The sequence below is a fragment of the Trachypithecus francoisi genome, unplaced genomic scaffold (genome assembly GCF_009764315.1).
Source record: "Trachypithecus francoisi isolate TF-2019V2 unplaced genomic scaffold, Tfra_2.0 Lachesis_group0, whole genome shotgun sequence".
NCBI lineage: Eukaryota > Metazoa > Chordata > Mammalia > Primates > Cercopithecidae > Trachypithecus > Trachypithecus francoisi.
Window position 1 is genome coordinate 54817533 of NW_022681453.1, and position 1127085 is coordinate 55944617.

General features: G+C 45.1%; 6 protein-coding genes, 4 long non-coding RNA genes and 1 pseudogene across 34 annotated transcripts; 6 read left to right on the forward strand and 5 right to left on the reverse strand.

Moving 5' to 3' along the window:
* Positions 1–1103: 1103 nt before the first annotated feature.
* On the forward strand, positions 1104–125558 carry SLC6A11 (solute carrier family 6 member 11). The gene is made up of 14 exons (XM_033210673.1): positions 1104–1419; positions 4382–4516; positions 4629–4769; positions 8210–8300; positions 29548–29680; positions 59886–60020; positions 96430–96533; positions 102718–102842; positions 110545–110657; positions 113767–113904; positions 117702–117804; positions 119064–119164; positions 120022–120192; positions 123177–125558. The coding sequence occupies exons 1-14, from the start codon at positions 1164–1166 to the stop codon at positions 123327–123329; spliced, it is 1899 nt and encodes a 632-aa protein (XP_033066564.1). The 5' UTR covers positions 1104–1163; the 3' UTR covers positions 123330–125558.
* Positions 125559–178258: 52700 nt separating this feature from the next.
* Positions 178259–221805, forward strand: SLC6A1 (solute carrier family 6 member 1). Of its 3 annotated transcripts, none has more exons than XM_033210674.1 (16): positions 178259–178491; positions 201239–201300; positions 202375–202704; positions 203099–203230; positions 203854–203954; positions 205467–205576; positions 207534–207666; positions 210657–210791; positions 210981–211084; positions 211443–211567; positions 212887–212999; positions 213372–213503; positions 215494–215596; positions 217975–218075; positions 218858–219025; positions 221128–221805. In XM_033210674.1, exons 3-16 carry the CDS (start codon positions 202467–202469, stop codon positions 221230–221232), a joined length of 1800 nt encoding a protein of 599 aa, XP_033066565.1. In that variant the 5' UTR covers positions 178259–178491; positions 201239–201300; positions 202375–202466; the 3' UTR covers positions 221233–221805. The 3 variants fall into 3 exon arrangements, with proteins under 3 accessions (XP_033066565.1, XP_033066566.1, XP_033066567.1); XM_033210675.1 differs by lacking the exon at positions 178259–178491 and adding an exon at positions 199634–199754 and having other exon boundaries at positions 221128–221544; XM_033210676.1 differs by lacking the exons at positions 178259–178491; positions 201239–201300 and adding an exon at positions 201307–201609 and having other exon boundaries at positions 221128–221544.
* LOC117083253 lies at positions 191727–204550 on the reverse strand. Its single transcript, XR_004437015.1, has 3 exons — positions 204376–204550; positions 192822–193009; positions 191727–192017 (listed from the first exon to the last, which is right to left on the reverse strand). It is a non-coding gene; the product is annotated as an uncharacterized LOC117083253 (long non-coding RNA).
* Positions 221806–290957: 69152 nt separating the features above from the next.
* Positions 290958–293730, reverse strand: LOC117076517. Its single transcript, XR_004434390.1, has 3 exons — positions 293640–293730; positions 291347–291446; positions 290958–291129 (listed from the first exon to the last, which is right to left on the reverse strand). It is a non-coding gene; the product is annotated as an uncharacterized LOC117076517 (long non-coding RNA).
* A 40202-nt stretch (positions 293731–333932) lies between these two features.
* Positions 333933–447158, forward strand: HRH1 (histamine receptor H1). 5 transcript variants are annotated; one of them, XM_033210680.1, is made up of 3 exons: positions 435439–435727; positions 439688–440002; positions 443388–447158. In XM_033210680.1, the coding sequence occupies exon 3, from the start codon at positions 443417–443419 to the stop codon at positions 444884–444886; it is 1470 nt and encodes a 489-aa protein (XP_033066571.1). In that variant the 5' UTR covers positions 435439–435727; positions 439688–440002; positions 443388–443416; the 3' UTR covers positions 444887–447158. The 5 variants fall into 5 exon arrangements, with proteins under 5 accessions (XP_033066572.1, XP_033066573.1, XP_033066571.1 ...); XM_033210678.1 differs by lacking the exon at positions 435439–435727 and adding an exon at positions 438218–438335; XM_033210681.1 differs by lacking the exons at positions 435439–435727; positions 439688–440002 and adding an exon at positions 333933–334250.
* Positions 417969–419511, reverse strand: LOC117083255 (annotated as a pseudogene). Its single transcript, XR_004437016.1, has one exon. The product of XR_004437016.1 is annotated as a mitochondrial intermembrane space import and assembly protein 40-like (transcript).
* A 5238-nt stretch (positions 447159–452396) lies between the features above and the next one.
* ATG7 (autophagy related 7) lies at positions 452397–725989 on the forward strand. Of its 11 annotated transcripts, none has more exons than XM_033210686.1 (20): positions 452407–452497; positions 462242–462486; positions 473844–474016; positions 474523–474577; positions 481941–482058; positions 484276–484353; positions 488614–488730; positions 490681–490830; positions 507532–507620; positions 509184–509305; positions 516380–516470; positions 517835–517979; positions 523966–524124; positions 533612–533806; positions 536098–536301; positions 538701–538816; positions 540551–540626; positions 555507–555587; positions 604133–604255; positions 725718–725989. In XM_033210686.1, exons 3-20 carry the CDS (start codon positions 473857–473859, stop codon positions 725748–725750), a joined length of 2112 nt encoding a protein of 703 aa, XP_033066577.1. In that variant the 5' UTR covers positions 452407–452497; positions 462242–462486; positions 473844–473856; the 3' UTR covers positions 725751–725989. The 11 variants fall into 11 exon arrangements, with proteins under 11 accessions (XP_033066574.1, XP_033066580.1, XP_033066583.1 ...); XM_033210687.1 differs by having other exon boundaries at positions 473847–474016; XM_033210683.1 differs by lacking the exon at positions 462242–462486 and having other exon boundaries at positions 452397–452497; positions 473847–474016.
* LOC117083259 lies at positions 542065–544086 on the forward strand. Its single transcript, XR_004437019.1, has 2 exons — positions 542065–543560; positions 543792–544086. It is a non-coding gene; the product is annotated as an uncharacterized LOC117083259 (long non-coding RNA).
* A 1017-nt stretch (positions 725990–727006) lies between the features above and the next one.
* Positions 727007–894790, reverse strand: VGLL4 (vestigial like family member 4). 5 transcript variants are annotated; one of them, XM_033210698.1, is made up of 6 exons: positions 894420–894790; positions 874382–874458; positions 771932–772121; positions 735701–735923; positions 730276–730399; positions 727007–729784 (listed from the first exon to the last, which is right to left on the reverse strand). In XM_033210698.1, exons 2-6 carry the CDS (start codon positions 874443–874445, stop codon positions 729513–729515), a joined length of 873 nt encoding a protein of 290 aa, XP_033066589.1. In that variant the 5' UTR covers positions 874446–874458; positions 894420–894790; the 3' UTR covers positions 727007–729512. The 5 variants fall into 5 exon arrangements, with proteins under 5 accessions (XP_033066589.1, XP_033066587.1, XP_033066588.1 ...); XM_033210696.1 differs by lacking the exon at positions 894420–894790 and adding an exon at positions 893440–893638; XM_033210697.1 differs by lacking the exons at positions 874382–874458; positions 894420–894790 and adding an exon at positions 813729–814597.
* On the forward strand, positions 735919–749487 carry LOC117083258. The gene is made up of 3 exons (XR_004437018.1): positions 735919–736722; positions 745069–745269; positions 747889–749487. It is a non-coding gene; the product is annotated as an uncharacterized LOC117083258 (long non-coding RNA).
* Positions 894791–960074: 65284 nt separating the features above from the next.
* TAMM41 (TAM41 mitochondrial translocator assembly and maintenance homolog) lies at positions 960075–1020190 on the reverse strand. 4 transcript variants are annotated; one of them, XM_033210704.1, is made up of 9 exons: positions 1019783–1020171; positions 1017305–1017487; positions 1012228–1012320; positions 1006028–1006176; positions 1002446–1002596; positions 989970–990115; positions 982149–982314; positions 980461–980523; positions 960075–960210 (listed from the first exon to the last, which is right to left on the reverse strand). In XM_033210704.1, exons 5-9 carry the CDS (start codon positions 1002507–1002509, stop codon positions 960134–960136), a joined length of 516 nt encoding a protein of 171 aa, XP_033066595.1. In that variant the 5' UTR covers positions 1002510–1002596; positions 1006028–1006176; positions 1012228–1012320; positions 1017305–1017487; positions 1019783–1020171; the 3' UTR covers positions 960075–960133. The 4 variants fall into 4 exon arrangements, with proteins under 4 accessions (XP_033066595.1, XP_033066593.1, XP_033066594.1 ...); XM_033210702.1 differs by lacking the exon at positions 1006028–1006176 and having other exon boundaries at positions 1019783–1020190; XM_033210703.1 differs by lacking the exons at positions 1006028–1006176; positions 1012228–1012320 and having other exon boundaries at positions 1019783–1020190.
* Positions 1020191–1127085: the final 106895 nt, after the last annotated feature.

Below are 1127085 nucleotides of genomic sequence, written 5' to 3' on the forward strand. Positions count from 1 at the left end.
AAGTCTTCATCTCTGTGGCCCCCAGCAGCTTTAATAGTCTTTCCTTCTTCCCCTTTTCCTGTTCTTTCCTTCCTTCCTTCCTCTCTAGCCACAAATACTTATTGAGCACATACTATGCACCAAGTCTTGTGCTAGGTTCTGTGGCTATTATAATGAACACGACAGTGTATATCATCCTTACAACTAAGTGAGGAGACAAATATTATACAAGAAGATGGACAAATGTGTGTATGTCTACACATTGTATGATACTAACAATGGGCAATGTTCATTGGGCACTTCCAAGGTATCAAGACCTTTATAAGCATTTAATAACCTTTTACCTAAAAATCCATCCCCTACATTAAAACCTACAAGACCCTACTGGTATTACCTTTTGCAGATCAGGAAACTGAGGCACAGAGGGATCAGATGACTGACCAAAATCACACAACTTAGATTTACCTGTTTCTACACACAAGCACTTAACTGCCACCCAGTCCTGACTATGTTGAGAGCTGCGGACACCAGTATGAACAAGACCTGCAGGGTGTCTAGGGCCGGGAAGAAGCCACGAGTTCATTTACACCCTTTTCCTCAAGGTGTGGTTCCTGGACCAGACATAATGGCATCACTGGGGAGCTCCTCAGACACGCAGGCTCTTCAGCCTACTGTGATCTACTAGACCGTGATGTGTAGTTTAAACATGACCCGCAGGTGTCTGGTGTGTAAGTTCAAGTTGCAGAAGTCTGGTCTAGAGCCCATTCCTCTTATTAGAGACGGGAAACTGAGGCCTAAGCATTTGAAGGTTATGGACGGTGGCAGAACTTTGGGGTTTGGTGAGTGGAGCCAGCCTAGGCCTAAATGGGTGCTTCCACTCTTGTCCCAGCAGGTCAGTGGGTAAGGCTGCGGGAAGGATGGGCGCTGCAAGGGCTCAGCGCGCGCAAGGTGCTCGCGGGCTCTCTGGCGGGGCTGGGGTGGCGTGGGTGGCGTGGGCGCCCTGCGGGCCGGGCCTCCGCGCCGCGCCGCGCCGCGTCCCAGTCCCCGTCTCCGCGCTGGCCTGGCCCGGTCCCTCAGCTCCACCCCCTGCCTCCCCCTCCCGCCTGCTCGCGCCTCCTGAAAAGCCAGCCCGCCCGGGGCGGCGGCGCAGAGCCGGGCCGGCGCACGAGGCAGCCAGCGCGGCCATGACGGCGGAGAAGGCGCTGCCCCTGGGCAATGGGAAGGCTGCAGAGGAGGCGCGGGAGTCCGAGGCGCCGGGTGGCAGCGGCAGCAGCGGGGGCGCGGCGCCCGCGCGCGACCCGCGCGACAAGCGCGACAAGGCGGTCCACGAGCGCGGCCACTGGAACAACAAGGTGGAGTTCGTGCTGAGCGTGGCCGGGGAGATCATTGGGCTGGGCAACGTGTGGCGCTTCCCCTACCTGTGCTACAAGAACGGAGGAGGTGAGGTGATAGGGAGGAGAAGGGGAGGTGGCGCCACCCGCCCGGTGGGGGCGGGGAACCAGGGGCGAGCGCGAGACCCCCTCCCGCGCCTGCGTGGAGCGGAACCCGAGCGGAGAACCTCGACTCCAGGCACCTGGCGCGTGAGCTCGCCCTGGAGCGCGGCCCACCTGTGCCAGTGCGCACGCGCACGTGCCAGTTCGCACCTGAGGGTTCCACCGGCCAGCGCGGGGACTTGCCCGCGTTCTGTCCCCAGCGTGAGATGCAGACCGAGGCCAGGGAGCCCTCGCTTTGGGTACGCGCACTAGTGTTTCAGGCACTTGGCCCCTTTGAGCCTCAGCTCTCCTAACTGGGAAAAAGGCCTGTGGAGAAGGGACTCCTGATGATCAAAGTGGTCTCAGTTTTTGCGCGCTTACTGAAGTGCCGAGCACCTTTGACCTACATCAGCTCATCTCATCCTCTCGGTCACTTTCGTAGGCAGGGGTCTACCCATTTTGCAGATGAGGACACTGGGGTCAAAGAAGTCTCACTCGACCACAAATAAAGATGGGATTCTGATGTCAAAGGCCTTGTTTTAAACTGGAACTGGACTCATCACAGGGAGAACTTTTAGGCGAGGCATTGCTCTGTGGTTTCCTGCCTAGTCTTTCATCTACTCTTAAGCCCATTTTTAGGGCCACTATTTGGGGCCCCTCTGGTGGAAGAATTGGCAACGAATAGTTTATTTTACGGGTCTGAGAGTCACCCACGACAAACAGCAACACTGGTTTAATGCTGATGCTCTGCCGTAGAGATGTAGAAGGGCAGAGGGGAAGGATGGTGATGAGAGAGTCCTTTCTAGTGACAGCCTCTCAAAGTCAGTTTGACAAAAGATGCAGCAGCGAATCCATAACTCTCCCAGCTCAGGGAAGGGGCTCCAGCCTTCAGGACCCCCTCCTGTCTATTCAGCAGGACAGCTGGGTGGGTCCATGGCAAGGGATCTTATAAAACCTCCTTCGGTGGCACAGTTTCTCCAAGGAAGAGCCTGTATCTGTATGTTCCCTCTTCTCTTCCCTGTGCCCTTGCCCCTCCAGCAAATTCCCAAACCCCAGCGAAGGTGGCTCAGAAGTTGGCTGGCAGGGACCGCGTTGTCTGAGCAGAGCAGGACTTCCTGTGCGAGCAGCTGCCGGGAGAGCGAGAAGGGTACTGCTTGGCCCAGGCCCTTTCTTTGGGGACATTCATCCTGAAGGCACAGGCTGCTCCAAGCCTGCTCTGCACTGGTAATGAAGTGGCCGCCGGTGTTGATGGCTTGGCAAGGGAGAGAGAGGGAGTGGACTTGGAGACCCCCAACGTGCCCTGTGCTCTCGGCTGTGAATCCCGCCTCTCTGCAGATTCAGCGTTTGTAAACTGCGTCCACTTGGAAACCTGTGGAAATCTAGGGTAGTCCTCAAGCACAAATTGTTTTAACATCTTTTTTTCCATACAGGAAATGTTGTGCCCAAACAAAAAGCATTCCTAAAAGCAGAAAATAGGGTAAACTGGGTTAATTACAAATTCTGTCACAGATTTTTTTTTTTCTTAAAAAAAAAAAGGTTGTAGTGAGTAAAGTTTTTTAAATGAGTCATTGTTGTTTTGGTTTTTTTTTTTTCTTCTGACTTGCCAAGAGTTTCCATGAGATGCATAGATCTCCTGGTTTGATTGAGTTTATTATCCTAAGGATTAGTAGCTTTGTGAATGCACAGGTCAAAAGACTTTCCGAAAGTGTCACACATTATACGTTAGATTCTAGAGGTTTCACAGGTAAATAACAGCATGTTAGGGGACCTGCTGCAGCTGATTTTAATCACTTAGATTTAGATTCAGTAAACAGATCCTCTTATCTCCTTTTCCACACTTTTTGCTTTCTAATGTAGTTGGGATATCTGCTTCTCAACTGTTTACCTTTTAAAAAACATCCATTCTGCCCTCCTTATAGATCCCAACAGTAGTTTAAAGTATTTATTTCCAAATATGAAACTTTAAATTAGCTGCTTGCCCAGAAAAGCTAAGACACTTTCAAACGCTGATAGATATGGTCCTGCTATCATGATTGATCAAAATTGTTGCTATTAATCCTTGCAGTTAAGGAGACTTCATTTAGCAAAAAGCACTTTCAGTTAAAGCCTTCATTTGTGAGATCAGATGGTAGCAAATAGCATGTGTTTCCATGCTTTGTTATTAGACAGGAGGGACAGAATGAGGGATTTGGAAAAATCCCCATTCTGGGGGTAATAGTTCATGCTCACCTCAGTTATTTAATTTGTTTCACAGAAAGACCCAGGCAATGGGTATTGTGTTTCAAGATAGGAACCCTAATGCTTAGGATGATCTCTTCCTGGACCAATTCAAAGCCAGCCTTTGCTAGATAGATTCTTTTTGCAAACTCCTTGCAAGTTGACACCACACCTGGGCCTCATGTGTAGGGTACTTAATTCTTTGAGGCCTGATATTGTTCACTGTATAATTCCCTGAGAATGCTCTTTATGACAAAGATTGTTTGCAGGTCACTTCCAAAGTAAGAGGCAGGGGTGCCCCTCACCTGGTCCGTTGAGGTCACTTTAAAATGAAAAAGGGTGCAACATTCAGGGAAGGAATGAATTTGACCCATGCTGGAGGATGAAATGTAATTTTTTTTTTTTTTAATGAGCCAATGAAACAATTTCTTTTACATTATCATCTTAGCTACATTACAATTCTATGAGGGAAGCAGTGCAGATGTTAAAAACTGAAACTCCATTTTACAGATGGAGAAGTTGAGGCTTGGAGATGTGAGGTGGACTCACATAAACCTAGCCCTGTTTTCTGACTCTGGTCCTCATAATGGGAACTTGAACTCAAGTTCAAAGAACATCATGTCTGGCCTGTAGTAGGTGTTTATGAAAGAGTTCTTGCACCAAGTATGAAACGGCAGGGACAGTTTTCATCTCATTCCTTTGCATCCTTACAGGGGCATTCCTGATTCCCTATGTGGTGTTTTTTATTTGCTGTGGAATTCCTGTTTTTTTCCTGGAGACAGCTCTGGGGCAGTTCACAAGTGAAGGTGGCATTACGTGTTGGAGGAAAGTTTGCCCTTTATTTGAAGGTATGTGTTGAGTTAATGAGAAAATAAAATTTTGCACAGGGAATGTAAACTGCAAAGGCAGATTGTTTTGAAAAGATAGACTCAAGTTGCTTCCTTTCTTTTGTCCCTTCAGGCATTGGCTATGCAACGCAGGTGATTGAGGCCCATCTGAATGTGTACTACATCATCATCCTGGCATGGGCCATTTTTTACCTGAGCAACTGCTTCACTACTGAGCTACCCTGGGCTACCTGTGGGCATGAGTGGAACACAGGTATGGCCCCACGGAGGTCTCTCTGCTGGTCCTGCTGGGTGACCTGGGATTGGGGTTTGTTCGTGCCCTCCAGGCCAGTCCTGGTCCCTGCCTCTCATCAAGAGTCTAGTTTTCTAGGGTAGTCTTGCTGAAACAGAGGTCAGCTCTGCACCTGTTCTGGTACGTTCTGTGAGTTGCAGCCCTAAAGGCTGAGCTGAGCATTGGCCCAGAGACTGGCATGGTTAGGAGAATGGAGATGTTCTGTCTTCTGTCAAATGCAGAGACTGAACCCTGTGGAGGTAGCATGGGGGTGTGAGGAAGAGCACTGGATTTAGACTTAGGGGACTAGGGCTCCAACACCAGTCTTGCCTCTAGTGTCAAGTTTTCCCTTGTAAAACTGGGGTTAGACCAGATCAAGGGCTGCAGATAGAGGACCTACAGGCCAACCAGGCTTTAGATCAGTGAATGGCAAACTTAAAAAATGGATTTGGTTGCCAAAACTTAAAAAGTTGGAAGACTTCACCTGAAAAATTCAGGTTTCCAGCCTATCTTAAAAACTTAAACAATCTGGTGACACCAGACCCACTTTCCTGCTTGACAGCAGTGGCTGCAGCCAAAAGGTGGCTATTGCCTTCAGTGACAAATCTGTCACTGAGTTACCACAAACCCCACCCAGCTCACTTTATTCATTTACTTTATCAATCCAACCCTGCTGACATTTGAATTTAACCCCCAACCCCACTCCTGCTGGAATGCATAATCTTTTAGACTATTTTTGATCCCAATATATTCTTTGTTTTTCCATATATCCTCCTATTAGCATTGAGTTTGATAGTCCAAGGAAGGCATATCCCTGCCCAATCCCTGTCTAAGCTGGCCATACTCACAGAAGACATCGCTAATCAATTGTAGCACTCTTTCCTTCTCAGTCTAGTCTTGGTCTTAGAACACTTCTCCAATAGTGCTCCAGACAGCTGCTGCCTTTTGACTGGAATTGGCACACACACTTTGGCCTGTTCACCATCCATATGATAACCCGTGTTAGATTTTGTCTGGAAGTGGCCTGCCATCCTGAGGGCTGAGATCCAGTAAGATTGAGTAGGATGTTGGTGACCAGTAGAAGGAACCGCAGGTGGTAGACCTAGACATGCTGCAGTGTGGCTTCTAGCCCTATGCGATGCCTGACTCTGCCCTACTCCCCGACTCCCCCAACCCCTGGCTATTGCATTTTGTGGAGCTTTTGCTGTTTCTCTCTTTAGGGCCCTAGTTTTTAACCTTCCTTTGGCCAGGGAACTCATAGAAATGTTTATCAAACTAAAATTCAAGGACATTTTCTTGGAGGCCTGTGAGTCCTCTAGGATAATTTAATTGTGTGTACTTATTTTGAGGATACTCTAAAAATATGCACATGTTCTGGATGGTCTGAGCAAACACCTTATAACTGAGGACAGTCAGGAGGTTCCAGTGGCTGACTTTATGCATGTTTATAATTGAAGATGCATTCGTGGCAAATAGAATGATAGTGGCCAAGGGAAAAAGACCAGAAAGATTTAATTCATAAACAGAGCATTATTACTAAGTGAAGTCCACTTGAGAATGCAACACACCATAGGAATGAAGGTTTTGCAGAAGTGTAACCAGAGGAAAATGGTGTAATCAGATCTCAAATAGTGCACAGAGGAATAAACCACCTGAACTCAACAGATTCTGCTTCTTACGTATCAGTTTCATTTTTCTGTTGGGAAAGCAATATAATTTTACCAAATGGCATTATCCTATGCATCTATTTTCTGTTATCACTTTAAATTGTGTTGGTTCTGTAGTTTGGTTGGTATTTAATTTATACATTTAATTTGGCTTTTATAATTGTGTGAATACTACAATCACAAAGACTTTATAACTCATTGTTTATTTGTATGTGGTTAAATATTTTAATAAAAATAACTGGTCAACTTGGGTGTCCAAGAAATTTTTTTTTAATCTAGGAAGAAAAAAAGAATTGAGAAATCCTATTTTAGGGAATCCGATAAAAGTCAAGGTCTCCTCTCTCCAGAAAAAGGCACAGGACACATTCAGAAATCTTGCTTATAATTTCAGGTTTCCAGGCTCCTCTCAAGCCTGACTGAGGACCCAGAGACCACCTCCTTTCAGAACATAGTTAGCGCTTGCCAAGAGGATCAACAAGCAGGCAGACAATCTGGATTTTCCCCAGTGGACTGCAAACCTCTTTCTTCAAATGGTTTGCAATCCCCTTTCTCTAAAGGTGTGTGAACACTTGCAATGTGTGAAACATCACATATAGGAGGTGATTCCTGCCTGCAGAGATTACAGATGTGATTTGGAGCATTCATACGTATGTGAGATGGAAGACATGCAAGAGTGAAGCCAACCGGGCACCTGCTCCGTGCTGGCCATGGTGCGGGGTGCAGGGGCCTCTGAGGTGAATGGATACAGGAGGCCTTGCCCTCGGGGAGCTCATGGTCTGGTGCCCCAGGTGTCTCTAAACAGAGGGACATGGGTCCCATGGTGGTCGACTTTTCTGGGCAATACCCATGGCAAAGTAGATGGAGCCCTGGCTGGAGTTTATTTCAGTTCTATCCACAACTGGTCAGTGACTTTATATAGGAGGAAAAGGGTATAGGCGGGAGTCCCTTGACTATTTCTGAACCTTAGATTCTTCTTCCTCAAAATAAAGGGAGTTGGAGCAGGTGATTCCTTGGAGGGCCTTTGAATTCTTGCTTTCTTAGATTTCGGGGGAGGGAGGTTGGGGAAGCCCTCCTGGAGGGAGGGGTTAAGGCCCAGGGGCACTGGGCCTTGAAGGATGAATACTAGGTTGCTTTTACTTGAGATTAAATCTCCCTGGGACATCAAATTTCATGAAATGAGAAGAGGCATTCAGTAAATCCTTTCTGATTGACTGGATCGAGTGAGGGAATGATGAAGAAACCAGGGATTCTTGACATGTTGGCTCACACCATTTCCTCCAATCATCACATTTTGATGAGACAGCTGTGGCATTAGCCCCTTTTCACATAAAGTAAAACAGTCTCGCCTGCATTACTGCCCCAAGGTCACCATGGATGATCCATTCCTTTAGTCCTTCTATTCCACTACAGCCCTTCAGCCAGATAGCTAAATGCTACTGATGGGCCTCAGGCAGGGAAGTGGAAAAAAGAAAAGAAGGTTTGGGAACAAGGGTAGAGGAGACAGTTTGATAGGGAGTGTTGGTTGGGAATGGGAGAGAGAAGGTTCCCTTCCCCATAAACTTTTCCTCCTGTTCTAATCAGTCCAAACCTCTTAACTGTTTGTAAAATATTGATTTTCCCCAATGCCCTTTGACGCATGTTTACTTGGAGCGGCTACATGAAAATGCCTAGTTGCACATCAGCTCTGAATGTTTTTCAGGATTCAGCTTTCATGGAGGTTAATTTTCTTCTATTTCTTGTCTGTTTCCACTGTAGAGAATTGTGTGGAGTTCCAGAAACTGAATGTGAGCAACTACAGCCATGTGTCTCTACAGAATGCCACCTCCCCCGTCATGGAGTTTTGGGAGTAAGTGGAGAAGAACTTGTCTCCCTTGGCCTGTGGGGGCTCTGTCCTGGTTCTGCTCACTTGGTCTTGCCCATATTCCTGGAAAAAGCCTGATCCTTCTTCCAGCCTGGCACTTGCTGGCTTCTGTGAGCATTCGACGGCTTCGGAAGCAAGAGTGCACATCTTCAGAGGTTTCCCAAAGGGGCAGCTGAGAGAAATGTTTTCTTGTTCTTTGATAACATGTCAGCGTACATAGTTGCTTATTAGGGCAGGAAGTGCTTAGTGAAAGGATAGACAGTTTAAAAATTCATTTTGAGCAAAAGAAGAGATGCAGCCTATTTGTAATAAGCTAGATCAAGAGTGTATTTAGCCTGGAAAGCATAAATCTCTAGGGGGGATGGGTTAGCTTTCTTTCAGTAGCTGAATTGTCATATGGAAAGGAAGGAGATCAACTTTAATGGATAGAGATTATAAAGAAGGAGGTTTTAAATGTGCATAGGGAAGAGCTTGGTCTCACAGCATCTCATTGTCTGGAAGTACTTCAGAAGGTTGTGAGCCCCCGTCCCTGGAAGTTGACCAGTATAGGGTTGCCAATCGTTGGGGGTGTGTCTGAATCCACTGAAATTGTAAGTAGTACTTGTGTGGATGGGCATTTTCCCAGAAATTGTCCTAGTTTTATCAGAGTTCCAAAGGATCTGTGACCCTCACAGGTCTGCCGAGTGTGGTTGTGTACACTGCACACTGAACAACCCAAAGGGTCATAATTTACATTATGAAATATACATTCCAGAATTGTGTGGTGCCTGACCTGTATAACCATACACAGTGGCCCTGACTTGCAAGTTTGTCATAAAGGTAGAAGGATCCCTTGCCCCAGGTATTGGAGAGAAGTTTCCTGTATGGGTCAAAGGCTGGACTAAATGCTTTCTGAAGCTTTGCAATCTAAAAAGGCCTGGCTTCATTGAAGAAGCCTCCATTACTCTGATGATGATTAATAGTAGTGTATGTGTGTGTGGTGGGGCAGTGATTTATGAGTGATTTTTATTCTTTTCCCAGATACCATTCATCTCCTGCCCTCTCTAGAGGTCATTATGCTGAATTTAGATTTACCTCTCTCATGTACATCTTTATACTGGTATATATATATCCCAAATAGCACCTAGGTCTTTCTTGCATATTTTTCAAATTTTATGTTACTAGTATCCATTACTTACATTTTCTATAACAACTTTATTTCTTTTCTCAATATTGGTTCTTAGATGTATCCATATTGGCACATGTAGCTTTGGTTCTTTCATTTTTCTACCAGAGTATTTCATTGTATGAATGGCCTATATTGTATTTATCCAGGTCCTCTGATGGGCATTTAGACTATTGCCCATTTCTCACTATTATTAACAACTGAGTAAAAATGTCTAGTCTGTTCTTCCTTGAGTGGAATTGCTGGGTTGTGGCATACATGCATTGTCAGTTTTATCATATAATGTAAAATTGCTTTTGAAAGAAATTAATCTAGGCCAGGCATGGAGGCTCATACCTGTAATCCCAGCACTTTGGGAGGCCTAGGTGGGCGGATCACCTGAGGTCAGGAGTTTGAGGCCAGCCTGGCCAACATGGTGAAACCCTGTCTTTACTAAAAATACAAAAATTAGCTGGGTGTGGTGGTTCATGCCTGTAATCCCATCTACTCAGGAGGTTGAGGCAGGAGAATCGCTTGAACATGGAAGGCGAAGGCTGCAGTGAGCTGAGATCACACCACTGCACTCTAGCCTGGGCGACAGAGTGAGACTCTGTCTCAAAAAAAAAAAAAAAATTAATCTAATTTACACTCTAAACAAGAGTTGGTGAGAATTTCTATAGCTTCACATTTTGGACAGCACTTGGTCTGTTCAGTTTTTGTTTTGCCACTGTAATGGGCATTAAATGATATCTTAATTCACATTTCTGTGATTACTTGTGAGGTTAAGCACTCTTTCATGTTTTGTTTTGTTGTCTGTTTTTTGCTATTTGATTTCTGTACCTGTGAACTTCAGGTTTATATTATTTTCTATTTGGATTGTTTGTCTTTTCTTACAGATAGAAATTGTTGATACATTCTAGATATGATCTTTTCCCAGTGTGTGGCTTTTCTTTCTTATTTACGGTATACAGAAGTTTCCATTTTATTGAAGTCGAATTTGTCAATTTTTCTTCTGGGTTTGCACAGTTGGTGTCTTATTTAAGATATATTTTCCTACCCCAAAGTTGAAAAAGTTTTCCGTATTTTCTTCTAAGAGTTTTACAGTTTTTTGGTTTCTTTTTTTCCCACATTTAGGAGTATAATCCATCTGGAATTTTATGTTTTTAATGTTGTTTTAGGTAGAAATCCAGGTTTTAATGTATAAATAACCTATTTTCCCAGCAGAAGTTACTGATCATTCATTCTTTTCTGATTTGTAGTGCCATCTTCTACACATAATTTCCTTTAAGCACAAGTCTGTGTTTGGGCTTTCTGTTCTGTTCCATTGGTCTCTTTGTCTCTGTGCCCATACCACACCTATGGTTTTTTTGTAAGCCTTGAGCCTGTAAGGAAAGTCTCTCACTTGTTCTTTTCCAAAATTGTTTTAGTCTTCTAAATGAATGTCAGAATCAGTTTGTTGAATTAAACAAGAACAGCAATTTAAAAAAATAACTCTGTGAGAGTTTTGATTAAAAGTCTATTGAACTCATGGGTTAATTTGAGAAAATTTGACATCTTTATGATCCAGCCTCTCTGTCTATGGACATGGTATAGCTAGTTCTCCATTTGTTTACATCTTTTAAAGTGCTTTATAGAGTAGTGCTACTTAAATGTGGTCTACAGAGTAGCAGTATTTTAATCACCTGGTTACCTACCCCAGGCCTACTGAATCATAGTCTCAAATCCATTAGATTTGTGCTTGAAGGGAGACTTCTGTGCTGGGTGGGCCTTTGTGGTCTTTCCCAATCTCATTGGGCTGAGGTTTCCTGGAAGAATGTCAGAGACTTGTATTGGACCTATACATTTGGGGGTCTGCAGAACAGTTTCTGTGCTCCTTTAGAGAATTCACCCTGAAACTCCAGACTGGACAAGGTCTCTGTGTTAGTTACTGTTGTTTTTGCACCATTCATTTCCTTTGTAACATATATGGAAAACCTTAATTAAATCATTATTTGTATAATGTATTTGTTCATTGTCTGTATTCCCCAATAGGCAGTCATGAAGCAGCACCTTGTCTGGTTTTACTCATCATTGCCAGGCTATGGAAGGCCCTCTGTGAATATTTATAGACTAGATGGATGGATGAGGAAGGCAGACAGGCAGGCAATATGTCTTAGAAAATACTATATGAGAAGAGTCAAAGTGGGCTCTGGCAAGAACACATGCTGTCATTAAGCCTCTCACCCAACAGCATTGATTAATTCCAGGACCCCTTTGCAATATCCATATTATCCATTTATTTGGACACCAAGGGCAGGCAAGGGCAGTTTGTCTGCATCCTCATCAGTATGGACCATCCTGCCAGCTACTTGGTTACTCAAGATGAAAGTTCATGGGAAAATGAACCCATGGTTCTAGTTTCCTATTCAGATTGCGTCTCTGTCTGTATCATCCATGCAGTGTTGAATCCTGTATCCTGAAAGTACTCAAATACTAGTGGGACACACACCCCTTCATACAATTATGCTTTTGTCAGACACCTCTAATTCTTCTTTACCCCTGAGCTGAGATTGGAATATAGAGATTGTGTGAGATGTTCATATCATCCTATGAAAAGCTTTTGAGCCACCTAAGTTTGAGAAGGGGTGAAAGCTATGTCCTTCAGTGAGAATATCCATTTGCCTTTGCTGAACCCAAATTCCCAAACTTATTTTCCTATGGACTAAATTAGAATTCCTTCCCTCTCTCTGACCCTGCCCCAGTGTACTCCACCCCCTGAATGCTCGCATTCTGCTAAGTGCAGTCTGGGAAAGTTGCTAGGAATAAGTTCTTCCTTAAATTCAGCCAAAAGTTGATGTCTGGGGCTTTGATATAGCATACCTAATTCCTTTTCTGTGTGACAGCACTCTTCAAGTATTGGATCAAGCTTCCTCAAAAACATTTCTTCATCTCTCTTTGTTGTTTCCTTGTGTGTCTGGTTTCATGGGATCCTGTTGTCCTTTTCATACTGCCTCCAACTCCAGGGACTTCAGTGAGGGCCACGTTGCTCAAAGTAGACTGCCTAGGCTGTCTGCTGTTATAGTTCATTCATTTGACAAACATCTGAGCTCCCGGTACACATAAGAAAGACACGGTGTCTTATTTAGAGGAAGCAAAGATGGAAGATGAGGTTCTAGTCTCTGGAAGCAGAGGTGAGACAAGCCCACAGATTACCTTAAAATCATTTACAGGGCACTACTTCTCTGCCTGCATCTGGCCATGGCTTTGCCTTGGCCATGGGCACCTGGCCTGCCCACCCCCTATCTTGAAGTGTCAATTCCCTTTTCAGATGTAATTAAATTTGCTGGCTTAGTCCACGAGAAAAGCTCAGGCCCTAGATCAGTCCTGGATTCTGACTCTTATGGGGGGGTCCTACAGGGCCAGGGATGCTTGTCTTCCTAATGTCAGGCTTCAAAATTAGGCCACCCTCGTTTCCCTTAGTAACCCATTATGCATCTGGCATCCGTGCATTTATCTAAATGTGTCTGCAGTTCTAAATTTTGAGCCTGTACCCTCTGGTGGGATTGAATGCTATTTAGTGCATAACCAATATTGTGGCATCAGATGGACATTGATTCATCTTCACTTCCCTTTCTCAAGCCTCCAAGTCCTGTTAGTCCAGGGTTTGGGGAGCAACTCCATTCTTGCTATGTATACAACCAAAATTGTTTTTGCGCGGCATCCATTCAGCAAGCACATGTTGAGCACATATTGTGTGCTGGGTCCAAATTAAGCTCTAAGGGTATTCAGTTCTATTTATTCAGAAGGATGAGGCCTTATTTTTCTGGTTTATCTTCACTGGAGGAGTTTTGTTTTTAGTGTTTATTTTTGAGTCACGTGGATGTTTTAAGTGATTTTCTTTGGACATGAGATTTGGGATCAGAGGAACTAGAGTGAAGGTTGGTTCTTTCTGTGGGACTGGGGTGACTCCCTGCCTCTTTCCCAGGCCTGTCTTCCCCTCTACACATTACTCTCCTCCACACTGGCCTTCTTTCTGTCCTTCTTTCTGTATATTCAGATATATGGGCCTTGTCCCAGGGTCAGTCTCTTGGCTTTTGCTTTTCCTTTTGCTAGAAGATTTCTCACCAGATCCTGTGTGTCTGGCTCCTTCTTACCGCTGAGTCTTAATTCAAATGTCAATGTCATATGGGGAGCCCTCCTTGACCATGCCCATGGAATCTGCACCCCAGTCCCTCTCAACCCCATCACTCTTTTTTCTCTTTTTTTTTGTTTTTGTTTTTCCCATCACTCTTTCTTAATGCCCCGTCACTCTTTCTTAATAGTTCTTATATTATCTGAAATCCTTGTATATTTATTTGATTATTCTGTCTTTCTCCATCAGAATTTAAGTTCCATGCTGGCAAGGACAATATCTGTTTTGTTCATGATTGTCTTGCCAGCACATTCTAGGTGCTCAATAAATATTTGTTGAAATGAATGAATGGAAGAGTGAATGAATGAATGTTTCTTACCCCCTTGGAGCTCAGTGTCCACATCTGTAAATCAGAAATGATGATAACACCTACCTGAACACCCACCTGCAAGGCTGAGATGAAGATTGAATGAATGAGACTTCTCGTGTAGGAAGTCCAGCCCATCTTAAGCTCTTTGGAAAGGTTTTAATATGTAAGTAGATTTTTTGCAACTGGTTCTCCCGTATGTGAAATGGGGTTAACTCTGTTCCTTGCCTTACCAACCTCCCTGGGCTGCTGTGAGGATTAAATGAGATAACACATTCTGAGAACTTTGATGGGTGGGGTGCCTGTGTTAGTTCTGGCTACTGGAGGCACAGGGTCCCTTCCAGCCCCATCTCTACAGGTACAGAGTCATAGTTGGGCCCAAGCTGCCAAGGCCTGTGCACAGTTGGTCTGTTTGCCTACAGTAGCCTTCCTGCCTCCTGATTCAGCATCAGAAGTGCCCTTCGGACCCTTTCCTAGGTCAGCACTGCATGCTGTGTAGCAACATCCTGTTTTGCTAGTTTGAATTACCTGGCCCCACCATACCGCCAACACATCACCCCATAGCTAAAGTGTAGATTTTAGCGGCAAGTTCTAGAGCCCAGTTTAAGCAGCTGCCCCTTCCACCTGTCAAGTGTGTGACCCTGATTAACCTGTAGAGCCTCTGTCTGCTCCTCTGAAAACGGGATGACATATGGTAAATGTACCCACCCCGCTGTCAAAAGCATGGAATGAGATGATGCTTACAAAACTCCTAGCATGTGGTAAGTGCTAATAAATAGTAGCTGTTTTTACACAGCAGACTTTATCCAGATCTCTGCAAGTCTATGTGGATTCTTGTTAAGATTCTTTAGAGAAGGCTCATCAAGCAAGGCCTTGTTTTCCCCTCACAGTAGGCATGGTGAGCTTTCTTAGTGCATTTTTTCTTCACTTAATTGTTCTTTTGACATTTTTCTAAGTAAATACTGGGTGCTGGACATCTTATAAGTAGCCAGAAAGATGAGGACGACACTGGCTCTCCCTGAAGAAGCACATAGCCCGGCAGGGGAAGCTGGGAAGTAGGAAAAAAAAAAAAAGAGTTTTTGAATTACGAGGTAACAGATATATCTGTAGGAGGCTTGCAGAGCGAGGCTGGGGAAACCTGGATACCTGGACTTTGGGGAAGGCTACGTGGAGTTGGTGATACTTTAGCTGGGTTTTGCAGGATGAATAGAAGTTCATGTGGTTGGCTATGGAGTGAGTAAGTGACATACCAGGTGGAGAGAATAAAAAAAGCAAGAGCACAGAGACCTGAAGTTGTGTGTTTCAGCTTATGGATTTTACCCACAATGCTACTACATTTAGATCCTAGGGGCTAAGGGTAGACTTTACTGAAGAGCAGGCAGGGACCAGAGCATCTATGCCCTTACAGGTCTTTATTGAGCACCTACTATGTGTCAGGTCTCATTGCAGGTTCTGGAATGCAACATGAACAAAACAAAAACTCATCCTTATGGATCTGAGAGCACCAACAACCAAATAAGCAGAAAATATTGGATTAAGCTGAGATCAGTTTTCTGAAGAAAAAGTCAGCAGGGTTAGGGGGCAGAAAGTGTCCGAGGGTCAGCAAGGGCTTCTCTGAGGAGGTGGCATGTCAGTCAGGGAACTGAGAGAAGTGAGGGAGCAAGCCGTGTGGAGGTCCCAGGAGCTACAGGACCGAGGGAGCAGTGGGGGTGGTGACCCCATAGTGGGAGACTGTTTGGGGAATGGCAAGACAGTCAAAGAGCCTGGAGAAGAGCATGAAGGGCCTCTGTACACTTCTAAAGGGTTTGCAGTGATTCTGTGGGATGCCTGCAAATGTTCTATTCCCAGAGTCGTGTAATCAGGCCTGAGGATAAGGCAGCCTCCCCAGGCTGCAGGTGGAGGCCATGGATGTGGTCCAGGTGCAGGAACCTAAGGCTCCTTCCTGCGGAGGTGGAAGCTGGTTGGTGGTGCCCTGCACTGTTGGGAAAGACAGGGTAGAAGCAGTCTTGCCATGCTTGTCCATAGAATACACTGAAGGGAGTAAGAGAACGGTCTCTCTGATGTATTAATTCCTCCACAGCCTCCCACTTGCTGTGAGGTCTTCTAACCTCATGCGTCCTCAGTGAACTTGTTCTGATGCAGGCAGACGGGCAGCTCTTAATCTGCCTGAACTCTTAAGGCTCCCTTTTTTTTTTTCTAAACAACAGCAACAGAAGCCAATTTAGCAATAACCTGCAGCACTGGGGCTGCACATAAGTTTTGTCCCCAAATCCTACTTCTTAAAGTTTATTCACGATATGACCTCACCAGTTACATAGAACCTGAGCATGTCCTCAGCAGCACTGCATATGATAGTTAAAAAGGACATGTAAAATGTTCTTAAATATGATACCAATTAGATAAATTATACAACTGCTAAAAAAGAATTACCCAGAAAATGTGTTGACACAGAGAAGCTAACAGTAAGTGAAAAAGGTGAGTTGTAAAATGTTGTATGTGATATCGTATGTAATACATGTGTTGTATATGCCTTTATAACCATAAACTATGTCTGGAAGTATACATAAGAAACTATTAATAGATTACCCAGGAGTGGGACTTGGGGGCAGGTGAGGTTATAGAGAGAGGCTTACTTTTTGCTTTGTACTTTTTTGTATTATTTAAATTAGAAACAAAACTAGGAACATGATTTCATAATTTAAAAAATAGAAGCCACAGGGTTAGTGAATAAGCTGTTATTTATCATAGTGAACCCTCCTGTTTGTGTAACAAATCCCATTTACAGTAATTTGTAGGCAGACGTTGTGAAGAAACTAGTAGTTTGTTCTTTCTCCTATATGTGCCTATAGGCCCACAGAGATATCTAGCCCTGGAAAGTAAAATGAAGCTTGCTTTCTGAATGCTTCATCATTTACTGTTTCCTTCCAGTGAATGGAAGATTTTAACACAAAGGGGAGTTTGTAGGCAGACGTTGAGAAGAAGCTAGTAGAAGCTTCCACCTTGTTAATCTTTATGTATTTCTTTGTTTAGTTACCATTTGTCTTGATAGTAGTTCATTTAATTTTTTAAATGAACTAATGCCTGTAATGCAGGCAGAAGAAAAAAAAATTTCAATTTTACCACTAACTAAACATAATTTTGGAAACTCTGAGGGATTTCCCAGAACCCAAAACTAGCTTCTTGGCTCCTAGTGACCCCAAGCAGCCCTGGTGTCCCAAACCCACCAACCAGCTGCCCCACAGAGGATCTCTTCTCTCAAGGAGAGGGCCGTTGTTACTCCTCCCCACCAGGGAGGCGCTAGGGATCCTTGGTTAGGGTTCGGGGGAACAGGAAGAGGTCCCACTGTGGACACATACCAGACTTGTGCTGAATGGGAGCTTGGGCCACATGCAGTACTCTCAGGAGATTCACCAATTCACCAAAGCAAACCCAGATCAACACTTTGTTGCCCTAACAGGATGTTGTGACCTTCTTATTCTAATTGTTGAATATTTAACTGATGTTAAAAATGGTGATTATTGGCCGGGCGCAGTGGCTCACACCTGTAATCCCAGCACTTTGGGAGGCCGAGGCGGGCAGATCACGAGGTCAGGAGATCGAGACCATCCTGGCTAACATGGTGAAACCCCGTCTCTACTAAAAATACAAAATATTAGCCAGGCGTGGTGGTAGTGGGCGTCTGTAGTCCCAGCTACTCAGGAGGCTGAGGCAGGAGAATGGCATGAACCCGGGAGGCGGAGCTTGCAGTGGGCTGAGATCGCGCCACTGCACTCCAGCCTGGGCAACAGAGCAAGACTCCATCTCAAAAAAAAAAAAAAGGTGATTATTGTTGTAAGCAGTGAAAACACAATAGACATATAAATGGGATACGTTTGTATGTCAGATTAAATATAACCTATAAATATGTCTTCCCTAGCCCTTTTCCCTAAGAGAGAACTCTGTTCACAATTGAGTCTCCTCCTGCCTGTATTTCCCTGTACTCTTGGTACCACTCCTCTTACTCTCCTTTTTGCCCTGTCTGTCAAAGCATACAAGTTCCCAGGTTCAGAAATTTCATTCTCCTCTTCTGTCGGTTCCCTTTCATAGAAGCAGGTTTTCCAGTGGGCACTTGATTTCTTTAGTGCAAAAGTGATCTGTGTCCTTTTTTGTAGAAAATGTAGGAAGTAGGTTTAAGTAAAAGAAGAAAATACAGCATACAACAGGATTTGGGTTTCCAAGCTGCTGAAGTAGGGAGGGGCATGCCAAAGTCTGCAATTCCACTCCCTTGTCCCCAGCCAGACCCATCCTGGTGGCCATTCCTGAAGCAAGAGCCAGGACCCCTATCTGCCAGGCACCAAGAAGCACTTCTCCACTGCCAATTAAGTTTTTTTTTTTTTTTTTTTTTTTTTTTGAGACAGAGTTTCGCTCTTGTTGCCCAGCCTGGAGTGCAATGGTGCGATCTCAGCTCACTGCAACCTCCGCCTGGGTTCAACCAATTCTCCCACCTCAACCTCCCACGTAGCTGGGGTTGCAGGCACTCGCCACCACACCTAGCTATGTTTGTATTTTTAGTAGAGATGGGGTTTCACCATGTTGGCCAGGCTGGTCTCAAACTCCTGACCTCAGATAATCCACCCACCTTGGCCTCCCAAAGTGCTGGGATTACAGGCATGAGGCACCAAGCCTGGCCCACTGCCAATTAAATGTAAGGGGTGAAGACCTGAGGGAGAACCCAAGGTCTATTTGCCTTAAACCATCAATGCCAGGGATGGTCTCTTGCCCAGAACACCTCCCCAGAAGGACCAATTAATGCTTCTAGTGATGACACCATCCGAATACTATACTGAAAGCCCTTCAGTCGAGGATCCAGGTTCTGCTTGTATGCATGGTTGTTGAAACGCTATTTAAAAGTACCGTGCTGTGGTGTGGTGTGGGGACCTAGAGACCTGGGCTTTGGCACCAGAAAGCAAGAATTTGAATCCTGCTGCTTCCACTTGTTGCTTAAATCTCTCTGCAATTCACTGTCTTTGTCTGCAAAATGGGAATAATTGTTGTTATAGCACTACTAGTAGTAATCGGGCTTAATAAATACTGAATAGCTGTGGTCGCCTGTTATTATTAGTTCTTGATCATTACAGTAAACATATTTGTGTATAAAATTAGCCAGATGGGTATTTGTATTTTTCACACTAGATGTCTTACAGTATAGAACAGGAAGCAGCAACTTACTGAACTGCAAGAGTTTTGTATGAGGTTCTTTTTACATCCTGATGGGTGCAGTAGAGAAAAGGAAGTCACATTTGGTTACTAAGCACCTACTGTATACCCTGGCCCTGCACAGGGCCCTCTAAGCACATGACCTCATTTAACCCATCCACCCAGGTTATAAATGATGTGATATCAGTATCTGAGTTCTCGTCTCACACGGGGGATTCTGAGGACGTGAGATACTAAGTGACCTGACCAAAATGCCTCTCATGGTGGGCCAGAGCCCGAGTTGGTCTGAAACCCAGCCACCTGCATCTCTCCACCATGCCAGGCTTCTTCCTGTGTGTGAAATATGGTCAGCTGCCTGCTTTATCCCAGGTGCAGAGTTGGACTGCTGTATGCCGCCTCTCTGCAGCCCCATGGACTCAGGCTCTGGAAAGAAGTGGTTTTTTTTGGTTTTTTTTGTTTTTTGTTTTTCAGCAGATGGGGAATATATTTGATAGGAAAAGGGAGGAAGGGACGAAGGAAGAAACTCATGAGGAATGGCTTCACAGAAGCCTTCAGCATCCAGCAGCAACAATGTAAGCCCTGTGGGTTGGGTACTTCCTGGGTTTCAGAGGGTTTCTTTAGGAAGTGGCTTTAGAGTCAGGACCCGTCCTGACTCTAACCTGCTGTGGTGATGAGTTGTCAACTGATGCTGGCCTCTAGCGTGTGATAGGTGGCCCTCCAGCCAGTGGCACAAGGCACTGATGAGTGAATGATTTAATTCAGGGTCAGGAGCAGAATAACTTGACTAGGTTGTTTTTAATAAAACAGTGAGGAAGTATATAAAACTCTCCAGGGTTACACATGCACACCCAAACACACACATGCCTTGCTTGTGCTTTGCACTCTTCTCACTAAGGGGCAGATGGAAGACATGCAGGATCGGGGAGAAGCACCAGAGCTGGGGCAGTGTGACCTTTTCATTTAGGAATTGGGACCCTGAGCAGGTAATGCCGAAGCTCAAGTTTCCTCCTCTGTAGAATGGGTGTAAATAGACAGCACTTAAAAGTGCAGTTGGCATGAAGTGAGCTATGGACAGTATGACATTGCCGGTCAGCGGTAACTCCTCACAGTCCAGTCCCCTTCCACAGACCTCCCATCCTCACTTTCATTTTACAGCTGAGGTGGATGAAGTGACATTCCAAAAACAGGTGACCACCTGTGGCCTCCCAGTGGAATGCACCCAGACTGGGACCAGACATCCACTCCCCGCTCTGACCTCCTTGTGCAGGGCTGCTCCTGATGCTCTCATGCCTATCCCGGCCACCACCCATCCAGGGCACACAGTGGCTTCTTGCAATCCTTAATGCAGACCACTTCGGAGGGGCCAGGGCACAGGTGGGCCAGCTTTATCTGAGCTTCTGGCTGCTCCTGAATGCAGATTTGCTTCCCCTTGGGCATGTGTGGGGAACCTGTGGGGCAGCCGTGACCTCGGCAGCATTTTTGAGCTACTTGAGTCCTGGGAGGAGGAATAAGGGGCAGGAATCTGTGGACCCGGACCCCAGCCTTGGGGTGGGGGAGGCCCTTCCTGCCACGTGGGATCCACGTTCTGCAAGTGAGAATGGCTGCATTATAACCCGTGGTGGATTCCTCCCAGCTGCAGCAGCTCCTCCGTCTCTCACCTTGCCCTTGTGCACTCTGCCTCCTGACCTTCAGGACTTCTGTTCACTTCTCCCTGTGAGGCCTAAGTTTTGAGGCATTTCCCTGGGTTCCTGCTCCTCTGGAAAGTCCCCACTTCTAGATTCACTCTCTTCCCTGCACTCCCTCCTGCTGCCCTCAGTCTCACCCTCCAGCCACAGAGGGGCAGCACAGGCATTAAACGTGGGATCAAGGGACAGGTTCAAGACCAGGCTCTGCTACCTACCAGTTTTGTGATCTTGGACAAGGTAACTATTTCTGTGGAGCCTGAGTTTCCTCTGAACAATGGGTGTGCAAGATAACACACGAAAGCGCCTGACACGCCTTCCCAAGTGTGTGTTCTCCAGGATGTTAGGAAGTATTGCTTTGGAAAAGCAGAAACAGGGATGGGAGAGGGGAGCCCTTCTTAACTTTTTAGAAAATTTATTGTAGTTTACATGCCATAAAATGCACTCCTCTTAAGTGTACAGTTTTGAGTAAATTTACCAAGTGTGAAGCCCCTACAAGTTTAGAATGTCTCTATCCCCCGAATAAGAGCTCTCTGCCTATTCACCATTAATCTCCATTCCCACTTCCAAGCAACCCTCAGCTATTTTTTTTTTTTTTATCTCTGTGAATTTGCCTTCTTCAGACATTGCATATAAATGGAACCATACAACTTAAGGTCTTTCGTGATTGGTTTCTTTCGTGTAGCATAACACTTTCAAGGTTTATCTATGTTGTAGCATGAATCAGTACTTCATTCCTTTTTGTAGCTATATAAAATACTGTTGCATGGATAGACCATATTTTGTGTATCCACTCATCAGTTGATGAACATTTGGGTTGTTTCTACCTTGGGCTATCATGAAAAATGCTGCCATGAACATTTGTGTACAAATTTTTGTTTGAACATAGGTTTATTCTCTTGGGCTTATATCCAGGAGTGAAATTGCTGGGTTTTGTGTTTAACTTTTTAAGAAAGTGCCAAACTGCTTTCCAAAGTGGCTGAACTATTTTGCATTCCCACCAGTAATATATCAGGGTTCCATTTCTCCACATCTTCATCAACATTTGTTGTTGTCTGATTTTTTGATTATAGCTATCCTAGTAGGTGTGAAGTGGTATTTCTTGTGGTTTTAATTTCCATTTCAATGAGGAACACTTCTCAATAAATTTGAGAAACATTGAGTTAGATAACGCTATACAAATGTTGTTTCAGGACTTCTCAGAGCCTTTAATATTCTACTAAGCAATGAACATCTCTAAGGAATTCTAGTGTGCAGTATTTTCTCAAATGAGAGCCCAGCGTGACCTGGGAACTCAGGACATTGGAGGATTAGTGTTCTTTGGGAAGCATTAGCCTAGGACAGGGGTCAGCAAACTACTGGCCAAATCCCAGCTGCTGCCTGTTTTTGTAAATAAAGTTTTATTGGAAGAAAGCCACACCCATTCATTTACAAATGACCTGTGGTTGCTTTTACCCTGCAGGGATAGAGAATAGTTGGGACAGAGACTGTGTGCCTTGCCTTTTGCAGAAAAAGCTTGCTGAGCTCTGGCCTAGAAGTCCCTGGTACACAGTGAGGTACTCATTTGCTTAGCGTGAATGGCCGAAGGGGCTGGTCCTCGAGTTGGGGTGGGGACCAAGGAAGCGCTTGTGAGGCTTAGTGTTATTTGAGCTGGTGCTTGAAGGATGGTTAGAATATAGATAGCTGGGGAGAATTGGGAAGGATGTTCCCAGCTGAGGGAATCACGGGAGTGAATGCTGCAATGTGAGGAAGTGCGGGATGTTTGGGGACTGATGGAGTCTGGTGTGTGGACAAAGAGTAGGATTTTGCAGGGACAGAGGGAATTGGAGAGGTAGCTCCAGACCCCTTAGGCATATGTCAGTCCGTGATTGCACTCCCTGGCTCCTGGCTCCACTGACACCCATAATCACACAATTCCCCATCTTTCCCAAGACAGGGCAGTGATTCTGAGCTCTGCTTCTGACATTGAACCGATATGGCTTCAAGATCTGTCCCCACTTTCTGGGCATGTCACCTGCCTGAGCCACACTTTCCTTATCTGTAGAGTGGGAATAATAGCTGTCCTCACCTGAGAAGATGCAGAGAAGGTCAGATCAGATTTTACAAATGGCATGGTGAGCAGGTGCGAAATGCAAGCTGTAACTATCCTTGTTGATACCTTTATACCCCTAGACAGTAAGTTCCCTAAGGTGGAACAGCCTGCTTATTCATCACTGTAGCGTGGACTGAATGAGTGTGTGATGCAGAGGCCTGAAATTCCTGCAGAGGAGGCATGGCTGAGTCCCTGGCTTGGTTTAGGGGCCCCTGCTGTGGACTCTGTTGGAGTCCCCCGTAAATGTGGAGAGTGCAGGGGACTGTACTTCTTTCTTCTTGGAGAAGTAAGAGCAGACTCCCCAAGGCAGTGGCCAGCTCCCTGGCGGGGGCCAGGAAAGCACATTTGTTTTGGTGATGGGCCTCTTTTGGTTTGTGTGTTTGTTGCTTTGGGAGACCAGCAGGGCTATTTATAGCTCAGCCCCTCAGCGCCAGCTTTTAGGGCGGTCTCCAGGGCCCTGGCAGCACTTTCCTCGGTGGCAGGTTAAAGAAAGGTGATCTGTTTGCCGGCTCCGTGCGCGACATGAAGATGAGGCCACCCCAGGCTGGGCTGGGAGCTGTTCCCACGTGGCCCTCCTGGGCGCCAGGCTGGAGGGAGTTCTGCTCCAGCTCTGCTCTCTGGGCAAACCAGCCCTTGTGCTGGGAGCCGGAAGCTTCAGGTGGGAGGCTGTTTCCTTCTCTCCAGCAGCGGTGTGTATGTGAGCTGCCCAGAGGGAACAGATATGGGATTCCAGCCACTGTCCTTTGACCATTAGGCACAGGAGAAGGCCTGAGAGAGAGACACCCTCTCAACCTTGGGCTCACTTTCTGGTGTAGCAGTGGGGAGTGTTGGCATCAGAAGAACTTGGTTTCAACTCTCAATCTGGGGCAGGGTGTGGTTGGCTCACACTTGTAATCCCAGTACTTTGGGAAGCCAGGATAGGAGGATCACTTGAGGTCAGGAGTTCAAGACAAGCCTGGCCAATATGGTGAAATCCTGTCTTTATTAAAAATACAAAAATTAGCCAGGCATGGTGGCAGGCACCTGTAGTCCTAGCTGCTCAGGAGGCTGAGGCAGGAGAATCACTTGAATCCGGGTGGTGGACGTTGCAGTGAGCCAATATTGCACCACTGCACTGCAGCCTGGGCTATAGAGTGAGACTCTGTCTCAAAAAAAAAAAAAAAAAAAAAAAAAGTCTCAATTTGGGCAAGTTGCTTCACCTCCCTGAGCTTCCTCATCCGTGAAATGGATATAATCATGCCCCGGCAGTGGTGTTGCCCTGACGACTGAATGAAGCGAGATGGGGGAGGGTGTCAGGTGGTGCTGAGCACTGTACTCACCACTGCCATCTCCTCCCAGTTCCGCTCCTTCCTCCAAGTCTCTTAATAAGGAAGGATGTAGTTTGCTTTTAAGCCACCCTCTTAGTTTCCCCCACTCCTTCCCTCTTGTTGAGTAGAAAGGACATCTCCATGCCTGGCTGGCCTAACACCTCCACCTATGGATTCTCTCCCTTCCACCATCGTAAGGGCCTTCACTTCTTCTCCCCCTCTCTTATCCCCTGTTCCCTCCTGTTTCTGAAACTTCTCCCTCCTTCCATATTTTCTGGTGAACTAGCCCAATTACTCCAACCTGAAAGCAAAACAAATGTGGATCAAACAGCCCTTGTACCCTGTGGCCCCTTTAGCTGCTGCCACCTCTCCCTAACTCATCGGAGCCAAACTTCCTGAAGAAGCCACGTGGCTCAGGGTCTCACCTCTCATCTGCCCCCGACCCAGTCTACTCTAAGATCAAACAGTGGCTCTCCGGGCCTCCCCACTCCTGGTCCCAAGTCCCGCAGGCATTGCCCTCTCACCAGGCTGGCCTGCAGTGTTTGCAGGTCGGCTACTTGCCTGCTGGAGATGCCCCTTCCTCTGCCTTGAGGATACCCCCTCCTTGGGTTGCTCCCCTGACTTTCTGCCCACTCCTTCCCTGCTTCTCCAAGGGCTACTCCCTTCCTTTTGCTGCCTTAAGATGTTGGGGTTCTAGGGACTTGGTTGTAGGCCCCATCTTCCCCCTTCTCCAGGTCTCCCGGGATACTCTGAAGGCTGAGGGCTCAGGTATGAATTCCCTGTCTGCATGTCATTTCTGGGTGGCATTCAGAGACCCAGTAGCCTCTGGGCATTGCAGCAACCTGAGTGTCTTGCCAACAGCTCCACATCATCTTATCTAAAAGAATGATTGGCCATCATCTCTTCCTCTGTTCCAAGCACCACTTCACTCCTGCTCAGCCTAAAGACCCACCCTACCCATCCAAGGAGCTGTGGCGTGAACCTGGTGTCAGCCTAGCCCTGGCTCTTTCCTGCCGCTGGCTGCCCCAGGCAGTCACCTTGTTCCTCTGCTGCTCTCCAGCCACCCATTCCTCTCTAGGACTATTCCCTTCCCTATTGCTTGCTCAAATGGAGACAAACTCCTCTGCCCCACCCTGACCGTTCATTCTTCCCATGGCAGCCACAGTGTTCTAAAAGCACATCTGATGGGGTCTCACCACTGTTGAACACTTCCCTAGGCTTCTGGCACCCCAGCCCCTCAGCAAGGTTCACAGTCTAGCCCCTGCTCCCCATGTGGTCGCCGCCTCACCCTACTTCTCACCCGACCCAAGCTGCACTCACCTAGTCCACCGTGCCCTTCTTTGGCCTTGTGGTGTTCTTCCCAGCCTCCTGGCTTTTGCCCTTGGGGGCCTTTCTCCTGCATATGCCCCCTCTTCTTTGCTAACTTTCCTCCTACCCTTCAGGACCCCCAAACCCCCACTCTGATACTGATCCCCACAAGAGTCTCCTGCTGTGCCTGGGAGCTTCTCCTGCCTTTCTCTGTGCCCACCCTCTCCATGTGCTGCTGTTTCCTTATCTGCTTTCTCCACTAGACCATGGGCTCTTTAAAGACCCCCAGGCTTAGCTCCATGTCTGGCACACTGATGACGCTTTCGTAAGTATTGTTTAAATAATTACTGAATGTGTGAATGCCGTGTTCCATACACTCCTCTCTCCTAGTACACAAAGACATGTAAGACAGCTTTGGGGTGTGCATTTACTGTAGCTTTAATTTGTTAAGAAAGGAAAGTGGTGGGTGATGTTAGGGTTATGGAGGAATCAAGGCTGAAAGTGTGGGCTCTGGAGCCAACATCCCGGGGCTCAAATCCAAGCTCTGTTTCTTGCTGAGGATGTGAGTTTGGGCAAGTTACTTCGCCTCTCTACACCTCAGGTTCTCTGTCTTTGAAATGGTGATGATAATTGTGCTCATCTCAAGGACTGTGGGGAGGGTTAGATGCATTCATGCTTGAAAAGCCATTGAAGGTAGGTATCATTATTCCCATTTTACAGATGAGGAAGCTGAGACTCAGAGAGGTGATGCCGCTTCCCCGAGGTGGAGCAGCTGGTAAGGAGCAGGGCTGGGATTTGAGCAGCTTCTGGGTGGAAAGCTCCAGATATACTACTCTACTATGGCCTGAAAAGGGTGCTTCGTGAAGAATCTGCTTTAGGGCCTGGCACATAGTAGGTACACACTAAATATTACTCATGTAAACGGATCCCTCTGCAGAGACCCATCTAGGCTTCAGCATTTCCCGCTCCCTTAACAGTGTCGGGGGAGGTCTGTCTCTGGGTCCTTTTTGGCCAGAGTGTTGGCAGCAAACTCTTCCTTATTCAGACCTTTCTTCTGTCCCAGCGTTTCATGGGGGAGGGTCATTAAGAAAGCTTTTTCCCAGGAAGAGCTGTGCCTTCTCCAAGTCTCCGGAGTTGAGTGCACCAGCCCCCATCCTCTCAAAGGCTGCCCTTGTGGGTTTCAAAACAACCCCACTGCCCTACAGGCTGAGAACCTGGCCCCTGAGACCCCTTTCCTTTAGAAACCAAAGGTCCATTCCTAGTTAAAATCAGCGTTGATAAAACCTGAGGAAAATAGTTTGAGGATGTTTTCAAACAGTGTCTGGTAAAACAAAAGAGCAATTCATCCTCCGTAGCTTTTAGTAATCTGCTTCCCATTCTGGGAATTAGATTGTTCAATTAGGCGAGAGGGTGCTGGAGCAGGCTGCATGACTCAAAAGTTTGCAGCATCCACATTGTGGAAGAGAGGGGATCCGAGCCAGCTTGTGCCTGGCGGGCCTGCCCCGCTTTCTCCCTCTGTCCCCACACAGGTTCCAGTTTTCAGGCCCCAGGTTCAGAAAACAACTACTTCAACAAGAAGGCACGTGTGTATGTGTGCATGTGTGTGTGTGTACATGCATGTGTGCATGTGCATACGCATGCATACACCCCGGCTCAGTAGGGACCTCGTGTGTTCCTCCAGTGACAAGCTCAGCATCTGGAGTGGGCTGGTGCAGAGTACACCTGGGCTGTTTCTGTCCGCAGCAGCCCCGATTCCTTCCAGCTCTGGGTTGTCCCTTGTAGTTCACCAGCTGATGGGCATTGGGGATGCTTTGGGTGGCCATGTGTAAGGCAAGGTAAGCCCACACAGCTCTTAATCTGGGCAAAGGAGAGCCAGTAGGTACCCTGAAATTCCTGCAGCATTTTGGGAGCCAGTGTGTTTCTCTGGGGAGAAAGTCCATCCCTTTGGTAACTTCTCAAGGGATCCATGACTTCCTTCCTCAAACCCCTCTCCTCCTCCCTCCAAAAAAATTAAGTTTAAAAATGATTCGGGTGGCATTTGGAGATCACTCCTTCATTAGCAAGAAACTCTACTTCTGTGGTGCTCAAGCCTTACTGTGTATGAGAACTCTGAGGGGAAATCACAAAGTGCAGCTCCCTGGGAGCCACTTTGCAAAGGTTGGGACCCAGTGGGTCTGGTGGGGGTGCAGAAAGGTTTGTATTTCTGGCAAACCTTTGGGATCGGGGATCGTGCCCAGGGATCATGCTCGGGGACATGCTACTCTGTTATACTCATAGATTCTCTTAAAGGCCTCATTTAATAAGGCCTGTAGTTTTAAAATGAATTAAAGCCAGAGACTGCTAAGACATAAGAAGCAAATAAAATAACAATTGTTATTATAATTAAATGACTGCCTCCTTTCCTTCATAAATAACTGGGACCTTTTTTTGGTCCACCTTATTCTAGTAGAGGGCAAGGGTCGTATGATGCTTATCTTTTTTATCCTAGGGTTTGACATAGTGCGTGGCACCTAGTAGGTGCTCAGTAAATATGTATTGTATTTCAGTGGATGTTCCCACTTCTCCTGGCTAAGGGTATGAAAGCTGATTTCCTTTTGAGTAAATCTATGACTGCACACAGTCTGATTTTGTTTGGGGGCCTGCCTGATTTCTCTGGCGGGGCTGGGGCTGGAGGGAGCCTGTAGACCAGTGCTAATTGGTGTCATTGAGTAATTAATGCAGAATCAGGCCCTGAGCGGATTCCCAGGGAGACAGACACTGAGGGTGGCTTTCATGCTTGGTGGGATGGGAGCTCCTTTCTCAAAGGACGTTCCCAGAGTGCCGAGGCGACTGGCATGGTCTGATGGGGGTTGGTTTGGCAGCCAGAATGGGATTCGTAGAGCAAGCTTGGAGAGGGGGTTTGTGTTGGTGCCATAGTTCTGCACAATATGGAGCGTGGCGAGTTTGACTTTAAAGGAACACAAACGCCAGGCATGGGCTCTGAGAGCCAGGCCTGCGTCAACTCTGAAGAATTGATGGGTTCTGAGGGAAGTGAGCCTGGTGGCATTAGCTTAGCTCACCCAGAGTCCTCCCTGTCCTGTGGCCTGGGCCCTCTGGGAAGCCTTTACACTTTGGCATGATAGTCAAGGCTCCCCCTGGTACCACCTCTGCTTACCTTTCCTGCTGTTTCCTTCTGATCCCTGCACCCCAGCTTGCTGTTCCCAAAGCACACCATCCTCTACTTCTGGTCATGCCGTTCCTTCCACCTAAAACCATCTCCACTTCCTTCTTCTTCTGACCAAATTCCACTTACCTTTCACAATTTGGCTCACATATCCTTCTTTCAGGAAGCTCTCCCTGACCTGCTTTAGCAGTCAGGATATGTTGGGTTATGCTGCAGTAACAAATGTCCCCAAAGAGCTCAGCAGCTTCAAGTAACAAAGTTATATCCTGTTCAGACTATGTCTCTGACACAGTAGCAGGTGGTCACTCAGGAACTCAGGCTTTTCAAGGCTCTGTCTTGACACATGCTTCTGTAATGACAGCAGAGTTAGGGAGAAGAGATGATGGAGAACCATACCCCCAGCCTCTGGAAGCTTCTATCGGAAATGGTACATGTTTTATTGTTGGTCAAACAATGGTCAAAGCAAGTCCTATGGCCCCCCTCAAGTTTGGCAGGGCAGGACGTAGGGGCTCCCTTCAGGGAGGAATATAGGATGTTTATGGCTGGTAATATGATCTCCTGGGAACCCCAAGGTAGGCTGGAAGCATCCTCCATCGGAGCCCTTTCCATGCTGTTCTTGTACTACATTTGCAGACTTGCCTGTCTTTTCCCCCAGAGAGTGAATCCATGATCCGAGGTCCAGAGGGCTGCGTCTTATTCCTCTTGGAGGCCCCATGTCCTCCCCAGAGGAGGCATTTGGCCCATGGTGGACGTGGGTGAATGAGCACATGGGTCAATCCCTGCTCCTCTGCAGCACTAGCTTTGCTGAAGATGGGCCAGCCCCAGCCCCAGCCCCAGTGACTCTCCACCCTACCTTCTGCAGGCGCCGGGTCTTGGCCATCTCCGATGGGATCGAGCACATCGGGAACCTTCGCTGGGAGCTGGCCTTGTGTCTCCTGGCAGCCTGGACCATCTGTTACTTCTGTATCTGGAAGGGGACCAAGTCTACAGGAAAGGTAAGAGGTCGATCTTCAAGCAGCTAATCGTGGCAGGGGAAGGCATGAGCTCACAGATGACCCAGAGAATAATGGGGAGTTCATGTGGCAGAGGCCAGGACTTAAGCTGGGAGGCGGGAGGAACACTGGACCAGAGTGAGCTCTACCCACCCTCAGCACTTGTTGGCCACCCACCTTAGGACAGTTCAATTTTACCTTTTGAGCCTCAGTTTGCGCGTCTATGAAATAATAAAGCCTTGCCCTGTCTGTCTTATTGAGTTGAGAGTTATACAAGGTAAGGGGGTTAAAGTGCTTTGAAAATTGGGAAATGCTGAACTACTACAAGGATTCTTTGGTAATGAAGACAGGGGTTCTAGGTGTGCACGAGGGCAGGTGATGCTGGCTGCCTCCACTGACAGACCCCAAGATCTCAGGGGTGTATTTCTGCCTCACCTGGAGTATGGAGGAAAGAGCAACTGCTTCATCTTGCAGCCTTGCTGTGTCACCTGCACCATGCAGTCTCCTGGGTTGCTGCCTCACCAGGGAAGAGAAACTGGAGGAGGCTAGCTTTTAACTGCCATGGTCTGGGAGTTACATGTGGCTCTTCCACTCACAGGCTGTTGGCCAGAACCTGAGACACGGGGTCACCTACCTGAGACACGGTGTCACCTACTTCACAGGGGCTTGGAAACAGAGGGGACCATGGGGACATTTGGGGAGTGAGAATGCTGTGCACTGCAAGGATCAGTACAGAGGTTAGAAACTTGCAGCCGAGTCCAACTCACTTCTGTGTTTACTTTAAAAAGGCGGGGAGGGGAAGAATTCGTTGACAACATTTAAAAATCAGGATATTTCATGTGGAAAAAAGAAATCTGATTCTGGCATCCCATGGAAAGTAAGATTTGGCAACCCTGGACTTGCCTGCCCACACAGCGGCATGTGTTTGAACTGAGCAGCTGCCACCTCCTTCCAGGGAGCTCTGGTTGGCCACAGTCCCCACCATTCCCTATCGCCCCCAATCCTATGGCTGAGTGTCAATGCCAATGGCTTCCTCATTTTGCTATTCATTTTTTTCTTACAAAAAAGGGGGAAATGAAGCATCTCTTATGCCTGGGTTGCACTGACCACATCCCTCCTTGCCTGCCTCCTTCCCATAGGCCGTTACTCATAAACTCTAAGTTCTTGGCTGGGACTGCTGCTGGAGATAAAACCTCCAGGGAAACAGGAACTTAACAATTCTGGGCCCTTTTCCAAAAGATGTTCCCCTCAGCTCCCACAGTGGTGGGTAGGATGAAGAAGAAACTGCTAGAACGTTTGAGGTGGGCGGATCTGCAGGAAGGAAGCCAAGGTGCTCCGTGCTACGGGCTATCTGGAAGCTGAGGGTGCACTTAAAACAGTCACACAGATGCAGAGGGACCGCAGAAAGTAGAGCAGAGATTCTCATGTCCCTGTAGCCAAGGTGATTTTGCTTATATTTGCTTTTTGTAGTTTGTATCATGAAGAAAATAGGATTTTTCTTTTTCCAACTATAAAACTGTGTCATTATTGATCTACTTCTTCAGACTCCACACATAGTCTCCCATTGTCTTCCTTGCTGCCTCTTCCAGGAAAAAAAGCTGGGGAGTATAAGAGCAAGGATTCAAACCCCAGGTCTGTCACTCTCTAGTCATGACCTTGGGCATGTCGCTCAACTTCTCTGAGCCTCAGTTTCATCTTCTGTAAGATGTGATTGGTAAGTGAACTTACCACCACATGGGGTGGTTGTGAGGATGAAATGCAAGGAGAGTTGAGTATGGCCCGTGCTCAACAGAGAGAGTAACTAATAGTGAATGCTGAGTAAGTGGCAATCTTTAAAAATCTCATTTTAAAGATAATTCAAGTCGTTGTTTCTGAGTATTTACTATATACTTAGCATTATTCAGTGGGTTTCTAAAGATGAATAAAACACAACCTCTACCCTGCCCAGACAATATATGAAAGTGATTCATGAACCGTGAAGAGAAGGGAGGAGGTATCATGGTTGGTATTATTACTAATTCTGCTATGGTTACCACCTCTTGGGAGTTGACACAGAGGCCTGCGGGGCTTGGCAGGGTGGCGGGTGTGCGTGGGTGCAGGAAAGGTTGCCTGCACGAGGCTTGTGTATGGACATGGTTGGGCTGTTCCAGGACCTCATATGGCCTTGAGCTGCAGGCCCCAGACTGTGAGCTACAGCAGTGCCGTTTTGCTTAGCCAGCAGGAGAAGACTCAGTCCTGTAGTGGGGCCCTTCGCTGCTGACTGGGCAATTAAGTCTGAGCGCTGGAGAATTCTAATGCAAAGAACTGAGTTCGAGGAAGGGCCGATGGCTATGATCTCAGAGATTTCACAAGAGGCTTATGGGGAAGGCAAAGGAATGAACACTTATCCACTGCTTTCCACTCCCTGGCATCTTGCAAGGGCTACAGATCCTCACAGCCTGGCGAGCTGTGGCCTCTACCTTACCAGTGGAGAACCTGGGGCTAAGGGAGGGCAGGCAGCCTGGCCATCGTTGCATAGTGACCCTGCCTCAACGCTGACCCCAGGCTACTCCCTCCTTGCCTCCCCCTGGACTCTCAATTAAGATGTAGAACATTGTGTTGTTTTGAGTGGTGTCCTTTCACACATCTTCCCTGAACCTCCTTTTTCTCATCTCTGGTAGGAGTGGTAGTGATGGCAGTATGATAATTATCAGTAGTAATGGTTAATATTTATGAGTGCTTCCTTTGTGCTTCTCATGCCTGCTCCATTTAGGCTTTGAACAGCCCCATGAGATGGGGCTGTCGTTATCCCCATTTTACAGATGAGGAAACTGAGGCATGGAGGGATCAATAATTTGCTCAAGGATCCTCCGGTAGGAAGCAGAAGACTGGGATTAACTTCCAGCATTGGGGATGGGGACCATGCAGTCCATGTCCTGGATATACTATCATACCTGTCATCTGTGATGTGGGGACTATGGTGATTTTCTTATGGACTAGTTATGAAGAGGTATTTAATGAGATAGCACATAGTAGGTGCTCAATGATTATTGGCTGCAGCTCTTTCTAAATGGTGCTTTTAAGGGAAATGCTGGAACCAGATGAGCCAAGTAAGTATTTTCCTGAAGACTGGGTTTCTCCTCCAGGTGTCCTGTGCCCAAGGCCAGCATTAGTATCCTGGATGAGATGCAGTTTGCTGGAGCTGTAAGAATCCTTAGAAATGGTTTGGTTCACTTCTGCCCTTATTTTATGGATGAAGAAACTGAGTCTCAGAGAGTGGAAGGGCCTTGCCTGAGGTCACATAGTGAATAAGTGTCAGGCCAGGAGTGAGAGCCTGGTCCCCAGTTTCCCAGCTTGTTATGAATGATGAGGTTCTGTGGGGCACATCTGGCAGTTTAGAGAAACCCCGAGTCCGTGAATTGATAGGTAGGCTTTTCAGGGGAGGATCTGGCACTTTTGTTCCTGTTTACGACTTACTTCACTTTGGAGACGAGCCCAGCACCCAAAGGTTTTTTTGTGTTCTGTACAAAAACAGCTAAAAATAAAACATGGGGTCAATTGAAACTTCCCAAGTGGGCAGAGGTCACCCCTGCCCCTGGCCTGTGGGACCCTAGCCAGATCCTTTTTCACGAGGCTGTTCGAATAGGAAGAAACCCATGTCCCAGCTATTGTCCAGCTGCGACTAGCTTTGTGTTCCCTCTTCATCTCTTCCCTGAAGTTCCAGCTTGCTGCCCACACTCAAGCCTCAGCACAAATTTCCGTGTATAATAAATGCTCGTTAATTCAAGAAAAAGTCCCCAGACCCCTCCTATCTCCAAGGGATATTAAAACAATATCCCCAACTTTAAGTCAATTCAGTGAGCATTTCACCTGCTCAGGGAGGCAGACACTGTAGACTTGGCCTTTCAGCAGGTGGCTCTGTAAGTGAGGATTTGGGATCAGGTCATGAATAAGTTGATCCCAAATGGGGCTATAACAACACCAGAGGTGAAGTCCTAGAAGCACTGGCGTTAGCGTCTCCCTGCTGGGACAACATCCACACATGTTCTTCTCCACGAACCCCCTTGGGCACCTCCCAGTATGCCTCACAATCTTTTGACGTTAGGCATGTGGGATTTCTCCCAAACTCGGGGTCCGATGAGCAATCTGTTCTCTCAGAAGCAGCTTTTTTAGTTCTTGCTCTAGACACTACTGGCAATTTCAGAAATCTCCTATTAAAAAAAAAGCCTTTCTCAATTGTGTATTAAGTCCTGTGAAAACATAGGATTCTAAAGTGCTTGCTTTCTTCAGGAGAAAACTTCCAGACTGTTTGTATCTTCTGGATGATGTAAAGTTTCACTTTGGATAATTGGAGTGGGGATAATTGAAATTAAGTGACCAGAAAGTGGAGACATCTTTGTGATTTTCCTATGTCTTTGTTTTATTCATCAACTGAATCCATCTTGCCCATCCCTGTCACCAGCTCCTTCTCCTGGTATCCTGGGTCTGAAAACACTCAGACATGTTGGATACCTCTCATCCAATTATTGACCAAGTCTATTTTTGTTTAAAAAGAAAAACACCAAAAACATCCTGTCCTCTCCATTTTTGTTTCCCACTCACACATTCAAGAAACATTGACCCTTCGGTAGTTCCCTAGTACCTCCAGAATAAAAATTGCCCTTAGAATTTCCCATTTGCACAAACATTGCAGACATGCAGAATGATAACAACTGAAATGCTTTATATTCTATGAAACAACAATTCACATAAATTCAGAATTATAAATTCTATCTTAGGCCAAAGCATGCACAGCAATATTAATGTTTTGTGATATTTTTCTAGCATCTCTGTGCATATTTGTTGAAGCCAAAAAAAAAAAAAAAAAAAAACCTTTTCATTACTGTGTGTCCTTCTCTTGTGGTTTTGGTAAGCTTTAATCTAATCCAGGGATTGGCCAACTATGGTTTTAGGGCCAAATCCAGTCTGCTGCCTGCTTTTGTAAATAAAGTTTTAATGGAACACAGCCACATCCATTCACCCACATATTATCCCTGGATGTTTTTGTGTTTCTACGGAGGCAGCGTGGAGTAATTGCCATGGTGTGGCCCATAAAACCTAATATATCCGTGACCGGGCCCTTTATAGAAAAAATTTATGGACTGATGGTCTAATTTATTAAAATAATTTATGCAAACAAATTCCCACTTAACAAGAAGCTAATATGTAAATTGCTATCACCCAAAGTGTGAGCTATTTCAAATATTAAAAAGCAACATGATGGTTTTCAGTGGAGAGCTTTTTTAAGGATCCTTAAAAATTTCATTCCAGCCTTCCAGCCCCAAATGGGATATTTCCCATGTCCACATGTTCACTTGCTAGAGAGGTTGCTCATTCACTCGCTTATTCGTTCACTCACCCAGCAAGTGTTTACTGTGTACCTGCTACACCAGGCACCAGGCTGGGGATTCTTTTCAATAGCCAATGAACCAGACCATGGGGCTTACCATGGGGTAGAGAGATGGAAGATAAACCAGCAACATAAGTACAGTGAGAGGGAGCATGGGGCTGGGAGAGGGAAGGATGAGGGCAGGTGTCCTCCTCAGAGAGGTCAGGGATGGCCTCTGTCTGTGATGAGAAGGATGGGACGGGGCCAGTGAGTGGCACATGTGAAGTCTCAAGTGGGAAGGATCTGGTGAACTTGTGAGGCAAAGCAAAGTCAGTGATTGAGAAAGATGGTGGCATGAGATCAGAAGGGAAGCGGTGGGGGTCAGGCATTGTTGAATTTTTTCTAAGTGCATTGGAGAACCACTGCAGGTTTTCCAGCAGGGATAGCACAGTCTCTTTTCATCCCTGTAAGCTGGCTCTGGCTGCTTGTTGTGAATGGACTGAATGGGGAGTGGTGAGGCTGTGGCAGGGTGTGTGGCCCTGTTAGCATAGGACCAGGGAGGAGGTGGCAGGAGAATGGAGAGACACCTCTTGGGGTTTCATCCTTGTTCTTCAGGGCCTGGTTCCATATAAGATTTTGAGACCTTGCTGTCCTTTGCCTTTTGAATAGACGTGGCTGACCCGACCTTTGGCCCAGACACTGCCCTCTGCAGACAGCCACCTCCACCTAGCAGTCAGAGTGTCCCTCCACTCTGCCCCTACACCCTCCCCAGCTGGCTCCTGTTCCTTGCTCTCCCTACTGCCTGGTTCCTTCTTCTGTCCTCTTGGTGGATGATTTATGGATTTTTCCCCCTCATTTCCTGGTCTCCAAGAGCAGTGACTGGGAGGGGAGGGTGCTGCAGAAACAATTCTGGTCCCTTCCCCGCCTCCTCCTATTGCCACTTTAAAGGAAGCTGCAGGATTAACTGGGATTTTAAGAAGAATCATGCCTTTTCACTGCTTTGGGGCTCTGTTTTTATTCTTTTCAAAGCTCTAGGACACCAAGGCAAGGAAAACACACACACACACACACACACACACACACACAGACACACTCACACAGAAACAGCTGCAAAGAGCCTTGAATTGATTTTTTTCTTTCCCTTCCTTCATTCACCCACAAGTAGAGGAATTGGAGGTGGCACAGGACTCTTAAGCAGATTGTGTCGTCTGGAGGATGGTCACTGCAAGGCCAAGGCCTGAGTGGCACCTTCTTCCCTCCAGGCCCTGCTCCAAAGCCTTAACTCATTCAGTGCTCACAACAACCCTATGCAGAAGGTGTGAGGATCGTCCCCATTTCACAGATGAGAAAACAAAGGTGTATGGTGCGTAAGCCTTAAGATCACAATGGGGGGATGCTGTCAGAGCCCATCATGGCTTACCATGGGGTAAGCCAGCAGGTCTTGGATCTGCAGATGGAGGCATTTCTCAGAGGGGCTGCAGGAGGCTCCTCCCCTCCCCCACTGCCACCAAGGTGGGCTGGAGCACCAGCGGGGAGAGCCATCAGGAGCCGCACACAGAAAATTTATTCTACAGGAGCACCCTATTAAGTGTCTAATGGCTCAATGAGGCATAAAGCAGGAGTAGAGGGGGGCTGGGGAAATAAAAGGAAGGGATGTGTGAAAGAGCAGAGGACAGGCCCAGGAAAGGAACTGGGCAGCGCTGTCTCTGGGCCCTCAAGTGGCCTTTGTTGCAGTCTCAAGTGAGAGGAGAGCTGCCTTGGTGGCAGGACTCTCCCAGGGGCCGGGACTGATGTCTGCATTCAGAGAGGAAACTAGAGCGTTCATGAGATGCATGCAGAACGCCTGGGTGGCCAAACAGGAGAGCCCCTGCCCCAGGGCCCTGAACCCGAGGACGCCGAAGCTGCCATACCGTTGGGAGCACTTCTCACACCACTGTGGTTTGGGGAGAGTGGTAGATTGTGACATTAAGTCAAAAGAGTTCAGCATCTTGATTCAGCCCTTTCTCTGGCCTTGAATGACAGGGCTTCACCTTTAGCAGGAACCCTGGCAGCAAGGAAGCTTGGAAAGGAGGGAAGTTTTGCGACTTGGTAATACCGTCTTTATTAAAGTACAAAGGCCCCCCCAAAGTCCCAGTGATTGCTGGGTGGGAGGGGGTCCTGTGGCTGGCGGCCTGGAGAAGGCCAGGAGTCCCAGTGGCAGGGGCAGGCAGTGGTGCTGCAGTTAACCCTTACCGAGCCCCTCCTGGAACCTGGTGCCTGTGCAATGCTGTCCCTGTGCACATGGGTCTCCCTGGGAAACAGGAAGCCACCCTCCTGTTTGGCAGGCACCAAATATTCAAAGTGGCTTTGCTCTCAGTGCAGGGTGAGGCACAGTGCTTTGGAAAACTAAGCCAGAAACGAGTGGGGAATTTGTTTTGTATTTACTGAATATTAGCTCTGTGTTAGGTGCTATGGAGAATGGTGAAAGAATGATTAGCTCTCAAGAATTGGGAAAATAAGAGAAGATGAGGCACAGATGGTGGGGGGAGTGGAACGAGCAGGAGCTGGGAGTCAGGAGCCCTGCCCCACCACTTGCCAACTGTGTGAGTTAGTGTGGGCCAACCAGGGCTGTTTCAGCTCTCTAGGCCTCAGTTTCCCCTTCTGTCAGGGTTAAAGCATGACGCATGCAGTGACAGTAGAGTGTTGTTACTTGTGAAAGAATGAGTCCAGGCTGGGATGATTGAGTCAGGTGAGCCTGGCAGCCAGGGTGGGCTGCAGTGAAGAAAGATACCCTGGGGCCAGCATGTCTGGGCAGCTCCAGGCAGGGGGACCTGTGAGCCGCCTTGGACCGATGTGGCAGGAAGAGTGATGAGCTAAAGTTCAAAGGGGCATTTGAGGTAGCAGGGAGAGATAACATGAGCCTGAGACTGGATGGCTAAACCGCAGCTGGCATGTTGCAAGGGCACCGCCACTTGCTGTTGCCTGCGGGCAATGACCCACTCACCCCAGTGCAGTCGGGATTGATGTGGAGCTGGGTCCCCCTCCAGAGCACCTGCCAAGGCCACCCCTCTCCTCCATCCCTCTTGCCACCCATGTCAGTTGGCATCCAACCAGAGAAGCAGAACCAGTAGGAGATATAGAGGAAGAGCTCGAGTGGAGGAATTGGTGACTGTGGAGGCAGGTCATCGGGAGGGGTAGGCTGGGACTCTCCACGCAGCTGGAGCTGCTGTGCACAGGCAGAACTTCTCCCTCATTGGGGATGTCTCCGCTCTGCTCTGTCGGCCTTTCCTCTGAGTGACTGAGGCCCAGCCCAGTTATCCCACATAATCTCCCGGATGTGAAGGCACCTGACCGTGGATGTGAATCGCATCTATGAAGTACCTTCACGGCAACACCTTGATTCGTGTTGGACGGATGACTGGGAACCATAGCCTTAGCCACCTTGCACATGACAGAGCCAGCACAGCACCTTCATGCAGGCATGCCCTGCCTCACACCTGGATGGTGGCACCAGTGGGCCACCCTACTGTGTACCCTGCCGGAGCCCTGGCTTTCTTGTGTACCATGGCCAGACTCAGCTTCCTTCCGTATGGCTTTCATTGTGTAGCTCTCCCCTCAGAACCTAGCAGTAACTCCCTGTCACCTATGGCACTGACACTGATTTTCAAAAATTGTCCAAACAATACTTTTAACAAGCTATTTCTAAGCAAAATAATAGTCTTGCTCATGTCTCTAATCCCAACACTTTGGGAGGCTGAGGCAGGCAGATCACCTGAGGTTAGGAATTCAAGACTAGAAGTAGAAACCCCGTCTCTACTAAAAATACAAAAAATTAGCCAGGCGTGATGCTGCATGCCTGTAATCCCAGCTACTCGGGAGGCTGAGGCAGGAGAACCACTTGAACCTAGGAGGCGGAGGTTGTGGTGAGCCGAGATCGCGCCACAGCACTCCAGCCTAGGCAGCAAGAGCGAAACTCCATCTCAAAATAAAAAAAAAAAAAAAAAAAGAAGAAGAAGAAGAAAAAAGAAAGAATAGTTCCCTCCAATCCCACCACTATACATTCTCTCGTTTTTCGTGTGTTGCCCTCTAATCCTTAGCATGTGTAATCAGAGCTAACACTGCGGGAGGCTTGGCCACAGGCAGGCGTTGTGCTAAGCACCATGCAGCATCCTCTCTGTTAATTTTCCCAGCAGCCTCCCAGGGTCTCATGCCATTATCCCCCTCCTGCCTTTTATAAGGCAGAGAGAGGCTGAGGAAGCCACTCAAGGTCTCAGAGACAGTAAGTAATAGAGCCAAGATGCGGATGCGCATCTGTCTGATTCCAGAGTCCTTGCCTTAATATCACTCCTGAGCCCAGCATTCAAGGTCCTTCTCTGTTTCAGTCCAGTCTCCCTACCTCCTGTAGTGTAGACTTAGTATATTTATAACTTTTCTGTATGTTTATACACACGTGTGACCCATTATAAAATAAGCTCCCAAAGGACAGACTGCCTGGTGCTGAACCAGATGCCTAAATAAAAAATGGTGAATAGGTAAGTAGATGGATGGGTGGGTGAGTAGATGGATGGGTGGATGGGTGGGTGAGTAGGCGGGTAGGTAGATACGTGGGGAATGGGGAGATGGGTAGGGGCGTAGTGAATAGCTATGTGGATGGATAGACAGAGGGCTAAGCAGCAAATTCAGTCCTCTAACTTTACTAATGAGGCTGTGATATGCTTGAGAACACACAAGTGACAATTAGCTAAGTAAAATATCTCCCGTTGATACAAGCACCCTGTGGAGTAGATACTAATCACCCCATTTTGCAGATGTGAAAAACTGAGGCTCTAAAGGTTTAAGTAATAGGCTGAAGTCAATTTTTAGTGGCAGAACTATGATAATGAATCCAGAGCAACTTTCTGCCTCTAGAATACTGCACAGACCTAGATTCTCCATCCCTTATTTCTTCATCCCTTTTGTTTCTGCCACACCCTGCTGTCTTCTGCTCCTGCAGGAAGCCTTCCCTGACTTCTCCCACCCTCATCCTTCTCGGCCGTCTCCTCACTCTTGCCATAGCTCTTAGCAGCAGCAGCATCCAGCTGAGCATCCCTAAGTTTGCCTCTTGTATCTCTGTCAAGCTTGTGGGTCCAGGGAGATTTCTTACTCCATGAGACAAATATTTACTAAGCCTGTCCTGTGTACCATGTCCTGTGCCAGGCACTGCAGATACCAATTCTAAACAAGATTACAGGCTGGAGTGCGAGTCAGACTAGTAAACAGACAGTTACAAAATCTCCCTGTGGTAAAGATAAACATGACCCTGGGGAGCCAGTGGTGTTAAGCTGAGGTGTGAAATGTGGATAGTTGTTAATTTCCCAGAAGCAGGAGAAGTAGGGGATTCTAGGAAAAAGAAACCATGTGTACAATGACCAGAAAGCTTACCTCCTTCCCTTTTCCCTCTTTCCTCTCTTCAGTTTTCCTTCCTCTTTGCCTATGTTGATATGGAACCCATTGCATGCCAGGGACTCTAAGAGCATGTATTTTTTTATTCCTAGTGTGAGCCACATGGGATGTGCTATGAGTGGTCACTTGTTGATTGATTCCATCAGCCAGCAAGTCTGTGATGCCTGTCATGTGCTAGCACCCATTTGATTGATTGGGGTGAAAATGCTAGCATTTCCTGGCAGTCACTCAAACAATTGCTCTTCTCCCTCACCCCCAGCGGAGGCTAAGGGAAGAGCAGAGGGAAAACTTGTCTTGGGAAAGAGGAGTGACAATCGAGAAAGGATTGATAGAAATTGTGTGTGGTTCTGAGAGTGCAGTTCTAGGTGCGAGACCCTTGTCTGAAAACCAGGAGCAAATGGAGGGAGACTGCAGGTTGAGAAGGAAGCAGGGAAATGATGGGAAGAGAGAGTCCCGAAAGCAGTGGAGTCAGACAGACCCAGGTCCTTCCTGCTGAGCTGAGGCACATCGTTTGCAGAGCACTGCTGGACTTTGTCCTGGGCCCTCCACTTTCATGATTTAATTTAACCTTCACAACAGACTGTCAGGCGAGTGTTGGCAAATCCACTTTACAAATGAAGATATTGAGGCCCAGAGAGGTAAGTGATGTGCACAGGGTCCCACAGCTGGTGGAGGAGTCAGGATTTAAACCCAGGTCTACCAAGGTGGACCCCAAAACCGGTGCTTTTCTCCCTGGTACCCACAGAGTCCTCAACAAGCATTGGCCCTCCCTCCCACCCACCAGGACAAGCGCTTCTGATGCGCCGGGTACCTGTGGTGGGCTGGGTAATTTGAAAATGAATGGGTGGAAGAGAGCGGAGCCCATGGGCTCCACCACCTCTGGAACCAGGCAGGCCCCGGTGTGAATGGTTGCTTGGGCACAGGCCTTCTTTTCTTCTGAGCTGTTTTCTCAGCTTTACCAGGGGGCACTGAGAGCCCCCCACCTCACAGGTTGTTATAAGGCTCAAGTGAGGCAATGTGTGGAAATGCTCCCCCAATGCTGGTATGCAGGGAACACCCCGATGTAAGTCTCATCATTATTGCTTGTAGTTTTTACAAATCCATGCTCCAACATCAAAGTGCTCTCGATTTAGTGGGGAAAGTAAGATTGGATTCACTCACCTGAAGATAATCAAATGATTCTGGAGTAAGTATTATCAAATCCTGGCACAGTCTGTGTTGGTACCGAGTTTGGATAAGGAGGTTATAGTGGCCCGGGGTGGAAAGACCTCCTGGAAGAGGTGTGATTTCAGCATCACTTTGAGCAAGGGGAGGGGCTAGAACTGGACCTCACATTGGAGGAGGGCTGTGGAAAGGTAGAGCCAAGGATGGCTATAGGGGCTGGGAAGCCATAGGCTGGGCCAGACTTCAGAGTAGAGGAAGCACAATTATCAGAGAAAGGTCCCATGGGCAGCGGGGAGCCATTGATGTTCCTGAGTAGGGGGTGTATTTTGGGAAAGTGGAGGTGGCACCAACAGGCTTCACATTGTGCTCTATGCTGGGTAGCAGCTGTCTTCCTTCCTGTTTGACAACCCCTGATGTGTAATGAACTAGAACCCCCAGTGAGAACGCTGGAGTAGATGATAATTCACTCGGCTGAAGCCAGACAAGAGCCTTATCCTGAATCACAATTAAGTTGTGTCATAATTGTGATCAGCTCAGTATATTGATAATAATAGTACCAACACCCAGGAAACAAATGCTTACTCTATGCCAGCCTTGGTGCCAGGGCTTTTACAAGCCACTCACAGACCCTGCACCCCTTGTTTCTGACAAGAATTTTGTAACATGGCTTTTGTCACCCTGAAATGCAACTCATAAATAATCTGCACAGATACGTTCAAGAAAATTGATATGATGCCCTAGCTATATTATAAAGGAAAAGCAAAAAGAGAGCAAATTATAAATAAAACAGCATGTATTTCAATATGTAAATGCTCGAGCACACAAGAAAACGTAATGAAGTAGTCAGGTGCTGGCACCAGCTTGTAAGAAATACATATGGATGTGAGACAAGAGAGCCGATGCACCACTGAATATTGTCCATGCTTTTTCTCCGTGTTTTACCTCTTGAAATAAGAACTAGTCACATATGGTATTGTAGAATCACCATGAATGCAATAGCTGAAATAGTGACTAATACAGTGGTGGTTGTGTCAATCACTCACATTCCATGGACAGTGCAGCCATTAGTGACATGATTTTCTGAAATGATGAACAATGCTTGGTAAAGTACTGAGTTAAAGAGACAGTCTTTCCTCAATTTACATGGTAATTGCATTTCTGGAAAATTCAGTCTATATTAAAATGAGGTTAAAAAAAACTTCGAGGATATATGTAAAAGAGAGTTAGCTTCTCACTCGAATAATTATAAACAGCTCCTCCCCACCCCACAGGAAGTGGCACATGCGGAAATCTTGAGAAGCAGGAGAGATTTTTGCTGTGTGAGGATGGCCCCACACACTGTAGGATTCCCAGCATCTCTAGTTATTGGCCATCAAAGGCATCACCTCCATCTTTATGATTACTCAAAATGCCTCTACATGTCTCCAGGTTGACCCTTAGAGGATGTACTGCTCTTGTTGTGACCACTAACTTACGTTATGTCATTTAATCTTCACAATAATTATTTGAAGAAGTTATTTTTGTTTCCACTTTGTAGGTGGGCACACTGAGACTTAGCGAGGTACAGTAACCTGCTCAAGGTCACAGAGCTGGGACTGGAACCCACTCTGTTTCTCTGTCTCACTATGGCATTTAATACTGTGTTATTGTTTTACAGAGCTATGTGCCTTCAAATTAATTCAACATACACTTATTAAACACCTACTGGATTTTAGGTATTCTGGTAAGTTAAGGAGACATAAAGGCAAATATCTAAGACTTGGTCCTGTGCAGCATGTGGGATTGTCCAGAGAGAGAGAGAGAACATGGCTCTGGAAAGAATGGAACAAGTTCTTTATGCCCAGAATGGGCAGCCCTTGAGGGTGTATGAAGAGAAGCAGGCTGGATTGGTAGGTAGAGATCAGCTTATGAAGGGCTTGTAGACAAGCCTGGTAAGAAATGGAGAGCAATACAGAGGCACCAGAAGGCTTAAAGCCAGGGGATGCTATGACCAAGCTTTATAAAAAGACCACCATAAAGTGTGGCATGTGGAATGAGTAGGAGGGGCTGAGACCAGAACACAACCAAGCTTTATAAAAAGGCCACCATAAAATGTGCCATGTGGAATGAATAGGAGGAGCTGAGACCAGAACACAACCAAGCTTTATAAAAAGGCCACCATAAAATGTGCCATGTGGAATGAATAGGAGGGGCTGAGACCAGAACACAACCAAGCTTTATAAAAAGGCCACCATAAAATGTGGCATGTGGAATGAATAGCAGGGGCTGAGACCAGAACACATGCCATTTAGTAGTTTGGGTAGGAGATAGTGACAACTTTGAGGTGGAGAGAAGAGGAAGGATTTGTGAAATATGCAAGAGTATGAGTCAGCCCTCTGTGACCCAATGTAGAGGGTAAAGGAGACACAGCAGCCCCAGATGAAGCCTGGCTTTCTGGCTTGAGTGCCCAGTGCTCAGTGGTGCTGATAGGTGAAATGGAGAAATATGGTAGCAGGCAGAGTTTTGGCTGGAGTTGAGGGAGACCATTCTTTGGGGGACCCATTAAGTCTGCAATGTCTGTGACTCTGCAGGTAGAGATGTTTGGGTTGCAGACAGGTATGTCTGAGCTCAGGTGGAGTGGAATCGTTAGCATATATGTTAGGATTTCTTTACCTGGAGCCGGTGGATGTTTCAACGTGTCCATGAACCCCTTGGAATTGTATAAAAATTCTGAGATTCTGTGATATGTACATTTTTCTAGGGTGAGGGTCTGTAGATACCATCGTATTTTTGAAGGGACCTATGTCTTCCCAAAATGAGAAAGCTCTGATATGCCATATTTTGTCTAATCTAAGTTACATCATTATTTTATGTACCAGAAGTTACATAATGCTTTCAATTAAGAACATTTACCAGAAGTAAAAACACTCCCAATTAATCTACTATCCATTGCTTTAACATTATTCCTGTGTGACACATGGAGTAGTCATACCAGACTCTCTGGTTGCTTTGAAGTTTCTTCCAAAGGAATTGGCAGATTCTTCTTCTCAGGTGTGTTTTCTGGGGTATTTTTTGGCAATCAGTTTGTGTGTATTGTAGTAACAGAATGTAACATAGCTTCATTTACTTGGGGATATCTTCTTTTCTTGGATCCACAAAATAATTGGTTGTTTCTTTGCAAGAAAATATGGAAGTGTGATCATTTCATCAATGATTTCTATTTTCTTTACAGTATCAAAATTTATCCCTATTTCTGTGCCTTTCTGCAGAGACATAGTGTAATCTTTTTAAGACATTCTAAATCTCACACAGTAATTGACTAAATTAATTTAAAATATTTTATCCAACAAAGCCCTTAGCTCAGCTATAGTGATAACAATAGGAACAGCTATGTCCTTGGTCCCTTCCATTCTGGCAGTGGAAACTACATTGCAGCTGCCACTTGGGAGCCATCCTGATTTCAGAGATAATAAGGTGAACCATTTTTAAAACATGTATCTTAGAATTGATGGAATTGAAGCTCTGGGAACAAGTGGGATAGCCAGGAAGAGAATGCAAGAGAGAAGGGCACAAGAGTGAAGATGGGACTTGGGGAGCACCAACATGTAAGGGGCTGAGAGGAAGAGGAAGTTGAAGGGTTCCCTGAGAAGAAGGGAAAATCCAGGCTAATGAGGCTTCAAAGCAGGAGAAGGAGGGCGAGGGTTGTAAGACGTGTGCTGGGCTGGGCACGTCCATTGGGACTGGCCATACTGGGTAAGAGCACCTTCCATGGAGTGCTGGAACTTCTGGGAAGTGGAGTCAGACTATGCATTCCTCCCTGTCAAAAGGTTTATCTTTGAAGAGTGGGAAGCAGGGAGGCTGAAATCAAAGAAGACACATGGAGGTTGTAGCTTGGATGACACCATTATCTAAAAGGGGCACACAAAAGGAGGAACAGATTTGGGGGAGACAGTGATAATTTTGGTGTTGAGTATCCACATACTCAACTTTGTAGGTCTTCATAGGAAATCCAGGTAGACATATACATAAGAGAGTTGAAAATATGTATCTTAAATTCAAGAGATACCACTGCATGAGGAGGATTAAAGAGCATCATACATTGATGGCTCCTAAACCCATGGGAATAGGAAAGAAAACCCAGGAGAGTGGAGAATAGGATCTGGGTGAGGCCCCACTTCTGGGAAACAGTTTGGAAATCTGTAGAGAGCAGCTTCCTTTGAGAGCTACCTGTGAGGCAGGACTTGCTCCTGTGCCTAACACAGTAGCTGGCAGATAACAGATGCTAATTGAAGTTGATTGATTGATTGGTTATTTGATTAATTGATTGAAAGAATGCACGAAGAGGCCGGGCACGGTGGCTTAAGCCTGTAATCTCAACATTTCGGGAGGCCAAGGTGGGAGGCTTGCTTGAGCCCAGGAGTTCAAGACCAGTCTGGGCAACATAGCGAGACCCCATGTCTACAAATAATTTAAAAAATTAGCTGGACATGGTGGTGAACACCTATAGTCCTAGCTACTTTGGAGGCTGAGGTGGGAGGATCACTTGAGCCCAGGAAGTCAAGGCTGCAGCAAGCAATGACTGCACCACTGCACTCTAGCCTGGGCGATAAAGTGAGACTCTGTCTCAAAAACAAAAACAAACAAATAAAAAAAGCACGAAGTAATGAATCTGTGAAAGAGACTTAAGAAAATCATGGAGAAAGGAAGCAGAAAACTAGAAAAGTCCAATGAAGGAAAGTTTTAAAGCTGCAAAGATAGGAGACGAGCAAGCATGAAGAAGTAATTAGGTTGGATGATTGTAATAGTCCCTGGGGGGCCCTGGTGTCCTGTGGGATGGCTGCCAAGAAGAGAAGTGAAAGAAAGAGGATAGACTGTCTTCAAGTGAGGTGAGAACAAGAGGTGAGCATTGATTCTTCTTCCAAGAAGTGAAGCAGTTTTGAAAGGAGCATGTTGCAACCAGCATGGATGAGCTGGGAGGGATCCATGTTGCTCAGGATCCCTGAGGAAGGACCCAGGAGAACCCAGAGTCCTTGATCAATTGGATGGATGGGAGGAGAGTCTGCCTTTCAGAACAGGGGATGCTTGCAGGAACAAGGCAGCACCTTGCTCTTTCTGGCTCCAAATGCAGCCCCTGAATATCGGATCCCTCCTCTCTACAACTCCATCACAAGTGTTTTTAAGGGAGTGAGAGGACACGGGGTGGTGCTTGTCGTCTGGCAGTGTCCGGCCACTGGTACATCCTTGCCTGGGGAACGTGTGCTTTAATGGTGACCTTGGTCGCCACGGTGACACCAGCCTTCTAGTCTAAGAGAGATGGACAGGATTTAAATCATTATTAGCCAAGGTTCCTCGTGTGTTTTCCAGGCAGTAAATAATAGCTCCTAATACCAGTGTAAGCTTGGCTGGGCACTGTGTGGAATGTTTATGTTTCATTTTGGGTTTGTTTTCTTTTCGTGGTCTTTATGGTAAAGCTATGTAAAAATCAATAGCACTGACTCCCTAGCTAACCTTAATTCGCCATGAAATAGGCTTAAACACTAGACTGCCTCGTCCAGTGAATTTTAGATATCCTGTGGACAGGGATTTAAATTGGGCTCAGCCTTCGTAATGAGCATGGTTGCTTTTTAAGTATCTTGTCACTGTTGCATACAGGGCTTGTGTCTTTCCTTGGAGGTGATTTTTCCCAGCTTAAAGAACTCTACCTGCTTTGTGTCCTGGGTTCTTCTTGCTTTAAGGACTTTCTTCATGTAGCACATTCCAGATCAGGACTCTGGAGCAATGGGAACATGCTGTTCCCCCTTCAGAGTTCAGCTCCAGGTGGAGCTCTCTGGCGCACCACTGCCACCCGAGCTGCTCACACCACTGTGCATGTGCCTGAGGCCCTCTGCTGTCATCCTGTGAACTGTCAGTCATATACATCTGTTCTAGGGTTAGCTCACACACCCTTGAGGGCAGGGACCCAGGTCATTCATCAGCATGCTCTCAGAATCCAGCATAGGGCCTGGCACACTGTGGGCTCAGTGGATGGATATGAATGGAATTCAACTGCGAGTGTTTGACTCTCAGATGGAGAGGCTGAAATGCGAACATGGACTGTTCACACCAGAGCTTATTGCAGACATATGGGGTTATGTCTTGTTATATTCTGTTTGTTCTTACCATGTTATTGAGATCTGAATTTATTCATTCATCAACTATTTACAGTCTATGTAGGTCTTCTCAGGAAGTGTTTCAGAGCCTGTAGAGATGAAAAAAGCCCTTGCCTTTGAGTAGATACCAAGTAAAGAGAGAGCCAGATCTGTGAACAGCTGACTGTGTTACAAGGCAGAATGAAATAAGGGCTAAGTAGAAGGAGGAAGGGGAGCTACTGTCTCCTGAGGGCTGATGTGTCAGGTCACTGTACCTGGTGCTGTGTAGACATGGGCTCATTTAATCCTCATACCTACCAAGAGAGGTGGGAACTATGGTCTATGATTCACAGATTAAGAGCCTGAGGCTTAAAGGGATTGAATTCATCTGCAAGAACCTAATGACTTCTTCGTGCTATCCCCACTTTACAGAAGAGAATATCAAGACCTAGAAAGATAATAGCTTGCCAAAAGTCAGCCACATGCATACAGAGTGCCAGAGGCTGGATGTGAACTTTGATTTTCTGAAGCCAAGATGGCTCCCCATATCTGTATGCCACATTGCTCAGAGTGTTGTAGGCTGTGACAGGAGTGTTTTGTTCTGCCTGGATGGCCTCTTACTGAGTCCTGGAAGACATGGTCATTGAACTGGTCTTGAAGGTCAGCAAGATTTTCATAGGTAGAGAAGAGGAAAGGACCTTCCTTTGCTCACCTCCACTGTCCCACTCAGGTGAAGGGTGACACGAAAGCAAAGGTTTGCAGGCAGGGAAGTGCAGGGTTTGTTCAGGGGACACAGGAGGACATGGTGTGAGATGAACATAGTTGGCTCATAGGGGAACTTGAACTCCCGAGGGGTCCATTCAGGGCTTCGGAGCTGAGTGGCTCTGAGTTTGAATCCTGCCTTTATCTAGCTTTGCAACCACGGGTCAAATGCTCAACTTCTGGGTGCTTCAGTGTCCATCTCTGTGAAATGGGAATGATATTTTCTGTCTTCTAGAATTGGGTAATGTAAGAATAAGGCACATCAAGCAAATGATAAATGTCAGTCCTATTATTATTAGCTGTCTTCTGATCTTCCATTTTTCCCAAGTGAAGCATTTTTTCCTCTTGAGTCCTCTATGTCCAACTAGGATGTCTCTCATTATCAAATAACAGAGTCTTGGACTCTCAGGGCTGGAATGAGCCATGGGTATAGGTGATCTTTATGTTCCCAACCATCAGTGAGAAGAAAGAGTGCCACTATTCCCTAAGCTCCTAGCTGTTTGGTTTCTTACCCCAGCCCCGATGATGCCTGACAGGAAAACGCCCCTCCCTTGTGACCTCTCAGGGTTGGGAGGGGCGTTTTCCTGTCAGTATCTGAGAAGTCTCAGCCACTTTCCCCCCACAACTGTGCATGAGCCCCCAGCAACCATGTGCCCCTCAATGGAGAGCCCCCAATCTCCTTCCTCACCAGGTTCCTGGTGCATCCGAAAGGTTGGAGATGTTCGTTGACCTTGGCTACTCCTGAAAGCCTGGCATCCCTCTTTACAGAGCAGGCTTCCTCCCTGTTGTGTGTATCTGTGATGGTGCAGTTGGGTCCCCTGCTTCCCTTCAACTCAGCTTTGAGTGCCTTCTATCATTTTAAATTGGAGTATGATCTTATTTGGTTTCATCCAGATATAATTTTTTCCCTTCCTTCTAGGCACTGTCTGCACCCTGGCCCATCAGCTGCCACAGTTAGGACTTCAGAGAGGATTCTCATCCATAGTGGCCACTCTGACTGATTCCCTCTGTCCTTCATTCGAGTCTGGCTGCTGCAGCTCCTCCAAACAGCTGTGTATGCTTCTCATCTGTCCTGAGGTCTTTCTTATCTCTGGGTTCTATTCACTCAGATTTTCCCAGCCAATGGATTATCACCTCTTAATACCAGCCTTCCACTACCACCCCTATCTATCAGGGAGAAGATCCATAAGGATTGTCAAGAGCCATTTCCCAGTGCCCTTCACAGCTGAGACAGAGCTGATTCCTGCCTCTTTGTCTGTAGTCTTGAGCCCCCAGATATGTTGTTCTCTGCCAGCCAAGGCCACTCGCTCACTGGGTTGGACAGACATTGCTTATTGCACAGTGATTGTGAGTGAAGGCAACCACAAGCTTTCTAATTATTGAGCAGTCTTCATGTCAGATGCTTTGCAGAGTGATCTCTAACCAATCCTCACGACATCATTTGAAATAGGCATTATCCTCATTTCACACAGAAGGAAGATGGAAGCTTAGGAAGGTCTCATGGACCACCAAGCCCATGCTTGTGCTTGGTGATGGGGCCCATGCCAAATCTGGCCATCCAGTCAGGCCCGTTTTAAACTGTGGCAGAGAAAGCTAAAACTGTGTTGGCCGGGCACGGTGGTGCTCACCTTTAATCCTGGCACTTTGGGAGGCTGAGGTGGAAAGATCACAAGGTCAGGAGATCTAGACCATCCTAGCTAACACGGTGAAACCCCGTCTCTACTAAAGATACAAAAAATTATCTGGGTGTGGTAGCAAGCACCTGTAGTCCCAGCTACTCGGGAGGCTGAGGCAGGAAATCGCTTGAACCCAGGAGGCGGAGGCTGCAGTGAGCCAAGATCGCACCATTGCTCTCCAGCCTGGTGACAGAGTGAGACTCTGTCTCAAAAACAACAACAACAACAACAACAAAAACCTGTGGCTTCCCAAGACATAGTGATATCTTTGGCAAAGCTGTTCTAACTGCTCTTTACACAGACAAAACTTTCTGAAGACTTCCTGATTCCATTTGTTGCTGTTCCTGGTTGACTCCAGGTGTAGAAGGATAGTCACTCTTAAGGGTCCACCTTCAGCTGCTGGATTGTCCTCAGAATCTTCTCTTCATGTCTGAGTAGAAGGAAACAGTGTGGATCATTTGGGCTGGTGCCTCCATTTGGTGAAAAACAATAAACTCAGGGCAGAAACAGGACCCACCCAAGATCACAGAGGCAATTGGTGGTTAGATATTTAGCTTCCATCCTTATAATGGAGACCTCAGAGAACAGGAGCATAAATAGGATAGTTTATTTCTCTCTCCCATAACAGCATGGGTGTGAGCTGCCTGGTTTCAGGGACCCAGACTCCTTCTGTTCTGTTGCTTTGCTTTCCTTAGGGTGTTGCCCTCATTTACATGGCTTAAGATGGCCCAAGACTTTGTTTTCATTTCAGCCCATGGGAAGGGCAAGACAGGAAGGATGGGATACAGCCCTTCCCTTTAGGGACATGACCTGGAAGCTGTACATGGCACCTTCATTTCTATCTTGTTGGCCAAAACATAGATGGCCATATCCATCTACAAAGGAAGCTGGGAGATGTCTTTATTCAGGGTAGCCATAGGTCCTTCCGAAAATGAGGGGTTTTGTTACTGCAGAAGAGGGAGAATAGAGTCATGGTCTTTGTGCTATGGTGGGATGGGGACCACCTGCTGGGCTGTTTCCAGCTCCAGTCCTGCCTCTCAATACCTTTCTTCTCTTCCTCCTCAACCCAGCCCAGGGATAGTGCCCTGAAATGTGGATCCCACATGGGTCAGTGTTTAGTTAGATTATTTTAGGCCCCACACACAGGCTAATTTTCACAGCTAATGATACACCACTTACACTTGTACAAAAAATTATAACTTTAGCTCTTCATGGAAATACCACTGCATTGTTAAAATACCATTACCCCCTTGAAGAAATGCCACTGTTTTCTTGTGAAAACATGACTCTACCTATTTAGAATTTGGTTGCTTAAAACAGAAAGTTTTCCCCTACATTTACTATTTCTGTTAGAATGTTCTAGAACAACACCTCCAACAGTGGTAAAAATTGTGAGGAGGCCAGATGTGTCCAGGGTGGCCTTCCTTCTTTAGATATGCATTCTCTTAGCATTTTATTCTCAAAGATAAATAGTGTCTTTGTGGGAGTTATGCCAGACTGTTAGTTGACTGCTCTAGTGTTTTTTCCTGGGAATGCAGGTAGTCTCTAAAAAACTGAAGGGGAGAAAAATCAGTTTATATTTAAAAGAGTGATTGTCTAGGGATTGGATGTTCAGTGCCATGCTTTCCAGCCATATGGGATGGGCAGATGCACCTGAGAGACAGAGGCGAGACTGACTGGAAGCAGACTTGGGGGAGGGGCGGAACTGCACAGTGTCCCCCTGGCTGGGAGAGTGGGCGATGGATTATGAGTTGCTGCCAAATGTTAGGCAAACTGAACACTTGAGGTTAAAGACAGCCAGAGGAGACAACAAGATGGCAGCACCTGGCCACATGTGTGGCAGAGTGCAGCATATGTGCTGGAGAGAGCAGACTTCTGAATACTTCCAGCTCTGTGACCTAGAGCTCCCTAGGCTAGGAGAGATTTTTGTCTGCCTAGGCTCAGAGGAATTTTTGTCTGCAAAGTGGGGAAAGAACCTACTGAAGTTGTGTGAAAATTAGTTAGAGATACAGTATGAGATATTTCTGGCACCCAGTAGGTGTTCTGTTAATAGCAGCATTTTCCAAGGCTCTGGATAGCAGGTTCACAGAAGGTTCAACCCAAATCCATGTCAGGACCCTGGATAGCTCCAAGGAGTCCTGGCTGTGGACTCAAGTCATTTGTGGCTGACTGAGAGAGCAGGGAAGGACCTCAGAAAGCATCCATCTGGTCCTTTCCCGCAAATCCAGAAAGAGACCTTTCCGCTGGTAGTTCACGGGATGATTTCAGTGATAATCCATGAACCCAGACTGCAGAGCATCCAATTACGAAGTGAGACAGCTCTTCCCTTTTCATGTCCCTTAAGGTGAAAGGTACGCTGAGGTGCTGGTTTATCTTTAGCACTTCTCTAGAACTTGCTTCTCCTGCTTTTGAACAAAGACAGAACACAGCTCAGACTCAGAGCCTTTGGCTAGAATTTAATCACATTTTATTTTCATCACATTTATTTTTGTAGTTACTTTCCATTTGCAGTAAGAGATCATAGTTTTCTGTTTATGGTGGTAATTCACAGTTTTCTCATTATGCATATTTGTTTAATATTAAAGAATGTACTAATTAATATTAGTACAATTAAAAAATATTCAATAAATAATACAAAGGTGATATGTGTATATGGCAAAAAAAAAAAAAATACTGGGAAAATACTATGTCTGATTGAAGTTTGGATTAGTCTATCCTTGCCTCTTTGTAGATGGTAAATGCCAGCCCAGAGAGGGTATGGAACTGGCCCCAGCTGCCCAGAACATTGGATCTTCTGATTTTGTGGTCCTAGGTTCTTGCCCCACACTACTCTGCTTTTTTTGGATGCCTTTTGAACAAGACTTGGCTTTCCAATTGACTCCATTATCCTGGAAAACTTAGGGTGGGGTGGCCCTTCTACAATGTTTGTGACATTCCAAATGATCAGACAATCTCCTTGCTCTGAAATAAATGGCCGTGTCCTGGAAGTAGGGGGAAAACCACCCCACAATCCCAGTATTGGGATGTAAATGAGCAATTAGCGTCAATTAAAACAGGATACAGTGTAATTACCACCAATTGTGCTAACCTTTATATTCAGAAAGACTTGACCTATGAAAAGGGAATTAAACAATAGTGAAAACTCTTTCTTAACCAAGGGGTGTGTTTTGGGCAGTGATGCCTCCTTTCATGGACTGAGGGTTCTGACAGATTAGACCCTCCCTTCTCCACACCCACCCTTCTGGGCCTGGGCCACTACTGGCAGTGGCCAGGAACAGTCAGGCTTGATGATACCTTGTCAGAGACCTTATTAGACCCATCACCAAATGCTGCATAATTCAACATAATGCCTGAACCCTGCTGTGGCCTCTTGCCTCTTCCAGACAAATTCTGGGGCCTCAGACATCTTGAAAGGGACACTTTGCCAGGAAGCACCTTGCATCTGAGCTGCCCTGCCCTCTGTATCTGACCTGGTCTGTCTTTTAAAGCCAAATCCTTTGTGATGTCCTTGTTTATAAACATGCCTCTGAAAATCCTATTCAATTTTCTGAATCCTGTTTTATGTGGACCCAGCATCACATATGGATGCAGCACAAAGCAGTGTTCCTAATGACCTGCATTGTAACCTCAGAGTTCCAGATCTCAGCCTGCTTCTTTGTTCCTCTGTCCAACAAATATGTATTGAGCACACCTTATGTGCTATACACTGTTCTGGGTGCTGTGGATACAGCAGGGAAAACAGAAGACCAAACCCTTATATTGTAGAAATCTTAAACTTACAAGGCAAGAAAAATGCTGATGGAGAGCAATTTTAGGTGCTGGGAGGATGCAGAATGACAAGGGTGATGAATGTGGGATGGGGCTCAGAGAGGACAGGATAATTCATCCTCTCAGCAACATCTGGGCAGACAGTATGGTTTATGAGGCTAAGAGGGTGGCTTCTATAGCCATTTTAAATGGACCACTCTGAGCCTTGGCTTCCAGACCTTTAAGATAGAGAGGACAATGAATTCTCAACTGGAGGGCAGGGCCCTGACTTGGAGGAATCCTCTGCCTGTGCGGACTCATACACACACAGGACGAACGTCTTGGGTGGCCGAGGAGCTGGGGATGGGCTCTGTGGACAAAGAGAGACTGAGAAAATGCAAGGAGGCCTAAGAGGCCTGGCACGTTCCCCAACAGCAGGGAACCTGGTAGTCTGGGGAAGGGTGGAGACTGGCCAAGTCACACGGCAAGCCCGGGCAGAGCCAGGACTGAACCAGCATTATCCGACTCTAAACCCAACCCTTTCATCATATCCCACAACCTTGAATGCGAGGCTGAGGAGGTTAGACTCAGGAACAGGGAAGAGACATACAGGATTATTATTTTTGTAACTGCAGCTGCAGTGTGGACAGTATGGGCTGTCAGTGACCAAGAAGAAAGGTGATGAATGGCACCAGCAGTGGGGGTGAAAATGGGGTGTAACTTCAAAATATAGTTAGATATCTAGTTGGCAAGACTTGATCACTGATTGAATGTGGGGGAAGCTGAAAAGAGAGGTGAAGCTAACTTTGAGCACACCTGAGTGACAACCTGGAGGCTCCTGGATATACGAGGGGGCAGACAATGCCTTCTGCCTATTTCTACATCCTTGGCTAGCTCCACATCTTCCCTGCCTGACCCAGCCTCTCCCATTCCTGCTTATCTTTGGAAACCCTGCTCCAGCCCATGTTCACAGACAGGAGAAGGCTGGATCCCTTCCCAGAGACACTGGAAGCACCTTCTCAACCTGTCTGCATAGCCTCCTTTTCTTGTATGACTCTCGTTGTATGGTGTCATGATCCCAGGAGTTTCATTCCTAGATGCTCATGTGCATAAATTCCTTCCTCAAGGACAAGACCTGGGTCTTACCATTCTGTTGACCTGCAGGAGAGTCTGAGAAAGCATAAAGGAAACAGGGACTAGACCAAGGGTGGCAGATAGACGGGTTTCATTCCAGCTGATTACGGCGGGCTGCCTGGAGTGCTGTGTAGAGGGTTCTGAGGCTGCATCCAAGCTTAGCTGCAAAGAATGCTGTGATCTATTAGTGATGTCTGGCAAGGCACAAGAGGGAAGAGTGGCAGTATGTGTGTCACTTATGTGCAGTCTCTGGATGACAAGAATCTGTGTGATTTTGACAATACATAGTTGTTCTCAGTAAAAGTGAAAGATGATGTCCAAGTGTCTGGTGTGGCCAAGGGTAGAAACAGATTAGAAGTAACTTTTAAAGAGCCACTTTTTAAAGTGGCTTTAAAAGAGCTATAGACACAGGCTATCCTCAGCATTGAATTTCAACCTTCATACCACTCTCCGCTTGTGTGCCTTACATAATGATGCCCCTAAACCACCTTTTGTACCCTGACTCGAGGTTCTGAAACCTCAGCTTACAAATGATTTTTTCTGGGCTAATGCCTGCCAGCCAGTGGTTTCATTTTGGCAGCCTAACTCTTTGTCTGCACTGTGATCTTTGGGCAATTGATTTGAATATTTTATTTCCCTTGGTTTGTGGTTTTATAAAAGAAGTGTAACAATGAAGGTGTGGATACCAGTGGAGGGAATGTAGTTCTCCTGAATATAATGTAGAAGTAGAGCATCGATTCAGAACTCTAAACGATGGAATTGCTTCAAAATTGTCCTCAGCCACCTAATAAACCATGTCACTGTAGTAATTGAGGAGCAGTCTTCTGTACATGGTGCCTGGGCACAGTGAGGGTACATTTGGCCAGGTTATAAGTGACCCTCTTAATGACACCCCACTGGTTCGGTCCACCCAATATAGACTGGACATAGGATAACCAGCAAGCGTAGTCACATCAAAGTACTCCCACAGGTGAAGGACACATTTTTATGATTTTTGAGTTGTTCTTATGTTTTACATGGTAATGTTGTTTTCCTTAAATTTTGTGAGCATTGGGAATTAAGATAGCTGAGTTCCAAATATTATGTATCTGGAACAGGTCAGCTCTTGGACATTCTGGATAATTAATCTTCTACCACACAATACAGACAAAAGTGGAAACTACTAAATGAAAGCAATGGGTTTTTAGCCTCAACCTGATGTTTTATAGACTTAAGCTGATTGGCTTCGGGAGGGGGTGGTAATTTTGAAGGAAATGAATCAAGAATGTATATGAAATGCCAAAGATCTATCATAGATGCTGCATACAAAGCTAAGTGAAACTGGAGATTTTATAGCACTTTTAGTTCTCTGCAGAAACTATCAAGCCTTATTGATTACTGGCCTCTTATTTTTATTAATATTAATATTGATTTCTGCTCTTTTATAATATATTTGACCTGCACCTTTTCTGGAGTACATTACATATGATAGTAAGAGATTGTGTTGATTATGTGACGTGTCAATTGAGCTGATGGTTGATTTGGAAACAGGGATGCAGAAATTGGTGGTGCGGGGGTCATGAGTGGGCTGGGGAGGTTGCCATCATTGCAGAATACAGACATTTTCTGAATAAAATAATCCAGCCTTTCAGGGTGTGTCCACAGGACCCACTGTCACCAACCTTTGCTGGTTCTAATTTCCTATCTTTGAGGACTGTGTTTAAAATCTCTGCTTTGTCACTTACAAACTGAATGACTTGACTTTTCTGAGAGCATCGATTCAGAACTCTAAACAATGGAATTACTTCAAAATTATCATCAGCCACCTAATAAACCATGTCACTATAGTAATTGAGGAGCAGTCTTCTGTACATGGTACCTGGGCACAGTGAGGGTACATTTGGCCAGGTTATAAGTGACCCTCTTAATGACTCCCCACTGGTTTAGTCCACCCAATATAGACTGGACATAGCATAACCAGCAAGCGTAGTCACATGAAAATGCGAAAATAACACAGGGTTTGCATGGCTGTCATGAGTGTTGCAGGTTGTGTACATAGGTAGCCTGGTGGTTGAATGTGTGACCTTGGAGTCGGGCAGGACTTGCTGTGACCCCCATGTCTGGTTGCCGTTCATTCACTGGGCAATCCTGGGCAAGTTATGAGTAGCTTCTCTGACCTTTGTTATGTGTAAAAAGAAGATAATCATGCCTCCTCATTCTTGTTGAATGCTTCGTGTGTGGAAGTGCTAAGTCGATGCAGCCATTGTTATTACCACGTATAAAGGGCTGGGCATGGAGTGGGGGTGTCTTGTTTCCTTCTTCCTTCCATCCCCATTTTTCAAGTCCTGAATTCCTCATCATCCTTTATGGGCTGACACCTCCTTGGAGAAGCCCTTCTGGACTGCTATTGCAGTGAGGGACTCACTCTTTCTGTGCTCTTCCATTCTTTTTGCTCCCCTGATGACATAAGGCATGACCTCCTGTCTATAAGTCTTTCTTTCCTACCAACTGGAAGTTGCTTGAAGCAGAAACTTCCCTCCTGTGATTCAGTCTTATTTTTACCTTCCAGGACCTAGCTCAGTGCTTGGTGCATGAGAGTGTTTTGGTGAGCAAGTGAGTAGGTGGATGAGCTGAGTGAGTAAAGGAATATATGAATGAACAAATGGGTGGAGGACTGAAGCACTGGTCAAAGAAACCCTGGGTTGAACGGGAGTGAGAGGCTGACTTGGAAAGCTGGAAGTCTCAGGGCATAGATTCTAATATTTGGGAAATAGGAGTCTCTGAACCAAACCTGCATGCATATCTGCATCTGAGCACATTTGGAGGGCAGGTCCTTAGATTCTCACAAGTGTCCCTGGACCTCAAATGTCAACAAGTTGCTGATCTGAACAGATGGAGAGGGCAGGCCCCACCGAGAGGACAGAACCAAGTGACTGGAGGAGTGAATGTGACAAAAGAGAGAAGTTAAAACTGGCGGCCGGGCGCGGTGGCTCAAGCCTGTAATCCCAGCACTCTGGGAGGCCGAGATGGGCGGATCACAAGGTCAGGAGATCGAGACCATCCTGGCTAACACGGTGAAACCCCGTCTCTACTAAAAAAAAAATAAAAAAACTAGTCGGGCGAGGTGGCGGGCGCCTGTAGTCCCAGCTACTCGGAGGCTGAGGCAGGAGAATGGCGTAAACCCGGGAGGCGGAGCTTGCAGTGAGCTGAGATCCGGCCACTGCACTCCAGTCTGGGCGACAGAGCGAGACTCCGCCTCAAAAAAAAAAAAAAAAAACTGGCAGGACACTGAGTCCTGCAGGGACCTCAATTAAGGGGTGTGGCCGGCGCCACAGGCAGCCCCTGGGACAGGAACTCCTACAGTCCCTGCGGGCCTTGATGCCTCCTTCTAGGCAGCTCTTGTGCGAGGAAGCTCAGAGGAGGTTTGTGTCTTTGACTGTCTTGATTCCTATCCAGAATCCACTAGCTAAAAGGGTCTCACAGGTTCATTGGGTCCAATTACCTGCCTCCAAATAGACCAAGCCCAAATGGTTCCAGGCAGGCCCTAGGTTTTTAATGCCCCCAAAGTCTTCTGCCCTTTTCTTCCTTTCCCTCCCTTCTTCTCACCTTCATTATATTATCCTGTCCTATCCTATCCTATCCTATCCTATCCTATCCTATCCTATGCCACGCTATCCTAGCCTAGCCTATGCTATGCTATCCTATGCCATGCTATGCTATCCTATAATATGCTCTGCTCTGCTATGCTATGCTATCCTATCCTATGCTATGTTATCCTATGCTACTCTATGCTGTCCTATGCTATGCTATGCTACACTATCCTATGTTATGCTATGCTGTGCTATCCTATGCTATGCTATCCTATGTTATGCTATGCTACTCTATGCTATGCTATGCTATGCTATGCTATACCATCCTGTCCTATCATACGTTAGTCTAGCCTATACCATCCTGTGCTATCCTAGTCTCTATTTAGCTATGAATACTTAACTTTCAGTAAGAGCTGTGGCTTTTTAAATGTGGGTATTGACCCAATAGTGAATTCTGAAGTGGATTTAGAACATCATGACCAGCTTATTAAAAAAATAATTTGACACAAAATACTAGCATGTATCACACATGTGTTATTTTGTGAAACTTCCTTTTCAGCTCTGTGTGTGCTGGATTGTGATATATATTTCTTTCTGTGTTGTGGTCAAAAAAATTCAACAAGCATCACTCTCAAATCAAGCACATCACAGGCACTCAGTAGATAGCACCGAAAGACCTCGCCTTTGGTGAGGTATGAGGCAGGAGGCCAGACCATGTTAGGGATTACTTCTTGTTGCTGCACCAGGAAGCCCTTCTTTCCTTTACCCCCTCTGTGGCCCACTCCTATCACCCCTGCTTCCTTTTCCTTTTTAATTTTATTTATTGTGGTAAGAACACTTAACATGAGATCTGCTGTCTTAACGTATTTATAAGTATCCAATGCATTGTTGTTGACTGTAGGGGCAATGCTGTCCAGCAGGTCTCTAGAGCTGATGCATCTCACTACTGAAACTTTACACCTCTTCATTAGTGATGCCCCATTTCCTCCCTCCCAGTTCCCCACAACTGCCATCCCACTCTTTGTTCTATGAATTTGACTCTTTTAGGTACCGCACATGAGTGGAGTCATGCAGTATTTGTCCTTCTGTGACTGGCTTGTGCAGATGAATGGATCAAGCAAGTGTGGTCTATACACACGGGGGAATGCTAGTCAGCCTTGGGAGACAGGGTCCTGGTGCAACATGCAACAACACGGATGCACCCAGAGGACGTTGTGCTGAGTGAAGTAAGCCCATTGCTCTCACCCCCTTCTTGATTCTCTCCTTTCCTCTTGTGCCCAGGTTGTATACGTGACCGCGACATTCCCCTACATCATGCTGCTGATCCTCCTGATACGAGGGGTCACGTTGCCCGGGGCCTCAGAGGGCATCAAGTTCTACTTGTACCCTGACCTCTCCCGGCTCTCCGACCCACAGGTAAGAATCGCTTGCTCAATGTGCAGCGTCAACCACCACCACTGGGAAGCCTTCTGCAGAGCCCCTGCCACTGGCCACTGGGATTCAACAGCTGATTGAACAGTGGAAAGTCTGCGACCTCTTTCCCAGAATAATTTTAAGTGCATAAATTTAATACGTAGGAAATCAAATATTTTAAAATACCGTTACCGAAACATTTTTAAAAGGCCAATTTGTGACATGGTGATAGATGTACATTTTAAAATGAGGACATTACATAGCCAGATCCAGCAGCAAGTCTGACGACTACTGTGATTTTAAAGCAGCAATAAGCATAAGTGACATTTCAAGATAGCTATACCATGATATGAAAATATCTGGAATTTCTATTGCTAACAGGACTGCAGTTTGTTGCCTGCATCTAAAATTGAAGCAAATACTACATTTCAGTTAGAAGTTAACTAAAAATTAAAAAAAAAAAAAAAAAACACATTTCTACCCCAAATCACAGATCTCTGCAGTAGTGCCTCTCGGTGAGAGAAACTGGGTCTTTGTTCGTGATTGATTTTCTTTGTGGGAGTAGCTCATAGTAAAAAAAAGAGTTGGAGAAACTGGCTAAGCTATCAGTTGTCTTTGGTAAGGCATTTGTTGTTCTGAGTGGTGAGTAGTGATTGTGCCTAAGGTTCTCTAAGTGGGTATATGGTGGTGTGCCCTGGACTATATTAAACAGATAAAAACAGAACATCTCACAAGCCCGGTGGTTCTCAACCTCAACTACATGTCAGAAGCTCTTGGGGAGCTTTTGAAAACGCTAATTCCCAGAGCACAACCCAGACCAATTAAAATGAACTCTCTGGGTGTGGGTTGCAGGTGTCCGTATCTTTTAAAGCCTCTAGGTCATTCTAGTGTGTGAAGTAACTTAATCAAAGACATTTGAGTGGGCGAGCAGGCACTAATTTTTCTATTAAAATACAGAACACATGGAATCAGTACAGTTTCCAAATAGGAAATGAGGCTTGCAGGAAATTTCAAGTCTGCGATCTGTGGCTTCCAGCCACCTCCTGTTAGGGGAGCTTGGGGGGGAAGTGTTTGTTGGGGGGATGGTTAGTGCAGCTCAGAAGCCCCTCATCACGGTGGGCAGAGTGGGAGGTGAGCTCATTTTTGTCTCAGTTTGCCATGCCTTGCAGGGCCTTGAGGCTGAGGATACCACTAGGCACCTGCATGGCATTCTGAATTGCAGGCAGAATCCCTGGGAAGAAGGAAATTAGCTTCAAATGTTGGCTTTGCCAGTTCCTGATCTCTGATGGCAAAGGCTCAGTTGAAGGAGCAGTTTTGGAGAACATATTCTACAAACCACTGGTCGGTCTGTTTTTATGATGGCCATGCATTCTGCCTTGATCCAAGACAGATTTCCCCTTCTCTCCTCTGCTTATGGGCTTCTTTTTTCCTGGGAGTCATTCAAGAGCCACTGAGTGTCACCCAGAGTTTCCAAATCTGGCTGATCATCCGAATACCTCGGAACTGGTTAAAAATGCTGATTCCAGGCTCTACTCCTGGAGATCCAGTTGCAGTGGGTCTGTGATGGCACCTGGGCATCCATATTATTAAGAACCCTCAGAGGCGATTCTTATAACCAAAAAAGTTTGGGAAAATCCAGGTGGCACCTAAAACTTTGGAGCCCTGCACACACACATACACACACATACACACACACACACACACACACACACACACAGAGAGAGAGAGAGAGAGAGACAGAGAGAGAGAAAGAGAGAACGAACAAAGAAGTGGGTCAGGCCAGGCCATTTTCTACCATCTCCTTCCTTTTAGGCCCTGGCCACCAGCCAGTATTAAGTAGTGGAGAGCACATTGGTCTGAGAGTTGGGACTTGGGTTCTCCTGGTTCTGCCATGGATCCTGAGTCACCGTGGACAAGTTCCTTCTCCCTTCCTTCTTTCTGGACCTCAGTTTCTCCACTGGTGACATGAAAGAGTTTTCAAAATGGATTTGGAGAGTCCCTGCTTTTCCATGAGCATAGGCTGGCAAACTGTGGCCTCTAGGCCACATACAGCCCTTTGTCCATTTTTATAAATAATGTTTTATTGGAACACAGCCTGTTATTTGTTTACATATTATAGTCCATGGCTGTTCTAGCACTCAAAGGTAGAGTTGAGTAGTTGAGACAGAAACCCTGTGGACCTCTGTATCGGGGTGGACCCAAGATTACCTACATATTTGGTAATTTAGAAGGATTCACAGGACACAGAAGCAGTTATACTCATGGATGTGGTTTGTTTCCATCATCAGCAAGACAAAGACAGTCACCAGGCAGAATGTGGAGGAATCCATACACAGGTTTCTCACTTCCCCTCCCTCCTGCCTGGAGCAGGTATGCAGACTGTGTTCCTTCCTCCAGCAAGGAAATGCGGCAGCATGCGTGCAGGGTTTCTGCCCAGAGAAGCCTTCCTGCAATGCAGAGTCCAGGTTTTTAGTGAGGGTGTTTTATTGACTGCACAGGTACTCCCTGCCTCCATGATCAGCCACAGCCCTCTGACTTCCAGATTGTCAGAGGAAACACAGGCATTTACCAGAAATCACATTGCTATACAAACAGTCTAAGCAGGCAGCCTTTATGGGATTCAGTGTTCCAGGCATACAAAACAACCATGTCACTTAGTACCACAGGGAGCATCCTAAAAGCCCAATTCGCAGACACCAGGCAAGAGCCAACACTACCAATGGGCCCAACTTTAGAGCGACATTGGGCCTGCTCTGTTGACTCTTTCCTACAGGCCTGCAAAATCTCAAGTGTTTACAGCTAGACTCTTTCTAGAAAAAGTTTGCTGACAGTGCACTGGAGTACCCTCAGGGACATGTGAGCAGGGGCTGATGGCCCCCACTCCACCTGACCCCCGACTCCGTCCTTATTGCTCTCCACCCCTGCTGCCACCAGCCTAGTCCAGGCCACCACCATCTCCCACATGAAAACTGTAGTAGCCTCCTAACTGGTCATCCAGAAACGGCTCCTTGACCATCTAGGCCACTCCCCACCCAGCAACAGAGGGATCTTTTTGAAATGTAAATCCGATGGGCACCTCTTTTGCTTAAATCCCTCCTGGGATTCCCTGTGGTCTTTGGAATAAGATCCAAATGGTGGGATCCCCACTGTCCTCTGTGAGATGCCTCCTGGCTGCATCCCCTACCACTCTCCCCGTCTTTCAGCTCATTCCAGATATTGGCCTCCTCTCTGGGCCTCCAATAGACATGGCCTTTCTAACTCAGGGCCTTCACACATGCTGTTTCTCTGCTGGAAACACTCGTTCTTTCTTCCCCAGACCCGCCTTCCCCATCTTGGCTGACCAACCATCCACTCATCCTTTTTTTTTTTTTTTTTTTTTTTTTGAGATGGGGTCTTGTTCTGTCATCCAGGCTAGAGTGCAGTGGTGCGATCTCAGCTCACTGCAACCTCTGCCTCCCAGATTCAAGCAATTCTCCTCCTCAGCCTCCCGAGTAGCTGGGATTACAGGTGTGCACCACAACACCTGGCTAATTTTTTTTTTTTTTTTTTTTTAGTAGAGATGGGGTTTTGCCATGTTGGCCAGGCTGGTCTTGAACTCCTGAGCTCATGATCCACCCCCTCGGCCTTCCAAAGTGCTGGGATTACAGGTGTGATCCACCGTGCCCGGCCTACCCATCCTATAGGACTTAGTTTAAACATCACTTTCTCAGGCAAGTCTTTTCTGACTGCTCAACCATGCACCACCCCCCAGCACCCCATACTTATTTTCCAAAGCACCTACATATCCTATATATTTACAGTAAAATATTTGTGTGTATATATAATTGTGTGTGATCTTTATTTGTTCAATGTCCATTTATTGTTGAACAGATATTTTCTGAGTGCCTACTCTGTGTCAGAGATTATTGTAGGCATTGACAATTTCCCAGAGGGTGGCCACTAGCTGAGAAGGCAGCTTGGGAGCAAGGTCTGTATCTGCCTTTCCTACCATTGTATCCTTAGTCCCTGATGAGCTCAATGCCCGGTACACAGTAGGTGTTCCTTAAATGTTTGTTGAATGATAGGGATAAGGGCTATTTTCATTTTTCACGAGAAGGTTCTCTTTGACAAAAAGTCTAATGACCTCCAGATTGCCAAATCCGTGAGCTGTAATGTTTTTTGATTCTCTATCAGTGATGGCTAGGAAGCATGCATGTGTGTTTGTGTGTGTCCCAACAGCAACTATGTCCCCAAAAAGCAACTGCTGATTTTCTGTGGCATAAATAAGGATAGCGACCCCAAAAGGGAAAGGAAAACAAAACCCCATGTATGTTGGTGATTTTTGGAAGCTGGGGTATGCTGCAGGAAGAAGCCCAATGTGGCCTGATTCCAACTGTCCCCATTTGTGAATACCCAGCCCATGAAGAAGCAGGAAGCACTGGTTTCCATTCCTGCTCTCCTGCAGTGGTGATATGACCTTAAGTAAGGCCCCTAGCCCCTAGGGGGCCTTGTCCCCTCCTCCCTCAGTCACAGGTTGCACTTGCCTGCCCCAGCAGATGGCCTTGAAGGTGGAGTCATTTGATGGCCCAGTCATGGAGAAATGTTTTTTCTTTTCAATTATGTATGTATGTTAATAGGCATTAGGAATAAAACTAGGACATAAACCATATCAAAACCATGGCTTTATTGCTATTATTGCTAGAATGAAACTATGTATATGATATGTATGATCTCATACACACACATATATACATACATACATATATATACAGGTTGAGTATCCCTAAACGCTCCAAAGTTTGAAACTTTCTGTGTGCTGACATGGCTCTCAAAGGAAATGCTTCAATGAGCACTGGAGCTCATTGGACATATATATGCCATATATACAATTAAAAGTGAGGCTAATTTAAAGGCAAATGTTAAAAAATTATTAAAATAAACATGGACATGACAAATGTAGTGCAGGTGGAAGGTGGCTGGCCAACATCTGAGGCACGGTGCTGTGGGGTAGAGAAACATCCTAAGCTAGTCTTAGGACTTCCATAGCCACATGGTCGCCCTACAGACAACTGAGGCACAGCTCCCAAATTTAGAGAGAGTAGATTAGTAAGAGGGGTCGACTGGAAGTATTTTATCATGAAGTCAGTGAAAGTTTCAATCTTGTATCTCTTTGTAATGTTGCCCTCTTAGTAAGTCCAGATTATTTGTTTGTTTTCTGAAAATGATCCTTAGTTTTCCTATACTTCTAGAAATGATCCTGCACTTCAAATTGCACCAAGAAGAAAAGTTCCCAGATAGTGGAAGAAAAGTTCCCAGCCATAGGCCTGGCTGTTGGGCTAGTCTGGGAGTATGGGCACCTTTGTCTCTTTGGGATAACCCAGCAGTTGTAGTATTCGGGCCTCTTGCAGCTATGAGAAATTAAAGGGGTGACTCTGTAGCCAGTAAAATCTCTCCTACAAGTGGAGAAATAGGAAATAGGAAGGAGAGATGATTAGGGGAGGAAGAGAAGCCTGCAGGAAGTCAGAGGGCTGGGCCTCAGGCTGAGCTCCAGGACACATTCAGGTCTCCAGCCTCTGAACCCCATTGGTCCCCAGGGCTGCTCCATCTAGTCCCTTGGAGGAGGAGGGTAAGCTCAGGTGGACTGAGGGCCGGGAGGGGGTGAAATGAGCACTTGGCGGGGAGTCCTTCCTAGTCTATGGACTCCAGGAGGGCAGGAATTACAACAATCATGTGTCCCACTCATCTATCACCAGAGTCCAGCAACCCTTCCTTAATTTGTTCCACTGGTAGTTATTCCCCCCTGCCTGTGACAGGTACTCAGCATGTAGAATGAGTAAGAGCCTCCTTGTCCCCAGGGAGCACAGTCTGATAGGAAAGGGTGGAGTCTCACCTCTTCTGGGGTTCCCTCCCTAGAGGAAGAGGGAAGTGGGGTTGGATGAGACCAGAAGTTCTCCATTCTTACAGTTTGTTGAGAAGGAGTAGCAAATTTTTGTTGGTAATCATCTGAGTGCCAGAGCCTGTGAACGACTTATGCCTTTTATACATTAGAGGGGGCTTAAAGTGACTGCATTTAGGCTGGACACAATGGCTCACCCCTGTAATCCCAGCACTTTGGGAGGCTGAGGCAGGCGGATCACTTGAAGTCAGGAGTTCCAGACCAGCCTGGCCAACATGGTGAAACCCCGTATCTACTAAAAATATAAAAATTAGCCAGGTGTTATGGCACACGCCTATAATCCTAGCTACCCTGGAGGCTGAGGCAGGAGGATTACTTGAACCTGGGAGGTGGAGATTGCAGGGAGCCAAGATAGTGCCACTACACTCCAGCCTGAGGGACAGAGCGAGACTCCGTCTCAAAAATAAATAAATAAATAAGTAAATAAAATAGAGTGGCTGCATTTGTACCATCACTTTCCCTCTCTTGCCTTTCTAGGAAATTCCTGGGAAGGTCCACTGGGAAGTCAGGAGGGCTGTTAGCTGGTGCACCTTGCGTTAGAACCCCAAAATTGCCTTGTCTCTTGTGGCTCCATGAAGGGCCAGCCTGCCATCATGCTCCAGTAATAACCATGGGGATGGCATGTTATCAGCAGAGCTTACTTCTCTGCAAACGTGTGTGGGGTTCATGAAGACTGGGCCTGGGCCAGGACAGGCGGGCATGTGCACCCAGTTTGGCCCTGTGGCCCCTCCATGATCCAGGATCTCCATTAATTCCAGACTGACCCCCAGCTCCCTTTCCCTCAGGATTATAAGGGGCTCAGACATGCCTATTGCTATGTCATTTACATTTCTAAAGGGGACAAAGGGCATCCAACTGGTGCAAAGCTCTGGACTCCAGCTTCCAGTCTTATACAAGGATGTTCCCTGGGAGGGTGTTCCTGCCCCTCCACATGTGGGTGGCAGGGATTCTGCATGAAGGCTGATGAAGGGTTGAGCTGGGTGGCTGTGGCTGCCTTCACGGTGGCCCCTTCATCCTCCCTCCTGACCAGTAAAGCCAGAAAGGGTGAGAAGAGTTTAGCTGGGAAACCTGAGGGCTGAGACGGCACAGCAAGTCATTTCTACTTCTTCTTTGGGGACTTGGGAGCCATTTTACTTTCCTACTCTTTATGCAAAAGTGGGGAGAATACCTTCTCCACTGATCAAGAGAGAGAACTGTGAAAATTGTTTGAAAGTCTAATGGGTATGCACCCAACCAGTGCAATCACAATGAATGTCCCAACCACCTTATTTAAAATCGCACCACTACCTCCTGTGCTTCTGGCGCATCTCATCTGTCCTCCCAGCTTTCACTCATCACCATCGCAGACGCCATTCATTTTGCATCACCGTTCTCCACCCACTAGGATGTACGCCCCATGTGGGTGGAGAATGTATCTGTTACCTGCCCTGTTCAATCTCCAGACCTGAAACAGTCCCCGCAACACAGGAAGTGCTCATTTTTTGAATGAGTGGAAGGAAGGACCAAACAAACAAACAAAGGAAGGAAGGAAAGACAGAAGGAAGAACAATTTCTAGTACAGCCTGTGTTATTTTGTGTTATGGTTGCAGTTGTGGGTGTGCTCTTCAGAAAGAGGTATTCTTGGTGTAGTGGGATCTGGTGTGGAGGGGAGGAAATGGGAGTCACTCTGCTGCCACTGCGTGACCAACAGCCTGCCCCTTGACCTCTCTGGGCTCCAGGTTCTCACCTGTGCATTGTGGGTGAGAATATCGGCTGCACAGGGAGGAGGCAGTGGGGCAAGTGTGCACATGAGGCCCGGAGACCTCCACTTCTCCCTTCTGGCACCCAGCCCAGGGCCTGGGAGCCAGAAAGGCTCTGGAACATCGGCGGTAGTCCTCATTTTTGCCTCCACCTCACCAGCTCTGGGCAGGATGAGTCAGGGCCCCACAGCCCAAGTGGGGGTCTTTGAACTTGGAACCGAGGACCTTTATTGTGGATCCAGTAAATTAAGTTTCTCGTCAAGAACTTGAAGTGACACAGCAGCTTGCCGCTTTTGTCCCCCAGCAATTTGCATTCTGTGGTCTGTTATAACTTTCTAAACATTTGTTTGTCTTCACTGTCAGCCCCGTGTTCTCTCTGAAGTGTGAAGTACTTCCACTCCATTTTTCTCCCCTCAAATTTTTACTTTCTGTCTTTTCAGTTTTGGGGGAGCTAAGGGGATCTTGCAAGAAATCATATTGTTCCTGCCCCAGATTCCCGCTCGTCTCACTCTTCATTGTGTTTCAAGTGTGTGTTTTCAGTACAAGAACAGAAAGGCCTGTCACAGATCCAAGTGGCAGGGTCTGCTTTCCCAGGGCACTGGTGCACCAGTTCCCCAGATCTACCTCCTCTGTGCAGGGAACTGGAGCCTGAGGCTAAGGCATCCAAACTCTGGGGCTGGGATGAAAGATGCTCACACTGTGAGAGTACCTCAGAACACCAAATATTCCCTGCCTCCCCACCCCGCAAAAGGATGAATCAGGGAAAACAAGACCCCAGTTCAAGACCCTACCTGTTGAACCTCACAGATGTTACCATGGAATTGCTGCCACCTGGTGGCAGTGTACTCTGATTCTAAGCAAGGACCCAAAGAAAATTGAGCCTTCTGGCTGCTGGACTTTCAAACCAAAATGTCTGTATTGCCATCAACGTAGAGACATTATATATGGTTTTGAAAATATTGCAAGCCTCACTGAGGTGGGAGCCACTTCTTGAGACTGAAAGTCCCCCAAGGTTTCCTTTCAGTGTATTTGTTTCTGGGTTAGCTTCACTGTTCCTAATACCAAGTACTGGAATGTAAAATCAGATCATCACACATGGCTCTTATTTTCAAGGAAATGACAGTCTCTTGACACAGACACATGATTAAACCAGTGACAACAGTGGTGCAGGGCGGTGCTGGGGTTGGAACTGACCTGACAGGTGCACTCCTCCCAGTCAGAGGGTAAATTCCTCCATAATTAGAGTTGCATTACTGATCTAACATCACACAGATTTAGAGGTAGTGGATGTTTATTCTTTTCTTGTTTCATTCCTGGCTGTTTCAGCAGTGTCTTACGATCCACAGTCCTGGAGGTTGAAACACTGCTTGGGTACTCATAAAACTACTGATGCTAGTTATCATTGACTGATTGCTGACTCTATGCCAGGTGTTGTGCTTTAGAAACTGGTCTTTTAGTTTATCCAATCAGCAAATAGTTGAAAATTATTATATTTTAGACTTAGGAGCTAAATGCTATATATAAGTAAAATTCTCATGACCTATAAGATAGGACCTGAGGTCCTTATACATCATCTTATAAGTCACGAGAATTTTAAAGCCTATGTCTTAAAGCTTTTACCAATGAGGGGACTGAGGCTCTGAGAGGCTGAAGCTTGCACAGCCAGCAGCTGAACCCAGGTGAGTCTGACTTGGCTGTGTAAGGGATGCAGTGCTGAAACTGTGTCGTGTCTGATTTTCCTGACCTCTCTCTGTCCCTGCCCAGTCGTGAGCTGGCAATCTGGCTCTGGAGTCTCTGAGCATCCCAAAGCTATGTGACAACTTTGCAAGAATCCTAGAATCTTAGCCTTGGGCAGCTTTAATCTCCCTTCAGCGCAGGAATCTTCTCTGTGGTAACCTGGTCAGCCTCCACTTGGCCCCTCATGTGAGAGGGAGGCCTGTGACCTGCACTTTGGGACAGGGTTTCACTCGCCTGGTTCCCAAGTTGAGACATTTGTTCATTCTATAATTTGATTATTCTTTCTTCACTTATCTGCTTTAGTTTGTCAGTCCCCCACTTTGGGAGTATCTACCAAGGTTCAGCATACTAAGTTAAGTGCAGCCTGAACACCTGAGGCACAAGTCGGCCTCCTCCGGGTGAATAGAATAGAATCAAATCACCTCCAAGGTGGGTTCCTGCCTCCTCTTGCTCCCCGCTGCTCCCTTTCTCACATGGCAGACCAAGGGAGCTTTATAAAAGGGATCCTGGATCGTACAACCTTCTGGCATTGTTCTTTGAATGTATTTTCTTTTAATTATTTGAATGTATTTGTATTATATATTTATAGTAGCTACTTTAAAATCTTTTATACTACATAGTTTAATTCCGGGTGACAACCTTAACCTTGTGTAGGCTCAACTTTGTTTTCTTAGTGCAGGTCTGTAGAAATCTGGACTGTTCCCAAGCCCCTCTAACTCAATAGGACTTGATAGGATTCCAAGCTCTGTCTCCCCTGTAAATCTCATCAGGCCTTGGCTTTAGACTTAATTAGGATGGGTGTAAAGTAGTTCTGACTCTACAGCATGGGTCTCAACTGAGGAAGCTTTACCTCCCAGGAGACATTTGGTAATGTCTAGAGACATTTTTTGATTGTTACAACTGGGGGATGTTGCCAGCCCCACCTCTACTAAAAATACAAAAATTAGCTGGCTGTGATGGCGTGTGCCTGTAGTCCTAGCTACTGGGGAGGCTGAGACTGGAGAATTGCTTGAACCAGGGAGGTGGAAGTTGCAGTGAGCCATGATCGCGCCACTGCACTCCAGCCTGGGCAACAAAAGCAGGACTCCATCTCAAATAAATAAATAAAGAAATCCCTCCCTAGACCCTATGACCTAACAAAGCCCTTGTTTTATTCACAGGGCTGATGGCTGTCTGAAGTAATCTCATGCTTATTTGTTGATGTGTTCATTGTTAGTATCCCCATTTAGAAAGTGACCTCCATGTGAGCAAAGAATTTGTTTGTCTTATCCATGGTGAACTTCTCAGCACCTGGCACAGAGCCTGGTGTATGAGAGGCTCCCAGTCAGCACTGGATGAATGTATGGATGGATGGACAGACGGACGGGTGGATGGATGATAGATGGATGCATGAATGGGTAGATGGATGATAGATGGACAGATGGATAGATGAATGATAAATGGATAATGAATGGGCATATGGACAGATAGATGCATGGCTGGATGATGAATGGATGGATGGTTAATGAATGGATGATGGAAGATAGATGGATGTATGATGGAGGCTTGGATGGATGGATAGGTGGATGGATGGATGGTGGATGCCATATAGTGATTTAGATGAAGGAGCATAGACAATCAGAGAAGAATAACATTATTTTCAGTCACATGTCCTGGAAAAGACTTTATGAAACAGTCTTTTTTTTTTCTTTTTTGAGATGGAGTCTCACTCTGTCACCCAGGCTGGAGTACAGTGGCTTGATCTCAGCTCACTGCAACCTCTGTCTCTTATGTTCAAGTGATTCTCCTGCCTCAGCCTCCTGAGCAACTGGGATTACAGCTGTGTGCCACCACATCTGGCTAATTTTTGTATTTTTAGTAGAGACAAGGTTTCACCATGTTGACCAGGCTGGTCTCGAACTCCTGACCTCAAGTGATCTGCCCGTCTCAGGCTCCCAAAGTGCTGGGATTACAGGTGTGAGCTACCATGCCCTGCTGAAACAGACAGTCTTTGATTTGATCTCTGCAGGATTAGGAAGAAAAGTCTTTTCAGAAATAAGCAAAGATCAGAGGTGGAAAGTCTGCGTATATGCAGGATATATATGGTCCATAGTTCAGTGTAGCTACAAGATAGATTTTGTGATAGGGAATCATAAGAAATAAGATGAAGTCAGTAGGCTGAAGCCCCTTCGTTAAGAACCTTGACTGCCAAGCCAAAGAGTTCAGATTTCATTCATTGGTCTGGAGGGAGCTGTTGAATGTTTTTGAGCAAGAGATGATTGGCATGAAGAGAGCTGTAATTTCAGAAGATTACTCAGATAAGAGAGAGGCTCAGCAAAGCTCATCAACGAAGAGTATGCATTTTCAGAGCAGCATGTGAATGCCTGCTCTTCATTCTCCACTGTGTGACATTAGGCAGGAGGCTCACCCTCCCTGAGCCTCCGTTTCCTCTCTTGTAAGCTTGTAGAGGAGAGAGCCTTATCCTTTACTCATCTCCTTCCTCCATGCAGATTTGGTAAGGTTAGGTGAAAAAGCACATATTAGCTGTTTAGAAAGGGCAAGCAAACAGAACAAATTTGGATAATACAAAGAGTTTGGAGGAAAAAGAGGCTGCCATCAAATTACCTTGAGTTTTGAGGAGTATGGCAAGGAAAGAATCTGACTGAGGCTAGAGAAGGCTTTGCAATGTCTTGGGGGTCTGAGAAGAAGCCTGGCAGCTGTGATGTTACAGCCTATGGGCAGTTGTGACTGGAGCTAGTGCCATCGTGTGAGTTTGTCTGTCTACCTCCAGATGTTCAAGAGGATCAGCACAGGAAGGAGAAGTGGAGTCACTTCAAAGAGATGTTAGCAAACATTCAAGGTGCACCTACTGTGTGCAAGGCCCAGCCAAGCAGTGAGAGTAGGGGATGAAATGGTGGTGTTTTCACCCTTGATAATTTTGCTGTCTCCTAGAGGAGAGATGTTGTCACGGTAGGGGCTGGTGAGAACCCTGGAGAGTCATGAGCTGAGCTGTGCCAGCACAAAAAAGGAATAACTGAGTGCAGGAATAACCCTGTTTTCAGGTAGTCTCAGGCTGTTTTGTTAGAATTCTCACCTCATGTTTATTCATCCACCAAATATTTGTTGAGTACCTACTCTGTGCCAGGCATGATGCCAGGCTTTGCTTTTTAAATGAGTTGGGAGAAATTTACCAAGTATCCATTCTTGCTAGACATGTCCTGGGCACTGTCGGAGTGGGTGGAGGTTGGGTGGGGAGGATGAGTAAGGCACATTTCCTGTTTTCTCAGACAGGAGTTTTTAAATGGGGGAGGGTCTTTAACCCCCCCTCCCCAAAATTGCACATTAAATTTTGCAGATTAAGTATAGTTTTTTTAGGTCAATAGATTTTTATTAATTTTAGCTGTTTTAAGTTTACAGAAAAATGGAGCAGAAAGTACAGAAAGCTCCCATATACACCCCACACCTCCACCCAACGCCCATTTCCCATATTAGGAACATCTTGCATTTGGGTGGTACATTTGCTACAATCAAGGGGCCAATAGGTTCTCTCTTGGTGTTGTACCTCCTATGGGTTTGGAGGTACCTCCAAATGTGCAATGTTGTACCTCCAGTGAATGTGTAATGACATGCACCCACCATTGCAGTATCACACAGAGTAGTTTTCCTGCCTTAGAAATCCCCCATGCTCTGCCTGTTCAGCCCGCCTCCCCCAACTGAACTTTTCCCTACCTCCATAGTGTTGCCTTTGCCAGAATGTCATATAGTTGGAATCATACAGTATGTAGCCTTTTCAGAGGCTAAACTTATTACTACTCAAAGTGTCTCCATGCCAGTAGCACCAGACTTATTTGGGAGCTTGTCAGACATGCTGATTCTCTCAGGCCCCATCCCAAGTCTGCTCAATCAGAACCTGCATTTTAGCAACACCCCTCGTGGTTTTTACACACATGAAAATTTGAGGAGCACTGGTCTAAGAGAGTACTCAAGGCAGGCTGAGGCCTGTCAGACAAACCCGTGAGGGCTTGTGGTTAGAGGAAGCAGAAGTTCTGGGGCCAAGTAGTCCAGGCAAGAAGGAGTTCCTTCTTGGGGCCACCCACCTGCCCTCGCTCCCACTCCAAGGGGGAGAGAGAGAGAGAAACACCTCAGAGCTTCCCGAAAAGGGAATGGAATGGATCCCTTCAGCGATTTACACTTTCTAGAACTACCTTGTCCCATACAGTAGCCACAAACCACATCTGTCTATTTAAATTGAAATTAAATAAAATTTACAGCCCAGTTTCTCTGTTTCATTAGTCAAATTTCCCATGCTCAATGCCCACCTGTGGCTAGTGGCCACCATATCAGACAGCACATATATAGAACGTGTCTATCATCATAGAACATTCTATTGGACAGCAGTGCTTTACAGGAAAAAAAGGCCCAAGAAGCAGGAGGGTATGTAGAAACTGGAGCTCCAATTGTGCCAGGTGTTGGAAATGGAGCAGTCACTCCTGGTGCCCTGAAGGCATGCTGACAGCCCTTGTGGGTTTCCTTCCTAAGAATAAAACAGTAGAGTTCTAAGAATGCCCACTGAAGAGTCAGGACGAGAACCATGGCCACAATTGTCTTTGGCAGAAAGGACTGCAATTAAAGTCCATCTGTGAAGTGCTGTGGGAGGCTGTGATAGCTGTACATGCAGCACCACTGGGCTGGGAGGAAAGGGTCTATCCTAAGTGCAGTGGAGAGATAGGAGGTGTGGTGCTGACTCAGTCAGTGTGGCTGTTAACTATCTTCGTCCTCTTTCTGAATAAGAAAAAATACTCTAGGACACAAATTCCACTCCAAATCCCATACTCTCATCATCCCTGTGATATCTACTTTTTGATTCTGCCTTATTACTTCTTAAGAGTTGATACTTGTATTTCACAACATGCTTTACTGATTTCTTTGCTCCCCATTGTTTTCATTCCTTTCTACAGGATTACATTTTCTTCTTGTTGGAGTTAATCCTTTAGTAGTTCTTTGAGCAAGGACCTGGAGTAACTAAGCTCTCTTAGTCTGTGTATTTCTGGAAAGACATTTATTTCACTTGAGTGGTAGTTTAGCTGGGTATAGAATTGTAGGATGGTAATTTTTAAGTTATATTTTGATGCCCATATTGCAAGAGCAGTGTGTAATCATACCCACATCTGGCACTTTCATGGTGAGCTGAGGAGTAGAGTTTCTAACTTCTGGCTCACTATGGGACAATCCTTTCTAGCTCCCAGCTCTTTTCAGTAAGCCTAATTAGCTTTTGGTCATACCCACAGCATGCAATCTTAACTCTACCATTGGGAAGGAATGAAACCTCAGCCTCTTGGACTTCTGTTTGCTCAGATGTCCCTATGGGTTGCTAGATCTATTCCTCCTCCTCCTCAACTTACAGTTTTGACTTCTCATTTCTAGCATCTGGGAGAATTTTCTATCTTCCTTAAAATGGATTTAAAATGTTACAGATTTAAAAGTCTGTGATTTAAAATATTTCGTAATTATCTGTTTTCTGTAACTCTCATAAAAATATTAACCCTCAGCATTTACTTTTCTTTATCTGCTAGTCTTGAACACGATATAGTGAATGTTCAAGTAGCCAATTAATATTAAGGGAGATACCCTTAGTTACTCATGCTTAATTCAGTAGCTCAATTTTATTCATAAAGTCATGTGTCAGTGGTGGTGATGGCATATTTCATAATTTCCATGGTTTTGTATTCTGACACTAAATTTCTTTCTTACACATAGAGGAAAATTATACTCATGAAGGTATTTGGCAAAGAACTCCATGAAGCTCATTTATTTGCTACTTTAATAAGTTTGAGAGCCAGTGTATAGGTCCATCTTCTTCTTTTGTTGATGAATACCTGAGTGCCAGAGAGAGGATATGGCTCACCCAAGGCCACAGCTGGTGGAGAACTGGACCAGGACCAAGAACCTCCAGTTGAAACATTTGCCACTTTTCTACCCCTTTGAGTCTATTTGCTCATCTATGAAATGAAGAAGTTAGACCAGACATGGAATCAGGTCCTGCCTCACTAATTTTGTGTCCTCGGGCAGGTCACATAACCTCTCTGGGCTTCCATATTAATAAACCCTACTCTGTCCACTTCAAATGGCTGCGGAAAGCATCAAATAGGCAGATGTGTGTAAAAGAGCTCTGAGCCTCACGAGAGCTACAGAGAGGTGTATGCAGCTCTTGTTATTCAGTTGCTATGACTGGCTCTTGCAGCTCCTCCATAGTTGGGAAGAAGTGTGCTTTGCAGATGCAGTGTGTTCTGATGATTTCTGATCTAGCAGTGCTTTGTAAGAGAGCAGGAATTTCTTCTGTGAGCAGCAAGATGCTGGGTCTTTGATACCTCTTAGTTGGCTGGGATTGTGACACTTGATGTCCTTCTCTGAAAATTCATTGGTGTATGAATCTCATGTTCCATTTCTCTCACTTCTCATATGCAAGCCAAGTGCTGAAAAGCCCTACAGGGCGAGTGCTGAGTCCTGCATAATATTCATACAGAGGCCAAACATAGCTCTGGCTCCTTGCTTAGGGTCTCAGTGACGTTCCAAACAGTAGAGGCCAGTGGGTGCTGCTCAGCCTCCTATGCTGTATCCATCTCAGTCCTTCACGGACTCATCCCAGGAGGCATTGTTGCACGGTAGGAAACTCCCAGGCTAAGAATCAGGAAACCTAGCTACACCACCGACCTTGAACTGTCACTGTACTTCCCTGTGCCAGAGTTCCATCGGCCGTAAAATGAGAGTATAGTAAAATCACTGTCTTCCACTTTTTTTTTTTTTTTTTACTATCAATAATCCCTTTTATTTTCCCCCTTATGACCCACCAACACAGGCCATGTTGTGCTGACAGGAAGTTCCTAATAGCAGTTGTATGTGTCTGACTAATAAAAGCTGGCAAAGCCCAGGAATCATTCTTTAAAATGTACTTTGGGGGAGATAAAGCCCAGAGAGAAGGGATGATTTACCTGTGGTCATGAGAAGATTTTTATATCATAAATCACCTGGTAGGGGGAAACTGCACATCTCCAAGGTTATAGATGATAGTGCATTAGGATTTCCCAAGGCTGTGGGAGTGCGTGGGGGAAATGGGTTGGGTGAATGTCATTCTAAGCAAGAGTATGATTAACTTTCCTAGGGGTTAATCCAAGCTACACTTGACCAACCTTTCCAGAAAGTGAACATTTTATTCAACTCTACCTCTCCTATGATGGTTTGCAGACTGCCTAGCACATAGTAGCTGCTCATTAAGTGCATATTGTAGAATGTGTTTGTCATCTCAGAGTTAAGCTCCTGCCTGGGACAGTGGGTACCATGATAATTGTTCTTCTTCTCCAGTCCTGTCACCTGTTTGGAGCTTTAAAGAAAATATTCCCTAAGAAAGACAGATGAGGAAAATAAATAACAGATACAGACCTCTTTAGTGAATACCTCAGAGACAGAATATAAAATTAATCCATAGGTTTGTGCAAGCTGAGCTTGGAGGAATACAAACTTCTATCTTCTTATACTTGCTCCCCTTTCTCTCTTGACTCGTGAAAGACTTATACCTTGCCCAGAAGGGGAACAGCTGAAAATGAGGTTTAACAACTGCTCAGATGAATCTGTGAATCATAGATGGATAATGTCAGGAGTTCAGAGGTGTTTTTCATCTTTGAGGGGATGTCAAGGAGGAGACAACGGATCCCAGAAAACTCAGTTTTTCTGATCTGAGACTGACGTTGGTTTTGGTTTCTGACATCACCTGGGCAGGGTAGGAATTTCCTCAGTTTCCCCTCACTGATGCAAGCATGAGTTACTGGGCACAAAGCATAGTCTTCTCACAAAAGGATTCCTGAGAAGTCGTGAACGCATCTCTTCCAGTGAGGCCGCCAGTTCCCACTGTGGGATGAGAGTATTCCTTCTGCTGTCTTGTGGGTTGGTTCTGCCTGCACAGGGAACACCCACATGCCCACCCCTGGACTCTACCATGGGTGTTTCACTATGTCAACTTCACCACAAACCTTTCTAGCCCCGTCCATGCATTCTGTTTTATTTTTTGATACACTTCAAAGTAAGTTGTAGACATCAGTACACTTCAGCCTTAAGCATGTTGGCATTGATGTCTGTAACTTACTTTATTTTTACATAATCATTCTTGGCTTTGCGGCTCAACCCAAAGCCCTGAAAAATCACTGAGGGAAGCCTGAGGAATGAAGACAGCCCCTCCCTCACAGTGGCTTTGCCCCAAAGCCAAGGCCACTGTGTCCCACACATTATCCAGGAGGGCATGTTGTGGTAGCCTGCCATCTCCCGTTAGTCCACCGAGGTTAGCCGCCCCTCCTGGTTTCCTGCCTGACACAGCCCTGCATGTTTACCCATTCCCCTAGGCCTCTGGGTCCTGCTGCTCCCACTGGCCTATGTGAACCAGGATGCTCCACTAGTCAGATTCCCAAGGAACTGGAGCCATTTAAAGCTGTCACCTCTTCCATTCAGATGAGCATAGGGGAGGCCATGTGAGCAGGTGGCAGTGTGACCCTGAGGGCTGGCAGGACCTGAGAGGTGGAAGGAGAATGGTATGTAAGCAGGGCAGGCAGGTCAGTGAGTGTCAAGCAGTGAAATTGGTTTGGACATTGGGCCTGTGGAGAGCAGAGAGACAGGATAAGAGCGTTTGCCTCCAGGCTCATTTACACCACCTCTCCTCTTGGTGAAGATGATGGCAGTCTACTGGGAAGATGAAAGTGAGCTGTAGCTGGACACTGCACAGAAAGACAAACACCACGTGATCTCACTTATTCTGTGTGTAGAATCTAGAAAAGTCAAACTCACAGAAGCGGAGAGTAGAATGGTGGTTCCCAGGGGTTGGGTGGGCAGGGTTGGAGAGATTGGGTCAAAGGATATAAGACGTCAATGCCACAGGTGGAATGAGTTCAGGAGATCTATCGTACAGCATGGGACACAGGCAATAACATGCAATACAATCATGTGTACTTGAAAATCACTAAGGGAATAATATTAAGTGTTCTCGCCATACAGAAAGTAAGCAAGGCAATGCATATGTTATTGAGCCTGATTTAGCCATTCCATAGTGTTTATGAATTTCAAAACATCATGTCTAAACCACAAATATATAGAATTTTTGTCAATTAAAAATTAAATAAAATAATTTGGAGCATATTTTTTTAAAAAGTGAGGGCTTTGGGATCAGACAGATCTGGGATTGAGTCTTCCAGGCATCGGCTGAGTGATCTCCCAGGGCCTCGTGTTCTTCCTCTGTGAAGTGGAGATGATAATAGGACCAGCTATCCCATCTCCCAAAGGGGACCCCACTTCCCCAGCAGTGATTCCTCTCTCCCCCAAAAAGGCTCTAGCAACTCCAGTCACCAGAGAAGGCCCAGCCACCCCATCCAGTGGAGATACCACTCCCCTAGCAGTGACTCCTGTCTCCCTCAAAAAGGCCCCAGCAACTTCAGCCCCCAAAGGAGGCCCAGCTACCCCATCCTCCAAAGGGGATCCCACCCTCCCAGCAGTGCAGCCTATGGTGTTATTGTGAGAACTGAGGGAGAAAAACAGCCTAGAAGTGCCCAGTAAAGAGAGGGAGGCTGGTGAGGATTCCAAGGGCTGGTTTTCTGCTGCTGAGATAATGCAAGAGAATCCACTCACCTTTTCTAAAACTTAATTTGTTTTAATTTGAGAGAGTGCATTTTATTGATTAAAAAAGAGAGTTGGTAATACTACTTTTTGTAGAAATATGAAGACAACATGAAGTTTGGACTAATGACTCTTGGGAACTTGGTACTTTTTTTTCCTAATTTTATTTTATTTAAGTTCCAGGATATATGTGCAGGACATATGCACCATGGAATATTATGCAGCCATAAAAAGGACTGAGATCATGTCCTTTGCAGGGACATGGATGGAGCTGGAAGCCATTATCCTCAGCAAACTAACACAGGGACAGGAAACCAAACACCGCATGTTCTTGCTTATAAGTGGGAGGTGAACAATGAGAACATATAGACACAGGGAGGGAAACAATACACACCAGGGCATGTTGGGGAATAGAGGGAGGGAGAGCATCAGGATAAATAGCTAATGCGTGTGGGGCTTACTACCTAGGTAATGGGTTGGTAGGTGCAGCAAACCACCATGGCACACATTTACCCATGTAAACTTTTTTAGGAGCAAAGGTCATCTTTGCATGTGCAGGTGATGCTCATATGGGCAGTTCGCGTGGCTTCTCAAAGGCCCATGATGAGAGGATGTCTCCTCCTTTCTCACTCCTAATGCTGCCCAAGACGAATGCCTGCAGACAGACTGAGAGGCCCCAAGGCCCGGTTCCTTGAGGTCTGTCCACTAGGCCTGGCAGAGGAGGCATTGACCCTGCAGTAAAGGCTGGGCAGGGCCAGCTGTTGTAGCATTTCTGGGACAGAACAGGTGGGCCTGGCCTCCTGCCCTTTGTAGAACATCCACACCAGGGTGGGGAGGAGACAGTCAGGGCCTCTGAGGCCAGCTCCTCTCAGGGCTAGAAAAGCTGGCTTTTCTTCTGTTACCCCAAGTGGGACCTACCTAGTCAGCCCCCCACACACCTTCAAAGATGCTTTTTCAGGCCCAAATGAATGACCCCTCTCTAGCCACTTAGCATTTAAGCATTTACTGTGAGCCAGGTACTCTGTGCATACTCTACAAACCTAGTCTCATTTTGTCTTCGGAACAACTCTGGCAGCTTGGAATGATGATTTTCCCCATTGTACCCACAAAGAAACTGAGGCTCAAAGAAGTAACCTCCTCCAGGTGGCCCAGCAGAGCTGGAACTCAACCAGATCTGTCTGATTTTGTGAGATTTTATACCTGTTCTCCTTTCTCTCTTGACCCGTGGAAAACTTCTACCTCACCAGAAGGGAAACAGCTAAAAATAAGATTTAAGAACTGCTCAGATGAATCTGTCAATCACAGATGGATGACATCAGGGGCTTGCTTGACTTTCTTTTTCCTCATATGCTTTCTAGATTGCAAGGCCCTGAGCACGGGGTGGGGAGCTTCATTCTTTCTATAGTCTCCATGTGCTATACAGGGTGCTTAGAAAATGATGAGGGGCATACACTCCCTAACATTAAGCTTCTTAGCAGCAGAAAGCCCCAAACACCTTTTGCCCTAACTTCCAATGCAATGCATGTATTAGGCCATATTTACGTTGCTGATAAACACATACCTGAGACTGGACAATTTACAAAAGAAAGAGGTTTATTGGTCTTAACAGTTCCACATGGCTGGGGAAGCCTCACAGTCATGGCAGAAGAAGAAAGGCACATGTCACATGGTGGTGGCAAGACAGAGGTTGAGAGCCAAGTGAAAGGGGGTTCCCCTTATCAAACCATCAGATCTCGTGAGACTTATTCACTACCATGAGAACAAGTATGGGGGCAACTGCCCCCACAATTCAATTATCTCCCACCAGGTCCCTCCTATAAAACGTAGGAATTGTGGGGAATACAATTCGAGATGAGATTTGAGTGGGGACACAGAGCCAAACCATAACATTCTGCCCCTGGCTCCTCCCAGACCTCATGTCTTCACATTTCAAAATCAATCATGCCTTCCCAACAGTCCCCCAAAGTCTTAACTCATTTCAGCATCAACTAAAAAGTCCACAGTCCAAAGTCTCATCTGAAACAAGGCAAGTCCCTTCTGCCTATGAGTCTGTAAAATCAAAAGCAAGTTAGTTACTTCCTAGATACAATGGAGGTACAGGCATTAGGTAAATACAACTGTTCTAAATGAAAGGAGTTGGCCAAAACAATGGGGCTGCAGGGCCCATACAGGTCTGAAATCCAGCAGGGTGGTCAAATCTCAAAGCTCCAAAATGATCTCCTTTGAATCCATGTCTCATATCCAGGTCACGGTCACGCTGATCCAAGGGGTAAATTCCCATGGTCTTGGGCAGCTCCACCCCTGTGGTTTTGCAGGGTACAGCCTCCCTCCTGGCTGCTTTCACCGGCTGGTGTTGAGTGTCAGCAACTTTTCCAGGCACAGAGTGCAAACTGTCAGTGTATCTACCATTCTGGGGTCTGCAGGACAGTGGCCCTTTTCTCACAGCTCCACTAGGTGGTGTCCCAGTAGGGACTCTGTGTAGAGGTTCTGACCCCACATTTCCCTTCTGCACTGCCTTAGCAGAGGTTCTCCATGAGCACCCTGCCCCTGTAGCAAAACTTCTATCTGGACATGCAGGCGTTTCCATACATCTTCTGAAATCTAGGCAGAGATTCCCAAACCCCAATTCTTGACTTCTGTGCACTCCCAGGCTCAAAACCATGTGGAAGCTGCCAGGGCTTGGGGCTTGCACCCTCTGAAGCCATGACCGGAGCTCTACATTGGCCCCTTTCAGCCATGACTGGAGTGGCTGGGATGCAGGGCACCACGTCCCCAGGCTGCAGACAGCATGAGACAGGAACTCTGGGACCAGCCCAGGACACCATTTTCTCCTAGGCCTCTGGGCCTGTGATGGGAGGGGCTGCTGTGAAGACTTCTGACATGCCCTGGAGACATTTTCCCTATTGTCTTGGGGATTAACATTTGGCTCCTCATTACTTAGGCAAATTTCTGCAGTCTGCTTGAATTTCTCCTCAGAAAATGAGTTTTTCTTTTCTTTTCTTTTTTTTTTTATTATTATACTTTAAGTTCTAGGGTACATGTGCACAACGTGCAGGTTTGTTACATATGTATACTTGTGCCATGTTGATGTGCTGCACCCATTAACTCGTCAGCACCCATCAACTCGTCATTTATATCAGGTATAACTCCCAGTGCAATCCCTCCCCTCTCCCCCCTCCCCATCATAGGCCCTGGTGTGTGATGTTCCCCTTCCCGAGTACAAGTGATCTCATTGTTCAGTTCCCACCTATGAGTGAGAACATGCGGTAGGTTTTTCTTTTCTATCACATTGCTACAAATTTTCCAAACTTTTATGCTCTGCTTCCCTTATAAAACTGAATGCCTTCAACAGAACCCAAGTCACCTCTTAAATGCTTTGCTGCTTAGAAATTTCTTCCACCAGATACCCTAAATCATCTCTCTTAAGTTCAAAGTTCCGCAAATATCTAGGATAGTGGCAAAATGCTACCAGCCTCTTTGCTAAAACACAACAAGAGTCACGTTTGCTCCAGTTTCCAATAAGTTCCTCATCTCCATCTGAGACCACCTCAGCCTGGATTTCATTGTCCATGTCATTAATCAGCATTTTTGTCAAAGCCATTCAACAAATCTCGAGGGAGTTCCACACTTTCCCACTTTTTTCTGAGCCCTCTAAACTGTTCCAGCCTTTGCCTGTTACCCATTTCCAAAGTCGCTTCCACATTTTTGGGTATCTTTTAAGCAGCAACCCACTCCCAATACCAATTTACTGTGTTAGTCTATTTTCACGTTGCTGATAAAGACATACCTGAGACTGGCCAATTTACAAAAGAAAGAGGTTTATTGGACTTACAGTTCCTTGTAGCTGGGGAAGTCTCACAATCATGGCAGAAAATGAAAGGCATGTCTCACATGGTGGCAGCAAGAGAGAGAATGAGAGCCAAGCAAAACAGGTTTCCCCTTATCAAACCATCAGATCTCATGAGATGTATTCACTACCATGAGAACAGTATGGGGGAACCGCTCCCATGATTCAGTTATCTCCCACTGGGTCCCTCCCACAACATGTGGAAACTATGCAAGTACAACTCAAGATGAGATTTGGATGGGGACACAGTGACAAACCATATCAATGCAGAAATTTCCTCTCTGCGTCTCTGACTGTGCTTGGTTCCTTCTAGCCACAGGAGCTCATCCCAAGACTGGAGCTCTCAGCCAGGGAGGAGGCTCTTCCACTGTTGGCTGTGCCTGTTCCCACTCCTCAGCCACCATAGATATCCCCTGGGAGGCTCCTTGGGGCATAAATTTGAGTGTGTTCCCATTCACTGTCAGAATTCTGTTTCACACAGAATTGAGCAGTGTCTTTCTGCATCCTTGGTATGGCTGCCACAAGCATTTTCCTACTTGGGCACTTTGAGTGGCTTCTGCCCAAAGGTACAGAGATGAATGAAACACCAGCTCTGTGAATTCCATGAGGCTCTAGAAGGTCTATTCCATCTCCCCTCTCAGCCTCTTGCTTAGAAGCATTTCTGCTGGGCAGCTTCTGACAGATTTCTCCTTTCCTGCCCTCTAGGCCTTTGCTTGTAGCATTTGTTCCACTGGAATAGCCTGCCACTTTCTGCCAGACTTCCAGGCCAGCGTAAGTGCCAGAAATCCACTAAAAACACATATCTCCATGAGTATGGTGTCATTTTCCTCCTTCCTTTCTGTGTCCCTTGTGTTTCATATGAAGTTTGTCCCTAGTATGGAGCAGGAGCTTAAACACAGGTGTTCCAGTGTCTTCCTGGGCTTTTAAAACTGCAAGTTTGAAACGCCCCATGGAAAATGGGCTCAGCTGACCCAAAACCATAACCCTGTTATAAAGCCTGGGATGGCTGGGCTGGACGATTCTGTCTTGCAGGTTTCTGCTCACTCACGATCTCTGACAGGTGGTGGATGTCTTTCCCCATAGCTACACTGAAGGCAGAAGAGTGCTGTGATTGATCAGTAATGTCTCCCCTGGGCAGAAATGGGGGTTGGATGTGCATGTCACATATTTGCCATCTCCTTGGCAATGTAGTTCCCTTATTTTACAAGTTGGAAAACTGGGGCTAGGAGAAAGCAATGAACTTTAGGGAGAACACACAGGAACTTTAAGGGCAAGCTGCAATTGGAGCCAGGTGTCCTGTCCCCCTCAGTCCAGTATGTTCTCCACTTGTCCTGGTAGTTAGGACTCGGTGTGAGCTTTGAGCACTCCTTTCCTGTGTGCTGGAGACCCTAAGCAGCTGTGGGCACCCTACAGACATTTCTTGAGTGCTTATCATGTGCCAGCAATGCACCAAGGGGTGGGGATTCAGCAGTGAGAAAGCAGAGCACCCTGCTCTCGGGAAGCTTCCATTCTAGTTGGGGGAGACCGACAATAAACAATGAATGCCACAATATGATCTCAGATATTCATCTATCTGCAGCCAGACACAGAAGTGACTACCTTCACCATTGCAGCTGTTTTCTTTTCTGTTCTCCTCCCAAGGACATCTTTTCTATTGCTTGAAGTTTAGCTCCCATTCAGGTCCTCCAGGGCATGGAGCACCCTGGCTTGGCATTTCATTTCCTGGCTTTGAACAAGTTCCATGGTTATTAGCAAATAAATGTGGTTCTAGGGGGAGATGATGAGGCTTCATCCTAACGGCTTGCTCGGCTGACACAAAAGAACCTGCCTGATCAGGCTGCCTGATTGGGAGCTGAAGTCTGGCTTGGGCTGGGAGACCCTGGCCCAGTGCTGCCCATGGGATGTGGGTTCTGCAGCCCCACAATCATTGTCCGCCCCGACTTCCCCTGCTTCAGTGGCTTCTAGCCAGGACTAGGTAGGACTGCTGGCCTGGGGTCATTTAGAAACAAGTGGGGGTGTAGTTTTGGCTGCTAGAATGACTGGGAGACTTCTAGCATTTAGAGAGTGGGGGCTGGTGGGTAGACATCCTACAGGGAGCAGGACAGTCCTGCCCAGTGAATTGTCTTGTCCAAGATGCCAAGAGCCTCCTCCTCAAGCAACACTCCTTGGGGAAGAGCTTGGCCTAAACTTTCTTTCCCTGAGTCTGTGTGGACATCCTGGGAAGAGCTTGGGGCTGGGAATTGCCGTCTTCAGGCCTTGCTCAGGCTCATCCTTCTCTGAGCCTCCCGCATTTAGCACTTTGGTAAAATGGGGCTCAAGCAACTGATGTGATAGATTAAGGGGAGGCCAACTGCCCATCTGCATTCTCCATGCCTGGACATGGCTGTCCAGCCTCCCAGGCAAAAGCCCTGCCACAGTGACCCTTGTTCCCTGCTCCACACAAAGGGGCCACTGGGGTCAGCCTACACACCCAAACTCCCCCTGCACAGAACTGAACAGCTCCTCACCACCCGCAGCGCAACCCTTTAGCCCAGTGACACTTTACTGGCAGGGCCCTGGTTGGCCCCAGGGCCGGCTGCCCAGGGAAGGGCTTGGCACCAGAGCGAGAGGCTGCAGAACATATTTCCAGTTGGGTTTACAGGCCAAGAGCCTCAGTCCCTTCCCACCACTGTTCCCACTGGCCCTGCCTGCCTGCCCAGCACATTAGCATTTAAATATCTCCAAAGTCGTCTCCACCAAAGCCCTCTCCTCCCATGGAATCCACCAGGGAGGGAGCATTTGAATCCCTCTCCCAGACTCCCCTTTCCTCATAATGGCCATACTGTATTCATCAGCTTCTGTATGTGGCATTAGCCGAAAGAAGGAGCAAGGGTGCCTAGCAACCCAGAGGAGGCTGAGAAAGAGGTGGGAAGGAAGTGATTTTCATGTAATCATTCACTTCTACAAAAGCCGTTGTCAGGTACACACTGGAAACACAGCTGTTTTATTATTCTCCTAACCTACTTTTAATCTTTTGAGAATCCTTACCAATATAAAAGGCAAAAAGAAAGAGCTTAATTCAGCCATTTTCTGCCGGGCCATATAAGTTATATTTTTGCCTCAAACTAAGGCTCTGCTTACAAAAGTTGTGTGTGCCTGTGTCTGTGGGTGGGGGGGTCTGTGGGTGTGTGTCTGTATGTGTGTGTGTATGTGTAGCTGTCTGTTTGAAGGAAAATGTCGAAGAAAGAAAAGGCTGTGGGTTGGAAGCCCCAGGAGGGCCACCAAGCTCTGTTCTGGCTTCTTGGATCCAAAAGCCCATACCCCATGTGCTGTTGGGTCTGGCGGTTTTCACACATCTTCTTGGCCAGGCGCTGGAAGAGCAAGGAGCCTAGGAGGGATTGAAGTGTTGCTTCTTCTCATCCATCCCTGTTGGACCCAAGCTGGTAGCCCTAAGAGGCATGTGTATCTGCTTTAGTGATGGGCTGTTCAGCATTTGTGCTTCTCAGAAATCTGATTAGTTCACCTGATGGGAACAGAAGCTGGGATGTTGGAAAGGACGTGGGAGCTTGTTTGCATAGTATAATTGAGTATCGTCAGCCACCAAAAGAAACCAGATTAAGGGGATGGTACCAGCTACTCCACTATACACTTTACATTCATTATGTCTTTCTTTCACAGGCAAGGAAGTTGAGGTTCAAAGAGGTGAAGTAATTTGCCCAGGGTTGCATAGCAGTAAGCGGAAGAGTAGAGCTCCAAGCTGGGTCTGCTGACCCCAAAGTTTTTGCCCTTTTCATTAAGCCCCTGCAAGGCTTAAGGCATGCAGCCTGGCTAGAGCTCTCTTGTTTAACTTAGGCCCCTTTGGCTTGGTGTTTCAGTGCCTTCTCCCAACTTGGGCCAGGTTCCCGGGGCAATTAGAAGATTCGTTTGTTTGTAAGCCCAAAGTGACTCCTCACACTGGCCAGTGTGTACATTTCTCTAAAGTAAATGGACAAGTGACTTCCTCTCCCTGGGTGTTAGTTTTTTCATCTCTAAAAGGGAGATAATAAATAACAATGGCACCCACCTTAACAGTGTAGATGAGGTGAGTTTAATACCTGTACAGCGCTTTCCATCTGGTATGTCATAGGTGCTAAGAAAAGTTACTTGGTGTCATTGTGATCAACAGCATGACTATCATCATACACCCTCTTACTGGTGCTTTCGTGGCAGGATGGGTTAATGCTGCATTTGTCAAAGACCTAAGGTATTACCACAGCAAACACCAGCCAATTCCAGGACATAGAGATGGATTTAGTTGGTCAGCCTGCTGATGCTGGCTTTAGTGACAAGCACAGGCATGCCCTTCTGCTCTGACCGGCGGCTCTCTTTGCATATTTGAAAGCACATTTCTAGGGTGGCTTTTTCTGAAAGCTGTGCTGCCATCGATGCTGTAGAAAATCCCAGAGCAGCATTTCTACCTTCACGGGTAGGTAGGACCCTGGCACCTACTGCCACTGAACTCACTACTACACTGAACTCATCTCCCATACCCCTTCCCACAAGTTGCTCCTCTCTGCCAGATGTTGTTTGAGCGCTTATCTGCCTTTGCTTGCTCTCTGTCTCTCCTGCTAAAGTGTAAGCTCCTTAAGGGTAGGAGCTCTGTAACATTTAGTGACAGCTTCAGCCTCCATTCCTAGGACTTGTGCCTGGCACATGGTAGACACTACATGCATGCTTATAGTGGGAAGAAGAGGGAACGGGCTTTTTCGTTTCCTCCAGGGTTTTGAGTACTGAAATATCCTGGGAGGGAATGAATGTTGACTAAGCACCTGCTGCTCATGAGGGCTCCTGGCTGGGTTTCTGAATATTCTCCAGAGTATTTCTCAACGCTCTCCAAGAACCAGGACGGTGCTGGAGGTTTGTTTCACAAATGTTATTTCATGTTCTGTGTGTGAGAGAGACATGCTTCCCACATATGCACGATGACCATCTCCCCAGTCTCCCCAGTTGGATAAGTCACTCGAAGAGGTAGGAAAAAGAAGTGAAGCTTTCTCCCCCAAACATCTAAGAAATTAGACATTCTACTTGCATGATCAAGGTAGGAATGTGGAGAAAAGGTGAGCATGTTTCCAGCAACTCACCTGTGTCTAACCTGGGGATGACTCACCTCAGGGCAGTGTGTGGGATACACAGGTCATAGGACATACAGTCTTGTAAACTGTAAAGTGCTGTCCATGTGGACTGGGACAGCATATGCTGAGTATCCGTCATGATGACTAGCTAAAGTGTGGGTGGGGAAAATTTGTCCTTGTCCATCCATCCTTTCTTGCTCCTCCCAGCAAATGTCATCAAGGAGCTACTCTGTGCAGCCCTGTGGCCCTAGCTGGGAAGGTGGGCTACACCCTTATTCATTGTTCTCTGTACCTACCATGCACCAGGGCTCATTGGAACCAGTTGCCTTGAAAGAGGTGAGGTTGCCCCAGAGCTGGAGGCGGGACCACCTCTCTTCTAAAGGGGCCCCACTCCCCTGTTCCCATGCAAATCTGTCCTCCAAACATCTGAATGTGGACCGCCCACAGCTGTGCTGCCAGAACGCCCCCCATTCATTGCTGCAGAACATGGGGAATGATCCCTTTCTCAGCTACTGACCCAGCTTCCTTAGGGTTTGTTTTGTTGAGACTGTTTTCCCTTCAAATTGTGTTGAGAAATAGGAAGCCCTTTCTCCACTGAGCTGCTCCCTTTGTAGCGTCCTGGGAGATGCTGGTCAGTAGGCTCAGTTGCCTGGTCTTCCTTTCATTGGGGTGGGGTTGCCTTTGTTCTGTTTGACTTGACAGCTGCCGAGCGTTTAAATCCCAGCTGAGACTCCAGGCCTACTCAGCAGACCAGGAGGTCCTAGTTTTTCTCTGTAAAGTGTAGAGCCAGAACGCACTGGGTTCAAACCCAACTCTCTCCCTTATAAGCTGTTTGACTTTGCAGGAGCCTATTTCCACTTCTGAAAAAAATGGAGACAATAATACTTACCTAGTAAGATCATTAGGCAGATTATGAGATTGTGTACATGAGAGTCTGTAGCATGCAGTAGGTTTCAACAAACATTAACTCAAGTTTTTCACTTCTTAAGGCATTACTAAAGCGATGGAAGGGCTGGTTCATGAATGTTCTGTTAGCTTATTTTACTAACTTTCTTTACCCCTTTTGCCAAGTCATTCTAATGGCCACTATGATTTTGTTTGTTTGTGCTTGTGGGATTTTTAGTTGAAGAAAGTAGCTGTAGGTGAAATAGACTTGAAATAATGCTTTGGCGGAGATAATGCTGTGTTCACAGTCATTTGTTTTTCTCTTCCTGTGTAAATGGGAAGACTACATTCCCCAGACTTCCTTGTCTTTAGGTTGCAACCAAGTCACTTGGATGTGGCCAATAATGTGTATTTGGGAGTGACGGAAACCCTCAGGCCTAACCCTTAAAACTTTCCCAAGCAAACCTCCAGTTTCTCTGCCTCAGAGGCTGTGCTGGAAGCTTGTATTAAGAGATGGTGGTATCATAAAGGAAAAACACTTAATATCACAAATCATTGGGTGGAAGAGAGCCCCTTCACAGGGGTTGTGCTTTAATCTTTGTGTGGGTGAGAAATAAACTTTTATTGTGCTAAACTACTGAAATCTGGGGATTTATTGTTTAATACAGCATAACCTAGCAGTAATTATCTTAACAAATACACCACCTCACTGATGAGTTAATTAGTTCCTTTCTAGACTGAGAGGCAAGGATGACAATTTGAGCCATGTTGCATTTCCACAACCACAGGCATCTGTGTAAGAACACAAACATATATCAGTTATGCTTTCTGTAAAGGAGCCTAATGATGCAGACTCCATGTGAAGGCATCCCATGGTTCTTTATGGGATGTTTTCAAGAAATCCAATCCCATATATTCTCAGGCTCTGCTATGCCCAAATGATCATGTGTCTCAGCAGAAAAGCTGATCTCAAAATTGGTTTTTCAAATGTGAAAAATAGAAGAGGCCAGGGAAGAAAATGTTAGATCTGGAGTCAGGGAGATGTTAAGTTGCTGCTAAAATCCTGATGATGTTCAAATCTATGTCTGTAGCCCAGACATCTATATGTAGCCCTAGACTTTCCATGTGTCTCTTGAACATCTCACTTGATGTCTCAAACTTCCCTTCTCCAAATTAATACCCATTTCCCCACTTTATACCTTCAACCACCCTTTAAAAAACCTAGATCACCCTCTAGTGTTGCACCCCCACCCATCATATTGCTCAGATCTGGGTATTCGTCCAGCCAAGATCAATCTTGTATAACCTGCCCTCTAAAGATTTCTTGAGAATCAAGAAGATAAGGTGGCAACAGAAAAAGAATTGTTTTAACTTCCTAGGATCTTCCCACCCAAACAGAGAAACAAGAGTAGTAAAACAAAAACCCTACAGACAGCACCTTCAGCACAACTAGGTGACTCTATGAACTACAAAATGTGAATAGATGGGGCCAGATGCCAACAGCAATGACATCTGCATAATATCAGTTCTGCAGGATAAGATGAAGATGAACATAAAGGTAAAGGGAATTCTGACGATCCAGCACCAGGAAACTCAGAAAGCTCTAACATGTACTGGGAGAGGACATGTTAGAGTCCTTTGGGGGTAGAAGCTTGGTGGACATATCTGAGAACATCACCTCAAACGAGGAGGGGGCCTATGCAGTCTCTAAGCCCTAGGTAAGTGGGGGAGGACTGCAGCAAATTTGGGCAGAGGTCTGGGCCCTGTGAACACTACACACTAACCAGTTGAGGCCCCATTGTCATTAAGAAGAAATTACAGGAAGCAGAATCCAAATTGAGCAGGACAGAGACACTAGAGGAAGTGAAAGGAGAAATTTTGGATAGGAGTGGGAGAAAATAATAGAGAACTATAATTTCAGAAAGAACTATCTGTATGGCCATAGTTTTAAAGAGTTTTTGGCAATAAAAGAAGAAGGAAAGTTCAGACTGTGAGTCTGGAAAAATCTATCCTGGACCACTCTCATTCCTCTACACAAGAAAATCCTCTCCTAAGAGTACAGGAAAATCTATCTCACCTACACGTGAGCAACAGAAGAGCACTGTGATCAAAACTTATGCAAAGCTATGATAAAGAAAATAATTATGGGGAGGATATTGTCCCAAGGCATTGCACAAAGACAGACTTACAAAATAGCGGAACACTGAAACTTAATATTTCAAAACAAGCTAAAGGAAATTAATAAACCAATAGACACTATGAGGCAAATAGCATAAATGAAACTGTTAGACAAAAAGACTATTTAAAAAGAGAGTGACGGGAAGGACAACTTACAAAAGAAAAACTTTCAAAAAAAAATAACTAAAATGAAGGAATAATAGTGAATACAGACCATGGATAATTATGATAAAGTAAACAGAAGATGGAAAGGAGGAAAAAGGTAAAAATAAAGTCAGAAATGAACAAAGACTTTTTAAAGAATGAAAGAAAAAGTGATAGGTATAGAAGGTGAGCAAAGAAGGTCCAACATACATACGAGTCCCCAAAGAAGAGACCCAAAGCAATGGAAGAGAATAAATACGACAATAATTTCGGGATCTTTTTTCTCCTGAAAGAGAAGACTTGAACTTGCATCTTGAAAAAATATATCATGAGCCTGAGAAAATCAACACAGATTAGTCACTGTTGGAGTTTATTAAATTATAGAACAAAACCTGTTGGACATCCAGACCAAAAGAATAAGTGCTTTATAAAGGGAAGCAAGTTATATTGGCACCAGACTTTTCTACAGCAGCACTTTGTGCCAGAAAACAACTAAGCAATATATTCCAGATACTCAGGAAAAGAAAAAGAGCCAAGGATTTTATATACAGCCAAATTGCCTTTCAAGTATGAAAGTAACAGATCAACTATTCTAAACATGCAAGAACTCAGCAAATATTATTTCCTATGAGCCTTTCCAGAGGAATTTACTAGAGAACAAGCTACAGATAACAAAATTGACTGGAAAGGCATTAACCTAAGGGCTGGGGGTGATCATTAAATTCATAGTTAACTATCAAATTCACATTAAATAATGACTATAAGGAGCCTGGCATGGTGGTGCATGCCTGTAGTCACAGCTACTCAGGAGGCTGAGGCAGAAGGATCATTTGAACCCAAGAGTTCAAGGCTGCCGTGAGCCATGATCACACCACTGCACTCCAGCCTTGGCAACATAGCAAGATCCCATCTCAATCAGTCAATCAATCATTCAATCAGTCAGTAAAGGCTATTATGTGATGGTTGTATGTTCTGATAATCTAGACAGTATATGCAAAATTTGAAGATAATAGCATATATATGAAAAGTAGGGCCGGGCGCGGTGGCTCAAGCCTGTAATCCCAGCACTTGGGGAGGCCGAGACAGGCAGATCACGAGGTCAGGAGATCGAGACCATCCTGGCTAACACGGTGAAACCCCGTCTTTACTAAAAAAATACAAAAAACTAGCCGGGTGAGGTGGCTGGTGCCTGTAGTCCCAGCTACTCGGGAGGCTGAGGCAGGAGAATGGCCTAAACCCGGGAGGCGGAGCTTGCAGTGAGCTGAGATCCGGCCACTGCACTCCAGCCTGGGCGACAGAGCGAGACTCTGTCTCAAAAAAAAAAAAGAAAAGTAGAAAAAGTTTACAGATTGACTTTTAAGTATTAACTGGAAGCAAATGGATATTTCTTCAAATTGGATGCTAGCAGGTAGGGAGGGAAGACAATTGGAGGCTGTAGCTAATTTCAGTATTCCTCACAGCAGAGAACCAACAGACTATGTCAAAAAAGGGGAGGACTAAGGGTATTGTGTAAAGGTGCTGGTTTAATGGTGAAAATCAGACTAAAAATGACAGACTTTTCCCCATAGAGGTAGGGGAGCAAGATGGAAAAATCATTTGAGAACATACCCACCTTTCACATGAAGCCCAACATTCCCTCTTTAAGCCCAACATGCCCTCTTTCATCTCTTCTCCAATCTTGAAAGGTGTGCCTCCTCCAGGCAGCCTTCTCTGATTGCCTTACACAAGTTTCTCTTTCCCCCCATCTGTCTTCTCCTAGCTACTGGGCACCTTGTTTTGTGAATGTTTTATCTCACCTGAGGACAGAGATGGAGTGCTATGTAAAACTGAGTGGTATATCTTTCAGAGTCTGACACAGGGCTCTGCACAGTATACAGGTGAATGAACTCAGTGAATGCTGGTCCATCAGTAATTCGGGTTTGATTAGAGGATTTGGGCTAATACCCTCTGGGTTTTTCTAAGAGCTAAATGTTGCTATTAGCTTCAGTTTGAAGTGAGAACAATTCAATTCAACGTGACTTAAATAAAAGAGGAATTTATAGGCCTCTGAAATGAAATGTTCTAGGATAGGTCTGATTTCAGGTCTGATCCAGGGACTCAAGTCATGTGCTAATATTGGTCTGCCTTTGCTCTAGATTCTACTTTCCCGTGTGTTGGCTTTAATTCTCAGGTAGACTTTTCCTTCACGGCCAGTGATGCCCCCAGCAGTTACAAGCTTAACATCCCCAGAAAAAAAAAAAAAAGTGTCCCATTGACTTGCCTTGCATCCTATGGTTATCTATGAACCAGTCACTGTAGCCAAGAGAAATCCTTGGATTGGCCAAGCCTGGGTCATGTGGCCAGCCCTGAATCTACCTCTGAGTGGAGAAGAGGTAGCTTTCCAAAGTAAAATTGAGGTACTGTTACCCAAAAAGGAAAGATGGATGCTAAGTAGGCAAAAACAGCAGATGTCCATTTCAGTGATGGGCCCAAAGAGCAAATTGAAAAAACAAACAAACAAACAAAAAAACCTGCAAGTGAAAATCATTGGTTTGGGGGACATATCTTTGGGGCTTGTGGGTCAAAAGCTTTCTTTGGTGTTGCCTAACTCACAGAGCATTTATTTACCATGTTAGGCAGAGGGCCCACTCCAATGAGTGGTGGGATTCAGTCAGGATTGGGGAGCGGCTCTCCCACAAGTCTGAGGGCTTTGCTCACTCTGACCTGCACACTCTGACCCAGGACAGTGAAGAAAGGACACCCAGTTTGTGGCAGCATTAACAAGTGTGGTGGATTGAAGGCCCAGTGTCTGGTCAGGCACTGAGTAGCTCTGTGAGTTGCCACTGGGATTTGGCCTCCCATTTCATGGGTCAGCAGCTGCACTGCTTTTTGCTTCCCCATGTGGTTCACTGACCTTTCTAAGCAGAACAGGCAATCCACTGAGGTAGCGAATAGGGAAACTAAGACAAAGCAGGAGGAATTAAAAATACAACCATTTCTTCTCAAGTCTTTAACACTTTTTCTCCACTGGACCCTTCCTACCAACGTGTAAGCATCCTTAGGCCTCTACCATTTCCAAAAACCTTCCCCAAATTGTATTTACCCTTTTACTACCAGCCTATCTCACACCCCCGCTCACAGCAAAATGTCTGGAGTTTGTTCTTGTATTTCCTCTTTCCAGTTTCTCCTACCCCATCTCGGCACACTCTGGTCTGCTGGCACTACCTGCCTCTCCCTGCCCTTGCACTTCATGAAGGAGCTCTCCCTCAGTTCCTCACAGAGCTCCAAGACCCTAAACCCAGTGAGCCTTTTGTTAGAGGAGAAAAAAATACACTTATTTCTTAGGTTCAGAGGCAGCATTATGATCTTCCATTTTAATAGGCAATTTGTTGAATGACTTAACACAGTTGAGCAGACCCACAATAGAATGACTTGTACCATGTAATCCAGTTCTGAAGAGGGAGAAGATACCGATACTTTGCCTGGAAAGGAAAGAGTTCTGGGGTCCATTGGGCATGAGTATTTTCTTTGAATCTTTAAAGTGCTACCACATGAAGGAGAGGGATGTGGTCTGGGTGCCCCCAGAACGAGGAACACAGGAAGAGAGTTCATCTTATCTTAAAAAATGTTCTAGTAGTCAGAGGTCTCTGAAGAAGAAAGGGTCTGTGTCAGGAGATAGTGAGCTCCCTGTCACTGGTGGTAAGCAAGCAGAGACTATTCTGTCAGAAGTACTCAGAAGAGAGTTCTGTGTTGAATGAGAGGTTACACCAGAGGCCTTCTGAGGCTGATTCCATGTCGGAAATTCTGGGACTGAATGAGCATACATCTCTAGAGGCAGACCTTCATGGACTTGCACCTGCCATTTCCCAGCTGTGTGGTTTGGGCACCTTAGTTAACCTCTCTGTTCCTCAGTCTCCTCAGCTGTAAAAGGGGGCCAATAATAGCACCTACCACATGAGGTTGCTGTGATTTTTTTTTTATTTTTTTTTTTTTATTTTTTGAGACAGAGTTTTGCTCTGTCCCACAGGCTGGAGTGCAGTGGTGTGATCTAGGCTCACTGTAACCTTCGCCTCCCAGTTCAAGCAATTCTCATGCCTCAGCCTCCCATGTAGCTGGGATTATAGGTGCCTGTCACAATGCCCGGCTAATTTTTGTGTTTTTAGTAGAGACAGGGTTTCACCATGTTGGCCAGGCTGCTGTCAAACTCCTGACCCCAGGTGATCCACTCGCCTCAGCCTCCCTAAGAGCTGAGATTATAGGCATGAGCCACCCACTGTGCCCTGCCGGGTTGCTGTGAATATTTAGTAACACATGAAGGGCGGTAATGCATGGTGCCTGTACATTGAGAGGTCAGTAAGTGTTTCCTGTTTTGTATTTTTAGTGCCAGCCCTGTTCTCTAGATGGCATTTGATACCTAAGCATGAGTCTCATCAGCTGCATTTGGATTTGAGCTCTGGATTTTCCTTGGCAACTTCTAGGGGCTGGGCTCAAAGAGAGCCTGGGGAACATGTTTGAGAAGCCACTGTCATTTCCGTTGTGCATGTCATGCTGTCCACAGCAGTTTTTATCAAAAGGGAGCTTGGGGACTAAGAAAGTAGTTATCTTGTGTACCATGTAGGAAGCCGAGATGGGGGAATCTGTTCTGAAAGGGAGAAGGACATGGTGGGCCTCCTTCAGTCCTCCTCTCCCTGACACCTTTTATGCTGAGGTCAGCTATGCAAATGTATCATCCTGGACAGAATCTAATGACACTTTTCTCATGGTGGCCTTAATCACAAGGAAAAGGAAGCATTCGTTTTACCTTAAACATGACTTACCTTGCAAGCAGGCACTAGATCCCAGGGGCTCGTGGTCCTTATTTCATGAATCCTTGCAACAGTCTGGATAGGGAAGTTTCTTCCCTGCTTTGCTGATAAGGAAACTAAGCCTCAGAGAGGTTAAGTAACTTGTCCAGGGTCACACAGCTGAGGCTGGGGTCCTAAGCATTCAAGTTCTTGCTATTCACTGAGCTATTATTCATAATGTCTGGCAAATTCCCGAATTAACTGAGGACATTTACACTTGATCATGTGGTCCCCAAGAATAGAACTCTTTTAAAGGGGGTCCTGGGTAGGTTAGGAAGTTTAATTATCCATTGTGGAGTTTTTCTGAAGGGTAGAGTGTGGGTGGGGGATTTCAGAGACCAGGGCCACCCTCTCACCACACATCTGACTTCTGTTTATGCCATCATCTTTGTGCCTTCCTACAGGTCTGGGTAGATGCTGGAACGCAGATCTTTTTCTCCTATGCCATTTGCCTGGGCTGTCTGACCGCTCTGGGAAGTTATAACAATTATAACAACAACTGCTACAGGTGAGCATTTCCCTGGGCCCTGCCAGCTCTCCACCAAACCCTCAGAGCCCTCTAACCTGCCAGGCTAGTTTATGTTTGTCTGCCCACCTTGCAGGGCCCCAGGAGGAGACAGATAGGCTGTTTGTTGACCTCCCGCTACCCAAGGGTCAAAGAGTGGGCCACCAAGGAGCTCGGAGAATAACAAATGTAACCAGAGTCTCTCTCAGGCTGCAAAACCAATCCCCCACCACCACCAGCATCTCACTCAGGTCTCAGTGCCACCTCATATGGGTAAAGACATATCCCAGGGTGGATAAGTGACTTGCCTGAGTCACAGAGTTAGTACATACACCAAGGGCCTTGTTCTCCCACCTACTATTTAGAAACCTGCTTCCTGCCCCTTCATACTTGACTGTAGGGTCCTCTTCTGCCCCACCTGGGGCCAGTGCCCCACCTTACCCCTCAACCTAACACGTCTCTTTGGCCTCCTGTAGATGGCTGCACCAGGGCTGGGAGGGAGTTCAGGTGAGGAGGTGAGCCCCAGGCTGTCTGACCCTTGGCTGCCTGGCCTCTGATGCCTGCAGCTTGAGTTCTACAGCAAGGCTGACACCCGTGGAGGGCAGAAGACCCGCCCAAGGTCACCCAGCAGTGTGTGGTGGAAGTGCTGGTCTAGGATGATGGTCAGTCTGTTGACGTTTCAGTCTATTGGGGTCTCGGCATCCCTGAACTCAGTGCCTGGTACACAATAGGCTAATATTTCATGGTAGATGGACAGCACATCTCTTCCTTAGAGTCTAAGAGCTCCATAAGCAGGGATAAGACCATGGAATGACAGTGCAAAAATCCCTTATCACAGAGTAGTGGAGAAAGGAAGGAAGGTTTTTGTTGTTGTTTTTTAACAAATGGTTCTGAGATAGGATAAGTATTTTGGGGAAGTCATCAAATTAGATTCTCATATATCATCTCATCTTTCCACCATAATAAATGTCAGATTGATTAAAGAGTTAAACATTTTTTGAAAGAAAACCATCCTGTAAGTAGGAATGAAATACTGATTTCAGAATGGGAAAAGATGTAGAAAACATCAAAAATAATTAAAGAAATCACAAAAGAACTAACTAAGTGATAGATTGGTCCACATAAATATGGAGAACTTCTAAATTTCTGGAAAGAAACACAGAAACTATTCAAAGTAGCCACCTCCATAATGTGAGACTGGGAAGTCAGAGGTGGGGAAGTAGGCTTTTCCCACTTCTACCTTCTATACAGCTTAAATGAGTTTGTTTTGTTTAGTTTCTTTTGTTTAACTCTGAGTACATATTGCTTTTATAATTGTTTTAAAAATTGTTAATACAAATATCATCTACGTTATTTTATTTCCAAATATGATAATTTTCTGTAAGATTAACAAGCATTCCCACAATGTATGATACTCAAGGGGTTTATATCCACAACACATGAATAATACAAACAGATCTATAGGAAAAATACTAAAATACCAGTAGAAAAACAAGCAACACACTCTTTTTTTCTTTTGGAGATGGAGTCTCGCTCTGTCGCCGAGGCTGGACTGCAGTGGCGTGATTTCGGCTCACTGCAAGCTCTGCCTCCCGGGTTCATGCCATTCCCCTGCCTCAGCCTCCCCAAGCATCTGGGACTACAGGCGCCCGCCACCACGCCCAGCTAATTTTTTGTATTTTTCGTAGAGACGGGGTTTCACTGTGTTAGCCAGGATGGTCTCGATCTCCTGACCTCGTGATCCGCCCACCTCGGCCTCCCAAAATGCTGGGATTACAGGCATGAGCCACGGCACCCGGCCAACACACTCTTAAAATATTGAGAGTGTTTATCCCAGGTCCTGTTCAGCATAGGTGAGGGTAGGTGAGCAGGTTGTGCCATACGCCTGCTGGTGGGACAGGAACTTGGAATTAACCACCACATCACTGGGTCATCGTGTGGCTCGAGTGGCACCATGCATTTGAAAGAACTTTTATCAGTAACAGTGTCCCTCCCACATTACCCCATCTTTGAGACAGGGAAAGTGAAGCTGGTGGAGGTGGTACCTTGCTAGACATGGCAGGGCCTGGACTCTGACTGGGTTCTCTCAGTGTCCATCTTGGCCTCCCCACTACATCCTTTCTGAGAGCTAGCTTAGTGGTCACATTATGAACTCCCTTGTTAAATCGGCAGTGTTTGCTGTGTGTCTACTAAGTGCGAGGCCCTGGAGTCGGTGCCATGGGAGATGCAGACAGCAGTTGTGCAGCCTATAGAGTTTGTAATTTGGGGAAATCAAGACAATGGGGAAGTTAATATGGGCAGGTCCAACATGCTGAAAAGAGAAGCTATTGTAGAATCCAGTGTGCCATCAGGCCGCCGTGAGTTCTGCTTCTCGGGTTTTTTGGATGAGAGGTATTTGGGTGACTGGATGACGACGAGATGCTAGAGACAGTCAGAACAGGTTGTCCAGAAGAAGGCATCTAGGTTTTGTGGAGGATGTGAGCATGGGGGATGAGAAGTGAAGCACTTTGTCAGCCATGATGAAAATGTTAATTATAGACAGGAAGAAAGAGGCACCCAGATAGGAAGAACAGCACATGTAGGCGTCTGGGCTGGGCCAAGTCTGATCCCCTTGGGATACCAGAGAGGGCTACTGTCTGGTATCCCTCCATGGGGATACAGTATCACCCCATCAGTAGCTTACGGTCGGCATGGGGACCTCTGTGCTGGGACCTTCAGAGATCACTTGGTCACTGTCCTCTCCAGCTAGGCCGTCAGCACCATGAGGATGTGGGCTACATGTTCTTGTTCTCTGCTGCATCCCTTGTACTTAGTTTAGTGCTGGCTTCTATGCAGGGAAGTCAGAACAAAATCACCCCATTACACAAGCAAGGAGACAGCGGCCCGTGGAGCTCAAGTCCCTTGCTCTTGTTTACATCGCCAGAGCTGGAGCGTGGCTTTTCACCTGAGTCTTCCTGGCTCCTGCACCCCCATTCCTCACTACCAGGGGTGGTCAGCTGTTTCCCAACTGCTGGAGTTGAAGAGGGTTTGGTCAAAAGTACCTTGTCTCCAGCCTGTGTCTTGGGGCAGTGGCAGTTTCATTCCCCAAGGAGTGTGTGGATGATGTGTGCTGTCAGCCGTGAGTCCCTTCTGCTTCCCCCTCCAGCAGGCAGGGTTTTATTCCATCTCTCCCATCAGCAGAAGAAAGCAAATCCCCTGGGTGGCAATGCAAAATCAGAAGGTTCATTTATTTCCTTTTCCAAATTGTTCTGCAAGTGGGTCTTCTCAACTCCAATGGAGTAAATTAGTACCCTCTCTCCTGACAGCACAATAGCTTCTGGAGGTCTTAAAAGCCCAGTTCAGCGCCTGCGGACTTCAAAGCACTGTTACATAAGCCTTTTACCTTGACGTGGGAGCTGGGGAAGGAATTAGAGGGCTGGAAATGGAGCAAGCCAGGCAGGGAAAATCCTCACTTCCGAAGACACCACTAAGCTCTGTCTGCTTGAAGGGGTGGGTGTTCTAGGGACTCGAGGGGAGGAGGGACAGGTCATGCATGGGGCTGGAAGGGACCTCAGGTCCCTAAACAGCTTCTCTGTCTCTCCTTCTGTCTCTCCCTAATGTGAGAAAGTCACTCAACAGACCTGTGCAGGAAGATGGGAATTTTTTAACAAGGCACATTTGTTTTTCAACACCTGTGTGGATGCCCAGAGACAATTTTTTAAAGTCAGGATTTGTTCGTCATAATTTTTAGGGTGCATTGTTTTTGTTTAGCTCCTAGCAAAAGCATGGGCTTTGATCTGTTTGACTCATCTCCCCCAGTCTCAGGATTCAGTGAAACGTAACCCAGGGCTGGCACACTGCAGGTCCTGAGAGCATCACGTGGGAGAATTTCAGAATGGAGAGACTGTAGGCAAAAGCTTTCCTCCCTGGTATCATCCAATGTCCACTGCTTGATAAGTCAGGGCCATTTTGCCTCAGACTTCAGGAAACAGACACAAGGAGCAGATGTATCCCAACCTTAGGAATAACTCTGCCCTTACCTGGGCATAGCTGAATTTCTTTTTGAGCAGAGGTAAATCAGACTTGCAGATAAAGTCCCCAGTTATACCAGCCCAGCCAGCATTCACAGTGCCAGAAGAGTTATTTAAAGGGACATGTATCAGTCATCCATGGCCACAATACTGCTATGTAACAAACAACCCCAGCACACAGGGGCTGACCACAGCGAGTGCTTGCTTGTATTGCTCACAAGTCTGCTGGTCAGCTGGGGAGACTCTCTTGCAGGCTATGGATTGAAAGACCCTGGGTTTGGCTCCAAAGTCCAAGCCAGGCTCAAGTCAACTCCACGTGGGTACATTCTGGGGTCCAGGCTAAAGGGATAGCAGCTCCCCTGGGGAAGTTCTCATGGAAAATCACAGAAATAATATAGGACAAATCCAATCATGCAAGCACATCTCAAGCCTCTGTTTATGTCACATCTGCTAACATCCTGTTGTCCAAAGCAAGTCATGTGGCTAAGCCCAAAGTCAGTGAAGTCAGGGAAATATACTTCACTCCAAGGAAGAAGGCTGTGAGACTGAGTCCTTGCGGAAAAATGATTTGATCTAGTGCAGGGCCAAGAAATTCTGTTATCCAAGCACCTTGTATAGCCAGTGAGATCAGGTTCGAAGAAAAAATATTGCAGGTAGAATTGGAACCCAAGGCTCTTGACCACCAGTTCAATGCTCTCTCTACTCTGCCCTTGATTCCTAGGGTCATTGCAAGGCAACAGAGTGTTACAATCACCAACAATGTTAATGTAAGCTTTGGTTGCATTATAAAAAGTATGATTGTCAGGAGAAGAGGAGGTGAGAGTCCTGCTGTGTTGTCGAGACTAGTTCTGGATGTGACAATTGAGGAGGGACTGGATAAGCTGGAGTGTATTACAGATTTCAAGCAAAATAAGGAATTGATAAGGGAACCGGAATGTTTAACGGAGAACCAAAAACTCAAGGGGCTATAGGGCCATTATCTTCAGATCTGCCAAGCCTGAAGGAACTCCAGACTGTTTTGGAGGGTAAAGCTAACTTTATCAGAGATTTCAAGCATGGGTGAATACAATATGAGAAAGTTCTTAGCACTCTAAGCAGTAACAAGGAGAAAGTACCACTGGAAAAAATGGCCAGCTCCTCATTCCTGGGTGTGCAAGCAGAGGTCAGCCGGCCACCCACAGGGATGCTATGGAGGCTAGTCATGCCTCTGGCAGGAGGTTGAACAAGGTCACCTGGTAGCTCCTCCCCTATAAAATGGGGTATTAACATGGATTGTATGCGTAAGTCTCAGTCCAGGCACTGCAGTGGTTGAGATTCTAAGGGCTCACTTCCTGACTTGGTAATTTTAGGATGCCAGGCCTGAGGCAGGACCAGCCGGGACTCAAGGGTACCGTCTTCATCTTGACAAAGTTCCATTGTTTCTAGTCTGATTTCTCCTGGGTCATGGCTTTATGCTGGTGCTTCTTAGCTGGTGAGTCCCCCCTCCCAAGAGCAGGGGACAGTCACTGCTCTGATAAGCCTCTCCATGCAAGGGTTCAACCTGGAAGGGGCTGCTCCCTCGCAGCAGCAGAGCAGAGACAGACTGAGGTCTAGCAGCAGAGCAGAGACAGACTGAGGTCTAGCAGCAGAGCAGAGACAGACTGAGGTCTGGCAGATGCTGCTCCAGTGAACAGCTTGGCCAGGATGGATGTCACCATAAAGCCTCTCCCCCGGAGGCTGCCAGAGCTTCCGGTGCAAGGCCCATGGTTGCTCTCCTGGCTGAGAAGCCCCCATTTCTCCCATGGAGGCTTCTCCTGCCCTCTTTGCTTTGAGCTCCCAGGAATACTTTCCCAGGCTTTCTCTCCTACCAGGGACTTGGAGGAGTGTCGGTGTGTTTCGGAGTATTTTCTCATTAGTTCTGCATTTTCCCATGTGCCAGCCTCCCTTCCCACGCTGACTCCGTATTTCTGATTCCTGACCTACCTTATCTTCTAGAAATTCAGGAGAAGCTGTGTGGCCATGGGCCAGCCACCTAACCTCTCTGAACCATGAGTGCTCCATCAGAAAAATGGAGCTGCCTGTGCCCGCACTTCTCTGCCTGCCCCACAGGACAACCATGGTGCTCGGGTAGAGAATGTTCAAGCCGTGCACCGGTTCCGCCCACCCTGACCTTAGTGCCTCTCGCTGCTTCCCCACAGGGACTGCATCATGCTCTGTTGCCTGAACAGTGGCACCAGCTTTGTGGCTGGATTTGCCATCTTCTCAGTCCTGGGTTTTATGGCGTACGAGCAGGGGGTACCCATTGCTGAGGTGGCAGAGTCAGGTAAGTTCGCCAAAGGAGGGGATGGAAAAGGTGGTGAGGGAGGCCGGGAGTGGTGGTCATTATGGAAATGCCATCTTCCTCTTTGGCTCACACATCTGGATTCAAGCCTCAGAAAGGGGCCCTACCATTCATCCACAATCCAGGATCCTGGGAATTACCGAGGAGGAAAGCCTCGACACCTCCTCCCTCCCAAATCCAAGGCATCCCCAAGTTTTGTAGATGCTGTCACCCACTTCATTCATTTCTCCCAAGCTCCACTGTCTCCCCACTAGCCTGGGCCACCATCACTGCTCACCTGGATGGCTCAGAAACCTTTCACTGGACTCTGCCTCTGCTATGGTCACTTCCACTTCATGCTCTATCCTGCAGGGGGATTTCTTTTTTTTTTTCAAAATGCGAATCTGAACATGTCTTCTCTGATGAAAAGCCTTGCTTGGCTTCTCACAGTGTTGGACTCAGCATGGCCACAAGGCCCTGTGTTGCCTGGCCCCTGTGGCCTCACCAGCCTTACCACCCACCATTCTCCCGTGCTCACTCTGCCCCACCACAGTGGTCTGCTTCACTTCTGCAAGTTAACTCTCTCCTCCTCCCTCAGGGCCTTTGCACATGCTTCCCCTTGCTTGGAGAGCACCTCTCCCTCCCTCTCTTTCCCTCTTCTAGACACAGAAGCACCATGAGTGTGACAGCCTTGAGTAGAGATTGACATGTGTGTGGAGCAAACCCACCACAAGCAGGGTTATCATTGTTTGGGTGATTGTGCAAAATGGTGAGAAACTGTTTCCTTGATTTACATGGTATTTGAATTTCCAGAGAATTAAGTGCATATGAAAAAGCACATAGTTTGTGTTTACATGAAAACGGAGTCTAACCTCAGATAAGTATGAATAGGTTTTTCACCTACAAGCATGTCCAGTGGGACATTTTTTTTAAGAGCAGCACAGGGCATCTGGCCTCCCTGGCCTCCATCTACTCAAGGCCAGTCCTGCCCCCACTCATTGTGACACCTGACCCACCTCCCTCTCGAGCCCCGGTCCAGGGTGTGGCTGTTTAGGTTTGGCCTGTGCAGTCAGGGAAGCACTCCTCTGACCCACCAAGACCGGCAGGCCACGGGGTGTGGATGTCAAAGGAGGCAGCTGATCAGCAAGCTCTGCTCCACGGCTGCTCAGAGTCCACCTTGCTCTTGGTCATGTTTATCAGAGATGCAGGGGCCCTGCTGAAATCAGGGGTACAGGCTAGACCACAGGATATGAGTACGATCAAAGCTCGCAATCGCTGGGCACCTACTCATTGGAGAGGAACTGTTCCACACATCATCTCATAGGATGCTCAGCTCAGCCCTCTGAAGTGGCATTTTTGCTGCCCCCATTTTACAGATAAGAAAACTGAGGCTCAGGGATGTGAGGCCACTTAACTAAGGACACGCAGGCTGGAAGCAAGAGAGCTGGAACTTAATCCAGGCCATCTGGCTATCAAACTCATGTACTTCCCACTCCATCCCACTATGGCCGGGTCACCTAGCCCTTCACAAAACACCTCTGCCTCTTCCTCATGTTCAACCACAGGCAGCCCTGTGAGGAGGGATCATTGCCTTCTCAACAATAGCGTTGCTTACTGTGAGAATCCGTGTCCTCCTCTGAAACTCCCTTGTAGTGTTGCGTAAGACAGAGTAGCCACAGCACTGTTGTTGTTCATTTTATCATTGCTTCCATTTTGGAGGGGAGTCCAAGAGAGGAGTAATAAGACGAAAAAAAGCCATCTAAAATTAAATTTTGGACTTCTTCTTATTCAAATTGAAAGAATACTCATTGTGGAAAAATAGAGAAACATTAACAGAAGAAAAAAATTCAAATCCAATGCAACACCTTGGGGTTATCCCGCTAGGATTTTTCATACATATCATACATATGTAGCTATAAGCGTGATGATCAAAACTGGATGATATTATCCTTGGCATTATGTAGGCTGAGTTCTTCCATTTATAATAGAGCATGAGGAGCTTGGCCCTCAGTAAAAACAGATTGTTATCATGAGTTGTGTGGTATTCCATTGAATTGATGCACTAGAATTGACTTTCTCTGTCCCACTTGTCAGGCTGTAAGACAGTTGTTTTTCATATACTACCTCATGAAATGCTCCTGGCACCTCTGCAACATAGGTTTTACCAGAGCCTCCACTCGTGGCTGTGCAGACTATGCCCTGCACAACTCCAGCAGGCACTATTCACACAGCAGTCCTAGCTTTTACAGTGCCTGTTACAGACGAGGACTTTGTAGCTCAGAAAGATGAAGTGGTTCATCCAAGAGCATACAGTCTATAAGCAGTGCAGCCTGGATCTGGTCTTTTCTGCCTCGCTTTCTTGTGTTGCTGTTGGCATCAAGTAGGAAAGCCTGCTCTGTGCCCCTGGTTGGGGGTGTGGATCACACCAAGACCCTCTTTAGGAGTCTGCCAATTGGAGCAAATGCAAGTTACAGCTGAATATGTAGTCACCTCACCTTTCTCAGAAGGACCTGGGCTCACTTTCTGAGGCATGATTTTTGGAAAATACTTAATTAGATGCCAGAACACTCAGTGGGATGTCCCAGAATACCTTGGAGACTGAGCCAGGGAGACAGAATGTACTTCTTGCAGGGCTCAGATTTTGTTCTGTTCTAAGCCTAGTGCCTGAGATTTGCTGACCTTCCCTGCATGTCCTGCAGTCTGTCTCTCTGATGCTGTTGCACTCAGGATGCTGTCTCCTAGGGGAGAGTTTTACACAGCTTACAGTTGGGTCTTGCTTCTTTATCTAGCCTAATAATCTCTTAACTGGAGTATGTGGTCCATTTGTATTTTGCAATGATTGATATGGTTAGGTCCTGAGGTCTGTTTTAGGACAGAAAATGTCAGAATAATAATCAGAAGTGGAAAGTGTCACATGTGTGGTAGAAGTGCAAAGTGATATGTTATTAACTTGAATAAGTTATGATGTATAGTCTTGGTCCAATTGCTTAGAGAAAAATAATAAGAGGTAGAACTAAAAAGCTAATAGATGAAATAAAATTGAAAATTAAAAATATTTATTAACCCAAAAGAATGCAGGAAAGTGCCACATAGTAAAACTAAACAAAATAAGCAAACAAAAACAGAAAACCAAAAAGAAAACAAATACAAAATAGTAGACTTAAATCTAACCATATTAATACTTATATTAAATTTAAATGGACCAGATACACCAATTAAAAGGTAGAGTTTATCAGACCAGATTTTTTTTAAAAAAAGACCCAACTATAAAATGTCTAAAAGAGACACACTTTAAAGACACAGATAAAGTATAAAAGAATGGGTAAAGATATACCATTCAAGCAATAAACATAAGAAAACTGGCTTGACTATATTAGTGTTGAACAGAGTAAACTTCAAGTCAAAAAGTATTAGCAGAGATAAAGAAGAACACCTCATCTTGATAAAAGGGGCAATTCATTGAGAAGACATAGCAATCCTAGTGAGTTTGTACCTGAAAGCAGAGATTTGTTATATAGGGAGCTAAAACTGATAGAATTAGAGGGGAAAATAGACAAATCCACAAACATAGTTGGAGATTTTAACACCCCTCTCTAATGATAGAACAATTATATGAAATGTCAATAAAGACACAGAGATCTGAACAATACTATCAACCACAATGACTTCACTAATATTTATCAAACAGTGCACTCAGTACTTACAGAGCACAATTCTTTTCCAGTGGACATGGAACATTCACCAAGATAGACCATATACTATGCCACAAAACAAGCATCAGTGTATCTCAAGAAATTGAAATCTATGAATATAATGCACCATGTTAATAGATCTAACAAAAAAACATACGATTAGCTTCATCAATGCGTAAAAAACCTTTAACAAAATTTAACACCCATTTACAATATGAAATAATCAAGAAAATAGAAATTGAGGAGTACTTTTTGAAATGTGTGTGTGTAAAAGTTTTTAAAAAGCAGATATCTATAGTATCCTACCCATTACGTGAAAAAAGAAGGGGAGATGAGAAAATATGTCTACTCATTTGTGCAAAAGAAATACAGAAAGGATTAACTAGAAACAAACAAGAATGGTTACCTTCAGGGATGGTCGGAAAAGGGGTGGAAAGAAGAGAGGAATGGGAATGAGGGAGGAAGAATGAGAAGGAAGCAGTGCTTCTTTGAATAGATATTTTTTTTTAATTAGCTCTGAGTCTTGGTAATGTTTCACATACCACTCAAAATAAACCATCATTTTTTTTGTAGTGGAACCCCAAATTGAATACAAATAGTAACAAATGAACTTAACTATACTACAAATGAAAAATGTCACCATGCTGAAGGGAATGCGGAAGGAAAAACTAACCTATGTAACTTTGAGAAACAGCATCTTGACTGGATATTGTAAGGCTAAAGACAAAAATAACTGTATTGTGCTCCAATTAGTATAGGGGTAGCAATTCTGCAACTGTTATAAGTGTGTATATTAGGATTGAACAAATAGGTAAATATTTTATAGATAGATTTTTCACTGAGAAAGAAGTTATAAATAAGGAAAGGACAGATGCTAGAATGTCTTTTATTGGAATTGAAAGTATCAGTATATTAAAACTCATGGTTTTCATCTGTGTACAGATATAGAAATATTCATGTGTATATGCATGGATAAATATACATATATTTCCTATCTTTGTGTGCTGAGAGAGCTTACAAGCAATAATACTCCATAGTTATGAGCACACCTGGGGCTCAGATCTTGGTTTCTAAACACTATTCTTCAATTTAAAACAAAAACAAAGTCAAAAACAGGGCTCCTTGGCAAAGCAGTTGATTTCAGGGCTACGGCAAGACAAGGTGAAGCTAGAACATTTTTGTGATGCTAAAAAAAAAGGAAGTGCTCAGAAAAAAAGGATGGAGGCATGTCAAAAAGCCATGGAAATCAACCTGAAGGAACTCCCAATGGTCAAAACTGAAATAACTTGAACAGTAAAATAAATAATGATAGTATTGGATTGTAACCCATAGAATAAGCTACCCAGGAGTCCATACTGACATATAAATAATTGAATAAATAAATGGTGTGAAAGGATACTATTCCTTGGAGAAGAATTATAATTAATAAATATAGAAGGAATAAGGGAAATACCAAATCACCATTAGGCAAACACCATTGTAATCATGGTTGCAGGCAAGACCCACCAATGGATGCTAAAATCAGTAGGTAAAAGTTGGAGTAGAAACAGGATATTTTCATAATCTCAAAATATTTCCCTCCAAGAGAGTTAACAATTACAAAGAGAAAAAGAGTAATGTTACAGTGGAGAAACCTAGCAGACAACAGTTTAACCTTAACCTTAAGTGATCAAAGTAAACATCACCAGTAATAATATTGATTGACATGTACCCCCTGATATAATACACCAGAAAGGACATAACATCACTGCTGTGGTTTTCTAGCCAAAAGATGTACAATCTCAGCATAAGTCACGAGCAAATATCAGACCAACCCACATCAAGAGACATTCTGCAAAACAACAACCAGAACTCATCAAAAATGTTGAGTTTAGAAAAGACCAAAAAAAGACTAAGGGACGGCCAAAGACTGGAGAAGACTAAAGAGATACAACCACTAAATGCAATCTGGAGTTCTGAATTAAATGTTGGAACAGAAAAAAGGGGGCAAAAGGAGGAAAACTGGCAGAATATGAATAAGATCTGTGGCTTAATGGTATTATACCAATATTAATTTACCAATTATTAAATATTGAATGCGTTCCCCTAAAATCAGAAACAAAGCAAGGATGTATGCTATCTCTGCCTCTATACCGTATAGCAATGAAGTTCCTAGAGAGTGCAATAAGGCAAGAACAATAAAAATAATTAAAGGGAAGAATAAAAATTTTCTTGATAAACATACTGACCGAGCCAAAAATCCTAAGGAACCTACTAAAAAAGTAATAAGTGAACTCAGTGAGGTCAAAGGACAAAATAAATAAAATCTATTGTACTTCTTTACATGCTAGCAGGAAACAATTGGACAGTTTTTACTTCTGCTCTTCACAAGACACCATTAAGAAAATGAAAAGGCAAGCCACAGACTGGGAGAAAATATTTGTAATAACTCCTCTGATCAAAGATTTACATCCTAAACATATAAAGAACTCTCACAATCAAATAAAAAGGAAACAACCTAATGAAAAAAAGTGGACAAAAAAAATCAAGCCATCACTTCACAAAAGAAGACATATGAACAGACAATAAACATGTGAAGATACTCAACGTTATTAGCTCGTCATTAGCTATCAGAGAAATGCAAATGAAAACTATGATATAACACCTCTCTCCCACTGTAATGACACATCTTAAAAGACTGACAATATCAAGTGTTGACAAGGATGTGGAGCCACTGGAAATTGAAAACATTGCTGGTAGTACTGTAAAATGGCACAGCTACTTTGAAAATCAGTTTGGAATTTCTTAGAACATTAAACACGTGATTGCCATATGACCCAGCAATTCCACTTCTAGGTAGAATAGGCAAAACTAATCTGAGGATGAAAAAAAAAAAATTGAATTGATGGTTGCCCAAAGTGAAGATGAGGAACGGAGGCAAAGAGACAGCAGAGGGGCCCAAGGGGCCAATGGCAGTGTTCTATAGCTTGATTGCCATGGCTTGATTGTCATGGTGGTTATCTGGGTATATACACTTTTTAAAACTATTAAACTAGTGTGTGTAAATTATACCTTAATGAAGCTTCTCTTTAAAGTAAAAAATCATCAGAGTTCATGTCTATTAAGCATTTACCTGCTTCAGTGCTTTCCATTTATTGTGTCATCTCACTGAATTAGCAAAACTAGGTAGGACTTTTTTATCCCCATTTTTCAGCTAAGAAAACAGATTTGAGCCCAGGACACCCAGCTACAGAGCCTGTGCTCCTGACCACTGTGCCACAGGGCTCGACTCTCAGGTATCTGTCTGCTGACAGATACCTGGATGCCACCACCAGCTCTGCCCCGCCACCACCTGCCTGCCTCTGTGCTTGGCCCTCCCTAGAGGCCCCTTGCTGACCTCCCTCTGCTTGGCAGCCTCCTTCCCTGGCGAAGGGGGTAGACCTGGAGCTAGTAACTCACCCATGCACTCGGTTTCCCTTTGTTGTTGATAAAGTTCATCCCGAGGACACATTAACCCAGCCCTCTTATGTGGAGCAACTAAAACAAGGGAGTGTGGACCTGGAAATGAGAGTGGAAGCCAAAGGAAGAGGCTACCAGGGTGGAAGAGCATTTCTCCAGCCTGGACCCGACCTACCACAACCACTGGGTGCCTGGTCCTTGCCTCCCCCTGGGCAGACGGAGTCAGAATCACTGGGTGGGCTTGAGAATCTGCATTTTAACAAGAAACTGCACCTTGCCTCTTGAGAACGGTAGAGACATGTCCAGAGGAAGGTCCGTGGATCAGCCCAACCTGGGCTTGAATCCTTACCCTTCCAAGGCCCTTGTTTACCTCTTTCTGCCTCAACTTGCTCATTTGCAAAACGGGCATCAGAATAGCACCAACCGCCTGGGGTGGCTGGGAAACAAGTGGTTTGAGTGAGAGGCAGGCACAGTGCCTGTCGCAGAGGAGGCTCTCAGTAAATGCTGGATTAAACTAGCAATGGTATGAGGGATGGGGCTCCACCCAGTGGCTTTCTCTCTCTCCCTCACTCCAGGCCCTGGCCTGGCCTTTATTGCGTACCCCAAGGCGGTCACCATGATGCCTCTCTCCCCGCTGTGGGCCACCTTGTTCTTCATGATGCTCATCTTCTTAGGCCTGGACAGCCAGGTAAGGGGCCATGGGGAGGGGGAGCCCAGGAGGGAGGGGAACCTGGGCCAGGAGGCCAGACGCCACCCTTAAGAGTGACTCCCCAGGCCCAACCACTCCCACCTGGCCCTGGCATCAGGGCCCTGCCCACGGTCCCCCATTCCACCCTCCTCTTCCCTCCCAGCAACCCTTGCACCCCCCATCCACCAGGTGGGCTCCACACTTACCCACAAATGTCTGTTCCAGCCCCTCTAAGCCTTCCCAAATACTGTTTTCCTTACTGGAATTCCCAACTCTCAATTCATGTTTAGAAAAATTTGCTAAATACTTCCCTTCTGCTCAACCACTCCTGCCAACAGCACTGCCTGGCACAGCAGAAGAGAGTCTCAGAGAGTGAGTCCCACAGCATGCATGTCCCTGTCCCAACCCAGTCACTGAGGACACGGACACATACAAAAGCACCTCCTCTTCCTTCCTCCATCTCTGTCCTGGATGCCACCACCAGCTCTGCCCCGCCACCACCTGCCTGCCTCTGTGCTTGGCCCTCCCTAGAGGCCCCTTGCTGACCTCCCTCTGCTTGGCAGCCTCCTTCCCTGGCGAAGGGGGTAGACCTGGAGCTAGTAACTCACCCATGCACTCGGTTTCCCTTTGTTGTCACACAGCAGCAGGCGCTCGCTTCCCACACTGAGCACACTCCAGCCTCCCATCCCAGGTCCCCAGCCTCTTTCCCACACTATTCCCCCATCAGTCCCTGAAACCCACCCTTTGCCTGCTACTCCGCATAGCAGTTTTCCCTAGGAGCCCTGGAGAAATTCCCCCAGCCACAGCCTCCCTGCCTAGGAGACTGGGTCTTGGCCAGCCAGCGCTATGCCGTGCAGGGGGCTCTGCAGGCAAAGCAGTCAGACACCCTGGGCCCCCAGGTGAAGTGGGGAGACACACCCAGCCCAGCCTATGGGAGTGCTGCCCTCACACATGACCTTGTGCCAGTTGAGTCACTTGGCACCCAAACCCCACAGCCAGTGTGTCTGTCAAGCCAGTCGAGTCCAATTTCTTCCCCTGAACAGTTTCCCAGAAGCTGCTGAGCCAAATCACCAGGTGTTTCTGCTGATAATCTTCCCTTATTGTTGCTGTTGCAGGCAGAGGCCTTGGAGGGATTGACAGCTTATGCGTGACAGGCCAGGCCTGCCTAGCAGAGGGAGGGGGGGCGCTGGGGCCTCGGCTCGGGGAGTCCCTAGGCTGAGCTAAGCCAGCACTTGGGCCTGGGGGCCCAAGGTCTGGCACTAAAAGTGGTGGCCACTCTGCCTACCCCCATGCGTGCTGCCCTTGCTGTGTGCCTTGGATACATTCTCAGTTCATTGTCACCATAACCACACGGGCTGGGGGGGTCCTTTCGTTGCCTCCATTTTATAGAAGAAGAAACTGAGGTTCAGAGATACTGAGTGACTTGCTCAAACGTGCACCCGGGCCTGTCTGCCTCTTGGCCTACACAGTGCAGGTGTCTCGTCAGTTTCAATCCTGGATAAACAACCTCCCTAGCATCCCATCCTCTTCCCTAGGACCTGGAGAAAGGATAGACAGAGCCAGCCCTTGCTGCTGAGGCGGAGCAGCTGCGAGGCCACAGCCTGGGCTTGAGTCCCAGCCCCATGACTTGCGAGCTGTGTGCCTTGGGCTAGTCACCTTGCCACTCTGTGCCTCATTCCCTTTGTCTGCACAAGGAGTGTTGAAACACCTTTTCTGAGGAGGCAGAGGTAAATCAGAAAGGATTTGGAGCCAACAAATGGCTCCATGGAAGGGGTGCTTCCCAACAAGGTGGCTGGCAAAAGAACCCTTGACTCCTCCTCCCTCCCTCCCTCAAGGCAGGGCAGTGGGGTGGGTAAAGCCCAGCTCTGGAGCAAGATCGCCTCGTTCGAATCCAGGCGTTGCCACTTACCACCTGCGTGACCTTGGGTAAATTGCGTACTCCCTCCTCTGTGCTTCTGTGTCTTCATTTACAAAAGGGGGATAATAATAGTACAGACCATGGAGAGACTACATAAATTAATGTGTGCTAACTGCCTAGAACCGAGCCTGGCCCGTCGCAGGTATGATGTGTTTGCTATTATCATTACTGTTATTATTATTAATGTGGCAAACATTTCTTGAGCCTTTCCCTCCTCTGTGCCAGGGGCCCTGAGCTAGACACAGGAAATAGATAGATGACAATGATGGGGCCCCTGCCCTCCAGGATCCCACCTGCTTGTAAGGAGAGAGATATAAGCAGGCAACGGCCCCCAGGGTGAGGGGTGTACTCAGGACACAGAGGAGAGGGTTGGGCTGTCCTGAGTGGGGGACAAGAGTGATCAGGAAAAGGTTCATGCAGATCTGCCCCCAGTGCCGTGAGAGCCAGTTAAGGGGGCGGTTGGTATCTTTGGATATTCAGGCTGGCTGTTAATGGGGAGGTAGGAACTGGGCAGATACCGTGTACCTGGCCCTGTGCTCAGCACGCAGGATACAGATGCTTAGTGGCTCAAACTCAGCCACTGATGCCTGCACCATTTGGCTGGGGCCCAAAGACACCCAGCAGAGACAAAGAGCTGGAAGTTGGCTCACCTCTGATTGCCCTCCACCCAACAGAGGGCCCTCATCTGCCAGAAACAAAGAGCAGGGAAGCATCCCAACCCCGGAGACCACAGAGACAGACCAGAGCCTGCCATCAGCAGAGCACGTAACTCCCACTACAGGCATAGAAACCTCAGCCTTGCCTCAAGGGCAGGGGCTGGTCTCATTTAAGTTGTCGACCCCAGCACAGAGCCCAGCACATAGGCATGTGACAGGCAGCATGCGGGAGAAGGAGGAGTACTAGATTTGGAGTCTGGAGACCCCAGCTCAAGTCCTGACTGCCACATCCTTGCTGAATAATCTTGGGCAGGTCACTCCCCACCTCTGAGCCTCAGCATCCTCATCTGTTAAATGGGCATGACTGGAGCCCCGCTAGTTCTGGGATTACTGTTATCCTCAGGCCCCTCGTCTGCATCAGTGGGTGTGGAAATGAAGGAAGCCCAGGGTTCCGGCCTGCTGCACTTGCTCAGACCCTGGGCCCCCAGGAGCGGCCTTTTCCTTGAGTTTCACACCATCGTATCTCCCCGTCCAGTTTGTGTGTGTGGAAAGCCTGGTGACCGCCGTGGTGGACATGTACCCCAAGGTCTTCCGGAGGGGTTACCGGCGGGAGCTGCTCATCCTAGCCTTGTCTGTTATCTCCTATTTTCTGGGCCTCGTGATGTTAACAGAGGTGAGTGGCATGGTTTATGCTGCACGGGGTGAAGTGGGTGTGTGACGTCAACTCCCAGCTCTGAAAGTGACTAGCTGTGTGACCCGGGTCAGGTCTAGTGCCCTCTGCCACTCGGTTTATGCTTCCTCCTAGCGGGTCATGGTGAGGATCTAATGGAAGTTCTCATCAAGCCCTCAGCACAGTGTCTTCATGTGCAAGTGCTCAGCTAAAGGCCGCTGCTGTTATTCACAGAGGGGAGTCACACTCACCAGGGGAACGCTGGGTTGATCTGTCATGGTGAGCACATGGACGCCTGGGCCATCCCTCAGAATAACTTCCGGGTGAAGCGGCAGTGTCAGCTATTAGCCCTGTAACAGTTACCTATGAGTGGTCTCGCGTTCAAAGCAGGCTTTTCTGGGCATCTCTGATGATACTGGCACCTTCGGGCACCGTGTGCTCCAGCCTGGGACTTCTGTGTGTAGCCCTCTTCTCATTGTCCCTGCTGGGCCTGCAGGTTAGGAGAGGTTCTCCATGACCTCCAAATTAAGACCATCTGATAAAACTGTATTTCTCTCCCCCACCTCCCATAGCCATTCTGTCAAATAAATACCTTCTTATGTATCTTGGGAAGGTAACATTAGGTATTTTTCTCCCCATATGCACAAAATTAATTAATTTAAAAAGAAAAAAAAGAACTGTTGTCTAGAAACAAGAAGAGGTTTTGTAAGAAACATGGAAAGAAATGAGGGAACTCAGAATTAGTAAAAGCAGCTGATATAATATTGAGGTCAGGCTAGAAAGCATTTGGGTTCATGCCACCTTGTTGCATCTACTCATCCCTCCCACTTCCAAACTCATATGCTGCCTCTTCCTGGAAGCCTCCTTAGCGTCCCTTCCCTCATTCATGCCCCCAGCCCCTAGCACTTTGTTTGCAGCTCAGTTCAGTCTCCTCCTCCCCATTACTGTGATCTGTGGTCCACCTGTTCACCTGTCTCCCCCACCAGACCTCAGGGGCCGTGAGAACAGGAGCCAGCCTCATTTGGCTTCATGCCCTCAGAGCCAATTCGGCGCCTGGCACGGGGTGGGTACTCAGTGCACAGTGGCTGGCATCATTACCTCGCCCAGTCATTGTCACATTAATGAGAGTGATAATCAGTGTTGGAGCAAATAAATGGTATGGCGCTTCCCAGTTTCCACCTCACCTCTCCCCACTCAGAGAAACCGGGCAGTGCAGTAAGCAGGGCCTCATTAAGCACTGATTAATTAGAGTCTCTCGTCACAGTCTTGTCACATACAAATTGGGGGGTTAGCCTGATGCGTTAAAGAGGCTAACGGACAGAATTCCAAGAGGAGCAGATGTTGGCACAGGCATCAGCTGCTTGGAGAAGGCAGGTGGTAGAAGGTGCTTCTTGAACCGCCTGCCCCAGGTGCCCCCAGCTCACTGAGTCTCTGATACCCAGCCTCTGACTGAGGCCTCGCATCTGCCCAAGGGGTACTTCATGGCCCCTGGAGGCCATCAGGGAGCCAGCGCCGCGTCACCCAAGACTGTTAGTTAGCAGGCGCTTGGGCCTCCCATGCCAACCGTCCACCTCCTCAGGGGACTATTTGTGATCAATTGCACTGGAGAAGTTCAATTGCCAAATGGGCTGTGCAGCCTTGGCCTTCATGGTAATTGCTGGAAGGAACTTTCCCTCACTTATACACATTTAAAACTCAGCTCTAAGAAAAATAGGCCACAAAGGTCTTTTCTTCCACCAAGGCAGTGTGATGAGTAATTGAGAGTATGGGTTTTGCAGCCAGATGACCTGGGTTCAATCCTCAGCCCTTGACTAGCTGGCTGGATGACCTGCAGCAGGTGGTGTCGCTGCTCCGTGCCTCGGTTTCCCCATGTGAACAGTGGAGATAACACTAGTGCCTGCCTTGTAATTGCACTGTGAAGGACCAACTGGATTAAGACACAGGAAGCGGTTAAACACAGCCTGCTGCTTGCTGAATGCTGCACTGAGGTTTCTTTGTTCCTTTGTAAAGTATGATGTTCATGCGAGGGGAGCAACTGGAGGTGGGGGCAGGTCTTAGGTATTAACTCAGAAAGCCAAGCCCTGCACTCCACAGAGAGGTGCCTCAGACCTGCTCCTGACCCCACAGACCAAAATATTCACTGTAGTTGTCACAGATGGGAGAACCCAGGCCAGACATGGCCCACTCAGAGATCCATTTTGTTTCGCCCTCACTGTGTTTTTTAAAAACACGAAGTTGCCAACAATTATAACAGAAAAATTTCCCATAAAAATCTGTATTTCTGGTGTCTTCCAGAAAATCTGCAGATCTGGCCTCACAGCTGCATTCCCCAGCAACTGCCCTCCAGAGGTGTGTAGCTAGATGGGGCCCGTACTCTCCAGTTAGCCACGGTCCCCACCACTCCCTGGTACCACACCCAGCCCCCTTTTCTCAGTCGTATCATCTGTCTGGCCTTGTGGGCATTGAGATGTTTCTCCCTGTCTAGTTGAAGACATGAACGAGTCCCATGGTGTGTGGTCTGTGAGTGACAGGAGGAAGCAGGCCCAGGGCACCCTGGGAGCACAGAGGGGAAGCAGAACTCCAAGGAAGTCCCCATGGAAGACACACGGGAGGCTCTCCAGGTTTCATTCCAGCCCCCTAATGCACTGTCCTGGTATTCAGACTATCCCACCCCACCTGATCCTTCCTAGCTCTTTGACACTTTTATTTCCCCTGAGTTTGACTGCATCCCCTACGGACCCTCGTTGTATTGTAAAGATTTTATTTAGAGACCCCCGCTCTCCCTACATCTACAGCTGGTGTCCTCTCCCCTCTCCTCCCTCCTAGAAAACCTTCCCAGATTACCTTGGTCAGCTGAGCTCACACATTCTAGGTCATCACTAAACTCAATCGTCACGGATTTGTATGCTACAGAGCTGGCCTGTGGTCATTTCTTCATCCCATGAAGATGGACCACATACCGCCTGTGTGCCAAGCCCTGGGCCAGAACCTGGGACCCAACCCTGGACAAAGCCAGCTGGACCCCCCACCCATGGAGATCACACTCCACAGGATTTAACTTACATGTATCACCCCCTACTGTGCACCAGCCCCGCTCCCCTCCTTTTTTAGTTGAGTCCACAAAACATGCTATGAAGGCCCAAAGAAAGAATGAGGCCATCAGAAAGGGCTTCCTGAAAGAGGTGGCATTTGATCTGAGCTTTGAAGGAACTTAGCAGGTGAAAGGGAATAGCATGTGTAGAGGCACGAAGGTGAGGCTGTCCCTTGGTCTGCCCAGGAGGGGCTGTGGGAAGGGAGATGAGGCCAATGAGGAGGGCAGCAGCCCTGACTGGCAGGCTGAAACGAGCCGAAGGGTCACTTTAAACTGCCACGTGTTTGGTTGGATTTGCACGTTTCAGAGAAAGGTTCCTCTGAAAGCTGGCATGCAGACGGATTGGAGAGGGTGAGGCCGGAGGCAGGGAGGCCAGTCAGGAGGCTGTTATAGCCATCCAGGTAGGGGTGCTGGGCCTCCCCCATCTCAATTTTCTATGTAGTCTCTGGCCCTTGGGGAGCTGGGAAGTGAGGGGCTGTGATAAGACAAACCATCTGCAGTCCCTGCAGCCCCCAAAGGACAGGAAATTAGGGGGCACCCAGATGGGAGGGTACAATTTTCAAACTGGAGAGACTAGGGAGAAACTGATTCCTGGCAGTAGTAGCCACAGAGCAGAGAAAGGGACCTACCTGAGGCCAGCTGGCTGACCTGCTCTCCTGTGTGTTCATTCACCTCCCACCCGTCTGTGTGTCTGTCCCCCGACCTACAGGGTGGCATGTACATCTTCCAGCTCTTTGACTCCTATGCTGCCAGTGGGATGTGCCTTCTCTTCGTGGCCATCTTTGAGTGCATCTGCATTGGCTGGGTGTATGGTGAGTAGCAGCCAAGCTCGTCCACACCTCAGCTGCCCACCAGGTGCCCAGGATCCTGGCATTTGGACTCTGGTGGCGTCTGGTTCTCTGTGGCTTATCTTGGTCTATACTGGCCTCTTCTTTCTCTTCAGGGATTCCTTGGCCTTTTCCCACTGTTGGGAGACCTCCTGCTTTCACACCCTGCAGCACAGGAAGGGGTTCAGGGCTCAGGCACTAGGATCTTGGGCCAGTTCTTCTGCCCTTGAGACTCAGTTTTCCCCTTTGTAAAATACCAGTAGTCATTAACGTGTCTCCAAGTAGGAGAAAGTGTAGTCGAGCAGCAGCCTGCATGGTGCCTGGCCTTCCATAGACAACCAGCTCAGGTCCTCCTGCTCCCCAAGCCCAACGAGTGGGTGAGGGTTGCTGGGCTCAGTCATGGTCACTCCTGCCATGAGTGTGGCTTGGGAATGGATGCCTCTGCTGGTCCCTGCTCTGTAGCAGCCCTGCCAGGCCCCTGCCTTCGAAATCTTTATCCCATTTTCAGGCTGCCTTGCAAAGCTGCACCCATGGGCACAGGCTCTGGGCTTGGCCAGGGAGCAGCCTCATTGCGATCCCAGTGCTGCCGTGTGACCAGGAGCACACCGCTTCCCTTCTCACCCCATCCCCGGCCGGGCGCGGTGGCTCAAGCCTGTAGTGCCAGCACTTTGGGAGGCCGAGGTGGGCGGATCATGGGGTCAGGAGATCGAGACCATCCTGGCTAACACAATGAAACCCCATCTCTACTAAAAATACAAAAAATTAGCTGGGCGTGGTGGCAGGCACCTGTAGTCCCAGCTACTCGGGAGGCTGAGGCAGGAGAATGGCGTAAACCCGAGAGGTGGAGCTGGCAGTGAGCCAAGATCAAGCCACTGCACTCCAGCCTGGGCAACAGAGCGAGACTCCATCTCAAAAAAAAAAAGAAAGAAAGAAATCCTCATCCCCACCCCCGATTGCCTTGCCTCCAAAGGGATCACCTTCTACCTTTCTCCCAGAAACTCATCATTTCCTGGGCCTGAGGCCAGGAGAGCTGTCTCCAGTAGTGGGCCAGCATCCCTCCTGCTGCTTTTTATTCTGAAACCTCACACATGTAACATCCTGGTCGTTATTTAAGCAATACAAAGGTTCCTGCAGCAGTTTTTCTGTCTCAGGCTGGAGAACACAAACACTCCTAGCCATTCCTCTGACTCATGTACAAAACTTCTCTGGGGTGTGTATGTGCCTATCTGATTTATTCCGGACAGGAAGCAACCGGTTCTATGATAACATTGAAGACATGATTGGCTACCGGCCACCATCGCTCATTAAGTGGTGCTGGAAGATCGTGACCCCTGGGATCTGTGCGGTAAGGGCCCCGCCAGGAGCCACCTCCAGCCATCTACCCACCCACCTACCCCCCAACCCACGTTTCCGCTCCGCAGCCCCCAGCCTGGCCGAAGCTGGACCTGAGGAGGTTGATGTCCCCTGGTTCAGGCTGCCTTGCAAAGCCGCACCCATGGGCACAGGCTCTGGGCTTGGCCAGGGAGCAGCCTCATTGGGATCCCAGTGCTGCCGTGTGACCAGGAGCACACCGCTTCCCTTCTCAGGACCTCAGGTTCTGCATAGGCAAATCAGGCACTGGATCCGCCTCGGAGGGCTGACGACTGTGTGGGCAACAAAGACCTGTCCCCATCTTGTTGTTAACCATGAAGGCAGCAGAGCTGAGGGTGACAGTGGGGCTCATTCTCTGCCCAAGACTGGACCACAGCAGGGCCTTTCTGAGCAGACATTTAATTTAAAAACACCCAATTACTCATCCATTTATTGGCACTGGAAGTAACTCAGCATCTTCACAGACCGTAGTAGTTCTGAGAAGTAACTTTGAAACCAGTCTCAAGGAGTAACTAGAAAAAATAAAAATTCCTAACTGGGCAGAGGCTGGGGAAGAGGCTCCTGGGGGTGGGGAGAGGTCCTCACAGCCCAGCAAGGTCCCAGAACCCAGGGCCGAGTTCCCTGATCATCTGTTGCCTGTGGGATGGGGCTCCAGCCTGCTGTGCCTCAAGCCCACTGTGGTCCTGGCAGGGCGTCACCTTTCACGGCTGTGAAATGGGGCCAGCCTCCTCCCCTGCCAGCCTCCTGCTGGTCTGCCTGGGCCCGAGACCCCTCATGGCCTAGCAGGGCTGAGGGCCCATCCCCCAGGCACCTGCCCCCATCTCTCTGCAGGGGATCTTCATCTTCTTCTTGGTCAAGTACAAGCCACTCAAGTACAACAACGTCTATACCTACCCAGCCTGGGGCTATGGCATTGGCTGGCTCATGGCCCTGTCCTCCATGCTCTGCATCCCACTCTGGATCTGCATCAAGGTGTGGAAGACAGAGGGGACACTGCCCGAGGTGAGACTGCCCCAGGAGGGCTGGTGCATGTGGGCAGGATTCGCACCTTGGGTCCCAGTTTCCTCATCTGCACGGTGCGCGATGACAGCATGCGCCCATCTGCCTCAGGCGGTGCTGTGGCAAACTCCTCTCTGGCCAATGCTTATCAGCATGGTTGTGCCCAAGGTGTCTCTGTGAGGTCTTTTGGCTGAGCCCATTTCTAGGAGCCAAGCCTCTGTCTTCCTGTCTGTAAAATGGGATAACCGCAGTACCTAACTTATAGAGGCTGTGAGAACTCAGTGAGTTCATATAGGAAAAGCCCTGGGACCCGGACCTGGACCAGAGTGTAACAAGTGTTAGCACTGACTGTTCTGTGAATCCCAATCATTCTGACGTGTCACCCTGCCAGGCTGTCTACCTGCTGTATCTCCTGCCATCCTCAGAGCAAACTGGGGCGATAGGCATCATTTTCTGCAGTTAGCAGGTAGAGGAAACAGGTTCAGAGAAATCAGGTCACTTGCCTGAGGTCACACAGCCAACAGTTAGCAGATCACATTGTTAAAGACAATTTCATCAAAGTAGATTTTAGATATCCTAAAATTAACCCATTTCAGCTATACGATTAAACAATGTTTAGTAATGTTCCACAATGTGCAGTCATTGTCATGAATCCGTTTTAGAATACTTTCATCATCCTATTAAGAGTCCTCATGCCCATTCACCGTTAACCCTTGTTCCACCCCCAGACAACCACAGATCGACTCTGTCTCTGTGGATTTGCCTACCCTGGATGTTTCCTGTCACTGGAGTCCTACAGTGTGTGGTCCTTTGTCAGCAACTGAATCGTTACCGAGCCCATCTTACTCCAGAACGGCACTCCCTATTCACTCTCCTTCCCTACCGCTGGCAGCGGTTTGACTGGGTTTCTGCTTATTTAGTAAACAGCACAGGGTGTTTGTTGTGTGCCAGACGCTGTTCTAAGCAGTTTACAAATACTAAGTCATTTAATCCGCATAGCAATCCTGGGGGCGGAGATTCTTTTTGTCTCCATGGATGAGGAAACTGAAGTACTGAGAAGTGAAGCCACTTGCCCAAGGGCACACAGCTTCTGAAGGATACAGCAGAGACTCTGGCATGTGTGATCCTGTCCCCTGAGTTTTGCTGCCTCACCTTCTTCTGCTGGACCGGTTACACTCTACTGTGCGGCCCTGTCGCTGCCCCAAGGCCACACCCCAGGGACTGCAGGAGTTGAACTTGGCCACCCGGGAGGCGATGGGGAGTGGGGGTATGCAGAGCCAGAATGCAAGCTCCAGCTCAGAGTCAGCTACACCCAGCCCACCTGCCTGCCCACCGAGGGGCCTGGGCTCCAGAAATAGCCATGCCTCCAGCCAGAAGAAGCCAGCCACTAAGGAAGGTCTCTTTCTCAAGCTTGCTCATGCCCCAGAGCAAGTCAGGCTCCTTGGTGCCTGTAGGTCAAGGGCAGTTGGTTAATTCTGATCTCAGGCCAAACATGTCCAGAGGGGAGCTGACCTGAGGCCTTAAAACCTTGACCACTGGAAGGCCCCTGCCCAAACTTCCAGGTGGTCTTTTGGTGTTCAGAAATGCCTGGTGTTGCCTGCTAAATCCCCCAGAGGTCATCTCAGGCCTGGTGTGCGGGGGGAAGCAGGAGAGGGAGTATTCTTTCCTAAGCCCCCTCCATCTCCCTGAGCTCACACACCTGCCAACGTGGACGGCAGGGTTTATTAAAGGGAATTCTTTGGAGGTGTCAGACCCAGTTTCCAGGTCTTCCTCACCAAGAGTCCTTGTGCCAGGTAGTCCACCACCCTGAGCCTCAGTTCCCGCAAAGCTGCTGCTGGGGGACGGGAAGGATCTAGAGGGGAAAATGAGGATAGAGGTGCCTCGGAGACATGCTCTGAGGATGCATCCTACTGAATGGAAGGTAACATGGTGGCCACTCAACTAATCTGATCCTTATACTAACCCTGGAAGGCAGGTACCATTATTATCCCCCTTTACAGATGGGGAAACTGAGGGACGGGGTTAAGCTTCTTGCCCTTGTTAAATGGTACAGCCAGGACATAAACCCAAGCGCCTGGCTTTGGAACCCATGCTGTAGCCCCAGATCCCTACCAGAGTCTGGGGCACAGTGTGCCCCAGCAGGCACAGCAGGATCTGAAAGAGAAGACAGAGCCTTGATCCTGAGAAACCAGCCACCCAAAAGGCTTTGCAGCCTTCCTTGGGAAAGGGTTTATGCCCAGAAAGCACCCCCCAAATCCTAGCCTGGAGTCTTCTCCCAGGAAACCTGGGGAGTGCAGATGAAGCTGAGGGATAGGGGCCTGAGGCAGGGCCACATCTGGTCTGAGGGGCAGGGCCATGGGGCAGGAGTCTGCATCCATCAGAGCTAGCCAGCTGGTGCTGGCTGCTTTGCAAGGTAGCCTGAGGCTGTGAGCCTTGGGCTTTGTGTTAATGCTTCTACCTTTGAGCACAGCTGGAGGAACACCCAACACACACTACACATGATGGCACCCCTTCCATGGGATGCCCCCACATGATGGCACCCCTTCCATGGGAAACGCACACAGGTATCCAGCCATTGTCCTGTAAACAGTCCTGGAGATGCATTCCCACCCAGTGATTCACACCCCAGCTTCTCACTGTCCCCCAAGGGAAGGCACGAGGCAGGGACTCTGATGACAGCTCTGAGTCCCAGCCACCTTTCCTAGCCAGGTGTAAGGCTAAGTACTTTCCGTAGCCTCTCCTTACTCTTGACCTAATGCCAGGAGTAGGGACCTCTACGGTCCCCATTTTCCAGAGAAGGAAAGTGAGACCCAGGGATGTTGTTTATCATCGAGGACAGAGCTGTGAGAGGCCAAGCTGGGGCCCGGACCTTGGTCTGAGAATTCTCCAGCACCCAGGTGTCCCCTGTGTACTTGGGAGAGGCCAAGGCAGACCCTGGACCCCGGCAGCTAATCACTCAGATCTTTCCCTCCTCTCCAACCATCCAGAAACTTCAGAAGTTAACGACCCCCAGCACAGATCTGAAAATGCGGGGCAAGCTTGGGGTGAGCCCACGGATGGTGACAGTTAATGACTGTGATGCCAAACTCAAGAGCGACGGGACCATCGTAGCCATCACAGAGAAGGAGACGCACTTCTGAGCGGCCGCCAGCCACCTGGGGCTCTTCTTTCTTTCTTCCCCCCATGTGTGTAAATGAATTCCTGAACCCCATGCTTCACCTAATGGTAGGGGCTTGCTTGTTTTGCACAGGATTTATTAACAAGTTAATTTTAAGGTGGCCACTGTACACTGCTCAAAAGTCATATCCCCTCCCCACCCCCAGTCATCATGGAAGTAACCACTACAAAGAGATAACACTGTACAGTGACTGCCAGATCTTCTGTCCTAGGGCAGTTTTAATCAATGTTTTCTAGGGATTAGGAAGAAGTATATAATATTGTAAAACTTTTTTTACTGGGGTTGTGGGCCAGGTGGGGTGGGGAGTGATGGCTGTCCTCCTCTGTCAGCCTTTTAATGACTGTTCTGTGTCCCATGTTTGTCTCTGACCATCCGCAGCCGCCCCTCCTCCATACCCCAGGGAGTAATTTTCCTTAAAAACTTTCCCTTTCCAAGGGACACTGGGTTTGCAGACAGCAAGGCTATGTGGCAGAGAAGAAAAGGTTCAGCAGACTCAGGACTCCTGGGCTAGAGACCCCCCTCTGCCCTGATCCCATGAAGTGACCTTGGGCACTCCCTTTCCCTTCCTGGGCCTCAGTTTCCCCATCTCCCAAATGGGAGGAGAAGCCGGATTGGGTTATCTCTTAGGGATTCTCTTTGTGTGCCTTGCTGGCTTGCAGACCTGCCATGGACCTTGGCTTCCTCTGAAGACTTGCAGGCAATAATCTCTGCCCTCCCAGTTGTACCTCCTCCCCACCTGCTTATTTAAAATCAAGTTTATCGTAGAAATGGTGTGGTGGTGATGTATATTTTCCCTAAAACTCTAATTTCATCTCATCTGTGGGTAGCCCTGCTCTCTGGACACCAGTGGGTCTTCAGCCCCCAATGCGGGGACTCCTCTGTCTGGCCTGCCATTTTTTCCTGGTCAGCTGCTCTTAGCCCCAGCTCTGCCTCTCCACCCTTGGCAGGGCTGGCTGGAGTTGCCTTGGGGACTGATTTTCTGGGTGGGGAAGCAGCCATCTATTCTTGCAGCCACCCCAGCCAGGATCTATGTCTTAGGACCTTCCATGAGAAGGAGCCACAGTGGGGCCTGGTTTGCTCCTAAGGCCCTTCTCTATCCCAGGCCACCTCTTCTCTCTCCTCTTGTCCCCTAATGTCTGCCTACCACCATTCTCCCTCTCAGTTCTCTCCCATCCTTGCCCCTGGTTCAGGAGCCATTCTACCTGCCTCTGTGGCCAGGCGCAAGGCCACAGGTGCAGTCACCTGTTTCCTGCCACCTTCCCTCCCTTCTTTGGCAGAGAGAAGTCTCAGCTTTCACTGGAGGGAAGACCTGGGCATCCTGCTGGCTCCTCCCTCCATGGGACCTGGAGTCTGGCACTGTTCTCCAGCCAGCCTGGCTGCAGAACTCTCTGGCTGATACCTCTCTTCTTTTTTAATTGGACTTCATATCAAGCCTCTGCCTTGGTTTGTGAGCTATATGAGGGTGGGGAAGGCACACTCTTTCTTTTTTCTGTAGGTTCCCAATACTATTTGGTGGAAATGTGGGCTTTCTCTAAACCAAGGCCTTAGTTTCCTGTAAGGGTCCTCTGTGTTTGATTCACCCAAAAGTCTGCAAACCCCCAGCGTCTCTGCTCTGGCCAGCCCCTATCTGAAGCCTGTGTCTGGTAAGAGAGATGCCCAGTGCCCCACTGGGCAGGACAGGAAGCCTAGCCTGGGCCCCCTCTGCACACAGCTCAGGCCTGCCCAACTTCTTATGGGCAAGCTACCATCCCACTCTTGTCTCCCTGAGCTGTCTGGTTCTGCAGACCCAGGAAGGGCCAGACTGGGGCTCTGCTTGTGTTTATCCTCGGCTGCCGTCTTCCCAGTAGGCCCCCGGGCAAGGAGGCTTCCCACTGCTGCTGCTACAGGTTCTCTACACCAACTCTCATGGATGCACAAATCCCTGTGGTCCGCCTTCGCCAGCACACACACATCGTACATGTGGCTGTTAACACTTGACTCACTTAACACCACTCATGGGGCAGGGTGGAGAGTGGATTGTTGTTTTTTGTTTTTTGTAATTTCCTACTAGTATTTGGGTAACTTTGGGGGTGGGGAGAGCAATGTTGGGGCAGGGGAACATGTCATTGTGATGACTTTTTTGATATTCATTAGAAACAATACATCCTTTCTGAGATATTTACAATATTATTAAAAAATGAAAAAGGTTGTACTGTTTTGCATAATGAACATTTTTATTGGGCATTCAAAGGGTACAAGATTGTCTGCTTACTCATTTTTAAAAATTAAAGAAATGAACAATCAATGTGGCTATTCCTAGCAAGGTGGTATTCGTTGGGTTTTTTTGTCCTGTTTTTATTCCCTCCATGATATGCCTGCAAAACCCTCCTGGATCCCTGTGTGGCCGTTGCAGTCTCCACTCAGCACTACAAATTAGAAACAAAAGCAGCGGTGTTTTAGGAGCCCAAACTTCTTTATGTTCATGTATTTACCATTTGCCTAGTATATGCTAGATGCTTTACAGAAGTTGTCTTTTTAATCCTTACAACAACTCTGTAAAATAGGTACTTCTCCACTTTATTTATGTCTTGCTTTATTTATTACTTCCCCTATTTTACAGATAGCCATCTATTGTAGCCACCCCAGCCAGGATCTATGTTTTAAGACCTTCCTCCAGCCTCCCATGAGAAGGAGCCATAGTGGGGCCTGGTTTTCTCCTAAGGCCCTTCTCTCCCCAGCCACCTCTTCTCCCTCCTCCTTACAGATAGGGGATTTTGAGGCACGGAAAAGTCAAGCAATTTGCTCGCAGTCACACAGCTAGTAAACATCAGGACCAGAAAGAGAACTCAGGTGTGTCTAACCCAAAAGCCCTTTCTCCTGATCACAATGCCTTATTGTTTCTCATGCTGTGAGGCCTGAAGAAAGCAACAGCCCCCTCACAGTGGTGAAAATAGCTGCCACAAAACTTATGCTTGTGTCCTAGTAGGCAGAGACACTCATGTTTGAGGCATGCAAGGCAGAACACAGAGAGATGAGAATTTGGAGTATGCAGCCCTGGGTTAGGCTCCAGGATCTGCCCATGCCAGCCTCAGTTTTCTCATCTCTAAAATGGGGATAATAGCTCCTGTTTCAAATGCAGGGTGATTATGAAGATCCCATGAGCTCTGTATGTGAATGATAAGGTTCTGAATTCACACTAGTTGTTATTCTGAATAAATAATGCCTAAGCTCAGAAAGTGTTTGTAGTATTGCCTAGAACTTAGACTAAAGTCTCTAAATTTGTGTCTGAGATTTCTAAATGGCCACTCGAGACCACAGGCTTGTTTTGTCCTGCCAGCTCATGACAGTAAGATCATCTTATGCAGTGTCTACTCATTCCTGTCTGGTCAACCTTTTTGCTTGAAATCCCTGATCTCAAGTCTACCTGACCCTGTCTTGGCCTTTCATCCTCCCTGAGGTGGTAATATCTGCTCATAGGAAAGCATCCCACAGAGTTCTGGAATTCAGAAAGTCTCTGTGATCCACAGCCGGGGTCCCTAAGTAATTCCTGCCCTCACAGAGCCACAGGGATTGCTGCAGTCACCTGTTCCCTGCCATCTTCCCTCCTCATGTCTGAAAGTGTCTTGCATTAAGCAGCTGTCATATGCAAGAGGAGGCTGGGTTACAGAAAGATGAGTCTCACTCATTCCCAGGAAACTTCATTTGCAGACTCTTGAGCCTATAGAATTAATAGCATGAAGAATTAATTGACGCATTAGACCCCTACAGGCTGCAGTGTGTGCTAGTGACCCCTGCTGGCCAAGTGGGACTCTGTAGGCTGGCTCTACTAGACACTGCAAATAACCAGAGAAGGGGAAGGGAGCTTTGGAAGTGAAGTCCAGGCTACCTCAGGCCTAACAGCATTTCCTATGGAGTGGGGGGCAGATCAGGCACCAAAGAGCAGACATATTCTGCTGAAAGTGGCCAACTTTGGAAAATTGAGTTCTTTCATGCATTCAGCAGCCCTTTACTGAGCAGTCACCATATTCTTTGTGTGGACCTAGGACTAGTGTTATTATGACAAGTGAAACAGCCTCTTCCCTTGAGTGTTCCTACTGTTAGGAGGAGAGGCGTCCATACCCTTCTGGATAGGGGTAAGTTCACAGGGAGATGCTGTTCTGATTCTGACCTCCTATTCCTAGCCGTCTTCCAGCCAGTTAAGAGTTCTTCAGTGTGGCACTGAGCAAGTCTGCCCACTCCTTGGACCTCGGTTAGCCACTGGTAGAATGGCAAAGAAATGAGACCCAGAGCGGGAATGTGATTTGCTCAAGATTCCCCTAGAACTCTGTATTCCCATCTCATAATCAGTCCCCTGCACCATCTCAAGCTGTTAAAAAGCAAATGAGGTTGGGGCCCTCATTACCCATTAGGGATAAAAGTCAGCCTTTGTTGCCAACTCTGGCCACTTCTCTCTCATTTTTAAATAATGCCCACTTTGTGAGGAATACTGGAAAGAGTAACACATGCAGCATTCTCTGAGCGTCCAGGGTGGCTCAAGTGTCAGAGCCACTTCACAGGAAACCACATGGCAGGATGTGCCATGGACCCAGTGCTGGAGGAGTACTGCAGGCAGGAATAAGAACTGTTTATGGAGCACCTGCTGTGTTCCAGGGTCATGTCTGCGTTACCTCATCACAGCCTCACAACAAATCTAAGAATTAAGTGTCGCTAATCCCATTTTTCATATGAGGAAACTAGAGTTCAAAACTGTAAATAATTTGCCCTAAGAGATACAAATTATACCTCCTGGCAAGTGGAGGAGCTGGGCTTGGATCCAGGTTTGCTGGATCTAAATAAAGCCCATGTACCCAGCCACTTAACCAAGGATGTGGGACTTGAGTTGCACCTTGGGGGATGGTAAGATTTAGGCAGAGAAGGACATTTGAGATGAGGGAACATCCTGAGTGATGACAGAGGCTTTGGGAGAGCAGGGAACCAGTGTACTCCCTGTTCACTGCAGCCTCCACTTTCTGGGCTCAGGTAATACTCCCACTTCAGCCTCCTGAGTAGTTGGGACATGCCCAGTTAATTTTTTTTTTTTTTTTTTTTTTTTTTTTTTTTTTTTTTTGCAGAGACAGGGTTTCACCCCAGTCTACTTTCTATAACCCTTCATGTATCTTCACCAATCTCTCTGGCAGTAAGATCAGGTAACACCATGCTTATCATGGAATGGCACCTGATGCAGGTCCCTCCACAGGACAGAAGCTTGGATTAACAAGTGCCCAGCTTGCCCCAGAGTGGGGAGCCATAGGAAAAGGAATACATAGGCATTGAAGACCTACTCAGTGCTGGAGACCATACCAGACCCTTTCCTATGCATTACCTTGCCCTCAACCGCCTTGTAAGTTGGCATCATGTTCACATTCTACCAGGAATGAGGAAACAGGCTCAGAGAGGTAGATTCAGCTACCCAAGGTCACAGAGATGGAAAGTGGTAGAACTGGGGTAACAGCCCAGGTGTGTCTGGCGCCAAGGCCCGTGCACTTTCCACCGACCACCTGTAGTAGTCAGGCTTCTCTAGAGAAACTTCTCTAAAAATTAGATATAAATATATAGAAAAGAGACTCATGATAAAGGATTGGCTCATGCGATTATGGAGGCTGAGAAGTCCCATGATCTGCCATCAGCAATATGGAGACGCAGGAAAGTCAACAGTGTAGTTCCAGTCCAAACCCAAAGGTTTGAGAGCCAAGAGCACTGACGTGCAATGGCAGAAAAAGATGGATGTCCCAGTTCAAGCAAAGAAAAATTTTCCCTTCACCTTTTTGTTGTACTTGGGTCCTCACAGGATTGGATGATGACTGTCTGCCTTGGTGAGGGCAGGTCTTGCTTACTAGGTCTACTGATACAACTGCTAATTTCTTCTGGAAACAGCCTCACAGACATGCCAGGAACAATGTGTACCAGCTATCTGGACATTCCTTAACTCAGTCAAGGTGACACATGAAATTGACCATCACAGCACCGTTGGGAACCACTAAGTGTCACTACAGTCATCAGCATTGAGAGGTTAATCAAGGCCATGGAGAGGCTACAGATGGTGGTGGAGGCCATGTGGGGAAGGTCTGAGGGTCTTCAGGGGCCTTGGAATGCCTTTGGTGACACTAGGGACCTCTGGAAACCTTCACAGATTCCCAGAAACGAAAGAAGGCCATGGGAGTTCACTGATAAAGACAAGGGGATGTTAAAGCCAGTGAGAGGCATTGGAAGTGCCTGGGACCCCCTGGAGGCCTGAAAGAGATGTTGCAAGCGGAGGGGGCCTGGAGACCCTGTAGAATTATGTGAAGCCATTTGGGAGTTATGAGAGACTGAGAGTGACAGGAGTATATGGAAGTCATAATGGCTACTGAAAAAAAAAAAAAAAGAGGCTCACTGCGGAGCATGAAGAGGTGCTGAGAGCCATCAAGAGTTATAAAAAATAACACAGCCCTTGGTCATTACTGGGGGGTATTTCAGTCATCCAGAGTCCTAGGAGGCACTTGGGATCACCTTGGGGGGCCCTGCCTGGAGGAGCAATATGCAGGACGTAGCCTTGAGGAAAGGGGAGGAGGGTAGCTCGGAAATGCTCTTACAGGGGGACACAGAGACTGGGAGCTGGAGCCAACATGAATAAAGGGGTCAGATGCCTGACTGGCAGAGATGGAAAAGCCAGGCCAGAACTCTGCAGACCACGAGAGGCAGCCGGCGGGTACGTGATGGGACAAGGATTTTTTACCTTGACCTTCCTAGGCTTGTACAGGTCTGAGTTTTCTGGAGATTCCCAACCTGGGTGTGTCAGATCCCCCATCTGGGTCTAGCCGACACTTGGCTTTTCTTATTCTCCTGGGAATTTTCTCTGCCTTTCTTTTCAAAGCCAACCATTCCTGGGGTGACAAGGCTCTTATAGCCCAAGCTGAGCAGGGGCTCAGCCCCCACCAGAGGTGAAGGATTTAGGGGAAACCTAACAGAGGAATCTGGGCCTGAGCTCTGGGAGCTCCTGGTCAGATGATGGAGAGAGGGGACAGAGAACAGTGTAGAGTGAAGGCAAGTGTCATTTATTGAGCACCTACCATGCACCTAGGATGAGGTGGGTGTTTTCCATAATCCTCAAAATGACCACTGGAACTGTGATTTATTCTCATTTTACAGATGTGCACACAGGCTCGAGAGGTAAATGGAGGAACTTGCCCAACATCACACAGGCTGTGCCGGAATTCAAACCAGGTGGATCAAACCCAGAATTCTTGGCTTTTTTCCTCTATACCAGGCAACTATTGGCTTGGCCCAGGTCTCTAGCAGGGAAGAATGAGCCCTGAATCTTCCTGCCCTTACCCACTGTCCCCGACCCCTACCCCTCCATCGCAGTCCTGGGGCTCAGAGGAGCTGGTGGCTGGCAGATCCAGGTTCTGTTAGCAGCAAGTCAACCACCAGATGGCGCTGCTGCTAAACCCAAGCCCCCTCCCTGTGGTCCAGGCTCAGGCCAGTGAGGTCAGAACTGGAGCTGGGACCCCACAGTTGAGACTAGAGGGTCCAGAGGTCTCACTCTGGGTGCCCAGATGAGGGACAGAAAGGTTGTCCTTGTCAAACGCACACAATTCATCCCTCTCACCCTGCCCCATCCCTAGCTCATGTTTGCAGCACTACCCCAACAGCTAGAAGTGAGAGTTCTTAACTCTCTCACTCCTTTGCTGTGTGACCTTGGGCAAATGACTTTGCTTCTCTGACTTCAACGTCCTCTTCTGTCCAAGTGGACAGAATAAGCCTCTCAGGGTTGCTGAGAGCATGAGATGAGATGATGGTGTGTGCCAAGCGTCCTGCACACAGGGAGAACATGACTCTCCCAGTGAGCCTCCTTCCTCTGGGCCACAGTCAGAAGGGCCCCAGCCGGTGTCAGGAGACCTGAACCCTAGCTCTGAATTCGCTATGTGCCTTCACAAAGACACATTGCCTCTCCAAGTCTCGCTTTCCTCATCTGTAAAGTGGCACTAATCACAGGAACTTTCTCTTTGGTTATTCGGAGGATGAAACGAGAACACGGCTAGATGGCATTTCTTTTATAAAGCCTCACATGATCAGGAAAGGTGATTATTGAAAATATTTCTACAGCAGCTTTCAGGGTGTGGGGTTGGGTGAATGTGTAAATGGTGGTGAGGTGGGAGAGGTGACCGGGTACATGGGACAGGCTGCTGGTTTTGCTCTGTGTACCTAGCAATGACAGGCCCCTTGTACCACACCCTACTTGGCATCTTCCCGGCCATGCCGCAAGCCCCCATCTTGCTCCATCTATCCTGGAAGCTTGCCCCAACCCCAACCCATTTAAACACAAAAATGTATGAGTGCCTGCACGGAACAAAGATGAGAGGCAGAACACGGAAATGCCGATTGTGATTATCTCCGAATGATAAGGTTTGGGCTGATTTTTATTTTCTCCTTTTCCTTTTATTTTTTCTGTACCATCCAATTTTTTTTTAACAAAGAACATCTATTGCTTTTATATTCCAAAAACCAGAATCAATAAAGCTATTTTTAAAAATTCTTTCCTTGCCATCAAGAGGTTGGTTACAAATGAAGGTTCCAGAGAAAGAAACGATGATTCTCCTGTGGCTGGAAGACGTGGCCAGAGGGAGACGCGAGGGGAGAGGAGGTGTCACCATGTAAGCTGCCTTCAGTCCTGTCTCCAGCCTCCCCTGGGAAGCCAAGGAAGAGGCAGATGCAGCAGTACCCCTCCTCCAGGCCACAGAGCTCCCCGTAACATTTATGGGCCAGCATTCCAGGGGCCTTGATCTTGCCGCTTGTCTCTGGGAGCTCGTCATGGTTGTTGAAGAAGGAAGGGAGAAAACAAGCAGGGAAGCCACGCTTGGTTGAGGGCTGACTATGTTCTAAGTGCTGCCGCCTCTATTAACTTGTCAGACCTCCCTCCCCACACTCACCTGTTGAGGGAGCTGGGATTATCAGCCCAGTTTACAGATGAGAAAACTGAGATATGAACTTCCATATCTGACTGCCTTCTGGATCTCTCCTCTTGACCATCCATTCAGCATCTCAAACTCAATTTTCCCAACTGAATTCACCTCCTCCAGCCTCTATCCCTCCCTGCCCAGCCTATTCCTTCCTATCTCAATAAGTGACACCGCTGTCCAACCACTTCCTTTATTCAGCAAATACTGATGGAACACCCACTATGGCCCTGCCCTTGAGGAACTTGCACTCTCCCCAGAGGAGACAAGACCATGGACATTTTGGAAAGTAAAATTATGCAGTGTTGCAGAAGATAAATTATCTGGCTAAAAATAAAGCAGGGAAGAGGTATAGGAAGGGTCAGAGTAGGGAGATTGGAATTTTAAACAGGCTGGTCAGGGAAGGCCTCATGGGGAAGGTGAAGGAGGGAGACAGTAGCTGTCCCAGAAGGAGCATTCAGGCAGAGGGAGCAGCGTGTGCAAAGGCCCTGGGGTGGGCGCTCATCTGCAGCTAAGAGGCCAGGGTTGCTGAGGCAAAGTGAGCAAAGGAGGACTGGTGGAAGGGGAGGCCAGAGAGGTGGTGGGCAGATCACGGAGGGCCCCAAGGCCAGTGCGGATGTGTGATGAGGAGGAGTGAGGGCTCTCAGCAGGAAAGGGACCTGTTTTAACAAGGCCCCTCGGGCTCCTGGCAGGGGCTCAGGTGGAAGCATGGAGACCAGAGAGGAGGCTGTTGTCCTCCAGGAAAGAGATGATGGTGGCTGTACCAGACAGAAGGGGAGACAGGATCTGGTTCTGGGTATATTTAGAAGGTAAACCAACAGGGTTTCCTGGTGGATTGAGAGAGAGAGGAGTTGAGGATGACTGAGGTTTGGGGCCAGCTTGTCAAGTGAGAAAATCTCCTCATTCCCCTCATTCAATCCACCTGTGAGTCTCATTGGCTCTTCCTCTTTAAACCTCTCAAGTCCACTCACTGCCTCCGCCCCAGCCACTGCTTCGACCTCCCACCATCCCCTGGGCTGCTGCTACCTCCTCCTGGCCCACTTGCCCTGCCTTCTCCTCCAAGGTGCCTTCCCCTCAACCCCTGTGATAGGGCAGTTCCTGCCCATGAGCACTCATGGCAGACCTGAGCCAGAGCCTACCACTGTCAGGGAACTTCCCTTCTGCCTGAGAGTTACCACCCCAAAAGGAAATTGGGGGGGGCCAACCGATGGAGGATGGTGCTGGTTCACCAAAAACTCACCATGTCCACCCCAAGGGCCAGCTGCATGACAACCAGGCATCATTAGCAAGGAGAGGAAGGAGGCCCCAGGACTGGCACAGATTGGGCCTTTGAAGAAGTTCATAGCTCAGTGTGGGCTCTGGCATCTCAAAGGTGTGGGTCTGAATCATGGCTCTATCTCTTACACCATCTGGGTGACCCTGAGCAAGTCTCTTCACCTCTCTGAGCCTCCCTCTGCTCATCTGCAAATTGGAACCAATAATCTCCGAGCCTCAAGATTCTTGCAAGACCTAGGAGTTCCATCAGGGTGTTGGCTTACGTTAACCTAAAACAAGGCCTCCCGGGGCCCGATGGGCCCCCATGAAAGGAATGGACATAGCTTTGGAGCCAGACAGACTGGATTCCCATCCCAGGTCAGCTGAGTGACCTTGGGCAAACCTCTTCCTCTCTGAGCCTCCATCTCCTCCCCTGCAAAACAGAGACCCCCTCTCACCAAAGAAGCAGGTGTACATGCACCCAGCACACAGTAGGTACTCAGCCACCATGCTAGAGAGTTTGGACTTCACCCTGGAGGCAGCTGGACCCATTGCTCCCATGCCCCCCTTCCTGGGCCAGGGCAGCTGCAGGCCTGATGGGGTGTTTTTATCTCCAAGCCGCAGTGGGCTCCGCAGAGCTCGGCAGAGTCCCTGGGCGCATGGACAAAGAGCTGTTGTTCCCTCGGATCTAAAATTGCCTCCCTCTGATTGCCGCTATACAAACCCAGGCGGCTGCTCGCTTCCCCCATCCAGTTGGGTCTATTTCAAGAACACGCTGATTAGCGCTGATTGCGCCTTGATTGTGGCGGGCGCCTTGCCCAGCCCCCTCCCCATGTGCGGAATACATGCTCCTGCTCCCCCACCACGGCTCCTGCTGTCACCCAGGGGCCACCAGACCAGGAGACCAGGCGAGTGGTGCAACACACATGAGCTAGGGTCCTCATTCTTCCTTTGGGCAGATGACCTTCCCTCTCTCAGGTCTCTACTTCCTCCTCTGCAAAATCCTTCTGGGCTCAGAAGGGTATGGACTAAAATAGTACGTGGAGGAATGTAGCTTTCATGGTGGGCATTTAGACACTGTGACGGGTCAGTAGCCAGGGGAAGTGGCTCTTCAAAACACCCCATCACACACACATTTTGACACACATATGCACACACACAGACACACAGACACATACACAAACACAGACGCCATTCATGCCGCTAGCTGCCCTTGAGGCCGCCCTTGATGGGGCAGGATGGAGCTTTAGTAATTAGACTTCGCTGCACTGGGCATCTGATGCTTGCCTTGGGCACACCATCCATGCAAACTCCACAATCATCTTTTCAGCACATATTTTGTGCCCATTTTGCAGATGAGGACCCTGAGGTTAATGGAGGTGATGTGACTTGCCTCACATCTCGCAAGGAGGGAATGGTGGTGTCAGGACTTGATCCAAGCTCCTTGTGAGGCAGAAGCCAGTGTTCTCACCACCCCATAGCCCGCTCGGGGTTTGCGCCCATTTGAATGGAAACTATGAGTGGGAACAGCTTATAAGACAACTTATGCTGGTTATTTTTACTGTATTCGTCCTGTGTGATCCTGGAAAAGTCTCTTCTCCTGATGGGGCCTGTTTCTTCCTCTGTAAAATAGGGTGCCCCTGGTCATGAACTGATTCTTGGACTTTCCTGGAAGCACATTTTAAAAATGCAGATTCTCCACTCTGTCCTTAGAGATCTGGAATCAGTCGGCCTGGGATGGGCCCAGGTAATCAGTATTTTAAGATACTCTCCAGGTAACAGCGGGCACCAGAGGAACAGTGGTTTGGGGATAGTCTACTCCCTGGCAAGTTAAGCCTCCTCCCTGGCAAGATAGCGAGTTAAGCCATCTTGTCGCCCAAGCCAGAAACTCAAACATCAATCAATCCTGTCCCAGACTCCCTCGCTCAACTGCAATCATTGCAAGATCTACCTGTTCACTCTCAAAGAGGCCTCTCTGCACCCCTGCTGTCCCCTCACCCACTCAGCCCAAGCCCCATCACCCCTACACCTAGACCATTTCAGGGGCCTCCTTCCAGGACTCCCTGTGGCCACAGTGCCCACCCCCACTCTCCACTTCAGTCCCTTTTCTACACAGCAGATAGAATGATCTTGAAATGCAAATCTGAACACCAGCCCTGACCGTTCCCAGCTTAAACCATCAATGGCTCCCTATTGCTGCAAATATTAAGATTAAACCCTACATAGTGGCCTACAAGGCTCTGCAGAGACTGGCCCCTGTCCCTCTCCAGCCTCATTTTACACCACTAACTTCCTGGTCTTCTCTCAGACTTCAGATTTTAATCCGCTCTGCGCCTGTCCACCAGAGGGCCTCTAGCCTTGCCGTGTTTTCTTCCTGGATAGAGCATCTTGTGTCCCTTCTTCTAGTTAACTCTGGCCCATTCATTAGACTGAGCTCAGCCCTCACTTTCTGGAACTATCCTGAGAGGAACTGTGCTGTCCCAGGGGTACTGAGCTCCCCGCGTAGGGAAGAGCCTATAGTTCTCTAGGACTAGGGAGCCTTGCCCTCCTGGGATAGGGGGAGCCAGGGGGCAGTGCAGACCTGGCCTGGGTACTTGGAATCCCAGGCAGCCTAAGCCAAGGCCTGTTGGCAAACAGTGGGAGCTCCAGAGCTCTGGCTCAGGGACTGGAATTCTCATTGGATTTTCCACTTAGCCCCCAGGTCCTGGGCAGTGCTAGGAAGTGGCATAATCTGAAGGCCTCTGACTCCCGGTTGGGAGGTCCTTGCAGCCTCAGGGGCTTCTGAGGGGCACGCATCAGTTCCCTCCCCTCTGCCGTCTACTCCAGGGAGAGCCCTTCTCTCTCAGGCATCTCCCACCCCTTTCCCATTCTCTTCTTCTGTCTCACCGCCTCTTTTCCTCTTCAACACCTCTGCTCCTCTCTCACCTCTCCCTCTCCCCTCCTCTCCCTCCTCCCCATCCCTACTCCCCCAGGCTCCTTCCTTTTCTTTCCACACTCCTACCACCTCAACTTCCTCCTCTCCTCTTTAGGCATCCCTCCCTGTCTGCTACTTCCATGCTGCTTATCTCCCCACCTCAAACTCTCTCTTTCTCTCTCACACCCCACTCTGTGCACCCTACTGAGGAGGCCTGCAAGCGACCTGCAGCCCTTGGGGATGTGGCTCCAACGTTCCATCCTGAGGAAGAAGAAGAAGAGGGAGACATGGCTTTCAGAAGACCCTCCCTGCTGTCCTGCAGCAGAGCAGAGCACCTGGGGAGTGGGGAGGAGGCCTGGGCTGTGGTGAGAGGAGGCTCAGAACAAAACAGGGACCTAGGGGAGGCCTCATCAGGTGCAGGTTCAAGAGCACAGTCTCTGGAGTCACACAGGCCTGGGTTCAAATCCTGGCTCTGCCACTTCCTGGCTGTGTGACTCAGGGCAAGTCACTTGACCTCTCTGGGCCTCAATTTCCCCATCTGTAAAATGAGGATGAAGCTAGTTCCTGCCTCCTAGGGTTGTTATGAAAATCCAGGGAGCTCATGCAAAGTGCTTGACACCAGGCCGGACATACAGGGGGCGATCAGTATCTTGAAAAGGGAGTCAGGGACTGGCCTTGGCCCCACACATCACATCTGGGGAATGGGCTGGGCATCTGAGCCATGCATTTTTAAGCGAACCCTTAGAGAAAGGAGGGGGCTCCAGGGTTAAGACTCCCAAGGCACCTCCACAGCTGCAATCCAAGTGAGGACTGGGATGACTTGCTGCCATATTCTTCCAATGCCCAGAAAGGTGAGGCCACAGGCCCCAAATCTCAAAGCATGCTCAGCAAGGTCAACACTTGAACTCAGTGGCATGGCTCCTCCAAACCTGTCTCCCTCCATCACCTGGAATTGGGTCCCAACTCTGGGGATCCTCCTGAGGTTGGCACAGATAGGCTCTTCAGGGCCCATGTGTGGGATGTGGGAGACAGGCAGGATGTTTGCCCAGACTCTGGGATTCTGCAGACCCCCGCCCCTACCCCCTGTTGCTAGGCAACAGCTGCTCATTGCTAAGGGTACCTGCAGAGGTGGAGCAGAGGGAGGTGGAAGCAGCTGGCTCTGTCCTTCACAAAGAGTCCTTCACAAAGAGTCCCAAGTCAGGCGCAGGGAGGATCAGAACCTCTAAGATGAGCAGGGACTTGCCCAAGGTCACTAGAGATGTGGGCTAACACATCCTACTGCCAAATGCCAGAGCTGGCAGGACCTGCAGAAAGCTGGATAACACGGGGCACATGTATTACCCTTGAGTCCTGAGCCCGGGACAGGCGTCACTAAGCACCGACCATTCTCCTTCCCACCCAGCCCAGCCCTAGCCTCAGAATTCTCAGCACAGCAGTCAAGCAGCTGCTGCAGCAATGGATCAGTGCTGGCATGCAAGACAGACCTATTTATCATTTCTTATCTACCTCAACACCGTTATTTCACAGATGGATAAACTGAGGCCCAGAGATAAGATGCAGTAGAATGAAGTGCATGGGGCCTGAGAGTCAGATGACCTCCAGGTCTTAGCTCTGTGCTGTCTTGCTGTGTGACTGCAGGCAAGCCCCTCTACCTCTCTGAACCTCAGACTACGTGTATAGCATGGGTCTGAGGAAAGCAAGCCCTCCCTGTTAAAATCAAATGGGGGAGTGGGTGCAAGCCCTCCCTGGGTGCCAGGCACAGAGTGGCACTCGGGCGTCTTTCCACCCTTCACTCCTTTCTTGTCTCTCATCCAGGGCCTGGCAGCAGGCAGGCTAACACGCAGGCCTTCTCCGCCCCCAACACACCTCCCTCAGTTCCAGCTTCTCCAGCTGCTCCATTTCTGGGCAGATGTTTGCCCTACAAATGGTTTTAACTGTGGGGGAGGTGAGGGAAGGGGTCAGATTTGGAGCTCACTGGCTCTGAGCTTAGTGGGAGGAGGATGGAAAAGGTGGTCACCCATGGGGCTGAGACAGGTATCTGCTGGAGGGGGGATGGTTGCCTGGAAACCACCACAGTGTGCACAAGTGTCTCGCTGGCTGTGGGGAGGTTTGGAGTCAGCAGTCTTCTCTCTCCCTCTCTTCTCTTTCTCTCCCATTCCCCTGGTTCAGCCCCCACAGCCAGCTCTGCTTCCATCATGGCTGCCAGGGGAGAACTCAGCAAGGCTCCCCCAACACACACTCTTAAGTGAGCTCAATCATCCCCACGACATGGGGAGAGTCACTGACCCTCAAGTCAGGCACTTACCATGGGATCTCACGGGATCTCCTGGTCTCGGCTTCTCTAATCCTGTGCAGGACACGACAGGCACTGGCCCATGATGAACCCCTCACCCCAGGCCCTGTGAGCTCCCCTTCCCTAGCTGCTCTCAGCACAGCATGGAAGGTCTGAACCCCTCCCTCAGGGCTCACCCAGTCTCCAAATCCAGACAGGGTCTCCGCTTAAGTGTCTCTGTTCACCCTGATACACAGTAGATGCTTTTAGCAAGTGTGTGTGGCTGGCAGTCAGGGAGCATTGCTGTGTGAATGCATCAGTGAATGAATGAAAATGAATGAATGAATGAACACTGCTCTGGGCCATGAATTGTAAACTGTGTTGTTCCCCTGCAGGGAAGTGTAGTAGTTCAAGCTTTAAATTGAGAGTCAGGAGACAGGATTCTGCCCCTAGGTCAGCCCCTAACTGACTGTCCAAGCTTGAGCCGTCCATCCCCTCCCCAGCCTCGGTTTCCTCATCTGTCAAATAAGAAGGTTAGTATAAATGCTCAGGTTCTGCCATTAGGAGTGTCTATGGATTTGGTTTTTATTCTCCATGGTCTTCCCACCCCACCATGGATGCAGCTGGTTTAGGAGCAGCTTACGTGGGTGAGAGGAGAGAGGAAGTCTCCCCTCCCCAGTGAGTCTACACCTGGGACATCCTTTGCTAGAGACAGGCCCTCTGCCTGGATCAGGAAGGCCATTGTGGTGTTTACTATTCAATGGACTGGGAGGTGAGTGTTGAGGGGGCTGTGCAGAGAAAGGTGTTGGGGGAGCTTCCTGTAAAGATCCTCTAAACGAGGAGGTGAGATTTGAAATGAGAAGCTCCAGGGGAAATGTGCACACATGTGTTGACACACAATGCACACGCTTCATGCATGCACACATGTAAACATACATGCACACACCATACACAAACATGTGCATGCATACTCGGGCACATGCTACATATATGCACACATAAACACACATGCACACACTACGCACAGGCATTGTGTGCACACACACATGCTGCATGCATGCACACATATAGACAGACCACACACACGCACACATACACACACATGCACCCACACACACGCACCACACTGTATACACACACACATGCTGATTTTCCCTGTAGAGCTATTCAGTTTTTTCTCCCCCGGAGATGTTTCCATTGTCTTCTTGATCTTTTCATCTCAAATATGATCATTCCAGACCCAGCTGAGGAGCACAGACAGTTTCAATGTTGAGCAGTAACCACCAGGGCTCCAGGAGGGACGGGTGACAGTGGAGGGGTCTTGGCAGCTGAGGGTAGGGGAGCAGGCACCAACTGCCCACCAGTGGTCAGCGCCACATGGCCCAGGTGTTGGCACGCTTATCCAAACTGCAAGGAGGGGCCAAAGGCCTTACTAAGAGAGCAAATGTCCCTTGACTCCAGGCCTTAGGCAGCCTTCTCTGCCCAGCCACTCTGGCTGCTCTGGTTTTCATTGTTCCTCTTTGGACGAAGGACTTCATCACAGCCTTTGTGTGTCTGTTTTGATGGGTTTGAGGACTCTCGCCAGAACCATTGTTTGCCAGATCTCTCTATATTTTGTCAAAGTCATCTTTTCACTCTGATGTGTCTGTTCCTTTTTCTCTTCCATTTTCAAAGGATCCAGAAGCGGCAGTGGGCCAGGGGCAGGAGCAAAGATCCCTAATTAGCAGCACAGGTTTGAGATCATTCACTAATCATTCATTGATTCACTAAACAAAATCTTATTGAACAGTGTTCTGAGCCAGCCACTATACTGGACACTTGTTTCTTGCCTCATGGAGCAACAGAGGAAATACACCCAACAGTAAATAAATGATGACGACGTGTGCTCAGAAGGGTCCCTGGGCCTGGGAAGCCTAAGGCTGGGCACAGCTGCTCCTGATGGGATGATGGGCAGAGGCCACCCTGAGAGAGATGCTGTGGGGAGAAGGAGCCAGCTGGGCGGCGTGCAGAGAGCAGCATCTGGGAGAGAGGAAACTGTGAGTGGAAATTCCTCGGCAGGACACAGCAACAGGGCTGAAGTGCAGAAAGGAGGCCAGGGTGACAGGAGGGTCTCGAGTCAGGGAGAGGCACGACAGAGTTCAGACAGTTGGGCAGGGCTAGTGATGGGTCAAGGCGTGGAGGCATGGAGGACAGAACCACAGTTTCTGCCTTGGGCACTGCAGGCCATTCCTGCACTTTGCTGAGGGCCTACTATATGCCAGAGCCAGACACTTGGCCATGCATCTCCTCTTCCCAGGGAGGCCATTCCAGGGAACCCATAACCATAGCCCAGCCCAGGACTGAGTGAGTCCTCTGGCCAGATGGGGCCTCAGCCATTGTTCAAAACAGCAGCTGCAAAAACATCTCCTTGCTGCCTTCGCCTGACCCACAGCCTCTCCCAGCAGAGAGCCCACGGCAGACTCTCAACAGAGGTTCAAACCTGCTGGGATTGACTGTGGAGAGCGTAAATGAGGTCTGGCGCCCACAGAACAAATTCCCTCACGTTCCAGGCATTTCTGCCTTTGTGTTCCCTGATGCTGGGAATTTAACCCAGGCAAGGACAGAAGGACACCTGGTCCCAGTTACTAGGACTCCACAGCCGGAATTTACCTTCTACATTCACATTCGTTCCTCCTTAAAATGGGGCTGCTGCCAGGACTCCTGCCCAGGCCTGGCCACCCCCAAGCCTGGCTTTGTGGCCTGTGTTACACTAGAATAGGCATCACAGCTTATCCCACCAGAAACTTCCAAAAAATCCAGACTCCCACGCCCATCCCTTACTTGCCAGTTCCAAATCTCCCAGAGGGTTCTGTATTTTTAACAGGCTTCCTTGTGACCAGGAACCACAAGCAAGCCTCAGCAGAGAACAGAAGAAAAACCTGGGGCTCTGGAAGTAGAACGCCCCAGGCTTAAATCCTAGTAGACTCACTGTGTGATCCTAGGCAACTTGCTTAACCTCTCTGGGCCTCCCTCTCCTCATCTTTCAGGGGAGGTTGAATATAACACCGATCCCTCCATCCATTGCAAGGAATCTTTACAAGGTATGCCAAGTTCTCAGCACATAGTGAATGCTTAATCAATGGCAGGCATTTTCACCGTTGTCTTTGAGGCACACCCATCTTGTGGATGTGTAGACAGAAAACACAGGCTCATAATGGCTCCCCAGATAATTTCCAGGGCCAGAGAGCCGCTCCTTGTCCTTGCTCAGATGAGCATGCTGGAATCTCTCAGGCAGGTCTCTTTGACCGCGACTGAGGGTGTCAGGCACATGCTCTGCCCAGCAGATGCAGAAGCAAGAGGGAAAGATCCTCCCAGTGTCCCTGGCTCCCATGTGGGTGGGGGACAAGCTGACTCCCCAAGTCTGACAGGAAGGGGAGGAGGGACCTGAAAAAGGCTTACAGAGAGGAAACAAGCCCCAAAGTGGGTTAGCACTGCCCTGGACACTAACCCATTTCCAGTCCCTCCTGCCCACAGGCCCGCTGGCCATGGGACTGTCATCTTGCATTCTCTCCCATCCTGCTCCGGCCTTTGACCCTGTTTTCTACCTCCTGTCAGTCTAGGGAGGAGGCCTCAACACCCAAGTACAGACCATGGGGGCTACAGGGAGGGCCTTCTGGTTTGTGCTGGATGTTCTAGGAGAATTTCCCACCCACCGTCCTGACTTTATTTGCAGTGGGGCTCATGTGGGGATGGGGGAGCAACATGGTGTTCAAAACAGTACAGGCTTTAGGACCACCAGATGAGTTCCAAACCCAGCTTCCCCAGTTCCAGCCTTCACGGTCTTGTGCAATTGGCTCTGTTTCTTCCAAGCCTGTTTCCTGACCCATAAAATGGTTCAATGAGATGGTGCCTACACAAATCCTAACTTGGGGCTTGAGGAGAGGAACACCCCGTAAACAGTAGCAACGATGCCTGTTATTCTAGTGTAACAGAGGCCACAAGCTAGGCTTGGGACAGGGCCAGACCTGGGCAGGAATCCTGGCTCTGCCCTCCTGGCTGTGTGATTTGGGACAGGACTCTGCCTTATCTCCAGCACTTTCTTCATCTGTGAGATGGAGACGTTCACCTCCTAGGCTTATGTGAGGATACGTGCATTGATGTTTGAAACAGAGCCTCGGCAGAACAAGCTGTCACCAGTGCAAGCCATTCACAGTGATAATCGGGAGCGATGTGTGAACTTACTCACCACATGTTTATTGAGCATCTCTCTACATGTGCGGCCCTCAATCCAGCAGGGAGGCAGACGCACGAGCTCCAGACTCACCAACAAGGAGACTGACGATCCCAGCACAGGTTCTCACCCCACTCCATGATCCAGGACCATGTGTGGAGGACACCTGGCTTAGTCTAAGCTCTTTGCTCACCAGAGGGGTCTCCGGGAGGGTGCTGGACCCCAAGTCAACCAGCCGGGGAGGGAGGCCAGGGGACCCAGCACACCACGCAGCCTCACCCACAGCATCTACCCACTTGATAAGCCTTGGCCACTGCCCAAGTGGGCTGAGGGGAGCTGGCCTTGAGCTCTAGGGAGTGGGGCATTCAGAAGCAATCAGTGGCACTTGTGGCTTGGCGAGCTTCCCAGTTATTTGTGACCTAGCAGTTCTCCTTCCACAGCTGCTGGAAATTGAGCCATGGAGGCCACTTGATCGGGGCAGCTATTGCTCAAGAGTTCCTGTGCCCACATCTCCAGGACATGAGCACCTTTTCCCATCAGCCACGGATGGGTGGCCAGAAGCAGAGGGAGAGAGACAGGAGGGGCCTGCAGAGAGTGGCCCCAGGGCAGGCCTGAGGGGTTAGAAGGAACACCTACAGGTCCTGAGGGCCAGGGAGCCTATTCTCCCATAAGTGCCAGGGACATACTCTTCCCAATAACCCTCCCCAGGAAGTGACCTGAGCCAGCGGCTGGCCATGTGCTACTGAGGTAGAAATGTCCCAGGACTCCTCCTGGGGGTGGGCAACTTAGAATTTGGGATCTTGTAAGAGAGGAAGCAGAGCCTCAGGCTCTGGAGCCAGGTTTGTATCCAACCATTGCCACTTACTCGCTGGGTCTCAGTTTTCTCATCTGTAAAATTGAAACAATAATAAGAGCACGGACCTCGCCGGGCTGTAGGAAGGTTTAAATGAGTTCATACAAATAAAGTGACTAGAGCAGGGCTTGGCACATACTGGGGACTTACTGAGTATTAGCTACTATTGTAATTCCCCCCTTATCTACACTTTCACGTTTTGCAGTTTCCATTACCTTCAGTCAACTGCAGCGTGAAAATATTATATACGATAAGAAATTTTGAGAGAAAGAGACACTCTCATAACTCTGACTACAGCATATTGTTACAATTGTCCTATTTTATGGCTATTGTTGTTAATCTCTTACTGTACCTAACTGATAAATTAAGCTTCATCATAGGTCTGTATGGATAGGAAAAATCATAACACGTATAGAGTTTGGTACTATCCTTGGCTTCAGGCATCCACGGGGGATCTTGGAAAGTATCCCCCACAAATAAAGGGAGACTGCTGTTACTATTCAAAGTGAACAATCCTGCCAGGGGCAGGGAGCTCAGGTGAGCTGAATTATCAAGCAGTTACCTAACGAAAGCAGATGGAAATGCAGGTGTGTTTTGCTGCTGGAATGCACTTGACACCTCTGCTCCTGACCCCTCTGATCTCACCACAGCTGTCTGTGCAGGCTCTTCCTTTGCACTCACAGGTTATGCTCAAGGACATGGCAGAGTCTTTGCCTATATGCGGTTGGCGGGGGTGGGAGGCACCCACAGAGCTCACTGGTTCCCCATGCACGTGCAGCTCAGAAGTCCAGAGAAGTTAGCACCCAGTTCTTGCACCCCTTGACAAATGGAGAACAGGAGCTGATGGGCAATGGTGGGAGGCTTTCCGTATGCCCCTCAAACATCTTGGCAGATTCACATCCCTGTTGCCACCATGGCAGCCTGGACTGCATGGCCTTGTATTGGCTTCTCTCTCCCTGCCTCACTCTTCCGGCTCCCTCTCTCCTAATCTCGGGTGTCACCTCTCACACGAACTACCTCAAGCCAGTCCTTGCCTGAGATTCTGATGTCAGGGGAACCGGTGTCTTGTGCAGGAGCCTGGGTCCTAGTGCTGGCTCTGCCATGTACACAGTGTGGCCCTGCACAGGCCAACGCCATCCTTTGGGTCTTGGTTCTTTTGTCGGTCCCATGAGTGGGTTGCATCTTTGTGACCATGACCTGTGGCATGGATGACACAGGTATTAGGGGAAGTCTGGATGCTCCCTAGGTGGCCTCACCCTCCCTGCCAGCCTCGGGGCCTCTTCTTCCCCCAACTTCAAATCCCTTCCTTATCCTCCGGGTTCCTCCCACCACTTGCCTTCTGTCTGCTCCAGAGCAGTGTGTGATGATGCAGGGGCCAGGGGCCAGGGTCTGTCCACACACAGTTTCACACATGCATGCTCATGCCCCGTGCACACACAAGAGCATGTGTCTGAATGTGTGGGCCCACGTGCACATGTGCATGAGTTTTGCTCAACCTCCAGACCATGGCCCAGCAAGGCCTATGGGTGCTCAGACAATCCAGCCACAACTACGATTAGGTAGGGGATCCAAGGTGCCCTCTGCCTGAGTGAGAGGCCTGTAGATCACCTTTCTGCACTGTAGGCCTGGCCAGTCAGTCCCAGGGAAAGCAGGTGGGGGCATGAGGAGACAGAGATGCTCTCAAGGGGATGGACTAAGTAGGAGAGAGGGAATAAAGGACCTCAGTTACTGGTACCAAGTGCTCACAGATGTCATCTCCTCTTGTCCCCACAACCAGGAGGTAGGGATTAAGACCCCACTCTATAGATGGGGTAGTGGAGTGTGGCAGGGGAGGGGGGTTTATGTAGACTCTGAAGTTCAAATCCTGGATCCATTACTCACAGGCTTTGGGAAGGGGCCTTGAGATCTCTAAGTTTCAGTATCCTAGTCTGTAAAACGGGCCAATGATTTCTCCTTCTCAGGATTCTACTGGGTGTCGGGGGAAAAATGAGCACAAAACGCTTTTATAAAGCCCAGCATCTGGCACAGAGAAAGTCGCTCTAAAGGAGGACTATGATTATAGCTAAGATGACATGAAATGGGAGCCAGAGACTATGGACCCTGACTCCCACCTTCCCCTGTTACTGTCCCTTTGGTGGTGCTGGTCAGTTCCTTGTCCTTGATGCAAGGTGGAAGGTGAGTTCCTGCGGGCCTCCCCTTTGCCCTGCCACAGGTGCACCCACTGCTCATAAGCAGAACATTAGGGAAGGCAGCTCTGGGTGGGTGCCTGAGCCCCTCCCACCCTCAGAGACAAAAATAAAGTGTGTAACTGTCAGAAGCATTATGGAACTGTCAAAGGTAAATGAAGTCATTCCCGTGAATTATTAATAAGTCACGAGCCTACCTATTCAATGACAGTACAAAAAAGAAAAAACAATGTTTATCAAAAAATTTTTTAAAACTTAGGGTGGACAAGGTAGCTCATACCTATAATTCCAACACTTTGGGAGGCTGAGGTGGGAGAATTGCCTGGAACTTGAGACTAGCTGGGCAACATAATCAGGCCTTGTCGCTACAAAAAATAACTTTCAAAAAATGAGCCAGGCATGGTGGTGTGCACCTGTAGTCCCAGCTACTCAGGAGGCTGGGGTGGGAGGATCACTCGAGCCCAGGAATTTGAGGTTGCAGTGCAGTGGCTGTGATCACGCCACTACCCTCTAGCCTGGGTGACAGAGTAAGACCTTCTCTCTTAAATAAAAAAGAGAGATTTTAAAAATATTTTAAACCAAAAGGAAAAAAGACATGCTGCGGGCTGTGGGAATAGTTTGCCATGAGTTTGCAGAACCCAGGAGCCAAGAGTTAGGAGAAGCCATGGGCCCTGGGCACAGAATGTTTCGGAGCCATGGAAAGCGATGCCCATGTGGGAAGAGGGGCCCATCAGCGTCACCGAGGCACTTGGTCCACATGGCGTGCTAGATGAACAGGGAGAATTGCCCCTGACGTTGCTTCCTGTCCCCATGGCTCATTGAATCCCAGAGCAGCAGCCTCAGCTGTCTGGATCTTCACCCATCCTGCTCCAACCTAATTGCCTTTGCCTAGACCACAGTCAGAGCTGGTGACTTTGCCGGCTGTGGCCTCACCTCCCTAGACTCCAGCTCACTGTGGAAACTACAGAGCCCAGTGACCCATCACTTCCACTGCAAGAAAGGCTGGGGATGCAGTCTGACAATCATTGTCTTTCTCCGAGCAATGCAAGGTAACTAATCAGCACCATGATGCTGGCAGCTGTGACTGCTAATGGAGCTAGAAACTGTCAAACTGAAGGTAATAACTGTCTCCTTAAAAAAAAAAAAAAGAAAAAAAACTAGTTAATTAGCATAATCAGGGAATATATGGGCCAATATTCCTCACCTAATGTGGGAGATGAATATGAACTATGGGGCCTTCAGGGTTTCCAGTGGAGAGAGCAACTCCAGCCAGGAAGTTGGGGGCCACCAGCACAGAAGGAAGAGGAGAAGAGGGTAGGAAATGCCTGTGTATTTGGAGGTATTATTGTATGAGTTCTTCTGGAGACGTTATTTTATGTAAAATGCACGCCTGTCTTCAAGGCAGTGATGTTCATCTTGGCATTTCTCCAATCTATCCTTTGATGTGTACTTACTGAGCACCTGCTGGGAAGGCAGCCAGGATTTGTTCTTGGCAAAAAAAAAAGTGAAGTTCACAAAGCATACTCCCATCTTCTAAGCTGCTTATCCACCTTCCCATCCCCAAAAGGGTCTGTTCTCTAGGTTGTCAAGGCAAGACAAGAGCTCATCCGAAGCCATACATGACTGATAAGGATACCTAGTGGGCCCTGAGAATTGAAAAACAATCTCTCAAAGTCATCTCTCAAATCATGGCAGGCACTGACTGCCTAATATTTGTACCCTTCTGATGGGTGTGTTCAGAGAGACTGGGGAGAGACATGAACTAATCAGAGTAAAGCAACCCTTCTCTAGACTCACTGTGTGCTAGGAGTTTACCACAACTATACAGACATTTGTTTAGTTCTCCTCATGAGACTGTTAGGTGGATATCATTATCCCCATTTTATAGAGGAAGAAACAGAGGCAAAAAAATGGTTAAATAACTTATTCAACATCAACCTGATAGTGAGTCCCAGAGCCAGGATTTGAATGCAGGAAGCCTAAATCCACAGATCATGCTCTTAAGTCTCAGTCTAATACAGGAGAGTTAAGCTTGACAAAGCCAAGCCTCCAGAAGAGAGGGCAGGAAGTAGAGGAGAAGCATCACATACTGAGCACCTAGCACATGGAAGGCATTGAGCTGAGGATCCTCAAGAGCTGGTCCCTATCGCCAAGGCACTAGCAGCAGAAGCCAGGAGTGGCTGACACATCTACAGTGCAGGCCCCTGGGCGGTCACCCCATGTGCTCTGGGTCTGAATTCTGGTTCTCCACTTACTAGGTAAGCGCCCCTAGGCAAGGGACTAAATTTGGGTTCCCCTGGAAGCTGCCCTTGAAACAAGGATTCAAGCCTAAAATGTTCATTTGGGAAGTAAACCCAGGACATATTGATAATGAAGCGAGAAAATGTATTAATATTATCTATTGTATAACAAATTATCCCCAAAATTTGCAGCGTAAAACAACCAAGACTTATTACCTAATGGTTTCTGAGGGTCAGGAATCTGCGAGTGGCTTAGTTGGGTGGTTCTGACTCAGGGACCCTCACGGGGTTGCAGTCAAGGAGTCAGCCAGGGCTCCAGTCATCTGAAGGCTTAACCGAGGCTAGATGATCCACTGCCAAACTCTCTCAGGTCATTACTCAGGGCTGCAGGCTTCAGTTCCTCACTACATGGGCCTCTCCATCTGGCTTCCCATGACAGGAAAGCAGGATTTTCTCCAGAGTGAGTGATCTGAGAGATAGAGAAATCAGACAGAGACACAGAGAGAGAAATCAAGACTGAAGCTATAATGTCTTTTATAGCCTAATCTCAGAAGTGACATACCATCACTTTTGTCATATTCTACTGGCTACACAGACCAACACTAATACAGTGTGGGAGGGGCTGCAAGGATATGGATACCAGGTGGAGTTCACAGAAAGTAAGATGGGGGAAGCCATAGAGGTCAATAGTGGATGTGATATCAAGCCAGGTCCCACTGTAGGCACTGAGAGGCTAATCCCACAGGGGAACGCTGGGAGAAAGTGTAGAACATGTCTCAGAGTTATCTCTAACAAACAGGTGAGGATGCTGGGGGCATTTTCCCAATCCAGTTCATCATTGGTTGAAGGTTGCCTCTATGGGCCCTAACACTAGCATCTTCAGCTGTGACTTCCTCTCTCTCAACCCAAGTTTCCTTGTCTGTAAGTGGGGATGGCATCAACAGTTTTATGATAGAGTAATTGTGCAGTGGTTATGCCTGGCACACAGTAAGTGTTCAATAAAGCTGCTGGTGGTGTGGTGATGTGGCTATGATGGTCATTCTGATGGCTGGTTGGGATGAAATGAGATGATGTCAACACCACTCTTGGTAAATCCCTACTTGCTGATTCTCATTCCTGTGTTCTTTCCAGCTCAGCACATCACTTCTCAAGCTCCAGATAGTAACACTGCAGGACTCATTGCTCTGATGTTCATATGAGCCCAGAAACAGACTGGGAATGGGAGCAGATTATGTCAAAAGTTCCCGCCAACTTCTGCATCCATGAGATGTGTGGGGCCCTGGGAGCAATGTGGTATCAGAACCTTGGACAGTTTCCAAAGGCATGGGCCTGGCCCTGGTTGCTCCCCTCCTTCTTAGCAAGGACTCCACAGTACTTAGATGTCTTGAGGCCCTCCTGCATATTAGTAAAGTGATTTGTCTGAGTCTCCACAGCTAGAAAGGGGCAGAACCAGGACTCATAACTGTCTTTGAGAAGTGCCTTACCTCTCTATTCCTCAGTTTCCTCATCTGTAACATGGAAACAAGGCAGGCTCCATGAGTATGTGACTTAGTTTATGCACACTATGCTCTTCAATAGCTGTCTTGAAATTCTTAGCAATTTTTAAACGAGGGGGCCAGTATTTTCATTTCGCACTGAGCCCCTCAAATCACATAACCAGTCCCGCAAGAGAAGAATAATACACCTCCGTCTCCCAAAGATGCTGTTTCTCCTTTTCGGCCTGCTCTCCACTCTTCTCCACCCACCGTATGGTGCATGAAGCAGGCTTATAAGGGCTACACTGACAGGCTCCTTTGTCTTCTGATGTGTATAGCTGGATTCAGCTGATGGGAGGCCCTGGCAGGGGACAGGAGAGCAGGAGGAGTGGGTGCTTGGATCTGAAGGCATGCTGCTCACTCCCCAGGGGAATGTCTTCCCCCTGCTCCTTCCCTGCTGGGTCACAGAAACTGGGCCACATCTCTGCCCCTGCATGGAAGCAACAGCTCCATCCTTGCATGGAAACCTGTGTAGAAGCCACAGCTGTGTCAGACAGCCCTCTCCTAGAGCTATGACCACTCTTGTAATGCTCCAAACATCTCCTTCCCTTGGTCCATTTAAATCCACGGTTGCTGACCTCAGACACCTCATCATCCTCTCGTTAAATGCTTCTCAATTTCCCCCTGTGTGTGCATCTTCTATTTCCCACCAGGACCCTGCCTAATGCACTCTCTTGTGGAGTTGATGGGAAGATTAAATAAAATCCCACATGTAGCACACTCAGCACAGTCCCTGGTACATGGTCAGTACTGGGCAGAGGTTCACTGTTACTACTGGTTACCTAGCTCCAAAGGCCCAAAGTTCTGAACCATTATCCTACACTGCCACACCCCTCCCAACACACACATGTGCATGCACACATGCACACACATGCACCCCACTCTATGACAAACAGGTAGTTTGGTGGAGTGCAAACAACCAAAGACCTGTATCTAGGGAGTGAAGCTTGGAACCTAAATTGTCCCTAAAGACCTCTTGTTTCCATCCCATGGGCTCTGGGCCACTCTCTGACTTTCACTGGAAATTTCTCTCTCAGGCTTGGTTCTCTGCACCCTTGATTCTCTTCTGGAAACACAGGCTCTACATAACAAGGCGGAAGCCAGGACTTGGTTTCTCTCCCTACTTGAATGAGCAAATGACATCACAGTTCTATTGCCCTTTCAAGTAGGTAATTACGGAACCTTGCAAGACCAGGAGGTATAAAAGGACCTCCATGATGTGGCCAAGATGGTACCAACACCACCAACCAGGGGTGCAAACAGTGATTGATGATGCCACGGCCCAGAGGAGTGCTAAGGACCCTAGGAGGATGGGCTCAGTTCCCTTCCCCAGGGCCCCAGTCCAATAGACTCCTAGACTCCTGAGGCCTGGAGCTACCACAGCCCTGGGGGTGGCCGTGTTGTCCTAGGGCCATGTCTGTCCTGCTCCCCGATGCAACCTTGGACCCTGGCAGATGGGGTGGAGGCTCATAAAAGTATGATGAATAAATGAACAAATGAACACTTGAGTCCATAAGCCAGTTCAGGAGCCAGTGGAGCTCTTCCTGTATCTCAGGCCCAATGTATTTCAAAGTCCCTCCCCGCACAATATATGGCCTGAGGAATCTATAGAAGAATCCCCCTGCTATCCCCACACACAAGACACTTTCCTCTTAGTAGTCTTTTGATTCAGCCAAATAAACACTCGCCAGGCCTATGACAGTTCTAGTTGGAAGGAAGAAAATGCTCCATTATTTTCATTAATTCCTCCTCTCCCGTGTGGTCCAGGTAGAATTTTGTAGGACAACCGCAAGGACATTTTTAAGAAAACCACAGAGAGAGCTGTTGACTGGAGAAGCTTGGCTGAGCTGGTGGGAAGGGATGGTGCGTGTTCCCCATGAAGTGCTCCCTCAAGAGTCCACCTGTCTTCGGGGTTGGATTCCCCCAGAAACAGACCTTGAGACAAGCGAGCAGTTAATTTCGGAGGAAGCACTAGTGGGGCAGGGAGGAGGAGAAGGAAAGGAAGTAAATAGTCTATTTCAGAACAGGTCACAACCAGCAGCAATGGGGTCTTAATCCCTCCTGCGCAGACCACAACTTGGGGCCATCCCACAGAAGGGCAGCAAGCTGGATACTCATCCTCCCACTTCTGTACCTCTCCCTCACTGGTCAAGAGCTGCCACCAGGGCTGAGAAGCTCCTGCATGTCCAGCCTCCCCTGCACAGTCAAGAGAAACCCCTTGGGTGGAGGGGTGAAGGGCATTGCAGGAGGAGCTACCCACACCACCATCATCTGATACGCACCGTTAATCAATTAATCACCCATCAGCAGGTTGGAGCCTCCCATGATGCGTGTGTGCTTAGGCTGTGTCTGCAGGTCTGCCTTTCATAGCCCCGGCAACAGAGCTGTGAGACTGTGAGAACTGCTGCCTGCATTTTACAGATGAGGAAACGGAGGCATAGAGGTGACTTAACTTTCCCAAGGTCTCATCACTAACAGGCAAATAAAAGAAATAAAAATTCCTGCCCTAATATAGCTTAAATTCTAGGGGAAGAAGACAAACAATAAACAAAATTGATAAATAAAATGTGTGGGGTCTTAAAACGCAATAAATGCTGTGGAGAAGGGGCAGGGGACAGGGAATACTGGGGTGGGGAGAGATAGAGAATTCAATAGAATAGAGAATTCAAAAAAGGGTTCCCAGAGATGACAGTATTGAAGGCAAGACTCGAAGGAGGTGAGAGGAGAAGGGATCCATGTGGCTATCTGAGGTCACCGAGTCCCAGGTAGAGGGAACAGCAAGTACGAAATGCTGAAGCAAGAGTCTGCCCAGGGCTGGGCATGGTGGCCCACGCCTGTAATCCTAGCACTTTGGGAGGCTAAGGCTGGCAGATGGCTTGAGACCAGCCTGCCCAACATGGTGAAATTGCATCTCTACTAAAAACAGCAAAATTAGCCGGGTGTGATAGTGCATACCTGTGATCCTAAGGAGCTACTAAGGAGGCTGAGACACAAGAATTGCTTGAACCCAGGAGATGGAGGTTGCAGTGAGCTGAGATCGCACCACCGCACTCCACCCTGGGCAACAGAGCAAGAATCTGTCTCAAAAAAAAAAAAAAAAAAAAAAAACAGAGTCTGCCCCCAGGGTGTCCAGAACAGGACCACTGTGTGGCTGAGACTAGGAGCTGGTCATCTCAGGGGATGGGAACTGGGTCATACAGGTCACTGCAGGGACTCTGATTTCTACTCTGAGTGAGGTGGCTTCGGAGCAGAGGAGCAACGTGGTCTGACTTGCATTGAACTGAGTCACTCTGACTACCAGATTGAGAGGAAAATAAAGTAATATGTGAATGAATGAATGAGCGAGTGAATGAAAGAATCAATGAGTGTTCTTGTACCTTCTCACAGATGAGTCTGAGCCACTTACTTTAATGGGGAGACAAGGGGCAAGAGTTTAAAGGGAAGCTGGTGAAGCCCACACTGCAAAGGGTGGAATTCAAGCCCAGCAGACAGCAGCTGGGCCTGGCGGGAGATGCTGGTCTTGGCTGTGTCTGCAGCTGCCCCTCCACCCCTGTGTTCCCGCCCTGCCAGCACAGCCCCAGGGAGCAGCTGTGATCACAGACATGAAAGCAAGCCCTGTGTAGAAGATGATCAGAAGCCTTGTGACAACAGTTGTCCCTCAGAGTGCTGCTTTCAAGAGGCCTCAGGCCATCCCGGGGAGTCCTTCTCATCCTCCTCCAACCCCTGGGCTGCAGAGCCCAGGCCATGACACTCTTACTCAAAAACAGCACACAGTTTCTGAAATAATAACACAGAGATGAAGGCTCCCCTGCTCTGGAGTGGGGGAGACTCACAGCTGCCTATGAAGACACCTTAGGGGTACTGGTCAAAAATGTGGCTGACAGATGCTGAAACCTACCCCCCATCAGAGCATTTTGAATCAAGCATTTTTTTCTCTCTCCTCCTCCTCCTCCTCCTCCTCCTCCTCCTCCTCCTCCTCCTCCTCTTCTTCTTCTTCTTCTTCTTCTTCTCTTCTTCTTCTTCTCTTCTTCTTCTTTTCTCTCTCTCTCCTCTCTCTCTCTCTCTCCTCTCTCTCTCTCTCTCTCTGCCTTTGTGTTGTAAATTGGGAAGTTAGAGAGGAAGGAAGATAGGAGGTGAAGGGAGAGAAAAATGAGGGAAGGGAAGGGAAAAGAAGAAAAGAAATGGAAGGCCCTTGTATGAACATCAACTGTGGGCAGGACACATTACTGAATACTTTCTATTCTATTCATTAGTTCATTTAATTCATACAACAGCCCTATGAAGTAATTCCTATCAATAGGCCTATTTTGCAGATGTGGAAAATGAGGCTCAAAAAGGTTAAGTCACCTGCCCAAAGACACAGAGTGGAGTGTGATGGAGCTGGGGCTGTGTGTTCTAATGCTGATCCCGCCTACATGCAACCGTCTGATGGGGGGCATGTTCTGTGCTCCATTTCTTGGCAGAGTCAAGACTGGACACCCTGAGATAGCTGCATCCCAGGCTCTGCGCCTTGGGGGAGTGATGGAGCCTGGTGAGGGAAAGACACTAGGTGAAGGAGCCAGGGCTCTTCCTGTCTTTAGACCCCTGAGCTCCCCTCTGGTTCAGCCATCTGGCATCATACAGTTCCACGTGCCCTGGTTTCTCCATTCACCCACCACCTGTGAGCTGGGCCATGCTATGGAACCCAAGAGGACTCAGACCTCAGCCCTGCCCACATGGGGCTTCTAGGCCAGGAGGCACACACAACTGAAATCCAGGGTGAAAGTTTTCAACTATTCCCAGAAGACATCCCTTCAATCTTCCACAGGGATTTGACTAATTCCATTTATTTTCCACCATTCCCTGCACACCCCTCCATGACATGCTATGTGCCTGACCCTGTAGCCACAGTGGTGCATAAGACAATGTACCTGCCCTCAGGAGCTCTCAGCCAGGCTACCAGGGGAGGCAGATGTGTACACCAACAGATCCAGAACAAGATTATAAGGGCCTCAGAGGCAATCTTTTCAGAGTTGAGTGGAAACTCAGAAAGAGTTCACTGTAGAAGGTAGAGTAGACATTGGAGCTGGGTTTTTGAAGCATAATTAGGAGTTTTCTCAAACCAAGAAAACAGGCCTTGGCATTTCAGGTGGAGGGAAGAGCTTGGGCAAAGGCCCAGGGGTCTGAAAGGACATGGTACATCCCTGGAACTTCCAGGAGGCCACGGCGGAAGGAGGCAGAGTGTGCCCACGTCTCTTCTTTTTTCTTCCTATGCAGTCTCTAAAAATCCCCTCTACTGCTGGAGCAATTCCACTCCACCCTCGATGTGCATCCCTCAAGTGGTAATTAGTCCAGCATTCCCACTAGAGATCTTACCCCTAGTCTCCACAAAAAAGTATGCAAGCATTCATCCAAATAAAACAGGTCTCTCCCTTGGGGGATGTCTGCTGCTGATAGCATATGATTTTCCTCACATTGTTACTCAAAAGGTCAGAGAGATTATTTCCTTCCATTGGAGGGCAGGAGTAAGGAGAGAGGCTGCCATTCCAGCGAGGAGGCCGAGTGACTTGAGAGTGCTATGGGAGTGGATTGGGGAGCAAGGAAGAGTGATGGGTGGGATGGAGAGAGAGGCTGGATCCAGACGGAGGAGGCCAAGGGACCAGGTTGGGCTGCTAGACATCCTGATGCAGCAGGGGGTGCCGTCGGCAGTTTGGCCAGCCTAGGCCCCGGATGGCACACCCAATGGCACCCCAGCCTGGCTTGGGGTGAGCACAGAGTTGGCGTTCGGAGCTGTCAGAAGTGATTAATTCATCAAAAACACAGCACACTGGAAAACTGGCTGTGACTCAATGGCTCATTAATGCTCAGACTCTGATCAGCCCGCAGATGCTAATTAAAGCCACTCCGAATAAAGGGCGGCCTCCTGAGAGCTCCAGCATGAACCTTTCCCTCACTCCCCTTGGCAGGTCACCCTCAGTGCCTGGGGGAGGTGAGCATAGTGGGTGGGCTCTAGGCCTCCAGTAAGGACAGACTCATTCTTGGTAGCTCTTGAGTGACAGAGCTCAGCGGCATTTGGAGAGGATCTGTTCCAATCTCTGCCATTTTGCAGATGGAGAAACTGAGGCTCAGGGAGGAGCAGGGGCTTTCTCAAGGCCACCTAACAAGAATGTAACCAAGCCTGGGCTCAAATGAGGCCTGAGCCCTTCCTATTCTGTTCCTCTTGACACTGCGCAGGCTGAAGGAAGGACAGGAAGGTGAACACAGTGTAGCCACAGCCCTCAGGTTGATTACATGTCAACAGGAGGTCATTTATGGGAGGGTTTCAATCTCACCTTGTTCAACTCCACACCTCAGCCCCCAGCCTAGAACCTGGTACAGAGAAGGTACTTAACAAAATGCTGAACAAATTTATGCATGAGTGGACTATAACTTATGCCAGAATGTGATAATCAGATACAAAGGTACTTTAATCAGATACAAAGTGCTCTGTGAGTTTGGAAAGAGAAGAAATCAACGAATGCTTCCTGGAAGAAAAAGCATCAAGTAAAGAGGCACAGACAGACCCTGCCTGAGCCTGCTCTGAGTATCTTCTCATTTCATCCTCACAACAGCCCAACCATGATTATAGCAATGATTATATCCATTTTACAGATGAGGAAACTGAGGTCCAGTCAAGTGAAGTCCTTTCCCCCAAGGTCCCACAGCCAGAAAGTAAAGGAGTTGGGACTTGGATCCAGGTCTTCCTGGCATCAAAGCCCATCCCTCACCAGTGTTTGGAAGCTCAGCTATAGAAGCCCTGCCAGAGATGATTCTTCCCAAACTCCCCCAGAATGTGGCGGGATGCCTACATCCCTCCATCCCAAGATCATGCCGGTCCGCTCCTGTCATAGGGTCTAGTCAGGTGTGTCTATGGAGGGGATCAGGATGGTATCACCACATCCACATCCAGCATGAGTTTTGCAGCCTGGGAGCCACCCACCAATATCTGTTGAGGGTACTTTAACCCAAACACCTTCGCAGAGGGCTGCTGGGGGATTCCATGAACCAGACTCACAACAAACTGAGCATTGGGCACGCAGTGAGTGCCCTCCAGGAGGAGCAAAGGTTGCATTTGGGCTGTTCATTGTTATTCGCATTTGACCAGCCTCCCTTCCTGGATTCAAAGTCATTCTTGTCTCCAGAGAGGGGCAGACCAAGGACAGTCACGGGTCACACAGCCACGGGAGGCGCAAAGCCAAGTTTTCCAACTCCTGACTCCCCAGGAAAGCCTCCTTGTTCTCAGAAAACTGCCCACTCAGCCAAGGTTGAGGTCTGCATCCTTTGACAACATAAAAGCCCCTTCTGATGAAATGATTCAACTGCATTTCCACCAGGGAGTCAACATCTGCTTCCCACCTCATGCTGTTCCCACCCCTCCCTGGTCCTGATCAGAGGTTGGAGGCACTGCGCACGTCACACTCACCTGGAGTGTGCTAGGGAAAGTGTGTGAGCCCAGGGGAGTGTGTGTGTGTGCCCAGTGTGTGTGTGAGTGTGAGGGTGTGTGTGAGCTCAGGGGAATGTGGTTGTGTGTACTTAGTGTGAGCCTCTGTGAGTCCAGCAGGAGTGTGTGTGTGAGCCCAGGGGAAGCATGTGTGTGAGTGTACATGAGTGTGTGGATGTGTGTAAAGGATGTGAGACCAATGTGAGTCTGTGGGTGGTGCGTGTGAACCCAGCAGGAGTTGGGGGGTGTTGTTTCAGTCGGCTACGACTGGTGATGTTGCAGTTACAAACGGCCCCCAGTCTCAACGGCTCACAGCGGCACAGATTTACTTCTCAGCATCTACCAGTTAATTTGCAGGTCACCTATGGCTCTGCTGTCTGTCAGCTGCATCCCAGGACCTTGAGTAAATGGGCAGCACCTAGCTGGAATATTGCGGGTCACTGTGGCAGAGGGAAAAGAGCATGAAGGAGCCATGAGCTGTTTTTCAAGGCTCCTGCCCAGAAGCGACACCTCGCTTTTCCACCCTATTCTATGGCCAGAGTGGACACACAGCCGAGCCTGACTACAACAGGATGGGAAGTGGAATCCTCTCTTGGGGAAGGCCAGGAAATACCTGTGAACAAGGACACAGCCTACACGCCTGTGATTCCATGAGGAAAAGCGCATGGCTTCCTTGACTTCTCCCTTGCACATGGGTCTGAGTGAAAAAGAACCAGCATGCAAATCTGCCTTTTGGGGTGTCTTGCTTCTGGATGTGAACACATAGAGGCTTTGTGTTTCACACAAAAATGCGTGATCACTGTGTGCAAAAGCCTGTGGACCAATGGGCAGGTGCCAGAGCACGTGTGATGGGAAGAATGTGGGAAGGGAGTGCATGTGTGTATCCTCACCCTCATCGCAGCACTGTCTGAACCCGTCTGTATACACACTGAACGCCCCCCACATTCACACCCGAGCATACACTCCCTTCCACAGGGAAGAGGCTCTCGCAGATGGGAGGTGAGATGCTCAATTTCCCAGCTGATGATTTAGCAGGTTCATTCACCCCTCATTTGTGGCCATCTGTCACCTTCCACAAGGTGGCTGTCTCCACCTGGCCTGCACATTGTGGCTGCAAAGGAATGGTGGCAGGACAAAAACGCACAGCTCCTTTTCTTAGCTACCAACTCTGAAGATGGGGTCCCCCTCCCAGTTTCAGGACTGTCCTTCTAAGTGCTGCCCTGAGGGTTAAGAGCCCCATAGGAGACAGGTCAACCCTAAGCCTCCCCAGAAGATATATCTCTTAATGCCTCAGACTCCCCCGAATCTCCAGCAACTTTTCTCTCCTCCTAGTCTGTCCCCATCTTCCTTAAACGGGCCTCCAGTGGGAAAAAGTCAGCCCCTAATAATCACTGAGAGAATCGCCACTCCTTGGGTGCTGGTCCTTGTGCCAGCACTTGACACGTCTCATTGACCTGTCAGGAAACCCAGCAGACAGGGACTTCTGTTGTTCCCATTTGACAGATGAAGAAACTGAGACTCAGAGAGGTGCCCAACCTCACACAGCCCACTTACGGCTAAACAGGGGCTTGTATCAAGGCCTCCCTGTTCAGCCCTTTTCAATGGGTCCAGGCTGCTCAGGTCACCTCCTTCAGGAAGCTAGCCAGACCAACGGCCTGGAGGGACTGTGGCAGGACAGGAGCCCTAGATGTGGATGCTGAGGGAGGGAGAGCAGGCAGTCCAGGTCATTGTGTCTTCTCTGGCAACACTCAGCCTCACCCAGGGAGAGATCCTCCCTCAGATAGACCTCCGTTTGGCCCTGACTCTGCCCTCTAACACATCCTTGAAACCAGCCTTCTGAGCTGTGAGTGATTTTGTCAAGTCCCATCTCAACCACCGCCTACCCTGGTGCCCCATTCCCCTTGGGATAAGACTCAGCCTCACACATGCTCTATGAGGCCTGCACACCTCTCCAGCTCTGGCACCCCATGCTCCCTCCTCTCTTCCCTGCTCACACCTCACACCCGCTGCACTCCTTACTCACTGGTCCCCTACCAGGAGCCCTTTCCTTCTCCTTCCCGCTTTCCCTGTTGAACTCCTGACCAACCCAGCAAAGTCTTCCTACAACAGAGACCCCATAGTTCCCTACCCCACCCAGTGGTGGAATAGCACCTCTCACTCCATAAGGCAACTGTATCTCCACTGCTGAATTCCAAGTTCCCTGTTAACTACTGCATCCCCAGCTCATCACTTAACAAAGATCCTTGATCTCCCCAGCCCCAGACCAGGAGCTTACTATTCTAGAGGCCAGCGATACAAGTAAACGAAAATGGAAGGCAGGATGGAGAGTGACTCAGGCTGGGCAGCAGCTGTCAGAAAGGTTGTCAGGGAAGGCTGGCAGTGACAAGCGTGCAGAGACCCGAACGATGAAGGGAGCCATCCCATCCGTGCAAAGCTCTGAGAGGAGGGCACGGCTGGCAGATGGAGGAATGGGCTTGGCATATTCAGGACACACTCATGTGGCTGGATTTTAGGCAGCTGGGGGAGGACAGGGTTTCAGCAAGGGAGCAAAGGGTTTCAAGAACGTTTTTATTCCATCTTTGAATACTCCAGGCTACCTCCTCCAGGGAGCCTTCTCTGATTGCCCATCCTTCATGTCTCTGGCCTCTCCCAGCCCTGACCCCTAAGGTAGGTTCCCAAACACCTCTTGGCCCCCTTAAGATGAAGGAGTCTCAGAGGATGGAAAAAGCATTTTACAACAGGAGCCTGGTCCCAGGCTCCACGGCCAGGAGAGCATCTGTGGGGTTTGGATAGGGTCCCAAATGGGACAGTTGTCCTCTGTGTCAGCTCCAGCTCCAGTTAGCAGGTCCCTCAGGGAGGCAGGCTGGACTGGCTGGAATGTGAGGCTTGGTTATTTATGGATTTTAATTTCCCCACTCCTGCATCTCCTGGGTGTATCACAGGGAGTCTGCAGAAAAGAATTCTGCCTCAGACTAGCAGAGGGATCCAACTGCCACGTGAATCAAACACCCCTCGGAGACCCATGGACATTTAGGGGTAGTGTCTGAGAGATAAAAAGAGACTGCACAAAGGGCTCTAGGCTGGGAGCCAGAAAACCAGGTTTCTAGTCCTGGCACTGCCCCAACTTTAGGGAAACCTTTCTCTGGGCCCCAATTTTCATCTTAATAAAGAAAGACATTAATCTAGGTCACGGATCAATGAGTTTTTTTGGTAAGATGCCATACAGTAAATATTTAAGCTTTGGGGGCCTTATGGTCTCTGACACAACTACTTAATTCTGCTCTACAGCCGTAGACAGTATGTGAGCAAATGGGCATGGCCGTGTTCCAGTAAAACCTTACTACAAACAGGTGGTAGGCAGAATTTGGCCTATGGGCTATAGATTGGTTTCCTGTGAACTAGGTGACCCTTCTCACAGGTTGCAAGCAACAAAATCCCAATGCCAACTGCTGTAAGCTAAACATTACCTAGGTCAGAAGGACTTACCAGGTCACATAAAAGTCCCAGAGAGACATCAGGCATGGCTGGATCCAGGGACTCAAATGATATCATCAGGACTCATTAAACACTCTTTTACGGGGGAAACATGGCTGTCAGCATCAAGAGTTCCAGAATTAGGCCGGGCGCGGTGGCTCAAGCCTGTAATCCCAGCACTTTGGGAGGCCGAGACGGGCGGATCACGAGGTCAGGAGATCGAGACCATCCTGGCTAACACAGTGAAACCCCGTCTCTACTAAAAATACAAAAACTAGCCGGGCGAGGTGGCGGGCGCCTGTAGTCCCAGCTACTCGGGAGGCTGAGGCAGGAGAATGGCGTAAACCCGGAGGCGGAGCTTGCAGTGAGCTGAGATCCGGCCACTGCACTCCAGTCCGGGCGACAGAGCGAGACTCCGCCTCAAAAAAAAAAAAAAAAAAAAAAAAAAAAAAAAAAAAAGAGTTCCAGAATTAATGTTTATTGGACCAACTTGGGTCATGTGCTTCTCCTGAACCAATCACTGTGGTGGAAGAGACGACGTGCTCCTGATTGGCCAGGCTTGGGTCATGTGCCCAACACTAGAACTGGAGGTGAGTCCAGCCCCACCTAAACTACATGACCTGAACTGGGTGAAGGTGTGGCACTCCTGAGGAAATTTGGGGTGCTGTTGCTGAAAGAAAGGGCAGTGTACAGGGCTGCACTTGCATATAGTGAACCTTCATGTAAATTAGAACAGCACCCCTCTGGGTGGACGTAGTCCCACACTTTGGCTTGGCCAGTGGAGCACAGACTGGATTTCGGCCCATATTCCCCCCACCCCGGGGTCAGACACCTGTGTGGGGAATGACATGCACTCATGGTGTATGGGATGGCCCTGGAAGTAGATGCCACCAGATGTCCATGTGGCCCTTCCAGGTGGACAGTCAGGGATTCGTTGTATGGAGTTTGTCCTCAAAGTTTTTTATCACAATGTCATTGTTTCTCTCTGGATAATGGTAGCCACCTCCTGGATGCCTCTGAGTCCCCAGTCACTCTTCCCATCCAACCCACACCACACACCATCACCAGATTAATTTTCCCAAAGCTTCCAAGTCAATCCCCTGCTCAAAAAACCCGCTTAGCTTCCCATTGGCACCAGAACAAAGTCCTCATACCTCAGTCTCATGCTCAAGGTATCCAGTGGTCCTTCCTTAGTTTCTTTTCTCAGGCTCATCTCTTCCACTTTTTTACGCTGGACTGAGTCCAAGACTTGAGTTGGCCCCATCATTCATTAACCATGTGACCTTGAACAAATCCCTGTCCCTCTCGAGGCCCTCAACCTCCTCATCTGTGAATTTGGGGATAACCACTGATGTATCTTGAGACACATGAGTCATTTTTACACTATAAAATATTATACAAACACCAAGTGTTACTATTATATCTCCTCCCCTTGTAACAGAAGCCCTCATAACAGTCATAATTCACATTTCACTAGAGTGTGGGCCTTAGATTGACCTGAAAATTTCACCCAAATATGTCTGGGAAGCCCCAAGAGACATCTCCTAAGTGCTCACCAACCAGCCTGGCGACACCAGTTTCCTGTGCAGCAACCACGCTCTCTCTCTCCAGCATCCACATTTGCAGTCCCTGCTCATGCCTGGGGTCAAGGTGTTGTCTCCAGCTGTCTCTCAAGATGTTGGATTGATGCTGTAGCCAAGCATACCTGGAGACAAGAAAAGGCTCCACTCTTTCACACCTGTGGGGCTGGGTAGAGTCCCCCGGGCCCAGAGCCTCATGCAGACCCCTGTGGAAGAGACCTCTTCAGCTTGCACCATAGTCCCTTCCTCTAACAGCCCAGCCCAGGAGTTCCTGGCCTGCCATGGTGCAAAGAGAACTCAGGAGGTCTGTGAACTTGCATGGGGAAAACATTACAGCTTTATTCTCATCCATTTCCTTACAGTAGGAATAAAGATAGCAAGCCACAATGGTGTTAGCCGTACCTATGACTCTGCAGCCAGCAGCAATCACTTATGTTTTCCTATCACCTTGCAGTTGTTACAGCAATCTTTTCAATATTGTTTACATTCATCACGACTTTGAAATCACAGTAGTGACTAGATCCAATGTTAGATCTTGTTTAACGCATTGATGGAATCGTATATATTTGAATGTGCCACAATTTTGATTTTTAAAGTATTTTGATAACCATGTTCCTTTGTCATCCAGTATATTGTATTTTATGCATTTAAATGAATTATTTTCAGAAAGGGCTATATACCAGCATGCTAAAATGGCCCATGGCACAAAAAAAGGTCGTTAGATGTCAGGATCCTTACCATCCCAGGCTCTCCTTTGCCTTCTCCTCTTTTCTTCTTCTTCTTCCTCCTCTTCCAAATACATGCAAATAAGGGATGCACACTTCATCAGACAGCCCTAAACCTGTCAGGGCCGCAGCTGCAAGCAGAAGCCAAGTTCATGACTGGCTCTCTCCTGTCTCCTGTGCCAGCCCCCACCCCACGCCCTCCCGATCCTAGTGCTTTTGAAAGTGAAAAGCGGGTAGCTACTGTGCCAGTGATAAACAGCCCCTCCCCCACCTCCCCTCAGCCTGCGCCCTCTTCCTCTCTCTGCTCACCAGGGCTTTGGCATCACATTCCCATGTGCCTGGAGACAGAGTGTGGTTCTGTAAACAGGGCTGTGGGCTATACCACACTCCCTCCCTCAAAGCACTGACCTTCTCCCGACTGCTGAAGAAAAGGGACTTGTGCATGTGGCCCCCTGGGAACTGAGTCTGACCTAGAAATCATGATGACCGGCAGGCTCACCCCAAAAGAATGAGAGGCATTTATTTCTCTTCTGTTCTCTGAAGAGGAAGAGCTCAGTTATGTGTTCTGAAGATTGTGGGCTTCTCCATTGTGTCTGAGATGGAAGGAGTCTACCGCAAGGAAAGCAGACCCCAAACCTGCCAGAGAAGTGGGGCAGCCGTGTCCAGGCAGACCTGGTTGCAAGCATGACTGCCTCTCTGTGAGATGGAGTATGCAATCTCATGGAGGAACGTCACCCATCTCAGTCCCCATTAGCAGCTGAGATTGTATTAAAAGAGGTGTATCGGCCAGGCACGGTGTCGCATGCCTGTAATCCCAGCAGTCTGGGAGGCCGAGGTAGATGGATTACCTAAAGTCAGGAGTTCAAGACCAGCCTGGCCAACATGGTGAAACCCTGTCTCTACTAAAAAAAAAAAAAATACAAAAAATTAGCTGGGCGTGGTGGTGCATGCCTGTAATCCCAGCTACTCCGGAGGCTGAGGCAGAAGTTGCAGTGAATCTGGGAGGCAGAATCTGGGAGATTCTTGAATCTGGGAGGCAGAGGTTGCGGTGAGCTGAGATCGCGCCATGGCACTCCAGCCTGGGCAACAAGAGCAAAACTCCATCTCAAAAAAAAAAAAAAAAAAAAAGTGTATCTCCAAGGGATCTTGTTTTGTAAAAAGAACACAGTGAAAACTGGTGGGGCCTGGGGAAGAAAGGATAAAGGGAAAGGGAAGGAGAGAAGTTCTGTAAACAAGAGTCCCCTGCAACCCAGTCTGCAATGGCAAAGAATTGAAAATGCCTCAATAACCATCAATGGGGAAGTGCATACAGCCCCTCTAGGCCGCACTTCGGAATACTCACAGCAGTTCAAAGAGAAAAAATGCAGATCTGTTTATTGCATGGCAAAGTGCAAAGATCACCGAAACTATTGAGTAAGAAAAACAAGTGGCCCAATGATAGCATAGTATAATGCCATTTTTATAATGTCAACACACAACACAAAAAACCCACCAGCCTATGTTTTCTAGGTACATGTAGATGAAATCGAATGGAAAGAACCAAGCCTGGAAGGATGTGTTGTAAACAGTTCACGGTGGTTCTATCTGGGGAGGGAGGAGGAGTGAGTGATGATTACGTGTGATGATCAAAAAGAACTGTCTTAAATGTTGTAATAGTTTACAAGGAGTAAACTCCTGAAATGCTTGCATACTTTTTATTATTATTATTTTTTTTTGGGACAGAATCTCACTCTGTCGCCCAGGCTAGAGTGCAGTGGTGTGATCTCAGCTCACTGCAACTTCCACCTCCTGGGTTCAAGTGATTCTCATGCCTCAGCCACCTGAGTAGCTGAAATTACAGGCATGCACCACCACACCTGGCTAATTAGTAGAGACAGGGTTTTGCCATGTTGACCAGGCTGGTCTCAAATTCCTGGCCTCAAGCGGTCCACCTGCCTCAGTCTCCCAAAGTACAAGGATTACAGGTGTGAGCCACCACAACCAGTCTAACTTTTTCTTTCTTTTTTTTTTCTTTTTCTTTTTCTTTTTTTTTAAAGACAGGGCCTCGCTCTGTTGCCCAGGCTGGAGTGCAGTGGCATAATCCCAGCTCACCGCAGCCTCAAACTCCTGGACTCAAACGATCAAACAATCCTCCCCCCTCAGCCTCCTGAGTAGCTAGGACTACATGTGTGCGCCACGACACCCAGCTAATTCTTTTAAAACATTTTGTAGAGATGGGGTGGGGTCTTGCTACTTTGTCCAGGCTGGCCTCAAAGTCCTAAACTCAACCAATGCCCCCACCTTGCTTGGATTACAGGCATGAGCCACCATGTCTGGACTGTAATTAATATTTTTAAAGAGGGAAAATGAAAGAGAACAAAATAAGAAAAGAAAGGAGAGAGAGTGGGGGGAAGAGCGAATGAAAGTTAAAATTGGAAGTAGACAGAGGAGGGCAGGGGGAAGGGACGAAGGGGGTGGGAAGGAAACAGGTGCAGAAACACCTTGTGGTCCTCTCTTCTCCCGCCTGCCAATCTCTCCCCAGTTCCCATCAGCCTGGGGCAGATAAGCAGAAATCCAAGGGCTCTGCAGGTTTCTCTCCCATTACGATTTCAATTCCTGTCCTTGTGTCCGCCTGCCCCCAGCCATGGCCTCCTGTGGAGCACTTCATTCCCCTTATCAGACAGGACCAGAAAGGACCTCGGTGCTGGCCCTGTGCCTGGCCCACTGATTGCCATTTGTTTCTGAAGGAGCATTTGACGGTGGGCTTTCCCTCTCCCAGAACTATTCTAGGAATGTCAATAGCTTCCGTTTGGGATAAAAAGGCTGAATCCATTTTTTTCTCCTAAATAATGATATTGTGATTAGCTGCCATTCTCACGGCAAGTAATGAGAGCAGAGCGAGCATTTGCTGCTTCTGGATTTCCTAAGATAGAGATGTGTGGATGCCATGAGCCTTAATGGGACAGCCACTCCATGCTAGGTCTTGAGTGCACAAACTCCTTCCGCCTCTCAACACCTCTCTTGAGTATTCACGGCTGTGCCCATGCAAGAAAGGAAGAGACTGAGGCCCGGCTAGGAAGTCCTACAGGAACTGGGGCCTTCTGACTCCAAGGCCAGGATTCTTACCTCTGGATTCCACTACCCACTACTCTTGGAAGGTGAAAATCCCAGAAAATGAATACGGTCTCAGGGTAATGCTCACTGGCACAGCCCCATGAGGCATAAGCTACCTTTGCAGTGCCCACCCCTTTCCCACTGAAGGAGATGCAGTGTGCCACTCTTATCTCTAGACTTTACCTTTCCCAGCTGGTCTGGCCGATCTCCCACCACAATTGCCTGCACCTCTGTGCCTGGGGGCTTTTCTACAACCCCAGAAGGCTGTTGTACCCAAGTGGTCGCTAGTCCAGAAGACTGGGAAACTAACACTCTGAGAAGCAGCCCTCAACTGACAGCTGGCAGGAGTTGGTGTACAAATACTCCAGCTCCCTCTCTCCTTGAGTAGGATAATTCTGAGGTGCACATGCTACACTGTTTCCTAGAGTTTCTTCCAGGCACTTAAACTCTGGTTGCCCACCCTGGTAACTGGCTCAATCATGCACCCTGTATTGGCTGCCTTCCCTTCCCAATCTCACTTCCCTACCCAGGTTCCCTGCATCTCCCAAATAAACTGCCCGCACTCAAGTCCTCATCTCAGGGTATGCTTCTGGGAAAGACCAAACAATAACCTCCTTCAGAAGCTGAGATCCAGACACACTCTAACAGAAGCTTTGGTCACCAACAGTATGTCTTCTAGAAGGAACTTTCTAAGACTCAGATCCAATCACATCCTTCTTCAGGACTCCTACACTAAGTTCAAACTCTTTCAAGTGGTATTTGGACATATAGGTTTTGCCTGTTCAGCAACCGTTTTCCCTGACCTAGCTACAACCCTCAACTTGGCATGGGGGTAGGAAATTACTTCCCCAAATTCAGTCCTAACAGGACACAGGATAGTATCATGGTCAAGACTATAGTTAAGAGTGTGTGGATCTGAATCCTGGCTGGGCGACCTACGGTAAGTACTTCACTTCACTGAGCCTCTAGTCTTTATATGATGGGCAACAAGGATGGGACCTCCCACACGGGGTCTTGTGTGGATTAAATGAGTTCATACACACAAAAGGTTGAGTATAATAGCTGGCAGCACCTGGCATGTGATTCAGGTGGGTTAATTCCACCCCAGATTCCGTGGAAATGGGATGGATATGACTCAAGCTTAGCCAGAAAAACACAAATACCTCTGACCACAGCGACTGGCCCGGGAATGAGTCTGTGGGCCAAGTTAGCCCCATGAGAACCAGCCTTAGGAATTTGCCGGAAAGGCTGGGAATGAAAGAGTCTTTCCTCTTGAGAGGATAAGGGTGTTTGTCTAGAACTGCTGACAGCCACGCTGTCAACACGTGGGGAGAATGAAGCCAACTCTCAGGGAAACAGAGCTGAGAAATGGAGGCGGGGGGCGGGGATGGATCCAGCCATGCTGACAAGATATACTCCTGGCATTTTAGCTGTGCAAGTCGATAAATTTCATTTGGTGTTTCAGGTGGTTTGAGCTCAGATTCCATCTCCTGCAAGCAAAGGAATTTAGGATGGAGTCACGCTCTAGATCTGAACTGAATGAGTCAGATGGCCCTTTGACATCCTAAGGCCAATGACTTCTAGGTTTCATCTTTAGCCAAATAAACATTGTATCAAAATAATCAGTAGCCCTTTGACATCCTAAGGCCAGTGACCTCTAGGTTTTATCTATAGCCACACAAAAATTGTATCAAAATAATCAGTAGAAGTCTAGCTTATAAAAGTGCAACTGTACTGGTTGAATTCAAGATAGAGACCCTTGAGCCTCTCAGATCATGCCCCTCAATGTAGGGTGTGCGGTTGAGCCAGCTACCAGGGTGAGCAATAGGAGTTTAATTGCATGGGGGAAACTCTATCCACACAACAAAATATCACTCACATGTAACTGCCTCCCAGAGACACCTCCACAGGAAGATCCAGGGATCACTGGGGTCCCAGGACTCGGACCATTGTCCTGTACCACGCCTGTAACAATCCAGCTGAACAAACAGAAAGTCTAAGAGGCAAAGTGACTTGCCCAAAATCACGTGCTAGAGTGACAGCTGGAATCCAGGTGAGCCCCTGACTCCACTCTCTGCACCTTCCCTGACCGTATTTTTTAAGTTTCCATGACTCACATGCCATGTCAAAAAGGTTTTTTTTTTTGAAACATTTATGCCACTCTTTAGGAATTTTGCCAGGACTGCACGTACTCAGATTGTCATTGATTTAATATCTTTCTTTAAATAAATCCCTACTTTTAAACTACAATAAACTTATTTAAAAGGAAACATTCCACCACTGCCACTACAAATAGAAAGCCAGTATTCCTTGCCAAAATAGGAACAGTTAAAATAAACACAACAAAAGTAACAAACAAAGAGCAATGTTATTAAATTCTAGCCAGACTCAGTTTCAGGAAGGAAGCTGAGGCCAGCTCTGTCTTTATTGAAAAAGGAGATTAGCAAGGATTGGAGAGGTGTTAAATTCATGGCAGCACCACAGTGAGACTTTCTTTTTCATGTGAACAGAAGGATTAGGTGTGAATTGAAGAGGAGGTCACTTTCCAGGATTGTGAGTCTGTGTCATCTAATGCCAAGTCCAGGTCTCATCCGGAATCCTCTCCTGGCCCTCTAGTGGTAGAATCTGACACTAGGGAAAATTCTGCCATAGGCTATGGCTTCTGCAACTTAAATGTGCAAGTGAGTTTCCTGGGGTTTTGTTAAATGCAGATTCTAATTAAACAGATTGGAGAGGAAGGGCTGAGGTTCTGCATAATAATAAGTTCCCAGGTGAGGCCAATGCAGCTGATGGTCCATGGATTACACTTTGAGGACAGCCTAGACCAGGGGTCAGCAAACTATGAATTATCAGCCAAGTCTGCAGTCCCACAACCTGTTTTTGTGACTTGAGTCTCTAAAGTCTTCTTAGAGCACTGCCATGCTCACTTGCTTATGTATTATCTTATGGACTACACAGCAGAGTTGAATAGTTGCAACACAGACCTTATGGCCTGCAAACCCTAAAATATTACTACCTGGTCTTCTTCCAAGGAAGTTTGCTGACCCCCTGGTCTAGACAGCAGACCCTGAGGCCTTTATAGGTCCCGCACTGCCAAAGCCATAGGGAAAGGGGCCTGGCGACATGTCCAATTGTCATCTTGGCCACCCACTCCTCAGCAAAGCAGACACTAAAAACTCTTTTTTTTTTTTTTTTTTTTTTAATGTAAGTAAAGGTGCCTGTACAGAATGCAGTATCAACAAGAGTAGGAATGGGTAAACATTTTAATGGGTTAAGGATCAGGGCTGTTAGATGAGGAATTAAATTGCCTTTGAACCCTCTGAGTCAAAGGATTGTAGGCCCTCCCTTAGCACCATGGACGTGGAGCCAGAGCCCTGCTCATGTCACCTTCAGCCTCAGAGCCCCTTCTTGTTGAAAGAGGCAGGTCTGGCTTCTTAGTAATGGAGACTCAGAGCTCTTAAATGGGCTGCTGGCATATCTACCAAAGTTCAACACACACCTCCCCAGGACCTGCAATCCCACTCCTAGGTATTAGAAAGACAATTCTGCAAGTGAGTCTTGGCCTAAAAATGCATGACTTTTTATCATGAAATCAGTAAGTGTGAAAGAAGAACCACTGAACAGAAGTGCATTCACATGTGCACCTGAGGGCATGCATAAAAATGTTCTCAGCAGCACTATTTAGAGTACCCTGGAGCAGGAAACAATCCAATGTCCATCAGCTGGAGAATGGATAAATACACTGCAGCATATCCATAGAAGGGAATACTATACAACCCTGAAAATAACAAATGACAGCTACATCCAATAGCATGGATGAATCTCACAGACATAATGCAGAATGAAAGAAGCCAGGCACATGAGAGTATGACTCTATTTGTGTGAAGTTCAAGAATAGGCAAAACTAACTTATGGTAATGGAAATCATAATAGTGGCTACCTCTTGGGGTGATACATTGACTGGGAATCTCTGGGAAGGTAAAAGTGTTCTACAGCTTGCTCCAGCAGTAGGTACATAGATGTGTGTACGTGTAAAATGTCACTGAACTATATACTCAGAATTAGAGCTGTTTCTGCACTTTACTGTATGTTATATCCCAATTTGAAAAAAATTTTCACAGGCTGCTGGCCAGCCCAGAAGATAAGATGCGTTGGCTGCTGTGGGTCCCTCCAGCCCCATGGAGAGGCAAGAAGAAAGTTGATGAGATCCAGTGGCTTATGGCTTTTGTCACCACCAATTGTGGGCACAGTGGGGTCAGGGAGGAACCCAAGGGCCTGGCAGCAGGGAAGTTATTCTCCCACCTTCTTCTTAGAAGCACATTCCTCACAGCTTATCTCAAGAGGTGCTTCCAAGGTGATACCATTTTTAAAAGCCACCAAAAGCCCTCTCCTAGGACTGCCTTTGTATAAACTGCCACATTTGGCTGGGCACAGGGCACTTGGTATGCATCACTCTATTGAACCGAGGCAACCAGCCCTAGAAGCAGAGACACAAGCAGGGATGTTGAGGAACTTGCCATAGGCCACACAGCTGTGAGGGCATGCTGTGATTTTTAACTATTTCCCTCCTTCCCTCCCTGCCTTCCTTCTTCTTTTTTCTTTTCTTTTCTTTCCTTTTCTTTTCTTTTCCTATTCTTTCTTTCTTCCTTTATCTTGGTAGATATGGGCCTTCACTATGTTGGCCAGGCTAGTCTTGAACTCCTTGCCTCAAGTGATCCTCCTACCTCAGCCTCCCGAAGTGGTGAGATTACAGGCGTGAACCACTGTGCCCAACCACCCTGTCTTAATTACTCTAACAGTCATACTTGCATCTGCACCACACGTCAGTGCTCTATAGATAAGACCAAGAAAAAATCCTTACAGAAGTGTGACACTTTATACATATGAAGGCACTTTCTACATAGTAAGAAAATGGTTAGAAGCCCAAGCTAAACTGCTTGGTTTCAAATCTCAGCTCTAGCACTTCCAGGTGCGCTTTTGGGCAAGTGATTTAACCTCTCTGTGCCCGTTTCCTCACTCGTAAAATGGGGCTCTTGATAATACCTATCTCATAGGCTTGTCGGAGGATTGCTGTACAGCCACTTGAATATTCTCTGGCACAGTAGGCTCTCAGTAATGTTAGCTATTTGCATGTTAGTCAATACAAGCCAACATTTACTGAGCCCTCTCCACTACTGCAGCTGACCTCACTCAGATTTCAGGGCCGTGCTGGGAGTCTCCATCTCACTCCCATTTCACAGACTGTGTAAAAGAAGTTTGAAGAAATGAGTCCCTTTCCCAAACAGAGGCCCCAAGAGAGTAAGCAGCTCACCAGGGTTTAAACCGGGTCTACTGGCTGTGTGACCCTGGACAAGTGGTTTCACCCTCTGAGTCTTTTTTTTTTTTTTAATATATTATATACTTTAAGTTCTAGGGTACATGTGCACAACATGCACATTTGTTACATATGTATACATGTGCTGTGTTGGTTTGCTGCACCCATTAGCCTGTCGTGGAGTCTTAATCTGTAAAATGGGAATAACATCACCCATTTTATGAGGTCTTTTGGAGGAGGATTGCAATGGTTCATGTGAATGGCTCCAGCACTGAGAGAACCTCCATAAATACTTACATAGTTACTTGTTGTTTTAAAGACATGACTTGCCCATGGTTGCATACCTCCTGGATAACTCTCTGGGATGTGAATCCAGTCTTCCCTCCCCATGCCCACATTCTTTCCACAGCATGGACTGCCTCTTTGTGCCTTCCTTCCAGGCCTGTCTTTCCTCCAGCCCAACCACCTCGCTACCCTCCAGATAAGCCTTGGGTTTCCAGATAGACATGCATCAGCGTCCTCAGTGTGCAGCACACAAGATCCAGTCTGGGTTAGCTGTCGGACACCCACAGGTGACCGTTGACATTACAATCCTTGCCAACTGGGCAGGGTTCTTATTCCCAGGAGGCTGGCACTGCCCAGGGAAGAAAAAATAAGGGTTTTTGAACTCTGAGCCTTGCTCCTCACATCCTGTCCATTGAGAGGCGGACGCCCAGGCCCTCAAAAATTTATACTTGAGTGAAACACAAACGCATGGTTTTCCTTAGTGCCTTCATCTATTCAATAGATATCTATTGCATGTTTCCAGCCGGGGGTGATAGCTCATGCCTGTAATCCTAGCACTTTGGGAGGCCAAGGCATCTCCTGAGGTCAGGAGTTCAAGACCAACCTGGCCAACATGGCAAAATCCCATCTCTACTAAAAATACAAAAATTAGCTGGGCAAGGTGGTGTGAGCCTGAAATCCCAGCTACTCAGGAGGCTGAGACAGGAGAATTCCTTGAACCCGGGAGGCGGAGGTTGCCATGAGCCAAGATCATGCCACTGCACTCCAGCCTTGGTGACAGATTGAGACTCTGTCTCAAAAAAGAAAAAAAAAAAGATATTTGTTGCATGGACCAGAGGTGTCCCGGTGGCACCCAAGCTGAAACCCGCAGAGTAAGAAAGAGTTTACCAGGAGAAGAGAGAGGATGAGGGAATAGCATATATGAAGGCCCAGAGGTGGAAGCCTTCTGAGGGGCACTGAAAGTAGCCTCATTTGGCTGGATACAGGCAATGAGCGTGGAAGGGAATTCAAGAGTCCCAGGGACTCTGCAAGAGGATGTAAGGGCCACAGTCAACAAGTATCGAGCCCTGTTGTGTGCAGCAGTCCAAGGGGCAACAGTCCCTGCCCCCACCAAAGGGAGAGTGGTAAAAGCTGAAGGAAGGCAGTAGTAAGGTCTGTGTGGGAGTTTCAGTGGAGAAGAAATCATAGGTAGTTGGGAAAAAATCAGTCAAGATTCTTGGAGGTGGTAGCATTTGAGATTGACCTTGAACCTCAACTAGAATCTTGTCAACTGGGGAGGTAGGGCATGGAGACTCCTTGCAACTCACAGCAGAATAATTAATATATGCTGAGCGTTTACCACATACCAGGGCGTTAGCTGGCTTTCTCCAAGCAACCTTCTGAGGTAGAGACTACTATTATTCGCACTTTACAGAGAGAAAACTGAGGCCCAGAAAGGGAAGGTCACATGTCCAAGGTCTGTCTAGCTCAAAGCCAGCATAATACCTGTAGTACAATGTGCTGTGGAGAAATGTTTATGAAACCATCTCCTGCAGGGGAGGCTCATCTCCATGGCTGCTCCTGGCCTGTCTTTTCACAGGTTGCCCATTTGGAGGCATCGCCTGTTGAGTGTTTAAGTATTGATCTCAGCATGGTATGACAGGCACAAATATTTAGCAGTGAGGCCTCGCTCCCCAAGATCTGCCCCAATGTGACTCGGGGACAGAATAACAAAATGAACCTATGTCCTACTATCTCCTGTGGGGCGTATTGTGGTTTCTCAAGTGATTACGCACATTAATGCAGGGACTCCTTTTGCTAATGGGGGAATTTCTGGCATGGAGAGGGGTGTGGTTAAGGTAATAACATTTCTTCTGAAAACAAAAAAAAATGAAGGCTCGATTCCCTATGGGGGGAATTTTCTTAGGTTGAAGGGGGGCTTCTCAGTGTTACTAGAATTTTGGAAAGACTGGAAGATGGGATTCTTTGTTGTCATGGAGACAGAGTCTGCTATGAGCAGCGGATGGGGTCCTGGACAGGGGTCCTGGACAACGGGCAGGAGAGTAAAGCAGGTTGACGGCAAGTCTGGGGGTCCTGATCCCAGATTGGGTCTCTTCCCGGAGCATCATCTGTGACCTGATGAGAGGCTCTCTGGGGCGGCAGAAAAGGCCCCTGGCAGGATTCATGAGCTTACAGGCCCAGAGCCCTGGCTTTGGAGGAGGCCGGACCTGAACTTGGATCCAGCCTCTGCTCCTCTCCTACTGTGTGTCTCTGGGCCAGTGATTTGTCCTCTCTGCACCTGTTTCCCCATATGTCAATCATTACCATGCAGCGAGTGCTCAAAAATGTAGTTAGTAAGCATGGTTTACGTGGCTTTGTCAGCAGATAGCCAAGTACCCTCAGGCAAGTCAGTGCCTCTCTCTGGGCCTCAGTTTACCTGCAAAAGCATTCAACTAGCTAATATCTAAGGACCATTTCTAGCCTAATGGCCTGTGAGTCTATGACTCAATGAACTCTCCCAAGTCAAGAAAGAGACAGGACTATGATAATGGCATTCACAGTCATCTTTCCACCATCTATTGGGTGCCTACTGTGCGCTGGGAACCCTGCTGGGCACCAGGTCCTCCTTGCCTCACACCTACAGTGCAGCCTCCTGACAATCTTCTCACTTCTGGTCTTCTCCCTTTTAATCCATCCTGCATACCTGGCCAGTTTCAGCTTTCTTAAACCCTGCCTGCTCCTTTGCTCCAGAACACTCAGTGGCTCCCCAGTGCCCTCAAGGTCAAGACCCAACTCCTTAATGTGGCAAGCGAGCCTTCCATGCTCAAGCCCTTCCCTTTCTCATGGACTCTCCAACAGACTGTGTTGTCTCTTTGTCTAGTCCTCCCCATTCCTTGTACTCAGTAGGTGCTCAATAAATATTTGTCAAGTGAATGAACACATGGATAAAATGTTTCTCTAAATTAGGCTACTCAAACTTGAGTCCTTTGCAAAGCAGCCACAAGAGTTTTGCAAAAATTGCATGCCATGTCTATTTTTATTTACTTAAATATTTTCCTTTTTTAGATTAAATAAATGTATCTCAAAAGGAAACTTTACATCATGCTATAACTAGAAGGCCAATATTACTTGCCAGAAATAGGTCTCCATTAAAATAAATACAAGGACAAATGAGCAAAGCATTCAATTCTAACTAGATACTGTTGTCTACCAAGGCTGGCGGCCTCTCAGTTAAAATGGGATTAGTCAGTGCTTTGGAGAGGTGTTAAAGACTAAACTAGCACCAACCTGAGACTTACCCATTGACAGAAATCACAAGGATGTAACAAGGGGATGAATAGGGAAGAGCAGTTTCACTCTAAGTTATTCCATTCCACTGAAAATTATCCCACCTACCAGCGTGGTAGGACACCACCTAAGAAGGTAGGCTGAACTGGGATCCAAGCTCTGCTCCTCTCCTACTGTGTGTCTCTGGGCCAGTGATTCGTCCTCTCTGCACCTGTTTCCCCATATGTCAATCATTACCATGCAGCAAGTGCTTAAAAATGTAGCTAGTAGGCATGGTTTTCGTGGCTTCGTCAGCAGATAGCCAAGTACCCTCAGGCAAGTCAGTGCCTCTCTCTGGGCCTCAGTTTACCTGCAAAAGCATTCAACTAGCTAATATCTAAGGACCATTTCTAGCCCAATGGCCTGTGAGTCTATGACTCAACGAACTCTCCCAAGTCCAGGCCCCCTGTCCCGGACCCCATCTGCTGCTCATAGCAGACTCTGTCTCCATGACAACAAAGAATCCCATCTTCCAGGTTTTCCAAAATTCTAGTAACACTGAGAAGCCCCCCTTCAACCTAAGAAGGTAGTGGCAGCCTACACTTTGGAAACCCTGTTCTGCAGAGCCCACAGCTCCAGCTCAGGAGGTATGCATATGAGTTCTCTGAAAGACTTTAACTCAGGTTTTTTGAAAGAGCATTGGAGGTCCTGCATGTAACTACCTCGCCTTCACAATATAGTGTCCCTATCTGAAGTCTCACTGTACCAGAGACAGCTCTCAGAGCTCAACTGTGATAAGAGTTCGTTGGACACCATCTTCCTGGTGGAATAATGAGCTTCTCATCCCTGCAGAGATGCAGACATATGCTGGACAGTCATGGGTGTAGGGCAGGGGCAGAGAATGTCAGCGGGGGCAGGGAATGTCGTGGAGATAATTCAAGCGTCAGATGGTCAACCTATGAAATTGATCTGATAGCTAGAGTTTGCTTTCATAGGTAAGTAAAACAAATCTAGAGGGACAAAAAGAGAGGGGAATTCATTCTGGTCAGCAACGTAGAAAAAACAGAGAGACAATTGTAAATGGGGTTACCCAGAAAACATGAAGGACAAAAGGGAGATGGGAACGGCTATTATTATTCTTTTTTGTAATGCTTCATAATTCTCAATCCAACACTGGATTCATGAAGGCTGTTTTGGTTTTAAGCAACATAAACTGAATTCAAACTTGTGTAGTATAGGAAAAACGACTTAATGATATAAATAGCTGACACTGCCTTCAGGTATGGCTGGATCCAGGGACTTGATATACATCAGGACTCACTCCACTCTCTGTCTGTCAGTTCTGCTTTCCTCTATGTTGGCTTCATTTTAGGTAGGGTCTGCTCAAGTTCTACAAAGATGGCTGCCAACAGCTCTATGCTTAGGAGCTTTGGTGGAAATTGAGTTTCTGTTTGACAATAGTTTTAGCAAAGTCCCAGGCAGAGTTCTCATTGGCCCAGCATATGTCACAAGTCCCCTCATTGAGGTCAGAGTGATGTGCTCTGATTGTCTGTGCCCTGGGTCACATGTCTGTCTCCAGGAGGAGGGAACCCCACCCAACCATATGAATATGAGTGAAGGAGGGGAAGTTTCCCAAATGAAAATTGAGGTTCTGTCACCCAAATAAGTTGAAATGAATGTCAGGCAAGCAAAAGTAGCCTTCATTTTTGCTACCCTTGTATCTCCACTCAAGGCTATGCTCCACATCTCCATCCAGACAGCTCCTATTCATCCTTCAGACCTCAGTTCAAATGGCACTTCCTTGAAGAAACTTTCCCAAACCATCCCACACTGGACTGGAATCCCCTGCATGTGTGCTCTTGGCAGAGCTTGTCATTCTGGGCTTGTGTGGTTATCTGATGAAAGCCTGTCTCCCATACTGGACTGGCATCACCTTGAAAGCTGTGGCCTGTCTTGCCCATTGCTCTGTCCCTGGAGCCTAGGACAGTACCTGGCACACAGGAGGAGCTCAGTAAATATTTATTTGAAGTACCAATGGAGGTCCACAGCAAATATGACCTGGTGATCAGTGGTGGGAGGTGAATGGGTCAAGAAAGACATCAAGACTCCCTGCTCATGAGTGAGAGTGTGGGGAGACAGAAGTCAGGGTGACCTTGGTGAGCACTGCCTTGGGGGACTCAAGGATGGATGAAAGCGGGGAGGAGGCGAGGTTACGTGGGGTAGAGGACTGGAGGTCCATCAGCAAAAGTCATCCCTGGGGACACAGAGAGGAGGGGAAGAGTAGGTCAGGGCTGAAGAGAAGGAATCTTTTCTCTGAGTTCCTGGGGAGCCCAGAGGGAAGGGTTGATGTGGCCCCATTCCCAGGAGCCTTTATAAAAGAGAGTGGGGAGGTCAGGGCTTTGCAAGGACAAGGGAAGGAGTCCCTACGTGCTGGATTGGGATTGGTTGGAAAAGGGACTTCTCTGAGAGAATCCCTCAAACCTCAAGAACTGGGAGGAGAAGGGTGTCTGGGGCTTCTGCCACCATCCCTGTTTCCCTTTTGAGTAATCTGTTTCCGCATTTGTCCATCCACACACAGAGTCACTTATGTCTCCATGACCAACAGCTGGCAGTGGACAGGGTGTCCTTCCCACCCCCACTCTTACACACACTCCCACCTGGTACCCGGAGCCTGGTCACCCCAGGCCAGGCCTGTGTTTCCAGGTGTAACAGGCAGGAGACGCTGCCCTAGGACGAGAGCAGGGAGGGGGCAGGCGCCCACTCCCACCCACAGCGACCCACAGAGGGCGAAAAGAGGACGACGGCAGAGAGAAACAGAAAGGACAGGCCAACAGAAGCAGTTCTGCAAGGCTGGAAAGAGAAAAGCCAGGAGGGGAGTGCTTGCTGTGAAGGACAGGGAGACAGAGACCAAGGCGGACAAGCAGACAGGCTGATGACCCAGGACGAGGCCGGGAAGAGCCATCCAAGGAAGGAGAAGGAAGGAGAGAGACTGGAGCGGGACGGCGGGGCAAGCGAGGGAAGGAGGGGGTGGGGAGAGGGAGGGAGGAAGAGAGAGAGGAGAAGGAGGGAGAAGAGAGCGGGAGAATGCGAGAGGAAAGAAGGGAGAGGGGAGGCGTAGAAGGGGAGAGGAGGTGAAGTGAAAAGGAGAGAGGCTGCTGGCGGTGAAGCTGCAAGAGGCAGCTGCGGAGGGAGCGCGCGGCGCGGGCCGCCCGCCTGAGCGCTGGGCGGGGGCGGGCGGTGCGGGCAGGGCCCTCCCCGAGCTGGGCGGGTTCCGGGAGCCGCGGGCCCCGCCCTCCCCCTCCATCCCTCCGTTCTCGCTCCCCGCTCCTCTCCCTTCCCCGCGTCCCTCCGCCCGCCCTCGGAAGACCGAGACAGCGGAGAGGTTGCGGGTGAGCTGCGCTGTGCCCAGGAGCGGAAGAGTCGGGAGCGCAGCGCAGCCCAAGCCCGAGCGGCCCCGCGTCCCGAGCGCACCGGAGCGGCCGAGCCGCCCCGCGCAGCGCCAGTCCCGGGCAGTGCAGCCCCGGCCGCAGGTAGGAACGGGCGGCTGGCGTCGGGGCGCGGGGCGCTGAGCCTGGGATAACGGCGCAGGACCGGCTAGAGCCCCGAGCCGCCGCCGCGAGCCAGGCCGGGTGGGGGGCGGACACCTCGAGATTCAAGCCCGCGCGTCGCACCTTCCCTGCAGCCACATGAAGGAGCAGGGGCGCCGCTCGAACCCCGACGTGCGCCCGGGCCATCCATCCCCTGAGACACGCGGGAGGCAGGAGAGCTCCTCAGAGGCGAGAATTGCATGCCCCTTCCCTCCTGCGGTGCCCCTCTGGCCCCGCAAGTTGGCGCTGGATTCTGCTGGAGCCGTCGAAGCTCCCTCTTCATTCCCCAGGGGATGGAGGGGACGCGGAGTGAATGACACGAACAGCGTTAGGGGACCGTGCGCCACTTTCCCAATCCTGGGGTCAGCTGAGCCGAGTTAGAGCTATGTCCCTCATTTGTTATCTGCGGCTACGGCGGGATCGGGTGCGACTTGAGGATGGGACATCTCTGGGACAGCCCAAGCTCTCAGAAACGTTGGCTTAAAAGCACACCTGGGCTTGGGCTGAGTGCCCTGGAGCTAAACCTAGTGCACCGGAGCTCGCGTCGCGCTACCCCAGCCCCGACTTTCTCCAAGAGATATGGGGTGCGGGAGGTCCCTTAGAGGGCTGGAGGACTATGCCTCCTTGCTGCTTCGGGAACCGCGCTCCCCTTCTTGCTTTTGCTCTCCGCGTTTACTCCCCGGGGCGACACTGCTCACCACGGTAGCCTCGGGCAGTGTCCGTTGGGTTCTGAGCACACTTCCCCACGGGTGGCACCCACAGATGTCCTGTTCGAGGCTTGGCTCGGTCTTCAGACAAGAAACTCAGACCGGGCAGTCCCCTATTGAGGCTCTGAACTAATATCCTCCCAAAATAGGCATGAACCTTAAGGAAAAAATTGGAATTTTTAAAAGCCAAGTGATAACACCACGTTCCTCCCCAATGTGGAGCTGGAGGCTCATTCCCTTTCCCAGGAAGCTCAGCCTTATCCCCATGAAGAGCTGGCAGGGGATGGGGCAGAGGGAATAAAATGGCTCCTGAGCTTTTGTGACACCCCAAAAATCAGAGACCGTGTCAGACTGAGTGGCATTGGGGGTCTACCTTTGTTTTTCTGTGACATACAAGGTGGGTGTTTGGCAAGGGAGTAGGGGATGTTGGGTGCTGGGTAGTGCCTAGGCTCTGTGTCTTTGGGAACTTTGGGGGAAGTGTCCTCCTAAGGGAGCCTAAAAAGGCTACTACCCCTGTCCCCCAAATTCCAAAACAAAAGAGGTCAGTGAAAGCTACTCGCATCTTGCATGTTCTCTCTTTATCTTTGGAGCGCATTAGGAAGGACTGACCCAGCCCCAGATCAGGGTCTGGTTGGAGCAGGCACAGACCCTCTCCAAGGCAGAGAAGGGGAAAAAGAACTTGCCCTTGGAAGTGGGAGTCCCTGCTGGAGTGGGATGGACCTTTTCCCAGAGCAGCCCTGGCAAAATGGCTGAGCCTTCCTCGGGCCTCAGAAATAAATCATCAGGCAGGCAGCAAACAAAGAAAGAGCTCTGTCTCCAGCCAAGCGCTGGCTCAGTGGCCAGTCCTTGGAGGACAAACAGTGAGTCCCAGGCGGAGAGACACAGCCCGGCCTGTCTGGCAGAGCATCTGGAAAGTGGGGTTCCCCTAGGAACACACAGGAGAGAGGCAGCCACTCTGGAAGTAAAATCAGGGACCCTCTGTACTGATGTGGGACACTTCATTTCAGGTCTGGAGGCTTGAAGAGAAGTGAGTCTCCAGCAACTTAGATGGGGCTGGGAAGGATGTTTAGAGACGAAGGAGTAGTAGCTTAGAGGGTAAAAATGAGGCAAAATCAAGTCCATCAAAGCCAAAAGATGCACAGTGGCCACGTCTCTCCTGCCTGCCATGGATTTTACATGCCTGGTGACCCCAGAGCAGCAAAGACTATAAATTTTTTTACACGTGGCCCAGCACATAGCAGGACCTCAATAAATCTCTTAAAATAAAAACTGCATGTATGGAAGGTGATGCTATCACTGGCATGGACCTACCTGCAATCTCTACCTGTCTTGCTGAGCCAGGAAGACTATAAACTGTGGCCCCTTGGCCCATATCCGGGAATGAATGAGCCCCAGATGAGGGCTTGCTTTGAGCTGAGGCATTGCTATTTCTGGCCGGGTGACCTTGGGTACGTTCTTGTTCCTGTGGGAAGGAAGGAATGGAGTACCCAAAGCTTCCAATGTGCCAGGGGTTATTCCTACAAGAACCGTGTGAAGCAGGCGCTACTCTAATCCCCACTTCAGAGGTGATGAAACTGGATGCAGAGAGGGGAAGTGACTTGCCCAAGGTCACATAGCCAGGAGGAGGAAGGGCAGGGATCTTAACCCTACTGTTCTAATTTGCAGGCCAACTTTGTCCTTTCGTGGGTCTCTGGGCCTCGGTTTTTCCATCTGTAAAGTGAAGTGATGGGCTGGTAGTTCCTGTGGGCCTACCATTGGAGCAGTGGCTGGTCCTCTACCTTGGTGGCATATGACACGCTGAGAGCACCATGAAATAAAGCACCAATATCAGGCCACTTCTTGCCATCACACAAAGATGCCGTTCCTTGGCTTGGCTGTGAGCTCAGCAGCTGAGATTGAGTTCTACGCCACTTGGAATTTGGAGATGTTTTTTCCTCCCTCTTGCTTGTCAGTGGTTCACAGGCATGGTGTTGTTAATGACAGTTGATTCAACCTTGCCACCACCTTTAGCTGCCTGCATCCTGAAGTCCATCTCCTTTGTCCTTAGGAGCCCATCCCCGTTGCCTAGTCCAAAATGCGCCCACCTTCCCCTTGACCACTACCCCCACCCCAGCAGCCCCTCTCCTCAGCCACAGCGCCAGTGCCAAACCCACTTAGAGCCACTTCATCGCTTCTGCCCAAATGGAAACTAAAATGCGAGCGTCAGCAGGCCTGTCTCTGCCTGTGTCGGAACTACCCCTTCAATTCAACCATGCAGTGTCGCCTGAGCTTCTCTGTGTCTGGAGAATGCTGGGCAGGGTATAGCCCCGCTGGATGACAGCAACCTCAAATTGACCTCAGTTGCCAAGAGCATTGGGCACTGCCCCCACAAGGTGAAAAGATCATCATGTGTCCACCGCTCTGTGGCTTGGCGGGCCTCGATGCTGGCTTCTCAAACAGGCCCTGCTCAGGTGGCTCTTCCTGCCAACTTTACCCCGTTTTCTGAAGGGTGCTGGGAGATGGAGGGGAAGAGGTTGGTGCTTGAAAAAGAAAAAGTTGGGAGGCCAGATGTGCACCCCAAAATAAGACTTCCCAGGAAATGGGTCTCAGTGAGCGTATGAACATCCAGCATCTTCATCTACTCCATGCTCACCTAAGACCTCTGGGGTCAGGGGAAGGGGCTATGGAGTCAGTGGGAAGTGGGCCAGTAGCAGAGAGGAGAGTTGCCTGGCATAGGCAGTAGGTGCGAATGCAAGCTGTGATATTTCAGCGGAGACCTGGAATTCAGTCATAAACAGAAAAGGAAGAAAACACTAAATATTGTTCCAATGCAATTGTATCAAAAACAGTAATAACTGTCAGTTACTGCATGTTGGCAATATGCCAGGGACTGTGCTGTATGCCTTCCTTATATCATTGCAGTTAATTTTCACAAAGCCCTGTGAGATACATAGCATAATGATCCCTATAAGGGTGAGGAAACTGAGGAGGAGGGGGCTAAGGCACTTGTGCAGGATCACTGGGCTAGTAAATAGCCTTAAAGCCCAAACCCAGTCACAGCATGCTTAAATCCCTGCCACTGAAAAGCCCCTGACACTGCTTACTTGGCAATGACCATGAGCACCCCCCACCGCCTCCACCCCAGTTAAGGAGCCGCACAGTTTACAAAGCACTTCTTCATCCATTCCATCTGTGGAGCTTTGCCACAGCTCTGGGAGGCTGGGTGGCATAACTTCTGCGTGATAACTGGGGAAGCTGACTTGCAGAGAGATGAATTTATGCCCAAGGTCCCTCAGCTGCTAGGTTGCAGAACTGGGGTTCAAATTGAGATGTCCAGCCTGTTACAACATATTTGGGACCTAGATTTTAAATTCATTTGCAGCTAGTGCTGATGTCGTGCACTCAGCCACCTTTCCCTAACTCTCGGGTGTCTCCCAATTTTGTCCCCACCATCTTACTGCTCAGGAAGCTATTGAGAGTGCCCTGACAAAGCCATCAGCTGCGTTTACTGTGATCTGACGTGACACAAAAGTGGCATCTGATTCCATGCAAGCCGCCTGCAGCGAATGGCCTTCTATTTTTACATTTCTCACAAATTGGAAATTACAAGGAGGCCAGGTCTTGCAGAGAGATTGGCTGTGGCGCTCTGAAAGCAGGGGATGTACAACTAGGTGGAACGGGCCACTTTAGGATGCCAGGGGCCCTGTTGGCTGTGAAAGGGGTCCCCTGGCTACTGGGGCTGGATGGGATCCTGGCACACAGGCCAGGCTTGGGGATGCAGGAGTTAGTGACTGCCTTGGACAGTGACCTGCAGCTCTGCCCACCTGTCGGTGGCCTGGTGTCTGCAAGATCTGTGTCTCACGCCAGCTCCTGAGATAACTGAGCCCTGGCCAGAGGGACATTCAAGGTCAAAGATGCCCTGAAACATCGACAGCAGGTTGCTTTCATGAATGTGTTGTTTGATAAGGAGGTTCTGTGCAGGAAGAGAGCAGCAGCCACAGGGAGATGAGCAAAGACATTTGGTATCAGTGTTGCGGTTTGCTGCAACTTAGCACTGATCACGATACTCCCGGTCATCAGAACCACACGTTATACTTTGCTAAAAATGCTCTTGCAGCTGCTCTTTCTTTTGATCATATATGAAGTATTCTAGGGGAAGAAAATATGGTCCTTGAGATCCTGGAGAAGAATCCTCTCTCTAATAAAGAGTGACTTTTATTTTAAGCTAGTTTTCTCATAAAGCCCAAATCAGAATGACCTTGACCCAAATGAGGCTCCTTTGCACACATGTGCTCACATGCACATGTTAACACTTACGTAGAATTTCAGTTTTCAAAGTGTTTTCTCAGTTGAAGCTTGTGACAGCCCTGGGAGTTTCAACTGAAGGTAATTTTATTGTTGTTATTAGTACCATTATTATCCCCATCCAAAAGATGAAACTGAGGCTCAGTGAGCCCTGACTCCTCATCTCTGTCCCCTAGTTTCCCAGCTGATGGAAATCACCTTAACTAGGCTGAAATCCAGGTTCACCAGGTAGCCCCTTGAGAAGTAGTCCAGATGAGGTCAGTTCTGGTAGGAGGTAGAGCACAGAGTACTCAAAGATCGAGACTTACAGGAGAGTGTGGGAAGGTATGGCTGTGAGGTTTGGGAGAAAAGGGCCATGGCATCTTGTTCTAACCTTATCTGAGCTCTGGCCAGAGATTAACATCTCCTTGGTTATGCCCAGAGTTTGGGTCCAAAGAGTGATCATTTGGCTGGGGGCTCCCAGCAGTAACCAGACCTGGAGGGAGAGGAAGGGATGGTTGCTCTCAAACACCTACCTGCACACAAGAATGCTTTTTCTCAGTGAATTGGGGGAGAAATGAACACCAGGGGCCCCCATGAGATTTCATAGAAGGATCTAAAGGTCTTCATAGCCAGGAAGGTTGTGGGGAGTGTTTGTATGTGAGCTTCAGCTCAGACCCACTGGAGGAGCAGGCTATGTGCTTCTGAGCCATGCCCAGACAAGAGGGCAGGGATGGGGTGGGGATATGGGACGGAAACCACTTTACCCTGGCCATGACCCACTCCCCTCTGCCTTTGGACTGTTGCCATGCTGGAGACTGTGAAATATCACGAGTTCTAGGAGCTTCCCTATGAGGTGCCGGGGGAGGCAAGAGACCTGAGGGTTTGACAGTTCCCTGGCTGGATGGTGGGGAGAGAACTTGTCCAGTTTGACCCTGACAATGAATTCAGAGGGCCTGCTGGGCACTGGTCCCTGAGCTCAGGCTGATGCTGGACGATAGGTACTACTCTCCCCTTCTGCCAGAGGGGACCCTGAGCCCAGGGGTGGTGGAGTCACTCGCCACAGGGTGCACAGACCAAGTTTGGACCCAGGTCTTGGTGATGCCAACCTCACGCTGCTTCTGAAAAGCACCTGAGACAAGATAACTATGGGGGAGCCAGGGGCTTTTTCTCTGTATTCGCCATTTCTGGCTGTGCCATGCAAGGGCTGAGAAAAAGTGAAAGCAATGCAAAATAGAAGTGGCCAAAAGCAAAAACCACCAGCTTCCTGGGCACTGTCTGAGCTGCCAGCCTGCAATCCAGGCTTCACTGCTGCCTGAGCTGACTAAGCCCCTTCCTGCCCAAGTCAGATGTTTCCAGAGCTTAAGATCAAGGACCCACCTATGATTTTAAAAAAAATAGAAAGTAGGCCTGGGGAAAGGGAAGAAGTCATCTTACTGAAGAGTATTTTTTTAAAGGTGGAATTTAAATGCACTCATATATTACATATGCATTTTTAGCAGGTTGGTTCAGCATAATGACACAGAATGATCTGATATGTACATCTGTCAGTCTTGAGCTCTGCCTGTGACCTAGGCACTAAGCCAATACTTCACAAGCATTGTCCCAGGATCCTCAATAAGGAAACTGAGGCTCAGGGAGCTCAAGAAGTTGCCCAAGGTCATACCACTGACACGGGGCAGAGTTGGGGATCAGATCCAAGGCTGCAGGGCTCCGAAGCCTGGGCTTGCAGACCTGAGAAGGAAGTGGGAGAGCTGCCTCCTGCTGGGCCTCAAGCCTGTGGGGGACTGTGGGCAGGTTCTTTCCCCTCTCTTGGCTTTGCATGCTCAGTTCATACAGCCAAGGGGTTTGGACCATTGGATAGGACGATCGGCTGCTCCCTGCGCCAGGCGCCAGTTCTCCAGGCAAGGGGAGGGAAGTTGCACGCCCCACTTCCTCCTCTCCTCCTCCATTTCCCCCATAATAGCCTCCCCGAGACTAATGACTGAGGAAGATAAGAGCCCTTTCTCCAAATGGCAGTGAATGCCACTAATGACAGAGCAGATGCAGCACTGTTAATTATTCCACGGGTATTAAATGAAAACGCCAGCCCTGGAGGAGTTAAATAGCGCCACTGATCTGGCAACGGCTGTACTTAAAAGTGGTGCCATCAGCCTGGGCCAGAGCAGAACAGCCTCCTCCCCAAACTTGGAGCTAGACAGGAATCACAAAGGAAGGGTCCCCTCATTGGTCATAGACCCCTCTTCAGCTCAGGGTCCAAAGCAGCTCCTTGGAGACATGGATCAGTGGCTGCTTTGGGAGATTTTCTTAAAGGCCCCTGGGGGGCCTAGACTAGTTACCCTCAGGGGCAGATGTGGACAAACAATTGGACCGAATAAAACTCTGAGCACCTACTGTGTGCCAGGTCCTATTTTGGATTGTAGAAAGAAACCGGGTGCTGTTGCTGCCCTTTGAAGATCTGCTTGCAGTGAAAACTGTAGATTCCTTAAGAGCAGGAATGCTCTGTCTTTTGGAGTCTCTGGTCCCGTAGTCAAGAACACAGAGTGGGTACCTCTTTATTACTTTGATTATCTGCTGGTTCTTTGAATGAGAACCAGGGGCCACACAGATTGTGGCCGGAGCAAGATTGGTGGGCAGGGGACTGGGCCAGGTCAGGCTGTCTTCTCCAAGTACAAGCAACGTGACCTTCCTGCACGGCTTAGCCCCAGGTTCTGAAACGAGGCATGACTTGGATGAAGAGCTGGGTTTTCCACTTGCTAAGGCACCACAGGCAACTCCTTTGCAGTCTCTGAGCCTCAGTTTGCACATCTGCAAAATGGGGAAGATAAGGGCTATGATGGCTGCAGGCAAAACAACCATCTCCTAACCAACCCTGGCCCTGAATCTGGAGGATCACAGACACCTCATAAACATTTGAAGAGTGACATTCTGGAGGCAATTCAGCAGAGAGTGTAGCCACCAAAGGCGGCATCTGGTTCTTCCTATGGGTCTCACTCAAATCTCACTCCAACCCCCAACTCATTTCCAGCAGCTCAGGTCACTTGTTCCCAGCTTCCTGGACCTGGAAAGCCATTTATCAGGTCTTTGTAGGCTAGAAAACATTACAAAATGCACCCATTTCAGACACACCTGTGTTATAGATGGGTAAACTGAGGCCTAGAGAGGAAGAGTCCTAGGTCTTGCAGATGCTAGGACCTAGAGCTTCTAATCCCTAACGCAGTGCTCTTTCCCTTCCACCAAGCCAGCCCAGCTCCTCCGTTAAGAAATTATTAAATAGAGTTGGTGGAAGGACTCTGGTTGCCGTGACAACGGAGCCTGTGTCCTCGGGAGATAATGGCGTTGCACAAGGCAGAGTGATGTGTGTTGAATGCTGATTCGGGAGCTGCTAGAGTGAGAGTGAGCACAAGAGGAGAGTGGAGGGGACCGTGTCTAGAACTCAAGCTTCCCCAAGAAGGAGGTGCGGGACTGGTAGGGATGGGGCAACTTGCCTCCTCTACTTCCAACCTTCCTACAGCCTTGTCAGAATGGGATACTTCCCTGCACTTCATGGAGGTGCAGAGTCAGGTGAGGAGAGGTGAAGTGACTCACCCCAGGTCACAACCAGGAAAGAGCCAGAGCTGGGATTACACCTCCAACCAACACGAGGGCCTAGGCTATAGGGAGGGCCTGGAAGGAGGCTGCCTTGCAGGGGCAGGGGATGGTTGACAGAGACCTTTCTAAAGTCTTAAGTGCTTGTGGAGGTCCTGATGGGCCAGGAATGACAATTCCAGCCCAAGAGGAGGAGAAAACAGAACGTCAGGGTAGCTAAAAGCATCAGCTTTGGAGCCAAAGTCACATCTCTCCCTGCCACTTCCTAAACTGTGTAATCCTGGGCGAGTCACTTTCTCTCTGGACCTCAGTGCCCTCATCTGCAAAATGGGGATAATACCAGCACCTACCTCATAGGATTGTGGTGAGACTGCATATCATGAGGCAGATAAAGCATCAAGCCCCAATTCTGGCCATAGCTCAATCACCACAGCTGTTGTTATGAACCAACGGGGAGAGGTTAGGAAAAGGGTCCACTCCCAACCATGTATCGGCTTGTAATTTGTGGTGTTGGAAGAGTGAAACTGGCTAACACAGTACAAGCATGATACATAACAGGGTTCTTCATTCCAGGCTAGTAAATATCACTAGAACAAATGAACAGCTCCATCACCAAAAATATACATAAATATTTTGCATTTGAAGAGTGTGAATGGTGTACCTCACTGCAAACGTACTGTCCTTAAAAACCTCTATGCACACCTCACTGGGGGAATTTGTATTTTCTCTATGCCAGCTATCTAAATGACCCCATGCTGCAAACGCTTTTGGAAAATAAACACTCTCACCCACACACCTAGTTTCTCTTCTAGAAGCACAGCTGGTGCAGTATACTTACCTTCCTAATCAGGGATTGGAGAACATGGGGTTAATACCCTGTGAAACCCCAAAGTGCATCATTTGCATGCTGGCAAAGATACAGGCTGGCAGACAACCCCATTCCATTTTGGAAGCGGAAAGAGGGTGCTGGACTCAGGCATTTGGCTGTTTCAAAAGCGCTGGTGAGAGCTGGGATCCTGATGATTTAGATGCAAGCAACCATTTTGTTTGTTTCCGCAAACCTGTTTGAGCAAATCCACCCCCAGAGATAGCAACCTGTTTCTGGGTCCCCTGAGAGAGAGGGTCATTTGTTCGCTGCTGTTTCTGGGACTGGATGCCAAGCTATGAGGCAATGAGCTGAGGACCTTGGATCTTGACACCCCTATTCCAGGCAGGCAGGAGAGGGGTCAGGGAGACTGATTCAGTGGACAAATAAAGACAGTTGACATTTAACCAGGATTTTAACGGGTGTGCCAAATTGCAGGATACATACACATACCACTTTGGGAATCATGTTCAATAAACAATTTGCTCTAAGAATTTGATTTGATCAGCATCTCCCAGTGATTCCCACCATTCCTTTATATTGATTGCGTATAGGTTAAGATAACACTGGACCGGGCGCAGTGGCTCACGCTTGTAATCCTAGCACTTTGAGAGGCGGAGGCGGGTGGATCATGAGGTCAGGAGATCGAGACCATCCTGGCTAACACGGTGAAACCCCGTCTCTACTAAAAATACAAAAAACGTAGCCAGGTGTGGTGGTGGGCACCTGTAGTCTCAGCTATTCAGGATGCTGAGGCAGGAGAATGGCGTGAACCCGGGAGGTGGAGCTTGCAGTGAGCCGAGATTGCGCCACTGCACTCCAGCCTGGGCGACAGAGCGAGACTCCGTCTCAAAAAAAAAAAAAAGATAATGCTGGCCTTCCTTCCACCCAGAACTTTTTCCCATCACTAACTAAAAACATAAATGAAAGCCCTGATCAGGTGGTTTATTATAATATCTGCCAGATATCAAGCATTTACTATGTCCTAGATGCTGTACTAACTACATATTTTCCCATTTAATCCTCATAGCAGCCCTAGAAGTAGGTGTTATCACTTCTGTTTTAGACAGAGAGGGTAGGTGACTAACCTACAGTCACACAGCATTGAACTGGAGCTGAAACTCAAAACGAGGTGTCCTTGCCCCTAGGGAAGGACAAATTTTCTTTAAGTCCCGCGAACAATGAGCATGCTTATGAAGAGCTCCTGCTTGGGATATCATAGACTGATCAGAAGTTTGTCAGGAGCCTTGATAGGGGCAGGCAGAAGAGGGCATTGCTTATTGTTCATAGGACTTAAAGAAAATTTGTTCAATAAAAATCTGATTTTTAGCCAGACACGGTGGCACATGCCTGTAGTCCCAGCTAGCTGGGGGCCTGAGGTGGGATGATGGCTTGAGCCTGAGAGGCAGAGGTTACAGTGAGCCGAGATCACGCCACTGCACTCCAGCCTGGGTGACAGAGTAAGACCCTGTCTCAGAAAAAAATTAAATAAATAAATAAATAATCTGATTTTACCAAATGGGTAGACTGTTCTTGCTACATAGGAGTTTCCACTTTACAAAAACAAGGGGCTTTATACCATAAAATTCCTTTCCTTTCCATAAATTTCCTTTCCATAGCTAAGTGAGTGAGTCAAGAACAGATGTACTGGTGAACGTGAGCATTCAAGTCTTTTAAAAATAAAATTAGCCTTTATATTGTGGGAAAATATTTTAGACCCTGGAATCTGACCCTTAACTGACTCTGAAAATACACGCCTCCCTCATTCTTGCAGAATATTCTAAAGCAGAGTCTCCCTGCAGTTTTTAAAATCCAACTGAGCTTTTATTAAGAGAACAATAGGATTTGTTGTTTCCTAAATATAAAATTATAACACCAAACATGCTTTTTCAAACTTCACCACCCCCAAGAGTTTGACGTATCCCCTAGTGAAGGGGATACTAACCCTCATCCATCTTCCACTGCTTAGAGAAAGAGCTCTACTGAGTGACTCAGATTGCACCGTGTATACAAGGATTGCAAATTCAGGGGCCATTGAGGGCCAGACAGGTCACAGAAATGCGTAAAGAGGTCAGGGATAGGATGATAGTAATGGTGGAACTTGTAGTAAACTAGAAAACACATCACCCCTGCCCTTCTCCAAAGCATGCAAGTTCAAGTTCTAAAATTCAAATCCGATACCACTCAACCAAACGTATTTGTGGGATCCATTCGGCCCAAAACCACCACCATGTTGAGATCCCTGGTGGTTCTTATTGTGACCTTGTGTGATCTTGATCCAGACAATTTCTCTCTGGGGCTCAGTCTGGTTGTTTCTAGAAGGGGCTGATAGAGCCTGCAGAGCTGTTGAGAGAGAGAGGAATGCAGTCCCAGGTGTGGACGCTTGATAAAGAGCCGTGGCGCTGTCTGCAGCCACTGTCTTGGATGTGCCTTCTGCGACGCTAAGCCAGCTCTCCGTTTGGGCTGTGCTCCTGCACGTGACTTATTTAGTTCATCGTTTAGTTCAGGCAGCCCTTGCAGTGTTATGTTTTCTTTTCCCCAAATCTGAGTTCTTAAAGGGCCTTTATCTTAATGCCCGTCGGAGCCTTCCAAGCACATCTTGAACAGAAATGAACAGCTATTTTAACCCCACAGGCTTCTTACAAGTGTGTTTGAAAAGGCAAAGAGTGATGTAAAAGAATGGCAAAAGGTCATCATGCCACTCTTATTTCCTGGTCTGAGTTAATCCTTTCTGGCCGGTTGAGCACAGGGCTTTTACAGAGGCATCCCCTGGAACTGAAGTCCTCCAGAAAGTCCCACACCCATCAGAGGCAGGAGGAAGAAAGGAGCCTGGAACAGGTAGTGAGGGTGCAGAGGGAGGGCACCCGGACCTGTTCCACAGGGGCTTGCCCTCATACCCACCAAAGGGTTGGGTGCTCCAGCTGGTGTGGGGAGGCAGCTGCCCTGCATGGAAGGTTGAGACTAATGGGCCCCCAGCAAATACAGTCAGAACCAACTGAAGGAAGTCAGTGGAAGAGGCCCTGCAGCCTGGGTTCAAAAATCCCAGCTCCTCCGCCACTTTTGACCTTGGCCTCCGCCACAGGCTTCTCTTGGCTGAAAGGTAGGCTACCTCCCTCCCTCCTTGGGTTCAGTGAGCTGACACAGTGGAGCCTTGGACAGCTTACAAGCAGTGGATGGCACATCTATTTTCTCTTCCATCCTTCTTTCCTTCTGCCCTTGTTTTTCCTCTTTCCCCTTTCTGATCCCTTCCTGTGTGCCTCCTTTCTTCCTCCTGTTTTCCTCCTCATCACTCTGCTCCTTTACCCCAGCCTCCTCCTTGTCTGTTTCTTTCCTCCTCTCCTTCCACTCCCTTTTCTCTCCTTTCCCCCTCCTTCCCACCCTCCTCTCTCTCCATCCCTCTCCGCTTTTTCAAATCCACCCAGGGGATGCCTCCAAGTTCCCATATCTGATCCCAGGGTGATATATTCCTTGCCCTGCAGCAGGCATCTCTGCGGGCACCCACCGGCCCCAGCATGCGCTCCAGGGCCAGCCCAGGGGGTGGCTTCCGGGGCTTTCCTTACAGGAAGCAATCAAGAGGGTTTCCAGCATTAAACCACTCAGGAAGCAAGGCCAGTTTCTGCCTGAGAGCATGCCTCACTGGCCCCACAAGAAGAACTAGGCTGAAGGCGTAGTGGTGTGCTGGAGCCTGCTCGCAGATGGCGCACACCCAATCCTATGACCTCGTATTAGTACTTTGCACGGGTCACGGTGGGAGTGTTTACACCACAGAAATCAGCAGGTGCTGCAAATTGAGTCTTCTGTTTTTTTTCCTAAGAGCCCGTTGTTAAAACTTACCAGCACACCACTGCTCTGTAGACCTGCCACCTTCTCCGAAGCAAATGTTTCTGTGCTGAGGCCTTGTAAGAACAATGTCTGCTGCCATAGAGGGCAGAACCCAGAAGAGCGCACGCATATCTAGCACTGTTTAAGCTGCCTGCTGTCAGGGAAGCAGAGCAGGTGGAAGATCTGAGCCCTGTTCTTGCAGAGGTGACAGTGCAGCTGGGAAGCTAAGACAGAAGAATCTGTAATTAGTCAGGAGAGAAGCCACGTTGTATAGGGTGACCAGGCCTTCCTCCTCACCCCCACCGTGGTCCTGGCTCAGGCACTGTCTCTCATCCTTTCACCAGCCCTGTTACAGCAACCTCCACCCGTGCTCCCTCTCCTCTCTTCTTCTCCACACAGCTGCTGGGGGATCTTGCCAAGTCACCATCACATCAAATCTCCCCACCTTCCATGGCTCAGGTGGCAGCCCTGGTGACCACTCCATGCCCACAGCGGAGAGGGATAGTTAAGAACATGGGCTTTGGAATCAAACTGCAGTGTCTGGGAGCTGAGAATTTGTTTGACTGTCTGAACTTCGGCTTCCTCATCTGTACAGTGTGCAGTACAGAAATGCAGTAAATACATTAAGCACTTCCTCAGCCTTCGGTGTGATCATCATTCTCATTACAGAGTAAAATGTGCCCTCTTTTCCTGCATCAGAGTTCTTTACTACTACCGGCGGCTTCCTGGCCACGTTTCCCTAAATCACCCCAGATTCTAGCCCCCAAGCCAGCCTCCTCACTGTCTCCAAATATGTTCTGTATTTTGGCTTGGTTCTGTCTGCCTGGAATGGACCAGGAGCAGTTAGGGTTGCAGTTAAGAGCAAGGAGTCCGGTCCTGCTCCTCTAGCTGTGATTATTTTTAAAATATCCCCACTTCTGCTCCATTTTCCACCAAACCCAATGCTACCCCTCCCAGTTGCCTGCCTGAACCCAGACCCCAGGGCAGGGCGCCACCTCTCCTTCTCTGTGTGCTGTGGAAGAACTTACACCGTGGATGTGGATTGTCCATGGCCCATCTCCCAGCTGTCCCAAGAGCTTAGTGGCAGCAGGACTCAGACTCCAACTTGCATCTTTGTCCCTCAGCGCCCAGCATGAGGCCCATCTCCCTGGAGGTGCACAGTAGATGCGGATCGGATTGAAAATTGCCTTGACAAAATGAGGTGCTCAGTTGGGCACTACAGATAATTAGGGGCTGGAACAGATGTTAGTAAACCACTGATGGTGTGAGCGAGACAAGCAGGATTGGATCAGAGTGAGGTGGAGCTGGAAATCGGAGTTTGACTCTCCTGCTTGCGCACAGAAGAAAGCTGAGGCACAGAGAGGGGAAGGGACTGGCGTAAGGTCACACAGCGAGTAAGTTTAGGGTGAGATTTCAAACCTGTGTCTACTGGACTTCAGGGTGTCAAGCCCTTCCTCCTCAGGTCAGCTCCTCACGGCAGCTGCAAGGCACAGGCCATATCTGCAATTAGAAGACAGCTGAGGTCTCCAAGAGGGCAGTGCTGCCCCTAGAGGCTGGCTGCCTCCTGGGGACTCTGATTAGAACCTTCAGCCCCACAGCTCAGTCAGAATCCCACGTGACCTCCCAGAGACTCCCTGGATACCTGTAGGGTTTGTCCAGCACAACCATAGGAGCCATTTTGGAGCCAGAACTCAGAGGCTTTTATGCTGGCAGCCTCTCTTGAGTTTCTTAAAAAGAACAGCAGGCCTTGTCCTTGTGGAGGTTTGTCCTGGAGGGAGGTGGCTGCTGGGGATAGGCCATACTTGCACACCCCAAATGGAGGGCTTGGGGGGTTCCACAGGTACCCCATTAGAGACAGCAGAGTGGCTAAGAGCTTGGACACAGGAGCCCAGCTGCCTGGGTCAAGGCTTGGAGCCCCTAGCTCCTAACTGGGAGACCTTTGGCAAGTCACTTTAACTTCTCTGTATCTCAGTTTACCCGTCAATAAAATGGGGGCTAAAAGCAATTTAATAGACAAAAAGCATTTAGAGTGGCCCCTGGCACATTAGTAAGTGTGTCCAGCTCACTTCCTTCCTGTACTGAGCTCTTCTTTTTCTTTCACCCCTTGTTAATGAAAAGTTGGGGAACTTTTCTTTTCTGCAGGCGGCTGCAGAAGCAGGAGAACCATACTCCTGGAATCTGTTTCACCATTGAATGGGTCTGTCATATTCCAGTAGTTGCAAAGTTGAATTTGTTCTCGCCTGGGTTGTCGGGGTGGGGATGCCTTCTGGCCTTCTTCCACATTGTGGTTTCAGAGGTGTCCTAGAAAACCTGACTTCTAGGCTCTCAGAGGTTGAGAGCAGAGGGGAAGGGCTAGAGCCTCCATTTAATCATCTGTCCTAGGACAGTGAGGCTAGGCAAGCTCATCTCCATGCAGTCACGTTTCTTTCCCTCTGGCATCCAGCAGGCATGCTTGGGCAGGTCAGGTCATGAGGCCCAATAGGTCTAATGGCTTCAGGGAATTTCACACAGGCCAGTGCCTGGGAGGCGCTTCCTAGACAAGCAAATAGCACCAGACTGTAAGTCAGAGGGCCTGGGTCAAGTCTTGTGTGACTTTGGGCAGGTCATTTGACCTCTCTGGGCCTTAGTGCCATCATCTGCAAAATGGGACAAACGATCATTTTAGCTTCAATGTATTTAGCACTTCCTGAACTGAGCACGGTGCTAGAAAATTCAAATCCAGTCATCACAGAGTGGGAAGTGGTCACTATTGACCTCCTTTATTGACGAAGAAACAAAAACATTTTTTTTTTTTTGAGACGAAGTCTCGCTCTGTCGCCCAGGCTGGAGTGCAGTGGCACAATCTCAGCTCACTGCAAGCTCCGCCTCCCAGGTTCATGCCATTCTCCTGCCTCAGCCTCCTGAGTAGCTGGGACTACAGGCGCCCGCCACCACGCCTGGCTAATTTTTTGTATTTTTTAGTAGAGACGGGGTTTCACCGTGTTAGCCAGGATGGTCTCAATCTCCTGACCTCATGATCTACCCGCCTTGGCCTCCCAAAGTGCTAGGACTACAGGTGCGAGCCACTGCACCCGGCCAAAACAAAAACTTTGAGAAAATAAGTAGTTTACTTGAAAGTCACAGTGGGATGTTGTAAAGAGTAGGCATGCAATAAATGCTACTGACAAAGACACCGGCTTCTGCAAATTCCCTCTCAGGTACGTTGAGGCAACTGAGGGATTTATACCAAGGCATGAAACTGCTTTCCTTCATCTCTTGAGTAAGAGTATGCGGCTGGCTGGGAGCTGGGAGTCTGTAAGGTTCAGGCCACTCTCATCCTGTGTGACCTTGGGCCAACCACCAGTCCTCGGTGGGTTTTTTTCTTCATCTATAGAATGCCATGGTAGACCAGGTGCACCGGTTTGGCATGGAGCAAATCTGGACCAGGAAGGAGGCCAGTTGTGTCTTGGCCCTAAGCACCACTATGCATGGGGCTGAGGATCCAAGAATGGAGGCCTCCCATTTAGGCCCCAAGCTGTCCCAACCAGCTCATTTCTCCTGTAGCTTGCATCCCACCACAGGCCTGGCTGGCCTCTGAGGTCTTGTTAAAATGCTGGGCCTTGGAGACCCTCTCTGGCGGCTCCCTTTCCATCAGGGCACATTCTCCAGGGAGCTTTCCCTGATCTCCGGACAGTGCGTGGCAAGCGCTGCCCACAGCACTGGCTGTCCTGCACAATTCCAACCTCCCTCTAACCTTCTGTACCTGATCATCCACTATTAATTGGTCTTCACATTTGTATAACATTTTTCAATTACAAAGCACTTTTGCGGCCATTCATCTCTTTGAGTGGCAGCCTAAGCTGCTATTTATTGACACTTCCTGTGTGCCAGGCCCTTGGCTGGCCTCTTTCCATGCATTATCATGCAATTCTCAGAGCAATTCTGTGAAATCCACATTTACAGATGAGAAAATCGGGACTCAAGCAAGCCAGATATCTAGCCTTATTGCACAGAGATTTGAACGAAGTCCCATGAAATAATCTGGGTCATCCCTAACTTAACAACTTCTGAAGCTGTCGTATATGCCTAAATCATGGGACCTAGTTAAAAATCAGCTTCTCATTCCATAGGTCTTGAGTGGGGCCCAAGATTCTGCATTTCTCACAGGCTCTCAGGTGATGCTGATGCTGTCTCTTGAAGAACCGCACTTTGAGAAGCAAGGCCCTGAAACCACTGGGCAATTTGAGACCCCAGGCTGGCAAGGCTGTTTCCTTATCTGTCAAATGGGTGAAGTAGCCCTGGCTTACATAGATGGAATGACTCCTGGATGACATAGTGCCTGCAAAATGCCTGGCACACAATAGGCGCTCAATAAATGCTAGCTCTTCTCCTTCGATAGGAGCTGGCATGAGTCTGGGTACACAACAGATGCTCAATAAAGCCTTGTCCAATGGATTGAGCCTAGCACTTTTCCCAAAGGCAGAGAATAAACTGTATTATGTTTCCCCTTGGAATGAAGCCAAACTCAATATTAATTTCTTTCTTGAACCACGGAGTTTCAAAAAGAAAGAAAGGCAAACTAGAGTGATTGCAGTCGAAGCGAGCCTCTGTAATTTCTGTAATTACAGAACGAGAGCAAAGCAAAGCAGGCACAGCCTCATGGAGGGAGTGGGGTGGGGTGGGGGGAGGGGAAGAGCAGGCCCTACTTCTAGACCCACTGCTCCCCCTCCTCACTTCCCTGGCTTTTCAGGGCTCCCCACTCACTCCATGGTAGGGCCATGGCCTGGGACAATGGCAGCCCTGAGACTCCAGCCCTGACCTCTTGGTCTCTGCCTAGGTCCCCACTCCACGCAGCCGCCTGTCCCTCTGATGCAGTGGGACAGAGGGAGATTGTCCAAGGCGGCTTCCACACACTCCCCTCCCCCTTGCCTGCCATCTGGTCCAGGGCTGGGCTGCTCATAGCCAATCACCCAGCAAGGCCCACGGCCCAAGGGCCCCACCTCCAGAATAGATCGTGGGTGCCAGTGCCACTTCCCCAACTTCTGCCGATCCAGCGACCCCTATGCAAGCCGCTGTCATCTCTCTGGACAGGCAGCCTCTGATCATGTCTCCCTGCCTCCCCCTTGCCCCTATGCAGCCTCTTCTGGGCAGCCAGAGGGAGACTCTTCCGCCACCACTGCAACCCCCCACTTCCTCCCATCCCACTTAGAATGAAACCTGAATTCTTGCTGTGGCCTCTGACACCTGTGTGACCTGGCCCCTGCCCAACACCTCCTCCTGAATCCGTTTCCTCTCACACTGGACTCCAGCCACTTTGGCCACCTTGGTGTCTTTCAAAGGTGCCAGGCTCATTCCTGCCTCAGGGCTTTTGCACTTGCTGCTCCCTCTTTGAAATACTGTATCCCAGAAAGTCCCATTTCTGGCTCCTAATTCAGACTGAATTTTTTTTTCTCAGGCCAAATAAGCCCAAGGGCCAGTTTTGACCCATTTTGCCACTTCTGATGTAGGGCTTCCAAACTGTACATGTTTTCTTTCCCTAACAAAGCATCTTGTCATTCAGAGATTGGCAGAGGAATTCTTTGTGCTTGGTTTGGCCCCATTTTTATCAATGGCTTTAACACTTGGTCATAGAGCATACACTGAGGAAGGATGGGATATCCTAGGAACCTTTCTCCATCTTCCTGCTGGAGTGTCTTTCACCAACTCCATCCTTCCCAGAGGCCCCATAAGGGAGTCATCTTCTGGTTTACTAATCTGATCCCATTATCAGCCCTGCCCCATCCCTGCAGCTAGTCCCTAAGTTCCTTAGCCCAGTGTCCAAGACCCTTCACATACTGACCTTCCTAGCTTCATACTTTGTACTTTAGTACACGTGTTTCCCTCCACTTGGAACACCTTTTCTCTCTTTTTAAACCTGATGAACACTTATTCAACCTTCAAAGCCCTGCTCAAGTGACCCCTCATCTAGGATCCGTTCTCTGGCTGTATTAACACGTTTCTTCTAGGCCTACTGTGTCTTGTTCTTACACCTCTTGCAGCACTATCACAGGGTATTATGATCAGCTATAGGCAGAAATATTTCTCCTTCTAGGCCATGACCTTGACAAGGGCAAGTGTCTTGTCTCACTAAATTCTCACACCCTGAGTGTTCACCCCAGCTCCATGCACATAGGAGGCCTCACTAAGTATTTACAGAAATGAATCTTTCTGCTGGAACCTGTTAGTTCACTGATTCAGATTCTGGCGACCAGGGTGTAGTTCAGAATATAAAATGCTTGAAGAGACGACTGCATTGTCATTTCAGCACATAGCATGTGCTCAGTACATACTTGAAGAATGAATGTGTTAGTGAGCGAGTACAGAGGACCTGACCTGTCGTCACTAGTGGTCTCACATTAGTAGTGCCCTGTGAACGTGGCTTTGGTGGAATTAAGTTAATCATGGTATAGTATGCACCTGAAGGAATGTGGAGCCGCATTCTGGGTCTCCAGAATGTTGTTACCTGATGAAGAAGAACGGGAAGACGCTGGAAGAAGGCTTTGGAAAAATGCCCAGATCATGAGAAGGTGAGAGGTGTTTCTTCTGCCTGCTCCACCAGCCAGTAAAGGAGGCTGATCACAGACTGGCACTCAGGACAAGGTGGAAGAAACATGTGGTCTTGCCACTACAGACCCACAGAGCTGTCCTCCAACATGATCCCAGAGAGCCACAAAATACAGGGGTGTGTCTCAGGAAAGGAAAAGTAACAACTTGCAAAAAGGTTGGTTCTGCTTCAGAGAAATGTTCTAGAAAGACAGCCAAGTTACCCTGCCGTGAGCTCTCACACACCTGTGCTTTCTGCATGTTATTTTTCATAGGAGAGGGAAGTGCCAGGAATTAAAATTGCCGAAGCACTGTTCCCCAGGTGTGTGGGTGAGGCATGCTTCTTGGGACCACTCCATTTAAGCGTTGGGTCCCAGGCGCGTTCACTAGCAGGAGGCTCTTTATCAATTTCCGCCCATGGACTAGATGTTTGGGATTTTTTTTACTACCAGACTTTATTACAGAATAATCATTTTTGTATTAACAAACACGTGTACCACTCCCAGCTTCTGACTGGCCCAAGGTGCTGAGCTAGACCTCTTTGCTTTGGTACAAAGAGAGCCCAACGCCAAGAGACTTGACATCTGTTAGCTGGTATTCCCCAGGGGGACTAAAAGGATGATTTCCATTGGAGTTTTTAAAATGCTGAAGACACGGAAAGACCTGAATAGTAAACCCTTAATAAACGTTAGTTGGTATTGTTGTTGTTGTTGTTGTTGTAGCCTTCTGGGAAGTTGTGAATGCCAGATTAAGAACAATGGATCAATACTCAGATGGTGGCAATTGCAGTGATAACAATGACTGAGATTTCCTAAGTCCTAACTATGTGCCAGGCATAGTTGTACATGCTTAACACACATGATCTCATTTAATCATCACCATAACCCTCTGAAGGAGGTATTATTATCCTCCCATGTTATAGATGAGGGTCAGAGAGGTGAAGTAACTCACCCAGCATTAGTAGGTGTTGGAGGGAGCCGAGGTCTGTCTGACTTAGCACTAGGGTGGCTTTGCTGCTGTATAAGTCAAAGAGCCTTCTCAGTCCTAAATCCTCAAAGAAGTTTGAGTTGTATCAATTCGTGGCTTTACTTTGTTTATCTTCATATGTGCCACATCTTCTAAAAGGAAAACTCCAAATATAGTCATGTGGCTCTTCCTAGGAAAGTTATAGGCATTTAGCTGAATCTGAATACATATCCCCATATTCCAGAAATTGGAAATCACATGTATGTCTTCTTTATGGTGAGGTCTTCAGAGCAGCCCCCATCTCTGATTGCTCAGGGCTTGGCATGAGGAGGTGCTCAATATAGTCATGGAGAAGAACTCATGGACTGAACTTCCTGGTGAACCAGAGGGATGGTGCAGAGATTTAAGATTGCAACAGGAACCCCCAAGCCAATGTAAGCAAAACATCTATTTCATGACTATGGGAATGTTTTGTAAAATCCAAGTACCAGCCTGAAGAAAGCCTGGAATTGCAAACTAGGAGCTTCAAGACACTCCATCTTTTGATCTCTAGTTTTCTCCTTCCTCAGCAGACCAACTCTCACTCTGAGTACAAGATGGGCAGAGGATGGCTGCCCCAGAGTCCCCAAGTCACTGGCAAAACTGCCCCTCTTCCTGGGTCCCATGCCAAATTTCCAGGAAAGGAATTTGATTGGCTAGCCTGGGTCAAGTGGTCAGTCTTGATCCAAGGTGATTGGATCATTTTGAACAGATATGGCAGCTGGAGCCCATAAGGGTAGATCATGGGACAGTCAAGGCCATCACTGTTAGGACAGTTAATGGCTGAGGCTGCTCTCTCCTGCATATCCCAAGACTCCCTGTTAGACCACAGAATCGGCCGCTTCCTACTTCCTGCCATTCTCGAGGAGGGGAGGCAGGCACCCTACTGAGTCCAGAGCTCTCTCTGACATTGCCATGCCCAGGCCAGGATCTAGATGGGCATCCAAGACCAGCCTATGTGCCATGAAGGAGCTCAAAGTGAGCAGGCCATCCCTGAGAACGAGGACCAGGGGTGGCAGGAAAGTTTGGATGATCTGACGATGGCCTGGTTCTCCGTGAACTCTGGGAGGAGATGATGGTGTTTGGTAATGGGGACTGCATGTGAAGGGCTGGAGGGCAAGTGCACAGCAGACTGGGCCCCCACCGGGCAAAGCTGCGGGGAGGAGGTCATGGGGGGAAGGCCAGGGCCACGCCGCACCTTGCTTTGGCGCAACTCCCACCTCTTAGGGTCCGTAGACTGGTGCTTCACATGTTCTGGCTGTTCTGAGGGTTCCATAAGTTTATTTTGTGTTATATTATTAATTTAAATCACTTTTGTAGAACGTTATAGAAATAAAAAAAGCACAAAGAAGAAAACAAAAGTCACTCGTAAACTAAGCATTGTAATCATCTTTGGATATATCCTTTTTAAAAATAAATTTGGGGGGGCAAATATTGGATAATTCGAAATAAACTCTCTGGAAACCTGCCTTTCTCACCCCAAAACAAGGTGCTCTTTCTCGTGTTCTTACGTGGCCTTTTGGTAACATTTCCATGAGTTGGATGGAGGATGGAGAAAAGTCTCAGCAGCCCCTCTGTTGGTTTCTCTTTTCCTCTGACAAAATTATGGAATGTCTTCTCCACACTGCCCTCATCCCACCCCTACAGCTGTCCCGAGGGCAGCAGGCCCCACTCCTGCATGTTCCCAGCACCCCGAGGGCCAGTGCCATGCTGCATGGACTCGCTGCGGCCACCCTGGCTGGGGATGCTCTGCGGGACACATGCACAGCTCGGACGACCTGGCAGGCTTCCTGCACCCCCGCTGCCCTCTGTAGGAGCTGCCTGCCCGCCCCACCGCTGCTTCGCCATCCCTCCTCTCCTTCCCTTCTCTGCTTTGCAGGCTCTCACCCAGAGTGGCAGAAGAAGCCCTTCTGGAGCTGACCCACCCCCGACGACCATCAGGTAACATCAACAGCCGCAGTAACAACATCCATGAGTGGAGTTCTCCCTCTTAACCAGGCTGACGAAAAGCACTCTTGCAGCGATTACAGCTGAGTTTTGATGCAACTCTACAAGCCAGAGGGGACTGCTCCCATTTTATACATGAGGAAACTGAGCACAAACAAGAGCAGTACTTAATAGTATTGAGTAGTAGTACTGAGCAGTAGTACTCAGCTGGTAGAAGGCAGACTGGAGATTTGAACTCAGGACTGGTCTCAGCCCAGTTTCCTCCACTGTACTGTACCCCATGCTGCCCCTGGAAATAAAAAGGTAAGAAGGCTTCAGGATGTCAGTAGAATATCTTGCGGTGACTGAAGGCTGAAAGAGGTCATCTAAACCAGTGGTCCTTAGCTGAGGGCCAGGGCTGGGCTGCCAGTGTAAGAATCTCCTTTAGCAGAGTTTGTTAAAAGTATAGACTCAGGGCTTCCTGCAACCCAATGAGAGATGTACCAGTATTATCCTCATTTTAAAAGACAGGGGCGCACAGAGGTTGAGTGTACTTAAAGTCACACAGCTCAAAAGTGGTAAAGTGGACTGGAATCAGAGGTTGTAACTCCTAGGCTCTGTCGTCTTCACTGGGACCCTCCATAGTGGGGACACCTTTTTCCCCATTCAACCACAGGTTGAACTTCTTTCTTGCTCGCCCTGGCCATGGCTAGTATGGCTGCAGAGTGGGACAAGGCTCCCAATTGCATCCTTGAAGGCAAAGTTAAAGATTTTATGATTAAATACTTAATATTTCCTGTTGGAAGTTTGGTGGCCTCAGATTTCTCCTCTGAGCAGGACATACAACAGAGGGTTGGACACAGATGGCCGGAGTTGAAGCTAGGCCAGGAAACATCGCTGTGTCTTGGGAAACAAAAGTCACCTTCCTTCCTCCAGGAGCAAGGGCGGGTGAGAGGAAGAGGGCTTACAGAGAGCCTTTTCAAGCCCCTAGTTTGTTTATGGGTTATTTTGTTTTTGTCATTTTAGGGTGAGGCAACTCCAAGGTCATACTCTCTTTCTGTGCCTGTCACCCTACCCCTGTCCTCCTAGGGTGCCCTTGAGCCGCAAAACTGCTGTCCACGTGGACCGGGGCTGACATCGCACGTCCATCTGCCAGGACCCCTGCGTCCAAATTCCGAGACATGGCGACCAATGGCAGCAAGGTGGCTGATGGGCAGATCTCCACCGAGGTCAGCGAGGCCCCTGTGGCCAATGACAAGCCCAAAACCTTGGTGGTCAAGGTGCAGAAGAAGGCAGCGGACCTCCCCGACCGGGACACGTGGAAGGGCCGCTTCGACTTCCTCATGTCCTGTGTGGGCTATGCCATCGGCCTGGGCAACGTCTGGAGGTTCCCCTATCTCTGCGGGAAAAATGGTGGGGGTAGGTGCTGGCCTGGAGACCTCCTGGCTGGGTCTGGACCCTGCAAAAAGGTTCCTGCTTAGGCACTTTTCTGGGGCAACTGTAGGAGAAAAGCCCCCCTAAAGACTCCAGAGGGAGCACCAGGCCCCATTTCTTGTTTCTTATCCCTTTATCAAAAGATTCCTGAAGGACGATTGTCCTCTGTTAATGATACCAAGAAGTTCATCTATTCACCTGCAAAAAATGGGATGTATTTCACGTAAGGCTGTCTTTGGGCCTGCGGTTGGCTATGGGTCCTACTTTTGAGGCAGGTATACAGAAATCCTGGATGGGGACCCAGAACCATGGCACTCCCTCGACCAGGGCATGTCTTGAAAGTCTTGGGGCCGCGAGCTCTGTCTTCTTTCCCCTGCAGGAGCCTTCCTGATCCCCTACTTCCTGACGCTCATCTTTGCGGGGGTCCCACTCTTCCTGCTCGAGTGTTCCCTGGGCCAGTACACCTCCATCGGGGGGCTGGGGGTGTGGAAGCTGGCTCCTATGTTCAAGGGTAAGTCTGCAGAGTGGAGTCCTGGGTGGTGGTGCCCCTGCCCACACACACCCCTGCCCCTCTGGAGAGAGGGAGCTGTCTACCCAGACCAGGGCTGACATCACATATCCGTCCATCAGGTGCATGTCTGAGCCGAGTGAAGGCTGTTGCAAGGGGCCAGGTGGCAGATGACAGTGCTGGTCAGAAACTAGGGAGTTGGAGGTGGAGAGGCCCAATTCAGAACCTCCCGCACATCAGCCTGCTCTGTCCTGTTAGCCCATTTCTTTCCCCTGAGAGAGCTGGGTGTGACTTGCTTTGCCTCGTGCTCAGCGCCTGACAGGCACCCAGGTAGATACATGGTGAGTCATGCTCACTGACCGAGGGCCTGGGCCCCACCTCGTCCAGCAAGCTGAGACCCCAGCCCTGCCTGCCACCAGTCTGCACTGGGCCCCAGACATGAGTCCTGGCACCCTGGCTTGCCAGATGTACATGACCTTCAGCAAGTCACTGTCTCTCTCTTAGCCTCAGTGTCCTCAGTAATGCCTGTCTCTGAGATCAATAAGATTGTAGAGGTCGTGGAACATGCCAGGACAGTTCATTTTAAGTCTGTATTAAATAGATGTGTGTCTGCGTTCTGCTTCCAGGCGTGGGCCTTGCGGCTGCTGTGCTCTCATTCTGGCTGAATATCTACTACATCGTCATCATCTCCTGGGCCATCTACTACCTGTACAATTCCTTCACCACGGTGAGTGGTCCCTTTGGCCACCCCCTCCAGCAGGAGCCACACCCAGAGCCCACCCTCTGCCTGCCGTGGCCACCACTCTGCTGACAAGGTCATTCCTCCAGGAGTGGGGAACTTGGTTTGTCTTTTGTGGGCCTTGGTCTCCCCACAACAGCCATAGCCTCACAAATTTAGCATCTCCTGTGAGCCAGACCCTCCTTGTAGGCTCACATCCAATCCTCATGACACCCCTCTAAAGTGTGTATTGTTAGTCCATTTTATATGGACACAGACAGCCTGGGTTCAAATCCTGACTCTACTATATACCAGCTGTGCAACTTCAGAAAAGAGACTTAACCTCTCTGAGTCTCAGTGCCCTCATTTACAAAATGGAAATAAAATTAGAATCTGCCCTAGTTCCTCAAAAATTTAAACATAGAATTACCATATGATCCAGCAATTCTGCTTCTGAGTAGCTACGTAAGAATGAAAAGCAGGCTCTCAAAGAGATATTGGTACACTCCTGTTCACAGCAGCACTATTTACAGTAGCCAAAAGGTGGAAGCAAGCCAAGTGTTCATTGATAAATGAATTGGTAAGCAAAATGTGGTCTATACATACAATGGAATGTAATTCAACCTTTAAAAGGAAGGAAATTCTGGCACGTGTTTCAACATGGATGAACCTTGAGGATATTATGTCAAGTGAAATAAGCCAGTCACAAATATACAATACTGTATGATCTTGCTTATATGAGTTCCCTAGAGTAGTCAAATTTATAGAGACAGAAAGTAAAATGATGGTTGCCAGGGGTTGTGAGTAGTGGGATGAGGAGTTGTTTAGTGGGTGGAGTTGCAGTTTTGCGAAATGAAAAAAGTTCTGAAGCTGGATGCTGACAATGTTAAGCAACACATTTCTCACAATGTATTCCCATTGTTAAGTGACACATGACTGTATTTGCAGAGGTGTGGCAGGGCTAAGGGAGCTACATTATGGGTATACTTAATGCTTCTAAACTGTACACTCACCAACAGTTAAGATGGTAAATGTTATGTATAATTTTATCAAAATTAAAAAATGAAAGAAAACAAAAAGTGAAACCCACCTCATAGGGTTCTTGTGAGGATTAAGGAGCAGATATGTGTAAGGAACTTAGAACTGCACCTGGCAGAGAACAAGCCCTGTAAGTGTTTGCTGGTGTCGTCGCAGTGAGAGTTAGATGGGCAAGATCTCTTGCCCAAGGTCACATGGTGGGGAAGTAGCCCCGGCTGCAGCTTGGAAGGCTGTTTTCATAGTGAACAGGTTGAGGTTCAAATCTCAGCCCTGGCACTTAGTAGCTGTGTATTCTCAAGCAAGTCACTATCCCTCTCTGATCTGTCAAATGGGGATCATAATGCTACTTACCTCCCAGAGCTGCTGGGAAGGGGAGGTGTGAGGAGGCTTGGGGACCATGAGGGTGGGCAGGGTGCACTGGGACCACTCATGCCAGCCCCTGGGAGCCCAGCGGGATGTGTCCTCATGACTGTGTCCTTGCAGACACTGCCGTGGAAACAGTGCGACAACCCCTGGAACACGGACCGCTGCTTCTCCAACTACAGCATGGTCAACACCACCAACATGACCAGCGCTGTGGTAGAGTTCTGGGAGTGAGTATGGGGCCGTCAGGGGATGGCAGGGACAGGGAATGTCAGCCAGGGGCTATGGTCATGTGTCACATGACATTTTGGTCATCAGCGGACCACATATACAATGATGGTCCCATGAGATTATAATACCATATTTTTACTTTACCTTTTCTACATCTAGACATGTCTAGTACAGAAATGCATTACATTTGCCTACAATATTCAGTACGGTCATGTGCTGTATAGGTTTGTGGCCTAGGAGCAATAGGCCACACCATATGGTGTAGGAGTATAGCGGGCTACACCATCTAGGTTTGTGTGAGTACAGGCTGTGATATGCACACAACGACAAAATTGCCTAACAACACATTTCTCAGAACATATCCCCGTTGTTAAGTGACACATGACTATACTTGCAGAGTTGTGGCAGGGCAAGGGCTAAGGCAGCCACAAGGGATGCTGAAAGCCTTTTCTCCCCAGAAAGAGTTGGACCATAGATGGAGCCATAAGACACACAAACTCTGACCTTTGATAGCGAAACCCAGCTACCCACAAAGCCACGGTCTAGCAGGGACAATATGTTCCCCAACATCTCTGCCTCTAATCTCCTGCCAGCGCTTCCCGGTGATCAAACTCAGCTAGAAGCCAGAGGGCAGAGGACCAGATAATGTAGCCATAGTTGTCAGCATCCTGGGGCCTGGCACAGAGTGGTCAAGGGGGAGAGTGGATCAGAGAGGCGAGTGGAGGGGAATAACCAGCATAGCCAATTAGAATCACGTGGAGGTCGACCATATCCTGATTCATCCTGAAAACCGGCCCAATCTACTTACGAACCTAGAGTCACTCGGAATAAACATGCACACACACTCCGGCCATAGTGAAGACCATGCTGATTGTATCTTCAGGGGAGTACCCTGTAGAGATGTGTGTTGGGGGGCACTGATGTGACACAGTGAGGTGCTGGGGCCCAAATTTCTCTGGCCTGAAGGAAGCATCCATGCTGGACAGCTCTGAGGGATCCAGGAGCAGTCTAGAAGGTCCCAGAGTACCTTGGATAAGCTCCCAGGAGGAACTGTTCTCAGGCAGTGTCAGAATCAGTGTTGCCTGATCTCTTCATGGTGCAATGTCCGTGGTTACACTGTTTCCTCACAAATAAAAATCAAATTCTGCTCCGGTGAGTTCTGCTTTCCGGCAGCTCCCATATGCCGCTCTCAGGCACGTTCGAACTTTTCATTCAACCATTTATTCAGTAAACACTTCTTGAGCTCCTACTATGTGCCAACTGATGACAGGCACAGACGTGCAGACAGGCAATGGCACCACCAGGTGGCCAGTGCAGAGAGGAGGGAAGCACAGGCAGCTGGGCTACGGGGACCTCAGGGAGGCCTCTGGACTAGCCCAGGTGGGGAGTGGCATCTAGAGGAGAAAACTGCAGGGCAGACAGGTGCTGGAGAGGAACAGTGTGAAGGCTGGGAGGCAGATGAGGTCAGGCCAGGCACCAGCAAGCAGGCTGCAGTGAGTGCTGAGAGGAGAGAGAGATGCAAGGGCCTTGAAAGGCTGGCCAGGGAGTTTGGGCTTCATTCTGAGAACAAGCGGGTGCTATTCATTGCAGTAAGCAGAGGAGTGACATGATCAGACTTGCAATTTAGAAGGCCCTCTGGGGCTGGAGAGGGGACAGAGGAACACTGAAGGCAGCGTCCCACTAGGAGGCCACCGGGCCATCCAGATGAGCAGTAGTGGTGGCTGACTAAGGCCCTGGCAGGTCCTGTCCTCTTTGATCTCTTGACCAAACAGCACTTTCTACCGATTAGTATAATGGGCCTTGCAGTCCCCAGCTACCTCTTGAATCACGGTGATGACGGTGTCACCACAGTTCCAGGGCGGGGATATCGTCTGTGGCCATGCCCTGGGCACCCCTCGATCACTCCAGCTCCCACCAGCTCTGTGTGACTTTCTCCTCCCTCCACTGTTTGACTAGGCGCAACATGCATCAGATGACGGATGGGCTGGATAAGCCAGGTCAGATCCGCTGGCCATTGGCCATCACGCTGGCCATCGCCTGGATCCTTGTGTATTTCTGTATCTGGAAGGGTGTCGGCTGGACTGGAAAGGTAAGGGATATATGTGCACAGTGGGGACAGGAGGGCACTGGATAGACGAACAGGTCTACAAAGGAAGCTCTGCCCACAACTCCCAGGAGTCCCATCTAACCCTGAGTTAAGCAGGTCCCTTCATCACTCGGTGTGTCAGTTTCTTTTACTGTAAAATGGGAATAATAACATTATCTTACCTTTTAGGGTGGTTATGAGGATGAAAGGAAATAGTGCGAGTCAGGCACACAGCACAGTGGGAAGCTCACAGCGAGTCCCATGGGATTCCACTGGGCCCAACAGAGTCAACTCAAAACAGAGGGCAAATGTTGCTCCTGGACTGTTGAACAAACTTTCCCAGAGCATCTGCTCTGCACCAAGCCTTGTGCTAGGTGCAGAAGCTCCAGAGATGACAGCTTCACATCCTGACCCCTGAGGAACAACAGAGATGAATAGGTTAATGGTTAAAGCCTCAGGCTCTGTGTTAAGCAGTCCATGATTTCAGATCCCAACCTCACCATTTACTAGCTGTGAGCTCAGGCAAGTCATTTTGCCTCACAGATAAGTATAATTATGAGCCACGTTTTACAGAGAAGAAACTCAGTTTCCTTCTCTGTAAAACGGGGCTCATAATTATACTTATCTGTTGGTTTATTAGGATAATCAGATGAGGTGGTGATTTTGTCAAGCACTCAGCATCTAGCAAGGGGGGTTGTTATTGCTCTTGTTTTTATTATCAGCAAGTGCAGAGCAAACGCCAAGCTGGGATGTCCAGCCCAGGGACACCCAGGAGGTGGAAAACTGGCCTTACTCCACCTCTTTTCCCTTTCAAGCCCTACCCCAGGAGCTTGGGGACAGAATATAGCAGAGTCTCTCACTGGCCTTGACCTGAAGGGAACCCAGAGGGCAAGTGTGTTGTCTCAGATCTTATGGCAAGTCAAGGGCAGAGAAGAGATTTATACTGAATAAGCCGGGAGGTGGGAAGGTCAGAACTACCCAAGAAGTGGATGCGAGGTTCTAGAAGCAGTAGTAGAAATGAACCAAGCAGAACCTTAACAAATTCCACACTTGGCAAAGTTGATGAAAAACGGCCCTAGTTCCATCTAGTGGGAACTTCTGGACCCAGTGAGTTCTCAAATCCAAGGCTGGTGTAAAAATCTCTCTGATCCATTCCTAGGACTAAGGATGCCGGAGGAGGGCACAAGTGTCTCCCAGTCTAACTTTCGGGGCAGAAAAGTATAGGGCTTATGGGCTATGGAAGGGTTTGAATCTCAGTCCCTGAGCTTCTAGCTGTGTGCACTTGAGCAAGCCATTCACCTCTCTGAGCCTCAGTCTCCTCATCTGTTCAATGGTCACAACAACAGTACCTTACAGGGTTGTCACAAAGACCGAGGGAGATGAGTAGAATGCTTAGCATATGCCTTACACATAGTATTAATTATAATCATTTTGGAGTGGTAATTAGAGTTCCTGCTACATTAAGAGACTGGCCACTTCTTGGGGACAGAGAGTAGGGCCCCCTCACTGCATATATTGAGGATGTCAGCCAATCCATCCACAAGCATTTATTGAATACCTACTATGTGCCTGGCTTCACGCTGAACACAGAAGGCAGGGGAAGTATGAGACCGAGGCGACATATAATAAGCCTGCAGTATGTCCTCATGTGACTGACCTTTCTGAGCAGTGGCTGTGACTGTGCCTGTTTCCAGACAAGAGAAAGTGAAGCTAAGAGAAAATACGACATTGACCCTAAGTTACACAACTTGTGGGTGACACAGATGCCTTTGAATTCCCTTTTCCTAGCTCCAAGTACAGTGAGTTTTCTCTTGGATTGTGGCTGCCTTCCTTAATCCTGCAGAATCTCAGGGTCAAGTCATGGAGGTGAAGCTAAGCTGGTGAATTGTCCATGCTGACCGGGAAACAGGCTCACATTAGACTCTGAGATACAAAGGTCATCGAACCTGAACATTGCTCTTCCACACTAGTGAGCAAAGAAATGCGATTTTAGACAATGATGATCAATTTGACAAAAAATAATTGTTTAAATGAGGATACCCAGTGCTGGCCTTGTGACAGGAAGACACTCTCTGTAATACCAGGTGAAGTTCCATTTCTTGAAGGCAACAAGGTAATATGGATCAAAAGCCTGTGATGAATTTGTTCCTTTTAACTCAGTAATTCCACCTCTAGAAATTTTTCCCAGGAGTGGTATAATAATTTTGTAGCTAAAGATACAGGGGTATTTAATGTGGTATTATTTAGAGTCACATAAAATTGGAGGTAACCTAAACGCATAACAGTGGGGAAACTTAAAAAGAGAATGGTAGGACCTTCTGAGGGACTGTTTTGTGTAATTAAAATGTCAAATTGTTCATGAGGCAATAAAACAATGTTTAGTAAACAAAATGAGAAACAAACCTGTATGTATTGTGTTTTGTTTTTTAATTCTAAACATGTTACATGGAAAAGCAAGTACCTAATTTGAACCTCATTTTGTAAGAAAATGTGATTACATCTGCAAAGGAGAATTTCAGAAGAGCATTAAAGTAGGAACATCCATGCATTTATATGTTCGCCAGACAATTATTGAGTATCTACTATATACGGTGGACTGTTCTAGGTATGGGGATGTGAACAACACAAGCCTTGCCCTCCCACATAACTTACATTCTAGATGCTGGTGAAGGGAACTTTCATTTTATGTGTGTGTGTGCATATGTAATTTAAAAGCTTTCCTGTCACCACATGCATTACTTGGATAATTTAGAAGTCAAAAAATAGGATGAAACAGGGGAAGGGAAACACCAAATGTGAGCTGGTTGGCTCAGACTCCAAGGAGGAGCTTCAGAAAAGTGGCCAAGGAGAGCAAGGATCTGGGAAGGCTTCCTGGAGTTGGAAGAACTGGAATCAAGCCAGAGCCACAACAGATATGGATGTAGGGGAAATGGGGGAAGAGGAAGCAAGGGTGTACAGGAGGAGGCGTCACCTGTCACCCACTTTCCTCCCAGGTGGTCTACTTCTCAGCCACATACCCCTACATCATGCTGATCATCCTGTTCTTCCGCGGAGTGACGCTGCCCGGAGCCAAGGAGGGCATCCTCTTCTACATCACACCCAACTTCCGCAAGCTGTCCGACTCTGAGGTGAGCGCTCCTCCCGGCCTGGATTCTGAGCCACCGCTTAGCAGCTTTGAGACAAGCTTTTACATCTTTCTGACCCTCACTGTAGACCGGGTTTGTTGCCAGGGAGAGCAGGTGGGCATATAGAGAAGGCCCTGGTGAGCCATGGCTATGGTGATTACTGTTGACGGTCTTTGATAATTCTGCCTACAGGTGTGGCTAGATGCGGCGACCCAGATCTTCTTCTCATACGGGCTGGGCCTGGGGTCCCTGATCGCTCTTGGGAGCTACAACTCTTTCCACAACAACGTCTACAGGTTGGAGAGGACAGCTGTGGGAGCCCCTTCATCCCTGGCCGAGCCCCTCGAGTCTGCACCCCACACTCATGTGTTAGGGCCCTCTTTGGCCACTTTGCACTCTTAGCTTAACCTCTCCCTGAGCCAGTCCTTTGTGTCACTCCTTCTGGAGACACAGACTTTCCTGTTGTCCCCTTTTCCTGACCCCGATCCTCTGGTTCTGCCCTCCCCTAGCTTGCTCTTAGGGCCTGTGCTTCTGGGGCCCAATGTGTAGCCCTGTTCCCAGCTCCCTCCTCCAGACCACCTCTTCATAACCACAGCCAGCAGCTACACTGTCTGCCAGTCCCACCCTCCTGACCCCACCCCTCCCTCTCTCCAGGGACTCCATCATCGTCTGCTGCATCAATTCGTGCACCAGCATGTTCGCAGGATTCGTCATCTTCTCCATCGTGGGCTTCATGGCCCATGTCACCAAGAGGTCCATTGCTGACGTGGCGGCCTCAGGTCAGTGCAACACTGTGTGGGGCCGGGCTCCTGGTGTGGGGGCACTAACCATGCTGGCCTTTGCCATCATCACCATTAACACCACCACTGTGGCTCACTGGCCTTGAGCACTCCCTATGTGCCAGGCAATGCACTGAGCATTTTACATGGACTGTACCCGTGATTCTTCTCAACACTTTGTGATACATGCTATTGTTAGCCCACTTCATAGATGAGAAACTGAGACTCACCTCCTAAGGGCATGGAGCTAGAAAGTGGCAGATCTGGAGTTGGAGCCCAGGTCTGGCTGATTCCCAAGCCTGGGTTCTTAGTCTCTTGGCTATACTGGCACATCCAGCACAACCTGGACATTTTGGGGAGAAGATCCACTCTTGCCTTGGGAGTATAAACTTTGGCTCAATTCAGATATGTTCATCACCATACTACAAAGACCCCCAAATCCATGCTTTTGTCTCAGCTCCAAAAATGTTCTCACCAAGTGGGCCATGCCAAGTCTGCTCACCACACAGTCATCAATGCCATAGAACCCAAGGAAAACCCCAGACAACCCTTGTCTGCACAGCCAGGCAAGGAGCCAATGGGAGGAACTCACTGTGTTCAGGGCAGAGGCCCCTGAGGCTCATGGAGGCCACACAACTGGTCCCTTGAAGAAGTGTGCTGGTCCCGTGAAAGGAGCATTCTCTGCTCCGGTTCTAATCTCCCCTTCAAGAGCAACCGCCATCTCATTTCTCTGCAACTCCCCAGCCATTCCACCACCCCCATCCAGAGCCAGACCCAGGGAGGTTACAATCTTTCCTTCTCATTCCAAGATTTCTTGATCTCTTAGACACCTGCACCAAATACTCAAACGCAACACATGCCAAACAAGTCTCCAAAGCCTTTTCCTCCGCTATGCTCCCCATCACAGAAGGGTCTCACCATCCAGTGCCCAGGGTGGAGACCTCAGCATCATCCTGGACTCTTCCTTCACCCTCACCCTGCAAGCCTGCTGATACCAGGACCTGCCCCTCCGCCCCCCACATCTCTATCTGGTTGCCTCTCTGCACCTGCACTATCCCCACCACTGGCCAGGCCATGCTGTCCCCCCTCCAGATGATGGCCACAGCTCCTCACTGGTCCTCTTGTCTCTGGGCACAATTACTATGGCCCCTCATCCCCCACCCTCTTTCTGCATCTGGAAAAAGGGGCTGAAAACACTCACTTGAAAGATTACTCTGAAGATGAAATGAAATAAGGCTTAGAAAATGGGCAATGTGCTGGAAAGGCTGTAGGTGCTGAGTACCTTTTATTTTTCTTGTTTTTTGCCCTTCTCTGTTCAGGCCCTGGGCTGGCGTTCCTGGCATACCCAGAGGCGGTGACCCAGCTGCCTATCTCCCCACTCTGGGCCATCCTCTTCTTCTCCATGCTGCTGATGCTGGGCATTGACAGCCAGGTGAGGGCGCCCCCTGCACCCCAGGAGCTTCTCCACCCCCAGACTCCTCAGTCCCCCAGTAAGCAGGGAGAGGAGGCCACTCTTAGGCTGCCAAGAAGATGACCAGAAATTCCAGGTCCCTAGAATGTTCCACTGCATGAAACTTCAGGGAACAGCTCAGCCACCTTCTCCATTTTCCAGAAGGGGAAACTGATGCCCAGAGGGAAGGGATTCTCCTGAGGTCACAAAGTGAGTCACAGGCAGAATCAGGCTGAACCCTGGGCTCTCCTGGCTCAGTGCTGCTGGGCCTCCCATCCTTCCTTAGAAGGTCAGGCTTTGGGTGGATTGGGGCTGGGGCTGCTGTAGGTGGCTGACCTCTGTTCCCACCTGAAGTTCTGCACTGTGGAGGGCTTCATCACAGCCCTGGTGGATGAGTACCCCAGGCTCCTCCGCAACCGCAGAGAGCTCTTCATTGCTGCTGTCTGCATCATCTCCTACCTGATCGGCCTCTCTAACATCACTCAGGTAAGCTCAGTAAGCACCTGGCACTCCCCCAGCACTGCCCAGGGCCACGCCCAGGGCCTCCTTTCCCCTCCTCTGTTGTATCCCACCTTTCCTGCCTTCATTGAGCATCATTTCTGTGCCAAGCTCTGGGCACATAACAGTGAGTCAGATGGGGTCCCTGCCCTCCAGGGGCTCCCAGGCTGGTGGGAAACACAAACATTGAGCTAGGACATATAGGACAGAGCTAGAGAATGAAGCACCTAACTGGACTGGAGGCACCAGGGACTGCTTCCTGGAGAAGAGGATGTAGGAATTGAGCTTTGAAAGGCCCACAGAAGGCCAGACGCAGTGGCTCATGCCTGTAATCCCAGCACTTTGGGAGGCCGAGGCGGGGGGATCACCTGAGGTCAGGAGTTTGAGACCAGCTTGGCCAATGTGGTGAAACCCCATCTCTACTAAAAATAAATAAATAAATAAATAATACAAAAATTAGTCTGGCTTTGGGGCAGGTGCTTGTAACCCCAGCTACTCAGGAGGCTGAGGTAGGAGAATCACTTGAACCCGGGAGGCAAAGGGTGCAGTGAGCTAAGATCACACCATTGCACTCCAGCCTGCGCAACAAGAGCGAAAAACTCTGTCTCAAAATAAAAGAAAGAAAGAAGAAAGAAAAGAAAGAAAGAAAGAAAAGAGAGAGAAAGAAAGCAAGCAAGAAAAAGAAAGAAAGACAGAAAGAAAGAAAGAAAGAAAGAAAGAAAGAAAGAAAGAAAGAAAGAAAGAAAGAAGGAAAGAAGGAAAGAAAGAAAGAAAAGAAAAAGAAAGAGAGAAAGAAACAAAAGGAAGAAAAAAGAAAGGCCCACAGAAATTAGCCAGAAAGTCAAATTGGAGATGGGCCTTTGAAGTTGACACTGCCCAAAGCTTGCTTTCATTCCCATTTTTCTTTTCTATTGACATGAATGAGAAACGCTCACATAGCAGGTGAATTGTACAATAAATATAAACGACTCTAGCAACATGAGTTCAGCGCTGCGGGTCTGATTTTTATAATCCACAAATCACCCCCCAGATCCAAATGTAGTTCTGCTCCAGAGTTAGTATTCATTCATCCCTTCATTCATAGTTGTCGAACACCTACTATGGGTCTGGCATGACCCTGGAAATTCGGCAATTAATGTGACAGATACTACCGTGTCTGCCGTCTTGGAGCTTACGTTTTGGTGGATAAGACTGACAGACAAATTAGATGATTTCGGAGAGTGTCAAGTGCCCTGGAGAAAAGAGGACAGCAGAATAGAGAATGGCCAGTGGGACAGGAGGGGCGCTCCCTCAGACAAGGTAGTCAAGGGAGGTCTCTCTCGCCAAGAAAGTGACAGTTGGGCTGAGACTTAAATGATAAGAAAGAGCCAGCCAGACGAAGATCTGGGGAAACAGAGCAGAGTAGGTGCAAAAGCCCTGAGGCATTTGAGGGACGGGGCGGGTGGCGGGGGAAGCCAGTGTGGCGGAGACAGAGGGAGTGAGGCAATGGGTGGGAGACAAAGAACCAGCCCATGCGGACCTTGCAGGCCAAGACATTTGGATTGGATGGGATGGGATGGGATGGGATTGGATGGCATAGGTTTGGATTAGATCTCTCTCTCTCTCTGCTTATTTATGTGTTATATTATTGTCTCCTTTAAGTCATGAAAGGTTTTAAGCAGGGGAGAGACATGACTGATTTACACTGTAAAAAGATGGCACTGGTGACCAACTCCTCTTTCTGCCCTCCAACGTTACCAGAAATTGGCATTTTTCTCTACCACCTGGACATTTCCTTCCCAATCCCCAGACTGTCAATGTCCACAACCTCTCATGGTCACAAAGCCCTCAGTGCTTCATCTACTCTACCCTGAAGACTTCTTGCTGCAGTGCAGCCTAATCCCAGCCCCATCAGCCTCCAGAGTCCATGTCATCTGTGAACTGGATGCAATGGCCACCGGGGGCAATGCACCTGTTCTCACCTCTTTTCCTCTTGCAGGGGGGCATTTACGTCTTCAAACTCTTTGATTACTACTCTGCCAGTGGCATGAGCCTGCTGTTCCTCGTGTTCTTTGAATGTGTCTCTATTTCCTGGTTTTATGGTGAGTATCATCCCCTCCTCCCTTATTCAGTCACTCATTCATCTATTCATTCCTTTCTTCAGTCATCATTCAACAAGTGCAATTTGAACCCCAGGTCTTCTCCCTACATTTATGTATTTATTTATTCATCACATTACAATTAAATGAGGTTAGTCCAGGGGTCCCCCATGTTTGGAAGATATAAGAGCAGTTAAATGAATTCATTTAAAATAGGTGCCAACTTTCTTCATAAATTTCGGAATAAAAAGAGTTTTTGGAGATTTTATCCAGAAAAGGGAAACCAAAACTATTTTTTAAAGTTTTAAAGTTATATATTTAACAAAAGCTAGGCTGTAATTAAAAGTGTGCACTATCTTAAAACAAATAACAAAAGAAACATTGATTTTATTTATTTTGTGGCCTAAGTTTCTTGAGCCAACTGCATGACAGTAAAAAATGAAGACATCCTTTCCTGCACCTTTGATCATCCCATCAGAGCAAATGTTTAAAGAAACATGATATTTTGTGTCCCCTTTGCAATATCTACCACCTCATCCCTCTTGTCATTGTCCCTTCTTTTTTGTTTATGTTTGTTCTATATGTATAGATTTAAGGGACACGGGTGCAATTTTGTTACCTGGATATCTTGTGTAGTAGTGAAGTCTGGGCTTTTAGTGTACCCATCACCACATAATGTACATTTTTTAATTTTTATTTTTATTTATTTTATTGTATTTATTTTTTTGACAGAGTCTTGCTCTGTCACCAGACTGGAGTGCAGTGACGCAAACTCAACTCACTGCAACCTCCACCTGCCTGGCTCAAGCAATTCCCCTGCCTCAGCCTCCCCAAGTATCTGGGACTATAGGCGCCCACCACCATGCCCAGCCAATTTTTTGTATTTTTAGTAGAGACAGGGTTTCACTCTGTTAGCCAGGATGGTCTCGATCTCCTGACCTCATGATCTGCCCACCTCAGCCTACCAAAGTGCTGGGATTGCAGGCATGAGCCACCACACCCAGCTGTACATTCTACCCACTAAGTAATTTCTCATCATCTACCCCAGCTCCCATTCTCCCACCCTTCTGAGTCTCCAGTGTCTATTATTCCACCAGTACCCAGTGTTTAGCTCCCACCTTTAAATGAGAACATGCAGTATTTGACATTCTGTTTCTGAGTTGTTTTGCTTAAGATGTTGGCCTCCAGTTCCACCCACATTGCTGCAAAAGGCATGACTTCATTCTATCTTATGGCTGAATAGTATTCCATTGTGTATGTATACCGTATTTCCTTTATCCAGCCGTCCACTGATGGACACTTAGGTTGATTCCATATCTTTGCTATTATGAATAAACACGAGTACAGTTATCTTTTTGATATAATAATTTCTTTTCCTTTGGGTAGATAGACAGTGGGATTGCTAGATCAAATGATCGTTCTATTTCTGGTTCTTTGAGAAATCTCTGTACTGGTTTACATAGAGGTTGCACTAATTTACACTCCCAAGAACACCTGCTCTGTCTAACTGTTCTAATATGGTCAGATCCTCACTGGTCAGTGACTCTGCTTGTAATTTGAGCAGTGCCCAAAGCCACTCTGGTGAACTTCGAGACAACAGTTTGGGGTTTGGGGTTTTTCTTTTTCATGAGATTTGCAGTTCTTCTTTGCAGTTGATTGTCAATTTCTTTTTCTTTTATTTATTTTGTTTTATTTCATTTTTGAGATGAAGTCTCACTCTTGTCCCCCAGGCTGGAGTGTAATGGCACAATCTTGGCTCACTGCAACCTCCGCCTCCCAGGTTCAAGCGATTCTCCTGCCTCAGCGTCCCGAGTAGCTGGGATTACAGGCGCCTGCCACCACACCTGGCTAATTTTTGTATTTTTTAGTAGAGACGGACTTTCGCCATGTTGGCCAGGCTGGTCTCGAACTCCTGACCTCAGGTGATCCTCCCGCCTCGGCCTCCCAAAGTGCTGGGATTACAGGCATGAACCACCGCATCCGGCAGACTGCCAGTTTCTTATAGCATCTGACCATCAGGGAAAAACAGCCCCTGCCCAGGAAAGCCTTTGAAGGAATGGCTGGGATAGATGTTGAGTGGGAGGGACACTGAGAGTGGCAAGGGTTGGGGGGGATCATCTTGTCAGTCTGCTTTTGTTGGTAGATATCTTCACATTAAAGTGACTTGCTCACCTACACAACCCACTTGCTGTGAGAATCGGGCTATTGAAAAATACCTGGTAACGAGGACCCCCAGAGCATTACCCCCACGGTACAAGCAAACTGAGACTCAGTGAGGTTAGGTGACTTGCCCATGGTCACACTGTGAGAAAGTGGTAGAACCAGGCTTTGACTCTGAAGCAGCCACAGCTCATCCATCCCTTCTGCTCCCAATGTCACAGGTGTCAACCGATTCTATGATAATATCCAAGAGATGGTTGGATCCAGGCCCTGCATCTGGTGGAAACTCTGCTGGTCTTTCTTCACACCAATCATTGTGGCGGTAAGAACAAGGCCTGACTAGCCCTATTAGGATGAGGCTAGACCAAGCCCTGGGAGGACTCAGGTCCAGGGAGAAACCTCTAGAGGCAGAAGCAGGTAGAAGAGGCCCCCAGAAACCCTGCTCCTTAATAATACTTCTCTCTACCATTTGTTGGGCATCTATTCTGCACACTGTACGGTACAAGACACATCATATCATCCTCCACAAACCTCAGAAAAGAGGTATTATTGTCCTACTTTACCGCTGCAGGATCTGGGGCTCACCTAACCAGTATCACCCAGCTAGTCAGCGCTGGGATTCGAACCAAGGCCAAGCTCTTGGCACTTGGAGACTCTCCTTCTCAGGGTCCCTTATCCCCACAAGCAGGAGCTGAAGCAGGGGCAGGCCTGGAAGAGGCCACCCGAGGTTCTTGAGGTGGGGGCAGAGCCACTACATATGTTGTGTGCCACGTAAGGGGACCCCGCTAGCGGCACACTGGGAGCTGATACCTCACCCTTGCTCCACTTTTGAATCTGGGAAACTTGGAGGAAGGGGTTCCCTTTTCTAATTAGTCTCCCTAGCGGGGTTGCCTTTTCCTACTGATCTTCCCTGAGAGGGTGTCTTTTTCTATTATGCACAAAGGCACCTTAAGTGCTAGCAGTGGCGCTGAGTGCAGGACTCCTAAGACCTTGGGCCTCTGTAAGGGTCAGCCTCGCGGTAAGGGTGGAGGGCAGTCAGCCTGCTGGCTTCGGGGTGGTCCTTCCTGGGTGACTGACTCCTCCCCTTCCCTCCCCCCTTTCCAGGGCGTGTTCATTTTCAGTGCTGTGCAGATGACGCCTCTTACCATGGGAAACTATGTTTTCCCCAAGTGGGGCCAGGGTGTGGGCTGGCTGATGGCTCTGTCTTCCATGGTCCTCATCCCCGGGTACATGGCCTACATGTTCCTCACCTTAAAGGGCTCCCTGAAGCAGGTAAGCCCTTCCCTACCCTTCAAATTGCCAGAGCCCTTCTCCCACTGTGCCAGGCACAGCCCCACCCCTTGTGGAGCTCACAGTCCAGCTGGGGAGACAGACAAGTCAATAGCCAATGACAGTAGCGTATTAGAGACACTGAGATTAGGGAAAGCCAAGGGGGTCGGAGCAAACAGTCCTCCCATAGCCCTACCTGGGTTAAGGAGGATTAAAGAAGGCTTCCCAGAAGAGGGGATAACAAAGGCGAGGCCTGGGGATAAACCAAACTTAAAAGTAGAAGCAGAAAGAATGTTCCTAGAAGAGGGAGGGGAGGAGAGGTTGGAAAGCATGTGCTAAGGTCCAGGGGTATAAACTGCATTGGGTGAACTGAAGGGAGATCAGTGTGGCTGGAGGGTAAAGTGGAAAGGGGTGTGAGGAGAGGGTGTGACAAGAGATGAGGCTGGGATGTAAGCAGGTCCAGCCAGATCATGTAGGGCTTTGAAAACCAGGACAAGAACTTTGGACTTTATCCTGGTGGCAATGGGGTGTCATGAAGGGCTTGCAACAGATGGAGGGTGGGATCACATTTGCTCAGGGCTCACTCTAGATCTCATTTGTAGGATTGATATAGAGAACATGTGATCTTACCCGCAAGGAAAGACAAAGCACAAAAGACCTGCTGCCCGCAGCAGGGGCCTCACCATCACATAGGGTTCTCTGTCCACGCCCGCACTTTGTAAAATTGCACTGAATTCGTGAGGGAAGCAAAGAAGTGCTGGAGGTGCCACACAAAGAGACATTGATGAGGTGTGTGCAGGCTGAAAAGACGCCACTGGGAGAAGTGGAGAGTCAGAGCGTGAGGGCCGCCCCAGAAGGCCCTGGATGAGTGGCTATCCACTGTAGTTCCCTGGGAAATGCACCTGCCAGACCCAGGGGAAGCGCTCTCAGGTCCGAAGCACAGGGAAGCTGGGCTGCAGGTTATGTGCCACCGTGGAGTTACTGGACCATCCTCCTCCAACCTCAGATGAAGAAACTGAGGAACCACAGGGGTTGAGTAAGCAGGTTCCCAGTTTGGGGAGCTGTGAGCAGAGCCAGGGCTTTCAGCCCTTTCTTCCCAATGCAGTTCCAAAGCTTTCCTTTTCCATGATCCACTGAAGAGCCTCAAATAGCAGCTGGGTCTTAGCGTGGCAAGAGGTTAAGGGGATGCCCTTGCGGAAAAGGGCACAGCTTGTGCAAAGGCCCAGCGGTAGAAAGGGCCAAGACATACCTGAGGCCAGGGTGTGAGCTGACGGGGCAGGATGACGAAGGCAGTGGGGGATCCGTCCACTCAGCATACATGGATGGAACCCTGATGATGTGCCAGACACTACTGTCAGTGCCGGGGACACAGCCATGAACAAGATAAGCAGTAATTGCACCCACCTGGAGCTCCCATTCTGGTAGAGGCAGATAAGCAACTAACAAAATAAAAGCATGTGAGGTGGGGAGGAGCACTATAGAGAAAAATCAAGTAGGTAGGGGGTTTAGGGAGTGCTGGGTGAGGCCTTACTGAGAAGGCGAAGCATTTGAGCCAAGACCTAGGGAGGCGGAGAGCAAGCTGCCGCTGTCTGAGAGGAAGGCTGTGCCAGACAGAGGGCAAGGCCTGTGCAAACGCCCTGGGGCGGGAGCATGCCTGCTGTGTTTGCGGGGCGTCGGGGAGTCCCATGCAGATGGGGTGGATGCGTGAGGAAGAGGAGAGGACCCTGAGGACCGGGAGCGTGTAGGGCCTTGGAGGACTTTGGCGCTGCCTCTTGGTGAAATGGGAGCCTTCCGTGGGTCCTGAGGAGTACAGGGGCGTGATCTGAGTCTGGTTTTCACAGAACTCTCCTGATGCTGAGAGGACGGAATGAAGGCGAGAGTGGAAGCTGAGGGCTGACTGGGAGTTTTTGCAGTAACCCAAGTGAGAGGGGCTGTGGCAGGGGTGCAGTATGTGCGGATGTGGCTGGAGTTTGGGTGTAGTTTGGAGGGAGAGCAGACAGGATGCACTTGAAGAGAGGGCAGGAGAGGGAAGGGGCGGGTTCCCCTTCATCCCAGCCTGGGATTTTCCCCAGAGAGCCTCATGCCTTCCTCCCCGGTACCCACAGCGCATCCAAGTCATGGTCCAACCCAGCGAAGACATCGTTCGCCCAGAAAATGGTCCTGAGCAGCCCCAGGCCGGCAGCTCCACCAGCAAGGAGGCCTACATCTAGGGTGAGGGCCGCTCGCCGACCCGACACTCTCACCCCCCGACCTGGCTGAGTGCGACCCCCACTTGATGTCTGAGGATACCTTCCATCTCAACCTACCTCGAGTGGCGAGTCCAGACACCATCACCACGCAGAAAGGGGAGGTGGGAGGACAGTTAGACCCCTAGGTGGGCCCTGCCATGGGCAAGGATACCCGGTGGCTTCCGGCACCCGGCGGGCTGGTGACCTTTTTAATCCAGGCTCCATCAGCGTCCCACGATCGGCCTTGGTAACCGCCGCGGTAGATCATTTTTATCCCGCCAGGGAGCGTGATGCAGCGAGGCCACATGTGCCCCTGGCTTTTAAACCTGTTCCTGACTGTTCTCTTACTGCCGAAACCCATGACTGTTATCTCGGACTTTGCAGGAGTTACTTTCCCTCTGAACGCTTCTCCATGCACAGGAAAAGGGCATTTTGTACAATGGGGACTTCCCGGGAACGGCTTGCTCTTAAGTACCAGAAGTCAGCGGAGCTCTGGCTTTCCTGTTTTGGTTTTCTCCTTCCCAAGGCAGCTGGACACACACACACAAAAAAAAAACCCAGGGGCGTCCGTCGATATTCCCAGGGCCGCTTCTCCTGCAGTCTGTGGAGTGTCCTTGTCCCCGCCGCCCGAATGAATGAGCGTTCTGCAGCCCGATGTCCCTGTCCCTTCCCCGCCGGGCCATTCTGATTGGACCTGGCCCAGTGCAATCCATCCAGACAAGCCCTGCTTGCTGGAAAACTGCCACAAGCACAATTGATCTCTTTTTATCGCCATTCCAGGGGCCTCAGTCCTACTGGGGAAACTTCCTATACCGGAGCTCTGGTTTCTCTTAAGCTGCCCAGTTTCACAGAGTACAAAACAGTTGTAGGGGAAATCAAGGTGAAGGATCTGTCCGACAGTCAAGACGGATCCACAGTTATCTTTCGGTCTCCTTCTTAAACTACCACCCTCACTGCCACCCACCCCAAGCTGCTGCCACCTCACCTTCCTTGAAATTCCTCAGCGGGAGTCTCCTCACTGCCACTAAAACCCACCCAGCCCACTAACTGAGGAGCTAGTGTTAATCCAGAGGATCCCCCGCAATGTGCTTCCGAGATTCAAAATGCTTCATTGGGAAGTATGATTTATACCTTTCTGGAACTGGGCTCCGTGGTGGCGGCGGCACTTCAAGCGAAGACAGTTTCTTGCAAGCTCCAGTAGCTCCACGTGTCTCATTTGCCAGGAAGATGGGTTCCCACGTAGCAAATCATACGTCGTGCCCTGTAGCTCCTTAGCTAGTTAGCTCACAAGCTGTGTTTTATGACTAATCCTTAATAACTATGGTAAATAACTGTGACTGTGGGGTTTTTAATCTCTTGTCATTCTCATCCGAAAGTGACCAGCATACCAGTTCTTGCAATAAGATATTACCCTCAGAATATTAAGCACATTATTGTAGAGAAAAAAAAATATGTGTACACATATGAACGCACAACATGCACATTCATCCTCACGTGTGGCACGTAGGTCTCATTTGATATTGTGTAGGAAATCTGAAGCCTTTTCCTGAGGTCATCTGTAAATTAGTCTCATTGCCAAGGCATCCCCAGTGCCAGCTGGTGAATCCATGATCAGAATGCATACGTATTATTAAATGATAGGGTTTAGAATGACAGGAACCCATCACTGTGTCTCATGGTTCTACTTCCCCATCTGTGTGTGAATTCCTTTAGACTAAGGGCAGGAAGACTTCCAACTTTCTCTTTGTTCTTCAATGTGAAACTGAGACCAAGTCTCTCTGAGACAAATGCAGTGTATTTAATGTTTGTAAGCAATTCTAAGTGAGATGTTTGGCAAGAAATCCCCTAACTGATTTCCATCCAAACCTATCTTATAGAGCACAATATTAAGTGTCGTACAATTACTGTGAGAACTGTGAATATGTGTAACTTTTTTTAGTATTTGCCCGGGGGGGGAAATATTGTATTATCATATATGCTTTTTTTGCAATAAGGATTTATTCTCAGAACACCAAGTAAATCTATCTCTATATAAAAAATATATGTAATATATACATATTCAAAGTATATACAGAGCCTGTTTTAAAAAATACAGTATTATTTAGTAAAATTATCTGTTCTATGGACCAAATGTAAAATATTTATAAATGAAGATGCATTTTAAATGTCTATAAATGGTGTCATAACTAGAGCACGGGCGTTATGTAAGTTTCTAAGAATTTAGAGGATAAATAATAAAGGTTCTATGATATACAACATCAGACCTTCAATTCTTTGGGGTGGGGGCACAATATCCTCTTTCATCAGAACAACAACACATACACACAGAACTATTTTTCCCTAGCAGAGAGAGACTGGGGCTCAAAACCCAACAAAACAGAACTGGACCTCCCCAGAGTCTTAGAGTCATAGGAAATGATTGTGTGCTCCACGAGGGAGGTGCTTTCGCTGTGCATGGGGTCAACTAAATAAAGATCTAAAACTGCAGGAGAACAGGAGCATATGTAGTGAACAACGGCACTCATTCATTCACTCACTGATTCCTTCCTCAACATTTTTATCTTTTTAAAGTGTATTTAGAAAAATGTGAATTCTACAGATGACTTGTAAGAATAGTTCCACGGACACATCTGCGCTTCACCCAGATTTGCCAGTTGTTAACATGTCGCCACATTTATCTTCACTAACTCTCTGTCAGTCAAGGCTCAGCCTGGGAAGTGGAACCACTGGATATGATGGAATCAGGACTTTGTTACGGGAACGGACCTTAGACCACTCACTGTAGGGCAGTTGGAAAATAAGAGTCTGAGGTTTCTCTACCTGGTCTGTTCTTCCCCGGCTGTCCTCATCACTGGTTCCTTCCTTTCATTCAGGTCTCTGCTCAATTGTCACCTCCTCACAGAGGCCTTCCCTGACCACCCTAGCCAAAATAACATGCTCCTTCATCTTTCTCTGCTCCCTCACCCCGCTTTGTTTTTATTATTCTCAGCATTCGCATGCTTACTAATTTAATCTCTATCTCCCCCCACTATAAAGGAAGCTCTTGGGGCGGGCACAGTGGCTCACGCCTGTAATCCCAGCACACTTTGGGAGGCCGAGGTGGGTAGATCACTTGAGGCCAGGAGTTCGAGACCAGCCTGGCCGACAGGGCGAAACCCCATCTCTACTAAATATACAAAAATTAGCTGGGCATGGTGGTGGGTGCCTGTAATCCCAGCTACTCGGGGGCTGAAGCAGGAGAATCAAGTAAACCCAAGAGGCAAAGGTTGCAGTGACCCGAGATCATGCCACTGCACTCCAGCCTGGGCGACAGAGAAGACTCTGTCTCAAAAAAATAAATAAAATAAAAATAAAGGAAGCTCTGGGAAGATGAGGACTTTTGTTAATTCACTACTGTGTCCTAGAGGCCCAGAACAGTGCCTGACACACAGTAGAAGCTCAACAAATACATGAATGAATGAATGAATGAATGGATGGGCAAGGAATGGCTATGGAACAGCCATCGCGGGCACTGGCTTTGGGGTCAGACAGCTCTCCATGTGAGTTCCGGCTCTGCCGTTCACTCTCTCAGCAACTCTGTACACGTTGCTTAAATCTCTTTGTGCCCCAGTTTCCTCACAAAATTGCTGTTAAAGTGAAATGAGTTAAAACAAGGAAAGAACATAGCATGATGCCTAGCCCAAACTGAGCACTTAAAAAAAAATAGTGGTGTTATTACAGCAATGGTTCCTAAAATGTTCCCTTAGAAGAACCTTTTTAATCGGGGTCCATCCCCCACCCAGAGCCCCATGTTTTGAAGGATTTTGTCTACCAAACTGTCGCTTAATCATTAAGCTGTTTCCCCCCTTTTTATTAATCAGATGTGGCTGCTAATTAGAGCTCCTGATTAGCATGAGGTAACCAGGGTGACAGCACTAAGCTGATATCATTCCAGGCAAAAGCAAAGAAATGTGGCATTTGGGGTCCTCAGCTTACCCGGATGGTTTGTAATTATGTGATTTCCTCTGGGCTCTATAATATGGAAGAAAAAAAAAAAAGGTTCTGGATGTCCCATTGACTTTTCCAGGGACCCTCACATGTTCAGGACCTCAGGTAGGGTCTATGTCTTACAAAATGTTTGACTGCAGACTTTGTATTTCTCTTTCTTTAAAACAAAAGGTTGCTTTGAGGAGTAAACATTTTCTGGGCTAGGTGACCATGACCTTTGATCCAACTAATACAGATCATGAAAATGGCTCACAGTTTTGAAGCTCAAGTTTTGTACACATCTCTCTTTCTTTCTAATAAACTCCCAGCAGTGAAATCGCTGAGTTACGCAGTCTGTGCATTTTTAAGGCTGTTCATACCTGGTACCAAACTGTCCTCAGGGAAAGTGGTGACCATTTTTATTCCCCTCAGAAGTATATGGTAGTGACAATTTCCCCAGACCTTTTCCAAAATTAGGTCTTATTATTTTTTTTAAATCTTTTTCAATTTCACAGCTAAAGATATCTTAATAGTTGAGCCTATATTTCTTTGGATTTTACTTACTGATGCTGGACTTTTTTTTCATGTCCTTTCTGGCCTTTTGTATTTATTTTGTGAATTTATAGCTCATAAGCATCTTGTTGTTCTTTAGAGATGGGCTCTCACTCTGTCACCCAGGTCGGAGTGCAGTGGCACAATCACAGCTCACTGCAGCCTCGAACTCGTGGGCTAAAGCCTTCCTCCTGCCTTGGCCTCCTCAGTAGCTGGGACTACAGGCATGAGACACCACATCCAGCTAATTTTTTAATTATATCTCTGCATATAGATATACATACACATGTACATATGCATATACACGCCCATATACATACACATATATCTATCCATATACATCCTGTGATTTATTTTCAACATACATAAGATAGTGTTAATATCCTCAATATATTAAAAATAAGTCTTCCAAACAAATAAGACACATACAAAAACAGGATGCTGGCTGGGCACAGTTGCCCATGCCTATAATCCCAGCACTTTGGGAGGTGAAGGAGGGAGGATGGCTTGAGGCCAGGAGTTTGAAATCAGCCTGGTCAACACAGTGAGACTCTGTCTCTACAAAAGAAAAATTAAAAAATTAGCTGGACATGTGAACACTGCAGGTAATTATTGGCCTTTTGATATGGTGTGCATGTTCATCTCCTCCAAATCTCGTGTTGAAATGTGATCCCAAATGTTGGAGGTGGGGCCTAGTGGGAGGTGTTTGGGTCATGGGGGCAGATGTTTCATGAAAACAACTTTTTCTCACAAAGCCACACAGCTCAAAGTCATGGGACTGAACACCTGAGCCCAGATCCTTCCACTATAGCATAGTGGCCTCCATGGTCACAAACATGGCACAAGGTATAAGGCAAAGATCTAAGACCAGGCAGAGTTAAGGCAAGAGAGGGATCAGGAAAAGCCCGTGGCATCAATATGGGGGGCTTCTGCCCCTTTCCTGCTGGAGTCTTGCCACAGCCCAAAGGCGTTCTTCTTGCCCACTGCAAGAAAAAGCCAGAACATTGAGACAGCAGTGTTGCAGTAGAGAAAGGGTTTAATTATCACAAAGTAACTAAACAGAAGGATGGGAGATGTTTTTCAAATCTGCCTCCCCAAGAATTCAGAAGCTATGGGTTTTAAGGGCACTTGGGCAGGCAGAGGACTGGGAAACTGAAACAATTGATTGGCTGGGGACAGAAATCACAGGTGTCTCTAAACTGTCTTTGAGCAGCTGAGTCAGTTCCTGGGAGGGGATTTCAGATCATGTGGCATCTCTTGATCTCCTGGAATGCTAAATCTGAAAAATATCTCAAGTACTAGTCCTTTAGGTTTCACAATAGTAAAGTTATCTATAGGAGCAGTTGGGGAAGTTACAAATATTGCGACCTCTGGTTATGTGACTCTGGGGCAGTAAGCAACTTATAGAAAAGCAAACTAAACAAGCAATGGATGGTTATAGTTCAACCTATTCTTTAGCAAAGTTGTAGGCCTCTAGCATAATTCTAACCTTGTTACCTTTTGTTAGTCTTTACAAATAAGATTGCAATTTTCAAACAAAGAAGGGAACAGCTCCAGGAAGGGGCTACTATGGCCTCCGCACAAGAATGAGCAAAAGCAAACTAGCCTGGTAGAAGCAAGATGAAGTCAGGTATGTTCGATTCCCTTACTACTACAATTTTTGCAAAGGTGATTTTAGCTTCAGAAATTAGCCCCACATCTTCTGCCAAGCCCTCTGGAGACAAGGGCCTGCACTGACCTCCTGGGCCTGCAGGGGGCTTCAGGGTAAAATGCACAGACTGAATTCACAAGGACCATGCCAGGAAGCTCCAGCCCAGAAGCCCAGTGCACAAACCCTTAGCTGCATTTCAGAAGAAGAAAGCTTTAACCCAGCAGTGCACATAAGAATCAGAGAGAGTGCTGGGCAGAAAGTTGATCCCCAGACCCCATCCCAGACACTCTGATGCAGGAAGTCTAGGCTGATGCCCAGAAATTACATTCTAATAAGCATCTCAAGCCTTTCTAGTGGAGAAAGTCAGCCACACATCACATCAAGAAATACCGTTAAAAGCAATCCTGGAACAAAAATTGAGGAACAGTATACAAAGCAACAGGCCTATGCTCTTGAAAAATGTCAAGGTCATAAGAGACAAAAACCAAAGAATTGTTCAGATTAAAGATACAACAACGAATGCAATTTTATCTGGAAATGGATCCTGGACTAGAGACAATATATTTTCTCTTGCTGTAAAGGACATTAGTGAAACAATAGACGAAACTTGAATAAGATATGTAAATGAGATAATAATATTGTATGGATGATAATTACATGATTTTGATCAATACACTGTGGTTATGTAAGAGAATGTCCTTTATTTAGGAAATGCATGCTGAGGTATTCAGGCTAAAGAGGAAACTTGTCTACGACTTATTCTTAAATGACTCAGAAAAAAAATAATATGGTATAGGCTGGGAGCGGTGGCTCATGCCTGTAATCCCAGCACTTTAGAAGGCCGAGGTGGGCGGATCTCCTGAGGTCAGGAGTTCAAGACCAGCCTGGCCAACATGGTGAAATTCCATCTCTACTAAAAATACAAAAATTAGCTGGGTATGGTGGCGGGTGCCTGTAATCCCAGCTTCTCGGGAGGCTGAGGCAGGAGAATTGCTTAAACCTGAGAGGTAGAGGTTGCAGTGAGCTGAGATTGTGCCACTGCACTCCAGCCTGGGCAACAGAGTGAGACTCTCTCTGAAAAAAAAATAATACACTATATACATATGTAATATGTGTGTGGAGAGAGAGCATAAGAGAGAATGATAAAGCCAGCAAATGTGGAAAATAACATTTGGGGAATCTGGGTGAAGAGTACACAGAAACTCTTTATATGAGTTTTGTAACTTCTCTTATTTATTCAGAGATGGAGTCTTGCTCTTTTGCCCAGGCTGGAGCGCCGTAGTGCAATCTCAGCTCACTGCAACCTTCATCTCCTGGGTTCAAGCAATTCTCCTGCCTCAGCCTCCTGAGTAGCTGGAACTACAGACGTGCACCACCACACTTGGCTAATTTTTGTATTTTTAGCAGAGATGGAGTTTCACCATGTTGTCCATGCTGGTCTTAAACTCCTGACCTCAAGTAATCCACCGGCCTCAGCCTCCCAAAGTGCTGTGATTACAGGCATGAGCCACTGTGCCCTACTGAATTTTACAACTTCTAAGTCTGGAATTATTTTAGACACAAACATTCTAGGAAGAAGCTGAGTCACCTTCATTTGATGAGAAAGGTACAGGGTTTGGAACAGGTTCCTACGGTGGGGAAGGGGATGGTGGAAGGATGAGCAGGCTCTAGTTTGCACCAGGACCCGTCCCCACTCACACACTCCCATCCCTGTCATTGCCCCTCTTCTCCTGGTAAACTTCTCCTCAGGTCCCAGCTGAGAAGTCACCTCCCAGGAGCCTGTCCAGGATGTGCTGAGCACCCTCCTGTGCTCCAAGGCTCCTTGGCACTGTGCTCCTCCCACCCCAGCCTATGAGCCTCTCAGGGACTGAAGGTTGTTGGGGGAGACTGTGTCTTAATTTGTCTTTGTGTCTCCAGGCCTGGCACAAAATTTACCACATGCCAATGATTAAAAGAGATCCACTTTTATTAATAGTTTCCTATTCCTGAGAGCCAACATTTTGCAATACACACCAGCTAAGTGCTGCCTAACCTCTGTGTCATTAATACCTATGAAAATCCATAAGGCAGGTCTAATTACTCCCACTTAATGACGCTTACAGAAATGAAGTGACTTGCTTTAAAAAAAAACATTGAATAAATGCACACATGCGTGCATGAAAGAAAAAGGGGCAGAGTACTCTGTGACCCGAGAGAAGCCAAAGGTGTGTGTATTAGGAGGTAAAAGGGGAACCTCAGGAGACAAGCTCCAGTACCTAAGGAAGTGGACATTCTCATGGTCAGGACTGTCCAACAATAGAACCAGCTGCCTTGGTAGTGAGTGAGCACCCTGTCCTTGGAGGTGTGCAAGCAGAGGGCCCCACCTTAACAGGAGTAAGAGGATGGTGGCTGGACGCCTGGGAGGGCCTGACTTTATGATTCTGCTGGCAGCAGGTGGTTTCTGAGTTGGTCCAATGGGAGAAGGGACCTGGGACACAGGGTAAGACCCACATTGGCTCTCTTTTCACCCCTACCTCATGTAGCCAAGTCCTGGTCCATTGAAACATTCACTTTAAATTGGCCCTTGCACGTAAATAATTTTTAAGCTGTTTTGCAACAAAACCATGGCCTCATTAGACTTTAAAGAAGGAGGAGACCCCCAAACAAACTAATAGTGGTCATGTGGGCTAGCCCCACATGGGGCTTGACAGCCAGCTGGGACACTCAGAATCTCACCTCCTCAGCCGCAGCCAGACCCCGGCTCCCCAGCCCCAGACCCCCACAGCCTGTGATGTGGGGCCCTGACCTGGGCTTCTTCCCTGTCCTGCCCCATATATCTCAAAGCAGGCCTCTTCTTTCCAGCTCCTCCTGCCAGACCACTGCTAGGGTTCACCTGGCAGCCGCAAGGCCAGCTTCCACTCAATGCTGCAACCCATGGCCAGAGAGCTCTTTCTAAAGCATAGCCAGGCGGGGTGACTCACCTGCTGAAAACCCTCCAACTGTCTCCTACCATGCTGAAAATCAAGTTCAACTTTCTCTCCATACCCTGCATGGCCCTGTCTGATCTGGCCTTCCACCCTTAGCCCCATCTAGCTGCCCATACACACTCATCTAGCTGCTCTCCTCTCTGAAAATTCCATAGGAATTTTAAGAACAGCTTACTAATTTGTGCAACAACAACAACAAAAAAAGAAAACAGCTGGAATTTTGATAAGGTTGCATGAATCTTTCAATTGATTTGGGGTGTATTGCCATCTTATCAATATTTTCTCTTCCAATCCATGAACATAGGATGTAGAGGACTTTGCCCTCTGCCAGATGTGCCCTTTTTGACTCTCTGGTCTCCTTGATGAACTCCTGCTTCTACTCCTGGATCCCTGGAGGAGTGAAGGATGCACCATCACAAAATGTGCCAGATTGGTATATTGATTACTTTGAGTTGAAAACATTGGAGTAATTGTAATTTCCAAAAGGGCTAGCTGACCTGTCTCTTCCTGCATATAGCAAGTGATAAAGACTCCTTCGGAGGGAGGGGGGACCCTTTGTCATACCAGGGTAAGAAAATAGCTCTTGTAACCACAGACTGAGACTTAGGGGCTGCGATGGATAAATATGACTGAATATACTTAACATAGTAACCCTCAACATCCACTAGTTCCACGTACCAGTACCCCATATATCTCCTAGTGGCTCCCCTAGAAAATTTGTTGTTCCTATCAAAATTTTCTTTGTCCTGTCATATCTTCTCAAGTTTATAGTTGTCCAAAAAGTATAAAAGCATCTTGCTTTGGCCACTTCTGACTTCACTTTCTTGTGAAGATCCCTGGGTACACGTAAAACTAATACAAAGTGTACGCTTTCCTCTTGTTAATCTGCCTGATGTCAATGTGGTTTCTATCCTGCATAAGAGCTAAAGGAGTCTGGAGGTGATCTCTGCCCACTGCAACCTTCTGGAGCATCCTCTCTCTCAGAACCCTTCCCTGCACCAGGCCCTCCTCACTGTGTTCTTAGGGCCTCTGGACTTGCCCATCTGGGCATAAGTGTACCCCACTAATCTCTTCCCATTTTCTTTCCCCAGCTAGACTTGTCAATCCCATGAGGACAGGGACTGTTTTTCCTGACATTGCTTCCCCAGCACTGAGCACATGCCTGTTGCATTGTAAAGGTTCAACAACTATGTGGATTGCAATGGCTGGCTGGAAGAACCAGTGAGAATACCTAAAGGCACATTAAACATGCTTCCCCAAAGAAACAAAGAAACAAGTATACACGCAAAAGAATGAATGAACTGACGCTTACACAAATGTAGGTAGATAGTTAAGCGACAGAGCATCCCCCCAAACTTTGAAAGCAATGGTTCTCCACCGTGGCTCCAGGTTGGAACCACCTAGGCCTCCATCTCAGATCAATCAACTCGGAATCTTTAGGGGTGAGGCTGAGTTTCACCTTTTTTTAAGTTCCTATTGATTCTAGCATATAGTCAGGGTTGAGGGGTTCCCAAAGTACAGTTCCGGAGCAGCAGTGTGAGTGTCACCTGGGGACCTCAGAGTTTCTCAAGCTGCATAGAAATCACTGGAATCGGGAGGCCTGGGATTGGGGAGTGCCCGACTATGTGTGTGTCTAACAAGTTCTCAGATGCTGCTGAGGCTGCTGGTTGCGGGGGGTCGCACTTTGAGACCCACAGGTCCAGAGGTCTTCTTTCTCTCTAGTCCTTTAGTGAAGGAAGGATTGGAGGAGGTGACGGATACTGCTTCCTGGTCCAGAGACAAGAAACCCTAAAAAGGTGGGACAGAGATTGCTCTATCAATTGTTCTGTTTCTTTACTTTCCCATTTTTGTAGATTAGGAACCTGAGACCTTGGGAGGAGCAGAAATTTACCCAAAGCCCAGGATCAATCTTGGAAACACTGACTTAGCAGAATATGTCCTGAGCACTTGGGACGTGCCGGGGCACATATGGTATATGCTAAGCGCTCAGGGGCCGGCCTCTTAGCTCCACCCTGCCTCTTCCAACTTGACACCAGCACCCCCCAAGGTCAGAACCCTAGGGACAGGTCGGGGCTCAGCTCCAACTCACCTGGCCTGCCGAGGAAAGCAGGGCTGGGTGCCAGGCATCCTGCTTCCCTCATGCCCTGATGGGAAAAGCTGATCTACCCCCTGCTCCCTGAGCTCCCTGAAACTGCTAAAGCCCAAGAGGAACATCAGGAGGAGCAAATGAGGCAAGGAAGCCAACTGTCGGCTCCCACTCACAGCGGTGCAGGAGACGCTTCCTCTCCCTGGGGGACGCTCAGGTCCCACACAGCCCATTTTCTTGCCTGTCGAGGTGGTCTCTGGAGATGGTGTGAAAAACTCAGTTGAATGGTGAAGCAACAGCCATTTCCCTCTTCCTCCTCAATACCAGACTCTGATCTTGTTCAGGTATCAGGTGGCCTTGTGCTACAGAGGGGCGGGGGCCTCATTCCAGGGCATGACTGATCCACGTCAATCATGCCACTCTATTTCCCTGGAAGTGATCGGTGGAGTCATGGGCATGGGAGCAATTATGGCCAATGAGGTGTGAGGATGAGAGAAGGGGAAATGAAACTGGAAAGGTTTTTGCTCTTATAAGTAGATACTGGACCAAAAAAGAAAGAGAGAGAGATGGATGAATAGATGGATAGACGGATGGACAAACTATGAAGATAAGATAAATTATAGTAAAATGCAGAGTGCTAATGGTATAATCTAGATGGTTAAGTACACAGGTGCTCACTCTATTATTCACTCAACTTTTCTGTATGTTTAAAACTTTTCATAATGATGTGTTTTAAAAGCATGATGCCTGAGTGTCTACTAAAGTTGAATATATGCAATTCCACTCCTAGATATATGCCTAACATAACAACAGAAACACATTCTTTTTTTCTTTTTTCTTTCTTTCTTTCTTTCTTTTTTTTTTTTTTTTTTTGAGACAGTGTTTTGCTCTATCACTCAGGCTGAAGTACACTGAAGCTTCCATTTCCTGGGCTCAGGTGATCCCCCTACTTTAGCCTCCCAAAGTGCTATAGGCATGCCACCATGCTCAACTAATTATTCTATTTTTTGTAGAGATGGGGTCTTGCTATGCTGCTCAGGCTGGTCTCGAACTCCTGGGCTCAAGCAGTCCTCCTGCCTCAGCCTCCCAAAGTGCTAGGATTACAGGCGTGAGCCACCGTGTCCAGCCAGAAATGTATTCTTAATGTTCACCAAAAGATATGTGCAAGAATGTTCATAGCAGCACTATTTATAATAGCAAAAACCTGAAAACAGTCGAATGTTTGTCAACAGAAGAATGAATAGACAAATTGTGATGTATTCGTGCAATAGAATACTACACAGCACTGAGAATTAACAAACGGCAACTACACACAACAGGGTAAATCACACTAATATAATGCAGGGAAAAGACACTAAAAGTACAGAATGCATGATCACATTTCTATAGAGCTCATAGCAGGCTGACGTGAACGGTGCTGTTAGATTTCAGGAGATCAGTGGCGCTTATTGGAAGGTAGCAACTGGAAGGTAGGGCAATAGGAGCTCTTGCAGGGCTGGTGATATTCTGCTGGCTGAGCTGGTGCTAGTTACAGGGAAGCAACTGAGCTGCATGCTTTTTTTTTTACACCTTTCTTTATATATGTTATGCTTCGATTAAGAGTTCAAGATGCATATGCTTGAAGTGAAGCCTCCCCCTTCTCTGATTCTCCACACAGCTAGGTGAAGTGAAGATGTTGGAGTTTCTGCTGGCATCTATGATGCCAAGGAAATGAGCCAGCCTCCCTAGATGGCAAAACAGAAAGATGGAGGCTGAGCCTAGGTGACATTGTTGTCAACCTTGACACTAGCACAACTGTAAGAGGTGGGGACTATCATTGTTCCCATCTAATCCCCCAGGACACCAAGGCTTAGAGAAAAAGCTTAGAAAATCCCCACCCCACCTCGGAGTGGACATTCTAGTTGTTCCTGAGTTAGAGGTGAGCATTCAGAATAACAATACAAGGGATGACCCACCAAAAGAGGAACTGGACAGTTCAGTGGACGTGGAGACCACTGTGGGCTGGGGTGTCTGGGGAGCTTTCCAGCTAAGATCTTGTTTTCTGGTTCCTGCTGCTTCTCTCACTATTCACCATGCCTTTCTCCCAGCCACCCACAACCCAGTCTCTGCTCAGCCGCACGAAGTTCCCCCAAACTCTACTGCTCTTCCCCTGTTGGCCTTTGCACAGCCTGTTTGCTCTGCCTGGAGGGCTTGCCTCCTTCCCTCCAGCAGCCTAACTCCAACTTCTCTCTCAGTCTTGGCTTTGGTGCTCTTCCTCCAGGAAGACATCTTGGACTCTCTCTTAGGAGCCTGAGGCCCGTGAAGCCAGAAGTAAGAGAGACGGTAAACCCCCACACTCGCCCACCTCTGGAGAGGCAAGTCCTTGTTCAGTCCTTCCAACAACCTTCCAAAGCAGGTAACACTGGTATTCTCAGCCCCAACTGGCAGGTTAAGAAACTGAGGACCAGACAGGACAAGAGACTTCCATGAAATCACACAGCACTCTTTCCATCAGGAGACAGGCCCTGAATTACGCCTGTGGAATTTGGCAACCACAGCAACAATGATAACAATACCCACTAAGGTTTATTTGGCATTTGCCAGGAAGGGCTCTAAAAATTTCATCTATATTAACTCATTTAATCCTCGCAACATCTCCATGAAATAAATATTATTGTCCCAAAATTACAAGGAAGAAACCAGAGGTGTAAACAGATGAGAAACTTTCTCTTTCAACTACCAAATACTCATCATCAAATACCAAAATACTCACTAGTCACCAAATACTGAAAGCAACCAGAAAGATCTTCCTCGTCCATCAAGTCTACAGATCTTTCAAAAATCATAACTGGCAGCATCAGAATGCAGAGAAATAAATACATCAGAGACATAGTACAGATGCATAGATTAATTTTTTTAAGCTTTCTGATCATAATTTGGTAACAATATTTAGTAAGAATTCCTCTTTTTTTTTTTTTGAGACAGAGTCTTGCTCTGTCACCCAGGCTGGAGTGCAGTGGCGCAATCTCAGCTCACTGCAAACTCCGCCTCCCAGGGTCTAAGTGATTCTCCTGCTTCTGCCTTCGGAGTAGCTGGGATTATAGTGCCCACCACCATGCCTGACTAATTTTGTATTTTTATTGGAGATGGGGTTTCACCATGTTGGCCAGGCAGGTCTCGAACTCCTGACTTCAGGTGATCCACCTGCCTCGGTCTCCCAAAGTGCTGGGATTACAGGCGTGAGCCACCGTGCTTGGCCTGTGTATTCTTTTTGACTCACCAATTCCACGTCTAGGAATCTCTTTCTTAGGGAAATACTCAGAGACCTTGACTCAAATTTGTACTCGAAAATATGCATTGCAGTATTACATTTAACAATGGCAACAAAAGAAAGGAATCCACCCAGAAGTTCAGCAATAGGGTTGGTCGGATAAATGATGACACTCCCAGTCCATGAAACATGACTCAGTCACTAAAAGTAAGACTGTAAGACAAAAAGTATCATTTTTCTAAAGTGTCTAAAATTCAAGGATGAGTAAAAGCAGAATACAAAACTATATGCACACGGTATTAGTTGTGCTGTATTGCATGATATTATTATACACCCAAAGGAACCCTCCCCAGGGTTAAGGATGTGTGCAGCAATATTGGTTGAATCTATTGAGCAAGGCTGGGAGGACATGCGATGGTGCCTTCCTGCTCATAACAACCCCATGAGATAGTCGCAACAGTGTCACTCCCATTCTGCAGTTGGGACCACCGAGGCATAGGAAAGTAAGGTCCTCACCAAGGCCAGGACTGTCTGACTCCAGAGCACATGTTCAGGCCCACACCAGCCTCTGGGTATGATATTATGGGTGGATGGTTAAAAGTTTTTATATACTTTTAAGAAGCTATTTTCCAAGCTGTTTCCAATGAACATCTATCACTTTTATAATCAAGGACAGGAGGCAATAAAAATCATTTGTTTGTGCAAAGGGTACAAAAAGTTCCGGAAGGCTGTACATGCCCAGGTGTTACTGACAATTATCTCCAGCTGGCAGGAGGCCTGGAGCACTGTGGGCTCTTCATTTTGCTCTATTTTGTCATTTTTCTGCAGAAAGTGAGCACACAAGTTATTTAGAATTCGGGTGTTTGGTGCCTGGGACTTCTGTCAGGGTCTGCAGTGTCTGGAGTGGGGTCTGCTCTGATCCAGTGGCAGTACCTCTAGAACCCTGCCCACCTTCTCCCCACAAGCCTAGGCCATGGCCACCCTCATCCCCACTAGAAAAGCATGGCACCAACACCAGCTTCTGCCTCTCCTCGTCCCTTCCCAAGAGGGCCATGTCCTTGTTCATCTGTAACTTTCAATTAACCAGGCACCAGGCTCCGGCTCAGAGGCTGAGCAAATGTTCCAAGGAGGAAAAGAAAATCCAGCCGGCCGGGCGCGGTGGCTCAAGCCTATAATCCCAGCACTTTGGGAGGCCGAGACGGGCAGATCACGAGGTCAGGAGATCGAGACCATCCTGGCTAATACGGTGAAACCCCGTCTCTACTAAAAAATACAAAAAACTAGCCGGGCGACGAGGCGGGCGCCTGTAGTCCCAGCTACTCAGGAGGCTGAGACAGGAGAATGGCGTGAACCCGGGAGGCGGAGCTTGCAGTGAGCTGAGAGCCGGCCACTGCACTCCAGCCTGGGCGGCAGAGCAAGACTCCATCTGAAAAAAAAAAAAAAAAAAAAAGAAAATCCAGCCCAACAACTCCAGGAGGACACTTCCTTTTAATTAAAGTGAGGATCACCGCGGCTCTAAAACCCCTTTCTGATGAAACGTGAAGGTGGCCAGGGAGGTGTCCTTGAGAGCAGCGCTGGGTAGGGCAGGGCGGCAAAGGTGTGGTGAGGGAGCCAGCCTCCCACCTCTGCATCCCTCATTAGACTCCTTCAGGGCTGGGGCCTTCTAGCTGCGCTGAGGAAGGGTGGCTGATGTCACAGGGCCCTGATAATTAGAATCCAGGACCTCCGAGAGGGCTGCCATAGGATGGCACCAGGATGGTCACTAACATTAGCCATTAGGGGTGTTACTGAGGGGAGAGCCTGTGCAGGTCAAGTCTGGAAACGAGGCTCTGGGCTTGGCCCGAGCAGAGCTCCAGGCTTCCTTGCTCCTCCTGCTCCCAGGGTCTGCCTGGCTTCTCTGGTTTTCTGTTTGAACAGAATGGAGGGAAGGAAGGACCGTGCTCACTTCTCTTGAGCCCATTTCTCAGAGGCCCGCAAAGGAAGGGTGTACCCAGACCCAGCCCAGGGGAAAGAAGGCCCTTGCCTTTGTGTCTCACTCACATCACGCCCTGCAGCAGGGCCGGAGGTTCCCACAAGATGATGAATGGTGGAGATGGTGGTGGTTGCAGTCATACAGCCAAGGCCTGTGGAACATAACTACTGCTTGGAGGGGGGCAGGGGACATCAATAAGATGGCAGATTTGGCCACTCGGCCTTTGTGGGTTTGAATCCCAACTCTGTTACTCCCTAGCTGTATCACTGAGGGCAACTTAATTCCCCTCTCTGGGCCTCATCTTCCTCATCTGTAAAACAGAGCTGACACTGATGCCTGCCTCACAGAGCTGTGTTGTGAGGATTAAATTAGTGAACATGTGTAAAGTGTAAGAACAGTGTCTGCTTCACCTGCCCTCAATTAATGTCAGCTGTTACTAAGACATTTTACACTTATTCAGATTAACTCAATAATTCATCCCAATACCCAACGTGGTAGTCACTTTCATTATCCCTCTTAGTACATGCAAAAATAGGCACAGAGAGGCTAAGAAATTTGCCCAAGAGCCAGGATTCCAACCCAGGCCCTGTGGCTCCACAGTCCACGTGCTTGGCTATCATTTTATTAAATATTCTGCTCCTCATTGTGGATGTATAGATGTGGACTTGCAGGCATGGATGGTATTCTGTAGCAAATTTTTACAAGATGGCGAATATTAAGGGAGTGATTGGCAGAGTTGAATGGGCAGGGGCTCTGGGATCAAGCCAGCTTGAGCTCAAGCCTCAGTTCTGTTGATTTCTGGGTGTGCTCCTTGGAGCAAGACACTCCTTCCTCATCTGTGAAATAAGACTCACAGTCAGGTCCCTTCTGAGGGAGGCAATGGAGTAAGGAGGTGAGGAATGGTCTGCAGGAGGGGTTGTGGGAGGTAAGAAGGAGGAGGGGCACAGGGGAAGGGCCTGTCCCCTGTGGGTTCCAGACCCCTGCCCCTGAACAGGCTGCCTTTCCTCCTCCGCTCCCTGCCCCTGCAGCAGCCAGAGGCAGAACCCTAAAGCCCCAACCAGCATATCACTCAAAGTGATGAACCCTGGCTTCAGATCCCAGCAAGGGCACTGCTGGCAGTTGGAAGGGGTGCTGCTAAGGACTGCTGGAATGGGAAGGGTCCAGTGAGGACACCTGTCACTGGACCATCTGGGTCCTGTCTGAGGATACTACCAGGAACACACCTGTACCCAACGCCTCTTCTTCTTCACCAGGCTCCTCCCTGTCTTCCACCTCCTGGCCTGCCCCCTCCAGTCCAGCCTCTATACTGCAGTGAAGGGATTAGTCTAAAATGCAGACTTTATCAGGTTGTTTTCTGGCCTAAACCCTCCCATGGCTCCCCACCATCCAAGCTCTTTGCCTTGACCCATGAAGCCCCATCCACCTGTTCTGAGGTTGTCTGTGAGTCCCTCTTCCATCCTTTGGCCACTGTACTCTCCCCTCTCAAATGCTAAACTCTTACCACACTGGACATTTGTTTGTGCCATGTTCTTGCACCGCACAGGGGCATTTGATCTTATAGATCCCTCTGCAAGAAGCACCTTTCTCCCCTTCTGGCCACCACCACCCCCAACCAAAACACATCTTCTGGGTTTCCTCCTGTGTATTCTTCAAGGCTGTACTTAACACGTTGCTTCCCTGAGGAAGCCCTTTCCATATTACCCTCACCCAGCTGGGTCAGCTGCCCTGCTTCGTGTTCCCACAATCTCCCAAGCTTCCCTCAGGGAGCATTTACCATAGTCTATTGTAATTATTTAAGAGTGTGTCTCTTCCACTGGACATCGGGAACCCCTTGAAGATAAGGACTGATTTTGAGTTGCTTATTATTGAAATTATGATGCTTGAGACAGAGAAGGGGCTAAAGGGTCTGCTGGGTGGGTGGATGGATGGATGGATGGATGAGACCATGACAGGTAGGTGGGTGGGTTGGTGGATGGATGGATGGATGAATGGATGGGTAAGTGGATGGATGGATGGATGGATGGATGGATGGATGGAGGCATGGTAGGTAGGTGGGTGGGTGAGTTGGTGAATGGATGGGTGGGTGGATGGATGGATGGAAAGATGAAAGCATGGCAGTTAGGTGGGTGGGTGGGTTGGTGAATTGATGGGTGGGTGGATGAATGGATGGGTGGATAGGTGGATGGATTGATGGGTAGATGGATAAATGGATGGATGAATGGGAGCACAGCAGGTAGGTGAGTGGGTGGGTGGGTGGATGGATGGATGGGTGGTTGGACGAATGGGGATATAGGCAGGTAGGTGGGTGGGTGCATGGATGGATGGGTAAGTAAGTGAGTAGACAGAGGGAATGATACATTGGTGGATGAATAATAAGAAAACAGATAATAAAATAAATGTTGGAAGAATGGAAGGGTGAGTAGGTGAATGGATGGATAGATGAATTATGGATGAATGCACAGACAGACAGATGGACGGATACAGTCCTTCCTCAATCGTTAGAGAAAAGCTCCAGTCTTTGGATTTCAAGGTTTGGAAGGTCATTATACCTCTCCCAGCCCTTAACTTTAATGGTCACAATGGCAGTAACATAGTTTTAAATCACGTTTTTAAACATTAAGGTCAAATTTACATAACATGGTGGGGCACAGTGGCTCACGCCTGTAATCCCAGCACTTTGGGAGGCCAAGGCGGGCGGATCACTTGAAGTCAGGAGTTCAAGACCAGCCTGGCCAACATGGTGAAACCCCGTCTCTACTAAAGATACAAAAATTAGCCGGGTGTGGCGGTAATCCTAGGGGAGGCTGAGGCAGGAGAATCATGTGAACCCAGAAGATGGAGGTTGCAGTGAGCTGAGATCGCGCTACTGCACTCCGGCCTGGGTGACAAAGTGAGAATCCATCAAAAGAAAAACAAAAAAAAATGACATAATGTAAAGTTAACATTTTAAAGTGAACAATCCAGTACATTCACAATGTTGTAAAATCACCACCTCTATCTAGTTCCAAAACATTTTCATCATCCACAGAAGATAAACCCATTAAGCAGTTTCTTCCCATCATCCCCTCCCTCAGCCCCTGGAAACCACTAATCTACCTTCTGTCTCTGAATTTGCCTTTTCTGGACATTTCAAAGAACGCAGTCATGCAATTTGTGATCTTTTGTGTCTGCTTTCTTAAATAAGACTTTTGTAGGCAATAAAAACTAGTTTCTGAGGGCGGAGAGGAATCTGTAAAGTGGGCATATGGCATCTCCTGCCTGGTCACTCCTGCTTAGGAGACCAAAGTGCTCCTGGAAGCAGTAGGGGTTGACAAGCAGGTGGGGGAGGACCCCAGGGACGCAGGCTCTCCTGTGCCACCCACTAGCAGGCTTGACAGGGACTGAAGACATGCTGACGTCCCTGGTTGCCTAGCACCTGGCTTAGGGTCTGGCGCGCAGTGGAAACTTAGTAAGTAGGAGCTGGAGTGGCCTTCACTGAGTGGCGTTAAGACGGATTGGCGTGAGGATGGATAAAGATTCCCCCACCTCCTGGCTGTGTCATGGTCCCAGAGGGAGCCTGTCTTTCCCGTGCATCAGTCCCCACAGAGCCTTGCCGTGTGCCAGCAGCCTCAGCAAGCCTCTTCACTTAGTCTCCCCAACAACCCTGCAGAGCGGCTATCAGAAGACCCATTAGCAGAAAGGTGGCCAAGCTAGGTTAAGTGTGTTCCCCAAGTATCCAGCAACAGCTCCTGTGCTCTTTTCGCTGCAACATCCTGTCCCTTCTCTTCTCTTCCTCCTCTCTGTAGGGTCCCTGCTATCTACACGATTCAAACCCTGGGGGATTTAGGCCCCTGTGTCTCACCCACAGCACTCTTTTCTTAACCATTTCCTGCTGCCTCCGAGTCCCAGACAGGCTCCCTCTTTCCTGGCATCTCTCTCTGCTCCCCTCTGCAGGCAGCAGTCAAAGGCATCTCCATGGTACAAGTCGGCCATCTGGTGTCTACATAGAGTATAGCAGCCACGGAGGGAAATGAAGAGTGTGAACTTCCGGCCAGGGCAAGAGCTGGACCTCACCTCACAGCTCAGGGAGGAAGGTACAGGGGATGGGGCCCTAATTTAATCTGGGCTCTCCATCTGTGACTTGCCCTGTGCTAGGTGCTTTACCTGCATTGATCTCAGTTAATTCTCACATTAGTACTACAAGACCTACTCCTTACTGTATGTAGTAGGGGCTCCAAAATACTTGTGATGAAAAGACAAACACGCTATGATTCTACTTACATGAGATCCCTAGAGCAGTCTAATTCATAGAGACAGAAAGTAGAATGCTGGTTTCCAGGGGCTGGGTGCGGGGAACAAGGAGTGAGGATTTCATGAGTGCAGAGTTTTAGCTGGGAAAGACGAAAAGAGTTCTGGAGATGGATGGTGGTGACACTGCACAGCAGTGTGAGTGGACTCAGTGCCACTGAGCTGTGCACCTAAAAATGGTTAAATGGTAAATCTTATGCTATATATATTTTACCTCAATTTTTAAAATAACCATGTGAGTGAATCAACTAAGAAGAAATGAATAAATGCATACATGAATTGATGAATGCATAATGAAGACAATAATGCCATGTATGGAATACTTAGTATGTACCAGTCATTGTGCAAAGTGTGTTTCAACTGAGAAGTGTTTTTATGAAGCCCCAACCCTGGAGGCCCTGCTTGTGGCTTTTGGGATACAGCAGTGAGCTAAGTTGCTACCCCACTAGAGCTGACATTTTGTGGGCAAGACAGTAAACAAGGGATATTAAGATGTCAGATGGTGGTACGTGCTATAAAGGAAAAAAAAAAAAAGGCAAAGCGAAAAGATGGAGAATGGCTTGGAGGGAGGTGGGAGAGTTCGTTCTGATGGGTGTCATTTCAGTTTCACAGATGAGGCATGGGAGGCTCGGGGGCTCGCCTAGGGTCACACAGCTAGGAAGTGGTCCAGGCAGGAACTGAACCCAGGTCTGTCAGAGCCCAGCCCTGGAGCGCCTAACCACGCTGTGACCACGCGAGGGAACGGTGTTGTCTCTTGGCTCACATCCTGAGGCACGCACTTCAACCCTCTGAGGACCTCAAAGCTGAGTCCCAGGGTTTGAGCAGGGTCTCCCTCTCTCATAGCCCGCCGGCTTCTGGAGGCGCAGATGGATCGTGCGTCCAGCAGGTGGCGCCGCGGCCCGACTCGGGCGCCCCAGCAGAACCAGCCTGCCAGTTGAATCTGTGCCAGGCTGGAGAGCGGGGTGCGGGCAGTAGGTACCACCTGAAGCGAGGCTGGGTCCGAGGCTTCGGGCAGAGATGTGCTGCTGTCAGTCGGGCAGACCAGCTTTAGAGACTCAGCCCTGCGGGTCACTTCCAGTTATGGGACTTCGGCCCGCTGTGAGCTTCCCGCTCTGAATGGAGCCGGGCTGTCCATCCTTCCTCCAGGCTGCAGGAAGACAGCATGAGCCCACGCCTTCATCTCTTCAGTGGTGTTTCCTTGAGAACTTCCTGGATGCCAGGCCCCGCGGACTCAAAGCCCACAAACCCGCTGCCCTCCCCTCGGGGAGGCTCCATTCCGGTGGGGAGACAGACAGTAACCTAGAGGAACCAAGTGCGCATTTTGCTAGGGAAGGGGACATGGAGCAAATAATGAGACGGAGAAGGCAGATGGGAAGTGTATGGTCACAGGTTAGACGTGTAGGTGGTCAGGCGCCAAGGAAGACCTGCTGAAAAGCGACCCTGGAGCAAGGGAGGTGAAGGGGGAGCCGCACGGATGCACAGGGAAAGGCACCCAGCAGAAGGAAGCCAAGGGGGTCAGTGGGCCTGGAGCGCGCTGAGCCAGAAGAGTGCGGAGGGAGCGAGGGAGGTCACAGCAGGGGCGGGTGGTGCAGGGCTGCAGAGGTCATGGTGGGAGGAATTGGACTTGAACTCTGAAGGGGACAGGAAGCCAGTGGCATGATAACCCCGCATCTCAATGGCTTAAGCAACACAAGTTTATTTCTTGCTAACATTATCTATTAAGAGGGATTGGCCCATATGGGCGGGGCCCTTCACTTAAGAGATCCAGATGATTTTATGAGGCCGATATTTTCTTACAAGGCATCAGCGTCCCAGCTAGGGGATGAGAGTGGTGAAAAGTGGAGCAGCAGCAACTAAGTGCTTCGGAATCGAAGTGACATTTGTCACCGCCTCTCATATTTCATGCGCCAGAATTTGAGACAGGCCATGCCTCATGTCAAGGGAGAGGGGACGCATAAGCCTCCAGGCGCTCAGTATAGAGGAAATCAGATTAGTGACGGACAGCACCCTGCTAGTGCTATAATTTCCACCACGAGTCTACATTCCCGGCTCAATTTCACTTTTTTTTTTTTTTTTTTTTTTTTGAGATGGAGTCTCGCTCTGTCAGCCAGGCTGGAGTGCAGTGGCATGACCTCTGCTCACTGCAAACTCTGCCTCCCGGGTTCACACCATTCTCCTGCCTCAGCCTCTCGAGTAGCTGGGACTACAGGCACCCGCCACCATGCCTGGCTAATTTTTTTGTATATTTTTTAATAGAGATGGTGTTTCACTGTGTTAGCCAGGATAGTCTCAATCTCCTAACCTCGTGATCCACCCGCTTTGGCCTCCCCAAGTGCTGGGATTGCAGGTGTGAGCCACTGCACCCAGCTAATTTATTTTTTCTTAGAGAGGTGGTCTCACTTTATCACCCAGGCTGGAGTGCAGTGGTGTAATCATAGCTCATATTGTGTACGGAGTTGGTTGAAGCTGCAGACCTTCACAGTGAGTGTTAACAGCCCTTAAAGATGGCAGAGACCCAAAAGTGAGGGGTAGCAAAGTTTATTATGAAGAGCAAAAGAATAAAGCTTCCACAGCGTGGAAAACGACCCCAGCAGGTCGCCACTGCTGGCTGGGGTGGCCAGTTTTTATTCCCTTATTTGTCCCCTCCCATGTTCCATTTTTGTCCTATCAGAATGCCCTTTTTTCAATCCTCCCTACAACTGGCTACTTTTAGGATCCTGCTAATTGGTGCCTTTTACAGAACGCTTATCAGTGCATTTTACAGAGCACCAATTGGTGTGTTTTACAGAGTGCTGATTGGCACATTTTACAATCCTCTTGCTAGCTACAGAGTGCTGATTGGTGCAGTCCAGTGAAGGCTGTCCCCCAGGCTGGAAGTGCAGTGGTGCAATCTCAGCTGACTGTAACCTCCGCCACCCAGGTTCAAGCGATTCTCCTGCCTCAGCCTTCCGAGTAGCTGGACTTACAGGCATGTGCCACCACACTTGGCTAATTTTTGTATATTTAGTAGAGATGGGGTTTCACTATGTTGTTTGTTCTTCTTTGGATTTTGTTTGTGTATGTGTATATACCATAGATATTTTTTAGCATCTAGTGGAAGGCTTTTATTTGGTTCTGTGAATAGTTGTTTTGTTTCATACAAATTTCTAAAAAGTTATCATTTATCCTATTTATCTGGAATGCCTAGGCTACCTTTGTTGGGCCCGCAGGAATTGATGGAGCACACCAGTCATTTGGAATTTGGTTCGTTTTGCTTAACTCTGATGATGTTGAACTCTATGAGAGCTTTAAGGATCCTGGCAAAAATAAAAGACTTGTTTTTACAAGTTCTGAGCACAGATAGTACATTACATATTTTGTTATTTGGAAAAGTAGGTACGTTTAAATGTAATAAAGGAGGTATGTTTAAAAGTAGTAGAAATGTTTAAGTGATGTTTATTTCCAAGGTAATTCAGTTAAATCAATGATTTGAGTTGGTTTCAGATCTTTTCCTTTAATGAGGAAAAACTGTGATATGGGTACAGTTTTAACATTCAAGAAAGACTGGCTTTGTCCTTAGGGAAATTATATTGGTTGGGATTTCTCTCAAACTAATTGAGTTGTGTTGATCATTATTAAAATTAAGGAACATTCATTTGGATTAAGTAGTAATAAAAAATTCTGAGACTTTCTAGTGATCTCTGATCCCAGGCCATTTATCACTGATGGGCCTTCATGAGTGTAATTGAAAGCAAAATACGCGCAGGCATCGCACTGGTTTGAAGATTTTGGTGGTGAAAGTTACCTAATCAGTTGTCACTACTGTATCTAGAAACCAGTCTTGGAAATGTGGGATGATGCTCTTTTAAATAGCTGAAAAGAAATTATTGTGTACTTGTCCTTACTATGTCCTTGTTTTGTTGTGTGATATTTAAGTGAAAGGAGATTATTTATCCTCTTAAGGAATTGACAAAACTGACATTTGCATTTATCATTTTTTTAATGATGGAGAGAAAAGGTAGCTGTCTTATTTTGCCATAGGACCTATCACTTTTGATGCTTTTGGTCACAGTTTTGTCACTAGAATACTAGCAATTAGATATATGCAGTGAGTAACCTAACTACTTAATACAGTGGTTTGAAGTGCTGCAGGCAGTAACTCCTAAATGCCAAATTTCAGTGTTTTAATTTTTAACATGTTAGAATGATAGAACTTTCTGTAGTATAAACATTGTATTGGCCAGGCACGGTGGCTCACGACTGTGATCCCAGCACTTTGGGAGGGGAGGCCGAGGCGGGAGAATCCTGAGGTCAGTAGATCGAGACCATCCTGGATAACACAGTGAAACCCCGTCTCTACTAAAAATACAAAAAATTAGCTGGGCGTAGTGGTGGGTGCCTGTAGTCCCAGCTACTCGGGAGGCTGAGGCAGGAGAATGGCGTGAACTCGGGAAGCAGAGCTTGCAGTGAGCCGAGATCGCGCCACTGCACTCCAGCCTGGGCAACAGAGCGAGACTCCATCTCAAAAAAAAAAAAAAAAACATTGTATTAATGAATGCTTGTGCTGTTAAGTTACAGGGCTTTGACTCTTGGGTCTGAAGAAGGCACCAGCCCCTGCTAAATTCTGGGCATTGACACTAGTTGAAGCCTCATCCTCAGATTTGGAAGAAGGTAACAGTAAGAATGAACTGTTTTTAACTGTTTCTGTGAGACACAGGCCAGAAATTAAAACTATTCAATCCCTCTAGGCCCAGGGACTATGGCAGAAGAGGTAGGCGTGTGAACTTATAAGGGCTGATTTTGAGGGATAAGATTAATTCAGAGTTTATCTATAAATTAAACATTAATATCAAAAGCTCACTGATGCAAGGCCAGCATCTGGGCCCATGTGTTGGAATAACAGGATTTTCTTGGAACATTTATCTGTTCTTTAACAGAAAATTGGAAACAGTTATTGAAAGTTGATGGAAACCTTATCTTATGGTCAAACTGATTACAATTAGATTTTTACAAGGTTTTATTAAAATTAGCTTTAACATTAGCAATATACCATACAAAGTAAAATATGGTTTTCTCTTTTGAATAAAATGTTTGTGTAATACTGAGAGATAAAAGATTATATTGACCTTCTGAGTATGATGCAGGGAGAAAATGGAGTGGGGAGAGAGATTTAGTTGGCCTCATGCTGTCTTTATTAGGTCTTACTGTTTGGGAAACTAAATTTATCAAAAGGTAAACGTTTTTATTTTATCACTCCTCTAAATGAATGACTATTTTTACAGTGACTTGTGATACTATTTTGTGCTTAAAACTTTGATACTTGGAAGACTTTCTAAGAGCAAACTTTCAAGTTCTAAATTCAGTCTCTTGACCTTAAACTAACTTTCTTGGATATTAGGTTCCCTGAAGTCTGAGATAAACATATTGGGCTTATTTGTTATGTTAGGATTATGCAAGAAGCACTGCCAAATCTGAGATGATATTTAGCTTCCTTTGGGTTATATTTATATAGATGTATTGTTAGTGTGTGTTCCAGGATTGTATGAGAGTCCTAAAATTCTGATATGTCTTAATATATGTTGTCAGCAGTAATTATTATTGTTTTTTCATGTTACAGAAATAATTAAGTTTCCTTGTCAACCATGTCTTTAACTATGGCTGTCTGCAGACTTTTGTCATCCACAATTGATGTTTTGCTGTGATCCTTCCCAAAAGAAAAAAAGTGACTTACAATCAGCTATAGTCCAAAGCTTCCTTCTTTGGAGAAGTTCATGAAAAGGACTCTTGAATGCAGGTTTCTGATAACTTTGGAGATTGTGCCACTAGATTACAGAGAAAATTTCCAGGGCACTAACTGAAAGCCTGATGTGCTCATAAAGATTCCCAATCCAATATGAGACAGAGCAGGAGGTGACTGCATGGACTGAACTAATGCAGGTCAGAAACAATTTCTTACGGCTTTTGTTGTTTGAAATATTGCTGATTATTTTTCTGTTTTGTTTTTCAGAGTCTGGAGAATCTTTTTCTTTTGAGCTATTTATTTATAGCCTTTAAGTGCAGTTATAGCCTTAAAGTGTATATACCTCAAGGGTATTGAATGGAGTATGCTTTTATAAACAGAATTTGAGAGCTATTTCTCGCTCTGCTTAATTTATCCAGAATATGGAAACTCTTCGTGAATATTCTTTATTCATGGCAATTAATTGCATACAATTAATAACATGTTTTCTTTTGTAATGGGACATGGTTGGAGTAACTGGTTATTTTCTCAAGACTTTGACTAAAATGGCCTTGTAAGAGATTCCAGCAAAGCCAGTTTGGGAGAGTCTATATGGACAATGATTCTTGTTGCACTTTGTGGGTTATCAGGCCAAGTATATGGAACTGAAGCTTATTTTGCAGGTAGATTTGTCCTGCTGTGATTTGTCTTTGGTGGAAGTGGGGAACTGGAGAGAGAAAGATTGGGTGTCAGAAGAAAACTCTATATTAGATTAACCTTTGATTCCTGGGTGGCCACATGGTCACCCGTGGTATGGAGCTGCCTAGGACACCCACCCTCAGAATGAAACAGCCAGAAATACTAAGACCAGATTCCTCATGATTGAGGAATTGATAAGTAGAAAGGGGAGACTGAAACCAGCCCAACTGCCCCATAGACTGTTCTTTTGGATAACTATAGAAATTGATCCTTCTGGGCTTAAAGCTTGAAACTTACATTTGTTTTATGTGAGTTCCTTCCTCAGGAAAGGAACTTCTGGCCTCTCAAAAAGTATCAAAGAACTGAAACTCACCAGATCACTGCACCAGATAGTACCCCTCATTCTCATGACTGCTTCCTTGCCCCTCCCTACTTCCTGTTTTCTTACACATAGTTATTTCTTCCCCGCTATATAAAGCCCCAGTTTTAGTAGGTCAGGGAGATGGATTTGAGGCTGAGCTCCCATCTCCTGGACTGCAGCACCTGATTTTAAAGCCTTCTTCCTTGGCAGTACTCATCATCTCAGTCACTGGCTTTCCGTGTGGCAAACAACAGGACCTACACCAAACCCTTGGTGTTTTGGTAACCAATTGAGGGACCTGATACCAGTGAGCAGCTTCCCCTCCAAGCCAGCTTCCCACCTTAGGGAGCCAGGCACCAGGGTGGACGCTTCCACATTCTCTCTCCTCTTATACAGTCATTAGCTCCTGTTTATTTTACCTCCTAAAACACTTCCCAAGTGTATCCATATCTCACAACCCCAACCAGAAACCACCACCCAACTCCCATGACTGCCATCCCTTGCTGCAAAGCAGGTGAGCCTTCCACTGGCCTCTCCACCCACACTGCTGCTGTGGTCTTGTGTCCAGAATTGGTTCCTTCTGGTGGGTTCTTGGTCTTGCTGACTTCAAGAATGAAGCCACAGACCCTTGCAATGAGTGTTACAGTTTGTTCCTTCAGATGTTCAGATGTGTCCAGAGTTTCTTCCTTCCAGTAGGTTCATGGTCTCGCTTGACTTAAGGAGTGAAGCCACAGACCTTCGCAGTGAGTGTTACAGCTTTTAAAGGTGGTGCATCCAGAGTTGTTTGTTCCTCCCGATGGGTTCATGGACTGGCTGACTTCAGGAGCGAAGTGGGAGACCTTCGCAGTGAGTGTTACAGCTCATAAAGGTAGTGTGGACCCAAACAGTGAGCAGCAACAAGATTTATTGTGAAAACCGAAACAACAGAACTTCCACAGCATGGAACCAGACCCCGGTAGCCGCTGCTGGCTGGGGTGGCCAGCTTTTATTCACTTATTTGGCCCCCTTCCACGTCCTGCTGATTGGTTCATTTTACAGAGCGCCAATTGGTTCATTTTACAGAGTGCTGATTGGTCTGTTTTTATAGAGTGCTGATTGGTGCATTTTTACAGAGTGCTGACTGGTGTGTTTACAAACCTTTAGCTAGACACAGAGCGCTGATTGGTGTGTTTACAATCCTTTAGTTAGACAGAAAAGTTCTCCAACTCCCCACCCGACCCAGAAGTCCAGCCAGTTTCACCTCTCAGTCTTTTTAAAATGCCACTCTGGCCATGTCATGCCTCTACTTTTTCTCCAGTGGCTCTACGCGGTGTCATAATACAACCCAGTGCTTTCCCTGGCACTCAAGGCCCTTTAGGATCCAGCCTCTCACCCTCCAGCCTCTCCGCCCATGCACCAGACCCACCAGTCACCTAGCTCCTCTCTGCTTTCCCGCCTCTGTGCCTTTGCACATGCTATTCCTTCTTCCTGTGGTCGCTTTCCACTGTCTTTAGTGGGAAAACTCCTGCACATTTTCAAGCCCCCAGCTCAAATGCTCTTTCTGTGTGAAGCTCCTCCAGCTGTCGCCTAGCAGAGGGACTGAGCTCCACCAACACCCCCAGCACATCTTCACTGTAGCACCTAGCATGTACTATTGGCATCTGCTTCTGTGTGCTGTCCCCAGCACTCTGCTCAGAGATACACTGCACGTTGAGATCCCTTTCCCCCACTCACATGCACAGTGGATACAAAGGTTTCCCAAACATCATTTTCCCCTGCTGCTTGCTATGTACACTAATATCTTCTATTATAGTCTATTCTGTTTCTTTTTTAAAAAACATGTTAGTCCATCCATTAAATTCATTTTGCTACAGTTTGAAAAATATTGCCCTGGAACCTCCTGTAGGGCAGCAGGGACTGTGTCTGTAATTATCTCTCCATCTCCCAGAGCTTAGGACAGTAATAAATGTTTGTTCTAATAAATGAGTAAATAAATGAGGGAGTGATTATTTAAATGTGAGTGGATAAATTATTTAAATGTGGTTTGATGTAAGGGAATACAATGACAAGTGAGTAGGTGAATGAATGAGTGAGTGAATAAATAAATAAGGAGACGGTTATGTTGTGGGGACTGGCAGCTAAGTCAGCGGGTTGCCTCGGGCTCTATACTGCTAGTGCATGGTTTCTCCAAGTGTGGTTCCTGGATTTCCTCCATCAGAATGTCCTGGAGAGTATACTGAAAACCCTGGTGCCTGGTACCCACCTCAGACCTACTGAATCAGACTTTCTGAGTGGGGCATAGAAGTCTTCATTTTTTGAAGCTGCTCAGGTGATTTGGGTGTGTGTTAATGTCTGAATGGCTGCCTCAGGACCTCCCTAAGCTGCTGTTGGAGGGGGCATGGTAAGAGGAGCAGAGCAACAATAACAAAGACAAGTAACAGCCCCCCACATCCTCCCTTCCTCCCTGACCTGCTTCAGAAGGAAATGGACTTCGGGTGAGCCTGCTCCTCCTCCACCTCGCCCTGGGCCCAGCAGTGAGAGGACACCAGAGCCCTGTCCGGCACTGCTGACAGAAGAGCAGAAGGCAGTGATTGCCATGGCAACGCATTAAGAGATGCAGAGCCACCTCCAGTTTTAGCATCTGGAAAGGGGTCAAGCCTTTGGGGCACAGAGTGGGAAGGGAAATTCACTCCTCCGGCGTCTTCATAGCTAACAAAGCCATGGCACAGTGCATGTTACGAAGCCTTTTCACACAAGAAAACTATGAAGTGGCGTCCCCATTTTACAGATGAGAAAACTAGGGTGGGAATTTGCTGCCAAGCCAGTCAGTGGCAGAGCTGGTGTTTGAATCCAGCCTTCCTGATTTCAAAGTCCTCACTCTTGCTTCTCTAATAGTTGCCTGTCTTGGGTAAATGACAGACAAGGACCCTACTGGTGTGGGGGTTTGGGAGCACATGTGTTGGCCCACTCTACTTGACACAATCCATGGCCCACTACACTTGGCACCTATCTGGGAAGGCTCACACCTGCACAGATACACAAGCAGAAAAGCTTCCAAAATTGTTCATTCATCCTTGCATGTAGGACATGTAGATACATCCAAAGGAAGTGTACACACAAACAGCCTCACATGCACACACAGATGCCTGAACACACTTATATTCACCAATATAGACACATATATCTGCAAACACATACGTAGGCACACACTGGTATATACATGGAAGCAGATGTAAAATTAATTGTCTTCATGGTCCTGAGTCATTACCCCTCCTCATACCCACTTCTTCTGACATGTGACTTTGCAGTTCCTCTCTTCTGAGAGGGAAGATCTATTTCCCCATCCACTGAATCCGGGCTTGGCCGTGTGACTTGCTTTAACCAATGCAATATTATCAAATATGATGCAAGCAGAACCTTGAAAAAGTGTTTGTGTGGTTCTGCCTCTGTTTCTTTGTCCTTGCCATCACTGTGAAAACATACTTGGGATGTAAAGGAGGAGACACTTGGGGCAAGGCACCTCATTTGCCCCAGCTGAGGCCATCCTAGATCAGACAGCCCACAGGGCCATGGCCAACCATTGGAAGTGGGAAATGAAGCCAGGCGCAGTGGTTCACGCCTGTAATCTCAGCATTTTGGGAGCCGAAGGCGGGTGGATCACAAGGTCAAGAGATCAAGACCATCCTGGCCAACGTGGTGAAACCCTGTCTCTACTAAAAATACAAAGATTAGCTGGGTGTGGTGGCGTGTACCTATAGTCCCAGCTACTCAGGAAGCTGAGGCAGGAGAATTGCTTGAACCCAGGAGGCAGAGGTTGCAGTGAGCCAAGATGGTGCCACTGCACTCCAGCCTGGGTGACACAGTGAAACTCCATCTCAAAAGAAAAAAAAAAAAGTGGGAGACTGGCTAAAACCAGAAAAACTGCCCAGCGGAGCCCAGCTGATTTGTGAGCCAAACAAATACTTACAGTAGTGGGCCACTGAGGTTTTGTGCCACTAAAGTTCTGTAGTTGGTTGTTACATAGTATCTACTAATAGATAACTGATAGACATCCCCAAGCTGATACATCCCCAAAGGGGAATTTATCATGGGAGAAGGCCCTAGCTATGTGTTTACCTGGTCACGTGGTTTTGTAAAACTCACAAAAGTAAAAATCTTAAAAATAATAGCTTGATTGAAATGTAGTTCACATATTATAAGATTCACCCTTTTAACATGTACAATGCAGTGATTTTTAGTATATTCACAGAGTTGTACAACCATCACCATTATCTAAGTCCAGAACACTTTAATCATTCTTAAAATCAACCATTAGCAGTAACTCCCTCCCCATTTCCCTCCTCCCTGGCAACCACTAGTCTTACTTTCTGACTCAATACATTTGCCTGTTCTGGGCATTTCATAAGAATGCAATCATACAGTTTGTGGCCTTTTGTGTCTGTCTCCTTTCATTTCACATATGTTTTCAAGATACATACATGTAGTAGCAAGTATCAGTGTTTCATTCCTTTTTTGTAGCCAAAGAATAATCCATAGTTTGGATACACCACATTTTGTTTGTCCATGCATCAAATGATGAACATTTAGGAAAAGCAACACATTCTATCCACAACCGGTTAAGACTCCTAGCTCATTCTAGTCACACTTCCCCTCATGACAGGCGGCATTTGGGGAAGCTGACTTGGCGATACATTTAGTTTGAGATCAGAGCATAGATGGATGTGGTTCACCACCCCTTCCATATATAGGCTATTATTATTTATTGTGGTTCCTATGGTTTGAATATTTGTCCCCTCCAAAACTTGTAGTAAAACTTAATCCCCAATGTGACAATATTAAAAAGTAGGACCCGCAAGAGGTGACTGGCTCATGAGGGCTCAGACCTCATGAATCCAGGGATTAGTGCATTAACGGTTTATTATGGGGGTGGCACCGGTGGTTTTCTAAGAAGAGGAAGAAAGACTTGAACTGGCACACTCAGCCCTTTTGCCAGGTAATTAAAAAGTGGGACCTGTAAGAGGTGATTTTGTCATGAGGGCTCTGCCCTCATGAACTGATTAATCCATTCAGGGATTAGTGGATTAATGGATTATCATGGGGTGGGATTGGTGGTTTTCTAAGAAGAGGAAGGAAGACCTGAACTGGCACACTCAGCCCTTTTGCCATGTAATGCCCTGAGCCACTTTGGGACTCTGCAGAGAGTCACCAGCAGCAAGGCAGCCCTCACCAAATGTGGGTCCTTAACCTTGAATTTCTCAGCCTCCATAAATGTAAGAAATAAATGATTTTTCTTTCAGGTATTTTGTGATAAGCAACACAAAATAGACTAAGACACTGGCATAGCAATGGCCTCCAGAATAGCCCTATTGCCCCCATGCCAACTTGCCCTACATCATGACATGAAGGATGAGGTCTATGGCTGTACCAAAATATCTCAGTGTGTGGTCTGGTGCCCAGTATCAGAAAGGTGTGGGCCAAAGAAGAGAAACAGGGTTGGAAATGGACATAGCCAGAAATTAGTCTTGGAAATGGAAATGGAAAATTCTTCAGATCATCACAGATAGTATTATAATTGGATTCAGTTCTGACACCTAATCAAAAATATTTTTTTCCATTTGGGCATATGCTTGATAATGCAGCATATCCCCAATAAGGTAACATATAGCATTATAAATACACCATACATTTTTCTTTTTGTGATGGAAAACACACAAAATTGAATTTATCAGAATTCTTGAGTCTGTAGGACCGAAACCCAAAGCTGTGCTGCAAGAAGCAAGTATGTATATGAAGTTACATCTTGTGTATCCTAACTCTTGGTGAAAAAACAAATTTCAATCGACTGTGTCAGAGGAAAGGCTGACTTATCATTCTTTTCTCTATTAGAAAAGATTATTAAAAATCATAAACATATGAAAAGTATGTAGCAAAACTAGCATGAAATGCATTTCAGAGGGTATCAGGAAGTTGATTAATACATATGTCATTTTTCTAGATTTTGTGGTGTTTCTGACCCTTGTCAATTTTTAAAAATTTTGTAACATTATGATTTATTTTTAAATTCTAAATATGCATGTGCATACCTAAATTAGTATTGATAATTTTGAAATCTTTTCCTTAAAGAGGGTACCCTAAATTACATAAACTGAACCCCCTTCCCTGCAAAATGTGGCTCCCTGCTGATACACACACCAGTGCACGCACACACACACCTATGCACCCCCAAGAGCCGACACTGCCCAATGTCAGGGATGGAAGAGGAATCACAACTCTGCCCTTAGGCAGTGAGTGACTCTTTTGGTCACAGATAGAATCCCACTCTTGAGAAACTGCAGAGTAGCTCAGAGACACACCCTACCACCGGCTCATCTTGGACAAACAACACAATTGCTTTTGCAGGCTGTGGTTCTCTGCCCTACCCAGACACCTCCCACCCATAAGGCCAGCCTTCCCTCTCCCTCTGTCCTGGCTTTTGGAAATCTTCAACAGCCCTGTTTGCCTCCAGAATGATCTCTTCAGCCACTCCATACTCAGGGTATACATTGAGGATGAAAAACTTTTCTCAGGGGAATATTTGTGAAAGCAATGCTTATCCGTAAGGAATAAGCCACTGATGGTGGAGTTTTGTCATGGTGAAGGATGACAAATGGAAATACTTGCGGGAACTGCAGCCTTCCCACCTCACATATTTATGGGGGCTCCTTCTCTCTCTCTCATTTTCTGTGTGCATTTTGGCTTCACTCTTCTTTCTGCTTCTGGCTGTTTGTATCTGCTTGGCCTCTACACCGGGGTCAGCACACTTTTTCTATAAAGGGCCAGATTGTAAGTATTTTAGGTTTCATAGGCAACACAGTCCCTGCTGCAACTACTCAACTCTGCCACAGAGTGAAATCAACCCTAGACAACACTCAAACAAATGAGCACAGCTGTGTTCCAAGCAGGCCAGAATCAGTCCACAGGCTGGACTTTGCCAACTCCTATTCTAGATTTTAAGCTCCCTGAGGGCAGGACCTGAGTCTGTCTGTTGCACCACTGAATTCCTACGGCCTAACAGCATGCCTGGCATGGATTGAATGCTCAGCACATATCAGCTGGCTGTGGCTCTCTGTGTCTGTTTGTCTGTCTTGTTTCCTTCTCCTCTGTCCCCTCCATCCATGAAAACTCACTAAGCCTCAGCTTTTCAGAAATGAAACATCTGCTCCCAAGCGAGTCAGACAATGAAAACAGCCTCGTGCTCTAGCAATCCGCTGCTTGGCACAGCTCTCACAGGGCATTTAGGCAGTGAAGGGAGCCTAGCACTTAATTCAGCCTCTCTCAAAAGGCTTAACATCAACCTGGGAGAAGAATGAAGATGGAGAGGCTGAGGGAACCTTTGGAGGGCAGGGCTGGTGTCTCTGTGAGATGGACAGCCGCCTTCCAGGCACACCATGCTGCTGCTTCCCTTGCACACAGCCTCCAGTCCCTTTCTCCCCTCCTGTCATCCTTCATGCACTCATTTAATATTGACTGAGCTCCAACGCTGTGCTAGAAAATCAGCCCTAGCACACACATGGAAATCCCTCCCCAAAATAACTTGTTAATAAATAAATGAATGATCAGTTGGACAAAAGAGTGTTTAGAGGTAAGGACTGGTTCTGCTGGCAGCAAGCAGGCACATTTTTCTTTTCTTTTTTTTTTTTTTTCCAAGATAGAGTATGCTCTGTTGCCCAGACTGCAGTGCAGTGATGTGATCTCAGCTCACTACAACCTCTACCTCCCAGGTTCAAGCAATTCTTCTGCCTCAGCCTCCTGAGTAGCTGGGATTACAGGCACACACCACCACGCATGGCCAATTCCTGTATTTTTAATAGAGACAGGGTTTCACCATGTTGGCCAGGTTGGCCTCAAGCTCCTGACCTCATGATCCTCCTGCCTCAGCCTCCCAAAGTGCTGGGATTATAGGCATGAGCCACTGCACCCGTACAGGCACATTTTTCTGAGGATAATCACCCTGAGATCTCTCAATGAAGGGAGGCATTAGAAAATGACCAGTGTCATCCCCAGTGTTGTCCATAGGGAGCCCAGAACAACCTCACCCCAGATTCTGCCCCAGAGCAGGAGGCTGTGCCAAGGGCATGGGGTACTAGGCACATTAGAGATGGGGACATGAGGGCCAGTGGCAGAGTTGACTGTCAGAATCTCACCCCCACGATGTCCAAAGTGAAGGTGAGAATGCTTCAGAGAAGATTATGTGATATAAACTTGTGTTCTTGATTTTTAGCTACGACTCCAGCATAGTCTGTTGCCTCTTCTAAAATTCACGGTCGAGTGGCGGCCAGCTGCCATTTTCACTGCAGTGTCATCTTCACTGGCTCCAGAAGCCACAAGGACAAGGGTTTCGTTTGTCTTTAGTGCTGATCAACACCAGCGGCTGCTGATTAGCATAATGACTGTTAAAAATAAATGAGTTTTCAGAGGTGAAATCAGTGGCTTGTTAGCCAGCTTAATGGATGCTGGAAACAGGCACTTGTTGATAAAATTAGTGGGATTCAGAATATACAGCTCGGTTAAAATATTTTAGAGGCACTTCCTCCCCTGGCACAAACCAGGTATAAGAATCCAGCAAGCCCTAGGGATGGCACTTCAGGCTGCTCCCTGGTAGTCCCGGGTCCAGCCACCGGTTGAGAGTGATTCTGGGCTGGGCACAGTGGCTCACGCCTGTAATCCCAACATTTTGGAAGGCCGAGACGGTCAGATCAGTTGAGGTCAGGAGTTTGAGACCAACCTAGCCAACATGGTGAAACTCTGTCTCTACTAAAAATACAAAACTTAGCAGGGCATGGTAGCATGCACCTGTAATCCCAGATACTCTGGAGGCTGAAGCAGGAGAATCTCTTGAACCAGAGAGGTGGAGGTTGCAGTGAACCAAGATTGTGCCACTGCACTCCATTCTGGGCAACAGAGCAAGACTCCATCTCAAAAAAGTGATTCTGGTTGCCTGAGGTGGCCTGTAACAGTCACAGAATGTGACTGGAATATTCTTACGTCTGCCTCGAATCTGCTGAGGCATGTTTAATAAATACATGTTGCATGAACTGTCTGGGACCTGCTTGCTCATAACAGTTGCCTACTAAATGTCTTTGTGGGAGCAGAATTCTGTGCACAACTTGCTTTCATGTGAACCTGGTAGCAAGACTGGGGGAAGCAGCAGGTCCTCATTCACTCCTAACAGTTGACTAACACTGCTAGCCACCAAGAAGAGCCTAGAGTTGTGCATTTCAGATTGGCTTAGGTCTTCTTGCAATAATGGCTCAAGGAATCACTGGGCCTGGAACCAGATCTCCTCACTCCCAGCCACTGCTCTATATGTGTCATTTGAGATGGACCAAAATGCAGCTTACCACCTCCCTGCAGGCATCTTCCCTCCAGCCCTGGACAGTTTAGGGAGAGTAGACAAGGGTGGGGAATGCCTCGGGCTTCCTAAATTTCATTAGAGTTATGCCATACATTCTTTTTCTTTGGGTTTCTGTGGGCACCAAAAGGCTTTCTAGAGCTGGCTCACATGACCCAAACCCCAGGCCCAGGCAGGCTTCTGTCTTCCATAGGTGGTCTGGAGATTTTCTGCCTTCCGAAGCTTGTCTGGGAGGCAGGAAGACCACGATGGAGGAGAAAGAAGCACATCTACAAACCTGCTTCTCATTGACACCCCTGCCTGCCTTTGAGAGACCTTTGGAGGAGGCACTTGGTGGAGAAAGTGCTCCAGCTGACACTCTGAGTCGTGCAGCTTGGGGTGGGGTCTGGATGATGTACGCTTCCACTCCAAGATGGAGAGCCAGCAGAATCGCCCGGGCCAGGCTGTGGCAGATGAGCTGTCCCTCTTACAGGCAGGTGAATCGGGAGCTGTCCCTCTGCCTGGAATACTCCCCTAAGGCCCTCCAAGCTGCATGGAGAATGTCACCTGCTGCAGCCAACTCATCTGGGCCTGAACTCTGGATGTGCTGGACGGCTGACCTGAGGTTCCTCTGACTGGAAGGACACTGGGAGAGCTGCCTGGGCCTCCCTTGGTGATGTCCCTTGTCCCTTTGCATGGACACTGCCAGGAGGCCCTCTGTCCCCTCCTCAGGTGGTCCCAGACATAGCCGCTCCTGCTGCCCACAGGAACGACCCTGATTGCAACCTCTATGTTGGCTTTCCTCCTGCCCGGTCTCACCTCCCCACTCCTCCCCTGCTGCTCCCCAGGTCCGCTCCCAAATAAACCCCCGCACCTAAGTCTCTGCTCTAGGCTCTGCTCTCCGGGGAGCTCAAGATGAGCCTCCACAGGGAGGTCTTCCCTGACCACTTAGAGGAGGCTGGGTCACCCTGTTGGACACTCTGGCCACTCCCTGCACTTCCCATTCTCAGCACTTAAAGGCCTTGTGATTAAGAAAGTTTTGGTGTCGTTATTTATTCCTCTCTCTCTCCCGACTAGGCTATAAACTCCCAAGGCAGAGAAGAGTCTGTCCTGTTAACCATTTTTGCTCAGAGCGCATAGTAGGTGCTGAAAACTAAAAATCAAATCCTAAGCCCTCCAACAGACTGAACAGACCCACTCTTGGCCAAGGGGACCTAGGAGAAACCTTAAAAACTGAGTTCCTGGCCATCATGGGACAGGAGGCCAAACACATCTCACTATGCCCCTTCCTTATTAACTTTTAACCAGAATTCCTTCCCAAGAAGTAAACAGATTTGGAAAACAAGAAACAGACGACTCATTCCTTTATCACCTTTAGCCAGTCGTCTGAGGCCATGATCAGACTCCCTCTTCTTCTTTGCAGCTTTGACATGACAGCTCACCAGTTTCATAATGGTATCCCTTCTTAAAAACTGACCACCTTGGCCGGGCGCGGTGGCTCAAGCCTGTAATCCCAGCACTCTGGGAGGCCGAGACGGGCGGATCAACGAGGTCAGGAGATCGAGTCCATCCTGGCTAACACGGTGAAACCCCGTCTCTACTAAAAAATACAAAAAACTAGCCGGGCGATGTGGCGGGCGCCTGTAGTCCCAGCTACGTGGGAGGCTGAGGCAGGAGAATGGCGTGAACCCGGGAGGCGGAGCTTGCAGTGAGCTGAGATCCGGCCACTGCACTCCAGCCTGGGCGGCAGAGCGAGACTCCGTCTCAAAAAAAAAAAAAAAAAAAAAAAACTGACCACCCTCCAGCTTAAAAAAAAAAAGAAAGAAAGAAAGAAACGTCCAGTGACCATCTCTGGACCAGTTTTGGCCAACCTGTGGAGGATGTGCAGTGAAGGTTTTCACATCCTTTGCTTCACCTTTTGATGTCTGAGGACCAAAAATTCCACCCTCATGGATCATACTAACACTGTCATTTTTTGAACATGCAACCCACGGAAAGGCATGAAGCTGGACCATGCATGTACATGTTTCTCCTTTCATCAGTATTCATGGCTCCTCTGGTCACTGGTTACGTGTGTATATTCAGCCTTCTCACTCAGCATAAGTTCCTGTTCCCTTTACCCCTCCCTCAAACTGCTTGCTCTCTGCAGAGCCAGAGGCCATGCTGCCCAGCCTATGGGATGGCTGGCCTGCAGGCTGCCTCCGTTTATGATAAATAAACATCTCCTTTCCGATTGTGTGAACCTCATCATTCTTCAGTTGAGGGTGCTTAAGAATATTCCTTGAATGAATGAGTGATGGATGGGAAATAGACAGAGTGGACACACAGTTGCTGTCGTATACCAGCTCTGCCACATTGGTGAAGCCACTGAAAGTCTCCCTAGTAAGTCTCCTTCCCTGCATGTTTGGAACAAGGTGACCTAGGCCACAATGAAGGTTGAAGGAGACCATGAGCCCTTAAATTTCCTACAGGACTGAGCAGAAGAAAATGATGACTGCCATGCCCAAAGAAGTTCTGAGGTCTTCTCAGGCCTGCCTGTGCGAGGTTGGGGGAGCAGGAATTATCATTTATCGAGCATCTACTACTTGCCAAGTACTTGATTGACATCATGAGATGTCAATGTGTTAACTCACGTCCTACTCCACTCCCCAGAGCCTGGTGAAGAACTATGAGAGGGAAGTCTTGGCTCTGCTCACTCTGCTGGGGCATTCATTATTCGGCCAATAAACCACGTCAGGCCCATCTTTATCTCTAGCAGTAATAATAGACGACAACACTTACTGGGCACAAACACAGTACCCTAGTAACCCTTAGAGGTAAACGCTGTTGTTATCTTGTTATTGAGGATCAAAGGGATTGCCCAATGGCATGCATATTTAAAAGAACAAGACTGAGATCAAGCCCAGGTCTGTCTGACACCAAAGCCCAGACGCCTTGCCTTTCCCTGGAGCAGGCCTCCTTTGCCAGGTTTCCTGATGGGTGGAGGAGCCAGGAATCCTGATGGTTTCGTGCAACCCAGCCCCGCTCCCAGTCCTCGTCGTTAGGTCCAGGTGCAGACAGCCAGAAGAATAAGCACACACCAACTTTGCGTTAATAGCAATGAGTTGTCATAATGCCCTGTAGCCAGAATTTTCCTACCATGGCAACTGTAGAGCACACTGGCAAGCCAGGAAATCACAGTGTGTGGGAAGCAGATCCTCGGCCGGAGGGTGGGCTGGGAGTTGGGCCCCCAGTGTCCTATCTCACCCTCAGAGGAACCCCACAAGGTTGGCATAATTATCCCAATTTTACAGAGGAGGGAAGTGAGGTCCACAGAGAGGAAGTGACTTGCTCAGGTTCACATGGCCGTTCTACAACTGCATTGGGACGCAACAGTTTAAATCTTTTCAGTGGCCGGGCGCAGTGGCTCACGCCTGTAATTCCAGCACTTTGGGAGACCAAGACCATCTGGGCCATCATAGCGAAACCCTGACTCTACAAAAATACAAAAATTAACCGGGTGTGGTGGCTCATGCCTGTAGTACCAGCTACTCGGGAGGCTGAGGCAGGAGAATTGCTTGAACCCGGGAGGCAGAGGCTGCAGTGAGCTGAGATCACTCCACTGCACTCCAGCCTGGGCAAAAGAGCAAGACTCTGTCTCAAAAAAAAAAAAAAAAAAAAAAAAAAAATTCAGTTACCATATTCCAGAAAGAATAATTTTAAAAAGAAAAAAGAGGCTGCTGTGGTATTACTGAAATTCAATTCTATTGCTATAACTGATTAAAACTCAATGATACTGCTCTGACAGACAGCAAAATTGAAGAATAGGGAATTCTTAACCATTGTCACCCACACAGATGATGTCTGCATCCCACCACTTAACAAACTTTTGGTTAGCTTCCAGTCATTTTATTTTTTCACATCTGTTATTTCAGTGCTATCCAACCACTCTATAAAATGGATTCCAGTCATATCCGTAGTTTGCAGGTAAGGAAATGGAGGCCCAAAACTTAAGCAGTTTCCCAAGTTAACACAGCCAGGAAATGGTAGCGACAGGATTTGAACCCAGCCTGAATCCTGGGCCCATTCTCTTAACTACTGCACTTAACCAGGCTCTGTTCAGTGCTTTGCAATCATTACTCCGTTTAATCCTCACAATAATCTTCTAATACTTGTGCTTTTATCATCCCATTTAAAGTTAAAGCAACAGAAACTCAGAGAGAAGGCATGGTTCAGGACTCTCAGCAAACAATATCTGGCCACGAGGAAAGTCCCAGAGACAAAGGTCACCAGGAAATTCCCAAAGTCATTTCACGTGGGAGAACAACAGCCATGTTCTTCCATCACCTGTGCTGAGCTTGTCGCCTTGTGCTGGGGCTGGACAGGAGGTGAATTATGGGGATACCTATGGAAACTGCCTGGCTTGCCCAGGATCTGGGATTGGGGGGGCTTCAGTAACTTAACAGGTCAACGAGTTGTGTCTGGTGACTTCTCAGCCATCAGCTAGACCAGGGGAAAGGACTCTTCACCATGCTCCCATTGTTGTCCCATTGGATCCTTGAAATCTCCCAATAGAAATGACTCTGCATTTTGCAGAGGAAGAAACTGAGGCTCAGGGGGTGAAAACGACTCACTCAAGGCCACACAGCTAGTTGATGAGGAAGCAGGGATCTCAACCCAGGCTTGCCCAGTGAACCCACTCCATCCCCTGCTCCAGACACCCCGAATCTTGAGGCCCCATTCTATCGGGTCTCCCGAGGCCTTGAAAAGTCCATGAAAACATGGCAGTTACCTACTTAGGCCTTTCTCTTTTTCTTGTGGCTCAGCCCTCCACAGGCTCAGCACCAGGCTGGGGCTCCACTCCAAGGCCGTGTGACCACCAAGGCCCAGCTCCGTGACCTCCGGACCACATAAGCCTTGCCCTTTTCCTGGCCTTCGTTTCTGAGATAGGACCCCAGGGAAATCTAATCAGACAGACAAGGCCAGGCGCCAGAGACCCGAAAGTCATGAGGCTCTTGCCAAGGAAAATTTCAAACTTCATAGGAAGAAAATGGTCTCCCACACACCCCAACCCAGACTCTCACTTCCCTACCTTTGCTTCTGCCAGAGCCACCCCCTGTCTTCAAGCCACTCTAGGCTGTAAATCCAAATTTATAACCAAGAAGGATGTATTAAGTATCCACTGCATGCCAGGAAATGTATTCCCCAACACCATTATAAGACACACGCTATTATCTTCTTCAATTTACAGAGGGGGAAACTGAGGCTCAGAGAAGCAGTCACTTGTCCAAGGCGACACAGCTACAAAAGGTCTGAGGCAAGATTTGAACCCAGATCCATCTGAATTTATGTGGCTTTTCTATTGCAGTAAAAATATAGAAATAAAGGAAATCACTCCTGGAATGATATCTGGGCGCTGGTAGACTTCTAGCATCTCCGCAAGGCTACCTGAAAAATACTTAACCCTATATTGTGTTTTTTGGCATGTCAGATCTTGCTGCAAACAGATTGTTTCTTGTGAATCTTATTTTTCTCTTTTATGAACATTTATAAATCCATCTCACTTCATAACAGACAAGTTTTTGACACCTTGGAAGTAAATTGTATTATATACTCTTGGGGGATTGTATACATAGAAAAGCTGTAAGTTTGGGCAACACAGCAAAACCCTGTCTCTACTAAAAATACAGAAAATTAGCCAGGCGTGGTGGTGCACACCTGTGGTCCCAGCTACTCGGTAGGCTAAGAATGGGAGGATCACCTAAGCCCAGGACTGCAGCAAGCTGTGATTGCACCACTGCACTCCAGCCTGGGCGACAGGAGTGAGACCCCATCTCAAAAAAAGAAAAGAAAAACTGTAGAAATCCTTTTAGGAAGTAAAGGATTAACTTTTTCACATCTGATTAAGAGATACAGTGAGATATGGAGAGGAGGAGATAAATAGCCCCAACTGGGCAGAGAAGTAGAAGACTTGATTTGGCCTTAGTTCTGACCTGACAAACCTGTGTGACTTTGGACTAGTCACTTTCCTTCTCTGAGCCTCATGTGCAAAATAAGAAAGTTTAGACAGATGATCTCTAAGTTTCCCTCCATTCATCCCTGACATTGTGTTTACTGAAATTCAATACTCCCTACGTCTATTATGCTTAAACTAAATTGGCTCTTGTCCATCAATGGGAAACTGTATAAACAAATTGTGGTATAGTCATATAATCCAATACTATTCCAGCAATAAAAAAAGAGTGGCTACGGAAAATTGCAACATCATGGATGAATTTCAAGTAACGTTATTGATGAGTGAAAGAAACTAGACACAGGCTATCCATGGTGGCTCATGCCTGTAGTCCCAGCACTTTGGGAGGCTGAGACAGGCAAATCACTTGAGCCCAGGAGTTTGAAACCAGCCTGGACAATGTGGTGAAACCTTGCCTCTACAAAAAAACAAAAAGCAAAAATTAGTCAGGTGTGGTGGCACATGCCTATGGTCCTAGTTACTCGGGAGGCTGAGGTAGGAGGATCCCCTGGGCCTAGGAGGTCAAGTCTGCAGTGAACCATGATCAGGACACTGCACTCCAGCCTGGGCAACAGAGTGAGAGCCTGTCTCTAAATAAATAAACAAACAAACAAACTAGACACAAAAGACTTTAGACTATGATCCCATCACGCAAAGTTCAAAAACAGGCAAAACTGAATTGCAGTGATAAAAGCCAGATGGCAGTTGCTTTGTAGTAAGTGGTGGGTAATGCCTATTTACTACAAAGTTGCACAGGGAACTTTCTGGGGAGATGGAAATGTTCTATTCCTTGATCTTGGCAGGAGTTACAGCAGTATAAACAGAGGTAAAAATTCATCAAGCCATACACCTAAGATTTACTCATTTCATTGTACTGTAATCATAATTCAATAAGATACTATGAATATACAATTATATATAAATCCTTATAGATATGTAAATGTGTATATGTTTGTACATGTATGTGTGTGTGTTGCTTCCCCAACTACGCACAATAAAAACCATTAGGAAGTATCCAAATGCCAAGTTTTCACAAAACAATTAACGAAGTCTATCCCCTGGGTGTGATCATGCTCTAAAAGGAAGAAAAATGATCTGATCCCTCCTGATAAGAACTGGTTTTGATGCGACCAAGCTTTGGAAAACGCCACCTTGTCCAAGAGACAGCAGAAAAGCAAGCTTCCGGTGGGAGGATGTCTGTTTACAGCTCGGGGAAGCTATGACAGCACAATGTGGTGTGGACACATGCCGGAACGTGGCTGGCTGCCCCCACGGGCTGCCAGAACTGTTTTCCAGATGTGGCAGCATCCCTACCAAGCCCTGCCCATCTCAGCACAGCCAAAAGCCCAGACGAGGAGCCTGCATGTCTGGCCTCAAGCCCTGACCAGCCTCAGGCCTCCAAGCGCCGCCTGAGGCATCTGCCCTTCACCCCCAGGCCACGCCCCACCCTGTGTCCACTACATTCTTGTCCCACCAGCCCCTTTGAAGTCTGCATCTCTGACAGCAGGTTCCAAGTAAGGCTCCTCACCAACCCTTCAGGATTCCAAAGAAAGGACAGAACTTACTGGCAAAGGCCGTCCCATGGCCAGGTCATCTTTCCAAGAAAGAGGCAGCCGAATGGGGCACAAAGAGGGCGCTCATCTAATAGTGACAGCAGTGGCGGGCCGTCTGGAGCAGCCGCTGCTATCACGCTGGCTGCAGCAGGGAGGCATGGGTGGTGGCAGCAGGAGCAGCTGCTAGAGCAGCAGTGGTGCGCTCTGTGTCCCCAAGGCAGCCGACTGTGGCACCCGCACCCTCACACAGCTGGACAGGACCTGCTCCCACAGGGAGCTTCCACCACGGCCTCAACCTCACTCCCTGCCATGTCTTGGGAGCCTCCAAGCACCCAGTGGAAGGCGCAGCCGGGACTCGTGGAGCCAGCCCCAAGAGCATTGGGTTCATTTGTGCAGGATTGACCAGGGCCACCGTGCCACCTGCACCTTGCCCACCACCCATGGGAAAATGCGGAGAGGAGGCAGGCAGTCGCCAGAGCCTGCCCCCAGGAGCCTCCCGGAGCCCGCCACCCTGGGAGCTGCCACCATGGAGCTAGTCTGAGTGACCTGCTGGCAGGGGAGCAGTGTGGTTGGGCACTGAGGGGTGGACAGAGAGGGGTCCCGAGGCAGAGCTGGGTCTGGGGCAGTGCTGCTAGTCCATGGAGCCATAGGGAGCCAGGATCAGGCAGGAGCACTGCCCTCCTGGGCACAGCTGCAGGCTCCTAGCAACGGCTGCAAACCCAGGCATCTCTGCACTCTCTGTCACCTCTGTCCCTGCAGGCTCAGAGATGTCTGCTCCTACTGCGTACTCCCAGCACCTACTCCGATCTCGGAGTAAGTATGAGGCTTAGCTAGGGCACTGTCGGGCTTGTTCACCTTGGAACAAACAGCCTGGGCACTATGAATGGCAGCAGCAGGCAGCCAGGCTCCAGCGTTGAGGGGGTGGGTCCCTGGTGAAGCCCCACCCTCAAGCTGGGAAGGGTCTGATGCCTGGAGGCCAGACTTCCAGTCCTGTGGACTGGAGTGGGAACTTGTGGTCCCTTTTCTGGACCCACCTGTGGCCTCCCATGTACCAATCAGCACACACATCCTTCCCTCTGAGGCCCATAGAAACCTCGGTCTCAGCCAGACCCAAGAGACAACAGTACAGCCAGCTACAGAGAGGAGCTACTCACTCCAGGGTCCCCTCTCTGCTGAGAGCTGAACACTGGTTGGGATGACCTGCCTGCAAAGAACAGCTACCCTCTCTGCTAAGAGCTGAACACTCGTCTGGATGACCTGCCTGCAGAGAGCAGCAACTCTCTCTGCTAGGAGCTGAACACTTGTCAGGACACTCTGGCTATAGAGAGGAACTACTCACTGCAGGTCTCCTCTGAGTGAGTCTCCTCTAAGCTGTTCCATCACTCAATAAAACTCCTTTTCATCTTGCTCCTCCACTTGTCTGCGTACCTCATTCTTCTTGGACACAAGACAAGAACTGGGGACCTGTCAAATGGCAGGGCTAAAAGAACTGTAATACAAATGGGGCTGAAACATGCCTCTTGCTCGCCACATTGTGCGTGACAAGAAGGAGAGGAGAGAAGAGCTGTGACTCTTTGGGGAGCTTAGACCTAGGAGCTCCCTGAGCCAGAGCTGTGACCCCCTCTTTAGGGCTCTGAGATTCCTGGTGTCTCCAAGCTTCCAGCCACCACCACCGCATTCCCCAGTGTCAGCCATGGGAGCTGCTTATGGTATACCTGGTCCAGCTGCAGTCTCACAGGGACCCTGCACCCATGCCGGCACCTGGGGCTGCCTACCCCACCACAGTGGGAATGCACAGTGGCCATACTCCACACTCGCTCACACACCCCTCACCATTCCACACCTGGCTCACCCTTGAGATGTAGGCCAGTAGTGCGAGCCAAGCGCAGTCCCCCAGGCTCAGTGGGCCAGAGCAATACGCAGGCAAAGGCACCACACTGGCCACAGAGGTTTCCAGCTGGTGAAGTGGCACCCCAAGGATCCCGTAACAATAGTTATATCTATTTCTTAGGAAGTAATTAAGCCTCTGTGGTGCAATTCCTGGAACTGGGGCCTGAAACTGACAGGATAAGGTATTCCTCCCCATAGATTAAAAGGGTCCATTAGGATCTGGAAGCAGGATAAGCCTGCCTCTCTAGTGTGAGTGGTGAACCTATGAAAGTGAAATCATTTCAGAAAAGAAAAATGGGGTTTTGAAAAGCTAACTTTTATCAAGGCCCTACAATCTGCTGCTAAACACAATATATGACAGGCTCTCAGTTCTCCCAGTAACTGGCATCATAGTTTATCCATGTTCTACAGAGCAGGAAGCTGAGACTCAGAAAGATAGAGCAACTCGAGCAAGATCACACAGCCCACAAATGGCAGAGCTGGATTCAAACCCAGGTCTGTCTGACCCCAAAGTCAGTGTTCTTTCCTTCCATGAAGTACAGTGGGCTTTTAGAAAGAGATATTGACATCCCAGGGACATTTCTAACTCACTGTTTCTGGAAAGTCCCATCAAAAACAGAGTACTGTGTTGGATAGACCAGGTAATGCCCAGTGGCCAGTTCTCAAGTTGCACATAATAGAGAGACATCAGGGGAAAGAGTGTAGGCAGGTGACCAGATATCCCTTGAGATACATGGCCTGGCTCAGGATAGGTGTGAACAAACATTTCCAGGTGCATGGACGTAAGGCAGAATGATGGGCAAGCTGGTAACACTAGATGGTAGGCAGCCACTGTCCCAAGTCCCTAAGGGCCTCCCACCACTACCCCAACCACCTTCCTTGGTCACCCCAAACTTCCTTATGATCCAGGAACTAAAGGGAGCCTCCAGCCCTCAGCTGCTCTGCCAGATGCTGGCTCTTAAGTATGCTTGATATTGCTCCTGCTTAGACACATAGACTAGATTCTCAGCCTGCCCTGGGTCCAGCCATGTTCAGTCTACAGTAGGCAGGGCACACGCATTTATGTTCCTAGGTCTTCTTTCTCATGTAGCTGAAATAGAGTTACTATGTCTTCACTGCCTATTTTGTGAACTCACATAAGTTCTGGGCAGTGGGTATTTTACCCCCTGTAGGAGTCGCCGTTGGGGCTGCTGAACCAAGCCAGCGTGCCTACCTTCCAGTTGTGTAACAGCTTGCAGCTGTCCCCATTCTTCTGTCTGTTAACAGGAGCAGACACGGTTGGGCACCTCCAAGAGCATCCCACATTAATGACTGACATGGGGGTGCAAAAGGTTGCCCCATCTCAGCTGGGGCAGGAACAACTTTGTAGGGTATGACCAATTCTGTAGCCCCCAGTGAGTCAGACCAAAGCCAGACCTACTTGAGGCTGCTTCAATGCTCAGCCAACTCCCCTTCCATATCCTGCTTTCCCATCCCTTCACACCTTTTCCTAAAGAGCAGCCTTCCAATAACTGATATGTACCCAAAGCCCTAAGGTGCCTCCACTCCATTTTACAGATGTGGAATCTGAGGCTTGCATAGGATGTCCTCTAGCTTGGTCTGTCCCTAAAATTCAAGCCCTTTCTGTTCCTTCATCCTGCCTGGATGGAATAGAAAGCAGACAATTTGGGAGCGGAAACCCCACATCCCCGCAGGGATGGGCAGCTTTTCCTCCCACAGCTGCAGCCGACCTTCCTGGGCAGAGCAGGCGCCTCTCGCCTCCTCCCACGCAGTGAGTCATCACCCACGCTGAGCCAGGAGAAAGCCTGAGCCGGCGCTGGGCTGGTGGCTAACACTCCAAATGAGATTTATCAGAAGCCTCCGTCGCGCTCTGCTTAGGAAAGCAGGGGCTGTGGCTGTGGGGGCGGCTCTTCACTCCTGGTTCCCCAGGGGCTGGGGACGGTTGGGGGAAGAGGGGTGCCAAGGGTGCCCTGCCTCCAGCTGAGCCTCTCCTCAGAGACAAGCTTTCCAAGGTGTTGCAGGAAGGAGGAGGCAGATGAGAAAGCCCAGACACGGGGCTAAGCTGACTCAGCCACCAAAGCAGCAGAGCTGAGCTGACGGAGCCACAGTGTGCCCGGAACACATGGCAATACGGAGCCAGGTCCTCCTGCAACCTGTTTTAACACCTCCCATGGCTCCCTAGGGCCCTAGAACACCAGAGTCAAACCTTTTAGCCCCAAAATCCTGGCTCTTCTGATTGGGCTCCAGACACTGTCCCTTCAGTCATCACATCTGCCCCTCACTTTTTACATTTTTTAATTGAAGTGAAATTTACATATATTGAGATGCATGGATCTTAGGTCACAGATAAATATATTTTGATAAGTGTGTACAACTGTGTACTCAACACAGTTCTCAGGATATAGGACATTGCTGCCACTCCAGAGGGTTTTCTCATGTTTCTTTCTGGTTAACCCTCTTAGGCAATTGCTGTCCTGATTTCTATCACCATGAATTGGATGCACCTGTTGTGGAACAGCATATAAATGGAACTACAAAGTAAGTACTTTACGGGGCTGGCTTCTTTCACTCAACATCATATGTATGAAATTCATCCATGTAGGGCTGGTCACAGTAGCTTCTTGCTTTTTATTTATTTATTTAGAGACCGAGTCTCGCTCTTTTGCCAGGCTGGAGTGCAGTGGTGCAATCTCGGCTTGCTGCTGATTGGCTTTAATGCGACCCCCAGAGCAAATGCCAGAGAAAAGGTAAGTAGGCAAGGCAAAAAAAAAACTTTATTTACAAGCCAAATGTGAGGGAGGAGCGAGGTTCACCGGCCTCCGGCTGTGGAGGCTGACGAAGTCGCTCAGGCGTTCTCAGTCGAGGTTCCTAGGTCCGCACAGGAGCAGGGGCCAAGGAAGCTCGCTCTGGCGCTCTCGGGCGAGGTGCCTGGGTCCCACGCAGGAGGAGGGACCGAGGAAGTTCGCTCCGGCGTTCTCGGGCGAGGTTCCTGGGTCCCGCGCAGGAGGAGGGGCCGAGGAAGTTCGCTCCAGCGTTCTCGGACGAGGTTCCCGGGTCCCGCGTAGACGAGGAGGAGCCAAGGAAGTTCGCTCCGAAGTTCGCTCCCGCGTTCTCGGACGAGGTTCCTGGGTCTCGTGCAGGAGGAGGGGCCCAGGAAGTTCGCTCCGCGCCCTCCGGGAGCGGCTTTTATGTCCTGGGCCTGGGAGTGGGCGGGCAGTGGGCGGGACACAGGCGGGTTGGGGGCGGGTCGATAGGCGTGGCTAGGCGGGTTCCAGTTTCTCGCCGTCGGAGGTCGGGTTGCGCCTGCGCAGTCGACCCGTGTCTTTCCCTGGCGCGGGAAAGTTGACAGTGAAGAATCCGGAACTGCGCCATCTTGCCTCCGTTTGTCCAAACAGCTGCAACCTCCACCTCTCCTGTTCAAGCGACTCTCATGCCTCAGCCTCCCAAGTAGCTGGGATTACAGGCACCTGTTACCACACTCAGCTAATTTTTGTATAGTAGAGATGGGATTTCACCATGTTGGCCAAGAAGGTCTCGATCTCTTGACCTCGTGATCTGCCCGCCTTGGCCTCCTAAAGTGTTGGGATTACAGGCGTGAGCCACTGTGCCCAGACAGCTTCTTCCTTTTTATTACTCAGCGATATTCCATAGTATGAATATGTCACAATTTGTTTATCCATTCTCCTGAGGTAGACGTTGGGTCATTTCTACTTTTAGCTGTGATGAATAAGGCTGCTCTGAACATTCTTGAGCAAGTCTTTCTGTGGGCATATTTTCATTTCTAACAGATTAATAGCTAGGAGGGGAATGGTGGATCATAGGGCAGGTGTTGTTGAATTTCATAAGAGACTAACAAACTGTCCTCCAAAATGGGTCTATCATTTTCTACTCCTATCAGCAATATTTGATTATTTGAGCTGCTTTATATCCTCAAAACAATTGGCTTTTCAATGCTTTTGCTTTCAGAATGCTATTTCCAGGATGACTTATGAAGTTGAGCACTTCACATGCTCAGGGGCCATTGATGTATATTATTCAATGAAGCATCTGTTCAAGTCCTTTGCCCATCTAAAAATAGTCTTGTGGTTTATTTGTACTTTTTGTTAACTTTTTTTTTTTTACTAATCAACAGGAGTAAAATATTCTATAAGTCAAGCTTTCTTAACTCATTCGTGCTGCTGAGCTACACATAATGCAATTCCAAGGTGGGATTCTCCTTGTTCTGAGCTAGCATGTTTGCTAGATCCAGTGATTGGAGGAGGGAACCTCCCTGGAGAATCTCTGGCAGGGAAGATGGCGGTCATGGTGCATCTTTGGTTGGTACTCTTTCATCTTAAATCTCCCTGGAGAACACTGGATTTAACATTGTCCATGTACTTCCTTCTAGCTCATTGAATAAATTGATATGAGGTCAAATACATAAAAAGTGAATTAATCCTATGCCATTGAGATTACTTAATAAAGGTATTGCCTTCCTATCCAGCATCTATTTCTCCCCATCCTTCCTACTTCTTACTTTGTTCAGTTTCTATCCCCTTCTTCATCCAGCCAGTCGCTGCAGTGAAAGTGGACATCAACCTAAGATCTAGGCTGGGCCTCAACGGTCTGAAATTAATCCCATTCCTGTTTGCAATGGTTATCTTAGGATGGGCACATGAATCAGTTCTGGTCATGAGATATAAGTCCCAATCTGTTGGGGGCTTTGGGGAAAATTTTCCTCCTCCTTAAGAGAACAGCTTAGGCAGATGAACTCTTTTCTTCCTAAGGACTTTGTTTTGTCCAGATGTGATGTCTGGAATCATTTGATGTATCTCACTATCAGTCCAAACATGAAACTGACCCTGATAACTACAGAGCAGAGAGATTTTTTAAAATCAGGGTTTTGACAGCAACATTCAGCTACTGAATCAATTAATCCTGAAGGTTCCTTCAACCTCTGGACTCCAAATTTAATGAGTCAATACATTGTCTTATCGATTAAACTAGTGAAGTTTGTATTTCCAATATCTGCAGTTATTAACCTCCTAATACAAATGCTGTGCATGCATGTTATTCTTTTAATCCTTTTACTGAACTATTTAACATTTTAAATGAAGTATATTGCATATTATAACATTCACCCTTTTAAAGTGTACAACTCAATTTTTTAGTATTAATGTATTCACAAAGTTGTGCAACCTCCACCACTACCTAATTCCAGAACATTTTCATTACCCAAAAGGAAACCTCATAATCAGTAGCGGTCAATCCTAAATCTCCTCTCCCACAGCTCCTGGCAGTTCACTTTCTGACTCTACAGATTTGCCTACTTTGGACATTCCATATAAATGGAATCATACAATATGCATCATTTTGCCCCTGGCTTCCTTCACTTAGAATAATGTTTTCAAGGTTAATTCATGTTGAGCATGTATCAGTACTTCATTCCTTTTTATTGCTGCTGGGTTTTTTGTTTTGTTTTGAGATGGAGTCTCACTCTGTCGCCCAGGCTGGAGTGCAGTGCCAAATATCGGCTCACTGCAACCTCTGCCTCCTGAGTTCAAATAATTCTTCTGCCTCAGCCTCCCAAGCAGCTGGGATTACAGGCACCTGCCACCACACCTGGCTAATTTTTGTATTTTTAGTAGAGACGGGGTTTCACCATGTTGGACAGGCTGGTCTCGAATTCCCGACCTTAGGTGATCCACCCGCCTCAGCCTCCCAAAGTGCTGGGATTACAGGTGTGAGCCACTGCACCCAGCCTATTACTACATTTTGTGTATCCATTCATCAGTTGGTGGACATCTGAGTTATTTCTGCTCTTTAGCTCTTGTAAATAATGCCACTATGAACATTCGTGTACAAGTGTTTTTGTGAACATATGCTTTCAATTCTCTTGGGTATATACCTCGGAGCAGAATTGTTGGGTCATATGGTAATTCTACGTGTAACTTTTGGAGAACTCTTCTACAGCAGCTGCACCATCTTACATTCCCAGTAGCAGTGTATAAGAGTTTCACATTCTCCACATCCTTGCCAGCACGCATTATCGATGTTCTGTTTCTTTGATTGTAGCCATCATAGTGTATCATAGTACTGTAGTAATAACATAGTAGGTGTGACATGGTATCTCATGTTTTTGATTTGTATTTCCCCAATGATTAATAATGTTAACCATATTTTCATGTGTTTACCGTCTGTTTGTATATCTTCTTTGGAGAAATGGCTATTCAAAGCCTTGTCTGTTTTTAAAATGGGTTACATATCTTTTTATGATTGAGTTGTAAAAGTTCTTTATGTTCTAGATACTAGGATATATGATTTGCAAATATTTCTCTCATTCTGCATGTTTTATTTTCACTTCTTTGATAGTGTCCTTTGAAGCACAAGTTTTTAATTTTTAAGAGGTTTTAGTTTTTAATTTTTTTTAATTGAGACAGAGTCTTGCTCTGTCACCTAGGCTGGAGTGCAGTGGCGTGATCTCAGCTCACTGCAACCTCCACCTCCCGGGTTCAAGCGATTCTCCTGCTTCAGCCTCCTGGGTAGCTGGGACTACAGGCACATGCCACCACTCTGGGCTAATTTTTTGTATTTTTAGTAGAGACGGAGTTTCACCGTGTTAGCCAGGATGGGCTTCCTCCGACCTCGTGATCCGCCTGCCTCAGCCTCCCAAAGTGCTGGGATTACAGGAGTGAGCCTCTATGCCTGGCCTTAGTTTTTAATTTTTAAATAATTCCAACTTATTTATGTTTTCTTTTGTTGCTTGTACTTTTGGTGTCATATATAGGAAACCAATGTCTAGTCCAATGTCATGAAGATTAATACCTGTTTCCTTTAAGAGTTTTATGGTTCTAGCTCTTACACTTAGGTTTATGATCTATTTTGACATAATTCATATATGGTATGAAGTAGGATCATTCTTTTGCCTACAGCTGTTCAGTTCTCCCAGTAGCTTTTATTGAAAAGACTTCTTTTTCCATTGAATTGTCTTGGCTCCCTCTTGAAAATCAATTAATCTAAATGTGGGGCAGTATTCTGGATTCTCAATTCTATCTCATTTATTTACATGTCTGTACCTATGCCAGTAACATGTATTCTTGGTTACTGTCATTTTGAAGTAAGTTTTGAAATTAGGAAGTGCAATTTATCCAACTTTGTTCTTTTTCAAGACTTTTTTTTGGCTATTCTGTGTCTCTTGCATTTTCATATGAATTTTAGGATCACCTTGTCAGTTTTTTGCAAAACACACACACACACACACACACACAAAAACAGGCAACTATAATTTTGATAGGGAATGCATTGAATCTGTGAATACATTTGGGCAGTCTTACTGTCTTTACAATACTAAGCCCTCCAAACCATAAACACATATGTCTTTCCACTTATTTAGGTATTCCTTAATTGCTTTCAAAAACACTTTGTGATTTTCTGTGTACAAGGCTTTTGCCTCTTTTGTTAAATATAGTATTTCAATCTTTTCATTATAAATGGAATTGTTATTTATTTTCATTTTTGGGTCTTTGTTATTAGTATATAGAAGCACAGCTGATTTTTGATATATTGTATATTGATCTCATATCCTGAAACCTCCCTGAATTCATTTATTAGCCCTAGTTTCTTCTTTCCTTCCTTCCTTTCTATTTCTTCCTTCCTTCCCTCCTTCCTCTTTCTCTTTTCTTCCTTGATGATAGAATTTTCTATATACAACATGATGTCTTCTGCAAATAGAGATAGTGTCCTTCCTTCCTTCCTTTTTTATTTCTTCCTTCCTTCCCTCCTTTCTTTCTCTTTTTCTTCCTTGATGACAGAATTTTTTATATGCAAGATCATGTCTTCTGCAAATATAGTGTCCTTCCTTCCTTCCCTTCTTCCTTCCTTCCTTTTTTCTTTCCTCTTTTTTCTTTTCTTTCCTCTTTCTTTCTTTCTCTCTCTCTCTTTCTTTCTTTCTTTTCCATCCATCTTTCTGGATGCCTTTTATTTATTTTTCTTGCCTCATTTTCCTGGTTAGAACCTATAGCACACTGTAGAATAGAAGTCACGGGGGCAAACACCCTTGTCTTGTTCACGAACTTGGGGGAAAGCTTTCAGTCTTTACCAATAAGTATACTGTTAGCTGTGTTTTTTTTTTCCATCAATGCCCTTTATCAAGGTATGTTCATTTCTATTCCTAGTGTATTCTTTTTTAGCATGCAGGGGTGTTTGATTTTGTCAAATATTTTTTCTGCATCTATTGAGATGATCCTGTGACTTTTTTATTCTGTTAATTTTTTTTTTTTTTTTTTTTTTTTTTTTTTTTTTTGAGACGGAGTCTCGCTCTGTCGCCCAGGCTGGAGTGCAGTGGCTGGATCTCAGCTCATTGCAAGCTCCAGCTCCCGGTTTACGCCATTCTCCTGCCTCAGCCTCCCGAGTAGCTGGGACTACAGGCGCCTGCCACCTCGCCTGTCTAGTTTTTTGTATTTTTTTAGTAGAGACGGGGTTTCACCATGTTAGCCAGGCTGGTCTCGATCTCCTGACCTCGTGATCCGCCCGTCTCGGCCTCCCAAAGTGTTGGGATTACAGGCTTGAGCCACCGCGCCCAGCCTATTCTATTCATATTCATTCTATTCTACTTTTATTGTTTTTATTATGTTGGCATTCTATTAGTTGACTGTCAGATGTTGAACTAACCTTTCATTCCTGGAATAAATACCACTTTGCTATAATGTATAATCCTTTTCATAGGTTGCTGGATTCTGCTTACTTGTATTTTGTTGAAGATTTTGCATTGATATTCACAAAGGTTGTTGGTCTGTAGCTTTCTTTTCTTTTTTTACCCTTTGACTAGCATTTTCCCAACCCCCAACCCCTGGTAACCACCATTCATTCTCTACTTATATGAGTTCAACTTTTTTATTTTTATTTATTTATTTCATTTTATTTTGAGATAGAGTTTCGCTCTGTCACCCAGGTTGGAGTACAGTGGCGCGATCTCAGCTCGCTGCAACCTTCGCCTCCCGGGTTCAAGCAATTCTCCTGCCTCAGCCTCCCAAGTAGCTGGGACTACAGAAGGCACCACACCCAGCTAATTTTTTGTATTTTTAATAGAGACGGGGTTTCACCATGTGGGCCAGGCTGGCCTCGAACTCCTGACCTCAGGGAATCCGCCTGCCTTGGCCTTCCAAAGTGCTGGGATTACAGGCGTGAGCCACCACCCTCAGCCTGAGTTCTTTTTTAGATTTCGCATATAAGTGAGAACATGTAGTATTTGTCTTCTGGTGCCCGGTCTATTTCATTTAACATAATGTCCTCCAGGTTCATCTATGTTACCACAAATAACAGGATTTCCTTCTTTTGTAAGACTGAATAATATTCCACTATGTATATAGACCACATTTTCTTCATTCATCTGTTGATAGACACTTAGTTTGATTCCCTATTTTGGCTACAGTGAATAACGTTACAATTAACATTGGAGTGTAGATGTATTTTTGACATATTGATTTCATTTCCTTTGGGTATGTACCCAGTAGTGGAATTGGTGGATCATATGATAAATTTTTATTTATTTATTTATTTATTTACTTATTTAGAGACGGAGTCTTGCTCTGTCACCCAGGCTGGAGTGCAGTGGTGCGATCTCGGCTCACTGCAAGCTCCACCTCCAGGGTTCATGCCATTCTCCTGCCTCAGCCTCGCAAGTAGCTGGGACTACAGGCACCCACCACCACGCCCGGCTAATTTTTTTGTGTTTTTAGTAGAGACAGGGTTTCACCGTGTTAGCCAGATGGTCTCGACCTCCTGATCTCGTGATCCTCCCACCTCAGCTTCCCAATGTGCTGGGATTACAGGTGTGAGCCAGTGCACCTGGCCCCTTAATTTTTAATTTCCTGAGGAACCTCCATTTTATTTTCCCTAATGGTTGTACTAATTTACATTCCCACCAACAGTGTGCAAGAGTTTTTTCTCTACAACCTTGCCAACACTTGTTGTCTTTGGTCTTTTTGATAACCATTCTTATAGGTATGAGGTGATATCTCATTGCAGTTTAAATTTGCATTTCTCTGATAGTGATTTCAAGCATTTTTTATATAACTGCTGGTCGTTTATATGACTTTTTTGGAGATACATCTATTCAGATCTTTTGCTTTTTTTTTTTTTTTTTTTTTGGAGATGGAGTCTCGCTGTCTCGTCCAGGCTGGAGTGCAGTGGCGCGATCTCCGCTCACTGCAAGCTCCCCCTTCTGGGTTCACGCCATTCTCGTGCCTCAGCCTCCCGAGTAGCTGGGACTAAAGGCACCTGCCACCATGCCTGACTAATTTTTTGTGTTTTTAGTACAGACGGGATTTCACCATGCTAGCCAGGATGGTCTTGATCTCCTGACCTCATGATCCACCTGCCTCAGCCTCCCAAAGTGCTGGGATTACAGGCATGAGCCACCACGCTCAGCCCTTTTGCCCATTTTTTTAATCAAACTTTTTTTCTTACTACTGAGTTGGGTTCCTATTTTGATACCAACCCCTTATCAGATATGTGGTTTGCAAATACTTTCTCCCATTCTGTAGATTCTCTCTTTATTCTGTTGACCGCTTCCTTGGCTATGCTGAAGATTTCTACTTTGATGTAACTTCATTTATCTATCTTTTTTGTCTGGGTTTTTGGGTTCGTATCTGTGATGGTTAATATTGTCAACTAGACTGGATTGAAGGATGCGAAGTATTGTTCCTGGGTGTGTCTGTGAGGCTGTTGCCTTCATCTTTCTCCTGTGCTGGATGCCTCCTGCCCTTGAACATCAGACTCCAAGTTCTTCGGTTTCTGGACTCTTGGACTGGGGCTCTCAGGCCTTTCACCACAGACTGAAGCCTGAACTATGGTCTTCCCTACTTTTGAGGTTTTGGGACTCAAACTGATCTACTACTGGCAACCTTGCTCCTCAACTTGCAGACGGCCTATCACGGGACTTTACCACTTTACCTTGTGATTGTGCGAGTCAATTCTCCTTAATAAACTCCCTTTGATATATACGTATATCCTATTAGTTCTGTCCCTTTAAAGAACCCTAACTAATACAATATCCAGATCATTACCCAGATCTAAATTTTCCTCTATGACTGATTGTTGTATATGGTATAAGGATCTAATTTCATTCTTCTGCAAGTGGATATCCAGTTGTCCCAATATCATTTATTGAAGAGACTACCCTTTCCCCATGGTGTGATCTTGGCACCTTTGTTGAAAATTGATTTACCATAAATGTGTGGATTTATTTCTATGTTCTCTATGTGTTCCACTGAGCTATATGCTTGTTATTATGCAAGCACCATGCTATTTTGATTATTATAGCTTTGTAGTATATTTTGAAGTTAAGTAGTGTGATGCCTTCAGCTTTGTTCTTTGTGCTCAAGATTACTTTGGCTGTTTGGGGATTTTTATGTTTCTATACAAATTTTAGCATTATTTTTACATATCTGTAAAAAACATCATTGGAATTTTAATGGAGATTGCATTGAATCTGTATATCACTTTGGGTAGTAATTCATAAACCTGGGATATGTTTTCACTTTTTGCATCATCTTTAATTTCTTTCATCGACTTTGTTTTGTTTTGTAAGAGACAGGGTCTCACTATGTTGCCCAGGCTGGAATGCAGTTGCTATTCATAGGTATGATCACAGCACACCACATGGCCTTGCACTCCTGAGCCCAAGTGATTCTCCTGCATCAGGTCCTAAGTAGCTGAGACTACAGATGCATGCCACCACATCCAGCTATATCAATGTTTTATAGTTTCAAGTAAAGATCTTTCAACTCCTTGGTTAAATTTGTTTCTATTTTTTGTAGCTGTGCAAATGGATTTATTTCTTCTTTAGATCATTGTTGGTGTATAGAAAGACTGCTAATTTTTGCACGTTGATTTTATATCTTACAACCTTACTGAATGTGTTTATTGGTTCTAACAGCTTTTGGGTGGAGTCTTTATGTCTTTCTACATATAAAGGATATTTTAACTTCTTCCTTTCCAATTTGGATGCCTCATTGCTCCTTTCCTGTTTCTCTTGCCTAATTGTTCTGACTAGGACTCCCAATATTATGTTCAATACAAGTCACTAAAGTGGGCATCCTTGTTTTGTACCTGAACTTAGAGGAAAAACTTTCAACTTTTCACCATTGAGCATGATGTTAGCTATAGGTTTGTCATATATGGCCTTTATTGTGTTGAAGTACATTCCTTCTATACCTAATTAGTGAGAACTTTTATCATAAGATGTGGTTTTCTTTTCTTACTATGTATTTTTCTGGGTTTTGGTGTCAAAGTAATACCAGCCCTTTATAGTAATTTTTATTTCTGTAAAGTTGGTAGTAATGGTTCATCTTTCATTCCTGATTTTAGTCATTTGAACCTTCTCTCTTCTTTTCTGGTCATCTAACCAAAGGTTTGTCAATTTTGTTGGTCTTTTCAAAGAAACAACTTTGATTTTTGTTGATTTTCTCTATCGTTTTTCTATACTTTATTTATTTCTACTGTAATCTTATTTCTTTGCTTCTGCTTGCTTTCACTTCAACTTGCTTTTCTTTTTGTAGTTACTTAAGGTATACAGTTAGGGTTTGGATTTACAATCTTTCTTCTCTTTAATGGGCGTTTATAGCTGTAAATTTCCCTCTGAGCATTGCTTTGCTGCATCCCATAAGTTTGGTGTGATGTGCATACATTTCCATTTATTTCAAAATGTCTTCTAATTTCCCTTGTGATTCTACTTTGACCATTTGACCATTTTGGGAGGAGTGTATTGTTTAATTTCCATATTTGTTAATTATCTAAATTTTCTTCTGTTAACGGTTTCTGATTTGATTCCATTCTTTTCAGAAAGCATGTTTTATGTGATTTTAATCCTTTAAAATTTATCAAGATTTGTTTTAAGCCTTAATATATTCTATTCAAGAGAATGTTCTATGCACACTTGAGAACATGTGCAGCCTGCTGTTGCTAAGTTCTATTGTTGCTCTACAAACAAGTTCTGTTGTTGTTCTATAAATGTGTGTTAGATCTAATTGGTTCATAATATGGTCCAAGTCTTCTATTTCCTTTCTAGTTGTTCTATCCATTATTGGCAGTGCAGTATTGAAGTCTCTAACATTATTGTAGAATTGTCTTATTTCCTCCTTCAATTCTGCCAGGTTTTGTTTCATCTATTTTGGGTCTCTGTTGTTAGGTGTACATATGTTTATAATTTTTATGTCTTCTGGATGCACTGACCCTTTTATCATTACAAAATGTCCTTCTTTGTCTCTAGATTTTTAAAGTCTACTTTCTCTCTAGTAGCTTTGTGGTTTTAGTTTTACATATAGCTTGGTAAGTCATCTCAAATTAATTTTTCTATATGGTGTGAGAGATTAAGGTTCACTTTTTCCATAGGATTATCCAGTTGTTCCAACACTATTTTTTAAAGTATCTTCTCCATTGACATTCCTTATCTGGTGTCAAAAATCAATTATTTTTATATGTGAGCCTATGTCTAGACTGTCTAGTCTATTTTATTAATTTGTTAGTCTATCACTGTGCCAATACTACACTGTTTTGATGACAGACTTTACAGAAAGTCTTGAAATGAAGCAGTAAGAATCCTCTAATTACACTCTTTCAAGATTGTCTTGTTTATTCAAGACCTTTTGTATGTTCACATGCATTTTGGAATCACTTCGTCAATTTATATACTTTTTAAAAGCCTGCTGAAATGTTTGGTTGGTATTGAGTAAAATGCATTAATCAATTTTGAGAGAATTGACATTTTAACACTACTATTTCCCAGTTCATGAGCATGGTATTAGGCTCGTATAAATGTAATTGCGGTTTTTCTGCAATTAACCATGAACCATTAACCATTATTTTAATGGCAAAAATCGCAATTACTTTTGCACCAATCTAATATATCTTTTTTTTATATTTTATGGTTTTCAAGGTAGTGGTCTTACAAATCCTTCATCACATTTGTTCCTAAGGCCAGGTATGGTGGCTCATGCCTGCAGTCTCAGAGCTTTCGAAAGCCGAAGCAGGAGGATCACTTGAAGCCAGGAGCTTGAGACAGCCTGGGCAACAAAGCAAAACCCCATCTCTACAAAAAATAACATTTTAAAAAAATAAGCAGGAGTGATGGTGCATGCCTGCAGTCCCAGCTACTCGATAGGCTGAGGCAGGAGGATTGCTTGAGCCCAAGAGTTCAAGGCTATAGTGAGCTATGCATATTACTGCATTCCAACTTGGGTGACCTTGTGAGGCCCTATCTCTAAAAATAAAACACATTGTTCCTAAATATTTTAATCTTTCTGATGCTATTATAAATGATATTGCTTTTAATTTTTTTCTATTTTTGCTAATATATTGAAATATGATTGATTTGTACACGTGTTGTACTCCACAAACTTGTTATATTCACTTAATATTTCTGATAGATTTTCAGTAGTGTCCTTAGGATTTCCTCACAAACGATTACTTTTTCTGCAAACAGAAGTGGTCTTTTTTCTAATATTTGTGCTTTTGATTGCCTCTTCTTGCCTTATTACACTGAACAGAAAACCTCCGATACAATGTTAAAAGAGGTAAGAGTGGACATCCTTGCCTTGTGCTTAATCTCCAGGGATAGTGTTCAGTATTTCACCATTAACTGTGATGTGAACTGTAGGTTTCTCATAGCTGTATCTATCAAATTGAGGAAACACTCATCTATTTCTAGTTGCTGAGAGTTTTTAAAACTTTAATGTGTATTGAATTTTGTCAGTGCTTTTTCTGCATCTGTTGAAATGATCATATTGTTTTTTATTTTGTTAATGTATAAATACACATTGATTTTCGAAGGCTAAATAAATCTTGCATTCCCTGGGACAAATCCCAGCATACCAAATAAATATATTATCCTTTTTCTATATTGCTGAATTCAATTTGTTAATATTTTGTTGAAGATTTCAAATCTTCAAACAAATTATATTGTCCTTTTTCTATACTGCTAAATTCGGTTTGTTAATATTTTGTCAAAGATTTCTGTGTCTTATTTGTAATGGACATTGGCCTCATACAACAAGATAGAAAGTATTCCTCTGTCTTCTAATCTCTGGGATCATTTGTATAAGGTTGATATTATTTCTTCTTTTAAATGATTAATGAAATTTACTTCTGAAAATATTTGGACCTGAGTTTGTTGTGGGAAGGTTTTTGAGGATCAATGCAATTTCTTTTATAGATACAGATTTTCTAATACTTCTTGAGAAATTTTTACAAGTATTTTTCTCAGTTTGTCAACTTTAAGTTCTCAAATGAACTGGAATAAAGTTGTTCATAATGTTTCTACTTTATCTTTTTGATATCAGTAGAATCTCTAGTACTATCCCTTTCTGTGTCCCTGACGTTAACAATTTTCGTTTTCTCTTTTTTCTTAAGTTTATCAATTTTGTTAATATTTACAACAAACCAACTTTTGGCTCTGTTAATTTTCTCTTTGGTTAATCTGTTTTTTAAATCATTAAATTTATGTTGCACTTACATTGTTTTCTCTTTCCTACTTGCTTCTGATTTTTTCCTTTCTTCTACCTTCTTTGGGTTTTTCTCTTTTTTTGATAGCTTCTTAAAATGAAAACATTAATTTTTGTTTGCATAGTAAAATTTACTTTTTGAAGTTGTGAAACCACGATCACAATTAAGATATACACAAAAAATTACCTTTTGCTACCCTTTTGTAGTTAACACTTCTCCCTTTCTCTAACTCCTAGCAACCATTGATCTATTCTCTGTCCCTTTAGTTTTACCTTTTCCAAAATGTCATGAAATGGAATCATATACTATGTAAACTTTAATTCTGACTTATTCAACTTACCATAATGCCTTTGAAATTCATTCTTATTGTATTTCTATTTTCTTTCTTTTTTCTTGCTAAGTAGTAATGCTCTGCATATGTGCCACAGATTATCTCTTTCCCATTTGAGGAACATTTAATTGCTTCTAGATTTTGGCAATGAATAAAGCCAATATAAATATCCACAGGTAGATTTTTGTGTGAATATCGGTTTCCACTTCACTTAAATACCTAAGAGTAGGATGGCTGGGTCATATAGAAAGTGTATGTTTAATTGTATAAGACATTGCTGAACTATTTCCCAAAGGGCTGTACCATTTTTTTATTCCCATCAGCAATGTATGACAATTTCAGTTGCTCTGCATCCTTGGCAGCACTTGTCAATTATTTTTATCTTAGCCATTCCTATAGGTATGTAATGGTATCTCATTGTGGTTTTAACTTTCATTTCCATAAAAACTGTTGATGTTGAGCATATTTTCATATGCTTATTTATCATCTACATGTCTTCTTTGGTGAAGAGCTTGTTCACATTTTTTCTCCATTTTTAAATTCAGTTGTTTCCTTTTTTATTGTTGAGTTTTGAGAGTTCTTTGTATATTCTGCTCACAAGTCCTCTGTGAGATTTGTGATTTGCAAATATTTTCTATCAGTCTGTAGCTTATCTTTTCATTATCTTACTAATGGCTTTCATGGAGCAAAAGTTTTTAATTTTAATGCAGCCTAGACAGTCTTTTATTTTCATTGCTCATGTTTTTGGTGCCATAGCTAAGAACTCCTTACCTAAACCAAAGACAGCAATTTTTTCTCCTGTGCTTTATTCTCCAAATTCATGGGTTTTTTCCCTCCTGTTTTCCACAAATTTTAGAGTTTTATGTTTTCCATTTAAGTCTCTTTTCCATTTTGAGTTAATCTTTATAGAAGACTATCCTTTTTTTTCTTTGTGTCTTCTTCTTCTTATGCTTTAAATTCTAGGGTACATGTGCACAACGTGCAGGTTTGTTACATATATATACATGCGCCATGTTGGTGTGCTACACCCATTAACTCATCATTAGGTATATCTCCTAATGCTATTCCTCCCCCCTCCCCCCACCCCACAACAGGCCCCAGTGTGTGATGTTCCCCTTCCTGCGTCCAGGTGTTCTCATTGTTCAATTCCCACCTATGAGTGAGAACATGCGGTGTTTGGTTTTCTGCTCTTGTGATAGTTTGCTGAGGATGGTTTCCAGCTGCATCCATGTCCCTACAAAGGACATGAACTCATCCTTTTTTACGCCTTCATAGTACCCAATGGTGTATATGTGCCACAATTCCTTAATCCAGTCTGTCATTGATGGACATTTAGGTTGGTTCCAAGTCTTTGCTATTGTGAATAGTGCCGCAATAAACATACGTGTGCATGTGGAAGACTATCCATTCTCCATTGAATTATATTTGCACCTCTGCCAAAAATCAGTTGACCGTGCCTGTGGGTCTCTTTCTGGACTCTATTCTCTTTCATTCATCTATATATCATTTTGCAAATGCCTCAAGGTGTTGATTTCTGTTGCTGTATAATAAATCATGAAATCAGATGTTAGTCTTTCAATTTAATTATTTTTCAGAATTGCCTATTCTAGTTCCTTCACCTTTCCATATAAATTCTAGAATAAACTTGTCAACATCTACCAAAAAGAAATCTTGCTGGCATTCTAATGGGAATTGCATGCCATCTATATATAAAGTTACAGAAAACTGAAATCTTAACAATCGAGTCTTTTAATCCATGAACACAGTATGTCCCTCCAGTTTAGATTATTCTAACCCTTTTTGTTTCCTAACAAATATTTAAAGCTATAAATTTAAATATTTATAGTTGCAGCATATAAATTTTGATAAATTTTGCCTATAAAAAATATCATTTAGTTCAAGAAATGTCCTTAGTTTCCTTGTGATTTCTTCTTTGACCATGGCTTATTTAGAATTCTTGTTTAATTCTGAGATTTATAAATTTTTCTAGTTTTTAACCTTCTGAAATTTATCAGGACATTTTAAGGCCCAGTTTATGGTCTATCTTGGTAAATGTTCTATGCACCTGGAAAGAATAGGTATTCTGCAGTTATTTTGTGTAGGTTCTATAAATGTCAATTAGATCAAGGTGATTGATAGTGTTCAAAGTTTCTATATCCTTGCTGATTTTTGTCTACTTTTTCATTAGTTACCGAGAGAGTTGTTAAACTGCCAAACATGATGGTAGATTTATCTATTTTTCCCTTAAGCATGGGGCTTTGCTTCATTTATCAAGAAATTATGTTATTAGGTGCATAATACATTTGGGATTGAACTGACTCTTTTATTCTTATGAAAAGTATCTCTGGTAGTACTCTTTGTCTTAATGTCTGCTTTGTCTGATATTTACAGAGTAACATTAGCTTTCTTTTGTTTTGTTTTTTGAGATGGGAGTCTCACTCCATCGCCCAGGCTGGAGTGCAGTGGCGTGATCTCCGCTCACTGCAACCTCTGCCTCCCAGGTTCAAGCAATTCTCCTGCCTCAGCCTCCCAAGTAGCTGGGATTACAGGCACACGCCACCACGCTAGGCTAATTTTTGTATTTTTAGTACAGATAGGGTTTTACCATGTTGGTCAGGCTGGTCTCAAACTCCTGACCTCGTGATCCACCTGCCTCGGCCTCCCAAAGTGCTGAGATTACAGGTGTAAGCCACTGCGCCTGGCCAAGTAACACCAGCTTTCTTTGGCTTACGGTTTATGTGGTATATATTCTTTCATCCTTTGACTTCCAGCCTATCTGTGTATTTATATTTTAAGACTACTACTTGCAACAGGATATAATTAGGTCTTACCTTTCTTTAATATAGTTTGACCATCTCATCTTTTAACTGGGATGTTTAGTCCATTTACACATAATGTAATTATTGATAGTCAAGTTTTAGTCTACCGATTTGCTATTATTTTGCACTTTTCTCTTCTGCTTTTTGTTCTTCTGTTCCTCCTTTCATACCTTCTTTTGGGTTAATCAAATATTTTTTCTATATTCCATTGTAGTTTATCCACTGTCTGCTGTACCTTTCTGTATTAGATTTTAATGGAACTACAATGAGTATCACAGTCTACTTAGAATGTTGTATCATTTCATGTAAAATATAAGATCCTTTAAACAGTGTGTCTTCTTACAACAGCATGTGTATGTATATGCAAATACATATAAACACACACACCATTCCATCCCTTGGAGGATTAGTGTTTTATATTTTACTTCTACATATATAATCCCATAATATAATCTTAGTATTTTTGCATTTATCAGTTGTCTTCTAAAGAAACTAAGAGAATTTTTAAATATTGTCCTTTATATTTACCCCCACCCCTTTTGTTAAAGTCCTAGGGCAGGGTTTTGAGTGATAAGAGTGTGCTGGGCAGTAGTGGTTAGGAGGAGTTGGAAAGGGAGAAAGAGCTGACTGGTCAGGATACTGTGGGCCTGTGCCTGATGCAGGAGATGAAGACATGATATAGTGGATACTGAGAGAGAGGAAATAGGCTTTCCCAAGGAAGGACTGATGGGACAGTTTAGCCACCACCTCTGAGTGTCATATCCAGTTTTAGATAACACATTTTAAGATGTCTGTAAACAAGAGGCTGCATACTCCTGCCCAAAGGTTTTTGTTTGTCTGCATAGTGTTAACGCACATAGTTCTGTCGTTATTAATTAGCAATCAACTTAAATTATACGGACATTTTAAATACAAATCCGAATTTCTTGTTTCTACTGGAAAGTGAGATCTGACAATGCTGAGTCCTCACTTCTGCATGGCAACAATTGGCTGAAACTCCTTTTGGCCGCATTCCCCACCCTCCCTGTTGTTATACTACACCCACCTCACTCACTGATGTCACTTGCTTGGCCCCCATAAGCATTACGTTTGCAATACCTGATTTAGATAAACTGGAGCATGTTTGAAGGAAAAGCTAGACTGGCTAGTGACCTAAAACCAGTTTATATGAAGAGCAGCCAGAGCAATGGGGGATATTTACCTTCTGGGGGCATGAACATAGCCTTCACATTTAAAGAACTAAGATGAAGAAGGGGGACAGCTCTATTCCATGAAACCCCAGGGTGGGCAGGAAGTGGGGAAACTAGAACCAGAGAAAATGCATGGAATGGGGATGACACAGGGTGGGGAGGCAACAGTATTTACCCACACACTTACCATTTTAATGGGTCTTCATTTCTTCCTGTGGATCTAAGTTTGCATCCAGTGTCATTTACCATCAGCCTAAAGAATCTCGGTAGCAATTCGTATGGCCAAGTTCTGCTTGCAAGAAATTCTCCTAGGATTTTTTAATCTGAAAATGTCTTTTTTAACCTCATTTTTGATGGATATTTTCCATCAAAAAAAAAGTTTGATAGCTTTTCTTTCAGCACTTTAAATAGGTCATCTGCTGTGGTCTGGATATTGTTTGGCCCTGCCAAATCTCATTGTGACATTGGATCACTGGTGTTGGAAGTGGAGCCTCGTGGGTGTTTGGATCAGGGGGCAGATCCCTCCTGAATAACTTGGTGCCATTCTTAAGGTAATGAGTGTGTTCTTTATTCATTCCCATGAGAACTAAGTGTTAACAAGAGCCTGGCACCTCCCTCCCCTCTCTCTCGCTTCTTTCCTCTTGCTACATGAGGCCTGCTCCTGCCATGAGTGGAAGCTCCTTGAAGCCCTCGCTAAAAGCAGATGCCAGTATCATGCTTCTTGTATAGCTGCAGAACTGTGAGCCAATTAAACCTCTTTTCTTTATAAATTATCCAGCCTCAGATATTCCTTTATCTGCAAAGCAAACTAATACATCGTCCTACTGTCTTCTCACCATATTTGTTTTTAGTAAAAACACAGCCATCATTCATACCATGGTTCCCCTGTAGGCAATGTCTTTATTTCTCAGACCACCTTTAAGATTTTCCTCCTATCCTTGATTTCCAGCAGTGTGACTATGATGGACCAAGGTGAGGTGCTCTGTGTATTATTATCCTGAGCTGCTTGGATTTTTAAGTTGAATTTTTATTGTGGCTTTTTTTTTTTTTTTACCAATTAGGTTAATTTCAGCCATTATCTCTTGAAATGTTTTTCTGCCACTTTTTTTTTTTTTTTTTTTTGGAGACAAAGTCTCGCTCTGTCACCCAGGCTGGAGTACAGTGGCATGATTTGGCTCACTGCAACCTCTGCCTCCCAGATTCAACTGATTCTCCCACTCAACCTCCCGAGTAGCTGGGACTACAGGCATGCACCACCACACCTGGTTAATTTTTGCATTTTTAGTAGAGACAGGGTTTCATGTTGGCCAGGTTGGTCTCAAACTCCTGGCCTACAAGCAATCCTCCCATCTCAGCCTCCCAAAATGCTGGGTTATAGACCTGAGCCACTATGCCCAGCCTTTTCCTGACACATTCTGTCTTTTCCTACTAAAGTTTCAATTACATGCATATTAGACTGGTCACTGTGTCTCTGTTCGTTTTATTTTGCTATCTTTGTTACTCAATTTTTTTTACTTATTTTTAATTGACAAATAATAATTGTGTATATTTATGGGGTACAATAGGATGTTTTAATCCATGTATACCCTGTAAAAAGATTCAATCAAGCTAACTTTTTCTCCTGTTCTTCAGATTGGAAAATTTCTATTCATTAGTCTTCAAGCTCATTGACCCTTTTTCCTGCACTCTCCAATATATTGTTAGATTCACCCAGTGAATTTCTTATTTATCATATTGTATTTTCCACTTCTACAATTTCCATTTAATTCTCTTAGCTATTTTCCATTTCTTTACTGAATTTCTAACATGTTCTCTCTAAAGTTCATCTTTTAAGTTTATGGACATATTGATAATAGCTATTTTAAGGTCTTTATCTGCTAATTCCAACATCCTGATCATCTGAGGATGTCTGTATCTCTTAACTGCTTTTTATTTTGATACGGATCAGAATTTCCTGCTTCCTCACATGTCTAGTGATTTTATTTTATTCTTCACATTGTTGATAATATTGTAGGAATTTTAGATCAGGTTTTCTTCCTTTAGAGAGTATTGAGTTTTGTTCTGACAGGCAGTTAAATTGCTGGCACATCCTCTTGGCCCTGTCAGGTTTGGTTTTGTTCTTGATTATTGCCAGGGTTTTTTGGTTTTGTCCTCTGTGCTAGAAAGTGGACCTAATGCTTAATCCTTCTGCCTAATGTGTGGCCTCTCTGAAGTGTCAACTCAATGTCCCAGCTATTCAGTGAGGCCTCTTCACTCTGGCTGGGATGAAGTTGCATCATGTGACCACCAGGCTCTCCACTCAGCTCTCGGTGACAGCGTTCCTGTCTGCTGGGCTTCACGGAGTCTCACCCCGTACATGTGCATACCAGCCCTTGACCAAGATCCTACTAGAAACCTCCCTGCAGACTTCTTCTCCCCCTGCCTCCCTCCCCTGCATAACTCCCTAATCCCTGGTATTCTGCCCTGCAGATGTCACCTGCTCCAGCAGTTTCAAACTCCGATCTCTGCCACCACTCCACACTGTGGTCTGGACAGTGTCTCCAGGCTAGACATCCGGGGACCTGGTGCTTCCCTCATGCCCTCAGGTGCCTCTCTTCTTTCAAAGGTCACTCCTCCATGAATGAAAGTAAAATTCCCATCATTTTTTAACTTCATAAATTAAAACACACAGTAAAAAAATAAAAGTATACAGAAAGTTACACAGTGAAGAGTGTCTCAACCATCTTGACCCTAAATATTATTCTTCTTCTCCCCAGAGGCAACACCAGAATGCTATTTGTCCCTTCAGAATTTTTCTCTGTATCCATATAAAGATCCATTCCTTGGAGAAGATGGAAATGGCAGTGCAAAATAAGCACTGCATAACAGACACCAGCAAGGTCCCCCTCCCAGTCACCATTTTCATCAACACCAACCCTGCTTCAAACCCCAGTGCCTGAGATCCATTGCACCGAGGCAGTCTGAAATGCCAGAAAGTTAGTGCTCCCCTCTAAGAGCCAATCTCAACCAGCGATTCGTGGGAGTTGGTATAACTGCACCATTCTCCTGCCTCTCCTATTGGGACAACTTGGAGACACATCCTACACCATCTCCCAGCGCTCCCCACAAGGATTGAGCCCAAGTTTTGCATAGCAGTAACCTGCGGAATAACACACCTTTGCTGGCCTCCTTCTCTCCCTGTCTTCCATCCCTCTCCCTTCCCAGTGCTTCCTGGGATAAACTGTTCTCATTCCTTTCCTCTCAAGGTCTGCTTCTGGGAAAATGTGGCCTAACACATTGTCCTTTACATCTTGATTTGTCGGTTTAACAGTATGACTCAGATCCTTCCACATCAGTTCATATTGATCTGCCTCATTCCTGTATCCAGCAGCCACCCACTTCTCACCACTACCATCTGGCGCAAGCCACCGTCATCTCCATCTCCCACCGGGATGACTGCAGTGGCTTCCTGTCCCCCGCCTATCCCCACCAGAGCAGGAGGGATCCTGATATCTCATACAATGTCACTCCTCGGCTCAGAGATCCCCCAGTGTTCCCCCTCTTTCAACCTCAGAATGAAGGCTTAAGTTCTTCCTGGCTCTCAGGGCCCTACCCTCTTGTCCTTACTCACTTCATTCCAGCCACACCAGCCTCCGCACTGTTTCTGGAACAAGCCAAACACGCTTCAGTCTTGGGCCTTTCAATTCACTATTGCGTTTGCTTGGGGAACTCTTTCGTGGGTATCCTCGTAGCTCCTTCATCACTTCCTTCAAGACTGTTGATACGGACCATCCCGGTGAGGCCTCCCCTAGAAATAAGCTAAATTCAACACCCCTCCCTTACCATTCCTGCCTTCCTTCCCTGCTTTATCATTTTTTTTTTCTTTATCACATCTGACTAGGACACATGCGCCCTGGGATACTATGATCTCCTCACTAGCCAAATAGGAAACAATCCCAGTACGGTCTGTTTGTTAGTATCACCGTCACCGGCATCACCATCCCTGTTCAGATCTGTTTCATAACCTGGGCACACCACACTGCAGTTATTCTCACGTCTGTCTTTTTCACAATACCAGGTCTTCCTCCTGGGTTTGGCCAAGCGCTGTTCCAGCTCCGTGTCCCCCTGCCCAGGACAGAGATGAACAAAACAAAGGTCCTCAGAGCGTTTGCTTAAATGAAACCAGGAGGCCCTTTTCTGGTGCCAAAATCAGATAGGACTCAGATAACCATACCAAAGATGAAACTGGAAGAAGAAAGCTTTCTTGGGACACCCGGGATTGACCTGGCTGCCCTCAGGGCAGCAGGACGAAGGCTCCGATTCCCCAGGCTTAGCTGGTGAAGTCCTGAGCACACACGTCAGGACTGCTGGGTGCCAGGCAGACACAGGGCGGGGGACTCAAGAGGAGCTGGATTTAAACCCAGATCTGAGCCCAGCGGTGTGACTGTGGACAAGTTTCCATAGCATCATTGCCTCATCTGTAAAGTGGGCATCATAATACTCACCTCAGAGTGGCTGTGTGCATGCGGGAGCCACTGTGGCACCTGACACAAAATAGATGCTGAGCAAATGTCGGTAAGAATGGGCAAAGTTGACTGAGCCCCTGCCATGCGCCAGGCACCACAAAACAGCACTGTACAAACATGGTTTCCTTTAATCCTCACATCATCCCTCATCAGGGAGAAGCAGTGTTATCCCTGATAAGGTTCTATTGTCATCCCCATTTCACAAATGGGGAAACCAAGGCTCAAGAAGTAATCTGATTTTGCTGAAAGTGATGCAGCTAATTCATCACAGAGACTTGAGCCCAGATCTGCCCAATGCTCTTAGCCAGCACCACGCTGGTAAGTCAGCAAGGGCACCCTGCGACTCTCCTTACCCTCGGCTGCTCCACTGCCACTCTCAGGATCCTCCTCCCCTCCTGCCCCTCAAAGAACAGAGGGCAGCACTGCCTCCTCTGCATCCCAGCTCTGTCACTTACAGGTGTGTGGCACTGGGCAAGCTGCATGCCCATTCCGACCTTCAGTTTCTGTACGAGTCTCCCAGGGCTACTGTGATGAATCACCACAGACTGGGTGGCTTAAAACACGGGCTTGCTGTCGCCCAGTTCTTCAGGTCAGAAGCCCAGGGCGCTCAGTCAGCTACTTGGCTGTAGGGCTGAGGTCCATTTCGCTGCCAGCCATCAGCTGGGACCAGTCTTTGATTCTATGGCTGCCCACATTCCTCTTCTGCTTCCCATGTGCCCTGTCCAACCACAACCGGTCAACTCTCTCTCAGGCTTTCACAAACGAAGTCTTCAACTTCTCCTTCTGCTGCATCTTTCTGACTCTCGTTGGAGAAACTTCTCTGCATTTAGCAGCTCATGTAATTAGACTGGGGCCACCAGGATAATTTTGGTTAATCCCCTTATTTTAAGACACGTAAGTTTAATTATATCTGCAGTCTCTTTCCGTGCAACACAACATACTCACAAGTCATTGGGATTAGGGCATCAATATATTGGGGAGGCCATTCTGCCTATCACAGTATCTTTTCCTTTGCTCGTTCTTTCAACAAGTATCCATTAGCTTTGTAGCAGATACCACGGGTGCCGCGCTACACGTCTCCCTCTAAGTCCTTCAGTACCCACCCAGTTCCCCACTGCCACACCGACATCATCTGGCCCGAGACTTTCTGACTTTGCAAAACCTACATAGAGTCAGACAGAAGTGCTGAGGAATTCAGCCCCACCTAAGTGCAGCCCTCAACCTAAGACTGATGCGATTCAGTGGATAAATACCCCAGCTCCATCACCCTTTCAGGGGGTAACTAGAGGTTGTGCCTACACTGGCTCCTAGCAAACTTCCTCTCCAGGTGTTCATGGTAGCAACTCAATTCCTAAAGCACCCGTATTGGTGACTTTCCCTTCCTTACCTCAAATCACCCCAAACAAAACACTTACACTAGCATCCTTGTCTCAGGGACTGCTTCTAGGGTAACCCAGACAAGCACTTGCTCTATGACAGACACTGCTCTAGGCACTGTTATTATCTCCATTTTACAGATGACACTGAGGCATGGATAAATTAAGTAACTTGTCTGTGTGGTTAGCATTTGGCCGACCTAGGATTCAAACACAGGCAGTCTGGCTCCTGGGTTCCTGCTCTAAAATAAAATAACAGTTTTTTCATTCGCTGCAATTTGAAGGTAATATTCCCTATTTCATAGTGTCGCTGTGAGGATTAAATGAGATAGTGCTTGCAAAGGGTTATTTGGGATATGGTACACAGGGAGCATTCAATAAATAACAGCTTAAAACAACACTACAGCTACTATTACCCTACTGCCAGTGAGAGGTGAAACCAAACTCTGAGGCCAAAGGCTGGGCCAGTGGCCTGACAGCTTAAGGGAACCGGTCACTCGGAAGGCAGATCCATTATCTAAAAGGGAACAGACAGCTAAGGGTGGAAGAAAGTGGTGGGTGTTGTTATAGCAACTGGTGAGCCTTTTTGTGACCTAATAGCCAAGATGGTGGTGGACCAGGGAAGGAAGAAGCTCCTGCCAGCAACCAAAAGAAGCCAGCAGGAAGGTAAGCAGGGAGACCCCCTCCCAGTGAGACAAGCCCCATCTCTCTGCCCTATCCTGGGCTGGGACCAGCAAGGGGCCAGGCAGGTGTTTCCCCGCTGAGAATGGGGGAGACAGATGCTCAGAGGTCAGGCAAGGACAAAGAACAGGGCAAGCCACAGCCCCCAGGTCTCAGCTGTGGGCAACCACAAGCAGTAAGCTTTGCGGGCCAAGGAAAGCACATTATTTGCCCTGTGTGGAATGAGGGCTCCAAAAGCACGGTCCAAGCCCAAGGTCTGGCAGCTCCATGAAGGCACAGTCTGGCCCTCGTGGACTTGGAGAGAAGAGCCTGCCAATGGCTAACAGCATAACCATCCAAGCTGAGAAACCAAGTCACCTCCCTTCTCTCTCCCTATCTTGTATGGTACTGATTTATATCTATGCATTGTCTTCCTCCATGACTATGAGTTCCTCATCCATGCAGCCAGCCAGCCATTGATTCATCCACCTTCCTATCCAACCTTCCATGCATACTTTAATCCGTCTACCCATCCATCCACCTACCTATTGATTCGCCCATCTATCCATATGTTGAGCTCTAATATATGCCAGGACCTAAGCTAGTCATGCAAGATTTGGCTGTAAGCAAAAGAATCATGATCTCAGCCCTCGCAAGCTCACAGTGTTCTGAGAAAAGCAAATAGGCAGACAGGCATTGACCACACTGAGAAGGAAGCACACAGTGTCAATGGTAGGCTGGGAGTTTCAAACTGATGGCCTATGGGATAGATTTACCACAAATGTATTTTATTTGCCCTTCAGACTGATTGAAAACAAAGAAAACTTTAAATCATGTACAAAAATTTACATAAAATTAAATTTAACTCATTTAAATAAATTTAAGTTTTCAGATTTTCATGAAAACCCAGGATATCTAGCCACACTGAGCTTTCATTCTTACACTGCAACAAGCACTAGAACCTAACAGCAGAAAAACTTTCAAGTTCTTCCCATTCACCACCATTCCCTATTGCCCTACACCTGGCCGGACCCCTCCAGACATTTTAGCGAGCCTGTCCAGGAATAAGTTCCAGAGGGCTTAATATGGCAAAAGAAAAAAAAAAAAAAAAAAGCCTGAACCTCAAAGGTTTTTCTTCCGAACAGCAAACAAGGCTGAGCCATGGTGGAAGAACCACAAGCCCTCAACTCTGGAGATGTCATGGACAGTGATATGTAAACTGGGATGGGAGAGACTGGACTAGTGTGTTCAGGGAGCTTCAGCCCACACACTGGCTCTGGGGCCCTCAGGCTGAAAACTACCAGCTATGGAGCCTCAGGAACAAAAATCACCCCAGCTATGCCTCCCACACAGGTGTCCTGGCTGCCTCTCCAAGGCCACCTCCACCTCTCCAGCCTGCCTGACTCAGTATTCTCAGAGCTCACTTCTCCCCCAGAATGGTTCTGGACTCTCCTAGAACTCTAGGCTTGCTTTATCAGACTCAGCATAATTATTCAGTTTGTGGCTAAAGGTCTATACTTCAGTTAAAGGTCTTAAGGTGCAACAGAAGTGGACTCAGGATAATATACGCCAAAGGGAACTTACTGGATTCATACTAGGTGGTCAGAACCAAGTTAAGACTAAACCACCTGGTTGGAACCAAGACAAGCAGCAAAGAAACGTGCAAGGACTGGCTGGTTTGGCCGGAATTGGTGGGTTCTTGGTCTCTCTGACTTTTAAGAATGAAGCTGCGGACCCTCCTGGTGTTACAGTTCTTAAACATGGTGTGTCCAGCATTTGTTCCTTCTGCTGTTGGGACGTGTCCGGAGTTCCTTCCTACTGGTGGGTTACGTGGTCTCCCTGATTTCAGGAATAAGCCAGTCGCTTTCGCGGTATTTCAACTCATAAAAAACAGCGAGTCTGGAGTTACTCGAAAAAACAGCGCGTCTGGAGTTATTCGTTCTTCCCGGCGGGTTTAGTGATCTCGCTGACCTCAGGAGCGAAGCTGGAAACCCTTCGCAGTGAGTGTTACAGTTCATAAAGGGGGTGTGTCTAGAGTCGTTCATCCCTCCCAGTAGATTCAAGGTTTCTCTGGTTTCACCACTGATGCTGCAGACCTTCCCGGGCAGTACCAGAGCGCTTACTGCCAAGAGCAAAACAACAAACTCCCCACAGTGTAAAAACAAACCGCAGCAAGCCAGCTTTATAGGCTCCGGTGGCCTGCTTTTTTACTCCCTTATCTGGCCCCAGCCACATCCTGTTGATTGGTCCATTTTGTAGAGAGCTGATTGGTCCACTTTACAGAGAGTTGATTGGTCCGTTTTACAGAGAGTTGATTGGTCCATTTTTGACAGAGTACTGATTGGTGCGTTTACAAACCTTTAACTAGACACAGAGCACTGACTGGTGCATTTACAGTCCTTTAGCTATACACAAACGTTCTCCAAGTCCCTTACGCGATTAGCTAGACACAGAGCGCTGATTGGTACATTTACAAACCTTTAGCTAGACACAGAGTGTTGATTGGTGCGTTTACAAACCTTTAGCTAGACAGAAAAGTTCTCCAGGTCCCTAGCAGACCCAGAAGCCTAGCCAGTTTCACCTCTCAATGGCACTTCCGGCGGGACTTTGCGCCACCTCTCCCGGGCGCTTCTGCAGTCCAGTGGGAGCTCGTCCCCCCATCAAGCCCAGCAGAGACTGGCGGGCCAGGCCGAGTGCAGGGCCCGCTGAGCCCGCGCCCACTGCGCCGGCCCTCTCCGTCCACATCTCCCTCGGCCACACGCAGCCCCTGGCTCCCGCCGGCGCCTCTCCCTCCACATCTCCCCGCCAGCAGAGGGAGCCGGCTCCGGCCTCGGCCAGCCCCAGAGAGGGGCCCCCACAGCTCAACGGCGGGCTGAAGGGACCCTCACAGAGCAGCTGCGTCCCACAATGGACGCTGAGGCCCAGGAGGCGCCGAGAGCCAGCGAAGGCTGCTGGCACGTTGTCACCTTTCAGTGGGCCATGGGTCAGCCCGTCAGGGAAGAAAGAGGGTCCTAGGCTTTACTCCCATTAGCTGTAGCCGAAGAGTGGAGGTAAGCCCTCAAAGGGAAATTGTCAGGGAATTAATCTGGATGTGCCCTGGTATAGATTTCAGTTGGGAAGTACCCATCCAAGTATCTTATACAAATAAATGTAAGACAAAACCAAAATTAAAAAAAAAAAAAAAAAGAAACACTAAAAGTAAAAAGTAAAATGAAAAACCTACAAAAACCAACCACACAAATCATTTTTTTTTTTTAAAAAGAGTAATTTGATTATACATCCTTGGTAAGATATACCCTGAAATCCTTAAGAACAAAAATAACTGCAAAAAAGGAGAAAGGTACTTAGTACCCACCATGTGTCATGTCTCTGTAGATGCTATGAAATAAAGTGATAAATAAGCCAGGGATCTCTACCCTCCTCTCTACCTTCCACCATCCGTATCCCTTTCTAATAGCATCCCAATGTCCTTAAAAACGTTATTATGGAAAATCTGAAACACATACAAAAGTAGACAGAATTGTATAACAAACACTTATGTATCCACCTCTCAGCATCCCCCATTACCCATCTTACTTCATTTTACCCCACCCACTTTTCCCCTCCCATATAATTCTGAAGCAAATTCCAGAAAATATAATTGCAGTATGCCTTCATAAATGTTTCAGTATGTCTCTCTAAATGATGACTTTTACAAAAACAAACAAAATACCATTATCACACCTAAAACAAATCCTTAATATCATCAAATATTCAGTCAGCATTCAGATTTCCAATTATTTCATAAACATTATAAAATGTCTTACAGATGGTTTGTTTCAACCAGAAAACAAACCAGGTTCACACCCTGTGACTGCTCGATATGTGTCTGAAGACTCTATTAATTCATAGGTTCTCTCTCCAGTGCTTTCTCCACCTTATAAAGTATGCCTCAAAAAAAAAAAAAAGTGCAGTGGTTCTTGCCTATAATTTCAATACGTTGGGAGGCTGAAGTAGGAGGATTGCTGGAAGCCGGGAGTTCAAGACCAGCCTGAGCAATACAGTGAAATCCCAGTCTACAAAAAATTAGTTGGGCATGGTGGCACACACCTGTAGTCCTACCTACTTTGGAGGCTGAGGCGAGAAGATCGCTTGAGCCCAGGAGTTTGAGGCTGTGGTGAGATATCATGGCACTCCAGCATGGGTAACAGAGCAATACCCTGTCTGGGAGGAAAAAAAAAAAAAGGCTGGCTGTAGAGTTTCCCACAATCTAGATTTTGCTGATTGCATCCCTGTGGTGGTGTTTACCATGTTCCTCTGTCCTCTGAATTTCCTGGAAGTTGGTAGTTGATCTGGAGCTGTGCTGTGCAGTGCCACGGCCACCAGCCACACGTGGCTACTGAGCACTTGAAATGCAGTTGGTTCAAGTTTCAGTGTGCTGGAATTGTAAAATACAGCCCAGATTTAAAGACTTCATATGAGAAAAGAACAGAAACTATTTCATTGATCACTTTTTCTACTGATTATATCCTAGAATGCTAATATTTTTGATATATTGAGTTAAATAAAATATATTATTAAAATCAATTTCACATCTTTCTTTGTACTTTTACACATGTGGTTTCTAGAGAATTCCAAATTACAGGCATGACATGTGTGACTCCCACTGATGTGTTTCATTGGATAGTGCTGGGCTAGAGGCTTCATCAGATTTAAGTTCCATTTTCTGGCAAGACTCCCTTCAAGGTGATGTTGTGTTCTTCCACCAGGAGCCACAGAGTGTCTCCTGGCCTCTCATTCTGTGAGGTTTGCAGTCACTGGTGCCCAAAGCCTGGATCCATTAATCCAATGAAGACTACAACATTATGATATTCTCCTACTATTTTATCTTTATTAGCACTTTTCTATAAAGAACAACTTCTTGTGACCTTAGGGAAATTAAGTTGCCTCCTCAGAAATGTCTTTCCTGATGTCTCTGTTGAAGGGAATCCACAGTAGTTCCTTTCAGTGTACTATTTGTCTCCTTCATGGCCCTCTCTCCTATTGGCCATTACCAATGTATTTGCTTGCTCGCCTGTTGATCAATGGCATCCTCCACTGTAGTGGAAGCTCCGTAAGAGGAGGGTCTTCCTCTGGCTTGGTCATCCTTGAAGGCTTAACCTCCCAGCCTGAGATGCCAGGTATCTATGTGTGGAAGGGATAGAGGGATTCTGAAACGGACAGAACCCCAGACCCTAACATGAGAAACCTGTGTTCTAATCTTGACTCTGCCATTTACTGAGGGACCCTGGGTCAGGCCCAACTTCTGTGGGCCTTGGTTTCCTCAAATGGAGCAGGCAGGTGGGCAGTCTGGTTGCTGAAGCATGGTTGCAGCTCTGAGGGGCTCTCCTGCAAGACTGGCCTTCTATTAGCTCATGCTTCTAGAGGCCTCTCTCCCACCAGGGCTGCACATGGGCCAGGTGGCAGATGATTAAAGAGACACCCTGCAGCTAAGAAATCCAAAAGCTAATTAACCCCAGTTCGGCCGATTCAAGAGAAGTCAGTCTGGCACTGCACTGATGGCGTGTGGCATTAATACCTAATGGTTCATAAATCGCCCTCCTTCCCGAAATTCCTCCTGTTTCCAAAAGCAATTTCAATCAAGCAAAAAGCATCCACAAAGTGCCTCTGAGCCCAGTCCCCTGGGAGAAGGAAGGCCATGAAACAGAAAGCCACCCCACCAGGAGCTAATGAGGGAGCTGAACAGACAGGATTTAACATTTACACACGCACCAAGCAGAGTAGGGTGAGGAGTTTACTTGCCCCCATCTCGCAAAGTTGTTGGAAAAATTCAGGGAAATAAGGGATGTGAAAGCTTTAACACTCTGTCTGGAGCACTCTAACTGCTCACAACCAGTCTTGGTCTCTCACAGTTCTGCATGGTCATCTCAGTAGACAGCAATATCCCCCCACCTGGCCTTTTGGGAAACTGAGGTTCAAGATAAAAACTGACTTTGGCCAGGTGCGGTGGCTCACGCCTGTAATCCCAGCACTTTGGTAGACCAAGGGGGGGCGGATCACAAGGTCAGGAGATCGAGACCATCCTGGCTAACACGGTGAAACCCTGTCTCTACTAAAAATACAAAAAAAATTAGCCAAGCGTGGTGGCAGGCGCCTGTGGTCCCAGCTACTTGGGAGGCTGAGGCAGGAGAATGGCATGAACCCAGGAGGCAGAGCTTGCAGTGAGCCAAGATCATACCGTTGCACTCCAGCCTGGGTGACAGAGTGAGACTCCATCTCAAAAAAAAAAAAAAAAAAAAAAACTGACTTGGCCAAGGTTATGCAGCTACTGGGTGGCAGAGCCCAGATCATGCTGACTTATTCATTTGCTAAGAAATACTGGGCATCTGCTGGACCCTATGCCAGGCATTGAGGACACACGGGTGTGAGTCAGGGACTGAGTTGGTCCCACTGAGAGGCAAAGAGGCAGGATTGGTATCCCATGTCCGTGGCTGGCCACAGTTTGTCCTGGGTATGAAAGGTAGGACCTCCCAAACAAGGGGTGTATTAGTCCATTTTCACATTGCTGATAAACACATTACCTGAGACTGGGTAATTTATAAGGAAAAAGAGGTTTGGTGGACTCAGTTCCATGTGACTAGGGAAGCCTCACAATCATGGTGGGAGGTGCAAGGCATGTCTTACATGGTGGCAGACAAGAGAAGAGAGCTTGTGCAGGGAAACTCCCCTTTATAAAATCATCAGATCTCTTGAGACTTATTCACTCTCATGAGAACAGCACAGGAAAGACTCACCCCCATGATTCAATTACCTCCCACCAGGTCCCTCCCACAGCAGGTGGGAATTGTGAGAACTACAATTCAAGATGACATTTGGGTGGGGACACAGCCAAACCATATCTAGGGGGCTCCCATTTGGCTGAGGACAATTCTCAAAACTGGCAGGGGGGCACCAATAGCACCCACCACAGATGATAAGCAAGACAAGATGTAGCTTCTACTCCCAGGGGCCTCACAGTATCAAAAGAAACCCTCAGAAAAGTCACTGAGGCCTCTTATACCAACTTATCAAGGTTGTCCCTTTTTATGGGAAGCAAGAGAGATTAACAATCCTTAAAGACAACTTTGTGAGAACTATTACATGCCAAACACTGTTGTAAGCCCTTGAGAGACAGAAGTGACAAAAGGGAAAAAGCAGAGCTTATATTCCAGTGGAGGGCAGGGAAAAAGCAGAGCTTATATTCCAGTGGAGGGCAGGGAAAAAGCAGAGCTTATATTCCAGTGGAGGGCAGGGGAAAAGCAGAGCTTATATTCCAGTGGAGGGCAGGGCCGCCCTGTTGTCCAGCTCCAGGAGTTGCCATTGCTCTAATACATTGTAGTCAATGTGCATGGTGACCTCTGTGGCTGTACAGTGCACAGCCTGTGCAGCAGGACATGACTGTTGCAGTTGGGAGAGGCAAGTAACAACATAGATAAGCATAAGATAGCATATTAGGTGGTGATAAATGTTGAAGAACACAAAGCAGGGACTCCAGAGAGGATATGGGCATGGGTAAGGGCGCTATTTTAGATAGGATGACTAGGGACAGTTCACTGAGAAGATCACCGCATCAGTCAGGGCCCAACAGAAAGTGGGTTGTTGGAGGAGAGTTAGCAAAGGGACTATTTACAGCGATGTGGGCAGGATGGAGGGAAACTACAGGGAGAGTGGGGCTATTCTCCCCTTGTGGCAGAAAGGGGAGGACACATGACAAACCACAAAGAGAGAGGGCAGTATGGAGAAGCCACTTGACAGTCGTCTGGCGAGCAAGCCTGGGAATAAATGTCCTGGCTTAACTCCTCTCTTCTTTCAGTCAGTCTTTACACAGTGCCCCCATGGGCCAAACCCAGTGGAAGCCAGAGGGCCAAGAAGGATGTTGATTTCATCCTAGTCAACTCCTGGGGACCTAGCAGAGTAGACACCGGTATTGAGTGGATCCAGATGGATGGACTACAGGACACTGAGCAAAGCCCCGAAGGAGGCAGGGAGCAAGCCAGTGACGCCTGCAGGAGAGAACTCCACGCAGAAGGGCGGCATAGGTGGGTCAGTGGATGCCTGCAGGAGAGTGCCCCGGGCAGCGGGGACACCCTGGGTAGGTCAGTGGACGCCTGCAGGAGAGTGCCCCAGGCAGAGGGGACACCCTGGGCGGGTCAGTGATGCCAGCAGGAGAGCACCCCTGGCAGAAGGGATGCCACTGAGGTGGCAGAGTGCCTGCTGCATCTACGCAATAGCAATAGCATACAGGGCTCTGTGGCCATGGCAGAGTAAGAGAGAGGTGGAGGAAATCAGAAGGGAGTGGGGTGCTGGGCGGGGCTGATCATCCTGGCTTTTGAATGAGATGAGAAGCCCTGGAAGGATGCTGAGATGGGGAGGGGCATGGTCTGACAGGTTGAAGGGCTCCCTCTGGCTGAGAACAGAGGGTACCAGGGCAGAGGTGGAGGCAGGGAAGTCAGGGAAGAGGCCGTTGCAGAGGTCCAGGAGAGACATGGTGGGGGAGGTGCTGGAACGAGAGTGAGAGGAGTGAGGTGGTCACACATGGTTGGATAGTGATTCTACTTGAAAGTAGAGCAGCAAGATTGGGCCGTAGGGTGTTGCTGTGCTTTGAATGTTTGTCCCCCACAGAACTCATGGTGAAATTTCACCCCCAGTGTGGCAGTATTGACAGGTGGGGCCTTTAAGAGGTGACTGGATCATGAGGGCTCTGACCTCATGAATGGATTAATTCATTCTTGCAATAGTGAATGAACAAGTTAATGAATTAATGAGTTATCATGGGAGCGGGACTAGCGGCTTTATAAGAAGAGGAAGACAGACCTGAGCTGGCATGCTCAGCCGCCTTACCATGTGACACCCTGAGCTGCCTCAGGACTCTGCAGAGAATCCCCACCAGCAAGAAGGCGCTCACCAGATGCAAGCCCTCAACCTTGGACTTCTCAGCCTCCATAACTGTAAGAAATAAATTCCTATTCTTTATAAATTACCCCATTTCAGCTATTCTTCTGTAAGCAACAGAAAACAGACTAAGACAGGTGTGAAAGAAAAAGAAATTGTGACTCTCAGCTGGCATCCTTAAGCAACTTATCTGCAGCCTGTGTGTGCCCCTTTTCAGACATGGCTTGCTTGTCATTGGTGGGGAAGGAGAACCTCTAATGTCTGCAAATTCCCTGTAAAGTCTCTGGAGATGACTGTTGGTTGCGGGTAGGTGAAGGAGCATAATATTAGTGTTATGGTTCTGCTTAAAAGAGGATGCCCTTGTCTCTTAGAGTTACATTCTGAAATACTTGCAGCTGAAATGATGAAAAGATATACTGCAAAACTATCTTTGCAAGCTGTACTGCAAAATGTTATGAGGGTAGGTGAGGCTATAGAGGAAACAAAATTAGACATGGAGAGTTTTGAAGCTGGGTGATGGTACATGGTTGCTTATTATACTATGCTCTTTACTTTTGTGTAGTTTAAATTTTTCCCGAATAAAAGTTTGAGCCAGGCGAGGTGGCTGGTCAGGTGCAGTGGCTCATGCCTGTAATCCCAGCACTTTGAGAGGCCAAGGCGGGTGGATCACCTGAGGTCAGGAGTTCGAGACCAGCCTGGCCAACATAGTGAAACCTCGTCTCTACTAAAAATACAAAAATTAGTCAGGCATGGTGGTGATGGGCGCCTGTAATCCCAGCTACTCAGGAGGCTGAGGCATGAGAATCTATTGAACCTGGGAGGTGGAGATTGCTGTGGGCCAAGATTGCACCACTGTACTCTGACCTGGGCAACAGAGCGAGACACTCTCTCAAAGAAAAAAAAAAAAGAATGGGTAAGATGGCAAATTTTATGTCACATATATTTACCATTAAAAAAAAGATTAGGGGAAAACAGGTCCACCAGTTTCTCAAAAAAAGTAAAAGTGGGGGTCGGGCGCGGTGGCTCAAGCCTGTAATCCCAGCACTTTGGGAGGCTGAGATGGGTGGATCACGAGGTCAGGAGATCGAGACCATCCTGGCTAATACGGTGAAACCCCGTCTCTACTAAAAAATACAAAAGACTAGCCGGACGAGGTGGCGGGCGCCTGTAGTCCCAGCTACTCGGGAGGCTGAGGCAGGAGAATGGCGTAAACCCGGGGGGCGGAGCTTGCAGTGAGCTGAGATCTGGCCACTGCACTCCAGCCTGGGAGACAGAGCGAGACTCCGTCTCAAAAAAAAAAAAAAAAAAAAGTAAAAGTGGATGCCACCAGGGCCCCTTGTTTTCTGCCCTGAATGACACAATAAAAGGCAGAGGGAAAGCCTTTGACAGACTCTCTGGGTGCCCTGCATTTCTATTTCAGTGCCACATAAAGAATCCCAGACAGCGCTCTCTCAGATAAGGGCGACATCCTTGATGTGGGAGTCCCTATAGCAGTGAGGAATCAATTGTCAAACAGTCAGCCCACGCTGTGGTGACAGCCCTCCAAGACAGGTCCTTCCGCTTTAAGAACATGTAAAGGGAGCCTGAGCAACCAGCTAACTGCTACACAGCCTCCAGATCCTAGCTCCAATGCCACTTTCTCAAGAAAACCTGTGATTTTCAGAACTAGGTCATGTTTCTATGTCTCAGGATCCCTGTATATCCCAATTCTCCAGGAGAATCCCAGTTTATGCCAGTTGTCCAGGCATAATTATTAATGGCACCCAATTCCACTCTCAAAGGGTCCAGGCTTAGTAAGTAAATCATATGGTCACCCCAGCTATTATAGACTTACAGGGCATCTCATAATTGACTAAATAAGAAGGTGTAATGTCTGTCTTCCTGGGTCCTAGAGGACAGGGACATGCCTGTCTTCTTCACTGTCACATGTGCAAGGCCTAGCACAGAGCTCTGTGTATAGCACTACATGTACTATAGCATACAATAGCTCTCCCAGTAAATCCCCTGCACGACTGCTGTCTCAGAGTCTGTGCCTGAAAGGATCTGAACTGGCGTCCCAGGCACTGCAATAGCACTGCGAGGTGGGAATCCAAGTCTGTTTCTCCCATATCAGCCAAGGCGCCCTGCTTCCCTTGGTAAGGAGGTGAGACCCGCCCAGCCCCCTCCTCCAGTGCTCACAGCCAGCAGTGGAGAAATGCAGTCTCTGGCTAGTGCCCTTGTACCTTCACAGATTTTTCTTTTCCATTTCTCCACCTTGACCAGTTAACTCAGGAAAATATCATTCTCTCTCTCTCTCTCCCTCTCTCTCCCCCACCTTCTCTCTGGGTCTCAACCTTTGAGAGTTTCTTGCCAACTCCTATGTCCTCCCCCGCACCCACATTTAACTCTGCCATCCAAAATCAGCCTTATAAACATGAGTTTCATCCATGGCATAAGCTAAATCGAGAACAGATATAACAAGAATTACACGACATGTGAAGCTCTTGAATGTATCCAGACATTGTCATCTGCATCTTCACAAATGTCTGGCCTCCACTAATTAAATTTGCCTTTCTCCAGCTGCAATATTCAAGATCAATTAAATAGAAAAGAGCATTGATTAAACTGCTCTAGCTCTAGTGGCGCATAAGCCTGACTGCACATTAGAATCCCCAGGAAACTTCTAAAAAACAGCAATGCCCGGGCCCCACCCCAAGAGATTTAGATTTAATTGCTCAGAGGTGGGGCCTAGACATTAACTTCCCTGGAGTATGAGAGTGTGTGACCAAGCCAAGAACCACGGTTGCAAGAAGCTTTCTACATGCTTTAGCTAATTCTGTCAGGTGAGTGCTAGGATCTCATTTTAAAACATGAGGAAACTGGTGCCTAGCGACCTGGAAGGAAGTAGAACTCAGATGTCCCAAGTCTGTGCCCAGTGCTAGCCAGAGGCAGCCTGGGAGCAAGGAAGAAAGCACCAAGGAAAGCACTTCCCCTCTCCCTCCCCAGACCCCTCTACCCAGCAAATTCTCCAGCTGTAGATTACGACATTATTCTTTATCTTCAGATGCCAGTCCCTGGGTTGGGTTGGGTTTTCTTATGCAAACATCCTGGAACAGTTATTTATCCAAGTACACTTTGTAAGATATTGCTTAGTTGTCATGTCTGTCTTCCCCATCCCAGAGATCTGCATCTTACTGTCAGGGATTTGACTGTAGAACCCAGCACAATGCTTGGCTCACAGTAGATGCTCCAAGAATGTTTATTAAAGATTGTTTTGGCACATGTTGAATGGGACAGAGGGATAGATGGGCAGTCACACAGGCAGGAATGGATGGTGGGGTGGGTGATAAACAGATGAATACAGAGGAATTCATGGCAATCAATTGGACAAGTGGATGAGTGGATGAAAGAATGAATTTGACTATGCCCTGGTTTGTGTCACAAAGGATTTGAGATGCTTATAGTACAATTTTAAAATAAAATTTTAGCGCTCTCTCTGTACCTGGCTCTGTTCTAGGCACTTGGAATACATCAGTAAGCAAAAGATAAAGATTATTCCCCTTGCAAAGCTTATATTTTAGCTGAATGAGATAGACAATGAACAATAACCATAATAAATAAGTAGATCATGAACTATGTTAGAAGGTTAAGGGCTAAGAAAAAAGAGAAAAGTGCAAGGAAGAGAGAGTGGGAGAGGTGAGGAGGTGGGGGTGGGATACAAGTCTAAATGGGGAGGTCAGGGAAGGTCTCGTTGAGAAGCTGAGCAAAGAATTGAAGGAGGTGAGGGAGGTTCCTGCAGAGAGCAGAGCTTCAACTGCCCAGGTGGACGAAAGGCTTGGAGTAGACATGTGCTACTGTGTGTGTGGAACCACAGCAAAGGAACCAGAGTGACTGGAGGAGCAGAGAGTCAAGTGGGGAGTATGAGTGGATCAGAGGTCAGGGGGTGACCAGGTCCCATAGGGCCTTGTAGGTGATGGTGAGGACTCTATGCCAAGTGACATGGGAGTCATAGGAGGGTGTTGAGTAGAGGAAGGCTATGATCTAGGGTAGATTTTTAAAAGATCCCTCTGACCACTCTGTTGCAAATCAGTAAATCACAGGAGGCCAGGGCAGAATTACAAAGAGGCACACAAAAAGTTGTGCAGCTGAGAAGGGATGACGACTCTGACCAGGAGAGGAAGTGGTCAGAGTCTGGATATATTCTGAAGGTAGATCCAATCTTCATGGTGGCTTGGGCATGGGGTGTGAGAGAAAGAAGGGAGTCAAGTTTAATGCCAGGGTTTTTGGACTGAGCAACTGCAAGAAAGGAATTATCATCAACTGAAATGAGAAAATCTGGGGTCAAGTCAAGGGGCAGGGAGGAATTGGGAGTTTAGTTTTGGACACAAGGAGTTTAGGTGGGCATTGGCTACCTACTGGAGATGTCAAAAAACAGAAGCCAGGTACAGTGGCTCATGCCTATAATCCCAGCACTTTGGGAGGCCGAGGTGGGCAGATCACTTGAGGTCAGGAGTTTGAGACCAGCCTGGCCAACATGGTGAAACCCCATCTATACTAAAACTACAGAAATTAGCCAGGCATGGTGGTGGGCACCTGTAATCCCACTTACTCGAGAGGCTGAGGCAGAAGAATCATAGTGAGCTGCAATTGTGCGACTGCACTCCAGCCTAGGCAACAGAATGAGACTCTGTCTCAAAAAAAAATAAAAATAAAAACAGTTGTATTATTAGTCAGAATTCAAGTGAGAGGACAAGGCTAGAGATGTAAATGTGAGAGTCTCATGTAAATGATTGCAAATGATGAGACTGGGTGAAGTTACCAAGAGAGTGAGTACAGATGGATAAGAGAAGAGGATGGAGAACTGAGCCCCATGTCATCCCAACATTAAAAGGTTGGAGAGAGAGAAAAGACAGAGGGTGAGACCAGTGAGGTAGTAGGAAAACTAGGAGAGCATGAGGCCTGAAATCAAATGAAGCAGGGCAGTCAACTGTGCCATGCCCAGTAGGATAAGGGCTGAGACTTGACCATGGATCTTGCCATGTGGAGGCCATTGGTGACCTGGATGAAGGGTACCAGTGGAGCAGTGGCAGTGAATTCCTGACTGGAGTATGTTTAAGAAAAATGGGAGGGAGGAACTGGAGAGACTGAGGACAGACAGCCCTTTGGAGGAGTTTTGCTGCAAAAGGGAGAGTGGTGGTTTGTGGCTCGGTGGCCAACAAAGAATTTCATCTCTTGGTATTCAAGTCCTCTTGCAGTTTCCTCCCCTTGAATCTGGGCTGTCCCTGTGATTTGCTTTAACCAATAAAATCTGGCAGAAGCAACACTGTGTCAGTTCTGACCTAAAACTTAACAAGGGTTTTTGTTGGTGGTATTGTTGTTGTTATTTCAAAGATGGGAGAAATAATAGCATTGTGTACGCTTGATGAGAATGATCCAGAGGAGGTAAAAATGATGCTGTGGCAAGAGGGACAATCGCTGGAGAGATGTCCTTGAGCAAATGAAAGGGACAGGGTCTAGGGCACAGGTACAGATACATAAGTGCACCATCAATTCATCTCTGGTGGAGTGTGTGGGTGGAGATGCTGGTGGGCGGGGAGGTGTATGGTGGGGTCTCAGGACATTCTGATTGCTTCCATTTTCTCAGTGAATAGGAAGTAGACAGGACAGGAGAGGAAGCATTAAGGGTTTAGGGGAGGAGAGGAGTCAAACAGTCCCTAGCAGAGCTGGAGAGAGAATGACTAGAGAGGCAGAGTATAATTGCTAGGCAGCATTGAGAGTGCTCTCAACATTCAAGGTCATGACTCAAGTGAATACAGTCAAAATGGTTGTGAAACACCATGTGAAAAACATGGCTTTTCTCTAGGCATGTTCTGCTACATGGGGGTAAGGCAGGGTTGGCGGAAAGTGGGATACATTATGACCAGGGTGGTGGCTTAGCCAAGCAAGTTGGAAAACATCGATAATAAATGAGAAAATAAAGAACCTGAGAAAAAGTAATTCAGATTAAAAGCTCAAGACCAGGGGCAAAATTAGAAAGCAGAGGGAGGGAGAAAGGAGAGGGGGAGAGAGTAGAAGAAAAGAAAGAAGGAAATGTGGTCATGTTTTACATTGGTTTTTGTTTTGTTTTGTTTTGTTTTGTTTTGTTTTTGAGAGAGAGACAGAGTTTCGCTCTTGTTGCCCAGGCTGGAGTTCAATAGTGCAATCTTGGCTCACTGCAACCTCTGCCTCCCTGGGTCAAACAATTATCCTGCCTCAGCCTCCTGAGTGGCTGGGATTACAGGCACCCGCCACCACGCCTAGCTAATTTTTTGTATTTTTAGTAGAGGCGGGGTTTCTCCATGTTGGCCAGGTTGGTCTGAAACTCCTGACCTCAGGTGATTGAGGCTTCCCAAAGTGCTGGGATTACAGGTCTCATGAGCCACCGCGTCCAGCCCTATATTGGGATTATTAGGCAACTGTGCCTCAGTGTGCATGAGTTCCAGATCTTGTACAAAGAACATGTTTTCATAGGAAGGATATGGAGGGGCCTGAAGTAGACTTGGAGGTGACAACTGAAGCACCTCCCCGTCCCCTTTTTTGAGACAGTGTCTGCTCTGTCACCCAGACTGTAGTGCAGTGGCGTGATCTCAGCTCACTGCAACCTCCACCTCCTGAGTTCAAGCAATTCTCCTGCCTCAGCCTGCTGAGTAGCTGGGATTATAGGCGTGCACCACCACGCCTCGCTAATTTTTTGTATTTTTAGTAGAGATGGGGTTTCACCATGTTGGCCAGGTTGGTCACAATCTCCTGGCCTCAAGTGATCTGCCTGCCTCAGCCTCCCAAAGTGCTGGGATTATAGATGTGAGCCACCGCGCCCGGCCCTAAACCCAGCTCATTTTAAACATTGGTTTCAATGATACTCACCCTATGATGGAGCATCCTGCCCCTCCCCTACAACTCCCTTATGCCACTGAGCCTCCCCTATCCCTCAGAGACCAAGGCTGTGTGCCAGGGCTTTTCTCTCATAGAACATCCTTGATAGTCAAATCTAGACAACAGTTGCCAGAATGGCCTCTGTATTCCCAGCAGTTTGGCAGTGGGAAAGCCAGCTTTTGGCTTCCAGACAGGAAAAGTAAAGTGGGAGGACCACACACAGCCTGCACCTCAGTGACCCTCTGGCCAGAGGCTGCCTTGGGATTCTTGGGGGAGAGTTAGACCTGGTTCCCAGCAGCAACACCTTGGGAGGTTAAAAAATACAGGTGACTGTGTCTCTACCCCAACCCAGTAGTAGCATCCAGGGATCCTCGTTTCTAACAAACTCCCCTGATGATTCTAACACATGTCAAGGCTGGAAACAACCGATTCATTTCTTTGGGCCTCAGTTTCCTCATCCAACTTAAAACTCATACAGGAGTCTAGAAAATCTCCTTTGAGCCTCACGATCATCTAAAAAATGTCATTATTCCCATTTTTGAGATGGGAAGAATGGAGGTTTATAGAGGCAAAGGGATGTAGGGGTGGGCCACATGGTCATTAGTCTTTTTTGGCGCTGGGGTTTGAAGAACCTAAGATGATCTAAGGAAGGCAGCTGAATCCGCCTTCCAAACCCCTGGGGTGGACTCAGGCTCTCACACACCCAGGAGAGTCATTTCTAGGCACACTTTCTCGGATGACACATCAGCGCCAAGGCAGGCCTGTGTGTCCAAGCGACTGCACAGGCAGAAGCGAGGCTCTCTCCCCTAACCGGAACACTTACCGTGCCCCTAGCAAACTCCCAGCTCCTGCCTGACAAGTTACTGCCTAACCCATGACTTATTTTGGGAATCCCTGACGCATTTCTTTACTGTCCCTCATTTCAGAGCACATCATGCCAGCAGGGCTTGGAGGTGGGATGAGCTGGGAAACTGACCAACAGTTCAGTCAGACTGAGTCACTTCAAGGAGGGGAGTGGAGACAGCAGTGGGTGCCAGATGACACGGAGCTGTCGGCTTCCGTGTGCGTTTTCTTTTGACAGCAGCCATAGGGAAGTTGTCAGCCAGCAGCCTCCTAATGGGATTTTTCATTTAAGAAAAATCACTCTGCTCGTGCACTAATGGAGAAATGAACTGCAAGAAGCAAGCCCTGAGGTCTGGAGACAGGAAGCTACTGAAATCACCCAGGTGAGAGGCAATTACCGCCTAGACTCGGCTGGGGCGTGGGGAAGAGATTGGAGGGGTGACGGGCTCTGGGGGCTGATTAGGTGCTGGGATGATGGGGGACGAGTCACCATGGGCTGAGGTGGCTGATTGGATGCTGGAGTAATAGGGAGGAGTTACCATGGGCTGTGGTGGCTGATTAGATGGTGGCACAAGGTGGGCGGAGTCATCATTGGCTGTGATGGCTGATTGGATGGTGGAGTGGTGGGGGAGGAGTCCAGTCAGTCCCCAATGTTCTGGCTTGAGTGTCTGAGTGATTGATTGTGTCCTTCATGAGGATGGGGAACAGGGGGGAAAATGGACCCTGTTATCTTCAGATTCACACCCTCCATGCCTGGCACATAGCAGGCCATCTGTAAAGGTACGGAGGTACTAAGTTGTCCTCTTGAGTGAGGCCACTGACACACTTTCTTTTGTTATGGCGGGAGAGTATCTGGTGCTCTGGTACCAGATACAGGTGTACTATCCAGAATACACATACACAAGGAACTTATTTATTTATTTATTTAGAGACGGAGTCTCGCTCTGTCGTCCAGGCTGGAGTGCAGTGGCGCAATCTCTGCTCACTGCAAGCTCCGCCTCCTGGGTTCACACCATTCTCCTGCCTCAGCCTCCCAAGTAGCTGGGACTACAGGCGCCCACCACCATGCTTGGCTAATTTTTTTTTGTATTTTTAGTAGAGACAGGATTTCACTGTGTTAGCCAGGATGGTCTCCATCTCCTGACCGTGATCCACCCGCTTCGGCCTCCTAAAGTGCTGGGATTACAGGCGTGAGCCACCACGCCCGGCCTACACAAGGAACTCTTACAACTCAACGCTAAAAAGACAAACAACCCAACCAAAAAATGGGTAAAGGACTTGAACAGACATTTCTCTGAAGATATACAGATGGCCAGCCACAATGAGGTACCACTTCACACTCACTAGGAGGGCTATAAGAAAATGGACAATAACAAATGTTGGCAAGGATGTGGAGACATTGGAGCCCTCAAACATTTCTAGATGGAATGTACCACAGTGCAGTCACTTTGGAAAACAGTTTGGCAGTTCCTCAAAAAGTTAATCATGGGATTACCACCTGATCCAACAAGTCCATCCCCTGGTATATACCCGGAAAAATAGAAAACACCTGTTCACACAAAAACTTGTACAAGGATGTTCATAGCTGAATTTTTTTTTCTTTTTTTAGTGCAGCGGTGCCACCACAGCTCACTGCAGCCTCCCCCAGGCTCAAGCAATCCTCCCACCTGGGCCTCCCAAGTAGCTGGGACTACAAGTGTGCACCACCATGTCCATCTAAATTTTTCATTTTTTATAGAGACAAGGTTTTGCCATGTTGCCCAAACCGGTGTCAAACTCCTGGGCTCAAACAATCCTCCCACCTCAGCCTCCCAAAGTTCTGGGATTACAGGTGTGAGCTACTGTGCCTGGCCACAGCTGCATTGTTTTTGTTTTTGTTTTTGTTTTCCTTAAGACAGAGTTTTGCTCTTGTTGCCCAGGCTAGAGTGCAATGGTGTGATCTCGGCTCACTGCAGCCTCTGCCTCCCAGGTTCCAGTGATTCTCCTGCCTCAGCCTCCCAAGTAGCTGGGATTACAGGCATGTGCCACCACTCCCGGCTAATTTTGTATTTTTATTAGAGACAAGGTTTCACCATGTTGGCCAGGCTGGTTTCAAACTCCTGACTTCAGGTGATCCACCCACCTCGGCTTCCCAGAGTGCTGGGATTTCAGGCATGAGCCACCATGCCGGGCCAGCTGCATTATTCTAATTTTTATTTTTTATTTTTATTTTTTGAGGCAGAATCTCCCTCTGCAATCCAGGCTGGAGTGCAGTGGTGCAATCTCAGTTCACTGCGACCTCCGCCTCCCGGGTTCAAGCGACTCTCCTGCTTCAGCCACCCGAGTAACTGGGATTACAGGTGCCTGTCACCACGCCTGGCTAATTTTATATTTTTAGTAGAGACGAGGTTTCACAATGTTGGCCAGGCTGGTTTTGAACTCCTGACTTCATGTGATCTGCCCGCCTTGGCTTCCCAGAATGCTGGGATTACAGGCACAAGCCACCATGCCGGACCAGCTGCATTCTTCCTCCTCCTCCTCCTCCTCCTCCTCCTCCTCCTCCGCCTCCTCCTCCTTTTTTCTGAGGTGGAATCTCACTCTGCTACCCAGACTGGAGTGTAGTGGTACAATCTCGGTTCACTGTGACCTCTGTCTCCCGGGTTCAAGCGATTCTCCTGCCTCGCCTCCCGAGTAGCTGGTATTACAGGCACCTGCCACCATGCCTGGCTAATTTTTATATATTTAGTAGAGACGAGGTTTCACCATGTTGGCAAAGCTGATCTCGAACCCCTGACCTCAGGTGATCTGTCTGACTCAGCCTCCCAAAGTGCTGGGATTTCAGGTGTGAGCCACCGCGCTCGGCCTGTTCTTAACAGCCGGTAGATATAACCCAAATGTCCATTAACTCATGAAGGGATACACAAATTGTGGAATATTCGCACAATGGAACATTATTCAACCATAAAAAGGAAGGAAGTAGAGACACATACTACAACATGGGTAAAACTAGAAAAGTTTTAATGCCAAGTGAAAGAAGACAGTCACAAAAGACAGCAAATTATAGAACTCCATTCATATGAAAGTTCAGATTCATGGCTGCCAAGAGATGGGAAAAGGGGGTAATTAGGAGTTATGGAGTTGTTTTTTGGGATGACGGGAATGTTCCGAAAACTGATAGTGGTGACGGTTGCACAACATTGTGAATATACTAAAACCACTGAATTTCATACTTTAAAGTGGTTTAAATGGTAGATTCTATATTTTGTGAATTTTAGCTCATAAAAAAAAAACAATTCTTTTAAAAGAAAAGAAAAAGGAATCACTCCCTCTGAGCAGGTGTGGCTTTGCAGGCACATGGCTTAATAAACAAAGGGCAGACAAAGGATTTCAGTCCCTTTTGGCCTAGTGCCCATGTACAGTGAACGGCCTGCACAGCTGTTCTTAGTTGCCCTGTGATGGGACATAAAAGCTTCTGCCTACATCTGGACCTCTATCCGCCCCATCTGACAGACAGAAATAGTGAAGATTGAATGCATTTGCTAAGACTGGATGAAACCCCGCCTCTCCCCCAGGGAGAACTAAATCACAGGAATGATTTCCACCCAAGAAGCAAAATAAGCGCCTTCTTCCCACCTTAGGCATGGCAGTTGACTTTGGCCCCAATACCAAGACCTCTCATTCTGCACACACCCTCCAGCTGCAATTCCACCTAACACACCAAGCCTCTCCCACATGCCCAGGCTTGTTCATTCTTTCCACTCCAGCTATGTTCTCCTCTTTGCCCTCGTACACCCCAGGAGCCTCCTAGGGACTCACTCTGTTTCCTCTCAGCCCCTCCCAGGCAGGATCCTCCCCACCAAACCACTTCCCCATTCTCAGAACCCTGCTCCCGGGTAACCTGTTCCTGGAACCTCCCTCAGAGGAGCTCTGCCTACCACCTGTTGTACCTTTAGCACTTGTGAAAACACCCAGTTGCTGGGTTTTACCTGAACTCTGCCACTTCTAGGCTGCTTGGCTCTGCAAGAATCATACAACTTCCCTGGCCTCAGTATCCCCATTTGTCAAGTGTACAGGGCCATGCTTACCTGCCAGGTGGGATTTCATGGAATTAGGGATGTGTAAGGCTTTGTAAGTACAAAGTGCCAAGCCCTTAAGATGGGTTGCTGCTTTTTATCATTACTGTACAGGCCTATGTGTGTTTCTGTGCAGAGAAATACCACCCATTATGCATAAGCATCTGAACTTTCTCCTCTTGATTAAGCAGGTACTTAAGGGGAGGGAAGGTGCTTGCTGCCTTTGGAGTGTACCCTCTGTCACCCCAAGCTATGAGGCCCAAGCAGAAGCCAGAATCCAAAATTCTTCTCCCTTTCCTGGGATCCCAGAGCCATATTTTGCCTAGAGTCATAGGTTTTTGAGCTTCTGTCTCTCAGATCTGACCATAAAATCCTTAAGGTCAGGAACTCTGCAGGGAAGAGACTTCACTCATTCTGAACCTCAGTTTCTTTGTCTGTAAAATGGGGATAATAAAAGTATCTATCTCACAGCATTATTGGAAGGGTTAAATGAAAAATCACACACTATGCTCCCAATAAACATCAGTAATGAATACAAGGGTGATGTATTCATTATCTATTGCTGCATAATGAATCTCCCCAACATGTAGTGGCTTACAACAACATTAATAATTTACTATCTTTCATAATTTCAGGGGTCAGGATTTCAGGAGCAGCTTAGCTGGGCAGTTTTGACCTGCTGTCTCTCATGAGGCCGGGGCTTCAGTCATCTGAAGGCTTGACTTGGCTGGAGGATCCACTTCCAAGTGATTCACTCACATGTCCCAAGTTGATGCTAGCTGTTGGTGGGAGGCACTGGTTCTCCTTCAAATGAGCCTCTCCACAGAGCTTCTTGAGTGTCCTCACAACATGGCAGCTGGCTTTCCCCAGTAGGTGATATAAGAGACCAAAGTGGAAGCCACACTATCTTTCATGATCTAGATTCAGAAATCACATACTGTCACTTCTGCAGTATTCTATTGGTCATGCAAATCAGCCCTAATTCAGTGTGGGTCATCCAAGAACATGAATACCAGAAAGTCTCAGGGCCATCTTGGATACAAGCTATCACAGATGATGCCGTGTACATTCTTCATGTGTGATCACGTGTAGGGCAACTAGAAAGTGACATAGCCAAGATCTGAATTCATGCCTGCCTAGCTCCTATTTCAAGCTCTTCACCACTCCCCTGTGTTGGCACCCATTATCTTCATGCAAGCAAATCTTACTCTTTCGACAAACCTTGTCTGAGCACCAATTGTACTAGATATGCCCTCTGCTCTCAAGGAGCCCTTGGTCTACAAGCTATGTGGGTGGCAGAGCTAGATCAGGTCCCAAGTTCCCTGGCTTCTAGTTCACTGCTCTTTCTACCCTGGCATATGCAACAGAGGGGAAAATCACCAAAGACTGGCAGCCCCTTTGGCAGAAAAGGGTGGAAGAGAATTACAGAAAATGAACTGACCTTAGATGCAGGAGTCTTGGAGTCTAGGTCTGTCTCTGACATTGATTTGTAGGACACATTTGACAAGTCCCTTCTCTTCTCTGGGCCCAGCTGCTTTATTTGCAGAATTGCCTAAGGACCTTGCCTATGTAGACAGTTCATTCAATTGCCATTTACTGAGGACTGGCTATGGGACAGTCACTGGTCTAAGTGCTGCGAGTACAGTGAGGAATAAGATAGAAACCTTGTGTTTGAGTCACTCGCCTTCAAATGGAGGCTTAAACACAATAAACAAGTAAACAAAGAAAAAGACCATCAGAGATAGCAATGAGGACTAAGAAGGCCAAGTGATAGGCAGGGGCACTACCTTACCCAGGAAAGTCTTTCCAACGAGCCACAAGTGAGCAAAGATTGAATGATGAAGCCAGGCATGGTGGCTCACGCCTGTAATTCCAGCACTTTGGGAGGCCAAGGTGGGTGGATCACGAGGTCAGGAGTTCAAGACAAGCTTGGCCAACACAGTGAAACCCTGTCTCTACTAAAAATATGAAAAATTAGCTGGGCATGGTGGCAGGTACCTGTAATCCCAGCTACCTGGGAGGCTGAGGCAGGAGAATGGCTTGAATCAGGTAGGTAGAGGTTGCAGTGAGCCGAGATCATGCCATTGCACTCCAGCCTGGGCAACAGAGCAAGACTCTGTCTTGGAAAAAAAAAGATTGAATGATGATGAGGTGTCTGTAGCAAGATCTGGGGGATGAGTGTCCCAGGCATAGAGAACAGCAAGTGCAAAGGCCCCAAGACAAAACAAAACCTTGCTGTGTTTGCAGGGTTGCAAAGAGCTGGAGGACAGTAGGCCCAGGGCGGAGTGAAAGAAGGTGAGGACAGAGGATGTGCAGGGGTCAGATGATATGAAGCCTTGTAGGCCACAGGGAGGTGTCTGGAGTTGCCTCTAAGTGGGGTGAGAAGCCTCTGGAGGGTTTACAGTAAGAGTGATCTGATGTGTGTCCACAGGGCCCTCAACCTGCTGTGTGGAGAGTGGGTTGCAGAAGGCAAGGGTCTTGGTTCTTTTTGGTCAAGACCTCCAGATGTCCCAGCCTGAGAAGGCTTGTATGACTTGGGGCAGGAGAAGGGAGGGACATTACCACCCTGTATTACTGGGACAGTCCACCAGTCCCTGAGCTCACCATCTATTCAACTCCTGAGCCAGCTGATGGGAAAAACAACATGGAGCTCTGGCCCCAGAAGCCATTCTTTAAATTCCCCACCAAGTTTTCCCAAACATCCCTGGAACTTCCAGATGCCTATTCTAGTCCGCAGGTTCATTGGTTGGGTTAATCCAAACTCACCCTGGCATTCCAGGTCCTCCTGGTCTGACCCCTCCAGTCTCCCTTGTAGAGGAGTAGATGAATGGTGACCCCTGGTCTGACCCCTGCAGATGAGTCTGCCCCCAGACTCATCTCCCCCACATTCTCCATTGTGGTCAGGCCAACCTGACTACTCACCATCCCCTGAGTGTTTCCTTTTCTTTCATGCCTCCAAGGGTTTGCTTGTGCTTTTCTCTCCTCGTGAAACACATCCTCCCCCTTCAAGCCAGATCTTTTTTAGGTATCTTCAAGCTCCATCCCAAAATGCACGTCTCCATGAAAAGACATTTTTCAAAACATATACAAGTGGCCAAAAAACATATGAAAAATGCTTAACATCACTAATCATCAGAGAAATGCAAATTGAAACTATAATGAGATGTCATCTTACACCAGTCAGAATGGCTATTGCTAAAAAGTAAAAAACCAACAGATGATGGTAGGGATGCAGAAAAAGGGGACCACTTACACAGTGTTGGTGGGAATGTAAATCAGTACAACCTCTATGGAAACAAGTATGGAGATTTCTCAAAAAACTGAAAATAGAACTACCCTGTGATCTAGCAATCTCACTACTGAGTATCTACCCAGAGGAAAATAAATTGTTGTATCAAAAAGACACCCGCACATGAATGTTTACTGCAACACTATTCACAACAACAAAATCATAGAATCAAACTAAGTGTCCATCAATGGAAAATTGGTCTAAAAATGTGATATGTACATATACACACACACATACAAACACACACACACACACACACACATATACATATACATCATGGAATACTGCTCAGCCATGGCAAAGAATAAAATCGTGTCTTTTGCAGCAACTTCAAGCTGAAACTAGAGGCCATTATCACATATCCTACAGCCCAGAGATGGGATCACCACCACTTTATCTACATAGCCTAAGAACAGGGAGGAGCAGGTCTTCCTGGGACAGAGTTCTGACTAAATCAAAAGCGGAAGCAGCAGCCAAACAGAGAAAAACAACAGCTGGTCAACCACGACAACACTTATAAATGTAGCTCTTCCTGAATTGCTTGAACCCGGGAGGCGGAGGTTGCAGTGAGCCGAGATCATGCTACTGCAGTCCAGCCTGGGTGACCGAGTGAGACTCCATCTCAAAAAATATATAATAAATAAATAAATAAATAAATGTAGCTCCTCCTATCTTTTTCTCAGTAAATAGCTTCATCTTGCCATGAAAGGCAAGAACCCATGAGTTTCCTTAACGATTTCCTCTCTTGTCCCGCTATATTGCCGGTTACCAAAGTCTTCCTCCTAAGTATCTCTGGAAGTTCTTCTCCCAGCCCCAATCCACATGACCCCTGCCCTAGTTCAGGCCACATACTCCATCTGTGGATTAGTGCAACCACCTCTAAACCGCCTTCCTCCTTCCTCCAGAGTGGCCTCTTTAAAGTCCAACTGCAATCACAACTCTTCAGAACCTCCCTCGGGCCTCACTTTGGCTTGTGAGGCTGTCGGATCTGACTCCTGTTGACATCTGTGGCTTCATCATTTGTCCTTTCCCCACACCCTCCTTCTCTCAGTCAACTTCTCTTGGGATGCGATGAGTGCCTTTGCACGCTGTTCCTTGAGCCTGGAATGCCCTTAGCCTTCTCTTTGCTTGACTTTCAGCACAGGTCCTTCAATGTTTAGCTATCACCTCCCACAGGAAGCGCTCGTTGAGTGTCTCTCTGTCCCTACTGCAGCCCACACACAGTGTGTCTAATGCCTTTTCCAGGCTCTCATAATAGGGCTGCCTGCTTGCCTCTATATCTCATCTAAGGTGAGATATTGTTTTTGAAATGTTTGCCTCTGTGTTTTTTTTTTTTTTATTATACTTTAAGTTCTAGGGTACATGTGCATGACGTTTATATCATGTATAACTCCCCAATGCAATCCCTCCCTCCTCCCCCCTCCCCATGATAGGCCCCAGTGTGTGATGTTCCCCTTCCCGAGTCCAAGTGATCTCATTGTTCAGTTCCCACCTGTGAGTGAGAACATGCGGTGTTTGGTTTTCTCTTCTTGTGATAGTTTGCTAAGAATGATGGTTTCCAGCTGCATCCATGTCCCTACAAAGGACGCAAACTCATCCTTTTTTATGGCTGCATAGTATTCCATGGTGTATATGTGCCACATTTTCTTAATCCAGTCTGTCACAGATGGACATTTGGGTTGATTCCAAGTCTTTGCTATTGTGAATAGTGCCGCAATAAACATACGTGTGCATGTGTCTTTGTAGTAGAGTAATTTATAATCCTTGGGTATATACCCAGTAGTGGGATGGCTGGGTCATATAGTACATCTAGTTCTAGATCCTTGAGGAATCGCCATACTGTTTTCCATAATGGTTGAACTAGTTTACAATCCCACCAACAGTGTAAAAGTGTTCCTATTTCTCCACATCCTCTCCAACACCTGTTGTTTCCTGACTTCTTAATGATTGCCATTCTAACTGGTGTGAGATGGTATCTCATTGTGGTTTTGATTTGCATTTCTCTGATGTCGAGTGATGATGAGCATTTTTTCATGTGTCTGTTGGCTGTATGGATGTCTTCTTTTGAGAAATGTCTGTTCATATCTTTTCCCCACTTTTTGATGGGGTTGTTTGTTTTTTTCTTGTATATTTGTTTGAGTTCTTTGTAGATTCTGGATATTAGCCCTTTGTCAGATGAGTAGGTTGCAAAAATTTTTTCCCATTCTGTAGGTTGCCTGTTCACTCTGATGGTAGTTTCTTTAGCTGTGCAAAAGCTCTTTAGTTTAATTAGATCCCATGTGTCAATTTTTGCTTTTGCTGCCGTTGCTTTTGGTGTTTTAGACATGAAGTCCTTGCCCATGCCTATGTCCTGAATGGTACTACCTAGATTTTCTTCTAGGGTTTTTATGGTATTAGGTCTAACATTTAAGTCTCTAATCCATCTTGAATTAATTTTCATATAAGGGGTAAGGAAAGGATCCAGTTTCAGCTTTCTACTTATGGCTAGCCAATTTTCCCAGCACCATTTATTAAATAGGGAATCCTTTCCCCATTTCTTGTTTCTCTCAGGTTTGTCAAAGATCAGATGGCTGTAGATGTGTGGTATTATTTCTGAGGACTCTGTTCTGTTCCATTGGTCTATATCTCTGTTGTGGTACCAGTACCATGCTGTTTTGGTTACTGTAGCCTTGTAGTATAGTTTGAAGTCAGGTAGCATGATGCCTCCAGCTTTGTCCTTTTGACTTAGGATTGTCTTGGCTATGCGGGCTCTTTTTTGGTTCCATATGAACTTTAAAGCCGTTTTTTCCAATTCTGTGAAGAAAGTCATTGGTAGCTTGATGGGGATGGCATTGAATCTATAAATCACCTTGGGCAGTATGGCCATTTTCACGATATTGATTCTTCCTATCCATGAGCATGGTATGTTCTTCCATTTGTTTGTGTCCTCTTTGATTTCACTGAGCAGTGGTTTGTAGTTCTCCTTGAAGAGGTCCTTTACATCCCTTGTAAGCTGGATTCCTAGGTATTTTATTCTCTTTGAAGCAATTGTGAATGGAAGTTCATTCATGATTTGGCTCTCTGCTTGTCTGTTACTGGTGTATAAGAATGCTTGTGATTTTTGCACATTAATTTTGTATCCTGAGACTTTGCTGAAGTTGCTTATCAGCTTAAGGACATTTTGGGCTGAGACAATGGGGTTTTCTAAATATACAATCATGTCATCTGCAAACAGGGACAATTTGACTTCTTCTTTTCCTAACTGGATACCCTTGATTTCTTTCTCTTGCCTGATTGCCCTAGCCAGAACTTCCAACACTATGTTGAATAGGAGTGGTGAGAGAGGGCATCCCTGTCTTGTGCCAGTTTTCAAAGGGAATTTTTCCAGTTTTTGCCCATTCAGTATGATATTAGCTGTGGGTTTGTCATAAATAGCTCTTATTATTTTGAGGTACGTTCCATCAATACCGAATTTATTGAGCGTTTTTAGCATAAAGGGCTGTTGAATTTTGTCAAAAGCCTTTTCTGCATCTATTGAGATAATTATGTGGTTCTTGTCTTTGGTTCTGTTTATATGCTGGATTACGTTTATTGATTTGCGAATGTTGAACCAGCCTTGCATCCCAGGGATGAAGCCCACTTGATCATGGTGGATAAGCTTTTTGATGTGCTGCTGAATCCGGTTTGCCAGTATTTTATTGAGGATTTTTGCATCGATGTTCATCAGGGATATTGGTCTAAAATTCTCTTTTTTTGTTGTGTCTCTGCCAGGCTTTGGTATCAGGATGATGTTGGCCTCATAAAAAGAGTTAGGGAGGATTCCCTCTTTTTCTATTGATTGAAATAGTTTCAGAAGGAATGGTACCAGCTCCTCCTTGTACCTCTGGTAGAATTCAGCTGTGAATCCATCTGGTCCTGGACTTTTTTTGGTGGGTAGGCTATTAATTGTTGCCTCAATTTCAGAGCCTGCTATTGGTCTATTCAGGGATTCAACTTCTTCCTGGTTTAGTCTTGGGAGAGTGTAAGTGTCCAGGAAATTATCCATTTCTTCTAGATTTTCTAGTTGATTTGCGTAGAGGCATTTATAGTATTCTCTGATGGTTGTTTGTATTTCTGTGGGGTCGGTGGTGATATCCCCTTTATCATTTTTTATTGCGTCTATTTGATTCCTCTCTCTTTTCTTCTTTATTAGTCTAGCTAGCGGTCTGTCAATTTTGTTTATCTTTTCAAAAAACCAACTCCTGGATTCATTGATTTTTTGGAGGGTTTTTTGTGTCTCTATCTCCTTCAGTTCTGCTCTGATCTTAGTTATTTCTTGCCTTCTGCTAGCTTTTGAATGTGTTTCCTCTTGCCTCTCTAGTTCTTTTAATTGTGATGTTAGAGTGTCAATTTTAGATCTCTCCTGCTTTCTCTTGTGGGCATTTAGTGCTATAAATTTCCCTCTACACACTGGTTTAAATGTGTCCCAGAGATTCTGGTATGTTGTATCTTTGTTCTCATTGGTTTCAAAGAACATCTTTATTTCTGCTTTCATTTCGTTATGTACCCAGTAGTCATTCAGGAGCAGGTTGTTCAGTTTCCATGTAGTTGAGCGGTTTTGATTGAGTTTCTTAGTCCTGAGTTCTAGTTTGATTGCACTGTGGTCTGAGAGACAGTTTGTTATAATTTCTGTTCTTGTACATTTGCTGAGGAGTGCTTTACTTCCAATTATGTGGTCAATTTTGGAATAAGTGCGATGTGGTGCTGAGAAGAATGTATATTCTGTTGATTTGGGGTGGAGAGTTCTATAGATGTCTATTAGGTCCGCTTGGTGCAGAGATGAGTTCAATTCCTGGATATCCTTGTTAACTTTCTGTCTCGTTGATCTGTCTAATGTTGACAGTGGAGTGCTGAAGTCTCCCATTATTATTGTATGGGAGTCTAAGTCTCTTTGTAGGTCTCTAAGGACTTGTTTTATGAATCTGGGTGCTCCTGTATTGGGTGCATATATATTTAGGAGAGTTAGCTCTTCCTGTTGAATTGATCCCTTTACCATGATGTAATGGCCTTCTTTGTCTCTTTTGATCTTTGATGGTTTAAAGTCTGTTTTATCAGAGACTAGGATTGCAACCCCTGCTTTTTTTTGTTCTCCATTTGCTTGGTAGATCTTCCTCCATCCCTTTATTTTGAGCCTATGTATGTCTCTGCATGTGAGATGGGTCTCCTGAATACAGCAGACTGATGGGTCTTGACTCTTTATCCAGTTTGCCAGTCTGTGTCTTTTAATTGGAGCATTTAGTCCATTGACATTTAAGGTTAATATTGTTATGTGTGAACTTGATCCTGTCATTATGATATTAACTGGTTATTTTGCTCGTTAGTTGATGCAGTTTCTTCCTAGCCTCGATGGTCTTTACATTTTGGCATGTTTTTGCAATGGCTGGTACCGGTTGTTCCTTTCCATGTTTAGGGCTTCCTTCAGGGTCTCTTGTAAGGCAGGCCTGGTGGTGACAAAATCTCTAAGCATTTGCTTATCTGTAAAGGATTTTATTTCTCCTTCACTGATGAAGCTTAGTTTGGCTGGATATGAAATTCTGGGTTGAAAATTCTTTTCTTTAAGAACGTTGAATATTGGCCCCCACTCTCTTCTGGCTTGTAGAGTTTCTGCCGAGAGGTCTGCTGTTATTCTGATGGGCTTCCCTTTGTGGGTAACCCGACCTTTCTCTCTGGCTGCCCTTAAGATTTTTTCCTTCATTTCAACTTTGGTGAATCTGGCAATTATGTGTCTTGGAGTTGCTCTTCTGGAGGAGTATCTTTGTGGCGTTCTCTGTATTTCCTGAATTTGAATGTTGGCCTGCCCTGCTAGGTTGGGGAAGTTCTCCTGGATGATATCCTGAAGAGTGTTTTCCAACTTGGTTCCATTTTCCCCCTCACTTTCAGGCACCCCAATCAGACGTAGATTTGGTCTTTTTACATAATCCCATACTTCTTGCAGGCTTTGTTCATTTCTTTTTCTTCTTTTTTCTTTTGGTTTCTCTTCTCGCTTCATTTCATTCATTTGATCCTCAATCGCTGATACTCTTTCTTCCAGTTGATCGAGTCTGTTACTGAAGCTTGTGCATTTGTCACGTATTTCTCGTGTCATGGTTTTCATCTCTGTCATTTCGTTGATGATCTTCTCTGCATTAATTAGTCTAGCTGTCAATTCTTCCACTTTTTTTTCAAGATTTTTAGTTTCTTTGCGCTGGGTACGTAATTCCTCCTTTAGCTCTGAGAGGTTTGATGGACTGAAGCCTTCTTCTCTCATCTCGTCAAAGTCATTCTCTGACCAGCTTTGATCCGTTGCTGGCAATGGGCTGCGCTCCTTTGCAGGGGGAGATGCGCTCTTATTTTTTGAATTTCCAGCTTTTCTGCACTGCTTCTTCCCCATCTTTGTGGTTTTATCTGTCTCTGGACTTTGATGATGGTGACGTACTGATGGGGTTTTGGTATAGGTGTCCTTCCTGTTTGATAGTTTTCCGTCTGACAGTCAGAAGGACTGTCTGTTGGTCTGTTGGAGATTGCTTGAGGTCCACTCCAGACCCTGTTTGCCTGGGTATCAGCAGCAGAGGTTGCCGAAGATAGAATATTGCTGAACAGCGAGTGTACCTGTCTGATTCTTTCTTTGGAAGTTTCCTCTCAGGGGTGACGCCACCCTGTGAGGTGTGGGGTGTCAGACTGCCCCTAGTGGGGGATGTCTCCCAGCTAGGCTACTCAGGGGTCAGGGACCCACCTGAGCAGGCAGTCTGTCCGTTCTCAGATCTCAACCTCCGCGTTAGGAGATCCACGGCTCTCCCCAAAGCTGTCAGACAGAGTCGCTCGCGTCTGCACCGGCCCCCACTCTCTCCCCTAATGGACTGCAGCTGTGCGCTGTCCGCAGAGGTAGAGTCTACAGAGACAGGCAGGCTTCCTTGAGCTGCTGTGAGCTCCACCCAGTTCGAGCTTCCCAGCGGCTTTGTTTACCTACTTAAGCCTCAGCAATGGCGGGCGCCCCTCCCCCAGCCTCGCTGCTGCCTTGCGGATAGATCGCCGCAGACGGCTGTGTTAGCAGTGAGGGAGGCTCCGTGGGCGTGGGACCCTCCCGGCCAGGTGTGGGATATATTCTCCTGGTGTGCCTGTTTCCTTAAAGCGCAGTACTGGGGTGGGAGTTACCCGATTTTCCAGGTGTTGTGTCTCTCAGTTCCCCTGGCTAGGAAAAGGGATTTCCTTCCCCCTTGCGCTTCCAGGTGAGGCGATGCCTCGCCCTGCTTCAGCTCACGCTGGTCAGGCTGCAGCAGCTGACCCGCACCGATTGTCCGGCACTCCCTAGAGAGATGACCCCAGTACCTCAGTTGAAAATGCAGAAATCACCGGTCTTCTGTGTCGCTCGCGCTGGGAGTTGGCGACTGGAGCTGTTCCTATTCGGCCATCTTGCTCCGCCCCCGCCTCTGTGTTTTTTTAAGGAAAATGAGATTTTTTTAATTGAAAGTCAATTTGCATATGGTAAAATGTACAAATATTAAATGTAAAGCTCAATGAATTTTTGCCTATCTATACATCAGTGTAACCATCCCAAAGATCAAAGTATAGAATTTTTCTAGAACTCCCTTCTCAGTCAGTAACAGTACTCCTCCTTCTCTTCCAGAGGCAACCACTTCTAAAATCATAGATCAGTTTTACTAATTATTTAGATAATTCTTCATATAAATATAATTATATAATGTTTACTTTTCTGTGTTTATAATTATCAAAGTAATGATTTTTACTTTCTTTTATGTTGTGGGCAGTAACAGTTCGTCTACCTCACTGCTGTAGAGTATCCCACAGTATGAATTTATTCAGGCTTCTATTGGTGGATATTTAGGTTGTTTCCAGTTTGGGCTAATATCAACAATGCTATTCTGATTTATGTACAGTCTTTTGTGGGTATATATTTTCATTCCTCTTGGAGACATGACTTAGAGTGGAATTTCTGGATCACAGGGTAGATATATGTTTATTAAAGTGGCCAAGGAGTTTTCCAAGGGGTCGGTATCATTTTGCATTCCCACCAGTCACATATGGAGTTCCAGTGGCTCCACATCCTGGCCAACACTTGATGTTGTGTTTTACATTTCATCCATTCTGGCAGAGACATGGAAGGAGCTCATTGGGGTTAATTTTCATTCTTGATGATTTCTGTTACCCAGGAGACTTACATCCCCCTATTTTAGGCTATCATCTTGAGACTACTGTCCTTTTCTGGCTTTGTAGAAAAAGAAAAACCAGAGTCTTTTCCAGGCTTTTGAGTTTCAAAAGTCTAGCATCTCAGGGGCAACAAGAGGCTCTTGTGCATCAATGAGATAGTCCCTATGGGGAAATGCAAGGAATTTAGGAGCAAGGCTCTGCCCCCGCTGAAACCAAATAAGTGTTTCCAGACAAGAATGAGGGAGATAGCTGGAGCAGCCACAAGGGAAGAGGGTAGGGTGCAGGTCCCTGAGGTAGGAGGCACTTGAACCTGTTCCTTCTCTAGATATGGTCCTGAGCTTGGAGACAGACACCTGAGTTCCCAAAGGAGTTTGAGAAAATTAAATGTAGAAAGCACCTGAGCACTTCCTAGGCAGACACTCTAGAGGAGAAATGAATGGGCGTTTAGAGGTGGGCAGAAGAACCTCATATGTCTGCCAGAATTCTCTGTGTCCTGGCAACCATGGCAGCCGAGCAAAGGTTCCTGTGCACTTGAAAAGGGCCCTGGAAGCAGCTGAGAGAGGGAATGAGACCTAGGAACAAGGGAAAACTCAGCAGTGACCTGTGTGGATGGGTGGCCCCTCCTCAGATAGGAATGATGATGTCTCAGTAGATGCCAATGTGAATAAGTGATGATAAACTCCAAAAGAAAAGGAAAATCTTGACTTGACAAAGATTAAGGTTTCCTCGTGTGTGATGGGAGATCTTAGCAGAGACTGAGTTCACTTACCACGAAACAGTTACTGTTCTCATTCACCTGAGTTTGCAGACTGAAATTGGACCACAGTCCCACTTTTCACACTGTACTATGCTTATTTGTTTTCCTTTTCTCTTCTTGAGACTCAAGGGCAGGGATAAGGTCTGATTCTTCCTGGAATCAGCAACCTCCTGACCCAGGGCCTGCCACAGAGTAGGGGCTTGATGAAGATTTGTTAAATACTGTTTGTAAGCACCTTAAAGAAAGGGAGAGAAAGAGCCACATGGTTGAGCACCCACTACGTGTAGAGTCCTGTGCCTTGTAATACACATTGGTTGCTCTATGAGATAGGACTATGAACATCCCACTTTATGGATAAGCACATAACAGCCAATATTTACTCATTTACTAAGCACCCACAATGTGTCATGAAGAGGACAAGATCTGCCCTCAAGATATTCCAGTTGAGGACAAAGATATCCAAATAAGCTATCTCAGCTATGATATGAGACCATTACGAAAACAATGATGTGACAAGACTGTGATCCCATTCCAGTTGTTGTAGAAAAAAAAAGACTGTGGTTTATCTCTTAATAACTATTCTCTCAATATCATTGTTCTAGGCACTTTACATGTATTAACTCATAAGATCCTCACTACACCCAGATGAAGCTGATATTATTATCCCCATTTTACACATGGAGAAACTGATGTGTAGAGTGGTGAAGTGACTTTTTAAATATCATGATGGAATTTAAGCCCAGGCTGTTTGATACTAATGCCCATGTTCCTTATTCCAGCCCTGTTACCACGCTCCCTGCCTGGTCCACTCTGTTTGAAACTCTCTTCTGGCCAGGTGCGGTGGCTCATGCCTGTAATCCCAGCACCTTGGGAGGCTGAGGTGGATGGATCACAAGGTCAAGCGATCAAGACCATCCTGGCCAACATGGTGAAACTCTGTCTCTACTAAAAATACAAAAATTAGCTGGGCATGGTGGTGCACACCTGTAGTCCCAGCTACTCGAGACGCTGAAGCAGGAGAAATGCTTGAACCCGGGAGGTGGAGGTTGCAGTGAGCTGAGATTATGCCACTGCACTCTGGCCTGGCAATAGAGTGAGACTCTGTCTAAAAAAAAAAAAAAGAAAAGAAACTCTCTTCCTTCTCAATGCTGCCCATCTCACTGATTAACTCTCCACAACCTTCACATCTCCTCTGACTTCCTCAATGCCCAAGAGTGGGAGATGTTCACTCCTCCCTACCTTCACCGCCGTTCCCATAGCACTTTATTTTTAGGATTAATATAAGTTAGGATTGGGTTTATCAGCATGTAAGAGAACATCCAAAACACCAGTAACATATGCAAGATAGAAGTGTCTTTATCATGTAAAAAAAAAAAGGTATGGAAATAGACAGCCCAGGGCTAATATAGCAGCTCCATGGTATTAGTGACTGAGGTTATTTCATCTTGCTGCTCCATCATCCCAGTACATGGTTCCTTTCCAAGGTGACACAAGTGTGACTCAGAATGGCTACTGAAGCTCCAGGCATTACATCTACATTCCAAGCAGCAGAAAAAAAGAAAGAAGAGTTTCCTGGTTCCCTTTAAAGAGACTTACCAGAAATCCTCACAACACTTCCCCTTAGATCTCCTTGGCCAGAATTTGGCCACGTAGCTACAGCTTGCTACAAGGAAGGCTGGGAAATATAATATTTTAGTTGGATATTGAGAGAATAGTTATTAAGAGACAAACCACAGTCTTTTTTTTTTTTTTTAACTACACCAGCTGGAATGGGATCACAGTCTTGTCGTATCATTATTCTAGCATTGATCTCATATCATAGCTGAGATAGCTTATTTGAATATCTTTCTCCTCAACTGGAGTATCTTGAGGGCAGATCCTTGTCCTCTTCATCCTCATATCCCAAAGGCTAGCACAAGTTGTAGACACTTGAGATAGAGTGACTAGGTGTTATGTTGCTTTGGATGCTCTGTGGCCAATAGCACAGTTCTCCGCCCACAGCAGGCCTCCGAAAATTGTTCAACTGAAATAAATTTAAATGTTCTTGACCTCAGTTTTCCCATTTGTAACACAGGTATAAATGGCCACAAAGGTCAACCCAGTTTGGATATTCTCAGTTATCTGTTACATAAAATTTGCAATCTATAGATAAATATTTTTAAAAACTAGCCAGAGATAGACACTGTGTATAGCTTTTGCTTTTTCTCTATTTCTTCTGCATAAACACATATACATGCTTTGCATATAAATAGAAGCTGTACATGCCATTTTATAATCAGCCTTTTTCACTTAATGACACAGGAAGAGACTTTTGCTTTTGCCCATGAAAAAACTAGCTTGTAAACAACAATCTTCTCCATAAACAATTAGAAAACCTGGGTAGAACTGTTCAAAGAAAATAAAAATCTGTTAGAAGGCATAAAAGAGGTATCCAGGAAGCCAGAACTTGAGGGATCAAGATCTCAGGGTGAAGAGAAATGCATTGAGCAGGGGCCTGACATTCTATGTGTTCTTTTCCATGAATTTGCCAATTCATAAACAGCTAAATGGAGAGACTGAGAAGCTGAGAAGAAACCAAATGCTAAGAAGCAGAGAAGCTGAGCAGAACTTTCATCAGTCCCACAGGAGTGGAAAGACAAACAGAATTTATGCTGAACACATTTCTGAGTCATTACATGTTCTCCTACAGCGTATATGAACATTCACTAAAGCTCAAAGACTGAATCCATACAGAGAATTCCTAAAAAGAACTCCAGAAATAATGAAACCAAACATCTAGCAATAGAAACCCAGAGACACTGAGTGACTTGCTCAGGGCCACAGAGCCAATTGGTCCAGCCTCCTGGTCCAGTCTCCTGGTCCAGCCTTCATTCACTGCAGCCCTCTGCAGCTGTGGCTTCTGCTCCCAGCATTCACCTCCCCATTCCTCCCCACACATCCTTGCCAGAGAGAAAGATCAATTTAATCTCACTTCTCATTGTGATCTTTTAATAAATGAAAGTGCCTTTCTGAAAGGAAATCAAACACAAATCCTTTTATAAAAATTACTGGTCATTTTTTTCTAATTGCCAAAGTAATACAAATTTGCTAAAGAAATGCTAGAAAATACAGAGAAGTAAAAGCAAGTGGAAACCAAAACTCTGGAGATGAATTAGGGCCAAGTTGAAAATGGTCCATTTTGATCACTCTAAATAACATGCTGGCCCCTTGGCCACTTTGGTCCTGAAGGATGCACTTTGACTTTCATAAAGTAAGCAAGAAATAAATCAAGAGAAGGGCCATCTTGCACACTTGGGGCAGCTGCATGAAAAAGAGCCATTTGGATTTCTCAGCACCCAGGGGGTGCAGTCCCCAGAGGAGATGGCTGACTCCATGATGCGATGGGTGGGGAGCTGAACCGGGCTCCCTGCCCGGACATCTCAGTCCACAGCTTGTTGCACAGCCTGGAAGCCCAATGTAGTGACACTCATTTCCTCTGGACCTTAAGGGCTTTGTGATTTTCCCGTCTCCTCTGCAAATGCCAAGATGACTCCCTTGGTTAGTGGAGGATTTAAAGTTATCAGCGAAGACTTTAACTGAAACTTGTTTCAGAGCTGGGGGCGTGGGTTCTGTGGCTAATGAACTGGGCACCTTGGGCAAGTCCCTTACCCTCCCTAGGCCTTCCTCGATTTCCCCATGTGAACAAGGAAGCAGTTGGGCTGGATTTGGTGAGCCACGATTCCTGTTTCCTAGAGGAGGGAAGAAGGGAGGGGATTCAGTTACTGAGCATCTACCAGAGCCAAGCACCATGCTGAGCACTTTGCCTGCATGAGCTTATCTAATCCTGACAACAGCACTATGAGGGAGAGGACATCTGTGTTCCTACCTGTCCAGGACCCCTGTTATTCTGCTAATAGCATCTCGATTTTCTTTTAAGGAACCATCTCTCACCAACTCCTAGTTCCAGTGGCCTACAGGGAGCTGACCTGACCCCTTGACTTCAGACACAGGCATGCGACTCAGGCTTAGCCAACCAAAACAACCATAATGGTTCCAGGACTGGGCATGTGATCCAGGCCAAGCCAACTGGAGTCAACCCTGGGATTTTTGCTGGAAGTATTTGGAAAGACGTGATCTCTTTGCCTTGAGGTTGTTTCGCCATTTCCACCTCCCTATGGAAAGAGCCAGCCTGCTAATAAACCTGGCACATATGTGTAAAATAAAACTGACAGAAAAGAAAACAGAGTCAAGACAGAGGGAGACAGATTCATGACAATTACCTTGGAGCCTCTGAAGCATCTGAATTCAGGCCTACCTCCTAAACGTTTTCATTCAAGAAAACTTTATAACCAAAGCTGGCTATCATTGGGTTTAAGTTACCTGCAATCAAAAGAATCATCATGAAAATTCTTTGTTTTTTGGTGGGGGGAGCGGGGAACAGGGTCTTGCCCTGTGGTCCAGGCTGAAATGAAGTGTTCAATCATAGCTCACTGCAGCCTTGATCCCCTGGGCTCAAGCAATCCTCCCACCTGAGCCTCCTGAGTAGCTGTGACTACAGGCTCACACCGCCATGCTTGGCTAATTTATTTATTTTTTGTAGAGACAAGGTCTCCTCCCTGTGTTTCCCAGGCTAGTCTCAACCTCCTGAGCTCAAGTGATCCTCCCACCTTGGCCTCCCCAATCCTACCTGGGGATTACAGGGGCGAGCCACCATGCCCGGCCCATCACTAAAATTCTGGGTGTTGACATAGGCATTACTATTCTCATTTTACGTACAGATGAGGAAACTGAGGCTCAGAGAAGCAAAGTAAACACAGAGCTAGTAAGTGGCAAAGCAGGTATTTTTAATCTACTTATTTCTTCTCATTGCCTTCAGTCTCTACTCAGGCACTGAGGTTGTCCCTTTTTTCTGCTTCTTCCACAAAGCACAGAAGTAGGAGTGGGGCTGTGGGTCCAGACTGCTCCAGGCTCCAGATCTGGCTGAGATGCTTCCCACCTGTCTGATCTTGGGAAGACTTACTAGCTGTATACTCTGAACTAGCTCCTTAATCTCTTTGTGCCTCCGTTTTCTCATCTGCAAAACGAGATGACAACCCATTCTATGACCTACCTCATAGAATTGTGAGGAATCGATGCATTATTTCATTGCGTAAAGCTCTTAAATGAAGCCTGACACACAGTACGCAGCAAGCATGAGGCTAGCTGTTGCTTTTCTACTGCAGCCTGTATGTTGTTAGAAAGTTGATTGTGCCCTCCTGCTCCCCCACCCCTCATACGGCCTGGGGTACCTCCTGATCTGTCAGTTCCAAATGTCACAGCAAAGCAACCCACACCCTGCTTACCAGGGGCTTGAAATCATGTCTAACATGCTGTTTCTAAGATGCCGATTTTTCTAAAAATGCTGATCACGATGGGTTTAGCAGGCCTACAACTAGCCCAGGAAGTGAAACTTTGGGGAGGAATTCCAAATAACCAAGCCTTTGCTGAAATGCAGAATGGAGAGAGGAGGGATGAAAGTGGACCAGGCTTCCCCCACCCATCCTGCCCCCATCCCTCCTCCCACCTCCATCCCCCCTTACCTCCTGCAAGCTCCACAGCTGCAGAGAGAGGAAATGTATTTTCTTTAGAGTTTATAACAGTTGCTATCCTGAGTGCTAACTCAGTTCCAAAGGGTACATTAGTCTGGTAAAGTGTAAAATATGGAGGCCCTGGAGAATCACCCGGGAGTGGGAGAGGGCATTCGTGGATCCAGGGTGAGTCTTGGCTGTGGAGTTGTGCTAATGTGCAGAGGGCTGGCCAAAAAAGCAAATGGGACATCCCTGACCTCTCGAATCCATAATGCCCAGGACAGTGACATGGCCTGCCATTATCCCAAAGCCAAAGCCTCATATATTACTGGGCATCACAAGGTCCTTTAATCCCCACCTTGCAGATGGGATCAGTGATCTCTGAGCTACCATTTATGGAGCACTAAGCCCTTTATAGAAACGGCATCGTGAAACTTTCCAACAGCCCCACAGAGATGAAGTTATAATATAACAGGACCTTGGACCTTGGGGCCAGGCTGCGTAGGGTGGATAGTCGGTTTTCCTATATGTGACCTTGTGCAAGTTACTCAATCTCTCTGTGCCTTCATTTCCTCATCTGTAAAACAGGAGTAATAATAGTTCCTACCTACTAGGACCTATTGTTGTTGTGAGGATTAAATGAGTAAGCACCTGTAGCACTTAGAAGAGCATCTGGCACAATGGCACCTGTCTTTATGAACCCCCGTGTTACCGACATGGGCCCTGAGGCCACGCAAAAGGACCATGGACCTACCATATACGGCTTGTGAAGCAGGGCCTCGGACCCAGCTCTGTGTGGTCCACAACCAGGGCTGGTGGGACCGCTCCTACTGGAAGGAGGCTAATATACCGCTCTGAGCCCCACCCCCACACCCCAACCCACCATGTCCCACCTTCTCAAACACCCTTCTCTCCCTGTGAGCATGGGTGGTCTCACCGAAAGTGCTAGGGTAAAATCTGAAGCCATAACTGTTCAGAGGTTCAAATGGAGTTTTCCCGATGCTGAGGAGGTAGAAAAAACTCGATCTCTCTCTCCCAGCTCTGGAAATGAAGGCAGCCAGGAAGAATCCTCAAGCTCCCAGGTTCCCGCGGACCTTCGGAGGGGCCTCACCCCCACCCCACTCCTCCCCTCACGTCGCTGCTGGGGTGGCACAGGATGCTAATTAAAACACACCCCATTTTGAAATGTGGGCTTATTCATCAGGATGGGCTAGGGAGAAACAGAAGAGAGGTGTGAGGTTGTAGATCCTGGGGGTCTCTTTAGTTCCCCACGAAACCTCTAGGGGTAGGGTCCCTATCTGTCAATCTTGTTCCACCTCTGTCTGACTTTGCCTTTTACGATTTTGGCGCCCCTAGCAGTAATGAGGGGCACAGGTATCACTACTTGTCTTTTTCAATCTATCTGTGATTGACTCTGCCAAACATCGTTTCATCTCTATTTCCATCTCTGCGTCTTTGTCTTGATTTATCTCTGTCTGTCGTTTGTGTGCCCGCAGGTGCGTGGGTGGGGGTGGAGTTCTCTCACCAAGGTTCTGACCCTTCTGCCACCTCTCTTTCCAAACCCAAGGAGCCGTCCACTGCGCAGAGCCCGAGCCCGGGTACCCAGCGGGAGCAGCTCCAAACCTGGGGCGCGAGCTGGGAAAGGGTGTCCGAGCGAGAGGCGCGCCCCTAGCGCCCCTCCCTCCGCGGGGGCGGCCCTGGGCGCGTGGAGCCGGATGCGGGGGCGCTGCAGGCCCGCAGGGCCCGGGTCCCCGCCTTCCCCGCTGCTCGCAGGTGGCCCCCTCGGCGCGGCTCCTCCTCCCGCGCCCCGCCTCCCAGAGCGCTCCCCGGCACCCCCGCCGCCGCCCCCGCGGCACACCCAGCAGCCTGGCCGCCGCTGCCACCGCGCCACCAAACTTTCCCCGGAGCCGGCGCCGGTGAGTCGCAGCGGGGCGCGGGCTTGGGCGGGAGCGGGGCCGCCGCGGCTGGGCGAGGCTCCGCGCTGACCAGACTGGGATCCGGGCATCCCTGCAGGGCGGCCGGGACCCTCGGAGCCGGAGGCTTGAGATGGGCGCGCTTGGGTACCCTAGCGACGCGGATGGCCTGGGGAGGGTGGCGGAGCGCGGCTTGCTCGGGGACATCGCTCCCCTCTCCACATTGTGACCCCAGCACTCGACGCGCAGACACCTTTAGCTTCCCCGGGCTTGGGCAGGGTGCGCGCCCTGAGCGTCAGAGGGGGAGTCTCGTTTTCTTTGAGCCTCCCCAGGGTCTGAATTTGCTGCTAACCGTAGTGCCAGCCCATCGGTTGAGTGCGTTCTCTGTGCCAGGCTTTGGGCATCCATTATCTGTTGCAATATTGTTATACTCATTTACAGAGGAGAAAACTGAGGCTCGGGGAGGAAAAGTTGTGCCCAGGAGCACCAGCTAGTTAAGGGGAGAGAGTCACGGTTTTGCTCGGAGTCATCCTCATCCAAATCACTAGACTTCATGAGGTAAGCCCCAGGCTCAGCGTCACCTGGAGTCGGGGGTAGGAAGTGTGCGGACCACCACCCGCCCTTCTCCTGCAGTTTGGCTGCAGCCGGAGGTGTGGAGCAAGGGGCGGATCACCTCCTCCTCGTTGTACCGAGGAGGTACATCCTCCTCTGTCGGAGGAGGATGCTTTGGGAAAATGAGTGGATGTTATGGCCAGGGAGTGGATTCTGGTGACAGAAGAGCATCGGGGCTGCTCTTTCAGAGATCAGAGTCTAGAAGTTGCTCTCAGTTTTTCTGGAAGGAGCCCAGGAAGTCAGGAGCAGGAGCTGGAGTACGGCAGCTCCTCAAGGAAGTCACGTCTCCCTCTCTGTTACCCCACCCCCCAGCCCCCAGTCCTCCATGAAGATCCCACCTCTTCCCTCCTAATTCCCTGATCCCTCTGAGGTGTCCGCTTGCCTGGAGCTGGTAGTGCAGAGATGTTCCAGGCAGAGTGGCTGTCCTCCGGCAGAGGGCTCCCGCCTCAGCCTGGAGCAGACCGAACAAGGCAGGCTGGGAGTCCTGGTGAGCAAGGTTCACAGGCTGGAAGGTGCCTGAATAACTCGTTTTATGACTGAGGGGCCAGAAACCTGTGACAGGAGCACAGACGGAGTGTGTCCCTGGAGCATGAAGGAGAGGGAAATTGAGGGTCTTATGGGAAGAGTCTTGGAGGCAGCCAGAAAACCGGCAGAGACTGGGAGAGAGGGAGGGTGGACACATGAGAGTATCGTTATGCATTATCCCACTTAATACTCACAGCATTCTTGCAAGGTAAGTACTGTTATTGAACAGATAGTCTACTGAGGCTCAGAGAGGTTAACTTGCTTGAGATTGCCCAGCTGGTCTCTGGCAGAGTTGGGGTTTGAACACCCATCTTGCCTGACTCCCTCTAGATTTTGAATGAAACTCAGGTGGCAGATGGGACCTTAGGTCCTTCAGTGCTTGTGTCTGGCAGCAGCAGAGATGAATAGAAAAAAGCCAGGCAGCAGGTCTGCTGTTCACAGGAATCCCGGACAACCCCATGTAAATCCCCGAGTGTGATTCAGGCATTTCTCCTGGTGTGGGGAGAATCTATGGAGAAGGGCAGGGGATGCCTGGCATTGTTTTTGTTTTCAAATGTGAAAGAGAATCCCGTGGAGGCAGGAGATGGGCAGGCGCTGCCTGTCCATGATTTCAGAGCTAGGTGGAGGCCGGAGTTGCCTGCCAAGAGACCCTGCAACCCAGAGTGGTTTGGCCAATGCAGGGCTGGGAGTGGTCCTTCCTAGTCCTCAGCTGAGTGTCCAAGGGAGGAGGGACTTATATGTGAGCCTCCTCCTCTTCGACTCTCTCAGAATTCTGTGTTGACACTTTCCTCTTCACAATGAAGGAGTGCCTGGCTTTTCCTTAGCAGAGAAAACACATAGCAAAGACATCAAGATTGTGGGATTCTGGAGCTCACCTGCCTGGGTTCAAATCCCAGCACTGTTGCTTATGAGTTTTGTGGCCTTGGTCAAGTTGCTACATGTCTCCGTTCCTTGGTTTCCCCATTTTTAGAATGGAGGTATTCCTGACACCTTCCTCACTGGGTTGGTAAGAGAATTAGGTGTGTTCATGTGAATAAAGCACTTCCGTGGTGCGGTGTAATACCTAAAAGTGGTAAGAGTCCATTGTTGTTGTTGTTGCTAGTAAGGTCAAACAATCCCAGCTCTGTATCCTGGCTCTGCCACCTGCAAATTGCCCAGCCTCTGCAGGCCTCTTGCTTTTTCATCTGTAAAGTGAGAGTAAGTCTGGTTAGATATAGTGCGTGCCCCCAAAGTCTAACTGCAGTCTTAAGCTTTAAATAGCCTGAAACTTGAAGTCTCAGTGTGGACCTGTATGAACTTCTGACACTCTGCTAGGCACTCAGCAGACACTGGCCATTGCCACGAGTGTCACTAGTGTGGATGATATTGCTGCTACACAGTGCAGCTTGAAGTTTGTGCTCTGGCTTTCTTCTGAGGAGCATGGATTTGGGAGAGTTTTCAATCGCATGTTTTCTAGAGGGACAGAACGCTTAGGGTTGGAACCCCAGCTCTTGCCCTTAGAACGGAGAGACCTTGGGCATCAGCTTCCTTATCTGCGAAATGGCCGTTAGTTCTATTTGCCAGTATCTGCTTCTCAGGATCAATGCCAGGATGGAAATGTGGAGAAAAGAAGGAAAAAAGCAGATGGTATAAATGGCAAAGAATTACATGAAATTGTAAGTAATTTTTATTAGCATTCAGGCTGGGAATTACCTATAATTGCTTCTGATCCAAGATGTTTTATCTGAAATATGTACCTGGCAGAGGATCATTCAAGCCCCAGTCACCTGCTGCCCTCGCTTTAACAGTGATGCTGAGCATTTCTGAATCTCGGGATGTAATTATAATAAAGCTCCCATATCTCATTTATAAGTGACTCACTTCTGTCATTAATGGTTGTAGAGGACTCAGACACATACTCTTTGGGAACAATGCTGCTGATGCTGTCGGAGGAGGGGCCAGGATGCCTTGCCTCTTTTATGCATTCATTCTCCCTGCTGTAATTCTTCAGTGATAATGCAGGGGGATCACATGGGCCAAGATCGAAGCTGACAGCTCTCAATTTGTGCAGCAGCTTGGATGGCGAGGGCCATTGAAACTTGCTGTTGCCGGCAGAATGCCTGTTAGAAACTATCACATCCCAACAGAGGAATGAGCAGAAGAGGTTGAGGAAGCTGCCCCCAGGGAGTACTTAAAAGCACAGGCTCCAATGTCCAACAGACCTGAGTTTGAATCTTAGTTCTGCCAATGTATTCGCTGAGGTGTGATTTCTGGGCTGTCTTTCCAACCATATTGTCAGCTCTAATAGAGCAGGGAGCACATTTGTCTTATTCACCAGGACATTCACAGCTCCTAGCACATAGAAGGTATTCGTGAATGTCTACGGAATGGATGAATATGTGAATGACAAATTGCTTAATTGGGCCTCAGCTTTCTCATTTGTAAAATGGAGCTAATATAGCACCCACCTTACAGGTTGCTGTGAGGACTGAATGAAGAAATGTTAAGAACAGAATAAACAGTCAGCAATGCCCCTGATGGTAAATAGATGGGCATAAGCAAGCAAGTTGGCTTAGTCTGGGACATTTAATTTTTTACCTACCCTTGGACCAACAAGAGACAAAAATACTAGTTGTAAGAATGTCCTGTATGGCCGGGCGCGGTGGCTCAAGCCTGTAATCCCAGCACTTTGGGAGGCCGAGTTGGGTGGATCACGAGGTCAGGAGATCGAGACCATCCTGGCTAACACGGTGAAACCCCGTCTCTACTAAAAAATACAAAAAACTAGCCGGGCGAGGTGGTGGGCGCCTGTAGTCCCAGCTGCTCGGGAGGCTGAGGCAGGAGAATGGCGTGAACCCGGGAGGCGGAGCTTGCAGTGAGCCGAGATCCGGCCACAGCACTCCAGCCTGGGCGACAGAGCGAGACTCCGTCTCAAAAAAAAAAAAAAAAAAAAAAAAATGTCCTGTATTTATACAGCACTCTGCAAAGAGCTTTCTTATTGGTTGACTTCTAACAAGTAGGCAGAAATTATTATCCATGTTTTAGAAGAGAAGAAACAGGTTCAGAGGGGTTGGTGAAATCAGTTACAGAGTTTAGAAGCAGCAGAAATTGGAATATAAATCCAGGTTGCTCTGATTTCTAAATACCAGCTGTTACACTGAGCTTTCCATTGCCCTCTAGAGGGTAGAAGGTGTAGTATTTAGTCTTCCATGAACATGGTATCTCTCTACTTATTTAGGATATTTTTAACATCTTTAACATCTCATGGCATGGTTTCCTAATTTTCCTTTGGTGTCTTTTATATATTTTGTTATATATATATATTTCTATTATTTGATAATTTGTATGCTGTTATACATTTTTGATAGATAAATTAGTTGGTTACTTATTGGAGAAATATGCTTGCCTTTTGCATATTGATTTTGTATCCAGAAATCTTGTTAAACTCACTTACTATTTAAAAAAATGTATTTGTAGATTCTTTTGAAAACACCATATACAATTGTAAGAGGTACAAATAACAGTTTTGTTTCTTCCTTTCTAATCCTTTTATTCTTTCCTTAATATGCTTTACTGTCCATCTAAGACCTTAGTACAATAATGAATTAAAGAAATGGCCAGGCGCAGTGACTCACACCTGTAATCCCAACACTTTGAGAGGCCGAGGTGGGTGGATCATCTGAGGTCGGGAGTTTGAGACTGGCCTGGCCAATATAGCAAAATCCCATCTCCACTAAAAATACAAAAATTAGCCAGGCATGGTGGTGCATGCCTGTAGTCCCAGCTACTTGGGAGGCTGAGGCAGGAGAATCACTTGAACCTGGGAGGCAGAGATTGCAGTGAACTGAGATTGCACCACTGCTCTCCAGCCTGGGTGACAGAGTGAGACTCCATCTCAAAAAACAAAACAAAACAAAAAGACAGTGGACATCTTGCCTTTTGCAACTCTTATGGAAGAGCTGTCCACATTTGATAATGAAGTATCATGTTTACTCTAGGCTTTTGGTAGATACTCTCTATCAGATTAAAGAAGTTCCTTTCTATTCCCAGTTTGCTGAGTGTTTCTTTTATTTTTAGTTATAAATGGAAATAGAGTTTTAACAGATGCTTGTTCTGCATCTGCCCAGATGGTCACATGATTTTTCTTTTTCAATCTGTTAACATGATGCATGACATCGACTTTTGCATTTCTGGAATAAACCCAATTTGAGTCATGCTGTAGCATCTTTATTGCCAGCTCATATTTACAAACCCTTTTGTTTCGTATTTTAAAATAATGAGTTCATGAGTGATATTTACCGGTGATTTCCTTTCTCATGCTTACTTTTCAGGCTTTGGTATCAAGGTTATGTTCGCCTTACAAAATGATGCAGGCAAGATTCCCACTTTTCTGTTCTCTGGAAGAGATTGCACAAGATGGGTGTTGTTCTTCCTTGAGGATTCAATGAAACTCCCCAGTGAGGCCCCCAGTGGATTGATGCTAATGTGGAGGGTAGGGAGAAAAGCCAGTTTTGAAGGAGGAACTTGCCACCAATCTGAGTCTCAGCCTGCCTCTGGTGGAAGTAAACAGAGACTGCTAACTTCTGTCCTGAGTGCCATGGGGAGAGCCCAGCCTTGGCCTCTGGATGAGAGTCCTTCTAACCAGACATCCAGCTGAAAGGGACTCAGCCTAGGGTGAAACCTTAATATCTGCTGAAGTCTCCATCTGCTTCTAAAATTGCAGCCGCTGCAGGCAATATACCTGTATATTGTTATTCCCTGGTGGCCACAGATTGAGGGACAATCAGATTCCATTGACCATTCCTGTGCCAGTGTTTAGGTCAGGCTCTCCTTCTCTGTCACGTTATCAGTTTTTGTGGAATCTCCATATTAGGACCTAAGGACTATGCCCCTTTCTGCCAATTCATCTTTTCCCCACCCCCAGGATAACTAGATTTAAGCAAGTTTCTCAGCTGGAATCTTGCCTCAGTTCTCTTTTTAATAAAGTGCCAGGCACTGTCCTAACTTGGATCATCTCTCATAACTCCCATAACAATGCTATGAGGTAGTTATATTATTCCTATTATTCAGATGGGAAAACAAGGTTTCTCATTGTCATCAGTTTAATGGTTTCGTATTTTAGACTAAATTACCACTCTCTAACCTATTTGGGTTTTGAAGAAAAAGTCTAAATTAATTTTCCTTCTCACATATTTAACCAATGGTCCTCATCCTGTTCCCCTCCCTGTTTAGTAAATCTTTCTTCCTTTCCTTCCCACCTTTCTTTCCTACATCACCTGCAGCAGCACTAAATTACAATATATATTTGGAGGCAGAACCACCAAATCACACTCAACTCCAGGGAACACCATTTGCACAGTTCTGTATCTTGGGCCTCAGGGCATGTAACCTGGAAACCCAGTCATTGACAGCAGATCTCTTTCTGAGCTGTCTGTTCTGAACTGTTGAACCGTCAGCTGATCTAATAGTTGACTATCAGACAGGGCCATGGCAAAAAACAGAGGGCACATCCCAACTGGGTGATTGAGAAAGGTTTTGATAAAGAGCCTGTTACCTTGTATAGACTTTGTGATCTGGGGAACTAACATGGGATAGTGCAGTACCCTAGGGTATTGATGGGAAGAGGAGAGTTGTTTCTGCCTCCAAGTTTGGAGGGGCAAGAGAAGGGAATAAACACTCAATGTCATTCTCCTCCTGCCCTGCCTGTGGCCAAACCCAATCAGAAGTAGGTAGACAGCAGGAGAGCCTTTGATGTGGTTCATGGGCACAAAGCACAGGAGGAGGACTGGAGATCTGTGCCATGCTGGTTTGATGATTGTTTGTAAAAGTTGTATTTTAATGCTAGCAAAGGCATCTATTTTCCCTTCTTTTTCCATCTCTTTCAAACTTTTCCAGGCAATTTTCACTGGGTTTGCTCTTTCAAGAGTGTTCCTTTTATTTACTTGCTAGCTTTTCTTTGCTCCTGGAGAGAATCACTAATCATCATTAAATAAGTACATCCTGCTGCCCCTTGCCCTTGGCCCAGGTGAGGCACAATTCCACCACCAGCCCACACCTGTGGTCTGGAGAGTGTGTGGATGTGATTGTTGATCTCAGGCTCATATTGGAAGCCTGGTTTTCTTTCCTCTGTCCTTGGCGTCTGGCTGCTTGAGTGGTGGGGCCACCCTGAGGAGCCTAACATGGGCCTCTGGTAGGGTCTGCATTCATAACACAGCACCTGACACTTCATGGCACTCACAGACCTTTGAATGGAACGGCTTTCCAGGCATCTTGAAAGTGGTAAGAAACACTGGGCAAGGATAAGTTATTTTCCCTGTTGTATCAGGAGCTCAGTAAATATTTTTCAGTTGTTTATTGATTGATTCTCACAGCACTGGGTTTCACCAAGCCTTGAAAACCTCCATTAACAAGTCAGGAACTCAAGATGGAGTTTTCTCCCACTGGTCTCTCCTGTAGGTGGCGGTGGGAAGGGCTGATAAATAGCACTCCTCTGCCCAGCCTGAGCTCTGTACCAACAGAGAATGAAGACAAAAGGCAAGACCAGGCAGCCAGAGAACAAATTGTCATGGTTATTACTAATCAGAGTGACAGTGGAGCATGTGGGCTTGCAAATGCTGAAGGCCAGGATGGGCTGAGTTGCCCACTCAGGTACAGGCAGTGCTGGGCTCTCCAGGGGGTGGCCCCTCCCTGTCCTTCCTGGGAGAGAGTGGAAAGGACGCATGCTCCCTGCAGGCACACTGGCTCCCGAAAGAAGGGGCTGAGTTATACTTAACCTGTTTCATCTCTCAGATTCACTCATAGATATGGTCACCATGCAGGGAACCAGGGGAGGAGCCAATGAGGAGCTGGAGAGAAACCTGGGTTATAAGGTGATGATGCTCCCATTGAGTGGCAGGATATATGAGGAATGGGCAAGAAGCATTTTCCTCTCCTTGGTGGGCGAGTGCGGGCAAGGGGGTTGGGGTGATCCAGAGGTCCCTAGCACCTGCTATTATCTGGACCAGCAGGGTATGGGAGAAATAGAGTCCCTGACCTTTCTGACCCTCCTGTCCTGATGACTGATGAACTACTATCTGTTGAGAAAGCACTCCAGGGCTTTCCATTTGTGATGTCACCTAGTCCTCAACAGCTCTACGAGATGCACATTCATGTGCCCGTTTTATAGATGAGACAACTGAGGCTAGAGCCATGGAGTAACTTATGCTAGAGTGTGAGTGGGGAGACCAGGAACGAGGCTACTGCTGTCATCCAGATGGGAGAGGAGAGCCACTTGGACTGGCAGTGGCCAAGGAGAGAACCAGATAGATTGAGACGGGTGTGGAGTCCATGCTTGGGACTGGACAGGTGGCTGTGTGTGGTGAGGCTGGATGGGCTGTTATGAGGAGGCAGGGTTAAAGCAGTGTCTTGGGTAATTTGTGGTTATTCTTGGGTTTTGTTTTGTTTTGTTTTTTGTAAAATAGATGTGACCCTCCTAGGCAAAGATTATTCAAAGAATTAAGAATTCCACAGGCACCACCACATCTGCACATCTTAGTGGAGCTGGAGCTGCTGCTCACTTGCTCTTAATTGGAAGTGCTAGCTGGAGCATGCTTAGGGGGAATTAAAATGTGCAGACCTGGAAGAGGTCTAGCTGGGAAGGAGATCCTGAGACAGCCTCCCCCACTGCCTTCTTGCCCTTCTGATCACCTTAGAGGTGGTCACTGCTGCATCCCGCTGCACCACCATGTTTCCCGAGCGCCTCCCCACTGTGCATCTCTCCATCCCAGCCTCAACATAGGCCTCCTCCTCCTTCTGCACGCCCAACACAGGCTTCTCTATCTCCAGGCAGCCTCCTCCTATCCCCAGAGGTCCCTTTCCCAGGGACAGATCTGACCGTTTCACTTTCCTGCTCAAAATCCAGTGACATCCTCTGCAGCCATTAAATAGAAGGAAACCTGAATTGTACTATCTGGAAAGACGTCCGTGATAAATGCATTGGACAAGAGCAAGTGGCAGAATGACCTGGCCAGTCTCAGAAGGCAGAGCACAGTGGTCAAAACATGAGCTTGGAGGCTACAATGAGTTTGAACCCGAGCTCTACCACTTAGTCACTGTATGACCAGGAGCAAGTTCTGAATTTCTCTGTGCCTCAACTTCCTCATCTGTGAAATGGGAATGATAATAGTCCTCACCCCTATAAAGTTGAAATGTCAAATGTGCTAGTCCAGTGCTGCTCCTAGTAGCATCCAATAAACACTAGTTATTACATTAGCATATAAGTACATGTGAACACATATAATCATAGGTCACATTGATGCCTACGATTATATGTGTCCTCATGTATTTATATACACCTCTCTCTCTTTTCACCTCATTCTTCAGGACTCAGAGGCATTCTCTTCCAGGAAGTCTTCCCGGAACACCCCCCACCCCTAAGGTTGAATTAGGATCCTTCTCTGGCCTTACAGCACCCCCCGACTCACATCTTCCATACACGTCCTTATTGTCACCATCGGTCCCCCCGTGGCTGTGCACAGTTTGAGGACATAGGCTGTAACTGATTTCCCTCCATATCCCTGATATCCATCGATGTGTGAGGAACATAGTGCACCCTCTGGAGATACTTGTTGAATGAATGAATGAGCAGGACTTTGAAACATAAGGGATCAATAGGTAAAGACGTGGAGGGAAGACAGCCAGGTATAGGGGATGGCCTGAGCCAAGGCACAGAGGTAGAAAGGGATGCTCCAGAAGGAGCACACGGCCAGGGCTGGCCATGCCTTAGAGAGTGACAGAGAAGTTAACAGGAAGTAATTAAGATGCTCAAGGGGAGCAGGGGCCAAAGGAATGTTCTGTGTAAAGCAAGGAAAGGAGATGTGATAGGGTGGGCGTGAAGAAGGAAGGGATGGATTGAGCGACAGTGTTGCTTCTTTCATTTAAATCCTTATCCCCCAGGCTAGGTTAGATGCTTCCATGACACCGTGCACTCATCAGGATGTAAAATAAATACCTGGTTTACCTGTATCTACCACCAGGCTGGAAACTCCTCGAGAGATGGAAATTGATGGTGTTTTTTTGTTTTGTTTTTCTAAAAATCTTGTACACAAAGATAAACTATTTCCTCCTGCATGCCTACTTTTTCTCTGCCACGTAGGGCTACAGATGTAGATGGTGTTGAGCATTTTGATAACTGGATATTAATAGAAATTACTCCAGTTCTTGCGGGAATAGAAAATGTATAGTTTCTCCAATTCAATGGAACCCATTCTGTCAACCCTACTTCCTTTACTGAGTCCTTGAATCAGCTAGAAACAGAAACAGCAGTGCAGTTCACTGCCGGGTCAGAGGCAGATGCAGGCCTTTTGAGCAGTGACCCACCGAAGAAAAAGTTCTCACTGAATTTCTTGGTGCTGAACCAAATGAACTTGAACTGCTTGCCACACCCAACAGGGAAGGGTCTCAGCAGCAAGGTGCAGGAAGGTAAAACAGGAGTTGGAGTCTGTTCATGGTGATCATGTGCCTACTGTGCGGTGGGGATGCTGTAAAGACACAGCTGCTGCCCTTACAGGTAACAGAAGTGAAGAAGACAGCTGCTAGGCCAGTAACAACAAAGCAGGATGTGACATTCTCATATGAGAAAGCACAGTGCTAAGAGTCTCAGAGAGGCTAAGTGACTCGCCTAAAGTCACACAGCTCATAAGTAGCAAAGTTGAAATGGAGATCCTTGACTCCTTTACACTGTGCCGCAAAGCCCATCAAGGTATGATGCCTGCCTGAAACATTTGGGGCAATAGCCCAGCATTTTGTAATCCTTCTCATTCTCTGCTTGTTATCTCACATTGCAATCATCCATTAATTCCCTCCACCTATAAAGGTCAAAAGTGCCTATTTCTAGGTACCGGGCATATATCCTTTTTCCTGAGTTCCAGGCTGGATAACAGGAATGAGTCCCAAAACTAATCCTTGAGTTTCTGATATTGAGTGCTCCCTCATACCCGGAGATTTAGGGGTTTTTTATGCACATGCAAGAAGAGAAGAAAAAGCAAATGAACAATTAGCTCTGTAGATTGAAGTACAAACTTTGAGGAAGTTTCAGGGATTTGAACATTCAAGGTTTGGAACTGACATTGGGCCGGGTTGCCCCATCAGTGCCAAGAATCGTTACGGTGACCTCACTGTGCCAGCTCTGAATACAGAGGGCTTTCTCTGCGTTGGTCACTAGGAGAAACCTCTCTCTGGAATCAAGCATTTTTCTGATGAATGCGTTTTCCTTCCTTTCATCCCAGACACAGAGCTGTGTGTCTATCTGTGCACTAAATGTTACTTTGAAAACACTGCAATTTGGAGCTGATCTCGGCTTCTGTGCTTATTAGTTTGTAATATTGCCCTCCCAAGTTTTCTTGGCATTGCTTAACACGAAGAAAGGGAATAATGGTGTATATTGAGCGTCTCCTGTGTGTTGGGCTTTGTGCTGAGAACTTTATATTTGTCGCTTCCTTTGCTCCCCTAGACAACCTTGTGAGGTCAGGACTATGATGATCTGCATCTTGGCCCTAATCAGGACCCATAGGATCTCTGCACCCTGGGCCCTCCACACTAGGCAACCAGCCCTTCCCAGACACATCTTGTGCATCCTCATCACTGCTCACATATGCTCCCACCTTCTCAGCCCGCACAAACCCCATGGTCCCATTGAGTTGTAGACTTAAAACAAGTGAATTCTGGGGTATTTTTAAATTGTGATAAAATATATGTAACAACATGAGTGAGTGCTAAAATATGTGAATTGTTACCCCATGAAGCTACTGAAAAAGAAAGACAAGAAGGGAAGAAATGCTATTCCCAAGTTCCCCAGTTCATGCACATACAAAATAATTCTTCTCTCTTCTCCACTCCACCGTTCATTCAACAACATCTATCGAGCACCTCCGGTGTATGAGGTGCTTCTCTAGGCACATGGGACTCCTGCAGAACAGAATGGACAAGCATTCCTGCCCTGGTGAGGCCTACATTCTATTTTCTGGCTTCTCCAGGCCTGCGACATCTACTGTCCCCTGGATTCTCCAGGCCTGTGACATCTGCTGTTGCCTGGCTTCTCCAGGCCCACAACATCTGCTGTCACCTGGCTTCTCCAGGCTGTGACATCTGCTGCCCCCTGGCTTCTCCAGGCCCATGACATCTGCTGTCCCCTGCATTCTCCAGGCCCATGACATCTGCTGTCCCCTGGCTTCTCCAGGCCCACAACATCTGCTGTCACCTGGATTCTCCAGGCTGTGACATCTGCTGTCCCTTGGATTCTCTAGTTCCATGACATCTGCTGTCCCCTGGATTCTCCAGGCCCGTGACATCTGCTGTTCCCTGGATTCGCCACACTATGACATATGCTGCCCCCTGGCTTCTCCAGGCCTGTGACATCTGCTGTCCCCTGGATTCTCCCAGCCCATGACATCCGCTGTCCCCTGGATTCTCCCGGCCTGTGACATCCACTGTCCCCTGGATTCTCCCGGCCCGTGACGTCCACTGTCCCCTGGATTCTCCCGGCCCGTGATGTCCACTGTCCCCTGGATTCTCCCAGCCCGTGACGTCTGCTGTGCGCCGATTCTGCACGCCCGTGACATCTGCTGTCCGCCGATTCTCCACGCCCGTGACGTCTGCTGTCCGCCAATTCTCCACGCCCGTGACGTCTGCTGTCCCCTGGATTCTCCCGGCCCGTGACGTCCGCTGTCCCCTGGATTCTCCCGGCCCATGACGTCTGCTGTCCCCTGGATTCTCCAGGCCCATGACGTCCGCTGTCCCCTGGATTCTCCCGGCCCGTGACATCTGCTGTCCGCCAATTCTCCACGCCCATGACGTCTGCTGTCCATCGATTCTCCACGCCCGTGACGTCTGCTGTCCCCGGATTCTCCAGACCCGTGACATCTGCTGTCCCTGGATTCTCCAGGCTCGTGACATCTGTCCCCTGGATTCTCCCGGCCCATGACATCTGCTGTCCCCTGGATTCTCCTGGCCCGTGACACCCGCTGTCCCTGGATTCTCCAGGTCCGTGACATCTGCTGTCCCCTGGCTTCTCCAGGCCTATGACATCTGCTGTCTCTGGATTCTCCAGGTCCGTGACATCTACTGTCCCCTGGCTTCTCCAGGCCTGTGACATCTGCTGTCCCCTGGCTTCTCCAGGCCCTTGACATCTGCTGTCCCCTGGCTTCTCCAGGCCCATGACATCTGCTGTCCCCTGGATTCTCCCGGCCTGTGACATCTGCTGTCCCCTGGATTCTCCCGGCCCGTGACATCCGCTGTCCCCTGGATTCTCCCGGCCTGTGACATCTGCTGTCTCCGGATTCTCCAGGCCCGTGAAATCTGCTGTCCTCGGATTCTCCAGGCCCATGACATCTGTAGTTCATGGTTTGTGCAGCCTCATGGTTTTTGATTTCTGCCCCTGAGCCCAATCAACTGGTACCTCCCTGTATGTTTCACATTCAGCCTCCTAAGAGGGAATTTGTTTAGTTCAGTCAGCCAGTATGCACTTGGCTGGAAATGTTGCCGTAGGCTGCCTGTCAATAGCCTGTGAATGACTGTGTTTGGGCAGGTGCTCATGGGCGGTCCAGTCCTCAGTAACGGGGTCATGACATCACGTGTTCAGCTTTCCTCAGAGGGAGGCTTGGGGCCCAGCAGGCCTTGCCCATTCACTTGACAAGTATTTATCAACAGTTAATATTTTCTCTGCCCAATAGGTGTCAGGGATTGTTCTGGGTGCTGAGATACAAGGATGAACAAGGAGGGAGAGCCTGCCTTCTTAGGGCTTTCATTTCTGCAGAGGGACATGCAGGAGAGGAATCAAGGTGTGAGGAGAAATGCAGTGGTAGAGATGAGCAAACAGCGTGTGGAAGAATGGGAAGGGTCCTTCTACGTAGGGTGGGATGGGCAACGTTCGAGTCAAGGGAGGATTGAAGCATGCATGCCCGTATGTCAGGGGAAAGCATTCTGGGCAAAGGGGACAGCAAGGCCCAGCTAGAAGGGGTTTGGAATGTTCCAGAAAGAGTGAGGAGACCAGAGGGGCTGGGTGCAGTGAGTGAGGGTGAGTGTAGGAGATGCGGTCAGAGGTCACAGGGCCAGACATGGAGGGCATTGTCGGCCACTAGGAGGACTCGGCTCTTATTCAGAAGACACTGAGCGCCTCAGGGTTCTCAGCCTGCAAGGATACCATGGAATGTGTGGACGCACAGAGGAAGCGGGGGACCCTACTGGAGGCCAGTGCTGTCCAAGCCAGGATGGCAGGGGCCTAGGCCGGGGTACAACGTGGAGGTGGTGAGAAGCGAAGAGCTTCCAGGTCTGTTTCAAAGGCAGGACTGAGCGTAAGGGACATCTCTCTAATGCACTTGCCCCCAGTCACCCCGGTGGACGCAGGCACTCCTGCTGCACGGTGCCACAGTGGGTTGCCTCATCTATAACATGAGTGTAATCATCGTGTCTGCGTCCTGGGGTGGCAGTGAGCATGCAGGGCCCTAGCAGGACTCCTGGCACAAAGCGGACACACAATGATGAGAGGTGCTCCTGCTGTGAGGAACTCTGAGGACGGGGGGAGCAGGCTGTATGTAAAGAACTCCTCTAATATGGGGTGTGCCCCATGGATTTGGGGCACCCCCTAGCCGTGCCCCATCCAGGAACCCAGGAATGAGGTCTCTCTGGTTGGAAATGAAGGGAGAGATCCGTTTACTGAGCTCCAACCAGGAGCCTGGGGTTTTCTCCAACTTCTTTAAATCCCCATAGCCCCACAGAGCAATGGGACTTCCAGTCCTGTTTTGTAGAACCTGGGGGAATGCAGGAATTTACCCACAGGCCTGCAGCAAGGAGCTGAGCTCAGGCCTGAACAACTGACCCCTAGCCACAGGGCAGGGTGGTGTAGTGATTAGAAGCCTGGGCTTGAGGTCTGCAGGAATCTGAGTTTGAATCGTGGCTCTGCCACTGATTGTCTGTGTGACTCTGAGCACGTCCCTTCTCTCTGTGCCTCAGTCTCCTCATCTGTGGAATAGGATCATGCTGGGCTCCTCGCCTGGTGGGTGAGGAGTAAGGAAGTGATGGATGTAGTGTCAGACGTAACCCATATGTGGGTGCTTCATGGATGGGAGCTCCCTTCCCTCACCCCCAGGCCTATGTCTCGGACTCCTGCATGGCATCCCTGCCAGCAGTTTGAAGTAGACGCCTCATTGCCAACTGCTGTCATGGAAACGAAGAGATGGGGGAAGTAGGAGAGGCCCGGAGGAGTGAGGAGGGGCCATCATTCCATCGCTCACACCCCGGCCCACTTTATCCAGCTCACTATAACAGGGAGGGCTCAGAGCACAGAGTGGGGGTGGGAAGACAAAGTAATGGAGGGGACAAAGGCTGGTTGGGGCTTTTGTTCCTACAGGGAATGTGGGGTAGGGAGCACCCGCTATGAGGCTTGGGCAGGCTGGAGCCCAGATGTGACTCATTCTAGAAATCCTCGTCCATTGGCTCTTCTCTCTGCACTCTTCAAGAGGCAATACATCCTATTTCCCTTTGATAAAGCTCCCCATCCCATCTCCATCAAGACGAAGCTGATGAGCCTTCCGGCTACTTCTGTGATTCAGTATCCATGTGAGTTGCTGTCTTGCAGACAAGAACTGTTTGGGGTTTGGATCCGGTCTTCCTCTTCCTCATCCAGGTGTCCTTCAATAACTAGATCCATTTTTGACACCTCATACTTAGAAAAGGGTCCCATGCCCCTTCTCCATGCCCCAGCCCTCTGGGACCCCATCCCGCAACTCTTACTGTCTCCTCCTCCCCACTGTGTACAACCCTTGTTAGGCCCGCCTCCCTCACTAGGAATGCAGATTCCAGCTTTGCAGGCCTCAGAACTCAACAGAAGGGTGGCTTGGAGCAGCCCAGAGCTGAGTTGGAATCCCTGCTCTGCCACCACGAACGAGTTGTATGACAGGTGAATGACCCCTCTGAGTCTCAGTGTTTTGATCTGTTCAAGGGGTTGAAAGCTGGAGCTGCTTTCCATGAGTTAGCCCAGGCCAAGCTCCTGCAGACTGTAGTATCATGATTGTCATTTCATGCCTTTTTAAAACTCATGAACAAAGAAGGAAGCAGAAAAGCAAACTGCAAACATGCTTTGTTTATAAAATTAAGTTATTTCTCTTAGAGATGGAAAGAGGCTGCTGAACTCTTCCCTTGGAGGAGATGTCGCCAGCTTTGGATAAGCTCGCCACACGTTTATTTGTGCACCTACTGTGTGCCACACCCCACACTGGGCAGTGGGAAGATAAATGGGGACAAGGCATGCTCCGTGCTTTTGAACCTGTGGCCTGGTGGGGAAGGCAGACCCGGAACAGGCAGTGTAGGCAAGGAGCCCACTATGATCCTATTCCACAGATAAGGAGATCAAGGCACAGAGAGGGGAAGGGACATCTCAGAGTCACACAGCCAGTCAGTGGCAGAGCCAGAATTCAAGGTAAGTATCATAGTCAGATGAACACAAGGGTTACGAGCACACAGAAGTTGGCAGGGAGCACTTATCTCAGCCTGAAGACCCTGGGAAAGTCCCCTGGAGGAGGAGGTATGCCAGGAAAATTTCAAAGAGGAATAGAATTTAATTCAGTTAAGTAAGGTGAGAAGGGCTTTCAGGCAGGAGGTATAGTTGAGAAGAGTACAGTGGTCTGAAAAAGGATAGTGTGTGCAGGAGGCCGTGAGGAGATAGGTTAAAGTCAAGCATGAAGTGAAGGTTAAGGGCAGGGTTGTGGGAGATGAACAAACTAGAGAGATAAGCAGGGTCATATTGTTGGAGGACCTTTCATAGTTAGGGATTGCCTATCTCCCTGTCTTTTTCTAACCTAGAATCTCTTCATCGAAATGAGTCTGCTTAAGGGACAACAGGAGACTAAAAGGAGTTGCAGGGTTTGGGGGTTTTTTCTTTTTTTTTCTTTTTTCTTTTTTTCTGAGACAGAGGCTCACTCTGTCGCCCAGACTGCAGTGCAGTGGCGCGATCTCAGCTCAGTGTAACCTCCCACACCCGGGTTCAAGCAATTCTCGTGCCTCAGTCCCCCAAGTAGCCAGGACTACAGGCGTGCACCACCACACCTGGCTAACGTTGCATTTTTAGTAGAGACAGGGTTTCACCATGTTGGCCAGGCTGGTCTCAAACTCCTGACCTCAAGTGATCCACCTATCTTGGTCTCCCAAAGTGCTGGGATTACAGGCATAAGCTGTGGTGCCTGGCCAGGGTTGCAGGGTTTTGACTGCCCATTCATTCTCTGGGATCTTGCCCATCATGCAGTGGCCCCCGCTGCACCAATGTGACTCAGGAGCTTTTTTTAAGAAATGCAGAGTCCCAGGCTCTACCCCGGAGCTGCAGAATCAGAATCTACATTTTAACAAGCTCCTGCCTTACAGACTGAAATGCACTGGGCTAACCCATGCAATGCCAAGAAGCATTGAGACATCTGCCTCTGGCATCCTGGCAACGATGAACTTCTCATTCTTCAAGCAGTCCAGGACCCCTGAATAACCATGTGTCATGGGTCTTAGAGGACTAGGAACGGACTTCCCCAACTCTGGGACTGCTCTCAAAAGATGTCTGAACCCCTTTTATTACCTCCCTGGGTTCCTTGGTAACACGTGTCCCTATCTCTGTTGTCTCATCAGAAGCAGGATGAAGTAGGATATCTAAACTCAACTTGCTTGCTTACTCAGTAAGGGGAAAATTTCTTTCTCTGTTCCGTGTTATGGTCTCCAGAGAAAATATATTTGCGCAGGGGATTTTGTAGGTGCTATTTGGCTGCTTCTATGAGCTGATTTATCTTCAAGAACAGGGCACCTAGACCTTGTGTGGTATCACTTGTGTCACAGCCTATGTTTGTTCATTTGTGTTCTCTTGAGAAAGGGAAAATGATGACACAGTCTCCCCAATCTCCAAAGACCTTGAAAACCAGGCCAAGTGTTTTGGATTTTTGCCGGGGCACTAGAGAACCAGTGAAGAATTCTGAGGAAGGCAGTGTCAGGTTCAATGTTGTTTATTTAGACGCCACTCTGCCAGCAATGAGAGAGTGGCAATGAGAGTCTGGAGATCTCAGGGTGGAGGTGCAGGGGCCCAAGTGGGAAAGATAAGGCCTGGGTCTGGGCAGTGGGCCCGTTGGGTCAGACTGCCCCAGCCCTCAGAGGGCCCCTGCTTTCTCCTACTAAGCAGGCAGTGGCTTCAGGAATTCTGAATTCATTTTCTGTTTCATCTGCTGAACACTCACGCAGCAGATAAGCTTAAAGCAACAATTTAGAACTGAGAATAGAAATTGGAACTCTCTGTGGGTCATATGTGACCCATGAAGTCATCTATTTAGATCTGAACAATGTGGGAGCTGCTTGCTAGAACCTCGACCTCTCCTGGCAACCCCTCCTCATGCCTATACCAGCCCCTGGGGACTCAGGACCCCCAGACCCAGCTGAGAAGGGGAAGAAAAAAAAGCAAGGCCTTGAAAATACTTTTGTGACTTTTGGCAAATCTTCTGGGAGCAAACTAGAGCAGTGTTTCCCAAAGTCCCTCCGTGGGGCCCTGGATGAAGAGGTTCCCTGGCTGAATAAGTTTGGAAATGCTGAATATCATATGCCCTTCTTAGGGACTTGCCACACTTAGTAAAGTTGCCATACTTAGTAAAGGTGCCATACTTAGTAAAGATGCCATACTTAGTAAAGGTTTGGGTCAGACAGTACCTGGCTTTGAATCTCAGCTCCACCATTTACTGTATGATCTTGGAAAATGAACTGTTCTTGGGTTGATTCATTCTCCTTGTCTGTAAAATGGAAATAATGATCATGCTGATGAAATAAAGTTATGATAATTACTGACATAATACATAGCACATGTCTGGCACATTAGGAAATAGTCAAGAAAGGGTAGCTGTCAAATAATAAGTATATATATATACACACATATATATATACACACACACATATATATATATGGGTTTTGTTTTGTTTTGTTTTTTGAGACGGAGTCTCGCTCTGTCACCCAGGCTGGAGTGCAGTGATACGATCTTGGCTCACTGAAAGCTCCGCCTCCTGGGTTCATACCATTCTCCTGCCCCAGCGTCCAAGTAGCTGGGACTACAGGTGCCCGCCACCACGCCCAGCTAATAATTATATTTTTGATATTTATTATTAGATTATCCTTTATAAAAATGTATTTTAAATATACGGTTTAAAATGTATAAAATCAGTTTTTGTTTTACTTTTTTTTTTTTTTTTTTTTTTAAGGCAGAGTCTCGCTCTGTCGCCCGGACTGGAGTGCAGTGGCCAGATCTCAGCTCACTGCAAGCTCCGCCTCCCGGGTTTACGCCATTCTCCTGCCTCAGCCTCCCGAGTAGCTGGGACTACAGGCGCCGGCCACCTCGCCCGGCTAGTTTTTGTATTTTTTTTTAGTAGAGACGGGGTTTCACCGTGTTAGCCGGGATGGTCTCGATCTCCTGACCTCGTGATCCGCCCGTCTCGGCCTCCCAAAGTGCTGGGATTACAGGCTTGAGCCACCGCGCCCAGCCTGTTTTACTATTAACGGCTCTGAGAAGTCCTGCAGTAAAATCTGTTTGACTTAACTCAATGTTTGTGAATTTATTTGATCTTGGAGTCCCTTTTTTCATATAACATAGAGGAATTTCCTGATGAATTCATCTTCTGTGGGACTCACTTAGAGAAATACTGATTTTGTGTTTTGAAAACAGTTTGGGGAGGCCAGTGTGTCAGGATTCAGTCCAAACAGATTCTTCCAGGTGTAAAGAGTTGTGTTTCAGCCTCAGTTCTTTCTTCATTTCCTCTTCCTGCAAGACTGCCACTCAGGCATGGGATAACCACGCCAGAATTGTAGGGCTAGAGGTGAGGGGTAGGGCTTGAAGATCTAGTTCAGCCCTGGGAAAACTCCTACTCATCCTTCAATACCCCATTCCAATGTTAACTTCTCAGAAGCCTTCACATCTTGCCCAGGCAGAATTAGTGGACCATTCCTACAACCCTCAAGGCCCACAACCTCCAGTAGAAACCTCACAATCAATATGTACCATATTGAACTGTAGTTATCTGTTACGTGACTGTCTCCCCAACTAGACTGTGAAGCTCTTTAGGGAAGCATCATGTGCGCATCATCTCAGTAATACCCGCTAGCACTTGATCAAGACCAGATTCCATGGCTTACCTTCTGGGGATCTCTAATAACTCAGCTAGGGTAGGAGGTGTGAGGAGATAGCTCTAGGTCTTCTAAAGGTACAAGAGGCCTTCTCAGTGCCAGCAACTCTGCTGACTCTCAGAGCCTTATGGGAAGAATCAGAACTGGTTCCCTCTGATTGCCAAAGGTGTGGCTTAAGGTCTTTCTGGGGTCTCTGAATGCAGAGGCCCAGGAGGCAGGAGATGGTGCCTGTTGGTACTTCTTTCGACATGGACTTGTTTTGAGAAGAGAAAAACATCGCTTCTGTGGTGAAAAGGCAAAGGAACGACTTAAAAAACAAAAAACAAAAAAAACTCCCAATCTCCACTCCAAAGTTCATATACCAGTGACTGTAAAACTGGTGGCGTGTTGAGAGTTAGGTCCATGGATGTTTAATCTTGGAGGAAGATAATTGTCTCCAGTGCTCTGAAGGCTGGGGGTGCCCCTCGTGCACAGGGACTGGAACCTGGGAGGCTACTCCCAGCTGGCCCCCACAGCCTCGGGATTCAGCCCCGGGCATGCCAGGGCCCCAGCGGAGCTGGTGGAAAGAAGCTGGAAGCCAATGCCGGGTCTGGGTAGCTGTTGGGCAATAGACTCCCCCCCCGCCGCCACCCCCACCTCTTCTGCCCAGGGCAACATTAGTAAAGAAACAATGGGCCATGGGGCCGGGCGCAGTGGCTCACGCCTATAATCCCAGCACTTTGGGAGGCCGAGGCGGGCGGATCATGAGGTAAGGAGATCGAGACCATCCTGGCTAACATGGTGAAACCCCGTCTCTACTAAAAAAAAATACAAAAAATTAGCCAGGCGTGGTGGCAGGTGCCTGTAGTCCCAGCTACTTTGGGAGGCTGAGGCAGGAGAATGATGTGAGCCCAGGAGGCGGAGCTTGCAGTGTGCCACTGCACTCCAGCCTGGGCAACAGAGCAAGACTCCATCTCAAAAACAAAAAAAAAGAATGGGCCCTGGATTCAGGCCTGGATCCAGCAGGTTCCCACTTGGGGTGTCTTGCTTTCACGGTTCATGTGGATCAGGACCCCTCTCCCCATCAGTGTTTGGTGATACAGGATGCTGAGCCAGGATACAGTAGACAGGAAGTGGGAGGGCAGGGCTGGGGTTGGGACACTAAGGGTTGGTCAGGTCTCAGGGTCCCAGCTGGGGAGGATTCCTCAGAGAAATAACAAAAATAATAATGATAATAGCAGCTTCTGCTACTGACCACTTAACTTGTGCCATTCAACCCTTTGAAGTAGGTATTTATCCCCATTTTGCAGATGAGGAAGGTAAGGATCAGCAAGATTATTCAGATACCCCCAGGTCATTTAGCTGGTAAGCAATAGAGCTGGGTTTCAGATTTAGGTCTTTCTGGCTCCCAAACTCTGTCTCCTGACCATTAGGCCATCCTGCCTGTATCCCAGGGGGAATGGGATGGGTTCCCAGTTGTATAGTTTATGCTGTGGGTCTGAATCCTTCAAACCCAGTGTCCCTTTTATAACAAATAGTTTGCAAAGCCCTCTTCACATCCTGAAATGCAGTTAATAGATTATATAATCCACCTACAAATACCAAAAACAATATATAATAGTCGTAATACTAATACACTAACCACACAGTAAAGGAGAAATAAAAGGAAAACCATTTGTAATAAAATAAAATAATAATACATATTTCACTATGTAAGTACTTGGGCTGCCTACATTGGAAGATTTTCTGAAGCAGTCAGATCCTGTAGCCACATCTAGAATCAAGTTAACACAGAGCTACAAATGCAGATGGATACACACATACGTCGAATCAATAACTCAAACACCAACAAGGGACTCAACCCATGGTGAGGCCCTGAACAAAACCATGTATCATCTTCCTTCAAGTTACATGATCAGAGCAATCTTAGAAAATTCAGAATAGGCCGGGCGCGCGGGCTCACGCCTGTAATCCTAGCGCTTTGGGAGGCCAAGGCGGGCAGATTGTCTGAGCCCAGGAGTTCTAGACTAGCCTGGGCAACATGGCAAAACCCTGTCTCTCTAAAATAAATAAATAAATACAAAATTAGCCAGGCATAGTGGTACACACCTGTAGTCCCAGCTACTCGGGAGGCTGAGGTAGAAGGATCACTTGGGCCCGGGGAGGTTGAGACTGCAGTGAGATCGTACTACTGCACTCCAGCCTGGGTGACAGAGTGAGAACCTGTCTCAAAAAAAAAAAAAAAAAAAGAGAAAGAAAATTCAGAGTAGATTAAAACTATGTAATGAGTTTTTGTGTTTACAGGTAAATGGAATGATGGACTCTGGTCTCAGATAATTGTAAAAAAAATTTTCTACTCACCTATAGTCCAGGGAACATTTGAAAGGTGGACAAGATAAAGGACAATTCTTCTCTAGAGGCCAGTTGTGCCCCCCATATCATTGCGATAATCCAAAACGCCCCCTCCCGCTATTTCCAGATGCCTCAAGGAAGGTGGTACACCCCGCCCCATTGTGCACCGTTCTCCTAGGCTAACGTGGGGTGGGGTGGGGTCTGAGGATTTGTGAAGCAGCTGGGCACCAATGGTACCCACCCCTCCAACACACACTGTGAACTCCAGGGCTCTGGCTACTGCTCCAGGTATGGCCCACTAGCAGACCTGAAGGTGACCAGTGTCTCTGGTTGGCTCAGGAAATGGGTGGGCTAAGCCTACAGCCAATCAGGATTAGGGAAGGGAGAGGAAAAATTAGTGACTATTGCATGTCTCCTCTCTGCCAGGCCCAAAGTCATGCTGCTAATAATAAAATAATAGAATTTGAAAAGGACGATCTCACTCCAAATGAGATGCCTCATACTTTACTTTTAAAAATTAAGATAGTAGGTTGAGCATGGTAATCTCAGCACTTTGGGAGGCCAAGGTGGGTGGATCACTTGAGCTCAGGAGTTTGAGACCAGCCTGGCCAACATGATGAAACCCCGTCTCTATGAAAAATACAAAAATTAGTTGGGCATAATGGCACACACCTGTAATCCCAACTACTGGGGAGGCTGAGGCATGAGAATCGCTTAAACCTGGGAAGCAGAGACTTTGGTGAGACAAGATTGTGCCACTGCACTCCAGCCTGAATGATGGAGTGAAACTCTTGTCTCAAAAAAAAAAAAAAAAAAATTAAGGTTGTAGTCAGGTGCAGTGGCTCACTCCTATAATCCCAGCATTTTGGGAGGCTGAGTAAGGTGGGAGGATCGCTTGAGGCCCAGGAGTTCAAGACCAGCCTGAACGACAGAATGAGACCCTATCTAAATAATAAATACATACATACATACATACATACATACATACATACATACATACATAAAGTTAAGCTTGTAATTTTAGAGACTAATGGCATGGGAATCTAGAGATAGTGTCATGCAGTGCCTAGCACATAACCAGGACTCAACTACAACCCCAGACCTACTGCCCATCAGCCAAGTAACCTTTTAAATGCACCTCCCTCATTCTTTTGCTGATGAACTCTTGTGCATCCCTCAAGAACCAACTCAAACATCACCTCATTCGTGAATTATCTCCGTTTCCTCCAGGGGGAAGGAATGTCCTCCCCTCTGGGCTTCTGCACTCAGATTCATAACTCTCACTACAGCACTCGTCCCCCTGAGGTGTGATTCCTGCCGTGTCTATCTTCCCTGCCAGATGCTGAGCTCCTTGAGAGCAGAGATTTTGTCCAATTTATCTTAAGGCTTCCAGCCCCCTTCCCTCCAGTGCCCAACACAGTGCTGGCCTAGTACATCCCCGGCATTAATCAATGCAGAACGAATGAATGTTTGATGGAATGAATTCACTTTGCTTGCTAAGTTGCTCACGGAGCAGACCCTTTGTGCTGAGTGACTACGTGGAGCAGGTCACAGTCACCTGGGATTCACCAACTGTTGATGGCCTCTCTCCAAACAGCAGATTCTCACTTGGCACAAAGGCAGGAGTCAGAGTGTTCTTGCTGCCACCCCGCCTCCCTCTGAAGAGATTCGTCCAAGAGTTCCATTGGTGGGGTTTCTTCCCAACAGGCATGAAGGCTGCCGTCATCTCTGTTATCTGAGTTCATCCACTCCCAAACCAGAGCTTCCAGCAGCAGAGAAGAGGTAGTGTGATGACGTTTAGATCCAGGCCATGGAGGGAGGGTGCTGCTCGCCTAACCCTGTCATCGTCCTTCAGCTCCTATCACTCTATCCCATGCATACTTTGTTCCTCTCTTGTCCCCTCTGGGGCCCGGGTTCAGGTCCCTCACCAGCTTCTGACTGCTGCGCACAGCCCTCCTTTCCTTCTCTTTCTAGCTCATCATCCTTTCCCCTGTGACTCACACATTGGGAATTTCTGCCAAGCTTAGCCTATGGATGATCCTTCTTGAAGAGGCTGGGGACTTGATGGGCTTTGGGGACAAATGGGGTTTCAAATCCCAGGTCCCTTATTTCCTCATTAAATGCCTGGAGGTGACAGTGTTAGTATTCTGCTTAAAGCTCTTCCAACCTGGCTGTACCTTTGCCTCCAAAGGCATGCACCTGTGATCTTTCTGAAGTGGGGAGCTGTGAGGCTGGGAGCCATTTTGCCTGCAAGTGTAGAGTTCAGAAATGCCCAAGAATTTCCACCTTCCACCCCACCCCCCTGCGGCCTTTGAGTCCAAGGGCATGAAACCCCACCTCTCTTGCCTTGGTTGGGCCAACTCCAAGCTGTGAGTTACACTTCAGGGTCCTCCTGCGGGATGACACAGGATTTTACTCACCACCCAGACCCTTTCTGCTTTCTCCGAGAGCCCTTCCTTCATATGTCCCTTGTCTCTGGGGTGGCATCTGGGGAACCTGAGCTAAGACAGTGACTTAGGTAAATCACTTCACCTCTCAGAGCCTCAGCTTTCTCCCTTGTAACTGAGAGTTAGGAATTCATACTTTTTAGAGGTGTCGGCAGGATTAAGTAAAATAGTGCACATAAACTGCCTGGCATGTAGTAGGTCCACAGTTCCTTTAATGATCCCTCTTTTCAGAAGAAAGTCAGCCAGGCGGGGCACGGTGACTCACGCCTGTAATCCCAGAACATTGGGAGGCCGAGGCAGACAGATCACCTGAGGTCAGGAGTTCGCCAGCCTGGCCAACATGGCGAAACCTGTCTCTACTAAAAATACAAAAATTAGCTGGGCGTGGTGGCGCACACCTATAATCCCAGCTACTTGGCAGGCCAAGGCTGGAGAATCGCTGGAACCCAGGAAGCAGAGGTTGCTGTGAGCCAAGATCATGCCACTGCATTCCAGCCTGGGCTATAGTGCAAGACTTTGTCTTAAAAAAAAAAAAAATTAAATTAAAAAAATTTTAAAAAGAAAGTCAGCCAGAAGGGTATCGCCCTGGAAGTGGGGGTGCCTGACTTCAATTCTGAACTCACTTATTTGAGTCAGTCTTAGCCTCACTAGGCCTCAGTTTATTGCTTTTGTGTGTGTGTTTGTGTGTGGCTTTTTTTTTTTTTTTGGAGACAAAGTCTCACTCTGCCACCCAGGCTGGAGTACGGTGGCACGATCATGGTTCACTGCAGCCTCCACCCCCTGGTCTCAAGTGATCCTCCCACCTTAGCCTCCTCAGTAGTTGGGACCACAGGCATGCACCACCACATCTGGCTAATTTTTTGTAGAGATGGGATCTCACTGTGTTGCCAAGGCTGGTCTCAAACTCCTGGGCTCAAGCAATCCTCCTGTCTTCGCCTCCCAAAGCACTGGGATTACAGGCATGCACCACCATACCCAGCCCTCTTTTGTGTTTTAAATGACTTTAAGATGTAATTCACATACCATATTATTCACCTGTTTAAACTGTGCAATTCGGTGGTTTTTAGTATGTTCATGGAGATGTGCAACCATCACCACTATCTAATTTTAGGACTTTTTCATCACCTTAAAGAGAAAGCCTCCAGCCATTACACTCACTCTCCACTTCCTCCTCCACCAGCAGTCCCCAACATTTTTGGCACCAGGGACCAGTTTCATGGAAGACAATTTTTCCATGGATGGGGGGTGAAGGGGATGGTTTGGGAAGAAACTATGCCACCTCAGATCACCAGGTATTAGTTAGAGTCTCGTAAGGACCATGCAGCCTAGATCCCTCGCAATGCAGTTATAAATAATGTTCCAGCTCCTATGATAATCTAATGCCACTGCTGATCCAATAGGAGGCAGAGCTCAGGTGGTAACGCTTGCTTGCCCACCACCCATCTTCTGTTGTGCGGCCCAGTTCATACCGGTCCGCAGCCCAGGGGTTGGGGACCCCTGTCCTACACCACTCTCACCTCCAGCCTCTGGCAACCTCTAATCTACTTTCTGCCTCAACGGATTTACCTGTTGTGGACATTTCATACAAATGAAATATTACAATATGTGGTGTCTATGACTGGCTTTTGTCACTTAGTATAATGTTTTTAAGGTTGATCTACACTGTAGTATGTATTGGTACTTTACTCCTATTTATTGCTGAATAATATTCCATTGTATGGATAAACCACATTTTGGTTATTTATTGATCAGTTGACCGATATTTGGATTGTTTCTACTTTTTGGCTGTTATAAATAATGCTACTATGAACAAGTTTCTCTGTGGACATGCACTTCTCTTAGGCATATATATGTATATATGTATTCACACACACACACACACACACACACAGACACATGGCCAGGCGCAGAGGTTCATGCCTGTAATCTCAGCACTTTGGGAGGTCAAGGCAGGAGGATAGCTTGAGCCCAGGAGTTCAAAACCAGCCTGGGCAATATGGTAAAATCCCATCTCTACAAAAAAATACAAAAATTAGCTAGGTGTGGTAGCATGTGCCTGTAGTCCCAGCCACTCAGGAGGCTGAGAGGCAGAAAGATCTCCTGATCCTGGGAGGTTGAGGCTGCTGTGAGCCATGATCATGCCACTGCACTCCAGCCTGGGTGACAGAGCAAGACCCTATCTCCAAAACGTAGTAATAATAAAAGATATATATATATATAATATATCATTCATGTCTATATAATGTAGGAGTGGAATTTCCAAGTCATATTGAGGAATTTCCTGTTTTCCAGAGTGACTGGACCATTTTACAATGCCACAAGCAAGGTGTGAAGGTTCTGATTTCTCCACATCTTTGCCATCATTTGTTATTGTCTTTTTTATTTTAACAACCCTAGTGTGTAGAAAGTACTGTCTCATTGTGGTTTTGATTTGCATTGATGGCTAATGATGTTGAGTGTCTTTTCATGGGCTTATTGACCATTTATATATCTTCTTTGAAGAAATGTCTATTCAGATCCCTTGCTCTTTTTTTTTTTTTTTTTTTTCTTTTTTGAGACAGAGTCTTGCTCTGTCGCCCAGGCTGGGGTGCAGTGGCGCAATCTCGGGGCACTGAATGCTCCGCCTCCTGAGTTCACGCCATTCTCCTGACTCAGCCTCCCAAGGAGCTGGGACTACAGGTGCCCGCCACTGTGCCTGGCTAACTTTTTGTATTTTTAGTAGAGACGGGGTTTCACTGTGTTAGCCAGGATGGTCTCGATCTCCTGACCTCGTGATCCGCCTGCCTTGGCCTCTCAAAGTGCTGGGATTACAGGCATGAGCCACTGCACCCAGCCCCCTTGCTCATTTTTTAATTTGTCTTTCCATTGTTCATGCATAAAACTTCTTTCTTTTATTTTTTTGAGGCGGAGTCTTGCTCTATCGCCCAGGCTAGAGTGCAGTGACACAATCTCAGCTCACTACAACCTCCGCCTCCCGGGTTCAAGCAATTCTCCTGCCTTAGCCTCCTAAGTAGCTGGGATTACAAGTGCCTGCCACCGCACCTGGCTAATTTTTGTATTTTTAGTAGAGATGGGGTTTCACCATCTTGGCCAGGCTGGTCTCCAACTCCCGACCTCGTGATCCACCCCGCTTCGGCCTCCCAAAGTACTGGGACTACAAGTGTGAGCCACCACGCCTGGCCTATAAAAATTCTTATATTTTCTGGATATTGCCCCTTATCAGATATATAGGGTCTCAGTTCCCTCATCTGTAACTTGCTGTGTTCCTAGATTAAATACAAAGTATGTAATGGGGCTAACATACATCAGGTGACTATTAGCTGTTATCATTAATAGAACATTATTTTAATTAATGGAACTTCAGGGCCATATAAGCCTCCAGATATCATCCAGTCTGACCCTCCCCTATCTACCCATTTCATGGATGAAGGAACTCATGCCAGGGAGGGAAAGTTACCTCCTGCTCAGGCCTTCAGCAGTGGTTTTCAGCACATCTGGAATGAGCCCAGCTGCATGCTGTGGGCAGGTCATCTCAGCGTATGCATCTGTGAAATGGAGGGGAGGGAGGATGCTGCAGCAAGTCTGCATGGAGCTTCTCCCGCGTGGCAAGCACTGCCCCAAAGCATCCTGCCTGTATCCTGTTCAGTCCTCCCAACTGCCCTGAGATGTTCTTATTTCACAGAGGTAGAAATGGATACTCAGAGAGGTGAAGTTCCTTACCCAAGGGTTCATGTTTAGGAAGTGACAGAATCACTATCAAACCCAGGATTTTCCAGCCCCAGTGCCTGTCCTCTCTTTTGCTGCCACACCTTGCCTCCTGGGATACTCCATCTCCTAGGACCCCTATAAAGCACTTTTCCCTCTTTTTTCCTTTTCCGATATTTATTGTTATTATATCAGAAATGTTCTAATAACCACAGAGGAACCTGAGGAAAATGGAAGATGCACTCCCCCTGCTCCCCAGCCATTTCCGATGCTTTCATCACCTCTTAGACCCAGTAGAGCTGAAACTTTCTAATGCAATCCAGGCCCAGCCCAGTCCCACCTTTTTAAAGTGGTGGCCTGAGGAGGCTTGGAATGTAACCATGTCCAAGGCCAACCTCAGCCTAGACAGTGCTGAGTTTGGGGGGCAAGGATTCCTTGGGGCTGTCCTTCTTTATGTCAGGCTGATCTGCTTCCTCACTGCGGCAGGGTCAGATGGAGGTGTCCTTTGGCAGGAAACCTCAGATTCTAAAGCAGTTGTTGTTAGCCAGATGTGGTCTTGACCCTAGGGACACTTGGCAATGTCTGGAGGCGTTTTTGGCTGTCAGAACTTGCAAAGGAGGGTGCTACTGGCAACTAGTAGGTAGGGGCCAGGGATGCTCCTAAACCTCCTGCAATGCACAGGGCAGCCCCCAACACAGAATTTTCCTGCCCCAAAGGGCCTGTAGTACAGAGGTTGAGAGCTCCTGCTCTAGGTAAACACAATTACAGAACTGGTCCTGCTCTCCCCATGGGCCCCACCGGGGCAGCGGCATGCATGTGCGTGAGGGTGAATCCCACAGCTAAGGAAGACCTTCTTTCCTTGATTTCCAGGGCATCTTTTTGTGCCCTGTTTGCCTTTCCATGTTCTAGGCTGGAAATTTCAAATAAGCTTGTGATGAAATCGACCGTGGGAAAGCTCACTTTTTTTTTTTTTTTTTTTTTTTTTAAGTACTGGTCATCTCGTTCCCATGGCAGGTCCTTGCTGCTCAGAGAGGCAGGCAGTGTGATGGTTTCTGCCATTTCTCCATGCCTGGGACCTCTTAGGGTCAGACACTGTGTCTCATTCACTGCTCCATCTTCAGTGCCTGGTACAGTAAATGAACAGAGCCAGTGCTCAGGCAGAGGGTGCCAACTGAAAACAGGATTAAAAGTCCCCCAGTCTTGGCCACGGCCGGCCCCCACCTTCTACCTCCAACTCGAACCTTAACATAATGAGAGCAAATCATTACATAAAACTTACTATATCTGACAGGCACTATTCTAAGTCCTTTACGTATATTAACACAGTTAATCTTCACACAACCTATGAGGCAGGTGCTATTATTATCCCTGTTTTACAGATGAAGAAATAGAGACACCAAGAGGTTAAGTAACTTGTCTAAAATCGCACCACTCAGAAGTAGCAGCAGAAGCGGAATCTGAATGCAGGTGGTCCATCTCCAAGCTCTTCACCACTGAATGTCTTGCTTCCTCTCTTAGAACAGCCAGTGGAGCACAACCTACCGTCTTTTGTGTCTGAGGTCAGCTTTCTCCCAGACAGGCATAAATTCTCAGAGCTTAAAGCCTTCCCTATCTGGTCAGGCATTATCAGGAGTGGGAGAAGCGCTTTCCTAACATGCCCAGATAATGATTTCCAAGCACAAGGGAAAGAATCAGGCTAATTCTGGCCGGGCATGATGACTCACACCTGTAATCCCAGTAGTTTGGGAGGCCGAGGCAGATGAATCACCTGAGGTCAGAAGTTCAAGACCAGCCTGGCCAACTTGGTGAAACCCCGTCTCTACTAAAAATACTAAAAATTAGCCGGGCATGGTAGTGCGCGCCTGTAGTCCCAGCTATTCAGGAGGCTGAGGCAGGAGAAATCACTTGAACCTGGGAGGCAGAGGTTGCAGTGAGCGGAGATCGGGCCACTGCACTCCAGCCTGGGCAACAGAGCCAGACTCCGTTTCAAAAAAAAAAACAAAAAGAATCAGGCTAATTTTGATAGGCTCTGTGGACATGGGGTTTAGCCGTCAGACTTCTGGCTTTATTTTTCCATTGCATTTAAAGTTTTTATGGCCGGGCGCGGTGGCTCAAGCCTGTAATCCCAGCACTTTGGGAGGCCGAGACGGGTGGATCACGAGGTCAGGAGATCGAGACCATCCTGGCTAACACGGTGAAACCCCGTCTCTACTAAAAATACAAAAAACTAGCCGGGCGACGTGGCGGGCGCCTGTAGTCCCAGCTACTCGGGAGGCTGAGGAAGGAGAATGGCGTGAACCCGGGAGGCGGAGCTTGCAGTGAGCTGAGATCCGGCCACTGCACTCCAGCCTGGGCGGCAGAGCGAGACTCCGTCTCAAAAAAAAAAAAAAAAAAAAAAAAAAAAAAAAAAAAAAAAAAAAAGTTTTTATTAAAAGGAACAATACTAATTAAAAAAAAAAAAAAAACTCTGCCAGTAGCTTCCCATTGTATCCTGGGCCCCAAATATACACCCTCAGGTAAAAACCTGGGGACTGTGGAAAAACAATCGAAGTGCCTGGGCCCTAGTGCTATAAATTCAGATTCAGAAGGTCTGGGGTAAGGCATCCCTGGAAATTCTGAAGGGTAGCCAGAGAGGGCAGGAGCGTGGAGCCTAGCACTGGGGCTCAGGAACCTGCACTTTCACTCGTTGAGGACTAAACTGCTTCTCATTGATGAAAACATCCTTCAATTTCTGGCTCATTAGTCACCTCCTCTGGGAAGCCTTCCCTGAATTTTCAAAGTAGTAAGTCACTCCCCTGACCTCTCACAGCACTTTGTATACCCATTAGATGTGGCACTGCAGGGTAATTATTTATTTTGTCCTTTTGAGCAAGAACTGTATCTTACCTGCCTCTGCATACCCAGCACTCTCAGTGTCGAGGATGAAGTTGGCGCTCCGTGAATGTTTATTGAGCAACTAGAGGACTAAACAGACACTCCACTTTGGTCCCTGTCTAGAGGGCCTTGTGCTCTGGCCTTTAGACCTAGAAGACCCGAATTGTAACTTTGCCATTTCTTGGGTGAGCTCTATCTGAGCCTTCATTTGTCTATCTGGAAAACGGGGATAATGACAGTCCCTCCCTGCTGGGGGAGCTCTGATGACACAGGCCAACAGTGGTGATGGTGTTTGTAAATCCCTGAGGTGTTGTGTTGGCACACATGTGTGGAGGAGATGGGGTCGGGCCTGTTATTCTTGTCCTGGACTGCTGGCACTCTGAGACATTGTTCACGGTGACTTCTGAGCTCTGTGCCTGACTTCCCGGGGCTCTAGCACTGGCTGGGGTAGATGGCAGTTCCACATATGAGTATGCGGTGCCTCCCAGGAATGGCATCACCAGTTTTGTTGGGTGTTCTGTGGAAGCTCCGACCTCTAGCTCCCGCCAACCCCCTTCCAGATTTCCTGCTCTGCCCAGAATTCCCTTGCTCCTCCTGCCTACCTTGCAGAGCCCCCAGTGGGTTCCTGGGCCCCTCCAAAGCAAGATGGAGCCTGTTTTAAACCCTTTCAGTGCTGGACTCTGAGGTCAGGCTTGGCATCCGGACAACTCCGCCCTTTCCTCTTTCTAAGGACCTGCCTGTAGGAGTTTTATACCCTTGGGATGTGGGCAGTCAGACCTTTAGATGTATTGACTAGCTGTCATAAAGCTATGCCGCTTGCTCCCTGCTAAATTGCAGCCAGAGTGGTGGGAATTATTTGCTTCAGACCAGGAGAGAGCTGTTCTGCCATCATGCCAGTGCCCTTATTCATCATAACCACAGCTTTTACCATTGCATCTTTGCCCATATCAGATGAGTAGATCCTTGCAACATGGCATAGATATCATTATTATTATAACCATTTTGCAGATATGAAAACTGAGGCCCCAAGAGGTGAGCTAAATAACCCAAGAATAATCTACCCTTGAGCCACTCACTGTTTCCGAGTAAATGAAGAGGAAGGAAGAGCTGACTTTAATGCCTGGAACTTCTCCCTGCCTCGGAGGTCAGGATCTGAGACCACTCTGATTCCTCTCACAGGGCTAAGGGACCATCATCCCATAGTTATGGGTGTTCAAGTAGCACAGGCTGGGGGACCTAGTTTCTAGTCTGTTTTGTGCTACAGGCTTGTTTTGGGCTAACGTATTCAGGTCTGAGACTGCCTGGATCTGCTCTAGGTAGTCAGGCAGACAGGCAGCACAGAAGAGAGTTCAGAAACAGACTCAAATGCAGATAGGAATTTAGTATGTATGAAAGGTGGCATTACAAATCACTGGAGAAAAGATAGATTTTTCAATAAATGGGCTTGGAGCAATTGAAGAACCACCTGGAAAATATTAAGTTGGATCGCAGCACATTCCTTTCTCCGGAATTAATTCCAGATGGATCCAAAATTTAAATTAAAAAAGATAAAATTATACAAGTACTGGAAGATATGACATTCTTAAAATAATCTCAGGGCAGGGAAGGCCTTTCTAAGTATAATGTAAAATCCAAAATACACCAAACTTTTTTAAATAAATTCTAATACCTAGAATGTTTAAATGTCTTCATCACAATACTATAAATATTGTAAGCAAAGTCAAAAGACAAAAGTCACCTGGAAAAACTGGCCATAAACATATATCCAAACATGAGCTAATTTTCTTAATATATGAAGAGTCCCTACCGATCAATAAGCAAATATAGAAAAAGGTCAAAGAATGTGAACAGAAAAGGAAATACAAATGGCATTTAAAGGTGTGAAATGCTCAACTTCCCTCATTATAAAAAGTGTTAGTTCAACAAGATGTCATTTTTTAGCCAATCAGATTAGCAAAGATTTAAAAGTTAGACAAAATATTCTGTTATTGAGCTTATGCAGAAACAGATGCTCTCATAAACTGCTGCATGAATAGTCTACCCTCTGTCGATGGAGAGCACTTTGGATCTTACATAATCTTAAATATTGGCACAAATCCTTTGACCCAGCAACACCACTTCTAGAAGTCCATCCTAGATGACATGTGCTCATCCACACATGTGAAGTGATAATTGTATGAAGAGAGTCTGATATAGAAAAGCTTGGAGATTGTCATAAATATCCACCCACAGGGTACTGGTTAAATAAATGTTGATATACATCCATATATGCTTTACTCTGCAACTGTGAAAAAGAACAAAGCCAGTCCACATGAACCATAGAGAATGATTTTCAAGGACCATTTGTTTACAAGAAAGGAAGGATGGAGGGGGAAGGGAGAGAAAGACAAAGAAAAGGAGGAAGGCGGAAACAAGGAAAGAAGGAAGGATGACAGGAGGTGGGGGGAAGGAGCAAGGAGCTTGTTTATGTGTGGACACATACACATACACACACACACGCATATATGCTTGCACAGTCTAGTCCTGGAAGGATACACAGGACACTAGTCACAGACATGCTCATCCTAGTGACTGAAATTCTCATTTCGGGCCTCAATGTTGTTATCTGTAAAATGGGCCCATCTGAGTCTCATGTTGGGCAATCCTTGGCCCTAAGGTCTGGAGTCTTCCTGCTTGTTCTAACAGGAGCTGCTATACCCCCTCTCCTCCCTAGTTGATTGGAGAACTCTCAAGATTATGCAGTTTGCCTTCCATTGTCTCTCAGGGTTATACAATTCCAGACCTGCCCCTTCCCAAGCCTCAGAGGAGGGTGCGGCCAGAGGGGATCCTCTGGCCTGGAATAACCCAACTTCAGGATCGTTAGTGTGAGCCCTGCTTTCCATTACTGACAAAGCTATCTTTTTCTCTGCTGAAGAGAATTATTAATACTTAAGCAAAGAGTTTTCAGTCTCCTATGACACAAACACAGATGTTTGTTAAAAGGGTATAGAGGGCTCCTAAGAAACTGGGATGGGCCATTTGGAAAGTCAACTGAAAATCTGTCCCTAATTTTTTTTTTTTTCTTTTAACTACAAAGATTATATAATAGAATTACAAAACATTTTGAAGAAGAGAAAAATAATATATTCAGAAATCCCAACCCTCAATCCCAACTCCTACTATGATTCGTATTTTTGTGTAGTTGTAAACATGTAAACATGGTGTACATTCTGTTTTCTATCCTGCTCTTCTTTCTTTAACATATGTTCCAGGTGTTTTTCCATGTTGCCAAAGTCTCTGTAGCCTCCAACTGTAATGGTTGCGTAAGGTTCCATCAATTGCTTTTGCCTCGATTGACTTAACATTTCCCAATTGCTAAACATCTCAATTTCATCTCATTTTTCCTGTTCTCAAAATGTGTGATGCAAAGCTTTCCTGTGTATAACACAGAAAATAATTCTTTAAGGGGATGTTGTTCAAGCCAAGTCAGCAAGGAGATACAAATGGACAGAAAATGTTTGGGGGAAAAATAGCCGCCTTCATTAATAAGTAAATTAAAATTAGGATACACGTGAACTATCATTGTTTAACTTTATCAAATTGGCATTCAGTTTTTTTAAATTGACAATATCTAGCGTTGGTAAGAATGCAGTCAAAGCATAAAACAGCATGGCTTTTAAGAAGAGCAATTGATTATATATAAAGACCTTTAAGAATATCCATGCCTTTTCATTCTGTAATTCCGCTTGTAGGAAGTTATCATAAAGAATCAGGCCAGGCGAGGTGGCTCACACGTGTAATCCCAACACCTTGGGAAGCCGAGGCGGTTGGATCACTTGAAGCCAGGAGTTCGAGACCAGCCTGGTCAACATGGCACAATGCTGTCTCTACAAAAGATACAAAATTTAGCCAGGCGTGGTGGCACTTTAGAAGGCTGAGGCACGAGAATTACTTGAACCCAGGAAGTGGAGGCTGCAGTGAGCTGAGATTGCATCACTGCACTCCAGCCTGGGCGACAGAGCAAACCCCTGCTGCAGAAAAAAAAAAAGAAAGAATCAGATATACACCCAAAGATTTATACATAAGGATGTGCATTACAATTCTATTTATATTAAAAAATGAGAAACACTCTTGAATGTTCAACAATAAGTTAATGGTTAAATAAATTATGGCAAATCTGTATGATAGGAATTTTAGGTAGCTATTGAAAATCATGTTCTTGAAAAATATATAATGACATGGAAAAAAAAGCTCACAATGTTGTGTTTAGTGAAAAGTAGAGGATGTAAAACCAAGACAGCCAAAACGGCATCATCCTAATTTTAGAAGAGACATATGTTAACAGATCAGGTCCACAGAAAAAAGTGGGTGTCTGATTTGCCTTTCTTCTTCTTTAAGATCTGAAGTGCTTCCTGAAGACGGGAGTATCATCAGACATCATTGCCTCATTCCTGTTCCTTCATGCATAAGTTTGCCAAATATGAAATAATGCATACCTGACTTTTCTACAGCATGTGCAGGACTTAGAAACTAAGTATATTTGCATCAGTTATCTCTTCTGACCTTCCCAGAAGCCCTCTGAGTGAGCAGGGAAGGTTTTGCCCCCATTTTACAGAATGGGCTCAGTGAGGTTGAGTGGTCTGTGCAAGGTCACGTGTCTCCTGTGTAGCTGCAACCCCGGATGTCTGTATTCTCAGACTAATGTATTACCCTTCCGAGTCTAGGAGACACCCTCAGACTTATGTCATAGACCAGCTGAGTGGGTAGAAGAATAACTCTGGATTCATAATCACCTTAGATTGAATCCAGGTATTCAATCCTTCTCTGACTCAGTTTCCTTGTCTGTACAATTGGGAAGATAACAGTACTTACCTCAAGAATTAAATAACCTAATACATAGAAAGCTGTTAGAATAGTGCTGGGGACATTGTTAGCCCTCAGTCAGTATTGGCCCGTATTGTAACGAGATCCTTGGCATCTGTGGATTTAACAAGTTTCACAATTTTCTAGGGACCCCTCTGGTCCATGACAGGTAATGGGTTGTTGTTTTGCTGAGACAAAAGTTAACTACTCTTATGGAATGATATGACAATTTGAAAACACACACGTATAGTTCTTTGTGAAAAATAGCCACTGGCTGGGCGTGGTGGCTCACACCTGTAATTCCAGCACTTTGGGAGACCAAAGCGGGCAGATCACTGGAGTTCTAGACCAGCCTGGCCAACATAGTGAAAACTCATCTCTACTAAAAAAAAAAAAAAAAAAAAGAGAGAGAGAGAGAAAAAGAAATAGCTAGGCATCATGGTGCACACTTGTAATCCCAGCTACTCGGGAGGCTGAGGCACAAGAATTGTTTGAACCCAGCAAACGAAGGTTGCAGTAAGCTGAGGTCATGCCACTGCACTCCAGCCTGGGTGGCACAGTGAGACTGTTTCAAACATAAGAAAAATAGTCACTAAAGGAGTGAGAGTGGTAAAAAATGCAGGAATTTGGAGGAGAGATGGGCAGGAATGCTGTGCCTCTGAAAGACTGTGATCGGGAGAAGCCAGGAGCCTCTTACCCTTTCTGGTGTGTTCTAGGGTGCCTTTGGGATACCCTGATGGATGTTTATACAAGGGTGTCATCAGGATGATGTTTAGCCAGGGACCCAGGAATGCCTAGTCTTACCCTTGATCAGCTGTCCCAGCCCAGAAAGTCCAAAGGGGGAATGTAAGTACCCAAAGAACACTGACTAGTCCAGGTGCAGTGGCTCACACCTGTAATCCCAACACTTTGGGAGGCCAAGGCAGGAGAATGGTTTGAGCCTAGGAGTTCAAGACTAGCCTGAGCAACATAGTGAGACTCTGCCTCTTTTTTTTTTTTTTTTTTTTTTTGAGACGGAGTCTTGCTCTGTCACCCAAGCTGGAGTGCTGGAGTGCAGTGGCATGATCTTGGCTCACTTCAACCTCCGCCTCCCAAGTTCAAGCAATCTCAGCCTCCCGAGTAGCTGGAACTACAGGCACACACTGCCATGCCCAACTAATTTCTTTTGTATTTTAGTAGAGATGGGATTTCACCATGTTGCTCAGGCCGGTCTTGAACTCTGAGCTCAGGCAATCTGCCTGCCTTGGCCCCCCAAAGTGCTAGGATTACAGGCGTGAGCCACCACAACCAGCCAAAAAAAATTTTTTTTAATTAGCTGGGTGTGGCCTGTGGTCCCAGCTACTCTGGAGGCTGAGGTGGGAGGAGCACTTGAGTCGGGAGTTTGAGACGGCAGTGAACACTGCTCACGTTGAGCAGCGAGTCACTCTGAAATTGTGGCTCCAGAAACCCTCCTGGCCTCTAAGTGAGACAGGAAGATCTCCTTCCTGGTCCACACTTGGGCCTCAATGCTTGCCACATATGCTGCCTCCAAGGCCACACTGACCTGAGCTTCTTGTTCAGGTCTCCTGAGGACAAGTTAGCAGGTCAGCCACCACATGGGAGGAAGAGCTCACAGTGCGCCCCCTTTCATCCCTTGTTCAGCACCGTGCAACCTCCGTCCCTGGCCCAGTGGCCAGCAACCTCCTTGGCCTTGGAATCTGGCATCCTTATTAATACTTCCTCCCTCCTTAGTTGCTTTGTCTTGCTTAGGGAATTAAAGTTAAGGAATACTTAAGGAATTACAATGTTGACATATCAGACTGTGCTAACCAGAACCTAATTATCTGTAACGGGGTACATTTAGTTAGCATATCCTGCTACTAAAACCTGCAGTGAACAGAAAGGGGTGGGGAGCCATCAACAACCCTTTGATCATCCATGTCAAGCATGTGCCCTGTTAGTTTCTCAACACACCTGAAAGGGCCTTAGCGAAGGAAATGTCTGGTGGAAAAGGAGAGGTCAAATACCCACCTCCCCCTCTTCCCATAGCACCAAGAACCAGATTCCAGGAGCTTCGGGTGTTAGTGGAAGGCTGAAGAGGGGATTGGTTTGGGAAGCCATATCTCTTATCTTGCCTGAGTGTCTGTAGAAGCCAAGTAGAGAATCTGTAATTCTGAGCAACTGTCTGACCTTCATATGCACCCCCCACCTGACTGGACTCTTTCTACGGGAAAGATAGTCGGTGCCAAAGTCCCCAGACCCTGGGGCCAGCATGGAGACAGCCCCAGACTCAGTTACTACATCACTGCTAATGAACTAGAGGAATTAAGTATGTAAGTCCAGCCAACCCTCATGGTTTAATTCAGAGTTTCCTCACGAGAGCACAGTTGACGTGTCGAGAGATAATTCTTCACCCAAGAAATGTGGGAGCCCCTGCACATTCCTGGCCCAGCCCATTAAATGCTATAGCAACCCTGGTCCCTAGAACCACAAAAATGGCCCCATGCATTTCCAAACATCCCTATGGGGCTGGCATGGCCCCTGGCCTTGTTGAGTTGAGTGCAGTGCTAGACTCTTCTTATGGGGAAAAGAAGCCCATGTGTTTAAAAGATTGGGGTGGACAAAGATGGAAGTGGTTTGAGTCCCCTGTCCCCTTGAGTTTCATCCCGACTCCCACTGGCCAGACACTGTCCACTGGGCGTGATAAGTCACCTATCCATGGACCTTTATTAGTAGCAGTGGTAGTCGTAGTACTTTTTATTGAACTATAATATACATAAAAGTATACACATGTCGCATGCACAGCTGGGTGAATTTTCACCAACTGAACGCACCTGTGTAACCAGCATCCCAATGAAGAAAGAGAATATGACAAGCACCCTGAAGCCTCCTCATGCCCCCTTCCAGGGCAGCCACTATCCTGATTTTTAATAACATAGGTGGCTTTTGCCTGCTTTTATGCTGTTTTTTTTCTCTTTTACCTCTACCTTATGTTTGTGATAGCCATCCATGTTGTTGTGTATAGCTGTAGTTTATTCATTCTCATTGCTGTGTCATATTCCACAGTGTAAATACACAGAAATGTACGCATCTGCTGTTGAGATAGGTGCAGGGCATCCCGTCTGGGGTGATGATAAACAGGGCTGTGGTGGACATTCTAGGTCTTTTGGTGAACATATGCATGCATCTCTACTAGGTCACAGGCACTTGTTTTCGTTTGTTTGTTTGTTCAATAAGAGTAATCACTTGCAGTCCCAGCTACTCAGGAGGCTGAGGCAGGAGGATCACTTGAGCCCAGGAGTTTGAGATCAGCCTGGGCTACATAGCAAGACCCTGTCTCTAAAATAAAATTGTACAAAGAGCATTCACAACAATTGAATCAGGTCTCCAAGTATCATCTAAGCAGATAAGATGAGCACTCAACAGGCCACCCATCCTAGATGGAACCCAGTCTTCTTATAGTTCTCTGTCCCTTCAGCCATCAGAACTGGACCTTGCTGTCTTGAGTTCATCTGTCCCAGGGCTATTAGAGGTATGGGCTAATCTCTTATTAACGTCCTTCCCTCTTAGAGTTAGTCAGAGAAGCCATGGCTCAATCATTATAGACTCAACTGTTTCATCATGTTTTAGGAGACCACGTTTAGTAATAAATATAAGTTAAAGCATGTTTATTTTCTGGTTGGGCTGATCAGTACAAAATTATTTCTAACTCATCATATATTATAAGCCAGAACATCAACAACATCTAAATATAAGCATGGTTGTATAACTCACACTTTACTCTCCCTGAGGGCAAGCTAATCATAGCAAAATCTTTTCAGAAATATCCCATATGCAGGCTGATGTCTGCTCTTTTTCTCCTCTTGTAAGTTAAAATAATTGCAAACAGAACTTGTAAAAAAATATCTGATTCAGTTGGCAAAACGAAGCTAGCAGTAAATTAAAACTATTAATATCAGGCTAGCAGTTATTCTGCCTTATGTTTTGAGGTTCTGTCTTTTTAAGGTGGGTGTCTGTCCATTCAGGCTGCTATAACAAAATATCATAAACTGGATGGCTTATAAACAACAGAAACTTATTTCTCACAGTTCTGGAGGCTGGGAAGTCCAAGATCAAGGCACCAGTAGTTTCAATGACTGGTGAGGGTCAATTTTTGATTTGTAGACCGAACCTTCTCACTGTGTCCTCACGTGGTGGGAAGGTTGTCTTAGTCCATTCAGGCTGCTGTAACGAAATGTCATAAACCGGTTATCTTATAAGCAACAGAAATTTATTTCTCACAGTTCTGGAGGCTGGGAAGTCCAAGCTCAAGGTGACAGCAGATTCAGTGAATGGTGACGGTCAACATTTTGGTTCATAGACTGAGCCTTCTCACTGTGTCTTCACATGGTGGGAAGGGTGAGGAGTCTCTGTCAGCCCTCTTCTATAAGAGCACGAATCCCATTCAGGAGGGGTTAGAATTCAACACATGAATTGATGGGGAACAAATATTCAGACCATAAGCAGCTGGCTAGGGAGGAAAGGGAAAAGATTTAGGGCAACTTCACAAGGTATCAGCTTACATATTTACTACAGTGATGCATTGTTTTCTGCTTTGCAGAGGAGTATTCTTTATCAGATTTGTGGGGAAATAAAAATGATGTTGCCCATCTTGAAGTTTGTTGACTTGGTAATTGGTTTCCAAGCATAAATGCGAATGTATGTGTAGTATAAGTGTGTGTGTAGGGTTAAAATCAGCTGTGCCCCAGACCTGGGGCCTTTATGAGATGCTTGTATGAAGGACACCTGCTTTTCCTAGAAGAGAGAAAGGATACTTTCTTATTAAGGGTAGTACAGTGTAGTTAAAGAGTCAGAGAACTCAAAGCAAACAGACCTAGGGCACCTTCTGACTGTGTGCATTTGAGCAAGTTTTTTCATTTCTGCAAGCCTAGCTTTCTCAACAGTGAAACAGGAATAACAATTCCCACCCTGTTTATTGTAAGGATTAGAGATAATAAAGGCACTCATTAAATAGTGGTGTCACCTCAGGCTCCCACCCTATCTCAGACTCTGTGCCAGACGCTTACCCATGCTTCATCTCAATGTTACATAAATTTAACAACTTTTGCCTCCTTCATATAGCAACTGTATTATTATTTACTTAATAACTTTTAAAGTCAGCTCACAGCAGGGCGTGTTGGCTGACACCTGTAATCCCAGCACTTTGGGAGACTGAGGTGGGTCAGGAGTTCGAGACCAGCCTGGCCAACATGGCGAAACCCCATCTCTACTAAAAATACAAAAAATTAGCTGGACATGGTGGCATGCACCTGTAATACCAGCTACAGGCTGAGGCAGGAGAATTGCTTGAACCCAGGAGGCAGAGATTACAGCGAGCTGAGATTGTGCCATTGCACTCCAGCCTGGGCAACAGAGTGAGACTCTGTCTCAAAAAATAAATAAATAAATAAATAAAGTCAGCTCACTTTTTAACTTAAGCCTCATCCTGAGCAATAAAACCTATGAAATTGCCAGTTTGATGTGCTTTTTTTTCTAAAATGCCTTTAAATTGATGCATAATACTTAAAACAACAGCTTCTTTGTGAGATACCGAAAAAATCATCACTGTGCTTACAAACGTTTCTATGCATACCACACTTTGGGGTCCTCCAGATTCCCCAGAGACATCCTGGAACGAGGAGTACTACCCCCATCTTAGAGACACTGAAATGGATTTCCTCATCAACATCACACATCCGGCCGAAACCTTTGAGAGGTCAGTTTGACATCCCTTCAGGACATTTTCCTTTTAAGCAGAATCTCTCAGATCCTGAATCCTCTTGTTACCCATAACCAAGAGGAGCAAAACGTCGTCAAAAGTGGTTCCTTGGAAAACAGTCAGCTTCTGCAAAGTTGTTTTCTTTTTGAAAAGATTCAGTTTCCTCTTAGTCCCTTGTAAATCAAACCCAAACTGCCAACGTGAGGGGAAACCATAAACAGCTGTGCCTGGGGCTAGCTGGACAGTCCCAGCCGCTGGCCTTGAAAACCAACTGTGCTTCCAGCTGGGACCACATTGAGGCATATCTGCCATGTGGCTCCTCAGTCCCCCACCACTGGAAATGCCCTCCACTTCAGCGTAGGGAGTGGGAATGACCTCACTATGCTGAAGCTCAAGAGTCTACATGTATTCATCAGAACTAAGCGACTCTCATGACAGTGCTGGATGAAATGAGCTATCTGGAGAATCTCTTGTTGGTGTCCTGCTTCTTGCCCTTTTGAAAGCTTCAATTCGGGTATGTTATCCTGGACTCTCTGGGTTGCAAGGGACAGAAACCACCTCAAGGAGCTCCTCATAGGGATACAAAGGCATCCCGAAGAAATCAAGCAGATGAGCTTCAGGAAGGACTGGAACAAGGGGCTGAAATGTGCAGACCACCCCCCATCCCATGCTTGTTCCCACCCCAAACACGCTCTCTCTCTTCCAGTTACTTCCTGTGTGTCTGATTCATTCTGTTCTTAGCAGACTGTCTGTCACTGTTTCCAGCATCCTGTGGCAGACAGCAGCCAGCAACAGCTTTTGAGTTTTATGTCCCCCAGAGAGAGACTAAAATGCTTTCTGTCTCAAGCCTAGTTCCAGCCTCCCAGGGAAGGGACTTTGCACTCTGGCCCTTCCAAGTCCATTCTCTTTCCTGCAGCCAGAGTGATCTCTTCAAAATGTAAATCTGGCTATATTCCCTCCTCCCTCTTAAAACTCCTCGATACCCCTTTTGTTCTTAGACTGGAGGCAGAACTCTCCACAGGATCTTGCATGGTCCGGCCTCTGCCTAACTCTCCAGCCTCATCCCTCCCTGGCCCTGCGCAGCCTCACTGCAGTTGCCCAACTCCTCAGCCAGGCCTTTTCCCGTGCCATTCCTGAGTCCTGGAGTGCCCTTTCCTCCCCCTTCAGCCTCCCTAAGCAGGTCACATCCCCATCTTGTAGACACTCCTCACTCACATTTGTCACAAAGGCACTGTTACATTTGTCTGTGTGATTCCTTGATTTTTTTTTTTTTTTTTTTTTGAGACAGAGTTTCACTCTTGTAGCCCAGGCTAGAGTGCAATGGTGTGATCTCAGCTCACCGCAACCTCTACCTCCCGGGTTCAAGCAATTCTCCTGCCTCAGCCTCCCAAGTAGCTGGGATTACAGGCAAGTGCCACCATGCCTGGCTAATTTTTTTGTATTTTTAGTAGAGATGGGGTTTCACCATGTTGGCCAGGCTGGTCTAAACTCCTGACCTCAGATGATCCACCCACCTTGGCCTCCCAAATTTTTTTTGAGATGGAGTCTCACTCTGTTGCCCAGACTGGAGAGTAGTGGCGTGATCTCTGCTCACTGCAACCTCTGCCTCCCAGGTTCAAGCAAGTCTCCTTGATGTTTACTCATCTATCCCTCTTCAACTGCTCACTCCATTAGGATAGGGACATGCCTGGTTATTCGCCTAGTACATGGGAGTTGTCCTATACTGATGGTGAAGCTAATGTTTGCGCCCTTTATTGAATCATCTCTCAGAGCCCTTCAGCCTACGTAAAATATTTGAGAAGCTGCCCATTTGGAAACTGTGTATGATGCTGTCACAGGGTATTATATCCCCAGTCAAATGTAGCTGTTCAACTAAAGTGTGGTCCATAGGCTAGCAGCATCAGGATCACCTGCCAGCTTGTTAAAAATGTAGAATCTCGACCGGATGCAGTGGCTCACACCTATAATCCCAGCACTTTTGGAGGCCAAGGCAGGCGGATCATGAGGTCAGTAGATCGAGACCATCCTGGCTAACATGGTGAAACCTCGTCTCTGCTAAAAATACAAAAGAATATTAGCCAGGCATGGTGGTGGGTGCCTGTAGTCCCAGCTACTCAGGAGGCTGAGGCAGGAGAATGGTGTGAACCCGGGAGGCAGAGCTTGCAGTGAACCAACATCATGCCACTGCACTCCAGCCTGAGAGACAGAGCGAGACTCTGTCTAAAAAAAAAGCAGAATCTCAGGCTGGCCCAGCCCTATTCAACTGGAATCTGAAATTTAACAAGATCCCCCCCATGATTCATGAGCATGTTAAATCTGAGCAGCATTGAGTTAGGATACCCTTTTTTATGTTCCCGTAACTTCCCTTGGTTTCTTTCCATTTATAATTGCTTCTTTGTGTTTGACTTCTCTCCTAGGCTGTGAGCTTCTTAAGGGCTGGCACCCTGGATGTTTTGCCCAACTTTGTAACCTCAGTAACCTCAGTGCCTAGTGTGGTGCCTGGCATCTATAGGCAAAGATATTTCTCCTTCTAAAATTATTCCCCAGAAAAGGGGCCATACAAAGCCCTTTATATTATAGGATGCTCTATAAATTACTTTGTTTTGAACAAAAGGTACTGTCTGGGAAAGGCACATTAATCTGACAATGACCTCAGTGCCAGTTTGGATGTGTACAGTGTTCACTCAATGAATTCAATAAAAAATAGGTAAAGAAATGCAATCCAATTTAGTAATCATTTCTGGAAAGGATGACTTCACAATTGTAATCACTGGTCATCACTGTAAACATGCCTTTTAAAGACCATCTTTTAAAAGTATTACAGTACGTGATTACATTCTGGGGTCAGGACATACATCCACAAAACTAATTGAAGGAAAAATACAGCTCATTGAAGGCTCCTCTGCTGTCTACACTATTTGTAACCCTCCAGCATTAACTCTTGGGAACTTAGGAAGGACCACATTTGGCAGGTCTGTGATTGGGAATTCCTACTCTGCCTTTTATTAGCTGGTAATTGGAGGTGTGTCTCTCAACTCCAATCTCATTCCCTGCCTGGGAAATGCAGAGGCTGCACTCAACTCTGCTTGTCTTTCTTCATAATTTATTCTACTGTTTAGCTGAAGCCTCCGTTGCCTGGTTCTCCCTGGGCCCTCATTACTCCCCAGTACCCTGGGTCATCTACCTCCTTTCACTAGCTTTAGCATGGGGGAAGTGCAAGCTTCAGGCTCCGCGTCTGCAGAGCTGTGAGGTCCTAACAGCTGCGGTTTGCTGTTTGCATCCTCATGTGTCCTGTCCTGGGACATCCCCTACCTTGCCCGCCGAGGAGTTCAGGCCCACGGTGCCTGCTCTTTCCCCTGAGTGTCTGCCCTTCCCCACAAAGTAATACCCAAACCAGCTTCCATCCCCCATCCCCCCACATTCCAATTCCCTGTGCTCTAAACATTCTCTCCCCCGATCTGTATAATTTCCATTTTTCTTGCTGCCAGGATTTTATTTAATGAAAGGACAAGTTAACAGTAGCAAGTGAATGACTGAGAGACCCAGCTCTTTTTATTATAATAGTCGCTGCTATTCATTGACTGTCTGGTTTTGCCTGGTTTCTGGATTAGAGGTGCAAGTAAATGATAGTGCCATTCTCTGAGATGGAGAAAGGAGAGTAAGGACTTCCTGTCAAAATGCCTGACAGAGACTGGGCACGGTAGTTCACTCCCATAATCCCAGTGCTTTGGGAGGCCAAGGCAGGAGGATTGCTTGAGCCCAGGAGTTCGAGGTTACAGTGAGCTCTGATTGCATCACTGCACTCCAGCCTGAGTGACAGAGTGAGACCCTATCTGGAAAAAAAAAAAAAGGGCTCACTGTTTGAGCTGACAATCTTCATAATAACCATAAGAAGACGCTGGGCACGGTGGCTCATGCCTGTAATCCCAGCACTTTGGGAGGCCAAGGTGGGCAGATCACTAGGTCAGGAGATCAAGACTAGTCTGGCTAAGATGGTGAAACCCTGTCTCTACTAAAAATACAAAAAATTAGCCAGGCGTGGTGGCGGGCGCCTGTAGTCCCAGCTACTCAGGAGGCTGAGTCAGAAGAATGGCATGAACCCAGGAGGTGGAGCTTGCAGTGAGCCAAGATCGTGCCACTGCACTCCGGTCTGGATGACAGAGCAAAACTCTGTCTCAACAAAATAATAATAATAAATAATAAGATAATTACAATAGTTAAGAATGTACACTAAGAATGTACACTGGTGAAAACTTTATAGACGTGACCTTTTTTGAATCCCACACCACCCTGTGTATTGTAATCTCTCTCTCTCTCTCTCTCTCTCTCTCTCTCTCCACATACACCCACAGAAACACACACACACGCACACGCATATATATTTGTTTGAGACAGAGTCTCACTCCATCAGTCAGGCTGGAGTGCAGTGACACTATCTCAGTTCACTGCAGACTCTGCCTCCCAGGTTCAAGCAATTCTCATACCTCATCCTCCCAAGTTACTGGAATTACAAGTGCATTCCACCACATCCAACTACTTTTTGTATTTTTAGCAGAGGGGTTTCACCATGTTGGCTAGGCTGGTCTTGAACTCCTAGAGGCTGGTCTTGAACTCCTGGACTCAAGTCATCTGCCTGCCTCAGCCTCTCAAAGTGCTGGCATTACAAGGGTGTAATCTCTATATTATAGGTGAAACAGTTCGGGGATAGAGAGGTTAAGCAGCTTGCATATGGTTGTATTTTCCATTAGTGGTGACCCCAGGATTTAAACAAGTCTCCTTAGAGGTCTAGTGCTTACTTAGGAAGCACACTGCCAGTCCCAGGAGCTGCCTCACTCGCCGTCACCTCAGGGCCTTTTCGCATGCTGTTCCCTCTGCTTGCAGTGCCCCACTATCCCCTTGCCTGGCTAATGCCCACTGTCCCCTCCGGCCCTGATTTTGACAATGCCTCCTCCAGGAAGCCTTTCCTGCACACATCCTTCCTGTCCTGGACAGTGAGCTGCCTCCCCAGTGCTCTCACAGTCCCCACTTCCCTGCTGTAGCACCTGTCCTGCATGTTGTAATTGCCTGTCTGCCTATCTGTTCCTCTCCTAGGCAGAGGACTGTGTCTGGCCCCTCACAGTCCTCCCAGCACCTGGCACAGAGCCCAGCACACAGTAGGGACCCAGGCATATTTGTCACTTGCTGTTGGTGGATCTAAGAGCGTGCTTTGCTGGAAAGATGTACAGTTGACCACGTTGCTGGCTCCATTTCAGGTGCTCCCCAGATGAGGAACCTGAGAAATGGTCATTTGGGTTGGTTCATAGGATAGTCACAGTTGGCAGCCATCCCCCTGCCTCCTGGTTAACAGAAGCCTCGTCTTGTTCAGGTAACTACCCTTCAGAGAAGGTGACCCCATTCTCAGCTCAGCCCATCATGGGAAACCTATTCCTGTTGCTGGTGATTTTTTCAGTAGTGGACATGACACATGTGGGAGGTTGGTGAGGCTGGGGTCCAGGTGCTTCTAAAAACGTTCTCTTTGATCTTAAGAAAGAGACGCAGAGAGAAGGATCCTTGGATGCTGTTGTGTCTGGGTGTGACTTCTGGGACTGTGGCAGCCATCTTGCAACCAGGAGGTGATCTGGTTTGAGGACACGACTGACAGATGCAGAGAACGGCAGAACCAAAGATGGAAAGGATAGGAGTCCCTGATGATGTCTTTAAGGTGTGAAGCTAACTCAGCCCTGGAGCTGCCCCAACTTGGGACTTCTCATTAGAGGGAGTATACATCTCCTTATTACATAAGCCAAGTGGAGTTGGGGTTTTCTATTACTCTTAGTCTAGATCATCCTAATGACTACTCTGTGCCGTAGAGAGACCATATGGTCTGTGACTGTTTGAAGAATAGAGCAAGGACATGGACTCAGCTCTGCCATTGAAGAGCCTGGAACATCCTTTGTGCACATCTTGGATGCCACTTCTCCACAAAGCTTCCTAGAGGCCAGGCCAGGAAATCATTCCTCCCTCCTCTGTCTAGCGTTTCCACGATCCAGGCATTCATCTCTTCCTGCAGCTTGTGAGCTCTCCAAGGCAGGAACTATGTGCTGTTCATTTCTGCATCCCCACACTTATACCTCGCACAGAGTGGGCACTGGAAAACTGATTAGGGAACACATGGAAGGGTGAGGAAATTAATATGAAGATATTACCATCACCTACCCCCTAAGCAGAAACGTGTTTCCCTGATCATTCCACTTGGCTTACAAATGAGTATGGCATTTCCCTGCTCTGGGGCTCAGCTCCTTCATCTGTAAAATGGGAAGGCTGGACTAGATCACCAGCTCAAAAAAACTCCAAGACTTAGTATCATTCTATAGTAATGGCCTACGACGTGCAGGACTGTGAAATAGAGGTAAGGATTAGACATATCCCCTTCCACTGAGATGCTGAGGGTCTAGAGTAGAATTCTTTGTTTTTTAAGGGGGAATAGATCCTTTGAGGGCCTCTCCTCAGAAAGATGCTCCTGCCCTCAAAATGCTGTGTGCAGTTTTAGGGGATCTATCAGTTGATTCGCTAGAGAAAGGCATCCAGAGGCCCGCTGCTGCTTACTGGCCCTGTCCAAGCTGGAGCTCAAACAGAGGAAACATGCCATCTTTCTCAGAGGATCCCCTCGGTCTAGAAGGGGAAGCAGAGTGCACATAAACCAGTTGCCCTAGGCCGGAGAGGGGCTGACAGAGGCAAGGCCTGGATGTGCAGGAGAAGGATCTGACTTGCACTGCTTGTACTGAAGTTCGCCAGGTGCTCAGACGGAGGAAGCCCTTTTACAGGCAAAGGGCTATAAGTGCACAAGCCCCAAAATGTGAAAGGGCACTGGTATTATGGGATGGTGAGTAACTGTGCGGCCAGACCTAAGCAGAGGGACTAGACTGGGGGGACGGTAGAGGGTGGTGGGAGGGGCAGACAAAGGCATGAGGGAGAGGAGCTAAGAGGAAGTCACTGTGTCCTGGATGCTTTGGGGTGTGTGCCTAACAGTCGGGATCAGAGTGGGGGGAACCTCTGCAGAAGTTCGTTCCAAGAAACAGGCTGAAAAACCAGCATATCTTCAGACTAGTTGGAGAAGGGCTGTCTGAAAATTCCAGGTGTCGCCAGGGCTGTTGCCACACCCTTGAGGGAGACCTGCCCAGGAAGAAAGCTCCGGTGTCTAGGCCTTGTCATGTGCCTGCTGAGCAGCTCACAGGAAGTATGTCCAGCTCAGAAAAATAAAAGCGGGGACCTTGCCCCTCTCGGTGAAGTCCAGGCTATTGTTAACATTTCCGAGAAGTTAAAGGAAATCGTTTGTCTGCCGCCCAGGCCTGGGGCAGTGTTGCCCTAGGAGCCTCCTGTTTTGCCGAATTGCCTGGGCTGGCCATCTCGATGTACTCCCCCTCACCAGGGACAGGCACCAGGACTGAAGAGCTGGAGGTCTTGGAGTAATTCAGAGGTGGGGAAAGTGGATTCTTCCTTAATACATGCAGTTGAGTTTTGCGGTAGATAAAGTTATTTCTAATTTCTAATAAAAGGAAAGATTAAAAGGAACCTTTGAGGCTGGCCGCTGTAGCTCACGCCTGTAATCCCAACACTTTGGGAGGCCAAGGGGGAGCAGATCATCTGAGGTCAGGAGTTCGAGACCAGCCTGGGCAACATAACAAACCCCTTCTCTACAAAAAATACAAAAATTAGCTCGGCTTGGTGGTGAGCGCCTTGTAATCCCAGCTGCTCTGGAGGCTGAGGCAGGAGAATCACTTGAACCCAAGAGGCAGAGGTTGCAGTGAGCCAGGATCACACCACTGCACTGCAGCCTGGGTGACAGAGCTAGACTCTATCTCAAAAAATAAATAAATAAATAAATAAAAATAAAAGGAACCTTTTTTTGGGAACCACTTTAACTAGATAATTTCTAAGACTTCTTTCAGGTTTTAGCATCCTGACCCTATGTGGTATTGACCTCCCGGCCCCCACCCTCCTCCATCCCCTAGCCAAGGTGTTTTGTTTTGTTTTACAAAGACTTTATTTTTCTTCAAGCAGTCTTAGGTTCACAGCAAAATTGTGCTGAAAGTATAGAGATTTACATGTACCCTCTGTCCTCACATATGCACAGTCCCCTACGCTGTCGACATCCCCACAGAGTGGTGCATTTGTTGCCATGGATGAGCCTACATGAGCATCATTGTCACCCAGAGTCACAGTTTCCATGAGGGCTGGCTCTTAATGTTGCACTTTCTGTGGGTTTGGACAAATGGATAATATGTACCCACCATTCTAATATCGTGCATTTTTTACTCCCCTAAGAATCATCTGTGATCTGCCTATTCATCCCTTCCCCTGCCCAAACCCTGCTAACCATTGATCTTTTTACTGTTTCCGAAGTTTTGCCTTTTCCAGGACACCATACAGTTGGAACCATGTAGTGTAGTGTGTAGCGTTTTCAGATGGGCTTCTTTCACTTAATAGTATGCATTTCAGTTTCCTCCATCTCTTCCCATGGCTTGATAGCTTATTTATTTTTAACATTGAATAATATCCCATCATCTGGATGAATCATAATTTACTCATTCATTTACTGAAGGACATCTTAGTTGCCTCCAAGCTTTGGCAATTATAAATAAAGCTGCTTTAAACACCCGTGTGCAGATTTTTGTGTAGACACAAGTTTTCAGCTCTTGGGGAAACACCAAGGAGTACAGTTGCTGGATGGAATGGTAAGAGTATATTTAGTTTTGTGAGAAAGGCCAAACTGTCTTCCAAAATGACTGTACCATTTTGCATTCCGGCTTCTCAATTAATTATTTCTTTCAAGGAGCATGCCTTTGGTATTGTATCTAAAAAGTCATTGCCAACCCAATGTCATCTAGGTTTTTTCTTGTGTTATCTTCTAGGAGTTTTATAGTTTTGGTTTTATGCTTAGGCTTATGGTCCATTTTGAGTTACTTTGTCTGAAGGGTGTAAGGTCTGTGTCTAGATTTACTTTTTTGTGTGTGGATGTCCAGTTGTTCCAGCACCATTTGCTGAAAAGAATTTTTCTCCACTGTATTGACTTTGCCCCTTTGTCAAAAACAACTTGACTATATTTGTGTAGATTTATCTCTAGATTCTGGATTCTGTTCCATTGCTCTATTTATTCTTTCACCAATACCATACCATTTTAGTTATTATAGCTTTATAGTAAGTCTTAAAGTTAGGAAGTGTCAGTCTGCCAACTTTGCTCTTCTCCTTCAATATTGTGTTGGTTATTCTGGGTCTTTTGCTCTCCATATAAACTTTAGAATCAGTTTGCTTATATCCACAAAATAACTTGCTGGAATGTTGATGGGGTTGCATTAAATCTATAAATCAAGTTGGTAAAAACTGACATCTAGACAATATTGGGGGTTCCTATCCATGAACATGCTGTCCTTTAAGCTACCTATATGCCTCCTTCTAACTTTTCCTTAATGGAAAGGAATGGGAGAATACGTATCTCATTCATCAAACACCTACTGTGTGCCAAAAATCGTTTAATGATTTCACAGCACCATAAGGATGAGATTATGGCTCCCGCTTGACATTCACTGAGGCTCACTGGGATGTTCATAGCCAGCCATTAAACAGACATGAATGGAGGACCTACTATGTGATAAGCCCTGAACCAGGAGCTGGAGATGCAACAGAGAATGCAATAGAAGTGTTCCCTGCACTCATGGAGCTTACTGTCTGTGGGAGAGAGAGGGACACATATTAAATAATCCCATAGATAAATGATGTTAGGAGAGTTTATTCTGGGGCTAGGGAAGGCTTCCTGGAGAAGGTACTATTTGAGCTGAGATTGGAAGGATGAGTAGATACTAACCAGAGGCCAGGTGTTCCAAGCAGAGGGAATAGCACTTGCAAAGCCCACAAGACAGGAAGGAGCTTAGAGCCTTCCAGGACTCAGAACTGTGTAGGACCAGAGCATGGAAGGGAGGATGAAATAAGCCGACGCTCACTGAATCACCAGAGGGGAGGGCCGGGATCAGCTCTGCACAACCTCGTGGGCCTCAAAAAGGGAGGGCATGGAGAAAGAGAACAAACTATGTGTTAGGTGCTATACCAGGTGCTAACACACATTCGATCACCTTTGATCCCTGTAGCTACCCCATAGTAAATGTTATCACCATCACCATTTTACAAATGAGAAAACAGAGGCTCAGAGAGAGACAGTCCTCCACTGGTCAGAGACAGAGGCAGGCTTCCCAAAGCTCGATTCTAAATCCCATGGTCTCCCCAGCTCAGGAGCCTGGAAGCACCAGGTGCAGTCCCCAGTGGGTAGCGCCCAGCCCCTCCTTTCCCAGATGCGAGCTTTCCTGCAGGGAGAGCCCAACCAGGCTCCCTCCAGTCCCACGTTTTTGGCTTCTGGCCTGTCTCCGTGGCATCCTTGCTTGAAATCAGAGAGAGAAACATGGGGTCTGGTAATTGTATTCCATTAAGCCTAATTAAGATGCAGATTTGCACAGTTAATGAAGAAGGCAATTTGGAAGCAATTTTGCCAGTGACACAGGACTCTCATCAGCACGGCTGTTCTTGTTAGGTAGGTCTGAGGAGATGGGAATGTATGCACTGCCACCCACCAGGCTGCATCTGGCCAGTCTCCAGGGAGAAATTCTTCCTTCTGGAGAAGGACAACCCACCCTAAATAGAACGTATTGTACGGAAACTGCTTGTGTCACGTGATCCCCTGTGTGGAGATCATCCAGCTCTGGACCCCTGGAGTCCCACCTGTAGGTTCTGCCTTGCCCTGGTCCCTTGATATGGGCAGGAGGGCCTGAAGCAGTTATCTGGAACCAGACTGGGTTCAAATCCCAGCTCCACCACTCACTAGCTGTATGTCCTTGGGCAAGTTTCTTAACTTCTCTGGGCCTCAGTTTACTCCTCTCTGAAATGGGATAACAACATCAACTGAGAAAGGCTGCCATGAGGATGAAATGGAATTATGCATGGGAAGCACTCAGCAAGTGCATGGCACATGAATGATGGACATTTTCTTTTTTTTTTTTTTTTTTTTTTTTGAGACGGAGTCTCGCTCTGTCGCCCAGGCTGGAGTGCAGTGGCGCGATCTTGGCTCACTGCAAGTTCCGCCTCCCGAGTTTATGCCATTCTCCTGCCTCAGCCTCCCGAGTAGCTGGGAGTACAGGCGGCCACCACCTCGCCCGGCTAGTTTTTTGTATTTTTTTAGTAGAGACGGGGTTTCACCGTGTTCGCCAGGATGGTCTCCATCTCCTGATCTCGTGATCCGCCCGTCTCTGCCTCCCAAAGTGCTGGGATTACAGGCTTGAGCCACCGCGCCCGGCCATGATGGACATTTTCATGAGCTCTCCCAGCACCCCATGTTTCGCATGGGCAAGAGCTCTGTTCCCCAGCCCCCAGGTTCACAGGTTTTCTTTTTTTTTTTTGAGACAGAGTGTCGTTCTGTTGCCCAGGCTGGAGTGCAGTGGCACGATCTCGGCTCACTGCAACCTCCGCCTCCCAGATTCAAGTGATTCTTCTGCCTCAGCCTCTTGAGTAGCTGGGACTACAGACGTGGGTCACCACACCCAGCTAATTTTTGTATTTTTAGTAGAGACGGGATTTCACCATATTGGCCAGGCTGGTCTCGAACTCCTGACCTTGTGATCCGCCTGCCTCGGCCTCCCAAAGTGCTGGGATACAGGCATGAGCCACCGTGCCCAGCCCACAAGTTTTCTTTTGCTGCTACCAGATGGCTGCCATTTGGGGCTGGACCTTCCCCGGGCCCTGGATGCCCTGTCCCTGAGGTCTGTCTGGCTTGAAGCTGGGGCATACCTGGCAGCTGGCCTCTTGCACGGATTGCCACCTGGTGGCTGGCTGTTTTCACATCTTTGTTTTTTTGTTTTTTTGTTTTGAGACAGGTTCCCCCAGGCTGGAGTGCAATGGTGGAATCTCGGCCCACTTCAACTTCTGCCTCCCAGGTTCAAGTGATTCTCCTGCCTCAGCCTCCCGAGTAGTTGGGATTACAGGCACACGCTACGACACCTGGCTAATTTTTGTATTTTTGGTAGAGTTTCGCCATGTTGGCCAGGCTGGTCTCAAACTCCTGACCTCAGGTAATTTGCCTGCTTCAGCCTCCTGAAGTTCTGGGATTACAGATGTGAGCTACCACACCAAGCCTGTTTTCACATCTTTGTATACCAAAGTTGGCCTGCCAGCCTGGACTTCCTCCCAGCACTTGACTCTACTTCTTCACTGCCCCTCCACTTCAGTGGCCAGTTTTGTTTCTAAGTAAGTTATTTAACTGACATTATTGTTATTATAACTAAGATTTACGGACTGTTCACTGTGCCAGGTGCTTTACCTATAATTATGTAATTTCATCCTTACAAGAATTTATAGATGCAGCGACTGAGGCGCAGAGAGGAAGAGTGACTTGCCGGGGTCATACAGCTAGCAAAGGGTGCCCCTGGAAGTCAAACTCTCTGTGCCTGACTTCCAAACTCATTGTTAAGCCTTCTATTCAACCTCTTCTGTAGCTCCAGGTACCTGCGCCTGGCATGTGGAGCAGAGGAGATGCAGAGACCACTGTCTGCACCCTCGAAGGGCACAAGGACCTGTGGAAAGGGACAGACAAGGGAAGGTCAATGACAGAACAGGGTGGGAGAGCTGAGGAGGGGGAAGCTGGAGGAGGAGTGTGGGAAGGTCTGAGGAGGGCTTTTGTCTTCTCAGGGCGGAGTCAAGGAAGGAGGGATTACAGAGAAGGGCACACTCGGCCTGAGAGTTGAAGGACGGATGGAAGTCTCTGGAGATTTGCAGTAGAACGGGCTTCAGGGGGGACTCAGCAGGTGCAGTGGCACGGAGGTGTGAGATACTGGGGTGTATTGAAGTTTGGGGCCTGGGGGTTGATGGTGGGCAGGGGGCTACAGTGGGAGGGGAAGGCGGGAAAGGTAGACAGAAGCCAGGTCATGCTGAGCCTTGAAAGTCAGGTCAGGCAGAACTTACTAGAGGTTCAGAGTGGTGGGTCCTAGAAAGAGGCTGACCTGGGCTGGGCACGGTGTCTCATGCCTATAATCCCAGCACTTTGGGAGGCCGAGGCGGGTGGAACACAAGGTCAGGAGATCCAGACAATCCTGGCTAACATAGTGAAACCCCGTCTCTGCTAAAAAAAAAAGAAAAATACAAAAAATTAGCCAGGCGTGATGGTGGGCGCCTGTAGTCCCAGCTGCTCGGGAGGCTGAGGCAGGAGAATGGTGTGAACCTGGAAGGCAGAGCTTGCAGTGAGCTGAGATTGTGCCACTGCACTCCAGCCAGGGCGACAGAGCGAGACTCCGTCTCAAAAAAAATAAAAATAAAAATAAAGAGGCTGACCTGAACTGGAGCATGAACTCCTTCACTTACTTGCTGTGTGATCTTGGACAAGACCCTTGATCTCTGTAAGCCTTAGTTTCTTTTTCAATAAAATGGGGGCAATCAAAAGGCTTCCCTCCTAGGATGATTGTGAGAAGGTGTGCAAGGTATTTCAGCTCAGTCTTTGTACATAGTGACCCCTCCATCAACAGAACTGCTCCCCCTACTTGGAGGCCCTAGGGAGCCACTGCAGGATCAAGGGAGAGGAGTGGGCATCCCCATGTACCCAGCCGGCCTGTCTGGCCCATGCCCTGACATTTGTCAGGAAGGGCGGGCGTCATGGACCACCAAAACGGGGTCAAAGGTTAAATAAAAGGAAGAGGTTTTCCCACTAAGAGGTTTATCACTTAGAAGCAAGAGCAGACAGTCTTTCCACACAAGAGCAGGATGAAGAATTGAAAACTGTGTTTGCCAAACTTTCACACTCCCCTTCGCCATTTTGTCACGTCTCTTTCCTGCCTGTTCTATTATTTCCTCAACACTTTTCTTTAAAACAATTTTAGATTGGCTCCAGTTTTTCCTTTTTTCTTTTTTGAGACAGGATCTCGTTCTGTCTCAGGCTGGAGTGCAGTGGCGCACTTTTGGCTCACTGCGACCTCTGCCTCCCGGGTTCTAGTGAGTCTTGTGCCTCAGCCTCCCAGGCAGCTGAAATTCCAGACATGCACCCCCACGCCCAGCTAATTTTTATATTTTTTTGTAGAGACAGAGTTTCGCCATGTTGGCCAGGTTGGTCTCCAACTCCTGAGCTCAAGCAGTCCACCTGCCTTGGCCTCCCAAAGTGCTGGAATTACAGACATGAGCCACCACGCCTGACCACTCCAGTTTTGTTTTTTGGTTTTTTCATTTTTTGTTTTTTGGTTTTTTTTTTTTTTTGCTTAGCTTCCTAACACAATACTATCTGTTAAATCAAAAGTTTGAAAAAATTTCACTTGAAATCCTTCTACTATGATAAAGTCGCAGTGAACAATCTACAATTTTTGTAGACTTTTCTGCAAGCATACACACCCATACATAAAATGTTACAGAAATATGATTATGTATCATTTTGTCATCTTCTTAATTTGACTATTATGGACACCTTCCCATATCAGCAGAGAAAGTCACACGATTATTATTATTATTATTATTATTATTATTTTGAGATGGAGTTTCGCTCTTGTTGCCCAGGCTGGAGTGCAATGGCGTGATCTTGACTCACCGCAACCTCCGCCTGCCAGGTTCAAACAATTCTCCTGCCTCAGCCTCCCGAGTAGCTGGGATTACAGGCATGCACCACCATGCCTGGCTAATTTTGTATTTTTAGTACAGACGGGGTTTCTCCATGTTGAGACTGGTCTCGAACTCCTGACCTCAGGTGATCCGCCTGCCTCGGCCTCCCAAAGTGCTGGGATTACAGGCGTAAGCCACTGTGCCTGGCCAGCCCCATGATTATTAATCGTTGCATACCATCCCAGTGTTCTTGTGTGCCAACATGGACCAGTCCCATAATGACTGCTGTTTGTATTGCATCCCATTTTCCAATAATAAAAACAACACTATGATGAACATCTTTTTGTACCCTGTGGGATGAAAGATTCTCCAAAGTAGAATTGCAGAGCCAAAGAATATGTACATTTTAAAGATTTTGAGTAAAAGCTACAAAACTGCCCACAGAGAGCAATAATTTGCATCACCCCAGCTATGAGATGCCAGTTTCCTTCACCCTCACCTGCCTTGTATTGCCCATGTAGATGCTAAAATCTAAACAGCCCAATCAGGAAATACTTATTAACAGAGAGATTTGAAAATAATTGATTTGTGATGGTAATTTTTTTTTTTTTTTTTTTTTTTTTTTTTGAGACAGAGTCTTGCTCTGTCCCCCAGGCTGGAGTGCAGTGGCGCGATCTTGGCTCACTGCAAGCTCTGCCTCCTGGGTTCGTGCCATTCTCCTGCCTCAGCCTCCCGAGTAACTGGGACTACAGGCGTCCGCCACCAAGCTTGGCTAATTTTTTTTGTATTTTTTAGTAGAGACGGGGTTTTACCGTGTTAGCCAGGATGGTCTCGATCTCCTGACTTCGTGATCCACCTACCTCAGCCTCGCAAAGTGCTGGGATTACGGGGGTGAGCCACCGTGTCCGGCTTGTGATGATAATTTTTTTAAGAGTCTTGCTCTGCTGCCCAGGCTAGAGTACAGTAGTGTGATCATAGCTCACTATAGTCTCAAATGTCTGGGCTCAAGCAATCCTCCCACCTTAGCCTCCCAAGTAGCAGGGACTACAGGCTTATGCCACTATGCCTGACTAATTTTTATATTTTTTGTAGAGGTAGGTTCTTGCTCTATTGCCCAGGCTGATCTTGAACTCCTGGCCTCAAGTGATCCTCCTGTTTAGGGATCTGGGTATTATGGGCATGAGCCACCGCACCTAGATTGTGATGCTAATTTTTAATTGCCTAGAGATTCTTGACACTTTTCTTTGTACCTTTAGTGTGATAATAAAACTACCTACTTCTGATCTGTGTGATGGAATTAAATATATCAGTGGTTCACAGTGTTTGGCTAGTAGACCTAACTTCCAGAGTCACTACTGTTTTAGTGCAGGCTGCTTATATAACAAAATATCATGGACTGGGCGGCCTTAACAGCAAACATTGATTTCTTACCAGTCTGGTGGTTGGGAGTCTGAGATCAGGGTGCCACTGTGGCCAGGCTCTGGTGCGGGGCCTCTTCTGGCTTGCAAGGGGCTACCTTCTTGCTGTGTCCTCACATAGCAAAGGACTGGTGACTTATTACTCCATTATTTTGGTGAATTAGTACTCCATTTTATAGAGGAGGGAGCTGAGGCTCAGCTAGTAAAGGATGAGGCTCAGATGTGGAGGTGAATTCTAACTGGTTGCTCATCCTTATTCTGCTACACTGCCCAGATAGACCCTGAACTTCTGGGGTTAAGGGCCTTGTCTTGCTTGTCTCTGGATCCTATCCCAGTGTCAACATACGGTAGATTACATCAAATGCAGTTGTCATGAGACACAGTGAAGACTTTGGCATTAGATGACTTAAGTTTGAATTCCACTTCTTCCCTTACTGGCTGGGTGACTTTGTCATTGGTTTTTACATCTCTTATGTGGAGTTAATAGGGCCACGTGCAGTGGCTCATGCCTGTAATCCCGGCACTTTGGCAGACTGAGGCAGGCAGACCACTTGAGCCCAAGAGTTCAGGGCAGCCTGGGCAACATGATGAAACTCTGCCTCTACCAAAAAAGATACAAAAAATAGTTGGGCTTGGTGGTGTGTGCCTGTGGTCCCAGCTACTCGGGACGCTGAGATGGGAGAATTGCTTGAGCCCAGGAGGTCGAGGCTGCAGTGAATTATTGAATGTGCCACTGTACTCCAGCCTGGGTGACAAAACGAGACCCTGTCTCCAAAAAATGAAAAATTTTAAATTGAGGTTAATAATCCCAACCTTGCAAAACTACTCTGAGGATAAAATGAGATGGTGTGTACACCCAGTACACCCAGTAAGCACTAAATAAAAGCAGCTATTGGCCGGGTACAGTGGCTCACATCTGTAATCCCAGAACCCTGGGAGCCCAGGGTGGGCGGATCATTTGAGCCTAGGTGTTTGAGGCCAGCCTGGGCAACGTGGTGAAACTCCATCTCTACCAAAAAATACATAAATTAGTCAGGTGTGGTGGTGCACATTCACAGTCCCAGCTACTGGGGAGGCCAAGGCGGGAGGATTGCTTGAGCCTGGGACGCAGAGGTTGCAGTGAACCAAGATTGCACCACTGCACTCCATCCAGCCTATGCAACAGAGCAAGATCTTGTCTCAAAAGAAAAAAAAAGCAGCTGTTGTTATTTTTTGTGTGTCTGCTTAGTCCCCAAAGACCACTAGATCCAATAAGTAGAGCATCATGCAGTTAGAGATGACTCCAGGGCCCTCAGAGCGTTGTAACATTCATTCATTTATCATTGATTGATTCGTTCAGAAACTATCAGTTGAGTGCCTGTTATGTGCAAGGCATCAAAATACGGTGTTGGACATGACAAGATCATAGCTCTTAAAGAACTTACCTTCTAGATGGATTGAGGCAGACGATAAAGTAGCAAGCAAACAAATCAATTTGTAATTCAAATAGTGGTGGATGCTCTGAAGGAAAATAAAGTAGGCTAAGAGGTTAGAAATAACAAGAGAGGGGCACTGTGGAAGAGAGTCATTTAGACCAGTGGGTAAGGAAGATGGCATCTGAGCAGAGATCTCAACGAAGTGGAGTGCACCACAGGAAGATTTTAAATAGCAATGTTGGTGCCCAAAGCCAGCAACTGACAGGGCCCTCAGACCAGCTTTGTAATTCATGAGGAAGGGGTGTGAGCCAGAGCTGCATCTGGTGGCTCCTTATTCCAGTAAATAACAGTAATAATAGAGCGAGGTCCTTTTGTTTCCACCTGCTAAGGGAGTACCTACTGTCAACATGTAGCTTCAACAAATTAAGATGTGAAACGGTGTTTCATAATCACAATTAGGCATTTCTATTATACTTCATGATCACAGGCTTAGACAAGTTCTGGCCCCCTCTCCAGCTATGGCTTGTATCGAAGGCCCAGGGCAGCTACATGCCCCAGCACCGGATCCAATAAGTAGAGCATCATGCAGTTAGAGATGACTCCAGGGCCCTCCTGGCTATGACCCAGAGAGCAAGTGCTGGGCAGAGTCCGGAAGCTCAAGTCAGGAAGATAAATGAAGACAGTTGGGATGGCCAGGGGCCAGGACTGGGATTTCAAGATTCTCCACAACTCCTATTTGGCCAGGAGCATTCTGACCTCTGCCAGGAGCTAAAATGTGCCTCTCTGTGGTCTGAGAAAGGTTTGGGATCACTTCAACCTTTAAGTGTAGATGCAGAAGGCTGGGACTACTGGGACTATTCCTGTGGTTTGGGGAAGTATATCTTAGACAGCCTGCATCAGATTCATTGGAGATTCTCTAAAATGCAGTGTCCGGGTTTCCTCCCAGACCTCCCGAATCAGAGTTCCTGGAATCTGCATTTTTTTTTTTTAATTATACTTTAAGTTCTAGGGTACATGTGCATAACGTGCAGGTTTGTTACATATGTATACTTATGCCATGTTGGTGTGCTGCACCCATCAACTCGTCAGCACCCATCAATTCATCATTTATATCATGTATAACTCCCCAATGCAATCCCTCCCTCCTCCCCCCTCCCCATGATAGGCCCCAGTGTGTGATGTTCCCCTTCCCGAGTCCAAGTGATCTCATTGTTCAGTTCCCACCTATGAGTGAGAACATGCGGTGTTTGGTTTTCTGTTCTTGTGATAGTTTGCTAAGAATGATGGTTTCCAGCTGCATCCATGTCCCTACAAAGGACACAAACTCATCCTTTTTTATGGAATCTGCATTTTAACGTATGCGCTCCCAAGTTTGAGAATAGCTGGTTAGTTGGCAGTGGGGCGGGCGGGGTGGGGGCAGCCAATCAGAAGAATATTTGCTATTGGGATTGTCCTGGGAATGCCAGGGCACACGCTTGCTGTCCTGCTGTCAGATGGCCACCCCCCCAGATGCGATGTCTTTTGCCTCTGAGAGAATTGTGACAGGAATAAGGACAGGAATTTCAGAAGTTTGCAGAGTAGATTTTCCTGCTGTGAGGCAGTGTATGTGAGAAGGCTCTGCCTTCCTTCAAATGAGAAGGAAAAAGAAAAGAAAAAGCTTTATATATGTGTGTATATATATATATTGGAGGCAAATGTGTCACTTTCAGATGGGTTATTTTCCAGTCTGGGCACAATTTTCATTTCTCTCTGGTGAGTCATTGTAGACATTGGCTTTTTCTCACTGCCTCTTGTTAGCAAAAGGACATATTTCATGGAAGGGCTGAGACCCATCTGGGGCAGGCCTGGAAAATCTACTCTGCAAATCCAGGTAGAGGACCCACTGGGGCCCCACACATCACAGGGCCCCACATAGTCCTGTGCCGTGGGAGCCACAGAGACTCCTGGCAACCAGGGCGATGGGCACTTCCCCCCTTCCCAATTAGCCCTCCTTGTTAACTCACATCTTGCCTTTCCATGGGTTGTTTCTAGACTCTCTGGCCACCATCCTGCTGGTTTTAATGAGCAAAAGTCCCCAAGTACCTTTCGCCATTCATTCGTGTGGTCCATCAGTATTATAGCATAGCAATTAAGGACATGGGTTCCGGGAGTTATCCTTTAGTGGCTCCCTGTTTCATCAAAAGCAAAACCAAAGTTTCTGCCATAACCACAAGGCCCTCCATGATCTAACCCCTGTCACCTCAGTTTATCTCCCCTCACTCACTCAGCTCCAGCCACACTAAACTCCTTCCTGCTTCTCTAACATGTCAAAGATGTGCCCACCCCAGGGCCTTTGCATAGGCTGTTCCCACCTCCTTTGATGTTTTTTTTTTCCTGCAGATCTCTACATGACTCACTTCCTTTGGATCTCTGCTGAAATGTTGCCAGATCACCTTGACCACCCTATATAAACAGCAGACCCACTTAAGCTATCACTAACCCTCTTTCTTCCCCATAGCGTTTATCACCACCTGACACAGTATTTATTGACTTGTATTTTTCTTTAGGATATGTTTCTTCCCGCTAGAATGGTAGCTCCTTGTGGACAAGCACTTTGACTTGATTACTGTTATTTTCCCAACATGTAGACTATGGTTAGCACATTATAGGCCTTTAATAAATAAGTAAATATTGAATGAATTAATTAATGAATTCATTAATGAATGAATGCCTGGCCCTGTTCCTTACTAGCTGTGTGACCTTGGGCTCCTTAGCATCTCTGAGCCTCAATAAAATGGACATGGCTATAGAGGTTTGCAAGATAAAGGAGAGAATACAAGTCTGTTTGTATGTTTTAATAAAATACCCGAGACTGGGTAATTTATAAAGTACAGAAATTTATTTCCTTTGAAGCCTAGAAAGTCAAGACCAAGGTGCCAGCAGGTTAAGTGTGTGGGGAGGGTTCCCTCCTCATAGGTGGTGCCATCTAGGGTGTCCTCCTGTGATGGAAGAGATAGAAGGGACAATGTGTTCTCATATGACAGAAAAGACGGAAGAGCCAGACAGCTTTCTGGAGGCTCCCTTATAAGGGCATTAATCCCATTCACGAGGGTGGAGCCCTCATAGCCTAATCACCTCCCAAAGCTCCAAAATGAATTTTGGAGAGACGCAAACATTCAAATGACAATGGCATGTAAGCCCGTTACATGGTGACTGGCACACTCAAAGCTTTCAATAAACATTGGCCGCCCTGGACTGTTACTACTTTAGACCAGCAAAATAAGGTAGAATGTGCTAAAGAAAATCAAAAGTGTTTACAAAGGACTGTCACGTGGAGAGAAGATAGACTTTCTGCCGAAGTGGTTGGAATGAGGGAAGGCTCCTTGCTGGGTGGCATCTGAGCTGGGCCTGGGGCAGGGCAGGGTCTCAGAGTGTCAGTGTGGGGTGTGTGGAAGGGTGGTGTGGGAAGATGGAACAGCACGAACAAAGAGGCAGAAGATAGAATGTTCAGGGACAGATCAGATATGTTCGCCGAACTCCAGAGGCTGCAAAACAAGAGGGGGAGGGGAAACAGAATAAGGAGATGGAAGCATTTTTTTCCTTTCTGGAAGAAGAGAGGCTGGCTGGTGCTTTCCAAAAGCTGTACAGCAGTGAAACAAAACAAGAAGTCTGATTTATAGCCCCCTTCTTGGGGCAGAGTGCTTCGCAGTTAGTAATGCAGTCTTCTGAGAATCATTTTGTTGGTGTGTCACAACCTTCCTGAAGATAGACAGAAGTTATTAGGTGTTTGTGATTCTCGTCTTGAGGGTACCTGCAAATAACCCTAAATGGGATATTACATCCAAAAGAAACCCGTCGGTAATGGTGGGATTTCTGGGCACTATGGCCTTCTGCTGTCCTGTAGACTGGGAGGAAATTCAAAGCACAGCTGTCAGGGGAAACTAAGATGGATGATGTGAGGGAGAAAGACTGAATGGGCTTTGGAAAGCAGGAGACCATGCATTCCCCAAGTATTCATTCATTCATTCACTCATTCATTCATTCATTCAATGAACACTGAATACTTACCACATACAAAACAGTATATTCAGGCCAGGGGCCCAGAGGCCAGGACTTTGGACACTTTGTATATGTTTAATTTTCTCCCTGATTTTTTAAAAGCCTTCTATAACCTGAGGAGGCTGGGGAGGCAGCATAGGTTTCATGTCACATGACATGTCAGCTCCAGTTGATTTGTTGTGGCTAACCAGAGAGTTCTGATACTACAGTGTGGATTTACCAGGATAGAATCTGGTGATGGGTTCGTGACATCAGCCATGGGTTTAGGATGGGAGAATCGTAGGACAAATGCCACATGTTTGCCACTGCAGGAATGAATTCCATAGATACCTATAATATGCTGACCTGAAGGTTTGCAACAGAATAAAAATAGTGTCTTGACTCTGCATACTTGGTGAGTGTAATGTGGCTGATCACTTACCATGGAGAGCTGTGAAAATTCAGGACAATAAAGGTGACAAGAATTGACGCTCCAGGGTGATAACTCAGAAAGATAGTTCCTCTCCAAGAGGTGGTGTCCCAGGCTTTTACCCTTGTCTTATCCACCCCTAATCTAACACTTGTTTAAGGCATCTTCTCCAAATATTTGACTTTGTTCCCATGGAGACCTTTTTGCACTCGTATTTCACCTTCTTGTGTCATGTAGAATTCATGACATATATAATATATACCATGTATAATACAACTGAAATAAACAAGTTTGGAAACAACTCACTTGGGACCAAGGTGACTCTTACTCATTGTACAGCTGAATGGTTGGGAGCAGAAGGTGTGAAAACAAAAGCTGTTGGGTTGCTGTGTTTTACAAGTGGCAGGGGTGAGGGACTTTGGCTAATTCAGTGAATCAGTTAAGTGAAAGTGAGTTAAGACAGCTCTTCCTACTAATACACAGTTGTCTTTTTACCAAAACTATGGATTTACCTACACATATACATTCTGTTTTGTAGCCTCCTTTTTTTTTTAACTTAAACAAGTATTAGAGACATCTTTTCATGTCATAAATACTCTTCCACAACAAAATTTTAAATGGTTACCTGGGATTCCATGTTAGGGATCTACCACTTAATGGATCCCCTGTTACTGGACTTGCATGTAGTTCCCAGTTTGGAACTATTAGAGGAAACATTACCTTTTGGATCCCAATATGGGTAGCTGAGGGCACTGAACACTCCCTGAGTGGTGAGCGGTGGAATTGAACATTAAAAGAGAATAAAGGATGAGAATCTAAAATGCAGCCACTATGGGAAACAGTATGGCAGCTCCTCAAAAAATTAAACATAGGATTATCATGCCACCCAACAATTCTGTTTCTGAGTAGATACCAAAAGAATTGAAAGCAGGGTCTTGAAGACCCGTCTATACACCCATGTTCATAGCAGCATTATTCACAGCAGCCAAAGAGTGGAAGCAGCCAGTGTCCCTCAGTGGATGAATGGGTACACAAAATGTGGTGTGTTCATACAATAAAATGTTATTCAGCAACAAAAAGAAAGGAAATCCTGTGATATGCTACAGCGTGGATGAAACCTGAGGACATTATGCTAAGAGAAATCAGCCAGTCACAAAAGGACAAGTAGTGTAAGAATCTGCCCATATGAGGCCCCTGGAGTACTCAAACTCATAGAGACAGAAAGTGGAGACCAGGCGCGGTGGCTCACGCCTGTAATCCGAGCACTTTGAGAGGCTGAGGCAGGCGGATCTCTTGAGGTCAAGAGTTCAAGACTAGTCTGGGTAACATACTGAAATCCTGTCTCTACTAAAAATACAAAAAATTAACCAGGCATGCTGGCATGTGCCTGGAATACCAGCTACTTGGGAGGCTGGGGCAGGAGAATCACTTGAAGCCAGGAGATGGAGGTTGCAGGGAGCGAGGGTTGTACCACTGCATACCAGCCTGGGTGACAGAGCTAGATTCTGCCTCAAAAAAAAAAAAAAACAGCCGGGTGTGATGACTCATACCTGTAATCCTAGCACTTTGGGAGGCCGAGGTGGGCGGATTGCCTGAGCTCAGGAGTTCTAAACCAGCCTGGGCAACATGGTGAAACCCCATCTCTGCTAAAAATACAAAAAAATTAGCCAGGCGTGGTAGCGTGCGCCTGTAGTCCTAGCCACTTAGGAGGCTGAGGCAGCAGAATTACTTGAACCCCGGAGGCGAAGGTTACAGTGAGCTGAGATCATGCCACTGCACGCCAGCCCAGGCAACAGAGAGAGACTCCGTCTCCAAAAACAAACACACAAACAAACCCCCCAAAAAAACAGAAAGAAAAACAAAGTGGGGCGAGGTGCAGTGGTTCACACCTGTAATCCCAGCACTTTGGGAGGCCAAGGCAGGCATATCACCTGAGGTCAGGAGCTCAAGACCAGCCTGGCCAACATAGTGAAACTGTGTCTCTACAAAAATGCAAAAATTAGCCAGGCATGATGGCAGGTGCCTGTAATCTCAGCTACTCAGGAAGCTGAGGCAGGAGAATCGCTTGAACCCAGGAGGCGGAGGTTGCAGTGAGCCAAGATGGCGCCACTGCACTCCAGCTTGGGTGACAGAGCAAGACTCGGTCTCAAAAAAAAAGAAAAAGGAAGTGGAATGGTGGGTGCTAGGGGTTGGGGGAGGGGGAAATGGTGAAGTGTTCAGTTAATATAGAGTTTCAGTTTTACAAGATAAAGAGAGTTCTGGAGATTGATTGCACAACAATATGAATGTACTTAACATTGCTGATCTGTACACTTTAAAATGGTTAAGATGGTAAATTCCGTATTATATATATTTTACACAATTAGAAAACATTTTTTAATTTTTAAGGGAACAGAGGAATAGATATAGGTGTTAAGTATAACAGCTGCTAAGATTATTAGAAAATGAGACAACCAGACATTATATACCACATGGAGAAACCAAGCCCCACCTGTAGTCTGACCAAAGGGATCAATCCTGAGCCTGAGCCAGTCTCTGGATTCAGCTGGCAATTCTCAGGACGACCACAGGACACAGCAGTGTGTTGAACAGAACTTCAAGTGTGCAGTCAGCAACATCAGCCCAAGGGAGATGCAACAGTCAAACTTCCAGATTCTTTCAAGGAAAAAGTATAACGAAGTAAAAGGATGAATGAGGAACCCACACATTTAAAAAGAATTAAAAGGCAGGGCCGGGCGCGGTAGCTCAAGCCTGTAATCCCAGCACTTTGGGAGGCCGAGATGGGCGGATCACGAGGTCAGGAGATCGAGACCATCCTGGCGAACACGGTGAAACCCCGTCTCTACTAAAAAATACAAAAAACTAGCTGGGCAACGTGGCGGGCGCCTGTAGTCCCAGCTACTCAGGAGGCTGAGGCAGGAGAATGGCGTAAACCCAGGAGGTGGAGCTTGCAGTGAGCTGAGAAAGGCAGCAAATTTTTCAAATGGTCAAGAATGTAGTATCTAGGTATGTACATTTGAGGAAAAAAACAATTTTAAGCCGGGCACGGTGGCTCATGCCTGTAATCCCAGCACTTTGGGAGGCCGAGGTGGGTGGATCACAAGGTCAGGAGTTCGAGACCGGCCTGGCCGATATGGTGAAACCCCGTCTCTGCTAAAAATACAAAAAATAATTAGTCAGGTGTGGTAGTGGGTGCCTGTAGTCCCAGCTACTCAGGAGGCTGAGGCAGGAGAATAACTTGAACCCAGGAGGCAGAGGTTGCAGTGAGCTGAGATCGTGCTACTGCACTCCAACCTGGGCAACAGAGTGAGACTCCATCTCAAAAAAAAAAAAAAAAATTAAAAGACACAAGAGTAATTCCTTAAAAGTCAGGACAGTAGTTTCTTGTGGGGGCCATGGATGGGACAGGACACATATGAGGGGCACACAGCAAAGTTCTCTTTCTCATTTATTTATTTGTTCTTGAGATGAAGTCTTGCTCGGTTGCCCAGACTGGAGTGCAGTGGCATGATCTCGGCTCACTGCAGCCTCCACCTCCCGAGTTCAAGCGATTCTCCTGCCTCAGTCTCCTGAGTAGCTGGGATTATAGGCATGGGCCACCACGCCCAGCTAATTTTTTGTATTTTTCCTGAGATAGGATTTTACCCTGTTGCCCAGGCTGGTCTCAAACTCCTGACCTCAGGTGATCTGCCCACCTCAGCCTCCCAAAGTGCTGGGATTACAGGTGTGAGCCACAGTGCCCAGCCTTATTTACTTATTTGCTTATTTATTTATTTATTTTTGGAGACAGAGTCTTGCTCTGTTGCCCAGGCTGGAACACTGTGGCGTGATCTTGACTCACTGCAACCTCCACCTCTTAGGTTCAAGCAATTCTCCTGCCTCAGCCTCTGAGTAGCTGGGATTACAGGCATAAGCCACCACGCCCAGCTCATTTTTTGTATTTTTAGTAGAGACGGGGTTTCACTATGTTGGCCAGGCTGGTCTGAAACTCCTGACCTTGTGATCTGCCTGCCTCGGCCTCTTAAAATGCTGGGATTACAGGAGTGAGCCACCACGCCTGGCCTAAATTTTCTTATAAACTCATATTGCCATGCCTAAATACCTCAGGGGGCAGTGACTCCAGAAAACCACACAAACCTAGCACATGAATTAACGGATTATTATAAGAATTCTGGAGATGGGTGGTGGTGATGAGTGCATGGTTGTGTGGTTGTGAATGTAGTTAGTATCATTGAACTGTGCATATAAAATGGTTTAAATGGTAAGTGTTATACTGTAGGTATTTTATCACAGTTAAATAAATGGGCCGGGCGCTGTGGCTCACGCCTGTAATCCCAGCACTTTGGGAGGCCAAGGTGGGCAGATCACGAGGTCAGGAGATCGAAACCAGCCTGGCCAACATAGTGAAACTTCCCATCTCTACTAAAAATACAAAAATTCACCGGGAATGGTGGCACATGCCTGCAGTTCCAGCTACTTGGGAGGCTGAGGCAGGAGAATCGCTTGGACCTGGGAGGTGGAGGTTGCAGTGAACCGAGATTGAGCCACCGCAATCCAACTTGGGCAACAGAGTTGAGACTTTGTTTCAAAAAAAATTTTTTTTTAATTTAATGTGTAACAATTCAATTAATGCACTGGTGTCTGCTGCAAGACACGTCCATTCAGTCTACCCTGAATCCCCAGGAAGATTTCTTCCTAAGATGTCCTTAAATTGACAAATCCTTTAATGTTAGACCTTGTCAAAATGCTTTAAGGAGCTGTTTAGTTTCTTTCTTATTTATTTTAACTGTGGTAACTTGTTTTTTTTTTATCAAAAATCTTCTGAAACAGGAAGGGAGGAAGTATTGTCCACAAACAGATAGTCACACAGACCAAGGTTAAAATCCAGATTCTGCCTTTTGTTAGTTCCATGACTTTTGGCAAATTACTTAAGCTCTGTGAGACTCAGTAAAAGTAATCTGGAAAAGTAATTGTAATAGTAATTACCTCCTAGCATTATGGTAGGACTTTAATAAAATAATACCTATCAATCCCCAAGCACCACGCCTGGCCTGGGGTACCTGCTATAAATGTTAGTTGTTTGATTCCAAAAAGAATTGGACCTGGGTCTAAGAAACCCCAAGTACCACTATCAACTCCAACCCTGACTTGCTGTATAGTCTTGGTAAAGCTGCTTGTCTCTGAGGCCGGTTACCTCATCACTGTCCTGAGAATCCCTGTCCTCTGTGAGAACAGTACTACTGAGGTGGAGGGTCCTGTTTGTTGGTACGCAAGGGGCTTAGGAATGAGGCTGCCGGTGCAGAGCTTGCAGTCACTCCAGTAAGCAACTAGCAAGAGGAGGTGTGGAGCTGCAGGGCTGCCCATGCACACCAGCAGGTGAAAATGTGCCTTAGACACACAGCTGAGACAGTAAATTGGTTTCCGTCATCCTGCGCAGGGAAGATCATGCTGGTTTTACCCTTCTTGTTGGGCTGCCTCTTGTAAACCTTGTTTGCCCTCCTTTATCGGACTGTGCTGAACTTAAAGAACAGAGAAATTGAGGTTCATTATAGCAACCCCAGGAAAGGGTGGCCTACCTCTCAAAGATCCACTTTTTCCCCCTGCATTTATCTGTTTTATGTAAGTAGAATAATAATGCACACATTATTTTGCTACATTTCATAATTTTACAATTGTTCTATGTCAATAACAAAAAAAAAAGAAAACCAACCACAGAGACAGTTTTATTCAGAATCCTGCTTCCCCAGGAGCATAAAAGAGACCAATCCCCGATTCCTTAACTGAGATGAGGAGAAATCAAGTTAAATGTTAAATAGAGTGTGAGTCACTGCTCCCGAAGTATCTGGGCATGAGAATATGAGTTTATAAGAAAATTTGACTTAAAGTGTAACAACTCAATGCACTGCTGTCTACCACAAGACACCTCCATTCAGTCTACCATGAATTCCCAGGAGGATTTCTTTTTAAGATGCCCTTAAGTTGACAAATCCTCTAATATTAGACCTTGTCAAAGTGCTTTAAGGAGCTGTTAAGTTTCTCATTTAGTTATTTATTTTTAATTGTGGTAAAATATCCATAACACGGGGCCAGGCGTGGTGGCTCATGCCTATAATTCTAGCACTTTGGGAGGCCAAGGCCGGTGGACTGCTTGGGCTCAGGAGTTTAAGACCAGCCTGGGCAAATGGTGAAACCTCGACTCTACTAAAATACAAAAAAAATTAGCCAGGCATGGAGGCATGCACCTGTAATCCCAGCTACTTGGCAGACTGAAGCAGGAGAATCGTTTGAACCTGGGAGGCGGAGGTTGCAGTGAGCCGAGATCATGCCACTGCACTCCAGCCTGAGGAACAGTGCGAGACTCCATCTCAAAAAAAATAAATCTATATCTATACCTATATCTACCCATAACACTTACCACTTTAACCATTTTATGTGCACAGTTCAGTGACACTAACTACATTCACAACCACACAATCATGTGCCCGTCACCACCATCCACCTCCAGAACTCTTCACCTTGCAAAACTGAAATTCTGTACCCATTAAACACTAACTCCTCTTTCCTCCTTCCCGCAGCCCCTGGCAGCCACCATTCCACTTTCTGTCTCGAGGAATTTGACGACTCTAGGGACTTTATATAAGTAGAATCATGCCGTATTTCTCTTTCTCCGATTGTCATATTTTACTTAGCAGAATGTCCTCAAGGTTCATCCAGGTGGTACCACGTGCCAGATGCCCTTCCTTTTTTAAGGCTTAAAAATATTCCATGGTGTGTGAGGACCACATCCTGTTTCCCCATTCATCTGCTGATGGATATGTGGGTTGCTTCCACCTTCTGGTGATTGCAAATAATGCTGCTATGAACATGAGTATATCAGTTTCTCTTTAAAAGTCCAGTAATCCTTTATTCCAGTGATGGTGTAGTTGTTCGGATTGTACAGGGGAGCATCTCAGCTAGATAACAATAGTCACTTAATAGCTCTCTTGAGCACCTACAGCCTGTATAGGAACCTGTTGAGGAACTGGGTAAACAGCAATGTAGCAGGAGGCACAGGACAGGGTGGGAGTGAGGGTGGGTGCAGCCACAGCTGGAAGTGTGCACAGCTGTAACTTCCCAGCATTGAGCGGGTCCTCATGGGAACAATTTATGAAAACTATGATTATTTTTCCATTTCCTAGACTCTGTGATTGTTTTCACAAGAAGCTAAGTGGTTCCTGTGTGATTATATATCCCAGGTGTTGTGTGGAATTTTAACTAAAATACCGAAATCTAGGGCGATTTGCCTATCACACATCCACTTATTCAACTTCCCCCAGCAAGTTCACAGCACTATGTAAAATGCTTAGAACCAGTGGAGGTTTTTGGGAGTTCTGGAAAACAAGAGGAGGGAAAAATCAATGGGGAAAAGTAGGAGTGAAGCAGATAGCCACTTAGAAGAACATGGCAGGCTGACAGGAAAGTACAGCGGCCGAGTGTCTGCTGGCAAGCTGCACGTCAGGGCCCACTTGCACAAGTGGTAAGGCAGAACTAGTGGCCCCCTAGACCCAGGGAAACATAAACTCTCCATCCTAAGACAACACTACACCCTCTCACTCCTAATCAAGGCCCTTACATTCCACCATTGAAGCGCATTAAATAATAGTTGTCCAAATGTATGGAAAAGGATTTTCTCTTTTCAGAGCCACTCTTTTAAAATGCAGACTCTCCAGCCGGTCACAGTGGCACATGCCTGTAATCCTAGCAATTTGGGAGCCCACGTTGGGCGAATCACAAGGTCAAGAGATCAAGACCATTCTGGCCAACATGGTGAAACCCCATCTCTATTAAAAATACAAAAAGTAGCTGGACGTGGTGGTGTGCCTATAGTCCCAGCTACTCAGGAGGCTGAGGCAGGAGAATCACTTGAATCTGGGAGGCAGAGGTTACACTGAGCCAAGATCGAGCCACTGCACTCCAGCCTGGCAACAGAGTGAGACTCCATCTTAGAAAAAAAAAAAATGCTGACACCAGCTAGGTCAGGGAGACCCTAACCCAGCAGCACTAGAGGAATTAAAGACATACATACAAAAATATAGAGGTGTAAAGTGGGAAATCAAGGGTCTCACAGCCTTCAGAGCTGAGAGCCCCAAACAGAGATTTACCTATGTATTGATTAACAGCAAGCCAGTCATTAGCATTGTTTCTATAGATATCAAATTAACTAAAAGTATCCCTTATGGGAAACGAAGGGATGGGCCAAATTAAAGGAATAGGTTGGGCTAGTTAACTGCAGCAGGAGCATGTCCTAAGGCACAGATCGCTCATGCTATTGTTTGTCGCTTAAGAATGCCTTTAAGCGGTTTTCTGCCCTGGGTGGGCCAGGTGTTCCTTGCCCTCATTCCAGTAAACCCACAATCTTCTAGCCTGGGCATTATGGCCATCATGAACATGTCACAGTGCTGCAGAGATTTTGTTTGTGGCCAGTTTTAGGGCCAGTTTATGGCCAGATTTTGGGGGGCTTGTTCCCAACAACAAAAAAAGGCCAGGCACAGTGGCTCATGCCTGTAATCCCAACCCTTTGGGAGGCCGAGGCAGACAGATCACAAGGTCAGGAGATCTAGACCATCCTGGCTAACATGGTGAAACCCCGTCTCTACTAAAAATACAAAAAAATTAGCTGGGCATGGTGGCGGGCACCTGTAGTCCCAGCTACTCGAGAGGCTGAGGCAGGATAATGTTGTGAACCCAGGAGGTGGAGCTTGCAGCGAGCTGAGATGTTGCCACTGCATTCCAGCCTGGTGACAGAGCGAGACTCTGTCTCAAAAAAATATGTGGACACTCCTTACAGAGCTCTCCGAATTTCAAGGCCCTTTAGAGTTTCTCCAGCTTGACTGTTCTCAAGCTGCTCTGAGGGGCCTCTGGGGAGTCTGGGGCAAAGAGGGGGAGTCAGGTAGACAGGGCTCTGGGTTCCACCACTCCACTCCAGCTACAGCAGCAAGCTGCTTCTATCTGTCTTATCTAAACGTTCACATAAACCAGTAGTTGTGCTACCGAGAAAAGGGGGAAGGGGGAATGTTTGCAAAATCCCCGATCTTGAGCAATCCCCTTGTTTAACAGAGGAGGCCTGCAGAAGTTGAGAGAAGTGTTCAGAGTCACACAGCAAATTCATTCAACAAATATTTTTTACTGTGCCAAACACACAGTAAACAAAGATGAGTGCAAAAATCCCTGCCCTGAAGACTGGGCTCTTCTCTCCAGGATAACTCTTCTGCAGGCTTGAGGGGATACGGAGGGCATTGTCAGCAAGGAGGGGGATGGCCTTCCCCCATGATACATTCCAGCCACATCATCCTGACACCCCAAATATGAGTGAGGCCATATCTCCTGTGCATGCAAAAGGGAACACACATTTGTTCTCTTTAGTGTATTGTCCCTCAACCATCTCGTTTCACTCTTCTGAAGCCGTGCAATGTGCATGCCTACCATGTGCCAAGCAGTTCTAGCATGTGAGGCTACAAAGCTGAATAAGATGGGGCCTCTGCTCCCACGGATCTTCCAGCCAAACAGGGGAGAGAAAAGCTCTACATAAATGATCACAGTAGAGTCAGCTCTATGCACTGATAGCTTATCAGCCTTGGAGTCTGGATCAGGGAAAGAAGAGATACATCTAGTTAAGGGAGGAAGCATTGGAATTGGGCCTCTCTTCTCTTTCCAACTTTCAGGTTAAGAAATTGGATGTTGGAGTCAGGCAGCAGCCCTTGCTTTCAAGCCCAGTGGGCCTCATAACTGTGTGAGCTTGGACTAGGGGTGTAGGTTCCCAGGGCCTCATCTGAAAAGTGGGGGTGATAATTATAGTTCCCACTTCCGAGGGTTGCTGTGGGGATTGAATGATAGCACACAGGTCCAACTCTTATCCTTGATAAATGTGCCCCTTATTTAAGGACTTTAGGGATGAGGTGAAGATGAGACAGAAGCTCTCCAAAGGCTCTACCCAGGCAGGGAGCAGAGAGGGAAAGGAGGCAGCGTGGAAGTGGGTGCTCTACCTGCGGCTGCTAAGAGCCACACACAGGAGGGGTGCTAGGAAGTGCCGCAGGAAAGGGGGAGCAGGGCCAGGAGACAAAGGGACCCCTCCAAGGCCAAACTGAGGACTTGGGTCCCTGGAACTCATTTGTGAGTTCTAAAAGTTTTCTTGTAGATTCCCCAGGATTTTCTACAGACAAGCGTGCTGGGATTACAGGCATGAGCCACCGCACCTGGCCACAACCCAGCTTTATAAGGGTTGTAATTGAGATCTGTGCAGAGTTCAGCAAAGTTCTGGAGAAGGAAGTGAATTAACGCAGCCAAGTGGGACGGAGGAATGCCTAAAAGGAAGTGACATCAGAACTGGGTTGTAAAGAACTGAATGTCTTGCCAGGTTAAGAGGACGGGAACAGGCATTTCCGGCAAGAGAGCAGCTTTTGCAAAGGTATGCGGTGTACACAAGCAGGGCCTGTTTTGAGAGAGTGGAGAATCACAGATGAGGCTGCACAGTAAGGTAACACCAGATGGAAAAAGGTCTGTGTAATGGCTCAAATGTATTGACATATGACTAGCCACTGCCTGGCACCCTGCCTCTATTTCCAGAGTAGACCTGTTTATCTCTTGAGCATTTGTCAAGCTGATTGGAGTAATGAATACAGGAAAGAGGGCACTGGGAAAGCTAAGCTAATTTATATTAGAAATTACATGATACCCTTCAATAAATCAGAAAGATCAGAAAGATCGAAGAGTGGGTGAGAAGGGAAAAGGGTCATTAAAAGGGAACCAAGGCAACCTGGAGTTTTTGAGAGAGAGAGATTTGAGGGTGAGCAGCTGATGCTGTAGCTGGCACTAGGGGGTGACAGATGGGAGAGTTAAGTTTTTTGTGATGGTGTTGTGTCTGGAATTGGTGGGTTCTTAGTCATACTTCAAGAATGAAGCTGCAGACCCTCGCGCTGAGTGTTATAGTTCTTTAAAATGGTGCGTCTTAAGTTTGTTCCTTCTGATGTTCCAACGTGTTTGTAGTTTCTTTCTTCTGGTGGGTTCACAGTCTCACTGGCCTCAGGAGTGCAACTGCAGACCTGCAGTGAGTGTCACAGCTCTTAAGGCGGCACATCAGGAGTTGTTCGTTCCTCCCATCCAGGGCCAGGGTTGTTCACTCCTCCCAGTGGGTTCGTGGTTTCACAGGCCTCAAGAATTAAGCTACAAAACTTCACAGTGAGTGTTACAGCTCATAAACACCGTCCACACCCTAACAGTGAACAGCAACAAGATTTATTGCAGAGTGAGAAAAACAAAGCTCCCACACTGTAGAAAATGACCACAGCAGGTTGCCATTGCTGGCTCCAGCAGCCTGCTTTTATTCCCTTATCTGACCCCACCCATATCCTGCTGATTGGTCTATTTTACAGAGAGCTGATTGGTCTGTTTTACAGAGAGCTGACTGGTCCATTTTTACAGAGTGCTGATTGGTGCGTTTACAATCCCTGAGCTAGACACAGAGTGCTGATTGGTGTGTTTACAATCCTTAAGCTAGACACAGAGTGCTAGAAAAGTTCTCCAAATTGCCACTAGGTTAGCCAGATACAGAGTACTGATTGGTGTATTTACAAACCTTGAGCTAGACACAGAGTACTGATTGGTGTTTAACAAACCCTGAGCTAGACACATAGTGCTGATTGGTGCGTTTACAAACCCTTAGCTAGAAGTGGAGCTAGACACAAAAGTTCTCCAAGTCCCCACTAGGTTAGCTAGATACAGAGTACTGATTGGTGTATTTATAATCCCTTAGCTAGACATAAAGGTTCTCCAAGTCCCTACTAGACCCAGAAGCGCAGCTGGGTTCACCTAGTGGATTCCACACAGGGGCTGCAGGTGAAGCTGCCCACCAGTGCTGCACTGTGCGTCAGCACTCCTCCGCCCCTGGGCCGTCATGGGACCGGGCGCCGTGGTGCAGTGTGCGGTGCGTGTCAGGGAGGCTCCGGCTGCGCAGGAGCCCAGGAGTCGGGGGAGGCTCAGGCATGGTGGGCTGCAGGTCCCGAGCCCTGCCCCGCGGGGCGGAGGCAGCTGAGGCCCGGTGAGAATTCCGGCAGTGCTGGGGTATTCGGAACTGGCGCTGGCCAGCGAGCGCAGCGCGCATCCCTGGTTCCCGCCCGCGCCTCTGTCTCCATACCTCCTGGAAAGCAGAGGGAGCTGGCTGCAGCCTCGGCCAGGACAGAGAGGGGCTCCCACAGTGCCGTGGCGGGCTGAAGGGCTCCTCAAGCGCTGCCAGAGTGGACTCTGAGGCCGAGTAGGTGCCGAGAGTGAAGACTGCTAGCATGTTGTCACCTCTCAGTTTTGCCTGTTGGAAAGTCTTCAGTAAAGGTTGAAGTTACTTTTCTATATCATTTTATTTTCTGGATATTGGACTTGAATTTCTTTTTAATGTGATCATGGGGCCGGGCATGGTAACTTTCACACAGAATTCAATGATCTTTCTTTTTTTTTTTTTTTTTTTTTTTTGAGGCAGAGTCTCGCTCTGTCGCCCGGACTGGAGTGCAGTGGCCGGATCTCAGCTCACTGCAAGCTCCGCCTCCCGGGTTCATGCCATTCTCCTGCCTCAGCCTCCCGAGTAGCTGGGACTACAGGCGCCCGCCACTTCGCCCGGCTAGTTTTTGTATTTGTAGTAGAGATGGGGTTTCACCGTGTTAGCCAGGATGGTCTCGATCTCCTGACCTCGTGATCCGCCCGTCTCGGCCTCCCAAAGTGCTGGGATTACAGGCTTGAGCCACCGCGCCCGGCCCCTCAAATGATCTTTCTAAAACCACAAATCCAATTCCCCTACTCAAAACTCTAATGGCTGGCCACTGTTGTCAGAATATACAGAAACCTCCTGACCCCACATGTGTGATACAAGGGTAACAACCCAAATAAACCTGGACTGTTTTGCATCCCGTCTACCTCTGGTATCTTTTGGTGTGTGTGTGTGTGTGTGTGTTTTTGAGGCTGAGTCTCACTCTGTCACCCAGGCTGGAGTGCAGTGGTGCCATCTTGGCTCACTGCAACCTCCACCTCCCACGTTCAAGCGATTCTCATGCTTCAGCCTCCTGAGTAGGTGGGATTACAGGCACCCACCATGAAGCCCAGCTGTTTTTAAAATTTTAGTAGAGATGGGGTTTCATCATGTTGGCCAGGCTGGTCTCCAACTCCTGACCTCAAGTGATCCACCTGCCTCGGCCTCCCAAAGTGCTGCTGGGATTACAAGTGCCCGCCACCACGCCTGGCTAATTTTTGTATTTTTAGTAGAGACAGGGTTTCACCATGTTGGCCAAACTAGTCTCAAACTCCTGACCTAGGTGATCTGCCCACCTCAGCCTCCCAAAGTGCTGGGATTACAGGCGTGAGCCAACACGCCTGGCCTTACATTTTCTTTATGTAGATACACACCCATAAGGAGGCCTGTCTGAGCTGCACAGGACTTTGGTCTCCACCTGAGCATCATCTCCCTTTCACTTCTGGAGTGCTTGGAGAGATCTAGTCAAGACCACTTTCTTTGTGGTTTCTTGACTTGCCCACACCCCCTGGGAACTTCCTCTCTCGGAGAGTAAATAGAGTCTGTCCTTAGATAACACTTGCCCGAGACACCAGCCAGAAGTAAGATTTGCTGTCAGTCACTAGGGAAATGATTGCTGTAGGAGCTGGCCAATTAATCAGCAGGACAGAAAGTTCTTGGATGAACTAGGACAGGCCCCAGCCATCCCTGAGGCATATCAAAAACAAGGGGAGAATTGGGAGTCTTACTCACATTTCCATCTCTGGTGGCTTGGCCTAGCATAATACCTGGTACCACATTATTGTTTAATTAATAGTTCCTGAATATATTAATGAATTAGCATCACATGAAACTCTGAATGCGGTCATATTGGGTCAGAACTGTGGTGCGTTAAAGACAGGATGCATCTACTTACACATCACTTACTGACCTCCTCCTACCATGATTTGGCTTTGGTTAGGAAAGTGATTCACAATATTGGTTGCATTGGAACCATCTGGAGAGTTTTAAAAATCCAGGCCAGGCAGAGTGGCTCCTACCTGTAATCCTAGTGCTTTGGGAGGCCAAGGCAGGAGAATTGCTTGAGGCCAGGAGTTCAAGGTCACAGTGAGCTATGATCTTGCCACTGCACTCCAGCCTGGGCAACAGAACGAGAACCTGTCTCCAACAAATTTTTTTTTTTAATCCTGAAACCCAGACACACCCAGACCAGTTACATCAGAATCCAGTCCAGGAGTGGTGAGTCCTCGGCATCAGTATTTTTTTAAAGCTCTGATTATGATTCCAATGCGCAACCAAGTTTTAAAGCCACTGGGCTAGGTGCTGGAAATATAAGTGGTCCTGCCCTTGTAGGGATCAAAGTCTAAGTGAAGGACACCTGAATTCATTCAATGGAATATAGTGGACCGGGCGTAGTGGCTCACGCCTGTAATTCCAACACTTTGGGAGGCTGAGGTGGGTGGATCACCTCAGGTCAGGAGTTTGAAACCAGCCCAGCCAACATGGCAATACCCCATCTCTACTAAAAAAATGCAAAAATTAGCCAATTGTGGTGGCACATGCCTATTGTCCCAGCTACTCAGGAGGCTACGCAGGAGAATCACTTGAACCCAGGAGGTGGAGGTTGCAGTGAGACAAGATCTTGTCACTGCACTCCAGCCTGGGCAACAGAGTGAGACTCCGTCTCAAAAAAAAAAAGAATATAGTGTTAAATGCCTTAATAGAGATATGGAGACAATACTGTAGGAACTCAGAAGAAGAAATGCTTAGATATGGCTAAGGGATATAGGAAAGCTTCAGAAAAGAAGGAACAGTTAAGATGGGCTTTGTAGAATAAATAGAAGTTCATTGATATTTTCCTTCCCTCTGCCTCCCTCCCTTCCTTTTTCTTCCCATCTTGTTTATCAACCTTTCCACCTCTCCTTTGTCCTTTTCATTCTTCTCACCTACTTTGTTTCAGGTGGGCTCTGAAATAGGTCCATAAAGAGACAATAGTAAACATAAATGAAATGCTAATCTGCAAGACACATCCTCTTCCTGGAGAAGAGAATCCTGTGTGTAGAGCCCCCCAAAACTGAAAGAACCTGGGGAGTTTGGGGACAGCAAGTTCATTTTTGCTGGAGTGCTGTGGTTCAAAATATGAAGGAAATGTCATACCAACAGCCTAAGGAGTTTGAACTTTTCCTTCAAGGCATTTAGAAGCAAAACAATATATGACAAGATTTAAAACAGTGTTTACCACATCTTGGGTGTTACCTGAAGTGACTGTAAATGTTACAGAAATGTACCATTAACTAATATTGACTCACTGATTTTCAAGTCTTACTTGTATATTTAAGTCCTTCTGATTACCTCCAAGAGAGTCTCAATTTGGTGTTGGGATGTTTTTATTATTTATTTATTTACTTTTTTATTTTGAGACAAGAGTCTCGCTCTGTCACTCAGGCTGGAGTTTAGTGGCATGATCTCAGCTCACTGCAAGCTTGGCCTCCCGGGTTCACACCGTTCTCCTACCTCAGCCTCCTGAGTAGTTGAGACTACAGGCGCCCGCCACCACGCCTGGCTAATTTTTTGTATTTTTAGTAGAGACGGGGTTTCACCGTGTTACCCAGGATGGTCTCGATCTCCTGACCTCGTAATCCTCTTGCCTTGGCCTCCCAAAGTGCTGGAATTACAGGCGTGAGCCACTGTGCCCGGCCAGTGATGGGAGGTTTTTAACACCTATCTTACTCTTGCTAAGGTTTCTCTTTTAAGCCTTCTTCACAATATCTGACTAGAATTAAATCACACTGTTTTACTGTCATTTTATTTATGCCTATGGAAAGTTCTATAGATAACAAAAAAAGATAACTGGTTTTTCATATGTGGTAGTGAAATAAACTTCAGCAAAGAAGTGGATCCATTTAAATTATATATAAAGTAAATGGTGGTATAGGAAAGACAGATCAGCAAAAATGATAATGGGAATAAGTAACTGAAGGAGAGAAATGTGGATTTAGAAAGATTGCTTGCAGTTGACACGGGTAGGGACTACAGGGGGTGAAATTGGAAGCGGGCTGGCCAGTTAGGGGGCTGTTGCAGTATCCCTGGTGAGAGCAAACTTGAGCTTAGATCAAGGCAGCCTCCAAAGGATAAACAAAAGGAGTAGGCGGCTGGCCTCCAGAAGGCCAGTGACAGACAGGAGACACCAGAGCATGTTCTAGGGAGGTGACACTGACTGAAGTCCACTGGGTAGGTTCAGGGGCAGATGAGAGAGACCAAGTCCCAGGGCCTGACCTCAGGTCTAAGGCAGTGAAAGTACTGGGCATGAAGACAAGATTTTTAAATTCCATTATTGGCCTTGGGTGCCAAGATGAGCTCATACACAGGAATCAAGGAGCAGGAGGCAGCTTGCTGCTGGATCCTAAACCTGGCTGGGCACCACATTCACCAGGGGAGCTATTAAAAAACACCTAAACCTTAGTTTAGACATTGACTGGAATTGCCTATGCCTTGGGGGAATGGCCAGCAGCCCCTGTGGGGAACAGTTCAAGTCAGCCTTTTCCTGCTTCCACTATAGCATGGAGGAGATCAAGGGGTCAGACTGTGTAGACCGGTTCCGGGCCATGCAGGAATGCATGCAGAAATACCCAGACATCTATCCCCAAGAGTCATCGGCGCCAGTCCAGACCTACTGGATCCTACTGAATCGACTTAGCCGGATCCCAGTGTACGATATATTTCACAGTTGCTCTGATAATTCTTATGAACCCAACCTGGATGGAACCACAGTGTAAAAACCCTTACTACTCAAAGTGAGGTTCGTGGGCCAACAGCATGGGCATCACCTCGGAGCTTGTTGATGCAGAATCTCTGGCCCTACCTCAGACCTCCTGAACCATTTTAACGAGACTGTCAGAAAATGTATTTGCATTTGAAGGTTTAGGAAGCACTGTCCTAGACCAGTGGTTTTTTTTTAATCCTGGCTGCACACTGGATCACCTGGGGACCTTCAAACCATAGTGGCTGGGAGTCTGGGAGTGCGGCCAACGTATCAGTAAGAGTTTTTTTACAGTAAGCCTTTTAGGAACACTCAGTTGTAGGAAATAACATAGAGCAATCCTGCATACACTTTACTCAATTTCCTCCAGTGGCAGCATATTGCAAAACTGTAGTAAAATATCACAACCGCCATTGACGTAAAGACAATCAAGTACAGAAGAGTTCCATCACCAACGTTGCCTTTCTATAGCCACATCCCCTTTCCTTCTCACCTCCCCCATCCCTAACCCCTGGCAACCACTAATCCATTCTCCATTTCTATAATTGTGTCATTTCAGGAATGTTATATAAATGTCATACGGTTAGTAACCTTTTGGGACTGCTTTCACTTCACATAATTCTCTGGAGACTCATCCAAGTTGTTGGGAATAGCACTAGTGCATTCCTTTTTACTATTGTGTAGTATTCCACAGTTGGTTTCTCATTCACCTATCAAAGGGTATCTGGTTGTTTCCAGTGTTGAGCTATTATGAATAAAGCTGCTATAAGCATTCGTGTTCAGGTTTTTTGTAGCTAAATAAGTTTTAGTTTCTTTGGGATAAATGTCCAGGAGTGCAATTACTCAAGTTTATGGTAGTTACATGTTTAGTATTTTAAGAAACCGCCATACTCTTCCAGAATGGTTGTATCATTTTACATTCCCACCAGAAATATATGAGTGATACAGTTTCTCTGCAGTCTTCATCAGCATTTGGTGTTGCCACTCTCTTTCATTTTAGCCATTCTGATGGCTGTGCAGTGATATCTCATTGTGGTTTTGATTTGTACTTTTCTGATGGCTAGTAATATTGAACATCTTTTCACAGGTGGATGGGCCATCTGTATCATCTATTTGATGATGAAATGTTTCTTCATGTCATTTGCCCATTTTCTCATTGGATTGTCTGCTTTTTACTGTTGAGTTTTGAGAGCTCTTTATATATTCTATATACTAGTCTTTTGTAAGATATGTGGCTGGCAAATATTTTCTCCTTGTCTTTTTATCCTCTTAACAAGGTCTTTCACAGAACAAAATTTTTCCTTTTGATGGAGTCCAATTTATTGTTTTTTCTTTTTGTGGATCATGTTTTTAGTCACAAGTCTAAGAACTTTTAGCTTAGCTGTGGATCCTGAAGATTTCTTCTAATGTGTTTTTCTACAAGTTTTGTAGTTTTACATTTTACATTTAATGGTCTGTGGAGAATTTTGAGTTAATTTTTTGGTCTGTGGAGCATTTTGAGTTAATTTTTTGTTTGTTTTTTAGACGGACTCTCGCTCTGTCAGCAGGCTGGAGTGAAGAGGTGCGATCTTCGCTCACTGCAATCCCTGCCTCCCGGGTTCAAAAGATTCTATATTTTTAGTAGAGACAGGGTTTCACCATGTTGGCCAGGATGGTCTCAATCCCTTGACCTCATGATCTGCCTGCCTCGGCCTCCCAGAGTGCTAGGATTACAGGCATGAGCCACCACCGTGCCCAGCCTGAGTTAACTTTTTTATAAGACATGAGGTTTAGGTTGTTGTTCAGTTTTTGCCTATGACGTCCAATTGTGCCAGCACCATTTGTTGAAAATGCTTTAATTTTGCGCCTTTGTCAAAAATCACCTGAGAATATTTGTGTGGTTCTATTTCTATTTCTTGACTCTCTGTTCTATTCTACTAATTTATGTGTCTACTCCTTTGCCAATACCACAAAGTCTTGATTAGTGTAGCTATTAATGTATAGTAGTTTTGAAATTGGGTAGGTCGATTTCTCCCATTTTATTCTCTTTTTCTCAAAATTATTTGAGTTGTTCTAGTTTCTTCACTTTTCCCTATACATTTTAGAAGAGTCTTGTCTATATCTGTAAGACATCTTGCTGATATTTTGATAGGAATTGAATTAAATCTGTATATTAATTTGGGAAGAATTGACATATTTACTCTGTTGAGACTTGCGATCCATAAACACTCTCCATTTATTTACATCTTTGATTTATTTCATCAGCATGTTGTAGTTTTCAGCACACAGTCCTGTACAAGTTCATCTGAGAATGTGTTGTTTTCCTTTTTTTCCTTGTAGATATTTTTACTGAGTAGAAGATTCTGGGCTGACAGTTCTTTTCTTACAGCATCTGAAAAATATAATGCCATTTTCCTGTCTCTATGTTTTCTGTGAGAAATCTGCTATCATTCCCATTATGGTAAGGTGTTTTTCTCTGACACTTTCAACATTTTTTGTCTTTCATTTTCAGGAGCTTAATTATTATGTGTTTTGGTGTATATTTGGGGGGCTTATCCTGTTTGGTTAACAGCTTCTTGATTCTGTAGAGTTAGGTCTCTTGCCAAATTTGGGACGTTTTCAGCCATTATCTCTCAAAGCACATTATCATTGCCACCCTTTTTCTCATCTCCTTCTGGGACTATGATTATATGAATGTTAGATCTTTTGTTATAGTCCCACAGGACCCTGGAGTTCTGTTTGTTTGTTTATTTATTTGTTAGTCTGTTTTCCCTCTGATGTTCAGATTTGGGAATTTCTATTGTTTTATCTTCCAGTTTACTGATTCTTTCCTCTATTCCTGCCCTCTTTAAGCCCATCAATTGGGTTCTTTTTTTTTTCAGGTAGAAATCATGTTTCCTTTTAATTGAATATTTAATTCACAATGTTCCCTCTCTTGCTGCTGCTCTGGTAATAATTAGGTCCCCACCTCTCAAGAACATTGCACCTGGCCAGACTGAGAGCCAGTGTGAACATGGGCCCCAAACCAGGGCTTTCGGAATAACAAGGAACAGCCAAGCCAGTCTCTCCCTTCACTTAGAAAGGGACTGTGAATGCGAGGGTCCAAATCTTCACCGTCCAAACACAGAAAACCAGGAGCTCCACACCAACATGGAAACCAAAATGTATCAGGAATGAAGTGCAGTACCCAGTCACATACTCAAGGTCAAGATGGGTTTGCAGAAATCGTATCTGACCATCTGGCCTCTGCTAGTAGATATGGCCCCACCCCAGCATTTTTAAGAGAAGATGTTTTTGTTTCTATTACTTGTATTATTTCCCCAAGGGGTACAAAATCTACTAAAAGGAATATAATGAATCAGAATAAATCAGCTCACTCACAAGAAACCTTCCTGGGTAGCGGTTTTTAGTTGCTGAGCTTATTCAGCACATGATTTCAAAGTGGCAAAATTCAGGGCAATCTGAGAAGAGGATTCAAAAGTGGCAGCTACAGGTTTGGGTAGGACACACATACATACAACCCCCATTTTTTTTCAGTGTGTATGTCAAGAGGTCAAGACCCCTGATCATCAAAATAAGTTATTTTGTGTATTACAGTGCACAGGACAACAGAGGGAAAGACACTTTCTTGGAAGGTGACGACAAGGCCTTTTGCAAAAGGTCCACTCGAAAAGGACTGGAGCCCAGTGCCTTGTGGCCTTCATTAACTTGACCCCTCCTCTTCTTTGGTTGCAGTGGCCTCAGTGGGAGCTGTTTCTTCTGCTTGTTCTGCTGGCTGCTTCTCCCTTTCCTCTTCCTCATCCTCATCCTGTTAGGGATAGAGGTCTGGGTATTTCTGCATGCATTCCTGCATGGCCTGGAACCGGTCTACACAGTCTGACCCCTTGATCTCCTCCATGCTATAGTGGAAGCAGGAAAAGGCTGACTTGAACTGTTCCCCACAGGGGCCGCTGGCCATTCGCCCAAGGCATGGGCAGTTCCAGTTAATGTCTCCATTGGCAGTATCTATCCATGCTCCTCGTATGGATCATTGGGTTCATCAGCCACCGATTCTGCATTGCTTGAAGTTTCATGGTCTTCTTTGGTTACAAATATGATTTGATCATTCCCATCCTGCCAGCAGTAGGACATGGCTGCAGCCCAGCCCTGAGACCTTGCAGAAGCGGCAGCAGCTGCAGCTTCATGCCATGACCTCTCTCTCCTCAGGCAGGGCGGGCACCTCTGGGTTCTTATTTCAACTATTATTTCCATTCTAAATTTCCATTGGTTCTTCTTTATATTTTCTATTTCTTTGCTGATACTTTTTTTTTTAATTTGTCTCAAGTGTGTTCACATTTGCATGTTGAAGCATTTTTATGATGATTACTTTAAATGTTTTGTCAGATAATTCTAACACTTCTGTCGTCATGGTATCTATTAATTGCTTTATTTATTCATTTTTTAATTTATCTTTATTTTTATTTTATTTATTTATTTTTTAAAGACAGAGTCTTGCTCTGTTTCCCAGGCTGGAATAGAGTGGCATGATCATAGCTCACTGCAGCCTCAAACTCCTGGTTTAAGCAATCCTGCTGCCTCAGCCTCCCAAGTAGCGGGGACTGCAGATGCATATCACCATGCCTGGTTAATTTTTTAAAAAATTTTTGTATAGATGGGGTCTTGGTATGTTCCCCAGATTGCTCTCAAATTCCTGGGCTGAAGGGATTCTCCTGCCTCAGCCTTCCAAAGTATGATTGCTTTTTTTCTTTCTTTGAGATGGAGTCTCATTCTGTCGCCCAGGCTGGAGTGCAGTTGTGCAATCTCGGCTCACTGCAAGCTCTGCCTCCCAGGTTCACACCATTCGTGAGCCACCGTGCCCGGATAGTATGATTGCTTTTTAAAAATCCTATTTGGGCCAGGTGTGGTGGCTCACGCCTGTAATCCCAGCATTGTGGGAGGCTGAGGCAGGCAGATCAGGAGGTCAGGAGATCGAGACCATCCTGGCTAACACGGTGAAACCCCATCTTTACTAAAAATGCAAAAAATTAGCCAGCCATGGTGGCATGCACCTGTAGTCCCAGCTACTTGGGAGGCTGAGGCAGGAGAATGGCTTGAACCCGGGAGGCAGAGGTTGCAGTGAGCCGAGATCACACCACTGCACTCCAGCCTGGGCGACAGAGTGAGACTCTGTCTCACAAAAAAAAAAAAAAATCCTATTTGAATTCCCTTCTCATTTTTTGATGTGAAGAATGATTTTCAATTGAAATACGGAAATTTTAGGTATTATGAGACCTAGGATCATATTTAAATCTCCTGATTTATCTGGTTTTGACTGACACTGCCGTAGCAGGGGAAGCCGGAGGACACAAGGGGAGAGTGTGCTGCCTCATTACTTCCAGGTGAAGGTAGATGTCCTGGCTCCCCACTTAGCTTCTCTTAACACCTGAAGGGTGTGGGTTCCTCATTATTGCTGAGCAGATATGGGAGCTCCATCTCCCCACTAGGCCACTGAAGATAAGTCCCCAGCTGGGAGGGATGAGAGTGCCTCCTCACTGCTCCCCATGCACCCCTACTGACACCGTGGGAGTGGGTGCAGGGCTTGTCACCACCTGACAGGATGCAAGTCCCAGCTCCCTGCTAGGAATGGCGGGGACACCACCCCAGCAGGGAGAGCTGAGTCACTTCATTACAGCTTGACAAGGGTGCAAGTCTTGGCTTCCCTCCCTCCTTCGCCTCATCTGGCTAGGACAGGAATGGGGCACAGTGGTTTTCTATGGTGTTTGGCTGAAATAGAGCAGGTGTTGTGTAAAAGTTTTCTATTTTGCTAGGCAGCCCCTTTCCCAGTCCTTTGGCTAGACACAGCAGGCTTTTGTTTTGCCTGTGCCGATTGCCATTTCTGAGCTGCCAGCTTCTTCAGCTTAAACTCTCTGATGTATGTGGCCAAACAAAAGCCCGGGGAACTCATCACAGTGTCATTCATTGAGTCCCAATGTTCCTCACTGCTTTGCCTTTGCCTCTCCACCTGTCAGAGTCTTCTTGTATTTGCTTTAAATGTAACATCCAGAGTTTTGGTTGTACTTAGCAGAATAGAGAAAAGTGCCTCTACTCATTCTTCCTGAAAGAAGACATCTCAATATGTTTTAAAAGCTTTTGACACAGTGGCTCACGCCTGTAATCCCAGCACTTTGGGAGACTGAGGCAAGTGGATCATTTGAGGTCAGGAGTTTGAGACCAGCCTGACCACTATGGTAAAACCCCATCTCTACTAAAAACATAAAAATTAGCCAGATGTGGTGGCAGGCGCCTGTAATCCCAGCAACCTGGGAGACTGAGGCAGGAGAATCACTTGAACCTGGGAGGCAGAGTTTGCAGTGAGCTGAGATCATGCCATTGCACTCCAGTCTGGGTGAGAGAGCGAGACTCCGTCTCAAAAAAAAAAAAAAAAAAAAAAAAACAAAACTCTGCATGAGAATAGGAACTGTGTTCATCCCTTGGCTATCATAATATTTGTACCTGGCAAGAATATTCATCAGTGAAGATTTTGTGGGTGGTCTGACGGAAGGGAGAATGAATGGATAAATAGATGAATGAATAAATGAATCATCTGTGAATATCAGAATAGAACTAGGAACCAGATCGAGTCACACTCATCTATGCCCTATATATAAATAACTTCTATATATAAATAACCCATATGTATAAATAGCCTGGCCCCAGAACCAGCAAGAGGGCTTGACCAGCAGGTGGTGCTAAAGAGCCCCAGGTGTGGGATGAGGTGGCAGCTGCAGGCAGGTGTCCTTCAGGTCACTTGACTGAAAGAGACGAAAGTTACAGGAACTCCTAATCACCTGGGAGCTCTCTCTTATAAATGCCGCATCTGCCTCTCTTTTGCTCCTGCCAGCTCTTTTATTTAGTTCAATATCGTCAATCACTTTTTTCTTCCTCAAGAAGAGAACAGCCTGAATAACTTTGGTCTTTGAAAGTATATTGCTCAGAGTTTAGTCTTCAAGGATTCGGAGCAAAATGAAAACATTATTCATCATGTCCTGAAATGATACTTGTGTGTGTGCTGGGTTTGGTAGTGTAATTACCGTGTCCTTGTCTCATGTTAGCGCGGATATCCATATTTTCAAATTCCTTGGAATCTTTATTCAAAGCGTTTGTTTATTTTCCTGTTTTCACTGTGAAAAAGAGGATGATGTATTCACTATATCCCTTTCTCATGCTAGCACGGATGTCCATGTTTTCAATTCCCTGGAATCTTTATTCAAAGTGTTTATTTATTTTATTCTCTTCACAATGAAAAAGAGGATGGGGTAGGGGAATATGTGAAGTTCACTGGAAGGTCTTAGCAGATGGGTGCCACTTGGGCCTTTAAGTGAAACTTGCTCTTCAGTCACTCTGGAATCTCTTAGTGCAGGCACCAAGCCCTAAAAGCTACAGAAGCCTCTGTTTTCACATCATTAAAATGGGGGGCAGAATTATTTTGGTGAGATCGCCAGCACGATGAGGATTAAATGACGCAATATGGAAAATCTCCCAGCCTGATGCAATCATGAAAATATTACTTTTCTTTTTCTTCTTATTTTTGAGACAGAGTCTCACTCTGTCGCCCAGGCTGGAGTTCAGTGGCATGATCTCGGCTCACTGCAACCTCTGCCTCTCAGGTTTAAGCAATTCTCCTGCCTCAGCCTCCTGAGTAGTTGGGATTACAGGCATGTGCCACCATGCCCAGCTTTTTTTTTTTTTTTTTGTATTTTTAGTAGAGACGGAGTTTCACCATATTAGCCAGGGTGGTTTCAAACTGCTTACCTTGTGATCTGCCCGTCTCGGCCTCCCAAAGTGCTGGGATTATAGGCGTGAGCCACCGCGCCCAGCCTCTCTCTTGCTTTTTGAGGTTAGAAAGTAAGAGATAATTGAGCTGGGCTTTTAATGCTGCCTTTTTTTTTTTTTTTTTTTTCCATTTAGTGATAATATCCTTCAGCTTTCCTTTCCTGCACTTAGCTTTAAAAATTCCAGCCTCTCACACCATGGCTGGAGGTTGTGGGGAGTATACAAATAAACAACTTCAGTCTCTTAAACCAAATTATAAAATGAGGGAAGATCACAGACGTGTAGGAGGAAAGGGTTTGATGTAGCTCAGTCATTCCTCTCCTTCCACTTCCGATGACTAATTTAGAAGTTACGCATAACATCTCACTGCCCCTTTTACAAGAAACCATGAGATCTATTTTATCTAAATCTCGGTTCTGGTTAAAGCAGTTCTTCTGCTAAGCAACTAGTTTGTTTTCATTTAAATGATACTGAGAATCTTATAACTGATCCTGTTTCCCAACACTGGTGCAGTGAAATGGATTTTAAAAACAGACAGATCTGGAACCCAAAGCAGCCTCTTTCTTAATCCACTGAAAAAATTTTAAAACAACTTGATTGAGGTGTAATTTTCCTATCATAAAATTCACCCATTCTAAGTGAATCATATAATTCAGTTATCATATATTCAGTTAGTAAATTTACAGAATTGTATAATCATCATCAGAATCCAATTTTAGAACATTTCTGTCTTTTCCAAAAGATCCCTTCCTGTTCCCCCCTCCAGGCAACCACTAATTTATTCTCTGTCTCTATAAATTTGCCTGTTCTGGACATTTCATATAAATTGAATCATTCAATATGTTGCCTTTTGTGTCTGACTTCATTCACCTACCATGATGTTTTTCCAGTTCCTCCATGTTGTAGCTTGGAATAGTACTGTTTCTTTCTAATGACAAATAGACCACATTTTAATCAAAATCCATTCACCAGTTGATGAACATTTGGGTTTTTTCCACTTTTTGGTTGTTATGAATAATGCTATGACTATCTGCATACAAGTGTTTCTGTGGTCACATGATCAGTTCTCTTGGGTATATATCTAGGTGTGGAATCAATCACTGAGTCATATGGTAACCATGTTTAACCATTTGAAGAACTGTCAGACTGCTTTTCACATTAGCTACACCATTTCACATTTCCACCAGCAGTGTTTGAGAGTTCTTATTTCTCCACATCTTCACCACCACTTGTTATTGTCCTTCTTTTTAAATTATAGTCATCCTAGTATATGTGAAGTGGTATATCACTGTGGTTTTGATTTTTCATTTCCCTAATGACTAATGATGTTGAACATCCTTTCATGTGCTTTTGAGCCATTCCTAGATCTTGTTTGGTGAAATGTCTATATAAATCCTTTGCCTATTTATAAATTGGGTTATTTATCTTCTTGTGATTGAGTTGGAAGAGTTCTTTATATATTTTGGATATATCAGATATATGATATATCATATATATGACCTATAAATATTTTCTTCCATTCCATAGCTTTTCATTTTCTTAGTGGTACCTCTTGAAACCCAAAAGTTTTTCATCTTGATGAAGTCCAATTTAGCAGTTTTTAAAAATTCCTTATGCCTTTGGTGCTGTATCTAAGAAATCTTTGCCTAACTCAAGGTCACAAAAATTTAGCTTTTACATTTAGGACTATCATCAATTATGAGCTAATTTTTGTGTATGATATGAGGGAAAGGTCTAAATTCATCCTTCTGCTGGTAGATCTCGGTTGTTCCAGCATATGAATTAATTGCATTTTGTCTGCTGCCTTCTTCTATCCCCTCCTCTATTTTAGCATTCCCAGACGTGAGCAACACTCCCCCTCCTGCCCCCAGTGGCAGCCCCCCACCCCCCACTTACCCCCACTTATAAAATCTGGAGTTTTTGCATGAAATCTTTTAGTTTTTAAATGTTGTCAATTATTCAATTGTTTCATTTGTCTTCTTGATACATCAGATATATATCAGATATATGAGACCAACAGATTGTCTTGATGGCACAACTCCAATCCCAGAGTTCCAGAAGAGAGGACTGGGCTGACTGGTCTGTTCTGGGTCAGAGGACAACTTCTGGTTCAATCACGTGTGCCCAGGGGTCAGGGTTACATAGTATAATTATGGCTGCCAGAGCCCACCCTAGGTGAAATGATGGTTCTCAGAGAGGAGGCTTGACTTGAGCTGGGCAAATACCCCAAAAGGTGTCCACTCCTGGGTCATTATCTCATATTCAGCATTCTGCATGCCCTATGAACCAGCTTGAGGTTTCTACCTGGGGGCTTGCAAAATTTTTTTTTTTTTTTTACCCTGTGTAGTGTTCAAGAAGACAAATGAAATATTTCAACTGAATAATTGACAGCATTTAAAAACTAAAATATTTCATGTAAAAACCCCAGATTTTGAGTTTCCTTTTAAAAACAGGCAGATCTGAGTCTGCAGCAGTTGGTGGCACGTGAGTGGCAGCTGCCCCTTCAAGCAGAGAACAGGCTCTCTAGGTTGCCTCGGTCCCTACCACTCCCTCTTGCTCCACACACAGTCCTCTGTTCTTAGTAGCTTTTCTTCTCTGACTCTGTAGACTCTTTGCATGTGTACCTTCACCCCTGGAAAACCCACTGGGGCCTCTGCCTGCCCACAAGGTCATCTGCCTCTTGCATCTTACCCAGAGGCTGACTCTTAAGCCAGAACTCCTCTAGATTCTAAGTCAGTCAGGTTCCTGTAATACTAGGCCCATAATGGCATTTTGCTATTTGCAGTCTGCTCTATTCATCACAACCAGTGGCATTGATAAGCCTGGGTGTTTCATGGAAATTATGGCCTGGCCAGACTTAATGAGACTATGCAGTACTGGAGCACCTTCATGCATGACACCTCTTTCTCAGAATTAGATCAAAGAAATTAATGTTCTGACTGACTTGACTAGAATAACCAGCCCACAAATGAGGAAGAGGATAGAGCAGTTTGGACCGGGGAGTAGCAGGTGAGGCAGTTTAGAATGAATCAAGAAAAGAATCCCAAACTCTCACTTTGTACTAGAGAAAATAAAAGATGTGCTAAGCATGTGGAAAACATTTATTTTTATTTTTTATTGAAGAAATCTATTTTATTTTGTATTTTTCAAAATGAATGCAGTTAGCTCTTATTTTCCCTATTATAAAATGAAGACAATCTCATTGTTGAAATCCTGAGAAACACCAAATATAATAAATATCATCCAGTACCCAGAGAAAACCATGGTTGATGTAACAAAGATTCACCCTGGATAGAAGCCTGTTAGTTAACAGAATTAACTTTGTCCTGTGCAAACAAAGCACGTCTTCTATAAATGTAATTTCATCATAAGCATTTTCCCATTTCATTGCTGGTGCTCCGTAATTATTATCAATGTCCCCATGATATTCTATTCTGTAGCTACTGAGAGGTGAAGCCAGCTGTACTTCCTGGGTGGAGTGGGGACTTGGAGAAGTTTTCTGTCTTACCAGAGGATTGTAAAATGCACCAATCAACACTGCTCTGTAGCTAGCAAGGAGATTGTAAAATGCACCAATCAGCGCTTTCTGAAACGCACCAATCGGCAGGAGTCTAAAAGTAGCCAATAGCAGGGAGGACTGAAAAAAGGGCACTCTGATAGGACAAAAATGGAACATGGGCGGGGACAAATAAGGGAATAAAAGCGGGCCACCGCAGCCGATCAGGGGGAATCTGCTTGGGTCCAGTTCTCGGCTGTGGAAGAGTTCTTTTGCTCTTAACAATAAATCTTGCTGCTGCTGTTGCTGCTGCTGCTGCTGCTGCTGCTTTGGGTCCATGCCATCTTTAAGAGCTGTAACAGTTGGCTGGCGCGGTGGCTCATGCCTGTAATCCCAGCACTTGGGAGGCGGAGGCAGGCAGGTCAGGAGATCAAAACCATCCGGGCTAACATGGTGAAAACCTGTCTCTACTAAAAATACAGAAAATTAGCTGGCCGTGGTAACGGGTGCCTGTAGGTACCTGTAGTCACAGATACTCAGGGAGGCTGAGTCAGGAGAATGGCGTGAACATGGAAAGCGGAGCTTGCAGTAGCCGAGACTGCGACACTGCACTCCAGTCTGGGCAAAAGAGCAAGTCAGTCGCCCAAAAAAAAAAAAAAAAAAAAAAAAGCAGTAGCACTCACCGTGAAGGTCCGCGGCTCCATTCTTGAAGTCAGCTGGACCAAGCATTTAGTTCCCAAATGCCAGCTCATTTCCCTTCATTTCCTGTCGTAAGTAACGTTGCAGTGAGCATCTTTGTGCATACATCTTTACGCGTTAGATTACCATGAGATGAATTTCTAACTATAAAGTGGTCAGGGAAAAGTAGAAAAGTGGGACCCAAAAGTATGGAACAGTATTCGTCAATGGGATAAATCCTACTTCAAACTTCTGTAAGTCGGAACTTCCTTTTGAAAATTGTGCCTACACTTTCTGCACTTAGTACATCTACGCTGGCTTCTGCTGCTCTGTATTGGTTTGGGTCTCTCTGTTTTTTGTTTTTTGTTTTTTTGAGGTGGAGTCTCGCTCTGTAACCAGGCTGAAGTACAGTGGCATGATCTCGGCTCACTGCAACCTCTGCCTCCGGGATTCACGCGATTCTCCTACCTCAGCCTCCCCAGTAGGTGAGACTACAGGTGCATGCCACCATGCCTGGCTAATTTTTGTATTTTTAGTAGAGACAGGATTTTGCTATGTTGGCCAGGCTGGTCTCGAACTCCTGACGTCAGGCAATCCACCTGCCTTGGCCTCCCAAAGTGCTGGGATTACAGGTGTGAGCCACTGCGTCCGACCCCGGGTCTCATTTTTTAGGGCTTATCCAGTAAACCTCTGTTGAGCACCTGTCATGTGCCAGACTGGTGCCAGGCTTAGGAGAAATGATGGCAAGCGAAAATGCAGGGTCCCTGCTGTCAGCGAGGGACACGTCCCCATGGTATTGCACTTCAGAGGCAGAAATAGTGGACATCCCCCATGGCCTGGAGTTGCTCCGCATTTAGTTGGAAGAGAATCAGCTGAAGAATGATAATCCCACAAAAAAAGTTGATATAAGAAGGGCATGTTAGAAGTTGAGGATACCAAGAGAAAGGAAGAAGTAAGAGTTTGAAGGCAAAAGAATGTTCTAGGCAGGGGAATGGCATCAACGTGTAAAGGAGCTTACTTACACCTTGGTCCTGACGTGTACTTCCAGACTCGTCATTCTGTGCTCCAGGAACTTCCAATGACTCCTCCCAATTCCTCAAACTCAGTTGTGTACTTTGGTTCTTTCTTCTACTGAGCCTTAAATACCTCTTTCTTCCTGCTGGCGAACTTCCACCCATCCTTCAGAGCCTAGCTTGCCTATCACTTCTTCTCTGATGTCGTTTCTGACATCCTCATGCTGCCTTGAGAGAGGCAGTTCTTCCCTCTGCTTCCAGTTACCTGCTTTGATCTTACCTCAGTCACCATATTTGTCCCAGCTGCATTCTAGGATTTTTAATTTAATTGTTTTGATGCTGTTTATCTTGTGTATTTCTTCGCATGCTAATTTACCAACTCCTGGAAGTCAGGGATAGTATTTCAATTAGGATTTGATTTGGCTGTATGTGATAGAAAACACTAGCTAACAATGGCTTCCATGAAATAGACGTGAGGTCCAGAGGTGGGCAGTCCTAGTTGATATGGCAGCCCCATGATCATCAGGGACCTCAAGTCTGTCCCGATGGCCGCTTCACTTTCCTAATTGTGTGACTTTTCCTTATGGTCCCCAAGATGGCTGCTTAAGTACTACTCATCATATCCACATTCCAGCCAGCTAGAAGAATGAAAGGCCAAAGAAAAGTACACACCTTTATTTTAAGGCTGTTTTCTGGAAGTTGCAAACAACACTTGTATTTACATCCCATTGGAATTTAGTTACATGGTCACACCCAGCTACAAAGGAGTCTGGGAAATGTAGTTTCTATTCCAGGCAGTTGTATACTCAGCTGAGAAGCAGAGTTCTAGTCTTAGACATGAGAGGAGACTATTATTAGCAGCTTCCACCACAGTGAAAAACTAGGAAAGGTCAAGGATGAGTCCTCTAATCCTGAATGGGGCCAGGTACAGGATGGTGGTGCTCACCAAGAAATGGAAGAAAACATAAGCACTGCTATTGAGCACCTTATGTATGCCAGACACTGTAGTAGGTGCTTTGTCTAAAACCAACGTTGCTAAGTTTTATTTAGGTAAATAATTGCATTGACCTTGAGAAAGTTTGGAGTATTCCTAATTTGGAATCAGATCCAGGTTGCCTCCTCTTGCATGCTTCCCATGTTGGGGAGCTTACTGTCTTTCTCAAGGTAACTTGTTGCATTGTTGGATAACATCTATTTTTAGAAAGTTCTGCCTTACTTTGAGCTGAAAGCTGCACTCTTTGATTGGCAATGGAGTGGAGTAGTTCAGGGTGCATGTTCTTCACAGTTAGATCAGTGATTCTAACCCCCAGGGGATACCTGGCAGTGTCTGGTAACATTTTGGGTTGTCATGACTGGGGACTCGTAGCTACTGGCATCAAGTGAGTGGAGGCTAGGGATAATGCTAAATAAATGTCATCACCCAGTGCACAGGACAGCTTCCCACAATGAAGAGTCATGCAGCCCAAATGTCAATGGCAGGACCAAGGTTAAGAAACCCTGAGTTAGGGCCAGGTGCGGTGGCTCATGCCTGTAATCCCAGCACTTTGGGAGATGGAGGCAGGCGGATCACTTGCGGCCTGGAGTTTGAGACCAGCCTGGCCAACATAGCAAAACCCCGTCTCTACTAAAAATATGAAAATTAGCCGGGTATAGTGGTGCACACCTGTAGTCCCAGGCACTCAAGAGGCCAAGGCAGGGGAATCACTTGAACCCAGGAGGCAGAGGTTACAGTGAGCCAAGATCATGCCACTGCACTCCAGTCTAGGTGACAGAATGAGACTTCATCTAAAAAAAAAATAAAGAAACCCTGAGTTACATAGACCTAGGTTCAAATCTTAATTTAGCAACCACTTCTCAGCTGTGTGACCTTGAGTAAGCTGCTTCACCTCCTGAGCTTGAGCTGACCGTTTCCTCCTCTCCACCTTGGGGATCATCAGATATTCCTCTTGGGCCTGTGGGCATTTAGTAACTGATGTGTGAGAAGCGCCAGCCCTGGAGCTTGGCTCCTTACTGTTTCAGCTTTCTCGTTGGTGGCACAGGATGTGCAAGGAACACTGGGTTGTTTGCTGGCACATGGACCTGTTGGGATTAGATTGTAATCACTCTAGTAAAAGCCTCTCCCCATCTAATGGTTTCAGAATGGAGTCATCGCCCTAATTCAAAAATGATGGTTTGCTTGTACACTTTTAGAGAAGAAGGGTCCATTTCTGCTTTTCACCAATTAATCGCAGCACTTTCCCACTCTGCTGTCTCAATTGATCCTCCCAATGGCCCAGGCAGGAAGGCTTACTATTCTCCCTACTTTAAAGGTGAAAAAACACCCCAAGCTGTTTACTCAAGGTGCACACGCTCACACACACACACACACTTACACACACTCACATATACATATCCACTCACACTCATACACACTCATACACATACACTCATGTGCTCAAAAACCACATACACACCTACACACATACACTCACATTCACGCTTACACTGACACATACACACACAGACTCTCGCACACAGTCACAGACATTCACACACACACACATGCACATATACATTCACAGCCACTCACACAGCCCAGTGAGCAGCAGAGCAGAGAGCATGCGTGAGGACTCAGCTCCTGCCTCCAGAGCTCTCTCTAGGCTGCTACTCTGAGGACACAGAGCTAGGGAGGACCTATGGGTGACCAACTTCCTTGCAGACAAACCCTCATCTCACGTGGTTCCTCTAGCTTTTATTCTCTCTGCCCAGAGCACACCCTCTGTCCAGCACTGTTTCCATAGGCATGGTTTTATCCTCAGAGAGGGCACCTCAGACCCAGCGGGGTCTCCTGAGTGGCATGCAGTGACATGGGATCCATGTCCCCAAGTATCTCCCACACTCTTGGCCAGATTATCTGACTTTTCTTTGGAATTTATGCAAGGAAAACCTCAGGGACCAGATTTTTCAAAATGCAGGTCCCTGAGGGAGGGAAAAGCACCTTACATTAGTCATCTCACTGACCAGAACTATCCATTCAAGCTATTTTTTTATTCATTTCACAGTACATTGCAGACATTGTTAGATTTCACCCCTAAATGTTTAAAGTGCTACAGTAATTTTTCGTTCAGTGATGTCAATTCTGTCATAACTTTTCTTCCTTTAAAGAAAAAGGAAAAATACATATTTTTTTAAAAATAAAAATAAATCATGGCTGGGCACAGTGACTCACACATCTGTAATCCCAGCACTTTGGGAGGCTTAGGAGGGCAGATGGCTTGAGCCCAGGAGTTTGAGACCAGCCTGGGCAATACAGTGAGACCTTCAGTCTACAGAAAATACAAAAAATTAGCCAGGCATGGTGGTGCGTGCCTGTGGTCCCCCCCAGCTACTCAGGAGGCTGAGGTGGGAGGATTGCTTGAATCATTTTCTGTCAAATACAATTGTTAGGTGATAAATAGTGTGTACATAATTTTTAAAAAATGTTTTCTTGGATGGGTGCAGTGGCTCACACCTGTAATCCTAGTACTTTGGGAGGCTGAGGCAGGTGGATCACTGAGGTCAGGAGTTCGAGACCAGCCTAACCAATATGGTGAAACCCCGTCTCTACTAAAAATACGAAATTAGCCAGGTGTGGTGGTGCATGCCTGTAATCCCAGCTACTTGGGAGGCCGAGGCAGGAGAATTGCTTGAACCCAGGAGGCAGAGTGTTAGAAACAAGTGCCTGGCGCTGCAAAGAAAAACAGCATGTAGGCAGAAAGTTCCTCAGCAAGGCAAATTTACTTCTGCAGAAGGGTGCAGCTTGTGCCACTGACGATTGCAAGAGCACATTGAGCAGGGTAGGGCAGGGGTTTTTATCCCTGATTCAGTTCCTAGCACTGCTGTGTCCTTTCCCTGTTGGCTGGGGTTAGACCTCACAATCTAAGCTAACTTGATTGGCTAAGGTTTAAAATCGAATAGGGTCTATTAGGCAGGAAAGAAGAGGGACTGTCTGTTACTAGGTGGGAAGGCATATCTGGACTTGTCTGGGCATGGCAAAGGCGGGAAGGTTGTTTACAGAACAGGTAACTAGGAGACAAGGAAGTACAAGGAAATTGGTCTTAAGAAACAAAGAACAGGGAACTAAAGCTTTTTGAAGAGGAATTTATTATCTCTGACAATTTCCCCCTCTTGATTTTATAGTTTTTCCTCTTCAAAATGCCTATGCATGTCTAGGCTCTGTTGTTCTTCTTGGGCATCAAGAAGGGAGAGTTTATCTGAAGAAGGTGGGGGTGAATTAAGGGAGGTTTTTGTGAGTGCTGTTTCTATAAGTCTTTGCACTAAACCACGAATATAGGGTACGATACAGCATCCTACAAGAATGAGCACATGTATAACGATTATAAGGGAGGTGAATATTGAGGTCATAATTCCTTTCCATTTGTAAGGCTTTTGTTTTTGTTCCATTGGGGCGGTGTTATTAGGAATAAAAGTACAACATTGGACTCCAATCATGACACAAATCCTGCCTTTTTCAGCTAATATCATGTCAAGGGCTATTCTGTTTTCGCAAGCCATTTGGCTGGTAGGGCCTAATTGTTCAGCTATTCCTTTAATTGCAACTCTAGTAAAATTAACAAAGCGTTGTTGATTATAATAGATATAATTTATTCAAGCTACATTCTTATTTACAGTTGACCACCAGAACAACATAAATTTGAATCCTGCAGCTGTTTGATTTTGGGCTTTGAATTCATCTGGTACCCCTCGTGGTACTCCGATAGCATCTATAATAGCATGAGGATCAAAGGATCCATGAGGGACATCTTTCTTTTTATGATATTCTGTCTTCAGCTTTCTTGGTCAATGAAATGCCAAGGTGAAAGGGATAGCCAACTGAATTAGAGCACAAGTGCTGCTCCAGGTACTTGGCAGAGTACCCAGCAATAGTCCTCCACAATACCACCACACATCTGCTCAGGAATGAACAAGGGCATACTGATTGGTAAGCTCTTGAAAAGGCTTGGTTTATACCTGATATAAATGATGAATTGATGGGTGCTGACGAGTTGATGGGTGCAGCACACCAACATGGCACAAGTATACATATGTAACAAACCTGCACGTTATGCACATGTACCCTAGAACTTAAAGTATAATAAAAAAAATTAAAAAAAGAATCATCACAAATATGCAAAAAAAAAAAAAGAAAAAAAGAAAAGAAAAGGCTTGGTTTCACTGCACCCTGTTAAGTCTCCAAGGAATGCTAACTTCTTTGCCTGCCATGAAAGGCAAGAGGTGAAGTTAACATCAGGGGCTGGAGGCTGGATGGCCCTCGGGGGCTGACCCGGGGGGCTTTTGAGGAACTTGGTCTTAACGGAACAGCAGTGGAAGGATCTTGCATGACTCATTACCCCAGGCTGTGGGGTTCTGGAAGACAGCGATCATCCAGGTCATGCCTCATTGGTCAGATGACCATCCAAGTGGGAAGGGTAAATTTGGGTTTCTGGCCTACCTGTCACAGAAGCCTAACAGTCGCTTTTATTTAGCTTGCAGATGGAATATTTAATCCATTCCAGCCAGGCATTTGGATCTTGATATCCTGTTTCAATAGCTAGAGTTTGCTTTAAATCTTCAACTTTAGTTTTATCATTGGGTATGAAGCGAGAAAAGGTTTGGTTAGAAGAGGGTTTAGGAGGAGAGGGAGAAGGGGATGAAGGAGGTGGAGGAGCGATGAAGCGCATTTCGAAATACTCTATAGGGTCTGTCCCTGAGACTTCTGCTCCTATACCATAAAAACGGCGCAAGGAAGGGTAAGAACCTTGAAAAGTTGGGATAGCAATGGAAATTGGTACAGGATTACACTGGTTATATTGGCAATTGGGAGGAGTACTCCCTTTAGTGACACAAATGTATGGTTTCAGGAATATACAACTACTCGTTGGGGCCATCCATCCCTGGTTTTTGGTGGTCAATAGAACATTGGACCAACTGTGGCAGAGATGCTGATGCTCGGCTTTAGGAGGACAAGATTCCCAATTAACGGAATCTCCATTAAAATCTTCCCAGACTAATTGATCCCAGTTAACGGATTTCCAGTCTGAGGAGAACCAGGAAGGACAAAGATACTTTTCTGAAGTACAGTTGTCTTTGACCCTGCAGATTTCCACAGGGTATATAACAAGACGAGCATCGAAAGTGATAGTTTGAGGTGAGTTAGACTTAGTAACATTAATAATAAGATGAAGGGTAGCTGGGGGAAAGAGGAATTCAAGGGTTGGAGTTTGTGCTAGGAGGCCTTGAGTCCTGAGGGAGCAAAGGATAGAAGATAGACCTAATACACAGTTTCTAAGAAACTGATCTTTTGTTTCAAATGTAGGAAGATCAGTAGTAGAATGTAGATAAGGCAATCCAAAAAGCATCTCATGGGGGGTAGACCTATATCTTTTCGGGGAGCAGTTCGGACTCTCAACAGGGCAATAGGCCTTTCTACTCTCCCTGATGAGGGTGGATGCACGGCATGTGGTATTCCTATTTTCTTTAGGTGGTTTTTTGGTTTTTCTGCACACTATGCAACTATCTGCAACTTGTCTGGCAAGGGTATAAATTCCTATGCATCCGTAAACTCTGAGGACTGCATCACACATAGCTTGGGGGCCCCAGTGAGTTCCTTGATGTAGCTGTGACAGTATGTCTCGCATGAGGGGCTTAGACAGCATTTCCTTCTTATCTGATTGTACCCATTTTCCCTCGTGGCTTTCTTTGGCACCTATTTCTTTTAACTTTTCTTGCTCTCTGGGGTAGAAAATAGGGACTGTAGCTGGAGGGGTAAGATAAGGGGTTAGGTGGAAAATGGGTGCTGCTTGAGAAGAGGCAGCTTGTTTGGCCACTTGGTCAGCTAGATTATTCCCTTGGCTCTCAAAGGAAAGATTCTTTTGGTGACCTGGAACATGAACAACTGCTGTCTCTTCTGCAGCTGTAAGTTCTCTAGTACTTGGATTATCAAGTCTGTGTGGACTAAGTTTTGGCCCCTTTACTGTTAATAAGGCCTTGCTGTGCCCAAATTTTCCCAAAGGTGTGGACTACTCCAAAGACATACTTGAAGTCAGTATAAATAGTTCCCTCTTGGTTTTGCAGAAATTTTAAGGCTTGAATTAGTGTAAACAACTCACGTTTGCTCAGACCAGTCATTAGGTAGGGTGTCTCCGTCTACTCCTGAGTACCCGTTATGCCTTTTCCCTTTTATTACTTGAGAAGAACCATCTACAAAAAGGTGTCTTCCGGTTTGAAAGGGAGTTTATCTAAACATCTATGCCCAAGTTCTTCTGGTCTGGGGCATGGGTTTTTTTCTGCATTTGCATTTCCTGTTAAGAAGGCAGCAGGGTTAAGTGAATCATCAGTACTTAGGATTAAATCATCTTTTTCTAACAAGATAACCTTGTATTTTAAAATTCTTGAGTCAGTAAGCAACCTTTCTGCCTTCTGATTTAGGATAGTTCTGACCTGGTGAGGTGTGCTCACAATGGGGTTTCCGCCAAAAGTTATTTTTCCACTTTCTTCTGTTAGCAAAGAAGTTGCCGCTACAGATTGAATGCATTTGGGCCATCCGTGGGTTACTGGGTTAAGAATTTTGACTGGAAGCCTATGGGTTGCTGGTGGCCTCCGTGCTTTTGGGTAAGTACTCCTAAGGCTACGCCCTTCTTTACATTGACAAAAAGATGGAATGGCTGCTTAAGGAGGGTAAAGCTAGGACGGGGCAGTTACTAATAGATGTTTTAACCTTTCCACCTGTTGGATTTCTGGTAATTGCCAAATGACGGGGTCTGGCTCGTCTTGTGTGAGCTTTTTGTATGAGAATTTTGTTTCTAGGGCATAAGAGTCTATCCATAGATGACAGTATCTGACTAATCCTCCTTCAATCCGTTCAAGCCCAATTTTCCATTTGCCTTTGCTGATTAAGTGCCCTAAATATTTTACTTCAGGTTCTACAAATTGGAGTTTGTTTTTTGAGACTGTTAACCCTTCATCCCACAGAAAATTCAAGACATGAGTTGAGAAGGCTGCTACTTCTTTTCTATCATCTCCTGAAATTAGAAGACCATCCATGTACTGGAGGAGGCATATGCATGAGGGCAGGGAATATTTCTCTAGGACTTGTTCTAATATTTGACTAAATAAATTTGGAGACTCTGTAAACCCCTGGGGTAAGACTGTCTATCAGTATTGCTGTTTTCAACTGGAATGAGGGTCTTTCCACTCAAAGAGAAATAGGTCCTGGCTGCCCTCTGCTAATGGACAAGCCCAGAAGGCATAATTTAAATCAATTACTGTACTATCTGATTAATAGCTCTAAGGTCTTGCACTAACCAGTATGACCCGTCTGCCTTCTTTAAAGGCAGTTTTGGAGTGTTACAAGGAGACATACAGGATTTAAGAAGCCCATCATGGAGAAGACCTTCAATTACAGGTTTTGAATTTACCCTGGCTTCTAAAGGAATAGGGTATTTCTTTCTCTTTACTACTTCCCCAGGGGTTTTAAATTTAACATGAATCAGAGGAATCTGTAACTTTCCTTGATCCCATCTTTTGACCATACCTGGGGATAAATGTGTTCTTCATCTGCAGTGGTGAGCAAGATTAGGGAGGGGAGGGGAGGGATTTTCCATAATTGATTTGGAGGCCTAAGCCTAATTTTAGTATTAAATCGCTTCCTAATAGGTTTGTCCCTGCTTCTGGAATTAACGGAAATTTGATACTAGCTGATCAGTTTTTATATTTCATTTTTGTCTCCTTTAAGATTTTTGCTCTAAATCCTTCTCCTTTTACCCCAGAGATAAAAAGTTTTTCTTGTGAACAAGTTACACTAGATGGAAGATAACAAACTGAGGAGTGAGCTGCTTCTGACTCGATTAAAAAGGTAATAAGCTCAGGTTTAGGTCCCACTTCTAAATTTACCAAGGGCTCTTGGTGGGACTCAAGATAAAAAGATAGAGCCCCTGACTTCTCTAGTCTTCTTCAAAAGCCATAAGTGAGATGATTTTTCTTCTTTTTCCCATTTGGGACATTGTCTTTTAAAGTGACCTATTTTTCCACATTTGAAACATTTGTTCCGTGATTTCTTAGTAATATCTGGCCAGCTATTGGTGACAAAGTGGAGCTTTAACATTCCTTGTCCAAGGGGGTCTTCTGATTCTAGGCCAGCATATTTTTCTCATTTGCTCTTTAAGCCTTTCTAAAAATTCTATCGGTCCCTCATCTTTTCCCTGTTTTCCCTATTAAAGGCCTTGGTAAGATTTTGGGTGTGGGGCACTGATTCTCAAATTCCTTTTATTACCATCTCCCTAAGGTCTCCTCATACTTCCTCGATGGGCTATATTGTTGTTATCCCATTGAGGATCCTGGGCTGGGAATTATGTTCAGCCACTGGAACATTCTGACCAGGAGGGTGTTCACGTTCCCAAATGGGCATAGTGGTCCTGCGTATCATGCTCCTTTCTTCTCCTGAGAATAAGATGCCTAAGATAGACATTAACTCATCCAAATTATATAACTGGGGTCCTAAAACTGATTGATTTGATCTGCCACTCCATAAGGGTCATCTAAGAGTGGTTTAAGCTCCTTTTTTAGGTTTAGGGGAGCGGTCTGTGGTGGCAGCTGCTTGGGGGAGAGGAATGTTCTTTAGTCCAAACAAAACAGCAGTATTTTATCATTTGCTGCTTTTTCTTGTGTTTGGTCCTTTCATTATCCTTCCAATATTCTAACATTAGGCCTAGGGGACTATCAGAGGGGATATTATCATGATCATGATTTTTCCTATCTTTTGTCTTACTTGATGTATTTCCCATCCTGGAGAAAGTGTTTATCCCTGGGGCTCAATCTTTCTTACTAGAGATTTCCTGCACCCTAGCGAGTCTGTGGGGCTCAACTTCTCCTACTAGAGATTTCTCACACTCTTCAGCTTTCGCTTCATCCTTCATCTGCTTCCCTTGTGGTAATTTTCAGGTCCCTCTTAGCATAGGCAGGTTGATATAAACCCCACAACAGGCAAACTGCCTTCAAGCCATATGAGGTGACTGCAGAATCAGATCCAGACTCTGCACTTGCTCTGCACTCCATTGTGCATCTTACTCCCTCACTTTCAACCTCCAGGATGTCCCGACCACCAAGGAAATACTTCACCACCCCCAAGGTTTTTCTTACCTTGGTCTGTGCACTCTCGGTACGGTATCTGTAGGCCTTTTCTTCCCGCATTGCTGGAATCCAGGTTTATTCATCACACCAGGTGGGTCTCAATCCCTTACCCTTGAGGCCACCTCAACAAAGCAGCAGGCTGCATCTCCTCATGAGAGATGATCTGAGACCCCTCCCAGGAGGAGAATGGGAATCCCAGACGAACTCCCAAATTTGTTAGAAACAAGTGCCTGGTGCCTCAAAGAAAAACAGCACGTAGGCAGAAAATTCCTCAGCAAGACAAATTTACTTCTGCAGAAGGGTGCAGCTTGCACCAGTCACAATCGCAAGAGCACACAAAGCAGGGTAGGGCAGGGGTTTTTGCTCCCTAAGGCAGTTCCTAGCACTTCTGTATCCTTTCCCCATTGGCTGTGGTTGGACCTCACAATCTAAGCTAACTTGATTGGCTAAGGTTTCAAATTGAATAGGGTCTATTAGGTGGGAAGGAAGAGGGACTGTCCATTACTAGCTGGGAAGGCATATCTGGACTTGTCTGAGCATGGCAAAGGCAGGAAGGCTGTTTACAGAACAGGTAGCTAGGAGACAAGGAAGTACAAGGAAGTTGGTCTTAAGAAACAAAGCACAGGGAACTAAAGCTTTTTAAAGAGGAATTTATCATCTCTGAAAGGAGGTTGCAGTGAGCTGAGATCGCAGCATTGCACTCCAGCTTGGGCAACAAGAGCGAAACTCTGTCTCAAATTAAAATTAAAAGTAAAAAGTAAAAAATAACATAAAATAAAAAATGGTTTCTCTCCCCTCTATATGCCAGGCAATGAGGAAAAGAGAGAAAGGAGACGCCTCTGGAGGCCAGGGAGCTGAGAGCCACCTTGAGAATGCCACGCTGGGGAAGTATTTAGGGGAACTCCTTCCTGCTTCCTTCCAAGCAAAACAGTAAAAAATAAAAATCCCTGAGACAATACTTCCTTAGCCTTACGAACCCTGAAAATCTGAGACAAGTCTCAGTTAATTTAGAAAGTTTATTTTTGCCAAGGTTGAGGATGCAAACCCATGACACAGCAACAGGAGGTCCTGACTATGTGCCCAGGGTGGTCAGAGCACAGTTTGGTTTTATACATTCTAGGGAGACATGAGGCACAATTAATATATGTAAGATGAACACTCGTTCGGTCTGGGAAAGGCGGGTCAACTCAAAGCTGGGAGGAGGCTTCTGAAAGGACTTGGGTAGATTAGAGACGTGGTTGCATTCTTTTGAGTTTCTGATTAGCGTCTCCAAAAGAGGCAATCAGAAGATATGCATTTATCTTAGTGAGCAGAGGGATGACTTTGAATAGAATGGGAGACAGGTTTGCCCAAAGCAGTTCCCAGTTTGACTTTTCCCTTCAGCTTAAGTGATTTTGGGGCCCCAAGTTGTTTTCCTTTCACAGCCTACTTTCTTCCTTCCAGAGGTGGCTGTGGACAATTCCACGGGGTTTGGACTTGATCAGGGCAGAAGGTGAAGCTGCAAGGCATTAGATACGGGAATGGAGAAAAATACAGGCTGGAGTGTTGTCCTCATAGGAGGTGATGACCGAGGAGTAGGGAAGTCAGAGGATGAGACCCCCGAGGCCAACAGCACAGAGTGACAGGAGCATACAGCAGGACTTTGGGTCACCCAAGGAGACAGTGATGCTGTTGAAGAAGTCAGAGGAGGAGCCATCAGCAATCAGAGGATTGCTCTGACTGGCAGCAAAGAGCTGGAGGACATCAAAAAATACTGCTGTAAGAAAGAGACCTGGGGCCGGGCGCGGTGGCTCAAGCCTGTAATCCCAGCACTTTGGGAGGCCGAGACGGGCGGATCACGAGGTCAGGAGATCGAGACCATCCTGGCTAACATGGTGAAACCCCGTCTCTACTAAAAATACAAAAAACTAGCCGGGCGAGGTGGCGGGTGCCTGTAGTCCCAGCTACTCGGGAGGCTGAGGCAGGAGAATGGCGTGAACCCGGGAGGCGGAGCTTGCAGTGAGCCGAGATCCGGCCACTGCACTCCAGCCTGGGCGGCAGAGCGAGACTCCGTCTCAAAAAAAAAAAAAAAAAAAAAAAAGAAAGAGACCTGGAAAAGTCTTTAGAGATTGTCTACCGCCCCGACCCATTTGACACATGAGAAGATGGAGGCCAAGAGATCACTGAGAAAATAAATGGCAGCGTTTGGGCACAATCGGTGCTGCTCAAAATGGTGTTTTTCCACCAAAGACATATAGAAGGTTCCTTCCACAAGGATCAAATATCGTGGGGTTTTGATTTTTATCTTAAAAAATTATATAAATTGGCCGGGCGCGGTGGCTCAAGCCTGTAATCCCAGCACTTTGGGAGGCCGAGACGGGCGGATCACGAGGTCAGGAGATCGAGACCATCCTGGCTAACCTGGCGAAACCCCGTCTCTACTAAAAAAATACAAAAAACTAGCCGGGCGAGGTGGCAGGCACCTGTAATCCCAGCTACTCGGGAGGCTGAGGCAGGAGAATGGCGTAAACCCAGGACGCGGAGCTTGCAGTGAGCTGAGATCCGGCCACTGCACTCCAGCCTGAGCGACAGGGCGAGACTCCGTCTCAAAAAAAAAAAAAAAAAAAAAATTATATAAATTTAGCCTTCTACAGGCTGGACATGGTGGCTCACGCCTGTAATCCCAGCACTTTGGGAGGCTGAGGCGGGAGGATCATGAGGTCAGGAGATTGAGACGATCCTGGCTGATATGGTGAAACCCCGTCTCTACTAAAAATACAAAACTTAGCTGGGCGTGGTGGCGGGTGCATGTAATCCCAGCTACTCAGCAAGCTGAGGCAGGAGAATCGCTTGAACCCAGGAGGCAGAGGTTACAGTGAACCGAGATCGCGCCATTGCACTCCAGCCTGGGTGACAGAGCGAGACTCTGTCTCTAAATAAATAAATACATTAATTAATTAATTTAGCCTTCTACTCAAGAACTTATCTGGCTTTGTCTTAATGTAAAAATATTTGTTTTTGCTAAATTATTGAGATAAATTTACACTATTTATTAGTGTTTATCAGTTTTCTTTAAACTTACCACTTCTTGATGAATATGAAAATCTAAAAACTTGGCCAGGCACAGTGGCTCACGCCTGTAATCCCAGCACTATGGGAGGCCAAGGTGGGCGGATATCTGAGGTCAGGAGTTCAAGATCAGCCTGACCAACATGGTGAAACCCTTTCTCTACTAAAAATACAAAAATTTGCTCGGTGTAGTGGTGGGTGCCTGTAATTGCAGCTACTCGGGAAGCTGAGGCATGAGAATCACTTGAACCCGGAAGGCAGAGATTGCAGTGAGCTGAGATGGTGCCACTGCACTCCAGCCTGGGTGACAGAGTGAGACTGTCTTTAAAAAAAAAAAAAAAAAAAAAAAAAAAAGGCTGGGCGTGGTGCCTCATGCCTGTAATCCCAGCACTTTGGGAGTTCAAGGTGGGTGGATCACCTGAGGTCAGGAGTTCAAGTCCAGCCTGATCAACATGGTGAAACCCCGTGTCTTCTTAAAAAATACAGAAAAAATAGGCGGGTGTGGTGGCACACTCCTGTAATCCTAGCTACTCGGGAGGCTGAGGCAGGAGAATCACTTGAATCTGGGAGCTGGAGATTGTAGTGAGCCGAGATGGTGCCATTGCACTCCAGCCTGGGTGACAGAGTGAGACCCTACCTCAAAAAGAAAAAAAAAAAAAAAAAAATCTAAAAACTCCTTCCAGAAGATTTAATACTTAATTTCACACCCAACCACCTGACTTGGGGATCACCAATAACAGAGGATACAGTCCGTTTTCAGTAGAGCCTTACTAGCAAAGGATTTTTATTTTTGTTTTTCAGATACAGGATCTTGCCCTGTCACCCACGCTGGAGTGAGTGATGTGATCACAGCTCACTGCAGCCTCCCGAGTAGCTAGGACTATAAGTGTGTGCTATCATGCTGGGCCAATTTTTTAAAAATTTCATTGTAAAGACGGGATTCCACTGTGTTGCCCAGGCTGCAACTCTTGACCTCAAGTGATCATTCCACCTTTAACTCTTGCCCTCAAGCAATCCTCCCACCTCAGACTCCCCAAATGCTGGGATTATGGGTGTAAGCCACCATTTCCAGCCTACTAGCAAGGGTCTTGTTACATATTGCTTGGCATGATTTATGTAATTTAAAAAAAATTGTTTGTTTTTCAAATAGGAAAGTAAAATAACAAATATACTTTTCCAAATAACATAATCCCCTTTTCACTTGAGAACTTTCCTCTAAAAAGATATGCTAGATTTATTTCATGCTTTATGTGCCTCTGGTGTGTCCCCTTAGAACCTCCTCTGTATCAGTTAGGGATGGTTTTAGCTGCAAGTAAGAACTCCCACAACAGTGATGTAAGCAAAAAGAAAAAAAGCAAAGCAAAGCAAAACAAAACCCATTTAATTATTTCCCATAATAACAAGTCTGAGAGAGGAAGATTCCAGAGTTGGCTCAGCAGCTTAGTGACAGTGAGGCCCTAGGTTGGCATTTTCTTGGCATTCCCGATGGTCCCAAGATGACTGTCATGGCCTCAAACATCACTTCCTCACATCCTGTCAGGAAGAAGGAGGCAAGTGAGCAATAACAATTTTTCTTGTTTTGCTCGTTTGTCAGAAAGGAAGAACGTCCCTAAAAACTTCACCTCTGCCATTTGACGTCCTTATCCAATTCCTTGGCCATGGTGGTATCTCATGGTCACTCCTCTATCCGCCACTGTAAAGAGGAACTAGATTGCCATATTCTGCTTAGACACATGAGGATGCAGCCCACATTCCCAGAACATGTGCAGAATTAGATTTCTACAAACTCCTTATTTACCTTGCTTCTGCCCAACTCTCTCACTAGAATGCACATTCCATAAGGGCAAACATTTTTGTCTGTTTTGTTCACAGCTATATCCTCAATACCTAGAAGAGTGACAGGAATTCAATAAATAGTTGTTGAGTGAGGGAATGAATGCATGAATACGGAAAAGGGGACATGGCTGTTGAGTAGGTAACCAGCAGTGTCTATTACCCCCAAGAGCATACAACTCCAGTCTGATGAACATCATGCTGCTAAGTGGCCACTGATCACCCAAGTCTCTGACCTTACTTTTTCTATCTTTTCTCCCAGGGAGTGAGCCATAACTGGTGGCTGCTCTTATGCCAATGACCCTCCCCAATTCCTCCTGCCTCTTAGAAGACAAGATGTGTGAGGGGAACAAGACCACTATGGCCAGCCCCCAGCTGATGCCACTGGTGGTGGTCCTGAGCACTATCTCCTTGGTCACAGTGGGGCTCAACCTGCTGGTGCTGTATGCTGTACGGAGTGAGCGGAAGCTCCACACCGTGGGGAACCTGTACATCGTCAGCCTCTCGGTGGCAGACCTGATCGTGGGTGCTGTCGTCATGCCTATGAACATCCTCTACCTGCTCACGTCCAAGTGGTTACTGGGCCGTCCTCTCTGCCTCTTTTGGCTTTCCATGGACTACGTGGCCAGCACAGCGTCCATTTTCAGTGTCTTCATCCTGTGCATTGATCGCTACCGCTCTGTCCAGCAGCCCCTCAGGTACCTTAAGTATCGTACCAAGACCCGAGCCTCGGCCACCATTTTGGGGGCCTGGTTTCTCTCTTTTCTGTGGGTTATTCCCATTCTAGGCTGGAATCACTTCATGCAGCAGACCTCGGTGCGCCGAGAGGACAAGTGTGAGACAGATTTCTATGATGTCACCTGGTTCAAGGTCATGACTGCCATCATCAACTTCTACCTGCCCACCTTGCTCATGCTCTGGTTCTATGCCAAGATCTACAAGGCCGTACGACAACACTGCCAGCACCGGGAGCTCATCAATGGATCCCTCCCTTCCTTCTCAGAAATTAAGCTGAGGCCAGAGAACTTCAGGGGGGGTGCCAAGAAACCAGGGAAGGAGTCTCCCTGGGAGGTTCTTAAAAGGAAGCCAAAAGATGCTGGTGGTAGATCTGTCTTGAAGTCACCATCCCAAACCCCCAAGGAGATGAAATCCCCAGTTGTCTTCAGCCAAGAGGATGATGGAGAAGTGGACAAACTCCACTGCTTTCCACTTGATATTGTGCAGATGCAGACTGCGGCAGAAGGGAGTAGCAGGGACTATGTAGCCGTCAACGAGAGCCATGGCCAGCTCAAGACAGATGAGCAGGGCCTGAACACACATGAGGCCAGCGAGATGCCAGAGGATCAGACGTTAGGTGATAGCCAATCTTTCTCTCGAACAGATTCAGATACCATCACAGAGACAGCACCAGGCAAAGGCAAATTGAGGAGTGGGTCTAACACAGGCCTGGATTACATCAAGTTTACTTGGAAGAGGCTCCGCTCACATTCGAGACAGTATGTATCTGGGTTGCACATGAACCGCGAAAGGAAGGCCGCCAAACAGTTGGGTTTTATCATGGCAGCCTTCATCCTCTGCTGGATCCCTTACTTCATCTTCTTCATGGTCATTGCCTTCTGCAAGAGCTGTTGTAATGAACATCTGCACATGTTCACCATCTGGCTGGGCTATATCAACTCCACGCTGAATCCCCTCATCTACCCCTTGTGCAATGAGAACTTCAAGAAGACGTTCAAGAGAATTCTGCATATTCGCTCCTAAGGGAGGCTCTGAGGGGATGCAACAAAACGATTCTTATGATGTCCAACAAGGGGAAATAGAGGACGAAGGCCTGTGTGTTGCCAGGCAGGCACCTAGGCTTTCTGGAATCCAAACCACAGTCTTAGGGGCTTGGTAGTTTGGAAAGTTCTTAGGCACCATAGAAGAACAGCAGATGGTGGTGATCAGCAGAGAGATTGAACTTTGAGGAGGAAGCAGAATCTTTGCAAGAGAATCAGACCCGTTTCTTGTAACTGGGTTCAAAAAGAAAAAAAAGAGAATCAGACCTGGATGGAGCTCTCCTGCTCCTCAGGAACTATGGGAGCCTCAGACTCTCATTGTAATTCAAGCTTTCCAAGTCAAATGATTGACAACTGAAGGGACACGTGGCTAGGGTTCCACTGGAGAATTGAAAAGAACTCTTGAGCCCTCCTAGAATGGAGCTGTATGACTGCAGAGACCTTATCCATGCGAATAGTTGCTGTCCCCTTCCAGGGGTCACCTTGAGAGGCATGACAGCTGTTCCACAGGGGCCCCTTCTCAGAAAACTTCTCTTCTGAGCCTCTTTTACAGCTTTCTCCAGAACCAGTGTCTAAACCACCCTGGAAATTCTGCCTTATTATTTCTTACTCACACATGTTTAGAGTGGATAGAAAATTATGCAGCTTGCACACCCATCGTCTTTAACCCCAAATTTCCTTTGGCTATTAAAAAAGTGGTGGCAAAAGGTGTCCTCAAAAGAAAGAGAAATGAAATATTTTTGAATTGTTGCACGTTAAAAATTAAAAGAAGGAATGGGGGCAGAATGCCATATTTTTTGAGGGGTGTACTAGGTTTGTCTCATTTAAGTCCAGCAATGTTCTAACTCTAGTTTGCAGAGGAGCAAATTGAGGTGCAACAAGGTGAGAGAGGTACCCAAGGTCACATAGCTAGTTATTTGAGAAAGTTAGAATACAAATCCTCTGGGGTTCCAACTTATTGTAGCATATTTTCTCCAAAAGGCAAAAATGTGTCCTCTTGGCTGGGCGTCGTAGCTCAAGCCTATAATCCCAGCACGTTGGGAGGCCGAGGTGGGCAGATCATTTGAGGCCAGGAGTTCAAGACCAGTCTGGCCAATATGGCGAAACCTTGTCTATACTAAAACTAAAAAATTATCTGGGCATGGTGGGGCATGCCTGTAGCCCCAGTTACTCAGGAGGCCAAGGCACAAGAATCGCTTGAACCCAGGAGGTGGAGGTTGCAGTGAGCCAAGATCATGCCACTGCACTCCAGCCTGGGCAACAGAGCAAGACTCTGTCTCAGAAAAACATAAATAAATATAATATTTTAACAAGGTGCCCTCTTAAGTGTGCATACATACACATATACAGTATTCCCAAGAGTGGTGGCAGCTCAAAATGATATGTTGAGTAGACGAACAGCTGACATGGAGTTCCTGTGCACCTACAGAAGGTGAGGCTTTGAAGGATCCAAGTGCATTTTTATCTGTGAGTTCTGTTGCGTTTGTCAAACAGTCATTGTAATCTTTCATAGCCATACCTGTTAAGCAAAAACTGGCAAAGACATAGGAACATATAGTTTTACTTGGTGTTTATGTTGCAATCTGCTTGTGATTTATGTTTTAAAACTTGATGCTAAACCATAATATGTATAGCAAATGGAGCAAGCTGATATTTTGTATTTTGTGTTCCTCTTTGCATGATCTGTTAACATGAGATATTTTTACCTACCTAAAATATGATGTTTAAAAGCATACTGTATGTGATTTATTTATTTCTACCTTTCTGAGTCTCTTGGACTAAGAAGATGTATTGAAATGTACCACCACATGTTAACAAAAGTTTGATATGGGGTTTCTCTTTGGTTTCTGATCACATTTGTAAATGTCTTTTCAAAAGGATTTACTTTTTATAAAAAGCTTCATTCTCACTTTGCTTTGCACTCCCCAAACTTCTTGTTCAGAACTAGGGGAGTTTAGGAGACTTTAATCCCAGTTTCAGAAGCTGCAGCTGGTCTGTTTCCAGGTCAGAAACCATTGTTCAGAAGACCTCCCTATGAGAGAGCTGCTCCTCAGGGTCCCTCAGGACCAAAGAACACTCCGAAAGAGCACTCCACATGGACAAGTAGCTAAGTATCCATTCTTTATCATGAACAATCGAGGCAACTAGTGGAGAGAACTGATTGTGAACTCTGCCTCTGAGTCAAAGAGACCTGGATTTGAGTCTGACAAGAACAATAAATGGTCAATAAATATAAATTATCAGAGTCTAAGGAACAAGGTCTATGCATTATTGTATACAGTGTCTCTAGTGCTTGCATAGTGTCTGGTATACAGAGGGCACTCCTATGCATTTTTAAAACATGCTGAGCACATACCATGTGCCAGGCTTTGTGTTTTATCTAATGTTATCTAATGGTATTGTTGCCATTATGTAACGTTGCCTTTACAACAACTTCATGAGGGAGATTTCCATCTTTACAAATAGGCAAACTGAGGCCCAGAGAGATTGAAGAACTACTCCAAGGTCTGATTTTGGAATGTGCTTCCTTTCCACTTTATCAGTCTGCTCTTCCTACTCCTGTCTGAAAGATGGAAATTAATTTTTGAATGTATAAAAGACAACAAACTATGATACAGAAATGTCAGCCCCAGCCCACTAAGAAAGCCCCATCCCATCAGTGGCTGATGGCTTGCACAAAATCCAGATGAAGTCAGGCCTTCTGCCCTAAATACTAAAATAAGCACCTCCTAAGAGAAGGCTGTTATAGGGACCTTGATCATTAAGAAAGAACCTTGCAGACCCAGAAACTCCTTCAGGATTCTTTTCATGGGCTTAAGGCTGATTAACTTCAAGCCAGTTCTTCAAATGACCAATTGCCCAATTTACCAATTTACCAATTTACCAAACACTGACTTCTTTGTAACTATTCACAAAATTTAATACAATTCATATTGGATGAGGTTTCTAATCACGTTTTCCTACAATGGTTGTGAAGTTGCAGTAAGTGATTTTGTTTTTTTTTCATGGCAGCACATTGAAGATTGTTCAATTTGTCTTTGCCTCCAGCTTGCTGCTACTGCAGGGAGAGACAGGAAAGGAGGAATAAAGAGACTGCGGGTGACAGGGGAAAAATAGGAGGAAATGGGGGTGTGAGACAGGGCATCAGAGAGGAAAGACTAAGGGGAAAAGGTGGGGACAGTGAAGACGAGAGAGGGCAAGGGATGTGCAGATGAGGATACTGAAAGGCAGAGATGGGGAGTGATTATAGGAGGAGACTAAGGTAGAGAGGAGCTCGGCATGGTGGCCTATGCTGGTAATCTCAACCCTTTGGGAGGCTGAGGTGGGAGGATCACTTGAGCCCAGGAGTTGGAGGCTGCAGTGAGCTATGATCACACCACTGCATTTCAGCCTGGGCAACAGAGCGAGAATCTGTTTCTAAGGGGGGAAAAAAAAAGACAGAGAGATGAAGATATGAGGAGGAGGCAGAGGGAGAAACTGAGACATGGGGAGATAGAAGAGAAGCAGAGGAAGGGAATGAAAAGAAAGTAAACTGAATGGCATATTAATACAATCAAGAAAAATCCACATTCAGGAACATATTCTTCATTAATGTATTCATATGTTAAATATATTCAAAGGCAGAATAAACCACCCTTATATTTTGATAAATAAAAAATTCCTTAAAATGCTCCTCTGAAAATAAAATGTAAACCTGTCAATCACAGTATCACATCAATCTTTAAAAGCTTGTGAAGCCCTTCCCTTCAATAGAAATTGCTATAAACCTTATACATTGTAATGTTAGCAAAGTGTTCATTCAGAAAATCTATGAGCTTGCAAATTGTCCATTTAATAAATTGGTCATTTGACTACTTGACTTGTGGACAATTTCTGACCTCTTTTGAAGATGGGCACTGCATGGACTTCCAGGAGGTGGATTTAATAGTCTTAACTCAGCATGAAAAAGATGCTGGGATGCTCCTGGCTGTTTATGCACCCTAAGTGCCATAGAGACATGCTATTGGCCAGGGATGGTGGCTCATGCCTGTAATCCCAGCACACTGGGAGGCTGACGCAGGCAGATGGCTGGAGTCCAGGAGTTCGAGACAAGCCTGGGCACCATGGTGAAACTCTGTCTCTACTAAAAATACAAAAATTAGCCAGGTGCTGTGATGCAAACCTGCAGTCCCAACTACTTGGGGGGCTGAGGCAGGAGGATCACTTGAGCCCAGAAAGTTGAGGCTGCAGTGAGCCAAGATTGGGCCACTGCACTCCAGCCTGGGTGACAAAGAGAGACTCTGAATAAAATAAAATAAATAAAGTAAACATGCTGTTAAAGATCTTATTTGCCAATATCTATCATTCCACAATTTGTCAGGCTTTCAAAGCCTAGCTTGATGTGACATATAGTTCTCATTGTGGGGAGCATGTACTCTCCTCAACTGAGATGCAAGACAAATGATGAAGGTGGATTGACCTGAATCACTGTAGCCGTGAATAAGTGTCACAGGGCCTCGTGACCCTGCTGTGTCTGAGAACATTCTCTGCCTTTTTAAGGCTCCTGGGTCTGCATCCTTCTTAATGCTTCATGTCTTGGAGCCCCAGTGGTCTGCCTACCCCATTCCAGGCAGTAGAGGCAGGTCTTCTTCCTTAGCCTCACCCTATCTTCCTGCTAATAAGGAAGACTCATTTGTCATCTGAGCAATCATTAGCTCTGGTCCCCATATCTATTTTGGATTCCCAGACCTTATCTGTTAATTAACAAATATTTTTCCAGCACTTCTTAGGCCGTTAGGAGACAATGTCTGACCTGAGATAGAAAGACATGATTTCAACCCTGTGGAGCTACTTCAGGTTTGCAAGTGACAGAAATCAACTTTGTGAATAGTGACTAGAGTGTCTTAGTCTGTTTTGTGCTCCCATAACAGAATATCACAGACTGGGTAATTTATAATGAACAGAAATTTATTGGCTCACAATTCTGGAGGCTGGGAAGTGTAATATCAAGGTGCTGGCATCTGGTAAGGACCTTCCTGATGCATCATGACATGATGAAAGAGCAAAGAGAGGGCAAGAGAGAGCAAAAAGGAGCAATCCCACTCCTGTAATAAAGAACTCACTCCCATGATAACCACATTAGTGCATTCATGAGGGTGGAAACCCATGACCTAAACACCTCTTAAAGATCCCACCTCCCAATATGATCACAATGGCAATTAAATTTTAACATGAGTTTTGGAAGGGACAAATGTTCAAGCCACATAGCATGGCATGCTTTGTGGAATCTAGTGATGCTTTGGATGACTTTGCCTTGAGGAGGGCTTGAGTCAAGTCAGCCATAGGAATCTCAAGCTAAGAATTCAAGGAAACTCCCTCTCTAGGATACTGCCAATGATCTACATAAACTAATCCTATTCCCACTCTATGAACATCAGTTCAAAAGTCCCAAACTCAGGATAAAGAATCATCCTGTGTCCGCTTTACTCCAGTCAACTCTGGAGGGGGTGGAGGCTGGGATGGCACAGGTGGTACAAACATCGCTGGAGAATCAGCAGTTCCCAGAGAAGCAAGGATTACTGTGAGTTGGGCAGAAGCTCTAAAAGGTGTTCATTATAAAATCACAAAACCCAGCAGTGGAGTCAAACTTATAAAGAACTAACTTTAACTTAGGCTCATATATGCTCAATAGAGTAAAGCCTAGAGGTGGTGCATATGAGGTATGCCTTCATATAGGAGGTGATGTCCCTACTGTTTGGTTGAAGGGAGCCGAGATTGCGCCATTGCACTCCAGTTTGGGCAACAAGAGCGAAACTCCATCTCAAAAAAAAAAAAAAAAAAAAAAAAAAAAGAAATCCTTCTTGCTGGGCAAGGTGGCTCACACTTGTGATCCCAGCACTTTGGGAGGTGGAGGTGGGAGGATAACTTGAGTCCAGGTGTAGGTGTTGAAGACCAGCCTTGGCAACATAGCAAGACCCAGTCTCTACAAAAAATGAAAAAATTAGCCTGGCATGATGGCATGTACCTGTAGTCCCAGCTACTCAGGAGGCTGAGGTGGGAGGATCCCTTGAGCTCAGGAGGTTGAGTCTGTAGTGAGCTATGATCACTCCACTGTACTCCATCCTGGGTGACAGAGGGAGACCCTGTCACACACACAAAAAAAAAAAAGAAAGAAAAAAGAAATCTTTCTTAACCTTTTTGTGCTTCAGAAAGTGTTCACTACAAAGAAATACCCATTCTCATGTCACTTAAACGACTCATGGTTGCCTCCCTTGTTTACTGTGGCAAGGTCAAACATAGTCCTTCTGAATTCCCATTCTTTGCCTCATAAATGATTACAGAGCTGCTTGTCTCCATTGACCAGATGGAAAAAATGCTTATGAACCAAACTTGGGTTAAGCTTCTTTCCTTTCCCCAGGCTCCTTACTTTAACTCACTCTCAGCTTGAGCTAGCATACAACCCCTACTGAGAATAGGTTGGTCTCAAGATAAAACATTCTCTGATCTAATATCTGATCAAGCCACCTCTTCATCCCCCTTCCCATATTCGGTTGTTTCTAGCGTTGTTTACCTGCCTTTGGGGAGTGTTGGGGGGTGGGGGAACCCTCTTTTTTCCTAACTATTGAAACATCTGTGGATTTTTTGGTGAGAATGATCTCTCTATTGCAATAGTCTCCCTCTGCTATTGCACAGTTCCTTCTCTCCTACCTCTCCCATTTCTTGCAGTAATCCTTTCTAATAAGTATCCTTATTAGTCTGGATTTATTTTCTTATTTGCCAGAATCAAACAGACTTCAGATTATGTTCCTGGCCTAAAAGCCCTTTAACTTTCAGCAAGCCACCTAACTTTTCTTAGATTCTGTTCTTTCATAGGTAACTTGGTGATACCTTTCAGGACTCTTGTGAGGATTAGAGACGTAAAACCCTGAAAATATGGTGGCTAGTAAATTAATAGCAGTCATCGTTCTTGATTATGATTCTAGAGTGGTATATCAAAGTTAACTTGTGAAAGGCCTTACAGGCCAGATAGAGAAACTTGTCATAATCACTGCTGTATCTTCAACACCTGTCCAGTGCTTCGCACGCGCATAGTATCTAACCAACAAGTACTGAGAGGGAATAACTTCATCTCACTTACAGTGAGGAGCTATGAAAATGATGGCTGGTTTAGAAAAGGCAGGTTGGTCACTGTCGACGTTCACCGGCCTTTTCCTACTAAAATTCTCATCTCCTGGCTCTCCACACCTGCCACCCTCATGGCCCCTGTGCTGCGTTTGATGCCGCCTCTCCTGGAGAATGTCCATGGTGATCATTCCTGTTATCCTCTGAAATCAAAAGAGAGAACGTGGGGCACTTTCTTAAAAGCCCGAAGGGAATGTAGACATTCCGACACCTGGTAAGGGAGACACTCTCCATCGCCTCCCCCTGATGCCCCGCCCTCCCCACGGCTCAAGTTCCTCCCACTTAGCCCGGTGCTAGGGGCGCATTTCTCCGGCTTGCCTCTGGTCCTCTGCGCACGCGCGCCGCTTCCTGGTGGCAGGCGCGGGCAGGGCCGCGTTGCGTCATCGGGGCGCGCGCCTCAGAGAGAGCTGTGGTTGCCGGAAGTTGAGCGGCGGTAAGTGAGCCGCGGCGGGCGAGGGTGTAGTGGGGTCTTGCTGGATCGGTTTTGGAAGCCTGGAGTCAAGGGGCGAGCTCGCTAGGGAGGACGAGGGTCACAGCAGGTCTCAGGGTCTTCCTCTGCCAGCTTCTAGGTGGTCCTTCCTCCTCCAGGGACTCACTGATTACGGCTGGCGCCCTTCGTCTGTAGCCGCGTCCCCTCAGACTGGTTCAGTCCGGGGTCTTCTGACTAGGAAGCTCGTGCTAATTTCCTAAGTCAGTCCCTCCTGTCCTCTTGGTAGGCAATGCTCAGAATCTTCAGTGTTGGAACACGGGAGATAGGACATTTGGATTCCTAGCCTAGCTGTGTCTGGCTTTGCTGTCTCTGGCACGTTCCTTCCTCTTTCAAGCTGCTTTTCCCTCATCTGTAAAATGGGAATGATACTCCGTCATTTGTTAAGTGAGGAGGTTAAATAAGTTTACTTTCTGAGAAAGAAGATTCTCGATTCCTTGGTTACGGGGTTAGAAAATAATGCACAATAAGAATCAATCCGGTAAGGTAAATGCAGGTGTTAGAACATTTGTCAGAAATAGAGTCAAACTTTTAATTTTACCGAAATGAATTCTATAAGTACAGTACTAACGTACATGATGTTGGAGAAGTAAAAGCCAAACTGTGTGTGCACGTGCGTGCAATTTCCTGATTTTTAAACACTGGCGACTGATGCCATTTTTAAAAAATAGGCAAGTAATTCTGTTTTTTAAAAACATTGGCAACTCAATTTTTACAAAACCCTGTTCAACTGTAACCAGTCATATCTGTGGCTGCCAGTTTGGGACCTGTGGATCCCAGCCTCCCTTTTTCATTGTCTACTTAGATTTTTTTCTCTGACACCTCTGCCCACTGGCCAGATATCTTCAGTGACAGAAAGCTTTCTACTTCTGGTTGCCCCTGTTTGGTCCTTCCCCAGTTCTGACTCTTAGGTTGAGCTGAAAGCAGCTACTCAACTGTCTTAGCTCACTGTTCCTTCTTTAGGCTCTTGGAATCCTTCCTGCATTTAATTGCCCTATACATCATTGAAAGCTGCTAGTTTGTCATCGTCTTCTCACCTTTTCTTCTCTAGGCTAAGCATATTTAACATATTTGCTGATAGTAAACTTAACGATGACAGCAAATTTTGTCGTGTTTTGTTATATCCCCAGCATATAGAGCAATGCCTAGCATATTATATATGCTCAATAAATATTTGTTGGATGAATGAATGAAACACGTATTTGCCTGTTATGTGCCTGGCATTATTGTGGGCACGGGTGATCTATCAGTAAAATAAGATGAAAAAGAACCCTGTTTCATGGCACCTAATAATAGTGGTGGTGCCAGCGGTGGCGGCATTGTCAATGAGGGTTGGTAGGTGTTTCTGATTCTGAAACGTACTACAAAAAGAAACAGGTCATGGGATGGAGAGTAATTGGGGGAAGCGTAAAAGCTAGCTGGTCAGGGATAGCTTCCCTGAGGAAATGACCTAACACTTGAATAAAAAAAAGGCCAGTCTTGGAATGGCTTATGTTGCTAAACTGCTCTCCCATCCCCCGACGCTGCTCTGGTCTTGTTAATCTGCTTACAGGTGTGTCTCACCTGTAGCGGTTTGCTTCTGCTGCTTAGAACATCTCTCCTTCCCCTTCCGTTTATCTTGGCCAGCTCCTTCCTGCCCTTATGTGACATGATTTTGAAATCCTTTAAGAGCTGAGTACTGGACTTTCCATTATTCAACCATAGGTTCCCTTTTCTGTTCCCAGCCAGCATCTCATTATAGAGAATAAACATTTATTGAGCTTCAGCTGTGTGTCTGGCACTGCACTGCAAGCTGGGAATACAAAAATGAGTAAGATACACATCCCTGTCCCCAAAGCGTTTACCTTTTTTTAAGTCAAGGAGATAGCAACGGTATGGCATGGAGCTATTGCGGAGGTTTGGTAGAGGATGACTTAGGGTACTCATAAGTCAGGCTGACTCATCAAAAAAGGTTTCAGTGAGGAGATGCTGCTTTAGCCAAGACCTAAAGGATGAACAAGATTTGGCAGGTGAAGAGTGGTTCGAAGTGGTATGAGCAAAGGGCTAGAGGTGAGAATGCATGACCTGCTTGTGGTTCACTGGAGTGGCAGTGTGGAGGTGTAGGATGAGAGGTGACTGGAAAGGTAAGCACTGGCCACATCGTGAAGGACCCTGTGGACAATAGCATGTTAAGAGCACATAGACTTTGGGATCCAAGATAGCTGCGTGCCAATATTCGCATTGCCGCTGAACTAGTTTTGTGACCCTGGGCAAGTCACTTCCTTTCTAAGCTTCAGTTTCCTCATCTCTAAGAAGGGGAAATAAAAACTGAATGAGGTGATATGTTACTCACTTGGCACTGGTAGATGATAAATAATAAACAGTAGTCATTAATATTGCCAGGCCTAGAAGTTTGGACTCTAAAATGTGGGGGCGGGGGTGGAGAGCAGGACACTGAAGATTTTAAAACAAATGGGACATCCTCTCGTGTTTTAAATTATCCAGGCAGCAATGTGGTGGTTACACTGGACAGAAGAAGACAAGCAGGGGACCAGTTGGGTACAGTTGCAGTGATCCAGGTATCAGGATGAAGATCTGGATGAAGGCAGTGACAGTGGAGATGGAGAGGGGTGGGAGGAGTTGAGAGATAAAGGAGGTGGAATTTGCTGGACTTGGTAACTGATGGAATGAAACAGAGGAAGGGGACAAGAATCAGTATCCTGGTGGCGGGAGGGCAGAAATGAATTTGCTGTGTGGAATTGAGCAGTAACAAAATTCTTTGACTAGTGTCTCTGATTGATTAGCTCTGTATCATGAGCCCAGATCTCTGTATTTTATTTGGAATCCATTTTATTTGGAAGTCAGTTTGCCTCTGTCGTCCACTTCTACCCATGGAAATGAAGTTCATCAATGTCTTCCTCTTCTGTTTTTTTTTTTTTTTGAGATGGAGTCTCACTCTGTTGCCCAGGCTGGAGTGCGGTGGCGCAATCTGGGCTCACCGCAAGCTCCGCCTCCCAGGTTCACACCATTCTTCTGCCTCAGCCTCCCGAGTAGCTGGGACTACCCGCCGCCATGCCTGGCTAATTTTTTTTATTTTTTTAGTAGAGACGGGGTTTCACTGTGTTAGCCAGGTGGTCTCGATCTCCTGACCTCGTGATCCACCTGCCTTGGTCTCCCAAAGTGCTGGGATTACAGGCATGAGCCACCGCTTCCTCTCCTCTTTCTGTCTTCTGATCTCCCCACCCTTCTCCAGTACGATTAAGGCCTGATTGTATAATCAAGGGAGAATAAATACTGGAGGTGCTGCTCTGTTAATTGGTAATCAATATGTATTTCCATGATCTTGGCAGACTGAGGAACAGCCTATTCACTCCATCTCAGACCAGCTTCAGAATGATCACTTTTGGGATTTCCTCACACCTTCATCCCAGTTACCATCCTTGAACTTGCTCGGGTTTGTCAGCCTCTGTTTGAGTGTGTGGTACAGAAAGGAAGTTCTCTTTCCTTGAGGACTCTTAACTATGCAGAGCAAGACTGCACTTTTCTTGTGGTAACCTAAGGCCCTGCCAGCTCCATAGTAGAAACATTGTGCTTTTGACACTATTACACTTGTGTGCCACCAAATAGGCCCTCAGCATGGCTCAGCCCTCCCCATATCCTCAGGCAGGTCTCTCGCCCATTTCCCTTTATGTCTTCCACGTATTCATTCCCCTCCTCAACCTCCTACCTTGACTTTTGCTCCACTAAGTTGCAGCCATCAATTAAGGCATCTCAACTTCCTCTTCTATCCTTTACCAACTGATCTTTAGCTGACCCTATCCTTTTGCCTTTTATTCTAATTCTGTGAAAGAAATGGTGTTTAAGACTAAGTCCTCTATTTGTGCTTGAGATCCCATCTCCTTTGCCTCAAGGACTAGGTTCCATCATTTGTTCATTTTCTTTCCTGTTTCATCAACCCTTCTCATTTAAATATTCTCTGTTTACTCTCGTTTTGAAAAAAACAAAAACCCTCCAATTAACCTATGCTGCACCCTGTCATGCCTCTTTTACCCAGCCACCTTTCTTGGAAGAGTTATCTAGAGTTGCTACCTCTACTTCCCTAAGTCATGGCTACAATCCTGCTCTCGTCCCACCAGTCCCCAAAGTCATCAGACCTCGACATAGCCAGAATACCTGACTACTTTTCCTTCCTTATCTTTCTTGGCACATCTGACATTGCTGACCTTGCCCCTCACTTAGGAAAACCCAGTCCTACTTTGTATTATCTCTCTGGTCATTTGTCCTCCATTGTGGGCTCTTTTCTTCCCCTTTGTCCCTCACATGCCATTTTTTGCCAAGACTGTGCCCTCTACTATATTCTTCTCAACCCCAGCTTCAAGCTTCAAACTTGTTTATATGCTCATGACCCCTGTTCTGTATCATGAGCCCAGATCTCTCCTGAGTGCTACCCTCAAACTCAAACAAGTCTGAAACTAAGCTCCTCATCTTTCCTTTGAACTTAAATCTTGCCAGTTCCCCTCCTTCCATTTAGTCATCCAAAACAGAACCCTGAGAGTCATCTCAGACTCTTCCTCTGGTACTGTCCCTCCTTTCCATCTTCCAAGCCCAGGCATTGATCAGAGTTCTATAGATTCGACTTTGTTGCTATCTCCTGACACGCATCTCCTCCATTTCCTCCCTTGCTCCCTCAGTTGAGGCCCCCCTTCCTTCCTACCTGTCTTTCTGCACAGCCTCCCAGCTGGTTACCCTGCCTCAGCAGTCCAGTCCTCACTGCTATGGATTGCCTTTACTACGATAGAGATCTATGTAGCAATACAAAGGCATAGCTTTTCACATAAGACTTTTCATGATATGGCCTTTGCCTGCTTTTATGGCATGGTCCATCTACTCTGCCCCATATGCCTCTCCTTGCTGCCATACAGAACTCTACTGGGGGAACGTGCCCCCAATATTTCAACATAGATTGTTTCTATTTTCCATGTCAGCCAGCCGAGAAATAAAGAGAAAGAGTACAAAGAGAGGAATTTTACAGCTGGGCCTCCGGGGGTGACATCACATATTGGTAGGACTGTGATGCCCACCTGAGCCGCAAAACCAGCAGGTTTTTATTAAGGACTTCAAAAGGGGAGGGGGTATACGAATAGGGAGTAGGTCACAAAGATCACATGCTTCAGAGGGCAAAAAGGAGAACAAAGGTCACATGCTTCTGAGGAAACAGGACAAGGACAAAATCAGAAACTCCTGATAAGGGTCTTTGTTCAGCAGTGCACATATTATCTTGATAAACATCTTAAACAACAGAAAGCAGGGTTCGAGAGCAGAGAACCAGTCTGACCTCCAATTTACCAGGGCAGGGTTTCCCAATCCTAGTAAGCCTGAGGGTACTGCAGGACACTAGGGCATATTTCAGTTCTTATCTCAACCTCATGAGACAGGCACTCCCAGAGCCACCATTTATAGACCTCCCCCCAGGAATGCATTCCTTTCTCAGGGTCTTAATTATTAATATTTCTTGCTAGGAAAAGAACTTAGTAATATCTTCCCTACTTGCGCATCCATTTATAGGCTCTCTGCAAGAGGAAAAATATGGCTGTATTCTGCCCGACCCTGCAGGCAGTGAGACCTTATGGTTGTCTTCCCTTGTTCCATGGAAATCGCTGTTATTCTGTTCTTTTTCAAGGTGTACTGATTTCATATTGTTTAAACACACATATTTTACAATCAGTTTGTACAGTTAACACAATAGTGGTCCTGAGGTGATGTACATTCTCAGTTTATGAAGGTAACAGGATTAAGAGATTAAAGTAAAGACAGGCATAAGAAATTATAAAAGTATTAATTTTTGGAACTCATAAATGTCCATATTAAAATGAAATCTTCACAATTTATGTTCAGAGATTGAAGTAAAGGCAGGTTTAAGAAATTATAAAAGTATTATTTGGGAACTGATATACGTCCATATTAAAATGAAATCTTCACAATTTATGTTCCTCTGCCGCCGCTCCAGCTGGTCCCTCTGTTCGGGGTCCCTGACTTCCTGCAACAGAACTCATTTGTATTTTCTCAAACATACCATCCTGGTTCATTCATTTATTGTTTCAGTCATCAACAAGTATTTATTGGGCACCTATGAGGTGCTAAGACTGGTGTTAGAAAAACAATGATTAATAGGGGAAAATGAGAAGCTGACACGGTTCCTTTCTCATAGAATTTTCATTTATTCATTGTTTCAGTTATCAGGTATTTATTGGGCACCTATGAGGTGCTAAGTCAGGTGCTAGAAAAACATTGATGAATGTGGGAAAATGAGAAGCTGACATGGTTCCTTTCTCATAGTATTTTTATTCTACTGAGGAGGATAACTGCGTCTGTGCTGTGAAGGTGAGGTAGTTGGTACTTTTTGAGGACTAGAATATAGGAGGATCAACCTAATCAGGAGCTGAGGAAGTCAGGGAAGGCTTCCCTCAGAAGTGATGATTGAGCTGTGATTTGAAACGTGAGCAAAGAAAATCACTAGACGATGGATATGTGGAGGTGGCCAAGAAAATTCTAAGCTTATGCAGAGGCCATGGGGTGTTTCTGTAGTGGATGATGTGGAGCTGAGTCAGCTTCCTCCCTTTGCCTGGAGAGTCCCCAGTCCCTGCCTCTAGCCTCCTAATCCAGGGGTCCTTGCGTGGAGCTAATGCTGCCACCTAACCCCCCCACCCCCTTTCCCAACCATCAACGGCGAGTTTGGAAGTTTGTGGAGCTGTTTTGTTTTGCTTTGTTTTGTGACATTGACCAGAGGGCATTACTGCATTTATTGAGAGAGAGCCAGAGATGCTCAACATTCTGCAATGTGCAGGGATAGCTCTAAACAAAAAAGAATTGTCCCATCCAACATGCCAATAGGGGCCCTGTTGAGAATCTACTTGGATGTTCTTAACACCTTGGCTTAAGGGTTTCTATAGGACATTCTTAAAACCTTGGCTTGGTCAGGTATGGTGGCTTCCACTGGTAATCCCAGCACTTTGGGAGGCTGAAGTGGCCGGATCACAAGGTCAGGAGTTCGAGACCAGCCTAACCAACATAAGTGAAACCCCGCCGCTACTAAAAATATGAAAATTAGCCAGGCATGTTGGCGGGTGCCTGTAATCCCAGCTACTCAGGAGGCTGAGGCAGGAGAAACGCTTGAACCCAGGAGGCAGAGGTTGCAGTGAGCCGAAATTGCGCCACCACACTCCAGCCTGGGTGACAGAGCAAGACTCTGTCTCAAGACTCCATCTCAAAAACAAACAAACAAACAAAAACACATTAGCTTAAGGGTTTCTATAAGAAACACTGTTGCCTCATCAGTCTAAGTTAGATGTCCTTCCTCCTGTAACATTCTATACCAACACCAGGCTACGCTGTATTTGTTTTACCTCCAAATTGCTATACTCTAATTCCTCTTCTATTTTGCCATCTGTTTTGGCTTCAAAATTGTTAGCTCTTTAAAGGTGGGGACCGTAGTTTTTTTTGCCATTGAACCCTGAAATGTAGCACAGAGACAAGTATATAACGTAACTGTTTATTGAAGAAATAACTAATGGAAACCCCAATTTCTTTTCTTTTGAGACAGAGTCTTGCTCTATCACCCAGGCTGGAGTGCGGTAGTGCGATCTCAGCTCCTGCAACCTCCACCTCCCGGGTTCAAGCAATTCTCAACCTTCAGCCTTCCGAGTAGCTGGGATTATAGGCGCCTGCCACCATGCCCGGCCCTTTTTTGTGTTTTTAGTAGAGACAGGTTTCGCCATGTTGGCCAGGCGTGTTATTGGTAAACAATATGATGTTAGTCCTGCTTTTTGAGTGCCTCCTATGGGCCAGATGTATACATTTTCTAGTTGAATCCTCACAATAATTCTGCACAGTAGGTGGTATCCCTGTCTAACGGAAGAGGAAACAGACTCGGAGAAGTTGAATGACATGTCCAAGGTGGTGTGGCTAGAAAGTAGCAGAGACAGAATTTGAACTCAGGTCTCTCTGGCTTATGAACCTATGCTCTTTCCAGTCTAGTAGACCATCTGCCTTGTCCAATTGTTTTCTTGAACTTAGATTTAGGGCCCTAGATTTACCGCTATAAAATTTCAAATCTTGTTAAAATAGGCCTACCATTCCAGATGGTCGGAGTCTTTTTTTATCCTGAATTTTAGTCACTTGTATTGCCTGTTTCTTCTTGTGTCATGACGTGTATAAAATTGATAAGCAAATCTATATCATTATCCAAGCTATTGGTAAAATATGGCAATAACAATATTGAATATATTTATTTATTTGCCTATTCCCCCTGCTTTTAGCCCTAGCACAGGGATCAGTGCACATGAAATACTTAGTAAATGTTGGTAAATATTCATTCATGTGAATAAATAAAATAAATTGGACAGGCCCAGAGACTAAGCCAAAGACCTGCTGCTATTAGCTCCTTTCTAATTAACATTAATTAATTCAGTAACCAAGATCCTTTGAATAAGATTATTTTACCAGTTCTTAATCCCTCTAATTACATCAGGATTCAATTCCTGTATCTTCATCTTGTCTACCGGGATTTCTAGAGCAGCCTTGTGAGAGACATTTCTGAGACCTGTATGTCCTGTGTTTATGATTCTTCCCTGATCAAGGTAGGAATGCAGTTACTCTGTCATGACTTTTTCTTAGAGAAACCATATTGGCCTCTTGTGATGACTTAGGGCTGCCTCATACAGTTATACAGGCTGTACACTGCACAAGAGGCCACATCAAAGGGCGTTCCATTTATATTGTAGGTATTGTGGGTACATTTTTGTAATGACAGTGGCAGAGAAGGCTACTATGTCTTGAGCTAACCTAATCAGTATATTACAACATTTCTCTAAAGGAAGTAAAATCTTGAAACAGGGGTGTAATTTTCTGATTGTACAAAGGTGCTAAGTGGACTAGAGTGGCCCATATGAACCTTTCCTGGGAGCAAAACTTCCATCCACTGGTCTTTAGAACCCATCTTTATTCTTATCTTTGAAAAATCAGGCTGGCACGGTGGCTCACACCTGTAATCCCAGTACTTTGGGAGGCTGAGGCAAGTGGATCGCTTGAGGTCAGGAATTCGAAACCAGCCTGGCCAATATAGTGAAAGCCTATCTCTACTAAAAATATAAAAAATTAGCTGGGTGTAGTGACGGGCACCTGTAATCCCAGCTACTTGGGAGGCTGAGGCAGGAGAATCGCTTGAACGTGGGAGGTGGAGGTTGCAGTGAGCCAAGATCATGCCATTGCACTCCAACCTGGGCAACAAGAGTGAAATTCCGTCTCCGAAAAAAAAAAAAAAGAAAAGAAAAATCAAACATTTTGAAAATCTGAAATCAGGCCTTTGCTTGAGCCAGTTTTTCAGTACCTCTCTTATTTCTTAGGATTCTTTAAAGATCACCAGAAATGAAAACCACAGAGATGTTATTTTTTAGAAGCAAGCCTTCATAACTCAACCAGCTTTTAGGAAACCATCATAGATTTTAGTTGTTGGTTGGCATAGGGCTCCACAGTGATTCAGACGAATCCAGGTGACTGTCTCTCAAATGAACAGAGGAATGGGCAACACTGTTGATCAATGGAGGTAACAAAAGGACTCAGAAGAAGGCACACTGCCCTCCATCCTTCTGGCAGTATTACTTCCTCTCTCCTCTTCCCCACATTTTCTCAGCTGTCATTATCCCTCCCATGTAGGCTTCTTAAACTCCATAATGCTGGTATCCAGTGCATCCATTCTCAAAAACTCAGGCTGACGGACACCAGATTGCATGTGAAGGTGAAGGATATTATAGCAGAAGGAAACCCAAATAAAAGAAAAACAGCTCCTGGAAGTAACCAATGAGAAGGACAGATAGAGTTTGAAGACTGTGGATGTGACTGCTTGTTCCCTGGTTGACCCACTGAAGAAGAAATCCCGTTGATTGAGAGGTGGCTCGAAGGTGAGGAGGACAACTCACCCATCATAGCAATTTTCCTAACTGCCAGTGTGATCAGCTGTTACCACAGAAATCACCTGAAAGCACAGTCACAGACCCATTTGGCTGACTTGATGACTTGATGTCTTGTGGAGATGTTAGTTTGGCTCAGGGACATCTTGACTCTAATGCAACTTTTAAAAGGAAGTGAGGTTTCCGTACCCAGCTGGTTTCCCTGTAGGAGTCCTGAGTTCTCATCTTCCGGTAGAGCCTACTCTTTCTTCTAAGTTTAGAACTTTTTTCCTTCTTTTGGAAGAGAAGGCTTTAAACCTCCCTATTTAACAGCCTTGCAGATTGTTTCCGAAACTCATGAGGTTGCAGAAGCATCATTTGTCTATAAAATGTACATTGGCTCCATATGCCAAAGCAGCCCCCTCCCCACTCCTGGTGATTTCCACCTCCTTTTTACACATCAGCAGCTAAGAACATATGCTGTTTGTCAGCGGGACTTGGTCATGTGGTTTGGTGCTTATTTTAATGACTGCCAGAGCTTGCAGCGCCGCAGCTGGGAAAATGAGAATAGAAGCCTGCTCTATGTGTTCCATTTTGGCCCAGAGAAGGCACTTCAGGGCCAAATTGCAGTTATTCTGGCACTTCTGCTAAGTGAATGGCCCCACATGGGCTCAGAGAAATCGGACACTGAGTGCTCGCTGCCCTTTAGAACTTGTTCTTTTGGACTTCTTGATGACCTGTAGTGGGAGACTGACCATTTCCTTTTAATTAAGCCTCTGTTGTGATTGCAGCGCTCTTTTGAGGGAGGTAGGCTTCAAATGAGGTGTGTTTTAGGCAGAGGAAATTTTCATAGTGAGCATGGGGAAGAGGGACCACATTAGTCAGGCATTGTTGGCTAATATGGGGCAGTGACAAGAAAAACTACCAGCAGCTACCATTTATTGACTGCTTGCTGTATGCCAGGCACTGTAACAAGCACATCACAAACATTTAGCCCTCCCAGCAAGTTCTGGAGTAGGTATACCTGTCCTTATCTTACGCCTGAGTAAATCCATGTGCAGGGGGGTGAAGGAACCCGCCCTAACCTGCCCTAGGCTTCTCAGCCAATGGGAGGTGGAGGTGGAATCCACACTCGGGTTTATCTGACTAAAGACCGGATTCCTGACTGCATTACGTTACCTCTGCTTTTAGCATCCTTTCCCTGAACCATTAAAAACTCCCCTGCTCGTGGTGGACACGGTGGCTCACTCCCATAATCCTAGCACTTTGGGAGGCCAAAGCAGGTGGATCACCTGGGGTCAGGAGTTCGAGACCAGCCTGGCCAACATAACGAAACCCTACTAAAATTACAAAAATTAACTGGGCGTGGTGGCGCATGACAGAGGTTGCAGTGAGCGGAGATCACGCCATTGCACTCCAGCCTGGACGACAGAGCGAGACTCCGTCTCAAAAACAAACAAACAGAAAAAAACTCACCTGCTCTCCTAAAGCAAACAGACAAAAAACTAAAACACACACTGAAAAATTAGAGTGTGATAATTTTTAACATTATCACACTGGTTTATGGAAACTAGAGGCCTATGTGTCTAGTTTCCCCTAAAGATGGGTTCTTTTTGTTTTTGTTTTGTTCGTTTGTTTTAGACGGAGCCTCGCTCTGTCGCCCAGATTAGAGTACAGTGGTGCGATCACTGCTCACTGCAAGCTCCGCCTCCCAGGTTCACACCATTCTCCTGCCTCAACCTCCCGAGTAGCGGGGACTACAGGCACCCGCCACCACGTCTGGCTAATTTTTTGTATTTTTAGTAGAGACGGGTTTCACCGTGTTAGCCAGGATGGTCTTGATCTCCTGACCTCGTGATCTGCCCGCCTCGGCCTCCCAAAGTGCTGGGATTACAGGCGTGAGCTACCGCACCTGGCTTTGTTTTTTTTGCTTTTTTCTCTCCCTCTGTTGTTTATTTTTTACAATTACTTCTTCACTTTAAAGTGAATTACTTCTTCATTTAAAAAATCCTGTATTTCTTCATTAAAAAAATACCCTACATGTCTTCATTTTAAAAAATTCTACACTGGCTTGATATTTGCTGTGTCCAATCCTAGAGGGAGAGTGGTTGGGCAGTCTCACTCCTGGAAGCACTTCTGCTTCAATTAATTCCATAAGCAGCCAGGCCAAAATACTTCCATCCTTAGCTTCTTTAATCACAAAATACCAGAAAACTTTATGGAAATGATTTCCCATTTAGGCTCCTTATTTAGAGTAATGAATTGCTTTTTGCCAAAGCTAAATTTAAGTAGGTCATCTGTTAACTGTTGGATGAATAAATGAAGGTTCTCTTTGTAGGACTGGTATAGTTTAAAGTTAGGAGTTTTATTCGACTTTTTAATTTTATTTTATTTTTCGAGACAGGGTCTTGCTCTGTTGCCCAGGCTGGAATACAGTGGTGCAGTCATGGCTCACTGCAGCCTGGATTACCTGGGCTCAGGTGATCCTCCCGTCTCAGCCTTCTGAGTAGTTGGGACCACAGGCGTGCACCACTACTCCATAATAATTTTTAAAAATTATTTGTAGCGATGGGGTCTCACTATGTTGCCCAGACTGGTCTTGAACCCCTGGGCTCAAGTGATCATCCTGCTTTGGCCTCCCAAAGTGCTAGGATTACAAGCGTGAGCCACTGTGCCTGGCCCTTTTTTTTTTTTTTTTTAATTCCTTCCTGAGACAGGCTCTCACTCTGTCACTCAGGCTGGACTGCAGTGGCACAATCACGGCTCACTGCAGACTCAGTCTCCTGGGTTCAGGTGATCCTCCCACCTCAGCCTCCCAAGTAGCTGGGACTACAGGTGCCTGGCAAATTTTTTTATTTTTTGTGGAGATGGGGGCCCACCATGTTGCCCAGGCTGGTCTTGAACTCCTGGGCTCAAGCAATCCTCCTGCTTCAGCCTCCCAAAGTGCAGGGATTACAGGTGTGAGCCGCTGCACCTGGCCCTATTTTACTTCTTTATTCATGGATAACATACATAAAGTGCACTGATTGCAAATGTTTAGCCTGTGGCTTTTTACGTAGGTATATGCCTTGTAACCACCACCCAGCTCAAGATATAGAATATTTCCATCTCCGCAGAAGCCTTCCTCGTGGCCTTCTCCGTCAGTAGCCCCACCTCACCCTGTAATCACCATTCTAACTTCTGTCAGGTTGATTGGTTTTGCCTGTTGAACAAAGTATAAAGCTGTGTGTGTCTGGGTGATAAAATTGTTCTTACTATTTTATTTTGTAACAGTTTCAAACTTATAGAAATACTGTAAGAATAAGACAGAGACCTTCCATTTATCCATCTCCCAGAGACTCCCATTCAGTTTTAGTCCCAGTAATGCCCTTTTATAGTGGAGCATCATCCCAGGATCACACGTGGCCCCCAGCTGTCACGTCTTTGTGGTCTCTTTCAATCTGGGACAGCTCCTTGTCTTCCTTTGACTTTTAAGACCTTGTCACTTTTGAAGACTATAATCCTGGTCATTTTGTAGAATGTTTTTCAGCTTGGGTTTGTCTGATGTTTCCTCCCATGAGATCCAGGTTGTGTATTTTCATCCGAACACTACAGATACTGTGTTCTTTCCATGGCATTCTATCAGATAGCACACAGTGTCTGTTTGTCACGTTGCTGCTGGTGTTAACTTTAATCTATTCATTAAAATGCTATCTTAATGACCAGATACTGTCACTATTAGCTAGCAGAACACTTTGAGAAGGAAACATTTATTCTTGACCACTTTCATATGCAGTTGAGTAAGGTTTTATTTGCACTGATTTGTGCATGCATGTTTCCTGCCTGCTAAAGTCTTAGTCCTGAAAAAATAATAGTAGGTTTAGAGACCTAAGTTATATGGCATATCGTCATATGTTCTTCATTCCTTACTCCATATTCTGTGCTCATTAGCTTATGGGGTTTGTTCTCATAGTAATAGAAGTCTGGGTTATTTCTTTATTTTTTTCTTTTGGGGAGGACATCTATAGAAAGTTCCTTGTGTGTGTGTGTGTTTTTTTTCTTTTCTGAGACAGAGTCTGGCTCTATCACCTAGGCTGGAGTGCAGTGGTGCCATCTTGGCTTACTGCAGCCTTAATCTCCTAGGCTTAAGCGATCCTCTGCCTGAGTCTTCCAAGTAGCTGGGAACACAGGCACATGCCACCACCATTACCAGCTAACTTTTTAATTTTTTTTCATAGAGAAGGAATGTTGCCCATGTTGCTGAGGCTGTTCTCAAACTCCTGAGCTCAAGCTGTCCTCCCGCCTCAGGCCCCCAAAGTGCTGGTGTAAGCCACCACACCCAACCTTTTATTATTATTATTTTTTATTTGTAAATTAATTTTTTCTAGAGATGATGTCCTGCTATGTTGCCCAGGCTGGTCATGAACTCCTGTCCCCAAGCAGTCCTCCTGCCTCAGCCTCCCAAAGTGCTGGAATGCAGGTGTGAGCCACTGTGCCTGGCTGATAAAAGGTTTCTAAAATTCATCCTAGTAATGTTTGAGAGCCACTCTGCAAGGGACTAGGGACATTGAAACGAATATGACCCAGATCATATTTGTAGAATTTACAATCAAGTTTGGTGGAGGCAAACAGGTAAGCAAAGAGTTGAAAAACAATACCAATTGTCTAGGTGGCTTAGAGCCAGGAGTGATTAAGTATAGCTGCCAGGGGAGGAGTATGAGGGGAGTGAAGACAGGTGACGCACCTCTGAGAAGGCTTTCCCAAGCAGGTCACCTCTGAGCTGGCTTTTCAAAATGCCAGGCAGTCACAGAAGCAAGGCAAAGGAGAACAGGGAACGCTTTTCAGACATAGGGGTTGTCGGTTCTAGGTAGGCCATGGGGGCCTGAGAGCTGCTGTTAAGGAGCATCAATTCACAGGTGAGGAGTGACAGGGCTACGGGGTAGGACTCGGAAGGCAGCAACAGGGGTCTGGGAGAAAGCATAAGGAAACCATCAGAGGTGTAGTCATGCCTGCTTAGGATGTAGAATGCTGCTGATGTAGTCTTTCCGGAACGTTATGAGCCTCAATAAATATCAAATGAGCTTCGTCTTGGCTTAATGATGCTGAGAGATGTGTGAATGTTTTGAGTAGACTATATTTACCAGTTCATAAAGAAGTATTTGCAGCGTTACAAAGTGCCTATTGCAGACCAGCGGATGTGGCCTTAGAATCGGGCCTTTGCCCTCAGCAGCCCTCACTGATCTTTACTGCCCTTTAAAAAGATTATGCCAAAAATGTCAATCTCCCTCAAAACAAAATACGTTATTGTCACCTTCAAAGAATCAAAGGACAACAGGTTTGGAAGATCATTTAGTCCAGAGGTCAGCAAACTACAGCCTGTGGGTCAAATCCTGCCTGAGGCCTTTTTTTGTGCAGTCCAGGAACTAAGAATGTTGTTTGCATTTTTTTAAGGGTTGTAAAAAAATAAAATACACAACAGACTGTTTGAGGCCTGCAGTGCCTTAAAATATTTACTCTCTGGCCCTCTTCAGGAAAAGCTTGCTAAACCCTGGTCTTGTTTGACTGCCTGATACAGTAATGCTTTGTGCAGTATTACACGGCAAATAATCATCCAATATATGCTTGAACACTTCTACTAATGGAGAGCTCATTGTCTCTCTGATCTATTTCCTGTTTGGACAATTCAAGCTATTAGTAATTTTTAAACTCTGCTGAAATTTATCTTACTATATAACATCCATCCATTGGCCCTTTGTGGGAAAAGAGAGCTAATATTTCATTTCAACTTTTACTGAGCTCTTAATATGATACTAGGCACTGTGCTCAGTCCTGAAGAAAGGTGAGTAAGACATGGTTCTTGTTTCAGGGATCTTCCAGCTATGATTTCTTGGAACCAAAGCAGTCGAACTGCTAGTCTTTTTTCTCTCTCTTTGTCTTCTTGCCATTGGGTTAGGACTTTTTTCTTTAATTATTTTAGTTATTTCTATATTATTATTTTATATACATAATACAAACTTTAAGAGGCAAAAAAGGTCATGCAGTGAAAATAAGTCTCCCTACACTCCTCTCTCCTGACCTTCTAGCAGCCTTCTTGGGAGGCAAATACCACTGAACGTTTCCTGTGGGGATTTGATCTTAAAAAACAAAAGATTAGGTCCATTTGGACAGAAACTTTTGATAAGTACTCATTCAGTGACATTTTCTGAGCTCCTACTCATGCTGAGTGTGACTCAGTTTTATTTTCATTAAAGTCTGAAATTTGCACCAAGTTTGGGTGGCAGACACAGCCCCCGGGGGGTTGTATTGGTTAACCACACACCCTGCTATTTCAGTTTAATCTTGACTGAACTTCTTGGCCACTGCAGGCTTTTTTACACTGCTAGAGTTCTTGTTCATTACGGTGTTGAATCCCTATCAAAACCTTTCCTGTTTAATTGCAGTGACACAATCCCATCTTGTATAACTCCTGGGTTTCACATCCTGAAATAGTTTGAAATAAAATTGAAACACACTTACATTGATGCCTATGTTAATTTCTTCCTTGACTGTGTCTGAATATAATGTTGAAGTGTGATAGAAACAATCCTTTGTCTTTCTAAGCTAAGCAGAGGCTGAAGTTTCACTTGCACTGTCCAGGGTTATACAGGCAAGCCTTACTTTTTCAGGAAGTAAGTAATGTTTGGATTTAGATTAGTGACACATGAATAACTACCTAGGACTCACTTCCCCCCAAATTCCCCTCCGACCATTACTTCTTAAATCTTCCCTTCCAGCTTAAGGACTATGGTGATGTGACATAGATGTGTATGTTCCTAAGTGATACCTTTACCATAGATTGTCCTATTTAGGTATTTCCAGAAGATTCCTCATCATGCTGCTGTGCAACTTAAGACTTTTCTGTTTTCAGCCTGTCATGGAACAGTTTCAGCAGCTGAACATCAACTGTATCCTCTTGTGAAGTAGGTCCTTGGGTTCTGTTCACAATTTCCCTAAGGCCAAATAAGTCAGAAATATTTAAATGATGTGCCTCTTATGCAAATTACTTTTGTGCAATCATGGCTCACTGCAGCCTCAACCTCCTGGTGGGCTCAAGCTATCTTCCTACCTCAGCTTCCCGAGTTGTTGGGACTACAGGTGTGCCCTGCAATGCCCGGCAAATTTTAAAAATTTTTTGTAGAAATGGAGTCTCACCATGTTGTCCAGGCTGGTCTCAAACTCCTGGGCTCAAGTGATCCTCCTGCGTCAGCCTCCCAAAGAGTTACGATTACAAGCATGGACCACTGCACTGGACCTTTTTTTTTCTCTCTCTCTGTAAAAGTAGTTTGTTTCTGTTTACAAAGTACAGTGAAGGAACAAGGGCAATACCTGGAACCCCTTTGGTTGCACATCTTCCCAGTCTCTGCTTCTATAAATAATGTTTGTACAACAGCAAACTCATATCCTCCCTGTGTGTTTTCTCACATCCTAGCAGCTACAGTCTATAGTATATGACCAGGTGGGAAATAGATGCCTCATTCACAGGATAGGGCTCCCCTCCAATTAGTGTTCAGCTCACTTTTGCTAATATTGAAACAGAAGTAACTAGTTGTTCTTATAAACTCTCTCATGAACAAGTAGGTCATGGCAAATTATGTCTGCACAACTCCTAGAACTGTTCCAGATAACTACAGAAAGGCAGTGACTAAGGCCCTTTCCTCTTTCGCATCTTTCTAAGTCCCGGGCTGCCTTCGGTACCTGGACTGCCACGTGGGTCCCCCAATCCCAGTGTGGTGATGGAGGAGGGGCAGGCCAGGCCAAGCGTGAGGAATAAGAAGTCTTTATTGGGCTCAGACCAGGAGCCCATGGTCTTGAGGACCTCTGTATTTGTCAGTTTTCTTCACATTCTCTTTCGCCTGTTTCTGCAGCCTCGTGGGCTGTGTTTACTTCTGGTAGTGGATCTTGGCCTTCTCCTTCCTCTTCTCCAGGTAGCTGTCACTGACTACCAACCTCGTGACCAGCGCTGACCAGCCAACCTCATGAACCAGCCACCCTTAGATAGGCAGACTTTATTTTAGGCTTCAGATGTACAACCTTGAAGGCACCAGGAACCACCGTCTGCAATTTATATACAACTGTCTGTTATCCTTTTTTTTTTTTTTATCTTTTTTTTTTTTTTTTTTGAGATGGAGTTTCACTCTTGTTGCCCAGGCTGGAGTGCAATGACGCAATCTCAGCTCACTGCAACCTCTACCTCCTGGGTTCAAGCAGTTCTCCTGCCTCAGCCTCCCGAGTGGCTGGGACTACAGGCATGTGCCACCACACCCAGCTAATTTTGTATTTTTAGTAGAGATGGAGTTTCACCATTTTGGTCAGGCTGGTCTTGAACTCCTGACTTCAGGTGATCCACCTGCCTTGGCCTCCCAAAGTGCTGGGATTATGGGCATGAGCCACCACACCCGGCCTACTGGTTCTATTTCTTTTTACTCCCTAACTGTGGACATTCTCTAGGACTTTGTGGGGCTTTTCTTTCTCTGAGTAACTTCTAAGAGCTGATCATTGTCACCTGTGTTAGCTGTTCTCTCAGTATCCATGTCCAGTTTCCTTAGCTTATCTTTGCCCTGCTGTTGTCCACAGCTGAAAATGTCTTTCACTGTTACTCTTCTGAAACTTGCTTTGCCTCTCAAGGGTCTTGTCTTTCACTCAAGCTGCCATTCTCCTAGCCATTCATGGCTTGACACCCCAAGGACTTTATTCTCTCTTTCCATTTCTTGAGTCCACTAAGATATCAAGTTAGGTCACCTTTTCTTTTCAATCAGCCCCAACAAGGGTCCCCTCCTTTTCAGTCTTACTCCTCTGCTCTAATCCAGGTCTTCATACATTTTTGGGCTCTTAGCTGATTTCCCTGCCTGCCTCCTTCAAAGCCCTGTACCCACTGCAGAATCATATTCATTATACCGGACTGCCACTGGCTTCCCACTCCGAAATTTGTTAGCCTTGCATTTGAGGATTCTCCATAGGTGTTCACCCATGTCACCTGCTCAGCTCTGTGTGTGCTGCTCTTGCACAGCACAGACCCTCCACATGAGGACAGCTGGTTTCATGCGTCCCCATTTCTGCCATGAGTATTCCTCTGCTCTTCTTGTTCCTTCTGCCCTCCACCCATCTTCCCCCCCCCCACCTTACCCATCCTTTTCAACATCACTCAGTGCCCATCTTATTCACGGTGTCTTTCCCAAGGCTCTGCCCCACATTCATCCCATTCTTCTTGATTTGAATACCTTTTATGTAGGAGCACTAGCTTTGTATTTCATTATACAGTTTCTATCAATCCAAAGCTCCTTATCTCTAATTCTAAATCCAACAAGTTTGGAAAACTGAAAGCTTTCTAATAGTCTTGGCACAAAACTCAAGCAAAACCTCCCTGAGTAGATATGAGCTGTCTTTTAAAAATATATCGGTGGCTCAAGCCTGTAATCCCAGCACTTTGGGAGGCCGAGGCGGGCGGATCACAAGGTCAGGAGATCGAGACCATCCTAGCTAACACGGTGAAACCCCGTCTCTACTAAAAAATACAAAAAACTAGCCGGGCGAGGTGGCGGGCGCCTGTAGTCCCAGCTACTCGGGAGGCTGAGGCAGGAGAATGGCGTGAACCCGGGAGGCGGAGCTTGCAGTGAGCTGAGATCTGGCCACTGCACTCCAGCTTGGGTGACAGAGCGAGACTCCATCTCAAAAAAAAAAAAAAAAAAAAATATATATATATATATATCCCATTTGGCCAGGCACAGTGGCTCATGCCTGTAATCCCAGCACTTTGGGAAACTGGGGTGGAAGGATCACGAGTGCAAGAGCTCAAGACCAGCCTGGGCAACATGACAAGACCTGGTCTCTACTGAAAATACAGAAAAATTAGCCAGTCATGGTGGCCCATGCCTGTAGTCTCAGCCACTCGGGAGGCTGAGGTGGGAGGATTGCTTGAGCTTGGGAGGCTGAGGTTGCAGTGAGCTTAGATTGTGCCACTGTACTGCAGCCTGGGCAGCAGAGCGTAACCCTGTCTCAAAAAAAAAAAAAGAAAGTATCCCATTTATAGTGACTGTTCATATGTTCTGCTGCAGAAATACTTGTATATCTGGTTGTGGGGTAATTGGGCAGAATGGAAAGTGAACGGACCTCATCAATTTGGTTTTTGGAGCTGCCAGATTTCTTTAGTATTGTCCTTCTCAAACTGGGGTATGTTACCCCTGAGAGTGTGGAGGGATTATAGAAAGTTACAGCATGATTGCCAGGAAGGTCAAATTTATTAGATGATATGAGGGGGGAAATGAAATAATAAAATATGTATCATGGCACAAAATACAAAATTTCCATGCATTGAAAAGATAAAATATGAGATTTCAAAGAAATTTAGGCACTGTGAGAGGTGGGGAGCAATGTATCCTCGTTGTCTGCCTCAGCTAGAGGAGTTAAAGCACTGCTCTCATACAGACAGAATTCTGACAGTTTGGGTTGTTGTATTTCTGAGTGGCCAGATGTAAGATTTTGTACTTGCAGAGTTCTCCAGGACCACACAAGATGGCAAAAACTTCTGAGACAGTCAGTGTCTGTGTCGAAGAAGGAGTTACGGTAGTGCATCATCAGTCAGACTGACTCAAGGAAGAAAGAAGCATAAACATTAAGGCCACAAAGGATTACTTAGAAAAATCACTGTGTTATCGGTGAAACCCCGTCTCTACCAAAAATACAAAAATTAGCTGGGCCTGGTGGCATGCGCCTGTAGTCCTTGGGAGGCTGAGGCAGGAGAATTGTTTGAACCCGCGAGGCGGAGGTTGTAGAGAGCCGAGATCGCGCCACTGTACTCCAGCCTGGGTTACAGAGTGAGACTCCATCTCAATTAAAAGAAAAAAGAAAAAAAGAAAAAAAGAAAAATCACTGTCGTGAGGAGAATTGGCTTGACAACACAGGCCAATTAGGATGGTTTTCAAAGTTGTGTCTTAAGTGAAATAATCCAGTCACAAAAACACAAGTACTGTATGATTCCATTTACATGAAGTAGTCAGACCCGTATAAACAGAAAGTAGAATGGCGGGTGCAAGGTCCTGGGAGAAAGGAAATGGGGAGTTATTGTTTAAAGAGTATAGAGTTCCAGTTTTGCAAGAGGAAAAAGTTCTGGAGATCTGTTTTACAACATTGTGATTATGCTTAATACCACCCAACTGTACACTTCAAAATAATCAAGATGGTAAAGTATATGTTATGTGTTTCTTACCACAATCCAAAAAGAAATTGTGTCTTAAGGTAGCCTGTAAACATCTCATTACTTTTTGTTTGTTTGAATTAAGCTTTATTACAAGTGTTCTTTCTTATCAGGTTTTGCATGGATATGTTATTTTGCTGTGTTCTGTTTTGTTTTTTAGTAGGCAGGAAATAATGGCAGCAGCTACGGGGGATCCTGGACTCTCTAAACTGCAGTTTGCCCCCTTTAGCAGTGCCTTGGATGTTGGATTCTGGCATGAGTTGACCCAGAAAAAGCTGAACGAGTATCGGCTGGATGAAGCTCCCAAGGACATTAAGGGTTATTACTACAATGGTAGGTGATTGTAAATTTCATTTTCCATCATCTTCTGTTATCCTCTCTGTCCTCTAGTATAGTGTCAGCTTTCCTTTAGAAAGAGACAGCCTTGTCTTTTGTAATCAGTGCTCTTCACTAGTTTCTATTTTACTTCCTGACTTTTTGATCTCAGTTCATTTTCATTTATTTTCTCTTGTTGTGGGGAAAAAGAAGAGAGTCGTGAAACTCAAATTATTAATCCAAATAATACCCATTACTTAGCATTGCTGGGGGAAGAGATTGGAAATATTTTTTTTCCATTGAATCTTTTTTATATTCTTGGCAAATGTCTCATATTCACAAGAGCTCTGTCACATTCTGCCATTATCTATCCATACATATATTATCTATGTAGCATAGATAATCAGAAATTGGATGGGGCGCCTTGGGCTCAACAAAGAGAAGAAAACTATTCATAAGCATTTTTGTTATGAATGCTGCTATTTCTGACTTGTCATTGAACATGTGATAATGCTTCTGTCCAGGTGACTCTGCTGGGCTGCCAGCTCGCTTAACATTGGAGTTCAGTGCTTTTGACATGTGAGTATTTATTTGTTCAAAATCTGAAGTAAAGATCACTACTTTTGGCAAGGAATGAGCATGCTTACCTCCCTCATATGTGGACCACAGGAGGACTAGGGAAGCTCCCGGTGAGCGGAGTCAGCCCCCTCGTGATTCTTTTATACCTCCCATAGAGATGAATGCTAGATGCTTAGGTCTGTCTGGTTCATTTTTCATCACGTATATCAGAGCCAGTTAGGTGCCAGGTGCCTTCTAGATTGATTGAGACATAGATAATATCCCTCTTGATTTTGATTGTAGTTAATATTTTGTGATCTTTTCTTGATACCTCTCTCGATTCACTCCTTTAGTTGCTTGTCCATGGGCATTGATCAATGAATGTTTATTAGCCTACTTCTGTATACAAGCCAGTGTGCAAGGCATTATAGTGCTATGTAAAGGCATATGATAGATATATCCTTGAATAATTTTTTTCATCTGCTTGGGAGCTATGGGGAGTTGCTGGAGAGAAGAGACACTTTTTTTTTTTTTTTGAGACAGGGTCTCACTCTGTCACCCAGGCTGGAATTCAGTGGCACAATCTCAGCCCACTGCAACCTCCGCCTTCTGAGTTCAAGCTATTCTCGTGCCTCAGCCTCCCAAGCAGCTGGGATTACAAGCACGTACCATCACACCTGGCTCATTTTTTTTTTTTTTGGTAGAGACAGTGTTTCACCATATTTGCCAGGCTGATCTCGAACTCCTGACTTCAAGTGATCCGCCTGCCTTGGCCTCTCAAAGTGCTGGGATTACAAGATTGAGCCACCACACCCAGCCAAGGGACACATTTATTGAGCACTTAATTAGGCAGTTTCATAAACATCTGTTCTTTCAGACTTGCCAGCTGTGATTTTTCTCTTTTTCAGATGAGGAAACCATGGGATGAATGGTAAAAATTGCTTGCCCAGGGTCACACCTAGCCAAATGTAGAAAGCAGGGGTGAGAGAAAAAAATGTATTTACAAATGTATTTCTGAAACCCAGTATGAGTAGCTACAGGGATTTTGCTATCTTCTACAGAAATAGAGAAACCAGGATGGGGATACAAATTTAGGAGGAGACAAGTTTGGTTTAGAATATGTTGAGTTTGAGATGACAGTATCTACTAGAAATGTCCAGAAGGAACTGGAGTCGGGGAGAGAGGATCAGACTAGATTTGGGAGACATCCAGGTAGAGGAGAAAGAGAATAAAGATCGTCTCCAACTTATGGTGGTTTAATGACTTTTTGACTTTATGACGGTGAGAAAGCGATACACATTCAGTGGAAATTATACTTTGTGGACCCATACAGCCATTCTGTTTTTTCACTTTCAGTACAGTATTCAATAAATTACCTGAGATATTCAACACTTTATTATGAAACAGTCTTTGTGTTAAGATGATTTTGCCCAACTGTAGGCCAATGTAAGTGTTCTGGACACGTTTAAGAGAGGCTAGACTAAGCTATGTCTGGCAGGTTAGGCATATTAAATAGAGTTTTTATTTATGATTTTTTTTTCAATTTATGGTGAGTTTATCAGGACATGGTAAGTCAAGGAGCATCTGTATAGTATAAGAACAAAAGGCGCAAACAGTGAATGGCTCTGATTAGGGAGGCGAAAGACGATACAGATCTAGCGAAGGACACAGGGGTTGTCAGAGGAAAACCAGAAAAGTGTTACAGAAACCAAAGAAGGAAATGCTTTCTGGAGGGAGAGAGAAACTAACAGTATCAGAAGCACAGGGGTCAGTGTGAGGGCCGTTGTGTGTGTTGATTAAGTCATTGCAGTCCTTAAGAATTCAGTTTGAGAAAGAGGGTGGAGCTGAAACCATGATGAGGGCCTTTAAGATTATTGAGAATTGAAAAAGGCTACAGTGTTTTTTCTGCTTTATTGTACCTCAGCAATATCAAGATGGGGAATTTTAGGAAGGTGAAGAAGTCTTTATAAGGTCTTTCTGGCTTTTGAAAGTGGCAATAGTCAAATATTACGATATTTAAAATAAAGTGTCCCTAGAATTTTTTTAACCTCGGAAAATCAATACTTTTTTTTCCCTTTATCTCAATTCAGTTGCAAAATTTGAAAGCATGACGTACATCCACAATGATGTTAGTATTTGTATCTTTAAAAATGTATGTGTTGGTGTTTCTTGTTCCCTTTGGAGCTTTCTTGCTCCGTTGTAAATTCCTTGTGGTTACCTGCCAAAAGAAATAAAATCCTAATAATCTCTCTCTTGTTTCGGCAAGCTAACTTATTTTGGAGCCATTAAGATATAACGAGGAAAATACTGGAAATGTACAAGCATTAAGTTGTCTGAAGATGGTACGGGGGAGCATCAGTAGTCTGTTTTGTGTAATCTGGAGAGCCTCATATTTATCTCAGACTAACCTCACTCCTATCCTTATCCTTCTACTGGACTGCAGTTTTGTTTGTTTTATAAGGTTTTAATGATTTTATTCTTTAGAACAATTAATTAGAAAAACACAGTTCACAGAAGTTAAGTTTGAACTTACTACAAAATGTGAGCATCTTAAACTTCATTAATCTAAAAATTTTGGTTGAAGGAGATAAGAAAATCTGTGATCCTGCAAGCTATAACTTTCACACAAATAGCTCATTTTCACTCATCATATTTTTTCTTTAACCACTGAATACCCTCACTGTGCGAGGCACTGTGGTAGACAGTGGGAGGTGAGTGGAAATAAGATACAGTCCCCATTGTGTGAAAATAGCCCTGGATTTGAAGTTTGAAGATTTGGAGTCTATGGCTAATTAACTGTGCTACTTCAATAAGCCCTTTTAGTTTTCTCGGCTTTTGTTTCCTCATCTTTAAAATGGATTCTTGCTTTCTAATGTTCTCTCCAGTTTTAAAAGTCTGTCACTTTCTGAGTCCCTATTAGGATGGCTGGGAAGTTTAATGAAAATGCTTGGGACTTCTCAGAAGGCCTGATTTCTTTATTCCAAATTATTTCCTTTATTATTACCCCATCTTTGTTTTGATTGCTGTGTATCTGCATGGGTTGGTAGAGAAAGTCTTTATGAATTTTTTTTTATCAAAGAAGGAATATCTACAATGTGCAGATGTGTAGGTGTTAGGAATACAAAGACTTATGAAATATGTTCTCCAGAGCTCCTCTACTATATGAGAGAGAGAAGTAGAAGGCAAATATTTGCATTGTAGTGTGCTCAGTGCTGTAATAAGCATGGAGAGGTAATCATTATTTCAGGAAAACTTATTGATTGCTTCCTCTGTGTCTTGATAATAAAATGTGCTAGGTGCTGGGCATACAGCCAGGAATGACATACAGTTGAATAGCTGACAATCCCAGTACTCACTTGTAGATGTCAAGAGTATCTCAGCTTTGCATAGCACTGGATAAGTCCCTTCTACTCTGTGCCCCTGGGAGTCTTATGGATCTCTGCAGGCAGCAGCACAAGGATCCTGTTCTCTGAATTGTATTAGATGAATTGTCAGTCAAGTAGTATTTTATCAGGCATCAACTGTCTTAAACTGGAGGATGCTGTCTTGAGTTAGGGTATCCTGCTTAATCAGACACAAAAATGTAAGGGTCCAAACACAAAGGAAGTTCATTTCTTGCTCGTAGAATAGCCCAGGGCTGCTGGTCCAGTCTTCTTCCATGTTGTGGCTCCATTATCCCTGAGGACTTTGCATTTGTGTGCTGATTAAGACAATTGTTACTTTCAGGTAACAACAGATTAATGAGGAAAGACAGCCAAGGTGCAAAAAGGTGGAAGAGACATACCTGGTCTCTTAAAGGCCCTGGCGGGAAGGGAGATGCATCACTGCACTCAGATTTACAACTCGTGGCCTTACCTGTCTAGCAAAGAAGACTGGGAAGCATGGAACCCAACTAAAACGTTATATGTGCTTTCTATTTCTATTGACAAGGAGGAAAATAGATTTTGATTGACAATCTCTATACCAATGTGAAGTTGATAAAGAATTTTCCACCGGGTGCGGTGGCTCACGCCTGTAATCCCAGCACTTTGGGAGGCCGAGGTGGGCGGATCACAAGGTCAGGAGATCGAGACCATCCTGGTTAACACGGTGAAACCCCGTCACTACTGAAAATACAAAAAAAATTAGCCGGGCATGGTGGCAGGCACCTGCAGTCCCGGCTACATGGGAGGCTGAGGCAGGAGAAAGGCGTGAACCCAGGATGCGGAGCTTTCAGTGAGCTGAGATCGTGCCACTGCACTCCAGCCTGGGTGACAGAGTGAGACTCTGTCTCAATAAAAAAAAAAATTAAATAAAAAAAGAAAAAAACCCTTTTTCTTTCCTAAACCTCAAGTTGGACCTAATTAGAGAAATAGAAGGCATAATTCTTGCCCTCAAAGAACTGAAAATGTAGTGAAGGAAGTAGGAGTCTTACGCACACTCACGTGTGTGGGGCAGAGACTGTGTCTTTCTTATTCTCTGCTGTATCACCAGCACCCAACACAGATCTGGGGTGTACTGTTTGCTCAATAACTGTCTAATTGAATTACAATTGGTCTAAGCGCATGGCTGTCAAAATGATATGTGGTGTGGTTGATAGAAAGACACCAATGGACTGTGTTCGAGGATGTTACAGACAGAAACGCTGCGATCGCTAGGGAAGTCAGGAGACGACAAAGAAGCATGACCCCAAACTGACTGTGGCTTTCTGGGTTCCAGACATTCCCTGTGGGCATGTGAAGCTGTGTGTGAAGTAGATTCCTCCAGGTATCAAGACCACAGGTGCTCTTCCAGAGGATTTATTCCATTCTGACCACCTGCCTGCCTGTTGGCCAAGTGTAAATAACTGGTGCAGCACAGCCCCAGCACTTTCCTGAGTCACCACTGTGAGACTGAATGAAGTGAAGGCCAAGTGTCTAGCTGTAATGTCCCCAAAGCAGGTCCAGTCTTATGGCCTTTGTGAGATCCATTTTTACTAGGTTAGTATATGCATTATTGCAAGTTCACTGTTGGCCTTAGTATGTGGAGAAAATTTCTAATTCGGATTCTTTTTAGCAGCTATGTTGAGATATAATTCATATACCATAAAATTCACCCCTTTAAACTGTACAATTCAGTGGTTTTTAGTAGATTCATAGAGTTGTGTAACCATCACGACTAATTCCAGAACATTTGCATCTCTCAGAAAAGATACCCTTAGCAGTTACTCCCCATCCCCACTCCTGCATAGTCACCAGCCCTAGTCAACCATAACTTTACTTCCTGTCTCTGAGGATTTGCCTATTCTGCATATTTCATGTAAATAGAACCATAAGAAACTAGTAAGTGTCAGAACCAAGATTTGAACTAAATTCTCTTATCTCCAAGTTTCAGGCTCCTTCTCTCTCACTATCACTTTTTAAATTCATTTTCCTGCCACCTCTCATGGTAGAACTTTAGTCATGAAAGATGCCTCTCTGAAGCTCCCGATTGTCCTGGCTAATTAACTTGCATAAGTGCTGATGCTCCTAGGAGCCTAGCTGTCTTGCAGTTGCTTGAGCTCTTGGTATGTAGTTTTCTCCTTTCACAGAGTGAGGCTTTGGTATGGCTCTTACACACCTGGGAAGTTTGGGAAGAAGGGCACCTTCCTCCTCTGTGCTTTTGTCCAAATTAGATCATAGCATGCTTCCTTCTGTTTCCACATCCTTTTTCAGCAGTAATTTCATAAAGCCAAGTCTGAATGTAGAAGGCCTAGTTTACCAACTGCTCTGCTTTCTTTGCCTTTCCTCTGGGCTTAATCTTTTCCCTTTGTGATTTCTCTCTCTTCAAGACCAGCTTGGATGTCCTCATCTCACCTGGATGAAAAATATTCTTTTATTGGAGGAGCATGGTGACAAACAACTTGTGATTTGCTGACTCATAGCTTCCAAGAGAAGGCTGTGGCCATTGAAAGCTAACTTTCCCTAAGGACTTGGTGTTTGAGCCTGATAGATGGCATTTGACAGAGTCATTGAGCCTGATAGATGGCATTTGACAGAGCCATGTCATTAATTGCACCCTTTCATACCTGTTCTAGGTTTAGATTTCTACTTCAGCCCCATAAACCCAATTTTACATGGACTCTAAATGAAAAGACACAGGTTCTTTTAAACTATGCAGCTATCATCAGTGCAATCAGTAAAAAGGCATTCTGTCTGCATTAACTGTGACAACAATAGTAGGCTACTAATGAAATGAATATTTTCATTTAACATTTGTAAACTCTGAAATGCAAGTTAATCATTTCAGAGAAGAGACCAGATTTGTCCACATCTGAATTCATATTCAGAATCAACTCCTCTTCTCTTCTCCTGACTTTGCTTACTCTGAGGACTGTGAGGCCTTTGGGCGCAATGTAGAGTGTGTGATCCTGGTGGCATGACAGATTGACAGGTAGCCCAGGTGTGAGACGTTTTGTCTGTGAGACTCAGACAACCATCAGGGACTTACCCAGCAGCAGTTTTCTGCAGAGCCCCGTTTGGAGCAGGCTAGGTTTTGGGACAGTTAGAAGAACACGTACTTTCTATCCTCGGGGAGCTTACTGTCCTCCAACTGGGTGGGTATGACTGTAGTTCTTGAAAATGCTCGAAAATATTATGCTGAGTTTTGTGTGCCAACTCTTAGCAGAGAAAGTGGAGATAGCTTTCCAGAAGATGAGAGATTGGAGCAGGACCTTGAAGCCTGGGAGGGTCTGAGAGGTGGCGTAGGCACAGCACAGTACCTTGGGCTCAACTAGTTCTGGTTTTAGATTCAAGCTCTGCCTATTATTATGTGACCTTAGGCAAGTTGTTTAAACCTTTAAATGGGGAAAAGAGCTGTTATGAGAATTCAAACTGTGCACAGTTCCTGGCTCAACAAACAATATTTCCCAGGAGATTGAGACCATCCTGGCTAACACGGTGAAACCCCGTCTCTACTAAAAATACAAAAACTAGCCGGGTGAGGTGGCGGGTGCCTGTAGTCCCAGCTACTCGGGAGGCTGAGGCAGGAGAATGGTGTAAACCCGGGAGGCGGAGCTTGCAGTGAGCTGAGATCTGGCCGCTGCACTCCAGTCCGGGCGATAGAGCGAGACTCCGCCTCAAAAAAAAAAAAAAAAAAAGATGGAAAGGAGAAAAAAAAGGAAATGAACTTCTCTTTGGGGGACAGTGGAAGAACAGCATCCTGATAGGTTAGAGTACAGGAAATATGTAATTTTCCCTATATAGTTGTCTGTTTTTTAGTTCTTGAGTGATGATATTCATCTTTTCCAAGAAAACATACAGTTAATCTTCTGTTTGCCCTACAGAGCAATACCCTTTTTCTCCCACTACAGTGGTGGTTGACTTGTCTCTCCCTGGCTCTCTGAGTCCCAGCTGTGCCTGGCTAACCGTGTTTCTCTTGTATCTAGGAGTGCTCCCACCCCAGCCCGTTGCTGCCCAGCTGTTGGAACACTGTATAACACCAACACACTCGAGTCTTTCAAGACTGCAGATAAGAAGCTCCTTTTGGAACAAGCAGCAAATGAGGTTAGCTGGGAAAACGTGATGTATGTGTCATATTTCCTGTGGTCCTGGCAGGTGCAGTGTTTGTGATCAGGCACATAGGTCTGCTGCAGAAACTGGCATATGATAGGAACTTAAAGACACTTGTGGGCTTTGGCATATTTCCCAAGAGAGAATACTCCAGCTGTCTCCTTCTGTATTGGCCCGAAGGTCAGGGAGAGGACATCCAGGCTCTCACCTGGGATAGGGTGGAAATAACATGGCAGGGCAGAGGTTAAGTAATCAGTTTGCTGCTCATCTCCAGCCAGCATTTTGAAGCAGCCAGACCTTGGAGAGTTGTGTTCCTGTGGCTGAATGCCTCTGGGCACTCTGTTTATTGTGCCTTGGAGAGGCTTGGCAATCCTGTGCACCATGCGGTAGAGGAGATTATCATGTAGTCTCTCCAGTGTCTTTGCTTATCTGATCTACTGCGTCTGATTTTCAAGGCCTCTGTGGCCTGGCCCTGTTTTTCTCTTGTCCTTTCTAACCTTTCACTCTTGCCCTTGCATTCTCTGAGTCTATCATATTAAATCACATGTAATTCCCTCCACCTACTTTCTGTTCTGTCCTGTCTCCTTGGGAACACAATATCCTCTCTGCCTGGAATGTCTTTCCTTTGCTTCTTTACATTGGAGTTAGTGAGAGGAATTAAAATGGGAGGCAGGGGCGGTTTATCTCAGTCCTGTCTAACCGCTTTAATCAAGGAGTCTTTATACCAGTCTTTTTTTTTTTTTGAGACGGAGTCTCGCTCTGTCACCCAGGCTGGAGTGCTGTGGCTGGATCTCAGCTCACTGCAAGCTCCGCCTCCCGGGTTTACGCCATTCTCCTGCCTCAGCCTCCCGAGTAGCTGGGACTACAGGCGCCCGCCACCTCGCCCGGCTAGTTTTTTGTATTTTTTAGTAGAGACGGGGTTTCACCGTGTTAGCGAGGATGGTCTCAATCTCCTGACCTCGTGATCCGCCCGTCTCGGCCTCCCAAAGTGTTTATACCAGTCTTTATTGCGACATGAATGTTGGTGTGGGTGCAGTGGTCAGGTCCTGAGGCAGGCTTCCCTCACATCCCTTGGGATGGATGCAGCTATGACTCAGGAGAGGATGGTCGTTTTTCTTAACCTGTGGCTTGACTGCTCCTGGGCCTCCTGCTTTGGCTGCACATTTAAAAGGGAGTCACCAAAGAGTTGGGTCAGGCCTTAATCATCTTGGAAAAAAGCATCTTGGAAAAAAAAAAATCATCTTCCCCACCCCCACAGGAATATCCCACCCCTCAACTGGGGCCCAGAATTCTCCTGGCAGCTCCTGCCCCACAGTCCCTCGGCTTACCAGAAATTGGGAGCCTCTCTTCAGTGGTCCAGCTCCTCCAAGGCCAGTATGTCAGTAGCAGGAACTTACTTCTGCTTACTTATTTCCCTCTTCCACCCATACTTAGGGAATGATTCTTATTAGTGCAACTGTTTTGTCTTGCTTAGTAACACCAAGTTTAGCTACGAATCTTAGCTACAAAAACATCTTGTGATCCACAGCTGCTGACCAGCACCAGCATTTGCTCCTAGTTTCAGTACTTGCTGAGTATACATAAATTTGAAGTTTGTTCTTCTTTCTTCATCTCTCAGGGCAAGATAATCTCAAACAAGGCTTCAAGAAACCCCTATGTGTATTTTACAGTAATTCCTTTGAGAACCCCTCCCAGGCTCTTCACCCTCCCAGTTCCCCAGCTGAGTCTGCAGAGAATTCCTCCCATAAATTCTACCCACTTCTGTGACAGCAAATCCTACATGGTGGTGAAGTTATACGTTTATGCCAGTCTCTCTCTGTAGACTGCAATTGTCTTGAGGGTAGGGACTGACCATGTCTTTTATTTCTATAACCCTGATGTGCCTGGTATATAGTAGACAATAAATAAATATTTGCTGAAGGAGATTGTGAAGACATGAAAATGGCCTGGTTACCTCCTCTATGCTGAGATCTGCTGAGAGGAGGCGCCTGGGCTTCCTCACTTGGCTTAGATGTTGAAGGGAGTGTGGCTGGGAGAGAAGCAGTGTAAAGTGGGCAGAGTGAGGTAACAACCCACTTCATTGTATGGGGTAAGTGGTGCTGGGCCTGTAGGAAAGAAGAACCTGGTGCTTTTCAGCTCCGCACTTCGCCTGAGAGTGAGAAACTCAGAGATGCCTGGTAACCTGCCTTGACGCTTTTCTTCTTTTGGCAGATATGGGAATCCATAAAATCAGGCGCTGCTCTTGAAAATCCTGTACTCCTCAACAAGTTCCTCCTCTTGACATTTGCAGTAAGTAAATGGGCTCTCGGTTGCACCGAGGCTGGTGAGATCCCCTGGCTCAGCCCAGTGTACCAGTAGAACAGTGTGCTCTTCTCTCTGAAGCTACTACCTACTGTTATTTGAATAATAGCTGTTAACGAAATGCTCATTTGATTAGTGGCCAGATAGTGCTGGCACCTATTACCAATGCTAACTTAATTCACCCCTATGGATCATACTGGCAGTAATGCATCCCTATGGATCATACTGGCAGTAATTGCATAGTTTATATAAAACAGGGCATCATAAAGTTAGGTTCAGGGAATGTTGTTTCATTGTTGCTAACGCCTTTGTTAAATACCGTCCTACAGAGGTCCATTGAAATAAAGGGAAGGGGCTTCTGGATTAGAGGAGATCACACTGCATAGCTTGACCACAAAATTGCTTGTTGGTTTTTTTGTTTTTTGTTTTTTTAAAGACAAAATGTTTTCTGTAAGCGAAATCTAATTAAAATGAATATTGAGGGTAGCCTTGAAAAGGAAATCGTATTATGGTAACATGTGCTGCCCAGTGAAGAAGGGGTAGAATGTAGGTGGAAGGACCTGGCCTTGGTGAGGGAAAAGTAGAGAAAAGCTAAGAGTTGATTATAGTGATACCAGCTATGCAAACACACAGATACCAGCTATAACATATGCACATGCACACACACAGCACACAGATGTGTATATATATATCTGTGTATATGAAACTAATTTATATCCTTTATTATTATATTGACTATATAACATTCTGTCAAATGTATGTTCCATAGATTCCTGTTATATATTTAGGTGGTTTCTAATATTCACTATTATAAAAAATGCTAGTCTGGGCACAGTGGCTCATGCTTATAATACCAGCACTTTGGGAGGCTGAGGCAGGTGGATCACTTGAGGCCAAGAGTTTGAGACCAACCTGGGCAACACCTTGTTACTACAAAAAATACAAAAATTAGCCGGGTGTGGTGGTGCCTGCCTGTGGTTCCAACTACTGGGGAGCTGAGGTGGGAGGATCATCTGAGCCTGAGAGATTGAGGCTGCAGCAAGCCATGATTGCACCACTGCACTCCAGCCTGGAAAACAGAGTGAGACCCTGTCTCAAAAAAAAAAAATACTGTGGCATATTGAAAAATATATAATATTAGTCATATTGGTCTTTTTTCCTGCTCATTTTACTTCTTTAGAATAAGTTCTTTGGAGCGGGCGTATAAACACCGTAATGTTGCTGTGGATTAAGTGTGCTGTTTCACCACAGTGTCATCAGCTTTGGATATTAATCCTCTTTCCCACTTTTTATTTTTTGCCAAGTTCTTCCTCGACCTCCCACCATTCCTCCTAGATACCTAGATGCAAGGGAGGCCTCTGATTTATTGCCCAAGGCAAAGGAGGGTATGATAGCAATCAAACAAGGCCAGTGGGTGGCTATCTACAAGGAACACATTTTCTGACAGTTATAATGCTTTCTATTTAATAGTGGAGGAGAGAGAAAATTGTTTACGTTTTTTGTCTGATTACTTGGCTCAATTTGGCATTTATAATTTGTCTATGCGTTTGGGTAATTCTGTAGATTTTTTTTTTTTTTTTTTTTTTTTTTTTGAGACAGAATCTCACTCTGTCGCCCAGGCTGGAGTACAGTGGTGCAATCTCGGCTTACTGCAAGCTCTGCCTCCCAGGTTCACCCCATTCTCCTGCCTCAGCCTCTTGAGTAGCTGGGACTACAGGCCCGTGCCACCACACCTGGCCGATTTTTTATATTTTTAGTAGAGACAGGGTTTCACCGTGTTAGCCAGGATGGTCTTGATCTCCTAACCTTGTGATCCGCCCGCCTCGGCCTCCCAAAGTGCTGGGATTACAGGCATAAGCCACCACGCCTGGCCTGTAGGTTCTTCACTGGGATAAATTGTAAGTATTGCTAGTTAAAGATTTCTAGTTACTTGAACGTCAGTACGCTTTCTTTACCAAGAATTCTCATTAGTAGAACATGCTGACAGTTTGCATTTAATGAGAAAAATAACATTAGCTCTTACTTAAAGTTTTAAGGTTTGCTAGAGTCAGTATGTGTGTTGGTCTTGTTGCCTTGTTTACTGAGCATTATTAGCCTGGCTTAAAACAAAATTGTAAGTATCTTTTTTTTTAAAATCTTCAGACACGAAGGACTTTATGTTTAATTTAATGGAGGTCCTTTGTATCCTGAAAAGAATCCTAAGAAATGCAAGCCTTTTGGCTTTTGAAGATGACCTGATAAAGTTTCTTAGAAGTTGTGAGGTCCGGCTGGGTGCAGTGGCTCATGCCTGTAATCCTAGCACTTTGCGAGGTGGGCGGATTGCCTGAGCTCAGGAGTTCTAGACCAGCCTGGGCAACGTAGTGAAACCCCATATCTACTAAAATTAAAAAAAAAATTAGCTGGGTGTGGCAGCCAGCTACTCGAGAGGCTGAGGGAGGAGAATTGCTTGAACCCGGGAGGTGGAGGTTTCAGTGAGCCAAGATCGTGCAACTGCACTCCAGCCTGTGTGACAGAGCAAGATTCCATCTCCAAAAAAAAAAAAAAAGATTTGTGAGGTTCTTCATCTTGAATTGTTTAACCTTTTACTAAAGATCAGTTATGACAAATCATTTAAGTACAAAGAAGAGAAAATAATCTCTGGAGGTGTTTTTGCTTTGCTTCTGCTGTTCTTAGGACTCATAGGACTAGATAGTTCATTAATTTCAGTTTTGCAGTTCATTTTGCCATTGTGAAGAGGGAATTTGTTCTTAGTTGATCAATGAATAGCAGAATTAGAGACCGCAGAATTAGAGAATTATAATGGTAGTTATAAAGTCTAATAACTACCGTTATTAGACTTTCTCATCTGTACACATGTCTACATATACATTTACATTTTAAAAGTCATCTAGTATAATTTCATTTATATGAAAAGTCCACACTAGGCAAATCCATAGAGACAGAAAATAGATTAGTAGTTGCCAGGGGATGAGAGGAGGGGGAATGGGGAATCTCTGCTAATATGTATGAGATTTCTTTTTGAAGTGATGAAAATATTCTGGATGGTACAACCATATCACTATACTAAAAAGAAACCACTAAATTATATACTTTAACATGGTGAATTTTATGGCATGTGAATTATATCTCAATAAAAAGTCATTTAACAACCATCCAATTTTAATTGTTAGTAAGATTCAAGAAGAAATATTAATTAGTCACATAAACTGCATTCATATTCAGTGGTCACAGGCTTGTAGGCAAGCTGCCAAATATCCACATATGTCTGGAATACTACCATGAATTTAATTAAGGCCCCAAAAGCTGTAGGAATTCTGAAGCAAGAGCCATTAGCGTGAGTGGGAACACAGTCAAAGACAGCCTCACAAATCCTTTCCCCTGGGTCACCTACCCTGGTGGGGGATCGGTCGGATACACCCGTGAAGATGTAACCTCTTCTGTTCACCCATGCAGCTTACTACTTAGAGCTTCTCCGTGGCTGTAATCATGCACTCACTTTATCTCTGCTCCGTCCACAAAGTGAGCTGCCTGATGTCTGGGACTGGGGTTTATTGTCATCTTATTGTCAGTGTCTTATGTTTTGCATTGTACATACCAAGGGCTTGATAGTTGTTGACTTAAATCCACTAAGGCATTTCCAAAAGCAATATTGTATTATTTCAGGCATGCATAGGTATGTGAATAGCACAGCTTCCTTAATAACATGTACTTTATTTGATTGTGAAGAGAATGGTAACTATTTGGAAGTTGTGCTTCTGTAGATAGTACATTGAGTATGTATGGTCAGTGGAAAAAAGCTTAAGTTTTGGAAGTAGAGTTATGATCTCTTCTCTGCCCTTTGCCATCTTTTTTGTTGTTGTTCAGGTTTTTTACCCCTTTGTAAGATTCAGTTTTCTGTTTATAAAATGGGATAATAATAATTACCTCCCAGGGGGGTTTTGTAGGTTAAAGGATGATGATGATAATAACAATTACATATTGCACATTTTCTGTTAGCAAGTGGCCAAAAAAGTATATTGTGTTTGTGATCATTTTATTAGTGGTGGTATATGAGACTATTTTGGGAATTAAAAAGTCCTTTATTGGATCATGAGTTCTGTCGGGGATGAGGATATTTGACAAGCTGGACACACTTGGTTTGCATCAGCTTTGCTATCTTAATTGGCCTTGTGAAGCTACATTAATAGATGCGTTTCATCTTAACTTAATGGTGCTATTCTAATAACCTATTTATATTTTTTATTCTAGGATCTAAAGAAGTACCACTTCTACTATTGGTTTTGCTATCCTGCCCTCTGCCTTCCAGAGAGTTTACCTCTCATTCAGGGGCCAGTGGGTTTGGATCAAAGGTTTTCACTAAAACAGGTATCAACAAATAACCAAAATGCACAAAAAATTGGGTTGAATGTGCGAGAGTAGTTATCTAGTTCTTTCCAAAGACAAACAGGTACTTCTCTGAATGAAGAGGTGGTGACTGAAATCCTCCAAAGGTTTTAGGAGCAGACTTATTTAGAAAATGTTTGTAAAGTCATTTTTTTGTATGTATATTTATATATATTTTGAGACTGGGTCTCACCCCCATTACACAGGCTGGAGTGAAGTGGCACGATCATAGCTCACTGTAGCTTCAACTTTTCAGGCTCAGGTGATTCTCTCATCTCAGCCTTCTCAGGGACTATAGGCATCCCACCACACCTGGCTAATGTTTGTCTTTTAACAGATATGGGGTTTTGCCGTGTTGGCCAGGCTGGTCTTCAACTCCTGGGCTCAAGCAATCTGCCTACCTCAGCCTCCCAAAGTGCTGGAATTACAGACATGAGACACCCTGCCTGGTCTATAATGTCATTTTGAAGATGTAGTGAACAGTAATTTTCCAGGTTTTCAGTGGTATTTGGTGAAATGCTAAGCCAGTAAGGGGGAATTATGGGAATATTTTGAAACACCGAAATAATTTACCAAAATGTGGTCTTCATTTTCAATGTGGGGAAACATAAGGCAGTATACTCTGGGAACAAGTCTTTGAAACAAAACAGAAGGCATTCTTCGACCCTGGTACCAAGTTGCAGAACTTTTCTACCTGGCGTGGTACATGCAGAGTTAGTCGGTGACATTTGGGATAGATAATAAGGTCATTAGAGATGGTTCCCAGAAGAGCAGTTAAAATAATCAGGCTGGTAAAACAGAGACCCTAAACTAGAGAATTCTGATTGTTGTTAAAGCAAAGATTATGTGTCAAGATGACTTGAATTCATGAAACACATCAATCACGAAAGCCCTGAATACTGAAGCCATCATTCAGGGAGCTTTCTTGGAGCTGTTCAGGGAGCAGCCATTATTGATTTAAAGTTTGTTTTTTTTTTATTTCGTACAAATCCAAGGTTGTGGTTTTGTGGAACTAATTTCCCAAGAAGAAATATAAGTGGGGAAAAAGGATTTTGGATGAGGATTGACTGCTGGCAGGTATGGGGTTTCTTTTATTGAGGACAAAAATGTTCTATAATTATTATTTCTGTGGTGGTTGCATAACCCTGTGAACATACTAAAAAAACAACACATTGCATTATGTACTTTAAATGGGTGAATTGGGTCAGGCACAGTGGCTCACACCTCTAATGTAATTCCAGCACTTTGGAATGCAGAGGTAAGTAGATCACTTGAGTTCAGGAGTTCAAGACCAGCCTGGGCAATATGGTGAAACCCCTTCTCTATAAAAAATACCAAAAAGTTAGCCGGGCATGGTGGTATGTGCCTATAGTCCCAGCTACTCAGGAGGCTGAGGTAGGAGGATTGATTGAGCCCAGGAGGTTGAGGCTGCAGTGAGCTGTGATTGCCTGGGTGACAGAGCAAGAAAGGCAGCTTGGAGCCAGAAGGAAGACACCTGTCTCAAAAAGTAATAAATGGGTGAATTGTATGGTATGTTAGTCATGTCTCAGTAAACCTGTTGAAGATTATGGAAAGGTTCAGGGTAAAATTCATTGGGGTAGATTCATGTTGGATTATCATAGGAGAGAAAGAATGTTTGGTTACCTCTCTAAAACTCTGATTGACAGCTTAGGGAACCACCATGTTGTACCATAAAATGTCCCTTTGTGCTCCTAAGACACACATCACCATGCACCTAGAAAGCGTTATATAAAAGCTAAGTGATATTATTTGGAGGCACTTCTATGTTCGTTTGCTGTAATAGAGTAAGAGGAGTGTGATCAGTCATTTCCAGTCTTCTGGTTTTAAGGTACCTTTTATTTTGAGTTAGTTTTTAGCTCAGAACTAGATATGTTATTTTCTAGAGAATAACGATGTGTTTTCTGTTTTCAGATTGAATCATTAGAGTGTGCATATGATAATCTTTGTCAAACAGAAGGAGTCACAGCTCTTCCTTACTTCTTAATCAAGTATGATGAGAACACGGTGCTGGTTTCCTTGCTTAAACACTACAGTGATTTCTTCCAAGGTCAAAGGATGAAGGTCAGATAAACTTTGAGTATCATTTTATTATATAGTTTTTTTAAAAATCTGAAGTTCATGTTACAAGAGACCACTGCAAAATTCAAACTTGTTTAGATTTCCTTAGCTTTCAAAGGATGTTTAAGAACATTTCCTTGTCTCTACCCTCTCCCACCTCTGCAGTTATCGAATCAGCTCCTCCAGGTTTTTCTAGCTCTACTATAGCTCAGAGTAATTTTGATACCTTACTCTTTTTTTTGTTTGTTTGTTTGAGACGGAGTCTCGTACTGTCGCCTGGGCTGGAGCACAGTGGCGCAATCTTGGCTCACTGCAACCTCCACCTCCCAGATTCAAGTGATTCTCCTGGTCAACCTCCCGAGTAGCTGGGACTATAAGTGCCCGCCACCACACCCGGCTAATTTTTTGTATTTTTAGTAGAGATGGGGTTTCACTATGTTGGCCAGGCTGGTCTTGAATGCGTGACGCACCTCAGCCTCCCAAAGTGCTGGGATTATAGGCATGAGCCACTGCGCCCAACCAATACCTTACTCTCTATTAGTGCTAAAGTTATTTCCTTTTTCCCTCCTGATGTATTTTACCCCTATGTTTTAATTTTTATTCCCAGAACTACCCTGTAGTTCAGGCCCCTCATATCGAACTCCTGTACACTTAGAATCTTGTTTCCATCTTGCGCAACAGTACTGTAGAAGAATCTCCCTTGAACTACCCACATTTAGTATATCATTCATTGACCAAGAGCCTAATAGTGTCTTCCTTCTGGCTCCAAACTGCCTTTCCTGCCTTATCTTCCACTATTTTCCTCATAAAGCATTGCTCCAGCTAATCTTATCTATTTTTCTGCAGAATCTCCATCCCCTTCCCATCAGATACACCTAAAACTTTTTTGTATCTTTCTTTTTCTCATGTTATATCATCTTCCTAAAACATATTCTACTTATGAAAACCCTAAGAAATTCTCTCTGTCCTTATTGAAATTCTGTCTTCACTGTGAAGCATTTTCATTGTGTGGCCATGTATGATCTATCCCTATCTGAAGTCATTGCATTTATTCCCTGATCCTCATTTGCAGGTCTAGTACCTTGTACAAATTTCTTTTTGTGCCATATTAGACTGTAAGCTCCAAGAGGGCAGGGCCCAAGTCTTATGAATTTGTGTCCGTATAGTGTCTAGTACTTATCTGAGGCCCTCAATAAAATTCTTTTGAATGAATGAAAGAGTACTATAAGTGTCTTTTAGAAGTGATCAGATATGTAGGAAGTTGTCTTAGCCATACAGGAGACTATGAACTAAAAATAACAAAGATTTATGAGTGTTAGGAAGTTCTGAAATCAAATAGAATCATCTCCATAGCCATGTGAATGTATCAGAGCTGAAAAAAGGGAAGCCTTTAACTGACGGTCTGGTTATTCTTTAGCCTGAACTTAGGATGGCTTTTTTTTTTTTAAAGCACATTTTAAAATCAACTACATTTACATTTTGTTTTTCAGAGGAAGCCCTTTTTTTTTTTCCTTGTATTTTTAGTAGAGACGGGGTTTCACCATGTTAGCCAGGATGGTCTCGATCTCCTGGCTTTGTGATCCGCCCACCTTGGCCTCCCAAAGTGCTGGGATTACAGGCGTGAGCCACCGTGCCTGGCCCAGAGGAAGCTTTTTAAATTGAGGACTGGAGTTTGAATTTTTATTAAAATTCTTTCCCCCAGGTGATTTCACAGAACCACAGCTAAATTAGTGTAGCAGTAAGATCATTAATAGTTTAAAGTCCAATCTAGTGTGAAGTCCTGTTGTCATAGCAGGCAGGATTAAATGGCCTGTGTTTGGAGGTGACTGTAGGTCAGGTTTTACGTGGTAAATAAGTGGTCCTCCCCAAAGTACAGCTCTACCAAAATAATAACAGTTTGAACAATGCTTTACAATTAATTTAAAAGGGACTTCCACATACTTATATAATAACTCTGTGGAACAAATGTTAGTTACTAACTCTGGTTAGTTAATTAGTATCTGCATTTTCTGTTTGAGACTCAAAGTCACACGACCACATTGTCTGATTACGAAGCCTATGCCATTTCTTTTTGTTGTTGTTGAGGCAGAGTCTTGCTGTTGCCCAGGCTGGAGTGCAGAGGCACGATCTCGGCTCACTGCAACCTCCGCTTACCGGTTTCAAGCGATTCTCCTGCCTCAGCCTCCCAAGCAGCTGGGACTACAGGTGTGCACCATCATGCCCGGCTAATTTTTGTATTTTTAGTAGCGATGGGGTTTCACCATATTGGCCAGGCTAGTCTCAAACTCCTGACCTCGTGATCCACCTGCCTTGGCCTCCCAAAGTGTTGGGATTACAGGCGTGAGCCACTGTGCTGGGCCACAAGCCTATGCCCTTTATAACATTCCCTTGACCTTGGGGAAACTGTATAACTTTTCTTTGTATTAGTTTATCTGTTAAATGGTGGTATTGCCACCTCCTTATAAGGTTTTGTGAGGATTACACATGATAATGTGAATAAAATGCTGAGCACATGGTAGATGCTCAATGTTTCCACTTCCTTTATATTTCAACAGCAGCATATTTTGAAAGACAGGGGTCTCCTCTGAAGTCCTCTGGGGGATTCACCAGTGCCCTGTCCCTGAGTCTAACTGCCTGTCTGCTATACGGGTTCAGGCACATTGTCCTTCACTTGGTTACAGTTGTATCTCAGGAAAGCCTGGAATTACTCAGCACATGTGATGAACACCTCCTTATGGGCCAGAAATTTTGAGATACAATTGTACTTGTTCTCACACAACCTGAGGTCTTCTAGAGGAGATGAGACATTGACCTGTGGAAAGTTAAGTAGAAATTCAAGTAATGGAAGATAAGTTCAAAATATTGATACGCGTGGTACTTTGGTTGGTCGTCTATGCCTTATCTTATTCTAGAAAAGATCACCGGAAGCCTTAGAGCGTTTCGGCCTCATAGGAGTTTTATAGCTTTCATGCTGCCCTTCCTACCTGTGGCCCTGAATGTTCCTGTCTCTCCTCCACACTGCTGTCCAAGTGCATTTTCTAATGTGTAAATTTGATCATGTAACTCTTCTACTTAAAACCCTTCAAAGGTTCCTGTTGACTTCAGGATAACGTTGAAACTACTTAGCTTGGCATTTGAGGTCTCTTCCGTTCTGGTTCCTGTCCATCACTAGCCTCATTTTATATTTCCCAAGATACATCCTGTGCTCTGGCTACCCCTGTGCCCTCCAAATGCCACATGCTTTCCCTCCATCTCTCTGCCTTCAGACATCTCTCTGTCTCCCTTCTGTCACCTGGCAGCTGCCTCACCTACCTTTCTGATTCATCATCCCAGGACGCACTGGCTGATTGCTTGCACCATTTCTTGTCTCTCTTCTGTGTTCTGGTAGCAGCCTCCCTCCTAGCACTGACTGGTCTCCAAAGTAATTGTTGATTCGCTTTTCTGCCTGCCCCATATCCCCAGCCTGTCAGCAACTTTAGCACTGAATCTTGTTTGTCCCCACTCTGCATCCTCAACATTTAGTGCAATGCTGGACACTTAAGAGACACATGATGCGAGAATGCTGAGAGGAGAGAGAGAGAATTGTGAACTGGTATGAAAATTAAAGAAGACTTTTGCCGGGGGCAGGGTCGAACCCTAGAGAAATAATTTCTAGACATCATTTTCAGTGATTCTTGCTTTTATTGCATTAACCTCATTCACTCTCTTTAGCATAATGCCAGTTTCCCTTTGAGCCATGACATTTCCTTGAAGGTTTTCACCCTCTTTTTTAAAAAATAGGCATTCTTTTCAGTATAAATTCCTGCACTTGGGCTCTGGCTTCATGTTTTACTCGATTCTGCCCCCTCCTCCTCCCACCAGCACTTTGTTCCCTGAAAAGTCACGCTTCTCTTTGAGCCCTGTGTCCTCATGTGTAGGACGGAGAAATATTGGAATCCCTCTGAGTTTCTCTCTTCAACCTGTTTCTCTTCTGGGTTATCTCATTGTGCCTGCAACGCCAGAAACCATTTCCTCCCAAGTAATTCCGTTTTCTCCCACTAGCCTGAACCTCCCTCTGGACCCCCGGCCACATTATCCAGCTGTCTGCTTGCCTCCTTCTGCACCGTATAATCTTTGTCCCAAGACTGGTCCTTTTCTGGCTTCACTGGCTCAGAATGATGCTGCCTCTATCCAGTCACATGAGCCAGAAATCTGGTCATCCTTCCGGACAGCTCTCTTGCCCCTACCACCCATGTCTTGTGGATTTCATGTCCTGAATGTCTCTCAGCCTGCCACCTTGCATTTCTTCTGCCACCACCTCAATCTCTGCTGTACTGCAGCAGCTTCCTAACAAGCCTCCTTGTATCTACTCTGGGCTTCTCCAGTTCATTCCCACATCATCCCCACAGTTTTCTTTAGAAAAGCAGATCTGATCATGTCCCTATCATAATGAAACACCTGAATGTCTTCTTCCCTGTACTCTAGGAATAGGGGCTAAGTTCTTTAATATGGCCTACAAGAGTCTGTGTGGCCTGGCCCCTGTGGGCATCCAGCCCCAAGTTGTTCCACATTCCCTACCACAGGGCTTTTGCATGCACCTTTTGCCTGGAATTCTCTTCTCTCTCCTTTCTCCACTTCTACTTTTCCCTCCCCCTACCTCCCCTTTGCTCTGTTAAGTGCTCACTCTTTCAAGGAAACCCTTCCCTGACCTCTATAAAAAGGTTTATTCCTTCTGTATAAGCTCTCATATCACTGTGTATCCCTTCTTTTTTCTTCTTTTCTTTTCCTTCTTCCTTTCTTCCTTTCTTTCTTTTTTTTTTTTTTGTTTTGTTTTGTTTTTTTTTTTTTTTTTTTTTTTGGAGACGGAGTCTCGCTCTGTCACCCAGGCTGGAGTGCTGTGGCCGGATCTCAGCTCACTGCAAGCTCCGCCTCCCGGGTTCACGCCATTCTCCTGTCTCAGCCTCCCGGTAGCTGGGACTACAGGCGCCGCCACGTTGCCCGGCTAGTTTTTTGTAGTTTTTTAGTAGAGACGGGGTTTCACCGTGTTAGCCAGGATGGTCTCGATCTCCTGACCTCGTGATCCGCCCGTCTCGGCCTCCCAAAGTGCTGGGATTACAGGCTTGAGCCACCGCGCCCGGCTCTTCCTTTCTTTCTTCCTTCCTTCTTTTCTTTTTCTTTTTCTTTTTCTTTTTCTTTTTCTTTTCTTTTCTTTTCTTTTTCTTTTCCTTCTTCCTTTCTTCCTTTCTTTCTTTTTTTTTTTTTTGTTTTGTTTTGTTTTTTTTTTTTTTTTTTTTTGGAGACGGAGTCTCGCTCTGTCACCCAGGCTGGAGTGCTGTGGCCGGATCTCAGCTCACTGCAAGCTCCGCCTCCCGGTTCACGCCATTCTCCTGTCTCAGCCTCCCGGGTAGCTGGGACTACAGGCGCCGCCACGTTGCCCGGCTAGTTTTTTGTAGTTTTTTAGTAGAGACGGGGTTTCACCGTGTTAGCCAGGATGGTCTCGATCTCCTGACCTCGTGATCCGCCCGTCTCGGCCTCCCAAAGTGCTGGGATTACAGGCTTGAGCCACCGCGCCCGGCTCTTCCTTTCTTTCTTCCTTCCTTCTTTTCTTTTCTTTTCTTTTCTTTTTCTTTTTCTTTTTCTTTTTCTTTTTCTTTTTCTTTTTAGATGGAGTTTCACTCTTTGTTGCCCAGGCTGGAGTGCAATGGCACGATCTTTGCTCACTGCAACCTCCGCCTCCAGGGTCCAGGTGATTCTCCTGCCTCAGCCTCCTGAGTAACTGGGATTATAGGCATACGCCACCACACCTGGCTAATTGTTTTATTTTTAGTAGAGACGGGGTTTCGCCGTGATGGCCAGGCCAGTCTCAACTCCTGACCTCAGGTGATCCACCCACCTCAGCCTCCCAAAGTGCTGGGATTACAGGCGTGAGCCACCACACCTGGTCCATAATTTTACGTTTTCTTGAGTGATCTTTGATTAATGTATTTTTCTCTCATCTAAATGTAAGCTCCACCAGGACAGGTACCCTATCTTTGATTTCCCACCATTGTGTCTGCATCCCATAGCAGAATGCCTAGTATGTAAAATGCAATGGAAGGATGAATTCATGCATAAATGAGTTGTGAAGACTGGAGATTGCTCATGGGAAGCACCTGGTCAGTATCTGGCACACAGTAGGCCTTCAGTAAGTACAGGGTAGCTCTTAGTATTAGTTCATTGTAAGTGTTCTCTTGGATGTGAGCGTTCTGTTGTCTGGTTAAGGCCATGTAGTTTACAAAGGCTTTCCCAAATTGTCTGCACACCTCAATTTATGTCTAATGAGTTACACACATGGTTACTGGAGTGACAGGAGACAGAATACAGGGGAGGTATATGATCTGCGTGGCTGATTCAGAGCAGGGGTTCTTAATTTGGAGTAGGGTGCAAATGCATAATATCTCAGAAGTTTTTGGAAGCAGTGGATCCTCACCCCAGAAAAATACACATCTACATGCAGTTCTGCATCTATTGTCAGAGATGCACAGAGCACTGAGACTCTCGGAGGCCCTGGCTTGGAGGAAGATGAAGGAAAAGACAGGAGTTAGCCTGCCTAGCAGGGAGCCTGTGGATTGTTAAGGTCAGGGGGTGAATGAGTCCTCTTTGTTCCAAGTCACAGTAGGAGCTTTGCATGTGGAGGTACTGTTCACTTGTGTGTGAAGCCTTGGTTGACTATGAGAGAGTGGGTACCTGCCCCTGAAGAGGACACATTGCCAGCCACCGACAGCAGGGACTGCCATGGTCTCAGTTTTGACCATGTGCCCAGCATGTAGCTGGTCACTCATACATGCTATCACTTATCCTTACACGCCCTGCAAAGTGAGTAGTGTTGTCTGCATTTTACAGATGAGGAGAATGGAAAAGAGACTAGGGAATGGAAGCCTCTTCACATGTGAATGATCTTACTTCCTACAGCCAGAATGCTTCCTGTAGTGAAAAAGAAAGCAACCATTTTTTTCTGCTCAGCTCACAGTGTGTTGGGGTAGAGTAGGAAGGCTAGACTTCAGTTCCCAACAGCTTAATGGGCCGAATCCTCTGAGCCTTAGTTTCCTCAGTGTGTATAAGCATATAGTAACAACACCCCCTTCCTTGTAGGTGGCTGGGAGAACTAAGAGTCATTAAGTTTCACTCACATGTTCTAATTGTTCCCACTGTATTTTCTTAGAACGTTTTTCAGTTTTCATTTTCAAAGGAAAATTTTCTTTGGATTAACCCCAGTTTCCAGCTATTCCATAAAAATGGAGTTTTAAGGTCCGGAGTCACACAGCCCACTCTGCCTTTACCAAAGGAAGGCACAAGAGAAGTCCCTCCTGAGATTGGCAGGGTTGCCAGTTCAGCAGCCCCTGGGACATCCAAGAAAGTTATACCAGTTCACTAATGGTACGATCTTTAAATGAAAGCTCAAAAGCAAATGTGACTGCGATTGGTTTCATCTCACTTCTTGGGTGATGTATAGTTCTTACTGTGATTGCTTAGTGCTAGAGTTCTTTGTCACTTATAGTTTAAAAATACCTGTTATAACCCAATATATGTCTTTGTGCACACATACACACATATAACAAACGACTTTTGCAAAATAATGCTTTCCTTTATTCTGTTTTATCTTTTTGAAAAATTCTAGTCGTGACCCAGTAAATTATTTAAGAATCGCAAATAGCTCACCACCTGCAGTTTGAAAAATGCTTTGTGATCATTTTATGACCATTTTGGGAATACTGGCAAATAAATGAACTGTACTAGGTGAGGTTCCATTCATTAGTTTTATTTCCAGCTGTATCTCTCTGTTTTTAAAATGTCACAAAGGTTTTCAGCTATTATTTTACGTTTTCAGGTTTTTTTAATGTACAGACTTTTTGTATACTTCTTCTAATCCTGTATATTTTTTAAAACTAAGATTGTACAGTATTTTGTTTTATTGTAGCATTTTAGCATAATAGTGTTATATTCATCAACATCCTTTTGAATGGATGTATGATAGTATTTTTGCCAAGGTTTTGACTTTTAGATTTCTCATAATTTCTTCACTATTGGGACTGCTTTTTGCATCAAATTTTTCCTCTCTCTTTTTCCTCTCCTTATCCCCCGTATTTTTAATTATTTCCATAGAAAAGATGTCTAGATGTAGAATTACTGCGTTACAGAGTTTGAGGCTGGGCGTGGTGGCTCACGCCCGTGATCCCAGCACTCTGGGGGACCGAGGTAAGAGGGTTGCTTGAGACCAGGAGTTCAAGACCAGCATGGGCAACATAGCAGGACTCTGTCTCTACAAAAAAATTTAAAAATTAGCTAGGTGTGGTGGCACAGACTTGTAGTCCAAGATACTCTGAAGGCTGAGGCAGGAGGATTCCTTGAACCCAGGAATTTGAGTCTGCAGTGAACTGTAATCGTGCCACTGCACTCTATCCGGGCAACAGAATGAAACTGTCAAGAAAAAAACATTTTAAGGTTTATAATCAGCGGTGTGCTGATAAATGTTTAACAACCAGCTCTTGTGAGGCGGGAAGAGTCCTGATTTTATAGTGTTTTCTTACTTGTGTGGTATCAGTACTCCCACCATGGCCAATTTCAAGCTACCAGTGTGAAGTCCTGGAATGCGGAGTTGGGGAGAGACATTAACAGTTGGCTCCCAGAAGCCTGTCTGGGCCAACTCCAACACACCACTGCTTATGATAAATGTTTCCTCAAGACCCTGCCAGCTTCCCTCCTACCAGCTGTGTACCCTTACCAGGATCAGATGTTGTAGTATTATACACATGTGTTAGGTTGAAATTGGGCCTTAAGTTCTTCTCTCAATGAAATGTGGATTCCACAGTCACACTATATTGCTACAACAGATCATCATCTTTCAGGCCAGTTCTTATGATTACGTTAAAAATAGCTCATGACATTGTCCCATTGCCAATCTTTTGGGAAAGGTTGCTTGATTCTTCTACTTCATTCAGAACAGTTATTGAAGATTGAATATTTGGGAAATGTTGTGTAATTTCAACAACATTAGCCTTTAATTCTAGGGCTTTAAAATCTGTGGACAAGAGCAATAGCCAAGGAGCAACAATTTATATGCTATTAGTTGGGCTCTTTCTTCACTTAGTGATCTCTCCGCATCTTGGCAGCTGTCTGTGACTTTGAAGTGCATTAGGTATTTCAATTCTTCCCCCATACTTTAAAAATGTGTAATCTCCTTTGTGCATTTCCTGTTATATCAAGTGTTTGAGTTATAAAGACAGCCATTTGTTAGATTAGCATGTTTTATGGGATCACTGTGGAAAATGTTCTTACTGGAGACAAGCAAGTTGGCAATTTTGCCCTCTTTCTCACAGTGTGCTTTTTCGGCAAATTGCTTGGCAGACTGATCATGACTGAATCATTTCAATGAATTATATGCTCTCAGCCAAGTAGAAAGGAACATTTATTTCATAAAGTTTCTAAACAAAGTTTTTCTTCAGTTATGTTGTGCTTCTTTCTGCTGATTTGTATTACAAAAGGAAGTGATTTGCCCAAGTTCGCACAATTAATTTGTGGCAAAGCCAGTTCTAAAACCAGAACTCCTAGTCAGTGATTATTTATGAAAAACTTTTTTAAAAAAAATTCTGTTTAACCGTAGCATAAGCTGGCTTACCTAGCATTGTGCCAACTAATCATTCCTCCAATGATTAAAATAGATTCTGAGTTGATTCTTAAAGCACTTGAAGATTTTGGAGTCACTTTTGAATCATCAAAGAAAGATTAAATAATGATGTTCAGCATAGTGTTAAATGGATTTTGTCATTTTCCTATTCGATGCCTGCCTTCTGCACTTATGCCTCATATAGGTAGGAAAGTTACCTTAAAGTATTTTCAAGCTGACCTGCTTTTATGGGTAAGTGGTAGATTTTTCTCCTTAACAGATCATTCCTGCTCTCTATAGCCTGTGTTAGGTCAGGTTGCTCTAAGAAACTTATTTGTAGTCTTTTATGCTCAAAAAAAGATTTTTTTTCACTATTCTACCCCATTGCCTTTGCCTTAGGGTAAGAAATATGCTTATTCTTTGAAATTAGGCATCCACGTGTAGCATCTAACATAATATTCTAATTTATATAATTTAGATATCATTTAGTCCCAACTCTACATTTGCACGTGATAAAACCCAGACCCCAAGAATATTTGATAGACCAGAACTTATCCCTTTCTTTTCTTTGCTAATTAAGAAAAGATAACCTTGAAACTGAAGATAGCTAACTATGTACAGTCACATGCCACATGATGTTTCGGTCAACAATCACCACATATTCAGCAGTGGTTCCATAAGATTGTAATAATGTATTTTTACTATATCTTCTCTGTGTTTAGATTTGTTCAGATACACAAATACCATTGTGTTACAGTTACCTACAGTATTCAGTATGGTCACATGCTCTCCAGGTTTCTAGCCTAGGAACAACAAGCTATACCAGGTAGCCCAGGTGTGGTGTAGTAGGCTATACAATCTAGGTTTGTGTAAGAACACCCTGTGATGTTGGTATGATGGTGAAATTGCCTAATAATGCATTTCTCAGAATGCATCCCCATCATTAAGCAATGACTGTCGTGGTGATGGATTGGATTGAACAAAGAGGTCAATGAAGTTACTGCAAGAGAGTGTATTTATGTTGTTTTTGTAGTTACCATTTGTTGAGTGCTGGCCTCATTCTCAGTTTCTGTGCTAAGTACAGTTAAAAATTATCCTATAGGCCAGGCATGGTGACTCATGCATGTAATCACAGCACTTTGGGAGGCCGAGGTGGGCAGATCACCTGATGTCTGGAGTTCGTGACCAGCCTGACCAACATGATGAAATCCCATCTCTACTAAAAATACAAAATTAGCCAGGCATGGTGGCACATGCCTGTAATCCCAGCTACTCGGGAGGCTGAGACAGGAGAATTGCTTGAACCCAGGAGGCAGAGGTTACGGTGAGCTGAGATCGTGCCATTGCATTCCAGCCTGGGCAACAGGAGCAAAACTCCATCTCAAAAAAAAAAAAAAAAAAAAAAAATTATCCTATAGTTGAGAACATTAAGGCATAGAGAAGTAAAGTAAATTGCTCAAGGTTACACAAGAGCAAGTGATCCAGAATGTTTGATTAAGGGCCCAGGTTTATGAAGTCATTTGAAAATTGCAACTCATTGTCTCTGTAGGAATGGCATTTTCTATATTGATACTGCCTAGATTCTTCCTAAGTAACCCATTTAATAGCCTTTGTGTGTTTTTTTGTTGTTTTTCCTTTGCTGGTTTGAATAGCCTTTAGATACTCTGTCAGATTGAGCTTTGATATAGTCTGTGTTGTTTTGTGACCTATAGGATATTTTCTTCTTAAACATTCTCTAAAGTTCTATGATTTTGGAGCCCGAAGAAATCCTTTGAGATGAAAGGTTCAACCCCCTCATCTTGCAGGAGAGGAAGGAACTTCCCCCAGTGTCTTAGAATCAGTTAGCTGCAGAATTAAAACACATACCTGCTGACTGTTCAGCAAGTGCGTTTTTCACTACATCAGGCCATTTTCTAATTCTAAGCTGTTTTAGTGTTTTGGAAGTAGAAATGCTAGTTTCTCCCTTCTCCCCCTTTTTACACTGGATGGAGTTGTAAATGCTTTTCCTTTCTTCCTTTTTCTTTCTTTTTTTTTTTTTCTGGGACGGAGTCTCGCTGTGTCACCCAGGCTGGAGTGCAGTGGCGAGATCTTGGCTTACTGCAACCTCCACCTCCCGGGTTCTTGCCATTCTCCTGCCTCAGCCTCTCAAGTAGCTGGGACTACAGGTGCCCACCACCATGCCCAACTAATTTTTTTGTATTTTTAGTAGAGACAGGATTTTACCGTGTTAGCCAGGATGGTCTCAATCTCCTGACCTCGTGGTCTGCCTGCCTTGGCCTCCCAAAGTGCTGGGATTACAGGCGTGAGCCACTGCGCTTGGCCTAGAGTTGTAAATGCTTTTTATGAATAAAAGCAATGTGAAATTGATGCAATGATTGCTAAATAAATGTAATTTGTCTGGCAGACGCTATCTGTCATAATTGGCAGAGGGGAACAAAATAAAAAGATGTCCCTGATGGAAGAGTAGCAGGTGGGGTGGCCACATGAACCAGAAGAGCTCAAGGAAGACAATTTCTTAATTTGGTGGAAGCCCTAGACTGGAAATCTTGTTCTCAGAGTTCTCTCGCTTCTCATTGGAAGCCCTTTTTTTTTTTTTTTTTTTTCATCTTACTTTCGCATTCTCACCTAGGAGAATCCCAGGATTAAAATGCCATGAGACCCTGTATTGTTGAGAGAGGAAAGAAGGAAGGAAAAGGAACTTGCTGAGATGCTGCATCACAGTTTTGTATAGAAGCTTCAGGTCTGTGTCACTCAGGCATCACTTTTCCCCCTCTAGCTGCCTCCCAGGATCCCTGCTCAAGATCTTTGCAGAGGGGAAGTCCACGTATTCAAGCCTGGAGAAATTTACTAGTCTGTCATCTATTCAATAGATACTTGCTGACTATCAGGCACTGTGCTTAGGTAACTCGTGATGGAAAGATGAATACACTGCTCCTGCCTTCACAGAGAGTTCTAAACCAGCAAGACATCAAACATAAAATGCATCCTGTGTTTTCTTTATTCTAAAATGCTTGTTTCTCCATATTTTAATTTTTCTAAAGTCAGGAATTTCTTACAATTGTGTGTATTTATGCAGTGAACCCTCTTTTAAGGAAATACTAATTTTCTTCTTTTGACTCTAGACAGCTAGTGCTAAGATGATAGTGTACATAAGAATCACATGCAGTAGTCACGGGACATGCAGGTATTGGTGGTACCTAGAGAGGTCTGGGATCAGATTGAGTGTGTGTATGTGTGTGGGTAGGGTGTTGTGCAAGTTCATCAAGCTTCTAGGCAATTCTGATGCAGGTGGTCTGTGCCAGACCATACTTTGAGAAACTGCTGCAAACAATCAAGAAGTTTGTAACCTGCACATTAGAATCATCTGAGGATCTTTTCAAATAACCAGTACTCAAGCCAAACTCCAGATCAATTAAACCAGAACCTCTGGAGGTGGGACACAGGCAGCAGTATTTTTGGTAGCTCCCCAGGTGATACCCAAGCATCTTCAAGTGTGAGACCCATGGCTATTAGAAGGTTGAGGAAGAACAGTGCTTCTGAAACTCCCCTGGGTTTATTAATCACCTGGGTTCTTATTAAAATGCAAACTCTGATTCAGCAGGTCTGGAGTGGGGAGACCTGAGATTCTGCTTTTCTGAAGGCTCCCAGGGAAGGCTGATGCATGCATGCTGCTGGGGCATGGACCACATTTTGAGGAGCATGGGAAGATGTAGAGCCAGTTCAGAGTTTTCAAGATAATGACAGTTCAGAGATGTTTTCTTTTGTCTGTAAGAGCACCCTCTCTAATATGCCCTAAATTCGAGTCCATGGAGTGGACCACCTGCACCAGAATTATTTAGGAGCCTGGTACAGATAAAGATACAGATTGCTGGGCTCACCACTGGAGATTCTGAGTCTATCACCAATAATAATATTAGTAGCACTATGTATGTGCTGGACTTTTCATATTTAGTATCAGCTCATTTAATCCTCACTGCAGCTCTATGAAATAAGTAATATATTATTTCCTCCATGATTAAACTGTGGCTTGGAGAGTTGAGTACTTTTCCCTAGGCCTCATTTAGTAAGAGACTACTCAGTGTAGTAAGCTCTATTTTTACTAGATGCTGTAAACCTTAGATGCTGAAACCTTATCTCTGTGGAAAAGGAAATCTCAAATAAAGATATTTCCTGAAAGGATGACCAAAGCTATGAACATGTTTGTATTAAATATGAATCTGTCTATTTGCGTTTAAGAAATGAACATGCATTGAGACAAAAAATGCTTCAATTTTAGGAATAAGAAAATTGTATATAACAGAAAAGGTAGCAAATATTTTAAAGAGTGTCTTTGAAATAATATAGTAATTATCTGATAAGACCATAGTAAAATTCATTTTCGGAGATTGAGCAGATTAAGATTACTTAATTTTCCTTCAAAAAGAAATAGAAAAAAGTTTGGGACATCAATACAATGGAATGCCATTCAGCCATGACTCACAATGGTTGTAGAACATTTACTGGCATGGGAGACAGTTCACAATACAATAAGAGATATAAAACAATATTTAGGCCAGGCGCAGTGACTCATGCCTGTAATCCCAGCACTTTGGGAGGATAAAGCCAGTGGATCACTTGAGACCAGGAGTTCGAGACCAACCTGGCCAACATGGCGTAACCCCATCTCTATTGAAAAAATACAAAAAATTAGTGGGGCATGGTAGCACACGCCTGTCTGTAGTCCCAGGAACTAGAGAGGCTGAGGCACTAGAACTGCTTGAATCCCTTGAGGTGGAGGTTGCAGTGAACCGAGATCATGCCGCTGCACTCCAGCCTGGGTATAGAGTGAGACTCTGTCTCAAAACATCAACAACAAAGACAGTATTTACAGCATCATCCCATGTTTGTTTCAAAGTCCTAGTAATTAAAATATATTTATGCAAAGAATAAGTTTATGGGCAATTATATACCAAGATATTAATAGTTCTCTCAGGATAGTGGGGTTATAGATATTCTTCTGAATATTAGTTAAGCTCCTACTTTGTGGCTGATACTATACCAAGCATTGTGGGAAATAAAAGGGAGTATTTAGGGTGATTCCATCCTTATAGAACTACCTGGATCTAGATTTAACAAAAACGTGTCAGCCGTGTTTTCATTTAACCCATGCTATGCTTATGAAGGAAACTTATGGGTCAATTTATGGTTCTCTGCCAACAGTTTCTCTCCCTCACCCCTACTCACTCTACATCCTTCCTTTCTTTCTACTACCCATTTATCCATCCATCTACTTTGTTATCATTCAAAAACATTTACCGAGTGTCTGCTCTGTATTTATGAACTGATCATGGAGAGATGAAAAAGATACTCTCTGCTCTCCAGATGCTCTTTGTCTTCCTTTTCTTAAAATAAACTTTATTTTGGGATAATTTTAGATTTACAGAAGATAGTGGCAAAGACAGTACAGAGAATTACCATATACCTTCACCCGGTTTCAGTTTTCTCTAATGTTGTCACATTATATCACCACGTTTCATTAGTCAAAACTAAGAAGCCAGAATTTTTACATTACTATTAACTCAACTCTAGACATTTCCAATTTCACCAGTTTTTTCCTATAATACCCTCTTTCTGTTTAGGAGCCAGTCCAGGACACCACATTGCAATTCGTTGTCATGTCTCCTCCTTAGTTTCCTGTGATCTGTAATTGTTTCTCAGGCTTTCTTTGATTTTTTGATGACCTTGACATTTTTGAGGAGTACTGATTAGTTATTTTTATAGAATGTCCCTTGATTTGCGTTTGTCTGATGTTTTCTTGTGATTAGACTGGGGTTATGGGTTTTTGGAAAGAATACCACAGAGTGAAGTACTGTTATCACCTGATATCCACGTGACATCCTTGGTAATGTTAAATTGATTACTTGGTTAAGGTCATATTTGTCAGGTTTCTCCACTGTAAAGTTACTATTTTTTCTTTGGAAGTAAATCACTAATTCCAGCTACCTTTAAGGAGGGGAAGGGTTAAATTTTGCTTCTGAAGAGGGCAGTATTTGCATATATTGTTTGAAAATTTTCTTTAAGGAAGACTTGTCCCTTCACATTTATTCCATTCTTTATTTATATCAGTATGGACTCATAGATACTTATTTTATACTTTGGGTTATACTTCAACATCATATTATTTATATTGTTGCACAAATTGTGCCAGCCTTGGCCATTGGGAACTCTTTCAGTTGGTGCCTGTATCCCCTTGGCATGCCCCAATTCATTTGTTTTTTGAGTACCTCCTTTCCTGGTATTATAAGATGCTCCAAGCTTCTCTTATATTTTCCCTGCCCGAGTCCTAGAATTAACCATGTGTCCAAGGAGCCCTGATTTCTTCTCTTGGAGAATGGTATTTAGAAGTCAGTATCTGGGTGCTGGATGCTCATTGTCTTTGAAAGGAAGGAGACAGAAAAATGAAAAATGTTATATACAAAGTTCAAAGAGCTATGGAAGCAGCAAGGACAGATCGACTACTTCTGCCAGGAGAAGACTTCACTGAAGAAATGGTATTTTAAATTGAGTAGAGTTTTCCAGATGAAGATCAGGATTGGAGTGGGATGGTAAAGGGGAGGGAGGAAATATATGTTAGCAAAATCAAGGGTAACTGGCTGGCTGTTTAACTTGATCTGATTGTAGACTTACATTAGTAGTGGCCCTTCTTTGATTTTCTCATTGCATAAAAATGAGTCAGTTTCACAGATTATATTTCTTTGTTTACAAGAGGATTTTCTCTGCAAGTCCTCTTGACTGTCCTCCTTCATTCTCCATCTTCCTTCCAGTCTTTTTTCCTTCTAAATGTATTTAACTCCTACTTTCTGCCAGGCCCAGTGCAAGGCACAGGGGTGCAGACAAGAATTTGATAACCCCTGCCATCAAGAAGTTCTATAGTCCAGTGTGAGATCCTGTGGCTTTCTTCTCCTCCCCTTAGCCCTTTACCAGATGTCTAATTTTTAAGGCTTTGCAGAAAGCATAAAAAAAGCAGAGGAAGTTTGAACAACTTCTGTATTGTGAAGCTGAGATGATACTTGACTCACTCAGAAAGTCTTTTTTGTTCACAGATAACAATTGGTGTATATGATCCCTGTAACTTAGCCCAGTACCCTGGATGGCCTTTGAGGAATTTTTTGGTCCTAGCAGCCCACAGATGGTATTTACAAGAGTGTGTGTTTGTCTGTCTGTCTGCCTTTGTCAGTATGTGTTTTACAATGTGTCTGTTTCTATTTGTATCTCTGTTTTCCTAAATGCTTTTTTTTTTTTTTTCATTTTGAGCATGGAAACCAGGTAATCAATAAATCAGTCATAACCCAATTTCCATACTAGTGAACTTTAAGCAGGTCTGTTAGGGACCTGCATACTCTGATCACTCTATGCTAAAGATGTTTTAGCGTATGGTAGAGTTGGTAGCCAGAGGTCCTGACACAAATTCTGTAGCCCTCCCTTCTAGCTGTCTGGGTTTCTTTCAGATAGGATTTTCCTACTGCTGTCATTCTCCATTTTTCTTAACCCTAAAACAGTTAAAACAGAGGATATCTTAAAAGCCAATATATATTTGAAAAGATACCCAACATCATGTCATTAAGGAAATAAAAATTAAAACCATAATGAGATGCTACTACATATCCACCAAAAGTATTTAACAAAAACGTCCATACCAAGTGTTGTCGAAGATGTGGAGCAAATATGGCTGGAAAAATGTTGGGCAGTATCTACCAAAATTAAAAATATCTATAGCTCAGCAATGTTACTCTCAAGTATATTACTCACTGAAATACATACATAGATAGAAGCAAAACACATATACAAGAATGTTTACAGAAGCATTATTCTCAATAACTAAAAACTGGGAATAGTCCACATGTTCTTCAATAATGAAATGAATAATAAATTTTAGTATATCCCTTATGATGAAATGCCATATTACAATGAATCTGAGTGAACTATTAATACAGAAATCAACATGGATAAATTTTAAAAACATAGTATTAAGTGAAATAAGTTGGACCTAAAATAATACATACTCCATGATTCCATTTATGTAAAGTTAAAATAGGCAAAACCAATATATGGACTTAGAGTAGTTGTTACTTTTGAAGACAGTGATTAATGACTGAGAGAAGGCATGAGACAGCCTTCTTTATACTTGGGATTTGTGTAATGTGTCTGCTTTACTTAAATAAAAATGTTTATTTAATAAATAAAGATAGATAAATTATAGATTGTGCTCTGAGGGAGACAATCCACAATTATCCAGGTGATAAGTCTACACAGTGCAAATGGGCTTCCTAACTACTGACTGAGGTGCTACTGCTTAATATGGGAAGTTCAGATGGGGAGAGCGGAGGGAACCAAAAGAACCCATGTCTTAAGAGTTTTTTTCAAAAAGTCTTGTGAGTTTTTTTCAAAAGTCTTTTTCCCTTGCATTTAAAAGATTTATTTGTCAGAATTATTTATGTGCAATATGACTGTAATATAAAATTCACCTAGAAAGAAATCACAGCCAATTCACTGTTCAGCCTCTAAACACTTGGACAGAGGAGCCATATATGAATATGTTCAAAAGAGTTAAGGCCATCTCCTCTGGGTATCAGAGAGGCATAATTACAATGCATTGAATTCTCTCCAACTGGTTTGCTGAAGCTCTTATGTGAGCTTTTTCTTTTCCTTCCTTTAAAAAAAAAATAAATAAATAAAAATCCGGGCATGACAACAGGAGTAGCAGTTTCCAGTCTGTTGAAGTTCTTTGCTTCCGTGACCGTACCATGCAGGGGGCGCGAGACGTTGCCCACAGCATCATCTTCGAAGTGAAGCTTCCAGAAATGGCATTTAGCCCAGGTAATTTGCCGGTCTTTGAAAATGCATATAATTATCATTTATCAGAAACGGAACCAGGTTTACTTTCTTTTCATCCCTTCACAATGGCAGAAGAAAGGAAGAGAAAAGTACAACTTGTACCTCTTTGCCAATGCAGACATCTACTTCGAACAGAGGGCACGCTCTGCTATTCAGACTGGAACAAAGGCAAAGATTGTGACCAGGGAATTTTCTCTAGGCAGTTTTTTCAGTCTTCAGGATTTGTTCCCCTCTGCTCCCCCTGTTTTCAATTTTACTTTTGTTTAACATGAAATCTTTATTCCTGTCCATTCTTAAAGGAAGGATGAAGTGTTAATGCACTTAAATATTTGTTTGTTCTATACTTTAAAGTTGTATGTGATCCTGTTCTCTATATAGTAAACCAGTCAGCAAAAATGCCATTTCTCCTTCCACATTTAATATCTTCATTTGATCCTTATGTGACTACTATCAGCTTTTATCCCCATTTTCTAAATTCAGAAACTTAGACTGAGAGACATTTTATCTATAGAGAGATATATGTGTGTGTGTATATATATACACATATATATTTTTTTACATATGTCACAGAGATGGAATACATACTCAAGTTTGAGTAAAATAAGGATATAATGCCCAGCTCTGGAAATATTTCTTATCAGGAATCCATGTCCTGTGTCAAAGTCAGAGCACATTGTCTGGCACACAGTAGGTGCTTAATAAATGTTATGTAAATTTCCTAGCTCGCAGAAAGCCCAGCACTTTTATACTTCTTGCCAGAATAATTCCTCATCTCTTCGTGATTTGTATGCTTTTGAGAGCACTTTCACAACATATATTATTATCTTTGAGGCAGAGTCTAACTTTGTCACCCAGGGGGGAGTGCAGTGGCATGATCTCGACTCACTGCAACCTCCACGTCCCAGGTTCAAGTGATTCTCCCGCCTTGACCTCCCAAGAAGCTGGGATTACAGGAGCCTGCCACCACGCCCAGCTAATTTCTGTATTTTTAGTAGAGACAGGTTTCACCATGTTGGTCAGACCGGTCTTGAACTCCTAACCTCAAGTGATCCACCCACCTTGGCCTCCCAAAGTGCTGGGATTACAGGTGTGAGTCACCGAGCCTGGTCTTACATATATTATTTAACTTCTTGTTCCTCACACCATCCTGATGGTTCCAAGGCACATTTCTTTCCTTATGCCATAGATATGCCTTAAAATGTGTGTGTGTGATGGGGGAGGTGGTGTCAAAATCTCTTTCAAGGCTGGGCGTGGTGGGTTATGCCTGTAATCCTAGCACTTTGGAAGGCTGAGGCAGGTGGATCATCTGAGGTTAGGAGTTCGAGATTGGCCTGACCAACAAGGCGAAATCACGTCTCTACTAAAAATACAAAAATGAGCCAGATGTGGTGGTGGGCGTCTGTAATCCCAGCTACTCAGGAGGCTGAGGCAGGAGAATCACTTGAACCTGGGAGGTGGAGGTGTAGTGAGCCTATTGCGCTGCTGTTCTGTAGCCTGGGTGACAGAGCAAGACTCTGTCTCAAAAAAAAAAAAAATCTCTTCTGAGATATCTTTTCTAGAGTGCTGAAGTCAAAAGAATTCAGGACTGGCCCACATGACATTTTTTCAGCAATTCTGTGCTCTAACATGGATGTCTTTACAGACTTCTCTGAAAGATTGACAGAGTACTTCCGTTTGATCAAAGGACGATGCTGCTTTTCAGTTTAGAGCCTTTGCCTTTCTGCTCTTTAGATATTTGCATTGGATGTAGCACCCTCTTCTGGCAAATTATAAAATAGCTCATGTGTAATGTTAATTTACATGCTGTACCTTTGTTTTATTAAACCACACTTAAAGATAGTGGCAGGGGTATCCAATCTTTTGGCTTCCCTTGGCCACACTGGAAGAAGAATTGTCTTGGACCACAAATAAAATACAGTAACACTAACAATAGCTGATGAGCAAAAAAAAAAAAAAAAAAAGGCAAAAAAATCTCATAATGTTTTAAGAAAGCTTATGAATTTGTGTTGGGCCACATTCAAAGCCTTCCTGGGCCGTGGGTTGGATAAGCCTGGTCTTGGAGAACGAGGTGAGAGTTAACTAAAAAGTAATGTGGGTCTGGTCTGTGTGTCTGACAAGCTGCCAGGCACTTTCCATGAGGCAATCACTTAATTCTGCCAACCACTCTGCGGAGAGGCAGTTTTCTTTCCACTTTTATGACAAAGTCACTGAGTTATTCTTACATCCTACTCTATGATACGGCTCATGCTTGATGATGCTGACATTTTTTTTTTCTTTTTTTGAGATGGAGTCTCGCCCTGTCACTTGAGGCTTGAGTGCAGATTCGCTTGTTGGCCAGGCTCGAACCTCTGACCTCATGATCTGCCAGCCTCAGCCTCCTGAAGTGCTGGGATTACAGGAGTGAGCCACTATGCCCTGTCCCCTTTTTTTTTTTTTTTTTTTGAGACAGAGTCTCGCTCTATCGCCTAGACTGGAGTGCAGTGGCAGGATCTCAGCTCACTGCAACCTCTGCCTCCTGGGTTCAAGCAATTCTCCTGCCTTAGCCTCCTGAGTAGCTGGGACCACAGGCGCATGCTGCCACACCTGGCTTTTTTTGTGTGTTTAGTTGAGACGGGGTTTCACCGTGTACCCAGGCTGGTCTTGAACTCCTGAGCTCAGGCAATCTGCCTGCCTCAGCCTCCCAGGGTGCTAGGGTTACAAGCGTGAGCCACCGTGCCCAGCTGATGCTGACATTTAAACCTAGGAACCACACCTTACATTTCCATCTGAAAAAGGTTTTCTGTTGTCCAATAATGCCTTTAACATATCTTCTTTATGCCTGATTTTTAATGTAGATTATTTAGCTTAGGAAAGGCAAATGAATTTCCTGTTTTTCATGTAAATTAATATGTTCCCTCTTAACTGTAAATAAATATGGTAAATACAGCTTTATAAATAATTTTTGTATATCATAATGTAAACTGAAAATATAAGTATGGTTGTACTTTTCAGTACTTTTAAGACATCCCATAGTTGCCGTGGTAATGGTATAAGGATTATTATTTTAAATTATTTTATTTTATTTTATTTCTTGAGATAGGGTCTCGACCTGTCACCCAGGCTGGAGTGCAGTGGCAAAATCATAGCTCACTGTAGCCTTGATCCCCCAGGCTTAAACCATCCCCCCAGCTTAGCCTTCTGAGTAGCTGGAACTACAGGCATGTGCTCCACACCTGACTAATTTTTGTATTTTTTGCAGAGACAGGGTTTCACTAGGTTGCCCAGGCTGGTCTTGAACTCCTGGGCTCAAGCAATCCTCTAACCTCAGCCACCCAAAGTGCTGGGACTACAGGTGTGAGCTACCTTGCGCAGTCGTGGAGTATTATTTTAAATATCCTATGTCTTCTTTTGCTTCCTCATGGTGTGTTACAGCTCTGGCACCTGGTGGAGGAAGATGGCAGACACTACTGAGGGTAGGGATTCCATCATCTTAACTCTGGTTTTTCCTGTGCTCCTCCTGCTTGTCACTATGGGAGACAGCACCCAATTTTTCCCTAAAAAATATTTTCTTGGCCAGTCGCGGTTGCTCACGCCTGTAATCCCAGCATTTTGGGAGGCCAAGGCAGGCGGATCATGAGGTCAAGAGATCGAGACCATCCTGGCCAATGTGGTGAAACCCCCGTCTCTACTAAAAATATAAAAATTAGCTAGGCCTGGTGGCGCACACCTGTAGTCCCAGTTACTCAGGAGGCTGAGGCAGGAGAATTGCTTGAACTCGGGAGGCGGAGGTTTTAGTGAGCCAAGATAAGTGCCACTTTACTCCAGCCTGGCAAGAGAGCAAGACTCCGTATTTTTATATTTTTTTATATGTATTATATATTTATCATTTAATTTGGTGTATGTCTTATAGGTACAGATTATATGGAGGCAGGTATGGTAAATCAAATACTATTGCCATATGTGGTATTTTTTTCATTATTAAGTTTAAGGAGCATCTGAGTTTCTTAGAAATGGCTATAGCCTTTATTATTATTATTATTTTTTTGAGAGATGAGGTCTTCTTATGTTGCCCAGGCTGGCCTTGAACTCCTGAGCCAAATCCTTCCTCCTGCAATCTTTCCTCCTGCCTTAGCTACCCAAGTAGCTGGGACTACAGACATGAGCCCAGCATCTATAACCTTTTGAGTATAGAGAGCTTTTAATTGAAAGTATGTTTTATTTTTGTCTAATAATTTCTTACCTGTAACAAGAGAAAACCTAGGCTGGAGTTATGGATTACAGTACTAGACTATGATTCTGTAGTTCTTGTCAAGTTCCTGTGCTATGTATCAGGGACACATTAAAAAAGAAACAAAAAAAAACTTATATTTTCCGTTCAGGGTATATGTGATTTGTTATATAGGTAAACTTGTTTCACAGGGGTTTGTTGTACCGATTATTTGATCACCCAGGTACTAATAATACCTAGTACCTAGTATTTTTTCTGATCCTCTCCCTCCTCCCACCCTTCACCCTCAAGTAGGCCCCAGTGTCTGTTGTTCCCCTTTGTGTCCATGAGTTCTCATCATTTAGCTCCTACTTATAACTAAGAACATGCAGTATTTGGTTTTCTGTTCCTACACTAGTTTGCTAAGGATAATGGCCTCAACCTCCATCCATGTTCCTGCAAAAGACATGATCTCATTCTTTTTTATGGCCGCATAGTATTTCATGGTGTATGTGTACCACATTTTCTTTATCCAGTCTGTCACTGATGGGCATTTAAACTGATTCCATGTCTTTGCTGTTGAGAGACACATTTTTAATTCAATCTAAGAATAGTAATAAAATCAAACAAAATATCAATTAGTAGCAGGTAGAAACTGTTTCTTTTCCCCACAGAAAAACAATTCTGAAGTCTTAACCTCTTCAGGAAACTCAAATCTGACTGGGTATGGTGGCCCATGCCTGTAATCCCAGCTGCTCCAGAGGCTGAAGCTGGAGGATCACTTGAGCCCAGGAGTTAAAGACCAGCTTCAGCAACAAAGCAAGACCCTGTCTCAAACAAGAAAACTCTATTATTTCAGTTTTAATTTTTCATGGCATTAAAAAATACCGCATTAGGGTGCCCAATTTAAAATGGGGAAGGATGTTTGCTTTCTGGCTTCTTGCTGTGAATGATACCCCCAGCCAAACTGGGGCCCAAGTAGCTTTCAAGGATAATTGGCCCTATGGTTTCTCATTGGTCATCCTATCCCAGAAACAAAAGATCATGTAAAGGGAATCTCAATACCTTCTAGGTCCCATAATTATATTGGGCAATACTATTTTTTTTTTTAAATGTCAAAAGCTAAAAAGTTTCCCAAGGAAAGGAAAATTGCGATCTTGAGAGAAATTCAGAAGTAGGAGAATGGACAAAGAAAACCAGTGTACAGGCCGGGTGTGGTGACTCACGCCTGTAATCCCAGCACTTTGGGAGGCTGAGGTGGGTGAATCACGAGGTCAGGAGATCGAGATCATCCTGGCTAACACGGTGAAGCACCATCTCTACTAAAAATACAAAAAATTAGCCAGGTGTGGCGGTGGGCACCTGTAGTCCCAGCTACTCAGGAGGCTGAGGCAGGAGAATGGCGGAAACCTGGGAGGCGGAGCTTGCAGTGAGCCAAAATCATGCCACTGCACTCCAGCCTGGGCGACAGAGCAAGACTCTGTCTCAAAAAAAAAAAAAAAAAGAAAGAAAAAACCAGCATACAATTAGAAACAAAATTAAAATTCCCCCTCCCAGTCCCATACATCTTAATTTCAAGTCAAGGAGTTTCTGTTCCTGCAGAGTCTGTTGCTTAAGGCAGACTGGAGGTGATGCTGGAAGTGTAGGCTGTGGCGGGGTGAATTTCTTGCTTAAGAGTTCAGGCTTTATTGTGAGCAGTGGGAATTCAATGAGAAAGGGGGAGCAGCATAGGTCCTGAGATGTAGGGAGCCCAAGAGGGTGGGTGGATCCACTAGCAAGATTTACAAGGCTGTGGTTCCACCAAGGCAAAAAGAGCTTTCATTAACATGAGAAGGATGCAGGCGTGTCCTACAAAGCAATTGAGATGTTTAAGAGAATTTTGCAACAGTAGAATAGAGCAATGTTTCCTTTGAGATTGTAATTGGTATACAGGGAAATGAAGGGAGATACGGAGAGCCACGTAAGTTTGGGAAACACAAAGCCAAATCAAATCTCGTGGGTTCTATACTGCAGGTTTCTCAGAGCTTTTATCTCCCTCATGTGCCATGTGAATGGCCAGGTTTGAGTGGTATTGGGGGGCTGGAGATAGAAGATAGATATAAGTATAGAAACATTTCCCAAGTCTGTTTAGCTACAGGATCCTTATCCTCTGAGATTATTGAATAGGACACACTTTGGGAACTGCTAGAATTGGAATTAATTGGAGTTACAGAGGCTACCATAGCAGGGATTAAAAGGACAGCGGGGAAGGGAGAAGTCAGGGAAGGGAAAGTTCTGAATGGATAAAGATGAAGTTAAAGGAAAGGGCAGCTTAATCAAAGGACAGTCACCTTGGACTATGACCTGCTCACAGGTGCAGTGACAGAAAGGCTGAGCAGGGGGATATGGTAAGGATGAGCAATAGAAGGTACATACTGAATTTAAAGATTCAGATCCCAATAGGAACTTCAGTGAAGGTGTGCTGCAGTTACATTGGCTTGGCTTGCTTAGATAGAAGCCTCAGTGGGGTTATACTTACCCCAGATAAGACTGTCTTTTTTTTTCTTTTTCTTTTTTCAGCAATTTCCAGTAACAGTGAAAGTTGAGGCACCTTGGGCCAGAGTTGAGGACTATTTCAGAAGCTCCTGTACAGGAAGATTGCTTGGGTTTGATGGTCCCTAAACAAGACTCCCAGTAGCTGAGAAAGATGGGGAGGCAACTGTAGCAAGTCCATGGAAATTCAGGCCCCCAAGTCTCTTAGAAAGAAGCAAACCAAAAGCTTGTCAGTGCGTGGGCCATTGTGAATGTCGATCCTTTTTATGCAAGGTCGCTGCTTGATCTGTTTTTATTCTTCCCTCCTTCATTAAGCTTTGTGTTTCATTTGCCTTAAGATTGTCCTAAAGCAGTTGGATGGGAAAAGAACCAGAAAGGAGGCATGGGACCAAGGATGGTGAACCTCAGTGAATGTATGGACCCTAAAAGGTAGATTTGGGAAGCTGTTTTCTCCAGTCAGGCTTTTTGTAACCAAGACACCAACTTCTGTCAGGCCAACACAACATTGTGTAATTCAGCCCAGGGGGTGCCAGTCACGCTGCCATGTGTTAACCTGCTCTTTAATTGAAGTTTGGTTGTGAGAATTAATATTAACAATGCATATCCTGAAGGGCAGACTGTTCATCTGTTCTAGACATTTTAAATTTTGTTCTTATTTCAAGCTCATGCTCTCAGACCACCAGTGTACCTGTACTGTCTTTCAGTCCTTTATGCATTGTCCTCTGGCTTGGTCCTATTGGCCCACTTCTCCCTGTGCCCCAGACGGAGTCTTGCTCTGCACAGGCTGGAATACAAAGGCGCGATCTCTGCTCACTGCAAGCTCCGCCTCCTGGGTTCAAGCGATTCTTCTGCCTCAGCCTCCTGAGTAGCTGGGATTACAGGTGCACGCCACCATGCCCAGCTAATTTTTTGTATTTTATAGGGACAGGGTTTCACTGTGTTGCCCAGGCTGGTCTCGAACTCCTGACCTTGTGATCCACCTGCCTCGGCCTCCCCAAGTGCTGGGATTACAGGCATGAGCCACCACGCCCAGCCCTTATTGGCCCACTTTGAAGGATATTAGAAGAATTATTTCATGGAAACCACTGTTGTATTTAAGGTCGAATCTGAGTGCACTCTTTTTGTTTGTTTGTTTGTTTGAGACAGTTTCGCTCCTGTTGCCCAGGCTGGAGTGCGATGGCATGATCTCGGCTCACTGCAACCTCCGCCTCCCGGGTTCAAGCGAATCTCCTGCCTCAGCCTCCTGAGTAGCTGGGATTACAGGCGCCTGCCACCACACCCAGCTAATTTTTGTGTTTTTGGTAGAGACAGGGTTTCACCATGTTGGCTAGGCTGGTCTCGAACTTTTGACCTCAGGTGATCCACCCGCTTCGGCCTCCCAAAGTGCTGAGATTACAGGGATGAGCCACTGCCTGGCCTGAGTGCATTCTTTATTAAGGAGATATGAGAGAAATTTCTGTTTTCAGTACTAGGAAAAACTTTCTTCTTAATCAAATGGTGTGTTTTTATTCGTGGACACCATGATTCCTATAACTGGTCATGCTCTTCCCTTTTCACCTTAGCTGCTGGAACTCGGTATCAAATTTGTGGCCCCCTCATTGCAGAGGACTCCAATAGCATGCTGCTGGGTGGGAACCTTTCTCCTCCCTGCTTACCCTCCAGCTTCATTTTCTTTTTCATTTGATCCGAATTTGGTTATTATTTCTTATTTTCTCACACAGCCACTTGAAATCTTTCAGAACAAGATTATTGCACAAATGAGAGACTGAATAAGTAAATCTCTCCTTTTCTAGGTTAGCTGAGTCATCTGTGGATCTAAATCTTAAACTGATGTGTTGGAGATTGGTTCCTACTTTAGACTTGGACAAGGTTGTGTCTGCCAAATGTCTGCTGCTTGGAGCCGGCACCTTGGGTTGCAATGTAGCTAGGACGTTGATGGTAAGTAGGAGGTGGGGGGTGCAAATGGCACCTTTGAAATCGTAGCTTCTCTTCTTGTTTTACTCTTCATGATTGCCTTCCATCTCCCAGCTCTCCATCCCCTCCATCTCTCCCTCCCTTCCTTTTTCCTTTTCTTATCTTTTTTTTTTTTTTTTTTTTTTTTTTTTTGAGACGGAGTCTCACTCTGTCGCAGGGGCTGGAGTGCAGTGGCCAGATCTCAGCTCACTGCAAGCTCCGCCTCCCGGGTTCACGCCATTCTCCTGCCTCAGCCTCCCGAGTAGCTGGGACTACAGGCACCCACCACCTCGCCCGGCTAGTTTTTTGTATTTTTTAGTAGAGACGGGGTTTCACAGTGTTAGCCAGGATGGTCTCGATCTCCTGACCTCGTGATCCGCCCGTCTTGGCCTCCCAAAGTGCTGGGATTACAGGCTTGAGCCACTGCGCCCGGCCCTTTTCTTATCTTTTTAAGTATAAAAGAAATACAAGTTTTTATCATCAGATAGAAACAGAAAGTCCTCCACACCCATCGCAAGTCCCATTTCCTGTTAAGCTGACTTTGTAGATTAGTATGCAGCCTCTTTCCCAGATGTTATTGTAGACATATCTAAATATAGAGAAATGTTTATCTTTGCTGATATTTATTTATATTTATAAAAATTAGATCATAGCATACTATCTATAACAGGTTTTTATTTTTAACTAGATAGAAAAATGACTGTGGCTACCTTTCTGTGTTTCCATAGTATGTATATGTGGTATTTTGTTGTATGACTATGTTCTTTATTTAATCAATTTCAGGTTACTTTCTATTTTTTTCTATTAAATAGTGTTCTCTGTTAGAGAACATTCTTATACTTGTATGTTTATTCATCCATAGGATTTTTTTTTTTTTTAGGAAGAAAGCCCTAGTCATAGAATTGCTATGTTAGAGAGAGTTTAGAATTTGAATGTAAATATTTTATTTATGTTTGTCATTAATTTTTTTTTTTTTTTGAGACAAAGTCGCACTCTGTCACCCAGGCCAGAGTGCAGTGGCATGATCTCAGCTCACTGCAACCTCCGCCTCCTGAGTTCAGCGATTCTCCTGCCTCAACTTCCTGAGTAGCTGGGACTACAGGTGTACACCACTACACCTGGTTAATTTTTGTATTTTTAGTAGAGACAGGGTTTCGCCATGTTGTCCAGGTTGGTCTTGAACTCTTGCCCTCAAGTGTTCTGCCTGCCTTGGCCTCCCAAAGTGTTGGGTTTACAAGTGTGAGCCACCACGCCTGGTCAAAAATTTTTTCAAACGAAATTGCCTTCCAAAAATGTTACACATATGAGACACAGAACTTTTTTCCACACTCTTGCCAAAATTGGATATGTCAGCTTTTGAAATCTCAGTCAGTTAAGTAACATTTATTGTTTGAATTTGCATTTCTTTAATTAGCAAGGGTGAGTTTAATTTTATTTCTTTTGTGAGTTTTATTTTTTTGATTCGTGTTCTTTGGGTTGTGTCTTTTATTGATTTAGAGTTCTTTTTATTGGGGCAATTAACCTTTCTTCTGTATTATGATGCAAATGTTTTTCTCAGTTTATCTAAGGTATCTTTAGCCATGTAAAAGTTTTTTTCAGCTTTATGTTATTATATGTATCAGTCTTTTCCTTTGTGGCTTATGGAACTCTTGTTTTTATGTTAGAGCTTTATGAATATGGAAATTTTTTGGTTATATGATGGGGGTAAAGATCTAGCTACTTTTGCACAAAATGGATTGTTAGTTGTTTTAATGGCATTTATTCGGTAATCTAAATCATGTTTCTGTCTTTATCAAATGCTAAACCCCCTTACATACCTGAGTCTCTATGGATTCTCTATTTTTTTTTTTTTTTTTGAGACGGAGTCTCGCTCTGTCTCCCAGGCTGGAGTGCAGTGGCGTGATATCGGCTCAGCGCAAGCTCCGCCTCCCGGGTTCCCGCCATCCTCCTGCCTCAGCCTCCAGAGTAGCTGGGATTACAGGCGCCTGCCACCTCGCCCGGCTAGTTTTTTGTATTTTTAGTAGAGACAGGGTTTCACCGTGTTAGCCAGGATGGTCTCGATCTCCTGACCTCGTGATCCGCCCGCCTCGGCCTCCCAAAGTGCTGGGATTACAGGCGTGAGCCACCGCGCCTGGCTTGGATTCTCTATTTTGATTCATTGATCTATTTTTTTATTCCTATATTCATACTCACTGTTTTAGTTGAAATTACAATGTATTTATAGATAAATTAGAAGGAATTGATGTATTTTTATGACATTAATCCTTAGTTCTGGGAGCATGGTGTATCTCTTAATTAGATCATCTTTGTCTTTCAGTAGTATTTTCTTTATATAGGCCGTGCATGTATCTAATTTAGTTTAAATATTGTATTTCTACATATTTAATGATGTTTTTTCCTTTAGAGATATTTTCTCCCATTAAACTTTCCAGTTGACTATTACTGGGATGTAGGAAAAATAGTGAATTTTGCATATTTATCTTTGGCCATCTTTCTAAGCTCTCTTAGTTCTAAGAGTTTTTTATTCTTTTGTAGCTTAATAGTATTCCTCACCAACACTTATGTCTTTCTTTTCCTTGTCTTATAAGACTGGGTAGAACTCCACAGTAATGTAGATGAATGGCAGTGAGAGTTGTTATCTTTGTTTTGTTGCTGACTTTAATGAGAGCAACATTAAAGTCATTAAAACATTGAAACTCTTGTTTTTACCTTTAATTTTGATATTGGTTTCTGGTAAGTGTTCTTTATAATTTAAAGAAGCTGATTTCTGCTTCCGCATGTTTATATCAGAAATGTTGAGCTTTATTAACTACGTTTATCAAGACAAAGTATTCTAATGTTGAGCATTCCTAGAATAAACTCTATTTGTACACGGTATCTTATTCTTCTCATATACCCTTGATTTCAATTAGTAATGTTTTGTTTTTAAATGTTACATCTCGGCCAGGCACGGTGGCTCACACGTGCAATCCCAGCAGTTTGGGAGGCCAAGGTGGGTGGATCGTTTGAGTCAGGAGTTTGAGACCAGCCTGGACAACATGGCGAAATCCCATCTCTACAAAAAAAAAAAAAAAAAAAAATATGAAAATTAGCCAGGCTGTGGTGGCGCGTGCCTGTAGTTGCAGCTGCTCGGGAGCTGAGGTGGGAGGATTGCTTCAGTCCAGGAGGTTTGAGGCTGTAGTGAGCTAAGATCGTGCCACTGCTCTCCAGCCTGGGTGACAGAGCAAGACACTGTCTCAATCAACCAATTAATTAATAAATTTTACATCTCACTTCATAAGTCAAATTGGTTTATCATCATATTATTCCCTATTCTATCTGTATATTTTATAGCTACATTATGCTAGTTTTATAAAATAAACTTAAAACGTTCTGCCTTTTTCTAAGCTCCAGAACAGTTTAAATAAATGAATTGTCTGCTCCTTGATGGTTAAGTAAAATTCAGTTATAAATCCGTCTGGGCCTGATGCATTTAAGAATTTTGTTGGTTGGGGCAGTGGGGGTGCTGGGAATCTGTGAACTTCTACATGTGTTTCTGGGTTGACTCACCTTTTTAGATTTTGTACTGCTTTTCTAGCTTTAACAATTAATTGACATAAAATATATATGGTATTCTCTTATTTTTTAAATCTTTTTATCTTTTAAAAAATCTTTTCATATTCCTAATGTATATTTGTGTTTTCTCTTTTTTTCTCATATTCAGTCTTGTTAGAGAAGCTTGTCTATTTTATCAGTCTTTTTGGAGCATTACTTTATTTATTCTATAATTTTTGTTTTCTGTCTCATTTTGCTTTCAGATTCATAAATATCTACTTTTATCTTTATTAATTTCTTCTTCCGTCTGTGGAATTTATTTTACTGTCTTTTTTTAGGTTCTAGAATTATTAGATGCTTAGATTTTCCTAATATTTTTCAAAATTGCAAAGTCAATATAAAGCCGTTATAGAAAATTTGTAAAGTATAAAAGTCATAAAGCAGGAAAGAAGACACTCATTTTCCTACTGCTTTTTCACTTGTTACTTTTCAGTGTTTAATATGTATTTTAACATTTTATTAGATATATAATGTCCTTTATTAGATATATAATAATGTCCTTTGCTGTTACCAATTAACATGTCATTTTTATGCCTGTCTATGAGGCCTTCTTTTTATTTTTTGAGACAGGATCTGGCTTTGTTGCCCAGGCTGGACTGGACCTTGTGATCTTCCCACCTCGGCCTCCCGAGTAGTCAGGACTGCATGAGTTCACTGCAATGTCTGCTAAAGCTTTATGACTGTAGAATATGCCTTCTTCTATGATGAAACATAACTTACTGAGCCCTTCTCCTAATGTTTAGCATTAACATTGTTTCCAATTTTTTACAATTGTAAATTGTGCTGCAAAGAACATCTTTGTGACTGCATCTTGGTCAGTATGTCAGATTACTTCTTCGGATAAATTGCTGGAAATAGGTCATAGGATATGGGTATTCTTAAGATTCTAGAAACATACTGCCAAATTGCTTTCCAGAAAGATTAGACCGCTTTAACATTCTCAATCAGTAGGATGATTTTCTCCCTACCACATCCTCACCAGCATTGAGTATCGTGATTTTCTTTAATCTTTGCAGATTAGCCATTTAAACTGTGTAGCATTCCAGGAAACCAAAAGTTAAGTTTGTGCAAATACACCTGCATGTGACTAACCTATGGCATGTTTGTAATGTATCTAGCTGTCTTCCCACTACCCAGCACGTTCCCAGACTGCCTTCCTTGCTATCCACTCATCAGTTGCTTTAAGGAATGCAAAAATACTTCAGAAATAAACATTCCCAAAGCAAGCACAAGTGACTTTATTCTCCCTCCATGGTAGGTTGCTTAGATGATGAAAATAATTTACAAAACTGGGTGGGTAGACCAAAAGGTTACCAGTGGGCTTCAAAACAGCCTGTCTAACCTATACTTATGAAAGGCAGATTCTGGCCTGTTGTGCTCAACACTGAAAACGAATCTTGGGTCCTCGAGGGCTGGACCTCTGAAACCTTCAATCTAATTGAGTCTCTCAGTTTCTAATGGAATGATAATGAAATAAGAGAGACAGCAGAATCTTAGCCTTATAGCCAGTCATGGCAGGACATCTCTTAGGTCCGTATGCTTATTTATGATCTACTAAAATATACCCACTGTACCCTACCCCAAGAAGTAGGCAACTTCATTTGGTTGCAACTCTGGAGAGCTCATTCATTCCCACCATTAACCAGATGTATCCCTTAGGCAAATCACTTATCTTTCCTGGGCATCAGTTTCCATATCTGTAAAACAAAGTAATTGGACTAAGGATTTTAGAGATCCCGTTTACCTTTAAAATTGTATGGTTTTATAAAACTGTTATAGGAGACATAACTGAAGCCTATAAAACCGTGAAAACTATTTCTAAGAATATAGACTTGTTCCCTAAATTCCAGATTATTAATAAGGCTTTGTCTCTTGAAGAAATGGTACAAAATGTTCTAAAATATCATACAGTGGGAAATAATTTGTGAGTCATTTTTTTGAGGAGTTCATTCAGGCTTTAAGTGAGCTTCAAGAGTAGTTGTTATTTATATTTAATTATTCATTAAGGGAAATCAAGGACATTTATGGGCTATTGCTAATCTTTTTAAAATGACAGCATAGACAATTCTTATGGGATTCACCTCCAAATCTTTGGTGACACTGTCAAAAATAATGAATTATTAGTCTGTCCCACTCTGACATTTTTTAGTCTCATTGCTCCAGTAAACCAGGCACTAAGTATATAATTATGTTGTTTTTTAAGGAAAGTCAACATTCTGTTTATCGTAACCTGAATTTGCACAATTCAGTTTCTGAAGTTTCTTGTGTTTTGAGGTTCCCAAGCTTCTCCAAACCAATACTCCTTTTGAGATTTCAAGAGACAGCACCCTGTGAAATGTTCATCAGAAACACACCATGATCTCCTGTTTCCACACAGGGTTGGGGCGTGAGACACATCACATTTGTGGACAATGCCAAGATCTCCTACTCCAATCCTGTGAGGCAACCTCTCTATGAGTTTGAAGATTGCCTAGTGGGTGGTAAGCCCAAGGCTCTGGCTGCAGCAGACCGGCTCCAGAAAATATTCCCCGGTGTGGTATGTTGATGCTTTTGCAGAGGTTTTCTGTTATATCTATAAATGTTTAAGTCTTGGGAAATGAGGCCCTTGTGGCATTGAAGAAAGAGAATCAGACATCTGTCACTTTCTACCAACCACTCACCATGTGGCTCAGCCTCTGTTTCCTCATCTGAGAGAGGGATAAAAAAACATAACCTGCAATCCCAGTGTGTCTGGAGTTGGTTCCTTCTGGTGGGTTCTTGGTCTTGCTGACTTCAAGAATGAAGTTGCAGACTTTCACGGTGAGTGTTATAGCTCTTAAAGATGGTGTGTCTGGAATTTGTGCCTTCAGATGTGTCCTGAGTTTCTTCCTTCCGGTGGGTTTGTGGGGTTCCTTCTGGTGGATTCTTGGTCTTACTGACTTCAAGAATGAAGCTGCGGACCTTTGCAGTGAGTGTTACAGCTCTTGAAGATGGTATGTCTGGAGTTTGTTCCTTCAGATGTGTCTGGAGTTTCTTCCTTCCGGTGGGTTCATAGTCTCACTGACTTCAAGAATGAAGCCGCGGACTTTCGCGGCAAGTGTTACAGCTCTTAAAGGTGGTGCAGACCCAAAGAGTGAGCAGCAGCAAGATTTATTGTGAAGAGTGAAAGAACAAAGCTTCCACAGCGTGGAAGGGGACCCGGGCAGGTTGCCACTGCTGGCTGGGGTGGCCAGCTTTTATTCCCTTATTTGTCCCCACCCATGTCATGCTGATTGTTCCATTTTACAGAGTGCTGATTGGTCCGTTTCACAGAGTGCTGATTGATGTGTTTACAAACCTTTAGCTAGACACAGAGCACTGACTGGTGTGTTTTTACAGAGTGCTGATTGGTGGGTTTACAATCCTTTAGACACAGAGCGCTGATTGGTGTGTTTTTACAGAGTGCTGATGGGTGTGTTTACAATCCTCTAGCTAGACACAGAGTGCTAATTGGTGCGTTTTTACAGAGTGCTGATTGGTGCCTTTACAATCCTTTAGCTAGACACAGAGTGCTGATTGGTGCGTTTTTACAGAGTGCTGATTGGTGCATTTACAGTCCTCTAGCTAGACAGAAAAGTTCTCCAAGTCCCCATTCGACCCAGGAAGTCCAGCTGGTTTCACCTCTCACCAGCACTTTGGGAGGCTAAGGCAGGAGGCTCACTTGAGTCCAGGAGTTTGAGACCAGCCTGGGCAACATAGTGAGACCCCATCTCTGTAAAATACAATTAGCCAGGTGTGGTGGTGGTGTGCATCTGTAGTCCCAGTTACGCTGGTGGCTGAAACAAGAGGATTGCTTAAGCCTGGGAGGTCAAGGCTGCAGTGAGCTGTGATCATGCCATTGCACTCAAGCCTAGGTGACAAAGCGAAACCCTGTCTAAATAATATAATAATAATAATTAATCTTTCTCACATATTCTTTTGAAAATGAAATGAGGAATGTATGAAGAAATGGTTTGTAAGTTGCAAAGCATTATGAGTTTAAGTTGAGGAATTTAGGAGTGTATATATTTTTATATCCCGCCTGGTTCCAAAGAGATTTGCAGTGGCTCAGATCTAAGATACTATTTTTCCTCTATCACCAAAATACTTGGTAGTTACTTAGTACAGATTTATGAAATTAAATTGAATGCAAGTCTTCATGTAGAAGAAAGATTGGGCTGAAAGTTTAGCTTTTTGCTCTAGCTGCTTCTGGTTTTTGAGTTATATCATTAGAAATACCAGATAACAAGAGAAAAGTCATTCAGCTCCTTTCATTTAAAATCTTGACAGTTTTCTTTTTTTAAGGTCAACCAGCAAACGATATTCTGCCTCTTGAATACTTAATTTATCTGACAGGAGTTAGATTAGGTGTCTCCAAAGCATTTGTTCATACTTAAAGTGCCAGAAGAGGTTGTCAGTCCTAACCAAAAAGAAAAAAAAAGCCCATTTTCTCAAAGTTTCTCTCTTTAGTCACTTTGTATTAGATTCATCCATTTTAAAAATCTTTGCTTTAGAAGCATTGTTAATGTTTTCATCCATTTCGCTAGAGTCCCTGAGGAACATCATTTATTGGGTTTAACAGTATTGATTTACCACCCGCTATGTAGCCAGCTATGTGCTAGATGCTGAAAAAAATAAGTTGCAACCCTGTCATTGAGGAGCCATATTAGTTAGATTTCTGCTGGGACAATATTGCATATCACGCAATCCCAAAATCTCAGTGGCTTACAATTGCAAACATTTATTTCCTGTTCATGGATGTGCAGGTTGGCTGTGGTTCAGCTGTGTCACTAGGCTGAACTTACTCAATAAGCCACATAACTTGGAGTCAGGTTCCAGTCCATTGTATTTGTTATTTTCAAAATCTAGGCTAAAGGAGGAATAGTCATTTGTGTCCTACTCTTCCTACAGTAGAAGGTTTAAGCTTAAAAGGGTTGGTAATTATTATGCCTTAAAGTCTTAGCTCAACAATGGTACAGTGTGATGTCTTCCATTTCTGTTACCAAAGCAAGTCACAGGATCAAGCCCAAAGTCATTGACATTAGTCAATGTACTCCTCCTAGTAGGAGGTCTTACAAAGGTCACGTTGCAAAGAGTGAGGATATATAATTACTAGAGGGAGGAGGTGCCTAGTTGGGAAGAATAATCCAGTCTAGGCTGTGCACAGTGGCTGAAGCTTGTAAACCCAGCGCTTTGGGAGGCTGAAGTGGGAGGAGATCGCTTAAGGCCAGAAGTTCGAGACCAGCCTGGGCAACCTAGTGAGACCCTAGCGCACACACACACACACACACACACACACACAAAGGAATAATCCAATCTATTATTGGAGAGTATTACGAACTCCCTTTAGGACCCAGACAGACCTGGCTTTGAACCTGAGCTCTGTCACTTATTAGATGCCTCAAATTTTTGTTTACCCAAATCCTAGTCATTGTCAGTGACACAATACAGTTCCCCCTTCCCACTGTTTATTTGTTTAGTTGTTCTATTACTTACTTGCGTGTCAAGTAGTGTATTTAAGACCTACTATGTTCCAGGGACAGGGGAACTAGACAGACGTGGAGCTTAAAGTCTAGTAGGGGATGGTGATTAACAAATACTTTCACAAATACTTATCATTGTAATACATGCGGGAAGCAGGAGCTCAGTTGCCATGAGAATGTATAACAGATAGACCTGACCTAGACAAGGGGTGGACTGGGAAGACTTTTGAGGAAACAAACCCCTGAAGGATGAGTGGGAGTTAGCTAGGTTGAGGGTAGTGGAGCTGTCTGTGCAAATGCCTGAGGTAGGATGAGCATGGTACTTTTGTGGAATTGGAAGAAAACCAGGGTGGCTGCAACATAGAAGTCAAAGAAGATGAGGAGGAAGAGAAGGCTGAGGTGGGAGCAAGGATCGCCATGCTGGGCCTGAGAGAGCAAGTCCAACTGTTCTTGGAAACAGCCCTCCGGCATCAAGCCTCTTCCTTCACACTTACATCGTGTTACTCTGTTTTCCTTGTTGGACTAGTAAGTCCCCCAGGCCAGGGTCCATGTCTTCTATACTTTTATTCTTCATGCCTTATAAATAATAGTAGATAATATATACAACCCATCGAAGTACTAGTATAATTCATCACATTCATGAAAAATACTTGTGAAACTATTTAACTTATTGGTTAGCCAGCCTTAAGGGGCTTTCCTTATATGCTTGATTTAGTACAGTTTCTTCATTCAACGGATACTTATTCATCACCTTCCTTCTACCAGGCTATGGAGAAAAGACTCAACCTAAGTGAACAAGACATGGTTCTGCCCTTATAGAACTTATATTTTATTGAATTATAATTGAAATACTAAATAAAAGGATAAGTAGACATTGCTCAGGAAATATAGAAGAGCAGGACCTGGACAGGTGTCGGGGGGCGGGGGCAGGGAAAGCCTTCTTAAGGAAGTGATATTTGGTCTGAGCTCTGAAGGAATTGATCAGAAGGGATCTTGGGGAGGGAGGCAAGGACCAGAGAGTGGTGGGAAAGGCCAGGGACCAGGAGGAGCATTCCAGGGAAGAAAAGTGGCCTTTTGAAGGTAAGAACTGTGTTAAATGCAGACTTCCTAAATATCTGGTTACCTGGAAAAGTTAGAAAGATTGGTTTTATTAATGCAAGATTATCTAATTTGGGCTATCCCTTACTTTTTATTGCAAGATTCTAATCTCAATGCTTGAAGTCGAGTGACATTTGACTTGGAAAAGAAAAAAATAATGGGTGATAGACCCTTTTAAAATGTTTAAATTTTGGGCCAGGCACAGTGACTGATGCCTGTAATCCCAGCACTTTGGGAGGCTGAGGTGAGCAGATCATGAGGTTAAGAGATCAAGATCATCTTGGCCAACACAACAGAGTTTAGTGAAACCCTGTCTCTACTAAAAATACAAAAATGAGCTGGGTGTGGTGGCACGCACCTGTGGTCCCAGCTACTCAGGAGGCTGAGGCAGGAGAATCATTTGAACCGGGAGGTGGAGGTTACAGTGAGCCGAGATCGCACCACTGCATTCCAGCCTGGTGACAGAGCGAGAGTCTGTCTCAAAAAAAAAAAAGAAAGAAAGAAAGAAAAAGTTTAAATTTTGAAATAGTAAATTCATAGGAAGTGATTTGATTTGGATGTCCTCTGCAAATCTCATGTTGAATTGTGATCCTCACTGTTGGAGGTGGGGCTGGTGGGAGGTGTTTGGGTCATGGAGGTGGATCCCTCATGTATGGTTTGGTGCCCGCCCCACATTAATGAGTGAGTTCTCGATGTCTTAGTTCACGTGCGCAAGAGCTAGTTGTTTGAAAGAGCCTGGCATCTCTCCTGCTCCCTCCCTTGCCATGTGATGCACCTGCTCCCCCTTCGCCTTTCACCATGAGTGGAAGCTTCCCTCATCAGAAGCAGATGCCAGCACTATACTTCTTGTACAGCCTGGAGAACCACAAGCCAAATAAACCTCTTTTCATTTAATTGCCGCAAGTATTCCTTTATAGCAGTGTGAAATGGACTAACACAGGAAATGCAAAGAAGTGTACCAGGAGGTCATGAGCACCCTTCACCCTGCTTCTCCTGGCTGACAGAACTCAGGGACAGGGTGGTTTCACTGAATAGTTGGCCCGAAAAACCTTAAACACTCCCTCAGAACTAGAGAGTTTGACTTTCGTTTTTTGCTCTAAAATATATTTATCCCAAACTAACTGTACTGTGGCCCCAGATCTTCCAGTATCTCAAATGTCCAGCTCATAAGAAACACTTGCATTTTATCTGTATGGTATTCTTTGACTAATTCCTTCTCTTCTACTCCAGGATATAGGTGTCACATTGGCCCTTTCCATGTGCCTTTAAAAATGCTGTGATAAAATTATATGAAAAGAACTGCTCTGCTACAAATACCTGATCTTGGGGAAGAGTAAATTGAATAAGAAAACAACTGATCTTCTATAAATCAAATAGCTATTTGAGGCAATAAGATGTTGGATTATGAGACCGGGCACAGTTGCTCATGCCTGTAATCCTAGTGCTTTGGGAGGCTGAGGCAGGTGGATCATGAAGTCAAGAGATTGAGACCCATCCTGGCCAACAGAGTGAAACCCCGTCTCTACTAAAAATACAAAAATTAGCGGGGCATGGTGGCACACACCTGTAGTCTCAGCTACTCGGGAGTCTGAGGCAGGAGAATCGCTTGAATCCGGGAGTCAGAGGTTGCAGTGAGCTGAGACCACGCCACTGCACTCCAGCCTGGTGACAAAGCAAGACTCCGTCTCACAGGAAAAAAAAAAAAAAGGTGTTGGATTATGGAGCCACACTTGAGGTTTTAAAACCTGAATTTGGACATCTGCTTCAACCCTGATGAGTAGTGGATACTGGACTAGCTCTGCCACCATAAACAATTACACACTGGGACAAAATATGTAAAATGATTCTTTTCAGACAGCGAACAGTAGGTAGTAAAAGACTGTGGTCCCAGACAGAGGGAAGGAAAGATTTGTCCCAGCTTATTACATGAAGGCACTTTCTGGCCCATGCTATAGCCTGTGGGAGCCCAGGGAGATACTCTTGGTCTCAGTGAGCTGAAGGAACAAGCAGAGTTCAGAGCAGCTGAGGTGGCTGGAGTTCGCAGGACATAGTAACAGAAATGAGGGAGCTGTGCGCAGGAGTGCCTGGTAGCACCTTGAGTCTTTGACTGAATAGTGAGCTGTATGTACTCACAGCACAACAGTCAGACCAGGCAAAAACACACTACCAGAGAGCTATGAGCAGAATGGAGATTCCAGAGCTCACACGAGCTGGGAGACACTGGAGTCCTGTATACAGAGTGGAGAGACCTCACTGAATACTCTGAGCCTTTAAGTGACACCCAGAATGGCCCCTTTAAAGTTTCTAGGGGAAAGCATCTTAGTGGTCTTGTAATAAAGATTTCTTAGGACCTAGTAAATACCATAAACTCAAAATGGTAACTTGGTTGACTTTATACAAATTTAAAACTTCTGCTTCTCAAAAGATGCCTTTCAAAGAAGGAAAAAACTGGCCAAACTGAGAAGACATATGTAGTCCTGTTTTATCCAGAATATGCAAGATAACTCCTACCACTCAATAACAAGACACATAAACCAACTTTTTTTTTAAGGGGAAAAAAGCTTGAACAGGTACTTAATTCATGATGAAGATCTATAAATGGCTATTGAACATGTGAAAATGCTCAATGTCAATAGTCATCAGGGAAATACAAATTAAAACCAGAAAGATATATCACTTATACACCTACTAAAATGGCTGAGATTAAGAAGACTGACAATGCTAAATGTTGTCAGGGTGTGGAGCAACAAAAACACTTATACATTGGTAAAATAACTACTTTGGAAATCTGGCTGTTTCTCATGAAATTTAACATATGCCCACCTTGTGACCCAGAAATTGTACTTTTAGATCTTTACCTAAGAGAAATGAGAACATATATACATGAAAATACTTATACAAAATTGTCCATGGCAACTTTGTTCAAAACAGCCCAAATCTAGAAATAACCCAAATCACCATCAACAGGAGAACTGATAAATAAATAATAGTATAGTTATACCACAAAAGGAATGTATTATTGATACTTAACAATATAAATGAACCTCAAAAGCATTATGCTGAGCAAAAGAAGCCAAACACAAACAATTGTATACCCTAGCATATCATTTATGTGATATGTTCTAGAATAGTCTAATCTATGGCTTATGAAGTCAGATCAGTTGTCATCTGGGGACAAGTGGGGACCGACTAAGGGGGAACACAAGAGCATGTTCTGGCATCATGGAAATATTCTATATCTTGATAGTTGTATGCAGTGGTTAATCTCTCATTTGTCAGAATACATTGAACTGTGCATGTAAGATCTATGTATTTAACTTTATGTAAATTATACCTCAACCTGGCTGCACCTTTGAATCATCAGGGGAGTTTTAGAAAATATTGGTGCCTGGGCTCATTCCTAGAGATTTCCATTTAAATGGTCTGGGAAAAAGCTTGGCCATTAAACTCTCTAGGTGGTTCTGATATACAGCCAAGAAGAAAACCACTGTGTTGAAAGTTGCTGAATTCCAGCCTCTGGGATGTGGACATAACTGATGGGCTCTTACGTTAGCTTACTGGCTGAAATTTTAGCAAGTAGAGATTTATTTAGGTTAGCAAAGTTACTTTATTATTCAAAAGTTCAGAATTGGTATTGCATGATTATGCTTCCATCTTGGTGTCATGAAAATACATACATAATAGTCTTTGGATCAAGCTACCACCATTTAACATGCTTTGTCAACTGTAGTATGTCAGTAAGGTATTGCAGGTATTGTGATTATTACTGTAGTCATTGCTTTTATTATTGCTTATTACAGCATTTGGTACATGGTAGGTGCACAATGCTTAATGAATTAATTAATGAGATCCTGATAGCTGTGCTAGTCTCATTGTTAAAATAGACATGTTTGTGCACCTTTCTTCTTTCTGAAATCCTTTTTGCCTCACGTCCTTTCCTGCTTTGCTTGCCACTCTATTTTTCATTCCTTTTGAAATTGTTGTTCTTCCTTTTTGAATTCCAGAGATTAGGTTTAAAGTCGAAGATAATGAAAAAATATCCACAATCTACAAATTTGATATTTCTTTTTAAAAAGATCTGCTTGCCTTGTCCCTTGAGCTATTTTTCCAGTAAGTGAGGGGTTTTGGCAAATGAGTGAAAAAGCCGATGTTTTCAAACACTTCCCTATGGCCAGTGGTGTACCAGGGTTAAGGGTACAGTTTATGATTCTAGAACACATTCATCTTTTATGGAAAGTCAGTGTTCCTGGCTTCATTAGCACCCATATATGACTCACTGTTAATATGCCAAAATATTATGCGGTCATCAAGGGGTAGATGGTAAATTATAGAGCTGTTCTAAAGCATGTGTAAAAAATCCCAATTCAGGGAACTCAGGTTGCTGGACAGCTTCTACTTTTGGACAGAGAGTGAAGCCTTACTCTGTCCCACACCCTGACATGACATCACCCACTGTAACTCCTTCTGCCCCACAAAAATATCTACATACTCATAAGTAGATCTTTTGGCTCTAAGTTAGCAAGTAGTTTTTTGTATTTGAGATTTTTTAAAATGAATATACCCCTGAAAGGATTAAGGCAAGATCATCAGTCATTCTAACCTAATGTGAATGTATTAGATAAAATTATATTTGCTAGAACACTCCATATGGAGATGTTTAACACTGAGGAAACAGAAGGGAGGGCAATTTGGAAGCAAATAGGAAGATATAGCCCAGTTGGAAAGAGGTACTTAGTCAGGGTACAATGGCTTATGCCTGTCATTCCAGCACTTTAGAGGCCGAATCAGGAGGATTCCTTGAGCCAAGGTGTTCGAGAGCAGCCTGGGCAACATAGTGAAACCTCTCTACTAAAAATTAAAAAGTCATCCGGGTGTGGTGATGTGTGCCTATAGTCCCAGCTACTTGGGAAGCTGAGGTAGGAGGATCCCTTGAGCCCAAGAGGACATGGTTTCAGTGAACTATGATTGTGCCAGTGCCCTCTAGCCTTGGCGACAGAGCAAGACCTTGTCTCGAAAACAAAAACAAAAAACAAAAAGCCCCAAAACACAGAAAAGAAAAGAAAAAAAAACAGAGGTACTTGGGTAGGCAGAAGGTGCTGTGATAAAGTTTCTTGGCCTTGGATGACTGGAAAGAGCCAAAGATACACAGTTTTCTCCAGTGTCCTTACCTCAGGTAGGATGAGCCCCCTCCACTTTGGAACTGAGATCCGTATGTCTTTGCTTGCTGCCCTGCCCTGCCTCAGGGCCCTGGGGTGATAGGTCAAGGTGTTCTAGGATGCAGAGGTGAAGAAGAGAGAGGGCATGGGAAGGGTGCAGCAGAATAGTGCATAGGGAGAGCTCATGTACGTGACCACAAGTAAGTGCAGGCAGCTGTGGGACGTGTGGGCTGTGAGATATTGCCTATACCATTGCTCCAGACATAACTACATCCTGGTGTTTCCCTAGAATGCCAGAGGATTCAACATGAGCATACCCATGCCTGGGCATCCAGTGAACTTCTCCAGTGTCACTCTGGAGCAAGCCCGCAGAGATGTGGAGCAACTGGAGCAGCTCATCGAAAGCCATGATGTCATTTTCCTGTTGATGGACACCAGGGAGAGCAGGTGGCTTCCTGCTGTCATTGCTGCAAGCAAGAGAAAGGTAGGTACTGTCTCTAATTATGATTTATGATTTAATGCACCACCACTCCAGAGGGAGGAGTGTCCCTAACCTTCCCTTCCCCAGAGCAGAGATGTGGTTTGTGTGACCTGGTAGCATAGGGCCAAAGGGCTTCTGCTTCAGACTCTGTCTTCACCTCACACACCCTCACCCAATGTAATAGGTATCATTTACTGCTTAATTTTCATAATAATCTTTTGAGATACTCTACACTGAAAGGTATACTGTACTTACACTGAAAGTAAGCTCCAAGAGGACAGAGACTTGGTCTTATTCACCACTGCTTGGTCAATGACAACTTCGAGGGCCAACAGTGTTGAATAGTGAACTAAATCATGGTGCATACCTATGATGGAATAGTATGCAGCCATTCACAGTATGTTTTCTTTATTTATTTATTTTTTTTTTGAGATGGAGTCTCGCTCTGTCACCCAGGCTGGAGTACAGTGGCCGGATCTCAGCTCACTGCAAGCTCCGCCTCCCGGGTTTACGCCATTCTCCTGCCTCAGCCTCCTGAGTAGCTGGGACTACAGGTTCCCGCCACCACGCCCCCCTAGTTTTTTGTATTTTTTAGTAGAGACAGGGTTTTACCGTGTTAGCCAGGATGGTCTCGATCTCCTGACCTCGTGATCCGCCCGTCTTGGCCTCCCAAAGTGCTGGGATTACAGGCGTGAGCCACCGCGCCCGGCCACAGTATGTTTTCAAAGGAGTTTTAATAAGATGGAAAATGCCGCATTATATTAAATAAGGAAGATACAATATTGTATATATTTTATAGCAATTATGTTAAATATTTATATATGTCTTCCTATGTATCTACTTATCTGTCTATTGAGAGAGGAGAGAGAAAGAGGGCAAGAAGAAGGGAGAAAGACGGAGAGAATGGGAGGGAAAGAGAGAAAATAATAGGAAAAAATACCCCAAACTGTTAATGATAATTTTTTGAGCTGTGGGTTAAGTGATTTTTTCTTTTGTAGTGTGTTTATCCTTTATTTTTCAAACTTTCTATATTATCAGAAATTTGGGATAATAAGTTAAATTAGAACTATGAAAAGTTGTTATAGTATAATGAAAAAAATGTTTTTTTAAAAATTTATGTGTTGGGCTGGACATGGTGGCTCACATCTGTAATCCTAGCACTTTGGGAGGATTGCTTGACACAGGAGTTTGAGACTAGCCTGGGCAACTTGGTGAGACTCTATCTCTAGAAAAAAAAACAAAAAATTAGGTAGGTGTGGTGATGCACACTGGTGCTCCCAGCTACTCGGGAGGGTGAGGCAGGAAGATCATTTGAGCCTGGGAGGTTGAGGCTGCAGTGAACCAACATCACGCCATTGCATTCCAGCCTGGACATTGGAGCAAGATCCCGTCTCAAAAACAAAAAACAAAACAAAACAAAATACTAACTATGCAGAGCCAGGCAGGCATGGTGGCATGTGCTTATAATTCCAGCTACTGGGATACCAAAAAAAATCTACATGAAGGGTGAATTATATGGTATGTGAATTATATCTCAATAAAGCTGTTACAAAAACAAACCTATGTGGACATGACAGTATAGTATAATGGTAGAAAGAATGTGTTTGAGAACACATTCTCAAAATGTGTTTTCTTGGTTTTATACACCTACTTCTTGCCAGATAAGTGACCTTGGGCAAGTTATAGAACTAACTTCTCTGACTTTCAGTATCCTCATCTATAAATAAGAAATGTTTGTTATGAGTCTTTTTTTTTTGCTTTTTTCTTTGTTGGAGATAGAATCTTGTTCTGTCGCCCAGGCTGGAGTGCAGTGGTGGAATCTCGGCTCACTGCAACCTCCACCTCCCAGGTTCAAGCGTTTCTCGTGCCTCTGCCTCCTGAGTAGCTGGGACTACTGGCGCATGCCACCATGCTCGGCTAATTTTTTTGTATTTTTAGTAGAGACAGGGTTTCATCATGTTGCCGGGCTGGTCTTGAACTCCTGACCTCAGACAGTCTGCCCTCCTCGGCCTCCCAAAGTGCTGGGATTACAGGTTATGAGCCACTGTGCCTGGTCTGTTTTTAGTTTCAAATGAAATTAAATAAGATAATTTATGATAATTGTGATATAATTAGGTCTTTTGTACTTAATAAGCCCTCGGTAGTGGGTAGCTTTTATCATCATTAACTTTTATAATCTAATTACACTTACTTGCAAAAAATAAATTTTAAAAAGTTGAGCAAATATGGAATTAGCCACAGCTTCAAATATATGTGTCTTTTAACTCTGCTCTTTTATTCCTTGAAACCTGCAGCTGGTCATCAATGCTGCTTTGGGATTTGACACATTTGTTGTCATGAGACATGGCCTAAAGAAACCAAAGCAGCAAGATGCTGGGGACTTGTATCCAAACCACCCTGTGGCATCTGCTGACCTCCTGGGCTCATCACTTTTTGCCAACATCCCTGGTTACAAGCTTGGCTGCTATTTCTGCAATGATGTGGTGGCCCCAGGAGATGTAAGTGGATTTCTCTTTAGTTCCAAATATTTCCTATCACCAACTTGTGCGCTGAGGCAGACAGACTCGGCCCTTTCATTAGGTCGAGTCATAAATCAGCTGATTTTAGGGAAAATTTTCCTGGTTAATTTAAATATTATCTTTTGGCCGGGCGCGGTGGCTCAAGCCTGTAATCCCAGCACTTTGGGAGGCCGAGACGGGTGGATCACGAGGTCAGGAGATCGAGACCATCCTGGCCTACACGGTGAAACCCCGTCTCTACTAAAAAAATACAAAAAAAAAACTAGCCGGGCGAGGTGGCGGGCGCCTGTAGTCCCAGCTACTCGGGAGGCTGAGGCAGGAGAATGGCGTAAACCCGGGAGGCGGAGCTTGCAGTGAGCCGAGATCGCGCCACTGCACTCCAGCCTGGGTGACAGAGCGAGACTCCGTCTCAAAAAAATAAAAATAAAAAAATAAAATAAATAAATAAATAAATATTATCTTTTAACAAAGAGAAGAATTCTCCAATTTGGGGAGGGTGGCATTATCTCATTATGAACCTTGACTGGCGTCATCAACTGTACAGCTGTTCCTTGTTCACCAATATAAACGCGGCTACAAACCATATTTTTGGAAAGCTTATTGAGGAAACCACAGCAGACTAATCCCTAGTAGCACTCAGTATTGTCTCCTGTGCTTCTCTTAGTCAAGACAACATTACAAATTAGGAGTCTAAAGATCAGATTCCATCAATGCCTTGACACTGCCTCCCAGGTAATTCCAAAAAGTCTCTTAGGTTCCTTCTGCCTCTGCAAAATAGGAGTGGTGTGTAGGCGTGTCAGATTTAGTAAGTAAAAATATAGGATTCCCAGCTAACTTTGAATTTCAGTTAATAATGATTTTTTTTTTTTTTTTTTTGAGACAGTCTCGCTCTGTCACCCAGGCTCGAGTGCAGTGGCACGATCTCAGCTCACTGCAACCTCTGCCTCCTGGGTTCAAGTGATTCTCCTGCCTCAGCCTCCTGAGTAGCTGAGATTACAGGCATGTGCCACCATGCCCGGCTAATTTTTGTATTTTTAGTAGAGAGGAGTTTCACCATGTTGGTCCGGCTGGTCTCAAACTCCTGACCTTGTGATCCCCCTGCCTTGGTCTCCCAAAGTGCTGGCATTACAGGCGTGAGCCACCATGCCTGGCCAATAATGAATAATTTTTTAGTATATGTCCCATGCAATATTCAAGACCCACTTATACTAAAAATTTATTTATCTGAAATTCAAATTTAACTGAGTGTCTTGTATTCTCCCTGGCAATGCTAATAGGGGAGGGAAAAATACTTGCCCTGTCAACTCACAGTGCAAAGTGGGTCAAGTGCGACAGTGCTTTGAACAGCAAGACTACACTGTACAAATTAAGATTCTATGGCTTTCAGAACTTCACACAAGTCTGTCTGTGTGTAGGGCTGTTCCTTTATCAGAACAGATAAAAAATTTCCAGTGAGGCAATGCAGAGATGTTTTCTGTAACCTCCCCTCTATTTTTCCTTTGTTTTAAAGTTTTTCACTTAATAACTCATATCTCCTTTGGATGACTGGCTTTTATGTCCTCCCAATATAAAGAAAAGAAGATGACCATTCTCTTATATGAAGAAGGATGGCTTGATGATCTCTGTCATGGTGTTATAATATACAGCTGGTCTTGTTATTTAGTTATTGTCAACAAATACGATTAGTGGTCCCTTGCAGTAAAGTCCCATTTGCTCATAAGGTAAAATTTTCATAGAGTCAAAAATATTCCTAACAACCTCTTTAATTTGCCCAGAGTGGGATGGTTAGACTCTCTTTGGTTGAACCAGCAACCATGTTCAGAGCCATGTTGTAGGAAAAAAAAAAAAAATACTTGTAGTAAACCCTAGAATCACCCAGAGAGGTGATGCCCATGTTGTGAGAGGAACATAGGAACTGAGGGCTGCAATAATAGTAAATTGTTGCTCCCATCTCACGGTCACTTTGAGGTGTTAGTTAAAATGGCAGGGCAGAATCATTTGCACTATTCTAATCATTGTTCCTTTCTGTGTCTCTGTCACTTAACTACCAAGCACAGAACTGAATTGAGTCACGTAAAGGAACACATGATGCAGTGCCTTTATATGAGGCAGCTAAGCCCTCATTTTTGGTTGATATCCCCCAATCTGTTTAAGCTGCTGATCCTTTTTAGCATATTACCTCATTTAGTTACCTAAATTGTGTATTTTGTTTATTTTGATAATCTCAAGAAATGATGTACTTGAAGCTGGATGTTCTTTGCTAACAATGAGCATCTGGTTATAATTTAAAGATTTGTTACAGAGGATTTCATACTTGAGACAGCTAGAGTTGAATGGAATAGAACGTTCAGCACACACCAATGATTGTTTCTTTGCAGTCAACCAGAGACCGGACCTTGGACCAGCAGTGTACTGTGAGTCGTCCAGGATTGGCCATGATTGCAGGAGCCCTGGCCGTGGAATTGATGGTATCTGTTTTGCAGCATCCAGAAGGGTGAGTTTGCTAGTGGGAGATGAGCATTTAAACAAAGCTTTTGTAGGCAGTCATTCATCAGTGTCTCCCGTGGCCTTTTCTCAGTCTGACTTTTCAGAGAATTTCACTACTTTACCCTCAAAAACACAAGACTAGAAAAAGCAGGTCTGGTTCTTTGGGCTGAGATAACTTGGCACGTTTCCTTTGTGGCCACATTTCTGCATCCTTTTGGACAAATTATGGTTTATTTTATTTTTCCAACGCTTATATAGGGCTTACTTTGTGCTAGGCACTGGTCTAAGCACTTCAGAAATATTGCCTCCTTCAATCTTTTTTTTTTTTTTTAATGAGACGGAATTTCGCTCTTGTTGCCCAGGCTGGAGTGCAATGGCACGATTTTGGCTCACTGCAACCTCTGCCTTCTGGGTTCAAGTGATTCTCCTGCCTCAGCCTCCCAAGTAACTGGGATTACAGGCATACGCCACCATGCCCGGCTAATTTTTGTATTTTTAGTAGAGACGGGGTTTTGCCATATTGGTCAGGCTGGTCTTGAACCTCTGACCTCAGTGATCGGAGGTGATCCACCCGCCTTGGCCTCCCAAAGTGCTGGGATTACAGGCATGAGCCATTGCACCTGGCCTCCTTTAATCTTCATAGCAAACCTGTTAGGAAAGAACTATTATTATTAGTCCCGGTTTTGATGGGAAAATCAAGGCATAGTGAGGATAAGTAAGTGGCCAAATTAACATAGTAAATGGAAAAGCCAGGGTTTAGCTCAATCAGTGTGGCTCCAAACTATGTTTAATCACTTTGTTATGTTGTTTGCAATACAGGCAGCAGAAAATCGAATTTTTGAAAGATTTATTTTTCCAGTTCTCAGAAAGTCAATATGCAAATTAACATGAATATTCTATTTATCGTGTGACTCAAAGCTTTCCTCAGCAGTTAAAATTTGTGGTTGTATATGTAACTAGTATGGGTACTCTGAGATAAACGAAAAGCAGAACTTTTTTGTCTTCCTCTTTGTCATCCACCTTAGCTATCTGTCATTTCAGTTTATTGCCATCCTCTGACAGGAAGTATTTGGGACAAAATCTTTGAGAGCTGACTTTATGCTTCCTTGACGCTGACCATCCGTCTGCCACATTTACCCTGGTCATAGTTTAAACACCAGGTCCTGTGTCACATCTCTTTGGTGACAGAAGTATCACTCCATTGTTCAGAGAGTAGTGCATTAGTTTTGCCCAATTCATTCTTTACTTTTATTTCCTACATTTCATTACCATTTATATCAGCTCAAGAAGTTAAGGTTAGAAAATTTTCCTCTTCAAATTTTCAGTGCGGAAATGTTCTGTGATGTTTGATAAGACTATTTCATAGTAAGTGAGTTAATGTTTATTGGCCTCTGATATGCCAAACATTGCACTGGCAATTGGTATAGTAGATTCCTCATTTATTAATCAGAGCTCCAGAGCTCCCTCATTCCTACTTTGTAGATGATGGATTTGAAGCACAGAGAAGTTAGGCAACTTGCCTATGGTCACAAGCTCAGGTCTTTCTTACTCCAAACCATGCATTTTTAAATTACTCTTCTTGCCTTTTGTCCCAGGGAAATTATTTTTTTGCTAACTTACACTGCCCAGCAAGGGGCATTTTAGTTATCCTTATGAATCTTATGTAGACTTCTGCTTAGATCATCCTCCCATGTGTTAAACTTGGATTAAATGAGCAGCTCTGATTGTTTCCTGTCCTCAGGGGCTATGCCATTGCCAGCAGCAGTGACGATCGGATGAATGAGCCTCCAACCTCTCTTGGGCTCGTGCCTCACCAGGTTAGTGATTTGGAAGTGAAATCACAATTCTTTTGGTGCAGGGGGAAGGCATGTGGGGTCTCTTTGCCATTCCATCTGCCCAGCCCACTTCATATCCACCCATTTACCCTGCAGCTGGGATTTCAGTGGGAGAACTTTCTGACCACCTGGAAGGTATTCCATTCTGCAGGATAGTGATGGGAAGAAATCACAAACGAGAAGCATTGCCTAGAGTCTTTGATGCGTTTTGTAAACTGACTAGAGGCCTCATAATGCAATAGGAACAGAAAAAAACATGCTTTGGAATCAGCCATACAATGGTTTAAATCCCAGCCCTGCCGTTATTAAGATGGCCTTCCTTGGCCAACTCACTAAACTTCTCTGAGGCTTAGTTTTCTTATCTATAACGTGGAGAAAGTAATACTGACCTCACCTGGTAGTTGTATGGATTATGGATGGTTGCTAGAAAGGGCTCAGCAACAGTGTATATCATAGGCTCTCAACAAACAATACCTGCTGTTCCTTTGCTGCTATTCGTTATTATTATTGACTCTGAACCCAAGTAGAAAACCTTCATAGGCAGGCATGGGAAAACCACTAGAAGCATGCAGGGTCACCAGAAAGCGGGGTGTCTTTTCATAAAAAGAATTCAAAGCATCATGAGGAAGTTCCATCCCTTAGGGAGTAAAAAGAAAAAGGCAGTGGGATTGAAGAGGTTTTCCAGTCTTACATTTTGGAAATCATTTTTTTAGATTCCATGTATGTATTCTCTCCTGTAATGTGACAGCTGCCCCCATGAGTGAAAGGGTGATGGTGCCTGCCAGTCCTACCTGGAGATTTGCAAGGACAGACTCAGACGAGTGCAGAGAGCAGAGTGACTCAGCTCATGCTTGTCTCTCTCTTCCTCCTCGCCACCCACCTTCTGCCAGCTAGGATGGCACTGTTATATTCAGTTTAGAATAAGAATTAGAAGAGGGGAAATGACTTCTTCATGGTCACAGAGACTTAGTGGATGAGCCACAATCCATACCTAAACTTGGCAGTCTGACAAATGTTCTTTCAAAGGTCTTGTGAATCGAAAGATCCATGGCCTGCATATTGGGAGATTTTGCTTCCTGTTGGGACCCCAGCCCACTTGCACAAAGCTACCCATAATAGAACTTGTGGGCTGGGCGCAGTGGCTCACACCTGTAATCCCAGCACTTTGGGAGTTGAGGCGGGTGGATCACGAGGAGAGGAGTTTTGAGACTCATCCTGGCCAACATAGTGAAACCCCGTCTCTACTAAAAATACAAAAATTAGCTGGGCGTGGTTGTGTGCACCTGTAATCCCAGCTACTCAGGAGGCTAAGGCAGGAGAATCGCTTGAACCTGGGAGGCGGAGGTTGCAGTGAGCCAAGATCATGCCATTGCACTCTGGCTTGGGCGACAGAGTGAGACTCCATCTAAAAAAAAAAAAAAAAAAAAAAAGGAACTTGTAGAGTTCACTTAGCCTCCCAGAGCCTCAGTTTCCACATCAAGAAAAGCAGGTGCTTTACTTTGTGTCCAGGATTACATATGACATGGCCTTGAAAACCACAAAACACTCTGAAAATGTGTCCCCCATCCACCGTCCCCCACACACAGTGGCATTTTTTTTTTTGGACATGCGTTAATCTTCTCTACAGAGACATTTCACGTAGGACCCAAAAGACACAGTAATAACCATCTATCATAAGGAAGCTGACCTCCAGAGCCGACCTCTGCCATTTATGCTCTCACATCTCATTTGAATCTTTCCCAAGTCTCCCCCTTCTTCTGACCTTGAGATGTGCCCTCATCTCCTTTACAGACTTTATACTGAGAAGGGCCTTAATTAAATTTTCAGTCATGCCCCTGTACTGGTTTCCTTCTTTAACTCCTTTATGTTAAATTACTGCAGTTGTAGTTTTCTCAGTGCTGAGGCCAGAGGGCAAAACAGTCTCTTTATAGAAGGGGCCCAGTGTCAAAATGCATGTGCCCATGTTTTTAAAGTGCTATGGCAACTAATCCCTCTCAGTGTTATTTATCCCCATTGAGCCTCACAATTGTTTGTCATTCACCAACTCTTCTAGTTCTTTCTCCTCGTTTTCAAATGTCTGAAGGATTATTTTGGTTGTTGGCCATCTCTTCATTTGCCCTTTTCAAAGACTGAAGAATAACGCAGCCATATATGGGAAAAGCCCAGTGTGTGTGTGTGTGTGTGTGTGTGTGTGTGTGTGAGTGATTACTTGCTTACATTATTTCAAGTTTCAAGCCTTTATTTTTAGCTACTTGCTAAAAAAGAAAGTGGAGAAAGAACTTTAAAAATTAATCAGGGTTGTGTGGTCCCCATTTATAGGCTTTAAACAACTTTTTTTTTTCCTAAGTGGAGTGAGTCCATTTATGCAACCGTGTTTTGATTAGGGGAACATCGTTTCCACAAAAACACTGGGCTGTGTTGCAATGCCCTGTTGCAAACTCAGCATTTCCCTCCTCCTCTTCCTGGCTCTTAGAGACAAATGATTTCCTGTTGGAGAGGAACTTGGTAAACTCCTTTGTGTACTTTGTATGCAAAGAATGACCAGTGAGGTTTACTGGGCTCATTTTTCTCAGTTCCCCAGAGAAGTTTTATTAATTGGCCCCTGTGGAAGAGATGTAGTAGAAAAGTGATAGTCCTTGGACTGAGAATCACGAGGCCCCCCACCAGCAACTCATTGTGTAATTTGGAGACAGTTCCTTAACTTTTCCTGTGCTCTCTGGGTCTCTGCTCTCCTCTGTGTCAGATCTAGGAGGCCTGAGGATTACTTAGTTGTTCTGTCTCTGGGTCCACAGGCAGAATTTGGCCCATCCAAAGATTGGCCAAGTGCCAAAAAAAAAAAAAAGGCCTGATTAGGCCCTGAAATTCTGCCTGAAGAAACCTCTTACTGAATTTGAAAACCATAAAAAACCATTTCAGGTGAGCAAAAGGCTTATGGGTTTTTTTTTTTTTTTTTTAAGTCTCTGGCACAACGTATGTGGATTCGATTCTGCAAGCAGGCAGCAATAAGTATAAGCTAATGTCTGTCTATAAAAAGAATGATTTTTCAAAAAATCATTTTGTTGATGTGTGGAATAGATATAGATTATCACACACATCATTAAGTGGTAATGTGATGAATGATCACAAAATGAACAGTCTTATACCCAGCACACAGATCAGAACAAAGTAACTATCAAGCACCTTCAGTGCCCCCCCTCATGCCTCTTCGGATTATTATTGCCTCCTTCCTATAGAGAGGTAAGCACCCGTTGATTATCAACACCGTGGGAGATGTTTGTCTGATTTTGAACTTCTGTAAATGAAATTATATAGTATAATCTGTTGTATTATATTTGGAATCTGTTGTTTTTTTGTAGAGGGAACTTTTTCATTATAAATCTTAGCATAGTAGTGTTGTTCTTTCTGCTTCCCATCAACAGTGTTCTTTTACTTAAAAAAAAAAGAAAAGAAAAGAAGAAGAAAGAAGGAAAGAAAGACTGATTTTTCCTGGCTGGTGGCTGAGCTCTGCAAGGCCAGATCCTTTATCTGCTTCTTTGGTACGAGGCACAGTTCAGGATTTATAAAATGTACAGGCCACTCTTTTTTTTTTTTGAGGCGGAGTCTCGCTCTGTCGCCCAGGCTGGAGTGCAGTGGCCGGATCTCAGCTCACTGCAAGCTCCGCCTCCCGGGTTTACACCATTCTCCTGCCTCAGCCTCCCGAGTAGCTGGGACTACAGGCGCCCGCCACGTCGCCCGGCTAGTTTTTGTATTTTTAGTAGAGACGGGGTTTCACCGTGTTCGCCAGGATGGTCTCAATCTCCTGACCTCGTGATCCGCCCGTCTCGGCCTCCCAAAGTGCTGGGATTACAGGCTTGAGCCACCGCGCCCGGCCGTACAGGCCACTCTTGATATCTCCAGGAAGTTGGTTTGCTGGCTGGCGAGAGATCCTGGATGTGACAGAAATTAACAGCCTGTTGGCCTGCTAATTCTTTGGCTGTACATCCTCATAGAATGTAACGAGGTGACGAGGCTAGGCACAGTGGGTCACTCCTGTAATCCCAGCACTTTGGGAGGCTGAGGTGGGAGAATTGCTTGAGCCCAGGGGTTCAAAACCAGCCTGAGTAACATAGAGAGACCCTGTCTCTACAAAAAATTAGCCAGGTATGGTGGCACGCACCTGTGGGAGTTTGAGGCTGCAGTGAGCCAGGATCACACTACTGCCTTCCAGCCTGGGTAACAGAGGGGGTTCCTATCTCAAAAAAAAAGGAATCAAGGTGACGCTACAACAGTTGTCCAAACACCAAGGTAATTGATGGGGCACTCCTGCTTTATCCCACTTGTGGACCAAGCAGTGCACATCTTTTGTCTTTAGGTGAATGAACTCTTGGTTCTAAAGTACTAATAAAAAAAAAAGGCCCTGAATGTGTATGCCATTCTTCTGAGCTTGAAATTGCCAACCCCAGGGTTTTCTCAGCTTCATGAATTCTTTTAGCTTCAGAAAGGTAATACAAAGCCAAAACGAGGGCAGGACCTTGGGAGGGATCTAGCCTGGGAAAATTCTAATTGATTCACATGCTGAGGTGGAGCTGGGATCTCAAGCCATATCTCGGGATATTTGCCCTTTCTGCACAGGCTGTGCCCCCCAAATCTTCAGGCCTTTTGATTTTGAAAAAATGTCTTTACTGTGTTCAGAAATACTTATCTCTGTGCTCCTAGGGACATGGACTGATGGACTGCTGAGGAGGGAAATCTTAGCAGACAAGCAATAAGAACGTATTTCCTGAGATGTAGCCCAGGAGAGGAGCCTCCTTTCCCCTCTGGTTCTATACCTCTCTGGTTGATGATGATGGATATAGCAGAAAAAATGGGCAAGCCTCATGTTTCACTGTATCAAGTGTTATGGTTTGTGACCCATTCATCTTATCTCCTTCCTTCCATCCAGCCATCCCCTCACCAGGTAATCTGACTCTGCCAAGTGCCAAGCACTATGAAGTTCAGAGAAGTTAAGTAACTGGTACAAGATCCACCCAGTGTTGAGTTCCATTTGTGTTTGGGGTAATCTAAGGTGATGGATGTATCCCAAGTCATTTGGATGCAGTAGAGTCTGGTTCCAGTGGGGAGGCCTCTGAATACAAGGAAGGATCTGGGTATAGGTCTAACAGTGTCTGAGTTTCCTCTGTGAGGTTTCAGAAGCAGAATCAAGATTGCTGTTTCCCTGGAGGATAAATTATAATGTCAGCATTCAGAAGCATCTCAGTTTGCATCTCTTGTCCCAAGAGGAGTTGGGCCTAACTTTATAGGTTGAAGGATGTCACTTTGCCCCATGAGTTTTACCCGCTGGATAAGGCTGTCCTGTTTAGGAGGTGCCTGTTTAGGAAGGCATCCTAAAGACTTTGTGATCATACAGATCCGATTAGAACCCCAGCTTTGTCTCTTAATTTCACATTCACTATCTCATTTTACAAAACCATTTGAGGCAGCTCTCAGCACTTGCGCCTGTGTGACCTTGGGCACGTTACATATCTTCTCTGAACCTCATGTTTTATATCTGTAAAATGAGGATAATATCATAAGCTCCTGGAATTCATGGATGGATTAAGTCACATGTACTAAGCATTAGCACAGTTCTGGGCACATAAGAGACACTTGTAAATATTGGTTTCATCTTTCACTTTTAATTAAAAGGGAAACTTATCTACTCTCCTAAAAAGGAATTTATGAAGACTCTCATAAAGCTCTGAAAGCAATGAGTAGAGAGGGAGTGGTTGGGAAGATTTGCTCCATTCTGCGGTGCTTTTCTAAGAAAACACTGGCTTATGTCCAGCTTGGTTTTTCTGCCCCCTTGGTGACTCTAGTTTAATAGTGAGAGGTGGGTCAGTGGTGAGAGCTGAAGCTCTTAGCTGAAATAAAGACCATTCTGGTGTGCTTAGGGTTTTGCAATTGCTACACTCTCCATTTTGGCATTGAACTTGATTAAGACTCTTTTCAACATCCAAGATCGATTTGGAGTTTGGAGTTAGTTTTTATTTATGCAAACTCCAAGCTTTAGAAATATTGCCAGGCCTGCTGGAAGCTAGTGTGAAGTTAAAGCAGCAGGTTCCAGTTGTGGCTGCAACTGTGCTTTCTCAGAATGGCTGTTTGTTTCTGGGCATTGGATCTTAGCCTCCCGTCGAGGCCTGGGTCTGAAGCTAATTTTACTCAGCTTAGGTGAAAACACCACCAGGGGTGGGTGGCCCAGAAAGAAAGAGGACCCTTTCTATTCCTGATCTATATTTATTTTGTGGCCAACTGGGCATAATTGACTAAAGATAACTGAATCCACCTGATAGGTGTTAAGCCATCTAGGCGTTGAGTTTTTGTTTGGGAGTATTTTTTTATTTTAAATTCCTCTAGCCTCTTTCTTCCTTTCTACCTCTTTGCTTTTCAACTTTGTTCCCCAGGCTTTAGAGCCAGAAAGAACAAAATTCAGATTCCTGGCTTTACCACTTGGTAGCTGTGGACCGTTGGGCAAGCCATATCACTTCCCTGAGCCTCCTGTGTTCCTATTTGGAGATCGGAGGAAGGTCACAGGATGGTAGTGAGGCCAAAATTGGATGCAGTGTATGAAAACACCCAGGAGCCCTGAACACAGGCATGGAATTCAGTAAATTTTAGTGCTGTCCTCCCTTCATTCTCTGGGGTATCATTTTCCACATTGTTCCAGGACATGCCTTTCTGCCTGGCTTCTAGGGTTAGGAGGGAACAGTTGTTTATTTGAAAGGGAAAAGGGAGAGAAGTAAGTGCTTTAGCGGGGGGATATAGAAGAGGCAGAAATGGTGGCTGGGAAAGGTGCTCAGAGAGTTTGAGGAAGGGAAAGGCCAGTTTACCTGTGAGACAGCAAGTAGAAGGGGCACAGCAGAGAAGGCAGGAATGCAGAGGCCATTGGAAATGCTTGGACCTTCAACCCAGGGGCACTGGGAGGCCACTGAACGCTGAGGCGTGATATGATTAGATTTGGTTGCTGGGTGGAGAATAGATGAGTTGATACAAGTGGCTCTGGGAATAGAATTTGAGTCATTTGGTCTTAAATCAGAAGACAGCCTAATCCAGGGATTCCCATACCTGACTTTCAATCGGAATCGCCAGAGGAGCCATTTCAAAATACGCATTTCCCAGCCCATCCCAGAGCTACTGAGCGAAAACCTCCAGGGACATTAGGCATTTGAGGACCACTGCTTCTGTCCATGAAAAAATGGCTTCTTGATGGCATCACCTGGGGCAGAGTACTTAACTTCTTAAGGCAGCAGACCAAATCCTGCTTTTTGAATTTTGTGCTTCCACCAACACTAGTTGTGTTTCTAAAAGGACCCTTGACACCTTGTCCCCAGTGCACATCTCCAGCCCCAACAGGTGTTCCTGCCTGAGAGCCTTTGGAAGCTAATTAGATAAGCACAGGTGTGCCTAATGAATTCCTGCCAGACCACACGCTGTCCAGCTGGGAACAGCCCGGGAGTGAGGCCAAACGACCATATAAAGGCCCTATTCTGATGCTTTTTGCATCCTGTCTGCTGTGTTTTCGTTCCCCACGGTGAGGACAGTGTGTCCTTTCTCCTAAGGCCCTGTGAGCCAAGCTCAGCTACAACCTGGTGCCCCACATCTGACAACAGGGATTTCCACTCAAAGCGTGTGGCCCTTTTGGGCCTGGGGGTGATGAGTGGGACTAGAGCCAAGAAACCACAGGTAATTGGGCTTCTTCTAAGCTCTGTAATTCCCAGGTGGGTTTTTTAATATTCAGGGAGTAGCAAAGATACAAATATTGTAGAGCTAGTTTAGGCATACGTTTTTTTTTTTCTAGACGTTTCTACGGAGCACTAATGTTGGTGATTATTTTGCAGGGAGAGGTAATGGAGGTAACAGGGACTTAGGGTTTTCATTTTGTACCTTTCTGCACTGTTTTGAAAAATTAAGATTATAAGCCATTTTTTAAAATCACCTTTTTCAAGACATAACATATATAGTAAAATGAACCCACTTTAATATGATTTGACAAGTGTATACACTCATATAACTACCACTTCCACAAATGAGATACAGAATTTTTCTGTCACCCCAAAAAGTTCCTTTGTGCCTTCTCCCAGTTCATCTCCCCACCCTCAGCCTCAGGCAACCGCCAATCCAATTTCTATATGGACCGTTTTAATTTTTTTTCTGTATATTTTTCTGTGCTAAGGAAAAAAATTATAATGGAAATCTTAAAATGTGCAGAGGAAGGCAAGGTTTGGCCACTCTGAGGAATCCCTCTTACTAGCTACAAAGTTGTAGGTAAGGGGTAGGTGTGTGTGTGTGTGTGAAACTGGCAGTGTTTTCCCCTTGTGGGGAGGGGGGAATGAGAAAACAATATTCAGGGGAGGCTGTTTAAAATAAAGTTAAAAGTTTAGATAATTTTTTTAAAATAGGAAAATGGAAGTAAATATGTCATGGGAGTATGGGTTATTGTTTTATTTGCTTGTTTTCTGTCATGTGCTTATCGTTTTTATTACAGGAAGAGTTAACTTTTTTTTTTTTTGAAAAGCAGTTTAATGCTTACCCAACTATAAGGAGAAACTGACAACAAATAGGAGTAGAACAAGAGTTGAGAGTAAGCTGTGTGAGACTTCCTCCACGTTATGACTAAATCCAAAAGGTCAAAAATTTCCTTTGAGCGGGGGCTTTAGTTCCCTGTGTGGATGGAAAAATACCTTTGATATCACTTTATAGAGCCTTTTAATTTAAATGTTCATTAACATGAGCTAAATTAGGTGGTGTGGTGGTGCTATTTTTAGAAAATGCACAAAGAATTAGAGGCTTGCTAAGTGCTTCCATCCGTTTTCTGACATGACAGAAAACAAGCAAACAAAACAACCCATAATCCCATGACATATTTACAGCTAACAGGTGATGCTGAGTGGTACAGAGCAAACCACAGGAGGGTGTAACTAAGGTTAGTAACAAAGCATCCTGTTTCCCTTGCTTGCCTGATGGGAACCACCTGGAGCTCTTGTTAAATCTGCAGATTCTCAGGCCTTTCCCCAGACCTTTTGAATCAAGTTCCAGAGGCTTCTTCTGATGAGGCAAGTTTAGAAAAATGCTGAGCAATGCTTTGCTTTATAGACTTTGCACACTTCTAAGTAGGAAGGTCATGGTGAATTTTTCTCCACCCAAGCAAGGGACAAATCTTTTTAACTTATTTGGGAGTTGGGGCCTGGCCTCTCTCAACAGGTATGTATATATTTATTTGCATAAGGTACTTGGATTTCAGATTGCTGCGGGATTTCTATGCATATGTAAGTAAGGTGCTAATTTTAAGTAGCAACCTCTGCTCTTTAAATTTTATGCAGTTCTTATAAGATTGAGGGAATGCAATGCAGAGCATATGAATTGTGGCAAGTCAGAGTTTTTCTTGTGGTTTGTGTGGGACCTGTTTTCTCTGTATAGTCCAGATTTGAATAATTTTGTAGGCCTTGGGTTGTTTTTGTTTACTTGTTTATTCATTTCATAATTTATTGTCTTATGGATAAATCGCTGTGCTATGAGTAAATACAAGTAGCTCAGCCTGTGTCTTGTCCTCTAAAAGAAAGAAAGATAAAAACGTTTCTTAAAGTAATTATAGTATTCAGACTGATCCTAAAATTCATGTGGAAATGCAAGGGACCCAGAGTAGCCAAAACAATCCTGGACATGAAGAACAAAGTTGGAGGACTCATACTTTCCAGTTTCAAACTTAGTACAAATCTACTGTAATCAAGATAGTTAAGTACTCACATAGAGATAGATATATAGATAAACGGAAAGAGTCGAGAGTCCAGAAATAAACCCTTCATGGCCAACCAGTACAGTTTAATTGGGAAAGAATACTGTTTTCAACAAATAGTATGGAGACAACAGGATTCCACATGCAAAAGAATGAATTTAGACCTTTATTTCATACCATATTAAAAAATTAACTCAAAATAGATCATAGACATAGTGTGAGAGCTAAAACTGTAAAAATTTGTAGAAGAAAATATCATAAATTTTTATGACCTTGGGTTAGACAATGGTTTCTTATATAAGATGCCAAAAGACCAAGCAATGTAAGAAAAAATGGTAAGTAGGACTTCACTAAAATAAACTGTTGTGCTTCAAGAGAGGAAAAAAAAAAAAAAAAGGCTGGGCATGGTGGCTCATGCCTGAAATCCTAATGCTTTGGGAGGCCAAGGTGGGAGGATCGCTTGAGCCCTGAGTCCAAGACCAGCATGGGCAACATAGCGAGACTTCATGTCTCTTAAAAAAAAAAAAAAAAAAAAAAAAAAAATCAAAAGAATTAGCTGAGTGTGGTGGTGTGTGCCTGTAGTCCCAGCTACTGGAGAGGCTGAGGATCACTTGAGCTCGGGAGTTCAAGGCTAGAGTGAGCCGAGATCACACTGCTGCACTCCAGCTTGGAGAACAGGGCAAGATGCTGTATCAAACAAATGAACAAAAAAAAAACAGAATGGGAGAATATTTTTGCAGATGATATATTTGGTAAGAAACTTTTATGCAGAATATGTAACAAACTTACAATTCAGCAATTTAAAAAACATTTAAAACTTGGCAAATGATTTGAATAGACATTTCTCCAAAGAAGATACACAAATGGTCAAGAAGCACATGGAAAGATGCTTGACATTACCAGTCATTAGAGAAATGCAAGTCAAAACCATAGTTAGATGCTGTTTCATACTCACTAGGATGGCTATAATCTACAAGAGATAATAACAAATGTTGACAAGGAAGTGAAGAAATTGGAGCCCTCACACTTGGCTGGTGAGATTTTTTTCCCCCCTGCTCCCAAGATGGAGTCTTGCTCTGTCATCCAGGCTGGAGTGCAATGGCGTTATCACGGCTCACTGCAACCTCTGCCTCCCGGGTTCAAGCAATTCTCCTGCCTCCGCCTCCCGAGTAGCTGGGATTACGGGCACGTACCACAACACCCGGCTAATTTTTGTATTTTTACTAGAGATGGGGTTTCACCATGTTTGCCAGGCTGGTCTCGAACTCCTGACCTTGTGATCCGGTTGCCTCAGCTTCCTAAAGTGCTGGGATTCAGGTGTGAGCCACTACGCCCGGCCAAGATTTTAATATGATGTGGTCACTTTGGAAAACAAGTTGGCAGTTCCTCAAAATGTTAAACAGTCATATGACCCAGTAATTCTGCGCCTACGTATATTCCCAAGAGAAATGCACATCTACTGATGAATTGCTAAATAAATGTGGTATAGTGACACAATTGAATATTATTTGGCAGTAAAGAGGAATGAAATACTGACATATGATACAATGTGGATGAAAATATGCTAAGTGAAGCCAGTCATTTGTGGTTTCATTTATAGTAAATAAGCAGAATAGATAAAACAAGAGAAACAAAGTAGATTAGTGGTTGCCAGTGTCTGAGAAGAGGGGAGAAAGAGGACTAATTGCTGGGTTTCTTTTGGGGGTGATGAAAATGTTCTGAAATTAGATAGTGATGATGGTTGCAAAACTGTTCGTATGCTAAAAACCACTGAGCTGTACAGTTTAAAAGTTGAATTTTATGGTATGTGAATTATATCTCAAGCCTGTTACGAATTTTAAACTCCCAAAACTATTCCTCAAAGCATTTTGGGCATGAAGATCAAAAGAAGGATTTCAGAGGGTAGAAATATTATTTCTAGGTTGGGTGGTAGATTGAGAATTTGTGAACGAGGTGTGTTTGAGCTGAGTGGTTTTTAAGGAAGGTGAACACTTAGATATGTAGCTGTCACCAAAAGGAAGAGTTTTGAGTCACAGAATTCAGCATGAGGCAAGCTCAGGAAATCAAGAATATCTTCAGGAGGGAAGTTGTAGTTCAGCTTAGCAGTTATACAGAGTTTGTGAAAAATTCAATCCAGAATTTAATTGGAAAGGTGAGCTGTGCCCAGAGCAGAGGGACCTTGGAGTGCAAGGAATTCTGTCTTATTTTGTCAGCTATAGGGAGTGGGTAAAAAATGATAGGCCTCAAGAGTTGTGTATTAGGAAAATTGACAGCTCAGCCTTTGCATTAGCTAGAAGGGAGGGAGCCCACCTGTGGAAGTACCCCCTTAGGAGTCTCTTGCCATCAGCTTGAGAAGAAAGGGTTCCTGTCCTAAATTATCTAAAACTGGAATTATTTTGGTTAAATTCTGGGCCTTCTGATACCAACTTGGTGAATTTGAAAGTCCTCACACAAATATTATTCTACTTCATTTTCTGGGAAAATAAATCTGTTTCCTAGTAAAGAACTATCTGGGGCTGCTGAACAGTGGTGTTTGGACCCTCACTCAACCAATCCCGTGCACGGCATCTCCTTTTTGTTCTATTCCTCGCCACCGGTGTTGTTGTTGTTATTTTTCTCTTCCCTTCTCTGTTTCCTCTCTTCCTTTCTACCCCAACTGGATGTACTTTCTCCTGTCCCTCAGCTTTACCTGCTCACCTCCAATGGTAAGACAGTATCAGAGAAAATTACCAGTATTTGTGCAACATAAAGAAAGTTGGATGAAAACCGTATTAGAGAAAACAGCGTGCAGAAACCTTTCCATGAAACATGTGTCCGTCGACACATGACATGTCGGCCATGTTAAATAACTTTAATGGAAAAATATGCTAAATATGATAAAGTTCTTTTCTAAGTAAACTTAATATAAAAGTAATTGGGGTATAGAGGAGACTCACCGTAAGTATTCTCAAGCCTGTAACTTCCAGAGCTCATGAAAATTTCAGCATTCCCATTTGTGACTTGCTATGAAACTCTTTTCTGCTATTTTGATGTCTCCTGTTTTGGTGTCCTGAATAGCAAACTTACGACCCTGATTATGGCTCAAGCCATGGATTATGAAATGGTTACCACATTCCTGAGATATTAGGAACTAAAAGGTTGTCGTATTTTCATATGTTTATAATGAGGCTATCTAACTTATACCAGTTACCAAATTTCTTTTTTTTTTTTTTTTTTTTTGAGATGGAGTCTCGCTGTCACTCAGGCTGGAGTGCAATGGCATGATCTCAGTTCAGCTCACTGCAACCTCCGCCTTCCGGGTTCAAGTGATTCTCCTGCCACAGCCTCTCGAGTAGCTGGAATTACGGGCGCCCACTACCACACCCAGTGAAGTTTTTTTGTATTTTTAGTAGAGATGGGGTTTTGCCATGTTATCCAGGTTGGTCTTGAACTCCTGGCCCCAGGTGACCTGCCTGCCTCGGCCTCCCAAAGTGCTGGGGTTACAGGCATGAGCCACCGCCTGGCCCAAATTTATCATTTCTATCAAACACTTGATCTTGGATTGCATTAAAAAACACATAGCATATTGATAAGGACATTTAAAAATCGGGCGGGGCACAGTGGCTCACATCTGTACTCCCAGCACTTTGGGAGGCCAAAGTGGGCTGATCACCTGAGGTCAGGAGTTTGGACCTGCCATGGACAACATGGCAAAACCCCCATCGCTACTAAAAATACAGAATAACTGGGTGTGGTGGTACGCACCTGTAACCCCAGCTCCTTGGGAGGCTGAGGCAGGAGAATCACTTGAACCTGGGAGGCAGAGATTGCAGTGAGCTGAGATCACGCCACTGCACTCCAGCCTGGGCGACAGAGCGAGACTCCATCTCAGAAAAAAAAAAAAAAAAAAAAAAAAAAAATACCATAGGCATTTTTTTCCAGGTTAGATTTTTTCCTGAGATAAGTATGTGCAAACAATTAACACTGTTACAGTGTGAACATCAGGATGGAGTTATCCAAAACTCAGAAGAAGCCTTTTTCTTTAAAGAGTTTGTTAAGTTTTTTGTTTGTTTTTGGGGGTGTGGGGGTTTGAGGGAAAGAGCATGGTGTTAATAGGATGGCTAAAGGGCAGTAGATTGGGTTTTTTGTTCCATTCAAGTGAGTGTTAAAGTTGTGAGGAGACCTAGTGTTGAAGACAAACGCTGTGATATTCTGAGAGGGAGGGAAGCTCAGACCTGGGCCAGGTTTGCATCAGGAGGTCCATTTTTGAGTCTTGGCTCCATTACTTACTGTTTACCTGAGCCATGTTGCCACTCTTCCTGAGCCTGAGGTTTTTCAACATAAAATGGGGAATTTGAAAGGTCAAATAAATTAACTCATAAGATTTGTGTTGTCTGGTTTATTATAAATGTTGAGTCCTGTGGAGACTTCAGAGATTTTACCATTCGTATTTTTATGGTATATAGAACAGCTTAAAACTCCCCCTTTGGTGTAAGTATAGTATATAGAGGTATAATGTTCTGAATAAATTACTTCAATCATAGTTTGTGAAACCTAATTATAGCTGATACTCTGGAAATGTAACTGAGTTGTAGTTCAGAAGTTTATGCTCAAGGTGGTGCTGTTTCTCCATAAATCTGATGATGTTTTGCATTTTATCTCTATCTGTTCCAAATTAAGCAAATTACTGGATATATGCTTAGGGCCATTTCTGCCTTCCACAGTCCCCAGGCCACCCAAAATCATGTCGTAGAAATGTGTATTTATCCCATATTCACTGGAACACACGTGGGAGCTAATTGTTGAGTATACCAGTGGACCTGTTACATTTTGGAAGACGTTTGTTAATACTTTAGATATTACAGCTTGCATTTTGTATTTTACAGTCAGTTTGTTTTTAGGTCAGAAATATTTGAAAAGCTTGTAAGCCCTGGCTCCTAATGGAATAAAGGACCTAATGTAGTTCTTCTGCAAACTGATTACAAGGGAAAATACTCATTTCGAACTTATTTTGCTCATAATCTCTATCCGGACCGCCATATTAATCATTTCCTACTTCTTGTCAGAAACCAGACATGCATTTCATAGATGTGGTCATTGTGTGTTTGATGTGAATTGTTTTGTTTTGTTTTTAGATCCGAGGATTTCTGTCACGGTTTGATAACGTCCTTCCTGTCAGCCTGGCATTTGACAAATGTACAGCTTGTTCTTCCAAAGTAAGTCATTTTGTGTTGGAGGGACTTGTTTTTAAAAGTGAGCCGATCAACTTTTGACCACAGCCTCACCAGCTAGAGCCACTGAAACCAACTAAGAGCTTTTTGTGGGGGAAGGGTGGGGTCTAAACACTCAGAAAGGACTTGGTTTTCATGGATCCATATTCATTCTCACAGTAGTTTAAAACCAGCCTGAGAAAATGTGTAGGGAGACGAGTTAGAATATTTCAACTCTGTATCAATACTTACATCATGCTAATTTTGTCTTGAATTTGAACTTTGCTGCTCTTTGTTCCTCCCCAGAGGGTTCCCTCCTAGCAGGGACCCTCACAGAGCAATTTTTTAAAGCATTACTCTGAGAGTGAGGCAGCCCTGGCTATGCGTCTTCTGCAGATCCACATAATTACAAAGTAAAAGTAAACAGAGATTAGGGGTCTGGATGGGGAGCCACTAAAAGGGCCCCTTCAGCTTTGATCTTTCCAGAAGCTCTAAAAATAGAGCCGGTATGTTAGCCATCATAATGGGAAACGGCTGATATATTGCAAAACTACAGTGATGGCATCTCATGTTTTAATAGGCTTTCAGATACTGTCTGAGTGACTTTTACATGTTCACTATATGTGATAGCTGATTTCCTTTCAAGTGTCCCTTTCAGCCTTCTAATGCCCAGTGACTTGACCTGGGCTTTTAAGGCTCATGATTGCTGATAAGTAAAGATTTTCATGTTGAAGTGCTATACAAAATAATGTTGTTGGCCACTAATCCCCAACTGTGGCTTCTCAGTTATAATTTGGGACTATTTTTCTGTGTAGCCTTCATCCGTCTGCCACTGTGGAAGAAAGAGAATTCTAGGGACGTTTTTCTCTATTCTGAGTTGACAAGCTTCCTTTGAAAACTGTACTTGGGCTATATTTTATGGGCAGCACAATCCTGACCAGTTTCTCTAAAAAATTGGATGTAGAATTGACAAGCAATGTTGATAAATTTGGTTACATTTAGATGCTCAAAAATTTAGACTAATTATTTTCTTTTTGCTTCCAAAGTAAATTAAACCCATTTTATTATGCATCCCAAGTGCCTATGTTGAGATTTCAGGCTTAGACTTTGTCAGTAGTTACCCATGAGCCCATTCTTTCTATAGTTTCCTTTAAGGTATATCTGTTCAAGCCAGGGCCTCAAGGATGTCTGTCTGCATGCACCTCCATCTTCAGAAATGCAAGTTTTAGGATTATATACTACATCTTTAGTGGAGTAGATTTTTTTTTTCTTTGAATGGTTGAGCTAACTGGTCTCAAAATAACTTGGCAGTATTAATTTTCATACTGAAATCATTTGGCACAGGTGCCAGAAGGTTTTCTATAGCTTTATGTTGGTCTGGCTAGTCAATGAAATAAAGATAATTGGGTTCTCTAAGTGAAATGCAAACACTCATTCTTTTTTGTTCTATTTCTAATTAAATTAGCCTTTGAGATACTGTTTATAAAAGAATCACAAGCATACCAACTAACTGGGCATTCCTTATATACTTTAAAAGAGAATAGCTTAGCATTTTCCTTTCACACATTGTAAGCTTTAAATCAAATACAGGTATCACTTTTTTGTTAGCAAAATTATTTCCTCTTGGTGATTATTCTGAGAGTCCTGCTTTACATAAACATATTGGACGATTTAATACAAACTGACTTGGATTTTTACAGCTGTGCTATTCCCATAGCGATCACTTTTCATGTGGTCTGGGTATTAAATTTCTTTTGTGCTGGAAAGGTTGCTTCATTGGTGCACGTATTTCCTTACAGTAGAAATGCAGCATTTACTTACTTGGCTACCTTTATTCGCTTAGGAGATTGTCATTCTCTATTATCTGCAAACCCAACATTAATACTTTAAAATGACAAATCCAATTACATTTTCATTTCTTTGTATGTGAATTTTTCTTAATGTATATTTAGCATAATACATTTTATACAGAGTCATGTCATAGTTGTTATTGTTTCAAAAGATTCTTTGGGGCTAAAAATGACTTTTTAAAATGTATCCTTTGACATTCATGAAGTAATTTTTTCCTTTGGTAGTTTTCAGTATGTTTCCTCCTCCCCACCAGGATCAAGGCCATGCTTGTGTCTTGATTTAACCACAAATAGAGACAGATTGGGGAAGTAGAATAAGTTCTGCTGGATAGTAAAACACTTGTTCATTACCTTATTTATTAAAAACAAAGCAATACCATTATATACATACATATATATATAGAGAGAGAGAGAGAGCACGCGTACACACGAGCGAGAGCTTTCTGTGTAGCCTGAGGTGGGGAAGAATACAGTGCTTTGCTTCTAAAGCAGAAAAGTTGGAACATTTACCCACAAATCATTTCTTATCCTATTTGATCTTAGGTTGGCACATAAGGAGGTGAATTGTTCCATCTTGGGGAAAAATACTGAAGAATGGTGGGGAGAGGTGGGTGGTGAGGAGTCACTTTCATTCCAGTTTCTACTTACTGTCTTGCAGAACTTTCTAAACAGATGGTATTTGTCAATGAAATTTCAAAAGACCTTATTTGAAGTTTATATGAGTTGCTCTTTACTTCTACAAAGGAATTCCAAGCTAACCTAGAGTATTGTGGCATTACTACCAGAGGGAAAAGTACAATTTTTAAAATCAATATTCCTGGAAGACTTTCCTGTAGTGCATTAAATTACTTTGTTATTGTTAGACTTTCACCTAAATATTTTTTGGCAGTAGAGTATTTTTGGGTAACTTTCTATTTGATATAATTTTAAGCTTAATAGAAACATTGCAAGAATAGTACAAGGAACGCCAGTATGCACTTTACCCACATTCATCTATTGTTAACATTTTGCCCCATGCATGTGTGCTGTCCTCCTCCAAACCCTCCTCCTTCCCTTCCCCTCCCCCATTTTTTCTTGAAATTTTGAGAGTAAGTTGGAGACATTGTGATCCTTTACAACTGAATGCTTCAATGTAAATTCCAAAGAACAAAGACATTCTCTTACCTAAACACAATACCCTTTTACCCTTATCAAATTCAGGCAGATTAATGTTTGCACAATACTATTTTCTAATCCACAGTCTCTGTATTCAATGTTGTTGTTTATACCAGTTAATGTTCATTATAGGTTTTTTCCTCCCAGACCAGGCAAACATTGCATTTAGTTGTCGTGTCTCTGGCTTCCTTCAATCTGGAAAAGTTACTTCATATTCCTTTGTCTTTCTTTGGTGTTTTGATATTTTGCCAGTTATTTTTGTAGAATTTCCCTCAATGTGGATTTGTCTGATGTTTCCCTATGATTCGATGCAGGTTATGAATTTTTGGTAGGAATACCAAAGAAGTGATGCTGTCTCCTCATGTCGGGAGTTATATATATTATATCCCTTTTGGTGATGCTACTTTTTTGTTTTCCGTATTTCTGATTACCTTCAACAGTGAGAAACCTGCGATCTTGGCTCACTACAGTCTCCATCTGCCTCCCAAGTTCAAGTGATTCTCCTGCCTCAGCTCCCCAAATAACTGGGATTACAGGCGCTTGCCGCCATGCCTGGCTAATTTGTTGTATTTTTAGTAGAGACAGGGTTTCATTCTGTTGGCTCAAGCTGGTCTCTAACTGCTGACCTCGTGATCCGCCCGCCTTGGCCTCCCAAAGTGCTGGGATTACAGGCGTGAGCCACTGCGCCCAGCCCTATCCTGGATATATTTACTCACTTGCTGAAGTGTAGAATACACAGGAAGTAGTTTCAAAATTGCTAGCCCATACTACTACAGAAAATAAACCTAGAATCTAGAGTTCCTATTTGTGTGTAGTTCTTTTATTCTAGGTAAAATTTATATATGGTGAAATGTATGAATCTTAAAACAACTCTAAGTTTTAACAAATGTATACACCCATGTAACCCATACTCTTCCCATCAAGATATTAGAGTTCTGCCATCACTCCAGAAAGTTCCAAGGTACCCTTTCCCAATCAATTCTGGGGGAAGGGGAAGTATGTTGTATATTATGACTAGTCCTTCTCTATAAGGAGTAAAGCTAGGCACCTTCAGGTGTTCTATGCAATAATAGCCTTGTTTCTGGGACCCAGAAGTTGACCAAAACCTTTTTTCAGACCTGCAGAGTCAGGAGCAGGACTGTGCTGGAGGAGACTGCATGCAGAGTATTCTTGCTCTTGTTGCACAATTCTGTTGCAACCTTTGTGATATTGCAGGAACAGCCTGTTATGAAGAATCAGGCTCCAAACTTGGTTTGCATACCATCTGGGACCCGTGCAGATGTAGCAAGATGTGCCCAGAAACCTGATCTTGAGATTTTAGTGATTAGCAACCCTAATAATACACTCATTCTGGTGTTGCCTGTGCAGTAGGTTCTTCTGTTGATGGGTTATGATTAAACTCCTCAAAGTGACTTGCTATTAGCTTTCTGTGTGTATCTGGGCATATGTCTTGAAGAGTGATAGGGTAAGGGTTGGGTAGGAATAATAAATGTCAGCTGGTATATCATACTTTGTTTTGGCCTTGGTCATAGCCAGCCTGCCCATTCATTTTTTGATATTATATAATCCTACCTTTCTTCTATCATATTTTCTTGTTACTTATGAAGCATGAAAGGCTAGGCATGGTGGCTCACACCTGTAATCCCAGCACTTTGCAGGGCTGAGGTGCGCAGATCCCCCGAGCCTAAGAGTTCGAGATCAGCATGGGCAACATGGTGAAATCCTGCCTCTACAAAGAATACAAAAATTGGCCAGGTGTGGTGGCACATGCCTGTAGTCCCAGCTACTTGAGGGACAGAGGTGGGAGGATCCCTTGAGCCCAGGAGGTTGAGATCATGCCATGGCACTCTAGCCTGGGCGACAGAGCAAGTCATGCTCATGCCTCCAAGCCCCACCAAAAAGAAGCATGAAATACCAAAAGTCAACTTAGCTACTTAAATGGGGTGTGTATTTGTTTTTGATGGAGTTTCTTTCTGTTGCCAGGCTGGAGTACAGTGGCATGATCTCAGCTCACTGCAGCCTCCGCCTCCTGGGTTCAAGTGAATCTCCTGCCTCAGCCTCCTGAGGAGCTGGGACTACAGGCATGTGCCACCACGCCCAGTTAATTTTTGTATTTTTAGTAGAGACAGGTTTTCACCATGTTGGCCAGGACAGTCTCAATCTCTTGACCTTGTGATCTGCCCACCTTGACCTCCCAAAGTGCTGGGATTACAGGTGTGAGCCACCGTGCCCGGCCAGCTACTTAAATGTTTTTTAAGAGAAACCTCTGTGCCGAAGCAACTTGTCACCTAAGGGCTTTGCAAATGCACCACTCGGAAGACAGGCAAATCATAGATTTGAAAGGAAGGGTTAAATTGTTACCATGTGTCTGTTAGCAGACATTCATTTAATTCAACTGACATTTGAGTCCCTGCTGTGTGCCAGAGATACAAAGATGATTAAAATAGCCACTGTCCTCAAGGAACACTGTCCAGAGAGTGAGGCAGACTCATAAGCCAGTAATGATCTGTTCCGTTGTGAAATGCCGTAAGCAAGGTCTGTCCTCTTGTTATGGCATCCCAATACCAATTAATTTTGTAAATGTGGATGACTGGGGAAGGCCTTGCAGAGGATGACTTCTGAATTGATGTTAAAGGGTCAAGTAGGAGTTTCTAGAAATACCTGGGGGAGAGAACACGAGGAATTCCAGGCGGTGGAGAATTGCATGTATAACAGCCAGAGACAACAAGACATGGCACAGTTATGAAGTTGTTCAGTAGAGCAGTTGTGGCTGAGCCTGGAATAACCAATTTTCTGCAAATCGTCCTCTTGTCTTTGCGAGTGCTGTTCTATTTGTGGCCATCCTTAGAGCTGGAATCTGGTATATGTTGTCTAATGCTTAAAGCTGCTGTTTTGAATTTTACAATTCCGTGTAAAACTCTTGCTCACCTAGCACCGAGCTTTTTAGGGGGTTTCCTAGCCTAAGGAATCCAGCAGCTGCAGCAGGGTGGTGTGGAAGGCAGGAAATCAGGGGATTTCCAGGGTCCTGGCTCTGCATCCCTTGCTGGACTGCCAAGTGACCACAAGCAAGGTGCTCCCCCACTCTGCCCGCCTCCATTTCTTTTCTTCAATGAGTCAGTTGAATGAGATAAGTTCTGGCTCTCTATTGACACTTTATTAGCTTTTATATTTTATATTTCCTTTATTTCACAAGCAATGGATTGTTAATTGCAGAAAAATCAGAAAACATATTTAAAAAAGAAAATAACCACGATCCAGCCATTTAGATCACTGTTAATTGGTGATGTCGACACTTCTTGACGTAAAATATATATGTATATGTATATAGCTATACATAGACATCATTTTTCCCTGAACATTCCTACTATAAGGGATTTATGGGGCTGTATTGAGGATACTCCCTGCTTCTCAGATTTGATAGGGTTTTAAATCTCAATCATTTACAAGGACTGGCCAGAGCCCAATCGGAAGAGCTCTCCACAGCCTGTGCCAGGAATCTTTGCATACAGCTTCTCAGTGGCAAATGTTACTCAAAACTGGGCCACAGCCAGATTTTCCTTCTCCTTTCCAAAAGGGATATAAATCTCTGATTTGGAAAATGATGAGTAACTCCCAGGTTCTCTTTTCCTATCTCATTTACCCAGCAAGGCCTCAAATCTTCTATTTTAATGTGTGATGGATTCCATATGTATGGTTGTGTGGTGTAAAATGTATCCCACATCTTGTCCTTAGCAACTAGTGTTTTCTCCAATCTCTAGAACTGCTTGGTTCCCAAAAGGAGATGGAATATACAGCCAGAGCTGGTGAGGAGTATTTAGCTACAAGCCTTAACCTCAGAACTCTTGGCTCTTCACCGCCTTGAAAAACCTTGGACGTTTCTCCCTTTGCTTCTATTTCCTCATCCATAGAGTGGGGAAAATATTTTGTTTCCCAGGGAAATTACAATGGCTGACGTGTATCCAGTTCCCTGTGGCCAAGTACCAAGGCCTTTGCCCACTCCTGGGACTGGTGTTGACATCAGAAATAAGAAAACAAAGACCCCTGTGATCGCATTAGGTCTCCTGAGATACATGCAGCCTTTTCTGGGCTCACTGTCCACACACAGGTATAATGGGAGGGATTGAATCAGGGATTTGAAGGCCAAGGCTGCCCTGGCTTTGAAAGGCTGCAGAAACCTTGCATTCATGTCTCTTGACAATGACAGCCAAAACCTTTTCCATGATTCCAGAGAATGCAGCCTTGCTCGTTACTTTGACCTGTGGTTTTTAAGACCACTTAATTAGTAGTTAGAGCTTGTGATGATTACTCCTTTCCGTGTCACCTGTGGTCCCAAACACATCTAGTTTTCCCAGACAAATTTTTTCTTACAGGATCCCTTTTGCCACTCAGACCAGAAAGTTTAGGGCTGTGTTCTCCTTAGATGGTTCCATTGGCAGCCTGGCCCAAGCATAGTCTTCAGACGTTTGGAATTAATCTCATTCACTTCTAGTCTTATCCCCCAGCCTGTTCTTAAATATTTTTGAGTTATGGATTATGTTCAGACTGATGAAAACAGTCACCACTGTTCCCCTTAAAAATGCAAAGCCGGCCGGATGTGGTGGCGCACACCTGTAATCCTGGCACTTTGGGAGGCCGAGGTAGGTGGATCACGAGGTCAGGAGATTGAGACCATCCTGGCTAACACGGTGCAACCCTGTTTCTACTAAAAAGACAAAAAACTAGCCAGGTGTGGTGGTGGGCGCCTGTAGTCCCAGCTACTCAGGAGGCTGAGGCAGGAGAATGGCGTGGACCTGGGAGGCAGAGTGGAGATCGTGTGCTCCAGCCTGGGCAACAGAGGAAAAAGAAAAGCAAAAACAAAAAAAATGCAAAGCCACGCAGTTTTACAGACAATTTCAGAGGCTTCATGAAGTCCCTGAAATGTGCCTGCAGATCCTAGTAAAGCACCATTGCTCTGTCTCTTTGGTACCGCTCCCAAGCTCTCCTAGATGAGATACTGGGATATTAGAGTTGTAACCAGTCCCACCATGGTTGCCCCTATGGCTTTGGGAACTCACCATCTCTCTCTGGGACTCCTTTTCCTCAACTGTAGTAAAGGTAGATGCAGGGGCTGATTTGCCACTAGTTTTTGTGTCTGAGATTGTGTAGTCTCTTGGTCAACTATTTCATTTCTTTAGGCCCAGCTGTATCCAACTGGATGATGGAGGACAGTACTAACTTTGCTCAGAGTTCAAAGGGTTAGTTCTCCCTCTGCTAGTAGGGTGCATTGATTTGACTCCTGATGGGCAAAGGTCCCCAACTAGCCACTGTTCATGTTCCTTCCTTTTTTTGGGAGATGGAGTTTCGCTCTGTCGCTCAGGCTGGAGTGCAGTGGCGCCATCTCGGCTCACTGCAAGTTCTGCCTCCCGGGGGGTTCATGCTGTTCTCCTGCCTCAGTCTCCCGAGTAGCTGGGACTATAGGCGCCCGCCACCATGCCCGGCTAATTTTTTGTATTTTTAGTAGAGACAGGGTTTCACTGTGTTAGCTAGGATGGTCTGGATCTCCTGACCTCATGATCCGCCCGCCTCAGCCTCCCAAAGTGCTGGGATTACATGTGTAAACCACCGTGCCCGGCCCCTTCTTTCTTTTTTTTTTGTTTATATAGTACGTTCATCTTCATCCTCTTGCCTATACCCTCAATAACTTTGTAAGATAGGGAGGGAGGAACATGGACTTGTAAATGGTACCTAGCTGCTAAAACAAGGGAATCATCAGCTGGAACTGGGAAAGCTTTTATGGACATGTGAGCTCTTACACAGGCTTTATACAATATATATATCACTACTTAAATAGATTGTTTTAAATACCTAAATATAGGCCAGGCATGGTGGTTCACGCCTGTAATCCCAGCACTGTGGGAGGCTGAGGGGGACAGATCACCTGAGGTCGGGAGTTTGAGAGCAGCCTGGCCAAACTTGGTGAAACCCTGTCTCTACTAAAAGTACAAAAATTAGTCACACGTGGTGGTGTGTGCCTGTAATCCCAGCTACTTGGGAGGCTGAGGCAGGAGAATCTTTGAACCCAGGAGGCGGAGGTTGCAGTGAGTCAAGATGGTGCCACTGTGCTCCAGGCTGGGGAACAGAGAGAGACCCTGTCTCAAAAACAACAAAAAAAAGGAGATGTGAAATAATTGTTTGAGAATGTCTTATTCCTGAAGTTACCCTTATGACTCGTTCATATAACATCTTATATTGTATTTATGATAGTGATATGAACTTAATCTTAGTTTTCTAGAGTGTCTGACCTTCTCTAGTTTTACATAATTCTTTCATTATGAAAGTTTTGTTAGTGCTTTTTTTAAGACAGAAAAACCTACATGGTTCTCTTCTCTAGAATATCTAATGTGACTGGTTAAATCACATACCAAAGTTAGACATCTTGAATTTATAGCCATCAGACTAAAATGGGAAAATACCGCCTGTGTGGGCCTTAAGCTACTGCAAGTGTGCCAAATGTGAACAGTCAGTGGGAGAATACACATGAGCAAGTTTTGCAAATTAGAGGAGCCATCTTGACAGTACACAAGTGTGCATTCAGCAGAGTCTTGGGTAAGGGCAGTATCATTGGAATATATGCTCAGCCTCCCACGAGGACTACAGATCGTAATCGGAACTCACCTGTTGTCATAAGTCTAGGCCACTAAGGTGTCTTTGTAATTAACTCTGAATTCACTGAAGCATTTGGATATTTTAAAGAACTCTATTGGCCTTCCAACTTGGCACAGAAATCCATACAAAAGCATATTTTTGTGTTATGTGTGAAGGCCTGGGAAAAATTTGGATTTCTCTTAGTTCTCAGTTGTACTTTGCATTTTCCTTTCTTTATATGTCAGCTCTTCCACAAAGGGCCTTGAAGGGAGAGGGTAACGAAAGTGGGGATTGAGGCAAGTTGTAATTACTCACTGTTGTGCTGAAACCTCCTACGTATCCCAAAAGTGGAATGTGAGCTCAGTCAACATCGCTCTTAAAGAAGACCATTTATTTGTTGCCTGAGTAAAACCTTCCATGAAATTGCTAAAGCCGGGCGCGGTGGCTCAAGCCTGTAATCCCAGCACTTTGGGAGGCCGAGACGGGCGGATCACGAGGTCAGGAGATCGAGACCATCCTGGCTAATACGGCGAAACCCCGTCTCTACTAAAAAAATACAAAAAACTAGCCGGGCGACGAGGCGGGCGCCTGTAGTCCCAGCTACTCCGGAGGCTGAGACAGGAGAATGGCGTGAACCCGGGAGGCGGAGCTTGCAGTGAGCTGAGAGCCGGCCACTGCACTCCAGCCTGGGCGGCGGAGCAAGACTCCGTCTCAAAAAAAAAAAAAAAAAAAAAAAAGAAATTGCTAGTATGCCTGAGTACAATATTTTCCTTAGTTCAATTTGACCAGACTGATAAGGAAGATTGATTTTAATCATAAGGTACACAGATTTTTAAAAGAGTGCAAAATGACTTGCTAATAGACTAATGTCAGAGTAAGAAAACAAAAACATATGTGTGTCTTCCAGCTCTATTGGAGGAGCAAGAGTTTGATTTAACAATATCTGCTGTCTTTGTCTAATCACTCACTAGTTGCATATTTTTGAGAATATTCCAATAGGCGCTGAAAGTATACCTGGAAAATGAGACCTTTGTCATCCTATCCCACTCAGCAAAAGGACTGCAGTCCCAACAAATGGACCCTTTCACCGTGCTCCCTGGGGTTGACTGCATGTTTCTGTTAGGCTGTGCTAGTTTGATATGTTCTCCTTGGGAAATTGCTTCCACTCTCACAGTATTTTCCTCGTGATAGCCTCAGCTGTGGTACCTTTTTGACCTTTGTGGGTGGGTTTGATTTTTTTTTTTTTCGGAAAGTAATTTGAAGCTGTGTGTTGTGAATAAAGAGAATGAGCAATTCGTAGGAAAATTTTAAACTGTTTAAAGTACTGCAGGGCTTAAAATGGCACATGGGTGTGAACAACTGAGAAAGTTAGAAGAGAATTCAAAAGTATCCCATCTTTTGAGCTAAGAGCTGGCAGGACATTTTGATATGGCTAGTGCAGCAGCAGTGAGCACTGGCTTTATCTGCTACCCACTAACCGTGTGACCTTACGCAAGTATCTCAAACTTTGAGCTTCAGTTTCCTCAGGTATAAAGTAGTTGCAGTACCATAGCCATGAAGATGGAATAAGAGCTCGTGTGATGGGTGCCATGTAGTTGGCACTCTGTCAGTGTTTTCCATTGCTCGTTTGTCTGAACAGAGATCAGGTGCCATTCCCATTTTTTTCCTGAATACACTCATTTTTGTCATTTACAGCCATAAAAAACTTTCCGTCTTTAGAAGTTGACAAAAAAGGAGGGGAACAGAAAAGGGCCTGGCCTCGAGATGTGAGCAAATACTAATGTGCAGGTTTTTAGATTCTTTGTCTTTTTCTTTCCTTTTCCCTTTTCTTTTCATGTCAGCTCTAAATCTAGGAGCTTAATTATTGACCGAAATGAAGCTGAGGTTTCATGTTCCCCGGAGCATGCATTGATGGGGAAGGATGAATTCTCATTTCCTGGAGGCTGAAGATCTGTGCAGGTATCTGTGGCCAATGTTAAGCCTACGACTTTAGATGAGCTGGCATAAATCTTGGGAGAGGTTTCTTGTCTGTGTTCCCTCTGAATTTCTCTGTGCTGTTAGAGGCAGGGACAGAAGAGAACCAGCATGGCAGTGCTGGGCTCAGGGTCATGCCTGCTGCCTGCCAGCGCAGCTGTTCTTGTCCCTGTCCCACATTGCTTCTTGGAAGCCTTTTTACAGCCTCAATCATCTTGCTCTTTCTACCGCAGCTATAAATGGGTTGGAAGCCAGTGCAACATGGGCAGGGAGGACTTGGTTTAATCTTTTCAAGTGCTACAGCATTTCTCTGTTCCTTTGGCATCATTTTATGGATGTTTTCCCAGTATCCCTTTCCAGTGTCCTATGAATTGGCTAGCAAGAGTGCTTCCCAGTCTATCAGATGGAGAGAAGCAGCAGGCTCAGAGAAATTACATGAAAGTCGAGGATTTCCAACTTCTTGTTCACTTTTCTACCATATTAATCATCTCTCAGACAGTGATGTGGTAGGATTAATGCATATGCATAGAATTCCATTGTACTATTTAGCAGGGGAAATAATTTCACTTTAAATTTTTAGCAGCTTCAAGGACTGATTGGTTAGGCTCCTTCAGGCTCTTTGGAAATCTTGTCCTTTGAAAAGGGAATTCTGATACCCAGAGGAATATATTTCTTATGGTCGTGTTTCAGACTGTAGCATCTTGAAAGTCATGTGGGCTAGAGCAACTTCTAGGTATCCTTTAGCACAGATGGAGGCTGAGGGTTGAGAGTTTAAAAGCTTTTTCTCAAGAAACTGTTTATGACAAACATAGTTCATCTCCCATTTTGGTTAATTTTCAGCTTAAGTATTTTAAAAAACATTTGGAGGGCAGGGACATGCAGCTGCTAAGAATCCAAGACAGTACTGTTTTGAAAATGCAAATATTTCTGGTTTGCATTTACTTGAAGTAGGGTAGTTGCCTCCCATACAGTCCCTTGAATACAGATATTCTTTAAATGACGTCATTTTGAGTAGAATACAGAGTCCAGGTGGTTTTGGGGAAATCACTTAAAAAAAAAAAAAAAAAAGCTTAGGTATCATTGCATTCTAGGGGCCAAGAACAGAACGATGGTATTTTTGGCAGGCGCCCCAGCCCAGCAAAACCCACACCCCAAGGCTGTCTCTGTAGCTTCCTGTGGTTTTCCCACTGAAGAGAAACAGCCTTTCTCTTGGAGGGCCTGGGATGGCAAGTATGTATATCAGCTTGATCAGAATCATAATATTCCTGCTTTGAGGTTATGTCCCAACAGGCTTCATTTAGGAAATTTGATGCACTACAATTGTTGCAAACTGAGTTGAACTGATTTTGTGGCTCCTAATGGTGCAAGTTTTTTGTTTGGTAGAAACTGGTAACTTCCTATATTAAAATTATGCTACCAGGTGATCTGTAACAATAAAGTCAAGTCTCAGACTAAATTTTGCGACCGATAAGAACATTAGCAAACAGGCACAAAAGTTAGTCATTCAGCATGTTCCTGTGGACTGGGAAAAGCCCCAACCTGTCCTTTGGATATGTATCTCACATCAAAGGTTAGGTAGAAACAGATGCAGAAAAATTCTCAATACAGGACACATCTAAACTTTTCATTGGCGCAGGTGATGGAATCCTCTGTTAAGTGTCCAGACTCAGGACCAGAGTTCTAGGCCCAGAGTGCCACTGCAGAGAGTGTTAGGCTGCCTGGTTTGCCAGATTCTTATAACCCACATATATATGCAAGGTTAAGAGAACCCTGTACAGTATTTCCAGCCAACACATACTTATATTGAATTCTATTTTCATCAGAAAAATTATTTCTACCATCCTTTATACTTGTGAGGGAATCCTCTAGTATAGATTTCAAAGCTGTAGCTGATGCTTTTGTAATAGCCACACCTGGGGTATGTATTCCTGATTGGGGTACCTCAGATACTAACTAGCTACCCATAAGAGGAAGGGAGGGAGGGAGAAAGGGTTTGGGTGTGTTCCCATATACTTGCATGCATTCACACTGTGTATTCAGAAATATTTTAAAATACAGATAATAGGTATCTCTTTATTTGACCCTGGAAATACTGTGTCTTGTATAATGTTGCCAACCATTCATGAATGACCTGAGATGTCAGCTGACCTTTGGCCTGCCATGGTGTCTTAGAGCCATTGATGAATGGCTCACCATGGGGCAGAGAAAAGAGAGAAGAGAATGATAATTTTTGTTAGTTTTGTGGGGTGTTTTTTTCTTTTATCTTTTTTTTTTTTTTGAGACAGTCTTGTTCTGTTGCCCAGGCTGGAGTGCAGAAGTACGATCTTGGCTCACTGCAACCTCCGCCTCCTAGGTTCAAGGGATTCTCATGCCTCAGCCTCGCAAGTAGCTGGGAATACTGGTGCATGCCACCACACCAGGCTAATTTTTGTATATTTTGTAGAGATAGGGTTTCACCTTGTTGCCCAGGCTAGTCTCAACTCCTGAGCTCGAGCAATCCTCCTCCCTCGGCCTCCCAAAGTGCTGGGATTACAGGCATGAGCCACCACGCCTGGCCAGTTTTGTAGGCCTTTTCAAGCTTTTTTGCATTCTTTCATTTGATATTCTAGTATATGTGGAGATGTTGTATCCCCCACTCAATTTTGTACACAAATCGTTGTCCAGGGTCATAGAATGAGTAAATTACAGGAACTATAACTTGAAAGAAATCTCATCCTTTATACTTCCTCTGTACTACCAAGAAGAGCTATTACTATTCAAAGAATACCATAGAACTTTTTCACCTTGGGGCAGTTATTGCCAAGGTAAGACCATGTACTAAGGATATATTATATAACAGAATGCTGGGAGATTTCGACCTTAACTAGTGATAGGCCAGGTGATTCAAACCAGCTCTCTTACTGAAGTCACCTTAAGAAACTGGATCAGTTGTTTGTAAAAATCTTCTTAAACATCAAATCACTATTATAAGGAGATATTGAGTTGAGCTTTGAGAGAGAAGGTAAGCACAGAGGAGCAAGCCTTAGCATTAGGGCCATTTTTTGTTTTATGGCCATTTACTGATCAGGATAAAGGAAGTTGAGAGCATGAGCCCACACCTTTGGTGTCCTTTCAAGGCGAAGGAGATAAAACTTGTAGTCTGGGTCCTTTCAAGCCTGGGAACCCTTATAAATCATTCTTCACTTCGAGTTTGAACTCTGTCGAGAGATACACCTAGGAGTAAGGGTGAAGTGAAAGTAAACCATCCCTCACACTGGCAGTAAAAATTTCACGTTATCTAAGTGGCCCAAAAACCTTAAGGCTTACTTGCATTACGATAATTCTATTTCGCGAATGCCCATAGGTGCCAGGTAAAAGCAGTGAAATCTTAGAGGGAAATATGATCCTAGGCCTAAAATTATTTATATAGAAAATTGGCCGGGCGCGGTGGCTCAAGCCTGTAATCCCAGCACTTTGGGAGGCCGAGACGGGCGGATCATGAGGTCAGGAGATCGAGACCATCCTGGCTAACACAGTGAAACCCCGTCTCTACTAAAAAATACAAAAAACTAGCCGGGCGAGGTGGCGGGCGCCTGTAGTCCCAGCTAGTCGGGAGGCTGAGGCAGGAGAATGGCGTAAACCCGGGAGGCGGAGCTTGCAGTGAGCTGAGATCTGGCCACTGCACTCCAGCCCAGGCGATAGAGTGAGACTCTGTCTCAAAAAAAAAAAAAAAAAAAGAAAATTTTGCTGTTATAATATGCTGCCGCAGAGGTAACCAGGCACACAAGGAGAGAAGGTACCATAAGTGAGAGTTGGCAGAAGCAAAGACAAAAGAAATACAGACATACAGATTCTAAATATTCTACTTACTAGACATACACTATGAAATACTATTATTATAGCATTAAAGGAAGTAAAAGCCCAAACTTAGTTGTATTGGGGACTGGAAACTCTATGACTTTTCAGATTTAAAAAACTGAAATAGAGGACTGAAAATTCAAAAACAAAATGAATAGGTATACAGGCAATTATATACAGCTAAAGAGCAAATTAGTGAAATGGAAAATAGATTAGAAGAAACTATTCAAAGTGAAGCACTGTATACACAAAGATGGAAAATAGAGAAGGTAGAAGATAGAGTGAGAAAGTCTAACAGTCATAATTGGAAACCTAGAAAAAGAAGAGAAAGAATGTTTCTATAGCAATATTGAATGGGATTATAGATAAACTTTTTGAAACAAATGAAAAACCTCAAGCCTCAAATCCAGGAAGCCCAACAAATTTATAACAGTACAAATAAAACTAAATCCACACCAAGACTCATAATCAAACTTCAGGAAATGGAATATAAAGAAATCTTAAAAGCAGTGGGGGATGGGAAACAGACATTAACTTCTGAAGAATGACGATCAGGCTTACGATTGACTTGCAGAGTGTGAGCCAGAGGACAGTGGAAATAACCTCTTTAGTGTGCTGAAGGAAAGAAATGCATCCCAGAATTTTAAACCCAGCAGAAAATACTGTTCAAGAATGAAAGGGGCCGGGCGCAGTGGCTCACACCTGTAATCCCAGCACTTTGGGAGGCCAAGGTGGGCAGATCACGAGGTCAGGAGATCGAGACCATCCTGGCTAACACAGTGAAACCCCTTCTCTACTAAAAATACAAAAAATTAGCCAGGTGTGGTGGTGGGCACCTGTAGTCCCAATTAGTCAAGAGGCTGAGGCAGAAGAATGGCGTGAACCCAGGAAGCAGAGCTTGCAGTAAGCGGAGGTTGCACCACTACACTCCGGCCTGGGCAACAGAGCGAGACTCTGTCTCAAAAAGTAAAAAAATAAAGGAAAGATAAAAGTGAAGGTATTAAAGGTATTTTATATAGACAAGAACAGAGTCCACCACTAGCATGTTTAGACAAAAAGGACTTTTATTGGGTCTTTGCAAGTAGGAGGAAAGTGATTCAAAATGTTAAATCAGAAGTATAGAAAAAAAAGTATAGAAAGTAGTTAAAGACGGGGTAACTCTAGGCCAGGCACGGTGGCTCACGCCTGTAATCCCAGCACTTTGGGAGACTGAGTCAGGTGCATCACTTGAGGTCAAGAATTTGAGACCAGGCTTACCAACACAGTGAAACCCTATCTTTACTAAAAATACAAAAATTAGCTAGGTGTGGTGGCGCATGCCTGTAGTTCCAGCTACTCAGGAGGTTGAGGTGGGAGGATTGCTTGAGTCCAGAAGTTGGAGGCTGTAGTGACCTATGATTGTGCCACTGTACCCCAGCCTGAACAACAGAGCGAGACTCTGTCTCAAAAGAAAAAAAATGTGGGTAACTCTAAATGAACATTTGAACATTTACTATATAAGACAATACAGTGTCCAGTGGGATTTTTTTAAAATAGAGATTTAAGGCCCAGGTGGAGATCACTTCAAGTCAGGAGTTTGAGACCAGCCTGACCAACATAGTGAAACCCCGCCTCTACAAAAAATACAAAAAAAATTTTAGCCAGGTGTGGTGGCAGACACCTGTAATTCCAGCTATTCAGAAGGCTGAAGCAGGAGAATCACTTGAACCTGAGAGGTGGAAGTTGCAGTGAGCCGAGATGGTGCCACTGCACTCTAGCCTGGGCTACAGAACAAGACTCTTTCTCCAAAAAAAAAAAAAAAAAAAAAAGATTTAAAATGCAAGACAGAAAAAGCATAAAAATTTGGAGGAGGTGATTGGAATTAGTCTCTTCTAAGGTTCTTAAGCATTGTCTTGGAGGAGGTTAAAGATATGAATTAATGCTTGACTGAGATAAGGATATGTGTTGTAATTAATAAACACTAAACAAATAGAAAAGTTGTATAACTTCTGACTAAAAAGGAAAAAATAGAATGATAAAAATAATTTAAAGGAAGAAAAAAGTACAAGATACAAAGCCCAAGAAGTAGTGGTAAACTGAAACCCAAATGTATCAGTAATTACATTAAACGTAATTGATTAAATGCTGGTAGTAGAAAGATTGTCAAACCAGATTTTTAAATTTATATGCGTTATACAAGCAATATATCTTAAACTTACAGAATGACTGAAAATAAGATATAAGAACATAGTATTTTAGTATTGAATTTTCAAAAATAAGGTGAAAATAAACTTAAACACCACAAGAAAGTTGCTGTAGCTATATTAATATCAGACAAAACAGGATTTAAGGCAAAAAGCATTAATTACTTTATAGTACAATTACTTTATAATAATTGGTTTTAATTTGCCAGATAGAATTCTAAATTTATATGTATTTAATAACATGTCTATAAAATATATAAAAAGTTTACAGAACTACCAGAAATGATTTTCCCCCCCCCGAAGATGGAGTCTCGCTCATTCACCCAGGCTGGAGTGCAGTGGTGCGATCTTGGGTCACTGCAACCTCCATCTCCCAGGTTCAAGTGATTCTCCTGCCTCAGCCTCTGAGTAACTGGGACTACAGGTGTGCACCACCTTGCCTGGCTAAGTTTTGTATTTTTAATAGAGATGAGTTTTTTGCCATGTTGGTCAGGTTGGTCTCGAACTCCTGACCTCAGGCGATCCACCTGCCTCGGCCTCCCAGAGTACTGGGATTACAGGCGTGAGCCACCGAGCCCAGCCGATTCATTAAAATTTTCTACTGTGATTATAAATCATTTATTTCTGGGCTGGGCATGGTGGCTCACGCCTGTAATCCCAGCACTCTGGGAGGCTGAGGTGGAGGGATCACCTGAGGTTAGAAGTTCGAGATCAGCCTGGCCAACATGGCAAAACCACATCTCTACTAAAAAATACAAAAAGTAGCTGGCCATAGTGGCACGTGCCTGTAGTCCCAGCTACTTGGGAGGCCAAGGCAGGAGAATTGCTGGAACTTGGGAGGTGGCAGTTGCAGTGAGTTAAAATCACACCACTGCACTCCAGCCTGGGTGACAGTAAGACTCTGTCTCAAAAAAAAAAAAAAAAAAAAAAATTTAATGAATTATTCTCAGTAATTGATGAAAAAAGGATACCAAAAGAAATCAGGAAGGGTTAATGAACATTTGATTAACATGATTAATAAGCATATTCTAGTGAACACACAGAATACTGCACCTAATTGAAGTACACATTCTTTTCAAGCACACACGTAGTATTTTACAAGAATTTGCTGGAATAGACGGGATCGTTAAACAAGTTTCAACAAATTTCAGAGTGAAATTATATAGATGTGTACTGATTCCACTGTAACTGCAAGAAATCAGTAATAAATGGATAACTAGAAAATCATCTCCATATGTTTGGAAATTCAGATACATACTTTAAATAACTCATTAATTAAGGATGACATAATGGAAATTAAGAACTATTTTAACTAAATGATTAAGAATAAGTATACCAAAATTTGTAGGATATGGAGAAAGCAATACTTAATAAAAATGTGGCTCATGCCTGTAATCTCAGCACTTTGGGAGGTCAAGGCAGGAGGATCGCTTGAGGCCAAGAGTTTGAGACCAGCCTATACAACACAGCAAGACCCTGTCTCTACAAAAAAAAAAAAAAAAATGCAAGGTGTTATGGCACATGTCTGTAGTCCTAGTTACTTGGAGGCTGAGACAGGAGGATTGTCTAAGCCCGGGAGTTTGAGGTTATAGTGAGCTCTGATCGTACCACTGCACTCCAGTGTGGGTAACAGAGTGAGTTTGAGCCTTTGTCAAAAAAAAAAAAAAGAAAAAAAGCCTTAAAGCAGGCCCAAAATTAATGAGCAAATATTTGTATCAAGAAGTTGGTAAAAGCAACACAATAAATGCAAACAAGTATAAGATAGAAATTATTACAGGGAACAGCAGAAAGACCTGTAAAATTGCTAAACCTGTGGTGAGGCTGAGCAAAAGGAAAGTTAACATGTATCTTAGCATTGAATTTTTAAAAATCAGGTGCAGGCTGGGCACAGTGGCTCATGCCTCTAATTCCAGCACTTTGGGAGGCTGAGGTAGGTGGATCACTTGAGGCCAGGAGTTCGGGACCAGCCTGGCCAACATGGTGAAACTCCATCTCTACTAAAAATAAAAAATTAGCCAAGTATGGTGGCCTGTATCTATAGTCCCAGCTACTCAGGAGACTGAGGCAGGAGAATTGCTTGAGCCCTAGATGCAGAGGTTGCAGTGAGCTGAGATGGCACCACTCCATTCCAGCTTGGGCAATAGAGTGAGACACTGTCTCAAAAAATAAAAAGAAAAATACAAATCGGATGCAAAAGAATAAATTTATAGTTCAACATTAAAAGACAAAATGAAGTGATACTGTTAAGGAGGCAGGCAGATTTAGGTGAAGAATTATAAGGAAAAGTAGGCAAATTATCATATAAGTCACTGGTTTTTAGAGGTAAGTAAGGAGTTGTAATTTAGAAGTGGCCTTTCTTTTCTTTCGAGACGCAGTCTCACTCTGTTGCCCAGGCTAGAGTGCAGTGACACAAACTCGGCTCACTGTAACTTCCACCTCCCGGGCTCAGATGATTCTCCTGCCCTCAGCCTTCCGAGTAGCCAGGATTACAGGCATAAGCCACCATGCGCAACTAATTTTTTGTTTTTGGTAGAGACAGAGTTTCACCATGTTGGTCAGGCTGGTCTTGAACTCCTGACCTCAGGTGATCTGCCTGCCTCAGCCTCCCAAAGTGCTGAGTTTACAGGCGTGAGCCACAGGGACTTCGGATGTAATGTTTTGATATTCTTGACGGGGTTGTAGTTACACAGATGGTCACTCTACATTGCATATAGACTACAATGTAGCCTATAGACTATTTTACTTTTCTGTTTCACAATGAAAAATGTTAAGATAATTAATAGGTATTCTGCATGCATGCTTCTGCGGGCATGCCCATCATTTACACTATTCTTTTTGCCAGACAGGAAGGGTCACAACCTGACACCTCTCCTTCAGAGAATGCTCATCCCAGCTTGAAGGCTTTTTTTTTTTTTTTTTTTTCTTTTTGAGACGGAGTCTCGCTCTGTAGCCCAGGCTGGAGTGCAGTGGCGCTATCTCGGCTCACTGCGAGCTCTACCTCCTGGGTTCAAGCCATTCTCCTGCCTCAGTCTCCCAAGTAGCTGGGACTACAGGTGCCTGCCACCATGCCCAGCTGATTTTTTGTATTTTTAGTAGAGATGGTTTCACCATGTTAGCCAGGATGGTCTTGATCTCCTGACCTCATGATCTGTCCTCCTTGGCCTCCCCAAAGTGCTGGGATTATAGGCATGAGCCACTGTGCCTGGCCTAGAGAATGCTCATCCCAGCTTGAAGGCTCTTAACACAAGAATTTCCAATTAGTAGAGGTAACCTGCTGGTAGATCACACAACTCATCAACCTTAGGCTGTAAGAGACTGAGTCCAATATAAGTTTTCAATAATTTACCCACCCATACCATACTTAATTTATGCCAGTGTATATGAACTTCTTGAAACTGAAACTATTCCCTCTTATGCTGAGTACCCAGATACGCAAACTTATAGGGTTAGGCCAATAAATAAGTGAGCAGAGAGGATTAGCTTAAAGACAACAGAAAATAAATAGGGACTATAGCCAACTAGAGCTCAAGTTCTCTCTCTAGAGCAGCTGCAACCCAACTCTAGATGATTGTTACTTGCAGACTATTGGGAATAATGTTGCCATATTTTCTGTTTTTTTTTTTTTTTTTTCCCTTGAAGAGTAGATGGAAACCTGAATTTTAATGTCAGAGCACCTGATTTTTAAGTGTTGGTTCAAACCATACCCCCTTCCTCCCCCGCCTGAAATACTGTTTGAGTCAAACCAAACCTGCACCTGGGATATGTCCAGTTAGTTTATGAGAATAACCTCAACAGCCATGCAGATTAGAGAGAGAGAATAATGTATAAAATAATTTACTATAACCTTCTGCATGGAACTTGCCTGCCATGCATGTTCTTATATAATTCTCAACTTCAAAATTAAAAGAAACTCACTGAACCAGAATTCATACATTACAAATGTCACTCAGGTTAATAATTTCCGTAGTGAAAACTGGCTTTCTCTGCAGGGGAATTAATTTTTTTTTTTACCATAAGTAATTTATTAAAGGGATTGAGTAAAATTACTAAATAGTGATATCACGCAAACTAATTTCTTTTAGGAAAAATAGCTAAAGATGGACTTTTTTAAAAAAAATGTGCTGCTTAATGGGTTGAATCCCAAGACGTTGTGCTCCTGTTTAGATGTAGTAGGCATTTTCTTTTTTTTTTTTTTTGGAGGAGTCTCGCTCTGTCGCCCAGGCTGGAGTGCAGTGACCGGATCTCAGGTCACTGCAAGCTCCACCTCCCGGGTTTACGTGTAGTAGGCATTTTCAAAGAGTGGTCCGAGCACCAGCAGCATCAGTGCCATCTGGGAACTTGCTAGAAATAAAAATTCTCAGACCCCGCCCCAGACCTAATTAATCAGAAACTGTGGGGTTGGGCCCAGCTACTTTTGTTTTAACAAGCCCTCCTGGGGATTCTGAAGCATGCTCAAGGTTTGAGAAACCACTGCTATGGCTTTTGTTGCTTTGTGACTTTTTTTGTAGAATGACTTTAGAAACTTAAACTTTGTTATTTTAAGGTTTCAAGTGAATATTTTCTTCAATGTTGACATCTTCCAAGTATCCTTCAAATAATATCTTTGGTTTGTCTTACTGTCAGTAAAGTATGTGTTGGTTTAAAAAGATGACTGAGGGCAGAAAGTTGCATCCTCTAAAAATTCATTTTAAAGTGAGATTTGTATGTAAGAGCTGACAGAATTTTATCCTCTTTCTGCCTTTCTTATCCACTACTCGTGATATCCACTCAGCCTCACTAAGGAAGTCAGTCTACTTTATACTCAGCTTTTGACTTAAGGGTATTTTTTTATGTATGCATAGCATGTGTCATGCACAAAATACCATAGAAGACTTCTCTGACCCCTCCTTCTATTTTGTAAGCCACAGTGACTTCACATTGGACTCTTGTTCTGCCTCCTACTAAATGGCAGAGTCCAGGAGGGTCCCACAACCTGTGTACTCCAGGCCCACAGACTATAAGCTCTGAGTAATGGATGCTCAGCAAATATTTTTTCTTTGCTCTAGGGTCTCAGCTATCAGCAGGAGTAATAGCTGTTTAACCTATGATGATCCTTTTATTAGTTTGTTACAGTAAGAAATGCATGTTTTAATTGGATTGGAAGCCTTGAACCTTTTCTTAACAGATAATAAACATTTTTATGTTGAGGTATAACTTACAAACAGCAAGTACACAGATGTTAAGTGTACAACTCGATGGGTTTTTTTTCCACATGTAAATACCCATGCAACTGAGACAGGAATAATAACAGGGTGGTCGCAGGAGAATAGAAAATTCCAGGCAGCAGTTTCACATGACTAGCAAAAGGAAACTGTTGAAATAGCTGCATACACTGGGCGTGGTTGCTCTCGCCTGTAATCCCAGCACTTTGGGAGGCTGAGGCAGGCAGATCACTTGAGGTCAGAAGTTCAAAACCAGCCTGGCCAGCATGGTGAAACCTGGTCTCTACTGAAAATACAAAAATTAGCTGGATATGGTGGCAGGCGCCTATAATCCCAGCTACTCAGGAGGCTGAGGTAGGAGGATTGCTTGAATCCAGGAGGCAGAGGTTGCAGTGAGCCAAGATTGTGCCATTGCACTCCAACCTGGGCAACAGAGTGAGACTCCATCTCAAAAAATAAATTATAGAAAGAAATACTGGATAAGCTAGGGGCTGATAAGACCTTGAAAAACCGGGGTGTTTGCCAAGCTGGCTAAGAATGACTAGACCCAACATGGCTGTGGATTTGACCTAGGTTTCACCTAGGACCTCATTATGCACTCATTAACATATAAAATCACACATGCACCAGCCCCGTGAAAGTCAAGGCCAGCCTGGGCAACATAGTGAGACCCCATCTCCAAAAATATAATAAAATCACAAAATAGAAGGAAAATCAACTGTCAGATGCTGCTGAGAGACTGAATAAGATGAAGATTATAAATGGCAACATACAGGTCGTCAGTAGCCTTTTTATATTAATATAACACATTGTTTAAAAATTTTAATGGAGACAGGGTCTCATAGCCACCACACCCAATTTATTTAACAATCGACATCAACAATCATCTGGTTACATAGACTTACCAGATTAATTTATCAATTTAGCAGTTCATCAAATTAGATTTCTCCTGTTTTAAAAATATGAAATATAAATTTCAGTACTTTTAAAGTCTTAGTTAAAATCAGGAATCTATTCTCTTAAATGCTTAAAGTACATTAATATATATCAAACACACAGTTTGCTACAATGATTACAAGGTTGAATAGTACACTAACATACCAGTTGTAAATATTTTGATGCTATGGATTTAAATTTGTGTTTCTTATAGATTTTCTGATTCAACAGCTTTATTGAGGTATAATTTACATAGCATAAAATCTACCCATTGTAAATATATAGCCTGATAATTTATAGTAAATGTGAACTATTGTGCACCTATCAATCTGAGGAAGTCTTGAAAAGAGTCGTTTTTGGAGTGCGGAGAGGAAGTCTTCATTGAAGTAAGTTAAAGGGAGAATGGAGAATAATATAGATGTTTCAAGAGTTTTCTTTCTTTTTTTTTTTTAAGTCTCTTAAGGGTATTGGGGGAAGGTAGTGAGGAGGAGATTAAAAGGGATTATGTTTAAAATGGTAGATGTTTCATCTTGTGTTCAGAGAGAATATTGAGGAGGGATAGCTTGTCTGATTCCTTCTGTTTAGATAATAAAGGATGAAAAGAGATCATTTAGGAAATGGACCCTGTAGCAAATGTAAACTTTTAATTTATGTAGTTTTTAGGGTTTTTTTTTTTTTTTTTTCCAGTGAGTTACTTGCATTTCATTGGGAGAAAAATCTTCCTTTTAAATGTGATTGATAATCAATTACTAAGTAGGTGAAGCAGTCTGTTTCCTTTTTTGTCACTTTGCTTTAGAAATTAATATGAATGCTAATGAAAAAGCAAGGAAAATGAAAACCGACAACATATTAGTGACCCTGAGGTCAAAGTGTGAATATCACAAGGGCAAAAATAGTTCTACACATCGGGCATTTCAGTAGATATTGGTTACCTCCTTGACAAAAGATGGCACCCCTTATGCAGAAACACACTAGATTTCCCAAAGAAGCCTATACACTAGAGCAGGTTCTCTTAAATCTTTGAATGAATGCGCTGCGTTAGTTTTGGCTGTTACTGCTCTTGGAACGTCTTTTTGTTTGCATTTTTCCAATTTACCTCCTCGTTGACCTATCAATATTTGAAAGAAATCCCCCCTCAAATTTTTGACCTACAGTAGTATAATCTCAAAAGATTGGATTAATTGGTCAGAACATCCATTTAAACATTTTGATTTTTATAATGTCCTGCTTATTAACCAGCTCAATTTTTTTTTTTTTTTTTTTGAGATAGTTTTGCTCTGTCGCACAGACTGGAGTGCAGTGGTGCAATCTTCTTGGCTCACTGAAACTTCCACCTCCCTGGGTTCAAGCGATTCTCCTGCCTCATCCTCCCGAGTAGCTGGGATTACAGATGCTTGCCACCACACCCGGCTAATTTTGGTATTTTTAGTAGAGACGGTGTTTCACCATATTGGCCAGGCTGGTCACGAACTCCTGACCTCAAGTGATCCACCCTCCTCAGCCTCCCAAAGTGCTGGGATTACAGGCATGAGCCACCATGCCCGCTGCAGCTCAAATTTTTTAAGCAGCCTTCAATGCTCATGCAAGCCATTAATACCTCTGCCTTACCTTTTATCTCCTGCTTGTATTCTTAAGGTCAGCTAGACTGAGTTTAGGGCCTTCTCAGATCTTCCCTGAGCAGGTGCGTGGTTTTTGGCATGTACCTAGCCCTGTGCCTGTGCCATGTTGTATTAGTCTGTTCTCATGCTGCTAATAAAGACATACCTGAGACTGGGTAATTTATAAGGGAAAGAAGTTTAATGGACTTATAGTTCCACATGGCTGGGGAGGCCTCACAATCATGGTGGAAAGCAAAAGGGAAGCAAAGGCACATCTTACATGGTGACGGACAAAAGGGCTTGTGGAGGGGAACTCCCCTTTATAAAACCATCAGATCTCATGAGACTTACTATCACGAGAACAGCATGAGAAGACCCACCCCCATGATTCAGTTACCACCCATTGGGTCCCTCCCACAACATGTGGGAATTATGGGAGCTACAATTCAAGATGAGATTTGGGTGGGGACACAGCCAAATCATATCACATGTTTTCTAGATTCTCAAGAATATATTTGAGCTTTTCAAAGCCTCCGGTAGTATTTTCCTGATGTTTCTTAAGCTTTTTGTTGGCTTATTGTTACTTCAGCTGTTACATACCAAGTCAGGAGATCATGATGTTAAACAGTTGCCTCTGATAGTTTCCAACAGTTGGCCCTAGAAAAAAGTCTGGGTGAATTCTGAATCAGGTCAAATGAGGACATTTTGTCAGTGGATCTTCCTGGGAACTACCACGCAGGTGACATTTTCTAAAAATGGAGCTTAAAGGAGCTCTGACCCCAAACTCCAACCCCACCCCCCTGCCCCCACTGACTACCAGGCTGCTGGTTTTCACTGTGATTATGTGTTACTGATGTTCAAGGTTACCATGGAGCTTGAGAGGGTGAGGCAATGAGAATAGGGAAAGTTGAAATGCCGTAAAGCTTATTGTTTTACCAAGATTCAGTTTTTCTTGAATACGCAGCCCCAGATTTTGTCAGCATTCTCTTTCCCCTTATAGAAGAGAGGATTTTCAGAGGTTCTTACTCCACTATTTTTGCTTACATCACTGTGTGTCATCTTTTCATGTATTTTCTGTGTTTATCAAGCCCTATTTGGCAATAATTATATTTTACGAGTAGTAAGTGTGTAGCATTTCTTTTTTTATTATTTTTATTTTTGAGACAGGATCTCTTACTGTGTCATCCAGGCTGGAGTGCAGTGGCGTGATCATGGTTCAGTGCAGCCCCAACTTCCCAGGCTCAGGTGATTCTCCCACTTCAGCCTCCCAAGTAGCTGGGACTATAAATGCACACCACCACGCCTGGATAATTTTCTGTAGAGATGGGGTTTTGCTGTGTTTCTCAGGCTGGTCTTGAACTTCTGGGCTTAAGACATCCACCACCTTGGCCTCCCAAAGTGTTAGGACTATAGGCATGATGCCTGTAATCCCCCTGCACCTGGCCATGTGTAGCATTTCTCTTTCCTTCTTTCCATTTCTTCCTTACTTCCTTGCTTTTTTTTTTTTTTTTTTTGAGATGGAATCTCACTCTGTTACCCAGGCTGAAGTGTAGTGGCATGATCCAGGCTCACTGCAACCTCTGCCTCCCGGAATCAAGTGATCCTCTCACCTCAGCCTCCCAAGTGGCTGGGACTACAGGCACACACCCCCATACCTGGCTAATTTTTGTATTTTTGGTAGAAATGGGGTTTTGTCATGTTGCTGAGGCTGCTCTCTAACTCCTGGACTCAAGTGATCCACCCACCCCAGCCTCCCAAAGTGTTGGGATCACAGGCGTGAGCCACCGTGCCCAGCCCATATGTAGCATTTTTATTGCCATGTTTTTTTGAGACAGTTTCTTGCCCCATCACCCAGGCTGGAGGGCAGTGGTGCAGTCATGGCTCACTGAAGCCTCAAATTCCTGGCTTAAGTGATCCTCCTGCCCAGCCCCCACAAGTAACTGAGATTACAAGCACCTGCCTCCATGCCCAGTTAATTTTTTAAAAAATTTTGTAGGGATGACATTTTGCTATATTGCCCAGGCTGGTCTTGAACTCATGACTTCAAGCAATTCTCTCAGCTTGGCTTCTGTATTAGTCCATTTTCACGCTGCTGATAAAGACATACCCGAGACTGGGCAATTTACAAAAGAAGGAGGTTTATCAGACTTACAGTTCCACATGGCTGAGGAGGCCTCACAATCCTGGCAGAAGGTAAGGAGGAGCAAGTCACATCTTACATGGATGGCAGCAGGCAAACAGAGCTTGTGCAGAGAAACTCCCATTTTTAAAACCATCAGATCTTGTAAGACCCATTAACTATGATGAGAACAGCATGGGAAAGACCCCCCACCCCCATGATTCAGTCATCTCCCACCAGGTCCCTCCCATACCACATGGGAATTATGGAAACCACACGATGAGATTTGGGTGGGGACACAGAGCCAAACCATATCATTCTGTCCCTGGTTCCTCTCAAATTTCGTATCTTCACATTTCAAAACCAATCATGTTTTCCCAACAGTCCCCCAAAGTCTCAAGTCATTTCCGCATTAACACAAAAGTCCGCAGTCCAAAGTCTCATCTGAGACAAGGCAACTCCCTTCTGCCGATGAGCCTGTAAAATCAAAAGTAAGTTACTTCCTAGATATAATGGGGGTAAAGGCATTGGGTAAATACAGCCATTCCAAATTGGAGAAATTGGCCAAAACAAAGGAGCTCAGGCCCCATGCAAGTCTGAAGTCCAGCAGGGCAGTCAAATCTTAAAGCTCCAAAATGATCTCCTTTGACTCTGTGTCTCACATCCAGGTCATGCTGATGCAAGAGGTGGGGGAAGGCATGATTGGTTCCTGTGGTCTTGGGCAGCTCTACCCCTGTGGCTTTGCAAGGTGCAGCTTCCCTCCTGGCTGCTTTCACAGGCTGGCATTGAGTGTCTGGCTTTTCCAGGCACACAGAGCAAGCTGTCAGTGGATCTATCATTCTGAGGTCTGGAGGATGGTGGCCCTCTTCTCACAGCTCCACTAGGCAGTTCCCCAGTAGGAACTCTGTGTGGGGGCTCTCACCCTACATTTTCCTTCCACACTGCCCTAGCAGAGGTTCTCCATGAGGACCCCACCCCTACAGCAAACTTCAGCCTGGTCATCCGGGTGTTTCCATACATCTTCTGAAATCTAGGCATAGATTCCCAAACCTCAATTCACAAGCTCAAAACCATGTGGAAGCTGTCAAGTCTTGGGGCTCGCATCCTCTGAAGCCATGGCATGAATTCTGTGTTGGCCCCTTTCAGCCACAGCTGGAGTGACTGGGATGTAGGGCACCAAGTTCTTTGGATGCACATGGCACAGGGACCTTGGGCCCGACCCTTGAAACTACTTTTTCCTCCTAGGCTTCGGATCCTGTGATGGGAGGGGCTGCCACAAAGTTCTCTGACCTGCCCTGGAGACATTTTCCCCATTGTCTTGGTGATTAACATTCGACTCCTAGTTACTTAAGCAAATTTCTGCAGCTGGCTTGAATTTCTCCTCAGAAAATGGGATTTTCTATTGCATTGTCAGGCTGCAAACTTTCCAAACTTTTATGCTCTGTTTCCCTTTTGAAACTGAATGCCTTTGACAGCACCCAAGTTACCTCTTGAATGCTTTGCTGCTTAGAAATTTCTTCCACCAGATATTCTAAATCATCTCTCTTAAGTTCAAAGTTCCACAAATCTCCAGGGCAAGGCAAAATGACACCAGTCTCTTTGCTACAACATAACAAAAGTCACCTTTGTTCCAGTTCCCAACGAGTTCCTCATTTCCATTTGAGACCAACTCAGCCTGGACCTTATTGTTTATATCACTATCAGCATTTTTGTCAAAGCCATTCAACAAGTCTCTAGGAAGTTCCAAACTTTCCCACATTTTACTATTTTCTTCTGAGCCCCCCAAACTGTTCCAACCTGTTACCCAGTTCCATATTCGCGTCCACATTTTTGGGTATCTTTTCAGCAACACTCTACTCCTGGTACCAGTTTACTGTATTAGTCCATTTTCACACTGTTGATAAAGACATACCCAAGACTGGGCAATTTACAAAATTAAGAGGTTTATTGGACTTACAATTCCACATGGTTGGGGAGGCCTCACAATCCTGGTGGAAGGTAAGGAGGAGCAAGTCACATCTTACATGGATGGTAGCAGGCAAAGAGAGCTTGTGCAGGGGAATGCTTCTTTTTTTAAAACTGCCATATCTTGCGTGACCCATTCACTGTCATGAGAACAGCATGGGAAAGACCCACCTCCATGATTCAGTAATCTCCCACTGGGTCCCTCCCATAACACGTTGGAATTATGGGAGCTACAAGATGAGATTTGGTTGGGTTCACAGAGCCAGTCCATATTAGTCTCCCAACATGCTGGGATTACAGGTGTGAGCCATCTTGCTGACCAGAGTATCTTTTCATATACTTATCTGTATATCTTCTTTGGGGAAGTATCTGTTAAGATGTTTGGCTCATTTTTTAATTGGGTTGTTTGTATTTTTATTGTTGTGTTTTAAGAGTTCTTTTTGTATTTGGGATAATAGTCCTTTATTAAAAGTGTCTTTTGTAAATAGTTTCTCGTGGCCTGCAGCTGGTCTTTTCATCCTCCTGATGGTTTCTTTTTCAGAGCAGGAATGTTTAATTTTAATAAAGTCCAGCCTACCAATTACAGATGGTCCTTGACTTACAATAGTTTGACTTACAGTTTTTCAATTTGCCATGGTGTGAGAATAATAGGCATTCATTAGAAACATACTTCAAATTGTGAATTTTGATATTTTCCCAGGCTAGTGATATGTGGTATGATATTCTCTTGAGATGCCGGGCAGTGGCAGCAAGCTGCAGCTCCACGCAACCACGTGATCGTGAGGGTAAACAACTATTGAATAGTACTCTATGCTGCACTGTGTTGCCAGATGATCTTGTCCAGCTGCAGGGTAACATAAATGTTCTGAACACATTTAAGGGAGGCTAGGCTCAGCTATGATATATAGTAGTTAGGTGTAATAAATGCATTTTATACTTATGGTGTTTTCAACTTACAGTGGGTTTATACCCCCATCATAAGTTGAGGAGCATCTGTTTTTCTTACATAAATCACGCCTTTGGTGTTGTTTCTAAAAAGACATTGCCAAACTCAACGTCATCTAGATTTTCTCCCATGTTACCCTGTAGGAGGTTTGTAGTTTTGTGTTTTATATGTAAGTCTGGGATACATTTTGAGTTATTTTTTGTGATGGGTGTAAAGGTGTGTGTCTAGGTTGTTTTTTTTTTTCATGTGGTTGTCCAGTTGTTACAACACCATTGGTTGAATAGATTATGTTTTCTGCATTGTGTTGCCTTTGCCCCATTGTCAAAGATCGGTTGACTAAGGTGGGTCTAATTCTGGGCTCTCTATTCTGTTCTGTGATGTATTTTTTTAATTCTTTCACCAACCACACTGTCTTGCTTACTGTAGCTGTATAGTCGGTCTAGAAGTTAGGTAGTGTCAATCCTCCAACTTTGTCCTTTAATATTATGTTGGCTAATCTGGGTCTTTTGCTTCCCTACAAAAACTTTACAATCAGCTTGTTTTATATCTACACGGTAAATTGCTGCAATTTTGATGGGATTGCATTGACTCTATAGGTCAAATTGGGAAGAACTGACATCTCAACATATTAAGTCCTCCTATCCATGAACAAGAAATATCACTTTATTTTTAGATTGTCTCCGACTTCTCTCATCAGTAGTTATCCTTATACAGATCTTGTACATATTTTGTTAGATTTGTACCTAGGTATTTAATTTGGGGTGTTGCTAATGTGAATGATATTGTATGGTTTTTTAAAATTAAAATTTGATAGTATTTGAACATCAGCTTAGAAATTTGTCTTGTTGACAGATGTTCTTGTACTTTATTCATAGATTTTTCCTTCAATTTTTTATGTGATAAAATACATATAAAATTTGCCATTCTGTTTTTAAATGTACAGCTCAGTGGTATTAAATTCCTTCATAATATTTGCAGTTATCACCACCACTTACCTTCAGAATTCTTTTCTCTTATAGAACTGAAACTCTATAACCATCAGACAATAACTCCCCATTTTATTCTCCCTCCAGCCCTGCCAGCCACTTTTCTAAGTCCCTCATAAGTAGAATCATACATTATTTGTCTTTTTGTGATTGGCTTATTCCTCTTAGTATAATGTTCTCAAAGTTCCTCCATGGTGTAGCATGTGTCAGAATTTCCTTCCTCTTTAAGGCTGAATAATATTTCATTGTAGCATATGCTACATTTTGTCTATCCATTCATCCATGGATGGAGACTTGGATTGCATCCACATTTTAGCTATTGTGAATAATGCTGTTATGTACGTGGGTGTACAACCATTTCTTCAATTCCCTGCTTTTAATTCTTTTGGGTGTATATCCAGAATTGAATTGCTGGATCTTCTATTTTAGTTTTTTAAAGTAACTGCCATGCTATTTTTTATAGTGCCTGCAGCATTTTACGTTCCAATCAGCAATGTAGAAGTGTTTTTGTATCATCGCATCCTCGTCAACACTTGTTATTTTTCTTTTTCGTTTTAAAATAGTAGCCATTCTAATGTATGTAAGGTGTGGTCTCATTGTTTTACTTGCAATTCTCTAATTATTAGTGATATTGAGCATCTTTTCATGTGCTTATTGGCCATTTGTATATCTTTAGAGAAATGTCTGTTCTTCACGTCATCTGTCCATTTTTTTTTTTTTTTTTTTTTTTTTTTTTTTTTTTGAGACGGAGTCTCGCTCTGTGGCCCGGGCTGGAGTGCAGTGGCCAGATCTCAGCTCACTGCAAGCTCCGCCTTCCGGGTTCACACCATTCTCCTGCCTCAGCCTCCCCAGTAGCTGGGACTACAGGCGCCCGCCACCTCGCCCAGCTAGTTTTTTGTATTTTTTAGTAGAGACGGGGTTTCACCATGTTAGCCAGGATGGTCTTGATCTCCTGACCTCGTGATCCTCCCGCCTCGGCCTCCCAAAGTGCTGGGATTACAGGCTTGAGCCACCGCGCCTGGCCCATCTGTCCATTTTTAAACTGGGTTGTTGTTGAGTTTTAGAATTATCTGTATATTCTGTATATTAATTTATCAGGGATGGGCACGGTGACTCATGCCTGTAATCCCAGCACTTTGGGAGGCCGAGGTGGGCGGATCATGAGGTCAAGAGATGGAGACCATCCTGGCCAACATGGTGAAACCCTGTCTCTACTAAAAATACAAAAATTAGCCAGGCATGGTGGCACATGCCTGTAGTCCCAGTTACTCAGGAGCCTGAGTCAGGAGAATCACTTGAACCTGGGAGGCGGAGGTTGAAGTGAGCTGAGATCACGCCACTGCACTCCAGCCTGGTGACACAACGAGACAACATCTCCAAAAAAAAAAAAAAAGAATTCTTATCAGATATGATTTGCAGATTATTTTCTCCCATTCCAGAAGTTGCCTTTTTTACTCTGTTGATGTTGTCCATCCATAAAAATTCAGTCTATTTTTTTTGTTTCCTGTGCCTTTGATGTTATATCTAAGAAATCATTGCTAAATCAATTGTTGTGAAGCTTTTGCCCTGTGTTCTCTTGTAAAAGTTTTATAGTTTTAGGTCTTCCATTTAGGTCTTCGATCTATTTTGAGTTAATTTTTTAACATGGTGTTAGGTGAGAGTCCAGTTTCCTTCTTTTGCCTGTGGATATCCAGTTTTCCCAGTACCATTCATTCAAAAGACTGTCCTTTTGTTACTAAAACACTAGGGTTTCTGTCTAGGTCCCGCTGCTGCTTGGTACACAGAAAGCCAATCACTGAGACGATAAGTATGGCCAAGAAAGAAGGCTTTAATCAGGTGCTGCAGCCAAGGAGATAGAAGCTCAGTCTCAAATCCATCCCCCTAACTGACTAAAACTAGGGCTTTATATAGCAAGGAGGAAATGTAACAATATGTAAGAAAACAAAAACTAGAGAGGGGCAAGGAGGGCATCTGGTGACGTGATCTGATGAGTTCTAGTTATCTGATTCTTTTTTTTATATATAGGCCTAAAGGTCCTTTCCTGAGGGAAGGAACTCAGATAAAACAAATATGAGTTTCATGTTTTAACAGCAAAAGGGTCAATTTCCATGTTTATCCAAATACAATTGTCTGTGGGACTCTTGGGTTGGTTTCACTTTTTTTTCGTTGGATGATCTTGGCACCCTTGTCAAATATTGAGACCATATCTGTCAGGATTGTTTCTATGCCCTCTATTCTGTTTCACTGGTCTATGAATATGTCTTGTCTTTATGCCAGTACTACATTGAACTTTGTAGATTTGTACTATAGTAAATTTGATTACTGTAGCTTTGTAGTAAGTTTGGAAATTAGGAATTGTGAGTCCTCCAGCTTTGCTCCTCTTCTTCAAGATTGTTTTGGCAATTAAGTGTCTGTTAAGATTACATATGAATTTTAGGATGGCTTCTTTTTTTTTTTTTTTCGAGACGGAGTCTCACTCTGTCACCCAGGCTGGAGTGCAGTGGCACGATCTCAGCTCGCTGCAAGCTCTGCCTCCTGGGTTCACGCCATTCTTCTGCCTCAGCCTCCAGAGTAGCTGGGACTACAGGCACCTGCCACAATTTTTTGTATTTTTTAGTAGAGACGGGGTTTCACTGTGTTAGCCAGGATGGTCTTGATCTCCTGACCTTGTGATCTGCCTGTCTCGGCCTCCCAAAGTGCTGGGATTACAGGCATGAGCCACCGCGCCTGGCCCTGGGTTTTTTTTTTTTTTTTTTTTTTTCTGCAAAAAACACCATTGGATTTGTATACAGATCACAATGAATCTGTAGATTTCTTTTGGTAGGATTGACATCTTAACAATACTAATTCTTCCAATTCATGAATATGGGGTGTGTTTCCATTTATTTATGGTGTCTTTAATTTCTTTCAGCATTGTTTTATAATTTATATTGTGTAAGTCTTTCACCTCAAGTTCATTCCTAAGTGTTGTATTCTTTTTGATGCTATTGTAAATAAACTTATAGTTTCTTTTTTTGATTGTTCATTATTAGTGCATAGAAATGCAACTGGGTTTTATGTTAACTTTGTATCCTGCTGCTTTGCTGAATTCAGTTTTTGTAGACTGTAGGGTTTTGTACGTTTAAAATCGTATCATTTGCAAGCAGAAATCGTTTTACTTCTTTCTTTTCAATTTGGATGCCTTTTATTTATTTTCCTTGACTAATTTTCTCTGGCTAGAACTTCTAGTACTGTGTTGAATAGAAGTGGTGAAATTAGGCATCCTTGCCTTTTTCCTGATCTTAGAGGGAAAATGTTCCTTCTTTCATCATTGTGTATGATATTTGCTGTGGGTTTTGTTGTATATGGCTTTTATTAAGTAGAGGCAGTTTCCTTCTATTCTTAGTTTAAGTGTTTTTATCATGAAAGGGGTGGAATTTTGTCAAATGCTTTTTCTGCATCAATCGAGCTGATCATGTGACTTTTTCCCCCCACTTTCTTCTGTTTATATGGTGTGTTACATTGGTTCTTCATCCTTGCATTCCAGGAATAAATCTCACTTGGTCATGTGGTATAATCCTTTTAATATAAGATACGATCTAATATGTAGAAAACTGTAAGAAGTCACAAAAAAACTTTGAATTAATGAGTTCAGCAAAGTAGCAGAATGCAAAGTCAACATGCAGTTTACTGTTATTTCATTGAGGATTTTTGCATTAATTCATAAGTGATATTAGTCCATGGTTTTCTTTTCTCATTGTGCCTTTGTCTAGCTTTGGTGTCAGGTTACTGCTGGCTTCATAGAATGACTTAGGAAGTGTTCCATCTTTAATTCTTTAGGAAAGTTTGAAAACCAGTGGTACTAGTTCTTTTAAATGTTTGACAGAACTCACCAGTGGAACCATCAGGTGCAGGGCTTTTGTTTGCCAGGAGATTTTTGATTACTGATTCAATCTCCTTATTTGTTATAGGTCTATTCAGATTTTCCATGTTTTCGTGATTTCATTCTGATGGGTTTTATGTTTCTAGGAATTTGTCTATTTCATCTAGGTATTATGTTTGTAATTTCAAATTCCACTTGTTCATCACTAGTATACTGGAAAATAATTGAGGGTTTTTTCTTCTTTTTTTGACACGGGGTCTCGCTCTTGTTGCCCAGGCTGGAGTGCAGTGGTGCGATCTCAGTTCACTGTAACCTCCACCTCCTCCCAGGTTCAAGTGATTTTCCTGCTTCAGCTTCCTGAGTAGCTGGGTTTCCAGGTGCACACCACGACACCCAGCTAATTTTAAAATTTTTAGTAGAGATGAGGTTTCCCCATGTTGGCCAGGCTAGTCTCAAAGCCCTGACTTCAGGTCATCCACCCACCTCGGCCTCCCAAAGTGCTGGGATTACAGGCATGAGGCACCATGCCCAGCCTAGTCTTATATATTGACTATGTATCCTACACTGTATGTATCCTGCAGTGTTGCTATGATTGCATATTAGCTCCAACAGTGTTTTTTATCTATTTATTATTTCTTTCTTTCTTTCTTTTTGAGATAGAGTCTCGCTCGCTCTGTTGCCCAGGCTGGAGTGCAGTGGCGCATTCTCAGCTCACTGCAAGCTCTGCCTCCCGGGTTCACGCCATTCTCCTGCCTCAGCCTCCCGAGTAGCTGGGACTACAGGCTCCTGCCACCACGCCTGGCTAATTTTTTCGTATTTTTAGTAGAAACGGGGTTTCACCGTGTTAGCCAGGATGGTCTCGATCTCCTGACCTCGTGATCTGTCTGCCATGGCCTTCCAAAGTGCTGGGATTGCAGGCATGAGCCACTGCACCCAGTCAACAGTGTTTTTATTGATTTGGATTTTCTACATGGGCAGTCATGTCATGTATGAACAGTTTTATTTCTTCCTTCCCAATCAGAATACGCTTTATTTCTTTTTCTTGTCTTATTTCATTAGCTAGGCCTTCCATTATGATGTTGAAAAGGAGTGGTAAGGGGATTTTCTTGGTTTGTTCCTGTTTTCTTGCCTTCATGGAGAAACTTCTAGTTTTTCACCATTAGTTAAATTCTTAGATGTAGAGATTTTGTGGATGTTCTTTATCAAATTGAAGTTTCCCTCTATTCCTAGTTTACTGAGAGTTTTTGTCATAAATGACTGTTCAATTTTGTAAAATGTTTTTTCTGTGCCTATTGATACGATCATGTGATTTTCTTCTTTTGCCTATGGATGTGATGGTTTATATTGATATTCAAATGTTGAAACAGCCTTGTGCACCTGGGATAAATCCTACATGATTGTGGCATATAATTCTTTTTATATACAGTCATATGTTGCTTAACAATGGGATACATTCTGAGAAATGTGTTCGGTGATTGTTGTATGAACATCATAGAGTGTCCTTATACAAACCATGACAGCATAAGCCTACTGCGCACCTAGGCTATATGGTATAGCTTGTTGTTCCTAGGCTGCAAGCCTGTACAGTGTGTAACTGTAATGAACACTGTAGACAACTATAACACAGCAGTAAGTGTTTGTGTATCTAAACATCTCAATGTAGAAAAACTACAGTAAAAGTATGGTATAAAAGATATTTTTTTAAATGGCACACCTGTGCAGAATGCTTACCATAAATGGAGTTTGTAGGGCTGGAAGTTGCTCTGGGTGAGTCAGTGAGTAGTGAGTGACTGTGACGGTCTAGGACATTTTGTACACCACTGTAGCCTTGATAGACAACACTAAATTTATTTAAAAATATTTTTCGGTCTTCAGTAATAAATTACCTTTAGCTTACTGTAACCTTTTTCACTTTGTAAATGTTTTGATTAAAAACTTTTTTTACTCCTTTGTAATAACACCTAACTTAAAACACAGACACATTGTACAGCTATACAAAAACATTTTTTCTTTATATCCTTAGCCTATATGCTCTTTCCTTTAAAATTTTTTATTTTATTATTTAAACTTTTTTGTTAAAAACTAAGACACAATGTACACATTAGCCTACGCCTACACAGGGTCAGGATCATCAATATCACTGCCTTCCACCTCTACATCTTGACCCACTGGAAGGTCTTTAGGGGCAATAACATGCATAGAGCTGTCATCTCTTACGATAGCAATGCCTTCTTGTGGAATACAGTTAACTTTTTTTAAAATAAGTAGAAGGATTACACCTTGCTAAAATAATGCTAACATGTATAGCATAGTAAATACATAGACTGATAACACAGTTGATTATCAAGTATTATGTACTATATATAATTGTACGTGGTATACTTTTATACAAATGGGCAGCACAGTAGTTTATTTACACCAGCATCACCACAAACATGTAAGTAATGTGTTGCGCTATGACATTGTGATGGCTACAACTTCACTAGGAATTAGGAATTTTTCGGCTCCACTATAATCTATGGGACCACCGTTGTACATGCAGTTCCTCCTTGACTGAAATGTCATGTAGTGCATGACTGTATCATTGGATTCGGTTTGCTAATATTTTAAGATTCTTGCACCTATGATCATGAGATATATTGGTCTGTAGCTTTCTATTAATGTCTTTATCTGGCTTTGGTATTAGGGTGATGCTGGCCTTATATAATGAATTAGGAAGTATTCCTTTTGCTTCTATCTTCTGAAAGAGATTGTAGAGGATTGGTATAATCTCTCTCTTAAATGTTTGGCAGAATTCCCCCAGTAAGCCCATCTGGGCCTGGTGCTTTCTATTCGGGAAAGTTATTAATTATTGATTCAATTTATTTTATAGAAATAGGCCTGTTTAGAATTTCCATTTTTTAAAGTTTTGGTGGATTCTGTCTTTAAATAATTGGTTCGATTCATTTAGTTTATCAAATTTCTAGATATGGAGTTATTGATAGTATTCTTTTATTATCCTTTTGTTCAATACAGATCTCATAGACATGAAAAGGATAATAAAGGAACACTATCACTAAAAATTGATCCTTTCTTTTTATCTTAGTCTAATTGAAGGCTTATCAATTTACCTTATCGAATAACTACCTTTTGGTTTTATTGATTTTGTTTGTTTGTTTCTCAGTTGATTTTCTGTTTTCAGTGTCATTGATTTCTCCTCTAGTTTTTATTATCTCTTTTCTGCTGCTTCCTGTGGATTTAATTTGCTGCTCTTGTTACCTAAGGTGTAAGATCAGATTATTGATTTTTAGGTCTTTCTTCTTTTCTAATATATTATTTCAGTGATACAAATTTCTTTAATCACTGCTTTTCCTGCATCCTATGAATTTTGATACATTGTGTTTTCATTTCTATTTAGTTCAAATATTTTAAATTTCTCTTGAGATTTTTTATTCATGTGTTACTGTTTAGCCTTACATATATTGAGATATTCCAATTATCTTTCTGTTGTGAATTTCTGGGTTCCATTGTGGTCTGAGAGCAGACTCTATATGATTTCTATTCTTTTAAATTTGTTAAAGTATGTTTTATGGCCCAGAATGTTCTACCTTGGTGAATAGTCCATGTGAATGTGAGAAGAATGTGTATTCTGTGGTTGTTGGATGAAATATCCTATAGAGGTGAATTCTATCCAGTTGATTAATAGAGTTTTGAGTTCAAGTGTGTCCTTTTTAACCTTCTGTCTGCTGGATCTTCCTACTTCTAATAGAGCAGTATTGAAGTCTACAGCTATAAAAGTAGATGCATCTATTTCTTCTTGTCATACTATTAGTTTTTACCCCATGTATTTTTATGCACTGTTGTTAAGTACATACACATTAAGAACTGTATCTTACTGGAGAATTGAGCCCTGTATTATGTAATGCCCTTCTTTATCTAATAACATTACTGGCTTTGAAATCTGTTATATCTGAAACTAATTCAGATACTTCTACTTTCTTTTGATTAGTGTTAGCATGGTGTATTTTTTTCCATCTACTGAAAAAATGTCTTTATTTAAATTGGTTTTCTTTGAGATATTATATAATTGGGTCTTATTTCTTGTCCCATTATAATTGTCTTTGAATTGGTACATTCAGATCACTGTGATTATTGATATAATTGGATTAATATCTACCATATTTGTAACTATTTTCCATTTGTCACCTTTGTTCTTTGTTGCTATATTTGTCTTCTCTTTTTTCTTACCTTTTGTGGTTTAATTGAGCATTTCTTTAAAATGTATTTTTTTTATATGTTTTTAGGGTCTCACTCTGTTGCCCAGGCTGGAGTGCAGTCATGCAATCTCAGCTCACTGCAGCCTCAACCTCCCAGGCTTAAGCCATCCTCCCACCTCAGTCTCCCAAGTAGCTGGGACTACAGGCATATGTCACCATACCTGGCTATTTTTTTTTTTTTTTTAATATTTTGTAGAGACCAGGTCTCAATATATTGCTCAGGCTGGCCTTGAACTTCTGGGCTCAAGTGATCCTCCTACCTCAGCCCCTCAAAGTGCTGGGATTACAGGTGTGAGCCACTGTCCCCAACCAACATATTTCAATATGGTTTCTTTTATCTCCCTTTGCTGGAAGCGAAAGAGATTTCTCTCCGATATTTACTGAGAGAACCTGGTTTAGCTCCTAGAAGTAAAACTCACAAAAGCATGGGGGCCTCCCTATAACTAGGTCCCCCTGGAGTTTTTATCACTGGGACTTGTCCACACCTAGCAATTTGTCAGCTACAGTTTGTTTTTCCACCCCTTTCCCAGTTTCTGTGGAGGTTTCTGTTCCAGTCTGTTGTGATTCTCTGTATCCACCTGACTGTCTCTCCAGTTGTGGGAGCAGTGGTGTATTAGTCCGTTTTCACACTGCTGTCAAGAACTACCTGAAACTGGGTAATTTATAAGAAAAGAGGTTTAATTGACTCACAGTTCCACATTGCTGGGGAGGCCTCAGGAAACTTACAATCATGGTTGAAGGGGAAGCAAGGCACTTCTTACATGATGGCAGGAGAGAGAGAGAGAGAGAGAGAGTGCAAAGAGGGAAGTGCCACTTTTAAATAATCAGATCTCATGAAAACTCGCTATCACAAGAACAGATGGGAAACTGCCCCTATGATCCAATCACTGCCCACCAGGTCCCTCCCCTGACACGGGATTGCAATTTGAGATGATATTTAAGTGGGGACACAGAGCCAAAGCATATCAAGTGGATTCTCCTGTGACCTCACCGAAGTTTTTAAGAAATACATGCACATGTATTTTTTATATCAAGAGCGGGTAAGTATAATGCTAAACAAGAAGTTAATAGAAACTGCATGTTTCCTCCCCTCTTTGAAAATACTCTAGCAATTGTTTTTAGATAGAGTGCATATTTCCTGGAGTCATTGTTTAAGAATAATAGACAAACAGGCTGGGCATGGTGGCTCACACCTGTAATCCCAGCACTTTGGAAGGCTGAGGTGGTTGGATCACCTTGAGGCCAGGAGTTCCGAGACCTGTCTGGGCACCATGGCAAAACACCGTCTCTACTAACAGTACAAAAATTAGCCAGGAATGGTGGCGTGCACCTGTAATCCCAGTTACTGGGGTGGCTGAGGCAGGAGAATTGCTTGAACCCAGGAGTCAGAGGCTGCAGTAAGCCAAGATCACGCCACTGCACTCCAGCCTGGGCAACAGAGTGAGACTCTGTCTTAAAACAAACAAAAAAACAAAGACACTACAAACCCACTTTGCTTTTCATGAATTGAAAATCATTATATGGTGTTGTCAGGAGATCTTAGACTCTGTGAAAGGCATTTTCCAGAGAGTCGCCCAAAATTGGAAGGGTGTTGGGGGGCCGAAATGCCTAGGCAGAGATGATGGGTTTGATGTAGTAAAGAGTAAGGAGTCACCAAAGTGTCTTAGCAAGGGAATACTCTAAAAATCATGTTTTAAGAAGAGATTCTACCATCTTTGTCCGGGGTATGGGTTCATAGAGAAAACCTAGCGTCATAAAACAAGCAAGGAAAACCATGGATTATGAAAGGATCTTTCTACAAAGAGAGTAATTAGTACTTCTCTATTTTGCAGACTCTCTCAGTACCTTCAGAATATTTACAGCCTTCCCAAATGTAATGTGTACCCTTCTCAAGACTATGCATAATGCAGTCACTTGAGAGTTGTGCTGTGTTTTACATAGATTGACAGGTTCTTGTTCAAAGTCATTGTGATGGCATCTTTTCATTTTCTTTTGGGGTAGTTTTAAATACATTTTCCTTTTTAAGAAGGCTAGGATGTTTGGGGGAAAAATGCTCGTACTTTTTATAAGCCACTTATTCTCATAATGCAGATTAACTTCACAGCACATAAAAAGAATACTGGAGAACCCTTGCATGATTAAATATGTCCCTAGAGGATTAAATTTTTCCACATATTTATAAGCCAGTGCTATTAACAATGTTCCAGCATTAAACTTTCTGTACATCCTCATTATGGAGGAGGCCTTTTTTTCTTCGTTCTGCCCTTGCTGTTAGTTTTTCCATGGTCAGATATGTAGCACTATAAAATTATCTGTGGAAACATACAATCTGAATGTTTAACTGGAGTCTAACAAAGTATCATGTCTGAGACTGTTCCAATTTTGTTCAAAGATGTCAGTTTTTCAGACTTACTTGTTCTTTTGTCTTACTGGAAACCTGGCAGAAGGTAGCTATTTACAGGCATGTCTTAGAGATATTATGGAGTTTGTTCCAGACCACCACAATAAAGCTAGTATCACAGTAAATCAAGTCTCACAATTTCTTTGGTTTCTTAGTGCATATAAAAGTTATATTTTTACTATACTGTAGTTCATTAAGTGTGTAATAGCATTATGTCTCAAAATACATGCATACCTTAAGTAATACAAAATACTTTTTTTTTTTTTTGCTAAAAAATGCTAACAATTATTGAGCTTTCAGCATGTTGTAATCTTTTTGCTAGTGGAGGTTCTTGCATTGCTATTGATGGTGGCCACCTGATCAGGGTGGTAGTTGCTAAACGTTGGGGTGGCTGTGGCAGTTTCTTAGAAAAAGACAAGTTTGTTGCAGCAGTTGGCTTTTCCTTTCAGAAAAGATTTCTCTGTAGCATGCAGCGCTGTTTGATAGCATTTTACCCACAGCAGAACTTCTTTAAAATTGGAGTTGTCCTCTCAAACCCTGCTGCCACTTTATCAACAATGATGTTCTAAATCCTTAGTTGTCATTGCAACAGTGTTCACAGCATCTTCATCAGGAATAGATTTCCATCTGGAAACCACTCTCTTTGCTTACCTGTAAGAAGCAACTCCTCATCTGTTCAAGTTTGATCCTGAGATTGCAGCAATTCAGTCACGTATTCAGGCTCCACTTCTAGTTCTCTTGCTTTTTTCACCACATCTGCAGTGACTTCCTCTTGAACTCCTCAAAGTCATCCATGAGGTTGGAATCAACTTCTTTCAAACTCCTTTTGATGTTAATATTTTGACTTCCTTCCATGAACCACAAATGTTCTTACTGGTATCTAGAATGGTGAATCCTTTCCAGAAGGTTTTCAATTTACTTTGATCAGATCCATCAGAGAAATCACTCTGTATGGCAGCTATCGCCTTATTAAATGTATTTTTTAAACAATAAGTCTTGAAAATAAAAATTACTCCTTGGCACAGGGCTGCAGAATGGATATTGTCTTAGCAGGCATGAAAACAACATTTATTTCTTTGTACATCTGGATGACCAGGTACATTGTCAGTGAGCAGTAATATTTTGAAAGGAACCTTTTTTTCTGAGCAGTAGGTCTCAACAGTGGGCTTAAGATATTCAGTAAACCATGATGTAAACAGATGTGCTGTTACCCATGTTTTGTTGTTTGTTATAGAGCACAGGCAGAGAAGTTTTGGAATAATTTTTAAGGGCCCTAGGATTTTTAGAATGGTCAGTAAGCTTTGGCTTCAACTTAAAGTCACCAGCTGCTTTGGCCTTGACCAAGAGAATCAGCCTATTTTTTGAAGCTTTAAAGCCAAGCATTGACTTCTCCTCTGTAGTTACAAAAGTCCTAGGTGGCATCTTCTTCCACTAGAAGGTGGTTTCATCTATGTTAAAAATCTGTTGATTAGCCACATCTGTTTTCTGAGCTAGATCTTATAATAACGTGTTGCAGCTTCTACATCAGTACTTACTGCTTCACCTCTCACTTTTATGTTATGGAGACACCTTCTTTCCTTAAACCTCATTAGCCAACCTCTGCTAGCTTCCAGCTATGCTTCTGTAGCCTCCTTACCTCTCTCAGCCTTCATAGAAGTAAAGAGACTTTGAATTTTGCTCTGGATTAGGCTTTGGCTTAAGGGAATATTGTGGCTGGTTTGATCTTCTCGACCACTAAAACTTTCTCTGTAGCTCTTTTACTTTCTTATTTTTGTGTGTTCATTGGAGTAGCACTTCTAATTTCCTTCTAGAACTTTCTCTGTGCATTAACAAATTGGCTGTTTGGTGCAAGAGGTGTAGCTTTTTTTTTTTTTTTTTTAGTATGTCTCAGCTTTTGACATGCCTTCCTCACTACCTCACTATGCTTAATCATTCCTAGCTTTTTTTTTTTTTTTTGGAGACAGAGTCTCACTCCGTTGCCTAGGCTGGAGTGCAGTGGCGCAGTCTCAGCTCACTGCAACCTCTGCCTCCCGGGTTTAAGCGATTCTCTTGCCTCAGCCTCCCTAGTAGCTGGGATTACAAGCGTGCACCAAAACGCCCAGCTAATTTTTGTATTTTTAGTAGAGTCAGGGTTTTCACCATGTTGGCCAGGCTGGTCTTGAACTTCTGACCTCAAGTGATCCACCCACCTCGGCCTTCCAAAGTGCTGGGATTACAAATAGACATGAGCCACCGTGCCTGGCCCATTTCTAGCTCTTGATTTAAAGTGAGAAATGTGTGACTCTTCCTTTCACTTGGGCACTTTGAGGCCATTATAATTGGCCTGCTTTCAGCATTGTTTTGTCTCAGGAAATAGGCCAGAGGAGAGGGAGAGCGATGGAGGAATGACCAGTTGGTGAATTGGTCAGAACACATACAACATTTATCTACTAAGGTCACCATCTTATATAGGTACAGTTTGTGGTGCTCCAAAACAGTTACAATAGTAACACCAGAGGTCACTGATGACAGATCACCACAACAGATATAATAATAATGAAAAAGTTTGAAATATTGTGAGAATTACCAAAATGTGACAGAGAGACGCGAAGAGAGCACATGCTGTTGGAAAAATGGTATTGATTGCTTTGTTCAATGCAGGGTTGCCACGACTTTCAATTTTTTTTTTTTTTTTTTTGAGACGAAGTCTCGCTCTGTCGCCCAGGCTGGAGTGCAGTGGCCGGATCTCAGCTCACTGCAAGCTCCGCCTCCTGGGTTTACGCCATTCTCCTGCCTCAGCCTCCCGAGTAGCTAGGACTACAGGCGCCCGCCACCTCGCCTGGCTAGCTTTTTGTATTTTTTTAGTAGAGACGGGGTTTCACCGTGTTAGCCAGGATGGTCTCGATCTCCTGACCTCGTGATCCGCCCGTCTCGGCCTCCCAAAGTGCTGGGATTACAGGCTTGAGCCACCGCACCCGGCCAATTTTTTTTTTTTAATTACTAAATACGTAGTGCTTACCATTTCAAAAAAGATCATTTAATTTCAGTGCACATTTTTTCCTGACATAACATTCTGGTTTATAAGGAATCTTGTTATTACTGAGGGATTGAGTTATTTATTAAATGCCATTTTTTTTTCAGGTGTTAGGTTGTCAAATTAATTTCCCGTGGCTAATCAGCCTGGGCTTGACTCTATGCACATAATGGTCCTGCACTCCCTCAGCTCTCCAGGACTTGCAGTCTCTCTGATCCCACCAGCCTGCAGGTCTTTTCTTTGTTTCTTTTTCTTTCTTTCTTTTTTTTTTTTTGAGACAGAGTCTTGCTCTGTCGCCCAGGCTGGAGTGCAGTAGCGCAATCTCGGCTCACTGCAAGCTCCACCTCCTGGGTTCACACTATTCTCCTGCCTCAGCCTCCTGAGTAGCTGGGACTACAGGCGCCCGCCACCACACCCGGCTAATTTTTTGTATATTTTGTAGAGACGGGGTTTCACATGTTAGCCAGGATGGTCTCGATCTCCTGACCTCGTGATCTGCCCGCCTCAGCCTCCCAAAGTGCTGGGATTACATACGTGAGCCACGCTGCACCTGGCTGCCTGCAGGCCTTTTCTTACCAGCCAGGACTCTTTCCCAGTCTCTTCAGTGGTGTTCACCAGACCCTCAGTTTCTCTGACCTTAACCTTTTGATCCTTATTCTGCCAGTCTCTTAGCTTAGATGGGTTCTTAATTTCTTTTCTCCCCAAATTTTTATTTTCTGTCCTGACCAGAGGCATCAGATTGTTCTACACTGTTTAAATGTGCCAGTCAGCATCTCTTCTTCCACTCTCTGCACAGCTGGGCCTCAGGGTCACCACTCTTCTCAAGCCCCATAGTCTAACCCTTCTCAGGTCACACAGGACTTCCTGCCTGCTATCTAGACCCTGGAGCTCCCCTGCCCCCTGTCCCCTGTCCCCTGGTCCCTTCACTTTTCACTGCTGCAGCTTTGCTCATCCTTCCCTCCTCATTCCTGCCCCTGGGGGAGAGCTGCCGTCCTTTCCAGTGCCAACCTCTTCATCAGTGCGTTAGAGTTCTGCTTCAGCACTAAACAAAAACAAACCAACTAAATTAAGATTTTAATATTTTTATATTAATATTTAAAATTGTTTAATTTTTATAAATGTTAAATAACATTTGGTTTTAAGAAATATTAAATATTTAATTTTAATAAATATTGTTTATTAACATTAAATAAAGGTGATCAGGTGGGAGGATCACCTGAACCCAGGAGGTTGAGGCTACAGTAAGCTATGATTGTGCCACTGTACTCAAGCCTAGGTGACAGAGCGAGACTGTCACCAAAAGCAAAAAAAAAAAACAGAACTGTTTGCAGCAACAAAAATTAGAAAGCACTACCCTTTAACAGACAGCTGATTAAATTATGGTGTATTTATTATTGGTGGCAAATTTTAATAAATATTAATTTTTAATAAGTTTTAAAATCTTAATAAATATTGAGTAATATTTAATATTAAGTAACACATGCACATGGATTTAAAAATTAAAGTAGTATAAAATAATCTACAGAGGCTACTATTTGATGCCAGTTTGTGTGTATGTGCATTCTTCCATAGATGATACATGCATAAACAAGTATGTACATCCATGCATTTCTTCCTCTTCCTGTCTCCTCCTTCCACTCTTTTTGAACACAAATACTATCTATACACAGTCTAGATATTGCTTTTTAAATATATTGCTATGTTTTGGAAAACAATTTGTGTCAGTATTATAAGACCTGCCTCATTCCTTTAACAGATACAAAATATGTTGTTTTTTTGTTTTTGTTTTTGTTTTTTTTTTTTTGAGACTCTGTCACCCAGGCTGGAGTGCAGTGGTGTGATCATAACTCATTTCAACCTCAACCTCCTGGGTTCAGGTGATCCTCCCACTTTAGCTTCCCAAGTGGCTGAGATTGCAGGTGCACTCCACCATGCCTGGCTAATTTTTAAATGTTTTTGTGGAGTTGAGGTCTCACTATGTTGCCCAGGTTGGTCCTGAACTCCTAAGCTCAAGCAGTCCTCCTGCCTTGGGCACCCAAAGTGCTAGGATTACAGGTGTGAGCCATCGTGCCTGGCCCAAACAGTGTTTCAGTAAGCATCCTTACAATGGAAGTCTTTGTGCCCTTGTACAACTTTATCAGTATGAAGTCTTAAAAGTGGAATTGCTAGATTAAAGGGTGCCTACATTTTCATCTTCTAAAAAGAGAAAAATTCTATTTCTTGTATTATTACTGTTCCAGTCTGTTTATGCATTGTTGATTTCTTAGGTATGTCTTCAATATCTGCTATCTTTTTAAAGCATTCATCTCTTTATTTCTTGTGAGTTCTGAGAGAATTTCTGAGGCATTCTGGTTCAGCATTCTACATTTCACAGTCCCTGTGATCACTGAATTCCTAAATGTGATACTCATTGTTTCTAAGAACTCTTTACTGTTCTCATATTGTTCTCCTCTCAAGTGTACAGGCCTTTTATTTTTTAACTTTTCATTGAAGGATAACATATCCAAAAAAACACACAAATCTTGTGTTCAACTTAATGAATTCTCAAAAAATACACCTTATGTAACCAATGCTTAGATAAATAAACAAATTATTACCAGCACTTTGGAGTGTCCCTTGTGCCCCTTACAGTCTCTCTGTGGGTAGCCACTATCTTTTCTTCTAACACCACACATTCATACTGCCTACTTCATTTTAATTTTATATAAATGTAATTATACAGTACATACTGCTACTCCTTCCTTTTGTGTAACATTATGTTTGAAGGTAGTTTGTTCTCACTGATATATAGTATTCCATTGCATGACTATACCACAATCCATTTGTTCATTCTACTGTTGATGGTCACCTCAGTGGTTTCTAGTTTTGGGCTATCATGAATAGCGCTGCTATGGACACTTTCGTTTGTGTCTTCTGGTGCACATATGTACACATTTTTGTTAGGTGTGTATACACATAGAGTAGAATTGCTGCATCATAGGGTATAGAGTCCTGGTTGTTCCACATTCTTGCCAGCACTTGGTATTTTGTCATTTTAATGTTTTTGATAGGTGCAAAGTAGTGTTTCATTGTGGTTTCAGTGTTCATGTCTCTAAATACTCATGCCATTGGCTCTTTTGATATCCCCTTTTGTGAAGTACCTATTGAAATTTATTTTTCCATTTTAAAATTATTTTTAAAAAATATATTTGGCTAGCTGGTATGTCACTTTTTTTTGACAAAATCCTTTTGCCCCTCCCTTCCCATTTATCCTTTTAAATTTATTTTCTTGGCTTTTCTCTCACCTGTTTTCTAACCAGTGAACTTTAGGGCCACTAATCCTAACTCTTCTAGAATTTTTAGTGAATTTGCATGAAACTTACTTTATTGAGAAAACATTGATATGCAAACTGGAAGATAATGTTATTGTCATTCTAAGAAGGGAAAAGATGATAAATACTAAGCCGCTTTTAGTTTTTTGGCCACTAGATTGCATTTTATCCCCATATTGCATTCTAGTTTTTTGGCCACTAGATTGCATTATTATCCCCATATTTAATTCTCATTTTAATTTTATTTTTGACAAGAGCTTGTAAGAAGTGAAAGTCTTTTAATTTGCATTTTAAGTCTGGAGCCTCCTTTTTAAAAAATGTAAATGTTTTACAGGTTCTTGATCAATATGAACGAGAAGGATTTAACTTCCTAGCCAAGGTGTTTAATTCTTCACATTCCTTCTTAGAAGACTTGACTGGTCTTACATTGCTGCATCAAGAAACCCAAGCTGCTGAGGTAGGAACAAAACAAGCTTTCTGTAGTGAAGACTGACATGCTTAAAACTATTTGATATTCGCCATATGGAAAAAGAAGACAGCAATTAATTTTAATTTTTGTAACTTAGAGCAAATATCACTAAATAAGTCTGCTAGTTACCAGAGAACAAATAACCTTCAGCGAGTGCTGGATACTGATGTGTGTAGGTTGCTGTCCAGTAGGTGCCTAATACACAAAATCACTGTGATAAAGGAAGTATAGGTTGTAGATTTCTAGGCATCTCTTGTCCTTACTGAAGATCTGCATGTGTATGGCCATTGGAGAGAGTTGACTTTAATGTTCATGTATCAAAATGTAAGTTGGTGAAGACATTGGACTCCAGCTATGTTCTTTAGAAAGAAGGTATTGGACTCTGGCCATGTTCTGATCAGAAAGAACATGCCTGGCTTGTTCATGATTTGATCAGTCTTCATAGACCCTGAACCGCACCATGAAATGGCTTGCCCAGACACAACCCAAGAGGGCCATGCTTTGTTTCTCAGCTAGAATATTTTGCAGATCTTAATTTCCTGGGTCATTGCATCATTTTTTTTTTAAGACTGAGTTTAAGAAATAAATTATTGGCCAGGCGAAGTGGCTCACACCTGTAATCCAAGCACTTTGAGAGGTCAAGGTGGTGGGTCACAAGGTCAGGAGTTTGAGACCAGCCTGGCCAACATGGTGTGAAACCCTGTCTCCACTAAAATAAGAAAATGAGGTGGGTGTCGTGGCAGGCGCCTGTAATCCCAGCTACTTGGGAGGCTGAGGCAGGAGAATTGCTTGAATCCTGGAGGCAGAGGTTGCGGTGAGCCGAGATTGTGCCATGCATTCCAGTCCGGGTGACAGTGTGAGACTCTGTCTCAAAAAAAAAAAAAAAAAGAAATTATTTTGTTTTTTCCAGATGCTCGCTGTTCTTAGAAAAGGGATTGCTGTGCATGGTGGTAGAGCTATTTGGATCACTTGGCAAAATGTGCAATTCCTCAGATTTGATGAGTGAATTAAATCAGTATCTTTTCCCCTTAGTTACCTGGGTAAAGAAACTATGAGGAGAAATGTAGCTTATGGAGTGTTTCCACAAACTACATAAGGAAAACCTTGACTTCCTGTGTCCTGCGGGGGTATTGCACTTGCCATTAGTCCTTTTCAAGTTGCAATTCTTCCCACCAACTAAAGAGAAATATATAAATTATTTCTAGCTAGGTGGCAAAACTCCCTCAGCCATCTTGTCAAATGATTGCATAGGTGCAAAGATCTATAAACTCCTCCGTAGGTTACATATCCTTACCATTCAGGGAGGCCTCAAGTTGTTAATGAATAGATGGCCAGACCCAATACTGGACTAGCCAGTGGTGAAAGGGCTGCTGTTTGGAGAGGTGGAGCTAGCACTGAGTATAGGAAGACCATGTGGAAATACCAGAGTCAGATCTTTTGGAGCTTTGAGCAGATTGTGAGATTTTCGGGTACACCAGGGAGGCAAGATAGTACATCTCTAGTGCTGGACTTAAACTGAAGGCAGTCCTTCTTTAAATTGTTTTAGTGTCCCCTGGGCATTAAACAGATGCAGTCTTCCACTTATCGCCAGTAGTTAGAGCCACAGAGAGTCTATTTCAAGTTTCAGGAGATGAATGGCATCTCTGCTGCTCTTTGAGAGACTTTAAGGTATTTTTCCCCTGAATTGTAATTGGGTTCCCGGGCAGGGTTCAGAACATTGTGTTTATTGTCTGCCATATTATCTTTTAAGCAGTGCTGTACTGCCTGATGGTATAGAAGAGGTAACATAGATGTTTGCAAACATGCAGTCATTTGATGAGATGGCTAAGGGAGTTGTGCCACCCAGCTAGAAGTAATTTACATTATTTGTTTAGTTAGCTAGAACAATTTCAACTTGAAATTGAGCCACTTTTCCCCTCTAAAACAGAGCAGATGCTAGAATAGTGGGCAGGTTTCTAGATTTAACCTGATTTATCTTACATTTTAGTTTGTCAAACCTTAATGGCTTTTTCAAAGACTTAGAGAAAGTTTAAAAGCAATAGTGACTAAATAGATGGTGGAGCAGAAGGGAGTGTGGTTTCATCCACGAGCCTGAGTTTTCTTTTTGAATTTTCCTCTACTAAATTATATCTTTAGCTTTGGAGTCATATGTCACATCAAATTTTAGATTAGAGATGGTAAACTGGTTGGCCTATGAGCCAGATATGGCTTGCAGGTATGTATTTTTTGGCCTGCCCTGTATGTTAAATTTTGAATAAAGCCATCATTTAAAAATCACAAGTTTTAGGCTAGGCATGGTGGCTCACAGCTGTAATCCTAGCACTTTGGGAGGCTGAGGTGGGCAGATCAACTGAGGTCAGGAGTTCAAGACCAGCCTGACCAACATGGTGAAACCCCGTCTTTACTAAAAATGCAAAAATTAGCTGGGCATGGTGGCACATGCCTGTAATCCCAGTTACTTGGGAGGCTGAGGCGGGAGAATGACTTGAACCCGGGAAGCAAAGGTTGCAGTGAGCCAAGATTGCACCACTCCACTCTAGCCTGGGTGACAGAGCAAGACTCCGTCTCAAAAAAAAAAAAAAAAAAAAAGAAAGAAAGAAAAATCACAAGAGGGTCTGAATTTCCCATTTCCAACTTTGAAAAATCAGATCTGGGAACTCCAGACATGCATCTCTTAATAGTGATGGTTAGCTAGAGCCAAGAAGCAAACTTTATCGATCACGCACTTGATATAAAATTTAAAGGTATTACAAAATATTCTGGGCTGGGCACGGTGGCTCATGCCTCTAATCCTAGCACTTTGGGAGGCCAAGGCGGGCAGAGTGCCTGAGCTCAGGAGTTTGAGACCAACCTGGGCAACACAGTGAAACCCCATCTCTACTAAAAATACAAAAAACTAGCCCAGCATGGCAGCATGCGCCTGTGGTCCCAGCTCCTCAGGGATGAGGCAGGAGAACTGCTTGAACCTGGGAGGCAGATGTTGCAGTGAGCTGAAATCATGTCACTGAATCCCAGCCTGGGCAACAGAGTGAGACTCCGTCTCAGGGAAAAAAAAAAAAATTCTGTGAAAAGGGAATCTTCCTTCTATACCTGTCTCTTTAGCTCCTCAGTTCTTTTCTGGAGACAAACTGTAGTTACTTTCTTGCCCAGAGATATTCTTTAGGTTATATTCTTTATTTAGATGATGCCCTTTAGTAGGTGACCCTTAATAGGTATTTGAGTTTATAACCCCTGTCTTCAAAAATGATCATTTTTCTTAACTCTGAATAGGACTGTGTTTTAAGATAAGGTTTGAAATACAGTACTTAGTAGAGGACCTCATAACAACAAAAATTGTTATAACTACATCATTTTATATTACTTGGAAAAATGTGTGTGTAAGCAAAATATATAAATATATTAAAATATATATGTAAATATACCTTTACATATATCTGTGTAAAAGTATTTTGATTTACATACCTGATTCCCAATGCGTTTACAGGTGGTCAGTAATAAAAACACAGAATTCTGCATTCTATTTAGAAAGGTCTCCACTTATTTATTTTAGCAACACAATCAAAATGCTAAATTAATTCTCATTTTGGGTTAACTGTTTCCATCAATCAACATTGAAATTGCAAACGATTCAACTAGATAATTATGTGACATTACCATTATATACCTTGTTTATAAAATATGTGTTTAAAAAATGTACTGAACATCTTTTGAAAATCTGATACTAAGCACTGTGCTAGTAACTGAATACAGAAGTTAATGAGACGCTGACCCTCATGGGCTCATAGTCTAGTGTGAGAAACTGACATGTAAATAGTGAGCTCTAATGCAATAAAAAACGTTTTAGTCATTTGTATATTAAGTGCTGAGAGAGCAGTTACTTCTGCCTAGGGGAATAGGGATGTCAAAAGCTTCACAGGAAGAGAACAAATATTTCACTTAGTTTTAAAGGATGAATAGACTATTTTTAAAAATAAAAGTTGGATTTTGGCAGAGGAAGAGTAGAGAAGGGAAGGGCAAGAGGCCTAGGGCATTCTAGACTGAATAAAGGTCTCTGAGGCCAAGTCTTTAGTATATTACTCAAAATCATGAGTAGTGTGACATACTTGGAGCCAGAGTTACCTGAAGTCAACATAATGTTTTTTAATAACAGCTTTATTGAGTTATAATTCACATACCATAAAACACACCATTTTGGCCGGGCACGGTGGCTCACGCCTGTAATCCCAGCACTTTAGGAGGCCAAGTTGGGTGGATCACTTGAGGTCAGGAGTTCGAGAACAGCCTAGCCACATGACAAAACCTTGTCTCTACTAAATATACAAAAATTAGCCTTGAGTGGTGGCGGGCGGCTGTGTTCCCAGTTACTCAGGAGACTGAGGCAGGAAAATCACTTGAACCCGGGAAGCAGAGGCTGCAGTGAGCTGAGATCGCACTGTTGCATTCCAGCCTGGGCAACAAGGATGGCGGGGGGAAAATAACCACACATACACATACCCTTTTAAAGTGTGCATTTCAGTGGTTTTTAGTATATTCACAGAGTTGTGCAACCATTACCACTCTCAGTTTAGAAAATTTTCATCTCTCCCACCCAAAACAAACTCTGAACCTATTAAATGGTCACTCCCCATTCCCTCCTTCCAGCCCCTGACAACTACTAATCTTCTTTCTGTCGTAAGGATTTTCTATTCTGGACACATCACATAAATGATCCTTTGTGTCTGGCATCTTCTGTTTAGCACAGTGTTTTTAAGGTTTATCCATGTTGTTGTAAGGTACGTAATTGTTTTTTATTTAAAGAAAAAGTCTCAATGCTATTAAAATTTTCCATATTCTTTGCACCTGTGGTCTGTCTCCCTAAATATAGCCCCATTTATGAAGGAGGAATGCAAAGCTGATCCAACTGGAGACTACAGATTCCTTTATATTCATAGAAAGGGGCACATAGTAATGAATTGGAAGCTATACCCAAGCTAGAATCGTCTAGATTTGTGAGATTGACTAATGCAACCCAATTTTTTGCACTCATCCCCTGTCCATCAGATACCTGAAAATGATTGCAATGATTTTAAACTAGGTTACTGGCATCATCATACTGCTGTTGAGATTAGCAGGCAAATTACCAAGTTAGTTTTTATTGGAGGAGAGGTCAAGATCTGAGGTGCAGAGTGGAGACTGGGGACCAGGCTGACAAAGATGAGTTTGTTTTAGGTAGTGATGACTTTGAGGTCGTGGGATAAGTGAGTGAAAATGACTGGTTGGCATTGGAGATGGGATGGAGATGGAGCTTTGAGAAAAAGAAGAGCACTAGTAAATTGATTTAGTTAGACAAAGGAGATTTAGCCTGTTCCATTTAGCGCAGTGAGGAGAGGCTAAAGAGCTAGGATGCAATAAAAAAAAATTTTAATGAGAAATGTGTGTGGTAGATTAATTTTATCTCAAGTTATAGATTAAAAATTTTAAATACCACATAAATGCCATTTGCCTTTGCTAGTGTTATATTTTATGAAGAAGGGGCCTTGCATAAGGGTGATATACTGGACTTTGGGGACGCGAGGGAGAAGCTTGGGAGGGGGGTGAAGGATAAAAGACTACATACATATTGGGTGCTGTGTACACTATTTGAGTGACAGGTGGACTAAAATCGCAGAAATCACCACTAAAGAACTTACCTGCATATCCAAAAACCACCTGTACCCCAGAAACTATTGAAATTGAAAAAAAGGGGACTTGGACAGATACCCATATTCTTTGCCAAATTATAGTTGCATTCTGCTCATGGGGGATTAGGAGTTTCCATGGAAGAAAGGCCCCACTCAGCTTTCTCTCCTCTTAAAATGTTGCCTTGTGAATTAGGGAATTTTGCATAAAGTTCTGACCTTTACTTCCAAGACCTTTACTGAGAATGGGTTTGGATACTTGGAGATTGATCGTGACTCCCTGTCCCTCCTAGATCTTTATTTAGCCTATTTGGAACCCAGGGAAATGGCCTTAAAGTTGATGAACCACAGGGTGTCCAAGTCATGGAGCTACTGAGGTTCTCACCAAGTATCTTTTAAATTGCTGCATTTGGGATGGGTGCAGTGGCTTATTATACCTGAAATCTCAGCACTTTGGGAGGCTGAGTTGGGAGGATTGCTTGGGTTCGGGAGTTTAAGGCCAGCCTGGGCAAGATGGTGAGCCTCTGTCACTATTTAAGAAAATTAGAAATTAGCCAGGCATGGTGCCACACCAGCTACTTATAATGCTGAGGCAGGAGGATCACTTGAGCCCAGGAGTTTGTGGCAGACAGTGACCTGTGGTTGTGCCACTGTACTCCAGCCTGGGTGACAGAGCAAGACCTTGTCTCTTATTTTAAAAGTAAATAAATGAATAAATAAATAGATAAATAAATAAAAAGCTGCGTTTGTTGAAGAAAGGCTCAGTCTAAATCAAACATGTGAACACTTTAGCCATGTTCCATAAAATTTGCTGTGACTTACCTTCTTTAGAGTTATTTCTCATCCTATGAGTAGAATACGTATCAGTTCATATGTATTTATTTGTTCCAACTGTGAGTTCAACATCATACTATGAGAAATGGCAAAATATTTGCTAACTGAATCTAACTAGAGATAAGACTAATTTATAAGAGAGTTAATAAAACAAGCTATATTGGTATATCCTTGAGAAATTCAAATTCCCAAGTCCCTTTACCCAACTTCCCTGAAATACTTCATTCCTATTCATGAAAGTTTGCACGTTCCATGATTCCAGGATTAATTTTAGACTTTTACTTCCTTGCCTTGACCATATTATCAGTGTTTGGTGTTGTACCATGCAGTTATGAGTTCAGGGTTGCAATTACAGAGCACCATTAACATAATTTGCATTTTGTCAAGGTTGTACTAAACAGAACTTCCTTTCTGCAGATTTGGGGATTAATGAATGATCTAAAAAGAAAGTTTAGCAACAACCATAACACAGGCTATAAAATCATAAACAGACAAGCAGAAATGAATAGGGCTGAGCTGATGAATTGATTATGAATTAAAATGTAGATTATGATTCATTCACTATAGAACTCAGAATTCTAGAATATGCCCATTTCTCCCATAGCCAGAAAGTCATATGAAAAACATTACGGTCATGTAATATGACTTCATTGGCACAGCAATTTACTATTCAGCAAAGTAAATAACACAATTAACAAGTGTTTCTGCTGGGCCTTTCGCACTTACACTGAGATTTTGGCCTCTCCCCCACACAGCTGGTTTTGATTTGGTTCCTGTGGAATATTTTGTTTTGTTTTGTTTTGCATTTAACAACAGTCAGATATTTATGTACAGCTTCATCAAGAGCCTCTGATGACAAATATGCTTTTGGAGGCCAGTAGAAGCTGTGGGAAACCCCCGTGTCAGCACTCAGACCTGTTTCCAATGGAGAGAAATCGCTCTGGGGATTGAACTAGCCTGCGCATGAATCCAGTTCCTTTTTCCCAGAGCCTTCTGCTAGCTCACTTCCAACCCGTGCTGGCCATTCTGGGACTGTGTCCTGCCTTGATTTTTCCTTATGAAGCAATCCCTTAAGACACAGCCTTGGCCCTCTCTCCTGAGTGAGGGAGGAAAGGCAAGGCAGAAACAGGCAGAAAGCCATTTACTTCTTAGATTGGAAACTAGAGCCTAGTTTTTGAAATAAAGCTTGGCAGTATCTCACTTATAACTTACTTTATAAAATGTGTACCTTGTATTTGCTGTCACAGTTATCTACAATCTACATGAATTTGAGATGTTTGGATAAATTGGTATTAGGGAAGGTTGCAACTGGAGAATAGACAATGAAGTCTGGGTAGAGTTCCCCACCCTTCGGAAAAGAGTCTTGGATGGTATAATCCGCTTGGAGGAGTCTAAGGGAGAAAGAAGGGGGGAAATCATAAATGCTAAAAGCAAAGCAAAGACAGCTAGTATTAGGAAATAGAACATGGGAATCCAGTCCTCCTTACATTGTAGTCCTGGTTCCACCAGTGTTCTCATGAGTGACTTGGATGAATCCTTCAGTGTTCTGTGCATGTTTCCCCACCTAAGATGAGAGGATTGAATCATGTGAAATTCTTTTTTTAAAGTCTCTTTTCTAGAAAAAATGAAATGCTTTTCAACTCTAATTTAGTGATTTTGATTCAAATATACCATGTATAACCAAAAAGGAAAAAGATGGACAAGTTTTACATAAAAGTATTTTAAAATGTATCAAAGTACTAACTTTTTATACATTTTATAAATATTCTTTGGTATCTATTATATCTAGCTACCATTACCAGAAACTTTTTGCAGATTTTGAGATTTATATCTACTTTGAACTTTAATAGAACATTGCTTATACTTTGTATTGATTGGTATGTGTCACTCTACATATAAATCTGAAATGGTATAATTCAGCCTAATAACTTACCTCCTTCATGAGACTTGGTGCCACTTTTGACTTCTTTATAAACTCAAATCCACCCTGGCCATAATTGGGTATGTTCACGAAACATGCTACTCACTACCCCTCAGGACAGCTTCCAAAGCCCTCTTACTTTAATAGCATCCTTAGAATGCTGAATGTGTAATAACAGGGAAGTTTCTTATCAGTCAGCCATATTACATTAGAATACTCATAAACTGTATGCGTAGCCCAAATCCTGGCCTGGTCAGAAGGGTCTGAGTTCATACCCCAGCTCCCACACATAACCAAGACTGCCATGTTCCTCTGTGTGGGCTGTGTCAGGCAGAACTGTGTGCAGCAGTCATGTGAGACCTTGGGTTATTTACTTCATTGACCTTCATTTCTATCGTTTTGTAGGATGTGATTAATAATTCCTACTCTTCACAATTACCATATTAAGCAAGAAAGCACCTTACAAAAGAGAAAATAAATTGGACTACATCAAAATGTTAAACTTTGTGCTTCAAAGGACATAATCAAGAACATGAGAAAGCAGTCCACAGTGTGAGAGAGAATAGCATTTTGCAAATCATACCTGATAGGGGTCTGGTATCTAGAATATAGAGGGAACTCTAAGCTGGGTGTGGTGGCATGTGCCTATAGTCCCAGCTGCTTGGGAGGCTAGGGTATATGCATCATTTGAGCCCAGGAGCTGGAGACCAGCCTGGACAGCACAGTGAGAACCCATCTCTTAAAAACAACAACAAAACCCAGAATATATAGGGAACTCTTACAACTTAATAATATAAAGACATAGAACTCAATTAGAAATGGGCATTAGATTTAAAACAACTTTTCTCCAAAGAAGATATACAGATAATTAAATGATACCATAATCAAATAAGATGCCTAACATCAATAGCCATTGGGAAAATGCAAATCGAAACTATTGTGAGATGGCATTCATACCCAGTAAGATGGCTATAATCAAAATGACAACATCAAGTGTTTATGACGATGTAGAGAAATTAGAAGCCTCCTACCTACTAGTGGGAGTGTCATTCTGCAGCCACTTTGGAGAACTGTTGTAGCATTTCCTTGAAAAATTAAACATAGAATTACCACGTGACTCAGAAATTGTACTCTTAGATATATAGCCAGAGCTACTCTGGACACCCTGCTTATAGTGTAGCCCTGTTCCACAAGGAGCAGTACCAAAAATTAGATATGTGTATGGGTGTATAAATATAGCCCAGAGAAATGAAAATGTGCACACAAAAAATGTACACAAATGCTCATAACACCATTATTTATTCATAATAGCCAAAAAGTAGAAACAATGCAGATGTTCATAAGCTGATGAATGGATGAATAAAATGCCAGCTATTACACTGGAATAATGGAGTATTAAGCAATAATAAGGAAGCACTAATACATGCTGTAGTATGGATGAACATTGAAAACGTTATGCTAAGTAAAGAAGCCAGTCACAAAAGGCCACATATTGTAGGATCTCCATATGAAATGTCCAGAGTTTTAAAATCCATATAGGCAGAAAGTAGATTAATGGTTGTCAGCAGGTAGGGATGGGGGATTAGGGGAAAATCAGTGACTACTTACAGATAAGTGTTTCCTTTCGAGGTAATGAAATGTTCTAATCTTAGATAGTGATGATGGTTGCACAATGGTGAATATACTAAAACCATTGAATTCTATACCTCAAATGGATGAATCATATGATGTGTGAATTATCAATACAGATGTTTAAAAAGCAAGCCAAAAAGTGCCCATAGTTGGGGCACTGTGTTTCTCCTTCCCTCTCTCCTTTCTCTGGCTCTCTCTGCATGCAGTTTTGATTTTCCATCTGTGACAGGCTGTCGTAGGATGTTAGCGCATTGTTTTTAGGAATGCGTTTTCTGTAGATGATGGCAAGGATCTCTTCCATTTTTATTGTACCTCAGTTTTCAAAGCCTTAGTCTCTGTGTACCTCCTTTAGCCTTTTCTTATACTATGGCTACCCTGTAAACACTGGGGGAGAGATGGAAGGGGCCTACCAACCAAATGCCTCCCTTCTGTGCTTGCTACGGGGAGGGAGAAAGCCACAGTTGGCTCCATCCGTAGAAGACATGGCAGATAAGGGGGTTGGGGAAGATGAGAGCACTTTGCTATCTGGGTAAGTTTAAGCAGATGTTTAGAGGATCTAAATCCCAACCTGGGTCTGAATTTTTAAAATTTCCCTGTTTACCACACAGTTTTTCCCCCAAGATTTTTTAGCTTGAAAATTCCCGCATATACCAGAAAGTTGAATGAAAAGTACAGTGGATACCCACATACCTCCTACCTGGATCCAACAATTAACATTTTGCCACACGTGGTTTATCTCTCCGTATACGTGCATGCACTCCCTGCACATCTTATTACAGTTCATATACACACTTACTCGTTTTCTCTTTTGTTAAACCATTTGAAAGCAAGTTTTATATACAGTGACACCTCACCCCTAAATTTTAGCTGAGTCTGCTAAGAATACAGACATTCTCTGATGTAAACAGAGTACCATCATCACAGAACAAAGAATAATTCCATAATACCACCTAAAATCCAGTACATGTCCAAATTTTCCCAGAAATTAACAGGATTTTAAACTATTATTTGCTTTTTCCTCAAGTTGGTAATGTTATACTTAGAGTTTTTTCCAATAATACTTAAGCACTGGTCATACATACCAAGTGATACACACTTGAGCATATCTTTTTAATTCCCTTGACACCCTCATGCTCCTCTCTAAATGGGGAGACACGATTACCCTATTAGGCAACATGCCCCTGAGGTCCTGCTGCTCCAGGCAGGCCTCTTCTAGGTGAGCGTCTTCTCTGGGTGTCACCGGGGCATCCTGGTCTGATTGAAGCAGCCCTGAGAGCCAACCAGCCCTAAGCAGTGGTTCCCACCCATCCTCCATCCAGGGTCCCCAATGGTGGAGGCTTTTAAGGAGGTAGGAATGGGACTATGAAGGCTATTTTCAATATTTTGAAAAGTCAAACAGGAATAAAACATTTAGAACTTGAAAAGATTACATTGACCAACTAAACTATCAAGATTTTAGCCAGGCGTGGTGGTTCGTACCTGTAGTCCCAGCTACTTGGGAGGCTGAGGTGGGAGGATTGCTTGAACCCAGGAGATGGAGGTTGCAGTAAGCCAAGATTGTGCCACTGTCCTCTAGCCTGGGAGACAGAGGGAGACTTTGTCTTAACTAAAACAAAACAAAAATCAACATTTTTTTTTCTTTTTAAACTAAATTCTGTTGTCTCAGAAGGGAATGGCATACTGTTATCTGACCTGGCCAGTAGCTCTGATGGGTAGTTATGAATACCATTGAATTATTTAAAAATTAGGTAAATTAGTGCATTTGCTGGATAGGAGGGGTTTTTCAGTATCTAATATGTGTGAGAGAAAGTGAAAACTAAAGGAATTCTTGGGGATCAGGAAGTGGAGAATCTCTGGCCTGTGGCGCTGCTGAGCCTGGCTTCCTGACTTCACATCAGCAGTGGAGGCTTCCCCGGGAGGTGTTCTTGCAGTTGCCCTGTGACCACTATTCTAGGGGCTGTATTTTTACAGCTGACTCTTCTCACTTGCAAACATAACAGCTGATATATGTGTTGAGTTTGGGGAGTTTCCTTATTTTGAGACTGTAAAATTAAATTGATTTTTAGTTCTGAGCTCTTAGTCTTCTTTTCTTTTCTTTTCTTCTCTTTTTTCTTTCCTTTCTTTGCTTTCTTTCTTTTCTTTCCAGAGTTTTACCATGTTGCCCAGGCTGGAGTGCAGTGGCGTGATCTTGGCTCACTGCAACCTCCACCTCCCAGGTTCAAGCAATTCTCCTGCTTCGGCCTCCCGAGTAGCTGGCACTACAGGCGCCTGCCACCATGCCCGGCTATTTGTTGTATTTTCAGTAGGGACAGGGTTTCACCATGTTGGCCAGTCTGGTCTCGAACTCATTGCCTCAAATGATCTGCCCATCTCGGCCTCCGAAAGTGCTGGGATTATAGGCGTGAGCCACTGCGTCGGGCCTGAGCTCTTAATCTTGATCCATCTTGTTTCTCAGCTATAGGGGAACAGGGAGGGAAGGGAATGTGAAATATGCTAAGTTGTGTATTTTTTAAAATTAAATATTGTTTTTGTTTTTTTGTTTTTTTTTTTTTTTTTTTTTTGAGACGGAGTCTTGCTCTGCCACCCAGGCTGGAGTGCAGTGGCCGGATCTCAGCTCACTGCAAGCTCCGCCTCACGGGTTTACGCCATTCTCCTGTCTCAGCCTCCGGAGTAGCTGGGACTACAGGCGCCCACCACCTCGCCCGGCTAGTTTTTTGTATTTTTAGTAGAGACGGGGTTTCACCGTGTTAGCCAGGATGGTCTCGATCTCCTGACCTCGTGATCCGCCCGTCTCGGCCTCCCAAAGTGCTGGGATTACAGGCTTGAGCCACCGCGCCCGGCATTAAAATTAAATATTGTTGATGTTTTATCATGGCTTCTATCAGTCAACAGATATTTATTGACCCTTTGCTGAGTTCACGGTGTGAGAATCAAAGAGGTACAAGCCAGGCTTTTAGGAGGCTGATGCAGTATAGTTGGGGAGATAGGACAGGAATGTCACTAGGACTGCAGGGCAGTGGGTGTGCACATAGTTCAGTAAGTTCTGCAGGGTTTTAGGAGCATCAGGTGCAAGAGAAAGCTCCAGGCAAGAGTTAGGCTTTGAGCTGGGTCTTGAAGGTTGGAGCACCAAGTGCAGGACAGAACAGAGCATTCCAGAAGTGCCTGTGTCATGACCACATCCAAGATCTCTGATGAAGAGTACTCTTGGTACCAAGAGTACCAAGAGAGTACCAACATATAGCAACTAATGTTAATTGTGTTATCTGTCATTTTCAGGGCACTTTTGTACCTGCCCTTTTGATGCCCATAACAATCTTATGAGGTGGCTATTATCCCATTTTATGGATGAAGTTGTCGAGACTCTAGCTGTGCTCAGGATTTATCTACATCTTGAGGTTTACAGTACACTTCATAACGCTGGAAGCAGAGGAGGATGTGCATAGGGTGATGCAGAGGCATTCTGCTTTATAGAGCATATCTCTACTTTCATATTGAGCCGTTTCCAAAAGTGGTTTTGCTCTTTGTCTGTGTCCTTAAAACTGCTTCTCAGGTAGCATGGTTTCTTCCACTGTACCATCGTGGGGCCTGGTCAGCCAGCATTACTGTACTTTCTTACTCTTAAATTGGCTTCTAATAAAGTCTGTGGGAATGAGATTTTACTTATAGATGAGCTTGTGACTCCAATCCCAACCTGCCACTGGGAAAAGAGCAGGTAACAGATAAGTCCTTTCTTTTTGGCCTTTACTGTGCCCTGAGTTGTAAAGGGAAATTAAGAGTTGGTCCCCATTTGCTTTTTTGTTTGTTTGTTTGTTTTTTTGAGACGGAGTTTTGCTCTTGTTGCCCAGGCTGGAGTGCAGTGGCGCGGTGTCGGCTCACTGCAACCTTTGCCTCCCGGGTTTAAGCTATTCTCCCGCCTCAACTTCCCAAGTAGCTGGGATTACAGGCACCTGTTGCCTGGCTAATTTTTGTGTTTTTAGTAGAGATGGGGTTTCACCATGCTGGTTAGGCTGGTCTCGAACTCCTGACCTCAGGTGATCCACCTGCCTCGGCCTCCCAAAGTGCTGAGATTATAGGCATGAGCCATGGTGCCTGGCCCCCACTTGCTTTTATTCAGCTATCTGATGAAAAAAATTCAGTATTAAACTAGAAATATGTATATCTTATTGTTGCAGGACAAAATTGTTGAGGTTCTAATAACAAATATGTAAACTGCTGTGGGATATTTTTGTTTTGTTTTAATTTGCTGCTAGCTTTAAAGCATTTGTGTGTATCCTACCTTAATCCTCTTTGAAAAAGGCCATACTTAATTTTACCCAACACTTTATTAAAAGGAAGGAAAGTTGGATTTTTAAATTTTTATTTATTTTTTGAGACAGAGTCTCACTCTATCGCGCAGGCTGGAGCACAGTGGCATGATCTCGGCTCACTGTAACCTCTGCCTCTGGGTCTAAGAAATTCTCTGTCTCAGCCTCCTGAATAGCTAGGATTACAGGTGCACGCCACCATGCCCAGCTAATTTTTTTGTTTTTTTTAGTAGAGACAAGGTTTCAGCATCTTGGCCAGGCTGGTCTTGCACTCCTGACCTTGTGATCCACCTGCCTCAGCCTCCCAAAGTGCTAGGATTACAGGCGTGAGCCACCGCACCCGGCCTGAATTAAGTTTTAAAGCGCCAGTTTGGAACCAGTCTTTTAGAGGTCACTATTACAAGTTTCTGTACCCAAATATTGGTTTATCTGTACTCTTGTTTCCCCCTTCCCCTTTCTCCTTTTTTTTTTTCTTAATTTAATTTTTATTTTTTTGAGACAGTCTTGCTCTGTTGCCCAGGCTGGAATGCAATGGCGTGATCTTGGCTCACTGCAACCTCTGCCTCCCGGGTTCAAGTGATTCTCCTGCCTCAGCCTCCCAAGTAGCTGGGACTACAGGCCCCTGCCACCATGCCTGGCTAATTTTCATATTTTTAGTAGACACAGGTTTCATCATGTTGGCCAGGCTGATCTTGAACTCTTGACCTCAGGTGATCCACCCACCTCGGCCTCCCAAAGTACTGGGATTACAGGCATGAGCCACCACGCCTGGCCCAATTTTTCTATTTTTTATAGAGATGAGGTTTCACTATATTGCCCAGGCTGGTCTTGACCTCCTGGCCTCAAGCCATTCACCTGCTTCAACCTCACAAAGTTCTGAGGTTATAGGTGTGGGCCATTGCACCTAGCCTCTTCTCTTTCTTTCAGCAGTAGCCTATGGAAATACAGTGTTATCATCCAGTACCATGATCGCTTGGCTGAAGTAATAGTAAGCCAAGCTCTCTTCAGCCCTTAGCAGTGTGGGCCCAGAAACAGGGTGGTCTTATGGAGGGGAGCGTAGGATGTGGGTCCTGAAGAGTAGGAATTCACTCCTGGCCCCATCACTAGTTGCATCACTTCATCTTGCCTGGGTTTCATCTGTAAAATGGCATAATGCCTACTCCACAAAGTTGATGTGCTTTGAGATCTTCAGTGTAAACATTCGTTATTGAAAACTAAATACAAATAACCAAATGGAAAACTATAGATTTTTTTCATAAAAATGTTTCCGGATATATATCATAGGCCTTTGAACCTAAATACCTTGAACTTTAAACAATCATTAGCCATTAAAATTTTAATGTGTATTAAATGGATATTATTAGAGTGTCAAAGTGATTAGAAACAGGTGGTTTCATTGTAGAATAACCTATTTTAAAATATTTTAGGGCCAGGTGCGGTGGCTCATGCCTGTAATCCCAGCACTTTGGGAGTCTGAGGTGGCAGGATTGTGTGACAGTAGAAATTGAAGACCAGCCTGGGCAACAGTGTGAGACCCCATCTCTACAAAAAAACAAAAATTAGCCAGGTTTGGTGGCACATGCCTGTAGTCCCAGCTACTTGGGAGGCTGAGGTGGGAGGATTGCTAGAGTCCAGGAGTTTGGGGCTGCAGTGAGCTGAGATTGTGCCACTTCGCTCCAGCCTGGGCCACAGAGCAAGACCTTGGCTGTACAACAAACAAAAGGAAAAACAACTATTTGATTTAGTGAGGGTGTAAGAATATGTATTATTGTTCCCAAAAAATCTGTGTAAAAACTTCATAGTGTGAAACAGTGGCAACTACTTGATTAAAACATCATTTAGAAAGGACATTCTTCCCTGTTTTGAAATTGACTCCTCAAAAGGACAGCTGAACATGGCCTCTTCTCCACATGTCCCTGTGTGCTCCCTCTGTGACACCATACATACTTCTGTGTCGGGCGTGCTCCCACCTCCAGCCTGCTCAACTGATCTTTTGTTCGGCAAAGCCTGTCTACTTCCCCATGGGATCCACCTGGCACTCCTACTAGTCTTTCTAACTTAAGCCATTATCTCACTTAAAATGAGTTCTGGCTCACTCCTTACTACTAAGGCTGAGGGGCAAAGGAGATTATATAAATGAAAGCACCATGCACGTTTGAGGTGGTTTTCTTTTCTTCTTTCTTGTTTTTTGAGACAGGGTTTCACCTTGTCGCCCAGGCTAGAGTGCAGTGGCACAATTTTGGTTCACTGTAGCCTCAATCTTAAAGCTTAAGTGATCCTCACACCTCATCCACCTGAGTAGCTGGGGCCATAGGCATGTGTCACCATGTCTGGCTAATTTTTTGCATTTTTAGTAGATACAGAGTTTTGCCATGTTGCCCAGGCTGGTCTTGAACTCCTGGGTTCAAACAGTCCACCCGCCTCAGCCTCCCAAAGTGTTGGGATTATAGGCCTGAGTGGGATTACAGGTCTGAGTTACTGCACCTGGCCGAGGAGGTTTCTATTATTACTTGTGAATAGAGGAATAACTTGAGCCAAACAATGCTTTAGAAAAATTAAAATGACAAAGATAAAGAAAATTTCCCCCCTGCTTTTTTCTCTTATATTTTAATATTTCCAAATGAGCTATAACATATGCAGAAAAAAAGCTTAAAACATTTTCTATAGAGAACAAGTATGATTTAAACACACAGGTCAAAAAATACTCTATTGCCCTTCACCCATCTCATATTTTACTTCCTGACCACAGGCCTAGAAGTAACTAGTAACTAGAAAGAATAATTTTCCTGTACAACTTCAGTCTGGTATATGGGTCCTTAGACAATATAAGTCTCTTTGCCTGACTTTGAATTTTTTAAACAGAATTATCTATAATATGTAGATTCTTTTGTGTCTTATTTTGCTCAATATTGTAAAGGTTACCCATTTGGTGTGCAGCTAAAGTTAATTTTCATTACTATATAGTGTTTCATAATTGGGTATATTGAAATTTCTCCTCTACAGTAGCTGGACTTTTGTAGCATTTCTAGTCTCATAATAAAGTGTGCTGTTTGGAGCATTCTGGTATGTATCTCCTGGGGTTCATGTGCAGCATTTCTCTGGGTGTTTCTCAACCTTCTTTTCATTATCACTCCTTCTAAGGGGCAATTTAATACCAACAGTTTAGAATTTAATTAATACTAAAGAATAGGGTTCGTCAGATAGGGCTGAGCTTTGGAGAGCCGCTAAACACTGTCATATCTAAGATTTCTTTTGCCTGCCAAAGACTAATTTTTGCTCCTTTGGGGGTGATATCACCCTCTTTGTGAAGGCATACTATAAGTTATTTACCTCATACTAGAATTGTTGGGTCATAGAAAATATGCCTCTTCTGGATCACAGACTTAAATGTAAAACCCAAAACTATTAAAACCCTGGAAAACATCTAGACATCCTAGCCATTAATTCTGGACATAGGAACAGGCAAAAATTTGATGATGATGCCAAAAGCAATTGCAACAAAAGCCAAAATTGACAAATGGGATCTAATTAAACTAAAGAGCTTCTGCACAGCAAAAGAAACTATCAGTAAATAGATAATCTGCAGAATGGGAGAACATTTTCTCAAACTATGCGTCTGACAAAGGTCTAATATCCAACATCTACAAGAAATTTAGACAAATTTATAAGGAAAAAGCAACCCCATTAAAAAGTGAGTAAAGGACATAAACAACACTTTTCAAAAGAAGACGTACCTGTGGCCAAAAAGCATATATTAAAAAGCTCATCATCACTAGTCATTAGAGAAATACAAATCAAAACCACAGTGAGATACATCTCACACCAGTCAGAATGGCTATTATGAAAAAGTCAAACAACAGATGCTGGCGAGGTTGTGGAGAAAAAGGAACGCTTAATACACTATTGGTGGAAGTGTAAATTAGTTAAATCATTGTAGAAAGCAATGTGGGCCGGGCGCGGTGGCTCAAGCCTGTAATCCCAGCACTTTGGGAGGCCGAGACGGGCGGATCACGAGGTCAGGAGATCGAGACCATCCTGGCTAACACTGTGAAACCCCGTCTCTATTAAAAAATACAAAAAACTAGCCGGGCGAGGTGGCGGGCGCCTGTAGTCCCAGCTACTCGGGAGGCTGAGGCAGGAGAATGGCGTGAACCCGGGAGGCGGAGCTTGCAGTGAGCGGAGATCCGGCCACTGCACTCCAGCCCTGGCAACAGAGTGAGACTCCGTCTCAAAAAAAAAAAAAAAAAAAGAAAGCAATGTGAAGATTCCTCAAAGACCTAAAAACAGAAATACCATTTGACCCAGCAATCCCATTACTGGGTATATACCCAAAGGAATATAAATCATTCTACCATAAAGACACATGCACACAGATGTTCACTGCAGCACTATTCATAATAGCAAAGACATAAGATCAACTTAAATGTCCATAAATGGTAGACTGGGTAAAGAAAATGTAGTACATATACACCATGGAATACTATGCAGCCATAAAAAAGAATGAGATCACGGATGGAGCTGAAGGCCTTTATCCTTACAAACTCATGCAGGAACAGAACACCTAATACTATATGTTATCACTTATAAGTGGGAACTGAATCATGACAACACATGGACGCACAGTGGGAAACAACACACACTAGGGTCTGGTGGAGGATGGAGGGTAGTAGGAGGAAGAGGATCAGGAAAAATAACTAATGGGCACTAGGCCTAATACCTGGGTGATGAAATAATCTGTACAACAAGCCTCCATGTCACGGGTTTTCCTATATAATAAGCCTGCACATATACCCCTGAACTTACAAATTAAAAGAAAATATGCATCTTCAACTTTATTAAATAATGACTGTTTTCCAAAGCAGTTCACTGACTTACATGAATACCAGTAGTATATGGTAGTTTCTGTGGTCCCATATCCTTGCCAGAATCTTGGTACTGTCATATTTTTAAATTTTTGCCATTCTGTATAACAGTATCACATTAGGCTTCTACTTTGCATTTTCCTGATCACCAGTGAAGTTAAACATTTTATGTACATTACTTACTTGGATTCTAATTTTCTGACAGTTTCTCTACTTCAACTCCAAAAATTTTCATATGTTACACTTGTATCGCCCCTGTGAAAAGAAAGCACAGTAGGATGACCTAGTTATTCACTTGAAAAGTATGGTGGAGCCCAGTGACCTTTGTTCTAATCCCAGATGTTTAACTTGGTCAGAGTCCCACACCTCTGGCCCTCAGCATCCTCATTTGCTAAATAAAAGTATTGGCTGGGTTAGAGCAGTGGTTCTGAACCTTGGCTGCCCATCAGAATTATCTAGGATGCTTTAAAAAAAAAAGTTTAGACCACACCTGCACCCATAAAGCATGATTAAATTGGATTAAATGTTACTGTATCCCTTCCAACCTAACATTCTATGATGATAGAATAAGTCTTTAACACCTAGATTTCATGGTTTCAATCATCTTCCTTGTCTGCACCCTGAATTAAGTATGCCAGAGACTCTTTATTTGTAACACTATAGTCTCATTTTGTAAATGAGTTATAAAAAGGAGGAGACTCCTTAATTTAGTCCATAGAGGAAACTTAGCATCAACATTTAAAATACTTTTTTGTATCTGGTTTACTTTTAGCACTAAGAAGATTTTCTTACATTGATACCTACTGTGACAAAACACACATCCAATGACAATGTTAAAATGTCATAAATGAGCCTTTAAGAGAATGAGGCACATGATATGTCATGGTACTTGAGCAGACTGCAAGCCTGACCAGGCTGAATTCATGAATTCCTGACTTTTGACTTCTTCCTGTAAGATGCCGCCCCAGGCCAGGCGCGGTGGCTCACACCTGTAATCCCAGCACTTTGGGAGGCCGAGGCAGGCGGATCACAAGGTCTAGGAGATCGAGACCACAGTGAAACCCCGTCTCTATTAAAAATACAAAAAATTAGCCGGGCGCGGTGGCGGGTGCCTGTAGTCCCAGCTACTCAGGAGGCTGAGGTAGGAGAATGGCGTGAACCCGTGAGGCGGATCTTGCAGTGAGCTGAGACTACGTCACTGCCCTCCAGCCTGGGCAACAGAGCGAGACTCCACCTCAAAAAAAAAAAAAAAAGATGCTGCCCCATTGCCAGGGACCCAACCTCTAAATCCAGTCAAGGGGCTACTTGGGCCTGGAACCATGGCACAGTCAAGGTGAACCAGCTATGCTCCAGGGGGAGGTGGTTGAAACCGCTGGTCTCCTGGTCTGGGCCATGAGTGATGGTTATTGGGGCTGGGGAGGTATGAGAGACATCATGTTGTCCATCTACCTCTGTGTATCTTCAAAGGTCTCTGTAATAAACAGTTTTGTGAAACTCACTGCCTGACATCAAGTCAGTGGTGTTTTTAGTGCCCATCTGTCACGTGTAACCATATCACAACTGATCAATATCTAACACCTTGTCTTTTTCAGCGGGCATTTACTTGCATTTACTCAGTTGATCATCATAGCAATCATTTTCAGTGAAAAATCTTTTGTTAGCCATCCATACCCTGGTTACAAGTGATAGAAACCAAAAACTTGAACTCTTTTTAGCGTAAAAGATTAATTTATTGACTGGATGCAGTGGCTCACGTCTGTAATCCCAGAGCTTTGGGAGGCCGAGGCAGGTAGATCATGAGGTCAGGAGTTTGAGACCAGCCTGCCCAACATGATGAAACCCCATCTCTACTAAAAATACAAAAAATTAGCCTGCTATGGTGGCAGGCACCTGTAATCCCAACTACTCAGGAGGCTGCGGCAGGAGAATCAGTTGAACCTGGGAGGCCGAGGTTACAGTGAGCCGAGATCGCACCATTGCACTCCAGCCCGGGCAATAGTGCGCGACTCCGTCTCAAAAAAAAAAAAAAAAAAAAAAAGTAATTGATTGCTTAATAAGGAAACCAGGTCATGAAATCTGGGCTTCAAGGACACTAGATGGCGGGGGGAGGGGATTTAGTGTCAAGACCATCTTAGTGTTGATCATCTCCGTTCTTTGTTGGCTTTATTCTCTCTCACTACCAACAAGTTCTTTTTTTCCCCATATAGCAAGAAACATGGGCTCAGGCAGTTCCAAAAGATCATTCTTTAAGAAATCTTGCCTAGTGGCTCCAAAAAATCCCAGATAAGGACTGTGATTGGCCAGGCCTGGGTCACATGCCATCTCTGGACAACGGGCAGTAGAAAGGGAAGGGCTGCCATGATTGGCCAGCTTGGGCCAGGGGCAGGTCATAGTGATTGGCAGCCTCCCTCAGAACTATGTGGTTGGAATGATGGGGGACAGTCCTCCTCAACAAACTGATACAGGTGGATGGGTGTTGGGCATATATAATAGAAGTCCATTATAAGTTCAGTCTCCTCTTAATTCTATTCCTATGTCTGTTCCTGCCCCTTCCAAAAAATGCTGCTTTTCTATCAGCAATTCATTATTAAGGAGTTGAGTGAAAGTCATGAAATTCCAGTCCCCAGATTTGTCCCCAAGCTTGACTAACTCTGCTTTCTGGATTTACCCTCATTATCTCACCTAACCACAGATACCAGAAAAGAAGTGTTTATTCACTGAGGAGTTGAGCAAACTAGCTGCACTGTCTCCCTCACCACCTCCTCCAAAGAAAGAACTTTCTCTGAGATTGGAGCACAGTGCTTCCTCCTTTCTCCGTGCTACACAGAAGCCTCATTCTAGGCTTTTCCTCCTTCCAGGTTCCTCCATACTATGCTGAGGCCACACCTCTTGGGGCGGGGAAGGGGAGTGCTCTGGCTGCTTCTGCTCACCCAGTGTGGACTCAGGAGCTGGAGCCCCTGAGGTCAGCATGAGGCTTCATCCCTCAACCCAGATGGCCAGACTCAGTGACAGCATCTCTGCTTCAGGACATGTGCCTTTAGTCTCCTCCACAGTCTAAAAACTTCACTTGCCATGCTGAAACTTGTTGATAAACCCCAATCTGTAATTAGGAACATAAACCGACACAATATAGGCCTTGCACAAATGAGCAGTTGTGGGTATTATGGGCCCCTGTGGATTATTTGACTGAAGAGAATGATGGAGGAAAAGCTGGTTGTTGTTGAACAAATTGCTACCAGATGTAGATTTCAATAAACACCACACTGTTGTTCCCCTGCCCGAAGGTGCTATGAATTTCTTGAGGCAACAGAGGAGTCAGTAAACGGGACAGTGGGGTGGGTTGGAGAGTCGCTGTTCCAATATGAATGGAACCTCCTAGTGTTTTGTGTCCCTGGATGTTTGTTCACAGAATCCAAGGCAGGCCCTGGGGGCTTCTCTCCCCTACCTGACATTTTACACCAGAGTAATATACTTAAATTGTAGCAACCAGACTCTGTGGAACCTAAAAGAAGCCTGGAATTAAGGTAAAAATGTCATACAAAGTCTGTATTAGGGGTTAACTGTAAGACATGATGAACAAAGCACACCATCCTTCCCTTCATTGAACTTACAAATGGGAGGGAGATGAATGCTAAAGCGGTAATTACAAATAAATAACAGACAAGCCTTCAAACATCCTGTGAAGGAATGTAGCGTGAACTTGTAATGCAGAGGCCACTGTCTCTGCCTTCACCATCTGCTAAGTGAGCTAGGTGAGCCAAAATGTGAGCCTGTTAGCTGGGCATGATGACTCATGCCTGTAGTCCCAGCTATTCAGGAGGCTGGGGTGGGAGAATTGCTTGAGTCCAGAAGTTTGTGGCTGCAGTGAGCTATGATTGCCACTGCATTCCAGCCTGGGTGATGGAACAAGACCCTGTCTCTTAAAAAAAAAAAAAAAACCCTGAGATTTGGGGCCTGTAAGGCCCCAGAGTCTTCACTACCCTTAGTGGCTATACTTTTAAGGGAGTGGAAAGGAGAGAGAGATTGAGATTGAGACTGAGAGGGTGAGAGAGAGTATGATTGGTTTTAGTATACAAACAAGCTTCTCATGCTCCATACAGTGGAGTGATTCTAGAGAGAATGATTTTCCCGACCCTTCCCTTGGTTATGGCTCGTTAAATCAAGCATCAGATGAACGCTTGGCTTAAATCTAACACATCTATTTGAATCACCAGCGAACTATGTGATTTTCTAATCCCGTTGTCCCAGTAAGATGCAAAGCTTCTGGAGGGCAAGGGCCACACCTTTCCCCCTTTGTGCCCTCAAACACTAACAGGCACTTTGCCATAGTACTCGGAAAAATATATATTAGTTGAATGATAGGATAAAAAAAGCGGTTGTAGATGGAAAACACATTAACTGCTGAGAACACATTTTCATTTTGAGTTGTCTGTAAGAGTTTAAGGGGCATGGAAGCCCTGGAGTTGAAGTAAATTCAACAGCATCAATTTGCGTTTGGGCCTCAATAAACTAGTCCCTCTGTATTCCTGGCAGGGGATGGGAGGAGTCCTGGGGGATCTCCCTTCCAAATCTTACAGGGTGGTCTGTTTCTTCTTTGGACAATAATGATGTAATGGCTAGGCTCTTGAGAACTTGCTGTGTTCCATACATTGTACTAGGCATTTATTTGGATTATCTCATTAAATCTTCACGATCACTTTATTTAACACATGGAGAAATTGAGGCACATGGAGCCTAAGTTGTTCAAGGTCATGGAGCCAATAAGTGTTAGAGCCAAGTCGTTTGGCTCCAGAGCCTGTGTTCTTAACTACTACTTTATGGTGTCTTTCTTACATGTTAGTTGGGCCTGTGTATTGCTAGTTGAATTCTCAGTGGCAGGCCTTCATGTGTTTGACCATGGTTTTCATGTTCTCCAAACCTCAGTTCTCTAGATCTGTACTTTGGTAGGTCATCATTTTCCATGATTCCTACTTCTTCAGGTCAGAAAATCTTGCCAGTGCATAAAGACTCTCTGGGACTAACTCCCACAAAGCCAGCTCACAAGAGATCAATGTACGAATGAAGCAGTTCAGTGTTTTGTCTACCCACTCTCCGTAAGTACGTGGGAGACAACTGGTAGTTGGAAGGTTTGGTGTTCACCTCATGGAGCTGTGATATCTCACTCACCACGGAGATCTGTTCTTCTGGGGGACCATCTTGCCAATTTCTAGAGAGTTGCAGGGATATTAAATTTTTGCACATTAAGCTTCCCCTTTCCAAGCTCCATATGGGCCCTGCTACCATTTGTGAACAGTCTTCTAGAGTAATACAGGTTCTAGCTTTCTTAGTTAAGATCATATTTTCTGAGACCACTCCCTTGTCACTTTGCCTGAAATGAGAAACTCCCAACCTCAACTGCTTTTCTAGTCTATTCAAATGAATGCCTTCCAAAGGGCTGGTGTCCTCCAGGGTGTATTAGTTGTTACTAATTTAATCCTCCAAGGCTAATCTGATTTTCAAGATCTGTAGAGAGACCTTAGTATATCGCCTTGCCTGTACCAAATACAGTCATTATGGCACAGGAAAATCTCAAATACTTTATTGGAAACCCAGGACAAATATGTATTTGACCTTAATGAAATGAAAAAGACAAATTGGATGCATACATTTAAAAACAACCGAAAGCTTAATCTTTACCAAGGAGGGTGTCCTTTGAAAAGGACAGGCTGGTACAAGAACTTGATAAAATAGAAGTAAAGATTGACACTTTTTTTTTTTTTTTTTGAGATCTATATCACTCTGTCACCCAGGCTGGAGTGTAGTGGCACGATCTTGGCTCACTGCAACCTCTGCCTTCTGGGTACAAGTGATTCTCATGCCTCAGACTCCTGAGTAGCTGGCACTATAGGCATATGCCACCATGCCCAGCTAATTTTTGTATTTTTAGTAGAAACAGGGTTTCACCGTGTTGGCCAGCTGGTCTTGACCTCCTGGCCTCAAGTGAGCCACCCAACTCAGTCTCCCAAAGTGAAAGTCGACATTGCTAGCCCTATTCAGCACATGAGACAGGGCACTGGGTGATGTCTACCTAATGATGATCAACCCAGGGGCCCTTGGCCCAAGCATATCACTGGTACAGAGGGCCTCTGCCAGCTAATATGAGTGTGAGTGAGGCTGTTGTGTCCATGAGAGAACTCCCGGGAGTTCTACACTCAGCAAACGTTTCTTGTTGGACTATGAAGACGGGCACAGATTTTACACAAATTTGTGATGCTAACATCTACCATAAGAACTGGCATCCATAGAAAATACTACATATATATGTATGTATATATATAGTCTCAAAAAAAAAGAGGCTGCCCTGTCTCTCTCTCTCTCTGTTTCTATCTATATATGCCTATACACACACACACACATATTATATATATATATATACAATGATTGTATATATAATGAATTATATATATATAATACAATGAATTATATATATATGAATTATATATATATACAATGAATATATATATAATGAATTATATATATATACAATGAATTATATATATATACAATGAATTTTATATATATATATATAAAATGAATGAGATTCTATTTATGTGAAGTGTTCAGAATACACAAATCCATAGAAACATAAAAATAGATTCATGGTTACAAGGGACTTGGGGCGTTGAGGGTGGGAGGGAAATAGGGAGAGACTGCTAATGGGTGCTGGGTTTCTTTTTGGGATAGTGAAAATGTTCTGGAGCCTGGTGTGGTGCCTCACATCTGTAATCCCAGTACTTTGAGAGGCTGAGACAGGCAGATTACCCTGAGGTCAGGCGTTTAAGACCAGCCTGGCCAACACGGTGAAACACTGTCTGTACTAAAAATACAAACATTAGCTGCGCATGGTGGCACATGCCTGTAATCCCAGCTGCTTGGGAGGCTGAGGCAGGAGAATCACTTGAACCCAGGAGGCAGAGGTTGCTGTGAGCCATGATCGTGCCACTACACTCCAGCCTGGGCAACAGGGCGAGATCCTGTCTCAAAAAAAAAAAAAAAATGTTCTGGAATTAGATAGTGGTGATGGTTTAAACAGCTGTGAATATACTAAAAGCCATTGAATTGTTAAATTGGTGAATTTATGGTACATGAATTGTATCTCAATAAAGCTGTTACTTTAAAAATGAACAAGAAAGTAAAACCCATAAAAAGGTCCTCTAGGCACTTCAGCAAACAACATGGTAGGGAAAAGACCAAGGAGTTGTTAGCCCTGGGGGAATGGAAAACCAGTTAACATAGCTTATTCACCCAGGCCTGAGATCTGTAATAAAGGCCTTTTTTTTTTTTTTTTTTTTTTTGAGATGGGGTCTCGCTCTATCGCCCAGGCTGGAGTGCAGTGGCGTGATCTCAACTCACTGCAAGCTCAGCCTCCCGGGTTCACACCATTCTCCTGCCTCAGCCTCCCAAGTAGCTGGGACTACAGGTGCCCGCCACCAGGCCTGGTGAATTTTCTGTATTTTTAGTAGAGATGGGGTTTCACCGTGTTAGCCAGAATGGTCTGGATCCCCTGACCTCGTGATCCGCTCACCTCAACCTCCCACAGTGCTGGGATTACAGGCGTGAGCCACGGCACCTGGCCAATAAAAGCCATTTTTAAAGTTGAGTCACTTTAGGGTTGAAGACTGGTTAGGATTGGGGGACTGAGGGTTAGAGAGTAAAGTAGAAGGGATGGCACTTTTCTGGATAGGAGACAATTATTGTGGATATTAGCGTTAAGACCTATTCTCTTTAGTATTTTTTTAAACACAAAGTAACACCTCCATGTTTCCAGCAATATTTCACATTTCACCAGTGTTCACTAAGCACCTATTGTGTGCCAGTTTCCTATCTGCTGGAAGTGCGCGATTCTGTGGGCTGTAGCGAGCATAGTAGCAGTCCAGTGGGCCCAGTTACTGCTGACCTGAGCAATCTGTTAAAACCCAGAAAGGGTATTAGAAGCAGACAGTCCTTCTTTTTTTTACCAAGCCTGGAATATCTACGGCTCTGTCCACCACGTCTTTAGAGAGGCACACCCAAAGTGGAAGATTATCTGTACAGTAAAAAGAGGGAATGTCCAGTTCGATGTTGAGGGAGCTGAGAGTTCTCTGGGTTCCCCAGGCGGAGAACAGACCGGGGTCATGGGCCTTCTTGCCATGTGGTCTGAGCACTGAATGTCCTGAAAGTGTGGGGCCGGGCGCGGTGGCTCAAGCCTGTAATCCCAGCACTTTGGGAGGCCGAGACGGGCGGATCACGAGGTCAGGAGATCGAGACCATCCTGGCGAACACTGTGAAACCCCGTCTCTACTAAAAAATACAAAAAAACTAGCCGGGCGAGGTGGCGGGCGTCTGTAGTCCCAGCTACTCGGGAGGCTGAGGCAGGAGAATGGCGTGAACCCGGGAGGCGGAGCTTGCAGTGAGCTGAGATCCGGCCACTGCACTCCAGCCCCGGCGACAGAGCAAGACTCCGTCTCAAAAAAAAAAAAAAAAAAAAGGAAGTGTGGAAAGGCCTGTCCCCAAGCTTTAGTAACTTTTTTTCCACCTAGAAGCAAGCCAAGTAGTTTCAGAGTAGTTCTCAGAGTAATCCAGAGTCATCTTCATGAAAGATAATACTAGAAAACTCAGAGGGATAAAAGGATATGCTTGCTAAGAAGATTACTTCCCGCCGTGGCTGTCCCTGCAAGCCAACAATAGCACACCCTTTGTCAGGGTATAACGAGTGAGAGAAAACGGCTAGAAAAGGGTGGAGAAAGTAGGCAGGAGGAAGCTATTTAAAAGACCTTAAAGTGCTGCAGCTGTTTTGGCTAATTTTTCTCATTTCAGTGATGTTCCAAGCTCTTTATCTTCTATGTGGGGCGCCTTCATTTAGCTCTCTTATGAGTCATCCTGCCCACAAATAATCTCTCTTGGAGTAGCCCTTATGAAAACAGACAATTTACATTGCATTGTGTGAATTGGCAATTGTATGTCCCTTCCCTGGGTGGGCCATCCTGTGTCTGCCTGCATCCACACATGTAGGACTTCTAAGGCCTGAGCACACCCTCAGTGATTGGGGAGTGCAAGAGGGGGGACATCTGGAACCTGAAGCAGGCAGGCATGCAAAGGCACCAACAGTGTGCCCTGATTAGCTGACTGCTCCATCTTAAATGTTTCTAGATACCATAGTTGTTACCTTTCCTCACAAGGGTTTTATGAGAATTATCTAGGAAAAAGCAGACATCAGAGGAAATTCCATGTAAATAAATGTTACTGCCACTTCAAACCTCAATCTTGCTAAATTGAGATTTTCTTTTTAGATAATATTTTCTTCTTCTATGTGGCTAGCAGATCTGACTAGCATTTTAATTAAGAATTCCTTAGAGAGACACTGAGCTCCTTAAGATAGAAACTAGACTAGTTATCTGCTGGTTTTTCTGCCTAGGAAAATGTGCTCTCTTTCTAATGGGTACTTTGGTTTTACCCAGAGAGGCCCAGGGTCTCACTCTCATCCCATGTTTTTCTGGTGGAGTTGACTCCGCCCTTGGCCCGTGGTTGGGGCAAAGTAGTTCGGACCCCAGGCAGTCAGCACATTGTGTTTCCCTGGCCAAAATGCTTGGGTCAGAAATGGGCACGTGACTCAGTCTTAACCAATGAGATATGAAACTTTGGCTAAGAGGCTGTGATTAGGATTTGGAATTTGACAACAGGAGTCTGGGCTGGGACAGCCTTCTAGTGATCGTGAGCGTAGAGCCAGTTTGAGTGTGGAGACCACACATGGAAGAGAGCCGACTGGGATGAGAGAGCAAGAGGATGGTCATGGTATTGTCCTCTAAGTCCAGAACCAGGCTTCCCTGAAGGTACCATTATCCTGGTCTTTCTGGGCATATGAGGCTACATTTCCCTTTTAGCTTGAGTAAATCAGGGTTGAGTTTTCTGTCCCTTGCAACCACAAGTTCTGACTTGTTCAGGGGCAGCGTTTCAATCATACCTAACATCTGGCAGAATGCCTGGCAGGTAGAGGAAGCTCAGTGTGTGTTTACTGAATAGTTCCTCATAGAGTTAAACAGATGTTCATCAAACGCCAGTGAGGCTAATGGCTACCATATTGGATGGTATAGATATAGAACATTTCCATCATTACAGAAAGGTCTATAGGGATAGCACTGCTATAGAGAGTACAAACTCAGACCCTGCCTCCCAGAAGCTCTGTTTTTGAGAGTTTTTTTAATATTATCAAAACTAGATAGCATGACATATGGAAAGATAGTCTTACTGATTTATAAAAGTTCAGCTTTATTTCTCTCGAGTACAGTTATTTACATATAAATTCTCATGAAGGAGTTTAACAACAGTTACTGTATGGATAGAGTCACGCATTATACAAAGTAAGGTGTGCCTAAATGTTCTTTTACGTATGAGGAACTGGAATTTACCGGGCCTAGAAACTAAAGCAACGTAGAATGCTGTGTTGATTTTTTGCAGCCTTTTCATGAAGCAAATTATTATTATTATTATTTTTTTGAGACGGAGTCTCGCTGTCACCCAGGCTGGAGTGCAGTGGCCGGATCTCAGCTCACTGCAAGCTCCGCCTCCCGGGTTTACGCCATTCTCCTGCCTCAGCCTCCCAAGTAGCTGGGACTACAGGCGCCTGCCACCTTGCCCGGTTAGTTTTTTGATATTTTTTTAAGTAGAGACGGGGTTTTACCATGTTAGCCAGGATGGTCTCAATCTCCTGACCTCGTGATCTACCCATCTCGGCCTCCCAAAGTGCTGGGATTACAGGCTTGAGCCACCGTGCCCGGCCATGAAGCAAATTATTTATTTTAAGTAGAACCTAACTACAGTAGTAAAGTCCTAAAATTTCTTACAGAACCTATTCCATGTCCTTACCCAGTAGGACGGGCCCATGCCACCCAGAATGATGACAATTCTAGAATAATGTGGTTTAGAGTAGTCAGTTTCTGCAAATGATTCCTGGACATCCTAGTGCTCCTGTTCTGCTCTTTGCTGGTCCACATCTGGTGGTCCACTCATACCTCCTTCAGAGGAGGGCATCTGAGCCTATTCTGGCCTCCAGCATACTCATTTTGTATAAAAGCCATCCCTGTGCACAATTCCTTCTTCCGGTGACATCCATTTTTCCTAAAAGTGATGTGAGAACAACTGATCATGAGCTCGTCCACGAATTGTTCCTTGTTGGCCTGAAAACCTAGAGCACTTGTAAGGCTGAATGGATTCTACCCAGATCAGGGGTCATCTTAACCCCTCAGAGTTAGCGCAAGCTGGCCACAACTACATCTTCAGCCTAATATATTTTGTTCTACAGTTATGGATCCCACCTTAATCAAGCTGATTTACTCACTGTCCTAGAGTACCTCGGGCTCACACCCTTCCCTACTCATCAACCCCACAGATGGTTAATTACGTCTCCTCAGAACTTACCTCAAATAGCTAATCTGTCTTTTGTTCTTTCAAACCATCTAAGCCAGAAATTCTGTATCCCTCCTTTGAACCCCTCTAGCTTTGTCTATATTCTTGTCTTATTGTAATAGCTTTATTTAGATGTAATTCATATGCCCTACAACTCACTCTTCAAAAATATACAGTTCAGTAATTTTTTAAATATTCAGAGTTGTGTCACCATCATTGTCTGTTTAGAACATTTCATCACCCCGAAAGGAAACCCTGCTAAAGAGCAGTCATCTCTCAGTTGCCCTCACACCACCCTCCAGCCCCTACCCCTGAGCAGTGACTCATCTTTCCGTCTCTTCGGATTTGCCTGTGCTGGACATCTCATGTAAATGGAATCCTACAACACATGGTCTCTTGTGACTTACATGTTTTCAAGGTTCATCCATGTTGTAGCATTATCAGAACTTCATTCCTTTTTAAGGCCAAGTCATATTCCATTGTAGGATCCACTACATTTTGTTTATGAATTCATCAGTTGGTAGGCATCTGGATTGTTTCCACTTTTTTGCCATTATGAATTATGCTGCTGTGAGCATTTGTGTACAAGTTGTTGTATGAGGTACATGTTTTTGTTGTTTTGGGTATATACCTAGGAGTGGATTGTATTGTATTGGTTCTATTCTTTTGGCAATATGATCTATTTTCATACTTAAACCCATGGTGTTTAGCTTATCACTAATACACTTCGCCTTCCCTAGGAAATCTAAACCCTTGAGAGCTGAAAAGAAGCCTTATTTCTTTCTACTCCCCCAGTACTGACCACTGTGTCTAACAAAAGCCACAATCCCTGTTTAGACACAAAGATGTAATGGAAAGAAGTAGACACTTGTGAAGTTTTTTTCCCCTCTTCCTGCTTTAACCCTAAACTGTGTCACATTTTTTCATGTTCACACTGTATGTGTACTATTTTCTGAAAGTGTTTGTCCTCTTTGAGGCCCCAGTATTGGAGGCGACTTGATGTGTAGGTAATTGGTATACAAAACCTCTCAGGTGTGACCATTCCAAGGGAGGAGATGAGTTTCCAGCATGTCTCCTCCAGACAACAATACATACTGTTCTGCTGCTGAACAGTCAGCTGTGGAGTAGTAATGCACCTCTGCAAGGCTTTGCAGAGTCTTTACTCACGTATCACCAGGGATGAAAATGGGGCAGGACATAGTAGAAGCCGTTAAAAGGAAATGATGTCTTCTTGCCTTTTCTCCCTTGATCAGACCCTAAGAAAACAGCTTAACCAAATGAGCAGAAAGATGCCAGGTGTATAAAATGGAGTCGAGCAGCTGTCTTTGGTTCTACCTTGGGATGAGGTTTAGAAGTATTGTTTCCCAAACTCTTGCAACGGGAAAATCTGTACTAGGTGGGACTGCCGGTAAATGGTTCTTTTCTCAGCCGGTAAATCACTGGGGAGGAGAAGCAGCTGCTGTGAACTGAGTGGTGTGGCAACTCTGGCTTTTGATTCCCCAGCAGCAGATGGCAACTGTGAGTAATGACACACATAAGATAGAAGCTGTGCTTCCTTATCTGAAACGGGAATTTCAAGTGAAAGATAACTGGAGTCTCTTCTTGGGGCATAATTGATCTTTCATGAGCCATTATCCAGTGTTTTTAAAGTACCTACAAAAATTGTTCTGTACCCAGGAGTTCAGTAAACACTAAATATGTGTAAGAATTTGCATTCTTTGCCTCCAGATTGGGGGGAAAACATTTCCGGAACATACATTAAGAACTTCAAATTGCATAGCATTTAGTAGGCACAAAGTGACTCTACTAGTTGAGGGATGACAGATCAATTTCAATTTGTGTGCCCCTCGCTTATGGGTGCTTGGAGGGTTGTATTGGAAAGGATTGCTGAGGCCAGTTAATAAATAAATTAATAAATTGTTTATGTCTGTCATGAACACCTAAGAAACTGTGGAGTGGTAGTGCTTGTGTTGACTATTTTCCCTAGACTGTGAGCTCCTTGAAGGGCAAGGACTGTGTCTTAGACAGCATACCCTCAGGACCTAGTGCATTGCCTGGTATGGAGGAAGTAACTAGTAAGTATATATTGGTTGAATGAATGATTTGTTTTCCTGGTTTTGGAATTGGCCCATGATTCTAAGTGAATGAGCTCACCTCAGATGCCTTAATAGTAAATGAAATTTTGCAGCAGAAATGTTTTCTAAAATACGTTGATTTTTATGGAACTAGTGTCTTGTTTTCAAAACAGCCCTCTGTTTTGCTACAACAAAACAATACATTTCAAGAGTTTCAAATTTAAATTGGCTACTCGAAGCCAATTTCCTCATTTTTTTTTTCTATCTCAGTGGTCTAGAGGGGCATCTTGGTGTTTTAAGTGAAACACAGGCTTAGAAGTCAGATTGGGGGTTTTTTGTTTGTGTGTTTGTTTTTGAGATGGAGTCTCGCCCTGTTGCCCAGGCTGGAGTGCAGTGGTGCAGTCTCGGCTCACTGCAAGCTCTGCCTCCCAGGTTCATGTCATTCTCCTGCCTCAGCCTCCCGAGTAGCTGGGACTACAGGCATCTGCCACCAAGCCTGGCTAATTTTTTGTATTTTTAGTAGAGATGGGGTGTCACGGTGTTAGCCAGGGTGGTCTTGATCTCCTGACCTCGTGATTCGCCTGCCTCGGCCTCCCAAAGTGCTGGGATTACAGGCATGAGCCACTGTGCCCGGCCTAGATTTGGGTTTTACTTACAAGCAGCTCAGCTATTAACACATTGTGTGACCTTTGCTTGTTACCTTTCCATACTGGAACTCAGTTTCCTCTAAAAAATTGGAGAACTGAAGCAAATGAGCTCTGTAATTCTATAAAAATAAATGCAGAGGATAAAAAAAGAGAACTTGTTTCAACAAGATAAACTTTGTGTCTTTGGTCTAGCTCAGGGGTCCCCACCCCCCGGCCATGGACCAGTACTGGTCCGAGGCCTGTTAGGAACCGGGCCCTGCAGCTATAGGTGAGCGGGGCAAACGAACATTAACACCTGCGCTCTGCCTCCTGTCAGATCAGCGGCAGCGGCAGATTCTCATAGGAGCGGGAACACTGTTGTGAACTGCTCATGCGAGGGATCTGGGTTGCCCGCTGATTATGAGGTTCTTATGCCTGATGATCTGAGGTAGGAAAGTTTCATTCATCACCCCCCATCTATGGAAAAATTGTCTTCCTTGAGACCAGTCCCTTGTGCCAGAAAGGTTTGGGACTGCTGGCCTAGCTGATCACTTCTCTGATTTCAACTTCACTTTCTGACACAGGAGCAACAATCTTAAAGTGAGGAGGGGGAGTCAACTTTTTTTTTTTTTTTTAAACAGCAAAAGCATCAATCATTATGGTGAAATGTCAACATAATAAGTCTTTTTTAATATCTCTGCAGAATGCTACATGAGGTTTGCCCTAATTCCTAGATGGCTATGGTATGTGTAATACATAAAAATATAATGTATCATCTCAGACATATGTCTTGGCTGACATTCAGCACCAAGAATCTGACAAATGTTTTCATGTTTATGTACATTCTGCCTGATTTCAAAAACAGATTTAAGATAGCTATACTCAAAATCGTAGAAATAATTAATTCTGGAAGTCTTTAGAATGGGAATAAAAACAAGAGCCAAGTTTTTTGTTTTTTTTTTTAAGTGATAGGAAACTTAAACTACTAGAGCTTCCAAAATTCAACATGCATTGTAACTTCATGGTTCCTAGCAGCCAGAGCAAACAGGGAAGTAATGGGCTACCTAGTTCTTCTTGTGTGATAACAGCCAGAGTAATGGGCTTTGTAGGGAAAAGGAAGTATACCAGCACAATTCTACCTCTGGCCTGTTCTGATAGCCTTTTGTCAAGACAATAGCCATTATTTTATAATGAAGCCATTGGATGACAAACAAGAGTGCCAACGTAGACCAAGCCTTATTTGTTTGTGGCTATTTTGCTAGTTGTTTGGTAGACTTTAGCCAGGCCACATATAGTAAGAGTAGATGATGCTTGATGCGCCAGATGCTATTCTAACCATATTAACATATTAAATCCTTACAAGAGCCCTGTGTGTCAGGAACAGTGCTTTGGGGTCTGTGATCTTATCCAATGCACCATACTGCCTCTTACAGATTTGAAATAGTACAGAAATTTATCTTACTGCAGTCACACAGCTTAGCATCCCAGCTCTGGGTGGTCTCAGGAAAGAATAACTCATTTAAAGCAATAATAACCAGTTAAAATGTAGGCAGCCTCAGTGCTACACAACCAGATGGATCAGCTGTTTACTCACTGGTTCTTTTGGTGTTGTTTTGAGGTGGCTTCTTGAATGTTAAAGGAACAATCTAGTCTCTATCTGAACCTCCTTTTGCATCTTTCATTGGTGACATGAGGAGCATACATAGGCCATGTGTCCTCTTGTCCTTTGGTATCTTATCTACCTTTGGGCTGCTAAATATGTCAAATCAACTTCTCTTGTGTGCCAGCTCACTCAGCAGGGGTGGCTGCCTAGAAGGCTGTGTTGAGAATGCCTCTCAGACCTGGCTCAGATGTCGTGAGATAAAGGGTCATGACTGAGTAACAATGCCTGATGTGGGCAAGGGAGAGGGTAGCACCAGAGTGTTGCCTTTGCCAGCCATGGCCTAGTTCACGAAGAGGGCTTGGCTCTATGCTGCATGGCTTCTGAGGTTATTTTCCCTCAGAGTACTTCCCATTTAAGAGGAGAACAGAGCGTAGCAATTCACAGAATTCATTCCATAAAAATGGAATGAATTCCCTCCCTGTACAAGACACACAATAGGAAGATTAATAAGTCAAAATCCCTGCCCACCCCCCAAATTTCATCCCAGTCAAGGACCTATAAATTTTGACAAACAATATCTATACAGTGAGATAATGATTATTCTTATTAAGTACTGAAGGAATACAAACAAAAGAGTCACTGTCTGTGCCTGCGAAGGGCAGACAGGTCAGGCTGCATGGAGAAGGTGCCAGTTGGCCCCAACCCTAACTCTGTCCATGTGTATGGAGCCCAGAGGGGTGTGTTTTGAGAGCCACCTGGCATGACCAACATCCCCAATATGTTTTTGCAACCTTCCTTTTCAGAATATATACAGTGCCACCAGTAGTAAGTCATCTTTTTGGAGTCTTGATATAATGACACACCTGAGAAGGAGGGATGAATTCAATGTATCACAATGGGTCAATATTTTAGAAGTTTAGCTGTGACAAAGACCTTTAGGGAAGGCAAAGGCTGGGGCAGGATTTGTGGAAGCCAGGGATATAGGGGGTCAGTGCTGGGCAGGTGGAATAGACTGCTAAAATGAAATGGAAAAATAAGAAATGCAGAGACAGCCAGCACTGACATTTTACCCAAGGCCATTCTGTGTCACTTAGGAAATGTGTTCTTTACAGGGATTTGAAAACTATAGGGAATAGTGATTGGGGTCAGAAATGACATCACTGGGGCTAAGAAACCAAAAATAAAGTCATTTTGGAGCTAACCTTTGTATTCAGAGAGCTTTGTCCTAATCCTGCTCAGGATTTCCACAGCATCTTTCCTTCCCTTAAGAGAAATCAAAAGGCTTTCACGTTGCCTCTCTCATTGCCCTGTGAAGACAGGCATTCAAACCTCCTTTTGCAGGTGAGGAAATTGAGTTCGTGGTCTAAGATCACACAGTGAATTAAACAGACTCAAAAGCAAGCATTTACTCTCTCTCACTCCAGCATTTGCTCTTAAATGTAGTTCTTAGAATGAGAATTCTCAGTGGTTTTAAGAAAATGGTAACGTTTGTACTGTAATTAACCCCCAGAAACAGAACATCAAAACCAAGACACTTTGGTGATCGTCTTATCCAGTGTTCTCATTTTAAAGACGTGGACTCTGGGCCGACACGGTGGCTCACGCCTGTAACCCCAGCACTTTGGGAGGCCGAGGCGGGCAGATTAGGAGGTCAGGAGATTGAGACCATCCTGGCTATCACAGTGAAACCCCGTCTCTACTAAAAATACAAAAAAAAATTAGCTGGGTGTGGTGGCGAGCGCCCGTTATCCCAGCTACTCAGGAGGCTGAGGCAGGAGAATGGCGTGAACCCAGGAGGCGGGGCTTGCAGTGAGCTGAAATCATGCCACTGCACTCCAGCCTGGGTGACAGAGCGAGACTCTGTCTCAAAAAAAAAAAAAAAAAAAAAAAGATGTGGACTCTTGAGTCGAAGGGACAACTCCAAATAACTCGAGGAAATCTGGTCATTAAAACCTACTCGACTCTCAAGGTTTCCATTTCTAACTGGAACTGGAAGCCATTGCCTTCAAGAGCTGTTTACAAGCCTCTGCCACCCTTCTAGAACTCAGTTTAAGGACTTCTGCTGGAGTCTTGGAAGGTTCACGGCCCTCTCGTCACCATTGCTAAGGGCTGTTTTATGTTATTTTATTAGATGGTCCATTAGGTGCAGCCACAAGAAGGAGACACAGGAGAGGCTCAGGAAGACAGTTGATCATGGTCACAAGTCCTAGAGGCAGGAGGCATGGCACACCATGCAGGGCCACAGGGGAAAGACACCAGGGCAGTCAGGAGGCAGCAGGCAGGAGCAAGGGGAAAGCATTAAGGTAAAGCCGTGATGGGGGTTTCCTTGAGAAAGGCAAGACAGGGCAGGGTGAACACTTTAGGGTTGGCTAGTTTGAATAATCTCAGGGGGCCCTAAGCTATAGGAGTGGTCCCTGGTTGACTGTACCTGGCTCTGGGATGATGAAAGCAAAGGAATTTTGCCTCTTCGGGTGTTGGGCCAGATAGAGGAGGTGTGGCTCTGAATTGGTTAGTTTGCATGTCAGAAGTATACTCCTGGCTGGGCCCTTTGCTGGCTCTAAGAATTAACTATCCTCTCCCCACCCCACGAGGGGCAGTCTCCCTAGCTAGAAAGGTTTTTTAAAAGATGTCCAGACATCAGGCCAGGCGCGGTGGCTCAAGCCTGCAATCCCAGCACTTTGGGAGGCCAAGACGGGTGGATCACGAGGTCAGGAGATCGAGACCATCCTGGCGAACATGGTGAAACCCCGTCTCTACTAAAAAATACAAAAAATAGCCGGGCAAGGTGGCGGGCGCCAGTAGTCCCAGCTACTCGGGAGGCTGAGGCAGAAGAATGGCGTAAACCCGGGAGACGGAGCTTGCAGTGAGCTGAGATCCGGCCACTGCACTCCAGCCTGGGCGACAGAGCGAGACTCTGTCTTAAAAAAAAAAAAAAAAGATGTCCAGACATCATAATATACATAAATATGTAACACAAGGGCCCTGGCTCCTCTCAGATATTTTTCTTTTTCTTTTCTTTTTTTTGGAGATGGAGGTTTGCTCTTGCTGCCAGGCTGGAGTGCAGTGGCGTGATCTCCGCTCACAGCAACCTCTGGGTTCAAGTGATTCTCCCACCTCAGCCTCCCGAGTTGCTGGGATTACAGGCATATGCTACCACCCTTGCTAATTTTGTATTTTTAGTAGAGATGGGGTTTTGCCATGTTGATCAGGCTGGTCTCAGACTCCTGATCTCAGGTGATCCATCTGCCTCGGCCTCCCAAAGTGCTGGGATTACAGGCATAAGCCACTGTGCCCGTCCCCTCTCAGATATTTCTATCCATTGTCATACTCCCACTCTTTCCCTAACTACTACTGACTTGAGCTTGCAGCAGAAAATTCATCCTTTGTAAGCTTGAGAGGACTCAGGTTGCTGACCAAAAGCAGAAGAGGCCTCCCTTCGAAATGTATGGAATGTTGCAAAAAGTAGACAGTGATCCCCAATAATCAGATACTTTCCTCAGAATGGTCTGCTAAACCTTCAGCCTTGATGAAGCAATTGTTTCAGTAGCAGCACTTGGGAATTTGTCCATCCTGGATGGTATATTTCTTGTGGCCTCCCATCCCACTTCATGTCAGCCCTTCCTGCATTTAGACTTGGTTACTTTTAACTCTCTACTCCTGGCATCATTTTGAAATGATTTAGGACTCTTGGTGTCAAGTGACATAAACCCACCTTGAATTATCATAGGTGGAGGAGAGTGTTGGAGCATTGAACATAATGGAAAGAAAAGTTAGGCCGGGCGCGGTGGCTCAAGCCTGTAATCCCAGCACTTTGGGAGGCCGAGACGGGCGGATCACGAGGTCAGGAGATCGAGACCATCCTGGCTAATACGGTGAAACCCCGTCTCTACTAAAAAATACAAAAAACTAGCCGGGCGACGAGGCGGGCGCCTGTAGTCCCAGCTACTCGGGAGGCTGAGGCAGAAGAATGGCGTAAACCCGGGAGGTGGAGCTTGCAGTGAGCTGAGATCCGGCCACTGCACTCCAGCCTGGGCGACAGAGTGAGACTCCGTCTCAAAAAAAAAAAAAAAAAAAAAAAAAAAAAAAAAAGAAAGAAAAGTTAGCCTTTTTCTACAGTTCTGATACAAACAGGTTCTCTCCCTGCAGACTGGCATCTTCCGCTAGACAGGAAGTGTGACTGCTGGCAGCTCCAGAGCCTCATAATCCATAGCTTCAGTCGCCTGGCATACACTGACCCTGGACTTCTCACATCCCAGACTCTCATCATATCTAGGCCCAGCTAGCTCTCTTGCTCGTTTTGGGACCAGTCAAGTTAGACTAGAGTGGCAGAGTCTGTAAAGGAATGTGGTTGATGTGAGGGAAAAAGCAGTTTCCACGAGAAAGTGGTGGTCCCAGGAAGACAGGATGGTGGCAAAGCCAAAGGTGTTTGTGACAAACCTGAAAGCATATCAGGAGACGGAATGGTTAAATCGTTTAAGTGACAAGAGCAAGTTGAAAAACAACAGGTGTAGTATGCTGTTTTAAAAAAAACTGGCCAGGCACAGTGGCTCACGCCCATAATCCCAGCACTTTGGGAGGCCAAGGCAGGCAGATCACTTGAGCCCAGGAGTTTTGAGACCAGCCTGGGCAACATGGTGAAACCCTGTCTCTACAAAAAAATACAAAAATTGGCCAGGCATAATGGTGTGCACCTGAAGTCCCAGCTACTTGGAAGTCTGAGGTGAGAGGATTGCTTGAGCCCAGGAAGTCGAGACTGTAGTAAGCCATGATTGCACCACTGTGCTCCAGCCTGGGTGAAAGAGCAAGACCCTGTCTCAAAATAAAATTTTAAAATTATGTATTCAGTAAATCTTTTCTAATTGACTTTCCATTAATGGAATGTCCCAGCTCATTAACTCTGCACCCCCTCGGTAAAGCATGGCGGGAGGCTGAACACTCTCAGCTGGCAGCCTAGTTTCTAGGACACCAGCACACTTCTGCTCCCACCAGCTGAGGCCTGGGCTTTCCAAGAGTCATTCTAGTTTCTTGCCAAGCCTGGGAATGCCAGATGGACTTGTTGTTTTTAATTATACAATTTAATTAAATATCCCCCAAACGAAAGACAAATACAGAAAGTTATTTCTGTGAAAATCATTGCGAGTAGCTAGAAGCAGTGGCTTTTTGCAGAGGGGAGAGGGCTTTAACCTTTATTGCTGAATAGGTTCTAGAGTCTGACCCCCGATTTTCTTTTTTTTTTTTTTTTTTTTTTGTGAGACGGAGTCTCGCCCTGTCGCCCAGGCTGGAGTGCGGTGGCATGATCTCGGATCACTGCAAGCTCCGCCTCCTGGGTTCAGGCCATTCTCCTGCCTCAGCCTCCTGAGTAGCTGGGACTACAGGTGCCCGCCACCGCGCCCGGCTAATTTTTTGTATTTTTAGTAGAGACAGGGTTTCACCGTGATCTCGATCTCCTGACCTTGTGATCCACCTGCCTCAGCCTCCCAAAGTGCTGGGATTACAGGCGTGAGCCACCGCGCCCGGCCCCCGATTTTCAAATTCTAGCTCCACTGCTTCTTTGCTGTGTGACACCTTGGGCAAGTTGCAGAGTCATCCTAGGACTTGGCCCCTTTACTATAAAATGGAAATAACAACCTTGTTTGGGTACTGTTGGGATTAAGTAATATAATGTATTTGAAGCACTTTGTACAGTTCTTGGGCACATAGTAAACACTCAACAGATGCCACATCTATCATCATCGTCATCAACAATCACAGGCTTGTTAAAGATGTAGAGAGAAGTCATTGGCCGTAAAGGAGACTTTTTTTTTAAATCAAATCAACCTCTAAAATTCTAAATTGTGTGTGTGTGTGTGTGTGTGTGTGTAAGGACACCTCCAGAGAGTTCTAGAGCTAAGTGAAAACCTGGTTTATTAAAATGAACCTGTAAGTTCGGGTGCACACCTGTAATCTCAACACTTTGGGAGGCCGAAGTGGGAGGACTGCTTGAGGCTAGGAGTGTGAGACCAGCCTGGGCATGAGTGAAACCCTGTGTCTACAAAAAGTCTGTTAAAAAAAAAAAAAAAAGAAATTAGCTGGGTGTGGTGGCACATGCCTGCAGTCCTAGCTACTTGGGGCACTGAAGGGGAAGGATTGCTTGAACCTAGGAGGTCATGGCTGCAGTGAGCAGTGATTGCACCACTGCACGCCAACCTGGGCGACAGCGAGACCCTGCCTCAAAAAAAAAAAAAAAAAAAAGCCTGTAGCCCCTCTTCCTTCCCTAATATATTTGGCTTCTATAAAAATTAAAAACCCAAGGATGGGAAGAAGGGGAGAGAATTGGAAAGCCCGTGGTTAGCTTTAAGAGCCTCTCAGTGCAGCAGAACCCATGCTGGCTCTATTCATAGCTTTGCTCTCTGGATCAATATTCTAAAAGTTGGTGCATTCTTTTCATTTGTGTCTTTCACAGAGGGCAGTAAAATTTAGCTCTAATTATATTTAGGGCATCTGGATTCTAGTCAGCATTTTCTGGCTCCATTTTAGAACCTAAAGTCTGCGGCTTATTCCTAATGTGGAAAATGGAATAATCCCTCAGGCATGAGAAGAACTCCAGCATTCAGGCTGCTGTTCCTCTAGTGAGAAGCTGCTGCAGACATCACAAGACTTGTTATACAAGGAAACATGATTACAGTGGATTAAAGAAACTTGCCAGGGGCTTGAAGGATTTATTGCTTTTTGAATTCTGAATGAGACATAAATATGTTTCTCCCCCTCTTAATTTTGGACTCCATACGGGGAAGGTGAGAAAATTCTTCAGCAAATTCTAGAATGCTTAGCTGCTAAAGATCAGTTGGTTTTGTGTCCACGTCATACTGCAAAGGGCATGAATACTTGCTTGGCAGAGACACAAAACAGTCACTCATTTCTTTCTGTTCTGCCAAGTTAGTTACTGCCTTGTCTCCCAGTGGGAGAAAAATGTAACTCCTAGGGGACTCTTCTGGAAGGCAGCATGGTGTAATGGAAAAAGCACTGTAGTCACAGGCACGAGGCCTAGACTGCAGTGTCCGTGCTTATAAGCTCCGTGATTTCCAACAGGTTTCTTAAACTCTCTAAGTCTTTGTGCTCTTGCTGCTCTTTTCTGAAAAAGCAGTTCTCAGAGGGTTGTATGAAGGATTATAGCACCTTTGTGTTCAATATCATCTATAGAAACTCAAATGTTAGATGCATTAGCATCAAAATGACAGCTTGTAGTACACTCATTTGTGTTCACAGATCTCAGAATTTTTATGTCCTAAAGGGAGGGACTTTTAAAAATAATGATGGGGCTGGACATGGTGGCACACACCTGTAATCCCAGCACTTTGGGAGGCTGAGGTGGGCAGATCACCTGAGGTCGGGAGCTCGAGACCAGCCTGACTAACATGGTGAAACCCCATCTCTACAAATACAAAAAATAAGGTGTGGTGGTGGGCGCCTGTAATCCCAGCTACTTGGGAGGCTGAAGCAGGAGAATCACTTGAATCCAAGAGGTGGAGGTTGCAGTGAGCCAAGATCACGCCGTTTACTCTATCACTTCTGCAGATTCTTTGGTTTCTCAGGAAGCCAAAGAGATAACATGGGGTAGTGGTTAGGAACAACTCTGGAGTCAGACGAATCTGAATTTAAATTCACTACTTATTAGCTGGGAAGTCTTTGAACAACTCACCTAACCTGTTGTCCTCATTTTCCTAATCTGTAAAATGGACATAAAATATTACCTCAACCATATTTTGTTTTGTTTTGTTTTGTTTTTCTTTTGAGACAGAGTCTTGCTGTGTCGCCTAGGCTGGAGTGCAGTGGCGCGATCTCGGCTCACTGCAACCTCCGTCCCTCAGGTTCAAGCAATTCTTTTGCCTCAGCCTCCCGAGTAGCTGGGATTATAGGCACCCGCCATCATGCCTGACTAATTTTTGTATTTTTAGTAGAGATGGGGTTACACCATGTTTGCCAGGCTGGTCTTGAACTCCTGACCAGTAATCCTCCTGCCTTGGCCTCCCAGAGTGCTGGGATTACAGGCGTGAGCCACTGCACCTGGCCCCGTTTTTTTATTCCTTTGTCCTATTTCCTATGTGGCACTTACCACCATTTGGAATTATTAATTTGTGTTCTGTCTCTCACCCCAGCCCCATTCAAATATAATTCCCATAAAGGCAAGGACATTATATATCTTTTTTACTACTTTATATGTCTTGCCTAAGATAGTAACTGGTATGTTATTGTTACTTAGCTTTTTACCTTTGAATATTTTATGCCAAAGTAATACAGAATTCAAAAGAATTCCTTCTCCAGTGTCATGGCTAAATTTATATACAGTAGCTGACTTGGAAACTGGGCAGAGTTGTTTTGCATTTGGAAATACTGGTGTTCTTACAGTTGAGTTTCTATTTCCAAAAGATGCTTACTCAGCCTTTGATGGCACAGTTTGACTTGTGACATCAGAAGGTTGACAGGCAGAAGTCTGACTCAGGAATTCAGCTATGGAAGAGCGTGACTTTCAGCCCTGCTCGCCCTTTGAGGTGTGGCTGGACACAGCTCAGAAAGATCTTGGATTTCAATTTATCTAGGAAGGTATTTAGCAAATTATTTTTACCGTTTGGATTTGGTACAAATCACCCGAGGAATCTGCAGTCTCTGCATAAGTGAAGAATGAGAATGGAAGGAGTAAGTGGAGTCCAGTGGGAGAGCACAGGCCACCCTGCCACTTCCCTGTAAGAACTGATTGCTTTTTCCAAGGCCTGGATCATGCCTCCCCACTCCATGCCCCCAGTCCATCCTCTGACTTTTATTTACTTAGCACCTTGTAAGTCATAAGATTCTGCAGGTTTCCACAGCCACTGGGACTTAGGCATTGGGCCACTGAGGACAAGCTGACAGGTCATTGTTTGGGCTCTGGATTTCATGTCGTTCATTAGCCCTCTCGATCCCTTCAGAGAGGAGGCATTCATGCTATGAACTGTGTCGTGGAGAAAACACAGCCTTAGAAAGAGGAACTCTTGATCCCCCACTCCTTCATTCTTTCAAGCCCTGTGACCTGTTCCTCTGAATCCCTATGGGACCACAGGTGGGCTTGGGATGGGGATGGTTCCTGAAGGCCCAGGGGGAGTGTAAGCAAAATGTTGCCTGTGTGTGTATTATGGGCAGCCAGGGAGGCTCGGTTTCATCAAACTCTCAATAGATACCATCTTTGGTCTAAAATAGATTTGGAACCGTGACCCCGAGTGGACCTAATGTATTTTTGTAATGTTTGTAGGCTGCACATTTGCCCCTCTGGCCCTCCAGGCTCTGTGTGGGCAGATTGAGGATGGAAAACTGAAGCAGTGCACAGCTGCCCGATCTTGTTGGGTTGTTGCATGATGGCTGTCTCATCTCTTCTTGAGTTTGCTTATTTACACAATTAAGCTAGGCCCATTGTGAATCAAGTCCTGACCTGTCAACAGAAGATAGGATGGTTGAAAAGGGTAGCAGGCAATTCTGTAAACAAAATATAGCTGTAGATCTGGCTTTAAGAGTAAAATAAGGCCCGGTGCAGTGGCTCACACCTGTAATCCCAACACTTTGGGAGGCTGAGGCAGGTGGATCACCTGAGGTCAGGAGTTCGAGACCAGCCTGACCAACATGGAAAAACCCCATCTCTACTAAAAATACAAAATTAGCTGGGTGTAGTGGCGCATGCCTGTAATCCCAGCTACTCAGGAGGCTGAGGCAGGATAATTGCTTGAACCTGGGAAGTGGAAGTTGCGGTGAGCCAAGATCGTGCCATTGCACTCCAGCCTGGGCAACAAGAGTGAAACTCCGTCTCAAAAAAAAAAAAAAAGCGAAATAAAACCATGCCACCAACAAACCTACCTGTTAGTCCACTGATTTTCTTTCCTCAGTGACAAAATGTTCATCTCCATACTCTTAGAGGAGTGATGATACGTTTGGCCTTTCACCTGAGGAAGTGTAGGATGGGAGCTGCATGTCCCTGCTTAGGAGTATTGACGTTCCTCTTCTCAGCTAGCCCTGTCCACTGCAGCCCAGCTAATGTCTTACAGGCTATTAGAGATGGTGTACTGGGACCGGGCACGGTGACTCCCATCTGTAATCCTAGCACTTTGGAGGCTCAGGTGGGGTAGATCATTTGACTTCAGGAGTTTGAGACCAGCCTGAACAACATGGTGAAATCCCATCTCCACTAAAAATATCAAAAAAAGTAGCCAGGCATGGTGGCACATACCTGTAATCCCAGCTACTCGGAAGGCTGAGGCAGGAGAATTTCTTGAGCCCAGGAGGTGGAGGTTGCAGTGAGCGAGATTGTGCCTCTGCTCTCCAGCCTGGGTGACAGAGCGAGACTCCACCTCAAAAAAAAAAAAAAAAAGAGATGGTGTATTGGGTTGTGCATGCTTCAGCTACCCAATAAAGTGCCTCTACCTTGTGCTTACAACAAAATTCAGTTAACTGTAACTTGTGGAAATCCCTGGCAAGTGAAAAGCTGCTGCCTGGTTTAAGTATGTCTTTGTTTTCTAGTAGTGCAAATTACTTCATCTTCAGCAGGAGTGTGGCACCTCTATAGTCACACATCACTTAACGAAGGGAATGTGTTCTGAGACATGCATTGTTAGGTGATTTCATCAGATGTCATAGAATGTCCTCACACATCCCTAGGTGGCATAGCCTGCTACACACCTAGGCTATATGGTCCAGCCTATTGCTCCTATGGTGGAAACCTGGACGGCATGTGACTGTACTGAACACAGTGGACAACTGGAAAACAATAGTAAGGATTTGAGTATGGAAACATAGCAAAGGTACCATACAAATACGGATTTTGTAATTTTATGGGGCCACCATCATATGTGCAGTCCATTGTTGACTGAAACGTCGTTATGTGATGTGTCACTGCTTATTGAGTGCTGATAACATGCCAGGCTATGTGCAGGGTGCTCTACAAAATCTGTCATGTGTCATCTTGTCCTTGTCCTGAAGTAAATGTCAACATTCCCATTTTACAGATGGGGAAGTTGAGGCTCAGAGGTGTGTCAGTGAACAGGTCTAAGAAAAGATGTGGGCTGACATAATGTGAGGACCACAGGGGCCACCAGAGGACATGGAGTGGAGGCCTTCCCTGAAGAACCCTGGGAACTAAGCTGAGCCAGGAGAGGAAATGGGATTTAGGCTGAGGAGAGAACACTTGGAAGGAGGTGGGACTCCAAGTCTGAGGAAGGCACTGGCATTTATTACCTTCTTGCTGTATTACTCTTGTTCAGTCTTTCTCCTTTGAGGTGCAGATAGTCCCCTTCTCCAGAATTCTTCTTCAGTTATCTGCATGGGATTCGTTTTCAGTGTTTTTTGAATTAGAACTGTAGGCACTTCCCTCCTAGCCTGGCTTTTCTCCATCAAACTCCCCATAGCCATTTCTCATTGACAATAGCAGGCCCTAGCAAGCCCAGCCCTTAGTCTCTGTCCCCTCCAGGCTACCCTCCACGATAGCAACCAGTCTGCTCTTTTGGAAACACACATATGAGTATGTAGGCTGTCTAGCTTTTGCTTCAGAATGAGATCAGCTCTTCAGCTTGGCATCTGCAGACAGCTCCTACCGCTGGACCCAACTTTCTCTCAAACTGGCCCTGGCACTCTGGACTCCTCACTCTTCTGCCTGGCAAACACCTAGTTGGTCTTCAAGCCTTCATTCTTCCTAGAGGCTCCCTGGGTTCTGCCCCACACCTGTCACCTGAATTGTCATTATGTATGAGCTCCTTGAGAAAAAAAAAATGACTTGGCCGTCTTTGTACCCTCAGTACCTAGCATAACACCTGGCATGTAGTCAACACTTAATAAAAACATTTTTAAAAATTTTACTCTCTCCATTTTGCAGATGAAAATAAGAAACTTTAAATGAATAAATGTTTGACTCTTGGGGTCAGGGCCATAATAATTAGAAAGTCTCCTTTCACTGTGCATTGTCTCATTTACATTACCCAGGTGATGGTCAAATGATGTAAGAAATGCAGGTGGTTCCCCAGGCCCAGTGTCTTACATATTCCAACTCTTTTTTTTTTTTTTTTTTTTTTTAAACTCAGAAAAGTACTTCATGGATTGGCTTTTTAGATTTCTTTCTTTTTTTTTTTTTTTTTTTGAAATGGAGTCTCACCCTGTCACCCAGGCTGGAGTGCAGTGTTGCAATCTCAGCTCACTGCAACCTCTGCCTCAGCTTCAAGTGATTCTCCTGCCTCAGCCTCCTGAGTAGCTGGGATTATAGGCATGTGCCACCATGCCCAGCTAGTTTTTGTATTTTTAGTAGAGATGGGGTTTCACCATGCTGGCCAGGCTGGTCTTGAACTCCTGACTTAAGTGACCTGCCCACTTGGCCTCCCAAAGTGCTGGGATTACAGGCATGAGCCACCACATCCAGCCGTTTTTAGATAATTTCTTCAAGATTAAACTCTACAAAAGTATTGTAGTAGTCTAACTCTTTTGTTTGGAAGTTAGACTCTCACACAGATTTAAGCAAACATGAGAATGTATTTGTTCTTCAACCTGAAAAACTCATGGAGAGTTCTAACGTAACCTCCACTAGATCCAAGTGTTTAAAAATGTCAATAGCAAACTTTCCATCTCCCCTTCTTGCCTGGCTCTTCCCTGTATTGTTGCGGGAAGTTGGGGATCCCGAACGGAGGAACCGGCTGAAGCCGCGGCAGAACATAAATCGTGAAGATTTCATAGACATTTATTAGTTCCCCAAATTAATGCTTTTATAATTTCTTTCTTTCTTTCTTTTTTTTTTTGAGATGGAGTCTCGCTCTGTCGCCCAGGCTGGAGTACAGTGGCCGGATCTCAGTTCACTGCAAGCTCCGCTTCCCGGGTTTACGCCATTCTCCTGCCTCAGCCTCCTGAGTAGCTGGGACTACAGGCGCCCGCCACCTCGCCCGGCTAGTTTTTTGTATTTTTTTAGTAGAGACGGGGTTTCACCGTGTTAGCCAGGATGGTCTCGATCTCCTAACCTCGTGATCTGCCCGTCTCGGCCTCCCAAAGTGCTGGGATTACAGGCTTGAGCCACCGCGCCCGGCCTACTTTTATAATTTCTTACGCCAGTCTTTACTGCAATCTCTGAACATAAATTGTGAAGATTTCATGGACACTTATCACTTCCCCAATCAATACCCTTGTGATTTCCTATGCCTGTCTTTACTTCAATCTCTTAATGCCGTCATCTTCGTAAGCTGAGGAGGATGTATGTTGCCTCAGGACCCTGTGATGATTGCGTTAACTACACAAATTGTTTGTAGAGCATGTGTGTTTGAACAATATGAAATCTGGGCACCTTGAAAAAAAAACAAGATAACAGCAGTCTTAAGGGAACAACAGAGATAAGACTTTGGACTCTGACTGCCAGTGAGCCAGATGGAACAGAACCATATTTCTCTTCTTTCAAAAGCAAATAGAAATATTGCTGAATTATTTTTCTCAGCAAGGAGCATCCCTGAGAAAGAGAATGCGCCCCTGAGAGTAGGCCTATGAACGGCCCCCGTGGGGGCAGCGTCTTTTATAGTCAAAGCTGAAGGGATCAAATAAGCCCCAGTCTCCTGTAGTGCTCCCAGGCTTATTAGGACGGGGAAATTCCCGCCTAATAAATTTTGGTCAGATTGTCTGCTCTCAAACCTTGTCTCCTGATAAGATGTTCTCAATGACAATGCGCGCCTGAAACTTCATTAGCAATTTTAATTTCGCCCCATCCTGTGGTCCTGTGATCTCGCCCTGCCTCCATTTGCTTTGTGATATTTTATTACCTTGTGAAGTATGTGATCTCTGTGACCCACACCCTATTCATCCACTCCCTCCCCTTTTGAAAATCGCTAATAAAAACTTGCTGGTTTTATGGCTCAGGGAGCGTCTCAGAACCGGCTGACATGTGATGTCTCCCCTGGATACCCAGCTTTAAATTTTCTCTCTTTTATACTCTTTCCCCTTATTTCTCAAACCAGCCAAGATGCTTAGGGAATAGAAAAGAACTCACGTTAAATATCAGAGGTAAGGTTCCCCCCAATACTGTATCACTTCATTTTTAGGCAGGCTTTTGCCTCCTGCTAGCAAGATGGCAACTGGTAGCGCCAGGCTTATGTCCCCAAGCTTAATGACTCGTGTAGAAAGAGAGCGCTGTTCCCAGTGGCACTAGCTAACGTCTTGCTTGACTCATCCATCAGTGACCCTGTCACTATGGTGGGGTATGGTAGGGGAAGGGGGAACTGTAACTCTTCTTGGTTGGATTTGGGATATATTCTTATCTCTAGGGCTGGGGTGGAATAGCCCCACCTAAGTCACATGATCTGAGAGCCAGGGAGGAATTGGTGAAAAATTAGAAACCTGGTGAGATTATCAAAGGGCTGAGCAAGCAAAGCAACAGATGTCCACTTTGATTATCTTACCTTTCTTTTTTGTTGCTAATATGTCTGTTATTTCCTAGAATGGTATGATAGACCCCAAGCAGGTGGCTTGTGTTGTCCTTTTTCTGTAAATGCCTACCTCCCAGGACTTTTGAAAATGGTTCAACTGCTGTCTTTGACTGACTTTTTAACCCCAGCCTTTGTGATTGGTCTGACAGCTCCAGTGTTTGTGCTGGAGCCTTGGAATGCCAAATGCGCTGATTTGCACACAGTTTTTCATGAAATCTTGTTTTTCTTGATAAGATCAGGAATCCTTATAATTCCCAGTGGTTTCAAGCTAGAATCCTATTGCGAGTTCTCTGATATTACATAGATTTAAAGCAAATTCAGTTTTCAGGAGCATACTTTCCCTTCACTTTTGTGTGTGTGTGTGTGTGTGTGTGTGTGTGTGTGTGTGTGTCTAACCAATGATTTCTGACATTCACTGCTTGCTTCTGCTATTAGGTGACTTTCTGATATTCAGCCCTGACTGCCACTTGTCCCTCTGATCTAGCCATAAAATACTAATATTTGCAGCTCCTTCTTATATGGCGAGGAATAATAAAACATTATAGCACTTTGGGCCTTATTTTATTTCTTCCCATTGATAGTTTTTTTCCTGCCACTGTCAGCATAGCTATTTCCCAGCATGTTTTTCCCTCCAGTTCAGCAGCCACATAGTATTTTCTGACTGCTGTCACCTTCCCAGGAAAAAAAATTGTCACTTATTGAGTACCTGTTTTCTGTTAAGTACAGCAACATGTCTTTCCTGCAAATCATCCCATTTGTTCTTCATGGCATCACTTTGTGGGATGGATATCATCCCCACATAAAAAGATGTGGAAAGTAAGGCTAAGGGAGGAGAAATAATTTGGCAAATGTTTTAGAACGGATGGAAAAACCTGGGATTCGGTTCTGAGTCTACTAACCCTGAAAGGCCATTCTCCAAGAATAAGGCTAGAAGCTTTCAGATACTGGAAGAGTATGAGATCCCATTTCTGACCTAAAGGCAAGGGCCAGGACTAAAACATTTGAAACAATGAGAGTGAATTTAAGATAGGGTTTTTATTTATTTATTTATTTATTTAAGACAGAGTCTTGCTCTGTCGCCCAGGCTGGAGTGCAGTGGCACAATCTCGGCTCACTGCAAGCTCTGCCTCCCAGGTTCATGCCATTCTCCTGCCTCAGCCTCCCAAGTAGCTGGGACTACAGGCGCCCGCCACCACGCCTGGCTAATTTTTTTGTATTTTTAGTAGAGACAGGATTTCACTCTGTTAGCCAGGACGGTCTCAATCTCCTGATTTCATGATCCACCTGCCTCGGCCTCCCAAAGTGCTGGGATTACAGGTGTGAGCCACCACACCTGGCCAAGATAGGGTCATTTCTAAGTGCTATGTGTGATATCATATAATTTACAGTGCTATTCAAATTCAGAAAACAGTTCTGCCTCCAAATTCAATTTATTTCTGAACCTGACTGGGAATATATATTAATACTAAATCAAGACTTTATTTTTAAATGTAACCTTAGTGCCAGTTTCATAATATACCAGTTCACTATTTGGTTACTGTGCTGTGAATTTAGACATTTGTGTCTCCTCAGACTTCTGTTGAACCCCAAAACATCAGTGAGCCCTTCATATCTGTGCATATATTCAAGCCTCAGGTCCCCTGCTTTGTAGATCCCGTGAACTCCTTGATAAGCACAGGTCACAGTTACGAACTCTTCACTGTACATCTGATTTTGCAAGACAGTGGTCAGGGGAAGATGTTAATCTGTGCCCGGGATATATGCCACTTAGCTGAGTTCAGTTCAGCTTTGCCAAGTGTGTAGTAACCTAAGTGCCACCACGTGGCAGGTGAAGTTCAGGGCTCAGTGGGGGATACAACATATTCATCTGGTGTTTTCTGAATGCTTAGCACTCTTCTAAGTGCTGGGGACAGTGGCAAGACAGACAAGGCAGGGCCTCTGTTTTCATGGAGCCTACATTTCTAGTTCTATAAATAAATGAAAACAGTCACTTTCAGCTCGTGGTGAGCACAGTGATTAAAATAAAACAGAGGCTGGCACGGTGTTTCACACTTGTAATCACAGCACCTTAAGAGGCCAAGGCAGGCGGATCACTTGAAGACAGGAGTTCGAGACCAGCTTGGGCAACATGGTGAGACTCTGTTTCTACAAAAAAATACAAAAATTAGCTGGGCATGGTGGTGTGTGCCTATGGTCCCAGCTATTCTGGAGGCGGAAGTAGAAGGCTCATCTGAGCACAGGACTTGGAGGTTGCGGTGAGCCAAGATCATACCATTGTACTCCATCCTGGGTGACAGAGTAAGCCCCTATCTCCCCATCTCAAAAGAAAGAAAGAAAACAGAGTGTTTGGATGGAATGAATTGGTGTGGAAGATAGGAGTCGAGAATAGATGTCAGGAGTTAATTTAAACTGGCAGGTTGTCAGTAAAGGCCCCTCAGAGTAAGTGGCTCCTGAGCTGAGCTGGGAATGCAAAGATGGGAGCCAGACACGTGAGAGCTGAGATGACCCTCGTCTAGGCGGAGGGAACATCCCATGTAAAGGCCTAAGCAGGGAATAAGCATGCTCAGTTTAAGGATAGGGCGGGGGTGGGGGGTGGAGCCAGTATGGCAGAAATGCAGTGAATTCGGGGGGGAGTAATAGGAAGTGAGGATGGCAATAGAGGAGCAAGTGACCCGGGCTCTTGCAGGCTTTGAGACCTAGCTTATGTTGTGTTTTAAGCAGGAGAGTAACAGGAGTGACTTAACATTTTTAAGAAAGAATCCTGGCCACTGTGTGGGGAATGGATTGGGTTATAGAGGAGTAGAAATAAGAAGGTTTGGGGCGAATGCTGGGCAAGGTAGATTATGTTGTTATTGTTATTGACATCACAGACCAGACCAGGGAATTTGAATTTGCTCCTAAAGCTAATGATGTGTAACAATAACAGCTCCCGTCTCTTGAACACCTACTGTGTTCCAGTCATGCAGGTTTATGTGCGTTCCCTCCTCAAGTCCTTATACACACCCACAAAGCCCCTATCCGCTGGGCTTATTATGAATGTCACCTCTTTTATAGAGGAGGAATCTGAGGTGGACAGAGCCTAGGTTCTGAGCATTCCTTAGTGAGGAAAGGGAACCAGAGCTGCATGATGGGCAGGGGGCTGGCGAGATGGCGTCAGGACGCACATGGCAGGACCTGGAGTTTGGCAGGGACTTTGAGGTGCAAAAGAGAAGACCTCTGTTGGGAGCACACATCCCGGGGCGGCCTGCATGTAAACTGCCGGGGAAGGGGCTGCGGGGGAGGCTTAGATAAAACAGACGCAGATGCTACCATCTGCAGTCTGCAGATCAGCAGGTGGTCAGGTAGACCTCTCACTCAAAGCAGACCATGGCAAGCTCCTGAAGGAGAATTTGTTGATACTCTTAACTTAGAATGTCAGAAAAATGTCCGAGTGTCAGAATTGTATTCCTATACCTGCTAGGTCAGTTTTAAGCTAAAATGATCTTGGACAACCTTTTGACCCATTGATACCCTGTACCCTAAGTGAGCAGTTGGTATTATTTCCTAACTTTGGTTGGTCTATTTCTGTCTGTCTGTCTCTGACACACACACACACACGCCCCTCCCAGAATCTAAGCATTCTAGAGTTTCCTAAGTACCAGGACAGTTGTCCTGTCTGAAATGTTTGCCTTGGGGAAAAACTGAACCCCTGCTGTGATTTCTTTCCCCACAGGATCTAGGGGTCTTTTCATAGCTGCAAGATATCATCACAGCTTCCCAAGAACTAGGGTGTTCATATGTGCACAGAGACCACGCTGCAAAGTTAGGGTCAGGTCCTGCTCCTTTGTACCCTAAGGTGTAGAGAAAGCTGGACCTTAAAGTTGATCTCACCTGTAAGAACAGTTTTTGCTTTAGTTCTGGCTTTTTCTCTTCCTTCTTCCTTGAGAGGGCTTACTATGTTGCTGTTAGTTTTCTCCCAGCATTCATTCACTCTAGCAAAATCTGGCTACATATCAGTTTGTAGAAAATGGGCACAATTCTAGGAATAGCTGTCCTAATGTGTGTTTGGACAAACGGAGGCAAGATGGCGCAGTTCTGGGTTCTTCATTGTCAACTTTCCCGTGCCCGGGAAAGACACGGGTCGACTGCGCAGGTGCAACCCGACCTCCGACGGAGAGAAACCGGAACCCGCCTAGCCACGCCTACCGCCCCGCCCCTGACCCGCCTATGTCCCGCCCACTGCCCTCCCACTCCTGGGCCCAGGACATAAAAGCCGCTCCCGGCGGGCGTGTGGCGCGAACTTCCTCGGCCCCTCCTTGTCTGCGCGGGACCCGGGAACCTCGTCCGAGAACGCCAGAGTGAGCTTCCTTGGCCCCTCCTCCTGCGTGGGACCCAGGCACCTCGCCCGAGAGCGCCGGAGCGAGCTTCCTTGGCCCCTGCTCCTGTGCGGACCTGGGAACCTCGCCCGAGAGCGCCGGAGCGACTTCGTCAGCCTCCACCACCGGAGGCTGGTGAACCTCGCCCCTCCCTCACATTTGGTTTGTAAATAAAGGTTTTTTTGTCTTGCCTACTTGCCTTTTCTCTGGCATTTGCTCTGGGGGTCGCATTAAAGCCAATCAATGTGTTAGCCCAATACCCCACACATCAACAATGGCTGGTTGCTGCCAGTTGACCTGAGTTTTATGTGTTTTTTTTGGTTTTGTTTTGTTTTTTGTTTGTTTGTTTTTGGTTTTCATTTATATGAGAACTGCTGTTTGCTAGAGCTGAGATAAAACCATTTCAGTTAGAACCTTGTATCAGAATATAATTACTCTTCCCAGAGATAGAGTCCTGGCCTGGAAAAGTAAGGACAAAAAATAAATAGGGACAAATAGAAGGAGAATGATTACTGGTACAAGGTAGATGGAATGGTAACTCACTTTATTTTCAATGATGTTATACAAATCAAATAAAACCCTGTTCCCATTTATTTTATTTTAGCCGAGTATTCTCGTCCAAAATGAAAATCAGATGTTTTTCTTCTTTCTTGTTTTTTTCCAAAGCAAATGGTTACAAACACTTACTTAATATAATTTACTGGAGCTTTTTTCTGAAAGAACATTTATGTTAACTTTCTTTTTGCATGCAGTAACTTTTGATCAAAACATGACTCCACTCCCTTGTTTAATGTTGAGCATCTGGATTAAAGGCTTCTTTTAATCTTAAATACAGATTATGGCCCTCTTTCCCTTTAAGCAAACTGCCATAAAACCCTGGCACCTTTCCAGTTTTCCTTATTAAAGCCCTCTTTATTATAGTGTTTTCGGATGGCAGTCATTAAATGATTGTTATGCACAATGGGCACTTGATTATAATTATTTAACTGGCAATCAGTTATTGCAGCAATTTGGTGGTGTAATTAAAAGGGAGCATGTTTGTACCTGCCAGCATCTTTGAGATCTTCAGCTCTGGATGAAGCAGGAGAGGCAGAACATAAACAAATGAACGGAAGAATCAGGCACTTCTGTGAATGGAATCTTTTATTCCTCGCCAATCTGATTCTGGCCTCTTTGTTCCATGAGGTAGATAAACAACAATGATAAAATAAAATGTAAATAAGAATTTTTGTGCTACAAACTCCTGAATCAATAAATACATTCAGTAATGAATGTAAGTTTCTCCATGTGCTGTGAAATGCTAAATGGATAGAAGTGTATTTATATAATTCTATTTCTTTTAAACACAAGCATTGGCATGTTTTTTCCCTCTAATTTATAAATGTCAGCACTTATTTCTTGATATATAAATTGATACAGGATGCCCCAAACAAAAAGTTGCTGCAAAAGATAAGGGCGTTTGTTAGCACACAGCTGGAAAGTTTTTAGTCACTATAGAAATTAGCAGGAATGTGATTCCAAAAATGGCCCTCCTGAGTTATTCAGAACTCTTTCAGTTTTAAATTGCAAATTTTAACCAACCTGAACAAGGGGGAATTTTTTTGCTTATGTAGCTGGAATGTTATTGGAACTACTCATAGGATTACAGGAAGAACTGCAGGAATCAGGACTCAGGGCTAGGAACTAGGAATCAGTACTGCCTAGACGCATTCTCTGTCCATGTCTCAGCTGAGCTTGCCTGTGTTTGGCTTTATTCTGAGAATAGGCTGACAGCTTCTTTCTCCCTGTGACAGGAAACAGGCCTGATATCATTAGCCCCAGACTCCCATCTTCCTAGCTTAACTCCAGTGGAAAGTAGTCTCTATCTTCTGCCTTTCATAAGTCAGTCTGGGGAAAGGATTCTGATTGGCCCTACTTGGCTCACGTACCTATCCCTGGACTAATTCCTGTTGCCAAGTAAATGGCACAGTATGATAGTCCTGCCTGGATCCCATGTAATACCTGTGGGTAGGGCAAGGGAGGTGGAGTCCTGTGACTGACAGGCTTGTTAGAGACATTACTATGTCCCCCTCGGTGGTAGCTAATGACTGAGAAAAACACGGTGATTATTTTCAAAAATGAGTATGAAAATCTAAAGTATCCAAACTTAAAAAAATATTATTTAAATGTTTTCCCAGAATGAATCTCCATCTTTCTTTTAGAAACATCCCATTTTGTAAGACCAAGGTATGAAAGTATTCATCTGAGTTTCAAATGATTGCCTAATCTTACCTGTAATCATTATTGAGAACCAAACACCCGTTAATGGTGTGGTCTAAGGACAAGGTCCTGAAGAGATGAGACGGGCACATATTAAAGATGCCTGCTATGATGCTGCCATGGCTACATTATCACGAGGGACTTGGAATCTGGGGTTCTACAGAGCACGTTTTTAGCCACTATCTCTGAGTATTAAATCACTTACAACAGCTTTGGATCATAAAATTCTCTGTTTCTCTCTTGGTTTTCTTCCATATTAGAATCTGCAAGTGCAAAGGCAAAACAGTCAGCAGAACAGCAGACTTAAATAGAAAAAAGCCCCAAAAGGAAAGGAAAACAATTGAAAATGTAAAAGAAAAATACCCCCCACCCCCGAACATGATCTAATCAGTCTTCCTTATGGAGAAGTTATGAATCATCTTACTTAGCAAATAAGGAAGACAATTGAATGTGCAAGCTCAAACTTGAATTAAAATAAAGTTATTCTCAATTTCCTGTTTCTCTTATTAACATGCATTTATTATTTAATAAGTATTTATGTATATACTTGAGATATTTAAGCTCTGGGTAACTTAAGTGGCTAGTTGAATACTACCTGAACACACAGGGAGAAATAAGCTTCGAATATGCGCCTGTATATTTACAACACACACACACAGTTTTTTACTTTGTGGATACTGGCCACCACTCGAAGAGTTTCTTGGGAATCTAATCTTCTCAATGGCAGGCTCCAGCATTGCCTTTGCCAGTAGTTTAGTTCATATGGACTTGATGCCAATTTTCTTTTCACATATGTGAAATAACAGTTTGGCACATAGCAAATAAAACAGTGACTCCATAGAGAAGACTAGCGCTTTTCAAAAAGTGAATTGGGCAGATTCAGAGCTAATTTTTTCTTTAGGTGAACTGAGTTTAAATTAAATGTTGCAAGAGATTACCATATTTGCGTGAATCTCAAGAAGTCAAAGGCCGTGGCAATAAAGTATTTTCATTTTATAGAGTTTTTCTTGGAAAGGCCACACACCATATGACAGCAGAGTGCTTAAAACCCAGAGCCTGGTGCCAGCACAAAATCCAAACATCGTAAAGTTATTTCCAAAGCCCAGATACTTACTGATCCCCTCTCTTGGAGCAGTGTATCTCTCAACTAGTCCAAGTCCACCAGCTCAGAATCACCCTCCCAGCCTCAGATTTCAAGTTGGAAGCCCAAAGTAAGGCATGTTTTCTAAAAAGGAAAGGAAAAGCTATTGAATAGCAATTGTCAAGAGCCAAAAAATAAATAAAAATAAAATCATCCCCAGTGGAGGAGCTTTAGCAAAAGAAAAGGGAGACAGGCCATTGGTCACTGCTGCATGTATGCATGGTCCCTCGGTCAGTTTTTAAAAACCCAGTAACCTCCTTCCACTAAATTGCCTGCATCTCTCCTTCTCCACTTAGGGCTCTGTGCCCTTACTAGAATTTAAAATAGTGATTTGAAGGGGTCATTTGTTCAGGTTTTCCAGGCTTCTGCACTGCCTGCCCTGGAATCAATTTTTTTTTTTTGAAATGGAGTCTCACTCTGTCACCCAGGCTGGAGTGCAGTGGCACCATCTCTGCTCACTGCAATCTCTGCCTCCCAGGTTCATGACATTCTCCTGCCTCAGCCTCCCGAGTAGCTGGGACTACAGGCTCCCACCACCACGCCCAGCTAATTGTTGTTTGTATTTTTTAGTAGAGACGGGGTTTCACCGTATTAGCCAGGATGGTCTTGTCTCCTGACCTCGTGATCTGCCCGCCTCAGCCTCCCAAAGTGCTGGGGTTACAGGCGTGAGCCACTGCGCCTAGCCTAGAATCCATTTTTAAAACCTGTCTGGGCACGTTGGCTCATGCCTGTAATGCCAGCACTTTGGGAGGCTGAGGTGGGAAGATCGCTTGAGGCCAGAAGGAGTTCAAGACCAGCCTGGGCAACATAGCAAGACCCTGTCTCTACAAAAACATTTAAGATTGGCTGGGCGTGGTCGTGCATGCCTATAGTCCCAGCTATTTGGGAGGTTGAGGTGGGTGGATTGCTTGAGAGCGTTGTGGGGGCGGGGGGTGAGGGGTGGGGTCGAGGCTATAGTAAGCCATGATCACATCACTGCACTCCAGCCTGGGCAACAAAGTATAAGACCATTTCAAGAAACAGACAAAAAACCTTATAATCCGTATTCACTGGTTTCCTTGACTTCACCTAAAGGGTATCTGGGAAGCTTTTGCCTCCCCTCTGGGCTGGGAATGTATGCAGAAGACCTCTTTGAAAGCTTTGCTCACAAGGACTTGAAACCCAGGCTTCTCAGTGAATTTCCGTAACAGTTCACTGCCAAGTCACACAAATCTGTCAAGGAAGGCTTTCCTGGGAGGGCAAGGAGGGCCTATCCACCAGGTGGCATCTCGACAAGTAGCCTCCTTTTTAGCCTCCAGTCCTGGCCGGCTGGGCCTCTCTTCTTCCTAGTCCAGCATTAGACTTCACTACCACCTGCTAATACATCTGAGGAGAGCAGGAGGTCCTGGTCACAGCAGATGATCAGAGTTGGTGCCAGAAGTGTAAACAAGTCATAAATTACTCTTAATTCTTCTCGGCAAGGGATACTATTAGTCTTCAGTTGTGGAAAAAATGTACTCCCTTTAATGTCTTTTTTATGTAATAGTTGATCCTCTTGTATGACTATAAATTAGTTTTCTTCGGCAAGCATTTCCCAAGCATGCACTTTGTGCAAAGCACTGTGTAAGCAACTACTGTTGAGAACGAATATAGGAGTTAGCGTTTAACCGGTACAAGGTTTCAGTTGGGGGCAGATGAAAAAGTTCTGAGATGGATGGTGGGGACAGTTGCACAACAGTGTGAATTCACTTGACACTACTGAACTGTCCGCTTAAAAATGGTTGTAATTGTAGGTTTTGTTAGATATATTTTACCATGATTAAAAAATTTAGGGTTCTTACACTTTTTAAAAGTCAAGGTGAACTATGTATTTGCTGTAAGTTTTAAGTTTCACGTATTTCCCCTAGCAAAACGTAAGTGTATGTGACTTACCACAAAGACCTAGAATTTCACATTTCTTATATTTTACATGCAGGTGCTGAGATCATTATTTCTCAGATTTCTCCTATTATGAGAATATTACCTAAGATCTTATTTAAGTTAACAAATGATTATCCTTTACATCAGAAATAAGAGCAGGATCTCCACTAATGAATCGTATAACCTTTCCTGAGTTGGGCCTTGGACTTACTGTCAGCACCACCACAGTGCCAAGAATGACGAGAGCTTTGTTGAGCTCAGAGCACAAGGCTTCAGATCCTATCTTGAGACTTGGTGAAGTGGATAAAGTCCTGAGCTTTAGGCTCTGGTTCCTGCCTCTGCCTTTGAGCAGGGGTGTGACTGTGCGCCAGTCATTTAATCTTTGTGGGCTGCAGTTTCTTTACCTGTAAGATGGAGTGAAGACCAAAGGCCTCCGGCCTGGCAAGAGTTGTCAGGCCCAAACGTGGGAATATTTGTGAGAGCACTTAATGCTATGCTGGGGACCTAGCAGGTAGTAAGTCAGCGTCATGCCCCTTGCCCTTGAGGCTCCTCCTGTGACAGAGGGCTGTAATGAAATGGGGCTCCAAGGAGCCCTTAATTCTCCGCATATGGGAGCTCATGAGCCGTCCTAAGAATCCTCTTCTCTCTCTCCTGATGCCCCGGTCCCCTCTCCCATCACTGCTTTCTGTGCTCCGTTCTGTCTCGCCTTCCTTCCAACTGGAAAGTTCATGAGAGAAGTATATTGATGTTGTGTGAGAAGGGGAATGACCCTCCCCGAGCCCTTGGCTGGGTGCCACAGCAGCTGTGGAAACACAACAGTGCTCAGCATCTCCTGGTGTTTGGGCTTCGAGCTCTTTCAAGAAACACCCCACAACCTCACCATCTCACTCCTCAGACCCACCACCTTTCCCTTAGGTTACAATCTCTTCCTTCGGCTTCCTCTGACCTCTTGTTCCTCAGTCTGTAGCCAGCAGCAAAGAAAGATGTTTATTACTACTGTATCTTTTTAGTGGGTACTTTGGCCTTCTGACTCCTTCAGCAGAATGGAAAGTTGTATCTGGGAGCTGTCACCCTTCCCTCCTTCTTTGTAGGTCCCCCTGCTCCTCCTGGCCCTAGGGTACAGTTGGGCCTTACTGAGAGCTAGAATTCCATTTGTTGAAATACTAGAGTAATTTGATAGGTGGTGTAATTGATCAGCCTTCCCAAATTTATAGTATCCTTATATATCGTATAAACATCTGAGTGATAGAGAGCTGACCTTTTCCATACTAACACCATGATTTATAAGGGATATCTAGTGCCAGGCTACTAATCCAGTGCTTTTCAACCCTTTTGTTATCATTTTTGTACCTTTTTTTTTTTTGAGGTTTATATCATTTATATACAATTAAGTGCATATATCTTAAGTACACATCTCACTGAATTTTTATTATCTATATACCTGTGTAAATACCACCCAGACTGGGAGATAGAACATTTCTAGGACTTGAGAAGCCCTCCTTGAGCCTCTTACAGTCAGTACCCCAATGGTAACTACCTCTTTGACCTCTATCACCGTAGTTACTTGGGGTTCTCAACCTTTTTCCACCTATACCCACCTCTAAGTCCCACCTCTCCTATTTAATATGTAAGAATGCAAAATTATCACCTGTTGTGGCAAAAAGAAACCAAAATAGTGGTAAATTTAGAAATCCCTTTTCTGGGCCGGGCGCGGTGGCTCAAGCCTGTAATCCCAGCACTTTGGGAGGCCGAGACGGGCGGATCGCGAGGTCAGGAGATCGAGACCATCCTGGCTAACACGGTGAAACCCCGTCTCTACTAAAAAAATACAAAAACTAGCCGGCGAGATGGCGGGCGCCTGTAGTCCCAGCTACTCGGGAGGCTGAGGCAGGAGAATGGCGTAAACCCGGGAGGCGGAGCTTGCAGTGAGCTGAGATCCGGCCACTGCACTCCAGTCCGGGCAACAGAGAGAGACTCCGCCTCAAAAAAAAAAAAAAAAAAAAAAAAGAAATCCCTTTTCTGCTCTCTTTGCCCCTTACATTTTAATATGCCTTCTCCCTGTCCCCCTGCCCCTAACCCAGGTCATAGAGAGGGAAAGTGATATCCCCATCCTCTCTGGTCAGTCTTGGCATCACAGAAGCTTGACGAGAAGAGAAACAGATACCAGGGCACCTTCATCCTATTGTCCAGCTGCCCAAAAGTTACCATATAGTCTTTCTAAGAAGAATCAGACTGTGGTTTTTGAATTGTTAGATATCCACTGAGCCCCCAACATGCACAGATCTTGCTTTCCTTTTCCTGTCAAAGTAGGATTATCTTTCCCTTGATTATGTTTGAGTTTTCTTGGGGGGTAGGGAATACATTTGAAGAGGAGTAACCACTGCACTCCCCTTCGATGTGCAAATGTCAAGCATGTTGAATTGTCACTAGCAAGGAATGTGATGAGCAGGTTATTTTACAGGAGGTACACAGAAGCCCCCATTTTGGCTTCTTCTGCCACATTCAAATCCTTGTATATAGAAGTAGAGCTTCATCTGTTTATCCTACAGTAAAGATATCTACAAGACACTATTATTATATTGACATTGGAGCCAAATAGGAAATCGGAGGACTCACAGATGTTATCTGTTTTAATGCAATGGGTTTTATACATACTGACTGCAGCCAATCAGGATGGACTCTACAGTAGAATTTAAAGAACATCTTATTTGCACAATGTTTATTCCTTGGGCTTCGTAGGCTACATTGTGTTCCCAGCATTCTGAGGGCAAGAAAGATGGAGAGAGAAAAAATGAACTTAGCAAGAAAATATTGGGATAAATTCCATCATTACCCTAAAAATATAGCATTCTTTGATATAGGGTAGAATTTGGTATAATTTGACAATTATGTATGGGCATTTATTATATGGGTAGTATTGCACAAGGGATAGTTTGCAGCCTGAGGGAAAGGTAATATGCCAAAAGAGTTAAGTCTTCAGGCTGGGCACAGTGGCTCACACCTGTAATCCCAGTAATTTGGGAGGCCAAGGAAGGCAAACCACTTGAGGCCAGGAATTCGAGACCAGCCTGGCCAATACAGTAAAACCCCATCTCTACCAAAAATACAAAAATAAGCCAGGTGTGGTGGGGTGTGCCTGTAATCTCAGCTCCTCAGGAGGCTGAGGCAGGAGAATCACTTGAACCCAGGAGGCAGAGGTTGCAGTGAGCCAAGATCATGCGACTGTACTCTAGCCTGGATGACAGTGAGGCTCCATCTCAAAAAATGGAAAAAAAAAAAAAAAAGACCCAAAAGGGTTAAGTCTTCAAAGCTGTCTTTTTCAGCATTTTAATCCATAATTTAGGACAAAATTGGCACATCTGGCAGATTCATGGTGATCCAGGATATTTTCTTGACACCCTTTGCTGAGGGACTTGCGACAGGGGTCCCCTGTTTACTCAGTCCGCGGTGCTCAACCCCTCACGGGAGGGAGCTCGTGAATGAATGAATTCAGGAGCCAGCTGCTGCTTCGGGTGCCAGCAGGAGCAAACTCTGTTAACTTGGGCCCACTTGCTCCACCCTCACTGGAGGGAATGCATAGGTGAGCAAGTGCAGGAACCAGCCGGTCACTTTGGCGCTGGCAGGAGCAAACTCTGTTTCCTCAGGCTCATCGTGCTCCACCCTTTGCAGGAGGGAGCATGTAGGCCAGTGAGTGCAGGAACTGATTGGCCACTTTGGTGCCAGAAGGAACAAACTTTGTGCAGACCCCGCGGCAGTGTTCAGGTGGGGGTGCCTGCAACCCCACGGCCTCAGAGGGCATGTTACAATGCTCTCTTAGCTCCATCATCCACAGACAGCAGTGTGTTATGAGCTCAGTGGGCCCTCTGCCTTGTCACATGGGACAGATGCCCTCCACCAGCAAGGGCAAAGGGCCAGTGTGACATACTTTTTGGGTACCCACACTTGGTGGGTCCCAAATGGTTGTCCAGTGCCAAAGAAGAATGAGGCCATGTAGACGACTTGAAGTTATGGTGAATGTGGATAATTTTACTGAGTGATGAGAGCATCTCTCAGTGGAGAAGGGAGCTGGAAAGGGGACAGGAAGGCCAGGTCACTCTCCCCTGAAGTCAAGTCACCTCTCTGCCCCTCTTCTCCAAAGTCAAGTTGCCCCTCTCTTTGCCATCCAGCCATCATCTCTGAAGGCAAATCTCCTCTCCCCAACATCCAGCTGCTTCTCCTCTCTACCACCTGAGCCTGGAGTCTTTATAGGCACAAGTTGGGAGACATGGCGTGGGGCATGCCATAGGTAGTTTTGCAAAAGGCAACATTCAATTGGTCAAAAGACATTATTCAGAAAGAATGAATCAGAAGAGAGCAGGCAAACAGGAGAATAGAAGTTCTCACCCTGGGCCAAGGGTTTCAGGCTACTTCTGGCTTGAAGGTGGGGTTTCCACTGGGGACCTGCCCCTGTCTACCTAGAGTTTCTCTCCTCCTGCCTGTCTCAATGGGTGACACTAAACCAGGAAGAGTAGTAAAATCAGGATCCAGAGAGATCAGGACAGATAAGAGGCTACGCCTAACCAGGTAAAACACAGCAGGCGCAAGGGTAGGTAAATACTTAAGATATAAAAAAACAAAAGTTTCCGTGAATATAGCCTGGGGGAAACATGACTAAGTAGTCCTCTGAAGAAGAGGTTTTCGATGCTTGTAAGCAATCTGGGGCATCACAAAGAGATTTGGTACTAAGTTAAACTTCTAGAAGTTGAATGGACAGAACCCATGCCTAGAGGACTGACTTCACTGCAGATTACTACACTTAAGAATGCTGAGGGGTATTGAGAACCTTGACTGGAAACTATGTTATGAGAAGCATTCTCAAATGTAAGAAGGAGTAGTTAGGTGAAAGAGAAAACCAAAGAGACACCTATATCCCATCCTCAAATGCAAGAAGGCGTTACCAAAATGCCAGGGATTCAGTCTAGGTCCTGCTGCTTGCCACACAGAAAGCCAATCACTGAGACAATGACTGTTGCCAGGGAAGAAGGCTTTAATCAGGTGCTGCAGCAGACAAGATGGGAGATCAGTCTCAAATCCATCTCTCTGACTAAAATCAGGGGTTTATATACCAGGGAAGAAATGAAACTACATGCAGGAAAACAGGAATTAGGGAGGGGTAAGGTAGAGGAGTTGGCCAATAGGAAGCAGGTGGTCACTTAGGCAGTCATGATGGGTGAGGGGTCTGGTGTCTCCTTATCCAGCTGCAATTATCAGCATCTTGATACCATCTGGGAGGCCTGATGGTTGGTTTTCTGAGAAAGGAACTCAGATAACACAAATGTAACTTTAAGTTTGAAAACTGGGAGAGTCCATTTCTATGTTAATTCAAAAGAAATCATAAACATCAGTTCTATGGGACAGTTGAGCCAGTTTCAATGTGCTGTTCTGTATGTGAGGCAGGTGCCCTAGAAGGCAAAGCTGGTATTAGGAAGAAGTTATAAGAAATAGTCTTTGGTTCCATTTGGCAAAGTCCTTTTTCATCACTTTAAGCTGTTGAGCAGAGCAGAATAGGTCATCACTTGATGGAACACAGATGTGGAGGACTCACATTTATGGAGGCTGTGTCAGATACTAGTCACAGGGCTTTGGCAGCCATTTGTCAGAGGTGTTGAGGAGGGGACTCATTCACTCTGTAACGGCTTGAACAGACTAGTTGTGGCGCACACCTCTAATCCCAGCACTTTGGGAGACCAAGGCGGGTGTATCACGAGGTCAGGAGTTCGAGACCAGCCTGACCAACATGGTGAAACCCCATCTCTACTAAAAATACAAAAATTAGCTGGGCGCGGTGGTGTGTACCTGTAAGCCCAGCTACTTGGGAGGCTGAGGCAGGAGAATCACTTGAACCCGGGAGATGGAGGTTGCAGTGAGCCAAGATTGCACCACTGTACTCCAGCGTGCTCCAGCTTGGATGACAGAGCAAAAGCAAGGCTCCATCTCAAAAAAAAAAAGAGTCTTGAACAGATGTTCTCTAAGGCCTTATCCAAACCTGACAGTCTATGACTGCTTATGTGCTCATGTAATCAAAGCAGACAGGGCAGGCTCAGTTAAGTACATGGCTTAGACTGCCCAGGGAAGAAGGCAGGGATTGTCATGGACCCTGAAGTATGGACAGAATTAAGGAGCACGAGATGAATGATGAATACAAGCTGGAAAGTAGGAAATGGTGATTGGGGCTTCCTGCTACAAGTAGTAGTGTACTGCTAAAGCTTTCTACTGGGGTGAGGGATAAAGTGTCTCATCTTAAGGAGAGATGAGGCACTGAAATCCATGGACACCCTTGCTCTCAAGTGGTCTCATACAAGGAGACAGGCTGGCAGAGACCTCCAAACACCTTGATAATGCCAGCAACTCCCTGTGCTATTGGTCAATAGAGAGGGTGCCCAGACCAAGCCACTCACTAGTTGTGTTCCAGAAAGGCAGTTTCCTAACCACTGGAGAAAGACAACCTGTTTAGGAGATGAGGAATTAGGCTTAATCATCCACCTATGGCCCTATTTGCGGTTTCATGTTTCTCCTAATGTGTCTTTAAAACTGTCTGAAGCTGTAAGTCAGTCATGGCTGGTGACCATCATTCTAACAGCCGTGGATATCACCAACTTTCTATTTTGCCATGTTTCATAAATGTGGTTCTAGAGAACTCTAGCTTTGTTCTAGCCACTAGCACACATTTTCAAGTTTTATTTAACCTCCCACATTCTCCCTTTATTTTCTCTTAATGGAATGGCCAACAGCAAGATGCAAAATATATATAATGGATGTTAACTCAGTTCATGTGTGCACCGTAAGGACTTATACTATATTGTGTCATTTTCACAAGTGCGTCACACTTGCATTTCCAGGCACTTTCCACACAGTAGCCCTATGACATAAGTAAATTTGGGCATGTTCCCTGCATCACAGATGAGGAAGTTAAAGCAGGAGAGGTTAAGTGACACAGTGCGAGTGGGTTCACAAGGACAGAGAATAGCCCATTCCATGAGAGGAAGGGCCATTGAAAGGAGGACGTTATCGCTCTTTAACTAAAAAACACATCCACAGAGAAAGGGTTTGGCATTGGCAAGGCCAAGTTAAACAGGATGCAGCATTCTCTCCCAGTGTTTCCACTGCTGTGCAGCCTCTCCTCACACCGGTGCTTTTGGGTCACTTCCTAATCCCTGAATGGGTTCGCTGACCTGTAAGGAGCAGTGGGAGGTGGAGACTGCTTGCATAAATTCATTGAGGGAAGTGATTCTGCAAGTTTCCCAAGGATAAGAGAATGTTTTCCCTGCCTCCCTTCCTTTCCACTCTGCCTCCTCCCCCACTCTTGAAACAACCCCATCCTACCTACCATAGCACAAGCTGTAATACCAAGCTGCTCTTCTCTGAGGGCTGCTGAGGCTGGGACTTGGCGTCCTCGCTGGACCAGTGCATTAGGGACTATCAAAGAGATTACAATAGCCAAGGGCCGTTTAAAGAAACCGGAGAATGCCTGCATGACTCTTCATGAAACCCTGACATTTAATAATCCCTTCACAGTAGGGGGTCCCAAATACTGTCTCATTTGATCTTGTTGTACCCTGTTTAAGAATTGAGAGTGTTTTGTGGGCTAATTCCATGGGATGTATTATACTTTCTGAAGCTGGAAAAGAAAAATAAAGCTGTTAATACTTGGATCTAAAATAAACAAAAATCCTAGGCCTTTCCTTATATCATTTCTTTTTATTATTTTTTATTTTATTTTATTTTTTGAGACGGAGTCTCGCCCTGTCACCCAGGCTGGAGTGCAGTGGTGTGATCTCGGCTCACTGCAACCTCCACTTCAAGCAATTCTCCTGCCTCAGCCTCCCGAGGAGCTGGGATTACAGGCGGCCGCTGACACACCCAGCTAATTTGTGTGTTTTAGTAGAGACGGCATTTCACCATGTTGGCCAGGCTGGTTTCAAACTCTTCAACTCAAGTGATCCGCTTGCCTCAGCCTCCCAAATTGCTAGGATTACAGGAGTGAGCCACCACTCCCAGCCCCTAATGTCGTTTCTGATGAAACCTTTGTTGTGTATTTCTCGTATGTTTGTAATTATTTCAGGTTCCAAATGTGTTTATTCTGGCCAGTCACGTTGGCTCATGCCTGTAATCCCAGTGCTTTGGGTGGCCAAGGTGGGTGGATCACTTGAGGTCAGGAGTTCGAGACCAGCCTGGTCAACATAGTGAAACCCCCTCTGTACTAAAAATACAAACATGTATATATATTTAGCCAGGTGTGGTGGCGGGTGCCTGTAATACTAGCTACTGAGGAGGCTGAGGCAGGAGAATTACTTGAACCTGGGAGGTGGAGGTTGCAGTGAGCCAAGATCACACCACTGCACTGCAGCCTGGGCAACAGAGCGAGACTCCACCAAGAAAAAAAGAAAAGTTAATTCTGTCCTTCTATTTCCCCTGATTATCCATAGTCTTTACCCTATCTCACTTCGATGTTCTTACTCTGTCTTAATGCAGCTTGTACAGTGCTTGTCTATTCCCTCCAGATACAAAGCAGATCAGTTACTTAATTTTCATTTTAAATGTTGTTTGCGAGCCATTGTCGAAGGGCAGCTTTGGTACATGAGGCTGGTTTTAGTTTCCCATGTCTCTGCCACTGTTCCCATCTGCTGTATACATTCACTGCTATTATAATAATAATAGTTTATAGGAGCCCAGATTATGATATTTTAATAATATAGAACCCTTTGTTGACATAAGTAGTTCACAAAAGTTGAATGAAATATTAAAGCCACAATTTTGGTTCTACTTATCATTGCATGGAAAAGACTGGACCTGACTCGTTGGGTAGACGTGAGCCTTCTTTGGAGATTTAATATTTCTTTGCATCATAAATCATTGAGTCCTCATTTTAAGAGTGAGGTTGAGGCCTAGGACCCTCTTTGGTGGTCAAGTTAGAATTCAACCCCGGGTCTCCTCACTCTCAATCCAGTATTTTTCCTCCTATTTCATGAAACCCCTGTATATATACACATATAAACATACATACATACACCTCTTTCTCTAGAATCAACGCTGTAGCCTCCAAGCAGAATTTCCAAAAATTTGATTCCAGTGTGCCCCTATTAGAATTCCAAAACAGCAATTTTCCCAGCACAATCAAGGGACACAATTCCTGCTATCTGGAATGGTATTTTTGGCAACTTTGCAGAGCAGTCCCCTGTATGGCACTGCTGCTGAAGGAAGGGGGCAGGCAGCTACTCCGTATTGTCATGGACTTTTGCTGTGCTGCTGAATGGTTTTTTTTAGGTGCTATAGTTTCCTTCATGTGCTATATGGGCCACCTGCCTCTATCTTCTCATCCCTCTAATCCATCCACCACCTCCACTAGGATTAATCTTCCAAAAACATTGGTTTTCACCGTGTCACTCCTGTGACCAAACCCCTCCCCACTGCTACCAGATTAAAGCTTCAAACTCCTCAGCTGGTCCTCCAAGACCTGCTGGCCAGACTGGGGAGGCCAGGTGTCCTCACCAGTGTCCTCACTGTCTCCAGAAGAGGCTGTGTTAATTCCCAATCCCCTTTTTCCTCTTTGCCCTTCTAAGTGCTCTTTCTCCTTTCTGTGGGTCAGCCCTTCATACCACACAGAGGGTAGGCCCATCCCACTTGTTTGACTCTGTCCTAGGCTGGGCTCCAGGCCAACTGTGCTCCTCCTCTCTGAACTCCTGAAATGGCTGCTGATCCTAGGAGAGTGTATGAACCTAATTGTTCACATCCTCATTGATCACTGCCATGACTTCTGGTCTCTGAGTACAGCTGTGAGCTCCTGCAGAACAAGTTCTCAAACCTGCTTGGTCCCTGGTACTCCTGGAGTCTCAGGAATTACTCCACAGAGCCCCCCCTCCCCCCACAAAACAAAACAAAAAAACAGTCCATAGCAATTCCATTTATTAAGTAGTTAGGACCAAACAATTTCATAGGTAATTATGTCCTAACAATCTAGTAGCCATTTGCAAAACTGCACATAAATTGAAAGAAAATATAATCATTTTATTCTGAAATAACCACAGTTATTTACTAATGGGCTGTGTGCTCCTGTTGGGGACTACACAGCTTCCCAAACTTAAAATCAGATGAGACATTGCCACATTCCTTTCCTATTCTATATGGGTTTTCACACAATACTTGCTCTTATGAATGACTGCCAAAAACCCAGTTTTCCAAAGATATGAGATCATCAGAAGGAATGCAGATTGAATTAATGTTGAAGCTGTGACCTACCTTGATCTAGTGGTTTGTGCAGTGCCTGACAGATGTTAGTATCATGTTGCTTCCCTTGAAAATCTAAAATGGCCAGGCGCAGTGGCTCACGCCTGTAATCCCAGCATTTTGGGAGGCTGAGGAGGGCGGATCACCTGAGGTCAGGAGTTCAAGACCAGCCTGGCTAACATGGTGAAACCCTGTTTCTACTAAAAATACAAAAAATTAGCCAGGCATGGTGGTGTGCACCTGTAGTCCCACCTACTTGGGAGGCTGAGGCAGGAGAATCGCTTGAACCGGGAAGGCAGAGGTTGCAGTGAGCCAAGATCATGCCATTACTCCAGATTGGGCAACAAGAGCAAAACTTATCTAAAAAAAAAAAAAAAGTCTTAAATATCCCGTGGTGCAGATTCACTACAGTGCCCAGGGCACCTCCATACACAGTTTGGGAGCCACAGCACTAGCTCTGTTACACAGGTGTAGTATCATACCAGTCTTGTGCATCCCCCAAGGTGCATTAGGCAATGCAGTCCTCGTAGTAGGTGGCCAACAAATATTTTATGAGCATCTTAATCCTTATTGCCTGATGGGCCACAGACACTACAACTTCAGGAGTGTTCTGAGTTCCCTGGTCTGGCAATAATTCAAATAAAATTCATTTTAACATGTTTGGAGGGATGCTGCAAAGGAAATATCTGTACTGAGTGGAGGTTGGCTTAGATGACCTTTTAATTCCCTTCCAGTGCTAATGCTCTTTAATTCAATAGCAACAACATGCAACGTAAAGAACAATATGAACACAGTTGTATGGCAGTGATGAGGATGTAATGTCTCAAACTCTCATGCCAAAATATTAAAAATTTGAATTCTAACATGTAGAGTTCAGTTGGACTAAGGAGGTGGAGACATAAAACTGCTGTTTAATAAGATATCAATGCATTAATTGATGAGTCTTCCTACAGTTGCCACAAAAAGTGATCATATCAAGTAGGACACCAAGAAAACCACAGTAAATGCCAAGAAAGTAGAAGTAACAAAACAAACAGATCTGATCACTATGCAATACAACTTTAAAATACAAATTAAAAGACTAAAAACTAGAAAATAAAACTCCACCACTGGGAAATTTTAAAGCTCCCCTTAGGTCAACAAGGAAATCAAAACCAAAACTCTAGGCCATGTAGAAAATGATGTGAAAGTTCTACATGTAAAATTTTTGAGTATAGATAATACGGTGCTTAGGAAAATTCTTCAACTTCTGGTGTTTTTTTCTGTTTGTTTGTTTGAGACGGAGTTTTGCTCTTGTCACACAGACTGGAGTACAGTGGCACGATCTCGGCCCACTGCAACCTCCACCTCCCAGGTTCAGGCAATTCTCCTGCCTCAGCCTCCAGAGTAGCTGGGATTACAGGCGCCCGCCACCACACCCAGATAATTGTTGTATTTTTACCAGAGACAGGGTTTCACCATGTTGGCCAAGAGGTTCTCTATCTCCTGACCTTGTGATCCGCCCATCTTGGCCTCCCAAATTGCTGGGATTACAGGCATGAGCCACTACGCCCACCCAACTTAAGTTTTTGTGTAAAAAGCAGAAGTGAATGAAAATAATAGGGCTGGGCATGATAGCTCACCTTGGTAATTTCAGCACTTTGGGAGGCCAAGGCGGGAGGATCACTTGAGGCCAGGAGTTCAAGACCAACCTGGGCAACATAGCAAAACCCTCTCCCTACTAAAAATGAAAAATTGGCCAGGTATGGTGGTGGTATGCCCCTGTAGTCCCAGCTACCTGGGATGCTGATGTGGGAGGATCACTTGATCCTGGGAGGTTGAGGCTGCAATAAGCCATGATTGTGCTACTGCACTCAGCCTGGGCAACAGAATAAGACCCTGTCTCAAAAGAAAAGAAAATCATAGAAATTTTGTATCACACTTAGGGAGTTATAAGAGGAACAAGAAAATTAACCCAGGGATATCAGAAAGAAAACCTGAGAGAAGTGCCTAATACATAAAAATCACTTAGTAGATACTAGCTGTTATTATTTGTCAAAGGACTGAGAAGTTTCTATTTCATTGGTATTTTTGAATGGTACAGAAAAATTTACAGTGGTACATTTAGAAAGTAAAGTTCATTCTGAAACAATTGAGGAAATTTAAGTATGGACTCCATATTATTAATAGATGATGATATTGCATTGATGTTAATTTTCATAGGTGTGATAATGTTATATCGATTGTATAGGAAAATAGTTACATACGAAATTATGTATTATGGTTGTATAAGAAATTCCCTTTATTCTCAGGGAATATATGCTGATGTATTCTGAGGTTAAGTATCATGATGTCTGCAATATACTTTTATTTATTTTTTTAGACAGAGTCTCCCTCTGTTGCCCAGGCTGGAGTGCAGTGGTGCGATCGTGGCTCACTGCAACCTCCGCCTCCTGGGTTCAAGCGATTCCCCTGCCTCAGCCTCCTGAGTAGCTGGGATTACAGGTGTGCACCACCACATCCAGCTCATTTTTGTATTTTTAGCAGAGACAGGGTTTCACCATGTTGGCCAGACTGGTCTAGAACTCCTGACCTCAGTTGATCCACCTGCCTTGGCCTCCCAAAGTACTGGGATTACAGCTGTGAGCCTGGATTTACTTTTGACCCTTCTTGAAGCTTCCTATAATGATAGTAAACATATATACACACACACACGTTTACATATGCTTTCTGTCATGTACAATAACAACATATGTCATTTATGTGATATATGCAAAACTCTTAAGGATAATGAGAGAATAAGAGTACAAACAACAGCAACAAAAATTTTGGAGCCTGAAAAGATGGACAAGAAAGTTAAATTCTAAGCCGACCAGTAGAGAAAGCCAGTATTTCCCATAGAGCCTCCTTAAAGACTTGGATTTGGGACCACAGATGCATCTGAAAGTGGGAAATATGGGGCTTAAATAGGAGAGTTGGTTGAACTTCTTAAGAAGCAATTAGATCCCCAGGCCCCCACCTTAGCTTTTGTACAATAGGACAGAAAACTGCCCTCTCTTATTCCATTTTGGAAACTGAAAGTTTACTTTCTGTTAAGGGTAAAACAGGCTTTTGGATTAGGACACACCAGCCAGAGTTGAAAGTAGTGTGTATACCACTGAAAATATGGGATTAAACGAATGTTTACATACCAGATACGGGGGTATCCAAGCTTTTACCCACACCAAAATCCAACAACACAGGTGGTCAGGCCCAAATACCTTCCAGGCAGGAGAGTGGGCAATCCTTCTCCAGAGCCTCTCACCAGCTCAAAACAGCAGTTGTTGGGGGCTGTCTGAATGATAGTCAGCCAGAGGACCCTCCGCTGAAGGCCATAGTGGACTTCGGACAGCTTTTGAGTACCTTCTCCTTAATTAGGAGCAGAAACCAAGTATTAACCAGATGTCTAAGTCAAAAGAGACTAGACTAAATTTGAAGAAAAAAAGACAATGCAAGTAGATAAAAATGTACATGTTCCAAAAAATTCCACCATCATTTATGTTCTCAGTAAGAACATATAACATGTACATATATATCTTATCCCTCAGTATAAGAGATACTACATTCATGAAACAAAAAATGCTATTTAAAAAAAAAAAAAGATACTCAGGCCAGGCGCAGTGGCTCATGCCTGTAATCCCAGCACTTTGGGAGGCCGAGGCAGGCAGATCACGAGGTCAGGAGTTCAAGACCAGCCTGACCAATGTGGTAAAACACCATCTCTACTAAAAATACAAAACGTATCTGGGCATGGTCACGCACACCTATAATCCCAGCTACTCAGGAGGCTGTGGCAGGAGAATTGCTTGAACCCAGGAGGCAGAGGTGCAGTGAACCAAGATCACGCCATTGCACCCCAGCCTGGGCAACAGAGTGAGACTCCGTCTCAAAAACAAAAAACAAAAAACAAACAAAAAAAAACAAAGATATTCAAATGATTAAAAGTACTCTTAGAAATTAAAAATACAAGTTTAAAATTCACTAGAAGGATTGAACAGTGAAATTTAGTGTATCTTCCAGAAACTGAGCAAAAAGTCAAAGAAATGGAAAATAAGGGAGAAAAGATGAAAAGATGGATCAGGCTAGGAACAATATCCAAATAATAGAATTTGTGGAAAGGAAAACATAGAAAACAGGCCAGAACAAATAAGGAAGAAATTAAAGGCAGTTACCCACAATTGAGAGAAACAAATGTCTCCATTGGGAGAGTCTACCAACTGCCCAGAAAAGTAGATGAGACTAGACCAACACTAAGATTCATCACAGTGAATTTCAAAACAGTGGGAACAAAAGACAGTCTAGAGCGGGAAAGAAAAAACAGGTTATATACAAAGAATCAAAAATCAGAGTTGTTTTTGGACTTCTGAATAACTACACTGGAAACTGGAAATCAATGCAACAACGCTTTCAAACAATAAAGGGAAATTATATCTAATCTACAAGTCTGTATCAAGCCAAACCATTCATTGAATATGAACGTAAAATAGATATTTTCAGATACACAAGATCAGATAAACATTTGCCTCCTAGTCACCCTATGCAAACCACTGGAGGATGAACTCCAGAAAAATAAGAGTAACCAAGAAAAGGAACGAGATGGAATATAGGGAATGGGAGATCCCACAAAGGAGAGATTGAAAGGCATCCTCAAAACAGTAGCTAAGGGAAGCCTGGGGTGGCAGCTGAGCCTGAAGCACTGAGGACGACTAGAACAGACTGGATCAGGCCAGAGGGCTCTAGGACAGATTGTGTTAAGATGAAATGGCTTGAGTACCTAATGTGTCTGAACATATATTTAGGAGGTTTAGACAGTTGGCAGAGAGTTCGTGATTAAATTATTGATAAGTACACAGAGACAAAGTAGAACAACAACAGAAAAGACAGTTGTTAATTCCAGGGAAAACAATGTTGTACAAGAAAGAATAAGTAATCCTAGTATATTACATGGCTCACCTAGATACAGCAATTAAACAGTCAAAATAATGTCAACACTGGATGTAGATCTAACCAAAATTATAGTATAATTATGTTGAAATGGTGGAAAGACAAGGAGGCAAGAGTTTGCCATGACAGGGGTAAGGGGGCTCACAGCAGTGAAAGAGCCAAATCCTCATTTACCGAGCAAAATGGGAAATATATATAATGCCTAAACCTGAAAAGATAGAGAAGTCAAGAGGTAACAACATGAGCATGTTATTTTAACATACAGAGATAACTAAAAGTATCAGGTAAGTCTCTATGGAGTATAGTATGGAATCTGGGAGCCTGTTGATTTTTGTAACAAGCCTTGGGATTATTTGGTTCTTTGAACTATGTTCATATATAATTTTACTCAAGTGAAAATGTTTTACCAAAAAAACAAAAAAAAAGTGTTGTGAGAATGGGCAGACTGGGTTTTTAAAAGATGAGTGGGAGTTCTGTAGGCCTAGGGAATGGCAGGGTGTGCGCGCAGGTAGAGAAAAGAAGACTAGCAGTAAGCCAGGTGTAGCCTGGCTCTAAGGAAGCTTGGGATGTAGGATATAGGCACACTTAAGTATGGGATTTTCTCCCTTTGGTGTCTGTGTTGTTTAGAATTGAAGACATGGACCTTTTGTTACTGATAAAATGATAACCTATTACTATTTTTGGTTATTGTTTTAACATAACATTATTCTTTGAATTGATCTCAAAGAGAGGAAAATGAGAGGTCACTGAAATGACGCTGGCAGTAAAATTTGCTGAAAAGCAGTGTCCTTTTACAGGTCCTTACCTCGGACCGCGAAAGAGTCTTCTAAAGACCACTCTCAGCCCTCAAGGGTCCTTGCAAGTCAGTGACACCACAGGAAATGGGAACCTTGCCAAGAATTAGGGAAATTCAGGTGTCTGCAAGTCCGTAAACCCTAGGGCCAAAAAAAGGATTTGACAGATGTTTGTGTGTCCTGGAGGCAAATGGATGAAAGTATCAGAGAGGAAGTGGAAGTGTATTAGTTAAGGTACGGGCTAAGGTACTAGTCAGTGCTCGCCATTGGTCTTTTGCAGTCTTATCACTTCTGACTGTCTGGAGGCATGCAGAGAGCTGAAAGGTACACAGTGCAGTGGTAACATCCGGAATTGACTCCTGGCTCCACCATCTTCATGATGAGCAAAGTCACCAAGCCCCTTTGATAGCAAGATTGAGGCAGTCACAGTCACAGGGGCATTATGAGTATCATGTATAAGTCGTATTCATATATGGGAATTCTTTGTAAATAGAACATTTCTGTATAAATCTTGCTTTCAGTTAGTAAGTTTGTATATTTTTTGAGTTGGTCTCTATAAATGTGCCTTCTTTCCCTAGTACATTTATTATTGCTGAGTCCAGGTAGGTTTGTGTATTAGTTAAGGTATAGGCTAAGGTATTATAAAAGACCCCAAAATATCATAATGATAGAAACTTGTTTCTCCATGTAACAGTCTAGAGCTGCACCATCCAGTACGGTGGCCGCTAAGCACATTTGACTATTTAAATGTAATCGAGCAAAATAAAAAGTTAACTTCCTCAGTTGCACTTTTCAAGCGCTACTTTAGTAGCCTCTTGGCTAGAGGCTACTATATTAGACAGCACAGATAAAACATTTCCATCATTGGTTGGGTGTGGTCATCCTGTGTGCTCACGCCTGTCATCTCAACACTTTGGGAGGCCAAGGTGGGCAGATCACTTGAAGTCAGGAGTTCAAGACCAGCCTGGTCAACATGGTGAAACCCCATCTCTACTAAAAAAAAAAAAAAAAAAAAAAAAATTACCAAAAATTAGCTGGGTGTGGTGGCAGATGCCTGTAATCTCAGCCACTCAGGAGGCTGAGGCAGGAGAATCACTTGAACCCAGGAGGCAGAGGTTGTGGTGAGTTGAGATTGTGCCACTGCATTTCAGCCTGAGTGACAGAGCGAGACTCTGTCTGAAAACAAAAACCAAAAAAACGCTTCCATCATCACTGAAAGTTCTGTTGAGCAGCCCTGGTCTAGAGGAGGAGTGGTCTAGAACTTGATGGGTGCTCTACTCTACAAGGTCATCCACAGGCGTGAGTTCCCTGAATATTACTGCTCTGCCATTCCCTAGGTAAGGATTCATAGCATTTTTTATGCCATGGATCCCTTTACAGACTGACAAAGCCTAGGGACCACTTCACAGACTAATGCTTTTAAATGTGTAACATCAGGCTGGGCCCAGTGGCTCATGCATGTAATCCCAGCACTTTGGGAGCCCGAGGCAGGCAGATCACTTGAGGTCAGGAGTTTGAGAACAGCCAGCCCCAACATAGTGAAACCCTGCCTCTACTAAAAATACAAAAATTAGCCAGGTGAGGTGGCATCCACCTGTAGTGCCAGCTACTCAGGAGGCTGAGGCAGGAGAATCGCTTAAACCCAGGAGGTGGAGGTTTCAGTGAGCTAAGATCACACCACTGCACTTCACTGCACTCCAGCCTGGGAGACAGAGCAAGACTCCATCTCAAAATAAATAAATAAAAATTTTATTTAAATGTGTAAAATAAAACACAGAGTTACAAAGGAAATTAATTATGTTGAAATACAATTAGCAAAGTATTTTAAAAACCCAAAACTTGTGACATAGTAATATGTACTTCATTAATACATCAAATAATGTTCTAGTGTCAATTCTAAAGGCTATTGTAACTCCAAAGTAGTGATGAGTATTTGTGATATTTCAAGACAATCCATAAGTATAATGTGATATGAAAATACCTGTAATTTCTGTTATTGACAGAGTCATGGACACTGCTAATGCTGTGGTTTGTTCCCTCCATTATAACTGAAGGAAATGCTAAAGTTATAGGTGTTTTTTTGGTTTTTGTTTTTGTCCTTTCAAATTTAAAGACCAGTGAATTCTATTCATGGACTCCTTGAGGGTCTGAGGACCCCAGGGGGTAAGAAGCCCTGCTGGGAATCACCAAAGCTAGCCCAGCAATTTTAAGTCCACACTCTAGATGTGGGAAGGAAGAGAAGAAGTGGAAGGCAAGCATTTCCTGCTTAAAAGACTGGACCTGGCAGTTGCTCACATCCCATCTCATTGGCCAACATTAGTCACATGGGATGTGAGGCATGCTGGGAAACGTAGTCTGTAGTCGGGCAACCTTGTACCTTCTTTAAAAAAACCTGGGAGAGTTCCATCAGTAAAAGGAAGAAGGGAAGAATGGCTATTAGGATAAACAACAGCCTCTACCACAGCTTGGCTCATCTCTATGTAATTAAAACAAAAGTATTTTTTTCAAAAATGTGCTGTTTACTCTCTGAAACTTTGTATACCTTCAGGTCTACAGCAGATGTCAACAGGAAGTATTTCACTCTTACTAGCTATGGACAGGCCCCTATGGTGGTGCCAGTTCATGAGGCACACAGTGTCTAAGGTGGGAGTGTCCAATCTTTTGGCTTCCCCGAGCCACGTTGGAAGAAGAATTGTATTGGGCCACACATAAAATACACTAACATTAACGATAGCTGATGAGCTTTAAAAAAAGAAAAAAAAATCATACTGTTTTAAGAAAGTTTACAGATTTGTGTTGGGCTGCATTCAACGCCCTCCTGGGCCGCATGCATTAGGTAAGCTTGGTCTAAGGGATATAGCTTTATTTTTGAAATAAGAAACAGAGTCTTACTCTGTGGCCCAGGCTGGAATGCAGTGGCCTGATCCTAGCTCCCTGCCTGCCACAAATTCCTGGGTTCAGGTGATCCTCCTGCTTCAGCCTCCCAAGTAGCTGGTGCACCACCATGCCTGCTAATATTATTATTATTATTTTTTTTTGTAATAGAGACAGTGTCTCACCATCTTGCCCAAGCTGCCCAAGCTGGTCTCCCAACTCCTGGGCTCAAGTGATCCTCCTATCTTGGTTTCCAAAGTGCTGAGATTACAGGTGTCAGCTGCCATGCATGGCCCTATGTAGCCTATTTTGAACTAATAATCCTCAGTTCTGTGCCTGTGCCTGCAGTTGCTGACAGAGTCAACACTTCACAAGTTTGTCTCTTGCTTAAAGCAAACTCAGTACAATGTGATTTGCACTTACAAAACTAATAACAAATTAATAACAAATTAGGTCTCTGCTCCTGTTACCAATGACCAATATTCTATGTGCAAGAGAGCACAAGTAGGAGACAGACTTTTTCCAAACAAACAGATCCCTTGAGCAAATGCCCTTTAAAGTTTAAAATAACAACCCCCTTGGGTTGTGCAGGCCTTTAACTTTTCAGAGAGCTTTAAGTACCTTAACTCTTCTTATTTTATTAAAACACCCAGGTCATGGGTTGGTTTTTTTTCGTTCCAAGTTAGCTAAATAAATAAGCAATTATGACGCAGCGCCACATGGCCAACAGCTTTTAGCTTATAAACATAGAGTTTGAAAAGCAGTACTTAGAGGCCAACTTGGTTGGCTGCTGCCGGCAGGAGGGAGCAGAGCTGTTCCAGGCCCAGATAACACTTAAAGGGCCAGGCGGGCCCTCATGCGTGCGCATTTGTCTACATCCAGGGCGATGTTTTTTTTTTCTGATGCAACATGAATTTCAGTGTCTTTTTTTAAGTGCCAAATTGTGAGTTCCTGAGGGCCAGACACTTGTGTCTTTATAAGCCTCCACAAAGCCTGGTGCAACTCCTTGTATGTCACAGGCATAGACATGTTTGCTGACAAATTGTTTCTATTTTATGAGCGTTTCTAATGGCCTTTTAAGTAAGTGACGTTTTAGAGTTTGCTGAATGAATGGTGATTTTTATTTAGTCTCAGAGGCACAGTTGTTTGGTGTGGTTGGTTTTTTTTGGCCACCCCCCCCCAATCTATCTCTAATTTTAAAATGTGATTCACTAGGAAAATATGATTCTGTTAATTGAATTCATTTTAGAGCCAACTTTTCAGGAACCTATCTATTTCTGTAAAGTGAGATCCACTTGTAAATGTACCGTTTGGTGCCAGCACTTAAATTTTCCCTGACTCAGTTGCTCCAGTGGTGTTTAAATATCTTCCCATAAATCAGGCAGCCAGCACTCCATACTTATTTACTGGGTCTTGTGATTCAACCCAGGATCCTGATAGTGATCTTGGACGGGTGATATAAATAGACTAGGATTTGCCAATGGCTATTTTTATAAGGGAAGCTTTCTAAGTTGCTTTCTTTGAACCCAGAACAACTTCTTCCCTCTGGCTTCCCCTGTTTTCCTCCAAGATTGGGGAGATCCTTTCTTTATTCTGCCCGCCCATCTTCTCCCCCTCCCCCAGCCAGCTGGTGTCTGCAGAAATTAGAAGGAAGGTACGTGCCTGACACAGAGTTGCCTGAAATTGTATATCTTTACCCTCTTTCAGGATCATCTTTCTTTTCATCGGCCCAAGAATGGCACCTTCCCCGCCCATCAGGCCACCTGTACTCAGGAGTCGGCTGCCTGTCCTGAAATAGATCTCTACCAGCTCTCAAGCAGAACAATTCCTTGCATTCATACTTGAATGTATATTTTACGATATTACCTCTTATTTGTCTTTGTAAGTTTGTCCCTGCCCCAGTTTAAAAAAAAAAAAAAAAATCTGAGTTACTGTTACTGAACCAAAGGGCCTCATTTGAGGTCTTCTTTCTCCCCACCCCCTCCCCCACCCCAGTGATACAGATGCTGCCTTGTCTGATCAGGCCTTCAGGGAGGATGTCCTGACCCCTCAACCCCCCATCTCCAAAGCTGTCCCCTCCCTCTTTGTGCAACTCCCCTCCCACATCCAGCACAGTAAGCCGGCTGTCAGCTGGGAGAGGCTCGCCTTGGAGGACTGTCCTTTCTTTACATCCTTCCCCAGGTCTTCATGCTGCAAACAGCACATTTTCAACATGAAACAAAAATGGATTCTGCTTTCTTTTTCACCTAGTGTTTTTGGCCATACTGTTCTTGGCAATCAGACTTCCAGGCTTGGGGTAGAAGTGATAGCTTAAAGGGTAAATGTTTACACTGGTCAGCAGTGTGCCATTTGGAACCTTGGTGGCCCTGGATAATTTGCCAGAGTCTGTGGCTTCACCCACCCAGTGGCCTTGAGTCTCCTTAACTTTCCAACTAGCCTACCTCCCAGAGATCTCCCACACCCCTCTCCCCTTCTTCCGCTAGCCCTGAGGGTCGGGCCCTTTATCACTTCCTGAACCAAGTACTGGAAGTAGAAGAAACTGTTCTCAGTCTCCGAGTTCCACCCCTGGGTCAAGGGCTCCAGAGCCTGGTGCTGCAGCTTGGCCAAGGAAACCCGAAAACCAGGTCAGCAGTGATATACATCCACTCTCTGAGGTTTGGTTCTGCCACTGCACGGGATTAATGTTCCATCTCAGATTAACTCTGAAATCAAATGAGGTAATGTATTAGTACTTGGAGTGCTTTATGAAAGGTAGAGAGCAACAACAGCAAGAATAAAAATCGTAGCTGCTGTCTTATGAACATCTGTGTACCAGGCACTGGGTTTATTTTATCTTTTTTTGAGGTAGTATCTTGCTCTGTCACCACTGTGCAGCCTCAATCTCCCACGCTCAAGCAGTCCTCCCACCTCAGCCTCCCAAGTAGCTAAAAGAACTACAGCTACTCATATGCACCATGCCTAGCTTTTTTTTTTTTTTTTGGTTTTGTTTTGGTTTTTTTTGGTTTTTTGGCTGACGAGGTCTCAGCCACTGTATTTAGTGCAACACATGACTATCTCATCTAATCCTGATAAGTACCCTTAAAAATATTAACACCCCTCTTTTATTGGTAAGGAAAGTCAGGCTCAAAAAGACGTAAGTGGCCCAGGATGACAAACCTAAGGAAAATGGTTGAGTCAAGATTTGAATCTGGCCAGTGTGACTTTTAGACCCATGTTCTCATTTACTAAGCAAACTGTTTTCCTTCCCATAATCAGGATTTGCAAGAGAAGCATAATTAACTTTGAAGATGGGCGTTTGCAGTTCATTTTCTTGGGATACCCATCTGACCTTCCCTTTTCAGATCAGCAGGCAGTTTCCTGTGCTCAGGCCTCATTCACCTCTGCAGAAGGAACTCTGGTGATTTTCCCACTGGGAGAGGGAGACATGAGATGTGGCTTCCTGTTCCAGGAAACGCCACCCAGTCTTGTTACCCACCCTGAGCCACCCCAGCTCTGTGGTGCACTAGCCAGCTCTATGGTGATTCTGTTGGGTAAGCCACTAGCCGTCAAGATGACCAAAGCTCAGAAAGTGCTTGCTGCATTTCTGTTTCTGTTGTCGACAGTGACCTGATATGCATAGCATACTTAGATGGCTCCACTTTTCAGAGCCTTCTGGCAGGTACAAATTAATCCCCTGGCACAGCACAGTGCTAGCCACAAGGAGAAAAGAAAGAGAAGTATGTTCCACACAGGAGAAACTGCCAAGTGCATCTGGTCTAGGTTGGTTTTTTTTTTTTTTTTTTTTTTTTTGGAAACGGAGTCTCACTCTGTCACCCACACTGGAGTGCAGTGGCGCCATCTCAGCTCACTGCAACCTCCACCTCCCGGGTTCAAGCATTTCTCCTGCCTCAGCTTCCTGAGTAGCTGGGATTACAGGCACACACCACCACGCCCAGCTAAATTTTGTATTTTTAGTAGAGACAGGGTTTCACCATGTTGGTCAGGCTAGTCTCAAACTCCTGACCTCGTGATCTGTCCACCTCAGCCTCCCAAAGTGCTGGGATTATAGGCATGAGCCACCGCGCCCAGCCTAGGTTTTAAAATGCTTCGTTCCCGAGAAGATCTGATAGAAGTTGAATTTTAGTTTTAATTCAAGAAAAGGGACACGATAACACTTGCCACTTTTCAGTATGTTCATGTCTCAACTGAGAGGTGGTGCCGGCGTTTCTACTCACTGTGTCTGGTGTGTGTGTGCGTGTGTATGTGTGAGTGTGTGTGCACGCGTATGTATTTTTGAGATGGAGTCTCACTCTGTTTCCTAGGCTGGAGTGCAATGGCACGATCTTGGCTCACTGCAACCTCCACCTCCCCGGTTCAAGAAATTGTCCTGCCTCAGCCACCTGAGTAGCTGGGATTACAGGCCCATGCCACCATGCCCAGCATGTTTTTGTATTTTTAGTAGAGACGGGGTTTTGCTATGTTGGCCAGGCTGGTCTTGAACTCCTGATTACAGGCGGGGTTACAGGCAGGAACCACCGCTCCCAGCCTCAAGTGTATATTGACAAGACATTGTCCCAGGGGTAATGACAGAAAATGGTGACATGGGTCAGTGGACTGCACAGCCACATGTATACATTAAGCCTCAGATAACTGTTCTCTCTCTATCATACACACACGCGTCAGTTTTATCACGTGAATTTTAAAAAAATTTTTTTAAGTAAGATGGGCCCTTTACTTCAAAGAGTGTAGGTACACTTTAATGGGGGATAAGACAGTGAATTCTCTTGCTTGGCTAAAGACAGTCTAGACCACAAGAGAAGCTGAAAAAAACAATGTTGTGGAGCTTGAAGTCAGCATGAGACGCTACTGGCCACGGGAAGTCTCAGCCTTGATGATATTGGGTAGCCTGTGCTCAAGATCAGAAAGTGTGTGGAAGGGCAGGGTAGAGGCATGGGAGAGGACATACGTTTTGGGAACAGCTCACATTCCTTTTTTTTTTTTAACCTTGGACATAGTTCCTAAGCTGATGTTTGCTGATGTTTGTTGAGCACCAACTCTGTACCAACTGCTATGTTAGTTTCTGGGGACTCTGAGATGAAAAGAATGCATCCCCAACTCATCAGGGAAGATACACAGATGGCAAATAAACACATGAAAGGATGTTCCACGGCCGGGCGCGGTGGCTCAAGCCTGTAATCCCAGCACTTTGGGAGGCCGAGACGGGTGGATCACGAGGTCAGGAGATCGAGACCATCCTGGCTAACACGGTGAAACCCCGTCTCTACAAAAAACTAGCCGGGCGAGGTGGTGGGCGCCTGTAGTCCCAGCTACTCGGGAGGCTGAGGCAGGAGAATGGCGTGAACCCGGGAGGCGGAGCTTGCAGTGAGCTGAGATCTGGCCACTGCACTCCAGTCCGGGCGACAGAGCGAGACTCCGCCTCAAAAAAAAAAAAAAAAAAAAAAAAAAAGAAAAGATGTTCCACATCATATGCCCATTAAAATGACTAGATACCACTACACACCTACTAGAAAGGGCAAAATTCAAAACACTGACAACACCGAATGGTGGTGAGGATGTGGAGCAACAGAAACTCTCATTCATTGCTGGTGGGAATGCAAAATGGCACAGCCACTTAAAACTAAACACACTCTTACCGTATGATCCAGCACTTGCACTCCTTGAGATTTACCCAGATTAGTTGATAATAGGTCCATACAAAAACCTGCACTTGATGGTTATAGCAGCTTTATTCATAATTGCCAAAACTTGGAAGCAAACTTGGAAGATGTCCTTCAGTAGGTGAATGGAGAAATAAACTGTGGTCCATCCAGACAATGAAATATTCCTTAATAAAAAGAAATCAGCTATCAAGCCATTAAAGACATGGAGAAAGTTTAAATGCATATTACTAAATGAGGCTGGGCGCAGTGGCTCATGCCTGTAATTGCAACACTTTGGGAGGCTGAGACGGGTGGATTACTTGAGGTCAACATGGCAAAATCCCATCTGTACTAAAAATCCACAAATTAGCTGGGTATGGTGGCACGTCCCTGTAGTCCCAGCTACTCAGGAGACAGAGGCAGGAGAATCACTTGAACCTGGGAGGTGGAGGTTTCAGTGAGCTAAGATTGAGCCACCACACTCTAGCCTGGGTGACAGAGCAAGACCCTGTCTCAAAAAACAAACATATTACTAAGTGAAAGAAGCCAATCTGAAAAAGGCAGCATACTGAATAATTCCAACTGTATGACATTCTAGAAAAGGCAAAATTATGGAGGCAAAAATTAGTTGGGCATGGTGGTGTATGCCTGTAATCCCAGCTACTGGGGAGGCTGTGGCAGGAGAATCACTTGAACCCAGGAGATGGAGCTTGCAGTGAGTCGAGATCGCGCCACTGCACTCCAGTTTGGGTGACAGAGCCAGACTCCATCTCAAAAAAAAAAAAAAAGAAAAAGAAAAACCAATGATGGAGACAGTAAGATCACTGGTTGAGGTTAAGGGAGAGAAGGGGATGAATAGGTAATGCACAAAGGATTTTTGAGGCAGTGAATTAAAAGAAAGAAAACTCGATCCCTGTCCTTACGGATCTCTGGTCAGTCTAGTTGGAGTCAGCAGACACACAGAGGCCTGCTGAGATGGAGAACAACACCCAGGTTCTTCCTCTGTACCCAGAGGAAGCCAGAGGAGGGGGTACCGCCTGGCCCTGGGAGGCTTCACTAGAGGTTTTCGAGAGGAAGATGCACGTCTAAGGTGTGATGAGAAAGGGCCAGAAAGAGAATGAGGGAAGAACATTCCAAGCCACAGAAATGACACGTGGAAGAGGGCAGAGATGAGAGGAGGAGAAACCATCTGTGACTTATGTAGCTCAGCAGAGCTGGAGAGGGTCAGGCAATTGAGTTGAGGCACAGGCCGGGGCTGGGCCATGCAAGGTTTTACCAGCTATACAAGAGCACCACATGCCGTGGGGAGAACCAGGGTGTTTTTAGCAGGGTGGTGTGATCAGATTCCTACTTCAGAAAGATAGGCACAGTGTGAAGGACGGATTAGGGATGATCAGGCTGGCTCAAGGAGTCTTAGTCAGAGAGCACAGGCTAGAAAGAAGTGGACAATTGAATCGATGTTGAAAAGATAGAATGTACAGACTCTGGTGAGTGGGAGAGAGGGAGGGGACCAAGGTGCTTCCCTGGGGTCTAGTTTAGATGGCATGCATTGAGGGTGGAGCAATCAGAGAAAGACTAGTTGTAGAAAGAGGGAGGGAGCAGGAAAAGGGAAATAAAGCTAGAAGGTTGATTAGAACCATGCTATGAGGCTACTGAATGCCAGGTCAAGACTGTATTGGAAAACCTGAGACAAGGCCGGGTGCAGTGGCTCACGCCTGTAGTCCCAGGACTTTGGGAGGCCAAGGCAGGCGGTTCATGAGGTCAAGAGATCGAGACCAGCCTGGCCAACAATGGTGAAACCCCGTCTCTACTAAAAATATAAAAATTAGCTGGGTGTGGTGGCATGCGCCTATAGTCCCAGCTACTTGGGAGGCTGAGGCAGGAGAATCTCTTGAACCCAGGAGGCAGAGGTTGCAGTGACCCGAGATCATGCCACTGCACTCTAGCCTATCAACAGAGCGAGACTCTGTCTCAAAAAACAAAACAAAACAAAAAACCTGGAGCAAAACACTCTGAGTGCAGATCACTCTTTGTTACTTTCTTTCTTTGCTACATCAGACTTTGACCAGAACCTGAGATACAGATGGACATCTGGGAGTTGTTGGATTCTAGGGTAAACATTTGACAGCCTTTCCCAAAGTGGCCCATACCCAAATTGATAATCAGGATCGTTGAAGCATAGGGGAAAACTTGATAGGAGCTGAAAAGCAGTGTACTTTCAAGAGAATAACTTTCACTGAATTTTAACAATTATTTCTTAAAGTATTGAATTCAACTGGTAAGGTAAACAATATTAATCTCTTATGGCCCCAGGTTTCTCAGCTGGTAAATGAAGGAAAAAGACCTGTTGATCTCAGAATTCTCTTGCAGTTCTGCAATTCTAGTCTAATAAAATTTTTCATCAAGATTTAAAAAAACAAAAACAAAAACCTTATATAAGTAAATATAGAGTCCGGTGCTATCTTTCATTAATCTTCAAACATTTCTCCCCAAATTTTAATTTTGAAACACCAACTTGCCAAATTTCCCAGAGTGCAAATCCCTTGCCCAGTGAGCTGTTATTATTTGAAAATATTGTGGCCTCTAAAGCTGACTTTATCTTTTAAAAACAATTTTTTTAACCAGCAAAAGAAATAAAGTTCCATGTTTATACCAATGAGTTTCCTGAAACTAAGAAAAACTAGCCATTATATTGTTTCATGTAAGGAACTTGGGTACTATTATAATCCCCATTTTAATGATGAGGAAATAAATAGGCGAAGGTAATTATTTCAGACTCTGTTTCCTTGACGCAGTATTTCTGGATGGTGAATCTTACTCAGATTTTGTTTTGATGCTATTCTTGGGATTGACTTGAGAAGCACCAGCGGCTGACTCTTTCTCTCTTTCTCAGTGCAGAGGGGTAAATTGGGAACAAGCTGTCTTGCTTTCATCATATTATTTGCTGTCATCGTGAAAGGCAGGCAGTGAGAGGAGTTTTTATACTATCTTAAGCATCTTCTGTTTCAAAGCAAATCATCTTCACTTTCTCCTTCCCCTCCCCACTTCCAGATAATGACACATTTTTTGGCACCTTACCATGGAAATAGCTTTGGAGCCACCTTCATACAAGCTCAAGGCTGTGCTGATGTTGCAGGAGTGAGGAAAGGAGAGATCCCGTCCCGTCCCCAGATGGCAGCTGTGTGCTTGAGACTTTTGCACATGAATTCATTTAATTTTCACAAGGTCTTGTGAGACAAGGAAACGGGAGGCTCAGAGAATGTCAGTAAACCTACTCAGAGTCACACAGCTAAAAGATCACGGCAGAGCCAGGATTTGAACCCACTTAGGCAGACCCCAACTCATGCTCCACACCACTCCTCTACCATAAGCGGGCAAGCCCTGGTTTATTAAAAACTTCTCCAGCAGTGTTCAAGTAGAGAACTCAAATGTCCGAAAGGCATTCTCTTCCATTTGTTTATTCACTCAGTAAACAAGTGGAGCTGATACATCTATTTCCCTCCTAGTTTAAGGGGTATTTTGAGGATTAAAGAGCTATAATTCCGCTTATAGCTCAGCAGTGAGTACATGCTAACCAGTAGCTATTATGGCTACCGATGGTGGCTGCCGTGCCAGGCACCATACCAGATGGGCTGGGGACATGGGGATGAGGAAGATGCTGTCCTGGCCTTGGAGGAACACATACACAGGCAGCAGAGGAAATGGCCCCACAGCAAACAACAAGTGTGGGTGAAACCAGGGCCTCAGCACACACATTGTACACTTCTGAGCTCGCCCTGTACCTCACAGCAGCCATTATGGCCACCTGACAAGCTTGGTCTTACAGACCTCATTCTGTGGATCTGGGCCTTGGCTTGTCAGTAACTGGCAATGTGTTTGGAAAGTGATTTTTCCTTCTTCATTATGTCAGCATTTAATACAGAAAAAGTCAGCTTTTAGTAGGAGCCACCCCACACTTCACCCGCCAGCATTCTTCCCTGAGCAGTAGGCACAGTTGGTTGTGAGTCTTCTCCATGGGGCCAACATTCTGCAAACAAGTGAGCATTTCCTCGCACTAAGGCTGCCTGTCAGCACCAGGGGGGTAGCAGTTGCTCCAGCCCCCATGCAGGGGCTTGAGAGGGAAAATAGCAGAGTGGACAGCTGTAGACCGTTGGGTTCCCAGTTTCCCTTTCCGTGACATGGGGATCATGGTAAAAATGCCTGTCTCGCAGCAACGCTGAGACATCGTTCCAACAGATGACAGATCATGAGATCATAGGTGTATAGCATTTCGGATCAGTAGAGCCCTGGGCAGATATTGGTTGCCATTGGTAGTCATGAATTGGGAAGGCCGATGCCACGGGAGCACAGGGGCCTGAGAACGCTGGCCATACATGCTAGATGCCGAGAAAGACCAGGGGAAAGCAGAGTGTGACTGGGACCGGCACGGGAAAGGGTGGTAAGAGTCACAGAGGGTGACCTCACCTGGACTCATAAACGCAAAGATGAGGGACGTGTGGTGGTGGAGAAAAAGAGGTGATATCCTAGGGTGGGGAAAAGGCACATCGCACGGCAGGGCAGGGGGAAGGAGCAAGCCAAGCGAGAGATCTGCTCCTGGTCTGCTGCCAGGGCTGCCGTGGGAGCAGCATGGCCCGGCCAGGCCAGGAAGTTTCATGGGGAATTTTCCTGACATGGAATGACTCTAGATTGCCACCGTTGCCGACAACAATAACAAAGTAGATAAAGCCTACTGGTATGGCACTCAACTCTTTATGCTGTTGGCCCTCACTGCAGTCCTGACATAGCTACCCTTGTTATCTGCGTTTTGTAGAAAGGGACACTAAGGGCCATAGAGTGTTAAGTGACTTGCACCTAGGTCATCAGCTAGTAAGTGACCAAGCCAGGGTTCTGTTTCAGATCTATCTATCCCCAGAACTCAAGCCCTTAACCTAAGCATTACAAGGTTATTCTTGGGAGGAGGAGAATTATATGCCTTTCAAGTGCATTCACCTCCTTTCAGCTAGCTATGGCCTACTTGGGAACAGCCCTGTGGAAGAGGTAAGCCATCACACAGAGACTGGCAGATCATGTTGATGGAGTATCAGGGAACCCTGACACCCCGAAGCTGGGAGAGTCATGTGTTTTTGGAACTTGCCACCTTTTGTGCCTTCACTCCTTTCTCCTGACTATAGGTGGGTTTACAGTAATTTGGAGATGATTCTGGGCTTGCTCAGGGACACTGGGGAATTCCGGAATAAGCTCATGATTTATTAATGAGATGAGCGGATGAGCCTCATACTGTTCACAGTTCTGCAGGTCGGCTGAATAAGTCACCAGGACTTAGGCAAGGCCACTGAGACACTCCTGCAAGAAGATGGACAGAGCTGAGAGGGACGTGAACCAGAAGGAATCGTGCCCCAAGGCAGCAGACATAATTATTCACAGAATTCAGACTAAAATTCTAGAGGTCATTTATACCAAAATGGTCTACCCAAAGCTTTCAGCGGGTAATTTCATATGACTGAACAATAAATTCAAGTAAACCATAACCTTCAGAATAGCCTGTCAAATGCCCACCCCAGGCCTAGACTGCTTTGAGCTTGTGACATAGACTGTGAACATGCATGCTGTTTTGATTTAGTATCTGAAGGCTCCCTTTCACAAATTAGTAGACAGCTCTGGATCTAGAACCAAAAGTATCTGAGGTCAGGTCCCAGCCTGCCACCTACCAGCTGTGTGATCTCAAGCCACTTGCTTTTCCTCTCTCAGCCCTGTTTTCTCGTCTGTAAAATGGACACAATGATACCTTTTAGGGCTTTTCAGAGGTGCCTGTAGTTTATAAAGTATGTTGCAAATGTTGCTGACATAATTTTGTGTCCAGTAGGAAATGCTTCCTTGGGTGCTTGTAATATAGCCCAACCCAAGTCATTCCTGAGAACATCCCCAGGTTGTAGGATCAGTCAGAAGTCATGATGACTGTTCTATATAAATGCTTGGCCTATTAACTAAAATTAGTACCTTTCCATCTCTTCTCTTTCTTGGGCGGGGCAGTGGGGGAGTGCAGGAGAGGGGAAGTAGGGAACCTTCAATTATGTTTGAAATAATCCTCATAAAATTCTTAGCCAAAGATGATCTTGCCCTCCACCTTGGTGACCCACCGCATACGGGGTACATCTATCTGGCCTGTCTCTAGGCCTAGACAGAAGAAACAGGGAGGATTATTGTTAACTTTTACCACATGCATGACTTGTTCCCGGACAACCCATTCTTCCTTCAGGCAGAGGTGATGTGCACTGAAGTGTTTGATTTAGAGTGATGGAGAAGTCTGTGCTGCCGTTCCTCAGGGACCCCTAAATGTTGATTTGCCTTTGGGAGGGCCAGGCCTCACGAAAACCTGATTTACGGTGTTGCTCTGGGCCTGACTTCCTTTGCACACTCTAGAGGAAGTGCTCTGGTGATGTTGGCACTGAGCAAGCAACAAAGGTTTTAAAATGTCGGCTCTGGAAACAAAACTGTACCTTGTGATGTTAGAATAATTATACCACACTTGATCTCTGATTACGGCCAAAACAGCAGTTGCTAAATCCAGCTAACATGGAAAAACTAGAAAAAGTGAGGGGAAATCAGCCAAATGCATAGCAAGGGATGGGGAGAGCGGACCTGGACTGGACACAGAATCTTCTGTTTCCACTTGTCTGGTAATAACTGCAACACTTCATGGTCCCCAGCCCCCAACCCCCACCCCTTCTTTTCTAGAGCCATTGCACTCTGCATGTTGACACTAGCTATGGGAACTCTGTGATTTAAAGTTGAGTTGAAAGAACTGCTTTTATCATTTCAAGTATGCAGCCCCAGGCCAAAACAGACAAAACAATTTTTTAAAGTCTCAGTTCAAAAGCAGCTTGAAATATTCTCTGTTCTATCAAAAGGAACCCCAAATCTCTCCACTGTTCTGTGGGCCCCCTTCCTCTGATTGTCTACCTGGCAGGCTCCCCTTAGCTAGCTGTGCTGTGGCTTAGTTAAGCTGAAGTTGAAACACAGACGAAGGAAGGCAATGCTTTCCAGCCACAATGGAGAAGCCCATTCCCACTCTTTTCCCCACTGGGAAACTGGGTTAGAGTTCTGAGAAATGGGATTTGGGGTTTCCCTTCAACTGTGAAATATTACAGAAATACACAAGTTCCATACAAAATGCTGCTACATATTTCTCAGAAAAGCAGAATTCTAATAAATAATGTATAGTCTGTTTTTTATGCTTTAATAAATATCAGGCACAGTGACTCACACCTGTAATCCCAGCACTTTGAGAGGCCTAGGCCGGAGAATCACTTGAGCCCAGGAGTTCGAGACCAGCCTGGACATCATGGCGAAACCCCATCTCTCCTAAAAATAAAAATAATTATTAGTTGAGAATGGTAGTGCGCATCTGTAGTCCCAGCAACTCGGGAGGCTGAGGTGGGAGGACCAGTTGAGCCCACAAGTTGGAGGCTGCAGTGAATTATAATCATGCCACTGCACTCCAGCTTGGGCAACAGCAAAACCCTGTCACTTTAAAAAAACGGGAAAAACAAAACAAAACAAAAAAAAACAGGCATTCTGAGTCCATAGCAGATCCCCATTGTCCTGTCAGTAGGTGAGGTTCTGTGTCCTACAGATTAAGAACATGACCCTAAATCGGCAAGCAGATGTTTAAAATAACCCAGAACAAACTTTGTATATTCTGTGTTTTCCCTAGCTGCTTCAGAATTTGCTATGAAGTTTAAGGGTATTTATCCCTCTGTCTGTGCAAATCTCTATTTATTTATTTTTGAGACTGGCTCTGTCACTCAGGCTGGAGTGCAGTGGCATGATCTCGGCCCACTGCAGCCTCCACCTTCTGGGCTCAAGTGATTCTCCTGCCTCAGCCTCAGCTAGGACTACAGGCATGCACCACCACACCCGGCTAATTTTTGTATTTTTAGTAGGGATGGGAATTTGCCATGTTGGCCACGGTTGTCTTGGACTCCTGACCTCAGGTGATCTACCCGCTCTGACCTCCCAGAGTGCTAGGATTATAGCTATGAGCTACCACACCCAGCCAGTGAAAGTAGGAATTATTTATTTATTTAACTATTCCTTGAAAAGAAGAAACAAAATGTCCCTTCTTTAGCCTGAATGATTAACTTTACTCATAAGAGGTTCACAGTAAGACATGTGATGTTATTTTTTTTAATCCTTTGCTCTTGTATACGACAGATACTCATTTGTTTGTTGATTAACACCTTTTATGCAGCTAGCATTAATATCTAGTGATAGCCTTTTTGTTTTGTTTTGTTTTTTTGAAACGGAGTCTTGCTGTGTCGCTCAGGCTGGAGTGCAGTGGCACGATCTTGGCTCACTACAAGCTTTGCCTCCTGGGTTCATGCCATTCTCCTGCCTTAGCCTCCCGAGTAGTTGGAACTACAGGTGCCCACCACCACGCCTGGCTAATTTTTTGTATTTTTAATAGAGACGGGGTTTTACCGTGTTAGCCAGGATGGTGTCGATCTCCTGACCTCGTGATCCGCCCACCTCGGTCTCCCAAAGTGCTGGGATTACAGGCATGAGCCACTGCACCTCGCCAGTTATAGCCATCTTTAAATCAAAAGACCACTAGCAGCTGCTGAAAAGTTCTGTCACCTTTAATTCCTCATGTGTAAAGTAGAGACTCTACCTCTCTCACAGGATTATTTTGAGAATTTAAAATGTTATTGTGATAGTTGACTAGACTTGGTAAACTATTCAATGCTGTGCTGATATAAATGTGATAACTGCTGCTCTGTTTCCCAAATTCACAGGCAGAATATGAGATTCTGTAATCTTGAATCATAATCTTCATCAAGGGCCAGGCACCATGGTTCACGCCTGTAATTCCAGCACTTTGGGAAGCCGAGGTGGTCAGATTGCTTGAGCTCAGGAGTTCAAGACTAGCCTGAGCAACATGGCGAGACTCCATCTCTATAAAAAAATACAAAAATTAGCCAGGCATAGTGATGAACGCCTGTAGTCCCAGCTACTCAGGTGGCTGAGGTGAGAGGATCGCTTGAGCCCAGGGAAGCTGAGGCTTCAGTGAGCCGTGATCACTCCACTGCACTCCAACCTAGGTGACAGAGTGAGACTCAAGTCTCAAAAACAACAACTACAAAAAAAAAACCCAGACAACAAGAAACATAATCTTCATCAAGAACTCTTACCATAATAGAATTTTGACTATTTTTTTTAAGATGCCAGCTTATAAGCAATAGGATTATTAGCAATGTCCCTAATGCTACTACAGTTTTTCAAAGTGGTTATTATTGGTGTATAGCAAAACTATTGATTTTCGTATGTTCTTGTTCTACTGCATTCACTAAGGCTACCAAAATAATGTTGAAATGAACTGCTTATGGCAGATTCCTTAAATTGTTCCTGACTGTTTAGAATGAATCTAAAGTTTTACCATTTACCATCATGTTTGCTGTAGATTTTATTAAGGAAGTTCCCTTTTGTTACTGATTTTCTGTTTTATTAAAATTGTGAATGAAGGTAAAACCTTTTTCTGTCTCTCTTGAGATGTTTGATTTTTTGTCCTTATATAAAAACTAATAATGTGGTATATTAAATTACTAATTTTTTTTTTTTTTTTGAGGTGGAGTCTTGCTCTGTCATCCAGGCTGGAGTGCAGTGGCGTGATCTCAGTTCACTGCAACTTCTGCCTCGCAGGTTTGAGCAGTTCTCCTGCCTTAGCCTCCTGAGTAGCTGGGATTGCAGGCACATGCCACCACGCCCAGCTAATTTTTGTATTTTTAGTAGAGACAGGGTTTCACCATGTTGGCCAGGCTGGTCTTGAACTCCTGACTTCAGGTGATCCACCCACCTTGGCCTCCCAAAGTGCTGGGATTACAGGCATGAGCCAGCACACCTGGCCTTTTTTTCCTTATATTGAACCATCCTTGTATTCCTGAGATAATGTCATTCTCTTCTACCTGTCCCTGGGAAACTAATACTATAGTTAAGAATTTGCATTCCTAGGAACTCATGGGATGTCATCTGTGGGACTGAACTATTTTTCATGCTATATAAACACCTCAAAACAATTATCAGTATTATCAGGATTGTATGGGAAGGAACACAGAGATCTGTGGTCATAGGCATGACAATTACAATGTATGCCCCACAGTCATACAGGAGGCAAACAAAGTTTGAGAAAATTCTATCCTAGAAAGGATTTTAACTGCTTTAAGATTTGCCTGTAACAAATGGGTTATAGTTTAAAGAGATTGAGTAATACTCCTAGTCTTAATTAAAAAAACTCACAGGTTACAGTTATATAAGGCCTTTCAGATGTCTTTTCTATTTTAGATGTTGTAACAGCCAACATAGGTAAGATTTTGTTCCAAAGAAGGCATTTTCATAATTTATCGCCTGTATCCATGCAGAAATGCAGGAGTGAGCTGATTTGTGATGCATCCTGTAGTCCTGCCTGTCATCTTGAATCATTAAATCTTCCCTGCTTTGCCCGTTGCTTGAAGATCACCCACGTGTGGTCCCTTCTGCTTCAGTTGTGGGCTTTCTGTAGGCTTCTCATGTTAGGGACCATGAGAATATGCACAGCAAAGTAAACGAACACCTTAACGAAGTAAAGTTCTGTTTACTCTTCTGGTTTGAAAGGTAACCATTTTACAAGGCAAGGTTTTCTGTACTGAATCTTGTTTATAGCCCGCAACAATATTGACTTCATTCAACAAATATATCTTGAGCTGCTGTTATTAAATCAGCAAGGAGCAGCCCCTGCTTATGTGCCCAGGTTTATTGAAGTCATAACAGCACATACCTTAAAAAACATAAGATAGCTATCCTACCTTCAGAGGAATCACAATCATTTACAGTCACCAGTATCCAGGAAGTCAGATGGTTGTGTACCTCCTGTGTGTCGGCCACCATCAGAGACCTTGAGAAACCTACAGAGAAAATTGCTTACCTCTGATATCACAGTCTGACATAGAGCCTACCAGAGGACACAATACAAAATGCACATAGAAAGTTAAAACAGTTCGGGCGCAGTGGCTCATGCCTGTAATCCCAGCACTTTGGGAAGCTGAGGGGGGAAGATCCACAAGGTCAGGAGTTCGAGACCAGGCTGGCCAATATAGTGAAACTCTGTCTCTACTAAAATACAAAAATTAGCTGGGCGTGGTGGCGGGCACCTGTAGTCCCAGCTACTGGGAGGCTGAGGCAGGAGAATTGCTTGAACCCAGGAAGCAGAGGTTGCAGTGAGCTGAGATCATGCCATTGCACTCCAACATGGGTGACAGAGCGAGACTCCATCTCAAAAAAAAAAAAAAAAGTTAAAACAACATTATGAGAATAAAATCATAATTCAGGGACACAGTGGAAGATACGTCATAAATAAGATGTTGGACTCGTGACTGCATATCCAGTCAGACTGTCAGTGTAGGGGAGAGAAGTGGGGAGAGGCTTTCTGCAGAATGGACAGGAATTGCAAAGGTGGGCCTGGAGGACATTTCAGGTAGAAGAAATACCATATGGAAGGCACTGTGGAAAACAGGGAGCAGTACATTCAGGTGACAATGGAAACTACTCGTGTAGGTGGACAGGAGGGCATGGGAGGGGGATGGGGCAAGGAAGGCCTGGGAGTGAAGAGACTAAGGCAGACATTCTAGGGCACCTCCAAAGCCAGCCAGGGTGGAGTTGGGGTTTGCTTTGTTTTTTTAAGACTTAAAACATAAATATTTAAAGATAATATATAGCCCTCTTTGAAAGTAATTAAGATCATTGATTGGGAGGAAAAATCCAAAAATATTTAGGAATCGCAACACAAGAGAAGCTGCTTACTATGCCCCTCCTACCACAAGCAGCACAGCCTATAGATGACATTGATTTTATGTTGCCAGATACGTGGCTTCAAATAACAGAATTGTTTTCAGTTTTAGTCGTATGGATGAAGGGCCTTCAAAATGAGGAAGAAATACAGCAGCTTGTCCTGTTGGCCTTGGGCTGGTAGTCAGATGAGGTCAAGGGCTTGTTTTCGTGAGGGAGACTTGTAAGTACTTGGAAGCATATGATGTTATCAGCAACATGAAGTTTGTCTCTGTGACCACACCTGGCTCTTGAATACCACAGCCTTAAAAATAGGGAACTTAATTTTTTTCTCATAATACGAGGCTTCACCTGGTTAGCAATGTCCTGGGTCTCTGCAGTGGCTAGCATGGCAGGGGACATCCTACACATCATCGTGGTGGCAGTGGGAGGGGACAGGGCAGAAAGGACCAGAGAGTTTGTGTCTCTGCCCAAAGGTACCAGGGATGCTGAGATGGTTCTGTGGCCGTCAGCCCCTCAGGTATTGGCTCTGTCACCTTTTGCTCCTTTGCCCTTTTCTTACTCACCCCAGCATGACCCATCTGCACCACCATCCTCTCCCCAGGACACAGGAGGGGCCCAGAGACTTCCCTCTCTCTCCTTTTCCTTTGAAAGTGCATGTATGTGTTTTGGACAGAGGAGGACCTTCTACTTGGATCAGAGGTGCCCTTGGCTTTTTTGAGGACGCCTCTCGCTCTTGGCTGGAGGGTGGTGGGTTGCAGGCAGGCCTGAGAACTGGATGACCCACGCAGAAAGAGCCAGCACAGATGTGTTATAATACCCTTCCCACCTCAGCAGACATGACTAAACAAACTCTGTCTGCTTTGAACAATTAAAGCATTTGTCAGAGCGGCTCCCAGAGAGAGCGAGGCCCTGCAAGCAGTGGCATGCTCTCAGAGGAAAGCAGTGGGTGTGTGGTGCGCGTGCAGTCCCTGTGTTGTTAGCATACTAACATACTCCGAAAGCCATACTCCAAAAGCACTCTATGCATTGCCACCTTCTGCATTTAAACAGCCAGAATGACCTGAGCTGGGCACAGGAGTATAGCTTCCAGACTATCTTTCATCAGTTTTGAGAAACTTGGATGCTGAATTGGGAAATAATGATTTGCTTTAAAGAAATGCAAGAAACGCAAAGATAAATGCAAGAAAAACCCCAATTCTTTCCAGCCAGCGCCCATTCCAGACTTGATGGTGAAATGTATCCCCTCCTCTGAGACCAACCGCTGTTGCCCTCCTGACCCCACCTCCGGCAGTGACCCCCACTGAGCCAGCATCTTTCTCTCTTCAAACCTTCTTAATAAATAATTTCCAAGTTTTACCTTTAAAATGAAGACTGAGCCTGTAATCTCAGCACTTTGGGAGGCTGAATCAGGCAGATCACTTGAGGTCAGGAGTTCAAGACCAGCCTGGTCAACATGGTGAATGAAACCTTGTCTCTACTAAAAATATAAAAATTAGCCAGGCATGGTGGTACACACCTGTAATCCCAGCTACTTGGGAGGCTGAGGGAACCATGTTGCTTGAACCTGGGAGGCAGAGGTTGCAGTGAGCCCAGATCACACCACTGCACTCCAGCCTGGGTGACAGAGTGATACTCTGTCTCAAAAAAATAATAATAAAATAATACAATGAAGACTGCCTTCCTCACCATGGTCCTGGCTAATCTGTCTGCTCACCACAGGACTATGGAGTCGGCAGAGCAGGCTTCTTGCCTCTCTGGCTGTTTGACAGGGAAGGACTGAAGCACAGAGAAGTTCTTCTGCCTGGTGCTGTCAGGTAATAGGTACAGAGTCAAGATTAAAACCCCATTGTCCTGCCCCAGGTCTGACAGTCTAGAAGAAAGGGGCTATGCAGGGTCTCCAGCCAAGGCGGAGTCCGGAGGAAGTCAAGGAAGAGTATGAATTTGAGTGTGGGACAGGGACCACTGTGCATTAGCCTGAGAGGTGGGGGGCACTGAGGAACAGGTCACTTAATGCTTGGCACTTAGGTCTCAGCCTGTTTATGAACGCACTGGGGTGCAACCCACCTGGCAAGGCAAAGCACCTTCCTGAGGTCCCACCACCCCCTGTGTGCCAGTCCATTACTGGCTGGCATTAGGGTGCTCACCTGTCTGTAGATTTCCTTAAGCCCAAGGGACAATCACATGTTCTACAAATCTGCATATTGGTTTACACTAAACTCTACCCTGACAACACACCATAAAACTGCTCTAGGCCAGGTGCAATGGCTCATGCCTGTAATCCCAGCACTTTGGGATGCGGAGGGAGGTGAATTGCCTGAGCCCAGGAGTTTGAGACCAGCCTGGGCAACATGGCAAAACTCTGTCTTTAGAAAAAATTAGCCAGGCATGATGGCACATGTCTGTAGTCCCAGCTACTCGGGAGGCTGAGGTGGGAGGATCACCTGAGCCCAGGAGGTTGAGTCTGCAGTGAGCCCAGATCCTACCGCTGCACTTTAGCCTCAGTGACAAGAGTGAGACCCTGTCTCAAAAAAAAAACAAAAGAAAAAGAAAAAGGTCTAATAACAGAGCAGCTAACATTTACTGTGTGCTTACTGTGTGCCAAGCACTGCGCTAAACACTTTGTTGGCATCATTTTGTCAAATCTCTCCCAGAATCATCTCTTAGAAAATGATCACTTGTTTTGACTTAGAAACTAAAAGATTGGGCCGGGCGCAGTGGCTCAAGCCTGTAATCCCAGCACTTCGGGAGGCCGAGACGGGCGGATCACGAGGTCAGGAGATCGAGACCATCCTGGCTAACACGGTGAAACCCCGTCTCTACTAAAAAAAATACAAAAAACTAGCCGGGCGTGGTGGCAGGTGCCTGTAGACCCAGCTACTCAGGAGGCTGAGGCAGGAGAATGGCGTAAACCTGGGAGGCGGAGCTTGCAGTGAGCTGAGATCCGGCCACTGCACTCCAGCCTAGGCGACAGAGCGAGACTCCGTCTCAAAAAAAAAAGAAACTAAAAGATTGCATTTTATTCCTCCTCCTCCTCCTCCTCTTCCTCCTCTCCCCTGCCCCCACCTCCCCTCCCCCATAAGGGACTATGGGTACTGCAGGACTGGGGTTCTTGCCCCCAAGGTTCCTAAGATTCAAAAGAAGATTTGCTCATTCAACAAGCGTGTATTGAGTATGATTTCTGATGTGTTGAGCATTTATTGATGCAATGCACCACATGAGATGCTGCAGACACAAAACTTAATGCATAGTCGCTGATCTCAAGGAGCCAGCACACATCATCTGCAAGGGGTAAACCAGAAGTGTTGTGTGCTATGGCCCAAAACAGAGGAGGAAGTGGAGGAGGACGGAGCTGAATCTGGAAAGGGGGTTGGAGGCACAGAGAGGGAGATGGAATCAGTGGTGAGGAACACAGGCTTTTCAGGCTGGGCGGAGTGCCTCGTGCCTGTAATCCCAGCACTTTGGGAAGCCAAGGCAGGAACATGGCAAGGTCCCGTCTGTTCAAAAAATTTAAAAATTAGCCAGGTTGGTGGTGCACACTTGTTTCAGCTACTCAAGAGGCTGAGACAGGAGGACTGCTTGAGTCCCCAGGCCGAGGCTACAGTGAGCCATGATTGTGGCACTGCACTCCAGTCTTGTGACAGAGTGAAATCCTGTCATAAAAAAACAAAACAAAGAATACAGGCTTCTCTCCCAAGAAATGAGGTTAACAATAACACCATCTCCCCTTGTGGCGAGGATGGGTCTAGGTAACCCGTGAGGTGTGGTTAGCAGGGTGCCTGAAATGCAATCAGCAGTCAGTAAAAATGAATTATTTTGTTGAGAGTTAAAAGTGCTTTGGAGGAGGACCTGAGTCTTGTTATCTTTGCACCACCCTAGCCCCCAGAGTCAGTACTGCCTCATATGAACACTGTGCCCCAGGATACTAGCTGGTAAGGTGTCACAGACAGGGTGGGGAGGAGAAGCAAGCCCCAGCCTGAGCGGGAATGACTGCAGGAAAGGCCAGAGACAGAGCAGCCTGGAGGTGCGCAGAGCAGAGAATGGAGGGTTCAGTGGGCAGTGTTCTTCACCCTGGGTCTGAATAATGCCAGGGGCTTGGGAGGCCCCTTTGGGCACTTTCTCAGGGTAGCTGTGCTGAGCTGCTGACCCCCAGCCCTCCTTTCCAGCTCCCTTTCATCATCACCGTGAGCATTCATTTTAAACTCAGCAAGACCCGTGCCAACGAAAACAAAGCAAATGATCTCTTAGTGGTTATTTATATTGTAAACCACCTCTGGGGTGATTTTTTTTCCAGTCCAGCTTGCAATAATTTCTTAAGAAAGATAAAGTGATTTTTAAGTGGAATTTTAAAGAGCAGGCCCACATATTTTGCTTTCTGTTATTCTGTTAGGGTTTGATGTTGTTCACGACATGAACTTTGATTTATCTTCTCTGGGTAGTTTGGGACCACAGAGAAAAATCCCTATTCTGTTTAAAAAAGAAGCCATTACACAAATACTTTAAAGCAGAAACTCTTCTCTGAAATCTTCTCTGAAATGACGAAAAACTCATTAAAAACTGCTTCCTGAGAAGGTAGAACAGATGCAAGGAAACACATGGAGCTGATTCTTTAAAGATGTTATTTTTTGAAGCCACAGTTGTTACTTCTTTTCTGTTAGCCAAAATGTAGCCTTCTGAACTTAGCACCTCATATTTATCAGCAGAGAAAGAGAAAAGAGAAAAACAAAAGAAACTAGAAGCAGAAAACTCTGAATTGTTTATAAAATGGGCTTTAAAAATACTTATTAAGAGAATGAACCATGCTTTCCTTTTTTGCTCTTAAAAATCCAAGCACTTTCAAGTGATGGCTGATTAAAAAAACTTGGAGCGCATCTTGAGGCCCAGGTTTCCCACCATCAGAAATGTGCAGCCACAAAGGAAAAGTCCAGAATTTCAGCACTTGGGAGCCGTGCCACTGTCAGAGTTGGAAAAGTACTGACCAGCAGAAAGCCGCCTCCTCCTCCCCTCCAGGGAAAGCTGCCAGCCTATCCAGTTGGCACAGCCATGCCCCTCTGCCCAGGGCTTGTCACCTGCACATGCAGATAAGGATGTTCAATCTGAATGAGAAAGGAACTGGAGATTCCAGCAGCACCCTAGGTCTAGGATTAAAAAGCTCCTAGAGTCTTAGCACTGTGCCCTTCTGCCGTAAGCTGGCCTGCATCGATTCTGCAGCAGCAGGCAGATGCCCGTTCTGCAAAGGCATCTATATTTAGGTGGGGGCACCAGCTTGCCAAGGTAAAGAAAGGCATGATGGGCGTCACCTCAGAATGCTGTTGGTCTTGGAACAGAGGCTCTCAGCATCTGTCCTCACATCTTCTGCTCACAGGCAGGTCCTGTGTTGCCCTGTGGGTTAGACATGCTCATGGAGGAGAGGACAGCTCCCCAGAGCCAAGGCGGTCTGGAAAGCATCAGGGTTCTTCCTGAATGTGCGTCCTTCATGCCGGGTGGCTACGTGCCGCCAGGCAGGGACTGCACACTGCGGTTTCATAGTTGCTGTGCTAAAGGGAGCTGCCACATGCCCTCTGTTAGCAGGACATAGAGTTGGGCCCCAAATGGCCCTAGTGGTGTCAAAAGCAGATGTCTTCAACCCACAGTGGGAAGCTGCTCCCTCCCAGCACAGCCTGGTGGGCCTGTTGACCGCCTAGGGGGAGTCACTGTCTGCCTCGACACACCTGGCCACTTTGCGACTGCACAGCATCCCTTCTACCCTGGCGAGGAGTAGCTCAGCTCAGCTGTTCTTCCCCAGGCTCAGCCCAGTGCGCTTCAGGCCCACATAGGCACAGCCCTGCTGTGGAGGCCCCGCTGCCTTTCCTTTTGTGACTTCCTGGCAGGAGCCTCCACTCTAGCTAGCATTCAGTGCTCATCTTACACATTCTCACCCCAAGGTCTTTGCTCCCTGTACGGCCCCAGCTGTATGGTGCTTTCCCTGCCCTTGTGGGTCACCTCCTCAGGATATCTAAAGGCCCAGCTGATTTCTTCCTAGAATGTGTTGCTTGGGGGCCTCCCTTGAGGCTGTGCTGACATTGATGCTGGAATGTTTCATCCTTCAGGGCCTGGACCCAGGCCATGCCTTGCTGAGCCTTAGCTGAGTGCCCAGCCCTCTGCCCCCTCTAGCTCAGGCTAGTCCTTGCACCCTTTCATCAGACACCCTGCCTGGTGTCATCTGAGGTGTCCTTTATCTGCCTGGCTGGACTGAAGGCTCTCAGAGGGAAAGGCCATCTCATGTTACTCATCTCTGTCTCCCAGTGGCACCCAGCATGGTGCCCAAGTCCCGGTGGAGGAACCCTGGCTTTTGTGATTCTCAAGGTCTTCTGCGTTGGCCCTCCCTGAGCAGGTTTGTATGGCAAGCATAGGGGCCAAGCAAGTCTCAGAGCAGGCTCCCTTTGATGGATTAATGGGAGATGGTGACAATGGAACAGGAGCCATGCCTGGGGACTCTCAGGCCAGTGAACCGAGGGGACAGCTACAAACCCTACAGGAGGACTCAGCTCTTCAGCAGTGGGTTGACAGATGATTGACAGATGAGGCACACAGTCCCTCTGAGGAGGGCTCGGCCCTCTCTCTTTTCAACCGGGCTCCTTGGTACAGAAGCAGGGGTGAGCTCTGGGAGGAGGCCCCCTGTGTTCTTACTCTTAAGAAAGCTGTTCTCAATTCCTGCCTTCCCAAGCGCCCTCTGGGGCACTTCAGAACTCCCCTGGACCTGCCAGCTTCACATCCTTGCTTAAATGGTGAAGCATATCAGTCCTTTTTAAAGAGTGTCTGCAGTTCCCCTACAACAGGAGCCCCAAAGCTTATGCTCCTTAGCAGAGAAAAGATGATTCCATGTGGGATGAGGCCATGTTCCCTGCCAAATGAGCCGTCAGGTCATCCAGCACAGCTTTGGGCCCAGGCCCAGGAGCCCCACAACTGCTGGGGCCTCCATCTCCATGGGTTCTAAAAGGAAAGGGGCCTCATAACTGGCTAGTTGGGGCAAGAAGACCACCCTCCCAGTCCAGCCAGGCTGATTTCTCAGGGCTGGTCTGTGGGTGGGAGGAATTAGAAACGACTGCCCCTGGGCCAGGGGAGTGGGATTGGAAGAGAACCGAGAGGTTTTCAGTAGATTGAGTGGCTCATGAGGGGTGAACTAGGGAGCCAAAGAAACATCTTTAAGAACTGCAGTTACTGAGTACAGCCCCTCATCAGCCCTGAGGTTGGTCCACTTAACCTTGCTATCAATGTGGGCTCAGGAAATGTGCCTGCCAGGACAGGAAGACAGCCTTGGGCTACAGGCCCCACCTGGCCGGCGCCCTGTTCCCACAGCAGGACCAGCTCCTTCCTAACTGCTTTTGTTTTGTCCTGGGACAGAGCCTGGATTTTGGGTTAAGTTTGTGCCTTCCAGGCCGGGGAAGAAGCCACAACTTCTGTTTCCCATGCAAAACGCCACACACCTAGGGAGGATGTTTGTGTTCCATGGAGGTCGCCACCCATCTGTTTTCAGAGTAAATGTTTGTGTGAGCGCAGTGCACTCCGGCGGGGAGTCCCAGAGCAGACCCTCTCGCCACTGCATCCATAGGCGCAGAACGAGCCTGCTGCCCCGACCCTGCGGCTCTGACCTGGGCCGAGCAGCAAAGGACCACCCTGGTCTGATCACCTAGGATTCTGGGCCCAGCTCAGCTAGTGACCTTGCTTAGGCCACGCCCCTCTCTGAGCCTCCATCTTCCCTTTGGCAGCCGTGGAGGATGAACTTAATGCTGTGCAAGATCATGTCCAGCTCTGGAATTTTAGGATTATGAGCTTATTTACCATCAGCCTGTTGATTCTACCTCTAAAATATAATCTGAATCTGTACAGTTCCCTCCGTGTCTCCTGGTACCCCATGATCTTGTCGCTTCCTGCCCGAGTTCTGTGGTTTAGAATAAGCCCAGGCCCCTCTCCACGGACCCTCTGATGGCAGACCTCCATCCCTCTGCATGGGGCCTCACCCACCCAGCCACGTGCTCTGTCGTCAGCCCCCTGGAGCCCCTGGGATCTTTGCACCTGTTGTTCTTTCCATAGAGAGCCACCCTCTCTCCACTCCTGGATGGGCTGGCTCCTTCCTTCCCTCCCATCTTTCAGAGCTCAGCTTCAAGTGTTGGCTCCACTGAGAGGCCTTACCCCCAAGTCCCTTTTTAAAAGAACTGTTCCTCCATCATTCCACCTCTCACCCCGTGTTTATTTTTCTACATTTTGTAGCTCTTTCCTTGGGTGGATCTGGTTCTGTGTTAGTCTCTAGTCAGCTCTACCAGGCAGGGACCTCCCAGGGTAGGGACGCACCTGTCCCAGTCATGGCTGATCAGTGAGAGCCTAACATAACATAGCACATGGGGTACCGTAGGTGTTCAAAGAATGCTGGCCGAATGGATGGAGACTTCCTCCATAAAGCCCCATTTTCCTTCCTATTCTTAGTCTCAGGCCCCATTTTCTCTCAAAGATCCAGGGGTCACAGTGAGAGTGATTATAAAACAAACTACATGTGCAACACGAACTCCTCAGTCAATCCCGAGAGGGCTTTCACTCCACACTTCATCATCTGCCCTGTGGCCTCAGATTAAAACTCTGAGGCTTACCATTTCCTGAGTCCCTGCTCGGTGCCAGGTTCCGGTTCTGTGCTTTCCAGTTGTTTTATGTACCCGTGATAACTTTTGTATAGTTGGTGGTAAATGGAGAGATTTATTTTCCTGCGGGGAAACTGAGTCTCTGAAAAATGAGCTGGCCCACAGAGAGCTGGTGGCTGATAGAGCCCAGATCTGAAATTGGGAGAATCTTGCCCCAAGTCCAGTGCTGTTTCCTTTTTACCCAAGGCCACAGAACCAAAGTGGGCCTGGCCAAGATCTGGCCCTGAATGTAGAAGAGGCCAGGGAAGGGTGGAGGGAAGAGGGCGCAGGTCCCATTGTGGGATTCCAGATGACTCCTGTTGTCCAGCTGGCTAGGAGATATGTGGACCCCAGGGCTGACAGATATCCCTGAGGGCCACGGGAACCTGATGGAAGGTCCGTGGCATTTCTAGAGGTGTGTGGTCATAGAGAGCATGGGGGTTTTGTGGGGACTGGGAATAACCGAGGGCCTCGGGGCAGGCTGGGTGGCACTGCCCTCTGAACGCTGACCTGTCAGCTGGTTGAGGAAGGCCTTTCTGAGGCCAGCACAGACTCTGTCACATCATGGCCCTTCAAGGGATAGCTCTCTTGGCAAAACACCCATTTGCCAGACCTAATTGCCAGAAGCTGCAGTGGAAATGAGTAGAGAATGAAAGGGAGTCATATTTGAACATGACACAGAATAGGCCCTTAGTGTCAGTCTCAGTGGCTCACACCTGTAATCCCAGCACTTGGGGAGGCCGAGGCAGGCAGGTTGCTGAAGCCCAGGTGTTCGAGACCACCCTGGCCAATGTGGTAAAACTCCGTCTCTACAAAAAATACAAAAATTAGCCAAAAAAAAAAAAAAAAGCCAGATGTGGTGGTGCAGGCCTGTGGTTGCAGCTACCAGGAGGCTAAGATGGGAGGATGACCTGAGCCTGGGTGTTGTGGGAAGTCAGGGACCCCGAACGGAGGGACTGGCTGAAGCCACGGCAGAAGAACATAAATTGTGAAGATTTCATGGACATTTATTAGTTCCCCAAATTAATACTTTTATAATTTTTATGCCTGTCTTTACTGTAATCTCTGAACATAAATTGTGAAGATTTCATGGACACTTATCACTTCCCCAGTGAATATCCTTGTGATTTCCTATGCCTGTCTTTACTTTAATCTCTTAATCCGGTTGTCATCTTTGTAAGATGAGGAGGATGAATGTCGCCTCAGGACTCTATGATTGTATCAACTGCACAAACTGTTTGTAGAGCATGTGTGTTTGAACAATATGAAATCTGGGCATCTTAAAAAAAGAACAGGATAGCAGTGATGTTCAGGGAACAAGAGAGGTAACTTTAAACTGGTCACCAGTGAGCCAGATGGAACAGAGCTATATTCCTCCTCTTTCAGAAGCAAATAGGAGAAATATCGCTGAATTCTTTTTCTCAGCAAGGGAACATCCCTGAGAAAGAGAATGCGCCCTGAAGGTAGGCTTATAGACGACCCCTTTTTAAGGTCTCCCGTCTTTTATGGTCAAAGCCGAAGGGATGAAATAAGCCCTGGTATCCTATAGTGCTCCCAGGCTTATCAGGTGGACAAAAATTCCCACCTAATAAATTTTGGTTAGACAGGTTATCTGCTCTCAAACCCTGTTTCCTGATAAGATGTTATCAATGACAATGCGTGCCGGAAACTTCATTAGCAATTTTAATTTCACCTCATCTGGTGGTCCTGTGATCTCGCCCTGCCTCCATTTGCTTTGTGATATTTTATTACCTTGTAAAGTATGTGATCTCTGTGACCCACACTCTATTCGTGCACTCCCTCCCCTTTTGAAAATCACTAATAAAATCTTGCTGGTTTTATGGCTCTGGGAACATCACGGATCCTGCTGACATGTGATGTCTCCCCTGGACACCCAGCTTTAAATTTCTCTCTCTTGTGCTCTTTCCCTTTATTTCTCAACCCACCCAAGACACTTAGGAAATAGAAAAGAACCCACGTTAAACATCGGGAGCGGGTTCTCCCGATACCTGGGAAGGTCGAGGCTGCAGTGAGCTATGATTGTGCCATTGCACACACACTGGGCAACAGAGTGAGACTCTTGTCTCAAAAAAAAGAGAAAAGAAAAGGCCCTTAGTAATTCTTGAGAATGAGTGTTCTTGAGAATGAGTGACTGAAGGAAGGAATGGACCCCTAAGACGTCCTCCTGGAAGACAGCATGGAGAAGAGATCTGAGCTTCTTGCTGTTTTCAGTGTGAAAAGCTTAATTGGGCTGTAATACAAGGTCGATTGCCCACAGCTTCCAAGAACTGACCACAAAATATTAATGATAGCAACTGAGACTTTTTTTCAGGTTGTAAAGTTGTGTTCTCAATCATTGTAAGCAAGTAACAACACAGATGATGTGTACCCTGCATCAGGCACAGTTTTGAGCACTGTATGCCCATTAACTCATTTCATGGTCACAATAGCCCTGCCAGGGAGACAGCATGTTTGTCTTCATTTCTCAGATGAGAAAACAGAGGCACAGAGAGATTAAATAAATAGCCTGAGGTGACACAGCTAGTCAGTGGCAGAGTAGGACCCAATCCTGGAAGTTTGACTTGAGAGGCGGAGCTCTTAATTCCACCTGACAGTGATTAATGGCTGTAGCAGAATCAGATCAGGGTAAGAGAAGGCATGGCACTGAGCCAGGGAGGCCAGGGAAGGTGGGGCTGGAAGGATTCTGTTCTCCTTAAAATGGCTGGGAAATAAGACCTCTAACTAAATGAGTGGGAGACCGTATTGGTGCTTTAGGGGAAGTGGGCCCACTGGGGGTGTCGCCCACCTTCCACCTTTGGTTGTCCTGAAAAAGACACGGTATTTCTCTTATGACATTTTTGGCAGTTATTATAAATATGTTTTTATATTGTGAAACTCCCCCGTCTTAAGCTATATTCGTTTTCTCTTATGAATTAAAAAAAAATCTATTTGATACAATCAAATATACGTTAAAGTGCACATTTCTGAGCTTCGAGAAACGTACTTGCTTGGGAGCCAGCACAGTTTGGCGGCCTCAAGCAGGTCTGTCCGGCCTCTCTTGCCCTGCACAGCCGCCTGGAGGTTCACCAGCATCACTGCGTGTGTCAGCACTTGGGGCCTTTCTGTCGCTGAGTAGCGCCCCACTGTGTAAGTGTACCAGAATTGTTTACTCGCTCACCTGGGGAGGTGCTCTTGGTTCGTTCTACTTTCAATTACAGCTGTTATAAATGAAGCTCTGATGAGTGAGTGTTCTCACTTCTCTTGGGAGATTATCGAGAGATGACTAGAATTGCTGGCTCCTGTGGTGGAAGGTGTATGTTCAATTTTTAAGAAACGGTTATTTTCCACATTCACTGTGCCATTTCTGCTCTTCCCACCAGCAGAGAGTGAGAGTTCTGGTTGTGCCACGTGCTTGTCAGCACTTGGAGCTGGTAGTCCTTTTCATTCTGGCCATTTGAGTAGATATGCAAGTGGCATCTCCTTGTGGCTTTTATTGTAGCTCTCTGATGACAACATCTTTCTCACATCTCTGATGGGGAACATCTTTTCGTGTATTTATTTGCCACCTGTAGATCTTCTTATGTTATCTTTCTTTCAAATCTTTTGCCCATGTTTCCATTGGGTTATTTATTATATTTTATTGAACTATAAGAGTTCTTCCAGCCTGAGCAACTTGGTAAGACCCTGTCTCTACAAAAAATAATAAAAATAAAAATAAAAATCACTGGGCACCTGTGGTCCCAGCTACTCAGGAGGCTGAGGTGGGAAGATCCCTTGAGACCAAGAGGTGTGAAGGCTGCAGTGAGCAGTGATCGCACCACTGTACTCCAGCTATGGCAACACACTGAGACCCCATCTCAAAACAAAAAGTTCTTATATTTTCTAGACATGAGTTTTTTGGTCAGATATTGGTATTGCATATATTTTCTCAATGTCTTTGGCTTGCCTTTTCATTTTCTTGATGTTGTCTTTAAGAGAGAAAAAGTTTTGAATTCTGAAGTTCAGTTAATAATTTTTTTCTCTTATGGTTCCTACTTTCAGTGTCCTAAGAAATCTTTGCCTATGCCCAAAGTCTTACTGATTTTTCTTTTCTTTTCCTAAAAAAATACATAGTTTTAGCTTTTACATGTATGTTTGTGATTGATTTCAAGTTAATTTTCATGTAGGGTATGAGTTAAGGGTGAAGGTTCATTTTTCTCTATGTGGCTATCTAATTGTTCCAGCAATGTTTGTTAAAAAGATTGTCCTTTCTCGTCAAATTACCATGGCACCTTTATTGAAAGTCACCTGCCGGTGTTTGTGGGTCTGTTTCTACCTCTGTATTCCTGGTTATCCTCATCTCAGTACCAAGTATCTGCCGCCTGAAGCTTTATAGAGTCAGTTGGGTTAGCGTCTGCCTTGTTACTTGGTCTCCGATTGTCTGGCCCAGTGGCAGGGGATGTCATCCTCCCTAGGATTGGATCATGCCCCTCTCCTCAGAGGCCATGTCACCTGCATTTGCATTATTTGAAGTTGCAAGATGTCCTTTCTCACCAAGTGAAGTTGGTGTGTTTATATCCTGTGTCCTCCCACCTTGCCCTGGAACTCTGAGCTCTCAAGTTTTCCTCCTTCTCTTCTCCCTCTTTCTGATGTTGACCCCAAAAGCCCTTTGAGGTAGACAACAAACAAGTAAAAGTGTCCTCCTTTTTAAAGGGAAATTTTTCAAAACCTTTTCTAAGGAGCTGGAAATAAGAACTATGTAACAGAAACCATTTCATAGCCCTCAGCACGGCCATTTATCTCAAAAACCATTTCATTTAAAATGTGGGCCCAACATATAAATCATATCTTGAAAGAAAGCATGTGGGTACCACAAAAATTATTCTGTATTCTTACCATCTAATTTAAAAAATGTGTTTTGAAGCCTGAGAGAAGGCAAACAAGCCTGGGGCCTGCGCCCTCCTCCCCCACGGCCAGCGATGCAGTGGAGAGTCCAAAGCACTGAACAGCACACCCTGTTGTTAGCCAGTCACTTCAGTCGTGGGAGCCACTGCTCTTGAAACCTCCCTCCTCCGAATGTCACTTGGTAAATTAGGAGCTGAGAGCCCCAAAGCCAGTCTGCTGCTTACCAGTGCTTGGACAAGCCCTTGCGCTTAGGCAGTAAATACTCCAGGAGAAATCGTAGATATTGGTGCTTATTTAGCGACATCCCCGGAGGGAGGGTGCGAAATATAGTGGGACCCTGAGGTCCATTTTCCAGACTAATAAGAGGGGGAGACCCAGAGCAGCCTGTCACTGTGGGCTGGGAATTCCAGTCTTCTGCCGGAAACCTCACTAAGGATTGTGAGGCTAAGATGTCAGCACTTCCTCTTGGAGGGTTTCATATTTGCTTCTTAGCACTTTCTGGGAGGGGAAAACGAAAGACACCGGCAGATGTACCTTGCCATGGGCCATGGCCCTTCCTGTGGCCTGTGTACCCCTCACCTGGGTCCCTGGAGACACCAGTATCCCCACTGCTACACTGACCCTTTCTTCTCATCTGGTCTTCCATACTTGCCTCTTTCCTAGCCTAGTAGCTGCTCTCAACCACCCTCTGCTTCCCTCTTGTGCCTCCTTTAAGATGACAGTCCCCTGGGCATCCTCCAGGCCACCCCCTCCAGGGCGTCGGGTCTCTGTGTTTCCAGCCTGGGCTCTGTTCTTGGGAGTGAAGTCTGTTTGGAACTGCTGAGCATAATCTGTGCCTCAAGTGTAGCTTGGAGGTGCTGACCTTCCTCTGGGTCTGGGTTCTGAGGCATGAGACTGTTCCTTCAGACCCCTCGCCCCTTGTCAGTTGCAGCCCTGAGCATCTTTGTAGGGGGAGTGGGGAGGATTTGGGGGATGGAATGCCTCTGGAGGTGGCATGCCAGCCTACACTTGTGCACAGGCCCTGTCTGCTGCCCCCTTCCTGGATGTGCCTTTAATCAGCTGCACAGGCCACAGTTAGCCAGCGGCATCCTCCAGCCGACCCCACGGTGCGGGAGCAGCCCCACCCTGCCAACATGAAGCCTGTCGCTTTCTCTTTTAATCTCTTCATCCCTGGCTGCCTGATGTTCCTTGTGTAAGTCACGCTTTACATCTTACCAGCTTTCTTGGCTATGAGTGTCTTTGTAGTAGAACCTTAACCTTGTTCCTGGAACCCTGGTGCAGTGGGTGTCATGAGGCAGTGCACATGCTCTCTGGACTGGCACCAGGGGGCTGGGGTTGGAAAGGCTGGGAGAACTCCTCCCTCAGAAGACTCTAGAAGTAGCCCCCACCGTTCTGCTTCCTTCCTCCCATCTTCCCCCCTGCCTCAGCCCTCAGCTGGCCTGTGTCTGGAGAGCTGAGTTTGGGGCAAAGGTTCCCTGAGAAAAGAGGGATTTGGTCTTAATTCCTCTGCCAAGTCTGGTGCCCAGGCTAGAGGAGGCAGTGAGTGCTCAGAGTACAAGAGTGGGAAGGCAGACGGGCATCTTTCCAAAGTGAGGCACTGGGGTGGTGTGTTAGGAAGAGCACAAGGCCGGCCGCGGTGGCTCACGCCTGTACTCCCATCACTTTGGGAGACTGAGGTCAGGAGTTGGAGACCAGCCTGGCCAACATGGTGAAACCCCATCTCTACTAAAGATACCAAAAAATTAGCTGGGCGTGGTGGCACACGCCTGTTATCCCGGCTACTCAGGAGGCTGAGGCACGAGAATCGCTTGAATGGCAGACCTCTGGGGATGGGAGGGGGAGGACCCATTTCATCTCCACTGAAGGATGGCGACAGGTTGGGGGTGGAGGGTGGGCAAGGGCAGGGGCCGGGGCTGCTGGCAGCAGACATCAAGAGCACTTAAGTCCCTGCAGGGCATGAGCCATCAGCCCCAGGCTGGCCTCGCCGTCTGCTCTGGCCCTCCCTGCATTGTGCAGGCTGCCCGCTCCCTTTCCTTTTGGGTCACTCCTTCAGGCCGCTCATCTGCCGGCAACAGCAGGCCAAGGCAGTCACGCCAGCCATCCTTGGCCCAGGGGCGAAGGGATCTGGGAGCTTTTGGTTCTGGATTCATTGTGAGAGTAGGCAGGGCTAATTCTGAGTTACCCCAGGTCCCCATCCTGTGATGGCTCCGGGCAGGAATCTGGGAGCCAGGAAGTCAGACCCTGGGCCTTTACCCAGCAGCACTTCCCTGTGGCCCGCTCCAGGGCCCAGGTGTGGCTGCAGAGGCAGACCTGGGTCCAGCAAGGGTACTGATTAACCCACAAGGCCCCCTCATCTGCGGAGCCCCACAGCTACTGCCTTGCGGGGCACCCTTTCTGACCATCCCTGATCCTGCCTGGGGCCTCTTAGAGTCCAGAAGCAAGAAGTATCCACCGCTGTGCATCCCTGTGGCCTGGCTCAGGGCCAACCCACAGTGAGGCTCAGGAAGGAGAATGAGGGCGTCAGTGGCCTGGGACCCAGACTTCCCTCAGAAAGCTGGCCTGCCACCCTGCCTGCTCCCACCTGGGGATACCCACAGGGCTTGCCCCCACCCACCCCCGTCCTTCTGGGGCCTGGAGTCCAAGGGCCTGATGTGCTGGAGTCCTTAGAAGCCAGCTACGCTGAGGGGCCTGCCCTTGACTGTGTGCATCTCAGGTACTTTGGTCACACCAAAAATCCCCCTTTCTTTTCTGCCCTGTGGAATCATATCCAGAACAGATGGTTCTGAATCATTGTTTCTGCAAAGCCTCTCTACTAGGCCAGGCTCTGAGCCGGGGCTGGGGACACAGTGGTGAGCAGACAGACCAAGCTCTACCCTCATGCAGCAGGCAGCCCCCTGGGGAAGTCAGACAGAGGCACAAACTACAAGGTGACAGCAAATTATGGTGGGGTCGCAGAAGGAACCAAGAGGCCTGAGAAGAAGGTAGGCAAGCCGGAAGGTCGCTGCAGACCCAGCAGAGCCAGCTGTGCAGGAGGGGCTGCAGAGAAGAGGCTCCTAAGTCAAAGAAGCCTGTGAAAAGGCTGAGCGAGGGGAGAGCCAGGAGGCGGCAGCCGCTGGAATCTGGTGAGCCAGAGGGAGGGTGCTGGGTGGGGAGCTTGGAGGGGTGCGGGGGGGCCTAGTAGCCCGGAAAGGAGTTTGGACTTAACTCTCCCTCTGTGCAAGGGGAAGATTTTGAAGGCTGTAAAACTGGGGAAAGACACAATGGGATTGTTTATTCAGAAACTCAGTCTGATGCCCTGTAGGCCGGAACAGTGCCAGAGGCTTATGGAGACCCCAGAAGAGCCAGGGTGACGGATACCTGTGGGGACAACAGATCCTTCTCTTGTGGGCATCGAGAGCCTATGCAGGGACCCTGGAGTGAGCCCTGCCTCCAATCCTTGGCTCCTGGCTGGGGAGTCTCCACGGCCTGCAGCCGCTCCCTCCTCCCTGCTCTTTCCTGCCCCTGCCAGGCCACCTCCTCCCTGTCCCTTCTTGTCCATAAACCTGACCTAGGACTTCATGGACCAAGCCCCAGCCCATAGCCTGCTGGCCTTGGGAGCCCTGCCAGCCTTGTCCCCTCTCTGGGCCTCGGGGCTGTGCTTAGGCTCTGTGTTGGGAGCAGCCCTGCCAGGCCCAGCTCTCCTGGGCATGTCTGTCTGTTGTCAGCTCCCTCCCCCCGCCCCCCGGCAGCTCTTTCTTGGAATCATCTTCTGGATGTCCCCTCTCCTTTTTCTACCCTAGTCCCTGCAGCCACCCCCTGGCAGTGCTCAGTAAGAGCTAGCAATTAGCAGGCTCCTCCAGAAGAAGTGGGGGTTAGCACCCCCATTGTTTCCCAGAGCCATTTTGGGAGGCCAAGCCAGAGGATTGCTTAAGCCTAGGAGTTCAAGACCAGTCTGGGCAACATAGGGAGACCCCATCTCAACAAAATATAAAAAATTAGCTGGGTGTGGTGGCATATGCTTGTAGTCCCAATTACTAAGGAGGCTGAGGTAGGAGGATTGCTTGAGCCTGGGAGGTCAAGGCTGCAGTGAGCTATGATGGTACCACACTCCAGCCTGGTGACAGAGTGAGGCCCTGTCTCAAAAAGTAAATAAAGAAATGCCAATAGTGGCCTTTTTTTTTGAGATGGAGTCTCGCTCTGTCACCCAGGCTGGAGTGCAGTGGCACAATCTCAGCTCACTGCAACCTCCGCCTCCCTGGTTCAAGCAATTCTCCTGCCTCAGCCTCCTGAGTAGCTGGGATTACAGGCACATGCCACCATGCCCAGCTAACTTTTATATTTTTAGTAGAGAGGAGGTTTTGCCATGTTGACCAAGCTGGTCTCAAACTCCTGACCTCAGGTGATCCGCCTGACTCGGCTTCCCAAAGTGCTGGGATTACAGGCGTGAGCCACCGCGCCCAACCTTATTTTAAATGTTTACATTTAACAAATGAACGTTTTTAGCAGACACAGAAATATAATTGTGCCACTCACAAGGTAATTACAGTGTTTATAAAAGAAGAACCTTAGTTCATGGCATGCTCCAGGCAGTGTGGTCCAGAAACGGGACCCAAGTTTGAAACTGATGATGAGGGCTCCTTTCAAACCCGTCTGTCTCCTTTGGAGAGAGTGAAACCTCAAGGCCCTTTGGGTGTGTGAGGTCCGGGCTGAGCCTTCCCCTTATTCCTTGTGATGGGCCCAATTGAAAGGTCCTTCTTCCCCTAATGCAGAGAGGCGGCCCAGCCCTGCCCTCTTCCATTGCAGGGCAGCAGCCAGTGGGGAGTGCCGAGGGGCTCAGGTCAGGCTGACCAGAGGGGCTGAGCCCGCCCTCACCAGTGGAGAGCAGCACAGGCTGATGCCATCCTCTCCCTAGCTGTCCAAGCCACGGGCTCTGCCTTCTGAACTGGGTCATACCGAGGCGGGGACTCGGGAGCCAGAACAGGTCAGGAGCTGGCCTGGCCTGTCCTTTCGGCTGCCCAGGTGTATTCGTGGTGCTGGTGGGTGTGGACTGCAGCTCTTGGGGCACCTACTGTGCATTCACGTGACAGGCGGTGAATGGAAGTGTGTCTGGGGTGGAGGGGCCAGACTCAGAGACCGTCCTTAATCATCTTTAGAGGGAATTATGTTTAACAGGAAGTAGTGAGAGAAAATGGAAAAGGCCTCTTCCTTCACCCTTGCTAGCTCGGTCTCCTTGTCAAGTTCTGCTGTTTTCTCTGTGCTTCAGTCCCCTGCTTTGTAAAATGGGGGCAAAGATGTGACACCATTGTCCTCAGAGCTGCTGGGAAGAGAGTGAAGGCAGGGGTTTGAGTGACACTCCCTGATGTGGACAGACCATGTTTCGTTTATTCATCAGTTGGTGGAAACTGGATTGTTCCCACTCGTTTCCCATTATGAATTCCACGTTTAACTTTTATGAATACTTTTCTATGAATACTACTGTGTTTGTGTACAAGTTTTTATGTGGACACATGTTTTCGTTTCTCTTGGGCAATTACCTAGGACTGGAATTGTTGTAGCATATGGTAACTGTGTTTAATTTTTTGGTGAACTGCCAGCTGTTTTTTATGAGGTGGCTGAACCATTTCACATTTCCAGCAGCAACATATGAAGGTTCTAGTTTGTCCACATCCTTGTCAACACTTATTATGATCTGGCTTTTTCATTGTAGCCATCCTAGTGGGTGTGAAGTGTTAGCTTATGGTTTTGATTCACATTTTCCTGATGACTAATTATGTTTCAGTATCATTTCATGTGCTTCTTAGCAATTTGTATCTTTTTCTGGAGAAATGTCTATTCAACATCTTTGCGCATTTTTTTTGTTTTGTTTTTGAAACAGGGTCTTGCTGTCACCGAGGCTGGCGTGTAAGTGGCATGGTCATGGCTCACTGCAGCCTTGACCTCCTGGGCTCAAGGGATCCTCCTGCCTCGGCCTCCAGAGTAGCTGGGACTATAGGTGTGCACCACCACACTCAGCCAGTTTTTAAATTTTTTGGTAGAGACAGGTTCCAGGCTGGTCTCGAACTCCTGGGCTCAAGTGACCTTCATACCTTGGCCTTCCAAAGTGCTGAAATTACAGGCGTGAGCCACCATGCCCGGACTGGTCTCAAACTCCTGTCTTTATATATTCTAGATACAAGTCTCTTATCAGATATGTGATGTGCCATTATTTTCTCTCATTCTGTGGTTGTCTTTTCTCTTTCTTAATAGTGTCCTTGGAAGCACAAAAATTTTAAATTTTGACTCCAGTTATTTTGTTGTTGCTTGTACTTTTGGTTTCCTTTTTTAGTCTTTAAAATATGTGACATATATGATTCAAAATTAAAAGGCACGCTCAGAGCAGTCTCACCTCCATCCCCACCTACCCTCTATAGGGAGGCATTTAAATTAATTTCTCCTTTTATTGTTCCTGTGTTTATATTTGCAAAATTAAAAACCCTTTTTTCTTAAACAAAGGTGGTATGCTACAGATACTCTGCACATTTCTTTCTTCTCTTCTTTCACTAAAGAAATCCCGGAATTGAGCCCCTGTATCAGCTGACTTAACTCACTATGTTTCAGGGCCACAATAGCCCAGCTGTGGATGTGCATCAAATGGTTTAGTCAGCTGGTTCCCCGCTGAGGGCCTCTTGGGCTGTTCCCAGTCTTTTCCTGTAAGAGATCATGCAGCAGGGGTAATATCCTTTCGTATAGTGGAGGTGTGTCTTCAGGACAGACTCCTGAAAGTGAGATGGCCAGGTCAAAAGTTCAGCCATAGGAATCGTGGCTGTTGCCAGCTTGTCCTCTGCAGGGGCTGGACTGTTCCGTTTTACCAGGGAGGTGTGAGAGTGGTTCCCCTACAGGCTCACAAACAGAACATACCGTGAAACAGATTCTTGCCAGTGTGATCTCAGTGCAGCTTTTTTTTTTTAAATCAGCTGTATTGTGTGATTTACATACGATGAAATACACCCATTTTAAGTGTCCAGTTTGTTAAGTTGTGACAAATTACTTCCTGTCACCACAGACGGGTTTTTGCCCTTCTAGGATTTCATGTAATGAAATACGAAGTGTGGTATCCTCTGTGTTAGGGTTGTTTTCTTAAAAACTATATATATTCAAAGTGTATAAGGTATCTTGATACCACATAGTGAAACGGTTACTACAGCCAAGGAAATTAACATATCTATCAACTCACATAGCATGTGGTGTGGGCACCTGAAATCTACACTTAGCAAATTTCCAGTATACAATCCAGCAGGATTAACAGTAGTCCTATGCTGTATATCAGACCTCCGGACTATTCATGCTACATGACTGCCACCTCGTACCCTTCGACCCCATTCCCCACCCATTCCAGTTGGGCTTCCTTGGCCCAGGATCAAGACACGGAGATTCGTGTGTGTGGTTGCACGCATCAGTAGTTTAATGGCTCAGTAGTATCCATTGTATGGATATACCACAGTTTCTCTGCTTTCCCATTGATGAGCATTTGTGTGGTTTCTAGTTTGTACCTATTCTAAGACTGCTGTGGACATTCTGGCTGAAGTTTTTCTGTGGACACGTGTTTTTGTTTCTTTGGAATAAACAGGAGTGGAATGGCTGGATCACATGGTGAGCCCACACTTAAACAGTCACTAGACCTTTCCATCCCCACTAGGAGCAGTGTGTGGGCCCTTCCTGCCCCACATCCTCACAGACACCGGGAGGCACTGGCCTTTAGCTTCAGCTCTTTGAGGTGGGGTGTGCTGTCTCTTTATGGTTTTGATTTGCATTTCTCTGAGGACTGCAAGCTGAGTGTCTTTTCTTACTTGCCATTATATTTCCTCTTTGGTGAAGTTTCTCTTCCAATCTTTTCCCCAAAAATCAAGTTTTTGTCTCTTTATTAAGTTGTAAGAGTTCTTTATTTTCTCAATACAAGTTCTTTTAATATAGAGATATTTTCTCCTAGTCTACAACTTGTCTTTTCATTTTCTCAGTGGTATCCTTCCAAGACCAGAAATTTTAATTCTTGTGAAATGCAAACCCATTTTTTTTTCTGGTTCTTTTTGTGTCTTAAGGAAACCTTTGCATTTCCTTTATTATGAGTCAGGCTGTGCATCTTTTTTTCTGTCTAAGGGCCATTTGCTTATTTTTTCTGAGAACTGGCCATGTCTTTAGCCACTTTTTAAAAATTCGGTCTGTTAGAGACAGGGTCTCACTCTCTGTTGCCAGGCTGTAGTGCAGTGGTGCATTCACAGCTCACTGCAACGTCTACCTCCCGAGCTCACACCATCCTCCCATCTCCTGAGTTGCTGGGACTACAGACACCTACCTGGCTAATTTTAAAACATTATTGTAGAGAAAGGGTCTCCTTATGTTGTACAGGCTGGTCTTTAACTCCTGGGCTCAAGTGATCCTCCCGCCTCGGCCTTCCAAAGTGCTGGGATTACAGGCGTGCCTGGCCTCTCTTCTTGATTTCTAAGAGCTCTTTGTCTATTACTGAGATGAGCCGTTTATGGTATGTTGTGACGTTTTCTCACAGTTTGCCTTTTTGACTGTTTTCCCGTGCATATTGCATGCATGTGTTTTTGCAGAGTCAAGTGTATCCATTTTTTATTGCTTATGGATTTGGGATCATAGGCTTTCCCTACTCCCAGGCTATAATGAGCTCACCCACTTTTGTGTCTAGTATTCTTATGGCTTCATTTTCTCTAACATTTGGGTCTTTATCCCATTTGGAGTTGATTCTAATGTGCAGGGTAAGGCATGGAATCAATTTTATCTTTTTCCAAGTGACTCTCTACTTCTCTTCATATCATTTATTTAAAAAGTCTATCTTTTCCTAATGAGCTGAGATGGCACTCCCCGGGCCATTCTCATTAAAATTCTTGATTTCCACATGTTTTTGGACATGGTCTTCTCTCGTTTCTGTACTCTTCGTGTCCTGCTGGCCATCTGAGTGTTCCCGTGCAGATGCACCGTCCTCCTCGGGGGTTTCCTGACGTCTCCCGCAGCCCATGGTGGGGGCTTCTCACCGCTTTTCTGTTCAGAGGGTTTCCTGGGTGTCTCTGCTTCCTGTTTTCCCACATAGCCTAGAACCAGCTCGGCTGGCTCCAGAAAACATTTGTTAATCTTTGAAAATTGAGACTTTGTTAATGTATTCACTTTGAGAAAGCTGACATCTTTATGGATGTTGAATCGTCCTATGCAGAAACAAGGGGTACGTCTCTATCTACTCCAGTTTACATCTTTCCCAGGTGAAATTCTTCTAGGACTGTCACAGCTGTTTCAGAGGTTTCATATGGATTCTGTACATCTGATGTTAGGTTTATTCCCATGTGTTTATCTTTTTCATTGCTTTTATACTTTTGTAAAAAAATTTTATAGACCAGGTCTTGCTCTATTGTCCAGGCTGGTCTCAAACTCCTGGCCTCAAGCAGTCCACTCACCTCAGCCTCCCAAAGTGCTGGGATTACAGGCGCGAACCACTGTGCCTGGACAATATAATGGGTGCCTTTCTTCCTTTCCCTTTCCTTTTTTTTTTTTTTTTTTTTGACGGAGTCTTACTCTGTTGCCCAGGCTGGAGTACAGTGGTGCAATCTCAAGCTCACTGCAAGCTCCACCTCCCGGGTTCAAGCCATTCTCCTGCTCAGCCTCCCAAGTAGCTGGGATTACAGGTGCCCGCCACCACGCCCGGCTACTTTTTGTATTTTTAGTAGAGATGGGGTTTCACCATGTTGGCCAGGCTGGTCTTGAACTCCTGACTTTGAGTGATCCACCCACCCTAGCCTCCCAAAGTGCTGAGATTACAGGTGTGAGCCACCACGCCCAGCCTCTTTCATTCTGTTTTGAACATTGTTTGCACTGCATGTGGGGGGTTATAACTGGTTGTTGTCAATTTTATATCTTGTTCTTACCAAATACTTTTTCATTTGTATTCTAAGGATATCTTAGCATTTATTTTATTGGGGTTTCCAGGTGTACTTTGATATTAAACACAAAAAAACCATTTGTCTTTTCTTTAGGGTTGAACGTTTTTAAAGGTTTGTATTACATATTGCCAAATCTTTTTAAAAATATGGTACCAATTTATACTTCTCTTGTGGCAGTGTTTTGCCATACCCTTGTCAGCACTCAGTATTGATATTTTTAAAACCTGACAGTTTCCTATGATCTTCATTAAGAGGACATTCACCGTGCCCTTCTCCACACCAGCTGCCCTGCCGAGGACACAGCTGTGGTGAGGATACGGTGGGGAGTCTGCAGATCCCAGCCCCCAGTCCCACTCCAGTCCCCATCCCATCCCCACAAGTCTGTGTTCTAGTTGTTTCTTGAGGTTTCCAATGAAGATGGCTGCTGCCCTCTGAGCCCAGCCAATGGGACAAGGCCAGCAGAGAGCCCGTCCCTGCCCCTGAGATTCGCTCTGGAAAATCCCCGAGTGGTTATGTAAAATGCATTGCTCCCCGCCCCCCGCCTCAGTAGAACCGTGTCACAATAAGCCTTCCAGGTGTCGCGGGATCCCCTGCACAGCTTGGGCACTGCCAGCAGCCGTGGCCCCTCAAGCGCTGAATCTGTCCAGGAGCAAGGGGTCAGCCAGGCACCTTTCAGGGCCAGCCCCAGGCCACCCAGTCCTAGTGTGGCTGAGCACCTATGCCTCTTCCCCATAGCTAAAAACCTGGTAACATGGATGACAAAATGGGTAACACCTCCCTGAAAGTTTCTGCTTTCCTGTAAAGCCTAGTCCCGACCCCAGCCCCGGCCAGAGTCCTCAGGAACAGAACAACCCCAATCACCCGTTTGCAGAGGGCACTGCTGTTTGGCACTGACCCTGCCCTGCCCAGGCTGGCAGCCCTCCAAGGAGGCTGGGCAGGAGGTCCCGGAGGACACGGCCCACAAGGCTCACCCTTTTCATTCTCCATCTTGCCCCATCACCCCCCACCTTGGCCGCCTCCTCCAGGCAGCCCGCCCAGCCGTTTTCCACACACCCCTGTTCCCAGCACTGAAGCTTGCTTGTAGCGTGATCTCAGGCCAATTGCCTTACCTCTGTGGGCTTGTTTCCATCTTCACCTCACAGATAGATGTGAGGAGTGAAAGGGGGAGTATTTGCAGCAGGTCTGCACAGTGCGTGGCACAGAGTGGGCTCCATGAATGTGTGTTCATTGAATAGGAGAGGGAAAGAACGGATGGATTGTGCTGGCAAACCCTCCAGGGGCTCAGTTTCTTCCACTCAGACCATCAGAACCCAGAGATCAGATCCAGGGACTCCTAAATGCAACCTTTGTTAGCAACACAGCCACCCTGCCCTGCACTGCTCAGTCCCACCCTAGGGGAGTTTTCAGCCGCACTGAGGATGAGCTCGGTGGGGACCTGACCCAGAGAAAGGGACATTTGGTCACTGGACTCCAGACCGGCCCATCCACAGCCTGGCTGGGCCGGCATCTAGACCTCGCTTGGCAGTCCCCTCCTGAGAGCTCAGATAGTTTGGCCTCAGGGGAGACGGGGGAAGTGAGAGGGCTGCCTCCCCTCAGCCTGGGAGCTGAGTCCTCAGGAGAGGGAAATTTCCTTCTATTTATTTTCGACGTCCTTGACTTTGAAAGCCAAGCTGGTGTTGATATTTACCTTGGCCAGGCCTCCTGTCTCCCCGGGCCAGCCTCATGTAAACATGCTGTTCCTTCTCTCAGCCCTCCTAGCACTGAGGTGGCCTTTTGCAACCAGTTCTAGGAATTTTGAAAGTCTGAAGGCGTAGCTTCAGGGACTGGCCCTCCAGGGAGCCCAGGGTGCCAGGGACCCTGAGACCTGCTGTGCTGGCCTTGGGCTCTCTCCCTGGGCGTTCACGCCAAGGACCGCAGGGAATGAATGGGCCTGGGCCCATGCGGGCAGGGTGTCTCTTGCTGGGTCCCTCAGTTCTCCTCACGGCCACACTGGGGCCTCCCGCTCCCCAGGGTCACTGCGAGGCTCAGACTCGTTGAGGGACTGTGGCAGGATCTGGCTGTCTCTACTGTCCTGCTCCAGGCCACCTCCACCCTGGCTGGTGGGGCGGGCTTGCTCTTCAGCTCTCTAGTGTGAGTTGGGAGTGTCGGCAGCTGGACTATAGTTAGAGGGAATGTGGAGCAGTCACCCAGGGTGCAGCCTCCCGAGGCAGCACGTGCCCACACCAGAATCCCTGCCCTCAGGGAGCTTGCCTTCCAGAGGGCAGGTGGACTGCAAGGAGAATAAGCTGGCTTGGGGTGGGGTTGAGTGCTGCAGAAGCCAGGATGAGCAGAGGCTGGCTGGGTCAGGGACAGGCCCCCGAGGTGGACGTGCAGGAGGTGAGCAGAGGAATCCCCAGTGCAAATCCCAGCCCTCCACTGTTGGTTCCACCAGGTGGTTCACGCACTAGTAACACCTTGGCAAGTCTGAGATTTGGTGTCCTTGTACAGAAATGGGGTGACAGTCCCTCAGAGTCAATGGAGTGGTTCTGCAGGTGGGAGCTGCCATGACCACTGCAGTTTTAAAGCATCCGTGTGCCTACCACCAGGCAGTGGGACATCTTGGCTGAGCCTCTCCCCTTCTCCACGCAGATCTGGGACATGAGCGACGATGAGACCATCTGAAATGGCCCCGCTGTGGGGCTGACTTCTCCCCGGCGGCCTGCTGAGGAGCTCTCCATCACCAGAGCAGGACTGCTGACCCCAGGCTTGGTGATTCTGGGCCCCTTCTCTCCATACCCTGAGGACTGGGACCCCCTCCGCTGCCCAGGAGCGGCCAGTGTTCAACGTTGCTCGGGATTCATGATGCCACCAGTTCAGAGCTAAATAATAACCTTGGCTTCGGCCTTGCTATTGACCTGGGACTTGGTCCTCTGTGCAGTTTTTATTTCTTGTGACAGTGTGTTAGCCATCCCTCAGGATCCTTTCCCCTTGGCCCTCGGAGGGTGGCCCAACACAGACCAAATGGCGAGCGACCAGCTCCTATCCAGAGCCACTGCAGGAGGTGGCACCCTCATCCCCAGGATGCCCTGCCAGCCTCACTGCAGGCTTCTCCTGTGAGGGCCCTGGGCATGGCTGAGGGTGGGGCCCTGTGAGCACACTGCAGCCCGGCCCTGGTGGAGCGGGAGGAGAGCCGAGCTGGGTGCGAGACTAAAGGGCCCACACGACCCACTGACCCCAGATTTCCACCATAGAGTGAGCCGCCCAGACATGGCTTTCCTGCCTCCCGGCCTGTCCTCCACTGTGGGCATAGCATCTGTGCCTGCCTGCCTGCCTGCTTGAGGGAGGAGTTTCTGTTGCTGCCTTGAGCTGGGGGAAGAGCCTGGGGCAGATCCTGGCAGCTGCCTGGATGAGGTGGAGTCCTCCCTGCCTTTATGAGCACGCCAGGCCCAGAAAGGTGAAGCCTGGGCTGCCTGGGGAGGGGTCAGACAGCTCTACCATGGGTAACTCAGGCCAGAGCTGCTGTTCCTCTTTCTTCTGGGTGTGTGCAGCTGTGAGGCCCCAAGAGCAGGGGTTGGAAACCCAGGAGAGGCCATGGCCTGGGTACCTCTGACCACCCTGCCCCATGTAGAAGGCATCGTCCCTGGAATGCTGTAGGAACCAGAGGCACTCTTCCTGCTATTTTATTCTTTCAGCTTTCGTCTTAGGCCCAAAATCAAAGTGAAAATTGAGTCTGGGCTGACCCTTACAACAGCAGGATTTAGTAGGGTTGATTTCAAATGAGGCTTCTCCCAAAGTAGCCAGTCCAAGTTGCGGTGGCTGTCGCTCAGCTCAGGGGAGCTTCGTGAGGACACAGCCGGCACAGGTGCAGGGCCCGAGTCCGCCCACCCAGCCTGGCGCTGAAACTCACTCGGGGGCTGAAGAGCCACACGTACACTATGTGGTTTAAGAGCACTTTATTATTGTTCTTAAGGCTACTTGTAAGTACAAAAAAAAGATGGCCTGCCAAACCTTTTTTTTCTTCTTCCAGGAAATACAGGCCACAGAGAATGGTATATTACAGATTTACACACACGGAGAGAAGGTCAGAGCGCACTGCAGGCGGCGTGGCTCTGGGAAGACCTTCACGGAGCCCCTTCTTAGAGCAGGGAAGGGGGCTCTTTCTCAGTGAAATGTTTGGTTTTCTGCTGCCCCCCCTCTGCCCAGGGCCCCCTCCAGGGTACTGCCTATCCCAGATAGGTCAGTGCACCAGGGGACCCGGCCACCAGCACCACCGACCCTCCCAGAGTGACGCCCTTGTTCACTGACAAAGAGACCTGTCCCAGGAGTGTCCTCCACCGAGCCGGTCAGCAGTGGGTTGTTTTCCTGTTACGACGCTCAGTAGCCTGTAGCAATAACAAACTAGTGGCTATGAATGCAGATGCAGTGTTCTCATAGAATAACTGTGTTCCTGCACTTTTACAGACAAATCTACGACAAAAAAAAAAGATCAACTTTTTTTTTCCAAACAACAACAAAAAATGAATGATTACAATAGGAAAGGGAAAAATTAAATAGCTACATATCATTAACAAATTAATGTTCTTCAAAAAATACCTACAAATTTCTCTGTACATTCTTTACGCACAGCGTAATGATGGTCTTAAAATTACCTATATAAAAAAAGTGTTCTCAACAATTTTTCCTACAGAAAATATAGGGGCCTGAATGCCAAAGCTTGGAAGCCCAGTAGAGTGGGAGTGAAATGTGTGCGGGGCAAGGAGAAGGGCTTTTCTTTCTTTCCTCTACTTTTCAAAGGCCTGCAGCCACCCTGTGACTACAAGAGCCAGTCCTCCGACCTTTTCACCCAGTGCCAATTTCCAAAATTCAACAGCCAAACTGTAAAACCAGAGGTCGTGCAGTGTGCAGAGTCCACAAAGCCTTGCAGGTGAGGTGACCACACCCATGTCACCTGGTCAGGTGCCATCGTCGTGAGCCTCTGATGGGCCAGGCGGAACACAGCACACCCCAGGCGGAGGGGAAAGAAACGCTCACTGACCAAAAAGGAGCAGCTGTGACCTCCACAGCTGTGTCTGTCATGCTTGCTTCATCTAATTTCTAGTTAGTAGCTATTAATATAGCAAATAATAAAATGCAGTAATAACAGTATAAAGTCAGAGGAATGTATACTGCCTTGGCCCCAGCGTACGAGGAAGCGTATCAAACACCGTATCACAGATTGTCAGTAATCTGCTGTTCAGCCAAGAGAGTTCAAAGGGAGCAGTTTCTGCATGTAGGGAAGCTGGAAGACACAAACCCCACCTCCCCTGGGAGCTTGTAACAAAGCAGACAGGGATGCAAAAATGCTGTCAGCCGGCAGCAAAACTCCAGCATCCCACACCGCAGCTGACCCACTGCTCATCGCGAGGGCCTGCCAGGAGCTGGCCTCCCGCACTACTTGTGAGTAAAGTGAGTATCAAATACAAATCTTAGAGTACAACTGTACCAGCAGTAAGTATATCTAGGACTGTAACTGACAAAAATAAACTAATTCTGAAAAGAAGATAGTAAGTATTAAGGTTTTTGTTTACTGTCTATATAATTAATAGAAACCAGCTATTTTTCTCCATTAAAACATGCATCACGTTTAAAGCACTATGGAATCCTCCAACCTCAGCTCTAGTCTAACAAACTGCAGTGTTCAGAGAAGGTAAAATGCCCGTGATTGGTAGAGTCTGCAGTCCAGTTGCAAGCACCTGAAACCTAGAGAGAGAAAGACCTATAACCTGTATGAGACTTCCCCTTCCAAAGCTGTATTGTCTAGATTAAAAAAAAAAACAAAAACAGTAACAACAACAAACACACAAATGGTCAGAAATGTCATCCTTAAACCCTTTGTTTTTCAGCAGTTTGCCCTCAGAGTTCTGGCATCACACATAAAGTTGTCAGGCAACTTTAGTCCTCCTCCAATAGTGCAAATCAGACACGACAGTTCTCTTCAAGTATACACACGCACACACACGGACCGAACCAAACACGCCGTGGAAGCTGAGCCACACACACCCCGGTCTCAAGAAGCAAAGGAGAAAGCACAAAGCGTCTGAGTCACCAATTCATCATGGCTTGTGACTGACAAAGCGCTGTGGAGTCCTGGCCCCGTCGGGGCGGCAGACCTGCATCAGAGGTTTCTTTGGTAACTGAGGCAGGAAGTAAGGATGCTACATTAGACAGATGTTCCACACGTAGTTCCTGCTATCATGTTTGAGGGCCCCCTTGTACGGATACCAAGCAAGTACAAAAACAGAACAAAAATCCCAACAACATGGTTTTTGCGAATAAACCATCCCTTCCCTTCCCCCCACCCCACCCCCATGATTTTTTTTTTTCTTTTTTTTTTTTTTAAGTACTGACTGTTCAAAGCTCAGGCAAACCATGCAGATCCACGTGTTGTTGGAGGCGGCGCTCCCTTCAGGAGACCACAGAGGGGGAGTGACTGTGGCTGACCATGTGGGCAGAGGGGCTGGCGGACTGGCCCCTGCGAGAGGCAGACTCAGGGCTGCTGGACGCTCCATCCTTGGCCGCTTTGATCTGGAGCCACGTGTCACCCAGAGCTTTGGCAAAGTGGTCGTCCACGGAGCCCGTGATGGACACAGAGTTGGGTGCCGGCTCGGGCTCCTTGTAATTCTTGCCCAGGCTCCTACGGAAATGCTCCTCCACCACGGGATCGCAGGTGGTGGCGGCTGCAGGCAAGCAGGAAGGCAGTCAGACACGGGGCTGCAGACAGGCACGGGTGCAGCACCCTCCCTCGGGCAGCCCAGAGCTGGACTGGCTGCCACAGTCAGTGTGGGCTCTGCAAACAGAACCCACCTCCCCCGGCTCAGTCAGGCACTTGAGCAGGTCACTTCTCTGTAAAGTGGTGATGTACCAACTGCACTGGGCCAGAGTGCAAGTTCAGAAAGAGAAATGGCATTAAATTTAAGTAACAGTAGCTGCTGCCCTCCCTGAACTAGGGCATGAGATCCTGAAATTGAAGGGGCATCGTGTTTCTCATGCCCTTCCCACCCAAGCCACACACAACACTAGGTGCATACTGGACGTGCTCAAAAAACACTTTTTCAACCTCAGCAATAGATGGGCTCAGGGGCAAGGGGTTTCAGCCAACAGCATGACAGAGAAGGGCTCTGCTGCTACTAGCACAGCTGTGACAGGTGAGGAGGCCCAGGACACTCACCGCTTGGTGGCCTCCGGTAGCTGGCAGGCCCGGGCGCGGCACAGCCGCTGTGCGCGATGGGGCAGTGTGAGAGGTTGCAGTTGCGGGCGCCAGCCGAGGCACAGGTGATCACGGAGGGCCGGTTCTGCGGGAAAGAGGGGTGTCAGTGTGTGGAGACCTGCCTCAGTACCGGGCACTGCCCCTGGGGCCCTCCCCAGCACCCTTCAGGCTCTGTTCTGGAGCCCTCCCTGACCCAGTCTGCCACCTCCCACTTCAACACTGGAGTCCTGTTGCTAGACAAAGCCAATCCACAGAGTGAGCGCAGCTCCAAGGGTGTGTGTAGTGGCCCCTGCTCGTGGCTGTTTGGATCAGTGAGAGTACAAAGGACAAAAGCTCAACTGTTGAGTTGGTCTGTCCCCCTCTCTCAAATCTGTTGAGACAAACACCGAGCATCCTGTGGAGGGCAGAGGGTTGCAGGAGGGACCTCGCTCCTCCCGATAACGTCCCCAGAGCCCTTCCCATTGTGTCCACTGAGCCGCGGGTGTGCCTGGAGCCATCCAGGACACTTCAATACATGGCAATTAACTGGAAGCATTTTGCTTGAGCCAAAGCCAGCTCGAGTTGGCTTCAGTGATGACCTACAAATCAGGACAGAGAGGAAATACGCCTAAGTGTAGAACGGCACACATCCCACCCCAGCCTGATCTGCCTTGCACACAGTCTCACTCTCCTTCCCTGTCACGCCTACACTGTCTGCCTGGCAGACTCCCCTTGTTCCTTCAAGCCCTGTTCAGATCTCTCTGTGAAGCCTTTCACTGGCTGCCCCCACCTTCACTCCTGCTCCTCCAACCCACCAAGATTCAGCAAGTGCATCTGTCTGTCCAGGTGCTCCTGTAAGACCATGCACACCAGGTAGTGTGTCTGGCCCCCCAGCCTTCGTGCAGAACCTGGGACAGAAAATATTTGTGAACTAAACAGAACCTCCTCAGGTTCCCCCAGGAAAAGTATCTTGCAATATCCCTGAGGACAAGGTGGTGGAGTATGTGGGCTGAGTTCCAGAACAGCCAGTGAGGAGCTGGTTGAAATCACCCCACAGGGACCAATGGTGACAGTAATGTCAGCTAGAGGGATGCTGGGCTTTGTCCTTCTGGGCTTTGTCCTTCCCAGCCAGCCCTTTCCATTAAAGTCAGAGCAGTAGCTGGTATAAAGACACAAAAGGCTCGCCTGCCAGACCTTCTCATGATAGAAAGTGATGGGGAATGGCGAAAATGGATTCTAGGATGAAAATGTGGATCCACAAGGATGAACTGGGATTAAACATAAGGGTCTGTACTTGGGTCTAACAAGAAATGACACACGCCAGGGTAGAGGGAGATGTGGCTTAGCCGCAGCAGACAAACCAAGAATTCAGGGTTTTCTCAGTGGCGCAATACTTCCGCAGTGGGACAGAGCTGCCCAGAGTTCCTGTCGCCTCCGTGGTGTGCACAGGTGGCAGTGCAGAGAACCTGGGCAGGTGGAGCTGGGCTGAATGTCCACACTCTGCCTGTGGACAGGGCCTCAGGCGAGGGTCTTCACAGTGCTGAGCAGACAGGGTCGGAAAGGGGGTTGGGGACCGACAGATGAGGCCTGGAGCAGATCTCACACTGGCTGACCACAGAGGTCAAGCAGCAGCAAGAGAGCAAGATACCAAGACCTGGACATGCGCAGAGCCAGGAGGAAGGATGGCCTGCCCCGTCCAGCTCTCAGTGAGATGGCCAGGCCCTTCCCAAGCCTGGCTGGACCCATGACTTTGGGCTCAAGGAGACCCCCCAGGATCCTCCCAATAAAACTCCCTTTTGTGCTCAGCTGGCTTGTTCTTTGCAGCGAGCATGTCCTGACCCACGCAGATGTGGGGAACTGGGGAGATGTTTCAAGCACGGGGAGGGGGAATCAAGGAAGAGGAAGAAATGAGCTCACTGTCCAGCCTTTATGTCAGTCTATCCAAGGCAGGAAAGGCCATTTCAGAAGAGAGCCTCTAGCAAGGGACCAGCAGGGCAGGCTGGCCAACTGGTATCAGAACACCTTTAGGACATCTCCTGACCTGAGCTGCAGCGAATCACCTTAACCGGTCACCTGCAGATGCGAAGATGTTCAGTGTCTGGGTATCCTCTCCCCCTCCCCACAAGCCAGGCTACAGGGTGGCCCGTGAGCCCTCCTGGGACTGGCTCCATCACCCCCCGGCCCCTGCTGGAGTCAGACATCTCGCCCTTGCCTCTGTGGTTGAGTGCAGGCCGGGACTCGTCCACCTAGAACAGGCCCGAGGCCTCCAGATGGTGAGCGTTTATGGGATCGTGAGGCTCCCCTCCCCCACGCCCTTATTTTCCAGATGGGGAAAATGAAGGCCAGAAGCACCCTGCTGGAAGTTACGCCGCAGATTTATGGCAGGGCCAGGATGAGCCCTGTCACTAAACCCCTTCACTCGCTGCCCCACCCACCTGTGACTGTCCTCAGACAGAGGCTGCCCTGGGGGAGAGAGCTCCCACCTGTCCCATTTGAAAGCAACCCCCAAGACTGGCTGCACCATTTTTTTTTCTTTTTTTTTTCTTTTTTGAGACAAAGTCTCACTCTGTCGTCCAGGCTGGAGTGCAGTGACACGATCTTGGCTCACTGCAAGCTCTGCCTTCCGGATTCAAGTGATTCTGTCAGCCTCCCGAGCAGCTGGGATTACAGGCACCCACCACCACGCCTGGCTAATTTTTGTACTTTTAGTAAAGACAGGGTTTCACCATGTTGGCCAGGCTGGTCTCGAAATCCTGGCCTCAAGTGATCCGCCGCCTCGACCTCCCAAAGTGCTGGAATTACAGGTGTGAGCCACCGCACCCGGCCCTCCATGTGCGAAGCTTAACCCCATCCTGCCTCTCCTCACTGGCTGCTGCCCAAGGCCACCCTCTTGGTGTCTGTCTATCCTGAGCTGCCATCACAAACATGAAATGGGGGGACACTTTCTGCAGCCTCCCCATACATGCCCCTCAGGGAACTTTCCTGTCCCAAGTTCCCAGAGATCTGAGTCACATTTTCTGCCACACAGAGGAAGGTTTCCACCATGTCCACCCCACAGGGCTGCAGCATGCAATATGCCCACCTGTGGACACAGAGATTTGCTGTCACCCCAGGAAGCCCCCTCCCCACCACCATTCCCCTGGCTCTGAGCTACAGGATGACACCCAACAGACTCCTGGGAAGGGGCCTCGGAGCTGCTGGAGCACAGGCAACGTGGCTGCTTGGTGTCCTCAGCAGGGCGCTGGAGCCCAGCTGAGGTTCCAGTGCGTGGCCTCGGCCCCGCCACGCTGCCACAGGAAGGAGCCCCACAAATGGCTACGACATGAATGACATGTGCTGACAGCAGCCACGGCAAGGAGGGCAGGATTGACCCCCTCTTCCCCACCAACCGCAGCCTAAAGTGACAGCTCCGGTCAGGGCCACTGTGCCCTTCCCAGGAAAATGGGCAGCTTGGGGTGCCCCGTGGTCCCTGGCTTTGTCCTCGGTCCAGGCCTGGATCCTGTAAGGACACAGCTGGGGAGCTGAGGTTCTCCCTCCTAGGAAAGCTGCTAAGGAGCCCCAAGGCACGAGGAAGGGCCCTCGCCACGTGTGCCGTGGGCAGCCAGGCCCATTCCAGGTTGGAGAGAGGGAGGCAGGCTAAAGAAAGGCCACTCTGTTCAGCAGTTCAGTTTTTGCAAAGCAACTGTGACCGAAAATCAACTGCAAGATTCTCAAGAGCCTTGAAGAGTCAAGGAAATAAATCATCCAAGAAAACACTAAGCCCGCCAAGGGCCCACCCTGACCCTGCGGGCAGAGACAGCTCGTGAGGCTCACAGTTACATCCCCCAGGTCACCAAGGGCCAGAGGCTGGATGTGGGTGCTCTGAGATGACAGCTGAATCCTCCCCTCCATTCCCCTGTCCTTCAGGGACTCCCCAACAGTAGTGGCAATGGCCAGAGAGCCAGGTTCCACCTGCACGGTTCAGGCCATGGCTCGTGGCATCATTACAATGCCAAATGAGCTTCACAAAGCAGAAAGGTCCACTGCCCACCCCCGGAGGCAGTGAGCGGGTCCCTGTGGGCCGCACTGCCCACATGCCTCTGCTGCTGCCCAGGAGCACAATCCTCTCTTCTCACATCCATTTCCCCAACTAGACTGGGAGCTCCCTGTGGCCATGACAGTGTCCACACACACATCTCTGGCTGCCTAGAGCTCTGCTCTGCAGAGGGCTGGGTAAATGGTGAGCACTAGTAAAACGCTGAAATGAACAGCAGTGATAACCTGGCCCCAGGTTCCATCAGACACATCAGCCAGCGATCTCTCCTCCAGACTAAAGCTGAGTGTGCTGAGAACAACGACTGTATCTTGCTTGACTGGCTTCTGGCACCCGCTGGTACACAATAGGGGTCTATGCCATTTTGTTAAATGAATGAATCAAACAAACAGGATTACAATGTCAGACTCCAAGGCAAGACAGGCAACTGTTCTCAGCTTCAGCGGGATTCCCAAGCACCAGAACCACCTTTCCCAACTCCCAGGGCCTACCCCACTCGCAGTTCCAACAGACCCCATCAGAGACAGACACCAGGCAGTGCCGCTTGAGGGAAGCCCCGGGGGTGCTGCAAGGACACAGAGGCTCTCGCAAGTGAATGCACGGAGCCTGGAGGCACCCCTCGGGGCACAGCACCATCCTCTCTGTCAGTCTTAGCAAATGCTGACTAGTGACTAAGGAGCGATTAGGTCGCAGTCCCTGGAGGTTCAGAGAGCTCAAGCAGTGATTCCGAGCCTTCTCAATGCTGCTGCCTTCTCCCACACACTTCCCCAGGAATCCCATTTTTAAAAAGATTTGTTTCTACCAAGCAAACTGTGTTTATTATGTAATCATTTAATTTCCTATTTTCCTTTAATAGAAAAAACTCCCTACGTACCAATCATAGGCTTCTGACCAGCATGGGCTCACAACCCTGCGGCCATCAACTGTGCAGGACCCCAGCCCAAGGCAAAGCAGCCTGACATTTCCCTTCCTCTGCGTGACCTTCTCAAGGAGACACGGAGGACCCCCTGAGGATGACTACACTGATCCTAAGAGAATCAGGCCTGCCACAGAAGACTGCTGGAAGAAACACCTCAGTCACCACCCTGTACTGTGGGAGGAGAGAGATGAAGCCCCAGTGACATGCACCTTGCCCAAAGCCATGAGTGCTAAGAGGCAAGGCCTGGGCAGGTCTCGGCAAGAAGTAAAAGCAGAAGAGGAGGACTCCTGTTCTGCTGTCCCTTGTCCCAAGTGCAGAACGGAGGCGAAGGGTGGCATCCCTTACCACCTCCCTCCCTCACCACCGCCCTCGGGGTCCTCTGCCCGGGGCTCTCCATCGAGCTCAGTCCCCCAGCCCCCGGACTCCCCCTGCCACCCTCCCAGACAGAGGCCCACCTGCTGCCGCTCCCCCGGGGTCAGTGTGGGTGAGAGGCCGGCCGGCCTGCTGGCGTCCAGGCTGTTCTTGGTCAGTGCGAGGGGCTGCTCCAGGCCGAGGCTGGGGAGGGACGTGTACAGGTGGCTGCCGTGCAGGCTCATGGTGGGGGCCACGGCGCGTTCAATGGGGCTGCGGCTCCGCTCCCGGGGATCTTTGCGGCAGTCTCCATTGGCAGTCTTGTTCCTGAAAAAGAGGAATGAGCGTTCAGAGGGGGAATCCCTGGCATTTTCTGAAAGGCAAAAAGGACAGTGACTGTGTGCCAGGCACTCCGTGTTGCTTATTTAATCTTTTACCCTGAAGCTCAGGTCGTGTGGCTGGGCAGCATGATGAGGACCCAGCTACCAGCCTGGGTCAGCCTGACCCCAAAGCCCCTGGGTGCCGGGGAGGCTGCTGCCAGCGGAGTCCAAAGTCAGCTCCATAGAAGATGGAGCCCCCGACTCAGCGGCGTCCTCTGCCCAACTCTCTGTTCACTTCTACAGTAATCTCCACCCCCTCGGAGCCTGGGGAGCTGGAGGCCAGGCTGGTTTGATAAGGACCTGCCATTTGGACAGGACGGGGACACTGACAATGATCCAGTCACCGGCTGTGTCCTACATGCCGGGCCCTAAGCCTCCACAGTACTGCTCAGCCCGTCTTCCTAACAGCACTAAGCAGGCAATGCCTCCACCACCCCCTTTCCAGAAGAGAACCCCGAGACTCGGAGTGGTGGAATAATCAGCTCAGGCTCCTGGCTGACACGTGGTGACATCGGCTCTGGTGCTCCCGGGATGCCGCAGGGAGCCAGCACGCAGCTCTCTCATCTAGGACACATGAGCAAGAGTGAACTGCGTCCAGAAGGTCCATCACTAGCCCTGGCCATGTGCTGAGCTCTCAGGCGATGCCACGTGGAATCCAGGTGAGACAGTCAGCACCGCCTCCATCTGAAGTGTTAGTCTGAAGGCAGTGTTACATGTCGCATCTCTTAGGCACTGGCCCCACACAGGTAAGGCAGGGCCAGCCCCGGTCCACCCTCCACACTTTATTCCAGGGGTCCCACAGTTGCATCTGCCTTGGGTCTTGCCTCTTGAATTCACCACATTCTCCGCTGACAGGGTAATCTTTTTCCATAACTAATGAGCTGGTCTTTTAAAGAAAAATGTGATGAATCATGATTTGAATGAATTTTCTTTCTTTTTTTTTTTTGAGACGGAGTCTCGCTCTGTTGCCCAGGCTGGAGTGCAGTGGCCGGATCTCAGCTCACTGTAAGCTCCGCCTCCCGCGTTTACGTCATTCTCCTGCCTCAGCCTCCCGAGTAGCTGGGACTACAGGCGCCCACCACCTCACCCGGCTAGATTTTTTTGTGTATTTTTTAGTAGAGACGGGGTTTCACCGTGTTAGCCAGGATGGTCTCGATCTCCTGACCTCGTGATCCACCCGTCTCAGCCTCCCAAAGTGCTGGGATTACAGGCTTGAGCCACCGCGCCCGGCCTTGAGTGAATTTTCTTTAAGAAATACAAATTATTTTCAGAGTCTGCAAGTAGTCACCTGTCTTAACTAGCAGAAAAGCCCGAGCCTGCCCTGGTGAAGCAGCAGCCACAGCCCCCATCCCAGACTGGCTGAATATGTTACACACACACACTGAAGAACACACACACATTGAATGTTACACACACAATGAATGTTACACACAGTGTTACGCATGCACACAGAATGTTACACACTGAATACGTTACACACGCACACACTGAATATGTTACACAAACGCATACACACTGTTACACACACACATGCACGCACCACACACACACGCATGTGATAGGCATACCTTTCTGAAACTGTCAATTAACTTCAGCTGTTACATCACATGCACCCTGTACCCCGACTCCCCAGATGGTGGCATCTTGTAAAACTACTACAGTACAATATCACAACCAGGATAAGACAACTACCAACCTTATTCAGATTTCCTGTTTTGCTTGTATCCATCCCAGAGCAATCTCTTTATAAAGCAAATCCAACCACATTCAGCCCTTAGTTAACGTTTTTAGCAGCTCAGCACGGGCCTTGGTAGCCTCTGGGCCTGACCACCTTCCCATCCTCATCTCTGGCTCCAAGCCTCCAAATGTTGTGCTCTGTAGTTCCAACCGTCTACTTGCCATTCCTCAAATAAGACGCAGCCACTCTGTGCCTCTGTGACTGTGTACAGGCGGTGCCGCTCTAGCCTCCCTCCTCCCCCTGTCCTGCACTGCCAACCACAGCTGCAGTGTAAAATCCCAAAGCTCCCCATGCAAACCTTTAATATAGAACCCATCACCCATCGTCAATGATCTCTTAATCTATGCACCTGCCCCTCCTCACATTACCTCGTCCCTCCTATCTCATTACCCTTGCTACCATGGGTGCACAGAGAGAGACTTAACAGGTGAATGAAGAGAAACAGCGCATGGGTGACCGGGTAAGAAAGGCAGGTATCATGGAGTGGAACTGTGGATGGGCAGAATCATGGAGAGCTGGAGGGCCGAGGAGTCAACTGGAGGTGCGTTCAAGCCTTCAGATGGACTCTGCAGCCCAATCAGTGAGCTGTTAAGGGCTGAGCAGGAGAAGCACCAGAGGGGGCCTGAGTGTAGCCTCGGCTGTGATGTTGTGATGTCATTCTGTGCCATCTCTAGCAGGGGCACGTGCTCGGCTTGCCACTCAGTGCCCCAAGGCGTTCGAAGCCTTGGCGTCTCCATGTAACCATGTGGTCATAGTAATATCCACCCAGAGGACTCTAAACGGGGGACAAACAGCACACAAACCAAAATCAGGGAGTGCCAAGAGGACCCAGTCAGCCCTAAACCAAAACAATCACAGCGGCGCAGTGCAGCCCTCAGTGAACGCCAAGAGAACCCTGTCAGTCCTGAACCGAGTGTATTGATTATAGGGTGATTAGCTGTAAAGGATTTGTTTATGGGTTTTTTTCTTTCCTTTTATTCTCTGGCTGATAATACAGAATGTCTTAAAAGCAATTAAGGAATAAACGTTCAGCCCACTAAGACAACCATGGAAGAGAATGTTCTGGCCAGAGCCTAGATAGTAGGTTCCATCAACGCCACATACATCCTAGCGATTTTCAAAACATTAAAATACTAAAAACCTTAATACTGAAACCAGCCTGTCTCTAATGTCGGCTGTCCGTGGCAGTTCAGAAGACAGCACAGGTTTCTGCAATGAATGCCTCAAGGGTTACGATCCCAGACACCGACATCACCAGGAGATCTTCCACCGAATGGACGTCAAGCCAAGCAGGCCTGAGATCCACTGGCTTCTACCTAAACGGGGCTTGGTTGTCGAATACTCAATTCATCAGTGTCACCACACATCCTCATCTTCAGTGTCCCGCTCCCTTCCAAATTCAGATAAAGATACAATTTCATTGTTAACGACATGAGTGAAGGGCTTCTCTCCACCTCGCTGATACTTCCACGGGCCACTTCATGAAGGGCACAGACCTGGGGGCTCATGTCACGGATTCAGGAGCGCCTCAGACATGGTGTGCCTCTGAATTTAGACTTCCGTTCACTCAGCCAATGCTAGTTGAGTCTCTGTTCTGTGGAGGTTACAGAAAGGAAGCCACAGCCCTGCCTTCTCATGGGCTTACAATCTAGCAGGAACAGAAAGGCCTGGGAGGGGCTGCAGCTCCCAAGTGACAGCTCTGGCTCCAGGCGAGGTCCAAGGATAAAGACAGAAGTCCAAGGATAAAGACACTCCCGGGTGGCAAGGAGGAGCAGCCTAAAGCTCAGGCTGCGTCTGCCCATGTCCAAAGCCAAGGTCGGGGCACAGAAGGCATTCCCCACCCCTCGCACCTTATGTCCTAGGGGCACGGCACAGTCACGTGGAAGACTCAAGGGCACCTCAGGAAATCAAAGCATGACTTGGAGACCACATCACAGAGGACAGGGGTGCCAGGGCCGCCAGCTACCAGGGCAGAGGTAAGGACAGGGCAGCCCCGCACCTAAATCCACCATCTGTGCTCCCATAGCCCCACTGCGCGCCTACCCTACGCAGGGCAGCGGGGAGAAGGGGACAGGCGCACTAACTGGAAAGATGGTCCATGGAACACAGCACAGTGGGCACTACGGGTCAGACAAAGACGCTGAAAACACCGAGAAAAGGCCCAGAGAACTGGCTGGTTAATTTTAGTAAAATTATACATTACTCACATTTCCAGCTCATTTTCCTGGTTCCCGGAGCTTCAAGACAGATATTGTTTTCCAGGCCCTGCTCCCCCCGGTGAATCACCTCCCGGCCACTGCTTCCCAGGCGTCATGCGCTCCCCAGGACGGCAGAAAACCGCATGCATCCTGCCTGGGAGATGGGAGTCACCTCCACCCCGGTCAGGACTATGCCCGAGAGAGCCCACTGCATCCCCGCGAACACCCAAAGGACTCCGACTGGCTCCGTGCCAGGCCCATCGGAGCCGCTGAGGCTGCGCGGCACCCGGCCCTGACCCGGGCCTCATCCGCATCCTAGGCAGGTACTTCCATTGCCAGCTGCCCACGGACAGAAAGATGGAAAGAGGAGGGAGGGAAAGAGAGGCCTACAACACTATCATCTAGGACAGAGTTTCCTGAGGACTGAAGGCCACACGCTCTCTAAGCTGAGAAACCAAGAATGTCTATCATATTTGGGGAAAAGTAAACCAGATTGCAAGCAGTGACACTGAAAGAATCCATCACGTGAAAAAAGTGCACTGCATGTTTGATACTCATTAAAATGAGTTTCCCGCCCTCCAACAAATGCGCTCCAGGATGCTCAGCCCCCAGCCCCATCACCTGACGTTCTGAGCCTGCACTGCGCTTCATTCACCACGGACCGCCGCCAGCAGTCTGAGTTCTTCTGCCTGAGGAGGGGGTATGGGTACAAGACATTTTGAGGATATATTCTGGGGTCCCCAAAGGCCCCTGGGCACCATGGCAGGGCAGGTGCTCCCACCCGGTGACAGAGATGAGGCCCAGGGCAGCCTTGGGCCGTGGCCTCCCACAAAACAACATCCTGAGGCAGCAGAGCAGCCCATCCCGATGCCAGGCGGTGCCCGGCAGAAGTAGACTGAAGGCTGTGCAGAGACATCCCCCAAGCACCAGAGTCCAGGTGGAGACAGAGATTCAAAGGAGGGGCCAGCAGTGGGCCAGTGAGTGGGCCAGGACACAGGCCCATCTCCAGCCCTTTCGTCCTCTCCCTCCCACCGCAGCAGTTACAGGAGAATCTGACCTCTGAGAACTGGCAGGACAGCCGGATGCCCACACAGTCTTAACACATCATAATGAGGTTGCTGGCTGGGCATGGTGGCACGCACCTGTGGTCCCAGCTACCTGGAGGCTGAGGTGGGAGGATCGCTTGGGCCCAAGAGGTGGAGGCTACAGCAAGCCATGGTCACGCCACTGCACTTCAGCCTGGGTGACAGAGCAAGACCCTGTCTTTAAATAAGTAAGACTGCTAGCACATCTTTAATCTTAAAAAGCTTCCTCAGAAAACAGACTTAATGCCACTGAACGGTGCCCTTAAACCTGGTTAAAGTGGTCAGCTGTATGCTCTGCTAATTGACCACAACTTTTTAAATAATAAAATTTTACATGAATACTATAGAAAGAACTTCCTCCCAACCTTTACCTGCTGCCCCCTGGGGTTTCTGGCGCGCACAGGGCAGGTCAGCCCATTCCAGTTTTATGGAAGAGATGACCAAGGTGGAGAAGATGAAGGCTTTGCCCAGACAGGCCGCCCACCACAGACACCAGCCCTGTGGCATGTCGTCACACCAAGACCACCAAGAGACTCTCCGTCACCTCCCAGCTCCATCCCAAGCTTCCAGGAGGCCTTTCCGACTCACCAGCACCATTTCCACCCACCTTCCCGCCCCAACTACAGAGCCGCAGGAAAGGAGCAGTACGGAGATGCCGGCTGCCAAGGCCTGTCCCCAGACAGTCCCGCCTAGCTGGCTTTCTCAGTCAGTAAGCTCCTGAGGCACAGCTCCCAGGTGACCCTGATCCCTGGCTGGACCGTGCACTCCTGGGAGGGCTGACAATGCAGCCCCCACGTCCTAATCTCTTTGGCTCCACATGGGTGACCACATACCAGATGTTCTAATAACTGTCCATAGAGTAAATGAATCATTAAGGTACACATAGTACGTGTGAGTCCAGTTAACAGCATTTGTGGCAAATGACAAGGGAGTTAAGGAGATTTCGGAGAAAATGACTGGTGGAAAAGACCCTTCTGTGAAAAAGCAGAATTTAGGGAACATTTAAATGTTGGGCATAAACAGTGGTGAGATGTCTTCTCCCTTCAGGTCCTTCCTCCAACTTCTGTTGTCCTCCTCTCACCTCCTCCCTGCTTCTAAATGTCCCCAAGCTCATCCCAAGCTCATCCCAAGCACCCCACAACACACACACAGGAAGGAACTCATCACCGTGGCTTCTCTCCCCTTGTGAGTGGGAGAGTTCACTGCTTCCCAGCGAGCAACAAGGTGCCTGGGTGTGTCCCCAAGACATCCTGGTCAAGCCGCGTCACTCCTCTGTGCCAACTTTAGACGGGAAGTGGGGGAGGTGGTTGCAAAGGAAGGCCTGGGTGAGACGATGTTTGCAGAGGTGGCAGAGGCCGAGGCAGAGACACCCTCCTAGGTACAAATGGCAAGAAGTATGTCGTGGGCAGGAAAAAGTTGGGAAGATACCAACATTCGGACTGTCCTGAAGACAGAGATGACCCTGAGGCTCCTGGCTTTAACAGCGGGGCCCACCCTCGCCAGCAGGGACCAGGGCAGAAACTGTCTCTGCCTTCTATGCATCAGCAACTACTGCCATAGCTTAACATTGTTTAATAATTGAGAAAAAGCCACCAAAAAGTCAAGGGAATCAAACGCGAGTGTGAATGCTGCCACAGCCAGCATGGCTGCCACAGCCGTCCGCCCACAGGACGTCTCCCCCATTAATTCTCCACAAAGGGGCCAGCGCAGCGACTCATGCCTGTAATCCCAGCACTTTGGGAGGCCAAGGTAGGTGGACTGCGTAGGCCCAGGAGTTCGAGGCAGCCTGGGCAACATGGCAAAACCCTGTCTCCACAAAAAATATAAAAATTAGCTGGGCATGGTGGTAGGAGCCTGTAATCCCAGCTACTCGGGAGGATGGCTGGAGCCCGGGGGGAAGTTAAGGCTACAGTGAGCCAGGACAGAGCCACTGCACTGCAGCCTGGGCAACAGGGTGAGACCCTGCCTCAGAAAATAAAAATAAAATACTCCCCACAAAGGTAGTGTCTCTCTTTTTGCTGGTTCAGATTTCAGAAATCGACTCCACGGACCAGGCAACACAGGACTCCTTTGCTCCATCTATCACGAGACAGCTGTGAGAAGCGTATTGGCCGGACACAGTGGCTCACACCTGTAATCCCACCACTTTGGGAGGCCGAAGCTGGCAGATGGCTTTAGCCTAGGAATTCAAGATCTGCCTGGGAAACATGGCAAAACCCTGTCTCTACTAAAAATAGAAAAATTATCTGGGCGTGGTGTCACATACCTGCGGCCCCAGCTACTCTGGAGGCTGAGGTGGGAGGATCACTTGAGTCCAGGAGGTGGAGGGTGCAGTGAGCCGAGATCTGCACCAATGTATTCCAGCCTGAGTGACAGAGTGAGACCCTGTCTCAGAAAAAGAGCTGGGGACTCTCTGAGAAAGTGATTGATGTTGATTATCTTTATTATCATCAGCTCTCATTTACTGAAGGACACGCCCAATCATACGCTAGGCCTTATCTTAATAAATTCACTGCCCCGCTGCAAAATAAGCATCATCTCCATTTTACAAATAAATAAACTGAGCTTCAGAGAGGCTAAGTAACTTTTCAAAGTTTACAAAACCAGTACAACAATTCCAATACATATTGGACTGGCTCCAAAGCCTTTCCATTTTCCGGGAGAGAGGAAAACACAAAGACCTGCGTACCTACTACTCAGAACTAGCAAATGAAAATGCGCTCTCATACTTGCTTCGGGCCTTTTCCTTCCTCCGGCCATGATGAAAGCAGCAGAACGTGCAGACGCATGAGGTCCCTGCTGCAGGCCCTTCTCAGTCCCATTCCCCTCTCTTCATCCCCAGGGGCATCCTGTTTTGTATTTGGTGCCTCCTGCTACCTGGCTGTCGTCCTCTGGCCACACGTGGATGTGTCTGGAAGCACACATCCGTAGCGTGCTTCACACTCCAGCATGCCAGAACACTGTATGTCTTGTTGTACAATTGTGCCTTTCCCTCATGTGCTCTTGGAGCTCTACCCATGTTCCAACACAGAGACCTGGCTTATCCATGGTATTTGCCTGCTCCGTGGTATTCCTCCATACAAATACACCACTGCATATGTACCCGTTCCTTTATTGACCCCCCGGCGCCTGGGCACTCTTTGATTTTTTTCCTTATGAAAATGGCCCCCATAGGCCAGGCGCAGTGGCTCACACCTGTAATCCCAGCACTCTGGGAGGCCGAGGCAGGTGGATCACCTGAGGTCAGGAGTTTGAGACCAGCCTGACCAACACAGCGAAACCCTCTCTACTAAAAATACAAAAATTAGTTGGGCTTGGTGCTGGGCGCCTGTAATCCCAGCTACTCCAGAGGCTGAGGCAGGAGAATCACCTGAACCTGAACCTGGGATGCGGAGGTTGCAGTGAGCCAAGATTGAGCCATTGCACTCCAACCTAGGCAACACAGCAAGACTCCACCTCAAACAAACAAACAAACAAACAAAACCAAAAAAAAAAGGAAGGGAGGGAGGGAGGAAGGGGAGGGGAGGGGAGGGGAGGGAAAGGAAATGGCACTGTAGTGCTTAAGTCCTCAGACATGTCTTCTGGTGCTGGGGACCAGGGCTTCTGACATTCTCTCAGGTCAGTATTTGCAGGTCATCCACCTTCGACTTCAACACATGTGACCAGAAACCTTCCCAAGGCGGCCATCCACTTTGGTGTCCCTCTGATGGCCGTGGCTGACTGCTGCTGCTGCTGTGTGTCCTCGGTGACATCCGGCTTTGGCAGCCTGTGGATTTCTGCCCTTCTCCTGGCATGAAATCACTCCTTCTTGTTGTATTTTAATTTGCATTTCTTCAGTTACCCCGGCAGTGGAGCATCTTTTCATACACTTGTTGACCATTCTACTTTATTCTGTGGATTGCCTTTAGTTTCTGTAATGGGTTGAATTGTGTCCCCCTGAAAAGACACTGAAGTCCTAACCCCCTAGGTTCTCCGACTGTGAGCTTATTTGAAATAGGGTCTTTACCAAAGACCAAGTAAGCTGTGGTTATGAGGGTGTGCTCTAATCTAGTATGACTTGTGTCCTGTTAGAAAACATGGGAAATCTGGATACAATGACAGACACATATGGAGGGAAGAAGATGTGAAGACAGAAGAGCATCATTGACAAGCCATGGAACGCCAGAAGCCACCAGCAGCTGAGAGACAGGCCTACACAGACGCTCCCCATAGCCCTCAGAAGGAGCCAGCCCTGCTGACACCTTGATCTCAGGCGTCCAGCCTCCAGGAACCGTGAGACAATACATTTTTGTTAAGCCACCCAGTTTGTGGTCCTGTGTTATGGCAGCCCTACCAAACTAATACAATTCCCCAGGCCGTACCCACCCACTGCCTTGCTTTACATGGCTTTAGATATTTGCCACACCCATGTTTCTTCTGCTTTACACCTATGATCAACCTGAAAGTTTTTCAAGATTCCTCTGGACATTTAAAGAGAGGTCCTGAGATCCACTGGGCCTCGGGTACCTGTCCTGTACGCCTGTTGTCCTGAGGCACTGCACAAGCACCACACAATGACAGTCCAAGCAGAGACCAGAGCTGGGGAAGCCAGGTCAGTCCAGACCTGCCAGTAAGAAGCTGAGGGTTCCAGAGGCTGGGAAGGGTAGGGAGAAGGTAGGGGCTGCAGAGATTTGCTAAAGGATACAAAATTACAGCCAGGTAGGAGGAGTAAGTTCCAGCACTATGGTCACCTAGACCACTGTAGGGTGACTGCAGTTAACAATAATACACTACAGGCCGGGCGCGGTGGCTCAAGCCTGTAATCCCAGCACTTTGGGAGGTCGAGACGGACGGATCACGAGGTCAGGAGATCGAGACCATCCTGGCTAATACGGTGAAACCCTGTCTCTACTTAAAAATACAAAAAAAACACTAGCCGGGCGACGAGGCGGGCGCCTGTAGTCCCAGCTACTCGGGAGGCTGAGGCAGGAGAATGGCGTAAACCCGGGAGGCGAAGCTTGCAGTGAGCTGAGATCCAGCCACTGCACTCCAGCCTGGGTGGCAGAGCAAGACTCCGTCTCAAAAAAAAAAAAAAAAAAAAAAAAACAACAACAACAACAATAATACACTACATAGTTTCAAACAATATCCACACATTGGATGTCCCCAGCACAAAGAAACAATAAATGTTTGATGATGGAGGCTAAGCACCCTGAGCTCATCACTCTACATGACGTGTCAAAACTTCACTATGTACCCCATGAATATGTACAATTACTGTCAATTCAACAACAACAACAAATATATATATAAAGCTGGAGGGTTAGCGGCCCCCAAATCAGTTCAGGAAGCCAGGAGAAAAAGCCCCATCTTATAAGTGCCTACATACAAGAGGGAAGAAGCTTGTCGGCCGAGTTACCATCCAAAACCTTTTGGCTCGGCGGTGTTTGGGGAGGATGAAAGAATAAAGCTGCAGATCTTTTCATGACTCCTGCACCTCCTCCTCTCTTCTTCAACACTCGTGCCAACCCCCTACTCCCACTTTACACCGAGGGAAAGTGGATTGAGAGGTGGAGAGATCTGCCCAGGGCCAGGTGGCTGGCAGGTGGCAGAGCAGGGACTCAGGTCCTTGCTCCCCTGCCACCAGTGCCCGGAGGGTTCAAAAGCAGCTGGGGTCTGTGGTGCTAGAGGGAAGGTGGTTGCACTGAGTGTTGAGAGAGCAAATGGGTGTCCACTTGTGCTGCTCCCCTGTCAGTGTGGACTCTGTGGCTCTAACTGCGCCGAGGGTTTCCAGTCACTGTGCTCTCAAGACTGACAGTCATTAAATCAGCATAGCCAGCATCTATCTCCACATACTCCAGCCTTCACGCTTCTTCTGACTCCCTCCGGCAGCTCAGCCGGAATCTGCATCGTGTATGAGGCTGCCCCTCTCTCACTTTGAGGCTGGAAAGAGCTCCGAGGGCAAAGTGGGTCCCTCCTTTCCTTGAGCACAATCAGTCCTCAGATCTGTGCAAGGGATGGAAGACACTTGGGAAACCTGGCGGGTCCGGAAGCACAGTGTGCACTTACCCAGCAGCAGCCGCTTAAAGATCCCAGACACCCGAAATGGCAGCCTTAGGAGCGAAACTCTAAGTAATTTCAGTTAGAGACCTGTTGGAAATGCTGCTGCTGGTAGCCTCCATCTTTCCATTCTCCCTATGGTGGCCCAAAAAGCCAGGTGGCTGGTTTGGCTAGAATGAGGCGTAAAGTCAGAGCAAACAGGTTTGAGTGAGTTCAGGGCCAACCCCTGCAACCTTCCCATATCCAGTTCCAGCATTGAGACCCTCTTCGCCTGGGAATGTGTGCAGGCTTTCCAGGCTCGGTGCCTCTAGAGAGGCAGGACTCACGGAAATGCTGGCCAGCAGCGTGGAGCACGTCCAGGTTGCCCAGATCCTCAGGTCACATTTCTAAATAGCTCAACTCTATGTAAACAAGGTACCAGTTTTCTTTAACCAGAACTGTCTACACGTGTTTTCCATTATTAGCTTTAAGAAAAACTGATGTTTGAGAAACAGGTCATGGCTGAGAACATGACCAGTAAAGCATCTCACCTGCCCCCACGTTAGCAACTGTTGCCAGGAAAGTAGTTGTGAGAGCATGGCCAGTAGTGGATGCCCACCTGCGCCCAAGACCCCCCGAACTTAATTTAGATGGGGCAGGAATCCATGTGCACGCTAAGCACTGTTTACAGGCAAAACAGATGTGTCCCACATTAGAGTTTTCAAATGAATAGAGATGTTGCTGAGATTAATAACATTGAAAATAATTTAAAATTCCTACTGCTGCTCATTTGTAGTTGTTTTTGTCATTCTGTAATCTCTCAAGGAATATGTTAAAAATACAACCACTATCATATTTTTTGACATTAAACAGAATCCCTGTATCACAGAAGGGATGAAAACCCCTCTATCTTTCCTTCCTCACTGAGCTGCAGTGTCTGAGGTGGACAAAACCCTGGGAGAGGCGACAACCTCTGCATAGCAGCAGAGGCATCCGCATGTCGGCATCCTGCCTTGCCATCCTCCGGGGACTACTGGAGACAGCTGGGGCGAGGACTAGAGGAGGAGTGAAGAAAAAGCATTTGACCACTAAGACCACCCAGTGCTAGTCGACCCAGACGTCCCGTTCTCCCTGCTGCTTCACTCCACCCCACACCCTCAATCTGACTCTGAGCTCCGCTGGAAAGGCCTTCCCTGTGCTGGAAAAGTGGAGGGCGGGACCCACGGCCTCCGATGCCCAACTCAGGAAGGCGGAGGATGGAGAGAGAGTCCATCCGCCAACTCAAGGTTAGCAGAGAAGACACTTTCCCTCTAGACACGCCTGGAGGGAAACAAACGGGAACAGTGATTGCTCGGTAGGCTGCTCAGAGGTGTCCGTAAGTCAGTGTCTAGAACAGTGCCTGGCACACACTATTTTATGAATGAGCCAACCAAATCTAAACAAATTCTCAGGAGAAACCAGCACCAGCAGGTTAGAGTCTGACAGAGGAACTCATGAAGCTGGGTGACCCAGGGCTGGGCCATCCACGGCCCTGGGGCTCCTGGAGAAAGCCGAGGAGGACAGCCCCGGCCAGCGCCAACCCACTAGAAACGAGTAGGCTAAGGAGACCTTCCTCTGTTCCCTCTCTTGTTCTTCCGACTGGCACTGTCATCTTTCGTAACTTCAAATTCTTTTGAAGGCTCACTCTTCGTTTTTACTCCATATTATGCAGCAAATTGCTGGAAAATATTATAAAACTGTTTAGTGGCCAGGTGTGGTGGCTCATGCCTGTAATCCCAACACTTTGGGAGGCTAAGGCGGGCGGATCACTTGAGGCCAGGAGTTCAAGACCAGCCTGGCATGGTGAAACCCCGTCTCCAACCTGTCACCCACGGGGCACACGCCACAAGTGAACATTCATATTTAAGAGGGTCACACTCCAGAAGCAGCCTGTGGAAACAGGGCACACAGGCAGTGACTCACTCCCTTTCATTTATCGTGGCACGTTTCTGAACCAAAAACCAGGGCAGACAGTCTAACAAAAACTAACCTTCAACATCAGGATTATTCCAAGACCCGCAGTCACCAGCACTATCCTTTCCTCCAAACAACCCAAGATGCCCACAGGCACTTCCACACCCATGTTGCACAGTGTGGTCGCATCCAAGTCTCCAGTTCTTTTTTTTCCATTATTTCAGCTTTGTGACCCCATACCGGCTAAAGACCAGACATGAATGAGTGCATGCAGGCATATCGGAGACAAATAATCAGACTTCCTTTCTGCGTCACGTGGTGTGTGGCAGTCTCCTCCTCCCCACACGCGGGTGCGTGGCCACAACTGCCTGAATGCCAGCTGCCTTCCCGTGGTCCAGCCCTAAAGTTGGTAGGAACCAGCTCGAAATCATTTTGTGCACTTCTCCCTAACTACAGGAAGACCTCTGGTTCAATAAATTCATTCAGCACTAAGTAAAAAAATTTTTTTTTTTTTTTTTTTTTTTTGAGACGGAGTCTCGCTCTGTCGCCCAGGCTGGAGTGCAGTGGCCGGATCTCAGCTCACTGCAAGCTCCGCCTCCCGGGTTTACGCCATTCTCCTGCCTCAGCCTCCCGAGTAGCTGGGACTACAGGCGCCCACCACGTCGCCCGGCTAGTTTTTTGTATTTTTTAGTAGAGACGGGGTTTCACCGGGTTAGCCAGGATGGTCTCGATCTCCTGACCTCGTGATCCGCCCGTCTCGGCCTCCCAAAGTGCTGGGATTACAGGCTTGAGCCACCGCGCCTGGCCGAAGTAAAAATTTTAAACCTGGTTTTCCTCTTAAAGTTACCGATCTACCCTGACTGAACTCAGAAACTCTGCAAAAAACAAACAAACAAAAAACGATTGAGCTAAATTATTATACACCCATTGAATATTTGAGTATTGAGTATATTAAGTGATTAAATGCTCATCTAGTAGAAGATTTTGAGGCATCTACTGTATATTCTTTAAAGTAATAATAGACCATAAGGGCCTTCCTCCTGAAAGCCAATCATGTAGTGTGTTAATTCTCAACATGAACTACCTCTCAGCATCCAGGTAGTCAGGGCTGTGCCCCACCTTTTCTAAACTAGGGGGAAAGGGTTGGCCAAGCTAATTTTCTAAAAAAAAAAAAAAAAAGAAAGAAAGAAAGAAAAAAACCCAGACTGCATTACAGAAATAAGATTTAAATTACCTAAAGAAAAAATTATTTTGAGGACCTCCAGGTGCTTAGCAAGGCTACTGCTTTACTGACAACTGACACCCTAATGACAAATAAAGCAGAGTTCCCACGGGACCGGGAAAAAAAAACAGTACTGAGAGCCTATTTCATTGATCTGAGTTATAAAACTGCACTTCTTTTCAAATAGTCTCATTTTCAAATTCTGCAAAAAATTCAGAACTAAGCTGTCTACTGCGCTTCACTGTAACATCCCTCACATCTAGATGCAATCCCCTGGCTATAAAATCATATTTCACCCAGAAGTGTTTGTCTGTGGAGTGTGCAATGTGGAAGCCTGAAAAGAAAGTGGGGGGAGGGGGGTTCAATCATTCCATTCATCACTGAAGTGGCATCTCTTCTCCCAAACTCCTAAGTTGATGATTCAAATAATGCCTCCAGAGAATTCAGAAGCACGTCCCCCAGCACCCCAAGTTCCATGCACCTTTCCTTTGTATGACGGCTTCCAAACGAGACGGTAATGGTGACTCTTAAGTACTCTTTAAATTCAATTAAAATCACCACCCCCAGTAGTCATCACGCGTCACATCTCTCTATTATTAGGCACCAAATACTGTAATCCTGGAGCTCGGTCTGCCCTCCAAGCTGCCTGACTCTCCTTCACAGCCTCAGTCACCCCAGGTGAGTATGGAATATAAAGGATTCACACACAATTGGCTCATTAACGTTTATTCAGTTGACCTGAAGTTGATCATCACAGTTCTCAGTATTTTTTTTTTACTATAGTAAAGTACTATATACATAAAATTCACCACTTTTCAGTGGCAGTAAGTACACTGGTATGTTGTGCCGCCACCCACACCATCCGTCTCCGGAACTGTGTCCTCTTCCCAAACTCTGCACTCATTAAACACCCACCTCTCATTTCCTCCTCCTTGCAGCCCCTGGAACCACCATTCTATCTTCCAGGACTTTCACTACTCTAGGAACCTCATGTCAGTGGAATCATACATTTGTCTTTCCGTGACTGGCTTACACAAGGTTCATCTATGTGGTGGCATGGGTCCGGATCTCCTTCCTTTTTAAGGCTGAGTAATATTCCGCTGTATGTACAGACCACGTTTGGTTTCTCCGTTCGTCTGGTAAGGGGACGCTTGGGGTGCTTCCACCTTTTGGCTGTTGTGAATAATGCCGCTATGAACGTGGGTATGCAAGTACCTGTGCAAGTCTCTGCTTTCAGTCATTTCGTGTGTATAAGTGCAACTGCTGCATCATATGATAATTCTGTTTAATTTTCAACACATCATTGGTAGTAAAGGAGGTGGGAAGTACAGGATGCATTTTTCATTTCACGTTTGGCCCTCTCTACTAGAGAAAAACAAAAGGTTTCCAAAAGGATGGATCTCGTCCACAATAATAACTGAAATTGTAAGCCTTTGTGAAAACAGCCCAAGTGGTTCATGAGAGAAATGAATTTTCATGAATAATGTAAACACTGGACATAAAAGTTAAATCAACAAAGAATATCCACCACCCAGCTCACTAAATCCAGCAAACTTGGGCACACAAGGGGCCCACTGCAGTCAATGATGTTGTAATCAACAGTGAGCATTTTGGAGACTTATAAGCTACATATCTGTGGTTCTCATTTCTCACTGTGAACCTTTAAAAATTGTTTCAAGTCATCGGAGGATGGCTAATGTTAACAACAGCAATACATGTTGACCATTTGTATAACATTGGTGTACAGTGTTACAAAGTGCTTTGCATATACGTTATGTTAATAGATCCTCTTCAATCTGCAACTCCTTTTTAAAAAAAAAAAAAAAAGTAAGAGTTTTGCTGTGTCGCCCAGGCTGGCATGCAGTGGCACAATCTCAGCTCACTGCAACCTCTGCCTCCTGGTTCAAGTGATTCTCCTGCCTCAGCCTCCCAAGTAGTTGGGATTATAGGTGTGCGCCACTGCGCCCAGCTAATTTTTATATTTTTAGTAGAGACGGGGTTTCACCATGTTGATCAGGCTGGTCTCGAACTCCTGACCTCAGGTGATCTGCCTGCCTCGGCCTCCCAAAGTTCAGGGACGTGAGCCACCGTGCCCAGCCATGCAACTTCTCTTTAATGGCCAGAAAGTGCATTTCTCGAATGATGAAACTAAAACCCGGGAGGCCCTCATCTGTGCAGGCAGGTGAGCATACTTAGACACCTGGCCCTCAAGCAGTCACTTACTCCACTCTCCATTTTCAACCCAGTTTCATTCGGAACAAGGAGGGGACAAAAGGGTGGGAGGAGAGGCTATTCTGTGGAGTGACTTGACAAGTTACTGAGAGATGAAACAAAAGCATTCATTTTCTATTAAATGTGAAAGATCTCCCAATCTCTAATTGGTCCTGCACTCTAAGGCAACTTACAGAGGAGGGACTCAAGTAAAATTTCCATGGAGGGAAGTGGTCAAATAGCTGAGGTCAAACCCTCCAGACTCCAACTGCGGCCAAGTGCTTTTATTTCCCTTGTAATTTTCTTTAAGAATAAATGTTAAACCTAAAACATACCCCGTTTTGGAGGCGATCTTGGCAGCTGGACTGAGTGGGAAGAAAAAGCACCTTGTACTCCCCGAATCAGCAGCCAAACTATGCACCATTGTCTAGAGGCGGTCACATGACAGCCATCACCTGAAACTTGGTTACTTCCAATCCATGAGGGAAACAATCACTAGTGTGCCTTAACCCTTCCAGCTCCCACGGGCAGCCATGCTGCAGCTGCTCTCAGCAGCCCTCTCTCCCCTTCCAGTCCCCGCTTAGGAGAAACTGTACAGGGCACAAATCTGATTGGGACAAGGTGGCGTTTGGGGAGAAGGGAGGGATGAGAAGGAAAATCACTGCTGTCCCTTCTAAGCAAAGACTACCTCTCCCAGCACTTGCTGTCGCGCAGCTTAAATTAATTACAGCTGAAAATACAGGGTTGCCATCTGGTTTGAAAAAGCAAGGATAAGGGAATAAAATGAAAGGGTTCTTGGTACTAACCTCACTTTAATCATTGCCAAAGAGCATGAAGACAGCCCAGCGTCCTCCCACAAGAAAGCCTTGGGCCTCACAAACTTGGCAAGCAGTCCCAGGCACAAAACTGGATGGGCGGGCGCCTGTCAGAATAAAAGTCCCCCCTGAAACGAGGGTTGCGAGGTAAGGGGCCTGCTTGCCCCCTGCACCGCAAGAAAAGTTTCCTATGGGTCCTGGGGTAGGTCAGGAACTCCTGGGAGGGTTTATTTACAGAAGGTGCCTTGCCAAAACGCTACACGCATCATTACAGTTCCATTTGGTAAGAAAATAGATTTGCTGTCAGAATTACAGCATGTGATTTCCTCTTTCTTTGTTTCTCCATCTTCCATAACATAAGGCTTTTATAAAACTCCAAAATAAGGCTAAAGAAAACACAGGAGAGGAAGGTTGCTGCAGAAGTGGAGGAGCTCCGAAGGCAAGATGCATGCAACTCCACAGCACGGCTGCAGCTGGCCCCTCAGAGAAGGAATGCCAGAAATCCCCTGTTCTCCTCTGCTGCAGCCGCAACTACAGTCTCACTCCTGCACTGCAGGAAGCAACTTCCTTCTGCCTCCCTTCCGCCGGCACAATCTTAGGTGAGAGGCTTTTCTCTTAGGACTCAGGCTGCCACAGATGCAGACTCCAGGCACTGGAGAAGTGAAGGTGCCACAACCATTCTAGGTTTGTCTTGGTGAACTTCTAGGTGGGTGCAAGAAGTTGCCAAGTCTGCAGATGTCTTAGCCATATGCCAGCATCAAGTAGCCCAGAGAAGTGAAGCATCAGATTTTCAGCCCAATTTAAATTTCCACCTGCCCACTACCTGAGTTCTTTCATACCCAGGTCAGTTTTGCAAACAAGACCCTGATATACCCAGGCCCAGCTGCTTTCAGAAAGTAACACCAATGGAAGCACCATGGTATTTATAAGAATAAACTCTGATCAACCAGACACAGTATTTTATAAACCAGAGGTTCGAATTATAAAAGACAAGATAAAAGCAGATTATGAAAATAGCATTTCTGTTCTGGTGAAAAACACATCTTCAACCCAAAAATGATGTGAAAATTGTCTTCCAAATCCTGCCCTGACAGAATCACTGTCTATAGCAACAGTGTCCATAACATTCCAAATCTCAGGAGTGTAACTTTCTAGTAAATGGTACATCTGTCAAGCCACAGGAAACATCTGGTAAAATGGTTAAATAAAAGCAGAATTTAAACTTTTCTGGCTTCAGAGCTTACTCATGGTACTCAACAAGAGACTATCAAATTCTCTAAAAGCTCAGTGCGAGAGTGAAAAATATCCTGGAGAGGACCAGCTGAGAAAAAGAGGACAAAAAAAAGAAGACAACCCGGGAAGGAGTGACTCTCGTCATGATGACGATGCCCCCATTCCAGGCGTGCCTCTGGGAGACAGCGGCCATCGCCCCCTCAGCTCCGCCGAGGATGGCCACATTCCTGCCCATCACCGTGGCAGAAACCTTCTCCGGCCGAGTTAACTTCCTCTCCACCCAGGGCTGACCCCACAAGCATACTCATGGGGGTCTCCCCAGCGCCCCCAGCCCAGGAGGCCCTCAGGAGAGGTTTGGGGGGATGGACTGAGGAAGCGATGACACACAAACAATAAGCTTCCCTCCGTTCCACGGCAGACATGTATTAAACACACACGATCATTCTACCATCACGACACACCCTGGCCAGGTGTTACGCAATACATTTCAGTCCTTTCCAATACATTTTACAAGGCTTTTCCATTAAATAAAAGATTTAATGATTTGACCACATCCAAATTTTAAAACCCTATATTTCAAAAACACGGTAAATAATGCTGAAACGCAAATAACATTACTTATTTTCCCAAGGCATTTGACAGAGCATCCTTAATATGAAGAGTCATAACATATCAAGAGAAAGAAGATGAATATTCTAATTTACAAAAAAAGACAGGTATAAACAACATCACAGTCACAGAAGAAGAAATGCAAATGGCCAATAAGGATATGAAAAGATCATTCAAGTTCTCTAGTAGCAGGAAAAAAACAAACAAACAACCAAACAAAAAAATAAATGTTTCTCCCTAAGAAACTTGCAAGTATTACATAAATGAATAAATGGTAGCAGTCACCTGTGGATGATGCCGAAAGAGAGACAAATGCATACAGTTGCTGGTGAGGACAGATCAGTACACGGTACAGAGTGAAGCTGGCAGAACACACCCGCGAAAACAGAAATGGAAGACCTCTGACCCAGAAATTCCACTTCTGTAAGAGTGAGAATATATGAGATGGGAGAAGGATGGAGATATTCGAAGTTCTGCAAAAGACAGTAAAACAATGTAAACAACCCAAATATCTGTATTTGTTAACAACTTCTTTTGGTTACAAGCAACAGAAAACAAACCTAGCTTAAGGAAAAAGGGGCAACTTACTGGAAAGATACTGTGATATTTCTTAGAAATGAAAAAATGCTGAACAACCAATCCTTGAAAAGAGGAAAAAAAAAAAAAAAAATGAAGTGGACCCAGGCATCTGGGCTTCAGGAGGTGGAAGGCGCCCATGAGAGGTCCACGTGCAGCCTCTCACCAGAGCCTGCCTTCTGCCCTCTCCCAGCACCCAGGGATCCACCACCACCACTGGCTCTAAGTGTCACAACCTGGTCACCTTCCTAGGTCCTACATACATACCATCCTCCAATCACAGCTCCATTAAGGAGTTATTAACATCAAGTCAAAATCCCAAGAACATTTTTATTATAAATCAAACATGCTGCTAAAAACTAGAACATGCCCCAACACACACTTACATGCTACCAGTTTTCACGGTCAAGAGACTTCACTGGGCTGGGCACGGTGGCTCATGCCTGTTATCCTAGCATTTTGGGAGGCTGAGGCGGGCAGATCACTTGAGGTCAGGAGTTCGACACCACCCTGGCCAACAACACAGTGAAACCCAGTCTCTACTAAAAATACAAAAATTAGCCTCACGTGGTGGTGCATCCCTATAGTCCCAGCTACTTAGGAGGCTAAGGCAGGAGAATTGCTTGAACCTAGGAGGGAGAGGTTGCAGTGAACCAACATCGCGCCACTGCACTCCAGCCTGGGTGACAGAGTGAGATACCATCTCAAAAAAAAGAAAAAAAAAAAAAAAACGAGAGAGAGAGAGAGACTTCACTGGAGCCTTGAATGAATTATTTATAAGTAAAAAATTGAGGGATCTCCCAAGAGAGAAATCTATTACGGGTTTGTCTAAGATTTGTAGGTTTAAGGAGAAAAAGGGACAGGGGAATGTTCCACCTCTGCCACGAATAAGATACTGGATTTTTTTAAAAAGTAAAACTGCTAGAATTGTTGGCTGGACAGAGATGAGCCTTTGGGGCAGGAATGAGATTTTACGAAAAGGTGATTTATCTTAGAGCAGGCATGAAGTGTTTAATTTATTCCACGTATCTCACCATCTTGCATTCCAAATTTTCTGCCTCCTCCAACAGTTCTCTCACTTCCCTTGTCCCCTCTTTCTGAATGCACCCTTCCCACCACAGAGGAACCACATGTATCCTAAATCGCTCCTTTATCATATACGACATCACCCCTCCCAGTGCTGATGGAGAGGCAACCCCCTGCCGTTGGTCCCCGGGTGTTTCAAAGAGAAGCCCCAAGGAGCTGACACTCCAGAGCAGTGTCTGGGTCCCCTCTTCCCTCCCACGAAAGCCCCCAACCCTTCCCCTGCAAAGTGGGACGGCTCCTAGATTAAAGATTGCTAGAAAATACAATGACTAAATGCGATGTGATTCATTACTGAATCTTGAATTAAAAAGAATGTAAAATGATTTTTTAAAAAATCTTATAGTATCTTATAGGAAGGGCATTACTGAATATTACAAGACGATGTGAGATCATATCATTGTCTGCACATATATGAAAAAAAAAAGCAAATACGGGCAAACGTTAACAACTGATGAATGCAGGGAAGGGTATGTGAGTGTCCACCGTGCTCGTCCTTCAGCATTTCCGTAGGTCTGAACTTTTTCCAGAATAAAAAGTATCTATGGTGAGGAAACGGTGCAGGAAGGACAGAAAGAGGAGATTATCATCAAATTTGGATGGAATATGTAGAATGATGTGATTTAAAGTACAGGTAATACGGTATACACAGCCCTCCATATCCTCAAGTTCTACATCCACAGATTCAACCAATCATGGATGGAAAATGTACTCAGGCCTCTGATGGTACAGACTTTTTTCCTTGCTATCATTCCTTAAACAATACAGTATAACAACTATTTCCATAGCATTTACATTGTATTAGGTGTAAGTAATCTAGAGGTGACTTAAGTATACGAGAGGATTTGCATAGGTTATCTGCAAATGCTATGCCACTTTATATGAGGGCCTTGAACATCCTTAGATTTCTGTATCCCCGAGGGTCTTGGAACCAATCTCCCAAGGATATCCAGGGACGGCTGTACATGACAATCACTTTGTTGGGAGCCCTCAAATAGTGTTCCCCAAGAATTGGCACGGGAATACCAGGAGGAGCTTGTGTGATGCAGAGAGGCCTGACGTGCATGTCAAGATGCCACGGGCAACAAATATGTAAGTTACTTTCAAATATTAGCTTCAAAATGAAAGTCACACAGGAAGTTGGAGAATCCAAATTGCTTGCCCTGAATTACATGAGACCTGCTTCTCATACAGACAACTCTGTGTAGCTCGCCGAAAGTAGAGAAATAATAGCAGGGATTTAAATACATTATTTTGAAATTAAACCATGGCTAATGGCCAAAGAGACTTTCAAGGAAAGGCCAAGGGGCCATCTTCTGAGTAATAATACTGGGAGAGGGAGTTTGGGAGCAGATCATCAAGTCCTCGATGGTCATCCTAAAGAAACTGTATCTTATTTCATAGTCCAAAGGGAACCAGAGCCACAATCCACTGAAAAACTCAGCAAAGTCCTCCAGTGAGGTTCTAGAGAAATCCCTGCTGATGAAGGAGCTGCATGGCTCAGGCGCCTTTCCGCAATGCCTCTCCTACCAAAGCATAGCCATGGTGAAGAGTCAGCTCCTAGGTGACATGGAGTGTCTGTGTTTCTATCACTGGATGTAACTTGCTCAAAAGCCAACGGCCTAAGACAAAATGATGTGGTGTCAATCAAAACCAACACACAGAGGATGACAGCTATTAGTGATACAAGCACAAAGCTGTCACACAAAAATAAAATAAACACAACAACAAATCTACTAGAAAACAGCTGAAAAACACTTTGGCTTTGAGGACTTTTTGGAAGAATTTGAAAAATATCAGAACTAGTACATACTTGGGCTGAGATGTGTTTGCTTCTCTAGCAGAGTATGAGCGAACCTGCACTTTGGGTCCATTTCCACCCAAAAGAAATGTCTAGTCACCTCTCTGCCCTGTCAGACTCAACCCAAACGCACTGAATTGCTCACTTCCATATACCCCACTTTATGTTCACACTTGGACTGGAGCCAGATGCATAAGCAAGAAATATAGAGGAGTGAAAAAAATCATTCCATCCACACAAGAAACCCGGGGGGCTTCTCACTGAGAGTCAACACTGAGATGAGATCACTTGCCGTGAGAGAAGCATCGCGGGCAGGGCTGGTGCTACCGACTGCACTTAGTGCTTGTGTGCATTTTCGCTTTTCTGTTTTCAAGAGCTTAGCAGGGAAAGGAGAGTGGTGGGGCTCTGTTCTGGCACATGTGGAAGTAAACATCAAGGCTACAAGGGAGAAAATGGAAGTACACTAAGTGGTGCCACTCAGGGTTTATATGGGTTTAAAAGTGATTCTTAACATCTGTCCCAAAGGGAAGAACGTTTTCACAGAGCTCTCCTCATGACTCCTTTTTCATTCACACATTTACTTAGCACCTAGTTGGTGTCAAGCGCTGGGAGGGTATAGTGCTATAGAGCGGAGCAAATTCAGCCCCTGGTCTGGTGGAACTTGTAGACTAGGGAAGGGGACAGACAGCTGGACACCCAATTGTAGCAAAGTGTCACCATTTTACACAAAGCAGTATTCACCTTGAAGCAGGAGGAAGTGCCACTTGCTAGAGGAGGTGGCTTTCAGAACCATACGGGAGGATGAAGTGAGTGTGCAGGCCCCCAGTCGGGCTGCAGCTCAGGGGGTCCTACTGGCAAGATGCCCACAGAGATGGGCCTGGGCAGTGTCACCCTGTGACGGACTGGGAGCCGTGGAAGGATTCAAGCGGAGATGAATACTTCAGAAACCACCTTCTGACACTGAGCACTAGTAAGACCAGTCAGGAGGGCGCTGCCATGCAAATGAAGGTCTAAACTACAACCCCAGCCAGGGCCTACTGGGAAGTTAGCAGGCTGATCCACCAGCAATGACAGGAGGAAGGAGGAGGCAGCGTCCCAGGCAAATGGAAAGAGACTTGTACCAGTCATGAATAGAAGGACATAAGACAAGGAGCAGACTTGGCGAAGTGCTGGAAGAAGAACAGGGCAGCTGATGCCAATTCCAGTGAGGTGGTGCTGGATTTAGGGCACACATACAACACCCAGTGAGAGGGTGGATCTATGGGGTGTGAAGGCTTGGTCTAGGCTAGAGGCAAAGATTTGGGACTCCACCTACTATGGCAAGTCCAGCCACGGGTTCACGTGTCACTTGGTTAGAAGGGTCTGTGCAGGCAGAATGCCCGAGCCCCGGAGAACACCAATAATGACGAGTCTCTGAAAGATCCTGAGGAGTGGCCACAGAGGTGAGAGGGGACCAAAGAAAGCCAGAAAAGGGCCACAAGAAGCAGGGGAAGAGAGCCCTGCAGGAAAGAGGAAGTCAAGTAAGACAAGGGACTACACTCTTGCCTGAACCTGGCAACCAGCAGGTCACTCCTGAATGCAGGAGGAGGATTCAACAGAACTGTTGGTATGGATAACAGCACTGGAGTAGGGAGTGGATATAAAGAAACAGGTCATCTCTCTAGAAATAGCTATGGAGGCGGGGAGAGGTAGGGATGGAAGATAAGCAGGCATATGGGGTCAAAGGAGGACACAACCTCAAGTTGCCCCAATTTCTCTGGCCTCAGTGAATTTCTCTGAAAGCCCCAAGCATTAAAGATGGCACCCAGCAGCCCCAAGTCAAGGAATTCAACACCATTTCATGTTCATACTTAAGCTTTACAGCACCAGAGCTTTGCAAGTCTGCAAGTTTGTGATAAGAGAATTTTGAATCCAAATAAAATGCTCCTTTTGTTAGGCAATATTTATAGGGCAAGTATGCTCCAAGGAATATTAAAAATAGGTCTTATGAAAGGGGGATGAAGGATTCTGTCTTAGCTTGAGCTGCCATCACAAAATGCTGTGGACTTCGTGGCTTAAATAGATGTTTGTTTTCTCACGGTCCTGGAGGCTGGCAGCCTGAGATTCAGATGCCAACATGGCCGGTGTCTGGTGAGGGCGCTTTTCCCAGCCTAGAGACAGCTGCCTTCTTGCTGTGTCCTTATGTGGTGGGGAGACAGCGAGCAAGATGACTGTTTCTTCTTATAAGGGCACTAATCCTAACAGACCAGAGCCTGCCTTCATGACCTCATCAAACCCTCATCACCTCCCAGAGGCTTCATCTCTAAAGAGCATCACATCGGGGGTTGAGGCTTCAATACATGAATTGTGAGGAGACACCACTCAGTCCACAGCAGATTCAATGGCCAACTCCATTTGAGAAGCTCCGCTGACCAGTGTTTCTGTACATAAGACTTCTCGAGGCCTAAAAGGTGCGAGCATGTAGGAGCAGAGCCGGGAGACGGAGTCTGGGACCTGCCGAACTTTGACCAGGGAACACTTTCATTTCCCTTAGAGCATCTTGAGAGAAGAGTATTTTAAGACAATCTGAGCAGTGGCGAGGGGTGTCACTCCAGTTGTCAGAGGCAGCTGAGGAAATGACTCCTAACAAGTTAGAAAACTCATAACCATCCCTGGTTGGGTTCAATGACATGGAAATTTAGGGATGCAGCAAGATTTCAGCTCTCAGAGGTGCTTCCACATTGACCTGACCTAATAGGAGTTGGTTTGTCCTTTCTACTTGGCCTTGGCCCAGTTTCTGGAGCTTGTTTCTATATAGATTCATTAGCTGCATGATTCTGAGGTATCTTCAAGAAGAAAGGCAAGTGGTAGTCTAAGAAGTTGGAGGACAGGGCAGTAGCAACAATTGCTTCCTTCTATTCTGCAGTACATGCTGCCTCTGCTGGGGCTGGAAGGCTTGGATCCAGAACTCAGATCCCTTGTCTGGCACAGTTTCTAGCTACTGCCAGACTCAGAACATTACTGCAACATTAAGCCCTCTAATTATGCTTTGGAGACAATCTGTGAAGAAATTTCAAAATGAAGACAGCGTGTGTGTGTGTGTGTGTGTGTGTGTGTGTGTATTTTAACCCAGAGAAACAGCAAAATGGATAGAGAGCAAGACCTGCCATTTATTAAGCAAAAACTACACCAGATACAGAATGTGGAGCTTGTAAACCACCTTGCTATGTTCCAGCTGCATGTGACACAGGCAAATAATTGCTTTATAAGCAAGAAATCAGAGGAAAATAAAAGAACCATCAATAGCCACACCTAGCCCAATTTGTTAGCACTTCTCTTCCCAGTCTTCAATCAAATCTATTAATGTAGATTTGGGACAGCACTTCGTATACATTCAGGACAAACTGGCTTTGTGTCACAATAAGAGGTCTATGAAGGTCATAGGCAATGTCGAGGTAACCCTCTAGCTACGGATAAAAACAGCTGCTACATATGTACCCAGAGCAGAAGCATCTTCACGAAGACAGCATTCCAAAAAGTCGCTTAGAGATCAGGAAAACAGCAGAATCCTGGGTTGTTTTGTTTCCTTACGTTTTGAATACCCTTGCATCATGTTAAAAGGTGACTCTGCACAGACCAATGCACATTCTGTCACATGCCCCAAACGTCCTCTAATAGGAATTCCTCTTTGAGAAAAAAGTCCTTTCAATGTCTTCATCCCACTTTGATAAACTTCATGGCACAGATTAGAACCACAGAGGCTAAAGCCTCCAGTGCAGCCTAGAACAGCCTTTGTTCTGCTTCTCTGACTCCTGCCCCCCTTGGCATTTCTTCATTCTGTGTCGTTGTTTGGCCAGAAAAATGCCAGCAGCAAGATGGGGAACTGCCTTCCCAGCTCTCTGCAAAGACTCTTAAGGCAGAAGCGAGGCCTGCTGGGAGAAGGCTGATGTCAGCTCTTAAGAGCACAGCTCCCCGCTCTGGATAAGGAGGCCTTTGTTTTCAGCTCAACTGTGAAAATGAGAAAATGCCTCTAGCCTGACAAACAAGAAACCCACGCAACACAGGTCAGGCCTGTGACCTTTACTTAAAGGTACCACACTCCATTAGCAAAACACTTTCACGGAATCTGCAGATGCAAGAGTGGCCCTCAGAGAAGAGCAGCTCTGCTTCCGCCTCAGGCAAGGCAGGTTACAACTCTGAAGTGTGAGGGGTCCGGCAAACCTCACAGAGAATCAGTTCCTAGGTGATGATACTCCCTAACGTGAATGGAAACACACACCCGGGGCGAAGTGGAGGGGGGTGTTAACAAAATCAAATATCCCAATGTAACAACAATATTGTAGTTTCTACATTAGTAACTTAGGACAACTACATTTATGGCCATAAAATATCCTCTTAACCCTGGAATGCCTTTGGGAATACTTGTAAGATAGTGTATGGAAGTAAAGAATATAGAATTTCAGCACTGACCCTACCGAGTTTAGACTATGCCAAGGAGGCGTGGCAGAAAGAAAGAGCAGATAGTTTGAAGGATTCCATTCCACAGGCTTTGATTTATGAAATCTGGAGGGGAAAAAAAAAAACCACATCTTCAAATACTTAAATTATAAAATGCTCCAGTCTGAATCTTTTAGGCTAAGGTTACTATTGACTTGGGCCACTAACTTAAAATTGGGCCACAGATTTTAAACAAGAATTAAAACAATCTAAAAAGCAGCTTCCCGAGCATAAAGAAAACCCTTGTTCGTTCCTGTGGGATTCTCACCTGTACAAAGACTCATTTCAGGCCTCTTGGGAGCAGCTGGACAGCACTCCCCCTTTCACAATCCCTGAAGGAACCCTGGTGAGGCTGTGAGGACCTGGAGTGTGCCGAACTACTAACGTCCTGGGGTCTCCACCCCTTCACTTCCCTCCATCCTCCTTTGTGCATGCTAAAATGAACAGTCCCCGCCTCCCAAATATCCTCAGTAGTGTGCGGTTTGAGAGTGCTTAAGCTGCATCGTCCCAAACTATCAGGCATTAGGGTCCAGGATCGAATGATTCATCGCAGTTGGACGCGTGTGCTATTAACATAAATATCATATCACATGGTGGCTGAGAGCACTGGCACTAGGATCAGACAGCCTGACTTTTGAATCCTGGCTCTGGTATTTACCAGAGTGTGTGGCCCTGCACAAGTTACAGAACTCTCAGTGTTACCATCTGTAAAGACAGGATAACGATAGTCTCCACCTCACAGAACCATCTGTAAAGAAGGGATAACGATAGTCTCCACCTCACAGAACTGTGAGGGTGCAACGATCGTGCCCATGAGGTACACAGCACAGTGCCAGCGCACAAGGGCTCACACATTGCTATTATTAACAAGCCCTGAAACAAAAGCCCGCCCAATTCTCTGGATGCTAAGCATCAGGACCTATCGCCATTCTCCATGATGAAAAGTTCGCCTCTCTCTAAGGCTTATGTAGACATGAACACAATAACATGTTTTGCCTATAAATACACATTACTGTTTACAATGTCCCAGTTGCTAGCAGGATCAAGGGACTAAAATAACTTCAGCTTTTCAATTTCCTCTGGGTTCAGTTTTAACCCAAAATGAGGAATTGCTTCCTTCACTCTCAGGGAACTTGTGAAATAGTCTCTTGGTAACTGGTCCATATACATCCAAACTAAAGGCTCTAAAGACATAGAAGCAACAGCTGCCAAAGAGGGTATGATCATGTTGCCAAAGATTTTACGTCCAGATACCAAAAACTACAGATACTGCAGAACATTTGAGGTCTCATATATATAATCAACTCTTCTGCAAAAAATAAACAAAATCCAGGGAAAACCTCCAATTCCACTTTAGCCAATCATCAATTTCTTCTTCTTACTGAGTTTCTATTATATGCCCTGCACTTGATTTCAAAGGCTTCCTCCAACCTTTTGTCAAGCTGAATGAATTCGTGGTTTTGAGTTTGTTTTTCCCTCTTTTTCTATTCACCCCTATGGTGAGAAAAGTGAAGTAACAGGGCCAGGAAAAATAAAACAAAACAAAACACTAGATGAACAATGAAGGATGAAAGCACAACACAAGCAAAGGAAGAGGGAGGGAAGAGGAGGAAAAGGAGCTGGAGAGCCCAAGCCTGGAATATACACTCAAGGGCACAACAAAATCAGGACATCGGACTCCAGCAAACACTTCAAAGGAAGCATCATAGAAGCAAAGACAACAAGAGGCGCATCTCACACCAGGACGGTGTTTCAAAGGTGCCCCATCAGCGAGGGGAGGCTGCGTTTTCTTTCACTGGGCCCTTCCTCGTTCCTTATGGGTTGCTCAACGGGTCTGTGGCAAACGCAGCTGGATAGAGCACAAGGCTAGTGACCACGGCTTTGATCCCAGTGTGAGCGCTGGGGGCTCTGTCCTATTCTGTGGTCGGGGGCAAATACGCTGTAAATGTACACCGCTGATCAAAGAGAGGATGCCTGCTCCCACAGGAATGTGGGCTCAAAAAGCACTTTCCCTTGAGACAGGGTCCAATTCAAGTCAACATGAAATTATTTAGCACCTAACACATGCCAGACAGACTGGTCAAGTGTCATCTTAAATATATGGTGTGCACCTCTAAAGCTGCCTGTAATTCCCCAGGTGGGATGTAGCAATGGCATCATCAAATGATCACGGGTGTTGGTGTCACACACAGCAAGGTTAATCCCAGCTGCCAATGCCTTAGACACATTATCCTCTCACAACCTCAATTTTTGCTTTTATAGAATCAATCTGATGTAGACAAAAAGAGCTTGACAGACAGATATAGAAATGTGCCTACCTAGTTTAAAGGGTCACAATTATTGTGAGAGTTAAATGAGATAATGTATTTCAAGTGTCCAACACAGGGCCGGTCCAAAGTAAGCACTCAGTGAAGGTTCCCTTCCTCACAGGTGACTGATCGAACAGTTCAACAGCACGTCCCACTCTAAGTCTACACACACACGGGTGACAACCTCTTCACTTCAGCACAGAGCCCTCTCCAGGTTCTACCCACCAAGCAGCCTAGAATGACTCTCACAACCGGTATGAATTTACCATACTGTGGCACTGCACTCATTGATTGCCTTCAAGAGTTTTAAATCTATTACAAATACACAAGATACTACAAATGCACAGGTCATCTATTGCAGCATTGTTAGTATTGTAAAGTACTGAAAATTGCCAAAATGTCCAAACACACAGGGGACTGGTTGGATGAGCTTTGGTGCATGCAGTCAATGGAGTGCCACGCAGCTGAAACCCAGAGTGAGGAGCTGGTAGGAAAAAATTTCCACAATGTGTCATTGAAAAACACGAAGGCGGCCAGGAGTGATGGCTCATGCCTATAATCCCAGTACGTTGGGAGGCCAAGGCAGGTGGATCACCTGAGATCGGGAGTTTGAGACCAGCCTGACCAACATGGAGAAACCCCATCTCTACTAAAAATACAAAATTAGCCAGGCGTGGTGGCGCACGCCTGTAATCCCAGCTACTCGGGAGGCTGAGGCAGGAGAATCGCTTGAACCCAGGAGGCGGAGGTTGTGGTGAGCCAAGATTGCGCCACTGCACTCCAGCCTGGGCAACAAGCGTGAAACTCCATCTCAAACAAACAAGCAAAAAAAAGGAAAAACACCAAGGCTAAAGTGAGTGTACACAGTAGGCTATCGCACATGTAAGAAAGAAGGGGAAATGATAAAACATTCATGTATTTGCTTGATTTAGACCAAACGAGAAACACAAGAAGGATGCATTGCTTGCAGGGAAGGGAACAAAAGGCATGAACAAGACAGGGTAGGGAGTAACATTAAAAGCATACTTTTTAGTACAGTTTTAACTTGGGGAGCATGTTCATATCTTACATATTCAAAAAATAAAATTTGAAAGGATGGAAAAAGTCTAAAACTGAATGCAAACAGAAATGAATGAACCTAACAATGTATTTCAAATAACATGACAATACTGAGGAGAAAAGGGAAAGTAACTCTTCAGATTCATCCTGTGACTATTATACCCTCTGCATGGGAGAAAGAAAAACCATAAACAAATCCTGAACTCTTTTTAGTTTATTTTTCAAAGTGGTATTGGCACCGTGATTCTGAACCTACTTGATGTGGACTGCAGGAGTGGACCACGAGTACGTGTGGATGTTGTTCTTACTGGTGAACCAGGGAGATACAGTATGGAATGGGGAGGGCGAGGAGGAGCTCAGGAGAGTGGGTTAGCCCTGGAGCACTGCCAGGAACTCGTTATCTCCTGGCTCTTCCCAGGAAAAGGTGTAGAAACAATGCTGTTCAACAGAACTTCTTGTGATGATAGAAATGTTCTCTATCTGTGCTGTTCAACATGGCAGCTACCAGCCACATGTGGCTACTGAACTTGAAATGTGACTCCTGTCACTGAGGAACTAGACTTTTCATTTTAATTTTAAATCAACACCTGTGGCTGGTGTCTGCCATACTATTAGACAAATCAAGTCTAGAAGCAATGTCATCATAGTAACAGTAAGTTACCATGAAAAACTACATAATCCATAGTAATGATAACACCTAGCACCTGGATCTGGGCTTCTAAATCCTATTCCCCACTAAAAGGATCTGGAGTCCCCTGGAAAAACAGTTAATCCCATGGCTGGAGCAGGTAGGCTACAAGATGAGCCTAGAACAACTTGCAGGCCAGAAAATAAGAAAGTGCTCAACAACCACCACAAAATAACGGAGGTTATGACAAGGACATACGACCAGTGGAGGGAGTTCTTGTTTGTCAACTCTGGGGCAGCTACAATTCATTGAGTAAGACAGGAACCCCGGAGTCCATACGGATAATAAGTAGATAAATAGGCAGGCAGGTGAAAGGGAAAGAGTTTTCTTACCAGATTGCACTTGAATATCAAGGGCCATTAAAAAAAAAATACTTATTGATTTTTCCACAAGACGAATCCCACTCTACCTCTTCCCATCCTTTAATCCACTCTTTCCCAACACAGAGTACTTTTCAACTTCCAAAGAGACACTCATGTTCTTAAGAAATAAACAGAAAGAATGTATTTCTCGGGGTCACCATATTGGAACCAACAGTCCCACAGATAGGTTAATAACACAGAAATCGACCTTTCTACTCTTAAAGCTTAAAACTTATATTTGTTTCATCTGAGTTCCTTAGGAAGAGACCTTCAGGCCTCTCAAAAAAAAAAAAAAAAGTCAAAGAACTGAAGCTCACCAGGTCAGTACATCCAGACAAAGAGATGCGGGACGCTCCTTCATCATGATTGTGTCCTTGCTCCTCCCAAGTTCCTGTTTGTTAAATCTTGTTTCATTTCTTCCCTGCTATATAAACCCCTAGCTTTAGTCCATCGGGGAGATGGATTTGCCCCATCTCCTGGGCTGCAGCACCCGATGAAAGCCTTCTTCCTTGGCAATACTCCTCATCCCAGTCATTGGCTTTCTGTGTGGTGAGCAGCAGGACCTAGACCAAACCCCTGGTGGTTCAGTAACAATATCAACAAAAAAATTAATAAGGAGTTCAAATATGCCAGGTCCTAAGAGGCTGGAATAAAATCCCAGGAATTCTAATTTTCAAAATTCTGAAGAAATCACTAAGGAAACCTCTCTTTTTTCCCCTTCCCTTAAACCGGATAGAACTCAGTGTTACTCTCTGTTGCTTCTTTTTTTTAAAGACATCGTCTCGCTCTGTTGCCCAGGCTAGAGTGCAATGGTGTGATCTCAGCTCACTGCCATCTCTGCCACCTGGATTCAAGCAATTCTCCTGTCTCAACCTCCTGAGTAGTGGGGGCTACAGGTGCACACCACCACACCTGGCTAATTTTTTTTGTATTTTTAGTAGAGACAGGGTTTCACCATATTAGTCAGGCTGGTCTCAAACTCCTGACCTCATGTGATCCACCCACCTCAGCCTCCCACAGTGCTAGGATTACAGGCACGAGCCACCTCGCCCGGCCTCTGTTGGTTCTTACTCTGGCTCAGAGCCACCTGATCTCTCCATCTTTCTACTAGAAAATGTCTCCATATGATGGTTATAATAAAATGCAGCCAAACTATGCACCTTTCAGGCCTTGGTAGCTAGCTACTGAAACTATTTTTCTTTCTTCCTCCTTTCCTTCCTTTCTTTTTTAGAGGCAGGGTCGCCCTTTTGTAACCTGGCTGGAGTGCAGTGGTGTGATCACAGCTCACTGCAGTCTTAAACTCCTGGGCTAAAGCTATCCTCCCACCTCAGCCTCCCAAGTAGCTGGGAGCATAGGAGCACTCCACCAGGCCAAGCTAATTTTTAAAATTTTTTGTAGAGATGGGGGTCTTGCTATATTGCCCAGGCTGGTCTCAAACTCCTGGGCTCAAGCAATCTGCCTGCCTCAGCCTCCTAAAATGCTGGGATTATAGGCATGAGCGAACACACCCAGCCAAAACTCTTTTCCAAGAACACTCCTTTCCCCAGAATTATTGTGATTGCTTTAGTGATAAAATACATCACATTTTCATTGTACGTCATTAACAAACTCTAAGAAGATAAAGCACAAAAACCATTTTGTAATCTCCTTAAAGAGACAAATACACTAGGCTATTCCTTTTCAAATAATTATAAATCTGTAATTTATTGCAGATAACTTCTTAGGCATTAAATATAAAGGAGGGAGATGCTATAGCCCAAACAGGAAACATCTCATCAAACAGCAGCACTAAATACCCTACAACCCGAAGAAGTAAGACAGGCAGCATTTTTCCAATCTGCCTGTGAAATGTCATGAGGCCCTTAGAAAACAGTACAAACAATGGTAATGTTACTAAAATTAATAACTATCACACAGTAAACAAGTAACACTCAGAAGGACCTAACCTCACACTGATTGCCTTTCCTCGTTAACATTGTACAATTAAAAATGGTTAAGAAAATACATTTTGTAATATATATATTTTTTACCACAATTAAAAAAAAAAAAAAAATGAGGGGGGAGCCACCTGGCTGGTATAAGGGAATCTGAGAGACGGAGTCACTCCTGTTTCTCTTTTCCTAAAACTTTGCATAATAATGTCAATTTTGACTTACACATAAAATTTGGTGATTCTATTATTTACACTTAAAATTACTTATAGTGTCATCACAGACCCATACATCAAGGTCTTATTTGTAGCCACCAAGAGAGTTACAAAATTATTTTTTCTTTCTTTCTTTTTTTTTTTTTTTTAAACAGAGTCGCAGTCGGCTCACTGCAACCTCCGCCTCCCAGGTTCAAGCAATTCTCATGCCTCAGCCTTCAAAGTAGCTGGGATGACAGGCATGTGCCACCACACCTGGCTAGTTTTTTGTATTTTTAGTAGAGATGGGGTTTCGGCATGTTGCCTAGGCTGGTCTCGAACTCCTGGCCTCAGGTGATCCACCCGCCTCGGCCTCCCAAAGTGCTAGGATTACAGGTGTGTGAGCCACTGCGCCTAGCCACAAAATCATTTTCTGAACATTTTAATATTCTAATAATAATATTAACAATGACTAAAGCTGAGTACTTACTATCTGCCAGGCACCATACTTAAGTCCTTACAGTAATCCTATGAGGAAGGAATTAATATTATCTGTGATGAAAGATAAAGAAAGTGGGATTTGAATCCAGGCATTCTGACTAAAAGGCACACACTATCAAACATTAAATCTACCATATATACATATGTATATATTCTTATTCTCTATCATCATAACCAATATCTGAACAATGGAATAAAAATAACAGCTCCCATCAACTAAGTGCTATACTGTGCCAAGCTCTTTGCATATTTTAACTCTAGTCCTCATAATAGCTCTATACATTAACTATTGTCATTGTCATTGTCCAATGACAAGGACATCACAGTCAAGGATACAAGGCCCAGCTAAATTAAGTGACTTGTCCAAAGCCTCACTCACAGCTGTTGTGTGGCAGAATCAGGATTTAAATTAAGGCATGTTCATCCGCAGGCTGCCTTCCCCTTTCTTACTTATGAAAAAGAAAAAAAAAAAAAAAAGACCAAATGCTGTTATTTGGGTTTGGGAAAAGCGGATGGGAAAGAACAAGAAATTCGTAGGAATACAAGGATGAACTGCAACAGTTGAGCACCCAGGAGTTAAGCGAGCCCTGCCTGCGGAGTGCATTGTTTGCAGGGCCTTCCTGCTGGATTCCTGATGGTAGCAAATTCCAGGGCTCCAGACTGCAGGCTCAGCCTCTGACTAACACTGCAGTGATTTATTTGAGGATAAATACCTCTGTCAGTGTCTTATGACTGAACACAACAGTCCAAGCTGACTGGAACGAGTGGAATGCAAGGACGCTGGAGCTGAGGCAGCAGAGGCGGGAGCTGGGCCACCTCTCTGCGGAAGCTCTGCCTCCAAGGAGGAGCCCTCCCTGCTCTACCTTCCTGTGGGGAAACAGCAGCGCCCTCAGGAATTGGAGCATCTTGAATAATGAGGAAACACTGACTCATGCTGGAGTGAACGCTTGGGAAGGGGGAAGGAGGAGGACCTCTGTACCTGTACACACAAAGCTACTCCCTCGGATACTCAGTGCAACCTTGCCAGGATTGGCAAGATAACCGAGAACACCAACTGCCCTCACCACTGTCCCCGCAGACTCTCTGGGCAGTTGGTGGGGTGTCTCCAAGTCCTGAACACTGGGGAGAAGCCTCTCCCTTTGCGAGGAGGGTGTGTGCCGCGAGGAGAGTGCAAAGGGGAGAAGCTGGATGCACGGAAGCGGGAGGCTTTTCCAGTGGAAACACGGTGACATCGCACAGATTCAGAGACCTGTAGTTTCAACCTGTGTTTCACAAATGACAAAACTGAGGCCCAAAGAGTTGAAGCAACTCATGTCAAGAAGGTAGACAGTGTCAGTGGCACATCAAGGACTGGCTGGATGTGATGAGTGGCACCTTGTCATTAGCATAGGAAGCTGGCTTCCCTTGATGGGAAGGTCCCAAGTTTGTACCAGGGGCACGTAAGGTGGGACGAACGCTACTCGGTGTGTACAATCCTAGACTCCTGAGTAAGAACATCACCGACGTCTGCTTGGTCAAAAAGGTGCTGAGCTTTCCTTCTATTTGTCTGGTGCATAATGACATTCACTAAATGTTGATTCCCCTAAAAACAATCAATATGTACAGGCAAAAGAAGCGAAGCTTAGCAGACGACTACTCGCAGAAGTTCTATGGCATTTAACACGCGACAGGTCCTACAAGTAGGCTGGAGGGAAGTCAGACTTCCCATCTCACCACAAGTTATCAAAATGAGTTTACTACCTTCTTCTTGGCAGATGAGCACTATTTTTGTAAATAATATCCTTTTCAAATAAAGTATGTAAATGATAACATCAGAATTAGCACAAAGTTGCAAAACAAATAGGGCCCCAGCACAGAGCACCGTTCAGCTAAAATAAGAACAGAGGAACTCACAGATGGGGGCTGAAGATGCGACTCATCTTGGAGACGTGGTCGTTGTCACAGTCTAGGTCCTCATCACCTGGCTCCATGCTGAACTTCCTCTTGCTGGGGCTGATCGGGGGAGGGCCAGTGCGGTGACTGCTGAGGGCAGAGGCCACCGGCAGGGTCTGCATTCTGGGTTCTCCCCTGAGAGCAGCTTCACCTACGCAGAGAGAGATGATGTAGTTACCAAGCAGGAGAAAGGCCCCCATCTCAGTCCCCCAGGCTCCCCGCCCGCCCAGCCAGCCCCTTGCAAAACTACTCCCAGTGGAAAGTTTTTGGCAATGGGACGGGGCGGCCTGCCATCCTCTGAACATGGTTTGAGTGTGGTTAGCTGCCAACCATGAGACATTTGACATCAACGTGGTTTTCTAGCACAATCACTCTTTAGGGTAGAGTTTAAAATTAAAAGTTGCAATAAAATAGCAGGGGGGGAGGCAAAAAGCATTTGCTGTAAACAATTTCAAAAGTTAATTTAAAACACCAAAGCATTTGCTGTAAACAATTTCAAAAGTTAATTTAAAACACCAACGGTCTTTTCATGTGTGGGTATTCCACCCGATATGGACAGGAGAATGCTGTGAGGACAGGACCTCACTGCATTCATGAAACCATTATGCCCAACTCACTTTTCCTGCTTGTTCTGTTTTTTTATTATAGTCTTGGTATTTAATTTATTTTAAAAGAACAAGGAAAGTTTATGGGCTAATAGTTCACACATTTGCCCCTAAAGTTAAAAGAAATATAAATACATCGTTTAATGGGAGATAAACGTTGAATTCTTATAGTACACTAAAAATTGCACATTAAAATACTATCAGCACAAAACTTCAGCACATAACTTATCACAAGCATAATATGTAGGTAGGTGCAGTTCTGAAACATGTTTCGAAGTTAGGCAATCAAACTAGGGTCCAAATTTCCATTTGATTTGACATCTTGGCGTTTTTCATTACTATTTTAAAAGGTTTTGTACTAGGCAATCACTTTGTGCCTCATTGTGAATTAAAATAAGCATAGCCTTTCATAGTAATAAAGGTTGTGTACTTTCTAAACTTTATAAAGACGAACGATTAAGAGAAAACTTCAAACTTTCTAAGTCACATGGGGGGAGCACCTAAATTTTTCACAAATAACCCTTTTATTGTACTGTACATTTTGGTCTCTCAGACCTGACCAATTTTGTTTCCATTTGGTCACAATTTGAGAGTAATACGAGGATAAAGTCAACTTCATCTGAGGCCTTGTGGTACCTAAGAAAAGGGATCTTTGTTTGCCACCACTAATTTTCATATCATCACAGATGTGTGGACAGTGTCAACAGGCATTTACTTCATACACATATGACAAATATGATTTTGTTGGAGAAAGGAGTGAGGAAAAACCCTCTGAATATTTACCAGGAAAAATAAAAACTTGGCCAATTTAGTCAGCAAGATATAAACTAGCAAATATACAGTGACCCATAATACACCTCCAGCCAGGATTTCTTTTAAGGATTCTGGCCCCAAAGCAAACTGGAACTTTCCATTTTAAATGAGATACCTAAAACACAGGCCCCACGCTGGCCTGCCACACTCAGAAATTCAATATGATCTTGGTTGGCCTATACTCCCTATTTAGTAACTTTTCATTTTAAAAAAACAAAAAAAGCAGTGCTCATCTTTATACTTTCATAAATTATAAAAATATCCTTTCTAATTATCTTGATACTTCCTCCTCCACAAAGAGAGAAGAGGGTGTTCCATGGGAAAGCTTCAGAAGCCCAAACCCAGCTAACTTTCTGGGAAGCCCTGATGATACCCCCAGGAATGCAGCAACTGCAAATCAACCCTCATCAAAATGGTACCAGCTGACCCTCCTCTCCACGCAGCGTTTCTCAATAACCCTGGCAGGATGCGAGAGGATGAGGAGTCCTCGGGCTTGGCCCCCCGAGCTGTGGTCATCATTTCATTAGATGCCAGCTGTGTAGCAACAGGGGTTGCTATGGAAAACAACCACTACAGCAACAAACGGAAATCACTCCAAAAAAGGAGCCATCACTCATTCCACCAGCATACACTATGACATGGAAAGCAAAACCCTTGGGTTAAGAACAACATTCCCACTCCCTTCCCCAGTTTCCAACCTAGTAAAAATTCTCGTGCTTGTTTGCATTTTTAAGTTCATCCAACGGATGCACTGCTTATCTTTAAGACTAAATCACTGGTGTCTAACCTAGAAAAACATTCCACAAGAATCCTCAGAAAACACTGAAGATTTGGGGGTGGGAATGGGGCTACACGCCCCATGAAGGCACTCTAGGTATCCTTCACCAGGGACTGTGACAGAAGCCTCCACCAGGTCCCCCGGAGACAGTGGTAAATGCGTGCTGTAGCACTTCAGCTTCTCACTTTGACGGCGCTGGAAGGACCCTGGGAAACACAGTTTGCCTCATTTGATGGATGACGAAGCTGTGCCCCAAAACATAGTGTGACTTACCCAGGATCCACCAGTTAACAGGTTAGCTGGAGGCAAGAACCCATGGCCTCTGCAATCAGACAACGCCTCATCGTAAGACTGGGCAGCCTTATACAAGGCTTAGAGCAAAGGAAAAGAATCTGCACAGAAGGTCAGAGACAGGTCCGTTCAATTATGTGCCTTTATGCATCTTTGGGGCCCCTCCCTAGAAGGCCCTAACCCAACACTTGTATTTTTGACAGGAGTGGTTAACAGTTGTATGTGTGGTGGGTTAAAATTATTTTAGTAAAACTGAAGCAAACATTTGGTCTAGGAGAAAAAACACGTGCATTGCAATCTTGACTCTTCCTTTATTTAGGACGGGGTGAATGTGGGCATGTGCTTCCCCTCTCTGGGCCTCCCTCCGTACAACCAGGGGCTAGACTAGCTAATGTGTCATGTTCTTTCCAACTCTTAGAATTACTGATGCAATTCCATGATCAACAAGTGACCAACCAACTAACCAACATTTACTAAGAAACTGTTACTTGTGTAATGGTGAACTCAGCAAAACGCGAGGTATGTGCCTCAGATGTTATTCATCGAAAAAAACAAGGGTGACCCTGGGGTCAAATAAATTTGGCAACCGTGAGATTGAACAACTTTCACAGGAGTTTAACTACAGGCTTTTCTGTCATCTAATGCATCTCAGTCTCTGAGATGGAAACCCAGCAGAGCTGCTTTCAATAACCCCCCCAACCCCGCCCCCGCCCCCGCCCCCTGCCCCCCACCGCCAATCTATTCCTAGTATTCCTCTTTATAAGCCCTAAAAATTTCAGCCCAAAAAGTTCAACTAGACTCATCAACATTCCACAGAGAACTTGTTCTTCCCCAAATCTTCTCATTTAAGTTCATGCATCCTGCAAAACCACTTAAAATGCCCTTCCATCAGGCGGTCCTTGATTCCTCCAGCTGAAAGTCATCTCCTCTTCCTCTGAACATCTATAGAAACTTATCACTCTGGTGTTTCCCTCCCTACTTTATTTTGTGCTTCTGGAAGCAGGTGGCATTTAATTCATCGAACAAACCTGAGAGTGCAGAGCACACACCTTCCACACAGTAGATGATCAGTGAATACTGACCTACTGAATCAATGAGGCAAGGCGATAGGGCGGGCAGTTTACAGAGCTTTAGGCTATGTTAAAGATAAAGGTGCTACAGAATAAGGAGTGTTAGAAGATCTATTTGAAAATATATGAAGAAGTCTTACAACAATTAAAAAGATAACAAAAACAGAAAAGGATTTAAATAGGCATTTCCCAAGAGAAGATATGAAAATAGCCAATAAGCACATGGAAAGATATTGTATTAATCTGTTCTCACGTTGCTGATAAAGACATACCCAAGACTGGGTAATTTATAAAGAAAAACAGACTTAATGGATTCACAGTTCCACATGCCTGGGGAGGCCTCACAATCATGGAGGAAGCCGAAAGTCATGTCTTACATGGTGGCAGACGAGAGAATAAGAATGAGAGAAAGGGGTTTTCCCTTATAAAACCATCAGATCTTGTAAGGCTACCACGGGAACAGTATTGGGAAAACGGCCCCCATGATTCAGCTGTCGCCCACTGGGTCCCTCCCACAACACATAGGAATTAGGGGAGCTACAGTTCAAGATGAGACTGGGTGGGAACACTGCCAAACCATATCAGATGTCCAACATCGTCAGCCATCAAGGAAATGCGAATCAATACCACAAAGAGATACCACTAACACCCATTAGGATGGCTATGATCAAAAGACAGAATACAAAAGTGTTAGCAAGGATGTGGAGAAGTTGGAACATGTGTACACTGCTGGTGGAATTGTAAAGTGGCATTGAGAGGTGAAGCCAGCTAGACTTGTGGTGGGGTGGGGACTTGGAGAACTTTTGTGTCTTACAAGAGGATTGTAAAATGCACCAATCAGCGCTCTGTGGCTAGCCAGAGGTATGTAAAATGCACCAATCAGTGCTCTGTAAAAACGCACCAATCAGTTCTCTGTAAAATGGACCAATCAGAACTCTGTAAAATGGACCAATCAGCAGGACATGGGCAGGGACAAATAAGGGAATAAAAGCTGGCCAGGCCAGCCAGCAGCAGGAACCCATTCAGGTCCCCTTCCATGCTGTGGAAGCTTTGTTCTTTTGCTCTTCACAATAAATCTTGCTGCTGCTCACTCTTTGGGTCTGTGCCATCTTTAAGAGCTGTAACACTCACCACGAAGGTCTGCGGCTTCATTCTTGAAGTCAGCGAGACCAAGACCCACTGGAAGGAACCAACTCCAGACACAGCATGGCCACGGTGGAAAACAATCTGACAGCTCCTCAACTGATGAAACATAGAGTTACCATATAACCTAGCAATTCTAGTCCTCGGTACATAACCAAGAGAAATGAAAACATGTCCACACAAAAGCTTATACATGATGTTCATAGCAGCATTATTAAAATAGCCAAATAGTGGAAACCACCAAAATGTCCATCAACTAACAGATGTAAAAAATGAAATATCCATGATGAAATATGCAGCTATACAAAGAAATAAGATACTGATTCAGCCACGGCACAGATGAACGTAGAAAACACTATGCTGAGTGTAGGAAAGCAGACACAAAAGGCCACATACTGTCTGATTCCATTTCTATGAAATGTCAGAAGAGAGAGGCTCACAGGCAGAAAGCAGGTGAGTGGGTGCTGGGGGCTGGGAGAAGGGGGAATGTGAGGTGACAGTTCATGGGTGCCAGGTTTCTCTGGGGAATGACAAAAACCTACTAAAATTGATTGTGATAAAAGTTGCATAACTCTAAATATACTAAAAACCACTGAAGTGTACTGTAGACTTTAAATGGGTGAATTGTATAGTATGTGAATTATGTCTCAGTAGAAATGTTACCTCTTCCTCCTCCAAAATAAGAATATATTTATAAGCAGTATAAGGCTCCAGTATCATTAGATTCTTTTTTCTCTCAGGCTTTTCACACTAAACTATTAAACAATTAAGAACAGGCATTCACGAATTTTCCCAGAAATAAAAACAAATCTTTTGTTATTATAGTTACATCTCCCTACAATATTAAAGTCAAATAATTTTTAAAACGTTATTTATTAAGCTAAAAAAAATCAATTCAGTGAACCACTTGAGGTGACTTGGGCTCTTAGATGCATCAGATCCTATAAAGTGGCAGTTCAGCTTTTAATCAGTATGTCGAGTGCCTGTGACACGCTGAAGGCTGTCCAAAGTACTGTCACACGAATAAATGGTGAAATGTGTACAGACCCTGACCACAAGGGTGGGAGGCAAAAGCACATACACCAAAAGGAACTTATCTTGGGAGCGCAAGAGGCCTTTTCCTCTGGTCCTAACGTGTATTCTAAATTTCACAATGGTCTGGCAATTGAAAAAGGAGAAAAGATTATCTTTCTTTTTCAAGAATAAACAGAAGGAAGATCTGAGTTGAGTAACCCCGTATTTTAAGCTTTACAAGTTGGCTTCACTACAACTGTCGGTTTTACTTCTTTCAACTTCCCAATGACAACTAAAGAAGTTTTATTTTTTAAACGTATTCGGCCTTTTACATGAAGATAATTTTATCTAGGCATACATTAGAAAAATGCCTAAATAAAATGAAGAAAAATGCCTAATATATACGAAATTAACTTCTGTAGTTTTTTGTCATGGTGGCAGTTCTAATGTATGGATCAAAAATATTCCTTCAAATTTCCCCTAAGAAGATAAGCAAAGATTTTGGCCTAAGATTTCACAAGAATCAGCATGTTTATTTCAACAGCAGAGACGTTTAACAGAGAGAAATGAAAAAAGACAATCACCTCGCTTTATGCTGTGCTGTAATGTGATTTTGATAAAATATCACAAGAAAATTCTGCTTTCAAAGTCAGAATGGAAAGAGGGGAGGAGCACAGGGAGGAACCGTGGAAAATATAACCCCACTGTGTAATCCTGTTATTACCATATCTCAAAGATTCTAAGACTATTTCCTACATTTTCATATTGCTAAGACTGAAGTTTATCTTACAAATAATTGGCATATATTAACAGCCAAGATTGCTTCTTTTTCAGTGGGACATAAAATAATGATTCACACAGAACCTAACTCCAGAGGCTTCAAAACAGCACTGGTCTCTTCAACCTCCATTCTTTTTCTTTTTTGGAGATGGAGTCTCGCTCTGTCGCCCAGACTGGAGTGCAGTGGCGAGATCTTGGTTCAATGCAACCTCTGCCTCCTGAGTTCAAGTGATTCTCCTGCCTCAGCCTCCTGAGTGTAGCTGGGACTACAAGCATGTGCCACCATGCCCAGCTAATTTTTTTTTTTATTTTTTAGTAGAGATGGGGTTTCACCATGTTGGCCAGGGTAGTCTAGAACTCCTGACCCAAGTTATCTACCCGCCTTGGCCTCCCAAAGTGCTGGGATTACAGGCCTGAGCCACCGAGCCTGGCCTAACCTCTGTTTACTCATAAAATTAAGTGTTTTGATTAGATCAACTTGACAGCCTACTTTTGGCTCTAATGGACTACGTCTTACATAATAGATACATCTTCTAAAGTTAAGTTTCCTTTTACTGCTAATCAAGAAATACTTTCCAGACTTTTACAGAACACACTTTACATAGTGGTAGAAAAAGCAGATTCAACAAAGCAATCAACTAACAAAATGTTTTGAGATTAGCTAATTATTAGCATCTCATGATTAAGGGAGATTTCATTAAAAAAAAAACAAGGACTCTTCTAGTTCTCAAAAGTTCCAGCTGCATTCATTTATTCGAATACTACAAGAAAGTTGTAGCCAGCTGAAACCTGAGACACACAGAATCTGGTCCACCAAATGCAGATTCAATTTTCATAGGACAGAACAATCAAGGCCATGACCTTCAACACAGAGATGGGGCGAGTGATTGGGTTTCAGGGGGATTAATGGATTCTCCCGGGGTAAGGCTGCGTTAGCATGGGAACCCGGGTCTCGGCCACATGGCCCTTCACCAACTGTGTGGGCCCATCGCCAGACTGGGGTATAGGCTGCATAGAAGGTGATGGCATGGCTCCAAGCAATTAATCAAAATAATGGTATTTATGGGCATTTTCTGGAGATTAGACCAACAGCATGGGGTGAAATGAGAATGTCTTTATGCAGAAGGAGAGGGTAAACTATACTCAAATGTATCTTGCTGTAACTTTTAGGGATATATTTTTTGACAAAAATCTCTATGCCTTGCCGAACAGAGTTTAAGTCCACAATTTAAATCTCCACTGTATCTAAGGCTTTATGTTCATCCCCCTTCCCAGCCCCTTTATCATGTTTGAACCTAAATCAAAGAAGCAAAACCATAGCTCAGTCGGCCAAGCCAGCTGCACTGCACTGATGTGTCTCCTTCAGGCTGACCACAGTCCATGGCAACCGACTGACATCATGTCCTGGCGAGAGGGCACCCTGGTAAGAGGACCCAGCTCCCACATTCCACGCCCCTCTCACATCTCACCCTCTCGTCACTGTGCAGGGCAGAAGCCCCAGCAGCCACGGCTTACTCACTTTCTTTCAAATAATACTTCTTTGTCTCACGGTCGAGCAGCTGGGGAGAAGACACCATGCATTCAGTCTCCTTCAAATTGTTCAACTTGTGGCTAGTCCCATTCTGGCTCCCTTTTTTCTTTTTTTATAGGACGGCCTTTGCAATGCGAGCCAGCAGATAAAGGCCGTGACGTGCTGTCTGCTCAAGCGCAAGGATCGCCTGCAATTCCCCCAGCCCTTGGGTGGCAACACAAAGCACCTCTCAGCCCCACCTTGCCTCAGGGAGCCGACTGGGCTGGGAAGGGCTGTGCAGGGTCCACACCCTGGACTCGGCTTGCTGTGAGCAGCTCTATTCTTTTTTTTGAGAGCAAAGATGAGATTGTGTTGAGAGAGTACAGCTTCTATCTTAGACTGCTAATAATATAGTTAAGGGTAACAACAGCACAATAAAACTGGTAGAAGTGAAACATAAGCCATCTTCACTAGAATTTCAAGGAATCTAAATCATTTCATACACACTATACTTTGTAGAAGCCTTCCTGTATCTTCTCTGAGTGTATTTTATTTTACAAGCATATTGCAACATTATCTATTGTTCTGACTTTTCTTAATGCAGCCCCATGAGGGAGGCAGGGAAGAAGAGCTCTCGCCTTGCAGCCGAGGAAACTAGTGTTTCAAGAATTAAGTGAATTTCCCAAGGTCGCAAAGCTGATTAATGGAAGCACTGGAAGTAGAAACCTGGGATTTAGACTCCCCAACTTCCATAATCTTTCTAGGTGTGCAAGATGCTTCACTGGTTGAGGAAAATAAATGGGAGGAAGACAGTGAGGAGGGAGGAAGGTGAACAAGAAGGGGAGGGGGCGGGAGGAAGAAGAGCTTATCGGCTGAACCATGCCCACCCCTGGAATTAACACGTTAAAGTTCTAAACCCCAGTACCGCAGAGAACATGGCTGTATTTGAAGACAGAGACTTTAAAGAGGTAATTAAGGTGAAGTGAGGTCATTAATCCAATCTGACTGTTGTCTCTCTAACAAGAGATTAGGACAAAGACACATCACGGAAGGGCCACCATGCGAGAACATGGGAGAAGAGAAGGCGGCCATCTGCAAGCCAAGGAGACAGCCCGCCGGAGAAATAAGCCCGTTGACTCTCTGATCTCAGACTTCCAGCCTCCAGGACCAATGAGTTAATACATTTCTGTTGTTTAAACCACCCAGTCTGTGGAATTTTATTCTGGCAGCCCCAGCAAACTAATCCAGAGAGGAAAGAAGAGAGGACAGGACTGACACCTGGTTCTGACACCAAGGATGAACAGGGGCCACTGTCCCATCTGTCTGACCTAACATAGTGGGACCCACTGAGATGAAAGCAGCTGAACATACAGATGCCGCTTCCAGACCAGAACCACCTGAGCACAAGAGGAAACAAACACATGGGCTGGCAAGGGAGGAGAATGGGTTTCCTGCTGGGCACTGGGGAAGGGTACAGCTGCGGCCTGGCCCTCTGAATTGTTGATCATCTGCCCTGCACTAGCCCAGAAGAACCTGGACCTCCCAGTAACTCTTCTGCTTGCCTGCAAGTGAGGAGGACTAGGTTTGTGTTCACCAATCAGGTTGGGGCCTCCTCTGGATGGGGAGGCAGTGGGTCTGGGGTGGGACCTGCCCCCAGACAGTACTGATGATGCTGGTGCAGGACGGATGGTGTCTGCTGGCACCTCTGGTTTTAAATATTAATAGCTATAATTTTACAGGGGCTGAGGAGAAAAGATAAAAGAATGCCAAAGAAATTATGTCTATAATTCTCAACATCCATTGTGAATATACACTAAAGTGTTTTTTTAATAAACTGAAGTTCTCTGAATACCAAAAAGCACTAAAAATACTTTAAATTAAAACTTGTTATCACATCCACACATTGTTATTCATTTAATCAGCAAGTTTTCTATACTGCTTAAAAATCATTTTATTATCTTCAGGGCTAATAAAAGTCCCTGCTGTCTCATTTACCCTGTTGGATTTAGTTTACAACTGAACTGTATCTTGACAGATTATGTAATACTGCAACCTCCATGGAATTAACACTGAGTAAGTGGGGTCAAACTAATGTCTTACTATACATATCATTTCAGCTTGAAGAAAACTCTGGTGTGTAACACAACACAAACAGCCTGAAGATCAGCTGATCTAGGTTTGAGGCTGGGTTTTAGCTTTGTAAATCGTACGATTCAAAAAGATCAAACACAAAACAAACAAAAAAGATCAAACACTCATCCACTTCCCTGGTTTCCTGATGCAGACTTAGTAATGACACCTACCTTCTATTCTTGGTCCTCCATTCCCTAGACTCTGGCTCTCAGGCAGCCTTAGAGGCCTCTGAGTAAACTAGGGAAGGGCAGTCCCGCTTAGAGTGTGAGCTCTGCTGTGGCCGTGCTCGTGCAGGCTGAGGACTGCCATCCGCCTGAATATTACAACAGCGGTCCAAAGGGTCACATGCGCTGACATGGCCCCGACACATCACCAGTGAACCTCAAGGAGACAAAGCCAGCTCAGAACCTTTAACACCAAGTGCACAGTCCTCCTTAATGGAAAAGGCTCTTAAAACCTGGCAGAAATTCTGCATTGTATTTACTTGCAAATCTACTTTTGTAACATTTTACTATTAATGAGAAGGAGGAGAGTTATGAAAGTAAATTGTTAGCAGATGGTATTGGAATCAGGCACTTTGCTAGGGGCTCAATTTCCTCCCTGGTAGAGCTTATAAATGTTTAGAAGGAGAGTAGCTGGATGAGGGTAAGCAAAAAAAAAAAAAAAAAGAGGCTTGTTTAAACCTCTTCCGCAGTTGAGCCAAGCCTCCAGAGGGACTCTGGTTGCCACAAAACAGAGGGATGAAGCTGGTAATGGTATGACCTCTTTAAAATTTAAGTGTTTTCAGGGGCCGGGCGTGGTGGCTCAAGCCTGTAATCCCAGCACTTTGGGAGGCCGAGACGGGCGGATCACAAGGTCAGGAGATTGAGACCATCCTGGCTAACATGGTGAAACCCCGTCTCTACTAAAAATACAAAAACTAGCCGGGCGAGGTGGCGGGCGCCTGTAGTCCCAGCTACTTGGGAGGCTGAGGCAGGAGAATGGCGTAAACCCAGGAGGCGGAGCTTGCAGTGAGCTGAGATCCGGCCACTGCACTCCAGCCTGGGTGACAGAGCGAGACTCCGCCTCAAAAAAAAAAAAAAAAAATTTTAAGTGTTTTGGTAAAAATACTCAAAAAATTTGTCTGCAAGCCCTGTGCCATGTGACAGGTTAAGCACTGAAGGTCATATGCTACTATCTGCATTTTCAAAACACTGTTTAACTGGAGGGAGTTCCAGAGGGTACCACTTTGCCACAGGCCCTGAGATGGTGGAGTCCTGGAATCAGTCACTGACCACGAGAGGAGGGAAAAAGACACAGTCTTGGAAGTGCAGAGAGAAAATGGAAAACTAAACTTTCCCTCTTCTGATCCCCCATAACACGCCGAGCCGCTAGAATGGCCCTGCCCACAGGCTGTCTAATGGAAGAATTCGCCACGTGCTGCTCTTCTCTGTAATACCTCGCACACTGTCCCAGATACTGTTCTGGGAGGCACGGAGCGGCTCATTCATTTCTGTATCTCTGGGCCAGTGACAGAGAAACAGTAGAAAGTGGACTGTGGAGTCAGAAAAATGTATGATCTTAGCAGTCTCTTCATCTCTCTTGAGCCTCTATTCAACTACCGTGAGGGATTTCTATGCGAATCAATGAGAATTTATAGAAAGGCCAGCCCAGAACAGGCAATTTATTTATTACACTGTTGGTTGGATTCCATCTGTTGGTGCAATTCCCATTTGAAGGATAAGATGGCTGAACAAAGGAAACCTCTGACTGTCCTTCTTCCTACTCATGAGAGGCCCCCTCCTCGAATACAGTCAGCACCAGCTAGTGGAAGGGGTCAGAAGACACAGTGCTGAAGAGCACGGGTCAGTGGGTGCTCCGAATCTGCTCTACCAGGAGCTGGCTACATGATCTCGGCGCGGCTGCCTTACTTTCTATGACTGCTTCCACATGTGTGAAATGGCAGTGTGAACCCACACAGGCTGAGAGCGATACTCGGCACGGGGCCGCCTCCTCCCCACACACACCCTGGACTTACAGGCTTTCTTGCATGCATCTTTTTCCCTCCCTAGAATGTGTTCAGAAGCCCTCTCTGCCAATGCATACTCATCTGCACTTTCAAAACCCGACTTGAGTGCCTCTTGTCGGCCTCAGCCCCAAGAGCACCCCTTTTGGTGCCATCTACCTGGGCTGAGCTGCCTGGCAGCATCCCATGTGACATGTGCTGCTGGCTTCAACTCAAAAACTACTCGTTTCTCAGCAATACCATCGTGTGTGCTACCACCAAACAGGAGATCTTGCTCTCTGCAGTAGGTTCCAGTCCAGACCCTGAGGAGTAAGATGGTGGTCCCGGAAACCAGTTCAAATTTCTCACTGGCATACAGAGTGCTGAAGAAAGGCTATGTATAGGCCCCCTGATTCTGATCGTGAAATCTCATTATCAGCTCCAAGCCCCCCCATGGAGCTGCAGTGGGCAGGAAGCTGAGAGGGGACACATTCCCAAGTCAGCTATCTTAGTCAGCCATTCAGGTATCCCACAAAAATTCATTAACTCACTGTATTCCTTACTATTGCTAAATATGTTGGTTTCAGAAGCCACAGAGTGAATTTTCCAAGGATTAAAACAGGACGCGAAGTTCAAAGATGTCTCACTCCTGACACAGTGGAAGCGGCATTAAGGACTTGGGCACGCACACCATTCGAGGGCCTGACAACCCTGAAGACAGGTAAAGCGAGTAACTTAAAGTCAGCTTCAGTAAACCTTACTGCTGAAACAGCTAAGTGCCCAAGTAAATCATTGTAATTTTTCCAACTTTTAATTTCAAAAAATTTTAAAGCTACCCAAAGAGTTGAATGAGAACAAGAACATCCCATTCTCTTTACCTTGATTCACCTATCATAGCATTTTTGTCAGTTTGTTTTAGCTACATGCATACACATTTTCTTGTACGATTTTTTTGAAAGTATTAATAAGTGGGAGACATCTTATTTCACCCATAAATACTTAAGAACAGGCATACTCTCCTTCAGAGCCACAATACCATTATCACACTCAACAAAGTTAAAGTTGACATATTGTCATTATCTAACGTCCAGTTCACATTCCAACTTCCCCAACTGAACTGTCTCTTTTTGGTGGCAGGGAGGGTTGGGGGAGGACTTGATTAATTCAGGATCATATACTGCTCAGTGAAGTTGTCATGTCTCTTCAATCTCCTTTCATCTAAAGGCATTTTTTCTCTTTCGTGACATTGATGTTTTTAAATAATGCAGACCAATGAGCTGTCCCTACAAATTTTGGTGGCCTAATCATTTCCTTATGATTAGATCTGAGTTAAATTAAATCTTTTTGGCAAGAATACTACCCAGGTGATACTGTGCGCTCCCACCGCACTGCACTGCACCGGAAGGACCTGACGCCAGCCCATCCCATTGCTGGGGAAGCTGAGCCTGCGGTACACACAGACCGCTCCGTCACAAACAAGTAAGCTCCTCCCTTTTGTAGTAATAGTTAGGGGGTGTGAATCCTGTCACTGCCACTCAATCACATACTCATTTTTTTGTTTGGGTTTTGTTTTTCTATTATTTTTATTTCCCATACTCATGTATTACGTACCTTTTATTTGCAATTTGACAGTGCAGAGCTAAGCTGGATTAAACACAGGGTCCCCAGTTACAATTCAGCACAAGTCCAGTTGGGGACACATTTTCATACAAAAGACATTAAAAGAAAAACAGACAATACAATCAGGAGTAGCTTATGCTTTGCCTGGAATAAAGCAGGTGCTTAGCAAATATCTGTTGAATAAGGGACCTGTATGGTTCAGGCAAATACAAGCTATTTGGCCAAACTGCATCCTTTCTGTTCTTCCTTCTCACATCACCTCACCCCTGGGGCTGAAAGAAAGTCTTCCAACATGGCCACCCTGCCTCCCACCATGAGAGATCGGGGTCCCTGATTGATTGGATTGCTGGAGTAAAGGCTCAAATGCCTCAACCTTATCAGCCCATCTCACCCTATCTCTCCAGCCTTACCCATCTCTCTCTTCTCTCCCCCTCCCCTCAGACTCCACTGCTCCTACCGTCTGCACACGCAGGGGATGCCTCCCACCTCCCCTCCTGCCTGCCTGGAACAGCCCTTCACTTTCAGGTCTGGTCTAGAGTGCAAGTCCCACCTCTTCAAGCTCTTCCTCAGCAATAAGTGTTCCTTGATCTTCAGTGTCTGAAAACATTTACAAGCATCCTGCATTATGGCTCTTAATCCTATCGCTTAACTGCGGTACTATTTACAAACATTTTCACAAGGCTGGAAGCCTTCAGGCCACTTCCTAGACCCAGCTCATTCCCTAGGGCCTCCTTTCCTTCCCTAGAGCAGGCTCCAGGGATAAGCCCTGTCCTTGTCCTTTGCTATGTTCTTTCATAAAAGCTCCCACCCATGCTCTCTTATTGAGACAGTCCTCATCCCAAAATGATAGTGAAGTGGGACTTGCGTCCCTGCCACATCACCCCAGAAACGGACACACGGACATGGAACCCTTATTTAAAAGGCTCATTGTTGAATCCAGTCCCGTCTAAAGAATGTATACAATTTAGGACTGGCAGAAAAAAATCAAGAGGATGTGGTTCATTCACAGGCAATGTTGTGCCTGGGATATTTGTAGGACTACTCCAGGAAATAAGGAAACACATAGATGTTTGAGATCTGGTCTTTGCCTCAAGGAATTTTAGTTCTAGTGGGAGTGATAACTTATGGAGATAAGGAACTGTAAGGACTGAACATTATAAATGCCAAAATAAATCAGATGCTCTTGAAATAAGTGAATTGCATGGTATGTTAGTCATCTCTCTCAATAAAGCTGTTACCAATCGAATATTGAGGACCCCCAAAGAGCTTTTGGTTATGTAGGTTAATCTACCAACGTTTATCATAGTAGGAATTAAAATGGGGAAAGTTTAAAAATATTAATTTGAAATAAAAAATAAAGAGATGCACTTTTTATTTTAAAAAAAAAAAAAAGAGCGATGCCACATACATTTTATATGAGGACGACAAGAATTCTAACTCTAATAGGAGTGGGATTTGAAAAACGGGCAGGATTTGAACACTTGGCAATGATGGGTATGAGCATTCCAGGCAGGTACAAGAGTATGAGGCAAGGCAGAGAGGAGGAATGATGCCATCTTTGTGTGAGAGCAATGGGACTAGAACAATGGGTTTGTTTCTTTAGACTTAAGGCTGGATACAGAGAGGTGGGTCAGATAATAAAGGGCTCTGAACACAGGTAAACGGCTGAGACCTGACGAGTCGGGTCACTGACAGGGAACCACTGTAAGCATTGACACAGCTGCAGGGAGGCTTCCGTGAGGGGTGCTCTAACACATCGTGCCAGATGGGTGCACACACCTGAGCTAGGAAACAGGGCAGGGACGCAAGCGTTAGGTGAGGAAGCTTCAACAATGTTCCTGTCAGTGAGGATGGAGAAGAGGCAGGTTGAAGACACATTTTAAGGGAAGATCAAAGAGCTGGTATTCCAGCTAGTATTAATACATTCACCTGATCTTTCCAAAACAGGCCACCCTCAGCTTCTTCCTGATAACTCTCTCAATGTTGATCCTCCTTGATATAAATTGAGAAACTACGAGATGAACAAGCCAGGAAGCTACACTTGTTCCCTAGCTTATCAATATGTAACAGGGAAAAGAAAGAGTGAGTTAGTGCTAGAATGCCATATTTTAAGTTCCACAGGTTGATCTAACAAAGTCTAATTAACCACTCATATTTACATTTTAATCACTGTCAGGTGACTTTTTATAGCCTAGTAAGATTCCATTTTTATTCTTGGAGAAAACTGTCAGTATACTCATTCTCTTTAAACAATTTAGATGTCTACTGTTTGATGGCAGGGGTTGTGTTAAGAGCTTCCATTTATCCATGATTAATCAACATTTAACAGACATTTTCTAAAATCTGAGTTGTGAAGAACATCAAACAAGTCAAATAATGCATACAGAAGGAAAAATCTGAATACTGATTTTTAAAAACTGACTCCAATGAAATCTACCTATTTAAAATAAACCAATTCTAAAAAAAATCATCATCCTTCATTAAATTGGTGTCAGGCTAATATACAGATATGTTGGGTTGTTCACAGTATACAGTATATTGTGGAGTGCTTTTACAGATAAATTTTACTCAATAATTATAGTTTATGTAAGCTATTATTAAAAAATGTCTGTATTATCCAATAAAAAACTAAGAGGCTATTAGAACTGAAGTCTGTAAGTATGTGACTAGCTTGAGAAAGTATTAAAATATTTACTAGAGAGTTACTGGAGAGTCAAACAGCTAATTTCATACATGGGTAAGTAATTAAATACCAAAATGTATTTATTTCTTAAGAAAAATGGCTTAATAATGGTGTTCGGTATAACCAAAGACTAGGTAAACCTGTGAGCTGCTTTTTAAAGGGCGACTGCAGACTTATTCCACAGATTTTAATGTTAATTGTAAATTGTAAGATCCTTATGCAAAAATTATACGCTATCAAGGACTTTTTGTTTCCGTACCAAGCTCCAAGAAAAGAGACTATTAAATAATAAAGGAAAAAAGTCATACAATTTAACCTGAAAACAAATATTCCATTAGCATGTAAAATTTAAAGTGTTTCCTAAATGAAATCATCCCCACGATGCCGAGAAGTTTTCTACTCGAGTGTGAAGGTGAAGGTTTCCCCAAATTAATTAACCTAAAATATTGGGGGATGGGGATGTTGCTTACTTTTTATTTATATTTCTTTCTGTCCTCCCGACCTCTCTCTCTCTTTACGTTTACATTACCCAGTGAGCAAATTTTATCAATGAGAAGCCAGGAAGGGCTGACTCCCTTTGCTATATTTACTTAAGATATAAAGGCCAATCAACCATTGTGCTCAGAAAAGTTGTGGCCGTTTCTGAGCCTACTTCAGATCTCTCCTTAGCTCCAAGTGACTTATTATGAAGCCAAAGAAAGAGGAAAACTGAGCTGATCAAAGGCCGGGCTGTCATTAAGTGAAAATGATGGAAGATGAAAGGCTTGCCCTGCACTTCAAAGGTACAGCTGAGCTCGGGTGAGCTGACAGCAAGCGTTCAGGGATCAGAGAGGCAGGCTGTGGCTTAATGGACTAGATGACATTCCTAGAGCCATTCATCTTTATACAAATCACGAAAAACAGAAACATAATGACAAACATGCATTTAAATGCTTTCCTACTGGATATAAGGAAGAGTGGGTAACCCAAAAATATAAAGTGACATACATCACATCTACACTTGCAGAATGTAAAATAATGAGGTCCAAGAACTGTTGAAGAAGTTGGCATCTCTAAGCAGTGCAGAATTACATGTTAACAGTTTTTCCTTATGCCCTAGGGTGTGTCATGCAATGAAGCTTAATTTTGAGAGACCATGGATGCAGCAGCCTCACTTCCCTGGTGGGCTAACGCAGAACACTTGGTGTGCTGACGTGGAAGGGCAGTCAAACTTGCTTAAGACTTAAGACTCTGGGGTTAAAGCTGGTCTAGAGCCACCATAGGGCTGGGGAAGGAAGGTCAGAAAAATCAGGCCAATTGATGATTATACAATATTCCCCTTATTCTACCCCCATTCACCCCTGCACAGTGCCCTCCCACCCACACACAGAACCTCAGCAGACAGAGGACCCTTTGGGCAGCAAAGATGTTACACTGTAAGGGGCCTCAAGTCATTAACTGGAATCTCCTTTCTTTTCTTTTTCCTCTGTAGGAACCAACATGCCTCTAATCTTCTAAGACTCCCTAGAATGACTTTAACACATGCAACAATCTTATCTACACTTCTGGTCACACTGGAGACTTTTCAGGGAATTGACTGGGTTTTTCCTCCCTATAGTTTATTGTTAGTGACAGCAGCACCTGCAAAGAGGAGAGACAGAGAAGAGAGAGTGCCACTCCCCACCCCCCTGCAAATTAGTAATCAGGATGTTGGGTAACACTGAGTAGAGATGCTCTCTAGAAACTTTGTATATGTGAATTCATTTCATACTCCTATTTACCTGTGAAGTAGGCACTATCATTAGTTTCATTTTCAGGAGGAAATGGTCACCAAAAGTAGCTCAGTAACTTGCCCAAGGTCACAGCTAGAAATAGGAAAGACTGGATTTACACCCGAAGGTCTGGCTCCAGGGACCACATCTCCAACTCCTATACCACTCGGAGGGGTTTCACAGAGCAGATGGTGAAGGCTCAGCAGGAGTGTACCCGTGAACAAAATCCTGCAGGGTCGGCACAGCCTGAGGGGGCGACAGCACAGCACCCCTGAGCCAGCAGGGTGAGGGCAAGGGAGAAGGAGCAGCAAGAGGTGCTGGGGGGCAGGGTGAGCCTTGGTCATCCAAAGGCATTAGCACCCCAGGGCCCCTCAAGTAAACATTTGATCATACGTAAAACCTTTGCTTGCACCTCTTCCAATCAGACCTGCCACCACAAAAACTCTCCTCCTCTATGGAAATTCCAGAGCTACCTTTTCTACTGAGCCACACTAAATAAAGAGCTGGGACTTATTTCGCGGACTATTTGGCAACAATGACAACATTCAAGCTGGACAGCCACAAATTCACAACTCCCCTTCGCCATGCCTGTCCTGGGCCCTTGCTGACCACCTCCACCTGGAATTCCATCCTCTCCTTCCCTCTCACCCCCAGGACCCGACTGTCCCACCCTGTGTGCGCACATCATCCTCTGTAAAGATCATCTGAATGTACACATAGGATGTCAGTTTGCTTCTTGTAAGATAGCTAGTACTGATTATAAAGAAACCAACAATTCCAGATTGTCAGCTCCTCAAGAAGGGCCCTGAGTGGGGTGTCCAGGGAGCAGCAGTGAATGCCCCTTACCACCAGACACAAAGTCTGGCACTCAGGTGTTCTCTGAATGACTGACAGGTACCATTAGTAAGGTTTATAACTGAGCTAATACTTTCCACAATATTTTAATGTAAGCAAATGCACACACACACAAAGAACTCTGCAAATAATGGAATGAATGGAGCAACAATATTCTCCACATTAAGTCTCCAACTTTTATAATAGCTTTATTGACATACAATTCACATGCCATATAATTCACCCATTAAAGTGTCTGACTCAATGTGTTTATAATTGGAGTTGTGCACAACAATCACCATGATCTAATTTTAGGACATTTCTTCACCCCCAAAAGAAACCCATACCCATTAGCAGTCACTCCTCATATTCTCCTCTCTCCAATGCCTAGCAGCCACTAACCTACTTTCTGTCTCTATAGACTTGCCGATTCCAGACATCTCATATAAACTCATCATATAATGATTTGGTGTCTTTTGTGTCTGGTTCTTTCACTCATAATGTTTTAAAAGTTCATCCATGTTGTAACATATGTCAGTACTATATTTCTTTATATTGCCAAGTAATATTTCATTGTATGGATAGACCACATTTTATCCATTCATCAGTTGATGGGCATTCGGATTGCTTCTACTTTTTAGCTATTATAAATAATACTTCTGTGGACATTTGTGGACAGATTTTTACAGGGCTGTTTTCTATTATCCAGTATGTACCTAGGAGTAGAATTGATGGGTCAAATGGTAACTCTATGCTTAACATTTTGAGCAACTGCCAAACTGTTTCCAAAACAGCTACACCATTTTACATTCCCACCAGCAACGCATGAGGCATTCCAATTTCTCCACATCTTCACCAACACTTGTTATTGTCTTTTTTATTTCAACCATCCATAGTAGGCGGATCTCACTGAGGTTCTGATTTTCATTTTCCTAATGATTAATGATGCTGAGCATATTTTTCGGCAACTGTTAGCCATTTATCTTCTTTGGAGAATTGTCTATTCAAATCCTTTGCCCATTTTTAAATAGGATTATCTGCCTTTGTATTGCTGCGTTGTAAGAGTTCTACACATATTCTTAGTACAGGTCCCTTCTCATTCTCAGACACATGATTTATAAAAAATATTTTCCCATTCTGTGAGTTGTGTTTTCCTTCAAATCTATTATTATAGTTACCTACAGCCTTCAGAGATACCAACTAGAAAACTTTACAGAAACCTAACCTTCATCTTACCTCTTGAACAAAGTTTATGAATTTGATTACAAATGTTCTTCTAAATGCCATTATTTTCCCATCCTGTATCTTGACAGGTCAGCCTATGCTGAAGCCCCAGCCATTGCTAAATACCCACCACCTACAGCTGGGTAGCAAACTCCTGGGTAATAAGTAACAGTGATATTTACCACTGACATTCTGGCATTTCAGAAATTCAATCTGTCTTCCCAATGCCTTATTTTAATGGTTTTTACAAAAAAAAAAAAATCATACTATTGCTAGATGGCAGAACCTAACGTGTGTTTGGCCAACCTATTTTCTTTAAAGCCATGCTGACAATGACTGTTAAAACTGCTCCCATGCTAGAATGCCCCTCAATTGTTTCGGTCTCGACACAAGGTCAATAAGGACTAGAGTAATGAAGAAATAAAGCAAAACTGAAACATTTTAATTTGGGGTCTACAAGACTATATTAACTTCTAGCCAATTAAATGGATGAGTGGTTTGCAGCCACTGACATTTATATTTCATGATTAGTTCTCCAGGCCCCTTATTCTCTCTGTGCTATTAACCTTTAGGGTGTAGCTCTTTGTCAGTCTCACTTCAATCATGCTTTCGAAGGATTATAGAATTAGCAATTCCAGTTTTTATGGCACAAGCTCTGTCAAATCAGAGAGACAGATGTGAGCTCATGTAACTGAGAGGCTTCCATCTGCTGGACTGAGAACTGAAGCCTGGAAAGGCTGTTGTATTTCCTTTCTTACGCTTCCTTGGGCTGTTCCAGCTTGGAATTACCCATTTACTTACACACTTGGTATTTGAGCAAATACCTTAAATAGCTGAGGTATCAACCTTTCTTGTCAAAGGTGGATGGCTACTCACCATCCACCTTTTAGTTATGGATTCCTATGGTGGTGACAGAAGAGAAAATGATGTCACCTCATACATATCCAAATCCTGGCATCTGCAGGAACCCACACCGAATCAAGTCCTCTCACTAAGTTAACAGGTCATCCACTGGAATCACATCAAGGCTCTGTCGACTGGCTGGAAGGAACAGAAGGAAGAGCCTATTGAATAGAAGCAGCAAAGGATTTTATTTTCAGCAGAGTTAAAATTAGGTGTTGTATACTAAAGAGAAATTAGTCATCCTTTGGTGTATATACTCAGGGGATTGGGTCCAGGAATCCCACCGATGCCAAAATCCACACATACCCAAGTCTCAAAGTCCACTCATAGGAGAAGCTGGCCCTCTATACACATGGGTTTCACATCCTGCAGTATTTTCTGTCTGCAAATGGTTGAAAAAAATCCTGAGTCGAAGTGGACCCTCAAAGTTCAGATGGTATTGTTCAAGGGTCAGCTGTATATTCTTTCTCTCAGGATTTTCTGTAAGTTGGGAATGCTGAAAAATTCTACAACTATCTAGGTGTAACTGTCTGCATGTGACAAATGTATTTCTGAAAATTAGATAGTAAATTAAGTCTGGTCATGATTTAAAGGCTCTACTGAGCTCCTATGTAAAGCAAAAGTGGTTCTCAGTTTAATTTCACTAACCTGTGGAAAATTTTTTTTTTTTTTGAGTCAGGATCTGTCATCTAGGTTGGAGTGCAGTGGTGCCATCATGATCCATTGCAGCCTCAACCTCCCAGGCTCAAGTGATCCTCCCACCTCAGCCTCCCGAGTAGATGGGACTACAGGTGCCCTCCACCACGCTTGGTTAATTTTTTGTAGTTGTTGTAGAGATGGGGTTTCACCATGTTGCCCAGGATGGTCTCGAAGTCCTGGGCTCAAGTGATCCTCTCACCTCTGTCTCCCAAAGTGCTGGGATTACAGGCATGAGCCACGGCACCAGGGCAAATTTTCCTTATTGTTTTTCATCCAGCCACTCCTATTTCACTGTCTAGTACAATGCTTTCCACAGTGAGTTCCTGGATGACCTATGTCAGAATCACCTAAGAGACTTACTTAAAATGCATATTCCTGGGCCTGGCTCCAGTCCTAACAGAAAGTTGTCCAGGAACCCCCAAGATACGTAATTTTAGCATGCTCCAAGGAGGTATCTCTCCTCATGCCTCTTCCACTTTCACAACTGATCAATACCAAGATCAGCCAATACCACATCAGACATTTCTAAGGACATGTCAGCAGTGACGTGGCACAAGCGAGAACTGATGACGTATCTCAGTGCTCACAACCACTCAGGAAATGCTTGATGAACGAGTTTCAGAAAGCAAGATTTAGGCCGTCCTGGTTACCTCTTGCCAACACTAACATGTGAAACAGCTCAAGACCAGCTTTAGGAGGGCTCACCTCTATTTACAATGGCGTATTTCTCTAAATTTTTTTTGTGATGTTTGCCTCTTTAGAGATCATGGACTTCATTAAGTGACCCTCCCATGCCTCAGTTTCCCCATATGGAAAATAGCTATACTATCTGCTGCCTTCTATTCCTATAAGGCATACAGTCCTATACCTCCTATTTGTCTTTTGCACAACAAAACAACTGATTCCCCGAAAGCTTTGAATTAGGCCTGCAAAGATAGTCCTTAACTACCAATCTATAAATTTCTCAAAGTCTAGAAAAATGAAAGGGGCAAGGAAGGAAACAAGAAGAAACTTAGGCTTAACTGTACCAGCTAGTCTCAACTTGATCCGAAGGAACACTGCTAGCATTCTCTCAGCTAGCTTCTCATGATTACATTTAAAACCACCACAAAGCCACCATGATCACGCTCTGAGAGGCTGTCGCAGGTCAATAGAGGGATGGGGTAGGAATAGCTCAACATAACTGACAATGCTCTTTAGGGGATCTGAGGATCTGACTTCTCAAACATCTCATTTCGCTTCATCAATATTTACAAAATATTTGCAAAAGAAGAAATAAGGCAATGAACATGTCCAGAAAGAATCACATGCTAACTTTTAAAGGTTTTTCTCTCCAAAAATTTAGCAGTGCCAGAGGCTTGTTCTTCTGTCCCAGATTGTTTTTCAAGGGCTACCTCACGACGGAATGGATCACTCATAATAACTACATGTTAGCATTTGTGTCACATAATTCATCTCTGGCAGTCCACTTCTTTTAAATCCTAAGAGTAGGCTTCCTAAATAGTATTGCTAGCATTTGGCATCTTATCTGACTCTGTGACAACAAAACTCTAGAACACATAGTTTATAATTCATTATGGTTTCAGCTGAGTGACATTTGGTTCTAAAGTCTTTGGAAGTACAAGTTTGAAGATGCCAAATTTTATCTATATCCCTATCTATAGCTCCATTTGAAATCAGAGAGATTACCAAACAGAAAATGTCACTCAGATTCTAAAAATAAACCATGCTACTGCTCCACACAGGTTACACCAGAGGGTTAGGACCATGACATTTTGCTGGGGTTCAAGTGCACATCAACAAACAAAATGGCATGTTCTTCTCTTCCTTTTTCATAGCTTAAGATTAGTGAAGAAGGCATTGTAATCTTTGTAACTGCTCAAACCAACCTTTATCCAGGAGCTAGTACTGCTTCTTTAAAAACTTTTTTTTTGGTAAATAAAATGTGGTACAGCCATACAAGGAACTACTATTCAGCAATAAAAAGGAATGAAGTAACAAAAGACCAAATATTGTATTATTTCATTTATATGAAATGCCCAGAATAAGCAGATCTATATAGAGACAGAAAGTAGATCTGTGGCTGCCAGGGACCAGGAGGACGGGGGAATGGAGAGTGAAATGGGTCAAGGTTTCTTTTGGGAGCGATGAAAATGTTCTAAACTTCGATCATAGTGATAACTGTACAACTCTGTGAATATATTAAGTACCATTAAATTTTATACTTTAAATGAATGAATTACATGGTATATGAATTATATCTCTGCAAAGCTGTTAAACATATTCACTTAAAAAAAGAAACTATCATCTTTTAAAAGCTATAGCAGAAACAGAGCCAACATTGGAGAGAGTAAATATGGTGGTTTTTCATCTTTCCAAGAATCTCCACGAGCCCTGGGCATTGCAAAAATTAGTCAAGCAACTGTCACTACTGCAGTGGTAACCAAATACGGAAGCTGAATCAAATACGGAAAGGAAATTATTTTGAACTCAAACACATAACCTTTCCAAAAAAATACACTGCACGCACACAAACAGACCACACAAAGTCAAAACAAAACAAGTACCTGTGTGGGTGGAAATGTATCCAAGTGCCACTCTTTCCTTCAAGTCTTTCATTCTCCTCTTGTTACTTCAAAGATAAGCTCTGGATGGGCAGGCACTAAGTTGTTTTGGTTTTTTCTCATGACACAAAAGATCTGGCAGAGCTGGAGATTTCATTACTTTTAAAGGCAGTAATATTTGAAGGTACCATGAATATTCCCTGAACAGTGCTCTAAACACACGGTGGTGGCTAAGAGCTATGGTTATCCCACCTCTTCAATGAGAATGGGGCATTCATTCTACAGAAAGCCACTTACAGACAAAATGGGTATCACATCATCCATAAAATGAAGTAAAGAACAGTTGGCTGAAACTTCCCAAACAGCCAGTTACTCCATGTGATATAAATGGGTTTGCAAAGCTGAACAAAGTAAGACAAAGACTAGGAAGGCAAAGCCAGTCTTCCTAGCATGATAACCAAAATTGTCTCAGCCTTTAAAGTAAGGGCTCTAGGATCTCAAATCACACGCACGATACAGAGAAGTGTTAATGGTAGAGGGGATGCACAAGCGATGGTAGATGTCTTGCCCTCAAGGAATTTGTACTTTAGATGGGGTGGCTGGGGCAGGGGGGCAGTGAAACTGGATTATTTATTTTTTGGCAAACATGCAAATGAGTGTTATCACTTAAAAGTAGTCATACTAGAATGACTTGACCCTATTCCAAATAAAATTGCCACTGATTAAAAGGCATTTTCAAACTCCACTTGTGAAACTGGCTTCAGAATGACAGAGGAAAAACTAGCTCTTCACTTTATAGGCATACTTACACAGAAGTGTGGCAAGGAGTAAGCACTGTGTTTGTTTTACACACACACACACACACTCTCTCATTTTTTTTTTTTTTCCTCTATCTTGGTTTTTAAATTACTGGCCACTTTTTAGAAAACCATCAATGTGCCCGGGCGCAGTGGCTCACGCCTATAATCCCAGCACTCTGGGAGGCCGAGGCGGTTGGATCACCTAAGGTCAGGAATTCGAGACCAGCCTGGTCAACATAGTGAAACCCTGTCTCTACTAAAAAAACAAAAATTTGCTGGGCGTGGGTTAGCCAGGTGTAGTGGCAGGTGCCTGTAATCCCAGCTATCCAGGAGGCTGAGCGAGGTGAATCGCTTGAGCTTGACCCAGGAGGCAGAGGTTGCAGTGAGCTGAGATGGTACCACTGCACTCCAGGCTGGGTGACAAGAGTGAAACTTCGTCTCAAAAAAAATAAATAAATAAAAATCAATGTTCTGAGAATAGGATCATCATCACAGTATTAGGTTAAATGTGTAATTTTCCAAGGTAACTATTTTGAAGGCAGGCTTCAACACTTTACCTATTTAGATGTGTAGATTGTTACGTTTGTTTGCTTTTCATCAGTCACATTTACATTAAAGACAATAAAATACAAGGTGATATAACTGCCAAATGTATATTATAGACTATAAACTCAACAGAAATTCAAAAGAGGATGATATAAATGTATCACACATTGAAAGAAGACAAAGCATCTTGCTAGGCACTGACATTTTAAAAGGTTAAAGTACAAAAGTTACTTCAGATAGGAGGAATAAATTCTGCCGTTCTAGTGCATAGGAGGATTACTATGGTGAACAGTAAAATATTGCATATTCTAAAATAGCTACTATGAGAGGCTTTTGAAGGCCCTCAGCACAAATAAATGATAAGGTAATGAATACAAGAACTACCCTGACTGAATCATTATTCAGCATAAATATGTATTGAAACATCGAATTGGCCCAGCGCGGTGGCTCATGCCTGTAATCCCAGCACTTTGGGAGGCCGAGGTGGGCGGATCACCTGAGGTTGGGAATTCAAGATCAGCCTAACCAAAATGGAGAAACCCTGTCTCTACTATAAATACAAAATTAGCCGGGCATGGTGGTGCATGCCTGTGATCCCAGCTACTTGGGAGGCTGAGGCAGGAGAACTGCTTGAACCCGGGAGGCGGAGGTTGCAGTGAGCCGCGATCGCGCCATTGTACTCCAGCCTGAGCAACAAGATGAAACTCGGTTTCAAAAAAAAAAAAGAAAAGAAACATCAAATTGTACCCTAGAAATAGATACAATGTGTCGACTAAAAAATAAATTTATCAAAAAAAGTTTAAATGTTTTCCCAAAAAAGAAAAGTTTTTTTTTTTTTTTTTTTTTTTGAGGCGGAGTCTTGCTCTGTCGCCCAGGCTGGAGTGCAGTGGCCAGATCTCAGCTCACTGCAAGCTCCGCCTCCCGGGTTCCCGCCATTCTCCTGCCTCAGCCTCCCAAGTAACTGGGACTACAGGCGCCCGCCACTCGCCCGGCTAGTTTTTTGTATTTTTAGTAGAGATGGGGTTTCACTGTGTTCGCCAGGATGGTCTTGATCTCCTGACCTTGTGATCCGCCCGTCTCGGCCTCCCAAAGTGCTGGGATTACAGGCTTGAGCCACCGCGCCCGGCCCCAAAAAAGAAAAGTTAATAAGCATTAAAAAATTAATCAATCTCGGCCGGGCGCAGTTGCTCACGCCTGTAATCCCAGCACTTTGGGAGGCCAACGCGGGCAGATGACAAGGTCAGGAGATCGAGACCACCCTGGCTAACACGATGAAACCCCGTCTCTACTAAAAATACAAAAAATTAGCCGGGCGCGGTGGCGGGCGCCTGTAGTCCCAGCCACTCGGGAGGCTGAGGCAGGAGAATGGCGCCAGATCGCGCCACTGCATTCCAGCCTGGGCCACAGGGCAAGACTTCGTCTCAAAAAAAGAAAAAAAGAAATCAATCTCACCGCTAATAACTTTAAATTTAAATATGAGATACTACTTTGGACCAAACAATTGCCAAAGAGTTTGGGGAAAGTATGCTGATTAGCATGCAGTAAAACAGGCACTTCCATAATCCATTAAGACCTTTCAAATATAGGAAATATCCTTAATGACCAACTACAGAGAGATGTTTGCATAAATGATGCCACAGCTTTAGGAATAATAAGCAGACATTAATGGTTTTTTTGTGGAATTTCAAAACCACAGTCAATTTTCACAATACTGAACGAAATAAAATTCAGAATATAAAATTTTAAGCACACTATGACTTTGGTTGTGTTAAATTATATATACTCAGGACAAAAGACTGAAATCAATAGTGCAATATGGTTTTTTCTGGGGTGTGGCCAATCTTTTCCTATTCTTTATACATGTCTGTGGTTTTAAAATTTTCTACAATTCTCTGTATTTCTTTGGTATTCAAAAAGAAAAGCAGACAATAAGAAGAGATATTCTTCCCAAAACATGTAGATTTAAAAAAAAAAAAAAAGTTAAGGTCCCATTCCTGCCTATAAAATCTTCCAGGTAAAGTTTCATAAAACGAGGTTGGGCTACACCTTGAAAGATACATAGAATCCACATAGCTGGGGCGGGGCTTGGTGGTTCATGCCTGTAAACCCAGCACTTTGGGAGGCAGAGGTGGGTGGTTCACCTGAGATCAGGAGTTCAAGACCAGCCTGGCCAACACAGTGAAACTAAAAATACAAAAAATTAGCCGGGTGTGGTGGCACGCGCCTGTAATCCCACCTACTTGGGAGGCTGAGGTAGGAGAATCACTTGAACGTGAGAGGCAGAGGCGGAGGTTGCAGTGAGCTGAGATCGCTGCACTCTAGCCTGGGCTACAGAGCGAGACCCATCTCCAAAAAAAAAGAATCCACAAAGCTGGAAAGGAGTAGAAAGGGCATTCCAAATGGAAGAAAAACTAAAAGAATCTAAAGAGGGAATGGTTGGCAAACCAGAAGATAAATCAAATTGGAGCTAAGAGAGCTTAATCCTTGAGCTTTATTTTAACAGGCCAGTGGTTGGATGAATCACTACCAAATAAGAAATAAAGCAAAGCTACGCTAAGCTAAAGGAAAGTGTTCTCAAAAAAGAGTCTTCTGTGCCACGTTGGTGTTTTTTCACATCCCTCAATCTGGCTGCCTGCTGGTTTCCATGGCTTAGATTTACCCATTTGGAAAAACAACCCCTCCCCTGACAATACCAAAATCACTACCTCTGCCATGAAATTAGGCAAGAAATATACATACTCCAACCTCTAATTTAGACGATAAACTTGCCAAAAGTACGGAATATATCTTTTTTTCACATAGTACCAATCAACAGTGTCATGATAGGCATTCCAATAAGTAATGAATTACAAGTTAGCAATGAGCAACACCTTAATACTGTCCATAAATCCCCACCAGAACTGAAACTTTAAAAGCTGGCAATATCAATTATTGGTAAAGATGTAGAGTTCCTGGCCAGGCGTGGCGGCTCATATCTGTAACCCCAGCACTTTGGGAGGCCAAGGCAGGTGGATCACCTGAAGTCAGGAGTTCGAGACCAGCCTGTCCAACATGGTGTGACCCCAGCTCTACTAAAAATACAAAAAAATTAGCCGGGCGTGGTGGCGGGCGCCTGTAATCCCAGCTACTGGGGAGAGTGAGAGAGGAGAATCACTTGAACCCAGGAGGCAGAGGTTGCAGTGAGCCGAGATCATACCACTACACTCCAGTCTGGGCAACAAGAGTGAAACTCCATCTCAAAAATAAAAAATAAATAAAGATGTAGAGTTCCTGAAATGCTTATACACTGCTGGTAGAAGAGTAAGATGTTATAACCACTTTGGAAAACAGTTGTGCAGTTTCTTAAAAAGTTAAACATACCCAATAATCCAGCAATTCTACTCCTAAGTATTTACCCAAAAGAAATGACCACATATGTCCACAAAAGGCTTGCATAAAAATATTCAGAGATCGTACAACGAAGTGTACATCTTAAAATGGTTAAAATCATACGTTTTATGTTATATATATGCTTGACCACAGTAAACAATTCTGAGCAACTTCATTCATTACAGTTCAAAACCGGAAACTTAAAACATCATCCATCAAGTTTAGAAGAGATAAGCAAATCGTGGTATACTCATAAGACGACAATGCCAAAGAACAAACTACTCCAGCAGTATGCATGAATCTCAGAAACACTATGTTCGGCACAAGAAGCTGGATCCAAATTACTTTACATGACGTTCAAGACCAGGCCAACCTAATCTATGACTACAGAAGCCAAAACATTGGTTCTCTTTGGGGGATTGCGTAATGACTGGTAAGGAAGTTCGAGGAGGCTCAGGGGTGATAAGAATGTTCTCCCTCTTGATCTGGGTAGTCAGCCCAAATCAAAAAGACTGTTAACAATAAATACAGAATAATGGAGGCCACAGTTTAGACAGCCTAAGGTCAACCACTCATAACCAAAACTTAAGTCATCCTGATTTCCCCAAACACTAAACCTAAATATAAAAGAAACACAAATCTGAGTTTTTTTGTCCTTATCAGTAGATAAGGACAAAAATAAGGTTTGATAAGGATCAAACCCATCAGCTAACAACAAATCAGCTTGAACAGCTGTCTGACTTCAGGATATATACATAACAGCCATTCACGAAAAAGGTCAAATCATTCCTCCTTTATGCTCTAAACTGCACTGTAACTGCTGTAAAACTGAGACTGTGACATTTTTGGGTTTGAGGTCTCCCAGTCCATGAACTCTCCTCTTGTACGTATGGGAAACACTTAAAAATCTAACTTGATCTAATTTTATGTTTGACAAAACATAGGGGAAAAAAATTCATGAAGCTATACCCTTAGGAGTTCATCATAATTAATTATGCCTCAACAAAAATAAAGGAAGAAAACAGAACAGGTGGAAAACCCCAGTCCATTATTCCAGTTAAGCCCAAGGTTTGCATTTCATCTAGCCCTCGCTAAGTACTCCACTATCATGAGGTCAGAGCTCATAATCAGAAATCCCCCTTGGAGTGCTGTAGTGTCTGTCCTGTTCAGGGCAGCATTAGGTCTGACCAGAGAATTTTCAGAACATACAACGAATCCATCAATTTCTTAAGCCTTTTAAAATTCACTGAACTTGGCCGGGCACAGTGGCTCACACCTGTCATCCCAGCACTTTGGGCAGGCAGATTGCCTGAGGTCAGGAGTTCAAGACCAGTCGAGACAACACCGTGAAATCCCGTCTTACTAAAAATACAAAAATCAGCCGTATGTGGTGGCACACACCTGTAGTCCTAGCTACTTGGGAGGCTGAGGCAGGAGAATGGCTTGAACCCAGGAGGCGGAGGTTGCAAAGAGCCGAGATCGTGCCACTGCACTCCCGCCTGGGTGACACAGCAACACTGTGTCTCAAAAATAAATAAATAAAAATAAAATTCACTGAATTTAAAAATTTTGCATATATTTCATTCCTATTAAGACCCAAGACGAACCATTTAATCTTTCTTTTTAAAAAAGGCTAATAATTCTTCAATAAAAGCTAGTTCCCAGTATAGCGACAAATACAATGGAGTGAGGCAGTCCGACTCTCCGGCCATAGTTAACAGACCAAGGAAAAAAAATCCCACACTAAGATTCCAAAGAAATTTTCTACAGGTTTCCTTAATGTACTTTAAAATCCTTCACAAGACCATGGGGAAAATAAATCATCCTCTCAAATTTATATTCTGAAGTTTGAAAATAAAAGCAGTTCCTTTTCATGTTTGGATATAGTCCCTCTGAACAGTAAATCAGCTAACAGACATCAACCTGGCATAAGACTCTTCATAACCTGTAATTATCTTCTTTATTTACCTGTTGCTCATCTGTCTCCCCTGCTGGAATATACACTCCATAAAGTCAGGGATCTTGCTGTCTGTTTTGCTAGCAGCCATATCCCCAGCATATAAAACAGTTCCTGGCACATAATGGGTATTAAATATTTTCCCATCAGTGATCAGTTCATTTAGCAGACTGTCCAAAGTCAAGTAACCAGAAAGCAAGACGAACAAGGGCAGCTATCTGTAATCAAGCAGCCAACTTCAAAAGTTTTCCTACAGAATCTAAGTCCTAAAGATTTTTTCTTTCTCTCTTCCCCTCTTATTAATATTCCTCCTTTTTCCAGCTGTCTTTCCTGCCTCTAAGAACAGTATTCTAAGAATTAAGAAACTCACTTGTATCACCAACTAGCTGAGTATCCTTGGGCTAGTCACACAATTGCAATGTTTATCTTTAGTGAAAAGACACTAGAGTAGATTCATTCATAAGGTGACAACACTTGCCTGGTGTGAAGAACGAGGAGTTGCAAGACAAAATCCTAGCCCTCCCAGAAATTAGAGTAAGCCAGAGGAGGGAGGCAACACAGCAAGATAAATTCCATGGCAGAAATATGCCAGCATGCCATGAAAATACAAATACCTAATCCCTCCAAGAAGGCAGAGGAGGGCCGGGAGGGGTGGCTCATGCCTGTAATCCCGGCACTTTGGGAGGCCGAGGCGGGCAGATCACGAGGTCAAGAGATCGAGACCATCCTAGTCAACACGGTGAAACCCCATCTCTACTAAAAATACAAAAAATTAGCTGGGCATGGTGGGGGGCACCTGTAGTCCCAGCGACTCAAGCGGCTGAGGCAGGAGAATCGCTTGAACCTGGGAGGCAGAGGTTGCAGTGAGCCAAGATCACACCACTGCACTCCAGCCTGGTAACGGAGCAAGACACTGTCTCAAAAAAATAAAAGAAGAAGAAGAAAAGAAGGCAGCGGAGAGGAGGGTCACTTTCCAGAAGAAGCCCTTCTATTGACGGACTAATAGAAGCCACGAGAAAGGAGCAGGGAGATTTCAGATAGAGGCAGAAAGGCTTACTCGCAGGAAGCAGTTTCACCTTATGTGGACTGCAGGGTGTGAGGGAACATGGAAAGTAAGGCTGAAGAGGTAGGCAATGATATTCTGGTAATATTACAGATGCAAACCTAGAAGGAGATGAGATTAGAGGCAGGGAGCAGTTTAGAGATTATTTTAGCAATTAAGAGGAAAACTAACGGAGACCTAGTAAGAGAGGAGTTCCTAGGACCTCTTCAACCTCTTCTACCCTTTGCCCCTAGGTGACCATGTTCACTCAAAGCTTCAAGTATTCTCTATCCAATATCTCCAGCAGCAGCCTCTCCTGAGCTCTAGGACCATATACCCAATTTTCTAACATTTCTCTCTTCTTCGAAATCTCAAAGAGCCTTCAAACTCAACACAGCCAAAGCTAAGCCTATGATCTCACCCCAGAACCTAGTCCTCTTCCTGTGTTTCCTGTCTCTGCAGATGGCAGCACCACCCATCCGCTTGTACAAGCTGGAAACCTGGGAGGCACCCTTAGTGTCTCCTATGTCCTCTCCCTCATCCGCTGTTCAATCCATCACCAAGCCCTGTCAGGCACCTCCCTAAGGATCTCATACATCTATCCACTGCTCTCCTCTGTGGCCACCGCCAGAATTTGGCTCGCCCCTATCTCTTGCCTAAGCCAGTGCAACAGGTTCACATCCTCTCCTATTACTATTTCATCTCTTATTCCCTTCCAGTCCATTCTCAAACTGCGACAAAAGTTTGTTTTTAGTGCTCATCAGCCTGCACACCCTTTTATGCCCGCCTACTCACCCCCAGAAGCTCCATCAAGCCCCTGTTGATTGGCATTGCTCACCATATGTGCACCAGCACCTTATTCCTGAAGGAATCTTATTCCAGGTTTTTTTTTTTCTTTTGAGACCGAGTCTCACTGTGTTGCCCAGGCCAGAGTGTGGTGGGGAGATCTCGGCTCACTGCAACCTCCGCCTCGCGGGGTTCAAGTGATTCTCCTGCCTCAGTCTCCCAAGCATCTGGGATTACAGGCATGCACCAGCATGCTCGACTAATTTTTATATTTTTAGTAGAGGCGGGGTTTCACCACATTGGCCAGGCTAGTCTCAAACTCCTGAGCTCAGCAATGTGCCTGCCTCAGTCTCCCAAAGTGCTGGGATTACAGGCATGAGCAACCACCCCTGGCCAGGACTCAGTACTTGAGCAAAGGGAGGCAAGAATTTAAGAATTTGGAAAAAGTCAGTACTGCATGGCATAAAGAGATTAAGGTAAAGACTAAAAAAGATTGAACTTGCCACTAGGATATCATTTAGTGACCGTATCTGAAACAAATTCAAATGAGTTGTCAGAGCAGAAATCAGAGGACAGCAGATTAAGAGGGAAAGGGCAGAAAGGGAGCAGAGGTGAGTGGGCCTTCTTCCAAAAACGTGGATGGCAAGGACCATACAGTCTAATGGCTGGAACAAACACAAGATTTAGGGAAGGGTTTGTTTTTGTTTTAAAGTTGGGAGAGACTTGGATAGGAGCACATGATGAAGAGAAAGAAGCAGGAGAGGAAGAGGAGGGTATCAGAACAGAAAGAGATCTGTGAGCACCAACAGAACAAACTGCCTTCATTGCCCCTGAAGGAAGGAACATGAATGGTGATGAATTCAGAAGAGCTTGCAGGCGGGGAAGCAACATGTGGTTCTTTTAGTTTCTCCTTAAAGGAGATGTAGAGCAGATTCTTCCAGCTCTACAAGAAGGTCCTCTCCTACTCACTCTCTCTTTACTGGACAAAATATAGAACCAAATACTATATGTACTGTATCAAACACCAAGAGCGCAATGCTTGATATCCACTGTGAGTTCTGGAACTTTACCTTGTCCCCTACCAGTATCAGCCCTCTTTTATTGGTACGAAGCCTCTAACAGAAAAAAGTCTCCCAGCCTGGTCTCCAGAAACTGGTGGTAACTGCTCCGAATTTCGAATTCAGCAGAGCTGTGCTAGAAAACTGCACATAAGGTTTTATACTGAGAATGACAGCTATTTTCCATTCCCTTTACCCTCTGCTCAGTAGAACTTAAAGCCTGGCACAGCTGCTATTACATATTCCTTAAAAAGTGAACCAGATCATTCTCGTGGGTGATTTTAAGCATTAGCAAAGAGGTCATAACTTTTCAGTAGGAAAATAAAACAAAGGTTCTTTCTGGGGTCAGCCAATAGCTTATCAGTGGCTCATCAGAAAAACAATAGTTTAAAAAGACTTGCCTAGTAAGAAGGGAAGAAAATGGAAAAAAAAAAAAAAAAAAAAACAGCTGACATTAAACTAAAATTTTAAATTAATCTCTTGTCACTGTAATAGTAGTGTGCCACATAATGGAAGATGCGTTTATTTTCAAAGGGGAAAATGTCCAGAAACTTGCACTCATCCATCACTCTGTTAACTGTTATCAGGGAAGAAGTATAGAGTCTTCCAGCTGGATTATGGGTAAACAACTTTGCTAAATTGCTTGGCAGAGCACATCTGCATCAAACCATTAAAGTCTGGAATTCACTCTATTAAAATCAAATCATTAGCCAAGAAGAATTAACAGTCAACTATTTTCATGCAAAACAGATATAAAATAAAAATCAAGAGCAATACATGAGTAATTCTTTTTCATTCACAATTTTAGATGGTGCATAATGCAGAGTATTGTTTCAGAAACGAGCTGCTCTGTAACAGCCATGTCTATACAATATAGGGTACTGTTTGGATACTGGAGCAATTTAAGCTTTTTCTATGTCCAAAAGTCCCTGGATTAAGATCCAAAGAAACCTGGCTCAGCAACAAAGTTGACTTGTAACACGTCTCAGCCTTTAAGCAAATTGCTTATTAATGCAGAAAGAAAGTTGCTGTTCAGACCGTAAGTAAGCTATCTATCTCCAGAAGTGTCCCCCATGTTGCAGTCTCCAAAACTGTGCAGAATTTTCTCCTAATTTTCCATTACACCATGGATGGTGGGAGGGCTTCAACAGGTGGTGAAGAATGTGAACAAAACACTAACTGAAAAAAAAAAGTTCTTCCCAAAGTATCACCAACTCTGTTTAATAAACAGTGGAGCTGCAGATGAATGAGAAGGGAGGCTGGGACATATATTATCTGTATATAATGTCTGTATATCCCACAGCCAAGAGTTTTCACACTTGAAGAGATACTGGCTTCACATGGAAAAAACAAAACCTCGCAGGATGTGTGTACTACTACTACTTTAAAAGATCTCACAAAAAAAGATACAAAAGAAGGCATACAGGAATCCCATTATACAGGGTTAAAAAAAAAAAAACAAGCTAGAATTTGTTTAGAATTATACACATGGTAGTAAAGGTATAAAGAAAAGCAAGGTACAATTGTGGTGATCTCTTGGGGTTGGGAGGGATCTGATCAAAAGATAATACCTGGAAGGGGCAATTCATTATTTCTTGACCTGGCCATCATCACCAGGTTGTTCATTTCTCTAAACATAAAAAACACATTTTTATGCACTTTTCTGTATGTATATTTCGTTATAAAACATGATGAGAGATCAATCCCTAATACATTCCTTAGTAGAGTATAGGCATTCCATAAATGTTTAATAACAGAATGGATCTGGGATAACAAAATGGTACTAGTACTAAGTTTTCTGTAATCACTTGCTAAATATATTTCAGTTTGTCATGTTTACAGACTTTGCAAACAAAAGAGTGAAATGTTAAGAGTTTGGAAAGACCCTATGCATAGCAACACATTAAAGAGGACTTTTAACAGGTTTTCTATTTTATTTAGAGTAAATAAACATTCTTTCAACTAGTCATGATTCACATGGATAGGATTAAAACATATTCTATACATACCTTGAAATTAAAACAATCTACAGAATTAAAAAAAATGCAAAAAAAGGCAAGATAGCAAAGCAACGTGACAAAAATAATTCCTTCAAACTTACAGAACATGTAACATTCAGAAAGGAAAAAAGAGAGCAAATGAAGAAAGCAATATCATTTTCAGGCCCTGCTTTTAAGAATAAGCAGTCATGGTTAGGATTTTGTTGAGAAGTCAGGGGGTGGACAATGACACATGAGTTCATTAAAAAATAAAAGATGGAGAGAAACCTGTTTTAGACTACAAATGTATTGCAGAGTAAGTCTTAAAAAATAGTTGCCATGAGCTTAAATGTGCAATAATAAATACCACTAAATAGAAACTGCCACTGAATAAACGTCAGATACTTTGAGATGACAAAGATCGCCAGAAACATTCCCTGGTCCAACTGTTTTTATATATTTGTGTACACGCATAAGTGCTAAATCTGGATCTAATTTCTTCCTGAAAAAATCCAGTTTTCTGCAACATCCTCACAGGGAGAACTAAACTATATTGAGAAATTTGGAATCTCCTCACTTGCCAAGGAGGACTGCTTTCTATCTTTACCGCATGTTTTAAAAAATCTTCACAGCAACACATCCGGGCACCCTAGGAATACAAGGCCACACAGACAATAGGGAAGGAAGGAAGGAGGGAGGAAGACAAACCTGGCCTCCAGAAGGAGCCAAGTGTAGGCTCCAAGAGATAAACAGCCAAGTACAATAATCTTTCAAGAAGGGGGTTGAGAAACAAGGGTGGGAGCTGGAAGGAAGGAGGGTATAATCACATCTTACTTCACAAACTGTAATTAGGAGAAAGACAGCAGCCATGCCAGCTCTCTCACAGAGCTCCTGGGCTCACCTGGGCATGTTTTACTACTCAAGCTCCTCTTAGTTTCTTTCTCTCTCTGTCTCCCTCTTCCTCCCTATCCCCCACCTGCCCCCACTGCCTATCCTTTCCTGCAAGTAAAAAGCTAAAGTAAAATGACTTTCCACAGCAAAACAGTTACAGATGTTCTACCTCAGAACACATCCCAGATCAAGAGCTCGTCACTTGATATGCAGGGCTGGGGACCAGGAGAGGGTATGAAATGGCCCTGTGCTGTGGCCTTTTCACCTACCCAAGCCTCCTAAGTTTCCTGATGCCTGAGCTCATTAGACAAAGAACAATGAAGCCAGGACTCCACTCAACCACTGGTGGTTAGACTGGCGGACACCAAAAGATCACAGGGTCTCAGTGAACTCAGCAACTCTCCAGTGTGCGTCTTCCCTTCCATTCCAGAAAATTAACTTAAAAGTTGCCTGTGATGAAACAAGGAATAACTGTGTTTAAAACAATGAAACGTTCTAAAACGTGAAGTCGGAATAATTCGCTCTTAAGCTTTGAGAGGATCACAAATGCAATGTATTCCTACTTTCTCCCAATATAAATCACGCTATTAAATTAAAAGGAGAGAATTCTTCCACCAAATTACAGACTAATGGCTCTTAACCCATAATTAAAGTATTGCTACCAGCAGTGTAAGGCCCCAGCCAGCCAGGGCGCGTTTGGCAGGCCCAGGTCTCAGCCCCAGGATGATGTCAGTGCAGCGACAGCCATCTTGAGGAAAGCCGGTAGTCTAACCTGTCCCTCTCCCTGTCCCTGCTCCCTGGGGACTGGCTCTGGGGCTGGCATCCACGCAGGCCTCCTCCTCTGCACAGGCAGACAAAAGGAAAGCAAGACCAGTGCCAGAGCAGCACAAGGAGCACCTTCCAGCGAGCCTGCTCACTCAGAGGTGTCTCACCTACCCTTTCCCCAACATCACAACAGCCTGGGAATTTGGACCAGCAACTGGCTTCAGAGCAAGGAGAAGTGGGAGAGGCTCGACTGTGCACTGTAATCCAGGGTGTTATCCTCGTGTTAGGCTGTGAGGGCACCCAGGACAGGGCATGACCCTAACATCACAGAGCTAATGAGGAGATAAGACATGAAATAAGCCGGGCGCAGTGGCTCACGCCTGTAATCCTAGCACTTTGGAAGGCCAAGGCAGGCAGATCACCTGAGGTCAGGAGTTTGAGACCAGCCTGGCCAACATGGTGAAACCCCGTCTCTACTAAAAATACAAAAATTGTCTGGTCATGGTGCAGGGCACCTGTAATCCCAGCTACTAGGGAGGCTGAGGCAGGAGAATCACTAGAACCCGGGAGGCAGAGGTTGCAATGAGTGGAGATGGCGCCACTGCACTCTAGTCTGGGCAACAGAGCAAGACTCTGTCTCAAAAAAAAGACATGAAATAATTCTGGAGAGGCAGTACGGCATAGGAGATTCATAGAAGAGTCAAAACTCAATTCATTCCTGCCACAAACTTTCTAAATAAACTTTCTGAAAAAGAGTTTACCTCTCTGAGCCTCACTTTCCTTGGTGAAAACAAGGCAAAGGTATTAGATGATGTCTGAGGCCCTGGATAGCGCTGCAATAATTAGATAATTAGAGAATACAAGGCAGTATATAATCAAGTGTTAAATTATACAGTAGCAACTACAGCTGCCATTGAGAGATTGCACTGATTGTTTTTGAGTCAGCCTTCATTCTAAACCACTTCCTGAGAGCCCACTCAGACCCTGTGCCAGGATTCAGGGATGCAATGGTCACCAAGAGAGAATGCTTTGCCTTCATGAAGCTTTCACCAGTCCAGCAAGGTATTCTCAGGTGTTCAGAGGAGGGAAAAAAAATGAGGGCTGGGGTTGGCCTAAGACCTTTTCATGGAGACAGAGGCAAAACTGGGCTTCAAGTGGGTATCATTGGAGTATTCAGTGGAGTGATGAATGATGCAGTGGTTAATTGCTGAGTATGGTAGTAATAAGCCATGAGGTTCTGAACGCATTAGCACAAGCACAGTTCTGCTAATCTGCTCATCATTAGTGAAGGTAATTAGCTCCCAGAAGTTAGCCAGACTTCGATTCTTCCGGCCCTCTGCCTAACTTCTCCTTCTCCCACCCCAAACCTGCTAATTGTGGTTAACTTTTTCCCTTTATTCTCTTTTCAATTATTCTTGCAGACAACTATGGTGGAGGACAGGAGCCAGGAAGCAGTTACCAAGGAGGGAGTCCACATCTAAGCAATATGGAGTCAGTCAGGAAGGAAGACCTTGTATGCTATAAGGTAAACAGCTAAAAAGATCTATTTGCATATTAAGTCACAAGAGAGATTTAAGAAAGATGGCACAGGCTGAGCGCAGTGGCTCACGCCTGTAATTCCAGCACTTTGGGAGGCTGAGGCGGGCGGATTACCTGAGGTCAGGAGTTCGAAACCAGCCTGGCCAACATGGTGAAACCCATCTTTACTAAAAATACAAAAATGGGCCAGGCGTGGTGGCGTGCACCTGTAATCCCAGCTACTCAGGAGGCTGAGGCAGGAGAATCGCTTGAACCCGGGAGGCAGAGGTTGCAGTGAGCCGAGATCGCGCCACCGCACTCCAGCCTGGGGGACAAATGTGAGACTTCGTCTCAAAAAAAAAAAAACAAAAAACCAGACACATGGTTTATTTATGAGTAAAGCTGTGTCTTATACAACTAAGGAATATGGTATAATTTAGCTGGTAAGAATAATTTACCATCCGCATCTTAATTTTTAAAACTAAAACGTCAAAAAATTAATTTGTCCCTTATTCTTAAGGGGCATGAAACTTGACTGTGCCCTAAATGAAATCAAATGTTGCCTACCAACAGTACATTCCATTTTCCAAACAACTTCCCTGGAATGCTGGGGAGCTAATATGTTTAAAACGAATATTCTCCAAGTCCAAGTGCTGGATTTAAAAGAACCATAATCTTTCCAACTTTTCTTACGAAAAAATCCCCTGTATGATTTATGCCCATCTTCAAAATACCCTCGAGTTCAGACCAGATGTGTGCAGTGTTTACACTGAGAAAACCACTAGGACATCAACAATTCACTATAAACACCACTCAAATTTTGCTGTGCTTTCCTTCATTTCCTCTGCATTTATTCTGGTGTTAAAATAATGTTAACTCTCATAATAAGGAAAATCGGAGCAGATGTTTAAACCAAACAGACTTTAGTCCATTATCCCATATAGCTACTCAACTTTCAAAATCAAAGTTTCTTCCTCCCAAATACCGAGGGAGAAGAGAAGAGAAGAGCACTGTAGTTTCCTGTGTGTTGCGTGCTACACAACAACTCGTCCTGGGCTCGCTGTCCATAAGCTGGTCCTCACCAATCGGAGACAGGAAAAATTAATCTGGTATCTGGTATCAATTTCCCTACTATCTTATATTTCTCTCTTAGGCCATTATGTTTTGTTTTTAAAATATCATATTACTTGTTGGCAAAGACAATACAACAGAAATTGCCTCAAAAGTTTTTCTTTCTTGTTGGGGGAAGTGGGGGATGGTTAAAAAAAACAACAAAAACAAAACCCTGACTGCAATGTGTGAATGTCACAGGAAACAAGCCCAGCAATGGCTGCTTATGGCTTTCTAAAGTCGTCTACCTTTTTAAAGTGAGTTCAGACGCAAGATGTTACTTAATACATCAGATGCAAAGAAAGCAATTCACCAAAATTCTCATAGCAAGAACTAGTAGGAGTAAAGAAAAACAAATACCCTTTTTAAGAAATGTTAAATATGAGATCCTTATCCATAGTTTTAAAAAACAACGCGAATGAGGGTTTTTTTTTCCCTTGAAGGGGAAAAATATTCTTGAAAGGGTAAGTTTTCAACTGATTAGGAAACAGGCCTTAAGTTTTTAGACTAAAAATTACAAGTGAATTACCCTCCCAAGTTTTTGTAGCTGTTTTCTTTTTCAAGAGAAATGTCCCGTGTATTATTGGAGAAAAAATGGAAACTGCTTCTGCTGAATGAGAAAGAGAAGAGTCCCGGATGTGTGTGTGGTTACAACAAAAAATACACTTCCTGCCAGGCCGAACTCCCCCGGAGATGCCTCTCCGCGGCAGACCCAGGCCATTGCCACTTTTTCAAATCGCACGTAGAGGATGTTCCAACCGCTTAAGAAATAGATTTTTCTCTTACTGCTACCAGAGACAGCTTGAAATACAAAAGAGTGGGGGAAGCACCTCGCGGGCAGGAGGAGGTAATAAATAAGAATTGAGCGCGGCTTTCTCTTTTTCAGGGCAGGCTGGGGGGGTCGGGGTGTTGTGTAATCGCTCCCACAGGGAGCAGAGCGCGAGGAACACCCCCCAATGTCAGAGCTCCCCGGGCTGCACAGGAAGCGCCAGCGAGACAAAGAGCCGGCCTGTGCTCGCTGACACGGTGCCCTTCCAGCCCCACGCGGGACAGCGACATTCTCCGCTGTTTGGGACACTCACTCGCGAGCACAGAAACTCGCTGTAACTTTGGCTCCCCCTCCGTGAGCTGCTGTGGCCCACAACGGGGTACAGTAGACGGTGCAATCCTTACCAGCCCCTCCCCCAAACAGTGGCTCAACTTTTACCGGCGTTCTACAAGTCCTTCCCCTAAAGACAATATTAACGGAAATCAAAAAAACATACATTTTAAAGAATTAAAAATGTAAGGCGCGAGTACGTTGCAAGCATAAAACAAACTTTGAAGGGTTTCTACTTCACCGCCTCCCCGTCCAGCCCCCCACCGCAGCCTGCGATCCGAACACACTCGGTGCCGAACCGAACCTAAGAGACGCCGGCCTTTCAAGCGCCCTACAGCCCCGAGAAGGACAGCAGGCGCTTAGAAGGCAGGCACCCAGCACACTGAGGAGGAGTGGCCGAGACGAGCAACGGGCAGTAATTCTACAGCAGGACATCTACCTTCATAGCACAGAATGCCGATATTGTTGTTCATCTTGTCCAAGTACTGATAGTTCAACAGGTCCATCTTCATAAATAGCATTTATTGGGCTAGCAAAGAAAACCAGCTCTTTGCTTTCGCCCCAAAAGAGTTAAGTTTCAAAAATGAATTGTTGCTGAGTAGCTCCTGGCTCTTCAACTTCACAAAGGCAGAGGCCCAGCCTCAGACTATCAAAACAAAGTATGCAAAAGTTTAAAAAAAAAAAAAACCCCAGGCACAAAAAATCGAGCTCACACGAAACCCTTCAAGGGCTTACTAGTAGACGGTGTATGTACTGTATCCCCGATCGAGTATGAAAACAGCGTTTCAGAAGTCCTTACAAGTCCTTCCTGGAAATGGAAAAGAGTGAAAAAGAGAAAAGCGCAGCCCGTTTCCTAGGACAAAGCGGCGCCGGCCCCGCTCACAGCCCGCTGCAAGCCGGCAGCGCTGACATGCGGGCTATGCTTGGCATGACTCCTATGCGGCCGCTTCCTCTTCCCGCAGGAGGCCGAGCATGCTCACTGCGCCGCGCGGCCGAGGCAGGGAGGGCTTCTGCACAGGATCAGCCTCTCAATGTAGCAAGTGTTGGAAAGAAAGAGAAAGGGGAGGGGGAGAGACTCTAGAGACGGGGCCTTGGCAGAGTGGCTCTTGACAGGAAGCAGCCCGGCCGCTGCAAAACCGTAGGAGGAAAAAAGAAAACCCAGGAAGTTTCTTTTTCAGGAGCTGAGTACAAAGTCAATTCACCATGGAAGCAAACTTCCATGGAATGCAACTTTCGTGAAATTTCACGTTAGGGCTTCAGAAACCCGAAGTGCTAGTGATGCATAAGCCATATATATATATAGTTTCTTTGTTTCTTTTAAAGATTGTTTTATAATGTTCATTTACACTTTAGCTGGATATTTAAATCTCTTATGTTAACGTTACATATAACTTCTTCCATAATCCCTGTAACAACTGAGATGGACAGGGCAGGGAGGGTATCACCCTTTCACAGCAGAGGAAACTGAGGTTCAGATGGATTAAATGACTGTCCCACAGCCCCCAAAATAGTTGACAGAACTACTTTTAAAGTGTTTTTTCCCTCCTAATGTTATAACTTTATTAAAAAAAAAAAAAAAAAAAACAAGGGGGCCGGGTGCAGTGGTTCACACCTGTAACCCCAGTCCAAGCAGGCAGATCACTTGAGGTCAGGAGTTTGAGACCAGCCTGGCCAGCATGGCGAAACCCCGTCTCTACTAAAAATACAAAAATTAGCCTGGCGTGGTAGTGCGCACCTGTAATCCCAGCTATTCAGGAGGCTGAAGTGGGAGAATTGTTTGAACCTGGGAGGAGGAGGCTGCAGTGAGCCAAGATCATGCCACAGCACTCCAGCCTGGGCAACAGTGTGAGACAAGGAGGGGAGAAGAGGTGGAAGAGTGTTTAAGCAAATAAGACTATAATATCAAAAATTGAAAATGTACTTCAAATTATAGAAGGAAAGGGTAAAATTATTTTCATTTGGCATGTATGACACCCACCTGTGTATAAGAAGCTAGTGGCATGCAGCTGTACTCTTTGCTATTGTGAGGACTTGGGGCTTAAACTTTCATTACCCAGTGCCTAGCACAACCAAGTGTAGGTGCTCAGAAACTGTTTACTTAATGAGTGAACCACTGAATGTTCAGTTTTCAGCACATGAAGAATATGTTAACAAAATAGAAAAAAAACCTCTAAACATTTGAATGAATATTCTAAAAATATATTTTTAACATTCTAAAATAATATTTGAATAAATAATTTGAAGGAGTTGTATGTTAAAAATCCAGCAATAGTTGCATTGGATTTATTAGGCATACTCATGGCAAGCTGTTCTAATGAAATCCTATTTGGGAGTCCGGATGCGGTGGCTCATGGCTGAGACGGGCAGATCGCTTGAGGTCAGGAGTTTGAGAACAGCCTGGCCAACATGGTGAAACTCTGTCTCTACTAAAAATATAAAAATTAGCCGGGCGTAGTGGCATGTGCCTGTAATCCCAGCTACTTGGGAGGCTGAGGCAGGAGAATTGCTTGAACCCAGGAGGCAGAGGCTGCAGTGAGCCAAGATTGTGCCACTGCACTCCAGCCTGGGTGACAAAACAAGACTCCATCTCAAAAAAAAAAAACTTATTTGGAAATTCATATGACATCCAAATACTGTTGCCGTCATTGCTCCAACAGTAATCACTGGGGTGACAATCAGGGGAAGTAAGTAAAAGGGGAATCAAGATTTCACAAGCTTTCATTTATAAGACTATTTACTGATGCTATATTACATGTAATAAGCTATAGTAAAAGATATGTATCCTATCAATTGTAATTAAAATACTTAATGGTACTTGGTGGGGAGGGTTTAAGAAAACTTAAAATTCATAACATCCAATATACACAAGATCATTGCACTGAAAACAAACAATATCAGGTATCAGATTTAAATTCAACTGATAGTTTTGGAGTACTCTTACTGTGCTATGTTTTTACATAAATTCTCAATCAGAAAACTTTATCCATCATTAGAATATCCCACATGGGGGAGAGGTGACTGCATATTAGAACCAGGGGGGAGCTTTTAAAAATCTTGATGCTGAGGTTGCATCCCAAACTCATCTGAGGGGGTGGGAACCAGCAGCATTAGATTCTAAAGTCCCAGATGAATCCAATATGCAGTCAAGGTTGAGAACCATTGCTTTCATCTGGGAAGGGAAAAAAACAAAATCCTGCCTTAAGATATTTTGTTTTATTCACTTATTTTGACATGAAGAGTTTTTTTTTTTTTAATAGTGATTTAAGCACATGATTCAAACAATACCATTGTAGAAAATGAATCAAATATTTGGTAACTTCCCTTTAGTGACTCAGCATCATTTACAATAGCAGTTCTCAGGCTCCATTTTCATGGACACTGTCTCACAGCTCTACGTTGACTGTTGTAACATTCCCAGCCAACAGCCACCACGTCTTTCCCGCTGATCCGGGAGGCTAGCATGGTGCTACTCAAGTGTGATCCAGAGGGGTTCGAGCACCAGGTGTTCCTACTCCCCAAAATCTAGATACAGAAACTGAGAATGAACATTTAAAACTTCTGTAGCAATTTGACAGACTAATTTTATGTCTCTCTAATCTTAATATTAGAGCAATTAGAGAGCTATAGTTTTCAGTTATTTTCTAGTTATTGCATTGCATTACATTTTATAAACTATCAGTCTGCAACAAAGTCTTGGGGGAAAATGAAACAAACCTGGTTTCACAGAGAAGCTTGTGCTCCAGAGGGGCCAGCTAAAATAGCCAGCCTCTGCAGGCTGGGAGTGCCTCCTGGACCAACTCTAGGCCTTTCCATCCCAGCCCCGGACAACCTTCACCTTAGTTTCAAGCACACTGGATGACCTGCAGTTAGTTATTCCACAAATCACATCAGTTCGCTTCTCAGTGTGCAAGACGTCTCTTCTTTCCCTGCCTGTCTACTCAGCAAACATCCTCTCTTCCTTGAGACTTGTCAGAAAGCCCCGTCCTGTCCTGTGAAACCTGCCTGGGACCCTGTCCTACCATCTCCTCACACACTACTCCAAGCTATCCTTTTACAGGATAAGTAGTCCTTATCCAAAATACCTGGACCATAAGTGTTTTGGATTTCGGACCTGCTTGGTTTTTGGAATATTTGCGTTATACTTACCAGTTGAGCATCTCTAATTTTAAAGTCTGAAATCTGAAATTCTCCAATATGAGCGTTTCACTTGAATGTTGTGTCAGCACTCAAAACTGTTCAGATTTTGGAGCATTTTTCATTTCAGATTTTTGGATTAGGATGCTCAACCCGCCCCTTATATGTGCTTCGTTCCTAGCCAAGTCTAGACCTTCGGAGCAAGGACTATGCCTTCCTCACCTTTTCAAGGTCAGTCTGGCAGAGAAGCCTGGCACATGGTAGGCCATCAAAAAATACCAGCTGAATAAAATCAGTAAACATCTAAAAGATTCTTCATTTCCCCATCCCTACTTCCAGCACACACTGGATTATCTTACTCGATGTCATTAGGTGGCTGTCAACATCTCGGAGACCACAGGTCATTGCCTTTAAGAAACACCATGTAGATTCTGATTGTACTTCAGGGTACAATCAACTCATCCATTTAAAAAAAAAAAAAAACCCAAATACTAAAAAATATCAGTCCTTCTCAGATTCATTCATAGGCTAATATATTTAGAATTAAAGTACCAACAGGATAGTTTTGTAGGGAATTGGAAATATGGGTCTAAATTTTATCCACACACACAAATGAGATGGGAAAAGCTATTTCTTTTTTTAAGAATGAATACGTTTGATCTACCAAATATTTAAAACATAAAGCAAAGAACATTTTTGGAGTGTTACTGGGTACAGACTAGGTAGGACCAGACAGATACTGTGTATATAGGAATCAGAAATCCAGGCCAATGGGGAAGAAGTGGGTTACAAAACAAGCATTACTGAGAAAAGAACCCAAATAGCACTTTGCCTTATACTGTACATCAAAATAAATCCCAAATGTTTTAAAGATGATTTAGATGCTTTTAAAGTAAGGTTTTTGCTGCAAAAACTTACAAAACTATAAGGATATGTTCACACTATCTGATTTGGAATAGGAAAACATTTGCTAAGCCAGAAATAAAATTTTTAATAAAAGACAGAAGCCACCAAGGAAATTGTAGAATTTGATTTAGTATACAGATTTTATGCTTTTATACATCTAAAAACACCAAAACCAAGTAGAGGCAAAAACATGAAACAGAAGAATATATTTGTATCATATATTACAGTGAAGGATAAATGTTCTTGGTATATAAAGAACATTTAAAAATAGAGCAAAGGAAAAAAATTGAAAAACCACTTGATCTGAATAAACATTTTTTGAGTAAAGAGCATGAGAAACAAATGGCCAACACATTTTGGAAAACTATTCAACCTTACTAATAATCAAAGAAATATAAATTTTAAGAAATTAAGTGATTTTCCATCTACCAATTTAACAAAAAGACTTTTTCAATCTTATTTCTTGCTGGTGCAACAGGATGCCGTTGGAACCTTTGCTCACTGCTAATGCAGCATAAACACATAACGCCTGCCTATAAAGCAGGTTGACACACACTGGACTGTTCTATGAAAAATGTCCATGCCTTTGTCCTTGCATTGGACTCTACTTCTAGACTTCTGTCTTAAGAAAATAGTAAGATTTGAAGAGTTTCATAAAGATGCTTATCATACTGCTATATATAAAATGAAAACCTGAAAACCTAAAGTCCAAAAATAATAGGATGCATTAAAACTGTGGCTTATCGTTGACAGAATATTATGTGGCCATTACAACACCTTCAATAATCTATAATGACATGAGGAAATGCTATGCTATATACTGTGTGATAGTACTACATTTGTTAACTGAAAACAATAAAAATGGGATATAAAACTAATTCACATTATTCACCAACTGTGCTAATGTATTTATGAGTACATACATATATATAGAAAAAAGTATACATTAAAAAGACTGGAAAGTATTCCAAAATGTTAACAGTGCCCATCTTTGAATGGTGGGCATTTTTTACATTTTCCTGAATTTCTAACTAGCCTACAAATAGTTTATTCTTCCTATAATGAAGGTGTGGATGAGGAAAGTTCTTGATTTTTAAAAAGCAGCAACACAATAATATTCCCTGGTGAGACACAAGCAATGGGTATGTATATCTTATTATAGCTTACATATCTCATGATACCCCCTTTTGATTGGGGTTTAACAAGTTAATAAGAATCCAAACATTTCTTTACAACTTTGGAAGATTCAAAGATGTTTAAGATGCGGTATCTGTCTCAAAGAGCAAAGTCGACTGAGACAGCTCTAAACCTGCAGAGCTTATAGACTTGTGCAGGTGCTTTTTATCTTCTACTGTTTACTAATTATACCATATGTCAGTACCAATTCCCCCAAACTAGACCATAAGCTTCTAGAGGGAAGGAAAGCTAAGCCTCAGTCCTTAGTGTAAAACTCCCCAACAGCACATAATAAGTGCTCAACTTGGTTTGGTTTGGTTTGGTTTGATTCAGTTTTTTGAAACAGGATCTCCCTCTGTTGCCCAGGCTAGAGTGCAGTGGCTCAATCACAGCTCACTGCAGCCTTGACTTCCCAGGCTCAAGTGATCCTCCACTTCAGTGGTGCATGCCACCGTATCCAGCTAATTTTTTTTTAAATCGTTTTCTGTAGAGACAGGTTCTCGTTATGTTGCCTGGGCTGGTCTTGAACTCCTGGCCTCAAGCCATCCACCCGCCTTGGCCTCCCAAAGTGCTGGGATTACTGGCGTGAGCCACCATGCCTGGCCCAATAAGTGCTTTATAAATGTTAATTATGGTTGTGTCTCAGCATCTTTGTGGAATAATGGCAATATGACGATAAAAGAAAGCCCAGGCTAATTACTAGGCTGATCTGTTTAATTTGCTAGAGGTTTGACTACCACTTTAGAATAGATCACCAAAACTGTGAGCTGTGTAATAAAAGCCAAATAATCTTCTATTTAATATCAGCCTGGGAAAAGAAAAGCCAAATGATCAAAATCACTCCCCAGACATTTATTTAAAATAAAATGCTTTCATTTGAGCACCTGAAGAGTGGGGAAAGTTTCAATGTTAAGTCTAACATAACATCTCCAAATATCACACTAGAAAACATGAGTAACCCTACTGCGCTATTTGGTTTCCCCACTGGATTCCGTTGTGCTCTTCCTCCCAGGGTTTCAAGTAAGCTGGATATTCAGTTAATGCTTTCATTTTAAAGTGCTTTTTTCCTCTTCTTACTACATGTAGAAACACACACACACACTTTAACCTGATATAAATAATATTCAAAACAGATCTTATTAATAACAAGAAAATAAGTTTGACTATTCCTTGAGCTAAGGCATCAGTTAAACAGTAAGTTGGAGATGCAAAAATGTCATGTTTCAGAGGATCTCTAGGTCCATCGCAATTTACCAGCACATTCCTCAGTATACTAAGAACAGTAATGATGATAATGATGGCGGTGTTTGTAAAACACTACATTGGTCAATATATTTTGCTTCGTAATCTACTTATCTTAATTACTAAGATAAGGTTGTAAGAAGGAAAGCATAGAAAAGGGTTTAAGGGGCCGGGCGTGGTGGCTCACACCTGTAATCCCAACACTTTGGGAGGGCCGGTGGGGTGGATCACCAGAGGTCAGGAGTTCGGGACTAGCCTGACTAACATAGTGAAACTCCATCTCTACCAAATACAAAAAAAATTAGCCAGGTGTGGTGGCAGGTGCCTATAATCCCAGCTACTTGGGAGGCTAAGGCAGGAGAACTGCTTGAACCTGGCAGGCGGAGGTCGTATTGAGCCAAGATTGCACCATTGCACTCCAGTCTGAGCAATAGAGCGAGACTCCGAGTCAAAAAAGAAAAAAGAAAAAAGAAAAGTGTTTAAGGTAAAACCTAGCATTTAGTGGTAAAAAAGAAGACTTAAGAAACTAAACTTTCTTTTCTTTTAAACACTGTTTAGAATGCAAATTCCTTAAAAGCCTAGCTGAATTACCCCCCCAAGAACCATTAGCTAGGATTAATCTCTTTATCCTGCATTATTTTAGGTTTATTCTATACTTCTTTCTAAAACAAAACAGACTATGAGACAGTTTCTGTGTCGGTCCCCTACCATATTATAAAGACTGCTTTGTACACAGTAGGTTAACAGCTAAGCTGCTGAATTAAAGAAACCAAAACAAAACAAACTTCAAATGCCTTAAATATCAATGATGTACAGTACCAGGGAGTAGCTGACTTTAAAAAAAAAAAAGACATAAACCAAGTATCTAATAAGCTTCCTTTGTTGTTACTTTCTTGTAAGTAAAGAATTCCTAAATATATCATAAAATAGTGTTTATACAACTTGGGGTTGCTCAAGGATGATTTTTTAAAAGGACAGTATTTTTTGGAATTTTTCACAAAAGCAAGTATCATTAAACTATGTCTTAGATTTTATTATTGATAAAATACTACCATTTGTAAGTTAAAACACACTCAACTTCTATTAAGTAGCGACTGATCATTCTCTGTAATCTAGTAAGATTTTAACACACATTTATGCACTTTTCAAAAACTTTAAATGGGGCTTCAGATCAAATTTAAATTTTCAATACAACAGCACCCTCTAGGGGTGAACTTTAAATTACAAAGACCATTTTGAAAAAGCAAACTGCAGAATTTGTGCTATTTCTTGCCTGATGTGCGTTATATTTCAAATACAAAAATAAATCTTATTTTATTTAATATTAAAAGTCATAGAAAATATCTTTTAACAAATAGTTTAATTCTTACTAAACTCTGCAAAACTTAAAATACAAAACCAATTAAATTGATATCAAATGATTAAATAGGAAATGTGCCTTTAACATAAATTTAACATTAATAATCCTAAAAAGTGCAGACTGGGAATGGTGTTTTTTTTTTTGTTTGTTTGTTTGTTTGACATAGTCTCACTCTGTTGCCCAGGCGGGAGTGCAGTGGCGCAATGTCTGCTCAACGCAACTTGTGCCCTCCAGGTTCAAGCAATTCTCCTGCCTCAGCCTCCAAAGTAGCTGGGATAACAGGCACATGCCACCACGCCAGGGTAATTTTTGTATTTTTAGTAGAGACAGGATTTCACCATGTTGGCCAGGTTGGTCTAGAACTCCTGACCTCAAGTGATCTGCCCACCACAGCCTCCCAAAGTGCTAGGATTACAGGATAAGGATGGTGTTTTAAATAAATCAGCGTGAGGGAAGGGAATTTAATTAGATTAGCATCCCCAAGAAAAGAGAAATCTCTTGCAAAACACTTTAACTTGTTAGTTTTACAACTACTGTCTTATATGTTTGACAATACAAATATTTTCTTGCAAACATACATGATTATTTTAGTGATTTTCACTACTACAACTAATTTAGGTTCAGTAAGTCCCATTTAAAGAACATTCACAACTAAAACACTATTCTGATATTCACTTTGTAGCAAATCATAATTATCCATAGATGTATTCCTGCAAGATTGACTAGAACTGACTTCCATGGAAAAATACGAGAAGAACTGGAGAAAATGTCCCAAATACTCAATATTTGAAAGGCTAAGTTTGCTGCTAACCCCAATGTGTGACGCAACTTCATTTCACAGGTCAGTCTGACTGCGCAAGTGCTTCACTCATGCAGTGCGCTAAGCACCTCCAGAGTCATCCTTCCAACCAGTTAGGGTGCCGTCCAAGAAAGACAAACCATGGCTGTTATTTTAATAGGGAGAATTGTAATGTACCCCACCTCCACCCATTCCCTCTTCCAGTAACTACCCCCATAGGGTAACTTACTATCCTAACATTTAAGAACGTAGATCAGATTGACTGCTTTATAGAAAAAGAATCGTATGGTAGCTACTCTTGTGGCTGGATTCCTTCACTCCACATTGTTTATAAGTGGTAGCATTATTTTTATGTGCAGTTGCCTAGCATTCATTTCCACTGCTGTCTAGTACTCCATTACTCCAATATATCACAGGTCCTTCATTCTACCACCACTGATGGGCATTTAGGTAGTTTCTACATGGGAGTTATTATAAATAGTGCTGCTATGAATATTCTAGTATGTGTCTCTTGTCAGCCTCTGAATACATTTCTGTTGCACATGTACTCAGAAGCAGATACGTAGAAAGTGTATGTTCAGCCGGGCACGGTGGCTCACGCCTGTAATCCCAGCACTTTGGGAGGCCGAGGCGTGTGGATCACGAGGTCAGGAGATCGAGACGACGGTGAAACCCCGTCTCTACTAAAAATGTAAAAAATTAGCCGGGCGCTGTGGCGGGCACCCGTAGTCCTGGCTACTTGGGAGGCGGAGGCAGGAGAATGGCGTGAATCCAGGAGGCGGAGCTTGCAGTGAGCCGAGATCGCGCCACTGCACTCCAGCCTGGGCAACACCACGAGACTCTTGTCTCAAAAAAAAAAAAAAGGAAGTGTATGTTCAGCTTAAGTAAATATTGCCAAATAGTTTTCCACAGCAGTAGTACCCATTTATACTCCCACCAGCAGGGTATGAGATTTCAAGTTGCTCCACATCCTTGCCAACAGTTTTCCAACTTTCAGTCCTGTTATTCTGGTAGGTATGGAGCAGCCACACTATGACTTCACTTTGCATTTCTCTAATGGATAGTAAGAACTCTGTGACACTTATAGCAGGCAGAGGGATAGAATTCACCCCAGACAGCAGAGAGGGAAGAGCCCCAGCCAGAGGCTCTCAACCAAGGAGATTTGCCCCCTCAGGAGACATCTGGCAATGTCTGGTTATTTCAAATTTGGGGGTGTTATTAACATCTAGTGGCAGCTAGGGATGCTGCCAAACATCTTACAATGCACAGGACACCCCACCACCACCACCACAACAAAGCATTATTTGGCAAAAGTGACAATAACGCCATAAATCAAGAAACCCAAATCAAGCAAATCATTATTGGGCATTTTCTCCTTAGCCAAATCATTGTTCTCTGATACCGCTCAAGAGGTCAATGTCCTATTGTCTTAAAATGTTATTTTTCCTAGAGTTGAGGGGATAGAAAGACAACAAAGGACACTAAGTACCACGGTCTATGGCACAGTGCTAGGTTCTTCTGCATATATCCTGTTGCTTTCTCAGTGCTTGCAACAATGCGGAGGTGCTACCACCAGTTTCATAGATGAGGAAACAGATACCAGGTAGGCTCCTTGGCTCCTCTCAACTCACGCAAAGAGCAGCAGAACTGGAACCAGAAGCTGTGATTTTCCACGACACCCAAGGTCTTACTTTTAACTAAAAATAAGGGGAGTTTTTAGAGTCCACAATTACTGTTAACTTGCAAGGCATGAATTTTACCTTATTAGCTTTGCAAAAGGCAGGAAAATAAAATGAGGTATGAGAAAAAGATCATTTGCAATGTTAAGATTATTAACCCGCACCTGTAAGTATCTTAAAATTTTTCAACAAATCCACCTTCCTCATCACACTGTGATCTCTTTGAAATGAAACCCATACCATATTTTTCTTTGTCTATGCCTAACGCCTGTAAGAGCAGGCACTTAACAGTTAACATGTCCTGGATTAATTACTGGCCTGAAACCCCAGTGAGAGAAGACAGAAGCTTCACAACGCAAGCAGGTGGTTTCGATTTTATTTCATCACCAATACAACTATATTTAGTAACATAAACTAGAATAAACATATTTCATTGAAAAATATTCAATTAAATCAAATAATGGCCAATACCACAAAACTATTTTTGAAATGCAAACAATTCAATTTTTCCAAGGATGAGTTTGCCAGCATTACCGTGTCCTCCTTTGGATCTTCTATTTGAGGCTTCTATTTGTGAGGCCATTGGCATTATTAGGGCCAACAGAAACCCACCCACTATTAGAGCAGTTTTGAACCATGGCCATGCGTTACAATCACCCAGGAGGTTTTGAAAGCCATGGGTGTCCAGGAGGATAATTTGGTAAATCTGCAGTAGATGAATTTTGAATTTACACCCAGGAAATAACTACACTTAGCAGTATCATTTGAAAATAGCTCCCCATGTAATTTTTACAAGCTCCCCTCCCCTTAGGGGTCAGGACCACTACCCTGGAGATTCTGAACTGAATTGAGGAGGGCACCTGGCTGCTTTGCATACCCACCAGAGTTCAACATCCCAATGAATTAGCTGCTCGTGGGCAGGACTGGGGGCAATGCGAGCCCACCTAAAAACAGCCTGGCTTCCTTCCCACCGGGATGGCACCACCTGGTCATTTGTATTTAAACAATTCCCATCTGCTTTACATGGAAGGGGCAAACGAAACCCCCCACCCCCATTCTCAGCTTATCTTCTTAAATGATCAACACCCAGTAGCTGGAATAGGACTTAAATGGATAAACCTACCAACACTTGACTGCAGTGAGCCCAGAAATGGACAAGGCAGGGTTTCCTGTTGGGGAGTGCGGGGGCTAAGGGGTCCTGAGAAGAGACAGCCTTTGCCAGAGGAAATAATGGAGTTTCTAGTTTGTGGCTGATTCCGGCTGGCGGTGGGGGGCTTCTAGTGACTCCCCTCACTGCATAGGAGCCTCCCCTTGGAGGACACAAGCAGGTGTCATTTCAGGCCTGTGTGTGCTCCTCTGATGAACAGCCATCTCCCTCCCATTCAGAGCTGTGCTGTTTTGCCTTATCATTGTTTCCCCAGCACCTAACACAAAGCATGGCACTGGTAGGTGACTATTAAACATTTCTTGAAAGAACAAATGGGAAGGGAGAGCTCCAGAATCTAAGCTGGGAACAGAGGAAAGTGAGAAGCCTAAGAGAAGGAGCGAACTGAAGACTGAAGGAAGTCAGGAGGGAGCGCATGTGCACAGCTTTGTGATGCTCTTCGTGGTTACAATAAAGAGATGATCAAAGTATGATTTCCTGAAGCACACTGTCTATTGCCATACAAAGGCTCATGATCCCTAAGGAGGGGAGAATAATGAGAAGAGGCCTCGCAGGGAACACACATGACAGACGAGGTCCATTCACCACACAGGGAGTGCTTCCCAAATATTAAAGTCCAGTTGCTCACTTAGGATGGAAGCAGGCCTCTGCGTAAAGTGACATCTGATTAAGTTTGAGGTGTGCCTTTTATATGAGTGGTTCTCTCGAGAGATGGTGTCTAACACAGGGAGGGATCCACGGCGACATATAAGGCCCCCGAAGGCTAAAGGAGTTCGCAGGGGTGCTGGTGTTGGCAGGGCCTTTAGGCTGGAAGGCTAACAAGCTGGAAGCGCCTGAGCCGGGGATCTTTGCAGAAGTGGCTGGCAGAGCCTAGCCTGCTGTGGCTAAGCCCTCAACGTATCTGTCAAACTCCAGAGCTGAGATGTCCACTGGAGTGCAGTAGCTGAGGTCAGTAACTCCTATGGGGTCTGACAGGGTGTGGTGTCGCATTCTCAAGGGGAGGGAGAGCACACCCCAAGTTCTCACCACAGCAAAGCAGGCTACTCGCATAGCAAGCCAAGTAAGCATTGGGAGTCACTTCAAAGCTCCATGTGAGAACCAGGGATGGCTTTGAGAAAGAACTAGGTTTCTAGCCAGGCTCTGAGGACTAGCCACAATCCAGGCTCTCAGAGAAGCAAGACGACTGTGACCCCAGCAACAACGAAGCATGGCCCTGGTCAGGGAATCAGATGCCAGGAAAGAGAAGAGGGGGTCTGGGAAGGAAGGACTGCCCGAGGAGGCGAGGACTGTCCTAAGAGCATCTGCTGGGAGGCCAGGAGTAGGCAGCAAGGAGGAGAGGAAGGCTGGCCTGGAGCTGAGAGCAGTGACGGGCCTCCCAAGCCGAGCCGTCTGTACTCTTCACACTGCTTTCTAGCAAAAAGAGCACTGGATACAGTCAGAAAAATCCAGTTCCCAGGCCATAACCCTCGCTAGCCATGCAAGCTTCATCAAGTGATTCCCCTCTCTAAGCCTGGATGTCCTTCTCGGCAGCCTCTGTGGTGTCTGCCTGAGCCCTAAAGTCCAAGAGCTCTGATCATTCCTCTTTTCCCTCCCGACTCCTCCCCACCCAACCACAGGCTGCCACTCTCACTGCAATCTCAAGACAGAATGTCATGTTGTATAGAATACATGACGGTAACTGCTATTTCTAGGAGGGTTGGCTCCTGGGTTTTTGCTGTTTTTCTTACAAATGTGGCAAGCATGAGAGCTTCACCTCCCAAGACAAAAAAATTAAAAAGAGACATTTTAATCATACAATGACCATGAAGAATACTGTTTGGCTCATTTTCCTGCTGGTCTGAATTAACAATAACAGTTACAGTGAACAATGGTGAGAGAACTTAACTAACCCAAAGTTCTCTGTGTCTCTGGAGAGAACACTGATGCAAGACAGCTGCTAACTAGCAGGAATCTGGCTTTTTCTTCCATAAAATGAAGAGATGTAAAACTCCTGGTGTCACTAGTGCCAGGTGAGGGTTACTAGAGAGGGTTAAACCGACTAACTGCTTCACTCATAAGTTTCAGGTGTAATCCTATTACTTTGGAATGGCTAGCAGTGTTCCGCGAAACTGATTATTCAAGGATTAAGGTTAGAGAATGCCTGTGCCCTGCAGTACAGGCTGCCATAAAGAAAATTATGATCCTAGATGCAGTGATGCCAATTTACATGGTATCTACATAAATGATTCTTCCAGCTCTCTCTTCTCTATTTTCTCAGTAAAACAAGTTTTTTGTTAGTTTGTTTTTGTTCTTGAGACAGGGTCTTGCTGTGTTGCCCAGGCTGTAGTGCAGTGGTGTGAGACACGACTCACTGCAGCCTCAACCTCCGGACTTAAGCGATCCTCCAACCTCTCAGTCTCCAGAGTAGCTGGGACTACAGACGTGCACCACCACACCCAGCTAATTTTTGTATTTTCTCTAGAGATTGTGTCTGGCCGCATTGCCCAGGCTGGACTGGAACTCCTGGGCTCAAGCGACCCACCTGCCTTGGCCTCCCAAAGTGTTGAGATTACAGACGTGAGCCACCACGCTTGGCTAAAACAAGCTTTTAAGAGGGAGAGAAACACAAGAAAAAACAGCATTGCACCTGCACATTCAGGACTGTCTACCCCCTAAAGCAATAATCAAACTACCATATTTTATTTACAGCTGCTCTCAAGGCACAACTGCTTCCAAAGTACAAGCTAGAACATTTCTAGTTTGGTCTGGAACCATGAAGGAAAGGTACACCAACATACTGTATCTTGGAAAGCTGACCTGTAAAACAGAAGCCTTCTTCCTAATATTTCACCAAACATAGGGCCTGACACCTTCCAGTCATCTTCTGACAGATCACTGCAATATGTCTGCTGTTTTACTATCATGATTAATTAAAGAGCCAGCTGACAATTTTACAGACTAGGAATGACACAGAGGAAACAGAATACATGAACTACTCCTGGATCTTTCCTTTCATCCACCTGGCATGTGGCACACTATTCTTCATGAATGAGAAAATCCATTCCCTAAATTCTCACTCATAAATGCACATTTAGTTAATATTGAAGAAAGAAAATAGTCAAAATAATTTGTCAGATATGCACTTAAAATGCACTGAGTCAAGGAATGCAAAGATATTTTGAAGAGTCAAAAAGTGCTATCAGCTGCTCATAGAAGACACTAGACAAAGTACACCATCTAGAATTGTTTTTATTGCGAGAAGAATGTTGCTGAGCCCAGAAGGAGAGACATCCAACGTATGTACCTAACACCACACACATACAACACCTCCAGGCCTCAGGCACAACTATCCTGCCCAGAGTCATGATATAGGTGAACACCTAGAAGTTAAACCCAATATATATACAATTTCCAAGCTTCTAAGAACTATTTACTTGTGTCTGCGACCCTAGACATATGGCAAGCAAGGCATTCAAACATGAATAGAGTGCCACATTAACGAAGATCCCACTCCACTGGCCCAGAAGGGATTGGGATCCGAAGATGAGTAAGACACGGTCCCTGTCCTTGAAGAGCACATTATGGACAGCGGAACACAAGACCTACAAACAAACAATAAAAGGCAGAGGCAGGAGAAATCCTGTATTCTTTTTTTTTTTCTTTTTTCTTTTTTTGAGACAGAGTTTCGCTCTTATTGCCCAGGCTGGAGTGCAATGGTGCGATGTCGGCTCACCGCAACCTCCACCTCCTGGGTTCAAGCGATTCTCCTGCCTCAGCCTCCCAAGCAGCTGGAATTAAAGGCATGCACCACCACGCCCAGCTAATTTTGTATTTTTAGTAGAGACGGAGTTTCTCCATGTTGATCAGGCTGGTCTCGAACTCCCTACCTTGGGTGATCCGCCCACTTTGGCCTCCCAAAGTGCTGGGACTACAGGCGTGAGCCACTGCACCCAGCCTCAAATCCTACTTTGAAGGGACTTAGGTATGGGTTTCATAAAGAAAGTGGCATTGGCCTGGGCCCTTAAAAGAACAAAATCTCAAAGCAGGATTGAGGAACAAGGTATTCTAAACATAGTACCTCATTAGACACAAACAAAATAAAGTATTTGCTATAACCTATTGATTACTGCATGAGCAGATTAAGTGAATTCTAACTGATTACTAAGAACAAGAGTTCCGTAAACTGTAAAACTATTTAAAACTTCCCATCCTGCCAGCCAGCAGTTAGCTAGAAGCAGGTTCCGATCTTGGTTCTGCCATGGACTGGCTGTGTGAGTTTAGGTGTGTTACAGAATCTCTCTGATCTACTTCTGCATCTTCAAAAAATATGGATAATGATACAGCCTGACCATTCTCCTTTGATCTCACCACTTTTCTCATGGCATTTAATACAGCCTACTACAATTACGCATGGCTTTATCTCCCCTGTAGACCAAACCAAGAGTTCCTGAGGGCAAAGGCCTTTGCTTGTTTATGCTGAAACACAGCCCAGTGCTAGCTGTGCTAGCAGACACATCGTCAATGCTGGCTTCTACCCTTTCTGTTGGATTCCCACTCACTATGAAAATCCTTTCCTTTGTTCTATAAAGTACACTGTTCTTCAAATCATGAAGTCACCCAGTTTCAAAATTTTAGTTTTACTTTGTAAGTTTCAGCATATCTCTATCCCAGTATGGTAGGGGTTTTTTGCTGCTGTTTGTTTTGTTTTGTTTTTAATATTGTAAATGTTACAGGTTTCAAAGATTATCTATTGGGAACTTGGGCATAAACTCAACATATACACTTCTCATGCTTCCAAGTACTGGAAGCATGTGGAACCCCAGTGGAAAAATCATTTAAATTTAGCCCTAAAAATTAAAAAATCAAATAACTTTGGGATTCAAAGAAAACACTCTTAAACTTTATTGTACTGAACTTTCATTTCGGCCTTGTATTTCCAATAGATCGAGAAAAAGACTAAATACCAAACAGCAACCAAAGCAGCCCATGACGCATTTCAGTGTCATCAGGGTGGCCGTGGGGCTGGATTATAGGATTATCATAGCCAAAATTCTTTACAAAACCGAACCCTACCCTGCTTGTTGATCGATTCAAACACAAAGTGTGAGCAGCAGTCAAAATTCCTTCTGTCCTAGAGAGGAGAAATGCCCTCAGGATGGAGGGCTGGAAAGAAAGCTCTCTGACGCGGCTGACTGCAATGCAGGTTGCCAGTACCCCCGCACTCCACCCCAGCTCCTCCCTGTCACAACCACTCAGCAGGCTGGTAACCCAGAAAGAACCATCCACGTTGAAAACGGAGTAATCATGAGAAAGGCTCCATCACAGACGATGCAAATAAGGTACAGGACAAAGGAAGCAAAGAAGCATTGCCAAGAACAGGTCAATGAAGACACACCAGAAAGCCAGAGAGATTATGCTGGAAAGAACTGGAAAGTTATGAACCAACATTTCTCCATTTATTTATTTATTTATTATTTATTTATGAGAGGAAGTCTTATTCTATTGCCCAGACTGGAGTGCAGTGGCATGATCTTGGCTCACTGCAACCTTTGCCTCCCAGGTTCAAGCAATTCTCCTGCCTCAGCCTTCTGAGTAGCTGGGACTACAGGTGTCCACCACCACACCCAGCTCATTTTTGTGTTTTTAGTAGAGATAGGGTTTCAAAATGTTGGCCAGGCTGGTCTCCAACTCCTAACCTCAGGTGATCCACCGGCCTCAGCCTCCCAAAGTGCTGAAATTACAGATGTGAGCCACTGCGCCCAGCCTGAACCAATATTTCTCCATGAGGCTTTAAAAAATAGGCATAACGTCCCTGAAACAGGAACTCAAATAAGAAACAGGACAACAAGGGGAGATTAAAAGACAGCAAAGTTCAGGGAAGAAATAGAAGAATGAAGCAATCCCGGAAATGGATGCCACATTAACAGCAATAAAGGAAGCAGAGACACTGATGGAAACACAGCCAAATATATGGAGGACAGATTCCAGAAAATCCCAGCGATTGGCTCAAGAATGAGCACATGACTCATAGACGTTAGCTGCAGACTTTCTGGAACAAAGCCCAAGAAAGCTATCAGAAGAGACATTCTCCCTGGCTAACACGATGTCGCCATCTGCTACCACGGTGGAAGTCAGCCCAAAGACAAGGCCACATACCAAGAAAACCACAAGAGAAATGAAGCCAGAACCTGAGAACACCACGATCCTCTGAATCAAACTGCACCCGAAGCCCACCAGACCTTCAGACTTTTCAGCTATGTGAATCACTAAATTCCTTTTATTTAAAAAAATTCATTCGAATAGGCTTTCCATTACCGGCAACTGAAAGCTTCTTGATACATTTAAGAACAACTGAAATGAAAAAAGCAAAATGTTCATAATTCTAAAACAATACATTGGGAAGGCAAACAACTGAAAAATTATTCAAAACAGGAAAATGTAGTAAGGCGGCTTATTATAAAATGGATTTATGAAAATCCAATATGAAAACATTTTATGTGCAGTAGGCACAATCCAATGGCGAACTCAAAATGTACTCCCAATTCCCTTCTTCCACTGCCTCCACTAGAGAGACTAAGAAAGCTGAATGCTCTCTATTCCAGAATTTCTCCTAACTAGGAGTGCCATGTAATACAGATCTGGCCAATGAGACAGGAACAGAAAAGCCTGCTTTGAGCTTCTGGGAAAGTTTTTGCTTTTCTTAATTAAAAAAGTCCAGATACAGCTCATGATATCTCATTTTCTCTCTCCTTGTCTTACTGCCTGGAATGCAAATGTGATGCCTGGAGATAAGGCAGCCATTTTGTGACTGTGACATGAAAAGCAGGAGAAGGCTACAAAATAAACAACAGTGATTATCTCAGAAAAACTAGGAACTTGAGTTGGGAGGGACTTTCTTCACAAACCGAGTTTTCTTTTTTTAAACACATTTTATAACATAAACTAGGAAATAAAATTATTTTGGAAATATAAAGGAAAGATGATTAGGGTTTACTCGGAGTAGGTAGGAGGTTTCAGAGAGGGGAGGAGTAAAAGTTGGGAAAGCGAGACAGCAGAGTAAAAGGTGATCAGGCTATGAAAACAATACAAGCCAGGAGTTTACTGAAGCAGAGAGTTTTTCAAAGTAGAAAGCAGTAGAATATATGAGTGAAAAGATAAAGGGGGCTGGAGGATGAGAATAAGCCAGACAGAAATCAGACCCGACTCTACAGTGATGGACACTCCTGAACAGTCTCTAGAGGTTCCTTTTTAGTGGGGCCGGGGAAGTGGTACAATAAAAACAAAGTTTGAAGTCCAGGACACAGAATAAGTTGGGGTTTAAAGCTAAAGAAAACAGAAGTGAAAATCAGAACAAATTCATCCAAGATTCAAGATTTCAAAATTAAAACAGCAATATTTAACTGTAAGAATTCTAGGCAAGGCACGGTGGCTCACACCTGCGATCCCAGCACTTAGGGAGGCTGAGGTGGGCAGATCACCTGAAGTTCAGGAGTTTGAGACCAGCCTGGCCAACATGGCGAAACCCTGTCTCTACTAAAAATACAAAAATTAGCCAGGCATGGTGGTGGGTACCTGTAATCCCAGCTACTTGGGAGGCTGAGGCGGGAGAATCACTGGAACCTGGAAGGCAGTGGTTGCAGTAAGCCAAGATCATGCCATTGCACTCCAGCCTGGGCAACAGAGCAAGACTCCACCTCAAAAAAAAAAAATAAAGAATTCCATTGCTGTACACATTGAAAGTTTTGGACGGTTCTGTTATTACATACTTTATTTACATAACCTTGTTTCTGAAGTAAGCAAAATGATGGGATTTAATTTATCTATGCTATAAGAAAACACATTTGTCATTTCTTTTTACATTTCATTAAAAGTAATGGCAAAAAACACAATTACTTTTGCACCAACCTAATACAATGTAATGTAAAAAGAAATGCAGGCTGGGCGTGGAGGCTCACACCTGTAACCCCAGAATTTTGGGAGGCCAAGGTGGGAGGATCACCTGAGGTCAGGAGTTCTAGACCAGCCTGGCCAAATCTCTACTAAAAACACAAAAATCAGCTGGGCATGCTGGTGCACGCCTGTAATCCCAGCTACTCAGGAGGCTGAGGCAGAATAGCTTGAACCCGGGAGGTAGATGTTGCAGTAAGCCGAGATCACACCACTGCACTCCAGCCTGGGCAACAGATCGAGAGTCTGTCTCAAAAAAGAAAAAGAAAAAAATAAATGCAGCTGCAAATAGAACAGAAGCTGGACACAGACTGGTCCCTGGAAGGAAGGCAACCAGAGTCCAGCGCACTACTTTTGGACAGGGAGGTAATCAAGAGAGCACTCCATGGGGAGTACAAAGACCTGGACTCTGGTTTTAAATCTACCTCTAGCTTCCGTGTGGCCCTGGGCAGTCACCTCTGCTTTCTGAAGCTCAGCATGTTTGTCTGTAAAATAAGGGAGTTGGACCAAAAGTTTGCTACGGTCCTTTTCAGTTCTAAACTCTGTGAATAGTTTACTTCAGCCTTGGAGCTGGCAGGGACGGCGGCTGAGAGTAGAATCTGGGGACTAGGGCTGGAGAACTGGGGCTGAATAACGTGGGACTGTGCAGTAAGGGGTCACCCATGAAACCTGGATCTAATAACACCATTTATTAAACCTCTATCTAATAACACCATTTACATTCTTGAATATTCCAGAAGTCCTACACTTACAAACAGGTACTACCAAATTCCCTATTTGCCCTGAATATGGGGACACGTAAAAGCTATAGTAACTATAAAATATGTTTTATAGATCTTTTTTAAAATTGTGTAATTAGTGCCTTAATACATATGACAAAGAGTAAAAATTCATGCAGAACGCCATGATCTTCAGCCAATTCATACCAGTAACTAGTGACCAGGTGTCCCGATTTTCTTTTTTTTTTTTTTTTTTGAGACAAGGTCTGGCTCTATCGCCCAGGCTGGAGTGCAGCAGCAACTACTAGAGATTGTCTTAAATGTCTCTAGTTAATTTCTAAATCAATTTGATTAATTCCAAAACAAAGTTCCAAATGCCGCTCACCAAAATGAAAGCAATTTGAATATCTTAATCTACTCAAAAGTCCCCCATAATGAAATCCCAGCACGCCTTCATCCACCTGCAGCTTCGCCAAAGCCACTTCACACTGTGCTGCCAGCCATAGCCTGAGGCCAAGTGACTCTGGAGTGGCAGAAAGAGCCTGCTGAGCAGCTGTGGGGGAAGAGGGCATCCAGCCCTCTTCTGCAAAGGAAGTCAAGTCCTGACCATGCCTGAAGGCGCCTGACAAAGTCTCCACAGAACACCACGGCCAGGAGAGGCTGTGACAGCACTCATTCATTCACCATATATTTACTGATCACCTCCCAGGTACCAGGCACTGTTCTAGATACTGGAGATTCCAGTCAACAAAATTAGACAAAACTCCCTCCTTTTGTGAGTTGCACATTCTAGTGCATGTGAAAGACAAATGAGAGAAATCAGGGAAAAAAAGGAAAGTGCAAGCAAGGCACAGGTAGGGGCAAGAGACAAGGAAGGCTGCTCTGAGAAGGTGCCTCTGAGTGAAGACAGGAAGGGAGGACACAATCCGCCAGGATATTTGAAGAAAGCTCATTCTGTGCTGTGGGAAAGCACATGCAAAGGCCCCAAGGCAGGAGGAGGCCAGCGTGACTTAGAGGTCCTGGAAGAGCCACAGTTCTTATCTCTGCATGAGACGGGAAGCCACTGGAGGGCTTCTGAACAGAGCAGGGCCAGAATCTGAGTTCCCATTTTAAAGGCCCACTCCAGAACCAAAGTGGAGAACGGAGAAAAAGCAGATGGAGTTACAAACGGGAAAGCAGCTATCTGTGGACTAGGGTGCTAGTCACAGTGATGGCAAAAAGTGGTCAGATGTGGGATATATCTGAAGGTAGACCAAACAGAATTTGCTAGCAGACAGTTTGAGATGTGAAAGAAACAGAATCAAGGATGACTGTAAACTTTCTGGGCTCCATAAAAGACAAATGTATATCTAGGCATAATCACTACTCACACTGGACACAGGCTTGGAAATCCAGAGCCAGAGACTTTGTGTAAACACTAAAAGGGCATCTCTAAGGACCTGAAAACCTACAGGCGTCTAAGGCTCCTTAAAACACCAACCTTACAAAGAAATTCACTGTAATAAGTTGTTACTTGCAAAACACGAATGCTACAACCATCCTATGTACTCCCTTCCACTCCCATGTACACGTGCTCTCCCATCTGCGGCGCCTGCTCTCAGGTTCCCCCACCTCCAGCCTCCTTCCTGACTCCACTGCCTCATTCCACACACCTTGATACAGATCTTCTCCAAAGATCTAGCCTCATTTGCCTTTTCTTCTCTCTTTACAGTCTTTCACTCAGCAATCTCAATCACTTCCAGCAACAATCTCTTCAAAGAAAAGACCCCATAAATTTCTATCTCTGGCCTGACTCTTCACACAGTTTGAGAATTCGAATTACATCCTTGATACTACTGCTTAATATCCTGCCGCATCTCAAACTCACAAAGCCCTACACTGAGACTCCAATCTTCCCATCTCTTTGGCTAAAGCCAGGGGGTTATGACTGAGTGACAGGTTACAGAGCTTGGGTTCATTCCATAGGTTAACATGGAGCAAAATACGACTGCTGAGTTTTGCAATGATCTGTCTTTATCTTTCCTTCTGAACGTTCATACATGTTATCTGTTTCACCTCTTTAGCATGCTACTTTCTACCTTTATATTAGGTACCTTTATATTAGGTAAAATGTGACATATACTTGTTACATATTGACAAATAGTATATGCTATGATTATTTATCATATACCATTTATCTGCATGTTTTATCTTACCTATTAGGCTGTATCACCATTTAGGACCTAATGGATTTACCTTTACATAACTTCTGTGTAGTGCACAGGTGCTGCCCATAAAAAGGCCTCAATAAACATTTGTTTGATACAAAACACATGTGTAGAAGACCATGGAAAGTGACCAACCACCAAAGCCAGCTCATTACAAATTTCTTCAAAAGGTGCTTCCTTTAAAACTCCTCCAGTATCATTAACCCTTGGGTTACATTTTCTTTATTCTACAATTAACAAAGGTTCCTTACAAATAGAGAATTTTTCTGACTCATTTCATGAGGGTCTCGAATTTCTATCTTCTTCTTTTTTTTCTTTTTTTGAGATGGGGTCTCACTCTATTGTGCAGGCTGGAGTGCGGTGGTGCGATCTCAGCTCACTGTAACCTCCACCTCCCAGGTTCAAGCATTTCTCCTGCCTCTGCCTCCCAACTAGGTGGGATTACAGGCACACACCACCACACCTGGCTAATTTTTGTATTTTTTTGTAGAGACCAGGTTTCACCATGTTGCCCAGGCTGGTCTCAAACTCCTGGTCTCAAGTGATCTGCCTGCCTTGGCCTCCCAAAGTGCTGGGATTACAGAGGTGAGCCACAAACCCAGCCTCAAATTCCTATCTTCAAGCCACAGGAAACAACTAATTTCTTCAAGATATAAATAAAAAAAAAAAGAGCAAACAAACCCCAAGAGTAGTATTTTGAAGGGAGACGGAATTTCAAACATCAAAACAACTGTGCTCTCATCTTCTGAGATGCCCACTAGGGGTAACCACTGTTTCTAAATGCATCATGCTTACTGTTGCTTCTGGAAATTTGCTTATTCAAATGATCCAATCCCTTCTTCTCCTTGCTACTAAAAGTGCAGCATCAGCGGCAGCTGGGAGCTTGTCACAAATGCAAATGAACAAGCCCTATCTCAGACCTACTGAGCCAGACTCTTTGGGGCCCAGGAATCTTCATTTAACAAGCTCTCCAGGTAAACGTTTGAGAAGGACAGGCCTATCCCACGGCCAGAGTTACCTTTTGAAAACCCATCTCAACGTGTCATCAGAAACCTTAAATGGCCACAGGATAAAGTCCAAGCCTTTGCAGAAAGTGAAGGATCTTCATCATTTGATTGCCACAATCTTCCCATTAAGTCAATCAGCATGTGTTGACCACCTGCTCACACGCCAGGCTCTCTTGCTGGTTTGGAGAAGATAGCTGTGAACTTGTCTGATAGCCCTGCTCTCATGGAGCTTACCTTCTCAGAGGGAAACTGACCTCAGAACTCATCTCCCACCAACCACCCCATCACCTGTGTTCTACCCACACTGCTGTCTTCACCTTCCTCCAAATACATCCACACATTTCACAGACTTCATGCCAGGGTGCATGCTGTTTCCAACTCAGTACCAACCAGGCTGAAATCATCCTCCTTACTTTGGGCTTCTGCTCGTCCTCTAACACAGCAAAGGCTGCATCCCTAGACTGTGATTCATATTTAAATGTCTTTTTCTCCTCTGGGCAGTGTGAGCCTCAAGGGCAGAACCGTATATCCTTCATCCTTGTATACGTGGCACTTAGCCACATGGCTTAGAATAAATAGAGTTTAATTAAATATTCTTAAAAATACAACTCAGAGATAGAATTTTGTCTCTGTTCAAAATGCTTCCCTTTGGAAATCTTTAAATTTTCCTCTAAAGCCAGTGTGGTGGTGAGAGCCTGTACTCCCAGCTCAGGAGAAAGCCAGGAGGATCACTTGAGCCCAGGAGTTCAAGGTTGTGATGAGCTATGATGCCACTGCACTCCAGCCTGTGCGACGGAGTAAGACCCCGCCTCTGAAAAAAGAAGAAAGTTTTCCTCTAAAGTCTAAGACCTTCTTTTTTAATGACATTCATTTAAACAGTGGACAATATCCTTTGACAGTATAATTAGAATTTTGGCAACAGTCTAATAAATGGTGTAAGAGGGTGATGAAGATGGGCAATGCAACTGCTATTCTAAAACAAACTTTAAATATTAATAGAACTGATTATTTTGGTACATTTTATGACTGAAGGCAACTCCGAAAATGTCTTGCACAGTGACAGCCTCACTGTAATATTTTTATTCTAGAGTAAGGAATTAGAGTAACATTCTTTTTTTTTTTTTTTCATTTTATAGACACAGGGTCTTGCTCTGTAGCCCAGGCTAGAGTACAGTGGTGTGATCACAACTCATTATAGCCTCGACCTCCTGGTCCCAAGCAATCCTCCCATCTCAGTCTCCTGAGTAGCTGGGACTACAGGGCACACACCACCATGTACTGCTAATTTTTTAATTTTTTGTAGAGATAGGGCAAGACTCCTGGCCTCAAGTGATCTTCTTGCTTTGGCCTCCCAAAGTGCTAGGATTACAGGCTTGAGCCACCACACCCAGCTAGAATAACACTCTTTTCAATGTTTCAATTCTGCCATGCTTTGGTAAAATGAAACAGAATCCCTCTTCCGGCAGGTAAATCTTCTGTTAAGACAATCATACGTGTTTTCAAGAATGCATTATGTATGCGAGAAGGGTGCAGGGAACATGTCTGTTTCTAAAACAAAAAAAAGCAAGAATATTTAGATGTGGATGGGCTACCATAAATCTTCCCTATCGTCCTCCCTTTTTCTACCCCCTTCCCACAACTTGGCACTTGAGGCACCTCCAGTGTTCCCTGGAAGACATTCAAAAGCAAAATAAATAATGGAAAGAAAACTGAAGTCTACATTGGAAAACCTTTGCCCTAATCCCAAATGTTACAACCTCAGAAAAGTACTTCTATTGTCTGGACCTCAGTTCCTTAAAAGGAAAGCTGAGGTTCCTTCCAGTTTAAAATGTTGCCCACTTTCAAATGTTTTCATCTCTAGAGATGAGAGAACATGCCAACTCACCTGCGTCCCAGCAGCCCTTTTGGGAGGTACGCACGCAACTCTAAATATTTGATTGAATCGGCCGGGCGCGGTGGCTCAAGCCTGTAATCCCAGCACTTTGGGAGGCCGAGACGGGCGGATCACAAGGTCAGGAGATCGAGACCATCCTGGCTAACACGGTGAAACCCCGTCTCTACTAAAAAATACAAAAAACTAGCCGGGCGAGGTGGTGGGCGCCTGTAGTCCCAGCTACCCGGGAGGCTGAGGCAGGAGAACGGTGTGAACCCGGGAGATGAAGCTTGCAGTGAGCCAGGATACGGCCACTGCACTCCAGCCTGGGTGACAGAGCGAGACTCCGTCTCAAAAAAAAAAAAAAAGATTTGATTGAATCAAGTCACCCACCATTAAACATTTTCAACACTCCTAAATATGCCTTCATTTTTGCATTATGTATAAGTAATATAACCAATATAGCTACAGTAAACATTAGTGAGACTCGCTTTCTTTTTTTAAGACAAAAATAAATAAACATCTATACTGACTTTCCATACTGTCTTTGGAACCCACTGATTGAGAAAGCAGTATCCTGCCTGGATATTAATGAGTACCTGCCACATAAAAGAGAGAGTGGTAAGCCAGGCAGGGTGGCTCACGCCTGCAATCCCAGCACTTTGGGAGGCTGAGGTGGGGGGATCACCCGAGGTCAGGAGTTTGAGACCAGCCTGGCCAACATGGTGAAACCCCACCTCTACTAAAAACACAAAATTAGCCAGGCATGGTGGCGCATGCCTGTAATCCCAGCTACTCAGGAGGCTGAAGCAGAAGAATTGCTTGAACCCAGGAGGCAGAGGTTGCAGTGAGCTGAGATCGTGCCATTGCACTCCAGCCTGGGCGACAGAGACTCCATCTCAAAAATAAATTCAAAAAAAAAGGAGAGGGTGGTGGATTAAGGAGAATCGGCAGCAGCTGCCCCCATCCTTAAGACCACAGTCAGGCCTCAAGCATAAATAGTGTTTTCATGAAGTAACGAGGCTTTAGATAAACATACCACACTTTTCTTTGCAATACTATTTTGCCAGGTCAATTAAGAAAATGTGAAAATCAAAAGAACATTTTTACCATGGTGCAGACCTGGATGTCTCCAATTTTTGAGTGCATAGGACTCAGGGATTTTGTCAAAATGCATATTCTCAGTCATCAGTTCTGCAGCGAGGACTACGATTGTGCATTTCTAACAAGTTCCCAGGTGACACTGTGGACCACATGTAAGTAGCAGAGGTAGAGAACACAGTTGTCCCTCAGAATTCGCCGGAGATAGGTCCCAGGACCCCCAGGTGTACCAAAATCCGTGCATACTCAAGTTCCGCAGTCTGCCCTGCAGAGCCTACCTGTATGAAAAGTCAAGGGTTTCACATCCCACAAATAACTCTATTCTTGATCTGCTTTGAAAACATCCCCATAAGCGTAGGTGGACCCTCACAGATCAAACACATTGCTCAAGGGTCAACTGTATATGCCAGGCAGCAATATGCTTCCTAAAGGGACTCATTTTGAAGATACATGATCTAAAAATTCACTTTTTTTTTTTTTTTTAAATAACAACTTCAACTGGGAAAATTCCATGAAGCCAGACCCTGGGCTCAAAGCCCAGGATCCCAGCCACACATCTCTTAAAAATAGGTTTTCAAAATGCCTTGCATTTTTTAAAAAAAGAATAGCATATTTGCCTAAAATTCTAGTCAAAATTCTTGATATTCACCACTCTATTATTATTTTTTTACTAACTTCTTCCTTGTTCAGTTCTCACTTCCTCCTTGCCTGTCATTAAGCTGAGTCACAAAGCTGTCAACACTCTGCTGCTTGCCAGGTAGATGCAACTCCTTTCTCCATTTGTTTATCTCCTGCAAAGCGGAATAATTTTTCTAAATTCGTTCAGATTCCCAGTGGCACACAGTATCACGCAGAAGAGTTGTGGAATTAGGAAACCAACGAGAAATTTTGTGCTTCCTGAAATTTTGTGGTTACTTCAAATCATCATCCTATAAAGATAACAAGGATGAGTCTCTTGCAAAGCAAAAATGCTAGTTAACTACAAAACTGGAATTTAAGTAGAGAAGGTCAATTTCAAATGAATTCAGGATGCAAAAATCTTACAGACACCTGAGAAGTAACTTGATTGTTGAACACTGTACTTGTAGAGTTAAAATAGCTCAAGAAGAACACATATGCTTCTATTTAGTTGTTTTTTTTTTTTTAATCCTGTTGCAAATTCTACTATCCTAGTATTTTCTTATGTTTAAAAATATCTTCATTCTCATTTACCATCCCTGGAGCAATACCCCTGGCAAATTCTTCACAATTCCCCGTGAGTTTTCCAGCACAGATGCAGCTTTCCAAGTCAAAACTTGTACAAACATCATCTGTCAAACTTCTGCAAGGTAATGACATACTCATCCTGAGCTGTCTCGTCCCCTTGCAGAGACTCTGCTAAAATTCTTAGCATAGCAAGGACTTTCAAACAGCTTTCTCTAGTCCATTCATTGTACAGGTGAGGACACAGAGAACCAGTAATTTGCTTTTCTTCTATAAAAACGCTACAATGCAAATGTATAACGCTACAGAAAAGATTCTCCTGGCTTCTTAACTTGTGCATTTTCTAATAATCTACAGAAGGCAGAGACAGCCAATTATGAGAAATAAAAGGTCTCTATTTATAAACATGTACCTAAGAAGCTACTAATAAAAAATTCTATAAAAGGAAAATGAGAATGCTGAACTCTCTATCTTATTTGAAAAAGAAAGGGCAGATCGCACGATTCAAACCCAGCTTCCAGACTTCAGGGAGCTCTAGAAACCTGACCAGCCCACAACAAGAGACCCAGCCACCGGACTGGGGGTTCCACCGACAGTCAGCCCTCAGAGATCACCCGACACTGGGGCTCAGAATATAAGTTTTGCACATCCCCTTTTTTGAATTTAGGAATCTTCCCTGCCCTTAATCACAAGCAGACAACCAGATATCTGAGGAAAGCTACTAACGTGGAAGATAGAGACCAAGTTAAACCAGAAAAGCAAATCAGAGGACACAGAGACTATACAAGAAGAAAACTAATATATATTATATATATATATATATATGTATATACCAAGTACCTCAGAATTACAGTATCCGTAAAACAGGGTGTGACTTTTTTAATAGTTCTAGAAAACAAAAAATACAATAGCAGAAGTTTTGAAGATACTTGATAGAAGGATTAGAAAATCAAGTTGAGAAAAATCTACCAAAAGCAGACCAAGTCCAGAAGGGAAAAAGGGGGAAAGGCAGGGAAGTAGACTAGTCCGGGAGGTTCAAAACTGAAAAGTAAAATTGCCAGAAGAAAAGAAAGGAAGCCGAGATATGAAAATGTATCAGTGAAATCTAAGAAATTTCCCCTAGGAATGAGTTAGTAGACTGAAGGGGTTTACTGAGTGCCCAATATAATAGCTGCTTTTTCTTTTAAACCCCCAAGTCACGGCATTGTGAAATTTCAGAACACTAGGGACAAACAGATGATCCCAACAGTTTCCAGAGAGAAAAAACTGGTCACACACTAGCAGATACGAAATCAGAATGGCCAGATGCGGTGGCTCAAGCGTGTAATCCTAGCACTTTGGGAGGCCAAGGCAGGTGGATCACTTGAGGTCAGGAGTTCGAAACCAGCCTGAGCAACATGGTGAAACCGTGTCTCTACTAAAAATACAAAATTAGCCAGGCGTGGTAGTGGCACCTATAATCCCAGCAAACTCAGGAGGCTGAGGCAGGAGAATTACTTGAACCCGGAGGTGGAGGTTGCAGTGAGCTGAGATCGCGCCACTGCACTCCAGCCCGGGTGACAGAGCAAGACTTTGCCTCAAAAAAAAAAAAAAGAAGAAATCAGAATGGTTTCACATTTCCCAATGGTAATACAAAGTCAGAAGGCAATGGAGCTCACCTCCAAAACCCTGAAGAAAAATCTACAACTGGGAATTCTACACTCAGCCTATCAATCCAATGAGAATGGAGAATAAAGATGTTATCTGCAACCCCGTCTCTACTAAAAATAAAATACAAAAAACTAGCCGGGCGAGGTGGCGGCGCCTGTAGTCCCAGCTACTCGGGAGGCTGAGGCAGGAGAATGGCGGGAACCCGGGAGGCGGAGCTTGCAGTGAGCTGAGATCCGGCCACTGCACTCCAGTCCGGGCGACAGAGCGAGACTCCGTCTCAAAAAAAAAAAAAAAAAAAGATGTTATCTGCAATATCTCAAAATTTATCTTCCACACACTCTGTTAGGATAAGCTCTTCTAGCATGTAAGAGTGACCCCAAAAAGAGGACGACATGAGACACAGCACATGGGAGAAAAGTGAAGGAATCCCTGGAACGAACGTGAAGAAGGATCCCAGCATGGCACCCACGTGTGTCCCAGACACAGAACTGCAGCTAGAGAGCCCAGACACAATCCCCAAGAGTTACTCTGTGCAGTCACTGTGCTAAGCAGTGCACAGGCAGCATCTCATTTAAATTCTACAATAACCCTGGAGATCAGCAATGATTAGCTGCTATTATGGGAATTTTAAAGATGGGGAAACTGAGAGTCAGCTAGGTTAATTTCCCCACTGTCCCACAGCTTTACGTGGCAGAGATGAAACTTCAAACCCAGGCCTGCTACCCTTTTACACCTATACACATGTCCACTGCAGGATTCTGTGAGATAAAACAGAAACCTGGAAATGTGAAGGAAAGAAAGGAAACACGGATTAAAAAGGCAAAGAGGACAAACACATGAAACAGGACACTCGGGGAGAGATTAACGTTGGGTGTTATGCTCTTCTGTATTTATTTCCTATTTTAAAGATTTTTCCCAATTGAAAATGGAAGGGGAGAAAGATAAGTGAACAGGAGGAGAAGAAAGTAATAAGGGGGGAAAATGGAAAGATGTAGGAAAAAGACATGAGACTGAGGAATACAATTGGAACGATGCTCTTTGAAATTCAGAAAGTGTAGTTTTAAAGAGCATATTCTCCCTCAATGATGTGAAGTGATACATCTCATCCACTACTAAATGATCAAATCCAAGGGACTTCCAAATTCCTTCCAAGCATCTTTTCAGTTTTAATCAAAATGCAACATAGCTGGGCACAGTGGCTCACGCCTGTAATCCCAGCTACTCGGGAGGTTGAGGCATGAGAATCGCTTGAACCTGGGGGACAGAGGTTGCAGTGAGCCAAGACTGCGCCACTCACTGCACTCCAGCCTGGGGGATAGAGCAAGCCACTGTTTAAAAAAATAAAAATAAAAAGTAAAAAAAATGCAACATAGGCCAGAACAGGCATGAACTATGCGTAATGTGCTTACTACATTGAGGGGTCCTAGGGCAGTGAGGGGCTTGTCTAACTTCATGGACTCCTCTGCCCATAAACCAACTCAGATATGTTTGCTCAGATGCTTTTAAACAAATAAAATGTTTTATACAAATGTAAAACCCCAGGGAGAAAGAAAAAATATAAAAGTGTAATATATAAGTTATCCGTTCTACAGACCTTTATAGAAGCTCACCTTAACAATGCTGTTACTTAGATATAGAGAACTCACTTGTCTAACATCTGCAAACCAGCTCAGAGATAACAAACTTAATTCTTTTTAGATGCCTTTATTAAAAGATTAGGCAATATACATCGTTTAGTTAATAATTTTCAACTAACATAATTTATAAGCTATACTCAATAGAGTTGAACTATCCAATTCAATAAAACAAACTGTTCAGTTAACTAAATTAATGGTGGGCTCAATAAGAGATGTTCTGACTTGATTTCGATGTTTTTCTTTTTTGAGACGGAGTCTCGCTCTGTCGCCCAGGCTGGAGGGCAGTGGCGAGGTCTCAGCTCACTGCAAGTTCCACCTCCCGGGTTCACGCCATTCTCCTGCCTCAGCCTCCCAAGTAGCTGGGACTACAGGTGCCCGCCACCAAGCTTGGCCAATTTTTTGTATTTTTTAATAGAGACGGGGTTTCACCATGCTAGCCAGGATGGTCTCAATCTCCTGACCTCATGATCCATCCATCCCCCTCGGCCTCCCAAAGTGCTGGGATTACAGACATGAACCACCGCACCCGACCAATTTGGGTGTCTTTCTTAGATTTTACTCTCACACTTTACCCTCATACAAAAATGTCTGCTTGCTTTACATAAAGACATACTTTGCCTTCAAGAGAATCTAATTTACTTTATCATATTTTATTCTTTTTTTTTTTTTTTTTTTTTTTGAGGCGGAGTCTCGCTGTGTCCCCTGGGCTGGAGTGCAGTGGCCGGATCTCAGCTCACTGCAAGCTCCGCCTCCCGGGTTCACGCCATTCTCCTGCCTCAGCCTCCCGAGTAGCTGGGACTACAGGCGCCCGCCACCTCGCCCGGCTAGTTTTTGTATTTTTAGTAGAGACGGGGTTTCACCGTGTTAGCCAGGATGGTCTCGATCTCCTGACCTCGTGATCCGCCCGTCTCGGCCTCCCAAAGTGCTGGGATTACAGGCTTGAGCCACCGCGCCCGGCCCTATCATATTTTATTCTTTACTCGTATTTTATCTTAGTTACACACCATATGTGACCTCCAAAAACCACAGAGAGCCAAGGACTATGAGAAGTCCAGAAATCCCATGGATATGTATAATTTAAAAATAATTTTACAACACCTATAGGCTATTGGTCTGACTTAATAATTAAAGAAATATAAAAGAACATGGTGCTGAAGTATAATATTTTATCTATTGAATCACAAATCTTGAAGAAAAAAGAAGGCCAATATCCCATACAGGTGAAATTAATACAACTGTAACTATTTTGTGGCATGATGAATTGTTTCAAACCATTTAGAACTGTTTGAATATATTTGGATATAAATATAAAAGGTTTGCATATAAATATAAAAAACATTTAAGAAGTGTTACTATTTTATTCAGTAATCTTCCTGGAATTAGGAAATAACTGAAAAGAAGAAAAATAATATTAAAAAATAGTCACTATCTACAATAATTATTTATAAGCAGCCTACTTAATAAAAAGGGTAACGGATTAATAAGCAAATTATATTACATCAACTCCACATAATACTATGCAGCCACAGTAGCACTGTAAAATGGTTTAAAGCATTTGATAACTTTGTATTTAATCTATTCATTAAATTTTTTAATATAGAAAAAATTAAAAAATAAAAGTCATGCATAATTCTATCACTAAGAGACAACTACAGCTAAAATTGTTATACTTTTTTACTATGCAACACATGCATTTATGGCAGAGTTACTATCATACTATAGATGTAGTTTTATTGTTAAATATTTTGGTTGTTTTCAGTATTTTACAACACCACAGTAAGTATCACTGTGCAAATCTCAGATGATTTTCTTAGCATGCATTCCTAAAAGGAGAACTACTGAGTTAATGGTATGAGCAGTGTGCCAACTGGTACTCCCATAAGTGAGTGTGGGTATAATTTGTAATATTTTTTAAAAGAGCAGACTGCAATTTTTTTTTTTTTTTTTTTGAGACAGGGTCTCACTCTGTCGTCCAGGCTGGAGAGCAGTGGTGTGATCATGGTTCACCGCAGCCTCAACCTCCCAGGCAAGTGATCCTCCCACTTCAGCCTCCTGAGTAGATGGAACTACAGGCATGTACCACCACACCTAGCTAATTTTTTTTGTATTTTTTTTTTTGGGAAAACATGAGGTCTCACCATGTTGCCCACGGTGATCTCAAACTCCTGGGCTCAAGTGATCCACCCACCTTGGCCTCCCAAAGTGCTGAGATCATAGGCGTGAGCCACCACACCCAGCCCAGATTGCAAATTTTCAGAAGTGCTGTAGCACATATGAACAAAAACTAGAACATACAAGTAACCATGTTTTAAAATTTCAGTTAGGCCAGGCCCGGTGGCTCACACCTGTAATCCCAGCACTTTGTGAGGCTGAGGTGGGTGGATCACGGTAAAACCTCGTCTCTATTAAAATACAAAAAATTAGCCAGGTGTGGTGGCACGCACCTGTAGTCCCAGCTACTCGGGGGGCTGAGGCAGGGGAATCGCTTGAACGCGGGAGGCGGAGGTTGCAGTGAGCTGAGATTGCACCACTGTACTCCATCCAGCCTGGCGACAGAGCAAGACTTTGTCTTAAAAAAAAAAAAAAATCAGTTAATGGGTAGCCATATTGCTTTACAGTCTAAATGAGTAACTCCTGGGCTAGCTTCAACAGACGCCATCATTCTCAGATTTTAGTCCTCAAGAAAAGAGGCTCCCTAGTTTGCTTTTTGTTTTTGAGGCAATAGAGTCTCACTCTGTTGCCCAGGCTAGAGTGCAGTAGCACCATCTCAGATCAATGCAACCTCCCACCTCCCGGGTTCAAGTGATTCTTGTGCCTCAGCCTCCCAAGTAGCTGGGACTACGGGCAGGCACCACCACATCTGGCTAATTTGTTGTATTTTTCGTACACATGGGATTTCACTATGTTGGCCAGGCTGGTCTCAAACTCCTGACCTAAAATGATGCATCCGCCTCAGCCTCCCAAAATGCTGGGATTATAGGCGTGAGCCTCCACACCCAGCCCAAGGCTCCCTAGTTTGATTGACACCACATAAAATGCCTCTGACCCACAGCTAAATTCTTAGTGTCATGGTATTTTCCCTCTAGAACACGGAGTAGTAATTCTGACCTATTGACCTTTCTGCAGGAATGCTGCTCGTGGCAGCAACATTCCTTTCCTTTAAAGTGGCTTTTGCTTAGGTGAGGGATATACAGCCATTCATTATAATATTCTCCCTCAATCGCTTGAGTCCAGGAGGTCGAGACTGCAGTGAGCCACGATCGCGCCATGGCACTACAGCCTGGGCAACAGAGTGAGGCCCTTAACATACATATGTTCTCCCTCTTTGTTTATGTCGGAAATTTTTTTATAATGAAAAAATTTAAGCACATTAATTTTAAAAACAACTCATAGCAAAGGAATGTTCCTAAGAAATGCCATCTCATTTTGTAAGTACAGTCTGCATAATGACGTTTCAGTCAATGACAGACGGCATTTGCCACGGTGGTTCCATAAGGCTATAAAGAGCTAAAAAATTCCTACCGCCTACTGACATCACAGCCATCATAATGTTGTGCAACACCTTGTGTGTTTGAGGTGATGCTGGTGGAAACACACCTGCACTGCCAGTCTCCAAAAGTCTGGCAGATACAATTACATGCAGTATAGAATAATAATGATAATAAATGGCCCTGCTATTGGTTTATATATTTACTATACTTTTTAATCACTCCTTCAGGGTACACTCCTTCTACTTACATGTATTTTTTAAAGTTAACTATGAAACAGCCCCAGGCAGGTCCCTCAGGAGGTGTCCAGAATAAGGCATTGTTATCACAGGAGGTGATGGCTTCATGCAGTTACTGCCCCTGAAGACGTTCCAGTGGGACAGATGTGGAGGTGCAAGACAGTGATATTGAGAATCCTGACCCTTGTCTAGGATAATGTGTTTGTGCCTGAGTTTTTAACAAAAAAATTTTAAAAGAAAAAATTTTTTAAAAATTTAGTAGAAAAATGTTTACAGAGCCGGGCACCGTAGCTCACACCTGTAATCCCAGCACTTTGGGAGGCCGAAGTGGGCGGATCACGAGGTCAGGAGATCAAGACAAGCCTGGCCAGCATGGTGAAACCCCATCTCTACTAAAAATACGGAAATTTGCCAGGTGTGGTAGCATGTGCCTGTAATCCCAGCTACTTGGGAGGCTGAAGCAGGAGAACAGCTTGAATCTGGGAGTCGGCGGTTGCAGTGAGCCGAGATTGCGCCACTGCACTCCAGCCTGGGCAACAGAGCAAGACTGTCTCAAAATAAAGAGAAGAAAAATGTTTATAGAATGAGAATATAAAGAAAGAGAATATTTTTGTTCAGCTGTACAATGTGTTTGGTTTTAAGCTAAGTATTATTATGAGTCAAAAAGTTTTTTTTAAAAAAGTTTATAAAGTTAAAACTACAGTAACCTAAGGTTAGTAATTTATTGTTGAAGAGAGAAATACATTGTTAAAATAAAGTTAGTGTGGCCTACGTGTGCAGTGTTTGCAGAGTCATAGGGCACAGTACTGTCCTTGGCCCTCCCATTCACTCACCACTCACTACCCACCCAGTGCAACTTCCAGTCATGGTAAGTGCCCTGTACGAGTATTTCAATGCTTACCTTTTATACCGTATTTTTACTGTAACTTTTCTATGTTTAGATACACAAATACTCATCACTGTGTTCAAACTGCCCACAGTATTCCGTGCAGTCACGTGCCACAGGGGTTTGTAGCCCAGATGCAACAGGCGATCCCATATAGCCTAGGTGTGCAGTGGGCTGAGTGCAGTGGGCTGTGAGCCTGGGTTTATCAAGCACAATCTGTGATGTTCACACATGACACAATCGCCTAAGGACGCATTCTCAGGAGTATCCCTGCTATGCAAAGCCTGACTGTACTCCCTGTTATTACAACCCCAAGCTATTTTCCACAGCAGCATGGTCATCACTGTCCCCAGACACCACCAAATTTACATCTACTCAGAGAAATAATTATATTCCATTTAACATTTTAAATAAGTACTACACAAAGATACTCTGGAAGGTCAAAAGCCGCATTCTTCTTGGCCTGAGGAAATCAAGATGATCACAGGGCTGTGCGGGAGACCAGTAGCACCAAAACAAAAGGTCCAGTAACACACTAAGGCGAATGCCAGGAGAGCAGCGGGAGGACAGCGGGAGGACGTTGCACACCATTCAGCCACTCTTTTCTCACACTGATGCCAAGTTCCTGAGTAACACTCCGAGTAAAACGTGCACGACTCACTCCAGACAGTGCACTTAGTGTCCACCCACACTCACGTGGCACAGTGGAAAGGACACTTGCTAGGAAGTCAGCCAGGCCTGATCTCCCATCCCGTCTCTGCCACCGACTTGCTGTGAGACCACAGGCAAGCTACGAGCCCCGCAAAGCAGAGGTGATGCTTCCCGCCTCAGCACTTAGCATGGCACCTGGTGTGGCACGTGCACGGGATGAGTATCTGTTGAGTGAATGGGTGGGTGGTGTAATCCCCGCGGTGAAGCTGCCTACACTATTTCAATGGGAGCCTCCCACTCCCCCACCCCCAGACCTCCCTTCCCTTCTCTTTCCATGGGTCTCTGTCTTCCCTCCCTCAGAAATGTGCTGTTCCCATGGGGTTCATAATTGTTCTTTCTAAATACATTCCAAATCATATTTCTAGGATTGACAACCTGATCTGATAGTGATAAAGGTTTATCATCTTTCCCAGAATTAGCTCCCTTTCTAAAATTCTCTTTTTCTCAACCAATCAACCAAAACCAATACCTACTATGAGCTCTAGACTGTGCTGGGCACTAGGAAAAAACTGAGAATGTGTGATTCTACCCTCAAGAATGTTATACCCACTTGGGTATAAACATTGGACGTAATAAACTAACCAACATGAGAAACAATACGTAGAAAATGATAAGCTGTAAATTCCATTCATCGAAAGATTATTTAACTGAAAATCCAACTATATGTGAAAAATATAAGAACTAGAGAATAGTTCAAAAGACAAAAAGAAAGAAAGGCTTAGGACAGCCAGGATGGAAGTAGGAATAAAAGCATGTACACATTCTCAGACCTAGTAATTCACTTCTGGAAACTCTGTAAGGAAATAACCCAAAACAGGGGATAGGAATGTAGCAGCTTTCTGAATAAAAGATGTTCATTGCGGTATTATGTATAAAAGAGAAAAATTAGAAAGAAATCTAAAATTCAAACCTAAAAGAGCATCCGTTTTGGCCGATGCACTGGGTACATACATCATAGAACCATTAAGGTATTCAGGAAGATGTCCTAACATTACAGAATGCTTACATTTTGTTAAATGGAAATAATATTTTAAAATGTACCCAGCATCTCACAATGAGCACAAGAAACAAGAAAGGATGTAGGGAAGATGGGAAGAAGCAAGGCAAACAGTGATAGAAATATTTTGAAGGATGGGATCATGAGGTTTTTTTCTTCCCATTTTCTCTGAATTTATCAGGCTTTCTTCAACGAGCAGGTGCTGTATGTATAATAATAGCTTAATGAAAGTTGAAACACTATAAGAACATACAGTGTCCTATGTCCTTTGGTCAGGGGAGAATGCTTCACTCAGAGCCCAATGTATCTTTCTTCATTCATTCATTCAGGAGCCTGGCTGTGCTCTAGACACCGCGAACACAGCACTAAGTAGGCTCGGCGTTGGGAGTCCGCTGTGATCCAGCCCAGCAGCTCATAGAGGAGCTGCCTTTCCACCAGGCACCATGGGCACAGGGCCTCAGGCCCACGGCACTTTTGGGGCCCATGAAAATTGTTTGTTTCCACAATCTCAGAAGAAAAAACGTGAACTATTAGGATGAAAAAAAAGTTTTATTATATGGTATTAATATTTCATCTGTATACCAATGTGGTTGTAAAAATGTAATTTGTAGTATCTTTTTTTTTTTTTTTTTTGAGGCGGAGTCTCGCTCTGTCGCCCGGACTGGAGTGCAGTGGCCAGATCTCAGCTCACTGCAAGCTCCGCCTCCCGGGTTTACCCCATTCTCCTGCCTCAGCCTCCCGAGTAGCTGGGACTACAGGCGCCCGCCACCTCGCCCGGCTAGTTTTTGTATTTTTAGTAGAGACGGGGTTTCACCGTGTTAGCCAGGATGGTCTCGATCTCCTGACCTCGTGATCCGCCCGTCTCGGCCTCCCAAAGTGCTGGGATTACAGGCTTGAGCCAACGCGCCCGGCCTGTAGTATCTTTTTAATGAAGGAAGGGGCTCATGAGTGTTGGATGCAGCCCAGGGGGACACACGCTAAGGGTGGACTGCGAAGGAGCCAGCGAGTCAGATTCGAGAAGGGCATTTCAGGCAGAGAGCGCAGCTGCTACAGAGGTCCTGAAACAGGGCGACAGCCATAACAGTGTGAGGGAAACGGGCGACATGACAAAGGCCAGGTGTGGCCACATCTCCAAGGGATAAAGACAAAGTGGAACACAGTTAGACATGATAAGGGATTTAGGCCGGGCACAGTGGCTCACACCTGTAATCCCAGCTCTTTGGGAGGCCAAGTGGGTGGATCACTCGAGGTCAGGAGTTCGAGAGCAGTCTGAACAACAAGGCGAAACCCTGTCTCTACTAAAATTACAAAAATTAGCCAGGTGTGGCTGGGTGTGGTGGCTCACATCTGTAATCTTGGCACTTTGGGAGGCTGAGGCAGGCAGATCACTTGAGGTCAGGAGTTTAAGACCAGCCTGGACAACATGGTGAAATCCCATCTCTACTACAAATACAAAAAATTAGCTGGGTGTGGTGGCGGGCACCTGTAATCCTAGCTACTTGGGAGGCTGAGGCAGGAGAATAGCTTGAACCCAGGAGGTGGAGGTTGCAGTGAGCTGAGATCGCACCACTGCACTCCAGCCCGGGTGACAGTACAAGACTCTGTCTCAAAAAAAAAAAAATTATATATATATATAAGCCAGGTGTGGTGGGCACCTGTAATCCCAGCTACTCAGAAGGCTGTGACAGGAGAATCACTTGAGCCCAGGAGGTGGAGGTTGCAATGAGCCAAGATCTCACAATTGCACTCCAGCTTGTGTGACAGAGTAAGACTTTCTCCAATGAAGAATATAACTTTCTCTGATGGTACTGAAATGCCTCCTTTCAATAGGGATGGAAATTGGAAGAATACCAGAAGTAGTTACAAGGATGTAGATTTCCATATAATTGAACTTGTCCAACTCCTAAAACTGTTTAACAATGGACAGTTTAGTGAAGTAACAAACTCTCCATCTCTTACATCCAAGCAGAGGATAGAAGCCAAATGTCAGGAATCTTGCAAAGGGCACCCCTGCATAAAAAGGGAGATTGAACAAGAGGACAATCAAGGTCCTATCCATTCCTTTACAGGCCTAAATTAGCATCTTCTGCATGGAAGTGTTCAAAGGGAAGCAGAGGTCTCCTGCAAGTGGGGCAAATTAAACCACATGAGAGGCCGGGCATGGTGGCTCACACCTGTAATCCCAGAACTTTTGGAGGCTGAGGCGGGCAGAGCACCTGAGGTCAGGAGTTCAAGACCAACTGGCCAACACGGTGAAAATACAAAAACCAGCTGAGCGTGGTGGCGGGCGCCTGTAATCCCAGCTATTCAGGAGGCTGAGGCAGAAGAATTGCTTGAACCTGAGAAGCCAAGGTTGCAGTGAGCCAAGATCACAACAGAGCGAGACTGTCTCAAAAAAATAAAAACAAACCACATGAGATATGACCTTACCCCAATCAGAACGGCCATTTATTAAAAACTCAGGAAACAACAGATGTTGGCAGAGACATGGTGAAAAGGGAACACTTAATACTACCGGTGGGATAATGAATTAGTACAACCTCTATGGAAAGCAGTATGGAGATTTCTCAAAGAACTAAAAGTAGATCTACCAGTCAATCCAGCAATCCCACTACTGGATTATCTACCCAAAGGAAAAGAAGTCCTTACATTAAAAAGTCACCTGCATGTGTACGCTTATCGCAACACAATTCACAATTGCAAGGATACTGAATCAACTTCAGTGCTCATCAATCGATGAGTGGATAAAGAAAATGTGATGTGATAACCTGAGGTCAGAAGTTCGAGACCAGCCTGGCCAACATGATGAAACCCTGTGTCTACTAAAAATACAAAAATTAGTCAGGCATGGTAGTGCATGCCTGTAATCCCAGCTACTCCAGAGGCTAAGACAGGAGAATCGCTTCAACCCAGAAGGCAGAGTTTGCGGTGAGCCGAGATTGCACCACTGCACTCCAGCCTGGGCAACAGAGAAAAAAAAAAAAACTCAACCTTGTAAAAATAACTCCACTCTTACTTTTAATTATGGTATCCTGTAATAGAAAATTTTAAATTCTATATATTCTAAAGGTTTTACTTTTTAACTTCTGGGTATTAGTCTTACTTAAGGACTTCCCAGCCCAGGTGTGATGGATCACACCTCTAATCCCAGAACTCTGGGAGGCCAAGGCAGGCAGATCACTTGAGGTCAGGAGTTTGAAGCCAGCCTGACCAACATGGTAAAACCCCATTTCTACTGAAAATTCAAAAATCAGCCGGACCTGGTGGCACACATCTGTAGTCCCAGCTACTCGGGTGGCTGAGACACGACAATTGCTTAAACCTAGGAGGTGGAGGTTGCAGTGAGCTGAGATCACACCACTGCACTCCAATCTGGGTGAGAGTGAGACCCTGTCTCAAAAAAAAAAAAAAAAAAAAAAAACAGGAAGAACTTCCCTACTACAGGTTTGTTATTATAATATATATGAAGAATATGAACTTTTAAATATATGGTTAAGTTCTGTAATCCATACGAAATTTATTTTGGAGAGCTTTTGGGATGGAAATTTATGCTAACAAATTTAGCAAGAAGTAAAAAACCTTTTTTTTTTTTTTTTCCTTGAAAAAAAGACAGGACCTCGCTTTGTCACCCAGGCTGGAATGTAGTGGCCCGATCATGGCTCACTGCAGCCTTGAACTCCCAGGCTCAAGCGATCCTTCCACCTCAGCCTCCCAAGTAGCTGGGACCACAGACATGCACCACCATGCCCAGCTAATTTTTTTATCTTTTGTAGGAGACAGGGTTTTGCCATGTTGCCCAGGCTGGGCTCGAACTCCTGAGCTCGAGCTTTGGACCACCTCGGCCTCTCAAAGTGCTGGGATTACAGGTGTGAGCCACCATGCCTGGTACCTAACATAACTTTCTTCCAAATAATTGGCCAACTATTTCAACCTTTTTCTGTGTGTTTGTGTGTGTGTGTGTGTGTGTAAACAGAAAAGTAAAATTTCTATTTTCATTTGGAATTCCTTTAGGTTTTCTTTTCTGTTTGCTTGCTTTTTGAGTTTTTTGTGATTTTTTTAAGTTTAGGAAAAAATATGCAGGTTTGTTCTACAGGTGAACTTCTGTCACAGGGTTTTGTAGTACAGATTATTTTGTCACTCAGGCACTAAGCCAAATCCTCAACAGTTATTTTTTCTAATCCTCTCTCTCCACCCACCTTCCATCCTCAAGTAGGCCCCAGTATCTGTTATTTGCCTCTTTGTGTCATGAGTTCTCATCATTTAGCTTCCACTTATAAGTGAGAATGTGAGGTATTTGGTTTTCTGTTCCTGCGTTAGTTTACTAAGGATGATAGCCTCCAGCTCCATCTATGTTCCTGCAAAAGACATGATCTCATGCTTTTTTGTGGCTGCATAGTATTCCATGGTGTATATGTGCCACATTTTTTTTTGAGACAGAGTCTCGCTCTGTTGCCCAGGCTGGAGTGCTGTGGCGTGATCTTGGCTTACTGCAACCTCCGCCTCCTGGGTTCAAGTGATTCTCGTGCCTCAGCCTCCTAAGTAGCTGGGATTACAGGCACGTGCCCCCACAGCTGGCTAATTTTTGCATTTTTAGTAGAGACAGGGTTTCATCATGTTGGTCAGGCTGGTCTCGAACTCCTGACCTTGTGATCTGCCTGCCTTGGCCTCCCAAAGTGCTGGGATTACAGGTGTGAGCCACCACGCCCGGCCACATTTTCTTTATGCAATCTGTCACTGATGCACAGTTAGGCTGATTCCAAGTCTTTGTTATTGTGAACAGAGCAGCAATGAACATTCACATGTGTCTTTATGGTAAAATGATTTATATTCCTTTGGGTATATACCCAGAAATGTGAAAAGATAATCTACAAAATGGGAGAAAATATTTGCAAATCCTTCATCTGATGAGAGTCTAGTAGCCAGAATAAAGAATTGTTACAACTCAACAACAGAAAGACAAACAACTCAAAAATGGGCAAAGCAGGAGGTCAAGGCTGTGGTGCGCTATGATCGCACTGCTGCACTCTAGCTTGGGTGACAGAGCAAGACTCCATCTCAAAAAAAAAAAAAGTATTTTTTAAATGGGCAAAGGACTTAAACAGTCATTTTTCCAAATTAGATATACAAATAGCCAACAGGCACATGAAAAGATGCTCAACATCACTAATCATTAGGCAAATAAAAATCAAAACAACGAGATACCACCTCACACTTACTAGGATGGCTGCTGTTTAAAAAACAAAATAACAAATGTTGGTGAGGATGTGGAGAAATTGGAACCCTTGTGTATGGGAATGTAAAATGGTCCAGTCTCTATGGAAAACAGGAGGGCAGTTAATCAAAAAATGTTTTAGGCCGGGCGCGGTGGCTCAAGCCTGTAATCCCAGCACTTTGGGAGGCCGAGGCGGGCGGATCACGAGGTCAGGAGATCGAGACCCTCCTGGCTAACACGGTGAAACCCCGTCTCTACTAAAAAAAAATACAAAAAACTAGCCGGGCGCAGTGGCGGGCGCCTGTAGTCCCAGCTACTCGGAGGCTGAGGCGGGAGAATAGCGGGAACCCGGGAGGCGGAGCTTGCAGTGAGCCGAGATCGCGCCACTGCACTCCAGCCTGGGCGACACAGCGAGACTCCGTCTCAAAAAAAAAAAAAAAAAAAAAAAAAAAAAAAAATGTTTTAAAAATTTCCATATGATCCAGCAGCTCTGCTTCTGGGTGTATACCGAAAAGAATTGAAAGCAGGCTCTCAAAAAAAATATTTGCACACTCATGTTCATAGCAGCATTATTCACTTGGGTCTGTTGATCTGTCCATCCACAGATAAATGAACAGCGGCCTATACATACAATGGAATATTATTTCATCCTATAAATGAAGGAAATTCTGATACATGCTACAGTATGGATGAACCTTGAGGATATTATAATAAATGAAATAAGTCAGTCACAAAAAGTCAAATGCTGTATGATTCCACATGTATGAAGTACCCAGAATGGTCAAATTCCTAGACAGAGTGGAACGGTGATTGCTAGGGGCTGGTAAATGGGGAAATGGGGAGTTATGTGTTCAAGGGATATAGAGTTTCAGTTTTACACAATGAAAAGAGTTATGGATGGGTGGTGGTGATGGTTGCCCATCACATGTATTTAATACCACGGAACTGTATGCTTAAAATGGTTAAGATGGTAAATTTCATGTTATGTGTATTTCATCACAATAAAAAACAATTTTTTAATCATTCTTCCTCTGTGGATTTTAAATTTTGTCCCTATGATATATAAATTCCTATATCTCATGTGTACACGTTTCTGAGCTCCATTCTGTTTCATTTATTCTATCTCAGCATTTTTCAAACAATAAGGCACAATCCATTGGTGGTTCCTAAAATCAGTTGAAAAAGATTATAACCACCATTATTGTTGTTATCTTCTAATGAAGTAGAATAGGATAGAAAATAGAATACTTCTAACATAGTAAAGTACTACCCCATGAAATTTGTTTATGTGTGTGTGTGTGTGTGTGTGTGTGTGTGTAGAGTTGGCTGAGTTGTAAAATACATTTGTTACCATGGATTTGTCGCCCAAAAAAGTTTAAGAAATACTGCTGTAATTATCCCTATGTCAGTATTATCCCATTCCAACTACTTCATAGTAATAAAATTTATAAAGTGTTTTAATGTCTGATATTAAAATAAGCAAGCAACTCCCTTCCCTCCCTGCCTCTTTTCTTTCAAAAATTTTCAGGTAAACTTCAGAATCAGCTTATCAATTAAAAATAATACTTTTGATATTCCAATTAGGATATATTCAATGTATAGATTAATTTGAGTGTAACTGACATCTTTGACTGAATTTTCCTATGTAGAAATGCCTATATTTCTATTTCAGTAGTTTTATGATTTATTCACAAAGGTCTTAACATGTTTGTTTGTTTTTGTTTTGTTTTGTTTTTTAAGAGATGTGGCTCTTGCTATGTTACCCAGGCTGGTGTCAAACTCCTGGCTTTAAGCAATCTTCCCACCTCAGCCTCCCACAGTGCTGGGATTATAGATGTGAGGCACTGTACCCAGCCCTGAGACGTCTGTAATAATTTCTAACTGGTTATTTCAAGTGAACAGAGATAATATTGATTTTTACATATCACTCTTACAACCAGCTGCCTTACTTAAGCCTCTAATTAGTCCTAGGAGGTTTTTCCCCCATTTATTGTTATGATTTTCTGGTAGACTATTATGACACCTGAAAATTATAGTTTTTCCTATATCTTTTCAGTTTTTATATATCCCTTTTTTAAGAAAAATCACTAGCTAGAACGTCAAGTTCAATGCTACTTGAGTTGTGTCTTGCTCCTTACTTAATTTGTTCCACCATTAAACATACTCATTGTAAGTTTCTATCAGATATATTTTATCAATTAAAGACAGTTTCTTTTGATTTACATCTTACTAAGAGTTTTTATCACAAATAGGTGCTGAATTTCATGACTTTTTTAGACTTCTGTCATAAATATATGAACTTTTCCTTTAATCTATTAAAGTAATATAATTTATTACATCACAAAAGTTACTATTATTGAAACATCCTTGCATTCTTGTGATGCAAATGGCTTACTTGCACATGGGATATGTTACTCTTTCAATATAATTGCTAGCCTGAAATTTTAACTTTGTACTCTCATATCTATGTACTTGATTTTATATACATACACTTTGTGTTTTATTTAGCTTTAGTATCATGTTATATTAGCCTCACAGAAAGAATGAGAAAGTGTGCTATACTATAAAATAGTCTTATCACATAGGGAAATCTGTTTCTTTAAGATTTGGTAAAATTCGGGCCGGGCGCGGTGGCTCAAGCCTGTAATCCCAGCACTTTGGGAGGCCGAGACGGGCGGATCACAAGGTCAGGAGATCGAGACCATCCTGGCTAACACAGTGAAACCCCGTCTCTACTAAAAAATACAAAAAAACTAGCCGGGCGAGGTGGCGGGCGCCTGTAGTCCCAGCTACTCGGGAGGCTGAGGCAGGAGAATGGCCTAAACCCGGGAGGCGGAGCTTGCAGTGAGCTGAGATCCGGCCACTGCACTCCAGCCTGGGCGGTAGAGCGAGACTCCATCTCAAAAAAATAAAAATAAAATAAAATAAAATAAAAAAATTAAACCGGCCGGGCGCGGTGGCTCAAGCCTGTAATCCCAGCACTTTGGGAGGCCGAGGCGGGCAGATCACGAGGTCAGGAGATCGAGACCATCCTGGCTAACACGGTGAAACCTCGTCTCTACTAAAAATACAAAAACTAGCCGGGCGAGGTGGCGGGAGCTACTCGGGAGGCTGAGGCAGGAGAATGGCGTAAATCCGGGAGGCGGAGCTTGCAGTGAGCTGAGATCTGGCCACTGCACTCCAGCCCGGGCGACAGAGCAAGACTCCGCCTCAAAAAAAAAAAAAAGATTTGGTAAAATTCACCTATAAAACCATATGGGCCTCACATTTCTGACTACTTGTTAAATTTTGACCATTATTGACCAATTTAGGTTTTCAACCTCTTTCTGATTCAAACAGAATCATCTATTTCATCTATATTTTTCATTTTTTGGTCACATGTGCATATATTTGTATAGTATTCTCATCTATATACACAGTAATGTCCCTTTTCTTGCTTCTAATGTTCTGTAATTACACACTTTCTTCTTTTTCTTAATGAATTCACCACAGGTTTGTTTAATTTATTGTTCTATTGTAGAAAACAGTTTTTGGTTGTCAGTTTTTTGTTTTCTTTTAGGTTTATTGGTTTATCTTCATTTATAAAGATAAAAGTAGACTGGGCATGGTGGCTTATGCCTGTAATCCCAGCACTTTGGGAGGCCGAGGCGGGTGGATCACCTGAGGTCAGGAGTTCAAGACCACCCTGGTCAACATGGTGAAACCCCATCTCTACAAAAATACAAAAATTAGCCGAGCATGATGGTGGGTGCCTGTAATCCCAGCTACTCGGGAGGCTACGGCAGGAGAATTGCCTGAATCCGGGAGCCAGAGGGAGGCTGCAGTGAGCCGATATCATGACACTGCACTCCAGCCTGGGGACTGAGCGAGACTCCATCTCAAAAAAAAAAAAAAAGATAAAAGTAGAGATCAATTTTTTTTTCTTTTGGAGGGACTAAGGAGATACTGGTCAAAAAATACAAAATTTCAGTACAATGAAAAAATGTTCTAACTGAAAACAGAGGGAAAAAGTTTTCTTCTTTCTGCTTCGGGTTTGTCTTGTTGTAGTGGAGGGTGTTCCTTTGGTTCACTTACCTCCCATTTTTCTAATCAATGCATCTTCTTCTCAATGTTTCTTGGCCTCAGCCCACCAGAACATGCATCTGATGCATGTTAAGATTCTGGGGTTGATCTCCATGCCTGTTCCTTTCCTTGTCCTACTTCCCATCTCTGACTTTTTGATCGTTCTGCAGTGTTTTGCTATCTATCTTCCATATCACTAATTTTGTCTTTAATTCTATTTGCTTCTCAAGCCAACCTAGTTAACCTTTTAAGTTCGATCATCACATTTTTAATATCCATGAACTTTGTTGTTCTAAATGATCTTTTTTCACAGCAGGCTACTTAGATTTATTATACAGTAGCTCAAATCTCCTTGAAGATACTGACTAACATGTTTTTAGCTTCTGCTATGCTCCCCAAAGTCTGCTTACTCTGGGCCTTTTCTTTCACACTATTTATTCTCCTCAAATGTCTGGTGATCCTTTGATGTGCATTCACACTTTGGAATAAAAGACTGGGCCAATCAACAAGAGAAACCGCTGCATGCTTCCTGTCTGGTATTAACGCTCTCCTGGGGAAGGCCAGCTATCTGCAGGCTCTATGTAAGATGACAGAAAGTGTCCAATGATGGGCTTTGCTTTAAGGTATACAAGTAAACAAGCAGGGAGGCAGAGTGGGGGACAAACACCAAATCTGCCAAACAGTCTCTCCTCCAGTGGTGAAGGACATTCACAGACACTGCCTGCTAGAGAGCCTACACTTCCTTCCCAGGACCCTTGTTATTGCGGGAGCCCACAGGGATCTGACGCTCTGCTCGGCTTCTTTCTCACGCCCCAACACCCACTCAAGGATCCCTCCCCAGACACGGTTCTCAGTTCTGAGCCAGAGACCATTGTATAAATGTAATGCTTTGATTTCCTAAATATTACTCTAGGACCCCTTCCTGTTGGTGGTTGTTAGTCACTGTAAACTCAGCTTTTAATTCCCCCCTTTTCTTCTGCACCTGTGTTTTGAGTTACAATTGTTTTGTTTTTGTTTTCCTTTTGTCAATATAATACCATCTGTTTTCAGTCTTCCAGGAATTCTTCATAACTTTTAGTTTACTAGAGGTAGGCATCCTTTCAAATTTTCTAATACTGTTACAGATGTTTTAAAATATTCACCTTTTGTTATTTAAAAATATTTTTGGCAAGAGGGAAGCTGGATGCATGTGTTCAGTCTGCCATTTTACTCTAAAAATCCAGACTGTCCTCCTGAATGCCTAAATATTTTTTTCTAATTTAAAATGCTTTATTCAAAGCACCCTAAACTAGTACTTTGCTAGGGAACTGAAAAATATTCCTCTTCACTCTGCTTGCTAGTGAACAGAACAGACTTTTGGCCTCTTGAATTCATTTTAAAAGTAACTGCAGTCTAGTTAAACAAGGTAAGGTCCACAAAAGAAAAGACATTTAAGCAATATTTTCCAAAGAGAGAAAAAAACCACATATATGTAAGGTTTGATGAGACAGGCAGTTCTAGAAGAACAAATGGTACTTCACCAGATTTCAAATGTAAAGATTTATTTATTTACAAGGAATCAAAAGTTTGATCCAATAAAAAGGCAGTTACAATAAATCTAAAGCCACTAAGGATGTAAGTTTGATTTTTCAAGCTTGATTTGATTTCTATAAAAGTATAAACCCCAAATATATTGCTTCTACATGTTATATGCACATCAGATGCCAAGTCAACAACTATTTCATAAATGTATAACATAAATCTTCAAGAAAGCAAAAAAATATAAAGAAAAGATGGGGACTTTGTCTTTTAAAAACAGAAAATCTGAATGGGAAAAAACTACACACATATCTAAATTAATTTCCACACAGAGATAATGACATGTAGAAGATGGTGTCATGTTACATCCCACCTTTTCAGCTCTTACAGAATTGCTACAGTAATTCACAAGTATGGTGAGGGAGGGAGAGTAGCTGAAAGAGGTTGTTTTTTTTTAATCTACTGTTATTTTAGGTTTTACTAATGGAAGTATTGAGACTAGAACAAAAGCACATACTAGATAGATACTTACCTGACCAATCCTGGCAAGAGGACTATCGTCTCACTCATATGGAATTTTAAAAATCTGGAAGTCTTACATAAAAATCCAGGTTTCCAGTTTGTCTTGAGTAATCAGAAAAGTTGACAAATCCAGCCCCACATTCCTATGGGAAATCATAAGCTGGAGCCAGTGGTGTGCTGGTAAATGTTAACAACTGGTTCTCTATAGAAGAAAAACAAAAGCAAAAGCCCCTGACCTATATAGCATTTGTCATGGTGTAAATATTCCCATCACGGCTGATTTCAAGCTCCCAAGGTGATGCCTGGAAATGACAGGCACAATCAGCTCATGGACAACAGTGGCCGGAGCTGAGTGGTGGCTGCCCCGTGGACAGGAGTTACGGGCCTTCTGTCCTCACTGCTCGCTACAGTCTTACAGTGGCTGCTCCCTGCCCTGGCACCAGCCTGCCCCACCCCTTTCTCTCTCTTCACCCCCAAGAACTCCTGAGCCAGATCCAAGCTGGTGGTAGGCCTGGACACAATGTTCCCCTAATTCTCATCAGATCACATGGAAAAATCATTGTTTAGGTACCACATTTTAGGAGGGACACTGCCAAGTCTGAATAGGTGAAGACAGCAATGAGCTCAGAAGACATCCCCGACACAGGATGGTTGACAGCATTGGCGATGTTCACACCAGATACTGACTGGGGCAGTGACTCTCAAGATGCAGAGAGAAGAGATGATGGGGAGGGAGAAGTGCACCAAATGAAAAAAAAAAAAAAAAAAAGAACCACTTCATCCAAAAATTCTTGACTCTGATATGTTAAATTGAATTGCAAATGACATTAACTGTCCATAACACTTTTATGTGCACTAAAGGAAAATATGGATCTCTAAGGATTGTGAAACATTTGTTTAAAGGAAACAGTCACCCTCCTGAAGTGTCTAAAGAGCTATTCAGTGGAAAAATCTATTTTCAGCATCCATTATGCTAATTAACAAGGCATGTTATTTTCACCAGTGGATATCCAATTTCTAACATTTATTATGCTAATTTGATCTGATATAGAACTATAAAAATAGTACAGACACTGGTAGTAGCTGTCTCTGGAGGGCAGCCCTTCTGATTAAAGGCCAGATGTCTAGCCCTGGATACCCCCATCTAGAGAATGGCTTAAATAAGCACCTTAACACTAACCCACCTGATGTTTTATGAAGCTTTTTGAATTAGAATAGACTACTGGGAGATGATATTTTTTGATGTCATTGTTCATAAAAGGGAAGTAACTGAAAGCACCAACCTTTAGAAAGGACAGTAATATCAGTGCTTATTTTAAACTAAGGGGAGCTTAGGAACATGGTCCAGTCAGAGGAGGAGTGCTCCCCTGTGGTGCCTTAAACACTCCACTATCCACAGCTGCCAACACTCCCCTGGGAACTACTGTTCTGATGACCCCAGCAGCAATGCACAATTCAGTGCCCCAGCACCAAAGGAGGAAAGAAGACAGAGGTTTGTTTGTTTGTTTTTATTTTTTGGGGGGGGGGGGGAGATGTTTATTTTACTTTAATCTTGCATTAGTCATCCAGCTTCTCCTAATTTTTCTTCTCTTAATTTTTCCTCTGATACCTCCCCCACCCAGTCTACTGCAAAGGCTCTTGCTCTAAGAAGTAATGAAAATAGGCCAGGCGCAGGGTCTCACACCTGTAATCCAAGCACTTTGAGATGCTGAGGCAGCGGATTGCTTGAGCACAGGAGCTCAAGACCAACCCGGGAGACATGGCGAGACCCTCTCCACCAAAAATACAAAAAATTAGCTGGGTATGGTGGTGTGCACCTGTGGTTCCAGCTACTCGAGAGGCTGAGGTGGGAGGATCACTTGAGCCCTGGGAGGTGGAGCTTGCAGTGAGCCAAGATTGTGCCACTGCACTCCAGCCTGGGCAACACAGCGAGACCCTGTCTCAAAAAAAAAAAAAAGTAAATGAAAATGTTTTGTAAACTACAAAGTATTATCAAATAGAAATAGTATTCCTTGGAATTTGTATATTATTAATAGTAACAGTGATCATTAAAATGAGTCATTTCTGCTAGTGTTTAATAAATTAATTCCTTAGAGATAAGTCTCCCTCCAGGGGCTACTTCATTACCAATAAATGTTTACTAAATGCCCACCATGTGCACCAAATGGTAGATGCTTGGAATACAAAAGCAGAAGGGAGCAGGATTCTCGCCCTCAACAGGCAAGGATCTCCTATAGACTCACAGCATCTTAGGCCATCCTTCAAGTCTGGCCACCCTCCCCATAACAATCCCTTCTATGTTGCCTCTGAACAAGGGTTATCTTGTTTCTAATTAAACACTTTGGCAAAGTGGGCTCTCGTTACCCGGTAAAGCAGCCCTTTTCCCCTGATATGTTCAGTTAGCTGAGGTACTTACTGGGAAAGAAAACTCCATACATATGAAGGGGAGCCCTGTGGCAGTGTGCACCTGCGCCATCACACACACAAGAGGGCAGAGATATGAACGGGGGACGAAGGACAGTCCCCGAGCACATGCCACCACACGTCCTGAATGTACGGCTGGTTATAGCTAGTTAATATTTTGGAAATGCTATTTTATTGGCTAGGAAGCCTTTTCCAAATGAAAATCTCTTTACTGATACATTAGCGAAGGTAGTATAGAGGAGTTTCATTTTGGTTTTTTTTTTAATCAGCAGAAAAGTCTTTCCCGTCCTCTGGGCAGATAGATAGCAGAAAATTATGGGCTTAGGTTTCACAGCCAGGCTGCTTCCGTTCAATTCTCAGCACTGCCACAACCAGCTAAGTGTACTTGGGCAAACTACAGAAGCCCTATAAACCTTGGTTTCCTTATCTATAAAATGGGACTAATTATAGCACCTACTTAATAGGGGTGTTCTGAGAGCTGAATGAGATGATACTGTAATCCTTAAATTGAGGTCCCCAGACAAACGCTCAGGAGTTCATAAGAAGTTTTTACTTTCATTATTTCATGGAGAATCTTTTTTAAAATTTGACATAAGCATCCTCTGAATCAGATGGCTAGCTATTATGTCACTAAGTATTGCTATATAATTTCAGTGACTATGTTTGTATTTTTCCGGTCTAATGAAAAAAGGGGTCAGGCGCGGCGGCTCCCGCCTGTAATCCCAGCACTTTGGGAGGCCAAGGCGGGTGGATCACTTGAGGTTAGGAGTTCAAGACCACCCTGGCCAACATGGTGAAACCCTGTCTTTACTAAAAAATACAAAAATTAGCTGAGCATGGTGGCCAGTGCCCATAATCCCAGCTACTGGGGAGGCTGAGTCAGGAGAATTGCTTAAATCTGTAAGGCAGAGGTTGCAGTAAGCCAAGATTGCGCCACTGTACTCCAGCCTGGGCAACAGTGAGACACTGTCTCAAAAGAAAAGAAAGAAAAAAGGACAGAGACAAACCCAATATGAAACTGAGGCATTTGCACTAAGAAATAGTCAAATTATGTCACCACAATCTGTATGATGAAAAATTGTACAAGAGTTTGCAGGATGAAAGTAGAGGGGAAATTGCATTAAAGGGCAAGTGACATGACAGGTAGGCTAACATTACAGAATCAAATCCGGCAGGCTGGCAGCAGATGCCACAGTTGTGGAACAGAGGCTTGGTTGTAGCAGATCTTCATCTACTGTGTCATGGCTAGCTTTTATTGGCTATATTTAATCTATAAATGTGTATTATAGTTATGAAGTTGTAAAGAAACTACCAGCATAAGGGCCAGGTCCATTTTTGTGCCTCATATATTCAAGTAACATAATAAAGATAATCATATTGCACTTATGTAAGGGAATGTTCTCATTCTTTTTTTTTTTGAAATGGAATCTCACTCTGTTGCCCAGGCTGGAATGCAGTGGTGCAATCTCAGCGCACTGCAACTCTGCCTCCCAGGTTCAAGCAATTCCCTGCCTCAGCCTCCCGAGTAGCTGGGATTATAGGCACCCGCCACCACGGCCAGCTAATTTTTGTATTTTTAGTACAGACAGTGTTTCACCATCTTGGCCAGGCTGGTCTCAAACTCCTGACCTCGTGATCCACCCACCAAGGCCTCCCAAAGTGCTGGGATTACAGGTGTGAGCCACCGCACCCGGCCCAGGAATGTTCTCACTCTTAAGAAATGCACACTGAATTCTTTAGGAGTAAGGAGGAATGATACTGCCCACTTACTCTATCTCAGGAAAAATAATATGCAAATATATATACATACCTGTGTGTGTGTGTGTGTATATATATATATATATATATATAACACATGTACAGAAAGACAGAGAGAACATGTGCATGATGAAGGAAATGGGGGAGATACAAACAACTGGTGAATCTGGTTAAGGACATGTGGTAGCCAAAGAACTACAGCTTCTCATAACTAGAGGGATTGCACTTAAAGATTCAGATACAGAGTTCCCCTAGGAGTATCATTAGACCAGTGACTCATGTGGGGAAAGGGACCTGATGTCAGATGCACCTGCGAAGGCTTTGTCAGAATGTCTGCAAGTACCCCGTCTCCTCTCTGAGGATTGCGGATAGCAGCAAGCCACTCTTATGGATGAAAATGCATGGCACAACCCTCTGGTATTTTAGGATATGAAAGTAAAACTCACTGACGCAGTGATCAGGTACGCCTCCAAATTACCAGAAATGATCACCGAAGGAAGTCCTTAATGAACACTACAGAAGAGTTGGCACAAAAAGGATACAAAGGCCATGTTATATTGAGCATTATTTTTAGACCTAACTTTTCTAAAGTGCAACTTTACAAAACCAGGAGTCCTCAAAATACACAGAGAAACAGACAGACATAGACAACAAAACAACAACTGCACTTCCCTTCTTCCTGAAGAAATTCTCCCACAGTTGCACACACAGTTGCTAGAAAACAAGAGTACAGTGCTCTTTCCCTCACGAAGGGAAAATCAGACTTAACACCAAGACTCCAGGGGGAATGGGCAGGAATGACATCAGTATGTTGTTCTCTTTCCAGGGCACCAGAGGACTTGGCACTCTGATCACAAGCAAACACAACTACTCCATTAGAGGCAGTTCCTCCCTATTCTAAGCGTACATTATTCTCAGGCTTTAGAGTCAGTACTCTAGAAAATGGTCACTCCCTTTAGTGAAACCTATTTGTCTCCCTCCTGTGCTCTGGGACATGCCTGTCCCTTTGCTGTACCATGCCTCAATCAAGTCTGCCTTGTAGATGCTGATCTACTCCAGCATGTCTGAATATTACCGGCCCCTTTTATTTTCATGGCCCATGTAGCAGTCAAATCATCCCAGTACATACAACAGAGAAGCCAGGAGTAAGTTTATCCCATGAAGGAGATGTAAACCAAATCATGTTTTTTCAAACTGTGGGTTCCCATGCATTAGTGGATCCTAAAATCAATGTAAGGAGCCATGACTCAACTTCTATTTAAATAGAGTGCAGACCAGAAAAGACATATCAAACTGCACTGTGCAAAGGAAGGGTAACCACTGTCTCCTCTTTTTATTTTTTTAAACATATTTTAGAGACAGGGTCTCACTCTGTGGCCTAGGCTGGAGCGCAGTGGCACCATCATAGCTCACTGCAGGCTAGTGCTCCCAGGCTCAGGTAATCCTCCCACCTCAGCCTCCCAGCTGTGCCACCCATGCCCGCCTAATTTTTAAATTTTTTATAGAGATGGGGGTCTCATTTTGTTGCCTATGCTGGTCTCAAAACTCCTGGGCTCAAGTGACCCTCCCACCTTGGTCTCCCAAAGTCCTGGGATTAGAGGTGTAAGCCACCACCTGAGCCAGTACTATCTCTTAAAACTTTTGGATTGGTTATCTCAGTATATGTATATGAAGACCACAATATGAAATGGCTTTTCTGAGACAGGGTCTTGCTCTGTGGCCCAGGCCTGAGGGCAGTGGTGCAATCATAGCTTACTGCAGCCTTCAAGTCCTAGGCTTAAGCCATCCTCCTGCCTCAGCCTCTGGAGTAGATGGGACTATAGGCACACACCACCACACCCAGCTAATTTTTTTTTTTTTTTTTTCTTTTTGGAGAGATGAGGTCTTCCTATTTTTCCCAGGCTAGTCTCAAACTCCTGGGCTCAAGCAATCCTACCTCCTCAGCCTGCCAAAGTGCTGGCATTACAAGCATGAGCCACCATGCTCAGCCTAAAATGCTTTTTCACTGTGTGCCACAGTTAACAATATTCAAAAGCCACCGTATTAGATGCTGAGACAAAAGGAGAGAGAAAGAGACAGAAAAATCAGGAGTGGGCCCAGCTGAACTAGTCACAGGAGCAAATCCCATAAGAGGTTCACTTGGTTGATGCACAAGCCGAGCAGAAGTCATCATGATCTTGAGGAAAGAAACCAATCAGAGAAAACAGTATATAAGTCAACTAAACATTACGTTATCATTAATCTGATCTGGTTTGCTTTCCTTTTTTAAGGCAAATATTGACTACAACCTAGAAATATCAACATATTCCACATAACGAGGCCATGTGTCCCCATAATAATAAAAGCTTGGGCTCTTAGGAATGCTTACTTAAAAGGATTATGGTAATCAATGCTTCATCAATTAGTCAACCTTCAATAATCATCTCCAAACAAGGAATTAGTGAATTTCTTGGGGCAGATGCAAATGCAACCCCTGCAAAAGCTGCTGTCCTTGCCACATCACTCACACCAGCCCCATCCAGCCTTTCTGATCATCTGCATATTCATTCAAAAGCACTATCCTCTCCACCAAAACCCTCAAAGTTTTAATTTAAAATTATTTTAATCTAAGTGAGGAAGTCAGCGGATGCAATTAGATCTTAAAATTAGAAGATATGGTAACCAAACATAATGATTTTGTAAACACTGCAATAAAATGGAATATCATGTTAAAGACATGCCAGGGTGTTGTTTTATACATTAGCACCAAACACCTTGCCCTCCCATTTTCATCGATTTACCCTGTTAAGAAACAGCTAGAGGCTGGCACAGTGGCTCACACCTGTAATCCTAGCACTTTGGGAGGTCAAGGCGGGTAGATTGCCTGAGCTCAGGAGTTCAAGACCAGCTTGGGCAACATGGTAAAACCCCGCCTCTACAGAAATACAAAAAATTAGCTGGGCATGGTGACATATGCCTGTAGTCCCAGTTATTCAGCAAGCTGAGGCACAAGAATCGTTTGAACCCGGGAGACAGAGACTGCAGTGAGCCGTGATCACACCACTGCATTCCAGCCTGGGCGACAGAGCGAAACTCTGTCCCCAAAAAAAACCAGCTGGAAAAAAGTTGGGACTTCCTAGCACCAGTATCACCAATCACTGAAAGAAGAGGTTCCTCAAGCACAAGGAAGAACACCAATCTCAAGTTGTATTTCCATTCAGTACCTTCCAGGGTTACCCTAGACACTGATTACATCAATGTCTCATGAGCAGTGGAAAGATTATTTTATGTAAATTTATCCCGTCTCGGCCATCCAGATAAGTGACTATTGTGTTACTACAAAACCACCATTTTACTATTTATTTTAGCTCTACAGTATACTATTGAGATATTTCTTTTATTCTCCACTAGTAGACACACTGAAGCCTTAATACTATCGGTATTACAGACTCAAGTCCTAATAGGTACTGTTCCCTTCAAAATGCTGAAACAATAACATCCTCAAAAATGCCCAAGTTTTCAGTTCTCCAGGAGCAAAGGAAAAGAGAATCATTTAGGTCACCTTGATGAGTTGGGAAACTGATCTCAAGTAGTAGAACATTTTTCTGTTTGTAATAAGAGGCCCAAATCAGATTACATTCACAAGGCTTTTTTAAAGTGTTGAGGAGAATGTTAACCTCCCCTAAAGTCTGAGAGTAATTTACAACAAAAGCTAAAATAGAATTCATGTAGGGCAGAGAAAGCTGAGTCAGGCTGAACCAGCCCAAATAAGTCTAAGAAATCAACTGAAAGACATTGAAACCTAATGTTCAACTTTGTCTATAAATTTTTGGACTTTTCACACACTTACATAATAACACATAATTAATGAATTAGGTAAAAAAATACAATGCCTGGTTTTCGAGCTCGCATACTTGAGAGTGGTACACAGAACACAACAGTAAGAAAAGTCTCCCAAAAATGTTAATAATAATTAAAGACAGCTTTGAACTGTTTTTCCTCTTATTCAAATGTAAAAAATGACCCTAAGAAGCTGAAACCATGACACAGGGATTCTAGAATTATGCCAGCCCATCCCTAAAGCAACTGGAGTCATTAGAGTCAAAAGAATGTTCGGCTAGGCATGGTAGCTCACACCTGTAATCAGAGCAGTTTGGGAGGCCAAGGCGGGTGGACTGCTGGAGGCCAGGAGTTTGAGACCAGCCTGGGCAACATGATGAAACCCCATCTCTACAAAAAAAAAAAAAAAAAATTAGCCAGGTGTGGTGGTACACGCCTGCAATCTCAGCTACTCAGGAGGCTAAGGCAGGAGGATTACTTGAGCCTGGAAGGCAGAGGTTGCAATGAGCTGAGACCACACTACTGCACTCCAGCCTAGGTGACAGAGCAAGTCCCATCTCAAAAAAAAAATTTAAAAAAAGGAGAATGATCTAGGATAAAGTCTATTCTCTGATTTGTTAGAGCCTTACATGGGAATTTATCCTCATTCTTCAAAAACACCAATGGGCTGTAAGGGTTCCTTTCTCCCTTAGCAGTATCATTTTGTTTCTCCAAAAACAGCTCTCCTAAACCATAGGTTCCAAAGGGAGTCTTGCATCTACATTACCAACTGTGCTTTTCCCCGCTTCTATACATTTTACAGCCACAAGAGTCCGCACACAAATGTATTCATGAGTCCCATGAAGGCAGGGACTGCCCCTTCTTTATCTTTATATGCCCCTCATACGTAAGAGTTCAATCATCACTCACTAAATTGAAAACTAGATAGGCCTCCAACTGGAACAGAATGATGAAAAGAGAAGAGAAGAAAGTCTTTACTCTCCCCACTCAAAGACACAAAGGGTTACCCTGAGGTCATTATTCCTATTTTTCATTGTATAAACAGTATTTTGTTTTATTGATCTTAACTAAAGTTGGGCATTATAAAAGAGAGAAATTCAAACTACTACCTTATATAAAAATTTCTAAACTAACTATATTGGTGTTCAACGAAGTGTGCAAATAGCTATTCAAGTCAGCCACTTCTCCAGGGTCCTCACTGCTCCCTACAGTCTTACAGTGACTGCTCCCTGCCCTGGTAACAGCCCACCCCACCCCTTTTTCTCCCTTCACCCCCAAGAACTCCTGAGCTAGAACCAAGCTGGTGGTAGGCCTGGACACAATGTCCTCCGAATCCTCATCAGATCACATAGAAAAATCATTGCTTAGGTACCACAGTTTAGGAGGGGCACTGCCAAGCCTGGGTAGGTGAAGACAGCAATGAGCTCAGAAGACATCCCCGACACAGGATGGTTAACAGCGCTGGAGATAGGTGCTATGTAATTGTAGAAAGTCACAATGTATTGCAATCTTAGAGGAATAAAGGAGTTTTGTTGTTGTTTAGATAAAAAGCCTTCAGCCTGAGCTGTGTCTCCCGAGCTCCAATTCCTCAGATTCCCACTTAACATCCTTCAACTTCAACTTCTTTAGTAAGGGATAATTATACCTCACCATCAGGTGGTTATATCCTCACAACAATCAAAAGCTAAGTAAGTGTGAATTATACAAGAGGTTGAAAAAACCTTACTAGCTACCTCACCCAGTCACTGGTAGAATGATGATGTTGTAGCTAGGGTGGTGGTGGGAGGGTGGGAAGACACAGACGCATGGTGATAAGGTTTGGATATTTGTCTCCTCCAGATCTCATGTTAGAATGTGATCCCCAACGTTGGAAGCAAGGCCTAGTGGGAGGTGTTTGGGTCATGTGGGGTGAATCCCTCATGAATGGCACGGTGATGAATGAGTTCTCACTTTATTAGTTCACTCAAGAGCTGGTTGTTTAACAGAGCCTGGCACCTCTTCCTCTTTCTTGCCCCTCCTCTCACATATGACATGCCTGCTCTCCATCTCCTTCTGCCAGGAGTAAAGCTCTCTGAGGCCACCCCAGAAGCCAAGCAGACACTGGTACCATGCTTGGACAGCCTACAGCACCATGAGCCAATTAAACTTCTTTTCTTAATAAATCACCCAGTCTCAGGTATTCCTTTACAGCAATGTCAATGGACTAACACACGTGTTAATACAGAAGACTGGGAGAAGCATTATCAGAAGCCAACAATGTGCCAGGAGAGAGGGCAAGGCAGCCCCAACCAGGAGTCAAAAGCTAATTAGTAAGCTCAGTACACACCACAGCCCATTAATCCTCATGAACACTTTGTAAGTAGGTATTGTTGCTCCATGTTACCAATGAGAAAACTGAGGCTTAGAAAAATAAAAGTCTAACAGCCAGTAGAGAGGCAGACCTCAGATTTTAAGGACATGCACTTGCTGTCTGCCAATCCATGAAGGACTAAACTGGAAGGAGCTCATCTTCGAGAACTTATAATGTACAAAACCTCAACCTAAATTTTTTGTTGTTATTAATATTTTAGTACTTAGAAAAAGAACTGTTCCTACATGAAACAGTAATTCTTACAATACTATTTAGCAAGTAACCTTAACTTTGAACAAAAACATTTAAAAATAAATATATTGTTGGATGAGCAGGAAAATCACTTTAAAATGTTGTAGAATAATCTTCCAATATTGTTCCTTTCACCCATCCCTCAAACTACACTAACGAACATTTTTTTCTCCCAGTATTTGCTCTTTTTCAGCAATGCAAACATAATTTGCATGACTGTTTTCCATTATGACACATACTGTACAATTCCAACGACATACATGACATTCGATGATTTTTTCCATCTCTAGCTCTCTACTAGTCAATTAGTCGATCAACTAACACATATTTATCTCAGCATCTGAGACACATAAGGGGTATCTTCATTCCAGATCACTGACAGTCACCTGAGAAGGAAAGAATGACCTACAGTTAACAGTTTAAACTCTAGCATACAAAGTTAAAATACCAATTAAGGCCAGGCGTGGTGGCTCACGTCTGTAATCCCTGCACTTTGGGAGGCTGAGGTAGACGGATCATTTGAGGTCAGGAGTTCGAGACCAGCCTGGCCAACATGGTGAAACCCCGTCTCTACTAAAAATACAAAAAAATTAGCTGGGCATGGTGGCAGGCACCTGTAATCCCAGCTACTTGGGAGGCTGAGGCAGGAGAATCACTTGAACCTGAGAGGTGGAGGTTGCAGTGAGCCTGAGCCGAGACTGCACCACTGCAATCCAGTGTGGGTGACAGAGTGAGACTCCATCTCAAATAAATAAATAAATAAAACAAAATACCAGTTAAATACCAGTACCCATACTTGAGTCCAGGAGTTTGACACCAGCCTGAACAACACAGCATGATCCCATCTCAAAAAACAAAAACAAAAAAACCAGTATCCATAGTTAAATGCCAGCTAAAAGACTTACATGTTCTTGAAAATACAAATGAGGATGTGAAGCTGTTATCTCACATCCAAAATTAACAGCAAATAGCCAGAAAACCATGTAGAGAAGCACGTAATTTTGTTATGGAGCAGGAGACAAGGGATCAATACAGCACTTAAGCTATTTTATAATAGACTCCTCACTTACGTTTTTCGTCATCAGCATGCACCAGAGATGCTGCCCTGGACAAAACATCCAATGGCGTCTCCATTCCTGGTTGGAGCCTAGAAGGAAAAAATAAAAGGGGGAAAAATAATTTAAACAGAATTCAAAAGACGCTTAGAATCCTAGTCATTAACAGAATGAGTCCTCAACCAAATGCAAATCATTCTTCTAAGGATGAAATTCTTCCCACATGAAGAAACAGGATGGACTTGGTTCAGGAAGAGAGAAAAGGGTTAAATTCCATTTAGTCTACTAAGCTAAACTTTGCCAACTCCAGGAAGCAGCTGATGGAGGAACTAAAAGAAAGGATATTGTGAATATTCATGCCCATGTTATTTGGTGCTTATGTTTATGTGCATGCATAACATGCCTGTATAGACATGCCCAATAAAAGAAAGGTTTTCAGAACAAAGGCTGCTCTATGAACACAGCATCACTACCAGTGAGGTGGTGATGCAGTTTAACAGAGGTGCAGCTTAACACACACCACATACTCATGGAAAGCTGTGTGAGAATCCCACTGGTAGGTTAAATGATATTTTAAGTCCAATATTTAAGTCCAATAAGAATCTTTATGTTAAAACGTCACGTTTTGTATAATAGTACACAATCACCACCTATCATCAATTTATCTAGCATCTTTTTTTTTTTTTTTTTTTTTTTTGAGACGGAGTCTCGCTCTGCCGCCCAGCCTGGAGTGCAGTGGCCGGATCTCAGCTCACTGCAAGCTCCGCCTCCCGGATTTACGCCATTCTCCTGCCTCAGCCTCCCGAGTAGCTGGGACTACAGGCGCCCGCCACATCGCCCGGCTAGTTTTTTAGTAGAGACGGGGTTTCACCGTGTTAGCCAGGATGGTCTCGATCTCCTGACCTCGTGATCCGCCCGTCTCGGCCTCCCAAAGTGGTGGGATTACAAGCTTGAGCCACCGCGCCCGGCCAGCATCATGTTTTTTAATAAGACTGGATTTTTATTGTTTCCTTAAATTACAGCATACTATAAAAGTTAAAACAGCAAAAGATTTAAAGTTGGAGGAAAGCCCTGGAAAACCAGAATGCTTTTGCCCAGTTTCCCTTTTCTAGGTTATTTAAACACACACACACGGTTACTGGCACACACACCCTACTAGCTCACCAACTGAGAAAAACAACTCCTTAACTGTACCACTTTACAGACACTTGGAATTTATTCAGCATTCTTCAACATTTCTGGAGTACCTACTACGTATGCACCGGTCACAACATGTGGCAGACCAGCTTCTCTTTGTAATATTCATACCTCAGGCCTCCAAAGAAACATTGATCCGCCATGCACGGTAGCTCACGCCTGTAATCCCAGCACTTTGGGAGGCCAAGGTGGGCGGATCACTTGAGGTCAGGAATTCAAGAGTAGCCTGGCAAACACGGTGAAACCCCATCTCTATTACAATTACAAAAAATTAGGCTGGGCGCGGTGGCTCACGTCTGTAATCCCAGCACTTTCGGAGGCCGAGATGGGTAGGTCACCTGAGGTCAGGAGTTCGAGACCAGCCTGAATAACATGGAGAAATCCCATCTCTACTAAAAATACAAAAAAATTAGCCGGGCATGGTGGCCCATGCTTGTAATCCCAGCTACTCGGGAGGCTGAGGCAGGAAAATAGCTTGAACCCAGGAGGCAAGAGGCTGCGGTGAGCCGAGATTGAGCCATTGCACTCCAGCCTGGGCAACAAAAGTGAAACTCTGTCTCAAAAAAAAAAAAAAAAAGAAACATCGATCCCTGATCATGCAATATGACTTCATTCAGTAAACATTAAATATCTAGGAGAAGCTCCAGGCAGGAAAAATAAGCAAAGCCCAGGAGCTGCCTTTGAGGAGCTTTCAATCTGCATGGGAGACAGGCCACCAAGACATCTAGTTTAAGGCAGCATTCTTCCAAAGCATTCTGCATTGGGTGTTCATATTCTGTAAGAAAAAAAAGTTTTTCTATGGTAAATAAGTTTGAGGAAGCCTGGAGTAAACGCAGCTAAGCAGGGTGTTTTCCTCCCCGTGCCTTTAATCTCCCGTTGTGGGGACAGAAAGCCCTGCCTGCACACGCGAAACCTCGTAGACGTCATGAGCCATTTTTAACCTGAAACGCATCTCAGGGAACACCTGGGGAAATACTGGGTTAGGGCAAAATGTGCCAAGCGTCAAAACAGTGCTAGAAACAAAGTCCTACAGAAATACAGATGAATTCTGAAAGGCTTTGTGAAGAAAACAGAACTTGAGCGGAGCCTTTGAAGAACGAATATGAAAGTTCCTCCCCCAGAAGGAAAGAACAGAAGCAGAATCGGTTTAACAACATGCTGCCCAAATCGCCTACAAGAGTGAAACGGGGACACAAAGTAAGCGACAAGGATGGGAATTTAGACTGGGACCACATCGTGGAAGGACTGAGGGCTCTGACGGGACCCGGGCTTGACACGCATTAAGAAGCCACTGAAAACCCCGTCTGAGCAGAAAAGCGGCTTAGTCGTCCATGCGTTCTGGGCAAGTTATCCTGGCGGCACTACATGGAACGGAGTAGAGCTCGGGAAGCTGAGCACAGGGCGGACAACGGGAAAGCCAAAGCCGTGGGCTGGCACGCAGAGGGCAGCGAGGGGCACGGGCACGGGAGCCACGGGGACACAGGAAAACGGAGAGGCGGAGCTCACTGAACTTGGCAGGCAGAGAGGGGAGGGGAGGGCCATGGAAGACTAAGCGTGGCGGGGAGGCAACGACCTCCTAAACCACGCACACGTCTTCTTTTTCAGAGAGAAGGGAGAATGGGTAAAAGCAGAGGTCTAAGAGGGAAAACCTAATAGTGCTCACATTCCTGATCTTTGTAAAACAGAAAAGACCATCTCCTGAGAGGAAGGATTTGTGAATTTGTTCAACAATGGAGAAAACCAACAAGGGTCTGGAACTGACAGAAAAAATTTTGCTGAACTCCCAAGAACTAGGTAATATTCTCTTCACCCAAGCCAGTTTCCTATTCGGGAAAGATCTGGGTTTAAAGTCTTGTGATTTGGTCGAGACCATCCTGGCTAACACGGTGAAACCGTGTCTCTACCAAAAATACAAAAAATTAGCCGGGCATGGTGGCCCATGCTTGTAATCCCAGCTACTCGGGAGGCTGAGGCAGGAAAATAGCTTGAACCCAGGAGGCAAGAGGCTGCGGTGAGCCGAGATTGAGCCATTGCACTCCAGCCTGGGCAACAAAAGTGAAACTCTGTCTCAAAAAAAAAAAAAAAAAGAAACATCGATCCCTGATCATGCAATATGACTTCATTCAGTAAACATTAAATATCTAGGAGAAGCTCCAGGCAGGAAAAATAAGCAAAGCCCAGGAGCTGCCTTTGAGGAGCTTTCAATCTGCATGGGAGACAGGCCACCAAGACATCTAGTTTAAGGCAGCATTCTTCCAAAGCATTCTGCATTGGGTGTTCATATTCTGTAAGAAAAAAAAGTTTTTCTATGGTAAATAAGTTTGAGGAAGCCTGGAGTAAACGCAGCTAAGCAGGGTGTTTTCCTCCCCGTGCCTTTAATCTCCCGTTGTGGGGACAGAAAGCCCTGCCTGCACACGCGAAACCTCGTAGACGTCATGAGCCATTTTTAACCTGAAACGCATCTCAGGGAACACCTGGGGAAATACTGGGTTAGGGCAAAATGTGCCAAGCGTCAAAACAGTGCTAGAAACAAAGTCCTACAGAAATACAGATGAATTCTGAAAGGCTTTGTGAAGAAAACAGAACTTGAGCGGAGCCTTTGAAGAACGAATATGAAAGTTCCTCCCCCAGAAGGAAAGAACAGAAGCAGAATCGGTTTAACAACATGCTGCCCAAATCGCCTACAAGAGTGAAACGGGGACACAAAGTAAGCGACAAGGATGGGAATTTAGACTGGGACCACATCGTGGAAGGACTGAGGGCTCTGACGGGACCCGGGCTTGACACGCATTAAGAAGCCACTGAAAACCCCGTCTGAGCAGAAAAGCGGCTTAGTCGTCCATGCGTTCTGGGCAAGTTATCCTGGCGGCACTACATGGAACGGAGTAGAGCTCGGGAAGCTGAGCACAGGGCGGACAACGGGAAAGCCAAAGCCGTGGGCTGGCACGCAGAGGGCAGCGAGGGGCACGGGCACGGGAGCCACGGGGACACAGGAAAACGGAGAGGCGGAGCTCACTGAACTTGGCAGGCAGAGAGGGGAGGGGAGGGCCATGGAAGACTAAGCGTGGCGGGGAGGCAACGACCTCCTAAACCACGCACACGTCTTCTTTTTCAGAGAGAAGGGAGAATGGGTAAAAGCAGAGGTCTAAGAGGGAAAACCTAATAGTGCTCACATTCCTGATCTTTGTAAAACAGAAAAGACCATCTCCTGAGAGGAAGGATTTGTGAATTTGTTCAACAATGGAGAAAACCAACAAGGGTCTGGAACTGACAGAAAAAATTTTGCTGAACTCCCAAGAACTAGGTAATATTCTCTTCACCCAAGCCAGTTTCCTATTCGGGAAAGATCTGGGTTTAAAGTCTTGTGATTTGGTCGAGACCATCCTGGCTAACACGGTGAAACCGTGTCTCTACCAAAAATACAAAAAATTAGCCGGGCGTGGTGGCAGATGCCTGTAGTCCCAGCTACTGGGGAGGCTGAGGCAGGAGAATGGCATGAACCCGGGAGACAGAGCTGGCAGCGAGCCGAGACCACGCCACTGCACTCCAGCCTGGGTGACAGAGCTAGACTCCATCTCAAAAGACCAAAAAAAGGGTCTTGTGATTGGGGGTAGTAACTGCTGATAAGCATCCTACTCTGTAATAATACAGCATTTAGACTTATAATTATCTAAATTAATTTTACCCCATTAAGTTAAAGGACAATGCTTTCAAAATTCTAGACCTAAATAGATTAATACACACCTTAGGTTATATAAAGTATGCACAGAAACAAAATATCAAAGCATAAAAGCATCAAATGACATAAGGTAGACCCAGAATTCTAGCACAGTGGGAAGATTAGACATTTAGGTTTATACAGAAGCTATGAAATCCTAAACCTCCTAACCCCCCAAGCAAATTAGATTCGAAGTAGGTGGATAAGACAATGGGTGTTAAAGATTCATCCACAAGGCACCTGCCATCTGCTGCAACCTTATTAATGAAATCAACCAATGTTTATTACACAATTATTCTAAGCTCAGCAAAGTGCCCAGGAAAGGTTAAGGAGAAACAGAAGATAGATCTCTGCTTTCAAGGAGTCATGCTCTTGTTCGGAAACTAAAGTTTATAGGATAGGATAATGACAGGCAAAATTAAAAAGAGGATAATCAAAGACTAAATATGATTTAAAACTAAAATGGGTATTGTGTGATAAAAGAGATCAATGTCAGCTAATGTGTTTGCCTTGTGCACATCTATTTTTTGTTTGGGGGTGGTTTGTGGATGTGTGTGTTTCAAAAAGCCACTTCGAAACTTTCCTTCCCCGGTTGCCCCCAGTCACTCTCCTCTCTGGCCTCCCTGATCTTCCTGGATCGCACTATGTTTCTGTATACTTCCTGGGTACAAGGACCCTGTCTTTTTTTTTTCTTTTTTTTTTTTTTGAGACGGAGTCTCGCTCTGTCGCCCAGCCTGGAGTGCAGTGGCCGGATCTCAGCTCACTGCAAGCTCTGCCTCCCGGGTTCCCGCCATTCTCCTGCCTCAGCCTCAGGAGTAGCTGGGACTACAGGCGCCCACCACCTCGCCCGGCTAGTTTTTTGTATTTTTAAGTAGAGACAGGGTTTCACCGTGTTAGCCAGGATGGTCTCGATCTCCTGACCTCGTGATCCGCCCGTCTCGGCCTCCCAAAGTGCTAGGATTACAGGCTTGAGCCACCACGCCCGGCCGAGGACCCTGTCTTATCCCCAGTGCAGTCATCCTGAGTCAACAGTCTGAGGAAAGGCACAAGGGCAGGAATGAGCACCTGGGACAGGTGGCCAGACCTGCCTGGTTAGAAGTGAAAATTCACGTTAAGCAGCAGCAAAAGCTAAATTCAGGCGAGCCTGATGCGGGTGGCCTTAGGAAAGAGCTAACAGCCGGCCTTCAGGTTTATACTTAACGTCATAGGTAACAGGCAGTTATCATCTGTCCCTGAGCTGGCCCATGACATGATGTTCACACTATTTTAGTTTAGAAGTTCCATGCGTCTAGGCACGTGGCTCACGCCTATAGTCCCAGCACTTTAGGAGGCTGAAGCAGAAGAATCGCTTGAGCTCAGCAGTTGAAGAACAGCCTGGGCAACATAGTGAGACCCTATTTCTACAAAAAAATTTTAAAAATAAAAAATGAGCTGGAAGTGGTGGCATGGGCCTATGGTCCCAGCTACTCAGGGAGCTGAGATGGAAGGATCACTTGAGCATGGAGGGTTGAGGCTGCAGTGAGCCGTAATTACACCACTGCACTCCAGCCTGGGCAACAGAGCCAGATCCTGCCTAACAAAAAAAAAAAAAAAGAAGAAGAAGAAAAAGAAGTTCTGTGTAGGATGGTTTGACTGGAGAGGGTGATTTCAGAAGTTACTGGAGGTGGATCAGTTTAGTGAGGCTTCTGTAGGAAGCAGGTGTGAGATAAGGACAATACAGATGGGAAATGAGGGAGGGAGCCCAAGCGTTATCTAGCCACAGAAGAACAAAGCAAAGGTAGAAGATAACAGTTACTAAAAAAAAAAAAAAAATGGTCTTCCAGGCGGGTGTGGTAGCTCAGCCCCGTAATCCCAGTGCTTTGAGAGGCCGAGGCAGGAGGGTCGCTTGGGCCCAGGAGTTCCAGACTAGCCTGAGCAACAGAGAAATTTAGAAATTTAATCATTTCTATGAAAGATTAAAAAATTAGCCGGGTACAGGGACGTACGTACACCTACAGTCCCAGCTACTCAGGAGGCTGAGGTGGAAGGCTGCCTTGAAGCCAGGAGGTCGATGCTGCAGTGAGCTATGATCACACCACTGCACTCCAGCCTGAGACAGGGTGAGACTCCATTTCTAAAAAACAAACAAAAAGTCTTGGCCGGGCGCGGTGGCTCAAGCCTGTAATCCCAGCACTTTGGGAGGCCGAGACGGGCGGATCACGAAGTCAGGAGATCGAGACCATCCTGGCTAACATGGTGAAACCCCGTCTCTACTAAAAAAAATACAAAAAACTAGCCGGGCGAGATGGCAGGCGCCTGTAGTCCCAGCCACTCGGGAGGCTGAGGCAGGAGAATGGTGTAAACCCAGGAGGCGGAGCTTGCAGTGAGCTGAGGTCCGGCCACTGCACTCCAGCCTGGGCGACAGAGCGCGACTCCGTCTCAAAAAAAAAAAAAAAAAAAAAAAAGTCTTCTGAATTTTATGTCTTATATACATCCTATCCACAGCACTACATAAACCCAATAAAACATATTGATAATGTGGGAGGAAAAACCATGGCTACAGTATTAGATGGAGGATCACACCACATTGAGAGGCAGATCAGCATCATGATTATTTCAGCATCAAATTAGCATCAGGATTAATATGAATCCAGGTAAACCACTTCCAATCTATGTGACCCTGGGAAATGACAAACTCTGTGTGTCTATTTCCTCATGTGGAAAATGGGGATATTAATATTACCTCCCTCATACGGTTTTCTGAGAAGTGAATGGGTCTTAATATAGGTATTAAAATAATTATTTGCCAAAACATATGCAAATATATTAAATAAATCACAAATGACAGTAAATGTACTGAAAACGACAGGGCACTATCCACTACTTTAGCTAGCGTGGTCTGGGAAGATTTCGCTGAAGAGATGAAAGGAAGTTGAGACCTAAAGAATAAGAGGAATTAGCCTCAGAAAGAGCAGGGAGGGTGGGGGAAGGTGGGAGACAGCAGCACGTGCTGAGACCAAGACACAAAAGCTGGGCAGGTGATGTGGGGAGCAGCCAGGATGGCTGCCCTGAAGTCAGCAAAAGGGAGACCTGAGGTGGGCAACATGGGGCCAGGTCACGTGTGCCTGGAGGGCCTGCAATGCTGAGATTTTATTTTAAGTCTGTGAGAAGTCCTGGAATGGCCCAAAAAGCTTTAAGCAGGAGGGTGACAAGTTTATTTCCTTTATGAACCATAAATTATACTCTACCTTGCACAAAAAAATGATGCTGCATCTGAAAAACAAATCTAGGTCTATCCCAATAATGTCTTATTTCTGTGGTAGTTTTTGCATTAGGATATAGTGAGAACCAAAAATAATCCATTGAGGACCAGGCATGGTGGCTCACACCTGTAATCCCAGCACTTTGGGAGGCCAAGGCAGGCGGATCACTTGAGGTCGGGGGTTTGAGACCAGCCTCGACAACATGGTGAAACCCAGTCTCTACTAAAAATATAAAAATTAGCCAGGCATGGTGGTGATGGCACCGGTAATCCCAGCTACTCAGGAGGCTTAGGCAGGAGAACCTCTTGAACCTGGGAGGCGGAGGTTGCAGCGAGCCGAGATTGGGATAGCGCACTCCAGCCTGGGCAACAGAGTGAGATTCCATCTCAGAAAAAAAAATAATAATCATCCATTGAAATGCTGACACCTGGAACATAACACCATTTAAGTGAGAGGAGTGTGGCTCTAGAAAAAGATAGAGGGCCAGGTACAGTGGCTTATGCCTGTAATCCCAGCACTTTGGGAGGCCAAGGCGGGCGGATCACAAGGTCAGGAGTTCAAGACCAGCCTGGCCAACCTAGTGAAACCCTGTCTCTTCTAAAAATACAAGAAATTAGCCAAGCATGGTGGTGGGTACCTGTAATCCCAGCTACTCGGGAGGCTGAGGCAGAAGAATCGCTTGAACCTGAGAGGCGGAGGGTGCAGTGAGCTGAGATCGCACCATTGCACTCTAGCCTCGGCAACAGTGCAAGACTCTGTCTTTAAAAAAAAAAAAAAAAAAAAAAAACAGATACAAAGTACACTGTGTGCTCCACTGCACTGCAAACCAGTTTCTGGTCTATCCATTCACCTTTTTCGTGGTTGTCAAATGTGAACATAATTCATCATGAATAGACATATATTTTGTTGTGGATATTTTTTTTCAGGTAATGGTCATATATTTTCTCTGCCAGTCCACATGCCTTTCCTCACACTCCCTTAGCCTCAATTAATATGTTCTTCCAAATAGCTAAAGGTTGAGAATTAGGGAAGAAGAGGTATCAATTTTAAAACTACAAACACTTGGGGGCATTCAGTGCTAATGGCAAGCTCAGCTATAAATCTGACAGCCATTGTTTGGCCTTCCACAAAGAACTGTCCCTTTTTAGTCAACAAGGGGACATGAGTACCTATCTTGGTGTGTTAGTACATTTTGTGTCACTATAAAGTAATACCTGAAGCTGGGTAATTTATAAGAAAAGTTAACTGGCTAACAGTAGACTGTATAAGCATGGCGCCAGCATCTGCTCAGTTACTGGTGAGACCTCAGGAAGCTTCCAATCATAATGGAAGGCAAAGCAGAAGCCAGCGCATCACACGGCGAGGGCAGGAGCAAGAGAGGAAAGAAGGTGCCACATTCTTTTAAACAACCAGATCTCCCACGAACTACCAGAGAACTCAGCCATCACCAAGGGGATGGCACTAAACCATTCATGAGGGATCACTCCCATGATCCAACCTCTCCCACCAGGACCCACCTCCAACACTGAGGATCACATTTCCATGTAACATTTGGAGGGGACAAACATCCAAATCAGATCACTTGGGAAGAGCACACTGTGGAGTATATTAGATTATATTGCTTTTCAAGCAAGGGAACACAACTCCAAGATATGTTATGGAAGTTTTCCAAGAAGATTTGCACAATAAAAACTACAGCATCAGGCATGTTCACGCCATGTCTGTCCCATGGCAGTGGCTAGATATGATATACTTTAGGTAAGAGTACGAGAACATGGAGCAACTACCTTGTCTAGATGTAGAGGCCAGGGGGCGAGCATGGGAGGAATCATATTCAAACTGCCCAGTGTTCCTGCCACACACAGTAAAGGGTCAAAAGTCAGAAACAGACAGACATCACTATCCTGAAACACCTGATGGCCTCTCCAACTTCCAGATGCACACAATAAAATACCCTAATTTTTGTTGGCCCTGTTACATCATGAGCCCAAACTCTGGCCTCCCCAGGACCACTTCCTGAGCTAAAACCAACTTGGTTTCAGCTAATAATATACAATGGTAGGGCAAACCCAAAAGTATGAACTATCACACCATGGCATGGGGTGTACTTCTCGGCCATCAAGAATTTAGAGATGTGGCCGGGCGCCATGGCTCACGCCTATAATCCCAATACTTTGGGAGGCCAAGGCAGGCAGATCACTTGAGGTCAGGAGTTCAAAACCAGCCTGGCCAACGTGGTAAAACCCCGTCTCCACTAAAAATACAAAAATTAGCTGTGTGTGGTGGTGAGCACCTGTAATCCCAGCTACTCAGGAGGCTGAGGCAGGAGAATCACTTAAACCCAGGAGGCGGAAGTTGCAGTAAACTGAGATTGCACCATTGTACTCAGCCTGAGCAACAGAGTGAGATTCCATCTCAAAAAAAAAAAAAAAAAAAGAATTTAGAGGTGGCCGGGCACTGTAGTTCATGCCTGTAATTCCAGCACTTTGGGAGGCCGAGGTGGGCAGATTACCTGAGCCCAGGAGTTTGAGACCAGCCTGGGCAACATGGCAAAACCTCGTTCCAACAAAAAATACAAAAATTGGCCGGGCGTGGTGGCTCACGCCTGTAATCCCAACATTTTGGGAGGCTGAGGTGGGCAGATCACAAGGTCAGGAGATGAAGACCATCCTGGCTAACATAGTGAAATCCCGTCTCGACTTAAGAGTACAAAAAATTAGCCGGTCGTGGTGGCAGGCGCCTGTAGTCCCAGCTACTCGGAAGGCTGAGGCAGGAGAATCGCATGAACCCGGAAGGCAGAGCTTGCAGTGAGCCGAGATCGCGCCACTGCACCCCAGCCTGGGTGACAGAGCAAGACTCTGTATCCAAAAAAAAATAGACCAGGCGCAGTAGCTCACGCGTGTAATCCCACCACTTTGGGAGGCTGAGGTGGGCGGATCACGAGGTCAGGAGATCAAGACCATCCTGGCTAACACAGTGAAACTCTATCTCTACTAAAAATACAAAAAAATTAGCCGGGTGTGGTGGCGGGCACCTGTAGTCCCAGCTACTCCTGAGGCTGAGGCAGGAGAATGGCGTGAACCCGGGAGGCGGAGTCGGCAGTGAGCCAAGATCGTGCCACTGCACTCTAGCCTGGGAGGCAGAGCAAGACTCCGTCTCAAAAAAAAAAAAAAATTAGCCAGGTATGGTGGCATACGCCTGTAGTCCCAGCTACTTGGCAGGCTGAGGCAGAAGGATGGCTTGAGCCTGGGAAGTTGAAGCTGCAATGAGCTGAGATCACGCCACTGTACTCCAGCCTGGGTGACAGAGGGAGACCATGTCTCAAAAAAAAAAAAAAAGAATTCAGAGGTATTTATTGGGTATCTCCTCTATTAAAACACTGTATTTAGACGTTACAAAAAAGGAAAAGTACACTCCCTGCCCTTGAGCACCGTACACCAAATACGGAGGACACTGGGTGATACGCTGGCTGTCTGGCTCAGTGAGAAGGAAACTGAAATGAGAACCAGATCAAATGTCACCAGATTCTGGTGGCGACATGCAAGCACAGTTTCACGGTTTTAAATCCTCCACCTCTTTCTCCTCCCCAGGGTGTCCAGTGATGCCCCACCAACTTCGTGCAGCACATATTCTTCCTGTTAACATCCCATTCTCAGACCATCCCTCTCTGCTCTTCTTGCTAAAAATATCTCTCATTTGAGTCATCCTTTTTTCTTCTCGCATTTTACCATCTGTTAAGTCAACAGAGCCAGGACTTTAGCATCAGAGAGCTCAAGTTTGAGCCCCACTTTAAATCTTTCACTCATTCAGTCAACAATCCCTGAAAGCCTATTTTGCTCTAGGATTTGCCCTAGATGTCCAACACTAATTGTGTGGGCCAGTCATTTACCCTCTCCAGGTCCTAGTTTCCTCCTTAAAGAAAACAGTAAAAAACACTGCCTAACTAACTTCAGATAATCACAAGCTTATCACGTGGATTAAACGATATAACTGAAAATGCCTTATAAACTAAAGAGAAAAACAAATTTTATTAGTCTACCACCACCATCTTCCAGGTGTATAGCATATATGTTTTCAAAATACATTCACATAAATGACCTCATTGGATTCTCACAATCAAATTATTACTTGGGCCAAATGGCCAAATATGATTATTATTTTTCTTCTACAGATTAAAAAAAAAGAAAAACTGAGGCACCAAGAATGTAAGTGACTTCCTGAAGCAACTAAGACTAGAATTCAAGTCTCTCAATTCTCCCTCCAATGCTATTTTTACTATTCTTAAGTTGATCATGCCAAAGAGGTTTTAGCGACAAGCACAATTATTTAGCCTAGATCAAAGCAAACCTTGCATTAGCAACCATGACTTCCAGCCCTGTGCTCTTTCCCCTATACCTTGAGATACCTATCAGGCAATAATGTGATCCTTTCAACAGCGAGCAAGGGGAAGCAAGCCCTAACCTCTCGGGAACACGCAAACTATGGTATATTTGACATTCTTCTAACAGAGGTAGGCATGGAGTCACATTAATAGTAACCAAGGCAGGTAAGAAAAGAAGACTGTCACACCAGGTCAATTGATGCTGAGACTGTGGCCAACGACACCGGCAACAAACTGCCAAGACATAGCGGTTTCTGGGGCCACAGCTACAGAGGAGTCAAGCAAAAGCCCTGAGGACTCTGGGATCCAAGAATAGGTACAGTAGCAGGAAGGATGATGTCGACTTCGCCATGCTCAGGAAGACCTGTGGTCAAGCTCCAATGGCTAACTGTTAAGGTTCAGTGAGAACATTTTTAGAATTTCACCTTGGTGCTTGAAGTTCACAACCTTAAATTGTATGTTACCTTTCTAAATAGAAGCCAGCCCTTATTCAAAATATTCTCTCAATAGTCATATTATCAAAGAAAGAGCATGAACAGACGGACCCTTTGCTATTCCAGCTTTCCTCATTGAGGCATGTCCCAAGCAGGTATAACTGACTCACGCTGCTGTAAGTTGAAGCATCAATGCCAGAAGAACTCAGCTGCTTCTGCTTGCATCAAATTCCTTACTTCTACACATGATCACTCCTGAACATTCATTAGAAGGCCAAACGTTCTAATATTTGAATATATCTGCATGTTCTATGCCTACTTCCTAAGAACTGTGTGTGTGTATATATACATAAAATATATGTATCTGCATAAAATCCCTAATTAGGATTTTTTCAGGTACCTGCCAACCTCAAGTGTGAGATCCAGATCACACCCTTTCCACAGGGATTAGCAGCCCTCCTGTGAAACCTCTGCAGGAGGCAAGTCTACAGGCTAGGCAGCCATCAATCTCTTACCCTCCAACGTAGGCTGGAGGCTCTATAGCAGGAACAAGTAACCTTAGGTGCCTCCCCGTCCCATGACCTCAACAGAAAGTGAGACCCCCATTAACTCAGACCAAATAAAGGGCTAACACTCTGGATGGAAACCCTGAATGAATGCTCTTCTCAACCACTCGAAGTTTCCTGATGCTAACATGACTCAGGGCTTGAGTCTATGGGACTTCTCAGCCCTGCAGGAGGGCAGGGGTACGATATTTAGTCATCACCACTACTCTGGCAACGGGAGCTAGCAGACAGTGCTACCACACAGTGACAAAAATCCTCAGTTATTGCAATACAGTTTGATATCAGTGTAAACTATGCAAATGCACAGACTGCATGAAAGTTGATCATGTACCCGGTGAGGGACATCTATACAGGCTCTGGGCTGCAAAACCCAACTTACATTACAACACATTTCACGGTCCTATGCAATGCTGCCTGATGCTGGTGCAAAAATTCTTACTGCTGGCTGAAGTCCACCCATCTCCCTAAAGTGTCTCATGGAAAGTGACTATATGGTGGGCCCACACTGAAACCACTCTATCTAAGGGGGACAAATAAAAATCAGTCTGAACTTTCTGAGCAGACCACCAATTCCCAACATTTTTCAACATTGTTGTCAGCCCAAATAAAAATGAGGCCAGGCATGGTGGCTCACACACACAAAGTGCTGGTAATCCCAGCACTTTGGGAGGACAAGCCAGGTGGATCACTTGAAGCCAGAGGTTCAAGACCAGCCTGGCCTACATGGTGAAATCCCATTTCTACTAAAAATACAAAAAATAAAATAAAATAAATAAATAAAAATACAAAAAAAGAAAAAGATGAACCATGCTTTCCTTTCTCATTTTAGGATATTATGAATCTCTCTTCATATTCAAGACCTCAGCCTTATACAGCAAGGCATACGAAATAACAGAAACTCTCTGGCATTTTTAGTTTACTCTGGATAAGCCTGCTCTTGCATTTATTTTATTTGAATACTTAAAATTTGAATAGTTAGTATTTCCTATTCACAAGTGCGAAAGTGACACATATTCTTAGGGACCTATTACTCCCAAGAATAAAAGATGAATTTGCATCACAGCCCAAGTTAGCAAGCTTCCCAGAACAGCCCAGGTCTAACTCTCCCTTGTTCCAAAATCAAATCTCAGCTCTCAGCTATTAAAGCCTACATAAAGACATCTAATTCATGCCACAGTGCAACATTAGGTAGCACTGTAGCACTGTAGTTATCACTGTCAATAAATATTATTGGTCCTTTTTTTTCTTTGAGACAAAGCCTTGATCTGTCACCCAGGCTGGGGTGCAATGGTGCAATCTCAGCGCACTGTAACCTCCGCTTTTTGGGTTCAAGCCATTCTCCTGACTCAGCCTCCCCAGTAGCTGGGATTACAGGTGCCTGCCACCATGCCCGGCTAATTTTTGTATTTTTAGTAGAGACAGGGTTTCACCATGTTGGGCAGGCTGGTCTCAAACTCCTGACCACAGGTGATCCACCTGCCTTGGCCTCCCCAAGTGCTGGGATTACAGGCGTGAGCCACCGTGCCTGGCCTAGTTCTTGTTATTCATAGTAGCTGTGTTCTATAAAATCTCTGTGAACACTGAATTAGTGAATATTGAACCACCATTCCTAGGGGAAATAAAAGTGAGATTCCTTCCAGCTTCTGGTCACATGTTTGCAAACTGATCAAAACACAACCTTGTTTTATGTATGTTTCTGTTTAAAGACACCTTATTTAATACCTATTGTTGATTAATTAATGTTGAACTCAAGGCCAACAGCACCGTAACTCAAGCCTGAACGAAGCTCAACTAACATATATATTTTCTCCATGAGGCTCATCACAGCCTTCTTGGCTGAGGAATATTAGACAGTAATTTAGGACCATACTTGGGGGCCGCTGTAAACAGCAAAATCCCCAACGAAAAGCACAAAAATGGACAGGGTGCAGTGGCACATGCCTGCAACCCCAGCACTTTGGGAGGCCAAGGCAAGTGGATCACTTGAGGTCAAGAGTTTGAGACCAGCCTGGCCAACATGGTGAAACGCTGTATCTACTAAAAATACAAAAATTAGCCAGGTATGGTGGCAGAGGGCTGTAATCCCAGCTACTCAGGAGGCTGAGGCAGGAGAATCACTTGAAACAGGAAGGTGGAAGTTGCAGTGAGCCAAGATGGCGCCACTGCACTCCAGCCTGGGCAACAAGAGTGAAACTGTCTCAAAAAAAAAAAAAAAAAAGCACAAAAATATATAAAAACATGTTACTAAATCAACTGCAAAAAGCACACTTGTTTACAGCATGAGAGCTGAAACAAGAAAGCAGGGTATTGCCTTGTCTGAGCTCTGATGGGAACATGCGCATTGGCTGGGAGGCTCAAATTTTTCCCCATGCTGCGCATGTCCACAAATGTCGAAGAAAGTATCAGAGGCATTGATTTGGGGTTTACAAATAAATTTTAGTGATTAGACAAATTCATAAACATGGAACCCACGAAAAATGAGGATCGACTACATCTGGTTATCAGACCTGAGGCATGAGACACAGAAAGTACATGCTACCAAGTTTTCTCTCTTTGCAAAAGTGCTATTATTCTGTATTTCAAGGAGGTATAATTGCTCTGGTTTTAGCACCTCCTGCACTCCTTTTCCTACCTTGGCAGTTTGTATCTGCCAAATCTTGCATCAAGATTTTGCAACTGGCCGGGCACGGTGGCTCACGCCTGTAATCCCACCACTTTGGGAGGCCGAGGCGGGAGGATCACGAGGTCAGGAGATAAAGACCATCATAGCTAACACGGTGAAAGCCCGTCTCTACTAAAAATACAAAAAATTAGCCGGGCGTGGTGGCGGGTGCCTGTAGTCCCAGTTACTCAGGAGGCTGAGGCAGAACGGCGTGAACTCGGGAGACGGAGCTTGCAGTGAGCCGAGATCGCGCCACTGCACTCCAGCCTGGGGGACAGAGTAAGACTCCATCTCAAAAAAAATAAAAATAAAAATAAATAAAAAATAATAAAATAAATTTGCAATCTAGTTCTTACAGTATTAGGTTTCTTTTTGGCAGGGGGGTTAATGTGGACAGATCCTAAATGCTACAGATTAGCAGCATTCACTTTACTGTTCTATTAAACACCCACCCATAGCTTCATTAACTTTAGATGAGCTCCCTGAAAGAAGCACAAATGAGCCTCAGTTAACATACCTCCTGGAAATTTCTTCATGCACACACACAAAAAACTTTCTCTTTCACCAGGTTCTCATAGCTGCAACAATTCATCTCACACAGGCAATAAGCAGACACATTGGTATGTTAAAATCACCACACTGTCATAATTTCAGTGACATTAAAATTTTCCCGTGTATTTGATTTTTCCCTCCTGAACTTACAACTTTTAGTACTTTTGTTAAGTCATGTCCAAAGTTACAAAACAACTTTTATTGTTAACCTACTCATTATTTTACTAAGGCAAATTAAAAGCTGCACAGCAAAACTCTCCAAGAGAGATACCTAGAAGAGACACAAAATAAAATCTCCCTTTGGATTTGTTTTGGCAACCACCAGAGACTGGTAACAGGGCTGCCTCCAAAAGGGGTTAAAAGGAATTTCTCACTGCAGAATTTTTTTACTTTGTTATTTATTTATTTATTTATTTTTTGTACTGTGGGGAGCCTGGAGTCTCTTTCTTGTCCAAGCTGGTCTGGAACTCCTGGCCTCAAGCGATCCTCTTACCTCAGCCTCCCCAAGTGCTGGGATTACAAATGTGAGACACTGTGCCCGCCCAGAATATTTAAAAGTGAAAGTTTTTACATAATTATGTCTGTAAGAAGTGTTAAAATCTTCAGATAAAGTCATAATTTTAAATCAGTTGGGGGATAGCAGTAACGACTGTGTTTATGTAGCTCTTTCAAAGCTTCAAAGAGTTTATAAATAACACAAAATACTTTCAAAGCACATTATTCTCTGTAATTCCCGAAACTCTGTGATGTATTGGAATTGATATTATCACCCTTTTACAAAGGAAAATAAAACACAAAGTTTGAGTACGAGTAACTTATTTCTGGTCATAAAGCTAGTCGGTGACATTGATAGGACTAGAACTCAAGTCTCCAGAAATAATAACCCAGAGCTGTTTTTACTACAACATTCACAGTTTTGGAATGTAGTCCATAGTTATTTATAGCAGAATTATCTTCTTAATTGTATTGTTTTGGTCAACATAAAAATTAGTTTGCATTCCCTTCCAAATGGAAAGCAAAGGCAGGCTGCCCAGAAGTGTGAAAAAACGGTGGCAGGGGAAATTAGCCTGGGATTAAAATTTTGCCAAAGTTAAACAACGAATTGAAGGGTTTACATCATTTCCACCGTGGGAGAGATGACTTTTCAGGCCAGATGTAACAGGAAATACAAGAAAAAATTCAAAACTGTCTTGAGTGTAAGACAAGAAACTTCTGAATCAAGTATTTCTAAACCCTTTCTTTAAATTGAGAGCATTGGGACTTAGAGATAATAAATAACTTGTCCCAAGATCACACCACAGGGACAGCCTTACTGCTCCAACCCCAAAGGTCTCCTTAAGCTGCCCACTCTACTCCCCTCCCAGTCATGAGCAGACTCTTCATTAGATGCAAGCAGGAAACAATGAACAGTATAAGTCCGTGGACTCAGCGAGAAGAGAAAGAGTTAAAGTTTGGTATGCTAACATGGTATGCAAAACTGACCTTCGAATCCTAATAGGCAAATTAATATTTTTTTTTTTGTCTTTGACTATTTAGAGGAAACAAGTGCCAGACTCCTTCTGATCGAGGTAGGCTTGGGCATAGAACAAGATAGTAAAACTCCACAAACTGGGATACAGTGCCTTTCAAACAGAGGGGCAACCAGCTGTTGATAAATCCCAGTAGAGCCGCCTCCACTTCCCCCACACCCCTACCCTCCCGCGCCAGGCTGCTGGTTCTTATTAATCACAGAGAATGGACTACAACTAGCAAACATACAGCACCGACGATCAAAGTGAAACCGAGTTTTTAATCATCTAACTTAAACAGACGAACACATGCCAGCAACGTACACAAATACTATTAGCCCTAGCAAGCACTGTCTTCATAACCTAAGACAGTTAAATGTCTCAGGGTGAGGAATCAAAGCAGACTTCAAGCAAAACAAAAAGCGAACAGCCCTGTGCTCTTCGGCGAGGCCTGCACTGGGTGCAGGGAGGGTGTGCAGTCCTGTTTTGGGGAGGGGGCAGGAAGCACACGAAGAGGACGATGCGCCTTCCCGCAGTCCACATCACAGCCTTGCCTGAGGCTGGCGGGGACCGCCGGGATGCGGGCGCAGGCCTCCTCGCCGGCCCCGCGCCTCTGACTCCCAGGACGTCCTCCGGGAGCCTAGGCTCTTCCGCTCCCATCGGCGCCTCCCGAGCGGCCCGGCGAGGACCCGCCACCTCTTCCCTCCCGCAGGGCATCCCGGTTCTGCTCCGACAGCCCACCCCAAGGGCCCCCTCAGGCCAGCCCTAGCCCAGCCCGGGTCCCGCCCCGCCGACCGGGTCAACCTCACTCACCGCCCGGCGGCTCTGGGCGCGCCCGCCTCGGGCCGGCCTGGCCCTGCGGGGGACCCAGGGGCGGGGACGGGACCTGAGCACGCGGGGCGCACCCCGAGGGCGCGCAGACGCACACGCGCCCTCGCGCCCGAGCCCCCACACGGGCCCCCGCCAAACACGCACACGCACACGCACGCGCGGGCCGGACAGGCAGAAGCGAGCGCGAGAGCGCGAGGAATCCCTGGAATGAGGCACCGCCCACCCTGAGCCGGGCTCCGCAAGGCCAGCCAGGCCACGCCCTCGGTCACGCCCCCCACGGAGCAGGTGGGGGCTGAGCCCAGGTGAGCCTGGAGGGAGACAGGGGCGGGGCCTCCCGCCGCCGAGAGCGGCTGCTTTCCCTCCCCCGCCAGCTGCGCGCCCGGTGCCAGCTCGCACCTCCCGGGCCGATGCCGGCGCGCTGGGGCAGTGAGGTTTGCCGGGGCGGGCGCTCCCGAGAGGCGCCAGCGGGCAGGGCGCGTGGACGTGGCGCACACTGCTGTGGACAAGGCATCTCGCACGCCCCCGGCCCCCGAGGCCCCGCCAGGGGACACAGCTCCGTGCAAATGTACAAACACAAACGCACATTTTGTGCGCGGCCAGATGCCCGCCGCGCTCTCCACGCGCGCACAGTAGGTCCCCGCTCCCGGGGACAGCGCACCGGACGCCGACGTTCACAGTCCAACCAGACCCGTCCCGAGGACCTGCTGCCCTTCCCGCCACACACAGCCCGCCAAGTGCCCGGAGTTCAACCGAACCTGCGGCACCCACGCCGCCCTCCGCTTCCCCCGGCTAGCCGAGCAGCCAGGGAAGGGTGCACCACCCGCCCGCGCCGGGTCGCCGTCCATACCCGCTCACCCGCGGAACGCGGCGCACCCGCCGTCCCCCGCCTACCGGGCCCCGTCGCCCCCTCTCGGCACCAGCATGCCCGAGCCGCCCTCCCCGACGGGCCGACGGCCACGCACCTGAAGGGACAGGTCACACCGGCTCCGGGAGGGGCTGCTCAACGCCACTGCGCTCAGAACGGCCGCGGCGGTCCAGAGCGCTCCGACGCCGCTCGGTTTCCTCCCATTACAGCATGTTGCACTCCAGCGCTGCACTTCACACTCGCACTAGCACACGCACACGCGCACAACTCCAGGCGCTCGGCGGCGTCCTTCCCCCGCCTCGCCCGGAGGAGGAAGTCCTAGTAAATCAAAACAGGCTGGGAGGGAGGGAGATCGGAGTGGAAAGAGTCCCCTTCAGCCGCTCACACACCAGTGTTTGCTGTGTTTGGCAAACTCCTGGCGTCCACAACCCAGCCTACTCTGAAATGTGCCCGGGGAGGGGCAGGGAGAAGGAGGTAAAACGTTTCTAATTGGCGCAGGTTCTTATTACAGCAGCAGGGCAGACATGTGACCACGAAAAGAAAAGGCCTGTCTTTAATTTTTTCCTGTCTTTCTCTGGGGATTTGGTGGTGGGGGGCCGGGGGATAGAGGCCTGATACCCGCCCCCCGCCATCCCCAGCAACCCTTGCCCTATTGTTTTCTTGTACTGCCACAATTAAGAAAACATTTGCTTAACATATCCAGCCGCTAACTTCATAAAATAAATAGAGACTGGACTTCCTCTGGTTTGCTTTAAAAGGCTTCATGTTGCTTGCCTTCTGGCTGTTCTCAAACCTCAGTCATTATTAGGAGCCCCTACTGTAAGGGCTTTCCCTGGGAGAGGGCTCTGCTGAAAGGGAATGATAACAATGAAAACAAATACCAGCTTACATTCGTGCTGGAAAAAAGAAAATGCTTCGCAGTTTTCAAACTGTTTTCCCATCTGTTGCCTCATCTGATCATATCAAGGAACAGCACGGTGTCTCACCGGATCTTAGCCCCTGTTGGATATGCAAAGACAGGTATGCGTAGTTCCATGTTTCAGTCAGATTAAATGGTTTACCTAAAGCAGGTGGAGGTGTTGCCTTATGAAATGTGCTCTCCTCCAGTCCATGCAGGGCCCCTGGAGATGGGACAACCCAACTGACAAGTCAACCTAGGCATAGACACGCCCCCTGGCTTTCCTGATTCCTGGATTAAAATTCACAGATTAAAGCTCGGAAGGTTCCCAGTCTTCCCAAAGATATTCTTACATAGACTCTGTTTTAGTCCATCAGTAGTCTCAGACTAAGAAAAGAGAAATCCTGAGAACGACTGTAAATATGAGATTCATCCTGCCAAACTCAGACAGGGAATGAGGAAGGAATGAGGGCTGCCTGGGCAGATTCCAGGAAATATGGTAAGACAGAAAAAGGGTTTTAGATTCAGACAGAATTTGAATCCAGACTCCGCCTCTATTTGTTATAGGATTTGGGGCAAGTTATCAAACCTCAGTTTTCTCATCTGTAAAACAGAGAGAATGCTTCTTACTTCGAAGAGCCGGTGCAGGGTTCAAGGCTTCACAGGGATGTTTAATAAATATTCACATCTTCCTTCTCCTCTGACTTATATCCAGTCCAGCTGGGCACCTTATAAACAGGAAAATGAAATGCCCAGACAATGCAAATGAATAATGATAACAATAATAGTACAACTGCATATTTATAAAGATGGCCCAAGGTTTACAAAGTGTTCCCACATATTATTATCTCATTTGATCTTTATGACAACATTGCCATTTGCTTGCTGCTAAATGATTTCCATTTTGGGTCAGTGTGGAGGTCCCAAAGCTGCCTCTTTAATTTCCATCACTGCTTGTAGCGAACCTTACTCAGCAGATAAATCATGGGGACAGAGGACCTTTTCTCATGGATGTGACCATTCTTCGGCCTTTGCAAGGATTAATCTCACTCTCTGCCTTACATCAGCATTAGCATACTTAGCTCTGGCAATATCTAAGCCTGGTCCTTTTAGTCTTGTCTCTTTTAGTTGTGCAAAGGAGAGACACACTCAAGTTACCACTTTAAGAAAAGGGGGTTGGGCCGGGCGCGGTGGCTCAAGCCTGTAATCCCAGCACTTTGGGAGGCCGAGACGGGTGGATCACGAGGTCAGGAGATCGAGACCATCCTGGCTAACACGGTGAAACCCCGTCTCTACTAAAAATACAAAAACTAGCTGGGCGAGGTGGCGGGCGCCTGTAGTCCCAGCTACTCGGGAGGCTGAGGCAGGAGAATGGCGTAAACCCGGGAGGCGGAGCTTGCAGTGAGCTGAGATCCGGCCACTGCACTCCAGTCCGGGAGACAGAGCGAGACTCCGCCTCAAAAAAAAAAGAAAAGGGGGTTGTTGGGCCGGGCGCGGTGGCTCGTGCCTGTAATCCCAGCACTTTGGGAGGCTGAGGTGGGCAGATCATGAGGTCAGGAGATTGAGACCATTCTGGCTAACATGGTGAAACCCCATCTCTACTAAAAACACAAAAAATTAGCCAGGCATGGTGGTGGGCGCCTGTAGTCCCAGCTACTCGGGAGGCTGAGGCAGGAGAATGGCCTGAACCCCAGAGGCGGAGCTTGTAGTGAGCCAAGATCACACCACTACACTCCAGCCTGGGTGACAGAGCGAGACTCCGTCTCAAAACAAACAAACAAAAAACAAAGAAAAAGGGGGGTTGTTGTAAAGGTCTAGGGGAACTGGAAGTTGAACATGGCAGACACATAGAATATTATACAGTAACCTAAATTAAAATGACTTACAGTGACCTGCAACCATACAGGTGCATCTTGACAATATTAACTGAAAAAATTAAGTCCCAAAAGATTACATACAGCCTAATACTCTATTTGTAATGTTAAAAATAAAATTAAAAATAATTTTAGCAGTACATGTATCTGCAATAAAATAATATAAAAAATAAGTCAGGGCCAGCCTGGCCAACATGGCGAAGCCTATCTCTACTAAAAATACAAAAAATAAAAATGGCCAGGCATGGTGGCTCACACCTGTAATCCCAGCACTTGGGAGGCCAAGGTGGGTGAATCACGAGGTCAGGAGTTCAAGCCTAGCCTGGCCAACATGGTGAAACCCTGTCTCCACTAAAAATACAAAAATTAGCCAGATGTGGTGGCACGCTCCTGTAATCCCAGCTACTTAGGAGGCTGAGTCAGGAGAATTGCTTGAACCTGGGAGGCTGCAGTGAACCGAGATCACGCCATTGCAGTCCAGCCTGGATAACAGAGTGAGACTCCATCTCAAAACGAAAAACAAAAAATTAACTGGGCATGGTGGCACGCACCTGTAGTCCCAGCTACTCAGGAGGCTGAGGCAGGAGAATCACTTGAACCCAGGAGGCAGAGGTTGCGGTGAGTCGAGATCGCGCCACTGTACTCCAGCCTGGGTGACAGAGCTGAGTCTCAAAAAAAAAAAAAAAAAAAAAAAATTGAGGGGATGATGATGCCAGGATTATACCTGGGTAGGTGTGAGGGCAGGCATGGGATCGGATGGGAGAAAACCATTTGGTTAAACCCTGTTGTCTAGGTCCTAGCTTGGTAGGTTCACAGGTTCTCTATCAAAAATAACTACTTAGGCTGGGCACAGTGGCTCATGCCTCTATTCCCAGCACTTAGGGAGGCCAAGGCGGATGCATTTCTTGAGCTCAGGAGTTTGAGACCAGCCTGGGCAACATGGCGAAACCCCGTCTCTACAAAAAATCCAAAAATTAGCTGGGCGTGGTGGCACATCCCTGTAGTCCCAGCTACTTGGGAGGCTGAGGTGGGAGGATCACCTGAGTCCAGGAGGTTGAGGCTACAGTGATATCTGTTGATACCACTACATTCCAGCCTGGGTGACAGAGTGAGACCCTGTCTCAAAAAAAAAAAAACTTCTTAAGTGTTGGTTGTACAGTAGTGTGAATGTACTTAATGCCATACTGAACTAAACACTTCAAAATGGTTAAAGTGGTACAATTTATGTTATGTATATTTTACCACAAGTTTAAAAAAAGGTATAAGGAACATAACTGGGCAAATCAAAAAGAAAGCAATACTACTTAAGTTGCTAATAAATAAAGGTAGGCTGTACATAGACCACTGATGAGAATATATTTCAACCCAAGGATTTTATAAATGCGCCAGAAGTGTATTTTTAAAACGAAATAATCAAGGGGTTGTCTGAGTGGAGGTAGCAAAGACACAAGATTGGCCCAGAGTTGATCGTTGTTGAAGCTGAGTGATAAGTGCAGAGAGGGGTGTTGAGGTAGTCCTTCAGTGGGGGATGGGGGGTTACACTACTCTATCTGCTCTTACATGTTTGGATTGTTTCATAATAAACATTTTATTTTATTTTATTTTTGTTTTGTTTTTTTATTTATTTTTGAGATGGAATCACTCTGTGGCCCAGGCTGGAGTGCAGTGGCACAATCTCGGCTCACTGTAACCTCCACCTCCCGGATTCAAGCGATTCTCTTGCCTCAGCCTCCCGAGTAGCTGGGATCACAGGCATGCACCACCATGCCCAGCTAATTTTGTATTTTTAGTAGAGATGGGGTTTTACCATGTTACCCAGGCTAGTCTCAAACTCCTGACCTCAGGTGATCAACCCACCTCAGGCTCCCAAAGTGCTGGGATTACAGGCATGAGCCACCACACCTGGCCTATTTTTTATTTTTATTTTATTTATTTATTTTTCTGAGATGGAGTCTCATCTGTCACCTAGGCTGGAGTGCAGTGGCATAATCTCAGCTCACTGCAACCACCACCTCCCAGGTTCAAGCAGTTCTCCTGCCTCAGCCTCCTAAGTAGCTAAGATAGCAGGCACCTGCCAGCATCCCCAGCTAAGTTTTCTATTTTTAGCAGAGACGGGGTTTCACCATGTTGACCAAGCTGGTCTCAAACTCCTGACCTCAAGTTATCCTCGGTCACCTCCTGGACTCAGGTGATTCTCCACCTGTAACTCCCAATGTGCTGGGATTACAGGCGTGAGCCACTGCACCCGGCCCTGTTTCACAGCAAAACATTGTAAAAAGGAAAAGGAAAAAAAGTGCAGAGTCCGGAAGGACATGTTGTGGCTGTGTTGTGCTCTCACCATGGACTACACAGCTTCTCAGTTTCCCTTTCACTCTGTTTCTTTGTGCGTCCTCTTCAATCTAGTTCTTTCTCATTTCTCTGCCAAGGACTTTCCTCACAGCTTTGGCTCCCTTATTACGATCTCTATTACCCCTTTTAGTTTTTGCCCCCATAGGTAACTGACTCCTTCCATATCTTCATAGTTCAAATTGCTCAAAGAATCGGATTCTTCTCTTTCTTCTTCCTCTTCTTCCTCTTCCTCCTCCTTTTTCCTCTTCTTCCTCTTCCTCTTATGCTTCCTCCTGCTCCTCCTCCTCCCCCTCCTCTTCTCCTCCCTCTCCTTCTTCTCCTTCTCCTCCTTCTCCTCCCTCTCCTTCTTCTCCTTCTCCTCCTCCTCTTCCTCCTTCTTCTTTTCCTCCTCCCCCTTCTCCTTCTCCTCCCCCTCCTCCTCCCCCTCCTCCTCCCCCTCCTCCTTCTCTTCCTCCTTCTTCTTTTCCTCCTCCCCCTTCTCCTTCTCCTCCTTCTCCTCCTCCTCCTTTATTTTCTTCTTCTCCTCCTCCTCTTCCTCCTTCTTCTTCTTCTCACCCTGTCACCCAGGCTGGAGTGAAGTGGTGCAATCTCAGCTCACTACAGCCTCAACCTCCCAGGCTCACGTGATTCTCCCACCTCAGCCTCCTAAGTAGCTGGGACTACAGGCATACACTACCATGCCCAGCTAATTTTTTTGTATTTTTAGTAGAGATGGGGTTTCACTGTGTTGCCCAAGCTGGTCTTGAACTCCTGGGCTCAAGCAATCATCCCGCCTTAACCTCCCAAAGTGCTGGGACTACAAGCATGAGCCACCTCACCCAGCCTGATTCTTCCCTTTCCACTAATCCATAGAAATGATCACCAGCTGATCTCCCTGGAAGCCACACACCCATAAGGGTCAGTGAAGTCAAGCACAGTCCAGTGATGAGAAACATGGTCCATGCAGGTGTAGGGTGGACTGGCTTTAAGACGGCCACAACCAATGCCACGTGTGGAAGGAGTTAAGGAGTTCAGTTCATCAGTTAACGATTTCTTAAGGCTCTTCAATGGGTGAATGGTTTAAAAAAATTTTTCCCTTCCACGCCAATTGCCAATAAGTAGTTTACATTCCAGTTTGTCCTCCCATGTCATACTTCTAAGGGGCAAATATCAACAGCTGCCAATCTGAACTGCTCACAGTACATATAGACTTCTACTATTCCCCTCATTGCACTAACCTGGCTGTGGAAAATGTGTTTTTCTACTCCATATCCCTTTGCTTATGATGTACTTTCATGAATCTCTCCTGTTTTCTTCTCTTCACTCCAACTTGTTCCAAAAAAGCACTGAGGAATCAGAAGATGTGGGTTCTAGTTCAGACTCCTCTCTAGGTGACAAAGTGAGTTATTCTATACCTCTGCATCTTCCAGTTTCTCCCCCTCTGTGGGGAGCTGAGACCAGATCAGGTTTGGCAAACAGGTTTCCTTTTGAGCATGTGCTCTCCCTGGAGCCCTCTCTTGAGAAGGGCTCTGGCAGCACAGTTGAGGCTTAGTGACAAAGTGTCAAGATTGATTATTAATGTCTGCTATGGGCAGGAAATAAGAATGAGTGAACCTGGCCGGGTGCAGTGGCTCATGCCTGTAATCCCAGCACTTTGGGAGGCTGAGGTGGGAGGATCACTTGAGGTCAGGAGTTCAAGACCAGCCTGGCCAACATGGTGAAACTCCATCTCTACTAAAAATACAAAAATTAGCCAGGCATGGTGGAATGTGCCTGTAATCCCAGCTACTTGGGAGGCTGAGGCAGGAGAATTGCTTGAACGTGGGAGGTGGAGTTTGCAGTGAGCTGAGATCGTGCCACCGCACTCCAGCCTGGGCGACTCTGTCTCGAAAAAAAAAAAAAAAGAAAAAGAAAAGAAAAGAATGAGTGAACCAGATGTTTGCCATTTTTTGGTGGAGGAGCTCTAAAAATCCCTTCTAGCAATAACTTCTTACTTTTATCATAGTATGAGAACAGTTGCATTTCTACTTTTCTGGGAACCAAAGTACTCAGTGGAAAAACAAAATGATCTTATTTCAGGGACAGAGGAAAGAATAAGAAATAATCTAAAATAATAAGGAAGGAAGGAAGGAAGGAAGGAAGGAAGGAAGGAAGGAAGGAAGGAAAAAGGAGGAAGGAAGGAGGGAAGAAGGAGGAAGGGAGGAAGGAAGGAAGAAGGAGGGAGGCAGGAAGGAAGGAGGGAGGGAGAGAAGGAGGAAGGAAGGAAGGGAGGGAGGGAAGGAGGAAGGAAGGAAGGAGGGAGGGAGAGAGGGAAAGAGGAAGGAAGGAAGGAGGAAGGAAGGAAGGAGGGAAGGAGGAAGGAAGGAAGGAAGGAAGGAAGGTGGGAGGGAGGGAAGGAGGAAGGAAGGACAAGGTTATTGGGTGCCAAGTGTGTGCAGTGTTGAATGTTCTCATTTAATGTAGTGTGATCCTATGAAGAAGACTGTCCCATTATACAGATGAGAAAACAGGGGCTCAGAGAAGGTAAGACATTTGCATGAGCAGTAACACCAGGATGCAAACCAGCTGGTCCAACTTCTCATTGAACAATCTTTCAATAATATCACTAAGTTCACCCAGAAAAGACCTTTGGAGAATCTAAACAAATAATTGCATTTGGCAGGGTGCAGTGGCCCAAGCCTGTAAACCCAGCACTTTGGCGCATGATGGCTCAAGCTTGTAATCCCAGCACTTTGAGATGCAACATGGGTGGATCACCTGAAGTCAGGAGTTCAAGACCAACCTGGCCAACATGGCAAAACCCCATCACTACTAAAAATACAAAAATTATCCAGGTGTGGTAGTGCACACCTGTAGTCCCAGCTGCTCTGGAGGCTGAGGCAGAGAATCGCTTGAACCTGGGAGGCAGGATGCAGTGAGCCAAGATCACACCACTGCACTCTAGCCTGGGCGACAGAGTGAGACTTCATCCCAAAGAAAAAAAAAAAAAAGTTGCCTGAGCACAGTGGCTCACACCTATAATCCCAACATTTTGGGAGGCCAAGGCGGGTGGATCACAAGGTCAGGAGTTCAAGACCAGCCTGGCCAGCATAGTGAAACCCCATCTGTACTAAAAATGCAAAAAATTAGCTGGGCATGGTAGTGGGCACCTGTAATCCCAGCTACTCGGGAGGCTGAGGCAAGAGAATCACCTGAACCCGGGAGGCGGAGGTTGCAGTGAGCCAAGATCATGCCATAGCACTCCAGCCTGGGCGACAGTGTGAGACTCTGTCTCAAAAAAAAAAAAAAAAAAGAAAAAAGAAAAGAAAAAAATGTATCTACTTTCTTACAAAAGTGCTTCCACTCTGAAGGGAAACGTTTCCTCTTGGTTTCCCATCCTCTCTGCACCACCACATGGAGCTGGAATTTGCTGGGGTTTGAATGTCAGCACCATGTTTACCAAAGGGTGGGAAGCCCCTGGCACAGGAAAGTTGCTGATACGTTGGTATTGGACGGACCTGAGTTCAAACCTGGGTCCTACCTGCCCAAGCCTCTATTTCCTCACCTATATGACGGGGATGACTCCTACTTAGAAAAGTGTGTGTTGGCCGGGCATGGTGGCTCAAGTCTGTAATCCCAGCACTTTGGGAGGCCGAGACGGGCGGATCACGAGGTCAGGAGATCGAGACCATCCTGGCTAACAGGGTGAAACCCCGTCTCTACTAAAAAATACAAAAAAAACTAGCCGGGCGAGGTGGCGGGCGCCTGTAGTCCCAGCTACTCGGGAGGCTGAGGCAGGAGAATGGCGTAAGCCCGGGAGGCGGAGCTTGCAGTGAGCTGAGATCTGGCCAGTGCACTCCAGCTTGGGTGACAGAGCGAGACTCCGTCTCAAAAAAAAAAAAAAAAAAAAAAAGAAAAGTGTGTGTTTGCACTAGAACAGCCAAATAATTGGTGAAAGTGGGTCCCAGGTCAAAGTCATGTGTGCCCCCACTGCATGTAGTGCTGCTGGATTACCCAGCAAGCAGGCTATGTCTGTATGCAGTGCACCACAATGTACAAAATGATTTTTGAAATAATTTGATATATATAACGAAATGACCAGATTAGTCATCTTGGGTGAAATCAGATCTTCTTTAGGCTATTTGACAGTTTAATATCCTTCTAAATTACATATATAAGGAGGCATCATCATCTTTCCAGGACATAGAGGCGTTAAAATGTTGAATTCCACAGAGCACAGTGGCATGTGTCTGTAGTCCCAGCTATTTGGGAGGCTGAGACTGTTGCAACTGTCAGTAAGACAGGCAAGGTTTCACTCTCATTTGAGCCCAGGAGGTCGAGGCTGCAGTAAGCCATGATGGTGCCCCTGCATTCCAACCTGGGTGACAGAGACCCTGTCTCTAAAAAAAATTAATAGTAGTAATAAAAGACTTGAAAAAGTAAAGTGCCCTGCTACTTTAGACCAAAAAGAAACCCTCTCTTCCTAAGAGCAATAAGGGAAATGGGTTTGGGTCCCAAGTAAATGAGATTTTAGTACAGATGGGGTAAAAGGAGAGCAAGGATGTGTTTGTTTTTATTTCCAGAATGGGAGAGAGGCTTTCCAAAGAATAGCAAGCTGATGCCCCATGGCAGTGGGCAATGTCATTTCTAGATCTTTGAGGCTGCTGCAAAAGCCACAGTGATGCCCAGTCCGGCTTCCACGCGTCTTTCCCCTGCCTCCTCACTCCTCTCCCCAGGGACTTTATGTGAATCCTGAGGTTACACTGTGAGGGGTCTCAATCTAATTAGGGCAGTTTTTTTTGTTTGTTTTTTTTGAGATGGAGTCTCACTCAGTTGCCCAGGTTGAAGCATGATCTCAGCTCCCTGCAACATCTGCCTCCTGGGTTCAAGTGATTCTCATGCCTCAGCCTCCCAAGTGGCTGGTATTACAGGCGTGCATCACCATGCCAGGCTAATTTTTGTATTTTTAGTGGAAACGGGATTTTGCCGTGTTGCCCATGCTGGTCTCAAACTCCTGACTTCAGGTGATCCGCCCGCCTTGGCCTCCCAAAGTGCTGGGATTACAGGCGTGAGCCACCACGCTTGGCCCATTAGGGCAATTCTTCCTTCCTCCATGTCTCCCTTTCTTCCTTCCTCTCTTTCTTCCTCCATCCCTTTTTTTGCTCTCTTCTTCCCTTTTTCCTTCCTTCCTTCCTTCCTCCCTCCCTCCCTGCTGTCTTTCTTTTCCTCTCCCACTTCCTTCCTCCCTCCCTTCCTTCTTCCTCCCTCCCTGCCTTCCTCCCTTTCTTTCTTTCCTCCCTCCCTTCTTCCGTCTCTCTCTCCCTCCCTGCCTTCCTTCCTTCTGTCTAGAGCGCCATCTGTTTGCCATTTACATTCTAGATGTTGATGTTGCAACTGTCAGTAAGACAAGCAAGGTTTCACTCTCATGGAGCTTCTACTCTAACAGGGAGGTGTTGGGGAAGAGGTGGGGAGAGAGACCGTTAGCCAGGAAACATAATTTAAGTCATGTAAGTTAAGATAACATAAAAGAGATCATTCAAAATAGTGAAAAAAGACCATTTAAAATAATGACAAGTGCTATGGAGAAAATAAAACAGAGCAATGAAATACAGGGTGACGGGCTGTGGCATCGGAATTGCATCACTCCAGTAGAGTGATCCGGGAGGGCCTCTATGAGGAGGTGACATTTGAGCTGAGTCCTGAATGATGACAAGGAGACAGCCATGCCACAATCTAGGGTAAAAAGATTTCCAGCAGAAAGAATAGCAAGCACAAAGACTCTGGGACAGGAACACAGTCACCATGATGGAGGGATGGAGGGAAGGCCTGGGTGGCTGGACCATAGGAAATAGGGGTTGGGAGGACAAATTCAAGGAAAATCTGGGAAGTAGTCCGGCTGTGGTAAGGAGCCCTGACTTTATTCTGCATGCCAAAAGCCACTCGAGGGAGGTTAGGAATTAGGGTAACGTGATGTGAGTTTTTTTCTTTTCTTTTTTTTTTTTTTGAGTTGGAATCTCGCTCTGTCGTCCAGGCTGGAATGCGGTGGTACAATCTTGGCTCACTGCAACCTCCACTTCCTGGATTCAGGCATTTCTCCTGCCTCAGCCTCCAAAGTAGCTGGGACTACAGGCGACTGCCACCATGCCCAGCTAATTTTTGTATTTTGGTAGAGGTGGGGTTTCACCATATTGGCCAGGCTGGTCTTGAACTCCTGACCTCAAATGATCTGCCCACCTTGGCCTCCCAAAGTGCTGGAATTACAGGCATGAGCCACTGCGCCAAGCCTATGTGAGTTCTTAAAAGAGCTCTCTGATGGCTGTGTGGAGAATAGACTGTTGGTGGGGCACGGATAGATGCCTGAGGCCTTTTACCCTTCTGCAGGGACCTGGCTGAGGCATAATGCTAGTAACAGCTATTCATTGGGAAGCGGGTGTTGCGTGACTCAGCAGCCAGGCCTAACCTTCCCTTATAAGGAATGTGGGGGGGTCCTGAGATTTTTAAATTTTCCTTTACAAGTCCAAACAGGTATTCTGGAAGAGCAAGTGACTCTCCTCCAAGTAGTGACTCAGGGACCCAAGATCCTTCTGTCTTGTGCCTCTGCCAGCCTCTGGGGCCCCAGAGTTCATTGCAAGATCCTCTTTAGCCAGCAAGCAGATGCTTTCTCATTATATGGGCCATGTTGTGGCACACAACACTTTATATTTCATTGGTGAGAACCAGTCACGTGGCCTCACTGAATGAAGGTGGGCTAGGAAATGTAGTCCCTGGGTGGGCAGCCACTTCCCATCACCGGCTCTGTGGAAAGAGAACACGGGCCTTTGGTGGCCAGCTGGTCATCTCTGTCAGCAAACCTTCTGGAAGGAATGCAAGGCACCCGGGATGACAACTTGGCTTTTGGCCTGAGGAGAGATGAAAGGTGATCCTTAACCAAAATGGGAAGTTGGGGGAGGAGCAGAATTATCCTTGGGGCAGAACCAAGAGTTCCATTTTGCACGTTGTGTGAGCTGTCTGAGAGACATCCGAAAGGAGACATTGGGAGGGAAACTGGATATATGAGACGGGTACAGAGGTGGGGTCCAGACTAAAGACTTAAATGTGCATTTTCCCCTTCACCCAGTGGCTTCTGATCCTGACAGCTCCTCTTACAGTCGTACGGGCCCTTCACTGCCTTTGACCCTGAGTGTTGTATTAATTACACTGGTGTAATTCACTCTCTATTAGCAAGAATGTTTGTAATTCTGTTACTCACTAAATGATAGCTCTATTACATGCAGCCACTCATTCAACATGTAGTTCACTGAGTGTTTACTATGTGCTGGGCACTCATGATTAGCAGGGAAGAAGATCTTGTCTCTGCCTAATTAAGACTGCATTCTAGTAGGAAAAGACAGATAATAAACACATTAAAAAGCAAATATGGGCCAGGCGTGGTGGCTCACGCCTGTGAGTAGCTGTTACCAGCACTTTGGGAGGCCGAGGCGGGTGGATCACGAGGTCAGGAGATCAAGACCATCCTGGTTAACATGGTGAAATCTCGTCTTTACTAAAAATACAAAAAAAAAAATGAGCTGGGCATGGCGGTGGGCACCTGTAGTCCCAGCTATTCGGGAGGCTGAGGCAGGAGAATGGCGTGAACCCAGAGGCGGAGCTTGCAGTGAGCCAAGATCGTGCCACTGCACTCCAGCCTGGGTGACAGAGCGAGACTCTGTCTCAAAAAAAAAAAAGAAAAAGAAACAGAAAATATGACTCAGGCATGGTGGCTCACACCTGTAATCCTAGCACTTTGGGAGGCTGAGAAGGGAGGATCACTTGAGGCCAGGAGTTCAAGACCAGCTGAGCAACAAAGTGAGACCCTGTCTCTACAAAAAATTAAGAAGTCAGCCAGGCATGGTGGTGCATGCCTGCAGTCCCAGCTACTCTGGAGGCTGCAGCAGGAGGATTACTTGAGCCCAGGAATTTGAGTCTGCAGTGAGTTATGATTGCGCCACTGCATTCCAGCCTGGGTGACAGAGTGAGATCTTGTCTCTAAAAAATTTTTTTAAATTCTTTTGAAAAGTAAATATGGGCTGAGGCAGGCAGATCACTTAAGCTCAGGAGTTTGAGACTAGCCTGGGCAACATGACAAAACTCCATCTCTACAAAAAATACAAAAAATTAGCCAGGTGTGGTGGCGGGCACCTATAGTCCCAGCTACTTGTGGTGGGGCTGAGACAGGAGGATCACTTGAGCCCGGGAGATGGAGGCTGCAGTGAGCTGTGTTCGTGCCACTGCACTCCAGCCTGGGTGACAAAGTGATACCTCATTTCAAAAAAAACAAAAACAAAAAAGAAAGTAAATATGTAGTGAATCAGGTGCCCTAGAGAATAATGGAGCAGGATTAATGAGAAAGTGCCTGGGATGTCAAGGGTAGAATTAGTAGAAACAGAAAGACTTCTATAATAAGGCAACGTTTGAGCAGCAACGTGAAGGAAGTTGAGGGAGCAAAGCACGTGCATATAATGAGGGAAGAATGTGATGTGCCAGGCGAGGGCACAGCAGGTGCATAGGCCCAGAGGCAGGGGAGTATCCAGCATGTTTCCAAACCACGCAGGGGCCCAGTGTGGCTGCAGTGGGGTGGGAATGAGAGATCCAAATGGGGTTAGGGACTGAGGTCAGAGAGGCAGGGGGTGAATAGATCATGCAGTAGCCAAAGCAAAGGGATTTTCTCCAAGACCTTCATGTAACTGGAGAAGGAGGGAGAAAAACAAACCCATTTCCTGGTGCAGAAATCTCTCCAAAGAAAGCAATGCACAATATCAGGAACTTCCTGTGTAGTTTCCAAAATGAAACACCTTCAAAGTGGAGGATTTGCAGCCCAAATAAGAAAGGGTAACTGTCTCATAAGGTGGAGTGCAGAATACACAGTTTCTCCTCGTGCAGCAGTTTTCTTCACAGTTAATTGCAGCCACATGTGCACACGGCAGGGAAGCATTTTTAGCAAGTGCTATCAGAGACCTGGGCAGGCGCTTCCCATCCCTCATGTTCTGAGCAAAACCAATCATGTGATTAGCCCAGGAGGATGGGAACGTAATAGTGCTATAATGATAAATACTCTGTTTTCTCAATTTCATCTCCAAAATCTGAGCAAGATGCCTTTTATTAGCTTGTTTTGATACATGTCAGAAGCAGCAGGTTTAAATCAAGGAAGACACAGTTTCTCATGGTTTCTGTTAGGTTACCTTGGGCGATTTCTCCTGATAGACCCACTGTAGTGAGGGTCACGAAACAAAAATACCAAGGATGGCGTCTGGGTCTTTTATCGCTGCTCTTGATCACAGCGGGGCTTTGGCGCACCCTACTCCAGCAATTACCATGAATGTGTGGGCAGGACTTCAGAGTGGCTGCTCGCCAGCTCATCTCATTTAATGCTGACATCCCTGGAACTGGTCCCATTTTCTGTTTTATACGAGAGGGTGTAGAGTGAATATTGGTGTGGGTTTGGCTCCCGAGCGTCTGGCCACTATTCCTATTCAGGGGAAATTCTTCTGTGGACTTGGTCTACGGAAGCCAAAGGGAGCTGGATAATCCCTCCCTAAGGCTACGACACAGGCTCAGCCAACTGGATGCACCTGCCCAGGACCAGAACTCTTGAGGGGATGATTCGAAGGCTTGGTGGTGGCAACAACAAGAGTCCGGGAATGGCAGTGCCCAGGCTGCAGTATGGGGAGAGTCAGGAGTCTGTCTCCACCAGATGGCTCCCAGGGCTGCCCTGGCCACTTTCTCTACCTCCTGACCACTTTTTTAGACTGGTTCTCCAGCCTTCCCATCTGTTCTTCAGTCACCCAACAGCCAGCCAGTGGGCTCCGTTTCTGCTTACCTTAACCAGAGACCATTCCTGTTGTCTGTAATCCAGAACCCTGGCTTAATCTTAAGTAATTTGCAGACGCCCACCCCTCTACTCCCCGCATTAAAGAACAGAAATTCCTGTTGGCTTACATTATTATTATTATTATTATTATTATTATTATTTTGAGACAGAGTTTCACTGTTGTCACCCAGGCTAGAGTGCAATGGCACGATCTCAGCTCACTGCAACCTCTGCCTCCCGGGTTCAAGCGATTCTCCTGCCCCAGCCTCCAGAGTAGCTGGGATTACAGGCGTCCACCACCACGCCCAGCTCATCTTGTAGTTTTAGTAGAGATGGGGTTTCTCCATGTTGGTCAGGCTGGTCTCACACTCCTGACCTTAGGTGATCCGCCGCCTCAGCCTCCCAAAGTGCTGGGATTACAGCCGTGAGCCACTACACCCAGCCAGCTTACATTATTTTTGTTATCATGTAACTCAAATATGTATATCATCAAACTAAATATAAACTCTTTAGAGGCCTGTAGCTTTTAAGCAGCTATAAAACACAAACACATTTGCAGGCAAAACACAAGCAATACCACAAAGTCAGCAATGTTGAAATTAACAATATTAACTTGATATGACAGATGATGCGGTTTTGTGAAACCAAATAGCTGTTCCAAATGGAGATCTGGAACTGACTGGTCGCTGGGTTCCTGTGGTTTTCTTATTACTACAGGCCATTTGACAACGTAACTCTTCCACCTTTCTTCTCCATTCAGACCACTGTGCACACTTCACACTGCATGTTACTCACAAATGAAAACTGCTGCTGCTCGTATGTCATTTAGCTAGGACAATTAAAACTGTTCCAGGTGGCCCCAATGCCACTGTAAACACAAAGGCAAAAGCAGAGCTTGAAATTAGATGAAAAGGTTGTCCAGACTTGAACAAGTCCACTTTTAAAAGAACATCAAAAATATTTTTTAAAACAACTCATAGAAAACCATAATTTCCTAAGAGTACGTTTGTAAACTCCAGTTTCAGAAATCATGAGAAAGTAATTGGGTCTTAGAACGCAGTAATTCTCGAACTTCAGCTGCGTCAGGGTCAAGCGGGGGCTTGCCGAAACACAGGCTGCTGGGTGCCACCACCCACTGAGTATCTGTGGGATGAGGCCTGAGACTCTGCATTTGCATTTCTGCCATGTCTCCTGCTGGTCAGGAAACCCCATTGTGAGAACCACAAGTATAAGGAATAGGGGATGGACAGAAGTTTTCAAGTAGGGGAAAAGTGGGATTTGTTTTTTGGGGAGGATCATCCACAGAATTCCCCGGGAATGGAGTGATGCTGTGCATCCAGTGCTGCCAGTTCTGGGCCCAGCCCGCCTTTTGGCCCCTTCTCCCATCACTCCTGAAAGCACCTTCTGCTCCAGCGACATTAGACTCTACTCTCTCATGTCTCCAACATGACAAACCCTTTTATGCCTCTATGCTTTGGTGTATGCAAGGCAGTTCCCTCTACTGGGCATTTCTTCAAAAGGTCTCCTCCTCTTTGAACCCTTCCCGGATTGCTTAAGGCTGAATCTGTGGCTCTGCAACTTTTCTGTCACCCTTCTATTACTACCACAGTTACCAGGCTGTCCTGTCACCAGAGTTACATTCTTGCCTCCTCCCCTAGATGATAAGGTCCTTGTGTTTGCAACAGCGAGTGACCAATCCATATCCACTCTCCCCTTGCCTTAACCAGAGAATTTGGATTTGCCAGCTCCCTTGCAGACAGGAGTAGTCATGTGACTAAGTTCTGGGTAATGAGATATGAACAGAAGCTGATGGCTCCAGCTCTCAGGGTCTGGCTCTTCCCTCCTGCCTCCTTACAGTGAGTGGACATGCCGTGGCCACCTTGCAACCACACAGTGAACTTAAGGATAGAAGATGTGTTAAGGGCTGGGCATGGTGGCTCACACCTGTAATCCCAGCACTTTGGGAGGCCAAGATGTGCAGATCACTTGAGGTCAGGAGTTCGAGACCAGCCTGGCCAACATGGTGAAACCCTGTCCCTACTAAAAATACAAAAATTAGCCAGGTGTGGTGGCGCACACCTATAATCCCAGCTACTCAGGTGGCTGAGAAGGGAGAATTGCTTGAACCCGGGAGGCAGAGGTTGCAGTGAGCCAAGATAACACCACTGCACTCCAGCCTGGGTGATAGAGCAAGACTCCATCTCAAGAAAAAAAAAAAAAGACATGTTAAGGATGGAGCAAAAATATGAGGATACTGAATATTCAGGATGTTGTACGCTCACTGCACCTTTATCCCCAGACTACAGGTTCCCAGAGACTCAAATAAATCCCTTTCTTATTGGAGCCATTGCTTTTTTCCCCCAGCTTCTAATAACATAGTCTTAGGGGCAACACTGTGTTTTATTCACTGCAGAATCCAGTGCCTGGCACAGAGCCTGACCCATAGCAGATGCTTCATGCATGTTTTTGGAAGGAATGAAAGAATGAATCCTTCTTTATTATTTCTGCTGCAAGAGGAATCCGAGCTCATGTATTGGGCCTAAAATTGCTTTCTTGGAGACTCTGGAAAACCACATAAGGCAAAAAACAACAACAACAACAACAACAAAAAACCACCCCAGATCTTTTACATTTTATTTTAAATTAAAATGTCATAGTTTTAACTTAGACCAGAATAATATTATCCCACCATTGGACAGAAAATAGGTGTTAAATGAAGACGTGCGTCATTACTGCTGAAAAGCCCTCAATAGTTGCTCACAGCTCTAAAAATAAAGTCCCTAATCCCTAGTGTCTTCCGGCTTCTCACTGCTTTTTCTTTCTTTTTTAAGTGGATATAATTGCAGATCCATAGGTGGTTATAATAGATGATACAGAGGGGTCCCATGTACCCTCTGTATCATTTGCCCCAATGGAAACATCTCGCACAACCCTAGTACAACAGCACAAGCAGGATGTTGCCATTGACACAATCCACCAATGTTGGTTTTCCCCAGTTTTACTTGAATTCATATATGTGTATATGCATGTTTGTGCATGTGTGTGTCCTAGTCCTTTTGTGCTGCTATGACAACATACCTCAGACTGGTCCTTTCTTTCTCTCTCTCTCTTTTTTTTTTTTTTTTGAGATGGAGTTTTGCTCTTGTTGCCCAGGCTGGAGTGCAGTGGTGCGATCTTGGCTCACTGCAACCTCCCCGTCCCGGGTTCAAGCCTCCCGAGTAGCTGGGATTAGAGGCGCCCGCCACCATGCTTGGCTGATTTTTGTATTTTTAGTAGAGATGGGGTTGCACCATGTTGGCCAGGCTGATCTCGAACTCCTAACCTTTGGTGATCCACCCGCCTTGGCCTCCCAAAGTGCTGGAATTACAGGTGTGAGCCACTGTGCCCGGCCTGACCGGTAATTTCTAAAGAACAGAAATTCATTTCTTACACTCCTAGAGGCTGAAGTCAAATATCAGGGCTTCAGGCTGGGCACGGTGACTCACCCCTGTAATCCCAGCACTTTGGGAGGCCGAGGTGGGTGGATCATGAGGTCAGTAGTTCGAGACCAGCCTGGCCAAATGGTGAAACCCCGTCTCTACTAAAAATACAAAAATTAGCCAGGCGTGGTGGTGCATGCCTGTAATCTCAGTTACTCAGGAGGCTGAGGCAGGAGAACAGCTTGAACCTCGGAGGCAGAGGTTGCAGTGAGCCGAGATCGCGCCATTGCACTCCAGCCTGGGACAGAGCAAGACTCCGTCTCAAAAAATAAAAAAATCAGGGCTCTGGCACTGGTGTCTGGTGTGGGCTGCTGTTTCCAAGATGGTGCTCTGTTGCTGCATCCCCACACAGCAGAAGGTGGAAGGACAAGAAAGCTGAATTCACTCCTTTAAGCTCTACCAAGAGGGCACTGAATCCCATTCGTGAAAAGTGGACTCCTCATGACTCAGTCACCTCCTAAAGTCCCTATCTCTTAATACCATCACCTTGGGGACGAAGTTATTCCCTTATCTTCAGAGGATACGTCCCAAGACCCCCAGAAGATGCCTGAAACCATGGCAATCAGAACACATTCCTCTTCATGTCTTCCACCCACTAACTAAGCACTTATCATTCACTGTGGCCGTAACTTTTGCGGTCTGAGGTGCAAAAGCAAAACTAGCACGAATTTCTTTTTCCTTGTCCACAATTTCATGGGGAGAAAATTTGTTTTTACCATAGATCTTAGCAATTTCAGCATATGATTTTTTTGTTCTTTCTTTATTATGTTGGGAACTTTCACCTTGTCACTTAAGTGGCTTCTCTTTGGAATATCCAAATTGACAGCATCACTACTCTGGTGCTTAAGGTCATTATTAAGTAAAATAAGCACTGATAGTCAGTCTGATAACCCAGATGGCTACTAGATGACTAATGGGCAGGGAGTGTCTGCAGCGTGGATATGCTGGACAAAGGGATTATTCACGTCCTGAGCAGAACAGCACAAAATTCCATCATGCTGCTCAGAACAGCAATCAATTTAAAGGATATGGGATTTTCCATTTAATAGTGATCTTCGAAAGTAAATAAGGGGGGTATACCGTATGAATTTTAGAGGAACACACACATTTAGACCATAAGAGTGCATGTGTGTATTTAATTCATGTGTGTAGGCCCATATATCCAATTCCACAGTCAAGACTCAGAACGTTTCCATCACCAAAATCCCTTGGGGTGTCCCTTTGTAACCCCACTCCCCTCCCCGCCCACTGTGCCCTCTCTCCTCATCCCAGACCCCTGATGACCACCAATCTGTTTTCCATTCCTAAATTGTTGCCATTTCAAAATGTTACATGAATGGAATCATACAGTATGCAACCTTATAGGACTGGCTTCTTTTGCTTGGCCTAATTCCTTGAAGATTCATCCCAGTTGTTACATGCATCAGTAGGCCTTGCCTTTTATGGCGGAGGAATCCTCCATGGGATGGAAGGACCGCAGTTTGTTTAACCACTCACATGCTCACAGATACCGGCACCATTTCCACTTGCTGGATATTGCAAATCAAACTGCTATGAACATTTGTGTACAAATTTTTATGTGAACATGCCCACTGCTTGCCCTTTTTTTTTTTTTTTCCCCTGAGACAGGGTCTTGCTCTGTTGCGCTGGAGTGCAGTGGCATGATCATAGTTCACTGCAACCTTTAACTCCTGGGCTCAAGCAATCATCCTACCTCAGCCTCCTGAGTAGTGGTGACTGCAGGTGTGTACCACCACACCTGGCTAATTAAAACAATTTTTTTTTTTTTGGTAGAGACAGGGGTCTTGCCATGTTGCCCAGGTTGGTCTCAAATTCCAGGACTCAAGTGATCTTCCTGCCTTGGCCTCCCACAGTGCTGGGATTGCAGGCATGAGCCACTGTACCCAGCGACCCACGAACCTCTTCCTATGACTGGGGAGCTCTCTCCCTTACAGATGCTGCCTACTGAAGACTAAAGCCAGAAAAACTCATTTTCCCGACTTCTCTTACATCTGGGGAGTGTAGGCCCCTCAACCAGACACAGGCATGCAAGATTTTGCACAGAAGTGAGCAGTGTGAGGAAGCAGGCACTCCAGAGAATCCATTTGAAGACAAGGATGAGAGCAGAGGCCACCAGCTTTTGGGGATCAGCAATAATGGGGGTTTGTGTGTCCATGTCGCTGAAGCCAGTGAGCTTCAGGGTCTATACCAGCAGAGTGGTGGCAGTGGAGTCTTTGCTGAAAGTCCTGTGGGGTGGTTTGGGCATTGTTTCTGGTCCCATGGTCCTCCAAACCCAATTCTCTGGACCTCTCAGAGATATAAACTACCTAATAATCTTTTTTTTTTTTTTGAAAGGAAGTCTCACTCTGTTGCCCAGGCTGGAGTGCAGTTGCGCGATCTTGGGTCACTACAACCTCTGCCTCCAGGGTTTAAATGATTCTCGTGCCTCAGCCTCCCAAGTAGCTGGGATTATAGGCGCCCACCACCATGCCTGGTCAATTTTTGTATTTTTAGCAGAGACGGGGTTTCACCATGTTGGCCAGGCTGGTCTCGAACTCCTGACATCAAGTGATCCACCCGCCTCGACCTCTCAAAGTACTGGGATTACAGGTGTGAGCCACCCCGCCTGGCCCCTAATTATCTTCTATAAATTTATTTTCTGCCTATATAAGCTGGAGTGGATTCTGCTGTTCACAACTGAGAGCTGTAACCAGCCTCCCTCCATCGCCTCACTTCTGGCCACTCTTACACCCAGTGCTCCCACTATACAGCGCTGCTTTCAGTTTCCCGGAGGTACCTCCCTCCATTGCCTCACTTCTGGCCACTCTTACACCCAATGCTCCCACCATACAGCGCTGCTTTCAGTTTCCCGGAGGCACCTTAGGGCATCAGGTGCTTCCCACGGCACACTGGAGCCTCTTCACTTACCTGCCTCCCTCATGACACTGCAGACCTAGTATCTCCAGCCTCTGTCACCCTTCCATTGCCCTCAGTATATGTTCAATCCATCCCCAAGTGAACTAATTGCTCGTCTTTATCACTGATGAGATAAGAACAAGCCAGTACAACCATGGCCAGTGCTATTATGGTTGCCTTCTCACTCTGCACTATAGTCACCTCATCTATAAATGGAATAACACTTAATTTTTTTTTTTTTTTTGAGACATAGTTTTTGCTCTGTTGCCCAGGCTGGAGTGCAATGGTGCGATCTCGGTTCACTGCAACCTCTGCCTCCTGGGTTCAAGTGATTCTCCTGCTTCAGCCTCCCAAGTAACTGAGATTACAGGCATTACGCTACCATGCCCAGCTAATTTTTGTATTTTTAGTAGAGACGGGATTTCACCATGTTGGCCAGGCTGGTCTCGAACTCCTGACCTCAGGTGATCCACCCACCTCAGCCTCCCAAAGAGCTAGGATTACAGGCGTGAGCCACCATGCCTGGCCAGGAATAACACTTCTAAGAGAAGCACAGTTTAAAAGTTAGTGGCGGCCAGGAACAGTGGCTCACACCTGTAATACCAGAACTTTGGGGGGCTGAGGCTGGTGGATCACATGATGTCAGGAGTTTGAGACCAGCCTGGCCAACATGGTAAAACCCTATTTCTACTAAAAAAAGAAATATTAGCCAGGCGTGATGATGCACGCCTGTAACCCCAGCTACTCAGGAGGCTAAGGTGTGAGATTCACTTGAACCCAGGAGGCAGAGGTTACAGTGAGTTGAGATCCCACCACTGTATTCTAGCCTAGGCAAAAGAGCAAGACTCTGTCTCAGAAAAAAAAAAAGAATGAAAGAAAGAAAGAAAAGAAAGAAGGAAAAGGAAAAAAAAAGAATAGAAGAAAAGAAAGAAAAAAAGAAAAAGAAATAAAAGGGAAACAGAAAATACACTGGGCATGGTGGCTCACGCCTGTAATCCCAACACTTCGGGAGGCCAAGGCAAGAGGATTCCTTGAGCCCAGAAGTTCAAGACCAGACTGAGCAACACTGCAAGACCTCATCTCTACAAGTAATTTTTTTTTTTTTTTTTTTTTTGAGATGGAGTCTTGCTCTGTCACCCAGGCTGGAGTACAGCGGTGCGATCTCGGCTCACTGCAACCTCCACCTCCCAGGTTCAAGCGATTCTCCCGCCTTGGCTGCCCAAGTAGCTGGGATTACAGGTGCCCACCACCACACTCAGTTAATTTTTGTATTTTTAGTAGAGACAGGGTTGCACCATATTGGCCAGGCTGGTCTCCAACTCCTGAACTCAGGTGATCTGCCCACCTCGGCCTCCCAAAGTGCTGGGATTACAGGCATAAGCCCCCACACCCATCCTACAAATAATTTTTAAAAATTAGCCAGGTGTAGTGGTGCACACCTGTAGTCCCAGCCACTCAGGAGGCTAAGGCTGGAGGATCACTTGAGCACAGGAGGTCTAGGGCGCAGTGAGCCATGGTCATGCCACTGCACTCCAACTTGGACAACAGAGTGAGACCCTGTCTCAAAACATAAATAAATAAAAGGGGAACTCAAAGAGATATTAGTATATCCATGCTCATAGAAGCATTATTCACAATAGCCAAAAGGTGGAAGAAAAGCAAATGCTCATTGATAAATGAATGGATAAAAACATTGGTCTGTGCATACCATGGAATATTATTCTATCTTAAAAAGGAAACAAATTCTGACACATGCTACAACATGGATGAACCTTGAGGACATTATGCTAAGTGAAATAAACTAGTCACACACACACACACACACACAAAATACTGTATATTTCCACATCTATGCAGTACCTAGAGCAGTCAAATTCATAGAGACAGAAAGTAGAATAGTGGTTGCCAGGAGCTGTGGGAAGAGGAAATGGGAAGTTATCATTTAATGGGTACAGAGTTTAGATTTGCAAGATGAAGAAGGATCTGTGGATACATGGTGGTGATGCGGGCATAACTGTGTGCATGTATTTAACGCCACTGAACTGTACACTGAAAAATGATCAAGATGCTAAATTTGAAGTTATACCTATTTTACCAGAATTTTTTAAATGTTGGCAGTAAACTACAGTTAGTTACCACATCATATTCACCGAAATGGCTAAAAGTAAAAAAGCCTGACAATACCAAGTGTTGACAAACATATGAAGAAATTGGAACTCTCATATACTGTTTGGCACTTTTTATAAACATTTAAAAATTTAAACATACACTTACCATATAACGCCACAAGTCTACAGTGAGATATTTACCGAAGAGAAATGGAATATTACTAGAAGACTTATGCACAAATGTCAGAGCAGCTTTACCAATAAGAGCCAAAAGCTGAAAATAAGTTAAATGTCCATCAACAGGTAAAGAGATAAACGAATTGGGAAATATTCCTACAATGAAATACTACTGAGCAATAAAAGAACTACTGATACACACAACAAGGGTGAATCTCAAACACACTATGCTGGGGGAAAAAAAAAACATATCAGAGGCTATATATTCTAGGATTCCTATTTATTTATTTATTTATTTTTAAGGCAGAGTCTCTCTCTGTTGCCCACGTTGGAGTGCAGTGGTACAATCACAGCTCATTGTAGCCTCAAATGAGCTGCCTCAGCCTCCAGAGTAGCTGGGATGATAGGTGCACACCACTATGCCCAGCTAATATTTTGCATTTTTTGTAGAGACAGGGTCTCACTATGTTGCTAGGCTGCTCTCGAACCCGTGGGCTCAAGTGATCCTCCTGCCTTGACCGCCCAATGCACCAGGACTACAGGCACGAGCCACCGTGCCAGGCCCATGCTGTATGATTCTATCTATATCTATAAATTCTAGAAAAGACAAATCTAGTCTGTGGTGATAGGTATTAGACTCTAGAAAAGACAAATCTAATCTGTGGTGATAGATATTAGATCAGTGGTTACTTGGAATAGGGCTTAGGAGAAACAGACTACAAAGACGTGTGGTAGAACTTTATTTATGAGACGGAGCCTCGCTCTGCCGCCCAGGCTGGAGTGCAGTGGTATAATCTCAGCTCACTGTAGCCTCTCCCTCCAAGCAATTCTCCTGCCTCAGCCTCTCGAGTAGCTGGGACTTCAGGCGCACGCCACCATACCTGGCAAATTTTTGTATTGTTAGTAGAGGCGAGGTTTCGCCATGTTAGCCAGCTGGTGCAGTGGTGCCATCTTGGCTCACTGCAAACTCTGCCTCCTGGGTTCAAGTGATTCTCCTGCCTCAGCCTCTCAAATAGCTGGGATTACAGGCGTCCACCACCATGCCTGGCTAATTTTTGTATTTTTAGTAGAGATGGGGTTTTCCCATGTTGGCCAGGCTGGTCTCGAACTCCTGACCTCAAGTGATCTGCCCACCTCGGCCTCCCAAAGTGCTGGGATTACAGGCATGAGCCACTGTGCCCTGTTAGAAGTGGATTTTTATTGCACTCATGTTTACAGTTGAGCAAAGAGGCTCAGATTTGTTAAATTACTTCCTTGTCACATAGCCAGTAAGTGGTGGAACCAGGACTTGAACCTGAAGGTGTCTCTAGGGTCCCTAATCATTTGACTACAAAACTGGACACTGGAATCTTGTATTCATAATCCTTGGGTCCTGGCCACCAAAGCCTATTTCCTGTGCTTTACAGCGATCAGGGTCCCCAGGAGAGCCCCCAAATTCTGTGCAACGCCAACCTACACAAGTGAGACATGGGGAAGCCAGTCCATTGTTTAGTACTAGAGTTGCTCAGGCTCTGTTGACTGACCTTTTTTTCTCTTTCTTTCATTATTTGTTTTTATTTAGTTGCGTTCAACACAAATCAATTCCATACCATGAAGTTACTATGAATCAGAGCACAAACACAACACGCAATGAGAAACAGATGCAGGACACCCAGATATGAAGCGGAAGGGAGGGCTCATTCACACACGCAGTGGCTTGAGATCCGCTGGGTCTGCTTATTCACATGTTGGCTTCTAGGGATGGCAGAGCTGGCTTTGGTTAGTGAGACCCACTGTGGCCATCTGGATACCGGAACATCTCCGCACACATGTGTACTCATGTGAACCAAAGGCTTCATGGAGTGTCTATTTCTAACAAGGTTTCTCTGGACTGGGGCCATTGTGAAATATTAACTTTCCAGAATTGAGCCTACTTTAGGCTCAGGACTAACCCTCTACAGTAACCCTCAGGTTCTAACCTTTGAGGGACAGGACCTTACTCTGTCACCCAGGCTGAAGTGCAGTGGTGTGATCATGGCTCACTGACTGTAGCCTCGAACTCCTGGGCTCAAGGGATCCTCCCGCCTAAGCTTCTTGAGTAGAAGGGACTACAGGCGCACACCACCATGCGTGGCTAATTTTTAAATTTTTTTGTGGAGATAGGGCCTCACTCTGTTGCCCAGGATGGTCTTGAACTCCTGGGCTCAAGCAATTCTCTTGCCTCAGCCTCCCCAAACTCTGGGATTGCAGGTGTGAGCCACTGTGCCCAGCTTCCTCTGAAATATTGACTGCTGCTGACAGATCTTGAGAATACTGACATCATTCTGGTGGCTGACGTCTTGTGGCTTGGATTCACATCCTAGCTCAATAAAATCTGTTTGAGAGCCTAGGTGTCCACAAGCCAAAGTCCAGTCCATCCTCAACTCACCAGGTGCACAGGTTGACAACAGTTTTATTGGTCAGGATTCTTTTTCATTCATAAGGAGGCTTTATTAATGCATGGAACTGGCATGTTCAGGCGGAACTTACTCTAGATGGGGTTCGCTTCTGTCTCCAGGCCTCTGTGCCTCTCTCCCTCTCTCTCCCTTCTGGAGGGCTTTATCTGGCAGTGCCAGGCTAGATGATGTCTAGCCTGGACAATAAGACATCGTCGGCCAGGCGCGGTGGCTCACGCCTGTAATCTCAGCACTTTGGGAGGCCGAGGCAGGCAGATCACCTGAGGTCAGGAGTTCGAGACCAACCTGACCCACATGGAGAAACCCTGTCTCTACTAAAAATACAAACTAAGCCAGGCATAGTGGTGCATGCCTGTAATCCCAGCTACTTGGGAGGCTGAGGCAGGAGAATAGCTTGAACCCGGGAGGCAGAGGTTGTGGTGAGTCAAGATCGCACCATTGCACTCTAGCCTGGGAAACAAGAGCAAAACTCTGTCTCAAAAAAAAAAAAAAAAAAAGACATCGTCCAGGGAGCACAATGTCAACCACAGGTCCAGGGTGCACACTCTCATCCCACAACGCCTGGAGGAAGAGGAAGAGTCCTTTCCCGGAGCTTATAGAAGATACTTTTTTTTTTTTTTGAGACAGAGTCTCACTCTATTGCCCAGGCTGGAGTGCAGTGGCACAATCTCAGATCACTGCAACCTCTGCCTCCTGGGTTCAAGTAATTCTCCTGCCTCAGCCTCCCGAGTAGCTGGGATTACAGGTGTGCGCCACCACACCTGGCTAATTTTTGTATTTTCAATAGAGACAGGGTTTCACCTTCTTGGCCAGTCTGGTGTCGAACTCCTGACCTCAAGTGATCTGCCCGCCTTGCCCTCCCAAAGAGCTGGGATTACAGGCATGAACCACTGCGCCTGGCCAAGACTTTTACTTATGAGCCCAAGAAGCACCTTCTTGGACATCCTTAGCTCTGATTTGGTCACATGAATAGCACTGAGCCAAATGCCTTGGGCCATTGTCGTGGCCAGTCAGAGCCTGCCCTGCTGGGACTAGGCCTACCGAACCTCATGGTTGAGAATGATAGAGAATGAATCTCTCTGAGGACAACCAGGGCATTGTTGGCAGAAGATGGGGCCAACCGTGGAGAGCCACCAGCGTATTTCCTCCAGAGTTGCATCCTCCTTACCTTGAACTAACCAGCTTACTCCCGAAGTGTGTCAATTCTGGACATCGTTCAGGTCTTAGATTGTGAAACTCCCTGCCGCATTTGCCACTGCCGATCCTTCTTGAAATTCTCTACTTTAATGGTTCTTGACCCTGGCTGTGTTAATGTGGAGAATTTTGCACTTATCGATGGCCAGGGGGTTCAGATATAATGGGAATGAGATTGGGGTAGGGTTCAGGTGTCTGTTCGCTTGCAGAGAGTACTGGGTGACTTTGATGCAAGTAGCTCCAACTGGGAACCACTAGGCTTCTGTGGCATCACCCTCTCGTGGTCCACCATGCAGGTATTTACTGAGTATGTGCTGGACACTCAGGCAGGTGCTGAGCACTCAGAGATGAACAAAACAAGGTCATTGTGTGTCCGGAGTTTGTTCCTTCTGGTGGTTTGTGGTCTCACTGACTTCAAGAATGAAGCTGTGGACCTTTGTGGTGAGTGTTACAGTTCTTTTTTTTTTTTTTTTTTGAGATGGAGTCTCACTCTGTTGCCCACGCTGGAGTGCAGTGGCCAGATCTCAGCTCACTGCAAGCTCCGCCTCCCAGGTTTACGCCTTTCTCCTGCCTCCGCCTCCCGAGTAGCTGGGACTACAGGCGCCCGCCACCTCGCCCGGATAGTTTTTTTTTTTTTTTTTTTGTATTTTTTAGTAGAGACGGGGTTTCACCGTGTCAGCCAGGATGGTCTCGATTTCCTGACCTCGTGATCCGCCTGTCTTGGCTTCCCAAAGTGCTGGGATTACAGGCTGGCGCCACCGCGCCCGGCCTTGTTACAGTTCTTAAAGGTGGTGTGTCTGGAGTTTCTTCCTTCCGGTGGGTTCGTGGTCTTGCTGACTTCAAGAATGAAACCACGGACCTTCGTGGTGAGAGTTACAGCTCTCAAAGGTGGCACGGACCAAAAGAGTGAGCAGCAGCAAGATTTATTGTGAAAAGCAAGAGAACAAAGCTTCCACAGAGTGGAAGGCAACTCGACCTGGTTGCCACTGCTGGCGGCAGTGGCCAGTTTTTATTCCCTTATTTGTCCCTGCCCACATCCTGCTGATTGGTCCATTTTACAGAGTGCTGATTGGTCCATTTTACAAACCTCTAGCTAGCCACAGAGCGCTGATTGGTGCGTTTTACAATCCTAGTTACAGAGGGCTGATTGGTGCATTTTACAATCCTCTTGTAAGACACAAAAGTTCTCCAAATCCCCACTTGACCCAGGAAGTCCAGCTGACTTCACCTCTCAATTGTTCTTATAAAGCTTTTTTTTTTTTTTTTTTTTTGAGACAGGGTCTTGCTTTCTGTCACCCAGGCTTGAGTGCAGCCACACAACCATAGCTCACTGCAGCCTCCAATTGCTGGGCTCCAGCGACCTTCTCGCCTCACCCTTCCGAGTAACTGGGACTATAGGTGCTACAGGTGCATGCCACCATGGCTGGTTAATTTTTATTTTTTAATTTTTTTGTAGAGATAGGGTTTTGCTATGTTGCCCAGGCTGGTCTTGAACTGCTGGTCTCTAGCGATCGTCCTGCCATAGCCTCCCAAACTGCTGAAATTATAGGTGTGAGCCACCATGCCTGGCCCTTATGAAGCTTATATCATAGTGGGGGATATTGAGAGAGACAACTAAATAAGTACATGTTCGAAGGGTTTCAGAGAGTGCTGTCAACTATCAGGATAAAGCTGATAGGAGGAATGGAGAAAGTCAATCAGGATGAAGTGATGGGGGAATGGAGAGCTGTCTTAGATAGGATACTCAACACCGGCTGCCCTGGTCGGTACAGTGGCTCACACCTGCAATCCCAGCACTTTGGGAGGCTGACGCTGGAGGATCACTTGAGCCCAGGAGTTCAAGACCAGCCTGGGCAACATGGTGAGACCCCCATCTCTAATAAAAATACAAAATAAATAAATAAATAAATAAATAAATAAATAGTGGGGCATGGTGGTGTGGCCTTGTAGTCCCAGCTACTTGGGAGGCTGAGGTGAGAAGATCATTTGAGCCTGGGAGGCAAAGAATGCAGTGAGCCAAGAATGCACCACTGCACCCCAGCCTGGGTGACAGAGCAAGACTCTGTATCCAAAAAACAAAAATAGGCCGGGCGCAGTGGCTCACGCCTATAATCCCAGCACTTTGGGAGGCCGAGGCGAGTGGATCACCTGAGGTCAGGAGTTCGAGACCAGCCTGGCCAACATGGTGAAACCCCATCTCTACTAAAACTATAGAAAATCAGCTGGGGATGGTGGCTCATGCCTGTGATCCCAGTTACTTGGCAGGCTGAGGCAGGAGAATCACTTGAGCCAGGGAGGCAGAAGATCATGCCACTGCGCTCTAGCCTGGGTGACAGAGCAAGACTCTGTCTCAAAAAAAAAAAAAAAAAAAGAGAGAGAGAGAGATCTGAGAAATGTTTCAGAGGTTAAAAAGAATTGGTGGTTGGATGCAGTGGCTCATGTTTGTAATTCCAGCATTTTTGGGAGTTCAAGGCAGCAGGATCACTTAAGCCCAGGAGTTCAAAACCAACCTGGGCAACATAAAGAAACCCCTTCTTTACAAAAGTTTTTTAAAAAATCAGTCAGACATGATGGCTTGCACCAGCTACTCGAGAGGCTGAGGTGGGAGGAACACTTTAATCCAGGAGGCCGAGGCTGCAGTAAGCCATGATTGCACCACTGCAATCCAGCCTGGGTTATAGAGCGAGACCTTGCCTAAAAAAATAATATAAAATCTAAAAAAAGAATTGGTAATGCATTGGCAGTAGTTGGTGAGGAGTGGGTGAAGTCACAGTGACACTTGGATTTCTAAATTAGATGCCTGGGTAGTGGGTCGTGTTGGTAGCTGAGCTAGAGACACAGGGAGTGGAGGAGATTGACAGAGATGATGCTGGGTGGCTTTGCACAAGTTTTGAGGAACGCACAGGATATACAGACAGAGGGTCCTGCCGGTGTTTGATACCTGAGTCCATAGCTGAGGAGCAGGGGGCCTCGGTTCCACCTGAAAGTAACCAAGATTCCTGCAGGTAGACTGACAGGAGCTGGGAGAACAGCAGCACTTAGGAGCAGGTGCAGAAACAGCAGCCAGCAAAAAACACAGACGTGGACAAGGATGTGAGGAGAACACGAGGCCGCCCCTTGCACTGAGAACGAATCTGGTCTCCTTGCTGCAGCCTGAAGCACTCAGTGGCATCTGGCCATGCCCCCTTTATCTCGACATCGGTCTCCTCGCCCCTTGCCCTTCCTTCTTCAGATCTCTCTTTTCCTCACTGTGCTTCCTTCTAGGATCCCGAACTGATGACCACAGCTCTTCCCTAGGGAGCTGCAGTAGCCCCCTAATCAGAGCCCCTGCCCTCAAATACAGGCCTCCCCTCTTTCCCCCATCCTGCTCTTCCTGACTTTGGCAGACACCAAAGCCTGGATAACAAAGGGTAGACTCAGGCATGGGACTCAGGGTAGAAGCAGAGAGGAGACTCAGTCTAACACACACAGGCTTTCTGCATCCAAGGCCACTGTCTGGCCTTTGAGAAAAGTCTGTAACGTGCAGATGTCTCTCCCAGTCCCGCAGGCACTGGCATGGGGCCCTCTCACAAGGGATCCAGGAAGAAACTAGGATGAGTCGGCTTGTGGGGAAGGAATGTGGAAGGACTAAGGGGATTGAGGAAGGCCTGTTGCAGGAGAGAAAGAAGAGGTGATCAAGACCAGAGGCTTTGTTTCTGATGGACTGTGGGAGGATGGTAAGGTGGTCCAAGCACTGGTGTCAGAGAACACATTCCTGTTAAGGAGCTGGGGAAAGGAATTCACACGAGGAAAACCGCCGCTGAACACTCCAAACATTCTGTGTACTCTCAGGTGGGGATGTTCAGCTTGAACCTAAAAAGAAAGGCATTTCACGTGCCTTTGGCTGGGACCCACGTGCACCGGATGGCCAGCACTAGGGCTGCCTGGCAACGTACCCCTCCCTCCAAGCTCATAGTGCCACAAAGGCCCTGCCAGGCTCTGCTCTACTCCCACACACCTCTCCGGCCTCACCCTCTCACCACTCCCAGAACCAGCTCTTACACTCCTTAGGGTCTACACATGCCATGCTGTTCTCACTGTCTGCAATAATTTCACCCCATAAAGCACTTCCTCCCTGAGCTTTCTCCTGCCTGCTGTCTGTTCGTCCCCCGACTGATGTTAGCATGGATGAGTATTATTTAATGGGTTGCAAAACATGTTTAGGCATCACACAGTCCTGGATTAGAATCCCAGCTTTCCTCTGCACTCCCTTTAGGACTGTAGCAACTACTGTGTCCATCTTACTGTGAGTGAAATGGAGTTTCTTCCAGGGCTATTTGAGGCTCAAATGACTTATATAAAGTGCTCTGCACATAGTAGGTGCTCAATAAACGTTAGCACTCCTTCTCTGCCCTTGAGGCATTCGATTAATGGTTTTCAATTCTAGAGTCACTGAACAGCTACCATTTGTTAGAAACTACCAAGTATCTGGTGGCACTGCCTTTTCTCCTCTTCCATGACCACCCTTACTTATCCTGAGTGTAATTCGCTTTTCTTACGCATTGGAACTGATGTGCTGGCCATGCAGAAGAATAGGCAGGACCTGTCATTTACTGGGGGTCCACTCTGTGCCTGATCTTCACGAGGTGTTTTCCAGATAGTCTCTCAGTTAATATTCACAATGACTCTTTGAGGTTGGTTGTATTAATCACTATCTTATATATGAGCAAACTGAGACTCTGAGAAGTTAAATAACCTTGCTGAGATTAAACAGCCAGGACTGATAGAGCCAGGATAGAAATCTGGTCTTCCAGGGCCAGGTGTGGTGGCTCACGGCTGTAATCCCAGCACTTTAGGAGGCTGAGGGAGGCTGATCACCTGAGGCTGGGAGTTCGAGACCAACCTGACCAACATGGAGAAACCCTGTCTCTACTAAAAATACAAAATTAGCTGGGCGTGGTGCACATACTTGTAATTCCAGTTACTTGGGAGGCTGAGGCAGGAGAATTGCTTGAACCCAGGAGGCAGAGGTTGTAGTGAGCTGAGACTGCACCACTGCACACCAGCCTGGGCAACAGGCTGAGCGAAACAGGAAGAGTGAAATTGCGTCTCAAAAAAAAAAAAAGAAAAAGAAAAAAGAAACCCAGTCTTCCAGAGTCCAAAGCCCATGTTCTTTCAAATGGACTCTATTTCCTGTCACAAAGGATACTATATAGTAATAACAGTAATAAAAATAGTTACCACTTAGTGATTACATATGGGCTGGGAACTATTCTAGCTGAGTACTTGTGTTAATTTAATTAACCTTTGCAAACATCCCATGCCATCGTTCCTATTATTATCCCATTGTACAGATAACTGAGGCACAGAGGGGTTAAATAACCTGTCTGGGTCACTGAGTTGAATCTGTGTGCATAGAAATTACACAGTCTTCATTCTTTCTTCTTCTTTCAATGAGCATGGTAAGATCCACGCTCACATGAGAGAGAATAAGTGGAAACATTTTACAAACTGTAAAGTGCTTGAGAAATGTTCACTGTTATGTTGAAAGTTGAGTGAGGGGAAATTCTGAGTGGACTCAGAGTTTGAAAACCAGGGAACGAGCGCACTGTTGGAACTCTGTGAGTCCAGGGGAGGCCGTCTCCCCAGGAAGGCAGGGTAGAGTCCGAGAATTACGCAGAGGTCAGAGGGACTTAGAGACTGACATTCATCACCTGTCCCTGGAGAGATGCAGAATCATAAGCCCTACAAAGATGATTAGCAGCCCACAAGACCACCACAGCTCTTCCAACCAGCAAACAGAGCTGGCACACTTGCACAATCCCCTGGGAGTGCGTCACCATGATGTCACCTTGTTTATTCCTCGCGTGGAAATCAGGCCCCAGTGGGCCTAATGAACTGCCGGCCACGGACAGCAAAATGACAATGCTTTGTAACGTATCCTTGTGCTTTAATCTTTGCTCTGATTCTGTGATTTAGATGTGTCACTTCCCCTCAATCACTGGCCATGTCACCACATCAGTGCAGGGTGACAATCATTCATGCAGCAAACATGTAGGCACTGAGAGCCTCTTTCCAATCCTGTTCCCTGAGCAGCTGCTCAGGAGGCGTTGGTGAACGAATGGCAGGGTCCTCGTCGTTTAGAAACTGAGTCCAGCAGGGAAGGGACACATTGAAGAAACTAAGTTGTACTGGGAGTTTTTATAAAGGAGAGTTACAGAGAGTCATGGAAGTGTAAGTCTGGGGCACCCATTCAGTCTTGGGAGGGCAGAGGATGCTTCCCAGAGGAACTAATGTCTAAGCTGAGCCAGCAGGTTAAGTAGGAGTCAGTCAGGTGAAAGAAGGAAAGAACAGCACAAGTGGTGGCAGCAGACAGCAAAGCCCCAGGAATGGAGATGATCCCAGTTGTCTGGAGGTTAGAGAGCCCGCATCTCAAGGTGAGCGGGAGCTGCTAGGACACATTGCTGGAGGCCGAGGTGAGCTGTTAAGGGTTCTGGGACATTTTGTTTTTGAAGGGCAATCAACACATTGCAGGATTTTAAGTTGGGAGCAACATGATCAGATCTGTGGGGTTCTTTTGTTTGTTTGTTTGAGACGGAGTCTCGCTCTGTTGCCCAGGCTGGAGTGCAGTGGCACGATCTCGGCTCACTGCAACCTCCGCCTCCCAGGTTCAAGTGATTCTCCTGCCTCAGCCTCCTGAGTAGCTGGGATGACAGGCACATGCCAACATGCCCAGTTAATTTTTGTATTTTTAGTAGAGATGGGGTTTCACCATGTTGGTCGGGCTGTCTTAAATTCCTGACCTCAGGTGATCTGCCCGCCTCGGCCTCCCAAAGTGCTGGGGTTACAGGCATGAGCCACTGCACCTCGGCTGGATGTGTGTATTTTTAGTTTTTAATTTTGTTTTTGTTTTTGAGATGGAATCTTGCTGTGTTGCCCAGGCTGGAGTGCAGTAGCCTGATCTCAGCTCACTGCAACCCCAGCCTCCCAGGTTTAAGTGATTCTCCTGCCTCAGCCTCCCAAATAACTGGGATTACAGTCATGTACCACCACGCCCATCTAATTTTTGTATTCTTAGTAGAGATGGGGTTTCACCACGTTGGCCAGGCTGGTCTTGAACTCCTGAACTCAGGTGATCCCAAAGTGCTGAGATTACAGGTGTGAGCCACCTCGCCCAGCCTGAGAAATATAATTTACCATTATATTCTTTAATCTCCCCAGATCCCATTAATCATTGCTCTTAAAGAGAGAGCATTATATTCTTTAATCTCCCCAGGTCCCATTAATTATTGCTCTTAAATAATTAATGGGATCTGGGGAGATTAAAGAATATAATGCTCTCTCTTTAAGAGCAATGATTAATGGGATCTGGGGAGATTAAAGAATATAATGCTAAAAAGTCAATTATTTTTCATCTTTTTCATAAAAAAAAATTAGAGACCGACCTGCATGTGCTCGGCACTACTCAGCCCTACTCCGTACTGCTCACATGAAAGGAGTGATCGCCATCTAGGAACGTAGCGGGTGATCAATGGCACATCCATTCTTTTAGGAAATACCTAGATGCTTAATAGTAAGCATCTCTCATGTGCCAGGCACTGCACAAGGCCCTGTAAACGAGATGCCAACTCTGCTTGGAAGTGGTACAGTGGAAAGGGCATTGGGCCAGGCAGACATGGGCTCAAACTCCTACCTCAGCACCTCCTGAGAGAACTCCTTCGACCTTTTAGGACCCTGATGTCCTCAGGTGTAACACTGGAATAAAGACACCTGGCTTCCACAGCCCATGTGTGGATGAATGGGAATGCATACAGAAAGCAATTGCTCAATACATATGAATTCCTCCCACCCCATCCCAGTTCCTCCACCTTCCAGGTTTTAGCATCTAGATGAAAACCAAATTCTATAAATCAGGTTTAAGAAAACATTCCTGGCTGGGCATGGTGGCTCACGCCTGTAATTCTAGCACTTTGGGATGCTGAGGTGGGTGGATCACTTAAGATCAGGAGTTTGAGACTAGCCTGGCCAACGTGGTGAAACTCCGTCTCTACTAAAAATATGCAAATCACGTGGTGGCACGTGCCTGTAATCCCAACTATTTGGGAGGCTGAGGCAGGAGAATCGCTTGAACCCAGGAGGCAGAGGTTGCAGTGAGCTGAGATCACACCACTGCACTCCAGCCTGGGGGACAAGAATGAAACTCCATCTCAAAAAAAAAAAAAAGAGAAAGAAAACATTCCTGAGTAGAAAACCCACACAAAGTGGACAGACCTAATAATAATATTTCCAGAACACATCTATTGTCATCATTCTGGATGGACAAGTAGCTGCCCTCTCAGGAAGCTTTTTTCCTTTAAGGAAACACATTAGCTTACCTGTCAAACTTGTTTTCTTCCCTATGAAGCGATTGCCTACGCTTCCCAAAGCCTGGAGGCCAATCTACCGCCACTGCTGACACTGACCCCATGGCCAGTTAGGCTAATCTTCCGGGACTTGCCAAGGTGCGCTCTCCCTGGAGGCCTCCTAGAATCCTTAAAGTTCTAATTCAACATTTCCTTTTGAGCTCTCTTCAAGCCGAATCAGTTGGTTCATTTTCACTTCTTCATAAACACTTAGTTGTTAATAATTTTTCATTTTCAGCATTTGCTTTTCTCATTTCTTCTCATTTTAATTTTCTAATATTTTGACCTTTTATAAAAGAAATGGATGATGATGCTATTCCTTCTTCTATCCCTTAGAGGATGGTAAATATAGTTTTTTTATTTTGTTTTGTTTTGTTTTTTTGAGATAGGCCCTTGCTCTGTTGCCCAGCCTGGAGTACGGTGGTGCAATCTTGGCTCACTGTAACCACCACCTCCTGGGCTAAAGCAATTCTCGTGCCTCAGCCTCCTGAGTAGCTGGGACTACAGGGGCCCGCCACCAAACCTGGCTAATTTTTGTATTTTTAGTAGGCATGGGGTTTCACCATGTTAGCCAGGTTGGCCTCGAACTCCTGGCCTCAAGTGATCCACCTGTCTTGGCCTCCCAAAGTGCTGGGATTACAGATGTGAGCCACCACGCTTGACCAAGTCATCTTAAATTCAGGTTGTTGTTTCATTTTCATTTTACCTGGAATGAATTCATCTCTTCTTGATTGTTGATTTTGTTTCATTCTGTATCTTATTATCATTGATTTTTCTAATAAACTTTGGGATTTTGGTTTGCTGAGTCTTCTTGCGGGCACTTTTCCCCTCTTGATCACCGCAGTCTCTCTGCTGCACTCCCTCTTTCCTGTCTAGCAGTTTCTAGCTGCCTCCATCCAGCCCCTCTGGCTCCTAGTCCAGAACTGAGTCTCTGTTGGTTCCTGGGCTCTCCACTCATAGAGGGGAAATGCAGTTCCAGGCCCCAAGTCACTGCAAAGACTGGCCCAAGTCTTGGTTTCTCTGTCTCCCGAGAAACATATGTTTATAAGCCATAGGTCCAAATAGCTGCCAGCTGCAGATTTCTTAGCTTCCTTTCACAGATGCAAGGTATCTGTGCACGTGCATGTGTGTATTTGAATAAAGAGACCCTTCCCTTTCCTGGTGCGGTAGCTCACACCTGTAATCCCAGCACTTTGGGAGGCCAAAGCAGGTGGATCACCCGAGGTCAGGAGTTCAAGACCAGCCTGACCAACATGGTGAAACCCCATCTCTACTAAAAACACAAAAATTAGCCGGGTGTGGTGGCGGGCACCTGTAATCCCAGCTGTTCGGAAGGCTGAGGCAGGAGAATCACTTGAACCTGGAAGGTGGAGGTTGCAGTGAGCCGAGATCACGCCATCGCACTCCAGCCTGGGCGACAAAGCGAGACTCTGTCTCAAGAAAAAAAAAAAGAAAAGAAAAAAAAGGAAAAAGAGACCCTTCCCCAGGCCCCAGTTTGAAGCAGGAGGTCTGAGTCGTTCTTGCACTTTGCTTGGTGCCCTTGCCGTGCCTGTCACTGTGTAAAAACCCAATTCCTGCTTCTCCACCCAGAGCCCTGCAGGCCCATTTGTCACTCATGTACCTTTGTGACTACTCCATGGAGATATGTATTACGTGTTTCAGTATGGTGGGGATTTTTTCTTTTCTTTTTCTGTCTCTTTGTATCATTTATCTGTCATTTCATATATTTGGAAAAGGAAAACCCTCAAGGCATAATCTTAAGAAACTATCTTGCCCTGAGCTTCCCACACTGCCTGCACAGACCTTTGCTAGTGCACGTATTACATGGAATTATAACTGTCTACGTTGCTGACATCACCAGTTCCCCAGAGCCATGGGTCAGGTGGCAGAGCCAGGATTTGAACCTCAGTCTACTGACACCAAGTCCTCTTACCTAGAACACCAATGGATGAATACAACCATTTACATTTTCCCATCCCTAGTGCCTTGCACAAGCTCTAGCATAAAATATATGCTCAGTTATTATTTGTGGAGTAACTTAAACTTAGACTCCTACTACTGTCTTCTAGATTTACCATAATTCTCTCGTCCTTTTTTTCCCCCCTAAATCTAGCACAGTATCCCTCTATTTAGACATGCAAGGTAAGGGAACTCCTGACTCTCCCTATGCTGGCCTTCCTGTGCCCTTAACAAACATCATGACCAAATAACTCTCTCTCTCATGGGTCTGACCCTTTCTGTACAACCTTTTAAGAAATTGATTTTGAGGCTGGGCACGGTGGGTCACTCCTGAAACGCCAGCACTTTGGGAGGCCGAGGCAGGTGGATCACCTGAGGTCAGGAGTTCGAGACCAGCCTGGCCAACATGGTGAAAAACCATCTGTACTAAAAATACAAAAAATTAGCTGGGCAGTGGCAGATGCCTGGGGATGCAGGAGAATCACTTGAACCTGGAAGGCGGAGGTTGCAGTGAGCCAAGATCGCACCACTGCACTCCAGCAGGGGCAACAAGAGCGAAACTCTGTCTCAAAAAAAATAAATAAATAAAAGAAATTGATTTTGATAATCATTTGCCCTCCCAGTGTAGACACAGATTTCTCTTTTGCCAATTGGAAATCCTAAAGTCATCCTCTACCTTTTATTTTTTGAGACAGGGTCTACCTGTCACCCATGCTGGAGTGCAGTGCTCTCATCATGGCTCACTGCAGCCTTGACCCCTTGGGCTCAATTATCCTCTTGCCTCAGGCTACTGTGTGGCTGGTACTACAGGCATGTGCCACCATGCCGAGTCGATTTTTAAAAATGTATCTGTAGAGACAAGATCTTACTATTTTGCCCAGGCTGGTCTCGAACTTCTGGGCTCAGGTGATACTCCCACCCTGGCCTCCCAAAGTGCTGGGATTACAGGTGTGAGCCACCACATCCAGTCCCTTGAAGCTTTTGAAAGAAAAAAGATGGGAAAATTGATAAATGAAGCTCATGCAGTGGTCTGAAGGAGTATGATCTGGAATTTTACTTCTCTCTTTAATTTTGGCCTAAAATGTGAAAAACAAACACATCTCGACATAATGCAATTCTGTGATCCTGGGTTATCTATAAGCAGCCTCCAACTAAGAAAATTCACAGTGATTTCCCATAATATTACTTTATATTTCAGTAACACTCAACTCATCTCAATCTTATACCAAACTAATTACGTGGGTGTTATCGTTCATTTTTTAACACATGATGAAACCGAAGCCGAGAGGTTAAGTGACCTGGCGAAAGTCACACAATGGATAAAGGGCAGAGCCTGTACCCAAACCCAGATCTTTCTTTCCATTTCTAAGCTTTCTGTTGCCTAACACATCACTGCTATACACTAATTTTCAAGTGCCAGAAACATGAAGATGACCTTCATAGTTATTTTTGTTTCAATATTATCTTTGAATAATATATAAAGCATTCACAGGTCACTGACTTTTATTTATTACGTGTCTCTCTGTCTTTCTTTTTGTTTTGTTACTTTTGTTGTTGTTGTTGAGATAGGGTCTAACTCTGTTGCTCAGGCTGGGGTGAAGTGGCATGACCTCAGTTCACTGAAGGCTCAACCTCCCAGGCTCAAGCGATCCTCCCACCTCAGCCTCCCGAGTAGCTTGGACTACAAGTGCCCGCCACCATGCCCGGCTAATTTTTTGTAGAGACAGGGTCTCACTATGTTGCCTAGGCTGGTCTTGAAGTTCTGAGCTCAAGTGATCCTCCTGCTTCAGCCTCCCAAAGTGCTGGGATTACAGGTGTGAGCCATGGCACCCAGCCCCATTCTGTTAAATTTTATAAGTGCAATGCTGTATGTGCCTCGGAACAGGGACTGCTTTGCATTCCCAGTGCCTTGTGAAGAGCCAGATCCTGACACATGTTTGCAGAGCTCCCAGACCCTTATCCCAAAGGCCACACAACCTGAAGGCTCAGGTTAACCAGCAAGGTCGCGATGTCATGTAATCTTACTCTTTTTCAATATAGACAGCTATAACCAAATTTGATGTAAGTTATATACAAACCTTTTCATATATAAAATACCACAAGTCACACCTATTTTTACAATTGCTTTTGAAACTCAGTTTTCCTGAGTTTTAGCCAGGAAAATAGTCATTGTCAGATCACGATTTGTATAAAATGCTTTGTGACTCAGTCAACCACCAGCTGACCTCACGATGCAAACCTTAGTTGGCCTCACCCTTCCTGTGGTTTTTCCACACTGTTTTTGTAGCTTTCATTTAAAATAATATTCAGTTGCGCCTCCAATGAAACCAAGCCTTTGTTCTCTTCCTCCTGTTCTTCCTCCAGAAGAACTGACAATATAAGCTTTTTCTCTGGCTCTGGTTAAGCACAAACCCATGAACAAGTGGACCCAGGGACTCACTGGGTTCCAGGCTGTTACTACCACCACCCTGACAGTCAACCACAAATACCCGTCACCGCCATCCTCGGTATTTCATCATCACAATAGCCACCTCTAGCTGAGTCCTTACTATGGGGCAGGTACTTATTGAGCTTTCACATGAATCAGGAATTCATGTAATTTTAATTGCCACAACACCACTATGGAGCAAATACTACAATATTCTTTCAATATATAATGAAATTCAGACTCAAATAAGTTAAGAAAACTTCTCCAAAGCCACAGAGCTACAAGTGGTAAAGGCAGGATTCAACACCAGGTCATTTCCAGTTTCGAATCCTCAGGATACCCCATATTAAACATGCAGTCTATACGTATAACACACACATACAGACATGTGAGAATTGAGTTGCAGCTATTTGATATAAGACCATATTTAGAGACATTTAAACATTTGTTAACGATGCTATTATGGTTATCTTTTCACCTTCTGGAGTAAATTTTTTTTTTTTTTGAGATGGAGTCTTATTCTGTCACCCAGGCTGGAGTACAGTGGTGTGATCTCAGCTCACTGCAAGCTCTGCCTTCCAGGTTCAAGTGATTCTCCTGCCTCAGTCTCCCAAGTAGCTGGGATTACAGATGTGCACCACCACACCCGGCTAATTTTTCTGAGACCATTGTAGATTCACATGGAGTTGTAATAAATGAGAGAGAGTGATCCCACGTCACCTTTACCCAGTTAAAGGTGTAGTAGCTTTACTATGTTACATCCCAACCAAAGGGTTCCACTTACTCCCCATCCTTGTCAACACATGGTCTGTTTTTTTTTGTTTGCTTGTTTGTTTGTTTTTTTTTGAGACACAGTCTTGCTCTGTCACCCAGGCTGGAGGGCAGTGGTGCAATCTCAGCTCACTGCAACCTCCACCTCCTGGTTTCAAGCGATTCTCCTGCCTCAGCCACCTGAGTTCCTGGGATTACAGGCGTCTGGCGTCCGCCACCATACCTGGCTAACTTTTGAATTTTTAGTAGAGATGGGGTTTCACCATGTTGGTCAGGCTGATCTTGAACTCCTGACCTCGTGATCCGCCCGCCTCAGCCTCCCAAAGTGCTGGAATTACAGGCGTGAGCGACGTGAGCCACCACCCCTGGCCATCTGTCCTTTTGATTATAGATTTTGATTATAGATCAAAATGGGTGCAAATCAAAGCCACAGTAAGACGCCACTTCACACCTATGGGGGTGAATAGGTGTGAAGTGGTATCTTACGGTTGCTTTTATCTGCACTGCCCTGATGGCTAATGATGTTGAGCATCTTTTTATGTGCTTATTGGCCATTTGCATATCTTCTCTGGATGTCTGGATGGAGGTAGAAAGCTTTTTTTTTTTTTTTTTTTTGAAGCGGAGTCTCGCTCTGTCGCCCGGACTGGAGTGCAGTGGCCGGATCTCAGCTCACTGCAAGCTCCGCCTCCCGGGTTTACGCCATTCTCCTGCCTCAGCCTCCCGAGTAGCTGGGACTACAGGCGCCCGCCACCTCGCCCGGCTAGTTTTTGTATTTTTAGTAGAGACGGGGTTTCACTGTGTTAGCCAGGATGGTCTCGATCTCCTGACCTCGTGATCCGCCCGTCTCGGCCTCCCAAAGTGCTGGGATTACAGGCTTGAGCCACCGCGCCCGGCCTAAAGCTTTTTTTTTTTTTTTTTTTGAGATGGGGTTTCATTCTGTAGCCTGGCTGGAGTGCAGTGGCACAACCTCAGGTCACTGCAACCTCTGCCTCCAGGGCTCAAGCAATCCTCGTTACCTCTGTCTCCTGAGTAGCTGGGACTACATGCATGTGCCAGCATACTAAGCTAATTTTAATATTTATTTGTAGAGATGGGGTCTCCTTATATTGCCCAGGCTGGTCTCAAACTCCTGGGTTCAAGTAATCCTCCTGCCTTAGCTTCCCAAAGTGTCTGGATTACAGGCATGAGCCACTGCACCCAGCCAAATCCTTTTTAAAGTCTTGAATATACTTGATAATAAAGTGAATATGACAAAGTATTTCCCACAATTTTATGTTAGAAGAAAAATATATGTTTTATGTAATTACATACTCATTCATTTTCCAAGTACCTATGCTATTCCAGACACCAGGAAATTTAGAGAAGAAGGAGAAACCAGTTAGCCAATTATCAGAAATGGCATAGACAAGATGTTATAGTCAAGTTCTTGGCACTTTTATAAAAGTCTGCTTCTGACTGATCCAAATGGTTCAGCTCCATTCCTGGCAGGGCAGAAAAGGCAATGAGACAAGGTTCCTGATTTCTAGTAGCTCACTGTCTAATGGGAGAGAGAAGCACATAAACATGTCACTGCAGTCACAGATGGTTATCCACCCACAGAGCTTAGGGCACAGAGGAGGGAGCAGCTAATTCAGCTAGGCATCTAGGAGGGGCGCAGGAGGAGGTGACATTGGAATTTGGTCTTACGAGATATTCAGATATTTGACAGACGGTGAAAGGAGAAGGACATTCTAGCCATCAGGCATGGCCTGGTCAAGGGCACAGCTGAGGATGTGAGAGCGGAGGGCGAGCAGAGACAGAGGGTGGAGGGGAGGAGTAGAAGGGAGTTGACCAGGTCATGAAGAGCCTCACTAAGGAGCATCCATCTACAGACAGTCTCACTCTGCGCCCAGGTTGGAGTGCTGTGGCATGATCTTGGCTCACTGCAACCACTACCTGCCGGGTTCAAGCGATTCTCCTGCATCAGCCTCCTGAGTAGCTGGGATTACAGGTGTGTGCCACTACGCACAGCTAATTTTTCTATTTTTAGTAAAGATGAGGTTTCACCATGTTGGCCAGACTTGTCTTGAACTCCTAACCTCAAGTGATCTGTCTGCTTTGGCCTCCCAAGAGATTTTTTTTTTTTTTTTTTGTAAGCAGAAGAGTGGTGTGGTTCGATCTGAGGTTTAAGAGATCACTCGGAGGCAGCCAGGTGGATGGATTAAGGGGTCAGCAGGCCAAAGGGTAAATAATTGTGGCCTTGTGGACCATACAGTCTTTGTCACAACTTCTCAACTCTGCTGCTGTAGTGTGAAGCAGCCATGCGACAATACTTAAATGAAAGAACTCGGCTGTGTTCTAATACACATGTATTTACAAAGCCAGGAGGTACGGATCTGTCCTGAGGACCATCATTTACTGACTCCTATATTAGACGAAGGTGGGAGTGAAGGCAAGGAGACCACTGACTACGCGGAAGTTCTCTCATGAATGGAGTAAATCAGAATGGGTGAGGGAAGGGCGACCAAGGCAGAGGGTATCTTTCAGCCTCAAGAGGAGTCAGGTCCTCTACCTCGGCTGTGCTGGAAAGTGTGACTCCTCATGGCCCAGCTCGCATTTCCTACAAAGTAGGCAGAGCACCTAGTTAGGCAAACAGCATCACTCACTGCCACTGCAGCCACCTGGGAGGTGTGGAGCTTCTATCTGTGACAATCCTGCCAAGGAACTCACACGCCCAGGCAAGGAGAAGCCTAGAAAACAAGGTAGAAAGTCTTGGAAAAGCCTCATTTGGTCTGCGACATAAGAAAACTTGATTCCACGTAATTGACATGAAGAATTGGTTCAATCTCATAGAATGGGGAGATATGTGGTTTGTCCCGCACTCTAGGAGCTGGAAAGCGAGAAGCAGGTGCCTCTTCTGGCCTCTCTGGGGCCGCACAGACTCCTTCTCCATCTCTGCTGCAGAATTGGCATCCATGCGTGGACTGCTTATCAGTCAGTGTGGGGTGGAGACACAGAGAAAGTTCAGGAGTACAGGAGTGGCGCCATAAAAACACGCACTACCGCTACCCTGGAGGGCAGCTGACCGGGCGTCTCCTTCAGCCTCTCTAACAACTCCTGCACCTCTCTGGCCAAGCCCCTTCCCCTCGCTGGGCAAAATAAAGGGGGCACGTTTGATCACTGGTTCTCAACTGGGATTTCTGCCAAAGTAGTAATGAGGTCGACTCGCAAGCATTTTTGGCTTTCAAAAAGCCATTTAAAATGCTCTTTGCTCTCAGCTACGATTCTGTCACCTCGGGGTAGTAACACTGCAGAGCGCGTGCTGACCCGAAGCTCTGATTGGCTGCTGATGACATCATAGGAAGGTCAGGAACGATTGGCTGGCAGCTGAGACCGGCTGAGCCACATACCAGGAAGGTGTGTTGGGCGTGAACAGAGCACGCTTAGAGCAGGAATAGAAGTACCAGCGACAGCCTACCAACATCCTTCAAGCATAGGGGTAGGGGAGGCATGTGTTAAATAACAAAGAGTCTTCAAGATAGTGAAAACTATGCACCATCTCTAAGGTCCTCTTGTGTATAGCTCCTGCCTTCCCCTAGTCCCAGGTGTCCCTCCCAAGAGGGCTGGAGGGCCAGGCCAGGCTTGCAGACAAGTGGCTACATGTACCCCCTTCACTCCCAGTTCCCTCCTCTCTGCCCAGACCTGCTCTCTGCAGCCCTGAGGCGGGCAGCTGGTTCACCCTTCTCCCCTGCAGCTCTCTCTAGGCTAAGAACCCAGGTCCCTCCCTGCTTTAGGTGGTCTCAACGTCAGCATCTCAAGCTGCGGCCTCGGGCAGCAAGAAGTACCCCCATTATGAATTATCTGAGCAGAGCACAGCCACAGTGGGAGGAATAAAAATAACATGAAACACAAGAGATGCTTCCTTGAACAGGAAGAGTCACTAGGGATGGGGGACTGGCTTACCTGGTGAGTCACCCTGCATTCCCTCTTCTTGGCTGGCTATCAAAAGAGAAGAGAACACATGCAATAACCTGTGGCCTCCAGGGACAGGCTGGGTGTTTAGAAAGGCCCTGGGTTTGCAGAAGAGAACAGCACAGCACGGAGGGGAGGCTACTGGAATTTGGGATTCTATGCCTGGCTCATGGGAAACCTGCTGGATGACTTTGGGCTCTTTTCAGAGTCTGTTGCCTCATTTGTTTGTGTATTTATTTTTGAGATGGATTATTTATTTATTTTTGAGATGGAGTTTTGCTCTTTGTCGCCTAGGCTGGAGTGCAGTGGCGCGATTTGTTTATTTATTTTTGAGACGATGTTTCGCTCTTTGTCACCCAGGCTGCAGTGCAGCGGCGCGATCTCCGCTCACTGAAACCTCCACTTTCCAGGTTCAAGCAATTCTCCTGTCTCAGTCTCCCAAGTAGCTGGGATTACAGGCTGCCACCACGTCCAGCTAATTTTGTATTTTTAGTAGAGACGGGATTTCACCATGTTTCCCAGGCTGGTATCAAACTCCTGACCTCAGGTGATCGACCCGCCTCGGCCTCCCAAAGTGCTGGGATTACAGGCTTGAGTCACCGCACCCAGCCTGTTTATTTATTTTTAATTTTTAAAAAGTTTATATATTTAGGGGGTACAAGTGCATTTTTCTTACACGTGTATATGCGTAGTGGTGAAGTCTGGGCTTTTAGTGTACCCATCATCACCTAAATAGTGAACATTGTACCCAATAGGTGATTCTCCAACCCCCTCCCCTCCCACTTTTTATAGTCTCCAGTGTCTGTTTTTCTTTTTCTTTTCTCTTTTCTTTTTTTTTTTGAGATGGAGTCTCGCTCTGTCACCCAGGCTGGAGTGCAGTCGCACGATCTCAGTTCACTGCAAGCTCCGCCTCCCGGATTCACGCCATTCTCCTGCCTCAGCCTCCCGACTAGCTGGTACTACAGGCGCCCGCCACCATGCCTGGCTAATGTTTTGTATTTTTAGTAGAGATGGGATTTCACCGTGTTAGCCAGGATGGTCTCGATCTCCTGACCTCATGATCTGCCCACCTCAGTTTCCCAAAGTGCTGGGATTACAGGCGTGAGCCACCGCGACCAGCCCTCTGCTTTTCTACTCTGTATGTTCACGTGTACCCATTATTTAGCTGTCACAAGTAAGACCAAGCAGTATCTGGCTGTTTCTGGGTTATTTCACTTAGGATAATGGCCTCCAGTTCCATGTTGCTGCAAAAGACGTGATTTCATTCTTTTTTTATGGCTGAGTAGATCCATGGTGTGTGTGTGTATCACATTTTCTTTATTCAATCCTTGGTTGATGGACACTGTATCTGTGCTATTGTGAACAGTGCTGTCATAAACATGAGTGCAGATGTCTTTCCCTTTGGGTAGAGACCCAGTAATGGGATTGGAGTCTAATGGTAGTTCTATTTTTAGTTCTTTGAGAAATCTCCATAATGTTTTTCATAGAGTTGTCCTGTCCTTTCTTAAGTCTCCTATTCAGGGCGAGGCCCTGTGCCAGAGGCTTTACATACATTGATGCTAATCTTGAGAATCATTCTGCCAAGTAGGGTCTTTATCGTCTCCATTTTAAAGACCAGGAGGCAGGTTCCAAGAGATTAAGTAACTTGCCTACTATCACACAGCTCATACTCCTGATTCAAACTCAGGTCTTTCTTTCTCTTTTTTTTTTTTGAGATGGAGTCTAGCTCTGTTGCCCAGGTTGGAGTGCAGTGGTGCCATCTCAGCTCACTGTAACCTCCGCCTCCTGGATACAAGTGAATCTCCTGCCTCATCCTCCCGAGTAGCCGGGATTACAGGCACACACCACCACATCCAGCTAATTTTTATATTTTCAGTAGAGTCGGGATTTCACCATATAGGCCAGGCTGGTCTCAAACTCCTAACCTCAAGTGATCTACCTGCCTCAGCCTCCTAAAGTGCTTGGATTACAGGTGTGAGCCACCGCCCCTGGCCAAACCCAGGTCTTTCTGATTCCAAAGCCCTCAAGTATGGTTTATTTTATTTTTGATTTGCTTTAGAAAAAAAAAGCCAGTTAATCACTAGCACTTCCTGAACTATTTTTCTCCCAATATTTTATTTTTAATTTTTTATACAATTTAAAAAATAGAAGTGGGGTCTCGCTATTTTGGCAGGTTGGTCTTGAACTCCTGGTCTCAAACAGTCCTCCTGCCTTGGCTTCCTAAAGTGCTAGGATTATAGGCGTGAGCCACCGTGCCCAGCCCCACACCAACATTTTCTTTGATGACTACCATCACGTACTAGCAAAACATCCAGACCTGTTGGCAAACAAGCAGTAATGGAGACACTTGGCAACTTGACCGTGAGTAGCTTAACAGCTTGTTTTCTCCATGAGCCAATAGGCTTATAGCTGTGATTTGATTAATTTATAACAGTATGCACATTTAATTAAGCAGAACGCTTCTTGCCCAACCTAGATGCTAAATCCATCAATGTGTTCTGAGCTAAACTGTGGTTCATACAATGAGAAATAGAAAAGTCAGTGTTGGGGGCCACTTTGGGAGGCCAAGGCGGGTGGATCACCTGAGGTCAGGAGTTCGAGATCAGCCTGAGCAACATGGAGAAATCCTGTCTCTACTAAAAAAATACAAAATTAGCTGGGCATAGTGGTGCATGCTTGTAATCCCAGCTACTGGGGAGTCTGAGGCAGGAGAATCACTTAAACCCAGGAGGCAGAGGTTGTGGTGAGCCATTATGCCATTGCACTCCAGCCTGGGCAACAAGAGCGAAACTCCATTTCAAAAAAGAGTCAGTGTTGGCCGGATGCAGTGGCCCATGCCTGTAATCCCAGAATTTTGGGAAGCTGAGGTGGGTGGATCACCTGAGGTCAGGAGTTCGAGAACAGCCTGGCCAACATGGCGAAACCTCATCTTTATTAAAAATACAAAAATTAGCAGGGTGTGTAATCCCAGTTAACTTGGGAGGCTGAGGCAGGAGAATCGCTTGAACCCGGGAAGCGGAGGTTGCAGTGAGCCAAGATCATGCGACTGCACTCCAGCCTGGGAGACAGAGCAAGACTCCATCTCAAAAAAACCAAACCAAACAAACAAAAAAGAAAAGTCAGTGTTTCATCATCTTATGCAAAGGAAGCTATAATTTCCAGGTGTTCTGCCACCTAAAACAGGTTTGAGCACTCTTGTTCTCTGACTCTATGAACGCACACTTTGTGCATAGGAAAAATTCCTGGACATAACAGAGCCACGGAGAGCTCTCTCAACACCTGAGAACGAAAGTTGCTTTCATTGCTTCCTTGGGAATCAGAAAAGTGCTCTGCCCCTTTCTATGGGCACCTGGAAAGTTCTCCATCAAACCAAGCTGACAGGCAGGCTCTCCACCCTGCCAACAAGAGCAGTGACTGAGTGCCAGAGGGACTGTTACCTAGATGGCCAGGCTAGCCCAAGATGGGCAGAAGAGGGAGCACTTTCCGTAAAACAGCCACATGTCATCGGCCCCAGCCACTGCCTGCAATCCCCTGGCTCCCAAGACTGCCCTGGGCCCTACTGCTCTCCCTGGGAGGTTTGTCTTGGTCTGTTTGGGTTGCTATAACAAAATGCCATAGACTGGGTGGCTTATAAACAACTGAAATGTATTTCTCAGTCTGGAGGCTGGGAAGTCTGAGATCAAGGCATTGGCAGATTCAGTGTCTAGTGAGGGCTTTCTGGTTCATAGATGGTCACCTCTCATTGCAACCTCACATAGAAGAAGGAAGAAAGGATCTCCCTGGGTCTTGTTGATAGGGTCCTAATCTGCCCTTGTGACCTAATAAACTCCCAAATCCTCATCTCCTAATACCATCACCTTGACAGCATTTTTTATTTTTTATTTTTATTTTTGAGATGGAGTCTTGCTCTGTTACCCACACTGGAGTGCAGTGGCATGATCTTGGCTTACTGCAATCTCAGTCCCCCGGGTTCAAGCAATTCTCCTGCCCTCAGCCTCCCAAGTAGCTGGGATTACAGGCGCTTGCCACCATGCCTGGCTAATTTTTTGTATTTTTAGTAGAGATAGGGTTTCACCATCTTGGCCAGGCTGGTCTTGAACTCCTAACCTAGTGATCCACCCGTCTTGGCCTCCCAAAGTGCTGGGATTATAGGTATGAGTCACCACGCCTGGCCTTTTTAAATATTAAGATGCATTATTTTTGTCATGGAAGTATTTCAACACAGGAATTTTTTTTTGGTTGGGGGACACACAAAATTCAGACCATAGCAAGGTTCCAGCCATAAGCCAGAATACTGTCCTTATCACTATCACTGAATGGCCACTGGTCAGCATCCATGTTTGCCAGGCTTTGGGGCCCTAGTCCCCCTCTTCCTGTCACATTCCCTGTCACCACCCTGGTGATTTCTGAAACCCATGTGAACAACTTACCCTTCAACTATGTCTTTCAGGACAGTGTTACAGATTCACCAAGGTGGCCAGGACCTAGCCATTCTGCAGTCATGTCTCCAACACTTGTGTGCACATGGTTATAGATCTAGAGAGATGTGTATGCTGAGTTTAAATAAAGTCATGCCACTGTGCTGGTGGAAGCAACTTAACTCAGATTCAGATATAATAACTATTTACTGAGCTAATGTGAACTAGCTGTGACCATCTCTATCGTCCCATTTGATCCTAAAGATAACCGTTTGCATAGCATTATTCGCAATAGCCAAGATATGGAAACAGCCTAAACGTCTGTTGACAGATGAACAGATCAAGAAAATGTGGGGTGTGTGTTTATGTATATATACAGCCATGCACTGCATAACGATGTTTCAGTGATGGACCACAGACACAACAGTGGTCCTGTAAGATTATAATACTGTATTCTTACTGAACTGTTTCTTTTTTAAGAGAAGTGTATGTAAGATTAGAATTTCAGTGTCCTCATGATATCAGTACATTCTACACTTGTCTTCCACCTGTTTGCAAATGTTTTTCTTTTGGTTGGTAATTTTTCTAGAAATAGATTTTTTATTTTTTAATTTATTTAATTAATTAATTTATTTTTTGAGACGGAGTTTTGCTCTGTTGCCCAGGCTAGAGTTCTGTGGCACGATCTTGGCTCACTGCAAGCTCCGCCTCCCAGGTTCATGCCATTCTCCTGCCTTAGCCTCCCGAGTAGCTGGGACTACAGGTGGCCGCCACCATGCCTGGCTAATTTTTTTATTTTTTATTTTAGCAGAGACGGGGTTTCACCGTGTTAGCCAGGATGGTCTTGATCTCCTGACCTTGCGATCCGCCCACCTCGGCCTGCCAACGTGCTGGGATTACAGGTGTGAGCCACCGTGCCCGGCCATTTTTAAATGTGTTTTTAGAGACAGGGTTTCACCATGTTGCCCAGGCTGGCCTTGAATTCATGAACTGAAGCAATCCTTCTGCTTCGGCCTCCAAAGTAGGTGGGACTACAGATGTGGACCACTGTGCCTGACTTACTGTACCTTTGCTGTGTGTGGACATGTCTAGACACACAATGCTCACCACTGTGTTACAACTGCCTCGGTATTCAGCACAGTATAAACTGCCACGGCATTCAGCACAAACCTGCTGTACAGGTTTGTGGCCTCACAGCAGTAAGCCATCCCATGTAGCCGAGGTGTGCAGTGGTAGGTTACGCCATCTCGGTTTCTGTAAGTGCACTCTATGATGCTCACATGAGAAGAAAATTGCCTGACAACGCATTTCTCAGAGGGTATCCCTGTCATTAAGTGACACATGACTGCACAGACAGACCATCCAGGACTTAATGCTCTTTCAACTTTACGATGAATTTATGGGGACGTAGCCCTATTGTAAGTCAAGGAGCTTGCAAACATTATTTTACCATAAAAAAGAAAGAAATCTTGCCATTTGCGACAACATGGATGAAACATTGGAGACATTATGCTTAGTAAAATAAACCAGATATGGAAAGGCAAAGACTGTGTGATCTCACTTCTATGCAGAATCTGAAAGTATCAAACTCATAAACACAGTAGAATCGTAGTTCCTGGGGTCAGGTGGAATGGGAAGATTTTGGTGAAAGGGTACAAACATTCAGTTCTGGGGATCTAATGTACAGCATGGTGACTACAGTTAAAAATAATGTATTGTCTACTTGAAATTTGCTAAGAGAGTAGCTCCTAAGTGTTCTCACCACACAGACAAAAACAGTAACTATGTGAGGGGATGGGTATGCCAATTAACTTGATTGTGGTGATCTTTTCACAATGTATACATACATCAAATCATGAGATTGTATACCTTAAATACATATTTTTTTTTTTTTTGTCAATTATACCTCATAAAGCTGGAAGAGAAAAAAAGGTAACTATTTGAGCTTTTACTTCTTCATTTAGAGCTAATCTAGCTAAAAAAGGGTTTGGGCATTTCCAAAAAGGAGTTGAGGTACTACTAAATGATGTCAGGATTAATGTTTTCACCAACAGCATTGAAAACCTTTTTTTTTTTTTTTTTTTTTTTTTTTTTTTGAGACGGAGTCTCGCTCTGCCCCGCCAGGCTGGAGTGCAGTGGCCGGGTCTCAGCTCACTGCAAGCTCCGCCTCCTGGGTTACGCCATTCTCCTGCCTCAGCCTCCCAAGCAGCTGGGACTACAGCGCCCGCCACGTCGCCCGGCTAGTTTTTTGTATTTTTAGTAGAGACGGGGTTTCACCATGTTAGCCAGGATGGTCTCGATCTCCTGACCTCGTGATCCGCCCGTCTCGGCCTCCCAAAGTGCTGGGATTACAGGCTTGAGCCACCGCGCCCGGCCTGAAAAACTTTCTAACAGCTTCATCGAGATATAATTTACATACCATAGAATTCAGCCATTTAAAGTGTACTGAAAATTCAGCAGGCTGGGTGCAGTGGCTGATGCCTGTAATCCCAACACTTTGGGAGGCCTAGGCGGGTGGATCACTTGCGATCCAGAGTTCGAGACCAGCCTGGCCAACATGGTGAAACTCTGTCTCTACTAAAAATACAAAAATTAGCCGGGTGCGGTGGTGAGCACCTGTAATCACAGCTACTCGGGAGGTGGAGGCAGGAGAATCGCTTGAACCCAGGAGGTGGAGGCTGCAGTGAGCCAAGATCCTGCTACTGCACTCTAGCCTGGGTGAGGGAACAAGAATCCATCTCAAAAAAGAAAAAAAGTGTAAATTCAGTATTTTTATTTATACAGTTGTGCTGTCTTCATACAGTTTTAGAATACTTCCATTAACCTAAAAAGAAAACTTCCCAATTCTCACCTTCACTCCTAAGCCCCCCCATTACCCACCTCCAGCCCTCAGCAGCCACGAATCTACATCCTGTCTCAGTATATCTGGCTATTCTGGCATTTCATGTAAGTGAAATCGTACAGTATGTGGTCTTTTGTGGGGCTTCTTCCACTTGGCATCATGTTTTCGAGGCTCGTCTGTGTCGTAGTCTGCATCAGTATTTCACTCTTTTTTATTGTCGCTTAACAGTCCATTGTCCAGTTTTTGTGTGGACATATATTTTCATTTCTCTTGGGTATATATACCTGGGAGTAGAATTTCTGGGTCACATGAGAACTCTATGGGGTTTTCTTCGTTTTTAGAGACAGGGTCTCCTTCTGTCGTCACCCAGGCTGGAACGCAGTGGTGCGATCACAGCTCACTGCAACCTCCAACTCCTAGGCTTGTTAAGTGATCCTCCCACCTCAGCCTCTCAAGTAGTTGGGGCTACAGGCACACACACCAAACCCAGATAATTTTTAAATTTTCTGTAGACACAGGGTCTTGCTATGTTGCCCAGTCTCAAACTCCTGGACTCAAGCAATGGCCCGCCTCCATGTCCCAGGAACTCTATATTTAACTACTTGAGGAACTGACAGTCTTCCTCAGCAACTGCCCCACTTCACATTCCCACTAGCAGCGCACGAGGGCTCCACTGTCTTCATGTCTTTGTAGAATAACACTTGCTTTTTTCCCCTTTTTTTTCTCCGTTAATCTTTTTTTTGGAAAAAACATCGGAAAATGCCGATGTGTCTTTTTTATTTAGCCTTCCTAGTGGGTGTGAGGTGGTATCTCGTTGTGATTTGATTTGCATTTCCCTGATGATGAGTGATGTTGAGCACCTTCTCATGTGTTTATTGGCCATTTGTATATCTTTTTTGGAGAAGTGTGTGTTCAGATCCTTTGCCTATTTTTTTGTTTTTTTTTTTTGTTTTTTTTGTTGTTGTTTGTTTTTTTTTTTGAGATGGAGTCTCACTCTGTCGCCCAGGCTGGAGTGCAGTGGCTGGATCTCAGCTCACTGCAAGCTCCGCCTCCCGGGTTCATGCCATTCTCCTGCCTCAGCCTCCTGAATAGCTGGGACTACAGGCGCCCGCCACCTCGCCCGGCTAGTTTTTTGTATTTTTTTAGTAGAGAAGGGGTTTCACCGTGTTAGCCAGGATGGTCTCGATCTCCTGACCTCATGATCCGCCCATCTCGGCCTCCCAAAGTGCTGGGATTACAGGCTTGAGCCACCGCGCCCGGCCTCCTTTGCCTATTTTTAATATGGTTGTCTTTATATCCTAGTTATAAGTACCTTATCAGATACATTGATTTACAAATATTTTTTCCCGTTCTTTAGGTTAGCCTTTCACTTTTCTGATGGTGTCTGCTACGCTACGGTTTGGATGTTTGTCCCCTCCAAAGCTAATATTGAAATTTGCTGCCCAGCATTGGAAATGGGGCCTAGTAGGAGGTGTTTGGGTCATGGGGGCAGACCCTAATGAATAGATTAATGCCCTCCCTCAGCGGTGAGTTCTCACTCTATTAGCTCCTGTGAGAGCCTGGCACCCACCTCTGCTGGCTCTCTGTCGGGCCATGTGATCTCTACACACGGGTTCCCCTTCCCCGTCTGCCATGAGTGGGGGCAGCGTGAGGCCCTCACCAGATGCAGATGCCCAATCTTGAACTTTCCAGCCATCAGAATCATGAGCCAAATAAACCTTTACTCTTTACAAATTAAAGGGAGAGCAAAGAGAGGAGGAGGAGGGAAACCAGGTCATGCGGGAAGAGTGAGAACTCCCTCACCCCACTGAGAATGGTGAAGCTCTTCACGAGGAGCCAGTCCCATGACCAACGCACCTCTCACCGGGCCCCACCTCCAACACTGAGGATCCAAGTTCAACATGAGATTTGGAGGGGACGAATGTCCCAACTGTACAGTCACCATCCATCTCCTGTGGGACCTGACCCTGCTCTCCGTGCTTTCCTCTGATTGCCTCTCGGGTTTGTTTGTTCTCTTCGTGCTGATGTCTGTTGTTGGTGTGCCCTTGGCTCTCTTCTCTTTGTACTCCACAGACTTCCTGAGAGAACCTCATTCACTCCCATGGTGTCTTTAATCACCATCTATTAGCTACCAATGCTCACATTTCCATTTCCAGCTCCAGACCTGGGGAGCCAACTGTTTACTCAACATCTCCCACAGACATTCCAAACGCAGCATGTTCAGACCTGAATTCATCACCATCCGCCTGCTATCTCCAAATATGCTCCTCCTCCTGGATCCCCAGCTGAGGAAACAGGCACACCATTCTCCCACTTGTGCCAGCGGGAGCCTTGGCAAGCCCTTCTCCATAGTCAGTCATCAAGTTGTACTGAGTCCACTTCCTAGACATCACTTCAATCTGTCCCTTTTGGTCCATTCTCAGTGATCCTGCCCTGGACCACCATCATCTCTCAATTGGATGACTACAGTCTTCCCCTTTCTAGTCTATTCTCTATAGTGCAGCCACACTGATGTTTATAAAATGCAAATCCACTTTTGTCACTCTCCAGCTCAAACATTCCTGGCAGGCTCTCCATTGCTCTGGGGATAACAATGAACAGACTAACAAGAATCATAAGACCTTTCATGATCTGGCCTCAGTCATTTCTCCAGCCTCACAGTATATGTCTGGCACTTTATTCTTCTTCTTTTTTTTTTTTTTTGAGACGGAGTCTCTCTCTGTCACCCAGGCTGGAGTGCTGTGGCCGGATCTCAGCTCACTGCAAGCTTTGCCTCCTGGGTTCACGCCATTCTCCTGCCTCAGCCTCCCGAGTAGCTGGGACTACAGGCGCCTGCCACCTCGCCCGGCTAGTTTTTAGTAGTTTTTAGTAGAGACGGGGTTTCACCGTGTTAGCCAGGATGGTCTCGATCTCCTGACCTCGTGATCCGCCCGTCTCGGCCTCCCAAAGTGCTGGGATTATAGGCTTGAGCCACCGCGCCCGGCCACTTTATTCTTCTTGAGCTAACTTTAGTTCCCTCAACACATTGTGATCTCTTCATTTAGGGTTTTTGAATATCCACATTCCTATGTCTGGAATACTCTCCCTTCTCCTCTGGCTAACCCCTACTTTATCTTTTTTTTTTTTTTTGAGACGCCATTCTCCTGCCTCAGCCTCCAGAGTAGCGTCTGCCACCATGCCCGGCTAATTTTTTGTATTTTTAGTAGAGACAGGGTTTCACCGTGTTAGCCAGGATGGTCTCTATCCCCTGACCTCATGATCTGCCTGCCTCGGCCTCCCAAAGTACTGGGATTACAGGAGTGAGCCACCGCGCCCGGCCAACCCCTACTTGTTCTTAGAGTAACAGGCTGGACATCACTTGCTGCTTCCCTCCAGACTGGGAGAACACCAAACGACTGAAAAACAGTTTAGTCAAGAGGTTAAGAGGGAGGACTTTGGAACCTGATGGCCCGGTTTTGGATCCAGGCTGCCCTGTTAGTTTTCTGTGCCTCTGTTTCCTCATGCATATAATAGGGAATAATAAGAGTCCCTGTCACATAAGGCTGTGGTGAGGATTACATGAATAAATAATAGAAAGTGCTTAGAAGACTGCCTGGCACACTGTAATGGCCCAACCAGTTTGCTGTCACCTTGAGTATCTCTATAGCACCTTACAGTTACCCCTATAATTAAGTACTTGTCACCTTGAGTATCTCTATAGCACCTTACAGTTACCCCTATAATTAAGTACTTATCAGAGAAATCTAATTAACAATTTACTTTTCTGCACTGTAAGATCTTTAGAATTGGGACAACTCTCCAGAACAACTCTCCAGTTACATATTTGACTAAATCAATGAATGAATTGATTTATTCAATTCATGTTCAATTCATGATCAATCTGTTCATGGCATTGATCGCTTCTCCCCTTGCATTATGAGGGTGGATTTTATCTTCTCTGTAAGCTCACTGAGGCAGCACCACAGCACAGTCATCTTGGCATATCCCATCTCCCCCAACCAACACTTCCTGGGAACATTTTATTCCTGTAATTCAACTAATACCAGTTGAACTAAAGCCTCCTCTCTGGGAATAGCCTTTAGACTTCTCCTGCTTTTTATCTGCCACATCCTGTCATCCTCTTCTATGTAACGCACCACAACCTGGAATTTCAGGGACTTTCTCATATCTGGAGCTCAGTTGTCACAGTAGGCTAGTTATCCAAGAAAGAGTTGGGGACAATGAAATTCAAGTTAGAGTTAGGAGCTAAATTTAGGCAGATGTCCTGTAGTGTTTGGAAAGAATGATGGGTTCAGACATTTTGTTCTTCCTGATCTAAGAAATGCTACTGAAGCTCTTAGCCCTGTTACAATTTACCCATATGTGGGGTGGGTAGAACAGCATGCTGAAGCGAAAGGGGAATTAAGTAAAAAGTAAGAGAGCCCGGTCAGGCGCGGTGGCTCACACCTGTAATCCCAGCACTTTGGGAGGCCAAGGCTGGCAGATCACCTGAGGTCAGGAGTTCGAGAGCAGCCTCGCCAACACGGTGAAACTCCATCTCTACTAAAAATACAAAAATTATCCAGGTGTGATGGTGCACATCTGTAATCCCAGCTACTCAGGAGGCTGGGGCAGGAGAATTGCTTGAACCTGGGAGGTGGAGGTTGCAGTGAGACAAGATCATACCACTGCACTCCAGCCTGGGTGAAAAAGTAAGACTCCATTTCAAAAAAAATAAAGACCCAGGTTTTGGTCCCGGCTGTCAACAAATTGATGTGACCTTGGAAGTCACAGCCTGCCTGGGCTGACTCATCCCACCGGTAAGGTGAAGGAGTTTAGATGGTTTTCAAGTTCCTTATTAATTCTGACATATCATGCATGTATCATGTCTTCAGATGTAGCTCATTCTAGGAAGGAATTTTCTATGGTCCCACTTCATCTCAGAAGGAACAGAAAAAAGAGAAATGACCCCAGGTGTCTTTAGCTGCATGGCCAGGGATAGCTGAGAATAATCACGGGTCAGATCACCCGGGTCCACATGGAGAGAGTAACCCACATCCTGCAGACATGGCCCAAAGATGGGGTGTGATACTGGAAAGTGAATGGATTTTTGAGTCATACAGAACTGAATTCAAATCCCACTATGGGGCTAGATTAACCTCTGTAATCCTATTTTCTTGGTTGTAAAAATTTTTTTTAAAGTTGGGCAAGGTGTGGTGGCTCACGCCTATAGTCTCAGCACTTTAAGAGGCCAAGGTGGACGGATCACTTGAGCCCACTAGTTCAAGACCAGTCTAGGCAACATGGTGAAACTCCATCTCTACTAAAAACACAAAAAATTAGCCAGGGGTGGTGATGTGTGCCCATAGTCTCAGTTACTTGGGAGGCTAAGGTGGGAGAACGGCCTGAGCCCAGGAAGTCAAGGCTGCAGTAAGCTGAGCTCATGCTACTGCACTCTGGCCTGGATGACAGAATGAGACCCTGTCTCAAAAAAAAAAAAAAAAGTTGGATGTATCTATGTTGTAGGAGTAGGATAAAGATTAAGTGAGGCTGTTTATGTATCACACCTTCCATAAATCATAGGCCTTCTGTAAATCTTAGGTTTTCTCCATTTTTATACTGTCTACTATGTCAAAGTACTTTCACAGATACTGGCCTGTGCCTGTGAAACTTTAGTTTACTCCTTTACTCCTCACCACACGGTTGGAGCTTGGGGCATGGACCTTTCCGTGGGTTCAAGAAGTTCAGTGATGTTTTGGTGGGACAGAGTGCCTGGGTCGATGAGCATCTGCCCTTAGTCTAATGCAGTGTGTCTGATAGATTCAGTCCTGTGTGTCCTCTAGCTCACTGAGGGTGTTTTGGAGTGACAGGGCTCAGGTGGGACTTGGGACTTGAAGCCTCACTGTCATGGAGAGCCTCAAAGGAGTAAGGATCCATGATTCAGCTGGAGCTGCAAGCCAGGCCTCTGGCCATGGAGACCCTCAGCAACCCCAAGGGTGCTGGAGAAGAGCTTCTCCTTTCTAAAGTCCTGCTCATGTGCCAGAGTATAAAAGAATCTCACTGAGCACACGGCTATTTTGACTCTCATGTGGGGGTCACTTGGGCTTTGATATCATAGTTGTGATCAGAGGCAGCTCATCGGTGTTGGGCTCTCTTGCATTTATGGTTTTGGCAAACCACTTTTTCTCCAGTCTCCCAGGGACTGATGATTTTGGAGCACAGTGAGGAAACTCAACCATCAGCTTCAAACATCACCTGGCTCAACCATAAAGCCCAACATCACCTGGCTCATCTGTGACAGAGCTGACCTGGAGGGTCTGACCATGTGCCTTTGGTCACCAAATCCAAAGCTTTTTCCAGGTCACCTGGCTAACAAAGGGAAATGTTATGATTAGAAGCCAGGGCCAAGCAACCTGGAGACAAGCTCTCTCTTAGGAATCACACTTTCCCTGAGATAGTTGTAAATTCTGAAACAGTGTTTGAAGGAATTCTAGCCACAAATCAGGACGATGTCATTTGCCAGGCATTGTTTAGTCAACTGGTCATTTTTATGAGTATAAGATTCATCACTCCAAGAGACAGTTATCAAATGGCAGTCATATCAACAATAACAGCTACCATTTACTGAGCACCTGTTGTGTGCTCGCTGTGGTATGGTATAGAGAAACACCTGCCTGTGGCGACTGAGCAGTGGTTAAGAGCACTGAAACTGGATCCAGACCATTCAAACATGGGCTTGAATCCTGGTTCTACCCTTTAACTAGCTGTGTGACTTTGGACAAGTTACTTAATCTCTTTGAGCCTGTTTCCTGATTTGTAAAGTTAGAATAATAATAGTACTTGCCTTATTGGGTTGTGTAAGGATGAATGAGTTAATACAAGAAACATTGCTCCAAATAGTAAGCACTGTCAAATTCTCACTACTCAAAATGTAAAACATGGATGCCAAGTTTAATAAAAGTTAAAGACTACACCAACCCAATACAGACAGGACCCATAGGGACAGCTTCAGTAGTGGAGATTTGGGCCCCAACCAGGTAAGGAACTCTGCCCAAATGAAGTACAGGCTGACACTTTGGGAGGCCGAGACGGGCAGATCATGAGGTCAGGAGATCGAGACCATCTTGGCTAACACAGTGAAACCCCGTCTCTACTAAAAAATACAAAAAACTAGCCGGGCGTGGTGGCGGGCATCTGTAGTCCCAGCTACTCGGGAGGCTGAGGCAGGAGAATGGCGAAAACCTGGGAGGCGGAGCTTGCAGTGAGCCGAGATCGCGCCACTGCACTCCAGCCTGGGCGACAGAGCGAGACTCCGTCTCAAAAAAAAAAAAAAAAAAAAAAAAAAATAAGTACAGGCTGAGGGAAATAGAAACACCGAATGGGTCAAGGGAGAAATATGTCGTATCTACTGTGATATCATAACCTTTTTAAAAAATGAAGCGGTGGCTCATGCCTGTAATTCCAGCACTTTGGGAGGCCGAGGAAGGCAGATCACTTGAGTTCAGGAGTTCGAGACCAGCCTGGTCAACATGGTGAAACCCTGTCTCTACTAACAATACAAAAAATTAGCCAGGTGTGGTGGTGTGAGCCTGTAATCCCAGCTACTCAGGAGGCTGAGGTGGGAGAATCGCTTGAACCTGGGAGGTGGAGGTTGCAGTGAGCCAAGATCATGCCACTGCACTCGAGTCTGGGCAACAGAGTAAGACTCTGTCTCAAAAACCAAATCAAACCAAACCAAAACCAAAACAAAAAAGGTAGGCATATTTTCTTCCTTGCGTGGTAATGTGTATATACACACTCACAGACAGGCACACGGGTGTCTTTCACCCCTTCCCTTCACCTATTTTCTATAAGGAGAGTGGGTGGTGGTTAACGTTATGGGTTAGTTTCTAAATTACACAATATCCAGTTGGGATTCTAATTAAAAGAGGCATTAACATCACCCAGAGATGAATACAATAACTGCAGGGACTTTGTTTGCTCTTTCCTGCCAGAAAAGTGAGAACATTTTCTTTCTTTTTTTTTTTTGAGGAGGAGTCTTGCTCTGTCCCCCAGGCTGGAGTGCAGTGGCACAATCATGGCTCACTGCAACTTCCGCCTCCTGGGTTCAAGTGATTCTCCTGCCCCAGCCTCCCAAATAGCTGGGATTACAGGTGCCCGCCACCACCCCTGGCTCATTTGAGAGCATTTTCTTTTGTACAAAGGATAGCTGAATCATGGTGGGTGGAAGCAGGAAGCTGCTGCTGGTGTATGGAAATTTACATATGATTGAAGGGTGGATCTGGATGCTGTCACCACAGGCAGGTGTTTCTCTGGTAAGCTCAGCCATTCCTCTGTACTCCACTCTCTACTGCTGGGGTAGGAGTCTGCAAACTATGTTGCCCAGGCTTTCTCACCAGCTGGCTTTCTATTAGGTTTTGCTGATTGGAGACCGTGGTGCCAGATCAGAAGGTAGGAGGAAGAGAAGTTCCTGGGTTTGATTCCAACTGCAGCAGCAGTTACTGGTGGTTGTCAAGCGGCATCTGGTTTTGGTTTTTGTTTTGTTTTGTTCCGCCTCCCGGGTTCAAGTGATTCTCCTGCCTCAGCCTCTCAAATAGATGGGACTACAGGCACACGCCACCATGCCCAGCTAATTTTTGTATTTTTAGTAGAGATGGGGTTTCACCATGTTGGCCAGGATGGTCTCAATCTCTTGACCTCGTGATCCACCTACCTCGGCCTCCCAAAGTGCTGGGATTACACGGGTGAGCCACCGCGCCCAGACTGTTGTTTTTTCAGTCAGAGTCTCACTCTCTCGCCTGGGCTGGAGTGCAGTAGCGTGATCTCCGCTCACTGCAGCCTTGACCTCCTGGGGTTCAGGTGATTCTGCCATCTCAGCCTCCCAAGTAGCTGGGACCATGGGTATGCACCACTGTACCCAGCTAATTTTCTGTTTACTTTTTGTAGAGATGAGGTCTATGTTGCCCAGGCTGGCCTCAAACTCCTGAACTCAAGCAATTCACCCACCTTGGCCTCCCAAAGTTCTGTGATTACAGGCATTAGCCACCGTGCCTGGCCCAAGTGGCATCTGGGCAGTGGTGGTGACTCTGGCAGCACTAGCAGTGGCAAGGGCATAAGTTTTCAGAGGACTTGTACACAGTATCTAATGCTGTGTACAAGTCTTCTGAACCGTGTACAAGTCTTCTGAAAACTTAATGACTTGAATCTTTTTGAGAGACAGGGTCTCACTCTGGTGCCCAGGCTGGTGTGGGCTTGTAGGTTCCAGCCCGGGGATGTTAGCAGCTTCCTGATGCACAGCTTCTCTGCACATCATCCCTTCTTCCTCCTCCAGTGTACCCCTTCTTTCTTGTTTGCCAGCCTTCCCAACATCTTTGTAACAAATTCCCTATATTGAATTCCTTCTATTTATTTATTTTATTTTATTACTATTTTTTGAGACAGAATCTTGCTCTGTCACTTAGGCTGGAATGCAGTGGCACAATCTTGGCTCATTGCAACCTCCGCCTCCCAGGTTCAAGCAATTCTCCTGCCTCAGCCTCTCGAATAGCTGGGATTACAGGCATGTGACACCACGCCGGGGTAATTTTTGTGTTCTTAGTAGACATGGGGTTTCATCATGTTGGCCAGGCTGGTCTCGAACTCCTGACCTCGTGATCCACCCACCTCAGCCTCCCAAAGCGCTGGGATTATAGGCGTGAGCCACTATGGCCAGCCCCTTCTATTTATTATACTTAGGGTTGTTTCCATTTTTCTTAACTAGATTGTGCAGTGGCATAATCACAGCTCACTGCAGCCTCAACCTTCTAGGCTCAAGCAATTCTCCCACCTCAACCTCTTGAGTAGCTGGGGCTACAGGTGTGTGCTACCACATTTTAAAGTTTTTGTAGAGATGTGGAGGTCTCACTATGTTGCCTAAGCTGGTCTTGAACTCCTGGGCTCAAGCAATTCTCCCACCTTAGCCTCCCAAAGTGCTGGGATGACACATGTGAGCCACCACGCCTGGACAACTCAATGACTTTAAATGACAATGATCATTTTCTTATTCTCCCTCAGACTTCCAAAGCTGACTGGGCTTGGCTAGGCAGGTCCTGTTGGGCTCTCTTGTTCTGTCACAATCAGAGTGGCTGGGGCCGGAGTTATTTTTTTTTTTTTTTGAGATGGAGTCTGGCTCTGTCCCCCAGGCTGGAGTGCGGTGGCTGGATCTCGGCTCACTGCAAGCTCCGCCTCCCGGATTTACGCCATTCTCCTGCCTCAGCCTCCCGAGTAGCTGGGACTACAGGCGCCCGCCTCGTCGCCCAGCTAGTTTTTTGTATTTTTTAGTAGAGACGGGGTTTCACCGTGTTAGCCAGGATGGTCTCGATCTCCTGATCTAGTGATCCGCCCGTCTCGGCCTCCCAAAGTGCTGGGATTACAGGCTTGAGCCACCGCGCCCGGCCGGGCTGGAGTTATTTTAAAGCCTTGCTCACTCACTTGTCTGGCAACTGATGCTAGACATCAGCCAGAACACCTACATGTGGCCTCTCCCAGTGGCCTGGGCACCCTGACAACATGGTGGCTGGGTTCCAAGCCAAGTGTCCTGAGAGAGAGCTGGGTGGAAGTTGTGTCACCTTTTAGGACCTAGCCTTGGAAGTCACAGAGATCTCATCTGTTATATTCTATCTGTGAGAAGCAAGTCACTAAGGCCTGCCCATATTCAAGGAGGGAAAATGAATGCTACTGCTAGAAGGATGGCCAAAGAATTTGTGAACATATTTTGAAACCGCTATAGGGAACATCTCCAGCAACACAGCAGCAGGTGTGGGCTTGTAACTTCCAGTACAGGGCTGCTAACAGCATCCTGATGTGCAGATTCTCCGCACATCATCCCTTCTTCCTCCTCCAGGGTACTCCTTCTTTTTTGTTTCCCAGGCCTCCCAACATCTTTGCAACAAATTCCCTACATTAAATTCCTTCTATTTGATATACTTAGAGTTGTTTCCATTTTCTTGGCTAGACTGACTAATATATGAGGGACTATCCCATGCCATCTAAACTCACCATCTGAACTGGATAGCAGAGATACTATCATGACGTGCCAAGAACCACATTAGGTGATCTACATGTTATGTCATTTAATTCTAACATCAAGCCTGACACATGGGTATAAGAATACCTACATCATGGACATAGAAACTGAGTTTCAGAAGGGTTAAGCAACTTGACCAAGGACACAGCTGGAAAGAGTAGAGAACCAACTCTAGGTGTGACACCAAAATACATTTCTTTCTTGAGCCTTCTGGAATGGGAAGAGCTACTTACTCCCGAAGAGTTCCACTTTCCTCAGAGAAAGTCTTACCTGTCCTCCTTATATGCCTTTTTGATGAATCACCTTAGATTGAGGAAAAGGAAGAATACATCTACAGGCAGTGGAACACAAAGACACAAGTATTCATCATTTGTGAAAGCTGCAGGCTGTGTTAGAAAAGGCACTACACCAGAGTCTGGAGGCCAGGGTTCAAGCCCCAGCAATGTTACTCACATATGTTCCCAAAGTATCTACTTTGGGAATATAAAAAGCTCTATCAGACACAGAGGACAGAAGTTAAAATAAAATAAAGCCAGATTATAGTGGGTCTTGAATAGGCTGAGGAAAAATTCTTATTGCATAATCAGTGCAGAATCCATTTTGTCGCCCAGGCTGGAATACAGCGGCACAATCACAGATCACCGCAGCCTTGACCTCCTGGGCTCAAGTGATCCTCCCTCCCAAGTGGCTGGGACCACAGGCATGTGCCACCACATCTGGCTAATTTTTGAGAAACTTTTTGTAGTGATATGCTCTCGCTGTGTTGCCCAGGCTGCTCTTGAATTCCTGGGCTCAAGCAACTCTCCAGCCTCAGCCTTCCGAAGTGCTGGGATTCCAAGCATAAGCTACCTTGCCCAGTCTATCTTGGGTTCTTGAGGAAAAAACTTACACAAATAAACAAAAAGGCCTATAGAAGAAAATAATAGGCCAAGCGCAGTGGCTCATGCCTGTAATCCCAGCACTTTGGGAGGCCGAGGCGGGTGGATCACCTGAGGTGAGGAGTTCAAGACCAGCCTGGCCAACATGATGAAACCCTGTCTCTACTAAAAAGAGAAAAAATTAGCTGGGCATGGTGGTGGGCACCTGTAATCCCAGCTACTCAGGAGGCTGAAGCAGGAGAATCACTTGAACCCAGGAGGTGGAGGTTGCAGTGAGCCAAGATCACACCACTGCATTTCAGCCTGGGCAACAAGAGCGAAACTCCATCTTAAAAAAAAAAAAAAAGAAAAGGAAAAAGAAAAAGAAAAAGAAAACAATTAACAAAACCAATAATACAAAGGAACCACAGCAGCAACAACCATTTGCTCAATGCTAGGCACAGGCACTACCCTACGCGTTCTACAGGTTCTTGAGTGCACAGACCAGCACAACTCGAAGAGGTCTGTAATGTTATTTCCATCTCACAGGCGGTGAAACTATTCAGAGGCTCAATAACTTGCCCAAAATCACATAGCTGGTCAGTAGTGGGGATGAGATGTAACTCAGTTTGGCTGAATCTGAAGTCTGCACTCTTCACTATGCCATGGGTTGGAATGAGCTGAATCCAATAGTAAACAAAAAATAAGTAGACAGAGGATTGTTCAAATGTACAAGAGACCCTACAGGACTGCACCAGAATACTTGGCAATGGAAATACAGAGTGTGAGGTGGGACAAAGACAATCTGAAGGAAAAAAAGACAAGCTGAGGTTCAAATAGATTCATATGGCTTGTAAGGTGGATGAGGTGGGAAGAGGTGGTTGCTTCCCAACAGCCCTTCCTCCTCAATTGTCCATTTAAGTATCTACTTCTTCTCTGAAGCCTGTGAGCCCAAGGGGAGGGAAGTTACCTCTTGGGCTGAGGCTGGTGGCTCAGGCCTGAGCCTATCAGCTTAGTTCCATCCTTTGCCCATTTACGGACTCAGGGATGGGCATGTCACCCAATCAGCGTCCATGAAACCAAACAGAGGCTTGCTAGGGGCTGTTGGGAAGGTTTCCTGCTTTTCTAAGAGGCCATCTGAAAGGAGTCTTCTCTGTGGCTCCAGTTGTGATCTGGAAGCACATAGCCCTTGAAGCTGCTCTCATGACAGAACAAAACCAGCCTCAGCACGATGCTAACACTGCAGAGGGCAGAGGACAGAGAGATGGAGAGAAACTGGGGTGCATGATTCTCTCCTTTGTTGTTCAAGGCACTCACTCTGTGGTGGGTTTCCTGTTGCCCAAATACGCCCTAACTGTTACAATAAGGTAGGCTCTGCAAGATGTCTGTCCCAAGTCCCAAGATGACTTACCCAAGTCACTCCCATACACTTTAGTGGAGAACAAAGAAACACACAAAAAGCCTAGATCCAGGGAAATGTTGATGTGACACTTGCAAGTGTCACATTTTTTTTCCTTGTTGGAAAAAAAACAAGTGAACAGGATGGAGACTAGAGACATAACAAGCCAGGCAGAGAAAGCCACGCTTCCCCACCCTGTAAGTTTCCTGGGCTGCGTGTTCACAGCATACATGCAATTTGTCATATCTGACTCTCATGTACCTACAGAATACAGGCCACAGGCAAAGCTATTCTGCAGGACCCACGTGGCTTTGAACATGGAGAGGGTTCTTTTCTTCTGATGCTAAGCCTTCTAACATATTTGGGTCCCAACTGGGTAACTGTCTGATGCATACATTTAAAAAACCAAGTATTATACAAACCAGTGTATTTCGAATTCAAGCAATGGGTCAAAGTAACAAACACTGTTCTGTCAAAAAGGATCACTTTATTCATCTATACATAACATATATAAAAGTAAGTAAAATCAGGATGTTTTCCTCAGCCACCCTTTCCACATTTTGTGCAGTTTTAGTGAACTATAAATCACTGACTTCTTCATGCCTAAAAGAGAAAAGATGAGAAAGTAAGAAAATGGAGGCTTGTTGAGAAGACGCTCAGTTTCAGTGACATCCTGAGCAGAGACGTGTCTTTGGAGGAAGGCAGTGAGGGCTGGCCAGTGGCTCTAGGAGACCAGGGAGCTGAAGGTGATGAAAGGTACTATCATCAGTGTAGGGGGAAATGATTCTGATTTCGGCATTTTCCGATTTAGGGATATGGATGCCAACGGTTCCTAAGTTATTGGTATAAGTGATCCTTTTGAGTTATGAACATATTGGAAACCTCTGAACTTAACTCTTTCAAAAAGGCAGGACAAGGATAAGACTCTGTATGCCACTGGGTGCTCACTCGACACACTGTGCAGTACATGTGGGCTGATTCACCCACGCCTCTGCCCGGACTGGGAGCTTCCTGAGGACAGGGACCTTGTCCTATTCACCTAGGTGGCCCTGTCACCTAGTACAGGACCCAGAACACAGCAGGTACTCTGTAAAAGCTTTTGAAATGACAGGATAAATGTGCCTCATTTGGACAGCTGGCCCCCTAGCACCCCCATCTATTTAGTCACGAGTATGTGATGAAACTGGAGAAAGGCTCTCTGGCAGCTTAGGGGAAAGAAGTAAAATGGGATAAAATAAATGGGTGTCATTTGTCAGATCTAAGAGTATCCTATTTGTGGAAGCTATTATGGACTCGACTTCCTTTGTGTTGAGGGTGAGATCATTCAGTTTGTGTTTCAGGGTGTGGCCCAAAGATACGAACAGTCTTTTTCACTGTGAGACACAAAAAACTGTGATCCATGCTATGTGTGTGAAGTGCACACCCCTGGCAGTGCACTTCGGTGAGCATGCTGACAAGGTAACAGGTTTCGCTCTGGACATGCCTAGCACTGGGGTTTGAGTGATGACTTGAAAATATCTGGCCCTATTACCTGTAAACTGCCTAGTCCACTTCAAGCCTTGGAAAAGGTGACTGCAGACAGTGGCAGGGGAGCAGTAAAATCATTAATGAATACTTCTAGATACTCTGGCTTCGTCTGTCTACCAGTTGACTACTTGCAAACCAACATAACCTAGCCAACAAACTCAGAGTTCCTTTCCCTGCCTCCGCTCCTTTAAATTTTCTCCCTGGAGCAACCACTCTGGTAAACCCCACCCACTTGAGCATTGAGACTAGAAGCTTATTACATAAGGTGCTTTTTAAAATTCCAGCCAGAACCAACCAAAAGACCAAGCCGAATACAGGTAGTTGCACATGGAAAGGTTCATACAGCAACCCCAGGGCACTGAGTCACAGATAGAGGAGGATGCATGGGCCATGATAATTCCCAGCTCAGCTTCAAAAAGCAGTTCCTTGGAGCTTCAACATTTAAGGTAAATACATAAAGTAGAAGAGTGTCACCATGTAGTCATTTTTTTTTGCTGCTAGTGGACGGAAATCTCCCTTGAATAAAACATTCTCCCTTTCATGGTTCTGCCAGTGAGACATTTTCAGAAAGACTGCAGCAGGGAAATCTGTTAGAGCACTAGAATCGGAGTCAAGAGACCTGGACTCTAGTCCCAAGTGGGCCACAAACTAACGGTGGCCATTCCCTGGGCCTCAGTTTCCTTATCTGTAAAATGACGGTTGGAATAGATGAGGGGTTCTCTAACAAGGGGCCCATAGATTAGTCTGAGTGTCTGTGAACTCCCTAACGCTGCAGGAAAATTTGCTGTGTGTGTGCATATGTGCACTTCTGTGCAGGGCATCCAGAGTTCTAGTCAGATTTTCACAGGGATCCTGGACTTGCAAAAGGCTAAGAACCAACAGATCAGAATAAAGAGTCTTTTCTGCCTTAATATGACAATTTCAACATAGGTGGAGAACTTAAATTTCATGATTTTGGAATAGGCAAAACTCTTCTAAACAGGACACAAGAAACTGCTAAATATATAGAAGACAAAATGGATAAATTGGACTACATGAAATTATGAATTTCTTTTCACCAAAAGACACCGTTAAGAGAATAAAATGACATGGCTTATGGCTGCAATCCCAACACTTAGGGAGGCCGAGGCGGGCAGACCACAAAGGTCAGGAGATCAAAGACCATCCTGGCCAACATGGTGAAACCCCGTCTCTACTAAAATACAAAAAATTAGCTGGGCGTGGTGGCATGCACCTGTAGTCCCAGCTACTTGGGAGGCTGGGGCAGGGGAATCGCTTGAGCCTGGCAAGTGGAGGCTGCAGTGAGCTGAGATCATGCCACTGCACTCCAGCCTGGTGACAGAGCAAGGCTCCATCTCAAAAAAAAAAAAAGAGAGTGAAATGACACGCCACAGAGTAGGGGATTTCGGCATCACATGTATCCAGCAATGGAGTTATGCCCCAACTACAGAGAGTGAAAATTCAGTAAGCAAAACAGACAACTCAGTAGGAAAATGAGCAAAAGACTAGAATAGATGCTTCACAAAAGAGCATATCCAAATAAACAAAATGAAAAATGCTCAACTTCCTCAGTCACGAGGAAAATGTGAATTAAAAGCCTAACAGGTACCACTAGTCACTCACTAGAGCGCCTAAAATGAAAAAGACCTATACAAGTATTCAGGGTGGTGCTGCAACAGAAACTCTGCTAGTGCCAGTATAAACGTGGACAATTGTTTAGCAGTTTCTACTAAGGCTGAACAGTCACATGCTTTATCATCCAGGAATTCTACCCTTCGGTACATACCTGACAGGAACGCATACATACACCCACCAAAAGACAGGTACAAAAATATCCACAGCAGCACTACTTGTAATAGTCCCAAGCGGGAAGAACCCAAGTATCTATCAATAGTAGAATGGATAAATTGTGGTATATTCACACAGCAGAATAGTGCACTGAGCAGAAATGAACTACTGCTACTCCCAACATGGTAAATCTCACTATGTTATAAATGAACAGGGAAAGACACAAGAGGACATGCTTATACATGGTTCAAAAATGGGTAAAACAGAACCGTGGCACTGGGAGTCAGGCTGGTGCTTACTCTCGGAGAAGCAATGTCTGTGATGGGCGTGAGGGGCACTGGGGACTAGCATGACTGTATTTCTTCACCTGGGCACTAGGTCTATGAGGTGTTCCCTTTGTGAAAATTCATCAGATTTATGATTTTTGCACTTTTCTGTATATATGGACATATTTCCGACTACCAGAAAATTTAGAATCTTTCATTTATTCAGTCACACATAGAACAAATATTTATTGAGCACCTATATAAGCAAGACACTGAACTAGTTGCTAGGGATACTGGTATGGACAACAGCTACGGTCTCTGCCCTCACAGAGTCCACAATCCATAGACTTCTACTCGGTCTACCTTAAGCTTACTTTCTTCAATTTTTTTTTTTTTTTTAAGAGACAAGGTCTCACTCTGTCACCTAGTTTGGAGTGCAGTGGCATAATCAAAGCTCACTGGAGCCTTGACCTTCTGGGCTCAAGAGATCCTCTCTCCTCATTTTCCTGAGTAGCTGGGGCTACAGGTACGTGCCACCATGCCTAGCTCATTTTATTTTATTTTTATAGAGATGGAGTCTTGCTTTGTTGCCCAGGCTGGTCTTGAACCCTTGGCCTCAACCCATCCTCCCACCTTAGCCTCCCAAAGTGCTAGGATTCCAGGTGTGAGCCACTGTGCCCAGATTACATTAAGCTTACTCTTTCTACAGGAAAGGATGATGATATAGGAATTCTGCTCACTCCTTCCCCAGTGGATAAAGGTGCAACATCTCTTTAGATGCATCCCCTGTAGAGAGATCCTTATTTACCTAAAACTAGTCATTATGAATTCTGGTTAGTATCTAAAGTCAGGATTTTGTTTTAGAAGCATGCAGAAAACTATGTCACTATACGGCTCCTAAGGTTTCTCTTCTGATTTCTAGCTTGTTTCACATGACCTACAGCAAAGTTAATACACGTGTAAGACTATGAACTCCCTGTGTGATCTTAAAACAGATGGGTCTACTGACAGACAAACTCTCAAGGAAACAATCTGAGGTAGAAATATGGCTAGGCTGTGAAAGATCTCTATCTTTCTATAATTTTACATTTCAGACCTTTGATAAAACTAGTACCCCCAAAACATCCTTCCAACTCATTTCCAACCATAAGCAGATATACCCATAAAGAAATCTCTTCTGAGGCAAAAGTACAACTTATTTTAAGAACTTGCAGGCTGAAGTGATAAGCAAATCAGCAGAGCACGAGTGTTCTTCTAATTTAAATATATAGGCACCAACAAACGGAAGAAATGCTTCAGTTATAAGAAATCAGAAGCAGAGGATGATGACTAATCCGTTCTACTGTGTTCCCGGAAAAGGCTGGTAAGGATCAACTGAAGCATGCCTTTTAGGAGCAAGACTGAACCTGTCTTGTTAATTTAGTTTAGCTGAATCTTTTGAAGCTAGAGAGGTAAACAGGTATTTGTCCCCAGAGTTAATTCTGATTGACCACAAAGTCAGGTGGGAAAAAATAAGATTTAAAAATTAAACTCATCATCCTCACCCAACCTCCCTCTCTGCTCAGGGAATGAATGGCTCTACTGCTTCACAGGCCCAAAACCTGGGAGTTAGTTCTGACTCCTCCTTCATGTCCCATATCCCTTTAGTCACCAAGACCCAGCCGTGTTCCCTTCTAAACACGGCAATCTTTCCTGTCTGAACTGCAATGACCTGTGTTCAGGCTGCTGTAACTCCTCAGCTGACTGGCTGCAGCCATATCTACTCAGTCTCCCTAGCAATAGTTTTACTGTCCTTCCATTTGATCTCCATACTCTAACTACACTAGTCTTTCTGCAGTCCTATGGTGACTTCCCTCTGCCCTCAAAAGAAACCCTGAACTCCCTAAAGACATGGCTTTTAAAGTCTTTGTTTGGCCCCTGCTTCTCTCTCCATCTGATCACTAAACTCCCCCATTTCTCACCTACCTGTTCCCATACCAGAGTATTCAGACAGTTCCACTTCTCTCCACTCAGGTTAGATACCTTATAAAAGGCTGCTGCTAGAATATGCAGTTTGCTTAGCTGGTCTGTTGTTGCCAGTCTGAGATGTGAGGTCATCTGTTGCTACCATGAAAGGAGGAGCAGGCAAGTTTCAGGAGGCTAAATAGTCTTTTGGTACTCCTAAGCCAGCTGGCTTCAGTTGGTGATCTGATGAGAATGATGTTATTCTACTAGCAGCACAGTCTAAGGGAAATTACAATGATTTGCTAAATAATCAACTCCCAGGCTAAAGGAAAAGAAAAACAGTGTTTGATTTTGGAAGCAATTCTCTACTCATATTTGAACAGGAGTGTATGTGATGGTCAGGGAATTTCAAGGGAACTAATAAGGACAGAGCATCAGTCGGATGGCATTGAGGACATACTGCCATTGTTATCCAGCAATGTTTACTAGGCAGGGCAGTCCTCCAAGCTGGTTATAGATGCCTGGCTTGCATGTTTCGTAGGAGTAAAGCGAAATTTAGATATACTTTCATCTAAATTTTTTTTTTTTTTTTTGAGACGGAGTCTCGCTCTGTCACCCAAGCTGGGGTGCACTGGCCAGATCTCAGCTCACTGCAAGCTCCGCCTCCTGGGTTCACGCCATTCTCCTACCTCAGCCTCCCGAGTATCTGGGACTACAGGCGCCCGCCACCTCGCCCGGCTAGTTTTTTGTATTTTTTAGTAGAGACGGGGTTTCACCGTGTTAGCCAGGATGGTCTCGATCTCCTGACCTTGTGATCCGCCTGCCTCGGCCTCCCAAAGTGCTGGGATTACAGGCTTGAGCCACCGCGCCCGGCCTCATCTAAATTTATAAAGCACCTCTGGATAACACCCTGGATGCTCTCATGTAAGCCTTGGAACACCTTATGAGTTGGGTATTAGTATTCCCACCACCTCACAGAAGAGAGAATACCATACCATAGTCATAGAGTGAAGAAACGAATAATCAGAACCCCAAAATCCTATCCTCTGACTCCAAGCTTAGCTCCTTCACTAAGTGGATTCCTGGAATTTAACTGAATTTGACCTTTGGATCGGTTGGCTAAGGGGAAGACCAAATCTTCCTTTTTATCCCATTTATGAGTAGGAGGTTGCACAGGGGAGGAGGGATAATGGCTATAAAAGAATAAAAACTAGGCTGGGCACGGTGGCTCAAGCCTATAATCCCAGCACTTTGGGAGGCCGAGACGGGCGGATCACGAGGTCAGGAGATCGAGACCATCCTGGCTAACATGGTGAAACCCCATCTCTACTAAAAATACAAAAAACTAGCCAGGCGAGGTGGCGGGCGCCTGTAGTCCCAGCTACTCGGAAGGCTGAGGCAGGAGAAAGGCGTGAACCCGGGAGGCGGAGCTTGCAGTGAGCTGAGATCCGGCCACTGCACTCCAGCCTAGGCGACAGAGTGAGACTCCATCTCAAAAAAAAAAAAAAAAAGAATAAAAACTAAACCAAATATGCTAGGGTTTTCTCATCCTACAGATGACATATGAGCTGGCTGAAAAACTGAACAGAGGCAGAACTTGAGAAATTTTGGGGAGAAGGACCTAGCAAAAGTAAGGCAGAACAACAACAGCTATGATGACAACAAAAGGACTCGTAAAGAGCAAGGTGAATCTCAGCCCAAAAGCTCCTTTGGCTAATAAACAACTTCAGTAAAGTCTCAGGATAAAAAAATCAATGTGCAAAAATCACTAGCATTCCAATACACCAACAACAGTCAAGCAAAGAGCCAATTAAGAACTCAACCCCATTCACGACTGCCACAAAAAGGAATATAGCTAACCAGGGAGGTGAAAGATCTCTTCAAGGAGAACTACAAAACACTGCTCAAAGAAATCAGAGATGATACCAACAAATGGAAAACTATTCCATGCTCATAGAATCAGTACTGTTAAAATGGTCATACTGCCTAAAGCAATTTACAGATTCAATGCTATTCCTATTAAACTACCAATGACATTCTTCACAGAACTAGAAAAAAACTATTTAAAAATTCATATGGAACCAAAAAAGCCCGAATAGCCAAGACAATCCTAAGCAAAAAGAATAAAGCTGGAGGCCTTGTGCTACCCGACTTCAAACTATAACTACAGGGCTACAGTTACCAAAACAGCATGGTACTGGTAGAAAAACAGACACATAGACCAATAGAACAGAACAGAAACCCAGAAATAAGGTTGCACAACTACAATCACCTGATCTTTGACAAGGCAGGCAAAAACAAGCAATGGGGAAAGAACTCCCTATTCAATAAATGTTGCTGGGATAACTGGTTAGCCATATGCCGAAGATTGAAACTGGACCCCTTCCTTGTACCATATACAAAAATTAAGTCAAGATGGATTAAAGACTTAATGGAAAGCTATAAAAACCCTGGAAGACAACTTAGGCAATACCATTCTGGACAGAAGAACGGGAAGATTTCATGACAAAGATGCCAAAAGCAATTACAACAAAAGCAAAAATTTAAAATGGGATCTAATTAAACTAAAGAGCTTCTGCACAGCAAAAGAACAAGACAGCAAAGAACAGACTGAACAGACAACCTACAAAATGGGAGAAAATTCTGCAAACTATGCGTCTGACAAAGGCCTTATATCCAGCATCTATAAGGAACTAAACAAATTTATAAGAAAAAAGGCCGGGCGCGGTGGCTCAAGCCTGTAATCCCAGCACTTTGGGAGGCCGAGACGGGTGGATCACGAGGTCAGGAGATCGAGACCATCCTGGCTAACACGGTGAAACCCCGTCTCTACTAAAAATACAAAAAACTAGCCGGGCGAGGTGGCGGGCGCCTGTAGTCCCAGCTACTCCGGAGGCTGAGGCAGGAGAATGGCGTGAACCCGGAAGGCGGAGCTTGTAGTGAGCTGAGATCCGGCCACTGCACTCCAGCCCGGGCGACAGAGCAAAACTCCGTCTCAAAAAAAAAAAAAAAAAAAAAAAAAAGAAAAAAAACGACCCCATTAAAAAGTGGGCAAAGGACATGAACAGACACTTTTCAAAGAAAGACATACATGCAGCCAACAATCACAGGAAAAAAAGCTCAACATGACTGATAATTAGAGGAATGCAAATCGAAATCACAGTGAGATTCCATCTCACAGCAGTCAGAATGACTGTTATTAAGTCAAGAAACAACAGATGCTGGTGAGGTTGTGGAGAAAAAGGAATGTTTATACACTGCTGGCAGGGGTGTAAATTAGTTCAACCATTGTGGAAGACAATGTGCCAATTCCTCAAAAACCTAAAAAGAGAACTGCCATTTGATCCAGCAATCCCACTACTGGAGTACACACCCAAAGGAGTATAAATCATTCTATCACAAAGACACATGCATGTGTAGACTCACTGCAGCACTATTCACAATAGCAAAGACATGTAATCAACCTAAATGCCCATCAATGGTAGACTGCATAAAGAAAATGTGGTACATATACACCATGGAATATTATGCAGCCATAATAAAAAAGAGATCGTGTCCTTTGCAGGGATATAGATGGAGGTGGAGGCCATTATCCTCAGCAAACTAATGCAGCAACAGAAAACCAAATGCTGCATATTCTCACTTACAAGTGGGAGTTAAATGATGAGAACACATAGACACATAGAAGGGAACAGACAGACAGACACTGGGACCTACTGATGGGTGGAGGATGGGAGGAGTGAGAGGATCAGAAAAAATAACTAATGGGTACTAACTATGCTTAATCCGTGGGTGACAAAATAATCTGTATAACAAACCTCTATGGCACAAGTTTGCCTTCATACAAATTTGCACATGTGCCCCTAAACTTAAAATAAAAGTAAAAAAAAAAAAAAAAAAAAAAGAACAAGGTGGAGAAGGATAGAGGTTCTGAAGCTTACTGTGAAGATGAGGAAAGAGAAACAGGCAAACCAGCTACTCAGTGCCTGTCACAGTTAGTTTACTCTAGCTGGAGACCTGGGCCAGGGGCTAACACCATTTGAATATGACATTGTAAAGAGGCTTGTTTTAAACAGAGGTCAGGAAACTTTTAGGTAAATGATACCAAAAGAAGAAAAACCAAACATAATGCTAGATGCTTTAATATATCTTAAAATATAATCTCCTGGCCAGGTGCAGTGGCTCAAGCCTGTCATTCCAGCACTTTGGGAGGCTGAGGTGGGAGGATCACTTGAGCTCAGGAATTTGAGACAAGGCTGGGCAACATAGTGGGACTCAGTCTCTACAAAAAACAAAAACAAAACAAAAAAACATAGCCAGGTGTGGTGTTGCATCCTTTAGACCCAGCTACTTGGGAGGCTAAAGTGGGAGGATCACACCATTGCAGTCTAGCCTAGGCTAGAAACTGTCTCCAAAAAAACAAAACCAAAACAAAAAACCAAACATAAAATATACCACTGCACTCTGGCCTGAGCTAGAACCTGTCTCCAAAAAAAAAAAAAAAAAAACCCAAAACAAAACAAAAAAACAAACATAATCTTCACAACCTGGTGAGGCAGGCATAATTATTACTATGAAGTTAAAACTCAGAAAAATTAGGTAACTTGCCCAAGTCACACTGGTTAGGTTGTAATTTGAGCTCTAGTCTCTGGGGCTCACAAACCTCTGCCCTCAGCACTATGCTAGGAAACCTTTGTCACAGCTCTTGGCCATAATAAACAGAGAAGCCAGAGCATAAGGCCATTTAACCCACAGAATCTGAAGGGGTGCTCATCACTTTCCATGCTTTATGTTACCTCAGGGTGAGGTTACACACATTCTGCCATTCTAGACTTCCACAATGCAATGCGGCATCATTAGAAGTGAAGAAAAAGCTGAGCGGGAAGAGAGGTTAAAATGTTTAGAAAATCTATTTAAGGAAATTATCAATGAAAGCTTCTCAAGTCTAGCACTGTGTGTCAGATATCCAGATACAAGAGACCCAATGACCCCCAGGTGAATACACTGCAAAAACGACTTCAACACAGCATATTATAAACAGAAAGTCTAAAATGAAAGTAAATGAAAGAATTTTAAAATTAGCAAGAGAAAAGCATCTAGTTACCCATAAATGAAACCTCATCAGACTAACAGTGGACTTTTCAGCAGAAACCTTAAAAGGCCAGAAGAGAATGGGATAGCATTTTCAAAGCGCTGAAGGAAAAAAACCCTGTCAGCTAAGAATTTTATATCCTGCTAGAATAAGCTTCATAAATGAAAGAGACTAGTCTTTCCTAGACAAATACTAAGGGAATCTGTCACCATTAGACCGGCCCTATAGGAAATGCTCAGAGGAGTCTTAAACCTGGAAACAAAACGTTGATATTCACCATCACAAAAATGCGCAGAAATATAAAACTCACAGCTCTTATAAAACAATCTCACAAAAGAGGAAAAGAAAGAAATCAAATGACAGAATTTCATCAAAACACAAGGACAAAAAGAGAAAAAGAAAGAAAACAAAGAATTTATAAAATAACTTGAAAACAACCATACGATGGAAACAAAGTCTCACATATCAATATTAACCTTAAATGTAAATGGATTAAATACGTCACTTAAAAGATACAGATAGGCAGAACGGATTAAAAAACATAATCCACCTATACGCTACCTACAAGAAACTCACCTTACCTGTGAAGATGCAAGTAGACTGAAAGAGGCAGAAAAAGATATTCCATCCAAAAGAAAACCAAAAGGAGAACTATATATATCAAATAAAACGGACTCTAAATCAAAAACACTTAAAAAAAAAAAAAGACTAAGAATGTCATTATATAACGATAAAGGGATCAGTTCACCAAGGGGTATATATAGGAAATCCTAAATATATATGCACCCAACATATGAGCACCCAAATTCACAAAACAAATATTACTAGCTCTAAAGAAAGAGACAGATAGCAATACAATAACAGTGGGGGACTTCAATATTCCACTCATAGCACTATACAGATCATAGAGACAAAAAATTAACAAAGAAACACTGGACTTTAGACCAAACAGATTTAACAGACATTTATAGAACATTCTTCCCAACATCCATAGAAGATACATTCATTTCATCAGCACATAAAACATTCTTCAAGCATGGGCTATATAGGGAGACTCTGTCTCTACAAAAATTGTAATAAAAATGAATGTAGCCAGGCATGGTGGTATGTGCCTGTGGTCCCAGCTACTCAGGAGGCTGAGGTGGGAGGACTGCTTAATAATAGGAGGTCAATGCTACAGTAAGCCATGATAACATCACTGCACTGCACCCTGGGCAACAGAGCAAGACCCTGTCTCAACAAAGAAAAAAAAAAAAGAAGAATAAACATTCTTCAAGATAGATCACATGTTAGGCTACAAAACAAGTCTTAACAAATTTTTAAAAATCAAAATCAAGTATCTTCTCAGACAATAGTAGAATAAAGCTACAAATCAACATAAGAGGAACTTGAGAAACGATACAAATACATGGAAATTAAACAGCATGCCCCTAAATAATCACTTAATCACTGGGTCAATGAAGATTTTTTCCCCGAGACAGGGTCTTATTGTGTCACCCAAGCTGGAGTGCAGTGGCGCAATCATGACTCACTGTAGCCTTAAACTCCTTTGGCTCAAGTGATCCTCCTGCCTCAGCCTCCTGAGTAGCTGGGACTACAGGCACATACGACCATGTATGGCTAATTTTTTGTAGAAATGGGGTTTTTCCATGTTGCCCAGGCTGGTTTCAAACCCCTAGGCTCAAGCAATCCATCCATCTCAGACTCCCAAAGTGCTGGGATTACAGGCATGAGCCACCACGCCCGACCTTAAAAAATTTTTTTGAAACAAATAAAAATGAAAACACAACATACCAAAGCCTGTGGGATGCAGAAAAAGCAGTGCTAAGAGGCACTACCAATGCTTATAGCATTACATGTCTACATGAAAAAGCAGGAAGATCACAAATTAACCTAATGCCGTACCTCCAGGAAAAAGAAAAAAAAGAACTAAACCCAAAGTTAGCAGAAGAAAAGAAATACCAAAGATCAGAGCAAAACTAAATAAAATAGAGACCAAAAAACAATACAAAGGATCAACAAAATGAAAAGCTGAGACCAGGTGCAGTGGCTCATGCCTGTAATCCCTGCACTTTGGAAGGGTGAGGCAGGCGGATCGCAATTCTAGGAGTTCAAGACCAGCCAGGGCAATGTGGCAAAATCCCATCATGACAAAAAATACAAAAGTTAGCCAGGCGTGGTAGTGTGCACTGTAGTCCCAGCTACTCAGGAGGCTGAGGTGGAAGGATCACTTAAGCCTGGAAGGCAAATATTATAGTAAGCCATGATTGTGCCACTGCACTCTAGCCTGGGTGACAGAGCCAAACCCTGACTCAAAAAAAAAAAAAAAAGAAAAAAAAGTTGGTTCTTTGAAAGTTACACGAAATTGATAAGCCACTAGCTAAGACTAAGAAGACAAGAGAGATAAAAATAAACAAGATACAAGACAAGAAGAGATACAAATTAACACAATCAGAAATGAAAAAGGAGACATTACAACCAATACTACAGACATACAAAAGCTCATCAGAGAATATTATAAACACCTAGATGCCCACAAACTAGAAAACCTAAAGGAAATTAATAAAATTCATGGAAACATAATATCCAAGACTGAACCAGGAAGAAACAAGAGTATCTGAAAAGATCAGTAATGTAGTAGCAAGATTGAATCACTAATAAAAATCTCCCAACAAGAAGCAGCCCAGGACCAGATGGATTCATAGCTGAACTCTACCAAACACAGAAAGAATGAATACCAATCCTCCTGAAACTATTCTAAAAAGATCAAGGAGGGAATTCTCCCTAACTCATTCTATGAGGCCGGTATCACCTTGGTACCAAAACCAGACAAGGACACACCACCACCAAAATAGAAAACTACAGACCAATATCTCTGATAAACACAGACACAAAAATCCTCAACAAAATACTAACAAATTAAATCCAACAGCACATCAAAAAGAGAACATATTATGATCAGGCGGGATTCACCCCAGGGAAGCAAGGATGGTTCAATATATGCAAATCAATAAATGTGATACATCACATAAACAGAATTAAGGGCAAAAACCATATGATCATCTAAACAGACGCAGAAAAAGCATTCAATAGGCTGGGCACAGTGACTCATGCCTGTAATCCCAGCACTTTGGGAGGCCAAGGTGGGCAGATCACTTGAGATCAGGAGTTCAAGACCAGCTTGGCCAACATGGTGAAACTCCAATTTTACTAAAAATACAAAAATTAGCCAGGTGTGGTGATGTGTGCCTATAGTCCCAGCTACTTGGGAGGCTGAGGCAGTAGAATTGCTTGAACCCAGGAGGCAGAGGTTGCTGTGAGCTGAGATTGCACCACTGCACTCTAGCCTGGGCGACAGAGCAAGACTCTGTCTCCAAAAAAAAAAAAAAAAAAGCATTCAATAAAGTTCAGCATCCTTTCCTGATAAAAAATCCTCAACAAATAGGGCACAGAAGGAACATACCTCAACATAATAAAGGTCATATATGACAAAACCACACCTAACATCATACTTGATAGGGAAAAGTTGAAAGCACTCCCTCTAAGAACTAGAACAAGACAAACATGCCCACTTTTACCATTGTTACACAACGTAATACTGGAAGTTCTCACAAGAACAACTGGGCAAGTGAAAAAGTAAAAAGTATCCATATGGAGGCCAGACACGGTGGCTCACGCTTGTAATCCCAGCACTTTGGGAGGCTGAGGCGGGCGGATCATAAGGTCAGGAGTTCAAGACCAGCCTGGCCAACATATATAACTCTGTCTCTACTAAAAATATAAAAATTAGCCGGGCATGGTTGCACACACCTGTAGTCCCAGCTAGTCGAGAAGCTGAGGGAGGAAAATTGCTTGAACCCGGGAGGCGGAGGTTGTGGTGAGCCGAGATCGTGACACACCTGCACTCCAGCCTGGGCAACAGAGTGAGACTCCGTCTCCAAAAAAAAAAAAAAAAGTATACATGTGGGAAAAGAGGAAGTCAAATTATTCCTATCGCTGATGATATTATCTTACATCTAGTAAACCATAAAGACTCCACCAGAAAACTTTTAGATTTGATAAATGAAATCAGTAGAGTTTCAGAATGTAAAATTAACATACAAAAATCTATAGCATTTCTATACATCAATAACAATCTAGCTGAAGACCAAATCTAGAAGGCAATCCCATTTATAATAGCGACAAATAAAGAAGAAAGACAACCCAGGAATATAGTTAACTAAGGAGGTGAAAGATCTCTGTAAGGAGAACTGCAAAACGCTGATGAAGGAAATTGTACATGATACACAAAAAAGGAAAAACATCCCATACTCACGGATTGGAAGAATAAATATTGTTAAAATGATCATACTGTACAAAGCAATCTACAGATTCAACACAATCCCTATCAAATTACCAATATCATTATTCATAGCGTCAGAAAAAAAAATCCTAAAATTTATAGGGAACCAAAAAAAAAATTCCAAATAGCCAAAGCAATCCTGAGCAAAAAGAACAAGGGCATCACATCATCTGGCTTAAAATTATACTACAAGGCTATAGCAACCAAAACAGCACAGTACTGAAATCAAAACAGACACATGGCTGGGCGTGGTGGCTCAAGCCTATAATCCCTGCACTTTGGGAGACCGAAGCAGGTGGATGATCTGGGGTCAGGAGTCTCAGACCAGCCTGGCCAACATGGTGAAACCCCGTCTCTACTAAAAATATAAAAATTAGCCAGGCATGGTGGTGGGTGCCTGTAATTCTAGCTACTCGCGAGGCTGAGGGTGGAGAATTGCTTGAACCCAGGAGGTGGGGGTTGCAGTGAGCTGAGATCGTGCCACTGCACTCCAGCCTGGGCAACAACAGTAGAACTCTGTCTCAAAAAAACTAAAAATAAATAAATAAATAAATAAATAAATAAAAACAGACACACAGATTAGAATAGACAACCCAAAAATAAAGCCACATACCTACAACCAACTGATCCTTGACAAAGTCAACAAAAATACACATAGGGAAAAATACTCTATTCCATAAATGGTACTGGGGAAACTGCATAGCCACAGGCAGAAGAATGAAACTGGACACAAACTTCTCTCCATATAAAAAAATTAACTTAAAATGTATGACCTGAAACTACAAAGTCCTAGAAGAAAAATGACCTGAAACTATAAAAATCCTAGAAGAAAACCTAGGAAAATTCTTCTGGACGTTGGCCTAGACAAATAATTTATGATCAAGTCCTCGAAAGCAAACACAACAAAATAGATAAATGGGACTTAAACTAAAAAGCTTTTGCATAGCAAAAGAAACAATCAACAGAGCACCAAAAGACAACCTACAAAATGGGAAAAAAATATTTGCAAAAGAAGGTATCCAACAAAGGCTAACATCCAGAATCTATAAGGAACTCAAACAACTCAACAAGGAAAAAAAAATAACTTCATTAAAAGGTGGGGAAAGGACATCAACAGATTTTTTCAAAGGAAGACATGCAAACTACCAACAAACATCAAAAAAAATGCTCAACATCACTTATCGCAAGAGAAATGCAAATCAAAACCACAATGAAATATCATGCCAGTCAGAATGGCTATTACTAAAAAGACAAAAAACAACAGATGTTGAGGCCGGGCATGGTGGCTCATGTCTGTAATCCCAGCAATTTGGACGCAGAGGTGGGTGGATCACTTGAGGCCATGCGTTTGAGACTAGCCTGGCCAACATGGTGAAACCCCGTCTCTACTAAAAATACAAAAATTAGCCGAGTGTGGTGGCATACGCTTGTAATTCCAGCTACTCGGGAGGCTGAGGGGGGTGAATCGCTTGAACCCAGGAGGTGAAGGTTGCAGTGAGCTGAGATCGCGCCACTGTACTCCAGCCTGAGCAACAGAGTGAGGCTGTTGCTCTGTTTCACACACACACAAAAAACAAAAAACAGATGTTGGTGCAGATGTAGAGAAAAGGGAATGCTTTATACACTGTTGAAGGGAATCTAAACTAGTACAACCTTTATGGAAAACAGGATGGAGACATCTTAAAGAACTAAACATAGAATTAATCTTTGATCTAGCAATTCCATTACTGTGTATACACTCAAAGGAAAAGAAATCATTATATCAAACAACAACAACAACAAAAAACACTTGTATGTTTACCGCAGCACTAGTCACAACACCAATAATATGGAATTAACCTAAGTGTCCATCAATGGAGGACTGGATAACAAAATTGTGTGTATATCTATATCTGTATCTCACCTTGAATACTACTTAGCCATAACACAGAATGAAATCATGTCTTTTGCAGTAAGATGGGTAGAACTGGAGGCCATGATTCTAAGTGAAATAACTCAGAAACAGAAATTTCAGTATCACATGTTCTCACTTTAAGTGGGAGCTAAACAATGTGTACGCGTGAGCATACAGAATAGAATGACACTGGTGACTATAAAAAGTGTGAGGGTGGGAGGGGGTGAGGGTTGGAAAATTACCTATTGGGCACGACGTTCACTATTTGGGCGATGATGGGTACACTAAATGCACTTGTATTCCTTAAACATTTTAAAAATTAAAAAGAAAAAAAAGTGTAAGGGAAGCAAGCAGTAAGCACTCAGGGGAAGCAGCATCAGCACTCCAGGGCCACAAGGACAGCTGAGCTGTGGGTTCTGTGACCAACTGCCCTCTGCTGGTGAATAGAAATAATGAGTGGAAAGAGGACCAAAGGCTCATTTCAGGTTGAAGGTGTCAAGATCTTTTTCAGTCTTTTATTAGAGAAAAATTCAAACATAAATCACAGACAGAAGAGTATAAAACAGCCCCATGCATCTTTACCTAGCTTTGACAATATATCAGCTCATGGCCAATCCTGTGCCATCTACCCATTACCCACTACCCTCTGCCATGTTTTATTTGGAAGCAAATCCTAGACAACATATCATTGCATCTGGAATTATTTTAGTATGCATTTCTAAAAGAAAGGGAATTTTTAAAAAAGCTCCATAACACCACCATCGTCACAACTGAAAAATAATTAGCAATAATTCTAATAATTCCAATAATTCCTTATAGCATGGGATGCCAAAAACAAAACAAATCATTAAGCCTCACCCAAGGAGGATCATGGCAAGGGAGAGGCAATCATGCAAAATTAACAGCATGAATCACCCAAACAAAGAAAAGTACCTCATCTTCAGTGTTGGCAGAGTAAACTAGCAGGAACATAGATTAAATGAATATCTTAACTGGAAATGCAAAGCCACGCACCCAAATGGTAGGAAAATATTTAGTTCAGTAGATGTGATGCAAGTGCTACTAAGTCTTTGTTGAAACTTTTAATTTATACAATACTTTTATTATTATAATTTTTTTTTGAGACAGGGTCTCACTCTGTCACCCAGATTGAAGTGCAGTGGCGTGTTCTCAGCTCAATGCCGCCTCGACATCCTGGGCTCAGGACTACTACGGGTGCGCACCACCATGCCCAGCACTTTTTTTTTTTTTTTTGAGACAAAGTCTCACTCTGTCGCCCAGGCCAGAGTGCAATGGCACAATCTTGTCTCACTGCAACTTCCGCCTGCCAGGTTCAAGCAATTCTCCTGCCTCAGCCTTTTGAAGCTGGGACTACAGGCATGCACCACCACGCCCGGCTAATTTTTTGTACTTTAGTAGAGACGGGGTTTCACTATGTTGCCCAGACTGATCTCAAACTCCTGAGCTCAGACAATCCGCCTGTCTCGGCCTCCCAAAGTACTAGGATTACAGGCATGAGCCACCACACCCGGCCTATTTTTCGTATTTTTTGTAGAGATGGGGTTCCACCATGTTGCCCAGGCTGATATCGAACTCCAGGACTCAAGTGATCCTCCTGCCTTGGCCTCCCAAAGTGCTGGGATTATAGGTGTGAGCCACTGCATCTGGCCTATTTTTATTATTTTTAAAGAGACAGGGTCTTGCTGTGTTGCCCAGGCTGGTCTTGAACTCTTGAGCCCAAGCAATCCTCCCACCCTGGCCTCCCAAAGTGCTGGGATTATAAGTGTGAGCCACCACACCTGGCCGTGTTGAATCTTTCCAGTGATTCAGGAGGGCAACACGGTCCTTAAGGGCCAAATGCTCAGAGCAGTGCAGTTGGGCTATGAGACACCGAGAGGTGTGACCACACCAGCTCCCCAGCAATCTCAAACTCAGGGATCAGAATTAGGTTGAAAGATCACTCCCCTTTTTGGGCTACCTCTGTGCTATTTCTCCCTCTCTCACAAATTTCTGTTAGCATGTCTCTTTTCCCTTCTAGATTATAAGCCTCTGGAAGGCAGTATAGCATTTGATATGGTTTGGCTCTGTGTTCCCATCCAAATCTCACCCTGAATTGTAATAATCCCCACATCGTGGGAGGGACCCGGTGGGAGGTAATTGAATCATGGAGGCAGGTCTTTCCTGTGCTGTTCTCATGATAGTGATTAAGTGTCGTGAGATCTGATGGTTCTATAAAAGGGAGCTGCCCTGCACACGCTCTCTTGCCTGCCACCATGTAAGACATGACTTTGCTCCTCATTCACCTTCCACCATGATTCTGAGGCCTCCCCAGCCATGTGGAACTGTGAATCAATTAAACTCTTTCCTTTATAAATTACCCAATCTCAGGTATGTCTTTATTAGCAGTGTGAGAACAGACTAATTCAGCATTGTGTTCAATTTTGTATCCCGAGCGGCTGGCACATGAGAGATGCTCAATGGATGCTTGCGTGGAGAAAGCCTGAACCACAAAAGTCAATCAATCACTTGATGATGCCAAATGTTGGAAAACAGGGGAAGAAAAGAGTATTCTCCTACTCTGCTTGTGGGACGATGAATTGATACAGCCACTTTGTCCTCCAAAGAGATGTCAAATATTTAGGCCATAAAACAAGAATAGGATACAAAAAACGGGAGCATTCAGAGAACAAGAAAAGAGAGAGTTCCTGGAAATTATAAACACTCAACAGAAGGGCTGGAAGCTAAAGTTGAGAAATTCGAGAAAATCTCTCAAAGCAGAGCAAAAGAACAAATAGATAAAAAATAGAAGACAAAGACCAAAGGACTACTCTAAGAGATCCAAAATTTGAATATAAGGAGTTCCAGAAAGAGAACAGAGAAAACAGATGGGATGAGATTAAAGAAAAAATTTAAAACATTTTCTCATACGCTTATATTCTGAGTTTCCCAACAGAAAGGGCAATGAGTTCCTGGTGAAACAGATAACAGACTCACATCAAAGCACATCACTGAGAGAATTCAGAGCACTGGGGAAAAATAAAGACCTAACATGCTTCCAGAAATAACATACACAAAGTATTAAGAATCAGATTGGCTTTAGACATAGACAACAATCCTAGAAGTAAAAGATAAATGCAGCAATGATCTCAAAATTTTAAAGGAAAGTGATTTCTAATCTATACCCAGCCTAAGTATTAATTACGGGTGAAGGCAGACAAAAAACTTTCAGACATACATGGTCTCCAAATGTGCCTTCCATGTTCCCTTTCTCAGGGAATTACTGGAAAATGTGCTTCACCAAAATGAGAGTGTGCACCAAGCAAGTGAAAGACATGAGATACAAGAAATGAGGGACCCCCTACAGGGGACAGTGAAGACACTCTCCATGAGAGAAGAACATTGTGCAGGGAAGGAAAGGTGTACTATGTGGCTCACCATACCATCAAACTGAAAAGTAGCCAAAGCCACGAGACAACTATATTAGGAGGACAGAGGGATGGGAGGGTGAGTACATTTGATGAGGGGGGTGCCAGAGTTGAATTCTAACCTCCCATAGAGAGAAGTCAATAGATGATACTAAAGTTGAAATGTAGAGAAGGAGCAAGGAAAACTTACCATTTAGAGAAAAGGCAGTGAAAACAAAAATAACCCACTAAGACAGATGGAAGCAGTTGTCTCAGAGAAGGGGAAGAGGAGAGGGAGCACAGGTGCTGCCGTTTTTGCAATCCTATGCATCTATAACTTTGATAAATAAAACAACATGAGGAAAAAACCCTGCACACAGGAAGTTTCTCGGAAAATTCAGAAGGGTAGTAAAGCTTCCAACAGCACTGCCAATGGTCTGACGTTAGACCACCAGATTCTGCTGCTGTCATGCCTGTCTGTACCTTACTGCAATATCCCAGTTTATGGCCATCAAAGCTCAGCATTTCACAAGCACTTAAAAGAGACAAAACTTTAGTCAGCAGGTATGTTATACATGGATTTCTAAAGCTCTTACCAGCAGTAAAAATGCCTTTGGTGCTCTGTCTTATACTAGAAGGTCTCACGATTGCTGAAAGCCCTGTGAGATAAAAACAAAAAGGAGACCAAAAACCCAAAACAGATGTTAGTCATCTTAACAGTTTTAAAACTTGAAACTAAATATTCTTTCTAGTCAGCCAATCAAATCACCAAATCTATCTCTGTCCTGCTGTCACAGTGACAGTGAAAAGGGCACTGGAATTGAGGGCCAGGAGACCAGAGCAGCCAGACGTGGTGCCACCCGGCTGTGTGGGTCCAAGCCGATGACCGAACAGCTCTGCGCCTCCTCCCCTTAAAACAAGGGGGTGGGTTAGCTGACCCTCAAAGGGTCAGATTTAAGATTGTACGACTTAAATCTGCCTGAGATTTCTGGTTCTCAATTGCATAACATGAAAAGATAAAAACCAAATGATTACATCTACGAGAAAAACTTTCAATCTGAAAATACACATACGGATTCCACAGTGAGGAACAAGTTTCACTCCCCTCAAAGAGACAGCCCAGATCACACTGTTGCCAGGATCACGTTCAAACAAACAACAGTGTGCCTCATACAGAGCTACCTTCAGGATGGGGAGCTGGTGACCCAGTGCAAACCTAGTCAGGCCCAGGCGGAGAGCGGGAGTGGAGCACTTGCTGCAGCTCATGTTCCACTGCATGGTCTCAGCAAAGCATTTCTGTAAATTCTATCTGGCACCTGGAGGAGCTCAGTACATATTTACTGAATGAAAACAGGAGAATGCACTCAATTGACAGAGGGACTCATTCTCAATTTAATAAATATTTCTTGATTGACTGCTCTCATAAATTACCTTTAGCACCTTAAAGGGAAGTTAGTCTCTGAAGATCAGGTTCAGGCTTTATTTTATTATTATTTTTTTTTTTTTTTTTTAAGAGATAACGACTGCTCTATCGCCCAGTCTGGAGTGTAGTGGTATGATCCCAGCTCACTGCAGCCTCCAACCGCTCAAGCGATCCTCCCACCTCAGACTCCCAAGTTAGCAGAGACTATAGGCACATGCCACCATGCCCAGCTACTTTTTACATTTTTGCAGAGACAGGGTCTTGCTCTGTTGCCCAAGCTGGTCTCAAACTTCTGGCCTCAAGTGATTCTCCCTCCTGGACTTCCTAAAGGGTTGGGATTACAGGCATGAGCCACCGCACCTGGCCTGGGTTCAGAGTTTTGGATAAACATTAGGGCAGTGCTGCGGAAAATGCTGTGGAATGTGGGCCATGTCTGAGGGAATGCACTGAACACTGTATGAGACACATCAAATGGAGTTGATTGAGGAAAGCTGTGTTCTCGATGTTATAAAAGCATTAAAAAATGCCACCAATCTCTTTTCTCAGACCACCACAAAGAACACAGACATATGTTTTAAATAAATTCTAGAAGTTGTGCTCTAGAAACCAAAAGAAACATTGTTTCTCCCTTTGACAGTGATTTAGGATCTAGGAATTTAAAAATAGAAGTATTTTCACCATGTTACTTCAAACAAGTAAAAATTCAGATTTAGAAAAACCCTCAAACTTTTAGTGCTTTCTTCTTCTGAGCGGCAATCTCTCTATTTCACTAAACAAAAAGGAAGAAATAATACGTCCCAATCACAAAGTCCGCTTTTCCCCATGGCTGGCATTTCCTCAACCTCAAATTCATAAACGTACCTAGTCGCACCACATCTCCACAGTCGGGATCATGAGCCACTTGGAATAAAGTTTCTTCCACATCTCTGTTTTTTCCAGGAGAGTCCATAATATGATGTATCTGTTGCTGTAAGCTTTTGGGCAATGTCATCAGTTGAGTGAACTGTCCTTCTGGGCTTTTATCTATCTGAAGGGGGGAAAAAAAGACAACGTCTATGGAAGTGCTTTAAATTCTACAAATACTCACAGACACAGGGCTTCTCTTTAAAAATCACACAGACCCTGTAGTCCCAGCTACTCGGGAGGCTGAGGCAGGAGAATGGCGTAAACTCGGGAGGCGGAGCTTGCAGTGAGCTGAGATCTGGCCACTGCACTCCAGCCTGGGCGACAGAGCGAGACTCCGTCTCAAAAAAAAAAAAAAAAAAAAAAAAAATCACACAGACATATATGCACCCACACCCCTGGCGAGGCAGCAAGCTAAGGAGACTCTTTTCTGAAACTGAATGGGTTCAGTTCAGGAGTCTAAGTCCCTTCAAAAGGGATAATTCTTGTCCTATAATATTCCATTTCTACCTAAGAATAGAAGCCACTCTCAAGGATCAATTTTTGACTTTTGGTTTTAAAATTTATATTTGTCTTAAATCCAGCAGTCAAAGGAAGTGGTGCTGCAGTTGACACTCATGGAGGCCGCGTCAAATCCAGGCACTGAGATGACCCCTCCCATTTCAAATGCAGGGAGACTGACGTGCCCTGATCACACCATCAATGAGAGTGAGTGGGATCTGAATTGTGTGTCCTGCCTGTAGGGCCTTTTACTATGCTGTATTTCACAAACTGTAGGTACACACTGATGACAGAAACTAATGTTACTCACTTTTAATCCCCGGCACACAGTAGTTACTCAAAAAACAATAAGGAAATGAGTAACTCAATCAATACAACTTAGTTGTCCTACAGCTACTATGCCAGTGGCTTTCGTTCCCAAAGTATTCTAAAACATATTAAGATGTTAAGATGCTGAAGATAAACATATAAATAAAACATGTAAAACTATGTGTCAGACTTTACTCAGAAACCCTTGAATCAAAAGTTAGCCCACAGAGCTGAGGCCAGACCTAGCTTTCCTAACTCCCAGTTTCATACACTGTGCCTCATGGAATGAATTTTTAAAAATCTTGTAAACGATTTCCTGCCAAGTGCAGAACCAGTAACACTGCCCTCAATAGCTCATCACGTTATTTCCCAAGGAAGAATCTGTCTTGTATCCTTTTCACAAATATTTAGGTTTTAACTTCAATTAAGAGAACAGTAAGAAAAAATGAGATGAATGTATTACATTTTAGGCTTAGAGTTTACAGACATGACCAACTTTCTTAATAATTAGAATCTACTCACTCTACCATTTTTAAAATTGAATAAATATTTATTAAGTACATACCAAATGGGCCGGGTACGCAGGTTCACACCTGTAATCCCAACAGTTTGGGAGGCTGAGGTGGGAGAATTGCTTGAGCCCAAAAATTCAAGATCAGCCCTACCAAAAGTGTGAGATATCCAGCTCTATGAAAAAAAAAAAAAAAAAAAAGCCAGACATGGTGGTGCAAGCCTACAGTTCTGTCTACTTGGGAGGCTGAGGTGGGAGGATCATTTGAGCCTGGGAAGTTGAGGATATGATGAGCGGTGACTGTGCCACTGCATTACAGCCTGGGTGACAAGAGCAAGACAGTCTCGAAAAAAAAAGTATATACCAAATACCTGAATTTTCTAGTTTTGCCTATAAAAATCTATTCAAAGCAGGAGAAAATGTTATTATTTAATGGCTCCGTAAAGGTAGAGGGGTAAATATTTAGGTTTTTACCTAAATATTTGACATTTATCACTAGGATGGTTCTAAATTCACAGGACCCATCTTCTACTTAGCTTTGGCTACAAAAATGACAACAAATTTGAGTATTTATATAAAATAATCTTAGAAATGACATTTATGGGCTTATATTTTGAGGCCACATACTGGGATTAGTTAGAATAAACTTATATTTCACTTATGCTTTACCTATGAAGCTTCTAATGGCTTGAGTGACATATAAAAAAATTAGAAAGTAGTATTTGCCACTGCTTTCTCTTCAGGAAAATAATGCAGTGGAATTTTCACTTGAAAGCATGTGTGTAAAGATAAAATATCAGGTGACATGGTTTAAAAATTTGGTAAATTCTCATTTTCCTTACACTAATTCTCATGAAAATATGAAATTCTCATTTTCCTTACACTAATTCTCATGAAAATATGAAAATATCAGGTGACATGGTTTAAAAATTTGGTAAATTCTCATTTTCCTTACACTAATTCTCATGAAAATATGAAAGTGAAATCACTCAGCTAAATTGTGAAAGTCAAATTGCATTTTAAAAGCAGACATGGATACAATTATTAAATGTCAACTTAAGAAAAAAGCAGATAGATATGGAAAAAACCTGATATTGTATGATTCCATTCATATGAACTGTCCAGAACAGACAAATCTACAGAGACAGAAAGTGGATCAGTGGTTTCCTGGGGGAGGGGAGAGCTGGGGACTGCTAATGGGTATGGAGTGACAGAAATATTCTTAAATTACATTGTGGTGATGGCTGTGCAGCTCTGTGAATATACTGCAAACACTAGCTTTTATGGTATAGAAGTATTCATCAATAAAGCTAATATTTGTTTTTGTTGTTTTTTTTTTTTTTTTGAGACAGAGTACCGCTGTGTTGCCCAGGCTGGAGTGCAGTGGCACGATCTCAGCTCGCTGCAATCTCCATCTCCCAGGCTCAAGTGATTCTCATGCCTCGGCCTTCCAAGTAACTGGGATTACAGGCGCATACCACCATGCCTGGCTAATTTTTGTATTTTTAGTAGAGATGGGGTTTCGCCATGTTGGCCAGGCTAGTCTTGAATGCCTGGCCTCAAGTGATGCACCCACCTCGGCCTCCCAAAATGCTGGGATTAGAGGCGTGAAGCTGCCATTCTCTCCCCCTGGCCAAAAGAGTAAAGAAAAAATAAAACCGTATCCCAGGAGGAACGGCAGAGATGAACACCACCTGCAGACCTAAAAGATGCAGGGGTAAGGCAGATTTTATGTGTCAACTCAGAGCAGAGGCACAGCTTGAAGACACTGTCCTGCGAGGATGGGCTGTGCTACACATCCAGAATCAACCACCATTACACAGTACTATATTCCCAACTGGCAGAAGACATGGGCCTGGCAACCAAGGGTAGAAGGAGAAATGACCTCATCATTCCCAGGGACCCACTTGGGAACACTTTGTTTCCTATCACCACAGCTCTAGGTCTGTGGGTCTAGAGGTCCCAATTCCCAGAGAAGGGATGGTTCTACCAGAGGACACAGTAAGCATCCTATTAACTTTTTAAAGTTACGACTGCTACCCAATCCATTTAGAATCCCATGCCATAAGTCCAGCAGACAAGGCAATGAGTCACTACACTGGCAGAAGTAATCGGCCCTGGTCATCAGGAGCTGGGGTGCTGATACACATCTCTTAGAGGACCCCTTGCCCAATTTTTATGGTAAGAGGACAAATGTGGTGGCCAGGGTCCTCCAGACTCCTCCGAGATGACGGTCTGGGCCACCCTGTCAAGATAAGCAGAAGTGACAGATGAAGGTGAAGGGAATGGATGGGTAGCAGAGGTGGGAGAAGATGAGTCTCAGTTGCAGTCTCAAGTCCAGATACAGCACTGGGAGCTGTAACTCAGTCCTCCAATCTTATTCTTGTAAGTTTCCTGGGAAAAGAAACCGATGTGAAACTAGATCATGCAGACTTTTATAGGCCATAGGGAGGATTCTGGATACCTTTATCTTCATAGTTGGAGAAAATTCCTAGTCCTTTTCCCTTGCTCAGTTTCTAGAAAGTTGGCAGACAGACACATTACACTTCCCTGTCCTCTAGCCAGAGAACAGAAGATCTCTGGAGAAATTCTACAGACACTGATATTTGAGATCCTCCAATAAAACAGCTAGGTCCTTGGCCAGGTGCAGTGGCTCACACCACTAATCCCAGCACTTTAGGAGGCCGAAGCAGGCAGATTGCTTAGGTCAGGAGTTCAAGACTGGCTTGGCCAACATGGTGAAACCCCGTCACTACTAAAAATACAAAAATTAGCTAGATGTGATGGCGCATGCCTATAGTTCCAGCTATTCGGGAGGCTCCCGATTCAAGAATCGCTTGAACTTGGGAGACGAAGGTTGCGGTGAGCTGACATCGCGTCACTGCACTCCAGCCTGGGTGACAGAGAGAGACTCCGTCTCAAAAAAACAAAACAAAACAAAATAAAATAGCTAGGTCTTTGCCTCATAATCCTATAGTCAAGCCCACCAGTTGACAAGCCTGATATATCACAAAACACTTCCAGTCTGCATTTTAGTGCCTCATTCTTTAAAAACAGGCCAGAGCCAGGCACGGTGGCTCTTGCCTGTAATCCCAGTACTTTGGGAGGCTAAGGCGGGAGGATTGCTTGAGCCTAGGAGTTCGAGACCAGCCAGGGCAACAAAGTGAGACCCTGTATCTACAAAAAAAAAAAAGTTAATGTCTCAGATCATATGGGTACAAATATATGTACATACACATATATAAAAAAATCAGCTGGGCATAGTGGCACTGGCCTATAGTCTCAGCTCCTCAAGGGGCTGAGGTGGGAGGATCACTTGAGTGCAAGAGTTCAAGGCTACAGTGAGCTATGATCATGCCACTACACTGTAGCCTAGGTGACAGAGTGAAACCCCCTGTCAAATTAATTCATTCATTAATTAATTTTAAAAAACAGCCCAGGAAGGAAATTCAGACATTTGAAGAAGGCTTCTAACATAACAGACTAGAGTATAAACAGACAAGAGGAACTAAGAGAAAGAAACAATGTGAGAGAACAAGACAAAAATCTTCAAATACTATAAGAAAGATCATTAAAGAGATTAGGAGAAAATAATGCATCCATAATACAAGAATAGGATGCTATAAGAAAGAACATTTTGGGAAAATTAAAAATTCAGTAGAAGTGTTACAGAACCAATCAGAAAGATTCTCCCATAAAGCTAAATTTAATAAACAAAGAGATGGGAGAGAGAGAGAGAGGAAAAAAGGTTAAACCAGGAGGTCTAGCAACCACCTAACAGGAATCCCAGGAAGAACAAACTAATAAAATGGGTATGAAGAATAATTACAGAAATAATTTAAAAAAATTCTTTAGAATTGAAGCTTATAAAATTCCAGATAGAAAAGACCCACTGAGGCTGGGTGCAGTGGTTCACACCAGTTAACCCAATACTTTGGAAGACCAAGGTGGGAGGATGGCTTGAGCCTAGGATTCGAGACCAGCCTGGGCAATATGGTGAAACCCTGTTTCTACTAAAAATAGAAAAACCACTCAGGCGTGGTGGCGCATGCCTGTAGTCCCAGTTACTCAGGAGGTTGAGGTGGGAGAGTCACTTGAGCTTGGGAGTTTGAGGTTGCAGTGAGCCAGGATTGTGCCACTCCACTCTAGCCTGGGCAACCAAGCAAGGCCCTGTCAAAAAAAAAAAAAAAGGAAGGAAAGAAGGAAGGAAGGAAGGAAGGAAGGGAGGGAGGAGGGAGGGAGGGAGGGAGGGACCAAGTGACTGAATAATGAATGGAAAGCAGATATAAATAAACAGGGAAAATTATTTCCACCCTAGAATTTGATATCTAGCTGATACTATCCATCAAAGGGAGGGTAGAATTTTCAGAGGTATATGGTCTCAAAAATGTACCTCCCTCACACCCTTTAAGAAGGTAATAAAAGACAAACTTCACTAACATCAGAGTGTAAACCGTGGAAGAGGAAAATGCAAGACCCACAAAACCAAAAACTAGCATGGGGAGGCAAAGGGAATTCTCGGGGTGATAATGAAAGGAAGGTAGAGGAGTGCAGCTGTGCAGTGAGCTAGAAAACAACCAGTTGAGAAAGGAACAGGGCAGGGGGCTCCAGGAAAAACATTTCTATGAGAAACAAGAAACAGAAAATACCCAATAAATTTGTCTATAATGGGAAGAGTTTTACGGATCTGTCAGCGTTTGAGGATGACTGACCTAAGCAAATGAAAAAATAAGACAACTATTAACTCCAGGAGAAACAAAGATGTACAGGAAAGGGAACTTCATAATGCCACAGCTCATCAATAAAGAAAAGGCTGTCACAATAAAATAAATATTGAATATTAACCTAACCAAAAATATGAAATAACTTTATGTGAAGCATGAGGGCATGAGGTAGGAGGGGAAGAGAATGTGTGTGCTAAGTGCATGTGTGTGAGTGTGTGCACTGGTATATGAATTTATGGGGGAGTGTAAGATAGTAAAAAAATCCCCATCTTACAGGATGGCAAAAATAAAGTGTAAGATTGAAAAAAAATCAAGAAATAATAGTCAAAGCATATTATTTAGAACAAGGTGGTGCATATCAGAAAAATCAGCTACAGAGACAAAAGCAGCTGCCCCTGGTAGCAGGGCTCAGAATGTGGGAAGGAACTGCTCTTTTTGTTATAAACTTGAGGTATCATTTGGCTTTTAAACCATGTGCATGCATAAAACAAAAAACCTCAACCCGAACCAAATGTGGCAAAATCTGTTAAACTGAGTGGTGGGTATTCTCTATTTCATATGTTTCTCTCATTTCATATGTCACTCTCTATTCTTTTCTTATTTTAAAACTAATTCCTATTTTTTTAAATTTCCTTTTTAGCTCTAGAAATTCCGTTAATCTATTACTCATTACAATGTTAGTTGCCCCTATTACGTGGAGGGAGAAGAGCATAAACGAAGAAAAATACAGTGTTCTTTACATTAACGGAAAAAAAAAACACAAAAACTTGTGGCCCACCCTGGTTTTTATTTTCAAACAAACACTTAATATTAATTTAAACAATACCTTGATAAGAAAGTTTTATTTGATACATCGAAAAGAAAAATTCCCAGATGTAATAAACATAACAAGTGGGGAAAGAAGAGAATTTTGAATATGTATGAGCCCATTCATGTGTAACAAAACCAAACCTCTTCATACATGCATACAAACATATACAAAAGTCCATGTGAAAAGATCTGGAAGAACAGACAGCAGGCTGGGTGCAGCAGCTCATCTCTATAATCCCAGCACTTTTGAAGGCTGGGGCAGGCAAACTGCTTGAGCTCAGGAGTTTGAGACCAGCCTGTGCAACATGGCAAAACCCTGTCTCTACAAAAAAATACAAAAATTGGTCAGGCGTGGTGGCATGCACCTGTAGTCCCAGCTACTCAGGAGGCTGAGGTGGGAGGATGGCTTGATCCCAGGCTGGGGGGTGTTGAGGCTGCAGTAAGCCAAGATCGTGCCACTGCACTCCAGCCTGGGCAACAAAGTCAGACCCTGTCCCAAAAAAAGAAAAACAACAACAACAAAAAAAAACAAAAAAACCCCAAACTGTCAGTACAGTTACCTCTGGGGAGCTAAATGGATCTGGGGATGGAATGAGAATGATCTAAAAGTTTATTTTCACTTGTTTTGACTGGTAATTAATAGACATGGTAAGATTTTCCAATGGCAAAAAAGATACACATTGTGAAAATAAGTTCCTCTCCCACTTCTGCTCCTAGTTCCCTTCTCCAAAGGTAGCCTCTTATTACTAGTCTGTTACCTCTTGGCATTATTCCAGATACACAGAAGCCTATGTTTACATACAGTACTTACTTTTTGCACTACAAATGTTCTCACACCAGTCATGCTGTTCTACCCCCGACTTTCTTCCTGCAAATAGCCCTTGTCTTAGAAACAATGCAAGCTATTTTCCACATACAGTTTACCTCCAGCCGGCCTTGCTGGCTTTTATACACCACTTGAGGATTCTCCTGTAGTATGCTGCCATAGAGCTCTCGAAAGTGGGCTATATTGGGCTTCACAATATTCAGCACTTTTGTTTTATCCTCTCCAACCACCATCCGAAAGTCACCTAGTTAAAACAAAGAGATAAACACATCTTCCAATAAGAATCCACACTCTGACCTATGAATGACACTCCCCACACTGATACTGCATGGGTTCACTCTGGCAGGATCCCTCATCAAAACACTTGTTTTTCCTCCTCAAAATGTGGACACTTTACCCAAGAAATGTGAGCACTTGTTTGGAGTAAAACAGGGTCTCTCAAATCACAAAGCCCTTGATGCCAGTTAAATTATAATTACCTAGGTACAGAAGGTAATCACAAGCGAGTAGCTAACTTGTTTTAGTTTTTCCAATGCAAACGCTTCTGCACCTACAAAGTCCTGTCTTATGGGCCAAACTCTGCCTGTGGCCAACAAGGGAGACAGGAGCTGTGCACCATCACTGCAGACTTGTCCTTGCCATTGCTTCCTCATCGTTGACCTGTATGTTTATGAGGGCTTTTGAGGCACTTTATGAATGTAATTAATCTTATTATATTTTACAAGGGCAAAATAAGGCTTAGAAGTTCTATAAGAGGAGGTTTGCATTTAAGATGAAATTGAAAACAGATAGAACTTCTTAAATTGCAAATGATGAGAAATGAAGAATGTTACATTTGCCTATGGGATGAACTGAGCTGTAAAACAAATAATTCTGAAAGACAAAAGCATTTCTGAATCAAAAGAAAAGTGGCCTGCCAATGCCACTGACAACCATCAGCAAGATGGAGGAGAAAGAAACGGGAAAGTGGACACGCTTGAGTGCATGCCTACTGGGCTAATGTGAAATCAGAAGAGGCTGGACACACGCAAACCTTCTGAGTCAAGCGTGGTGAAAGCAATGTGGCTGAATCCTTTGTTGGAGAGAGAGCAAGTTGTCAGGGGGAGTGGAGAGGTGGCAAGTGTAGGCAGATACTCCAGCTGCTGAGGAATCCCCTGGGGCTAGGATGACGATATAATTTATCATCCAAACTAGGTCACTTCTGAGGGTGAAGGGATTGCTATAAATAACTACACCAGGACAAGTATAAACTGAGCAAACCAGGACATATGGTTACCCTTGCCAATTTCTTTTTTCTGGAGAGGGGAAGGGATCACAGAGGTCACTACTTGCCACAATGGATTTTCCTAGTGCAAATTGTTGGCTTGTTTTAGAAAAAGTAAAATACAAAGAAGACCAACAATATGTACTTCATTGAGTGAGGAATAAAATATGCTAGGTTTTAAGTTTCAAAGGACCAACTTACACTATAATTTGGTGGAATGCAACTGGGGACTGCAAGCTTAGAAAAACAGACCTCCAGGCTGGGCGAAGTGGCTCACACCTGTAATCCCAGCACTTTGGGAGGCCGAGGCAGGTGGATCACGAGGTCAGGAGATCAAAACCATCCTGGCTAACATGGTGAAACCCCATCTCTACTAAAAAACACAAAAAAATTAGCTGGGCGTGGTGGCAGGCACCTGTAGTCCCAGCTACTCGGGAGGCTGAGGCAGGAGAATGGCAGGAACCCGGGAGGCGGAGCTTGCAGTGAGCCAAGATCGCGCCACTGCACTACAGCCTGGGCAACAGAGCAAGACTCCGTCTCAAAAACAAAAACAAAAACAAACAGACTTCGAAAGAGCCTCTAGAACCTAACCTTGGTATACAGGGGGTCTGACTGTTCAGGTGAGTGAGCAGAAGCGAGTCCCAGTCCTAACAATCTGCTCAAATATGGATGAACTTGATTTTTTCACTATTATTTTGAAGGGAAAGAGAGTTGTTAGATAGTTAAAACCTGGGATAACTGCTAATAAGGAGGTTGAGAAATCAGTCCTTTCACATATTGCTACTGACAGCATAAACTGCTAAAATTCTTCTGGAAAGCACTGAAGCAAGAAACCCCATCTCTGGAGCAAGCCTAAAGAAATAAGCCAGAAACACACAGTAAGAGTTAACGTTTACTGAGCATCTGGTAAATACCAGTCACTGTGCCAAGTGCATTGTGGTATTGTTTCATTTCATACAGCTCTCCTCTCAGGTAGATAGGATTCTATCCCCATTCACACACAAGGCAACAAAGACAGAGATTAAGAAACCTGCTTAAGGTTTCCCAGGAAGTAAAAATATACTACATATATAAAATTGCTCACTGAAGCACTATTTATAATATTGAAAGCATCCCAAATGTCCAACAACAAGGGAAAGGATGTACTATGACGGCATACTGTTACTATCACAGACAGTAATCACACCCAACAAGATGGAAAGTCATCATTTAATAATATGCAGTAAAAAACAAAGATACAAAAGTATAACAGGCCCAGCGTGGTGGTTCACATCTGTAGTCCTAGCACTTTGGGAGGCCAAGGACGGGGGAATGTTTGAGCTCAGGAGTTTGAGACCAGCCTGGGCTGGAACACAGCAAGGCCCTGTCTCTATATAATTTTTTTTTTAAAGCATACCAAAACAAAAAAAACTTCATAAAAAATGAGAAAAACAAGACAAGGGACTATATAAAAATGCTTATTTTTGCTCTAATAAAATACATTTATTGTGGGTTTTTGTATGTGTGCTTTAATTTGCTATCTCCTTTGGTCATGGCAAAGATCCATAAAATAGGTACTATTATTCTCAGTTTTACAGATGAGGAGATGGAGGTGAAAAGGTAACATGTCCCAGGTCCAACTGCCTCTCGGTATTAGGGCAGTGACATTTTAGGTGATGATTTTACTCTATAATTTCCCTCCATTTCCCTCACTTCTATAATGTTGGCATATTACTTTCTAGCATTTTAAAACAAATTCATGGGATGCACAGATGATGACTTGACAAATGTGAATGGAGCAGCGGCTGAGTTAACTTTCAACTTGTATAAATCCTATGCGTATAAAAATGGATTCCATTATCTTTGAAGAGATGAAATGTCATCAAATGCTAACTCTAACAAGGCTGGCCCTGAAGTGAAAGATCAGTTTCTTTTTTTTTTTTCTTTTTTTTTTTAGACGGAGTCTCGCTCTGTCACCCAGGCTGGAGTGCAGTGGCCAGATCCCAGCTCACTACAAGCTCCGCCTCCCAGGTTCACGCCATTCTCCTGCCTCAGCCTCCCGAGTAGCTGGGACTACAGGCGCCCGCCACCTCGCCCGGCTAGTTTTTTGTATTTTTAGTAGAGACGGGGTTTCACCGTGTTAGCCAGGATGGTCTCGATCTCCTGACCTTGTGATCCGCCCGTCTCGGCCTCCCAAAGTGCTGGGATTACAGGCTTGAGCCACCGCGCCCGGCCAAAAGATCAGTTTCTAAAACTGTTGAGTTCTAAATATTTGTGTCATTCCTTCTTTCTGTACATTCCATAAACAAAAAGTTCCTCAATTTTAGGGTCACTTTCCGAGAGCAGGATTTACCATTTTAAAATATCAAGAATTATGTTTTACAATCCAAATCCTCCCCCTAAAAGAATAATTGCATGCCATGATTAAAGGACCTCGAAAATACTCTAGGCTCTCGGAGAACAAGGACTGGGGCTTTTTTATGTCTGCATCCTTAGCTCCTTGCGCACTGCCTGGCACAGGGAACACACACATCAATAAATGTGTGCAGAACTGAATTTCTCTCACTGCTGTGCAGCTGAACTAGCTCAGCCACAGGGGATAGGAAGCAAATGGGCTTATGACTCATTTCTTCAGAACAAAATGAATAAAATCATGGGTACAGCATGAACCAGCATCTGATCATAACAATCAATTTTTCTTACCTTTGGAGATTTGTTTGCAACAAAACAACAGCAGTGGATTAAAACTGACTGCTGATTTTATTTTATGCCTCTAGAACTGCCAGTACAGTATAACAGGCATCCAAAAGGATAATTTCTCCTTGACCTTGAAATGATACAAACTCCAAGGCCTGTAAGCCACCTGTAGGTGGCCTTCCCTGTGATTCAGGCATGCAGCCAGCAGTCAGGGACCTCATTACAAGTGTGCAGATGTGAAGGGCTGCACAGTACAGCGGCAAGGCCCTGGCTTTCAAGTTTGGCAATGTCCCAGGGTGACTGAGGTTAAGTTACTTAAACTTCCTGAGTCAGTTTCCTTCCCTGTAAAATGGCTTAACAATCATAGTAACCTTTCAAAGTTGCTTTCAGATTTAATGAGTTAGGGCAGCGGTCCCCAAACTTTTTGGCACCAGGAACAGGTTTTGTGGAAGACAATTTTTCCATGGATGTGGGTCCAGGGGACAGTGGTTTCAGGATGACTCAAGCACATTATATTTATTGTGCATTTTATTTGTTATTATTACATTGTAATATATAATGAAAGAATTATACGCAGAAAGAAACATACGCAGTTCAAACAGGGATTGTGCTCCTATAAGAATCCAACGCAGCTGCTGATCTGACAGGAGGTGGAGCTCAGGCAGTAATGCAAGTGATGGAGATTGGATGTCAATACAAATGAAGCTCGCCCACCACTCACCTCCCACGATGCGTCCTGGTTCCTAACGGGGTTCCCAAGGGTTAGGAAACCCAGAGTTAAGGTATTAGAGAATGCTTTTTAAGTAGTAAAACAGATACTACTTATGATATGTATATAGCATAGTCGAAGGATGGAGGGTAGAGGAAGCTGTGGGTTTTGGAGATAATTACCAGCTAACTTTTCTCCCTTTGAACTAACTGCAAGACTGCTGCCATTTCAGTTTAGCGAATATCTGAGTGGCTACAAAGTACCAGGAGCTGTGCTAGGCAATGGAGATCCAGGCTGGGCAACCCTAATCTGAACACCGGAAATGCAAAATGCCCCCTAACCTGAAACCCTTTGAGCACTGGCATGACACCACAAGTGGAAAATTCCACACCTGACCTCATGCAGTGAGTCGCACATATTATTAAAAATATCATATAAAATCACTTTCAGGCAATGTCTATGAGGTGTATATGAAACATAAATGAAATTCGTGTTTAGACTTGGGCCATCCCCAAGATATCTCATTGTATATGTGCAAACATTCCAAAATCTCAAAAATTCCAAAATCCAAAATACTTCTGGCCCCAAGTATTTCAGATAAGGGATACTCAACCTGTCCAGATATAGGTTCTACCTCAGGCAGCAAAGGGTATGAAAAAAAGATCATTTCAGTGCAGATTTTTATGTGGTGGTGTTTAAGGACTGCAGCCCAAACTGGATATTGATACGGCAAAATAATATTCATTTTCATGACTGTTTTTCAGATATAATTCACACACCATGTAATTCATCCATTTAAAGTAAATAATTCAGTATTTTTAATTCTATTTACAGAGTTGGACAATCATCTGTCCAATCTAATATTAGAATATTCCAGCCTCCCCCCAAGAAACCCCACACTCCTAAGTGATCACTCCCCATCGCCCTTCACTCCCCATCCCCAGCCCGAACTGAAACATTGCTGTCATTTTGGTTCACTGAATACTTGGCTGGCTACAAAGTACCAGGAGCTGTGCTAGACAATGGAGATCCAGGTTGGATCTAATCTACTTTCTCGCCACAGATTTGCCTATTCTGGACATTTTATACACATTGAATCAAATACTATCTGGGGTTATTTTTATGACGTTAGCAAAATGTTTTCAAGGGTCATCACACTGTAGCATTTATCAGTACTTCACTCCTGCTTATGGTTAAGTAATAGTCCATTGTACAGATGCACCAATTTTATTTATCCATTTCTCAGGTGATGAACATTTGTGCTGTTTCCACTTTTGGGCGATTCATTACGAATAATGCTGCTATGTACGAGTTTTTGCGTGGACATACGTTTTCATTTCTCAATACAGGAGTAGGACTGCTGGGTCATATGGTAACTATGTTTCACATTTGGAAGAACTGCCAAGCTTTTTTCTAAAGCAGCTGTACCACTTTACAATCTTATCAGCAATGTATGAGGGTCCCAATTTCTCCACATTCTCAACACTTGTTCTTGCCTTTCTTTTTTATTACAGCCATTGTAGCAGGTGTACAATGGCATCTCTGTGATTTGGACTGGTATTTCCATTTCCCTAATACCTGTGATGTTGAACAACTTTTCATGTGCTTACTGGCCATTTGAATACCTTTTCTGAAGAACTGGCTATTCAAATCCTTCTCTTGTTTTTAAACTGGGTTGTCTTTTCATTGTTCTGTTGTTGTGGTTGTTTTGTTTTTTTTGAGACACAGTCCTGCTCTGTTGCCCAGGCTGGAGTGCAGTGGCATGATCTCGGGTCACTGCAACCTCTGTCTCCTGGGGTCAAGCTATTCTCCTGCCTCAGCTTCCCAAGTAACTGGGATTACAGCTGCACACCACTACACACAACTAATTTTTTGTATTTTCAGTAGAGGCAGGTTTTCGCCATGTTGGCCAGCCTGGTCTTGAACTCCTGACCTCAAGTGATCCACCAGCCTTGGCCTCCCAAAGTGTTGGGATTACAGGGGTGAGCCACTGTGCCCAGCCTTTCCATTGTATTTTAAAAATTCTTTATATATTCTGGATACTAGTCCCTTATCAGTTACATGATTTGTAAATATTTTCTTCCATTTTGTTAGCTGCCTTTTCACTTTTTTTTTTGAGAGAGTCTCACTCTGTCACCCAGGCTAGAGTGCAGTGGCATGATCTCGGCTCACTGCAACCTCTGCTTCCTGGGTTCAAGCAATTCTCCTGCCTCAGCCTCCCTAGTAGCTAGGACTACAGATGCGTGCCACCATGCCCGGCTAATTTTTTTTTTTTTTTTTTGGAGATAGTCTCGCTCTGTCGCCAGGCTGGAGTGCAGTGGCACCATCTCGGCTCACTGCAACCTCCACCTCACCAGGCTAATTCTGTATTTTTAGTAGAGACGGGGTTTCATCATGTTGGCCAGGTTGTTCTCAAACTCCTGACCAAGTGATCTGTCTGCCTCCACCTGCCAAAGCGCCAGGATTACAGGCATGAGCCACCATGCCCAGCCTTCCTTTTCTATACATTACAAAACACAAAAGTAGGGAGCAATAGGGAGGACTCAGGTTCACTATATTGGTTCAGGAAGGAAGCAAAATAATCCACTCATCAAATATTTACTGAGCACCTAATACATGTCACGTACTATTTGGAAGCATGCAAACAGAAGGAGCAAAACAAGACAAAAATTCCTTCCCTCCACATCCTCAGTAGTGGAACAGACCAAAGATCAACCAACCAACCAACAATAAGATACAGTGTAGCCGACTGTGGAACCTGCTATGGGGAAAACAGAAACAGGGAAAGACACAGGGAGTGGTGGAGTTGCAGTGGGGGTCAGGGAAGGCCTCTATGATAAGCCAGAACTGAGACCCACTGGGGTGGGGTGGGGTAAGGAGGGAGGTGTGACCCAGTGGGTCCTGGGGAAGGACTGACCCAAGTGTGAACCAGGAGTGACGCCCACCACCACAGACCTTTCAGAACAGTAAAGGGTTAAGAGCAAGCATTCCAGGAAGAAGACTGCCTGGGTTCAAATGCTAGCTGGGCAATTATGAGCTATGAGACTCAGGGCAAGCCACTTAACTTCTCTGGGCATCAGTATCCTCAAATGAAAAAAGGGAGCAATTAACAACTAGTTTGTAAATTTCAGGGACTGAATGAATGTTACAATACCTGACACACAGCACTAGTCTAAAAAGGTTGGGTATTATTCATGCTTTCTATCCCTTCAGGAGTGCTGTGTTCTCAGAAATTAGCAAGTGACTACTGAGTACCCTGAGTTCTGGCTGAAGCACAGAGAAGCAGGCTTCTAAAGTCCTGAGGCAGTCAGCTCCCATACGCCGATCCAACCACACTGCTTGTAAGGTTTCAGATGGCTTCATCACCACAGAATAAATCTTACTAGCTTCCACTCCAGAGAAAACGTTTCTTTACTGGCTTCTACCAGAATCCAGAATCCACACTTTAGACAGCTGGCACTAATTGTTAAATTTTTTTCCCCAAGAATCACTCAACTGGCAACTTCCTCACTGCTTCATCTTATTCCTAGAAGTAGCTGAGGCTGTGTTCAGACAATCTGGCAATGAAAGAAGCCCATTCTCTCTCTCACAGGAGAGTGCCTGAAGGTGTTTTTCATCCCTTGAGGACCTTAACCAGCCACATGAAATGGGGCTGTCATATTTCAACCCATCTAAGTACCCAGCTAATTTTTTTTTAATTTAAGAAACAGGGTCTGGCTCTGTTGCCCAGGCTAGAGTGCAGTGGTGTGATCCTAGTTCACTGCAGCCTGGAAGGTGGGATTACAGGTGTGAGCCACAGCACCCTGCAAATTTTGACAGGCATTATTTGTCTGTGTAACAAGTTTTATAATTTTTACAGCTGACAACATAATTCCACTTTGGAGAACACATCCAAGGAAGTCAGTGACTCCTTTGCCCCTTCCCCAATGAAAGTAATCTGTACAAAGTGATTCACAGCAGTGTTGCCAATAAAACAGTGATAAATGGAGCTAACCTAAGTGTCTGTCAATCACTGGATGATCGAGCAAACAACAGTGTCTCAACCTGAGGAAAACCCATGTGACCAACAATAATCCATAAAAATAATAATAACAGCAATCATTTTTGGAACACTGACTATTAATGAGGTAACATACTGGAGGCAGCCAGGCGCAGTGGACCACACCTATAATCCCAGCACTCATGGGCGGGGGGCCGAGGTGGGAAGATCGTTTGAGCTCAGGAGTTCCAGACCAGCCAAGGCACATAGCGAGACCCGGTCTCTACACAAAATAAATAAAATTAGCCAGCTGTGGTGGCATGCACCTGTGGTCTCAGCTACTTGGGAGTCTGAGGTGGGAGGGTTGCTTGGCCCCCCCGGAGGTCGAGGCTGCAGTGAGTTGTGATCTCACCACTGCACTCTAGGGTGGGCAACAGAGCGAGACTTTGTCTCAAAAAAAAAAAAAAAAAAAAAAGATGTTGGAAGCTATTACATGTATTATCTCATTGAAAATTTCTTTGTGAGATAGTTATTTCTGTTTTACAAATAAGAAAACTGGGGGCTCAGAAAGGTTCAAGCTTGTGTTTCAGGAAATAAAATAATGAAAAACAAATAAAACCACACACAAGAAAGAAAGGTTCAAATACTTTCAGAAAGCTGGTATTCAAACTAGTCCATCATGCACCAGATGAGTGACCTTAGACAGGGAACCACTCTGGGCCTCAGTTTTCTCATCTATAAAATGGGGCAATGATACAGCACCCAAATCAAAAGGTTGTTGTGAGAATTAAACTAGTTATCAAATTTAAAGTACTGAGAGTAGTCCTTGGCACCCAGTAATAAATGCTATTTTCCCTGCCATTAAGCCACAGACTTCAGTCATATCAATCTACTGCTTTCTCTCTAAACACATCATGTTCTTTCACACCCTTCTTGCCTTTTTCACACGTGTTGTTTTTCAAGTCTACCACTGACTCACTGTGACTACATGCTATTAATGTGAAGCTCCTTAGAGCAGAAATTCCATCTATAGTTCTTTAGGATATGAAATGCTGTTTTGCTTGATAAATATTAAACCAAGGACCACTGCCTAAAATTGTCATTTTAATAGTTGTACTTACATGACAAAGTTCAGGGTGACTCTTTAAAATGCATTTGGTGCTCCTTTCCTGTTCATTTAAATGCTAACTTCTAAGAAAAACTAAAGGGTTAGAAAGCTTTCTTTTTTTTTTTTTGGAGACACAAGACAGTCTCACTGTGTCACCTAGGCTGCTAGGCTGGAGTGCACTGGCACGATCTCAGCTCACTGCAACCTCCACCTCGCCAGTTCAAGTGATACTCCTGCCTCAACCTCTCAAGTAGCTGGGATTACAGGCATGCACCACCACGCCTGACTAATTTTTGTATTTTTAGTAGAGATGGAATTTCGCCATGTTGGCCAGGCTGGTCTTGAACTCCTGACCTCAAGTGATCTGCCTGCCTTGGCCTCTCAAACTGCTGGGATTACAGGGCCACCACACCTGGCTGGGTTAGGAATCTGTCTTAAAAAAGAAAAGAGAGAGAGAGAGAAAAAAGGAGGTGGGTGGAGGAAAAATAATAAAAATAAAAAACAAGAAAAGATAAAGTTTTCTCCTTCCCAGTTCGCAGCTTCTCATCCTCCACCTACTCTTTTCTCACCCATCATTTACAATAATACTGACCTCAGGGCAGTTAAAGTAGTCCTTAAATACTGTATAAAATGTAAAGGATTGTTATTGCTACAAGTAATACCGATCTTGCCTCTGCCGAAGTAATTACTACCAGGCACTTGTCCAACAACATGGACAGACAAGGTTTTTCTGTTCCTTCTCCTGCACACTCCCAGGAAAAATACTGAACTTCACAGATTAGGGACCATATATAATCTCACAACTGGAAAAAGATGGACAATGTCAAAGCTATAAATAAAAATGAGATTAGCAGACAATATGAATTTTGGCATATTGGGGATCTCAGGGCTTGGGAGACTTCGGTGGTTTGCCAAGAGATAAAAACCGATCAGTTCTAGGACACTGGGTTCTCAGAAGCCTATGAAAGTCAGGAGGAAAATGTGCTTTTCAACACTTTGCCTGGGGTAGGTCTCATACCTATGAAAGAGATCTACCTACAGAGCCTATGTCATTTTCTACCCTCATTACTCTCTTCTAGTTCCAGCAAAAATCAGTTAAAATTGGTAGCAGCTTGAAGGCTAACTTAGGAGTCTTCAAAGAGGTGAAAGCAGCTATGTCATTTGGTAAATTTCCTTAGTAATGTTCAGGATTTAGAAGGAACTCCCAGAATCCATCCAACGCTATGAAAATGTTGACTGGAAGGGAAGAAATGAAGGACTGGTAGTGGTAGGGGCAGAGTAGAGAACAGTCCTGCATCTTCTCCCACCAAGTCAGCTTTCATAAAAGGCTTCCATTCCATCATTTTTCACAGGGGCGTATGGGAAGGGAATCACTCTAATAAAGTGACTCCCTTTGCTCACACAGTGCATATGGCCTGCTCATTCCGGCACGGGGCCACGCAACTCTTTGCCCCTGTGTCTTTTGTTGGAAGGCAGGGAGGCTGCCGGGTGAAGCTGGAAGCACCCAGAGAAAAAGGCTGCTTCAATACCTTTCTCTACAGTGTTGCAAATACAGTCGTAGTCATGGTAGATGAATTTAGGGAGGAATGGAAGAACAAAACCTCTAAGGTCTCTTAAATTTCCATGAAATCTTATCTGTCTGTACTGGGATTCAGAGACTAAACTGCTTTTCCAATGTTCTAAGCATAAAGTTCTTTGACTTACACTTAAAAATCGGGAAAGATTATATTTATTTAAGATGGTGGTTTTCAAACTTTTAAAAAAGTAGCAGACCCCTTGTTTTGTAAATGAAATCTTACACGGAACCTTACTATAGTAAACAGATAGATGGAGGCTCCTCTGGTTGCAGTGAGGGTGAGGGGCCAGGGGCTCTACCCTCTCAGTTTGGGACATAATATGTGTGACTTACTCCCAAACGGTTTAGAAAAAATACATATATATAGTATGTTTACACATATGGAGAAAACAGTGGTTCTCAAAGTGGGACCCCTGGAGGGGCATGAGCATCACTTGGGAACTTGTTTCTAAAAATAAAAATTCTTGGGCCCGTCTTCAAACCTATTAAATCAACTGTCGGCCGGGCGCGGTGGCTCAAGCCTGTAATCCCAGCACTTTGGGAGGCCGAGACGGGCGGATCACGAGGTCAGGAGATCGAGACCATCCTGACTAACACGGTGAAACCCCGTCTCTACTAAAAAAATACAAAAAACTAGCCGGGCGAGGTGGCGGGCGCCTGTAGTCCCAGCTACTCCGGAGGCTGAGGCAGGAGAATGGCGTAAAACCCGGGAGGCGGAGCTTGCAGTGAGCTGAGATCCGGCCACTGCACTCCAGCCCGGACGAAAGAGCAAGACTCCGTCTCAAAAAAAAATAAAAATAAAAATAAATAAATAAATAAATCAACTGTCTGGGGTAGGGCCCAGGAGTCTGTGTTTTAACCTGAGACTTCCTGGTTGCTCAGATACACGCTAAAGTTTGAAAACCACTGATACAGAAAGAATGAGAAAAGAAATATGGTGAAATGCTAAAACTGGTGAATCTGGGAAAAGGGCATAGGGAGTTTTCTGTATTATTCTTGAAACTTTTCTCTAAGTTTGAAATTACTTCAAAATAAAAATGAACAACAACAAAATTACCCTGGGACAATAAGCATGGAGATGTGGAGAGGGGACCTGGGAGGCAGGGAGGCAAATCATGAAGTTAGTGCAGGAACCACTTATGAGGTGATGTGATTTACAACTAAGACTGTAGCAGCTCCAGCGCCGAGTGAGAACAGGATAGCTGCAGTCTTCAAATATAAATCTCTTTCTTGCAGAACATCTGGGCAGCAACCATACTAACCTGAATAGGAGAGTCCAGCAATCTCTATGAAGAGGTCTTCTTCAGAAAAGCTTTCGGGGAGCATGAGGAAAGCAGTGGTCACAGCACTCTTCAGATTTCTATCAAGGGCTGCTCTAAGAGTGATATCCTCGTTCACTGAGATAATTTTCACCTGAAAGAGGCAGAACATTGGGAAGAAAAGCATTGCTCAAGCATGGGTTACACAGGCACTGGAACTATCTCAAACTCTTCCCACTGAAGATCTTGGAATATCGGTTCAGGTGACACTAAATTGTTCCTCTAATAAGTAATCCCAGAATCTCCTTGTTTTATGCCAAAGTCAAAGAAATCATATGACACAGGAAAGGATCAAAATGCCAAAGAAAACAAATATTCTTCTTACATGAGGAAACGCATCATAGGTTTAGAAAAAGAGTAAAAGTCCTTTGGAAACTGCAATATTTTTAAATTTATAATCTCACTATTGTCACTTAATTTTTTAGTCGACAGAGGCATTTTACCTCTTTATTTAGACCTCATCTGTAATCTTGGACCACATCTAGCATAGGAAGTTCATGCTCTATTTCACAATCTCTAGATACATTGATTTTGAACTTGACTAAGGAAAAATGAAAGAAAACTAGCTACAGTAGAAAAAGAATGGATTTTAGAGATAGGTATGGGCTCAAGTCCAGGTACCTACCAGCTATGTGAGTTTGGGCAAATGATTTGCATCAAAGAACTGTCACAAAGATTGACTATAATAACAAATGTAAAGTGCCTAGAATTAGTATTCTGCTTTGCTCAGAAAGAATTTTTCTCCTCAATAAAGAGTAGAAGCTTCCATCTGAGACTTTCTGCAAATCCATTAAAATACAAAGAGTGACTGGGAGTGGTGGCTCACACCTGTAATCTCAGCACTTTGGGAGGCCAAAGCAGGGGGATCATGAGATCAGCCTGGGCAACACAGTGAGACCCCATCTCTATAAAACAAAACCCAAAAAAACAAACACCTAGCCAGGCATAGTGATGCACATGTGGTGGTCCCAGATACTTAGGAGGCTGAGGTAGGAAGACAGCTTCAGTCCAGGTGGTTAAGGCTGCAGTGGGTGGCAGTGAGCCATGATCATGACACTGCACGCCAGCCTGAAAGACACAGTGAGACTCTGTCTCAAAAAAAACAACAAAAACAAAAAAAAACAAAACAATACTAAGAGCTCCAGTCTGCACTGTAGTTAAGATTCTTACTTCTGAAGACTGTAGTATAGGCTTTTTTTTTTTTTTGAGACGGAGTCTCGCTCTGTCACCCAGGCCGGAGTGCAGTGGCCGGATCTCGGCTCACTGCAAGCTCCGCCTCCCGGGTTTACGCCATTCTCCTGCCTCAGCCTCCCGAGTAGCTGAGACTACAGGCACCCACCACCTCGTCCGGCTAGTTTTTTTTGCATTTTTTAGTAGAGACGCGGTTTCACCGTGTTAGCCAGGATGGTCTTGATCTCCTGACCTCGTGATCCACCCGTCTCGGCCTCCCAAAGTGCTGGGATTACAGGCTTGAGCCACCGTGCCCGGCAACTGTAGTATAGTTAAGAGATGTGTTCAAATCCCAGCTCCATCTCCTACTAGCTCTGTGACTATGGGCATAATTCCTTATCAGTAAAATGGGGTAAATAACAGCTCATAAGGCTGCTAGAAAAATCAAGTGAGTTACTGCACACAAACCCTTCAGTGAAATGAGCTTCCTTGTGTGCACTTCTCAGTGCACAAGGCAAGAGCTTCTCTGGGCCAGGGGTTCTCATCTTTAGCTAGCATTAGCATCACCTGGAGGACTTGTTACAACATGTATTATCAGATGCAACTCCCAGAGTTCTGTTTCAGGAGGCCAGGGTGAGGGCTGAAAAATGTGCATTTCTAACAAGTTCTTAATGCCCAAGGACCACATTTTGAGAATTACTGCTCTAAGGTGTACACTTACCACTGTCAATTTGCTCTTCAGAGTGGTTATACCAATTTACACTCCCACCATAATCTTTTTAAAACATCATACTGTTTCTGACTGACTTTCTACACAAAGGAAAGGGTCTAGAAGTCCCTAATAAGGACTCCCATGTGTCTGAAATGTATCTACCATCTCTAAATCATTCGGTACTATTGACACATTTTTCACCTATTCTAGAAAACAGGGCGTAAGTTGCCTTTTGTTTGTCAAATACAGACAATTTTTGACAAAATTAAGATGGCACATAAAAGATACATGATGAGAAACTGCAAAATAAATATTAGAAAGCAAGGAAAGAAGAGAATGCTGTAGTATCCCAAGGCATAGTTTATTCTCTTCTAATTGTAAAAAACAGCATTATAAAACATGTAACTACTATTTTATAAATCAGGCTTCAGAATCTAAATTCTTTTACCTTTTTTCCCTACTTTTTTCTAAGGGAATATTTATAACATACAAACATCATATATGGTAGGTACGCCACTTGATTCAATATCACCCCCTCCTCCTTTACAATTCTGAGAACTTAATGGACCTTAATGAAGCCTTTCAGCCCTTAGGTGAGTTCAGCATTACTGCAATCATCTGCAGAGAGTAACCCATGACCAGCCAGGAACATAACTTGCCTACGGTTGCATAATGAATTGACAACAAAAATCAGGATCACACCCTTTTACTCGGCAAATTCAGCTCTGAATATTCTGAATTATTCTCATGCATTGATTTATGGTTCTATTCTGGTTAACTTATCTTGAAAGATGATTAAAACAAATTTTAAGGTCCTATAAAAACACTTATGCTTATTCCTTGAATAACTTTCCTAAACCTTACACAGTTGGCTTTTCATACCTGTGGGTTCTGCACCCATAGATTCAACTAATCACAGATGGGAAACATTCAGGGAAAAAAAAAAAAATCCACAAACTTCCAAAAAGCAAATGTAGAATTTGCCGCCACAGGCTGATTAGTATGTTGAAGGCAGGTGAATGACATGAAGTGTAAGCACAGTATTAGGTATTACCAGTCATCTAGAGATGCTCTAAAATACACAGGAGGATGTGCATAGGTTATATGCTAATACTAGGCCATTTTATATCAGAGATGTGAATCTGAGGGTGGGGGCAGGTCCTAAAACCAATCCCCATAGACACCAAGGGATGGCTGTATTCCATACTGAATTATTAATCTAGGAGGGCAACTGCCTCCTCTTACTGACAGAAAACTTAGGCCCAGAGGGGGTTAAACGACTTCTCCAAGAGATGTAGTGGCAAACTGGATCGGGATCCAGTCCCAGGATTCACCCAGTGCTCTTTCCACAACTCTGTGATGTCTCTCTACTTCCACATTCCCGTTCTTCATCCCCATTCATCACACATCCTTCTCAATAATTCTTCACCTCTCTCTTTTTGATGGCTTAGAAACCCAGTGAAATGAGGAGCTATTTTGAGATGCTAACAACTCAAAGATGCAAAGAAAAGACTAAGTTTGGGGAAATTTTCCTAGTTAACAAAATATCACTTGTTCTCCAAGGAAGTTGTTCTACCTAGGCTGTAAGAAAGCAGTCTGTTTGCTATTTAAGGTTAAGAGGGTGAAAATAAAAGCATCCTTACTCAAAGGAAAAATGTCAATTCGGAAGATTCTGCTACTGTGCTGATCTGGTTCTTCAACGAAAGGTGTACTAGGAACTTGTCTCAGCAGCACTGTTATTTGTTGTTCAGAGTGAAAAGCCAGTGAACTCTTGGGACACTGCCAGAGAGGCCTGGGAAAAGAAGAAAGTGCTCAGATTTGTGAATAGCTGTTTGTATCTTACTGGGAATGCCCCAACCTGAACTGCATAGATAACATTAGCACGACTGCCAGGGAGGAAAATCTTTACTGGAGAGAAAGGGGCATTGCTTAAAGGGACTTTCAAAGGAGAGATTTGTGAGTACCCTTCAAGACAGGAAAAAAGAGAAAGTCACATGTGGGCTCCTCTAAAACTGTCACAAGGAGAGACTACTTGAATTGTAAAGAGTGAAATTTTAATCACAAAGACCACAGCCCTACCTACTGTTCAAATACTCAACCGCCCACCAGAACTGTTCCATTCCAAACGACCAGGAGGTTTAACTCTTCTAAATAGTCATTGCTTAAGGATGAAGAAGAAACACTGAACATTACAGCTGGATGAAACCTTACTCAATATCTACCTGCTGGACTCTGGGCTCTTCGAGGACAAGCAACATGTTATCATTTTTAAAAATTCCTTTGGCATACACAGAGAAGAAACAGTTGTCTTTTGAATAAAGAAATGAATGGCTCAATCTGTGCATTTCAGACGCTAGCAGCCCAAACATTTGCTTATAGCAGGGCAGAGCCAAAACTAGTAAGCCAAGTTTTCCAACTCCCAGTTTAGGGATCTTTTATACCACTGGGGGTTTTTCTACCCACACAAAAAAATTAATCAATAAAGCTACAATACGGTGATGGCTGCACTCTGTGAATATAGTAAAAATCATTGAATTGTACTCTTTAAATGGTTGAGCTGTATGGTATGTGAATTTTATCTCAATAAAGCTGTTATCAAAAAATAGGCCATACATGGGGGCTCACGCCTGGAATCCCAGTACTTTGAGAGGTTGAGGCACGTGGATCCCTTCAGCCAAGGAGTTCGAGACCAATGTGGGCAACATGGCAAACCCCATCTTCACACAAAAAAATACAAAAATTAGCTGGGCATGGTGGCATGTGCCTATAGTTCCAGCTATTCAGGAGGCTGAGATGGGAGGATTGGTTGAGCCCGGGAGGTCGAGTAAACTGTGTTCATGCCACTCCACTTCAGCCTGAGTGACAAAGCAACACCCTGTCTCAAAAATAAAATTGAAATTAAATAAAGCTACATTACTAAAAGGCAAAATATATTGCAACGAATACATTAAATTAAAATCCTCTTAACAACGCAGCAAAAAAACCACTGCATGTCAATATAAATGCCTTAAAAACTCAAACACAATTATCTATACACTAAAAACAATGTAAAATACAAAAATCCACAATTATGTTAACTAGGAAAATAACTATTAATTATTACTTGAGAGGTTTCTTGGCTTAAAAAAAGATTGGTCACAATGCTATATTAAACACTTTAAATTCCATGGTTTTTCACTTGGGAAAATATTAATAACCTCAGAAACTTAAGGTTGTACTGAAAATAAAATTAGGGTATTACATCAATTATGAGATAAGTTAATGGTAAAGTATGACAAAAATTTAACTTACACTCAACTTTTCCCAGAAAGTCCATCTTTTTAAGCAAGATACTCATAAATATATTTGGAGACAGGGTCTTGCTCTGTTGCTCAGGTTGGAGTGCAGTGGCAAGATCTTGACTCACTGCAACCTCTACCTCCTGGATTCAAGTGATTCTTCTGACTCAGCCTCCTTAGTAGCTGAGATTACAGGTGTGCGCCACCATGCCTGGCTAATTTTTCCATTATTTAGTAGAGACGGGGTTTCGCCATGTTGGCCAGGCTGGTCTCGAACTCCTGACCTCGGGTGATTCCCCGACCTAGGCCTCCCAAAGTGTTAGGATTACAGGCGTGGTAAAGACTTAAATTGTTAGTGATTGAGAAATTCTATTTCAATTTGTAAGATGCAAGACAATTCTGGGGCTTTAGACAACATAATTTAATGTGACTCCTTTTAAAACACATAAACATAAAGAATTCATACTCATATTCTCATAATTCTTTCTTAAGATATTTACCCACTTTCTTGTCCAAAATACTACCACCCTCTTTTCATTAGATTTATCAAGTCTGATTAATATTTGCTGCCACCTAGAGGTGGCAGTTTGTTTAAAATCATTATCATTATAGGTGGTAGTTTGTTTAAAAATCTTTATCATTCTGGTTAACAGTGATTTCCACATGTTGAAAACTGGGAGCAAGGTGGAAGAGAGAGTTAATTTGCCCATTTATCATTCTCAATTAAAAAAAAAATGTTCAACACTTTCAAATGATTTTATGATACCCTAATTTTCTTGTGCTAGAAGCACAAAAAGCCTTAGAAAATAATCATTGATATTAGTAACATTTTCTTCTCCAAGTCAGCTGAGAAATGCAGAGTTTTGCATGATATGAGCATGGCTGCTACTACTTGTCTTGAATTGCTGTTTTTGTTTTACAAGGATATAACAGTTAGATAAAACCTGAGGTCATTTCCAGTGCTTACATTCTGAGATTTCATGGCATTTCAGGTTTCTAAAGACTTTTTTAAAATTTTGAAATATTCTAAACATGAAGTATAATGCAAAGAATAATACAACATTTTAACATTCAATTTTTATCTCAAAATAACTGAGATAAGCAAAGGCACAGAGAGAAGGGAAAGATCATTTTCTGAGTGTCTACTAAGTACCAGGCATTTCAGAACCCTCTGAGGTCAGCGTCATCAGACTCATCTGCAGATGCAAACACCCTGAGGCTTAGGGAGACTGCCAGTGGTGCAGGGTCACAATATCAGCAAGCATCAGAGCTGGGATCCTAACCCTACATCTGTTGGATTCTGAAACACTGCGCTCTTCCCAGCACTACTACTCTGCTTGCAATATTCCTTTTCTTTTTTTTGCAATATTCCTTTTTTTTTTGAGACTAGGTCTCACTCTGTCACCTAGGCTGGAGTGCAGAGTGCAATGGCACAATCTCAGCTCACCTCTGCCTCCCAGGTTCCAGCCATTCTCCTGCCTCAGCAGCCCGAGTAGTTGGAATTACAGGGGCATGCCACAACCCCCAATTAATTATTGTATTTTTAGTAGAGATGGGGTTTTTCCACGTTGTCCAGGCTGTTCTCAAACTCCTGGCCTCAAGTGATCTGTCTGCCTCAGCCTCCCAAAGTGCTGGGATTACAGGCAAGAGTCATGGCACCCGGCCCTGCTTCCAATTTTCAACACCTTTGTGGACCTTTATTCTACAGATAAATTAACTGAAGTTCAGAAAGATAAAATAAGATGTCCAAGTTTATGTAACAGCTAATGGGTGGCAGGACTGAATATGACTCAAGGCTTCTAATTTGATGTCCATCAAGCTACATATTTTGTTTTTGTTTGTCTTGAGACAGAGTCTCGCTTTGTCACCCAGGCTGGAGCGCAGTAGTGCAATTTCAGCTCACTGCAACCTCCACTTTCTGGGTTCAAGCGGTTCTCCTGTCTCAGCCTCCCGAGTGGCTGGGATTACCAGCGTGCGCCACCATGCCCGACTAATTTTTGTACTTTTAGAAGAGACAGGGTTTCACTATGATGGCCGGGCTGGTCTCGAACTCCTGACCTCAAGTGATCCACTCACCTCGGCCTCCCAAAGTGCTGAGATTACAGGCGTGAGCCACGGTGCCTGGCCCATCTTTTGCATACTTAAAAAAAAAAAAAAAAAACCCTTGGAAATAAAATATTTACAAATTTCCAATTGCTCAATTATGAGCTTTACTAGTCATCCAACTTAGAAATGAGAAATTTATCTGTATAGATAAGAAATTTCAGTAAGCCTATCATTTCTGGACTTTAAAAATGTTTTTAATTAAAGTAAAAGTTACAGTGAAGTGCACAGATTTTAAGGGTATGTTTGATAAATTTGTCCATGCATATTCCTGTGTAACCCCTGCCCGGATCAAGTGTTTCTGGACATTTTAAGGAGCTACACTATAAAACTGTAAGCCCAGGTGCAAGGCAGGAGAATCCTGACAGCCCATGCACATCAATAAAGAGATGTTTATTACACAAATCAGTGAGCTAAAGCTATGGAAATCTGTCATTTTTCCCGTAGATAGCTACAGAAGCAGCACATCGCTGTTGGGGGAGACACTCGATAACAATCCATCGCCCTCTTGTGGAGCCTGGGACCCTCTCACACACAATGAAAATCTTCCTTATAGTAGGAAGCGCAAGATTAGCAACTCTAACTGTTTAACATAGTTCTCAAACTGTGGCAAGACCCCTTCTCAGAATACAGACTGATTATCTGAAAAATAAAAAAAAAAAAGAAGAAAGGTGACATTGCAAATACTCGTTAAAAGTTTAAGTTCTCTCCCACTTTTTTTTTCCTGTTTTGTGTTTGTTTCTTGTTTCTACTAAAGCCCAAGGAGAAGTCTACTCCCCATAGCCTCCTCCACCTGTGTCCCAAAAGAGCTAAGACAATAGAGAAGGCACCACCACTGGCCTGAGAAAGAGAATAAAAGGGATGGGAACACCAGTCCCTTGGAATGACTACTTGGTGCATTCATTTACTCAAAGGTTACTTAAGCATCCCACGACCCAGGCACTGCCCTTTGGATGCATTAGTGGACAAACAGTACCTCCGTGGTACATGTCCTAGGAGACAAGGTGACTGGGTGGTGCTGAGAAAGTCTCCACTGAGGCATTAGGCACCTCCTCTGCCACTCTCCCCCAGCCCAAATGGGTCAACTTGGAGCCCGATCCAGTCACTGGAGAATCTTGAATGGGAGGGCAGCAGGAGGGAGAGTGGACTGTGATCCGGCTTCTACTCCCAGCACTTCTGACTCCAAATGTGGGTGTCACACCAACCAATTATCCAGCCCTCCAGACACCAACTGACTGTCCTACAACTAAATTCGATTCTGACCCTAGCTACCTGGAGTCAGAGTCAGATCCCACAGGTTACGAGCTCAGTTCCACAAGCCTCCCCCACTTCAGACACCAATCATAAGTCCAGGTTGCCTGTACTCTGATTGTTTACTAGAAAGGGATGGGGGCTACTTCCCCTTTCCTCTGATTTCATAATTTGCTAGAATGGCTCACAGAGCTCAGGAAGGCATTTTTTTTTTTTAGATGGAGTCTCACTCTGTCACTCAGGCTGGGGTGCAGTGGCATGATCTCGGCTCATTGCAATTTCCATCTCCCAGGTTCACGTGATCCTTCTGCCTCAGCCTCCCCCAGTAGCCAGGGTTGCAGGGATGCAACACCACGGCCAGCTAACTTTTTTGTATTTTTAGTAGAGATGGGATTTCACCACGCTGGCCACACTGGTCTTGAACTCCTGACCTCAAATGATCCACCCACCTTGGCCTCCCAAAGTACTGGGATTACAGGTGTGAGCCACCGTGCCCAGCCAGGAAGGCACTTTACTCGCATGTACTTGATTATTATAAAGGACACAACTCAGGAACCACCAAATGGAAGAGATGCTTGGTAAGATACGGGGTAGCAGAAGGGTGTGGAGCTCCACGACATCTCCGGGCACAACACCCTCCCAGCACCTTGATGTGCCTACCAACCCAGAAGTTCTCAGAACCCCTTTGTTTTTTATGGAGGTTCCACTGCCTATACATGACTGATTAAATCACTGGCCATTGGTGATTGGCCCAATCTCCAGCCCTTCTCCCCTCTGTGAAGGTGGGAATGGGGAGCCTGAAAGGTCCAGCCTCTTATCACACGTCTGGCTCCCTGGCAACCAACCCTATCCTGAATCCTTCTAGGGGCCTATCAAGAGTCACTTCATTAGTATAAACTCAGATACAACTGAAAGGAACTTGTTATGAATAATAAAAGACACTCTCATCCCTATCACTCAGATATTCCAAGGGTTTTAGGACCTCTGAACCAGGAGCCCAAGGAGAAAAACCAAATACATATTTCTTCTTATATCACAATATCACGAGAATATGTGGATATTATTTGACAATAAATTTTATAGGGAATAGGAAGAGTCAGAAACTCATTTCTATTTCCAGAGTTCCATCTCACTGCAATCACAATGATCAAAGTAAGGTTAGGCTCAGAGAAGAAAGGTATCCCTAACTATGTAGCCTGTAAAACACTCACCGGTTTTTGGAGTCGTCCAGCAATGTATAAGTTATTCCAGTTGAGGAGATCTTCAATCAGAATATTAGTGCTAATAACTCCATATTTGATAAGCTGAAGGGAAAAATGGCACAAAAAGGAGCAAAATACCATGATATTGCTTATACAAGTACAAAATATAAGGAAATATATAAAATTCTTGATCAGAGCAGTACCTTGATTCCAAAGCCACTCAAAACGCCTGCCTGGTGAAAACACACATCTCCACCAAAACCTTTGAGAGGTTTAGTGCCCAAGACTGATTTGGCCGTTAGGGTATCTGAGGCGAGGTTGAAACTGCCTTCACAGGATTATAATAGTAAGAGAAGTCCAGCGTAGCTGACTCCATCTTGCTGCCAGCCTCACAGGCTGGCTATCCAAGCTCATGCCTGGGCGTAGGTCAAGCCAACCAAGGGGGAGGAATATAGTTTATAGTTTAATTTTGAAGCAAGGATGACAATAGTCCCTCCCTAAAACTGTTTCCCTCCCCAGTCCAGAGCTGAAATCACCTTTGTAAAACTATTGAAAGTCCAAAAGATTAGGGTTATGGGAAGAGCCTGAATTCTGCTAAAATGTTGGCATAGCTTCTATGATGTCTTACTGCTCAGGAGACATGTGTCCAGAGGTCACAAGACTTGTGAGTTCTCCAATTAATCCTATAGATAACATCACTACTGGAGAACCTAAGATTGGTCTTTTGGGATGTTTTCAGGCATTTGCATTCTGGCAACTGACTGACCCCACCCAGAACCACCATGACTCAACACTCAATGGGTCCCGTTGCCCCTCCCCAACCAAAAGGCCCACTCCGCCCCTGAGAACTGTTTTCCACACCTGTATGATCGCATCCCCAACCAATCAGCAGCACCCATTCCCTAGTCCCCTGCTCACCAAACTACCCTTCAAAAACCCTAACTTCCAAGCTTTCAGGGAGAGTGATTTGAGTGACAATGCCAGTTCTCCTGTGTCCTCACGTTAATGTTAAACTCTTTTTTTTTTTTTTCTGAGATGGAATCTCACTCTGTCACCTGGAGTGCAGTGGCGCAATCTCAGCTCACCGCAACCTCTGCCTCCTGGGTTCAAGCCATTCTTGCACCTCAGCCTCTTGAGTAGCTGGGATTACAGGTGTGCAGTACCACGTCTGGCTAATTTTTTGTATTTTTAGTAGAGACAGGGTTTCATTATGTTGGCCAGGCTGGTCTTTTTTTTTTTTTTTTTTTTTTGAGACGGAGTCCCGCTCTGTCACCCAGGCTGCAGTGCAGTGGCCAGATCTCAGCTCACTGCAAGCTCCGCCTCCCGGGTTCACACCATTCTCCTGCCTCAGCCTCCCGAGTAGCTGGGACTACAGGCGCCGCCACCTCACCCGGCTAGTTTTTTGTATTTTTAGTAGAGACGGGGTTTCACCGTGTTAGCCAGGATGGTCTCGATCTCCTGACCTCGTGATCCGCCCGTCTTGGCCTCCCAAAGTGCTGGGATTACAGGCTTGAGCCACCGCGCCCAGCCCAGGCTGGTATTGAATTCCTGACCTCAGGTGATCCACCCACCTCGGCCTCCCAAAGTGCTGGGATTACAGGCATGAGCCACCGCGCCTGGCCTAATTAAACTCTTTACTGCAATACCACAGTCACAGTGCCTGTCCACGCGACAGGCAGGAAGAACCCACCAGGGAATTACAAAATGACCATTATTTCAACTTAGGTCCATGGGATGTTTAAGATGGAATGGCTCTTAGATGCTATCTAGTATTGGTCCTCAGTGGATTGGGAGTAAAAAAACTGGTCCTTCCCCAAAGCCAGTTTGAGAAGTGATAATTTAGTTCATGTTCTTCATTTGAGAAATAAAAAACCTACAGCTCAGAGAGAACAAATGACATGCTCAAGGTGGCACCAGTAGTAGCAGAGTCAAAACTAGGTCCCAGAATTGCAGTCTGCTCTTCCAATGCTCTTTTAATTACAAAGTACAAGAAATTTTCCTTTAATTAAAAGTTTTCACTGACATCGTTTACATAGTGAATTTCTCTTTTGCTATTGACTGTTTCAAACACTTCTGTAATTACAAAGCAACATCCAAAAATAAAACTTCTTTACTCATGCTAAGAAAAGAAATTATAGTTCAGCCCATTTCTATTTTTTTTTTTTTTTTTTGAGACAGAGTCTTACTCTGTTGCCCATGCTGGAGTGCAGTGGCATGATTTTGGCTCACTGCAGCCCTGAACTCCCTGGGCTCCAGTGATCCTCCCACCTCAGTCTCCAGAGTAGCTGGAACCGCAGGCATGCACTATCATGCCCGACTAATTTTTGTATTTTTTTGTAGAGACAGGGTGCACCATGTTGCCCAAGCTGGTCTTGAATGCCTGGGCTCAAGCAATCCACCCACCTTGGCCTCCCAAAGTGCTAGGATTACAGGCATGAGCTGCCGTGCCCGGACAGTTAAGCCCATTTCAATAATAATTTGCATAAATCCTGTAGATTTCCCAGGTTACAAAGTCCCATTTGCATAAACAAGTATCTTCAGACCCACTTTGCTGAACTTCAGTATCCAAACAGCCTTCTCAAGCTGTAAATATATAAAAAGCAGCTACAAATTGTCAACTAAAAAGTATGGTCTTTTGGCATACAATTACACCCAAACATTTGGTTACTGGAACTTACAATATTGCTTGAAAATTACTAATTAGAGATAGGTTTGGCATATTAACTGTGGAGAAAGAACAAAGCTAAGTGTTCTGCATGACTCAAGTGGATATAGAAGGCTGTACTGAGTGTCAGCCTTTTTCCCCCCAACTCCAGCAGCAGCACTGCAGAAAGCCCTTCTAGCTGCAGTCAAGTAACCACTGGGAGGTAACAGAAACACCACGGGCCTGGAAGTCAGGGGACCTGTTGCAAACTAGTTGCACGACCTTATGGAAGTCATTTCCTCTCTTTGAACTTCAGTTTCCTCAACTGCAAAACACAGGCAAAGCAAGGCTGGATCTCAACCAGAAAAGCAAATATATGGCCCAAGGGATATGCAGACATTACCAGTCAATCACAACACTCACTCCTTAGCCAAGTTCAGACAGACCTTCAAATCCTTCTCAAGTCAGTACTCCAACCTCCTGCCCTTTAAAGCGTGGGCCTTTGACCAGTGGCACCGGCATCACCTGGGAACTTATAACAAACGTAGAATCACGCCTATAATGCCAGCACTTTGGGAGGCCAAGGTGGGTGGATCACCTGAGGTCAGGAGTTCGCAAACAGCCTGGCCAACACGGTGAAACCCCACTCTACTAAAAATACAAAAAATTAGCCAGGCATGATTACAGTAGCGGGTGCTGTAATCCCCGCTACTTGGGAGGCTAAGGCAGGAGAATCGCTTGAACCTGGGAGGTGGAGGTTGCAGTGAGTGGAGATTCCACCATTGCACTCCAGCCTGGGCAACAAGAGCAAAACTCCATCTCAAAACAAAAGAAAAAAAAGCAGAATCTTGGCAGGGCATGGTGGCTCACACCTGTAATCCCAGTACTTTGGGAGGCCAAGATGGTCAGATTGTTTGGGATCAGGAGTTCGAGACCAGCCTGGGCAACATGGCAAAACCCTGTCTCTACAAAAAATACAACAATTAGCCAGGCATGGTGGTATGTGCCTATAGTCCCAGCTACTTGGGAGGCTGAGGCAGGTAGATGGCTTGAGCCCGGGAGGCAGAGGTTGCAGTGAGCCAAGACACCGCCACTGTAATCCAGCCTGGGTGACAGAGCCAGACTCTGTTTCAAAAAAAGAAAAAAAAAAAAAAAAGCAGAATCTCAGGTTCCATCTCAGACCAACTGAGTCAGGATCTGCATTTAAATGGCATCTCCAGGTGGTTTGATGCCTGTCAAAGTCTGACTGCTCTGAGCAATGAGTGGCACAGCTGGCACAGCAAGTGAAACCCATATGTCATCCCTGCCCAGGGAAGCTCTAGGAAGCATCTCATTTAGACCCTACTGATCCTTGCAGGTTGGGGTTCTGCTTAGCTCTTGACAGCTCTCTCGGAGACTGGGATGCTTCAGCTGAAAGACAGTTCAGCAAAGTTCCTGCTGTCAGATGACCCACCAGCAGGAATCCAAGCAACTTACCTGCTCTCCAACACCCACTGTCAAATTCCACCCATCTCCTAGCACCAAGAGGTTCCTGTCTATCACCTGACACACATGCTCCCAATCACCTGTGTTATCTTCTTCACTTCCAACTTCTTTCTGGGGGTATCTGCCCCTCTTTCTAGATAAAATCAGTCTCCAATCTGACCCTAAAATGGCCTGCCTATTCCTCCCACTGACCAGACCAATGATTCCACACCAGCAGCTTCAGCACTGCTTGGAAAGGTGTTAAGGGATGCAAATCTTCAATCCCCACCCAAGACCTAGTGATCAGAACTCTAGGGGTGGGGCCCAGCAATCTGTGTGTCCAACAGACACACAACCTATGGGATTCTGATGTACACTAAAACTTGAGAACCACTTGGCCAAAGACAAAAAAAATAAAGTCAGTCTGGCCGGGCTCAGTGGCTCACGCCTGCAATTCCAGCACTTTGGGAGGCTGAGTCAGGCAGATCTTCTGAGGTCAGGAGTTCAAGACCAGCCTGGCCAATAGGGCGAAGCCCTGTCTCTATTAAAAGGTGGCATACCCCTGTAATCCCAGCTAACTGGGAGGCTGAGGCAGGAGAATCACTTGAACCCGTGAGGCAGAGGTTGCAGTGAGCCAAGATCACACCACTGCACTAAAGCTTGGGCGACAAGAGCAAAACTCCGTCTCAAAAAATAAAAAAAATTTAAAAAGTCAGTCACACGCCACCAGTTAATGGGAGATGAGGAAGGACTCCAGTCCCTGCTCTGTCCCCAAGTTCAAGACGTCTGGCAGGAGTGTGAATGTTCCCTGATTATAAGAACATACATACTATAAAAACATACATATTTCCTGACTATAACAACGTCCAGCAGGAGTGTGAATGTTTCCTGACTACAAGAACATACATATTTAGCTGGTGCTCTAATAATCCAGGTTAGTAACTAGCCAAGTTAAGACAAAGGCCAGCAGTCACTTACCCTACCATCACACATGATCAATGAATTGTAGTAAACTCCAGCGCCATAGTTATTCTGGATGGATGTGATAATCTTGGGCCCTAAAACTTTTAGGAAAGAGTAGTGTCTCCAATTTTTCTTCAGGTTCTTTGAATGCCACGCGACAGGGTCATCTACTGTGAACACAAAGTCCAGCATAGCATTCTGTGGAGTGAAGAAAAGACAATAACTTCAGTATTAATTCCTAGAAAGGCAGCAAGAGAGCATGGAAAAGCTCTAACATATTATGCAATTATGATCAACAGTCAGAAGGCCTGGTGCTGTCATCAGAAACGTGAGCGAGTCTGTGGAACCAATTTGAGCTTCATTTTCATCAATGTAATAACAGCAAACACTTCTTTAACATGTGTTGTTGTGCCAGCATTCTTTAAACACTTGATGGATAACATACGCAGTCACTCCATTTATCCTCAACACAACCCTACAAGGTAGCTACTGCTATTATCTCAATTTTATAAGAAACCAACGCACAGGGGATGATGCTCTTCGCCCAAGGACACAGAGCTTGTGGGTGGCAGACCTAAGTGGTCTGGCTCCAAACTGTGTATGCTGTACCACTGCACTACACTGCCTTTCACAAATGTAGCTAAATGTGCTCCGCTTTTCTTCCAGATCAAATTAGCACCATCTGGATAAACTCTATGAAATATTTTATAAAAGGAAGTCAGTTATTTTATCTCTTACCCATTCACCAACCACTCATTGAGTACTTATAATGAGCTCTGACAGGCCCTAGGGTAGAAGTATAGAGCTCAGAGTCTACTGGAGAGAATAAACAAATTATCACTACATTGACTTCATAGAGGAATGCAAAATGTACTAAATGCACTCAGAATTGGGATCAGATCAGGAGCACAGGAGGGAGAAATTCTCCTAGAGATGACAAACCTGAGTCTTGAAGGACATGTGAGTTAAACAGACTTGCTGGAAGCACTGGGGGAAGCACAGGGAAGGGTAGGGAGCCATGTTGGAGGAAAGTGCTCTGTGGATATGGGAGCCGGCATGTTCTGGAAGCTGCCGTTAGATATGACTGAAATAGAACACATTTATGTAGTGGAAGATGAGATCAGAAAGGGAGGCTGTTTGCCACACTAGAAAATTTTCCTGCAGAAGAGCTGACTGGAGAGAAGGGGACTAAGGGAGTGGGGGGAATTAGATCTGAAGCCATGGCAAGATTCCAGGTAAGAAATGAAATTATATTAGCTAAGGCGCTAAGGATGCGGACTGATGTGAGAGAGATTTAGGTGTTGGAATCTACAACTTGTTCACTTGAATGTAAAGAATCAAAAGTGAGGGAATGGGAAGGAAGGACCTTGTCTTGCAGGAAGTCCCAGGTCTACTCAAAGGAAAACCTCCATGGCAGAATGCAGAGGTCGCCATCAGGAGGCTAACACCTGCTCTACCACAGTGTGACTCTACAGACCACTGGGGACACTTAAGATTTGGTGGCGAGGCAGGTATGGAATAAACATGTTTTTAAAAAATGTGTAATTATGTTAAGGTATATTCAGAAAAAATAACTAGCCTATAATATAATTTCTCATATGCTGCCAATTTAAAGAAAAATACTAAATAGTAGTATAAGAGGGAAACAGAGAAAATCCAAGCAACAGTATAGATGGCCTCACCAGGAAGTGAACAGGCAGGATGTTAATCAGAAGACAGACTACAGTCAGGTATCCAGACGCAGGGGAACCAATTAAAACTTGCACACTGAATTCTGCAAATCACAAGGAAAACTGTACCCTTACTGAGGCTGTGCTGAGCCAACTCTGAAAAGTAACAATGCCTAGTCTCAGACCCTTGTTAAATGTGCTGAGCGAGGGTAAATATACTGGTCACGCACTAACTTTTGTTGTTAGTTACTTTCACTGCACCTGCCCGGGCCCTACAACCAGTTCGCCAGTTTCCTGAAGTCAGAAGATCATTTTGCATTTTCTCCTACATTTATAGAGGCGACTCTCAACAAACTTGGCTGCGTATTAGAATCACCTGGGACGTTTCTTAAATTCCTGAAGCCCAGGTCTCATCCCAAACCAATTAAATCAGAATCTCCATCGGTGGAACCCGAGTATTAGGATTTTCTTAAAAGCTCCCCAGAAAATTCTGATGTCCAGCCGACTGAAAACACTGAAAGAACCTGATAACTATTTCCTTTCCTTTCTTCCACTTGCCCCTGCAGCAGCTTTTCCTTCTGCCTAACTGCTTCTCCTGCTCTAGACCCACGTGGATTCCTAAGTATCCTTCAACACCTTCGCTTCAACTCGCGCTGTCGTTATACTAGGAACGCAGACCTACGGTTCACTCTGCTAGTGGACACGTGGAGTGTGCAGAGCGGACAGGCAGCTCTCCGGCTCTGAAGGAATCGAGGGCAAAACGGGACTCGTGAGAACAAGACAGTTCCCCGTCGTGGGGCTGACGGGGACTGCCCGGGCTCACCTTCTGGTCTGAACTGGGCCCTGCCTGGCGGTACACCCCGGAGCCGTAGACGAAAGCCAGACTCAGCTCCTCGGGGAAGTGAGACAGGATCTTGCGGAACGTCACCCCCGAGCTCTGCAGGGCCTGCAGCGCCATGGGGTCGAAGCTGACAGGGGACCCTCAGCGCAGCAAGCCGAGGACAACTGGGCGGGCAACAGAAACCGGGTAGGCGGTTTAGGATGGGAAATGGAAGTCGGAGACCGGCTCGAGGGACGCAAGGCTGAGTGTGGGGTGGGACGGCAAGGATTGGGGCGTTGGGCCACGAACATCAGCGGCGGCAAGACACAGCAGGCTTAGCCTAGCGTGTGCGGCGCTCGTACCGGCCGAGCTTCCGTCCCTTGCTACGCCCCACGCACGCACACGCGCTTCCAAGACGCAAGAGGCGGTGCTCGCCTTAGTGTGGGGAACGTGACGGCTTTGCATTGTCCCCTCGTGGTCGGAGGAGTGCTCTACAGGCTGGCAGCCTCGGTTGCGACCTGGACGAATGGGCGGAGCCAAGCGTCACGCGACTCCGCGGCCCCTGAACCTTGATACCCACTGTACTTCTCTCTTCAAACCATGGTTTAAAGAATTACTATAAATCGTGAGCGTATTGAAAGTTTTTAAATGAGGCGACACTCACATAATATAGAACTAGCCGTTCTGAAATGGACAGAGTAGTAGCATTTAGTACCTTCACAATATTGTGCACCCATCATCTCTCTAGTTCCAAAATTGTAGATTTCGAAGATTTAAAAAAACACAAAATTAAAATGATGCCCAGTCCCACCATGTAGAGAATACCACCGTCAAGATTTGGCCGAGACTTCTTCGCGTTAAGGCCCTTTTCAAATACAAGGATGGATATGGGAGTGCGTGGTAAAGGACTGCACAGACGTTCTCTGATACTTGCATTTAATTTCAAAAGTGGATAAGAGTTTTTGCCCCCTTGCCTTGGGGATTGGTCTCACAAAGAGTGCTTCAAATGCAGCTTCTGGAGGAAACAGGACCCTAGGAGTAGAAAAATCTTAGAGCGCTCCTCTTTTTTTTGTATAACTAGAGAAACTTGCTGAAGATTACCATTCAGAAGGTGGTTTGACTTCCAGGACAGAAGCTTTTTCAGCTACCCTCTCCTTCCTCCCTGATATACACTACCTCTCAAAAATAATAGAGATAGTAATAACTAACATTCAGGTAATGTTGACACATTTTCACATGCACTTCTCACTGAGTCCCCTCTAGTGCCCTGTGGCAGGAGAGCCTTGGTTTTACTGATGGCCAAGCTAAGGCTTAGAGAGGTAAAGCCAGGTGCTTAGGATCACATCAGCCAGTGGCAAAACTAGAGCTAAACCCAGGTCTGGCTCCACCTCTGCGATTTTTTCGAAAATTCTGCTCTGTCCTGGAAGGGTTTTGAGCAGGGACTTACATAATCCACATGTTAGCCTGAATTAGGGGGGACTAATCAGACAGCTGTTATCATAGTTGCCCCGTGAACTGGAAACGGCTAGGCCAAGGTCTTAGAAGCAAGGATGGGATTAAATCAATGGCAAAAATGATTACTTGCACTCACGCTCTGGGACTGCAATGAGATGAAGAGATTTGAGCTGCCTGCTGCCCTGCAGGAACTCGGGGTCTATAGAGGAGAGGAGACAGACCTGCAAATCAGAGTAGAATTTGAGTAATGCAGCCGGGTACCCAGTGCAATGCGGGAGTGTAATCTCCCTCCAGTGGGAACGTCAATCATTTCTGGCTGTTCGGGAAAGGGACCAGAAGAGGTTTCACAGGGATGGCATTTTGGGCCAGGCCTGGAAGCTGGGTAGGAGTTTATCAGGCAGAAGATAGCTGGGAAAGATTCTACCAAGAAAGAAATGATAGGACTCAGTGACAATAATAATAATAATAATAATAGGTGTCATTATTAAGCACTTACTATGCCTAGGCACATTTTTACTTATTTGGGGTTTTTTTTGTTTTTGTTTTTGTTTTTGTTTGAGACTGAGTCTTGCTCTGTTGCCCAGGCTGGAGTGCAGTGGCACGATCACAGCTCACTGTGACCTCCACCTCCTGGGTTCAAGCGAGCATGCCTGGCTAATGGTTGTATTTTTAGTAGAGATGTGCTTTCACTATGTTGGCCAGGCTGGTCTCGAACTCCTGACCTCTAGTGATTTGCCCACCTCAGCCTCCCAAAGTGCTGGGATTACAGGCATGAGCCACCCATGCCCAGGCTTTTTATATTTATTTCTTTTCATCACTCCAAAGATCCTATGAGGCAGGTTCTCTAAGATGATATTTTTCATATGAGGAAACAGGTCCTAAAAGGAGCAATAAATGTTCCAAAGTCACACAGGAAAGTGGTGAAGTCGGGGTTTGAACCTACAGCTACCTACCTCTAAAGGCCAAGGTCTTTACTACCATGTTTAAGTGTCCTCTACAGTGGCTTGCAGGGTGAGAGAAGGAAATGGGAAGAAAGCTGGAACTCAGGCGTCAGCCAAGGGTCAGGAGCAGCAGCAGTAGCCACAGCAACAAGCAGGAGACCAGGGCAAGGGAGCGGAGAGAGGCCGTTTTTCTGTGTTCCCTGGTGTGGGCATGGTCACTTCTGTTGTTTTTACTACAGTTCGCTCTTGCCTAGGGTGCTGGAATCAGAGTGTGCTCACCGTGGAATTACACTGAAACCTCTCACCCAAAGACAGTGAATAAATCCCATTACCAGCTTGCAGGGGGCCAGTCCCTCCACACCGGTGAGTGTTTCTCGTCAGGTGGAACAAGAGACTGAGAAAAGAAAGAGACACAGAGGCAAAGTATAGAGAAAGAAAAGTAGGCCCAGGGGACTGGTGCTCAGCATACGGAGGACTGCACCAGTCTCTGAGTTCCCTCAGTATTTATTGATCATTATTTCTACCATTTCTGCAAGGGGGATGTGGCAGGACAATAGGGTAATAGTGGGGAGAGAGTCAGCAGGAAAACATGTGAACAAAGGTCTTTGTGTCATAAACAAGGTTGAGAAAAGGTGCTGTGCTTTGATATGCATGTACACAAACATCTCGTGCATTAAAGAGCAGTATTGCTGCCAGCATGTCTCATCTCCAGCCCTAAGGTGGTTTTCTCCTATCTCAGTACATGGAACATACAATCAGGTTTTACACCGAGACATTCCACTGGAGCAGGAGACAGATGCCTTCCTCTTATCTCAACTGCAAAGAGACCTTCCTCTTACTAATCCTCCTCAGCACAGACCCTTTACGGTGTCGGGCTAGGGGATGGTCAGGTCTTTCCCTTCCCACGAGGCCGAGGCCGTATCTCAGACTATCACATAGGGAGAAACCTTGGACAATACATGGCTTTCCTAGGTAGAGGTCCCTGCGGCCTTCCACAGTGTATTGTGTCCCTGGGTACTTGAGATGAGAGAGTGGTGATGACTTTTAACAAGCATACTGCCTTCAAGCAGTTGTTTAACAAAGCACATTCTGCATAGCCCTAAATCCATTAAACCTTGAGTCAACACAGCAAATGTCTCTGCCAGCACAGGACTGGGGCTAGGGTTACAGATTAACAGCATCTCAAGGCAGAAGAATTTTTCTTAATACAGAACAAAATGGAGTCTTTTATGTGTCTACTTCTTTCTACATAGACACAGTAACAGTCTGATCTCTCTTTCTTTTCCCCACACCAGCTGGTTCCTTTTTTATTTCCTTTCTTCCGTTGGGGAAATAATTAATCTTCATTGGATTTTTCCTATTTGCAAAAGTAATCCATGCTCATAAAAATGTAAACATTATGAAATACATACATCATGCCCCAGAAATAGCCACTGGTAATCTTTGGCACATATTCCTTCATATATTTTTCTATGAATATATTAACATTAAAAACAATTTTAAGTGGATTCCTAGGATAGATACTATTTTGCAATTTTTTTTGCACTTAGCATATCAGGGTCAATGTACCGTGTCAGAATATATAGATTTCCCTCATTCCATGTATTAGTAGCAAATTATTCTAAAATATGGGTATGCCATAATTTTGTTTAAAGTTTTTTGTTTAAAAGAAAATGTTTAAACATGTCCTTCCCTCTTTTTTCTTTCTTTCTTTCTTTCTTTCTTTTCTTTCTTCCTTCCTTCCTTCTTTCCTTCCTTCCTTCCTTCCTTCCTTCCTTTCCTTTCCTTCCTTCTTCCTTCCTTCTTCCTTCCTTCTTCTTTCTTTCTTTCCCTCCCTCCCTCTCCCTCTCTCTCTCCTTCCTTCCTTCCCTCCCTCCCTCCCCCTTCCTTCCTTCCTTCTTTCCTTCCTTCCTTCCTTCCTTCCTTCCTTCCTTCCTTCCAACTAAGTCTTGCTCTGTCACCCAGGCTGGAGTACGATCTAGGCTCACTGCAACCTCCACCATCCAGGTTCAAGTGATTCTCCTGCCTCAGCCTCCCGAGTAGCTGAGATTACAGGTGCCTGCCACCACACCCGGCTAAGTTTTGTATCTTTAGTAGGGATGGGGTTTCACTATGTTGGCCAGGCTGGTCTCAAACTCCTGACCTCAAGTGATCTGTGCTGCCTTGGCCTCCCAAAGTGCTAGGATTACAGGTATGAGCCACCGCTCCCAGCCTGTTTAAACATTTTATGGTTGATGGATGTAGGGTATTTCTAGGTTTCACACCTGCAAACAATGCTATCATGAGCATCCTTGTACATTTTTTGTGCATGAACAAGTATTGCTATAAGATAGATTCCTAGAAGGGGAATTGCTGGGTCAGAATGTCAGCACACTGCTAAATTCCCCTCCAAAAGTTGGTGCCAATTCGCACACCCACCAGCAGAGTTCAGCCCTTGATAGAAATAAAGATTCTGCAATGTTTCTCTATTTGTCTCCCTTACAGGCGTTCACACCCAACTATCAGCAATTTTCATGTTCACAAACAGTTTTCTTCCTGCAATGCAAAACCACCAGCTGGAAGTTTCCATCACATTCCTGTTTGCATTTTGCTTTTCTCCAGGAAGAGGCAGAAGCGATGTAGCCAGGGACACATTTGTATTCTTCAGTAGAAATCTCCCTGCTCCTGGCCCTTCAGCCACTGTCTTTTAAATTACCATGGTTTATGAAATTAGAGGCTATTAGGAAGCCCCAGTGTTCTATATAATCACTTTAGGGTTCTGTTGGAAAGCTTATACCAATGAAATAAACATGTTAGAGAGCCACTTACAAATACAGATAAATGCCTGGTTACTTGAGTGAATATTGGGCCTCATTCTTCTGATTTATCTAGCATTTGTCTTTGTATTCCTTAATAATGACCTTGTTAGGCTAACTTTCACTAGGAGAAGGTTCATCTAATCCGTCTAATCCATTTTTTTCAAAAAGCCCTCTTAAAAATTGTCTATAGCTTTAATGCTTTTTTTTTCCTAATCAGTGTTTAAGTACAGGAGAGAAGAATGTTTGGGAAAAGAAAAATCCAGGCTCTTTGATGTGGGATTCCTCAGAGCATTAATATATTAATAAGCATTGTGAATCTCCAAGAGAGAAGCAGAACATGTAGCATTTTCCAATCTCCCAGACTAGGTTTTCCTCCATCCCCTACTCCCTCCACCTTCTCTCTCCGTGTCTTCTGGGATTCATATTCTGTGGCATAAATTTAGGAAGTGCTGGTGCAAAGCACCGCCTTGCTGTTCCAGAAACATCTCAGTGTCCCAAACCAATCAAGACTAATTTTCACGGATCTCTTTTGCCTGAAGGCACCAGGGAATCCTGTAACCTAAGAGAGAGATTGAGAAATTTCTCAACACATGAATTACAATTATAACTTGTGGGTGTAAAAAGCCAAGAATTTCTATGCTTTGGACTCTGAGGATGTCTTTGTTCAGACCCAGAACTGACAAAACTCTAGGTATAATCTTCCTAGACTTACTTCCTAGAAAGTGTTTAGAATGACACTTTCCAAACCTCCAGGGTCTGAATATGTAACCCTTTTGTGAAGTCCTAATTAGGGAAAAGGAGTTAGGCTGTTGGGAGCATGGGAAAGCAAAGAAGGAAAGCAGACAAGCTATGAGTCTGCCTTTCTTTGTGGTCCAGGACACGTAGCCCTCATGTGCCCAACTTATCACCAGACACCTGCAAGTTAGCTCACTGTAACTTTGGCGTTATCAATACTGCACAAAGCCCTTTTCAGTACACAGCAAAGAACCATCCTATAAAATCTCCAGCAAGTCTTTGTTTCCTTACAGTCAGCTTCTCTCATGTTGATTCTGCCTGTTGCTCCCTTTCAAACTTTCTCTAATAAATCTGCCTTTCTTTACCTACAACTGTCTTGATAAAGTCTTCTTACCCCCATGCCACTAGCTCAGATAGTTGCCACTTACCCATGAAACCTTTCACCTGGGTGAATGCTTCTCTTTTTGGGGTCCCAAAATATCTTGAGCTTCCTGGGCCTGTTAGGAAGTGACATTCTTTACTTACCACAGATCAGGAACCTTGTAAAGTAACTATGTAGACAAGGTACCAGGCCAATCTTTGGTTTGTTTGTTTGAGACAGGGCCTCCCTCTGTTGTACAGGCTGAGTGCAGTGGTGATCATAGCTCACTACAGCCTTGAACTCCTAGGCTCAAGCATTTCTCTGCCTCAATCTTTCAAGCAGGTGGGACTAAACATGTATGCCACCACTCCTGGCTTTTTTTTTTTTTTTTTTTTTTTGTAGAGACAAGGTCTTGCCATGTTGCCCAGGCTGGTCTTAAACACCTGGCCTCAAGTGATCCTCCCATTTTGGCCTTTCAAAGTGCTGGGATTACAGGTGTGAGCCATCATGCCTGACCTAGGCCAGTCTTTTCAAGGGGCTTTTTATTGGCTCTGTGAAGTCAATGTCAATTCCTCAACATAGTCTGGTCATATCTGAAAATAGATCATTCCAGTCAAAGCCTTGGTAACATAACCAGTGTCTCTAATTGTGTCATGTTACAAAAGAAAACAGATTCTTACTGAACTTATATAAATAACTATATTGTCATAAATTAAGAATACTCACAAATAGTTTCTAAATTCCAAATAAACCAGGTAAAGAGAAAGATAACTATTTTAAATTTTGCTGACAAAAGTATACTTTACCCAATTTGTTATAAGCTATGAATAGCTAAAACAAAAAGTTTTTTGACTCTGAAAACAAAATATTAAAAGGATTAGCAATGTTTTTTTAAAAAAGGCTGTGAAAAAATAAGTTTAGTCTTTTATTAGTTTAGTTCAATGTAATTAACCTTGTTCTGCTTGATGTTGAGTTAGTAATCTTTATAAACACATCAGCCTTTTAGAGTCCTGGAAGTTCTTTCCTAATCTTTTGGTATGATAACTAAAGTAATCAGAAACCTGCATTTAAAAGTCTATGGCAGAGCCTTTTCTATGATTTTTTAAAAAGAAGCACATTTTGGACTGTAGCTGATCATAAACCACTTTTTGAGGAGAATCAAAGTAAAACAGTAATTGTGGATAGGAAAGACAACATTCATGGTTAAAGACACAATTGTCAAGGAAATTTGATTGTTTTTGTGGCATACTGCAATTAAGCATAACAATCAGAATTATTCCTAATGACAAATACTAAGACATTTCAGAATTTTAGGAATTGTAAACAACTTTGAAACATGTATTAATAGCACACATATATAAATACAACCCAGAGAAAGTTGAACAGCATTTTTGTTTTTTTCTGAGACAGAGTCTTGCTCTCTCAATCAGGCTAGAATGCAGTGGCACAATCTTGGCTCACTGCAACCTCTGCCTCCTAGGTGCAAGCAATTCTCCTGACTCAACCTCCCCCCATAGTTTGGATTACAGATGTGCACCACCACACCTGGCTAATTTTTGTATTTTTAGTAGAGATTGGGTTTTGGCATGTTGGTCAGTCTGGTCTCAAACTCCTGACCCCAAGTCATCCACCCACCTCGGCCTCCCAAAATGCTGGGATTACAGGTGTGAGCCACTGTGCCTGGCCACTTGTATGATTTAACATACCAAATAAGCTTAATATGTCTCTCTTGGACTTCCAGGGGCCCTAATATCCAAAAGGTTAGTTTGAGGTCAAAAAGATCGAATTTAGAATTCACTGCTGCAAGGGAGGTGGGGCTGGAGATATGCTCTATAAAAACTCTTGAACAACAGATTTGATGAGCTTCTAGGTTGGCAAACACATCAAGATGCTGGAAGGGTGGTGTGCCGGGAGAGGACATGTAAGCCTCACATTCCTTTCTCATACTTTGCCCTGTGTACCTCTTCATCTTGCTGTTAAGTGTTGTTTCCTTGAGTTCTGTGAGCTGTTATTGCAAAATATTAAGCTGGAGGAGAGGGTCATGGGAGCCTTTGATTTGTAGCCAAATTAGACAGAAAAGTGGATAACCTGGAGACCCACTATTTGCAATTGGCATCTAAAGTTGGGGAGGTGCAGTTTTGTGAGACTGAACCCTTAACCTGAGGGGTCTGTGCTAACTCCAAGTAGTTAGCATCAGAATTGAATTAAATTGTAGAATACTCAGCTAGTGTCTGGAGAATTGGAGAATTGTTGGTTGGCATTGGAAAACACCCTAGACACCTCTCTGTTAGTAGCTTCTATTTATGAAACACCGAAGTCCTATGAGAGAAGTACCATTATTATAATATTATTTTTGCTTTTAAATTATGTAGCAAGATAGACTTTCTGTTGATGTATATAATTCTGTGAATTTTAATACATGTAGATTCATGTGAATACCACTACAATCAGGGTATAAAACAATTCCTTCACCCCCCCTTCCCCAAAACCTCCCTGTGTTATCCTTTTGTAGTCCCATCCTCCCTCCCATGCCCCAACCCCAGGCAACCATTGATCTTGTCACTATAGTTCTGTCCTTTGTGGAATGTCATAGAATATGTAACCTTTTGAGTCTGGCTTTTGTCATTCAACATAATGCTTTTGAGATTCATTTAAGTTGCTGCATGCATCAATAGTTTATTCCTTTTTATTGCTGCATAGTTTTCCATTGTGTTGCTGTACCAGTTTGTCTATCTCTTCACTTGCTGAAGGACATTTGGGTTGTTTCCAATTTTTGGTGGTTATGAATAGGGCCGCTATAAACATTCATGGATTTTATTGATTTGTTTTGTTTTTTATTTTTTCAGATAGAGTCTTGCTCTGTTGCCCAGGCTGGAGTGCAGTTTGGCTCACTGCAACCTCTGCCTCCCGGATTCAAGTAATTCTCCTGTCTCAGCCTCCTGAGTAGAGTACCTGGGACGACAGGCATGTGCCACCACACCCAGCTAATTTTTGTACTTTTTTTTTTTTTAATAGTAGAGATGGGGTTTCACCATGTTAGCCAGGCTCGTCTCAAACTCCTGACCTCAAGTGATCCGCCCACCTTGGCCTCCCAAAGTGTTGGGATTACAGACATGAACCACCATGCCCGGCCAAATGGTTTTTATTTTTAATTTTTTTTCTGATACAGAGTCTCACTCTGTCACCCAGGCTGGAGTGTAGTTGCACGATCTCAGCTCTCTGCAACCTCTGCCTCCCAGGTTCAAGCGATTCTCTTGCCTCAGCCTCCTGAGTAGCTGGGATTACAGGTGTGTGCCACCACACCCGGCAAATTTTTGTATTTTTAGTAGAGATGGGGTTTCATCATGTTGGTCAGGCTGGTCTCGAACTCCTGACCTCATGATCTGTCCACCTCAGCCTCCCAAAGTGCTGGGATTACAGGCGTGAGCCACTATGCCTGGCCACCAGATGATTTTTTTTAATAAACATAAGATTTCATTTCTCCAGGGTAAATATCTAGGATTTGGGTGCGGGACCATTTGGCACATATTTAATTTTATAAGAAACCAACGAACTGCTTTCTGGCATGGCTGACCGTTTTGCATTTCCAGCAGTGGTAGCTGAGCGTTCCAGTTGCCCTACAGCCTCCCCAGTATTTGCCTTTGTCAGTTATTTTAGCCATTCTAATAGGTGGAATCTCATGGTGGCTTTAACTTGCATTTCCTTAACAGTTGCTAATGTCGAACATCTTTTCATGTGCTTATTGGCTGTCTGTATATTCACCTTGGTGAAGTGTCTGTTCATATCTTTTGCTCATTTTGTTGTTGTCAGTCAGGATTGTTTGTTTTCTTGATGTTGAGTTTTGGGAGTTTTTTATTCTTGATACCAATTCTTTGGCAGATATGTTGTTTACAAATACTTTCTCCCACTCTGTAGCCAATATTTTCATTCTCTTGACAATGTCTGTCACAGAGCAAACATGCATTTTTAATTTTCATTAGGTCCAATTTATCAACAGGAGATAAATTTGCCTGCTAATGACCATGCTTTTTGTGTCATCTCTATGCACTCCCTGCCTAACTGTAGATCACAATTTTTTTCTCCCGTATGTTCTTAAAACTATAATTTTAGGTTTTGCAAACTAACCTATGATCCATTTTGAATTAATTTTTGTATAGGCTGTGTAGTTTAGGTTGTAATATAGGTTGTGCAGTTTAGGTTGAGGCTCATTTTTTTTGCAAATGGATAATTTTTCCAGCACCATTTATTGAAAAGTTTGTCGGCCGGGCGCGGTGGCTCAAGCCTGTAATCCCAGCACTTTGGGAGGCCGAGGCGGGCGGATCATGAGGTCAGGAGATCGGGACCCTCCTGGCTAACACGGTGAAACCCCGTCTCTACTAAAAATACAAAAAAAACTAGCTGGGCGCGGTGGCGGGCGCCTGTAGTCCCAGCTACTCGGAGGCTGAGGCGGGAGAATGGCGGGAACCCGGGAGGCGGAGCTTGCAGTGAGCGGAGATGGCGCCACTGCACTACAGCCCGGGCGACACAGCGAGACTCCGTCTCAAAAAAAAAAAAAAAAAAAAAAAAAAAGAAAAGTTTGTCATTCTCCATTGAATTGCCTTCATATCTTTGTGAGAAATCAATTGGTCATATTTTGTGTGGGTGTGTTTCTGGACTCTCTATTCTGTTCCATTGATTTATATTTCTGTCCCCCAACCAGTACTACACCGTGTAGATTAATGAAGATTTATAATGTCTTAAAATTCAGTAGTCTTAAAATTGATATTGCTTCTATTTTATTATTTTTCTGATCCGTAGTCAGACGCGTTATCCATTGCACCACTGGCTGTGAGCTATTTTATTATTTTTCAAAATTGTTTTGTATTCACATTCCTTTGTCTTTCCCATATTTCATTTTATTTTTAATGATGTTATAATTTTTTATTCATTTTATTTTTTTAGAGATGAGGTCTTGCTCTGTTGCTTAGACTAGAATTCAGAGGTGTGATCGTAGCTCACAGCAATCTTGAACTCCAGGCTCAAGTGATCCTCTTGCTTCAGCCTCTCCCCACTCCCTTTAAAAAAAAAAAAAAAAAAAAAGAATCAGCTTGTATATATTATCAATAATCCCTCTGGGATTTTTACTGGAATAATGTTAAATCTATAGACAAATATGAAGAGAATTTACTTCTTTACTATATTGGGTCTTCTAATCCATAAAGATGGTATATCAGTCTCTCCATCTATTTAGATTTCTTTTGGAGTTGCTCTCTTTTAACACTTTAAATCCCTCATTCCACTTTCTTCTTGTTTGCCTAATTTCTGACAAGATATCAGCTATAATTTTATCCTTGTTCCCTTATAGTTAGGTGTTCTCTCACCCACTCTCCAGCTTCTTTTAAGAGTTTTCTGTCATTGGACTGTTGTCTGTCATTAGTTTGGAAGATTCTCAGCCATTATTATAATATGTATTATTTTTTGCAGTCAAAACAATTTTTAAAGAAACATACTATAAACAAGTCATTGTCTGCCCAGCTGTGTTCAAACCATTACACAACTTTTTTCTTTTTCTACCATTCACAGTGACGTATTGATAGAGAATACTTCACTCACTATCCCAATCCTGGATGTCCTTGCTAGCCTCTGACTTGACCCAAACTTCCTATTGAAGGTAGGAAAGACTCAACTTTCCAGAAGCAGAGCCAGCTTTCTAACCTCCTGGAACAGGTGCTAGTTGTTGTCTTGGAGAAATCTTGTATAATGAATATTTCATTTTGAAACCATAGTGAATCATATTTGATATCTCTCTTTTTTTATTTTTTTCAATGAGTTTCAGATGCTATTCTGTGATAGATTCACAGGTCTATTTTTAAGCAGTAAGTTTTGAGTGAAAATCTTCTATATTGTCTGAATCGTACCTACTTCCCATAGGAATAATACTTTTTCTGCCTTACTATAGCCAATTGAGAATTTAGGCTCTAAATGTAAGATAATAGCTCTGTTTCACATTTATTGTCTGTCTGTTTTTGATGAAGCTGTGGTATTAACAACTAAAAGATGAAAATTTGGGGAAAAATCTAGAGTTTTTTTTTCCTAAATTACAAGTGGGAAAATTGAGTGAGAGAAGTGATTTTTTTCTAATTTTACCTAACAGTTCAGTACAAGTTGAGGTAGTGACATGAAAACTTATTAAGTCTTTGTGCTTTTAATTTTTAGGTTCGTCAGTTGGTGATAGATAAATTGTCATCTATCAGATTGGAGGATTTACCTGTGACAATAAGTTCATTCTTCATTCCCATCACACCTAGATAAAGGGACTTAAATTAATAAGTCCCAATTGCTCTTCTCTGTCCCCAGACTAACCGAGGATACTGACTAACCCAGATAGCATTCAGCGAAGAGAATGGAGCTATTCAACAGATTCATTACTCTATATAAGCTGCTATAAGTTACATTTAACTCTTTCTGTGTAGTACCTCACAGAATTCTGAAATTTTGGGTCTGACATTCTATGACATTGCATTAGCTATTCTAATCAACGCTGTATTTCAGAATGTCTTGTCCAACGTTTAAAATTTTTTCTTCCTCAGTCTTTCAGGAGATTGTCATGGCTGAGAGACTGGACTGTACCTACCCACTAGGAATGAGCAGAAAAGCATATTAAAACTAATATTTACTTTCTGCAGGTAATTTCTGAGCTTTGGGAGAAGCTGGATCTGCAACATTGTGTTTTGCCATCATGGTTACAGGCTTCCCAAGTAAAGTTGAAAAGTAAAGGATGGGCAAGGTAAAGAGCTCATGGATAATTGCCACCTTTTTCTCACATAGGATGTCACAATTTTCTGACATCCCAAAGTCAGAGTTAGAGCTTAATACTTACAACTACAAATAATGGTACTATTATGACATTTACATTTAGTATTGTACAGTGTTTCAAATTACATATATGTGTGTGAGTATGTATGTGCTTATATGTTTTCTTAGTCATTCAGATCAATCCCAGACAGACTACAGTGCAAGTTTATGAGCCATCTTATATGTGAGGTTGTCATTTGCTCCAGGGTACATGGCTACTAAGCAGGAACTCAGGTCTTGTAAGTTCTTTTCTGGTAGGTAAGAGTAATTTTTTTTCCTCTTTGCTACTTGTAGTTTCTCAGCAAATCAAGAAAGCAGCATCAGAGCTGTGTTATTCTCCTCTTTGATGTAATAAAGTCAGCTATTAGATATGAGAAAACCATTTCAGAAGCCTGGATTAAGGTGAGATCTTTGGAACTTTGATTATCAAGGAGGAAATGAGTGGCAATTAGTGACAGATGTATAACTGAGGTAGCTTGAAATAAAAATCTCAAAAGTCATTCGAGTGGAAATGATAGCTCATGGTTGCCATATGGACACGTTGACTCTTGGATGACATAACAGGGCTTGCTGAGTAAGGTGAAGCGTGTTTCGCTGATGTGTCGTAATGTTTTTGTGACCGTCTCTTGTTTTTTCAGGCAATTGAAAACACAGCCTCAGTGTCTGAACACAAGGTACTGTTCATGTACTATGCATTTTCAGTATTGCAGACGTAAAAGTAATGACGTTGGCTAGCTTGCCTTCCCCCTTTCTTTCTTTCCCCTCCCTCCAGTCACTCTTTTTTTCTCTTCTCTAGTTGCTCTAATAAACATTAGCTGTCTGGGGAAGATAATCTGAGGGGGTGACTGGCCAGGTAGCCTGCCTCTATTCACTCTGGCTATAAAATAAGCCTACAGTATCCGTAAGGGGAAATACTAACAGTGTAACTAAGCACATCAAGATGCAGTCAAAGAAGCCAAGTCCCCACTGATGAGATGAAAAGAATAACCACCTAAGTCTCAGGTCCCTGTATCTGCCTAATTGCCCTTCCTTCCACCCAGCACCACTGTCAAGATAATGGCATTCCATATTTTACTTTACTTTGCCCATGTAGACCTGACTGGAGTAAATCAGTCTGACCACTGTCAAGGCAATGGTACTGGATCTTATGTCTCTATTAATTCTAGAAATATCTTCCATCAAAAAGCCAGATGATTGGCCGGGCACAGTGGCTCATGCCTATAATCCCAGCATTTTGGGAGGCTGAGGCAGGCGGATTGTCTGAGGTCAGGAGTTTGAGACCAGCCTGGCCAATGTAGCGAAAACCTGCCTCTACTAAAAATACAAAAAAAAAAAATTAGCCTGGCCTGGTGGCACACACCACTGCACTCCAGCCTGGGCGACAGTGCAAGACTCCATCTCAAAAAATAAAAAGCCAGGTGATTGAGTTCCTTAGGTGCTGATTGGTTGCCTTTAAAGATTTTTCTTTGGTTGGAATCTGTTTTGTGGGATTTTTGTTGTGTTAGCCAATTTTTGGATGACTATCTTAAAAGCTTTCATGATGCTGAATAAAGCGATGAAAATTCGTAATTTTTTATGGTGAAAAATATCAAAATACTCCAACACACTGTTTTTGGTTTTGGATAAACATAAATTTACCACCTTGGCTGCCTGCCTACCTATTTTTACATATTCATAATCATTGTATAAATATAATTTGTATTCTTTTTTCTCTTAACATTTTTTCTTCTCCATGTACTTCTTCATTGTCTTCATTGCCATCTTTAATGACTGTATTCTAGTCTAATGACTCTCAATTTTGGTGTCCTAAGGAGTGGGGCATTCAGTTAAGAGAAGCAGTAAAATTTGTTTTGTTAATGGTGCTGTGAGCACTCACATGTGGACGTGTGTTTCCTGGTCTCTTGGGTAGGAGTGGAATTGCTGGGGCACAGGATAACTCTGTGTTTAACTGTTTGGGAGCTGCCAGGTGCTTTCCCAAGTGGCTACCCCTTTACAGATTCCCAGGGGCAGTGTGTGAAGGTGCCACCATCTCTATGTCCTGGCCAGCACTTGCTATGGCTCATTCTTGTGGTTCTAGTGAAGCCCCTTTAAAGTCACTTCTTTCCTGAGTGTGCGTCTGTTCTCCCCAGGTGGGTGGTGGGGATGTCGGGACTGGGGAGGTGCCTGCTCTGGGCCTTCCCTGGCCACCGTCATGCCAGGAGGTCCCAGGAACCCTGGATGGTTTCCTCTCACAGTCCCCGCTCTCCTGAAGGATCGATGCCACCTGCAGCCAGTTCCAGAGTAGGACATCATCTGGTCTTCACAGACTGGGTCATTTACTAGCAGCCCATCTCAAGGCCCCACCTTTGCAGCAAGGAAATGGTTAACTCCCTTCCTTGCCCACTATGAAGGTGTCATGCTTTCTACTTGGTCCTCTTTGCCCCGAAATACTTTGATGAGTATTTTCGTCATCCCTTTTGCCTTTTTTTCTGAGCCTGCAACCTCTTTTCTGGTCAGAGTCTCCACTGTGAAGATGAACTTGACCCTTGGAAGCTTTTAGAGTCTGGCAGTCCCAAAAAGGATGTGCCTTATCTAGATTGATGAGTGTCAAGAAAGATAATTGCTCAATAAACTGTGGTAGATGGCTGCCCCTGGGTGTCAGGCAATGTGCTATTCCCTTGGTAAGTACAGTGTCTTACTGTGCTTATGAATGGTCTGATGCCCACTATATAAATGAGGAAGCTAAGGCCCAGAGAGCTTCAGTAACTTGCCCACGGTCACACAGCTCATGGGTGGCTGAGCAGGGGCTGGGATCCAGGATATCTGACTCTGTCGCCTGAGCTCTTTCTCGCTGGACGCACTGCGTGTCTGCTGCTGCATCTTCCTGGACATTGGGGGCTCTCCCCACGTGGCTGGGATCTGCCTTTTTGGTCAGAAGCCACCTGCAGAGTGCCCTCCTCTAGTCAGTGTTGTCATAGCTATTTTCTGGCCCACCTGTGGCTCTTGCATCAGCAGAACTGGACTAGCTCAGGGTCTCTAAAGATGCCCCCCTCCTCACCTTTCCTTATGCTGCCTCTTCTGCCTGGAGCACCTTCCCCTCCTGAACTCTGCTTTCAGAAGCCATGGTTCCTCTGGCATTCCCTCTCAGGTGTCCCCTCCTCCAGGGAGCCCTCCTTGGCTGCCCAAGGTGGGACTTGTTCTTCCCTTCAGTGTCCCTCAGCTCTTCAGTGGCCCTTGCCCTGGGGTACAGGGCATTTTCTACTGTGGCTTGTCAAGGTCAGCACTAGGAGGACAGAACTAGGATCAGTAAATTCTTTTGGACCCTTGTGCGTCTGACACTGGACTTTGGGCCCGGCTGGCACTGGGTAAATGTTTGCTAGGTTAAATTGCCTAACATTTTCCTTCAGCCTTCCTGCAGGACAGGGGAGGTGGATCCTCTGGAGACCAGACCCCTGGCTTTCCTGGTTAATATCTAAACTTGGCTGTAGGGCTCTGTCTGTTGCACATAGTAGGTACTGATAGCTTCTTGTAGAGTGGAAAAAACAAACTTTGGGCAGAGGTTTCCTGAGAACTTGTCCTGTCCCCTTGCCTCCCTTAGGGGTGCCCACCTGCAGCAGGTCCTGGGAAGGCAAACTGCCTGCCTTGATTTCCCCAGAGCCCACGCAGCTGGGTAACATTAAGGACGGTAACATTAAGATCACGAACTTCGGCTTAGGTACCACATTCCATGAGGGACAGCAGCTGACAGCCCTTTGTGGCACCTACCCCTACCTACATAGCCCCAGAACTCTTCCTGGGCCAGGGCTACCAATGCCCTGCCATGGATGTTTGGAGCCTCGGAGTAACGTTACATCACATGGTGGGTGAAGTTCTGGCCTTCTGCTAATGCAGTGTTAGGGTCTTCATGGCAAAATGTTAAAATGGAAGATATTTTTCCCCAGTATACTTTTCCTGAGGTCTCAAAAAGCCTCAATAATAAACTATTAACAGTAGATAGACCCCAGGGAGCAGACAGCACTAGAAGAAGTGATGAGGGACCTGTGGGTGAACAGTGGCCAGGAGTTGCCTCTGACAATATATGAAGAACAAATCCTAGACCACTTCAACCCCAAAACAACCCAGCTCTTGGTGGCCATGGGATTCCAGGCTGAGAACCTATCTGTGGCAATCAAAGGAGAATTATTCAGTTTTCCCATGGCATCCTACATTATTTTGGAAGAAACAAAATGAAAGAGGCAGTTTACTATCCGACCACAGTCCCTTCCTTTTGGGGTTCCCAACTGTTTTTCTCTGTCCGTCGAAGTTTCCACCTTTTTTCTCCCACTGAAGCAGGCTCATAGCATTCGGCAGAAGGGCCCCTTTCTGGCCAGTGCACCTGCCGGCCTGCAGAGGAAGCCAGAGAGCTTCAGGGAAGCCCCTCAACATGATCCTGTGGCCTTTCTTTCTACCCAGAGCACCAGCAGCAGTGGTTCAGACCCAGAAATGTCCCTGACTCACCAAGCCCCCCAGCATGACCCCATGGCCTCCCCTTCCACCCAGAGCACCAGCAGCAGTGGTGGTGACCCAGAAATGTCCCTGGCTCAACAAGCCCCGCAGCATGACCCCATGGCCTCCCCTTCCACCGAGAGCACCAGCAGCAGTGGTTCAGAATCAAAAACCTCCCTGGCTTTCCAATCCTTCCAGTATGACACTGTGGCCTCCTTCTCTGTCCAGTGCTCCAGCAGCAGTGGTGGAGACCCAGAAACCTTCCTGGCTCACCAAGCCTCCCAGCATGACCCTGTGGCCTCCCCCTCCACCCAGAGCAGCAGCAGCAGTGGTGGTGATGCAGAAACATCCCTGGCTTAGCAAGCCTTCCCCATGACTCTGTGGCTTCCGCCTCCACCCTGAGCACCAGCAGCAGCAGTGGTGATCTGTAAACGTCCCTGGCTTAACAAGGCCCCAGCATGACCCTGTGGCTTCACCCTCCACCCAGAGCACCAGCAGCAGTTGTGGAGACACAGAAACGTTTCTGCCTCAACAACCATCGCAGAAAGCCAGCATCCTCCAAGCTGGGCAGCCAAGGCTGTGACATCAGCCAAGCCAGCAAGAAGCTGGTGCTGCTGCAGAGCTGCCAGGATATGCCTTTTCACTCTATTAAAATGTTTTTTTCCTGTGTCCAGCCAAGAAAAGGAGGAATAAGATCACCCCAACATAGTTACACGGCTGAAGACAAAAATGAAGTAGGTGGGGCGGTCAAGCCACACTTCTTGCATTTTACTATATTTATTCTGTCTTTAGTAGCATTATTTTAATTTGCAAATCATGCTTGTATTCATTCCTGGGGTACAATGTGAGGATTAGATAGATGTGTGCACCTTGGAATGAGGAAATCCCGCTACTTAGCATCTCCACCACCTCAGAGAGACCAATTCCACATGATGTCCCAGAAGTGTTGATCTAAAACCGTTGATCCCATAGAAGTAGCAAGTAGATGGATGGTGACCAGGGTCTGGAGAGTGGCAGAGGGAGGGAATGGTGGGGGGGTTGTTGGTCAAAGGACCAAAGTCTCAGGAAGGAGGAAGAGGTTTTGACATCTAGGGCACAGCAGAGTGACCAGAGTCAATGAGAATATCTTGCATTTTGCAAAACACCTGAGAGAGTCCATGTCCAATGTCTCTCTGCATTTAGATTGGAGAGGACAAAGGCTCTGAGGTCCAAGAACATTGAAACCTGACAGTGGACGCCAACAGCTGCAGGGAAGAGCCGGGTGAGATGCCCACGCTGCCGTGTGCCCAGCAACATTGAAGCCTGCAGCACTTCTCCCCTGCCCTGCTCTATTTTATCTTTTTTAAAAAAGATGGTTCCTAGGCCGGGCGCGGTGGCTCAAGCCTGTAATCCCAGCACTTTGGGAGGCCGAGACGGGCGGATCACGAGGTCAGTAGATCGAGACCATCCTGGCTACCACTGTGAAACCCCGTCTCTATTAAAAATATAAAAAAAAACTAGCCGGGCGAGGTGGTGGGCGCCTGTAGTCCCAGCTACTCGGGAGGCTGAGGCAGGAGAATGGCGTGAACCCAGGAGGCAGAGCTTGCAGTGAGCTGAGATCTGGCCACTGCACTCCAGCCTGGGTGACAGAGCGAGACTCCGTCTCAAAAATAAAAATAAAATAAAATAAAATAAAAATAAAAAATAAAAAAGATGGTTCCTGATAAATGACCATCTCTTCCAAATCTTGTAGTAGCATTGGAAAGGTGGCAGGTGGGTCACAGACACTCTGCTGCTTTATGCCCTCCCTGCACAGAACGGTGGCTGTGCACAGCCTAGTTTAGGCGGCATGCAGTCATGTGGTTCTTGCTGTTATACAGAAAACCTGAAAGGAAAGGAAACCTCAGAGAAGAATCAGGGTGACCCCACCTGCAGCAAATCATTACCAGTGGCTCTGAAGGGCTGAGGCTCTGAGCGGGTGCAGGGCAGAGTCCCATGCATTGCACATGGTTTCCCCACACTCACACTACCTGGTGAGCATTTTCAGAAGGACCAGCGGCCCCTTGAGGTCTCAACTGCCTGTGTTAATCCTTCTGAGAGGTTCCCAGGAGGATCCCGAAGCCCTGGGAACCAGGCTGTGCTGGGGTCAGTGGCGGGGTGTAGTTCTCAAAGCACCTTAGGAGGCCGCTTGTGCTGCTGGTCTCCTGACTGTCTAGTGCGGCATTGGCCTTTCTGCTGCAATGGTTTCTCCTTTTGCTAAAAGCAGCACAGAGCCATTCCCCTCAGAGGCCTGATGGAGGAGTGTCTTCAGCCAGGCCCAGGTGCTTCTGGGTGAGGCAGGCATCCTGGGGGTCAGAAGAGGGTTGATGGCAAGACACAGCAGCAGCCCTGAGGGATGGAGAGGGTGATGGGAATGGGGGCTTTCATAAGGCAGGTTCCAGCTTCCCAGGAACCTCGTGTTTCCGTGTAAGGCAGTGAATCTATGGGTGCAGACGCCCCATCAACACCCATCAGGGAGCTTCCTCGGGGGTTCCTGAGGACCCTGAGGAAGGTCCAAAAGGCACCACCCTTGTGCATGGCCGGCATCTAGGTGTGCCCAGCCTTGAGCATGTGGTGACTCTGCCCACTGTTGATTCAGGTAAGATTCTCCTTCCCCAACAAAGAGCAGGACCAGGAAGCAAGAAGTGGGCTCAGGAGAGGGTGGGAGTGTTGTGGAGCCCCTTGTCTCCCCAGTGAGCTGCTGTCCTTTAAATCCACATTGGGGGTGAAGGTCCCTCAGGTGTCAATACTGGATCTCCCTCCACCCAATGCCTGTTTGTACCGCAGAAAGAGGGCCCCTGTGGGTTCTGCTTGAGCTCCCCAAAGGCCCGTCAGAGTCTGTCCCTCCACCTTGCTGCTGTGCCCCCTCTGGAAGTGCTCTCCTGTGAGAGGACACCTTCCCAGGCCTGACTTTTACTATCACTGGACAAGGCCAGAATTGTTTCTGGCTGTGACCTGTGGTAGAGCTTGACATCTCCTCTTCCGAAGCCAGGGCTTCCAGCCCATTGAGTTGGGCTGGGTCAAAGGACTATAGGGAAGGGCACCAGGGCAAAAGCCCACAAACAGAGAAACTCCCTTCAAGTATCCACCTGGGCCAGCATGCAGGCCGGGCAACCTTGGCTTGCTCATCATCCTTTGCTACCAGCAGCCTCCATATGGCAGACATTCTTCTCCTGGGGGACTGACAGCCATGGAGGGTGGGGAGCAGGCCTGAGCAGGGCGGGTTCCCTAAAGCCAGCCCAGAGAGCAGGGTCAGATAGTGGGGGTTGGGTTCAGTTCCACTGTCCAGGTGAGGAAACTGAGGCTGAAGAGAGATCAGGTAGCATCCCCAATGAAATCTGGCCAGGAACAGATGGCAAAGATTTGCTGTTTACCCCATCCCAGGCTGCCCCACACCCACCCAGCCACTTCCCAGTACTCTGCTTTGTCCCCATTCTCAGGTTCTTTTTTTTTTTTTTTTTTTTTTGAGACGGAGTCTCGCTCTGTCGCCCAGGCTGGAGTGCAGTGGCCGGATCTCAGCTCATTGCAAGCTCCGCCTCCGGGTTTACGCCATTCTCTCGCCTCAGCCTCCCGAGTAGCTGGGACTACAGGCGCCCGCCATCTCGCCCGGCTAATTTTTTGTATTTTTTTTTAGTAGAGACGGGGTTTCACAGTGTTAGCCAGGATGGTCTCGATCTCCTGACCTCGTGATCCGCCCGTCTCGGCCTCCCAAAGTGCTGGGATTACAGGCTTGAGCCACCGTGCCCGGCCCATTCTCAGGTTCTTAAGTCGTCCTGTTTTACACCTGTCACCCCTACTGGAACAAGGACCTTGCCTCCCTGAGAGCCACACAGCCCTGGCACCCAGGAGGCCCTCAATCAATATCTGTGGAATCAGTGAGACCCTGGGATTCAAGCCCGAGGTGTGTCTGCAGAGCACTGGAAGTGCAGCCTTGGGTCCGTCCCCAAGGTTGCCTGATAGAGCAGGCCTAGGGATCCGCAGGGGCCGTGGACGCCTACCGTGACTCTCAGGAAGGCTCGTGGGACTGTCACTAAGCTTATTTGCCTGTCCAATCTTGGGGATCCTGAGCTCTCTACTGGGCAAGCGCGCAGGGGTTCGGCTGTGCCTACCAGTCCCGGCTCCGACTCTTTGCCCAGGCTGGGCGGGGCCGTCGGCCTTTGGGAGCAACACCCTGCACTGCGTCACTGCCACCTGGCCCCGCCCTTATCTCTATGGAGACCCCAGGCTGCTGGACCAGATATCAGCAGCTGCTCCAGAGCCTGGTGCATATAAATCTTCTATATACTTGCTAGTATCTGTCCCGTTTTTCCCCAGACCTCCTCCTGTGCAACACAGAATGATGAAAATCTAGAAACAGGAATCTCACTCCCGGCCTAGCCAGGACTCAGGTTTTGTGAAGGGGGATGAGGCAGGAGGAAAAGCAAACCCACCAAACCAACACCTAGTCTAGAGCCTGATCAAAGTGCCACTCAAAGCACGATTCCTCCCTTTACTTTCCCATAACCTGAGAATTCTTTCTGAAAAAGGTGGGCCCTGAGAATCTAAAAGCATCACGGGATGGAGGGACAAGGGTCCTGAGAGCTGGTCTTGCCATCCCTTGTCCCAGTTTTCTTGAAGCTGAGCTCCAGAGAAGAGGCGGGGCCCATGGGGCGTTTGGATTACACTCCAAGTCCAATTTCCAATCCAGCAATCCTACCCTCACAGGCTCCCTTCATGTGTCCACTTGGCAAAGGAAGGGGCGGGTCAGCCCATGCCCCCTGCCTGGCTGCAGATGACAACCATCAGAAGGGTGTCTGTGTAGCCGGGACCCCAGAACCATGTCTGTGTGGAAAGAGCCCAAGGAGCTGCAGCCCTGTAGCCTCAAGAAGAGTGTGAGGGACCTAGCCCCCTTCTGAAACCTAAACTGCATTCTGGCCTGTGAAGGTTGTGAAGGCCTCTAAGTGGATCTTCCTGCTTCCCTATCTTCTGAGGCCCAGGCCTTTCTCAGAGCCTCCGTGGGTCCCACCCCTGGTCCCTTCCCGCCTCAGGCTATGTGACAGTATGACTCCCCACCTATTTGTTCATTTCCACTAGAAACACTAGTAAAACAATTCCTCAGCCTCGACCCCAGGGAGCGACCCCCACTAAACCAGCTGATGTGGGACCCCTGGGTCAATGCCAGCCAGAAGACACTGCTGACACCATACAGACCCTGGACACCTATGCCCCCTATAACCCTGGTCACGGTGGCCATGGAATTCCAAGCATCACACATCTCGGAATCAATATTCCCCCCCACAAAAAATATGTATATGATTATCCCATGGCCATGTACCTAATCCTCGGATACAGGAGAAGTGCAGAGGAGGAGGTGCTCCATCATTGGAGGCCACGTACCTAATCCTGGGGTACAGGAGAAGTGCAGAGGAGGAGGCACTCCGTCATTGGAGCACAGTCCCTTCCTCCTGGGGGTCCCACCTGTTCTTCCCCATCTGACAAAGTCCACCTTCCCCATGGAGCCAAAGAGAGCTCAAAGGGAGCCAGCTGTTCCCACTTTTAATTTTTGGCTGCCCAAGGAGGGCGAGAAGTGAGGGCAGAAGCCCACCATTCCTGCTCAGAACTCTTCCTGGGCTGGTGGTACCAGTGCCCTGCCACGGACATATGGGGCCTTGGCGTCCTCCTCTACCATATGGTGGCCGGGGCCCTGCCCTTCTATTCGGGGAACACGATGGACCTCAAGAATAAAATTCGCACAGGAAGCTACCACGCCCCACCATTTTTTCCCCCTTCAACTTGAAAGACTCATTCAAAAGTTACTAACACTAGACCCCAGGGAGTGGCCCCTACTGAAATACGTTTTGAGGGACTGGTGGGTGAACTGTGGCCAGGAGATGCCATGGACAACATACAAAGAGCCGCTACTGGACCACCCGAACCTCAAACCACCCAGCGCATGCTGGCCATGGGATTCCAGACAAGAACGTCTCTGTGCCAATCAGATAAATAGCATTTCACTATCCTATGGCCACCTACCTCCTTTTAGAACAAACAAAAGCAGCAGTCCACCATCAGACCATGGTCCCTTCCTCCTGGGGTTCCCACCTGTCCTTCTCTACCCCCTGAAGTTTCCACCTTCCCTCTCCCACCGAAGCAGGCTCACAGCGAGCCAGCGTGTCCCATATTCAGCATTCAGCAGAAGACCACTGTTCCTGCCGGGGCCCCTGCCGGCCTGCAGAGGAAGCCAGATTTAGCAAAGCCCCCAGCATGACCCTGTGGGTTCTCCCTCCACCCAGAGCACCAGCAGCAGTGGCAGAGACCCAGGAACGTCCCTGGCCCAGCGACAACCATCGCAGGAAGCCAGCGTTGTCCAAGCTGGGCAGCCTGAGGCTGTGATGTCAGCTTCACCAACAAGAAGCTGGGGCTGCCGCAGGGCTGCCAGACCATGCACCTTTCAATTCTGTTAAGATTTTGTTGCACGCGCCCACCGAAGAAAAGGAGTAATAAGATTGCCCCAACATAGTTGCACGACTGAAGACAAAAATCAAGTAGGTGGGAAGGTGAAGCCGCACTTCTTGTATTTTACTGCATTTATTCTGTCTTTATTAGTATTATTTTAATTGGCAAATCATGCTTGTATTCATTCATGGGGTACAATGTGAGGATTAGATAGATGTGTGCACCGTGGAATGAGGAAATCCCGCTACTTAGCATCTCCACCACCTCACAGAGACCAATTTCACATGATGTCCCAGAAGTGTTGATTTAAAAAAGTAGACCCCATAGAAATAGTGAGTAGATAGATGGTGACCAGGGGCCAGAGAGTGGCAGAGGGAGGGAATCGGGGGGTTGTCGGTCAAAGGACCAAAGTCTGGACAGGAGGAAGAGGTTTTAACATCTAGTGCACAGCAGGGTGACCAGAGTCAATGAGAATGTCTTGTACTTTGCAAAACACCTGAGAGAGTCCGTGTCAAATGTCTCCCTGCATTTAGATTGGAGAGGACGAAGGCCCTGAGGTCCAAGAACATTGACAGTGGACACCAATGGCTTTGGGGAGGAGCCTGACGAGATGCCCACGCTGCCGTGTGCCCAGCAACTTCGGAGCCTGCAGCACTTCTCCCCTGCCCTGCTCTATTTTATCTTTTTTAATAAAGATGGTTCCTGATAAATGACTGTTTCTTGCAAATCTTGTAGTAGCATTGGAAAGGTGGCAGGTGGGTGGGTCACAGACACTCGGCTGCTTTGTGCCCTCCTTGCACAGAACGTGGGCTGTGCACAGCCTAGTTTAGGTGGCATGCAGTCATGTGATCCTCTCAGTTTCTCAGAAAAACTGAAAGGAAAAGAGACCTCAGAGAAGAATCAGGGTGACCCCACCTGCAGCGAATCATTACCAGTGGCTCTGAAGGGCTGAGGCTCTGAGCGGGTGCGGTGCAGAGTCCCACACATTGTGCATGGTCTCCCCACACTCACACTGACTGGTGAGGATTTTCAGAAGGACCAATGGCCCTTTCAGGTCCTGCCTGCCTGTGTCAATCATGCTGAGAGGTGCCCATAGGGAAGGGGCTCCAGGCACCAGGGCAAAACCCACAGAGAAAAACCACAGGGACCCTTCCAGGGTCCACCGAGGCCGGGCCTCAGGAGCCATGGGGCCCTAGGCACAGGCCAGGCAACCTTGGGTCGTTCATCTCCCTCTGCAGCCAGCGGCCTCCTTTTAGGGGGCCATTCTCAGGAGGGACTGACAACCATGGAGACAGGGAGCAGGCCTGAGCAGGGCGGGCTTCTTAGAGGCAGCCCAGAGAGTGGGGTCTAGCAGTGGGGAGGGCTCCAGCTCCACTGTCTAGGTGAGGAAACTGAGGCTGAGGAGAAATCAGGTAGCATCCCCAATGATATATGACCAGGAACGGATGGCAAAGATTTGCTGTTTCCCCCATCATCCCAGGCTGCCCTGTGCCCACCCACTTCCCAGTACTCTGCTTTGTCCCCCTTCCCAGGTTCTGAAGTCATTCTGTTTTACACCTGTCACTCCCACTGGAGCAGGGACCTTGCCTCCCCCACAGCCACAGAGGCCTCACACCCAGTAGGCCACAAATCAGTATTTGTGGAATCAGTGAGATGGGATTCAAGCCCGAGGTGCGTCTGCAGAGCATTGGAAGTACAGAACTGGGTCCCCGAGGCCACAGGCACAGGGGTCCTGGGGACCCACAGGGGCAGTGGATGCCTACTGTGAGTTTCCAGAAGGCTGGTGTGACTGTCACTAAGTTTATTTGCTGGTCCAACTTTTTGGAATCTTGAAATTCATACTGGGAGAAGCCAGAGTTTCTCACTTCAGCAGGTACGGTGACCACCTGGCCCAGGGCGTCATCTCTTCCTCCTGTCTGGTCCCTGCTTCCCTCTCCTGCCACCTCCCGTGCCTCCCTGCCCAGGCATGGGCGGTAGGGTGGGGTGGGGTGGGAATCTGTTGTCACCAAGGAAGGGAATTGCCTCCAGGCCCAGAGAGTTTGGAGCCTGGGGTACTGTCACCAACAGCCCAGGACCCAGCAGCTCGGCCCTGCCCTAGAGTCTTCCTGCAGCAGGGCTCTCTTACCAGGGGCGGTGAATGTTTCCCCGGGGTGGGGCTAAGCCAGAGCCCAGAGGTTTGCCCCTGGGGCATGGATTCCCCAGCTCACTCACAGGCTTTAGTGAAGGAGGCATGGAGGGGAGGATGGCTGGCTTTTCCTCTGCAAGGAAAGGAGCCCCAGGGAAGGAATTCCTGCTCTGGGGACTGCCTCCCTCCCTCACATGAGAGCCAGCCACGGCAGAAGCTTTGCCAAGCTGACCTTGATCTCTGCCAGGGAGGCTGATAGAACATCCAGCTCCACCTGTATTCCCCTCCTGCCTCAGGCTAGGTTACATCTGGGCCTGCCAGGGAGACTGGTCTCCTCACAAGCCCCCTTGCACAGATGTCTAGATGTCCAGAGTCCCAACAGAACACACACAGGGTTAAAAACTATATACTGAAGCAGGCCAAGCTGAACGCTGGTGCCTCCCCAGGACACGATCCAGCCATGGGAAGCAGGATTAGGTTCATTTTTGCTGAGTCTACAATCAAATCAGGAAGCCTCATTTCTTTGGCTTTGTGGTCTCAGCACCAAGCACTTAGGAGGTGCATTTGTGGAACCTCCTGTGTGGCCTCTAATTCTGGCATGGGTCTGTGCTTGTCACTCAATCCTACTGGCTGACTAGACCACCTTGCCTTGGTCCCTCCTGTTAGGAATCAGATTGACTGTCTCATCAGAATATTGTTGAATGAAGGAGAATCTCATACCCCAGGTAGTGAGAGGGCAGTGACCTCTGCATGGTACAGTCCTTGTCAGGACCTTTGTCCTCCGTGGCCAGGCTCCAGCTCTGAGCTGGCATTTTCTCTCTTTTGGATGCTGGTGTGTAAACACTGTGGTTTCCTTCTCTGGGTCCTCTTCTCAAGGTTTTCCTCTGCATCTTGCTGGTCGGGAATTGCAGCAACACTTAAAATATTCCCGAGTGTGAAAGTTCTTTCAGCAAACACTATTCATTCATTTATTCAACAAATACTTATTGAGCTTCTACTCCATGTGCCCGGCACTGTTCGAGTTGCTGAGCAGTTACCACAGTGCACAAAACAAGAAAATTCTTGTCTTCAGGGTTCCGATTTCAGTGAGGAAAGCCAGACAATAATGGTGGTAAATAGTGATTATAGGTTGTGTGTTCGACTGGAAATGTGCTTAGAGAAAGATCAAGCTGGGGTGGGTGGGTGGGTGGTGTTGGTGTGTTAGATAGAGTGGAAGCAAAGCCTTAAAAGAAGTGGGTGAGTGAGGCGTGTGCGCATCTGGGAAGAGTCGGCCTGGCCTGAGGGCTCAGCCAGTGCAAAGGCCTGGAGGTCCCCGGGTGCCTGAATCGTTGGGGGAATGGCCAGGAGGCTGGTGTGGCTGAAGGGTAGCCGGCGGAGGGTAAGAGGAGGTGAGGACTCAGAGGTCAAGTGAGCAGGAGTTCGCACAGGGCCCTGAAGTATTCTGCCTTTTACACTGGCAGGGAAGCCTCTTCTGAGCAGAGGAGGAGTGCAATGGGGACCTGGAGCCCTCTGGATGGGGGGGAGCCCTCTGGCTGCATGGGCCAGGGACCCAGGAGCGGGTGGGTGGAGGGAGGGAGCCCAGAGAGGCCACTGCAAGGATCCAGGCAAGTGATGACACTGGTAGGACCAGAGGGGTGGCAGCAGGGGTGGGTGGGGGGAAGGGCTGGCTCCTGGACATCCCTTGAAAGTAGGGCCGACAGCACTTGCTGACAATTATCCATTAGACATCACCATGGCACTGCTGTTCCCACGCCTGTCACATCAGGTCCCCACGTTTGTCCTAGCATCTGTCATCCCACACAGGGACGGTGCTTTCTGTGTGTGTGTCCGAGCCTCAGCTGTCTTGCCCACTTGGTTCCCACCACCCCCGAAGCCAACTGATGAAAGGCCACCTGAATTCTGCTCAGAAATGAGTTAAATGGCTACCAGTCATTATTCTGGAAGTCACAAGATTTGCAAGTTTCCCGATTCACTATTATAGAACCTAATATTGGCCTTTTGAAATGCAACCCTTTCATTTCAACCAAAAATCCTTTCAGGTTTTTGCATTTCTGACAACTGGATGGTCCCGCCTGGACCCTCGACTGTTAGCTCAGCCAGTCCTGTGGCCCCACCTGGAAGCAGATTCAGTGCACAAGGAGCCTTTCCCACAACCCTATGACTGCATCCCCAGCCAGTCAGCAGCACCCATTCCTCTAGCCAACCCCTACCAAACTACCCTGGTGAAACCCCAGCCTCCACATTTTCAGGGAGAGTGATTTGAGTAGCAGCTCCGTCTCCCAGGTGGCATGGCCAGCCTCACATCAGTTAAACTCTTTATTGCAATGCCTCAGTGAATTGGTTTTGTCTGTGCAGTGGGCAGGAAGACCCCATCAGTTGATTACAAACCATGAAGGAAGGTCAAGGTGAGAGCTGAAGCCAGCTGAACTTCCTGGGTGGAGTGGGGACTTCCAGAACTTTTCTGTTTAGCTAGATGATTGTAAAAACACACCAATCAGCGCTCTGTGTCTAGCTAAAGGTTTGTAGATGCACCAATCAGCACTCTGTGAAAAATGTATCAACCAGCCCTCTGTGTCTAGCTAAAGATTTGTAAACACACCAATCAGCACTCTGTAAAGCCGACCAATCAGCACTGTGTAAAGAGGACCAATCAGCACTCTGTAAAATGGACCAATCGGCACTCTGTAAAATGGACCAATCAGCAGGATGTGGGTGGGGCCAAATAAGGGAATAACAGCTGGCTACCTGAGTCAGCAGAGGTAATCGGTTGGGTGCCCTTCCACTTTGTGGGAAGCTTTGTTCTTTTACTCTTCATAATAAATCTTGCTGCTGCTCACTTTTTGGGTCTGCTGTAACATTCACCCTAAAGGTCTGCGGCTTCACTCTTGAAGTCAGCGAGACCACGAACCCATTGGGAGGAACAAACAACTCCGGTGGCGCCATCTTTAAGAACTGTAACGCTCAGGCCGGGTGCGGTGGCTCAAGCCTGTAATCCCAGCACTTTGGGAGGCCGAGACGGGCGGATCACGAGGTCAAGAGATCGAGACCATCCTGGCTAATACGGTGAAACCCTGTCTCTACTTAAAAAATTCAAAAAACTAGCCGGGCGGCGAGGCGGGCGCCTGTAGTCCCAGCTACTCGGGAGGCTGAGGCAGGAGAATGGCGTAAACCCGGGAGGCGGAGCTTGCAGTGAGCTGAGATCCGGCCATGCACTCCAGCCTGGGTGGCAGAGCAAGACTACGTCTCAAAAAAAAAAAAAAAAAAAAAAGAACTGTAACGCTCACTGCGAAGGTCTGCGGCTTCACTCCTTTAGTCAGCCAGACCACGAACCCACGGGAAGGAAGAAACTCCGGACACATCTGAACATCTGAAGGAACAAACTCCAGACACACCATCTTTAAGAACTGTAACACTTCAGAGTCCGAGGCTTCATTCTTGAAGTCAGCGAGACCAAGATCCCTCCAGAAGGAACCAATTCCGGACACAAAGGTTTTCTGATTATCATTCTGATTCTTACCAGCCTCCCAACTTAAAACAACAACAACAAAAACACCAGTATGCACAATTTTGCAAGGCAAAGTGGGAAGAAAAAATAATTCAATACCCTTTGCCCCAGTAAAATTGCTTCGAAAACCAAGGAGAAAAAGGCCAGCGGTAGAAAGGGGTTCACTATAGCATTATTTGCCAATGCAGAGATAAAATGAATCTCAAAATGGGAAACATAAATTGTCCTGTGGTGAGCTCTACAGGAGAAATCAATCTAAGACATCATGGCTCACTCACCCAACATTTTTTGAATGCTAACTCTATGGCAGGCGCTGGCATCTGTGTGGTGGAAACACAAATCAACAAGACTCAGGCCCCCCTGCAAAAAGGTCACCGAATTGTCAGAGTTAGGCTACAGCAGCACAACTGTCTTGCAAAATGCTGCTGGGGAGGTGCGGAGAGAGAAGAGCCAGGAACGGAGGCGCAGTCTGGGAAAGCTCCCAGCAGGGGTCTGATTGATGGGTGGTGAAGAACTAATGAAATTCACCAAGAGGAACAGGTGTGTAGGGGGGCGGGCAGGAAAGGAGGGGAAAAGCAACAAAAAGAAACAAGATGTGAAGTGGGAAAAAGGCAAAGAACAAACAGTTCCAACCTACAATGACAACCTTGCAAAATACTGTCAATAAATCTAAATCCATCAGAGGAGTGGCTAACTCAGCTCTAGCACATCTGTACCATGGAGCCATTGAGGGAAGAATGCATAGTTCTATAGGAGCTCATGTGAATTGATCTCCAGAGTATATTAAAAGAGGAAAGTAAAGGACAGTGTGACTAGAATAAGCGTATGTGTTTGTGATGGATGTCTTTTTTTTTTTTTTTTTTCTTGAGATGGAGTTTTGCTCTTGTTGCCCAGGCTAAAGTGCAGTGGTGCAATTTCTGCTCACCGCAATCTCTGCCTCCTGGGTTCAAGCGATTCTCTTGCCTCAGCCTTCGGAGTAGCTGAGATTGCAGGCATGCGCCACCAGGCCCGGCTAATTTTGTATTTTTAGTAGAGACAGGGTTTCTGCATGTTGGTCAGGCTGGTCTCAAACTCCTGACCTCAGGTGATCCGCCCGCCTTGACCTCCCAAAGTTCTGGGATCACAGGCGTGAGCCACTGCGCCCGGCCTGTGTTGGGTGTCTCTTTCTTAGTTATATTTACATCCTTCTGTGTTTCTGAAAGTACACACAAAAACAAGATGATGTTTGCTCCTGAAGGAATCAGATGGGGTTAGATGAATAATTATGTTTACCCTTTGGAACCACTTATTCTTCTAGAATTTTAATTGTGCATATATTTCACCTGCTGAAATTGATCCACAGTTCTTGAAACTTTTGTTCTTTGTTTAGTTCCCTTTCTTTTTTCTCTTTGCGTTTAGGTTTGGTATGTTTCTGTTCACCTACATCCAAGGACACTGATGCTTTCCTTGGTTGTGTTCAGTCTACACGTGAGCCTTATCAAAGGTATCTTCATCTCTGTTACAGTGTTTTTCATTCCCAGCATTTTCTTTTTATTCCTTTTTAGAGTTTTTATCCCTCTGCTTGCATTACTCATCTGTTCTTGTCTGTTGTCTACATTTTCCACTGGAGGCCTTCACATATTAATCACACTTCTTTTAAATTTCCTATCTGGTAATTCCAACGTCTTTGTTGAGTCTGGTTCTAATGCTTGTTCTTCAGACTGTGTTTTCTGCTTGCCTTTTAGCTTGCCTTGTAACATTTTGGTCAAAATAGGGCATATTGTGTCAGAAAATGTGAACTAAGGCATATAGGCCTTTAGAGTGAGGTTTTTATGTTAATTTAGCTCGCAGTTGGGCTGTGTTTAATTTCTGCTGTAACTATAGCTGCCAGAGGCTTCACATCCTTCTTGGTTCTCTCTTCTCTGTTGTCTTTGGGCTTTGCTGGATACCCTGCCGGCTTTAAGTCTGTATCTTGCAGCTCTTTTGGATGTAATTGACAATTATTATCCTGAAGCACTGTTAGTATGCTGGTAAGCTGTGGGAGAGGGGAAGTGTTCTAAAATCTCGTGATCAAATTTCAGTCTTTCTTTCTTTTTTTTTTTGTGAGAAGGAGTCTTGCTGTGTCACCCAGGCTGGAGTGCAGTGGTGAGATCTCAGCTCACTGCAACCTCTGTCTCCTGGGTTCAAGCCATTCTCCTGCCTCAGCCTCCCTAATAGCTAGGACTACAGGTGCCTGCCACCATGCCTGGCTAATTTTTTGTATTTTTAGTAGAAATGGGGTTTCACCATGTTATCCAGGATGGTCTCAATCTCCTGACCTAGTGATCTGCCCGCCTCAGCCTCCCAAAGTGCTGGGATGACAGGCATGAGCCACTGTACCCGGACCCTCATATCTCAGTCTTTTAGTGGGCCTGTGTGCCTAGGCTGTGACCTTCACACGTGTTTCTCCCTTTACTCTTTTAGGTGAGACAGAGAGCGGCCCTTCTTCCAGGTGGAATAAGACTCTGAATGGCCCCTGGAGAGTAAGCCTTTGCCATACACGATGCTCTGGGCTATTTTACAATGGTTACTCTTCTCCTTCCCCTGCCGAAGCAAAGAGGAAATCTTTCCTGGCTCTTCACCATTAGAACCTGGTAAAGTAAAACCCACTCTAAGACTGTGGCCCAGAGGAGCTTCTTACTCCCATGCTAGTCCACTCTTGGCCTTTAGCAATTCATCAGAATTACTGTTTGAAAATTTCTACAACCTTATGGCTCCAGCAGCTTCTGTTCCAGGGAAGCAGATCTCGGGTGTGACTCTGTATTCATCTGTCTCTACAGATTTCAGGCAGCGGGTACAGTTTGTCCTGAGATTTCAGTTCTTTAATTGGCTCAAGAAAAGTCACTGGTTTTCTTCAGTTTGCTGAGCCTCTTCCTTGTTGCATGGATGGGAGTGATGACTTCCAGGCTCTTTACACAGCGGAGCTAAGGTTGAAATTCTGTTCTGTAGTTTTCAGTATACATATCCTGGACATGTTATATTAGATTTCTACCTAAGAGTTTTGTTCGTTTTGTTTTTTAAACTCTTGTAAGTGGCATTGTCTTTAAATTTTCATTGTCTAATTGTTCACTGCCAGTATGTAGAAATAAATTTGATTTTTGTATGTTGATCTTGTATCCTATAACTGTGCTAAGCTCACTCATTAGTTCCAAGAGTTTTTGTAGCTTCCTTGTAATTTTTCTTTTCTTTTTCATTTCTTTCTTTCTTTTTTTTTTTTTTGAGACAGGGTCTCACTCTGTTGCCCAGTCTGGAGTTTGGAGTACAGTGGTGCCCTCACAGCTCACTGTAGCCTCGACCTTCTAGGCTCAACCGATCCTCCCATCTCAGCCTCCCCAGTAGCTGGGACTACAGACATGCACCATCATGCTCTTTTAATTTTTTGTAGAGATGGGGTCTCACTATGTTGCCCAGGCTGGTCTTGAACTCCTGGGCTCAAGCAATCCTCCGGCCTTAGCCTCCCAAAGTGCTGGTATTACAGGTGCCACCACTCCCAGTAACTTTATTTTCTATGTAGAAAAATCACTAAGAGGCCAGGCATGTGGTTCATGCCTGTAATCCCAGCACTTTGGAAGCTGAGGTAGGAAGACTGCTTGAACCCAGGAGTTTGAGACCAGCCTGAGCAACATAGTAAGACCCCATTCCTACAAAAAAATTTAAAAATTAATTGAATGTGGTGGTGTGTGCTGTAGTCCCAGCTACTTGGGAGGATCACTTGAGTCTAGAAGGTTGAGGCTACAGTAAGCTGTGATGGCACCACTGTACTCTAGCCTGGGTGACACAGTGAGATCCTGTCTCAAAGAAAAGAAAAGAAAAAGCAAGTAATCTGTGAATGGGTCCAATTTTATTTCTTCCTTCCCAACATCTGTGACTCATATTTATTTCCTTGTCTTATTGTACTGTCTGGGACTTCCAGTATAAAGTTGAATAGAAGTGGTGAGAGGAGCATTCTTGCTTTATTCTGTATCTTAGGGGGAAAGCTTTCAGTCTCCCTAAACCTTATGTGTGATGTCAGTTGTACGTTTTTTTGTAGATGTCCATTTATCAGATTGAGGAAACTGCACATTTTAGTTGTGAATGGATATTGCATTTTGTCAAATTCGTTTTCTGCATAAATTGGTATGATCATGTGGTTTCTCTTCCTTTATTCCTGATGTCTCAGTTTTCCTACTGATATGATCCCCTTCTGTCTGAAGAAATTCCTTAAGCAATTCTCTTAGACTTTATCTCATGTCTTTATCTCATCTTAATTTCTGAGGGATATTTTTGCTGGGTATAGAATTCAAGATTGACAGTTTTTTCTTTCAGCACTTTAAGTATGATGAGACTCTGGTCTCATACAACTCTGGTTGCATATATTGAATGTAACCCCATTTCTTCATGTGTAGAATCCATAAAGTAAGAGTAAGGTCATAGGGCTAGCAAAGAAAATATTTCTGTTCCCACCCTTATACCTTAAGAAATGTTTCCATTTGGTGACTTTGTGCTACATATAAGAGATCTGGACTCAATGTAACTTAATATAAACTAAAATGTAAAGTAGGTTTCTGAGGACTACATTTTGAAAAATGTTCAGGGCTCTGGCTCCATTTTTCTATTCATCTGTAGGTTCTACTCTCCTCTGGCTTAGCTTGTTGGTCTCAAGATGGTTGCTGGTGGCAAATGCATCCTCACCCACGTCCAGTAGGATAGAACAAAACTCTGTCTACCCTCCTAATTGCCTTCAGCCTGGTTGGGTCACATGCACACCCCTGGACCAATCATAGTTGACAAGAGAATGACATGCACTGATTGGCTTGAACCTGGGTACTTGAACCAATCAATGGCAAGGTGGACTGTCTTAGTCTAATAGACCCTCTCCTAGAGCTTACCCCCCCTGCATGGGACAGGTGGAGTAAATCCCTTGGACAGAAACAAGATCTGCTAGTAAGAAGGAAGCAAGGATCTGCTAGTAAGGTGGAAATGGATAGTGGGTTGGTGTGACAGAGATTATGTGTGTTTACCACACTGTTTTCTTCTTTCTGGGTACCCAAGAAGACTACATTTCCCAGTTAGGCTGGGTCCCTGTGATTAAGATCTGACCAAGAGGGATGGGGAGAAGTGATGTAAACCTCTTCTGGCATCGCTTTTAAAAACATCTTGTGTTCTTTTCCAGTACTTTCTTTATGTGGAGTAAGAGAGTTCTTACTCTTCCACAGTTAAGTTGGCATAGGTTCAGTATGGGGAAGATTATCTGAGCTGCATGGAACTGAGATATGAGTGAGAAATAAACTTTTATGACATTAAGCCTCTGAGATTTAGGAGTTTATTTATGGCTGTAGCAAAGCACCGCCTATCTGGATCAATACAGTACAGCAGTGGTTTTCAAAATGTAGTACTCAAACCAGCTGCATCAGGCCTTGCCTGGGACCTTTTAGATGCAAATCCTCTTATTCCCACCAGAGACAATTGAAATGGAATCTCTGGGGTTGGGGCCTGGCACTCTGTAAGCCCTGCAGGCGATTCTGAAACATGCTAAAGTTTGAGAACCACTAATTTAGGGAATCAATAGTGTCAGGAATCACTTTCTGGTCTTCTCAGGTGCCGTGGAGTGGGTGCCGTGTTCCTCCCCTCCTCTTCCTGCTGCTGAGCCCGATGCTGGTTGTTGCAGAACCTGGAAGCGTGACTGCTTCAGCTGCTGTGCTGTTTTTGCCCCTACCACAAATCCCTGTGCCCATATGGCTATGACGTCCTTTACTTCTTCTCCAGCTGCAGCTGCTGCAGCCCACGTTCAAACTGCTGTCCCCTTTGCTGGCTCTGATGTGCTTCTCCAGTGAGCCTATATGGCCAAGGCCCCTCCCCACCACCAGCAGTAGCTGTTACACAACTGACTTGAACCCATCCCTCCCCCTTCTATAAAAATTGTAACTAATAACCTGTGAGTCCACCCTGAGGTCCTATAATTCCAGTCTACAGGAGAGAAGTCTGATGTTTTTTATTGCTCTGGAAAGGCTTTTGGAAGGTAAGATAATTAGTTTTATTAGGAAATATTACAAGTAATTAGAGAAATTTAAAAATTATGTTTGACATCTGCAGGAGTCCTGAGACTCCAAGCTGGGAGGAGTACTGGATCCAGTCTTACCCATCCTCAACTCCAAGATGAAACCACTGAGGTACAGGGGGTGGGTGTGTGGGCCTCCCACTTCCTCTAAACTTAGCACCAGTGACTTTCATAGTGTTTGACCTTTAATGATCAACATGCTATCTTTTCTTAATGATGTGGTAAGTTTAGGCAATTATAAACATTCTTTTATTTATTGTTATGGTAAGAATATGCATAACATAAAATTTACCATTTTAACCGTTTAAAAAATATATTTTTTGCCAGGCACGATGGCTCATACTTGTAATCCCAGCACTTTCAGAGGCTGAAGCTAGCGGATTGCTTGAGCTCAGGAGTTCAAGACCAGCCTGAGCAACATGGCAAAACCCTGTCTCTACAAAAAATACAAAAATTAGCCAGGCATGGGGGTGCACCCCTGCGGTCCCAGCTACTCAAGAGGCTGAGGTAGGAGGATTGCACCACTGCACTTCAGCCTGGGAAAGAGAGCAAGACCCTGTCTTAGAAAAAAAAAAAAATTAATGTATTTAATTAATTGATTGATTGTAGAAACAGGTCTCACTTTGTTGCCCAGCTTGGTCTTCAACCCCTGGGCTCAATGATTCTTCTGCCTCAGCCTCCCAAAGTGCTGGGATTACAGGCATAAGCCAATATGCTTGGCCTTTTTAAAGAGAAGAGTTCTGTCTATGTTGCTCAGGCTGGCCTCGAACTCCTTGGCTCAAGCAATCCTCCTATCTCAGCCTCCAGAGTAGCTGGGACTACAGGCATGCCCCACTGCACCCAGCTCATTTTAACCATTGTTATGTGTACAGTTCAGTGGCGTTAAGTATATTCACGGTATTGTACAACCATCATCGTCATCCATCTCCAGAACTTTTTTATCTTCCCAAACTACAATTCCGTACTCAGGAAACACCAACTCACTATTCCCGGCTCCCCCTAGCCCCTGGTGACCACTATTCTAACTTTCTGTCTCTATGAATCTGACTACTCTGGGTACACAAATAATGGAATCATACAGTATTTGTTCTTTCGTGACTGGCTTATTTCACTTAGCATAATGTCGTCAAAGTTCATCTGTGTTGCAGCATGGGTCGGAATTTCTGTTTTCAGGCTGAATTGTGTTCCATTGTATGCAGAGACCACATTTTGTTTATCCATATTCATCTCTCAGTGGATACCTGGGTTGCTTCTACCTTTTGGCGATTGTGAATAGTGTTGCTATGAATATAGGTGTACAAATATCCTTTTGGCTTTTAGTTTTTTTTAAATGTATATACCCAGCAGTGGAGTTGCTGGATCATATGGTACTTGTATATTTACTTTTTTGAGGAAACACCCTATTTACTATCTGTCTTTTTAATGGTAGCCGTAATAGTGGGTATGAGGTTGTATCTCATTGTGGCTTTAATTTGCATTTCTCCATTGGCAAAGGGTTTTTAATTTTATCCAGAATTTTTATCTAAGAGTCTTATAGTTTTAGCTCTTACATTTTGGACTTTGATCGATTTTGGGGTAATTTTTGTATATTGTAAGGTAGAGTCTCAACTTCAGTCTTCTGCAAGTAGATAGCAAGTTGCCCTAGCAACATTTATTGAAAAGACTATTCTTCATTGAGTTACTCTGGTACCATTGTCAAAAACAAATGGCCTTAGATGTAAGGGTTTATTTCTGAACTGTCAATTCAATTCCATTGATCTGTGTGTCCGTCCTCATGCCAGCACCACACTGCCTTGATGTCTGTGCCCTTGTCTATTCTGGCTTACCTGAATTTCCATGTGAATTTTAGGATCAACTTTTCAATTTCTACAAAGAAGCCAGCTTGAAATTTGATAGAGATCATTGAATCCATAGATGAATTGAGGGAGTCCTGATTATTTAGCAGAGTCCAGTTTATGTTGTGGTTGAAGCAGGCACAGAAAGAATAAGGAAGACTTCCCTGAGTCTCAGAGGTGACTCCTGAGACACCTCTGTTAAATAGACATTTCTATTTGAAGCACAAAGAGAAGTTAGTTAGGAGAAGGGCAGAGGAAGAGAGGAACATTCAAGCCTGATGAATAAGATTGTACGGAGTCTGGGGTGGGTGAGATGCAGAGTGAGACTAAGAGATGATGGACATAGAAAGAGGTGAGGAACAGAGAGACAGACCAGGGGACCCCACATGCAGGGAGAGATTTAGGGGGGTGGTGGGAGAGAGGAAGAAAGGGAGAGATGGGAGGGAGATAGAAGAGGGATAAGGGAGACAAGACGCGGGGCAGAGAGAGGCCTAGTCCATTTGCATTGCTATCAAGGAAGACCTGAGGCTGGGTAATTTATATAGAAAAAAGGTTAATTTGGCTCACAGCATTTCAGGCTGTATAAGAAGCATGGCGCCAGCATCTCCTTCTGGCAAGGGCCTCAGGCTACTTCCACTCATGGCAGAAGAGGAAGGGGAGCCGCTGAGTACAGATCACCTGGTGAGAAAGGAACACAGAGAGGCCCTTCAACAACCAGTTCTCAGGAACTAAGATCAAACACTCCCTCCCTCCAGTGAGGATGGCACCAAGCCGTTCATGAGGGATTTGCTCCATGATCCAAACACTTCCTACCAGGCCCCACCTCCAACACAGGAGGTCAGATTGAACATGAGCCTTGGTAGGGGCCAAACAAACCACATCCAAACTGTAGCACACAGAGAGGGAGTGGGGGAAAGAATGGGGCTGAGGCCTTACGGAAATGCAAGTAGCTCGGTTCTGTGGAGTAAGTGGCAAGAGACGAAGCAAAAACTGGATCCTGAAGGACTTCTGAAAACAGATGAAGTCATTTTCCCAGATTCTGGAGTCAGGACTCCATTTGTCACCCTGTCTCCATGTGCGCCCACTCTAACAGGGTAGCCTGACACCTCAGTTAACAATGTCCGCTCAGACCTCCTAATGGTCCTCAAAATATGTGTGCATTCACTTTTCCCCAGAGAACAGTTACCAGAGTAAGTGGTCACAAGTCCCTTTAGGGGAGGGCTGAGGGCAACACTGCCATGTATGCTGGCCGTGGGCTTGCCAGGCTCCTTCCTCCTGGGGACCCAGCCTCCTTTTCGGTTGAATTCTGGGTCTAAAAACTGGCCCCAGGCTAGAACTGAGCAAGGGATTGTGCTTATTCTTGGGACAATTGCCTTGAGCCTCCAGCTCATCCCTCCTTCGTTTCCTGTGATGCTATCAGCTGCCCATCTATTTTGCCCTGGGCCATTGTGCACTATTAACCAGCTCTGTGGGTCAAGCCCTCTTGGCTGCCACTCCAACTGCTGTTCATTATGATCATTGTCTCCACCTGGCTTCTGGTGAGCACGTGCCACCACTACCTGGCCTCTATTGTTTTGGGGTCCTGTCATCTCCACTGCTATCACTGAGCCTAGTACTTTTTTTTTTTTTTTTGAGAAGGAGTCTTTCTCTGTTGCCCAGGCTAGAGTGCAGGGGCGTGAACTTGGCTCACCGCAGCCTCCGCCTCCTGGGTTCAAGTGATTCTTGGGTCTCAGCCTCCTGAGTAGCTGGGACTATAGGTGTGGGCCATCACTCCTGGGTAATTTTTGTATTTTTAGTAGAAACAAAATTAAACCATGTGGACCAGGCTAGTCTCAAACTCCTGACCTCAAGTGATCTGCCCGCCTCGGCCTCCCAAAGTACTGGGATTATACGCATGAGCCACCATGCCTGGCCTGGGCCTAGTTCTTACTGGCCTCTTCCTCCTGTCAGTGCCTGCTATAGAGGAGAGCCGTCGCTGAATTTTTATTGTTGCCAATGCCCCTCTTACTAGCCCATTCTTTATGGTCTTTGCAGACGGTGTATCTTCCAGGCTGTTGCATGGAACATAATCCCCTGGTGGATCTTTTTGTCCTGTCTTTGGAGTCAGACTGAAATACTGACCCTTCCTGGGTCTCAAGCCTGCTGGCTTTCGGATTCCACGACACCATTGGCCCTTGGATCTCCAGCTTGCTGACTGTGGATCTTAGGACTTGACAGCTACCATGGTCACATGAGCCAATTCTTTATAATCAGCCAGTCTCTCTCTCCATATACATATTCTCTCCCACAAACACACCCACACATCCTATTGGTTCTGTTTCTCTGGAGAACCCTGGCTAATACGGATCCAGCTCTTTGAGCATTTCAATCCCTTCTTCTGTGGTCTTCAATGACAGTTGCAACTTCACCTAGTGTGGGCCACCACTTTTCCCATGCTTTTGGGAACCACCCTAGGGTAGACTTTGCACCATCTCCTGGTTTTCTTTGCCAGGGTGTTAACTCCTGGGTCTTGGGAGTGTGCTCAGAAATCAGTCAGCTCTCCTGAGTGCAATCTTATGTTCTTGGTCATAAGCTCCCTTGATCAAGCATCCTCTGAATCCAATCCTACATGTGTCCCCGACTCCTGCGGGCACATGGTCTCCAGGTCTTAGAGTCTTTGGGGGTGCAGTCCCTTTTCTTCCTGCCTAGGCCCAGTGTGTCACCTAGTTAGAGGCCTAGTGGCCAGTAGAGGAGGTGGGGACAGATCCTGAGGACAGCATCTGTTGTCTTGGGGAGAAGTCTGTCTATTTTTTTCTTTTTTCTTTCTTTTTTTTTTTTTTTTTTTGAGACGGAGTTTCACTTTTGTTACCCAGGCTGGAGTGCAGTGGTGTGATCTCAGCTCACTGCAACCTTTCCCTCCTGGGTCCAAGCAGTTCTCCTGCCTCCGCCTCCTGAATAGCTGGGATTACAGGCATGTGCCACCATGCCCAGATACTTCTGTATTTTTAGTAGAAAGGGTTTCACTGTGTTGGCGAGGCTGATCTTGAACTCCTGACCTTGTGATCCGCCTGCCTTGGCCTCCCAAAGTGCTGGGATTACAGGCGTAAGCCACTGTGCCTGGCCATCTCCATTATTTTCAAGCAAGGTGGGGAGTGTTGGTTCTTAATAAGGAGGACTGGGCTACTTCTGCTGATTCAGAGCTTCTTCAGGAGTCCTGGACTGCATTTCCCCATCCTGTGTCAGGGACCCATTTTTTTCTTAACCAGTGCCTGACTTTGGCATTCAGATCTAGCTTGATTGAACACTTAATCTTCTCTAGAGCTTGGCCACTCTGTCTATGACATCTGGGTCTGGTCCTAGGCTCCCTGCCAAGTTGGTGAGAGCCTCTTTTGTATTTTTGGGAGGTTCTTTGGCTTTGCTTGTGGACTTTAATTGCCTATTGATCCAGCAACTTTTCATGATCTTTCCCTAAGGCGTCAACGGCTTTACGCAGTAACCATCTGTAGTGGGCTGAATGGTGGTGCCCCAAGAGATGTCTACCCAAAGCCTCAGAATGTGACCTTACTTGGAAAGGGGGTCTTTGCAGATGTAATTAAGTTATGGAACTCAAGTTCATCCTGGATTAGAGTATGCCCTGAATCCAATTATTGGTGTCATTATGAGAGAAAGGGGAGAGAGATTTGAGACAGAGACACAGAGACAAGACAGGAAGACAGAGGCAGAGACTGGAGATTGAAGCCCCAAGGGTTGCCAGCAGCCACGAGGAGAGGCATAGAACAGATTCCCCTTCAGAGCACCCAAAGGAACTAAACCTGCTGACACCTTGACCTTGGACTTTGACACCTTGACCAATGGCCTCCAGAATGTATTTCCATTGCTTTAAGCTGCCAAGTTTATGTTAATTTGTTACAGCAACCTTAGAAATCTGACACTCCCTCCAACCCCATTGCTTTTTTTTTTGAGATGGAGTCTTGCTTTGTCACCCAGGCTGGAGTGCAATGGCATGATCTTGGCTCAGTGCAAGCTCCCCCTCCCGGGTTCAAGCGATTCTTCTGCCTCAGCCTCCTGAGTAGCTGGGACTACAGGTGTGCACTATCATGCCCGGCTAATTTTTGTGTTTTTAGTAGAGATGGTTTTTCACCGTATTGGCCAGGCTGGTCTCGAACTCCTGACCTCGTGATTCACCCGCCTTGGTGTCCCAAAGCGTTTCGATTACAGGCGTGAGCCACCGTGCCCAGCCCTGATACAAATCTTTAAGAAAGAAAGAAGCTAAGATGGAGTGCAACTATGGGCCAGGCACTTTAGGAAATTTCTTGTTGGTTAACTTATAACAACTCTAAAAGCCCTTCATTACTTTTTCTAATTTTAGAAAGGAAGAAACTAAAGCTCAGAGGAATGAAGTATTTTGCCTTAAGTCAACAGCATTAGTAAGAAATGGAAGCCAGTCATAGTGGCTCACCCTTGTAGTTCCAGCAGTTTGGAAGGCCAAGGCGGGTGGAGTGCTTGAGCTCAGGAGTTCAAGACCAGTCTGGGCAACATAGTAAGACCCCATCTCTACACAAAATACAAAAATTAGCTGGATGTGATGGTATGCACCTGTGGTCCCAGCTATTTGAGAGGCTAAGGTGGAAGGATGGCTTGAGCCTGGGAGGTCAAGGCTGCAGTGAGCCGTGATAATGCCACTGTATTCCAGCCTGGGCAATAGAGCAAGACCCTATCTCAAATAATAATAATAATAAAATAAATGGAAATAGCCAGAATTTAAGCCTAGTCTGTGTGACCCTATTATCTTTAAGAAGCCAGGAAGGGAACATTGCCTCTCGTGTACATGTAGTCAACTCAGAGAAGAGAGGATTGCAATTAGCAAGAGCTCATCTGTTACCTAGTGAAAGGCAGAATGTGTTTGTAGTCTTTATTTAGAAAAACATGATTGCAGGCAGAATCTGAACCAGAGATATCATCTGGCAGCTTTGCAGGAGGTCCCTTGTTAGAAGGTTTGACTCCTTCTTGGGTGACGTGGCATAGGATAAATGGTTAGTCACAGTGTGTGACATACAAAAAAAAACAAAGACGATTATTTTTAAACTGGAAAAAAGGAGCTTTTTAGAAAGCACTGACAGTTTGTTATGAGAGAATTCTCATGTTGGAGTCAGAAAGCCTTGAGTTACTAATTTTTTCTAATGCATGTTTATTAGCGAGAATACTGAGCAGCAAATAGAAGAGAATTACAATCATTTACAGCCCTACCACACAGAGATAATCATTGCTAACATTGTGATGCTAAGCCTCCTAGTCTTTTTCTTGTGAATAAATGACTATTGATATATCTAATATATTTATGTAAAAATATATTCATTTGTATACAATTACATATTTTATGGTTTTGTTTTACCAGTATGGAACCATAATGTACAGATTGGCTTTCTAAAAAATAGCAATTTTTTTCTAATTAAAAAGTAACATATTTTCATGGAGAGATTCAGAAAATGTAGAAAAATACAAAGAAGAAAATAAAAGTCACCTGCAAGGCTACTGCATTTGTCCGTTCCTGTGTTGCTATAAAGAAATAGCTGAGGCTGGGTCATTTATAAAGAAAAGAGGTTTAATCGGCTCAGAGTTCGGTAGGCTGTACAGGAAGCAAGGCACTGGAATCTGCTCAGCTTCTGGGGAGGCCTCAGGGAGATTCTACTCATGGCAGAAGGTGAAGGGGAAGCAGGCAGGTTCTATGACCAGAGCAGGAGCCAGAGGGAGCGAGCGAGGTGCCACACACTTTCAGTAATCAGATCTTGTAAGAACTCACTCTCTATCGTTAGGACAGCACCAAGCCATGAAGGACCTGCCCTAATGACCCAAACACCTCCCACCAGGCCCCACCTCCAACACTGGGAATTACATCTCAACATGAGATTTGTGGGGGACATCCAAACTATATCAGTTACTTTCCGTAATATTGACTGTTTTGTAACTTGATGTTTTATTTATTTTTATTTTTTCAATTTTTAAATTATTTATATTTATTTATTTATTTCTGAGACAGCGTCTTGCTGTGTTGCTCAGGCTGGAGGGCAGCGGTATGATCATGGCTCACTGCAGCTTCAGCCTCACAGCCTCAAGCCATCCTCCCGCCTTGGCCTCTAAGTAGCTGGGACTATAGGTGCACACCACCACATCTGGCTAATTTTTTTACTTTTTTGTAGAGACTGGGGTCTCTATGTTACCCAGGATGGTCTCGAACTCCTGGGCTCAAGTGATCTACCATTTGGGGACTCGGCCTCCCAAAATGCTGTCATTACAGGCATGAGTCACTGGGCTTGGCCTTGTAACTTGACTTTTTAAAAGCCAGTGCTAAAATGAAACTCTTGAATCAGGTTTATGAGATCCCAGTGTTAACGCCACTGCTTTCTGTGTAACCAAAGGCAGATTCCTAATCCTCTCTCCAGAAACCCTGAATTTCCTCACCTGGAAAGTGGGGATTATGAGAGTTTCTTGACCATTGCAGGTCAAGTACTTGGTTTAATACATGGTACATAGTAAGCAGTCACACATGCTTGCTCATGAAATATGTTAAACTACGAGTTGTTTTTACAACAGGAAAATTTATTTAAAATAACTATTTTTGTTACCCGTTGCATTTTTTTCTTTGTTTGTTTGTTTTGAGATAGGATCTCACCCTGTCACCCAGGCTGGAGTGCAGTGGTGTGATCTCAGCTCACTGCAGCCTCAACCTGCCAGGTTCAAGTGATCCTCCCACCTCAGCCTTCTGAGTAGCTGGGACTACAGATGCACACTGCCATGTCTGGCTAACTTTTTATTTTTATTTTGCATTGAGACAGAGTCTCGGTCTGCCGTCCAGGCTGGAGTGTAGTGGCGTGATCTTGGCTCATGCAACCTCCACCTCCAGGGTTCAAGCAATTCTTGTGTCTCAGCCTACGGAGTAGCTGGAATTACAAGCATGAGCCAACATGCTCAGCTGATTTTTGTATTTTTGGTAGAGATGGTGTTTGACCATGTTGGTCAGGCTGGTTTCGAACTCCTGGCCTCATGTGATTTGCCCGCCTCAGCCTCCCAAAGTGCTGGGATTACAGGCATGAGCCACTGTGCCTGGCCCTGGCTAATTTTTTGTATTTTTAGGAGAGATGGGGGTCCCACTATGTCGCACAGGCTGGTTTCAAACTGCTGGGCTCAAGCAATCCACCAGCTTCAGCCTCCCAAAGTGCTGGGATTACAGGCATGAGCCACTGTGCCCAGCCCTCCGCTTGGTATTTTCTATTCCTCCTTGAACCTTTCTCAACCCACCTCCCTTCACCACTCAGTTATCAGCTAAGCAGTAGTTTTAAGTAACCCTGGAGGGCTGGTTAAAATACATTGCTGAGTCTCACTCCCCAAGTGCCCAACTGCTGTGGGCTCTGAGAACTTGCATTTGTAACAAATTCCCGGGTGAAACAGTTGCTGCTAGTCCAGGAACCATGCTTTGATAACCACTTTGCTAGATTATTCTGGAGAAATTATCCCAGAAAAGGAATGTGTTGGCAGTGGAAAGGGCACTGCTTCTGGCTTTGAGTTTCTTAAGCCTGGGCTTCCAAGGGAATGAACAGAACTCAGGGTGTATTTAATATATTTGGGAGAAAAATTTGAGGACTCAGATCAAATCTGCTTGCCTTCAGAACTACAAAATGATTCTTTGCACTAGAGTGGAGGAGACAGACAGAGAGGGCATGAGGAGGTGGAGAATTTGTGGGTTTGGATCTAAAGGGATCACCTGGACTGGAGCTGAGTTAGCTAATGCACACCAACCAGCTTCTACCTGTTTTAATACTGTCCCACTTGCAACAGGGAGCATTTGGGAAAGGAGTCCATGTCTGGGGGCTTCCCAGCCTCCATTTTAAGGGCTGTGCTGTCTCCTCTTGCTGGTGAGCAGTGAGGACTTCCTCCGACAGCACCCAGCAAAGTCCTTCAGGAGCAATGCCCATCTGTGCCCCCCGATGGCTCAGTGCCTGTCCAGCGACATGGTCCAGGGCACAGGGTAACTACACCTAACCACTCCCCTTTCTATATCCAAGGACACTTCCAATCCTTCTGAGATGGAGATGGGGTCTTGATCTGAGCACCCAACCTTCTCGTGTAACACTGTAAACTTTTCTCTTTAGAATTCTTCTCCCCAGTCTCTGACTTGAACACAGTCAGGTGTAAGATGATCCCATTTCAGTCCAGTCACCTCACCAGGTGCTGTTGATTGGAGCCTCCCATTGCACATAATGGGGGCTGTAAATATGACCACCTACCCACAGGTGTATTGAGCCTCAGGAAAGTAGGTGTTATGAAAGGGAAAGGAGATAAAGGTTACATTTTATTGAGCATCTACTATGGCCCATCTTTGTGCTAGGTGCTTTTGCATACATATGTCATTTAATCTCCACCTCAGCTCCTACAGGCATGTGTAAGAAACACTGAGGCTCAGAATGTGGAAGTAGCCGGTTCAAGGTCACACTCCAAACACTGGAGAAACCTACATGAATATGAAGATTCTTTACCTGCCAGGAGGCTTTTCTTTTCTTTTCTTCTTTCTTTTTTTTTTTTTTTTTTTTTTGAGACAGGGTCTCTCTCTATGGTCCAGGGTAGAATGCAGTGGTGTGATCATAGCTTACTGCAGCTTCAAACTTCTGCGCTCAAGTGATCTTCCTGCCTTAGCCTCCTGAGTAGCTGGGACTACAGGGGTGTGCCACCATGTCCAGCTAATTTTTTAATATTTTGTAGAAGTGGGGTCTCACCATGTTGACCAGGCTGGTCTTGAACTCCCGGACTCAAGCAATCCCACTGCCTTGGCATCAGAATGCTTTTAAACTCCAGCTGCCTCTACCTCTCGGCGCAGTGATAGAACCTCTTCCTATGTGCATTGACATCCTGTGTGCTCCTGTGCATCACACATAGCCCAGATTTTGGGTTGGCGAAAGAGGGTACATGCTGTGCTTGGTGACCTGACCTGGACAAGCTAGCAGTGACTACACTCGACTGGAGCTGTACAAGTAAGTCACTTACTAGCTTTGTGTGTCATTGGGCAAGGGGCAATTCCTCAGTTTCTGTAACTCTCCAATAGGAATAAGACTTCATGCCTCATAGGATTTTTATGAGGGCCAAAGGGGATAACACTGGAAAAACAGTTTCTGACACCTGAGGAAGGAGTGGATGGACTGAGAAAAATTTGCATCTTGTTGACTCCTTTTCCTGGCTGTGCAACCTGATAGTTAAGTTTTTTTGTTTTGTTTTGTTTTGTTTTGTCCAGATAGGGTCTCATTCTGTTGCCCAGGCTGGAGTGCAGTGGCATGATCATGGCTCACTACAGCCTTTATCCCCCAGGCTCAAGTGATCCTCCCACTTCAGCCCTCCCACATAGCTGGGCCTACAAGCATGTGCCACCATGCCTGGCTAATTTTTTGAAATTATTTTTTGTAGAGATGGGATCTTTCTACATTGCCCAGGCTGGCCTTGAACTGCTGGGCTCAAGCGATCCTCTCGCCTCAGCCTCCTAAAGTGCTAGGATAACAGGCATGAACCACTGCGCTTGGCCTGATATTTTTGATTTTTAGTTTCTTCATGGGGTCTGGAGGATTAAATAAGAAACTTTAAATAAAAGTGTTTGCTACGGTACTGGTAGACATTTAACACAGTGAGTTGGTCACATGATCAGTAGAGAATGGGTGGGTGACTGGCTGAATGAAGTGGCGCTATGCAAACACTACAGCTTCTCCCAGGACACTGTGCCTTCCTTTACTTACATTATCTTTTTTAGCATTCACGCATTTCTGAGAGATGAGTGTGATTATCCCCAGCCTACAGATAAGGAAACCCAGAAACTGAGACTCAGGGAGGTTGAGTGATTTGTCCAGGGTTCAGCTGGGAACTGGCAAAGCAAGTTCAACATCCAAGTCTGTTTTAGTTTGAGAGAAAGGAAGGATAAAGAGAGAACAGTCAAAAGAGCGAGGAAAAACTGACACTTTTCAGTGGATTTCCAGAAATATAAAACAAGAAGAAACAAACAGAACCGGATTTGTCATGTGTTACCTTCTGCATGCTTCCCATTTACACTGTTAATGATTTCTTCATAGTACAACCTTCTCATTTTTCAAATTAAAGTATAATTTACATATAGTAAAGTGCATCCTATTTAGTGCATGGTTCTGCAAGTTTTGACAAATGTATGCAATTGTGTACCTCCCACCACAATCAAGATGTAGAACAGTTGTATCTTTCCCCCAAGTTTCCCAACCCCTCAATGCCTGGCAACTTATTATCTGTTTTCTGATCTTATAGTTTTGCCTTTTCAAAAATGTCATATAAATCAAAGGCCAATATCATATCTTAAAATGAAATTTGGCCTTTTGAGTCTGGCTTCTTTCACTTGGCATATCTGTACAGTATATCTTCAAATGTTTGCTAGGCACAGACTCTTGGCTATTATTCTTATAAAGTCTTTTTTTTCCTCTTTAGGATGCAGAGAAAAAAAATCTCTGTAATTTTCCAAAGGCAATTTTTCTTTAAATAGTGTTCAAAAGGGGAAGAGGGGATAGGAAGGAAATTTAAGCTATTTTCTCTTCAAATCTTCTATGCCCTGGGAAACCCAGTAGAGTCTGGTCAACTTTTCATGATGTCAGAGATGAAAATCTATATAATCCCAGGTGATCAATCATTCCTGATCAAATCTTCAGGGGACTCTTAGGAGTTGCGGCAGCAGTTAAAGGGAAATGAGTCTTAATTTTAAGCAATATAAAGGGTAACTCCCGGCCAGGCACAGTGGCTCACACCTGTAACCCCAGCACTTTGGGAGGCCAAGGTGGGTGGATCACCTGAGATGGGGAGTTCGAGACCAGCCTAACCAACATGGAGAAACCCTGTCTCTACGAAAAATACAAAATTAGCTGGGCATGGTGGCACATGCCTGTAATCCCAGCTACTTGGGAGGCTGAGGCAGGAGAATCGCTTGAACCCGGGAGGTGGAGGTTGTGGTGAACCGAAATTGTGCCATTGCACTCCGGCCTGGGCAATAGGAGTGAAACTCCATCTCAAAAAAAAAAAAAAAGACTAACTCCCAGACATAAGGCATTTGCTTGGAAGATAGGGGAGGTGGTTAATTGGTTAGAGATGAGCAGATGGGAGATGACAGGGATAATGAATGGTGTGGACTCTTGTTGGCTGGAAGACATGGAGACCAAGGAGAAAGTTCTGTATCGATCCATCCATCCATCCATGTATTTAACAAATATTCTCTGAGCACATATGTTACACAAGAGTGAACAAGATGTAGTCCTGCTCTTCAAAGAGGTCACAGTTAGGGCTTCCCTGTATAGTTGTGTAGGGTGTACACTGGATAACTCCAGGGGCCACCCCTTACAGCTCTTGTGAGTTGTGCGTGTATAACCCATGCAGCTATGCCACAGTCTAGAGAGGAAGACAAGACAGGTAAACATGCAATTATGGGACACTATTTAAGTTAAGTGAAAAGGGAGATTGTAGGAGCAGAGAGGAGTCCTTAAGCTCTTGGACGTGAGGGTGGATTTAAAATAAGGCTTCCCGGAGGAAGTGATACCTAAGCTGAGCCTTGTGGATAAATAGGAGTTAGCCAGGTGAATATGTGAGGGTTGGTGGGGAGAGTTCCAGGCAGATAAAATAGCATTTGAAAAGCTCCGGGGGCAAGAACAAGGGATCTGCGAGCAGTCATGTGGTTGGAGTGAGGAAGGAAGGCAGGTGAGGACTAAGACAGATGGGTCTAGATAAGTTGGCAGGGGTCCCATCATAAGGGGTTTTGCAGGCTAAGGAGCATGGACTTTATCCTGAGGCCAATGAGGACACACTGAAGGGTCTTGAGGGATGTGACATGGTCAGAGTCATTCTTTAGAAAGATCGCTTAGCCAGCTGTGTGGAAGATGGGTTGGCAAGGGTCTAGACAGAAAGCATGGAGTTTAGTCAGGAGGCTGGGACAATAACACAGGTGCAAGACGAGAGTGGCCCAGAGTAAGGTCGTGGTAGTGGGTTTGGAAAGAAGGGGCTGGAGATGAACTATATTAGAATGGTAGAATCGTCAAGGTTTGGTGATTGGTTAGATGTTACAGGGGATAGAGAGGCCAGGACGAAGGGTGACCCTCAGGTTGCTGGCTGATCGTTGGATATACAGTGGGCCTGTTTACGGAGCTGAACCAGGGAGGTGAGGCTGGTGGGTAGAGCGATGAGCTCTATTTGGGATGTGTTGAGTTTGAGGTGCCTGGGGGCCCACAGGTGGAGATGAAGGTAGCATGTATAGCCCTGATGCTCAGAGGGTGATATGGGGGTCCACATATATCTATTACTGGAGATGATCACCCAGGGATCTTATGAGAAGTTAGAGGAAGAGAAGACTTGGAATAGAACCCCAGGAAGCACCCACACTGTGGGACGGACTGAAGCCAAGGAGAGGAGATGAAGGAGAGCTACACCACATCCTCCCTCTTCCTGTGGCTTCCTGGGTGGCCAAGTTTGGCCTTGGCCAAATTGAAACAGGGTCAGGTTGATCTATGAGCTTTTAAAATATTCATCTTGGCACCCTCAGCTATTGGCATAGAGCCTGGCAAATAGGGATACTAGTCAGATGTTGGTTGAAAAAAAAGGGTTAAGTGAATAAATGTAAAAGTGTGGCTATAAAGCACTGAGCCTTTAAAAACAATGCACCAGTGTTTATACAACATATCCAAAAACATGTTGCTCCCTGAAAAGCAGTTGCCTTAGTGAATATTTATCTCCATGTGAGAAAGGCCTTTAAAAGTATACAAGCAAAGACAGATCCATAGAGAAAGAGATCTATATGTCCAACTACCATGAAAGTAAAAAAATATAATTTAATAATTTAATAAAATGTAAAATTAATTAATAATATAATTAATAATTTAAAAAACCATTAAATTAAAAAACCATTAAAAATTGAAAAGCAAATGACAAATGAGAGAAGGCAAAATATATAACATACAAAGGTTGGTTTCTTTAGTACATAAGCAGTCCTCACACAAACATTTAAAAGATATGAAAATAAGCAAAAGTCGTGAACAGGCAACCCATAAAAGAATAAATACAAAAAACAAATAAATATATTAAAAAGTTCCATCTGGTGGGGTGCGGTGGCTCATACCTGTAATCTCAGCACTTTGGGAAGCCAAGGCAGGTGGATCACTGGAGGTCAGGAGTTCGAGACCAGCCTGGCCAATATGGTAAAACTAAAAATACAAAAATTAGCTGGGCGTGGTGGCGGACGCTGGTAATCCCAGCTACTCCGGAGGCTAAGTTTGGAGAATCACTTGATTCGGAGAGGCGGAGGTTACAGCGAGCAGAAATCTTGCCACTGCACTCCAGCCTGGGCAACAGAGTGAGATTCCATCTCAAAAATAAAAGTTTCGTCTTATTAATAATCAAAACATTCACCTTAAAATAACATTTTTCACTTACTAACTTCGCAATGAATTTTTTTTCTGAGCAAATTTTACCTCCAATGGCAATTGAATTTGTTTTTCACTCTGTCACTCAGGCTAGAGTGCAGTGGTGCCATCACGGCTCACTGCAGCCTCCACCTGCCAGGGTAAGGTGATCCTCCCACCTAAGCCTCCCAGGTAGCTGGGACTACAGGCATGTGCCATCATATCCAGCTAATTTTTTGTAGTCTTAGTAGAGATGGGGTTTTGCCATGTTGCTCAGGCTGGTTTGAACTCTGGGCTTAAGCAATCTACCCGCCTCAGCCTCCCAAAGTGCTGGGGTTACAAGCATAAGCCACTGCAACTGGCCTGCAATGAGATTTTAAAGTTTTTAAGATATACATACTTTTTGACCCAGAAATTCTATTTCTCAAAATTTGTATTAAGCAAATAATCAGAGGTGTACGAAAAATATGTAAATACAAAATATTCATTGCCGCATAATTTAAATAGCAACAAAACTGGAAACAACAAAAACAGTAACACTACAAATAATTCATGTTTCTGGTTTTTAAAAAATCTTTTCTGTTTTCTACTTTCTACAGTAAAGATAAATGGCCTTTGCAATTCAGAAAACAAACAAGTGCTGCTTTTTTGGAAAGGAAAAAAATCACCTTAACTACAAATATCCTTTTGGAGGGCTGCCACTGTTCAAAATCATCCAGAACCCCCTTTTTAGCAGTCTTAAGAGCTAGTTTCTGAGGCACACAGGAAATTGCTCTCCTTATTCCGTAGTCATCATTTCATTTTACATAAACACAGCCATGGATAGCCTACCTTTCTCATCTGCTCTATACCAAAATGACTTTAGGGTCTTGTGAAAAAATCACTCTCTCAAAGAATAAAAATTTTCTTTTCAGTGAAGAAATGCAAAGGAATGGTGTTTGGATTTTATATATATATATGTATGTGTATATATATATATATATGCTGTTTATCATGGTGCTCAGCATATGGAGCTCAATAAATAGTAGCAGTTGTTATTCTCATTTTCTTACTTGGTTTTATTTATTTCTGCAGTTGTCTAGGAGGCCAGATTGCTTAGGCCAGATGGGTAAATTCTCCAGCCAATGCTTTAGATAAAATACTAACTCATTCCATCAGTTATTTTGGGTTCATTCTGTAGCCTCCCACCTTAAAATGTCAAGATTCCAGGACCTAGAGAGGCAAATAAATACTGGCAATGAAATGCCTTAGCAACACTCAGGGACTGTGGGAGTGGACATTATAATTCCTCGGTGCACATTAACGTGTGATCTTTAAGGCAAAGACTTAGGGCTGATCGCTGGTCTGCCCTTCACTGCCATTTAGGGAGTGGTGCCTAATGGGAAGGGAAGTGCTGCCTCCCTTGCCTAGTACCGCGGTACCATTTGACGACGACTGGATTGCATCGTGTCACCTCTAGAGGGAGCTCAAGCTTGTCTTCCCAATTCGTCTTCCCAATTCCAAAGCTGGGTCTGGATGGAGGTAAGAGACAATAAAGTGGATTACAGGACAGACTTTGGGTTTGTTTTTCCCCACCAAAAAACTATCTTTGTTGTTTTATTTTCATATTATTCATTAATGTAACAAAATAATCAACCATCATTTATGTTGGAACTACTCATTCATCAATTACAACTCTAAGTTGGCTATGAATACGAGAATTTGGTAAAAACCAATACAAATATTCTTTCTCTTTTTCTTTTTTTTTTTTGAGATGGAGTTTCAGTCTTGTTGCTCAGGCTGGAGTGCAATGATGTGAACTCGGCTCACTGCAACCTCTGCCTCCCGGGTTCAAGTGATTCTCCTGCCTCAGCCTCCTGAGTAGCTGGGATTACAGGCGCACACCACTACGCCCAGCTAATTTTGTAGTTTTAGTACAGATGGGGTTTCTCCATGTTGATCAGGCTGGTCTTGAACTCCTGACCTCAGGTGATCCGCCTGCCTCTGCCTCCCAGAGTGCTGGGATTACAGGCTTGAGTCACTGTGCCCAGCCTTCTTGTGTCTTCTTTTTCAACTTTTATTTTAGGTTCAGGGGATATACGTGCAGGTTTCTTTGCATGAGTAAATTGCGTGTCACTGGGGTTTGGTGCACAGATTATTTCATCACCCAGGTAGTGAGCGTAGTGCTCACTAGGTAGCTTTTTGATCTTCATCCTCTTCCCACCCTCTACTCTCACATAAGCTCCAGTGTCTATGATTCCCGTTTGTGTCTATCTGTACTCAATGTTTAGCTCCCACTTAGAAGTGAGAACGTGTGGTATTTGGTTTCCTTTCCCTGCATTAATTTGCTTAGGATAATGGCCTCTAGCTGCATCCATGTTGCTGCAAAGCCAGGATTTTGTTCTTTTTTATGGCAATGTAGTAGTCTATGGTCTATATGTACCACATTTTCTTTATCCAGTCCACCGTTGATGGGCATCTAGGTTGATTCGATGTCATTGCTATTGTGAATAGTGTTGCAATCAACATGAGTGCATGTGTCTTTTTGGTAGAACGATTTATATTCCTTTGGATATATACCCAGTAATGGAACTGCTGGGTTGAATAATAGTTCTGTATTAAGTTCTTTGAGAAATCTCCAAATTGCTTTCCACAGTGGCTGAACTAATTTACATTCCCTCCAACAGCATAGAAGCATTCCCTTTGCTCTGCAACCTTGCCAACATCCATTATTTTCTGACTTTTTAACAATGGCCATTCTGACTGGCATGAGATGGCATCTCATTATGGTTTTGATTTGCGTTTCTCTAATGATTAATAATGTTGAGCATTTTTTCATGTTTGTTGGCCGCGTGTATGTCTTCTTTTGAGATGTGCCAAAGGACAGACTTTGGAAACGTGACAGATCTCCTTTTGAATCCAAGCTCTATCACTCACGACTCCATGAACTTGAGCAGTTATTTTCTCTCTTTGGGTTTCATCCACTGTTGAAATGGGGTTATAATAATGGCTATTTCATAGAGGTGTTATGTGACGAATTGAGATAGCAAAAATAATCACTGAAAATAAAGCCTAGTGCATCACAGGCGCTCTACAGATGGTATCTCTACTAAAAGATTCAAAGCACACAATTAGGCCATAATACTAGAGGGTTATAAAGAGATCATAAGTACAACTAGATGGGGAGGGGAGAACTCTACTGGCCTTTTCCTTTCTTGAAATTTCGTGGTTGCACTTCTCTCTCTTATCTCCAGTGAACTCAGTGCCAGGGCTGCCTCCCCGACTCACAGGCTCTGGTCCCTTGGAAAAGTACCCAAATTTGGATAAAGCAGAAAGGAGGGGTATAGTGGATGGTCGAGACAGCAGCTCTGAGGTGTTGGAAGAACTAAGATTAGAGTGTGGGGCTGAACAAAAGGAACCAGGGATAATAGTTTTCATTTGCATGCCCAGTCTGAGTTTGGGAGTGGAGGCATGTGCTGAGGAGGAATCTGGGGCCACATTCAAGACTAAATGTTCTGATCAATTAGCACGGCCTGCTGTGGTTGTGGGATGGGTTGTGGGGTATTGTGCACATATATCACACGTTTGCCCTCTGCGGCCTGGCAAAGTGCCATTCCATCATGTGCTGTGGACCAGTGCTTGCCAGTAAACTATTTGAAATTGGCCTGCAACAAGGTAAAAATTGAAATTGAGGTGGTTTAGACATTTTTATAGCCGTTTGACAGAATAATTTTATGTCTATTGAATCTAATAGAAAATTTCGGCTTTGACTTTGTATGTCATTTTTTTCTTATTTTTTCAAGTAATTCATTTTTATCGTATTTTTATAGAAGTATCAGTCCATGACAGATTGGGAAAAAAAAATGCCCTTTACTAAAGACTAAGGAACACTGGCTGAAAGGTTAGTCAAGAGGAGTAAAAGGAGTTCTTTCTGCTCCAATATAAACCTATAAACCACCAGGCTTATTTGAATAGGAGACGACAAAGTACTAAGGGGTAGGCATTGCCTGGATCTCTGCGAATCTCCCTCAGGAACCTGCAGCAGTGAATGGCACAGGGAGAGGTCAGCAATTTGGGATCCTGGCTGCCTTTGCCTCAGAGGATGGCCAATAAACCAAATACTCCCACTTGTTTTTTGCCATTTGTTCTCCCAAAGGTTGAGTGTTTGGGGGAAAACTGAGGCAGCTCAGCAAATAAGATATAAGTTCTCACAAAAAGGTTGCAAGGTGCAGCTGTTAGAATGTGCACATGGCCTCCCTTGGAGACGCTGTGAAGAGAAAGCACCCACTTGGGTCTATGTATAGGCTTCCTGAGTGGAAGGCCCTGAGATCCACCGCCGAATGAATGATGTGGGTACAAATGTGGCGGGCTGCCTTCCTTCTTTGTTCTGGATGCTTACAGGTAAGAGTATTTGTATTTCATCTATTGGATTCAGCTGTAGATTTGAGCAGTCAGATTTCTATAGCAGGCCAAGCAGTCTAGGGAATGACGATTCCTGGTAAATTATTTATATTAAAATCATAAAATATGAAGCCCATAACAGGGAAAGGCAGGGCAAAAATGAGTGCTTAACAGAACAGGGGAATCTTGCAGACAGACAGATGGCTGGGTGGGTGGATGACAGCCCTGCCCTCACCTGGGAGCTCTTTCAACTCCACCCACAAGCAGGAGCATCTTCTCTGCAGCTAAGGCTTTGCACAACTGGCTCCAGAGGCACCATTCTCAGGAAGTGTGGGACTAGTATTGGTAGAAGCCACATGTTACTTGTGGTGATCTACAGCCTGAGATAGAGTCAGACAGACCTGGGTTCAAATCCTGGGCAAGTTGCTTTACCTTTCTTAGTTTCCTCATCTTTGATGGGGGGTGATCTTAGGACCTCCTGCTATGATACTCAGGATCTGAGCGGACAAATCCTGAGTGCCCTTGCGTGTTCTCATGGGGTGAGTTCTAAAAAGAGTTGAGCTGGGCTCACCATGAGAGGCCGTATGGTCCAAGTCTTTTATGGTTTCAGATAGAGAACGTGAGGCCCAGTGATGGGAATGAAATTCCCTAACAATAATTAGCCAATGAGTGCCAGGATTGGGTCTAAACTCTAGGTTGCTTGATTTACCAGCTAACTAAAAAAAATTCAAAACTGCTGTGTCATCCAAGTTCTAAAGTGCTCTGAAGCCAACATGGTTTCCTAGTTTGGGGCTTACTTATGTGTGTAGCCAGGGTCCCAGGTTGAGCCTGAGTGGAGCTTCAGATCAGAATCCCAGCTCACTAGAGCACTAGTACCTAACTGGGCAAGAAGTCATCTTGAGGAAAGGTGGCACCTAGCATAGCCAGCTTGACTCAGTCATAAATTCTGGTCCTCAATGGGGGTAGTGTGTGCAGTGTGGAGGTTCTTGCTTGACTCTGGGATCAGCCCTTGACACTAGTGTCCTACCAAAGAAGAGAGCTGTTAAGTGAACTGTTTCACCAAAAAAAATCTTTAATGTTTTAGGCACAAGTGGCACTACGATGTGACAATTCTAACCGAGGGTAGCATGAAAGGAGACAAGAAGCATTTGCTCAATTTGGTAGGTACATCGCAGGACAGCTTGACCACCTGGAGGCTCCTCCAACTGTAGCAGAAAGCAGTGTTGTTCAGAGGGGACAGGGTACCTAATGGATGCAAGAGAGAGCAGGCAGAAGCCTGTTGTGGAGGAGGTACATTTATTTGTGTTGTCATAGGCCCTGCTAGCTGCCTACCCAGTACCATTCCCCCTTCTTTGCTAACTGAACTGCCATTTTGTGCAAAGAAGCACTGTGTCTGGCCCAGATTATGGATCTCTGAGTCAACTGGGACAATTCCATGTCCCACTTTTCCAGGCTCTCTTGAAATTAGCAGAGACCACGTGACCAGAACTAGGGTCCTTACCCACTTTCTTCTCCTTTGTGCCTTGAATATAGATGTGATGTCTGGAGCTGCAGCAGCCATTTATGTAGACGCTCCTGTAGGTAACTCCCTAGACAACAAACAAACAGAAATTTTCTATTTGTTTATGCCACTGTAGTCAGGTTTTCTGTCCTTTGGGTGAGAAAGCCTTTGATAATGAACATGTATAAAGAATACCTGCTATGGATCCTAGGAATTGTTGGATTTGGGAGGGAAGAGGGCTCTACAGAGACCTTTGATGTTCGGCATAGCAATTTTGATGGCAGCATAGTAGTTAAGAAATGAGCTCCAAAGCAATAAATATTAATAAGAGGCCTCGTTATCAGAAAGGAAGCAACAAATATGTCATCAATTGTTGATATTGTATAATGATTGTGTATGTAAACCATCCAAAAGAATATATACAAAAACTATTAAATTAATAAGTGAATTTAGCAAGGTCATTGGATACAAGGTCAGTATACAGAAATCATTTTATTTCTCAATACTGGCAACAAACTAAAAAAATAAAAATTAAAAAAATTTATAATGGCATAAAAGACATCAAATTTGTAGGACTAAATCAAACAAAACATGCCAACAGGGCACATGTATACATATGTAACAAAGCTGCACATTGTGCACATGTACCCTAGAACTTAAAGTATAATTTAAAAAAAAGGAAAAAAAAAAAAAAAAGAAAGAAAACCTACAAAAATTATTTAGAGGAATTAAAGAATATCCGAAAAAATAAAAGATATTTCATTTGGAAGATCATCTATTATAAAGATGACTCTTCTCACCAGATTTATTCATAATCTTAATACAATCTCAAAAAAAAAATCCCAACAGATTTTGGTGGGGATTGGTAGGCCTGGAAAAGAGCTAAGAATAGCCAAAGCAAGCCTGAAGAACAAAGCTGGTGGAATTACACTGTGAGACGAAGATGTAAGTGAAGATGTAATATAAAGCTATAGTAGCTAAGAGAGTGTGGTATTTGTCCAAGGATAGGCAGACCAACAGAGTAGCATAGAGAGGCCAGCAACACACCTTTGTATATATAGTTACCTGACTTATTTTCAGTACACGATGAAGAGTCAATTGGATATTCACAAAGGCAACTCCAAGTGGGTTGTAGATCTCAATGTGAGAGGTAAAACAATAATAGTTTTATAAGAAAACAGAGTGGAATATCTTCATGACCTTGGAGTACGCAAGTATTTCTTGAATAGCTCACGCAATGTACAAACTATAAGGGAAAAATGGATAAATTAGACTACATTAAAATTTAAAAACTGCTACAGTGAGCAGATGAGTAATTGCATAGGGTTGGAGGGATGGGTTTGAGGGAAAATAGAAAGTGACTGCTAGTGGGAACGGAGGTTCTTTTTGGAGTGATGAAAATATTCTAAAATTGATTGTGGTGATGATTGTACAGCTCTGTGAATATACTAAAGCCACTGAGTTGTGCATTTTCTGTGGGTAAATTGGTACGTAAATTATATCTCAATATAGTTGTTAAAAAACACTTCTGGGCCGGGCGCGGTGGCTCAAGCCTGTAATCCCAGCACTTTGGGAGGCCGAGACGGGTGGATCGCGAGGTCAGGAGATCGAGAACATCCTGGCTAACACGGTGAAACCCCGTCTCTACTAAAAAATACAAAAAACTAGCCGGGCGAGGTGGCGGGCACCTGTAGTCCCAGCTACTCGGGAGGCTGAGGCAGGAGAATGGCGTAAACCCGGGAGGCGGAGCTTGCAGTGAGCTGAGATCCAGCCACTGCACTCCAGCCTGGGCGACAGAGCGAGACTCCGTCTCAAAAAAAAAAAAAAAAAAATAGGCCGGGCGCGGTGGCTCAAGCCTGTAATCCCAGCACTTTGGGAGGCCGAGACGGGTGGATCACGAGGTCAGGAGATCGAGACTATGCTGGCTAACATGGTGAAACCCCGTCTCTACTAAAAAAAAAAATACAAAAAACTAGCCGGGCGAGGTGGCGGGCGCCTGTAGTCCCAGCTACTCCGGAGGCTGAGGCAGGAGAATGGCGTGAACCCGGAAGGTGGAGCTTGCAGTGAGCCGAGATTGCGCCACTGCACTCCAGTCTGGGCTACAGAGCGAGACTCCGCCTCAAAAAAAAAATAAATAAATAAAAATAAAAAACACTTCTGTTCTATTAAAATCTATGAAGAGAGTGATGAGGAAATCCACAAAGTAGGATATAGTTGCAATACATGTGTCTAATGAAGGACTTACATCCAGAATACTAAGAGAGTTCCTACAAATCAACAAGAGAAAACACAAAACTCAATAGGAAAATGAGCCAAAGGATAGAACAAGAACTTTACCAAATAAGACATCAAAATGGGCAATAACCTCAAAAGAATGGGCTCAACTTCACTAGTCTTTGAGGGAATGGAGTTAAAACTACAATATGATATTATTATACACCCACATGCATGGCTCAAATAAAAACAGCAGACACCTAAGAGTTGGCAAAGATGTGGAGCAACTGGAATCCTTAGATTCTTCTGGTGAAAAGTGTTTGGAACTATTTATGAAAGTTGAACATACATATCCCACATGAACCAGCAATTCTGCTCCCAGATAGATGCCCAATGGAAATGCACATATATATGCATGAAAAGACAAATCACAACACTATTTGAAATGGTGCCCAGCAAAAAATAACCCAAATGTCCACCAAAAGTAGAATGGAAAAATTGTGGGATAGTCATACAATGAAATACTACATAGCAATAAAAATGAGTGCATTATTGCCTCTTGGAACTGCATGGGTGAATCGCATGAAGATTATGAGGAAAGAAGATAGACACAAAAGGGTACATATTGTAGGATTAGATTTATATAAAGTTTAGAAGTAGGCAAAGTGAGCTGTGGTATTAAAAGTCAGGATTGGCAGCGCCAGGGCTCATGCCTATAATCCCAGTGCTCTGGGAGGCCAAGGCAGGAGGATGACTTGAAACTAGGAGTTCAAGGCTGCAGTGAGCTGATTGCACCACTGCATTCCAGCCTGGGTGATACAGTGAGACCATGTCTCTAAAAAGTAATAAGTCAGGATGGTTCTCCAGGTGAGGAACTAGGGGCTGGAACTGAGCAGGAGGGACTTCTGGGGTCTGATACCATTCTTTTTCTTGATCATCGTGAGCCTTTGTACTGGGTTATGTTCAATTTGTGAAAATACTTTGAACTGTACACTTACGAGTTGTACATGTTTCTGTATGTTTGTTATTCTTCCATAAAATGTTTACAATAAAAATGTAAAGAGAGTATGGGCTCTGGAATCAGACTGCCTGGGTTCAAATCCTGAGTTGGCTTCTTCTTGCCTGTGTCCTTGGACAAGCTGCCTATCATCTGTGTCTCAGTTTCTTAATATGCAAATTGGGGAGGAAAATAATACCTGCTTCATAGAACTGTGGCAAACAGTAAGTGAGGTAATACATGTAAAACCCTTGAAACTGAGCCTGGCAAGTGGTAAATACTCTGTCAAGGTTAGTTCTTCTTATTCCTATTACGTGACCATTTTGCAACCCAATCCTGGTGAGAAACAAAGGGAGGGAAAGAACTGGGAAGAGTTTTTGTTATTAATGTTTGGGTTATGTAGCCAAAATCATTTTTTTTAATCAAGATGATCTCTCAAACAACTTATTTGTTTTTTTGTTTGTTTTTGGAGATGGGGTCTTGCTATGTTGCCCAGGCTGGAGTGGACTGGCTATTCACAAGGCAATGCCACTACTGATCAGCATGGGAGTTTTGACCTGCTCTGTTTCCCACCTGGGCTGGTTCACCCCTCCTTAGGCAACCTGGTGGTCCCCCACTCCTGAGAGGTCACCATATCAATGCCAGACTTAGTATGGACACCCAACTGGCATAGCGCACTACAGCCTAGAACTCCTGGGCTCAAGTGATCCTCCCACCTCAGCCTCCTGAGTAGCTGGTACTACAGGCACAAGCCACTGCACCCAGCCAAACAATTTGTTTGTAAGCTTGCTAGCTAAGTAGTTTCCAGATCAAAATGAATCTAAGCCAACCAAAGAGCTCGAAATCCACAGTGGTGCCCAGTTAGTTCCTAGCTTGTGAGTTAGCTTTGAATTTGAGGGAAGAGATTTCCTCATTAGCTTGCAAGTTAAAAAAAAAAAAGGAAAAAAATTCCTGGCTCACCAATATATTAGCAAGCTATAACTTGCTAAGCTGAAACTGAAGACTTCTCCCAGCTTTTTGCTTGCTGTTGCCCTTGCCATGACCTTCCTAGTTGTGAGCTGCTGAAGGACCGACTCAGGATCCCTGATAATTCTAGCTCATTGCTGGCTGATGGGCTGGAAAGACCTCACCTGGCCTTAGTGGTGGCTCTTGGCCTTGAAGCCTCATCCCTAATTATGGCATGAAACCTTTTGTCCTCCCTGAAACGGTTTTCAGGCTTCAGAGATCAGACAGGGGATGTAGATAATGTTGAATCCTGGCAGTCACCTTGGTGGAGGACACAGAACCATGCTATGCCCTGGGGTGGAGGGATGAAATAAGAGCCAACAACAGTCCTGCTCTTTAGAACAAAACCCTGCCAGCTGGTTCAAAATGTCACCTAGCCTTTTTTTTTTTTTTTTTTTTAAGCTAGGCAATTAAATGGCTCCACCTGTAGTTGTTTCTGCATGAATCCTTTGGAACAGAGGGCTCGTGGTTCCAGATCCCTGGGGCACATGAAAACTGCATAAAGCTCTGATGAAAAACCAAAGACACCAGACCTCCAGAGACAGACAAACACATTCCAGCCAGCTCAGAGCAACCTCACTGTGTGGTGCTGGCACCCTTCAAAGCCGAGCATATTTGTTAGTTTCTCTCTTTGGGTCCCTCCAGCCATCTCAAAGTCAGTCCCTTTCATGGCTGCAGAGCGCGAACTTGCAGAGATGGAGGTAGGGACCAAGAAACAACTGGGCTCTGTTTCTCCTCGGCTCAGCAGGAACGATTATTACACTCCACAGTCAGAGGAAGAATATTTCTTCCTTTGTTTAAAGGCCAAAGCAGGCAGTGATATATGAGGCTCAGCCACAGAGTGAGAAGCAAAATACAAAGTATTTAAAAGCTGGGGTTGAGTTCAAACCCCAGCTCTGCTACTTCCTAGCTGTGTGACCTTTGCACTTGTCTTGTGAACTTGAACTTGAATCCCCTTCCCTATTCCAAGGGGCCAGGAGTACCTACCTCATGGGATGCTGATGAGGATTAAATGAGATAGTGCATGCAGTCTGGCACAGGGCAGACCCTTGATACATAACAGCTCTTATTTTTATTATCTGTGTCAGGTGGTGCCTGTTATGGCTTCTGAAATTACAGCCAGTCTTCTTTGACATCCCTTCTCCGTTTTGAGTCTTCCAAATGAATTTTGTGGTTGCAATGTGTTTGTCTATCTCCGGAAGTCTGGTGTTCTACTGAATCAGGCCACAGACTTCATTCCTTGGAGACACAGCACTAGCATAATTGCTCAGAAATTGAGTTAGGGGCTGCTGTAGCTTTCTCAAGGTTGTCCGATTGTGCCTCTCTAATTTTGGGGCTGGGACTGCCTGGCTTTTTTCTCTATCTTCAAAAAGCTATGAGCGTGGGTGTGAGGTGAGTGCAGGGCTCAGCAGCTGCTCATGCCATTTGGAGAGGAGCCAGCGAGTGATGGAAGTGGTGCACACCCACGTTTGCCTGCTTTTGTGTGCCTACAGCTGCGAGAATGAGCAGGGATCTCTCTCTTTGACTGTACCCTATTTGTACTGGTGGCCCAGCCCAGCTGTGATGGTAACTTCCAGATCCTGACCCCAGTTTGATGTTCTTTGGCCTTATTTATTAATTTTTTTGAGATGGACCGTCGCTCTGTCACCAGGCTGGAGTGCAGTGGTGCGATCTCGGCTCACTGCAATCTCCGCCTCCTGGGTTCAAGTGATTCTCCTGCCTCAGCCTCCCAAGTAGCTGGGACTACAGGCACGCATCACCATGTCCAGCTAATTCTTGTATTTTTAGTAGAGACGGGGTTTCACCATGTTGGCCAGGATAGTCTCAATCTCTTAACCTCATGATCTGCCCGCCTCGGCCTCCCAAAGTGCTGGGATTACAGGCGTAAGCACCTGGCTTTTGGCCTTATTTTTGAGGTCTCCCTCTTGCCACCAATAATGAAAACACTAGTAATAATATCAGTTCCCGTTTTGTTTACTCTCTCACAAGATACTCGGTTATGGGGTCAGATAGACATAGGTTCACATGGCAGCATGGCCATTTATTGGCTCTGTGAATTTGAACTATATGACTCTGACCTAAACCAGTGGTTTGCAAACTTTTCTATATAGTAGAATCACCTGGGGATATTTTAAAAAGTTCTCTGCCCAGGCCATGCCCCTAATTACATCAGAATCTCTGGGGTAGGACCTAGGCATCGGCATTTTTGCCTGCCACCGATGTGTGAGTACCTGAGGATGGGTGAGCTGGCTCTCTAGGGTAGCCCCTGCGGCGGCTCCGTGTGGGCCTCAGGCTAGCTGCATCAGCGCCACCTGGAAGCTTGTCGGAAATCCTGGACCTCAGGCCCCACCACAGACCTACTGGATCTGAAGACCCAGGTGACTCTCCTGCATGTTAACATGTGTGCGAGAAGTGCTGGGCAGAGAGTCACTCTCCTTATCAATAGGGTCATAATAGTGCCAAAACCTGCCTGCTCATAGCAGTCACCTGGAATGCCTGATACACTATAGGTTCATGAGGCCTCACCCCGGTCTTGCTGAATGAGAATGCCAGGGTGAGAGACTGGGGATGTGTATTTGTACCATGTTCCCCTGGGGTGATTCTTATAATCAGGCAAGTTTGAGAAACACGGAGTTATAAGCCTCAAAGGATTACTGTTGGGATTAAATGATAAAATAGTGCTCTTATTTTTGTTATTATTGTCACATATGGAGGGTTTACTCTCAAATGACACAATGCTAGCTGCTTTGTGCACACTCTGATTGAATGAGATAAATATTATTGCCTCCCGGAGCTTGCAGTGAGCTGAGATCCGGCCACTGCACTCCAGCCTGGGTGACAGAGCGAGACTCCTTCTCAAAAAAAAAAAAAAAAAAAAAAATATTATTGCCTCCATTTTGCGGCAAAAGGCTGAATTTCAGAGGAGGAAAGTGACTTGCTCTAGGTCACATAGCTGAGGTATGATGAAACCAGCCCGACTCCAAACCCTAGGCTCTTCCCACTCCCTGCTACTATGGAAATTTAATTCATGCTTTTCTTTTCCTTGAGAAGAAAGTTCAGCTTTCAGACAGGTATTAACATTCCAGATTCATCTTCCAGTTCACATATGCACTCACTTGGTTTATTCATCAAATATTTACTGAGCACCTGTGATGGGCCAGATGCCGTTTAGGCAGTGAGGATACAGCAGTGAAAAAGGCAAGTCCAGTTCATAGGAGCCTGCAGTCCAGTGAGGGAGACGGACGATACATGAACAATCTCACCACTGGTTAATTAGTTACCGTTGAGATGCAAGCTAGACAGACAGCACATTAGAAAAGCACAAGATGAGGGACCCACCCTTGCCTGTGGAGCCAGGGCAGGCTTCTCTGAGGAAGTGACTTGGATGCTGAGATGCAAAGGATGAGAAGGGGTGACCAGGTCTGAGGGGAGGGAAGTGAGTACCAGGCAGAGGGACTCTCTGGCTGATAGGAGCTGGAGTGTTTATGGACTGATAGGCCCCAGCTACCCACCTTCTTTTTTTTTTTTTTTTTGTATTTTTTAGTAGAGACGGGGTTTCACCGTGTTAGCCAGGAAGGTCTCGATCTCCTGACCTCGTGATCCGCCCGTCTCGGCCTCCCAAAGTGCTGGGATTACAGGCTTGAGCCACCGCGCCCGGCTGCTACCCACCTTCTGACCCAGAGTTTTACTTACATGAATCTGGTCTTTATGCTGGTGCCAGAATGATCTAAAATACACATATTCCCACTCCAGCTCTCTGATAACAATCCCTCAAAACTCCTTTCTCTGGCTGGATCAAGTCCCAGCATCTTGGCTGGGAATTCAAGGCCTGATAGTTTGGATGTTTGTCCCCATCCATATCTCATGTTGAATTGTAATCTCCAGTGCTGGAGGTGGGGCCTGGTGGACGGTGTTGGATCGTGGGGCGGATCCTTCATGGCTTGGTGCTGCCTTCATGACAGAGTTCTCACGAGATCTGGTTACTTAAAAGTGTGTGGCACCTTCGCTCTCACTCTCTCTCTCGCTCCTGTTTTCGCCATGTGAGATGCCTCACTCCGCCTTTGCCTTTCACCACCATTGGAAGCTTCCTGAGGACTCCCCAGAAGCAGATGCTGCCATGCTTCCTGTACAGCCTGCAGAACTGTGAGCCAATAAAACCCCTTTTCTTATAAATTACCCAGTCTCAGGTATTTCTTCATAGCAATGCAAGAATATCCTAACATAAAGCCCTTTCTTGTCTCACCTCTTCTATCTTGGATGATATATATCTTATACTCTAGCCATGTCCAACTAGGTAGCGTTTCGGCAATATCTTCTTTCAAGGAGTCCATGTGCTGTTTGATGCAGAACTCAGATGTTACTTCTTCCACCATTCACCAGGTGGAGTTAGTTGACCCCTGATCTCTACTCCCATAGTACTATATTTTTAGTATAGCCAAGGCTGACTATGGACGTACAGGCACCTGGGGCAGTATTTATCTAAGATAGACCAGATTGTGCTGCACTATTACAAAATTAGCCCTAAAATCTCAATGATTGAACACAACAAAAACTTGTTTCTTTTTTTTTTTTTTTTTTGAGACGGAGTCTCACTCTGTCACCCAGGCTGGAGTGCAGTGGCGCAATCTCGGCTCACTGCAAGCTCTGCCTCCCGGGTTCCCGCCATTCTCCTGCCTCAGCCTCCTGACTAGCTGGGACTACAGGTGCCCGCCATCTCGCCCGCCTAATTTTTTGTATTTTTTTTTTAGTAGAGACGGGGTTTCACTGTGTAGGCCAGGATGGTCTCGATCTCCTGACCTCGTGATCCACCCGTCTCGGCCTCCCAAAGTGCTGAGATTATAGGCTTGAGCCACCGCGCCCGGCCACTTGTTTCTTTTTTTAAACAACTATACTAGATAAACAACTACACTAGATAAAATTCATGTATCATAAAAGTCACCCATTTAAATGGTATGATCCAATGGCTTTTAGTGTATTCACAGAGTTGTACACCCATCACCACTATCTAATTTTAGACCATTTTTATCACCCCAAAAATATACGTCTGTACTGGTTAACAGTCACTCCCTATTACCTCTCCCAGCATAGCCCTAGGCAACCACTAATCTACGTTCTGTCTCTGTCCTTGCCTATTGTGGACATTTCATATAATTGAAATTATAGAATATATGGCCTTTTGTGTCTGGCTTCTTTTGCTGAGCATAATGTTCTCAAGGTTCATTTATGTTGTAGCACGTATCAGTAGTTCCTTCCCTTTTATTGCTGGATAATACCCATTGTATGGATATAGAATATTTTATTTATTTATCAATTGATGGATATTTGGGTTGTTTCACTTTGGGGCTATTATGAAAAATTTTATTTCTTGAGTGGTTGAAGTACACTGAGACCCCATCCAACACCCCAGGGCAGCTGTCTCCACGTGCTGACACTCAGGGCTCCCAGGCGGCTTCAGTTTTGTGGCTCTACCATCTCGGCCTCTGCCTTCACCACAGCAGGAGAAGAGAGAAGCAACAGGAACCCACATTGCTCTTGGATGCTTAGGCCTGGAAGTGAAATGTGTCACCTCTGCTTACTGCTGGCTAGATGGTCACATAGCCCTAAATAAGTGCAAGAGGGCTGGGCAGTGTACCCTTCCTATGTGCTGAGAGAGAGGAAAAGGAGAAATGAACATGAGTGAGCACAAGTATTGATAATTATCCCAGGCAGGCTAATGATTTGGCATCCTTTCAACCCACTCTTCTTCAAATGTTTGTTAATAGAGTATTTGGAGAAGAGGCCGAAAATTGTTGGGTGTTAAGAACAAAAACAAATAGGACTCTTGGCACTCTTGGCAGTATTTAGTCTTTCTGTTGTCCAAGCAAAACACCTCTATATTAAAACTTGTATCTCCATTCAGCAAACAAAAGGCCTGCAGTGAATCTGAATGCTCCTTCCTAAAAGATGAGTTTTAGGGTCAGGAGCAGTGGCTCACACCTCTAGTCCCAGCACTTTGGGAAGCTGAGGCGGGTGTATCGCTTAAGTCCAGGGGTTCAAAGCCAGCCTGGCCAACATGGTGAAACCCCATCTCTACAAAAAGTACAAAACGTAGCCAGGCGTGGTGGCACATGCTTGTAGTCCCAGCTACTTGGGAGGCTGAGAGGGGAGGATTAATTGAGCCCAGGAGATTGAGGCAGCAGTGAGCCGTGGTAGTGCCAATACACTCCAGGCTGGGCGACAGAGCACGAACGTGTCTCAAAAAAAAGAGATTAATTTTAGAGTTCCATAAATGTTGGACCATGCTTCTTGGATGTTTTATTACCTACCTAAGTTCCTCAAAGAATTCTTCCCAACCATGCACAGCATTCTCCTCAGAAGGAACTCCAGGGATGGTGTAGTACAGATAGCTAGCTGCCTACCCAACATTTATTCTCCTTTTCTATTTTACTGCTAATTTTAATTTAAAACTTTAGATATAATTTAAAACTTTAGAGACGGGGTCTTGCTATACTGTCCAGGCTGGACTCAAATTCCTGTGCTCAAGTGATCTTCCCACCTCAGCCTCCTAAGTAGCTGGGACCATAGGTAGGTACCACCACACCTCGCCTTTCCTTTTCTTCTTTCTGAAGGTAGTACAGTACTAATAGCTAGCTGATTACTCAGTAACCATTCTCCTTCTTTTTCCTCAATACCAGGACTCTGGTTTTGGCGGAAAGTAACAATGTACCCACATGAAAAACTTTATTTCTTAGTCTTCCCTGAAGATAAGTGGCCAAATGACAGTACTTGATTGAGGCTTCCAGGAAAGATCTGTAAATGGCATTGACTATGCAGAGTCATCTCTTGTAATCTTGCTTATTCCTACTACTTGGAATATAGATGTGATGGCTAGCAGTACAGCTTCAATCTTGTCACCATGAGGTGATTCTGAGAATGGAAGCCATGAGGTCAGCAAGACTGCCTGCTGATGGAGCTAGCACATCTGCCCTGAACTATTCACTTCCAGACTTCTTTTATGTAAGAGAAAGAGAAGAAAAATAAAAATGTGTTTAAGGCACCGCAGTTGGGTCTCTGATACAACTGGTGTTATAGGCAGTCCTCATCTCCAGGCTCATGGCAGAGGGAAAAAGATAGAGAAGGGAAAGTAAAGATAAAGGATGGCAAGAATGGACAGGGACAAGACAAGGACCTGCATCCCAGGAATATGAAGGAAGAGTTGGGCTGTGAAGGAGAGAGGAAGGGGGTAGGTAAAGATGGTGAATGAAGGCAGGTTAGTGGTTTGGGTGCTGATTCAGAATCAGATAGTGGTGAGTTTAACTCCTGGCTTCACCCATAACTAGCTTCGTGTCCTCAGGCACATAGCAGGTGTTCAATACAATATAATGATAACAACAACAGCAAAGAGGTATGTAACATGTTTGATGCATCGGGGATTATTCAAAGTGTTTTTCATATATTAACTCATTGAGTCTGCACAACCCTATAAGTACTCTTATCCCCATTTTCTAAATATCAAACTGTGATACAGAGACTTTAAGTAACTTGACCAAGGTCACAGCTAGTAAGTGTCAGAGCCATGATTCAACCATCTGTGTTCGAAGTGACCCACTATTATAAACTTGGCAAACAGATTGGGAACTCAAAGTTTGCTCATAAATCCACTTGCTTTAAGTCCACAGTGACACCATACATGTGACTGCTTTGATTGACAGAGAACAGAGTTGTGACCTTCTGCCCTGGCTTATTGTTTGCCTGAATGCATCATAATGCAATAATAATGCATAATAATGGAGATTGACATTTCAAAAATTGTTGAGCTTCTGTATCATGACAATTACTCTTACTGTGATTGAGCACATACCCGGCATTGAATACCATGCGAGAAGCTTGGACATAGGCTGGTATGTAAATTATTCTATTAGTCCTATGAGATAAGTAATAATGTTTTCATTGAACAGATGAAGGGTTTGAGGCTCAGAAAGTTGACACAACTTGCTGAAGGTATCATGGGTAGTAAGTGGTAGAATCAGAATCAGACTTTGGTGTAAATGAAGATAAAGCTGGAGCTCTTTCCACTGAGTGACACCTTGCTGAGGGTGGAAAGAAGGAAGGGCTGGGCAGAGAATGTGGGGATGAAGGACAGAGAACAGAGGAGGCAGGAGGGACAAGTAGAGGGAAGGGCAGTCAGTACCAGCTTAATGCACCTGACTCAATAGGGCTTGAAATGTGGGAACTGGGCCTTTGGTGCCCTTGCTTAATTAATTTTTCTAGCCTCTCTATCAACTTAATGTTGAAATTTCATTTAGAAGCCTCCTGATAGTTAAGAGCAAATTGGTATCCTCCATCAGGGGATGGAGTCTGGATACCTGCATTCTTTGTTGAGCATTGTCAATAATTTGCAGGCGCCTTGGAAAAGTCATTTGACATATGAGCCTTACCTTCTCCTAATACGAGGGCAAGATTGTACAGAGGGCAAGGATTTGGGAGAATCAAATGAGGCTGTATATTTCATTTCTGAGTATTATTTATTAGTATTTAATTACATATAACACTTACAAACACAATACTTGTCAATGGTGGAAAAATTAGACTGGGCACAGTGGCTCACACCTCTAATCCTAGCACTTTAGGAGGCCAAGGCATGAGGATCACTTGAGGACAGGAGTTCGAGGCTGCAGTGAGCTATGATCTATGATTCTATGATCATGTTACTACACTCCAGTCTAGACAACAGATGAGACCCTGTCTCTAAAAAAAAATAAATAAATGATTTTTTAAGTGGAAAAATTTGGGATGTGGTGGTTCACACCTATAATCCTAGCATTTTTGGGAGGCCAAGTCAAGAGGCTCACCTGAGGCCAGGAGTTCCAGACCAGCCTGGGCAAGATAGTGAGACCCTATCTCTAAAAAAAAAAAAAAATTTAGCTGGGTGTGGTGGCTCATGTCTCTAGTCCTAGCTACTTGGGAGGCTGAGGTGAGAGGATCGCTTGAGGTCAAGAGTTAGAGACTGCAGAGAGCTATGATTGTGCCATTGCACTCCAACCTGGGTGACAGAGCAAGACTCTGTCTCTAAAAACAAAAATAAAGTAGAAAAATGAGAAGATACAGAGAAACAAGAAATGCAATCTAAATATCCTTTGTGCTTGACATGGTTGACTGGCTAACCCAATGCCAACCAGCCCTTGGTTTTCCCAGCCTACCTTGCAGCTGGGGTGACCATGTGACCTAGTGTTGGCCAATAAGATAAAAATGTAAGGCCTTTGCTTTTCTAGTTCAAAGGAACAGATGGGATTGGTGCCATCCCTTCCCCCTTGAATGTGAGATTTAACATGTTGAGTGGCAACCATCTTGAGACCTTGGGGAACTGCAAAGATGCTGGCCCTGACAATGCTGCGTTGCTAAACCAATACCAGCAGCTGCTTACCTCCCGACTTACTGTGCCAGAAGAATAAACCCTTTTATTCTTAAAATAAAGTGGTTATTTTAAGCCACTGTTAGTTGAGTTCTCTGTAATTTCCACCATAACTGTTACCTTAATATACTCCCAGCATCCCAAGATCATAATTGCTAACACCTCATCATGTATCCTTTCAAATCTTTTCCATTGTACAGGCAGAAGGAAAATATTTTGAATTATTAAGAGGTTATTTCCTTCTAACCCATGTTACCTTGAATCTTTTGTGTTTTACACCCACCATTCAGGCCTTTTACAGGTACTGCCCATAAGGACAATAAAGAGTCTAGAAAAACAAAAGGCCAAATTCTTAGTTACTCATAAAATGACTTGAAAACCTATAGTATGGGCATACGTTTGGAAGCCAAAGTACTGTTTATTCACAAAAGCCAGGATATTTTTTTTGGACAGAAATTGTTTATCTCCAGATTTGCAACAGCCTGACTTGGTACATAAAAGAGCAAATGTGGAAGACTTAGAGCACAGCGTTTGTAAGATAAACCCCAGAATGAAAAAGAAAGAAAAAAAAGAGTGAGAGAGAGACGAGTAGGAATGTCTGGAGAGGGAAGGCAGAATTAGACAGGTAAGACCACAGCTGACACATTGCTTAGGTTCTGAAAAGGGGCTCAGAGCTCTGCCCCACACCTGAGAGTGGGAGTGGACATTGGGAGTCCTAAGCAGGTTTAGCGAGAATACAAAAGCAGAAGGAACTTGAACCATTCTTCCCAGGATGCAAGTTCATTAAAGTTGCTCCATGTCAAGTCTGGTACATTGAAGGGCAAAGTAGCCATTCTTTGGGCAAGGCTGAAGACATGCTTTCCGATGTGGAAAAGCATCTAAAAATTTCTCAGGGACCGCTATGATGGATACCAAACGAGCTGAGAATAAATTGTGACAAGGTAAATCAGGAATGCATAGACAGCTTAACTGGCAGCCAGGGCAGGACCACAGACACTAGCAGCAGATGCCAGTGCTTCATGGTGCGGACCAGGTAAGATAATGTGTAGAGGCCAGGGAAGAACGGGCAGCAGCACAGAGACCAGTTGCTGATGCTCTGGATTCTAGGATGATGCATCTGTCCACCGAAGAACTAAAATCACCCAGAGAAGGATCAGAAAATGGGAGGATTTTGAACTGATCATTTATTGATTGATTGCTTTGAGACAGGGTCTTGCTCTGTTGCCCAGGCTGGAGCGCAGTGGCACGATCTCAGCTCACTGCAGCCTCAGCCTCCTGGGTTCAAGCAATCCTCCCGTCTCAGCCTCCCAAGTAGCTGGGACTGCAGGTGTGCACCATCATGCCTGGCTAATTTTTGTATATTTTTTGTTAGAGATGGGGTTTCACCATGTTGCCCAAGCTGGTCTCAAACTTCTGAGTTCAAGCAATCCACCTGGCCTCCCAAAATGCTAGGATTACAGGCGTGTGCCACCATGTCTGGCCTGAATTGATCACTTTAAATCAGGGAATATCTCAATTACTTTGAGCTGCAAATTTGTTTTCTACAATCGTCAGGAATGTGATATAGTAGCCTAAGATAAGTTCAGTTTAAATTAATAAATAAAGCTATTTTCTGGACACCCAAGTATGCATTCTGTGTATTTTACCCAACTACCATGCATGCTTACATTGATAACATATATGCAATTTTTCCAATATGGAAACATGGTATACATACTCTTTTATAAATTTATGCTCCCTCAAAATATCAAGAACATCTTTCTATGTTTACAAATATTAATTTTAATACAGATTGAGTATCCCTTATACCAAATGCCTGGGACCAAACATGTTTTGGATTTTTAAATTTTTTTTTCAGATTTTGGAATATTTGCATTACACCTACCAGCTGAGCATCCCAAATCCAAAAATCCAAGTCCAAAAGACACCAGTGAGCATTTCCTTTCAGTGTCATGTCAGTGCTCAGAATATTTAGGATTTTGGGTTTTCTGACTTGTGATGCTCAACCTGTAGTAATTTTTCAACTTTCTTTTTTTTTTTTTTTTTTTGAGATGGAGTCTCGCTCTGTCGCCCGGGCTGGAGTGCAGTGGCTGGATCTCAGCTCATTGCAAGCTCCGTGTCCCAGGTTCATGCCATTCTCCTGTCTCAGCCTCCCGAGTAGCTGGGACTACAGGCGCCCGCCACCTCGCCCGGCTAGTTTTTTGTATTTTTTAGTAGAGACGGGGTTTCACCATGTTAGCCGGGATAGTCTCTATCTCCTGACCTCGTGATCCGCCCGTCTTGGCCTCCCAAAGTGCTGGGATTACAGGCTTGAGCCACCGTGCCCGGCATTTTTCAACTTTCTTGAAACCCCTTTGAGAGTCTGATAAACACTATACTCTCAGAAAAAGTCACATGCACACCCACAGAAAAATGTCTGTAGGTACTTGTTTAAGAATGCAAGTTTGAGAAGTGCTTGTCTGCAGTGCAGTTTTCAATAACTGAATAGTATACAATATATGGCCACCCTACAGTTTATTTCATCAACCTCCTATTGTGCACATTTAGACTGTTTCCAGTTTTTCCCTGTTACAGGTGATCTGTATGATAAATTTCTAGAACTAGAACTGTTAATTATATTAGAATGTTTCCACTGTAGGTAACAGGATGCCCAAGTAACAGTGGTTTATATTTCTCACATAAAAGATTCAGAAGAAACAGTGCAGTGCAGACTCAATAATACCATTGAGAACCCATACTTTTGCTGTCTTTCTGCTCTGCTGTGCTTAGTTTTTTGTCTTGTCACCTCACGGCTACAAAATAGCTGCTACAGCACCAGGTATCACATCCTTGCTCAAGGCAGGATGAAGTGGGGAAAGACAACACTTTTTTATCAAGAAAGTAGACTTTTGCATAAGTCTCAATAGCCAGAACTAGGTCACGTAGTGAGACAGCAAAAGTAAATTTTTTTTTTTTTTTTTTTTGAGATGGAGTCTCACTCACTCTGTCACCCAGGCTGGAGTGCAGTGGCACAATCTCGGCTCACTGCAACCTCCGCCTCCAGGTCCAAGGGATTTTCCTGCCTTAGCCTCCCAAGTAGGTGGGACGACAGGCACATGCCACCATGCCTGGCTAATTTTTTTGTATTGTTAGTAGAGATGGGGGTTTCACCATGTTGGTCAGGCTGGTTTCAAACTCCTGACCTCAAATGATCCACCCACCTCGGCCTCCCAAAGTCCTGGGATTACAGGCATGAGTCACCATACCCGGTCTTTTCCAGGCTATTTTAATAGAGGCAGTGAAGGGAAAAGCATGGGGGTGGTGGGTTTTTGGTTAATCAGTCTCTTACATAGGGCCCGACTTTCTAAGCATTTTAAAGGAGTTTATCTGCAGAGGCAACATACTTGAAAGGGCTTTAAAAACCAAAAAATTCTGTACAAATGTGAGGTATATAATTTCCTAAAAACAATGCTGTGTTTTCTCAGCAGATTGAATATGTAGTGTGACTGCTGATCCCCGTGCAACTGCCTTCCTAATTGGCCACCTCTGTTCAGAGGTGGTTAAAACACTCTTTTTACAAAAACAGCTTCTCCATACCCAGTGACCAAATTGCTGTTTAGACCCTGTTTTGACATTCCAGTCACCTCCTACAGGATGTCAAGGAAACAATATTAAGCATCGGGTCCAAAGACCTGAGTTTATTTCTTAGCTCTGCCACCTGACCCCAAGGAAGGCATTTATCTAGGCCTTGGATTCCTTACCTGTAGGATGTGAGTAGTAACTTCTACTTTACAGCATTGTTGGAGGGACAAAATGAGATTATGGATGAGAAAGTGCCAGGAAGTGAAATACAGATATTGGTTGTTGTTGTTGTTTAACAATCATTCTATTTTGTTGTTGAGGTTTTTTTGTTTGTTTGTTTGTTTGTTTTTTTGTTTTGTTTTCAGAGACAGGTTCTTACTCTTGCCCAGGCTGGAGTACAGTGGTACAATCACAGCTCACTGCAGCCTCAAACTCCTAGACTCAAGTTATACTCCCACCTCAGCCTCCCAAGTAGCTAAGACTGTAGGTAAACACAGCCAAACTTGGCTAATTTCTAAATTTTTTGTAGAGACAGGGTCTTACTATATTGCCCAGGCTGGTCTGGAACACTTGGCCTCAAGCAATCCTACTGCTTCAGCCTCCCAAAGTATCGGGATTACAGACATGAGTCACCACCCTGGCCAGCAGTCATTCCTGCTGGCCATTTTGGAACCTATTGAAACCAAGGTCAGGGCCTGTGATTTGCTGGTAAACTGATTCTCCAAGGAGGAAAATGTGCCTTGATCTGTGGCATTTTGTGATAACCATGGGATAAATATTCTGACCATGGCTGATATCCAGCTACCAACAGTTTAACAACCAGTCATGAAATTCTCAAATATTTAACACTTCACCTCGTTAGCTAATATAAGTCAGCTCTAGCACACCCAGAGCACAAAATCAGCCACCTTCTACTGAAGTGTCCTGGCTGGGCCAGAATCAGTTTATTGGCTCATGTAACCAAGATATTCAGGACTAGTTCTGGCTTCATGCAAGCCTGAATCTAGGAGTCCACACAATGTAAGCAGGAACTCAGGCACGTTTTCCCCTCAAGGTGGCAAAATGGCCAGTAGCAGTTCCAGTTTAGCAACCCTAGTGAAAAAAAAGCACTTCTCCTCTCTCTCTCTTTTTTTTTTTTTGAGACAGAGTTTCCTTCTGTCAGAGGCTGGAGTGCAGTGGCATGATCTCGGCTCACTGCAACCTCTGCCTCCTGGGTTCAAACAATTCTTGTGCCTCAGCCTTCTGAGTAACTAGGATTACAGGTGCATGTGATACCATGCCTGGCTAATTCTTTGTGTTTTTAGTGGAGACGGGGTTTCACCATGTTGACCAGGCTGGTCTGAAACTCCTGATCTCAGGTGATCCACCTGCCTTGGCCCCCCAAAGTGCTGGGATTACAGGTGTGAGCCATTGTGCCTGGCCTTCGTTCTTCATAGTCCCAGTAAAGTTCCTACGAATCACTCAGATTGCCAGCTGCAGTCATGTGCTAATCTCTGAACCAACCATGGTAAACCAGTATGGTACAGGCAATGGCTGGGTCTGAGCCATGTGCTCATTCCTGGAGCTGGAGGTGTGGCCCACCCATCCAAACTACGTAAGCCAAGAATGAATGAGGGTGGTTCCCAAAGGAAAAGTGCAATTCTATTACCAGAAGAAGTGAGGATTGTGACGGGTAATTTTATGTGTCAACTTGTCTGGGCTAATGGATGCCCGGATATCTGGTAAAACATTATTTCTGGGTGTGTCTGTGAGGGTGTCAATGGAAGATATTATTTAAAATAGTAGACTGAGTAAGAAGATCACCCTCACCAATATGGGTGGGTGTCATCTAATCTACTGAGGGCTTGAATAGAACGAAAAGGCAGAGAAAGTGTGATTTTGCCCCCCAACCCCCGCGCCCCCACTCCTCTGTTTGACTGAGAGAGCCATCTTCCCCAGCCTTGGGCATTGGTGCTCCTGGTTTTTGGCTTTCAGACTCAGACCAGGGTTTCCACCATTGGATCCCCACTCTCAGGCCCTCAGGCTTAGACTGAATTATGCCACCCGCTTTCTTGGTTCTCCAGCCTGGAGACAGCAGTTCGTGGGACTTCTCAGCCTCTATAACTGTATGAACCAATTCCTATAATAAATCTCCTTTTCTGTCTGTCTATCCATCTATCTATCTATCCATCCATCCATCATCTATCTATCTATCTATCTATCTATCTATCTATCATCTATCATCTATCTATCCATCCATCCATCCATCCTATTGGTTCTGGTTCTGTAGAGGGCCCTGACTAATGCAGGGATCTGTTCTTTACAGATCAAAGCAACAGATGTTCACTCCAACTCTGATGTGCTTCCCATTGTCCTAGGGAGGTGTGTCTGTCATGAACAATAGGAGTTCCAAATATAGCTCAAGCATCCCTTGGCTTCATCAGCAGGTGGTTCCCGAGGTGGTCATGTTCACATTAATACACAGATTTTCTTCATTGTGAAACACTGCTTTTCAAGGTGGCCCCTGTGATAATTCTGAAGGTCCTTCCAGGGCACATCCACACAGCCTCACAAATCAGTCTGGGCTACTGCTTCCAACAAAACTGCTCAACCCATGCCCTGGTGTTCAATGCTATATTCTAGTGCCATGAGATGAAAAAGCCATGGACCCTGCTCCCTGGAGTCCACAGTTGAGCTGGGAGATGAGACGGGTGGTAAATACCGTATATTGTACATTTACTATGTACCAGGCATTTTACAGGCCTTTTCTCCTTTAAACTTTCCAACCACCTTTTGAGGTATGGATTATGACCTGCACTGTACACATGATGGAACTGATGGCTAAAAATACTGTCCAGGCTAGCTTGGCTGGGAAGTAGTGGAGCCAGGGTTCCATGATCAGCTCTTCTGATGTTCAGTCGAGGACTCTAGTTCTCATCTCCCTCTCCACCTCTTGACTGGAGTCAAATTGAACTCAATTTGGTACTAAAACAGTGCTCTTCTCACAAGAGATGTTCCATTTAAGTCAATTGAGTCTAAGACTTAGTCTGTACCTGTTCCTCAGAGGGCCACTGGTCTCGAGGGGTCAAATTCATTGGCCTAGACCAGTGTTACGGGTTGAATTGAGTTCTCCCAAAATTTATATGTAGAAGTCCCAACCCCCATACTGCAGAATGTGGCTCACGCCTGTAATCCCAGCACTTTGGGAGGCTGAGGCAGGTGGATCACAAGATCGGGAGCTCGAGACCAGACTGATCAACATGGTGAAACCCTATCTCTACTAAAAATACAAAAATTAGCCAGGCATGGTGGCACGTGCCTGTAATCCCAACTACTCAGGAGGCTGAGGCAGGAGAATTCCTTGAACCCGGGAGGTAGAGTTTGCAGTGAGCTGTCACGCCACTGCACCCCAGTCTGGGTGACAGAGTGAGACTCTGTCTCAAAAAAAAAAAAAAAGAAAAAGAAAGAATGAGACTGTTTGGAGATGGGGCCTGTAAATAGGTAACTAAGTTAAAATGAAGACATTAGGGGTGGACCCTAATTCACTGGGACTGGTGTCCTAATAAGAAGAGAAAGTCTGGACACAGACACACAGCGGGAAGACCACATGGAGACCAGGAGAAGATGGCCATCTACAAGCCGAGGAGAGAGGCTTCATGAGGAACCAACCCCGCTGAACTTGATCTTGGACTTTTTGTCTCCAAAACTGAGATAGTAAATGTCTACCGTTCAAGCCACTCAGGCTGTGGTTCTTTGTTATGGCAGCCTAGCAAACAAATACAGCCAGGAAGTATTGGGAAGAATGGAAAGAAGAATGTCTTTGTTGATTTTGTTTTCTTTTTTATAGAGACTGGGTCTCCCTATGTTGCTTAGGCTGGTCTCAAACTCCTGGGCTCAAGCAGTCCACCCACCTTGGCCTCCCAAAGTGCTGGAATTACAGGCGTGAGCCACCACGGCTGGCCTGTTCATTTTTTAAAAGTTGAGGCGTTTGAGGCCAGCCTGGGCAGCATAACAAGAACTTGTCTCTACAAACAATTAAAGCATTAGCTGGATGTGGTGGGGCAGGCCTGTGGTCCTAGCTTCTCTGGCGGCTGAGGCAAGAGGATGGCTTGAGCCTGGGAGGGTGAAGCTGCAGTGAGCCAAGGTCACACCACTGCACTCCAGCCTGAGTGACAGAGAGAGACTTTGTCTCAAAAATAAATAAATAAAATCAACAATTGAATAGGTAACACACATACATTCAAAAGGCATAAAGCCTCCATTCTGCCTATGCTCTACCCCCACTCAGAGTCCCTCCTGGGAAGCAAATGGTTACCAGTCTCTCACGTTTTTTTTCAGAGATATTTATTCTTTCTCTCTTCATAAACGCACATGTATGTTTAAATTATTTTTTTCTCAACCCATACACACAGTTCAGCACCTCGTTTTTTCATTTAGTAAAACATCCTGAAGATCCTGCAAGAATGCCTTTAACGAAGCAGGTCTGGAAAGTCGGAGAAAGAAATACCCTGGTGAATCACCAACACGACTGAAAAATACAAGCAATGCATTAAGACTACAGCCAGCCTGCTCAGGTTTTTCAGCCTGCTGCATTCTGAGGAGCAGGGAAGAGAGATGTCAGAAGGAGGTGGATGGGCACTGCTAAATTCTTAGCAGGCTGGCAAGGAGCCTGGGTCTCTCAGGAGGACAAACCTTTGGTTTCTCACTCCCTCCTTAGTGCTCCACTCTGCCCTCCTCTCCCCCACACACAAAGTAGGTCAGCGTGAGAGATGCTGCCTCCAGCGAGCAGGAGGGAGATGGTCCATGCTGAGTGGGAGGGCACGATTCGGGGCCCATATTGGGATGCCATCTGTAATTGTAGACTCTCAGAGCTGGAGGAGATCTTAAAGATCATCCTGTGTAATTCCCTCATTTTGCAAATGGAGAAGCTGAGCCCAGAGGGAAAAAAGAACTTTCCTAAGGTCACATAGCCAGGTGGACAGAGCAGGGACTAGGGCATGGGTGTCCTACCTTTTGGCCAGTGCTCCTTTTATGTCATCACAATGCCTCTGCTGGTTCTGAAATCTTTGTCAAGATGCCTAGCTTTTACTTTGCCTTCTTTGTCATCCCCTCCTCAATTACAGATAAGAGAACAGACCATGAAGTCAGACAGCCTGGGTTTCAGTAGTGGTTCCACTCACTAGCTGTGTGATCACTCACTAGCGGAGCTAGTGTGGGGAAGTTAATTAGCCTTTCTGTGCCTCAGTTTCCTCTTCTATAAAATGAAGAGTATGATAATATCTACCCCTTAGAATTGTTGACACGGCAGCCATGTTGCACAGGTCCAAGGGCCAGCATTCACAGTATAGTCCATAATATAGACAATATATAGTGGTGCCCCCTGGAATTGTGCAGTGCACAGCTTGGGAGGCTGTACACAGTAGTTCTGACTGAAAAGAGTTAAATGAGATCATGCTTGTCAATTCATTTGCATACTAAGAGCTCATTAAATGTTGGCCATTATTATCATCATTTTATTTTCATCACAAAGAACCAATTGTTTTGTCTTCAGAAGCAGCAAAGAATAGGAGAGGTGAGAAGAAAAGTCCTATTTTCATGTTTCGTTTGTCTAATTTAAGGTAATAAGCATTTGGTGCAGAAAACCTGGAAAATGTCTATTAGAACAGACAACAAAAATCACAATCCCACCAACCAGAAATAATCTCTTTGACATACGGTATATGTTTTTCTAGACTTTTTTCTCTGCCTGCTTTTTTCACTTACTGATACATTGGAAACACTTTCCCATGTCAGCAAATTTTCAGGCCAGGCACGGTGGCTCATGCCTGTAATCCCAGCAATTTGGGAGGCTGACACAGGAGGGTTGCTTGAGCTCAGGAAGTTTGAGACCAGCCTGCGCAATATAGTGAGACCTCATCTCTACTAAAAATGAAAAAATTCAGCCTACTCTGGAGACTGAGGCTGGAGTATCACTTGAGCCCTGGAGGTAGAGGCTGCAGTAAGCTATGATGGTGCCACTACACTCCAGCCTGGGTGACAGTGCCAGATCCTGTCTCAAAAATTTTTTTTTCATTTACAACATCAGTTTCAGTGAAAGGACTGCAGCATGGAGATTAAGAACATAGATGCTGTGTCCAGGTGGCCTAGTTTCAAATGTCAGCTCTTCTATTTACCAGCTGTGTAATCTTGGGCACGATAGTTAACCTGTGTTTCAGTTTCCTCACCTATAAAGTGTGTCTATAATATTTACCCTGTAGGGTTGTTGTGACAATTAAATGGGTTAATATATGTAAAATTCCCAGAGAAGTACTTGGTAGAGTGACATGTCATTGTTATTAGATTCATTTTTTGGCTATCCTACCATTGGTGAATCTGGTCTCCTACTGTTGGCCTTTTAGGTCATTTAGTTTTCATGGCCATAAATAGTGTGGCCACAGATATTCTCAGCCATGTGTCTTTGGGCACATCCATGATTATTTTATAAAAACAAATTCCTAGAAATGGAATTTCTGGCTAATATAAGATAGATGTGCCAAATTATTCAAAATTTGTGGCCGGGCGCGGTGGCTCAAGCCTGTAATCCCAGCACTTTGGGAGGCCGAGACGGGCGGATCACGAGGTCAGGAGATCGAGACCATCCTGGCTAATACGGTGAAACCCCGTCTCTACTAAAAAAAATACAAAAACTAGCCGGGCGAGGTGGCGGGCGCCTGTAGTCCCAGCTACTTGGGAGGCTGAGGCAGGAGAATGGCGGAAACCCAGGAGGCGGAGCTTGCAGTGAGCTGAGATCTGGCCACTGCACTCCAGTCCGGGCGACAGAGCGAGACTCCGCCTCAAAAAAAAAAAAAAAAAAAAAAAATTTGTGCCAATTTACATTCTGGCAACATCTGAAAGGACAGGAGAGTATCATGAGTCCCTGGGGTCTTGAGAAGCAGAATGGGGGCACAGTTTGTGACTAGGACATGTGTTTTGTTGTTGGCGGATCCATGTAGTTCCCTGGAGATGATATTCACATCTTTGTCCTTTGTAGCCCAATACCTTGTTTCCCAAATTTCAATTGTTTGAGTACCATCTTCATGGTTTTTTTTTTTTTTGGTATCCAAAAACCATCTATACCATAATATATTTAATATTTTAAAATGCATCCACTCTTTAAAAAAACATGAATACATTTACTTGAAAAGAACATTTTCAATTACTAGTATAAATGGAAAACCAGAATCACCTGCCATAAAAAGGAAGTAACTGTGAAAATAAATATAACACAAGCAAAATGGTATTAAATTGTAGCTAGACACTATTGCTCAGGAAGGCTCTGAGCTCCAGGCCATGGACTTTGCAATGTTAGAGAGAAAGAGAAGGGGATTAGTAAATGAGCAAGAGCTGCAGGGGTGTTAAAGACTTACTAGCACCAAGCTGTCGCTTTCTCTTTGGTATAGTCAAAAGAATCAACAGAGAAGTAAAGAGAGATTTAATTTTGTTTGATTTGTCTTTGCAGAGTGGGGGAGATGGGGTGGCAGAGGCATGTGATTTTATGTTGAAGGACCTGTGAATTTTCCTACTAAAATTGTCTTTCTAACTATCGTTTTCCTTACTTTTAGAAACATCAGCCAATATTGCCTCACTGAAAAACAGCTTCCTAGGTTTGAAAGAACTCTTTATGGCACAAGTTCATGTAATCATTCACAATAACCTGATCAAGAAGGTGCTGTAATTATCACCTCCATTTTACAGATGAGAAAATGAAGGCATAATGGAGTTAACTAACATGCCCAAGGTTGGTACAGCTAATCAGTAGTAGAGCTGAGATTTGAAACTCGGGTATTCTGGCTCCAGAGTCCAAATGGCTCCTAATTTCCATATTACACTGTCAGTGAGTGGGGCCATGACCAGTTATTGGCTGCATCCCTTATCCCTCACTCTCATAGCTATAACGTATAGACAATGGGACTCTCCTTGGACTCCCTTAACCCTGCCTGATAATTGGTTTCTCACCTTGCCAGTTTGACTCTACTTTCACCTTGACCTTATTCTGTTACCTGGAATTGGTGACTCTGAGACTCTGAAACCCTCTGGTGGTACTGATGGCTGAAGGTTTTCTTGCACCAGGGATGCTTGGGTCTAGAGATACTGTATTTGCATGAGCCTTATGGGAGCTAGAGTAGAGGGGTAAGTGACTTTGCCAAGTGTTACAGAGTGAGTTACTGTCAAAGCTCGGACTAAAATCCAGATCTACTGACTCCTCCTTGAGTGCCCTATTCACCACACCTTTGGCTTTCTTAAGTTACATGAACAGTTTACTTTCGTAACCATTGTCTTGTTTATTTTTCCCTGCAATTTGGGAGATAGATAGGTAATATTGTGAGTGCTTTATAAATGAGGAAACTGAGGCTATGTTCAAGGTCACGTAGCTAATAAGTGGCAGAGCCTTTTGCATACATTAGAGGACATTCTGTCAGAGAGGGGCATGATTAGGACTAGAACCCAGTCCTGTCTGGTTTCAGTCCAGATCTCTTCCCACAAAGTGCCCCAACATCCATTTTTGCCCTTTAGTGCCCTAGGTCCTGACACTGTCTCCCATTTTCCTTTTTTTTTTTTGAGACTGAGTCTCGCTCTGTCGCCCAGACTGGAGTGCAGTGGCGAGATCTCGGCTCACTGCAAGCTCTGCCTACCGGGTTCAGGCCATTCTCCTGCCTCAGCCTCCCAAGTAGCTGGGACTACAGGCACCTGCCACGACGCCCAGCTAATTTTTTGTATTTTTAGTAGAGACGGGGTTTCACTGTGTTAGCTAGGAAGGTCTCAATCTCCTGACCTTGTGATCTGCCTGCTTCGGCCTCCCAAAGTGCTGGGATTACAGGTGTGAGCCACTGCGTCCAGCCTATCTCCCATTTTCTAAGATTTTAAACCTTACCTCTTTTCTAAAAGGGATGGCGGGGAGTGGTGCCAAGTGAGTGAATCATACTAAAGTGTGAATGACTACCTGGTCTCATGTTTCCCCATCTGGGTCTGCTTGCACTTAGAGAGATTGCTTTCTAGTGCAACCGAGGAATTCACTTCTGTATTAGTAATCTATTGCTACACAACAAATCACTCCCAAAACTTAGTGGGTTGAAATAACAATAATCCATTTCTTATTATCCATTTATTATAATCCATTTATTATAATCTCACAATTTCCATATGACTAATGCAGAAAAGGCAGAGAGAAGGCATGACTCTACTCCACAATGTCTCAGTCCTCAGCTGGGGGCAGGGATCATCTGAAGGTTCACTCATTCACACATTTCTGCCTCACCTCATTGGTTGAGGCAGTGCCAAACGTCCAGCCAGTTTAGAAGGGAAGGAACATAGGTCCCATCTCTTAACGGAGAGACGTTGATGTCATCCTATAAGAAGAACTTGAGGCTGGGCATGGTGGCTCATGCCTGTAATCCCAGCACTTTGGGAGGCCAAGGCAGGCCGATCACAAGGTCAGGAGTTTGAAACCAGCCTGGGCAACATGGTGAAACCTCGTCTCTACTAAAAATAGAAAAATTAGCCCGGCGTGGTGGAGGGCAGCTGTAATCCCAGGTACTCGGAGGCTGAGGCAGGAGAATTGCTTGAACCCAGGAGACAGAGTTTGCAGAGAGCCGAAATCGCACCACTGCACTCCAGCCTGGGCAACAAAGCAAGGTCCCATCTCGAAACAAAACAAAACCAAAAACAAAACAACAAACTTGTGAGATAGATATTTGTGCAGCTGTCTTTGGAAAATACAATCTGGCACAACTCTCTAAAGGTGGGATTTCATGCACAAGTCATGAACAGATTTTTGAGCAGTGGGGACTCCTCTTAGTGTGGCCCCGATGAGACCCCATTTGGGGTTGTTCTCCAGCTGCTGCATTCACAATTCTGCTTTTCTCTGCATTTATGCTGCAGTTGTTTTGTAATCCATTTTTCTCAGAAGACTCAGACAGCCCTCTCTGCTGATAGGCAGGGGTGTGATCCTGCTGCCAAGAGGACCTGACATTGACAATAAACAGCAATAAAAGTGCCGGTCTGCTTCTGTGCCATCAGATGGAGCCCAGCCAGCCATGACTAGAAAGTTTCCTATTTTGAAGTAGGCCTTCCACATGCCCAAGAGGAGCCTAAAGAGAAGGTGGGTCAGATCTTGGGTGGGGGAGTGTGTGTGCTGCTTGTGGGAGATATCAAGATCTGTCCAGCAATCTAGAATTTCTCTATAGGGGCTTTATAAGCAGCAATCTGGCTGGAAGAAGGAATTAGAAGTTCCATTTGCATAACACTTGACATATGCTTGAGAAAGCATTTGTTGTTGGTTCCAGAGATCCAAGAGTGAAGGCTGACTTAGTTTGGATTTGACCAGAAGAGGACTCTGAGACAAAGACTTGGGGATGGGGAAGTGACACAAGCAAGGGAAGGCAGCCATAAAGGGTACAGCATCAAGCTAGCTACCACTGTGGGAGAGGGACGCTTATCCCTCTGGGGAAACTATGGAAGTCAGTGTAAAACCCTTGCCTCAGAGTTATCCCACCCAACAGTTGAAAAAGCTGGGGTATTTGTACTCATGTTGTCATGAGCGATGTGCCTGTAAAGCGGGGTTAATCCCAGCCTGCTGTTCTAAGTAGAGCAGGCTCCCACGGCTTTGGAGAAAGCCCAGAGACACACAGACACAGGTACTAGTAGCAGGAAGGCGGAACACACCCAGTGGCAAGGAAGGTTGACAATGTGTGCTTCAGATGACAACTGTCTCAGTGTGCCTAGTACCAAGGGGCTTCCTGGGATGTGGGACTTTCAGTTTTAAAACCAGGAATGTCCCAGACAGACCGAGATGAGGCAGTCACGCTAGCCATAAGGGCAAAGCAACACGGGGAACTAAAGCCCATCCATCACCCAAACCTACTGTCTGAAAGGAAGGATCAAAAAAGGACTTAAAAATGATAAAAGCGTTCCGGACTTAGATAGTGGTGATGGTTGCATGTTGTACAATTTTGTGAGTATACTAAAAACCACTGACTTATATGCTTCAAAAGGATGAATTTTATGGTATGTGAATTATATCTCAATAAAAATGATTCACATAAAGACAGACATACAGATCAATGGAACAGAATTGGGAATCCAGAAATAAACCCTGATTTTTATGGTCAATCAATTTTGACATGTCCTTGGATTTATAGTCCCCTGATTAATCCAGGATGATCTTATCCTGTTCCTTAGCTTAATTCATCTGTGAAGACCCCTTCTTCAAATAAGATCACATTCATAGGTTCTGGGGGTTAGGACGTGGACATATCTTTTTGGAGGCCACCATGCAATCCATTACAACTCCCGTTTTACAGGTAAGGAAACAGAGTCACTTGCTACGGCAGTACAACTAGTGATAGCAAGTAGAGATGTGAATCTAGGCAGTCTGTCTCTAAAGCCCATGTTCTTAACCACCCAGAAATGAAGGGACAAGACTACATATGATTTCTCCAGCTGATGGTAAAAGATGGACGGGCTCTGACCACAACCTGAAGGCCAACTCCTTAAATCCAGCCCCTGCCTCCTTTCCTGAACTTACCTCCTTTGTCCAATTTCCCCTCAATTACTCTCTGCTCCATCAGGTGGCCTGTGGCCTGTAACATTTGTTTGAGAAGTGAGAAATGAGAATGGTTATGACAGTAGTGTATTTTTGTTTAGCAGGGGAGACTGAGGTGAATCTTGAGACTGTAAAATCAGGCATGGCTCAATGAAAGAACATGGGATTGGAGTCCAATAGATCTTGGTTCACATTACGGCTCTGCTACTTACTTGCTCTGAGACCTCAGCCAAGTTACTTAATCCTTTTGAGCCTCTGTGTTCTCATTTCTTAAAAGAGAGAGAGAGAAGACCTATTTTGGGGTGCTGTTGCAGAGATTCAATGCTTTCAGTTCTACCATCATGAGTTTTTCTGAATTCTTTACTCTGCTCACCAATGTAGGCAAGCCTGAAGGAAAACAAAATGATGGGGCTGAGCTGATAGATAATTTCTCTGAAGATAGCAACATCAGTTCAGGAGAAAATAGCTTATTTCAATGAGCCTCCATTAGCCAGAAGGAAGAATGTTTTGGCTGAATATCAAAATTCTCCCTTGCTCTTTCAGCATACACAGAGCAGCTTCTGGGTGGAATCCTGTATCACTGCAATCACCTGCCTGGCTTCCTGCCTCCAGCTCCTTCTCATACCCACAGCTGAGTTCCTTGTCACCCATCCCCTGCAGGCTCAAAGCCACCCCTGACATCAGGCAGAATTTAAGGAGACCGAGGACAGAGAAGTACCATGGTTACCAATGAAATACCATTTCATGGCTTACATTTGTTGTTTATTTACTACACACCAGATATCATATTAAGAGTTTTATATGCACATTCTCATTCATTCCTCCCCACAAACTTATAAGGTAGGTACTATTATTATTCTCATTTTCCTGATAATAAAGCCAAAACCCAAGAAAGTTATATAAATTGCCAAAGCCCCCTAAGCCATAGCTGAATGGATCAAGGTTGGACAGCTGACCTGAGATAGATCACTCAGATTGTCTCTCCAAGAAATCTGGAATTGTTTGAGAGACAGATCGTCTCTGCTGGTCACTCAAAATAAAGACATAAACTTGGCAGCTGTGGGGTGGTTATTAATGGTATACACATAGCAGAGAAGCCATTCTGTAGGTGTAGAGAGAAAGAATTAGGCAGATGGAGAAAGAAACAGAAAAATGTGTGTTTGGACAAAGAGTGTGAGCAAAGGATTGGTTCTCTGGATTCCCCAGTTATACTTCTTGCCTCTATTAGTTAAGACTCTAGGAAATAAGTGATAGAAATATGACTTCTATTGGCTTAAATGAAAAGGAATCCACAGACACTAAAAATAATAGCTTCATCCATAGCTGGATCCGATGCTCAGTGTTGTCAGGAACCTGTCTCTATTTCTTGGATCTACTTTCTTCTGCGTTGGCGTCAGCTTCAGGCAGGCTCTTTCTTCAAGATAGGAATATGGCTGCTGGAGGCCCCACACATAGATACTTACACTTTCATGCCAGGCAGACAGTCTAGAAGTTCCAAGAAAGGACTCATCATTGAGCCACTGGTTGGTTTGGGTCACATTCCCAAATCTAAGGCTATTACTGTGTTAGAGGAGATGGAATGCTTGATTGGCCAGATGTGATCCAGGGGTTGGGATTGATTCCACCTGAATCACATGAACTGAGAGCAGGGAAAAGTGGCTCCCCAAAGGAAAACGATGGTGCTACCATCAGAGAAAGGAGGACTGGCCTTAGGGCAATAAATACCATGGGTGTTTATACATGCTGTTCTATTCTTATAAAACATTTCTTTCCTTTTATTTGGCTGGCTTACAATGGTTTTGAGGAGGATTCTGTTATTTGTAACTTAAAACAGCCTTGATTGACAGAGCTAGATTTCTACCATATGCTTTCAGCTGTCTTGCCCTACAATCTGGTACCATTCTCCCAGCCACAGCCCCAGTGACCTGTCCTACCTGCCTTTATACCTAATTATACTCACAGCTAAAGACTGCTATATTCTTTCTATTCATACCAGCGTGATGCAGACCAGCATCATGGAGGATTGGTGGAGAGGGAAGAGCCTCAAAGTAGAAAGAGCTTGGATTCTTGAGCCACCACTTACAGGACCACCTGGCAATCAGAAATACACATGTTGGGCTAAATGTACACAAGAAGGAATCTATTGTGTCAAGCTTCTGAGATGTGAGAGTTGATGTATTTCAGTAGATACCATAACCTTAACTAACATAAAAATAAAGAAGGGGCCAGGCGCGACGGCTCATGCTTGTAATCCCAGCACTTTGGGCAGCTAAGGAGGGTAGATCACAAGGTCAGGAGTTCAAGACCAGCCTGGCCAACACAGTGAAACCCGTCTCTATTAAAAATACAAAAATTAGCTGGGCATGGCGGTGGGTGCCTGTAATCCCAGCTACTCAGGAGGCTGAGGCAGGAGAATTGCTTGAACTCGGGAGGTGGAGGTTGCAGTGAGCTAAGATTGCGCCACTGCACTCCAGCCTGAGAGACAGAGCTAGACTTGGTCTTGAAAAAATAAATAAATAAAATAAAATAAAGAAGGGCTTCAAAAGCCAGTTTAGGCAGTTTCAACTTGATTTTCATGGATAGTTAGCTTTCCCAATCAGGGATCTTAGTTGCAAGCCACAGAAACGAACTCTGGATTATATAAGCAAGAAGGGAATTAATTGAAAGTACATTTGAATTCCAGCACTTTGGGAGGAGGGCGAGGCGGGCAGATCACCTGAGGTCAGGAGTTCGACACCAGCCTGGCCAACATGGTGAAACCCCGTCTCTACTAAAAATACAAAAATTAGCTGGGTATGGTGGCAGGCACCTGTAATCCCAGCTACCTGGGAGGCTGAGGCAGGAGAATTGCTTGAAACCTGGGAGACAGAGGTTACAGTGAGCTGAGATTGCGCCACTGCACTCCAGTCTTGCCAACAGAGCAAGACTCTGTCTCGAAACAACAACAACAAAAAGTACGTAAGTACATTGGGTAGCTCACTGAGTTGCCCCCAAGAGTAGGGAACCAGGGTTAGAAAATGGGCAGGAACAAAGGGAATGTAAACAGCCAGAACCACAGGTAAAAACCAACCTCAGAACCAGACTGTTGAGGATACTGCCACTCTCACTGCTGCACACTGGATATTCTGGTTTAGATGGCCTACACCTCCAGTCCTGCATACCTCTGTCACTTCCACCCCTAGAAATTGGGTCAACACCCAATTTGGGTGTTGGACTGCTCCTCTGTGTTTGTTTCTTGTCATCATCAACTCCAGATTCAAAATCCCAAGAGGATGCAGCAGCTTGGCCAAACCAAGGTCATGTGTTCAGGCTCTGGTTGCCCGAGAGTCTGACAAAAAAGAGCATCTCTGGGCTTTTCAGCTCCTATGTCAGAGGAGGCCACCTTTGCCTTCCATCAAGAGTTGGACAGTGAGGCATTTCCTGAACTTGGAAGGATGTCAACCAAACTACCACTCCAAAGCAATGAAAACCCAAATCGACAGCACAAAAACAAAAACAACTACCATTATTAGTGAATTACTAGTGAAACAAATGTCCACTCCAGGGACTTCTGAAGAGTTTTAAGCTGGAAAGTGATGTTGTCAAATACACTTTAGAAATATTATTTTGTTGGCAAACTATTGATTGGATTGGAAGAAGGCTAGGGAGGAAAATAAATGAGGAGAGCTGCACTGGTCATCACCTAGGAGCTTGTTAGAACTGCACAGTGTGGGTCCCCTCACCTGACCCTGGTTTAGGGCAGCATATTTCCAATTTTATGGTACATATGAATCACCCCCAGATAACTTGATAAAACACAAATTCTGATTTAGTATGTCTGGGAAAGAGCCTGCAACTTTGCATTTCCAACAAGTTATCAGTTAACATCAGTGCTGCTGACCCATGGATCACATTTTAAGGAGCAAGGATCTAGGTGAGAAAGGAGAAGGGCTTGACCTAGGTTAGGGGGCCATGGGATGGAGAGATTCCAGATTCCAGTGTTACTAAGGAAGTGGAATCAACAAGACTAGGTGATTGTTCCAATGTGTTCTGATTTGCAAAGAAATCAAAGATGCCTTCTAGGCATCTGATTTGGGTAAGTAGATGGCAGAGTTTGGGGGATATTTTTTTCTTTTTGGTGATCTATATTTCTGATAAAGAATCTGCATTTACTTGTACACTAAAGAAAGGGGATACAAAAGAAATCAATGACACTGCAAGGAGCTCAGGTGAGTAATGGGACGTTTCAAAATATGATAAACATTTTAAATTTCGGTGAACAAAACACACCATTTTTTTTTTTTTTTTTGAGACAGAGTCTCACTCTGTCGCCCAGGCTGGAGTTCAGTGGCTCGATTTCGGCTCGCTGCAAGCTCTGTCTCCTGAGTTCACGCCATTCTCCTGCCTCAGCCTCCCGAGTAGCTGGGACTACAGGCGCCCGCCACCACATCTGGCTAATTTTTTGTATTTTTAGTAGAGATGGGGTTTCACTATGTTGGTCAGGGTGGTCTCGATCTCCTGACCTCGTGATCTGCCCGCCTTGGCCTCCCAAAGTGCTGGGATTACAGGCATGAGCCACCGCGCCCGGCCAACACACCATTTTTATATAGTTTCTTGGGTGTGCTTCACACCAACTGTGAGGGGGACTGGAATTGCCACTAACTATTGCATGGCTGGAATCCAACTTTATTACTAAGAAGGCTTAGTAAAATGTGATATTTTTTCTCTTTAATTTCAGAACTAATCATGTTATAATGCTGGCCAGGTGTGACATACTGATTTCTCTTTAAAAATACTTTCCAGGGAGCTGATTATGAAAACTACAGCGGGATAATATGTTTCTTTCAATACTGAACCCAATTAATTTCAGTGACTCATAAATGCTAGAGTGAAAAATTAGAATATTAAAGCTCCATTTGTTTAAGAAAGAAATCATTTTCCTTCTTCATAATAGACTTCCTATTGTTTTGGACATAAATTTCTCTCTGAAGTTAGGTTAGCGAATCAGTAACACTAATGAAAGTTTCTTTCCCCCACTTTATTGAAACAATATTCATCCAACAGATGACAGGCTGCAGCTTGAGGAAGAGTTGATCACCTTTTAACTGAAGGTGATGATATGACTAATACTTATTAAGCCCTTTCATGCAACATACATCTTGTTTAGTTTCTCACAACACTCCAAGGTAGGCACTTCTAATTCCCATTATACAGATGAGGAAGATAAGGCTCGTGAGGGTCAGTGACTCACCAAGTTCTCCCCCAATGGCAAATGAGTGACAGATAAGGCATCCCAATCCAGGTATGATTGCTTGCAGTCATCACTCTTAAAAATTCACCACTGAGGGCCGGGCGTGGTGGCTCAAGCCTGTAATCCCAGCACTTTGGGAGGCTGAGACGGGCGGATCACGAGGTCAGGAGATCGAGACCATCCTGGCTAACATGGTGAAACCCCGTCTCTACTAAAAAATACAAAAAACTAGCCGAGAGAGGTGGCGGGTGCCTGTAGTCCCAGCTACTCAGGAGGCTGAGGCAGGAGAACGGCGTGAACCCAGGAGGTGGAGCTTGCAGTGAGCTGAGATCCGGCCACTGCACTCCAGCCCGGGCGACAAAGCGAGACTCCGTCTCTAAAAAAAAAAAAAAAAAAAAAAATTCACCACTGAATTCTATCAATATTAAGCATGAGACCAGAAGGTATAATCTCCAGTACTTACACATGAGAAAAACAAAGTTCAGATGATTCCTGGGCCAGTGTGGTTTCTGATGCACTGTACTGCCTCTTACTGAAACTGGCCTAAATCTATAAAGTTGGTGAAATTGATCTGATTCATAATATATATAGATGGTTCCTTGTTGGAATGAATTTGGGTGCCCTGGGAAGACTGTTTTATTAAGATATCCTTTTCGCCATTAGATAGTTTCTAAAGTTCTACCATTAAATATTAATTCCTCTGACTTAGGCCATTCATATCTCTTTGTTAAAATGCAGTTGCTCAAGCATTTCAATGTGGATATATGCACCCTTTTCTGAAAATAGGTTTTAATTGGAGAGAGGGAATGAGGCCAGAGAACAGAAGCAGGTTGAGATGAGTCTTAGGGCAAGAGGAAGAGGAAAAAGGTAAAGCAAAAAAGTGGGGGCAGGGGTGGGATAGAATCCAAGGACCTCAATGACAAATCATCTCTTCAACTACTTTGCTGAAGAACTGATTTAGACTAAGGGAGACTCTTAGGGCTAATGATAAACTTTTGTTTTGAATAGAGTAAAAGATGACATCAAGTAGACCTGATTTTTCTCCTTAAGATCATCTACAAATACAATATAGATTTGGAGAACAGCTACAAACAGCTTGGAGAATAAGCCCTGAATCTGTCACCTCCTTGTTCTGTGACCTCAAGCAAGTCACCTTTCCCCCACTGAGCCTTAGCTTTTAACATAAATTGCTATCAGATGGGGCAAGACAGGAAGAGCCAGAACTAAGAATCGACTTGGTTGCTGGGCAGATGATATTTTTGAAATGCTCTGAGTCTATTCTAACATTAAATCCTCCCAGAGCTTATCCATGCTGGACATGCTTCAAACTGGTTGACATTAAATGTCCTTCCAGAGACATCTCAACCTCCAGTGGCTTCTCTGATTCAAATCCTCTCTTGTTAGTCATTGCTGGATGGTCATTAGTGAGCAGTCTCAGTTGTCCTTTTTAGCATTCTTGTTTGGCAAGAGAGGTCTCTGCCACACTCCTCCTAAAGGGGTCCTTTCCCACTTCTGGATGAAGCAGAAGGAGAAAGAAACAGTTTACATAATGGTGTGATTGCACCAATGCCTCAAACTCATTTTTTCTCCAATTACCACATTTTCTGACAGCTAGCTTAGAAGTTGTTACCAATTTTTTTTTTCAGCCAGAGAGCTTTCATTTATAGATCCAAGCTTATCAGAGCATAACTTTAAAGAACACATTTAAGCAGAACTTCAGGTTTTAAAACAGAGATAAACGAGTGTTTTTCACTGATGACACAGATTGGGAAGAGGGCGATTCCTCCTCTGTGAAAACTAGTAAAAGATGTTAATGTTTGGGAATTTCCCCAATTAATCCTATGGGTGAAATCCTTCTTAAAGCAACTTATTTAGATTGTGGCTGGGCTTGGAAAGCAGCAACAGACCTATTTACTCACGTGATCACAGAGAAAAACTGAGAAAACGGGAAGGGCCCTGACCACTAGCAGGCATTTGTGTGTTTGGTAAAATCTAGGGTTTGACACAATCCCTCAAACTTTGGAGACAGCCCCTTATCATTTTTGGACCATGATAGTTTAGAAGAATAAATTGATTAAAATAAAAACTGGAAAAAAGCAGTCTTCTGCTATGAGAAGAACATGGTTTTAAAAGTCAAAAACACCTGGGCATGTGCATATATCAAACGCTTTCTTCCTGGGCCTGAGAAACTGAAACATAGGAGTTAGGTGCATCTTAAAGGGATCACAGAATCCATCATTTCAGACCTGCTCTGTGTGAATAAGCTAGGAAAGGTGATTCAGCAAAGTCAGGACTGGGGAGAAATGTCGACTTGGAGTCAATGGGACCTTCAGGGACCTGTGTCCTATAGAGTCAGAAACAGGACAGAAATAGGAATCTGAATTTCTAAAGTGGAATTCAGGCTTGAGAAATTCCTCCACCCAGCATGGATGAACGTATAGAAATGGTCAGTAATAAAGGGAAACATGTTTAAAAAAAAAAAAAAGAAAGAAAAAAAGAAACACCTGGGTTAGAATTTTTGCTTTGCTACTAACTAGCTAAATGGCCTTAAACAAGACCCTATGCTTCTCTGAGCTTCAGAATCCCCATGTGTCTGGTGGGATTGCATACAGGGACAATGGATAAGAAGGATGCAAAGGAAATGCTGAACACAGGGCCAGGTGCAGAACAAGTCCTCAATACGTGGGTGTGAGAGTGGGTTAGAAGACCACTTCCTGGCATCCACCCCCATCTCATTCCTGATGGACTTGGCCTTTCCCATCCAATGTTGTCATGTTGCTCTGGCCATACCTGAGCTCACCTCTGAGACTGTATAGCAGAGAGGTGGAGAAAGGGGTGGTAGACGCAGTGTCACCTGAGAGTGTCACACAGATCTTAAATGGCTCCCCATTGCCTCAGATGCACCCTGGCTCTGGAATTAGCCAGGCCCAGGTTTGAATCCCAGTGCTGTCCCAACCTTCTGGTTTGACTTTGGTGAAGCCACTCCCCTAGCTGAGCATCTGCATTTTCTAGCTGTAGAAAAGGGACTACAGTATGAAATAGGGCCTATTTCCTATGATCGTTGAAGGATTAAATGAGATGATGCATGGGAATTTTTCAGGACAGGACCTGGTATGCATCAAGCACATTATTAATGTTTGCTATTGTTGATACTATTTATTATTCTTTTATCATTGTTTATCACTACCTGGTTCCAACTTGTTTGTTGCCTTGCCTCCCTCCACCTGTCTTCACACACCATCATGCTTCAGCTACTTTGAAATACTATTCTTAAAATGTATTGAGCACCTACTATGTTCCAGGGCCTTTCCTAAGTATTGGATACCCACTAATGAATAAGACTCAGTTTATGACACAGGAGCTTGTGATCTAGACAAATTCTCTTTGCTGTTTCTAAAACTTCCTCATATTTTTATGCCATTATATCGTTGTAGATGCTTTCTGCTGCTTAGAAAGGCATTTTTACCTTCTCTCATTGCTGTAGTCTTATTTATTACTTATAGTCCAGCTTGGTGATAAAATATTTTCTGATCCCGCAAGGAAGAATTAAATACCTCTTGCTCTTCAGTTCCATAGCATCTTGCATAAAATTCTGTTATGGCACTTACTGTATTGGGGTTTTAATTTTTAATTTTTCTTCTTTTTCTTTTTTTTTGAGACAGGGTCTCACTCTGTCACCCAGGTTGGAGTGCAGTGGTGCGATCATGACTTACTGCAGCATCAACCTCCTGGGCTCAAGGGATCCTCCCATCTCAGCCTCCTGAATAGCTGGAATCATAGGCATGCACCACTACACCCAGCTAATTTTTTTTTTTTTTTTAATTTTGTAAAGCTGGGGTCTCACTATGTTGCTCAGGCTGGTCTCAAATGATCCTCCCTCCTTAGCCCCCTAAAGCACTAGGATTACAGCATGTATTTTATATGTCTGGGAGCTCACTGAGGGCAGAGACTCCATCTCATTTATCCAATGACTATTTATTGAGACTTATGTGCTAGGCGCCACTATACATGCTGGAGATATGAGAGATACAATACATGGTTCCGACTCTTAAATAATTCAAAGTTTAGTAAAGAAGCAGCCATTTATCTATCACATTCAATTTAAATTGACAATTGGGTTTTGTTTTTGTTTTTGTTTTGAGTCGGAGTCTCGCTCTGTCACCAGGCTGGAGTGCAGTGGTACAATCATAGCTCGCTGCAGCTTGAAACTCCTGGGCTTAAGCAATCTTCCGGCCTCAGCCTCCCAAGTAGCTGTGACTACAGGCATGTACCATCATGCCCAGCTAATTTTTAAATATTTTGGAGAGGCGGGGTCTTGCTTTGTTGTTCAGGCTGGTCTCAAACTCCTAACTTCAAGTGAACCTTCCACCTCAGCCTCCCAAAGTGTTAGGGTTATAGGCATGAGCCACTGTGCCTGGCTTCAGTTGACAATTGTTGTAGGGAACACCTACATCAGTCTCATTTGTCTGTGTATTCCTAGTACCTAGATCCTGTTAGTTGACATGATTTGAATTCCCTAACCAAAAATATTTCCCCTAATGGCTGGTCACAATGCTAAAATTTTGCAATTCAAATTTGTTTCCTTTAGGTCTATATTAGGATTCTTTTGATGGCAAATGACAGAGACACAACTTTAGTTAATATGAGCGAAAAGAGGAATTTATTGGCTCAGCAAGGAAAATGTGAACTGCTAAACAATGCGACAGGCAGGCAAAACTGGATTTCAGGAAGAAGTGGTATTCGGGGCTTGGTGCCAGGATTCTCTATCCTTTTACTCAATATGTTGATGTCATTCTTGGAGCAGGCTAGCTTTCTCTCTGCATGGTGGTGTTGGAGGCTATGTAAATGCATCACTCAGGTCTCCTTGAGGTGGCCATGAGAATGTGCCTGAGGGAACTGCAGCTACCGAGAGTTTCATGAACCTCTCTCCCCAGCTGCTGAAATTCATTGCCTGTTTTTGTGTTGAGATGATGCTTTCCATGTGCTGCTCCCAGCCAGTGACTGTGTGTGTCAGAAATAGGAAAGCACATCCATTCCTGGAAGACCCGGAACTCCCCTCAAGACCAATTTTGGCTTGAGGACTTCCCAGCAACATTGTCAGGCCTTCCTTGGACCGCATGGTAGTTCAGGATGCTCCTTCTCACTCTCTTTGACCTGGGGTTTAACTTGTATTGCAGTCCAACGGTTCTCCCATCCTTCCCTGGCTCCCTTCCCCATTTCCTCTCCACCTAATAGCATCCTTGCACACTGAATTATGTCTTGGTATCTGCTTCTTGGATGACTGGACCACTAGACTCCTTTAAGAGAGCCTGCTGTGGGGAGCAGAGTGGGCTGAAAGGCCTAGTTGTACCCCCCTGGATTCACAGTAGCATTTTGCTGAGGACACATTTCCTTCACACTGTTTCTGGTCAATGAGTAAACATGTTGTGGGTCTATTGCTAGTCTAGTCCTCTAATGTGTATTTTTTAAAAAGATGAGTCTTCCTATGTTGCTCAGGCTGGTCTTGAACTTCTGGGCTCAAGTGATCCTCCTATCTCAGTCTCCCAAGTAGCTGGCACCACATGGACACACCACCAAGCCTGGCTCAATGGGCAACTTTGGCTCTGCAATTCTCCAAGACCTGGCCAAAACTTTCTTAAAACTGTGCTGTAATCTGAGGCTCTTCCTAACCAATCTTCCTTCCTTCCCCCTCTCATTTCAGATGTCAGAGCTGCATCGCAGTCTGAGGTTCTCTCTCCCTGCCTTTCTCTTGCTTCTTCCCCTTTACCCTTTAAAGGTGTTTCCCTAAGAAATCTCTTCTATGTCTAATACCACCTTGGCACCTGCTCCTCTAAAGACTTGAACTAGCTGGGCACAGTGGCTCATGCCTGTAATCCTAACACTTTGGGAGGCCGAGGCAGGAGGATTGCTTGAGCCCAGGAGTTTGAAACCAGTCTGGGCAGTATAGTAAGATCCTATCTCTACAAAAAATAAAAAAATTAGCTGGGGGTGGTGGCGCACATCTGTGGTCCCAGCTACTCGAGAGGCTGAGGCATTGGGATCACTTGAGCCTGGGAGGTTAAGGCTACAGTGAGCCATGCTCATGCCACTGCACTATAGTCTGAGCGACAGAGCAGATCTTGTCTCAAAACAAATAAGAAATTAATAAAATAAAAATTTAAAAAGAAAGCGTCATGACCCAGCTGAGATGGAGGCAAAGGAAACTAAATAATAAAACAAAGACCTGAACTGACCCAGGTGGTCAAAAGGGTTGTGAATAAGCCTTGTGTTTTTACCTTATAGCTCCCCCAACCATAACAACTAATTATTATTCTCTATTTTAGTTTTTTTTTTTTTTTTTAAATTCTCAAGGAAAGACTGACTGGCTTGGGCTGGGTCAGGTGAACCAACTAACTGTTATCAAGATAGTGAGTCACATCAAAACATGGCAGCCAGCCAGGAGCTGTGGCTCACACCTGTAATCCCAGCACTTTGGGAGGCTGAGGTGGGAGGATCACTTGAGCCCAGGAGTTTGATACTGGGGTGAGTAACATAGACTCTGTCTCTACAAAAAATACAAAAATTAGCTGGGCATGGTGGTGTCTGCCTGTAGTCCCAGCTACTCAGGAGGGTGAGATGGGAGGATCAGTTGAACTCAGGATGTTGAGTATGCAGTGAGCTGAGATCACACCACTGCACTTAGGCCTGGGTGACAGAGTGAGACTCTGTCTCAAAAAACAAAAGACAAAAAAACAAAACAAAACAAAAAACACAGCAGCCATGTGAATGGAGTATAAGAGAAACTACCCAAGAAAAGCCTGGGGAAGGGAATGCTAGAAAATACAATAAGAAATTTCCACAAGGTCTTGCAGGCATTGCTCGTTCTCAGAACTTCTTGGAAAATCCATAGCCTTATGAGGATGGGGGGAATCATTCTTAAACCTTCTCAGCTGATGTCTTAAGGGTACTGGTGATTGTCAGCTCAGAGCGAAGCATTGTAAGTAGTGCCAGGTGGGGCAGAAGCATCAACTCTGGATTTAGGGGCCCTGAAATGAGATGGGAAAGCAGTAGAGACAATCTTGTGTCTTCATCACAATTCTGTTGGGGACAAACCTTATATGAGTCCTCCTTAATGGGGAGCAAAGATACAGTCCCTAACTTCTACAATGGCTATGCAAATCAAAAATTATTCAGGAGCCCTGAGATCCAAATGTCAAGAGGAAAGACAAGATACAAAAATGTAGAAGGGGGCAGAGGTAGGGATCAAAGTCAGGGAATGGAGTTAGGAGTTCAGACCAGAGAGATAGGATCGATTGGGATAGGTTAGGATCAGATAGCAGCGGCGATCCACTGGCCTTGAGGGATCTCCCAGGGTATCAGCTACCATTTATAATTGGCTTTTAAGGCCTGGCAGGAATTCAATGAGTGGGTGGAATGGCCTTGTTGACAGGACCACGGGTGAAACAGCCATGGCAGAGTGCAACATGCACACACTGAACTCTTACTGCAAGCTGAATTGAGCCACAATTGTGGATTAATATATTTGGAACCTTAGTGGAATTTTCCAAGAGAAGTCAGGGCAGGAGAGCTCTGTGCAAGTCAACAAAAATCTGTTAATTCTTCGGTAACAGAGGCTTTGGGAAATAAAGAGATGACTGCAAAAGAGGATTTAAGGTGTCTATTTCTTATGGATCTTCTGAGCTAAAGGAGGTGGCTTTGTCACTGCCAGACAGGAGGTGCAGATGTAGCCTCACAGTCAAGCTGGGGAAGTCACAGGTCTAGGACCCTGTTTCTATCATGCATAGCCACTAAGCTACCATGACCACTCTCTTCTGAGCACATTCAAGGTGCCGTTCATGTGCTTACTATGTGCCAAAAATTGTGCTAAGCACTTTTCATGCATCACTTTTTTTGACCTCAGAAAACCCTATGAAGTAATGACAATGATTATTCTCATTTCACAGATAAGTACATTGAGGATCACAGACGTGAAAGCAATTACCAAGGTCACACAGCTAGCGCAAAGTGGATCTGGAACTTGAACCCAAAGCCTGTGTGAATGATTACCCCATTGACATGCTCCCTTAACCTGCTTTTAACTCTTTTAACTCCCTCAGTTACCATCTTTTATTACTTGCTTTTCCACATACACCCTAGATGCCCACAGCTGTCATTTCAGATAGTACTCCGAATTTTACTATTACTAAAAATCAGTTTTGTTTGTTCTTTTTTATTGAGCGTGTGTGTGTGTGTGTGTGTTAAACTGGGTAGTATAGGCAAATGGTACAAAATTTAGAAATATGAAAGAGCATATGGAAATTTCCCTTAGTCATCCAGTTCTCTTATTATGTGTGATTTAGAAGCCATTTGTATTTCCTTTCTTTCATGTCCATTATCTATTTTGCTATAACATTGTTGGTATTAAGTTTAGTCTAAAGCTGTCTTCTTACATATTTTAAGTGTGGCCTAAAGCTTTCTCCATACATAGGGAATTGTAACCTAACGTGATGTGTAAACAGACTGGAACATACTCTTGGAACAAGTAGCCCAGTCTCAGCCAATCAAAGCGGCCGAGCTTCAGCCAATCACAGGCAGCCAAATGTTCAAACCGGCTTCAAATAAGGCAAAAGCCCAGCCATAACCAATCCAGCTGTTTCTGTACCTCGGTTCTCTTTGCTGTACTAATTCACGCTCCTTTTTCTGTTTATAAGTATTATCTGACCAGTGGCATCCCGTGAGTCACTCTGAACCTATTCTGGTTCTAGGTGCTACCCAATTTGCCAATCATTCTTTGTTCAATTAAACTCTGTTTAATTTGTCTAACTTTAATTTGTTAACCTTTCATTTAACTCTGCTAAAGTTAACTTTTCTTTCATTTTGTTTTCTTTTAACGTTGTTTTTCGTTTTTATTGAAGTGTAGATGCTTTTAATATATTGAGGAAATATTTTAAAATATATCATTTGTCCTATGCCTATGGTATGAATTGCTAGTATTTTTCTCATTTTGTCTTTTGCCTTTTGGATTTGTGAAGGTTTTTTCCTTGGAGAAACATGGTAGTCAAATTGATAAATTTTTAAATTTCATGACTTCTGTGAAAGGTCATTCTTAGACAGCTATTCCTTGTTCTGAGATTATAAAACAAAATTCCTCTATTTTCTTCTATTATTTTCCTCCATTATTTTGGGATCCATCTGGATTTTTTTTAATGTAATGTGTGAGATATGGACCTAACAAGTTTTTCCCAAGTTAACTATTGATTATTCCAAAGTTTATTGAATAATTTTGTTCCCCACTGATTTGAAATGCCACGTTAATGTATAGTAGATTTCTAGATACATTTAGTTTTATTTCTGAGCTTTTCACTTATTGATCTGTTTCTTGATGCACAAGTACACTTTAAATTACTGCAGCTTAATACCAGTTTTAATACTGATGGAGTCAGTTCCTCTCTTTCTACTGTTCTTTTTCAGATTCTCCTTGGTATTTCCAGTTTAGTTTTCTGTATGGATTTCAGAGTCAATTTGTCTAGTTTCCCCCAATCCCTGCCCCAACAAAAAATCTGTTTTTTTTTCTATCTAAATTGCTTTACATTTCCAGATTAATTTGGGGAGAAATGACATCTTTATGATATTGTCTTCATATCCAAGAACATGATATACTTTTTTGGTTCATTTTCCTTGGTGTCCTTTAGTAATGTTAATATTTTTCCCAAAAAGAATTTGCACACATCTTGTTAAGTTTATTGATGGATAATTCCTCTTTTAAAATTGCTATTATAAATAATTTTTTTCTCTCCCTCATATTTCCTAATTTGATGTTGTTTTGGCAACAAATTTACAGTCTTCATTCTGGCTCTGTTGCCTCGGGCTGTCTTGGGAAACTTCACATCTGATTTGACTTGGGCTTCAGTTTCTATCCCTAGCTTGCATGCAAAGACCAGACCCTTTGGGACAGAGATGCCCTATCCATTATACCAGGGCACCTCTAGGATGGTGCCATGGATACTAAGACAGGTTGCTGATGTTATGTATATTATAAACAACTACAAATCTGTATGCATCTAATGCCTTTTCATCCACTGTGAGATGTCCATAGCAGGGCAGAAGATGGCATGTTAAAGCTTATGTTGCTTCAATCTGAGACTCTTTGGATAGACTTCTCTTTGATGTCCTGATAATTGATCACCTTGAGGAAATTCAGGTAGCATTCAGTATTATACTTTCTAAAGATGTCACACTATTTTCTCCTCAATTCATGAAAGGTAATGAGATATAGAATGTCTTCCCAGAAAAATGGGATCTTGCCCCCCCCCCCCAAGAAAACCCCTCTAACTGCTTCTACAGCTAGTACTGGGATTAGTTAATGTTTGTTAGCATTCTCAACCATCACTTAAATTTAATGAGCACCTGCTATCTATGTGCCACCCTGTGCTAGGAGCTAGGATGCAAAAATGATAAGTCATACTTCCTGCCTTAGAGGAGCTCATGGTCCAGTGAGGCAGATAGAAAGTCACTATAATGTACTAGGATGGCATTGTGTTCCACATGCTCTGGGGATGCAGAGAAGGGGGCTGTGTAATTTGTTTGGGATTAGAAGTAATGACTTTTGAGCTGGCTCTTAAATGATGGCGGGGGAGAATTAGCTAAATTAGCAAGAGTAGCAGATGGTACTAATGCCCTGTTACTCTCTAGCTGAGAACTTGATGTGGTGCAGGGATGTGCCTGGCTCTTACACAGGGCAGCTGCTGGGGGAGTTAATGCTCCTAAGAGCGCTTCTCAAGCAATTTGGAATGGGATTTGGTGGATAAATGCCTGCGCTTTCTCATCCCTTGGTGGGCTAGCTCCAAGATGTGTCCTACAATATCTACCAAGGTTCTCAGTGGGATTGGACCCCAATTGCCCAGCGTGGTCACCAGCTCACTAAGACACCTTTTTTTGGCTTCCTTCCCTTCCCTGTCTCACCTGTCCATGCTCCCAGTAGCACTTTTTGGGATCGCCTCTTAAGTAAACAATAGGCATATCTCTGAGATATTGTGGGTTCTGTTCCAGACCACTGCAATAAAGTGAGTCACATGAATTTTTTGGTTTCCCAGTGTATATAAAAGTTATGTTTACATTATACTGTAGTCTATTAAGGTGTAATAGAATTATGTCTAAAAAACAATGTATATACTTTCATTTTAAAATATTGCTAAAAAATGTTAATAATTATCTGAGCCTTCAGCAAGTTGTAATCTTTCTGGGGTGGAGGGTCTTGCCTCCATGTGGATGGCTGCTGACTAATCAGGGTGGTGGTTCCTGAAGGTTGAGGTGGCTGTGGCAATTACTAAAAATAAGGCAACAATGATGTTTGGCACATCAATTGACTCTTCTTTCACAAAAGATTTCTCTGTAGCATGTGATGCTGTTTGATAGCATTTTACCCACAGTAGAACTTCTTTCAAAACTGGAAAGAATCTTCTCAAACCCTGCTGCTGCTTTATCAACTAAGTTTATATAATCTAAATCCTTTGTGGTAATTTCAACAATATTCACAGCCTTTTCACCAGTAGATTCCATTTCAAGAAACCACTCTCTTTGCTCATCCATAAAAAGCAACTCCCCATCCATTCAAGTTTGATCATGAGGTTGCAGCAATTCACTCACATCTTCAGGCTCTACTTCTAATTCTAGCTCTCTTGCTATTTCCACCACATCTGCAGTTACTTCCTCCACTGAAGCCTTGAACCCCTCAAAGTCATCCATGAAGACTGGAATCAACTTCTTCCAAACTCCTATTAATGTTGACATTTTGACCTCCCGTTGATCATGAATGTTTTTAATGACATCCAGAATGGTGAATACTTTCCAGAAGGTGTTCAATTTACTTTGCCCAGGTCCATCAGAGTAGTCACTATGTATGGCAGGTATAGTCTTACAAAATGTGTTTCTTAAATAATAGGGCTTGAAAGTCAAAATTACTCCTTGATCCATGGACTGCAGAATGGATATTGTGTTAACAGGTATGAAAACAACATTAATCTCCTTGTACATCTCTATCATAGCCCTTGTGTGGCCAGGTGCATTGTCAATGAGCAGCAGTATTTTGAAAGAAATCATATTTTTATTTTTCTGAGTGGTAGGTCTCAACAGTGGGCTTAAAATATTCAGCATCTCATGCTGTAAACAAATGTGCTATCATCCAGGCTTTGTTGTTCCATTTGTAGAGCACAGACAGACAGTATATTCAGCATAATTATTAAAGGCCAGGGATTTTTGGAATGGTCAATGAACATTGGCTTTAACTTAATGTCACCAGCTGCATTTGTCCTGGACACCAGAGTCAACCTGTCCTTTGAAACTATGGAGCCAGGCGTGGACTTCTCTCTAACTATGAAAGTGCTAGATGGCATCTGCTTCCAGTAGAAGGCTGTTTTGTCTACATCAAAAATCTTTTATTTAGTGTGGCCAACTCTATCAATTACCTTAGCTGGAGTGTTTGGATAACTTGCTGTAGCTTCTACATCAAAATTTGCCACTTCACTTTGCACTTTTATATCCTGGAGTTGGTTTCTTTCCTTAAATCTCATGAACCAACCTGTGCTAGGTTCCAACTTATCTTCTACTGCTTCCTCACCTCTCTCAGCCTTCATAGAATTGAAGATAGGATTTTAGTCTGGACTAGGCTTTGGCTGAAGGAAATGTTATGGCTGATTTGATCTTCTATCCAGATCACTTAAACTTTCTTCATATCAACAATAAAGCCGTCTCACTTTCTTATCATTCTTGTGTTCATGGGAGTAGCACTTTAATTTCCTTCTAGAACTTTCCCTTTGCATGAATAACTTAGCTGTTTGGCATAAGAAATCTAGCTTTTGACATGTCTCAGCTTTTGACATGCCATCCTCACTAAACCTAATCATTTCTAGCTTTTGATTTAAAGTGAGAGATTTATGCTCCTTCTTTCACTTAAACACTTAGAGACTACTCTAGGGTTGTCAGCCTAATTTCAATATTGCTGTGTCTCAGGGAATAGAGAGGCCCGAGGAGAGGGAGAGAGATGGGCTAAGAAGGAGCGGTTAGTGGAGCAGTCAGAAGACATACAACATTTATCAATTAAATTCATCATCTTATATGGGTGTGGTTTGTGGTGCCCCAAAACAACTGCAATAATAATATCAAAGATCACTGATGGGGGCACATGTTCTCAGGACCTTCCGAACTGTGTAACGTATATAAAAAAATCACTGATCACAGATCACCATAACAGATATAATAACCATGAAAAATTCTGAAATATTGTGAGAATTACCAAAATGTGACACAGAGACATGAAGTGAGCACATGCTGTTGGAAAAATGGCACCAATAGATTTGCTCAACACAGGGTTGCCATAAAACCTTCAATTCATAAAAAATGCGGTATCTGCAAAGCACAATACAGTGAAGTGCATAAAACAAGGTATGTCTGTGTTTGCACTCAAATCCTGGTCTCAGAATCTGCTTCTGGGAAACTGAATCTGACACAGCAGGGCATGGACAGAGTGCATGCCAGGAAAAGGGAACAGCATCCGCAAAGGCACAGACGTCTCACAGAGGATGCCTTGTTTGGGGGATAGAAATATATCGAGTATGGCTGAAGAGCAGTTCAAGGAAGGCCAGGGGATGAGCTAGAAAGGTAGTATGGAGAATCATGACTCCCTTGTTAAGAAGTGGCATTGTTCTCTGTGGAGGTTGGTGGGATTAGAATGGACTTTTTAAGAAGTCCCTCACATGGTTCAGTAGTGGCAGGAGCACTGTCTGGAGAGCCAGGAGAAAGAAGACCTTCTTTCCCCTGCTGCTTTTGACCAAGGCTTGGAGCTCCAAGTTCCAGCTCTGTGGAGCTCTGGGGCTCAGGCCCCCACATTGGTGAGCTACCTGCCTTCCTGCTGTGTCTGCAGCTGTCTTGTCACCTGCCAGGCTCAGCTGTTGCTGGGGCTGCAGTTGCAGTTGCTGGAGGTGGGCAGAGCTTGTTCAGCCAACTGCCTGTATACACTGTTACGAGCCCTGGGTCTGCACTCTATCCCCATCAGCTGCACAGACGGAATTTTCCTTTCTGCAGCTGTGCCTTACCACTCATCACTTGCCTGTCCCCACGCGGGGTGTGGGGCTCATCTAAGGCTTCCTATTCAGGCGGTCATTGATATTCCTGTCTTGCCAGCTCCTGTCATTGGAGAAATTGGGAGGTATTTGCAGAGGAAGATGGGCAAGGACCAGGTGCTTTTCTGTCTGCCTAGATACAGAGAGGTGATTTTTTTTTTGGAGGGGGTTTTCCTGTGTTTTGTTTTCTTTTCCTTCCTCCTTTTTTCTTTTAAATTTTATTCTTTCTTCCCTTTTCTTTCTCTCTTTCTTCCTCCTGCCATACCCTGGACTAGGCAGTCAAGATTCAGGGATGACTCAGACAAAATCTCTGCCCTGAGAAAGAGCCCAGTCTAATGGGGGAAATGGAACATGACCCAACAGACACAATATTGCACGCTGAGTACTATGATTGAGTTATTTATGTTGAATTAAGAGAGAAAAAAATGAATGAATGTCAGGGCACAGAGGAGGGAGGCAGTCAGGAGGGCTTCCCAGAGGCAATGGTGTCTGAGCTGCATTTGGGAGGATGGGTTAAAATCATGAGCACCTGCTAATTGTCAGGCACCATGCTAGGCCCTTTGAGCTCAAATCCTCACGACAACACTGTGAAGTGGATACCCCTGTTTTACAGAGGAGGAAAAAAAAAAAAAACCTCAGGGAAATGAGATGAATTGCCTGAGATTATAAAGCTGTGGTTGGTACAATTAGGATTCCAAAACAGCTCTGTGGTTGTTCCATTGCACCATGCTGCAAGGCAGGGGAAGGTTACCCCAAGCAGAAGGAAGAGCCTGGGCAAAGGTGTGGAGGTGCACTAGAGATGACACAGGGGCTGATTTTCTGGAACCCTTGGCTGCCATGCTCTCTAATTCCAAGCATGTTCCAAGTGCTCACTATGGCCTGTTGGAAAAGCAAGTGGCTAGTGAGTGTTCAACTCTTCCTCTTAAACTTGAGAATCAGAGTTTGAATCTCAGTTCTTCTGTCATTGACTCTGTGGCCTTGGGGGAGCCTCTTCCTCTCTTTGAGCTTCTGTTTCCTCATTTGTTTAAATAGCAGTGTGATCCCTACCTTGTATAAATGATGTAAGAATTCAAGGCAATATATGCATTCATCATTATTATTGATCTGTTCAAGGTGACTTTAGGATTCCCAGGACAAGTTCATGATGGAGGGGTTGGCTGAATCATTAGGCAAGGAGACTTTTAGATAATTGGATGGGGGATGCCTTCTATCCGCCAAGAAATGAGGGTGCTGGCAGACAGCCTACAGCCAGCCTGCTTCAAATGGACCAGATGCTATTTTGGAGATGAAAAAAGACTTTCTCTTGACACTGGCAGTGCAGGGAGAAGATAAAAATCAGGATGTAGGAATACTGACTCACTTCTGATGAGAGGGCAGGAACAGAGGGCAGGCAAGCCAGCCAGGTATCTCCAGCACTCCTGCATGCTGGCAGATCCTGCAAACATGCATGTGAAGGGGAAGGATGGGAAGAAAGTGCTCACAGGCTCCCTGGCAGAATCCTGCTAATTGAGACAACAGTCAAGTGTGAGACCTTGGACTATGACTCTGTTTTCTGAGATTCCTGGAGCTGGCTGTTTTCAAGAGAAGAAATGGGGCCATCTGCTCAGAGCTAGCCCTGGTACTAAGGAACCTTTCTCTGGGGACACTCATGCAGGAACTCATACAATGTGGTGTCATGGGGGTGGTGGTGAGGCAAATTTCTTCTCAATGTACAGATACGGTAAGGGCAAGGTTAGGATTTGTTCATTTTTATTTTTCAACTTACTAACAAGTTGCCCATCCTTCTCTAGTGCAAATTTGGGAAAATGATGCCCACGTCATAGGGCTGTTAGCAGGATTAGATGAGAGAGCGAATGTGGAGCATGTGTCAGTGGTAAGCACACAGAGGATGCTCAATAAAAGTGGTTATTGCCATGATCTTATGCCATCTCACCAGTAAAGAGGAGGGCACCTCTTTCTTTTCTTTTTAAAACAAATCCTCAGATTCCTAGGAGAGATGCTATACCTATACCTTCACCTATACCTTCACAGCAAAATCTTCACATAGAATCTCATAGGTCATCTTAACCTCTTTTTTTTTTTTTTCTGGGAAGAGGTCTCACTTTTGTCACCCAGGTTGGAGTGCAGTGGCATGATCATAGCTCACTCCAGCCTTGACCTCTCAGGCTCAAATGATCCTCCCACCTCAGCCTCCTGAGTAGCTGGGAGTAACCTCTTCATTTTATATGTGAGGAAACAGACTCAAAAGAAAATATTATCCAGAATGTTACACATTAGGCTATTAAGTGATGGACCAGCGATTCAGACATATCTGTTTCCAAATCAGAAAATGTTTCATTATCTTTCTTTCTTTAAAGTAACTGCTCTCATGAATATGTACCAGAAGCATACTGCCAGA

Coding starts and splice junctions, on each gene's coding strand:
- SLC6A11 (XM_033210673.1), top strand. CDS start 1,164: ATGACGGCGGAGAAGGCGCTGCCCCTGGGCAATGGGAAGGCTGCAGAG. Junction 110,658..113,766: donor TCTTAGGCCTGGACAGCCAG/GTAAGGGGCCAT, acceptor CTCCCCGTCCAG/TTTGTGTGTGTGGAAAGCCT. Junction 117,805..119,063: donor CTGCATTGGCTGGGTGTATG/GTGAGTAGCAGC, acceptor TATTCCGGACAG/GAAGCAACCGGTTCTATGAT.
- SLC6A1 (XM_033210674.1), top strand. CDS start 202,467: ATGGCGACCAATGGCAGCAAGGTGGCTGATGGGCAGATCTCCACCGAG. Junction 210,792..210,980: donor GCAAGCTGTCCGACTCTGAG/GTGAGCGCTCCT, acceptor TTCTGCCTACAG/GTGTGGCTAGATGCGGCGAC. Junction 219,026..221,127: donor TAAAGGGCTCCCTGAAGCAG/GTAAGCCCTTCC, acceptor CGGTACCCACAG/CGCATCCAAGTCATGGTCCA.
- HRH1 (XM_033210681.1), top strand. CDS start 443,417: ATGCCAATGACCCTCCCCAATTCCTCCTGCCTCTTAGAAGACAAGATG.
- ATG7 (XM_033210683.1), top strand. CDS start 473,857: ATGGCAGCAGCTACGGGGGATCCTGGACTCTCTAAACTGCAGTTTGCC. Junction 484,354..488,613: donor TCCTCCTCTTGACATTTGCA/GTAAGTAAATGG, acceptor TTTTTATTCTAG/GATCTAAAGAAGTACCACTT. Junction 488,731..490,680: donor AAAGGTTTTCACTAAAACAG/GTATCAACAAAT, acceptor TTCTGTTTTCAG/ATTGAATCATTAGAGTGTGC.
- VGLL4 (XM_033210697.1), bottom strand. CDS start 813,810: ATGCTATTTATGAAGATGGACCTGTTGAACTATCAGTACTTGGACAAG. Junction 772,122..813,728: donor CGGCATTCTGTGCTATGAAG/GTAGATGTCCTG, acceptor CTCTCTGCGTAG/GTGAAGCTGCTCTCAGGGGA. Junction 729,785..730,275: donor CTACCGGAGGCCACCAAGCG/GTGAGTGTCCTG, acceptor GCTTGCCTGCAG/CCGCCACCACCTGCGATCCC.
- TAMM41 (XM_033210701.1), bottom strand. CDS start 1,019,917: ATGGCGCTGCAGGCCCTGCAGAGCTCGGGGGTGACGTTCCGCAAGATC. Junction 1,012,321..1,017,304: donor TGATCATGTGTGATGGTAGG/GTAAGTGACTGC, acceptor TTTTCCCTTCAG/CTTATCAAATATGGAGTTAT. Junction 980,524..982,148: donor TGGAGATGTGGTGCGACTAG/GTACGTTTATGA, acceptor TTTATCTCACAG/GGCTTTCAGCAATCGTGAGA.